Source organism: Equus przewalskii, chromosome 7 (genome assembly GCF_037783145.1).
Source record: "Equus przewalskii isolate Varuska chromosome 7, EquPr2, whole genome shotgun sequence".
Lineage (NCBI taxonomy): Eukaryota > Metazoa > Chordata > Mammalia > Perissodactyla > Equidae > Equus > Equus przewalskii.
The window spans coordinates 21,510,968-22,654,080 of NC_091837.1; the positions used below are offsets into that span (position 1 = coordinate 21,510,968).

At 48.2% G+C, this 1,143,113-nt stretch overlaps 18 protein-coding genes, 11 long non-coding RNA genes and 1 other non-coding gene across 138 annotated transcripts; 15 read left to right on the forward strand and 15 right to left on the reverse strand.

The window, feature by feature from the left end:
• The first annotated feature begins 7,363 nt into the window (after nt 1-7,363).
• NAA25 (N-alpha-acetyltransferase 25, NatB auxiliary subunit) lies at nt 7,364-77,229 on the forward strand. 2 transcript variants are annotated; one of them, XM_008525683.2, is made up of 24 exons: nt 7,364-7,760; nt 16,975-17,060; nt 17,996-18,134; nt 20,298-20,416; nt 24,730-24,804; nt 25,953-26,060; nt 26,428-26,506; nt 36,583-36,694; nt 37,278-37,367; nt 38,750-38,919; nt 40,904-41,016; nt 46,896-47,103; nt 47,930-48,019; nt 51,852-52,032; nt 52,739-52,838; nt 57,399-57,550; nt 58,097-58,222; nt 60,285-60,528; nt 60,921-61,044; nt 61,744-61,809; nt 62,939-63,036; nt 64,183-64,293; nt 68,544-68,690; nt 74,352-77,229. In XM_008525683.2, exons 1-24 carry the CDS (start codon nt 7,703-7,705, stop codon nt 74,472-74,474), a joined length of 2,919 nt encoding a protein of 972 aa, XP_008523905.2. In that variant the 5' UTR covers nt 7,364-7,702; the 3' UTR covers nt 74,475-77,229. The 2 variants fall into 2 exon arrangements, with proteins under 2 accessions (XP_008523905.2, XP_070484968.1); XM_070628867.1 differs by lacking the exon at nt 24,730-24,804 and having other exon boundaries at nt 7,608-7,760.
• A 4,154-nt stretch (nt 77,230-81,383) lies between these two features.
• Nucleotides 81,384-89,252, reverse strand: ERP29 (endoplasmic reticulum protein 29). 2 transcript variants are annotated; one of them, XM_008525684.2, is made up of 3 exons: nt 88,865-89,252; nt 84,224-84,362; nt 81,384-82,236 (listed from the first exon to the last, which is right to left on the reverse strand). In XM_008525684.2, exons 1-3 carry the CDS (start codon nt 89,006-89,008, stop codon nt 81,734-81,736), a joined length of 786 nt encoding a protein of 261 aa, XP_008523906.1. In that variant the 5' UTR covers nt 89,009-89,252; the 3' UTR covers nt 81,384-81,733. The 2 variants fall into 2 exon arrangements, with proteins under 2 accessions (XP_008523906.1, XP_008523907.1); XM_008525685.2 differs by lacking the exon at nt 84,224-84,362 and having other exon boundaries at nt 88,865-89,151.
• On the forward strand, nt 88,502-192,060 carry TMEM116 (transmembrane protein 116). Of its 34 annotated transcripts, XR_011542393.1 has the most exons (15): nt 89,994-90,072; nt 91,208-91,380; nt 100,528-100,574; nt 101,066-101,129; nt 107,333-107,464; nt 147,910-148,014; nt 152,941-152,990; nt 153,924-154,007; nt 154,345-154,483; nt 156,278-156,422; nt 157,020-157,093; nt 157,859-158,200; nt 160,077-160,167; nt 189,922-190,036; nt 190,408-192,060. XR_011542393.1 is itself a non-coding variant. In XM_070628902.1 (13 exons), exons 7-13 carry the CDS (start codon nt 147,976-147,978, stop codon nt 158,063-158,065), a joined length of 738 nt encoding a protein of 245 aa, XP_070485003.1. In that variant the 5' UTR covers nt 89,339-89,477; nt 91,208-91,380; nt 100,528-100,574; nt 101,066-101,129; nt 107,076-107,253; nt 107,333-107,464; nt 147,910-147,975; the 3' UTR covers nt 158,066-158,388. The 34 variants fall into 34 exon arrangements, 31 of the variants coding, with proteins under 31 accessions (XP_070485007.1, XP_070484980.1, XP_070484987.1 ...); XR_011542395.1 differs by lacking the exons at nt 89,994-90,072; nt 91,208-91,380 and adding an exon at nt 88,551-88,660; XR_011542392.1 differs by lacking the exons at nt 89,994-90,072; nt 91,208-91,380; nt 157,859-158,200 and adding an exon at nt 89,266-89,477.
• Nucleotides 100,837-100,944, forward strand: LOC139084958 (U6 spliceosomal RNA). Its single transcript, XR_011542898.1, has one exon. It is a non-coding gene; the product is annotated as a U6 spliceosomal RNA (small nuclear RNA).
• Nucleotides 176,709-180,152, reverse strand: LOC139084729 (disintegrin and metalloproteinase domain-containing protein 1a-like). Its single transcript, XM_070628868.1, has one exon. The coding sequence runs from the start codon at nt 179,741-179,743 to the stop codon at nt 177,251-177,253; it is 2,493 nt and encodes an 830-aa protein (XP_070484969.1). The 5' UTR covers nt 179,744-180,152; the 3' UTR covers nt 176,709-177,250.
• Nucleotides 192,061-192,083: 23 nt separating the features above from the next.
• LOC103554565 (disintegrin and metalloproteinase domain-containing protein 1a-like) lies at nt 192,084-198,313 on the reverse strand. 2 transcript variants are annotated; one of them, XM_070628870.1, is made up of 2 exons: nt 192,749-197,996; nt 192,084-192,703 (listed from the first exon to the last, which is right to left on the reverse strand). In XM_070628870.1, the coding sequence occupies exons 1-2, from the start codon at nt 195,254-195,256 to the stop codon at nt 192,638-192,640; spliced, it is 2,574 nt and encodes an 857-aa protein (XP_070484971.1). In that variant the 5' UTR covers nt 195,257-197,996; the 3' UTR covers nt 192,084-192,637. The 2 variants fall into 2 exon arrangements, with proteins under 2 accessions (XP_070484971.1, XP_070484970.1); XM_070628869.1 differs by having other exon boundaries at nt 192,084-198,313.
• A 1,311-nt stretch (nt 198,314-199,624) lies between these two features.
• MAPKAPK5 (MAPK activated protein kinase 5) lies at nt 199,625-238,115 on the reverse strand. Of its 6 annotated transcripts, none has more exons than XM_008525680.2 (14): nt 237,980-238,110; nt 226,224-226,297; nt 225,652-225,727; nt 224,281-224,378; nt 222,641-222,749; nt 221,081-221,170; nt 220,230-220,325; nt 210,951-211,031; nt 208,054-208,241; nt 206,059-206,179; nt 203,284-203,414; nt 202,903-203,018; nt 201,745-201,849; nt 199,625-199,817 (listed from the first exon to the last, which is right to left on the reverse strand). In XM_008525680.2, the coding sequence occupies exons 1-14, from the start codon at nt 238,013-238,015 to the stop codon at nt 199,723-199,725; spliced, it is 1,416 nt and encodes a 471-aa protein (XP_008523902.1). In that variant the 5' UTR covers nt 238,016-238,110; the 3' UTR covers nt 199,625-199,722. The 6 variants fall into 6 exon arrangements, with proteins under 6 accessions (XP_008523902.1, XP_008523901.1, XP_070484974.1 ...); XM_008525679.2 differs by having other exon boundaries at nt 202,897-203,018; XM_070628873.1 differs by lacking the exon at nt 226,224-226,297 and having other exon boundaries at nt 237,980-238,115.
• Nucleotides 238,116-238,767: 652 nt separating this feature from the next.
• On the forward strand, nt 238,768-240,781 carry LOC103554559 (uncharacterized). The gene is made up of 3 exons (XR_545727.2): nt 238,768-238,962; nt 239,113-239,189; nt 240,636-240,781. It is a non-coding gene; the product is annotated as an uncharacterized lncRNA (long non-coding RNA).
• Nucleotides 240,782-255,643: 14,862 nt separating this feature from the next.
• Nucleotides 255,644-287,417, reverse strand: ALDH2 (aldehyde dehydrogenase 2 family member). The gene is made up of 13 exons (XM_008525678.2): nt 287,096-287,417; nt 271,818-271,922; nt 270,297-270,437; nt 269,107-269,186; nt 266,934-267,045; nt 266,297-266,425; nt 265,740-265,853; nt 263,966-264,068; nt 263,189-263,373; nt 260,318-260,482; nt 258,460-258,617; nt 257,304-257,418; nt 255,644-256,054 (listed from the first exon to the last, which is right to left on the reverse strand). The coding sequence occupies exons 1-13, from the start codon at nt 287,219-287,221 to the stop codon at nt 256,022-256,024; spliced, it is 1,566 nt and encodes a 521-aa protein (XP_008523900.2). The 5' UTR covers nt 287,222-287,417; the 3' UTR covers nt 255,644-256,021.
• LOC139084731 (uncharacterized) lies at nt 278,432-285,127 on the forward strand. Its single transcript, XR_011542397.1, has 3 exons — nt 278,432-278,552; nt 280,795-280,910; nt 283,660-285,127. It is a non-coding gene; the product is annotated as an uncharacterized lncRNA (long non-coding RNA).
• LOC139084732 (uncharacterized) lies at nt 287,396-301,154 on the forward strand. The gene is made up of 2 exons (XR_011542403.1): nt 287,396-287,773; nt 297,408-301,154. It is a non-coding gene; the product is annotated as an uncharacterized lncRNA (long non-coding RNA).
• On the reverse strand, nt 290,436-341,639 carry ACAD10 (acyl-CoA dehydrogenase family member 10). Of its 4 annotated transcripts, XM_008525675.2 has the most exons (21): nt 340,937-341,136; nt 336,670-336,869; nt 331,349-331,497; nt 329,564-329,758; nt 325,231-325,389; nt 324,359-324,518; nt 322,991-323,132; nt 318,767-318,835; nt 316,154-316,335; nt 310,611-310,761; nt 309,374-309,519; nt 308,115-308,288; nt 301,736-302,136; nt 297,654-297,794; nt 296,803-296,940; nt 296,579-296,669; nt 295,524-295,682; nt 294,679-294,851; nt 292,744-292,887; nt 291,821-291,898; nt 290,436-291,224 (listed from the first exon to the last, which is right to left on the reverse strand). In XM_008525675.2, the coding sequence occupies exons 2-21, from the start codon at nt 336,866-336,868 to the stop codon at nt 291,084-291,086; spliced, it is 3,192 nt and encodes a 1,063-aa protein (XP_008523897.2). In that variant the 5' UTR covers nt 336,869; nt 340,937-341,136; the 3' UTR covers nt 290,436-291,083. The 4 variants fall into 4 exon arrangements, 3 of the variants coding, with proteins under 3 accessions (XP_008523897.2, XP_070484967.1, XP_070484966.1); XR_011542391.1 differs by lacking the exon at nt 294,679-294,851 and having other exon boundaries at nt 340,937-341,090; XM_070628866.1 differs by lacking the exon at nt 336,670-336,869 and having other exon boundaries at nt 340,937-341,639.
• On the forward strand, nt 341,112-369,677 carry BRAP (BRCA1 associated protein). Of its 4 annotated transcripts, none has more exons than XM_008525674.2 (12): nt 341,112-341,402; nt 343,148-343,309; nt 343,998-344,196; nt 345,565-345,754; nt 350,646-350,759; nt 352,761-352,909; nt 356,670-356,745; nt 357,194-357,332; nt 357,696-357,805; nt 360,012-360,101; nt 364,634-364,737; nt 367,203-369,677. In XM_008525674.2, exons 1-12 carry the CDS (start codon nt 341,321-341,323, stop codon nt 367,564-367,566), a joined length of 1,779 nt encoding a protein of 592 aa, XP_008523896.1. In that variant the 5' UTR covers nt 341,112-341,320; the 3' UTR covers nt 367,567-369,677. The 4 variants fall into 4 exon arrangements, with proteins under 4 accessions (XP_008523896.1, XP_008523894.1, XP_008523893.1 ...); XM_008525671.2 differs by having other exon boundaries at nt 341,124-341,402; nt 343,151-343,309; XM_008525672.2 differs by lacking the exon at nt 360,012-360,101 and having other exon boundaries at nt 341,116-341,402.
• A 6,847-nt stretch (nt 369,678-376,524) lies between these two features.
• Nucleotides 376,525-382,683, reverse strand: LOC103554557 (uncharacterized). Of its 5 annotated transcripts, none has more exons than XR_011542399.1 (7): nt 382,532-382,669; nt 381,917-382,061; nt 380,020-381,352; nt 379,857-379,917; nt 378,694-378,924; nt 378,016-378,126; nt 376,525-376,761 (listed from the first exon to the last, which is right to left on the reverse strand). It is a non-coding gene; the product is annotated as an uncharacterized lncRNA (long non-coding RNA). The 5 variants fall into 5 exon arrangements; XR_011542400.1 differs by having other exon boundaries at nt 376,527-376,761; nt 379,868-379,917; XR_011542398.1 differs by lacking the exon at nt 379,857-379,917 and having other exon boundaries at nt 382,532-382,672.
• Nucleotides 382,684-399,417: 16,734 nt separating this feature from the next.
• ATXN2 (ataxin 2) lies at nt 399,418-518,264 on the forward strand. 38 transcript variants are annotated; one of them, XM_070628939.1, is made up of 25 exons: nt 399,666-399,805; nt 435,282-435,318; nt 436,466-436,525; nt 437,032-437,103; nt 437,955-438,105; nt 463,358-463,482; nt 466,495-466,586; nt 467,072-467,269; nt 468,752-468,930; nt 470,820-471,029; nt 473,672-473,854; nt 475,652-475,849; nt 476,229-476,336; nt 476,617-476,687; nt 485,107-485,411; nt 486,719-486,782; nt 487,569-487,721; nt 488,111-488,177; nt 503,837-504,021; nt 504,360-504,492; nt 508,117-508,170; nt 513,317-513,462; nt 514,143-514,370; nt 516,637-516,805; nt 517,646-518,264. In XM_070628939.1, the coding sequence occupies exons 2-25, from the start codon at nt 435,316-435,318 to the stop codon at nt 517,672-517,674; spliced, it is 3,183 nt and encodes a 1,060-aa protein (XP_070485040.1). In that variant the 5' UTR covers nt 399,666-399,805; nt 435,282-435,315; the 3' UTR covers nt 517,675-518,264. The 38 variants fall into 38 exon arrangements, with proteins under 38 accessions (XP_070485051.1, XP_070485040.1, XP_070485042.1 ...); XM_070628941.1 differs by having other exon boundaries at nt 488,111-488,171; XM_070628936.1 differs by having other exon boundaries at nt 399,719-399,805; nt 470,784-471,029.
• Nucleotides 518,265-518,846: 582 nt separating this feature from the next.
• On the reverse strand, nt 518,847-556,126 carry SH2B3 (SH2B adaptor protein 3). Of its 2 annotated transcripts, none has more exons than XM_070628954.1 (8): nt 555,992-556,126; nt 545,790-546,530; nt 523,426-523,527; nt 523,250-523,341; nt 523,060-523,154; nt 522,743-522,957; nt 522,481-522,652; nt 518,847-522,311 (listed from the first exon to the last, which is right to left on the reverse strand). In XM_070628954.1, the coding sequence occupies exons 2-8, from the start codon at nt 546,501-546,503 to the stop codon at nt 522,016-522,018; spliced, it is 1,686 nt and encodes a 561-aa protein (XP_070485055.1). In that variant the 5' UTR covers nt 546,504-546,530; nt 555,992-556,126; the 3' UTR covers nt 518,847-522,015. The 2 variants fall into 2 exon arrangements, with proteins under 2 accessions (XP_070485055.1, XP_070485054.1); XM_070628953.1 differs by having other exon boundaries at nt 523,060-523,157.
• Nucleotides 554,643-571,957, forward strand: LOC139084736 (uncharacterized). The gene is made up of 2 exons (XR_011542410.1): nt 554,643-554,773; nt 571,151-571,957. It is a non-coding gene; the product is annotated as an uncharacterized lncRNA (long non-coding RNA).
• Nucleotides 558,916-578,438, reverse strand: LOC103543714 (uncharacterized). Of its 2 annotated transcripts, none has more exons than XR_011542408.1 (6): nt 578,180-578,438; nt 568,719-568,849; nt 567,970-568,066; nt 567,295-567,531; nt 561,022-561,071; nt 558,916-560,231 (listed from the first exon to the last, which is right to left on the reverse strand). It is a non-coding gene; the product is annotated as an uncharacterized lncRNA (long non-coding RNA). The 2 variants fall into 2 exon arrangements; XR_011542409.1 differs by having other exon boundaries at nt 560,859-561,071; nt 578,180-578,326.
• On the forward strand, nt 573,797-580,393 carry PHETA1 (PH domain containing endocytic trafficking adaptor 1). Of its 6 annotated transcripts, none has more exons than XM_070628955.1 (5): nt 573,797-573,979; nt 574,793-574,932; nt 575,300-575,369; nt 576,120-576,245; nt 578,072-580,393. In XM_070628955.1, exon 5 carries the CDS (start codon nt 578,078-578,080, stop codon nt 578,726-578,728), a length of 651 nt encoding a protein of 216 aa, XP_070485056.1. In that variant the 5' UTR covers nt 573,797-573,979; nt 574,793-574,932; nt 575,300-575,369; nt 576,120-576,245; nt 578,072-578,077; the 3' UTR covers nt 578,729-580,393. The 6 variants fall into 6 exon arrangements, 5 of the variants coding, with proteins under 5 accessions (XP_070485056.1, XP_070485057.1, XP_070485058.1 ...); XM_070628956.1 differs by having other exon boundaries at nt 573,839-573,979; nt 574,774-574,932; XM_070628957.1 differs by lacking the exon at nt 574,793-574,932 and having other exon boundaries at nt 573,854-573,979.
• Nucleotides 580,394-586,454: 6,061 nt separating this feature from the next.
• CUX2 (cut like homeobox 2) lies at nt 586,455-827,700 on the reverse strand. 7 transcript variants are annotated; one of them, XM_070628907.1, is made up of 23 exons: nt 827,510-827,700; nt 712,366-712,419; nt 681,385-681,495; nt 677,811-677,858; nt 642,671-642,749; nt 625,245-625,379; nt 622,423-622,546; nt 620,649-620,725; nt 620,022-620,088; nt 617,953-618,001; nt 614,367-614,471; nt 611,258-611,449; nt 611,078-611,136; nt 610,577-610,625; nt 610,386-610,506; nt 608,318-608,992; nt 607,441-607,542; nt 602,823-603,592; nt 602,053-602,212; nt 595,290-595,559; nt 594,440-594,628; nt 593,009-593,282; nt 586,455-589,433 (listed from the first exon to the last, which is right to left on the reverse strand). In XM_070628907.1, exons 1-23 carry the CDS (start codon nt 827,570-827,572, stop codon nt 588,623-588,625), a joined length of 4,584 nt encoding a protein of 1,527 aa, XP_070485008.1. In that variant the 5' UTR covers nt 827,573-827,700; the 3' UTR covers nt 586,455-588,622. The 7 variants fall into 7 exon arrangements, with proteins under 7 accessions (XP_070485008.1, XP_070485010.1, XP_070485011.1 ...); XM_070628909.1 differs by lacking the exon at nt 712,366-712,419 and having other exon boundaries at nt 681,385-681,492; XM_070628910.1 differs by lacking the exon at nt 712,366-712,419 and having other exon boundaries at nt 610,386-610,485.
• Nucleotides 827,701-885,774: 58,074 nt separating this feature from the next.
• On the reverse strand, nt 885,775-900,632 carry LOC139084737 (uncharacterized). Its single transcript, XR_011542411.1, has 2 exons — nt 900,402-900,632; nt 885,775-888,152 (listed from the first exon to the last, which is right to left on the reverse strand). It is a non-coding gene; the product is annotated as an uncharacterized lncRNA (long non-coding RNA).
• Nucleotides 900,633-909,097: 8,465 nt separating this feature from the next.
• On the forward strand, nt 909,098-917,298 carry MYL2 (myosin light chain 2). Its single transcript, XM_070628961.1, has 7 exons — nt 909,098-909,289; nt 910,496-910,585; nt 912,922-912,997; nt 914,101-914,205; nt 914,958-915,036; nt 915,123-915,171; nt 916,983-917,298. Exons 1-7 carry the CDS (start codon nt 909,287-909,289, stop codon nt 917,079-917,081), a joined length of 501 nt encoding a protein of 166 aa, XP_070485062.1. The 5' UTR covers nt 909,098-909,286; the 3' UTR covers nt 917,082-917,298.
• Nucleotides 917,299-919,613: 2,315 nt separating this feature from the next.
• On the reverse strand, nt 919,614-955,748 carry CCDC63 (coiled-coil domain containing 63). The gene is made up of 12 exons (XM_070628960.1): nt 955,510-955,748; nt 951,584-951,681; nt 951,022-951,191; nt 948,277-948,466; nt 939,107-939,226; nt 935,128-935,309; nt 933,094-933,275; nt 932,140-932,360; nt 926,634-926,708; nt 922,978-923,170; nt 921,355-921,558; nt 919,614-919,836 (listed from the first exon to the last, which is right to left on the reverse strand). The coding sequence occupies exons 2-12, from the start codon at nt 951,590-951,592 to the stop codon at nt 919,685-919,687; spliced, it is 1,698 nt and encodes a 565-aa protein (XP_070485061.1). The 5' UTR covers nt 951,593-951,681; nt 955,510-955,748; the 3' UTR covers nt 919,614-919,684.
• A 63,077-nt stretch (nt 955,749-1,018,825) lies between these two features.
• Nucleotides 1,018,826-1,037,173, forward strand: PPP1CC (protein phosphatase 1 catalytic subunit gamma). Its single transcript, XM_070628963.1, has 8 exons — nt 1,018,826-1,019,160; nt 1,027,756-1,027,887; nt 1,028,819-1,029,049; nt 1,033,176-1,033,280; nt 1,034,330-1,034,553; nt 1,034,762-1,034,896; nt 1,035,907-1,035,967; nt 1,036,874-1,037,173. Exons 1-8 carry the CDS (start codon nt 1,019,106-1,019,108, stop codon nt 1,036,942-1,036,944), a joined length of 1,014 nt encoding a protein of 337 aa, XP_070485064.1. The 5' UTR covers nt 1,018,826-1,019,105; the 3' UTR covers nt 1,036,945-1,037,173.
• A 2,989-nt stretch (nt 1,037,174-1,040,162) lies between these two features.
• On the forward strand, nt 1,040,163-1,043,329 carry LOC139084740 (uncharacterized). Its single transcript, XR_011542417.1, has 2 exons — nt 1,040,163-1,040,979; nt 1,041,654-1,043,329. It is a non-coding gene; the product is annotated as an uncharacterized lncRNA (long non-coding RNA).
• Nucleotides 1,043,330-1,045,819: 2,490 nt separating this feature from the next.
• On the reverse strand, nt 1,045,820-1,057,741 carry LOC139084739 (uncharacterized). Its single transcript, XR_011542416.1, has 3 exons — nt 1,057,603-1,057,741; nt 1,051,282-1,051,380; nt 1,045,820-1,047,402 (listed from the first exon to the last, which is right to left on the reverse strand). It is a non-coding gene; the product is annotated as an uncharacterized lncRNA (long non-coding RNA).
• Nucleotides 1,057,742-1,061,760: 4,019 nt separating this feature from the next.
• HVCN1 (hydrogen voltage gated channel 1) lies at nt 1,061,761-1,096,767 on the forward strand. 5 transcript variants are annotated; one of them, XM_070628964.1, is made up of 8 exons: nt 1,061,761-1,061,910; nt 1,062,376-1,062,457; nt 1,066,669-1,066,708; nt 1,084,730-1,085,008; nt 1,089,651-1,089,755; nt 1,092,095-1,092,326; nt 1,094,521-1,094,633; nt 1,094,969-1,096,767. In XM_070628964.1, the coding sequence occupies exons 3-8, from the start codon at nt 1,066,688-1,066,690 to the stop codon at nt 1,095,032-1,095,034; spliced, it is 816 nt and encodes a 271-aa protein (XP_070485065.1). In that variant the 5' UTR covers nt 1,061,761-1,061,910; nt 1,062,376-1,062,457; nt 1,066,669-1,066,687; the 3' UTR covers nt 1,095,035-1,096,767. The 5 variants fall into 5 exon arrangements, with proteins under 5 accessions (XP_070485065.1, XP_070485068.1, XP_008506698.2 ...); XM_070628967.1 differs by lacking the exon at nt 1,061,761-1,061,910 and adding an exon at nt 1,062,041-1,062,112; XM_008508476.2 differs by lacking the exons at nt 1,061,761-1,061,910; nt 1,062,376-1,062,457 and adding an exon at nt 1,062,110-1,062,341.
• Nucleotides 1,095,304-1,122,989, reverse strand: TCTN1 (tectonic family member 1). Of its 4 annotated transcripts, none has more exons than XR_011542414.1 (15): nt 1,122,770-1,122,989; nt 1,119,022-1,119,142; nt 1,113,151-1,113,281; nt 1,111,625-1,111,776; nt 1,109,225-1,109,312; nt 1,107,614-1,107,723; nt 1,106,110-1,106,130; nt 1,102,190-1,102,324; nt 1,101,546-1,101,671; nt 1,101,074-1,101,159; nt 1,100,405-1,100,545; nt 1,097,201-1,099,148; nt 1,096,817-1,096,942; nt 1,096,262-1,096,406; nt 1,095,304-1,095,394 (listed from the first exon to the last, which is right to left on the reverse strand). XR_011542414.1 is itself a non-coding variant. In XM_008508442.2 (15 exons), the coding sequence occupies exons 1-14, from the start codon at nt 1,122,987-1,122,989 to the stop codon at nt 1,096,263-1,096,265; spliced, it is 1,764 nt and encodes a 587-aa protein (XP_008506664.1). In that variant the 3' UTR covers nt 1,095,304-1,095,394; nt 1,096,262. The 4 variants fall into 4 exon arrangements, 2 of the variants coding, with proteins under 2 accessions (XP_008506664.1, XP_070485063.1); XM_008508442.2 differs by having other exon boundaries at nt 1,098,986-1,099,148; XM_070628962.1 differs by lacking the exons at nt 1,119,022-1,119,142; nt 1,122,770-1,122,989 and adding an exon at nt 1,117,610-1,117,678 and having other exon boundaries at nt 1,098,986-1,099,148.
• On the forward strand, nt 1,118,863-1,125,520 carry LOC139084738 (uncharacterized). Its single transcript, XR_011542415.1, has 3 exons — nt 1,118,863-1,119,212; nt 1,122,726-1,123,040; nt 1,125,070-1,125,520. It is a non-coding gene; the product is annotated as an uncharacterized lncRNA (long non-coding RNA).
• Nucleotides 1,125,521-1,137,023: 11,503 nt separating this feature from the next.
• LOC139084741 (uncharacterized) lies at nt 1,137,024-1,138,526 on the reverse strand. The gene is made up of 3 exons (XR_011542418.1): nt 1,138,396-1,138,526; nt 1,137,618-1,137,709; nt 1,137,024-1,137,161 (listed from the first exon to the last, which is right to left on the reverse strand). It is a non-coding gene; the product is annotated as an uncharacterized lncRNA (long non-coding RNA).
• Nucleotides 1,138,527-1,143,113: the final 4,587 nt, after the last annotated feature.

The window sequence follows — 1,143,113 nt, forward strand, 5'->3', positions numbered from 1 at the left end:
AATTAAAAGGAAATGAACAACACAGACACATTCTTGAAAAAATATCCACCCCACCTACATGCTTCCACCAAACTGAACGTCTTGCAGTCCTACCCACTCACCCCTGTCCCTGCCAGGACTTCAAAAGCAGTTTTTTTCTGCTACATCCTGCCTGACTTCCCTCATCCTTCAAGGCTTGGCTTTGATTTCACATATTCCAAGAAGCCTTCCAAGAACTCTGGGTAAGGAGGCCCTCCTCTGGCCCCCACTGCCTTCTGTGACTACCCCAGAGCCCCTAGAAATCTTCAGTATTGTTGCTCAAGCAGGCGTTTGTCTGTCCCATTAAACTCAGCCAGCTCCTGGAAGGCTGGGCTGACATTTCTTTCATGGGCACGTCTGGCGCCTAGCATAGGGTGGGGCACTTAGTAGACACTCAATAAATGTTGAATAAAGAGTTATCTGTTAGGATTGGTGCTTTTTGTGCCAGTTTAAGAAATCTTTGCCTATCCCAAGGTCATAAAGATATTCTTCTGTGTTTTCTTCTAGAAGCCCCGTTGTTTTACTTCTTTCATTTAGGTCTGTGACTCATCTTGATTTAATACTTGTGTATGGTGTGAGGTAGGGTTAAAGGTGTTTTTTTTTTTTTTTTTTTGAGGAAGATTAGCCCTGAGCTAACATTTACTGCCAATCTTCCTCTTTTTGCTGAGCAAGGCTGGCCCTGAGCTAAGATGCATGCCCATCTTCCTCTACTTTATATGTGGGACGCCTACCACAGCATGGCCTGCCAAGCGGTGCCCTGCCCGCACCTAGGATCCGAACCAGTGAACCCCGGGCCGCCAAAGCGGAACATGCGCACTTAACCACTGTGCCACTGGGTTAGATTTTTTTGTTTTTTAAGAGATACCCTATTGCTCCATTTACTGGGGGGGAAAATTCTTTCTTCTGTTGAATCGCACTTGGGCCTTTGTTATAAATCCAGTTACCATACACTTAGGAGTCTATTTCTGGACTCTGTTCTTCTAATCTCCTTGTCTATCTCATGCCAATACCACACTGTCTGGATGACTGCACCATTATGGTGAGTCTTGAAATCTTGTAATGTAAGTCCTCCTACTCTGTTCCTGTTTTTCAAGATTATCTTGGCTATTATAGGTCATTCACAGTTGCACATAAATTTTAGAATCAGTTTGTGAATTTCCTGACTTGTTTTAATCTGTTATCCCTTATGCTTTATCTTACCAGAGAACTGACACAGTACTACTTCCTAGAGCTTCCTTCCTTCTAAATCAAGGACCACCTTCTTGGAATTCAGCAGCCAAATGCAGCTGACAAGGCTCTCCCCAGAGTTCAGCAGCTCAGAGGCTGGATACAGAATCCAGCCAGCTCTCCAGATTCCGTAACTGTGGCCCCCAGCTTTGACCTGCCCTTGAAAGGAGCCTGTAAACTGTCCCTTGACTAGAAAGAAATGCATATGGAAATTTAACATATGATAAAGATAGCATTGTGTGCTCTGTGAAAATATAGATTATTCAATAAATAGAGTTTGGAGCAACTGGAAAAGATAAAATAAAATTGGAACCCTACCTCATTATTCACACTGAAATAAATTCCAAATAGATGAAAGATTTAAATGTTAAAAATGAAACCATAAAAATACTAGCAGACTCTGTAAAGTAATTTTAAAATAATGTCAGAGTGAGGAAAGTCTGCAAAAAAAATCTCTTCATTGCAAAAAAACTCCACATCCCAAAAGTCAAAAGGCAAACAATACATTGGAAAAAGCATTTGGAGCATCTATTTATGGCATAAGGCTAGTTTCCTTAATATGTAAAGGGTGATTTATAAAATAATAAGAAAAGACTAGGGTCCAGCCTGGTGGCACAGTGGTTAAGTTCGCACATTCCGCTTCGGTTGCCTGGGGTTCACAGGTTCAGATCCCAGGTGTGGACATGGCATGACTTGGCAAGCCATGCTGTGGCAGGCGTCCCACATATAAAGTAGAGGAAGATGGGCACAGAAGTTAGCTCAGGGCCAGTCTTCCTCAGGAAAAACAAGAAGAGGATTGGGGGCAGATCTTTCTCAAAAAAAGAAAAAAGAAAAAAGAAAAAAATCACTGTAACTTTTAAAAAAAGAAAAGACAAGACTAACAACCTGAAAAAAATGGCCAAAGGACAGGACCAGATTGACAAAAGGACCAGATTGAAAATTAATTACAAACTGGTCTTAAACAGATGAAAATGTGCTAAATATCATTCATAACTTGAGAAACATGAATTAGAATTATTCTGAGATATCACTTTTCAATATGAGATTGTCAAAGATACAAAAGTTTGAGAGAACACTGTGTTGGCAAAGGAAACTGGCTTTTTTCCTTTCTTGAGGAAGATCAGCCCTGAACTAACATCTGTGCCAGTCTTCCTCTACTTTGTATGTGGGATGTCTCCACAGCATGGCTGATGAGTGGAGTAGGTCCACATCCTGGATCCAAACCCTTGAAACCTGAGTCACCAAAGCGGAGCGCACAGAACTTTAACAACTGGGCCACAGGGCTGGCCTGGAAACTGGCATTTTTGTGCACTGGTTGTGAGAGTGCAAATTGGTACAACCTTTGTAAGGTGCAATTACGGAATATTTATCCAAATATTAGGTGAAAAAAGCAACTAACAAGAGCATATGAATAGTATGATAACACTTATGGAAATTTTAAAGGAAACAAAACTATCATGTATTGTTTATGGATACATACATATGCAATAAAAATATTAAAACATGGAAGGAAGGATACCCGCCAAAAGCAAAATAGTGGTTATCTTTGGAGAGACAGGGAGGTGGGAGGTGAAGAAATGTACATGCAATATCAAGTCTATCCATGCAAAATGTTAACATTTGTTAGATCTGTGCAATATGTACACACAAGTACTATGTTCTTTGCTTTTACATATTTTGAAACATTTCATAGTTTTTAAAATTAAAAACTATGGCTTATAGAGGGATATTATTAGGGTTGCAGAAATGTTCTAAAATTGGACTACTGTAATGGCATAACTCCATAAAATGTACTTAAAAATCCTTGAATTGTGCACTTAAAACGGGTGAATTTTATGATATGTAAAGAAATACCTCAATAAAGTTGAGTGTAAAATTATAAAGATATAGCTTACAAAAATGTCGTATTTGCTTTGTTTTATTTAAAAGAATAGGTGTTAAAATGAAATCCATCCTTTCTAATTTGAAAGTAGCCTGGACAATTTGGCGTTCATATGCCACCTGGTGGACAGAACTGGAATTGCTGGCTTGGACAAGCTGCACAGCTTGGATTGAGCACTAGAAGGGAGAACATCGCCTCAGATCTATCCTCTCTTTTTCTCACGGGGAAAATGAGGCCCAGGATCACATAGCGAATTGTCGGCTGAACCGAGACCATAACCCTGGTTTTCCTGACTCTTAGCTCTGGGTTCTGTGTTTCTCCACCCTGACCTCTGTCTACCTTTAATTCTGTGCCTGCTTTGTACTTTGGTCTTTCTTTATGCTAAGCATTGTGGGAGATTTTAAGATATTACTCCTACCAGGGGACATGTCAGACTTGGGTAAAATTCCTTCCTTGGTATCCTGAAGTATCAGGAGGTAATTTCTGCAGTTTTAAGAGACAGGAGTAATAATATTAATATTAAAGATGATAATAGTACACGCCAACTGTTGAGTATTTTCTGAGTGTTCCTTTACATGGACCATAGCATTTATTCCTCACATAACTCTAGGAGGTAGGTCCTTTTGTTATCAGAATTTTACATACGCAGAAACTGAGGCTCAGAGACGTTTTCTTGCTTAGGATCACACAGTTGACTAACGGCAGAGCCCAGATTTGGATCCAAGTCTATTTGATTTCAGAGCCAGACTTTCTGTTTGTTCTACTGTCAAAGTGCAGGAAATCAACCATGAAAACTATGGAATATAACAGTTCTGTTTATTCTGTGGAGGACTAGGATTAGGTACTGGAATATATCCATCAAGATGGAAAAGAAAAACTAGAAAAGTCATCGAGTGGACACACCCTCAGCCACCACATCTAAGTAATGCAGTACCCGCCCTGTGTCGCCCAGCTATTCAGGCGCAAGGCACCCATGTGCCTCACTGCCCTTGAGCGAGAGGGTTTCTCACCAGAACAAATCTGCCACCAAATAGGACAGGAATGAAGGGTGGACGCCCTTGTCCTAAGTCAAGAAAATGGAAACCACAGTTAATGAGTTCCTACTCTATGCCAAGCATTTTCTCATCATGTCCTCTCTAATTGGTCCGAGTTCCGAATCGTACAGCAAGAAGGATGGGCCTTTGGCTCCCTTAGGGGTCATTACATTTGTTACCTGAAATGTTTCAGGCCTGCCAATGGGTGTGGAAGCTGCCTCCCAGGGAACAGGTAAGGACAGGCCCGGAGTCAGGTCACCGCTTCAGCCTTAGGCTCTGAGGACAAGCGAGGAATGGGAAAAGAGAAAGCCTCGTTCACCCTACTTGGACGCTAAACAGGCTTGCAGGGTAGAGGGAAACATATGCCACCAAGAACAGTGACTCAAGGATCCAGAGGCCTCTGTTGGGTAGGTCCCTAGAGCTCTGGCCCTGCCAAGCTCAGGGAACAGAGTGCCAAGCCTGTCAGGGTCCCTCTGGAGCCGGGCCAACAAAGGTAACCTGAGAGCGTGGCTGAGTAATGGCGGTCCTGGCCTGAGTATCCCCCCTCGAAGGTGCTGTATCTTTCCATTCAGTGAAATTCTTGAAACACAGGTGACTTCCCAGCTCTTTCATTTTCGCCAAAGATGAACCCAGGTCTCCTCTTTCTTCTGTCCTTTCTGATCCCCACCTCAGCCAGGTCATACCTGGCCACATCATCTCAGAGTGATCCTGGGGGCAGCTTACCTGAAACTCCCGACCTTCATTCTTGCTGGTTAGCATGATTTCAGGAGCTTGGAGTTTTCCTTGGGATAGAGTTGCCAGATTAGCAAATAAAAACACAAGATACCTAGTTAAGTTCAAATTTCAGATAAACAATGGATATTGTTTTAATATAAGCGTGTCCCAAATATTGTATTGCATTTTACCTGACGACTCTACCCTGGGAGTATTTCACTTTTTTTTGGTGAGGAAGATTGCTGCTGAGCTAACATCTGTGCCAATCTTCCTCTCTTTGCTTGAGGAAGATTATCCCTGAGCTAACATCTGTGCCAATCTTCCTCTATTTTGCATGTGGGATGCCACCACAGCATGGCTTGATGAGTGGTGTGTAAGTCTGCACCTGGGATCCACACCCGCAAAAATGCCTAAAAATGTGCATTTCTAATAAGTTCCCAAGTGATGCTGATGTTGCTGACTGGGAACCACACTTAGAGCACCACTGACCTAGAAAACCACTTCCCCCTAATGCCAGCTTCTCTCTCTGGGGTATTTTAAAGCCTCTGTAGTCTTAGGAATGATTTTCCCTGAGGATCACAGATTATATTTTCGTTAGAGGGTATAATAAGGATTATCTTCTCAATAAGAATTTCTCTGTGCACTTGCTACTGGAAATTTCTCTTCTAGCTAGCCTCGAGACAGAGTTGGGATGAGAGTTTCTAAGGAATTTGTTTTCTTAAAAAATAGCCCCTCCAATTATTAAAAATGATGATTTAAAAATCTTTTATTTTGGCATAATATTACATTTACAGAAAATTTGAAAAGAGGGTAGAAGGTTTCCATGTATTCCTCACCCAGTTTCTCTTAGTGTTAACATCTTACATTACCATGGTACATGTGTCAAAATAAGAAACCAATATAAGGGGCAGGCCTGGTGGTGTAGTGGTTAAGTTTGTGCTCTCTAATTTGGTGGCCCAGGGTTCTTGGGTTTAGATCCTGGGCACAGACCTACACACAACTTATCAAGCCGTGCTGTGGCAGCATCCCACATACAAAACAGAGGAAGACTGGCACAGATGTTAGCTCAGTGACAATCTTCCTCAAGCAAAAAGAGGAAGATTGGCAACAGATGGTAGCTTAGGGCCAATCTTACTCACCAAAAAGAAAGAAAGAAAGAAAGAAACCAACATGAGCACATTACTATCAACTAAACTCTAGACTTTATTTGAATTTCAACCATTTTCTACTAATGCCCTTTTTCTGTCCCAGGATCCCAATCAGCATATCATGCTACATTTAGTTGTCATGTCTCCTTAGGCTTCTCTGGTCTGTAACAGTTTCTTATTGTTTCACGACCTTGACAGTTTTGAAGAGTACCAGCCAGACATTTTGTAGAATGCCACTCAGTTTGGATTTGTTTAATGTTTTCCTATGATTTCTCTGGGTTTACAGGTTTTCCTGAAAAATACTATAGAAGTGAGGTTCCCTTCTCATCACCTCATATCAGGGTACACGATAGAGATAGAATCCTGGAGATAGAATCCAGGAAACTCATGTTTATCAAGTTGCTCAAAGGATTTTAACGTCCACTAATGTTGGAGAATCATTTGCTTGGACACTAAAAGGCCCAGAAAGGGAGAGGGACAGAACATCAGTAGAAGGGGTCAACCGCTGCTGGTCAAGGCTGACACTGGGGAAATTGTACTGGGCTTCAAACAGTGTAGTGAAGGGGCTGACTCTGGTTCTGCACTCAAAAAGATCTGGATTTGAATCAGTGACTAGTGTGGTTTTATGTCACGACCTTGCTGAACCTGGCACACCTGTCTGGCTCCCTTCTTCTCCCACTTCAAGTCTTTGACAACCGTCACTTTTTCAGCTAGGCTTTCCCTGACCACACTATATACAGTTGCCTCTTTCCTTCACCCCCTAGTCCCCATTCTATTTTTCTCAGTATCATTTATCACCATGTAAAATACTGTGTTACTTATTTGTCTGTCTCCCCCGCTGCAAGTAAAGCTCCATAAAAGCTTTGTCTATTTTATTTAGTGATAGATCCTCCATGCCTAATCTAGAGCTTGCCACACAATAGGCACTCAATAACTATGTGTTGTATAATAAACCCACGGGTAACCAAAAAAAAGGTGATATTATCTGCCCCTCTAGAGAGATACTAGGGCTGTAATGAGCATGAATGTGATAATGCAATTAAAGAGTTTGCAACACAGCGTCTAGGCACTTACTGACTGAATTGCTTTTTTCCTCCAGCTTTACTGAGGTATGTAATTGACAAATAAGTTGATTGCATTACTATTAATCTAGGATGCTTCTTAGTTGGCTGAGCCCTGGGAGAGGGGTGAAGGGATCTCTAACTTCTCTGGCATATTTTTACGGTTGATCAGCCAGCCCCCTTTCCCCTGTCCCCTGGGTCATTCTCCCAGAGGAGTTTCCGGTTCCTCAACAATTAAGCTAGGACAAGTCTAACTGGTCCTTCAGTACAGAGAATAAAGAGGATAAGCAAGAGCAGCCGACCTCTAACTTAGACCCAGAGTTTCTCCCCTCCTTTTCCTCATTCCCTAGTAGGTGACTCGGAAGGGATTTACAACAGCAACAGCGGCCTCTACCAGCTAGGTCGATTCCACCAGCAAAGGACAGGAAAATTTTCTATTGAAACGGCAATTGGGGGGCGGGGGTGGTGGGGAGAGTTGGTGTTCTTTTCCGCGCAGGCACATTCAGTCGCAACCCCGCGACTATCGCGATAGACGAGCGAGATCAGCGCTGGCCCTTTAACAGCCCCTTCCCGGGGGCCTGCCCCGCGCGTGCGCACTGCGGTTCTGCGCTTGTCATCATGGCGACGCGGGGCCATGTGCAGGACCCTAACGACAGGCGCCTCCGGCCCATTTACGGTGAGTGCCTGAGGCCAGCCTGGTTGCCGGCCGGACCCGCCGAGGGCTGCCGAGGCCGGGGCGAAGGCCCAGGAGAGGCGCTGAGGGGCCCGGAGCGGGGCTGGCGGGCACAGGGGGCAGGCCGCGCGGGCCTCTAGGCCGCAGCCACGGGCCTCGCGTAGGCGCCGGCCAGGCCTTCCTGAGCCCAGAAGCCGCAGCGCGCCGGTCGCGGCAGCGGCAGGTCGGCGGAGCTGGCCCAACAGGCAGGCCCGGTGAGGCACTTTCTCTCTCAGAGACCTGCGCTGCCCGAGTTGTTAGAGCCGTACCAAGGGAGACCCGACATCTCCCCGCGGGTGGAAGGAAGCTGGCTCTGGCATGAGAGTGGGACACACTACTTGAAGGAAAACTCCCCCTAAAGACTTTTTACTTATGGGAACGGGGTCTAGGGGGTTGTCAGACTAGCTGTGCTCGGTGCACATGGAGAAACAGAGGCCCAAGGGAAGGGGCTGACGCAAGGTCACTCAGATCGGGTCAGGAACAGGCCTGGATTCGAGGCTCCGGAGCTAGAGCTCTTTGGTGGAGAAACAGCTGCTCTGGGCACACGTGGGAGGCGGGGAGGGGGAGGAGGGGTCTTGGGCCCAAAATAGCGGTGAAGAGACTATGATAGCTCAGTCCGAGGGGCACACAGGCTGCTGCAGGGCTTTTCCTTCTTGTGGCTTCTCTGGTTTTCTCTGCAGCCTGCCTTCCGCGTGCTGAGTGGATCCTCCTCCATAACGTTTACTTCAACCCGCAGGCTTTAAGACCTGGATGTTATCCTGCTCCTCCGGTTGTGAAAAATCACAAATTTGAGTCAGGGAGAAACACCTTTTCAATAACAGAGAGGTTCTGTAATTGGACAGTGGTCCCTATTGCGTTTCCTTTCCTCTTAGGGAGTTGTATGGTCTTGGTCTATCTCAGTTAATGGCGAGGAAGGCTTCAAGGTCAGTGGAATTTGCAAAATTAGAGCTTGTGTCTATAGTGTGGATGTTGCTAATTAGAGGCTTCTCCGCATGGCTGAGATCATTTAACTTTGGGGGGGGGAGGGGTTAACTGTGTTTCTGGCACAATTGGTTATGCTTTTATTTTGCAGTTTGTATGATACTTTACTCTCGCATCTCGTTTGATTCTAGCAACAACCCTGTGAAGTGGGCAATAATAATAATAGCTAACGTATATAGACTGCTCATTATGTCAGTCACTGTCCCTGTCCTTTTATTTGGGTTATCTTATTTAATCCTCACACATTCTCATGAGGTGGGTAGTTTTTTCCGGTCCCACCTATCTCCCTCCTCCCCCCCTTTTATTTTTCACAGATGAGGAAATTGGGGCTTTATTGATGTTGTGTAATCTGCCTAAGGTCACTCAGCTCACATTTGTTGGACCTAGGATCTGAACCCCCGCGGACTCTTCCAGGCTCACCCTCTTAACCACAGTGCTAGAAACCCCCTCACTTTGAGCTGAAGACACTGACTTGCCAAAGGTCACACAGTTGGTGAGTGACGGAGATAGGACTTTCCGTTTCTCCAGGGCTGCATATTCTCATGCCCTCCAGTGTATATTTTCAGAGGGCAGGATGAACTATACAAGGGTGATTGAGAATAGCAACTGAAACCAGGGTTCACAATTTGTAGCTCATTACAGCTCTGTGTAGCAGCTGCCTACAGACTTTTTTTTCTTTTTTAACTAAAAAGATTTAATACTTTTAAGAATAATTGGATTTCTAAAATTATTCCTGAGGACCAAAGAAAATGCCTTTGATGTCCCATATGTCATTTAGAATTCATAGTGTTTTGAGCTATCCAATAAGAAAAACCTTGTCCATTTCTCATTGCTAAACATCAGGATATATTAACCAGAAGTGACATGTCACGTTCTCAACACTGAAGGTAGAGTTACGTAGTTTTTGTTATAGTTACACGAGAAAAAGATGAGAAGAGGCTTTCTTTAGGAGTTCCAAGGCAATTAATATAAACTGGCAGGAATAGAAGAAAGGGTTCAGACTGTCCTTGACTTCAGCACTTTTGACCTCCAGACTTTGGGACAACCCCTGCTTTTGTGTTTAAATACGTTAGTACTCCTAAACCACTATTGTTCCTTGAATTCAGACATTCATTAGCTGACAAATGAACAGGCTCATGCATGGTGGTACTTGCCCACCAGCCAAAAGTTCAACAACTGTCAGCATTAATTGAGTGCTTATTTGTGTGCTAACTGTCCTGTTTGGTAGGAGGATTATTGTGAGCCTAGGGGTAAACTGAAGGCCAGAGATGAACTTGTTCAGAGTTGTGGCTAGTAAATTGGAGAGCTGGGATTTGAACACAGGCATTCTCACTGGAAAGCCCAGCCCTTCACTGAATTGAGATTCAGCAGCATGACTATCTTTGTACAGCATTATTTGTACTGCCCAGGTTTTAGGATTTTACAACTGTGGGAAACCTTGCCTGTGAGCTCAGCTCTTGCTGAATATTGTTGAGGGTAGAAGTGGACAGGGCTATAAGGGTGATTAGTTGTGAAATTGTGGTGGGTCGAAATTCTATTTTTGGTGTCTAGGTTTGGAGTAGCTTGTCTGTGCAGAAATTTGGTTAGTTGAACATCTTCAGAACGTGTCACATTACTCACAAATTGGTAAACTTGGGTATTGCAGTTTTGGTTTTTCAAAACCACCCTTGACCTTAATGGAACACCCGCTTTGTTGTTTATTCTCCTTTTCTAAAATTATTCTCTTGTGTCGTGTGGTTCTCAGCAGATTTTGTGCTCTCATGTGACTTGGTGAGCCTCAGTGCTTTCTTTTACCATTATTATTAATTTAAAAATGTTTTTAGTGGTTGGGGGAAGGGAGGTGGAAGTGATGGTCACTTGGCACAACCTGTTTTATTCTGTTCTGAAATTAGGGACATTTAAAAATCTCTGACTTAAGAGGCCAGCCCGGTGGCATAGTGGTTAAATTCGTACACTCTGCTTCAGTGGCCTGGGGTTCCATGGTTTGGATCCTGGGCGTGGACCTATGCACCACTTATGAAGCCATGCTGTGGCAGGAATCCCACATATAAAGTAGAGGAAGATGGATACAGGTGGTAGTTCAGGGCCAATAGTCCTTAAAAAAAAAAAGCTCTAACTTAGACTTTTAAATTCTAAAAACATTTTAAACTTAAAAGAAAGATGTCAGTACACAGAAAATTCCTGGAAGAATGCATAGAGTAGAGGGTAGTGGGAGCATAGGATTCAGAAACTTAATGTTATACCTCTATGAACTGTTTGAGTTTTTTTTTTTTTACCATGACGTGTATTATTTTTGTTATTTAAAAAATTAGTTAAAAAGATTTTGAAAAATCTAATTTAATAACGGGAAGCTGTCACAAATAATTGGTTCTTTGAACTTCCTGTTGTGGTCACTGTACGTATGTATCTCTCATTTATCTGATAGACTCCTCAGTTTCTAGAAGATTGTCTTTTTTCCCCCTCCCTGTACAGTTTGCTCATTTATGTATTCCTTTCTTCATTCAGCTTATTTGTTGAGGGTCTAAAATGTGCTAAGCACAGTGAAGATGCAGGGAAGGAGTGTGTACCAAACAGCACAGACGTGGTTTCTGCTTTCGAGGGGTCTCAACAGACTTTTTAAATGATAGTACACATAGTCGTTATATTTGTGTTAAGGGTTTTGAAAGAAAAGTACAGGTTGCCATGAGAGCGTACAATACCGGCATCTTGGCTGTTGGGGACAAGTCAAGAAAAGATTCCCTGAGGAAGTTACATTTTACTTTGGACGTGAAAGAAGAGCGGAGGTTAGTCAGGTGATGAGATGGGGAGAGGGTGATGGAGAAAGAGTGTGTGTAAAAAGGTCCTAAGAAAAGGGTTGTGTGATTGGAATGTAGAGATGAGTGACAAGAGGCTACTAAGGTAGATGGACTCAGAGGTTTGTAAGCCATTTTAAGGATTTTGAAATTGTTTTAAAGACAGTGGGAAGCACTGGTGAGATTTAACCAGGGAAGTAGGGTGATCAGGCTTTCATTTTAAAAAGATAACTCTGAATACTGTAGGGGAAATAGTTTACGGGGGGGGGGAGAATGTAGGATGTGAGGCAGTCAGTTAGGAGGCATTATTCATTTTTAAATTCAACACCCCCCCCCCACCTTGCACATGTAGGTATTTAACAAAGCCTTGTTGATTGAAAGAATGTGTCACCTCCAATTTGTATTCTTGGTAAAAGTGAGGCTTCTATTCTCAGACATTTAGGATTTTTAAGCAGAGGGTGTTGTAATTTAAAGATGGAGCTATGTTGTATTCAGTCGTCTTCTAAGTTGGAGCACGATCTTAGTAGTCTCTGAAGCTGTCGTGGGGAGTGCAAACAGTGCAGGTTGTCATTTTAGCTGCTCTGGAGGTTTTCCTGGCAGCTGCAAGGACACACACTTAAAGGCTTTCTTTTTTATTTGCAAGACCAATCTCTTCCTACTGGCGGTATCCCTACGTATGGTTGGACAGATTAATCCCAGGCCTCTTCTGTAGGGAAAGTAGACAGTAGGCCTGCATGTGTCAGGGTCTACTGCACGGAAGAGGAGCTTCTGTTGGAACTGTTGCCTGGGAGGGCGGCTTGCTCATTCAGTCAACAAATTTTGATAGTCTCTTGCCAGTGATTTAACCCAATGTTTCCCAAATTTCTATCATTGTTTTACCCAATATGATGATGTTAGCTGTGTTATATTATTATCTGTACTATTATTTAATATTTTTCTTTAAGTTGACTTTTAAACTTAAATTTATTTAAAAATAATCTGTATCATTACTATTAATGGAAAATCTGTCACTTGTTCTCAGAAAAGAAAACCATAAAAATAAGTACAATGAAAACAGAACAATATTATTAAAGGCTTAGCTAGATTCTAATACTTGTGAAACTCTGAGTCTGAGACCTGTTCCTTCCCTTGTTTTGTCTTCCTCCCATAGCCCCCCAGTTCATGGTTGCATATTCTAGTTGTAAATTCCTTCCCTTTTAAAAAAAGATATTAGCAAGTATTAAAGAAGTGACAGGCTAACACCAAACTGAGACTGTCTGCTTAATATAAAGGAAATTTTAGAAAAGAGGGCAACTTTCTCACTGTGATTGTTATCTAGTGCTGTCTGCAAGGACCACCAAAAAATATTTCAGTTGAAGTGGTACCCATGCTTTGAAAAACATAGCTTTAACTGATGCGCTATCATATTCTTTCCTCTGTCACATTTGTGGATGACTGATTTTGGCTTATTGATGTTATTAAGGGAAAAACACCAATTCGCATGGTCCAACCACAATTACCCTTGAGTGAGTTTTAAAAAGGCTTACTAAAAGGACAGACTTAGGATATTGTTTTTATTGGCCTGTTTTCTCCAAGGACTACATAATTTATATTACAGAGTCAGTAATGTAAAATGAAAATAAACTTTTCCCAAAAAACTCAGCATCCGATTAATCAGTAGTCACCTAGGCATCCAGGAAATGGGAGCCTGACAGCAGACTGAATGTGGTGGTGTGTCTTAGTTAAAACGCTCGAGTACAAGGAACACAAACCCACTGGTACTAGCTCAAGTAAAGGGGGGTTGCTCTAAACTCTTGTGAGCCTAGGGCAGGACTGCAGTGTTCCAGGGCCTCATGGAAACTGGAAAGCTGTCAGGATGTGCAGCTTCTTTCTCAGATGCTCATCTCTGCTTTTATCTGTGGTGTCTATTCTTTTCTCTGCTTGGTTCTTCAGACTGGTTTTTTCTGCTCACTCACCTGTTTACCCAGGGCCTAACATGTTGGTTTCGTGGCCACATCAAGCTGTAGCTAGAGGAGAGAGGTCGTTAGCTTCTCCCCACAGAAGCTTAATCAGCACTGACCCTCCCCCAATTTTTCCATGATTGACACTTTTCATTCTTTTATAAAGGTTATATGAATGAAGAGTCAAGAGAGAACGCTTTTCTTCACTCCCCATAACCAACTTGTACCCCCTAAGGCTCCTTTAAAATGGAAATTCTGCAACTGCCACTGGTAACCTTAAGACTCGAAATACTTATTACTTTCCAGATGAGGTTCTTCATAGCTTTCTGACTATGGCTTTCAGTGTTGCAGTTACAGGTTACCAGGAAGAAACCTGATTTACCCAGCTTGGGTCAAATATCCACCCCACTGAGCTGCAGTTACATGGTCTAGACATGGTCATCTAGTCCTACCCCTTCATCAGAGGCAGTGGAAACCATTCCCAAAGAGGGCATGGGCGGGTAGGTACAGTATATCGGAGCCTTGTTAACTACAGAGGGAAAAGTTAAATATCTTTATAGTCCTGAGCTCTGGTCTGATCCATTTATGGGCGGGTCCTCAGAGCTGAAGTGTCATCAAAGATGTCTACTCTTTTAGAAAACTTCAAGATATGTTCTCTGAACCTGAAATCTTGCAAGACTGAGTCAGAAGTAATTTAGAACTGACTCAAATGAGATCAGCATCAAGTTATTAGGAAGAGAAGGTGTCATTGATTGAGCTGAAATATCTCTATCAGATATTACAGAGATAATATATCTGTAAGGACAAATGATGGCCTGTCAGCTGAGCTAAGAATTTAAGAAAACTGGTATTAGATATTTGGATATTCAGGCGAAGATTGTATGCTTTTAAAGTTCTGTGATTCTCCAGTCTTTCTACCTGAGTGTTAAGTATTTGATCTTCCTTTCTAGATTGTGATTCCCTCCAGAATAGGCTCTTTTTTCACCTTCCCACCTAGATTGTGATTCCCTCCAGAGTAAGCCTTCTTAATCGTTTTACCTAGCATTATTGGTATCATCAAAATTAAGTGGATTGAAGACAGAGTGAAGAGATGAAACTCTGTTCATGTGGCTCTTTGTTAAAAGTTTTAATAAAGTATCCATTGGAGAAAAATCAAAACCATTAGTTAAAATGATAGTTTATTTCTGTTGTTTGGAACACTCTGGGCTACCAGGGCCATAGATTATTTTGGGTCATCTGTGCCTTGTTTGTTCCTATGCTGATTTGGGACCTTGATGAGCAAAGATGGACCAGTAGTGGTAGTAGATTGTAAACCAGCCTGTGTTCAGTCATCTTTCTATATTTAGAATTGACAGCACCACCCTTTTCCCATTCAATAACACTTCTCATTTTCCTTCTCTAGAATGAAATCTTTGCTTTTATTGGAGATATATATATATATATATATATGTATATTTTATTAATAGACTTTATTTTTTTTTTTTAAATTTTTTAAATTTTTTTTTAAAGATTTTATTTTTTCCTTTTTCTCCCCAAAGCCCCCCGGTACATAGTTGTGTATTCTTTGTTGTGGGTTCTTCTAGTTGTGGCATGTGGGATGCTGCCTCAGCGTGGTCTGATGAGCAGCGCCATGTCCGCGCCCGGGATTCGAACTGACGAAACACTGGGCCGCCTGCAGCGGAGCGCGCGAACTTAACCACTCGGCCACGGGGCCAGCCCCTAATAGACTTTATTTTTTAGAGCAGTTTTAGGCTTATAGAAAAATGAGTGGAAAGTACAGAGTTCCTGTATATCCCCCCTCCCCCCTCCCCCCCCCAGTTTCCCCTACTATTAACATCTTGCATTAGTGTAGTACATTTGTTCCAATTGCTGAACCAATATGATATGTTAGTATTAACTATAGTCCATAGTTTACTAGTTTACATTAGCTTTCATTCTTTGTGTTGTACATTCTATGGGTTTTGACACGTGTATGGTGACATGTATCCATCATCAGAGCATCATACAGAATAGTTTCACTGCCTTAAAAATAAGCTGTGCTCCACCTATTTATCTCTCCCCCCAGCCCCTGGCAACCACTGATTATTCTACTGTCTCTATAATTTTCGCCTTTTCCAGAATGTCATATAGTTGGCATCATACAGCATGTGGCCTTATCAGATTGGCTTCTTTCACTTAGCAATATGCATTTAAGGTTCCTCCATGTTTTTTTGTGGCTTGTTAGCTTATTTCTTTTTAATACTAAATAATAGTCCCTTGTCTGGATGTACCATGGTTTATTTATCCTTTAACCTACCGAAGTACATCTTGATTTCTTCCAAGCTTTGGCAATTATGAATAAAGCTGCTATAAATATTTGTGTGCAGGTTTTTATGTGGAGCTAAGTTTTTAGATCATTTGGGTAGATACCAAGGAGCTCGGGCTGGGTTATATGGTAAGAGTATGTTTAGTTTTTTAGAAGCTGCCAAACTGTCTTCCACGGTTGCTGTACTATTTTGCATTTCCACCGCAATGAATGATGGTTGCTGTTGCTCCATGACCTCACTAGCACTTGGTCTGTAGATTATTTTGAGTCGTCTATGCCTCTTCTGTCCCTGTGCTGATTTGGGACCTTGCTGAGCAAAGAGGGACCTGGTAGTAGTAGTAGGTTGTGGACTGCTTGTGTTTTATCACTTTCTATATTTAGAATTGACAGTTACCACCATTTTCCATTTAAAACATGTCTCATTTTCTTTTAGATCTTCTCATCTGTAAATGAATCTTTGTTTTTGTTAGACTTTTGAATAATAATTGATTGCTTTTTTTCCTTAACACAATTTTATAGCAGGTTTCCGTATTCCTTAAGGTTTGGAATGGATAAATAGCTTAGGGAACCTAGAAGTCAGTTGTTCTTCAAAGTCAGTGCTGGTTTCTGTTTTAGACAGAATGTTTGAAAGGGCTGTTTTCCCTACATTCTTGCCCACTCCTGATATGGGACTTCATTCTCCCTCTCTGCTCTCTTATTATGGGTAAAACCTTATTTCCTTCTTTGGCAAATTATACTTAACTCTTTGGCAAAGTAAGTACTCATTAAACGTATTTTATTGAAGGAATATGGTCCATTTGGTAGATTTGAAGCTTGAATATTAGGAAGGGTTCTTTTTTAACAAAAATTTTTAAACTTTTGGATGACTAAACCCATTTATTTCCCATAAGTAAAAATATTGTCATCTGTCGAAATATGTTTAGTGTTGACTCTTCATTAAAAGCTGATATAACCAGATTATATTGCTTTTGAATGAGAGATGACTATAGGAATGTAAGATTATATTCTGGGCCATCCTAATCATTTGGAGTTAAAATCAGCTCCATGATGTTTTTAGTACTGAGTTAAGATACTTTCTGAGACAGCTAATACCAGCCTGTGCATTTTTTGTATTTGTTGTTGAAGGAAAATACTAACTATCGTAATTTCTGTTTTCCTAGATTATCTTGATAATGGTAATAATAAAATGGCAATTCAGCAAGCAGATAAATTGTTGAAGAAACATAAGGATCTTCATTGTGCTAAGGTAAATTCATTTGCCCTTGAGTTGCTTATAGTTGGTCAGTTATATACTATAACCTTTACTTTAAAGGGAAAAGATGTTTAATTAGTCTTTTTAGTGACTACCTGTGGTTTTTCAGAGTATTTTTTAGGCCATTTATTTTCCTGCTCACTTAAATGCCATAAATAGTATTTAATTAAAAGCTAGCTACTTATTTCTTTGGACATAACTTATTTAATTATTTTATTTTCACAGCGTCCTTTTAAGCAATGTTGTGTGTTCTTTTTTTTTCCCCCTCCATGAGGAAGATTGGCCCTGAGCTAACATCTGTTGCCAGTCTTCCTCTTTTTTTGTTTTTCCTCCCTAAAGCCCCAGTACATAGTTGTATATCCTAGTTGTAGGTCATTCTAGCTCTTCTATGTGGGATGCCACCACAGCATGGTATGGCTTGATGAGCAGTGTGTACGTCCATGCCCAGGATCTGAATCCTGGGCTGCCAAAGCAGAGCGCATGAACCATGGGGCCGGCCCCTTTGTTGTGCATTCCTTTTTTTTTTTAAAGATTTTATTTTTCCTTTTTCTCCCCAAAGTCTCCCGGTACATAGTTGTATATTTTTAGTTGTGGGTCCTTCTAGTTGTGGCATGTGGGACGCCACCTCAGCATGGCCTGATGAGCAGTGCCATGTCTGCGCCCAGGATCCGAACTGGCAGAACCCTGGGCCGACAAAGTGGAGCGTGCGAACTTAACCACTCGGCCACAGGGCTGGCCCCATGTTGTGCATTCTTAATATGACTGAAGTAGGAAAGAATCTTGATTTGCTGATATTTTCAGTAAAATAGTTTAGTTGATAGCAACCTAGGCATACGTTGCAACTTATCTTGTCCTTTCGAATTGGCTTTCTTTGGCCCATGTTTCCTTTTCTGTCCTTTTATAACTGACTTATCTTTCCTTCCTATCAGGTTTTAAAGGCAATTGGTTTACAGAGAACTGGAAAGCAAGATGAAGCCTTCACCTTGGCGCAGGAGGTGGCAGCCCTGGAACCCACAGATGACAACTCACTGCAGGCACTGACTATTCTTTACCGGGAGATGCATCGACGTGCGTTTCTTTGTTTTCATTGTTTTTAAACCTCAGCTTAAGTTTTTGGATATTTCTGATTGAGTTTTCTATTTGTGTGATTTACTTATCAGTCATGATCTAGGTAGGTGGCAACAGGTAAAATAATGCATTAAGCGTGCTTTGTCAAGACTGTAGGCAGAAAGATATTTTACATGTATTAGGGTCCTTGAATTGGAATAAGGCTTTGAGTTTCATTTGTGACATTTGATTTGCTAAATGGAAGAGTTACCCTTTTTTTCACTTTTAATATGGAAAATTTCAAACAAAGACAAAAACAGAGAATAACATGATAAATCCCATTGTACCCATTACCCACATTCATCAATTCTTGACACATGGCCAATTTTGTCTATATCTGTCCTGCCAGATTATTTCTAAGCATATCCTAGGTAGTCTACCATTTCATCTGTAAATAATGTTTTTCAATGTTGATTTTTAAAATATTTTAATATGAAATAATACATATCTTTCATAATATATAATAGAATAATATATAGAATATATCATAATATATAGAATGTAATATAGAATATGTAGAATAACATATATTATGAAACACACTAGAAAATTTGATGTGGAATAGTAAACATTCAGGAACCTACCACCGAACTTAAGAAATAGAGCATTATCAATACTAAAAAAGCTTCCTGTGTCTTCCTCATCAATGTCATTTCCCCTTTTACTCCTAAGAGGTACTTGCTATCCTGAATATTTTTTATTCTCTTGCTTTTACTTAAATCTTTATCGCATTTGTTTTTGTAAGTAATACATTATTAGTTTTGCTTAATTTTGAATTAATATAAATAGGATCAAAGTGTATGTGTTTTGTGATTTCATTTTTCATCTGCTATCCAAGTGGTTGTAGTTAATTCATTTTTATTGCCAAAAAATATTTCGTTATAAGATGCTTATTTTGAATTCTTTGTCAGGTTATTCATAGATCTTCATTTCTTTAAGGTCAGTTTCTGAAGATTTAGTTTATTTTATTGGGCCGTATTTCCCTGTTTCTTCTTGTGCCTTGTTACTTTTGCTGTGTCCTTTGCATTTGATAAAACACTCACCTCAAAAAAAAAAATTTCGTTGAGTAGAGATACTGGATCCTAGGGCATGTGTGTGTTCAGCTTAAAGATAAAGAAAGATAATGTCAACTTGTTTTCTAAATTTCCTCTCCCACTAACAGTGTTTAAGAGTTCTGATAGCTCTCCATCCTTGTCATTAATATTCTTAGGCTTTAAAATTTTTGCCATCAAACCATCACATTGTATACCTTAAAATATACAATTTTTGTCGATTATTCTTCAGTAAGACTGGAAAAAGTAAAATTTTTGCCAACCTAATGGGCAGAAAAATGTTATTTTATAGTTTAATTTTGATTTTCATTCCTATAAAAGGTAAAACTTGAGTTGAGGTATTATTTCTGATTATTTAGAGATTATGTTGATTTATGGATTCTCTCCCAGTGTTTTAAAAAAGTCATTTATCTATCCCACAAGTATTGGTTGAATGTTTTTCTATGATAAATATTGTATCAGAGTCAAAGATGAAGGTTGCTCTTTCTGCCCTCATGTTACTCATAGGGAAATAGAGCAAAAGATAGTACATTGCAGTATGTATTAATAAATGCCATGAGAGAGTTATTTAAAAGATCTAAAACTGGCAGAGGCAAGCAGTGCTCAAACTGGGGTGGAGGAGCAGAGATGGTGTTCAGGGAAGGATTACGTTTGAACAGGGTGTTGGATGATGATCCCTGGGTAGAACAGAGGCAAAGACAGTCCAGGCAGAGGCAGCAATGTAAAGGCCTGGAGGTATGATACAGCACAGGAAATCCAGTGGAAGTACAAGTAGTTTGATCTGGCTAGAGCGTAACGTGCTGGGGGAAAGAGTTAGGAAGGAGACAGAGAGGCTAGATCCTGGAGGATCTTGTGTGTTGTAAATGTGGCAGGGAGGCTTGAGCTATTCCGTGCTTCATCGAGTAACACCTAACCGTGAGAAGAGTCATGATCAGATGAGGCAAAGCAAATAATTTCTTCTTCCTTAATGAAAGGAGGCATCTGTTCCTTCAAATGGGAAAAAAATTAAATGCTGTTAAGGTTTAAGTTATACTTCAGTAATTAAAGAAAATCCTATTTCTCTTTCTCTTAGCGGAGTTAGTTACAAAACTTTACGAGGCAGCTGTGAAGAAAGTTCCTAATAGTGAGGAGTATCACTCTCACCTCTTCATGGCCTATGCCAGAGTGGGCGAATACAAGAAAATGCAACAGGTAACTTGATCCCCAAAGCTCCTCGATGGTGGCATTTGCTATTAGAGGTAAAAGTCTTTTTTTTTTTTTTTTCTTGCTGAGGAAGATTCACCCTGAGCCAACATTCTTGCCAGTCTTCCTCTAAGTTTTTAGTATGTGGACCGGCAGCAAAGCATGGCCACTAAGAGAGTGGTGTAGGTCCACGCCTGGGAACTGAACCTGGGCCCCTGAAGTGGAACGTGCTAAACTCAACCACTAGGCCACCAGGGCTGGCCCTAAAAGTCTTTTTAATGTGATTTAACTGTAGTGGTGTGTTGGCATGCATGTGTGTGTCTGCATATGTGTGTAGAACTCAATCTATATATTTGTCTGTGGAGAGCACCCAGTTATTGTCCTTGTGTGTTTTAAAAATGAACTATTATTCAAGTTCTTTAAATGTTTTATTTTGGGAAATTTGATTGTTCTTTTGTGGCTGATGGTATGTTTTGTTTGGTTCTGGTAAGTCGGCTTCAAATTGTCCTACTACATCAGATTGCTGTTTATATTTTCAGAAAATGGACAAAAATCCCAGGGCAAAGAATAAGCAGACTATATAGAAGGGTTAATTTTAAAGTTTACGTCTAATTTGTAGATTTAACTGTTTATAGCCTGCTGAGATTTTTAAATCCAGCAAGGGAGAAATCCCTGTTACTTGGGATACTTGTCTTTTTTGCCAGAGGCGGCTCGTTTGCCAGTTAGCATGTTTCAGGTGTTGCTTGTATGTGTGTGGAAGGAGCCTCTTGGACACGTTTGGACTAGCAGGTGGGTAAAGCTGACATCCTAGAGAAATGAAACCTGCACTGGTAAGCCCATAAGGGTTGATGACGTCAGGCTAGCATTTTTTTAGAAATGCTTTGTGGGTATATAACGTCTTCTGAAGGGAGAGCTTTCTTACGTCTTATTCTTTACTTAAAATATCAGACTATAACAACAGGTAAATAAGGAGAGTGGAAGATACTATATTAATGTAAATCCTTTCTCCTTAAAATCAATCTTTGTATTTGCTTATTCAAGCTTTTTAATTGGAAGAATTTTTTTGGCCCAAATATAATTCTTTGAAGAAATTTTATCATTATTTTATTTACTGATGGAGTATATTCTCAGGAAAATTCAGAGGTTATAAATTTTCTTTTAATGTAAAATGGGTATATTTTTTAAAATTGGCAACACTGGCATATATACATGTAAATCCTTCATATCATTTTTACTCCTAGGAATATGTTTGACACAGAGTATATTAAATGGCCATTAATATGGATACGTTAAAGAAACTATGGTTCATCTATGTGGTAGAATAAAGTGCAACACTCCATCCCCCCCAAATAGTACTGTCTCTCTCAATCTGTTGACATAGAAAGATATTCCCAGTATATGTTAGTTGAGAAGAGCGTGTTGTAAAATGGCCTTCTCCTCCCACTCTCCTCACATCTATCCCTCCTTAATAAAGGATGTATCTCTAAGGATATGTACCAAAATGTTACCGATGTAGGGCTATGGATACTTTTCATCTTTTTTTTTTTCTTGAGGAAGATTAGCCCTGAGCTAACATCTGCTGCCAATCCTCTGCTTTTTGCTGAGGAAGACTGGCCCTGAGCTAACATCCGTGCCCATCCTCCTTTACTCTATATGTGGGACGCCTACCACAGCATGGCTTGCCAAGCTGTGCCGTGTTCACACCTGGGATCTGAACTGGCTAACCCCAGGCCGCCCAAGTGGAACGTGTGCGCTTAACCGCCGTGCCACGGGGCCGGCCCGATACTTTTCTTCTTAATTTCTTTTTAAAGTATGTGTTAACTTTATGATCTCACAAAATATATTCTCAAAATATATATAATATACACACATAACAAAAAGGACAGGTTCATACAATAGCAATATCAAGGTAAATTTTGAAAAAAGGAAGAAATCTTCCACTTGAACAGATTTTATTCTTGTATAGTTTAACTTTACATGTTGCCAGAGATATATCCAATTGTGCATCTTGTTTTTTGGAGACATTGCTTTGATGTGCCTTAATGGTTAGTTACAGTTCCTTAATATGTTTTATCTATAGCCTGCTTTTGCGGTATTCCATTCTGATGTCTTGGAAGAATGGAGTACTCTAGTGTTAAATGTTTTAGAGTGGAAGGTTTAATTTTTGTTCTGCCTTTGTTGTGCCTTCAGGTAGTTACAGTTTCTTAGGTTATAGGTTCATTTTGAAAGTGGTATGTCAGTCTGGGGTAATAGGTATTTTACAAATTAAATGTCCTGTTTCATGAGGGTGAGGGCTTTTGTTTTGTTCACTGCTGAATCCTCAGTTCCCAGCATCTGCACAATAAATATCTGTTAAATAAATGAGTGTTTGCCTAAACTGGTGGAGGAAGGGAAGTAGGGATCGGAAGACTTAAGGACTTCTGCTCCCTGTGACATCTCTGGCAGGTAATCTGTAAAACCACCTTGAAGGAAGAGGTACTAGTCATTCAGATGGTGATTGGACTTTCCTTTTTCTGTAAATGACATTCCCATTCTCTGAGTCACCAATTTATAGCCTTGCTTTTCAAACTCCTTTAGTTTCCTGTATCAGCAGAATGTTAGTGTCTGCAAGATAATAGGGTGTGGTCATGAAATTTTTGTCTTACCTTTTATATTCAAAATTCATAATTAATTTTGTATTCTATTCCTTTTTGTTTCTGCATGTCATCATAAAAATGTTTTCTCTTCCCAAATTATGAGGTAAAATTGATTTCCTAACACTTTTCCTTCTTTTCCTCCAGAGATTGATGTTAGAAGCAGGGACCTCAAGCCATCTTAGATTCTCATTCTCCTTCTTGCCCTGTATGTTCCTTTTGTCTCCGGGTCATCTTGATTCTGCTTCCACAGTGTCTTTGAGGTCTCTTTTCTATTTAACTTACCTCAGCCTGGTTTAGTTCCTTATCGCCTCACCTCTTCTTTCTTCTTGTTTTCTTTCGTCACAGTACTGCTAAAATACTCTTCCTGGAAGAGTACAGATTTATATGTATGACTCCCTTACTCCATATAGACTGCTTTGTGAGTACCTCATAACGAAGGTACCTCAGTCTGCCTTTTCAGCCCTTTTCCCTACTGCTCTTCTTAATCCTATTTTAGCCACGTGTCCTACTTGTTGACATGTGTCCCTCAACTTTTCTTTCTCTAATGTTTTTGTTTTGCCCCTACCTTGAATTCATCCTTCCCGAGAATTCACTTGCTTACTCATTTACCCCAAATGTTTATTTGTATCCTTGCCCCCTATCTTTGCTCATAGACTTTCTGTTTGACCTTCAAGGTTCATCTGAAAGATTGGTACTTTGAAGAAGGATTTGTTGGTAAAGTTCCCTTCTCTACTTTCCCTTAAAGGAAAGAAAGAGAGGGATGAACAAACTTAACCTAGTCTTCCTTGGAAACACCCTAGCATGATGTTTTTTGTATAGGATGTTTATTTTTATTGTCAAGTATATTTTAGCCTTTTGAATAGTTGTCTTATCTCTTTCCCTAGCTTTTAAGTGCTTTGGGACTGAGATTCAATCTTTGTATCCTTGGCAGGAATAGACATTTACTTGAAAGGGGCTCCATGTAATTTTTCAAGTGGATTGAAGATAGGCAAAAGGTTAAAAACATAAAATAGTAACTGTGCTAATTAGCTGATGGAGTTCTTAGCATTGACTACCACCAGTTGGCTAATTATGGACAGATTCTCGGTTATGCATGAATAGATCTACTTTGCTCCTTCCTGCCATGTCCCTGCTTTTTGAGTACTTGTATATTATACATTTCAAAGTGAAAGGGTTTGGTTCTGATTAATGGTATCTTGAAAGAACCTGATTATTTTCCTAAGCTAAGAATTGCTTTTTGAATTGTGTCAGAGTAACCTTTTTTAATTTGAAGTTTAAATATGCTGTCTGGATTTCTTTGTTTATTTGTTTTACTATAACTGGTTAGTGCGATGTCTTCAGTCAAGTTTGTTTACTCATATACATTCATAATCCAAATTTTGTATTTACTTGGTAGTCTACAAGAACTATATTGGATTGCAGTATTTTCTAGAAATACTGGGCTTTTAGTTTTAGAAAATATAGTTAAAAGGTGAAATATCATTCCTGATGTAAAAATTCACCTTTGTGATTACCTCTATTGCTAGCCAATAGAGAATAGCCATCAAGTCACTAGGCACTTGCAGTAACTGGGATATGTAAACGTGCTGCTATTCTCCTAGGAACTTCTTGCCGCATATCTAGATCATTAATTGCACTCTGTGTGATGTTTTCTAAATTAAGTATTTATGGCTCTCTGTCTTTCAGGCTGGCATGGCTCTATATAAGATTGTCCCCAAAAACCCTTACTACTTTTGGTCTGTGATGAGCTTAATTATGCAAGTGAGTATGGCATTCAGAACGGGATTGAGATTTATTTTTATTTTGTATTTAGTTATTGTCCTTAATATGTCTTCTGAACATCTTGGGTAATGTGTTGCAGCATGTGTCAAACAGGGACTTTACAAATTGTCAGTTGACTTTTTGACTTGGGGAGTTTTGGTATTTTTAATGAGTTGGTATATTGGTTTATTTGTGTGTAGCACAGACTGTATTTCCCCTGAATCTTAGCTCTCTTACTGGATTATTTGATCAAGTATGAGCCCTGAAATGTTTGATATTTTGACTTGAGGTTTAAGACAATATTGTTGGTTAGTGAACAAGTCATTGAACTGAGTGGCCTTGTTTTATCGTTTCTGCTTTTTGAGCCTCAGTTTGCTCTTTTGCAGAATGGAGATGCTCATCTCCCAGAACTACCGTAAGGACCAAAAGATACTATGTAGGAGAGGATGGGGAGGTAGGAGTTAAAATGTAGCAGTTAAGAACAGAGAAGTTCTGGGTTCAGGCAGATCTGTGTTCAAATATTCGATTCACTACATGTCTTGGAGAGCTGTTGCAGAATCTTAATTTATCTATAAAGTAAGCATAGTAGCTACCTTGAAAGGTTGTTTACAGGGGTAAATGAGCTCTGAGCAGAATCTCTGGCAATGTTAAAATTATTAATACCATGCACTGATTTTAATTATCAATCAAAGATAATTGTGGCTAATAGTAAACTGTATAAATAGAAGGAATTGGCATTTCCCTTCTAATATGTGAACATTTCAGAAAGGCTGCTGAAAGGCTTTTCTCTTTGGTGATACCCTTTATATAAATAATAAACCTTAATAGGCATAAATAAACTGTATAGGCATAACCCCCTCTTAACATACTTCTAGAAAAACGTATGAATAACCTTTTTAAAAGTTAGGTCATATTGTGAAAACTCAGTATTTCAAGAATGCATAGGATAATGAATCTTTAACAAAATAATCTCTTGTAAAACAAACCACTCTAATGTATCTTCTTCGCAAGTTCAGATTAGGTCTGATATTTGACATCATGGACTGAAGTATGTGCTCAAGTTATGGTAATGAGCTGTATGACGATAATATAAATAGTGTAAGTAGGGGAGAAATTATAATGAAACATTTATTTTTTTTCTCCTCTAGTCTATATCGGCACAGGATGAAAACCTCTCAAAAACGATGTTTCTGCCCCTCGCTGAGAGAATGGTAGAAAAAATGGTGAAAGAAGACAAGATAGAAGCAGAGGCTGAAGTGAGTATTTTAAGTCTTGCTTTTGTATTTGCATGATTTTGACATTACTACAATATTATGTTACAATATTATGAACTGTTGCTTTGTTCCAGTTAGATGGCTGGGTCCTCTCTATTGCCTTTTGCATAAATGTAAAGCTTTGGGAGCTCCCAGCTTAGGTGTAATCAACAAGGAGCTGTTTTCAGTGAGTACTCTAGGCTGAGATGTGGATAGATAGGGGAGATACGGTTGTCTGATTCTTACTGTTAATTTCATCTCACTTGAATATAGTGTGTTTTTCTGTTAACTTCTTAAAAACACACAAATGACTCTTTTTTATTACTGAAAAGTTTCATTGGTTGTACTTCTTGTTTGTTTTTTCTGTAAGGTTGAACTTTATTATATGATCCTGGAACGTTTGGGAAAGTACCAGGAAGCCTTGGATGTCATCAGAGGAAAGTTAGGAGGTAATTTTTAGTTTTCTTTAAGCTTTTTTTTCTCCCTATTTAAACATCAAAAATTTCTTCCTCATACAGAAACATAAACATAGAAAGACATAAAAAATCACTTATCATTTATATCCTTCCAAATTTTTCTGAACATTTTACGTTTATTTTTTCTTCTCTTTTTTTTTCCTTTTTTTGAGGGAGATTAGCCCTGAGCCAACATATGCTACCAATCCTCCTCTTTTTGCTGAGGAAGACTGGCCCTGAGCGAACCCTTGCCTGTCTTCTCTATTTTGTATGTGTGACGTCGGCCACAGCATGGCTTGACAAGTGGTGCGTAGGTCCACACCCGGGATCCAAACTGGCGAACCCCAGGCCACTGAAGCAGAACGTGTGAACTTAACCTCTGTGCCACCAGGCTGGCACCTACATTTATTTTTTTTTAATTGAAAAATAATTCATGGATTCAGAAAATTCAAGGAGTGTTGAATATTATACACCAGATCTCCAACCCTCTGCCCTCTAAGTTTGTCTCCAGTTACTTGTTCTGTATATACTTGTAAAGATGTATCTCCTCTCCCCTTCTTTTTTTAAAGATTGGCACCTGAGCTGACAACTGTTGCCAATCTGTTTTTTTTTTTTCCTGCTTTTTCTCCCTAAATCCCTCCAGTACATAGTTGTATATTTTAGTTGTGGCATGTGGGACGCCACCTCAGTGTGGCCTGACGAGTGGTGCCATGTCCGCATGCAGGATCTGAACCAGTGAAACCCTGGGCCACTGAAGCAGAGCGCATGAACTTAATCACTCACCACGGGCCGACCTCTCCCCCCCTTCCCTTCTGGTAACCACTAATCCAGTCTTTGTTGCTATGTGTTTGTTTGTTGTCGTTTTTATCTTCTACCTATGAGTGTGTTCATACAGTATTTGACTTTCTCCCTCTGACTTATTTCACTTATCATGATACCCTCAAGGTCCATCCATGTCACAAATGGCTGGATTCCATCATTTCTTATGGCTGAATAGTATTCCATTGTGTATATATACCACATCTTCTTTGTCCATTTGTCCCTTGATGGACACCTAGGTTGTTTCCAAGTCTTGGCTACTGTGAATAATGCTGTGATGAACATAGGGGTGCATGTATCTTTATGCATTTGTGTTTTCAAGTTCTTTGGATAAATACCCAGCAGTGGAAGAGCTGGACCTTATGGTAGATCTATTCTTAATCTTCTGAGGAAACTCCATGCTGTTTTCCATAGTGGCTGTAGCAGTTTGTACTCCCACCAGCAGTGTATAAGGGTTCCCTTCTCTCCACATCCTCTCCAACGCTTACTGTTTCCTATCTTGTTATGATAGCCATTCTGATGGGAGTGAGATGATATCTCATTGTAGGGTTGATTTGCATTTCCCTGATAGTTATTGATGTTGACTGTCTTTTCATGTGCCTGTTGACCATCTGTATATCTTCTTTGGAGAAATATCTGTTCAGATCTTTGGCCCATTTTTTAATTGGATTGTTAGTTTTTTTGTGGTTGAGATGTATGAGTTCTTTGTATATTTTGGATAGTAACCCCTTATCAGATATGTTGTTTGCAAATATCTTCTCCCAATTGTTAGGTTGTCTTTTTGTTTTGTTAATGATTTCCTTTGCTATGCAGAAGCTTTTCAGTTTGATGTAGTCCCATTTGTTTATTTTTTCTATTGTTTCCCTTGCCCAGTCAGACATGGTATTTGAAAAAATGCTGCTAACACTGTTGTCGAAGAGTGTACTGCCTATGTTTTCTTCTAGAAGTTTCATGGTTTCAGATCTTGTGTTCAAGTCTTTAATCCATTTTGAATTGATTTTTGTGCATGGTGTAAGATAATGGTCTATTTTCATTCTTTTGCATGTGGCTGTCCAGTTTTCTCAACACCGTTTATTGAAGAGACTTTCCTTTCTCCATTGTATGTTCTTGGCTACCTTGTCGAATATTAGCTGTCCATAGATGTTTGGGTTTATTTCTCGGCTTTCTATTCTGTTCCATTGATCTTTGTGTCTGTTTTTGTCCAGTACCATGCTGTTTTGGTTACTGTAGCTCTGTAGTCTATTTTGAAATCAGGGAGTGTGATACCTCCAGCTTTGTTCTTTTTTCTCAGGATTCCTTTGGCTATTCGGGGTCTTCTGTTGTTCCATCTAAATTTTAGGATTCATTGTTCTATTTCCATGAAAAATGTTGTTGGAACTTTGATAGGGATTGCATTGACTCTGTGGATTGCTTTAGGAAGTGTGGACATTTTAAGTATGTTAATTCTTCCAATCCAAGAGCATGGAATATCTTTCCATTTCTTTGTGTCTTCTTCGATTTCTTTCAACAATGTTTTATAGTTTTCAGTGTACAGCTCTTTTACCTCTTTGGTTAAGTTTATTCATAGGTATTTTATTCTTTTTGTTGCAATTGTAAGTGGGGTTCTGTTCTTAATTTCTCTTTCTGCTACTTCGTTTTAGTATATAGAAATGCAACTGATTTTTGCTTGTTGATTTTGTATCCTGCAACTTTACTGTATTCATTTATTATTTTTAAAAGTTTTTTAGTGGATTCTTTAGGGTTTTCTGTATATAAAATGTCGTCTGTAAATAGTGACAGTTTCACTTCTTTTCCAGCTTGGATCCCTTTTGTTTCTTTTTGTTGCCTGATTGCTCTGGCTAGGACTTCCAATACTGTGTTAAATAAGAGTGGTGAAAGTGGGCATCCTTGTCTTGTTCCTGTTCTTAGAGGGATAGCTTTCAGTTTTTCTCCATTGAGAATGGTATTAACTGTGGGTTTGTCATACATGGCCTTTATTATGTTGAGGCACTTTCCTTTTATACTCATTTTATTCAGAGTTCTTATCATAAATGGATGCTGTCTTGTCAAATGCTTTCTCTGCACCTACTGAGATGATCATGTGGTTTCTAGTTTCATTTTGTTAATGTGGTGTATGATGTTGATTGATTTGCAGATCTTGAACCATCCCTGCATCCCTGGAATAAATCCCACTTGATCATGGTGTATGATCTTTTTAATGTATTGCTGTGTTCAATTTGCTAGTATTTTGTTAAGGATTTTTGCGTCGATGTTCATCAGTGGTATTGGCCTGTAATTTTCTTTCTTTGTGTTGTCCTTGTCTGATTTTGGTATCAGGGTAATGTTGGCTTCATAGAATGAGTTAGGAAGTGTCCCCTCTTGAATTTTTTGGCAAGAGTTTGAGAAAGATAGATATCAAATCTCCTTTGAATGCTTGGTGGAATTCACCAGGGAAGCCATCTGGTCCTGGGCTTTTATTTTTTGTGAGGTTTTGGATTACTGTTCCAATCTCCTTACTTGTGATTGGTCTATTCAATTGTCTGTTTCTTCTTGATTCAATTTTGGAAGGCTGTATAATTCTAAGAATTTATCCGTTTCTTCTAGATTATCCAATATATTGGCATATAGCTTTTCATAGTGTTCTCTTGTAATCTTTTGTATTTCTGAGGTGCCCGTTGTAATTTCTCCTCTTTCATTTCTGATTTTATTTATTTGAGCCTGAGTCTCTCTTTTGTTCTTGGTGAGTATAGCTAAATGTTTGTCGATTTTGTTTATCTTTTCAAAGAATCAGCTCTTGGTTTCATTGATTTTTTTCTTATTCTTTTCTTAGTCTCTATTTCATTTATTTCTGCTCTAATTTTTATTATTTCCTTCCTTCTACTGATTCTGGCCTTTGTTTGTTTTTCTTTTTCCAGTTCTTTTAGGTGCACTGTTAGGTTCTTTATTTGAGATTTCTCTTGTTTGTTGAGCTAGGCCTGTATTGCTATAAACTTCCCTCTTAGAACACCTTTTGCTGTATCCCATAAATTTTGGCATGTCATATTTTCATTTTCATTTGTCTTCAGGTATTTTTTTTATTTCTTTTGTTTTCTTTTTTTGAGAACGATTGGCCCTGAGCTAACATCTGCTTCCATTCCTCCTCTTTTTGCTGAGGCAGACTGGCCCTGAGCCAGCATCTCTGCCCATCTTTCTTTACTTTATATATGGATGCCTACCATAGCATGGCTTGCCAAGTGGTGCCGTGTCTGCACCCAGGATCCGAACCCCGGGCTGCCAAAGCAGAACGTGTGCACTTAACTGCTGCACCACCAGGCCGGCCTCTCTCCCTTGATTTCTTTGTTGACTCAGTTGTTGTTGAGTAGCGTTTTGTTTAATTTCCACATATTTGTGGCTTTACCAATTTTCTTCCTGTAGTTGATTTCTCATTTTATACTGTTATCAGAAAAGATGCTTGGTATTATTTCAGTCTTAAATTTATTGACACCTGTTTTGTGGCCCAATATGTGATCTCTCCTGAAGACTGTTCGATTTGCATTTGAAAAGAATGTGTATTCTGTGGTTTTTGGATGGAGTGTTCTGTTTATATCTCCTAAGTCCAAGTGGTCTAATGTGTCATTTAAGGCCGACCAGTCTTTCCTTATTGATCTTCTGTTTGGACAATCTATGTATTAGTGTAAGTGGAGTGTTAAAGTCCTCTACTATTACTGTGTTACTGTCTAGTTTTCCTTTTATGTCTGTGAATAATTGTATATTTAGGTGCTCCTATGTTGGGTGCATAGATATTTATAAGTATTATATTCTCTTGTTGCATTGTTCCCTTTATCATTATGTTGTGGCCTTCTTGTCTCTTGTTACAGTTTTTGTTTTAAAGTCTATTTTGTCTGATGTAAGTATTGCTACTCTAGCTTTCTTTTTATTACCATTTGCATGGAATATCTTTTTCCTTCCCTTCACTTTCAGTTCGTGAGTGTCTTTAGGTCTGAACTGTGTCTCTTGTATGCAGCATATATATGGCCCTTGTTTTTTTATCCAATCGGCCACCCTATGCCTTTTGATTGGAGCATTTAGTCCCTTGACGTTTAAAGTAGCTGTTAATAAGAATGTACTCATTGCCATTTTGTCATTTTTTTTTCTGGGTGTTTTGGTAGATCTCTGTTCCTTTCTTCTCTTGCTCTCTTCCCTTGTGGTTTGATGACTTTTTTAAGTATTATGTTTGGGTTACTTTCTCTTAATTATTTGTGTGTGTATTATAGGTTTCTGGTTTGTGATTACCATGAGGTTCATGTATAATAACCTATGCATATAGCAATCTATATTAAGTTGATAGTCTCTTTATGTTGACCTCTTGCTAAAAGCTCTACTCTTTTACTCCCCTTTTCCCACATTTTATGTTTTTGATATCATATCTAACCTTTTTTTGTGCGTGTGTATCTGTTACCCTGTTATCATAAAAATAGGTAGTTTTAGTACTTTTGTCTTTTCACTTTCATATTAGCTTCATACGCAGTTGATCTGCAACCTTTATTGTGTATTTACATTTGCCAGTGATTGTATTGCTTTTCTTTCTTCTTTTTGTTTTTGATAATTTTATTATTCCTATTTGTGGTCCTCTCTCTTCCACACAGACAAGTCTCTTTGGCATTTCTTGTAAAGCTGGTGTGTTCGTGACAAACTCCTTTAGTTTTTGCTTGTCTGGGAAACTGTTTATTTCGCCTTCCATTCTGAATAATAACCTTGCTGGGTAGAGTATTCTTGGCTATAGGGTTTTTCCTTTCAGCACTTTAAATATATCATGCCACTCCCTTCTAGCCTGTAAGATTTCTGCCGAGAAGTCAGCTGATAGCCTTATGGGGTTTCCTTTGTATGTAACTTGTTGCATTTCTCTTGTGGGTTGTAGCATCCTCTCTTTATCTTTTCTTTTTCTTTTTTTTTTTTAAAGATTTTGTTATTTTTTCCTTTTTCTCCCCACAGGTCCCCCGGTACATAGTTGGGTGTTTTTAGTTGTGGGTCCTTCCAGTTATGGCCTGTGGGATGCTGCTTCAGCATGGCTTGATAGATTCTCTGCCCCTTTGTCTGTCTCATCTCCTTCTGGGACACCTGTAACATGGATATTAATGTGCTTGATGTCCCAGAGGTCCCTTAGACTGTCCTTGTTCTTTTTAAATTCTTTTTTCTTTGATCTGTTCAGCTTGGGATTTCCTCTGGTCTTTTGTCCAGCTCTCTGATCTGTTCTTCTGTATCATCTACTCTGCTATTGAGTCCCTCTAGTGAATTTTTCATTTCCAGTATTGTGTTCTTCATTTCTGGTTAGTTCTTTTTTTTCTGATGAGCAAGACTGGCCCTGAGCTAACTTCTGAAGCCAATCTTCCTCTTTTTGCTTGATGAAGATTGTCGCTGAGCTAACGTCTGGCAAACCTCCTCCAATTTGCATGTGGGACCCTGCCACAGCATAGCTTGATGAGCAGTGCATAGGTATGCACCCGGGATCCAAATGAACCCATGAACCCCAGGCCGCTGAAGCAGAGTGCATGAACTCAACCATCACACCACCAGGTTGGCCCCCTGGTTGGTTCTTTTTTATATTTTCCATTTCTTTGTTGACGTTCTCAGTGTGTTCATCCATTGTTCTCCCAAGATCAGTGAGCATCCTTATGACTATTTGTTTGAACTCTTTGTCAGGTAGATTGTTTATTTATACTTCTTGTAGTTCTTTTTCTGAGGTTTTGTCTTATTCCCTTGCTTGGAACGTATTTCTTTGTCTCCTCATTTTGCCTCTTTCTCCGTGCATATATCTAGGTATTAGGTAGGTCAGCTATGTCTCCTGATCTTGGAGAGGTGGCCTTATGTAAGAGATGCCTTATGAGGCCCAGCAGTGTCCTTCTCTCTCGTCAGCAGTTCCAACTGTTCCAAGAGTGTCCCCTGTGTGGGCTGTGTGTCCTTCTGTTATGGCAGGGCTGCTCTTGCTGCAGGTGTCTGGGGAGGCTGGGCTGTCTCCCTGGCTGGCTGGTTGTAATGCTCAGCTGCATGTGGCTGCTATGGTCCTTTCAGTCACTATATTGAGCTTGGTGAGCCCTCAACACGGTTGTCTGCAAAGTCCAATAGCACAGTCCTGTTGCAGTTTTTCTGTTAAGTGGGTAGGCCCCCAGTGTGGCTGGTTGCTAGGCTCAGGGGCTTACAATTGCTGTAGGCCTCAGGCCTGCAAGGCTGTTGTCAGCTCTCTCAGGGTTGCAGCTGAGCAGAGCCGGCCCAGGTGTAGGAGCACCCAGTTGTTTCAGGTTTTGGAAGGTGGGCCTGATCCCCTGTGTGGCTGTTTGAGAAACACAAGTGTACTATAGCTGTCACGCCCTACTGCCCTCAGGGCCACACACTCCATCAACACAGTCCTGCCCTGTGTGCACACCCCAACCCACTGAAGTGGACCCAGTTGCCCCAGTGCAGAAGCCTCACAAATTCCACCAATCCAGGCCCTCACCTTGTGCATGCCCTGCTGCGCTAAGCTGGACCCACTCACCTGAGGTGGATTCACCCACCTGGCTGCAAAGGTTCCAGACACCCTGTCTGTGCAGGCCCACAAGTTGCCCTAGGGCTTTCTATTGGGTGGGGCAAGTCCCTAGAGCAGGTTGCTGGCCCTGGCTTAGCTGGATTAAATTGATGCTTTATTGAATGAGGCAGACCTCTGGCTAACAGGTCAGGGGAAGAACTCCCATGGTGCCTGCCAGTGGCTGTGTCAGCATGCTTGCACCAGGTCACAGTAATGGCTGCCGTCAATGTTTCAGTCCCTGGAGAGGTCTCACCTCTCACCGAGATGCGCCTGGAGCCTATCAGGTGAGTCTCTTTTCACCAATGTACTGTGCATCTTTCTTTCTGGTGATTTTAGATTGCTTTCTGAAATGAGTGAATTTATGCGTGGATCCTTTAAGAACAGGCTTTTTTCCCCCTTATGTCTGATAGCTTTTCTGGGGTTATTCCCTGTTGTAGTTAATAGCCAGTAAAGGTAGGTGTTATGATACTTGGTTGTGCTGAGTCCTGATGCTGCTTATTGTGGTACTGCTCCCCTGCTGAGATCCCCCACTCCTCTATGGAAGGCTGCATTCCTTAAGATTGCTTCTGGCTGGCTGGGAGGTTCCACAGCTCAAAGGTGACTTTTTTCTCTCCAGAAAGGAATTTCTGCCTCTTCCGCCTCAGTCAGCACTGTCCCTTGTTGTTGGAGTTCTTTTTATCTAGTTTTCAGTTCTCTCCTAGGGGTTATTGTTCCAAGAGTAGTTGTAAATTCGTTGTGTCCACAGGTGGTGAGTTCAGAGTCCACCTATGCTGCCATCTTGACACCTTCTCCTTGTTTAAGATTTTTAAATGTTAATGCCTCTAGCCAAAATCTGTACTTTAGGTACAAACATTCTTTGTTTACCTGCATGTCATATGAAGCCATTTGAATTTGTGACCTCTGTTCTCTGTACTCGTATACCCATTGTTTGGGTTTGTAACTTAACAGTGTGTCCTAGATTTATACCTCACTACCTCACTGTCTTTAATGACTGTCCAGCGTTCTGTAGTTCTGTACATGTAGACAGTTTGCTTAACCAGTCCTTGATGGATATTTAGGCTCTTCGCAAGGAACATCTTTCCTGCAAACCAAATGCCCTCCAAGAGGCTACGGTGTGCGTTCTGCCTCAGCTGTAAATACTATCAGTAAAGAAGAGGGCCTGTTGCTTTGCATACTTACCAACCTGTATTATCGTACTGTTATATCAAACCTTTTATGTTTTTCAATCTGATGGATAAAACATACCTTACATTTTTAATTTAATTATGATAGGGGATAATTATTTTTTCTTTTGTTTAAAAGCCATTAATATTTTCTTCTCTCTTGTTGCTTTTCCTTATCCTTTTCCTAATTCTAAAAATTTGGTTAATCTTACTGATTTGTAGGAGTAATTTACATATTAAAGAAGTTAGATCTTTTCCATTGTTGTGAAAATACTTCCCTTTTTGTTGGAAACTGATTTGTATAAACTTCACAGATTGATTTAACCATTCCCCTATTTTTGGACATTTATGAGAGAGCTTTTGGTTCCTAAATATTTACATGTTTGATGATTTCTTTAGGAGAAATTCCCAGAAATGCAGTTATTATTTCAAGAAACCTAGTTTTTAAATTGTGCCTTTATAGTCATTGGGAGTAACTAACTGCAGAAAAGTAGCCTCAGATCTCTCATTAGGTCCAGTCAGTGGAGAAACTTGGTATTATTCAAGTATGTATATCCCTTCCTGGACTGTGTGCTGTCCTAAAGCTGGTACACTAACTGATGGTTAACTACTTCAATTACATAAAAAATAGGAGGAGGTTTTTTTAATCCTACTTACTCTCTACCTTCAGTCTCCTTGCAGATGGGTACAAGTCAGGCTTTCTGTTTTTACTCAGCTAGATTGTAGTTCTGCCGATAGTTAAAATTTAGATTCTCTATAGAAAATTCATAATGTAATTGTTGGTATCATTAATTTGCTAAGCTATTATAAAAGATATGGCAAGTCTAATTTGGTCAGAAATATAGTTGTAGTTTTTCTGTTCCCAGCTTTTGGGAAAAAGTTTGATTCATCTCTGTTCTTTTTTGTCTTCCTCATAATGTCTCACTTTGCTCATCCCATTCTAGTCGAAGCTTACTCGATGTTTTAGAACTGTATGACTGGGACGTCTGTTTATGGACTAAATATACCAAACCCTAGATGCTGTTGGGGTTTTATAAGTGCATCCCACATGCTAGATCCTCACCTCAATACATTGGATCCTTGTATTTTACAGAAAAAATGATTGTAAAAGTTTAGTATTAGAAATATACTTTTTTTTCCCCAGAAAAATAATCTTTAGTAAGATAGTAGTTTGTTTGGCTACCCCCGTGGCTGAGTGGTTAAGTTTGTGTGCTTCAGTGGCTCAGAATTTTGCTGGTTTGGATCCTGGGCGCGGACATGGCACCACTCATCAGGCCATGCTGAGGTGGCGTCCCACATAGCACAACCAGAAGGACCTAAAACTAGAATATACAGCTGTGTACTGGAGGGCTTTAGGGAGTAAAAGAAGAGAAAAGAAGATTGGCAACAGATGTTAGCTCAGGTGCCAATCTTAAAAAAAAGAAAAGGTAATAGTTTGTATCTATTAATAGTGGTCCCATTTCCTAAAAGTGTGTAAGAAAATGTGACATTTTCCTTCTTTTGTGTGGACTTTGCTTTCTGAGTGCAAATGAAACTAGCTCACCAACTTTTACAACTTTTAATTGTAGAGAAGTTGACAAGTGAGATTCAGAGTCGGGAAAATAAATGCATGGCTATGTACAAGAAGCTGAGCAGGTGGCCAGAGTGCAATGCCCTTTCCCGGCGCCTCTTACTGAAAAAGTGAGTAGATGCTTCTTGGTCTGTGAGACTGTGGTGGGGCTTTCAGTTGTCACTATTGATTTTTTTTCTTGTCTAAGTCTTTTGAGATTTCTGGGCATAAAGTCAAATCTTTTAGTAGTGTGTTCTGGATATTTTTTAGTTTTTGATGAGCTTTCATCTTTCATTAAAGAGATATAACAGTACTTATGCCACCAGGGTGCTGAGTATTGGGTCTTCAGAATGAATGCTGAAAATCGTTAATTTTTTGAATTAGTCAAATTCAATATTGGTCTAAGAGAAAGATCCCACCTCCTCCCAACTTAGGCAGTGCCAATGTGGGGAGTTTTCTGTTAAGAAAATTAGTTTTCGAATCCTGGTCATTTTATTGAAGGAAAGAATAAATAGTCTCGTAAAAGTTTTTTTCTTTGAAAATGCCTCTGGAGCGTTGCTCTTTTAGGCTGCAGAGGAAACCCAGAGGGAAGGATGGGCCCTCCCAGTAGAGACTAAAGTATGATTTAGAAAATAAGTTGAATATCATGGTTCCTAAGGCAGATTTGTCACAACTTGGGTTTAATTCTTTGTGCACCGTTCAATCTGATTTTAGCTCAGATGACTGGCAGTTCTATCTGACCTATTTCGATTCTGTCTTTCGACTGATTGAAGAGGCCTGGACTCCTCCTGCTGAAGGTGAACAGTAAGTTGTCTCCTTTCTTGTATTACAACGACACTTTTTAATATGTTGTAGCAAAAGGATTTCATTGTCAGCCTAATTAAATTTTTTTCTGTCTCAATAAGGCATCCCTTTCAAAGTAAGATTTTTTTCCATTTTTAAAATTATAAAATAAATACATGTTCATTGTAAACATCTTAAATTAGTGTGGAAATGTATAATGTAGAAAGTGTTAGTTCCTAGTCATCTATCATCCCAGAAATAACTTTTTTTCTTTTTCCAGTTTTATTGAGATACAATTGACCCAGAAATAACTCTTGATAACAGTTTGGTGTCTTTTTTTGGGAAGATTGACCCCAAGCTAACATCTGTTGCCAGTCTTCTGTTTTTTTCTTCTTTTCCCCAAAGCCCCCCAGTACATAGTTGTATATATTCTAGTTGTGGGTCCTTCTAGTTCTGCTAGGTAGGATGCCGCCTCAACATGGCTTGATGAGTGGTGCTAGGTCTGCGCCCAGGATCCAAACCCGGCGAAACCCCCGACCAAGAAAGCGCAGTGCGCAACTTAAGCACTCAGGCCTACGGCCGGGCCCCAGCTTGGTGTCTTTTCTTCCAGGTTTATTTCTGTCCATGTCATAGCATATTTATTGTTATTTAACATAAGACTGGGATCATATTAGACATAATGGTTTGCAACTTGTTATTTTCCATCTTAAAATATGTCTTGGGCATCTTTCTGTATATGGTGCATAAAGATCTCTTTCATTCTTTTTAGTGATTTAAGAGAGGTCCATTTTAGAGATGTGCCATAATTCATTTAACCTGTCCCCTGTAGGTAGACACTTTTTTTTTGGCTATTATAGACAGTGCTCCAATAACCATAAATGAGATCTTTTAAAAAAGTGAATACAGAAATAGGATTTAAGATACCAATTAGATGTGTGATGCTCACTTTATAATGTTGACTAAATCATCTAATTCTTCTTAGCCTTATTTTTCAAGTAATAAAATTTACTTATATGTTTTATTAGGAAATATTTTATATACACAAAATTATCCATTTTTGTTGTTGTTGTTGTGCTCAGGAAGATTTGCCTTGAGCTAACGTCTGTGCCCATCTTTCTCTATTTTGTATGTGGGTCACCGTCACAGTGTGGCTCACAAGTGGTGTAGATAGAGTTGGAGCAGTCACTCATCAATAATCAAGTACCACAATTAAGAGTAATCTTATGCCATGTTATGTCAGAATATGCTTATAGCTCTCTTTTATTCCCATTTGTATTGTCTTATAATTATCAAAGTTCTTTTTCTTATTTTTAAATTTATTTCTTGAAATCAATGTGACCTGACTTTAAGTTTTAAGATGGACAAAAGAGGCACAACATACGTTTTCATGTGTTTATATACAGTTCTTTGGAAGGAGAAGTACATTATTCTGCAGAAGAAGCTGTGAAGTTTATAGAAGATCGGATAACAGAAGAATCTAAAAGTTCTCGCCATCTCCGAGGACCACATCTAGCTAAACTGGAGCTGATTAGGCGTTTACGCCATCAAGGTTTTAATGATGAGTACAAACTGGGTAAGAAACTAGAATGGTGTTTGGGAACCCTGGAGAAGATACAGGGATGCCCTCATACTCAAGTGCAGTATTTATTATCTGAGGCAGACAATGACATAGTTGTGTTTGGGAAGCAAACATCTTCATACCCTGAAAACAACTAATGAATGGATCGCTTATAAAATTAGCCCTCAATCTTCTATTCAACTTGAGTTAAAATTAGCATCGTTCCCTACTCCTTCAGAGTCTTTGTAAGGCATTCTCTTGCTGACCCAACAATAATGTCAAAAATCAATTTCAAAGTAAAATAGTCAGTTTTGTAAAAGTTTCAGGATTTCATGAAGTAGATGAAAGATTTCTTGAAAATCTACTCCAAGCACTCACAAAACCACTGATGAAAGGACATCTGGCGGAGTTAGAGCAATTAAGAGTTGAAGAGAAAATTTCCAAGGATAACAACAAGATGGGAGAAAAGAATGATTTAGATATTAAAGCATTAAGATAGGCCTTCAGGAAATTTGATGAGGCTCTTAGATGTTTTTGTAGAATGGTTATTTTTTAGCTTACTGCACAAGAAGTGAAGAGTGTCAGAGTGTTGCTAGTTCACAGTGTTGTTTGAAAAATGGCACTCCCCCCACCAAAAGCAGTAATTCTTTGCTCATACTAAGAATTACCTTATAGTTTTAATTATACCCCAAATTTTGTTAAGTTTAAAACAATAAGCTTTCTTAGTTTTTCAGTTTTGTTTTTTTAAAATAAAGCTCCAAAGAAGCACCCCCCATCATTATGGAAAATTGGTTCTCATTAAACGTTGATGAACTTTAAGAGGTTTTTTTTTTTTTTAGGGACTAGTTGTCTTGAGACAGTGAGCACTTCTAATATTTAAAACCTTTTCTAGAACACCTCTCACCTTTTTAATCATCTAATTAATATTCTTTGTAGCTCATTCTAAAATTAACTGTGGACTTCTCTCATTCCCTTTGTAGATTATTCACAAACAATTTTGAATTTCATTTTGACTTCTTTCTTTGGGTCTACCTCAATAACTTCAGTCTGTGTTAGTTCCAGATTTGCACATGAAAATTTTCACGTGACTGTCAACAAAATGGTGTTAAAATAGATTCCAAAGAATTGCTCTGTTTCCAAAGCTACGTATAAAAGTATTTGGATTTTCTTTGACACTTGCTGTTCCATCTCCGCATCTTTCTCTTGTCTCTTACCAGCCTGCATCCTATCAGTTGGTGCCTTTATCTAGTCTCTACAACGGTTTTGTTTTACCAGACCAGTGAGTGATTATTAGTGTCTTTTGGATCATAGAGTCCTGTGAGAATCTGCTTAAAGCTGTAGACCTCTGTTTCCAGGAACATGTGAACAGGAATCAAGACCTAAAATCTTAGGGAAACCCTGGGTTAAAAAATCTCTGCTTCTTAAATCTAGTTCAATTTGAGAGCATTTTATTTTTATTATTTTTATTTTCTGCTTTTAATTTGAGGAAAAACAAAATGAACTGGTAGCTTTCTGCATATCCAGGTTTCAGTTTTCCGTAGTGAGTGACCTCGTTGGAGTTACTGGCCTGTGCCGCCTCCATTTATTTTCTCTTCTGTTGGTGTGCCTAATAACAGACATTGCTTTCCTTTAGTTAACATTTATTTAATACTTGTTAAGTAGTTCAGGAACTGTTGTGGAAAGAAGCATATTTTTTAATGTTTGCGTATAAACTTAAGTATTAAACTTTAATAAAAACTTTTTCACTATTTAAACTCTAATTGAATGAAAAGCTTCACATTTCCTAAGTGTAATAAGAGGTAAACTGAGTTTGTAAGATTCAATTCCTTTTAAAAGTATTTATTTTTAAATGGGCAAGCCATCTTGCATTCCTCATTGTCATTCTCATTCAAGCAAAGTTTTAATTTAATTGAAGTGTTTTTCAAATCAGACTTCTTAACTTAAATTATAAATTTCTTCAGTCCGTGAATAATTTAGTGATTTTTTTTTTTTAACTCAGGTGATCCAGAAGAATTAATGTTCCAGTATTTTAAAAAGTTTGGAGATAAACCTTGTTGTTTTACAGACCTCAAGGTGTTTGTTGACCTTTTGCCTGCTACACAGTGTACAAAAGTAAGTACAGTTCAGAATTCTGTTGGGTGCCTGTATTTACTGTAACCAGGTTAAGTGTTTGGATTTCCTTTCTAACATTTGTGAGAGTGGTGAACATGAGGATACCAAGATGAGTGTGCTAGCAAGCCAAGTGTTCCAGGTGCCATCAGATTAAGGCATGATTTCTTGTTACATTAAGCCACAATGAGAATAAGCCCCCGGTGGGTAATTGGATTCTCCTATTTTGTTTTTATGTTGGTTTTTTTTTTTGACATAATTGTAGATTTACGTGCAGTTGTAGGAGAAATAATACAGAGAGCTCTGTATACTCTTCACCTGTTTTGCTTCAGTGGTAACATCTTGCATAAATGTAGTATAATATCATAATTAGGAAATTGATATTGATATAATACACTGAGCTTATTCAGATTTTACCAGTTTTCCATGCATTCATTTATGTGTGTGTGTGGTGTGTTGTGTGTGTATTTAGTGCAGTATGTAGTACACATGGATTCACGTGTGTGCATCGCTACAGTCAAGATACAGAACACTTCCACCACGAGGATCCCATGTGCTACCCTTTTTTATCTACAGCCACCTCCCTGCACCTCCCCCTGTCCCCATTCCTCCCCTGCCACCTGCAGCTACTAATATGTTTTCTATGTCTATAATTTTGTTATTTTAATAATGTTATATAATGGAATCATACTACATGTAACCTTGCAAGATTGGCTTTTTTCACTCAGCATAATTCCCTGTAGATTCATTTGCGTTGTTGCGTGTATCAATAGTTCATTCCTTTTTATTGCTGAGTAAAATGGAATATGGAATGGATGTACCATGATTTCTTTAACCTGTTGAAGAACATCTGCGTGTTTCCAGTTTTTGGCTATTAGAAATATTGGCTGCTGTGAACCATGTGTGTGCATGTTTTTTGTGTGGACATAAGTCTTTATTTCTCTGAGAAAAATGCCTAGTAGTGCAGTTGCTCATTCTTATGGTAGCTACGTATTTAGTTTTAGTTTTTTAAGAAATGGCCAAACTTTTCCATGGTGGCTGTACCTTTTAAATTCCTGTTAGCAGTGTGTGAGTGATCCAGTTTCTCTGCATCCTCCTCAGCATTTAGTGTACTCACTATTTTTTATTTTAGGCATTCTGATAGGTGTGTAGTGATATTTCATTATGGTTTTAATGTGCATTTCCCTAATGGTTAATGATGTGAAACATCTTTTCGTGTGCTTATTTGCCATCTTATGTTCTCCTCAGTGAAATGTCTATGTCTTTTGCTCATTTTCTAGTTGATTTGTTTTTATTTATTTTTAATTATTTAATTTTTGCTGAGGAATATTAGTCCTGAGGTAACATCTGTCCCAGTCTTCTTCTACTTTATATGTGGGTACCTGCCACAGCATGGCTGAGAAGAGGTGTCCTTCTGTGCCCAGGATCCGAACCTGTGAAGCCGGGTTGCTGAAGCAGAGCACTCTGAACCTAATTACTACGCTATGGGCCTGGCCCCTGTTTTTATTTTTTACTGTTGAGTCTTGAGAGTTCTGTAGATATACTAGATACAAGTTCTTTGTTGGATATGTGGTTTCAAATATTTTCTCCCAGCCTCTACCTTGTCTTTTCATTCTCTTAACAGGATCCCTTGTAGAGCAAAGTTTTAAATTTTGATGAAGTCCAGTAGACTCTCCTTTTAATGTCTTGTCTCTGATTTGCTGGAAACTATAACAGTTAATCATTAATTATGATTTATTCTTGCTGAGGCAGTCTGAAACTCTAAGTCTTAGGGATTTAAAAAAAATAAACATTAGTATTTTGGAATAATGTTAGATTATAGAAAAGTCATGAAGATAGTACAGAAAGTTATACTATACCCTTCACCCAGCTTCCCCTAATGTTAACACCTTAAGTTATGAGGTACATTTTTCAAAACTAAGAAACTGGCATTGCTGCATTACTGTTAACTAACCTCTAGACTTTATTTGGATTTCTGCAGTTTTTCTATTAATGTTCTTTTTCATTCTGGGTTCTAATCAGGGTACCACATTGTAGTCAATTGTCATGTATTGGGAGTTTTTGATATGAATGAACAAATATAAATCAGTTACACACTGAGATGGAGAACCTAATCTTTAGACTTCTCCTCCATAGCAACATGTATTGGGTCAGATTTCTTACCCATTGATGGGAACTTTATACCGTGTTCCACATTAAAGGATTTTGGCATTTAGCCCAGAGTATCCTTGGTAAAGGGCAATTGGAGTATTCTACCACTTAGAAGAACAGTGTGCCTAAGGTAGGATAGAGCACCATATAAAGAAATCGTGGCATGTATACTGACTATGACTTTGCTTTACTCGTAAAAACTCTGTGATTAGTGAAGATTGAAAGTCTTCTTGTCACTGGGCTGCCACCACCTGTTCTTCCAGAAAGCCTTCTGTCATCCCCATGTGGAGTGTATGAAGTGCATTGGGAGCACAGTAGAGATGACTTGAATATTTGTTTGGTGACCATATCTTCAGCCCACCAGGGCTTGACACTTTGGCAGTCTTGAGGCTACACATCTAGGGCAGATGGAACAGTGCATTCTCAAACTGGTAAGTAGCCAGTGGTCTCATTGGATTCTGCAATGACTGTCACTGTTCACTTTGGTTCAGTAAAGCTCTTCTTGGGATGCTGTCCTTACAGGGCTCAGGCCAACCTTTAGAAGTTTCTGGATAAATAGTAACATAGCCAGAAAAGAGGGTTCTGGGTTGTAGGAGGATTTGAAAGCATATGAGAGAGAAATGGTCAAGTGGAAGAGAGAGCTTTGGTCTGGTGAGGACAGAGTACTTCCTTTTTCATATTTGAAAAATGAAAAACTCTTTTGTAGAAGAGAGATGAGAATTGGGACCAGCAAGAAGTTGTTAGAGGGAATTCAGAGTTTGGCTCAGTGAGAAAAAAGATCTTTTTAGTAGTCAGAATTCTCTAAAAATACAGTATGTGAGTTTCATGTTACTGGAGAGATTTAAGCAGAATCTAGAACGATATGGGAGAGATTCATTCAGTAAGTGTTTGTTGCGCATAATAAATGCTGAGCACTAAGACAGGGAATAGTCCATCATGTCTTACAGTGGTTACCGTCTCATAAGTCGAAGCATCGCATGATGGGGCTGCATTAGAGGAACACTTACATTGCCTTCAGCTGAGATGCGTAAAGGTTTGTTAATATGAATCTAGTAGCAGCAGTTCTACTTTATTGATATGTTTGAAAATCTTAGGTCATCTCCTGTGACCCCATATAGTGATGATCAATTGAGAGGAACCCTCTAGAAATGCTAGAATACTAGCAGTGATAAGGTAGTCATTGTTCTGTGAGACAAAGGATTTAAAGCTGTTGCAGTGAGTTTTGTAGTCCTTTGTAAGTTTTTCATTGGGAAGGGGTAATTTTGCTGCCACAACTTTTTAAATGTAGGATGACTTCAGTAGCTAAAAATCCTGCCACTCAGCTGTGTGTTTGTCAGAGGACTGCAAACTGTCCAAGTGAGGTTCAAGCTGAGAACTTTGTCCTAGTGAATTAGGAGCCAAATCTTTTAAAAATGGGACTAACCCCTAAAAGTGGGCCGTTGAGTCCAGTTGTCCTGGAGTGGCTCACCCAGGGTGATGTTTTTATCTTTTGTTTCCTTTGCCTTGGGGTTTTAAGCTAAACAATAAAGTGATTCCAGTTTTCAAAGGGGTTTTTTTGCATAACAGTAGAACTGTACAGACTAGAATAAAGAATGAATGTGTTGTTTCATGACAACTTGTTTGGAAGATTCTTCTTTAGCTTTCACTAAAGAAGGCATTAATAATAATCATAACTAATATAAAAAATGGCTTACAAGAATGAAAGAGCTGGCAGTTGAAACTATATAGGCATTTAATCACAAACATGAAGACTAGTGCTATAGTTTCTTTGTTACCAATGTGATTTGATTGCAATAATTAAAATTCATACAATTGTAGACGAATTGAAGCAAAATCATTACAGTTGTGAAACTGCACGATGAGTGGGATTTTATTGTAATTTAGTTTTTATTTGTATCAAAAAATTGCATGTGTAAATTTGAAAAAGTCAGCTAATACTACAAGGCTTACATTGAAAGACAATAGCAGCTTTTGCCATCCTTACCCCTGGTTCTGGCTCTCTACTGGCAAATCACTTTCATCTCTTACCTGTTTCTTCTGTTATTTACCTCCATATTTCTAAATTAGAGGCTGGTATAGCTGTTTGTTTATTTTTACAGTTATAGTCTTCATCTATTGGTGTCCTACTGTGGAAGGTGATCATTTCGTTTATAACATCCCACTTCTCCCCTTACATACTCCGCCCCCGCCCCCCGTATACTTCAGTCATTATTCAGTATTTCTGTTTTTATGGCTGTAAGTATTCACAGCTGAGCCACTTCGTATATGGGGATTACCTTTCTTGCACAGCTTTCTTTCTTGGAGTTAATATGTTTCTGTTCGATTCATCCCCATCAGTCTGACAAAACCATAAAGATACAAGACTCCTCTTACTGTAGTCTAAAAGATGAGGTGATAGATCTGTTCCGTTCTCCCCCAAACCTCCCCTCACTCCTCACCTCAGAAATACTTTTCACAGGGCCTGTTTGCCACCGTCTCTATCTGGGCACTTAGACATTTGGCTGGTAGCATTCTGGGGTCTGGTTGGGAGGAGGAGGAGGTGGGTTGGGGCTCTCCTCACTGAATAAGCAAAGCTTTGCTTTATCCCCATTTCCAGCTATGCCTGCTGTCCCTGAATCTACAGTGTCTCTGGTTCAGCTTCTGGTAGGAAAACTCCAGGCTTCTGCTGGATTTAGGAAGTCTGTCTGTGAACTTGGGGAGAGGTCTAACTTCCTTAACAGAATTTAGCAAATTCTCCTGTTTCAGTACCATTAGCACTTTATCCTTCAGAGATACCTGGTGCCCTTCTGAGTCTTCCAAGGTCCTGTTGCTGGAATAGGCTTGCTGCTTATTGGTATCCTCCTCGTTGCAGACTGTTAGATTTCAGCTTTCTTGGCCCCAACACAATACTTTGGTTATTACTTAGCACCTGTCCTTTTACTTTTTCTCTTTTGAAATCTTGTTCATGGTTTTTATTTGCTGTCATCTCTTCACATGCTCTTAATCCTTGGGGGTTGATTTCTTTTTTGTTGTTTATTGTCATTTTATTAGGATTTTGGAAATGAGTGAAAATAAGCCTGTTTTGAATAAATGTGGGACTGGAACTGGGGTTTTTTTGAATTCTTGCCAAATTTAAAGAACTAAAAACATTTTAATGCAAGATATTATCGTTAGGAGAAACTGGGTAAAGGGTACATGGGATCTCTGTGTTATTTCTTAGAATTGCATGTGAATCCACGATTATCTCAAAATGAAAACTTTAATTGAAAAAGCAGTTTAAGGCCACTGACGTGACATAACCATTCCTTTCAATGTGTAATGTTTCCTTAAAGAATTTATTTGTATATCAGTATAATTGTAGGTTAGTTGGGTTGGTTTGTAATCTGCTCTTTTCTACAGTCTTCCTGATTAAACTTTTTCATTGCTACATTATAAATTATGTTGAGGGGTTATAATTTATGAAACATTTTCACAATTCTTAGTCTTTTAGTGTGTATAATACATGGTATTGACAAAATACTTTTGGCCAGCAATGAATGAGTGTGCCAGTTTCACTGGAGTTTCACCAGCATTGTGTGCTGTTAGATATTTTTTTGTTTTAGCAATTTTAGCCAATAGAAAACGGTATACTAAAGGGGTTTTAATTTGCATTTTTTCTTGATGTCTTTTTCTAGACCATTTCAATATTTGTTGTGGCCTACTAAAGACTAGTTCTGTTTTGAGACCATTACTCCTTTTTTCTCACTTTGCAGTTTATTAATCAGTTGCTTGGAGTTGTTCCTTTGTCGACACCGACAGAAGATAAGCTGGCACTGCCTGCTGACATCAGAGCTCTGCAGCAGCATTTATGTGTGGTGCAGCTGACAAGGTTGCTTGGCTTGTACCACACTATGGATAAAAATCAGAAACTGAGTGTGGTTAGAGAACTGATGTTAAGGTACCAGCATGGACTGGAATTTGGTGAGCAACCTTTCAAAATGTGCAGTAGTTCCCTGATCTGCTAGGGCTCAGAAGTCACTTTTTTATTACTCATAGCATGCTGTTTTAATGAGTTCAGCAAAGAGAATATTTTGTCAAGTGGGACAAATAATAAAAGGTGCCAGGTAATAAAATGCAAAGCCTTTCTTAAGCTTAGAGTTTTCAATAATTATAATTGGCTTCCAGTTGTCCATATTCTTGCTGATCTGGGAGCTGACTCTTTATCATATTGGGGCGCATGTGAATTGCAGAGAATTTGTGATAATGGTTACATTTTCTGCTTATAGGCCATAATATTCTTAATATATAGTCTATGTAAGTGCACAAAAGGAATGTGGTACATTGTAAACTAAATATTTAGTTTAGAAGTAGATGATCTTCAGATTGCTAGATATATGTGATAAAATATAAATTGTCTGACTAGATGATATCAATATTTGTCTTAACTTTATTCTAAAATATTAGGTGAAGTAATGAGCATAGTATTGCTTTAGTTATACATGGTCCTTGACTTCTTTTCTTCACCTAAAACCTTCTTCCAAATCTTGCTGCTCTCCCTTTGGGACCATTTCAGATGTCACCTCTGTTCTGGAACCCCTCCTTCTGCTCCAGCAGAGTGTGGTCTCACTTTCTTTTGAATCCTTTGATTCATGGCTTATATTTTTCTTCTGGTGTTTACCCCATTCTTCTCATTTTCTTTTCCTCTTTTCTCTTCTCCCTCCTGTCACTTTCCTGCTTTAAAAAACTCCTTTGGGGCAGTAACAGTTGAATAAATGTTAAAATATAGATATGATTTTTTTCCCTATAGGGAAATCCTGTTTGAAAACCGAATTGCAATTTTCAGACTATTACTGTCTCCTTGCTGTCCATGTGCTCATTGATATATGGAGAGAAACAGGTAAGGAGCAGTGACTTCCATTTAACTTTACTCTTTGTTTTTATTGGTTATAGATCCTTAGACGAATCACATAACCCAAGAATTTGATCTATGCTTTTAGGTTTTTCTTCCTTGTGCTTCTCCAGGGTGCTTCTGGAAGAACAAGGCTCCAAGTAGCCCTCTCCCTGTAATCAGGATAATCTTAAATAAGTGGATATCTGTTCTGCTTTTAAATGTTTCTTAATAGTGAGTAATGACTGTAAACACCTATTACAAAGTTATAGGAATTAAATACGGAGAAACTGATTGAGAGATAGATGTGTAGGACCATGGAGCAGAAGAGCTCTTTATACTCACTTAAAAAATTTATATACAGAAAAATGCACTCTATTTGGAATATAGTTCTGATTAGCTCTTTTAAGACAAAAATATAATACATGGTAAAGAAAGCCTTGTGAGTCATTGAACAAGAGAAGGATGATTCAGCAAATGGTATTGAGATTGCCTTTTCTTTAGGGCTCACCCGCTCACATTTTCTCTGATTAGCAGTTTTTGGGAAAAAATAACTTTAGGTACTTATTGCATATTATTCATAAAAATGAACTACAGAAGAAACAAAGGGCTGGGGAGACAGTGGTGTGCAAGATAGACACAACCTCTACCCTCACAGATCATTTTACGGAGCGTTCAGTTTTGAAACTATCATCCTCATGCTTAAAATCCTTTAGAGGTGCCCTATTTTCCTGAGGGTAAAGGTCAACCTTTTTAGGATAGTTTACAGTGCTCTTTCTAATCCAGCTTCTCACTACATCTCCAGATTCTTACGTACTCATAGCCCTGAATCTACTTTTTTTTTTTTTTTGCTACTATCGTTGAACATCATGTTGCCTATCTTTGAAATAACTTTCTTACCTCCTCCATCAGACTTTTATTCAATCAGTGTCTCTGACAAACCTGTCTTGATTTCACCCCTCCCTCATTGCAGATTTTATGTCCCTTCCTAACTTTTGTAGGACATTGTGTATACCCATGTGATAGTACTTGTTACACTGTATTGTAACAGATAGGGGTGAAATCCTTTTTCTCAGAGTATTTGCTCTCTTGAGCCCCAGATTTATGAGGTTGCATAGGACTGTAAAAGTCATCTTAATGTAAAAACCATTAACTAACTCACTACTTGGTAACTTGGTCCCTACACAAATACCCTTTCCCACCTATCACTAGAATCCATTCTTGCCCATGGTGACGATGGTTTGCTGGTCTCTTGTTTTTTGAGCGAGATATCTGACAATGTAATGATAGTAACAACTAACATTTGTTGATCATCAGGCACCCAAAAGTGCTTTACACGAATTAGCTCATTTAGCCTCATAACAATAGATAAAGAAGTTGTTCAAAATCATACAGTGCAAATACATAGGAAATTGCAGATTTCCTTAATTATAGTTAAGATGTAAGATTTCTTGAAGTCAGTGAAAGTGATGTTGAAGTGCTCCAATCATAGGCATGGACACTGTTCAAGGTGTGTCTGGCAAAAGTTAGAAATCTGTACAAAATTGGTGAGGATGTTGAAAGAGACTGATTCGAATGTGAAAGGATTAAGAAGAGTGCTTTAAGAAATTGATGATGCTCTCAAATCCTTCTGCAAAAAGGCATTTCTTTATGATTATGCTGCAAAAGTAAAATGGGGAGTGAAGGATGTCATTTATTTCCCTTCAGTTTTACTGAGATATGATTGACATAATACATTATACTAGTTTAAGGTAAATAACCTAATGATTTGATACATGTGTATATTGTGAAATGATTTCCACAATAAGTTTAGTTAACATCCTTCACCTCAAATAGTTAGAATTTTTTTCCTTGTGATGAGAACTAAGTCTACTCTTAACAACTTTCAAATATACAATACAGTATTGTTAACTATAATCACCATGCTGTACATTACATCCCCAGAACTTATTTATCTTCTATCGTTTTTTTGTATTACAAAATTTAGTTAGAAAATTTAGTCTCCGAAAAAACCTCATCAACCCTTGATGCTTTTTTGATTTGGTGAAGAATTTGCATAGAGTTGTAGTTATATCCTAAATTTTGCAAAATAAAATAATAAATGTCTTCATAATATTTGGTTTAATAGTTCAGGAAGAAGTGTAAATTAAACTTTTTTTTTTGCTATTTACTTTGAAATTTTGTTTCCATTTTAAAGAAATGTTTAAGATTTTATTTTCTGTTACTAGTTATCCTTGAATAACTAGGACTTCTTAAAATTATCTATTCTCTCTAATTGTCCAGCTCTCTTCTACTCAATTCTAAGACTCTTGAGGCCAAGAACCACCTGTGACTCTTATCTCTGGGTCTTATATCTAGTGTTGCTTCAGAATTTAGGTAGAGTTTAGAGTGTTGAATTAAATAAATTACAATTGTGAGGACCAGGTAGCAACATGGGAAAACACTTAAAAGTGAAAGAGCAGACCACAAAATTGGGTCTATGCTCTGATTACTACTGTGTAAAAGTAATTATAGTTCCAAAGGAATACATGAAAATCATAAGGTAGTTTGAGCAGATTATGGGTAGTTTGCATGCTTTGGGTAGGATTTATGCATGATATTTAAAGTCCCACTTTTTGGTTATATCTTGTTTCTTTTCTCTTGGAAAAATCATGTAGATTATAATTTTAAAAGCTCAGTGTGTGGATCTTTTATTTTAGCTGTTTTTTCTGACTGTAAAAGTAGCTTGTAAAATTTTGGAAAACAGTTTATTTATTGATTGTTTGACGGATTGATTGCTGAGGAAGATTCACCTTGAGCTAACTAACATCTGTGCCAGTCTTCCTCTATTTTGTATGTGGGTCACCACCACAGCATGGCGCTGACAAGTGGTATATGTCTGCACCTGAGAACCATACCTGGGCTGCCGAAGCAAAGCATGCCAAACTTAGCTGCCAGGCCAAGGGGACAGCCCAGAAAACAGTTTATTTTAATCTCACTTTTCCAGCTTCCAAAAGGCACTGTAACATCTTTATATGTTTTCTACTCTCTTTCTCTGCATGTTTTGTAGACTTGAAACCAACTATTCACACACACAATTTGAATTCTGTGTGTGTGTTTTATTGAATATTATTGCATAAGTGTTTTCCCTTGTTAAAAACTCTTCATTAATGTCAAGTGGTTGTAGGATGTTTCCATGTGTGGGTTTTACGGTAATTTACTTAATCATCTCCCCATTATTAATACAATGAATATTTTTGTATATAAAGCTTTGTCTGCATTTCATATTATTTTCTTTAGATAGATTCATAAAAGGGAAGTTACTTAATCTTTAAGACTATTGGAGCATGTATCCTTTTGAATTTTGTTAGGCCAAAAATTGTATCATTTTAGTTTGATTGTTAATGAGCAGTTTTTTTCAAATATTATTTGACATCCTGTTAGTAGAGTTATATATGGAAGAAAAGTGTTGTCTAGAGACAGCATCTGTCTGGGATCTTATGGAGAAAATCCTGTACTGGGAATGTTGGTGGACTCCAGTTCTCCTTCAAAATCCATCTCTTAGAATTGAGGATTCTGTGAGATTCTGTGAATTCCCTCCATAAGACCTAGCAGCTTAAAGCTTCCATGGTTTTCATATGCATATTTTAAGAACTGAAGTAACTACTGAGGGACTGCCTATTCAGGGAAGTTCCTTATTTTGCTTACAGGTGTGTATGTAAAATTTGTTCTCTGCCACCTAAACTCATTCTTGGAATACTTGAGGAAGGTGATGCTATCAGTAAGGTTTTGGGTTTTGTTTTTGAGAAACCTCCATTTGCTGTCAAGATCTGTGGATAATGCTGTTATATTTTGGTTCTAGGTGACGAGACTGCTGTGTGGCAGGCCCTGACTTTGCTGGAAGAGGGATTAACACACAGCCCTTCCAATGCTCAATTCAAATTGCTGCTTGTTCGAATCTACTGTATGCTAGGGGCATTTGAACCAGTGGTGGATCTGTACTCCAGCCTTGATGCTAAGCATATCCAGCATGACACCATTGGGTTGGTAGTATATACTCTGAATAATGAGCAGCCAGCTACACCGGTGTGGGGGTCCTTATACAGGGAACTCTAGCTTTTTGATTTTAGCAGTAAAGTTGTTCCTGGTATTAAGTTTTTTAGAGTAAATAATCACCTATTTTATACCCACTGCAAAGCAGAAAGAGTTTTATGTCTCCCAGCATTTTGTGGTAATTTTTAACTTTGTACAATTTAGAAATGGTAGGAAAGTTTTCCCCAGAGACAGCAAACAGCTGTATGCTGTGAACCCTTTTTCTTAGCACACACATTGTTTGGAAGCCTTTATTTCTGCCTTGCAGTTGAGTTTGACACATGTACTTTATTTGTTGACCTCAGAGATCCTTTGAATTTGTATTTTGACTCTTCTTTGTGATGAATCAAGGCTATTTTCTCTATCCCCTCTAGAGCTGTTTTAGGAAGACAGCCTTTTGTTCTCCTATAACTTGTGTTCCATTGATCATCTGGGTGTAAGAAAGCATGGCATAGAACTTCCACAAAACTCAATTAACTTTGCTCTCTCGCTCTCTTTTTTTTAATCTGATTCTGTGAATTAGATTATTTCTATGGCAGGGTGTTTGAACTTTTTCAATATGTCTAGCTGTTTCTCTGCCATAGTAGTTTGAAGTGTGGTATTTGGTACTAGAGGTGGGTAAGTATAACATGTTTTTTTTCTTTCCTTCCAACCTAGTTATCTTTTGACCCGATACGCTGGATCCCTAGGTCAGTATGCTGCTGCATCCCAATCCTGTAACTTCGCACTCAGGTTTTTCCACTCCAACCAGAAAGATGTAAGTGAAAAAGAAATTTTTTTAAATATGGTCTTGCCTGCTGAATGCACACAATTCAGAGAGCGTCTTCCCTTGTGTCACAAGTGCACGTGCTGAGGTGCACCATGCTCTCCTTGCAAGTGTCCGCAGGCCATAGCTTGCTGGCCAAGGCTCTCAGGTAGAGGGAGAGAGTTGTCTGTGGTTGTTAGAATGGGAGTGTTTAATACAACCCATGCAAAGGTGCATTTAAAACTGAGTATTGATAGGAAGTGTTATGCCTCTTAGATCTGTCTTTTAATCTCTCAGAGACTTTTTCCAAGGGTATCAGAAGTAGCCCATAAGAGTTTATAACCTTGGATGCCGTATAAGAGTCTGTGGTAGCAGCTGCTCTCTGTTACTTTTATTTATTTCTAAAGTTTGTAACCACTGTGCTCTTTGCCAAAAGCGAGTACACTTATATTTTCTTAGGATTATAAAATTGACCAATTGGAGGACATTTCAAGAAACTTAGGTCAATAGTATGTTTTTTAAAGTAGCAATAAATAAGGTAGAGCTTCTGTGTGCCATAATGAAAGGATGGGATTTGCACCATATTTTTCACTGCAAGCAGACTTGGTCTTCACTTGTCAGTTAAGCAGTTTTTGTGGGAAAACTGTATGGTTTCTCCTCAGTCAACCAGCTATGCAAAACCTCTCGGAAACATGGAGAGAAGGCATGTCTCGGGGATGGTCACTGCCTACTTGGTTCTCGTGCTTGTAAGACCCATCACCTGCAATTTGGCCATGCCAGATATCTGCCCAGAGCTTTCCATTTTCGTGATCTAACAGCAACTAAGGAACTTGGCAAGGAAGGTGGTTTCTGGGCTTCTTGGCAAATACTCATGAGGATTTTCAAAAAAAATTCTTTTATAACTATAACAGCTATGGCTAATCCATCTGCCATCTAATTCTTTAGGGATGTATTAAATAGAAGGTAGGGCAGAAGCATTTCTGAACACTGGAATATAGGTTTGTTGTCTTCAGCTTGTGATAATTATGTTTTGACAAGCTTCAGGGCATGGCCTGGAGGGCTGGTGCAGTAAGGGATGGTGAGCTGTGCATCTCTCAGTTGCCTTTTAAGCCCTATACTCCTCCCCGATATAGCTCCCCTCCCCGACAGTGATTGTTCTATCTGTTCAGACCCTATTTCGTGCCGTAGGTCCTGATCAGGGAAAGAGGGAAGTAGGCATTAGCCTTTGAACATATCGCTCAGAAAGTGCTGGCCTGGCTTAGAGGTCAGAAGGGCATCTCTAGGACCTTGGGTGTTTAAAATCTAGCGTGAGTGGGCAGTTGAGTTATAAATCTGTCAGTTTTCACTGTGTGTTCAAGTATCTGTGCTTGTCCTTCTCTTTTCAAGAAGTTTCACTAACTCAGAAGAAAAGAAAAGCGTTCCTCAAATCTCATTATTCTGGTTCTCATTTCTGTATTTCTAAGGAAGAGATTAAAGAAACGTTTGATTTACTGAAGAATCCTTTTCAAAGTTCTGTTTCTGAAATAGCTTTGAGGTGGGAATGGAGGGGTAAATAAGTGATTAATCTAAGCCTGGTGGCCAGTTTTACTCCAGTTTTTAATCATCCAGCATTCTACAAGAACCATATTCATGATTCAGTCAATAAAGTCGCATTATTTTATACTAATAAAAATTAAGCTTTAACTTTTTTCCACAGATACTATGTCTGAAGAGTTGTTTTGAAAACAAAACACACACGCATACAAAGCAAAATAAAACAACCCAAAGTATTGTAATAGAGAAAGGAGATCCCTAGGAGCGATTTGAGAGGGGCTCTTGTCCTCAGTGGCTTTTTGTATCTTTGATGTTTTCTGATGGTTGTGTGTGGCAAGAGTGACTAAATGTAGTTTATCCGAATGTATGTGATGCTGAACCTGATAAAACTAAAGCATTTTGTTGATCTGGGACTAGGACTTTTCTGCTTGTAATACTACTAGCTAAGAAGACAGAGCTTATTTAATCATATTAAAGTAGATAATCTTTGGGGGGTCCTGGAGGCAAAAGCAAAACACAACGCAGCAAGGAAAACACACCTTAAACCTTAATGCCTGGCCTGAGGCCCAGAACAGGGAACTGAAGACTGTGGTGTGGACTGTTTCCTGTGGGATGTGAGGCTGAGGAGGGTCACAGTTCTGGTGTTGCACTGTGTGTCTTAAGCCTTCTGATGGTGTTGGAAACCTCTCTCTGGACACCGAAAGCTCTGTGCTCTACGTCTGTTATTCCTGGCAGTTTTGGGATTCCCAGACGGTTTCTCCTTGAGGGACTGATGTATTTCAGTTCCCACCTAGGTCTTTGCAAGAACACTTTTATTTTTTAAATGGAAAATCTGGTGTTCTGCTTTGTAAGGCTTTGTGCTATGGGATTGAAAGTTATATTTGTAAGGTCTACATAGCAATTTTCTTTCTGGAAAGGTCATTGTCTGCTGTCATCTTACTTTGAAATAGATTTTTACAATACAAGAATTAGAGCTAGATTTTCATGTCTCCAAAAGTTACTTAAAAAGATAATTTCCTTTTAAAAGTGTCTATTTTAGGTATTCATGAAGATCGTTATTCAGGGGTTTGATGTCCATGTATTTTGCTAGTTTTTACAGTGACCAGGGTTCATTTCAGGAATCCATATGGGATCTAAATAGCCTCATCGGTGCGTAAATGAGTAGAAATGGGTACGGACAACATTCTCTGATATTCAGAAGTCTTTAAAGTGCCTGTGGCTTCCAGTTTTGCCTGCAGTTCCAATAAGGGGTTGTTTCTTCAAATCGTTGTACTTTCTCAGCCTTTGTCCTGTTGGTAGCTGCCAAGCCCTTTTCTAGCTCTGCAGTGCTCCTTTACTGCAGCATTAAAGGGGGACTATCTTAAAAAGAGAAGCCAGAGAACTACCGTTACCTTCTGAGTTTGTTAAAAGACCACATTCCCTCTTTGTTGCCCCTTATTTTTCTCTTTTAAAAGCTGTTGCCTTTTTTCTAAAGTGGTGTTCCATGGATCAGTAGAAATTAAAACTGCCCCTATACGCGGTAAGGCTGGGTTCTTTCCTTTAATCATAGCAGGATTTGGAACTATAATTGATGAGTTTAATTGGAATCACCAAATCATGTTTTATACCTGATTAATTGCTGGATCATATGTTCCTAAGCAGCTGGTTTTTTCAAGCTGTAAGTTCCTATTGCAAGGGCTGATGGTATACCTTGCTGTTTTCCGAGCTAAGAGGCCATCGGATAGGCATACGTGTTCAGGGTATCCTGGCCTCTTCCTGATGGGGCTTATCACTGTCCTTTAATCAAGCTAGAAGGTACACTTGAGCTTTTTCAGATAGTCCTTCTTTAAACCTGCAGGATCACAAGTAATCTTTTTAATTTTCTTGTGTCCGTCCGTCTTTAATTTCTCCAGATACTGCAGGCAAACAGCTCGCCGAGGTGTCCCATGGGGGTTTAAAAGCCGCATCGAATGCAGTTGAATTAGCGCCCGTGGCGCAATCCCGCGGCCTGAAATGAACCCTGCGAGGCTGTATATCAGAGGGTACGTTGTTGACTATTGGCCTATTTTACTACTGGGCGAATTATTTGGTTATAATGGAAATGGGGGCAGAGCTGACTGAGGCTGTGCAAAAAGACTGGCTTTTCTAGAAAGGATCTTTGGGGCAGACATCAGCTTTGAGCTTAACACTTTCTTTGGCCCAAAAAGGTGCCCTCCTGACTTCTGGTCCTGATGGCATAGGCCCACACCCGTGAAATGTTCTTCCCTGAGATTTTCTTCTATTGTGCCAGAATTTCTGTTTAGAATTCTTTACCTTGCCTCTGTTCACAATGTTTCATCTGCATATATGTATTAATCTAAAATTAAAGCACATGCGGTGAGAGTTCCCTTCACTTACTTGTTTATGGAATTTTCCAGCAGAGGTCTTATGTAGTTTGGATGGACAATCTTGAAGTCTTTCTGTCCTCAGAATGGATTAGGATATGAATTTTTATAGGTCTTTTGTTTGTTGTCTTACTTCTATCCGATGTAATGCACATATGCCCTATGTTTGTGATATGGTATTCAGAAATAAAACCAAGGAGCAGCCTGTCTTTTTTTCTGGAGTAGGATTTTTATTTGGGGTGGTGGTGGGGTGGTTATATTATTGGTGGTTTTGGAACCTTTGTACAAAACACAGTTTATCTTAAATGCAGAAAAACATGGAGTAATATCCCTTCCATAATGGCACTAACCAAACATTTGACTGATGTGGTATAACGAAACCTTCAGTCCTGTTGAATTGAAAGACATAACTGCTCAGAGAAAGTCTGTGCAGTGGTAGCAGCAGCTGGGTGTCATAATTAGTAATATCAGTAAAGAAGACATTTGACTCTGGAATAGGAAAGAGAAAAATATCATTTCTGAAAGCTGATATTCTACTTGATGACCAAGACCTTTAAAGATTAGTTTCAGCATCTTACTTAATTTTAGTTTGAGTGTTTTGTTTTGGCTGGCAAAGTTTGCCTTCTTTGCGTGACCTGTGAAATATTTATACCGAGGTGGTGTCTTTCCTTCCCAGACCTCAGAATATATTATTCAAGCTTACAAATATGGTGCATTTGAGAAGATTCCAGAGTTTATCGCTTTTAGGAACAGGCTGAATAATTCTCTTCATTTTGCACAAGTCCGTACTGAACGGATGTTGTTAGACCTTCTACTTGAAGCAAATATGTAAGTATTACACCAGAGCTAAAAGGTAACTAAGAGATTAGATTGGATGCTGAGAGCCATTACTGGGCTCATGGGTGACATTAGCAGGCTTATGCTAAGGAAAAATGGAAAACAAAGAAAAATTAGGGGGATGGGGAAGAAAGGGGAAAGAAGCTGGTGCATGTCATGGGCAATGATAGAGTACTTCCAGCACCATCTAAGGTTCCATGTAGAAGCCAGCTAGACCATGGTCATCACCCTGCTCCACGTGGTGTTTGCAGGGTTCTCCTTCCCCTGCGCACATGGGATTTCAGGAATTAGTGCTGATCTACTTTCTTTTGTTTGAGCTTCCAGATGCCTTTCTCTTGCTGTGTAGCAGGCCAGCATGATCTGTGCGTGGTTCCATTTCACCTTATATGAGCCTTTACTTCTTAGTAGTAAATCCTTCCTTCCTTCCTCCCCTCCTCTTTCCCTTCCTTCTTTGTAGTAAAGCAAAGTCCTGGCTAATATGTTTTCATTGCTGTTTTACTATTGAAATAGTACATAAATAAATTTTCTATATCACAGATCAACCAGCTTAGCAGAAAGTATAAAGTCAATGAATCTTCGGCCGGAAGAAGATGACATTCCATGGGAAGCCTTGCGAGACAACAGGGACTTAAATGTTTTCTTCAGCTGGGATCCAAAAGACAGGTAATTAGAATTTAACTTGAAGCAATTTATTTTTAAAGAATTAGGATGAATCTAAGAATCTAAAAAAAAAAAATCTCTTTTTTTACACAAATATAATAACATGTTTGTTGTAAGGGCTAGAAAATATAGGTAAACCAAGGGAAGAAAATCAATCTCACCCCTATGTTGAGATTACTGGCTAATCTAAAAGTTAGATCCTCCTTCACAGCATACATGTAAACAGATTCCAGATGCGTTAAAGATTATATGCTAAAACTCCTTAGAAATTATAGAAGAAATATAAAAAATATTTTTAAATGGTTTCTTAGCATTACATCAAATCTAGAAACAAAGAATTTGACCTCTGTAAATATTAGCCTTCTATATAGAAGTAAATTTAACAAGTTCTAAAGATATGTGGTAAATTATTTCATGTATATTAATGTCCTCCCTATGTAGAGAGAACTCTTAATAAATCAAGAAGATAACTAGAAAACAAACTGGACAAAGGGCTTAACAGGAAGTTCAAAGAAATGGACCTTACAAGCAGTGAAGAGTTTTTTTTAACCTGTCAGACAAAGATAAAAAAGATTAATACTTGTGCTCAACAAGATTGTGGGGAGAATGGTTGTTGTGCATTTACATGGGGGTAAAACTATATAACCTTCCTATAGGAAACTAGTGATATGTATCAAGATTGAAAGTTCCAAAGACGATTTTTGTTTTTTAAAGATTGGCACTTGCGCTAACATCTGTTGCCAATCTTTTTTTTTCTCTTTTTCTTCTTCTCCCCAAAGCCCCCTGGTACTTAGTTGCATATTCTGGTTGTGAGTACCTCTGGTTGTGCTTTGTGGGATGCCGCCTCAGCATGGCCTGATGAGCGGTGCCATGTCTGAGTCCAGGATCCGAACCAGCGAAACCCTGGGCCACTGAAGCAGAGCGCACAAACTTAACCACTTGGCCACGGGGCCGGCCCCTCCATATACCATTTAATTCAGCAATTCTGTCTTCTAGGAAAGTGAAACCTAAGGAAACAAGTGCACAAACATGCAGAGATATGTATATGTGGGAGTTCTGAATATACTGTTATTTGAGGATTGCCAAGATGACATTCGGTGATTTGCTAGGACTCATGGGACTTAACATATAGTTGCAGTCACAGCTAAGGTTTATTATAACAAAAGAATGCATGACAGGATCAACAAAGGAAAAAGACAGGTGAAGTCTGGAGAACTCTACGCGCAGACTTCAGTGCTCTCTCCCTTCTGTGATGGGACATACCACATGTGCTCCTTTCTCCAGCAGTGAGAAAATGCAGTGATGCAAGTGCAGTGTTTCTGCCTAGAGAAGCCCATTAGAGATTTGGTGCTAAGGTTTTTATTGGCTGGTTACGTAGCTACCTTCTGTCTAGTGTGTACCAACATTTTAGACTCCCAAAAGGAAAGCAGGTGTTCACTATAAACCATATGATTTGAACAAACCCTCTAGGCCTAGTGAGCCACTCTTATCATTTAGGCAATGGTTGGAGTGCCAACTTGCCAGACATCAGCCGAGGGCAAACCTTGCAAGCTCGCCCTTCTAAAGATAATAGGCTCAGGTTTGCTATGTTAACTTTTTCCTGCACACACTGTCATAAAAAGATGCCGTTTGCAAAATAGTATAAATACTGTCAACTCATTTGTTTAAAATATATTAAAGTATAGAAATATTTTCAGTTGCATTTTTGTACATTGTATTGCAGAAATCTGAAGGCATCTGTACCAGGCTTGTTAATATTGTGAGTGTTTGGTTATTGGGGCACATTCTTTCTAATTTTTACTTTTCTGTCATTTGAAATTTTTATATCATGTATTTTGTTGAAATAGGAGAAATAGAGGGAAATGACATATTGGGGAGTTTATCATTCCAATTTGCTGGATACTGTCCTGGGGACTTGGACGATTTTGGTTTGTCCAAGATCGTTCAGCTAGTAAATGAAAACTGGGACCATTCAAAGGTGTCTTGACTGATGAAAATGAACTTTGAAAGAATTAAAGGTAACACATTGAATAAAATGGATGGTGTGGGGATCTTTCTTTTTAAGGGATGTTTCTGAAGAACATAAGAAACTTTCTTTGGAGGAGGAGACCCTGTGGTTAAAAATCCGTTCTTTAACATTGAGGCTGATCAGTGGGCTTCCAAGTCTTAACCACCCTGTGGAGCCAAAGAACTCGGAGAAGACCACTGAGAACGGTGTATCCTCCCGAATTGATATTCTCCGTTTGCTACTTCAACAGCTTGAGGTCGCCATGGAGATGGGAAAGCGATTTATTGAGAAGGAAATTCAGGTATCATCAATATGTATTTACCATCACAGCTGCAATCATCTATGACTTCTCTTTTTAAAAAGAGGAATTTGGGGTGGGTGAATAGTGAAGAACAGTATTTTGTCCTACTTTGTGGCATCTATAGGGAAAAGATGAATTTTGCTATCCAAAGTGGATGGTGAGGAGAAGCAAAATAGCTTTTTTCATGACGGTACATCTTTAATAGTCATCAACAAATTAATACGGCGTTTTTGTTTTCACCACGATTTAATTATTATTAGTTTGCTGACCAGTGTTTTGTAACTTAATCACTGAGATAGATTTTTATCCAGTAGTTATAGTTCCTCGTTTTCTTATTTTGTATAAATTTAGATGTATTCAAAGGACACTTCTTTTTTTCCTTTCTTTTCCAGTATCCTTTCCTTGGTCCTGTACCTACCAGAATGGCTGGATTCTTTAATTCTGGCTGTTCTCAGTGTCAGACCAGTTCTTTTTATCTTGTTAGTGATATTTATGAGCTGGACACCAATGGTTTACGTAAGTATACACTTGCATGGGTGTATAAATTGGGTCTTTGTCATTGAAAACTTAGTAAATGCAACAAAATATATATAACCTCACATATTTGGAAAAATTTGGAAGAGATGGAAGCTGTTCGGGAAATGTCTGGTTTAATATCCAAGAAGGTACATTCATAGGTTACAAGGTAATGTTTTAGAAACTTAAGCCCTTTCCATATTTAAAATCACTTATTAGGTCCAAAAGTTGAAGAATTTCTTATTTTGTTAAAATATTGTTGGATTTCAGATTGAATTCTTTGCTTAAAAATGAAGCGCTAAACTTTGTGGAGAAGAGTTTTTTCCTAAGCCAGTGAGAATCACAAATATCCCATACTTTTTTGTCCCCCTAAATCATAAGGTTTATAGATCTCGTCATTTAGAGTATTTGAAGTACATAGATTTCAAGTCCTCCCAGAGAATTTGAGGTAGTACTTTTGAAAGTGGAAAGGTAATTAATGCCTTTCTTTCCCTTTTCTCTTCCCCTTCCTCCTTCGTTTTCCTTTTCCTTTACTTCATCTTTCTGCCTGTCTCTCAGTGATGGAATTTAGGTGCCTCTGGGTCTTAAGAGAAAAGAAAATGTCCTTGCCCTTGACTTTCTTGCAGTTATTGATCTTGCTTCTTTATCTTACTAAAAAAATAAATGGGAAGTTTTTCATTTTATGTTTTTAAATTTTAGAGGATACAACAGAGATCCAGGAGCGAGTAGAGAATAGTCTTAAGTCTTTACTAGAACAATTAAAAGGTGAGTGCTCTTACTGTGGATTCCTGTATTGTATCTCATTGTCTAACAATAGCTCATTTTTTTGGTAGAAACTTGCAAGAGGATTTGAAAATAATAATGCATACTTTTGGTATTTTTAAAGACTTACTTTTAAGTTTAAAGAGTTTTGATTACAAAAGCAGTAGATACTTACTATAAAAAGTACACAGGTGGGTATGGTCTTTCCCCCTTTCCCAGCCCCACCCCCCCAGAGGGAAGTACTTGGAGTCTATACTCTTAGATGCCACCTAAACAGCCATACATGTGTACATGGAATTATACAGTACTGATTTGTTTTTTAACATATGAAAGCTATAATACGTGCTTTTCTCACTTCAATTTTTTGTTATCTTGGATACCTTACCATGTCGGTTATATATATATATATCCCGTTCGTTCTAAGGGCTACATAATATTCCACAGTAATGTATCAGTGTGCCAAATTTATTTATGTACTCGCCTATTGGGTATATAATATATTATGCTCTTGAGTTATTTCTAACAATATAACAATACTGAAATGAACATCTTGGGACACAAGTGATTGGGTACTTATTTGAGTATTTCCTTGGGATTAAATTCCTAAAAATAGAATTGTTTGGTAAAAGGGTACATAAATGCATTTCAAACCTATGAGGATCTTTCTTTTCAGAAGCCTAAATGGTCATTTATTTAATTGCCCAAATGAAGAATGCAAATTAAAAGATGATCAAGGTTATGAGAATAAAACATGGTATTTGTTATGAAGGTGCATTTCTACTATGCACTTTGGTCTTTTATTCCATAATGGCACAAGTTCTTCTAAATCATTCACTTTGAGTCTTAATTTTATTATGCCAATAGTCTATTTTGTAGAAAGGCTGCTGTTTAGACCCTAGAATATGTAATTTATAGGGCCATCATTTATATTTTGAAGACAATAGCAATAGTCACATGGCTTTTTAAAGAGCTTAAAATAGATATCCTTGTTGTTTGGTTCATTGTTGTGGGGGCAGCTTTCTGGATTAAGCTTTTATATTTGCTTAGTCTTTATTAGATTGTGCGTTGTGTTCCTAAAAATAGCATTGAAACAAAAGCTCAATAAAACCATAAAATATTTTTCTGTTTTCAGATGTTTTCAGTAAATGTAAAGGTGACCTCTTAGAAGTTAAAGATGGTAACTTGAAAACAAATCCTGCTCTTTTAGAAAATCTAGTCTTCTTTGTTGAGGTATGTTTTTGTTCTCTTCCTGAAAAACTCGATTTTCCTTAATTGTATGCAGGATTAATTTTTCGAAAATGAACAAGTAATAGGCACCTTATGCCTGTAATTTAATCCCCCAACCCTGCCTTTTGTTAATTGAAAGGCATTGTAAATCATTTTCTGAATCAGCTCCTTCCAAGAGTACTAAGATTTCATTCATAATGCTTAGGTAAAACTTCGTGAAATTTGCTTTACCATTCTTCAAAGATTGCTCAGATTCACTCCAAATCTAGCTGTTTTCTGTTCATTCTCCTTTCTGACTCAAGTATTATGTAATTTAAGTTAATTCCTCCAGCTCCTTTTACTTCTTGTTGCTATTCACTAATTACTCAGATTCTTCATTCCAAAGGAGATTCCAGGAGCTGACGTAGCAAAATTCTAGATAGCCAGAGAGAAGAGGAGGATCACGAATGCTCATAATCCATCATCTTTCCTTTTATTTCTGTCATGTTTACTTTTCTCTTCCTACTAGTCTGTAAGCTTCCTGAGGGCGGTTCTTCTCTGTTTTGTTGACTGGCATGTTGTCAGTGTCTAAGACACTGAACGAATGAGTAATAATTGCGTGGATACCTACAGGCACACACTGTAGCATGGGAGAAGGCATGTAAACACCCAACTTAATACAAGGGAGGAGGATATGTGCTGACCAGCTGGGGAGATTTCTCCATATATATTTAAGTTAAGGTTTGCAGGTGAGGCAGTGTCTTACCTGGCTGGAGAGGTGGATGGGGAGAGGTGTATTGTGAAGAACCTGTGGATCCCATGCCTAGGAATTCTGACTTTTTGCTTGACTGAAAAGTGTGTTAATAGATCCTCGCTTCCTACAGGGAAGTGAAAGGAAATTGGGCTGAGTGGATGGGTTTAGACCTGGAAGAGCCAGAAGAAAGGATAAAGGTTTAAGCCGTTACAGTATTCTGAGCAGGAGATGATGAAGGCCTGAATCAATGTGGTGATCAAAGAAATTAGGGAGTGGAGAGTTAAGAGGAGAAACTGAAGGGATTTGCATAGAAGAAGTGTCAGTTAGAATTTGTTTAATCCATAACCTTTAACTGTTCCTGATAGATTTTTTTAGTGTAATCCTTATTGATGATTTTGCAATTTTTCCTCTTTCAGACTATTTCTATTATCCTTTGGGTGTCTAGTTACTGTGAGAGTGTCCTGCGACCATACAAATTAAATTTACAGAAAAAGAAAAAGAAGAAAAAAGAAACCAGCATCATCATGGTAATAACAGAGAAAACACACGTAACAATCTGGCCTTGTGCAGCTGCTGCTTTTCACTGTTTTCTTGCATGTTGTAAGAGACCTTAGGATCCTCTACTCCCCCCCAACTTTTTTTTAATTACACATCTATGGAAAAACTGAACGACTAGTATAATGACACCCAGATATCCTTACCTAGATCATCACAGTTAACAATTTGCCATATTTGCTCTCTTTCTTTCTCTCATTTGTTGAAGAAAACTACAGACTTCATGATACTTCTTAACACACCAGGATAGAGCAAGGGCAGTCTCCTACAAAACCACAATACTCAAGAAATTTTCACACTCACAAAATTTAATATTGATACAATGATAATATAATGGCCATATTCAGATTTCCCCAGTTTATCCCAATTATGTCCTTTATAGTCTTTTCCAAAATACTAGAATCCTACTGAGCATCTGACGTGGCTTTTAGTTATATTTCTTTACCCTCCTTTTAATCTAGAACACTTCGTTAGTCTTTTGTTTTGTCTTTATTGTTAAGGAGTCTAGCTAAGGTTTTGGTAGAATGTCCCACAATCTGGATTTGGCTAATTGTTTCCTTAGATTTAGATTAAACGGGCTGGGCCTGTGGCATAGTGGTTAAGTTCAATGAACTCAGTTTCAGCTGCCTGGGTTCTCGAGTTTGGATCCCTGGTATGGACTCAAATCACTTGTCAGCCATGCTGTGGCAGTGACATGCATGGAAAATAGAGGAAGATTGACACAGATGTTAGCTTAGGGCTAATCTTCCTCAAGCTGAAAAAAGAGGAAGATTGGCACAGATGTTAGCTCAGGGCAAATCTTCCTCAGCAAGAAAAAAAAAAGATTTAGATTAAACATAAATGCTGTGTCCTTTTTAGCAAATTAAATCAGCAGGCACCAATGTTGTTATGTCCTATTATTCGTGATTTCCAATTTAATTACTTGATAAAAGAAGTGTCTACTGGATTTCTTCATTCTAAAGGTGCCTTTTCTCCCCTGTAATTAAAAAGTAATCTATGGGATGATGCTTTAAGGCTGTGAAAATCCTATTCCCCACTAGCCTTTTACCCATTGGTTTTAGCATCCATTGTTAGTCTAACTTGCGTGAATCATTTATTACATTGATGGTTCCACAATGGTGATTTTTAAAAATTCTGTGAATCTTTTATCATTTATTACCTGGCATTATTCTGTAAAATAGAGCTGTCCCACCCCCATTCATGTATATATATATTTGTATGTATATTTTTAATATCACTATCTGAGTATCACTCATTCTGTTTTAAATTTACCTTATAATCTATTATCATCAGTTTTTTTCGGATGCTCAATTGAAGCATTTCTTTTGGCTAATGGGAGCTACTATAAGCTATTTCCTATCCTTGAACATGTCCTCATCAGTTTTTGGGCCTTTACTTTCTGGAACAGCAAAAATGCTCCAAGCACTTTCCCATTGAACTAAAATCATACATTTTTCTGAAGAGCCCTGGTTCTGGTAGGGGAAATGGTATTTCAAAACCAAGATCTAGGTGTTAGGTGTACTAATTGCTGTTGGAGTTTCATTGCTTCTAGTTTATGTCAGTGGAGAGAGACAGGACATTTATTTACACACACAAACACGCAGAGTTTTAAATAATTCTCACTGATACCTTTAGTTTCAGTCCAACATCCTAGTGTTCTTCCTTCCATTCCTTCCCTCATTCCATATTTGAAGCTTCTTTTTTGCAGAGTGAGAACCTTGGTTCCCAGCAGCATCAATATATTTATTCATTTGCTGTTTTATAATAAATACCAAAGTTTTGGAATTAGTACATCAGTTCCACTACAAACCCAGTAAATAACAAACCCACTAAATTCAAATTTCAAACATTGAAATTCTTTGCAGTTCTTTTTTGTCCTTAGAATATGTTCTAGTGACTGTAGACAGTTGAGGTACTCTGTAAAACCACTGGAATTAAAAACTGAGATTATATTTTTAGTGTGATGTAAGTAACGTTCATTTATTTCTGTTTGTATTTGATTTTGGAGTTTCCCCCCATCTGATTTAACTTAATTTTTGAATGTGTAAAACATTAACATAATTTGTGTCCTTTTTGTAAGGAAAATTATTTAGGATTCATTCTCTCCATGACATGCTGTTTTATTAATGTTTGAATTTATCCTATCATTATTAATGGAGGATTTCTGTTGACTGTAGCAACATAATAACCATTGTCATTTGAAAATGTTGATGGTCTTAGTAGTAATACTGACTTCCTGCAGAATTCAGTAACAAGTCAGGAATTGCTTAGACTTGACACTGTGCTAGGCGTCACCATTCATGCACAAACAAAGGGTACTTAGATTTGGATGAGGGCCTAAATGGAAGAACTTCTCTCCTTCACTCTTTTGAAGATAATTTAATAGATCATGAGTGCAAAGTTTGAAAGTATAATTGGAGTTGCTCTCTTATTCTCTCTTCTAATGAAAGCCTACATTCCTAGAACTTGACAGTTAGCTTTTTGATATTTGGATTTTGTGGGGCTTTTGTAGTTGTTGCTTTTGTGATTTCCAAAAATGAGAATAGCTTTTCTATTTTTCTGATTATCAAAGTAACCTGAAGGTGTGAGTAAAGTGACGATCACCTGTATTCCCACCAACCAGTGAATAGCCACTGCAAACAAACGAGAATCATGCTCTATGGAAGGTTCTGCAACATGCCTGTTTTTCGTTATTTTCACGTAACAGGGTATCTTGGACATCTCTTCATTTCAGTAAATATAGATATATCTCATTACTGTTAATGGTTCTAGGCCATCCTGTTGTATTAATATACCATAACTTATTCCCATTGATGAATATTTTGTTCTGGTTTTTTAAAAATAGATAGTACTGTTTTAAAATATGGACAAATACACAAAGGAGAATTTATAGTATGATTTCCTTAGAATATCTCATAGATCTGAAATTACTGTGTACATACATTTTTACGTTCCTCAACAGTGTTGGTGTGTCTGTATCCTTACCCATCTGATAGACAAATATTAGTATTCCCTTTTTTTCTAATTTGCATTTAAAAAATTCTATTGATGTTGAACTTTCAAAGAAGATTTCTTGAGTGAAAAGCTAGCCTTACTAGTTGATTGGCTAGGTTTCTTGTGTTTACCTGTTCTTTTGAATTGTATCATATGTTGCTGAGATTTCTTTGTTGTATTTTCTGTTCCAGTTTTTCCCTAAGTTTCCTCTTGTGTAGTAATATTTTTCCTATTGATATGTTTTGAGCTATTTGTCTCTTAACAGTGTTATTAATCCTCTATCATATGTGATACAGGTTTTTTTTTCACTTTGTCATTTAACTTGAGTGATTTTTTAATCAATATGGTGATTTTTTTTAAAAAGTTATTTTTTTAATCATTCCTAGCTTAGCATAATGTTTAGAAAGACCTTTTCAATTTATGATTGCAGAAGTCATTACCTGAATTTTCTTCTGGTGCTTCAATGGATTTTTTCTTTTTTTAATTTAAGTATTTAATCTATCTGGAATTTATTTCAGTATTTACTATTTTATTTATTTTATATTTCCAATGTCTAGCTAGTTATCTCAGTACCAGTCATCCACTTGAAACCACTGTTTTGAAATGCCGCTATTTAAATTCCCCTATATTTTCTAGGCTGTCTTGGGACTTATTTCCTTTCACTCTTTGTCAGTTTACTTAGATACTTAGGTACCATCTGGATTTAATGTAACGTTATAATATACTCTAATGTCTATTAGGGCAAGTTCTCCTTAATTACTCCTTTTCATAATTTTCTTGGCTGTTGTCACCCATTATTTTTTCCATTAGGACTTAGAATATTTTGTTTCCGTTATTAACATTAGAGGAAATCTCAAGTCACAAAAAAGAAGAAATGAAGTCTTGGTTCCTCTCCTCTCCTTTAGTGTTCCAGGAGATCCTCAGCCCAAAGCTGAGTAATGATTAACTAAGATATTTTCTGTTTGTTTCCATCTGCAGTTCCCCAGAATGAAATAAAACCTCATTTTTTAAAAAATGGCTTAAGTCATCGTTGCTGAGTTAGCATTATTTGGTGGCAATTAAATTTACCTTGGTTTGAGAGATTTTTATATCCAACACTGTATCCATCCCTGTTATTGTTAACAGCATTAAGTAATACCATAGCATGAAATTAGTATAGCTTATGTGATGTAAGCATGGCACATGTGTTTGATAATCTTTAAACCTTTTTAAAAATCTTTTTTTCCAGCCACCTGTCTTTACCAGTTTCCAAGACTATGTTACTGGGATTCAGACTTTAATTTCCAATGTTGTGGATCATATTAAAGGGCTTGAAACACATCTAATTGCACTTAAACTTGAAGAACTTATTTTAGAAGACACTTCTCTCTCACTGGTAAGAGACTGTAGGCGATCAGCAATTAGTTATATATAGATATTCAGATGTTCTTTATCACAAGGACAAGTTAATTTTCAATTCAACATTCTCTCTTCACAGGACTTGTGATTAGAAGGTGCCTGGCAGTAGTTTTTTGTTGTGTTGTCGGTGGTAGTGGCTTTCCCTCTCTCTTCATTTCCCCCTGCCCCATCCCTCCTTTGTATACATTTTTGGGATTGTTCTTTTACTGTGAATACTCATGATGAATTGATGAGGAATGGAATTGGTACTGTCCCTGTTTTGAGTGCCAGAGGAAACCAGCCCTATGTTTGAGATCCAGGAACAATCTCGTTGGGTGAAAATTTACCTGCTGCTGGCTGCTTTGCCACTGCAGTAGTTATCACCTGAGAAAGGAGATAATACTGGATGTCAGTAATAATTAGATTAGAGCAAGGCAGCCCAAAAGGAATGGAACCAAGTATGGAATCAAAGGTACCAGTCATCAGATTTCTCCTGATAATTATTTTAGGCTAGTTTCTTAAAATTCTGTTAGCAACATCCCTGTTCAGTCTTGCCTTTAAAATGTGGATTCTTTTTAAAAATTAAAGAAAAGCTTTCAGTCTGAAATAATTGAAGATTTAATGGTGTCAGGTGAGTTAACATTCACTAGCCTGGAGTAACTCGGTTTATGATTTTGATAGGAGCCAGAAGGGCGATGGTGGAGCCACCTGTTTCTAGCTAGTTGCTCCAGTGATGAAACTCTGATCTTGAAGGAATGCTTCCCTTGAGCACTTTGTCTAACCTAAAGCCTCTGCTGATGAGGGAACTTGTCCAATAATCTGAGGGCAGCCATCATCCTAGCCTGAGACCTCTCCCCAGACCTTCCTGGGGAAAGGAATGAATGGAATCCTGCTTGCCACACCAGCTTTAAAGATTGTAAGCCCCTCTTTTGTAAAACGTTAACAAGTTAGTGCTTTGAACAAGGGGCTTAACTGTGGGAATGCCTCAGCGCATTTTACATTTCCAAAGACTGATTAAAGAAAGGAGATGTGTTGAGATATGAAACTAGAAGTTTAGTTTTAGCCAAACAAAAACGTCAGCTGTTTTCCTGTGTACATTAGAATGAATATAGACTTCAGTGGTGATTAGAAATACTAATTGATGGATTATTTAGTTCTTTAGTATTTTTTGTCTTCCTTTTTTTAAGGCTTACGTTGTTTTGAAAGTAAAATATGCACATGGTAAAAAAACTTCAAAGAATAAAGAAAGTATACAGTGAAATATCTCCTTCCCAATGTAACCCATTCCCCAGCTCCCTTTCCGAGGAGGAACTGCTGTCATCAGTAGTTTCTTGTGTGACCTTCCTGAGTTAGATAACCCAAGCATAAGCATATCTTGTGTGGTCTTCCTGAGTTAGATAACCCAAGCATAAGCATATCTTGTGTGACCTTCCTGAGTTAGATAACCCAAGCATAAGCATATCTTGTGTGACCTTCCTGAGTTAGATAACCCAAGCATAAGCATATCTTGTGTGGTCTTCCTGAGTTAGATAACCCAAGCATAAGCATATCTTGTGTGACCTTCCTGAGTTAGATAACCCAAGCATAAGCATATCTTGTGTGACCTTCCTGAGTTAGATAACCCAAGCATAAGCATATCTTGTGTGGTCTTCCTGAGTTAGATAACCCAAGCATAAGCATATCTTGTGTGACCTTCCTGAGTTAGATAACCCAAGCATAAGCATATCTTGTGTGGTCTTCCTGAGTTAGATAACCCAAGCATAAGCATATCTTGTGTGGTCTTCCTGAGTTAGATAACCCAAGCATAAGCATATCTTGTGTGATCTTCCTGAGTTAGATAACCCAAGCATAAGCATATCTTGTGTGATCTTCCTGAGTTAGATAACCCAAGCATAAGCATATCTTGTGTGGTCTTCCTGAGTTAGATAACCCAAGCATAAGCATATCTTGTGTGATCTTCCTGAGTTAGATAACCCAAGTATAAGCATATCTTGTGTGACCTTCCTGAGTTAGATAACCCAAGTATAAGCATATCTTGTGTGACCTTCCTGAGTTAGATAACCCAAGTATAAGCATATCTTGTGTGACCTTCCTGAGTTAGATAACCCAAGTATAAGCATATCTTGTGTGATCTTCCTGAGTTAGATAACCCAAGTATAAGCATATCTTGTGTGACCTTCCTGAGTTAGATAACCCAAGCATAAGCATATCTTGTGTGGTCTTCCTGAGTTAGATAACCCAAGCATAAGCATATCTTGTGTGACCTTCCTGAGTTAGATAACCCAAGCATAAGCATATCTTGTGTGACCTTCCTGAGTTAGATAACCCAAGCATAAGCATATCTTGTGTGGTCTTCCTGAGTTAGATAACCCAAGCATAAGCATATCTTGTGTGATCTTCCTGAGTTAGATAACCCAAGCATAAGCATATCTTGTGTGGTCTTCCTGAGTTAGATAACCCAAGCATAAGCGTATCTTGTGTGATCTTCCTGAGTTAGATAACCCAAGTATAAGCATATCTTGTGTGATCTTCCTGAGTTAGATAACCCAAGCATAAGCATATCTTGTGTGACCTTCCTGAGTTAGATAACCCAAGCATAAGCATATCTTGTGTGATCTTCCTGAGTTAGATAACCCAAGCATAAGCATATTATGTCTGCCTTCCCTGCCACTTCTCACCTTTACTAATACACAAGTGATAACATACTATACACGTGGTTTTGTCTCTTGCTTTTTGTACTTAGTCTCTAGGAGATCATTACATATGAGTACTTATCTACCTTATTCTTTTTAACTGCTATGTAGTATTTCACTATTTCTTGACATACAAAATGTATGTTCACTATAAGAGAATTAGAAAACAGAATAGCACCTCCCAGTTCCCAGCCCCAAATCAATCAGTCCCAGTCCCACCATCCAGAACCATCTCCACCTGTCCCTCTTCTGTATTCTTGTAATACATTTGTATCTGCCATTAGCCTTTATGACATCAAGGAACTTGGGTACCCAGTAAAGGCCTAGTAATTGAATTCTTGAGAAATAGGTGCATCCTAGGTAGGATTCTTGCCTTCTACCTCCCACTTGCACACCACTCTGAAAGGAGAGAGACTTGCTGGTACTTTTGGAACACTTCTACAAAGAAATCTGAAAATTTGTAGTAGATTTGGAGCTGTTTAACTTTTTAATTTTTAGACCAAACCCAAACTCATTTTCTACTCCAAACTCCCATCCCCTTGAGTGAATACCAAAGAAAAACAAAACTTAAAATTACAGTACCTATTTAAAAAAAGAAAATGAAAAAATCTTAAAGATCGCACCCTTGAACAAGTGTCACATTATTTCATGTGGTTGGGCTTTGCTGAGTACATTTACGATTTTCAATAAGTAGATATAAATTTATTGAGCTAACTGTTGTTGGGCTAAATGCTTGCAGAAATACAGTGATCAGAGACCTCGCTGTAGAGAGATAACATACAAATTACTTAACTAAATTGGAAATATGCTATAGGCACAAAAATCTGAGCGAGTCAAAGAGTCTCACTGGAGAGGGGACATTTGAGGATTAAGAAGTTTTCACCAGGGAGACAAGAATGGAGGAAAGGAATCCCAAGCAGAAGGAGGCAAAACACACAAAAGAAGACAAAAGCACAGAGGCAGGAAAGTGAATTGTGTGGGGCACCTGGAGTCAGTCGGCAGAGCCAGAGCACATGGTATGTGAGAAGGACTGTCAGGTACACGAGTGACAGGCACAGTAGCCCTGCTTTTGTCCAGACTGTTGAGTGGTTGTTCTTGTTAAAAGATCTGTCTGCCTCCTGAAATGAAGTATGAGATTTCTCGTTTTGATTATTGTCAAAGTTATGCTTAACTTTGAGCTACTCTAGGTTTTTCAAGCCCTGGCTCTGTCCTCATCTTTTGACTTTGGGAAAGTCACTTGCCCTCTCTGGGCCTCACTTGCTTTATCTGTAAAACGGAAGTCATAATAATATCTACTTCATAGGATTATGGTGAAGATTAAACAAAATAGTAGTGGCATTATATTGCCTACTTGTGTTAAAGTCACAGTACATATAATAGACTGAGCAGCAGTCGTCATCAAATACAGGATCCGTATAGTGCTAGGGACTTTCCTTGAGTAAAAGAAAAAAAAATCTCTTCAATTCCGTTTCCATTAGGCTCATTTCTTTTTTCTTTCCTTCTTTTCTTTGTAAACTCGAAACACTATGAATAAGACCTCTAGACTGCCACCTCTGGTCCTGGTCCCTCTCTTCCTCCCTAGGGGTATCCATTGAAACTGGTTGTGTGCCAAGACTTTTTTTCTTTTTTGCATTTATACTTATAAATACACAATACTATTTGTATCTTTTAAATTCTAAAACCATCTGGTTTTAATGTAACTTTATAAGGTACTCTAATACCTGTTAGGTTTTTAAAAGTAAATGATATACTATTCTGAAGCTTGGCTTTTTTTTATTTCACTCAACCTTATATTCAAGAGATCCGTTCAGGCTAATGCATATAGATCAATCTTATTCTTTTAGACAGCTGTATAGTATTCAAAATATGAACGTACCAGAACCATTGGACATTTTAGGTTGTTTCTGTACATTTGTTTTTACGTATAATATTGAAATGTATTTGTATATACCTTCTGATGCACATGTTGGGTCATAAGGTGTGCTTACCTGGTTTCTTCTGGGCTTTGCAATTCTGCCAACTTCATGTAGATCTAACCACTTCTCAGCCAACCTCCTTTCTGTGTTTGAACACTCCATCCCCTTCACTTTTTGTGGTCTCTACCACAGGTCAAATATGCATCAGTATTTAACTCACGTATTTGAGTAGGCTTAGGAAAGCTCTGGTCTTTTTTAGTCGTTTGGCCAACCCATGGACTTTGTCAGTATGGAGGGAGACTTGTCAATATTGTAACTAGAAAAGATGATACTGGTAAATTTGATGCCTTTAAGAAGTGACTGTGATAATGTCCAAATTAACAATAAATTTCTAATTTTTTTCCAATGAAACTAATAATCAGAAATCTCAATTTTTCCATTTTGTACAGCTGATAACAAAATGGTAGGAATTTTATGTCCAAACTACTTAGTAATAATTACTTACCTTTTTTCTTTTTCTTTTTCTTTTTTTTAAAGATTTTATTTTTCCTTTTTCTCCCCAAGCCCCCCAGTACATATTTGTATATTTTTAGTTGTGGGTCCTTCTACTTGTCCCATGTGGGATGCCACCTCAACATGGCTTGATGAGCAGTGCCATGTCCGCACCCAGGATCCAAACCCGCGAAACCCTGGGCCGCTGAAGCGGAGGGCACGAGCTTAACCACTTGGCCGGGGGGCCGGCCCCTACCTTTTTTCTTGATGAAAAATAGTAATCAGAAATCTCAGGCTTTCGACTTTACAAACAAAGGTTACTTGAAAGAATAATGCTGCTAAAGCAACAGGGTCTCAGTGAAAAATCACACGGAAAAATATACATGTGTGATGAGCTTTAGCCTTCTTTTCATTTTATGAAATTGAAAATGACTCACTGTATTCTGATGGAGCTTGCAGTAAGACCAAAGGTAATGGTAATTTTAACTTGTATCTGAGGAACCATAATCTGGGGGAATGCTTTCTGAGCAAGACCACTAATTCTTGTCTCCTTTGTAGGAAGAGAGAAAATTTTCAAAGACTGTGCAAGGGAAGGTGCAGAGCAGTTATCTACACTCACTTCTGGAAATTGGGGAGCTGCTGAAAAAAAGACTTGAGACCACGAAGAAACTAAAAATTTAAGGAAGTGTGAACCACAGGCACTGATGACTCTCCAACAGAAAATGTTATCCTCTTCCCAGGCAAAAGCTACATCTGGTTGACCATCATTTTAATCCAGAACTTCCTCATAAAATGCATGAAGGACTTTGATTGTGAATTAATTTTTTAGGTATTAAATGTATACAACTGATTAAATTATTGTATATAAACCAGAAGCAGGACCCTCATCTGGGTTTGACCACTTTTTATACATGTTCATATGCATATGGCAGCCACAAGAGAACCCCACTTTTCTTCTTCCCTTCTATCACCAGACACATCTGGTGGTGGTAGTGGTGGTGGTGGTGGTGGTAGTGGTGGTGGTGGTGGGGTCCTATAAAAGCAGCAATAGAAATTAAGCATAAAGCATCAACCTCAGAGCAGCTGAATGGCCCTGCCGTTATAGCAGTGGGTCTTTTGGTCTGGTCCTTGAGCCTTAGGAAGCAGAAGGCAGAAGTAGCGGGGGACCATGACTGGAAGCAGGCCCTCTTGCCACAATAGCATTTTAATTTTGAGGCTTCCTCAGCTGCTTGGCTCCCATAGAACCCAAGGCAGGTACCCAAAGGGCCTCAGATGAAGTTTGGCATAAGCACCTGCCACTGAAGGGCACCATTCAGACGACCACAGGCATTCATTTTTTGGCTTAATAGTCCAGATAGCCAAGATGTCTCCATCCTTGCTCCTGTGAGAGTTAAATCACGGGCTTCTGTTAACTTACAGTTGTTTGGAGGGGAAAGCAGTGCAGACCACTTATAAGCCTGCTGAGGACTAGCTTGCTTCTTTCATCCATTTGGGAAAGATGGGAATCACTGTTCTAAAGAAGAGAAGTGTATATAATTTATGCAGGCAAGTCTAATACCAATGTCATTGGTTTTGTGAGATATATATATATATATATATGTATATGCTTTTACATATATATGTATTTTCAAGCATATATATACAAATATATGCTTGAAAATAAAGATTTAATACTCTAGTGTTTTTTAAGTGGGGGGTTTGGGAAGGAGGGAAGGAATGTATATTATGGACTTAACCTAGGTTTCAAGTTTTGGGCTGGCAAAAGAAATGTTATCCATTCGGTTTGAGGTTCAGACTGTTTTCTTCAAACTTGAGAATTACACCAGGATGGTGTTTACATTGTTCACTTGGAGCTCCCTAAGACTATAGCTTCAGAGGTTGGTCTGATGGAAGATAAATATTGCTCTTGAAAATGTTATCCAGTTCATACAATTGCTTTGATAACTTTTTTTGTGTTTGAATCTGCTTCTGTTTTTGGTCTTTGTTACCCAAATACCGCTTAAGTTAGTAATTCTGTAAGAACAAAGAAATGAATTTGATAAGGAAATTCAAGCATCTGATGGAGGATTGGTCTTGAAGACCTTAAAAGTCTTTTGCAACTCACTTCTCCAGTGAAATGTGATACTTTTCTTTTAAAAGCAACCAAAAGAGAGCTTGGAAAATCTCTGTATGCAGAGCAGATACATTTTGTCCTCTCGTTTTGACTTTCTTAGACTCACAATTTAATAGAGTGATTAATAACTGTTTAAACTTCCAAGGAAATTTTTAAGAAAGTTACTACATTATCTGTTCAAAATAAGACGTTGGAAATCCTAGTCCATCAAGTAATTTCAAAAAATTATTGCTGATGTAAATTGGTAGCCACAGCTCTCACACCCCATCCCAAAACGAAAAACTGCCTTGAACAAGATGAATTGAAAATTCTGATTGATTCCAAATCTAATTAGTGACAACATCTCATAATTTCATAAAACTATGGCCAATTTAGATGGAACTGTGTGTGTATGGGGGTGGGAGTATGTGTGTATGGCATGTGTTCTTGAAATGATGTTTCCTTGATATCCAAAAATACTGTACATAAAAATAGAAATGCTCTTTGAAACAAGTCTATCAACTGACCATGATCAATATAGCGTATGTGCTCAGTGGGCTGGCCTTGGTCCTCAGGGACAGTGTGTGACTCCAGTGGTCTGCCTAACTAGTCTCTTGCCTAGGTGCATCTGGGACCTCTGCTGGTTTTAGTGACAAATAATGTTCTGTTGAGGTTATGCTTCCTTTACTACTTGCTGATTTTCCTACTAAATGTAGCATTTCAGTTAGATCCAACCTCTTACATTTTGAGATAATTGTAAAAAGAATGAAATTATGCAGAAATGGCCAATATCTTTTATTGATCTATTCTTTTGGAAACTGTCATGCACTATAAATTGTGTACAGTTAAAAAATATATATATATATATTCTTACATGAGTAAAAACCACCCTCTCCAGCAATTGTATGTCATTGGTATTTGAAGAGAATTCCCAAATAACGCATTGCTGCTGCTGCTGTTTTTGGTTTGTGTGGGGTTTTGTTTTGTTTTGTTTGTTTTTGTGTGGTAAATTGATATTTAAGAGAAAAAAAAGGAAAGGAGAAAAAATACTACTGTTTACAGACTGAAAAATTACTGCTTTTTATACTACTGAGATCTTAAGTTAAGACTCTCCAAAGCAAACATTTGGTTTAAATCATTTATCTGATGTGGATAAAAGATAGAGAAATTTTTAGTGTTCTCCACATAATGGAAAATGTACAAATGCCTAGCTGTGTTGCCCATCAATTTTGTATATTTTCATAATTTTAATTGTTCAAAATTGCATTATATTTTGCAATCACTATGTTCAATCTGGATTTGTCTTTCATTTTAACTTTTAATATAAAAAGGGGTTTCAATGTATCTATGGCCTTGTTACTGAAACTCTCCCTACTTATTTGATGTGATTAATACGGGAAGTAGATATTCTTCCTTCTTCGGAACTAAGTGAAGCATATAGCGCATCTGCTTTAACCTGGAGGGTTAATTTATAGCAACGCTTTTAAGTTGGCACTTCTGCCTGGTTCATATTTCTTTGGATTCCTAGAAGCCACAACTTTCAAATGATATAATGCATGTCAATTTTGTATTCAGCATTATACTCCCCAGCAAAATTGTAATACTTTTGAATTTAAAATTTTTATTCCAAGGGCCCTAGTCATTTTGTTTGAAAGTAGTACCTTGCATGCTTGCATTCATTAATTCAACATATATTTATTGAGAACTATTTACTATGTGCCAGACTCCACTTTAGGCTCTGCTGATATAATGGTAAGTGAAACCCAATATCCTAGTTAATGGCAGAGGTGGAGGAAGAGACAATAAAAATAAATACTACTTTGTAATTAAGTCCTGTTTAATCAAATAAAACAGGATATGTTGATAAACTGGGGCATGAGAGGACCTCTGGAGTGGTGCCACCTGACCTGAATGAAGAGTCAGGTATGGAAAGGGGAAGACAAGAGCAAAGCCCTCAAGGCAGGAAACTGCTGAGCACGTTCCAATGACAGAAAAAAAAAGGCTCAAGTTGCTGGGACTCAATGAAAGAAGTGGAATGAAGGTAGGGATTGAGAAAGTAGAGGGGATCAGAGCAATCAGGAGTCTGTAGCCAGGGGAAGGAATGAGATTTCTAAATTTAGTAGGAAGTTACTGGAGGATTTCAGACAGGCTGATGAGATGATTTATCCCAAGAGGACATGAACTCACAGGCTGAGATCAAGTTTATTCAGACAGACTGACAACACACTGGGAAGGAGAGAGAGCCGTTTGTTTTCCCTCTCCTAGTTTCCTTTTCTGTCTTGTGATATTAAATGCCCTTACCTGAGCCCTGAAAAGGCTTTTTGCCTGCTTCTTAGGTTATGAGTTAAGTCCATCTCCTTTTTTCCTTTATCAAAAAGTGGATACTTGGATATACCTCGCTGCCATTTTTAACTTTGCCCAAAAGGTGGGCTCAGGTTTACACTTTTTTCTGTTTCCCGTTTTTTAGATGCTGTCACTGCCTTGATGCAGACATGTATATCATAATAACAAGCAGAAGGTAAGCAACCATGAGCCAAATGCTTATAGAAATTATTTGTGGGGTACCTACAACAGTTTATGCTTGAGGAGCACAAGGTTTTTTGCAGCCTCCAGCTTCTGTGTGTCGCAGCTAGTGCTTTACATATGAGAAAAGTAGTTATTGCAGATAACGCTACTACCTAAGGCCACCAAGTGGGGTAAGGGTTGGATAAGATTCACTCAAGCATTGATGAAATGAGCTAAAATTCAGAACCCTCCCACACCATCTCACTTTTTTTTTTTTTTTTTTTTTTGGTGAGGAAGACTGGCCCTGAGCTAACATCCGTTGCCAATCTCTTTTTGCCTGAGGAAGATTGTCCCTTAGCTAACGTGACAATCTTCCTCTATTTTATGTGGGATGCTGCCACAGCATGACTTGATGATCAGTGTGTAGGTCTGTGCCTGGGATCCAAACCTGGGAACCCCAGGCTGCTGAAGTGGAGTGCACGGACTTCACTGCACCAACAGGCTGGTCCCTCACATTCTTAATCTTGACGGCCACATTCAAATCCCTAGATTCTATCTTGGTTCTCTGTTGAATAATCTCTCTTGCTGCAATTCTAATGCCAGCATTTCTTTTTGTGGCACCAATTACCAAGGACTATTTCTAAACTAAAATTATTCTTTACACTATTTGAGATAACTTGCAAGTTCCTTAGAACAGGATTCATGTTGCATCCAGGTTTGCTTCAGGTTATCTGGAAATTCCCTTAAAAATGTATATAATTATTTTGATTCTGAGAAGCCAGTCCACAGCCTTCACTAGCAGTCTGATTAGCAGCATTTGAGCCACAATATTAATTAGATCCTAAGAAGTAGAAGGAAGGAATCCATTTGACTTAAGTATCAGGGAAGACTGAATTTTACGTGGCATATGCAGATCACTTCAGACTCCAAACTAGACACAGACTCAAAACACTAAAATGAAAAATATTTGGAACAAAGAGCCTCTGATGTATGATAACTCTAGTCCTGCCCAATAGCCCATGTTTCTTCAACTCAAGACCCTATAAATAATGATACCCAGCCTGGACCCATCCAGTGAAGTACCCATGGATGTGTTGCCACCTTTCTTTCATTCCTCACAATTGAGAATCAAGATAAAACCACATTCAGGGACTGCGGATGAATTTAGTTCTAGAGTTCTTTCCTTACCTGCCATTTGTTACTCTAATTTCCATAAGACAGTGAATACTTAGTTCTTTGGAAGTGACCCTGTGTTAGATGAGGAAAAACTAGAACAGCTAAAGTAAGTTCACCAGTGAGAGGCATCCAAAAAGATCTTCCAAACTTTTCAATTAGAATTGAATTAAGTAGGGGAAATACTGAAATTGCTGAGCTAAATATATAATCGTTATATTTTTTGTCAAATGTTGAGAGTACCTATACTACAGGTAGGCATTTAGATTTGAACATCTTTTACCTAGTTGATTTGAATTGTTAGTCTAAGCTACCAAACTTGTTTTAGTTCCCATTTACACATGGATTTCACTGCATTTTTTTGTTTCCAGTGACTTTAAATACCAGGCTGGCTGAAATGGAGGAACATAACCAATTAAGGTTTTGTTTGCCAACTCTGTTCAACTCAAATTTCTTTGTGTGGGTGTAATTAGACATATTTCAGGAGCTGCAGTGCAGTTTGATATTTTCCAATAGTTAAATATGACAATGGGGATGCTGTCATGAAGCTTACCATTGCAGATAACTGCTCATCACTCCTGAGAACAGGTTTGAAAGTCAGCAAAATGCTCTCCCACTCTGCTTTTTAAAAGTTGGTACTTACGGAGTAACAGACAGTGACATCGTAACTCAGATGGAGAACAATCCCTTTTTTTTTTTTAAACTTTCAAATTGGACTGAACTGTATCATTTAGCTGTCTAAATCTAACTCTAAAAAACCTCACCAGATTATATCAGTGAAACTAAGAACCTGTTATATGTATCTCAGGGAGTATGGAAAATAATTACACCAAGTTTTGTTAATGTTGCCATTCAATTTTTTTTCCCAAAGATTGAGCCTGCGCTAACATCTGTTCCCAATCTTTTTTTCCTCCTCCTTCTCCCCATAGCCCCCCAGTACATAGTTGTATATTCTAGTTGTAGGTCCTTCTAGTTCTTCGATGTGGGATGCTGCCTCAGCATGGCTTTATGAGCGGTGCTAGGTCTGTGCCCAGGATCTGAACCAGCAAAACCCTAGGCTGCCAAAGCAGTGTGTGCAAACTTAACCACTCAGTCACAGGGCTCACCCCACCATTCACTTTTTTTTTTTTTTTGAGGGAGACTGGCCCTGAGCTAACATCTGCTGCCAATCCTCCTCTTTTTGCTGAGGAAGACTGGCCCTGAGCTAACATCTGTGCCCATCTTACTCTACTTTATATGTGGGATGCCTACCACAGCATGGCTTGCCAAGCGGTGCCACATCCGCACCTGGGATCTGAACTAGTGAACCCCGGGCTGCCAAAGTGGAACATGTGCACTTAACTGCTGTGTCACTGGGCCGGCCCCCACCATTCACTTTTAAGGACCAGAAAATGGGCAATGCATTTTATCACCCACAATCGGTCCACTTCAGTCTGAACACTAGTGGACAGTAATAAAGGTAGGCCTTAAGCTGGGACCAGTTTCCACAATGTTACCAGGACAGTCTGTTACCCTGGTAGAGTGAAGTCCATACCAGTTTCGATTAAAAAATAAATTTAGGGGCCAGCCCCATGGCCGAGTGGTTAAGTTTACGCATTCTGCTTTGGTGGCCCAGGGTTTTGCCAGTTCGAATCCTGGGCGTGGACATGGCACCGCTTGTCAAGCCACGCTGAGGCGGCATCCCACATGCCACAACTGGACCCATAGCTAAAAATACACAACTACGTACTAGGCGGCTTTGGGAGAAAAAGGAAAAATAAAACATTTTTTTAAAAATTAAAAAAAAAAATTTCAAAGAAATCAGGTCATAGGCCAAAGTATAATTTGTAAAAGAAAACTGAATGGTTAAGTGGTTCAGGTCCACTTAACCAAAACACACAAACTTTAATTGGATCAGAATTACACCTGTCAAGGACCTAGGCGGTACACTCTTCTTTATAGCACCAATTCCTTCGAGGGGGAATTTCACAAGTCATCTGATTAAGTGTTCCCGCTATACCCGGGCTGGCTATAAATATCCCAAGCATGGTCACATCAGCATCAACATCCACGCATGCTCAGACTTCTGGTTTAGTGCCACTTTTCCCACCACTCCTTTATATCCCAGGAGGGTCTCACAGCCAGCAGGTAACTCTCCCCTCCCCACCCTGCCAAACCCTGGAGTGCCTTTTTACAGCTCCTCCTTCTCAGCCTCCTTCTTCTGGAAGGCAGTCAAGATGTTTAAGCTCTTCTGGAGTTCTTCCTTCTTCCCGTCGCTCATCTTGTTCTTCTCAATCAGCTTGGTGATCCGGGTCATCTCTGATGCTGGGAAATCTTCACCTTGGTCTAAGACCTTCCCCATGATCTTCAGGTATTGCTCAGCCCACTTCTTCTCAGTCTCCTTCACACTTGCGAGGTTGTCCTGCCCCCGCTTCAAGAGGGCCTGGCGGGCCTCCATGCCAGAGGCCCTGATGAACTCCCCAGCAAGGGCATCATATGCAGGCAGGCAACCAGGCATACCTAGGTAGACCCCTTGCCCCTTTAGCCAGCGCTGGATGGCTCCAACCTTAATCACACCGTTATACAGGATTGGGTTCTCAAAGTCCCCATCCCGGAAGAGGTAGAAGACTGGGTAGTTCTCTTTGTCCAGCTTGTATTTCTCACTCAGCTCCATGTTCAGCTTGTCACCATAATCTGTGAACAGAAATGAGATATGAGGAGCAAATCCATGAGGAATGCAGGGCAGGAGATGGTTAGAAGGCCTAACTGGGCAGAGAGGGAGATGAACCTTCTTGGCTGTATTTGAACTTCTCTGCTACTTCCTAGCCATATGGCATTAGTCGAGTCATTTAACCTCTCTGCACATCATTTTCCTCATCTGAAAAGTGGTAATTCTTCTGAGTATTTATTATATGCCCACTACATGCCAGGTCCTGTTCTAAGTTCTGGGGATGTAGGTGTGATTAAGAGTATCAAGCTCTCTGACCTCAAGGAGCTCATGTTCTTCGAAGGATGAGAAGAGAGAAAATAAACAAATGAACATAAGTGATCAGTGCCATGACGAAAATAAAACAGGGTGATGTGACCGAGTGACTGGGTAAGGCAGCCCACTTCAGGTGGTCATGGAAGGCCTCTGTGGAGATGACATGAATTGAGGAACCTGAATATCAAGGAGCCAGACATGTGAAGATCTGGGAAGAGTGTCTCAGGTAGACAGGACTGTAAGTACAAAAGCTCTGAGGCAGGAATGAGCTGGGTGTAGTTAAGGATTACAAAGGCCAATCTGGCTGGCACTTAGTGAGCAAGGGGACTGCGTGGTAGGTAAGGAACATAGCCCCTACCACGCGAGGGCTGCTGGGAGGACCCAATGAGGGGATACATGCACTTAACCTGGCAGAATTAAGTGCTTAATATGTGGTAGCTCTTAGCACTGGCTATGTCCTTCCTAAGAGGCAGTAGCCATCCCAAGAGCTGATGCCGTGACAACTGGTTTTTAACACCTTGCCAAGAAGAAATGGCCAAGACCATCTGTTACTGGGCAGTAGTAGAGGAAGCGTGGAGTTCCAATCCTACCCCGCCACTTTAAACTCTACGATCTTCATCAAGTTACTCAGCCTCCATTTCTTCATGTGAAAGATGGGGGTCATAGTACTTCCTTCAAAGAGTCGTCACAAGGATGCAATATATACAAAACACTTAGCACAGTGGCCTGGCACACAGTAGATATCTGATAAATGTTGGTTATTATTATTGTTCTAAAAGGCCCAACGGAGTGGACTCACACTTGAGTCAGAACTGACCAACCAACCAATTGTCTTTAAAGGAGGTGGCACCCTGGAGGATGCTTTAGCTAGGGAGCCCAGAATTAGAACTCCACAATTTCAGGGCCCTGGAGAAGTGTGACAGCTATCTCCACCCAGGACCAGACTCTGGAGCTTACTGGGGAACTGAGCCATCCCAGCTGGGAGGAAGCTGAGAGAGGGAGGAACCACTGCACTTAGGAATAAATACTTAGGTGGAGTTCTGGAGATGAGCCACTTCCTACCCCATAGCCTGAGACAAGTCACTGAAGCTCCCTGAGGTTCCTCAAGTTTTCCTCAAGTATAAAACGGAGATAATGTGTCTCGCTTCTCAGGCGGGGTTCAAGTGAAGATTAAAAATGCAATGTCTGTGCACATCTTTACAGACTGTAAACCACTACATGCTGGCAACTACTAGTATTAAAGTTGTCACTGTGGTTGAGAACTGCCCTTGGTTTAGTGGCAGCTCTGCTGGATTTGAGCTAAAGCCAAAACCCAATAGTTTTGGTACACAAGAGCTGACATGAAGATGGAAAACCTGACTATGCTGTCCCCTAGGAGGAATGGCACCCCGTCTCACCACAGTCTCCTGCAAGGAGAGCTCCAAGTTCTCACAGTAAGTTTAGTGTCAGTGTGGGGTGGGGGGTGAGGGATGGATTCCCTCCCCTCAGGTACCTGCAAGGCCGAGCTGAGGTTCTGTGGTCACGAATCTGCTCAGGCTAAGCTTGCCATGAGCACCATCCTTGAGAAGCATGACCCCGTTTACACTCCCTGTGTGTGGCTCAGACAGAAAGGCACTGCGTATTCCCCCTGCTAGTAGGGAAATAATTCCTAGCTTCCTCCCTCTCTGCCCTCCCCAGTCATCCTGGACTTGTCCATACCTGAGATCCCCACCTCTGCCACCAAGAGATCATCGCTGGAGGCCGAGTTTTCAGCCAGACGCTTGAACTCATCCTGCTTCTCACCGTAGGGGTACTGGGTGTCGAACTTCACCAAGACGAACTTGCTTTTGGGAATAACCTGAGGGTGTATAAGGCTGAGCAAGTTGGGGGTTCCAGAGACTTTTGGGACTAATTCCCTTTCCCAAGGGACCCCTGTTTAGGAAACAGAATAGAAACCAAGCCCACAAGGGGGACAAGCTCTCCCATACTAATATTCATTCATTCATTCACCCGCCCACTGATTCATTTAACAATTTAGTGGTACCTGCTACACACTGGGTACCCCACAATTAGGTACTTGTTGACACTAATCAAAGACATATACAATCCTGTCTACAATAAACAAAGATCTAGATGTACTCAGGCCTCCTCCAGTGGCCCTTTGGGTAAGGCTAAGGAGATCCTTAGCACACACTATCTTGGCCCCTGTCATGCCCATCATCCCAAGGGGCCTTTCTCAGTAAACATCAAACCAGAAATCTGACAAAAATCAACCAACCAATTGTCTTTAAAAGAGCTGGCACCCTGGAGGATGCTTTAGCTAGGGAGCCCAGAATTAGAACTCCACAATTTCAGGGCTCATGGGAAGCTGCTGAGAGACCAGAATTGGGACCATATCCCCTCCCTAGACCACAATTCTCTTTGGCTAGATCGCTAGGTCCTAAACTGTCATGGCCAAGACTTTTATTTAAATTATGGTAAAGTTATCATCACATAAAATTCGCCATTTTAAAGTACAGAATTTAGTGGGATTTAGTACATTAACAATGTTGTGCAACCATCACTAATATCTGGTTCCAGAACATTTCCATCTCCTGAAAAGGAACCAGGTCCCCATTAAACAGTCATTCCCCAGGCCTCCTAGCCCCTGGCAACCACTAATCTGCTTTCTGTCTCTATGGATTTGTCTACTCTGATAGAATCATACAATACCTGGCCTTTTGTGACCGGCTTCTTTCACTTAGCATAATGTTTTCAAGGTTTACCCATGTGGCATGTATCAGAATTTCATTCCTCTTTATGGCCAAATAAATATTCCATTGTATGGATATACCACAGTTTGTTTATCCATTTATCAGATGATGGACATTTCGATTGTTTCCACCTTTTGGCTATTTACAAATAGTGCTATTACGAATATTTGTGTCTAAGTTTTTGTTTGAACACCTATTTTCATTTCTTTTGGGTATATATCCAGGGGTAGAACTATGGGGTCATAGGATAATTCTATGTTTAACTTACTGAGGCATCCCAAGGACTTTCTTTTGATAGTTTCTTCCAATGCACAGATAATATCTAACAAAATGCCTTTGTCAATAATTCTGCCTTCTCCTCCTCCTACAGCTTTTTGATTTTCTAATCAAAGTGATCACTGACTCAGTTTTTCATCATAGGCAATCACTGTCATAATTAAGTCAAGCTGACATCATTTCAGTTTTTGTTAGTCTCTGTTCCTTATTGTGTGTTGATGTCCCTTTGGTTTTAGGGTTTTTTATTTTATTTTATTTTTTTCCTTTTTCTCCCGAAAGCTCCCCAGTACATAGTTGTATATTCTTCATTGTGGGTCCTTCTAGTTGTGGCATGTGGGACGCTGCCTCAGCGTGGTTTGATGAGCAGTGCCATGTCCGTGCCCAGGATCTGAACCAACAAAACACTGGGCTGCCTGCAGCTGAGTGCGCAAACCTAACCACTTGGCCACGGGGCGAGCCCCTGGTTTTAGGTTTTAAAAATATTTAACATTGCCTAGGGACACAAGGGAAGGGGGAGAAGTTACCAGAAGAGGTAATCTTTAAGTGGTCACTGACCCCAAAAGTCTGAGCTCTGAGGGCCTAAAAGCAGGAAAGACTTAAAATATAAATCAGATCACATCCCTCTGGCCCAAGTGGCCTTATTTCAGTTCAAAACACCAAATTTATTCCCACATAGGGCCTTTTCATTTGCTGTCTCTGCTGGCTGAATGCCCTTTCCCTGTTTTTTCCAGTTGTCTATCATTCAAAGCTCAGTGCAAATGGCTCTTCCTAATGGAGAGGCATCCTCTACTCATATCATTTAATACTGCTTCGCTTCCATCATACTCTGTCATGCGACCCTCCTCTGCCTTCTTCACAGCAATCACTCTCTGAAATCCTTCTTTGCTTGTTTGTTATCTGTCCTCTCCACTAGAATATACATTTATGAGAATCAAGGACCTTGTCGGACCTGTGTTCTGTTGTATCTCTAGTGCCCAACAGTGCCTGGCATGTGGCAGATGCTCCAAAATATTTGATAAATAAACAAAACTAGGACAGGCTTTTGTAGCCAGTGCTACATGTCCGGGGGGAAAATTTTTTTAAAAGCACAACAAATGATTCCTACCTTCAAGGGGCCTACATTTGTATTATGGAACAATATTAATAATCATACAGTGGTCTAATGAAATAGAATGGAGAGGCCTCCATCTTTTACTTTCACCATTCGTAGCTACTGGCAGAATGGTTTTAAATGCAGACATTTGCACAGTGAATTTCTTCTTGTTCTTTTACTCAGTCTGCACCTCTTAATTGCTTTAGAAATCTGTCTCCTTTCCTCATGCAGGAAATAGCTCCACCATAACCTATATTTAGGCAACTTGCTTCTTCAATGTACAGATGAATTCACTATTCATTCACTGAATAAAAAAGTACTGAGGGTCTATCATGTGCCAGACACCATTCTAAGTGAACACAGCAGCAAAGAAAACAGACAGGGTCTCTTATTTCTAGTGATAGTGAAGGGCAAGAAAAAAAAAAAGACATGGGACGTCACTGAAAGCCAAAGCATGGAACAAGACTGCTGGACTTAATTAACATGAGGAAGCTCCCCTTTTGTTCAATGGTGATGGAAGAGAGTGAGATTTAGAAAGGGACTGAAGAAAACACTTGCTCGTTCATTCAACAAATTACTATTGACATCTTCTATGTGACAGGTAACCTGCAAGGTTGTGTAGATGCAAGGTAGTTGATTCACAAGCATATAATATTCTAGTGTGGGAGATAATAAAACAGACCAAAAAAACCAGTGATGAATGCTCTACAGAGCAAACAGGTAATGTCACTAGTACTTTACCAAGGGAAGGGGAACAAAGAAAGACTGAGAAGGTAACATTTAACCAAAGCCTGAATGATGAGAAGCAACCAGCCTTTCAAAGACTGGGCAAAGAATGTTCTAGTCACAAGGAACTTCCAGTGCAAAGGGTCTAAGGCAGTAATGAACTAGGACTATTCAAAGGACAGAAGGCATGTGTGGCTGGAGCAGAGGGGGCAGAAAGAATGATTAGGAGATGACAGGAGAGGGAAGACAAGGGTCATCATGTAGGACTTAGGCTACTGTCTGGAGAATGGATTGAGAGGCTCAAGAGTGAAAGCTGGGAGACCAGTGAGGAGAGGCCATTGTAATGATAGCCTAGACCAGGGTGGTAGCAGTAAAGATGGAGGGGCACCAACCGATTAGGAAATACTGTTGACCTTACAGTGCAGTTTCCCTCTAAGTCACACCTGATCTGTGATGTTATTGCATTCCCATGCTTTGGGGGGTAGGGGTGTCACTTTCCCAATAAAGGCCCCCAAAGCATAAGGTGCTGTGGGGTATAGCTTACAACCACCCAGCCACACCTATACTTTTAAATTCTTGAAATTTTGCTTTGAATAAGCCACGGATGCCAAGTCCACGACAAAGAAGCTTTTTGAGAATAGGAAGGGTTCAATCACTTGAGAGAGGTTTAGAGCTCCCCTTCTTGGTTTCACTTCCCAGCAATGGGTGCAAACTAAGAAAATAAAATGACTGGGCCTCTCTCAACACTTGCCCATCTCGTAGTTAAAAGCTGCCAGTGGGTGAAGACACGTGCATGAGGAGGGGGCAGGGACTGCATTCAGCCTTCAACATTTCCAACGTCCATTTACCCAGGCCAGGACCCCAAATTCTGTAAATGGGTAGGTTGGAGGGGGGTATTAGTGGCAAATCCTTCCAGGTCTTGACCCGATTTTACTGATTTTGTCCCCAGGCCCAAGATATTCCTTACAGGGTGGTTGAACTGAAGCTTATTCTTAACGCTTGCACTTTACAAGGAGATGCAGGATAGCTGGACACTGTTTGCATATTGCAAAGCAGGCTGCAATCCACACCAAAGGGAGAGGGGCAGAGACATGCATACTAACACGTCGGGTTCCCGCCCCCCCACAGCCGGGAGGCGGGTGACGTCCGCCTCGCACCGCCCTCTGGGTCTCCCACTTGGGACTCCAGGATTGGATCTCGCCCGGCACCGCCCTCTCCCCGTGGGTGAGGGGAAGGGGCACCCAGTCCCCTCGGCTCCATCTCTGCAGCTCTTTTGCAAAAGAGGAAGCAAGTACAAATACCGCAAAGGCAAGGGTGCGCCGGACCCTGGATCGTGTATGCCCCGTGGTCATGATACGGCCCCGGCCCAGCCCTATATGATGGTGGGAAGCCCCGGGATCGTCGCTACGGACCACCACCCGCCAGCCCTCAGGCCCCTGCGTCCCCCACGGGTGCGCGCTCTCCCGGGTGCTCGGGCTGCACCTGCGCGCGATGTGCCCCCTCCCCCGTTACCTTGTAGAAAGTGACTGTATCCAGAGGAAGGGCGCCCTTGGTGTGCAGGCCGCTGCCGCCATGGGGAGCGGAGAGGAGCAGCAGGAACAGGAGAAGGGGAAACAGTGGAGAGAGTGAAGCGGCGTAGGACATGGCGGCAGCCATACCGTCGGACTCCGGCAGCAGAAGCCGGGAAGGCTGGCGCGGAGAAGGCGCGGAGTCGGGAGTCACGTGACTAGGAGGGCCGGCTCGGGTGCGCGCACGTGTACAACCCAGGAGGCTCCCATCCACCTAGGGGGAGGCGGAGGGGCCACGTGAGGGGCGGGGAAATGAGGCTGCCGCGCGCGCGCACTCGGCGAAGCTGGCGCAGGCCTCGGGTGAGGGGGCGGGGCCTCGGGCAGGGCGGGAAAAGAGTGAGACCGGGAGACTGCTGCGCATGCGCACTCGGCGAGGCCTGCCGCACGCCAACACTTTTCCTGTCCTCCGCGTGAGGAGAGGCGCGAAGCGCGTGCTTGGCGTCTGTGTAGCTCTTCATTCGCTGTCTTTCCTCCTCTGGGAAGATGACGAGGCCAGCCATCCTATCTTCCTGCTTTGGGTCCGCCAGGCAGCCAGTTGGGACCCGCTACCACCTTCGGTTAGTCGTCAGTCAGCCTGTGTTACTCCCGTCGCTCGGTTGGCCCAGCATTACCTTGTCGGTCGTCCTGTGCTCCGTGCCCTGGCCAGGCCCCGGGCTGGTCAGCTAGACTCGGCTCTGGGACACTCTAGGTCAGGGCCGCGCGTGCGCTCTGTGCGGTGGGGCAGTCGGCCTGCTGTGTGGTGGACGCCCGCCCCGCTCCTGTGAGGCGCGGCCTCGCTGAAGGCTGAGTGCCCGCCCCGTGCGCCCCGGGCTGCGGGAAGAATAGAAGAAATGCTAGCAGTTGGCGGTCAGCAGATGTTTGTCCAGGGCGTGGTTGCCTCCGGGTCCGCGTTTTGCTCGCGGGAAGACAGACTAGGTAGAGATGAGCGAGACAGCGTTTGGTGCGGGAGGGACGCCCGGGGCTGCGGGAGGAGCAGCCGTAAGCGTGGTCATAGAGCCGTTATGGTGTCGTTGGCAGAGAATGAGACTGTGTCACAGTACCGTGAAAACACAAGTGGCGGTCCGGTCCCTCCCGCTCGGGAGTGTCAGGAAACCTGAGAGACAGGAGGCGGCTCTGGAGCTGCATCTTGAGAGAAGAGGAGGCATTTATAAGGCAAACACCAAAGGCTGTTTGTAGCAAGGGGGAAAGCATGATGAACCTGTGAAGGGAGGCTGGAGCATGCTGGAAAGGACCCCATCGAGCTGGAGCGTTTGGCGCCACCAGAGGGTTTAACCAGCAGAGTAATGTCAGAAGTGCTGTCCCTCAGGAATGAGAGGATGGACTGGAAGGTTGAAGGCTGAAGGCAGGGAGGAGACCATTTAGGGTCTATTGGCATAGTCTAGGTGGGAGAGGTCAAGCTTCTGCAATAGTAATAGTAGGGAGGAGGAGGTAAGGATGGAATCAAGAAACCGCTGTAGGGTGGAATTCACGAGAGTTGATGAACCAGTGGGTGTGAGGGTAAGAGTAGGTTATATGATGCGTTATAAGGGCCTTGGCGCCCTACTACCCATTGTATGTGTCCAAGAAGTGTTTGTGTGTATGTATAAAATAGTCATCAAATAATAGGATCCAATCCTGGGCAGACAGTCTGGATAGAAATTCTGAGAGAAAGAGTCTGATGTGCGTGTGTGTGTTGGGGGAGGTTTAGAAAAAATTCTTTTGAGTTTGCCCTCATAAATTATTAAATAAAATGAGCTACGTAGACAAATGATAGAAGCCAGAGGAGGGGGAAATTGCTAGGAGCTTTGGTGGTTAAAGAACGCTTCATGTAGGAGGTGGAAATAGAGTTAAGCCTTGAAAGAAAGAACGTTTTAGGTGGAGAACAAGTGAAAAAGGAGCGGAAGCGCGAATGAGCGTGATGCTTTGGGGAAGGACCAGCTTGGCTGGAGGGAGTTCTCAAAACAGTAGTTAGTAAGACAGTTTTAATAAGCCGAGATAGGGGAGAGTCTTGAAAATGAAACTAAGAATTTTTTGCTTTGTCCTGTAGTCAGGAAGGAGCCATTGAGTTTTTAGAACCCTTTATAAGACATTTAGACTTTTTAAATTATTCGCTTCTGAATTTGTAAATACTTTGGGTACACCTAGTTAGTATTGCAGATCAGGAGGGACTTTCTCAGTCCTGCTTAGTTAAGAAGTAGGTTTTGGAAAAAGTGAAGGAAGTGGGTTGGTTGGAGAGGGAAGGGAAATATTGGTACTTTTGCTATGAATTGTAAAAGTACAGTAATTGTCTCAATACTTCCTTTAATAGTGCCCTGGGCCGGTCAGTTACTTCATGAGAAGTTTAGATTCTTGGCTTCAGGACCTTGACGACAATCTACACAAATAAGCCAGATATAATTCGCCATATGTAGAAAGTCATAAAATCCCGCAGTTGACGTTGATGTGGAAAATCAAAAGGCTCACTCTGGGTATTGTATGGAGGTAAGGAGGAGATGGTGAGGCATGTTACGTGAGTGTGCACATGGCTCAATGTAGCAGCTGGAATAAGGAGGAGGAAAAGTGGCGTGGTCCACTAAGGCACCTAGTATATAAACTCTCGCATCTTTTTTTCTAACATCATCAAGCCGGTGAGCCCCCAGTCTTACTGACCTCTTTGCTATGCCTTGTATACACAAGGCACGTTCCTGCCTCAGGGCCTTTGTACTGGCTTTCTCCCTCTAGAACACTTTTCTTCTAGATATTCATATGGTTAACTCCTTCACTTCCCTCAAGTCTTAGTTCAAATGTCAACTTCCTAAGACGTACCTTGACCATCCTTTAAAAAATTGATCCTAGATGGGATCACGTAATGGATAAAGCATTGGACTTCTGAAAAATTATTCTTCCCTGATACCTCCTTGCTTTCCATCTCCTTTCTCTCTGTTATTTTTCTCTATAGTGCTTTTCAGCATGTTAACATATGATATAATTTGCTTATTTTTCTTATTATCTGTTTCCCATGAGAGTTGGATTTTTTTGTGTGTGTGTTTTGTTCAGTATTATATCTCCAGCATCTGGAATGGTGTCTGGCCCGTGGTGGGTGCTCAGTAAATACTTGTTCAGTGACTAGATGAGTCAAGTCAGTGAGAGGAACTGTTCCATGGCTGTGTCTCAAAATTCCATTGGCCCTTTCTACATTCCCTTCTTAGACCACATGTTGTTCTTCAGAGATATGCCATCCCTTAGAGCTAATTGTTTTTCCTTACAAGGTTTTGTTGTTAGTGCTAGTTCTTTTGACATAGATGTCTTGAACTCTTAAAGCAGATTTGGCCTGTTAAAAATTGTTATGGGAGGGACCAGCTCAGTGGTATAGCGGTTAAGTTCACGCCCTCCACTTTGGTGGCCCAGGTTTGCCAGTTAGGATCCTGGGTGTAGACCTACACACCATTCATCAAGCCATGCTGTGATGGCGTCTCACATAGAGGAACTAGAAGGGCTTACAACTAGGATATACAACTATGTACTGGGGCTTTGGAGAGAAAAAAAACTTGTTATAGGAGGAGGGTTTATTCCACAGTATGATTTTATCCAGACCCCACCCTCCTTTAATAATTCTTTCAATATTTAACAACTATTTACTGAACATCTTTCATGTACCGTACACTATTCTGGGGATAAGGGTTACACTGGTGAACAAAATAGATGTGCTCCCTGCAGTCCTTTTAGGGGAGACAAACATTAAATAGTTACACAAATAAATATATAATTACAAATTGTGATAATTTCTAAGAAAAGAAAAGTTGAGGGCCTTTGAAGAATATGATGGGGGATTAATTTGGGTTGGAGTTCATGGAAAAACCTCTGCAAAGAAGTATATTTAAGCTGAGATAAGACTTAAAAGATGAATGGGATTCAACTCTCAAGGAATTTACACTCATGTGATGAGACAGACAAATAATTATATAAATAAATATAAAATTGATTGCTATGTGTTAGGAAGCATTTTAGGAAAAGAAAGCAGCCTATGCAAAGGGTGAGAAAGAGCTTGAAATATTTGAGGAACTAAAAGAATTCCACTCTGGAATTTGTCCTTTAACAAAATCATCAGCACAGAAGGAGGCTAGATGTGCAGGGATGTAGGGATGTTTACTGCAGCATTGTTTGCAGAAACCAAAAAAAGGGGGTAGAGAGAAAGAAAATTAATAAAAACAAAACCTGAAAACAACCTACATGTCCGTCGTAAGAGGAATTGTTAGATAAATGATCTTACGTGGAATGTTATACAGCTATCAAAATGGGTTAGAACTATTTCTGTTAAAGTGGAGAGATAGCCATGAAGTAATAGATGAGAAAATCAATGTGTCCAGAAATATATGATCCCATTTTTAAAAGCCTACCACCTTAACAACAACCCCCACATAGGTATGTATGTATTTAGATACGTTTTAATGAGTATAGAGAAAGATGTGGAGAAGTACGCCAGGCTTTTAGCATTGGTTACAGTCCAGGGGAGTGGAGAGAAAAAAAATAAGACTCCAATAAGACGAAAAGAATTATGGAATAATGTTGAGCAAAAAGAATATAGAATGCTAGCTGTAAAATTACTGCAAATATGTAAAAATTGAATATGCATGTAGACAAGGACTTAAAGTAACATCAATAAATAAAACATTATTTTGACTAGATGATGAGATTGCAGAAAATTTTTACTTTGGATTTCTGTTGTTTTAGTATTGTTTTTTCGCTAGAGTAATGTTATAAAACTTAGAGAGATTTTAACATCCAGGGATCAAATCATTTCAGCAGAGATGTTTTTCTTTCTTCTTTTGTCCTACTTTCAATTCATGTTATTTTGGCTTATTTTATGTACTCTTGTAAGCCACCTGAAATGTTATCTAGGTCAAAGGTGGATATAAGTGAGTAAATAAAAGTAACCTAACTTTTGCAAGTTTCTTCCCCTTTTAGTCTGTACTGCACACTGCCAGCATGTTATTACTCATGATGTTATCGTGTAAAATGGGGATAATAATACTTCACAGGATTGTGAGTGGATTAAATTAGTTAATACATAGAAAGCATTTAGAACAGTGCCTGGCGTATAGTGTGCACTCACCAAGGACTAGTTATTTTAGTTGTTCTGTCATATTATTTCTTTTTCTTTTTTTTTTTTTTTTGAGCAAGATTAGCCCTGAGCTAACTACTGCCAGTCCTCCTCTTTTTGCTGAGGAAGCCTGGCCCTGAGCTAACGTCCGTGCCCATCTTCCTCTATTTTATATATGGGACGCCTACCACAGCATGGCGTGCCAAGCGGTGCCATGTGCACACCCAGGATCTGAACCGGCGAGCCCCGGGGCACTGAGAAGCGGAGCATGTGAACTTAACCGCTATGCCACCGGGCTGGCCCCTGTCATATCATTTCTTTGCTCAGAAATCTATAATGACACTTTTGCTGGATAAAATCCAAATGCAAGAGCCTCCACAATATAGTTGTAAATCAAAGAGTCTAAGTAAAAATGCCACTTAGAGTATCATATGTAGCTACTTGAGCTTTTGAAATGTGGCTAATCTGAATTGAGGTGTGTTGTAAGTGTAAAATACACACTGAATTTCAAAGTACAAAATTAAGAATGTAAAATATCTCAATGATTTTTTATATTGGTTACATGTTGAAATGACAGAATTTTGGATATTTGGGTCAAAATATGTTATTAAAATTAATTTCACCTGTTTCTTTTTATTTTTTTAGTGGCCACTAGAAGCATTTAAATTACATATGTGGCTCACATTATATTTTTATGGGATAGCACCACTCTAGATTTTTTAAGTAAAATGTTGCTAGCTTTTCCATCCTAATCTCCATCCAGTTGGTTTTTTAGACCCAAGTACAGTATATTTAGATTTATTTCTGTTAACTTTCATCTTATTCACTAAAACTCATTATTCTAAAGTATTAAGATCTTATTAGATCTTAAATTTGTCATCTGTTCCTCACAACTTTGGTGCATTCATTCAAAAAATACTGAGTGCCTGTTCTAGGCATTGTTTTAGGCACTGGAGATGTTGGGGTGAATGAGACAGATCAGTTTTGTGTTCCAAAGGAAGTTACAGTCTACTAGAGAGAGACAGACAACATACAAACAAACAGGATATTTTGGAATTTAAAAAGTGTTAAATCTCTGAGGCAATGATGTTTGAGCTGGTACTTAAAGGATGAGAAGGAGCCGGTCATGTGATTATCTGGGGGAAGAGCATTCCATAGAGAGGAAATTGCAAATGACCTGAATTTGAAAATACTTGACATATTGGATGAACACACAGTGGTGGGCAGACATTAAGATGGCCCCCAATGATCTCTGCCTCTTGGTATTCAGACTCTTGTGTAATCCTCTCCTCTTGAATGTTAGCAAGATCTGTGATAAATAGAATACAGGAAAGGAGAGGGGTTGTCACTTCAGTGATTTGGTTCCATAAGATTGTGACTTCCATCTTGCTAGGAGGACATCTTGCAGAAGTCCACATGGCAAAGAACTGAGTGTAGCCTTTGGCCAATGGTTGGTTAGGAAGCGAAGCACTCAGACCAACAGCCCTCAAGGACCTGAATTAGATCAACAACTACATAAACTTGGAAACAGATCCTTCCCCATTTGAGCCTTCAGATGAGACCCAGCCCTGGTCGACATCTTGTCTATAGTCTTGTGAGAGACATTGAAGCAGAGGACCCAACTAAGCTATCCTTGGACTCCTGACCCACAGAAGTTGTGAGATTGTAAATGTGTGTTTGAAGCCACTGAATTTGTGGAAATTAACAAATTTCCACAAATAGATAAGTAACACACATGTTTGATAAATATACCCATTATATTTTCATTCGAGTCACTAATGAAAGTGTTTTAGAGAACAGTGCCAAGTCACAATACTGGTTCACTCCACTAGAAGTCATTCCTAAGTTGATATTGATCAATTAATTAGTACTCCCTTAGGTTTATTTGTGCAAGAAATGTCCTTGTGCTTCCTCTTGCTCTGTATTTCCTTATGTTTATATCATGCAATTTCTCACCAAATTCTTTGTCAAAATACCATATATACTATGTCTAGTAATTCTGCCCAAAAAGAGATTGGAGTTAGTCTGGCATGATTTTTTATAAATCCATGCTGACTTAGTGGTTACTCTTTTCTAATTGTTTAAAAACACATCTTTTGGATAGTTCATTTTAGCATCTGATCTGAGATTGATACTAATATCTCTGACTTATGGTTTGCAGATTCTACCATCCTTTCTCCTTATAAAAGTAAAAAAATATTTTAGATATCACCAGTTTTCTACAATTTCTAGCAATTTTCCCATTTTTACATGAACTCTAAGATTTCATTCAATGGTTTATTGGGTTAACTTGCAAGTTTTATCAAAGCCTTGGAATGTAATTTGTTCCGGCCGGGAGTGGTGGATTCATTTAGAGCAGTCAGGTGCTCTCTTACAATCTTTATCTTCAGTTCCCTCTTACAGTGTTTATTTTACACTTTTTATTCTAAATATTATTCTTTTCAGTAGAAAAGACAGAAGCATGTTATCCATTAATCATTACACTGTGAATTTCAGCAATGGGATCTTTCCTTCCTTGCTTTTGTCCCAAACTTCATTTTTTAGGCAACAGCTTTATTGAGATGTAATTCACCTACCATACAATTCATCCTTTTAAAGTGTACAGTACAATGGTTTTCAATAGATTCACAGAGTTGTGCAACCATCACCACTATCTAATTTTAGAATATTTTTGTCACCCTAAAAAGAAACCCTGTGCTCATTAGCAGTCACTCCCCATTCCCTCCAAAACTACCTTCCTAGCCCTATACAACCACTAATCTACTGTCTCTATAAATTTTCCTATTTTGGACGTTTTATATGAATGGAATCATACAATATGTGGTCTTTTATGACTGGCTTCTTCCATTTAGCATAGTGTTTTCAAGTTCATCCATGTTATAGCATGTATCAGTACTTCTTTCTGTTTAATTGCTGAATAACATTCCATTGTATGATATACTATATTTTATTTATCCATTCACCAGTTGATGATCCTTTGTATTATTTTTACTTTTTGTCTATTATGAATAACACTGTTATAAACATTTGTGTCCAAGTTTTTGTGTGGACAATGTTTTAATTTCTCTCAGATATGTACCTAGGAGTAGAACTGGGTTTATATCTAGGATCTGAGTCATATGGTATATGTTTAATGTTTTGAGAAACTACCAAAGTGGCTGCAATAGTTTGCATTCTCATCAGTAGTGTATGAGGGTTTCTATTTCTCCATATCTTCGTCAACACTTGCTATTGTCTATCTTTTTTATTATAACCATTCTAGAAGGTATGAAATGGCATCTCGTGATTTTAATTTGTATTTCTTTGGTGGCTTATGATATTGATCATCTTTTCACATGCTTATTATTCATTTGTAAATTTTGGGGGAGAAATCTGTATTTAAAACTTTTGCCCATTTTTAAATTGGGTTGTATTTTCATTAGTGAGTTGCAGGGGTTCTTTATGTATTCTATGTACAAGTCCCTTATCAGATATATGGTTTACAAGTATTTTCTCCCATTCTGTGGATTGTCTTTTTACTTTCTTGATGGTATCCTTTAAGCACCAAAGTTTTTAATTTGAAGAAGTTTTTAATTTTGAAGAAATTTCTTTTTTTTATTGCTTATGCTTTTGTTGTCATATCTAAGAGTCAATTGCTTAATAAAAGAGCTCTCTTGACAAGTCACATTAATTTGTAAAATTATCTTTCTCTGTTCTCCCATTAACCAGTTTCTTGTTAGACTAGTGTAGGTGTTAAGAGTGAGAACTATGAAGTCAGACTGAGTTTGAATGTTGGCATTACCACTCAATAACTTTGTAACCGTAGAGAAATGACTTAACTTCTTTAAGTCTCAGTTTCTCTTCATCTGTAAAATGGGAATAATACTACTTCTTACCTCAAAGGTTGTGTTAAGGATTAAAATGCTTAGCATAGAGCCTTACACATAGAAAGCACTTGATAATTGATAGCTATTATTACTAGAAATCTTTTTTGAGTTTAGTATTATTTTTGCTTAAATAAAAATATTTTACTAGGTAGGTGTCTTTCTTGATTTTGTATGCACTGCAGTAACTTGCTCATGGTAGAAGTTTAATGAATATCTATTAACTTAAATTAATATATAATATATAGTGGCCCATTACATTAAGTGAGAGCTGGGATGTGTCTTAAGCTTGCTAAGGAGCTAAGTAAAAAGAGGAGAAGAGAAAACTAAAAATAAATATCACCCCTTTATCATTTGGGCTTGGGTTAACCCTTGTAAAAAAGAAAGATTGGAAGATTATGTTTCCGAAGAGGAACAGTGCTGAATATATAGAAGGCAGGGGACTAATTTAGAGAGAAAAATGGAAAAGTAAATCCCCAAATGTTGGTTGGTGGCGTAAGTCATTTTAGAAAAGATGCCAAAAGAGAAAAGTTCTCCTGTCAAGAGCAGGAGGCTGTTTTGGCATGGCTGTTCTCTGAACAATTTGAGATTTATTCTTGACTAAGACAAGGATCCTTTGTCCAAGAGCATTCTCTTATCACCTGGTGAGACTCTCATTAGTCCCTTCACCCTTCTTAGATAGGTATATGATTCGAGGTCTCAAAACACTCCCCAAGACCTTATGGTAGGGATTTTTGATCCAGAAATTTACTGGTATTTTTATTTATTTGTATATCTAATTTAGGCAAAATGATCGGAGCCTACCTCCATTTAACAATGTCCCGTCTTCTACTTCACACTATATTCTTAACCTCATATGAATAAATGTCATATATATAAATTACTCAAGCCATGCAGATGATCTAATTAATGTTATCAATAAATATTTGTAGAATGTATGAAATTATGGTTAGATAAAAAATAAATGGTTACATAAATGAAATGTTCTTCCTTCTGCTTTCTCTTTCCCTCAGTCTTTGTCCAAATTTTACCAGTTCTTCCACATACTGTTCAAATGGCAATCAGTGTATGTTATTTTTATGTGCAGATCATTTGGGATTTTGGTATTCAAGCCATTTTTCCTCCTATATTATAAGCTCCTGGAAGTCTAGGTCCGTGTCTTATTTGTCTTTGTATCTTCCATTACACAGTACTTTACACAAAAGTTGGTAAACAAAGGGATATTAAATGAATCATGTAATTTAATAATATATTTCTGGTGGGAATTTCTGGCACAGAATATTTAAGAAAATGTTAGTGTTACATAAATATGAGACATTAATACCCCTTCTCTTTGAAGCTTTCTCTTGGTGTTACTAAAAATTTATTGATTTGAGTGAATATGCAATCTCTCTTTTCTGTCACAGGCTTCTGTCCCTAAACAGGAGCAAGTTTTTTGTTTTTTTGGTTTTTTTTGAGGAAGGTTAGCCCTGAGCTAACTACTGCCAGTCCTCCTCCCCTTGCCCAGGAAGCCCGGCCCCGAGCCAACATCCGTGCCCATCCTCCTCCACCCTATACATGGGACGCCCACCACAGCATGGTGTGCCAAAAAGTGCCATGTCCACACCCAGGATCCGAACCAGTGAACCCCAGGCCGCTGAGAAGCAGAACATGTGAATCCAACCGCTGCGCCACCGGGCCGGCTCCGACAGGAGCAAGTTTTAAGCAGACCTCCCTTCTTCCTGATTTTTCTCTCCCTTTTTCCCTTTCCATTTCTCTCTTGCAGTTCTGTTTATCTTTTCACTGTGACTCGTTCTCTCTACTTTTTATTATTCGTGCCTCTTGCCCTTTCTTACAATTCCTAATGCTTTTTAGAACTTTGTTTCCTTGTCACCTGCTTTTTCTATTTTTGTTCTTTCTGCTTGGCTTTCTCCTGCACTTGTTGCCAGCTTCTCTCCTTGCCCTCAAGATACAGGGCAGGATTGGGTAGGAAGGAGCCCAGCTGGGCTAGGGGTGGAGCCACCTGTTCACTGCTTCAGAATTCCAAACCAGACCTGGAAGGATCGGGCTACTTAAGCATAGCAGGGGCTGAAGTCCCTATGGCCTTCCTGCTGGAGGCTAGCATTCTGGAGGACAGTTGGGACTCGGTGAGATTAGAACCTGTCTTTCTCTTTTTTTTTCTCCCCTTTTTTTTCCTCCCTGTTCTTTATTTTTCACTCACCACACACAGTCTCTCTCTCCATACTATTAACTTTTCTTCTTCCTGTTTCTCCAGTGCTTACTATTTTATTTTTTCTCTGTCAACTCTGTTTAGTATTTGCCTGTTGTGTTACCCCTTCTTTCCACACATCTGTCTGTTCTCTCTCGGCACTTAACTTTTCCTACCTCTTCTCCATTTTATTCTTCTCTTTATTAATTTTCTCATCCAACTCTCTTTTTTTATTCAGTTGTTTTCTATCCACCTCTCTATTCTTTTTACCTTACTATTTCCCAGAGATGTAGCAGTAATGGCAGAAAAAATGAGCCACCCTGCCTTTCTAAGTGCCTATTCAGCCTTTCTGCTCATTCTCAGACTTGTAGTGTATTTTGATTAGGCACTGAAGACGAGTTTGTTCTCTGCACAGATAGTTAATAAGCAGTGAAATTGGATTAAGGTTGAATAGTAAATGTAAAAGCCTTAATTTTATTCTCACTTGTTTTATTTAGGTCTTTTCTGCAATACAGTGGATACAATTTGTTATGGCTACTCTGAGGTAAGTTTATTTAATCTTATGTAATATGACTGTTTAAATCAGTATAAGCAAAGCTGGAGAATTCTGAAGTTTTCTACATTTTTTTTCCCCTGGAGATTTGCTTTTATTCTATAGTTATGGGGAATGCTATTCTTTACCATGTTGATATTTTCTGATTAATGAAATGTAACAACAATAACAACAAAAAACAGATTGAGGGGTGACATCTGAAAATCAAAGGACAACTTTATTAACAGGATTGATTTGCAAAATCAGTAACAAAGTGCTCAGTTTGGCAACACATATATTAAAAGTTGGAATGATACAGAGAAGATTAGCATGGCCCCTGCAGAAGAATGACACACAAATTCATGAAACATTCCATGTTTTTAAAAAATATGTGCAATTTATTTTACATCAATTATATGTCAATAAAGCTGAGAAAAAATCAAAAGCAAAGATGAAGAAGCCCCAATTGTCCTGTTTTAATGATCATTTTTTATCTCTGTCAGTGTTATAGGTTCAAGTTCACTTATTGCCTATATTGTCTTCCAGAATATACAGAAATCTCCAGAGGTGAGCAATCTCTTTTTGTGTTGGATTTGAACTTTTAATGACTTAGTCTTTGAAAGAAATGAGAGGTGTCACCTATAAATGATAGAAAAATCCTATGAATTACTTGTGAATTTGTCATTATGATACATTGAGATATTTTAGAGACTGTCAATAGGTCTCCCTTTTCTTTTAGGTAATTATTTTAACTAACTTTGAATACTGAGAGATTGACTACTAGTGTGATTTTTTTTGATATGCATTAATTATTCGAGTTAAGGAAACAGAGTGGTTGTTTGAAGCCTGTATTCAATGTAAGCATGATAGAGCCCTGCCTAGAGGTGAGTTTTTTGATGTTGAGATCTTGGTTAAATTGCTAGTGGAGTTAGGAAATAGTTCAAAGACTTTGATACACAAAAGATATTTGTTTTGCTGTTCTGGCCTTCTAGGCAATTATAATTTAACAGTGAAAATAGCAAAAATAAACATCCTACATCCTATGTAAAACTGCTCATACCAAAAAGATCAAGTCAAAAACTTTTCTTTTATTGAGGTGTATAATTGACAAATAAAAATTGTATATATTTAAGGTATTTAAAAAAACCCTAAGGGCCTGGCCCCATGAACTAGTGGTTAAGTTCTGTGTGCTCCACTTTGACGACCTGTGTTTGGTTCCACTCGTCAGCGGCCATGCTGTGGCAGCGACCCACATACAAAATAGAGGAAGGTTGGCACAGATGTTAGGTCAGGGTGAATCTTCTTCAGCAACAAAAAAACAAAAAAACAAACAAATAACCTTTCCTGATTCAGAGAGGACCAGGAAGAGTGATATATTTGCTAGCTCAGTAAAGACTTTAAGAGAAATGTAACAACTGTTTCTCTAACCAGGCACAAAATTAGGCAAACGTAGTTCAGGACATGTATAGGAAGGCTTTTATATGTGGTAAATGTCATGGGGTTTTATTGGTCCTGCTTTAATAATAAAAATAGCTCTGTATGTTGAACACTTACCATGTTCCAACTATGCTGAGTGCTTTACATACTTTATGTTACGGGTCCTCATCACTCTCCTATGAGAAGGATGCTCTTAGCCCCATTTCACAGATGAGGAAATTGAGGCTCAAAGTCTTGAAATAACTTGTTCAAGTTACACAATGAGTAGCAGAGCAGGGATTTTTTAAATCCAACTCTTAGCTACAATCCCCCTTCAAATTATACATAATTTTTAGTATTTATTATATTTGAGACACATGTGCTCAACGTTTTAACTACATTTTTCATTTAATCCTTAAAGCAACTCTGTGAGGCAGATATTATTAGTCTGATATTATAGATGAGGAAATGGAATTCGAGTAAGGTTGAGGGACTTTCCTAAGGTTTTGTAGTTGGTAAGTGTTAGAGCTAGAATTTGAGTGCAGGAGTTGTCTTGTTCCAAAGCCTCTCCCTACATACACTTTTTAAACCACTGAAATATACTGCCTAATGAGAAGAGAATTTTGAATTTCAGAGGTATAATGTGACTATGAAAGTGAAACTAGAAAGTAGAAGTCTTGACACTGTGTTTTCACTGCCTGCTGAAGTTTCTTAGGCCACACATCTTCTGGTGATTCAGATTTCCCTGATGTTTGTTTCCTTTGCTGAAATTTGAGTCAGATGTGATTAAGTTAATAAGGGATGCGTTGCATGGTGGAGAGAGCTAAGCAAAGATTCTCAGTCTCGGTACTATTGACCTTTTGGACTAGATGATTATTTGTTGTGGGTGGCTGTCCTGCATATTAGGATGTTTAGCAGACTTTACCCACCAGATGCTTGTAGCACCACTGCCCTCGCCCCCTGCCGCACAAACAGTTGTGACAACCAAAACTGTCTTGAAATATTGCTAGATGTTTCCTGGCGGGGTGGAGGGGGGGATCCCTTCTGGTTGAGAACCACTGCTCTAAGGTGACCTCTGGCATGACAGTGGTTTAGAACTTTATAAGGATGTGGGGTCTAGTTTGGCTTAGGTTGTGACCTTTGATTTCTCTGGCTTCAGTTCTCATACCTTTCTTGTAACCAGAGCCTAAAGGACCTTAGCAATCACAGGTTCAGTGGTTCCCTCACATTCTGTTTTTTGCCTAGAAAAAAATTCCGATTTTTCCAGGTTGAAAATGTCAGCTTTTCTCTGCTGCTTTCCTTTATTTCTTTATCAAAGAACATTTTTAACAGCAAAAACACATGGAAGGCATAATCTAAAAAACATAGAAATAGTCTATTAGATTAAAAATAATTGTAGTAAATTAGAGAAGTCCATGGGAAACCTTTGCTGATCAGACAGTGACTCCGAGAGGCAACCTAAAGAGAGAAGAAAGTGGCTCAGGCTAGCCAGTGTTAAAAAACCTCAAGGCAGATATACTTCACTGTACTTGTGTGGCTTCATTTCCCTGTAAAGGTTACTTTTGATGTTCTTTGTAATTTGATTTCACTTGCATAGAAATATTGGGAAGCAGGGTTTTAGAAGAATGTTAATACAGGTTATTTTAGGTCTTTCACCTCACCAGGACAGACCTGGACCCAGAACTTCCCTGAGGAGAGCTTTTCACACAATGCACCCCCCACCCCACCCTGCTTATTCTGCGCTTGATTTAAATTAGACAAGTGCAAGTGTATATATATGGGGTTTTCTTTAAAGAGTTTTTGCTTTCATATTTAAGACCATGTCTTATGCTTTTTCACTTCTTCCTTGTTACCAAACACTGTGCTGATTGTATTTTCCTTAAAGCATGGGCTGCATCATACATTTCTTTGTATTACTTTCAGCATAATATGTTGTTAAACATAAGAAGGGGAAAATCTTTCTTGATTTCAATAATAGGTACTCAGTTACTTTTTGTCGTCTAATTGATTCATTTTATCTCCTTTTGTTAGAACTCCTGTTTTTCCAACCACGAGTGAAAGTATATAAACCTCTTTTTATCCTCCATTTCTCTCCTAAGATTTTAGGTATGTTTTAATGGCCAACAGCTCCCTATATATAAGGCTTGCTCACAAAAGCCTCTTGGCTACCTTTCTCCTCCAGAGTTTATTTTGTATTCAGTTTTAATTTCTTACCCATTAACAATTATAAACTTGTAGTAGGTCATAGGCCAGTATAATCTGTGAATGTGCCATCTGGTTGGAATTTTAGTAGGCCTGCCAGAGCAAAGGCTATATATTGTTAAAATAATGGTAATAATATCTGATATTTATTAAATACAGTTTAAAATGTTATTATTTCACTTGTTTTTGTTAGCCAAGGCAACTTGATGATTTACCCCTATTAGCAAAGTATTAGCATCTTAACTTGCCTCTCATTTAGAAGAAAAGTATAAGAAAAATTCTCTTTATACAAGTGAGATTACTTCTTGTATTAGGTAGTATCTGATGATAACTTAAAATTTTTTAAATTTACTTTTTATTGTGAGATATATCAGACATAGATTAGAATGCAAAAAACATGTATGTACTGTTTACAGAATAATTATAAACAAGCCCCAGGGACAAGAAATAGAAATTACCCATACCCCAAAATATACTTCGTGTGCTCCTTCCCATTCACAACTTTCCCCCCTCTATAGGTAACCGCTGTCCAGATTTTTGTGATAATCATTTCTTTGCTTTTATGTACAGTTTAACAGTAATGTGTGTATCTCTAAACAATTTAGTTTTGCTTGTTTTTGAACCTGACATAAGTGGAATAATACTATGTGTGTTGTTTTGTGATTTGCTTTTTTCCCTCAATGTTATTTGTAAGATTTGTCCATGTTGTTGTGTATAGCTCTGGTTTATTTCATTTTCGTTGATGTTTAGCATTCTATATTATGAATGTACCACAACTTATCTGTGCTATAAATAATCTTGTACATGTCTTCTGGTGCACACGTGCAAAAATTTCTCTAGTGTATTTGCTTAATAACAGAATTGTTATATGCGTGCATATATGAATGTGCATATCTCCCAGATAATGCCAAACTTTTTCCAAATGGTTGTGCCAGCAGTGTATGAAAGGTCCCATTGTTTCATGTTCCCGTTAATACTTGATATTGTCAGATTTAAAAAATTTTTGCCATGGATGTATTATTTTTTTCTCATTGTGGTTTTAATTTTCATTTCCTTGATTACTAATGAGGCCAGGCATATTTTCATATATTTATGGCTGTTTGGATTTCCTCTTAAGTACCTGTTCAAATCTTTTGCCCCCATTTTTCTGTTGTGTTTTCTTATTTCTTTGTTAGAGGTTTTTTTTTGCTGGGAAAGATTCACCCTGAGCTAACATCGGTTGCCAATCTTCCTCTCTTTTTTTTTTTCCTTCCCAAAGCCCTAGTACATAGTTGTATATTCTAGTTGCAAGTCCTCCTAGTTCTTATATGTGAGCTGCCACCAGAGCACAGCTACTGATAGGCAAGTGGTGTAGGTCCACACCCGGGAACCAAACCCAGGCCACCAAAGCAGAGCATGCCAAACATAACCACTAGGCAATCAGGGCCGGCTCTTGTTTTTGTTTTTAATCTATTTGGATACTGGTCCTTTGTCAGTTACATGTGTTGCAAATATCTCTCCCATTTTGTGGCATGTTGTTTCACTTGGTTTATGGACACAATAATTTTTCATTTTAATGTGGTCACATTTTTCAGTTATTTCTTTTAGAGTTTTTTGTGTTTTGTTTAGGAAAACTTTCCCTAGCCAGAAGTTGAAGACATTCTCCTGTATCATTTAGAAAAAGTCTTTAAAGTTCTTGCCTTTCACATTTAGATCTTTAAACCAGTTGGAACTGATTTTTGAATGTGTGAGGTAGAAAGTAGGGGTCCAATTTTATTTTTATCCATATAGATACCCAGTTATTAATGCATCATATTTTGAAAAGATTATCCTTTCTCCATTGATCTAAAAAGCCACCTGTGTCATATTTCAAAAGTCTGTTTATATGCTTAGGTTTTTTTCGACTCTCTATTCTGTGCCATTAGTATTTGTCCATCTCTGTGCTAGTAGTACAGTATCTGTAGTCTAGCTTTGTATTAGGTTTTGATATGTGTAGGGCGAGTCCTCCTTCTCCTTTTTCTTCAAGAATGTCTTAGTTATCTTGAGATTTTGTATTTCTATTTGTGTATTAGAGTCAACTTGTCAAATTGTGAAATTGTCAGATTCCGCAAGAAAATGTGTTGAGATATAACTGATACTGCATTTATCAATTTAGGGAGAACTGATGTTTTCATAATATTGTGTCTTACGATCCATAAGCATGATATAGTTCTTCACTGTAGATCTTCTTTGGTGTCTCTCAATAAACATCTTATCGTTTTCTCTATAGAAGGACCAAAACTGTTTTTAGAAAAGTAGGAATGGGGAGGCCAAAAGGAGAAAGACAGAAAGTGAGAAAGACAGACTTCACCAATGTGGTCAGAAATTGAAAGACAGTATATACAATTCATACTGATATTTTTCCCCACTCTGACTTTTCATCGATATGGAAATCTGTTATAAGATGAATGAGGTCTGAGGATCTAATGTATGACATGGTGACTATAATTGATAACACTGTATTGTATAATTGAAATTTGCTAAGAGAGTAGAACTTAAATGTTCTCACCAAAAAAAAAAAAAGTAAATATGTGAGGTGATGGATGTGTTAATTAACACTCGGGGGACATCTCTTCACAATGTGTATATATATACCGAATCATCACATTGTACACTTTAAATATCTTACAGTTTTGTCATTTATACCTCAATAAAGAAAAATGCAAATTAAACTATATTAAGGTTTTTAAAACTCTGTTTTCATTTTCTGTAAGTCCTCAACCGTATTCCTGAACACTTAACAGATGATCTCATTTCCTATTTTTAGAATATATTGGCTGTGCAACTAGAGCACTTTCAATTTTTCATTTGTGTTTGTCTCCATCACAAAATTTCTCATCTGTCTATTCTTTCCTTTGACTCTATAACTGCGGAAAGAATGTCTCTATGAGGGAGATGCTCCAATGCGAATCCATCCATGAGTACTCTGATTCTAGGACAGTTGGGATAGTTGTGATTACAGATTCCTTCCTACCTGGAGTATTCCTTTACATTCCACACAGTCAACCAGTAGCAGAGACCCCAGAAAAATGATGCCCAGTTTTCTACTAGAAAGGTAAAGCGTAAAGATTATTGATTGTTACGTTCTCCTGGCTTTAGTCATTTATGAAATGAGGCTTTTGTTGCTTTGACAGATAAGGCCACTCTTTTATCTGAGCTTCTCTGACCTCCTCCTGGGGATATGCTGGCTCATTGAGGCACTTCTCTATGGAACTTCCGTAGTCAATAAGGACATTGTCTGCTATAACCTGCAAGCAGTTGGACAGGTGAGTGCTATTAGACTGTGACTATACCTTGTAAGGAAGGCACACTCAGATTTAAATAGAAAGCAAAGATAATCCATCCTGGGAAGTAGGACCCTTTTGTTTGTTGTTACACTTTGAAACAATAACTTTTTATTGCTTTTCCGTATTAAAAAACACTTGTTAGTGCTATCAAGTTGATTCCAACTCCTAGCAACCTTGTGTACAGCAGAGCTGAACCCCGCCCACTTTTTTTGCCCCATCTTCTCATCTTTGACTCTATATCAGACAATGCTCTGCTTCTATTCATAGGGTTTTCGTGGCCAATTTTTTTGGAAAAATTTGGGTGACAAGGTCATTCCTCCTAGTCTTTCTTAGTCTGGAAGCTCTGCTGAGACAGGTCTACCATGGGTGACCCTGCTGGTATTTGAAATACCGGTGGCATAGCTTTCAGCATCACAGCAACACGCAGCCACCACAGTATGACAACTGACAGATGGGTGGTGTGGTTCCCTGACCAGGAAACGAACCCTGGGCCATAGTAGTGAGAGCACTGAATCTTACCCACCAGACCACCAGGCCTGGCTTTAAAAAAGAACCCTGAAAACAGCATGATACTGGTACAAAAACAGGCACACAGATCAATGGAACAGAACTGAAAGCCCTGAAATAAAACCACGCATATTACGGACAGCTGATCTTCGACAAAGGTGCCAAGAACATACAATAGAGAAAAGACAGTCTCTTCAATAAATGGTTTTGGGAAAACTGGACAGCCACATGCAAAAGAATGAAAGTAGACCATTATCTCACACCATACACAAAAATAAACTCAAAATGGATCAAAGGCTGGAAGATAAGTCCTGAAACCATAAAACTCCTGGAGGATAATATAGGTAGTACACTCTTTGACATCGAACTTCAAAGGATCTTTTCAAATACCATGTCTTCTCAGACAAGGGAAACAAAAGAAAAAATAAACAAGTGGGAGTTCATCAGACTAATGAGCTTCTGCAAGGTGGAAGAAACTAGGATCAAAACCAAAAGACAACCCACCAATTGGGAGAAAATTTTTGCAAATCATATATCCCATAAGGGGTTAGTCTCCATAATATGTAAGGAACTCACACAACTGAACAACAAAAAACAGCCCAATCAAAAAATGGGCAGGAGATATGAACAGACATTTTTCCAAAGAAGATATACAGATGGCCAATAAACACACGAAAAGATGTTCAACATCACTAATCATCAGGGAAATGCAAATCAAAACTACACTAAGTTACCACCTAATGCCTGTTAAAATGGCTACAATCACTAAGACTAAAAATAATAAATGTTGGAGAGGGTGTGGAGAGAAGGGAACCCTCATACACTGCTGGTCGGAATGCAAACTGGTGCAGCCACTATGGAAAACAGTATGGAGATGCCTCAAGAAACTAACAATAGAACTACCATATGACTCAGTTATCCCACTACCGGGTATCTACTCAAACAACTTGAAATCAACAATCCAAAGTAACATATGTACCCCTACCCCTATGTTCATCGCAGCACTATTCACAATAGGCAAGACGTGGAAACTATCTGAGTGCCCATCGACCGATGATTGGATAAAGAAGTGTTGTATATATACAATGGAATACTCCTCAGCTAGAAAAAAAGACAAATTCATTCCATTTGCAACAACATGGAAAGACCTGGAGGGAATTAGGCTTAGCGAAATAAGCCAGACTAGAAATATAAACACCAGATGATTTCACTCTTATGTGGCATATAAACAAGCACATGGACAAAGAAAACAGTTCAGTGGTTACGAGGGGTAGTGGGGTGGAGGGTGGGCACAGGGGGTGAAGGGGAGCACCTGTGTGGTAACAGACAAAAAATAATGTACAACTGAAATTTCACAATGATATAAACTATTATGAACTCAAATAACCCCCCCCAAAAAAACCCAAAAACAAGAAAGTAACTAACAAATGTAAACATCTTTATGAACAAAGATGTTTACCTTACCTTTTTTTTTGTTAGAAAACCCAAAAAACAAAACACTTCTTGTTTATTACAGAAAATTTGGAAAATTCAGAGAAACAAAAAGATAAATAATTAAAATCATGCAGATATATTCACTCTTTAATGTTTTATGTATATTATATATCTTTGCAGTCTTTTTCTCTGTAGGTATATGCATTTTAAAACAAATAAAATAATACATTAATACTTTTTATAAGCTGCTTTTATTGTGCAACATATTGTGACCATATTTCCATGTAATAAAATATTCTTCTACAATATCTTTTGAGATTACTGCATTTTTTTAATTATAGGAATATAATAAACATTGGCTTTTGGAAATACTGCAGATGATCAGATGTGTGTTATATATCTTTCATAGATTTTCTCAATGGATTAACCCATACAGTACCATCAGTATATAAAGTTTCTTCTATATTTCTGAGACTTGCAATGTGAAAAAAGGAGAGGTTAAAATACAGTCTGTACTCACTGCTAGATGTTTCCTTTGGGATTTGTTACTAGAGGGGAAATTTCTTTCAATTTAGTAGGAAAATAATATGTAATTGGTGGTGTGAAATCCACGTACTAATGTGTTGACTATCTCATATGAATTTAAATATCTTAAAGACATACTTTACTCAATCCTGCTATAACTTCTTAAATTAAGTAGAGTTGAGGCTGTATTGTTTTCTCAGATAAGGAAATAATGTTATAGTCTTGGAAATAAAAGAATCTGCATTAGAGTCTGATTAACTTTATAATCTTAGGCAAGTACTTAATCTTTCTGAACTTCAGTCTCCTACTCTGTAAAATTCTCATCAATAACATTTGTTGTGCTTGGCACAGATGTGATTAATGTTTATTTATTTTTTTACTTTATTGAGCTGTACATATAATAAACTACATTTATTTAAAGTGTAAAATTTGATCATTTTTTACATATGTATGCCCCCATGAAATCATCACCACAATCAAGATAACAAACATTCCTATTTCCATCACCCTCCCAAAATCATTTCAAGTGTATTCCTTTGCATCGTAGAGCGTATGAATTATGATAGTTGCTTTTTAAAATATTTGTTGGCTATTTCCAATATCTGGCTAATTTCTTTTCTTCTTTTTAAAGATTGGTGCCTGAGCTAACAACTGTTGCCAATCTTCTTTTTTTTTTTTATTCTTCTCCCCAAAGCACCCCAGTACCCAGTTGTACATTCTAGTTGTGAGTGCCTCTGGTTGTGCTATGTGGGACACCACCTCAGCATGGCCTGATGAGTGGTGCCAAGTCCGTGCCCAGGGTCTGAACAGGCAACACCCCGGGCTGCTAAAGCAGAGCAAGTGAACTTAACACTCTGCCACGGGGCCAGCCCCTGGCTAATTTCTAGGTTGGTGTTTGTTGATTGTTTTCTCCCATAAGATTGGGTGACATTTTTCTGTTCTTTGTATGTCAAGTAATTTAGGTTTTCATCTTGACATTGTGAATACTATGCTGCATAGACTTTGGGTCCTTTTATAATTCTCTGGAGAATCCTAATGTTTTTGTTTAACAGGCAATCACCCTGCTTACATTTACAATGTGAATTTTGTCTCATCATCTTTAGACATTTGTTCAACTCTTAGTCTAGTTCTCTAAATCTTGGCTATGCTGGTTTGGGACTGTCATATGCATGCATGGTCCAGGGGCTAGGCTGAGACTTCTAGGGAATAATGCACAAAATTAGGACATCCTCTTTTCTGTCTCTGTCACTTCTGGGATTCCCCTCCCCCCACCTTCCTACCTGAAGGGGACCCTTCTCTGGTTTCTATGGCCTAATAGATGAATTTCTATTCGAGTTTTAGGTGCCTTCATTGGGCAGCGTCATGATAGGGGTATACACCTGAGGCAAAGCTGTGAGAGAGAAAGAGAAACAAAAAGTTTGGGAAACTCACTTCTGTGTGGTTCATTTCTCCATGTCTGACTCCCTTCCACAATCCTTCTGCTTTTGTTTACTTTTGAGAGTCCTCAAGTTGTTGATTTTTATATTTTCCCCAGAATTTTTGTTTGTAATCAGTGGGAGGGATGGGCTGTAGAGGGCTTAAACACACTACCTTATTTATTTTTTATTTTTATATTTTTTAAAGATTTTGTTTTTCCTTTTTTTCCCCAAGCCCCCTGGTACATAGTTGCATATTTTTAGTTGTGGGTCCTTCTAGTTGTGGCATGTGGGGTGCCGCCTCAGCATGGCTTGATGAGTGGTGCCATGTCCGCGGCCAGGGTCTGAACCGGCGAAACCCTGGGCCGCCAAGCGGAGCACGTGAACTTAACCACTCGGCCACGGGGCTGGCCCCTTCACTACCTTATTTAGTTAGTTTGTTTTATTTTTTTTCTAATTGTGGTAAAGTATACGTAACATAAAATATACCATCTTAACCATTTTTAAGTGTACAGTTCAGTAACATTAAGTATATTCACATGGTTGTGCAACTATCACCACCATCCATCTCCAGAAATTTGTGTCATTCCAAACTGAAACTCGGTATCTAATAAACAATAATTCTCCATTTCTCTCACTTCCCAGCCCCTGGTAACCACCATTCTACTTTCTCACTCAATGAATTGGACTACTCTAGGTACCTCATATCAGTGGAATCATACAATATTTGTCCTTTTATGTCTAGCCTATTTCACTTAGCTTAATGTCTTCAAGGTTCATCCATGTTTTAGCATGTGTCAGAATTTCATTCCTTTGTAAAGCTGAATAATATTCCATTGCATGGATATACCGCATTTTATTTATCCATTCATCCATCGATGGACACTTGGGTTATTTCCATCTTTTGGCTTTTGTGAATAATGCTGCTATTAACATGGGTATACAAATACCTGTTTGACGCTCTGCTTTCAGTTCCTTTGTAATTCTTTTCTCCTGCATCTCCTTGCACCCCACCTGCAAGCAACCAGTGCTTGGCTTTCAGTCACCATAGATTGGTTTGCACTTTCTAGAGAGTTATATAATTGGAATTGTACAGTATGTACTCTTTCTAATCTGGATTTTGTCAGTGTTTTGGGATTCATCCATGCTGTTGCATATATCAGTAGCTGTTTACTTTTCTTTCTTTTTGTTTTAGATTGGCACCTGAGTTAACATCTGTTGCCAATTTTTTCTTTCTTTCTTCTTCTTCTCCCGAAAGTCCCCTAGTACACAGTTGTATATTTTAGTTGCAGGTCCCTCTGGTGTGTCACGTGGGATGTTGCCCCAGCAAGGCTTGATGAGTGGTGCCATGTCCACTCCTAGGATCCAAACTCGTGAAACCCTGGCCCGCCGAAGCCTAGTGCATGAACTTAAACCACTTGGCCGCGAGGCCGGCCCCAGTAGCTCATTACTTTTTATTACTGAGTAGTCTTCCATTGTATGGATTTACTACAATTTGCTTCTCCATTCATTTCTCTTTTTTTTGTGAGGAAGATTTGCCCTGAGCTAACATCTATTGCCAATCCTCCTCTTTTTTTACTTGAGGAAGATAAGCCCTGAGCTAACATCTGTGCCAATCTTTTCTACTTTGGATGTGGGGTGCTTCCACAGCATGGCTGATGAGTGGAGTAGGTCCGCACCTGGGATCTGAACCTGTGAGCCCTGGGCTGTCAAAGTGGAACGCACAGAACTTTAACCGCTCGGCCTTGGGGCTGGCCCCTATCCATTCATTTTTTGATGGACATTTGGGTCATTTCAAGTTTTTGGCTATAACAAATAAAGCTGCTATGTACATTTTTGTACAAGTCTTTGTATGTACACGTATTGCCTTTTCTCTTGAGAAAATAGCTAAGTGTAGAATGAATGTATATGGTAGTTATATGTTTAACTTTTTAAGAAATTGCTCATGTTTTGCAAAATCGTATTCTTTTATGTACCTGTAATTAGTCTGCATGGGCTGCCATAACAAAATACCACAGACTGGGTGACTTAAACTACAGAAATTTATTTTCTAGAAGTTTTGGAAGGCAGAAGTCCAGGATCAAGGTGAGCCTTTCTTCCTGACTTAGACAGCCACCTTCTCTTTGTACCCTCATATGACCTTTTCTCTGAGAGAGATGGGGAGAGAGAGAGAGAGAGGGGATTGATTCTGAGGCAGCAATACCATGGAGTAGCTTAGCTAAATTATTGACAGCTTATTTTCCATTCATATTCTTTGGTGAGTTGTTTGTTCATATCTTTTGCTCATTTTAAAACTGGGTTTTCTTATTGTTGAATTTTGAGAATTCTTCATGTACTCTGGATACAAGTCCTTTATCAGAACAAAGATTTTCTCCTAGACTCTGGTATGTCTTTTCATTTTCTTAACAGCCTCTTTTGAAGATCAGAGGTTTTCATTTTGGTAAAGTTCAGTTTATCAATTTAGTTTTTTATTGTGTTTTCGTTTTATATTTGAGGAGTCTATACTCAACCTCCAATCACGGATTTTCTCCTGTTTTCTTTTAGAAGTTTTATAGTTTTAGGGTTTACATTTGCATCTTGATCCAATTTGACTTAGTATTTGTGTATGATGTCATATACAAATGGGTTCAAGTTCATTTTTTAGCATTTACGTATATAATTGTTCCAGCACCATTTGTTGAAAAGACTATCCTTTCTCCAATGCATTGCTTTGTGCTATTGTCAAAAAACAATTGTCTATTTATGTGCTGATTTATTTCTGGACTCTTTATTATGTTCCATTGATCTATTTTTTACCTTTATGTTACAACTGTGCTTTATTTTATAGAATTTGTTTTTAGAAAAGTTTTAGATCTATCAGAAAAATTGAGCAAATAGTACAGACAGTTGCCATATACCCAGTTTCCCCTATTATTAACGTCTTGCCATAGTGTGGTAATTTGTTACAATTAATGAACCAATATTGGTACATTATTATTAACTAAAGTCGGTGGTTTACATTAAGGGTCAGTCTTTGTGTTGTACAGTTCTATGGATTTTGACAAATACATAATGTCATATATCCACCATTACAGTATCATCCAGAACAGTTTCACTGTACTAAAAATTCATATTCACCAATTTATCATTATTCTCCTCACCCTCCCTCTGGCAACCATTAATCTTTTCACTCTTTCTATAGTTTTACCCTTTACAGAATATCATGTAGTTGGAATCATACAGTATATAGTCTTTTCAGACTAGCTTCTTTCACTTACTAATATGCATTTAAGGTTCCTCCCGGTCTTATTGTGGCTTGCTTGCTCATTTCTCTTTATTCATTGAATGGATTTACCACAATTTTTTTTATCCGTTCACTTGTTGAAAGACATCTTGATTGCTTCCAAGTTTTGGCAGTTACAAATAAAGCTGCTGTAAACATTCATGTGCACGTTTTTGTGTGGACGTAAGTTTTCAACTCAAGTGGGTAAATAACTAGGAGCATGATTGCTGGATTATATGGTAAGCCTATGTTTAGCTTTGTAAAAAACTACCAAACTGTCTTCCAAAATATCTATATCATTTTGCACTCCCACCAGCAATAAATGACAGTCACTGTTGCCCCATATCCTCACTAGCAATTGGTGTCAGTGTTTTGGATTTTATTCCATTCTAATAGGTGTATAGTGGTATCTCATTGTTTTAATTGCAATTCCATAATGACTTACGATATTGAGCATCTTTTTATATGCTCATTTGCTATCTATATATCTTTTTTGGTGAGGTATCATTCAGATCTTTTGTTTTCTTAATGTTAAATTTTAAGAGTTGTTTGTATGTTGTGGATATAATTAATCAATCATATATGTTTTAAGAAATATTTTCTCCCCATCTGTGGCTTGTCTTTTCATTCTTTTAACAGTGTCTTTTGCAGAACAGATATTTTTAATTTTTTTAAATAAGGTTAAATTCACATAACACGTAATTATCCATTTTCAAGTGAACAATTTAGTGGCATTTAGTACATTCACAGTGTTGTGCAAACATCAGCTCTATGTGGTTCCACAACACTTTCATTACCCCAAAAGGAAGCTCCATACCCATTAATCAGTTATTCCTCCATCTACCCCACTCTTCCACCAGGCCCTGGAAACCACCAGTCTGCATTCTGTCTTTTTTCTTCTGGATGTTTCATATAAATGGAATCATACGATATGTGACCTTTTGTGTCTGGCTTCCTTCACTTACATAATGTTTTCAAGATTCATCCATGTTATAGCATGTATCAGTACTTCATTCCTTTTTTATGGCTGAATAACATTCCATCATATGTATATATCACAATTTGTTTATCTATTCACCCATTGATGGACATGTGACTTGTTTCCACCTTTTGGCTGATGTGAATAGTGCTGCTGTGAATATTTGTATACATGTATTTGTTTGAATACTTGTTTTCTAATAAAGTCCAACATCCATTTTTTCTTTCATGGATCATACTTTTATTGTTGTATCTAAAAACTCATCACTAAACCCAAAGTCACCTGTTTTTTCTCCTGTGTTATCTTCTAGTTGTTTTATAATTTTGTATTTTACATTTAGGTCTATGATTCATTTTGAGTTATTTTTTATGAAAGGTATAAGGTCTTTTTTTTCATATTTTTTCATAGGGATGTCCAATAGTTCCAGCACCATTTGTTGAAAATACTATCCTTTCTCCCCCAAATTACCTTTACTCCTTTGTCAAAGATTAGTTGATTGTATTATTGTTAGCATGGTATGTCTTTCTCCATCCCTTTACTTTTAATTCATCTGTGACTTTATATTTAAAGTGAGTTTTTTGTAGGCAACATATCTTGTTTTTTATCCACTCTGACAGTTACTGTCTTTTAAAAAAATTTTTATTGAGGTGTAATTGGTATATAACACTATGTGGAGTTTCAGGTGTACAACATGATTCAATATTTGTATGCATTGTAAAATGATCACCACAGTTTACCATCCATCAGCATACATAGTTGCAATTTTTTGTTCTTATGATGAGAACTTTTAAGATTCTTTTATTGAAGTATAATTGACATACAATATCCTGTTAGTTTCAGGTGTACATTGTAGTGATTCAATATTTATGTACAATATGAAATGATCACCACATAAGTCTAGTTACCATCTGTCACCATATAAAGTTAATGTCAAAAAAACAATCTTAGTAAAAAATGAGCAGAGGACTTGAACAGACATTTTTCCAAAGAAGACTTATAGAGAACTTTTAAGATATACTCTCTTAGCATCTTTCAAATATACAATATAGTATTATTAACTGTAGTCACCATGTTGTACTTTACATCCCCATGACTTACTTATTTTATAACTGAAAGTTTGTGCCTTTTGGCCTCAGTCACCTGTTTTGCTGATCCCTGACTCCCACCTCTGGCAACCACCAATTTGTTCTCTGTATCTATGAACTTGGTGTTTTTAAAAGAAATTCCACATATAAGTGAGATCATACAATATTTGTCTTTCTCTGTCTTAGCATAATGGCTTCAAGTTCCATCCATGTTGCTGCAAATGGCAAGATTTCATTCTTTTTTATGGCCAAATAATATTCATTTGTATATATATACCAGCCAACCCTGGTGGTCTGGTGGTTAAGATTTTGGGCTTTCACTGCTATGGCCTCAGTGTGTTTCCCAGTGAGAAAACAACACCACCTGTCTCTCAGTTGTCATATTGTAGTGTCTGCTCAGTTGCTGGGATGCTGAAAGCTATGGCACCAGTATTTTAATTACCAGCAGTGTTACCCATGGTGGACAGGTTTCAATGGAGCTTCCAGAGTAAGAAAGGCGAGGAAGAAGGACCTTGGCAGCCATTTCCAAAAATATCGGCCTTGAAAACCCTATGAATAGCAGTGTAGCATTGTCTGGTACGGCGCCAGAGGTTGAGAGGATAGTGCAAAAAGAATGGGCAGGGTTCCACTCTGCTGTACACAGAATTGCTAAGAGTCAGAATTGACTTGACAGTACTAACAACAATAAATACATATGCCACATCTTCTTTATCCATTCATCTATCGATGGACACTCAGGTTGTTTTTTTAACTTGGCTATTGTAAATAATGCTGCAATGAACAAGGGGGTACATATATCTTTTCGAGTTAGTGTTTTTGTTTCCTTTGGCTAAATACCCAGAAGTAGAATTGCTGGATCATCAGGTAGTTCTATTTTTAATTTTTTGAGGAACCTCCATACTGTTTCATAGTGGTTGCATCAATATATGTTCCCACCAACAGTGCGCAAGGATTCCGTTTTTTGCACATGCTTGCCAAGACTTGTTATTTCTTGTTTTTTTGATACTACTCGTTCTATCCAGTGTGAGGTGATATCTCATTGTGGTTTTGCTTTGCTTTTTCCTGATGATCAGTGATGTTGAGCATCTTTTCATGTACATGTTGGCCATCTTACATGTTCTTTGGAAAAATGTCTATTCAGCTCTTTTTTTTTGCTATTGAGTTGTATGAGTTCTTAATATTTTAGATATTAACCCCTTATCAGATATATGCTTTGCAGATATTTTCTCCCATTCAGTAAGTTGCCTTTTCAATTTTTTTTTTTTTTGGTGAGGACGATTGTTCCTGAGTTAACATCTGTTGCCAATCTTCCTGTTTTTGCTTGAGGAAGATTGTCCCTGAGCTAACATCTGTGCCAGTCTTCCTCTACTTTGTATGTGGATCGCTGCCACAGCATGGCTTGATGAGCATTATGTAGGTCTGCACCTGGAATCTGAACCCACAGAACCCAGCCGCGAAAGTTGCCAATCTTTCTTTTTTCCTTCTTCTCCCCAAAGCCCCCCAGTACATAGTTGTATATTCTAGTTGTAAGTCCTTCTGGTTGTACTATGTGGGATGCCACCTCAGTATGGCTTGGTGAGCAGTGCCATGTTTGCATCCAGGGTCTGAACCAGCGAAACCCCAGGCTGCCAAAGCAGAGCACGCAAACCTACCCACTCAGCCACAGGGCTGGCCCCTTAATTTCTCTTTCTGATAGTTCATTATTAGTATATAGAAATGCAACAGATTTTCGTATATTGCTTTTGTGTCCTGTAGCTTTACTGAACTCACTTATAAGTTCTAACAGTGTTTTGGTATAGCCTTTAGGATTTTCTGTATATAATGTCATGTCATTTGCAAGTAGGGACTGTTTTACTTCTTCCTTTCTAATTTGGATGCTTTTTATTTCTTTTTCTTGCCTAATTGGTCTGGCTAAGACTTATACTATGCTGAACAAGAGTGGCGAGAGTGGGCATCCTTGTCTTGTTTCTGATCTGAGGAAAAGCTTTCAGTTTTTTACCGTTGCATTTGATATTACCTGTGGGCTTGTCATATACGGTCTTTATTATGTTGAGATACATTCCATTTATACCCATTTTGTTGAGATTTTGTTTTTTTGGAGGAAGATTAGATCTCAGCTAACATCTGCTGCCAATCCTCCTCTTTTTGCTGAGGCAGACTGGCCCTGAGCTAACATCCGTGCCTATATTCCTCTACTTTATATGTGAGATGCCTGCCACAGCATAGCTTGATAAGTGGTTCATAGGTCTGCACCCAGGATCTGAACTGGCAAACCCCAGGCCACTGAAGCGAAACGTGCGAACTTAACCACTGCACCACCGGGCCGGCCCCAAGAGTGTTTTTAAATCATAAATGGATGTTGAATTTTGTCAAATGCTTTTTCTGCTTCAATTGAGATCATCATATAATTTTTATCCTTCATTTGTTAATGTGGTGTATCGTATGGATTGATTTGTGGATGTTGAACATCCCTGTAATAAATCCCACCTGATTGTGATGTATGATCCGTGTAATGTGTTGTTGAATTTGGTTTGCTAATATTTTGTTGAGAAGTTTTGCATCTGTGTTCATCAAGAATATTGTCCTATAACTTCCTTATGATATCTTTGGCCTATTTTGGAGTCAGGGTAATGTTGGCCTTATAAAACGAGTTTGGAAGCATTCCTTCTTCTATTTTTTGGAGAAGTTTGAGAAGGATTGGTATTAATTCTTCTTTGAATGTTTGGTAGACTTCACCAGTGAAGCTTTCTGGTCCTGGACTTTTGTTTGTTGGGAAGTTTTTGATTACTGACTCAATTTTCTTACCAGCAATTGGTCTATTCAGATTTTGTATTTCTTCATGATTCACTCATGGTAGTTTGTATGTTTCTAAGGATTTATCCATTTCTTCCAGCTTGTCCAATTTGTTGGCATATAATTGCTCATAGTAGTCTCTTATGATCTTTTGTTTTTCTTTGGTATGAGTTTTAAAGTCTCCTCTTTCATTTCTGATTTTATTTATTTGAGTCCTCTCTCCTTTTTTCTTCGTTAGTCTAGCTAAAGGTTTGTCACTTTGTTTACCTTTTCGAAGAACAAGCTCTTAGTTTCATTGATCTTTTCTATTGTCTTTTTAGTCTCTTATTTCATTTCTTTCTCCTCTGATCTTTGTTATTTCCTTCCTTCTACTTACTTTGGGCTTCATTTATTCTTCTTTTTCTAGTTTCTTGAGGTGTAATGTTAGGTTGTTTGAGTTTTTTCTTGTTTCTTCATGTAGACATTTATTGCTATGAAATTCCCTCTTAGACCTGCTTCTGCTGCATCCCATAAGTTTTGGTATGTTATAGTTCCATTTTCATTTGTCTCAAGGTATTTTTTTATTTATTTTATCATTTCTTCTTTGACCCATTGGTTCTTCATGGCAGTTGCTGTCTTTTAGTTGTTGTATTTATGCCGTTTACATTTAAGACAGTTGTTGATATAGTTGGATTAATATCTACCATGTTCATAACTGTTTTCTATTTGTTGCACCTGTTCTTTGTTTCTTTCTTTGTCTTCCTCTCTTTTTTTTTGTTTTCTTTTGCCTTCTCTGGTTTTGAGAATTTTATATGATTCCATTTTCTCTCTTCTCTTAGCCTATTAATTATACTTCCTTAAAATTTATATTTAGTTATTGCCCTAGAGTTTGACATATCTATTGACAGCTAACCTAAGTTCACTTTCAAATAATACTATTCCACTTTATGGGTGGTGCGGCTATCTTATAAAAGAGTATTTCCTATGGCTCTTTCCTGTCTCTTTTTGTTTTTTTCAAGATTTTATTTTTTCCTTTTTCTCCCCAAAGCCCCCTGGTACATAGTTGTATATTCTTCGTTGTGGGTCCTTCTAGTTGTGGCATGTGGGACGCTGCCTCAGCGTGGTTTGATGAGCAGTGCCATGTCCGCGCCCAGGATTCGAACCAACGAAACACTGGGCCGCCTGCAGCGGAGCGTGCGAACTTAACCACTCGGCCACGGGGCCAGCCCCTCTTTCCTGTCTCTTAATAACATTGCTCTTATTTATTTCACTTATCCATATGATATAATCACCCAATACATTTTTGCTATTATTACTTTGAAGAAGAAGTCATCTATTGGATCAGTTCACAATAAGAAAAATAAAATATTTTATTTGACTTGCATTTATTCCTTCTCTGATGCTCTTTCTTTCTTTATGTAGATTGGAATTTACTGAACTATATAATTTTCCTTCTCTCTGAAGAACTTCTTTAACATTTCTTGCAAGGCAGATTTACTGGCAACAAATTTCCTCAGTTTTTGTGTCTGAGAAAGTCTTTTTTACTCCTTCACTTATTTTTATTGAGGTAAAATTCACATAACATAAAACTAACCATTTTAAAGTGTACAATTAGTGGCATTTAGTACATTCATGATGTTGTACAACCATCTCTCTTTCATTTTTGAAGGAGAATTTCACTGGATACAGAATTCTAGGTTTGTTGTTTTTTTCTCTTTCAACAGTTTAAATATTACACTCCACTTTCTTCTTGCTTGTATGGTTTCTGAAAGAAGTACAATGTAATTCTTATCCTTGTTCCTTTATAGGTAAGGTGGTTTTTAATCTGGCTTTTTTCTAGATTTTCTCTTTGTTTTTGGTTTTCTGCAGTTTGAATATGATGTACCTAGATGCAGATTTTTTGGGATTTATCCTGCTTGGTGTTCTGTGAGCTTCCTGGATCTGTGATTTGGTGTCTATCATTAATTCTGAAACATTTTGAGTCATTATTACCTCAAATACTTCTTCTGGTCCTTTCTCTCTTTCTTCTCCTTCTGGTAATCCCATTACATGTATTTTACATCTTTTGTAATTGTCCCACAGTTGTTGGATATTCTGTTCTATTTTTTGTTTGTTTGGGGTTTTTTTGCTTTTTGCTTTGCATTTCAGTTTGGGAAGTTTCTATTTATATCTTTAAGCTGAAACTGATTCCATTCTTGGCTGTATCCAATCAATGTGCCCATTCTTCATTTCTGTAGCAGTATTTTTGATGTCTGGCATTTCCTTTTGATTCTTTTTTACTGTTTCCATTTTTGTATTACCTATGTGTTCTTGCTTGTTGATTATTTTTTCCATTACAGTCCTTAATATATTAATTCTCATTGTTTTAAATTCTCTCTCTTATAATTTCAAGGTGGGATTCATATTTGAGTCTGCTTGTAATGCTTGCTTTGTCTCTTTTGACTGTATTTTTTCCTGCCTTTCAGCATACCTTATAATTTTTTGTTAAAAGCTGCTCATGATGTATCAGATAATAGAAACTGAGTTAATTAGGTTTTTAATGTGAGGTTTTATCTTTATATGAGGAAGAGCTGGGCTGTATTTAATATTTGATGTAGCTCTAAGTGCCAGAGGCATCAGTGTCCTCCAGTTTCTTGGTGTTTTTCCCCTGTTGCCTTTGAGTTTCCCTAAGAGCTCCTTCTTGAGTAGAGTTGGTGGTTTGCAGCTCTCTCACTTGTAATTGTACTGAAACCCTGTTGATGTGGTGATAAAGTGTTGGAGAGTGGAAGTGTTCTATAATCTTATAATTAAATTTCAGGTTTTTTGTGGGCCTAAGTTCCTGGGCTATGAGCTTCTATATGAGAATAGAAAACTATTTCTCAGTTTTGTTTTGTTTTTTATCCCCTTACATGAGACAGAAAGGCTACAGGGGCTAGAGTTGCCTAATTGCATTTCCCCAAAGTCAGATAAGGCTTAGGTAAAGTAGTTTCCCCTGGAGCAAAGGCCTTTGTTATGGAGTACACACTGGGCATATTTCAGAGTGCTTGCTTATCCCCTCTCTCTGCTTGAAACACAAGGGGCTTTTTCTCTGATCTTTACTGTGAGACCCTGGTGGAGTTTCTGGACATAAGACCCACAAAAGTCTGGGGCCCCTCTAAGACTGGGCCCCTAGGAGATTTTAATTATCAAGGTAGTTGACACTCAGCCAACTCATCATACTTACCTCTTGTGTTCTTACCAATTACTGGCTCCTGCAGCTTTTGCTGCAAGCAAGCTGATCTCAACTGTATTCTCTGATTCTCTGTATTCATCTTCAGATTTTGAGGTGACAGTTTGCCTTGTGACCTCAGGTCTCCTGATGGATCTGAGAAAATCATTGATTTCCTGTTTGTTCAGCTTTTTCTTGTTGTGAGGATGGGATATATGACTTCTAGGCTCTTTACAAGTTAGAGCTGAAACCAGAAGTCCCTACCATGGTGCTTTGATTATTTTAGCTATAAAGAGATTTTTGAAATTAGGCAGTGTTAACTCTCCAACTTTATCGTTTTTACCAGAATTGATTTGACTATTCCAGGTTCTTTACTTTTTTCATATGAATTTTAGAACTAGCTTGTCAGTTTCTACAAAAATATCTGGTGAAATTTTAATTGGAATTGCATTGAGTCTACAGATCAATTTGGAGAGAGTTGACGTCTTAACAATATTTAGTCTTTCAAACTATGAACAGGGTATATTTGGCCATTTGCTTAGGTCTTCTTTAATGTATCTCTGAAATATTTTGTAGTTTTCAGTGTATAGGTCTTTCACATGTTTTGTCAGATTTATCCCTAAGTATTTAATGTTTTTATGTTATTGAAAATATTTTTTTTTAATTTCAATTTCCAATTGTGTGTTGTTAGTATATAAAAATAAAATAGATTTTTTTTAAAGATTTTATTTTTCCTTTTTCTGCCAAAGCCCCCTGGTACATAGTTGTTTAGTTTTAGTTGTGGGTCCTTCTAGTTGTGGCATGTGGGATGCTGCCTCAGTGTGGCTTGATGAGCGGTGCCATGTCTGCAGCCAGGATTCAAACTGGTGAGAACCCGGGCTGCTGAAGGAGAGCATGCCAACTTAACCACTCAGCCATGGGGCTGGCCTCTAAAATAGATTTTTATATATTGATCTTGTATCGTGCAACCTTTCCAACTCCTTTATTAGTACCTCTTCTGTAGATTTTATTGGCTTTTCTATGAGGATGATTGTGTCGTCTGCAAATAAAACAGTTTTACTTCTTCCTTTCCAATTTGGATGCCTTTTCTTTCTTTTTTTTCTCATCTAATTGTACTGGCTAAAACTTCTAGTACAATGTTGAATCAAAGTGGGGAAAGTGGACATCCCTGTCTTGTTCTTGATCTTAGAAGGAAAGCATTCATTCTTTCACCATTAAGTGTGATGTTAACTGTAGATTTTTCATACACGTTCTTAATCAATTGAGGAAATTCTTCTCTATTCTTAGTTTGGTGAGAGTTTTTTTTTTTTTTTTTAAATCAGGAATGGATGGGTTTTTTCCAAGTGGTTTTTTCTACATCTATTAAAATGATTACTAGTTTTTATTTTTTATTATGTTAATATGATGAACTACATTGCTTTATAGTCAAGTGTTAAAACAATTTTGTAGTCCTGAGATAATTTTCTCTTGGTTATGATGTGTTATTCTTTTTATATGTTGTAGGATTTGATTTGCTAAAAGTTTGTTAAGAATTTTTTCATCTATGTTCATCAGATATATTTGTCTGTAGTTTTCTCTTGTAATATCTTTGTTTTTGTAATGTGGTAATGCTGGCCTATAGAATGTATTGGCAGATATTCCCTCCTCTTTGTTTGTATGTTGGAGTTTGTGTAGAATTGGCATTATTTCTTTCTTAAATGTTTGGTAGAATTTACCAGTGAAGCTATTTGGGCTTAATGTTTTCTTTCTTTTTTTTTCTTCTTCTCCCCAAAGCCCCCCAGTACAAAGTTGTAGATTCTAGTTGTAAGTCCTTCTGGTTGTGCTGTGTGGGACACCACCTCAGCATGGCTTGATGAGTGGTGCCATGTCCGCGCCCAGGATCCGAACCAGAGAAACCCTGGGCCACTGAAGCAGAGCAGGCGAACTTAACCACTCAGCCATGGGGGCTGGCCCCTAATGTTTTCTTTTAAGAAAGTTTTTAAACTGTAATTTCAATTTCTTTAATAGGTGTAGGTCTATTTCCATTATATATTTTATCATAAATGGCTTAAGAATTTGGGTATTTAAAGACTTTGTCCATTTCATTTAAATTGCCAAATTTAATGGCCTAAAGTTCTTTATGCATGCCTTATTGCCCTTTTAATAGAATCTCTAGTGGTGTCACCTTTCTCATTTCTGGTAGTGGTAATTTATATATTTTCTCTTTTTTTCCTAGTCATCTAGCAAGAAATTTGTTTTCATTGATCTTCTCAATGAACCAGCTTTTGGTCTCATTGGTTTTTCTCTATTATTTTTCTGGTTTTTGTTTCTTTGATTTCCAATTTGATCTTTATTTTTTCCTGTATTCTGCTTAATTCAAATTTAATTTTATCTTCTTCTAGTTTCTTAAAATGGAAGTTGATGTCACTGATTTGAGATGCTTCTTCTTTTCTAACGTGTTTAGTGCTGTAAATTGCTCCCTAACTACTGCTTTGGCAACATCTCATAAATTCTAATATATTGTATTTTCATTTTATTTAGTTCAAATACTTTCTAATTTCTCTTTTGATCTTTAATTCATGAGTTATTTAGAAGTGTGTTGTTTAGTTTCCAAATATTTGAGGATTTCCCATAGATATTTCTGTTATTGATCATTGTTTCATCAGTCCCCAGACTGTTGATGGTAATGCCCTCGGTTGGGAATGCCTGTGATGCTCCCCCAGGCCACATCACTAGTAGCAAGCTCAACATACATTTCCCCACCTGGGCCCCTGTTTATGGCTGGGCCAGCTCTTGGGGTTCTTATTATGATCATAGGAAGCACTTCAGCAAGGAACTATCAGGGAACTTTGAGGAACAAAATTTATTACTCACAAGTCCTGGAGCATCCATAAGAATGCCCAAGAGCCACACAGTGAGGTCGTGGGCAGAGACAATGTGTGGACCTGGAGCTCTGTCTTTATTAGGGTTTGAGGGTGGACTGTCTAGGGAATTGAGGGTTCACTCTTTATTGGCCAATTTAAAAGCATAAGAGCAGGAATTAGGGCAAGGGAAGAGAGAAGCAGGGTTAATTAGTGGTCAGTTAATCTGGGTTACCCAGAGCTTTCTGAAAGAGGGATCTTCATGAGTGGGAATGGGTTAAGTCCTTATCTGGTTGTTTTGCTAGTAGTAGCTGTGTCATACAGCTGGCAAGATATTTGAGAGAGAGATCTTTTGAAATGGATGCCTCGGCAATGAAAAGGCTTAACGTCAGGTAATTACACAACAATGATGTAATTTGTTTCCAGTGCCATCAAAAAACATACTTTGTATGACTTTAATCCTTTTGAAATTATTAAGACTTATTTTATAACCCAGAATATGATTCATCTTGATAGAAGTTCTGTATGCAGTTGAAAAGGATGTGTATTCTGCTCTTCTTAGATGGAATGTTCTATAAATGTTGATCTTGTTAAGTTGGTTGATAGTGTTCAAGTCTACTAAATTCTTGCTAATTTTCTATCTACTTAAAAGTATTCATTAGTGAGTGAGAGATATATTGATATCTCCAACAACAATTGTAGATTTATCAGTTTCTCTGTATGGTTCTATTAGTTTTTCCTTCCTGTATTTTGAAGTTCTGTTATAAGAGGCATAAAAGTTTAGGATTTAAAAAAGTTATTTTATTGTCAATTGGCTTATAATGTATAAATTTCAGGTGTACAGTATTATATTTCAGTTTCTATACAGATTGCATTGTGTTCACCACCAACAGTCTAGTTTTTATCCTGTAACCATACGTATGTGCCTCTTTACTCCTTTTGCCCTCTCCCCCACCCCCTTCCCCTCTAGTCATCACCAGTCTGTTCACCTTATCTATCTATGTGTTTGTTTATCTTCCACATTTGAGTGAAATCGTACTGTGTTTGTCTTTCTCTGTCTGGCTTATTTCACGTAGCGTAATACCCTCAAGTTCCATCCATGTTGTCATAAATGGCATGATTTTGCCTTTTTTATCGCTAGCTGGTATCCCATTGTGTATATATACCATATCTTCTTTATCCATTCATCCATTGATGGGAACTTGGGTTGCTTCCACATCTTGGCTATTGTGAATAATGCTGTGATGAACATAGGGGGCCACGTATCTTTTTGAATTATTCATTTCATGTTCTTTGGATGAATATCCAGTAGTGGAATAGCTGGATCATATGATATTTCTGTTTTTAATATTTTTTTTAAGAAATCTCCATTCTGTTTTCTGTAGTGGCTGCAACAGTTTGCATTCCCACCAGCAGTGTATGAGGGTTCCCTTTTCTCCACATCCTCTCTAACACTTATTATTTCTTGTCTTGTTAGTTAAAGCCATTCTGACAGGTGTAAGGTGATACCTCATTGTAGTTTTGATTTGCATTTCTCTAATAATTAGTGATGCTGAACATCTTTTCATGTGCCTGTTAGCCATGTGTATATCTTCTTTGGAAAAATGTCTGTTCATTGATTGGGTCGTTCATTTTGTTGTTGTTGAGTTGTATGAGTTCTCTGTACATTTTGGATATTAAACCTTGTCAGATATATGATTTGCAAATATTTTCTCCCAGTTGGTGAGTTGTCTTTTTGTTTTGTTCATGGTTTCCTTTGCCTTGCAGAAGCTTTTTAGTCTGGTATAGTCCCATTTGTTTATTTATTTATTTATTTTTAGAGATTGGCCCTGAGCTAATATCTGTTGCCAATCTTCCTCATTTTTTTCCTTCTCTCCAAAGCCCCCCAGTACATAGTTGTATATTCTAGTTGTAGGTCCTTCTGGTTCTGCTATGTGGGATGCCACCTCAGCATGGCTTGATGAGTGGTGCTAGGTCCGCACCCTGGATCCGAACCAGTGAAACCCTGGGCTACTGAAGCAGAGCCTACAAACTTAACCACTTGGCCATAGGGCCAGCCCCTGCTTTATTTTTTTTGTTTCCCTTGCCTGAGTAGACATGGTATTCAAAAAGGTACTGCTAAGACCAATATCAAAGAGTGTACTGCCCTATATTTTCTTCTGGGAGTTTTATAGTTTCCAGTCTTACATTCAAGTCTTTAATCCATTTTGAGTTAATTTTGTGTATGGTGTAAGATAATGGTCTATTCTCATTCCGTTGCATGTCGTTGTCCAGTTTTCCCAACACTATTCATTGAAGAGACTTTCCTTTCTCCATTGTGTGTTCTTGGCTCCTTTGTTGAAGATTAGCTGTCCATAGATGTGTGGTTTTATTTCTGGGCTCTCAATTCTATAGCATTGATCTGTGTGTCTGTTTTTCTGCCAGTACCATGCTTTTTTGATTATTATAGCTTTGTAATATATTTTGAAGTCAGGGATTATGATACCTCCAGCTTTGTTGTTTTTTCTCAGGATTGCTTTGGCTATTTGGAGTTGTTTGTCCCTCCATATAAATTTTACTTTGTTCTATTTCTGTGAAGAATGTCCTTGGGATTCTGATTGGGATTGCATTGACTCTGTAGATTGCTTTAGGTAATATGGACATTTTAATTATGTTTATTCTTCCAATCCATGAGCATGGAATATCTTTCCATTTCTTTTTGTCTTCTTCGATTTTTTTCACTAATGTCTTATAGTTTTCAGTGTATAGGTCTTTCACCTCCTTGGTTAAATTTATCCCTAGGTATTTTACTTGTTTTGTTATCTTTATAAATGGGATTATATTTTTGAGTTCTCTTTGTGCTAGTTTGTTATTAATGTATAGAAATGCAACTGATTTTTGTATGTTGATTTTGTACCCTTCAAGTTTACTGTATTCATTAATTATTTCTAATAGTTTTTTGGTGGATTCTTTAGGGTTTTCTATATATAGAATCATGTCATCTGCAAATAGAGTTTTACTTCTTCCTTTCCAATTTGGATCCCTTTTATTTCTTTTTCTTGCCTAATTGCTCTGGCTAAACTTCCAGTGCTATGTTAAATAAGAGTGGCGTGAACAGGCATCCTTGTCTTATTACTGTTCTCAGAGGAACAGCTTTCAGTTTTTCACTGTTGAGTATGATGTTGTCTGTGGGTTTGTCGTATATGGCCTTTATTATGTTGAGGTACATTCCTTCTATACCCCGCCTTTTTTGGGGCAGGGGGTGAGGAGGATTTGCCCCGAGCTAACATTCATTGCCAATCTTCCTCTTTTTTTGCTTGAAGAAGTTTAGCCCTGAGCTAACATCTGTGCCAGTCTTCCTCTATTTTGTGTATGGGATACCTCCACAGCAAGCATGTCTGATGAGTGGAGTAGTTCTGTGGCTGGGATCCAAACCTGCAAACCTGGGCCACTGAAGCAGAGCATGCAGAACTTTAACCACTCAGCCATGGGGCAGGCCCTTATACCAATTTTTTTTAGAGTTTTTATTATAAATGGATGTTGGATTTTGTCAGATGCTTTCTCTGCATCTATTGAGACGATAATGTGATTTTTATTCCTCATTTTGTTAATATAGTGTGTCACATTGATTGATTTGCAGATGTTGAACCATTCCTGCGTCTTTGGAACAAATCTCATTTGATCATTATGTATGATCCTTTTAATGTATTGTTGTATTTGATTTGCTAATATTTTTTGAGGATTTTTACATCTATATTCATCAGCAATGTTGGCCTGTAATTTTCCTTTCTTGTGTCTGGTTTTGGTGTCAGCATAATATTGGCCCTATAAAATGAGTTAGGAAGCATCCTGTCCTCTTCAATTTTTCAGAAGAGTTTGAGAAGGATAGATATTAAATCTTCTTTGAATATTTGGTAGAATTCTCCAGAGAATCTATCTGGTCCTGGACTTTTGTTTTTTGGGGAGGTTTTTGATTACTGTTTCAATCTCTTTACAAGCGATTGGTCTATTTAGATTCCTTCTTTCTTCTTGATTTAGTTTTGGGAGGGTGTGAGTCTAACAACATATCCATTTCTTCTAGGTTATCCAATTTGTTGACATATAGCTTTTCATAGTATTCTCTTATAATCCTTTGTATTTATGTCGTGTCCATTTTAATTTCTCCACTTTCATTTCTGATTTTATTTATTTGAGTCTTTTCTCTTTGTTTCCTAGTGAGTCTGGCTAAGGGTTTGTCAATTTTGTTTATCTTCTCAAAGAACTAGCTCTTAGTTTCATTGATCCTTTCTGTTGCTTTTTAGTGTCTATTATTTTTTGTTTCCTCTCTAATTTTTATTATTTCCCTTGTTCTACTGGCTTTGGACTCTTTGTCCTTTTTTTTTCTAGTTCTTTTAGGTATTACATAAGATTGTTTATTTGAAATTTTTCTTGTTTTTTGAGGTAGGCCTATATTGCTATAAACTTTCCTCTTGGTACTGCTTTTGCTGCATCCCTTAAGTTTGGGTATGTTGTGTTTTCATTTTCATTTGTCTCCAGGTAACTTTTGATTTCTCTTGTGATTTCTTTATTGATCCAATAGTTTTTCAGTAGCGTTTTGTTTAGTTGCCACATATTTGTGACTTTCAGCTTTTTTCTTGTAGTTGATTTCTAGTTTCATACCATTGTGTTTGGAAAAGATGCTTGATATGATATAATCTTCCTAAATGTATTGAGGCTTGCTTTGTTTCCCAACATATGGTCTATCTTTGAGAATTTTCCATGTGCACTTGGGAAGAATGTGTATTCTGCTGTTTTTGGATGGAATGTTCTATAGCTATCTATGAAGTCCATCTGGTCTAATGTTTCATTTAAGGCCACTGTTTCCTTTTGACTTTCTGGATGATCTAGCTATTGAGATAAGTGGGGTGTTAATGTCCCCTACTATTATTGTATTTCTGTCAATTTCTCCCTTTAGGTCTGTTAACAGCTGCTTTATATACTTTGGTACTCCTGTGTATTATGACATAATTAGTATTATGTCTTCTGAAATTTAAGGTTTTTTTAACTTTTTTTTTTTGAGGAAGATTAGCCATGAGCTGACTACTGCCACTCCTCCACTTTTTGCTGAGGAAGCCTGGCCCTGAGCTAACATCCATGCCCATCTTCCTCTACTTTATATGTGGGATGCCTACCACAACGTGGTGTGCCAGGTGGTGCCATGTCCGCACCCGAGATCCAAACCGGTGAACCCCAGGCTGCTGAGAAGCAGAACACGTGAACTTAACCGCTGCACCACTGGGCCAGCCCCTGAAATATAAGATTTTTATGCCTTCTTCATTAAGTAAACCAGTCATCATTATGAAGTGACTTTCTTTATTCTTGGTAATAGTCTTTGCTCTGAAATCTACTGATATTTAATAGCTATTTAAACTTTTGTTTGATTATCATTATTGTGGTACATCTTTTTACTTCCTTTTAATTGTAACTTATTTTGTGTATTTATATTTAAAGTGCATTTCTTTTAGACAGAATATAGTTAGGTCTTCCTATTTTATCCAGTCTGACAATCTCTGCCTTTTTTTGTGGTGTTTAGACCACTTACATTTAATTTGATTGTGTTGTTATGTTTTAATCTATCATTTTGCTATTTGTTTTCTATTTGTTCTATCTGTCCTTTGTTCCCTTTTCCTTGTTTTTCTGCCTTCTTTTTGATTAGGATACTATGTTTTATTATTACCTTCTATCTCTTTTGTTGGTTTGTTAGCTAAAACTTTTCATTATGTTACTTTAGTGGTCATGTTACAGGATTCATAGTATACATTTTAACTTATCATAGTTTAACTTCACATGATATCATGTGTCTTCACATATAGGATGAGAATCTCAGAATAGAATACTTCCAGTTCTTGCCCCCTGGCCTTCATGCTATTGTTGTCATGTATTTTTCTTTTATATATATCATAAAGCCCATAATATATTGTTATAAGTTTTGCTCAGTTAATTACTATTAGAGAGATTTAAATAAGAAAAAAATATCTTTTATACTTACCATTTCCAGTGGTCCACATTCTTTTGTGTAGATCCAGATTTCTACATGGTATCATTTTTCTTCTGCCTGAAGCACAGTCTTTCACATTTCTTGTAGTATGGGTCTGCTTTTGTACGTTTGAAAATGTCTTTATTTCACCTTTGTTTTTGAGAGTTTATTTGCTGGGTATAGAATGCTAGATTGATAAAATTTCAGTAGTTAAAGATTTTGCTCCACTGTCTTTTTGCTTACATTGTTTCCATTAAGAACTCTAATATCCTTATCTGTATTCCTCTGTACATATCCTTTTTCCTCTGGCTGCTTTTAAGATTTTTCTCTTAAAAATGAACAGTTTGATTATGATGTTCTTGATGTTGTTTTCTTCATATTTCTTGTTCTTGGGATTAGTTGAGCTTTTGAATCTGTGAGTTTATAGTCTTTATCAAATTTGGAAAGTTTTTGTCTATTATTTCTTCAAATATTTTTTATGTTCCTCTCTTCCCCATGACTTCCATTCCTTTCAGACATCTTATTATCTACATATTAGGCTGCTTGAAGCTTTCCCACAGTTCAGTGATGGTTTTGTTCCATTTTGGGGTTCTTTTTTCTCTGTTTCTCATTTTGGATATTTTCTGTGGCTATCCCTTCAAGTTCACTAATCTTTTCTTCTGCATTGTCCAATCTGTGTATTTTTTATCTCATCCATTGTAGCTTTTATCTCTAGCAGTTCAATTTAGGTCTTAAAAAATATCTTCCATGTCTCTACTTAACTTATTAAAAATATTGAATACAATTATAATAACTGTTTTATTGTCTTTTACTGCCAATTCTAATATCTGTTTCAGTTCTGGTTGGGTTTCAGTTGATGGATTATTCTCCTTAGTATGGGTCATGTTTTCCTCCCTGTTTGCATCCAATCTTTTATTGGATGTCAGACATTGTGAATTGTATCTTTTTAGGTATTAGATATTTCTGTATTCCTGTAATCATTCTTGAATTTTATTCTTGGATACTGTTAAGTTAATTGGAAATAATTTGAATCTTTCAAGTCTCACTTTTATGATATTTTTGGTAGGACTGGAGCAATGCTCAGTCTCAGGCTAATTATTTTTCACTATTGAGGCAAGACCTTCCTCAGTATTCTACCCTCTGCCATGTTGAATTATCAGTTTTTTGGATCTTAGTGGTGGGAACAGGCACTATTCTTTGCCCTATGTGAACTCTAGATACTGTTCTCTCTAATTCTTTTTGATAGTTTTTTCCTCAGCTTTGGATAGTTCCCTTACACACATGCATCAATCAGTACTTAGCTGAATACTCCAGGAGGACCCTCTGCAAATATTTAGGGTTCTCTGAGAAGCTCTTTCCTCTCCAACACTCTGTGTTATGAATTCTAGCTGCCTTAGTCTCCCTGGATTGTTAGCTTTGCTCCTCAACTCAGAGTCTGCCAGGCTTTGCCTCAGTTTCCCTTTCCTATACTGCAGCATGAAAACTCTCTCTAGGAAGTAAACTGAGGCAGTCATATGGCTCATCTTATCTTTCTCATGTTTCAGAGATCACTATCCTTTGTGGTCTGATGTCTAGTGTATTGGAAAACATTGTTTCATACGTTTTGTCAGTTTTTTTGGTCTATTTGCCAGGAAGGTAAATCCAGTTCTTGTTACTCCATCTTGGCCAGAAATAGAAGTCCCAGTTTGTTTTTGTTAGGTTGTAAAGTGTATTTTTTTAAACCATCTATGTGATAATCATTAGGCCAGGTATCACTGTGTCATTATTATAATATCAAATATTTTTATCGTAGCTTTTTGGTACAAATTTCATAAATGAAGCCCAGGGTCTGAGAATATGCTCAAAAAACTTCAGCCTTTGGATATTCAGGGTCAATTTGGAGATCTCAGGGGAATATATTATTTAAATAATTCTTAATAAATATCTAAATTATTGTTTAAAATAGAAAAATGTCCAGACTCTTCCAGATTAAAGTAAAAGTTTTAATATTCCCCATTGTCTTTCCTCCTGATAAATTCTTCGAGTTTGGAGGAAAAAAATACTATTTAACTTGGCTCTTTTCTTTAAATTGAGGCCCACAATTCAGATGAAATAGTTCAACTGGTCCATTTATTCAACTTTAGGAGAGTAACGATAGTAGAGAATGAAATAAACCTAGCGTTAGGAGACCTGGATTCTCGTTTTACTTTTGCTGTTAAAAATCTATATGACTTTGAAGAAGTCATGTGATCTTTATTTTGAATTTTTTTTCTGTAAAATGAAATCATTATTGCTGGTCTAATCTACTTCATAAAAAATTTTTGAAATATTAAATAGGATGTCTGTACACATATTTTGTAAAATTAAAGGTTCTATATGAACATATGATGTTTTTATGGATTTCTCTGTTTGTGCAAGGAAATCAAGATCATCAAACTAAGTACTCTACCGAGGATGGTTGCCTCTTCCCAATCCTGAAAGTGGATTCAGTTTATTATCCAGTTTGGAAAGGTTTCAGAACCTTGTTTTGGATAGTTTCCTATGGAGAGAGATTTTTGATAAGAAGAAACTTCTCTCTGACAAGACAGGTTGACTATGCTGATCTGTCAAGGCACTATAGCCTTTTCTCCCAAAATTGGTTTGGAAGTGTCCTAGATGTTTTGGCTAGATGTAGGAAACCCAGAGCTGGTCATGGAGGAGACTTCACTCGGTACAGCCTCAGCACCCTCATGCCACTTCATTGAGCTGGAGCAGACGAAGCCAATTATTTACCAAAGCTTGCAGGCCCAAGATAGTCTATGAGAAGAGAAAATATGCTTCAACTATATAAGCCATCAGAAGAAAAATAGTAGATAGTGCCCCTAACCAGAGATTAGGAGATCTTGGTCAATCCAAAATCAGAACTGCGTTTCATGTAGTTCCATGCTTCTTTTAAGATTTAAGGTACTAAGCACCCAGCAAGACCCTTCTTGTCTCTGAATTCTCTTTTTAAAACTGAATAGTACCAAAGCGTGAGACATTCCAAGTCTGGCCTTAAATATAGTTTCCACCAGCTGTAAGTAAACAGGCAGAGCCATTTTCTTATGTAGCCAGTATTGGTCTTCTGATAATCTATTACTGTTGACCTATTTAACTTGACAGCACACCCAGGCATCAGTTTTACAGAATCAAAGTTTCCTAGAGTTCGTTTTTAAGTTCCTGAAGATATCACCTTAAGTCTGGTATCACAGTTAAGTTTCTCCTTAGACAAATTAGAATGAGAATATTCTAAGTACTTCTTTAGAGCCTAACCTTCACCTTTACCCCCATTTAGTTAGTATGAATTGTTTAAGAAATACTTTCTATTTTCTCTCACATTAGAGCTGGGAATTAGATGTTACAATTGATCCTTCTGTTATTCCATTAAAAAGCTAAAGGAAAACTGTTTCTTTACTCACAACACTTCTGATACCAATGTGTTGTTCCCACACCAACCAATTCCTCAACTCTCTGACATCAACTGGGTGTCCTACAATTCAAGTCTGATGCTAACTATCCAGAGTTAGCACAGATCCTGCAGGTTAAGGGCTCAGTCCCACAAGACTGCCCCCTGTTTCAGAGGCCAATTGCAAGTAGTGGGTCCCCAGGTGACCCACACTTCTGTCAGACTTGGCTACAAATTGGGGCTTCCCATGACCCCCCTCCTATAATTTGATATAGTGGCTCACAGAACTCAGAGAAATACTTACTTACATTTACCAGTTTATATAAAGGCTATAATCAGACTACAGATGAACAGCCAGATGAAGAGATACATAGGGAAATGTCCAAAAAGATCCTGAGCCCAGGAGTTTCTGTCCCCGTGAAGTTGGGGTGTGCCACACTTCTGGCACCTGGATGTGTTCACCAACCTAGAAGCTCTCCAAATCCCATAGTTCAGAGACTTTTATGGAGGCTTCATCATTTAGGTGTGATCAGTTGTTAATCTCTAGCCCCTGTCCCCTCTCTGGGGGATACGGGGTGGGGCTGAAAGTTCCAAGGTTCTGGTCATGGCTTGATCTTTCTGGTGACCAGTCCCCATCTTGAAACTATCCAGAAGCCCACCAAGAATCACCTCATTAGAACAAAAGATGCTCCTGTCACTCAGGAAACTCCAAGGGATTTAGGAGCTCTGTGTAAGATGCTATCACTCCCATCACTCTTGAAATTCCAAGAGTTTTAGGAGCTTTGTATCAAGAACCAAGGGCAGAGAACAAATAAATATTTCTTATTATGTCACAAAAGCAAACTCAGACTTGACTCTTTTCCTTCTCTCCATGTTACTGGAACATTTCCATTTTTAAAAACTTTTCTATTTTAAAAAATTTGGGGGGCCGGCCCGTGACCGAGAAGTTAAGTTCGCACAGCGCACTTGAGCAGCACAGGGTTTTCCTGGTTCGGATCCTGGGCGCAGGCCTAGCACCGCTCATCAGACCATGCTGAGGTGGCGTCCCACGTAGCAAAAGCAGAAGGACCTACAATTAGAATAAACAACTATGTACTGGGGGGACTTTGGGGAGAAGAAGGAAGAAGTGGTATGTATAACTTATAAAACTCATACACGTTCTTGATAAAAATCAAAATAGTAAAGAGGGGCATACAAATGAAAAGTAAAAGTTCACCTCCCTTTCCTGCCCCCAACTTTCACAGTTTGATCAGTTTAGGTTAAATGTCTCTACTTTTCAAAATTCTCCACTAGCTGGTTCTTGAGAAAAAAGTTGGGAGTGGGAGGAGGTGGGGCATTCCTTGTTTTCACAAGCAGATAAAGAGGTCCTAGATTTTCTGAGAGTCACAATAAAGCAAGAGAGCCAGTTACCTGATCTAAACAAACAAGATATCCAAGTTTCTAAATCTAGGTTTCAGTTCCGGTCTTTGAGCAGGGAGACCCTTTTAGAAAAAATCTTTTTGAAAACTGGTACCAGGATTTTTAGAACATAGTTTGCAGTTGTTAATCATTTTCACTGAAGCAGAATGAAAGAAAATGGGCTTAAGCAGTAGTGGGAAAGAATTTAGTTTGAGTAGAAACCTTGAGGATTGTTGTGACTGGAATAAATCATCATGGTCACTTTGGTGTTTCCCTATCAAATGTGTCCATAATTTTCATCTGTGTAAAATAGATTTGCTATTTTTATGTGAAGGCCAGGTGATACACTAGATAAGTGGTTCAGTGGTTCCTAGACTTTGGAATTTACAAATGTTAGGTAAAACAAAAAATAAATAAAAATAAAAATAGTGGGAGTTGTCATGGTGTTGCTAATTTTATATTTTGCTAAGTTAAGAACACTTTAAAAACAACAACTATCTAATTTTATAAAAGGAATAACATTGATAGTAAAAAAAACCAGGTAAAATATAATCTCAGAATAAGGGATGATTTCTTTAAATTAGTGATATTAGCCATGTGAAAACTTAACTACATTGCCTAAATTTTTCTCAATATTTCTTAGACCAGTGACCATTTTGTCAGGGATCAGCACTAATTTCTGAACCAGCATTTGGAAATTATTGTATTGAGTGGGCTTTCAAAGTCCTTTCCAGGTTTAGGATGCTAAGACTTCAGGACACATGAATATTTTTCTGTTTTGAGCTTTTTCTTCTTCTACTGGAGTGGGTATGGGATGCAAATTAGAACCAGGCTTATGCATCTCTTATAACTTTATTATGTGCCTGCAGTTGTTGAGTGCCTGCCTGGTTCGGATAATGAAAAGAGTTTTGTAGGAAACCCAGAGCTGATCAGGAGGGAGAACTGGCTCAGTATAGCTGGGGCATCCTTATGCCACTTCGCTGAACTGGAACAGAAGAAATCAATCACTTACCAAGAGCTAGTGTTTTGTTCTGGAACTTACCTGAGAAGCAAAGTAAGTTTGAGAGCCATCAGAAATAATTTCAGTCTTTGAATAATAAGTTAAGATGTGGGGTTTCCAAGTACTGTTTCCAAGTACAAGTACTACTTCTTTTATGAACTCAGCTAACCAATAAACAGGTGTTACAGTGCCAGAATAACAGTTGCATCAGAAGGCTTTGTCTAGACTACAGCATCTGGCTCTGAAAGATGATATCTGATCCGTGGTCTTCTATTCTATTAGAGGACTAGCTCTGCACTGAGTGGATTAATTTGGTTGTATATGATGGTCCCCCAGATCGGTCTTGGGATCAGGAACAAATTCCATGCTTTTCCCAAAAGGGTCTGGGAGTATTACTGTGCTAATATTTCTGTTTACCAGAGATAATTGCTGTGGAGAAACAGGAAGAGGGGAAACTGACAGTGCCAGACACTGTCCCAGTCAGCCTCTCTATTTCCTCTTGGCTATTCTAGTGTTTATTTTGACACAGGTTGAAGTGTCAGCAGTCATCTTTTCTTAGTGAACGAACTCAGTTTCATTTCCTGAAAAAATGTGCTAGTCAGGTACTTTAGAGATACCAGTTTGAATTGCAAATGACGTGAAGTTTGTTGCTTGGAGTTAAATCATACAGTTTGGAGTCAAAGAGACCTAGGTTCATATCCCTGCTCTGGCACCTATTAGCTATAATATTTTAAAGCAAGTTAACTTCTCTAAGTCTTAATTTCCCCATGTAAAATAGGAATAATGATAGGATTCTTAGGGTTGTTGTGAAGATTAAATTAGATAAATGGAATGTGCTTGCCCTTACTGTAAACTGTTGTTCTTATTATCATTGTTTTTGGAGGTAAAATCCTCCAAGGAGGTAGGATCTTTGCCTACCTCCTTAAGAACAGAATTCACTTGCAGGCCTTTCATTTCCTCCACATACTTATTGATCCATTACTTTCTAAATTTGCCTGGCAATAGAAAGCAAGATCTATTAAAAAATATTCTCTCATCTAGGATTAGATTTCACGATCTTTGCTTGTTAATATCTCTCACTACTTCTCTGACCTCTTGGACTTAGCCTGCCTAAATCCAAGGTCTAAATTTTACAGTGGCTGGGAGTTTATATAACATTATTATTACAATTTTTGGAGTCTTCTAATGTTTTAAATATAATAGGAGTTCAAATAAACTTTTGCTAGTTGATAGCTGATCTCCCTGGATTTAATCTTATGTTTAGAGGCACTGGGCCCTTCTATATGGGTAGATATCCGATCCTAACCCCCTAAGCTAGAGCTTTTACCTCTTTTAGCCATAATGTACTAACCAACATTTGATTAATGCCGTGATCTGTGACAGAACAGATTTGTGTCATGACCAACCCCCTTTGTTAGAAGTACTCTTAACGACAACAACAAAAATCTCTTGTACCCTAGGTCCATGTAACAGAAGTAGCTTTACCTGTCATCCTAAGTGTTTGGGGACATCTAGAGTCTTCTTTAGAGTGAAACTCTCTCATCCTGTTTTCTTTCTCTCAGCAAAGGGGTTCTGTCTACATAGAAGCAGGAATGAAGTTGTTCACAAAATCTCCTCTGAGAGTGCTTTTATACTTGATTATACTCTGTTTCTATTTTCTATAATAAGCTTGAGCTGTCGTCTTTTCAATACAATTTTACAAAAAAGTAGAAAACCACACGTTTGAGATAGTTTTCTGTATGTTCATCTTCTAAAGGAGTGAAATAAATAAGCTGTTGAGGTCTTATTTAGTTTCAGGATTCAATTTTTTAAAAAAGGTCTGGTTCAGGGCCAGCCCAGTGGCACAGTGGTTAAGTTCGCACGTTCTGCTTCTCGCTGGCCCAGGGTTCGCCAGTTCAGATCCCAGGTGTGGACATGGCACTGCCTGGCAAGCCATGCTGTGGTAGGTGTCCCACATATACAATAGAGGAAGATGGGCACGGAGGAAGATGGGCACGGATGTTAGCTCAGGGCCAGTCTTCCTCAGCAAAAAGAGGAGGATTATCAGCAGATGTTAGCTCAGGGCTAATCTTCCTCAAAAAAAAAAAAGACCTGGTTGAAAACCAGAACGGTGGAGTTACCTTGTTGGATCTGCTTTAGACTGGTGTAAGGGAGATTTTCGGCAAATAACTACTTACGTTAGTTTTTCATTAATTTAATAATAGAAGCAAAATAGTTTCTGCCACTTAACAGACCTTAAATAAGTCACTTTAAAAAACTAATTCACTTATAGTTTTGGTTTTCTTGTCACAAAAATAGGGTGAAATGTCAGCATATATGTAAAAGTACTTTTAAGTTATAAAGGATTATATAAATATAAAATTGAGTAGAAGGTTCTTGTTTGGCTCCTCTATTATAGATTATTCTTTATACATGGTAGCCATTCAATAAGTATTTGCCTCACTGGGATTTTAGGAGAATAAAGATGATGGATTTGATGAATCTTGAGATTCTCCAAAGAATACAAAGTAGTTAAAATGATAAATTTATACTTAATCACTTCTGTTTGATATGAAGAATGTTAACATTAATCATAATGGTCAGGCTTGTTAACAGTATCTCTCAGGCTTTAACAAATTTTTAGATCTGAAAACTACGAGAAACGTCAAATTTAGAATGTTTAATCTTTGTGTGTCTCCTGTGAGAGTGGAGGCATCTATCAGATGTAATGACATCCTAGTTCCCTCTACTGGACTTAAATGAAATTACCTATTGCTTCTTAAAACCTCTTTCCTTAGCATAGAATGGTCAGTCTCTTTAAGTGGCGACAAGAGGAGACAGGAAGACAAAGGAATCAGATAACATTTCAAATTTTACTGCCAAGTTTGGAGAACTATGTAATTTAGAGGACATTACAAGTGGACGTCCTTTTATTGGGCTTCTCAGGTATTGTATTTTTTTGCAAATTGAAGGTTTATGGCAGCCCTGCATCAAACAAGTCTTTAGGCACCATTTTCCCCCCATTGCATTTGAAGCCTGAAGATGTGACCGAATTGCTGCAATTTCATGATAAAACTTGAATGGATGAGGAGTTGCTTCCTATGGATGAGCAAAGATGAGATGGAATCTACTCCTGGTGAAGATGCTATGAAGATTGTTGAAGTGACAACAAAGGATTTAGAATACTACATAAATTTAGTTGCTAAAGCAGCAGGAGGGTTTGAGAGAATTGACTGCAATTTTGAAAGAAGTTCTACTGTGAGTAAAATGCTATCAAACAGCATCGCATGCTACAGAGAAATTGTTGGTGAAAGGAAGAGTCACTCAATGAGGCAAACTTCATTGTCTGGTTGCTACATTGTAGGAGGTTTTTTTGTTTTGGTTTTTTGGGGGTTTTTTTGAGGAAGATTACCCCTGAGCTAACTGCTGCCAGTCCTCCTCTTTTTGCTGAGGAAGACTGGCCCTGAGCTAACATCCATGCCCATCTTCCTCCACTTTATATGTGGGACGCCTGCCACAGCATGGCTTTTGCCGAGCAGTGCCACGTCCGCACCTGGAATCCGAACCGGCGAACCCCGGGCCGCCGAGAAGCAGAACGTGCAAACTTAACCGCTGCGCCACCAGGCCAGCCCCGTAGGAGTTTTTTATATATTCTAAATAATAGACCTGTATCATGTCGACGAAAATAATCCATATCCAATCTATAAATGAAAATTTGGGTGAGTTTATTCTGAGCTTAAATCTGAGGATTATAACCCGGGAGAGTCTTTCCACAAAGGAACAGAGCACTCCAAAGAAGTGGGGGTATAAGGGTGGTTATATACCCTCAAAGAGGATGTTTCACATAGGATTGAAATGTCCCTTTTACAATAGTCGCGAGACTGCTCTGTCGGCACAGCGATTGATGGAAATAGCAGGTAGGTCTTCTGTCTCTGTGAACACAGCAGGGTGGCAGTCTGTTGTCTCCAGCTGGGTGGTCACAGGTGAGCTGGGAGGTGAGTGCAGCAATCAGTTCCTAGCCTAAGGAAAAATGCTAATGTCGGGGGGAAGTTGCATCTTTATCTCAAGGGCCTTTGTTCTGGCCAAAGGAAATGTCTAAGCAGATATGCAATGCGTGCTCAATAGCCAGTCAGGCCCTTTTGGAGGAAAAAAAAGAAGTCAGGCCGAATTAGGTTTATACCAAATGGCTTCCTCATATACTCCAATATATCCTATTGCTTGCCATTTTTATTTGTCAATCAGATACATGATTTGCAAATATTTTCTCCCATTCCTTAGATTGTCTTTGCACTTTCTTGATAATGTCTTTTGATGCACAGAAGTTTTTAAAAATAATTCATTGAGGTGCAATTCACATATAAAATTAACCATTTTAAAGTGAAGAGTTCAGTGGCATTCAGTACTTTCACGATGTTGTGCAACCACCGTATCCATCTAGTTCCAAAACATTTCTATCATTCCAAAGTAAAACCCCTTACTCATTAAGCAGTTTCTCCCCATCTTGCCTACCCTCAACACCTGGAAACCACCAATCTGAATTCAGTCTCTATGGCTATATCTATTCTGGATACTTTGTAATGAAAGAATCATTCAAAATATGAGCTTTTGTGCCTGGCCTTGTTCATTTAGCATAACGTTTTGAAGGGTCATCCACCTTGTAGCATGTATCAGTACTTCCTTCCTTTTTATGGCTGAATAATATTCCATTGTATGTATATATTACATTTTGTTTATCCATTCGTCTGTTTGTGGACATTTTAGCTGTTTCCACCTTTTGGCTGTTGTGCACAGTGCTTTTATGAACATGCATGTACATATAATTGTTTGAGTACTTGTTTTCAGTTATTTTTTAAAAATTATTTTATTGAGGTCGTATTGGTTTATAACATTGTGTAAATTTCAGGTGTACATTATTATATATCATTTTATGAATAGACTGCATCTTGCTCACCCCTAATAGTCTAGTTTTTATCTGTCACCATACATATGTGCCCCTTTACCCATTTCACCCTCCCCCCCACCCCATTCCTCTAGTTAACCACTGATCTGTTCTTATCTATGTGTTTGTTTATCTTCCACGTATGAGTGAAATCATACACTGTTTGTCTTTCTCTCTCTGGCTTATTTCGCTTAACAGCATACCCTCAACTTCCATCCATGTTGTCACAAGTGGCACAATTTTGTCTTTTTATGGCTGAGTAGTATTCCATTGTGTATATATACCACATATTCTTTATCCATTCATCAGTTGATGGGCACTTGGGTTGCTTCCATATCTTGGCTATTGTGAACAATGCTGCAGTGAACATAGGAGTAGCATAAATCTCTTTCTATTGTTGATTTCAAATTCTTTAGATAAATACTCAGTAGTGGAATAGCTGGATCATATGGTATTTCTACTTTTAATTTTTTTGAGAAATCTCCATACTGTTTTCCATAGTGGCTGCACCAGTTTATATTCCCACCAGCAGTGTATAAGGGTTCCCTTTTCTCCCCATCCTCTCAAACATTTGTTATTTTTTGTCTTGTTAATTATAGCTATTCTGATGGGTATAAGGTGATATCTCATTGTAATTTTGATTTTCACTTCCCTAATAATTAGGGGTGTCGAACATCTTTTCATGTGTCCATTGGCCATATGTATATCTTCTTTGGAAAAATACCTGTCATATCCTCTGTCCATTTTTTGATCAGGTTCTTCATTTTGTTATTGTTGTATGAGTTCTTTATATAGTTTGGAAATTTACCCTTGTCAGATATATGATTTGCAAATATTTTCTCCCAGGTGGTGGGTTGTCTTTTCATTTCATTCATGGTTTTCTTTGCCTTGCAGAAGCTGTTCAGTCTGATGTAGTTCCATTTGTTTATTTTTTTTCTTTTGTTTCACTTGCCTAAGTAGACATAGTATTCGAAAAGGTACTGCAAAGACCAATGTCAGAGTGTGTACTGCCTATATTTTCTTCTAGGATTTTTATGGTTTCAGGTCTTACATTCAAGTCTTTAATCCATTTTGAGTTATTTTTGTGTATGATGAAAAATAATGGTCTACTTTCATTCCTTTGCATGTGGCTGTCCAATTTTCCAAACACCATTTATTGAAGAGACTTTCCTTTCTCCATTGTGTGTTCTTAGCTCCTTTGTCAAAGGTTAGCTATTGATAGGTGTGTGGTTTTATCTCTGGGCTTTCAATTCTGTTCTATTGACCTATGTGTCTGTTTTTCTGCCAGTACCATGCTGTTTTGAGTACTGTAGCTTCATAGTATATTTTGAAGTCAAGGATTGTGATGCCTTCAACTTTGTGGTTTTTTCTCAGGATTGCTTCAGCTGTTCAGAGTCTTTTGTTGTTCCATATCACTTTTAGGATTCTTTGTTCTATTTCCATGAAGAATGTCATCAGGTTTCTGATAGGGATTGCATTGAATCTGTAGACTACTCTAGGTAATATGAACATTTTAATTATGTTTATTCTTCCATGAGCATGGAATATCTTTCCATTTCTTTATATTGTCTTCGATTTCTTTCAATAATGTCTTATAGTTTTCAGTGTGTAGGTCTTTCACCTACTTGATTAAATTTATTCCTAGATATTTTATTCTTTTTGTTGCTATTGTAAATGGGATTTTATTTGTGACTTCTCTAAATGTATAGAAATGCAACTTATTTTTGTGTGTTGATTTTGCAACTTTGCTTTAGTTGTTGATTATTTCTAATAGTTTTCTGGTGGATACATTAGGGTTTTCTATAGATAGAATCATTTCATCTGCAAACAGTGAGAGTTTCACTTCTTTCTTTACAATTTGGATTTCTTTTATTTCTTTTTCTTGCCTAATTGCTCTAGCCAAAACCTCCAGTACTATGTTTAGTAAGAGTGGTGATTGTGGGTACCCTTATCTTGTTCCTGAGGGATGGCTTTCAGTTTTTCACCGTTAAGTGTGATCTTGGCTGTGGGTTTGTCATATATGGCCTTTATTCTGTTGAGGCACTTTCCTTCTATACCCATTTTTTTTTGAGAGTTTTTATTATAAATGGATGTTGGATCTTGTCAAATCCTTTCTCTGCATCTATTGAGATAATCGTGTGATTTTTATTCCTTGTTTTGTTAATGTGGTGTATCACATTGATTGATTTGCAGATATTGAACCATCCATGCATCTTTGGAATAAATCCCACTTGACTGTGGTATATGATCCTTTTAATGTATCATTGTATTCAATTTGTTAATATTTTGTTGAGGATTTTGGCATCTTTGTTCATCAGTGATACTGGCCTGTAATTTTCCTTTTTTGTGTTGTCCTTGTCTGGTTTTGGTATCAGGATAATGTTGGACTCATAGGATGAGTTAGGAAGCATCCCATCTTCTTCAATTTTTTGGAATAGTTTAAGAAGGATAGGTATTAAATCTTCTGTAAATGTTTCACAGAGTTTTCCAGAGAAGCCATCTGGTTCTGTACATTTGTTTTTCGGGAGATTTTGATTACTGTTTCAATCTCTCTCTTAACTTGTGATTGGTCTATTCAGATTCCCTATTTCTTCTTGATTCAGTTTTGGGAGATTGTGTGATTTTAAGAATTTATCCATTTCTTCTAGGTTATCCAATTTGATGGCATGTAGTTTTTCATGGTATTCTCTTATAATACTTTGTATTTCTGTGGTATCTGTTGTAATTTCTCCTCTTTCATTTTCAATTTTACTTATTTGAGTCTTCCCTCTTTTTTTCTTGGTGAGTCTAGCTAAGAGTTTGTAAATTTTTTAATCTCCTCAAAGAACCAGCTCTTAGTTTCATTGATCCTTTCTATTGTTTTTTTTCTTAGTCTCTATTTCACTTATTTCTGCTCTAATTTTTATTATTTCTCCCCTTCTGCTGACTTTGGGTTTTGATTGTTCTTTTTCTAGCTCTTTTAGGTGTAGTTTTCTTGTTTATTGAGGTAGGCCTGTATTGCTATAAATTTTCCTTTTAGTACCACTTTTACTGCATCCCATAAGAGTCAGTTTGTTGTGTTTTCATTTTCATTTGTCTCCAGGTATTTTTTGATTTCTCCTTTGATTTTGTCATTAACCTAATTGTTGTTCAGTAGCATGTTGTTTAGTCTCCACATATTTGTGATTTTCCTACCTTTTTTCTTGTAGTTGATTTCTAGTTTCATAGCATTGTGGTGAGAAAAGATGCTTGATATGATATCAATCTTCTTAAGTTTATTGAGGCTTGCCTTGTTTCCAAACACATAGTCTATCTTTGAGAATGTTCCATGTACACTTGAGAAGAATGTGTGTTCTGCTGGTTTTGGATACAATGTTCTGTATATATCTATTAAGTCCATCTGGTCTACTGTTTCATTTAAGGCCATTGTTTCTTTGTTGACTTTCTGTCTGGATGATGTATCCATTGATGTAATTGGGGTGTTGAGGTCCCCTACTATTATTATGTTGCTGTCAGTTTCTCCCTTTAGGTCTGTTAATAGTTGCTTTATATACTTTGGTATTCCTGTTAGGTGTATATATATTCATAAGTGTTATGTCCTCTTGGTGGAATATCCCTTTTATCATTATATGCTGCCCCTCTTTGTCTCTCCTTATCTTTTTTATCTTGAAGTCTGCTTTGTCTGATATAAGTATGGCAACACTTGGTTTCTTTGCTTGCCATTTGCTTATCATCTTCCATCCCCTCACTTCAACCAAATGGCAAGCAAAAGAAAGCAAGTGTTTTTTCTCTGTGGGTATTTTAAAGATGTTTCTCATGTTTTCTGGTTTGCAGTGTTTCTGATAAGAAGTCTGCTGTCATTCTTATCTTTGTTCCTGTGTATGTAATGTGTCTTTTTACTCTGGATGCTTTTGGTGTTTTCTGTTTATCACTGATTTTAAGTAATTTGATTATGATGTACCTTGGTGTGTTTTCTTCATGTTTCTTATGCTTGGTTTTATTAAGCTTTTTGGATATGATGGGTTTATATTTTCATCAAATTTGGAAAAATTTTGGTTATTATTTCTTCCAATGTATTTTGTTTCTCCCTCCCTTCTGGAATTCCAATTCCGTGCATTAGCTTGCTTGATATTGTTACACAGCTCACTGAGGGTTTGTTCATTTTTTAAATAGTTTCTATTTCTGTGCCTTCAGTTTTACTAATCTTTTCTTTTGTGGTTTCTAATTTGCCATGTTTTTAATTTCGTATATTATATTTTTCATTTCTAGAATTTCAATTTGGGTCTTTTTTATGTCTTATGCTTTCCTCTACCTTCTTGGTCATATGGAGTATATTTGTAATCATTCCTTTAACATTTCTATCTACTAATTTTTATAATCTCTGTCATTACTGAGTTCATTTTTATTGATTAATTTTTCTCTTTTTTGTGGGTTGTATTTTCCTGCTTCTTTGGATGACATAATATTTTATTAGATTCCAAACATTGTAGATTTTACATTACTGAGTATTAGATTTTTTTTTAAAATATATTCCTTTAAGTTTGAGAGTTTTGTCTTAGATATAGTTAACTCTGAATCTATTTGATCCTTTCAAGGCTTGCTTATTTTTTGAAGCTTACTTTTAAGCTTTGGTTTGGGCAATCTTCCATGTATAGATTGGACTCATTAGTGAGGCAATATTACTCTTATAATTCTATCTTTTTATTCTACAGTACTGCCATTCCCGCCTAGGTATTAGGAAGTCTTTCCAACTCTGGCTGATGGGAACACAAACTTTTATTCTGAAGATTCCTTTGGAGATTGTTCCACCCACTCCTTTCTGGTGGTTCTTTCCCTGATCTTCATGGTTTTCTCTCCAACATGCATAGATTAATACTTAATCAAAGACTTGAGAGTACCTCTGCAAATCTCCAGAGCACTATATCTCTGTGTGACTACCTCTTCTCTGATAATCTGCTTCACAAATTTTAGCTGCCTTGGCCTCCCCAAACTCTGAACTCTGTTTCTGCAACTCACCAGGACAGCCTGTCTCTGTTTGGATTCCACCTCACTGCACTCACTTTTTCCAGCCAGTGAGCTGGGGCACTTGATGGGGTCAACTTGTTTGTTTGTTTTCTTTCAGGGATTGCATTCTGCACTGATTGTTATCCAGTGTTTGAAAACTGGGTGTTTTTATATATTTTGTCCAATTTTTAGTTTTTAAGGCTGAAAGGCACATTCTATTCCTATCTCATCAAAGATGGAAGCATAAATTTCTTCCCTTGGATTTTGTCCTGCTAGTTCCTTGCTATCTTGTCAGTTCTTTGATGCTTTTAAGGGTTTAAAAAATGCTTTATCCAGCATGTTTAGTTCTTTTGAATAGGAAGTTTGGTTCAAATAGCTTGGGCTGTAATTATTAGAAGTGGAAATCCTTATGATCTTTTCAATTAAAAAAATAGAAAAAGATTCTATGATATCTTCATAAAAGTGCGACAGTTGGTTGAGAGGAGGTGGATAATGCTGTGGTTCCTCTGAATAGTCAAAAGGATAAAATAAGGAAGCTGGGACATAGTTTAGGTAAGCCTGGGTAGAATTCCCAGGCTTGATCTGGTTTTTCATGGTATGGATACTACATGGTAAGTTACTAACAACTGAGAGGTAGGATTCCTATAGTAGAAAATAATGGAATAAATTGAAGGAAGTTAGAGTGGGACAGTTATGATGGGTTGTTTTAATTTTCACCTAGATATTCTACATTTCCTCATTTCTCTACACTGTCAATTACATCTGGTATTTATACAAAGAGCTGAGGATGAAACACAAGCTGCATGGACAGAGCACATTTCCACCGGTAAGTTTTATTTAGAGCTAATAGTTAAGAACAGTGTGCTAAAAGAAACCCATATATCCTTGAAAAACACTCTAAGCACTCATGGCTGGCTAGGTGAATTCATAGAGGTTAATAAAGAAAAAGAAAAACCATGTTCTCATAGAGTTTCCATTGTGTTAAAATAATTTCCTCTTCTCTCTTGCCACCAAAAAAAGTGCATCTGATTATAGGAAACATTATTTACAGTACTCCCATTCTTGCCTGGTTCCATTCAGTATGGGAAATCTTTCTTGGCTCCATGCCAATCCATCACTGTTGCTAGAGTAAAGAAAAGATCTTGGAGAAGAGTCAAGGAAAGTAGTCAGTCTGCTAATACAGGATTTGGGCTACAGATATTGGAAATGGAGAGTTTTTGTTCTTCTCTGCTATATTTCTCCAGTATGTGTGGGTAACTGATATTTGTTTGCAGAAGGGCAGACGAATTACTGTATGATTATCAGAAAACAAGACAAAACCAGGGAGCAGTTGTCTTACTTTCTTTGGTTTACAAAAAGTTTTGGGCACTGCCTAGCATTACAATTATAAAAGAGAGAAGAACACTAAGTCAGTACATCTGGATTCTTTTCTGTGAATGCATATTTTACATATTACATAATTCACCTATTTCAAGTGTACACTTCAATGGTTTTTAAATAAACTATCCAAATTGTACAGTTATCATCATAAATCAGTTTCAGAATGTTTTCTTCACCCTACTAGAATTCTTCATGCCTTTTACTGTTAATTCACTTCCCATCTCCTGCACTAGGCAGCCACTAATCTACTTTCTGTCTCCACAGATTTTCTTTTTTTTGAACATTTCATATAGATGGAATCATACAATGTATAGTCTCTTGGGTCTGGTTTATTTCACTTAGCAGAATGCTTTAGAAGTTTATCCATTATAGCATGTATAAGTAATTCATTCCTTTTTATTGCTGAATAGTATTCTGTTGTTTAGTACTTTATACTAGGACTAGTTTCTTATTTCTGATTCCTTCAGTATATCACTATATCACTGAGCGATCTTGGCAGAGGACATTTTTATGATGTTAGAAATTTTCATTTCTTTAAATGTCTTTATATGTTTTAGTCGTCTTATAGACATCCAGTCTTCTTATTTCTGCAGTATTCATTTTGTTGTGGTTTTTTGAAGGGGAATTTTTATTTAAGGGCACCATGGAACAAATTAATCTGGAAAGCCTGCCAACATACCTTTCCCTACAGCCTACAGATCAGTTCTAGAACAAATGAAAGTGGTATACTGTCACACAATGATGAAACTCAATAAATATTTGTTGAGTGAATAAATGATACTATAGCATTGTGAAAAGAGCATTTGAAGGTGAATCAAGAGATCTGTCTTCTAGACCCAGTTCTTTAATTAATTTATTAATTTATTTATTTTAAAGATTGACACCTGAGTTAACATCTGGTTGCCAGTTTTCTTCCTTTCTTTTCCTTCTTCTCCCCAAAGCTCCCGAGTACATAGTTGTATATTCTAGTTGTAGGTCCTTCTGGTTGTGCTTTGTGGAACGCCTCCTCAGCATGGCTTGACAAGCAGTGCCATGTCCGCGCCAGGATCCAAACTGGCAAAACCCTGGGCTGCCATAGTGGAGCACACGAACTTAACCACTCAGCCATGGGGCCAGCCTCTAGACCCAGTTCTGTCATTTATCTCCTGTGTGACCTTGGCACATCATCTCCCTTTCTTGGGCCTTAATTTTTCATCATAAAATGAAGTTTTGGTCTGTGTGATCTTTAACGTCCCTTCAAGCTCTAAAATGCTATGATACTCTTGAATCCTCATCTGACTGACTTCTTAAGAAGATATTCTTCTTGCTTTTTTTCTAGCCTTGTTCTAGATACATACTGTTGGAGAAGGGGAGGGGCATAGAATGCTTTTAAAGCTTTTCTGTCGCCTTTTTTTTAAAAAAAAAGATTTTATTTTTCCTTTTTCTTCCCAAAGCCCCCTAGTACATAGTTGTGTATCTTTAGTTGTGGGTCCTTCTAGTTGTGGCATGTGGGACACCGCCCCAGCATGGCCTGATGAGCGGTGCCATGTCCGCGCCTAGGATTTGAACCGGTGAAACCCCAGGCCGCCGAAGTGGAGTGCGCGAGCTTAACCATTCAGCCATGGGGCTGGCACCTTTTCTCTCCTTTTTTTTCCTTTTTTGCTTTAAGGAGAAAGGGCAGTGGGGAGATCGTTAAAAAATTAACGTGAAGAGACCTCTTAAACAGCATCCTGAACAAGATATTACACTCTATACAAGCAGTGTTCAATAGAACTTTTTGCAATCATCAAAATATTTTATGTACTGTCCAGTTCAGTAACCACTAACCGTATGTGGCTATTGAGTATTTGAAATGTGGCTGGCATGATCGAGGAACTGAATTTTTAGGTTTTTTTTTAAAAGATTTTAGTTTTTTCCTTTTTCTCCCCAAAGGCCCCCCCGGTACATAGTTGTATATTCTTAGTTGTGGGTCCTTCTAGTTGTGGCATGTGGGACGCCGCCTCAGCGTGGCTTGGTGAGTGGTACCATGTCCGCGCCCAGGATTCAAACCATGGAAACACTGGCCGCCTGCAGTGGAGCGCGCGAACTTAACCACTCGGCCATGGGGCTGGCCCTGAATTTTTAATTTTATTTAATCTTGATTTTAATTTAAAAACAGGTAGCAGTGGCCACTGTATTGTAAGCACAGGACTGTATTTTGGTGCCTTTTTCTCTTGTTTACCTCTGGGGACTCAAAACTTATAATTATTCTTCTATATTTTAAACTTGTATAGTTTCTCAACTCGCTACAATTTAGTAACGACTCATGGCTATATATCCTTTTACATATTTGTCTGCATATTTCTATAATCCTAGGGCTGGAACATACTACAAAGAGACAATTAGTTCATTTTCCTCCTTTCAGGCAAATGTCTAAAAAGTTCAACAGCCTTATGGGGATAGTATTTCAAGTTTTTGTTCATTCATTCATTCATTCATTTACAAGCTAAGAATTTGGAATTTGGGAGAAGTTATTCGGCCACAGAGTCATTTCCTAAAGAAGTTACCATGATGAGACCAGAAGCCAAGGGACAACATGGGGGAATATTTTTCCGTGACTTGGGCTCCTGGCAGGAGAACAAATTAATCTTTGAAGGAAAAGAGAGTTAATATAAGATTAACTCTCCTATATGTATTCTACTGCTTTCTATGCATACAAATGTACATACTATACTTTATAACTCATGCTACACTAGTTCCAAGAAGAAAAACTGGCCCCAAATTTTAACTCACTGCCTATTATTTTGTCATTATAGCTTTATACCAGGAGCCTTGAAGTTTTTTTTGGGGGGGGGGAGGGTTCCTTTTTCTTTTTTTATTTTTGAGTTCTCTCTCTCTCTTTTTTTTTTAGATTTTTTAAAGTTTTTTTCCTTTTTCTCCCCAAAGCCCCCTGGTACACAGTTGTATATTCTTCCTTGTGGGTCCTTCTAGTTGTGGCATGTAGAACGTTGCCTCAGCATGGCTTGATGAGCAGTGCCATGTCCGCTCCCAGGATTCGAACCAACGAAACCCTGGGCCACCTGCAGCAGAGTGCGCGAACCTAACCACTCGGCCATGGGGCCAGCCCCTCTGTTTTTTTCTTTTTGAGGAAGATTAGCCCTGAGCTAACTACTGCCAATCCTCCTCTTTTTGCTGAGGAAGACTGGCCCTGAGCTAACATCCATGCCCATCTTCCTCTACTTTATACGTGGGACACCAACCACAGCATGGCTTTTGCCAACCGGTGCCATGTCCGCACCCGGGATCCGAACCGGCGAACCCCAGGCCACCGAGAAGCAGAACGTGCGAACTTAACCGCTGCGCCACCGGGCTGGCCCCTTGAGTTCTCTTTTAGATATACTAGCAAGACTTCTGCCCTAAACTATTATCAGTAAGCTTTTTGTCAGAGATTAATTGACAGCCAGGTAAGAACAAGAATTAAACACAGGATAGCCACCTGATGGATAGAGGATACAATAAAAAGAGAAGAAGGCACGGGAGTGGGAGAGGTTACCAAAGACTAATTTATACTGATTTTTCTTTTTACCTAAAGTCGACACTGACTATCCTACTTGAAATCATTTGCTGTTCTTGACCCAAAGTTCTTAGGTAAAATCAATTACCCACCTCTGATTATTGATTAATGGCTCACTTAATGCATATTGATCCCTAACGTTACCATTCTAGAAGATAAGATAACTACCTTAACACGGAAAAAGGCTTCTATTCGATTATCTTTTCAAGGCGTTCTGTTCAAAATCTTTCACCCTAAGTTTCTAGTCGGGAGGGACCATCCTCCTGTAGGTTGTTTTACAGAGTCTAACACAACTGTGGATTTTTGAAATATTCTTTCTTCTAGAGTCCAATAGGTCTTATATCTAAAGGTCTTATATCCAAATAGATCCTGCCCTATTATACTAACCCTGGCTTATTATGCTTTCTGCTAGTCATTTTCTACATAACTTTCACTCCACCCATGAGGTCTGAAAAGTCCACAACTCCCTGGATCTAAAAGAGAAGAATATTGAACTGTTATTAGAAGATGGAGGATTACTGTGTGGTTTCATATTTGTCTTCTTAAGAGAATGTATTCTGGTATCCAAATCTTATATTAAGCTACTTCCTGCAGGCTCTCTCTGTGGCTATTGTTGTTGTTGTTGTACTTTTTAGAAGATAGTCATACAGATAAAATTCTCTTATCTCCAATCCTAAGGAAATAATTATTTCATTGAATTTTATAGCAAATATTGCTTGACTGAAGCAGGCTAGCTCTTGGGAATTTTTGTTCTATTAAATGTTTAAGTGATGACCTGGTATTTATTATAACGTGGTTGGCAATATTCTAAGACATTACTCACACTTATTCTTTTCATAGGTTATAGATTATACTTGTCAGGTTGGCCAAATAGCCATCATTTTGTCAAGGTAAGATTTTTGCTTTCCTTCCTAGCAAGGTATAGATTCTCATTACTCTGGGGTCCAGATGGGAACAAATAGGAAGACAATGCCATTTATTTCCATTGAATCTGTCACTCCTAGGTCTTCATGGAGCCTTACTGAGTAGGAAGCAACATATATGTGATCATTTTCCCAGGTAGAATAGGCAAGCAGTTTGAAATTGCAGATTTTGGTTTTAGCCACAATTTTGCCATCAACTCTATGTGACATGCAACAAATATTTCCCTTTAAGTCTTTAGACTTCGAATTCCTTTTCATATATCATAAAGAGTTCTAATAGATGGCTTTCAAGATCTCATCCATCTTTATAACATTGAATGAGACTCTTACAATTATTAAGCCCAGAAAGGGTCTGGATCTCACCTAAAGTGGTGGTCATATCAGAATTGGTTTTAAACTTTGTAACTTTTACTCCTGGATCTTTTCCTCTTACAAGGAGCTGGATATATTTAGCTGGATAAATAATTGATTATTTAAAAGTATGCTTTAAAATTATGGGAGAAAAACTCCCAGGAAGGGGCTGATGCGAATGAAATTGTTCCTGGTCACCATGAAAGGTGAAACAGACTAAGCACAGAGTTCGTTCGTAGATTTTTTCCTTTCACTTTGACACACTTGGATTTTTATCTGATTGCACAACTCCCAGAGATTCCCTATGAAACTGTGTTAGGGCTTATTAACTGAGGTATAAAATGCATTTCCCACTTCACTTTCCCAGGAACTGAAAAAGAAGGAATACTTAAAGTTTTTGAAGTATTTTTCTTGAAGAAATTAAATGTGTATGTATTTATGGAGAGTGGTGGGGTGATAGAGTTGGGAGATGAACAGGAGAATATTTTGCAAAGGGGAAAGGGCATGAAAAAGTCTGAATACTAGGATGATAAGTTTTTTTCCTCCCAGCCTGATACCTCTACTGTTGATGATACCTGTATTCTGTCTGGGCAATGCCAGTGAATGTTTCCACAACTTCAGCCAGAGCCACAGGTAAGGAGCAAATCTGTCATTTTCATGGTAGACTATGTGTATTCTTTGCTATAAACAGAGGTGGGAGAAGACTTTGTACATACATTCTGGCCAAGATGCTTGTATTCTAAATGGGCTGTGGAACAACATATAGTCAAGGCTAAAAGTGCAGAAGTAGCAATATAAGACAAACTGACTAGAAGATAATGAGTCTATGAGAAGGAACAAGGTGTTAGGGGCAAGGGTTAGCAAAATGATAAGTAAAATTGCATTCTCATTAACTTTTGTAGCCCCAAATGGGTATCTCTCTAGTCTTAAATCTGTAGCAGTTACTCCTGTCCATTGATTTTTTTCGTAGATGTATCCTGATGTACTCACCACCATCAGCCATGGCTGAACTCTTGCCTTCTGCCGACGCATCAGTCTGTAGCACACTTTATTTTTATGGGCTCACCATTTTCCTAGCCAGCTTTCTACTCAGCCTCCTCACCATTGTGGTATGGTGCCACCCTACCTGCCTTTATGGAAAAAGGGGGAATTGGGAGGGATGGGGCAGTATTCCCAGGGCCTGGGAAAGGTGGGGTGGAGAGGCACTTCCTATAGTCCCTAGAACTAAGAAAGTGGCTAGGAGATATTGACAATTTAATTATTATCTCAGTCTTTTGGACTTCCCAAGATCAAATGATGAGTGGGGAAAAGAGCATGTATTCATTATGTGAGAATTATGCTCACTCTAGAACTAATGTATGTTCCTGTGGATTCTCATGGAGGACCAGACCAAAAAACTAGTATGTGTCAAATATATCCTTTATACAGGTTGACACTCTGGAACATAGGACATATGCTTTGATTTAATTTTCCAAATAATGAAAGAGTTTTCTTTTCTCAATTCTTTATTGGCTATAAATTTGCATTTATGCTATGATTAACTGGAGTTCAGGTGCTAAGTGTCTCAGGCAGTTATTAAATACTCATTTGACATCATCAGAATGATGTACGATTAAAATAATCAGCCATGGGTATGTTATTTATACATAACTGCCCAGTAAAAATCAGTAAACTTGCAAATATACCTTTTTATTTGCCATATCTACTTTTCAGTATTATTTTCTCCTCTCCTCATCTGCCAGTTCAAGGATTACAAATTATGTGCCTGCAGACCAAATTTATCCCACAAGTATGTTTTATTTTGCTGGCACAGCGAGCACATGTGAACCAAATATAATTGTGGAGAATTTCCTTTGAGAATTCAAAAACAAGTTATGGAAATAGCTTAGCCCAAATCAGCAGCTTTGTAGAATGCACAGTGACTAGTTTATATTAAAATGGCTTTGATAGTTTACATTTAGAACTGATTGACAAGAGAGACAGGTCTCCCAAAGCCTGGCACCCTGGGGATCCCCTGTTTGCTTCTTCAGAATAACCCAGGCTTCAGTGGGCATTCAGAATTAGCATTCTGATTATTTTTTAATCAACAGCTGGTAAACTGGTTTTACTAGACATAAATATTCTCAAGTAAGTTCAGGCTTCCTTTTGATTCCTATGTCTGTGGGGAAAGAAAACTACATGGCTCAACTTAGTTGAGTAATTGGGTTATTAACTTAGAGAGTGGATCTGGATTATTAAGGAAAAGTTTCAGATTTGTTACCAAGATTATTACCTAATTTACTCCCTACAAAAAGCACATTGGACTTCTGACCTGATTTATATTTCTTTTGTTAGCTAAATCTTATTCAGATAGCCCCCAAATGGAGGCGAAAACAATCTGTTTTCCAGCTAAAGACAAAAAGAGACTTCCTAAACCTCTTTTTGCTTAGAGTTCAGAATTTAAGCTTAGCCACTAAAGTGTTCTAAGTAAAGTATTTATTTTAAGGATATTTAAAGTGCTAAAGCATTTATTTTAAGGGTATTAAGCATAGAACACTTTCTAACACAATCTCTAATAAAGTGTTTTGAAAGAGGGTCAGGTTAGATCTTAGTTTTAACTTTCCATGCATATTGTGATTAACCTCAGTGAGGAAAAAAAAGGCTGAGGGTTGATGTAAGGTTTGTGTATTGAACATGGTAACTGTAAGTTTGGCTAATATCTGTCCATTTCCTTAGCCAAGCAAGAGTTCACTCTGAAGATAATTTTCTCTCAGAAAAACCTTGGTGTCAGATGGTAATGACAGGACAGTGGTCTTTCCTGCTGTCAGATCCCAAGAGGATGATCCTTCTTAAATGGTAGGAGAATAGACCTGGGAAGTTTTACTGAGCCTTAAGTAAACTACTCACTGTTCTCCCCATGTCAGGTCTTACTCATCCAAGCCCAGACACTGTATAAGAAGTTTGTGAAATCCACTGGCTTTCTGGGGAGTGAACAGTGGGCAGTGATTCACATCATGGAGCAGCGAGTGCGCTTCTACCCAGTGGCCTTCTTTTGCTGCTGGGGCCCGGGTGGGTATCTTAATGGAAAGAGCTGGGCAATGAAGAGGCAACTACTGGGTTCTGATCAAGCAAAGTGGTCTCACCAAGAAAGATGACTGCAGACACCTGTCCAACTTGTAAAATTTCCATTAGTCCCACCTCTATTTCAAGTTCTTCCCAACCCAACCTCCTTAATTTTCTTTTTCTTATGTTTTAGAAATTAAGATAATTAGACATGAGATGCAACCTGATATGCAAGGAAATGTCCTGACAGAACTCAGAGATATTAACACCTGCCCTTCCTACTACATAAAGTTGTAGTGAGGATCAGATTGGATAATATTTGTGAAAGAGCTTGGTAAATCCTAAAATGTTAAGAAGTATAACTTATCTTCCTGTGGTATGTCTTGCCACCATTGCTACACTAATAAATCTGCAAAGTTTAATCAATGAGGAGTAGAGGTTGGAGACCCAAGGCCCAGTGGTTTATATAACTGATTAATCTCACTGCTAGTCTTCATTATGCTTATAGTTTGTATTCTCACAATGCTTAGGCACGTATACTAAAGAAGTTTATGCTCAAGCAGCCAGGGCTGGCAACAAGATTTATACTTTGTGTTTTCACAGCTGTCATTCTGATGATCGTAAAGCTGACTAAACCACAGGACACCAAGCTTCACATGGCCCTCTATGTTCTCCAGGTAACACCTTCAACATCCAGGATCTCTATTCTCACAGCCTCATATCCTATTCTCTTACACTGTCGTTACTCAGTAAGCACACATTTTTCCCTCAGAGTATTTATTTCTACATTGCAAAGGAGAAAATGTATTATTTATATTCAGTTATGAAGAAGTTAAATTTTCCTCACAGATGAAGTAGATACTTTAGTGAAAGTGCTGCCATGCATTCCAGAGCATGTGTGTCTCTGGTCAATTTCATTTTATTGATGTGTTTTTAAGGGATGGGTAACGAAAAACAAGATCTACCAGATAATGTTCTTATGAAACACTGATAGTGACGTGACTCTCTCCCAACCAGAGTGAATTGAGTGGGATAAATTTTCTATTCTAGGTGAATGGGGAGGGAGGCGTAGAGAAACGGAATGATTCTCTTTTCCTTGTTTACCAGATTTAAGAAGGCTTTTTGGACTATCTGACTGTGTGATAGGGCAGTTTTCCCAAGCCTCACCTGGGAAATGGGGAAATAATGAAGGGCATTGAAGCCACTTCCTTGTCCTTATGTATACACTAACAAATATGACCAAGTCTCAGTCATCCATGACAAGGTACAATATGAAGAGTGAGTTCAGGAAGAACTAGAAAAATATAAAAAACTGACGCCAGATCTTGATGTTTGAGATAGAGGAAATATGACAATGCTTTATAAATAAGGGGAATGGGGACTATTCCTTAGATCTCTGAAAACCTGAAGGATGGGCTCCATCACCCCTTCATCTCCTCCAGGCTCTAACAGCATCATCCCAGGGTCTGCTCAACTGTGGAGTATATGGCTGGACACAGTACAACTTCTACCACCTAAAGCAAGAGGCTCGGCGTGATGCGGACACCCAGACACCATTATTGTGCTCGCAGAAGAGATTCTATAGCAGGGGCCTACATCCATTGGAATCTACCCTTGCTTTTGCCACCAGCACCTCCACCATTCTTTGAAACTATAATACTGGATCATCCAAGGACTGGAGTTATTCTACACTAATGGACGGGGAAGAGTGTTGTGGAAGAGCATCTTAAGTCTTTTCTAACCATGCTTTAAACTCTGGAAGTGAAAGGGGATATAGTGCCTTGGTTAGTAGCTATTCTAGGTGAATTGTGTAGGACCTCTCCATTATTCATAGATTGACTAGTGATTCTTAAAGTCTTTATTCAGGGAAATGAAGCCACTTTCCATCTAAGAGATAGACTCGTATTACCTTAATGAATATTATATTTGTCTAAGTCTCTTCTAGAAAAAATAAATTCCAGATTATTATTTATACGTGCCGTTACCAGACTCTCTACTCCATGGCTGTGGGGGACGTAGGGTGGCACGCAACAGCGTACTCAGATCTTACCATTGCTATTTCTCTCTCTCTGAGGTTGGACAAAGAAAGTCTTGGATTTCTGTTCTTTGAAGTTTTGGGAATTCATAAGAAGCAAGGACAATCACTGTCAAAAAAGTGGCAGTGGGATGCTCAGACACACCACATCCTAGTCTCTAGTATGTTCAGTGCTGTTCTAGATCTTGACAATAGGGACCATCCTGCTCTAGAAAATTAAGGCCAATCTTTTGAGGTTACAGGGGATTATAAAATTTAAAAGAAATCAGAACTAAAAGAACTCTAGAAATCAAAAACTCTCAACTCTCATTTACAAGCAGAATCCAAGGTAGGTTCCATAGTGCCTAGACATAGAATTAAGTTGAAGCACATGAACTTGCCATTTTTGTGGGTGGAAACGGTCTAATCTCAATTTTACATGGTTCAACTTAACAGTAAATGCTAAATATATGCTTATAGAATAAATGAATGAATAAGTGAATAAATGACTGATAAGTAGAATTTGAACCTTTTGGGAAAGAAAAGATTCTCAGACTGCAGAGCTTCATTTATAAGTAGTAATATCTAATCTGTTTCTTCCTCTTCAATTACATAACAAGGGATGTTTGGTCTCTCTGGTTAAGTTATGAACAAGGTCAGTGTGAGGCAAGGGCATCAGGTACTATGATGCTGAAACAAAGGGGAAAGCCAAATGGACCAAGTGACTGGAATGATAATCAACTAAAGCATCTGGAACTAATAATCAGATGCTTCTCACCTAATAAATTCCCTTGATCTGTCCAAGGCAAAATCCTTAAGATTAGAGAAAATTGACAGAGTAGATTACAATGGGGGATTATACAGAATACTCTGAAAAGTAAGTTCCAGAGGTTTTTCCAAAGGAGCTTTCTATAACATGTTAGGGAGCTCAATAATAGCTCTTTAGGTTTTAGGCCATGAGCTTTTAGCCTTACAATGGAGGGTAACCTGGCCTTGTTCCTTCAAGATCACATCTTGAGACCTCTCATTGCCCCTGCTCTGGAGACTCTGATTTCTGGATAGCACAGAACAAGAAAGATTACCTCAGCTAGGCAGCTGCTTTAACTTCTTTTAATTTAAAAACTAGTAAACATTTGACATATAGAAAGACAGACAGAAACAAGAAAGACGTCCCATTTTCCATAGACCTTGAGAGACACCAGAACTAAGGAGTCTGATCCTTAAAAAGTCCTTCCATTGTCACTTCATATTTGGCTTTGTTACCAGAAATAAGGTAATTATTAAATGTTTGTTAGGTTTGTTCACTTTGCTTTTCTGATGAATTTTTTGCATTGACACTGGTCTTAGATTTTCTATGGTTGTAGGCAAACAAAAGGATAGTAGGAATGAGAAATAATAAAAGGCTAGACACAACCAGATTAGGATTCTCAGCTTTTCATCATACTGAGAGTCAGAGGGGACACGTGGAGCTGCCCCCATAACCCTTGAATTTACATGTAGGAGTGGCATAGATGTAGACACAGTGGCAGTTCTTTAAATTGTTGCAAATATTCTTCCAGTGATAATTTGTCCAGGTTGCAGTCATAGTGGAGTATAGTGGTATCTAAGCAGGTTCCATTAATACAGATCTTCTGTGGACCATGTAGGATACCATCCTTCACCTTCTACTTGTCAGCCGTGTCTATGACTTCAAAAAACTCTGCACCCCAACACCATGTGTCCTGCATGGCGAACTAGGTAAGTCTTTGATATTTTGGGGGTTTTTTTGGTTTGTTTTTTTGAGGAAGACTAGCCCTGAGCGAACGTCCATGTCCATCTTCCTCTATTTTTTATGTGGGATGCCTGCCACAGCATGGCTTAATAAGCAGTGCATGGTCTGTGCCTGCGATCTGGGCTGGTGAACCCTGGGCTGCCTAAGCGGAGCATGCCATCTTAACTGCTGTGCCACTGGGCCAGCCCATATTTGATGTTTTTTAATGCATGGGAGCCTTTGGATGTTTTCACATAGCAGCCTCCCACATTTTACATCTTTGGCCTTGCACTTGCTGACGATTTTAAACATCTGTTTAGATTCACTGCCACGATTTCCAAACCTGTCTTCCTTGGTATTCATGTAATGATAACAACTTTCCTGGGCAACTTTCCAAAGACTTTAACACACTGATTCTCTAGGCTTCAGTAGGGGCTCTGTTAACAACAACCTTGTTCTTTGCAAAGTGTGCCATCTTGCTTTTAGGTATCTGTCTGGTACCACTTAGAGGTGCCATTATAGTATTCTGGGAGATCACACTCATCCATGCTGAGGTGACAGGATGTGGTTGCCTTTAGAAATTTGCAGTTTTTGCAGCACGATCCAAATGCACAATCTGAACCCTTCTTTAACTGGCATGAGGGCAGACAGCAGTAATCCTTTTGACAATCAAAGACACTGCCATAATCACATTCTTCTCCTTTATCTACTATTGTATTCCCACGATATGGCTTTCCAAAGGAGCTTTGGAGCTCAGCTTTATTAAATAGGCAGTCCCCTCTGTGCTTATGCAACAGCTAGTGGAGGTAGTAGAAGCTGCAGTTGCTGAAGCCCCTATCTACGGTAGTAAATTCATGCATAGTGCAGAGGTTTGGCAATGTTACTTGCAGGCCACATGGTGATGCTTCATTCCCAAATTGTGGCTAAGATCATGAGCCATGAGAGCTGTGAAATGTGGTATATCTTTATGAGAGAAAGATTCAACACTGCTTGCTTTCTTGGCAGTGTAGATACCTCTAAAAAATGCATGGCCCTGGTACTTCCCAAGACTTTGGCCAATAATCGTATGAGCAACATCATGCTTCACCCTTCTCAAAAGATGCCAGTCTCTCTGGCGATTAAAATTTTGAAGTGTTTCCTGCAAATTTCAGGATTTGCATTAAGTTTATCTCTGTTCATTTCTCTAACCCAGTAAGCACTACTTTCACATTTAGCTCCTTCATGTACCTGTTGACCAGAGCATGGATATCCATTACCATCATTTGTGTTGTTTTGGTTACACTATTATTCCACATTTGAGACCACTTACTGTCAACAACAGTAAACATTTCCACATACTTGGGAAGTGACCACGTATAGGGCATAGGAACTAAGGAGGGTCTGTTCTCCTCCGAAGTTGTAAAGTGGTTAAGAGCTCTTCCTGTTCGTCTCCACTGATTGCATAAGTCTCACTTAATTTTAACAATATGCTGTAAACCATATGTTCAGAATTCTTTGACGAATATATAGGCTTGATGCCAAAGACAGTATGATGTAGGATCAGGATTACCTTTAGCCCTGAGCAAGTGCTGATAGTCACAAGAGAATCCAGGTCACTCTCTGAATACCCAGTCATCCTGATAAAAGATATGTCCAAACCTAGTTTCCCATTTTGATGTGTATAAACAGAGAAATTCTTGACAAATAATTCTTTTGCTTTAAATTAATAATATGCCATTTCCCTTTTATGAGCAAGACATAGGACACCTTTTCTGCTTTTTTCCCCCAATCCTCTGAACTTCACAATTTTCTAGGGATGACTATTTGGTAATAAAGAGATTCCCACTTACAATGCATCCCATGAAGAATAGTCACTATCAGCAATAAGATGATAAACAGCTTAATATGAGAAGGGCCCTTTCTTAAATGCCCCATCCAAGGATTCCTGGAAGAAAAATTACTCCAAACCTTGCCCATGGCCACTTGATTTCGTAGAAGAAAGGCCAATGGGGAGACAAAGTTTACTAACCAGGGTTGTCATTGTTGTGACCCAAGTGAAACAGCTAATGAATTTGAACATGTTTTAATATGTCTAAGGGCCATTTTTATATTTTTAATAATTGTTCATGTCTTTTCTGCTTTTCCTGTCAAACTTCTGGTCTTTTTTTATCTCAACGTTTTCCCCCAACTTTATTGAGGTATAATTGTATATATTTAAAGTGTACAACATGATGAGTAGATATATGTATATATTGTGAAATATTTATTTATGGTGAATATAAATTTTCTAAAAGACAAAAGAACTAGAAAAGTTAAAGTAATTTTGGAAAACAACAACATGGGAGGAACTGCTCTACTGAATTTCAAGACTGTGTGGTATTGGTGTTGGGATAAACACATAGATTAATGGAACAGAAGAGAGAACCCAGAAATAGGGAGCCCACACATGTATGGCCAACTGATTTTTGACAAAGGGGCAAAAGCAATTCCATGGAGGAAGGAGTCTTTTCAACAAATGGTGCTGAAAAAATGGATGTACATAGATAATAAAATGAACCTCAACCTAAACCTTAAACTTTATATAAAACTCAAAATAGATCATAGATTTAAGTGTAAAATATAAAACTATAGAACTTCTTAGAAGAAAACATAGAACATCTTGGGACCTAGGGCTTAGTGAAGAATTCTTGAACATAACACCAAAAGCATGGTCCATAAAAGAAAAAATCCATAAATTGACCCTCATCAAAAGTAAAAACTCTTGCTTTGTGAAAGACCCTGTTAAGAGGATGAAAAGACAAGCTACAGACTGGGAGAAAATACTTGCAAGCTGCATATCTGATAAAAGACTCATATCTAGAATATATAAAGAACTCTCACTAGCCAACTATATCAAAGCAAACAATCCAATTAGAAAATGGGCAAAGACATGAAGAGGTATTTTACTGAAGAGGATATACGGATGGCAAATAAGCACATGAAAAGATATTCAACATTAGTGGACATTAGAGAAATGCAAATTAGGACCCTGTGAGCAATCACTACAGACCTATTAGAATAGCTGAAATTTTAAAAATACACAATGCTAACTGTTGCTGAGGATTCAGAGAAACTGGATCTTTCATACATTGCTGGTGGGAGTGTAAAATTATATAGCAATTCTGAAAAATAAACAGTTTTTTAAAAAACTAAACAAACACCACAAGACTCAACAATTACACTTCTAGACATTTATCCCAGAGAAATGAAAATTTGGCAATTTGGACTAGTAGACACCATAGATCCTTCCCACTGCTCAGCACAGAATGAGCAGATGAAAAATCCCAGCTCAGTTTTTCCCTGAGGAGAGAGAGTTGATCCATGCATTAAGTGCCCCAACTTCTTGAGGGCTGCTCAAAGAACTGGCATCTGTCTTGCCAGACTTGGAGCCCTGATGAATCTGGTGCAGAATAGCCACCTGGAGGAGACTAGAGATGGTGGTTTGGACTGGTAAGATGCCGTAGCTGCTTCCCCTGGCTCAGCACAGAGCAAGCAGACAAAAACCACAGCTGCCAGCTCCCTTAGAAGGGCAAGTGTTGATAGAGGCCCCCAGAATCTCTGGCTGGACTGATTGGTGGGGGTCTTCTGTATGAGATCTGTCCATGAAGACTGAGAGAGGTGCCTACTTTGTCTAATACACAGACACCAACACAGAGAGTCAAGGAAAATGAATCAAAGATGTTCCAAATAAAGGAGCAAGATAAATCTCCAGAAACTGCCCTAGTGAAATAGAGGTACATAATTTACCTGATGGAGAATTCAAAATAGCTGTCATAAAGATACTCATAGAGGTCAAGAGTACAGTGCATGAACAAAGTGAGAATTTCAACACAATGATAGAAGATATAAAAAAGCACCAGACAGAAAACATGGAGCTGAAGAACATAATAGCTGAGCTGAAAAAGTCACTAGAAGGGTTCAATATCAGATTAGATCAAGCAGAAGAAAGGATCAGTGAACTCAAAGATAGATCATTGGCAATAATTCAGTCAGAAGAGCAAAATGAAAAAGAGTGAAGAAAGCTTAGGGACTTATGGGGTACCATGTAGACAACCAATATACACATTTTGGGAGTTCCAGAAGAAGAGAAGGAAAAAGGAACAGAATTATTATTGAAAGGAATAATGACTGAAAACTTCCAAAATCTGGAGAAAGAAATGGACATACAGATCCATGAAGTATAGAGAACACAAAACAAGGTGAATGCAAAGATGTCCACACTGAGACACATTATAATCAAATTGTCAAAAACCAAAAACAGAAAGAGAATTTTGAAAGAAGCAAGAGAAAAGTGAATTGTCACATGCAAGGTAATGTCCATAAGACTCTCAGTATTTTTTCAGCAGAAATTTTGGAGGCCAGAAGGGAGTGGCATGATATATTCAAAGTGTGAAAGAAAAAAACTGTCAACCAAGGATACTTCACCTGGCAAAACTGTCCCTCAAAAACGAAGGAGAAATAAAGTGTTCCACCGACAAAAGCTGAGGGAATTTATCACCACTAGAACTGCCTTAAAAGAAATGTTAGAGGAAGTTCTTCAAGTTGAAATGAAAGAATGCTAAAAAGCATCACAATAGCATAAGGAAATATGAAACTCATTGGCAAAAGTAAACATATAGACAAATATATAATACTGTATTACTGTAATGCTGGTGGGTAAATCGTTTTTAATTCTGGTATAAAAGTTAAAAAACGAAAGTATTAAAACTAACTAAAAATGTGTTAAAAGATACACAATATGAATAGATGCTAATTGTACCAATAACAAATTGGAGAAGGGGAGAAGTTAAAGTGTTGAGTTTTTATATGTGATTAAGCTAAAGTTGTTATTAGCTTAAAATAGACTGTTATGACTATAAGATATTTTATGTAAGCCACAAGATAACCACAAAAAATGCCAATAAAAATTACACAAAAGAAAAAGAAAGGAATTAAAGTACATCCATACAAAAAAACACAACAAAACAAAGGAAGACAGCAAAAGAGGAAGAGAGACAAAAGAACTACAAGACTGAAAACAACAAAACTGGCAATAGTGAGTTCTTACCTATCAATAATTGCTTTAAACACAAGCAGATTAAACTCCCCAACCAAAAGATACAGAGTGGCTGAATGGGTGAAAAAACAAGACTCACCTATATGATGTCTATAAGAAATTCACTTCAGTTTTAAGAATACACATAGGCTGAAAGTGAAGGGATAGAAAAAGAAATTCCATGCAAATGATAACCAAAAGAAAGCAGGGGTGACTATACTTATATTAGACAAAATAGACTTTTAAGTCAAAAATTCTCACAAGAAGGACATTATATAATGATAAAAGGAGCAATCCACCAGGAAGATATAACAGTTATAAATTTATATGCACCTGACATCAGAACCCTTAAATATGTAAAGCAAGGATCTGAATAGACACTTTTCCAAAGAAGACATACAGATGATCAACAGGTCCATGAAAAGATGCTCAACATCACTAATCATCAGGGAAATGCAAATCAAAAGCACAATGAGATATCACCTCACACCTGTTAGAATGGCTATTACAAAAAAGACAAGAAATAAGAAATGTTGTTGAGGGTGTGGAGAAATTGGAAGCCTTGTGCACTGTTGGTGGGAATGTAAATTGGTGCAGCCACTATGGAAAACAGTATGGAGGTTTCTCAAAAAATTAAAAATAGAACTACCATATGGTCCAGCAATTCTGCTTCTACATGGTTATCCAAAGGAAACAAAAACACTAACTTGAAAAGATATGTGCACCCCCATGTTCAGTACAGCATTATTTACAGTAGCCAACACATGGATGCAACCTAGGTGTCTATTGATTGAAGAATGGGTAAACAAAATGTGTATGATAGTCCCCCCTTATCCATGGTTTCACCTTCTGTGGTTTCAGTTACCGGCAGTCAACTCTGGTCTGAAAATATTAAATGGAAAATTACAGAAAAAAACGATTCATAAGTTTTAAATTGTTGTTCTGAGTAGCAAGATGAAATCTTGCACTGTCCTGCTCCATCCCACTGGGACATGAATCATCCCTTTGTCCAGCATATCCACACTGTATATGCTACCTGCCCATTAGTCATTTAGTAGCCATCTTGGTTACCAGATCAACTGTTGAAATATCACAGTGCTTGTATTCAAGTAGCCCTTATTTTACTTAATAACTGCCCCAAAGTGCAAGAATAGTGATGCTGGCAATTAGGATATGCTGAAGAGAAGCTGTAAAGTGCTTCCGTTAAGTGAAAATGTGAAAGTCCTCAACTTAAGAAAAGAAAAAAATTGTATGCTGAGATTGCTAAGAACAAATCTTCTATCTGTAAAATTGTGAAGAAGGAAAAAGAATTTCATGCTAATTTTGCTGTTGCACCTCAAACTGCAAAAGTTACAGCCACAGTGTGTGATAAGTGCTTAGTTAATACGGAAAAGGCATTAAATTTGTGAGTGGAAGACATGAACAGAAAATGTGTTCTGATTGAGGGCAACATGTTGCACCAGAAAGCTTTGGGCCTGTACAAAGACTTCAGCAAGGGATTCCCTGGCACCAAGCAATTTACTGCATGTAAGGAATGGTTACGCAGATTCGGGAATAGGTTTGGACTGAAAGACAGAGAGACCATATTCACGTAACTTTTATTACAGTATATTGTTATAATTGTTCTACTTCATTGGTTGTTATTAATCTCTTACTGTGCCTAATTATAAATTAAACTTTATCATAGGTATGTATGTATAGGAAAAAACATTGTATATATAGGGTTTGGTACAATCCACAGTTTCAGGCCTCCACCAGGCGTCTTGAAACATATGCCCCATGGATAAGGGGGGACTACTGTATATATATATATGTATATATATATATACACACACAACAGAATATTATTAAGCCATGAAAAAGAAGGAAATCTTACCGTTTATGAACGTGGATAGACCTTGAGAGCATTAGGCTAAGTGGAATAAGTCACATAGAGAAAGACAAATACCATATGATCTCACTTATATGTGGAGTCTAAAAAAGAGAAAAAGAGGAACTCATAGATAGAACAAATTAGTGATTGGCAGAGGCAGGGGCTGGGGGGTTGGTGAAATGGGTGAAGGTGATCAAAAGGTACAAACTTCTAGTTATAAAAAGTCCTTATTTGTAAATAAATACTGCATTAATACTGTATTGTATATTTGAAAGGAGCTAAAAGAATAGATCCTAAAAGTCCTTCTGAGAAAAGAAAATTTGTAACAATGTGTGGTGATGCTTGTTAACTAGACTTATTGTGGTGATCATTTCACAATATATACAAATACAAATCATTATGTTGTACACTTGAAACTAATGTCAATTATATCTCAGTAAAAATTAAAAAACAGCAAGCTTTAAAAAAAAGTATAAAGTTTGGACATACAAAAAGCTAAATTTTTGTCAAACTAGTTTAATACTTTGTCTTCGTTAGGGCATAATTACATCCATGTAAGGTTATGATGATGTGATCTGGGTTTTCAACAGATTATCTTAAAAACTGTTTTTTTCCTCTCACTTGTCCCCAGAGAATGGAATAGAGTCTGATTCCAGGCTATGAGCATATTCTCAAAAGCACTCCTACAGAAACAAGAAAGGATGTCAGGTCAGGTCCAAGGAGAGAGATGGTCTATCCGAGGCCCCCAGCAGGGCATGACCCCTGGACCCCAGGAGCATTAAAATCTGCAGCATCCAAATGTGTTTTATTTCACCCATTTTAATTTTCCTTTTTTCCCCCAAATCTGGATAAAAATGTAGAACCTGTGCTTTGAGTGACGAAGGGAAGAGTCTCTGCTGGCCTGAGGCAGAACAGACAGGACAATGGCTGCCCAGGGAAAGTAGGTAACGGATGGCAATAAATCACAGTAAGAATTTTGGGGGGGAGTTGGTGTCAAGATGGCAGCATAGGCGGACTCTGAAGTCACCTCCTCCCACGGACACAACCAAGTTACAGCTATTCTTGGAACAATTACCCCTGAGAGAGAACTGAAAACTGGATAAAAAGAACCCCTGCAACAAAGGGCAGTCCTGACTGAAGTTAAAGAGGGAGAAATTCCTCTCTGGAGAGAAAAAAAGCCACCTTTGCAAGCTGCAGAGATTCACAGCTGGCCAGGAGCAATCCTGAGGTATGCAGCCTTCCCTGGAGGAGTAGGGGAGCTGAGCAGGAAAGTGTTACTGCTATAAGCCTCCTTTGGACTCAGCACAACTGAGAAAGTCTCATAATATCTGGCTTTGCTGTCTATTAACTACAACGGGGAATACCCCTAGAAAAGCTATTGGACATAAGCAGAAAAAAGCCAGCTCTTAAAGGGCCCAAGCACAAATTGACCCATTTCAGAATGCAAGCTAAAGTCAGCAGAAAGAAAGGTGCACACTTTGGTAAAAAGAGACTCACCTGATAGGCTCTGGGTGCATCTCAGTGAGAGGTGACACCTCTCCAGGGATTGAGACATTGGTGGCAGCCATTATTGTGACCTAGTAGAGGTGTACTGACACAGATGCTGGCAGACACCATTGGAGTTCTTTCTCTGACCTGTTAGCCCAGGGTCTGCCCTGTGTACTAGAGCACTGATTTAATACAGCTCAGCCAGGACAGGCAGCCCACCCTAGCGACTGGCCCCACCCAACAGGAAGCCCTCAGGCAACTTGTCAGCCTGCATAGACTGGGTGCCTGGATCCCCTGCAGGCAGGCGAGTAGGTCTGTGGGGCAGGGCGTGAGTGAGGAGTGGGTGGAGTGTGTGGGTGTTGGTGGAGTTTGTGGGGGCCTCTGCAGTGGGGCAACTGGGTCAGAATCAGTGGGTTGGGAAGTGTGCATGGGGCAGGACTGTGTTGATGGTATGTGTAGGGTTTATCAGTGGCAGAAGTCCTGTGCTTCTCAAACAGCCACATAGGGGATCAACCCCACCTTCCAAAGCCTGAAACAATTGAGTGCTCCCATGCCTGAGAGATCTCCCAGATGAGACAGCTGACAACAGCCTTGCAGGCCAGAGGCCTACAGCAATTGTAAGCCTAGCAACCAGCTATGCTGGGGGCCTACTGACTTAACAGAAAAACTGCAAGAGGAATGTGCTATTAGACCTTGCAGCCAACTGTGCTGGGGCTCCCCACACCCAATAAAGTGACTGAAGGATCCGTAGCAGCCACATGCAGTTGAGCATTACAACAAACTGGCCAGGTGGACAACCTAGCCTCCCAGGGCACCTATGGCAAGATAAACCCTGTCACAACAGAAGGACACATGTAGCCCACACAGAGGTCACTCCTGGAATATTTGGAACTGGTGACGAGAGGGAAGCATGCTGCTGGGCTTCATCAAGCATCTCTTACATAAGGCCACTTCTCCAAGATCAGGAGATGTAGCTGACCTACCTAATACATAGACATAAGCACAGAGAAAGAGGCAAAATGAGGAGACAAAGGAATACATTCCAAGCAAAGGAACAGGACAAAATCCCAGAAAAAGAACTAAATGAAACAAAAATAAACAGTCTACCTGACAAAGAGTTCAAACAAAAAGTCGTACAGATGCTCACTGATCTTAGGAGAAGAATGGAGGAACTCAGTGAGAACGTCAACAAAGAATTGGAAAATATATATAAGAACCAATGAGAAATGAAGAGTACAATACTGGAAATGAAAAATTCACTAGAGGGACTCAATGGCAGAGTAGATGATACAGAAAAATGGATCAGCGAGCTGGACGAAAGACTAGAGGAAGTCACCCAAGCTGAATGGATAAAAGAAAAAAATATTAAAAAGAATGAGAACAGTCTAAGGGAACTCTGGGACAACATCAAGCACACTAACATTCATATTATGGGTGTCCAGAAGGAGAAGAGAGAGACAGGGGCAGAGAATCTATGAAGAAATAATAGCTGAAAACTTTCCCAACCTAAGGAAGGGAACAGACATGCAGGTACAGGAAGCACAGAGAGCACCAAACAAGATTAAACCCAAAGAGGCACACACCAAGACGTATTATTATTAAAATGTCAACTATTAAAGATAAAGAGAGAATCCTACAAGCCACAAGAGAAAGTCAACAAGTGACATACAAAGACAACCCCATAAGGCTATCACCTGACTTTTCAGCAGAAACCTTACAGGCTAGAAGGGAGTGTCATGATATGTTTAAAGTGCTGAAAGGAAAAAACCTACAGCCAGGAATACTCTACCCAGCAAGGTTATCATTCAGAATGGAAGGAGAGATAAAGAGTTTCCCAGAGAAGCAAAAATTGAAGGAGTTTATCACCAAGAAACCAGTTTTACAAGAAATGCTAAAGGGACTTATTTAAGTGGAAAAGAGAAGACCACAAATAGGAATAAGAAAACTACGGGGAAAAAAAGGCAATAAAATCACCGGTAAAGGCAGAAATACAGTAGAGGTAGCAGATAAACCACCTATGCAGATAATATGAAGATCAAAAGACAAAAGTACTAAGATTACCTACTTCAATGGTAAGAAGGTAATGGATACACATACACTAAATAAGAGGTTAGATATGATATCAAAAACAAAATGTGGGAGGAGGGAAGTAAAAGAGCTTTTAGAAAGAGGTCAAATTAAAGAGACCATCAACTCAATATAGATTGCTATATACATAGATTATTATATATGAACCTCATGGTAATAACAAACCAGAAACCTATAATAAATACACAAATAATTAAGGGAAAGGAACCCAAACATAATACTAGAGAAAGCCATCAAACCTCAAGAGAAGAGAGCAAGAGAAGAAGAAAGGAAGAGAGAAGAGCTATGAAAACACCAAGAATAAAAGTAACAAAATCGCAATAAATACATATTTATCAATAGCTACTTTAAAAGTCAATGGACTAAATGCTCCAGTCAAAAGGCATAGGGTGGCCAACTGGATAAAAAAAAAGACCCATATGTATGCTGCATACAAGAGACAGACTTCAGACCTAAAGACACTCACAAACTGAAAGTGAAAGGATGAAAAAAGATACTCCATGCAAATGGCAAAGGAAAGAAATCTGGGGTAGCAATACTTATATGAGAAAAAGTAGACTTTAAAACAAAAACTGTAACAAGAGACAAAGAAGGGCACTATATAATGATAAAGGGAACAATCCAACAAGAGGATATAACACTATGTGCACCCCACATAGGAGCACCTAAATATATAAAGCAATTATTAACAGACATAAAAGGAGAAATAGTAACACAATAATAGTAGGGGACTTTAACACTCCACTTACACAAATGGATAGATCATCCAAACAATATCAATAAGGAAACATTGGCCTTAAACAACACATTAGACCAGATGGACTTAGTGGATATATAGAGAGCATTCCATCCAAAATCCACAGAATACACATTCTTTTCAAATGCACTTGGAACATTCTCCAACGTTGATCACATATTAGGCCACAAAATAAGTCTCAATAAATTTAAGAAGACTGAAATAATACCAAGCGTCTTTTCTGACCACAAAGGTATGAAACTAGAAGGTAACTACAGGAAGAAAATCAGAAAAGCCACAAATATGTGCAGATTAAACAAAATGCTACTGAACAATGATTGGGTCAATGGAGAAACAAAAAAATACCTGGAGACAAATGAAAATGAAAATAAAACATGACAAAATCCATGGGATACAGCAAAGTGGTTCTAAGAGGGAAGTTTATAGCAATACAGGCCTAGCTCAACAAAAAAGAAAAATCTCAAATAAGCAATCTACCAGTGCACATAAAACAGTGGAAAAAGAAGAACAAACAAAGGCCAAAATCAGTAGAAGGAAGGAAATAATAAAAATCAGAGCAGAAGTAAATGAAATAGAAACTTAAAAAAATATAGAAAAAATCAATGAAACCAAGAGCTCTTTCTTTGAAAAGATAAACAAAATTGGCGAGCCTTTAGCTAGACTTCCCAAGAATGAAAGAGAGACTGAGGCTCAAATAAATAAAATCAGCAATGAAAGGGGAGAAATTACAACGGACACCTCAGAAATACAAAAGATTATAAAGGAATACTACAAAAAGCTATATGGCAACAAATTGGATAATCTAGAAGAAATGGGTAAGTTCTTAGAATCATACAACCTTTCAAAACTGACCCAAGAAGAAATAGAGAATTTGAATAGACTAATCACCAGTAAGGAGATCAAAACAGTAATCAAAAACCTCCCAAAAAATAAAAGTCCAGGACCAGACAGCTTCCTTGGTGAATTTTACCAAACATTCAAAGACTTAATACCTATCCTTCTCAAACTCCTCCAAAAAACTGAAGAGGAAGGGAAGCTTCCTAACTCATTCTACGAAGCCAACATTACCCTGATACCAAAACCAGACAAGGACAACACAAAAAAGAAAATTACAGGCCAAAATCACTGATAACAATTGATGCAAAAATCCTCAACAAAATACTAGCAAATCAAATACAATAATACATTAAAAAGATTGTACACCATGATCAAGTGAGATTTATTCCAAGGATGCAGGGATGGTTCAACATCTGCAAATCTATCAGCGTGATACACCACATTAACAAAATGAAGAATAGAAACTACACAATCATCTCAATAGGTGCAGAGAAATCATTTGACAAGATATAGCATCCCTTCGTGATAAAAAAATGGGTATAAAATGAAGGTACCTCAACATAATAAAGCCCATGCATGACAAACCCACAGCTAATATCATTCTCAATTCAGGAAAATTGAAAGCTATCCCTCTAAGAAAAGGAACCAGACAAGGATGCCCACTTTCACCACTCTTATATGAGATAATATTGGAAGTCTTAGCCAGGGCAATTAGGCAAGAAAAAGAAATAAAGGGGCCGGCCTGGTAGCGCAGCGGTGAAGTTTGCACGTTCCGCTTCTCAGCAGCCTGGGGTTCACCGGTTCAGATCCCGGTGCAAACATGGCACCGCTTTGCAAAAAGCCATGCTGTGGTAGGCATCCCACATATCAAGTAGAGGAAAATGGGCATAGATGTTAGCTCAGGGCCAGTCTTCCTCAGCAAAAAGGGGTGGATTGGCAGTAGTTAGCTCAGGGCTAATCTTCCTCAAAAAAAAAAGAAAGAAAACCAAAAAGGATCCAGATTGGTAAGGAAGGAGTGAAACTGTGACTATTTGCAGATGACATGATTTTATATATGGAAAACCCTAAAGAATCCACTAAAAAACTTTTAGAAATAATAAAAGAATACAGTAAAGTTGCAGGATACAAACTCAACATAGAAAAATAAGTTGTGTTTCCATACACTAACAGCAAAGTAGCAGAAAGAGAAATTAAAAATACAATCCCATTTACAGTTGCAACAAAAAGAATAAAATACCTAGGAGTAAACTTAATCAAAGAAGTGAAAGATCTGTACACTAAAAACTATAAAACATTGTTGAAAGAAGTTGAAGAAGACACAAAGAAATGGAAAGATATTCCATGCTCTTGGATTGGAAGAATTAACATACTTAAAATACTTCCTAAAGCAATCTACAGATTCAATGCAATCCTTATCAAAGTTCCAACAACAGTTTTCATGGAAATGGATAAAGATTCCTAAAATTGATATGGAACAACAAAGACCCGGAATAGCCAAAGGAATCCTGAGAAAAAAGAACAAAGCTGGAGGTATCACACTCCCTAATTTCAAAATAGGCTACAGAGCTACAGTAACCAAAACAGCATGGTACTGGACAAAAACAGAGACACAGATCAGTGGAACAGAATAGAGAGCCCAGAAATAAACCCAAACATCTATGGACAGCTAATATTCGACAAGTGAGCCAAGAACATACAATGGAGAAAGGAAAGTCTCTTCAATAAATGGTGTTGGGAAAACTGGACAGCCACATGCAAAAGAATTAAAGTAGACCATTATCTTACGCCATACACAAAAATCAATTCAAAATGGATTAAAGACTTGAATATAAGATCTGAAACCATGAAACTTCTAGAAGAAAACATAGGCCGTATTCTCTTCTACATCAGTCTTAACAGCATATTTTCAAGTACCATGTCTGATCGAGCAAAGGAAACAATAGAGAAAATAAACAAATGGGACTCTTTCAAACTAAAAACCTTCTGCACAGCAAAGGAAACCACCAGCAAAACAAAAAAACAACAATTGGGAGAAGGTATTTCTAAACCATATATCTGATAAGGGGTTAATATCCAAAATATACAAAGAACTCATACATCTCAACAACAAAAAAGTAACAACCCAATTAAAAAATGAGCAAAAGATCTGAACATACATTTCTCCAAAGAAGATATACAGACAGCCAACAGGCACATGAGAAAATGTTCAACATCATTAACTATCAGGGAAATGCAAATCAAAACTACAATGAAATATCACCTCACTCCCGTCAGAATGGCTATGATTAACAAGACAGGAAACCATAAGTGTTGGAGAGGATGTGGAGAGAAGGGAACCCTCATACACTGCTGATTGGAGTGCAAACTGGTGCAGCCCCTATGGAAAACAGAATGGAGATTCCTCAGAAGATTAAGAATAGATCTACCATAAGGTCCAGCTCTTCCACTGCTGGATATTTATCCAAAGAACATGAAGACACGAATGCATAAAAGATACATGCACCCCTCCATTCATCATACCATTATTCACAATAGCCAAGACTTGGAAGCAACCTAGGTGCCCATCAAGGGACGAATGGATAAAGATGTGGTATATAAACACAATGGAATACTACCCAGCCGTAAGAAATGATGAAATCTGGCCATTTGTGACAACATGGATGGACCTTGAGGGTATTATGCCAAGTGAAATAAGTCAGAGGGAGAAAGTCAAATACCGTATGGTCTCATAAGTAGAAGATAAAAACAACGACAAACAAACAGATAGCAACAGAGATTGGACTGATGGTTACCAGAGGGGAAGTGGGTAGGGAGGTGGGCAGAAGAGGTGATTAGGCACACGTGTGTGATGATGGATTGTAATTAGTCTTTGGGTGGTGAACACAGTGTAATCTACACAGAATTCAAAATATATGACCAGGTACACCTGAAAGTTATATAATGTTGTAAACCAATGTTACCGCAATTTAAAAAAAAATTTTTTTAAAGAATTTCGGGGGAGCAGCTGGCTGGGTCACAAGTATCTACCAATACAGGTTATTAGAACATGTAAGCATTCCTCAGAAATGCCCCAAATATAATGGGGAGAGGAATCAGGTGAAAAGGTATACTTCCTAAAGACATTCACACATAGTGCAGAATGAACTATCATCACCCATGCTTTACAGGAAACGCTGACTCTTGGACGTGGAGATTTCACACCCTGAGTTACATCTACCTGCTCGTTCCCGCTCACATTAAAACTGGCCCCTTCCTACCATAGTCTCTTTTAATTGAGTTCAACCTTCTTTTGTTGGAGTTTGGGGTTTTATAAACTTTTTATGACTTACTTGGCTGTTTATAAATATTTAGCAATATTGCATTTGAGCAAGATTTTGTTGTGCTAGGGAGTAGCAAGAGGCATCCTGCCCAGGGAATGAATCTGGCCCTATATTTTAAGGCTAGCTCTGCTTAAATCATATACTTGGTAAACATTTATTAAGCATCTACAATGTAAGAGGCTCACGGCACTGAATCGGTTGGCAACATGCCTCTCCATGATGTCAGGATGTAACAGGAGAAAAGACATTTTCATCAAGAATGACTACATAATTTGGGGATTCATAATTGAGGTCAGTTAAGGACAGGGCCTTCCCCGTCACTTTTTCTGAAGGAAAAGCCTCATGAGGTAGTTGAGAATGTAGATTGAGTCATACCTGGGGAAGACATGCAGCTTCCATCATTTACTAGCTCTAGAGCAAATTCTCTTTGGTGTGATTCTTCGTGAACAAGATGAAAGTTCCATAGAGTGGTTGGAAGGATTAAATTAAGACAGCGAATGTAATGTGTTTAATACAGTTTGTGGCACAGAATGAATAATGTTAATTGTTATATTTGCTTTGTGCTCTCTTCACAGAGAAGTATCTACCACCTCCAAAGCCCTGTTACCTGTAATTGGAGGGGTTCCTTCTGATGTCAGTCAACAAGTTATTAATTTCATTCAATAAGTTAAAAAGAAAAATAGAAAAGACAAAATTTTAGTTTCATACATGTGCTCAGCACTGTGGTAGGGGGCTCTGTACTGTTATAAAATTAGTATAAATACAGTTTCCTAACTCTAGGTGACGTTCATCAGACATGAGACATCTGAAGGTCTGAAGTTCATCCCAGGAAGATTAATAAAAAGGAAAGGCTATGAAAGCTGCTCTCGAGGAAGAAATCTTGGGTAAAAAGGGAGTATGGCTATAGGAAGGACCTGGAAATACTGGGAAGTAACAAATTTAATATACATACATCATGTTAAACATCTGCCAGATTTGAAAAGGTGGATAACTTCAGCACTGACTTCTTGATCCTGGGGTGATCAGGGACTTCTGCCTTATTAGATATAGTCCCTCAGACAGAGTCCCAGAAGAAAATTGACTCAATAACTACACCACATGGAATCTGAAGAGGTGTCTAATCTGAATAGGGTTCTATTTATTTTTGTATTTAAAAACTCCTCATTTTATGAATGCACATTTATAGGGGAGATTAGAACAATCACATCAACAACTGTCCTCACATAATAGATAGTTGTTACTTGAAATGAAAATCCAAGTGATAGTAATAAATGCAGGTATATATAGTAGTGTATGTAAAACAAGCCAGATGAATGATGTCATGTCCTGAAAAAGTTTCTGGTGACAGGAAAGATTGGCCCAAGACAAGGACATTGATGTCAGAAGACGCATGTAAAGAGTTCAAATTAAATGTGAAAAAGTAAAAAGTAGTAAAATATTTAACATGTTAAATAAATGAAACTTTAATTACTAAAATGAATAATAAAAATGGGAGAATCCCTCCTCCCACATTAGTATATTTTTACAGACTGTATAATCCTAGTCAGAGCCATTGGAGCTGTCGTTTCCCACTTCGCCTTTGCTTCAGTGAGCCTCTCATTCCCTGAGGGATGGAGGTCTTTCATGTATTTGGCTTCTTCCTCCACTACTTGTCTTATGGCTCTGATTCTTCTTCCTCTTCTTCCTCTTCCTCTTCCTCCTCCTCCTCTTCTTCCTCTTCCTCCTCTGAGGGAGCTTCTGAGCCAGCCTCTTTGGGCTCCGCTTCTGGGGGTTTTTCTGCAGCCTCTTCTGGGGGTTTTTCTGCAGCCTCTTCTGCAGGCTTTTCTTCTTCTTTTGCACCTAAGCAACAGTAGATGCCACAAATAATCAACATCAATAATAATATGAGTAAAAGTATAAGGAATATTAAAACCATCATGTCTAACAATAATCCTGCCCCTTTGGGAGGGCTGGTAGTACTTTGACTTTGAGGCTCTTCTGCACTTGGCAAACCAGGAGGACCACTGTCCAAACTACCCCCATTTCCTGGAGTTGTGCAGTTAGGAGGGGCATAGCCAAAATTACAATGGCAGTGCTTTAAATTGTTGCAAATTCCTTTCCCAGCACACATTTCCTCTGGATTGCAGTCATAGTTGAGCACAGTGTCAGGAGAACAGGAGTGACCCATGCACACTTTTCCTGAACTACACAAAGTGCCAGCGAACACATCTCCATCATCAGGGATATCAGCAGTACCATTAGTTGCATCCATGCTCCAGCAAAAGTCATCTTCAAAAGGGACCTGTATCAGTGTATGTAGAGGTTTGATTGGTGGTAACTGTCTAATATTTGTACAAATAATTTTCCCACAGTATAAATTATCATCTGCACACTTAACATATTCTGGGTTATTTAAAGTGGGAGGGCCACAATTTCCAAACCGGGTCCCTTTGCGATTGAATAAATTGTAACAGTCTGAGGGGGCAGACTTTGAAGGATGACCAAAAACACGAGCACATTGTTCATCAGGTGTCCGGCACTGACCCTGAACACAATAGTGACTACCGTAACATTTTGTACCATCTTGTTTGTAGCTGTCTGTGGGGCATTCTGCAGAGTTACCATCACAATACTCTGGGAGGTCACAATCGTCAAAGGCACTGCGGCATGTGGATCCGCTTTCTGCAAATAGACACGAACTATTACAGCAGGGTCCAGGACTACACTGAGCATTATCCTTCAGCTTACATGCTGGGTTACAGCAGGGGTGATTGTCACAGGCAGAACCACAGTCACACTGCTCATCCTCCTCCACCACACCATTACCACACTCAGCATCCCTACGCACGCGGCCTTTGTGCTGAGGCTTGTTGAATAGGCAGGCCCCTTTGTGGTCAAGGAGGAACTGGTAGAAGTCGTCAGAGCTGCAGTTGCTGAAGCCACTTTCTTTAGTGATGTTTTCATGCATGAGGCAAAAGTGTGTATCTTTACAAACGCAGGCCGAGTGGTCGTGCTGAATACCCAGGTTGTGCCCAAGCTCATGGACCATGAGCGCTGCAAACAGGAGGGCATCTTCATGATGGAAGGATTCAACAGCTGCTGCAAAGCCAGTGGAACAGGCACCGTTGAGAAATGCCTGTCCCGTGTCCTCTTGAGGGCGATGTCCAAGAATCATGTGGGCCACATCATGCTTCACACGATGGAAGAGCTTGTCTTGTCTCCAGCTATTGAAATTCCTGAGGGTAACTTGCAAGTCCGCTGGGACCTCTATGAGGTCCCCCTCGGTCCAAATCTCCATTCCAGCCAGCACCACCTCCGTGTTTATTCCCCTAGTGAAGGCGTTGGCCAGGGCAATGACGTCCATTACTCTCTGGACTGTCTCATTGATGTTACTGCCCCACATTTGGAACCGCTGGTTGCTGACCACGACAAACATCTCCACGTACTTGGTGTGTGACCACAAGTAGGACAGCGCCTGTGCACTGCGAGGCTTCCTGCTCCCTCGTTGCTGGCTGGTGGACACCACTTGGCTGTCTTTGGAAGTGACGCTACAGGAGATTCGAGCTTCACGCGCCATGGTGTACAACACATGTTCAAACTTTTTTGAAGCGCCCACGGGCTCAATGCCGTAGGATTTTCCCTCCTTAATCAGGACGCCCCTGAGGCCTGAACAGGTGTTGACAGAAACAAAAGAACCTGGGACGCCTTCTATGTAGCCTTCATAGTGACAGTCATGCGCGAGGACGGGCATCTCTTGTCCCAGGATGCCATTGTGGTAGCTGAAGATTGGAAAGTTATCCACAAAATAGTCTCTCTTCACCTTCAGGTGAAGCAGCTGCTTCTGGCCCTGCATCAGCAGCATATAGGATGCCTTTTCCACTGGGTCTTCCCTTCCGTTGACTGTCAGACTCTTGGGGATGACTGTTTCGTAGGAAGAGTAATATACTGCTCCCAGGTCACAGTACAATCTTGGTAGGAAAATCAGCGCCAACACCAGCATGATCCCCAGCCTGACCCGTGAAGGTCCTGGCACTAGCGCCAGCCTGAAACCCTTCATCTGGGGAGCCCAAGTCTGAAGCACTCTGCTAGCTTCATACATAACCGCTTGGTTTTTCTGTAGAGAGGACAAGAAGGAGGCAGAGTCTCTCACAGAGGCTGCCACTGACATGGCCCTAGTGATTGGTTGATGATGCAGGGCCTGTGTCCCTCAGCAGCGCCTCTCCCCGACACGCAGACCCTCAGTCACACACATTAGCTCCGGATCTATGCTGGCTGCGTAAAGGGTGGCTGCTGCTTACCTCTGAGGGTTACAGCCCCTGGCTGCGTCCTTTCTAGTCTTTCTGATCTCTCTGTCACCCTTCAGATAGTGGCCTTTCTCTGTGACTTCCTGCCACAGCAGCAACTTCAGCGGTGCTTGGCTAAGGTCCTTTTGACATCATGGAGTGATGTAATCGTGACGAAGGACTACAGACTCTAAAATGCAAGACTGTACCTTGAGAGAGGAAACAAAACCTGCATGCCTTCCTCAACCGCGCCACACGGAACACCCCGCCCCCACCCCTCCTGTCGTCCGTTGCTCGTCTAACTCCAAATGTTCCAGACCAGGCGGCTTGGAGGTCTTTGGTGGGCACACTCCATTGCCCATCTCCCCTCTTCTAAAACTCTTGCTCTGTAACACATGGACGTCACAACTCAGGGTGTCTTACCCCTCAGCGAGGGATTGTAGTGATATGCACATCTCGCAGGCCAGTCCGTTAGATGAGGCAAGTGGGGTGGCTGCGCCTTGCCCCAGGAGAGACCCGAGTGGGCTGATGACCCACGGGGAAAGGGACAATACTCCTACTTTTTAACATCATCGAAATTCAGTTTCTCGCGTTCTGTTTACAGCGCTGTGCGGAAGCGTGTATGGGAGATGCCAACAGAGCAGCCTCCTCTTATGCGTGATTATCATGGGCACATTGGTTGGTATCTCCAGGCCCACACTTTCCTTGGGATGGGCCTGTCATACTGGTATCCTAACATCATGCCTGTTGAAAACTAGGTATCCTGAAAGTGTTAGACTATGACCTCCGTGTGTTCAGTGACCACTTCTGTTTGTTCGTCCTTATACTCCCAGGTCGAGAAGAATGCTTGTCCAAGAGTAGATGAACAAGCATTATTTATTGAATGAATAAGTGACTCCCAGGTCTGGGAGCTCTGATGTCTCATCTGTTGCCTGCTATTTGTTTGTGGTTGCTTCATGCCCACCCTGAACGGCTGAAGGTGTCTTCAGGAAAACCCGCAAAACTTGTGCTGACTAGTGGCACGTTCATGATCTCAAAATGTACCTCTTCCTACATTTCGCTGGTCAGTTCACTCTCCTAATTTCTTCTTGCCTCATTTCACTGAGAAAGATAGAAGCCACCAAAAGAGTCCTACCACATGCAGACACCAAATGAGTTCACCTGTATCTAAATTTTCCTCCTGCTATAGCGGATAAATTGTCCACGCTCCTCCAAGTCAAGGCCAGTCCTTCTACTTGTGCGTGGCGTCTCCTTCCCTTTCAATTTCCCATGGACTTCGCTTTTCTAATTGTCTCTTCTCTCTCTTACTTCTTAAACATCTGTCTGTCCATTGGATCGGATCTTGTTATACGCTGTAATGTCTCACCATTGTAAAACCATCCCACTCAGCCCACATCACTGTCCAGTCACCGTCCAATTTCTCCTCTCCGTTTCACAATGAAACTCTTTGAAAGAGTGTATATATATTCTGTTTTAATTTGCATCGCTACTTGATTCTTTTCTGATATTTTTTATTTTGAATCATAGTACAATCACAAAATGTGCCTAAAACCTGGATGTATTTTTCAGTAAATTATTAACAAGAGAGCAGCTAAGCCAGACACAGAAGGACAAATATTTTATGATTTCATTTAGATGAGGTTCCTCGAATAGTCAAGTTCATAGAGACAGAAAGTGGAATAGAGGTCACCAGGGCCTGGGAAAAAGAACAATGGGAGCTTGTTGTTTTGTGGGTACAGAGTTTCGGTTTGGGGTGACGCAAAGGTTCTGGAAATGGATGGTGATGATGATTGCACACCTGTGTGAATGTACTGAATGCCACTGAACTGCACACTTGAAAATGGCTAAGATGGTTAATTTTGTGATATGTATATTTCACTGAGAGCAAGAGAGAGGGAGAGAGAAACAGCTGCATAAGTACAACCCTGATGAAGTAATCAACAGTTTTAGCTCCATCGAAGTCACCCATGTGCCACTGCCGGTCAGAAATCCTTGTGCTTCAGAGATCATCCTGATCCTGTCTTCTCTGGTAACTACATTCTCACTTTTCTTTATTGTTTTGTTTCCTAAATGTACATCCCAGAATCACGTGATTTCATATCACTTGTCTTTTAATAACACCTTTATTGAGATAGAATTCACATACCATAATATTCACCCTTTAAAGTGTACAGTTCAGTGGTTCGTAGTATGTTCAGAAAGTTATGCAGCCATCCCCACAGTCAGTTTCAGAACGTTTTCCTCACCCCAAAACAAAACTCCTGGATCCATTAGCAGTCACTCCCCATTCTCCGCTCCCCGCAGGGCCTGGCCACTGCGACTCTACTTTCTATCTCAATGATTGTGTCTGTTCTGGACATTTCATAGCAATGAAATCCTACATGTCGTCGTCCTCTGTGACTGGCTTATTTCACCTACCATGATGTTTTTAAGGGTTAGCCATGTCGTAGCATGTATCAGTACTTCATTTCCTTTTGGCTCACTGATATTCTTTTTGTAAGGATATACGACATTTTAATTTTTGATTGCTCAGGGGAGGAACAGGTTGGTTGTTTCCACTTTGGGGCTATTATCAAACATACTGCTGTGGACAGTGGAGTGTGGACATATGTTTTCATCTCTCTTGGGTGGATCCTTAGGAGTGGAATTGCTTGGCCGTATGCTAACTGTGTGTTCAGCCTGAGGAACCGCCCAGCTGTCTCCCAGAGCAGCTACACAGTGTTCCATGCCTGCCAGCAACAGATGAGGATTCCAGTCTCTCCACATCATCACTGACGCTTGTTGTTGTCTGTCTGTTTGATTACAGCCACCCTAGTGGGTGCGAAGTGGTGTCTCACTGTAGTTTCGATTTGCACTTCCCTAATAGTTGATGACGTAGTACATGTTTTCATATTTGTCTTGGTCATTTATATCTTCTTTGGAGAAACGTCTGTTCACATCCTTTGCCCTCTTAAAACTGGGTGTCTTTTTCTGGTTGAGTTGTAAGAGTTCCTTATATTTTCTGGGTACTAGTCCCTCTCAGATATATGATTTGCAAACATTTGCTCTCATTCTGTGGGCTGTCTTTTCGCCTTCCTGTGTCTCTTAGGGTGGAGAAGTATTTCATTTTTTCCTGCTGATTCTTTTCTTATTGTGTTGAAACACACATAACATAAAATTTACCATCTTAACCATTTTTTTAAAAGATTTTATTTTTTCCTTTTTCTCCCCAAAGCCCCCCTGTACACAGTTGTATATTCTTAGTTGTGGGTGCTTCCGGCTGTGGCATGTGGGAGCCGCCTGAGCACGGCTCGATGAGCGGTGCGGTGTCCGCGCCCAGGATTCGAACCGACGAAACAACTGGGCCACCTAGAGCGGAGCGCGCGAACTTAACCACTCGGCCGGGGGGCCGGCCCCCCATCTTAACCATTTTTAAGTGTACCAATCAGTGGTATTAAATACATTCATAATGTTGTGCTACCATCACCACTATCGATCTCCAGAACTCTCTTCATCTGGTAAAACTGAAACTCTATACTCGTTGAACTATAACTCCCCATTGCCTCCTTCCCCTCGGCCCCCAGCAACCACCATTCTGTTTTCTGTGTCTGTGCTTTTGACCACCCTGAGTACCTTGTACAAGTGGGACCATACAGTATTTGTCGTTTTGTGGCTGGCTCATTTCACGTAGCATAATGGCTTCAAGGCTCATCCATGTTGTAGCACATTGCAGAAGTTCCTCCCTCTTCAAGGCAGAGTGGTATTCCACTGTGGGTATCCAACCGCATTTTGCTTATCCATTTGTCTGTGGATGGACACTTAGGTTGCTTCCGTGTTTCAGCTATTGTGAACATTGCTGCTGTGAACGCGGATGTACAAATATCTCTTCAAGACCCTCTTTCAGTTCTTTGGGGTCTATACCCAGAAGTGGGATTGCTGGACCAAATGGTAATTCTATTTTTGATTTCTCGAGGAACCGCCATGCTGTATTCCACGGCGGCTGTACCATTGTACCTTCCCACCAACGGTGGGCAAGGGTTCTACTTTTCTCCACATTCTCTCCAACACTTGTTGTTGTCTGGTGTTTTGATGGTAGCCGTCCCAATGGGTGTGAGGTGGTACCTCGTTGTAGATTTGATCTGCACTTCCCTAACGATTAGTGGCGTTGAGCGTCTTTTCATGTGCTTATAGGCCATTTGAGTGTCTTCTTTGGAGAAAGGTCTATTTGAGGCCTTTGCCCTTTTTGGAACCAGGTTGTTTGGTTTTTTGTTCTTGAGTGTTAGGAGTTCTCTATGTATTCTGGATACTAGTCCCTGATCAGGTATATCATTTACAAATATTTTCTCCCATTCTGCGGGTTGCCTTTTTACTCTGTTAATAGTGTTTTTTGATGCACAACATGTTTACATTTTCATGAAGTCCATTTTGTCTATTTTTTTCTTTTGTCGCCTCTGCCTTTGGTGTCATATCCGAGAAATCTCTGCCAAATCCAGTGCCGTGAGAATTTTGCCTTAGGTTTTCTTCTAAGTGTTTTTATAGCAGGACAAGTCCGACGAGTGGGATTTGCCAGGGAACTGGCAGATGTGTAAATTAGTGACAATTCTAAGGGGATAGGGCTTCTGAGGGAGCTCCGGACTGTTCTGCCCGCTCCACTGGGTGCTAGGCTGCGTGTTTTCACACACTACTGTAGTTGAGATGATGCGGTCTTTTAAGGCTAGTGGGGACCTGAGGAGAGGGGTGTGGGAACAGGGCAATTAAAGCTTCACGTAGCTCGCTGCCCTTACCAAGATTCAGCCGTTTTATTGTTTTTGTTTTTGTTTTTGAATGAACAAACTTCAGATGGCTGTTGTTGCCGAACCAAAGTGGGTTCGCTTCCAGTGAGTTAAAATCAGACTCTCCACCAGAAATGGTTGTCACACAAAGTGGAATATATTTGCAACAAATAGGAGACCATGCCGAATCATTTCCAAAGTCAGGGCTCTCCCGGAACAAAGGGAAGCAGGTGTCCTTTTATTTCGGACGGGGAATGAATATTTAAAAGGGAAGTTCTCTCGTCACAGTGGAGACGCAGAGACCGGTATTAGCTGGCGCAGGCGCAGGCGCAGGCGCAGTCTGAAAACATGCTCTCACGTGCGTCGCATGTTATGCTAATAACGCCTAGGCTCCTCCTCGGGCACGGATTCTAGTATTAAAATAAGGCAGAGGGCATTTTCGGGTCAACTCCAGGTCACCTGCACAGGCGCTGCCCTTGCAGTGGGGCTCGATCTGGTTCAGGCGGGTTGACGCTGGCGTCTCTTCCCGACAGGGCTCTGAAAATCAACCTTGAGGGAGTGTTAAGCACCTTTTTAAACTTCCTTCGAGCTGCTCAGGGAATGCCGCGGTGACACTGTCACTTTGGTTAATTTCCGTACCTCTACAGAAGTTGATTTTGCCTATTCTTGCCAGTGCTGTAACCACTTTTGTGGTGGAGAGGATTTGGGGGGGGGGGGGGGGCGGATCTTATTTTGACATTTTGGAGGTGCTTCCCGTTTTACCTCTTAACTTCACGAGAATCCACGTGAATGCACTGTTTGTGTATAGCCTCTTTTGTTCCACATTGCATTCAAGTTTTTGGGTCACTATAGCTCATTCCTTTTCGTTGCACTACGCTTGTGTTTCTCTGCATGGACCTGTCACAATTTAACATCCGTCGTAGGATCTGTGAACACAGGGTGCTTTTCTTTTGGAATACTATGAAGAGAGCTCCTGTGACCCTTATTGTCCAGGAACATGAGGCAAATAAGCAGAAGTTTCTCAGGTATTTGCCTAAGAGTGCAATAGCTAAGTTATAGGGTACTTGAGACTTCAATTTAGCCAGAAAATAAAAGTACTATTTCCAAGTGGCGTGCCGGTTTACATTTCTAAAAAGTTGATGAGCGTTTCCACTGTTCCACAGGAGTACGTGGAATTTTCAGTCTTATATAGCCAATCTTGTGGGTGGGTATGATGTCTCTTGGTGGCTGTACAGTCTGCGTTTCTCGGAATGCTGATGAGGTTGAACACCTTCACAAATGTCTTTTGACCCATCCTTTACATTTTGACTCCCCTAAAATGAGCTCTCATCCCCACCCATCTGTCCCAACTGCTCTACTCCGGGATAGCAGTGAATGACTCTCCATTGTCAAATCAAACGATTGACACTCAGTGCTCACCTGTGGACCCATCAGCAACATTTCAAAGATAATCGGTGCGTTCCCATTTGCCTTTTGGAAGGATCACTCTGCCTGCTGGGTGGAAAATAGGCTGCTGGGGAAGCCAGGGTGGAAGCAGGGAGCCCAGTTAAAGACTTCTGCGGTTGTCTAGGAGGGAGCTGATGGTGACTTGGAGTGCATTGGAGAGTTGGGGGTGGTGATAAGAGGTCACATTCTGGATATATGTGGAAGGTAGAGCCAAGGGAATCCGCGGACGGACTGGATTTGGAGTGTAAATCTCTCCTAGAAACACTGTCTTCTCTTGGTTTTCAGGACAACATTCTCTCTTGGTGGTACCCCTACCACACCGGCCAGTCTTTCTCCCACTTCTTTTCTGAATCCTCCTCATCTTATCCACAGCTACACATGGGACGCCCTGGAAGTAAGTCCTCACCCAGTCCTGGGATCTCTTCCTTTCTCTAGCTCTACTCGGAGTGCTCCTGAGGGCAGTGTCACCCAGTCCCGTGGCTTGGAATATCATCTGTACACGGACAACTGTCAGATGTACGTCTCTGCTGATTTCTCTCCTGAGTTCCAGACTCAGTCATCTTGCTGCCTAGCTGACATGCCCACTTGGGTGTTTAATGGGCGTCTCTAACTAAAGGTGTCTGAGGCCTGCGCGCGCTCTCTCTCTGTCTCTCTCTGTCTCTGTCTCTCTGTCTCTCTCTCTCTCTCCTACTCTACGTCTGCTCCATCAGCAGATCCTTTCAGCTCTACCTCACATTATACCCAGACTCCAGCCTCCTCTCACCACCGCCACTTCAGCCACCTTCCTGAAAGCTGCCAACATCACCCACTTGGCAAATCACAAGAGTCTCTAAGGGTCCTCTGCTTCTGCGGTTGCCCAGTGCCCTGCACCTGCCTGTTCCTTGTTGACATGGCAGATGGAGTGATCCTTCAGTGCTTCTCAGTTCCGGCCCCTCCTTTGCTAAAACCCTTCCATGCTTCCCATCTCCACTGACACAAAAACATCGTTCCTTACCAAGTCTTCACGTGACCTGTCTCTAGCCACAGCCCTCGACCACTGGTCTCCGCGATGCTCCCTCCGTCCAGACATGCTGACCTCCTTGCTGTGCTTCAAACATGCCAAGCGAGCTCCCGTCTCAGGACCTTTTCACTTAGAGGTCCCTCTGCTTGGCTTGCCCTTCCCCTGATACCTGCAGTGCTTCTTCCTCACTTTCTCCATGTCCCTCAGATGCCGCCTTATCAGACAGAACTTCTCTGACCACGGCTTAAAATAGCACTCCACCCTCACATCACTCCTGTTCCCCGGGCACTGCTTCATTTTGTCCCATCGCACATATTCCAGCCTGGCACATCGTATACTTATCTGTTGACTGATGTCAGGTTTGTAATTTTTTAAATGTTCATGGGATCAGAGACTTTGTCTCATTTACTATCATTTCCACGGTACTAGAACAGTTCTTAGGTAAAGACTCAACCGAGGTGGAATGAATGAACGAATGAGTGAGTGAATAGAGAGGGGTAACCTGTATCGGTCCCTTAGTAAACTCAGACTTCTGTAGAAAGCATCCAGCTTGGACAGCAAGGCCTGGAATGTGGAAGTTGGCCCGCCCTGAGCCACCTGCACATTAAGGATTGAAGATACGGTGGGGAGAGGGAGAAAGCTAGAATGCCTGATTCAGGATCCAGGAAGCAGGATTGCTTTTAATGCCACCGTGGTCTTGAGTGGGGCTCTGAGGAAAAGAATAAAGTCCCTACCAGTCTTACCCCTAACTGGGCCCAAGGCACACATCAACCAAATCTTGCTACTCACCCCAGAGATTTATAATTTACTAGGGGAAATAGAATGTGTTTGCAAATGACTGTATGTCAGGTCAGAATGCCGTGGATATAAAGGAAATTCAGTATTATGACTTGATAATGGATAAATCTTGTCGTTGCTGAACAACGTACAGTGAATAATACAATCTTACATCCATCATCGCATTTTATCTTAGATCTTCTCGGCATTTATTTGAGCGCCCGCTGGACGCCAAGCGCTGCGCTAGGTAGCAGCACACACGTGCCCTAATTTAATCTCTCAGCCACTCTGTGAGAGGCATCCTTTGTGCTAACGTCTCACTAGGGAGGAATCCCAGGCCCGAGGAAGTGAAGTTCCATGTCTAAGACCAGTCAGCCAGAATGTAACACCCGAGACTTAGGGACATGGACTATGAAAGCCCCCTCAATCAGAGAAAAGGTGACTTTCTTCTTTTGAAAAAAGGTGCTCTTTTGCTCTCAGAAAATTCTTCCCGGTAGGATTCGTCAGGCTAGAAGGACGAGGGACTCAAAGCTTACGCGGCACTCACGCTCTTAGCATCCGAGGAGAAGACAAGAGCTCTCACAGTGCCTGTGGGATACGTTCTGAGAAATGTTCCGATAGGCGACTTCGTTGTTGTGTGAACATCACAGAGCGTACTCACGCAATCCTAGATGGCATGGCCTACTACACACCCAGGCTATATGGGACTCATCTTAGGGCACCAGCGTCGTATATGCGGTCCGTCATTGACCAAAACGTCGTTTTGCGGCACATGGCTGTGTTTGGATTGGTTATAAAAACAGCTAGTCTGACAGTAAAGATGACTAAAAATCGTATCTGTCCTGGAAAATCCGCGAAAAAGCTCACAGGTTCTGTTTTTAGGTGCATCATTATATAAAACGTAAATACTTCAATGCAGACTCTCAGTAGTTGGGGGATTTGATTCGATGTACTGATACCATTTTGTTGCAACAGTTTTAGTTTTCCTTTGAGGAGATTCCCGTCTGTGAGCTTTCCTTAAATCGTGACACATCAGTTACCTCAAAGTTGGGGTCCGTTCTCATTTTCAAAGAGCAAGGAATTAATTGGTGGGCTTTTCGTTATTTGGCATATTTATTTGCATTTCTTTATTTTTCTAGTGACCTAATGTATCCACGGAACTATAAAGGATGGCTTTGGGTGGATCTGGGATCAGGGGAGGGCATGAGGGAGAGCCTTTTCTCCTGTTCCCGGGCACTGACACTATGCCTTTTAAATTTCTATTTTCCATGTGAAATTGTCTGCACTAACACCCAGCTCGTGATTATTAGGTGACTGAAAATGCATTACTGGAAGAAATGCTGTGGTTTCGGAGTTTATTCCCTTTGTCTCTTACAAGGTTTTCTTTCCATTTCTTCATGAATGCATGGGTACCTCCAGAATTTGAGATTCTGAGAACATGTTCCACGAGTAAACACCTTTCTCACTCTCAAAGCGCCAACTGGAAATTTCACTCAACGACAAGGATGCATATATGCCCCCTCTTCTATAGAAAACAACCACTTGATGGTCTGTTTCAGACTGACTCTCCTGTAAGTTCTTTCCCTGAGTATCCCCAAAGAGAGCCCACGTTTCGTTCAAAAAAGTAGAGAAAGGTCTGCTGGAGCAGTTTGAGGAGCCTCGCTGGCGCTGTGAGAGTTGGACTAGATAGGGGTAGGGAAGAGTAAGGTCACTCAGCGGGAACAAGACTGATCAAAAGCCCAGAGTGGGAAGTGGCCGCGGTATGGAACGGGGACGGAGGTTCTCCCTCTTAGACGTGCTGATAGGAGGAAATGTTTCTTTTCAAAAGTCACAGGAGACAACGGATGGAAATGGACAGGAGGACCCAATTGTCACAGTCCTTTCACGCCACACCAAGTTTGTCTTTCTACTCTAGATCATGGGGGAGCAATGGCAGTTCCTGAACTCGACTGTGGTGACAAAATCAGTGTCTGGGGAATCATAGGAAGGCTGTTGGAGAGCCAGTCAGATCGATTATAGCAATGAAATACAGGGTGAGGTTGCAAACACTTGGTCACTGACGATTCCACCTCTGTTGTTTTCTTTTTAGGTATTTACAAAAATATTTTCTAACTGTGAGAAGAGTCACTACGTCTTTGTCATTCACAAATTGATCCAACACTTTCGTTATCCTCGTATATTTCATCCCGGCATAATCTCTTTATGTAAGACTTCCATAATTTTATTGAATAACAAAAGTGGTATTGCCTCTTTGTTGCCTATTCTTCAAAAACTTTTAAAGCCTAATGTCCAGAAGCAGGGGAGTATTAATTTGAAAGAGTCAGCATTTTGCAAATATTCTTGGAGGAAGTCTGCTCTTGCTTTTGAGAAAACATTTCAGCGAGCATACTTGCCCCAAGGAAACACCAACATTCTATTCTGAAATTAAGTTCGTAAACACAGAAGTTTAAAAATTTTTGGTAAATTTCCAAAAAGTTTTGCGAACTAATAATGTAAAACTTGAGTGCAGAATTGCACCCCTGTGAGGTTGGTAATGTCACCTGTGTTTAACGTAAATCTCTTCTTTTTCCTGCAGCCGAGCTGCAGAGGAGAGAGTGCAATTTGACTCCAAATTATGAGGACAGTCCCCAAAACACTCCTACGTGGACCAGGAAAGATGGCAGGCTAGAGACATCCAAAGAAAGCGAGGACCGATCCGAGTCTCCCAGGGAGGGGCATGACCTCTGGACTCCAGGAACGCTAATATTGGCAGCATCCAAACGTCCTTAAAGAAGGCCATTAAGTTACCTAAGCACATTTACCTGGCACTTAAATCGTGATTCCCTTACATTTGGTAAGTTGTTAAGACTACGTGATGCCAATGAGCTTTTATTATAGTCACCATCAGCATGTGTAGTTAGGAAGGCTGCCCCTTCTGTTCTCCACTGAAGTGCTTCTCAGCAGAAATCCTCCACACCTTCTTCAAAAGTCTCTAATGACAAGTTTACGTTTGGAGGCCTTCAGTCACCCACTTTCACCCTCTTTCTCAAAGCTCTCAGTTGACTGCCAACTAACGGTGTGTTTTCGCCATGAATCTTGATCTTCTGGCGTGGGACATTCTGAGATTTGGTTACCAGCAAATCCTGTGGCCTGGAAAGTTACATAACTGAAGGCTTGATTTTGGATTTTGCTCTGAAGTTTAGTTTGTGTTCCACCCACAGTAATTAACATAACCCTCTTGAAAGCGGAAACCAGGTCTGTCTTAGCCTCTTTGGTTTGTCCTCTTTTGCTTACATAGGGTGGGCAGTTAGAAGAGGGACTCAGCGAATGTATAGTCAGGGATTCATGCTCAGGAACTTCCCTGAGACTCAGAACACTCCACCTGTAACAACACTGCGCCTGAGCAAGGTTTCGCTTGTGCCATGCCTCGGGACAAGCAGGTAGCATCCATAGAAGTTCCCCTCCTACGTTTCAGGTTGGCTCTGGTTAACTCGTTCACTTCGTCAGCATTTACTGAGCACCTACAATGAGCTGGGCCCTCAGAGCTGAATAAGATACAAACCTACTGCTCCATGAGGTCAGGATGTAATGGAGGAAGGGGCAGTTTCATCGATCACGACTACATAGTGTGGCAGGTTCGTGACGGAGGTCAGCCTCCATTTGTAAGACTTTTGTTTCATTTGTCTCTGAGGAACAAGCCATGTTCTGGGCAATTGAGGACGTATTGATTGTCTTCCTGGTGACTTTTTTTAACTGAAGGAAAAGGTTCATGAGGCAGTCGAGCATGTAGATTCAGTCATATCTGGGGCGGGATGCAGGTTCCACCCCTTACTAGCTCTAGAGCAAAACTCTTTGGCCTCCGTTTCCTCATGTAGACGCTGGCGTCTCATAGGGCAGATGGGAGGATTAAAGTAAGACGATGAATATAGAGTGTTCAGCACAGTGTCTTACACACAATGGGTAATTCTCTCTTCACAAAAAACTACCACATCCAAAGTATTGTTACTTGCTATTGGGGAGGTTCCTATAAATTGTTAGTAGACAAAATATCAACTTTATACAGATATTAAGAAAGAAAACTCAAAGGAAATAACAAATACCTCAAACTTGAATTCAGCATTATGTAAAGGTCCTCTTCCCTCCTTGCCCACCCCTGCCCCATGCCCGCAGACCCCCGTGATCCTACCACCCTGCATCAGATGTAGCCCCTTCCAGAGAACCCCCAAATAAAGAAGCCTCAAGGACTAGATTACATGGAGTCTGAAGTGATGCTTCATGTGAAAATAGCCTTTTATTTATTTCAAATTACCTCTATTTCATGAATAGAAACTGTCAGGGGAAATTAAGAGTACGCAGTAGATAACGTCATAAAATAATGCATTGTTGTGACTGGGATGAATAATCTAGTGATAGTAATATAGGCACAAATAATATCTTTTGTCAAACAATATAGTTGAAAGATGGTATGTCTTGAAAAAATTGGCCCAAATGAATCAAGACATTGATAGCAATAATCCATGAGAAGAGCTTAAATAAAATTGTTTTATGAAATGGGGAAAAAGCCAAAATATAGAATATCTCATATGTGATTTCATATATGAATATATAACCAAATTACTAAAATGAATATTGAGCAGGGAGTTCTCTCTCCCACATTAGTGTGTGTCTGTAGACTATATAGTCCAGCCTGAGCCACTGGAGCTGTCAATTCCCACTTCACTTTTGCCTCTCTGAGCCTCCTTCCCACTCAGTGCTTGAGGTATTTGATATATTTGGCTTCTTCCTCCACTACTCTTCTGCCTTTGGTTATTTCTGTCCTTCACCTCTTATGGTGCAGGCGTTTCTTGGGCCGGTGGTGGGGCCTCCGGTGGTGGGGCCTCCGGTGGTGGAGCCTCCGGTGGTGGGGCCTCCGGTGGTGGGGCCTCGGGTGGTGGAGCCTCCGGTGGTGGGGCCTCCGGTGGTGGGGCCTCCGGTGGTGGGGCCTCTGGTGGTGGGGCCTGGTCCAGTGGTGGGGCCTCCTCTGGGGGTGGGGCCTCCTCCGGGGGTGGGGCCTCCTCTGGGGGTGGGGCCTCCTCTTCAGGAACCTCAGTAGATTCCTCTGAGCTCAAGATTGTGGAGCCCCCTGGGGTCTCTACTGACTCAATTCCAGCACTGAGGCTAATGATAAGTATTAAAATTAACAATAACAGTATAAGAAATACAGGGAGTATGAAAACTATCATGCCAAGACTTTTAATGTCCTCCCTGCTCCTAGCAGAACCGCCAGTTAGACCTGCACTTAGATTTGCAAAAATTATTTTGCCCGGAGGACCACTGTCCACACTACCCCCATTTCCGGGATCTCTGCAGTCAGGGGGAGCATAGCCAGCCTCACAATGGCAGTGCCTTAAATTGTTGCAAACTCCTTTCCCATTACACATTTCTGCTGGTTCACAGTCATAGTTGAGCACGGTGTGATCAGTGCAGGAGTAATTCATACACACTTTTCGTGGGGCACAAAGAGTGCCAGTGTGCACATCTCCATCATCAGGGATATCAGTAGTGTTATATGCATCCATGCTCCAGCAGAAGTCACCTTCATGAGCGATCTGGATCAGTGAATGTTGGGGTTTGAGTCGTGGTACATTTCTAATATTTGTACAGATAAGTTTCCCACAAAATATATTATCATCTACACACTTAACATATCTTGACCTAGCCAAGGTGGGATGACCACAGTTTCCAAATCGGTCCCCTTTGCTGTTCATAGTTATGTAACAGTCTTCTGGGGCAGACCTTGCAGGATACCCATATATGTCGATGCATTGAGTATCAGGGTTCCTACACCGACCCCCAAGACAGTAGTGAATTAAATCACATGATGTACCATCTTGCTTGTAGCTGTCTGTGGGGCATGCTTCAGAGTTACCATCACAATACTCTGGGAGGTCGCACTCTCCCGAAGGAGGGCGGCACATGAATCCTACATTTCTCAATCGGCAATTCAAACAGCAGAGTCCATCGCTACACTCTGCACCCTCCTTCAGCTTACATGCTGGGTCACAGCAGGGGTGATTGTCACAGGCAGAACCACAGTCACACTGCTCATCCTCCTCCACCACACCATTACCACACTCAGCATCCCTACGCACGCGGCCTTTGTGCTGAGGCTTGTTGAATAGGCAGGCCCCTTTGTGGTCAAGGAGGAACTGGTAGAAGTCGTCAGAGCTGCAGTTGCTGAAGCCACTTTCTTTAGTGATGTTTTCATGCATGAGGCAAAAGTGTGTATCTTTACAAACGCAGGCCGAGTGGTCGTGCTGAATACCCAGGTTGTGCCCAAGCTCATGGACCATGAGCGCTGCAAACAGGAGGACATCTTCATGATGGAAGGATTCAACAGCTGCTGCAAAGCCAGTGGAACAGGCACCGTTGAGAAATGCCTGTCCCGTGTCCTCTTGAGGGCGATGTCCAAGAATCATGTGGGCAACATCATGCTTCACACGATGGAAGAGCTTGTCTTGTCTCCAGCTATTGAAATTCCTGAGGGTAACTTGCAAGTCCGCTGGGACCTCTATGAGGTCCCCCTCGGTCCAAATCTCCATTCCAGCCAGCACCACCTCCGTGTTTATTCCCCTAGTGAAGGCGTTGGCCAGGGCAATGACGTCCATTACTCTCTGGACTGTCTCATTGATGTTACTGCCCCACATTTGGAACCGCTGGTTGCTGACCACGACAAACATCTCCACGTACTTGGTGTGTGACCACAAGTAGGACAGCGCCTGTGCACTGCGAGGCTTCCTGCTCCCTTGTTGCTGGCTGGTGGACACCACTTGGCTGTCTTTGGAAGTGACGCTACAGGAGATTCGAGCTTCACGCGCCATGGTGTACAACACATGTTCAAACTTTTTTGAAGCGCCCACGGGCTCAATGCCGTAGGATTTTCCCTCCTTAATCAGGACGCCCCTGAGGCCTGAACAGGTGTTGACAGAAACAAAAGAACCTGGGACGCCTTCTATGTAGCCTTCATAGTGACAGTCATGCGCGAGGACGGGCATCTCTTGTCCCAGGATGCCATTGTGGTAGCTGAAGACTGGAAAGTTATCCACAAAATAGTCTCTCTTCACCTTCAGGTGAATCAGCTGCTTCTGGCCCTGCATCAGCAGCATATAGGATGCCTTTTCCACTGGGTCTTCCTTTCCATTGACTGTCCACTGTTTGGGAATAATTATTTCATAGAAAGTGTAATATACTGCTCCCAGGTCACAGTACATGCTTGGCAGAAAAATCGCTAACAGCAACACAATCCCTAACCTGACACATGAAGATCCTCGCACTGGCCCCAGCCTCAAGTTCCTCTTCTGAGCCCAAGTCTGAAACTTTATCTGACCCTCTTTCAAGGCCACTTGGTTTTTCCATAGAGAAGGCAGTATAGAGGCAGAGTCTCTCACAGAGGCTGCCACTGACATGGCCCTAGCGAGTCAGTTGATGATGCAGGGCCTGTGTCCCTCAGCAGCTGCTCTCCAGGGCATGTTGAGTCTCAGAGACTCAGGTATTAACTCTAGATCTATGCTGGCTCCCTCATGGGTAGCTGCTGCCAACTCTGAGTCTTACAGACTTTGGGGCTGTTTTTCTGTTCTGTTTCAGCCTTTAGTAACTTCCTTACCATAGGACGTCCTCCCAACAGCAACAGCTTCAGTGTTCCTCGGCTAAGTTCCCTTCACCCTCACCGAGATATAACAAGCAGACCTGTAATGATGCAGCCAGTACCGTAACTCAGGCAAATTATCCTTATCCTCAGCCCACGCCACGCTACTCCTGATATCCGTTAATCTGCTTATTCTTTGAAACCCAACATTCTGCCAGGAGGTTGGGGGGAGGGGACAGGGATTCTTTGGGGATCTCTGAGCAGGACAAAGTTCTCTGTTGCCCACTGCCTCTCTTCTTCATTTCTGTAATATTCAGGGTACTGTTTCTCAGTCCAGTCCTCCTTTGTCAGTGTCTGTTTTTTTCCTTTAATTCAAGAAAAAGTGTACGTGGATGCACAATTCTCTCTCATTAGCATTTGTTCATAACAGATGAGTTTAGACATTTTATATATGCATATAGACATAATTTTTCTCTACTAAGAAGTTTTCCTAATGCACAGACATATTGTTAAATGACATGAGCTCAGTTTCACCATGGAGGTATATAAATGACTAGGATCAAAGTTCAATTCCTCCCCACTGCCCCAGTATAAAAACAAACTCTGATTAACCAGGTATCTAGTACCATTTCATCAAGAAAATAAAAATGGACTATAAGAACTTTGAAAAGATTTCTTCACTTTTTTAACTAAAATTGAACTGTAATATCTGTAGCAGTCTTCAGATTTGGTTTGGATGTTGATTACCTGATGTATTTAGCAGGAAATTTTTAAGGGGAAAAAAATCCCTATCTATCCGTATTCCTTGCCCAGCCAGTTATTCTCCTGTGAATTCTATGAACTAAAATAAGACTCTACATTTTTTACCTTGCATAAAAATAATTTTATATTGTCAAATATTTACAATATAAAACCTTTAAAATAAGGTTACGATTACAAGTAACACTGAAAAATGGGGAAATGCCCTATCTAATTCAAAAAGGAATGGTATGGCACCACAAGATCTCAGATATGAGCATGAGAGCAGATCAACTCATTAACTATCCACAATTACTAATATTATTAATACAGGTATTATTAATACCTAATACAGATGCCAAATTTATCATTAGCATCTAGCAAGAAAATTCATACTATCCTATCACAAGCCATTAAAAAAATTTATACAGGGGCCGGCCCCGTGGCCGAGTGGTTAAGTTCGCGTGCTCTGCTTTGGTGGCCCAGGGTTTCGCTGGTTCGGATCCTGGGTGCAGACATGGCACCACTCATCAGGCCACGGTGAGGCGGCATCCCACATGCCACAACTAGAAGGACCCACAACTACAACATACAACTATGTACTGGGGGGATTTGGGGAAAAAAAGCAGGAAAAAAAAATTTATACAAAAAGGGGGAAATGATTTCTGGCTGGATTTCTTTTCTCTTTTATATAAGAGGAATGCCTCTTAAAATTATATAACTTGGAAATTATCATAGGCTTAAGGTGTTTCCCTGTGTCTTAACCAAAAAAGGCAGGGCAAATTAGGTTAAGTCATTTTGTGGGATAAAAGAATCAAATCAATAATGAAAGAACACTTCTGCTTTTTAAATAAATAAAAATATAATTAAAATTAAATATCCAATTTTCCAGTTCTCAAATTGAAACACATTTTCTTCAATAAATACACACACACACAAGCATTCACACACAAGATCTGATTTAAGTCATTTGCCTTCTTTAACCAATAACTCCTTCCACTTGTTCTTTCTCGAATAAAAGAACAAAACTTTTTAAAAAGCAGTTCCTCCTGCATGTTTAAAACAACAAGTTTCTGACAGGTATTCTCCTGTGCTTATACAATGTACTAGTCAGAAAGATACACAAGTTGTTTCACATCAAGCAGACTTTTAAGTACGGTAAAGTCTAAAGGTATCTGAGTGATAAATAATGGTTTTAGTAAGCAGAGGGCTAGCAAATCACATGGGTACACTGGAAACTAACCTGCTGCATACAAGAACTGTTCTTACACTGTGAACTTTCCACAAGGATAGGTGTTAGAGACACAGGCCAGAGACACAGGAACGGTTTTGTTTTACTTCCAGTTATGTGCAAACTTTGCTTTCTTAGTAAACCTGACTGGTATGTTAAAGCAGAATTTGCTCCTGGCCTACAAACAAACTCCACAAACAAAACCCCACTTTGAAGAACAAACAAAGACCACAAACAAAACTCCACTCTGAAGTCCTTTGGGAGCCGCTGTTCTGTCAAGGAGCTCTGTCCAGAGTAGGACCCACTCTGGAGTTCTAATGGCTACAGCATCCTCCCGGGTCTTCGCAGACTTCCAGCATGGTGCTCGTCTGGACATAGCTCTCATTTTGGGGGCCAGATTAATTCATCCTGAAGTGACTGAAACAAAGGCAAGTGCTGCTCAGAGGAAAAAGCAGCATCATTTGGAGACCCTTTTAGATCAGGCCTAAAATTCACCACACACTGAAGGAAAAAGATCGTCCTGAGGCTTTACAAGACACCCAGATAACAAATCTGAGAAGTTAATGGTAGACTGGGCATGCTAGAAGGTTCCTCTGAAGAAAAAGAAGAGTAAGAAAGTTAATTACTGCCTTCCTCTCCCTAGCGAATACTGAAACCTCTGCCCTAAGAAAAATGAATGTCAGTAGTTCTGGAAACAAGTGCAGAGTTTTCCCTGATTGCAAGAAGTGATTTGTAAGACTGCATTTCACTGGAAAACAGAATAATTTAATTCAACTCTCAGCTAAGTTTTCCGGTCAGTAAATAAGAAAACGTTTTTTCTCTGCTGCCTAACTCTTACATTTTGCTACCTTTAAAAGTACTAAATTCTGCTTACAGGGTATCTATTTATAACATTATCAGTCACCTAAGATTAGTAAACCTTACCTCACAAAATACCTTGATTACAAATTCTCCAAGATAAAAGGGAACAAGTGTAATAAGGTAATTCTTAAAAGATACTTTGCGTTTTTATCCTATATTCTGACAGTCAGTCACATACATATGAGCATACTAACCAAATGTAACCCTGAAGACATACTGAGCAAAGTGGAAGAGTTAAAAGTAAGTGAGCTCCGTGGGATGGATTCTGATTAAACAGAATGTGACGGGATAAAACTGAAATAACGGAGCCTGCCGACCTTCTTCCTCTGCTCTGTGAATGGGATTTTGCCTATGAGATATTCTATTCACCAACACAGGTACCCACCACAAACAGCTCAAAAAATAAGTAAATAAAAATGGTGTGTTATGGAAGCCCATATGGACAACAGAAAACTATAAAAGCATCTAGCTTTGTTTTCTATTCAAACAGCTGATCTCTGGGCCAGAACCATGCTTCCTGAAAATAAAGGGTACTGAACAAAATAAATGCAGCCCAAAGAATGCCAATATGAAACCCAGGCAGAAACATTACAGAGAAAAAGAACAGCTTTAAGAGAAAAAAACTGGACCATTTTGGATGCTAACCCAATAGTCGAGTTTTTATGATATGTAACTTTCTCAGAAAAATCATCCCATAAAGGAGGCTGAAAGAATGGGAAAGGAAATAAGAAGTCGTGGAGCTGGTGAGGGCTGTGGAGGAGGCGAGAAGACAAAGTAGGACCTTAGGTGAGGGTAAACTGGAGCTCTGGTTAAACATGAAAAGAAGAAACTCAAAAGATAATCCCATTATAGTTAAGAGACACTCCAAGAGCTTTTAACAAATATGACAAAAAAAGAAACGTTATCACTTTTCTCTAGGGAATTAGGGACAAGAGAAATGAGGGCTCAGTTCCCTGCCTCTTCCATCGTGGGAGTTGGCATCCTGTGAGTTCTAGCAGGCAGTCTGCAACATGGATCCATAAAAATGTCTTGGCACCAGAGCTAATCTACAGATAGTAAAGAAAATAAATACACAGGGCAATTGAAACCAGATTCCAGGGTACTTGATTCAACTGTTTACTAAGCAAAAAGGTTAGTATAGTTGGTCCTTTGTCTACTGCTGGCAAATGGTTTTTGTATACTCTACTACAAAGAAAATGATCTTGCTTCACAACACCATCTGTCTCCTTACAACCATATGACTAAAGAGTCCTAAAGTCATAGTATATCTCTAGGAACTGAGCTTTTCTTAAAACAAATCAATGAACTACACTATTAGTGAATCCTTTATCTAAATCTATATCGCATCTTTAAGCAATGTGAAAAGGAAATTATGATTTATTAATTTACATAAAAATTACTTTATACATTAAAGAATAAATTTTCAAATTGTTAAAAAACAACATCTGAAGCTGTCATTATTGAGATTCATGGGACGTGGTTTGCTCCTCTATCACTTGCTTCACAATTTCTGCCAGTTTTAGTCGATCTACTTTATCTGTGAATCCACGACCTGAAACCCAAAAAAGAAAAAGGTCAGTCTGCAAACAGATTCCTGACAGGGACTCAGTAAGGTACACCCTACCAATATCAAATTTACCCTCATCAATGGACGAACCATCCCCAACACTGATCAAAAGCGGTTCAGATCTCCCATTTTTTATGTAGTAATTGAGCAGTTTCATTTAACCTAGCAGTAAAAATCCAGTGTTCACTACAACAGCACAGAAGGAAACCGTGAAGAGGAAGATGATTTTTCTTATGTATGTCTGACAAAGGACTCACATCCAGAATAAAGAACTCCTTCACATCTATGAAGAAGATACAACTCAATAGAAAAATGGGCAGAAGAGGCACTTCACAAAAGAGGAAATCTAAATGGCCAATAAATATTTAAAAAGCACTTAAGCTCAAAAGTCATCAGGGAAAGGCAAATAAGACATTGCAATACCAGTACATACTAACCAGAATGACTAAAATAAAAAAGACAGACAACAGCAAGTGTTGGTGTGGCTGTAGAATAACTAGAACCCTCAAACACTGCTAGCGGAAGTATTAATCAGTATGACCACGCTGGAAAACTAGCGGCAGGACCTACTAAAGCCAAACAGATGAATACCCCCATGAACCGCAATTCCAATCCTAGGTGCGTAAGAGAAATGAGTTCACCAAAATATATACACAAGAGAGATCATGGCAGCCCTTTTCTGAATTAACAAAACCCAGAAACAACCCAAATGTCTATTCAACAGTAGAATGGAGGCTACATAATGATTTGCTGCTATGCACGACCATGTGGCTGAATGTAACGTTGACTAAAAGAAGCCAGGCACAAAAGAACACAGACTTATGTGATTCTATTTACATAAAATACAAAACCAGACAAAACTAATTTATAGTGCTAGAAATTGGGATCATGATTACCCTTGGGGGTGGGAGGTAGTGATTAGAAGAGGGTCCATGTTCCACTACATGTTCCAGGTGCTGGTTACAGGGGAGTGTTCACTTTGTGAAAATTCATCAAACGTGCACACTTCAACTGTGATCACTTTTCTGTACTGATATTTCAAAATCTTAAAAAAAAAATCCCAGGGAAGCTAATCTCCTCCAAGTATGGGAATGGTCAGGCTATTATTTTGGATTTCTCAGGTTCAAGAACCAAGCCAGGCAATGAAGTCAAAGAGTTTGCTCCCCTCTCTGAACATCCTGGAACTTTAGTTTAGTCTGCTGAACTAGAAAGACAATACAAAAAGCAGTTCAAGAAATACATCTCTCGTGGGGCCGGCCCCATGGCCGAGTGGTTAAGTCCACGTGCTCCGCTTCAGCGGCCCAGGGTTTAAGCGGTTTGGATCCTGGGCGTGGACATGGCACTGCTCGTCAGGTCACGCTGAGGCAGCATCCCATATGACACAACCAGAAGGACGTGCAACTAAGATACACAACTATGTACCAGGGGGATTTGGGGAGAAAAAGCAGGAAAAAAAAAAAGAAATACATATCTACCTTGCTTGCCTGGGGACAAAAATTCAACAGGCAGCAGATTTGGCCAACTCTACTCTTTAGTAAAACAGCTCTTCTCTAAGATAAGTAAGTCAGCAGGGTGGACCCCCTGGTACTTTGCCCTCTTTCTCCCCTTCAGAGTATACTGCTCCTTAATGACCTAGGAAACAGCCAAGGTATCTGGGAGGAGTTCTGAGATCTGAAGGGGTTTTTGCCCAAGTGGTGTGTGACAAGGGCTCTGCAGTGTTAAATCTGCAACACACAATTTATTTGAACTCTGGAAGACAAGTGAAAGGGCCAGATGTCTAGACACGCCTCCACTCACTCTCCAGGCTCACTTGACCTGAAAACAGCACCAGCTCAGCCCCTAGAGATCCTACATGTCCTATTAATGATCACTTTTCTGCAGTCCTTGGGAAAGGAGTAATTAAAGCTCCTACCATTCCAGCTGAAGCTTTGCAGAGTATCTCGTAGGAGTTTGCATTCCCGGTTATACTTCCAAGCCTCCTGCATTACTTCATTCAGCTTTTCATCTTCATTCTCTCCTATTGATAAAAATGAAGAAGTTATGTTCTCCTGCAGCATCATGGGATTTCAGTGTCAGAGATGGAAGGACATGATATTCAACTTGTTGAGAAGTGGTGATGAAAGGTGCAAACTTTACCAGACACTCTTGTTACTGCTGGTCCCTACATTACATGTAGACCACTTCTGGTCTTTGCGCTCTTCCACTTTGACTGTCTCACACAAATCCCCTGATGGCCCCAGAGTCTTAGCACTGAGGCATGGGAAAGAGGCAGTGTCAGACTCTACTGCTGAGCAAAAACACCTGGTTAAACCAAGAGACTCAGAGAGGGAGTGAGGACAAGGCTGAGTGGGCTACCTTCTTTCTCCTAGGCTCATTTCTTACTTTCGAAGACTATCTCAGGTACACTATGTGAGAGTTCTCTTAAAATCCAAGGAATCTAGGAAGACAGGTCAACCCAACAGTTTTCTGGCCTACTACTTGAAGCATCCCAAGAAAATCTGCTGAGAAAAACCTATCACACCCCAATGAGTGGGGAGAGAACATACCGAAAGCAAGCTCTCACTCAAAAGGACCTGTGTATAAGTCACATTCTGCACATGACACAAGCAGCAGCAGGGGCCGCTTCTGAACCTGGAAGGTGTTCTCTTTATATTCACAAGTTAACGACAGCCTTGCACTCTAAAGGCTCCGGAAATGATGTTTCCTGACCTTCCCAACTTGATCCTGACGCTGCCACCTTCTATTCTCCATCCTCTATCCTGTGCCCTCATTAACAAACTAAGAAAACAAAATTACATGCTGCGCCTGACACTGGCAATTAAACCTAAACTGGAAATTTCACAGAAAACCAAAGGAGGGGCAGAACTTACCGCATTTCTGAGTTCCCACTGTCCACTCATTTTAGTGGGCACAGACTAATTTATATAATGTACTTATTCTCTTATAACACAAAGATGAAACAGACAACCTCAAATCAAACCACTCCTTTTGTCATGTGCGTGTGCATACATGCACACGCGCACACGCACACACATACGCACACAGCATTCATAAATGGCATGACCTTTACCAGCCTGGGGGAGAATACACTGAGCAATCACATCTCGGAGCTTTTCCAAGGCAACATTTGAATCCTCGGCTCCATTCTCACGGTCATGGATATAAACACAGTCCTTTGGCTTGGTGCTTTAAAAGTTTGGGAGAGAGGTAATAACAAGGTGAGATCCCAAAACCCAGCTCTTGACAGATGTTAAGTCTAAACATAAAGCAACAGACTTTTCAGTTAAATAATTAACTACAGAGTATCTCCAACTTACAACGCTATTTCAAGAGCTTATCCTTTCCACCCTCTTAAGAGGCAGAAAAAGGGCAGACCCCTGGCTGACCTTTTAGAGCCCTGTAGTCAGCCACGTGAACCATGAAAGGAAATGGACGAAATAAGCTCACTTACCCGAGTAATTTCCTCTTCCTCAGAATGGGGTTGTTCACAGAGTGCAGGGGTTTGAGGCTGACTTTCAGATCCTGGATTCGCATGTTGGCCAACTGTTCCGCGTGAGCCTGCTGGATTCCTGCAACCACCGCCTGAATGCAAACATTGCCGTCAGTTTTTCCGCATTCATTTATGGGCACCTAAAAAGCCAATCTAAGAGAGTGGGAAGGAGGGGCTCGAGGACTAAGAAGGCAATTTCACTCTTATGCTGGCAGTGAACAAATTTTGACAAGGCAGAGGACTCTTCCCCATAGATCAGCAGGGCTCAGGGAAAACCAGGCTAACCAAGGGCCACACAACAGCTAGCCCTTCTTCCCTGCAGGGGGACACGAACGCAAGTAAGAAATACTACCAAGGCTCATGCTCACAGCCAGTGGCAAGGACAAGTGTAAGGAGAGGCATACATGTACATGAGGGAAAGACTGGCAGGCTGCCACCGGAGAAGCCTCCCAGAGGGGCATTTATTCACTGCCTCCACAGTGTAGACAGTCACCTCAGCCCTGAGGCTCAGAAGCCCAACCATTTCACACGTTGAGCACGGTAAACCTTCAGGAATTGATCTGTAAGCCAGTCAACTAATTTACAATGAGAAATAACTGTCATGGAGTCCAGAACTCTCGAAGTCTGGGTCTTTATAACAAGTGTATGCTTTCGCTAGGGGCAGACCAATGAAGGAAGGCAAGCAATCAGCAGAAAACTTTGTAAGAACAAGACAATCCCACTTTTGTATTTAAAAAAGGACAAACTCTGTGCATATGTGTGTGTCTCCCCAGAAAAAGATCAGGAAGGGTACATGAAGCTGTAGATTACCTCACCTCTGAGGGGTGACATTGAGGCAGGGGAATGAAAGGGAAGTTTTGCTTTTTATCTACTTCTGTATTGTTTGAATTTCAACAGCAAAATTTGACAATTAAAAAAAATAGTTCCTTGGTAAGCATGCAGTTAGGTCAGGAAGAGTTTGAGCTCAGTTAAGGGTATGTAATAGGCAGCCCTGTCTATACCGCCCTGGACCCTCAACATCTATCTCCTCCACAGTGATGGCTCAACCTAAAAGAGGGCAACAGCTCAAGGGCATGAGCTCAGACTCCATCTCCTAGGCAGGACTTAGATGGACCCTATTTAACATCTGCCTATGTGGCCTTTTTTCTATACTTCCAAAGTTGACCAACCCACATCATGACCATATCATTTCTTTAAAAACAGGAATATACTGTCACATTGCAGTTCTATCTTATAGGCTTAGGAGCCACTCTTTCTCATTAAGAAGATTCTGCATATCCATACTTGGCTTCATTATACACTAACTTGAAAGTAACTCCAGAAGGCAATCTTACGTCTTCATTTCCAAGATCTTGAGGAAAGCCACGCTGTAACCACCATGTGCTGACAACCAGAGGATCTAAGCAATCCCTTAGGATTCTGGACTGACCAAACCATTCCTGGACTACTGAGCATATTTAAACCAAGAAGACAATCACACACAATCAGAGATGGCAGAGAACACTGTTCCTTCGAGCGCTCCTTTCTCTCCCATACCCCAGCTAAATTAAGGGTGGTCTTAGCATTCTTTTTTCCTATTCGTTTATTCTCTCCCAAAGTTCAACCCCATCCCTTGAGAGTAAGACTCAAGTCTGTGTCACTGCCTTTACCTCTCAGCCACACTCTGGTCCCACACCACGTATCTCACTCATTGGAATGTCGATCTACCACCTTAAACAATATCTAAAACCTAAGAGACTTCCCTTCACCCAAACTAATCTCGTTCCTGATTTCTCTCTCTTTGTCAGTAGTATCACCACATATGCCACCCACTGTCCTTTGATATCTAGTCAGTCACCAAAAGCTGTAGAAATTTGTCTTCAAAAATATTGAGCCTATTTATTCATCTCTACTTCCCTGCTCCCAGAGCCATCCCTCAGCTTCTGGATTACTGCAGAAGTCAGGCTGGCAAGTCTGAAAGTCTGACTGACCATCCCTAAATACCTTCCTTGTGGCAAATCTCTTCCCAAAAATCTACAATGGCCTCTCAATTACATCCTACTAAGACTCCCCCCAAGCTCTACTTTCAAAGCCTGGCCTTGCCACACCTATCTCACCAACTTCCCATTCAGGAAGCCAGGCTGTTTTTCCCACTGATGAACTTCAGCCTCTGATATTTTGCTCAGGTTGTTCACCACACTTGAGCACTTCCACTGTCCACTAAAATTCTTCATGGCCAGTTCATGGCTGAACACGTGAGAGGTCACAAACTGCCACACAATAGTTAATAAATGTGGGGGGGTTGCCTTCTCTTCAAAAACCCCTCCCTAATTACAGCCCTTCACAAATGTTGTCTTTTCCTGGATTCCCATAGCAGTCACAGAAGATTTAGCATGCAAAGCTCCGATGTCTGAGACATTCCCTCTTTGTTTCATGTTTGTTGGTCTTTCAGGCCAGTCTTGTTCAGACCCTTGGGGAGGGAGAGTTTCTTGCGCTGCTCCGGGCCCCTCAGGCTGAAGCACAGACACGGAGGACACCCCTGAGTGCCTCCTCGTGTGTACCTGCTAGACCTTGATCTGTCCCTCCATGGAGAGAGGCACGTGCTTTCCAACCCTGAGTTTCAGGAAACCAAGGATGTTTCTTTGGGAAAGACTGTGTGTTCTGCATTGTTCTACCTTTAACGTCTCACTGAGTCGAGCCCCAGCATTCCTTCTCAACATAGCCTTTTCAGCCAACAAAATAAGCATCATTCAAAACCTTATCCATCATCAGCTGAGCAGAGGGTAGCACATTATCCAGAGCCTCAGTCGAGTTGAGCCAGGGGTGGTCCAACACTCCCTCGATGGTGAGTCTTTCCTCTGGTTTGACCTTCAAGAGCCTGCGGAGAAAAAGCCAACAGGGCTGCCAGGAGGCCAGGAAGTTCTGGTCTGGTCTGGCTCCAACCAGCTCCAGCTTCTAACTTTCTACCAACTCCTACAAGCCTAGGCCTTCCGTCTGCAGGGCAGGGGTGGGGTTCTAATCCCTAACCACTAACCGTGAGGGCACTGTGTCCCTGGGAGGTCCTTTCTATACTAGACAGTGAGATAAAAATGGCAGGAAAAGGCTTAATCCAGTGATACTTCAGACTGAGTTCTGGGTTCAATAAGGTAATCCTACAGATGGCTTATAGTTCCAGAGGCCTTGAATCTTCATATTGATGTTTCTAGGACAGTCGGCTCTAATTTCCAAAAGGGACTCCAAGTGCTCTTTTGGCTGATAATGGCTGCAAAATTAGCTGAGGGGTCATGTGGTTCAGACAATCCAGATTGCCACTTGGGATAAAACTCTTAGTGTGTAACCATACAGCAGGACATGAACCCTTTATTCCAAAGACATTCAAAAGCTAAAACTCTAGAGTCTCTGAGGAGGGGCTGGCACTTCTTTCCAAGTGTAATGTATTGCTCTGTCCCACTGCTCTTTGATTACACTTCTTTACCTCTTGTCCATTCATGCTGACACAACTCCTAGCTCACCTCAGCATGTTCCCGGGGCTTTTCACAGCCCCTCCTTCCAACCACATATCCTCCCACTCCAAATGTCAGAGTCAGGACAACATGCCTACTTGCTCTTTCAGGTTCTCTGCAACCTTCTGGATCAATGTGAAAAAGCAGCTTCAGATTCTAAAGGAAAGATTATTTGGAAAAGAATTCCAAAGCTGAAAGAAGATAATCAGTGTTGGTCTTTGGACAGGAAATATATTCTACAGAACTGACAAAGAACCACTTGGAAGATACTGAAGTCTTGGTTAAGCAGCTGAGAATACAGCATGGAAATAGCATGGGAGGACAGAGGATGACTTAAACATTGCCTCTACCCTCCTAAAAAGGTTTTACTTGTGTATTTTAGAAATTAGTCCCTCTTTATATACGTAGACCCCTATCCAAAAGGAAAAGCTCACTTTTGAAAGGGAGTAATCTCCATAGAGAAATGGCTGTACTGTGAGGAGACAGTTCCCAGTTAATGCTTATCTTCATCGCATTACAGATGAAGAAACTGAAACCAAAAAAGGAGAAATTGCTCAGTGAAGGCCAAGCAGTAGGAATATGAGAACAGCACCCACATCCCAGGGAGCTGAGCCTCCCAGACAGGCAGGAAGAGCAAATATTCCTCACATTTAGGGCTGACTTCTTACCTAGTCCTTCAGCTACCAAAGGACTCTGAATGTCAGCTCTCCCTCATCAAGTCACTAGCCCCAATTCTCCCAAATCTTCCCATCTTAATACACGTCGGAGCAACTAACAAGCAGTGGGAAGGCTGAGGAGTGGCGTCCAGACCCTACACAATCAATCACGTCCTCCCACAGCAGCCAAGGGATGAAAAGCCAAGAGCGCTTGTCATCTTAGCACCCCAGTTCAGTTCCTGGTGTCATGTCCACCCCAGATGATTGGCTTACATGCAAACAGGGCACACCAGAGGGGTTTACCGTTTAAGGTCCTGAATTAATGCTCACAGAGACACTGGCTACCAAGGGACCTGGGTTTATAACCCTGGGAACAAATTCTAGGAATGCAACAGGAGGAAGCAAAGGTCCAATTTCACCAAGGTGTGGACACTGAGAACTCTCATCTCAGGTTCCAGGAGTAAGATGTCTGTGATGCTAAAATGGGAAGGAGCATGCTGAGAAACAAATGACTTTTCTCTACCCAACATACCCTTGTGCTCCACCAACTTAAGGCCTCCTTGGCCTCCCCGCCCAGTGGCCCGGGGACTCACTTCCTCACAACATCTTTGGCCATCTCTGAGATCTGGCTCCACTCTTCCTCTGGGAACTCAAAACTGCCTGTCATGATCTTTCTCCGCATATCCTTTGGGATAGTCCGACTGTGGTGTTTGGAGTAAAAAGGAGGGTATCCACACAACATCACGTAGATAATCACCCCTAGGGACCACAAGTCACAGCTCTGAAAGCAAAAAGAAAATGGTCACTCACAGCACAGGCACAGCCCCAAAATAAAGCCCCCAGCACCAGCCCAGAAATAGCCCCTGACACACACAGGCTGATATCTTCAAGAATCACTTAACAGAGACTGGAAAAGTTTGAGGAAGTCTTAAGAGAACAAACCTTTCTCTCCACATTTCTTATATGCCATCAACACTACATATATATACACTAGCATACAAGGTCAGTCTGGGAGAAAATAAAGAGTGACTTTTCTTCTCACACTGTAGGCCCAAGCCGCTATCTGATCCTTGGGTACAGGTGTAGGATACTTTGTCCTCAGCCAGAGAAGTAACAGATATAAGCCTGCTGGTTGTGAACCATGTACTCTGTCATCCTGGGCTGGGTTGAGGGTACAGAAACCAAGCAGCTAAGACACAGGCAGGCTGACTCCATGATATAGCAAAGTCATTTCAGAAAACCCAAAGCAGTTTGACACAGATCAGGGAGAGGCACTGGAGTCAAGAACAGGAAGTCTAAAAGCATTCCTTTGGCCACATAAGCCTCACTGTACCCATCTGCAAGATGGCACACCATTCTTGGCGGAAACATTCTGAAAGAAAGAAAACTGCCACCAACTACCATGTCTGTAGGTATAAAGGTGACCCCATGGCCTGTAGTCACAACATGATTATTAATAAAGGACTCCTATTTTAGTTAAATATAGCTCCACCTGCCTTGGAAACTGGGTCCTTAGAGGCTTGAATTACAGCCTCTCTTGAATTGCAGGACAAAAGCAGTGTCTGCCTAAGAAAGGAGGCCCAGGGAACCTGCCACTACGGCCACACACTCTTCTTCACACCACAGCTGTGGGCTGGGCTCTGAGAGAAGCCCGGAAAATGGTATGTCTCAGATACTCTCACCCATATTTTGACATCATACTAACAGGTGTTTTTTAGATGACAAGACTCATGCCATAGAACATAATTATTAAATTATAGAGGTAAAAAGGAGGCTTAAAGATGGTTCAAATCTCTCACTTTACACATAGGAAACTGATACTACAGAGATCTTGTCATCCATAAGGTCAACTGTCAAGAGTGAAACTAAGTGACCTAACCAACGTCATGAAGCTGAATAGTGGTGAAGCCAGAGCAAGTCTCCCAGCCTACAGCCTCTTTTTTTGTTTTTAATTAAGGTTTATGTATGCATTATATCTTATTACATATTTTTATTTAAAAAGTTATTTGCAGGAGCTGGCCCAGTGGCCTAGTGGTTAAGTTTGGTGCACTCCATTTCAGCAGTCTGGGTTTGGTTCCCAGGCATAGACCTACACCACTCATCAGCCATGCTGTGGTGACGACCCACATACAAAACAGAGAAAGACTGGACACAGATGTTAGCTCAGGGCAAATCTTCCTCAGCAAAAAAAAAGAAAAAAAAAGAAAAAGAAAAATTTTAAAAATTATTTGCAAATGTAGCATTCAGTACTCATTTAGTTGCCAATATAAAGATTGTATCTAGACCAACATATATACACATTCAAAATTAGTATGAACTATTTACTATTTCAGCATGTTACTTCTGTACAGTGTGTAATTTTCATGAATGCCATGCTGATTCATGAGCACCACTAGTTTCACAAAATGGAACAGGAAGAGAAGAAAAAAATAGTACTGGGAAATAATATATCACACAAGAATCCACTGCATTCACACTGAGAAGATTTTAGCAAGTAAATGAATGTGTTATCTAAGAGCTTCTATCACTTAATTCCTGCCTGCATTGTGAAGCAGGGAGCAGTTTCTGACTCTGATCCTGTAATCGGCCCACTCCTCAAACCTTTACTATGTAAGGCCACAGCTGCCTAGAGTTTGAGTTTTTAGAGCAAGAAGGTGTGGAGCAGTGACTACTTGGGGACTGCACAGTGTTAATCGTGAAAGTAGATATTTACAGTTCTGGTCACACTGTGCCAGTGCCAAGTGCAGGGTCCTGAGGGGCAGAGGAGCCTGTGTGTTCTTTGATATGTATGCATGTGTGCCTGTGTGTGTGTTAGGAATATGTGGGGCCCTCGAAAGTGTGGGACCCAGGAAGAGCCATACCGCCTTTTTACTATCCTCAGCTCCCTCTCTGTCATCTAGATCCAGCCTTGAGTCCCCAAGCAGCATCATTTTTGTCTGATCTACTCAGCAACTCTAGGACCTCCAGGACCTGCTTCAAAAGGCCCTAAACCTCTGTGCTTTAGAACAGAGAAGCTTGATGTGTAGGTTACAGATTAAGAACTATGATAGTACCAGGTAACACTTAGGAGCACTTGCTATGTGTACTAGACACTGTTCTAAGTTGGATATTTTATGGGGTGAGAAAGAATGGTACCATGAATGGGCACGAAATGTTCTCAGAAATGGCCTCCGCCTCAAAAAAAGCAAGACAACCATATCTTTTAAAGGTAGTCAGTGGACTGTACAGGTAACCAAATAAATAACCTACAGATGACCATAGCCCTTGGTTCTTGCCACAAAACCTACATTGCTAAGAACTTCATATCATATTTCCTCAGACAAAAACTTGAGTTCCAAATACTCTTCTGCATGTGTGGCTGCTTCCAGCCTTTTGGGCAGGAATATTAAGGGATAAGAATGGAATTGGCCATATTCTCAGAGAACTACAAACTCCTCCTAGGAGAAAAGGGGCCCTACCTGAGGGGTGATGGTAAGTGTCTCCTACCTACCTTGTTATAGGTATAGGGTGTCGGCGAGGTAGGTATGATGCCCGATTTCTCCTTCTGATGCCTTCTCTGTGCCTCCAGTACCTGTCAGAGTCAGACCACAGGGGACAATCAACTGAAAATCACACCAATGACCTGCAACTTGAGACAGAGTGCTGGAAGGCTGAAGAGGATAGACACTGGCAGTCAACAGTAAAAAGAACTCCATGCAAACACAACACTCTCAAAACCCTTTCTTCCCCTCTTACAACCAACAATTTATTAGTGTTTGCCCAGATCAAGGACATGAAGATCAAGTCCCTGGATGAGATTTATCTCTTCTTCCTGCCCATCAAGGCATCTGAGATCACTGACTTTTTCTGGGGATGTCCCTTAATGCCTGTGTAAAGCAGAACAGGGCTGGCCAGCGGATCAGGTTCAAGCTACTTGTTGCCATTCAGGACTATAAGAGTCACGTCGGTCTGGGTGCTAAGTGCTCCAAGGAGGTAACCACTGCCATCCATGGGGCCAGGCATCCTAGCCAAGCTCTCCATTGTCCTGTGCAGTGGGACCTCAGGCGAACAAGACTGGAAACTCCACACGGTTCCTTGCAAGATGACAGGATGCTGCAACTCTGTGCTGGCATGCTTCATCCACTCAGACAGACCCAGTGCCATTGTCTTGGCCTCTGTACCCATGAAGCTGCTGTTGATAGCAGGCACTGATAACTGCTATACCTTGGCCAGGGGCTGGACTGCCATCTTGGGCAACTTTGCCAAGGCCACCTTTGAGGCCATCTCTAAGACCTCTAAAAAAAGACTGTGTTCACCAAGTCTCCCTATCAGAAATTCACTGACTATCTTGTAAAGATCCACGTCAGAGTCTCTGTGCAGAGCACCCAGGCTCCAGCAGTGGCCACCACATAGTGTTTGTATACAAAAAGAATAAAGTGAATTAGGGGCCAGCCCCATGGCCGAGTGGTTAAGTTCACTTGCTTAGCTTTGGTGGCCCAGGGTTTCGCTGGTTTGGATCCTGGGCATGGACATAGCACCACTCATCAGGCCATGCTAAGGCGGTGTCCCACACAGCACAACCAGAGGCACTCACAACTACAATATACAACTATGTACTGGGGGATTTGGGGAGAAGAATAAGAAGAAAAAAAAAAGAAGAAGATTGGCAACAGTTGTTAGCTCAGGTGCCAATCTTTAAAAGAATAAAGTGAATTAATTAAACCTGAAAAAGAAAATACCATGTATGACAACATAAAAAACATTAAGGATAAATCTAACAAAACATGTAAAAGACCTGTACACTGAAAACTACAAAATATAGCTGAGCAAAACTAAAGACAAAAATAAATGAGCCAATACAGCTTGCTTATTTTTCAGAAGGCTCAATATTGTTAAGATGTCAGTGCTCCCATATTGAACTATACTTCTAAAACAACCCTAGTCAAAATCCCACCAGGCTTCTTTGTAGAAATCAACAGCTGATTCTAAAGTACATAGGGAAATACAAAGAAATTTGAATAGCCAAAACAACTATGAAAAAGAAGAACAAAGTTGGAGGGCTAATACTACCTTATTTCAAGAATAATTAAAAAGCTACAATAATCAAGACAATATGGTATTGGTGTAAAGAGAGACAAGGAGGCCAACAGAACACAACAGAAAATCCAAAAGTAAACCCACATGTATACATTTAACTGATTTTTGACAAAGGCTCAAAAGCAATGCGGTAGAGAAAAGATAGCCTTTTAAACAAATGGTGCCAAACCAACTGGATATCCAAATGCTAAAAAATGAACTTGGATCCATACCTCACACATTATACAAAAATTAACTCACACTGGATCATAGACCTAAATGTAAAACCTAAAACTATAAAACTGGTAGGAGAAAATCTTTGTGATCTTGAGTTAGACAAAGATTTCTTATATAGGAAACCAAAAGCTGAGCCCATAAAAAATTTTTAAAAACTGATAAAAGACACCATTAAGAGACACTGTTCTCTTAACAAGACACTGCTTTGTTTATCCACTCATCTATTGATGGACATTTCAAAAGACACTGCTCTTCAAAAGATACTGTTAAGAGAATGAAAAGATGAGACATACACTGGAAGAAAATCTTTCCAAAGCATATATCTGATAAAGGACTTATATCTAAAATATATAAAGAACTCTCAAATTCAGCAATAAGAAAAGAAAAAAAAGAATTTAAAAAACAGGGACAAGATGGGGCCAGCCTGGTGGCACAGCAGTTGAGTTCACACCCTCTGCTTTGGTGGTCCAGGGTTCACTGGTTCAGATCCCAGGCATGGACCTCTGCACTGCTTATCAAGCCATGCTGAGGCAGGCATCCCACATATAAGGTGGAGGAAGATGGACACGGATGCTAACTCAGGGCCAATCTTCCTCAGCAAAGAGGAGGATTGGCGGTGGATGTTAGCTCAGGGCTAATCTTCCTCCAAAAAAAAAAAAAAAAAATAGGGAAAATATGAGAACAGACACTTCACCAAAGAAAATATACAGAAGGCAAAGAAGCACCATGAAAAAATGGTCAACATTATTATTCATTAGGGAAATGCTAATTAAAGCCACAATGAAATACTACCACATAACCACTAAAATGGCTAAAATTAAAAAGACTTTCCATACCAAATACTAGTAAGAATGTGGAGGACCTGAAACTTTCATACACGGCTAATGGGAATGTAAAATGGTATAAGCACTTTGGAAAACAACTGGGCAGTTTCTAACAAAGTTAATCATATCTACCATATGACTTAGCCATCCGACTTCTAGGTATTTACCCAAGCGAAAAGGAAATAAATGTCCACACAAAAACTTGTACACAAACATTTATAAAAGCTTTATTTGTAATAGCCAAAAAGTGAAAACAATCCAAATGTCCATCAATAGATGAGTGGATAAACAAATCATGGTATACTATACCCACATAACTGAATACTTCTAAGCAATAAGAAATGAAGGAACTACTGAGACATGCAACAACATGGATAAATCTTAAAGTAATTACACCGAGTGAAAGAAAACCCCTCAGAAAGAAAATACTGTATGATACACTACTTTATACGTACATCTACAGAAAACGCACACTCATCTATAGTGACAGGAGGTAGATCAGCAGTTGCCTGGGAATGAGGGGACAAGGACGGAGGCAGGGAAGGATTACCATGGGGCAGGGTAAAGCTTTCGGGGGTGATGGATATGCTCACTACTTTGCGATGATGGTTTAATGAGTCTCTATAAATATGTATGTCAAACGTTACAAATAGTTCAGTTTAAATACGTATAGTTTATCATGTATCAATTATACCTCAAGAAAATAGCTTTTTAAAGAAAAAATGGCTTCCTTCGTAAAACAAATCTTGAAAACAATGAACACCAGCTATATAAAGAACAGATGACACTCCGGCCATGATGGATTAACCAGCAGGACTTGCATTCCACCATATGCAACTACAATATTGGAAAAAATACAAGAAATAGCTATTTTCTGACACTGAACAATAGGCAGTATTGGTCAGTGAACCCTGAGAGAGAGCAAGCAAATGTGCTAAGCCCTATCACCTTCCGAGAGGCACTTTCGGCAGTGCAGGGAAAGAGAATCTAAACAGGGCATCGGAGGCTCACAGAGTTCAGCAATGTGGCTAAAATTTGTGGAGCAGAGTACCAATTGTGGAAAAACGACACAAAAATCTGCATAAGGATCGCTTTGAGTCTTTGGCTAAATAGTCAGCTGCATACAGCAGAGCAAGACTCCATGAGGCCAGGGAAGCAACAAGGTACTAGAACAACTATTAGGGAGCTGTAAGCTGAATAATCCCCAGACGTCTTAGAACTCCAGGAGATATCTGAGGCCTAACTAGCCAGAGGAAAGAGACCTCGCTGAACACCTAGGGCATCGATAGAGGACCCAGAAGTGTTTCATCTGGGAGGAAGGGCTGAAATAGCCGTAGAATAAAGCCTAATCTAGACTTGCCCTGACAGAACTTAAACACAAGTTTCAAAACAATCAAGTTGATCCAGAATAAGTTAACCATTTGCCAAAGCAATCTTTAATACTCTTAAATGATGACAGAATCCAGACATTCACCAACATAATATTACAACATCCAGCATCCAATCAAAATTTATTAAACATGCAAAGAAGTAGGAAAATGTGATCCATAAACAGGAAGGAAAAAATTAGTCAATAAAAGCAGGCTCAGAAATGACTGAGATGATGCAATTAGCAGATAGGATTTAAATAAGTTTTAAATATGTTCATGTTTACATAAAAGTAAATATGAACAAAATGAGAAGAGAAACAGATGATATAAATCTGAAATGAAGAAATTCACAGATTAAACAGTGCAGAAGAAAAGAGTAGCGAAAGTGAAAACCTAGCAAGAGAACCTAACCAAAGTGAAGCAAAGATAGAAAAAAAGATGAAAAAAAAAAGATCAGAACCTCGGTGTCCTGTGATCTAACATACATGTAATTAGAGTCTCAGAAAAAAGGCAGAGAGAGGATGAGCAGAAAAATACTTGAAGAAATGTGTGAAGCATTTCCTAAGCAGATAAACACTATAAACTGACAGATCCAAGAAACTCAACAGACTCTGAGAAAGAAAAACAAACACCCACCCCCACCTAATCAAATTGCTGGGACTTCTATTTCTGTCCAGAATGTAGAAAGCTGGAGAGTGTCACTCTCCTCTCCCACCCAACAGCAAGGAAGAGCCAGATAACTACCAAATCATCACTTTTCTTGAAACCATCAGAGACCAGAGGTCTCATGGCAACAAAGTATTCTGCAATCTAAAGAAAGGCCCTTCCAAGAGGGGACAAGATGTAAAGATTGGCTCATCTGTGACAGAGCCCAGGAGGAAGCACTGTAGCATGCCACGTGGGTAAAAAGAATCCAGCTAAATTTTTAACAAAATTGCTAAAGGCAAAGTGTGGGCTAGCATGAGGGGTCGGCAGACTCCCTCGGAGCCACAGAAACAAGGCGAGTTCACACCCACTCGTAGGCTCTTCTACACCAACTTCCACCAGATGCTCATGAGACTCAAGAAGACATGAGCTGCCTAAAACTGAGACTAGTTCAGGAAAAGATACCTCCCACCCTCGCTGCCATCACCGCCACCAGGCTAGCAAGCACCAAGTAACAAGTAACAGCAGTCTACTGCCATGGGAGGAGAGACTGTGCAGCGAGAGCGCCTCTAAAGCACATGTGCACAGGCAAGGCCAGAGCTGAAGGTGGAGAAGGAACATGAAAAAACTCCTGTGGCACCCCAGCCCCCACCCTAAACACAAGGTAACAGGAGAAGAGTCTCAAGCTGGTGGTGCCCTGAAGATAACCATAGCAACAAAAAACTCAAACTCAGCTCAGCTCCTGAGCAGGCTGATTCGAGGGGTGCCCCCACAACTAACAGGCTAACAGCAGAAGCAGCAAGCCCGCTCCAGGCACAAGAACGATTCACCTCTGTCTCTACAGACCCTAAAGATATTTAAAAGGTTAATAAGAGAATATCATCATTTTATGCCAATAAATTCAACAACAAATAGCCAAATTTCTTGAAAGACACAAATTACTAAAACTGGCTCAAGAAGAAATACAAAAATTCAATAGATCTATATCTATTTTTTAAATTGATTACATCATTAAAAACCTTCCCACAATGAAAACTCTAAAATACCAATCTTACACAAACTGTTTCAGAAAATAAAGGGGGAGGACACACTTCCCAACCAATTGCATGAGGCTAGCATCACCCTGATACCCTGAAACTAGGCAAAGACATTATGAGAAAAGATTATGGACCAATATCCCTCTTGTTAAAAGACACAAAAATCCTTAACAAAATATTAGCAAATAAAATCAAGCAAGAAGACAAATACATCTTGACTAAGGGAGGTTTATCCTAGGCATGCAAGATTGGTATAACATTTGAAAATCAATTAATCCATCATATTAACAAAATAAAGAAGAAAACATATATCATCAGCTCAATAGATGCAGAAAAAGCAGTGGACGAAATTTAACACATTCCCTTTCAGTAAACTAGGAATAGAAGGAAGCTTCCTCAACCTGATAAGGGACATCTACAAAAAAACCTAATAGTTAATATCATACTTAATGGTGAAAGATTGAACATTTTTTCTGTAACATCAAAATCAAGGCAAAGATGTCTGCTCTCATCACCTATCTTCAACTGGTGGTCCCAGCCAGTACAATAAAGCAAGGAAAAGAAATAAAAGGCAAACATACTGGAAAGAACAAGGTAAAACTGTATTTACAAATGACATGATCTTATATGTAGAAAATCTTAATAGATCTACAAAAAATCTACTAGAGGGGCCGGCCCCGTGGCCGAGTGGTTAAGTTTGCGCGCTCTGCTTCAGCGGCCCAGGGTTTCGCCAGTTGGGCGCGGACATGGCACAGCTCGTGAGGCCATGCTGAGGCAGCATCCCACATAGCACAACCAGAGGCACTCACAACTAGAATATACAACTGTGTACTGGGGGGGCTTTGGGGAGAAGAAGAAGGAAAAAAAAGACAAAGATTGGCAACAAATGTTAGCTCAGGTGCCAATCTTTTAAAAAAAAGAAACTACTAGGAATTAATAAATGAATTTACTAAGATCCCAGGATACAAGGGATCAAAAATCATTTGTATTTCTATAAACTAGCAACAAACAACTGTAAAATGAAATTTTTTTAAATATCATTTCCAATAGCATCTAAAAACATAAAATATAGGAATAAGTTTAAGAAAATATGTGTAAGACCTATACACTAAGAAATACAAACATTTCTAAGAAAAATTAAAGACCTATGGAGAGATACACCATTTTCATTGATTGGAAGACTTTCAATTGTTAAGATGCTAATTCCCTCCAAATTCATCTACAGATCAAACACAATCCAAATCAAATCCCAAGAAGTTTTTCTGTTATAGAGAAGTGCATTCTCAAATTTACAGAGAATTGCAAAGGATCCAGAATAGTCAAAACAATTTTGAAAAACAATAAATTTGAAGGACTTATTATACTACCTGAGGTCAAGACTTAATATAAAGCTATAGTAATCCAGATGATATTGCTATCAGGATAAACATGTATATGAACTAAACAAAACAGAGTCTAGAATAGACCAACACATATATCGTCAATTGATTTTCAACAAAACTGCAAGATAATTCAATTCAACAAAACTGTAAGGTAATCCAATGATGCAAGGAATAGTCTTTTCAGCAAATGATGTGGAAACAACTTGAGATACAAAAGGAAAAAAAAAAGAAACTTGACCCTTTTTTTTTTCCTTGAGGAAGACTGGCCCTGAGCTAACATCTGTGCCCATCTTCCTCTATTTTGTATGTGGGACGCCTACCCCAGCAAGGCTTGATGAGCAGTGCTAGGTCCACACCTGGAATCCGAACTGGTGAACCCCAGGCTGCTGAAGCAGAATGGGCAAACTGAACCACTACGCCACCAGACCGGCTCCAACTTGACCCTTATTTTTATATATATATATATATACACAAAAAAATAACTCAAATGGATCATAGTCTGAAATTTAAAACCTAAAACTATAATCTTTAACAAGAAAACAAGAGAAAATCTTCCTGTCCATAGGTATGGGAAGACCTCTTAGAGAGGAACAAAAAGGCTGACCATAAAAAAAACTGGTGAATCGGACTCAATCACAATCAAAAACTTACGCTATTCAAAAGACTGTTGAGAAAACTGAAAAGCAAGCCACAGACTGAGAGCAATGTTAGTAATATATCTGTGGTGGGCAGGATAATGGCCCCCACGATGTTCATGTCTTAACCCCCGGAACCTGTGAATGTTAATTTATATCACAAAAGGGACTTCGCACATGTGATTAAATTAGGGATCTTGAGATGGGGTTTATCTTGGAGTATCCAGATGGGTCCACTGTAATCACAATAGTCTTTAAAAGAGGGAGGCAAGAGACTCAGAGTCAGAAAGAGAGATTGGAAGACGCTACCCTGCTGGCTTTGAAAATGGAAGAAGAGGCCACAAGCCAAAGGTTGTAGGCAGCCACTAGAAGGAGGAAAAGCAAAGGAATGGATTCTCCCCTAGAGCTTCCAAAAGGAACACAGTCCTGCTGACACCTTGAACCACCACAGACATCTGACGTCCAAAACTATAAGGTAATAAATGCATGCTGCTTTAAGCCAATAAGTTTGTGGCAATTTGTTACAGCAGCAGTAAAAAATTAATACATATGTACAATAAAAAACTTGTATCCAGAATACAATAAAAAATTCTTAGACAAAACCAACAACAACAAAAAAGGACAAAACATCCGTATGCATACTTCACAACAGAATGTTGTACCATCTTTCACAACAGAATGGCAATAAACACATGAAAAAATACTCAACAACAGGAGCTATCAGGAAAATGCTATAATTAAATCCATAATGAAATAACACTACATACCTACCAGAATGACTAAGACTAGAAATACTAACAAACATGAGTTGGCGGTAAGAACATGAAGCAACCATACTGGTGCGTAAAGCATACTTTACTGGCGCATACGTAAAATGGCACAACCATTTTGGAAAAAGATACTACTTAAGAGGGGAAAAATATGTTCCCCCAAACTTGTTAATGAATGTACCTAGCAGCTTTGTTCATAACAGCAAAAAATGGGACACAACCTCAAATGGTCATCAGTCACTGGATGGATAAACAAATACGGCTTAGTCATATGATAGAATACTACTTAGCAATAAAAAGGAACTAACTACTGATACATGCAGCAACATGGACGAATTGTAAAAACACGCTGAGCAAAAGAAGCGAAACACAAAAAGTACAGGAATTCCTTTCTTATGAAATTCTACACAGGCGAAACTAACCAATAATGACAGAAAACAGATCAGTGGTTGTCTGAGGCCAGGGGTTAAGCTGGGAGGAGACTGGCTGCAAAGGCACACAAGACAGCTTTCGAAGTGATGAAAATGTTTTCTATCTTGATTGTGGTGGTGATCATGCAGGAGTATCCATTTGTCAAACCTCATCAAACTACACTTAAAGTAGGAATACTTTATTGTATATAAATCATACCTCAATAAAATTGATTTTAAAAGAATAAAAAGCCTACACCAAATTAAGCAGCCTGTAGGTTTCTGAAGCTGACTTCTCCTCCTCCCATTTGTAATAGATGCCTACTTGTGCTGGAGAACAGAAGAAACAAGAATCTAGAGGCAGCTTGGTGATACATCTTATGGCAGAAACAGCACATGCTTACCTGAGGTGCTACATAATAAGGAGTGAACTGGGGTGTCATCAAGTCACCTTGGTCAATTTTGGCAAATCCAAAGTCACACAACTTCACTGGGGCATCCTGAAATAAAACAAATGGGAGTCATTGCTCCAGAGTTCTCAGTAAACATTAAAGGAAAATCCAGATGCAAGACATGTTACCTTGCACTCTCATGAGTTACTGGCCGAGACCTGAGCCTACGAGTAGCATGTCCTCAGGATTGGAGTCCATGATTCATACTAAGGAATTGTCCTTTGTAATACAGAAGTAAGGAATTTTTACCCACTCATAGTTAGCCTTGTTTTATAACTCGTAAAGGCAGCACTAAAACCAAGAGCTTAGCCAAATGCCCCCCGACTCTATCTATTGGCCCATTATCTCTCATCAGTCCAGGGTGCTGCTTCATTCTTAACATTAGCTTCGTGATAGCCAGAGATACTTATGTGGTGGACATGGTGTCGAGGGTGAGGCTGGAGAGGAAAACACACCTTATCAGGGTTAATAGCAAATACAACTACTGAGTTTCAAGGTCATGTATAACAGCACATATAATAGCATGTAACCCTTCCCAAAGCCCCTCCAAATAACATCCCAAATTTTAAGTCCTACAAATACATGTCAATATCATCCAAAATTATCAATGCCAGGGTATGGTACAATTTCTCTGAGCCTCTAGCAAGGGAACAAGTAGGAAAAGTAAACTGCTTGAAGCACTTTGGTCTAAAGCCTCTTCATGATGGATTCAGAGCACTCTAAAAACATACACACCCACACACCCATTCCTGAACTATATTGAGATCGGCAGCACTAAGATGCAGAAAAGCAAGTCCTCTTACCAAAGAGTTATCCTTGAAGAGCAGGTTTTCAGGCTTGAGGTCTCTATGCGCGATGTTCAACAAGTGACAGTGCTGTAGAGCCAAAGCGATCTGGAAAAGGACAGAATGGAGCAAGCACCTCTTAGAAAAGACAACTCTTTAATGCCTCTGGTTTAGAGAATGCAGGATGTTAAAAAAAATGATCCTTAATTAAGTCAATTAAGACTGTGGTCAGTTTTCAAGTTTAAAGCAGAAATTACATGAGACCTTGTGTACGAAGAAATAGAAATGAACTAAGCTAGTTTAACTGCAACCTGTATTTTGTTAAACAAAAAGAAAAATACAACAGTAAAACAATTCTTTGTCAGAATAAACTGATGGTTAAATCCTGTACGAAATGGGAAAAATGAAATGCTTCCACTTGCGTTCATCTGAGGGGTGACAAACACTGCAGAGAAAACACTGTGCCAGGCAGTCTTCAGCAGGCCTGGGCTCCCCACAGGCAGTGGGCACCGACGCCTGGCTCCAGAGAAAACTGCACTCTCCGGGGAGCTCAACTTCAAGCTCTGCCTTTAAGAAAAACGGAAAGGAGCTGACTGGATTTTCCCACTGATATTCCAGGTTGCTCATCCCACTTGTTAAAATGTTGCCTGTTCAGGTGGATTTGAAGGGTTTTTGTTTTATAAGGAGATTATCAGAGCTCATCCTTTAGTCCTAATATTTGTAAGATACAAGCTGTGGTTTTTTAAATTAAATAGAAAGAACAAATTCTACCCGTTCTTCAACTCTCAGTATGGAATTGTCTTGGTATTCCAAATATTAGTTCCTCCCTACCAGAAAGGAGGCATCAAAAAATGCTTGAGGCTCATGGAAAATTTGGAAGGATTTTCTCTTAAGAATCAATTGGGCTATGCTTCCTGCTTTTCCTTGCCTTTCTTGCTCGGCCTGAAGATAAGCCTTGAAGGTTTAGCTTTTCATCTCCTCAAGAAGTTATTATTTCCAGTTGGATTCCTGGGATTGTTTGTGACATAAATCATGTCTCTAGCAATAAAATGTGATGTCAAAATAGAAAATAACCAGGAATAATCCAGAATTACAAAGACCTATTAAAATACTACAGGATTTTAATAATAATACTGTAGAATACTAAAAATCTGATGAAAGAAAGATGACTCATAAGCAAAAAGTATCTTCTACACAATTGTCTTAGAACATATGTTTCTACCATACAATCTTTCTGGTGGTATCAGCAGCATTTTATCTCAAAGTCCAATAACAGTGCTTAGAAGCTATATGTCTAAAATATTTACAGTCTACAAAAGAGTTCAGATTACCTTCCTACCAGAGTTTATTTAAATCTGATAATAGACAATTGACAACCACTTCAGAAGACAGTCGCCCCCCAAAGTATAAAAGGGGTCACACTTCTCCTGTCAAGGCATCTTTTCTGATTACATAACAAAGCAGGCAATGAGAGATCAAATAGAGCTCTTCTTCAAGCTTTCTTTTATTCCCCCCAATGAAATTGTGCTTGTTAACCAACATTGTTGGCAGTTTGATCGGTACCCGGGGTTAACTTGCCTGCTTTGTTACTTGGCTGGCTTGCTTCTCTGTAAAGTGCCGGTGCTGGCTGATTCTGTGAAATAGCTCTCCCCCTTCCATCATCTCCATTACAATTAAGAGTCGAGCCCTGTTTGAAAGCATTTGATTTTGTTAAGTTAAAAAAAAAAAACTGAAACATCAAGTAGCTAACCTATATACCTCATCTACAAAGCGTGTCACTACTTCCTAAGTCTAGTCCTGCCAAGCCCCTCTGAGTCGGAACCCTTGTCACTACCAACAAGACACTAAAGCTAAGGAATACGTCTGACCTAAAACTTTCTAAGAAGCTAAAATGGGAGTAAAAGAATTAGTTTTGAAGACAATGATCCTTTTGAAGATGCTATACTTATTACTAGATCTTGTTAAAGCGTGACTTGTTAAAGGGTGACTAGAACTTGTTAAAGAGGGGGTGATCTTTTAAGTGATATGTTTTGTATATATATTTTAGGGCAGCTAGACTGAAAGTGAATTGAAAACAGAATATGACTTTGTGTAGGACATGAATTTCAAGTCATGTGGCTGGGTGCTGGGCTGCCCTGGTTCTTCATTCTCGGTGTGTGTGTGTGTGTGTGTGTGTGTGTGTGTGTGTGTGTGTGTGTGTTTGTGCACGCGTCTCTCTCTCTCCACTCCCCACCCCTACTCCGCTAGTATTCCCTGTGAACCAACAGCATGCCCAGCAAGACAGCTGACAGGGTTAGACAGCTACTAAATAAAAGCAAAAATTTTCATGTTGTCTAAAAAAAAATCTAAATTTTATTACCATTCTTTGATATAAATGCTTCCAGCTTCCATCCAAATGCTTTCACCAACAGAGCACAGTTCTAAGAAATAATTATTTGATTTCCCATTTGTTTTTACATATCCATCTTCTTTCTCCACCTGGAAAACTTCTACCCATCGCCTTCAAGTCTTAGCCCCCACATAACTGCTCTGTGAGACATCTCGCCTCCCCAGCCTACAGTTAGCAGCTCTCCTCCTTTGTAAGCTCAAAATATTTCATGGACGTCTCTCCTTGGTGCCTATCACAATGCTCTGATGATAGATTTACATCTCAGTCCCCTCAACAGAAACCATACCTTATTTAATTTTGAATTCCCTGGAAGAGACTTAAAATGCCACCCAATGGGCTTACCAAACACTTGGCAGCTAAAAGAATAATGTTGGTTTCATCCTTTAAAAGGAACGTCAGACTAACCAAGTAGGGCTTTTTGCCATATCAACCTCTAAGACATTGCCTAGAATATTTAGTCCCCTTTCACTAATTTGAAATGGAATCTGTCTTAATTCCACATTACATGCTTTTTTTTAAAAAAAAGAGAAAGTAATCACAATAATCAGGGGGCCAAGAGAGTAGGTGGGGTTTAGATGAAACAAGACTGGCAGTGAGTCGATACTGTTGAGGTTGGGCGATGGGTGCTTGGGGATTCATTACATACTTCTGGCTGCTTTTACAAATGTCTGAAATTTTCCAAAATAAAAAGTAAAGGACAGAAGAGGGGCAGGGAAGGAGAGAAAGGGGTGGGGAGAGAAAGAGAGGGCACAAGGAGAGGAAGACCCCACTACACCTTGGCCTAAATGTGGAGAGGTGGGCATGTGATGATGACCCCGTGTGGTCTTACCTGGGGCTGGACTCATGAGGAAACTGTACACTGTTAGCAAACACTTCAATAATTTGAACTATATTTGAGTGTGTGGCACACATCATGTGCAGACGTACCTTAAAAAGAGCAGAGGAAATGTTTCTGTACATAGGGGACGCCAACATTTTCTCTCCAAACTTCCCCCAAAAAACTGACCACACTAGGCACAGGGGATAAACTATTACAGTAAAAAAACTTTATCACCTGGAATGATGTAAAAAAAAAAAAAGTTTTCATACATAGATTATCTCCTTAATGCTGTTTCCATGAATAAAATCTCACCAAGAAATTTACTTTCTACTGTCCTATCTATTAGCAAATGAAAAATTTCACAAATAATTCATTTTATTTCAGAAATTATTCATATATCTCTAAGCAAAAGAATTACTCATTCACTGCACATTACTAACATGTCATCACCACATCCAGATCATTTAACACAAAGGTGTATATATATATTTATGTGTGAGAAAGACTGGCCCTGAGCTAACATCTGTTGCCAATCCTTTTTTTTTTTTTTTTTTTGGTGAGGAAGATTGTCCCTGAGCTAACATCGGTGCCCATCTTCCTCTATTTTGTATGTGGGATGCCACCACAGCATGGCTTGACAAGCAGTGTGTAGGTCTGTGCCAGGATCCAACCTGGCAAACCCCAGGATACCCCAGGCCGCAGAGGTGGAACCTGCAAACTTAATGGCTATGCCACTGGGGGGCCCTGAAGGTCTATTTTTAAAAACTGGAATCAGGGAGCTGGCCCCGTGGCCAAGTGGTTAAGTTTGCATGCTTCACTTCTGTGGCCCAGGGTTTCACCTGTTCAGATCCTGGGTGCAAACATGGCACTGCTCATCAAGCCATGCTGAGGCGGCATCCCACCTGCCACAACTAGAAGGACCAACAGCTAAAAATATACAACTATGTACTTGGGGTCTTTGGGGAGAAAAAGGAAAAAAATAAAATCTTTACAAACTAGAATTTCACATCCTCTGAGCCCTCCTGAAGCACACTTTCAAGACGCTCTTCACCACACCCTTCTTCGTCCTCTTTTATCTCCACTCTTCTAGGACCTTTTCCAATAAGCAAAAGCTGAAGCAAACTGAATACTTCAGGGTACAGGAATCACATTGATTGAAAAAGAGCAGGAGGTGGTTGAAGGGAAACAAGATTCTACCAACAGCCTTTGGGACTGCTGGATATGAGACTGCTTTATGATGATAACTTGAAAAGGGAAAAGGGAGAAGTATGGACATAAAATTCTTGGTGCATCTCTGCATTCTCTTCAGGAAGCTGCCTTACTTATTAATTCTTAGGCATTTCAAATATTTGAGCAAGTCAAGGCAATAAAGGACCATACCTCATTTCTTGCTTTTGGACGATCAAAAAGAATTTTCAGTGCAAACCGTTCTTGGGTAGATTTCTTCACACAGACTCTAGATTTGAAGGAAAAATAAAATCAATCAGAAATCATCTATATTACAGTGAAAACTAATTTAACAAATTTGTTCTCTGACATTTGTACTTCTAATCAAGAATATATCCAGGTGCATCAGAACACACTTGCCTCCAGGGCTAGCAGGTGGAGAGGCAGAGAAGCAGCTCACCCACGTTTCACAGGCCTCAGCTCCTGAGCCATGTGAAATCAACAGGAGGCTGGCCAAGAGGAAAATAATGCCTCTGCTGGCTACAGGCAACTCTCACAGTGGCCCCACAGTATCGACATCTTAAATGATTCTATCACAGACCACGTTGACTTGGTCACTTAAATGTATTTCTAAATGGATGAGAAAAAGCCTAACATAAATACCTCCACTTGCTAAATTTAGGCTAGTTTACAAATCTGGCACACCTGATGCTTCTAATTTAAGATGAATTTCAAATGGCCCTTTTCAGAGCAATTTTGTCATAGTTTGCACATGGGTCTCTTACCTAACTGGACCACTAATTCCAGCTCCCAGCTTCTGAGTCCAATTGATATTGTATTCCTCTAAAATGGAGGTTTCCTATTAAAATAAAAAAGGGAGGGGGCAGAGAATAATCCTCCAATTAAAAAGCTGAACAGGAGCCAGTCCCGTAGGCAAGTGGTTAAAGTTCCGCACCCTCCACTTCAGCTGCCCTGGTTTGCGGGTTTGGATCTCAGGCAAGGACCTAGCCCATTTGTCAGCAAGGCTGTGGCAGTGACCGATATACAAAATAGACGAAGACTGGCACAGATGTTAGCTCAGAGCTAATCTTCTTCAAGCAAAAAAAGAGAAGTGGCAGCAGATGTTAGCTCAGGGCAAATCTTCCTCAGCTAAAAAAAAAGCCAAATAATTAAGCAGAGGTGGTACATGAGAAGAATTTATTCCTCAACATCTCATTTTCTGAGACAATCTGATAAGCAGAGCTTTATGTTCTGTAGGGCTTTATAATTAGATATTTTGTCTTAAGTGACTAGGTTAGGGATTGTTTTTTAACAAGAGGGATAGCAAAAACTTAGAATAAAAAGAAATTATTCAGCTCATCTACAAGGTCCATTTGAGTAAACACTCAATGTGGGGGTTTTATTTGGTTTTTCTTTTTTTTTGGAGTGTAGGGGGAAGATATTCTTTCAAGATGCTTTATTACTAAATACTTATTTGCTAAAATGATAAAGTGTGTTTTCTAGATTTCAGAAAGACTGGTCTGATATATGCTGCTATGATATAGAGGCCTATATCCTTGAATAAGTTGATCAAATTGTTGGAATAACTGAATAAATTGAGACTTAAAGGTTCAAACAAAATAGTTAATTTATCGAATTTTCAACAGCACCACTTTGAGTACAAAGATGTTGTCGCATTCATTGTGTAACTCTATTTTCTATAGTTTTTAATAGCTTTCAATAGTTCCAGATAGAGCCTCTACAGTTTAGTGAAAGTTTTTATGGAATGCCTATCTAGTCATTGTATGTTGAGCTTCTGTTGCCATATGTTTTTAGGCAAGAAACTATATATTTCAATTGTGGTAAGCTAAAATTCATTTTTCAGAGTTCCACAGGTAGAACAGGAAACCACCTGCAGACCTTAAGAAATTAGGCCAAAACTCATGAGACTTTCAAATTGTTTTGTTGCAATGAAAATCTGATAGACCATATTTAGCACTAGAATTCTGATTCCTAGTGTATGAGAACAGGATATTTGTCCATGTAACACACACTCACTGAGCAGTTACTATATGCCAGACAACAGACTAAGTTCAGAGAGAAAAACAGAGCTTCTGCCCAATGAATATGCAAGTGTATAAAACAAACTTAGTACTCATCTCCACACCTTTCTGCTGCCCAGTTCTTGATAAAGGTTCTCATCATATAGTAAGTGCTCAATAACTGTGGAATGAATGACTAGAAAGGTGGACTAAAGCCGATGATGGAGTGATACTGATATTGACTTGGGAGAGACCAGCAAGATCATCACACAAACTCACTTCTGAAAAACTGTCCATCGGAGTTAAGGAGCTTGTCAAGGTTACACAGTGAGTTACAAGCACTAACGAGACTAGAACCCATGGCTTTGGCCTCCTCTCCAGCACCATTGCAGCTATCAAGGGCAGCTGCCCAGGTTCTGGCATTGAAGAAGATTAGGGACGAATCTTGCCCAATCGGGGAGGTCCCCAGGCTCTGTCTCCACTCACCACCTCCTAAACAGAACTCAAACCTACTCATTTAACCTGTCTACCTCCTTCATGTTTCCACTGCATGGCCTGTTGGATTTAGAAGTGTCTGAGAAGATGGAGAGGAATACAGGATTGGGAAAGAGGGAGTTGGAGCATAATCTAAGCTTCATGGTAGAGGAAAATCATTTGCCAAAGCCCTCCTCTCCTCAACTCTAATGAAAACATACTCTCATAGAAGACTCAATGGAAAACAGAGATTTGTTCTATGGAATTATTTGTTATAATCATATCAAATGACTGTTCATATGCTCAGTTCCTGAGATGTGAAAATAACCTCAGACCAAATTCTTCACTGTACTGGTGCTTATTAAGATGGTAATCTACCTGATAGACAGCCAAGACAGTTCGACTTGTAGAGGCTCTGACTGGAGTTTTGACACCTGGCTTTGCAGAAGGTGAGAGAAGTACTAACAGACCTCTCCACAGCCCTGATTTCTGAACCCCATTTTTCCTACACCTCTTGTCCTCTTTCTCAGTTGTAATTCCTGCACCTTTGTTGATGGCACTATAAACACTAACCAGTGCTAAGGCTTCACTAAGCCCAGCTGGGCAAAAGAAGTAACACTCTCACATTGTTGACTCTTCTATGTGTAGATGGCATGTTTTCTCACATATTTTAATGACAAAGGAGAAGGTAGGAAGGCATGGGTCAATTAAAACACTTACTAGAGGAAATTATGAACCACTTCAAAGGCATCAATGACACACACATTGACTGGGTTCTGCTAAAGAAATATACACATTGCCTTAAATTAATAAGGATATAGACACATGGAATGAATTCTTGAGAATCCTTCTAAAGCAGGGAGCCACAAGTTACAACCTACAGGCAAATCTATCCATTGCCTATTTTTGTAAATAATAATACTAACAAAATAATAAGTAAATAAAATAAATATATTTATAATATAAAAATAATATAGCAAAAAATTTACTGTATTAGAAAGAGCCAACTATATGCTGTCTATAAGAGACATACTTTAGATTCAAAGATGCAAACAAGTTAAAAATAAAAGGATTTCAACATATAGTTGTGGGAAAACTAGATATCCACATACATGCAAGAGAATGAAGTTGAACCCTTACTTAACACCATATACAAAAATTGACTCAAAATGGACCAAAGACCTAAATGTAAGACCTAAAACAATAAAACTCTTAGAAGAAAACATAGGGCAAGAGTTTCACAACATTGGATTTGACAATGATTTCTTGGATATGACACCAAAGGCACAGGCAACAAAAGAAAAAATAGACAAAATGGACTTCCCATGAAAATTTTAAAATTTTGTGCAACACTGTGAAAAGGCAGAATGGGAGGAAATATTTGCAAATCATATACCTGATAAGGGATTAATATCCAGAGTATATAGAGAACTCCTAAAACTCAACAACAAAACCCCCAATCAACCCAATTAAAAAAATGGACAAAGGACTCGAATAAACATTTCTCCAAAGACAAATCAATGGCCAATAAGCACATGAAAAGATGCTCAGCATCACTAATCATGAAGAAAATGTAAATCAAAACTCCAATGGGATACCATCTCACACCCATTAGGATGGCTACTATCAAGAAAACAGAAAATAACAAGTGTTGGAGAGGATGTAGAGAAATTGGAACCCTGTGCACTGTTGGTGGGAACGTACAGCCGTCGTGGAATATAGCATGGTGCTTCCTCAAAAACATTAAAAATAGAATTACTATATGATCCAGCAATTCCACTTCTGGGTATACACCCCAAAAGAACTGAAAGAGGGTCTTGAAGAGATATTTGTACAACCACGTTCACAGCAGCAATATTCACAAACATGACAAACGAATGGATGAGCAAAATCTGGTGTATACATGCAACAGAATATTTATTATTCAGCCTTAAAAAGGGAGGAAATGCTACAATATGGATGAACCTTGAAAACATTATGCTAAGTGAAATAAGCCAGTTACAAAAAGACAGGTACCATATGATTCCACTTATTTGAGGTACTTACAGTAGTCAAAATCATAGAGACAGAAAGTAGAATGGTGGATACTAGGGGCTGGGGGGAAGGAGGCAATGAGGAGTACTGCTTAATGGGTACAGAGTTTCAGTGTTACAAAATGAAAAGAGTTATAGAGATGGATGGTTGGTGATGGTAGCACAACATTATGAATATATTTAAGCACACTGAAGTATACACTTAAAAATGGTTAAGATGGGGGGCTGGCCCCGTGGCCGAGTGGTTAAGTTCGTGCGCTCCGCTGCACGTGGTCCAGTGTTTCGTTGGTTCGGATCCTGGGCGTGGACATGGCACTGCTCATCAAGCCACGCTGAGGCAGCATCCCACATGCCACAACTGGAAGGACCCACAACGAAGAATATACAGCTATGTACTGGGGGGCTTTGGGGAGAAAAAGGAAAAATAAAATCTAAAAAAAAAAAAAAAAAAATGGTTAAGATGGGGGGCTGGCCCCGTGGCCGAGTGGTTAAGTTCGCGCGCTCCGCTGCAGGCAGCCCAGTGTTTCGTTGGTTCGAATCCTGGGCGCGGACATAGCACTGCTCATCAAACCACGCTGAGGCAGCATCCCACATGCCACAACTAGAAGGACCCACAACGAAGAATATACAACTATGTACTGGGGGGCTTTGGGGAGAAAAAGGAAAACAATAAAACCTTAAAAAAAAAAATGGTTAAGATGGTAAATTTTATGTTATATGTATTTTAGTACAATAAATAAAAAGAAAAAAAATAAGAGAATGGAAAAAGATATACCACGAGTAAACGTAAGAGAGCTGGAGTAGCTACACTGACAACAGACATAGACTTTAAAAGATGTTAACAGAGAGAGGCACTTTTTATAATGCTAAAAAGGTCAATTCGTCAGGAAGATATGATCATTATAAACCTATATTGCTTCCACCTAGCAAGAGTCCAAAAATACGTGAAGTAAAAATTGACAAAATTTAAGAGGAAAATAGACAATTCAAAAATAATAGTTGTACCTTTCAGTACCCCCACTCTCAAGAGAAAGAAAAACTAGACAGAAAATCACTAAGGATATAGGAGACAACACTTTCAACCAACCTCACCTAAATGACATCTATAAAACGCTCCATCCAACAATGGGGGAGTATACATTTTTCCCAAGCACACATAGAATATTCTCCAGAACAAACCATATGCTAGATCATAAGTCTCAAAAAATTTTTAAAAATTATATAAAGTTTTCTAACCACAATGGAATTAAGCTATAAAGCAACACAAGGAAATTGACAAATATTTAGAAAGTAAGTAACACCCCTCTAAATAACCAATGGGCCAAAGAAGAAATAACAAGAGAAATTAAAAAATATTTTGATCTGAATGAAAATGAAAACACAATACGCCAAAATTTAGGAGATGTAGCTAAAGCAGTGTTTGGATAGAAATTTATAGCTATAAAAGCCTACACAAGAAAGGAAGATCACAAATCAATAACCTAAGCTTCTACCTTTAAAAACTAAAGAAAGAACAAACTATACCCAAAGCAAGCAGAAAAAGAATTAATAAAAAACTAGTGCAGAATCAGTAAAATAGAAAACAGAAAATAGAGAAAAATCAATGAAAACCAAAAGTTGATTCTTTGAAAGCTCAACTGAGAAAGAGAAAAAATACAAATTATTAATCTTAGAAATGAAAGAAGTGACATCACAATTGACCTTAGAGGAATCAAAGCACTGAGTATAAGGGAATGCCATAAACAACTTTCTGCCAACAAATTAGGCTACTGGATGATATGGACAAATGCCTAGAAAGACATAAATTACCAAAACTGACTCAAGAAGAAATAGAAAATCTGAACAGATCTATAACAAGTAAAGAAACTGAGTTGACAAACGAAAATCTTCCCACAAAGCAAAGTCTAGGCCCACATGGCTTCTGCAGTGAATTCTACCAAATATTTAAAGCAGAGTTTCTCAACCTCAGCATCACTGACATTTTGAACCAGTTAGTTCTTTGTTGTAAGGTTGTCCTGTGCTTTGGTAAGATGTTCAGCCGCATTCCTGTCCTATACCCACTAGATGCCAGAAACATCCTCTACCAGTATTGACAACCAAAAATTTCTCCAAACACTGCCAAATGTCTCATGAGAGGCGAAAATCACTACCTACTGAGAACGATTGATTTAACAAAATAATACCAATCCTCTACAAGTTCTTCCAGGAAACAGAAGAGGGTATACTTCCCGACTCATTCTATAAAGCCAGTAGTACCATTATACCAAAGCTAGACAAGGGCATCACAAGAAAACTACAGACCTATATCGCTCATGAATACTGATGCAAAATCCTTAACAAAATTATTAGCAAACTGAATACAGAAACATATAAGAATGATTTTACATCAGATTAAGTGCGGCTTATAACAAGAACGCAAGATTGGTTTACTATCTGAAAATCAATTAACTATACAGACGGTCCCCAACTTACCATGGTTCAACTTAAGACTTTTCAACTTTACAATGGTGCAAAAACAATATGCATTCAGTAGAAACCATACTTCAAATTTTGAATTTTGATCTTTTCCTAGGCTAGTGATATGCGGTACAATACTCTCTTGTGATGCTGGGCAGCAGCAGCAAGCCACAGCCCCCAGTCAGCTATGCAATCACAAGGGTAAAATGATACACTTACAACTCTTCTGTACCCACACAACCATTCTGTTTTTCACTTTCAGTACAATATTCAATAAATTACATGAGATATTCAACACTTTATTAGAAAACAGGCTTTGTGTTAGATACTTTTGCTCAACTGTAGCATGTTTAAGGCAGGCTAGGTTAAGCTATGATGTTCAGTAGGTTAGGTGTGTTAAATGCATTTTCAACTTACAATATTTTCAACTTATGAAGGATTTATTGGGATGTAACCCTATTGTAAGATGAGGAAGATCTGTATATCACATTAAGAATAAAGAACAAACACCATTCGATCAACTCAACAGATGCAGAAAAAACATTTAACAAAAACTTAACACCTATTCCTGATTAAAAAAACTCTCAGCAAACAAGGAATGGAAGGAAACTCCTCAATTTGACAGAGATTATCTACAAAAAAACTTAGTGGTAAGTATTTAAATGCTTTCCCTTTGAGATCAGGAACAAGGAAACATGTCCACTTTTGCCACGTTCATTCAACACTATACCTGAGGCTCTACCCATGGAATAAGGCAAGAAAAAGAAATTAAAAGCACACATACTGTAAAGGAATGAGTAAAACTGTATTTGCTGAAGACAGGATTTTTATATGCAGAAAATCCTAAAGAACCTACAAAAAAAACTAGAATAAGCAAATGTAGTAAAGATGCAGAATACAAAATTAGAATACAGAAATCAACTGTATTTCTATACACTAGCAAGAAACAATCCAAAAACTTGAAATTAAGAAAACAAAAATTCCATTCTTAATGGCATCAAAAATAAAATATTTAGAAATTTATCAAAAGAAGTGCAAGATCTGTACACCAAAAACTACAAACACATTGCTAAGAGAAATGAGAGAAGCCCTAAAGAAATGGAGAGGTACACCACGTTCATGGATTAGAAGATAATATTAAGATGGCAAATTGTTCCCAAATTGACCCATAGATTCAATGGAATTGGTCAAATTCTCAGCACACTTTTTTGTAGAAATTGATAAGCTTATTCTAAAATGTATTGGGAAATACAAAAACTTCTCCAACTTAATGGCCAACTTAATTTTGAAAAAGAAGAACCAAGTTGGTTCTCACACTATCCAATTTGAAAATTACTATAAAGCTTCAGTAATCAAATCAGTGTGGTACTGGCATAAGGACAGTCATATTGATCAATGGAACATAAGAGAGAATCCAGAAATAAACTCGCACACTTACGATCAACTGATTTTCAAGAAAGGTACCAAAGTAATTCAATGGACAAAAGACAGTGTTTGGAACAAATGGTCCTGGAACAACTGGATATCCACAGTAAAGACAAACGAACAAAACCTTGGACCTTTACGTCATACCAAACACAAAAGTTAACTCAAAATGCACATTAGACCTAAATGAAAGTACTAAAACTATAACACCTCTGGAAGAAACACAGGAGAAAAATCTTGTGACCTTTTAGATTAGACAAAGATTTCTTAGCTTGGACACCATAAGCACAATCCATAAAAGAAAAAAATTTGATAAATGACTTCATCAAAATTAAAACCTTTTGCTTTTCAAAAGACACCATTAAAAAAGATAAGCCATAGACTGGGAAAAAAATTTGTAGATCATATACCTGATAAATGACTTTTATTCAGAGTTTACAAAGAACTCCTACAACTCAATAATAAGACAAACAACTCAATTTAAAAATGGGCAAAAGATTTTTATACAGTTCACCAGAAAAAAATACACAAAGGGCAAAGAAGCACATGAAAAGATGCTCAAGATCACTAGAATTAGTTCTTTTACTCAGAGTATATAAAGAACTCTTACAACTCAATAAGACAACCCTATTTTAAAATGGGCAAAAGATTTTAATAGCTACTTCACCAGAAAAGATACAGGAATGGCAAATAAGCACATGAAAAGATGCCCAAAGGCATCAGTCATTAGGGAAATGCAAATTAAAACTGCAGTGAGATACCACTACACAACCAGTAGAATGGCTAAGGTAGAAAGGCTGACAATACCAAATATTTGCGAGGAGGGTAAAAAAACAAAAACGAGAACCCTCAAACACTACTGGTGGGAACGAATAATGGTAAAGCTACTTTGGAAAAGTTTCGCAGTTTCTTAAAAAGTTGAACATAAACTTACCATACTACCCAGTAATGCCACACCTAGGTATTTGCCCAAAAGAAATTAAAATATATATTCACACAAAAACTTGTATGGACAAATTTTATTTATCATTTTATTCATAATAGCTAAAAACTGGAAACATTCTAAATGTCCACCAACTGGGGATGGATAGACAATAAAAAGATTACTCAATAACAAAAAGGAATGAACTACTGATGCATGTACTAACACGGATGAATCCCAAAAGTAGTATGATACGTTAAAGAACCCAAACACAGAACACTGCATGTTATACAACTTCTGTAATCTGGAATTTCTAGAGAAGGCAAAACTATAGTGGCAGAAAGCAGATCGGTGGTTGTCTGGGGTGGGGAATGGGAGTAGAGGCTGACTACAAAGAGGCAGAAGGAACTTTCTAGGCAAGATGGAAATATTCTAAAACTGGATTGTGATGATAGTTGCGCAGCTCTATAAATTTACAAAAAATTATTGAATTATACACTTACATTGGGTGAATTTTATGGTATGTAAATTATACTGCAATTTTTAATAATTTTTTTCAACTAAGGAAATGAATTTTCACTAAGTTCATCAAATATTAAAAACTCTGCCATATAAAACAGAAGACAAATATGTAAAATAATCTTTAATCCCAAATACTCATTCCCCAGGTTTAGCTAAGTGTTTTGAGTATAGTGAAGTCATGAGGCTAAGGGAGCAGAGACAGAAATGAGAAGACAGAGCCTACGGTTGGAGTCACTTGGCCCTATCCTAATACCTTTAATAGTAACAGGAGGAGATCTGAAAGTCCAATCAGCCCGCTCTCAGGTAGTCAGGCAGCAGGAGGTTAAGTGCTGTGGTTACAGCCCAGGAAAACAGCTTTTCCAACTGAATGCTAGAGATCTCAGTTCTCACCATTTGAGCGACAGCCTCAAAAAAGCAAAACAATGAATACAACGCAATGCCACAAACCAAAAGTTTTATTTGATGGGATGCGGCTTGCTTCCAAGGGAGCACATCCTAGTCAGTACTGGTTGTCAAATCAGATATTTTCAACTCCTCTAATTTGTATTGGTGAGAAACACCCAAATAAGTAGGAAGATTCATAATCAGCTATCAAGCATGTGAAGAAAAGCAAAAAAAGAAAAAAAAAAAAAAACTTAAGAAAATTAGGTTGGACAACAGTGACCAAGTGAAGAAAAGTACCACTCTTTCTAAACCACTGTTAATTTGCTACGTGCTAATATTCATTGAGCTCTTACTAAATGTTCGGTCCTGTTGTAGCACATTTAGATATATTTGCTCATTACATCCTCAAAAAAAATCCTATGAGCTGGGGAGTGTGTTCATACCCCTTTCATGGATGAGCACACTTAAGGACAGAGAAGTGAAGTGACTCACTTAAGGACACAGCTAATGAATGGCATGGCTGAGATTTCAACCCATTAGTCTACCCAGAGAAACTATTGTAACTACTAATTAACACTGCCTCCCCATTCATGTATTTGCCCACCAGAACTATGTCCCTCTTCTGCTCAAAACTTCCCAGAGTTCCCCTGCTACTCAGGGTCAAGGCCAAAGTTCTTACAATGGTCTACAAGGCTCTATGTGCTCTGGCTTCCCATTACCTAACATATTCTACACTGACCCACTGCATTCCAGCCACCTTGCTATTCCTGGATCACACAAGACCTCCACCTACCTCAGGGCCTTTGTACTTGCTGTTCCCTCTGCCTATAATATTCTTCTCTGAGACAGTGGAGGTTTGCTCCCTCATTCTCTTCAGAGCTCTACACAAATGTCACCGCCTCAGAGAAGACTTCCCTGACTACCCTTCCTAAACTAATAGTCCCAACCCTTTTTATACTTAATTATAACCACCTGGGAATGTTTATTACCTAATTCCACCACCTAGAATATAAGCTCCATGACAGCAGGAACATCTAGGAGTCTGGCTTTGCACCACTAGTGCCTAAGATGGCACTTAGCACAAAGCACACAAACTTGTATTTAAAAATCTGCCACATATGCTTTAATTCACAACCCAGTCATATAACTTTAGGCAACAATTCATGACCCTGCACCAATAAAATCCAAACCAAAAGGAAAAAGTGGATATATCACAGCAGTATTTTAGAACTTTTATTTCTATTATTTAAAATTTGATCTTCCTTAATGTGTATGTTATATTTTGATGCCTCCTTTAAAAGGTGAAGTTTCTTTGGAATGACTGATGATTTCTATAAACTTCACTACCCAAGTGTAAGTTCTTAATTAGTTACTGATAATAGTGATTGTGTCTTGAATGGGAAAATAACTCCAAGTTGCCAATGGATGCCTGTCCCCCAAGGGAAAATTAAATTCTTAAATGCACCGAGGCGACTTCACACTGCGAGATAACTAAACACATATCAAACTTCAAGCTTCAGTGTTCAATTTACATCAGACTCTAATTTCCTAGCTACAGCTAACTTCCTGGCTCTTAGTGCCTTAGCGCCTCAAAGTATACCTGGTAAAAAAAAAAAAAAAAAAAAAAAAAGGAGTAAAAAACAGGTTTTAGAACACTTGTCATTTTATTTGGGTCATTTTAGAACACACATATTTGCTTTTCTTTTGGTTAACAGAGCAGCAAATCACAGGACACAGTTAGCTCTCCCTAAATAAACTCAATGTTGCCTGGGAGAGGGAAGCGGCAAGAGGAAAAGGGAAGGGGAACACACGGAAAAGTGAGAACAACCTATTTGCCAAAAGACAAGTTTTGTAAGAAGGTGAACCACCTCCCGAAACTGCACATTTCCAGGAGGCTGGTTTCAAACAAATGGGGAGCGATGGGTAAAGTCCAATTCTCCCAGTGCTGTTGCAGCACACCATCCGGACGCAAGTGCTGGCGGCACTTGGGGAGTGATCCAAGGTGGAGCAGCAGGGCCCTCTGCGTCCCACTCACATCAAGTACCTCCAGCCCACTCACCTTCCGTTCTAGCTAAACGCAAGCACCTCCCACTTTAACCAGGGAAGTCGGAGGGAGTCGGACATCCCGCACTACACAGACCCTTCGCCCCAGGGCTGTGAAACGCAGTCCGCGGAATCCGGGGAAGACCGAAACCCGGGAGTCGCCGGACTCTCTCACTGAAGTTCTCTCCGCTTTCTGAGGCTGGAGTCGAGAGGAATGCCACAAGGACAAAGCGGGGAGGAAGGGGGCATCTCCCCCTTACCTTGATGGCCTTCTCCATGTCGCTCTCCTCAGACATGCTCCGAGAGGTCCCTACGGCCGGGAGCGGCGGAGGCTGCGCAGCTGCCCGGTCCCACCGCGGCCGAAGGAGCAAGGGGCTCGGCGCTTGGGCCCCTGGGCCTCGGGAAGACAGGCAGCCGCCGCCCCCGGGGACCGGCGGGGATGAGGGCCCCGGCGCCGGCTCGGCTTCGGCGGGCGGCTTTAGGCTGGCGGCGGCGGCGGCAGCCCCCGGGGACGAGCCTTTGTGTTGGGCCCCGCGCGGCCGCCTCCCGGCCTCATCCCCGGCGGGGGAGGCAGGCTCCCGGGGCAGGGCGAGGCAGGGAGGGCCCCGGTCCGGGGCGCTGTGCAAGGGCCTCGCGGGGCCGCCGCTTAGGCCCGGGCTCGCCAGGTCCTGAGGAGGAGCCTGCGCCTCCGTCTCCGCCGCCGGCACCGCCGCGAAGCCGAAACCGAGCCCGCCGCCGCCGCTGCTGCTCCCGCTGCCGCTTCAGCGCCACACATCGCCGGGACACCCGCGCCGGGTAGCCCCGCCGGCCGCCCGCCCGCCCGCCGGCGCCGTGCCCCGCCTGAGCTCCGGGCCGCCCCTCCGGCCGCCCGACTCCGTGCACCCACAGCTCCACGCGCCCCTCGCTGCAGTCCGCTGGGGTTTCCGCGCCGCCCCCGAACCACGCAGGAGATTTGCAGGCGCCCGCCAGGGCCTCCCCAAGGTGCGCCACGCCCAGGACAGGCCCGCGGGGCCCTCAGCAGCGCTGGCGCCGCGCCGATGACGTAACGGGGCGGGGCCCGGCGGGGCGGGGCCATTGGAGATCGCCGCCCTACTGAGGAGCTGATTGCGAGAGTGTCCTCGCTGCGTTTTTCCTCCCCGGGCGGACGAGGAGGTTTCTGTCGCCAGAAACACCTGCGAAGAGGAGTCGGGGGTGTTGACTCGTGATAGAGAGGAGGAAACTGAGGCCCCGGGGAGGTCCTGCGGTAAGAGGACAGAATTGTGTATAATAGTAGCGCTAATAGTTATAAATACGGAGCGTTAATTTTATGTGAAGCTCTTTTCCTCCAGTAGTTCCTTTCTTTACTAGGCATTCGGCCCTGAGAGGTAAGTATGTTCTTATCTCCCGTTTACAGAGTGGGTAACTGAGGCTCAGAGAGCCCGCCTCACTTGTGCACAGCTGAGAAGCGGTCAAGGCAGAATCGGAACCCAGGTTTGTGCTCCTTACACTACACCCGCAGCTTACCTTGCGGGAGCTTTTGGCTGATCACCTCTTGGTGGTTCTTCATTCATTCACTTATTTCTTGAGCACCACTGTGTGCCAGGTCTGCTCGACACTGGGCAAACAGTAGGAACAAGACACAGTACTTGCTCGTGGATCTTACTTTCGGGAAAGGGAAGCAGAAAATAAACAGGGAAAAACACAGAGTTTGTAGATGCCAGGAAGAAAATGAACAGGATGCTGAAGTAAGAGAATAACTGGATGAGGGGATTTTTCTCTTTTAGATGATTAGGGCAGGTCTCCCAGGAGGTAACATTGAAGCTGAGACCTCTGAGGAATGAGAAGGAGTGGTCTGTTGGAAATTCGAAGAGGTTTCTGGGCATTTGGAACAGCAAGTGCAAAAATCTTAAGGTGGAAAAAGTTAAATGTGTTCCAGGAGCAGCAAGAAGATCACTGTAGCTGGAGCAGAGTGAGTAGGAGAGAGTGATAAAGGATGAGGTTGGAGAGCTGGGCCGGGGCTGTGTCATATACACCCTTAGGGGACATGGAAAGAACTTTGGATTTTATTCTAAGCCATCACTAAAGAGTGATGTGATCAAAGTTATGTTTTAAAAGATCGCTCTGCTGTACAGAGAATGAAATATGGGCAAGCAAGAGTGGATACATGGAGAGCATTTAGGAGGCTATCGAAATAATCCAGACGAGAGATTATATGGTGCTTGAACCGAAGAGGTGGCAGTAAAGATAGAGTAGATGGATTTATGATGTTTTGGAGGTAGAATTGACAGGACTTCTTGAAGGATTCAGTGTGGAAGGTGAGAATAAGAAATGAATCAAGAATAACTTCCAGGGGCTTGGCCCCATGGCCGAGTGGTTAAGTTCGTGTGCTCTGCTTCGGTGGCCCAGGGTTTCACCAATTGGGATCCTGGGCAGAGACATGGCACCACTTATCAGGCCATGCTGAGGCTGTATCCCACATGCCACAACTAGAAGGACCCACAACTAAAAATATACAACTATGTACCGGGGGCTTTGGGGAGAAAAAGGAAAAATACAATCTTAAAAATAAATAAATAAAATAACTTCGAGGTGTTTGGCTTAATTTAAGCAATTGGATAGATGATGGTGCCATTCAGTGAATCAAAGGTTGATGAGAGTGAGGGTGGGGAATCCAGAGTTCTGTTCTATCTAGGTTAATTTGAGGTTCTTGTTCAATATACCAGAGGATAAGTCAAGTGAGTAATTGGATGTATATTGCGCAGATATAGTTGTCCTCGTTGTTGGCTATATGCCTAGAGTACATCCCTCAGCCCCCTTAAAGTAGATGTGGCTCTGTGCCTATGCTCTCCCTAGTGGAAAGTGAGCAGAAGAGATGTGCATTGTTTCTTGGCTTGGCCCAGAAAATCCGTCAACAGCTGGTCTTATTTACTCTGCCAGCTGAAAGATGATGACCAGCATCTGGAGAAGGCAAGGCCTCAAGATGGAAGATTCCTGGGTGGAGGAGAACTCGGCCCCATCGACCTAATCTTACACCTAGGACTGATGTATGAGAAAAAAAAAATAAACCTACATTATTATATTGAGCTTTTACATACTTGAGTCTTTTTGTTACAGCAGTTTTGCCTGTGCTACCTCATACAAATGAGAACAGTGATCCAGCAGGGAATTTTGGAAGGAAATTTCTAAATGACGTGAATTGACATTATCCATAACAGGAAATAGAAGGTGCCTTGGATTCATTCGTTCATTCAGTAAGAATTTCTCAAGTGGCTCTCTGTGCCAGACACTGTGCTACATAATAGAATGCAGAGATGAAGAAGAGACGAGGTCCCAGTGCTCAAATACTCTGAGTCTGGCAGCTCAGCTTATTGGATCTTATCTGCATATGCTTTCCCTCTACTCAGAAACTTATCTCCCCTCCAAGCACACACACAGCCTAAGTTCTACACATTCTCCAACCACATTCTAAATACCATTTTATGAGAAAGAAGATGCCTCACCCTTGTCCCAGTCAAAATCAGATATTCCTGTCATCTCATAACTTACTTCCTGGTGCGGATCACAGCTTTTATTTATATATTCATTTGTTTTTTATTCTGTAGGGTTCTCTCCCCAACTAGACTGTAAATAATCTCCACAAGGGAAAGAATTTTATCTGTATAATTGGTCACATTCTCAACACTCAGCTCACTGCAGATGCTTAATAAATATTTGTTGAGGGGCTGGCCCGGTGGTGCAGCGGCTAAGTTCGCACATTCTGCTTGGGTGGCCCGGAGTTTGCCAGTTGGGATCCCGAGCACAGACGTGGTAGCACTTGGCAAGTCATGCTGTGCCAGGCGTCCCACCTATAAAGTAGAGGAAGATGGGCACGGATGTTAGCTCAGGGCCAGTCTTCCTCAGCAAAAAAAGAGGAAGATTGGCAGCAGGTGTTAGCTCAGGGCTAATATTCCTCAAAAAAAAAAAATCTCCTCTGCTGAATATCCAGTTTCATTGCTCGCAAGTTCTACCTTCCAAAAACACTAGGGACACAGTTCAGCCAAGTTCTTTGCCACTTTATAACGAGGATCGACTTTTCTCCATTGTCCAACATGTTCCTCATTTCCCTCTAAGACCTCATCGAAATGGACCTTGCCGTTGATATTTCTACCAACATTTTGTTCTTGATTGGTTATGTATTCTCTAAGAAAATGAAGCTTTCTCTCCAACTCTCCTCTTTTTCTTTCTGAGCCCTCACCAGAATTGCCCTTAACATTTGTATTTCTAGTATGTACCCCCAGACTCTTCCAGCCTCTACCCATTAGATAGACTGGATGTCTTACAAATAGACGTTTATTCCTCACAGTTCTGGAAGTGGGGAAGTCAAAGATCACAGTGCTGGCAGACTCAGTTCCTCGTGAGGCCCTCTTCCTGGCTTGCAGACAGCGGCCTTCTCAACGTGTCCTCACACGTGGAGAGACGGAGCTCTGGTCCCTTCTTCTTATAACGACACTAATGCCATCATGGCAGCCCCATCCTCATGACCTCATCTAAACCTAATTACCATCCAGAGGCCCCACTTCCAACTATATCACGTTGGGGGTTAGAGCTTCGTCATATGAATTTGGAGGGGACACAAACATTCAGTCTATAACATGGCCTAAAGCTAAAGTAGAAGGCATGACTGTCTAATATTTTGTTAAGATCTCAGAAGATCAAAGATGATACTTTAGAAAACTATTCAGTCATGGAAAAGATCCTTTGAAGACATTTCGGGTGTGTCTCATAGATCCTCTCAGTCAAACGTTAAGGCCTCCAGGAAGCTTAAAGTCACGCTCCGCAGCACTCCAGCAGGAGCCCAAGGCAGAGGAGACTTTTTCAGGGAGATTGCGGATATGGCGTGAACTCCAAGAAGGTTCCCAGGAAACCCACAAAGTTGTTGAAAGAGTTATATTTGGCCTCTCGGACTGAGGAGAAAGTGACAGAACAGAATAAAGAGAGGCCTTTAGACCTCCACAGTGCTAGCAGGAAGACAGCCAAGAATGCTGCTGAGCTGCAAACACGCTACTTTTTATGAAAAAGCATGACTCAGAGAGTGAAGCCGGGAGCCATGGATAATTATTCTCGGGCTTTGAGAACTACTCTAGGAGCTTCCAACATTTGCCCAGCTGGGTTTCAGCCTTCCATGGACCAGTGACTCCTTTGTGCCTCTCACTTCCCCCTTGTTGAGTAAGAGTGTCTGTTGCTGTTGAGTGTGTAGGGGACAAATCATTTGTCTCTTTATTTTCACAAGTCTTCACATTAAGAGGCTCTGTACTTGAGGAAAGGTACTTAACGAACTATACTCAGGGGATTAATCTACACCTGGACTTGATTCAGTTTTGCGATTTTGGACTTCTAGCTGATGCTTTACTGGGATGAGGGTTTTTTTTCCCCCTTAAAGATTGGCACCTGAGCTAACAACTGTTGCCAATCTTTATTTTCTTTTTTTTCTGCTTGCTTCTCCCCAAATACCCCCAGGACATAGTTATATATTTTTAGTTGTCCTTCTAGTTGTGGCATGTGGGACACAACCTCAGCGTGGCCTGACGAGTGGTGCCATGTCCACGCCCAGGATCTGAACCAGTGAAACCCTGGGCCACTGAAGTGGAGCATGCGAACTTAACCACTCGGTCACAGGCCAGCCGAGTTTTGAAGCCCTTCAGAGGGGGAGAGTGCAACTTTGCATGTGGGAAGGACACAGATCGTTGGCTGCCAGAGGACAGATTGGAGTAGATAGCCTCTAAGATGGCCCCTGGTGATACCTTTGTGTAATATCCCATACCCCTTGAAGGTGGACTGGAACCCGTGACTTGCTTTTAATTAACAGACTATAGCAGAGATAGAATATCACTTCTAGGATTAGGTTACAAAGAGACTGTGACTTCTGTCTTAGGCTCGTTCTCTCACTCTCTTGCTCACTTGCTCTGAAGGAAGCCAGCTGTGAGCTGCCCTGTGGAGTAGTCCCTGTGGCTAAGAACTGATGTCTCCAGCCAACAGCCAGGGAGGCCCTAAGGCCTGCCAGTAGCCACATGAGTGAGCTAGGAAGTGGATCATCCCCCGGTTGAGTCTTGAAGTGACTGCAGCACTGGCCAGCACCTTGATGTCATTTTGTTAGAAACCATGAGCACCCAACAAAGGCGCCCCAGATATCTGACCCACAGAAATCGTGAGATAATGATTGTGCGTTGTTTTAAGCTGCTGCATTTGTAATAATTTGTTATGTAGCCGTAGATAACGAATACAGGTGGTTAAAAAAAGGAGATGAGGCATGCAGATGAGAGGTCATGGTGGCTTGGACTAGGATGATTGTAGCAGAAATCGGGGAGAAGTGAACAGACTTGAGATGTATTTTGCAGGTGCAATCAGCAGGAGTTGGTGATGGATTGGATGTGAGGGATGAAGGGAAGGAAGTGGCGTGGATAATTCCCAGGTTATCTCAGGGCACAAGCAACCTGGTGGACAGTGGTGCATTTACTAAGATTGAGCACAGTGGAAAAAAAGGGTTAAAAGGTACTTCTAGAGGCTCAATGACTGACAAGTAGGAGTGGATGGATGAGAACATGCAGTCAACCTGTCACTGAATGTCACTTTCTCTGACACACAACTGTGCTTAATCAGCAGTTTCAGATGAGTAACACTGCTTGGCAAAAGCAATGTGATGCTGCCATAATTCAAAAAACAAAAATGGAAGTGTGTTGGCAAGGATGTGGAGAAATTGGAATCCTCATACATTCTCATCCATTTTACACTGGTGGGAGTGTAAAATGATTATGGCTGCTGTGGAAAACAGTTTGGCAGTTCCTCAGAAAGTTAAATGTATAGCCTGGGCCCATGGCTGAATGGTTAAGTTCTCACCCTCTGCTCTGGCAGCCCAGGGTTTCACAGGTTCAGATCCTGGGCACGGACCTGGCACCACTCATCAAGCCATGCTGAGGTGGTGTCCCATATGCCACAACTAGAAGGACCCACAACTAAAAAAAATATGTACAACTATGTACCGGGGGACTTTGGGGAGAAGAAGGAAAAAATAAAATCTAAAAAAAAAAAAAGTTAAATGTAGAATTACCATATGATCCAGCAATTCCATCCTAGACATATACCACCAAGAACTGAAAATAGATAGTCAAACAAATACTTGTATACAAATGTTCACAGCAGCACTATTCGCAGTAGCCACAGTTTCCACAGGTGGAAACAACCCACATGTCCATCAACAGATGAATGGGTAGACGAAATATGGTATAGCCATATAATGGAAAATTATTCAACCATAACAGGGAGTGAAACACTGATTCATGCTACAACATGGATGAACCTCGAAAATGTTATGCTAAGTGAAAGAAGTGAGACACAAAAGGCCACATATTGTATGATTCCGTTTATATGAAATGTCCAGAATAGGCAAATCCAAGAGAGAAAAAGCAGGCTAGAAGTTGCCAGGGGCTGGGTGGGGAGGGGAATTGGGAGTAACTGCTTAATGGGTAGAGAATTTCTTTTTGGGGTGATGAAAATGTCTTGGAAGTAGATTGAAGCGATAGTTGCACAACATTGTGAATGTGCTAAATGCCACTGAATTATACACTTTAAAATGGTTAATGTCAATTTTATGTTATGTGAATTTTTCCTTAGTAAGAAAAAAACTCAATATGATGCTTAAATAACCCCGTTACTCTCAAAAAGATCTTTCCTCTTTAAACTGAGTTATTTAATAGCAAATTAAAAGTCTGTTTAAAAGTTATTAACAGACCCAGGCTACTAGATGAATTTTCTAAGTGCTTAGAACAAGGGTGGCGAACTTCTTAGTCTTAAATGTTTCCTGATCTGACTTACTGGATAATCTGCTTGAGTAATTGCCAGGGAAGCCTGTCCGCTTCGTTTTCCCCTGGTGCTCAGGGTAGCTCTCATTCCGAGTGGAGCCCTTGAAGATTTGAGATGAAAAAGCGATTGAAAGCCATACAGCTGTTCTCCCCCCCCCCATTTTTTTCCTGCTAGTGAGGGTTCTTTTCCAATTTCACAAGCGTCGTGTATGTCATTATTTTTTAAAAGTTGAACAATATAGGATTTAATGCAGAAAGTGAATATCTCCTATGAGCCCACCACCAGAGGCTGCTTTGGTTAACTCTTTTCCAGTACTCTTCCCTGAAACCAAGTTTGCACTTACTTGCCTGCCGCATAGCACCTTATAACTGCAGCCGGCTCTTGGGGAAACCCAGCTATCTCCTTTCCAAAAACTCCGCGGAACCCAAGCTGTACTCCATGATAGGAACTGACGCCTTTATAGTAACTTTCACTTCCTTTATCTCGTTAACCTCCTCACAGCACCCGGAGGTGGGCGCTGTGATTATCATCATCCCCATTTTACAGACGAGGAAACGAGACTAAGGTTAATTAGACTTTATCAATTTTCGGTAATTCATCCAAAAATATTTATTGAGGACCTCTGTGTGCCCAGCCATGGCTGGATTATTCAGCTGGTTAAGTGGCAGTTAATCCTAGAATGGAGGACAGACCCTGTTCTCTTGCCACTGCCCACTTTCCCTCCTGGGTACCACCTGACATAGCTGAGGTGAGGGTTGCTGCAGTGTGCTACTCCACCTTCCTCTGGAGTCGCCTCACCTCCTCAGGACAAGAATAAAATCAGGGGCCGGCCGGGTGGCGCAGCGGTTGAGTTCGCACATTCTGCATCGGCAGCCGAGGGTTCGCCGGTTCCGATCACAGGTGCGGACATGGCACCGCCTGGCACGCCATGCTGTGGTAGACGTCCCACATATAAAGTAGAGGAGGATGAGCACGGATGTTAGCTGAGGGCCAGTCCTCCTCAGCAAAAAGAAGAGGATTGGCAGCAGTTAGCTCAGGGCTAATCTTCCTCAAAAAAAAAAAAGGAATAAAATCAGTTGCTCTTAAGGTCTGGCACCGCCTCTTCTAGTGTAGCACTTCCAAAACCTTAATGTGCACACAGATTCAAATGCAGAGTCGGGTTTACTGGGTCTGAGCTGGGCTCTGAGTTTCTGCATTTATAACAAGTGCCCAGGTGATGTCGATGCTGTTGGACCCTGACCCTTCCTTTGACTAGCAAGGTTTTCAAGCTCCCACAGTCACCCTCTTCAACCTTGAGAGTCCGTTTTCCATGCCTCCATGTCCCAGGCCCACGTTACTTGAGTTTAGAGTAGTGCAGTCCTTCAGTAATGCCCCAGTATGGTTTTTTGGGTGAGCCCAGTACAGTTTCTTCCATACCACTTCAGGCCGTTGTAACACATTCGTTGGGTGCCTACTCTGGGGACACAGAGCTGGTCTCTACCATCCAAGGCTTCTCGCTCTGAGGAAGGAAGTGGATCGAATACAGCATAACATAGCAATATGTACAAGTGTGTAGTAGGTAGGAAGGTAGTTCAAAGGAGGAGGCGAGGCACTTGGGGCCGGAGGTGGGATACCCAGCGTCCTAAAGGAAACAAGCTATGAGTACCATTCCAGAGGAGATGTGGGGTAGGGACCAGCCCTGGTGATAGAAGACATTGTAATGAGTAAAAGGAGCAGCATGTTTACTGTAGCAAGCAGAGTGAACGAGAAGCTCTAGGATGCAGTGCTCGAAAGAATAGTGGGGTTATCAGATCCACAGGATAGCTGGCGCTCCCTGCAGTCAAGCTCTGCTCAGGCTCGGACAAGTCCTGGAATCCCTCAGGGCAGTCACAGGCTCTGGTGAACGTCATCAGTCAGAACACAGATGCTTTGCTCATTTTTATGGAAGTAATAGATGTCCAGAGGCCCACTAATCCTCACACTCCAGGGGGACTCCACCTCCAGGTTACATGAAAGTTCCAGTAACGAACTGGAAATCAGCATCAAGACCTACTGGAACACTGGTTTTCTGTTGTGGTAGTGTGTCGTCTTTTTTTAACTATGATTTTTCAAAGTGACAATCTCCCTATTGCGTTTGCTGGTTATAAAAGTAATATAACCTGAACATCCATTAATGGGGGTTGGTTCAATAGCTTATGATATATTTAGACATTGAGTAACAGTGTAGCCATTGAAAGGAACGAGAGAGGCCTATTATATGCACTGAAATGAAAGATGCTCCTAGTAGAACAGGTGAAAAAAAGGAAGTTACTAAAGATTCTGGATAAAAGCCATGCTTCTCGTTGTAATTAATAATTAATGAACGATGGTATGAAAGAGAACTCGAAGGCTTATTATTGACACAGAACTTAGTGTTCTTCAGATGTTTTTATATGCGCTTGTCAATGTGTGTGGTTGTTGTATGTGACATAGTCAAGTATGTGCAGACTAGCAGGAACTACAATTGTTTGTGGCAGGAAAATTATTTATCATTTACAACCACCGCTGTTCCCCGAGAAGGGTCCTGGATTTGCTGATAAGGTAGGGGTGGGTGAGAGGGCGCAGATCGTACCCAGCTGGTTTGCTGTGCGTTAGGGAAGGATGGCGCAGGGGAGTGGAGGGAGAGAGGAGGAGGAGGGCTGTGGAGGGAGGGGAACAAGGAACAGGAAACTCCTGGGCTAGGGAAGGGGGTGCTCTTGAGGAGAGGAGAGGTGGGAAAGGACAGGAGTGATAGGCTGAGCCCCAGGTGATGTGTCACTCCCCCTTGACCCTCCGGAACTCTGCAGTAAGGTTTGCTCTGGTGAGGATTTAAAATTCTGCGTCCTGTTTCAAGGTTAGCACTGGGCAATAGCAGAAGCTGGGCACGGTCACATCTGAGTTTCCGTTATGTGACTTTTTCTTTCTTTTTAGAAGTCTAAGCCAAGAGAAGTGAAAACACGTCCATGCAAAAACTTGTATGTGAATGTTCTTAGCAGCATGATTCATAATAGCCAAAAAGTGAAAACAACAGATGAATGGTAAAACGACATGTGATACGTCCACATAGGGATATGGTATTCGGCAATAAAAAGGAGTGAAGTGCTGATCCATGCTACACCATGCATGAAGCTTGAAAACCTTACACTAAATGAAAGAAGCCAGACACAAAAGTTCACATACTGTATGACTCCATCTATGTGCAATGTCCAGAATAGGCAAATCTCTAGAGAGAAAGTAAATTAGTAATTGCTGAGGGCTGGGGTGGGGGGAGTGGGTGGGATTAGTGGATGACAGCCAAGGAGTATGGGTTTCTTTTTAGAGCAATGAAAATGTTCTAAAATCTATTGTGGTGATAGATGCACAATTCTGTGAACATACCAAAAAAAATTGAATTGTACATTTTAAATGGTTGAATAGTATGGTGGGTGAATTCTATCTCAATAAAGCTGTTTTAATAAGGAAAGGGAGGGAGGGAAGGAAGAAAAAAATTGGGAGCCAACTGTCGTTTCTTGTGATAAACCAGTGTCCCTCAAACTTTAACACACACGCCAACCCCTGAGGACCTTTTTAAAATCCAGATTCTGATTCATTAGGTGTGGGGTAGAACCTAGGATTCTGCATTGCGAAGAAGCTGTCCGGTGATTCAGATGCTGCCAGTTGGTCCTGGACCACACTGATGAGTGAGTGTAGGCACCTCCAGAGTGCCCATCACCCAACAGCCCCTGCTTAGGGGATGGGCCTATCTACAAGTGAGTGCCATGTGACCCCATCTTCCAGCCACTGCTGACTCGCTCAGGAACGGACATCTGACCCAAGCTAGGCCTCCCATCGGAGGCTCCTGGGAATTGAGACTGGCACATTAAGCCAGTTGTGGGTTGTGTTGTCCAGGCTGAGGCAGTTAAAGTGGTGAAAGCCAGTCTGCAGAGAGAAGGCTGTGGAGAGAAGCAGAGTTCCTGTCTCTCACTGTACTTCCTGTCCCACATCCTTCCCCAAACATCTCTCTTCTGCTTGACACTCAAAGTGATGTGTCATCCCTCTGAATACCTCCGAGTGGTCACTGGTTTTCTTAACGGACATTTAAGTTGTTTGAAGTTTCCTGCTATTGCAAGTAGTGCTCTTGCCTAACATGCTTTGCACACTTGTCCAATTGTTTTCTTCAGTGAGTTTTTAGCAGTGGATTCCTACCAGAAAGGTCATACGCAATTATATTCTTTTATAGTGTGAGAGCATGCACTGGTTTTACCACCTAAATTTTTGTGCCTTACATATATCATAGTACAATGTGACAGTCTCTGAATAGAAGTTCTAGCTTTTGCTGAACTTAGCTCACATCCTTCAGCCTCTCAGGGTTGGACGGGACCCTAGCAATCATCAAGGCCAACCCTGTGCTCACAGTGCAGCTCTGCGTTTCCACAGCATCCCTGCTGGCGCTCTGCAGGCCCGCTGGAACACTTCCCGTCACCTGGCCTGAACCCTCCCACGCACAGGGCTGCCCATTGCTTGCTTGCTTCCCTCATTGTTTGCTGGCTGGCTCAGGCCTCTCCTTTGGGAGCCACAGAAACATCATCCCTCTCCTGGGACAGCTTCTCAGATGTCTTACTTGGTAACCTTTTAAAAAGTTGTTTTCTTATTGTGGTAGAAAATGTATGACAAAATTTACCATCTCAACCGTTTCTAAGTGTATAGTTCAGTCGCTTTAAAATATATTCACATTATTGTACAATCTCCAGAACTTCTCATCTTGTAAAACTGAAACTCTGTACCCACTAAACAGCAACTTCACTTGGTAGCCTTTTGAAGCCCAGATGGAAATTGGGATTCTGAAAAGACACATTTGATAACTGTAGTTCTAACTTTCCAGCTAAGACAAGAAACAGAGATTACCTCAGATTTACCAATACGTGACGTTTTGATGTAGCTTTAAAAATAAACCGTTATTCTTATCATTATTACCGTTATTATTATTATTGTCGTGATCATCATTACAATTGGCAGGTGATATACAGAACTGATATCCTTACTCCCACCCCTGGCAATGGGATTGGAGAGCGGGGTCAGGAGAGGCAGAAGTGCGTGATCAGATGCTGTCTTCATCCGTGCGGACTGCTGTAACAAAATGCCATAAGCTCGGTGGTTTATCAATAACAAATTTATTTCTCCCAGTTCTGGACGATGGAAGTCTGAGATCAGAGTGCCAGCATGGTTGAGTGAGGGCCCTCTTCCTGGCCTATGGCAAGTGTGTGAGAGTCTCCGAGGAGGCAGAGTAGGACCAGGAGATGTCACCTGCTTCCCCCAAGATAATCCTGTCTCTCAACACAAGTATCCTATCAATGTGGATCAAATTAAAGTTCCCGAATTTGGTAACTGAACCGTGGTAATGTAGGAGAATATCCAAAGTAAAGGTTCACATGCAGCACAGTACTAGGAGGCCATGGCATGACGCCTGCAGCCTTCATAGGTGGCCCAGCAAAAAAGAAAACGTGTCTAGGGGGCAAGAAGGGGAGCAAGGACCGCGAGAGCAAATGAGGAAACGTGAAAAATGGATGAATCTGGGTAGAGTATATGAGAGATTGTTGTACTATCTTAAAACTTCTGTAAATTTGAAATAATTTCAAAATAAAAAGTAAAAAGCAAACACAAATTTTTCTGAAGGGAGTTTTGATCCCTGTCATATTAAGGAGATGAGGGTTTCCTCCATGTGGAAGGATCAAAGAACGACCTAATGTACTTTTTTCTAGAGCATTGGTTCTCAAAGTGTGGCCTCCAGATCAGCAGCATCAGCGTCACCTGGCGTTTAGTAGGTGCAAAATAAATATTTCTCCTTAGGGCCACAAAATTGGGAGCCAGATTTATATTTCACTGATTTTTTTTTTTAGGGTTGGCACCTGAGCTAACAACTGTTGCCAATCTTTTTTTTTTTCTTTCTGCTTTTTCTCCCCAAATCCCCCCAGTACACAGTTGTATATTTTAGTTGTGGGTCCTTCTAGTTGTGGCATGTGGGATGCTGTCTCAGCGTGGCCTGAGGAGTGGTGCCATGTCCGCGCCCAGGATCCAAACCAGCGAAACCCTGGGCCGCCGAAGCGGAGTGTGGGAACTTAACCACTTGGCCACGGGGCCGGCCCCTGAAATTTTTTTTACCATGTGTACTTACTTCCTTTTCAAAAAAGGTTAATAAAATCAATGTAAATAAATAAATATCGGTTCCCTTTTACCTTTCACAAAGTAGCTGAGTGAGAGCTGGAAATGACTGTAGGGATCTTAAGGAAATGAGGGCCCAGAGGTTACACAGCTTGCACAAGTTACCCCAAACAGCTCTGTGACCCTGGTTGCTTTATTTTTTTATCTGCCATAAATAGAAGGCATTATAACAATGATAAAAGTAAAACAATGTTACTAAATTTAAAATAATGAAATACAATCTACTTTCCAACTCTATGGATTTGCCTATTCTGGACATTTCATGTATATGGAATCATACAATATGTGACTTTTGTGCTGGCTTCTTTCACTTAGCATGTTTTTGAGGTTCATCTATGCTATAGTATGTATCAGGGCTTCATTCCTTTTTATGGTTGAATAATATTCCATTATGTGTATAACGACTTTTTTTTTCATTTTGTTTATCCATTCATCCATTGATGGACATTTGGGTTGTTTCCACCTTGTGGCTATTGTGAATAGTACTGCTGTGAACACTTGTATACAAGTGTTTGTTGGAATCTCTGTTTTTAATGATTTCGGGTACATGACCCTGGCCTCTTGATTCCCTCATTGCTTTGCCTGCCAGCTGTTGCAGGTGTACAGTCGTGTTGTGTACAACACGATCTTTGAAAGACACCAGCAGGTAGGTCTATCCACCTGCTCTCCGAGAGGATAGCGCTGTAGTTGTACATTTTGTCCACAAGGTGGTGCCTACACTCAGAAAATGCCTCCTCAGCCAGGTTCTTCAGGCTGCTTGAAGTTCCTTGTGTCCTCATTCAGCCAGGGGCTGCCCATTTCCTCTTGGGCACTCAGCGAGGCTGAAGGCAGAAGCAGCAGTTTACACCCAATACTCCTGTGACTGACCCACATCCAAATACCCGGAGAGATTAGGTTGTTCATAACCTGAGAACTTTGTTTTTGCTTCAGGCAGCTACTTAAGGTTCTCACTGGTTCCTGGCACTAAAAGCACAGAGATTAACAAGTGTCTAGGATGTCAAAGTCTACATTATAGACCTTTCTTCATAGCTAGCATTTCCTCTGTTATTCATCAGTGTAAAGAGCGGATTCTCTTACAATTACAGTGAGTCTGATTCACAGGGCTCAGAGGCGGGAAACATTACATTTCTCTGTTTTTTCCAATTTGCCCCAAATGGGTTCTTGGCAACACTTTGTGGAGCACTATAGGGATCCCACCAGTGACAGGGATATCCTGTTACTGCCGACTGGTCATAAAATCCTAGTCTTCTCATTGAGGGACACTTATTTCAGTGTGAACAGTTGTATAATGATTAGATTTACTCCTATCTAATATCTAATCTAAATGATTAGATTTACTTGTATTTCATCATTTTAAATTTAGTAACATTGTTTTACTTTTATCATTGTTATAATGCCTTCTATTTATGTCAGATAAATGCTATTGTTTAATGTATGGCAAAGTTTTTAAAAATTTGTCTAAATAAGAGTTGATTTAAAGAAAAAAGTAAATGATAGTACAGGTATGTGCATGTATGACAAAAATTGTGTAGCGCTATTCAAATAAGTCAGATTAGTCTTTAGTGGAGTAGGGATCGTTTATCAAACATGGCTGAGCCTGAGGGAAATAAGGCCAGGGGTCAACCAGTGAGCTTTATCACTCCCTGACAGTATCCGCAAAAATTATACAGAAGGCATGTTTTTCTTCTTAGGAAAGGATAAAGGAATTTGTGACCCAAAAATGATCACAAACTATTACTGCGATTCAACTCTTTTTGCTCCAATTCTGCTGTTCCCCAAGGAATCTTTTGATTCCCAATTTACTAACACTAATTACTGATTCACCAGGTGCCTTGACTAAAGGATGGCAGTTTTCCGGATAGGAGGTTCAAAAGATCTGGTTACTTGGAAATACAGACCTCACTTAAAGTGAGCAAATTGACGTCTGGTTCCCAAATTAAGCTCTTATGAAATTGGTTCAGCATGAGTGTGTCTCATTTGGTCTGACCACTTTTTTTTTTTTCCTTTTTATTAAGATTATGATATAATAATGAGCTGGGACAATTATTTAACTTATTTAATTTATATCTATCATTCATCCCATTTTTCCTAGAACAGTACAAGTTTTTTTTTAAATTGTTTGGCTAATACTCTATCCAATTACTTTTTTTTATTAAGATTATGATAGTTAACAACCTTGTGAAATTACTGTTATACATTATTGTTAGTCATGTTGTAGGTGCACCACTTCACCCTTTGTGCCCTCCCCCCACCCCCGCTTTCCCCTGGTAACCACCGATCAGTTCTCTTTGTCTATATGTTAACTACCACCTATGAGTGGAGTCATACAGAGTTCGTCTTTCTCTATCTGGCATATTTCACTTACCATAATACCCTCAAGGTCCATCCATGTTGTTGTGACTGGGACGATTTTGTTCTTTTTTATGGCTGAGTAGTATTCCATTGTATATATATACCATATCTTTATCCAATCATCAGTTGATGGGCACTTAGGTTGCTTCCATGTCTTGGCTATTGTAAATAATGCTACGATGAACATAGGGGTGCATGGGACTTTTGGAATTGCTGATTTCAAGTTCTTTGGATAGATACCCAGTAGTGGGATGGCTGGGTCGTAAGGTATTTCTATTTTTAATTTTTTGAGAAATCTCCATACTGTTTTCCCTAGTGGCTGCACCAGTTTGCATTCCCACCAACAGTGTATGAGGGTTCCTTTTTCTCCACAACCTCTCCAACATTTGTCACTTTTTGTTTTGGATATTTTTGCCATTCTAACAGGTATAAGGTGATATCTTAGTGTAGTTTTGATTTGCATTTCCCTGATGATTAGTGACGATGAGCATCTTTTCATGTGTCTATTGGCCATCCGTATATCTTCTTTGGAGAAATGTCTGTTCATGTCCCCTGCCCATTTTTTGATCAGGTCTGACCACGTTGTTTTAATTTATTTTTACTGAGGTAATATTGGTTTATAACATTATATAAATTTCAGGTGTACATCATTATATATTTTTATTTCTGTGTAGATTACATCATGTTCACCACCCAAAGACTAATTACAACCCGTCACCACACACATGTGCCTAATCACCCCTTCCGCCTTCCTCCCTCCCCTCTTCCCCTCTGGTAGCCACCAATCCAATCTGTCTCTGTGTGTTTGTTATTTTTATATTCTATTTATGAGTGAGATCATACAGTATTTGACTTTCTCCCTTTGACTTATTTCGCTTAGCATAATACTCTCAAAGTCCATCCGTGTTGTCACAAATGACAAGATTTCATCTTTTTTTTTTTGAGGAAGATTAGCCCTGAGCTAACTACTGCCAATCCTCCTCTTTTCACTGAGGAAGACTCGCCCTGAGCTAACATCCATCCCCATCTTCCTCTACTTTATACGTGGGACACCTACGACAGTATGGCTTGCCAAATGGTGCCATATCTGCACCCAGGATCTGAACTGGCGAACCCTTGGCCGCCAAGCAGCGGAACGTGCGAACTTAACTGCTGCGCCACCGGGCCGGCCCCCAAGATTTCATCTTTTCTTATGGCTGAGCAGTATTCCATTGTGTATATATCCACATCTTTATCCGTTCGTGATCTGACCAAGTTTTTGAACTTAAAATACTGAGGCAAGTATATCTTTCCCAGTTTACCTCCCCCTCTCTGAGGACGGGGCTGGGGGGGTCTTGCTTAAGTGTCATCTCTAGTGCCTAGTAAGGGCCTAGCACAGGGCCTGCCACAGGTGGACAGACCACAGAGATCTGTTAACTACACGCAGGAAACAAAGGCTATTTTACCCACAGTAGGGGACGGGCGGGAGTTGTACATAACATGACATTCGCACAGAGGAGTTGACATACCTGTTGGCAGTGTTTCCTTGGGTTATCGAGATGGAAGAAGAGTTACCCAAAAAGTGAAGAGCAGCATTGTTTTTAATGAGCTTTAGTCCAGAATACAAAGCAAGGTGCTAGCTATTGCCTCAATATTAATACAATTTTAAACAATGGCTTTTTCTTCCCCCATAAAGGCAAGTTACAGAAGTGTATCAGATGGACAGGATGAGACATTCATTGAATCTATTTTTGAAAAATCACCCTGAAGGCTAGTAGCACTCCTGACCTCAAACCCACCCTATTTATTGATTCAAATTCTGGGACTTTCTTGATCCGAGAGATTTTGTGGGAGAATTTCTCTTTTGAGACTTTTAGCATGCAAGCGTCCTTTTTCTTGGTTTTGTTGCTCATCTCATTGAACTTTTGTCACTGGGTGAGTAAGGAAGCCGGCGTGGTTCTTTATGAGTTCTTCTGAGGAACTTTGATTGTGACCTGGAAGAGAGTACAGAGAAGGTGTTAAATCTGCATGTTTCCCTGGCGTCTGCAGGCACCCTCAGCTGGGTGCTGCCCGCCTATCAACAGAAGGGCTCGCCTTACTTCCAACATCTCGATCCCCCTCTGGCCAATCCCAGGAACTGCTGGAGCTCTGTTCTGTAGGAGATCACACTCTGCCTCCCTCCCCTTAACCCAGACATTTGTGACCGTCCCGGGGTGGAGGGGGTTGGGGTTGCTACTGGCATCTAGCAGGTAAAAGGCAGGGATGCTGCTCAACATCCTACACGGCACATTCCCAACTCAGCCCATTTCTCTTTTCTTTAAAGATTTTATTTTTCCTTCTTCTCCCCAAAGCCCCCCGGTATATAGTTGTATAATACGTTGTGGGTCCTTCTAGTTGGGGCATGTGGGACACCGCCTCAGCATGGCCTGATGAACGGTGCTAGGTCCATGCCCAGGATCCGAACCGGCGAAACCCTGGGCTGCTGAAGCCAAGTGTGCGAACTTAACTACTCGGCCACGGGGCCAGCCCCTCTCTTTTCTGTGACTATCACTTGCAAGTATGTTTCCTGGCTAAACTGTAATTAATGTTCATCGTAGAGAGAAAATCATTTTCACTTTAGTGTCTTTCTTTTTTCATAAAGATATCTGAGTATCTATATATACGCATATATAGTTTTTAACTTGGACTTACACTACATATATTACTTTGTATCTGCTTTTTTACTTTAAAAGATGAGCATTTTCTATATCAAAATTCTGCAAAACTATTTTAATGGCTATTAACTACTCCATGATTTGGGTGTTCCATAATTTGCATCTGATTTCTTCCTCTTAGATAACGCTGTGATGAATATTTCTGGAAATAACACTTTCCTTGTATTTCTGCTTAGTTCTTCAGGCTATATTCCTACCACTAAAGTTGGGTATGGATATGGGTATATTTATGGCCCTTGACATCTAATGCCTCGTAGTAACTTCATTCTCATTAGAAGCTTTTCCTCGCTGCTTTGCCCCGCTGGGTCTTTCCTCCCTCTCAGGTTTTACAGGAACTTGGTGTACAACAAAGCCCAGCGAAGGACTATGCGGGCATAGTAGTGGTCGAGTCTCAGTTCCTTCTCACAGGACAGAGCAGAGACTGGGCCGTTACCCTCTTTTGTAGCTTCTCTGGCTTAAAACAAGAAACTAGTGATAAATACTGATGGACTTTCATGACGGAGAGGGCTGAGAAGGTGCCCATACTCACAGTTTTCACCTCGGTGTATGCCTGCAGGCCATACTCTCCCAGCTCCCGGCCGTTCCCAGACATCTTGTAGCCACCAAATGGTGACTGGGCCCCAAACACGTCATAGCAGTTGATCCTATAGTTTGAAACGAGTTTTCAGAAGTAATTCAAAGGGAATCCATGTCACACCCCTTGGGCCTCCTGTATCACTCTAAAATTTTATTGAGAAAAAATGGATGGGTAGAACCATAGTAATAATGAGCCATGTAGGAGTCCAAAGCATGCCGCATGAAATAAAGCTGTCAATCATCTTTATCCTTCATGATGTGGTCACAGATGGATCTCAGTAACAGGGTGCACCACGTGATAGCTTCCCATTCTAATGAATCATTTTTGCTCACTAGGTGCTAAACTTCTCTTGCCATTTTTTAAATGTATTAAATTTTAATTGCATTTGAAACACCATTCTAAAGTGTACAATTCAGTGGTTGATAGCGTATTCACAGTGTCATTCAAGCCATCACCACTAACTAATGCCAGAATATTTCTGCCACCTCAAATAAAGAATATTTCTGTCACCCCAAGAAGATTATCATGAATGCTCGGCTATGAACATTCGGGGACACTTTTTCGTGTGCACTTAGGTTTTTATTTCTCTTGGGTATATACCTCCAAGTGGCATTGCTGGGTCCTGTGGTAATTCTACATTTAACTTATTGAAGGACAGCCAGACTGTCTTCCAGAGTGGCTGCAACATGTTACATTCCCACCAGCAACATGTGAGGGTTCCAGTTTCTCCACATCCTCACCTACACTTGGCATTTTCTGTATTTTAAAATCGCAGCCATCCTAATGGGTGTGAAGTAGGTGCTAAGCTTTTAAAACTTGTGTTACAAGTCTAGGCCCTCGGCTCTGGTCTCCTGCCCTTGTGACAGCTTGGTAAGGAGCCCCAGCCATCCATCTGCTTCCCCAAGAACAGCTGCACAGGCATATGCACTGGAGGGCAGCTTATTCTCTTGGAGGGCGGGGGGCAGGAACTCTCTAATCTCTCTGCTGTACCACACCCTGACCCAGGAGGAACTGAGCCCAGCACCCCTGGGATGTGAGCACTGGGTTCCAGAACATCCTGGCTTTGGGGATCCCTCCTGGGTTCTGAGGGGCCATGGGAGGCTCTTACCACACAGTGCCAGCCTGGAGGGCTTGGGACAGATAATTGGCTTTGTCCAAGTCCTTTGTGAAGACAGCTGCGGCCAGCCCATACTTGGAATTGTTGGCTCTCCCGACGACTTCCTCTATGGTCTTGAACTTCAGGATCTGCATCACTGGCCCGAAGATCTAGGGGAGAGAGCAGAGTGGGAGGGTGTGGCAGACAGGGAACCCCCTTTTGTCCAGCTTTCACAGCGCTGAGCAGATGATTCCAGATGTGGTCACAGCCCCAGACATGCCCCGACAGTTCAGAAAGAGACGACAGCCCCCAAGCTCACTGGAACGCAGAGGGAGGGAAGCTAATGGGGACTGGTTACCATCTGTGTGCTGCGTGCTTTACACACCTTATCTTATTTCTAAATAGGCCTGCAAGGTGGGGGTTCCTGGCATGTTACACAGAGATTTGGTGTCAAAGAGGTTAAGTCAGTCGTTCAGCAAGGCACACAGGAGACGCTAAAGAACCAACTGTGAACAGGGTCTCGGCTCTCAAGACATACCAGGTTATCTGGTACTTTCCCTGCCCATTCCTGGAGTCAGCCGTTTCTTCAAGGGGTCCTGGGTCCCTCCAGTGGAGAATGGGATTTAGAAATGAAGACATGGGAGTCAGGTGTGCTGGCTGCTGTTGGGGTGTGGCTGCTCTCAGCAACCTCAGGGGACAGCACTGGGGGGAAGGAGCTGTAAGTGATCACAGTGTAATCAGTGATGAGAATGTACCTATTCCCAGCAGTGTAAGGAGTTGGGGGAGCCCTGAGGAGCTACCTGGCCGCACTGGGTTGAGGGAGGAGGGGAATGAGGGAAGGCTGCGCAGAAGTGACAGTCAAGCTGTGATACGACAGGAGCAGAAAGTGGCCAAACCAGAGTCGGGGTGAGGAGCAGGGAGGAAGAGGGAAATGGAGTTCAAGGTACAAGCACGCCCAGTGCCCCTTCTCACGAGATCCCCTTCTCCACTAAAAGGAACTGGGACTTCTTGAAGAAATGGCTGATTCCAGGACTGGAGAGTATCAAGACGAAGGTGGGAGAAGACTGCCAGCTCATCATGGTTAGACCAAGGACTGTGAGACAGCATCATGTGCTTCAGGCACTGGCAAAGCAGAGGTACCCACTCTCCACCCTTCCAGAAAATTGATATTTGAGATTTAAAAAAAAGCATCAAAGTATTCCTGATGGGAAAAGAGAACTCTGTTGGACTTTCTTACTCTGATGTTGCATACTAATATTATTTCATTTTGAATTATATATGAAAAGGGATGACATTATAATATTTTTTCTACTTAGGGCCCCTAAAGGGCTTAATCCAGCTGGGCGAAGTGGAGCAAGTCTGAACTCTGTGAGGGCAGAAAACACATTTTGGATACCTTTGGACCCCCAGGGTCTGAGACTGGCACATAGTAAGCATTAAATAATTATTTGTGAAATGAGTGCATGAGACAGAGCTTCTGCTCTGTGTTCATGAGTGCCAAGGGGGAGTACACCAAGGGAATCTCACTATAGGGGAAGTCAGCCCTTTGGTCTCATCCAGTGTCCTGCTTATATGAAGACCACAAGAAAGGCCAGGCAAAGTCATTCCTTGACTCATGGCTCAGAGGACCAGAACACGATGGGCCTGTAGTCTATGCCAGCAAATTTAGAAGATCTCCAGACAGTGGGTGGACATAAGAGGCTGAAGAGAAGAGTGATGAGATCAGATGTGAACTGTAAACAATTTGTCCTAAGCGTAGAGCCAGGATTTGACCCAAATACAGCTGTTGGGTCACAGTGTCAAGATGCCGGACTGAACTGTCCACTGCTCCTCCTAAGAACATTCCCCAGAGTGCTGGCCCCGTGCTAACCTCCTCCTTTGCGATTGTCATGCCATCTTGCACATCTCCGAACACAGTGGGCTGGATGAAGTAGCCACGGTCAGCAGCTGCCCCTCCACCACACAGCAGCTTCGCCCCCTCTTCCTTCCCAGATTTGATATAGCCAAGGACCTTATTAAACTGAGTTTCATCCACCTGTGAGATAAAGAGCCCAGAGTTACAGATGCTAGAGCCAGACCTCTCCTAGCTTCAGGCTTAGCACACCACACTGGCAAGGAGACAACTAGGAAATGGGCCAAGGCCATGAATAAGCAAAACTGGACAAGGAAATAGGAATGGCCAAAAACCTAAGAAAAAAGGTTCAATCAACCTCATTAGCCCTCAAAGAAATGCATATCAAACCCATCGTTTTTATTTTTCAACTATGACATTACTAAAAATTTTAAATAGTAAGAAAATACATTGGTGGTAAGGATATATTACATACACTGTTATACTGATAGAAGGGCTGTTATACGTCAATTATATCTCAGTTTAAAAAATGGACTGTAACCTGGTGCAGCTCTTTTGGCAAGTGGTTTATTAATATTGGTCAAAAAATTAAGTACTCACACCCTTTGACCCAACTATTGAAATTCTAGGAATTTATTCTACATGTGACAAAGGGGCCTGAACAAGGAGTCACTGGGGAGCACTTTGTAAAAGTAAGAAACAGGAACAATTCTAAGTACACATCAGTCGAGGGGCTTGTTAATATAATTACAGTTCATCCACACCGTGTCGTCATTAATAATAGATCTGTGAACTGACTGACACAGAAAGATAGCCTAAGATATTCTGTAAAGAAGGGGAAAAGCTTGTAGAACAATACATAGTATATAATCCTATTTTTGTTAAACTTAGAAAACATAACTCTGTGTGTGTGGTTACCTGTGAGGAATGGACATGGAGGGGAGCACGGGGGTCTTATTTTTTACTTTAAATACTTTATTAAATTTTGTATACAAATTTGTATTACCTTAATAATTAAAGAGCCACGAACCACAAAGAAAAACAGGAGAGAAAAAGAGAGGGATTCATAGCAACACTATTGACAATAGCCAAAAAGTGGAAACAATCCAAGGATCCATCAACAGATGGGTGGATAAAGAAAATGTGGTACATCCATTCAATCGAATAGTTTTCAGCCATAAAAAGGAATGCACTATCAAGTCACAAAAAGACATAGAGCAACATTAAATGCACATTGCTAAGTAAAAAAAGCCAGGGCTACTCTTCCTCAAGCAAAAAGAGGAAGATTGCCAACAGATGTTAACTCAGGGCCAATCTTCCTCACCAGAATAAAAACCAGTCTGAAAAGGCTACATACTGTATGATTCCACTATATGACATTCTGAAGAAGATGAAACTATAGCAACAGTAAAAACATCAGTGGTTGCCAGGGGTTGGGAGGAAGGGGTGGGGCATAGAGGATTTTGAGGGTAGTAAAACTACTCTCTATGATATGGTCATGGTGGATACGTGTCTTTATTCATTTGTCAAAACCCATAGAATGTACAACACCAAGAGTGAACCCTAAGGTAAATACACTGTGGACTTTAGTTAATAAGAGTTTATCAGTATTGGCTCATCAATTATAAAAAATGTACCACACTAATGTACGATGTTAATAATAGGGGAGGGGCCGGCCCCTGGCCAAGTGGTTAAGTTCACGGCTCTGCTTTGTCCGCCCAGGGTTTCGCCAGTTTGAATCCTGGATGTGGACATGGCACTGCTCATCAAGCCATGCTGAGGTGGCATCCCACATGCCACAACTAGAAGGCCCCACAACTAAAAATACACAACTATGTACTGGGGGGCTTTGGGGAGAAAAAGGAAAAATAAAATCTTTAAAGAGGAAAAAATAAATAAAATAATAATAATAATAATAATAATAGGGGAAACTAGGGGGGTGGGGGCGGAGGGATTAGGGGATATATGGGAACTCTGTACTTTTTGCTTATTTTTCTATAAACCTAAACTGTTCTAAAAAATAAAGTCTATCAATTAAAAAAAAAAATAATTGCTGCCTTGGCCAGCCCTAGAGCCTGGGCAGTGGACACCAGCAATGCAGACACCCGCAGGAGGATGGAGCCTGCAGCAAGGCACCCATGGGCCCCAAAAGTGGGCTCAGGGCCACGTGGGCAGGGACCTGTGGGAGCTGGGAGCATTCCTGACCCCTTGAACTCTTCAGGCCTGGGAGGGGATGGCTGGAGGAGGCCAGCGCAGGGCCCTATGGAGAGTGAGCGCAGGGCAGGCTGGGTCTAAAGACATGCTGGAAAAAGGACCAGGACATGAGAGGAAATGGTGGAGAGAAGCACTGTGTTTCTTTTTATTATAATTATTACTGACAATAGTTTTATTAATTAAAATGAATACACCCTCATGGTAAAAAAGAAAAAAAAAATGTTTAAATCCAACAAACAGCTCAGAAGAGTATAAAGTGAAATAAAGTCCTTCCACTAGCCCTGCCATGGCCCTCTGCCCCACCCCACAGAGAGAACCATGGCTAACAGGGCCGGGTGTGTCCAGGCAGAGGCATTTTTATGGTGGCCAAGGTCCAGAAAACACACCTTCCCTTCTGCACGGACACTCCTAGTATTTATTATGTGTGCCAAATTTACAAAGTGCTTTCACTATTAATTTCCACTTCACAGCCACCCTGCGAGTTAGGAAGGGCGGGCATTAAAGATGAGAGAATGGTGGCTCAGAGAAGGCACGTGGCTTCCCAGGGACAGACAGCTCGGCACATGGCAGAGCTGAGACTTGAAGCCAAGCCTGCGTGACTCCGGGTTCAAGGCCCTTTCTGCTTCCCCACGTTACCTCCGGACACTCAGACCTACCCCCAGCTGCTAGGATTACCTGTGGCCCCTGCTCGGTCTGGCTGTCAAAGGGGTTCCCAACCACACGAGACCGGGCCCGGGCAACGCTGCGCTCCACAAACTCAGCGTAAACATCCTCCTGCACAAAGGTCCGGGAGCCCGCACAGCAGCACTGGCCCTGGTTGAAGAACAGGGCGAAGTGGGCCTGCTCCACCGCCCAGTCCACTGGGGAGGCAGAAAGGCGTGTGAGAAGAAGAGGACGACGACCCTGGCCCTGGTGGCTACCTAACCCCTTAACCTGTCCACGCCACCAGCAGCATCAGGGCCTGCTGGGTGCCACAGCCCGTGCGGGAACAAGACAGACCCGATTGCTCCCTTCTCGAGTGTGGAGACACAGAGAGCAGCAGTCATACCCGCTGCAGTAATGGAGCCGAGGGCGGCCGGAGGCCCAACCCAGCCGACCAATGGCGGTGAGGGAAGGCTCCTTGAGGAGAGCAAGTCTGGGAGCTCCCCAGCAGGACCAGGAAAAAAGATGTGATGGAGGAGGAATAGTCTGGTCTGAGAAAGCATGAGGCACGGCTGGGCGACTAGGCAGCTCAGCCGGGCTGGATTATGGGGAGCAAAGAGGAGAGATGCTGCAGAGAGGCCGAGGTGAGGCCATGCAGGCAGAGGGCACGCTGAGCAGTCTGGCCTTCATCCTGAGGCCCTGGGGGCAGAAACCGATTCCGATGGACACTGAGGATTGTGGAAGTGAGTGGAACACAGTATGGACAGCTAGTGCTCCTTCAATGCAGACCTCCTCCCCATGAAAACTCACTGTCAGCATCTGACATGATGATGTTAGGGCTTTTTCCTCCCAGCTCCAGGGTCACTTTCTTGAGGTTACTCCTCCCTGCAGCAACCTGGATTAGGTGGCCAACCTGCAGGAAAGCAGAAACAGACACGCTCTCCATGGGGAAAAAAGAACCAAGTGCTCTGAGAGACACAGAACAGAGGACCCCAGCACGTGAGGGAGTAGCTGGATTACCACAGACCTGGAGAATTTCACCAAATCTGGTCATCGCTGCCTCACCCTTCTGAGATTCTAGGATGACAGTGACAGTAACAACATGAGCAGAGTCATAGCTGTGTGGTTTCTATTTACTAAGTGCCTCCTACATACCAGGCACTGTGCTAAGTACTTTGTGTGCCTTAAGTTCAACCCTTACAACGATCTCAGAGGTAGGGCGACTCTTTTCCTTGATTTAGAAATGCAGGAGCTGTGGCTCAGAGTGGTCAAGTCACTTGCCCAAAGTCACACAGCTCGTAAATATGTAATCGGAATTCAGACTTGGGCAGCTTAAGTCCAGCACCAGTTCAGACCCACTATGCTGCCTCCTCATGGTGTTTTGTGTGGTCCCCAGCACATGCCACACTCTGTGAGGGCAAGAATGAAGTGCTTCTCACCTCCATATTCCCAGAGCCTGGCACAAAGCCACCCCTGTACTTATTTGTTGAATAGACACACATGTCTCGGTCAGGACACCATCCCTTCTGCAAGATTCTCAACATCCCACTGAAGCATTAAGATAGTTGGTGACTGAGCAAAGAAAGAGCCACCTTATCTTGGCCACTGTTCTGCCCTCCCGGAACCGCCCTCATTGCAGACCAACTGAATGTCTTAAGGCATCTTTATTTCAGGGGAACTGTTTGAAGATCACATTTGCTACACCATTCAGTGTGCCTTCTCAGAACTCAGATGATGAAGCGTTCCAAGAATTCAGGGATAGGAAAACGTTACCTCTTTAGAAGGAATTTTGTCCCTGATTTCAAGAAAATTATGTTTAAGGAATCACCAGGCATCTTATTCGTGTGTGTCTCTGGGACCTGGCCCGGAGCACCATAGTAATAGCCCTCACTCACTCACTCACTCACTCATTCATTCACTTTTTGAGCACTTACTCTGGGCCCCACCTTTGCTGAACACTTCATAAGCTTTATCTCACTCACTCCAACCCTGTGAGGTAGGCACAGTTATTATCCCCATTTTACAAATGGGAAATGAGGCTTCAGGGGGCTAAGTGACTTGCCCAGGTCGCACAGTTGGTAAATGCTGCTCAACAGTTAGTTTGACTCCAAAGTGCATTATCTTCCCCACTCCACCACGCATATTGTCTCTGCTGCAGGATATTACCATCCTCGTTTAAAGACAGTGAATCACCCCATGTCATGACGCAAGGCTAGGATGTGAACTCGTCTCTTTCCGAGGCCCACGCTCGTTAACTGCCAGGGCAGTGCCAGTCGAGGAGCCTGACATGGCAGAAGTGCTCTGACCTTTGTCAAGTCCAGACAGTCACGGACACTTTATTCTACACGGGACGCCAGCCCCACAACAGCAGCTGGAGTGTCAGCCAAGCTACAACCCACAAAGGCTCAACCCTGCATGGTCGCACCTGGCTCACATGGGGCCCCGCACTCGAGCTACTCAGAGGCAGCCCTGGGGTGGACCCCCAAGCCGTACCCAGAGGCTATTCTTGAATGCATCATCCTTTGGGGACATTGGGAGCTTGAGCCAAACGTACCACAAGGTTGAGGTCCTGAGGATGCCTTACCTCAGTGGAGCCTGTGAAAGCTACTTTGTCCACATCCTCATGGGAGGCAATGGCAGCCCCAGCCGTGGGGCCAAATCCAGGAACAACATTGACCACGCCAGGGGGAAAGCCAGCCTGTGGGCAAACAGCCGGGGACACTGAAAGTCAGTCTCCTGTTCCAAAGGGCCTGGACGAAAAAGCATCCTTTGCCAGAGAGGCTAAAACTGTCCGCCCAGGACACAGCTGAAGAGAAGCCAGTCTTCTGGGGTGCTGCTCAGGATTCTAAATGGGACAGCAAGGAACCTGTTTCGTGGGGTTCCCTGTGGCTGTTGCCCCTCCCACCATGGCATTCACTCAGAAAGATTTTCATTCTTCAAAGGGGTCTTGCAATGAAGCCCAATGTAGCAAATAAGTAAGAGGGGGCCTGTTTGGCTGAAGGGGGATGAGGCGGGGCAGGGGGATGGCGCCCAGTCCCTGCTCTACAGACACCCACCTCCACCTTGGCGCCCCGAGGCCCCTCCTCAGAACTCCTATAAAGCAAGGGCATTTAGAGGTCAAGATGGACACAAGCCACATACCTCCTTAGTCAAGTTGGCCACATAGAGGGCAGTGAGTGGAGTCTGCTCGGCCACCTTCATCACAACCACGTTTCCAGTCGCCAAGGCTGGGCCCAGTTTCCATGCTTGCATCAAGAGTGGGAAGTTCCACTGCAATAAACAACAGCCACTCCCAAAATGTAAGCTGAGAGCTAGACTGGCCAGCAGAGAGCAGCACCCAGAGGAGAAGCAGCACTGAGCTCTCTGACCCCTTGCGTTTCCCCCACAACTTGATCACACGTTTAAGACAGATGGACGAGGCAGGTGGTGGATGATAATAAGACTCACATTCCTTAGTGCTCTTTACGTACTAGGCACCATGCTAAGTCATTGCATTCAATCCTCCCTCCCGCCTGAAGACAAGTACCATGTTCACTTCCACTTTTCAGATAAGGAAGCTGAGTCTTAGGGGGATAAGTGACTTGCCCAAGGTCACAGAGTTCGCAGATGGCAGCGCTGGTTGGCTTTGCCAAAGCCCATGTTTTCAGCCAGTACCCAGGCTGCCTTCTGATGCCACCCCTGTGACCCTCCCACCTTTGCAAGGAGCCTGTCCGTGATCGCTGCATCTCATGGCAATCACGATAAACCTTCACTTGTTTATTATGAGACTAACACTCACCGGAATGATCTGCCCACACACCCCCACAGGTTCATGGCGGGTGTAGCTGAAGAAGTCCCCATCGATGGGAATGGTTTTCCCATGGTACTTATCGGCCCAGCCAGCATAATAACTTAAAAAAAAAAATCCAAGCTCAATCAATGACTGTCAGTGAGCCCTATAAACCCTAGCAGAAAGAGAAGACTCAAACTAGTCCAATTGGGGCTTTCTGATAATTGCCCTTATTCTTGGCTTGTTCCCAGAGAGACTTAAGTGCTAGGGTCACAAGAATCCACTCTGGGTAGCTAAACTCTAAGCCTCAGAATCACCTGGGGTGCTCATAAAGAACACCAAATTCCAGGCACCCACCGCCGACCTACTCAATCTTCTCTGGGGCAGAGGCCCAGGAATCGATATTTTTAATAAACATCCAGAGTATTAAACTGCAATTGTTGTACCAGCCCAGCACCACAGACTACATCTGAGGACCATGGATCACATCTGGTAGAAAAGTGCAAACCTGTCTAACAGTCGGCACGTCCTGTGCACAGAGCACTGTGCTAAGACTGAGTAACAGTCACCAGAAACAAATCCTCGACTGGGCCCCAGCTCTCTAGACACACAGGGACACTAGTGACAGAGAAGCACAGCAAATTAGAGCTGGGGACAACAAAACAGCCGTGTGTTTATACTACATAATGGTTTTTAGGGAAGTAGGAAAAATGAAAGATGGGGAAAGATGGAACATGTAGGGTAACAGAAAGATTTCTGAAATGAGTGTGTCTGGCAAGGGTACCCTGAGACCAAAGCTGACCTGGGTTTGAACACAGGTTTATGGACCTGGGGAGAAAAATAGCCAAGGAGCTGCCAATCTGTACAAATTAAGGCATCGCTGCTCCCTTCCTCCCAGGTCTGATTTACATGTATTTTACACGCCTCTGAATAGTTATATAATCAGCACAAAGGCATATGGCTAAAACTCAAGAAGGAGTGGGGCTCTGCCTGAGATTCACCAGGCTGCTGCTCTGGGGCGTCCTTGCAGAGTGTTCTCGACTTGGCACGTCTATCCTTTGGGGCTGGGAAATTCTTTGCTGTGGGTGCTGTCCTCTCCAGTGTAGGATGTTCAGCAGCAGCCCTGGCCTCTATGCATTAGATGCCCGTAGTGCCCCTCCCCCCCACAGTGGTAACAATCAAAAATGTCTCCAGACACTGCCCACTGTCCCTTGGGAGACATGACTGCCCTGGTGGGAGATAACTACTGTTCTGTTGTCCAATTCCTACTGTTCTGGCACTGCTTCTTCCCCTCCATCTCCATTCACATGGTCACAGGGGGAGCAGCCACTATGTGCACAATGATTAATCCAGCCGGACCACAGCTGGTCAGACTCAAGGCCAGCCCATCAGGTCCCTCCCCCAGGAATCTGGCCTCAGGACTCAGGGACTGCAGTTCAGTCTGGCTGGAATCACACACAGAAGCAAGCCCAGATGTGGGGCAGCCAGCTTCCGAAGGCAGTCAAGAGCAGAACAAAGGCAAGCGGTGGGGGTGGCCAGCGGAGGCTCAGTGGCCTTCTGGATTTAAGACCCCCAACTCTCTGTATTGCCCAAATTACGCTCAGTCTCTGTTACTGGCAACCCAAAGGGCTGTGACAAAGCTCTTACTCGTCATCTTATATTTCTTGGTCAGTAAAATGTTTATGATTAAACTACACCCAAAGCTAGCAAGAGGAAGGAAATAAAGATTAGAGCAGAGACATATGAAGTGGAGAATAGAAAAACAATAGAGATAATAAACAAAACTAAAAGTTGGTTCTTTGAAAACATTCATAAAATTGATAAACCTTTAGCTAGACTAAGGGAAAAAGAGAGAGGACACAAATAACTAAAATCAGAAATGACAGTAGGTTACAACCGACCTTCCACAGATAAAAATTGGAGCCAACAAATTATATAACCTAAATGATATGGACAAATTCCAACTAACAAATAACAAAACTAACTCAAGAAGAAAGAGAAAATGTTTATGACTAAATTACAATTTTGGTATTGAGGGGTTACCCCATGAGATGGAGTCTAATATAGTACACGTTTCTCCAACTCCTGTGATCTTTTTACATTATTCTGTTTCTTCCTCCCCAGCAATACCCTGTCCCCTTTGGCAGGGCCAGAACAGAGAACAGGAAGCCTGAGCCCATACCGGAGACATTTGAGGACCATGTCCAAATCCACCAGGTAAGAGATGACGTAGGGCTTGCCATTATCCAGGGTCTCCAAGGCCTGTGAAAAGAGAACAAGATCAGCGCAGACACGCTGGTCCAGGAAGGAATCAAAGCAAACGGGGGCTGGACAAGCACCACAGAGCCTCAGTGTGGACTGAGGAGGGCTGGTGACCACTCTGTGTCCCTGAATGTTGAGGCATTTCTGGGCCATTGCCCCTCCCTCTCCAGAGGTGGGAAGAATGATGTACTAGCTTCTCATTCAGTCATTTTGCAAACACATTGTTTTTGAGCTGCTGTTCTAGGTTCAATCCAGGTGCCGGGAATAGAGAGAGGAACATGGAACCTACAGAGCACAGACCCAGTGGAGACGGACACGAACATTGATCACAAATGTTAAGAGAGCCAGAAAGTGCCCAACCCAGTCAGAGAAACTCTACACTGAGAAGCCCCCCTTTAGCTAAAACTAGAAGGCTATGTAGGAGGTAACTAGGCAAAGGGAAGGCACAAATGGTGACAAAGGGACGAGCACTCCAGGCAGAGGGAACACTATGTGCAAAGGCCCTGGTGCTCAAAGAAGCTGGGCAGTCACAAAGTTGAAGGCAGGCTGTTGAGCTGAGGTGTGTCCAGCAGGAGTTGGGAGATGAGGCCAGACCAGGCAGGGCCTTACAGACCATGCGGAGGAAACAGGACTTCATCCTAGGGTGCAGGATGCCATGGAAGGCTTAAGAGTAGACTGCCACGGTATAATTTGCCTTCTAGAAGGTTGACTCTGGCTGCTATGTGCAGAATGGATTGGACACAGGAGAGGGTATTGCTTTCTGGTCCCTTTTGCCACTGGCAGCCAGGGAAAAGGCCTACACTCAGAGGGGCTGAGAGAGAGGGGTCTATGGGGGGGCGGGGAGGGGGTGGCAGGAATCTTTCCCTAGAAGGCTTCCCATCGTGGCTCCCTTCTTTCCCCTCAGTCTCCTCCTTTCTCAGCCAAACCCAGTGCATCAAAGGAGACACCAAGAGGCTAGTCTGGTTGGTGCAGGGGTGTACCCCAAAGATGTCCATCCTATGCCATTCTGACTAGTTCCTTGTCAGCAATGCTGCCCCTTCCTGGCGGTCCATGGGATGCTCTGACTCCATTTGCCATGTGGGCTGAGAGGGGAGAGGGCTGAGAACTCACTGCCAGGTAGGTCCGGTCCCGTTCAATCAGATCAGCCAAGCGGTTCAGCAGCCGGCCCCTGTCAGATGCATCCATGCGGCGCCAGGGCGAGCCCAGCTGAAAGGCAGCCCGGGCAGCCTTCACTGCCCTGTCCACATCTTCCTGGAAAACACGCACTGAGGCAGCTCAGGGCTTCTGAACAATAAACACCTCCAAATACCACCCACCCCACTGCCAAATGCACCCACAAGGGCTTCAGTCAATGCCTGTGTCAGAACCTGCCCCCAACAGTCCTTCCCAACCTCCAAGGCTGCACCTGATGAGCTTGAGACTCTCCCTTCCAGGAGTCCCGGTGGGAATGAGGACCCTGACTATTTCCATTTCTGTATTTTCATTTCAAAATCCCCCACAGAGCTCTGGGGGGAGAGGTACTCAGGGGTCAATGCTTAAAATTTGACCATTTTCCTCTTTTCCTAAGAAAGCAAGCCCCACAAACTTAACCATTCCTTCTAAGACGACCAGCAATTTCCAATGAAAGCAGACTAAACCAGCTTCCCTTTCCTTGGGGAAGCAGTAAAATCAGCGCAGCTAGCATGTTTCATATAGAGAGATGGGCACCAGGAGGTGAGGAGCATGGTTCTCATTAATGTTAAGCACATTTCCCATCAGACTACCCAGTAAGCCAGAAAAGTATTCACATTTGCTTTTAGCAAAGGAAATGAGGCCTTATTCATGAATACAGAAGACTGTCTTAAAGCAGAGGGCAGGAGGCATTCCTGGAGTATTTTTAATACCTTTTCTATTTAAAAAAATATATTTTTACTAAAAGTCTAATTTTTAGACTTTAAAATTACTATTTTTTAATTACTACAAGTATATAGAATTCAAACAAAATATGCTACCAACAGCAAAGCTAGATTCAGGCAACCCAAATTCTGCTCAACAAGATTTCCATCTTGCTGTGCACCTCCCTTCTCTGACCTTCAACTTCCAGGTCTGGAAAGGAGAGGTGGGATTGGATGTCCTCAAATTCAATTCCACATCTACAATTCCAAACCTATATGAAGTATTGAATCCAGGTATAATCTAGCACTTTTGTCTGCAAAGAAGAGTTTCTATTGATTCATTTACTCAAAAATGTTACTTGGCTTTTTTTTTTTTTTTTTTTTTGAGGAAGATTAGCCCTGAGCTAACTGCTGCCAATCCTCCCCTTTTTGCTGAGGAAGACTGGCCCTGAGCTAACATCTGTGCCCATCTTCCTCTACTTTATATATGGGATGCCTACCACAGCATGGCATGCCAAGCAGTGCCATGTCCTCACCCTGGATCTGAACCGGCGGACCCTGGGCCACCAAAGCGGAACGTGTGCACTTAACCGCTGCGCCACTGGGCCGGCCCCGACTTGGCATTTTTTAGTTGTGAAAGCAATACACACATGGTAAAGTTTCAACCATACAAAAACATACAAGGTGAAAAATGAAACCCTCTTTGCCCACCTCTACCAGGCTCAGCCCTGCCCCAAAGAAAGTCACAAGTTCTCACCTTGTCGCCTGCTGCTACCTGACAGATGACTTCCCCAGTAGACGGATTGACGGTGGGGAATGTTTTCTTGCTGACAGCGTCGTGCCACTCATTGTTTATGAAGATCTACAAGGAGAAGGAAGAAAGTTCTCAGGACCAGCTCTCAATGCAGTACCAACCACCAGCAATGTAAAAAAAAAAAAAAAATCAGTACAAATATGAATTATCTTCAGAGTGATATGGCCTACAGGTTAAAAGCACAGGCCTTCGAGAGTGATGTCAGCATCATGGCAGAGTGAACTTGCCCAGGACTCTCTCCCCTCCAACATACAACAAAAAGGGACATCCATACTCCAACAGAAGATATCCTAACAACACAAAAACCTCGGAGAGACACGCAGCCACACGACAGAGGGTGGAGAGGCTGGAGCCCCCCTAGGAGGAGCTGGAATGGGATAAGAGAGAACTTCACTCGCACCCCTAAAGACTGCAGTCGCTGCTGCTGGAGGATCCGTGAGGGAAGGAGCAGGGGAGGGGACGTTCATTTGCAGAATCACCCAGGACTCCCACAGGCCCTTGCAGCCTAGAGGGAAGCCCTCTAACGGGCGAAAGCTTTTGCACAAGGTGACCTCATCAAGCCAAGAGACCAGAGAGCAAGAGCAGAGTGAGAAATCCCAGAGAGCACGCAGGAGAAAGCACCCCTCCTCCCACCCGCTCAGTGCAGCTCCAGCCCCCATCCAGGTGGAGGGCTCAGAATACGCAGTTTTTGACCCCCATCCAGTGGCAACAGGCAGCAACTGCAACCGAATAACATCAGAAATGAGAAAGCCCCGACCTTCCAACATCAGGCACCACATCAAATCTCCAGAGCAGAGAGAAAACTCAAGCACCCAGAACTCAGTCCTGAGGACACAGAAATACGTAAGCTAAATGACAATGAGTTCAAAATAGCTATCATCAAAAAATTCAACGAGGTAAAAGAGAATGTAGAGAAACAATTCAACGAGTTCAGGAGCTACTTCACAAAAGAGATTGAAACTATAAAGAAGAATCATTGAGAAATATTAGAGATGAAAGACACAATGGAAGAGAGAAAACAAAATACGGATTCCCTTAATGCTCAAGTGGACACCATAGAGGAGCGTATCAGCATAATCGAAGATAGACATGTTGAAATGCTCCAGACAGAGGAGAAGAGAGAACTAAGACTAAAAAGAAATGAAGAAAGTCTCTGAGAAATATCCAACTCAATGAGGAAATGCAACATAAGAATTATAGGTATTCAAGAAGGTGAAGAGAAGGAGAATGGAGCAGAAAGCATGTTCAAAGAAATAACAGCAAAGAACCTCCCAAATCTAGGGAAATATGTGTGGAAGAAGCTTTCAAATCTCCTAGATTTGTCAATGTAAATAGACCCACTGTAAGGCATATAGTAGTAAAACTGGCAAAAATGGATGACAAAGAAAGAATACTCAGGGCAGCGAGGCAGAAGAAAATAACCTACAAAGGAACCTCTATCAGGCTTTCAGCGGATTTCTCTGCAGAAACCTTACAAGCTAGGAGAGAATGGAACAACATATTCAAAACTTAAAAAGACAAGAATCTTCAGCCAAGAATACTCTATCCAGCAAAAATACCCTTTAGATATGAGGGAGAAATTAAATCTTTCCCAGACAAACAAAAGCTAAGGGACTTTGTAGCCACAAGACCTCCCCTACAAGAAATCCTCAAGAAGGCCCTCGTACCTGAAAAAAGAAAAAGGGAGAAAGGGGTCACAAAACACAGAGTAAGGAGATAAATAGGTAGACAGAATCAGAATAGGATAGCAAATATTCAACTATAGCATTAAGCTAAAGGGAAGGAAAACACCAAAAACAAAAACAATTTTGTCACTTTAACCACAAACTCACAACACAAGTTGCAATAAGATATGAGAAAAACAACTTAGGAGGGGAGGAGGAAAGGGACTGAATCGGTTTAGACTAAGGAAATAAGAAGCCATCAGAAAATGGACTATCTTATACACGAGACTCTAAATAGAAACCTCAGGGTAACCACTAAACAGAAAAGCAGAACAGAAACAAAAAATAAATAAGGAAAAGACAAAGAAACACAATCATAAAAAACTACATAATTCAATGGGTAGACCAAAAAACACAGGACGAGAAACAAAGGAAATGCAGGAAAACCAGAAAAAGAGTGATATAATGACAGCATTAAGCCCTTATACATCAGTAATCACCCTAAACATAAATGGATTGAATTCTCCAATAAAAAGTCACAGAGTGGCGAGATGGATTAAAGAACAAGACCCAACAATTTGCTGCCTCCAGGAAACACTTCTCAGCTCCAATGACAAACACAGGCTCAGAGTGAAGGGGTGGAAGACAATACTCCAAGCTAATAGCAAACAAAAGAAAACTGTAAGACATTACTGAAAGAAATTAATAATGACATAAAGAGATGGAAAGAGATTCCTTGCTCATGGATTGGAAGAATAAACATAGTTAAAATGTCCATACTACCCAAAGCAATCTACAGATTCAATGCAATCCTAATCAGAATCCCAATGACATTCTTCGTGGAAATAGAGCAAAGAATCCTAAAATCCGTATGGGGCAATCAGAGATCCCGAATTGTCGAGGCAATCCTGAGAAAAAAAGAACAAAGCTGGAGGTATCGCAATCCCTGACTTAAAAATGTACTATAAAGCCATAGTGATCAAAACGGCATGGTACTGGTACAAGAACAGGCACACAGATAAATGGAACAGAACTGAAAGCCCAGAAATAAAACCACACATCTACGGTCAGCTAGTCTTCAACAAAGTGCCAAGAACACACAATGGAAAAAGATAGTCTCTTCAATAAATGGTGTTGGGAAAACTGGACAGCCACACGCAAAAGAAGGAAGGTAGACCACTATCTCATGCCATAGACAAAAATAAACTCAAAATGGATCAAAAACTTGAAGCTACGTCCTGAAACTATAGATAATATCAGTAGTATACTCTTCGACATCGAACTAAAAAAAGGATCTTCTCAAATACCATGTCCTCTCAGACAAGGGAAACAAAAGGAAAAATAAACAAGTGGGAATTCATCAAATTAATTAGCTTCTGCAAGGCAAAAGAAACTAGAAGCAAAACAAAGAGACAACCCGCCAACTGGGAGAAAATATTTGCAAATCATATATCTGAAAAGAGGGTATTCTCCATAATATATAAGGAACTCACACAACTGAACAATAAAAAAAAGACAACCTGATCAAAAAGTGGGCAGAGGAGAGGACCAGACATTTTTCCAAAGAAGATACATAGATGGCCAATAAACACATGAAAAGATGTTCAACATCACTAATCATCAGGGAAATGCAAATCAAAACTACACTAAGATACCACCTTACGCCTGTTAAAATGGCTACAATCACTAAGACTAAAAATAACACATGCTGGAGAGGGTGTGGAGAGAAGGGAACCCTCATCCACTGCTGGTCGGAATGCAAACTGGTGCAGCCACTATGGAAAACAGTATGGAGATTCCTCAAAAAACTAAAAATAGAACTACCATATGACCCAGCTATCCCACTACCGGGTATCTACCCAAACACCTTGAAATCAACAATCCAAAGTAACATATACACCGCTATGTTCACTGCAGCACTATTCACAATAGCCAAGACATGGAAACAATCCAAGTGCCCATCGACTGATGATTGGATAAAGAAGATGTGGTATATACATACAATGAAATACTACTCAACCATAAGAAAAGACAAATTCGGGGCTGGCCTGGTGGCACAGTGGTTAAGTGTGCACGTTCCGCTTCGGCAGCCCGGGGTTCGCCAGTTTGGATCCCGGGTGCAGACATGGCACTGCTTGGCAAGCCATGCTGTGGTAGGTGTCCCACATATAAAGTAGAGGAAGACGGGCACGGATGGTAGCTCAGGGCTAATCTTCCTCAAAAAAAAAAGACAAGGCAAGACAAATTCATCCCGTTTGCAATAACATGGAACGACCTGGAGGGAATTATGCTAAGTGAAATAAGCCAGTCTGAGAAAGACAGACACCAGATGATTTCACTCATATGTGGAATACAAACAAATACATGGACAAAGAAAACAGTTCAGTGGTTACCATGGGAAGGGGGATGGTGGGTGGGCTCAGGGGGTGAAGGGGAGCACTTATGTGGTGACAGTCAAGAAATAATGTACAACTGAAATCTCACGTTGATGTAAACTATTATGAACTCAATAAAAATAAAATAAAATAAAGAGGGAAAAAAAAAAAGCACAGGCCTTGGAGACTATCTGAGCTGGAGCGCCCTCTCTGCCAAGTGACCTTGGGTAAGTCATCTGACCTTTCATTGCCTTGGTTTCTCTGACCTGAAAAATGAATAGAATGTTTCTGCCTTATCAGTCATCTATATCTATTCCTGTGTAACGTCAGCTCAAAACTTGGTGGCTTGAAAGGCTTTATTATACTCTCTCGCCATTGTGTTCACTGATGGGGCTCAGCCGAGCAGGGCTCGCCTGGGCTTCCTCAGTAGTTGCAGAAAGAGGGTGCCTGGGACTGGATATACAAAATGGCTTCGTCACTCATGTCTGGCACCACACGGCTTGCTTGGGCTCTGTCTCATGGCGAACTCAGGCTAGTCAGACTTCTCACATGACAGTGGCTTCCCCGAGTGTTCCAGGAGACTCAGGCAGAACTGGAAGTCTTAAGAGAGCTAGCTTCGAAAGTCATGTGGCCTCATTTCCACCACCAAATTCCCTTGGTCAAGATGAGTCCAGCCCAAGGCCCAATCACAGAGTGGGGAGCGAGCCCCCATCTCTTCTCGGGCTCCTCTGCCACACTGCTACACAGGGCCATTGTGAGAACCAAGTCAGATGACTCTTTCAGCCATTCAGCAAACATTTAGTGCATCCCTGCCATGGGCCAGGCACTGTTCTAGGGCTGAGGACACAGTGGAAACCAAACCCAACAAGGACCTTTCTCTCATGGAGTTGGCATTCTGGTAGGCACAGAAAATAAGGAAGCAATCAGATATACAAGGCAACCTCAGACTGCAGTCATACGTGCAAAGGGAGAAAAACAGGGTCCAGAGAGAGTATAAACAAGGGGAGGATGGAGAACTTTAGCTGGGATGGTCAGGGAGGGCCTCTCTGCAGAGCAGACATTTGACTTGAGCCCTGAATGGTGAAAAGGAGCCAGCCACAGGAATAGGAGGAGGACAAGCAGTCCAGGCAGCAGGAATAGCAAGTGCAAAGGTCCTGGGGCAGGAATAAGTCTGGTGAGTTTGAGAAAAACAAGGCAGCCACAGTTACTGGTGAACCAGGAAGGAAGTACTAGAAGATGAAGTCAGAGAGGAGGGTGGGTCCTGTGAAGCCCTCAGTTCAGGGCCTGCTGGCATTCACTGTTGTTGCTGTTCTGAGGATTAACAGCGACCAAGTCTGGGGAGAGACTGTATCCTGGTTTAATGAGGCCACTATCAGGGAGAAAGAAGCCTCTTCATTCACTCAGAGAAAGGGTCCTCACCCAGAGCTGCTTATAAGTGTAAAGTTCACTCTCTGCTCCTAAGAGCCAGTGACGGCCTTAGAGCACAGAGAAGAAATTTCACAGCAAGCTGCTCCCTCCAGGCTGGGGAAGCTGCTCTGGGGCTGCGGGGAGCTTTGGTCCCTTCACCAGGGCTGTCCAAGGCCACTCTCTGCCTTCCTTCAAGGGCTCTCTTTAGCCCCAGCATCCCAACATAGCCTGGCTGTGGCTTAGGACCCAGGGGAGTCGTCTCCGTCACTCTGGGCCAGAGCCAGGGACCATAAACGAGACCAAGCCACCAAGCAACGCCCGGAGCTCGGCTCCTGCCAGGGCCAAGATTTCAGGGTCAGTCAGCAGGGTGCAGGGAGGGCTGGCCTGGCTCAGTGGTCAAGAGCAGGGCTTGAGACAAGAATCCGGATGAATCCGGGCTCTTTTGCTCCTAGTTGTGTCACATGGGGCAAGGCACTTCACCTCCCCACCTTCATTCCCTCATCTGTGAGGTGGGACTCACGATGTACTCCCTCATCAAGGGCCATTTGAGGGTTCCAAGTGTCTGCGCCAAGCCTCGCACGGACTAGTTGCTATGGCGACCATGGTGAGGACCAGGTGGGTGACGGTGCCAGCCAGGAAACGGTCTACCAGGGGTCACCTTCCCAGGCTCAGATTTGGTATTTTGGAGCAAGCCCTACCCCACCATTGCAGCAGAATCCGCAGCTGTGCACCTACAGTAAAAGGCTTTTGGCATTTAGCAGGAGAAAGTGGGTAAACATCAGCCAGATTCCTTGCAAGATGTTTGTGTAGTTTCACTTTAGTCAGTTGATTAAACTTTAGCAAAATAACTTTTGTTTCTTCTTTCTAGAGGGCTGGGAGGGGCTGGGAAGTGGGTGATGGCTAGTGCCCAGTCTGGGGAACAGGCGTAGCCAAGAGTTCAGGCTGGAAGCCAGGTGGCCCTAAGTTCAAGCTCGACTCGGCCATAGCCTGGCTGAGCTGCACAGGTGCTGCCCTCTTCGAGAATCAGCCTCCTCCTGCTGGCGAATGTGGGGCGGGGGCGGGGGCGGGGTGGGGGAAGCTTGTGGGGAGGAGCAGAGATGACACCCGTGGAGGAGGGAGCAGGGCTTGGCACACACTCCACCACCATCTGCTGAGCATCTGTCCCCACGGCCACCCTGAGCAGAGGCTCGGGTTCCCAGCCTCACACCTGGCGGCCTCACTGAAGCCTTGAGGTGAGGAGGTTAGGGAGCATACAGAGGAGAGGCAGGCCGCTGGGTGGGGGTGAGTCTGCTGGTCTTGTACTGTTCCCTCCAACCCCCTCCCCCGCTGCTGACCAGGACGGTCCACCCAGCCACCTGCATGTGATGGAAATGGCCATATTTACTAGCTACTCGTGATGTGGCATCCCCTGTACCAGGAGCTTTATGTACTTGGATTATTCCCATTTAAACCTCCCCTAGCAAACCTAGAAGGTGAGCTTCATCCTCTCCTCTTCACAGAGGAGGACACTGAGGCACAGAGAGGTCAAGCCGCTTGCTGAAGGTCACACAGCAGTGAGGGCAGAGCCCAGATTTGAACCCAGTTCTTTGGAACTCCAAGGCCTGTGCTCTTTGGCCGGTTCTTCCTCTAACTCCAGCCTCCAGTCAGAGCCCAGGCCAGGCTTCTGGGAGGTCAGAACTCTTGTTTCCTAATCTCCATCTTTATGGTTTACTTACAGCCCTACTGCAGGTTTGATTTTGAGATTTTATTCTGGGTGCTGTAAAAAGCACCAACCTCTAAGCCAGACAGACTTGGGTTCGAGTCCCAGTTCCACCCTCACAGGCTGTGACCTTGGGCCAATCCCTTCGCTTCCAGATGCTTCAGTGGTCTCTGGGGATAATATGTCTGGGGGCTGATGTAAGGATTAAATGCAACAAGGAGTGTCGAGTTCCTACGCTAGGACCCCACACACAGTGGGTCTCCCAGCCACAGCTACCTCATTCTAGCTCCCGTGGCTCTCTCGGGTCACAGATTTTTAGGAGCAAGGACCAGGTGGGTCTGTAGGCCTCTTTCTGTGCTGTTCTCTGCAAGCAGCACACTAAATTAGTTTGTGCCGGAAACGTTTTCTTCTTTTGCAAGGATCAGGAAGTATGAAGCCGAGAAATGGGCCAGTCTGGCTAAATTCCCGCTGGCCTCACCCCTAGTTCCCTGGGCAGTGCCCACACTGTCCTGCTGCCCTTAGACCAGGACCCTGAGAAGCCCACTCCTGGCATCCATCTGCCTTCCAAAGCCCTGAATTCGCTGAGTCACTCTCCACTGTTGAACTTCAACAATCCGTCCTCCCTTCTCGGCTGGTCCGGCTGGGTTGGCTGACGCAGGAACCGGGAGCGCCCGTTTCCCTTCTCTTACAGCCACACTTCAGCAGTCTCCCCTCTTTCCCTCAGGTTCGGGGAGGGGGCTGGGGTGGGCACTGTTCTCATACGGAGCCTCTGCTGAAGTTCTGCTTCAAGCGAGGGTGGTTTCACAGCAACTTCTCTTGAATAAACACAAGGACAGACTCCAGGCCACGTAATTCATAACCTCCTGGCCTGAAACCCAAAGCCCAACTTACATAACATGCTGACATTGGTCACCTGGCAGGGGGGTTCCTCCCAACTCACACTTGCTCCTTATAGTTTCTAGAAGCAGAGCAACATCAGGAGTTGATGCTTTCAATCTGGACTGTTGGCAAAACTCATGGAGCTTTTCCATCAAAATGCTCCGTTTTCTCTATTTTTTAATAAATATTCATTCTCTAAAATTTGGATTCACTCACCCATGCAGCTGATAAGCTTTAACTGAGAGCCATCACCCTGCCGGGCACTGAGTAAACCCGCAGAGTCCCGGATCCTTGAGCAAAAGTCCTGGGGAGGAGGGACACAACCAACAGGCAGACCAACAGAGTGAGACAGAAACACACAGGCAACAGTGAGGAACAGCCCGCAGCGTCAGTTGCGCCACAGCAGGGACCTCATGGAGAGCTCAGGGACAGAGGGGACTGAAAGGGACCCCATGGCAACAGGGGGAGGGGGAGGGGAGAGCAGAGGGGGCTCTGGATTCTGTGCCTCCTGTGTGCCAGAAACAGCGCTAGTGCTGGGGTCCTGGGGGGAACGGCACAGACGCGGGGTGTGTCCATTCTAGTGGAGATCATGGACTGCATTTCACATCTTGCTTTTCTCAGTAACAGTTTCCCTTGGACGTTATTCCACTGGCAGGTCCGCCTTGTTATTTTAAGCAAAATAGCACTGCTCCATGGGAAGAGACGACAGCTTACCTAACCAGTTCCCAAAAATGCACTTTTAGGATGAGTTTTCACCTTTCCCACCAGTGCTGCTGCAGCAAACAACCTCTGACATGCACCTTGGCAAAGCTGGGGCAGAGTCCTGTATTAAAATTAGAATCGGTGAGCTAGCGGATAACACGATCCTTGGCTGCCTTGCGCAACTTGTTTTCCAGGCCCTGGCAGATTACGAACTGCAAAGAGAAACTTGATGAAGTGGCTAAAAAGCTGGGGCGGGGACAGCAGAGCTGTGAGCAGGACAGCAGGAGCCCGGGGAGGAGGCCCAACCAAGGTGAGGACAGAGCCATATTCCAGCGCCACCTCCACTCGGTGGCAATGGACAGTCATAATCTGCCCAAGGTCTCCAGTAAAAGGTTAAATGATGTTCAGTGGCTCTGATTTAAGGAAGCAGGACACATTCTAGGAAGATTTTAGTTCAAGCTTTGATGCATGAAAGAATTAGGACTCTGTTACCTAGGAAACCCACATCCCTGGAATATGTTATTTTCGACAAGGGTGAGTGAGCAAGTGCTGTGGGTTCTATCCTGGGGGGACTCCTGCTGGCACTGGCTTTTTCAGTGACAGTAGGTAACTTGTATCCAACAGAAAGCAGGTACTATCTTTCATATTACAAGATCCCAAGGAGAAAAGTTCAAGGTGCACATGGAATGCCACACACGTTCACACATCCCAGATAATCGTGTAGAAGCCTTGGGCTAGGGTGGGGTTAGGGCCAAGGGTGGCCACCTCCCTCAGATTTGCTAGAGACACTGTGGCACCTGTGCCCAGCCCTCCCCTCCCCATCCCCCAGGGCCTTTCTTGTTCTGCATTCCTGGATTTTCACCACTTCCAAGGTGGCAGGGTTGATTCTACTGTGGACTGTCTGGCAGGCAGGCACGGTTTCACTCTGTCACTGTGCCTATGGGCTTACATTGTGGCGATCTCTCTTGCTACAATCTCTTCCCTTGGCCAGTTTCAGCACTCTGTGTGTGTCCCCGCAGTCCTTCTAGTTAACTCCCAAATTTTTTACAAAAAGGCCCTTTGAGTGGAAATACTGGGTTCCCATTCCTGCTACTGGAACACAAAACTGTAAACTTAGTTTCATAAATGGCAACCATTCATGCCTTCAATAAATATTTACTGAGTAGGGATTATATTCTAATCTCGCTGCTAAGAATACAAATGTAAACATGGCCCATCCCTTCTGATTTCAAATATTCAGTCCAATTGTCCCATAAATATTTACGCCTTTGACCATCGGGCCTGATCCTGAGGCAACACAGCATGTGGCTAAGGGCATGCTGGAGCTGAACAGAGCTGTCTGAAACCTGGTTTCATACTTGCTCCTTAATGTGAACTTGACTTCCCTGAGCCTTGTTTCTTCATCTGTAAAATGGGACAACAACAAGACCTGGCTCATAGAGTTGTTATAGCATGCAAGCTGAAAATGTAGGTACAGGTCCTCAGCACAGGGCCTGATCGATCATAAGTGATCAACTATCATAATTATTGGATCAGGGGATACATATGCATGTCCACAACACACACATCTGGTCTCAACTTGCTCTCAATACCACAGCCCAGTACTTATAACCCAGTCACCTGTAATTCAGCTGTTCCCAGAGATTCTGGGCGGGCAGGAGACACGGAACGGCATTTGTGTTCCCCTATAATCAACTGCTGTTAGGAGCAGAAGTAACCAAGGGAGGGCCAGCGAATCCTCAGATTCTCTGGGTTGCCTGAATCTGCTATTTCTACCAAGGATATTAAAACTCCTAAACAAGCAATAAAACCAGTGCGATCAGAATGAGGATATTTCACTTGACCCACTTAGCACACAGCCACCCCAACCCACCACTTAGCCCAACACAGATTTTGGCTCATTCCGTAAGAATCTTCCCCGGAAAATAAGAGAAATCAAACTCCTACTCTGTATGTATCACCTGCCAGCAGTGATTATCTGCAGGGGTGGGATAGCAGAAGACTGTCCCTTTCTTTTTATATTTGCTTACAGGTTAATTACTTTTAAAGAAATAAAACATTTAAATAAAGCCCAAGTCCCCTTTAATCACTACCTACAAGCAGATTCCCTATGCAGCCCCGCCTTGGCGTTCACCACCCTCATGCCCACGTGCATTTTCCTTCCAGAGCATTTTTATACATCTTATATGGAGATATATCTATCCACATTGAATGGAAAGTTCATTTTGAGTGGTTTTAATTAGTTTCATGTCACACAGTGTGCTGGACATCTTCCCCCTGAAACTCTGTTTTTGAGATCCATCATTCATACAACTCCAGCTAATTCCTTGTAACTACTGCCTGCATCGAATTCTTCCTTCCTATCCCTGTAACATATGTTGTTCATCTGTGTCCCCATGGAAGGCAAGCTGGCTGATTTCCTAGGTTTTTGCTAATATAAACTACGTGGCGATGAACATCTGTGCGCGCCTGTGTGTTTCCAGTGAGTTTCTACTTCACAGACTTCTGCTTGCTTGACTTTTTCTACTAAGGATGTATTACTGTTGTAATGAGAAAATTCTATATCCAGAGACCCTTTCTTAATTCTCTCTTCATCAGTTCTCTCTTTAGTTCCTGAGTGTTGTGGCCAAGGGGCTAAGAATAAAGAAGAAAATTTAATTCACCCCAAACTCCCACTCACCTTTGCCACAACCTAGCTCATCCCTTCAGGAGACAAATTACAACTACAACAGCACTCACATGAAATGGAGTCATATAATTATTATCTTGTAAGCTCAACATCATCACTGCTATCCCAGCTCTTATTTAAGGCTGCAGTAAATATGGAGCCACGAGTCAGGCACTTGCTAAGGGCTGTACAAGGATGACCCCACTTCATCCCCACAGCAACCCTATGATGCAGATGGAGTTTTTACCCTATTTTACAGATGTGGCAGCTAAGGTAGAGTTAAATCAATGTACCCCCCTCCATATCCCATCTTCCCTTATTTTTCTCCATAGCACTAATCACCTTGCACCAAACTACACATTTCACTTATTTGTCTGTCTCCACTTTCCAGGATGCAAGCTTCCCACGGGCAGCAATTCTTGTCTGTTCATGGGAAGTGAGGGTGCTGAGGATATGTCTGCTGAATCAAGTAACCTGCCAAAGCAGATAACTACTGAGTTGCAGGCAGTCTGAGTCCAGAGGGTGAAATGGGGTCTAACAATATTCTTGTCTTATTATTGTTGTTATCTACCAACATGAAGTGGTGATGCTACTGAAGGTGAAAGTATTAGCCACACCCCATCCAGGAGGGTCACTCTGCTGAAACCTCAGGCCCTCGGGTTTTCCTTTGAGTTCTTTCTAGATCTTAATTACTCTCCAAGGAGGGAAGAAAAGAAGAAAGAAAAATGGAAGTCAGTTTCATTGACAGAGGTGTGCTCCTGAAACCCGCCAAGGATGAGAAATGTTGATCTTGAGGAAGCCTGGCCATCATCAGCTCCCCCTTCAGGTCCCTGCTGGTGAGTCAGGGAAGGAGAACTAAAATCTCCTTAACCAGCAGAGAAGTTTACCCCACCCTGCAGTCCCATCCAGGACAAGGAGGGGCAAGAGGACCCCAGGAGGGTGGACCAACCACCCCACTCTGCCTCTGTGGGGTTAAGAAATAGAGTGGGAAGGAGACCTATTGCCTGTCCTCCCCCCATCCACGTGAGACCCAACAAGCTTGAAGTGCAACATTCCCCCAAATGCCCTGGGGTGAGAAGGCCCAGCGTCTGCAGAAGCAACTTCAAGGGCCGTCCCAACAGTTCCAGACTACAGGACAGCTCGCTGAACTTCAAGGAACCGATAACTCTCAAGGAAATGTCCAGGTATACGATCTATTTTGCACCTAGAGCCCCTGGTAAGAGACAAAATTTTGGAATTAGGCCTTGGCATTCTTGCCAGCAGGGTTCGCAATGATGCAACAATGAGAACAGCCCAAGGAGCTTTAAGAGGGACCGCTTCCAGCGCGGTGGGATGCTTTGCAGACCTCAGGAAAGAATAAAGCAGATCTGAAGGTAGCGACTTAGAAAGATAATCCGGATAAATTATTCAATGAGACAGAGCTTCAGAATAGTGTGAAAGATGACATGAGTGGAGCCATATTAAAATAGAGCCACAGCAGCCATTTCAGAAGAATTGCCTTGTTTTCTGAATCTTCCAAATTGGACCAAACCATCAACATTCCAAGAAGTCGGTAAGGACAAGAATATCTTGTTCGTAAGGACTGATGAAATTGGACTTTCAACCAATCAATGAAATACAAATCCAGCCTTTTGCCTGATGACTGAATCTCAAACCAATCTATGAAGTATAAACCTAGCCACGCCTCATCTAGCGCCAATGAGCTCTTCTTTAATACAGCTGACCTCATCTTCCTCCCCTTTTCCCATAAAAGCCCCGAGCCCATCTCCTGTAATTGGGGCACTGTTTGGGTTTCTACCTGAATCTGTGCTCCCCAAATTACGAGTCTTTGATCCCAAATAAACGCTTTGCATCTTAAACTGGTTTCTGTTTTTGTAGGTTGACAACAGAAAGTGCTAGGATCTCATTTATGAAAAAAAAACCTGGTGCACACTCACTGGTTCTCTCTCTGACTCACACAGACACAAAGAAAAGGTCTGCAACTTGACTCATGCCTTCGTCCAAGGAAGTCTGAAAGAACAGACAAGGAAGAGGGGAACTTTCCCACCAAAGTTAACAATCTTCTTGGAAGGAGTGCGGTGGGGTATGTGGGAAGTTTTACAGTACTCTCTGTATTTTTAGACAGTGAACAAGTGTTCCTTTGATGATCTCAAAAAATCTGATGAAGCAGAGCAGCCACAGCGAGAATTCCCTCCACTCCCCCAATTGACGCTCCCACACTAAATCTGGAGAGCAGGACTCCAGCTATCCGCCAGGCCCGAATGCAAGTTTGGACACCATTTCTACCTCCACGTGAGCACCAAGGAGGAACATGTTAATTAGATTCTGTGGTAACAAAGGCTCAGGGTGCTGACGCCTCTCCCTTGAGAATATTTCTGCTTGATCTTTTTGATGTTCAAATCTTTCAAGCAGAACTCCTGGTTAGGCAGCCTACCAAGAGAGCAGCAGCTGCTGCTTTGTGTTATGCAAAGAGCATTTTATTTTACTTTTTGTTTTTATTATCTCGAAAATGATCATTTGTAACATTCCTTAAAATCACCTGGATGTGCCTTTACCCACCACCTATGTGCAGATTTGCAGCCAAACTCTGGGCTGGACAAGTGGATCCACTGTTGAAAGTAGTCAGCTAAGGGCGGGCTCTTCAGCATCCCACATTAGCAGTGACCCCTCTATTCCCAACCGGGGTTGCATCAAGAGCACCATGGAATGTTCTGGTTAGTGGCTGCCTCCTGGCAGTCTAGATGTGAACCCGAACTTTGCCACTGAGTTTGCAACTTTGCCCTAAAGTTTGCAATTTCGCAACTTTTGCCAGTCTTTAGGCAACTCACTCAACCTCTCTGTCACTCAGTCTCTTCGCCCAGTAAAGTGGGATAACCACAATGCCTACCTCACGGGGCTGGGGGAAGGATTCCACAGCAAAACACAGGTAAAGGTTAGAATGGCGCCAGATGCAAAGCATGTGCACGGAGGCCAGGAGCTGTAACTTCTGCAAGAGCCCACACTCTGACCCCCTTCCCACTTGGAGAAGAAACTGAAGCTCGGAGAAGGACAGCAGCTACGCTTGTTACACAAACAAAACGAGCTCTTTCATAACCAATTTCCTTCTCTGAATTCGAGCACTTTACTCAAATTCAAAGATCAAAAGAGAGAATATTCCTAAGGCCTGGCTGAGCAAGAAATCGGCCACTGGGAATCAGTGTTATCCTGGAAAGGCTCTTCTTGGTTTGGTCAAAGAAAGCCAGCTCCTTGGAAGGCGCGGACACCATTTGGGGACTGCGCCCCGAGGTAAAGTCCCCGACCGTTGCCCAATCCCCAGCAGAAGCAGCAGCCGAGAGGCCTTGGCCCCAACTGAACTTTGGTGGGAAAGTTCCCCTCTTCCTTGTCTGTTCTTTCAGACTTCCTTGGACGAAGGCATGAGTCAAAGGGTAAAAGATAAGGAAAAGACAGGAAAATTCCCGCAAAGAGGGATTTGGATAGACGCGTCCTCTCGGTGGGTGACGGTGAAGGCCCTGAGCAGATACGGGGCGACTAAGAGGCCCGAAAACCGAGGACGCCCGGGGGAGGATGGAACCCCAAGAGTTGGCGCTGGAAAACCGGCGGCGGCGGACGCAGAAGTAGCCAGAGTCACAGCTGGGTGATGGAACCGGGCCTGGCGGCGAAGGGGCCAAAATGCTCGCGGGAAGGGACGGTGTGCGGAAAGACAACAGTAGCCAACCCCTCGAGCCCCAGCTGGGTAAACTGAGGCCCAGGGCCTTCCTAGCCGGCGGGCTCCGTACCCCGGAGAGGACAAAGCGCGGGCCGGGGCGGGCCGGGGCCGGCGGCCTCACCTGGTTGTAGAAGACCTCGGGCTGCTGGTTGGGGGCCGGCACGGCCTGGGTGGCGGCGGCCGAGAGGAGGCGGCGGCCCAGGCGGGGCCCGAGGCCTGCGGCGGCGAGGGCAGCGGCCCGCAACATGCTGCGGCGGGAGCGGGCGTGCGGGAGGCGGGTGCGCGGCGGCCGGCGGGGGTCACTGTGCCCACCGCCCCTCCCCGCCCTTCGCCGCCGCCAATGGGCAGGCGCGGGGCGGGACCCAGGGGGCGTGCCCCCGCCTCCCCCGCGCCACCGACCAGCTGCCCGCGGTGCCCCGCTGCCCGTGCGCGCGCCGCCGAGGGGACCGCGGGAGGTCGGGGCTGGAGGCGCCGCCCAGGCTGCGCCCGGTCCGCCCAGGCCCCTTCCGTGCCCCGCCACGTGTGTGGAATGCCCCGACCTCGTGGGTTCAGCGCACATTGGTGGAACCCCTAATGTGTGCCTGAACCCCTACTGCATACAAGCCTGAACCGGAGCGACCCTGACCCTGACTTGCGGGGCTTACACCCTTGTGGGAGAGACTGACCTTCAACCAAACAACGAGATGATTTCAGATAGTGTAAAGGGGTGTAAAGAAAATAAATAGGGTGAAGAGATGGTTGAGGCAGAGGGCACTGCTTTTAAACCCCTGGTCAGCAAGTGACGCGTGAGACCTGAATGGTAAGTGTCTTGTGAAGGTGTAAGGGAGAGCGTTTCACGGGGAGGGAACACCTAGTGCTAAGGCCTTGAGATGGGACCGCCCGGGCTGTGCTGGAGAGGGGGACAGAACGGAGTCCACTGAACAAGGGAGAGAGTGCTGGGAGGTGAGGTGGGCAGGGCTGGGGCAGGCAGGGTCTCTGAGGCAGTGGTGAGGAGGGTGGAACAGAGGATGTCTTGCTTGGTTTGCATCTTAAACTCATTGGTTTCTCATCCTGTGGAGGGTGGACTACAAGAGGGCAGGGGTGAAAGAAGGCTCTTGCAAACTGTTTTATTCCCCCCTGCAAGTCAGAGCTGGGCAGTGGGGATGCAGGGAGGAGTGGGAGGACACTGACTAAGAAGGGGCAGGTCTGCAGGGTCAAGGTGTGCATTTCAACCTGATAAATGTCAGCAACAGCCCGGGGAGGAGTGACTGAAACCTGGCAGGAGGAGCTGAGCTGCACAGAGAAGTGTCTCAACAGCAGAAAAGCAGAGGAAAGGATCAGATCTAGGCAGGACGTGTCTGGGGAGCTGTTTGAGGCTCCTGCCCCAGGAACTGAGGCCTAAGAGGTTGGCCAAGGCCCAAGATGAAGTACCAGACAAAGGTGTTGATCTGAGGTCTGAAGGAGACCAACAGAGTGTGTGTATGTGTGTGAGTTTTCCTTTGCTTTGCAGAGCTAATATGATATCAAACAGATATTGTAATAGTTAACAGAGCCCCTGAGGCCCCACATGACCTGGAACCTCCTACTCTGTCTGTTCCTCACCATGGACGTGCTGGGCTACTCCAAGGGCCTCTGCCTTTGCTGTTCTTTCTTCTGGAGCACCCTCGCCCATTCTGGTCATGCAGATCTGGCTCAAATGTCTCTTCTGCAAAAAGTCCCCTCCTGAGCCCCCAGTTCCTCCACCCTGGCAGTGTCTACCACCTCACTCACCGCAGTCTCGGGGCATCACCGCTTGAGAGGTGAGCTCCTTGAGAAGGGCGACTTTATCTGTTTTGTTTTCCTGCACATTCCCCAAGCCCTGCACCAGTGCCAGGCCCAGTGCTGGGGTGCAATCGGCAGTGGGGAGTGGAATTATTTAACAGAATTGGAGCCCCTGGATGAGGGGCTGCCGGAAGCTGCATCTCAGTGGTTCGCATTCTTCAGGCAGCGTTCACTGTCCTCCCTGAGTGCCTCCAGCCTTTGCAGCGGAGCATCTGAGGGAGACATGGGTCACCCCACAGCACGACTTGTTTTCATCCCTGCAGCTGCACCACCTAACAAGCAAGGTTAACCTCAGAGAATACGAGAAAAATTCTGAGGACCATGTGATTTTCCGGGTCACTGTCCCAAGGCACTTCCTTTTTTAAAACATCCTCTTCCCTCCAAAGCCTGAAGCAGGAACTCAGGCTGCTAGAACTCTCCCAGGGTTTGCAAAAGGTCGTTTGCTACTGTGGCTGGTGTTGTGACAGCAATTAGCTTGGGGGTTTGAATTTAACTTTACCTTGCACAAGCAACAAGCAGCTTGGTTGAGGAGGGCCTGCCTGCCCCAGACCGCTCACTCGGGCAAGAGCATCTGGGGAGCCCTTTCACAAGCCCCCGTGGCTCTCCGGCACCCTGAAGGTGTGTGGCCCTGGCTGCAGCAGGTGGGCACTCCCTCAGGTGCAGCAGTTCCCTCGAGCAGGTCGAGTGTGCAATGTGGCCAAGGAGGGGTGGTCCCCACCATCTGGTCTGACCTGAAATGGGCAGCTGTTGGCCACATCAACACAAATGATGAAATTAGCAGACTGGGTCCTAACAGCCAGAGGCTAACCTCCACATGCTGCCTGGGCTCACGGGGCACCCATTTCTTGAAGAACTCAGCTCAAGTAAGCGAGCACCTCTACTCTCCTCTGAGAGGAGGCTGCTCTCTAAATTGTAAGGCATATTGTCTCCCATCTCCCCTACCCCCAGTATTCTAAGAGTACAGAGCAGATGGAGGAGTGTGGAAGGTGCAGAGGCCCTCACGTACTGGAAACCTAAAAATCCTTTGGTGACATGTACATGAGCAGCGGTGAGGTGGCTGATTCAGGACCTACCAGGGGTCACAGCATCTGTGCCCCACACGTGTTTGGGCTGATGCCCTGGGCAGGACCCCAAGTGTGAGGAGGGAACTGATGCACTGAGACAGAGGGGCTGAAGTGTCAACCTTTATTCTCACTTCCTTTCATACGACACAGAACGTTCACAAAGTCTCTGAGATGCACTTTCTTATTCTTTGTGTCCCCAAAGCCCTTTCCAAAATAACGTCTTAATATTCTGTGTTGTGGACATTCAAATGAAGAAAATCAGAGGGCAGTGGCTTCGCAGTTGTGGTTTCATTCGATTTTCCCAGGAGCACTCCAGCCCTGGGTCTTCAGGTTGAGGCCCATCATGGCTGCCCCTCTGCTTGCTGGGGAGGGCCCCGTGGAGCAGGAGGCCCCTTGCATTGGGAGCAAGTACGGGAACACCACCCCAGCAGGGCTCCTAACATTAGTCCTGATTCCCACAGCTTTTCCACACTACGGCCAGAGAAGGGGGCATGGGCTGCCCAGCCCGACACTGAGAACTGTCTGGCTGCACGCCCAGCTGTGCAAGCAGTGCGTGATAGGTAGCGGAGAGACAGAAGAAAAGACCCAGAGACGGCGTACGAGACATATAGGTTTATTGGGATTTACTTACAGGGAGTGTCCAGCGGCAGCCAGCTGGACGGAACTGCGCACCACTACCGCGGGCAGGGAGGGGGCTGCTTACACAGGCTGGGGACACACAAAGGCCACGTGCTTGCCAAGAGGGGCCATCCCTGGTCCGGCCAGCATTCCCAGGAACAGTAGCTCATGTGGAGGGGCTGTGTTCCCCTTCGTGATGTTCTTAGAGTGAGATAAGGTAAGATCTGGGCTGGCCAGACCTGGATTGTTACAAATCCCAGTAGCTGGCTATCCTGACTGGAAGGGGGCCAGAAGGACACATGGCGGTTACAGGGCACAGAGACCAGTGCTGGGCAAGCGTGACCCTACAACACCGAAGACCAGCTTTCCGGCTTCAGTACTGAAACCCACTCAGCTCTCAGCTAAGCCCCCTCCTCTTTGCCTGAAACAGTAAACTCAAGGCTTCTTATAGAAATGTCTCCTGTGGGGACCCAAAAAGGTTGAGTTCACAATGACTGTTCCAGGATGCAGCTGCCAGGCAGGGTGCAAGAATCACACATACCATATAGGCCTTTCAAAGAGCATCATCTAAGGTTCTGGGTGTGGCCAGTCTGGGAGGGACATTCTGGCTCCTGCAGTCCTGCCGGTCTAAATGCGATGCTTCAACTCCATCTTGGCCACTGCAGCCCGGTGCACCTCATCAGGGCCGTCGGCAAAGCGCAGCGCTCGGGCCCAGGCGAAGAACTGAGCCAGCGGGTGGTCGCTGCTCAGCCCTGCTGCTCCAAAGGCCTGGCAGGTAGGGGTGGGAGGGGAGGAAGCTCAGGGTGAGCCCTCGTCCCCGAGGACCCCAGGAACAAGTGCCTGCTCATAATGGCTCAGAACAGCTCAGAAGAGCTATCTTCTTGGGGATGGCCCCTGACACCTGTGTGATAAGAATGTTCTGGAAGACTTCAAGGGGGGCCACACTTGCCATCCTGTGGACACCAGACTCCCTAAGTCCAGTCTGTAGGTAACTTCTGCCACTGGGAGAGCTCTCTGTTGAGGCCAGCTATTAAGACTAAGAAGGCGGCAAGCCTGCACGGTTAGGAGTCTGGGCTCTGGGTAATGAGGACCCAGGTTCCCATAAACCCGAGATCAGCTGCTTGCAAGCTGAGTGACCTTGGAAAAGCCACTTCATTTTTGTCTCTGTTTCCTCATATTCAAAATGGGGGCAGGAATGGGTCCCCCTCGTAGAGTTGTTCTGGGGAGGACGAGGAAAATCACACGCCCCATGAGTGTGCGACACGGGGCGGCTGTCAGACGTTACAGGAGGTTGGGGGCTGAATGCGAGGGAGTTCTGCATCTGTTGTACGTGGTTCAAACTAACCGGCAGTTCCAGTGCTCACCTGGATAGCGCGATCAATCACTCGGGAGGCCATGGATGGGGCCACCATTTTAATCATGGCAATATCTAAAGCTGCGGCCTGCGAAGAGGAGAGGGAGAGGTGGTTAGAAAGGCAGGCCGGAGGGCAGAACACTTGCAAGAACGATGAGTTCTACGGGGAGGAGTAGAAACGGTGGCTCAGAACAGAGACCTGAGGTCCTGCTGGAGCACACGCTCCACGAGGCAGCCCACTGCACGGCACTTCCCCAGCATCTGCGGGGACAGAGGGAGCAGTGGTGGTGACCGCGAGGGTGACTCAGGATGCGGTGACTAGTGAGCAAGTGCCTGGTCAAGGACAGATGTGGGAACGCCAAAGTCTTCCCAGATGATGGGGAGCATCTGGCACACACAGAAGGCGGAGGGGAGGGGCTCGTGCTTCAATCCAGGTCACAGCCAGCTCCGTCTCCAACCCGACAGTGGACCAAGGCCAGCCAGGACTCCGGGGAATGGAGGAGCGAGAAGGGACCCTGGGTTGTGGCCCTGGAGCAAGGCCCCAGAGAGGCTCCACCATCTCTGGCCCTTGAACGCCAAGCAACCGGGACTCTCAGCCTGGGTCAGTTGCCTTGCTTACTCTCAGTTTGCCTGGCACCTGCACCAACAGGGCCTGGAAGTCGAGGCTGGGGTGCAGCTGAGGCCAGGGGGCCATGTGGCTCCTGCCCCACTATCTTGGACCCGGAAGTTCACCAGGTCAGTAAAACAGAAAGTTCAGTCCTCTTCTGTTGTACCTTTTCCAGTTTTGAAAAGCTGCCCAAATAGTCCCAAGTAGAGTTGAAGCAAAGTTCCTAATGTCTCCACGGTTTGCCGAATGGGGAAGGAGGAGTCAGTGTCGATGGATTCCCTCACGACCTCAGGACGTCGCACCTGTGAGGCCCCTCGGCCTCCTACCTTATTTCCTGCCACGTCCATGAGGTGGGCAGCTTTCAGCACCAGCAGCCGGGCCTGCTCGATCTCCACGCGCGACTGGGCGATGTCAGCCAGGAGCGTGCCCTGCTCCACCAGGGGTTTCCCAAAGGCCACACGGGACTTCACCTGTGGACACAGGAGACCCGGCGAGAGGCGTGGGGCTGGGTGCCCTGCAGAGGAGGGGGCTGGACACACATGGAGTGGGCAGGAGAGGAAAGGGAGCAGAAGCAGGAGTGTGCAGCTCATCTGCTGCTTTGCCAGCTCTCTAGCCACAGGCAATTTCCAGGGAGAAGATCCAGACACAGACAACATTCCTGTGCACTGCGTGGCTCGTCCACGTGGTGGCTGCACAAACTACCTCCAGGACTCCCTTTACCCCAGGGATTCAGCCCGCTGTGGGCAGACCTGGTCGGCGGGCAGGGTAGCCCAGCATCTGGCCAAGGCTACTGTGGGAGTTAGGGAGTGACTGCGGGCGCCTCACGGGCGGGGGCGGGCGCCCTCTGCTGACCATGGCCGGGCTTTACGCCCCAGGATGCCCTCGGGAGCAAAGTCCAGGTGCCAGAGCCCCCTTGTGGACGACTGTTACCAACGGCCATTCTAGACTCTGGATGCCACAAGCAATCAGAAAAGGTTATAAGAGATCCTTTTTTTTCCCTTGTTTTTTTTTAACTGAAAACAATTATTATACAAATAATATATCTCATGGCAGGAAAAAGTATACATTTTCCCACAAAAATAGAAAAAATACAAACACTTGGTATCTCATCTGGTCACTTACAGTTAATATTTGGTGGGAATCCTTCTAGACTCCTTGTATGCAAATACATACGTAAGCGTTTTTACAAAAATGGAGTCATACTCTATATATTGCTTGGTAGCCTGCTTTTTTTCATTTAAGAGTATACAGTGGACATCCTCCCTCTATGCTAAGAAATAGATTTCTACAGCATCATTTTGGAATTTCACCACGTGCCCGTACCAGAGTCTACCTGACCAGGCTCCAGTTGTCAGCCTTATCTGTTGTTCCCAACATTTTGCCACAACAATAAGTCTGTGGTGAAGCTCCTAGTTTCAAATCACAAAGACCCCTATTAAGGCCCTTATGACCAAGTCCTATGAGGGAAACTGCCATGTCAGTGCTATGCCCCTTCTGGAGACTTCTGACACGTCTGGTCACAGCTCTGCAGCAAGGCTGGTCTGAGTTTCAATGCAGGATGGGGCTGAAGTACCACACCTGAGCCCTTAGAGAGGAGCATTTTATTTTTTTAAAAAAAAGAACTGGTCAGTCTCAACTTAAAAGGTTGTAAATCACAGATGGTTTGCTCCGTGCTGCAAACACATTGGCCTGCCTCTGTTCTTTGATAGTTTCTTCTGAGACATTTGTTTGGTCTCAAGGGTTTGCTTCCTCTTTATGAAATCGATACCACTGATTTGAATTACTGTTTCCAGCAATAGCTCTCTTTTGCATGGGCTGCCAACCATTGAGAGGGTCACATTAGACTCAAGTTTTCGGGACATGCTGGGGGAGGAGGGTGGCACAGGTTTAGATGCTGGGACCCCAGAGACATAAGCCACCAGCACAGGTGCTCCCTGGTATCTGATTTTTAAAGGTGAGTGAGTAGCAGGAACAGCCCTCAGCAGCCCATGACCTTTTGAACCTTGGAACCTTGCCCTCTGCTGCCGCAGAGCCGGGCCTTTTCCTTCTGGTCACCTCAACAGAGTGAGGTCCATTCTGTTCTGAATTTCAAACTTCAGCAAAGTAGCAGATGCAAAGCGAAGACAGGGCCACAGCTTCTTGGCAAGAACATCACCTTGCTTCACCTAAGCTGGCTCTCAGAAAACAGTTAGGATTTGAGGTCTGATAGCGAAACAGACAGCTGGTTCCGGGTCAGATCGGGTGCTGGGGGAAGCACTCACGCGGGCCTTCATGAGCGCCAGGGCCCTCTCCGAGTACCCAATCAGCCGCATGCAGTGATGGATCCTGCCGGGACCCAGTCTGCCCTGGGCAATCTCAAAGCCTCGGCCCGGGCCCAGGATCATGTTCTCCTTGGGCACGTGCACCTGTTCGAACAGCACTTCGCCATGGCCACCTGAAAGACCCGAATGGTTTCCCCTGAGCGATCTGCCTAGCCGTTTTCCTTGGATGTGTGTATCCCCTGCCTCAGTTCAGGTCATCCACTGGCAATATTCCTGCTCTTTAGTAACCTTCTAACTGGGACGTGGTTGAAGGGGGCAGGGGCAGGAGGAGGCTGTTAAAGATGGAAAAGACAATGATTTACACTGTCACACAAATGGTTGGCCATTCCTTTTATAAAACACAATGACTCCACCTTAGGCTGACACTCCCTAGTGGTATGTGACTCTAAAAATGTAGTGATCCCATGGGAACACTGAAAGTAAAAACTGAACATCGTTAGCAGAGAGGCCTTGTGAGGGGACCTCCAGGTCTGGAGGTCAGCTGTCCACTGGCATCTAGGAGAGGTCTGCACTGCACTTCCTGCCTCTCTCCTCTGTGGCCTCTTTCTCTCAGATTCCTGCTGATCTTCTAAATGTAAAGGAGGAAAAAAAAGTATAAATGCCTGTCTGGAATTTGCCTACATGGTTGATATTCACATATGGAAATCAAATGCAGCAGCATGTGGCCCTCCAAATGTCACATACCCTTAGAGGTGCTGTGTCCTGAGCTACAGCAAGGGCTGCCCAAAGCCATGTCCCCAGGCCCAGCCCCACACGTGAAGGTGAGCTGCTCCCAGGGGACTAACCTGGCGCATCGTCCAGCCCATACACCGTCAGAGGCCGGAGGATTTTTATCCCTGGGGTATCCATGGGAACCAAAAGCACTGACTGCTGCTGGTGGCGTGGGGCATGCGGGTCTGTTTTTCCCATAAACACACAGAGTTGGCAGCGAGGATCCAGGATGCCTGCCAGGAAAGGAGAGAGACAGACCCCCATCATCTGACGCCAGGGCCATCAGATCTCTTTACAGACGCAGTCCTGGCCCAGGAAAGCTGAAGCCAGAAAGCAGACAGAGCTCTTTAAGACTTCCCTTATTCAGCTAAGTACGTGCAGGTTCTTGACCAGAAATAAGATGTTGATTTTCATCCCAGTGAGGAATAAATCCAACACCATAAGAGCAATTTTTTAAAAAAGCACCATGTACAGTTGAAAACATAATTTAAAGACAAGAAGCTGAAAACTGCTACTTTTTCACTGGCAGCCTGTTCTGCTTTGTTCCTGCAGGTGGTGTAAACATAATGGCTTTGGGCACAGGCTTCAGAATCAGGCAAATCCTGAACTCGGGATCCCCTACTTGCTAGCAGGGGCTAGTACCTTCAGCAAGAGATTCAAGTCACTTCTCTGTTCTCGTGTCCTCCTCTGTAAACTGGGGATAATAATGTGTACCTCCAGGGGAGGTGTGGGGACTCGGTGAGGTCCACACAGCGCTTATGGAGGGCTCTACAGTGTTAATGTGTTAATGGCGGGATCAGCACTAGCTCTTCTGCTGTGGCACACCCAGTCTAGCCACTGAGGAAGTGACCTTCTGCCTTTCCAAAGGGAGACACTTAAGCAGAACGAAGAGAGTGGGGAGCTAATGAGAGATTCCTAGAGTCTGTCACATGTATGGTCATCCAGCAACCCACGTAGAACCTCTGGGTCTCCTAGGGTTGCTGCCTCTGCTGGGAGCACAGAGACAGAATCTCCTTTGCGTCAGCCGGGGAAACTGACCCAACCATTGTTTCCCAGACAACAGCAGGGCAGAGAGACAGGCTTATCAAAACAGACCTGCTGAAGTATAACTGAATTTCAGGCCAAATACCTGAGATCCACCACTTGTGACCATTTATGACATAGAAGCCTTCCTCCTCTCTGATGGAAGACTCGATGTTGGTGGCATCCGACGAGGCAACCTGAGTGAGAGAGTACATTCTGCTTAGAGCTGGCAAGGGTCCACGTTTGCTATGTGGCAGAGCCCAGATGAGGTCTGGGAAGGTCTGGCCTGATAAAGAAGAGGCCCTGTGGGTGGAGCCTCAGGCCAGGTACCTGGGGCTCAGTCATGGCAAAGCAGGAGCGGGCCTTTCCCTCCAGCAGCGGAATCAGCCAGCGGGCCTTCTGCTCCTCAGTGCCGTAGCGCACCAGAAGCTCCATGTTCCCTGTGTCTGGAGCAGAACAGTTAAATATCTGAAAAGGAGAAAAGGAAGAACCCTGAGTTCCATGTCCATATTAAAACTTCAAATACCTCCGAAGTGATGGACCAGGGCTCCTCCCAAGTCACAGACCCTTTGACACCATCATGAAAGTTCTTCCTCTTCCCAGAGAAATGCACAGACCCGCGACATTTTGGATATAGTAGCTCAGAGCACCTAAACCCCAGCCATGGACCTCTGTGGTTCAGACAAAGGAGACTGGAGATAGTGGGTGGGAGACTCAGGGAAGCCAGCCAGGGTCGTGCCTCACACGGCTCCCATCTTCCCCAGAAGACTCCCATTCTGAGCTGCTTTCTTGCTCTGGCTCCAGACTCATGCCTGTAGCTGTCCTCTCTCATTAGAAGAAGTTTAAGTTTGTATCAGTGCTCCTGAATCCCGTGCAAGCTAGAGGGAACCCTATCAGTGTAGGAGGGTGACTGTTCTTTTTTTTTTCTTTTGGAGGAAGATCAGCCCTGAGCTAACATCCGTGCCCATCTTCCTCTACTTTCTATGTGGGACGCCTACCACAGCATGGCTTGGCAAGCGGTGCCATGTCCGCACCCTGGATCCAAACCAGCGAACCCCGGACTACCGAAGTGGAATGTGCACACTTTACCGCTGTGCCACCGGGCCAGCCCCAAGAGGGTGACTGTTCTTAGGGAAGACTAGGATAGTCTCGCATGCTGAGGAAGACTCTAGAGAAGGTACCTCAGGGGCATACAGAGACATGCCCATGAGCTCACACAGATGGGCGTACTCGACGTTGGTCAGTCCTGCTCCATATTTTTTCTCAGGGTCAGTCTCCAAGGGTAGGAAAAGATTCCAAAGTCCTTCGGTCTTGGCTTTCTCCTGTCATGGGAAAACAGATCAGGGAAGCATAGTAGATGATTTAATTTTATTTTGGCCTGTGGAAAATAATGAAAGGGATTGGAGGGAAGAAGGTAGACAGCCAAAAATGAAGCGTGTGCCAAAAATAATGAGTCTCCACCGTCAGGCTGGATATAAAACCTGCAGATCTGTGAGTGGGATAAACACGAGTTGGCCCAGGGATGGCGAAGTCCTAGCAGTGACAGCAGCAATCAGTTCGCTCCCCGTCTTCATGGCCCAGACACCCCCACATAGCCCACGTTCCATCACCGTTAGCATTACTATTGTTATCATGACAAGTCTTCCGAGAACATGAGCAGTGAACACAGGAGACTGAAGGATCCTTTAGTACGCCTGATGGGAACCGGGCCCAGGACATCTGGCTGCAGCCTCTGCTGCTTTGATATGGTGCAAAAGCAGATACCCTGAGCCAGCTTCCTTTATGAGCCACAGCTTTGTTCCTGGCACAAGTGACCCTGGGTTCCTGAACGCAGCTCCTGGCCACATAACTAGGAAGTCAGGCCTGGGGGTCAGGAGCTCAGGCCTTCAGACAGACTGCCTGGTTCAGACCCAGCCCTTCCACACCTGGCGGGGAGACTGGTCAAGATACTGGATCTCCACGTCTCAGTCTCCTTATCTGTGAATGGGATGTGACCACCCGCTCCATCAGGACTACTGAGCTGCAGCAAGAGAAATGGACTGTGGCTTAAGTAAAGGAAACAAGGCAGTGAAAGTACAGGAGCTCAGATTAGAGAACGAAGCTCAGAACGGGACAGGAACCCGGCCAGCCTGGAGGATCGCGAGAGGAAAGGACACTCAGCGGTCCTGCTGGGGTCCCCCGGCTGTGGAATGGGTGAGTGCCAACTGTTTTCTGTCTTGAAAACACTGCTCACTCTTACAATTCCAGAAAGGGACAGTCGGGCTGGCCTAGCTTGGCTCACATGCCCACTTCTTAGCCAGGGAGGGCTGGGCTGGCACCTTCACTGATAGTTCTGCCATGCGGTATCCAAAGTGGGGGAGGGATGCCCCCAAATGAAATTGGGGTGCTGCTACCATGAGAAAGGGGAAGGGACACTAGGCAGCCCAAACCCAACCAATGTCCACAACACCCACCTCACTGCGCTGTTGTGAAAATTAAATAACACATAGAATATAAAGTGCCTGACATAGAAGCTGGTGGGCTGCACTCAATATTAGTGATTACGGATGTAATCATCATTACTTCTTCTGACTGGGAGGGTACCAGCTGGCCTGATGTTTGTGTTTGTGTTAAGCTAATTAGCTCAGAGTACAGTGACCAAGGAGAAGGGTGGATTAACTGGAACCAATAAAGTAGGATGGGAAGGGAGGAGTGGAAGCAAGGGAGTTCTGAGAAGAGGCAGCATAAGGAAATGAATAAAATCATCCTGAGGGATGGGGGGAAAACCCCACAGAATTTGAGCCTAGAAGATTGGGATTTGAATCCAGGTGCTATTATTTCTAGCTGTGTCCCTGGACAAATCTGTTTGCTTCCCTTTACAGCAACGTTAATAATGCTTACCTCACAGGATTTGTGAAATGCAGTGTTAATGGTCAAATACTTCTCTCTTTTTTTTTGGTGAGGAAGATTGGCCCTGAGCTAAACCTGTGCCCATCTTCCCCTATTTTGCATGTGGGATGCCGCCACAGTGTGGCTGACAAGCAGTACTAGGTCCGTGCCTGGGATCTAAACCTGCAAACCCCAGGCTGCCAAAGTGGAGCAAAGAAACCCAACCACTTTGCGACTGGGCCAGCCCCTTCTTCTCATTTATGGTAGTAATGACACTTTGGATTAAAAGCCATGAACTACAATTTTACCACTCTACTCCAAATCTTAGTTATCATTATGATTCTCATTCAGGTATAACTAGAAGTAGAATGTTCTCTCATCTAGGTTTTTTCTAGGCATTCATTTTAGAGTCTGGTGGCATTTGCTGCACAAGCGTTTGCTTTTCCAATGCTTCTGTGCCCTCAACGGGCTTATATCAGATGGGCGAGGATTAAGCATGCTGGCCAGCCGGTGGGGGAAAGGGCATTTCAAATGTAAACGATAGGAGCATAGATTGGTAAACACCTTTTTTTTGAGGAAGATTGGCCCTGAGCTGACATCTGTGCCCATCTTCCTCTACTTTATATACGGGACACCTGGCTTGACAAGTGGTGCGTAGGTCTGCGCCCAGGATCCGAACTGGTGAACCCCGGGCCACCGAAGAACATACAAACTTAACTGCTGTGCCACCAGGCCGGCCCCACTGGTAAGCACCTTTTTTGACGAAAACTTGGCAATATTTATTAAAACTCTAAATCCTCTCATTCTTGGACCAGTATTTTAAAAGAATTTCTCCTGTAGAAACAGTAAATGTACCCAGAAGTATGTAACAGCATTCGATGCACCTTGCTTGCACAGGATCCAAACCCTCTTCTTATTCTGGGGGACTCTGTCACTGTATAAATTTGTGGGGTCAAGGCCAAGTCTCCCACTGCAGACAGTGAAGGACAGAGACACCCTCCTTCTCTCTGCTTCCCGGCGATGAAGCTGTGGGCATGGGACCTACATCCGGCTAGCGGAAAAGTCCCACCACAAACTCCGCGTCCTAAGGAAGCATCCAGGAGAGGCCTCCCAGCCAGCTGCTCTTGGAACAGCCTTGGCCACGCTGCCTGGGGCCTGCCTTTCCTCGCCTTCTACTGTCTTCTAAAGCTGGGTCTTCCGCCTCCCTGTCCTTGGTAGCAGCTACACAACGTCCTTTGCTGCGTAAGTGACCCAGAGTGACCTAGACTGCCGACTGAGACACCCATAGCGTCCCTCAGCCAAAGGACAGACAAATTACAGTGCACCCACAAGGCAGAGCCCCTCAGAGATCGATCTCCAGGCATTGACCTGGGAAGGTGATGTATCATTAAATAAGCAAGCAGGAGATGCGAATCTACAGAACGGGTGCATGACAACATAGGAACGATAACAAGATATGTCAGCATGTAACAGGGGAAAGGAGCTGGGGGCCCCATTCCCCAAACTGTTGACAGTGCTCACGTCAGAGGGCGGAGAATTTGAGAGAACTCTTTCTTTCCATGTCATGAACTCTTTCTATTCTCGTCATGTTTGAGCTTTGGTTATTTTGCAATAAGTTTTGTAACTAGAAAAAAGGTTTGTATCTAGTTATCTTATCTGTAACTAGATAAGATTTTTTTTTAAAAAGCAGACGATGGTTGCATCATAGGCAAAATATGTGCTAATCCTGACAAAGAATAGCAGGTTTTTCCGTTATCAGCTAAAGTGGTGTCACCACGTGTCACCAGCATAAACACAGTTTACAGTTGATTTGACCTTTTAGTTTTGATGTTGTGGATTCTTTGAACAGCAACTTTTTTATTTTTTGCTGAGGAGGATTTCTCCCTGAGCTAACACCCATGCCAATCTTCCTCTATTAGTATGTGGGCCAGCACAGCATGGCTGCTAACAGGGTGGTGTAGGTCTGTGCACGGGAACTGAACCTGGGTCACCAAAGCAGAGGGCACTGAACTTAACCACTAGGCCACTGGAGCTGGCCCTAAAGAGCAACTTTATTAATTGATGTATGTTATATCATGCTGTTTCAAATTTATATAGTTAAAATACACATAAAATAAGGCCACCTGCCCTGGGGTTATAAACCACAGACAGCATTCCTCTGCTGGGCTGAGCTCTCTGGCCCCTCTGGCCGTGACACAGTCACACAGAAAGAGCAAGGAAGCGAACACTGCATCATCTAGAGCTGGCTCTTTCTGACGAGGATGGAAAGCAAAGACAATTCAACTCAGCTCTCCTGTCTCTTCACTGCCTGGCGAGGGAGCAGATGTGTCCGGTGGACGAGCTGAGGTTCTGCCATGTTAACAAGGTCCTGCCAACTCTCAACAGGATGCCTTACCTTGAGCTCTTCGACCAGCGGGGAAGGGGTCCATCTCTCTGATGAGGCCTGGTGACTCCGCAGCTCTGGCTCAGCAGGGTACACGTGTCGCTCCATAAATTGCTTCAGCCGCTGATACAGCTCCCTGACGGGTGGGCAGAGGCCCTCTGGAGAGATAACCAGAGCTCCCTTTGAGGCACGAGCTGGGGAAGCTTCTGGAATCGACACGTAACTCCTGGTGCCTGGGGTGTGCAGCCGGGACTGTGGACCAGCCCACGTGTGGTAGGACCTCATTAACGGTTTTGTGGCTGGCATGTCTTTGAAAAGTCGGAACCCTTCTTTGACTGCAAAATCCCATGCCAGGTTAGACGTAAATTCAGTCAGCTTCCCACTTTGCTCTGCGGTTGCTGAGCTTGCTTGGCCTAAGCAGAAGCAAAGACAGACAGTGATTGCTCCCAACCGACCCTTAACCACACTAACACGTGATAACATCACTGTATCAGCAGCTACCAGCATTTGCTGAGCCCCTGCCATATACCAGACACGGTGCTCAGTGCTGTACATGTATTACTATAGCCCGTTGAGCTCCTAAAGCAATACGGCCGTTTTAATCCCCACCTTACAGACAGGATCTGGGTCTTAGAGGGCCCAAGCTCACACGAGTGGGCTGGGAGCCAGAAGTCAAACTCAGTTGGCTTGCTCCCTGCTCTTTACCTCTTCTTTTCCTAAATAACCTAAATTAAATGAGGAACACCCTCAATCACTTCTGCTGTCACCGGCGGTCTGTAGGAAGCCCTGCAGTATCCTGGACGGCCCCTGCTATGAAACTGACAGGAACAGTCACAGGTGACGGGATTAATGGCTAGTTTCTGGACACCATTTTGTCTAGATTGACACCATTACCAGCATCACAGGGCTCACTCTAGTCACACCCACACTGTTTTTTCTTATTTTAATACACACATAAAGACTTTTTAAAAAAGGGATTAAAAAATGTCTTTAATTAAGGTATAGTGTACATACACTCTCTTTATAAAGCGTACAATTCTGTGAGTTTAGTCAGCTAACCACCACGGCCATCGAGATACAGAATATTCCCATAGCCCCAAATTTCCATGGTGTCCTTTGTGCCCAACCCTTTCCCCCAGCCCCTGGCCACACTGACCTCTATTCCTACACTTTGTCTCTCTGGAAGGTCACATAAACACATACGTCATAGGGTCCAGGGTCTTTTCAGTGTGCGTACCGCACCTGAGAGCCATCCACGGTGTTGTGTGTATAGTGTCTCCTTATAGTGGGCTTTTTTACTGCTGGCTCTCTGGGATTATTTTTAGCATTTCCATGTTCTAAAAAGACTTTTCCTCACTCTCTTTGTATCAATAAATTGATCTTTGCAGAGGCCGATTTTTGTTCTGGCTCCTGCCATGGTCTGGTGGTAGTTCTCAAAAGAGCCATTTTCATGCAGCTTTGGTGTTAAAGATATTACCCTATTCCTGACAAATTAAGAACCAAATCTGTTTGCTACATAGCAGAGAACGCAGACCAGTGGACCTCAACAAGTCTTCACTCAACACCTTCTGGGTGCTGGGTATGGACCCAGGCCCTGGGGCGGTCAGTCAGGAATGAGGCAGCCCCCTTCCCTGAGCCACAGATGCACAGTGAGGGCCAAGGGGCACAAGTGCCAGTTCGAATCCTGGGCATGGACATGGCACTGCTCATCAGGCCATGCTGAGGCGGCATCCCACATGCCACAACTAGAACAACCCACAACTAAAAAAAATATGCAACTATATACTGGGGGGATTTGGGGAGAAAAAGCAGAAAAAAAAACAGAGTATCAAGAGTTTTCTTAATTTTCATCTCCTTAATTGGATCTTGCTCTCAGGGTGCTGCTTTCTTTGTCTCTTGGAAAGTCACTTGTATGAGCGTGGGTTGATTTAAAGCTATCACTTTCAGTATATTTTCCCAAATGTAGTCCCAGCAGAAGAGACCACATCACTGGCGTCCTGCTAAGTTGCAGTCACAAGCGCTTTTTCCTTTCTAGAATTTCACAGCCATCTTTAAGATATCTAGACTTCGGCATCCACTTATTAACGAATGATACTTGGGGTGGGCTGGTACAGACTGTGACTCGGTCCCCAGGCCTCTGGTCACTGTTCTCCCTGTCCCAGTCTGCGAGTGACACCAGAGCAAGGATGCCTTTGAAACTAATGCTCCTTCTCTAAACCCCACCTCCCAGGGCAATACCAAATATCTCAACTGTTCAAATAGAAAAGTGACTTTAACAGCTAATTGGAGAAGACAAATGTACAGAAATAATATTTGTGTTCATATAGTTGGGTTTTTATTTCCCCTCATTGAATGTTTTTATACTATTCTTTCAAAAAGTGGATTTTGCTGTTTTTATGTGAGAAAACTAAGCCACTTCCCAATATGTCTGGCTGGCTTCCCAGGTGGGAGGGAGGGAGGGAGCACACAACCAGGATGGGAGGGGCAGAGCCTCAGAGGCCAGCACAGCTGCTCTCTGTGTGCTGGCAAACACGGGGGCTTTACCTCCAAGCCAAGAGAAGCACGAAGCTAAGGCAGGGGCTCACGGGACCTTAGGGACTGTCAAAGGGCTTCCTGATAGGCAAATGAGGACAATCCAGTGGGTCTTACGGGTGTTGAGATTCCTGAATGGATCGTTCAAAATCGACTCAGCTATCCCCAGGCACTGGAGCAGAACTAGAAAATCTGCACAGGCAATCAGGCCTGTTCCTCATCCGCTGGACCTAGCAGCCATTCTGCTTAATTAAAGGTTTCTGGTTAGCTTCCATTGCAAAGCCGTAACAAAAATTCAGAAATAGTGACTCAGAGCTGATGCTCTAAGAAGGGAAAATATCGTCTCCAAGAACTGCTTATCAAGACCCCTATCTCAACTCAGGGAGGGTCAAACTAGAAATACTCTGCATTGACTTTTCTCTGGACACTGTTCTACTCTGTACCACCAGTACCACCTGGCACAGTCCCCGGCTTAGGAGAGGCTCAGACATGGAGACTGAATGATCTACTCCCTACTGCACGGCCTTTCTCGGAACATGGCAACCTGCCTGAGGGCAATAGGCTGCCAGCAAGCTCAGGGTGTGGAGGACTGCGAAGCTAAGATGTCCCCATGGTACCAGCAAATCCACTGCTGGGGTTCTTTCTACTTGCCTTTCGTTTGAATTTTTCATTTTGGAAAACTTCAAAGCTAGACAATAGTAGAAAGAAGAGGAGAATGAGCCTGCAGGTATCTACCACTCAACTTCAACAATCACCAAGGCTATTCTTGTTTCATCCTCTGCCATCTCCACCCCGCCTGCTCTGGATTTTCCTGAAGTAAATCCCAAACGGATCATTTCATCTATAAATATTTCATTTACGTCTAAAAACAAAGACTTAAAAAACACACACAATACCATTATTATCACATTTAAAAAACAGTTAACTATGACTCCTTTAATATCATCAACTATCCAGTCAGAATTCAAATTTCTTTTTTTTTTTTAGAAGATTTTATTTTTCCTTTTTCTCCCCAAAGCCCCCCGGTACATAGTTGTATGTTTTTAGTTGTGGGTCCTTCTAGTTGTGGCATGCGGGACACCACCTCAGCATGGCTTGATGAGCGGTGCCATGTCCATGCCCAGGATCCGAACTGGTGAAACCCTGGGCCGCCGAAGGAGAGTGTGCAAACTTAACTACTTGGCCACAGGGCCGACCCCTCAAATTTCATTGACTGTCTCATAAAAAAAATTTTTTAGGGGCCAGCCCCATGGCCGAATGGTTAAGTTCATCAAGCCATGCTGAGGCAGCGTCCCACATGCCACAACTAGAAGGATCTACAACTAGAATATACAACTGTGTACTGGGGGGCTTTGGGGAGAAGAAGAAGAAGAAGGAAAAAGAAGATTGGCAACAGATGTTAGCTCAGGTGCCAATCTTTAAAAAAAAAAAAGATGTTAAAATTTTTTTTATAATTTGTTTTTTCAAACAGGGATCTAAATAAGGTCCAAACACTGTAATTGGATGATGTGTCTTTTAAGTCCCTTTCAATCTATAGATTCCTTTTTCATCTTTTTTTCCCCTCGAAATTTATTTGTTGAAGAAACTGAATTGTTTGCCTTGTGAAGAGTCCCAGAGTCTGGACTGTGTGAGTGGCTGTCCCTCAGTGGTGCTGTTTAACACATTCCTTGAAACCCTGCATTTCCTGTAAGTTCGAAGTCCCCACTAGACACTTGGTCAGATCCAGGGTCAACTGTGGGGAGTATCAGGAGGCCTGGAATGTCTGGCTGTCTCTCTGGGTGATGCTGGCACCACTGATGCTTATTTTCCAGATGCACTGATGCGTTAGGGGTGGCAAGTTGGTGATGTGCCACTTCTATCAATCTGTCCGGGATGATTCTCTAAACAGAAACTTTCCTTCATCAATTATTTGGTTAGCCTGAGATATAATTTGTATAGGAAAGGTGGGATAAATGCTTGATGTTTTTTTTTTCCTTTATTTACTGATTTTCAGAATAATGGGTTGCTTCCCTAGGCATCCTCCAAAGTCACAATGAGCCTTTGTCTCTCTGTTTTAGTATCACTTTTTACTCACGGATTTAAACACACTTGAAGTGTTTCCATCCATTTCAGCTAACATCCTTATTGGTCATCCACGCTCCCTATCGTTACCAAGTAGGGGCCTATTCAGGTTGGCTCCCGAGTCCTTTAGCGAAAACCCTGCCAGTCTTTGACAACTTCCTGACTTTCTGGTATGACTAGATGTTCCAGGTTCATCTTGTAGATACCCTGCCCTGACATGAAATCAGCCACTTCCCCAAGAAGGCCTGGTTCCTTTTGGTGGGAATGGAATTTCAAGATTATAACGTGAGCATCTAGGGGTACTTAATGCTACTGCATTCGTCACAATTCGAGGGCTCTTCACGGATTCTATCTGCTTGCTTTCCTTTCCACAAAGGAAGCAAAGTTTAATCTGCCTTTCTATCTTCTCAAATAATTTATGATATAGATTATTTCATCTGCTACCCAATAAAATTTACAATTAAAACTAATAACACTGTGCCATCCCCACATGTACGTGTAAACACTCTGAGGTGTACATGCATAGACACATTCACCCCACCGTCAGTTCTAAGCAGCAATACTTAACTCGTCTTCTCCAAAGTTCAAACTTACGAGATACAACCTAGAACTCCCAGCTAGTTCCATAAAGTATTGTCCCATGTATGTGAAAGCACCATCAAAAAAAATACAACAATCCCTTTTCACCTTTAGCAATACTCTTACTGGGCAATTTGGTAACATCTACAAAAATTTAAAATGCACATACTTTTAACCCAGCAATTCTAATTCTGGGAATTTATCCTTCAGATATATTCACACATGTGTAAGAAAGGATGTTCACCAACCACTATTTGGGACTGCAAAAATCTGCAAATAATCCAAATATGCATCAATAGAGGAAGTGGGTAAATAGATTCCAGCATAGCCATACAGTGGAACGTGCTATAGAACCCAAAAAGAAGGATGCAGACTTGTACATATTCATGTGGAAAGGTCTCTATGAAATACTGTTAAGTGGAAAAAAGCAAGAAATTTGCCTCATATAGTTGTTAAATATATATATGATAAGTATCATATATATATGAGTGTAGACACAAATATTTCATAGGAATTCTTAAGCATAAAAAATTCAAAAATCAAGGTACTGAAAAATACATGTAGGGTGCTCACATTTTTGTAAAAATTGGAGAGAGAGAGAGAAGACAGATATACAGAAAAAATTGGGAGTCCCAAGAAACTCTTTTTTTTTTTTTTAAAGATTGGCACCTGAGCTAGTATCTGTTGCCAATCTTCCTCTTTTTTTTCTTTTCCTTCTTCTTTTCCCAAAAGTACCCCCAGTACATAGTTGTATATTCTAGTTGTGAGTGCCTCTGGTTGTGCTGTGTGGGACGCCCCCTCAGCATGGCCTGACAAGTGGTGCCATGTCCGCACCCGGGGTCCAAAGCTATGAAACCCTGGGCCGCTGAAGCGGAGTGCGTGAACTTAACCACTCGGCCACGGGGCTGGCCCCCTAAGCAACTCTTAACAGCAGCTTCAAGAAATGGTGCTAAGAAAGGAAAGTAATTTTATATTCTTCTATGTGACTGGGTTCTTATCATGTATGCTTTTACTGTAAAAATTGTTTGTATGTCATTTTAATAATTAAAAAAACAAGTATAAATACTTTAAAGACTATATATGATATATCCTTAACGACAAATGGTTGAATTAACTGAATCTGGTAGAATTCTGGCCAAACAGGTCCCTCTAAAGCCTCTGAGGCCTCGGGAGGGCTCCAGGGGGAGAAGCCTCGCGCTGGGACTCAGGCCACCCCCACCTGTGAGCGAGCGCTTGTAGATGCCCTGGAGGATCGCCGCCACCCGGAAGAAGGAGAAAGCCAGGTAGAAGTTCCAGTTCTCGATGGGAGGGCTCCCCGTGTGCCGACAGTACATCCTGGAATACTCCTCTGCGGTGGGGATGCCCAGCTGAGTCACATCGCAGTCACTCAAACCTGAGGCGACAGACAGAGCCAGGCCTGGGCAGTCACTGCGTCCACACTCCCCTGTGGCCCGCAAGAATTTAAATTCTGCAAATCACTTCCTCCCTGGGAAATTAGCTTCACAATAGTTCAAAGGGTTAGCTCCTTATTTACTGCTCTTCCTCCCCGAGATGGCTGCACTCCAGGCACGAAGCTATTATTCAGAAATTGGCTCTTAAAAGTTTCAGACTAAATTGGCAGGAAAGGAGGGAACGAGGGGCCTCCAATTCTCTCGGGACCACAGTTCAGGGTGGATGCATATTATTCTCCATCAGTTATTTGAGAAAAAATGATATTGAAAGCAAGATCCCATCAAACTATGAAAAAGCTGATTACAACCAATAAAAAGTTCACTGAAATGCTTCATTTGTAACATTTTCACGGTTTGGAAGTATGTGATATATCCCATTGCTAGGACTATACCTAATATGTAGGCAAAGATATTACTACAAAGATGCTCACTGTATTTTTGCGGGAGCAGGGAAAATTACATTAAAAAAATTGGAAACAAATTAAATATCCAAATAGGAATCAAACCAAACATCTTGATTAAGTTAATTCTATACAATAAAATTCTATGCCAACATTAAAAATGAGCTGTAGAAGAAATACTTAATGGCATGAAAACATGTCCAAAGTATATAATTAAGTGAAAAAAAGCAGGTCATAAAGTCCTCTAATCACATTTTTGTTTAAAAAAAATGTATGTATACACATAAAAAAGATGAGAAAAAGAAAATGTCAGCAGTGGTTATCTCTGGGACTACTGATGACTTTAACTATTTTCTTTTGGCTCTAAAATTTTTAAATAAATTTGTATTTTTCTAATTTAAACAACCAGACAGAAGTTAGTTGGATGAAAGCATAAGAGGTGCCTAGACACACACGCTCCTCACTTAAAATACATGCTATACCCATTCCCGCATTGTGACGGGAAGGTGTTCCAGGGCCTCAGGCCACGTACCAGCCCCACCACAACCCCCTTCAGCAGAGCCTGCCCCAGCGCTGTGAGGATGGAGCTGGCTCCACCCCGCCTCTCCCCCAGCAGCAGTTCCTACCTCGCAGGATGGGAAAACTGGATGGCAGGTAGTGAGCTAGGCAGCTGAAGGCCACATCAGCAAGGGGGTCGCCCAAGGTAGAAAGTTCCCAATCAAGGACAGCAAGCACCTCGGTCTTTTCTGGATGGAACAGCAGGTTGTCCAGCCTGAATGGGCCACAGAAGGGATGGAGACAGCTCTAGGGGAACAGCAGTGGGGTGGACTCTGGGCTGGGTGTATTCCGTCTGCCCCTCCAGATGCACTCCCCACCCTCTCGGCCCCTCTGCGCCCCGGAGCCTCAGCTGTGGGCTGCCTGCATCAGCTCCTTTGCCCTCTGGCTCCGTTGGGCTCAGCCAACGGGAGACAGCAGCAGGAGATGGGAATAGGGCCTGGTTATTTATCCCCCCAGCTCCCTCTCAGCAGACAGCTGAGGGCCCCAGCTTTGTCAGGTGGCCCTCTCCACACAGCTACCCTCCCCAGGTCCTGGTGATTACTCCTTCCCTGTGAGGGTTTTCAAACAGGTCTGCAATTCTTTGACACTCCGGCACAAAAGGGAGAGTCTTACTCCTCATCCCTTGAAGCAACTCGCTAAAGAATAACAAATAGAATGCAGGTGGAAGTGATGCTGAGTGACCCCCGAGACTAGGTCAGAACAGGTGATCAGCTCCCGCCCAGCCCTCTCTCTCTTGGAACACACACCTTTGGAGCCCCAAACCACCAGGTAAGAGGTCCAGCTACCCAGAAGCTGCCATGCTGGAGAGACCACAAAGAGACAGGGAGGGAGGCCTGAGGACCCGGCCATTCATGAATTCTCTGCCCCAGGGCCAGGCATGTGAGTGAGCCTTCGGGTGATTCCAGCCCCCAGCCTGAGAGCCACCCCAGTGGAAACAAGCTATCCTGTCCCCAGACAGCAGAATCATGAGCAAAATAATTGCTGTCCCTGTTGATCGCCACGCAGTTTTGAAGGAGTTTGTTATGCGGTAGTAATGACTGGAGCACACACTCGCACCTTCAGACCTAGGGCCGGTATTAACTCCTGCAGTGGCACAGGACAGGCCCCATCAAAAAGAACTGGGCCAAAACGTCAACAGTGCCAAGGCTGAGAACCGTGCCTTAAAAGGCCGTGCATGGGCAGGTCCTTCGTAACGGGAACACTCAGCCGTAAGACAGGCCAAGACAAGCTGCTTCGTTTCCCCTTCAAGCGCCCTTTCCATCATTTCCCCATCACAATATCCACCCCTCCTCGGGCCGTGTCTACCTGAAGTCCCCATGCACCACCGTGGTCTTCTGCTGCCTGGGAAGGTGCAGCGGCAGCCATTCGATGAGCCTCTCCATAGCCGGGATGGTGCTGGTTTCTGAGGCTCGATACTGCTTAATCCACGTTTGCACCTGGCGTGGAATATAGTCCCCTGAGGGAAAGAGGAGTAGAACACGGTGGGCCATTTCAACAACCTCCAAACGTTTTGAAAATTAGCCAGTGCAGTGAAACCCTCTGTACTGCTCTGTGGCATCATCTTCCTATGATGGAGAACTTCCCATATGGTGCTCCTGTCACCCCCATGTGGAAGCTCCCAGCTGTATTGTCCTGGCTGGATCAGTGTGATCTGGGCACTGTTCCCGGCCACATGGACTCTAAGCCTGATCCCCGGCCCTCTCAGAGATCCTATGAGCTTCCTAACAGCTTTTAATAGATTCCTTTTGGTTAAACAACAGTGGTTGGCTAAAAGCATGGACTGCCTGGGTCGGAATTTCAGCTCTGCCATTCTCTAACTGTGTGATCTCAGGCAGGTTACTTAACCTCTCTGTGCCTTAGTTTCACTATCCATGAGATGGTCTTCTTAGAGTTGCTGGGAGGATAAAATATGTAAAGCCCCTGGAACTGTTCCTGGCATGCAGTAAGCAGTACATGAGTATGTGCTATCACCGTTTAGTTGTTTGTTAAGAAACCCAAGAGACAGCACAGTTGAGAAACTTGCAAGTTATATCTGGGACCAGACACCGGCAGGAGTTCTAGAGTCAACCTGGCTCACAGTCAAGGTCTTCAATGGGTTTAACCCCTCTGGCCTCCACTGCTTTATTTGTGTGCGTACACTGACACCCATATTCATAGCACTGTTGTGAAGTCTACATGACATCCACATACAGCAGGCCACATACACTGCTGGCACACAAGGCTGCTCAATGAATGCTGGCCATTATTATTGTCAATTGTTAACTGTCACTATTAATATAATGAATAAACAATGTATAGGTCTCTGGTTCTGAGCCAAGCCTTCACCCCTCATCGGAGAGAAAAATGGTTCCAGAGGCTGAAGGTTTTAAAGACGAGGATGGAGAGATCAAGCTCCCTCTGTGCAGTCCACTGCACGCACGCGTGAAGCCTCTGGATACCTGCCCTTCAGCTGAGCCATGAGAGATGGAGACCAAAATCCACAAGAATTTAACCCAAAACAAATCACGCCTTTAGAACTAGCTTCTAGGGGCCAGCCCCGTGGCTGAGTGGTTAAGTTTGTGCACTCCGTTCCAGCGGCCAGGGTTTCGCTGGTTCGGATCCTGGGCGTGGACATGGCACTGCTCATCAAGCCACGCTGAGTCGGCATCCCACATGCCACAGCTAGAAGGACCCACAACTAAGAATATACACTATGTACCGGGGGGCTTTGGGAGAAAAAGGAAAAAATAAAATCTTTTAAAAAAAAAAAGAACTAGTTTCTAGTTCTCAAGAGTCATAGGAAATAGAAGAAAGCAGTAAATGAAACCATAAGGAGCTAACAGACAAATCTATAAGACAACTGGCTGGCGTTTCAAAAAATTCACTTAAAAAAACAGGTAGGAGGAGGGATTATTCTAGATTCCTTGATCGGACACCGATTTGGGGAAAAGAAAACCCACTTATAAAACATATTCAGGGGAGGGCCCAGCCCTGTGGCCAAGTGGTTAGAGCTCTGTGTGCTTGGCTTCGGCAGCCTGGGTACATGGGTTTGGAACCTGGGTAGGGACCCACTCCACTCACCCACCACCCTGTGGAGGTGTCCCACATACAAAATGATGGAGGAAGCTTGGAAACAGATGTTAGCTCAGGGCGATTCCTCCTCAGCAAAAACAAAAACAAAAATAAGTAATAATAAAAAAGACATTCCAGGGATAAGGAGGAAATCTAAATATGGACTGGGTTTTAGATATTCTAGTAAAATGGTAAATTTTCTTGGATGTGGTAATGGGATTGGGGAATATGCTTATTTTTAGGAAATACACACAAATATTTGGGAGTGAAGTGTCACGGTCTCTACTTTTTTTTTTTTGAGGAGGATTAGCCCTGAGCTCATATCTGCTGCCAATCCTCCTCTTTTTGCTGAGGAAGACTGGCCCTGAGCTAACATCCATGCCCGTCTTCCTCTACTTTATGTGGGACGCCTACCACAGCATGGCTTGCCAAGCGGTGCCATGTCCACACCCAGGATCCGAACCAGCAAACCCCGGGGCCAGCGAGAAGCAGAACGTGCACACCTAACTGCTGTGGCACCGGGACAGCCCCATGGTCTCTATGACTTTGTTAATTGTGCAGATACATATTTAGACAGAGAGAGAGAGACAGATAAGTGAATATGGCAAAAGTTAACCATTGTTAAAATTAATAGTGGGTATTTATTCATTGTACTATTTCAAGTTTCTGTAAGTTTGAAAATTCTCATAAGAAGTCCAATACAAAAACCACAGGCACTGAGCCTTTCAGGAAGAGGACTCTCGGGAAAATTTCCTATATGGATTTGGGACCCCCGGCCACCCCATACCCACCAATCCGGCTGCACACATCCGCTTCTCGTGGGAAGCAAATGCAGCTGTCCCTCTGGCTCTGTTGGCCGCTGGTCCCGAGCAGGCCCGCCAAGGCGCTGAAATGTCCTTCCCAAAGCGCCCGCCCCTCTGGGATGAGAAAAGAAGACCCTGTGCTCCCTGCAGGTCCTTAGTGGAAAGCTTCTTTGTGATAATTAGACTGTACCTAACGGGTCTTTGTCAAAAGGCTCTTTTGATTAAAAACCATGTTTGTGTGTTTTTCCCCCCTTTTTTAAACAAATTTAAATGTGTTCTCTTGAATAGATAATACATTCACATGGCTTGAAATTAAAGTGACAAAAGGGAATGCAGTGAAGTCTTTCTCCCACCCTTCTGCTCAGCCACTCAGCTCTTTTTCCCCAAAGGAAACCCACGTGACCCATCTCTTAGGTATCCTTTTGGAGTCTTTCTTCACTTGTGCAAGCAAACATGTAAATTTATTCAAATATTTAAATTTATTCAAATATACTCCATTTTACACAAATAGGAGTATCTAAATATAGCCAATGCCCCGCCCAGCAGCTGGGTTCCTGACATAACTTGAGAAATTGTAGGATTCTTGAAAAGGAAGATCTGGGGCTGGCCCCGTGGCCGAGTGGTTAAGTTCGCGCGCTCCGCTACAGGCGGCCCAGTGTTTCGTTGGTTCGAATCCTGGGTGCGGACATGGCACTGCTCATCAGACCACGCTGAGGCAGCGTCCCACATGCCACAACTAGAAGAACCCACAACGAAGAATACACAACTATGTACCGGGGGGCTTTGGGGAGAAAAAGGAAAAAATAAAAAATCTTTAAAAAAAAAAAAAAAAAAAAAAAAAAAGAAAAGGAAGATCTGACGTCCCTGTAGCTGGATCAGTGAATCTGAAATACGATGAAGCCACTTTAGGCTATCAGGCTCAAAACACAGCCAGTTGCCCAGGAAGCTGGCTTGGGTCACATGAAATCACACCAGATTTCTGCTTTGTGTCTTCATGCTAAGAAGTCAGTGGCAAGAGCATCAAAACAGTCCACTTAAAAAATAAAAGGCAAAGGGTCCACTCAGACAGCACATGAGAGAGCCTTCCTAAGCTGCTCTCTCTCCAGGGCAGGATGGCTCACTGCCCAGTGCTCCATCTGCATGAGGCTGTCTTCACTCAAAGCACTGCGACAGCTGCCATCATCTGCTTTTCACATCAGCCCTGTGAGGGAGGCAGGGCAGGGCTTTTGTACGGAAACCTAACCATTGAGAAAACTATGAGAAAGTAATGTGACTTGCCCAAGGTCATTCGACAACCTAGCATCTGACTTCTGGCCCAGTGCTCTTTCCATCTTGAAACAATGGATCAATATAGGCAACATCTGTTGTCTTTGCCTTCTGGCCCTTTTACTGGTCACTAGGGCTGCCAGACAAAATACAGGAGACCTCGTTACATTTGAATTTCAGATAAACAAATACATTTTTAGCATATTCCCCAATGCGACCACCAAGACCCCGACTGAATCTGTATCTCTGGTCAAGAGGTTGGAATAGAAGGGGATGACATGGAGCTGACTGCACTTGGGAGGGTGGAGGACCCCTCAGTTTGAGCTGGTAAGTCAGCAAGCCTGCTCGTTGGAGCAAAGTGTCTCCAACTGTTAGTTACGGAGACTCGGATCATGCACCTGTGAGTGGTGGAACTTCAGGGAACTTGGCAGAAACGTGTTAAGAAGAGGATGGACACTGGACATAGATTGTAGCCTTGGATAGAGTCCTACAGAAAACAGGCACGTTTTGGTCAAAAGCAGAGAAAGAAGAAAGTACAGCTTAGCTGAGAGACTGTTTTTGACGATGGCCAGGAATCCACCCTGGTCAAGAGTCAGATAACCTTGAACTCTGCAGGGCAGAGAAGTGAAATTCTTGGGCTTGTGCTAAAGTTTTTGTGCAAAGGCATTAAGACAATTGTGATGATGGTTATAAAACTGTGTGTGTTTGTCAAAATTCACAGAACGCTACACTTCAATACACCTGACTTAAAAAAAAAAAAGGGGGCCAGCCCCGTGGCCGAGGGGTTAAATTCACGCACTCCACTTGGGCAGCCCAGGGTTTCACTGGTTCTGATCCTGGGCGCGGACATGGCACCGCTCATCAGACCACGCTGAGGTGGCGTCCCACATGCCACAACTAGAAGGACTCACAACTAAGAATATACAGCTGTGTACTAGGCGGCTTTGGGAAGGAAAAAAATTTAAAAATCTTTAAAAAAAAACAAGAAAAAACCTGACAATACCAAATGCTGGCAAGGATGAGGAGCAACTGGAACTTTCAGACATTAAAAAAAGGCAGAAGCAAACTATACCAACAAAACACCCTGGGCATAATGGCAATTAAAAAATCTATCCCTGTTGAAAAGAATAGTTAGGAGGGGGGCCAGCCCGGTGGTGCAGCAGTTAAGTTTGCACGTTCCGCTTCAGCAGGCCTGGGGTTCGCCAGTTCAGATCCCGGGTGTGGACCTACACACCACTTGTCAAGCCATGCTATGGCAGGCATCCCACATATAAAGTAGAGGAAGATGGGCACAGATGTTAGCTCAGGGCCAATCTTCCTCAGCAAAAAAGAGGACTAGTGGCAGATGTTAGCTCAGGGCTAATCTTCCTCAAAAAAAAAAGAAAAAAAAAAGAATAGTTAGGAGGAAGGGTGAAAAATGGAGAAGTAAGTATCTTAAATACTGTCGGTCTGTATCAGAGAAAAGTAAGATTTAAATGATCTAGTGAGATAAAAGTTGCAGAGAAGAGAGATTCTGTTGTCCGTGACAGGATCTATCCCAGGACAAAATGTCTACAAAAGCGACACCTCCATCAAACGGGAACTGGACTTGCAAGTAGGAAGCTAATAAGCCCACCTCACATTTAGCAAGCGCTTGGTACGTTAGCACCCTGACACTGTGCAAACCCTAAAAGCAGAGGCACGAATGAGGAATCAATCAGCGCAAAAGACAGGCAGCCTCCTGCTCACCAGGCTTCCCATAGTCTTCCAGGCCGGCGGCCTTGAGGTCCACGCTGTGAATCTGGCACAAGACTCTGTTCATGGCCGTGTATATGGCCCGCCTCTGGCTGGGCTCCAAGCCTGGCAGAGAGGGGTCTTTGTAGACGAGGCCTGGGCAGTACTCCATCAGATAGAAGGGGGTGCCGACGATCCTGGGAGGGACACAGACAGGGTGTTTCATGGCCCACAACACGGCAGGCTGCGAGTCCTGGCACCGCTCTTTCTGTCCTGTATGGACGCTTTGAGTGCTGGGGAAGGAGCGCAGACTCAGAGCACCGGACATGTGCTTCTTCCTCTGCACACAAGCACGGGGGGTTAGAAGTACCCCCTGGCCAGACCAGTCCCCCGGCACAGCCCTGTCTGGACTTCTCTGCCAGCACACCGCTCTTCTCTCCAGTCCACTTGCAGCCGTGGAACTGGCTGAAGTGCAATAGTACAGGAGAGCTGCACGTTGAGGGAAGGGGCCTGAGTCCTACAGAACCAGGTTTAAATCCCATCTCTGCCCTTCCTAGCAGTGCGATCCTGAGAGACTTCCTAACCCTCTCTGAGCTTTGTTTTTTCAATCTGTAAACTTCAAAGGGTAGTTGTAAGAATTAAGGGCAGGGCTGGCCAGCAGTGCAGCGGTTAAGTTCGCACGTTCCGCTTCAGTGGCCCAGGTTCGCACATGGCTCTGCATGGCAAGCCACGCTGTGGCAGGTGCCCCACATATAAAAAAAAAAGTAACAGGGCCAGCTCCATGGCCGAGTGGTTAAGTTCGTGCGCTCCGCTGCCGCGGCCCAGGGTTTGGATCCTGGGTGCGGACATGGCACCGCTCGTCTGGCCACACTGAGGCAGTGACCCACGTCCCACAACTAGAAGGACCCACAACTAGGATATACAACTATGTACAGGGGGGGTTTGGGGAGATAAAACAGTTGTTAGCCCAGGTGCCAATCTTTAAGGAAAAAAAAAAAGTAGAGGAAGATGGGCATGGATGTTAGCTCAGGGCCAGTCTTCCTCAGCAAAAAGAGGAGGATTGGTGGCAGATGTTAGCTCAGGGCTAATCTTCCTCAAAAAAAAAAAAAAAAAGAATTCAGGGAGTAAATATATATGGAGTGCCTGGCACTCATGTCTGGTTCCAATGAGGGTTCAATAAATATCCCTTCTTCTTATCGTTATTTTTATCTTTATCCAGTAATATGGATGGCACATATACCACCCTATAGTATTAAAGGGACACACCAAAATGTCATTAATCCATGTATTAGTCACTACTAGAAATCAGTTTACTATTCCAAAAAGTTGTTTTGAAAGTTCACCATTATAACTGCTGATCATCACTTGAACATGGGCTAGATATTAAATTATTGTTAATTATCTTAAGCGTAATAATGCTGCTGTGATTATAAAAGAAAATGTCTTTATTCTTAGGAGATGTATGCAACTTACTTTGAAAGGTTCAGCCAAAAATAATTTATATATATATAAAATATACTTATTTATTCTATACAATATTTATAAAATAATTATTTTCTAAAATTATTTTATGTAATTATTACTATTTATATAAAATTATTTTATATATATTATACGTACACACATATATACAGTACACATATACATACATACACATATATAGAAAGCAAATGTGGCAAAATGTTAACGTTTTAATTTAGAAGTGTAAATGGGTGCTCATTATACTATTTTTTCCTTCTTTCAACTTTTCTGTATGTTTCAAAATTTTCATAATTAAAAAGTTGACGGGCCAGCTCAGTGGCCCAGCGTTTAACTTCACATGCCCCACTTTGGTGGCCCAGGTTTCGCCAGTTTGGATCCCAGGCGCGGATCTATGCACTGTTTATCAAGCCATGCTGTGGCAGGCATTGCACATATAAAATAGAGGAAGATGCGCACAGATGTTAGCTCAGGGCCAGTCCTCCTCAGCAAAAAGAGGAGGAGTGGTAGCAGATGTTAGCTCAGGGCTAATCTTCCTCAAAAAAAAAGAAATATCTAAAATCAATAACCTACATTTCCATCTTAGGAAGTTAGAGTGAGAAGAGCAAATGAAACCCAAATCAAGGTGAAGAAAAAATATTTCAAAAAATAATAACAATAATTAAAAAGTTGAGAAAAAAGAGACTCAAAAAGCATATTACAAAGCAGTTTAAAAAAAGTTCAGAAAGATTACAACAAAAAATTAACATGTAGGCAAACAACATGAAACTAAACGGCTCTATATTTTTAGAATGCTAAAAAAGATGTTCTCTATCAATTCTCACAAAAGCAGGTATTTTTCTCTTTCTTTTTTTTTTTTTAAAGATTTCAGCCATCTGTTTTATTTCATTATTACTTTTTTTTTGCGTGTGTTGAGTGCAGAATGTGCACCCTCAACTGCTGCGCCACCAGCCGGCCCCTCTTTCTCTTTCAAGATAAAGATTCGGGAACTTCTAGGGGAGGTTGCTATAAAGTCTCTTTTCTCTCCTACCCAAATTTTATTTGTCTTTACTCTGGCAAATTGCACTTTGAGTTAGTATACTAACCATATATGGGCTTTTCTCCTCTGCAGCCTGAATACGCAATAAAAAAAATCAATCTGAACATTACCTTGAGTCTTCACAGAGGTCAAGAACTTTGGGAACAGGCACTCCAGCTTTCGCAAGGGCTCTCATTATCCTGCCAGAACAAAGGAAAACGGGCGTCACTGCTAACTGCACTGATGAGACTCCTTGAAATTATTTTCCTGATTTAAAAATTAGTACATGCAGAAATTGAAATGGAATTCTAAAAAATATTCAACCGTGCCAAAAGTAGGCAAGAAAAACAAAAAACAGCGGAAACAAACAAAAAACAAATAATGACATTATAGACCTAAATCAAACACATCAATTATTACATTCAGTTTAATAGACTAAACATTCCAGTTCAAAGACAGAAATTGTCATACCGGATAGAAAAGCAAGACCAAACTATACGCTATCTACAAGAGACATGCTGTAAATATAAAAACATAGATAGAAAAAAAAAAAGTAGAAAAAATGCAAGAATGGAAACGGAAGTACCATGCAATTGGCAAGCATAAGAAAGCTGGCATAGCTATATTAATAATCAGAAAAAAAGCCCAAGGACTTGGAAATCATATAAGGCACTTCCACATAAGCCAGAGATCAAAGCAGGAATCCTAAGGGAAATTGGAAAATATTTCAAACTGTAATAATAAAAATACAGGATGTCAAAATTTGTGAGATGCAGACACGCTTAGAAAGTAATTTATAACTTTAAATAACCATATTAGCAAAGAAGGAAGATTTTAAATCAACGGCCTAAGGTTACACCTAAGAAGGTAAAAATAAAGCCAGAGTGAGCAGATGGAAGGGGCAAAGGTGAGAGCAGAGATAAACGAGACAGAAAACAAACTATTTGTTTGATTTAACAAAACCAAACACTGGTTCTTTGAAAAGATCAACACAACTGCTAAAGCCCCAGCTGGAGTGATGAGAGACAGAATATGAATTATCAGTCAATACCAGGAATGATAAAGAGGGGAACTCACTGCAGATCACACACACGTTAAAAGGATAAGAAAGGAATATCATGAACAATAAATTTGATAGCTTAGACAAAAGCGACAAATTCCTTGGAAACTACAACTTACCAAAACTGAAACAAGATGAAATAAAATATCTGAACAGCCCAATCTTTTTTAAATTGAATTCATAATCAAAAACCTTTTCCTAAAGAAAACTCCAGGCTCATGGGTTTACCGGTAAATTCGATGAAACATTTAAGGAAGAACTTTTTAAACAGAAAAAGAATGACTCCGTTTTATCACCGGCAATTGGCTCCTGCTTTTGCCTGGAGTGTCCTTTCCCCTCTTTAAGTTCTGATGATGACACCTAGACCTTCTTTCAGGAGACAGCTCTCCCCTACTGTAGGTCCACATGGTTTGGGTGGGACTGACCCAACACCAGGGATGGGCATAAGACCCACATATGACCAATCTGAACAAGGCATCCTCCTGACCACAGAGACTGGTTCAGGGACAAACCTGCCACCCAGGATGGGCCAATGAGTCAGTCACGGGAAGTATGCTGGAATGTTAACTGGGGTTACTGAGGAAAGAAAGTTGAGAGATGGAGAGAGAGAGAATGAATGGGTCCTGATGACATTATTTGGGCCCCTGAATCCAGCCATGCCTAAAAGATTTAAATTATGAAGCCAAGAAATTTTACCCCCCTCTTCTTTTTTTTTAATGCTTAAGTCAGGCTAGGTGGGTTTCTGTCACTTGTAACTGAAGACTACTACTAACATGCTACCCAAACATGACCATGGTAAACATTTTGGGTGTTCCTTTCCAATTTTTCTTCTTTTCTTTTCTTTTTTTTGGTAAGGGAGATTGGCCCTGAGCTAACATCTGTTGCCAATCTTCCTCTTTTTTGCTTGAGGAAGATTGTCCCTGAGCTAACATCCGTGCCAGTCTTCCTTTATTTTGTATGCGGGATGCCGCCACAGCATGGCCCAACGAGCGGTGTGTAGTTCTTAGCCCAGGATGTGAACCCCAGACTGCCAATGTGGAGTGCACGAACCTAACCACTGTGCCACTAGGCCAGCCCCTCCTTTCCAATATTTTTGTTTCTATGCATAAGTCTTAAAAAAAATAGCTAAGATACTATGTATACTTTGTATCTGTTTTTATTACTTTAAAATTTTATCATACACATTTTTGTGTTATTATAGGCATACTTTTATTGGCTGCAGTAATAGCATAATCATTAAGGCTGGGCTATGGACTCTCACAGTCCCTGGGGTGAAGCCAGATTCCATCACTCACAGGTTAGGTGTGTGTCCTGGGCATGGTGCTTTAAGCCTCACTTTCCTCATCTGTAAAATGAGGATCAGAGTAGTAACACGTCACGGAGTTGTTGTGAGAGTGTTTTGAATCAATGCACTCAAAGCATTTATCCAAGTGCGTGATGCATACTAAACCCTCGATGAACGTTAGCTGGTAACGACTACTGTTGTTGCAACAAATGGATATACCTAGGTTTACTTAATCATTTCCCGATTATGGGGCTTTTAGGGTGTTTCCAATTTTTTATTATAAAAAACACTGTGGTGAACATATAAATACATAAAGCTGTCTTCCCTATTTAGAATTATTTTTTTAAGAGAGATCCCTTAATTGGAATTATTAAGTCTAAAAGTAAGACTACTCTGAGGTGTTTAATAAGTTATCTCATACTGTTTTCTAAAACAGTTGTTCAAATTTACATTTGCATTTTGTAGGCAGATACTATATTACGTTTCATCTTCAAATGCACATTTTATTCCTTTACTAAAGTGGAAATTCCGTGCATTCCTGGACTTTTGGAATGTCATTCTAGCACTCCAGAATTCCTCAGTACCTCTGTACTGAGGAACTCTCTCTCTAATCATTAGAAGGACTATCATTAGAATGATTAGAGAGAGTTCACAAGCAGGATGCATACAACAGAGTGCTGGTTTTACTTTTTTTTTTGCTGAGAAAGATTCACCTTGAACTAACATCTGTTGCTAATCTTCCTCTTTTTTTGCTTGAGGAAGATTAGTCCTTTACTAACATCTGTGCCAGTCTTCCTCTATTTTGTATGTGTGTCACCGCCTCAGCATAGCTGATTAGTGGTGTAGGTCTGTGCCCAGGATCCGAACCCATGAACCCAGGCCGCAGAAGTGGAGCAGGCTGGACTTAACCACTAGGCCATGGGGCTGGCCCTTGGTTTTACACTTTTAGGGTCTCTCTTCTGTAAATACATACCTGCTATTTTGTGGGCACACATACAAACGCTCAGAAACTGCTACAGGTTTTCCTGCAGACACACCCCTAACTTCATAACCGTCAAGCATCAGTCTCTGCAACACTTGGAGGAGTCAGATTCCAGGACCAAGAAGTGCAGGGGAGAGATAGTGAGCGGGGGCGACAACCAGGGGGCCGGGAGCTGAAAGCACTCCTTTCTTATCACTCTCTGCAACTTTCCTCTGCAGAGCACAACAGGCAGGAAGGCAGGAAAGAGGAAGACGAGGAGGGAGTCTCCGGGAGAGGAAGCCCCACTCGAGAGCCCATTCACAGCTTCGAGCCCATTCACAGCTTCGACACTCACTCTCCAAGAGAATTGCAGCTGGTTTTTTTCAAACTAATATGTTTAAATTCTCCTGTATGCAAAGCAAACTATTTTATTTGGAATGGGTTGTAGTATATTTACTCTTTAAAATATTTTATTATGGAAAATTTCAACCATATATAAAAGAAGAGAGATTCATGTAATGAGCCCCATGAACAGTTTCAACAACAATCAACTCATGGCCACGCTTGTTTGGGCCACAGCCCCGCTAATAGACTGCTTTTAAGATGAAAGGGTAAGACTAAAGAGTATCTCAGGCCAGCCCTGGTGGCCATTGGTTAAGTTAGAAGTGCTCTGCTTTGGTGGTCTGGGTTCAGTTCCTGGGCGGGACCTACACCACCTGTCTGGCAGTGGCTGTGCTGTGGCAGTGGCTCACAGACAAAAAGAGGAAGATTGGCAACAGATGTTAGCTCAGAGCGAATCTTCCTCAGAAAAAAAAAAAAAGAATATCTCACTAACACCTTTTTTAATCTAGAGGTTCCAAAAAAAGTCTAGTTTAAGTATAGACAAGAGAAAACAAACTTCTGAATAAAATTAGGTTACATGTTCTTATTTGAAATAATTTTGGACAGTCACACTTGTAGTTTCAAATGTCTCAAGGCACTCCAATGGAGTGCTCAGGGATAAGCTGCGGAGGCTGGTGGGCGAGTGCACTCTGTGCCCGGGGATCTACCTGAACTCTCTCTCTACTGCATGGGCGGATGGCAGGAGTGTCCCCGGGGGTTTCTTCCTCAGAACCAGCTGATGGTTTGCCAGCCTGATGTAGTAAGTCGGATTTGACTGCCCGTGCTCAAACTGAAGGAGTTCCATTGGGCCTGCAAGGGTGAAAACAAAGAAAACTCAAACCAGCTCTGGAGCACAGATCTGGACAGACGTGCTTTCTTTTTAATGAGTCCCGCATTCGGGATGCAGAATATCCTATTTGGGATGCACCATAAGAAAAGCACCTCCTGCCTGGGTACCAGAAGTGACTGAATCCCAGGCTTACCCTGCCTGCTCGGGCCCAGAATCACCTGCCGTCCATGTGGCAGAGGTCGCTCAATTTACACTACAATAACTTCTCACTTTGTGCGGGTGTCCTATTTGGTCCCTCTTGCCAGCTCCTGCTCCGTGGAGAAAAGCTTTTTCGTTCTGTCTATCAGCCACAAGCACAGCCATGGCAACCCATCCTGCTAAATGGAACGCTTCGAGCCTGAGGATGAAAAGCATCCTTGTGCGTCCCTCGGCCCATGCTCGGCCAAACGCCGCCTGACACTGGCGCTCTGCAGAGGCCTGCAGCTCGAGCCAAAGCCGCCTTCATGAGGTGCACTTTCCCACCCCAGCGGGTGGAACTCTGTGGCTCCCTGACAGAAACTTCCTAATTAACCCGCAGCTTCAGAACAAGGCTGAACTCTGGATGGAGATTCACTTCACTCGGTCAGAAGAGCAGGGAGGGAGTTTGCAGGAGCTAGCTGGCCTGGGCACAAAGGGCCCCTGAGCTCTGCAGAAGCGCTACAAACAACCCCACCACTGGAAAACACCATAAGGTGAAGCGCCACACAGAAAGACTTCTTCAAGGATCCAGTGAGTGAGGCGCAACTGTGTCACCAGGTAGAAACTTCAGAAGCTCAGGAGGCACTTGTTTTTCTGAGGGTGGAATGTGAAGAACAAGAGAGAGAACTTTGAAGAGATGGAGACAACTTGTCACATTTTAAATTCATGCAACTTCTAAGTCACCCTCACAAAAGAGGCTGTCATCTCAAAAAACTCAGAAACGCTTCAACGCCCCCGGGCACAGCTGGCGGCCTGGCCTCAAGTTCCCCTCCTCCTCTGCTGCTGCCACTCCACACTCTCGGGGGTAGGGGGAAGTACACTTGGGGACCCACAGAAAAGGAGGTTCATGCTTTTTCCCCAAGCAAAACTGAAAGCAGCACTCGGATCCGCTGGGCCCACGGCTCTCCTCACCACAGCGCCTCTCTGTCCCCAGCACACTCCACCAGGGTTTGACTGTGAGGACCAGACTGAAGGGGTAGCCTTTACCAAAATACAAAAACTTCAATACCTGTGGTTTGGGTCCCCAGGAAGTCTTGGAGGTACTTCTTCAAGGAATCTTTTGGAATTTCCATGGTCTTTCTCACAGGCCGAGTGTTTGGAATCACCTTTCTCAATGTAAAACCCAAAAGAGTTTCCAGTTCCTTTACTGCAGTCTCTGGGTCATCAACCTGGTTTCAAAGAGAGAAGTGAACAGGTACCACCGTCAACCCTGACCTCTCCTCCTGTCTGCTCCCTAAGAGGGGAGTTTTTCAGAGGGAAATATCCACGGAGTCAGCTCTCTGAGCAAGGACTCTGGAGCCAGGATATTCAGCTAATGAGGAAGCCGTGGAATGAGTTTCCTCATCCTAATCACATTAAACTGTCTTCTCTGCTGGGAAGAGCCCGGTTAAGAGGCTACGATACTCCCTCACGCAGGAGGACAGAACGTCGTGCTGCAGCATCCACTCCGTCCCGGCGAGCCCATCAGCCTCACAGTGAAAACCCAAACAGAGAAAGCTGGACTGAGACCCTCTCTCATGTGGCTTCTCACGCTTCACAGCCATGACCTGCGGTGGCCTGTGTGGCTGCTAGAGCCTGGCTCCCCACCCAGAACAGCATCACTAGGACAGCCTGACTGCCATCCCAAAGGTTTTAAGCCATTCACCTCTTTGTGTAACTCTTTTCTCACACTGTCTTCTTAGTATGTGTTTGTCTGACTTCCCATTAAAAACACAAGCAGCTAGTCATATAGATTTCATAATTAATAAAACATAAAGACTATAGCAGCATGGGGGAAAGCCACTAAACTCAGCCACAACTAGGAATGTGAGAGGACTGCGCAGAAATGCTTTAGGCTAGTGCCTGGCACACAGTAGGGGTTCAAAAAATAGTGACCATTACCTTAATGGTGCGAATACCAAGGCTGGCAGCTGCCTTTACATTCAGTCCAAGATCATCAAGAAAGATGGACTCAGAAGGCTGCAGGCCGAGCCGCTCCAAGCAGAGCTTGTATATCCTGGGGTCCGGCTTGCAGATACCCTCCAGGCAGGACTCCACGACCTGAGGGAAGCACAGGAATGAGAAGCGAATGTCCCAAATGTGGTGCTCCCACATGGACGCTGGTATAATTTTTGAAAAGAAGAGCAGAGGAGGACAGTTGAGATTTGTTGTAACAAATAACTTAAGACTATTACAATACAGGGGCCAGCCCCATGGCCGAGTGGTTAAGTTCACATGCTCCACTTCGGCAGCTCAGGGTTTCATCGGTTCAGATCCCGGGTACGGAAATGGCACCGTTTATCAGGCCATGCTGAGGCAGCGTCCACATGCCACAACTAGAATATACAACTATGTACTGGGCGGCTTTGGGGAGAAGAAGGAAAAAAAAGAGTGGCCACAGATGTTAGGTCAGGTGCCAATCTTTAAAAAGAAAAGAGTGTTATGATATAAAATGGTATTTTTTTTTTTAAGATTGCCACCTGGGCTAACGTGTTGCCAATCTTCCTTTTCTTTTTTTTTTCAAAGATTGGCACCTGGGCTAACAAGTGTTGCCAATCTTTTTTTTTTTTTTTCTGCTTTATCTCCCCAAACCCCCCCTGTACACAGTTGTATATCTTAGTTGCACGTCCTTCTAGTTGTGGGATGTGGGACGCCACTTCAACGTGGCCTGACGAGCGGTGCCATGTTCGCGCCCAGGATCTGAACCCTGGGCCGCCACAGCGGAGCGTGTGAACTTAACCACTCGGCCATGGAGCCAGCCCCAATGGTATTGTTTTTTAAGTTGAGTGATTTGGAAATACTGAGTTACAACCTGGGGGCAAATTTAGAAAACCAAAGTTCTGGTTCAGACAGTGATCTTGTGCAAACAGCAAAGGCACGATGCGCCTCAGTTGCATCATCAGTAAAACAGGGACACTAACAGCCACCTTACCTGTCTTAGTGGTTGTTGTAAAACCTAAATGAAACTTGGATGATTTCCAAAATGACAAAGCATTTTGCTAGTATTAGATATTGTGGCTTCACAGAGCAGAAGAAAAGCTGGACATTTCAGCTTTAGGGAAAGTATTTCACCATTTCTTCAGAAAGAAGGCACTGTTTACTGCTACAAAAGAGACATAACCTTAATGTCTATATTTCAGAAGTTAAAAAACAGCCACACTCAGTTCAGACAGATCAATCGCACAGGAGGGCTGTCGCAAAGAGACTGTCAGTGGCAAAGACACTGCTCCTTTCATGCCAAGAGCCTCCTACGCCAACAGCCTTGTTTCAGCCGTGTGTCTGATCTGGAACTGGGGGAGCGGCTGAGGGCTCAGGAGAACCCTGAAAAAGCCATCTCAGAGTCAGGCCTTCGCCGACCCAGCAACCCCGGGAAGTCCTCTCGCACCGTCCTCAGGGCTTAATCCTCTATAAAATGGGACTCACCTGGCCAGAGAGCCCAACAACCAATACCCTCTGGTCTACCCTAAGAATAGAACTGCGGTAAATCCCTGACTCGCTCCTGGAACGACCCCCCCTCTCCAAGACCAAGCACAAACCTGAGGGCCCCTCCCTCTACGCCACATTCGAATTATTCAGAGCTGGGTGAGAGCTGCCTTTTTAGGTAAATAAATGTCCTGCATAGACTGGACCTCTCTTTCCATTCTTCCTGTCTCCTAAGGACCTGAATGAGCCGAAGAAAACAAAGAGGCTCCTTCTAAAGCAAACGTCAACAGTGGGTGGCAGAGAAGCTGGGTGTTTCAGCACCAATCACTGAATCAAGCTGCAGGAAAGTAGCACAGCTGTGCCCGGCCGAGAGAAGGGAGGAGAGAGGGGACAGAACCCATGGGGATGGGGCCAGGCTCTGACGGGCAGACATCTCATCTCCTCTCATCAGTGATTATGTTTTAGGTGAGGAAGATTGGCCCTGGGTTAACATTCCTTGCCAATCTTCCTCTTTTTGCTTGAGGAAGATTGTCCCTGAGCCAACATCTGTGCCAATCTTCCTCTGTCCCTGAGCCAACTCTGTGCTAATCTCCCTCTATTTTGTATGTGGGACAGCACCACAGTGTGGCTTGATGAGTGGTGTAGGTCTGCACCTGGGATCCGAACGTGTGAACCCCAGGCTGCTGAAGCAGAGTGTGCAAACTTAACCACTACGCTACTGGGCTGACCCCTGAAAAAATTCTTAAGACTTAAGTTTGACAAGATCCCTGGCCTTCTCCTTCTGTTCTGTTTCAGAAAATGAGAAAGCTCTGGAGATCTGTTTCACAACAATGTGAATATACTTAACACTAATGAACTGTATCCTTAAAATGGCTGAGATGGGAATTTTTTTTTTCTGCTTTTTTCCCCAAATCCCCCCAGTATATAGATGTGTATTTTAGTTGTGGGTCCTTCTGGTTGTGGCATGTGGGATGCCGCCTCAGCACGGCTTGATGAGCGGTGCCATGTCCACACCCAGGATCCGAACCGGTGAAACCCTGGGCCACTGAAGCGGAGCGTGTGAACTTAACCACTTGGCTACCAGGCTGGGCCCTGGTTACACTATCTTTACCCCTATCAAAATACTTTTTTTGCCTTATAGCTTTAGAAAACAAAAACCTAAACACTTTCTCTTGAGGAAATGGGTTTTCAAAACTCCAGATCTTCTACAGACCAAAAATATGAAAAGCCATCAGAAAAGCTGCTGGACGGCAGATGCCAGAGAGTTTGTGAAATCTGAATGAACACGTGCATGGTTTTACAGAAGCTCACAGGCCTTTTAAATGGCAGCTTCTAGTTGCAGGGCCCAATATGAGCCTGGCCAACTTAATTTGTCCAGATGAACATATCCCCATAGCCACACTGGATGGAAGGAGTCTCTGAAAATAATCACAGTATACTGAAGCCTTAACTATGTGCCAAGCATTGTACAAAGTATAGAATGTATAGCCTTTGCATACATTTTTCTCTGGGATCCATGCAGCTACCGTATGACAAAGAAACTGCTATTCCTGAATTACAGGTGAGGAAACTGAGGTTCAGGGAGGCAAAGCTATGGCCCACGGTCACCTGGCTACAAGCTCCAGAGACAGGATTGAAACTGGCTGAGGTCCCTGAGCACTCAGAGGGGAGGGAGCTTGGTGGAAGGCTGTGTTGTGGATGAGCGGGGAAACCAACAATCAGGGCGGGTATGGAGCCAGGAAAGCTGTACAGAGGGGAGAGAACTCTGTCTGTGAGGGGCTTTCCACAAGGGGGAGGGAGGTAGAAGGTGAAAACAGCATTAGGTTGGGCAGTTAATTTCCAATGCTTGTGCTTTGAATTTCCACCTGTCAATTCTACTAGATTTTATGTCCTGTAATAGCACTATCTAACAGAACTTTCTACGATTATGGCAATGCTATATCTGCACAGTTCAAGAAGGAGCCACTAGCCACGTGCGGCAACTGAGCACTTGAAATGTGACAAGTGAGTATTCCAGAGAGAAAGGATTGTGTCTGTCACATTCAACACAGCATCCCTTCATGCCTAGCCCAGCGCCTGGCACACAGTAACTGTTCAATAAGAACCTGTTTTCCGACTCAGTGAAGTTTAAGCAAGTCATCCATCAATAATTCACATCTATCCCAGGATAATGATCTATTTTCTCTTAGCGAAGTAGGAAGACCATCTCTTGCCTCAGGATATTCTCAGGGTACTTCTAGAGTATAGCATCGTGTGCTGTGTCCAATACAGTAGACACTAGCCATATGTGATTATTTACATTTAAATTAAAATGAAATAAAATTCAGTGCCTCAGTGACACTAGCCACACGTCAAGTGTTTAACAGCCCTACGTGACTAGTAGCAGCCATACTGGCCATTTCCAGTACCGCAGAAAGTTTCACAGGACAGAGCTGGTCTAAGAATTAATGCCGTAGAAAGAGAGGGCAACGGGTTGGTCTTTGAAGAGAAAAGGTCAAAGGGCCATGAAGACGCAAGGGCTGACGGAAGCATATGTCATGTGATGACTAAGGTTCCAATTCAGAATGGAAGGGCCTCTCTAATGCTGAGGTTTCAACCAGCGATCAAAGCCCAGAAACGTCTGACCTTGCTAAGAGCTCAGCGATGTTCTAAAAGTCCTCTTTTCAACCTGTTATGCCGAAACCTAATTTAGCCAAGTGTCTGAATACAAAACCCACTCACTCAAGACCTGCTAAAAGGCAGTGTTTAATGTTGCATCCTGCAGCCAGGACAGAGACCCTGTCTTGAGCGTTTTGGATCACTGCAAGCTTACCACATCAAACTGTTTCCGGTCCAGAGGCAAAAAGCTTTTCCCATCGGGAAGATAAAAATTATTGCTCAAGACTGCAGTCCGCAGGCCTTTTGCCCGAATTTGAGTTATGGCCTCAGTCATCACTGGGAACTGCTTCGCCACTTGCTCACTGGTCAGCAGAGAGAAAAAGGAGTCCACAGGCACACGGGTCTCTGACTAAGAATGAGGGGGAGAGGAAAACCAGCAATCACTAAGAGCTAGGAGGACTGATCACCAACAGAGAAAATACACATTCCTCCCTCCTACTGCTACCTGGTTGTAAGAGCCGGGCCCTTGGCCTGCTGCCCCTGTGCAGAACTTTGCACACCAGGCTGTAAAAAGTGACTCAGAATTAGAGGTACAATGGTTAGGGAATTGAGCTATTTATATCAATATTCCAGTTAAATGAGTTCCTTATTTCACTCATGGACTGTCAATGTAAAAAGGTATCAGAACACCATAAGAGGATACATTAAACTCTAAAAGTGTATTGAGCAGATGTAATTTAATTTTTAACGATCCAGAAGACATTTAACAATTTGGTATTGCCTCAGCATCACCATTAGGAAGTTCAGTTTCTGATCTTTTTTTTTTTTTTTAAATTCAATCTATGTGGGTTTTGAAAACTCTTATGTTATCATATTTCAAAATCTGCAAAGGCAAGTCTGCTATTTTACGCACACACACACATTTTATAACAGCTTTATCGAAACAAAATTCATATACCGTACAATTCAACCATCTAAACTGTATAATTCAATGATTTTAATATATTCTGGAAGTTGTGCAACCATCACCACAATCCATTTTGGAACATTTTCATCACCCTAAAAAGAAACCCCATACCCATTAGCAGTCACTCTCCATTCCTCCCCTGCCCCCAATACTCCCAGTCCTAGAAAATCACTAATCTACTTTCTGTTTCTATAGATTTACCTATTCCGAACATTTCATATAGTAAATGGAATCATACAATATGTGGTCTTTTTTTTTTTTTTTTAAAGATTTTATTTTTTCCTTTTTCTCCCCAAAGCCCCCCGGTACATAGTTGTGTATTCTTCGTTGTGGGTTCTTCTAGTTGTGGCATGTGGGACGCTGCCTCAGCGTGGTCTGATGAGCAGTGCCATGTCCGCGCCCAGGATTCGAACCAACGAAACACTGGGCCGCCTGCAGCGGAGCGCGCGAACTTAACCACTCGGCCACGGGGCCAGCCCCAATATGTGGTCTTTTTTAACTGGCTTCTTTCTTTCACTTAGCATAATGTTTTCGATATATATATAAATTTAAAATTATGGTAAAATATATATAACATAAAATTTACTATTTTAACCACTTTGAGTGCACAGTTGAGAGGCATTAAGTACATTCGTTGTTGTTCAACCACTAGCATCCATCCACAGAATTATATTTTAAATTATATGTTAGCAGGGTTATTGTGAAGGTTACACAAGCTTAGAACAATGCCCAGTATAGAGGCAAGGCTCAGTACTATTTTTTCAATAAGCTTTCTGATCAAAGCCGTTATGCAGACAGCGCCTGTTTCCGATGATCAACAGCTGACGGAGGGGCTTAGTAAAGAATGTGTGTACTTACTCACATAGGAAATGAAAGCTGAGTACCTAGGCTGGAAGAAATAGCTTAAATACTTAGAACGAATGACTAAGTTCTCACTTCTTTATCTGCAGTTTAACCAACTTAATGGAAGAGTGTTGCATCTACTTCTCTAGGCAAAAAGAATATGGAAATTCAAGTATGTTTATCACTCACAATCTCAGAGCAGAGTCTCCCAAATTCTTGCAGGAAATCTTCTGTTGTTAGCTCTCCTCTCATAAACGTCATCCAAGGCCCTTTGTCGCCACCCAAGATCAAGGCCTTCAAGATAGTTCCGGAGGGGATCTGATTTTGGACCTCCCATTCTAGAGGAAGGAAAGTAGGCCATAAGTGAAATACATCGACAAAGGGCTGGGGCTTGGGGAGCTCAGGGCAATGACATGCCAGTTCCTGTGGCATCACTGTGGTGCCAGGTGGGTTCTACTGGGAATTCGGGAAAACTCAGGAAATCCAAAATCTCAGCCTTGGATCGCTAAGGGAACAGCGATACTAATTTGTGTGACTGAGGGGATAGTGCTGCTAAGCGCTGGGTCCTTACCACTTGCTTGAGGTGACTGTGACCACTGCGTTATGAATTTCCTTCCCTGGCACCTTGTTAGCCGGCTCCTAGAAACCAGGTCCCTCTCACGGTCCTGGCACATGGTACGGAAGTGCATGAGGTAACAAGCCAGGCTCCGACAGCACTCCAAAACCAGCCCTGCATTTTGTCACCTGCAGTAACCCTTTACGGCAGTGTATCCGGCACATGGAAACAATCACTGGGGAGATGTTGTCTTTGTGGAATACAGAGGAAAATTTCTATCCACAAAGAGGCAGTGATGGATCAGCATTTGTGGATACTGGGAACACTTGGGCAGGGTTTGCTTTTTCTTGTACACGGTTGTTTTCCTATAATACAGCTGCTACAGGGCAAAAGTATATCTAGCATTCATAGTTATATCTAAGACATAATATACTTTACACACAGCTTTTGTTTTGATAAAGTAGTGCCTGTGCATTGAAAATATTTCACACAATATAGAAAGGTATGAAAAAAGAAAGCAAAATTACAAGAATCCCATTCTTCAGAAATAACTGATGTTACCAATTTGGTGTATGTCTTTTGAGAATAGCAAGACTTTTTCTTTTTTTGGTGAGGAAGATTCACCCTGAGATAACATCTGTTGCCAATCTTCCTCTTTTTTTTGCTTGAGGAAGATTAGCTCTGAGCTAATCAACGCCCATCCTCCTCTATTTTGTACGTAGGATGCCTCCACAGCATGGCTGATGAGTGGAGTAGGTCCATGCCCAGATGTGAAGCCATGAGCCCTGGCCGCTGAAGCTGAAAGCACAGAACTTTAACCACTCGGCCACGGGGCCAGCCCCATGAGAAGAGCGAGACTTTTAAAACTCAATCCAAAGAATAATACTTCTTTAATTTTAGAACTAAAGTGTATAGCATTTTTTACAGTCTCGGAGTTGGCAAGCATGTGAGGAAGCTGGCACCCTCACACACTGCTGATGGGTGTGTAAACACGTACAACCTCTACGGAGAGCCAAATTTTAAATGCACATACGTTAGATGTAGTGATCTCACTTCTAGGAATTTGTCCTACTGATATATTTATAAAAGTAAGCAAAGATTATGTACAAGGCTGTTTGTGCAAATTGCTCATAATAAAAAGAATTAGAAACTTCAATGCATATTAATAAAGGGCTTGTTAAATCACTTATGGTAAATCCACATACTGGAATAGCACACAGATGTTAAACTATATAAACTTGACCAAGAGTTGGCAAAATACGACATGGGGGCCAAATCTGTCTCCTGTTTTTGTAAATAACGGGCACAACATAACTGGAAATAATCGGAACGTGACCACACTTATTCGTTTACTATTGTCTATCACCACTTTCTCGCTACAACAGTGGAGCTGAATAGCTGTGACAGAGACGGGAGTGCTCGCAACGCCTACCTAGCCCTTTACAGGAAAAGTCTGATAACCCCTGAACTAACCCGCCCTGTGCCTACTGATAGGAAAAAGCTGCCAAGATATTCCACTGAGGCAAAAAAAACAGGTATGAAGCAGTTTGCAGAGTACAACGCAATTTGTATATACATGTTCTACACGCACACTCTTGTGTGTGTATATATATATATAGGCAATTTTTTGAAGGATAAACAAGAAATTTTTCACAATGATAACCACTGCAGGCTGGAACTGACTGAACAGGGCTGGAAGTGGCAACAGGAAATTTACCTTTTCATTTTATACACGTTTAGCATTGGCTAGGCAATAAATGAGGTTGGCATAACTGAGTTTCAATAGGGAAAAAATTCAAATCCCTATTTCACACCATCACAAAAACACACTGCCAATAAGTTAAATACCCAAATCAGAAAAATAAAACTCTAAAACTTAGAAAACGATACAGAACATCTTTATGAACTTGAAAAAGGAAATACTGTCTTAACTAAGACTCATAAAGCTCAAGTCATAAAGAAAACAACAGATGATTGTGATGACATCAGAAATGAAAACTCTGGTATGGCAAAAAAAACACTATAAAAAAAATAAAAGACAAGTCACAGAAGGGAAAAAATACGTGCCAGCGATATAATACACAAAAGCTTATTACTGCAAATCAACAAGAAAAACGAGCAATTCACAGAAAGGGAAAACTGAATGAGCAATAAATCTACAAAAGGAAAGAAAAGCTCAACCTCCTGGCAAATCAGAAAAGTGAATATTAAAATAACATAGAAAGAAAAGAACAAAGATAGCATTTTTCATCTATCACACTGACAAAAATGAAACACTCTGATTATATTATACTCCCTGAATGCAATGCTAATGTGTTTTGGCCGCACCCTGAAGCTTCTGTCACGTGCATACTAATTTTACAGTAAACTAGCAGCTTAAACCAGGGGTTAGCACCCCTTCTGAAAAGGGCTATACATGGACAATATGTCTGAAAGGGCATGGCTGTGTGCTCCAAAAAAACTTGATTTTTATGGACACAAATTAGAATTTTGTATAATTCTCGTGTCACAAAGTATTATTTTTGTTTTGACATTTTCCAACTGTTTCACAATATAAAGACCATTCTTGGCTGATGAGCCATACAACCCACACAGCAGGCCAGATTTGGCCCACAAGCTGTAGTTCACTGACCCCTGGCTTATATGTAAAAATATATTAAGACCAAGCTATTTGAGGTGATATTAATTCTAGTGTTTGCTATCAAATGACCCTTAAGATGGTTCATTTGAAATAAATAACATTAGAAGTTTCAGTCAAGAAAAGAGCAAGAGGAAAGCAGAAGGCCTCGCTCCCTGGCTCATTCGTCTGTCCCTCCAGCACTTCCTGAATGACTGAGCCGCCTGCCAGCTATATGGGAAAGGCCAAGTGAGCAATTTCCAGGTCCGGGGTCCCGGGTTCTCAGAGCCCCACAGAGGAGACACGAACGCATCCCAGCGCTAACTAAACCACGCCTGGTACAGGTTAACCCGACAGGGGAACAGGCTAGCCAGGGCACTCTAACTAAACCACGCCTGGTACAGGTTAACCCGACAGGGGAACGGGCTAGCCAGGGCACTCTAACTAAACCACACCTAGTACAGGTTAATCCGACAGGGCAACGGGCTAGCCAGGGCACTCTAACTAAACCACACCTGGTACAGGTTAACCCGACAGGGCAACAGGCTAGCCAGGGCACTCTGCCCAGGGAGGAGGCCAGAGAAGTCTTAACAGAAGGGAAGTCCTGAAGTCAGTAATAACAACCACCAGAAGATTATAAAGATTTCAGGCACTGTGCTGAATAACATATCATTTGACTCGTCATTTACAAGTACAAGTAGGATGTGAAGAGGCAAAGGAGGCAGGGAAGGGTAGCCACCAGCAGAAGGAACAGAGCTCGCAGAGGCACGCGAGTCTAAGTGTGCTGGCGCATTCAGAGAACATCCAGTAGTCCACAGCAGCTGAACTATGGGCACACACGGGAAACGCTCTGACATGAGGACAGGAAAGCCAACTGAGGGCCACCTGTGGGAGGGCCTGGGCCCCAGGAGAAAGCTTTTGGACTTAATCTAAGGGACACTGTGCAGGCATTCAAGGATTTGAAGCAGAGGAACGAAGGGATAAGATCTGAGTTTTAGAAAGGTAATTTTGGGGGCTGTGTGGAGGGTGGTGCAAAACCCAGGGGGCCAGAGGCAGAGAGGGGAGTTAGGAGGCTGACGTGATCGCGCGGGGAGGAGACGACAGGGGTCTAAACTTGGGTAGAAGCAGTGGGAGTGAACAGAAGCAAACAGGTTCTCAAGATCCTCTGGAGAAAGTCGAGAAAATTCCTGTCCAGTGATCTTTATGTTCTCTGTAAAAGAGGAAACTCAGCTGCCTGCCAAGTATGAAGGTTTGGGGTGGGAGAGTATGATGACTCTGTGGGAGTTTGGAACAGCCTTGTGGTAAATGCGAGAGGAACATGAGTGGAGGAATAGAGAGGCTGAGGGTCTCAGATGCAGCTAAAGCTCAAACAATGGCCCCCCTAGCCAGTTTGCACAGCTGGGTAATTTCCTATCCAGTGGCAGGGAAAACCTGTACTTGGGTTGCATTAAGGTGGGGAATTGCCCAGCCAGCCACCACAGCGGGTCAAAAGGACAGGAAGAGCTGTTTGGCACTTTTTCCTTCCTGCTGGCTGGAATGAGAATGTGATGGCAGGAGGTGAAGCAGCCAAGACAGACCATGAGGTGAAACTGGAAATGAAGAGTACTCACAGCAGAGCAACACAACAGAAAAAGCCCAAGTCCCTGACATCACAGGGAATATACCAGCCCCAGCTCATATACCTGGGCTTTTATGCAAAAGAAATAAACTTTACCTTGTTTCAGTCGCTGTTTTGTTAAGTTTTCTAACACTTGAAGCCAAAATGAATCGAACTTAAGTCAGTTGAACTGAGTAGGAAAAAAAGTAAAACCAGAAGGGGCCAATAAACAAAGGATCAGAGACTAGAGGTTTCATCCTGTAGGTCCAAAAGCAGGTTTAGAGGGAGGAGAGAGGAAAAGGGAAGGCTGTGATCAAAGGAGGGATTTGAACATGCACGATTTCAGAAGTAGCACAGTTCTCAGGGAAAGGTGGTTAAATTCCAGCAATAACAGTAACAACATCTACAGCAACTCTAAATTACTGAGAATTTAGGACGAGCCAAGTACTCACTGTGCTAAGCATGTGCTTTCCACAGACTGTCTCACTTAACTTTCCCCAAACCCCAAAGAGGCAGCCGCTATGATCAGCCCTAATTTAATGATGAGGGACCCAAGACTCAGAGAAGTTGAATAATTTGCCCGAGATACTCAGCCACTAAATGATGCCTGGCATTTGATTCAAGAGCCAGAATGTCACCCACTGGGATACACTGCGGCCCAATGTTCCTCTGTCTCCCCTTATCACCATTCCCCCGCCCCCACCTCAGTCTCTGAAGCTGAAAGAGAAGGAAGAGCTCACCTGCAGCCACTCTCCCTGGAGAAGGAATGAGGACTCCACCCATGTCAAAAATCACCGCTCTGTAGGTGCCGCCACCAGAATGTGTCCATCGCCGGGCTCCCTGGCGCCTGCACTGGATGTGTTTCAGGAAGGCTGCCCTCCAAGCCCCCTGGAGATGTGAGGCCTGGCAGAGCTGCCGTATGCACATGCTGAGGACCATGCTGCGTGAAAGAAGGCAGAGGCACAGCTTGCCTTCGCTGCCTCCAATCCAGACCTCCATCCTGGAGCTCAGGGATGCCAACCGCACATCTCCACTGATCTCCAGCAAACGATTCCAACCACAACCAGAATTGAACTCAGTGTCTCTGCAACCCCCCCTGGCCCCCCGCCCCAACCCCACCATACTCCTTTTCCTAAGTTCCTTAGCTCAGTAAAGGGCTCCACCATTCACTTACCTGCCCAAGCTTAGAACACTGGGATTCTCCCAACTTCCCTCAACCCTCCACCAGCCACCTCAACTCTGGGTGCTCTGTGCTGTCAGTTCTTCCTCCTGAAAATCTCCGTCTACCTCTCTCCACTCTCACTGCTATTATCTCGCCCACAGATCATTGCAACAGCCTAACTGGCTCCCTTGCCTCTTCTCAGACCTCCTTCTCGTTCTTTCTTCACTCTTCAACCAGAGTCATTTTCCAAAACTGCACATTTGATCACATTGTAACCCCAATGAAAACCTTCATCAGCTCCCTGTTGCCCTCAACATAACCTGCCTTAAAAGGCCCTCTAAGATCTGCCGCCCCCCTTCCGACAGCAACTCCACTTCCTTTTTCACCTTAACCTGGATGATCTGGACACACAAATCTGCATGCAGTTTCCTCAAACACATGATGATATCCTGCCACCAGGTCTCTGCATACGCTGCTTCCCTGGCTGGAATGCTCGCTTCCAACGGTTACCTAGTCCCAAACTGTCCTTTAGATTATAGTTTACCTGTCATTTCCTTCAAGAAACCTTTCTGGCTACCAGAAAAGACACATGAGGAGTCTCTCCTATCCACTCCCAAGATGCCCTGGACTCACCTCCTCCCAGCTCTCACAAGGCCACTGTGACACCTTCAGCCCTCCTACAGACCACTGCCACAGCCTCCTAACTGCTCACCATCGCCCTGTTTCTAGACTGACTTCTAAAAGGTTCAGGAAGAAATACACACACAACACACACATGTGCATACAGATACATGCCTATATACACATGTATAGCGATGAACCAAAAATGGCAAAATGTTAACAATTAGTCAATCTAGGTGAAGGGTATATGATGAAGGGTGTATGAGATCACTGCACTAGACTTTCCTATAGGCTTGAAATTAAAAGCTGGGGGAAAAAACAAAAATAATTAAAGCAAATTCTATTCGTAGTCAGTCCGTCATGAAAATCTTTAAGCTTCTGAAACAGACTTGTAGATACAGAAACAAACGGGTGAAAGTGAAAGAGGTGAAGGGGATTAAGAGGTACAAATCTCTAGTTATACAATAAACAAGCTATGGGGAGGTAATGTACAGCATAGGGAACACAGTCAATATTACAATAACTTTGGTTACAGATGACCACTAGACATCGTGGGGGTCATTTCGTAATATAGACAAATACAGAATCACTATGATGTAAACCTGAAACTAGTATGATACTGTACGTCAATTATACTTAAAAAAAGAAACATTCACAATTATCTAAGAATACCTGAAGTTTGGATTTATATTAACTATCATTAATGACGAATTCCCACCTAAGCATATATTTTGCCTTGAGCTATTGATACTATGCTATCATCAAGATTAGCAAGATATTCAAATTTTTTCTACCTTCATCTCATTCTTTTATAACTTCTATTTTGTATGTCTTATAATACACTTGATATGTTAACATTAAATATATGTATTAATAAATATCCATAAATCATGAACAAAATCTTTTAAGCTTTTTATGTGATTTCTATAGTTAAAAAGCTTACTAAAAATCAAGTTAGGGTCAGCCTACAAGTTTATGAGAGTCACTTCAGTGCTGCCATAAGGATTCAATAAACTATGTTAAGAATCTAAAAAAAGGATTCTAAAGCAGTAAATCTTCAAAATGATATGTAATTGGAAATTTGCTGAATTGGGGAGTAAATTTTAGAATTAAAAATTTGGAGGTTGATTTGCATTTTGTTTTACTTATATTCCTAGGCCAAGGCCAAAGTTTATGATGGAAGGAGAAATTTATTTATAGGCTCCCAAAGGCATCAACACATTTTGTGTGAGGGCTTAACAGAGATGAAGTGTCTCTGGGGCCTGAAGGACTGACTCACCCTCACTGAGGACACTGTCCTCCACAGACTCCCGCTAATGGATGAGTGGGCAATGCTCCCAGGACTAGCTTGCTTATTCCTTCCAACTAGAGTTGATGGTTCTACTCTAGCCCCTTCCAACACAACTGCTCCAGGCTGTGGCACCTGCTGGGCCCGCTGACTGGAATGCCTTGCTGTATTGGCCTGGTGAACTTCCATTCGTCTTTACATCGTAGCCTCAGCTTTACCCCTCTGGAAAGGCTGCTCTTTTTTTCCAGGCAGAACCTGGTACTACTTTCTCACTCCCATTGCTTCTTCTCTATACCTTCACTAGAGCTCTTACCCCATTGCACAGCAACTATTTTCATGTCTATCTGCTCCTATAAATTGAAGCTCTGTAAGGCAAAGACTATCTTACTCATCTTTGTATCTATCTATCACCTGGGACCTAGCAGTGTCGAGACACACAGCAGGTGCTTGGTATAAATATGAGTGGGAAGAATAAATAAACTGGATGAATCAGAAAATAGGTGAAAGCGGGGTACAGCCTTAGTGGTGGGCAGTCATAGAGAACTGTAACTTGCCCATCTCTAACAATTCTACTTCTCTGGAACTGGCATACTCCTTTGGTACTGTAAAGAATATTTGTTTCTCCCTGCCTCTTAGAATGAGATTAGCATGAGAATATAGATTTGATACCTAAATTATGCCTTATAAATATGCACACACACTGTGCGGTGTCATATATTAGGAGATGGTTTAGTAAAGAGATTGAGCGTTGGCGCTGGAATCAGAATGCCTGGGTTTAAAGTATAGCTCTGCCACTCACTAAGCATAAGCTCCTGAGCACGGTACTCTCTCTGAGCCTCAGGTTCTTCCTCTGTAAAATGAGAATTATTATACTACCTGTTTTGTAACGTTATTACTATTACATAAGATAAAGTGCATATGGCATATGCCCTTTCACATAAATCAGTGATTCTCAACAGGTGGCAATTCTGGCCCCAAGGGGACCTTTGGCAATGGGTGGAACACTTCTGGTTTTCACCACTTGGTGGGAGGTGCTACTAGAACCTAGTGGGTCACGCCAGGGATGCACACACACCCAAAAGAACTATCAGGACGTAAAATGTCACTAGTGCAGAGGTTGAGAAAACCTGATATAAACAGTGTATGTTGAAACATATTTCACAGGGTAAAGTTGCAAGCTATATACACACATATATCATGTGGCTATGTTATTCCATACATAGTGCATATACCTACACATGTCCAGGATGTGCTGGGACACATCTTAGATATCACTATAGCACATAACCTAAAATAGCTTGCTGTCATGTATGTGTCTTGTACGTATTGATTGTGGCTCTCCATATGTATATTCTAAAGGCAGTCCGACATACAGGAAAGAATGCTGAATCTCAGGAAAACTAACGTATATACACCCTCACGGCTGTACGGCGATATTATCCCAATTTTACACAATAACTAGCTCAAGGTCACACAGCTGGTAATCAAGGTCGATTCCATAAGAACTGTAACTGTGTGTTCATCTTTTTCTCCAGCGTATCCCCACCACGCCAACAGTGCCTAGGCTCTCAGTAAACATTTGTGAAGTGATGGGGGGCGGGGGGGGGGGGGTAAGACCCAGATCTCTCTCCAGCGCTGAGCGCTTAACCAGCCCATCGCCCCACCTTAAGAGAGTCAGAAACACTGCCATCGAGTCCCTACGGGCCCTCAGAGAAGCGGATTCGCCTCTCTGAGCCTCAGCGTACCTCTCTTAAAGTGTGGCTGACACAAAGCAACCCTGCCTAGAGCCAGATCGAGGGGTCAAATACGACAAAAAGAGGCAAGAGCCCTCGGCGTAGCGCAGGGTCCTGGGCAATTCGGAACCCTCGCCGTCAGCTGAGGTAGGCTGAGGGCAAGGCCCTCGGGTAGGTTAACTCGGGCCTGGGTGCAAACCCACCGATCGGCCTAACGAGGGGCCCAGGGCTCGCAATCCCCGTGACTTGTCTCCTCCTGGACCTCTTCGACAGCCAGAGGCGCCGTTCGGAGGAACTCAGGTTCAGGTTCACATCTGCGCCGCGACGCCAGTCACGTGGCCGCCACCCCACCCAATCGGAGCGTACGCTGATCCGCGCATGCGTGACCCCGCGGGTCAGCGACGGTGGCCGGGAGGCGGAAGTGGAGGTTGTTGTGGTGGGTTCGAGCGAGGAGCTGCTGCTGCTGAGGCGGCGGCTGCGGCGCTGAGGTGGTGGCGGCGCTGCCGGCCCCGGGCCGCTCGGCCTCTAGGCTCGCTTCCCAGCCTCGCTTGAGCCCGCCGGGGCCCGCGCCGGCCAGCGCCTGCCCTATGAGTGTGTCACTGGTTGTCATCCGACTGGAGCTCGCAGAACACTCGCCCGTCCCCGCTGGCTTCGGCTTCAGCGCTGCGGGTGAGTCCTGCGGCCGCGCCGCCTTCCCTGGAGCCCGCGCCCGGGCCCGGGGGGCTCGCCTTCCTGAAGTACGGCCCGGAGAAAGGCTGCGGCGGGGGCTTTGGCTCAGGGAGGAGCTGAGAGGTGGTTGTTCCCTCATCTCATCCCATCCATCCTTGAGAGGCCTTCCCAGATGTCACCTCCGGGAAGCGCTCCCCGGTGCCTCCCTCCTGTGCCTTTCCGCGGCGCTCGCCCCCCGCCCCGGTTAGAGTCGAGTTGTGCAAGTCCTTCCCTCCGGGCTTGGTGAAGGCAGGGACTGGAGCCCCAGCCACGCTGGCGGGCCCGGAGTAATTAAGTCGCTCCTCGCCCTGTCACAGTAGTCCTAACTAGCGCTAAAGTTTGTACACTTCCTGGATCCCAGCTCTGGGCTGGACACTTTGTGCGCGTTATCTTCTTTGTCTTCGCGTCAGCTCTGTTGAGTAGTTGTGTGGTATGCCCTTTTACAAGTTGGCAAACTGAAGCCCAGCGATTAAATGACTTCCCGCCATGATCTGTAAGTGGTGAAGCTGCGATTCTAACTCAGAGAGCTGGGCTTGCGTCTGACCTCTTCGCCGCCGCCGCGCAGCTCCTTCGGTGGGGAGTGCGGCCATCACTGGTTCCTCGGACCTCGGTTCCCTGCCAATAACGTTCATTCAAGAAATACTCACTGAGTGCCCACTGTCAGCTGCAGCTTTAGTTGTGTGCAGAATCAGATGTGGCCCCTGCTTTAAGGGCATCAGAGTTCAGTGGGGGAGACAGATCAATTAAGTAAGTACGCAGTAAATGTAGAATTACGACTGGGATAAGTGCAGTGAAGGTAAGGAAGAAACAGTTTGGAAAACTATTACAAGAGGATCTGTTTGATTTGGGGAGGGGAACTGGGGCCGGTGGGGATGGTGTCATTGGAAACTTACCTGAGGATGTGAATTCTGGGAAATTAAAGATTGAATATGATTTAATGGGTTACGGGCAGCTTTCAAAGGCTCACAGTGATCTCTGGGTTGTGAAGTTCAGCTAAATCGACATTAGCCACGTTTACACTTCTACCGTTAGTCATTGATTCATTTAGTCATTGATTCAGTCACTGATTCATTGAGTCAGTTACTCAACAAATGTTCTTAGAGCTTCTAGTGTGTGCCAGGCAATGTGCTGTAAGTGCTAGGGATACAGTGATGGGCAAAACAGATCTGGTCCCTGCCCTGGTAGCACTTATATGAAGGATATTTCGGTGGAGTCTCCAAATTCCTTTTCCATTTCTGTGTTTCATTGACTTAAGACAGTGCTCGCAGATTTTTCACGGCATGAGGCTAACGCAGGGTGTTTAAGAAGGCTAACCCTAAAGGCTTTTGAAAGTTTTGTTTATTAATGGTAATGACTTGATACTTTCATTTTGGGCTCAACACACAATTTCACTTTACCAGGTATTTCTAAAATGTTGGTTCCTCTGGGCATAATCACCATGACACCGTTCTTAAGCTCTTACTCTTGTTGATTTGCTTTGAAGTGTGTGATTTCCCTGTGTTTCTGAATTTACTGCACTGAGTGTTTATTGACTGTCTGCTGGGCACCGTCGGAGCCCCAGACGTGAGGGAGATGGCCACTGCGAAGGCATCTTATTATCTTGGGGGAGGGCAGCAGAGGGAAAAGGGAAAGCTATCGATGGATACATTGAGGGTGGAGAGGAGCTTCTTTTGTTATCAGGTATTAATCATTCATGTGTTCTTTAGCAGGGGAAATGTCTGATGAGGAGATCAAAAAGAAGACGCTAGCGTCAGCTGTAGCCTGTTTAGAGGGGAAGTCACCAGGGGAGAAAGCAGCCATCATACATCAGCATCTTGGCCGTCGAGAAATGACAGATATGATCATTGAAACCATGAAGTCCAACCCAGGTATGCTTTCTAAAACCCTGGACTCTTTTGTAATGTTAGTCCCTGGTTGTCTGTTTTATACATGTTGTTCAACAAGCCCGTGATTTTGACCTCTAGCGTACTTTTATCTTTCACTGCCTATGTGCCTTACATGAGGTGGTCAAGCCACATTTCAGCTTCTCCAAATGTTTCTTCTAAGTTAATCCTAACAAACTGGGTTGATGACTCTGTTCAGTGAGGAGAGCTACTTACGTCCTAGGTCAGTGGCAGATTCTGAATGAATCCAGAGAAGCATGTTGTGTCTCCCTCTGCTCTGCCAGCTCACTCCAACCAGGGGAGTGGACGTATACTACCTCTCCAGCATACAGGTGGTCAGAACTGGTAGGTTTGGTTTTCAGGCCTGACAGCCCTGAACATTTGTCCCACTTATGAGTGCATGATGGAGATACCGGCTCTTATTATGGTACTGCCAAATGTAAGTCCCATCCTTGAGTTTCTGAGGGTGTTAATGAGATTTTTATGGGGCAAAGAGTGCTTTCAAGTTGAGATACTCCTGTAGCTTAGCTGTTCTATGGATTTAGTTCTTAATGCAGTACGTTACAATTTCTCTGTCAAAGTTTAGTCTTCTAACTGGAAATCTTAATCTAGTTAGAATCCTTCAGTATATTTCCTATGAGTTTATAATCTGCTAATTTTTGATTTGTGAAAGATGAGCTGAAAGCTACACTGGAAGAAAGGAAGTCTTCAGAAGCATCCCCCACTGCACAGAGAAGTGAAGATCAAAGTAAAGAATGTGTAAACACTGCTCCCGATTCTCCATCCAAACAACTTCCAGAACAGATTTCCTTCTTCAGTGGGAATCCATCAGTTGAAATAGTTCATGGTATTATGCATCTATATAAGACAAAGTAAGAGAAACCTTTTTCCTTTTGAATGGTTCTGTTTTTTGCCTTAGGGCAGAGAAAAATCTCATGCCCTAAAGGAAAGTGGATATTTTAGGCTTCAAAACATAGTACTTTCATATATCGTGTGTTAGAGAATTCTTAGATGTTTTACATTTGGTTAATCTTGTAGATTGGGGCAGAGCTTCTCCTTATAAAAGAATCGTTTAGATACACTTGAGAAAATACCTAGGAAAACATTCCCTGAGAAGGTAGGCATGCAAGGTGATTGGGAAATTGAAAGGAAGGAAGATGGAAAAGAAAAGAAAAATTATAGGTGATCCATAACATCACTGTAGTCTTGTATCCCCACCAAATCTTAACTAAAGAAGCTGCTAAGATGTCAATTAATAGATTGTAAGGTCATCACCTCTTTTCACCCCTGTCTGAGGTCCAAACAAAGCCTTTTGGAGACCAAAGCAATTGGCTAGATGATCTGTAAGCTGGGCCATCAGCTCCTTGGATGATTGGTAGCCGATCTCTTTAAAGGCTGTCCTTGTCCTAACTTGTGTGCTAGATCCCCCCTGGGAAACAGTGAATGCTCATGTGGCCATTTTGGATCACAGCTGTTGAAGTGAGTTTGCGGCATTTCAAAAGTAAAGTGCGTTGTAAGAGGTTTGTCTTTCCCCTCTATGCCACCTATTCCAACCCAGCAACACTTTCCGTGATCTCCAGAGTCACATCCTCATGGTTCAGAGTTCTCTTTCTTATATTTAGAGCTCTTTTCTCATCTAGACCCTTCGAGAGAAGTCCATAGTTAGAGAGTGCTTCTAAGTCACCTAATGACAGATTATTATTAAAAAATTAATGAGAGTAAAACACTTTGCTTAATATAGATTTATAACCACAACAAGCCTTTAACTGAAGATTAAAAATTTCAGTGGTGGGTGTGATGTAGAACATTTCAAAGCTTACCTTAAACTCCATGGCAGATATGTTTAAGCGATTCTGCATTGACCCATGTAGTGTGTATTTGCACGTAAATAAGCTGTTCAAGTTGATTTGTGAAGTACAGTCATGCATCGCATAACGACGTTTCAGTCAGTGATGGACCGTGTATACGGCGGTGGTCCCATAAGATGAGAACCATGTAGCCTAGGTGTGTAGCAGGCTATACCATCTAGGTTTGTGTAAATACACGCTATCATGTTCACATAATGATGAAATTGCCTAGCGATGCATTTCTCAGAACGTATCTCTGTCATTAAGTGATGCGTGACTGTATTACGAGTTTTATTTTTTCCTATTTTCTTGGACATAAAAGTTGTCTAATAAGTATTGTCTGAACTAACCATACCTCATCTATTGAAGACAGTCTAATTATTGTCTTATTAGTAAGATGACCTCCTTAAAAGAAGATGTGAGGCGCAGTGCCATGCTGTGTATTCTCACAGTGCCTGCTACAATGACCAGTCATGACCTTATGAAGTTTGTCGCCCCATTTAATGAAGTAATTGAACAAATGAAAATCATCAGAGACTCTACTCCAAATCAATATATGGTGCTGATAAAGTTTAGTGCACAGGTAAAAGTTAAGATATTAAAAATCTCTTTGCCACAGAAACTGTTTTTTTGAAACTGTATGATACTAGCTGTGTGTGATTTACAACATTTTGCAATTAAGATTCTTGATATACATATCTTCTGGGATAGTGTTGTAATTCTAGAAATACGTCTAAATTCACTAGCAGACACTCAACTCTAATTCATGCTCATAATTTTTTATAAAGCAGGTTGGGTATGAAATCTAGGGTTTGTTTATCCAGTAGTAATTATTCTAGTAGAGCAATAGTTCCCAAACTTTTCGAAGTTGACACCATATTATTATTTGCCATTATAACACTGTGCCCCTGCTTCTTTCATTCTCTTTTTAAAAGATCTTTGGCACATTTTAGAAAATAAAATCCATTTTATTTTTTAAAATTTTGGTGACAGGAGGGATTTTTTGACATTCCTTGAAGTGTTAAAGATACTTGAGAGTTCTGATTGGAAATCACTACAATAGAGAGATAGAAACACTGAAAGAAAGGTGATATTTTAGATTTTTAAAAGTACTTGTGTATTATAACAGATAGTTTTTGATAGAGGAAGGTTTTGCCATTTAATCCATTTCACTTGTTGCGTTAAGCAACACTTGCCATGTGCCTCAGATGTAAGGTGTTAGAAAGATATTCTCTTGGTTTTATAAGCTCATTCTTTTGAATATGCATGTTTCTATATGAATATAAAAATGAGATAAGCTTTCCGTATTATCCAGGTTATTAAAGAGCTACCCTGTCTGTAGGTTTCATTCGATTTGGCTTTTTTAATAGCCTGTTATATTTGTCCATTAAAATTTCATTAGGTTTTGAAATATAGCTTTGTCAAAAGTTACTTTTTTCATTGATAAATAGCTTCTTGAATTTGCTCCAGATGAACAGTTCCGACTTGCAGATTGACAAACAAATGGGTGTGCCTGTAGGATCATTTGCTATTGCCTCTGAGCAGTCACCTCTGTTGATGGGTGAAAGGGAGCCCAGGATGGAAGGCCTGCTTGTTGTCTCCTCTTATCTCATTACAGAATCCAGAGTTGACAGCAGTAGCAGCCTTTCATTTGCCATGGGGAGGAAATCAAGAAAAGCGAGAGTTCGATTATATTTGTACCTGTTCCATAGGCCACAGAAAGAGAACCTTAGTGTGGAGTTTCCTGTACAAGAGGGTACACAGTTGTTCTCTGTAACCTTTACAAAGCACCCCGCCATTGAGGGAGACATTTCAAACATGTATTTCAACTATCCTATAGGCTTAGATTTCACGAGTTGACTTCGAGAACAAGAAAGCACTTAACTGCTTTCACTGACTCTCAAGAGACCTTCCAAGGTCACTGAGGAGCTTTGCAAACAATGGGCAAGTGGCACCTTAAACCTTTTCAATCTGGTAACACATGTAGTAATAAGGATAATGATGATAGTGTGCCACCTGTATTGACTGCTTATTCTGTACCACTCACCAAGTGCCAAGTGCTTAAGGTGCAATGTCTCGTTGAATCCTCACTACAGCCCTATGAGGTAGACAGGTACTGTTGTTATCCTTGTTTTACCAACAAGGAAACTGCAGAGGGGTTACTGATTTGCCCAGGGTTACACAGCTGGAAATAAGTGACTGAGCTGAGATTTGAGCCCTCACTTTTAATCTCTAGGGTATACTCCTCTTCCAGTAGGAGGGGGATGAAAGTGTGGGGAAGGGGAGATAGTCACTGTTTGCAAGAAATTGTGTAACAGCAGTATTTTAGTTATAGCTTCTACTTAATTAAGGTCAGTCAACAAGTAACACATAAGAAAAGTCAAGAAACAGATTGGGAAAAAATGTTTAAGGACATATTAGACTTTTAAAATAGTCTGAAGTCTAATAAACCCACAAACTTCCCTGTAGCAAGTGCTACCCTTCATAGTGTGCAGATGATACTGTGAAAATTTTCTGTTAACTGTTAATAGATTTTCTTTGTACTTCTGCACTGTCTCTCTACCTCTGTCTTTTGACCAAGTGCCGGTTGTTCAAGTTGATGGATGTTTTCTGAGACTCTGAAACAGCTTGCTCCATGCTCTTCCCCATGGGGATAGAGCCCTTGACCTTAGTATCATGAGTTATATTGCTGATGCTGGATCTTGGGGTCCAAGGCTCATCCTATAAAGGATCTTCTAAGATCTAAAAACACCATCCTGGTATAAGGCTTGAAGTTGTTAAATTGGTATTGGGCCCTAATGAGAATAACAGACTCGTTAACTACCAACGGTTAAGCACTTCCCAGATAGACGACGCCAGGCCTGTGCTGAATGCTTTTCATGCAGTAACTCCTTGAGTCCTCTCAACAATGCCAGGAGGTAGGTGTCATTGCTTTCATCTTTCATAATTGAGGAAACAAGCCGCGATAGGTCACTTACCCAAGGCTACGTAGCTAAAAGTGCCAGAGTTAGGATTCAAACCCAGGCAGCCTGACTCCATAGCCTGGGCAGCTAACTATATTTTTATTCCTTTCTTTTGCTCACCAGAGAATTTTTATTAAAAACTAATAGGCCTTCTCTGTATCTTTGCTAATCTCTTAAATTTCTGTTGGCCTCAGCTTTATGCTGGAGGTGTTATAAAGAGATGTGTTTACAGAATTGTACTGTGACCTTTAGGGAACTTGGTCTTTGGGGAAGGAATTTTTAATTCATCAAGACACAGGAAGGCAAGAGGGGGTTCAGTTTTGTTGTTCTTGGGGCCAAAAAAGGACACATAGCCTCTCAATAGAGTATGTTGGTTCATTTTTATTCCCTTGCATGCTTAGGACGGCCCAGGAGATCCCTCTTGAGAAGTGAAAATATGTTCTCAACACTATAGTTGATCACTGATGGTAAAGGAAGCTTGATCATAATAGGTTTTTCTTTTTCCGAGTTTATCCTGAGAAGAGAACAATAAAAACAAAGGACTAGAAAAAAAACAAAAGCTGGGTTTTTTTAAATTGGAGGCTCCACACAATGCAAGCATTTTAAGTAAAAGAGTTGTTTCTTCTGTTTTTTTTTGTAGTTAGCTTCAGCCTTTTGTTTTGTGCATTTCAGTGGTGGGTTGAAGTAGGAATCATGTGTACTTTGTTCCCTCCTCTCGTGCTTGTGCATAGCACGGTGCCTGCCACATGCTGGGTGCTCAGTAAATATTCAGACAAGTGAAGTACGTTTCCAATGCTAAGATTTTAAAGAAGAGATCAATGTGTTCCAAAAAATACTTTTTTTAGGTATAGATAAACAACTCCCACAAGGAAGGAGTAAAGTATCTGGTATTGAGTAGGTTTTGTCACATGCCCAGTGTCACAAACCTTGTCCCTTCCTCTGAGGAGGCCTGGTTGCTTGGTGAGCGTTTATGGAGCTGAAGGTCTGAGGAGGGGTCTGCAACTGCACCCACTCCTGGTGCTGCTTGAGGCCCTGAAGAGCTGACCCGTGGCCCTCACTTCCTGGCAGTCACTTCCCTCGGTCCATGAATCCATTTGTTCACTCTGCTGCTTACTCATCCAAAAGCATTTTGTTGCTCTGGAAGAATGAGGGAGGCCATTTTAGGTTGCCTCCTCTTAGTTTTAAAAGGATTTATTATCCATGAACGAGCTTTTAAAATTTTGAAGTTAAAATGCACTGTATGCAATACACAGGTTGTTTCCTGAAGAAAAGCCACCTTTCCCCCCAAAAAAAACTATGTTCAGAATTGATCATCCTTCCTCAGCTACTTAGCTCGTCCTTCCTCAGCTGCTTAGCTCACTTGGTCATATGAAGAAAGTATAAATAATCAAGAATCTATACTTCAGTTACATCATCAGAATGAAATTAAAAGCTGCTGAAAAACTTGTGGTGGCTACAAGATTCAGAACTCTAGGAAGGTAGACAGGCGTGACTGTTTTTGCTTGGTACAGACTTGAATCTCTTCCTAGAGGCTGACAGTGCAGCATTTCACTGTTTTGCAGAACACATTTCTTCCCCAAAGCAGCTTGTCTTTATTGGTAGGACCAAAGCACACACCTTTCTACATTTGAGCTAAAGCCCATTTGAGAGTGAGATCCAGACAAGCCTTGGCCTCCCAGCTGCCTCTAAAAATTGCTGAGTTTAAAAACTGGAATCATCTCTTTGTTGCTTTCTACTAAGGCTAGACTGGAAGGTTTAATTTACTCTTGTCCATTTTCACAAATGCACATGTGCCTTCGCAGCATTTCCTACAGGGACCTCTTGCCCCTGATTCCATCTGTCTTCTACTCCAAAGCAAGGAGACTACTAGTATTTTAAAATCTGGCTCATCTTGACCTTTTGATCTTGGCCAAGAATTTTGCTTTTGGTATTACATGCTTGGTTGTTTAAAACCTCCTAATGGGATCCTTGTCTATCATGTATTATTAATATTTGGTTTATTGAAGAGAAGGAGCTGGCTTTTCACTCCATACCAGTTCTACTGGTCCTTTATTCTTTCTAACGTAGATGCTGACTTTTTTAAAAAAGAGCTCTTCTCTAACAATCGTGAGTTATGATCTGGTTCCAAGCTTTGCAAAAATAAGTGTTTACTCTCAGCTGCCGAGAAAATGCTGACTAGAGGAAAAAAATACTGGTATCAAGGGAAACGTTGACTTTTGCTGGTTGAATATTAAAATTGTACTAGCTGTCAGCTTATTGCACTTCAGTAGCTTCTGCTACTTCAAGTAAAACTATCCTGGATCAAGAACATTGTAGAGGTGTACGGTGTTGACCTGCAGAGTTCTATTAGCCTATGAACCTGCTTCCACAGATGTTACTTTTTGCTGTCTCTCCTAAGTATAAATTTTAGAAGCTGATGAAGAGAGTAACTGAAGCCGTGTATCTTGAATATAAAGCAAATTTTCAGGATCTCTCTCTTAATTTTTTCCTTTTCCCCATTGGTATACCTAGGCTGATGCAGATAGTTTTTATATGGCATGCAATGGCCGCCAGTTCAACTCAATAGAAGACGATGTTTGCCAGCTGGTCTATGTGGAAAGGGCTGAAGTACTGAAATCTGAAGATGTAAGTGTGAATAAATCTTGTCCTTGATATAAATATATCAGAATGGTATAAAGTTAAATGTTAAAATATTTGTGGGGGCCGGCCCGGTGGCGCAGCGGTTAACTTCGCACATTCATGCTTCTCGGCGCCCCAGGGTTTGCTGGTTCAGATCCCGGGTGCGGACATGGCACCGCTTGGCACGCCATGTTGTGGTAGGTGTCCCACGTATAAAGTAGAGGAAGATGGGCATGGATGTTAGCTCAGGGCCAGTCTTCCTCAGCAAAAAGAGGAGGATTGGCAGTAGTTAGCTCAGGGCTAATCTTCTGCAAAAAAAAATATACTCTGACGTGACGTACATTAAAAAAAAATAATAAAATAAAATAAAATATTTGTGGAAGTGTCCAGAATGGGCCAATCCACAGAGACAGAAAGTAGATTAATGGTTGTCAGAGGCTGGGGGAAGACGAATGGGGAGTAACTGGTAACAGTTATGAGGTTTCTTTTTGGGATGATAGAAATGTTCTAGAATTAGATAGTGGTGATGGCTGCAGAACCTTGTGAATATAGTAAAACCCACTGAATTGTACCCTTTAAAATGGCATATTTTATACTATGTGACTTTTCTCTCAATTTTCTTTAACTGCCCAAAAATTTTTTTAAAAAAGATACTATCAATGTTGTTGAAATTGAATGTTCATTTATTCCAGATCAACGAAACATCACCTGGAGCCTAAAAGAAGTGTCTTTGTTTTCAATATTAACCCTTAATCCTTATCCTCATTCTCCATTCTGTTTTGATAGCAGTTTGTAATTGCTCTGATCTGCCACCCTCTGTTGGGACCTTTCCTACAATAAGTGCTCACTTCAATCATTTTATAAAGTCGTAGATTTAGCTCTGTAATATTTTTAAGATTTCTTTTCTTTTCAAACTAGACCTAAAGGGCTTTTTACCTCAAAATCAGCTTGACAGGAATAAGTTCTGAGTAGATGGTTCTTTGATTAGATTATGTAAAAGAAAAATTGGTGAGTGATAAAATTGGGCTTCCCTTGTGCCAGATGCTATGCAAGGCCTCAATTTGAGATTATTTTTCTCTAAACGTACATGAATTTTTGAGACATTTCCTGTAGATATCTACTCTTCAGGGATCGTAGATTAATGTGATTTTTCTCCGCATGTCCTTCTGTGTGCCTGCCCACCTTTGTCTCAATAATTCCTGCTCGTCTTACCACTGGCAGGGCTCAGGTCTGACATTGGTGTCTTAGGCGTCCTTTTCTGGACCACCTAGACCATTATGCCTCCTCTTTCACACCCTCTTAGAGCTCCCTGTGCTTTTCTTTCATAGCACTTACGACTATTGGTAATTACACTTTTTTTTTTAAATTTGATTTTTGTGTCTCTCATTAGTAGATTCTACGCTCTATGAGGGCAGGGCCTGACTTTGCTTTTTGGACTCACTGAGTGTGTTTTGCTCACCATTGTTCCACAGCTAGAACGGTGTCTGGCACATAAAGCAGGGACTCGCTAAGCGTGTGTTAAAGGAATAGATCAAACCAGTGCTGTTGATGCTATTGTCACTCAGTAGAAAGTGTTAAGTTTTCATTCTCTCTGTGGAAAGCCCGTTCAGACCCATTCCTGCTCTGCTGCTCTGATTCATTGTGTGCTCCTATAGTCATAGACCTTTAGAGTCAGAGAACCAGGAGGCTGGTCACATTTTCGACTCTCTGTTAGGCTTTTGGCAGCAGTCTCCCTTGCTAGGATGTCAGCTCCGTAGGGGCAGGCATCTTTGTCTGCTTTGTTCACCACCATATTTCCAGTGCCTAGCACAGTGCTGGGAATATAGGAGCTGCCCAATCAATACTTGTTACACGAATGAAAATCTTACCATTTTAAAGCATTTGCACAGAGCAATAATGTTGAGAACATCCTACCAGGAGTCAGAAAGCAATGGGAAAACTATTGTTTAAAAAAAACACTTAGAACTGGTGGATGAAGGGTGAGGCTCATGCGAGGTGTTTCCCCAGGGTGCCAGCCTCCCCGTGATGGACCTGACTGAGCTCCCCAAGTGCACAGTGTGTCTGGAGCGCATGGACGAGTCTGTGAACGGCATCCTCACCACCCTATGTAACCACAGCTTCCACAGCCAGTGTCTGCAGCGCTGGGACGACACGACGTGAGTACCAGAGCTCACCCCCGCCCTCTCAAAGCCCATTATTACCCTTTCCTAGAATTGAAAATAGCCACCACCGAAAAGGAATTATTCCAGGTGTCTGACTTTGTAACCAGGACACCGCAGTAGTTCAGAGGTCCCATGGAAAGGCCTTCCGTTTGCTTCTTCACTTTCCTCAATTTGCATGGGAATCAGCATTCTTAGACCACCTCCGTTTAGATGCTGACTCTAAATCTTTGTGGAATTTTTCAAAGCAGCATGAGTTGTTTCTTTCCAAGAGCCAGGCAGAGAATAAGAAAAAAAAAAAAAGGTAAAGCTCAGCTTTGAGGCTCTTAGACTAAAATGAAGTCTGGGTCTAAAATCTTGTTTCTCGCCTGCTCTTGATGTCTATCATTTACTTGGCTTTCTTGTCAGCTGGGCTGTGGCAATGCACTGTTTTAGATTTATCACGCTGTTGACGGCTCAGCGGCCAGTAGCCATAGCAGTCACTAAGTATGGGGCACATGTGTACCTACAGTCCTGTTTCCCAGGGCAGCAGAGGCCTTATTTGTAGGGTGGTATTGTGCAGACAACTGAGGTGTGACCTGTACCTTTATTTTTTTAAATAAAAGGTTGTTGCTTCCTTTGCAAAGTGCACTGTGGGACTTAGAAAGGTAGATCAGACGCTGGCCTCATGGGTTTCCCGGGACGGAGAAGAAGACGCAGAATCAAGTAGTCACACAATAAATGTGAAGTCACAGCCATACAGATGTTACAAAGGAGCAGTGTGCAGCATTGTGACTGGAGAGCTAGGGCCCCGACACAGCCAGGGCTGTCTGAGTGGTGGCATCTCAAGGAGGATGAGTACGAGTTAGCCAGTGAAGAGGGGGACCTGAGAGAAGCGTTGGGGGTGGGGCGTACACAGGAAAGGGAAGATCACATTCCACAGCCCAGAAGTTAGGGAGGTGAAAGTCCACAGGAGTCTCTGTTCTCCACCCCCAAGTGACCACAAGAAGAATGCCAGCTTTAGAGCAGATTAGTGGTTACCAGAGGGGAGGGCGGTTCGGGGGCGGACATAAGAGGTAAAGGGACACATATATATGGTGACTGACAAATAATAATGTACAACTGAAATCTCACAATGTTATAAACTATTATGCCCTCAGTAAAATCATGAAAAAAAAAAGAATGCCAGCTTTCACAGAGCTGGGACCCTATCTGCCTTGTTCACTGCTGTGCCCCTCATACCTAAGAGGAGACCTGGTCCACAGTAGGAACTCAGAAAATATTCTTGAGCAAATAAATAAACCCTGGGGTTTCCCTAGTTTGTTTAGCTGGACAAGAAGCTTCCCCCAGTTCTGCAGAGTCCTCAGTCAGCTCTGGGCTATCATTTAGGGGTTCTTCAAAGAATCGTCCAGGGTTAAGTTTGCCTTGAATCGACTTACACTGAGGCACGTGCATTCCCTAAATGTTCCGCACCTTGTGTCCGTCTGCTACACCAGTTAAGTTCTGGACACTTCTTAGTTCCCCACCACTCGTTTTACTTTCAGTACAGGTTAATTATCATAGAGCCATAGCGTTTTACAGCTGGAAGTTTCCATCTTGTCCAACCCCTGCATTTTACAGAGGAAGAAACTGAGGCCCAGTGGTGAAAATTAGCATGCTCAAAGCGCATGCTCAAAGCTCATGGTCCTGCCAGAGAATGCCAGGACTGAGACTAGAATTCAGCCCTCGGTAGGGGATGTGAGGCCAGGTGGCTGCCCTCAAAAAACATGCAGTTCCTTCAGCAAGTGGGTTGTGAGCCTCAGTATATGCACAGGACAGTGCTGGCTGCTGGTGGTGGAGAATCATACAGATCCCCTCAGGGAAGTTCAGTCTGCTCAGGGAGTTTACACGTGGACACAGGTGCGTACGAGCCAGGGTAGAGACTGGAGGAGATGGGAACGGCTCCCCCACTGGCTGGTCAGGGAGGGCTGCAGGGAGGAGGCAGCATTGGTACCAGGTCCTGAAGGGTGGTTTGCTGACACGTGGAGATGTCAGGGAAGGACATTCTAGGAGGGTTTCCCCAAGTATCTCCTCAGGGAAATAAGATGACAACTCAAAATTATTTTTGAAGGGGAAGGCAGGAAGAATTTAATAAGCTTTATTTTTTAATAGATGAGATGCTGTATCATAGAGTGCTAATTGTATAGTACAAACAAGTTTATTTTTGTAATATTTTCCCTTTTGTCCTTTTTGTTCTCAAGATCATACTTAACATCTCAGAAAGATCATTCTGGTACAATGTAGAAAATTAGATTTCAGAACTTGTTTGTTGTTTTCTTATCCAACCACCACCACAGCCACCACACAGACCAAGGGGATGACACAGAGTGGTTTCTGCCTTTGACAAGACTGCTTGCTGCTTACTAGCTGCCACTTTTGTTATTTCTTCTTCAAGTTTGTCCTCTGTCTTCTCTTTTGATGCTAAAGTGAGAGACAGACTGGATCCTTTAGCTTTCTCCTAGGGAACACAGATAGAGCCTGGTTATCTGCGACAAGAACTTAGTGTTCTTCCTGCTTATTTCCTTTTCTTGGTTTTATTTACTCAGTTGAGTAACAAACTAATACTAGTTGTATCTTGAGCATTGTTTCTTCTTGGTGCCATTTCAGTTTGCCTCAACTATAACCCACCTTCTATCATTTTTGCCCATCTGACAAAAATATTCATGACTGGTACTTAGCACTGCTTTGTCTTGAATATAATAGAAAAGGTTTAATGGATTTTTTTCAATGCTGTCTTTTTTTTCCGGCTTTAATGACGTACAGTTGACAATAAAAAATTGTATATATTTAAGTTGTATAACTTCATGACACGATACACATATACATTGTGAAATATTCACCACAACCAAGCCAATCAGCATATCCATCACTTCACACCTTTGCCATTTTCTTTTTCTTCTTTCCTTTTTTTTTTTGTTTGGTGAGAACACCCAAGATCTACCCTAATAGCAAATTTCAAGTAGACAGTACAATATTGTCGACTGTAGTCACGTTGATGTATACCAGTTCTCTAGAACTTACTCATCTTGCATAACTGGAACTTTGTACCCTTTGACCAACATCTCCCCATTTCCCCCTCCCCCAGCCCCTTGTAACTACTTTTCTACTCTCTGTATCCGAATTTGGCATCAGTGCCATTTTTATTGGCTTTTTGTAAATTGAAACTTGATTAGTCACAGAGCACTGGTGTCTTCTTCCACATGATGTTCATTGTATGGTAAATGTCATGTGCATTTCAGGAAGTATATTAACTTTTTTTTTTTTTAGTATGAAATTTATTACACATTTTAGTTTGAACTCTTAGAAGCAACCTTGAGAGGACAAGGTACATTTTGAATGATTTAAATCTTTGAGAAGTGGTGATAAAGGTAGATTGTTTGAAGTAAAAATACCTTATGGATAACCAGACATGAAACAAAATTAGTAACTTGTCTCAGATCCCTAATTCTAACCTGTAAATATTTAGTTCTTTGATTATCTAAGACAGAAGAGTGGAAAAAGGTATGAAGCAGATCCAGATTTCTCCCTTTTCCTCTGCTTTATCAAGATTTTCTGTTTTTTCATTTTGTTTGAGAATAGCTGAAAGTGTTTATCTTTTGAGTGATATCCTTAGTTATGACAAATTTTAAAATATTATATAAGAGAGGGAGGATATAACATTCAGTTTTTGACTTTTGGGTTCTGTAACATCTGTCTTTTATATTTAATCTGTACCACTATCTTTTGGTATCCTGGCTAGATGCCCTGTGTGCCGGTACTGTCAAACGCCAGAGCCAGTAGAAGAAAACAAGTGTTTCGAGTGTGGTGTTCAGGAAGTAAGTAATGCGTGGTGGAAAAGAATAATGAACACAGCTCTAATTGTCTGGGGTTTTCTCTTGCCTTGTGTGGCTTAAATTCTTTTTGAGACAGATTTTTTTTTTCTTTTTTGTCTAGGGTCAGGCAACAAATACAAAAACACAAATTATTTTACTCCTAAGCAAAATCCTTTGTGCTTTTATCTTTGTTCTTTGAAAAGGCCTGGAGTTTTATTGATAAATTGTGCATATTTTTCTTGCTATTTGCATAGAGTACCATAGAAATTAGAGCAAAAAAATGATTGAGTCAGAAGAGCATCCCTGCCTGTTGGGTATTAACCGTAAATTTATTCAAAACTCTTGTAGAAACAACTGTAAATCTCATTTCTCCATCAGGCCCCTTCCCACCCTGCGTGGGCCAGGTCAGGTATTTTTATAACTAATTAAGATCTTACCTCCTTCTTGGCAGAACCTTTGGATTTGTTTAATTTGTGGCCACATAGGATGTGGACGATATGTAAGTCGACATGCTTATAAACACTTTGAGGAAACCCAGCACACGTATGCCATGCAGCTCACCAACCATCGAGTCTGGGACTATGCTGGAGGTGAACACTGCTCTCATTTTCTAATTTGGATTCATTCTGTGTGAAAACTTCTCCTTCAGAACCTCTCCACTTTCTCTCTCAGCTTGAAATCTTCCTGACAGCTATGGCAAACTCAAAATCTCATGATGCCCTTAGGGCACTATTTCCTATGAATGGCCTGAATTGCGCATTATAAAGAGAATTAATACTTCCCCTCTTGCCCTCTCACTCTTTTTTAAGTTCAAATGATTTAACTCACTTTTAAAGAAACATTGCAGGGCATTTAATTTAGATCTGAAAAACAAAAATTCTGTCAAAGTAAAAGGGTAGGAGACTACCCTTTTCATTCTGAAGAAACACGCCTTGGTTGACTCTTTTCTTTAGATAATTATGTCCATCGACTGGTTGCAAGTAAAACAGATGGAAAAATAGTACAGTATGAATGTGAGGGTGATACCTGCCAGGAAGAGAAAATAGATGCCTTACAGTTAGAGGTAAGATACTTTATTAGTAATTACTAAATACCTATTTCTACTGCTTTTTCCTATTCTAACTTGAAAGGTTGTTTGGGCTTCTAATTTTGCCATTTACCCTGCATGTCAACTTTTTTAAAAGCTGTATCATTGCTGTGAGGATTGTTAAAATAGTCTCATTGTCTCATTTTCTTCTTTGAAGTCTGAGTTTCACTGTGCCTCTCTGATTTTCAATACGATGTTCCTAGTGCTCCCAAGTCCAGTGTGCAGGTTGTTCTCCATAGCTGCAGTGAAACTAGAAGCCAAGACTCTTCCTGTTGGCCTCACAGTAGCCGTTGGAAACTGGGCAGACTTGGTCAGAACGAAGAGACCCCAACAGCATCCTTCCATGCCTGAGAAGCTTTTCCACAAATATCGGGCTGTCATTTTATGAATTAGAGGCTTATATACACTCAAAAGTATACTTGAAGTACATATTTTATGAATTTCAGGCTTATATACGTAAAGCCATCTTTGGTATTCATACATTTGAAAAAACAACAAAATTAGCACAATCTGATTTTTCTCCATAGGAGTAAATCTCATCTACTATAAAATTGTTTAGTATAAATTTTATGTTAAAGAAGGGGAAGTTTAACACTTGAATCCTGTTTTATATAAATTTCAAAAAAAGATTGTTTTAGAAACAAATAACATTGGGAGGAAATGGACATTTGAAAACTTGCTCATCTCCAGACTTCTGAGGTCTGATAGGGTCAGTAGAATAGCCTAAAATAAGACTGATGTTGTTACCATTAATAGGTTGAACTGATATGAAAACAGATCAAACCTTTTACTTAAGATTTTGGAATAAGTAATCCTTCCACATTAACTGTAAGGCTGCTCATTCAATGAATATTTATTGAGGGCTGCTGTCTGTCAGCCACTCCTCCTGGTGCTGGGAACGCAGCATTGAACAGACTCCCTGCCCTCATGGAGCAGACATTCTAGGGACACACACGTTCTCTCAATTGTCCTTTCTCTCTGTTGTACTTTGTCTCATCTCTAGGGTACAAACGTGTTTAGGTCTCTTCTAGTCTCCCAGAGTGGTCTTTCTGAAATGCAGATGTCATCTGGCCACACCTTGGCCCACATTTCTCCATATGATACCCCAGAGCCCTCTACAGGCCCCTCTCTCCATACCCTACACCCCAGCCACATTGTTGATTGTTCCTCTCTGAAGAGACCCTAACCGTCCACAGCTCACATCTTGGTCCAGTAGTTCTCTGGAATCAGATCTATCTGTTGCCTCCCCCTGTCTGTCAAGAGCCCTCTCAAATCTCACCTTCTCCCAGAAGTCCAACCAGATCCTACTGTCATAAGCCATATATCCTTTTTCAGTAGTTACACAGCACTGTTCATTCATTCATGCAGTCAGGAAGCAAATATTTCTTGGCATCCAGCAGGTGCCAGGCACTGGGAGTATAGAAATAAAGATATAACCCTCACTTTTAAAGAGTTCACAGTCCATGTAAAAAAATCAAGAGTTCACAGTCCAGTCAGGGAGGCAGGCAGGTAAACCAGTGATTGAGTGCTAGTGTCGTAAGTGCTGTTAATGACAGGTGCAGTGCTGAGGGAGCTGAGAGGGGCACTTCACCAAGGCTAGGAGGGACAGGGACGGCTTCCTGGAGGGGAGGTAGATGGATGGGCTGATTTGAGTTACACTTTGATTTAGAAACTGTGTGATTCTTCTTAAAGTCAGCTTAAACAGAAACAAGGTTTTTTTTTTAACGTGAGTTTTTCTGTTTGTCCTGACTGGATTTTAAGCCCCAGGAGGACGGGAGTGTAATTGTCACCTCTGTCCCCTTGGTTTGTGGAGTAGAGTGGAACCAAGGTATAATATACATTGGCAGTTACTCTTATCTTCTGTGGGTCATTAAAAGTCAGGTTTTGGGGCCGGCCCCGTGGCTGAGTGGTTAAGTTCACGTGCCCTGCTTCGGTGGCCCAGGGTTTCACCGGTTCTGATCCTGGGCATGGACATGGCACCACTCATCAGGCCGCGGTGGGGTGGCGTCCCACATGCCACAACTAGAAGGACCCACAACTGAAAATATACAACTATGTACTGGGGGGCTTTGGGGAGAAAAAGGAAAAATAAAATCTTTAAAAAAGAAAGTCAGGTTTTACTTGGATTTTGGAGACTGACAACAGTGACTTATGTTTTGGTGTCTATTCTCTATGTTTCTAGTATTCATATTTACTAACAAGCCAGCTGGAATCTCAGCGAATCTACTGGGAAAACAAGATAGTTCGGATAGAGAAGGACACAGCGGAGGAAGTAAGTTTCTGGTTTGGTGACTGCTGCAAGGCCAACATGGCAGGGCCATCTGATGTCGGGGTGGGAGAAGGCAGAGTATGGGGAAGAAGGAGTCTCAGACTCTTCCTTCCCAGTCTGATGTATAGGTAGAGAACTGTTTTGCCTCTAAAAGGAAACTGTCTGTTACATGTCACTTATCTCTCCATAAAGCTGGGTAGGAGGGAGAAAAAAAGGAAAGAGGAATTTGGAATCAATTGGCTCACCCTAGTAACCTAACTCTAGATCAAGATTCTAGAGAGAAGTGGTAAAGACTTGAATCATCATTCTATTACAGACTTAGCCCCAGAGGCACTTTCAGGCAACAAGAAATTCGAGACCACGATGAGAATGAAATTGGTCAAAAAGAAGAAAAGGGAGAGACAAAAATATGCTATTGCAAATGAGGATAATTTAAGAAGGGGAGGGAAGCAGACATATTCTCACCTGGGATAGGTAAATCGAGAAGAATGTATTAAAATTTTATTGTGTGCTGAGCTAAGTATAAGGAGAAATAAGATAAATACCTGGTATGTACCCTAAAAAGAGGAAAAAAAAAAAAGAAACGGATTTAAAAGCTCAAGTATTTTGGGATTGGGAGGGTGGGTTGTTTGTCAGCGTCAGTCAGGTTTGTAGCGCCTTGTGCAGTTCCACTAAAACACAGAAGCAGGCCCACGGGGGCTCGTGATTTAAGTCGGCCACTTGGTTTGTCAGCTTGGGAACAGCTGCTTTGGGGAGCTGAATGTGGGCTTTTGCACCAACAAGAGGGTGCTGAGCCCTTTGAATTGACACGAATAAAATTGGGCAGAGATGCTGGAGCTGCAGTGGTCACTGTGGTGCCTTGCTGCTCTAGGGCAGTCATTTTCCAATTTTAACAAAATCCTTTAAAGAAGATGACGTTCACTACTCTAACCGGTAAAAGAGAAAAGTCGTGGGATTTTGGTGGAAACCAGGCCGGAGGGCCCAAAGCTCTGCCTGCTTGGTTTTCCTTTGTCTTCAGCACATACAAGGAACCCTGAAAGTTCCAAAGAAGGGAGTTTGAAAATTGGTGAGCACTTGTGGGTTTGTATATTAATTAGGGCTCTAGGAACCATTCTTGGGACCTAGGGACAGTGTTCATAATTCAGTGATTCTCCTAGTATTAAATAAAGGCTTTTAAATTTTTTAAATGATTATTTTAGTAACTTTGTGAATCCCCACAACTGGGTCTTCAGACGGGGCTGCAGAGCTAGGCTTGGGGCTCACCTCTGGTAGCTAGGATCATCCTGGAGCCAAGCAGGCAGAGCTAGGCCCTCATTTTGTGCTGGGCTCATGGGCCCCAGTTTCTGGGGATGCCTACAAATGAAGAGAAATCAGGTTTTAAAAATTAAAGGTTAACACCAGCTTTAAAATGATCTTTAGTTAAAGGTTCTTGATGAAATTCTTACGAGAACCTTCCAAGCAACAGAAGTGTCTTTCCAGAGCTGCTCGAGGTCACTTGGCGCTCTAGTTCTGAATAGGGCTTGATTGGAGCATGGTGGGAAGGACGTGCCTCCGACAGCCCGAGAGAGCGAGAGAGAGAGAGAACGAGAGAGAGACCACGGTCGCTGCCATGTGGTGTCCGGTGATGGATGCCCAAGGAGGAGCACTGACAACTCCGTGCAGCCTCACTAAGGAGTTTTTCTTCGGACTGTCTCAGCGTGACCACCTAAAGTGCTTCAGGGAGACCCTTGAGAACTAAACTCAGAATTCTTTCTGCCTTTATTCTCTAGGAGTGACTGCATTCCCTGACACGTGCCCATGAAAAGCAAGTCAAGGGGCAAGGAAGCTAAAATGTGTGAATCTGATGATTACTTTTAGGGGGTAAGATGGAGGCAAGGATAGCCCTGAATAAAAGCTTGAAGGACTTGCAAAGGATGTTTTGTTTTCTGATAACAAATGTTACTTATCCCTAAGTTAATAGATGAGGCAAGTTCCTGCCACCGTCCCACTGGTGCTCTGCCCATTGGCACCTGCAGCAGCAGAACATGTGCAGGGAGAAACAGTACCCGGCCGTGGGTTTCACTGACAGAGATTCTTGTTCATGAGCCTCATAAAAAGTTAATGTGGGAGAGGGGAGGGGATGAAGGTTGAAGCTCATTGTGGACTTCAGTTACGATACTGTTCCTGTCCCCCGATGCCTCAGGTAGTGCAGTTATTATAGCCTGTGAGCAGACTGTTCTAGAAAATGAATCCCATACCCACTTGAAGGTTCTTAGGGGGCCGCGTATGAAGAACGCAGAGCAGGCAGTCAGGACGGTGATTCCCCTGGATGTCCGTCTTTTCTCTTTGGACCTCTATCGCCACGTAAATCAGTATTTTTCCAGCTGGGGATTGTGAAATGAGTTTGGTGGACCACAACAGGCATTTTTTTTTTTTTTTTTTAAGATTTTTTTTTTTTCCTTTTTCTCCCCAAAGCCCCCCGGTACATAGTTGTGTATTCTTCGTTGTGGGTTCTTCTAGTTGTGGCACGTGGGACGCTGCCTCAGCGTGGTCTGATGAGCAGTGCCATGTCCGCGCCCAGGATTCGAACCAATGAAACACTGGGCCGCCTGCAGCGGAGCGCGCGAACCCAACCACTCGGCCACGGGGCCAGCCCCACAACAGGCATTTTTATTAAATGGAATAGGACATCACACGTCTTGTGAAACTCTTGTTTCGGGGGTGTGTGTGTGTTTGTGTACTGAGTGTTTTTATGTGGGCTAATGTTTAAAAAAGCATTAATTTAAACCATTGTAACTTTTGTCTATAGCAATATTAAAAAGCTGTTTGGGGTTACTTGATATTTTTCATCTTGATTTAAATGTGTTTGACTTAAGTATCTTTCCAGTTTCCCTAAAGTAACAGGAGTCAGTTTAGGAGAAAATGTTAAAAGGATCTAGTGGTCTCTTATTGTAAAAGAATATTGAGGAGAAAATTAATACCAAAATAGAATTAGAGCAATTTTAAAGCTATTTTTATTTTTATGACATCGAACTTTTAGAAATCTCCCTTTAATTGCATATTCTTCCGACTTAATGGAAGTTGGCCACAAAATTAATTTCTACAAAACAGTTATTTTTTAATTAAAGAAAAGAAAGGGCAATGCTGTTAGAGACCTGCTAGGCAGGCTGTATGGCAAATGTTTAAAAAGAAGGTCTTAAGGCCGGCCCCGTGGCATAATAGTTAAGTTCAGCGCACTCTGCTTTGGTGGCCTGGGTTCATGGGTTTGGATCCCAGGCACGGATCTACACCACTCATCAGCCATGCTGTGACAGTGACCCACATACAAAATAGAGGAAGACTGGCACAGGTGTTAGCTCAGGGCTAATCTTCCTCAGCAAAGGAAAAGTATTAAAAGCAGTGGCCCTTTCTCTGGTATGATGAATATTGCCTGCATCATGGATCTCTGCCGAGAGTTTAGATCTTGCCCAGGGGTCACTTTTCCTTTGCTATACACTTTGGCTTATAGTCTAATGCAGAGAGAAGTTTAGAACTTGACTTTGGACCTAAACTTGGGGTCCAGTCCTGAACCCACCACACTCCAGCTAGGTGACCTTTAGCGTATTGCCTCACCTTTCTGTAAGCCTCAGTTTCTGTAAAAAGTTGACATACTTAAGTCATAGGCTTGTTATAAGATATAAAGGAGATGCTACTTATAAGACACCTAGCTGGTGCCTGGGCCATAGGATTGAAATTCTCAGTCACTTTCAGTTCCTGTTACCATTGCCTTATGATCCACCCGGCCTCACTACTTTCGCTTCCTGCCTAATCTTCTCCTCATGTCCTTAGAGCGTGGGGTTGAGGCATTTCCCAAATCTGTGGATCCTCACACCTGAGTGAATCCAGTGTCTACCAGCTACACTTCAACAGACTCTTAGCTAGGATTGCTGCCATCTGACACATGATACAACAGAATTTTTTAATTCTCTCAAGTTTGTAAGACAATGAGTTCTATATGTATGTGTGTGTGTATATATGTATATATTGCCTTTAAATAAACTCAATAAAACGAACTACTTATGTTCCCTATGGCTTTATGGTTCATGAGAAAATTAATAGTTTGGAGACCAAAAAACCCCAAACAGCTAGAATCAGCTATCACAAGATTCTTAGATTAGATTAGTTTCTTAGATTATTTGGATAATAACTTTTGGAATGTAATCTCAGGAGGAGAAAAACGATGGTGAGTTAAGAATGGGAGGCCCTGGTCTGGCTTCTGACAAACCGTCGCCTGCTCTGCCGCCTGAAGCCCTTTCTTTACTTCCGAGCAGTTTCACTTGACATTCAGCAGCTCCTAATCCCTCATTCATCCTGGTATAGAGAAACAATAAGAAAAAAGGACTTGTTGAATTTTTTATTCCTATTACAGAATTCTTTTAAAGGATTGGCTCACATTTTCTGAGTTTAGCTTATCAAAGTTTTATACAGGTAATTGAAAAAAAAATTGTGAAGTTAGTCCCAAAGGCCACACAACTTTGTCTTTGTGAAATGAAACTGATCTCTGTTTGCTCTTTCAGATTAACAACATGAAGACCAAATTTAAAGAAACAATTGAAAAATGTGATAATCTGGAGCACAGACTAAATGATCTCCTAAAAGAAAAGCAGTCTGTGGAAAGAAAGTAGGTATAATTGGTCTGTTCTTTAAATTAGCTGTTTTATTGTAACAGGCTCCATAAACAGATAATTTCCTCCATTCCTATGGAAACACTCTCATTTTCAAGTGTACACATCACCAGGCTTTCAGGGGTCTCCCTACATATGGAGCAAACTTATTGTGACTCCCTGTTTATTAAAAAACAAGGTGTTTCATGGCAGATGTGTGCCATGTGGAATGCAGTGCTCTCTCCTGATGTTTGTGCTTATGGTATGCACAAGTATCTTCCATTTTTGCCCGTAGAAAGTCATTTCTTTGTGCCCAGAGCCTGAGCTTCTCTGAGCCATGGTGGCTGGGAACTGGCAGTTAGAGTCTAAGCTGGAGACGGCATGTGTTCTGCACTTGGACAGGAATTAAAGGGCAGAGATGTTGAATATGGAGGAAAAAAACGTATGAACAGCATGCCAAGCACATACTCTGCTGTTATTTGGGAAGATAGTTGCTCCTGATTGAAGTTACCTTTCTGTTTAAGTTATACTCACAAAAATAATTGGATTTTGGGGCCAGCCTGGTGGCGCAGCGGTTAAGTGCACATGTTCTACTTCAGCGGCCCGAGGTTCTCTGGTTTGGATCCCGGGTATAGACATGGCACTGCTTGGCAAGCCATGCTGTGGCAGGCGTCCCATGTATAAAAGTAGAGGAAGATGGGCACGAATGTTAGCTCAGCACCAGTCTTCCTCAGCAAAAAAAAAAGAGGAGGATTGGCAGCAGATGTCAGCTCAGGGCTAATCTTCCTCAAAAAAAAAAGTTTTTCTTTTTTTGTAATAAACCTTTTATTTTGGAATAAATTTAGATTTATAGAAAGGTTTCAAAGATAGTGCAAAGAGTTCCCATTTACCCTTCACCTGTTTCCCCCATTGTCAAAAGGTGGGAATTTTTTAATAGTTTTGTGTTTGTGTGTGTGTGTGGTAAAATCTATATAACATAAAATTTGCGACTTTAACCATTTTTGAATGTACAGTTCAGTGACATTAAGTATATTCAAATGCTGTGCAACTATCACACACTCTGCTTCCAAAATTTTTCATCACCCTGAAACAGAAGCTCTTCACCAAAGGTATTTTTTTTAACTGATGTAAAAGCAACACTACAACATTAATAGAAATAAAATTTAAAAATTCTTCTATACTTTCAGCACCCTAAAACTTTGTGTTAACAAATTAAAAAGTTAAAACTGGACGTTTTCTTTGACCCCCTAGATCCTGCTATCTAGAGGTAATCATTATTAACAATGCCAGAGATATATACAGAGATTTATCAACATCTCACATACATAATCTTTTTTCTACAAAAATAGAATAATATTAAGTATTCTGTTTGGTAAAATATTCTATTTTGGAGATTTTTTCTTTTCTTTTTTTTAAGATTTTGTTTTTCCTTTTTCTCCCCAAAGCCCCCCAGTACATAGTTGTATATTTTCGTTGTGGCATGTGGGAGGCCTGATGAGCAGTGCTAGGTCTGCAGCCAGCATGTGAACCGGCGAACCCTGGGCCACCCAAGCAGAGGGCGCAGACTTAACCATTTGGCCACGGGGCCGGCCCCTGGAGATTTTTTTTCATACTGCCGCATAGATTTATCCTGATCTTTGTAATGGCTGCATGGTATTCCATTGTATGGAGTCCCTGTAATAATTTTAACCAGTTCCCTATTGATGGATATTTAAGTTGTCTCAAGTCTTACACTACTATAAACATGTTGCAATGGGCATCTTTCTCCATGTGTCTCTTAGTGCAGTCCTGAGTGTATCTGTTCTGTAGGATAAATTCCTAGAAGCAGAATAGCTGTGTCAAAGGGCATGTGAAAGTTTGATATTCATAGACCTTGCCAAGTTGACATCCAGAGCGTTGGTACAGTTCACACTCCATGCCAATGTGTGGGGTGCCTCTGTTCCCATGCCCGAGCTCTTTGGCATTCTGATACATAAAAATGGTATCTCAAATGGTGTTTTAATTTGTAATTCTTTATTTACGAGTAAGATTGAGCATCAAGAATAGGGCATTCCTTATTCTTGAAAACCCTTCTCCAGCAAATTCAGTGAGGTCAGAACACTTGACTTGCCAAGAATGCCACTTTTCTTCGTAACTTCTTTATCTTGCTATCATCTCTAAGCCACCTACTTAACCACCAACTGCAGGACAGAGAAGCGGCAGAAGTTTTACCATGAACCGCAGAATAGTTTCTGCTGTTGAAAACTTTCTGATGCTTTAAAAAAATTGTCTTGAAGATACACTTGAGTTAACTAGAGTAAAACGTTTGCTTTGCATAGCTGTTGCGGTGGCAGCAAACCATTCTCCCTGGGCATGGGACAGAGGAGTCTGCCTGCCCTAAATGGATTCTGAGGTCACGGCTGCTCTGTTCCATCCCAGAGCAGAAAGGGAACTGTGTCAGCAAGTGACAAGTGCGCTCTTGTCTTCCTTTATTTTCCAAAAGGTGCACTCAGCTAAACACGAAAGTGGCCAAACTTACCACGGAGCTCAAAGAGGAGCAGGAAATGAACAAGTGTTTACGAGCCAACCAAGTCCTCCTGCAGAACAAGCTGAAGGAGGAGGAGAGGGTGTTGAAGGAGACCTGTGACCAGAAGGACCTGCAGATCACTGAGATCCAGGAGCAGCTGCGCGACGTCATGTTCTACCTGGAGACACAGCAGAAGATCAGCCACCTGCCCGCCGAGACGCGGCAGGAGATCCAGGAGGGCCAGATCAACATCGCTGTGGCCTCGGCCTCCAGCGGCCCCTCTTCAGGGGGCAGTGGGAAGCTACCCTCCCGGAAGAGTCGCAGCAAGAGGGGCAAGTGACATTTCGAGAAACAGCTGTCCCTGAGACTGTCTTCCCTGGCACAGTGAGAGTGTGCGGGGGCCTTCAGCTAAATGGGAGGCTGGATGGACCCTAAATAAGTACCAGTGAAGGTCAGGCCGCCGTTGTTCAGATCTTTCATTGCTAGCGTGTGGTGTAATGTAGCGGGTTGATGACTACATTTGGAATGATGACTATGTGAGGGGAACGGGTGGTGTTTGCAAAGGTGGCTGCTTTTTCAACCGTAATAGTTCACTAACCTCAGACATTCTGATGACCATTTTGCCTTCCTACTTGATAGATGCCCCAACTCTGCTGTACATTTTTCCGTTGTATTTATCAAATTGGTGTATTTGGTGTTCAGTTCTGGGGTCGGTTTAAGACGTCACATTTTTTTGTCACCTCGAAGGTAATGTTACCTCGCACTAAAGCACCCAACCTCCCTGAGGGCACGGCAGCTGCTTTAAAGAGGTTTGCATTGACTGCGGAGGACTCATGGAAATTCTCTAGCATTAAAGAGAGGTTTCATTGACTGCGGAGGACTCATGGAGATTCTCTAGCATCGGTTTCCTATCACTGTCATCCGTCCCTGCCTCTGGAGAATTGAAGAACTGGTTCAATGTTATATGAAAAGAGTCTGGGCCTGTAAACCAGGCACCACTGGCTTGTCACCAGCAGCCATCTCTTCTTGCTGTAGGGCTAGCCAGGAAAAACAAACAGCCCAAGGCCGACTGAGTAGACCTAGTTTAGGAAAAATGATGATGTTTCCACTTTGTTTATTTTTGATGACTCCACACCTCATTATGAACCTCAAATAAGTAGGAGGCTTAATGGTTGCTCCCAGACTCTAATCTCAGAGTGGATTTCCTAGCATCTAGCAAGAATAAGCAGGCAGATTTATCATCCGTGTGAAAATGTAGTGTGAGGCCTCTGACTAGCTGATTGTGTATTTTGCTGGGATCGCTGTTTTCTGAATGTTTACAAAAGATTGGGCTGCATGTTCAGGTTGCGGCTAGAGGGAGCTTGGGCAGATTTTCAATTATGCTTTCAAGATATCACCAAAAGCTGCTCCTAAATCTGAAAATTAGAATTTTAACAGAGCCCCCTTTAAAACAGTCATGTAATGCTTGTTGTGGGCCAACAGAGGGGCTGTGTACTTTGTCTAGCAACAGGAGCTCAAATAATTCATAACGTGCAGTAACTGAGCAAAATTAAAGTAAGACCTGTGTTGGAATTTAGCTTCCAAAAGAGATAGCTGGATAGGTGAACAAGACATACTGTTAAATGATGGGTTTTGTTTTCTGTTTTATAATTAGCCAAAGTTTTCATATTATCACATTTCAGAATTTTTTTTTAGCCTACGGTTAGGCCGCATCCTCTTTGACCTAAATGTCATAGATGTTAGTCGTTAGCGCACCAGGTCTGTCGCCGATCATCCATTTTGTGGGATGTGCTGCAGCATGTCCCAAGAACCTTGCCTGTAACTTTGCAAATGAATGTCCGCAGACATTCTCAGTTTTTCCTTAGGGCGGACCGACCCTGTCAGCCCCCCTTGGACTTACGTATACAGATGTCTAAAGCGAGCGTTGGGGGGAAAGCGTACCCTGGTTCTCTCTCCTATAGAGATTCTATTTTATTTAAAATCTATTTTTACACTAGTTAGAATCCTGCTTTTTTGGCCAAGTATTTGTCTTGCATGTCTGACCTTGCAGAAGCTGGAGTGGATTGTGGCATACTAATGAAGAGAATTAGAAGTAGTTTACAAAGCTTGCTGCTCCTCATTTCTCTATGATCACCTCCATCAAGCAGCCCTACCACCAGCTGGGAGAACAGAGATTTTCGTACAGGGGAATAAGTGGTCTGAAAGGCTGTGCCCAGAGTAATGAGCAAGTAGGCAAATGTTTCAAACTACTTGAAGGTTTAAAAAAAAATCTTATCGAGATATGTAAAGAAAATGATTTTAAAAAAAGGTCAAAGAGTCATGTTTGAATTTGACAAAATTACATAAGATAGAAGCTGTTAGTGTTTTCTTCAGGATGGAAAAGAACCACTTAACATAGCCATCCTACCTTGAACAATGAAATTGCATTAAAATAACCAAACTTTGAAATGATTCTGCCCCGTGTGAAATTTGTGTCTTTGATTGACATTTGCTTGGGAGCTTGTATCTAAATAATCAAAGAAAACGTCAGTGGCCTGGATTTAAAAAGCAGCATAGAAATCAACCCGTCAGCAATATAGTGAGCAGCTGGATTCTTCATCTTTCCGCCCCTTTGCTCCACCTTCACAAACTAATAAAAAGTAGCTGAACCAGATGCAGAATAGGGAAAATTACCTGGATTTGGAGGCTCGGGGTAGGAGAAGACCCAGGCACACAACCCTTTTCAAACTGAAAACAATCTGTTTCTACACGTGAGACTTTTTCCCAGGCCCTACACCACACTGAGATTGTTTTATTTTGGGAAATGGTCACCCATGGGCCTTGTTAGGATACGCTGGGTAAGGTAAAGCATTACCCTCCCTGCTGGCACAGCAAAGTCATCCCCAACAAAAGGGCTGAGAAGCGGATCTAAAGAGCCAGCCAGGAGGATGTGGAGAACTTGGCAGTTCACGAATGAACAGCCTTCTGTCGTCACTTGGAACCCCCTCTCCTTGTGCAGGCAGGACCCACAAGCCGCGAACACTATCCTTCAGATTTGGCTGCTGTGCATGGTGCCACATTGCCTGAGCTGGTGGCAAATTTGGGCTAGTGTGACGAAGTCCATGGGCTTATCTAAAAAAGGAAAGTCACTCTCACAACATTTGAGGAAAGCTATTTCGTTCTCTCCAGGATAAAGCTGAATCCACTCTGTCGCGGTGATTCTGCCGCGTTACGTCTTTCCTGGCAGCAGAAGGCAAATTTTTCAGGAGTCCGTTAAGACTCAGCTCCTGCTCCTGAATGGTGCTGGGGGATGTCTGAACCGCTCAAAGACCTGGTCATCACCTTAAGCGAGTTTAGGAAGCCACCAAGTGTTCTCTGGCAGGCCCCTGCTGCTGGCCAGTCTGCTTGCCTGGGAAAATTCTTGAAATAGGAGTCCTGGAATATCTGCGTAGTGGCTATACCAGCAGATGGGGCCTTTAAAGTGAAAAATTTTCAGTAACAGGAAAGAGTGAAGCAGTAATAGGGAGAAAGGCCTTTTCCTCCAGGAACTCTGAGTTTTACCCCAGAGCCAAAGCCAAGTGCCTCCTCCTCTGCGCTGTGAAGTTGATTTCTCCCCGAAACACTGTCCTGTGGTCAGCCTGGAGCAAACGAAAAACATTCTTTGCATTGGTGCATTAGGAAAGTTACATAAGGCTTCTATTTTTTACCTTTTTTTGGGAGTTGAGGGGTGGGGATGGGTTGTGGCCTCTTTATCCTGATTAATGTCATAATCGACTCCTTTACACGTCTTTTCAGTTTTAACACAGTAACCATTTATCACTTGATGGTGACCCTTCTTACCTTGCATCCATGAAACTCATGTGGCTGGCCTGGAATGCTCAGACACTTTCCACAGTAGGTTCTATCAGGCATTAATTTCGAAAATTGTACTTCCAGAAGCCAGAAGTATTTCAGAGTCATTTTAGCTAGTATACTTTCCATGAACCACGAGCGTCTCTTACGGTAACTCTGGAAGCTTAGGAGAGCATGACAGGGGCTCTGCAGTTGGTGCTTAGCCTGGATTTTGCATTCTTTCATCAAAGAAGGCCAGGAGGAGAGGAACAGTGTCGTTTTATACAAGATGATTGTGGTCTTTGGGGCCTAATTTGAATTGCTTTGGGTCAGAAACTTCTCACTGGAATCATCTGGAAAATGTGGTTTTGGTACTTGGCACGGGGCTGTGCTGGTGCAGATAACATTTGTTACTCCAAGGCTAATTGCCCAGCACACTAAGTGAACGAAAGCAGCTTTGCTTCCTCCAGACCGAGTTCCAAATCCCCTGACCCCGAACTCCTTTCAGATCCAGCCTCTCGAAATAAACGCACAGAAGTCTGTCCAGGGAGGGAGGTCAATCAAATCACCTGGCTGCCAGGTCTTGGCACGCAAGGGCGTACCACACCCCGGATGAATCTACCCTAGTACACCACGATGATAGCGCAATCCTTTTCAACAGACAAAAGTGAGCCTATAGCACTGAGCAAAATGAATCGGAGAAACGGTTCTGACCCAGCCCTCAAGGAGACGTCTTTGCCATCTTTTGCCCAGAAGCAGCAGCAGTTGCCAGACCAAATCTTAGACATTTGTTTCCCCATTTAAAAAGGAAGAGCTCACTGAGACCCCTCCAGCTGTATCCATTCCTGATTCTAAATTCTCAGTCCCTTGGTTATGACCCAATAGGCCGGAAGTTCAGACTTTCCCCTAGAGGGTGGGGAGAAGTCGAGGACCATTAAAAGAACGAGGTGTTTCCACCACTTGAGAAACTTGCCTGTGTCACTTTACATCGTTAACGTCATGCTTAGCAGCAAACGACTTCAGTGCCAGCTGAAAAGAAGGAACACGAGCTAATTTCTGGGCAGAAGAACAGATCACAGAGAAAGACCTAGAAGTGAAGAAGAGTAAACGGAAAATTTTAGGAGGAATAAGGAGAGTTGCTCTCTTGGAAACACTCCAGTGGACAGCAAACAAATGGTGACTTATCTCACACAGCCAGAGGGTCCGCCAGCAGGCTTTTCCAGGAATTATCTTTTGTGAAAGACTTAGCCTTAGTCGTAGCTATGCCCACTCACACATTCTGATTAGTTTATGCTCACGCGGAAATTATGAGCCCCAAACGGTTTGCAAGTGGCACAGCAATAGAGGAACCACGTCACAACTCCCCCACCTCCCGGCCCCACCTGTCCTTGGGGGAAAAAATTAAAATCCTCTTTTCAAAATGCATGCCTCAGGAAAACAGCTTCGTTGCATTTGTTTCCATGCTGCAGAAAATCAACACTAACTGGCTTTGATCCCAAGGAGGGCCAACTGCAGAATGCTGAGATTCTGCAGCCAGGAAGAGCTCAGAGGCCTCCTCTGGCCACCCTCCCCCAGCACGTTCGACTTCGATTATGTGGGAACATGCCTGGGCCGGGGGCTGCTGCCAGAACTCTCCTGGCCCCGACAGAGGAGGCCCCGTGCTCTGGCCCAGAATCTTTCCTAAAAGTCCGTACAGGATCTCTGTTGCTGCCAATCCTGCACTTTCTCTTTGGCGAGATTCCTGGCTCTGTTTGGCCAGAGTAACGCTACAGCTCTCTCCTGTTCCTTTCCTCCGCTATGCTGGGTTCCCCTCTCCCTGCGGCCCCTTTGCCTCTCACAGTTGTAAATGGCTCACTGCTTTTAGGAACCGGAATAATCCCGGGAAAAGATAACTCACACCAAGCCCCCATCTCTTCTCCATTAGCCCTCAGGAGAGGGCGGCCTTTTTGGTGAACTCTTAAAAAACAGTTCTTCACCTTCTGAGATAACAGTCTTGTGGAAAGGGAGGTAACCGACGCTAAAGAACCCCGATTGAATTACTGACCACTTATGTGAACCCAAGTAAACTAGGAAAAACCTAGAAGAACATCCCCAGGAGAGAGCTCTTTTTAGCGCTGGTTACCCCAAGTAGACAGTCCAGAGGGGCAGCCCCAGAATCTGTTTTATTTGGTGGGGCCCAAAGCTGAGAGAGGCACCTTGCACTTGCTGAGAATTAGAGGCGGGCCAGATCCTGTCCTGTCGTGACGTGTTTGATTCCAGTGCTTAGCTCCCGTTTGTTGAATTCCGAACTACAGTTTCCGTGCCGAGTGCTCTCCATGTCCTGTTTCATTCAGGCCTCAAGGCCAGCCTGTGAGTAGGTAGAGTTACCCCCCCTTTTTTTTTTTTTTGAGGAAGATTAGCCCTGAGCTAACAGCCCCAGCCAATCCTCTTTTTGCTGAGGAAGACTGGCCCTGAGCTAACATCCGTGCCCATCTTCCTCTACTTTATATGTGGGACGCCGACCACAGCATGGCTTGCCAAGCAGTGCCATGTCCGCACCCGGGATCCGAACCGGCAGACCCCGGGCCGCTGAAGCAGAATGTGCAAACTTAACCACTGCGCCACCAGGCCGGCCCCTAGAGTTACCCCATTTTACAAATCGGGAAACCAAGGCTCAGTGGGAGGCACTTACCACTCGGCCAGCACTGACTTGAGGTCACAGAGCTGCTGTGTGGTGAGGCCTGTGCTCAGTCTCAGCCTTGTCCAACCCAAATCTGGGCCCCTCCCCGCTCTGCTCTCCCGCCTCCCCTAGCGATGGCACCGGGAACAGAAGGGACACAGCTCCCAGTTGTAGTTTTGTGGCTGCCTTGGGAAAGGAGCAGAGTGTTGAGTTAGGCCACTTTTTGTGGGTAAAGTGGTCCTTAGACCCTCCCTCGGGCGAGCGTTCCCCTCTCCTCATGGAACTTTTTAACCCTCCTGTGCTCTCTCCCACTTCAGGGGGGCCTGAGCCAGAGCTGATAAAGAAAGAGGGAGAAAATGCCAGTGCTTTTCCCCACAACACCCAAGGGGTGGCTCTGGGAAGTCATTTCAGTTGCCTGTCGTGGCCCCTTCACCATGGGGACTCGGAGCCCAGCCCACGCCAACCATTTAAGCTGACATCTCAGTTCTTGTCTACGGGGCTTCGTGGAAGCCGAGGTGCTTCCCCAGCTGGAAGAAGTTGCTTCTGGAACAAAACTGTCTTGTCTCTAAGGAGTCCTTTCTTTGAGTGTAGACTCAGTTACTGCCCCCACAGGCACAGTCAAACAGGCTAACTGGAAACTGCAGATTCTGCAGGGATCAGCTATATTTGTGGCTTCAATTTATTACAGAATAAATAAGGGAGAGAGAAAGCCCAGAACAAAGTTGTTATAAACTACTGGGGGATATTATGAAGCAGTGTTAATTTGGCAGGTATAGACTGGTGTGTGTCTGCGTGCAAATGTCTTCCAAGAGCTTTTTCTCTCTTTCTTTTTTATATTATCACAAGTCAAATTTAAGTTATGATATAGGGTCAATACCTGTTATTGTGTTCTGTAACTCACATCACTGATTTCCATTTATCCTATTTACGGTTATATATTCTCAATGCTATAAAACAATAGCAAGAACTTTCTCTTTGAAAATATGCAAGTATATTGTTTGTGTGCTTTTTATTTTTTATCAAGATATAATTAACAAATAATAGAATGCAGCTTTTAAGCATTCACTTGGATGAATTTGGGCAATTGTATACATCTGTGTCATCACCACCCAAATCAAGACTTAGAACATTTCCTCTCCCCCCAAAAATAGAATGTTTTATTTTTAAAGTGGAAAAATATAGAGAGGAAAATTAAAAGCAACTTTCTCAACAGAAGAAATCGTTAACACTTTAGTGTGTTTCTTTCCATATTTTCTAAGCGTATTCTTTTTATATGGTTTATCTGTTCTTTCAGTAATGACTTGAGGGCCTACTAAGTGCCAGACACTGTCTAGGTTCTGGGGATATGACGCTGAATATGACAGTCCCAGTCATGACCATCCTAAAAACAAACAAAATTATATAAAATTTCAGATACTGGTAAGTGCCGGGAAGAAAAATGAAATAGTGCAAGGGGGTGGGGAAAGGGAGGTCAGGGAATGCCTCCATGATCGAGAGTGTGCACAAAAAGCTCCATTCGGACTTCTGGCCTCCAGCACTGTGAGAGAAGCAGCTTCTGTTGTCCTAGCCCCTGCTCGGAGGTACTTTGTTACCTGGGAAACTAACACACTGGTGTTTGCCTCTGTTCCCTCTGACAGCTACTCTTTTCCCCCTGGCCAACTCCTATTCGTGCAGCCAAGCTTCCTGTTAGGGTTCTCCTCAGGAGGGCCCGCCCACCCCTGGTCTGGCCTGCCTTCCCAGGCCCTGTTTCTTCCTCACGTCAGCAATCGTGCCACGTTCTCAGTCACACCAGCCCCATGAAGGTTGGGGATTCTCGGGCTCAACCCCGGCTTCCTCTTCTTTCTCTGCCCTCTCTAGGCCAGCTCACCAATTCCTGTGGTTTAAAGACCACCTCTATGCAGTCAAATCCCCAAGTCCCACCTCCGCCTGGACCCCGGTCTGAGCTCCAGACTCACTGACCCATCTGCCTGGACCCCGCTCTGAGCTCCAGACTCCCTGGCCCATCTGCCTGGACCCTGCTCTGAGCTCCAGACTCACTGGCCCATCTGCCTGGACCCCGCTGTGAGCTCCAGACTCACTGACCCATCTGCCTGGACCCCGGTCTGAGCTCCAGACTCACTGACCCATCTGCCTGGACCCCGCTCTGAGCTCCAGACTCACTGGCCCATCTGCCTGGACCCCGCTCTGAGCTCCAGACTCCCTGGCCCATCTGCTGGCTTGGTCTCTCTGTTGGGATGTTGCACACACGTCTCAAACTTCAGTGTTTGAAAGGAATTCTTTCCTTCTCCCCCACAAATCTACCCCCGTCCTCGGCGCTGGTCTTTTGTCTCAGAATAAGAAGCACCCTCATCCACCCCGTTGCTCAGGCCTGGAACTGGGCATCCCCCTCCATTCCTCTGCGTCTCTCCCCGTCTCCATCCACCAGCAGGTCCAGGTACCCTGTCCCTCAAATGGCTATGGAAGCCACTCGATGTTCTCCACCCTCGGGGCTGCCACCTGATCAAGCCACGATCTCCTCCCACCTGGACAGGTGCAGTGGCTTCCATGCTGGTCTTTCCGCTGTTACTTCCGCCCCCTTCCAAATCATTCTCCACACAGGATCGCTTCTCTGCTTATGGCAGTTATAAACCCATCAACGGTTTCCTGGACCTTAGAGTAAAACCCAAAGTCTTATCGGAACCTGTGAGGCCCTGTCTGATCCGGCCCTGACCTGCCTTCTAGGCTCATCTCATATGGCCCTGCCTCTCCTCTATTTCTTCCCAGCTACCTTGAGACGAAGATGGTATGTTACGTTCCTAGGGCCGCCCTAACAAAGTGCCACAGACTGAATGGCGGAGACAACAGAGATTTATTGTCTCACGGTCTGGAAGCCACAAGTCTGAGATCAGATGTCTGCAGGTGGCTCCTTCCGAGGGCTGTGGAGAAGGATTGTTCCAGGCCCCTCTCCTCTTCTGGTGAGCACTGGCCGTCTCGGGCATTCCAGGGCTCTAAAGGCATCCCGGATCTCTACCTTCAACTGCAGATGGCGGTTCTCCCCGTGCACAGGTGTCTGTGTCCAACTTTTCCCTTTGTAGAAGGATGCCAGTCACATTGGTTTAGGAACCACCCTCATGACCTCATTTAAGTTGATCGCCTCTGTAGAGACCCTGTCTACAAATCAGGTCCCATGTTGAGGTCCTGGGGTTAGAACTTCAACATATGACTCTGAGGGGGGCACAATTCAACGCCTAGCACGTGGTTTTGACTCGCCAAGCTCCTCCCCCTCGGAACCTGTGCGTGCGCTATTCCCACGTGTGGTGCACCCTCCCAGCCCTCCGAATGACCAGGCCTCCCCTCCTTTAGGTGTTAGCTTTTATGTCCCCTCCGGCCCCCACACTGAATGCTAGTGGCCCTGAGCTCCCCCTGGCCCAGCCATTTGCTGTTATTCCTTGCCCCAACTCTTTGGTCCCTTCCTAACATGTAAGACAACTTGCCATCATTTTATTTTTTTAAACTCTTTGAAGTTTAAAAAAGTTTATTTGTTTAAACTCCTTGAAGCCAGGCTTCTATCCTCTGTCCCCAGATTTGTGGAGCCAATGACTGAGTTCACCGTATCACACCACAGAGCTCGAATCAGACCCCAGATGTCTCGCCTCCTAATTTCTATGGCCTTCCACATTCCCTCCCTAAGAAAGCTTCTTTCTAGTTGAGCGTTCCTATGAAATGGGCCCCAAAGAAGGAGTTCTGCATAGCCATTACGGACAAGTGATTAAGCATATGTGCTATCTGGGTTCAAATCCCAGCTTCTCCCCTTACTGGCTGTGTGAACTCAGTTCAGTTCCTTACCCAATCTGTGCTTCGCTTTCCCCTTCTGTAAAATGCGGTGGTAACAGTATACACCCAATGGGGCCGCTATGAAGACTGAGTGTAATTTAGGAGATAATATTATCTCCTTGAATATTCAGCTGGTGCCACTAAGTGCAAGGTGCTCCAAGGGACACACATGAGCAGGACGGTGTCCTGGCCTTCAAGGAGCCTGCTGTAGATGAGCAGAAATCTGGCAAGTATGTCACAGCGCCTGGCCAGGCAGTGTGGTGGAGAGGTTATGTGCGTGGGCCTGGAGTTAGCCTGCGGGGGTTCAAATCCCAGCTCTGCTGCTGCCAGGCTGTGTGACCCAGGGAAAGTTACTTGACATCTCTGAGCAGTGATTTCATCTTCTGCAAAATGGGATCATAATAGTATCTGCCTCTTGCAAGACTGTTGGGAGGATTAAAGGAGCCAGTGCTTGTCAGTGGGCGCTGTCTGCGGTCTCTGTGTTAGAGCTTTCCCACCCCTGCTCACCTGCAGACCGTGTAGTGGCTCCTTCCTGCCTCCTGCGTGCATTTGAAGGTGGGGACTGTTTTCCTTCATCTGCACAAGGCCTGGCCCAGAGAAGGCCCTCCACACAGACTGCTGGAATGAATGAAGGAGTGAAGGAATGAACGGAGGCTGGCAGAGTAAACCCAGGCCGACTTGGCACAACGGAAGGCAGGCACTGGGCACCTTCGCCGGCGTGGTGCCAGCACCTCGCACGTCCCTGGAATGTGCAGGGCTTTCACAAACACCAGCTGAATGAATCGGCAAGGGCGATGAGGAGCACGCACAAAACTCCCGGGGGAGTCAGGCGAGGGCATGCCAGGAATGGCTTTAGGGACAGGTGGCAGTGGCGATGGACCTTGGAAGGGCAGAGCCGGCTGGCCTGCCCCGTGGCCTCTGTCTCTGAGCGCTGAGGCAAGGCTGGAGAACGCCGCCTCAAGCACAGGCTGCCTGAGTTAGAGGAACGTGCCTGTGAGACACCTCCGGCCACAGGTTACAGAACCTCGACACACAGGATCGGGGGTTCATTAGCTCGTCAAACGCGTAGAGGGCGGCCAAGCCCTGGATCTGTTACACCAGCTGCTTGACAACCTCACCAAAGACCTGGTCCAGAAGCCCTCCCAGGGGTTCCCCTCATGCTCCACGAGGCCGATGATGACTCACCTCCCAAGACTGGAGATGGGCCTCACCACCCCCAGAAACTCAAAGAGGGTGAGTATCCGGTCAGTTGTGCTGCTCTCTGAGCAAAGAGATGACTCATGACTGGTCACAGCCAATCATAGCAATCCTGTTCCCCTGTGCAAGAGATGGATCAGGGATGGTCATGTGACTTGATTTTGGCCAGTGAGAAGAAGAGGGAAGTCTGCTGGAGGATTCTGGAGATGATTTTACCCCCTGAAATGAAAAAGGTGAAAATGAGAAAGCTCTTTTTGCTCCTGCCCGCTTCCTTCCTTCCTCTCAGAATGCCTCTGTGTGAAGATGTGAAACACGGTGTCACAGCAGCCATTTCGTGATCCAGAGGGACAATGTTGTTGACATGCTGAGGATAGCAGAGTAGAGAGAAAGAACGTGGATCCTTGATGACATAGCTGAATCACTGAACCAACCTTGGAATTCTTTATCTTATCTCCAGACAGCTAATACATACAATAAATAAAGCTTTATCATTGAAGTCCCATTAGTTGGGTATTCTATTACTTACAGACTAAAGCATTCCTAGCTGATAAAGTCTCCAACTCTTTATCTAACCTTACTTCCCTGTGTACACTTCACGTTCCTTCTTTGCTGGTAATAGGTAAGTTTGGGGCTGCTGGTGGCTGTCTCTTCTGCCATGTGGAAAGAGACCACTTGAGAATAAAATCAATACAGAAAAAAGCAGACAGGAAAGATAGAGAGGGACCAATCTCTGATGTCTTTGTCTGAGCCTCTGGATCCAGCTATGCCTGTAATCAACCCTACTCCTTGACTTTGCAGTCACATAAACCAATAAATTCCATTCTTCCCCCACCCTCCTTCTTTTAAATCCAGGTTCTCTTGATTTTCTGTTACTGAAAGAGCCTTGATTAACATATTATGCCCCAAAGTGTCACTTCAGGGCCTTCTCTCACATCACGGATCATCACAAAATATTTGTCAAGGAGATGCATTCACTGCTTTCCCCCGTCTTTCCTGCTTCCCAGACTTCTGAAGGCTACCCCCACTCAGTGTCACTCCTCAAAAGAAGGGCAGGAGAGGGGATGGGAAGAGACAGCTGGCACATCAGGGCATGGAAAGTCATCATTGCTGGGTTTCTACAGTGTGCAGAGCATTAGACCATAGACTCTTACAGAGTTCAAACCTGTATCGGTCACGATCCGCTCAGGCACGAGTGTCAGAATCCAACTCCAACTGATATCAGGAAGAAAGGGAACTGCTTAGCTGTCGCCAAGGGAAGTCCAGGCGCGGAGGCTGCCTGGGGACCACTGTCCCACATCTGCCTATCTCACGTACCACCCGAGTTCGGTTTTCCCTCTGGTTGACTTCACTGTCTTGTCTGCAGGCAAGCTTCTTCCAGGTGGAGGGTGACAGGGCGCGGCAGGGCCCCCCACAGCTCCAGGCGCTCCTCACACCAGCTCACCAGCCGCTTCTCTCTCCCACCTCCATGTAAAATCCCAGGTCTTCACTCTCTTTAGCCCAGACTGGGCCACATGCCTCCATCTGGGACAGTCACTCTGGCTCTGACTGACCAGACCCACGTGTGGCGCTGTGGCCAATACGGCCATATGATCACGACCCTCATAAGGGGGAGTGGGGGGTCCCCAGAGGACGGCGGGGAGTGGGTATCAAACAGGGGGGTCAGGAATGCTGGGCAGGCAGGCGAAACAGCTGACATCCACCATAAAAGCAGCCCACCATGAGCTGGGACTTTAAAAAATCGTGATGGATTCCATTACCTGCTGTGGGATTCCGTAAATATTTTTTGCACCTTATTAAATGCCATGAGCTATGAGTTAGGAGCTGGAGCAATAGAGGTGATCAAGCAAAAGTCTCTGCTCCTAAAGATGTCACGATCAAACGAGTGGTTGGAAAGGTGAACTGGCTACTGTGGTTCACTGTCATAAAACACTATGCTCTGGGACACGAGAAAGTGTGTACCTCAGTATACCAGTCGTAGGAGTGGAAGAAAGCTACAAAAGAGAAGTGCAATTTGAGCTAAGCCTTGAAGTTCAAGTACGGAGACTGGCAGGTGGGAAGGGCTGGGATGGGGGTCATTCAGCCGAGGAAACTGCAGGAGCAAAGGAAGAGGGAGGAGGAAGCGCCTGGTGGACCCCGAGAGTGCCTGGGGATTCCCAGGTGGCTAGAGTGGGGCCGTCACGTGTCTGGGTGGGGTGGTGGGCCCTCAAAGATGTCCCCGTCGTAATCCTCTGACCCTGTGCAGATCACCTTACGCAGCAAAGGGACTCCCTTCTGCAGAGGTGATCCAGTTAATGACCTTAAGATGGAGAGGTGGGCCCTAAATGCAACCACAAGGGGCCTTATAAGAGGGAGGCAGGAGAGCGGAGTCTGGAGAAGGTGACGTGACAGTGACAGCACAGGGAGGAAAGGCTGTGGGGCCAGAAGCCAAGGAATGCAAACAGCGTCCAGAAGAAGAAGGCAAGGGGCAGATTCTCCCCCAGAGCTTCTGGAAGGAACCAGCCAGGCCAACACATGGAATTTAGCCCCAGAAGACTCGTTTTGGACTTCCGCCCTCCATGACTGTACGATGATACATTCGTGCCGTTGTAGTCCAGCGCGTCTGTGGCGATCTACACAGCAGGAATAGGAAACGAACAGAGGACGATGGCTGTGGGAAGAGAAGAGGGTCGGCTATGGGGATCTTCTCTCCCGCCGCAAAGAACTTGGACTCCATCCCCTCAGCACAGGGAAAGGAGACTCGTAAGGGGAGCGTGCCCAGACGGGTGTCTTAGAGAACTCTGGCGGGGGAAGGAGGGGTGGGGTGTGGGGGTGGGGTGTGTGCACAGCCACAGGCTCGGTGCTCCTGTGAGCTGAGGTAGCACGCCAGAGCGGGAGGAACCGAGTCCTTTTCAACTTTAACCAATCAGACCCCCATGCCGAGGACCCAGTGCCCAGTGCGGGGGCTGCTTCTCCATCTCCACCCTGCTCCACCTCTCTGCCTCAGACTCAACCCTCACCACGTGCCAGGCCTCGTGCTAAGCTCCTGACAAGTATGAGGAAACAACATCCTCGTTCAACCCTATAAGGGAAATACTGTTATCTCCTTTTGACAGATGAGGAAACTGAGGCACAGAAAGGCGAGATAACTTGCATATGGTCACCCGGCTAACAAAGAGCACAAGTGCACAAGGGGTGTTCGTCCCCAGGCCGTCTTGATGGGGAGTGAACTTACTGGCCAGGAGGAGGGAAGCTAACGGATGTGATTCTGGACACACGGGTCTGGAGGTTCTGCAGGACGTCTGGGTGGAAACAAAGGTGAGTCTGGGCTGAGAACAGGAGAGCTCTGGGGATTCGTCACTGTATACGGGTGGCAGAGGCTGTGGATGTACAAAAGAACGTCCAGGAAGAGTGCAGATGAAAGACGACGTGAAGGCTTAAGACAGAATGTGGACAACAATGGCAGCTGGAGCAGGAGTGAACGGGAAAGAGCCGTCTGAGGTCAGAGGAGGGCCCGTGGGGAAGACGTCCAGAGACCAGTCTCATCGAGGGAGCAGGGAACGGTGGTGAGTGGTATGGTATGGGGCCAGGAGGTCACGCAGTATGGGGATGGAAGGAAGGCCACTGCCCTGGGCATTGGGTCGTTGGTGACCACTGCCGGAGCACTTTGAGTGGACTGGCTGGAAGCCTGGTTACCGAGGACTGAGGAGGGTACAAAAAGTCGGGGGGCGGGGGGCAGCCAGTGTAGTCTAGAAGATTGGCAGCAAAAGGGAGAAGAGCGATGGGCCGAAGCTCAGGACGATGCAGAACGTTGTTTAGTCTGTGGTTGGGAGGAGACAGGCATGCTTACAGGGAGCAGTAGAGACGCTGAAAGTCAGGTAGAGATCTGTCGCTTTCACCGTCTCCTTCCCCAAGTGCAACTGTCCTTTGGGCAACTGTCCTTCTCCACTCCCTGGGCCGCAGCCTCCCCCAACTTTGGAAGTAGTCATGTGACTCAGGCCTGGCCAATCAGCTTGTTCTAACGCCTGGCCACAGCGGCGGGGTCGTGAAAGAACACGTGACACGGTTCTGTCCAATGAGCGCTGGCCCTGGGGCTTCCGCTGGAATCCTGTCTTCTGGGATTGCCACGCTGCTGAGAATGGCAGCCTGGAGCTAAGGGGGGCTGTCTTTGCTACCACATAAGGAGGACCTGCCTGGGAATGAAGTCAACACGGACGATAACAGAGCCGAGAAATGGAGAGGGACTGAGTCCCAATGACATTGTGTGAGTCCCCGCGTCTAACACAGTCCTCAGCCAGTTCGTGCTAAATTTTTGTGCCACTTGAAACTGAGAGTCCTGCCTAATATGAGGACGAGGGAGAAGGATGTGTCTTGGACAGGGGTGACCACTGTTCTTCTCGAGCTGTTTACTGGCAGGCCCTGGTTCCTCACTGGCTGTTGCAGGACACTTCCATTCTTTGCCACATGGGCGTCTCCATAAGTTGCCTGAGTGTCCTCATGACGTGGCAGCTGGCTTCCCCCAGGGTGAGTTGTCTAAGGAAGAGAGAGCAGGAGTGCCAGCCCAGAGGATGGTGTCAAGATGGCGGCGTAGGTGCTCTGAACTTCCCCTCCCACAGACACAACAAATTTACAACTACTCTTGGAACAATTACCCCTGAGAGAGAACTGAAAACTGGATAAAAAAAGCCCCCACGACAAGGGACAGTACTGACTGAGATGGAAGAGGCAGAAATTCCCTTCTGGAGAGAAAAAAGCCACGTTTGTGCCACAGTGCTTCATGGCCTGCCAGGAGCAATCTTAAGGAATTCCAGAAAGAAGAGAGAAAATGAGAAAGATGAGTGTTTTCCAGAATGGATGAAAGATATAAAGCTTCAGCTTCAAGAAGCACAAGTTCCAAGTAGTATAAACAACATAAATCCACACTGAAACACACTGCAGAGAAAGTGCAGGGAGGAGAAGAAAGAAAGTAGATATCAAAAGCTACCAGAGGGGCTGGCCTGGTGACACAGTGGTTAAGTTTGCATGTTCCGCTTCAGTGGCCGGGGGTTCACTGGTTCAGATCCCGGGTGTGGACCTATGCGCCACTTGGCAAGCCATGCTGTGGCAGGCATCCAACATATAAAGTAGAGGAAGATGGGCATGGAGGTTAGCTCAGGACCAATCTTCCTCAGCAAAAAGAGGAGGATTGGTGGCAGATTTAGCTCAGGGCTAATCTTCCTAAAAAAAAAAAAGAGCTACCAGAGAGAAAAGATAAGTTACCTACAAAAGAAAATAATCAGACCAAACCAGACTTTTCCAAAGCGTTGGTGGAAACAAAAAGGCAATGGAATAATATTTTCAAAACCCTGAAAGAAAATGTCTATAACTTTATATCCGGCTGAATTATCATTAAAATACAAAAGTAAAATAAAGACATTTTCAGACAAACAAAACCTACCAAGAGCAGATCCTATCTATGGGAGATTCAGGAAGAAGGAAATATATTTCAAAAGGAATGCAAGAGGAAATGATGAGCAAAGACACATGCAGTTAAATTTACAATACTGAATATGTAAAAACAACTAGTAATTACTAATTTCTGGTAACAAAACAAGGTGAAATAAAGTTTTGGCAACAGTATCAAGAAAAAAAAAGGGTGCCAGCCCAAGGTGGAAGCCACAGTCTTTTTAATAACCTAATCTTGGAAGTGACATACCACCACTTCTGCCATATTCAATTTGTTTGAGGCTAGTTACTAAGTCCAGCCCAGTTACAAGGGGGCTAGAATTAAGCTCTTAAAGGGAGGTGTATCAGAGAGTTTGTGGGCATATTTTTTAAACCACCATACCACCAGTCAAGCTTCCCCCTGCCATGTCATTCATGAGATTTGGGTCACGTGGCAATACCTGAACCAGTCAGTGGTGAAGGGAGTGGATCATCCTAAGATGAGTCACCTCTGGGGCTGTGTGGAGGAGGGGAGATGCCTGAACAAAATCGGTGTTCTGGGAGAAAGGAAAGCATGGTGCTGGTGAGGAAGCAGCAGTTGGTACGACAGGCAGCACCAGGGGTGAGTAACTGTGCAAGGCAGGGAAGGTGTTTCAAAGGAAGAGGAGCTAAATTTAATACTTAGTAAAGTCCCAGATTTTAGTAGCATGTATTTACCAGAAGAAGAAAGAGAATGAGATGAATGGAATTTCCTTTCTGACTTGGAACCCTGTTTTGTCCCCTCTGCCCTAGAAATTTTGTAATTTGCGTTTTCTAAAAAGACACAATAATCTTTTTATCGCTGCGTCTTTGCAAAAATGGTAACTATTTCATAATGAAATTCAAGGTTGTGCTAATTAAAGGGTCTAAGATGAAGCCAAGACAGGTTTCCTTTTTTTAATTGAAGTGAAATTCACATAACGTAAAATTAACTTTTTTTTTTTTTCTGAGGAAGATTAGCCCTGAGCTAACATTGGCTGCCAGTCCTCCTCTTTTTGCTGAGGAAGATTGGCCCCAAGCTAATATCTGTGCCCATCTTCCTCTACTTTATATGTGGGACGCCAGCCACAGCATGGCTTGACAAGTGTTGTGTAGGTCTGTGCCCGCGATCTGAACCAGCCACCAAAGCAGAGTGTGCTAAATTAACCACTACATCACTGGGCCGGCCCCTAAAATTAACCATTTTAAAGTGAGCAATTCAATAGTATTTAGTACATTTACAATGTTGTGCAACCACCACCTCTGTCTAGTTCCAAAACGTTCTCATCACTTCAGAAGGAAACCCCACACCCATTAGCACTCATTCCCCCACGCCCCTCAGCCTCTGGCACCCCCCAACCTGCTTTTCTATAGATTTACCTGTTCTGGATATTTCATATAAATGGAATCATATAATATGTGGCCTTTTGTGTCTAGATTCTTTCACTTAGCGTAATGTTTTTGAGGTTCATTCACGGTAGTATATATCAGAACTTCTTTCTTTTTTTTATGACTGAATAATATTCCATTGTATGACTATACTACATTTTGTTTATACATTCACCCAATTATGAACATTTGAGATGTTTCTGCCCTTTGACTGTTGTGACTAGTGCTGTTATGAGCACGCACGTACATACATTATTTTGAGTGCTTGTTTTCAATTTTTTGGGATGTACACCTAGGAATGAAATTGCAGGGTCATATGGCACTTCTATGTTTAACTTTTTGAGGAACCACCAAACCGTTTTCTAAAACAGCTGCACCATCTGACATTCCCACCAGCAATGTACAAGGGTTCCAGCGTCTCCACATCTTTGCCAACATTTGTTATTTTCCATTGTTGTGAATGCGGCCACCCTAGTGGGTGTGAGGTAGCAAGATAGATTTTACAGGTGCCGATTAATTACCTAGCTATCTATTTCAGACCAATAGGGTCAAAATCTTGCATTTGATTTTTCTGAAAAATACGCAAGGAAAAAAAATCTAGGCTTCTACCCATCATCCATTGCAATAAGTCTTGACTTTGGAAAAATCTGAGATTGGGAATACCCTCATAAATGCCCTGAGGAGGTTAAACTCACTAAGATGTGCTAAAAATAAAAAACTAACAAGAGAACAGTGGAAACCTATACTGACAATGTTGAAGCAGGCTCCTAAATAACTATCAGAAAAGTGGAAAGAATTGTGATCGCCTTGTCACAACTGGACAAAGCAGGAAAAAGAAAAACAGCCAAAAGCCAACATGTTACATGTATTTGTATTTTTTAAATTAATTATTTTTTTAAATCTCTTTTTTTGCTGAGGAAGATTGGCCCTGAGCTAACATCTGTGCCAATCTTCCTGTATTTTATATGTGGGTTGCCACCACAGTGTGGCTTGATGAGGGGTGGGTAGGTCTGCACGCAGGATCCAAACCTGTGAGCCCTGGGCCGCCGAAGCAGAGCATGCAAACCTAACCACTATGCCACCGGGCCAGCCCCAAGAGTGGACACTTTGACAAACGCAAATAATTTTCCTAAGGATGAGCCTGCCACTGAACTTTGAGTTTGAACCCGTTAGGATTTATGTCATAATGTAAGAGCATCTTCCATGTCCTCTTAGCTCCAAAACCATCTGACAGTAGTTTATTATTTATTGCTGCTTTTTTCATTGTGGTAAAATACACAAAATTTGCCATTTGAACCATTCTTAAATGTACAGTTCATTGGCATCAATTACATGCATGATGTTGTGCAACCATCATGACTGCCTAGTTCCAAAACTTGTTCATCAACCCACACTGAAACCCCATCCCCATTAAACAACCCCCACCCCCCTCCCCAGCCCCAGCAGCCCCTGCTGTCCTTCCTGTATCCATGAACTTGACTACTCTAGGGACCTCAGATACGCTGAATCATACGGGGGGATACGGTGCTTGTCCTTGTGCGTCTGGCTTCTTTCACTTAGCATGATGTCCTCAAGGATCATCCAGCATGTGTCAGAATGTCATTCCCTTTTCATGCTGACTAATATTCCATTGGAAGGATAGACCGCGTTGTGTCTATCCACGCATCCTTTGATGGACATTTGGGTCATTGTCGTCACTTTTCTCACTTAAAAAAAAAAGTAACGTCTGGGATGTGGGATGGATTACAAAAGAGCACAGGGCAACTTTAGAGGGTGATGAACACGTTCATATCTGGACTGTGGGGACGTTTTACAGGTGACTGTATGTCAGAACTCATCAAATTAAACACTTTAAATATGTGCGGTCTGTTGTGTGTTGGTTATACCTCAATAAAGCTGTAAGAAAAGGTAATATTTAGTCAATTCAAATAGTCTCCAAGAGTCCCCAGTAAGTACCAGATCTCCTTTTCTCTGCTCTCCAATCCTCCTTCCCAGGGAGCAACCACTGTTAGCAGCTTGTTGCCTCCAGATGCAGTCCAGGCGCACACGAGCTTATGTTTGTTATTTCCTGCCCCACCTTTTGAAAACTTCAACATTAGCAGCCCAATCCACTTTTTGTACCTTGTTTTTTCTTCTTGATAACATCTTGGAGACCCTTCCTGATTTGTCTAGAGAGAGCTTCATTATCTGCAACATCTGTATACTACCCCCCATCTGGACGCACTACGCTGCACTTGACTGGTCCCCCGCATGGGCACTGAAGTTGCTTCTGGTTTTGGCTATTACAATGCCGCAGGGAATATCTTGGTGCAAATGTCTCTGTCTACATGGGTGCAGGAAAGTTCAGGATCTGAACCTCAGCATCCCATGTTCAAACCCGGTCTGCACTATTTGTTAGCTGTTTCCTTGGGCAAACTACTTAATCTTTCTGTGACTCAGTTTTCTCCTCTGAAATATGGTGAGAGAGTGGGTTGTGATATACACACAATGGAATATTATTCAGCTTTTAAGAGGAATGAAATTCTGACACAGGCTACACCATGGATGGACCTCAAAGACATCATGCTAAATGAGAGAAACCACACACAAAAGGACAAACGCTGCATGATTCCACTTACACGGAGTCCCAGAGGAGTCAAATTCAAAGAGACAGAAAGTAGAATGGTGGGTGCCAGGGGCTGGGGAGGGGACTGGGGAATTAGTGTTTAATGGGGACAGGGTTTCAGTTTGGGACACTGCAAATGTCCTGGAGTTGGATGGTGGTGACGGTTACAGAGCAATGTGATGTACTTCATGTCACGGAACTGTACGCTTAAAAATGGTTAAAATGGTAAATTTTATGTCTATTCTACCACAATAAAAAATAAAAAGACTGGGTTGTGAAGATGAGGTAACGTAATCCATCTGAAGTACTTAGGAGAGGGCCTGGCAGAGAACAACTATCAATAAATATCAACTTTTGTTATTATTGGATGAATTCCTGGCCGAGGGTGAGTCTGGTATTTTGTGCTCCCTGATCATTTGCAACGGAAAAGGCAGGTTATACTTACCGTACTCCTGGTCATTCTGCTCCAATATTAGTGAAAATAGAGGGGGTGGAGGCGGGGCTGGGGAGCACCCGTGGAAGTGAACTAGGGTGTCAGTACAATCACCGGGACGTGAACATCCCTGCACAACCCCCAGGGCAGCCTCTCCGAGGGCGGGACGCAGAGGCTGCTCCCTGGGCCGTGGCCACTCCCGAGCACCGAGCTTCGGCCGGGGGTCGAGAGTTTTGAATCTGCCTCCTCAGTTCCCAGCTACCTAGGGCTTTCCCGACAGGCCAAGGTGGCACCAGCCATGCCTGTTTTTTGCCACTGTGGGCGGGCCTCTCGCCTCAGTGGTTCTAGTCTGTCTGCAGAACATAGAACAAAACCCTCAGTGCTCCAAATGCCAGGACACCCACGGCCTCTTTCGGCCTGAGGTAGCAAGGCCAGGAGGGCACGGCCATGAGGGAGACACACAGGCACAGGCCCCCCACATACCCGTGTGACTTCTCCCTTCCCCACAGCCTCTTGCCTTTCCCTCGCTCGGGGCCATGCAGAACGAGATGGGTAAGTTCAGCCTAGCTCTTATTTTCCACCTGGAAGGGGATGGAGACAAGTGTGAATGAGTCCATTACTCAATTACTCGAGGTTAATCTACAAAATGCAAACCCCAAAGTTTAGCATAAAATAACCTAAGTTAAAATATAGTCTATCCATACAATGGAATATTACTCTGCCTTAAAAAGGAAGAGAATTCTGACACACGCTACAACATGGATGAAGCTTGAGGACCTTATGCTAAGTGAAAGAAGCTACACACAGAAGGACAGATACAGTACGACTCCACCATATGAGCTACCTAGAGTTGTCACATCCTTGAGGCAGAGGGGACGGCAGGGGTTACCAGGGGCTGGAGGGAGGGCCATGGGGAATTCGTGTTTAATGGGGACAGGGTTTCAGCCTGGGATGGTGAAGTTCTACAGATGGAGGTGGTGATGGCTGTACAAAACTCCGAATGTATTTGATGCCACTGAGCTGCGCGCTTAAAAATGGTTAAAACGGTAAATTTATGTACTGTGTCCTTTACCGCAATGAAAAGAAATAACCCAAGTGGCAGGAAATCGATGAACGGTGGCCAGGGGCTAGGGGAAGCGGGGAATGGGGAGTGACTGCTCATGGGTACGGGACTGCCTTTGGGGGTGAGGAAATGTTTTAAAATTACACTGTGGTGATGGTTGCGCAACTCTGTAAATATACTAAAAACTATTGACTTGTACATACCTGAAATGGGTGAAGTATATAGAATGTGAATTGTATCTCAACCAAGTTGTTGAAAGAATAGTCCACGTCGGACGTCTTAGGAAATATGCCCAGTAAACAGATTCTCTTCATCCCTTTGCCTGCAGTCTCTCTCCTTCCTCCCTTCCTGGCCTTCATTTATCTGCACACTTTCAAGCACCTGCCATATGCCTTCTCCTCTTTTTAAATCTAGTATTGTTGAGTATTCTGCTAACGGCAAATGCCCTTCCAGGCGTCAGGGAAAGGAAGGGCTTTTAAGGTCAGCCTGGAATAAATGGTCTATTTGTAAAGTGGTGTAATAATGTTGGCCAATAAAATGAGATCGAAGGGTTTAATTAGGCCTATAAGGAGGAAATCATAGACTCAGAGACCATGACAAAAATCCTGATGAAAGCTGAAGATTTTAGCCCTAAGTGTGGCCATCTTTCCTCTACAAGCAGGGTTCAAGCCATTCAGCATGTGGCCTGTTCTCCTTTCAATTTCCTGCAACACACCCTCTGAAAGGTCCCTTGCAACTCGAGAACATCTAGCGCAGCCCTCGTTGTCAATGAAGGACAACGAGGATGACCTTCCCAAGGTCGTGCGATTTCATTTCTGGAGAACTGGTGTACTAGTCAGGGTTTTCCAGAGAAACAGAGCCAGGAAGAGATGTGCATATACATATATATATAGAGAGAAACAGAGACACACACACGCACAGAGATTTATTATAAGGAATTGGCTCGTGTAATTATGGAGGCTAGGAAGTCCCACGATCCGCCATCTGCAAGTTAGAGACCCAAGAAAGCTGGTGGAGTAGTTCCAGTCCAAGTTTAAGTCCTGAGAAGAAGGGGCAGTGATGGTCTAAGTCCCAGTCCTAGTGCAGGAGAAGACCAATGTCCCAGCTCAAGTGGTCAGGCAGAGAATTCTCCCTTCCTCTGACTTTTTTTTTTCTCCTGAGGAAGATTAGCCCTGAGCTAACATCCACAGCCAATCCTCCTCTTTTTGCTGAGGGAGGCTGGCCCTGAGCTAATATCCGTGCCCATCTTCCTCTACTTTTTATATGTGGGACACCTGCCACAGCATGGCTTGGTAAGCAGTGCATATGTCCATCCCCAGGATCCAAACCAGCAAACCCCGGGCCACTGAAGCAGAGTGTGTGAACTTAACCACTACGGGTTGGCCCCTTCCTCTGATTTTTTGTTCTGTGCAGGTCCTCAATGGATTGGATGATGCCCACACACGTTGGAGAGGGCCATGTGCTTTACTCACTCTACCAATTCAAATGGTAATCTTCTCTGGAAACACCCTCAAAAACACACCCAGAAATAATGTTTAACAAGATATCTGGGCATCCCGTGGCCCTGTCAAGTTGACACATAAAATTAACCATCACAACCAGTGTTGCAGAAACTACAGCTGGTGCTATTTTCATCAGGATGGTTCTAGCAATCCTGAGAGAGATGACCAAGAATCTGGAGGTTTGGAATTGGAAGTCATCAGACTGGTAGAGGTAGGCTTCTCAGCTTTCTTATGAATACAAGGAGGCATCTTGTTTAAAAAAAAAAAGTTTTTGTCTTGGTTTTCAAATATCCTATCCCTAATTGTGATAAATTACAAAAAAGGGGCACAAATACTTTCCGTTCTGCATGCTCATCCTTTGCAAAGTGATTTTGCAGCTCATTCCACGAAGAGATGGAGTCTATTACTCCACCCCTCAAACCCGGGCTTGGCCATATGGCTTGCTTTGGAAAATGTGACACAAGAAGAAACTGAAAATGCCTGTGGCTTGGGGCTTGCCTTCTCTTCCTGCTCTTGGGAACCTTGTGACCACCGCTGTGTGAAGAAGCCCAGGCTAGTCTGCTGGATGATAGAGACACGTGGCCAAGTTGTCTCTATCATTCCCAGCTGACACAGAGCCAACAGCGAGACATGTCAATGAAGCCACTATAGACGATCCAACCCCAGTGGAACCAGCCCAGAATAGAAGAATTGTTCAGCCAACCCAAAGAATTCTAAGAAATAAAAAAAATGTTTGTTGTTTTAAGCCACTACGTTTGGAGGTGGTTTGTTACACAGCAAATGCTAACTGATCCACAGATATTCAGGATGCTCTTAAAATGTATAACTTAAAAACTGTATATAACTTTTAAAAATTATATTATATATTAATAATATATAACTTAAAAAAATCATGTGTCAAGGTCATTAGAAATGGGAGTAACAGGATCCTGAGTAATTTTCAGGATATCAGAAGCCTATCAATTGCTTATTGCTGCATGAAGACTTGTCCCGCATTGACCCTCTGAGGACAGAAATGAGCCACGTGTGCAATGGAAGAGCATGGGAGCCCCGATCCAAGGAGAGTGAAACCAACTCCCATAGGGCCTCAGCTCCAGCCTCACTCAAGCCTGCAGAAGGCTGGTGACTAACAGTAGTTCCCCAGAAGGCCCCTTGTGGTTTCTGGGCTCCAGTCCTTCTGATGAACTCGACAGACACTTTCCCAAATGCCTATAAAGCCACATCACAAGCTATTAACTGGAAGAGCAGTAAGCCTCATCCAGTGGATGCATGCAAACTCTGCCCAAACCACATGTGATGGAAACATGCGGGTAGGGAGGGCTAGTGGTCCAGTTGTCCCCCTCACTGCCTGGAAATGCTTGGGTCATCAGGGGTGGCCTTGGATGCTGGCCCCATCATTCTGGCCCAAGGCTGGTAGCCATTAGCAAGTCTGAATAGGAAGCAGATACCACTTCAGGGCCCCTAAAAGCAAACATGTATAACCTGAGAGTTAGTCTCTATCAAATCAAATCAACTCAGGTTTATTAAGCGCCTATTACGTACAGACTGACTCTATGTAGGTGGTGGGAGTGAAGGGTTCTACCTGTTTCTGCAGCTCCCATCCTTGTTCAATACGGCATTTCAGCAGAAAACAATACAATTGTGGCAGAAAGGGATGCAGGGGTGAAAAGTTCCCGAACAGGCCTTTCTTTTCTATTTCTGTGTGATTTACTGCCGAGTTTGCGATGGCAGTTTACAAAATTAAAGAGGTAGAGACAGTAATTGGTCTTCCTTGGAAAACAAGGCAGGGCAGAATGTGGGGGGGGGGGTCAGCGGCCAGCGACCTTGGGTAGCTCATGCCCCTTCTCTGCTCTGGTGTTGCCATCTCGAAAATGGGGTGAGCGCCAAAGGAAACAATGCAAATAAAAGTGCTTTGTAAGCCACGAGGCGCTATGCAAACATCAGTTATTCCTACTGATGTCCTCACACTTTATTTTGTTATTTTTCTGGGAAAGGTAATACGTGCACATGGGAAAACAAATTTTTGAAAATAAATATTCAAATAGTGCAAAGGGTATATGGCAAACAAGTTTTTCTCCTCCATAGTCCCCTGGGGATCAGTTTTTTGTGCCCCATCTAGAGATATTCTAGATGTATGCATACCCACACAGAAAAAATATATATATGTGTGTGTGTGTGTATATACACACAGTCACACATACTTCCCTTTTGTTTAACACAAGTAGGCGTACACCATACAAAATAGTCTACACATTTATTTCTTAATTTAATTTAATTTTACATATTTTACTTTTAAATCTTCTGCTTTTTGGCTTAACAACACGTGTTTTCCCCCTAATTTTATTGAGGTATAACAGACATAAAATTGCATATATTTAAAATGTACAACAGGATGATTTCATAGACATAGACATTATGAAAAGATTACCACATGGGGCTGGCCTTGTGGAACAGCAGTTAAGTTTGCACATTCCACTTTGGCAGCCCGGGGTTTGCTGGTTCAGATCCCGGGTGCAGACCTATGCACTGCTTATCAAGCTATGCTGTGGCAGGCATCCCACATATAAAATAGGGGAAGATGGGCACAGATGTCAGCTCAGGGCCAGTCTTCCTCAGCAAAAAGAGGATTGGCTGGGGATGTTAGTTCAGGGCCAATCTTCCACCAAAAAAAAAAAGATTACCACAATCCGGTGAAATAACACATCCATCACCTCACCTACCTTTTTTTTTCCCCCTTGAGGAAGATTTGCCCTGAGCTAACATCTGTGCCCATCTTCCTCTACTTTTTATATGTGGGACGCCTACCACAGCATGGCTTGCCAAGTGGTGCCATGTCCACACCCAGGATTCGAACTGGCGAACCCCGGGCCACTGAAGCGGAACATGTGCACTTAATGGCTGTGCCACCAGGCCAGCCCCTTTTTTTCTTTTTTTAACACTAAGTATGAAAGAAAGATCCTTTCGGATCAGTGCAAAGATCCACCTCTTTCTCATGAACAGCTGAGAATATTCCATATTTCATTGCTTTTGGGACATGCTACAAGGCAATTAACAATCCCCCTCAACGGAGTTTCTAGTCTTTGTTCCACACAACACTGCAGCGATGATCCTTGTATATTCGTCTCTCACCCTTGTTGGGCCAGGGGGAAGGTGCCGGTTCAGTTTTGATAGCACTGCCAGCTTGTCCCCTGCAGATGGTGACTTTTACAATAGTCAGTTATCTCTCTAATCAAGAAACAGGCAGTCATTGAAACTGGCAGGCACCACCTCGCTAGAAGCTTGCATTTGGTGAAACCAAGAAAGAAGTTAATCTTCCTGAGAGAGCCAGTGTGGGCCTTCACGATTTCACAGAGCAAAGTGGTTTAGGGCTCAGAAGTGGGAGACAGATGCCTGGTACAAATGCCAGCTCCACCATTTAGTGAGTGTGACCTTAGGCAAAGTGACTTAAGGTTGGGGTGTCTCAGTCTCTCCATCTATTAAATGGGAATAATAATCCTACCTGCTTCATAGGGTTATTTTAGTGTTTCTTAAGCAATCTCAGCCCTAATGATGTGTGTGCTGGGTAATTCTCTGTTGTGGGGGGCTGTCCTGCACATTGTAGGGTGTTTAGCAGCATCCCTGATCTCGACCCACAAGATGCCAGTAGCATTTCCCCTTCAATGGTGGCAACCAAAAATGTCTCTAGACGTTGCCAAATGTCTTTTGGTGGGCGGGTAAAATTTTCCCCTCCCACCGAGAATCAGTGAGTTGTTGTGAGGATAAAATGAGTGACTTATTATGTAGAAAGTACTTAGAACGGAGCCAGCACGTAGTTAATGCTATATAAGGGTCTGCAATTATTTTCATCATTATCGTTTCCAAGCCCTGGCTTACCTGATGGAAAATAAATAGCTCTGATAATATGGGGGCTTAGGCAAGACAGTGAGTATTGTCAAGTCAGTATCTGATTCCACTGCAACTCCCTATTCTAAGTCTGATCCCTCTGGAGTTCCACTGTGGAGCTTGGGGTCTCCTGCAGCAAACTTAGCAAAATCCCACGGTAACGGCCAGTTCAGCTGTCACCGGTGCCACACACATCCATTTTAAATCCCCTCCTGTGTCCTCCAAACGCTCCTACTTCAAATCTCCAGCTTTCTGTAAGTCTGTGGCCCCTGAAACAACAAGCTGCCCACAAAATTCACCCCCAAAAAGGGCTGAATGAAAACAAAAAGGGAGAATCGGGAAAAACAAAAGGCTGAGTTTCTTTAAATTCCTGGCTCTGCACAGCACAAGCATTTCCACTGAAAAATAAAGAATTCTTTCTTCTGTGTCTGTTTCAGCTGGGCATCCAGCTTTTGCCTTGTGAATAATGTCACCGCATCATTATTCTGTGCCACAAGGTAAAACACAGTGAGCAACTTAACAACCAGAAGTGTGCTTGTGTGGAGGAAATGGCTCAATTAAAAGCTTTTCAAACAATGTTGCCATGTTCCCTACTATTTTACCACACTCCCCCCTCAGCTTTTTTAAACCTATGGGAAAGTTGTTACTTTGCATACAAGGTGTGTAAATAATGCCCTCAGGAAGAACCTCACACTGTACACTTTTTCTTTTCTTTTTTTCATTGCTTTTAGTCTTTTGGGATTCCTGGAGTGTCTACAAATAGATTAGCCTCTAAGAATTCTGAGGAACCATGGTTAGAAAAAAACACTGGTTTAATTAGCCGTGGTCCTATTTTTGAAATTACATCTGCTCTTTTTTTTTTCTTAACGAGGATTGGTCTATGCAAAAACTTGAAGAGGATGGATTTTTTTTTGGGGGGGGTGCATGTTAGTTTTGATTTGAATTAATTTTCATGCTTTTGAAAGCGAAATCAAGAGTATTGAGTGAATAATGTATCATCATACATTAAACATGATCGAATGAGGAGAGCTGAAAAGAAATGATTGCAGAAAAATGAATTGCTGGAAATACGGGCTCATCTGATGTGTGCTGCTGTACTGGGTAGAATGACTCTTCGCATTTCTGCTTTGCATGGGTACATCAGTTTTTCAACTCCAAATCCTCAGGCTTGATTAATCATTGAAGTGATGAAAATTAAAGGGTCATGTGGTTTGCTGAAGGGTCATTGAAAATCAGAAAGTAAGTATAGAATCCACAAGACTAGATTCCCAAGTTTGAAAGTCTTTCTCTTTATGTTTCTCGCTTGATAATTTTTTTCACTTCTGAAAAAGTGGTTGAAATGGCCACAGCTATTTTTTTTTAAAGATTTTTATATTTTTTTTTCCTTTTTCTCCCCAAAGCCTTCCAGTACATAGTTGTATATTCTTAGTTGTGGATCCTTCTAGTTGTGGCATGTGGGACACCACCTCAGCGTGGCTTGAGCAGTGCCATGTCCACGCCCAGGATTCGAACCGATGAAACACTGGACCGCCTGCAGTGGAGTGCGCGGACTTAACCACTCAGCCATGGGGCCGGCCCCGGCCACAGCTACTTTTGAAGTTTATATTTTAGAAATACTTCTCAATATCAGAACTCTTTCGCGACAATATTCTTCACGGCCTTTGATGACAACTCAATGACACTTGTTGGTTTTGTTTCCATAGTTGCCTGAAGATCATTTGGGTGGGGGAAGCACTCAAAAATGTAACTTCTACTGGATATAATATGAGTTCCTGACTTCATTTGTCTTTAAAGAATTATGGACGCACATGGAAATCACAGGAAATGAACTTTTTCAGGGTCATTTGTATTAGTTATCTATTGCTGCGTAACAAATTACCGCAAAACTTACTGACCGAGACAACAAAAGGGTAAGGAATCTGGTGTGGCTTAGCTGCGCATCTCTAGCTCAGGGTCTCTAACAGGCCTCCTAAGATGCTTTGACCAGGGCTGCAGTCATATCATGGCCTGACTGGGGACGATCTGCTTCCAAGCTCACTCACAGGGCTGCTGGCCACCATCAGGTCCTTGCTGCTGTGGTTGGAGAAGTCAGTTCCTTGCCATGGAAGCCTCTCCATAGGGCAGCTCACAACATGGCAGCCAGCTTTCTTCAAAGCAAGCGAGCAAGAGAGGGCAGTCCAAAACAGAAGCCACAGTCTTTTTGTAACCTAATCTTGGAAGTGAAAACTCATAACTTTCTCTAACTTTTTGTTAGAAGGAAGTCCATACTCGGTGGAGGAGATTTCACAGGGTCTGAATACCAGGAGAACACGATCACAGTGAGTCATCTTAAAGGCTGCCCGCCACACCATTTCATCTTAAGGTGTGTTATCTTGACATTTTCATATAAAGCTAAAGCCCTCTGACATCACAGTTGCTGTTAAATAACCACATCTTCCAAAGTCTAGAATTCAGGCGAGGGGTTTGCAAGAAGAGATATTCCTTGGTTTTGGGTGGTGATCCTTTTTCCATAAATAAAAATGGGGGGGGGGTGAGGGAGGGAGGTGTGTATAAAATAAAATAGACAGTAGAGGTTGTCTTGGTTTCCATTTTAATACAAAAGCAGAAATTAAATTTTAATGATAAACCCTCAAACATTTCAGGCATGGATGTAAAATGGCACAGCTACTTTGGAAAAGAGTTTGATGGTATTTTAAAAAAGTTAAAATTAATTTACCATACTACCTAACATTCCATTCCTAGGCTCAACTCGAGAGAAATGAAAACATATGTCCACATGAAGACATATGTTTACAAACGTTCATAGCAGCATTATTCATAATGGCCCCAAACCTGAAACAATCTAAACGTCCACCAGCTGGTGAACAGATACACACAATGTGATATATTCATACAATGGCATACTACTTGGTGATAATAAGGAATGAAACACTGATACATTCTATGATGTGGATAAAGCTCAAAACCATTATGCTAAGTGAAAGAAAGCAGACAAAGACCACATATTGTAAGAGTCCATTTATATGAAAAGTCCAGAATAGATAAATCCATTGAGACAGGAAGTAGATTAGGGGTTGTTGGGGCTGAGGATTGAAACCAGGAGTCACTGCAAATGGGTATGAAAGGTCCTTTTGGGGTGAAAGAAATGTTCTGAAATTAGTTGTGATAGTTGCGCAACTCTCTAGATTTTCTGAGAATCATTGAATTGTATGCAAAATGGGTGAATTTCACAAAATGTAAATTATACCTCAATAAAACTGTTACAATATATTTTCAGTGATAGTGGATGAAAATTTGAGCTTTCTCAGCGTAAATGAAATCAAGTTCAGCTATGTCAGCTTTAGGCATTCTTATTCCGCTTGTTGTTCCTCCCATTTGTCTGGAATTTGGTCCTAAGATTGAACTCTGGGACCTTGTTCTCAGATATGGCTAACTGTCAAATCATTAAACCACAGAAAGCTGACTGTATTTCTATTATGGCCCTTCTATTTTTTTTTCCCCCTCATCTGGTTTTTTAGTCTCAATTTCCTTTGGGTTAATTTTTAAAAGATTTTGCAAATGTTGGTTTAAAAGAATGCTACTCCCCCTCCCCTTCTTTTTACCTCAGCTGGGAGAAAAGCTGATTTTCTACTTTTCAAGTGTTTGCAGAATATAATGATCATTTTTGCCTGGGCTATCTAGGAGATTAATTTCAATTTGGCTACTGAAGACTCGTGGCTTAATCATTCTCCAAGTTTTTCTGTTTTTACCTTTATCTGACAATTCTGGGAGGTTGAGGGGAATTCTGGTGTTTTCCTCCTACCATTTCCTGAAGTAATTTCACTTTTTAAAAAACTAGATTCCTTGCACAAAGGAAGAAAAAAAGTTATCTACTTGCTTCCAGTTTAATTGCAGCACATTGAAAACATGGACTACCGTGTTGGCTACCAACCCAAGTTAAAGTAAAACTTCTAAACGGACCAAGGTCTAAAGTTCGCACCTTCTTGTGAGGTCTGTTCTGGCTCCACTGAAGGAGCCCCATTATCCACAGCTCTACCAGTCATGTCCACTTCCTTTTGAGTCTCACGAAGGAGGAAAAGAAGTTCAAGCAAGGGAAAATGGGTTCAAATGAAAGTCGGATACCCAAAAGAGTTTTCCAGTTACTGTGTTGCTGGGGCGAAACAAGTGGGGAAAAGGGAACCAGCTGAGAGTGGCCCCGGGAGGTTGCTCCATTCCGACCCTGTCATCTTTGGCAGAGAAAGACAGGACAGCCTGCCTCTTAGACACCCAGGGACATGTGAGAGCCTACTGTGTGCCAGGTGCGGGGGGGTGGGGGGTACAAAGAAAACTATGGGATGCTTGTGTTCCAGGTGCTTGATAGGAGCAAGACAGTCCCCGCCCAGAAGTCACTGCAGTCCATTCTCCAGGTGGCATCAGGTGGGGGCTGAGCAAGGTGTCCGTGCAGTGGCCAACACCTCCTGCTGCACACGGATAACATCTGAGCCTCCGTCTCTCCCTCTCAAACAGGACAGGGCGGACTCGGGTTCTCCTAGCCGTCGGAGGACGGTGATGGAATACCGGGGAGAAGGAGGCGGGGAGGAATCGCTTCCCTCCGGTCCTCTACTCTAGGCCGGCCCTGCAGCCGAACACAGACACGCCCTCTCCGAAGGGCAGACCCGCCTCGAGGAGGGCGGATCCGGCCGGGGCCGGCCGCCGGGCCCTCATCCGACCCCCGCGAGCGCGGCCCAGCGCGGCGCCCGCTCCTCACGTGTCCCTCCCGGCCCCGGACCGCCTCACGTTCTGCTTCCGCCCGACCCTTCCGACTTCCGGTAAAGAATCCCCGTCCCGCACCTCCGCGCCCACCCGGCAGCGCCACGCGGCGCCTATGTGGACCCGACCCCCGATGCGCTCGGCAGCCGCAGCTCCCCGGGGCCCCACGGCGGCCATCGAGCCCCGCCGCCTCGCCGCCGCCAGGTGGCCCGGGCGGCGCTCGCTCCCGCGGCCGGCGCGGCGGGGCGGGCGGGGCGGCGGCGGCGGCGCGGCTCCAGGCCCGTATCCCTCCGCCGCCCCTCCCCCGCCTGGCCCCGGCCCCCCTCCCTCCGGGCAGCGCTCGCCTCCCTCCGCCTCAGACTGTTTTGGTAGCAACGGCAACGGCGGCGGCGCGGCCCGGCCCGGCTCCCGGCGGCTCCTCGGTTTCGGCGGGCCTCCCCGCCCCTTCGTCGTCGTCCTCCTCCCCTTCGCCGGCCCGGGCGCCCCCCCGGCCGCGCCAGCTCGCGCCTCCCCGCTCGGCGCCCGCGCGTCCCCGCCGCGCTCCGGCGTCTCCTCGGCGCGCCCGGCTCGCGGCTGTCCCCGCCCGGCGTGCGGGCCGGTGTATGGGCCCCTCACCATGTCGCTGAAGCCCCAGCAGCAGCAGCAGCAGCAGCAGCCGCCCGCGGCCGCCAATGCCCGCAAGCCCGGCGGCGGCGGCCTGCTCACGTCGCCCGCCGCCGCGCCGCCGCCGTCCTCGTCCTCAGTGTCGTCGTCCTCGGCCGTGGCTGCCTCCTCCTCCTCCTCCTCCTCGGCGGCGGCGGCGGCGGCGGCGGCGGGCGCGGGCGCGGGCGGCGGGCGGCCCGGCCTGGGCAGGTGGGTGTCGCGCCCCAGCCCCCTCGGCTCCGGGCCGGCCTGGGCCTCGCGTCCCCTCCCCCCGGCCGCAGCGCCGTCCCCGCCCCGTGACCGGCCGGCCGGGGGGGGGGAGGGTGGGCGGGGGGCCGCAGTGGGGGTGGGGCTCCCGTCCGGAGGCGGGGGAGCGGGCGCCCCGGTCCCTCCGGGGACGTCAGGCGGTGTCCAGCGTCCTGCCACATCCCCATCCCCTCCCCGGAGCGGTCAAGATGGAAGGTCCGGGCCGCCTCCCGCTCTGGGGGCCAGTGCTGGGGCGGGGGTCACGGGTGTCGGCGGTTGTCAGCCCCCTTGCCCCCTTCTTGAGCCTCCCCCCCGCCGTGAGGGATGCCTGGGCAGCGCCCCCGCCGCTGTGGGGATGGTAACGTGCAGGGGGCTTGAGGTTTGGGTGCCGTCTCCCGAAACTTGCCGAGTCCCCCAGTGGGGTATAACGGGGTGGGGGTGGGGGTCCGGGCGGCGTCCCCCTGCTCTTGGAGGGGCGGCCGCAGGGCTCCCCTGGACTCAGCAGGGTCTGTGCAGTGCCCTCGCCCACCCCGCGCCCCGCCCGGGGCAGCTCGAAGGGCCGGGTCGATGGGGGCGCAGTAGCCCCGCCCCCCCCGCCCCCAGTGAACCCCGCGGCGGCGGCGGGGGCTCGGCCGTCTCCCGCAGCGGCCCCTCCGAGCGCGGGGCGCGGGGCCCGGCCCCCTCCCGGCGCCGCTTCCCCCGCAGGCCTCCCGGCGCGCGGGCCGAGCCGCAGTGCTGTGCCGAGGCCGCCGCCGAGGGGCGCCTTTGCGGAGCGGTGGGCAGGGCCGGGCCGGCGCGCGTGCGGAGCCCGGCCGGGCAGGGCACGTGGGGCGGGCGGCGGGCAGCCGGCGCGTTGCGCATTTTCCTCCAACCCCCGCCCCGGTGTTTGGAATTTGGAGCGGAGAGGGATTGCAGCAGGGGACGTGGAGGGGCTCCCGGGGGCAGAAATGCGGCTGTTTCCTTGCGTCGTCTCCCCCTTACCCCCCGTGAGCCAGGCTTGTGGTCGAGACGGGGGGCTCCGTGCTGTCTCAGCTAGCCGGGTGCCCCTGGAGGGGGTGTGTGTGCGGGGAGGCCGGGTAGGGGGGTGGTTGTCGGTTCGCGTGTCACGAACAGGGAAAATGCTTAGTGTTCAGCCGGGGCAGCAATGTCAATAGACTCCATTCCATTGTGGCCAGTGTCCTTAACTTGGGGAGTGCCGCCAGCGCTCTCCAAGGGCACGCGGGTCCATCTCCCCGTGCCCCGCGCCCCTCCGCGCTGCGGGCGCCGCGTGCCTCCCTCGGGCCTAGGTGGGGTTTGCAGGGCCGCTGCGGGGGGCTTCTTAATAGACGTCGTGGGCTTTAGAAGGTGGGAGAAGGGGAGTTTTTCATGCACGGAGTTTTCTTTCTGAAAACAGGTTTTCAGCAATCCGTTTCCAAAGAATTTTCATTTTTGGTAGGAGAAGTTACCCATCAAGATGAATCAGAGCTGCTTTTTAAGGAATTCTGCCTTCAGTGCGAGGAGGGGGACCATTGGTTTTTTGACTTCTACCCTACCCCCTACTCCTAGGTCCCCCTTGTCGGAAGCACCCACAGACGACTACCTAGTCAGACCAGTTCAGATGAAGTGCCTGGTTTCCCAGCTCTTTCCACCTAGGATTCTGTAACTCCAGTTTCCCTTTTTTCAGTGGCATCCATAGTGAAAAATGGAAAAATTGTAAATATAATTTTTATACAAAAAGATGCACTGTTTTTTCCTTCTTAGGTATCAGAAATCTGGCAGATTCGTTCAACTTGTTCAAATAATTAAAAATTAACATTAAGCCTTTTAAGTTGCATCCACTCTCCTTAGGCTTAAAAATTATAAAGAATCTGTTCCAGAATGGTTTGGGTGATCAAAAGTATTTGGAATATTTTAGTACCGCAGGTCTTTTTCTGTTTGTTCCTTGAGGCATCACAAACACTTAGGGTTAACTTAGATTCCTTCTCCCTTTATTTTACTTGAGGCATAAAGTGTGGCACTTATTCTTTTTGATAAATATGTGGGGTTTTTTTAGTGTATTGGATTTATATAATGTGAAGTTTTGTTCTTGTACATATCTTTAGTTGATATACTTGCAGAATTCCTTTCAGTTTTGAATCACTGTAACTAGATTCTTTGTAAGCCATGGCAATTTCTAGAGTCTCACTTATGTGTGTGTGTGTTGACAGTTAAAATAAGTTTCTGGGACTACGGGAGAAGAAAAAGTGCAGCATTGGGTTTGACATATTTAGAGATAGCGAAATATTCTTGAAAGTCTAGAAATTCACGTCTGCTTTAAATAATGTTTCATCATATTTGACTTTTTTTTGGTGAATAGTGGATTTTCATGTCTTTCAAAAATTTATTCTGTCTTGTCATAATACGTTTTAGAAGGTGGTTGTTTTCTCTTAGAACAATGTAACCACAATATGAAAGTTTGAACATAATTTTACCTTAATCCAATTCTTATTTTTGCCTTTATTCATTTTTGTGTAGGTTTAGTGATTGTGTATGTTATTTTGCATTCAGTCTTTTTCTCCTTAATGTTGTATTATAAATTTGTTTAGGTTTCTGCTTAACCGTTCTCTATCGTTGAGACTTGGGTTTCCACGTTTTTGTTATTATAGACAGTGGTGCAGTAAACAGCTTTATATTCCTAGCTTTTTGCCTCAGTCTAATAATTTCCTTAGAGAAAGTTCCCAGGAGTGGTTTTACTGGGCCAAAGAGCTTCAGGACGTTTATGGCTCTTGCTTGCTGCGCCATCTTCCTCTTAGAAGACTTGTATTCATTTCCAGTGCCAAGAAGGTGTCTCTTCTATAGAATGATTTCTTTGTCATTTGTCAAACACTGGGGAGGATTTTCAAGGGAAAAGTTGCATTTACTGTCAAGTGCATACATTATTAAGTGCTTTTGTTATTTACTTGATTATTTATATTTGAGTTTGAATTTGGTTTCTCTGAGGATGTAATGAAATAATATATGTGAAGATGCTTTGAAAAAAACTGTTAATACTAATGAGGATACATGGTTTATCTATTGTGCTATTTCTTTTTTTTTCTTTTTTAAAGATCGGCACCTGAGCTAACAACTGTTCCCAATCTTTTTTTTTCCTCCTTCTTTTTCTCCCCAAAGCCCCCCAGTACATAGTTGTGTTTTCTAGTTGTGAGTGCCTCTGGTTGTGCTATGTGGGATGCCGCCTCAGCATGGCTTGGTGAGCGGTGCCATGTCCATGCCCAGGATCCCAACTGGTGAAACCCAGGGTCGAGGAAGTGGAGCGCGTGAACTTAACCACTCGGCCATGGGGCTGGCCCCTGTGCTGATATTTCTGAGTAGAGGGATGAAAACCTGTGCAACTTGTTTGAAAGCTTTTTGATGGTTGGGGTATTTTTTATTAGCTGCTAGCCTATCACCAAATTATCTCTGGTCAATTTATGTAGTTTCATGGTACTACTGGGAATTATCATTGGTTAATCTCTATCTCTTTCCCTTCCACATTCCCTTTCCTGTTTTAAAAAAAATGGATTTACAATCCTGCGAATCCTATTCACAGTCCTAAATAATATAACATTAGAATTTCTTTGGATACAGGATTAGGTGTGAATAAAACCTTTTTATTTGAGTAGTTTTCAGCTTAGTACTTGTACTGCAGCTTTCTCTTAAGGCATTGCAACTTAGAAATTATACTGCAATTTAGTGTAATTGTTCATCATGCTTCCATGTAAGTATCAGTGAGATAGTCATCCCTTTGAATATCTTCTAGGAGAGCCTAAAAACGTCTGTGTTCATTCAACACATAAATTCTTTGAAAATCTCTGTACAAGGCAGGTGTAGGTGCTTGGGATATATCAATGAATAAAACAGACATAGCTGCCCTCCTGGTGTTTATATCCTAATGTGATCAACCAGAAAATAAGCAAGAGACATTAAATTAGCAAACTGTCTATGATATTCCCTGAGAGCTATGGGATTAGGGGAGAGCAGGTTTAGGGTATAATTGGGAGTGTGGGAGAAGGGAGTGGGTTGCGATTTTAAATGGGTTAGGGAGGCCTCATTGGGCATGTAACATTTGAGCAGAGTTTTGACGGTGAGGTAGTTAGCTATTTGCTTTTTATCTAGATTAGTCAGTCATATGGCCCTCTCTGTAATTTATAAGATTTAAACTGCGTCATGTATCCTTTGTTAATTCATTGTTTTGTGTGAGTATTAATAATAACCAAATCTGAAGATGGGACCAAAAAAGTTAATTGACATGTCATTTGAGGTAAACTGTAGGTGGTTGTTAAAAAGATGTCTTTCTATTGGGCTTATTTATTTTACCTAATCAGTTTGATTTTCATCCCAAATACCTAGAGAAAATATACTTTTTAAGATTGATCAAAAACCTACATCAAATTGCTTATCTTTGTCAGAGAAAAAAGTAAGCCTGTAGTTGCTTAAGGATTTTGCTTTCTGAAAAGTCAAAACTTTCATGGTATCAGTCATTGTGTTTCTTTTTTGGTTAAATGTAAACTTCTATTTTCTGTTTCTCTAGTTAGACTGTTATAATTTTACACAGGGGATGTTAACTCATATCATAGCTATTTAATAGCCATATGTTTCGCCTTAAAAGAGGATCTGATTTTTTTTGACCTAATTATCTACAGCTGTGTCACAACTTACTTTCACCATAGCAAAGTGTGTTTTTATGCCTTGAAAAGAATTTTAAGGTTTTAGAAGATTTTTCCCCTTGGAATTGTAATTTCCTTTTTGGCTAAATAGTAATAGTATTTTGATATTGTATAAAGAATTGAGCTTGAACAAAACCCTATTTTTGTAGCTATTTCAAATGATTGTGACAACTTCAATAGAGATTTAAATAGAGTTTGTTAACAGGCCTGTCTGCTACTGTGTCTTTTTAAGTGAAAGTACTTTTCTTATTTTGAAGCATATCTGGGTCATCTATACTGTTACCATACCAGGATTTTAAGAGGCTGATACAGTGTCTTTTTAGCAATAGTGTTACTAAAATAAAGAATGCTCTTTTCTCTTGAGGTCTTTTTGCCTCTTTAGATGTTAGACTTCAAAAATAGGAATGTTTTTATGAGAAAATTTACTCATCAGTGAATATGAAGCTGGTATCAAGCCTTTGAAAGGTTGTAGCATCTAAATCTATAATTTGTAACATAGACACTTTTGAACTTATAACCTTCACTAGCAGTACTAATGGTTGGAAATAGGTTGAGCTATATCTTAATGTTTTTTGAAATCCTTAAACTGTATTTTTCCTAATCAAAAAGAATTTCTTCTGCTTTTGAAGATGAATGTTCTGCATAGAACAGTATTATTCTCCATTAAGGTGCTTGCCAAACAAAGCAGATTTGCAATTTTGTAGGCAGTTGTGTCATAAACCACTTTTCCTGTTGTTTAAAACACCGATTAATTGAAGAGATTTTATGTCATACACACGTACACATACATATACATAATTTAGTGCTTTGGGGCATACAGATAGGCATAGAATGTGGTCCCTGATCTTAAGCTGCTTATGGTATAATAGAGATAAGAGCTGTACTTGAACCATTGTCTAGGGCACATTTATTCTTGAAATTAATAAATTGAGAAACGATCTTCGTATAAGTACTGACTGATTTATATTTGAAAGTTCTCTTGCAATTTGAAAAACAGTAAGTTTTAAATAGTCATTGTAGAAAAGTAAGAGTGCATAGAATTAAAAAACAAAACAATTAAAAAGCCCAAACCCCTTTAAAATTAAAATCATCCACAGTCTTGCCTTTGAGATAACCACTGTTAGAAATTTGGTATATATCTTTTCAGACTGAACATGTACATATATGTGTTAAACAAAATGGAATCGTGGTACATATTGTTTCGGATTCAACAATATGTGTCATTTTTTAAAACATGTTTTTCCTAAAATTAGAATTTTAGAGCATGAAGAAATAACACAAAATCTTATCTTAAAATAGAAGGGAAAAAACCCCTAAGCTTTGAGAGGTTAGGGGACTTGCCCAAAGCAACATATTTGTAGAATTTTATTATATCCCTCCCTTTGAATAAACACAGACATAGACATAAACAAGATCATACTGTGTATTTTAAAGAATACACGACCGCAGACAGTCCTTGCCCTTCAGGATATCTTTTTGTAACCTTGAGTTTGGCTTGCTAAAATAGGAGGTCTTAGTTCCTTATTTAAAAAAAAAATGTAATTTTGTACATATGTGTGTGAAATCTTCTACTTAAATATGAAGTCCTTGGTTTTATTATTATTATTATTATTATTTTTTATTAATGTTATGATAGATTACAACCTTGTGAGATTTCAGTTGTACGTTTTTGTTAGTCATGTTGTGGGTACACCACTTCCCCCTTTGTGCCCTCCCCCCACCCCCCCTTTTCCCTGGTAACCACCGATCAGATCTCCTTGTCAATATACTAACTTCCACCTATGAGTGGAGTCATATAGAGTTCGTCTTTCTCTGACTGGCTTATTTCGCTTAACATAATACCCTCGAGGTCCATCCACGTTGCTGGTTTTATTATTTTTAATGGTTTAGTATTGTTTTGGATCTGAGTTGTTATGAAAATTTGCCACAACTATTAACTTTATGTTTTATTTGCTGAAAATTATTTGCAGTTGTATTCATGTGAAAATTTGAAATTCCTTTTAATTTAAAAGAAAATTGTGTATATTTCTTATACTTTAAGGCTTGAAATTGAGTCAAGTGGCTATAAAATATCAATTTCATGCCGTGATTAATAGCTAACTGCATTTTGGGAACTGGATAAAATGACGTTCTGTGATGGAGTCTTTGTAAATCCCATCAGTTTATGGTATGAGGCTTGTCTGCGATATCATTATAAATGACTGTGGCTTATTTTTATTAAGTGTATCAGAACTTTAGAATGTTGTCCTCTTGAAAGTATTATCTTGAGAGGTTTTAGCTAACAGTGTTGTCATTGGTCAAATTTTTTTTTAAATAGATTTTTTTATTTTTCCTTTTTCTCCCCAAAGCCACCCAGTACATAGTTGTGTGTATATATTTTTTTAGTTGTGGGTCCTTCTTGTTGTGTTATGTGGGATGCCGCGTCGGCATAGCCTGATGAACGGTGCCATATCCGCGCTGGGATCCAAACCGGCGAAGCCCTGGGCTGCCGAAGCGGAGTGCGCGAACTTAACCACTCGGCCACGGGGCTGGCCCCATCAATGGTCAAATATATGTGATTGCCACTTTATGTTCATATTGCTTTTTATAAATCAAATATTAAAAAATGTTCTTGGCAGTAATCTTTGTAAACAGTCAAGATTAATCTTGATTATAGTTTTAGTTTTAAAAAAAGCTAGTTTTGAACTAAATTGTGTATTTTTCTTTTGGGGCTCAAACATTTTTTGTGGACCGTATTAACTATCTTCATTCCTACACACTTGAAAATTAGGTAGAGAAGAGACTTAAGGTCTTTACACCGAAGTTTGTGCAGATTACAGAAAGGGGAACTCTTCAGGGCCTCTTTCAGAGTTGATTTGCTTTTAATTATATATGATTCTACATAGCTTGTTTTTTTGTTGTTGTTTTTTGAGGAAGATTAGCCCTGAGCTAACATCCGTCGCCAGTCCTCTTCTTTTTGCTGAGGAAGAGTGGCCCTAAACTAACATCTGTGCCTATCTTCCTCTATTTTATATGTGGGAGGCCTGCCACAGCATGGCTTGATAAGTGATGTGTAGGTCCGTGCCTGGGATCTGAACTGGTGAGTCCTGGCCTGCCAAAGCAGGGTGTGCCAAGCCAACCACTACACCACTGGACTGGCCCCTCTAGCTTGCTCTTTTGATGTATGGATTGTCAGCAAATAGAAAGGTAAAACTTTTACAGGCAAACATCTTGACAGCAGTGAGAAATAATAGCATGATAGAAAGGTAAGAGATGGGAGAATTTGGGGCTGGCCCCATGGCTGAGTGGTTAAGTTCATGTGCTCTGCTTCGGCAGCCCAGGGTTTTGCTGGTTCAGATCTTGGGTGCGGACATGGCACTGCTCATCAAGCCATGCTGAGGCGGCATGCCACGTGCCACAACTAGAAGGACCCACAACTAAAAATACACAACTATGTACCTGGGGACTTTGGGGAGAAAAAGGAAAAATAAAATCTTAAAAAAAAAAAAAAGATGGGAGAATTATAAAAAACAGACAAAAGAGCTCAAAAAGTATACCATCCTAGGAGAGTGTGTTTTTTGTTTGTTTTTTGGTGAGGAAGATTGGCCTTGAGCTAACATCTGTGCCAATCTTCCTCTCTCTCTCTTCTATATATGTACTATATATTATATGTTTACGTATATGTAGGATGCTGCCACAGCATGGCTTGATGAGCACTGTGTAGGTCTGCACCTGGGATCCGAACCTGGAAACCCCGGGCCACCAAAGGGGAGCATGCATACTTAACCACTACACCACCAGGCCAGTCCCTACCATCCTAGGAGTTTTAACTGTATGTTTATAGCTCTTTGCCTTAGTAGACTCCAGAGGCATTACTGTTTTATAGCATGATGTAGTTAATTGATGTGTTCATAATTGTGCCTCATAAGACAAGGTTAAATTGTTTTTCATTATCTTTCAAAGAAGTATTTTTCAAACTGTAGGTCATGACCCCTTAGTAGATTGTAAAATCACTTCAGTGGGTCATGACAAGCGTTTTCAGAAAGGTGAAAAAGAACAGAAGATATTAGAGTGCATTGCATTGTTAAGGGTGAGAGTTGTTTAAAGTTTCAGTTAACTTTAACAGTTTGAGTTAATGTATATATACTGTGTTGCACCATAACCTGGTTTTTCATTGGCATCGTCAGTCACTGATTTAGAGGCACTGAGATGTGGTAGTAAAAGGATTGAGGAAGGGCAGCTGGCCCCGGGCCGAGTGGTTGAGTTCACCCGCTCCGCTGCAGGCGGCCCAGTGTTTCGTTGGTTTGGGTCCTGGGCGCGGACATGGCACCGCTCATCAAACCATGCTGGGGCGGCGTCCCACATACCACAACTAGAAGGACCCACAACAAAGAATATACAACTATGTACTGGGGGGTTTTGGGGAGAAAAAGGAAAAATAAAATATTTAAAAAAAAAAAAAAAAGGATTGAGGAAGGGTTTTGCAGTTATGTCTAGGCTAGAGTTGCCAGTTTTAGTAAATAAAAATACAGGGTGCCCAGTTAAATTTGAATTTCTGATAAACAATGACTAATTTTTTTAGTATAAAATGTCCCAAATTGCATAGGACAAAATTATTTGTTATTTATCTGAAATGCAAATGTAACTGGGCATCCTTTATTTTATCTGGTAACCCCAGTCTAGGCTAGAATCAGGTTTCACCCCTTGGTAACTAATAGTCAAGTTCTGTGAGGGCAGGACCTTAATTTTGTTCACTGCTGTATCTCAATTTCCTGTGACAGTGCCTGGCACTTAGTAAGTGGCGAGGTGTTTGAATGAATGAATGGGCAAGTCACTCGCTCACTCTCAGGCTCAGTTTCTATGTCTGTTAAGGAGGGAAAAGAATACCTTCCTTAAAAAGTGAGGTACTAAATTCTTTTGCGTTATATTCTTGGCACATAGCAAACCTTCAGTATTTTAGAATCATACAAATTGGGAGTTGGAAGTGGCTCTGGTGGACTTTTAGTTCTCATTCTCTTTACAGGTGAGGAAACTAAGACCATGGAGATTATATGCCCAAGTTCTCCCATCATTGGCTGCATAACTGACTGTAGATTCTTGTCCCCTTTTCTTTCTAATGTGACATATTTCTTAAGACTTGTTTTCAAAATTAGATGTTTATTCAGTAATAAAGATGCACCTATCTAGAAAAAATTCACTTTCTGAGTGTTCCAATTAGCAAAGGCTCTATTCTACTTTGCTATTTTTTGTTTTCTGTCACATACATTTCAAGTGGAAGAGTGTCTCTAGTCCTTTTAACTTAGGAACTTGAATCCAAAATGAAGTTCCTCTGTAGTGTTCCTACCAGGCATTCCTTTCCTTACCTCTGTGACTATCCTGTTCTGATCCTTAACCTAGATGGCAGATAGTTTCACCTTATATGCCAATTCTGATTGATTGGAATGTTATGTAGAGGATTCTGACATTCCATCTGGCTTTAGAGAAGGGGTGTGGATAGAGATAGGGGTGGGGTGCGTCTTTCTGTTAAGGGCACTAGAGGGTATTTGCTAACTGTACCTTAGCTCCCCTCCTGATTGGTCTCTCCAGGTCCAGATACTTCCTGCTCTTTTCGTTGCCACAAGAATCTCCACAAAACGTCTTTCTTTGTGTCCCCTTTCCGTTGAGAAACTTTTAGTGGCTCTCGTTAACTACCCCAATCAGATCTAGACTGTTCAGCCTGATAGTCAAGTCTCTTCACACATTGCGCACACTGTATTTATTCTCCAGTATAAATCAAATTCTGCCAGTCTAGTTGTCTCATCCTCTTAAATATGTCTTTAAAGTCTTAGCCCAGAACCTCTCTTGCACAGTGTCTCACCGTTTACCCCAGAAAAATGTGATTCCTCCCTCTTCTGTGCTCCTGTAGCTTTTGGTGGGTCCCATTCCTGTGGCATTCAGTCCACAGTGCCTTGTATTTGAGTGCAGCAGCTCCTCTACTTACAGACTGTGTCCATAGGATGAACTCTGAGATAGGAACAAAGCTACACCCTGGAACAAAGGTGGGTTAACCCTGCCAGCTGATGGCCATTGTTGGTGTTTATGGTCATTTCATAGTCAACTGTTTCTGTCATTGTAAAATTCTCTATATGTTTACTGTGTTTGAGCTTAGTTTATTGTTGTTAAAGCTGTCATTTTCTTTTTTCTTCTTTTACTGAGTAAGATTCACCCTGAGCTAACATCTGTGCCAGTCTTCCTCTGTTCTGTGTGTGGGTCGCTGCCACAGCATGGCTGCTGACAAGTGGTGTAGGTCTGTGCCTGGGAACTGAACCTGGGCTGCTGAAGTGGAATGTGCGAACTTAAGCACTAGGCCATGGGGCTGGCCCCAAAGCTGTCATTTTCAACAAGTGCTGCAGCAGTGAGTATTGACAGCGCCAGTCACAAGAAAGCATTTGATTGTAGTAGAAATGAGAAATTGAAAAAACGTTATAAGTAGTAGGAAAATGATGGCTTGGGACAGGACAAATTATTCTGAAGGACAGAGAGCAAAAAGTATATATATATATATATATATATATATTTTTTTTTTTTTTTTTGAGGAAGATTAGCCCTGAGCTAACATCTGCTGCCAACCCTCCTCTTTTTGCTGAGGAAGACTGGCCCTGAGCTAACATCTGTGCCCATCTTCCTCTACTTTCTATGTGGGACGCCTACCACAGCCAAGTGGTGCCATGTCTGCACCTGGGATCTGAACCAGAGAACCCTGGGCTGCTGAAGTGGAATGTGCACACTTAACCACTGCACCACCGGGCCAGCCCCAAAAAGTACATCTTATTTTTTGAAGAAGAATATTGGCCCTTAGCTAAGATCTGTTGCCGTTTTTTTTTTTCTGCCCAAAGCCCCAGTACATAGTTGTATATCCTAGTTGTGGGTCCTTCTAGTTCTTCTATGTGAGATGCCACCTCAGCGTGGCTTGATGAGAGGTGTGTAGCTCCCCGCCCAGGATCTGAACTGGTGAACCGCGGGCCACCGAAGCAGGGCACGTGAACTTAACCACTCGGCAACAGGACTGGCCCCCAAAACTACAATTTTTATTTTGTCAATAATAACCAGCAAAAGATAAAGAGAATTAATGGATGAAATGGAAAAACTTGGAAGTTTGCAGCTAACAATGTTAATTTGTTGACTTGGGAGAACACTAAAGTAAGGTGCTGCTGTTGAAACTTTTGTCAAGATGTACAAACGGCCCTGCAGTTTCACAGTCCTGTGAACAGAGGGTCTAAGACGTTCCCAGTGACACTGCGGAAGATGACTACGAGAAGGTTGTCTTTTGCGAAAAGGTGCCCAGCAGGATGTTCGTGTGTTGGGTCTGTAAACAGAGCTTCAGAGCCGCCTCCTGTCCATTTTGGACTTAGGAACACATGGATATACCGAAGAGACTTTGTAAAAATTTCATTGCTCAGAGCACTGTGATTTAGCTTAAATTGCTAGACAGTTATTCCTTATTGTGGTAGATTGTATTTTAGTTAGATGTAGTGAGATATAATTTACATAAAGTTCACCCTTTTAGTGTACAGTTCTGGAGTTTTGAAAAACATGTAGTTGTTTAGCCACCACCGCAGTCATAGTGTCACCCATCAAGCTTCCTTGTGCCTCTTTTCTGTCAGTCCCCGTCCTCCAACCCTGGCAATCCTGTCATTATAGTTTTGTCTTTTCTGAATGTCATATACATGGAGTCATACAGTATGCAGCTGTTGGTTAGTGGCTTCCCTCATGTAGCGTGATGCTTTGAGATTCATTTGTGTTACTGCATGTAGCAGTAGTTTTCCCTCTTTATTGCTGCGTAGTGTTCCATCGCATGCCTGTACCACAGTTCAAGTGATGGACATTTAAGTTGTTTTCAGTTTTTGGCTCTTATGAACAAAGCTGTTATGAATATTTATGTATAGGTTTTGTGTGGTTGTAATGGTTTCATTTCTCTTGGTTAAATACATAAAAATGGGATTGCTGAGTTGTATGGCAAGTGTTTGTTTAATTTTAAAAGTAATTGCCAACCTGTTTGCTAAAGTGTCTGTACTGTTTTATATTCCCGTCAGCAATGTATGAGATTTCTAACTGCTCCAGTTCTTGGCAACACTTGCTATGTTAGTCTTTTTTTTTTTTTAATTGAGGTATAATTGATTTGCAACATGGTACGTTGGTCTTTAATTTTAGCCGTTCTAGTGGCTGTGTAGTGGTGTTTGGTTGTGGTTCGTATTTGCGTTTCCTTCATGCCTCATGATGTTGACCATCTTTTCGTATGCTTATTTGCCATTTGTATATCAACTTTGGTAACAAGAAACTTTGGGATCTGACTTGTTTAGAAGTAAATAAGTTAATTTAAACCGTATTTGTATTACTTCTAGATTTAGAGCATCATGAGGACAGGGACAAGTGCCTTGTACAATTTTGTAAACTTAGTAAGTAGTAAATTATTTATTGACTATATAAGTGTTGGTTTCATTATTAAGCAGATGATTTCACCCTGTCAAGGAAAAGCTGTTGTCTCAGAAGGACTATGGTATTTATTTTATGGGCATACCATAGTTAAACTTTATTTTGAGTACCTCCTGTTGGCTTGGCTCTGGGGAGACAGGAGTGAACAAGGCAGAAGAAGTCTCTCCCTTCCTGGAGCTTACATGCTGGTGGGGGAGACAGGCAGAAAGATCAGACCACCCCTGCGGCCTCCTGATAGGCTTGAGTTGCTAATGCTTGCTTCTGTCTTATAAAATATTGGAAGGAAATCTTTTAGATGAGAGGGAAAAAAATTTATTGCTTTCATCAAAAGGTAGGCCATCTTATGAGTAGTCTAATATGTTGCTAAGGGTCTTATTTCTTTTAATGCTCTAGGGATAGCCACTGGCTAGTCATAGAAATCAATATGTTTGAGAAGCCTCCTGGTCTAAGTTTGTGAAAGCTGATTAGGGTCATAATTGAAAGGGAAGGGAAAGGAAAAACAATTATTCAGTGGACCCCACCATGAGCTTCCTATTCTGCTAGGGCATGCATGCATACATACACACACGCACACACACGCATATTTTTTTTCTTCTCATTTGGTTATCACACAGTACTATTAGATAATCTGTTGCCTTGTACCATTTTACCCATGAGGAAGTTAAGGCCCAGAGAAGCTAATAACCTGTTTAAATTTACTCAGCTTGAAAGTGGCAGAGATGGAATGACTACCATTATTGTATTTAGGATCTCTGAAAAGATATACACAAGCGAGAACAGGAGAAGACAACTAGTGATGGATTTAAGGAATGTGACAATTAGTTTCTTATTTTAATTGACCAGAAACTTGAGTCACTAGCTTCACTGGGTGAAGGACTGTACTTCAGCAACTCTTTAGGATGAAAAGTGGAGAAAATGAGGAATTTGCATTTGTGACAGATATGGAATTTAGATATTCATAGTCTGTAATGTTATAGGAAGTCTGCATATTTTTAGCCAAATATAAAAGGTCAGAGACTAAATAAGACCTCTTGTTTATTAGAAAACTTTTTTTTTATATAAAACATGTTAGAAAAAAGTAGCGTATCTGAGCCAATTGGTAATAGTAGGCATTTTTCTGAAAAAAAAGTCAAGATATCTGTGATGTGAAAACAGTTGATAGAGAGCTTTTTATTTATGTAATGGTAATTACCATATATTGTGTGCCTATTAGGTTTCAAGAACTGTGCCAAGTGCATTACTTATATATACTTTAATCTTTACAACAGCCCAGGCTGTCAGGTTGGTAGTACCATATCCATTTTACAGATGAGGGAAGTGGTGGTTAAGAGAAATTAAGGAACTTGCCCAAGGTCACAGAGCTAGCAAGTGATGAAGCCGAGATTCTAACTCTGTAAGACTTCAAAGCGTTTGCTTTTAATAACTGCTCCATTGCTTCTAGTATAGCTCTATGACAAAACAAAAACCGATAAAAATCGATGGAAGAAAACAGTTCAGTCATTATTGTTAGCCGTAAAATGGCTTCAATTGCCCATGCCTTAGTTGTGGCAGTTCTATTTATAAATGAGTCTGGATCCAAAAGTTTATGATTTTTATTTTCAAATTTGGAAACAATGTTATAAATGGTGGTTAGTTTTCTGCACTTGCCTATTTTATCAGATAGTCAATTGTAACCCGTGATTAATTTGAACTAAGTATTATTGTATCATGTCTTGAGTTAAGAAGGCATTTGTGGCTTGATCTAAGAACCCGAACACCACTTAGGATGTTTCTATGGGAAAATTAGAATGTAAAACTCACTTTTCCACACTCTCTCTTATGTTAGAGGCTGCATAGCCCTGGGGCTAGAAGGATACACTGAACAAGACTTCAGGAGGACACATTAGTCCTTCAAAAAGAAGAGATTAAATAGTTGAGGATATGATTCCTGTCCTTTGTGGCTTTAGAGAAATTCCTGGCTATGCCATAGTTATTTGTAGATCATACATTTTATTCTTAATTACTGCAGCACATTAATTTTGCCCACCAGTTTAACTTAGCCTACTTTTGCTATTAAACTTTACTTTTATTGGGTTACCCCTCTGCTCAGAAATCACCCTATTTCCAAGCCTGAGGTCCTCTTCACCTTCAAGGCTTTCCATGATCCAACCCAGAGATCCTGTTAGAGATGTTATCTAACTTCTTCTGTTAGGAGCCAGATAAATATTTTAGGCTTTGCAGGCCACAGTCAGTCTTTTTTGTTTTGTTTTTTTCCAACCCTTTAAAAATGTGAAAAGTATGTTTTAAGTGTGTTGTAAAAACAGGCCACAGGACCATAGGCATGTGCTGACCCTTGATAGAATCCCGTTTTATCTTTCTGGCCATGTTTTCCATCGGTTCTTCGAAACATGACCTCCATTTAAATTAATATGGTCTCCTTTCTCATCGCCTCTGCAGGTACTGAGCTCCCCCTCTGTTCCGTCTGCTCTGCTGTCATTATTCTCCTTTTCCACGTCCTCATAGTTATCCTCTAAGATCTAGCCCAAATCTTTCATGAAACTCTCACTTATTTTTCTTTGTATTAACTCCTGTAGAACTTAGTTTGTCCCATATGTTAGCTTTCTTAATTGAGAACATGTTCCATGTTTTTCCATAGTATAAACTATAAACTACAGGAATAAAACTATAAACTACAGGAATAAAAAGATTCACATATTCCCTCAAACTATTTTATGGAGAATGCCTAAAGTACTTTTTCTTTTTACAAGTCAGCATTCCTTTTATTTGGCATCCTGTTCCCCGTCCCCAAATGTGAATTTTAGAATTGGAAGCTTGCATTTGAGGTGATCGTGATTCGTCATCTTTATTTTACACAGGAGCAGGAACTTTAAAGGCCTTGTCCAAAGTCACACAGCAATTTATTCGGCACCCCATCTCTGTTCTTACTTTGTGATGTGAAGGCAGGTTATTTCACTTGCTTGAGTTTCTTCCTCTGTGAAATGAGGGTGATGAGGATTAAATGAATTACATGTGTAAAGGGCTTAAATCAATGCATGGCATATAGTAAGTTCTCAATAGCTTTTATTATTAGCATGTTTACTAACCAGTTAAAACTGCACGAGCAAGTTAAGGCTGACAAGTGCTTGTTGGTGGATTTGGGGAGTGTGTACGAGTGGGTGCAGTTTAGCATTTTGTTGAGCTTGTATGTGCACTGTTAGTTCAGTAGAAGTTTGAAGCTGTCAGATTGGGACAGTTAACATCTCTGCTTCCAAGTTACCCAGGGTAGTGGGGAAGGCAGGCATGCACATGCTGTAAACTGGTAGCCCTGAGGAGGGAGTGTGAGTGACTGCCTTGGGTGGGCGGTGAAGACAAAAAGCTTCAAAAAGTAGTGAGGGTTGAGATGGATTTTGAAGTATGATAAGCAGTTTTCAGTGAGGTCATGGAAGAGAAGAGGAAGTTCTAGACAGGGAAAAGTTTGTGCTAAGGCACAGAGATAGGATAAACATGGTCTTTGTAAAAAAAAAAAAAAATGTGGTTCACAGTGTAGTGGAAGAATTGGAGGAGGTAGTTACTAAAAGCAGGGACACAAATTTGGAAGCCCTTATAGTTAGAGAAGAAATGAAGTCAGCTTGAAATAAATACTATTGAGAACGTTTTGTAAATGGAAAATTTCAACATATATAAAAACAGAACAGTTTAATGAGCCCTATGTATCTGTCACTCAGTTTCAGTAGTTATCAATAAGTGTTTCATCTTGCTTCACCTATACTCCCCCCTTCCCCATTATCACTTGTCTTTTGAAGGGCTTAAACCTGTTTGAGGGCTGCCCTGTGGCCAAGTGCTTAAAGTTCCATGTGCTCTGCTTTGGTGGCCTGGGTTCGGATCCTGGTTGCAGACCTGCTCCACTCATCAGCCATGCTGTGGAGGCATCCCACATACGAAAAATGGAGGAAGATAGGCACAGATGTTAGCTCAGGGCTCATCTTCCTCAAGCGAAAATAAAGAGGTGGATTGACGATGGCTGTTAGCTCAGGGTGGATGTTCCTCACACACACAAAATAAAATAAAATAAAATTAAAGATTTGTTTAAAAAAAAAAAAAAAAGCTGTTTTGAGGCCCCAGGAGAGATTAGTGACCAATGAGTAAAACCACTGGGAGAGAGCCCTGAGCTCACTCTAAGGAAGCACCTTTGAGGATTGGTCAGAGGGGATGAAGGCTTTGAAAGGTAGACAGTACCTGGTGCTGGAGAAGCTCAAGGAGAAGACTGGAACTGCGCTGTCCAACATGGTGGCTACTATCCACATGTGGCTATTTAAATGTAAAATTAAGTTAATTAAGGTAATATTAAATTCAGTTCCTCGGTCACACTAGCCATATTTGAAGTGTTCAGCTGCCACATGTACCCAGGGACTACATATTGGGCAACATGGATGTAGAACATTTTTTGTGTTTTTTTTTTGTTTGTTTTTTAGCATTACAGACAGTTCTATTGGATAGCACTGGACTTGAGCCCCAAGATTCCTTTTTTTTTTTATGATGAGGAAGATTGGCCCTGAGCTAACATCCATGCCAATCATCTTCTATTTTTTATGTAGGATGCCACCACAGCTTGGCTTGATGAGTGGCAGGTAGGTCCACACCTGGGATCTGAACCTGTGAACCCCAGGCTGCTGAAGCAGAGTGTGCAAACTTAACCACTATGACACCGGGCTGGCCCCCAAGATTGCTTTTTATCTGAGTTGTGTGGAGCTTTTGGTGTCTAGGTTATATCTAGTTGTGTATGGCTTTATTGCCAATCCCCTTATCTCTTCCTCTAAGTAAAACTTCATGTGAAGAGATTTTTTTTTTTTACGACTCTAATGTGTGCTGTGATATGAGGAAAAGAATTGTATTAGCTAACAGCTATTAAGCACTTACTCAGTAATGTGTCAGACATTGATCTTAAGCCAAGCTGTCTGTGTGGAATATCATGTAAGTTTCACAGTCTGATGAGAAGGTACTGTTGTTTCTGTGAGAAGGTACTATTCTGATCACCATTTGATAGGTGCTAGAATTGAGACACACACAGCTGAATTCCTGAGGGTTAGGTCACAGGGCCCGGAAGCGATAGGGCCAGAGTTTGAACCCAAGCAGTTTACAGAGTACTAAATTAGTTCTGGTGGGGATGGTAGTTGTTTTGAAACATTGATTCTAGATGTTTATGTGACTGGATTAATCTGGCAGTTGTTCTTTGTGAATTTAGTTGCCAGCCCACCTTAGTTTACCAAAAAAACCTTCTAGCCTTATGTTTGGGTCATGGCCCATTTCCTGCTGCCACCTTGTTTGACTCATCTTTTCGGTGAGGAAATAGTTACTCAATAAGTATTAGTTATAAAATTTCCCTTTCTAATAAGAAAACTGAAATGGAAAGAGCAAAATGACTCACCTGAGTTAACCATAAGAGCTGGAATTGGATTTCTAGTTTTTAGTTAATTGTCCTTTCTCTTGACAGCTTTAGTTTTTCTGTACTATGAAGAGAAATGGAATTAATCAATACTTGTTATAATTCATATAAACTATACTATATACTTATTCGGCAATTTAGAGTACTTACTGTGTGCCAGGCTCTGTTCTTTTATTTTTTAAAATTTTTTAACAGTGTTCATAAACCACTGAATTTGTGGTAATGTGTTATAGCAGCAGTAGGAAACTAATACATTTACCTGAAAATTAACCATGAAAAGACTTACCAGAGGCGTTTAAAGAGTAAAACAGATATATTCACATAATTCTGCATTTGCTCCTTCACCTTCTTTTAAAGCTGTGTGTGGAGTTGACAGAGAAGTAGAATAAGATAATTTGTGGTGAGTGCTGTAGGTGTCTCCCTCTGACCTCTGGTCCCTGTGTCGCATCGCCTTCTCTGGCTCTGCCTCTCCTGCCTCATTCTTATAAGGGCTGTTGTGAATCTATTGGGCCCATCAGGATAATCTCTCCCAAAATCTTTAATCACATCTGCAAAGTGTCTTTTATTGTGTAAGGTCCTGTAGTCACGGATAGCAGAAATTAGGATGTGAGCGTCTTTGGGAGGCAGCTCTTACGCCTGCCACACTGTGAGAATGACCCTCCTCCTTCAGGCGCTGCTACTCTCTGAGCTGGGACGTAGCGACCTTGGTCCAGGGCTTTAATTTCTAACCACAGAATTACCAATCTGAGTCTTTGCTTAAATACTTATTAATGAATAGGATTCAGCTCTTTTTATTTATTGATGAGTTCGTTCCTCATGTAAACGGTAAACTGAATCTTATGTATTTGTTTTATTGAAAGTGTTGCTTCTTTGTAAGAAATTCTGTAAAACGTTAGCTGATTATTTTACACAGAGAGAAATTGCTACAAGTTGCAGGGGTGAAATAGTTGTTATTGTTAACTAGAGTCATTATTTGCTGTCTATTATAGGGGCATTGAATTTTTTCTTTTTGAAGATTGGCACCTGAGCTAACAGCAGTTGCGACTCTCCTTGTTTTTCTTCTTCTCCCCAAAGCCCCACAGTACATGTTGTATATTCTAGTTGTAGGTCCTTCTGCCTCTGCTATGTGGGACGCCACCTCAGCATGGCCTGATGAGTGGTGCCAGGTCCACCCCCAGGACCCGAACCAATGAAACCCTGGGCTACCAAAGTGGAGCGTGTGAACTTAACTACCCGGCCACAGGGCTGGCCCCGGAATTTTTTTTTTTAATGAGAAGGATTTGATGCTTACTTAGAATAGGATCTAAAAGTAGATTTTTCCTATTAGGTAGTACTGTGGGACTATCTATCTAATCATCATCAAGCATCGCCTCACAGCGAGCAGTTGGAGGAGTGTTATGGTTTCACCACTTCAGTCCAATATCCTAAAGGTGGTAGTAGGCTTTCCCCAGGAAGGATGATGTGGTTCAGAGAAAAAGCTGAAAGCATTGTTCAGCACTTTTTTTTCCTTCCATAGCAAATGTAAAGAGAGGACTATGAATTCTAAGATCATCACCCTGTGGTAGCCATCTCTATAATCATAAAATGCCTTTTGACCCATAATCTGCCTCATTCTCAAAAAGAGATTCATAGAATGTGGAGGAAGAAACTAAAAGAAAGATGAGTAATTATTTGGTTTCTTTCTTTTTTTGTACAAATGTGGAGCCTCAGACCTAGAGGGGAAATGAATTGCTCAAGGTCAGTTAATTGGGGCTATACTAGCACTAAACTCAAGTTAATTCTTCTGACTTCCTGAAGAGGGTTCTTTTGAGCATATTTCCATTAAGAAATATGCATTGAACATTCCTGTAGAAATTGACTGTGAGTTTAGCGCAGTGCTGTAGCAGAAGTGACTTCTTGAAGACCTTTTGCCTTGTTTCTGTTTTCCTTTTTCTATGACTATTGCAGAACATTACCTATATCCATGTATGCATGTAATTCAGAACGTGCTCTGCTAGTTTCTCTTAGATATAATCACCAGTAGAAATATGGTGCCTGTCTTTGAAGGCTTTGGGTAAAGCCATGAGAAATTAAATTGCAGTGTAAGTTAGTACATGGAAAGAACCAAATGGGTGTTGTAGGGCCAGGCTCTATTCTTAAGTCCTGGGCATACAATGGTGAATGAGACAAATAGAAATGTTTGCCCTCATGGAGTTTATATTCTGGGGGTGGAAAGTAGACTAAGACAGAAAGTAAATAGATAAACACATAATAAATAAAATTTCAGGTATTAAGTACTATGATGCATTAAATATTAATTACTTAAGTGCCAAAACAGGGTGATATATAGTGGTTGGGAGCTACTTTTGATGGAATGGTCAGGGCAGGCCTCTCTGAGGAGGTGACATTTAAGTTGAGATCTAAATAACAAGAAGCACTCGGACATGTGACTATCTGGGGGCAAGAACATTATTACACCTTTACTGGAAACGGAGTTGGTGGTGTGTAGTATTTTTACTATGCCAACGAATAGTAATTACATCTGTACAACTAGTCTGGGTCTTAAAATCTGCATCAGTGAAATACTTTGATTGTGTAAATGTTACCCAGGCCTGTTGAAATAGTTGTAGAAATTAGTGAAAGACCTATGTAGGTACAGTGTTGAAAAATGGTGATGAGTGAGAATGGTAAAAAATGAAGAAGTAAGAAATTCCTTAATTATATCGTGTGATGGCAGTACCAATAGAAATTGCATGTTTTTTTTTTTTTCCAGAATTTTGAAACAATAATGGAGGTGAATTTCAGTTGGATTATTTAATGTGCGTCAGTTATTAGGAGTGTTCAATTATTTGTATATATTTTTACTTGTTAATTCAAGTGATGAATAGGACAGATAAAATATACATATGAAAAAATGCAATTTTAACTTTCTGTCCTGGATATAAACTCTCAAGCGTAAGCTGCCTGAAGGCTGTGTTCATCTTGCTTGTTTAATAAATATTTGTTAAATGCAAAGTTTAAAAGCTGTAGTTTTGAATGTTTCCTCTGTGCTAGATTCTTAATTATACCTCATTCAAGCTGTAAAATAGACATACAATAAACCCTACATTTTTTTTTAAAGATTTTATTTTTTTCCTTTTTCTCCCCAAAGCCCCTCCAGTACATAGTTGTATATTCTTCGTTGTGGGTCCTTCTAGTTGTGGCATGTGGGACGCCGCCTCAGCGTGGCCTGATGAGCAGTGCCATGTCCGCACCCAGGATTCGAACCAACGAAACACTGGGCCACCTGCAGTGGAGCATGCGAACTTAACCACTCGGCTGTGGGGCCGGCCCCTAAACTCTACATTTTTAAGTGTACGATATAATACGTTTTGACGAAATGAGTGTGTGTGTGTATGTTTTTTGCAGATTGTCTTTCTGATCCTCAACAACCCTGTGACCTTTTTTATTACTTCCATTTTACAGATAAGCAAACTGAGGACTAGAGTGGTTAAGTACCCTTCCTGGGGTCACAGTAAGTGGCTGAGGCAGGATTTGAAACAGAGTTGTGTGAGAAATGTTAGAGTAGGCTTCTGGGTTTTCGTGTGCCCTCTCTTTTTAAGCCCTGCACTCTGGAGCTAGTGCTTTGGGTTTCCTGGTTAGGGAATGTCTGAGGTCTCTAAAATTTATCCCAGTCCCCTCATATTTGTTTCTTCTCCTGTTGGTATATTGATATCGTGCAACAAAAAAGTTTTGAATTTTGACCAGGTCCACTTATCTGTTTTTTCATCTGTTTTTTGTGCTTTTAGTGTCATTTCTAAGAATCCATTGCCAAATCCAGGGTCTTGAAGATTTACACCTATGTGGTTTTTTTGGTGAATTTTATAGTTTTAGCTCTTAACTTTTATGTCTTTGACCCATTTTGGGTTGATTTTTATATATAGTATGAAGTAGGGGTCCAACTACATTCTTTTGCGTCTGGATATCCAGTTGTCCTAGGTCTGTTTGTTGAAAACACTATTCCTTTCCCACTGAGTTGTCCTGGCACTCTTCTCAAAAATCAATTGACCGTAAATGTAGGGGTTTATTTCTGGACTACCAGTCCTATTCTGTTGATCTATATGTCTGTCCTTATGCCAGTACCACACTGTTTTGATTAGCCTCCCCAGATTATTTTGAAGCAATTCCTAATATCATGTTATTTTTTCTGTAAATATTGCAATATATAGCTCTGTAAGAGAATGGAAGTTTTAAAAAACGTGCTCTTATCACATGTGAAAAATTAACGTTAATTCCTTAGTATTATTTAATATCCAGTCAGTTCAAATTTCACGAGTTTTCTCTTTTTAAAAAAAATGAAGGGCCGGCCCCGTGGCCGAGTGGTTAAGTTTGTGTGCTCTGCTTTGGCGGCCCAGGATTTTGCCAGTTCGGATCTTAGGCGTGGACATAGCACTACTCATCAAACCATGCTGAGGTGGCATCCCACATAGCACAACCAGAAGGACCTACGACTACAGTATACAACTAGGTACTGGGAGGCTTGGGGGAGAAGAAGGAAAAGAAGAGATTGGCAACAGATGTTAGGTCAGGTGCCAATCTTTGAAAAAAGGTTTTAAAAAATCAGCTTTACTGAGGTGTAATTTATTGGTGGTGCTGTCAAGTCGACTCCAACTCCTAGCAACCCCCTGCGCACAGCAGAGCGGGATCCTGCCTGGTCTTTTTTGTGCCATCCTCTCATTTTCCCGTGCTGTGTCAGACAGTGCTTCTGTGCTCTTCACAGGGTTTTCATGGCCAGTTTCTTTGGAAGTGGGTGGCCAGGTCCTTCTTCCCAGTCTGTCTTAGTCTGGAAGCTCCACTGAAACCTGTCCACCATGGGTGACCCTGCTGGTATTTGAAATACCAGTGGCATAGCCTTCAGCATCACAGCAACACACAGCCACCACAGTATGACAACCCATAGATGGGTGGTGTGGTTCCCTGACCGGGAAATGAACCTCAGGCCATGGTGGTGACAGCACCAAATCTTAACCACTAGACCACCAGAGGTGTGATTTACGTACAGTAAAATTCACCAATTTTAAGAGTACAATATAGTGAGTTTTTAACATTGAATTTATTTAATTATAATTCATATGCCATACAATTGAACGTTTTTTAGGTATACGTTTTAGGGATTTCTTTGGATCTACCATTAGTTTGGGAGTGGCAGGGTTTTTTTCTTTTTCTTTTGAGGAAGATAAGCTCTGAGCTAACATCCACTGCCAATCCTTTTTTTTCCCCCCTGAGGAAGATTGGCCCTGAGCTAACATCCGTGCCCATCTTCCTCTATTTTATATGTGGGATGCCTACCACAGCATGGCTTGACAAGTGGTATGTAGATCTGTGCCCAGGATCTGAACCAGCGCACCCCAGGCTGCAGAAGTGGAGCACGCAAACTTAACTGCTGCGCCACCAGGCCAGCCCCAGCAGTGGCAGGTTTTTTGAGGTATAATTTACATACAGTAAACTCACCTAGTTAGTGTCAAGTTCTTTGAGTTTTCACAAATGTATACAGTCGTGTAATCACTGCCACAACTAAGATGCCACCCTATAAATCATAGTTCCCTCTGTGCTTTTATATTAAATCTCCTCCCTTCACCCTCAGCCCCTGCCAGTCATTGATCTGACTTCTGTATGTATCTATATATTTGCCTTTCCAGAACGTCATGTAAGTGGAATTGTGGATTATGTAGTCTCTTATGTCTGGCTGCTTTCACTTAGCACAGTGATTTTGGAATTCATCCATATTGTGTATAGCATGTATTGGTAATTTTTAATTTTATTACTTAGTATTCCATTGTTAAGAATGTACCACCACAGTTTGTTTAGTCATTGGCCAGGTAATGGACATTTAGGCTGTTTCCAGTTTTTGGCTATTATGAATAAACCAGCTCTGAACAGTCACATTCATTGCTCTTGAATAATTACCTAGGAGTGGGATTGCTAGGTTGTGTAAGTATGTTTAAGGACACTGCCAAACTCTTTTCCAAAATGGCTATACCATTTTGCATCCCCACCAGCAGTCTTGGAGAGTTTCAACTGCTTGGCATCCTCACTAGCAGTTGGTATTGTCAGTCTTTAATTTTACCCAGTAAATCTTATTTGGTTAAATGCCTGTGTAAGTCTTTTGCACATTTATTGGGCTGTTTATCTTCTTACTAATAAGTTATATGAGTTCTTTGTATAGTCTGGGTATAAAAGCCCAGTGTTGATGTATATTTTGCAAATACTTCCTCAGCTGTGGATTGAATTGTCATTTTCTTAACAGTGTCTTTCAAAGAACAGAATATTTAAAAATTTGATGGAGTCTAATTTATCAAAGTTTTGCTTTTATGCCTTGTATTTTTTCTGTCCTCTCTGAAATCTTTATCACAGAGGATTTGGGGAGAAAAAGCAGAAAAAAAAGATTTTCTCTTGTATTTGCTTTCTTTCTTCTTTTTCCCCCTCCCCAAATCCCCCCAGTACCTAGTTGTATATTTTAGTTGTGGGTCCTTCCAGTTGTGGTATGTGGGATGCTGCTTCAGCATGACCTAATGAGTGGTGCCATGTCCATGTCCTGGATCTGAACCAGCGAAACCCCCAGGCCGCCAAAGTAGAGTGAGCGAATTTAACCTTTCGGCCACGGGGCCAGCCCCAGCGTATTTTCTTTTAAAAGTTTTATTTTAACCTTTTATGATTAGGTCATTGATCCATTTTGAGTTAGCCTTGCTAAGCTTTCTGGTTTCTAGTAGCTTTTTTGTAGATTCTCTTAGGATTTTCTGTATAAATGATCATGTTGTCTCTTTTTTTTTGCTGCAGAATATTAGCCCTGAGCTAACATCTGTTGGTAATCTTCCTCTTTTTTCCCCCCTGAGGAAGATTAGCCCTGAGCTAACATCTGTGCCAGTCTTCCTCCATTTTATATGTGGGTCACTGCCACAGCATGGCTGACGAGTGGTATAGTCCATGCCTGGGATCTGAACTTGCAAACCCAGGCTGCCAAAGTGGAATGCACTGAGCTCAGCGACTAGGCCATGGGGCCAGCCCCCTTTTGTCTTTTATTAAAGACATTTTTCCTTCTTTCTGCCCAATCACTGTGCCTTTTATTTCTTTTTCTTGCCTTACTGCATAAGCTGGAACCTCCAGTTTGGGTGTCTTACTGTTTTATTTTTCTTTTACAGTTTGTTCTAATTAGCCTTCACATGAGGTTCACAAGTTGTTTGATATGTCTTAGGTTTATTTTAATTTGCATTTCACCCCTTGATCATTTTATGCTAGGTGCTTTCAATTCAGTGAGTCCCTGCCTTTGTGGAATTTGCTCATGATATTGTCATTAAATGTACGTTAGTAGAATACCTTGCTTTTTCAATAGGTGGATCAACCTCAGTTGAATTCCATTGTAAAGCTTAAGAATAGTTAAATGAGGGGCCAGCCCCATGGCCGAGTGCTTAAGTTCACTCGCTCCGTTTCCATGGCCCAGGGTTTCACTGGTTTGGATCCTGGGCGTGGACATGGCACCACTCATCAAGCCTTGCTGAGGTGGCATCCCACATGCCACAACTGGAAGCACCCACAACTAAAAATATGCAACTATGTACTGGGGGGCTTTGGAGAGAAAAAGGAAAAAGAAAATCTTTTTTTTTAAAAAAAAGACTAGTTAAATGAGAGCAAGAGCACCTTCATGACATTTCTCAGTTATGCGTGCATTAAACTTTCATGAAAAGTAATGCTTTCTAGAAGGTTCTTTTTTTTTTTTTTTAATATTTCATTTTTCCTTTTTCTCCCCAAAGCCCCCTGGTACATCGTTGTTTATTTTTAGCTGTGGGTCCTCCTAGTTGTGGCATGTGGGATGCCGCCTCAGTGTGGCTTGATGAGCAGTACCATGTCTGTGCCCAGGATTTGAACCGGTGAGACCCTGGGCCGCTGAAGCTGAGCGCACAAACTTAACCACTCGTCCACGGGGCTGGCCCCTAGAAGGTTCTTTTAGAAGTACTCGTTCATGTAAAACAGCAGTAGATTTTATTTTTTAATTGTAGTTATTGACATTGCGGCCACATTTTTTTCAGTGCAGAAGTTGCAAGCTTTTCTTATATATGACACAGATAGTAAGTATTTTAGGCTTTTTGGGCCATATAATTTCTCTGTTGCATATTCTTCTAGGCTGTTCTTTTTAAACAACGCTTTAAGATGTTAAAAACCATACTTAGCTCGGAGGCCAGGCGAAAACAGGTTGTAGACTATAGTTTGCTGTCCCTTGATTTAGAGAATGATTACTTTGAAAGCTTTCATTTCTGTTTCTTTCTTTCCCCTCTTCTTTGGGCTCATTAATTCATTAAATATTTATTAAGTGTTTATCATATATGAGGCACAGTTCCTCTGATTTTGGTTGATGGTACAAAGATGGATAAGATAGTTGTCTGCCAATCTTGGTTTATTTCAACCAAGAGCTCTTGGCCAAGGGCATGAATGGATGTTGAAATCTAGGGGTTTGTTTGGCCACATTAAGTTCCTTTTGGGGATACATCAGTTTCTGGTACCTTCTTCTAATTTTCACATAGGTGTTGGCTGCTCACTGCTCTGTTTTCTCTAGTGTGGGGCTGTGACTCCTTGGAGGAGTCATTTTCTTATTTACACAAAAGCGCCATGTTGTCAGGTGATGGCCCTGAGTAGTGGGCATATGACAGGTTCACCAGTAACTATAATAATACAAGGCAGGTGATGCTAAATTCTGAGTTAGAGTTGAAGAGAGCACCATGTATTTGATTGGTGTGGCATAATCTAAGGAAGGCTTCTTGAAAAGGTGGCACTTGAGTTTCAAGGCTGAGTAGGATTAAATTTTTTTATTACAAAAAAAAGACGAGAGGCCAGTCCTTTGGCTGAATGGTTAAATTTGTGTGCTCTGCTTCAGTGGCTGAGGGTTTCGCTGGTTCGGATCCCGGGTGTGGACCTAGCACCACTCATCAAGCCATGCTGAGGCGGTGTCCCACACGCCACAACCAGAAGGACCCACAGCTAAAATATACAACTATGTACTGGGGGGCTTTGGAGAGAAGAAGAAAAAATAAAATCTAAAAAATATTTTAAGGAGAAAAAGACAAAGTAGATAGAAGTTAATAAATCACAGTTTTTAATTTTTTTAAAAAAATTTTGTTTATAATTTTAGATTTATAAGAAAATTGCAGTTGTACAAAGAATTCTCCTATACCCTTCACGCATATTCTTCAAGTAACATTTCACTACATTTATTTTTTCATTTTCTGTTGTTAAAATTAATATATCTATATATAAATCTAAAATTATTTTATTAAATATATGAGAGACATGGTGCCCCTTAGCCCTAAATACTTTAGAATTGTATCCTAATAACAAGGACATTGTCTTACAAAATCAGAGTATAGTTGTCAAAATAAGTAAATTAGTATTGTGCCAAACTATTACCTGTAGACCTTATTTGAATTTTACCAGGTGATCTTCCAATGTTCTTTATAGCAAAAGAAAGAAAAATTCTGGTCCAAAGAACCAATCCAGGAAGTCGGCTCTCCACGTCTTTGGGCTCCACATCCCCAGATTCAACCAACCGTGGATAGAAAGGCCTTTGGTGGTTGTGTTTGTACTAAACTTGTCCAGACTTTTTTTCTTGTCATTATTCCGGAAACAATATAGTATAACAACCATTTACATAGCATTTACATTGTAATAAGTGTTATAAGGATGATTAAATCATGTAGAGATGATTTAAAGTGTGTAGGAGGAAGTACGTAGGTTATATGTAAATACTACACCATTTTATATAAGAGGCTTGAGCATGTGTTGATTTTGGTATTTGAGGCGGTCCTAAAACCAGTCCGCTAAAGTGGATACTGAAGAATGACTATGTTACATTCAGTTTTCATGTCTGTTTGATCTCCTTTAATCTGAATAGTTCCTTAGTCTGTCTTTGCCTTTTATGATTTGACACTTGTGAAGATTACAGGTTAGTTATTTTGTAGAATGTCCCTCAACTACGGTTGTCTGATGTTTCCTGCTGATTAGATTCAGATTGTGCGTTTTTGGCAAGAATACCAGAGAAGTGATACATGTATTCTCGTTGCAGGATATCAGGAGGTGCATGGTATACATATGTTGCATTGCTGGTGCTGTTAACTTTGATCACTTGATTAGGATTGTGTCTGCTAGGTTCCTTTAACATAAAGTTATTTTTATTTTTTTTTTTTTAAAGATTTTATTTTTTTCCTTTTTCTCCCCAAAGCCCCCGGTACACAGTTGTATATTCTTCGTTGTGGGTCCGTCTAGTTGTGGCATGTGGGACGCTGCCTCAGCGTGGTTTGATGAGCAGTGCCATGTCCGCGCCCAGGATTCGAACCAACGAAACACTGGGCCGCCTGCAGCAGAGCGCGCGAACTTAACCACTCGACCACGGGGCCAGCCCCAACATAAAGTTATTTTTTAAACACTGTCATTAATCAGTACTTTGTGAGGAGTTACTTCGTGACTATATAAATGTCCTGTTTCTACTTTACTGGATTTAGCATCCATTGGTGATGTTTGCCTGAAACAGTTACTACTGTGGTGCTTACCAAATGGCAACCTTTTAATTCTATCATTCCTTCTACATTTGTTAGTTGGAATTCAGTTGTCAGGTTGATAGGATGACAAGGAGGTGGAGCATGAGATGAACTCTTTAGGTGGAGGAGCATGGCTCTGGGTCAAGAGGGCAAAGGTAATTTCTTTAAGAGTTCATCTTCAGTAGCTCAGGAACTGTGTGAAAGGGCACAGAGAGTCCTGGTGGAATGCCTTTTTCTTCTTCCTGATGGATTGATCCTTTTATCATTATAAAATGTCCCTTTTTGGGGCCAGCCTGGTGGCCCGAGTGGTTAAGTTCGTGCATACTGCTTCGGCAGCCCAGGGTTTCACCAGTTTGGATCCTGGGTGCGGACATGGCACCGCTCATCAAGCCACGCTGAGGCAGCATCCCATATAGCACAACTAGAAGGACCCACAACTGAAAAATGTGCCACTATGTACTGAGGGGCTTTGGGAGAAAAAGGAAAAATAAAATCTTTAAAAAAAGAAAAGTCCCTTTATATCTCTAGTAACATTTTTTTTTGTTTCAAACTCTATTTTACCTCATGTTATTACAGCCGCTTTAGCTTTCTTGTCCTGTTTGTGTGATATGACATATCTTTTCCCATCTTTTTACTTTGAGTCTCTTTTACCTTTGAATCTAGAGTGTCTCTCTTATGGACAGTGCGTAGTTGGATCTTCTTTTTTATCCAGTTAAGCCTGTATCTCCAGTGAATCTATCAGTCTCCTACCAACCTCCACTGGCTTTGGGAGCACCCCTAGGCCTGAACTTTCTCTGCCTACTATTGCAAATGAAGTTCCTTTGGGAAAAGAATCTGAGCTTATTTGTTTGGTGGGGTTTTTTAAATTGTGATAAAATATATACAACATAAAAGTTACTCTTTTAACCATTTTTATTTTTGAAATTTCATTTATTTATTTTGTGAGAAATATTGAGCTTACATCTGTTGCTAATCTTCCTCTTTTTTTTTTTTTTTTGCTTGAGGAAGATTGTCAGTGATCCAACCTCTGTCCCAGTCTTCCTCTATTTTATGTGGGATGCCACCACAGCATGGCTTGACAAGTGGTGCTAGGTCTGTACCTGGGATCTGAACCTGCGAACCTCAAGCTGCCGAAGTGGAGCACGTGAACTTAACTCTTACACCACTGAGCCAGCCCCTTAACCATTTTTAAATATACAGTTCAGTGGCATTAAGTACATTCACATTATTGTGCTATAAGCGCCTCTGTTGAGTTCCCAAATATTTTTACCCCAAAAGGAAGCCCTGTACCCATTAGGCAGTTGCTCCCTATTCCAACCATCCCCCAACCCCTGGCATCCAACACTCTCCTTTCTTGTGTCTATGAATGTGACTATACTATGTACCTTATATTAGTAGAATCATGCAGTAGATGTCCTTTTGTGTATGGTTTATTTCACTTAGCGTATCTTCAAGGTTCATCCAGGTTGTAGCATGTATCAGAACTTCATTTGTTTTTAAGGCTGAATAATATTCCATTGTATGAATGTACCCCATTGTGTTTAGCCATTTATTCATCAATGGATTTTTTTTTTTTCACCTTCTGGCTATTGTAAATAATGCTACTTTGCACATTGGTATACAGATATCTTTTCAAATCCCTGCTTTCAGTTATTTTGGGTATATCTTTAGAAGTGCAATTGCTGGAGCATGTGGTAATTCTATGTTTAATTTTTTGAGGAGTTGCCATACTCTTTTCCTCAGCAGCTGTGCTATTTTACATTCCCACAAGCAGTGCACAAGGGTTCCAATTTCTCCACATTTTTGATAATAGCCATCATAGTGGGGGTGAAGTGGTAACTCATTGTGGTTTTGATTTGTGTTTTCCTAATGACTAGTGATGTTGAGCATCTTTTCATGTGCTTATTGGCCAGCTGTATAACTTATTTGGAGAAATGTCTGTTCACTTGTTTTCCCCATTTTGAATTGGGTTGTATAATTTTTTGTTGTTGAGACATAGGAGTTCTTTATGTATTCTAGATATTAACCCCTTATCAGATACATGATATGCAAATATTTTCTCCTTTTCTGTGGGTTGTCTTTTCACTCTCTGATAGTATCCTTTGCACAAAAGTTTTTCATTTCGATGAAGTCTTTTTTATCTATTTTTTTTTTTGTCTTAGGTTGCCTATGCTTTTGGTGTCACAGTTAAGAAATCATTGCCAAATACAAGGTCATGAAGATTTTCCCATGTTTTCTTCTAAGAGTTTTATAATTTTAGTCTTAAATTTAGCTCTTTGACCCATTGTGAGTTAATTTTTGTATATGGTGTAAGGTAAGGGTTCAGCTTCGTTCTTTTGCACGTGGATATCCAGTTTTTCCGGAATCATTTGTTGAAAAGACTGTCCCTTCCCCATTGAATGGTCTTGACCTTCTTGGTAAAAATCAGTTGCCCACGTATGTGAGGGTTTATTTCTGGGCGCTCTCTTCTATTCCATTGGTTTTTACGTCTGTCCTTATGCCAGTGCCACACTATTTTGATTGTAGCTGTATAGTAAGGTTTGGTTTGGGAAGTCACACTTTGCTTTTGATTTATGTGTGTCTTTAAATTTATAATAATTTTCCCTGCCTTCATGCTGTTTTTTTTCTTCTCACACCGTTTATTTTTTGAAGAAACTATCATTTGTTACGTTGAATTTACCACTTTGTGGATTTAACTGATTTGTAACCTCGTGGTATCAGTTTATATATTCTTCTACCCCATATTTCTTATAAACTGGTAGATCTATAAACTTGATTAAATCCAGGCTCCGATTGCACCACATCAGAAGGCACTTGTTTTCTTTTTGAGTTAGTGAAATTGTAAAAAGCAGGCAGAATGATATAAAGAGCCCCTGCACGCCTGTCACCTCGCTGCAGCAGTTGTCAGCTCATGCCAGTCTTGTTTCATTTACAACCCCATCTGTTTCCTCCCTCCTGTATTATTTGGAAGCAACATAAACTCTTTACTATTATTTTTGTAAGTTTCCTTGTATTAATTTGACTGGCACTTTAAATTACATGTTAATCTCATAGTCACTATTAAAAGCTTAGAATCCTGGATATTGTTGTTTTGTTAAATCTGATCCATCTGATCACTTTTGGACTAGAATATGATCTTGGCTTTTTTTGAGATTCTATGTGTTTTTTGTTTTTGTTACTATATGAAATATTAGGATACTTTGTCCTAAAATACTAAAGAAAAAAATTTAAGGGTCTGGCCTGGTAGCATAGTGGTTAAGTTCACTCTGCTCTGGCAGCTCTGGGTTTACAGGTTTAGATCCCAGGTGTGGACCTACACACTGCTTAACAAGCCGTGTTGTGGGGGCATCCCACATACAAAATAGAGGAAGATTGGCACAGATGTTAGCTCAAGGACCATCTTCCTCACCAAAAACAAAAAAATAAAATAAAAATAAAAAGTAAAGCATAATCTGAGTGAATCTAAAAAGAAAAAAACAAAAATGGATTTGGACTTTTACCAGTTTCAGAAAATGCTACTGTGGTATGCTGACATTCCCCTGGGTGTCCAACTACCTGGTCCATCAGTGGAAATCAGTGGTTTCTACACTCTACCGTCAGGTACCACTATGAGTCGTAATTTTCCCTGTTGAACAATTTGTTCTAAGTAAACTGGGTTGTCAAAACAATTGCTCTTTATTGGTCAAAGATATAACTGTATAATCAATTTTAAGAAGTGTGACTTGTGTAAAGGAGTTTTATGTTTTAAACTCCTAAATGTTTTTGTAGGGAGGCCACAAAGAGTATAAGTGCGCTTAAAGTATTGGCATTTGTTTAAGTTTTTTAACTGTGGCATCTCAGCAATCACTAGGATAAGATAATCCTTCTAGGGGCCGCCCAGTGGCGCAGTGGCTAAGTGTACACGTTCTGCTTTGGTGGCCTGGGGTTCACTGGTTCGGATCCGGGGCAAGCCATGCTGTGGTAGGCGTCCCACATATAAAGTAGAGGAAGATGGGCACTGATGTTAGCTCAGGGCCAGTCTTCCTCAGCAAAAAGAGGAGGATTGGCGGCAGATGTTAGCTCAGGGCTAAATCTTCCTCTCACACACACAAAAAGATAATCCTTCTAAGCAGAATTTAGCCATTGTATAGTCTTTGGCTACAGATTACAAAAAAAAAATAGAAAAACCCAATTAACTCATGATGTTTGAAAAAAATGTAGAAATTCGATTAGGCTTAATTGTAAAGTTAGTTTATTCCTTGTGATGCAATTTCAGAGAGGCAGCATAAGAAATGAAAAGCCTAACCTTGGATGAACTTGGTTCAAATACCAGCTCTACTGTGTGTGAACGGGACGATGGTAGTCAGGACACTTAGCACTGCTACATACAGTCTAGTTCCTGGCCTGTGAAGCGGGGGTGGGGGATTTGACATAGTACTTACCATAGTGTCTGGTTTGTGCTAAGTTCTGTAAGTGATCACTTACTGGTCATATTCCTTAGACTTTAGGAATTTCTCTCTTTGTGCTGTATGTGAGGCAAAGAGTTAGAGAATCAGAATGTTATAAATGGAAGGAATCTCAGAGGTGATTTGCTACAAGACGTTAATTTCTAGATGATACTAGGTGACAGAATTGGAGAATGAAGCAGCCTTGACCTTGGAATGTTAAGATCAGTGCTACTTTTCTGGAAATGGGTACCATTCATATCGCTAGACTTTGGGAACGTGAATTACTCTTTTCCTTGACTGTTTTAAGTTTGTGGCTTAATTTGAGTGTTGTGATTTATTCTATTAAAGTGAGATTGCACCCCTTTTATTCCATAGTAACTAATGTTTCTGAGGACTGTAACATTTCACTTTATTAATGTTTTTATCATTTCCTAAGGGGCCTAATCTTTTCCTATGGAACAGGCCTTAGGCTTTATTATGCCTGTAATTAAATTCAGTTGGAAATAGCATCCGAGTTACTGGAAATTACTGGACAGCCGACCTCAGGGTACTGCATTGTTTCAGAGGGAAGGGGATTGGCAGAGAAAGGCACTTGCTACGTAGATCCCGACAGTGGCACTTTTTAGAAGTGAAAGTGCTTTGAGTGATTTAACTTATTTTCAAGCGTTTTTCTGCAGTTGTAAATACAGTACCTATTTTTGGAGGCAAGGGAAAAATACGGGAGGTGACTTGATATCAGTCAAATATATCAGTTAAATGAGGAGTAGATTCTATATTTTGTTCCTGAGTAGCTTTATGTAACAGAGTGATTGGTTACTTTTGGAGTAAAGCTTATTATATTTGGTATTAGTTATTTCTTCCAATAGGCTGTTTTTATTTTTACTTCATTTATTTGATTTTGATCACGTTCATTCTTTCCTCGTCCCTGCCTCCCACGACCTATACCTGTTCTTGGCCTCTGAGCCAGCAAAATGCAGAAAGAGCCATACATAGGTAGCCTTTATACTTACTGTTAGATGAGCCCTCCTCACAGATAGCTGGTGCTGTATTGGAATGGAATTATAAGATATTTTAAATTTGAAAGTAGTCTTTAGCTTGCTTGACCTGTTGAATTTAATAAGCATAATATTTAATCTTTTCAGAGGTCGAAACAGTAACAAAGGCCTGCCTCAGTCTATGGTGAGTAACTTCACTGTTCTTTCTTTAGAAAAATTGGTAACTAAAATGTGATTTTAAACCATGGACCAAAAGCCAAGGCAAAAAAAAATTCCCTTCTCTTGAATTTTATATCTCAGATAACCTTTATAGATCAATACTGTTTGATATAAAATTATTAGCTGTATGTGTTGTTTTTTGATAACTTTCTGTATAAAATGTATAATTATCTGTAAATAGTATTTTTCATGCCTAAGAATAATGTCGTTTATTCTCTTGTAAATGACTAAAGGCCAGTCTAAATGAGTAACTCCCTAAAGATCGGTGGAACTCCAGGGCTGGAATTTGCAGAGCTCTTTGGTTTTTGATTTTGGATTAATGTGCTATCTTTTATTCCTTTTATTGTTCTCTCTTGGAAAGGGCCTTCTGGTTTCAAATTTCAGAACTTTCTCAGTGAAATTAAACTGGGCATGAAAGGTGGATGGCATAAGTTCCACATGATAGCAGAAATAAATGAGAAGCTGTCACTAATTTTTGAGACTTTGCCTTTTGTGGATAAATTTTCTTCTTTAGATCAGGAGAACACACGCTTGTGTAGTATGTAATAAGGAGTGGTTGATTGATTAGACCTTAGAGCACTGTCATTGATTCAGATCTGCTGAGAGAAGATAGTCAAGGGTCTGCTACAAAGGTGCCCTACACTTCACCCCATTTATTTATTAAGGTATGCTTAACCCTATTTAGTGGACAGATTTGTGAGTTTTGACACATAGAATTGTTTAACCACCACCACAGTCAAGATAATAGCCCAGTTCCATCCCCTCCAGGAATCCCTCGTACCAATTGTAGTGAGCTCTCCTTCCCCTACTCGCCAGCCTTGGATCTGCCTTCTCTTCTTGTGGATTTGTCTTTCCTCATATATGGAAATTCACTTTTACTGTTTTTCTTATGTATAATCGAAACATTGTTAGTTGGTATAACTCCTTTCCCTTTTGAAAACTTAAGCTTTTATTCTCTAAGGAAGTAAATGATTGTAGTAAACCAAATCTTCCTTTAACACATGTAAGGTATTATAAACCTGACTAAACATTTTGTAACAATAAATACTAATTTTAATACATATACAAGGGTAAATGCTGATTGCTATTAATGTGTTTTCTTAATATTCCAGATTTCTTTTGATGGAATCTATGCAAATATGAGGATGGTTCATATACTTACATCAGTTGTTGTAAGTTTTCAGTTTATTGGGGAGGGAGAAACTGCCTTGGGAGTGGAATAAAGTAACTTCATGAAGTAAAAGTGTGGATGAATGATTCTCAAAGTAACATTTCTTAGGTCATGTTTAATCAAGGATGGTTTAGAAAAAACAGATTAGGACTCTATCCCAGGCTATTATAACTCACTATAAAAGCTTTCTTGTTAACCCTGCTGTGTACAAAATAATATTAGTAGTTGATTGTCTTTAGTGCATTATATTGTCAACCTAATAAAACTAGAGTCAGAAATACTTACTTTCAGTATTTAAATTCATACTGCAAACTCTGGGCAGGGCCTCCTGAAGAATTTTGAAAATTCAGTGTATTGCTAATGTTTTAAAATGTTTTATTGTTCTGTTACTGCATACCTAACATGTTGAATGAAGCCTGGTGAGCTGTAAAAAGTAAAGTGAAAACAATTATCCCCCATGACTGGGTAGCACACTGTTTCTTTGATGAATTAATTGTGTGTTTTTAGGGATCCAAATGTGAAGTACAAGTGAAAAACGGAGGTATATATGAAGGAGTTTTTAAAACATACAGTCCTAAGGTAATTTTCACTCTTTTCCTTTTTGCTAAATATAAAACCTCATGAATCATCAACTATGGTGTTTTTATGGCTTCCTGACGGTGTCTATTAGTTTCTTTCTTTCTTCCTTGCTTCCTTCCTTTGGAAGATTAGCCCTGAGCTAACATCTGCTGCCAATTCTCCTCTTTTTGCTGAGGAAGACTGGCCCTGAGCTAACATCCATGCCCATCTTCCTCTACTTTATACGTGGGACCCCTACCACAGCGTGGCTTGCCAAGCAGTACCATGTCAGCACCCAGGATTCAAACCGGCGAACCCCAGGCTGCCAAAGCGAAACATGTGCACTTAACCGCTGCGCCACTGGGCTGTTCCTTATCTATTAGTTTCTGATTTAGCATTTTCTAGTTATGAGGTGGATATGTTTGTCACATTTCCTTGCTCAGTGCTTTACCTTTGAAGCACTTTTTACCACCACTTTGAATGATTTTGCTCCTCAATTTCAAACACTGGTTATTTTGTAGACTGTTTAATCAAAAAGACTTGCTCTATGTGCTTATTAAAATATTTTGGTCTTTTCAAGCATTGTGGACTAGAAGAGGGATAGAGTAGATTGTTGTTTTTCTATTCATCACTGTTAATGTGCTTAGGACAGACCATGGTAGCAAGGACCAACTTTTAGTTGAGAGGATTTTTGAATGATGGAATGGATAATAGATCATATTTCTGAGAGAAAGGTATGATTATAAGGTTCTCTTGAGATAGATTATTTTTGCCAAAGTCATGTAAGAAATACTACCTTGAAGTGCTGAAGAATTTCTGAAAAATTTTAGTTTATAAATGTATTGAATATTTACTCGTGTTTTTCATTTTAGTGTGATTTAGTACTTGACGCTGCACATGAGAAAAGTACAGAATCCAGTTCGGGGCCAAAACGTGAAGAAATAATGGAGAGTATTTTGTTCAAGTGTTCAGACTTTGTTGTGGTACAATTTAAAGATATGGACTCCAGTTATGCAAGAAGAGGTGAGTTTTGATTTCCTAAATATGCTTCATGGTTTATAATATTTAATCAAGCAAGGACTCTCTACATTGATCATACAGACTTTTTTTGTTTTTTGTTTTCTGTAAGAAATATGGGCTTTTTAGAATAACCTGATTAAGACAAATGGGAATTTTAATACATTTTTTTGGGAAAATATTTAAAATGTCAGACGAAGGGGCCTGGCCCCGTGGCTGAGTGGTTAAGTTTGTGCGCTCTGCTTCGGTGGCCCAGGGTTTCGCCAGTTCGAATCCTGGGCGTGGGCATGGCACCACTCATTAAGCCATGCTGAGGCGGTGTCCCACATGCCACGACTAGACGGACCCACAACTAAAATACACAGCTGTGTACTGGGGGGCTTTGAGGAGGGGAAAAAAAAAAGAAAAAAGAAAAAAAATCTTTAAAATGTCAGAAGAAGGTTCTGTGGTACTTTTAGTAGGATAAATAATGAGAGTTTGTATACTATTAAGACATAGTTTGTACACCATATGATTTCACTTGTATGTGGAAGATAGAGAAACACATGCATAAAGGAAACAGATTAATGGTTACCAGAGGGGAAGAGAGTAGGGGGATGGGCAAAAGGGACAAAGGGGTATGTATGTATGGTGACAGATAAAAACTAGACTATTGGGCGTGAGCATGATGCAGTCTATAGAGAAACTGATATAAAGTATCATACACCTAAAATTATACAATGTTATGAACCAATATGACCTCAAAAAAAAAAAAAACAAACTAGTTTGGGGGTGGCCTGGTGGCTTAGTAGTTAAGTTTGCACACTCTGTTTGGCAGCCTGGGGTTTGCAGGTTCAGATCCCAGGTGCAGACCTACACACAGCTCATCAAGCCATGCTGTGGTGGCGTCCCATATACAAAGTAGAGGAAGATGGGCACGGATGTTAGCTCAGGGACCATCTTCCTCAAGCAAAAAGAGGAAGATTGGCAATAGATGTTAGCTCAGGGCCAGTCTTCCTCGTGCGCACACACACAAATGGTTTGTAAGGGATTTTCTGTAGTTTCATGGTCAAGAATGCTACTGATCATACTCAGCTGAAAATTTCTTGTCCTATTTGGCCTACAATGCTTTAGTTATCAATTTTTAGTTTTGTAATGCTCATAAAGAATGCTTATATAGTTTTATTAGTCTTATAGTTCTATAAATGCTTTAGTTTTAAATCTGGAAAAAATCAAAGCACAGGGCTAAGGGAGAAAAGCAGAGAACTGTGGATGGAAAACAATTGTCTAATGAAGATAAAAAAGGGTAAGGAAGTAGAGCATAGATATTAAAAAAAAACATTCGAAGTATGAATTTATGTATTGAGAATATAAAAGTGGTGATACAGTGGTGATTGCAAATTGTCACATAACAATTTTTTATTTTCATGATTCTGTCTATACCAGTAGCTGTTTTTGTTGTTGCACTGATTTTTCTACACTGTTATTTAAAAATTATAAGCCACCAGGAAGTTAAAGCCTTTCTCTTGGACCTGTTATCAAGGTTCTTACCTACCTTAGCTTGCTGTTTGAAAAGCTAGCAGTGCTAGGTACTCTAACTGCTCTGGGGTGTTGATGAAAGCGCTGCATTCTATTCTTCTATCCTACTAAACATCCATGTCTTTGATTCACAGCTCTGTCTAAGAATCCTTCAGTGGCCTGTACAAGGAAACAAGTCTTTTTTTAGTTGCTCCTTTTGGAGTTGATCTTGTTTATGCCTAGAAGCACAAAATTGTTTATACTTATACTGTTGAAGTATTTCATTGTTTTAAATTTCAAAATTGACTTTGGATCATGAGCCAAATGGAAAATAAAATTTTAGTTGCATTTAGTACATAGCACTCTAGAAAAAGTATTGGCCACAACAACAGAATGTTTCCTACTCTGTTGAGTACCAGGCAGTTTAGCTAACAGCCATTCACAATATGCTTTGTTTTTTGTTCTTAAAGTGAATTAGCATTTCCCAAATTTGGAAAGGTAAATATTACTTAGATTAATGGTATCCCTTCTTTGATCCTCTTCAAAATTAATGTCTTTAAATTTTTATTTTGTGTATTGTTTTGTTATGTCTTTATTTCTCAGGTAATTTGTGTTCATTGTAGTAAACTGAGAAAATATAGATCAGAGCAACAGCTTTGACAGTGTTCAGTGTATTCGTAAGGGGATGGACATATCTTACTATATACATAAAAGTACAGTTTTCTTGATGAGGACATCCAACAGAGGAGTAACTTCAGGTATTTTATTTAAAGACTGTAATGATTTAGTGGATTATACCATTGTGTTCATTGCATAGTATCCTGAAAATAGTGCTAAGTCATGTGTTTAGGATTTCAGGTCTCTTAAGCCAGATTCTTAACACTATCCTGGCAGAAGTTGCCCTCCTTAAAAGTATTATTTTGGAGATACTATTAGTATAGAGAAACCTTTTTAGAGTAATTAATTGGCTTGGTTCATTGGTTCCAAAAATTAAGGCATTTACTACTGTTTTTAGATTTATATTATTTTGTGCTAAAGACTTTCTCAGATTTCTAGTCCCCTTGAATAAAGGAAGGTAGGGTTTAACCAATGATTCTTAATGTTGGGTTCACATTTTAGTCACTTACGGAGTTTTAAAAAGTCTCTAGTTCTCACTTCTAGAAGTTGTGGCTCAATTATAATTAGCCTGGGTGAAGCTCTGGGTATGTGATTCTGAGGTGCAGTCAGGGATGTGAGCTGTGGGTTTCAATGATAAGGTCCTGGGAATGGCTGTTCTGTGGGTCTTGAGGATTTGTGCTTTGTTTCTTTGCCTCACAGTGCTCTTTCTCTCTCAGAGTGGAGATGATCTTGAGTAGTCTGCACTGGCATCAGTTTGATACGACTGTTCTACGTCTTAAATAGGCAGATGGATTGAGGGGTTTTTTAAGGATTAACAGAAGTGAATGAATGATAAGAACAAAACTACTAATATTACATTGGAGCTTCCTAAAAGAAAAGGGGAATTTGTTTTCTTTCTGAGCTTTTATCCTATAATACTCTTCTGTAATACTACTGTCAAAGTCTTAAGGTTGATACTATTATCTAAATTTATGTGTACATTCTATGTTTCAGGCTCTGTGCTAAATGTTTTACATGTATTTTTTTCATTTAATCATCACTACATCTTTCTGAAGTGGGTATGATTCTTATCTGCACGTTGTAGATGAGGAAATAGAGACACAGTTAAGTGACTTGGTAAAGTGAGGACGCAAACTCAGCACTCGCTGACCCCAAGTCATGTTATTAAGCATTGTACTGTAGTGACAAAGTATGTGGTCTCGTTTGTTGTTTAGCCGAGGTATGTCAGAATAAGTCTGCATTTACCTTAAATATTTCCCCACAAAGAAAGCAAAAAATAAAAAGCAAAATTCTCTCACAGTATAAATATGCAGATTATTATATTGTTCAAGATTCTTTTCTTTTTTTGATCTTTGGCTTTATTTGGGGCGAAGCTTTTTAAAGTTAGTAAGGTAAATGTGGCAAGTTCTTAATACTAACTTCACTGATTTCAGTGAATTTTATGTGGTCGTAGTCATACACATGTGCAAATGAATAAGGGACCTAGAATTAGTTGATATTTTCTTATGATACAGTGAGTAAGTTTCATTTGATCTCTTGAATGTTATATATGTACCAGTTTGATTTATGGGCAAAATGAAAAGTAGCTCTATGTTTTGTAAACTGTGGATTCCTTTTGCACACATTATTAGAAGAGACCATCATATTACCACTAGAAAATTAGTGTGTTTTATTCTTTATTTGAATTCCAGTGCAGACAGATCTGAGATGCTCTCATTTTCCCCTCTTCATCTTGCTACCTATTTTTTAGGGCATCAGCTGCCTTTGTCTCTGCATCTGTCTGCCTTAAATAGTATATCATCTCTGCCTGCTTTTTACTTGGTTTGCTGTCTCTTTCCACTGTCTCTTTCTCATCTTTTTTCTTTTCATTATCTTCCTGCTCTTCCTATTGCTCTTTTATTCGTATTTTGCTCTTTGATTTAATACCCCAACTCAACTGTATTTTAGTTTTGTGGCTTCTCTTCTACTTCCTTATTCCATTTTTCCTCACGCTTCCTTCTTCTCCTTTATGTCTTTTGTAGTGTTCTCAGCCTAGAGAACAAGGGTCAGCAAACTGGAGACCTATGGGCCAAATCCACTCATCAGTAAATAAAGTTTTATTGTAATACAGTTATACCCATTTGTTTATGTATTGTTTATTGCTGCTTTCATGCTATAGTGATAAGAGTTGAGTAGTTGTAATAGAGGCTATATGGCTTGCAAAGCCAAAACGTATTTACTGTCTGGCCCTTTATGGAAGAAATTTGCTAACTCTAGTCCTATGTCTTTTTTCCTACTGTGTTTGGGCTATTAGGGCTGATCAAAAATACATACTATACTGGCTTTGGGGAAATAGCACAGAACATACTTTGTCTAAATTCATGCTTTGACTCTAATCTAATACTGTATAATATCATCTAATTTCTTATTTGTGACAATTCAGATTGGATTTATTCTGAAGAATCACTTGCTTACCAACTCCTTTGTCATAATAAATGAAAAGTCATATGTGAGAAAATTGGTTATTGGAATGATCTCTATCATCAACTCTCTGTCCCCCCCCATCTACAAATTTATCTTCCCCTTTACCGTCATTATTCTCTTTCCTTTGGTTTTAGTCGAGGGGATGTCTCACTTCCTGTTTAATCCCAGCTTCTCCAGTCATGCCTTTGACTCTGTCCATTCTGCCATTCCTGGGTTCTTGCTCTTTTGTTTGTTTTAGTGAGGAAGGTTGGCCCTGAGCAAACATCCCTTGCCAATCTTCCTCTTTTTGCTTGAGGGAGATTGTTGCTGAGCTAACATCTGTGCCAGTCGTCCTCTGTTTTGTATGTGGGATGCTGCCACAGCATGGCTCAATGAGTGGTGCATAGGTCCATGCCTGGGATCCGAATCCATGAGCCCCGGGCCGCCAAAGTGGAACATGTGAACTTACCCACTGTGCCACTGGGCTGGCCTCGTCTTACTCTTTCATATCACTACTCTGGTTCCAGACTCTTCAGCCTCTTCCTCTCTGCTTACTCTTTCCCTTTGGCCTGAAAAACCTGTTCAAATTCCTCTCATCCTAAAAAGGATTCCTTTTTGTCCTGAATTCTTCTAGTTGCTATTCCTATCTTTCCTCTTTTTTTTACTGAGGAAGATTTGCCTTAAGCTAACATCTGCTGCCAACCCTCCTCTTTTTGTCTGTGAGCTGCTGCCACAGCATGGCTACTGACAGATGAGTGGTGTAGGTCCACACCTGGGAACTGAACCCAGGCCACCAAAATGCAGTGCACCGAACTTAACCACTAGGCCACCAGGGCTGGCCCTGTCTTTCTTCCTTTCTTATCTAAACTTCTTAACTCTCATTCTCTCCTGACTCCTCACCCCATTGTAATCTGCCTTTTATACTCACAACTTGAGTATAACAAGTTCTCAGGCTACTAGTAACCTCTAATTGCTAGATCCTTTACTGCTAGTCTTTACTGCTGCATTTGACACTGTTGATTTCACCCTCCTTGAGAAACTGCTGTTCTGTTTTTCATATGTCTTATTAATCATTCCTTCCCTGCCTCATTCCTGGGCTTCTTTTCTTTCACACTGCCCTTAAATGTGTTTGTGTTCCCAGTGTTTCTTTGCCCACTACTCTTACCACGTATCAATTGCTTATATACTCTCATAATCTCAGCTACCACGTATAAGCCCCCTCCCCAGCATCTCTTTATCATTGCCCTCATACCATGTTGTATTAGAATCAGATGTTTCTGTCTCCTCCATTATACTTTGAGCTCCTTGTGTGGATACTGCATTTTTTAAAAATGAATGTTTTATTCACATAAATGCAATAGTTAACTGGTTTTTTATTTTATTTTTTTGAGGAAGATTAGCCCTGAGCTAACATCTGCTGCCAATCCTCCTCTTTTTGCTGAGGAAGACTGGCCCTGAGCTAACATCTGTGCCCATCTTCCTCTACTTTATATGTGGAATGCCTGCCACAGCATGGCTTGATATGCAGTGCATAGGTCCACACTTGGGATCTGAACTGGCGAATCTAAGGCCACCCAAGTGGAATGTGTGAACTTAACCACTGTGCCACTAGGCTGGCCCCAAAACTATATTTTTTTTTATCCTAGGAGACTAGTTTAGTGTTTTGGCACATATTACAGGCTCAATATAAGTGTCCTTTGAATGAGTGAAATTAGAGCCATCGCACACTTTTAAAGAAGTACTATTTTATGTAAAGAATGAAAAAGCTGTAAGTGGTCTTATATATATATATATAGCCAGCCAACAGATATTTAGCTCTGGAATGTGTTCATTGCTGTGCTGGTTGCTATGGACAGTACAGAGAAATTCAAGACTTCTATTTTGGGTCCCTTTTGAGAACTTAGCGAAACTGTATACCCTCACCCTAGAAAAAACACAGACACAGACTTTACATTTGATTCCATGGTGTTCACAGTTCCCTAGGGAGTTCATGTACTCCATTTTAAGAAGCTCTGTTCTAGGCATTTTCAGAGTTGGTGATACCAAGGCATGTGAAAGAATTCAGTAAAAATCGAATGTTGAAATTGGTGGCATTGAATTCCACATAGAGTTCAGAGACATGAAGAATTCTGTAGGTGGTAGTAGCTGGAGGGAGTTGGAGTGTGAGTGTGTGATTAGAGAGCAGTGAGAAATAAAATTGTACAGATTATTGTATTCTGGTTTGTGTTATTGTGTTCTCATGTGGTTGTCCTGTAGGTCTGATAGGGCAAGGTCCTGTGAGTCACAGGGATCTCTTCTGAAGGGCATGGCATTAGGAATGCCATGCCAGTCATCTAAGGAAGAGGCAGATCCCAGAACAGGATATGGCCTGTGAAGCCTTGGATTCTGAGAAGACTAAATGTGTTCCCAATTCATTCATGGGTGCTGTTCTAGTAGGGCAGACAGACCACAGGCTTGCAGCTGAGTGGGCACATTCTTAGCACTAGAAGTGTAGTAGGCTCTGTATATGGGCAGGAAGTGCTAAAGTTGAACAGGCAGGCGGTTCTAAAGCTGGACAAGTTCAGGATCGACAGCTTGCCCTTTGTTCAAGATGGAGGATAGTCCCTGTGGTAGGTAGGCGGATAGACTGAAGGATAGGCAGTTGGTCTTATGGCTGGGGGCTATCCTGGTAGGTGGGCAGGAGAGCCCTATAAGGGGATTGGCTTGGGCCTGTGGGCTTTGAGAGTAGCTTTTCCATTGAGCTAGCTCTAAGTAACTCCATGTTCTAATATCTTCTGTTAAGCCTGAACCCTTAGAAAGTTTGCTGCTTCAGCTTTGCTGTCAGCTAGTAAGAGAAGAATATGTGTCCGTGCTGGGGCCAAGCAGTAAATAGAGACTAGCGTTTACTGAGACCAGTACAGAGGTGGCACAGAGATTATTGAGATTTAAAACCATGATCAGCTGTAGTGGAACAGGAGATGGAAAGCTAAACAGTAGATAGAGGTAGACTGTAGGAAAGTATTGCATATTTCTTAAAATACGGCCTCTTTCCATTTATTAAAATTCTGTTTCTCTATACATTTTTAGAGCATAGAGAAATTCCCTGCTGTATTCTTCATGTGTAGGCCAAGGTCAAAACAATGACTCTTCGTTTATTAAAAACAAAAGAAAATAAAAAACAAGCAAGCAAAACCTCTAGCATAAAGTAGAATTTTATTCAGACAAAATAAAAATTTGTTCAGTACTAATAAGAGTAGGTGGTCTGATTCAAGCTATATATGGAAACTATTGATTTCTCTTTATTTAACAGCATTAATTAGCTTTGTTATTGCTAGTGCCATCTAGTCGATTCCAACTCCTAGCAACCCTGTGCACAGCAGAGTGGGACCCTGCCTGGTGTTTTTGTGCCGTCCTCTCACCTTGTGGGTGTTGTGTCAGACAGTGCTCCACTGCTGTTTGTAGGTTTTCATGGCCAGTTTTTTCAGAAGTGGGTGGCCGGGTCCTTCTTCCTAGTCTGTCTCAGTCTGGAAGCTCCGCTGATAGTTGTCCACGATGGGTGACCCTGCTGGTATTTGAAATACCGGCGGCATAATTTTCATCGTCATAGGAACATGCAGCCACCACCGTATGACAAGTGACAGACAGGTGGTGTGGTTCCCTGACCGGGAAACGAACCTGGGCCATGGTGGTGAGAGTGCTAAATCTTAGCCACTGGACCACCAGGGCTGGCATTAATGAACTAGACAGCACAAAAGAAAATGATAATATTCACAATAGGAATGGAATTTAAAGTGTATGGAAATAAGCGTACTATATGTGGATAAGCTGAAGACTATAAAAACACTACTGAAGGACGTAAAAATAGATTTGACTAAATGGAGAAACATGCCATACTTTGAATGGAAATATGTAACACTGTAAAGTTGTCTGTTCTCCTCAAAGTAATCTCTAAAGATAGTATTTCTATTTCTGTAGAAATTGACGAAATGATTCTAAAGTTTATAAGATAATATGAATTAACAGAAGAATTTTTTTTTTTTTAAGGAAGATTAGCCCTGAGCTAACATCTGCTGCCAGTCCTGTTTTTGCTGAGGAAGACTGGCCCTGAGCTAACATCTGTGCCCATCTTCCTCTACTTTATATGTGGGACGCCCACCACAGCATGGCATGCCAAGTGGTGCCATGTCCGCACCCAGGATCCGAACTGGAGAACCCTGGGCCACCGAGAAGCAAAACGTGCGCACTTAACCGCTGCGCCACTGGGCTGGCCCACAGAATAATTTTTGAAAATTTTTTTTTATAAGAGTCAAAAAGGAAGACTTGCCCTACTAACCATCAAAGTGTGTTAGAATTAAAACAGTTGCCATAGTGGCAAAGAATAGAGAATCCAAAACAGGCGAAGTTCATTTGGGCATTTTGTTAATATATGATAAAGATAACACCTTAAATCTGGAGTAAAGGCAGATTATTCAGTAAATGGTGTTGGGACAACATTTGGGGGGAATTAGATTCCTACTTCACACTATCGCCAAAAGAAAACCTAAATGGTTAAAGAGAGAAGTATTAAAAAATCTATAGAAGTTCTAGAGCAGTTTTATAAATTTATATCATTTTGAGATAGGGAAGGACTTTATAAGAAAGCAAAAATTCATAAAGTGAAATAAAAGATGGATGTATTTGATTATAAAAAAATTAGATGTGTCCCAAAGTACCATAAATTTTAGAAGGCATACTACAAAATGGGAAAAATAGATCAAAAGTGGTATTACAAATGACCAGTGAACATATGGACAGATGGTCCATCTCAGTAGTAATCAAAGAAGTGCAGTTTCGGAGCAGTAGAATATGATTTTTCATCTGTCAGCCTCCTAAATGGCCAAAATGAGAAAGATTAACACTGACTGATAATAGTGAGGGAATCAGAAAATGACTCTGCTAGTGGAGTGGCTTAAGTAAAAACAAGCAGCATTCTTGGTTTTTTTGATTCAGTGTGTGTGTGTGTGTGTGTGTGTGTGCGTGCGCGCGTGTGTGTTTATATGTATGGAAGATTGGCCCTGAGCTAACATCTGTTGTCAATCTTCCTCTTTTTTTTTCCCTCCCTTCCCAAAAGCCCCAATATATAGTTGTATATCCTAGTTGTAGGTCATTCTAGTTCTTGTGTGTTGGATGCCTCCACAGCATGGCTCCATGAGCGGTGTGTAGGTCCGTGCCCAGGATCTGAACTGGTGAACCCCAGGCCACTGAAGCAGAGCATGCCAACCCAACCACTCAGCCGTGGGGCCAGGCCCCCCCCTTTTTTTTTTTCTGAGTAAGATTCATCCTGAGCTAACATCTGTGCCAGTCTTCTTCTATTTTGTATGTGATTCACTGCCACGGCATGGGCATCACAGCAAGTGATGTAGGTCCACGCCTGGGTTCTGAACCTGTGACCCTGGGCCGCAAACTTAACCACTATGCCACGGAGCTGGCCCCCAGAAGTATCATTCTTGAGCTCTCTCTAGTAGATGATTTCAGTGAGTCAGGACATTTCAGGAAGACAATTTACTTGGTAACGGAGTGATACCCAGTTATTGTCTGGTTTTACTTTTATTTTCTCTCTTGCTCTGCACAGTCTCAGTGGAGTCTGATAAACAGCAAATATATTAAAACTGGTAATAAAGCAGGGCAGTGAAGGAATGTGGATAAATTGTCTCCATTTTAATTTCTGTTCCATCTAACTGTAAATAGAAATTGATTGCTTTTTTTACCCAGGTCAGTCTTGGCAAGGGGTTTTAAGGGAGCGTGTACACTTGAACAATTGTTCTTCTAATTTATATTAGAAAAGAACAGTTGGAATCTGTAAAATGTTTTATATATTTGCCAAGGAAACAGAAAAGTGTTTGTACAGCTGTAAGAATTGGGAATTCATTTCATTTACTAACTTCTCCTTAACCTGTTTCTGAAAAGTTTTGCTATAGGTTTGAGAGTAAGTTGTAAAAAGACTACTGTGTTGGCTAATAGTATTGGCAGTTCAGTTCTCAAAGATTCCTGAATGTTTCTGGATTTTCTCTTTTTTTTTTTTTTTTTGCCCTAAATTTTCTACCAAATCACTTTCTTTCCCTTTTCCTTTCTCTCTCTCTCTTTAACTTTTGAGATGAAAACAATGCCTTTTATAAGAAACTTCTCAAATGATGATTAGCCCCACTTTCATTCTTTCAGATGGCACAGACTAAAGGCTCCTCCTCCCCCCTCAAAATGGGGTTCTGAACCAGGAACCCAATAGAGAAGCTTGAAAAGAGAATGTGCTCCTCCTGATACCCTACCCCAAAAGTATATCTTTCTGTTGGCATCTTTCTGAAAATTTTTTAAAATCTGTTCTGGAGATACTGTGGGAACCAGAAATCTAACCTTCTGTGGAATCTATCACCTTGTTGTTTTTTTTCCTGCTTTTTCTCCCCAAATCCCCCCAGTACATAGTTGTATATTTTAGTTGCAGGTCCTTCTAGTTGTGGCATGTGGGACGCCACCTCAGTGTGGGCTGACAAGTGGTACCATGTCTGCACCCAGGATCTGAACCAGTGAAACCCTGGTCCGCCGAAGTGGAGTGTGCAATCCTAATCACTTGGTCACGGGCCCGGCCCCTATCACCTTGTTTTTTGAATACAGCAGGCCTCACAAAGTGGTTTCCATTCTTCTCTTGTTCTTCTGTGTTGCACTAATCTGGCTTTGCTGTAGAATTTGATGTGTTTGATTCTGTGGAGTCTTGACTACTGATCTTCTTCAGTCAGATCTTTCAAAGGAATCTGGTTTATGGGTTTAAATTTTTTTCCCTTGATACTTGGTTGGTTTTGGGGGGGGGGTGTGGTTTGTGAGGAAGATTGTCCCTGAGCCAGTCTTCCTCTGATTTGTATGTGGGATGCTGCCACTGCATGGCTTGATGAGCAGCGTGTAGGTTTACACCCGAGATCCAAACCTGGGAACCCCAGGCTGCCGAAGCGAAGTGCACACGCTTAACCACTATGCTACCGGGTCTGCCGTTTGGTTGACTTTTAAGTCAAATACAACAACATTTTAAATGATAAAATTTGTGAACAATTTCAGCTCAAATTTTAATTTAGTTTAGGTTTTAAGAAAATTGCTTTTCAAATGTTAAATCACTAATTATAGTACCTTTTATGTTACATAGTGGGCTTAGTAAAACTAAGATGAAATATTTTATCTTAAAAATATTTTGCCTAAATTTTTAACTAGAGAATCCAACTTGTATATCTCACAAACCGAGTTTATTAGTAGGGAAAATAAGAACTATTGCTTTTTAATATTTAAGTAGGATATATTTTTATCTCACAAATTGTTTTCTATTTTTATCTCCTTTAATGATTTGGGGCTGGTCCGATGGCGCAGTGCTTAAGTGCGCACGTTCCGCTTCTCGGCTGCCTAGGATTCGCCAGTTCGGACGTGGCATCACTTGGCAAGCCATGCTGTGGTGGGCGTCCCACATACAAAGTAGAGGAAGATGGGCACGGATGTTAGCTCAGGGCCAGGCTTTCTCAGCAAAAAAGAGGAGGACTGGCAGCAGTTAGCTCAGGGCTAATCTTCCTCAAAAAAAAAAAAAAAATTTAATGATTCATTTATGTAGGAAGACTATGAGGTTTCTTCATTATTAATGCGTCCTGGTGCAAATTGGTGCTGCTTAAATAGAGCTACAGGCTCCAAGCACTTCATTCAAACTTCTGATCAAATATTGTAGCATCAAAATCATTTGTATGATCATTTATTGTGGAAGCCCTGTACCCTGTGTGCTTTCTAAATGGTGCATTGATTGAGATGTCTGTCCTATTTCCTAGTCATATTCTGGGCTTTTCCATTGGGCTCTGTAAGAGGGACAGAGACACAAATTAAGTTGCAAACTGTATTTTTAGTAAGAACAGTACTTTGGGGTTTGCTTTTCCATGTCAACTGATTCTTTCCATACTTTGGTCAAAAGGGCACCAAGGTCTCAAGATCAGATCTCAGGAAAAAACAAAAGAAAATGATTTGGCTGGTTTAGTTTGATTCTAACTAGATGACCATGGTGTCTGTTTTTAATTTGTTTTTAGCACAGCAGGCGATGTGTGGACTGAAATGAAGGACTCTTAACATGACAGAACTGTCCTCCTTGGAGCTGCTCCTTGCTCAGGAGAGAACTTCTTCAGGCAGCTGGCTGTGTTTTTAGAGCTCTTTGCTGCTGCTTTCCCTCGATTGTATTTGCACTTTTGAAGCTGACATCCTTTAGATTTCTTGCCTACTCTTAGCTGTCCTTGATGGCCTCCATCTCAGTTTTCTTGCTAGGGCTTTGTCATTTCTTCCTTGAGTGGTAAATTTATTTTGAGTTATAGAATTCAGAAATTTTTTTTGTGGCGGCGACAGTAAAAAAGTAACTACTGCTCTAGGGTATATTATTTTGTTGTCAGAGAACGGAAGGTGATGGAAGGTGATGTGTTTTCTTCGTAGTTGCATGTAGCTATCAGGAAGAGAAGACTACCCCCGCCGCTGCCTTTCTTTTTAAATGCTGCGTTTTGAAGTTATGTAGACTTTGTAAAAGAGTATTGCTCTGCTTTTAAGTGGACAACAACCCTTTTGAGTCTTTCTAAGGAAGCTCTTAAGCAACGCAATCTTTATTTCCGTATGACTAAATGTTGTCAGATCCCAAAATTGTTTAGGACCACACGAAATCTAATTTATGTAATTTTTCTCTTACAGGGATTTAGGAATTTGAGGCTTTGTACCTCAAAGTTTTCTAATTTTACCATTTGGTTGTCATTTAAAAAGAGAAGAAATAACTAAACTATAAGTTAGCAGTGTGATTCCATTTCTGAGGCCGATAAGCACTGTCTGTGAGAAAGCCTGTCTTTTATTACTAGCTTTAAACAAGGCAATGTGCAAAGATGTTATTTAGGTAGCTTTATTTCAGGTTAACGTAAAGCAGATGATCATGAAGGGTTATGATCCCTGTTTTGATAGATTATTGTCAGTCAAATATACATTTGTTGATTCGGATGCAGAGCAGTATGTGTGACAGAAGGGGTCACCACTATTGTGACCACTATTACTTGAAAGTTGTCAAAATGAGTGCCAGTTCAACTAAGGTTAGACAGACTAAATTTGCGTTTCCCACCTTAAACTTCTTCCTACTGATATTTGTATTATTTTGAACCATCAGAAAATATAGTAGGCACCAAGCCCCAAATCCTGAAAAGCAGAATGATACCGCTTATGGATGTCCATCTCTGGAATCGCACACCTCTGATAACATCAAGACAAGACAGCCTAGGCTCTTGGCTAATCCGAAGTTTCCCAGAAGATGTATCTTTTCCCTCTTAGGCCACATAATTTTGCAAAGAAGTTTTTGTCTGTTCTAATACTGACATTTTTCCTCATTGCTGTGTCACAAGACAGCGTTGTAGAAATAAAAGATTTCAAGCCCTGAAATACCTCTAGCTTTTGAATTGCTTTTCGATAAGGTAAATTTTCTTTTATTTGGGATCATTGTCACCTAGTCCTCATTACCTGGACTGTTGAGAGGAATATTGGATTTTTTTAAAAAACAGCTTTATTGAGGTATGATTCACATACATTACAGTTGATCAATTTAAGTTGTACACCTCAGTTTTTTGGGGTTTTTTTGGCATGTTCACAGAATTGTGCAGCTATCACTGCAGTCGGTTTTAGAACATCTTCATCACCCCGGAAGGAAGCCTCACACCCCTTAGCAGTCACTCCCCGCTTGCTTCCAACCTCCCCAGCCCTGGGCAACTACCAGTCTTCTTTCCGTCTCTATAGATGTGTCTATTGTGGACGTTGCATGTTAATGGAACCGTACAATATGTGGCCTTTTGTGACAGGCTTGTTTGACTTAGTATATAATGTGTTTAAGATTCATCCGTGCTGTAGAATGTATAAGTACTTATTTTCCATTTCATTGCTGAATAATATTCTATTGCATGGGTGTATTACATTTTATTTATCCACTTATCAGTTGATAGACATTTGGATTGTTTTCACTTTTTGATTATTGTGAATAATGGTGTGAACATTCATGTGCAAATATGTGGGTGTACATTTTCAGTTCTGTTGGGCATGTAACTGAGTGAAATTGCTGGGTCATATGGTAACTCTGTTTAATCTTTTGAGGGAACTCCTGGGCTGTTTTCCAACATGCTGTATCATTTTGCTCTCCCACCAGCAGTGTATGAGAGTTCAGTTTTTCCACATCCTTACCAGCACTTGTTATTGTCTATCTTTTTCTTCTGGTGTTTTTTTTTGAGGAAGATTAGCCCTGAGCTAACATCTGCTGCCAATCCTCTTTTTTTTGCTGAGGAAGACTGGCCCTGAGCTAACATCTGTGCCCATCTTCTTCTGCTTTGTATGTGGGACGCCTGCCACAGCATGGCTTGACAAGCAGTGCATAGGTCTGCGCCCGGAATCCAAGCTGGTGAACCCCAGGCTACTGAAGGGGAACGTGGGAATTTAACCACTGTGCCACCAGGCCGGCCCCTCTTCTTTTTTTAAATCTTTTTGACTAGCCATCCTAGTGGGTGGATGTGAAGTAATATCTTATTGTGGCTTTGATTGCATTTCCCTAGTGATTAATGATGTGCATCTTTTCATATGCTTAATGGAGATTTGTGTATCTTCCTTGGAGAAATGTCTATTCACATCCTTTGCCCATATTTTAAATTGAGTTATTTGTGTTTTTGCTACTGAGTTATAAGAGTTCTTTATATATTCTGGATACCAGTCTTTCCCTTATCAGACATATGATTTGCAAATATTTTCTCCCATTTTTTAGGTTGTCTTTTTACTTTGTTGATAGTGTCCTTTGAAATACAAAAGTTTTTAATTTGGATGAAGTCTCATTTACGTATGTTTTCTTTTTTGTTGTTTGTGCGATTCATGTCTTATCTAAAGTCGCCTAATCCAAGATCATGAAGATTTATTTCTCTGCTTCCTTTTAAGATTTTAAGAGTTTTGGCTCTTACATTTAGATATACGATCCATTTTGAGTCAATTTTTGTATGGAGTGTGAGGTAGGGTTCCCACTTGATTATTTCACATGTGGATACCTGGTTGTCCAAGCACAGTCTGTTGAAAAGACTATTCTTTTCCCATTGAATTGCCTTGACACCTTTGTTAAAATCAATTGACCATAAATGTAAAGATTTATTTCTGGACTCTCTTCTGTTACTTAGGTCTATATGTCTGACCTTATGCTAGTATAAACTTTCTTGATTACTGTACCTTTGTAGTAAGTTTTGGAATTCGAGAAGTATTAGTCCTCAAAGTGTGTTCTTTTTTACGATTGTTTGGCTCTCCTGGGTCACTTGCATTTCCGTGTGAATTTTAGGATCATTTGTCAGTTTCTGCAGAATGACAGCTGGGATTTTTTTTTTTTTTTTTTTTTAGATTTTTTTTTTTTTTTTCCCTTCTTTTCCCCAAAGCCCCCCGGTACATAGTTGTATATTCTTCGTTGTGGATCCTTCTAGTTGTGGCATGTGAGACGCTGCCTCAGCGTGGTCTGATGAGCAGTGCCATGTCCGCACCCAGGATTCGAACCAACGAAACACTGGGCCGCCTGCAGCGGAGCGCGCGAACTTAACCACTCGGCCACGGGGCCAGCCCCGACAGCTGGGATTTTGATAGGAATTGCATTGAATCTCTAGATCGATTTGGGCGTACTACCATCTTAACAGTGTTAAATCTTCCAGTCCAAGAACATGGGATGTCTTTCCATTTCTTTAGGTCATTTGTAATTTCTTTCAAAATTCTGTTGTAATTTTCAGGGTATAAGTTTATTCTTCTTTTGGTAGTGTTATCCCTATGTATTTTGTTCTTTTGGATGCTATTGTAAATAGAATTTTTTCTTAATTTCATTTTCAGATTGGAGCAATCTGTTTTATAGTCTTCATGTCCAACAAGTCTCAACCTTCCTTTTGACCCCTATTAGAATAGGCATTAAACTTCGAGCCCCTCCAATTGAGAGCACACTTGGAGCCAGTCTGCTCTGCACCTGTTGCTGATTTATTAATTTTCCACAGATACTCAGTGCCATTTATGCATGTCTGCTTTGTAGAATTTTTTCTCTGTAAAAGCCGAAACAACTTTGTAATTATTATTTTGGAAGGTGAGATTTTTATTGTGTTTTTTGGTATTTTCAAAGTAACAATATTTTATGGAACAGCTTCTGTAGATAAAAGCAAAGAACTTTTCTTTCTTTGAAGCAAATGATAAAGTAGCATGGTCATTCACTCTACTGCAAGACTGGCCACACGAAACACTTGCTATAGATTGAGTTTTAGAGGCCAAGCTTAGCTGAATATATTCTTTTAGCTCATGATAGTGAACTTTCAAAAAAGAGTCACATTCTTTTCATCCATTCTTTCTTCAGCTGCTTCTGGTGAAATAATACAGATGCAAAGATTCTTTTGGCTTAAGTTTGGAAAGAAAGTTGTTGTTTTCTTCCTTGTACCTTGTTCTGTAGACTTTTCCTTGGTAATGTCACATCCACATTCTTTTCTTCCTCTCTGTTCCCATCGATAGTTTGTATCCAAATGTTACTTCAATCTCACAATTAACTTTTCCTCCGGATTCTGTGTCTTCTAGTCAGTCTTGGATGTTAGCACAAGGAAATTCTTAAGTATTGCTTTTATGATATCATCTCATCCCTTGTTCGGAAATCTACAGTGGCCACTGTTGCTTGCAGAATAAAGCTGGGACACGTACCCTGGCATTCAGGGCCCTTCTCAGTGGAACTTCTCTTTTTTCAACCTCATTATTCTCAATGTTAATGGACTTCTTGACCCAGGGTGTCACTTTCTGCATGCTATTAGACATATCCTATTTCCATCTTGGAACTTGTTTATCTTACTGCCAGGTTTACTCTCCACGTTAAATACCTCCCTTCCTCACTAGAATTTTAGATACTTTTATTTTTATTTTTTATTGAGGTTATGATAGTTTACAACATTGTGAAATTTCAGTTGTACATTATTATTTGTCAGTCACCCATATACATGTACCCCTTCACCCTTTGTGCCCAAGCCCCAACCCTCTTCCCCTTAGTAACCACTAAAGAGTTCTCTTTAACAAGGCTCAAATCTCCTTTCCTCTTTAGCTTCTTCCCTGACTTTCCCCTCTCAGTGTGGTCTGTTTTTATTGCCTATGCCAATGGCTGCTAAACTTTACTGCATTTTATTTTTAGCATAGAATAGTTATCCTGCCTACCCCCAATGAAGACTCATGCTGAATCCTAGTTACAACAAGGCAGTGGGAGGGAAGGGGAGTGGAGGGGGTCCTAGAACCTTACTTATGCAGCTTTCCCTCTGTCTGCTGAGGTACCCTGAAGAAATCACAGGGTTCTGTGGAGCACAGTTAGAGAACCAGTTGTCCACCTCATGCACTCAACACTCGGCTTTACAAAGCAGTGTGTAATGTCTTTTTGTCAATGTATTTTGTCCCAATGCATTGCAATTATCTGGAATTTAGAAATCATGTTTATAGCGCTAGGATGTGTCTGCCCCATGGTGTCTAGCATAATGCCTTACAGATAGTAGGTACTCATATATTCATCCTTTCAATTGATATTTTTAAAATTTAATATGTTTTTACACTCATTACAAATTTAATATATTTTTACACTCACTACACCCAAACCACGGAAAAACTAGTTATTTCTTACATAGATATATTGCCGTAGGCGATTTAAATTGTAATTACCATTCATTCCCAGGAAACTCAAGAAAGCGCTTATTCCTAGCTGAATCTAAAAATGGCTTTCTAACAACGTGACATATCCAGAGGATATTTTTCTGACAGAAGGTTGCTGCTAGTAGGCGTTTTAATACTCTTTTGAAATATAAAAAAGAAAATCTCAAGTGTTAACTTTGAAGATAAGGCCCAAATGATTGTAATACAGGTGAAAAAAGTCAGAAGCACAGGTAAGGGAGTGAAGAATCAGAGCATGCATACAGGCTATTTGAAAGTCTTCTAAGATAATTCATTTGACTTAGCTGTTGTGTGTGTTAGAAATGTACACATATATGAATTTATATCTGTGTACATATTTGTGAAGAATAGTATGAAATTAACTTCAGTTTGAAATCATAGGATTAAAAGAGCATATCTTAGAGATTCATTTATTTATTTTTGTGCTAACCAGGGTAAAAACAACCCCCTTTCTACTTAGGAGTCACAAAACTCATTTTCCTTATTCTAGTGCCCTAGAGGCAAAGATATGATTAGTTAGTTCTTCTCTGTTTGGAAGAATGACTTTTTTTTTCTATTAAGGTAAGAAATTATTGTTAAAAGTATTTAAAATTTTGTATAAAATGTGGAAATGCGCGTAGTTGGCCTTTTGTTCTTAATTTTGTTGTGTTGGCCTGTCCTGGAGAATGTTGTTAGGTGACGTATGACTTTGCTCACCAGTGTGTTCTCCTTTGTGGTAGCATCTCCATCTAGTGGGAAGTCATGGTTTTGCCACCACTGGCTCCTATTTTATTTACACAAAGACTTTTAAATACTGGTGTTTGGCCAAGAGTTTCAGCTGCTGAGACAAGAAGAGATGACAAGTAGGGAAGGCTCTCTGCCTGTTTAGGGTGTGCGTGTGCTGCAAATATAGAACCTGTTTCCTGCCCCGACCCTACCATGTGTGAGGTCAGAATGAGCTATGTTTTGTTTTTAATAGTTTACACTAGCTGTTACTCATTCATTTTCTCCTAAAAAGTTTCCAGTTGAAGGAAAAACTTTGGGACTGATTTTATGGATCTAACCTCAAAGACTTGAATTGTAACTGTCGTCTCCATGGTGTATCAAATAAACCACTCCCAACATTTTAAATATTAAGTAGCTCTGCTTGATAGGCCCAGAATTACAATTAGAAAGTAGTTGTGGTCCTTCAAAGTGGATGGTATCTGCTCCTGCATTTTTTTAATAGGCAGGTGCTGCTATTCTTTCGTGTATTTTGTTGTGTAACTGTAACTTCTTGGTATTTAAAACAGAGAGGTATATACCTTCGGATGCATTGAAGTTGCCCATAGTTTTGTGGCTAGGACCCTGTATCTTCAAATGTTAGTTTGCAAATGGTAGATTTTGCAAAATGTATTTTCAATTTGATCATTTGGAACAGAGCACTATTCCTGTGGAAACTTAGCCTCCTAAGCTCTGTTACTTAATACCTTTAATTTCCATCTCATTTTAGCAGTTTACTTTCATGACTTTATCATCACTTGTAACTAATTCTCTTTTAGAATGTCCTCCAAGATCTCTGACCATGGCCCACTTAACCTTTACTCTTCTACTCTCTTTCTTCTTGCCCCTCATGGGGCTCTCTGACCCTTCCCCGGCCTTCCATTTTTTAAAATGGAAAAATGAAGTCATTTGTTTGATCCTCCTCTGGCCTTCCATTTTTAAACTCCTTTCTGTTTACTCCTGTAGCCAGCCTGCTGGGTGTGGCTGGGGAAAATCCCACCGTGGTTGCTGGTTAGGAATGTAGGGTTTCTAGCTCTTGCTAGAGCTTCAGGAGAGCTCAGCAGACCTTTTTTTACCTGTCTCTGCAAGCTTAATGACTACCCCCTCCAGTCTCCTTACTCTGTCTACCTCATTTCTTTTATCCATGGCAGAATGCTCTTTCTTCCTGCTTTTTAGAACAAATAGGCAGAGTATTTAATCTGGATCCGTGGAGTCCCAAATGGTTCATGGAAAAGATTCAGGGCATTGATGAACTTGGATAGGAAAAAATATTACGTCTTTATTTTCATTAATCTTTGCTTGAAATTAACATTTCTTTCCATTATTAATGTAGGCAACAAACCACTAGTATTAGCAGTATCTGTGACTTCAGCACCTGTAGAACTCAGTTAATTTCATATTGTTTGTGTAGATGAGGATATCTTGAAATATTACTTGTGCTCATCACCTCTTTTTTTTCTTTTTTTTTTTTTTTGAGGAAGATTAGCCCTGAGCTAACTGCTGCCAGTCCTCCTCTTTTTTCCGAGGAAGCCTGGCCCTGAGCTAACATCCGTGCCCATCTTCCTCCACTTTATATGTGGTACTTCTACCACAGCATGGCTTGCCAAGTGATGCCCTGTCTGCACCGGGGATCCGAACCGGTGAACCCCCGGCCGCCAAAGGGAACGTGGGAACTTAACTGCTGCGCCACTGGGCCGGCCCCTCATCACCTCTTTAAAATCACAGTACTTATTCAATTTGCTATTACATGTTATTGTTTAGTGCGTTGATAAAGAAGCATATTTATTACTATGGCACAGATTTGCTTTTTAGTTTTGATAACTGCATTTCAGTATAATTGGTCTCCTTTGATTTCCTGTGTATGTTATACATTTAAATCCATAGGCTTCTCTAAAATTCCAAAGAGGTCCATGGATCAAAGAAAAAGATTAAGAATCCCTGATCTAGAAGCTCCCTGTGCTCCGTCTCCCTGCAGTCCTCTCTTTTTTTCTCCCTCCTGCCTGAAGCCAATGCCCTCACTTGTCCCCTTGGTTTTCTTGTTCCTGGCCACATCCCCTGGGCCCTTACTGTGTTCATTATCCTCATCTTGTTTCTTTATGCTATTCTTTAATGTTATATATCTAATAAAATACATAGTTTAGTATATTCTCATAGTGTAAAATAAAAAGGTAATCTCTGGCCCCAAATTCCGCTTCCCTGGATAAGCCTATGGGCTTGTGTACAAGTAGGAAAAATTTTATTTTTAATGCTGCTCTAGTCTGTCCTGGGTCCCTTTGCTTCCCCCTTCTTAATTGTTGCTTGTTTTTTTGAAGGCTTAGATCAGCTGTTACTTGTAAAGCCACAGCCTTTTGTTCCACAGACTTTGTGCTTAATTATATTTTAGCAGTTTTCACGTTAGATTCTAAAAGATTTGCTTCATGTCTATAATACTCTCCCACACCTGGGAACTCCTGTAGGAAAAGGCAGGGATTGTGTCTTAGTCAAATAGGAATCCCCTGCTCATCCACACTCAGTGACTAGCACACTGTAGGTACTCAGTAGATGCTAAAAAAGGAATAAATGGTCTTTTAGTCACCAGGTGGGTACCCACCGTGACTTATACTCCATTGTGTATAGACTGGTCCACATATAACTCATAGTATATGGTGAGAAAATATTTTTTAAAGTAGTTGAAAAGATGTCAGAATATTAATAATTGATCAAAACAGAACAATATAGAAATGTTTTCTTAATCTAGAGTTTCAGTAAGAAAAAGCATATTTAATTGAGAGAGAAAATGAGTAGCTGAGGATTCTTGTTAAGGCTTTTCTGGAAAAACAAGGGTTTCTGATGTTAAATCTGATAATTTTTAAATTTCATCTAACTATGTCATTTTGTAGTTTTAATAAATTTAAATTTATAAATTCATAGTATATCACTAGCATTTTACTTATTTCACTACTATTCATTAAAATTCTCAGACAACTCCAAGTGGTTTTTTCAGAGTCATTATTGACTGAGAGGTGGAAGAGGAAAAATTGGGGAGCAGAGTACATACCCTATTTCCGGAGCCTGGGGCTGGGGGAGAAAGTGGTGCGTTGGTTCAGACCTTTCTTTCCGGTCACCACCAGGTGGCACCACTGGCCCAGAATGACTCACTTTCTGCCCAGAATCAAAAGAAGGGGAAGGTGTTAAGACCGCACCTGCTATAGGGTAGCATAGGGGGATGGGTGGGGGCAGGGCGGGGCGGTGGTGGATGGCAGCAGATATATTGTACCATTTTTCCCTCTAGTCTAGAGATTTTTGTAAATTGGATGTTTATAAGTCAGGGTATGAAGCACTTGAAGACTTTAAATCTTTATTTCTCATTTGATAAGTTTTGTTTTTCTTTTTTCTTTCTATACCTGTAGTTCCTTCAAAAACAGGTAACGGTTTTTTAACAGTCGCTTTGTATTCTTGCATCTTGCTTTTCTGATACTTTTGTTTCTTACCATAGAGGATAATGGAAAATTAATATATTCTGACTTAACGGCATTGGGAAAATCTACATACAGATTCCCGCTATTGCAATTAGAGTATAGCAGTTTATTTTCTTTGCAGAAATCCTGGCTACAACATTGTACTATTTAATACTAAAAATGTTTTTTCCAAAATCCAAACATGGCTGTTAATAAAATAGCATTTTCAGAATTGATGGTAGTGGATATTGGTGACAGTGTAGAATGAAATATCCAGGTCTTGCTTCCTTCTAGCTAACGATACAATGTTGACCTGAAATACAGAATTTATGACCAGAGTTTTCTCCCAGCATCCTGACACTGTAGCCTCATTTTGTGCTGACACTTCACTTCTGCACATCTTATGTACATCTTTCCCTAAACTCTTTGCTCATCTTTAAAAAGAGACTTTCTTTGGGGGAAATTTTAAAATCAAGGAATATCATTCCTTATTAATAGAAACATAACTTTTGTGTTTTCTCTTTCCCCTATTTCTACCTTGAAAGAAAACCATAATTTTAAGTAACAACATGTAAATAGTTAATTCCTTTATTAGGTTTATATTGTAAACAGAAAATTTAAGATAAAAATGTTGTATTAAAAAGTATACAACCTAAATTGTGAGCAAAAGAGTAAAATTTGGTTCAGTGAAGTTTTAGATGCTTGCTTTTCTACATTCACTCCTATTCAGAGATCCTTTTTGATTTTCTTTAGAATAATACTGATAAAAGTATGTTTACACTGTTTTTCTTTTATATTTCAATCTTTCAATTTTAGGACAGGTTGGCTCAGTCCCTAATCTTTGCTAAATACTTTGGCGTACACATACATAGACCCTTCAATGAGAAAAAGTCCATTTATGTGGTTCTGTAAAAAAAATCTTGCTGCTTTGACTTTTAATTTCTTGAGTAAAAAGAGTGTTCTCCCTAATGCTGAGTTTCCACTGAAGGAAATACATTATTCGCTTAAATACATACTTTTCAAAAACTAGTGTCATTAAAACATCAACAGGATCTTAAATATAAATTAATAATCCTGTTGTGTCTTGCAGAAGATAACGTAACTGATTTGAAATTTTCCTGTAGTCTCATTTTCTGTTCTAATTTTGTGAGAATTAAAGTAGAGAATTTCAGCATCCTAACGTAAGCTACTATTTGATGTTTTCGTAGGGTATTTCAAATTCTTGAAAGTGAACATGACAGAATTAAGTTTTACCAAGAATTTGTGTAACTTTCAGATGATATAGAGTAGAGCTTGACTCAGGCGAGCGTCATAGAAAGCCAAGTTTTTAGGGCCGTCAGCTTCTAGCTGAAGATTGCATTGTGAAAATGTCGTCAGTCTCTTAGAACCTCTTAGAGAACTTTTCCAAAATGCAGTCATCTTGCAGTGAATGCTCCATCCCATCCCTAGCTGAGGCCTGCTGTCCTGGAGATCCCCCTCGGTACGCTCTTGGCTCTTATAATTGCTAACACTGGGAGCTGTGCAGCTGGTAGAGCTGGCAGCTAGGCCCATGGGTGTAATTATGCTTTTAATCCTTGGTGTACGTGCATACACACCCACACCCACTCATCTACCCCTAGTCTCGGGTGAGAGGAGGTAAGAGCTAGCTAGGGTTGTGGTGCCATGCCTAAATTTGCTGGCTCAAATTTCTTGTTTTGGCATCACCTTGCTCACTAGGGAGCCGATGACAGTTATAGAAGCAGTGCCTAATCAAAAATCCTTCTGGAATTGTCTCTTTTGAAGGAGGCACAGCTATTAGTTCTTCCCGTCCTCTTCCTTCCAGGTGGCAGCTTGCAGTAAGCACAAGGGCTGAATGACTAGGAGTCAGTACTGTCTAGCAGAGCCAGATCAGCAGAAGTATCACTCCCTAGCCCTATGCTAGCTAGGTGACACCTTATGGGTCCCACCATTTAAATGCAAGCCTGTGTCTCCAAAGCATTTCGTAAACACTATCATTGCCCAAGCGAACCTTTATTTAGCTGGGCCCTGACTCCTAACTAGAGAAAAATTCCGTTTGCTGGATAGCAGCTATGATGGTTCTTGTTAGCTGAACATACTGATGCCACATTTCTCTTACTAGCTACTGCTCCTCAGTAACATGAGCAGAGAGGACACAATAAGAGAGGAAGTATTGATAGGAAGTCCAGGTAGGCCTGCCACCTGAACCTTCTGGGGAGAGGTAACCCTGCAGGGCCTGAACTTTGTAACAGAGTGGCTTGAGGGAAAAATGGGTTCTTTGGAGGGATGGGTCACTTAGAGTGCTTCAGTTACTAATGGCAAGAGTATCATAGAATACCGACCCGTGCATATAGACATGGATTCGGAAAGTTAAAAAATCTGCATATGTTTGGCTGCAGGAGCTCTGAGGGTATATCTAATTAGTAGGTCTGTTAAACAAAAGAGATCTTGTGCTAGGTGGATTGATAGAAATTTTCTGGATCACTTCTATAACACAAAGTAATTATTTTTCATGTAATTTAATGATGTATGAATAAAACGTATTTCATGTGGCTTAAAATTATATGGGAAAAACATACTTTCACTAATAATCATCTATGATGCCATTTACTGAGTTAAGTTTTTTGAAGATTATAGTTTTAGAAGAAGCTTCACACATCAGAAAGCATACTGTTAATGAATGTTATCCTTTGTTTATCAGAAATTCACTTTCCATCATTATTAGCACACGTTGATAATTTATGTGTGTTCGTGTAGCCCATTTTCCAGTTGTATGGTCTTTCAACCAAAACCGTTCTTTGCAGATGCTTTTACTGACTCTGCTATCAGTGCTAAAGTGAATGGTGAACACAAGGAGAAGGACCTGGAGCCCTGGGATGCCGGGGAACTCACCACCAGTGAGGAACTGGAGGCTTTGGAAAATGATGTCGTAAGTGAAATCTTTTTGATTAATGTTAGGCTTTGGTCTTCTGATGTGGTATGACATCCTATCACATGGTTTTAATTTTAAGTATGTTGTTGTTGTGGTGAATATTTTAAAGCAGCAGTTTTATTCTGTAAATAGAGACTTCCCCCCAGGCAATAAATACGGAAAAATGCTTCTTTGGGATGCTTATGAATTATTTCTGTGTTTTTACAGTAAGTCATAATAAGCAACTTACAAATTTAAATTGGAATCCCTGGGAAACTGGAAACCCACAAAACTGCCGTTATGTTTTGCTTTGAATGCTCTACAGAATAAGGCAGCCCAAGGAAAGTAGTGTCTTAATTGTTGACTTTACCTAGAGGTGAGGTCAGAGTACGACTTTTAGGCTTCTTGTCTGAGGGAGAGGTACTCATTAAGATATATAGTTAGGTTACGTTAGAATTAAAACAGTAAGTAAATTTCTTGGTCTTAATTAGGATCATTCTCCACAAAAATCTGGTAAAAAGCCTCTTGGCATATATTATTTTTACTTTTCTCATAATGCATCATCCGTAAATCAAATGCTTAATAAAGACTCTGTCTTGGGGCTGGCCCCGTTGCCAAATGGTTAAGTTTGTGCACTCCACTTCGGCGGCACAGGGTTTTGCCAGTTCTGATCCTGGGCGCGCACATGGCATCACTCATCAGGCCATGCTGACACAGCATCCCATGTGTCACCACTAGAAAGATCCACAACTAAAATATACAACTATATACTGGAGGGATTTGGGGAGAAAAAGCAGAAAAAAAAAGACTCTGGGATTCTGTAAATCATGTCTCTAAAGTGTAGAGATATAAAGCAAAGTCTCTTGCCAAAATGAGTGTTTAGGTAACAAAATTTGGATTGAATGAAGCATCTTCCGTTGAATATTACAGAGAAGTCTTTATAACAAATCTGTGTTTAATGTTTAAGTCATTGTCCAGTTATAAAACTGGAAATACATAGGCCACACATCATTATTAATTTTCAGACTTTAAAGAATCATGTATAACCTAAGGCAAAGGTCCTCAGGTCTGTGCAGTGTGTCTCCTGTGTGGAGGATGTGGAGGAGTAGGCACACCTACTGAAAGTGAGGTGGGTAAATTGATGGATGCCTTCTAGAGAGCATTCTGGCAATGTTTGTCACAATTTAAAACACACGTATGCTTTGGTCCGGCAGTTCTACCTCTGCAAATTTATTTTTGCTCTAATCTAGCCATTAGACATGCAGTTATCTATAAGAGTGTTTTTCACAGCATTGTTTCTTTTTTGTTTTTGAGGAAAATTAGGCCTGAGCTAACATCTGCTGCCAGTACTCCTTTTTTTTTTTTCTTTGCTGAGGAAGACTGGCTCTGAGCTAACATCCATGCCTGTCTTCCTCTACTTTGTATGTGAGATGCCTGCCACAGCGTGGCCTGATAAGCGACGTGTAGGTCCACACCTGGGATCCAAACTGGCGAACCCTGGGCCGCTGAAGTGGAACATGCAAACTTCACTGCTGAGCCATCAGGCCAGCCCCACAAAGCATTGTTCCTAATAGTGAAAAATTGGAAACATCCTAACTGTTCATCAGTAGGATGTGGGTTAAGTAGATTTATTGTACCTCCATTCAGTTGAAATACTACGTGTCCACTAAGAAAAAATGGTATTCTGATATGGAAAGATATTCAAGATTTATTAAAAGAAAAAGCAAGTTGCAAAACAAGAAGATCCTGTTTGAATTATAAAAGAAGAGAGCTGATCATACTGATCATATTCCTAAATATGCATAGAGAATGTCTGGAATTGTGCTCAAGAAGTTATTAATAGTGGTTATCTATGCACACTGGGATTGGAAAACTTGCTTTTTACTGGATGTCTTTTTGCACAGTTTAGATTTTTTTACGTGGAGCATATACTACTTAAGTAATTTTAAAGCCTCCATAGGCAACTGATTTCCTGCCCATGTGTGTTAGGCCTAAGGACTTGCTTTAGTGGTGGAATTACATTATATTCTTATTTGGAGTAGCACAGAAGGGCCCAGGGTTGATGGGTGACCTCAGAGGCAAGCTTTGTGTTGAAATTGCCGTCAACACTGCTTGGAGGACGCTGTTTCCTCTCTTCTGAGATGGATAATGATTACGCGCTGTATTTTGCCCCCTTCTACGAGTCAGGCTTTAAAAGAGGAGTTGAAACACTAGAGAGAGAAGTGATTACCCAGATACTAATATTTATCAGCGAAGATTCTTCCAGCCTCTGCTATTCGTTGATTCTTACAGATTAAAGAATGCAGTCTAGCTTTAGAGAGTGGTGGTTTTCTCACAGAATCGTAGTTACCTACACTGAGGTTACAGGTTAGGGCACCAAGGCGAAGAAGGCCGTTGCTGAGGACCTACAACTTCTAACGGCAAAACCTGTTCTAAAACCCAGCTCTTGTGACTTTGTCGTGATTGCCTGTTCACTGTCTCCTGCTGCTTCCCTTTGAGCTTGCCCAGGAGAAAGGGGAGGATGGCAGGGATCTGGTACCATGCTCCTACCTTGAAATAGTGATACAGCAGGGAAAGCTTCAGCTTCTTCCCTCTTTCCCCCAAAACACTAGAAATATTTTTGGCTGTCAGAAAGTACTCCTTGTCTTGCACAGACCTGATGATCAGTCAACTCAAGAAGATTTTAGGTAAATACTCTATAGAAAAATGGCTATTAGGGAGTAGGGAAAGGTGAGAACCCTGACCTGAATGCTCGTATTTTATGAAGTAACTAAAATGCCCTAAACTTTTGCTTAATAACCTCTGAAGTAATAGTTTTGTATGGTTATTTACCAACTTGTAGGGGCTGATATGTAGAAAAAAAGCTTTTCCTTAAAACATTTTTAAAGAAAGTTTTTTCTTTTTTTTTTTAATTTGCTAGATTTTGCTAGTATATTATGGTAGATATTGTTAATGTAGATACTGATTATAACTGAATTAAAGAAGACAAATACTTTGTCATTTTGAAAAATGAGCTTCATTTTCTTCTAGTCTAATGGATGGGATCCCAATGATATGTTTCGGTATAATGAAGAAAATTATGGTGTAGTGTCTACATATGATAGCAGTTTATCATCATATACGTAAGTTTAAAACTTTGCTTTCATTTTAGTGCATTTGTCTTTGATTTTCATCAACTAAAGTTATGATGTTGGATAAATGTTTCTGTTGGGTTTTAAGTTAAACAATCATTTGACAGAATTATCCTGTTACTGCCTAGGCTGATAAATTCCTATTAAAACAGACAGTAAATGTAGTTTACTTATATCCTAATGTGTTATGCTCAAATTTTGTTTTTGTTTTGCTTTTAAGCTGTAAAAACTCTAAATTTGCAAGTGTGGAGGTTATGGGGGAATAGTCAATTTAGCCAGTTTTGGAAATGTTATATTCCTCTAGGGAAAAGGTAACAGGAAAAAATTCAAATTTTGATTTATAAATAAATAGATCACTGTAACTCTCTTACTGTTTTACTAGCTTTTCAAACTCTAAACTCCCAGTTGATTGTGACAGATATATAAACTCTCACTTTAAAATACTCACTGTGCTCTTTCTTTTCCTCATGTTTCAGGGTGCCCTTAGAAAGAGATAACTCAGAAGAATTTTTAAAACGAGAAGCAAGGGCAAACCAGTTAGCAGAAGAAATTGAATCAAGTGCCCAGTACAAAGCCCGAGTGGCCCTGGAAAATGATGATAGGAGTGAAGAAGAAAAATACACTGCAGTTCAGAGAAATTCCAGTGAACGTGAGGGCCACAGCATAAACACTAGGTATTTAAAGGAAATCATGATGCAGTATTTTGGATACACAACTCAAGGTCTGTGTGAGAAGGTGTATTATTATTATTATATTTCATCTTCCTTTAACATAGTTTAGGTAGAGAATGCAAATGGAACTGGTTTAAGATTCTGTTAGAGAAAAGATTATAGTAATCTTGGAAAATATTTTTTAATTGTCAGCTTTGTGGAGCCAAGTGTTGGATATACAGTGATGAGCAAGCCAAGGTCTGGAAGAGCTCATAAAAAAAATAACGATGCAGTAGGGGGATGCATACAACATAGTAACAGTTCAATATGATTTGCTAGATTAGAGGTGTCTTCAAAGTACTAGGAACATCCAGAGTGAGGAGGAACTAGCATAACTTGTGGGATCAGAGAAAGCCTCACAGAGGAGGTGATGTTTTGTTATAAGATAGATCTGTCTGCCACTCAAAGAGAAGTAAGAGAGAGAAACTTCTTGCGTGGTGAAAAGACATGTGAAAGATCTGGCCAGCTCAAGAAAAGGCTAGTTGTTTCATATGTCTGGAATATAGGGTGTGTGTTGAGGGTACAGTGGTGGCAGCTGGTGACAGGAATAGAGGTAGTGAAGGACTGCAGGTCCTGTTAAAGGGCACCTTGTAGGCAGGGGATGGTATGAACGAGCTCTGGGACATTGAGAGCTGGCTAAATGTGGAGACCAGCTAGTGTATTGAAATAGTTCAAGTATGAGAACTTGGCAACCAGCTAGACCAGAGCTGGTGATAGAAAGGTTAGAAAAACCAGGGGTGACCCTGAGGTTTATTTGGTAACTAAGCAGATTTATAGTTGTACTGGTAATGGAGAGAGAAAACATGGAGCATGTTTGAGGGGAGATACACTGAGTCCATTTGTACAGTTTATTGTATTTGAGGGGCTCACCGGTCTTTCATTCATTTATTCGTAAACATATTGAGAAACACCTACTACATACCTGGTAGGGTAAGATAGACTTCTTGTCTTCAAGGCACTCACAGCTTAGAGTCTGGTGATTTGAACGAAAGTGTTTAGTGGGAGATATTGAGACTGTGGGACTGGCAGTGGGGATTTGGGATTCATCAGCATTGCTGATATTGAAGCCATTGAAAACCAGCGAACAGCCGGAGAGAGAAGAAGAGATCTCGGAGAAAACAAAGTAGAGAAAGCCAAGAAAGAAGAAAGTTTCAAGAAGACAGACCGTGATTGGATAGAATCAGCCATCAAGAGGCCAAGTAGGATGAGAATGAACACACAGCTGTTAAACTTTGTGCTTAGGAGGAGAATCTGAGAGGAAGGAAAGGCCAGAGGCTAGAGCTCAGGGTAAGATGAAAGAATAGGGGTGTCTGGGAGTGAGGCAGTTTGTTTAGTGTGGAACCTTTTTACAGCAAGCATTCCCTTCTGCCAAAATTACTTTTAGATATGTTTCATTGGCCTGGTACCTGTTAGGATAAAATGATTTAGAGGATCTCTCATTTTCAGGGAAAATAAATATATTCCTCCTGGACAAAGAAATAGAGAAGTCATATCCTGGGGAAGTGGGAGACAGAATTCACCGCGTATGGGCCAGCCTGGATCGGGCTCCATGCCATCAAGATCCACCTCTCACACTTCAGATTTCAACCCGAATTCTGGTTCAGACCAAAGAGTAGTTAACGGAGGCAAGTATTTTGACCAAATTTGTCAGTGTCCTCAATCAAATACATAGTTTTCTAAATATTTACAAATTTACGTAGTTGGTAAGAAAATGCACACCTTTAACGATTTCTGTGGAGTAGTTTTCATTTCAAAATTATTTAAAGTTTGCCTTTGTGGATATCAAATTAGTAAAATTAGTGAAAGTGAATATAAGTTATTGGCATATGCAGTATTTAGCATGATGAAATACATGAGTATTAAGATAAAGTGCTAAATTTAACCAAAGACATTCATTTGGCCAAAGGACACTCCACACATAAAGAAATTGGAAACTTTGGGTACGTTCTCAATTTTAAAAACACTGGATGATAAAATGATTTAGGCATAGTTTATATGGAAAATCCTAATCTGTTTGAAACAGTTAGTAGTTAGTATACATTTCATTTTCATTAGCTGTTTGTTTTTATGTGTTTATATTCTGCTTATTTCAAGAAAGGATTTGAGGTAACTTTCAGTGTAAGACATGACCAAGAGTCACGTGAAGAAGGTGAAGAAAGAAGTGTGCTTAAAAAAACAATAAAACAGGTCTTAGTGTAAGGGTGGATATTGTAGTTTAGCTAAAGTAAAGTAAAAAGAAACTTGCATCTTTAGTAGAAAGATATTTTTCTCCTTTACCTCTGAATCTAAGTTGAATATAGTTGATAGGTCATGGATCTTTCATGCAAGTCAGAGATACTGGACAGCAGTACTGTAGACAGTATGAAATACAGTAATTAATAATAGTGATAGTATGTTATTAGCTCAGGGGAACAAGTGAGCCTTCAATTTTAGGTATTCAAGTTTGGAAAGTTAGAAAAATAGAGAACACTAAGTTTCCAATTTCATTTGTTTTCATTGAGTCTTTCTCCAGAATTCCTCTCCAAATGAACACTCTTGAGTATTTTCTATACTTAGTATTGGGGGTGAAATTTCTTTGCTCACTGAGTAAAGAATTGTAGTTGTTTGTGAACAGAACTTTCAAAGTAAAAACCTGAAGGGGGCTGGGAAATGTATGATACTCAAGTGTGTGGAACCCTATGGAGAGGAGACCTGGACTATTTCTTAAGATTAAGGTAAGTGATCTGTCCTGTTATATGTTAGCTGTCTTTTGACCTGCGCATATCCATCAGTGTCAGTTTATTTGGTGATGACTGCTCTGTAGTTGCACTGTTTATTAAGCAGTCTCTTGAATAAGTGTTTAACTGCATAAATTATTTAGAAGGCCCCCCTTCTTTTTCTGGTTTGATAAGATTAAAACGTGTTTGGAAAAGGCAATGAATATTAACCTTTGTCACTTCTGTGACTCTAGAAAATAGTAGAAGTAATTTTTTTTCTACTTAAATAGACTTGCTTGAACCTTACGTTCAAGTATAAACTAGATGAAAATCACACATGGTCATAAGAAACCAGCATTTTTAATGAGATATAATAGCTGCTGCTTATTTTCATTACGTTTCAAAAGCTAAAACTAATATAGTGAATAATCTTGTTCCTGAGTTTTGTGATTTATTGTGTGAAATTATCTAGTATATGTTATACTCCTTTTAAAAGTTGGTTACTGAGAAACAGTTATAGAAGCAGGATTAATAGGCAAAGTCTTAACTGTCTTCTTCAATAGTATGTGTAGATCCTAATTAACCCTTTGGGAACGTGTATTCATTTAAACAGACTTAATTTTAAGGAGGTTCAAGTAAAATGTGAATTTATGTCAGTTAAGTTATGCTAAAACTTATCACAAATCAAATGACTGTCCTCAAAGGGTTAAAATGTACAAGAAATCATTTTTGTCATTTTACTTTTTTTTCTGTTTACTTTTTTCCCTCATTTTTTTCTTTAGTTTTTATACTTTCCTTCATATCATTTGTTCTGTCAGGTGTTCCCTGGCCATCGCCTTGCCCATCTCCTTCCTCTCGCCCACCTTCTCGCTACCAGTCAGGTCCCAACTCTCTTCCACCTCGGGCAGCCACCCCTACACGGCCGCCCTCCAGGCCCCCCTCGCGGCCATCCAGACCCCCGTCTCACCCCTCTGCTCATGGTTCTCCAGCTCCTGTCTCTACTATGCCTAAACGCATGTCTTCAGAAGGTACAATACCACAATTTGTTCATGTTTTTGTTTGTCTTTGTTTAACTCCTATGTGAGTTTATAATTACAAAATAGTTTCCTCTTCATTATTTAATAACCTATAATTTCCGTGTTTTAACTTTAGTTTATTAAAACTATTTCTATTAACCTTTTGTTCATTAGAGAGAAATTTGATAAATGCTGTGTGAAGCTATGAACTACCCTGAACTGTAAGGATGGGGTTTATCTCTGCCTGGTAATGATGCTCCTTTACAGCCCCAGAAGGTCTGCCCAGGGCTGCCTCTCCCAGTTTACACTGCGCACAGTGATGAATGCAGACAGGGAGCTTCCTTCACCCAGTCTTGCAGTTATTTGTAGAGCCTATCGCTTACCTTGGCCAAGGTTCTAGGGAGCCTACGTGTTGGCCATAGGCAGGAGTGATGGTTTAGGGGTCCTTTTTGAGAGGGACATTCCGTGTAGCTACCTTTGTGTGTCTACCCTTAGATTACAATATAGAGTTTGCTTTTACGTTTGGGGAATTTAAAGCAATTAGCCTTGCAATATTTTATAGTGAAAATCTGGTTTAATTTAGAAGAAGTCCTTGATCTAAGATAAAATTGTTAATAAAAACCACGTATGACTTTGAATCTTTAGGGGTTTTTTTTGGTGTTGCCCATGTCAAAAAAAAAGACTAAAGCCTCGTAATTCTCATTCTGTATTTGATTCTAAATCCACCATTGCTACGTATCAAATGCATGGACATGTTGTAGAAAGGTCACATTGTAATTTACATGCAGTGCATAAATTAAAAACCTGCTTTCTGAAGGATAATTTTCTTTTGACATTATTTCACAGTATGTGTTAAAATTTTAATCTGATTTGTTCATTAAAGTTGCAGTTGATATAGTTTATGTTGAGACTAATACAGCTGTCTGACATAAGCTGCTTCCCTGGACAGAACTGTGTCGGCTGCTTTTTAATAAATTGTTGCCATCCAGGCAGGGAGGTCTCGTGATCTTGACTAAAGCTGCTGCCCTTGAACAGCACAGTGCCCTGATTCTCAAGGTGACGTCCTTACTCACAAGTGCCTGTAATGGGGGCCGCTAAATGAAAAGTTAAATTCTGTGGAAGCATTTGTTGTGCTCCGTTGTCTGAGTAAGTGATGTTTAATATCATGAGAATATGTTAGATAACACACAACTCATTAGTGAGTGTGAACGCCTTCACTACAGTAAGATGGAAGGACGGACTGCACGCAGAATGCATCAGGGATGCTACGCGATTCAGTTTTTCTTCTTAGCCAATTTGAATTAAAATAGTTTTCTAGTCATGTCGTTAGGTGACATTGAAGCATTTTTTAAGTGTGAACTTCAAAATTAAAACTACTAAATATAGTGGTTTTCTGTGTTTCATACAGTCAAGTTTACTTTGTTTCCGTATTTTATATATTATCAAAAAGAATGAATTTTTTAAAGTTACGGTTTGATTTCGTTGAGCTATGCCAACCTATGTTCTTGGTCTTTTTCTATAAAGTGATGTAAAAAAATATGTATAAATAATTCAGATACCCAATTCTTAAATCATTCTTTGATATAAATCATATCTCCAGTTGAAAACTATAAAATATAACATTAATATTGTTTTTAAGATTGTGTCCATGATTAAATTCCTACTGAGGACACAAATGAATTTGACATTCTAAAGAGTTTGACAGCACGGTGAGAGTGAGGAGTCTCGGCTTGGACAAGAAGAGCGGGTTTTGCTCAGTTAGCACTGGCAGCCTTCTCTGGTGAGAGCCGTTCCCTTCACTGTTTCCACCTGACTGTCTTGTTTAAACTGTAGTACAGTAGACTTCTTTGGAGATAGAAATCACTAATGGGGTAATAGAATTAATGATGTAGAAATTTGACAATTCATACAGTGCAAATTTTTTCCCCAAATGTCGGTCACTTTAGTCTTTCAGGTCATGCCTTAACAGTAGAATTTTCAGCTCACGACCTGTTAAGTCTGGGAAACTGCTTACAAGTGAGGACTGTGTTAAGTCATAGGTTGTAAAATTGATCACCGTGGGAAAGAGGTAGATAAACTAAGATTTTAGAGAAATTTAAGAAGGGTATGTACATATATTTCAGTAGTACAAAGAGGAATATAGGGGTTAATAGTTTTTGTTTAAAAATATTTTTTTCCAATTTTAAAAGTAATATATTGTAGAAAATTTGAGGGGAAAAGCTAAAAGTATATGGTAAAATAAAAATCATTCCATCATGTAGCCATAACTTCTATTAACATTTTATTTATATATGCCTACAAATAATGAATATTAAACAAATTTCTAAAATCTTTGAAGAGTTATAACATCTTATTGTTTGATTTCTTACCACCAATTTCATCCTTCCCTTTCTTTAAAATAAAGGGAAATAAAATTTATTTATAAAACGTTGTGGCATTCCACAAAATAGTTCTTGAAGAGTATTGCCAGAAATATCTATGGCGTTTTCCTCTTTTTTTTTTTTTAACCAAGGAGAAACTGGAGAGAGAGAGAGGAGTGTGTGTGTGTGTGTGTGTGTGTGTGTGTGTGTGTAAATGGAGTGTGTATATTTAGCAGAAAAGTAATACCGATGGACATTGTGACATTTATGTGATGTTCCCTATTCCCTTCTTAGGGCCTCCAAGAATGTCCCCAAAGGCCCAGCGGCACCCTCGAAATCACAGAGTTTCTGCTGGGAGGGGTTCCATTTCCAGTGGCCTAGAATTTGTATCCCATACCCCACCAAGTGAAGCAGCTGCTCCTCCAGCAGCAAGGACCAGTCCTGCGGGGGGCACGTGGTCATCAGTGGTCAGTGGGGGTAGGTAACACTTGGCTTGGAGCATAATGACAGTGTTCCTGTTGTAATTCTACTAAATACAGAAAGGGCTGAGCTTAAGCTCTGTTTGAGGAAGTACAAGTGTATAAAATATAGTGGAGTAACCAGGAATTGAAAAACCTGTAGTATTTTTATTTTGGGCTCCACCACTTATTCACTCTGTGTTAGAGCAAATCGTGTGATCATTCTTAACTTCAGTTTTCTCAATGAGTAAAGTAATTTTTGCCTAGTCTACTTTGTGGACTTGTGATGAGATTCATGAGGTTCATAAGTGTGTATACTTTATAGTTGTACAAAGTACCCCTCACAGACAAGGTAAATACAGTATGTAACACCATTTGGAGGGACCGTATTTCATTTCTTCTTAGTAGCTTTGTTTGGTAATTTGTTCCACAAACATTTGTTTTGGGCTTACAGTACTGTGTGTTTCTATAGCATCTGTATATGGCACTAATTTCTGACTATATTTCCCTTATAAGGAATATCAAACACACATGAGGGACCTAAGTTTTATCTGTGATTAGTATGAGGAATGTGCTGACAGCAGCTGTAAAAGTGTAAAAAAATATACTTTAATGAGATCTTAGAATTAGCTGAGACTGCTTTTTAATGTTTTGCTTCCATAATAATCATGGAGAGTTGCAGCATGTAATAGTTACGCTCTTTGGTCATAATCTATCTTAATCAGTGCATAGGACCTTTAAAAGAAAAAGAATCTTTAAGCTTAAACAAACAAAAATATTCCCAACTCTGTTAAATGTCTTTAGTTGATGTACACTGCTCAGCTTCATGTACATATAATTTTATTATAAGTTCCTTTGCACTTTCTATTTTCTTCTTTGGTCTTCAATTATAAGGAAATAATTAACAAAAAAATAGAATTTCTAAAATCTTATTTCTCCAGTTGTACTGTTAATCATTTGATGTTACTCAGATGATCTGAAAATGAATTTTCAGAGAAACAAGATTACAGAAGTGAAGGGAAAAACTTAGTTGTTAGGGATTCGTGCAGAACACTGTTAGAGGTTTGCTTTGTATGCTAATTAGAAAATGATAGTTGTTGAGTAATAGTTTCCTTCCATGACCTTTGTGACTTAAAAATGTAAAGAACTGCTAAAGTGAAGCAAATTGAACCATTTTCTCCAACCTTTGAATCTGAGCTCTACAAATAGGTTTATAATGGAATATGAAATGCATTAGGTACTTATTTTGAAATCATGTGGAATATGAACCCCTGCTTGGATTATCTTCCCCTTTTGGCTAAATTGGGTCCCTGATTTCCTTAGTTACTGCAGGGTGGATCTTGATGTGGCAAGAAAGAGCATATATGATTGCCTGCAACGTGCTAACAGGTGTTTGAGTTTATTATTTGAAGGAGGAACGAATAAGCCCACTTCTCGGGGCTCTTCCCCTACCCGTTTCATGGAAACAGTCGCACTTTTTAGTAGAGAATGTTCTTTCTCTTAAGAAGTGGCATTTATCCTGCCTTAGAAATCCAGTTTCTGACTTCATTTAAAATACTGCCTTTTAGAATTACTGTATTTAGTTAGGAGAAAAAACTACAGTTTTACTTAGGTATTAGTAATTGCTGTTATTCTTGAGATATTTGTACTCTCAATCACCACCACTACACTTAAGACACTGGAAAACAGCGTGATGGAATAGAGAGTAACCTGGATGGGGTTGGATAAGACTATTTTACCTAGATCTTCAGAGAAGCCTCTTGGAGGAAGTGACACTTGAGCTGAGAATGTAATGGAACTTTTCTCTTTCTTCTAGTTCCAAGATTATCCCCTAAAACTCACAGACCCAGGTCTCCTAGACAGAACAGTATTGGAAATACTCCTACTGGGCCAGTTCTTGCTTCTCCCCAAGCTGGTATTATTCCAGCTGAAGCTGTTGCTATGCCTGTTCCAGCTTCGTCTCCTACGCCTGCCAGTCCTGCATCCAACAGAGCTGTTACCCCATCTATTGAGGGTATGTGAGAAGGGGCTGCTACATCCATAATGTCGTTTGTGAAGTTGAGTGTTAGAGGTTTGACATTATATGAAAGGTGCTATGTTGTTTTACTCATAGGTATGTATTTGACCGGACATTTAAATTTTTATGTAAATGAAGTTGTTTAATACTATTAATTTCAAATATGGTATTCTTGAGTGTCTCTTGTTAAAGGGTTAACTTTCCTGGGTAGTAAATATCAATATAAATAAAATTATTGGTGTTTTGTATGTCTGCAAAGGAGAAAAGCCTCTGTTTAAATGGAAATATTCTTTCCCAAAAATGTAGGAAATCAAAGTTGTTGAATATTCCTAACTTCCATCTAACTTTGAATTAAAAAAAAAAAATTATTTTCTAGCTAAGGATTCCAGACTTCAAGATCAGAGGCAGAACTCTCCTGCAGGGAATAAAGAAAATATGAAGCCCAATGAGACATCACCTGGCTTCTCAAAAGCTGAAAATAAAGGTTAGAGCTTTAAAAAGTCTTCAGGTATAAGTCTAGAAATAGGAAAGAGTATGTCTCATCTCATGCCCAATACAGAATATTTTCAGTCAATACTTTTTCTTAGTACTGTGCTTATTTAAATCCTTAATTTGACAAATGCCAAAATCTGTAATTAATAAATTGAAATTTTTTATTGTTTTGATAATAGAGCTTATTTTCAGTTCTAACATCCCATCCTGAAAGACTTGTAAGTTAAAGATTCGAAATAAATCTGTATCTAACAGTTCTTAATTTTATACAGGTATATCACCAATTGTTTCTGAACATAGAAAACAGATTGATGATTTAAAGAAATTTAAGAATGATTTTAGGGTAAGTGTATATTGACTAATGAATTAGAATTTTTAAAAATAAATATTAAACATTACTAAGAATTTTTATATCATCTATTTACAAAAAATGCAGTATATATACACACCCAGAAACATCAAACTGTATGTGTAGAAAGCTAAACATTCTTAAAGTTGTCTTTGCCTATGCTTTAAGTGGGGTAACTAAAATCATGAGATTTGATAGGTACGATATAGATATCAAATGAAAGAGAATATAATTCTGATGTTTGAAGCCACCATAACATAAGTTATTATTTAATGTTCATTTGATTATTCAGTGAAGAGTGGAGCAAGGCCAAGGCATTAATTATGTGATGTGGCAAGTGGGAGATGTACTGGACCCTGGTGTTCTGAGTTAGTTGCAGATTTACTCTTTGTGCACAAATGTATTGTAGTAGACATCTTTCTATAATATCATTTCTCTATCTTAAGACTTCCTGAATATATTCTAATCTCTCCTGGATGACTATTTCATTCTTTTGCACAATGTTTACTATAGTATACTTTGCCTATCAACGTATATTTTGAGGCCAACTCAAGAAATCATCCTGAAGCTTAGCTTCTTAGAGGGAGAAAATCTGATTGCTGGCCTTTGAAAAACTGATTGGCTTTTTAGATGAATGAATCAATGGCAAAAGGCAACCTTTTCCTAGCCTATGTTCTAGCTTCCTAAAAATTAATGGTTTTTTGCTGATACCTTCATTCTTGACTTATGGGCACCATTCAAAATATAACATATTATTTCATACTTTAGCACGTTTGTCTCTTCAGCTTTAATGCTATTAACAGTTGTGAACTTGTTTTAATTTTTTAAGCTATGGTTAACTCATGGACATGATACAAAGAATAATGACTGAATGCCCAGATTCCTACTTCCCATCTTAATACTCACACACACCAACACAAAGTCCTCCTGTGTACTTGCCCTCCTCAGCTGCATCCTGCTGCCAGAAGGAAGGCTTTCCTTCCTGCCAGGTTCTTCACACTGCATGTGAATAGATCCCTGAGCACTAGATGATACTGTGTTGCAGTCTTCAATTTGATATAAATGCTAGCATATTATAGGTATTCTTGCCTGTTTGCTTTTGTTTCCTCAGCATTATTTTTTACAGTCAATCATTTAGTCCCTTGTTACAGTACAGTTGCAGTGAATTTGTTATGTTATGAAGGAAAGAAATATTTTTACTTCGAAGGATATGAGTTAGTGTATTTTTTGTAACAGTTTTATTGACATCTAATTTACGTATCATGCAATTTAACTATTTAAAATGTACAATTCAGTGGTTTTTAGTATATTCACAGCGTTGTACAACCATCACCACAGTCAATTTTAGCACATTTTCTTAACCCCGAAAAGAAACCCCAAACCCCTTAGCAGTCACTCTTCATTTTTTTCCAATCCCCCTTCCCCCTCTGCCTGGTCCTGGACAACCGCTAGTCCGCTTTCTGTCTCTGTGGATTTGCGTCTTCCGGACATTTCTTATGAATGGAATCATACAACATGTGGCCTTTTGTGACTGGCTTCTTCCACTTAGCATGATGTTTTCCAAGTTCATTCATGTTGGAGCATCTATTAGTACTTTATTCCTTATTGTGGATGAGTAATATTCCATTGTATGGGTGTACTGTATTTTATTTATCCATTCATCAGTTGATAACTCTTTGAGTTCCCACTTTTTGACTATTATGAATAATACTGCTATGAACATTAGTGTACAGTTTTTGTGTGGACATATGTTTTCATTTCTCTTGGGCATATACCAAAGAGTGGAATTTCTGGGCCATATGGTAACTCTATCTGTAACCTTTTGAAGAAAACTTCCAGACTATTTGCCAAAGCAGCTATACTGTCTGTACTGTTTTACATTCCCATCAGCAGCATGTGAGGGTTTCTGTTTCTCCACGTCCTCACCATGCTTGTCATTGTCTTTTTGATTATAGTCATCCTTGTGATATCTCATTGTGGGGTTTTTTTTAGTGAAGAAGATGGGCCCTGAGCTAATATCTGTGCCAGTCGTCCTCTATCATGTATGTGGGATACCACCACAGCATGGCTTGACGAGCAGTGTGTAGGTCCGCACCCAGGATCTGAACCCACAAACCCAGGGCCACCAAAGCAGAGCGCAGATTCAACCACTGTGCCACTGGGCCAGCCCCTCATTGTGGTTTTGATTTGCATTTCTGATGGGTAATATGTTGAGCATCTTTTTATGTGTTTATTGGCCACTTGTATATTTCTTTGGAGAAATACCTATTTTTAAAAATTATTTGTCTTTTTGTTATTGAGTTGTAAGAATTCTTTATGTATTCTGTGTATAAGTCTCACATCAGATACACGGTTTGCAAATCTTTTTTCCTGTTCTGTGAGTTGTCTTTTCACTTTCTTGATGTTGACCCTTAACATACAGAAATTTTTAATTTTGAACCAGCCCTGATGGTCTAGTGGTTAAAGTTCAGTGTGCTCTGTTTTGATGGCCCGGGTTTGGTTCCTGGGTGCGGAACCATACCACCTGTCTTTCAGTATCCATGCTATGGCAGTGGCTTGCATAGAAGTAGTGGAAGGACTTACCACTGGGATATATAGCTATGTACTGGGGCTTTGGGGAAGGGGAAAAAAATTTTTTTTAACTTTGATGTAGTCCAGTTTATCTATTTTTTCTTTTGTTGCTTGTTCTTTTGGTATCATATCTAAGAAACTATTGCCTAATCCAGGACCATAAAGATTTGCTCTTACTTTCTTCTAAGAGTTTCATTTAGGGTTTTGATCCATTTTGAGTAATTTTTTCTTCCTTTTTTTGCTGAGGAAGATTTCACCCTGAGCTAGCATCTGTGTCGGTCTTCCTCTATTTTGTATATGGGTTGCCACAACAGCATGGCCACCGATGAGTGGTGTAGGTCTGTGCCTGGGATCTGAACCTGCGAACCTGGGCTGCCAAAGTAGAACATGCCAAACTTAACCACTATGCCACAGGGTGGCCCCTTGAGTAATTATTTTATATAGTGTGAGATGGGGTTCCACATTCATTCTTTTGCATGAGGATATCACTTAACCCAGCACCATCAGTTGAAAAGACGTTGAATTAAATTGTCTTTGTACCCTTGTGGAAAATCAATTGACTGCAAATGTGAGGGTTTATTGCTGGATTCTCATTTCTCCTCTGAAGATCTGTGTGTCTATCCTTTATGCCAGTACCACACTGTCTCGATCAGAGTTAGAGTTAGTGCAGTCATGCGCCGCACAATGACATTCAATCAGTGATGGCCTGTATCTATGATGGTGGTCCTGTAAGATTAGTACCATATAACCTTGGTGTGTAGTAGGCTATACCATCTAAGTTTTGTAAATACACTCTATGATGTTCACACATTGATGTGATTGCCTGACAACGCATTTCTCAGTACATATTCCCGTCGTTAAGCAACGCATGACTGTATTTTAAAAAGCTTGTGACTTCTTCGTTTACTAGAAAACATTTTCGCTCTCATCAGTTTCAGCTGTCTGTAAACCTTCTTTAATACTTGACTCTTAAATTCCAGGTAGTTGCAGCATTAAAACTCTCTCTCTTTAGGACTTCTAGTCTTATTTCTGTTTGAGGCCTGAATAATCAGAAGTATTATTGAAGTCTCTTATGGATAACTTTTTGGTTTGTAAGTGAATACTGGAAAGCAAAGAAATGGCTTTTAAAAATATTTGAAGGTGAGCTTTATAATTCTCTTCAGATAAAATAGCATTATTAGTTTACATTTATTGAGTATTTCCTATGTATCAGGTACTTTTCTAAGTGCTTATGTGATAAATTCTTTATTGTCCTAACATCCCTTTGAAGCAGGTTCTATTATTATCCCTAGTGTGTTTATTAGGCAACTGAGGCAAAGACAAGTGAAATAATTTGCCCAGAGTCACGTGGCTAGTAAAAGCTAGGCCTGGCTCTCAGTGTCTATAAGCTCCTAGTAATGCTTTGGACAGTAGCGAATGCATAATCTATACTACAGTGTTCAATTAATGAATCATTAGAGCCACCCTCCTGACAGGCACCTGGCCTTGAACTGGGGCGGTTCACAAAAATCTCTGGGCTTTCATTGAGACAGAAATAGGAGTACTCTTTGATTTGGGTTCTTTTTTTTTTTCTTTAGCGCCATCTTCAGACTCTAACATAGCTGTGTGCAGGGTGCTGCTAGCTTTATTTCTGTAAGAATTGCTAATAATTGATCTGTTACAGGTTAATTAATGATGTGGGTTTTGGAGGTAAGTAGGTGATCTGGGTTTTAAATCTTGCCCTACACACACCGTATGTATAATTTCGAGGCATGTTATCTGCTAAGCCAAAATGGGATAATTGTTCATAATAATTTGGTGAGAATTAAATGAGATGCCGTCTGTAAAGTGTTTAATATCATACATGACACATAAAATATACTCAATATTAATTCCTATTACCAAAATATAGATGACCCAAAATTGTACTGGGAATCCACATTTTCTTGTTGTTTGAGTTACATAAGAATTTCACTCTTCCTCTAAAATGTCCAAACTACCCAAAGCAATCTACAGATTCAGTACAATCCCTATCAAAATTCCAGTGGCATTTTTGACATAAATTGAGCAAAGAATCCTAAAATTTGTGTGGAACCACAAAAGACCCTGAATAGCCAAAACAATCTTAAGAAAGAGCAACACACCTGGAGGCATCTTGCTCCCTGATTTCAGACTATATTACAGAGCTTTAGTAATCAAAGCAGCACAGTATTGGCATAAAAACAGACACATACATCAATAGTACATAATAGAGAGCCCAGAAATAAACCCACGTTTATATGGCCAATTAATTTATGACAAAGGAGCCAGGAATATACAATGGGGAAAAGACAAGCCCTTTAAAAAATGGTATTGGGAAAACTGGACCACTATCTTACATCATACATGAAAATTAACTTAAACTGGGTTAAAGACGTGAATGTAAGACTTGAAGCAATAAAACTCCTAGAAGAAAAGAGGCAGTAAGCTCCTTGACATTGGCCTTGATTTTTTTTGATTTGACACCAGAAGCAAAGGCAACAAAAGCAAAAATAAACAACTAGGGCTATATCAAACTAAAGCTTCTGCACAGCAAAGGAAATCATCAACAAAATGAAAAGGAAAGCTATAGAATAGAAAAAATATTTGCAAATCATATATCTGATAAAAAGTTAATATCTAAACTGTACAAAGAACTCATACAACTCAGTAGCAAAGAAACAGCCTGATCAAGGCAGAGGATCGGAATAGACATTTTTCAAAAGTTGACGGACTGATGGCCAACAGGTCCATGAAAAAGTACTCACCATCGCTAATCGTCAGGGAGATGCAAATCAAAACCGCAATGAAATATCACCTAACACCTGTTAGAATAACTTTTTATCAAAAAGACAGGAAATAAGTGCTGGCCAAGATGCTGAGAAAAGGGAACCTTTATGCACTGTTGCTGGGAATGTAACTTGGTATAGCCACTATGGGAAACAGTATGGAGATTCCTCAAAAAATTAAAAATAGATCCAGCAATTCTGCTCCTGGGTATTTATCTGAAGGAAATGGAAACACTAACTCGAAAAGACGTCTGCACCCCTATGTTCGTTGCAGCATTATTTATGATAGGTAAGACATGGAAGCAACCTAAGTGTTGGTCAGTGGATGAATAGATAACGAAAATGTGATATAGAAAATGTGAAGGTGGACAAAAGATACAAACTTCCAGTTATTTACTTACTTTTTTAAGGAGCCGCTTGTCTTTTTTTTTTTTTAATGCCTTTTGGTGAGGAAGATAGGCCCCGAGCTAACATCTGTTGCCAATCTTCATCTTTTTTTTTTCTCCCCAAAGCCCCAGTACTCAGTTGTATATCCTAGTTGTAGGTCCTTCTATTGTTCTCTGTGGGTCACCGCCTCAGCATGGCTTGATGAGAGGTCCTAGGTCCACGCCCAGGATCCAAACCGCTGAACCCCAGGCTGCCAAAGTGGAACACACAATCTTAATCACTACGCCACCAGGCCGGCCCCCAAACTTCCAGTTGTAAAACAAATAAATCATGGGTTGTAATGTACAACATGGTGACTATAGTCAGTAGTACTGTATTGTATATATGAAGGTTGCTAAGAGTGTAGATCTTAAAAGTTCTCATCATAAGAAGAAAAATTTGTAACTGTGTGGTGATGGTATTAACAAGACGTTTGTGGGGGCTGGCCCTGTGGCCGAGTGGTTAAGTTCGCGCGCTCCGCTGCAGGCAGCCTAGTGTTTCGTTGGTTCGAATCCTGGGCGCGGACATGGCACTGCTCATCAGACCACGCTGAGGCAGCGTCCCACGTGCCACAGCTAGAAGGACCAACAACGAAGAATATACAGCTGTGTACTGGGGGGCTTTGGGGAGAAAAAGGAAAAAAATAAAATCTTTAAACAAAACAAAACAAAAGACATTTGTGATTTCCCAGTACATACGTAATGTTGAATCATGTCATATACCTGAAATTAATATGTTATATGTCAGTTATATCTCAATAGAAGGAAAAAAAGTGGTTCAGTTTCAGGGGGTGGGGGAGAAAAGAATCTGTTTTCCCTTAGGTTTAGTATACTGCAGATAGGAAATATCAGAATGCTCAAAAGCATGAATTGGCCTTAGTTTCCCCCTTTGTAAGATGGCAATAATAGGATCTACATCAAATAGGGCTGTCGTAACCACTAAATGAATGAGTTGGTCAGTAGTTTAGAACAGTGTCCAACCCATAGTGAGTACTGTAGATATGTTTGCATTGTATGAATAACAATAACAAGTATCATTTTTCCCTCAGTCAGAGACCCTTGTGATAAACACTCAAGAAGTCTTATGCAGTATGCAGTTGGTCTATTACGTGTGTAGCCTCTACTAAAAGATTTTTGTGAACAAATGCTGGCTTAAACGTTAAGTGCCTGTATTGTGACTTAAATTGTTACTAAGTTCAAATAAATGTCCCTCTCACCTCTTGACCTCATCTCTGTGAGGGCTCTCTAACTGTGTTGGTGATGCAGTAAAGCTTGAGGTGCATAGTGCCGCTTGCCAGGATGCTAGGGGCCGCGGTGGTGAGAGTTGACACCGGTTTGCTCCTCCCAGGGCTTAGAGATGGTTGGTCTGTCTCCAGTCTTGCAACCCCTTCTGCTGTGCAGTTGCTCTTCAGCTTACTCTCGCTGCCCGGGGCTGCTGCTTGTGTTTGTTCTCGTTTCCACCTTGGCTGCTTCTACTTGCTCCCCTTTTTCTTTTCCTTTTCTTGTCGTTTCCTTCAGCTGTCCTTGTTTTCTTTCTTCTGTGGAGTATGACATCTTGAAATCATCTTCAGAGAGTAATAGCATTGAATTCTTCTGGTCTGCAGACTTAAAAACCCATCACTGATTTCACTAACGTCTTTGTCTTCTGCTCTTCCTGATGGTACTGGTGTTTTGTGGTTTCCTACTTTACTTATGGATTTAGAAGGTCTAACTGACCAGCACGTCTAGTCAGGTCTCCCTCTGACTCTACCTGCTTCCGACTTTGCAACCCACCAGTCCTCGGGGCCAGGCCCAGGTCTTAGTCCAGCCTCCATAATGGTCTCTCTTCATTCTCACTTGGCTTCCTCCAGTTCATTTTTCACAAAGCTGCTGTGCTCATCTTTGTGAACTGTAAAGCTGCTCAGTACTATACCTGCTTAAAATTCTTCAGTGACTTCTCATTATCCTGAGAATTAAAAGCTAGAGTCCTTATCAGAGCTTTCAAGTTTTTTTATCCTCTCATTCCTCTTGGGTGAGTTTGTCGTTTCTTGACTCACTCTTGCCTGTGTGCCCACTCTTGCTCCAGCCACTAGTGCTTTTCTGTTTCAAAACGAGGCCGTCTTCTCCATTCCCCTTGGATTTTTAAACATGGAGTTGTTTTTGCTTAGACTATTCCCTTGTCCAAACTGCACCGCCTCCCCCCCCACCCTCATCTCTCACACTTTAGAGTAGATGATACTTCCATTGAAAAGCCTTCATTTTCTGTAAGTTGCTTTTTCCTGTAGGATCCCATAGCATTTACTCCATTTTGTTGTTAAGTGTCTGAATGCACCCAGGTGGTAAGCTTTGGGAGGATAGGAACTATTTCATATTTTCCATACCAAGCATACCCAGCAGGCACAGTTTCTGACACATAGTGGGCACTCAGTAAGTATTTAACTTTTGAGGCTATGACATTTGAGTCCTTAGATGACTATGATTGTGTTATACAGACATTTTGTTATTGTTGCTTTGTAATAAAAACATTACTCAATGTATGAAAACTTATTCAATATATTTTATGCTTGCAAATAATATTTGCTTGTGCTCATGGAGCAAATTGATTACTAGAATTATTTAAAATATTTAAATATAATTATTTCCTTTATTTAGTTACAGCCAAGTTCTACTTCTGAATCTATGGATCAACTGCTAAACAAAAATAGAGAGGGAGAAAAATCAAGAGATTTGATCAAAGACAAAATTGAACCAAATGCTAAGGATTCTTTCATTGAAAATAGCAGCAGCAACTGCACCAGTGGCAGCAGCAAGCCCAGCAGCCCCAGCATTTCCCCTTCAATCCTCAGTAACACGGAGCACAAGAGGGGACCTGAGGTCACATCCCAAGGAGTTCAGACTTCCAGCCCAGGATGTAAACAAGAGAAAGATGATAAAGAGGAGAAGAAAGACGCAGCCGAGTGAGTAAATCTGGAATTTAGCACATCATTTTACTTATTTACCTTTTTCTTAAGGTGTCCAGGGCCTTCCAACTCAGAAATCTATCTGGACTTTTAAACTGCTTTATAAGCAGCCCTCAACTTAAAACAACTAGTCTAAACAAATAACATCTTAAGTAAAGTAGGTCATTACACCTCTTCCGTCCTCCCTCATTTTTGCACCCCATGCCAAAAAAAACCTAGGCATAATTTAGAAAAGCTGTTCTGTAAATGTACAGGGAGTTGAAACATTACTGGCTTTTGGACTCATATCTGTTGGATGCTAGTCAGTACTCACCTCCTGACTGTGCTGCTAGGACTAAGACCTGCCACCACAAGAAGAGAAAAGTATCTGGTGTCCCCACTTGGAATTCAGTGTCTTTTCCGTAGAGACAATGTTTTAGTTAATGGTTAGATTTATTAAGATAGACTTAATTCTATATGTCCAATATATTATTGACTAAATAGACTTTTGTGGACTAGCCTCAGAACCTAACCTAACTACCGTTGATTTATTTGTTCTGGGTTCCACAGAACTCAGTTACCAATGAACTTTTGGGTTGCAGCTTGTTGATAAGTTGGGGAGTTCTTATTCTTGATTCGAGGCAAAAATTTTTGTTACAGTAATGATTTTTCCCAAGATACATCATGTAGGAAACACTATCACATTAAAAAATACCACATGGGGGCTCGCCCAGTGGTGTAGTGGTTAAGTTCATGTGCTCTGCTTTGGTGGCCTGGGGTTGGCTCGTTTGGACCCCGGGTGCAGACCTATCCACTGCTTATCAAGCCATCCTGTGGCAGGCATCCCACATATAAAGTAGAGGAAGATGGGCATGGATGTTAGCTCAGGGCCAGTCTTCTTCAGCAAAAAGTGGAGGATTGGCAGCAGATGTTAGCTCAGGGCTAATCATCTTCCAAAAAAGGAGAAGAAAATAAAAAATACCACATGCTACAGAATTGGAATCTTAAGGATTGCTTTTAAGGAAGTTTTGTAAGAGGCTAATGTCTTTTCAGTTTAAATATTTGTTGATTGCCTTTGAGAGAAGCATTGTATATTACACTTTTTTAAAAAATTGTCCTTTTTTAGCCAGTCTTTTATCAGATTAAGGAGTGGGAAATATGTATATATGTTTTAATGAAGAGGATTAATGATCTTCTAGTGAAAATTGTTTAAATCTAATATATGTTTAGGGATTTTTTTTAAAAAACTATCAGATATAGAAGACTTTAGAAAAGCATAAGTTCCATGCAGATTTCACTGGCCTTGTATTTTTTTTCTGGTGTAGGCAAGTGAGGAAATCAACACTGAATCCCAATGCAAAGGAGTTCAACCCTCGTTCCTTTTCTCAGGTAAGTGTGTTTCTCTCTTTGAAGTAATCTAGTCCCTAAAAAAAATAAATTTATTGTTAGCAGAACTATTCTTATTTCCATACCTGCCGTCTGAATTCAGTTATAGTGTCTAAAACAACTTTTAAGTTCCTTTTTCTTACGTGGTCATTAATGGATATTTTTGAGCCATAGATAAGATCCTTATTTTGTCATCAATTAGATGTGATCTGGGGCAAATCTTTGAATCTTTCTGACTCAGAATTTGAAGATGACTAGGTAGGTTCTCAGGTTCATAGATAAAACTGTTGTTATTATTCTACTGAATCTGTAAGTAGATTTATTTTTTAATTTTCTGGTTTCTTAAAATCACCACTACTATTTTTAAGAGTATTGTTGATCAGGGCCGGCCCAGTGGCTCAGCAGTTAAGTGCGCACGTTCCGCTTCAACGGCCCAAGGTTCACCGGTTCGGATCCGGGTGCGGACATGGCACTGCTTGGCAAGCCATGCTGTGATAGGCATCCCACATATAAAGTAAAGGAAGATGGGCACGGATGTTAGCTCAGGGCTAATCGTCCTCAAAAAAAAAAAAAAGTATTGTTGGCTCATTTGCAAAATTTTACTTTAACTGTCTACTAAAGTGTTTTTTCTTTTATTTGAAATGTGGAATTTTATTTTCCGTAAGTTTTTTTTCATTGAAAGGGACTAATTAAAAGTGAGTAAAACTTAAAAAGATGGGGAAAATCAGTCTTGAAATTGCAACAATATTTAGCTTTTCATCTTAAGATAGTTGATTTATGTTTCTGTAGCCAAAGCCTTCTACCACCCCAACTTCACCTCGTCCTCAAGCACAACCCAGCCCATCTATGGTGGGTCATCAGCAGCCAACTCCAGTTTATACTCAACCTGTTTGTTTTGCACCAAATATGATGTATCCAGTCCCAGTGAGCCCAGGCGTGCAAGTAAGTCATAGAATTTGATGTGCGTTTACCCTCCCTAGTTGTTTGTATCTGGCACCAAGCACTCTGTAGCTGTGCAGTGACTTGAGGCGGTGATAGATGGCATAATAGAAATATTTGAAGATGGCAGGTGTGCAGTGTTGCGGTGTTGTTAGTATAAGGACCTAAATCTGAGAATATCGTCCGGTGAGAAGGATGGCTTGGATTTACTATAGTTTGAGGTTTGTCCTTTCAGCTGTGGGTGTGATTTTATGTTTTGATGACTCACAGAGAATCAGGAAACCTCAGAGCTAGCCCCCCAGCAATATACAACTAAGAGAGAGTGGTAAAGTACAGTCTTATTATCTTGAGAGCCTAATCTTTCTTTTTTTTTTCCCCCCAATTCTCTGAAGCCTTTATACCCTATACCTATGACGCCCATGCCAGTGAATCAAGCCAAGACATATAGAGCAGGTAAAGGTGAGAATAATCCTGGCTGTGTTTGCTTGTAGTCTGCATGCTGCATGAATTAAGTAACTCGGTTTATAATGAATAAATATTTGTGGTCCAGCTTTGACTTGTGATGAGGCTGTGCATTGACTTTTGATGCCCAGCAGTACGTAAGGTATTCAGAAGCATACCTTTTGTATACTTGAAATACGCACTGTTTTGTTTTTATGAACAAAAGCAAGGTAGAAGAAATGCTCATCAGTTGTGATTGTTCAGGATCCTCTTCAAAAAGAATAATTGAATTTTAAAGTTTTCATTGTTAAATTTGAAAAGAGGGTTTGCTAAATTAATTTACCAGGTTGCTGACCTTCTTATTTTATACTAACATACAATTTTATTCCCCCAAATTCCAGAATTTCTTGTTGAGCAGAGGGCAGCTTACTTCAAAAATCCTATTAGAGAGATGTTTCCTCATCTTTAAAATGAGAATGTTGTATAATCTAGTTTTTTTTTTTTGAAGATTGGCACCTGCGCTAACATCTGTTGCCAGTCTTTTTTTTTTTTTCCTTCTTCTTCTTCTCCCCAAAGCCTCCCCAGTACATAGTTTTATATTCTAGTCGTGAGTGCCTCCGGTTGTGTTATGTGGAACACTACCTCAACATGGCCTGATGAGCGGTGCCATGTCCACTCCTAGGATCCAAACCAGCAAAACCTTGGGCCACCAAAGCGGAGTGTGCGAACTTAACCACTCGACCACAGGGCAGGCCCCTAATCAAGTTGTGTAATCTGGATTCCATACTTGTGTGATTAAAGAGCCTTCATAAAAGAAAATATTTATCTTAAAAAGAAATCTTTTAATGTTGAAAAATGCTAAAGGGACCCCCCCCCTTTTTTTTTTTTAAAGATTTTATTTTTTTCCTTTTTCTCCCCAAAGCCCCTCTGGTACATAGTTGTATATTCTTTGTTGTGGGTCCTTCTAGTTGTGGCATGTGGGACGCCGCCTCAGCGTGGCCCGATGAGCAGTGCCATGTCCGCGCCCAGGACTCGAACCAACGAAACACTGGGCCGCATGCAGCGGAGCGCGCGAACTTAACCACTCGGCCACGGGGCCAGCCCCGCCCCTTTTTTTTTAACCATCCAAGCAATTGAGAGCATTTAATTGCTGTCATTTTATTGAGAGACAATAAAAGTGCAATGATTTATATAAAAAAGGCATTCATCAGGGCCAGCCTGATGGCAAAGCAAAGTGCTCACGTTCCACTTTGGTGGCCCAGGGTTTGCTGGTTTGGATCCCAGATGCAGACATGGCACTGCTTGGCAAGCCATGCTGTGGTAGGCGTCCTACATATAAAGGAAGATGGGCACAGATGTTAGCTCAGAGCCAGTCTTCCTCAGCAAAAAAAAAGAGGAGGCTTGGCAGCAGATGTTAGCTCAGGGGTAGTCTTCCTAAAAAAAAAAAAAAAAGGCATTTATCAATGCCCAATAATTACCCTCCTGACACAAAAATTTCACTTCTTAAATTAATGAGCATTCCTTAGTGTTTGAAGTAATCATAATTTGTGGATGTTAATAATTAAAACTCTTAATGGTTTTTTCTTTGATTCGTATGATATCCTTTATCTTTGCCTTAGGACACTGGAACCTGATGAAAGAACTCTAGCTTAGATAATATAAAGTTATCTAGTTGTAGAATTAATCTTATTCTGAGGGCCTGAAAATATTCCAGAGAGAAAAATTCTTTTAGTGCCATTTTGAATGAGGTTAATATTAAGGTGTTCATATATTAATTACTGCCTGATGTTGCTATTTCAATGGTTGTTTAATGCAATGAGAACATTTTTTATATTAAAATATAAAAGATGAGTGTAGTGAAAGCAAGCACTACAGTACAGCTCTCTATGTGAGAGATGCACTTTACCTTCAGGAGGCACTGTCATTTTCATCGATGGGAGAATTACATACTCTGAGGGGGCCTCAGCCAGTTTTGTAGAGGTGTTTTTAGTAAGATAGAACAGGCACACTGCAGAGAACATGAGCTGTAAACATGTGCCATGCTAAGAAGGTGGGAGATGATTAAATATTTGCTTTGTCCATCATTCATATTCGAGGGCTATCAAGATTTTGCCGTATTTACTTCGTGTGCTTTGTTTCTTTGCTGAAGTATTTAAAACAAATCCCAGACATCATACCATTTCATTCCTACATACTTAGTGTATATCTTTTATAAGTTATAGACGTTTTTCTTAGGTAGCCAGAGTGCTGTTATCATACTTTATAAAATAAACAGTAATTCCTTTTTATCATTTAATATCCATTATGATCAGGTTACGCTGGCTGAGTCAAGAATATATTTTTACAGTTGGTTTGTTTTGAATATGGATCAAAATAACATCTACACATTATTGAGTTTATTACATGTCTTTGTGGTTCCCTTGCTATTGCTTTGTGGCAGAAACCGGTTGTTACGTAGTATGTCCTACATTCTGGATTTGTCTCTTTACTTCGTGTGCTGTCATTGATTACATTCAGGTTTAACTGTTTTTGTGGGGAGAGGTAAGAAGACTTAATAGATGGTTGTGAGTGCTCTCTATTGTCGTTCAGGAGGGGCACAATATCTGGTCCTACTTTGAGTTATGATAAGATTGATTAAGGGGGGTGCCAGCCCGGTGGTGCAGCAGTTAAGTTTGCATGTTCCACTTCTTGGCGGCCCGTGGTTCGCCGGTTCGGATCCCGGGTGAGGACATGGCACCACTTGGCATGCCATGCTGTGGTAGGCATCCCACGTATAAAGTAGAGGAAGATGGACACGGATATTGGCTCAGGGCCAGTCTTCCTCAGCAAAAAGAGGAGGACTGGCAGCAGATGTTAGCTCAGGGCTAATCTTCCTCAAAAAAAAAAAGATTGATTAAGGGCTCAAGTGGTGATAGCCTGATCCTCCCTCCCCAGTTATAAAGTCTTCTGTTAATCTTTCATCTAATTCACTGATGATGATGCTTAACATCATTTTCTCGTTAGGGCTGTGGTGCTCAAATTTCAGTGTGCATCAGGATCACTTGGAGAGTTTTTTAAAAACACAGATTGCTTGGCCTCATCCCCAGAGTTTCTAATTCAGTAGGCTTGGGACATAGCATGAGAATTTACATTTCTAGTGCAATTTATAAAACCAGTTCCCTAGTGATGCTCCTGGTCTGGGACCAGACTTTGAAAACCACTGCAATTAGGAGTTTAAAAATGATGATTTCTGAATTCCTAGCATTACTTCTCCATTTATTAGCTCGAATCATTCTGTAAGGGACTGTTCTTTTCAACTCGGGCTATTTGGTTATTCTGCAATAGTTTGTACAGAAAAGTTAGTATAAATGCTTACATTTAGGTGCTTAAAATTGGTTTAAGTGCCAATTTTGTTGGAGTTGGTGCCCTTGTTACTTTGAATAGTGGCCAGTGAAATTTTCTTTTTTTTGGATGTGACTCTCACCCCTCTCTTTTATTATTATTGAAAATATATGTATGTATTTTATGAATACACAGATTTTTGTATGCTTTTATGAATTTATTGTGTTTCAGACAATCAGTTATTCTTTTTGCAGCTCCCATTGTCCCATCTTTGATCAATGGCATTCTCTTCAAGTTGGTTCCTGTTTCCCTTTGGTACTACTCATTTGTTTCTGCCAGCTTCCTTTCTTCTTGCTGCAGATAAGAGGCTCATCTGTTTCTAACCCCAGACCTGGATCACTATTCCTCCAAGGAACCCTGATTCTTTTTGCTGGGAAATAGTATTTAGAAACCATTTTGTGGTAATTGGATATGCTCGTTGCTGTTGAGTTACTGCTTCTAGGCCTTTTCAGTGGACAAAACTGGGAAATATCTTTTTTTTTTTTCCCCAGAAATTCAGAAATTCATATTGATATAGTCAGTTCAAGTTAACATTACAAGATTTTTACTGACTTTTTGCTTGCATCCCTTATTCTTTTACACTGAAAATCTTGTAAAAACTAGTAACTTTATTATCTATCTTTTAACAAATTACCATAAAGCTTAGCTGCCTAAAACAACAAACATATTATCTCACACAGTTTCTGAAGGGCAAGAATCCAGGAGCGGGTGGCGGGGTGGTTCTGCCTCGAAGTCTCTTATGAAGTTGCGGACAAGATGTTGGCTAGAGCTGTAATCTGAAGGGCTGCCTGCAGCCGGAGGATCTGCCTCCAGACCCAGAGCTGCTCGCAGGCTGACCTGGCGGCTGGCTTCTCCCAAAATGAGTACTCAGAGAGACCAACATCGCTGGAAGCCGCAGTGCATTTACAGCCTGTCCTTGGATGCGACGCATCATAAGCTCTGCCACGCAGAGCAGACCTGCTGCGGTGCTGGAGGGCACTCCACACGGATGTGAATGCCAGGAAGCAGGATCACTGGGGCCAGCTAAGTGGCTGACTCTCTTACATTTTCCTGTAATGTGTATAAAATATTTTCAAAATATTTGTTGTCTGATTATTAGACTACAGAAAATAATTTAAGATTTCTTTGGAGCATTACTTTTCTTTTGTATCTGTTTCGCTAAGAATTCTTTAAGTGCTAGTTTTCAGAGTGAGGAGTTGGTACCCTTGTTAGTGCCAAAATACTGTCTTCTACAGTCGCTAAGTCATGTCAGTGATTTGAAAGGTGGGTTTATCTGATCAAGTTTGTTTTCATTTGTAGGGGTAGCTTTTTTATTATTTTAATTTTATTTTTCACATGCAAAATATTTGTATACTTTCAAAGTGAGAATTACATAAAAAGATCATTCAGGAAAGTCTTGCTTCTATCCCAGTTTCTTCCATTTGTATGTTCCTTCATCACCTCCATCCCAGCAGGTAGATGGTCCTTCCATCATCAGCAGGTGATCATTTAAAATTATTTTCTATTTATCCTCACAGTGTTTATTTTGCAAGTAAACATTTGTTGTTCTGCCAGTATACATTCTATTTTTTTAAATAGGTTTATTTAGATATACCATAAAATTCATCCATTTGATGGATGCAGTTCATGATTTTTAGTCTATTTTGAGCTGTCCAGTCATCATCACAGTCAATTTTAGAACATTTTCATCACTCCAGAAGGAAACCCTGTACCCTTAGCAGTTCCTCCCCGCCTCCCATCGTGCACATACATACCCTAGTCACGCTAATCTACTTTCTGTCTCTATAGATTTGCCTGTTATGGATATTCGTATGAATGAATGAAATACTTTTGTGACCAGCTTCTTTCTCTTAGCGTAAGGTTTTCAAGGTTCATTCATGTTGGAGCATCTGTTAGTCCTTCATTCCATTTTATAGGTAAATAATATTTCATTGTGTGGCTATATACCACATTTTATTTGTCCATTTATTAGTTGATGCCTCTTTGGATTGTTCCCACTTTTTAAGTATTATGAATAATGCTGCTGTGAACAGTTGTGTACAAGTTTTTGTTTGGACTTATGTTTTCATTTCTTTGGAGTGGAGTTACTGTGTTGGAACTGCCACACTGTTTTCCAAAATGACTATACCGTTTCATATTCCTGCCACTGATGTACAAGGGTCCCAATTCTCCACATCCTCACCAACACTTGCTATTGTCTATCTTTTTGGTTGTATCCATCCTAGTGGTTTTATAATCATACGTCACTTTAAGACGGGGATATGGTCTGAGAAATGGTTTGTTAGGCGATTTCATCATTGTGTGAGCATCATAGAGTGTACTTACACAAACCTAGATGGTATAGCCTAATATACCCCTAGGCTGTATGGTTGTAATCTTACAGGACCACTGCTTGGATATGCGGTCTGTCGTTGACTTAAACATCATTACGCGGTGCGTGACTATAAAGCAGTGTCTCATTATGCTTTTAATTGTATTTCCCTAGTGACTAATGATGTTGATCGATTATTTGCATATCTTCTTTGGAGTGATGTCTATTCAGATATTTGACCTAGTTTTTAATCAGGTTGTCTTTTGATTATTGAATTCTAAGTGTTCTTTATATATTTCATATACAAATATTTCATATACAAATCCTTTATCAGATATAGGGATGAAAAAACATTGTCTTTTTGTTTGCTTGATGATGATGTCCTTTGCAGCACTTAAGTTTTTAATTTTGATGGAAGTTCAATTTGTTTGTGTTTTGTTGTTGTTGCTTGTGCTTTTGGTGACTCAGCAGTCATAAAGATTTATTATGATTTCTTCTAAGAGTTTATGGTTTTGCTCTAATGGTTAGTGATCCATTCTGAGTTTTTGTGTATAGTATGAGGATAGGGATCCAAATTCATTCTTTTGCATGTGTATATTCAGTTGCCCCAATATCATTTGTTGAAAAGACTGTTCTTGTGACATTAAATTATCTTGGCATCCTTGTTGATATTTATTTTTCTTCCATCATATGCAAAAGAAAGCATACTATATGTATTGTTCTGCACCTGTGGGAGATTTTTTTATTTTAAGACATCATATTTCCTAGAAATTACTACGTATCAGTCTATCAAGATTTTTCTCATTCGTTTTTTTATTGGGTTGTCTGTCTTATTGAATTGTAAGAGTGTGGATTGATACAAGCCCTTTTTCTTTTTCTTTCTTTTTTTTTTTGAGGAAGATTAACCCTGAGCTAACTGCTACCAATCCTCCTTTTTGCTGAGGAAAACTGGCCCTGAGCTAACATCCGTGCCCGTCTTCCTCTACTTTATTTGTAGCACGCCTACCACAGCATGGCTTGCCAAGTGATGCCATATCCGCATCCGGGATCCGAACCAGCGAACCCCGGGCTGCTGAAGTGGAACGTGCGCACTTAACCGCTGCGCCACTGGGCCGGCCCCACAAGCCCTTTTTCTGATATATGTATTTTAAACATTTCCCTGTAGTCTGTGGCTTATTTATTCACTTTTTAAAATATCTTTGAAAGAGCAGAAGTTTTAAACTTTGGAGTCCACTTAGCAATTTTTTTATGTGGTTGTGCTTTTGTTTCCTATATTTGCATACTCCAAAGTAGCAAAGATTTTCTCCTGTGTTTTTTTCCCAGAAGTTTTATAGTTTTCTCCTGAATTTTACATTTGGATTTTTTGACTTATAGTTTTTAAGATTTTCCCCACTGGTGTAGTAAAAGAATTCATATGCCTTTTCTTCTAGAATTTATGTAACTTCCTTTCTTTAACATTTATATCTGACCCATTTGGAAATTATCTTGTACACAGTATAAGGTATGAATCCAGTTTATCTTTTTCCAAGTGGCTATCCAAAAATTTTTAAACCACTTTTATTGTACTCTAATTTACATACAATAAAATGTATTCCTTTTCAGTGTACATTTTGATGAATTTTGCTCAGTGTATTTACTCTTGTAACTGCCTCATCATTAAAGATGTAAAGATTGTGCTTTGTGCCCCTTCTTTGTCAAACTCTGCTTCACTCCCTCCAGCTCCTGGCAGCCACTGATCTACTTTCTCATACTGTAGATTAGATTTAACTTTTCTAGTTTTTTATAAATGGAATCATATAGTATATGGTTTTTTGTGTCTGGCTTAAACAGCATAATAATTTGAGAATATTTCATGTTATCACTTCTATCAGTTGGTTCATTTTTATTGCTGAGGAGCATTCCATTTTTATTATTACACCATAGTCAGTTTACCCAATACAGGTTGATGGGTGTTTGGGTCATTTCCAGTTTTGGGCTATTGTGATTATGAATAAAGCTGCTAAGAACATTTGTGTATAAGTATTTGTGTGAATATTTGCTTTCATTTCTGTTGCTTAAATACTCAGAATTGGGATTAGTGAGTTGTATGGTAAGTGCATTTTTAAATTAATAAGAAACTGACAAATTGTTTTACAAAGTGCTTGTATCATTTTACTTTCCAACTGATCAGCTGCTTATGAGTTACAAATACTCTATGTCCTTGCCACCACTTGGTGTTGTCTGTCGTTTAGTTTTAACCAGTCTGATGGGTGTGTTATGATACCTCACTGTGGTCTTAATGTGCATTCCCTGATGATTACTGATCACGAGCATGTTGTGTGCGTTTGTTGGCTGTCAGTCTTCTTTTGTAAAGTGTCTCTTCAAACCTTTCTGCTTTATTTACATTGGGTTTTGTTTTCTTACTATTAGTTGTAGCAGTTATTTATATATTCTGGATACAAGTCCTTTATCAGATAGAGGTATTATAAATATTTTCTCCCAGTATGTGTCTTGCTCTTAGCAAGGTTTTTTTTCTTTTTTTAGTTTTTATTTTTTGAAGAGCCAATGTTGCTAATTTTGATGAGGTCCCATTTATCAAGTTTTTCTCTTAGAGTTCATGCTTTTTTGTATTCTTTGCTTCTTTTCTAATAGAAGCATTTAAAGCTACAAATTCCTAATCATTGCTTTAGCTGCATCCCTAAAACTTGATGAGTTGTAGTCTGTCTATCTGAGAGGACTGCTTTTCCATCCAACCACTCCCCACAATGATTTTTTTTTCAGGTTTTCTTGACTTTTCTTCTTTGTTTATTTTTCTATATGAGCTTGATATTCAGCTTGACAACTAAATTAAAAAAATCAGTTGACTTTTAAAAACCTTTTTATTGTTGAAAATTTGAAACATACAAATAAGCAGTTAGGCTCATACAGTAAGATAAAAGTACTCATCCCTCTACTTTAAACAATTATAAACTCTTGGCCAATGTTTTTCATATACAATGTCCCTCCACCCTCATTATTTTGACGCGTATCCCAGATATATTATTTCATCTGTAAATATTTCACTTTGTAATTATAAAAGATGGGGAGTCTTAAATAAAAACAAACAAAACACCTACAATACCATTATCACACCTAGAAAACACCTATAGTACCATTATCACACCTGGAAAACACCTACGGTACCATTATCACACCTGGAAAACACCTACGGTACCATTATCACACCTGGAAAACACCTACGGTACCATTATCACACCTGGAAAACACCTACGGTACCATTATCACACCTGGAAAACACCTACGGTACCATTATCACACCTGGAAAGAATTGACAGTAGTTCTCTAATACCCTCTAATTTCTTTGGCTACTTTTAAAATATGTTTTTTTAGAGCTAATTTGTTCCAGTTGGGATCCAAATGAGGTTTACAGGTTACATTTGTTTATCGTATTTAAGTCATTTTTTAAAAATTGTTTCATGTTGTGGTAACTGTTTATTATGAAAATTTAAAGACATTATCAGCTCATGGCCATTGTGTTCATTCATATCCTCACTCTTACACCCTGCCGTCACTAGATTATTTTGAAGCAATCCTAGACATTGTATCATTTCATCCATCAATATTTCAATGTGTGTCTTTAAGAGTTGTGACTCTTGCTTTGTTTTAAATCATAGTTAACAGTACCATCATTCACACCTAGAAAAATTAGCAATTATTTCTTGCTATGAAATATCCAAAGTACAAACTTCCCTTATTGTCTTATAAATTTTTTTTTTAGCAATTAGCTTGTTGAGCTACAATCCACAGTCCACACTTTTCTTTTGATTGATATACTCTCTTAATCATAAGTCTCTCAATTTATAATTTTCCCCTTAGTTTTTTTTCCCTTCACATCTTATTTGTATCTAGCTTGTTTGTCTTGTATTCTTTCCCACCAGCTGAATTTCATGGATTGCAGCCCTGTGGCGGTGTTTAAAGTGGTCCTCTGTCCCCTGCAACCCTTGTAAATTGACAGTAGATGAGAGAGGCTTAGTAAGATTAGCTTGTATTTTTTTTAAACTTAATCTGGATGTTTCATGGATGATGTGTGTGCTATAATGTCATCTTTCTTTTTTGTGATCATAGAAGTAATTTGGCCACCTTATCTATCCAGGATAACATGTGCTACCAGCTTTTCTCTATTTTAGCAGCCATTGATGATCATTGTTTAGCCCTACCTCCATTATGCCATCAAGGGTTGCAAAATATGACATTCTCTTTCTATCATCCCTCTTCAATTACTAGGTGGAATATTTCTATAGAGAAAAACTTTACCTCGTCAGGCTATTTGGTTACTGTGAGGTATAGTTTGTGCAAGAAAGGCAACTAAAATGCCTGTCATTTCAAGGTAGTGCTCAAAATAATCAGTTGGTTTCCTATTATCCTCTAAAGATTGACCAATGAGGATTTTAACATTCAGTTTGCAAGTCAGCATTTTTTTTTCTTTTCTGTTTTTTTGTTAAATTTTAATTGAGTTCATAATAGTTTACATCAATGTGAGATTTCAGTTGTACATTATTTCTTGACTGTCACCGCACAGGTTCTCCCTTCACCCCCTGTGCCCACCTTCCACCCCCCTTCCCCTGGTAATCACTGAACTGTTTTCTTTGTCCATGGGTTTGTTTATATTCCACATGTGAGTGAAATCATCTGGTGTTTGTCTTTCTAGTCTGGCTTATTTTGCTTAGCATAATTCCCTCCAGGTCCTTCCATGTTGTTGCGAATGGGATGAATTTGTCCTTTTTAATGGGTGAATAATATTCCATTGTATATAAATACCACATTTTCTTTATCCAGTCATTAGTGGATGGGCATGTGGATTGTTTCCAGGTCTTGGCTGTTGTGAATAGTGCTGCAGTGAACATAGGGGTGTATATGTTACTTTGGATTGTTGATTTCAAGTTGTTCAGATAAATACCCGGTAGTGGGATAGCTGGGTCATATGGTAGTTCTATTTTTAGTTTTTTGAGGCATCTCCATACTGTTTTCTATAGTGGCTGCACCAGTTTGCATTCCCACCAGCAGTGGATGAGGGTTCCCTTCTCTCCACACCCTCTCCAACATTTATTATTTTTAGTCTTAGTGATTGTAGCCATTTTAACAGGCGTAAGGTGGTATCTTAGTGTAGTTTTGATTTGTATTTCCCTGATGATTAGTGATGTTGAACATCTTTTCATGTGTTTATTGGCCATCTGTATATCTTTGGAAAAACGTCTGTTCATATCCTCTGCCCATTTTTGGATCAGGTTGTTTGTTTTTTTATTGTTCAGTTGTGTGAGTTCCTTATATATTATGGAGATTAACCCCTTTTCAGATATATGATTTGCAAATATTTTTTCCTAATTGGTGGGTTGTCTCTTTGTTTTGATTTGTTTCTTCTGCCTTGCAGAAGCTGTTTAGTCTGATGACCTCCCACTTGTTTATTTTTTCTTTTATTTCCCTTGTCTGCGAGGACATGGTTTTCGAAAAGATCCTTTTTAGTTCTGTGTCAAACAGTGTACTACCTATATTATCTTCCAGGAGTTTTATGGTTTCAGGACGTATCTTCAAGTCTTTGATCCATTTTGAGATTATTTTTGCGTATGGTGTGAGATAATGGTCTGCTTTCATTCTTTTGTATGTGACTGTCCAGTTTTCCCAGCACTATTTATTGAAGAGACTGTCTTTTCTCCATTGTGTGTTCTTGGCACCTTTGTCAAAGATTAGCTGTCTGTAGATGTGTGGTTTTATTTCTGGGCTTTCAGTTCTGTTCCATTGATTTGTGTGCCTGTTTTTGTACCACTACTATGCCATTTTGGTCACTCTGGCTTTGTAGTACATTTTGAAGTCAGGGATTGTGATACCTCCATTTTTGTTGGTTTTTTTTCCACAGGATTGCCTTAGCAATTCAGAGTCTTTGGTTGCCCCACATGAATTTTAGGGTTCTTTGTTCTATTTCCATGAAGAATGTCATTGGGATTCTGATTGGGATTGCATTGAATCTGTAGATTGCTTTGGGTAGTACGGACATTTTAACTATGTTTATTCTTCCAATCCATGTGCATGGAATCTCTTTCCATCTCTTTACGTCATTATCAATTTCTCTCAGTAATGTCTTATAGTTTTCATTGTATAAGTTCTTCACCTCCTTGGTTAAATTTATTCCTCGGTACTGTATTATTTTAGTTGCGATTGTGAATGGAATTGTATTCTTTAGTTCTCTTTCTGTAAGTTCGTTTTTAGAGTACAGAAATGCAATTGATTTTTGTAAGTCGATTTTGTACCCCACAACTTTACTGTAGTTGTTAACTATTTCTATTAGTTTTCCGATGGATTCTTTGGGGGTTTCTATATAAGATCATGTCGTCAGCAAACCGAGAGTTTCACTTCTTCCCTCCCTGTTTGGATTCCTTTTATTCCTTTCTCTTGCCTAATTGCTCTGGCCAAAACCTCCAGTACTATGTTGAAGAAGAGCAGTGATAGTGGGCACCCTTGTCTTGTTCCTGTTCTCAGGGCAGTGGCGCTCAGTTTTTGCCCATTGACTATGATGTTGGCTGTGGGTTTGTCATATATGGCCTTTATTATGTTGAGCTAATTTCCTTCTATCCCCATTTTGTTAAGAGTTTTTATCATAAATGGCTGTTGGATCTTGTTAGATGCTTTCTCTGCATCTATTGAGATGATCATGTGTTTTTTATTCCTCAGTTTGTTGATGTGGTGTATCATGTTGGTTGATTTGTGGGTGTTGAACCATCCCTGTGTGCCTGGTATGAATCCCACTTGATCATGATCTATGATGCTTTTGATGTACTGCTGAATTCGGGTTGCCAAAATTGTGTTGAGATTTTTGCCTCTCTGTTCATCAGCAATATTGGCCTGTAGTTTTCCTTTTTTGTGTTGTCCTTGTCAGCTTGCAAGTCAGCATTTTTTTAGAGTCACATTAAATTTATAAACTTATAATTTATAAATTAACTTAGGGGAGAATTGCTGTTTTCTATTGAGTCTTCCTATCCAAGAACAAATTATGCCTTTCTGCTTTAAACCTGCTTCTGTCTTTTCAGCAGTGTTTTTAAGTTTCTCTTAAAGGTTTTGTGTGTTTCTTCAGTTTTTGCCTTAAATATATATTTTTTTATTAATATAAATCGAGGTCATATTTTCCATTGCAATTTCCAGGTAGTTACTTATGAAGTCAGTTTATGAAGTACTATATATGAAGGCTGTTGCTATCTTTATGTTAATTTTATATCCTGCAGCTTTACTTTGTCAAATAACGGACAGAGTGAAGTACTTGCTTCTGAAATGCAGCCATGTATTGTATAAAGCATATCTTTCCTGCGTGATAACAGGGCCTTTGCACAAAACCACTTCTTTGTCTTCTTGGTACATAGTGTAGTATTATCTCTTTTGCAACCTGTGAGAAAAATTGAGTTGTGTTTGAAAATATGCCAAAGTCAAGGACTTGATTAAGGTAAAGCAGAATTTCTTAGGCTTAGCACTGTTGACATTTGGGGGCAGATATTTTATGTTGTGGGGGGGGGGTATCCTGTGTGCTGTAGGATGTTTATTAGCATCTCTGGCCTTTACCCATTATATGCTAGTAACAACCTCCCCTTCCCCTAATTGTGACAACCAAAAGTGTCTCCACACATTGCCACATATCCCTTGAAAGGCAAAATTGGTCTTAGTTGAAACCCATTGACATAAGGAAATGGCTAAAATATCATCCCTCTAAATTGTAGTTTAGGGGCTGGCCCTGTGGCATAGTGGTTAAGTTCAGCATGTTCTGCTTCAGCAGCCTGGGTTCAGATCCCAGGTGTAGACCTACACCACTTGTCAGCCATGCTGTGGTGGGAACCCACATATCAAGTAGGGGAAGATTGGTACAGATGCTAGCTGAGGGCTAAGCTTCCTCAGCAAGCAATAAATACATATATAGATAGATAGGTAGGTAGCAGTTTAAGTTAAGGTAGATTCAATTTAGAAAAAAACCCTACCACCATAAAACCAAGTATATCTCAGGGCTGGCCCTGTGGCCAAGTAGTTGAGTTCATGCACTCTGCTTCAGTGGCCTGGTGTTCGCCAGTTCAGATCCTGGGCATGGACCTACATACCATTCATCAATCTATGGTGTGGCAGCATCCCACATAGAGGAACTGGAATGACTTACAACTAAGATAGACAACTATGTACTGGGGCTTTAGGAAGGGAAAAAAAGAAGATTGGCAACACGTTAGCTCAGGGCCAATCTCTTCACCAAATAAAAAAGGCTATCACAAAAACAAACAAACAAACAAAAAAACCAGGGCCTGGCCGTGTGGCCGAGTGGTTAAGTTCGCAGGCTCCGCTTCCGAGGCCTAGAGTATCACTGGTTCAGATCCTGGGCACAGACATGGCACTACTCATCAAGCCATGCTGAGGCGGCATCCCACATGCCACAACTAGAAGGACCCACAACAAAGAATATATAACTATGTACCAGGGGGCTTTGGGGAGAAAAAGGAAAAATAAAATCTTTAAGAAAACCCCAACCAATCAAAGGTACACATATGTGTGCATATGTGCATATGCATAGAAGATTATCCAAAAGGCTACATTCATTGTTTACTCTTTGGGAAGAGAATGGTTTGCAAATGATTGGAAGGGGAAATTTCATTTTGTATTATTGAATTTTTTATCTTTGAAGATTGTATTCAAACTTTTTTTTTTTGTAACTAAAATTTCTGATTTTAAAAAAAGACAGTAAACTTGACTAGCTTCTTGTTTTTTTTTTTTTATATGTAAGGGTCATAATCAAGTAGCAAAAGAAAGAGTGATGGTGAATAGGTTAAACTCAGTAAGCTTGATTAAACAAACTTTCATTTGATAAAAATTATGTTTACTTTGGGGTGTCTTTTCTTTACTGAAATATAGAATCTCAAAATTAAATTTAGAAAAATATTACTGTGTTGGTTTCTTCTGTTTTGTAGCTTGCTTTTCTAAATAAATAAAACAATATGTAACTAACTCTCCTAAATTTCAGCAAGTCATTAAATTTTTTAGCAAAAAATTTCAAATATTTAAAATAAAAACCAAATTCTACCTCTAAATTAGCAGTTACTTGTATAATCAATTCTGATGGTTTTGTGAACATACCAAGTTATACATTTTTGTGCCTCATACCTTGTAAGCAGTGGCTCATGATTACTTCCCTCAAGTAGCTTAGTTAACACCGCACCATAAACCCCTCATAGACAACAGTCAATGCCGTAACAGACGTGAGGAAAAGTACACAGAGCGTGCAGGTAGCTTTTGTGGGGGGAACTGGGGAAAGACATTACAAAGAGGAGGACAGTTGAGCTAAATTCTTAGCTAGAGCTTTTAGAGGGGGAGGACCATATGCAGAAATCTATGTGAAATAATAAAAGATAAAGTAATTTTTAGAAGAGATATTATTTAGAAACCTGCCACATGATATTGTGTTATGCTGTGTTTAAGAAAGAGCCAGCAGTTGTGTAAGAATTCAGTGATGGGAAATTAAGAAAGATTGAGTTAAGATTAGTGTTGTGTCTGTTTTGGCTTTTTTTGTTGTGTTTTGTTTTATTTGAATAAATCCACTGCCCTTCTATTGAGTGGCATAATTTGGTGTATCAAACAGGGATCATCTGAGAAGTACTATGAATGAAACATTGTTTCTTAGTGCTATGAGTGTCTATTGCCAGGGACCTGAGCAAGTGTGGGAATCATCATAGGGTCTCTGAGGAAGTTACTTTCAAGCTGACACCTGAAGGACAAGTCAGAATCATCCAAGCTGGGTGTTGTGGATCAGTGTTTGTGGAATAGCATGGGATATGAAAATAGCCCAGAGTGGCTGAAGTGGTGGTGGTGAGTGGTATAACATGGCGTTGGAGGGGCAGGCAGGAGGGTAAAATCATGTAGAGCCTCGTGGACCATGTTCATGTATTTTAGGCTGAGATGCTGTTTTCTAATACCAGGTCATCTTTTTCTGCAGTACCAAATATGCCCCAACAGCGGCAAGACCAGCATCATCAGAGCGCCATGATGCACCCAGCCTCAGCAGCAGGCCCCCCAATTGTGGCCACCCCCCCAGCTTATTCCACACAGTACGTTGCCTACAGTCCTCAGCAGTTTCCAAATCAGCCTCTTGTTCAGCATGTGCCACATTACCAGTCTCAGGTAAGGCTGCAAGGTTGACATGACGGAAACCTTGACTTTTGTTCCACTTAAATATCTTTTAATTTTACCTTTTGATATGGTAAAGGGGTTTTCCTTTATATTTTGCACTTTGTGTTATAGTGAGGTAGATAGCTAAGGATTTAGGGGGCCTTTTTAATATGTATTAGAAAGTTGCTGATTAACGTAAGTGTTTCAAAGGAAATAAGCAAGAAAAGTTTTAGAGTTTTTAGAGTTGTTTCTGGAAATGTGGAAACCATTGAGTTAAGACATCTAACTAAAATATGCATGACTCTATTTGATATTTTAATACTTTTTCTTTATTTTTTGTTTGAACACAGCATCCTCATGTCTATAGTCCTGTAATACAGGGTAATGCTAGAATGATGGCACCACCAACACACGCCCAGCCTGGTTTAGTATCTTCCTCCGCGACTCAGTACGGGGCTCACGAGCAGACGCATGCCATGTATGGTAGGAAGCACTTCGTGTGTCTTTTTCAGTGTGTGTGACTATTCTTAATTTGTTTTAAAGCTCTGAAAAGATACTCTGTTTAGGAGTAACTTGGCCTTTTATGACATTGAGGATCAAGAATCTAAAGAAAAGATGAACCCATTTCTGTCTCTGACCTGTTGGAAGTCTTGGCAAGTTATTCCTACTTTTGTTCCTGAAATTCCTATCTTCAAATGTCTCTCCTTACTTTAACTAAAATGTAATGATGTACGTAATGGAAAGCATCTTTTGTGGAAAGAGGTATCTTCCTCATAGTATTGTTATTTGGTGTACCCTGCCTAAGGCATGCAAGAAAGTTTTACTGTAATGAAAGCACTGTCCAGCAAAACATTCTGCTTCACTGCCTGCTCTGGGCGTCACTGGCCTTACATACTTTTCTTGCTATTTGTTGTAATGCTACTGTGTTTCTGCATCATGCTGTGTGTATTTTAAGTGGTCAAAATTGTGTAATGATAGATCTGCTTTAGACATGATTCACACTTTAATCAATATAAGCAGTAGTAAAATGAAAACGAGAAGTAGTCTGTATAAAATTAAACAATGTATAGAAGAACAATAATCAGAAATTACCATCTTAGTTTTGTGGCTAGAGAACTTTGTACAGGTCAATGTAGCAGCTGTGGAAAGTACTAAAATAATATGGTTTTCAATGTTGAGAATTTAAATACTATTTCCACTTATATCTTGTAATATGGAATGAATGAGGTTGTCCCATACTATAATAATTTTTCAGAATGCACCTTTAATTAGTACCAGTTTCATTAAGATGTAAGTTTTGTTTTGAACTTTTCTGAGAACTCCTATACTGTCACGTTGGTTTTCCCATTGGCATTTCAGTTTTTTGGAGTGGGAGAAGAGAAATTTAAGTTTATTCATGCAATTGAAAAGTGTGCCACTGTGTGAATGAAGTTACAATTGCATGTAACTACCTGGACATTTCATTTTTTAAACCTCTTTAAACTTTTGAATGACTAAAAATGTAAAGGTTTTCCTTTTTTTAACTTTAGATGCCAGTTTATCACATTTTGTAGGTTACCAGCAATAGGACTCCGGCAGCAACAGTTATCCTTGTCAGCCATGAGCCACCGCTTAACGCTTTCTTCCTGGTGGCGTGCTCCTGTCACAGAGGTTCACTAATGATAGGAATTTTACAAGATTACAGCATTATTTTTATAAAATACTTTTAAGTCTGATCTTAATTTTCCATATTATCACTTAAAACTTTCTATTGTAGATTATGCCCTTTAAATAAAATGATGTAATTGCCACATTTTGGAAAGCGTTTCTTTCAAGAGACCCATCTGTAATTTAATTGAAAAATATAGTGACAGACTGATTTGGCTTATGATTTTGGTTATGATCCCTGTCATAGTCATGTCTTTAGTTGTTTTAACCAGGACTAAGTATGTTTGAAAAGGCACCTTTGATTCATCACACTGGCTTTTATGCAGTTTGTATACATTTCAACAATTTTCCAGTTTGCTAAAAGGTTTAGGTGAAAAGTTCTTTATTATTGTTTGTACATTTCTGGAGAATACATGATGATTTAACAAGCGGAAAAAAGCATTTCTTTCCTCCCTTTTTCTGGCACATTCCCCTTGGACTAAGATCTGAAACTTTTGAGCTAAAATTTCCATTGCTTTCAGGGAATAGCGAACTGTGTGCCCGTGCTGTTGAGACAGGGTAGTGATATTGTGACGTTGAGCAGGATCTTCCTCTTCAGTGTATGCACTCACTGCCAACATCTGGCTTTGTCTTTTGGATGGATGTTCATTGGTTTGAAACAGCCTATAAAGTAAAGACTGTATTTGAGGCACTAATGGTTTTTATAACAACCTTCCCAGAGCATGTCCATTTGAAAAGCAGTTGGCCTTGGACCCTGAAGTCTATTTAAGTGTGGGTAAATAGGAAATATTGCAAACAAAACAAAACATTAGACTAATGTCCAGTGAAATCTTGACTGAACTAGTCATCAAAGCCAGTTCTTTAATGCCAGGAGACAGTTGCTCAATCAAATCTGAACTACTCTCCTGTAATTGACACGGGTTGTATTTAATTGATGGCTGTTGGTGAGGGCAGGCCAGGGGACGGCTGTGGACTTGGTATGATTGTTGCTGGTTAATCAAGGTTCTCTTTTGGATACTTCATATCCTAAAAAGAACATTAGGAAATGAATTATTTTGTTCTTTGCTGTCATAAGCCATAATTTATCTGCCAAAGCAAGTTTGTTAATTGTTCGGTAATTTATTTCAATTATTTTAGATCTTACAAATTCTGCTTATACTGAATATAGACACATTTTAAGTACATTATTTTAAACTAAGACAAAACTGTTGCATGGAAATGCTAATTTTGTACTCATTTCCAACAATTTATATTTTATATTCCCAAAGGAACCAAATATTTTGAGTATGAATTATTTTTTTTTATTAAGCTATGCCCTATCTAGATTTTGAAAACTTGTTATACAAACAAAGGAATATGCATCCAGATGTTGGTGACAATTAGATGTCACCCTTTTTGCCTTTCATTAATTGTTATGGCCATAGCAAAAGGCTTTGAGAATAGAAAGGATCACTGATAACTGCAAAATGAGACTGATTATTGTTTTTAAATTGTTGGTATATTTACTATAAATATGCTAACAGATTACTGAACAGTTAAAGCAATAGTTGTGGATAGACATTCCAAGTGATTGTTGACCTTGGTTTTTTCCAGCTACTTTAGAAAGGATCATGACCACAAACTTTATCTCTTTGGCCTTGATCTGTCATCGTTGCCTCTGCCCCTCCCAAGAAGTTACTTTCTGTTTGCTTACCATCTAGTCTTCTAATTCATGTCAATTATGTTTTATGGCAGTGTTGTTTTCCCTTTCAAAAACAGTAATAATGAAGCTTTCTCTGCTAACTAAAGCCATCAGGAAGTTAGATCCAGAATCCTTTTTTGGTTTGTTTTTTGATAGTTGAATGCAGATACTTTAGAAAATACAGCAGGCAAAAAGATATAAAATGCACCTGTTATCCTTCCACCTGTTAACATTTTGGTGCATATCCTTTTCAAGTGTACTTACACACACACAACCCTGTATGTAGACATTTTAATAAGTTATATCATATCCATGTTTAATACTACTAATATTATGCTTTTAAATTTTTGGATCCACTACCAGATGCCCAATGAGCATCTTACAGAATAATGACATTTTTATTAATAATGATTTGCAAAATTGTTTGTCTTTTGAATTAAACTTGGTAAATATTGGTTTATTATGGTACATTATTTATATCAAGATTGTTCAATGGAATGTCATGTTGGTCTTTTTATAGATAATAATTTTATTTCTTTCATTTAAGCGAGTCAGCATGTGGAACTTGACATCCCAATACAGAAGAAAAGTGTCTTTTGATTCAGCCCTATCTTATTTAATTTTGTAGCAGTGTTTAAAGTGCTTGTCATCTCTTGTAAAATAAGAAAAATGAATTATGCGTGAATACAAAAAAGTTACTAAATATGTCAACCTTTCCAGAAAATTAGGAAAATGCACACCTCAAAAGGCTAATTTACCTTTCTATTTCCCAAATTCAGCATGTCCCAAATTACCATACAACAAGGAGACAAGCCCTTCTTTCTACTTTGCCAGTGAGTTGGGTTTTTTTATACTAATTTTAATTGAACAGTAAAACACTTTTTAAAGAATACATGTTAAGGGAGTAGACTTGTTGAGCAATATTTTCCTTGTGCCATACAAAATCATTAAAAGTATGTATATCCACAAATAATTGAGAGTTTAAAAAATGAAATATAACCCAGCTTAGGAAAGCTGGAGTTAATAAAAAATTGAGTTTCAGAAGTTAATTTTTGCATACCAAGCAAACATGTGACTGTTTTGGAAATGCTTAATATTTTCCTTGTTCAGAGAAACTTTTCCTGAATGGCTTTTTTTAAAAAAAAAAAGAAAAGCCACAAGCTTAGTATAAAAAACTTAAAATGTTAGTTTTTTTAGTATCCTATTAAGAAGAAATTTATCCTTATAGGGATTTTTGATTGAATAGGATTGAAATACTAGGGGAGAAACATTTCTGTCTTTTCAGTCTTTGCATGACTGGAGGTTTAAAATACTCAGATAGCAGACACCTTAGGATGTCCTGAGTTTAAGCAGGAAAGCGTGACCTAGCAGCTCGATTTCTACCAGAGATTATCTTTGGCAATACGGGCCCCCTCTCACCACCAGTGAAAAGGTAAATGATTGCTCCTAAAAGGAGAAAGTCAGGGCAGGGCTTTCTTTTGGAAATGAACTTGTAAGGTGTGTTTTCCCTATTGGTAGGGCAGTTTTTAAATAAGGCTAGTCATGGACTTTTGGTATTTCAATGGGAAAAATACTAACGTGCAGAAATCCTTTAGAAATTTATGCCAGTAATATGTGTCACTTTATGTGAAATGCTATATTCTAGAGGATATTAAGGATTAAAATTTTATTTAAAGACTAAATTTTGAATTATTTTAGAATGACTCAATGTCTGAATCTACTAAATGCCAGATTTTTAAAAGCATTTAGAAAACATTTTGTTTTAAATTTTCATTAATTGTGCCATGACTTGGTATCCAAAAATAAGTGTGTATGTATTATTTATTTGGTGCTAGGAAATGTTAACAAATTTAATCCTTTAATAGATGCTCTTTAAAAAGGAGTCTTGCTGTGTGTGTGTGTATATATATATATACACATATATATATATATACTATTAAAGGGAGACTATGGATGTGATATAGTATGTAAAAGACAGTGTCAGTAATTTTATTATGTACTCAATTTGAGGTCTCAAATGTAGTTATCCTCACCATCTTACTGTCTCTGTTAGTAATTTTGGAATCAGTTTCCTGGTAAGTAGCTAAAAGGTCCTTAATCATCACACCTAAGCATTAACTGCCTTATCACAACTTCCCCTAAAAGAGAATGTCAGTACTTGTTAAAAGAAACTAACCGTGGAGTTGCTATTCATAATTTAATTGGCTGCTTTGTACCATCTCACCACCACCCTCAAGCCGTTTTGTCATGGTTTGGTCTAGTTACTGCCTTTTACTCCCCTTTTAAAGAGTTTTCAACTTTCCTTCATTTCCTTTTCTCTGAATTTAACATCAAATTTAAAAGTTGGGAGATTTTGTTTTGTTTCATTTTTAAAGTTTTGCAGTGCTGGTGATCTCTCATGACTTGTGCATCCAAGGTCAGAAGAACAAATGTAGTTACAAATTAAACACACAGCCTTACCACTGAATTGGCTTCAGTAAGACCATGGCCTAGGAAACTATTTTTGGAATGTGGTTAGTGTTAGGAGGATTTGACAAATCGTATATTTAGAGTTTTAAGCATTTATATCAAGGATCGCAGTGAGTAGGAAACTTGTGGGCCAGGCCTGGCCCAAAAAAGCAGTGCTTCTTTGATTAGCTAGCTTGACCTAATTCAGGTTTCATGAAGGCAACGTGAGTTTTATAGATAGAAGTGTAACTATTGACTGGCTAAATCAGAATTTTGAAGAAAATTCACTTTATTTTTAACCTCTCTGGAATCTTTAGCAAAATTAATGAGCATGTATAGTTAAAGCAGTTAAATAATGCATGTAGCTCAGTAAAGCCCAGAATTTACTGCCCTTCGCTTTCCTTCTTCCTTTCCTTGATTCTGTTATATTTTTCCCCTCGTCTACTCTATCTTGGTTCCTTTCTCTTGTCTCCCTCTTCCCTTCCAACCTTTTTTTCCCCCTCGGCAGTTTAGTTTTCCTCTCATCCCAGCTTTATTTGTCTGCTTCTTAACTGGCCTTTCAAGGAGCCCAACTATATTTTTGTTGTTAATAATATTGAATTAAATGTAAATTTCCCATTTTTCCCGTTTAGCTACTCAATTTTCATATTTGAGGGGGGGAAAAGTTCCTAAATAAGGTATTTGCTTAGCAAAATATCTTTTAAGCAAGAAGATGAACAAAGGAAAATATTTCTAATTAAGCCTGCTTAAATTTTATTTGCAGCTTATGGTGTACATCTGCTTGATTTTTCTTAAAATGCATGGTAGTTTACTAATGTGTAGGTAGGAGGAGTTTTTAAACAAAGCCTGCAGATGCACTCAGCTTGGGTTGCCTGAAGTCTTTGTGCCATGAATGCAAATGAGATATAGATTAGAAGACTCTGTTTTACATAGCTTTTCAATATTGGTAAACTATCATAGAGATGCCTTTTGCATAGTAAGAAATATTTCATCTTTAATTTTCTCCAAATTTCAAGATTTTAACATTTTTTCTAATTGATGAATAACTTAATTATGAGACTTCGTGGATATAATTATTCTCTTTATGATTGCCATGTTTTTATGTGTGAAAATTAGCATAGCACCCAGCCAGAGGTATTTTTTAATTTATTGTTACTTTTTATTTCCTTAATATTTTGCTTAGAAGGTAATTAAAAGTGAACTTTAAAACTTTTCAGTACAAAAATTTCTTAAAGCTTGAAAAATGAATAGAAACTCTGATTGGGGCCGGCCTGGTGGCATAGTGAATTAAGTTCATGCACTCTGCTTTGGCGGCCTGGGGTTTGTGGGTTCAGATCCTGGGAGCCGACCTACACACTGCTCATCAAGCCATGCTGTGGCAGCATCCCACATACAAAATAGAGGAAGATTGGCACAGATGTTAGCTCAGGGATAATCTTCCTCACCAAACAAACAAACTAAATAAATATTAACTCTGAGATTCTGTATTCTGTCTTTATGAAACCTCATAAATAGAATGTGGGATTTGGAAATTGCTTTCTCCCAGATTTAATATTGTTACAAATGAAATGTTTAAGAAACTTGCGGGTAGGGAGGGTTTTAATGCTCATGGTTTGAAAATAAGGGAGCGTGAATAACTCTAGACATCACTATCCAGTAGAACTTTCTGTGATGATGGAAATGTGGTACAAATTGTGCTATCTACTCAGCAGCCACCAGTTACTTGTAGCTTTTTTAATTATTTAAAAATAAATTTGAAAAATAAGTGTAAGATTTTTACAAGAACAAAGTCAGGTTCAAACTTTATCAAGTCTTTTAGACACAGTCAGTGCCTAGACAGTTTTGGGGGATCTGAAAGTTAACTTAATGAGTATAATGGTGAAGAATGGCCTTTTAATAAGCCAGCAAATTAGAAGGAAGACACTGACTGCTTTTATGGACTCATGGGACTGTGGAACTCAGGAAAGCAGTTAGCACATTATCTTTCCCAGCTCCCAGAAAACAGTCCTTTTCTTAAAAACACCCAGAGGATATATTGCCACAGTTTTCCTTGTTGATATGTTCCAGTGTATGTTAACTCTTATAGTTAGGGAAATTTCCCAATGTATAAACAGAAGTGCTTTGTTTAATCTAATCTGGGTATTAACGGATGTTAATACCTGCTATGGTGTTGGCAGTGGATGCACAGGTGATCCTAGCACTGGCTCTTCACCTCACCCGTCCCTCTTTTAAAAGATGCATAAGTTGGGGAGATAACCAGTTGGGCTGGAGTGTTGGTGGCCCTTGGCCCTACAGTGTCAAGCATTACAGAATTGCTTTGTGTGCCTAACTCTCTGCATAACATTTATGTGGGACATACCCAGAGTCATCTATGTTGGTGACTCTTGGCAGCCTTGTCTGTTAGACTGCCGAAGGTGGGGTGTCTGATCCCAAAGCCATGCTTGCTTTCTATTCATCCCCTGTGTCCGTATTTGCTAACACATCATATGAAGAACTATTTTGGAATTGTTTCTATGTATGGGTTTAGCGTCTCGGGGATTTTAGGACTAATTTGAGAGAAGGCTGGAAGTCACATGTTGCTGGAGATGTCTCTTGAGAACACTGTCCTCGGCTCATTGTCACAGCATGTTTAGATTTGTATCAGTGCTATCGATAGTCACTGGAAGCAGTGAACCCATCTTCTTGTGCTTTTGATTCTCAAATTGCTATTTGGGGAAGAAGTGAACAAATTAGTTTATACCTAATCTCCGTGTTTTCTACCAAGGTATGGTCTGTGCTGAGATTCACAAAATTGGCTTTGGGTTCTTATCTTTAATAAACACATTTTTACTTAAACTGGCCCATCATATTTCCTTTTGAAGTTACTCTAATAAAATCTTTCTGAAGGCTGAGACGCTTTGAAGGGAGTTTATTTTTCTACATAGTTAAGGTAACTCCATCTACTAGGTTTTATAAAGCAGAGGTGAAAGTGCCTTACAGAGGGAGGGCCCAGGGAACGGTCTGAGTGTCAGAGAAACTTTTGTGATCAGCTGAGAGATTGTGGTCATTTCGCCCTGAAGATAGAGTCCTGACTTTGCCACATACCTTACGCAGCCCCTATACTGTCTGCCCACGGGTCACTGTGCCAGCTCCAGGGCAGTAGCATGGTGAGGTTAGCCAGATGATGGCCTTGAGCTAAAGTAAGTGTGTGTGTATGAAAGAGAGGGAGATTGTTCAAATTGTTTCTGCCTATGCTTTTAAGTTGCCTTTTCAGGAAAACCTAGTGACTGTTTTAAGAGTAAGTTTAAACTAGTTAAATTTTAATATAATGTAAGCTGTGTTATATGAATAAATGCTAGTCTGATTGTTAAGCAATAACTTCACACTTATTTTTTCGAGAAAATGGATGATTTAAATGGAGTCAAATATAGAGATTGGTAACAACATAAGTTAGGCATTGAGCATCAAGAAAGCTCAGTTGATGAGGCATAGAAGAGCAGTTAAGATCATCCTGCATGTCAATTCTACACACTGCTTTTTCTTTCACTTTAGTTTCCACTGGCTCCCTTGCTCAGCAGTATGCGCACCCTAATGCTACCCTACACCCACATACTCCACATCCTCAGCCTTCAGCTACCCCCACTGGACAGCAGCAAAGCCAACATGGTGGAAGCCATCCTGCACCCAGTCCTGTTCAGGTAAGGAGAAACTCCGAGGCCTTCACAGAACTGCTTCCTCATTCTATTAACTGAACGTTTTTTCTAGTGCAAGGCAGGGTGCTAGGTACTACATGATCAAAACACCTGGCAGCCCTGCCCCGTGGAGCCAGCATACAGTTCTGCAGGCTGTGACTCTGGGGTGGTTGGGTTGGTTGGTTTTTGAGTCACATTAAGATACATACTGAGAATAAGGTGATTGGGGTGATTGGATAAGTTCTGGAACCTTACCAATATTGAAAAATCTGATTTAACATAAAGTAAGGAATGTGTATGGGATGCCTTTTTTTTCATTCCTAATGTTTATGAGCTTTTTTCCTATTAGTTTCTTTAATCGTGTTTGTTAACAGAGGCATTTAAGGATCTCCTTGACATCTGTCATCCCCTGGGGCAGTAGTCTTATTTTACCGCTGCTTAGTGGGGGGTTGTAACTATCAGGCTGAGAATCAGGCTTGCACCCCAGAAAGAATGTCTCTGAACAGGAGGCCCCCCTAGCCCTGTTCTTACCACCCTCTCCATTCTCTTGTACTTAGCATTGCCCCTCATTTAAATGGGCCCAAGTGGAGCCTATTTTCATGTGCAAAAGTTCAGCTTTGTGTGTGACCCTTAACTGTTTTTCATTAAAGAACTGGTTTTCTCAGTTCTTCCCTGATGCTTTGCAGCACCATCAGCACCAGGCCGCCCAGGCTCTCCATCTGGCCAGTCCACAGCAGCAGTCAGCCATTTACCACGCGGGGCTCGCGCCAACCCCACCTTCCATGACACCTGCCTCCAATACGCAGTCGCCACAAAATAGTTTCCCAGCAGCACAACAGACCGTCTTTACGATTCATCCTTCTCATGTTCAGCCGGCATATACCAATCCACCCCACATGGCCCACGTACCTCAGGTAAACCAGCTTTAGCCAACTTTCTGTGAAGACCAAGTAGAATATGAAGGTTATCACATAAGCAGCAAAGAACTAGAGGCTCTCCAAGCTAGGAGACCCTGTGTATGATGCCATTTGCCTGTCTCCCTTCTCCCACTTAAATACATGTGATCTGGCCCTACATGAATGTTTGTGTGGTTTTGTAATGGGATCAGTGAAGTTGCTGATTGGTCAGTCCTTTAACGTTTCCCAACTGAGACCTTAAAAATATCTTTGACTCTGGAATGCCTCTCGGTCCTTCTCCTTTCTGTGTCTGCTTTGCTATGTTTATATAGCCTCATTGCTATATATATGTATACATATATATATTCTCTCTCTCCCTCCCTCCCTCTCTTTCCCTCACTCTCTCTCTCTCATCCAGACACACTCCCACCCCCCCACACACAGAAGAAGTCTGGCAGGGAGGGTGGGCCTTCACAAATTTTCGGCTCTCTGAGTTGACTACCCTGGCCTGTCAGCTTGAATGTTAGTGACATGAGTTCCAGAGAAATCTCTCCACTTGTTTTCCCTGGCTATCTACATATCTGCTATGACCATATGTTGTACTTCTTGAAAGGGCTTGACCTTGTACATTGTTGCGGTGTAAGTAGAAGCTGGAAGCGCCCAGGCCTTCCCATTTTTCTTAAAGAGCAGCTTTGGGAGCGCTTTGGAGCTCACCTCCAGTGTAAGCTTCTAAAGGTGGAGAGGTGTGGTTGCATCTCAGTGGTTGCTGTCTGCATCAGCTGCTGACAAAAGTCCAGTGCCATCCAGGGCCAAGTTGGATTGTCTTCCTGAGGAGAAGGAGCTGCACTGCAGTTGGGCTCTAACACTGTCCTTGAGGCCCTCCTTGGAGCTGTTAATGGGTGAAGTGGCTGTATTCGATGTCTTTTTGCTGCTTTCAGAACAGAACTCTTAGGCGGGTCTAAGCTAGACTGCCTCACGGAACTCCATTTCATGTCAGACAGTGCGCCACTGAGGCTCTGGCGTGGTGGGGGCTGGAGATGCCACTCAGTTGGAGCTACCTTTCAGAAGGCGACCTTGTATCTAGTTCCACAGCTCTGGGAAGTGTGGGCGTCCTCCCCTGCAAGTGTAGGTCTGTAGTGTGGTGCACTGCAGCGGATGATTTGCTTTTGACGGTGGGGAGGGAGCCGATTTGGTCAGATGTGGGCCGGCATGGTTTGGCTGAATCAGGAGCTTCATGAGAGCTGGGGTCCTGTAGATGTCTAGCAGAGGCTGGTGGCTAAGTAGGTATGTGAATTTACATGTAAGTTGGGGTTCCTAAAACCTCACTTTTGTGTTTCTGTGTTGAAAGAGCAAAAAGGTTATTGCTTATAGCGAAGCCCAGATATGCCATGGGCTCATTTGAATATGTAAGAATAAAAACAGCATTTCATCTAAGGCTTATCATGGTCTAGAACAGTGCACGGCACGGGAGGCAGGAGATGAGGGCTCTTCCTGGCCCTGCCAAATCTCTGCAGAGCTGGGATCCAGCTATTTCGGCTCACTAAAACCTTTCCAACTAGACAGTGAGACCAGGTTGAAGTCACTATCACTTGGTACAGGGACACTGGGCTGTAGATAATTTCAGATTATCCCTCCCCATCTCACTGGAGCCATTACCTGCAACCTCCTCCTCCTGCTCCATCAGTGTCACTTTTAGCAGAGTAAGGGGGCCTGAGAGTCTCTTCTCTCACTGCCCTGACTCATTCTTCACTGAAGTGTGCTGATGAGCAGGCCAGAAGCTGAGGGGGAGGGGAAATAAGGCAAAGGCTGAGTAATCCACAGGGCAGAATTTGACGGTCCCTGCTTATAAGGTAATAATCTGCTTTCCTATTTGAAAGGAATGTTATCTGTAAAACTACTTCAGGTCCCACATGGAAGCCAGGTTCTGAAGCATCATTGCATCTTGCCTCCTATTAAGTTGAGAAAGCTGCCCTTGGGTCAGGGGTCTGATCTTTGTGAAGACCTTGCTCCACATATAGAATCGAGTGATGAGAAATGTTGGAGGCTAGGACATTGCAGCCCTGGCTTTTACCCAGGCTTGCTGGGTGCCTGCTCCCTCAGCCTTGCAGGATCTGCTAACAGGTGAAGCCTGTCTGCAGGTCAGTTGATGAGCCGCTAGGGAGCATTCCCAGAGGAAAGACTGTTGCCCTTTCCTGAGAGCCCTGGCCCAGCAAAAGGGACACAGTTGACATGTTGTGTAAGCTGGAGATGTTGCCTGTATGCGTAAAAGAGCTCTCTGTTTCAGGCTCATGTACAGTCAGGAATGGTTCCTTCTCATCCAACTGCCCATGCGCCAATGATGCTAATGACGACACAGCCACCCGGCGGTCCCCAGGCCGCCCTCGCTCAAAGTGCACTACAGCCCATTCCAGTCTCGACAACAGCGCATTTCCCCTATATGACGCACCCTTCAGGTGAGGCGTGTGTGTGCAGGGGCCGCCGGGCACCCCAAAGCATTCTGCTCGCACAGGTCGAATGGTAGGCAGGGCCAGCGCTTTGAGCCCCACATTTGAGAACTAGCAAGACTCGTCAGAGTGGCACAGTAGGGACTGTGACGATCAGTTCAGTGTCAGGGCCTGAGGCTTCCAGCAGGAGCCGAGTCTGTGTGTGTTCTGATGGTGCAGGGATCTGGCTTGATGAGAAGCAGCAGCAGCAGTCTGGGTAGCTGATGCATGCTTAGGACTCAGTTGGCCTTCCTTGTTACGATAGGCGGGACAGGGCAGCGCTTTCCTTCCTGAGTCCCAACAGTCTGACATGTGGGGGGTTACCACCATGGCAGAGTTTGATTGTAGCTCTGGAGAATACTACTGATGAGAGAGTGCTGTGTATGGATCGGTTTGAGGGTAGTCTTAGCTCCAGCCTACACCCTGACAGGGAGAGAATGCCCGTGATTGCGCTCTAACACTCGATGGCTGCCATGGCGACATTTCAGTCTGACCTGTTACTCTGAAAGCAGTACTGGTGCTTGGCTAATATTTGGGGAGGGGGTATGTTAAGGCCGTTTTTCCTACCCCATGAGCAACAAGTCTTCTAGGAGTTTTATCTGAAGTGGTTTTACGTCTGACTGGTTTGTTTGTACCCACCCACCTACCCTTCCCCTTTTTGGTACAGATGGGAGGGGAAAAGAGTGAATTAAATTCTGAGTCTTATTCAGCTAGCACAAGGATAGTTTACAGTCACGTGCTGCAGAGACACTAGGCTAATGTGCGGTGTTGCCAGTTTTCTGTTTAAATATTCACTTTTCTTTTTTACAGTACAAGCCCACCACCAACAGCAGTTGTAAGGCTGCCCTGGAGGAACCGAAAGGCCAAATTCCCTCCTCCCTTCTACTGCTTCTACCAACTGGAAGCACAGAAAACTAGAATTTCATTTATTTTGTTTTTAAAAAAATATATGTTGATTTCTTGTAACATCCAATAGGAATGCTAACAGTTCACTTGCAGTGGAAGACATTTGGACCGAGTAGAGGCATTTAGGAACTTGTGGGCTGTTCCATAATTCCATACGCTGTTTCAGAGTCCCGCAAGTACCCCAGCTCTGCTTGCTGAAACTGGAAGTTATTTATTTTTTAATGACCCTCGAAAGTCATGAACACATCAGCTAGCAAAAGAAGTAACAAGAGTGATTCTTGCTGCTATTACCGCTTAAAAAAAAAAAATCAAGACTTGGAACGCCCTTTTACTAAACTTGACAAAGTTTCAGTAAATTCTTACCGTCAAACTGACGGATTATTATTTATAAATCAAGTTTGATGAAGTGATCACTGTCTACAGTGGTTCAACTTTTAAGTTAAGGGAAAAACTTTTACTTTGTAGATAATATAAAATAAAAACTTAAAAAAAATTAAAAAATAAAAAAAGTTTTAAAAACTGATATCAAGTTAGTGTGTGTTTGTATAAGCTATTTCTATTATAGGATACGTAATATCAAGGCAGGAGGGCTGAGTGTGTTTTCTTAATATCCTGGAAGGTTAGTTGTCAAATGATTTTTCTTCTTCACCTTTAGTTCTGGTTCAAGGTATCTCTAGAAAAAGACAAGACTGAAATATTCTCTTTGGTGGATAGAGGTCTGCTTCAGAAGGAGGAAAGCTGGCCAGAGTTGGGCAGCACTGAAATTCCACATCCTCATGATGCTGATTCTGTAAGCTTCCTTTTTAATATCTCCTGAACCCAAATGAGTGTTAGTCAGTTGTCCTGATTCAGGCATCTGTCTGTTTTACCAGTAGAGGGCAGGAGACACTTTTCTTAAAACTGTGATAAAGAAATACAGAGGGCAGAAAAGCTGAATAGATGCAGTGATGTACAAAGCAGCTTATTGCTGTAGACTCATAAGTGTCTGTTATGTCCCCATTTTGTGGGAAGAGGACAAACGAAAAGCAAGTGTCTAAGCAGGGCAAGGATTTTGCAAAGACCATAGTCATGATAGATAGAGCCTTTAAATATTGTGGCAACAAAGTCAAGATTGTGAAAACTTTTTTTTAATTCACATGTAGCAATTTGTACATTATAGCAAAATTTGCATTATTCAAGAATAAGTTACTTGTACAGTACATAAACAATACATAAAAATTTGCCAAATACCTTCTGCCTATAATGGTACAAGATGAATCCATTATCTGTGTTGTCATTACAATGTGCTGTTTATTCCAACCAAACACTGGATGTCAGATGTGTCCTTGTTAAGAGGCAGTGGATAATATACTATCAAGTTCCTCTAGCCTGTGGGAGATGTTAGCGCTTACATGACATTTGCGATAAGAGACTCAGCCCTGAATAAAAGCATGAAGGAATCTCAGGCAACCCTTAGGGAAGGGTTCAAGGCCTTGATTTGAGGTTAAGAAACTGTTATGTAAAAATAGTGTTCTGTGGCCTAAGATTTTAATGATTGCTATTCCTTTTTCCTGCACGGTCCAGAAATGATCAAAGGCAGAAGATTTATACCAGATAAAGCCATATGGATTGCTGGTCTAAATTCAAGGCAGGTTAGTTGACTTAATTCTTTGGTGCTGGTGACTGTTAGTTTGTAAAAGTTCATTAAAGTCAGATGAAGGAAGTGATGGTGCTGGCAGCTGTCACGCTATCCTTGTTGTCTGTAATTAAAGATAACTGGAGGGATCATGATGCTCACTATCCATTTGGCACTCAGAGCCTGAGCTCTCAGTGGAGACTGCTGGCTTGGCCTTTTGTTGCCAGCAGCAGTCACATCGGGACTGGAAGGAGGGTGGTGGAATGTGCTATGACCTCGGTGGGCTGGCTGCAGCCAGCAGGGTCACTGCCTCACTGCCTATGAGGGCATCAAGCCCAGGGACCCACTGCTCCCTTTCCTTCAGCCTGACCTGCTCTACTAGAAAGAAAAGGCATTGGCTTAGTGTCACTTCCTCCCAGGCCATGAGGGAGCTTTTTGTTGGAATGTATTTCAGCTGTCCTGGTAACTGGGACACGTTTAGAAAGGAAAGGTTTTTCTTGAACATTTGACACCGAGGCAGTCTGGAGGTGGGTGACTTCCAATTCTGTCAGTCTGAGCTTGAACTTTGTGGTCAGTGGGTCAGAACTGCTAGTTTGCTGTGCCTGGCTTGTGTCTTGGCACTACCTGAGAATTGTATATTGAGAGGCTGCTAAGAAGTGAGTGCCCCTGGTTTGAAGATGTCATGTCCCCCACTTCTGGCTGGAGGGAGGGAACTTTCCTGGTTCATTGTCTACTTGACCCCTTTTCTGTGCAGACAAGGGGCAAATCTGGAACAGTGACTTGTCAGCATTGACTTTCAGTGATGAGCTTTCTCTTTTGAAAGAGAAATCCAGAATAGTGCTTACTCATCTGGTTCACACTTTGCTTAGCATTTGTTACTTAGAGAAACCTACTTGATGTGTAGGAAATGAAGACAAGTGTCCTTAGAAATGAACCACAAATCTGGATCAGGGTTAGACCTGCTTTACAATCGGTGAAAACACCCAGGATTATTGGTTTAAAAGTGAAGAGGTGGCTGCTTGCCTCTCCCCCTCCCCACCAAAAAAAACCACAGAAAATTCTAGAAGCAAAAGTCTGACTTCTGACCCCTTGAAGTAGAGAATGGTTAGAGGGAGCAGACCAAACCCTTACCCCCAGATAAGGCAGTCAGCAGTTAGTTTTAGGCCAAGGTTTAATTTTAGCCTCTGATTGATGTATCTATAAATGTTGAGCTGTGCTAAACTCCCAGTTTCCTAGAAGCCACTTCGGTGAGCCTGGTGGCTGTATTGACTCTGCTGGCAGCCAGGAGCAGCAGACTCCACTCTGTCACTGCCACCCTTGTTTCTGAGCCTCTGTGTGAAAATTCTGGGAGGAGCCAGCCCCCCTATGAATTGTATCACTTGTGAAAGGCAAGTATAGATGACGATTTGACTGGAGGACCTCCCTGGATGTTGGAGATGGTGTGTGCCCGTGTGTACATGCACACTCATTCTTCATCAGATGAGGCAGTAACCAGCTGGAACAGAATGTTGATTGTGGGCTATTAAAGGAGTTTCTCATTAGCTGTGGCACCAGATTCCTAGCTTCCATTTTGGCTCAAGAATGAGCCTAAAACCTTGTGGGATAATTATAATAAGCCATTAGATGCTTCAGGGGCTCTGAGCCAGCCCTGTTGGGAAGCATTTACTAGAAAGGGCTCAGGAGCCCTTCCCCTTTTGCTTGTTCCCCCTCACCCCTCAGTTTTAACTCGCACCATAGAGCTGCTGTAAACCAGAATCCAGTTTTTATTCGTAAGGCACCAGGGTAGAACTGTTCCTTGCCAGCCTCCTATTTCAGTAACTGCCTGAATTTCCCTGAGGGTGACATGCTTCACTTCTCTACATTTAGGAAGGACAGTGGCTACTCAGCAGCAGGTGACTGTCCTGAGAATGCAGTAGACAAGGAAGCCAGGTGTGCTGGCGCAGACCGGGAACTAGTCAAGTTGGGTTTGCATAGCTGTCTACAAAAATCACATGGGTATTAGTTCAAACAGTGCAATGAAATAAGCAATGGTTTAGTTTTGAAACCTGAATCCTTTGAAAAATTAATCTGAGGTAAAATGTTTAAAATCATTTTTGACCTTTAGCTTGTCCATCTGCCAGAGCTTGTCCTAAAGCTGAGAGTCAAAGCAGGATAGTTGTGGTCACCTGTGGTGTGGGTACAGCAGCCCTACCACATGGACTGAAGCTACAAAGGGAAAACCATATGAGAATCCAGGGCTTGTTAGTGTTTTGGGCTTCCTGATGACCCCCCCAACACCCAGTAGAAAGCCTGTCATCATCTGTGACAGTGTCAGTGAAAAAAAGAATGAGTTTCCACTGCCAGCTCTGGCCCTCACCCCACCGTCTCCTCTCAGAGTAACGGGGACTGGTCCAGGACCCAGGGCAGGAGCCAGTGGCATCTGTGAACAAGAACTACATCTGTAAACAATAAGGAGAAAGCCAGGTGATGGATGAAACTTATAGGAGGCCCTTTAACAGGCCTAATAGAAGGGTCACATCCAAACTGGAACAAGCTGTTAACAGTGTCCCTTAAATCTCTCTCTGAAAGGAGGAAAAGACAGTTACATTCACAGGTTCCCATCTCTGCTTGCTTGTGCTCCTTGAGGGCGTCTGTGAGGCCTGGGCTTCCTCACTGCCTGTCAGAGAGGTGTGTACTGATTGTCTATGGCCCGCAGGTGGCTCCGGGAGGAGGAGTCCATTTCGTAGTCTGAGTCCCGGGCTCGACTGGCAGGCTCGGGCTCCAGGTGCCGCATGCTGTTGGCCAGTTCCTCAGGCGAAGGCACCAGGTGGAAGATCTGCTCTGGGGGAGAGGATCGGCCTGGGAGACCCTCTGGGTTGAGCCCCCGCGGGCAGCCAGAAGTGCTAAGGTGGGGAAGGCCCAGCTCTGAATCCCAGTGAGACAGGGAGAAAGGGAACAGGACAGTGTTGGAGGAACCTGGGGGACAAGTGACCAAGAGAGAGACCACACCATCAGTGTTAATGGGGCAAGTGTTGGAAGGACACGAAACGAGATCTCTATGCCCCTGGGTGTGCAGCAAGCTTCCACCCCCTACCCAGTTCCCTGTGCCACCCACCCCCTTTATCAAGGCGCATTAGGGTCACACCTGGTGGCTGGGAGACGACTACCACATAGCTGGACAGCCGGACGTCACAGGCAGCCCCACACTCAAGTGGGATGGGTGAGCGCTGGAAGTGGTGCAGCATGTCCACCACCGAGGGAAAGTGGAGGTGCTGCACGCGGCACTGGCCCCGCTCCGTCAGTGACAGGCGCAGGTGCTGCCGGAGACAACAGTAGGCTCAGGCCCTGACCCCTAAGGGCCTTGAACTTGGGGGAATGGGGGAAGCCCCACCTGCCCTGCCCCATACCTTGGCGATGCCCTGGAAGTTGAATGTGAGCACATACTCCCCACGCCGGGTCTCACTCTGCCGTACCAGGAACACTCCGTGAGCGTCAGGACCCTGCAGCTGAACCAGCTGAGCTGCCTTCACTCGGGAGATGGGGCCATGGAACCAAGGGTAGCAGGACAGGAAGTGATCTGTTTTCTGGCAGGCTGGGTCCAACAACCCCCCAGGAGAAGCACCTGATTGGAAGATGGGTGATGGTGAGCCCGTGTGAGGCCTTATATCCTGGGCTGAGGTTGGGTTCCAACAAACCCGGAGGACAAAGACGCGGATCCACTCACCTTGGTTCAAGGAATCTGTGCTTCCCCTTGGAGAGTTGGATGTGCCGGCCTCTAGGGCTGAGGGAATATGCATTTCTGGGTCTGTGTTCTCCAGCCTGCTGGAGAAGAGGCTGGGGTTAAGGATCTGGGTGGGTCAGGGGTAGCAGTAAAAGCTATGTCACCAGTGGGGCCTTAGGGTCTGAGGCCTCACCCTTGGCCTGTGCACTCCCGGAGCTCAACCATCCACGAATTCAGCTGCTGCTCATCTCCCACCTCAAAGATGATGTCTGTCCGGTCCTTCACCTGGCAGAGATAAAGGGAACAGCTGTGTGGGATTCCTGAGGTGTGCATGTGTTACACCTGGGTGTGGAAAGCACCATCACTTACCTTCAGCACAAAAGTGTAGAGGTTGTCGGGCATCTCGAGGCGTGTGCATCGCCGGACTTCCTGGATGCTGGAACAGGCTGCTTGTAGCTTGGGCTTTGAACTCTAGGAGACCAAAGAGGACACTCCAGGTTTATCCCTGAAGGCCCTTCGCCCACCCAGGCCTTTGTGTTTTTCTGCAGTCTCCCCAGGGAGACTCCCTAGCTTGCAGAGTGTTTGTGGTGCTGCTGAGCAAGTGCCCCAAGCCTGGAGTAGGTCTGGCATTCTAGGCTGCAGAGGCCTGCAGAGGGCCCTTCACCTATGGCCTCTGAAGCAGTGTCCCCACCGCCCCCTCTCCCTGCTTCACGTAGACCAGCGGCCATTCCAGCTCGTGTGTGTGTTTGCCTGCTGAGAGCTAGGGCACAGAGCTCCCCGCCCCACCAGGTCACACTGGCTGCTGACCCCCCTCATCCCACCAGGCCCAGACAGAGGACATGAGGGCATCCAAGCCAAGCCATGCTTCCCTCTGCGGTGCTGACTCTGCCGGAGGCCCAGGCTTTGTCGTGCTATTAGCTCTCCTCGAGTACAGGTCTGTCCTGGCCTAACAGCAGCCCTAAGAAGCAGATACAATCAGCACATCTTAAAGAGAAGAAACTCAAATGCTGGAGGGGAAGTGATTTGCCTGAGGAAGAAGAGGTCAGGTTTTGAACCCCTATCCAAAGCATACGGCCTGGAACCTCCAACTCCCACACCTAGCGGATCTGCGCTGCCTTCAGGTCTTAGGACGAGGAGGGGTGGAGCTGGCTGTAGGGTGGAGTTGGCAGAGTAGCTTAGCCACAGGCTCTTGGGGTTTCTGCCGGCTTGCCCAAAGGGGCAAAACCTGGCATGGCTGGCCCCAGTTGCAGCCAGCCAGAAACCCACATAAAACCTTGGGCCCAGGAGTCTCCCCCGACATCCACCACACACAGGGTTCAGAGAAGGCGGGAGATGGCTCCCTACCTCTTTTCCAGCAAGAGTTCCTCTCCTAGGTCCTGACTGAACCTGGCTGGAGCAGGGGCTGACCCTGCAGATGCCTGTTGCCAGGGAGCAGGAGACTCGGGGGGTACCCTAGAACCCAGGAGCCAGCATCTCCAGGGTAGGAGTTTTCTTAGAAGGGAGGTCACCCCTCAAGTGCCCCCCATCTCCTTCACTTCCTCTTGTGACAAGACTGCTAAGATCTTCTCTGGGTCACAAGGTGATTGATGGCTGCCTCCAGCAGAGGCCAAAAGAAGATAGGAACAGGGGAAGAAGCCAGAGCTGAGGTGGGGAATAGACAGAGGAGGCCCCTTCCCTCCAGCAGCTCTTTTCCCAAAGGCCAAGAGACAGACTGGCACACCTGGGAAACACCACAGCCCCTACTAGCAAGCCAGCACAGGGCAAGAGTGGGGAGGTAGGAACAAGAGGCAGACCCAAAGGCAACTTGGTGACAGTGCGGCTTTGGGGGATCTACCACTACCCTCCTCTGCCTCGAAGGTACACCTTGAGCAGAGGCTGCCTTTTCAAAGGTGGTGCAAGAGCTGATCCCCAAAGCCATATGCTTAAGCAGCATCTCTGAGAGAAGGACGGGGACCCTGGGGCCAGGCCGCCTGCCTTCAGCCCCCCACCTGCAGGAAGGCTGAAGAACAGTGAAGTAAGAGGGCAGCCCAGCAGGAGAGGGTTGGGCAAACTGGGGCTCTTTCTGGTCCAGGCCCGCTCCCAGTCCTGCCCTGGTTGTTGGACACAGAAGTCTGGAGAGAGCAGCAGCAACTCTAGCAAACACTGCTGCATCATCTCACTAATGTTCAGATGAGGGCATGAGCTCAGAGAGGGTGCACAACTAGTAAATCCCAGCCCTGAGTGCCCAGCACCAGCCATGATGTTTTCACCTTTCAAGTTTCTCTTGCACGTCCCCACACCCCAGTTTCTCAGCCAGTGAGAGGTGGGGAGCATAGGAGTCTCCCACCTACACTGGATGCGCTGGAGTGCATGGATAACGGGGCCTCTGCTCTCCTGGCAGCTCTCACAGCCAGCCAGCCTCTCAGAGCTGCTCTTTCCTGTCGGCAAAATGGGTAAGGTACAAAGGGCTATTTCCTTCCTCTTCCTGCTTTTGCAGTTGGCCCTGCCTGGCCCCCCACCCTCCCTGCTGGCTCCGGGCCTTCAGGATCACTGGGAGGAAGTAGGCCAGGCCAAGAGGGGAACAGGCCTGGTCTTCCTTTCAGTTCCGCTCTGAGCCCAGGCCCCAGTGTGAGATTAACCAGCAAAGCCACTGGTTTCACTCTGAATGTGGGGCCTTCCATGCCAGCTCCACCCCCAGCAGCTGAGGAACTGCTGACCTGGCAGGCAGTGCTGAAGAGGATTCCACCTCGTCACCCATGGCCAGCCCTGGCTGCACAGATTATGGAAAAGCTCCTCCTTGCTACCATCTGCCTGCTGGCTGAGCATGACACGGGTTCTTTCCTGACTCTTCATAGCAGCCTGTGTCAGAGCCACCCAGGTCAGCCTACTTGTCTTGCCCAGAGCCACACAACTCTAGGGGCAGAGCCAGGTCTGAGCCCCAGCCTGCAGAGGATCCGAGCCAGTGTGCCTAACTACTGTGCTGCCTGATGGGGGAAGATGACAGAGGCTTGGCCCAGATTGGAGAGGCGAGTGAGAACACGGGGACAGGACAAGACAACCCCACTGGTGGCCACAGCCCAGCTGGATGGTCCAGAACAGGACTCAGGAGCACTAGCTGCTATGAAGGGACCAGTGGATTCCTTTCTGGTTGAGTAATAAGATGGGATAGAGCTGTGATGAAGAAACCCAAATCCAAACCCTGGGGCTGTGTCAGCAGCTACAGGAACATTTGGGGGCTTCACGTTCCCCTTTTTCTCACATGCTCTCTATTCTACCTGCCTCATAGATCAAACCAGGCCAGGAATCAGCTGCTCTCTGGACCCACCTCAGAGTCACACTGTGCTTGGGTGATCAAAATAGCCAAACCATTCCAGGTATATCTGTGGTACAAACAGTAGAATGTCACCCCCCACATCCAGTGGCACCCACTCCTGGGGAGGAAGTCTTCTCAACTCCCAGCATCCAAAAAGCTGGCTTCTTTTTATGGCCATTATGACTCCAGTGGGAATAACTCATTTCTTTCTTTGCTCTGGCTGCCCGGAAGCTCAAAGACAAAGGTGCAGACCTGCTCTGACTGTCCTCACATTTCTATAGCTGACTTTATCAGAGCTGTATAATTCTCTTATGCCTCTAGGCCTTAGGGTTCAGTTCCAACCTTGCCACTTGTATAACCCTGGACAAGCGGCTCAGCCCTCCATGCCTTAGTTTTGTCATCTGTAAGGTGGAGGTATTTAGTAGTCCGTCTGTTTCCACAGGGTTGGTATGGTGATTGGGTGAGCTACTGCAAGTGAAAGAAATGCCTGACTGACAAACAACTGTTAAATTTCCAGGCTGGGGTCTGAGGCCAGCCAAGCTACAGTGTGACAGTATTACAGTCCTACAGTGTTAAATACTACAGCTTTCCCTCCGAAGGACCCAGAAGCTCGGGGCACACCTGCTTTCTCTCAACCTTACAGACCCTGTTTGTGATACCCTGCAGTGAAATTCCACATAATAGAACCTACCTACATACATACCTAAGAGAAAGGGAAGACAGCGGAATGTAATTTATATTAAAATAAAAGGACTTCCAATGTGACCGTGCAGACAACACAATGACCTACTTGCATGCTTCTGAGTCTGTTTTGAAAAGGTCAAGAACATGAAGGAGCCAGAGGGCAGGCTGAGCCCTGAAAGGACAGTTAGTCTGTTCAGTGGACAGTAAAACTGGGCAGGAAGTTCCATGGGCTTCTGCATAAGACAGCGGAGGCTGGCTCCAGGTCTGTCATCTCTTGGAGCCGGGTATGGACAGCTGTGCCTCAACCCACACGTTCACCCAGTCCTCCCCAACTCCCAGGGACCGAGGGTCCCTCACCCCCTCCTGCAGGGCTTGGGGCCTCGAGTCTGCCTGGAGAGAATGAGAGTGATGACTGGAACAAGGCCTTTCCTGTCGCTCTCGGCCTTGCTCTCCTTTATGCCGTCTCCTGGGAACCGTCCCACCCCTGCTGCCGCTCCGTGTGTGTGAAGGGGCAGGGCCACATGCATGTGCTGGGGCCAGGCATGGCCCCTCCAGGCTGTTCCAAGGACTCGGCTGCACTCTACTCTGCCGTGTGCTCAGAACCATCTTGAGTGGGGCCCTCACAACCACGGCAGAGGGACTGGTCAAGCTCGCACTGAGCTCCAGGTGCCATGGCCCCAGCAGGAACAAAACACACACAGTCCCTGACTCCTGGAAGCTCTGAGACAGATACCCAACAGGAAGGAGACCTGAAGGGCGAGAAGCCGATGGGAGCTGGAGTGGTAGGGAGGCAGTGAAGGGCCAACCTCAGTTACAGAGGAAACAGGGCTGAGCTTCCCAGGTGCCAGGAGGGCCCTTGCAAAGGCCCTGAGGTGGGGAACTACACAGGCGTTTAAGGAGGCTGACTGGATTCGTGGGCTGCAGGAGTCCCCAGGGGGCCTTGAGGCTATGGGAGTCAGTCTGGGCTTATTCCAAGGTGGAGGTGTGGGAATGGATGTACAGATCTGGAACTCATGTTAAATACCTAGAAGCAGGCCTACTGGTTGGGCCAGACCCAGCTCTGACCTGCCTCTTTCATAGGAAGCTGGAGGGGAGACATCTCATTCACACCTAGGTGGCCGAGGGCCTGACATGGAGGGCCCCATGGGATGGACAGGCTGGGCCCTCACAGTGGCCTTGTTCCAACCGTTGTGCCCTGCCCAGCCACTGGAGGGGCCTTTACTCCTCGCGTGGAAGTCCCGAGACTCCCCCACCAGCCCTCTGGCAGTTGCCTCCCTGAGCTTTGTGGCCTCATTCCCTCCTGCAAAGAGCTGCAGTGGGACAGGAAGTAGGACATAGTATACGGCCAGAGGTCTGGGTCCCAGCCACACATCGAGGCCCCCGTGCCCTCCAGTCGGCATCTCAGTGGCCTGGGGCCTGGCTCTGGAGGTGGTTGGATGAGCCTAGCTCCATCACTTCCTGCCTTTGGGAAGCTTGGGCATGGTGCTGACTGCGGCCTCAGTTTCCTCTTTGGTAACCTGGGGGCAGTAAGCAGATCCTGCTGGCCTCCCAGGAGGAGGGGTAGGATGGGAGGTAGTCTTGGATGAGGGCCTGAAAATTTAAAGGATCAGAGCAAATTCTAGATCCCAGTAATGGATAGCTGAGTCACCCCATCCCAGCCTAGAGCCCAGAATGGAGGCTGCCTGGATGAATGAATGAAGAAACAGATGGAACATCATTATGGAAAATGCTTAATCAGCTCTTACTGACTGGTATCAAAACAACAACCTAAAACACGAACAAGAAAAAGAAAATGCCCCATCTTGTTCCAAAAAAGATTTCAGTTGAGTTACAGGGGTACTCAGAGCAGGAGCGAGACAACTGCTAGAACATGGACCAAAGTTTCACTTGCCACAAATTCATCTCTGAGTTTCCTGGCAGCCAGTGCAAACAGATTGTGCAACAGAGGGCAGCCTCTCGTGCACGGAGACTCATGTGCGCAGCAGTCCTGGTGCAGACACCTGTTGAACCCAGGTGTTCCCCAGACTTTGGCCCCCAGTATCCTGCTCAGAAACCTCTCTGGAGCCCACACACCCACCACACAGCAACTTCCCCATCCTGTGTTTTGGGAATTCGTTCTGGCCTTGAGTCCCAACTCTGCCTCCTCCTCCACAGACAAGTGACGCCTCTCCCAACCTCAGTCTCCGCTTTTAGAAGGTGGGATAACAATGCCACTACCCTCCTGGGAGAATTTGGTGACACAGTCTGCAGAGGCACTCCCAGTGGGCGTGGAAAGGTCCAGGGAGGATGGCACGAGGTGGAATGGGCACTCCGCCTTAGGAACCCAGTCTTAGGAAGACCGATCTGCTCAGGAGCAAAAAGCCCCTCCCTGAGGAAGCTTTCCTCCATTGTCACTCGCCCTGCGTAGCCACAGCAGCTTCCACAGCCGTCTCCCTGCTGCTCAACCCCCAGCTTAAGGCCTCCCTGCCCCCATGCCATCTTTGAGTCTTCAGCAGGGCGCAGAGTAAGTGGCTATAAATGTTTGCTGAACACTAGGGAGTGGAGAAGGTGGAGGGAAAGGCATCGGAGGCCAAGGGGATAGCGAGAACCAACACCCAGAGGCCAGCAAGTACAGACGAATCCACAGGACAGCAGGGGCAGTTCTGACAGACCCTCACACCACCCTTCAGTGAGTGCCTGCTGTGCCAGGCCCTGGGCAGTGGCTGTCCACCAGCGCTTCTGGACTGTCCAATTCACAGGAAAGAGCATCCTATCAAGGAATGGAGGTGCTAGGACCAAGGACGTAGGAAGGTCACTGTCCCAGAGTCAGGTACGGTAACACTGGTAGAAACCCATGACAGCCTGCTCTGGACCACTGTCTGCCTGAGGAACAGTGTCCCATGACCCCTACAGCCCACGAGGCTGCTGTTTTATCCCTGCTTCACAAATGAGGAGCTAAGGCCAAGAAAACCTCCTGGGGGCATTGGTCACGAGCCAGAGAATACTACAGCTGGCTAGCCTGGAACCTCTGGAAGTGAGCCTGGGACCTGCCTTTTAACGTGGCCCGCGGGTGGATGGGAAACGCACTGGCATCTGAGGGCCGTCTCCCCCTCCTCCTCCAGGCACCAGGGAGCCACAGGAGGCTTGGGGGAGAGAAGGCACAGTCCATCCCACAGAGGCAGAACAGCGACGCTGGGAGCGTGGGCTCCGGCCAGTGGCCTCAGCCTCGGCAGCCGCTGGGTGAAGGGGGTGTTCACAGGAAACCCTACCGTAGGGGAGCAGGCAGAACAGGAGGACTTCCCGAACTCCCTGGGAAGTGGGCAGCATCAAAACTGAGCTGCCATCCGTCAGTCCATCAGTGCTGCTCCCAGACGTGTCCAGAATCCAGCCATTTCCCATGCCCTTTTCTGCTCAGAATGCTCCTGTGGGCCCCATCTCATGGAGAATAGAAACCTGGATCCTCACCATGGCCCACAAGACCCTGCACAGTCTAGACCTTGTTACCTCCTCAACCTAATCAACTGTCCCTTTGCTCAAACTGAACCAGCCACACTGGCCTCCACTGTTCCTTAAATGTACCAAGCACACTCCTACCTCAGGGCCTTTGCACCTGCCGTTCTCTCTGAAAGGCAATTCCCCCACATCACAAATCTGGCTTTTCTCAGATTTAGGTCTCAGCTCAAGTGTCACTCCTCAGGAAGGCCCTCCCTGACCACAGTGTCACATACACACAGTTACCATCACAGAGCCCCCATTACTTCCTTCACTGCATTTATCAACCTGTGAAATGAGCTCTGTAGGACTCACTCTTCTCACATGGCCTTCTCAGCACCGCGTGGTGTCTGGCAGGTTGTGGGTGCTCAGTTTCATTCCAACAACAAATACCCCCCCCACAGGCCTTTTGTTTGCCAAGTGTCGTGAGTGCTGAAGACCAGCGGGCACAGGGTGTGGCCCCCTGCAGACCCGCCTTCCCAGTGAGGGCTGTGGGGAAGTGACAGGGATACTTCAGGTAGTGTGATCAGGGCGAGGATGGAGGCCTCGCAGTCGGGGCTGTGGGCTGGGCGTCCCAGGGCTCCAGCTGGCCAGGGCAGAGGACACCCCCCAACAGCACTGTTGTCAGCCTCCTGCTACACATGGAGAAATGGAGGCTCTGAGAGGCAGAATCCATGTCCCCGGCCATGGAGGAGGGGCCAAGTCAAGCTGGGGCCCAGCCCGGAGCCCACAGCACATGCAGGCCGTGCTCTTCCCGCCCCAGGCCTCTGCACGTGCGATGCCCTGCCTGACCCAAAGTGCGGGGCTTGGCAGAGGAGACCTCCCCTCCTCCAGGGAGCCCTCTCTGATCACCAGGTCGTGGTTAGTGCGGTTCATGTGCCTCTCCCTCGGCGCGGGGCTTATCAGGCCCGGCCATAATTTCCTGATGATGCAGCCGCCCCCACCATCTGACTGGGAGTTCCTCTCGGGGTGGGGACAGGGCACCAGACCCTGTTCCCAGCTGGGGCCCAGCACCGGGTCCGGTCCTTGGAGAGGGTTTGTCAGACGGGTGAGTGGCTGGGTGCGTGCCTAGGGCCCCAGCCCGCAGCCGTGTGGGGAGCGAGGCAGATATGGAGGAGTGCTGAGTTCCTCACCTGCCTTGTCCCCAGCCCCTCTGGGGGCAAACTGAAGGCGAGGAGCCAGTGCCAGGGGCTGAACAAATGTTGGAACTGCAGGCCAACAGGTCACTTCCTTCCTCTACCCACAGCCAGGGCCCCCACACCAACCCCCACGGGACCTTCAAATCCTGCTTCAGCCACCTTTCTCTGGGTGACCATGAGCAAATCACGTCACTTCTCTGTGCTTGGTTCTGCGTCTGTAAAATGGAGGTGACAGCGGAACCCTCAGCGCTTCCGTGAGCGAACCTGCCTGTCGTCCCCAGTACATGGGAGTCTCCCAGCCTCGCCCAGTTCACGCTGGACCAGCTCTCCCCTTGGCCTGCCCCCTGGGGCCTCATGGCCCTCTCCCCACAGGGGAGCAGGAAGGGAACGGGAGAAGCCTCACATGGATCAAGTCAGCTCCCCCCTTTCCTGGCAAGCAAGAGCCCCCAAGTGCCGGAAACAGAGATCTCTCCAGAGCCAGAGAAAGGCAAACCCAGACCCCCAGATATATCAACCCTACTCAGAGACAGAGTCCCCACCACCTCACCTCCCTTCCCTGAGCAGGTGGCACCCCCAGTTCACACCCTGAGTGGGCGGGAGACCCACTGGGGGGCCTGCCCTCCCTCCCCTAGTGTTGGGCCCTTCAAGGCCCCAAAGAGGTCCTGTTGGGGGGTTAGAAAGCCAGAGATGCTGGGACAAACGGGGGCTGGGGGCTTCTCTAAAGCCCCACCTGCAGTGAGCTCCCCCTCAAGCCCACAAGGGTCCCCCCGACATGTCAGAAAGACAGACTCACAGTGACACAGACACAAAGCCCCCTCTCAGAGAGACGGAGACCACCACACACACACAAGCACAGCAGCAGGGACACAAAGCTCCTCTCACATGCTGGAGCCGCCTCCCCCACAGAGACAGAGACCCCCATAGAGAGAGCCCCCTCCTGAGATGCGGGGGCCCTGTTCACACTTACTGGCCGAATGGGCATGAGCCAGCTGTGAGGATAGGCATGCACTTCCGCCTGAGGCTAGCCCCTGGGGGGCCACACCCAAGGCTTGGGGGGCCCATGGCTTAAGAGGGACCACCCCAGGAAGTCCCACACTCCCCAAACCCCCTCGTGGGCATGGATGAACAAGAGAACCAAGGAGCTAATGGACCCACTGGCACCTTCACCAGTGGTCTCACCTCCCCTGCAGTAACAGAAGTCCAGGCCACCCCCTGGACCCACCTGGGGGGGATGGCCTGGGACAGGGCCTCGCAGGAGCAGGAATTGGGGGGAGCCAGCGCCCCCACCCTTACTGGCCAGGGCTGTGTGCTGACCCCTCCCCCAGGCTTTCTCCCTTCCACACCTTTACTCGCACCGTGCCCTCCACGCAGGGCACCATTCCTGGCCCAAACCTGTGGCTCTCAGGGTGGCAAATTAGGATAAACCACTGCCTGGACCCTGGAGCCGAGCTCCTGAGAAGAGTCAGCAGGCAGCCCGGGTTCTCAGCAGCCAGCCTCTATCAGTCATCCCCTATGTCCCGGCTGGCCTGAAATGCGCCTGAGGACAGAAGCGGCAGCTCTGACTGTGAGGGCTCCACCGGCACCCCACAGGCCGGCGACGGCTCAGGGTCCAGAGCCGGGTCGGGCCCAGCCAGCCCCACCCCATCGCCCGCTGCCAGCCAGCTGCCACCAGCCCATGCTGTGAGCGCCCACATCCTGCTCCTGGCATCCCCACCAGGAGTCCTCCCCACCCCCATGTGGCTGCAGAGCCCCAAGCCCAGTGTGCCCTGTCCCTGGCCACACCTTTACCCAGACCAGGCCTTCCTCTCATAGTGCTGCTCCCGGCCACCTCAGTCCCAGAGACAACGCAGGCCACGAGTGCTGGGCTGTGGTCAGCCCCTCCAGACAGAAGGGGAATCCATGGCTCCAAAAGGCCACGCCACGTGTCCAGGCCCCTGAGTGGGAGGACGCAGGGGGGTGCACCTGGTGTCAAACCTGGCACTGCCCCCTGGGAGGATGGTGTGCTCTGCGGACTTGGACAAACCGCCCTGAGGAAAGCAGATGGGCCCACTGGAGTCTGTGGGTGATCACAGTGGGTGTCACAGGACCAGGGGTCCGAGAGCTGGCCAGCTTCCCAGGAGCTTGAATGGCAGGCCCACCTCCCAGCCCCGCCGCAGAGCCGGCTGGCTGGGGGAAGCCCCTCACCCCAGCAGCACAGCCCTCAGCTGCAGCCCCTGGGCCTAACATCTGCCCCGCCCGGCAGGGTGGAAAAAGCTGTGGTTAAGAAATAACAACTTCTGTCACCAGCCTCTGGTGGGGGAGTACGCCAGAGGGGAGGGGGGGCTCGTCACCACCAAGATCCCCAGGTCCTGACGGTGGCCACCACCTGCCTTCGAAGAATGATGATTCAGAAGAAGAGGTCACAGCGAGGGCCTCTGGGGCTCGAGGGGCCACAGGGACACAGGAAGGCTCGAGGCAGCTGAGCAGAGAGAACCTCGGGCTGGACTGATGGAGGCGAGGACGAGAGCCAGGAGCCCCAGAAGCTGGCCAGGCCACAGCTGGAGCCACTGCACTGGGGTCTCTGCCCTTCCGAGCCCAAACAGCCAAGACACGTTGCTATTATTATCTTTAGCCCACGTTTAGTGAGAACTTACTATGCGATATGCCTTGACACACAGCCTCTCACTGACATCAGAAAACAACAGGAAATCACACCAGCCACAAAGAATAAAAGCCAGCTGGACTGAATAATTAAAAGTGAAAAATAAAACAAAGACAAAACTGGAATATAACCTAAGTAATTATCTGATCCCAGGCCTTTCTAAGAAGAAAAAGCAAAGAATGAAACCACAAAGGAAAAGATCACTATTTTACTGTGCAGATTTAAAAACCTCCATAGGCCAGGAAACTCAGGATCAAAATTGAAAAGTCAAAAGGAAACATTTGCAACACGTGACAGAGAGCTAATATCCATGTAAAGAGCTCTTGCAAGTCAATAAGAAAAAGGAGAGCATGTCAAGTAAATGGCCTGGAAGTCACAGAAATCTGTATGACCAAGACACACAAGAGAGAGAACAGTCACAGTCCACAGGGACAGAAAGTAGACTAAAGGTTGCCAGGGGCTGGGGAATGGGGACGAGAATTGGGACTGACTACTAACAGGTACAGGGTTTCTTTCTGGGGTGAGGGAAATGTTCTGGAATTAGTGCTGATGGTTGCACACACAGTGAATATGCTAAAAACCACTACACTTTAACGTGGTGCATTTTATGTTATATGAATCATATCTCAATGTTTTAAAAAAAGAGAAATGGTCAATTCCACTTGTAATCAGAAAGGACAAGGTTGGGGCCAGCCCCATGGCTGAGTGGTTAAGTTCGCACGCACCACTTCGGCAGCCCAGGGTGTCGCCAGCTCGAATCCTGGGCGCAGACGTGGCACTGCTCAGCAAGCCATGCTGAGGCGGCGTCCCACATGCCACAACTAGAACGACCACAACTGAAAATACACAACTATGTACCGGGGGCCTTTGGGAGAAAAAGGAAAAATAAAATCTTTTTTTTTTTTTTTTTTGAGGAAGATTAGCCCTGAGCTAACTACTGCTAATCGTCCTCTTTTCGCTGAGGAAGACTGGCTCTGAGCTAACATCTGTGCCCATCTTCCTCTACTTTATACATGGGACACCTACCACAACATGGCTTTTGCCAAGCGGTGCCATGTCCGCATCCAGGATCCGAACCGGCGAACCCCAGGCTGTCAAGAAGTGGAACCTGCGAACTTAACCGCTGCGCCACCGGGCCGGCCCCAGGAAAAAGAAAATCTTAAAAAAAAAGAAAAGTCTTAGATGCTTATCCTTAAAAAAAAAAAAAAAAAAAAAAAAGGACAAGGTAACCATTTCACCTAGAAGTTGGCAAAGGTTTTTAAAACAATATCCAAGCTGGCACCACTGGTGATGAGAAGATAAGTGGGAGTAAGCTTTTTGGAAGGGCTATTTGAAAAGGCTATATCAGAGGCCTTAGAAATGGCTAGTAAGCACATGTAAAGATGCTCAACATCATTACTGTTAGGGAAATACAGATCAAAACCATGTGCGATCCCTTCACACCTGCTAGTATGGCTACAATCAAAAAGACAGATAACAACAAGTATTGCTGAGGAGGTGGAGAAACTGGACCCCTCAGACCTTGCCAGTGGGAATGTAAGATGGTGCAATCGTTTTGAAATACAGTTTGGCGGTTCCTCAAAATGTTAAAGTTACCACAGGACCCAGCAATTCCACTCCTAGATACAAGAAAAATGAAAACATCTGTCCACACACGAGTGTTCACCACAGCACTATTCATAACAGCCAAAAAGTGGAAACCACCTAATGCCCATCCACTGATGAACGGACAGACAAAATGTGGTGTAGGCATACAATGGAATATTATTTGGCAATAAAAGGGAACAAAATACTGGCACATGCTACAACATGGATGAACCTTGGAAACATTATGCTAAGGGAAAGAAGACAGTCACAAAAGACCACATATGGTCTATTCCATTTATGTGAAAAGAAGAGAATAGGCAAATCCATAGAGAGAGAAAGCAGATGAGTGGCTGCCTGGGGCCAGGAGGGGAGGAGTGGGCGTGACTGCTTTGGGTACAAGGTCTCTCAAAGCTGATGAAAATGTTCTAAAATTAGATCACAATGATAGTTGTACAACTCTGTAAATATACTAAAAACCACTGTACAGTTTAAACAAGTTGATTTTACAACATGTAAATTATATCTCGCTCAAGCTTTGAGAGAGAGAAAGTGTTAGATGCACTCATACAGCCTTTGACCCGGCACTTCCCCTTCTAGGAATTCAGCTGAGGAAATCATCAGAGATGGGCACCAAGATGTGTACAAGATGTTCGTCATAAGGTTATCTATTCAAGCAAGAAAGTTAGAAATGAAATAGGGGTTTAGATAATAATAGACAAATATATGATGGCCTATCTGTGCACATGAAAACTGTGCAGCCAGTTTTAAACAAAAACGTTCTAGAAAAATATTTATGAAAACAGAAAAATGTTCAAGACACGTTAAGTGAACAAAAGCAGGTTACAAAACAGTATGACGAATGTCAGTCCCACAGGGCTGGGGTTTTGTCCGAAAGTTCCCACCTGTACTTGCAGCCTGCCTGGCACCCAGATGGCTCAGGAGCTGACAGCTGCGGGGAGGCTGAGGCCAGCCGAAGGGGAGTCAGACCCAGAAATACAAGAAAGAAGGTCACGCAGGCACTGCCCACTGGAAAAGCTGCTTCTCTCTGGGTAATGGGCTGGGGGCGCTTTCTCAGTTACCGTTCTGTAATTCCTGCCATGACCTTCATTAATTGAAAAAACAAAACCAAAACTATTAGGAACTCAAATGTGGAGGCCCTCGGGAAGTTACGGTTTCCTAGATTACACAAAGGTTTGAGATGAGACAAAGCAGGGCCCCCCGTTCCAGATGGTTCCCTGGAGAGAAGTTTCTCTCTCTGCCACCACTGGGGACTTCAAACACCCCCACCTCGACCACGGTTGGGATTCAAGTCAGGCCCATAATGGGAGGATCCAGGCATTAGCTGCAAGTAGGGGGGGATCTAGAGGCCAGGTGGCTGCAGTCGCCCCCCATGTATGCTGTCACCCCTGGTGCCAGAGGCTGAGCAGTCAGTGGGGTCCACAGCCTGAAGAAAACAGTGGCCTCCTCCCCAGCCCAGAGGGGAGATAGGGAAAAGGGGTGTGGGGCCTCAAAGAGGAAGCTGAGGTGGCCCCTCCTGCCTTGAGGGAGGAAGCTCCCCCACCAGTGAGGGCCAGCCGCTCAGAGGGCAGAGATCTCTGCACGAGCATTTTGGTTTCCTTTTCCATTCACGAAGAAGTGGGTGGGGGATTTCCAGCAGCGGCTTGCCTAGCCTGCCGGCTGTCAGCTGGTGCCCAGGTCAGTGACTGGGAGGGCCGGCTAGGTTGCTGCCCACCCCAGGGAGGGCGTCTGGGGACCCACCTCTGGGATCTGGTGACTTCCTATGCAGGAAGCCCCTTCTTCACCTCTCAAGGTGGAGACACAGGCCAGGCCCTCCCTGAGCCTGTTTTTGACTCAGTCACCCAGCAAGGCGAGTACTGACAGTCCATTTTCCAGAATGGGAAACTGAGGCTCAGAGAGGCCAAGTTCTCGGCCCAAAGCCACATAACAAGGACAACGAGAGCCAAGATCTGAACCCAAACCTTTCCATCTGCCCTTCTCCCCAGCCACCAACCACCAAGCTCACAGGCCAGACTCTACAGTGATGGTCTTATCCCTTCACTAGTCCCCCAAACAAGCAAAAATAGAAGACCAGCTTCCAAGAGGCCAGCGACAGCAAACAGGCCCGGGGGGCTGGAGGCGCGGGAGGGGCTGGTGCATGGGTGCCGAGTGCTGCCCTCCCGCCACTGGATCCAGGGCCACTTCTAGTGGTGGGTTCAGAGAACTGGAGCTTGGAGGAAGCGCCGATAGCATCTGCCCGCGGTTCCAGCGCGGTCGGGGCTTTCTCCTAAGCGGCAGAGCACTTTTCAAAAGTGATCTTACACGGAACCCCAGGAAGGGGCACGCGGGGCGCTGCATGCGGTCGGGGTCCCACGGGAGTCCTGCCCACCCCCCTGCCTTCCCCCACCAGTCCTGGAAGGCCCCTTCAAGCTGCTTGTTGCCCATTTCATAGCTCAGAGAGGGGCCGGGGCCCACCTGGGTCACTGAGCAGCCCAGGGCAGAACCCTGTGCTCCTTCCGGAGAGGGTGGGACTTGGGAGCCACCAGCCTGAACGATCCTGTCTATCTCCCCACTGGGACGTCGGGGCTCTGTGTGGCCCTCAAAGATCCACTGGGCTGCAGGTGGAGGTGGGTGGTTTCCCCACCTGTCTTGGGGCCTTAACACAAACTCCTGGCCCTGGCTGTTCCACCTCCCAGCTGTGTAGCCTTGGGTAAGTCTCTCTACGTCTCTGTGCCTCGGTTTCCTCATCGGTGAGATGGCTTCATCACTGTCCCCACTACCAGGGTTTGTGGTGACTCCTTAAGATGTGTCAAATGCGGTGCCTGTCACGTTGAAAACAACTATGAAAATAACAATGACTGCAGCAGCTAAGCTTCGTGGGGGCCCGGCATGCTGGGCCAGCTCTGGGCACCCGGGAAGGGGCATCACCCAGCTGCTCCTCCGAGGAAGCGAGGCCCCGAGGGCACGGCGCAGCGGCAGAGGCAGGGCTCCAGCCGGTCCACAGGCCAGAGGGCTGCGCCGCCCACCGCTTCCTGCCCAGCCCCGGTGCCCGCTCCTGCCTCCGGGAGGGGAGGAGACCGCCGGCCTCTGTCGGCTTCCTCCTTCCCACACTCCATGCAGCCCCAACCCCAGGCCTCAGTTTCCTCAGCTGTGAAGCCGGCACCATGACAGTACCACCCGGGCCCTGGAGAGGAGCCCACCGGGCCCCAGGCTTTCCAGCCATGGACTCCCGCCCACCAGGCCACCTGCCCAGGCCGCTGCACCCACGGTCCTCAGGCTCTGCCCTGAAGGCGGCCGGGGCTCGCTCCAGGCACCCCAGAGTGTCAGCTGCTGGATGCACGGCCGGGCTGCCCCCACCCACCCAGTCGGCACCCCCCAGATCTGTGCCTCCCCAGCATGGCCACTGCCCCACAGGCAGGCTGGGGACCATCCCCATTTTCCAGATGAGGGAACTGAGGCCCAGCAAGGCCAAGTCACTTGCCCAAGGACACCCAGCTCAGAAGGAACCGAGTAGGAAGGCTCTGAACCACATTGCCCCGCAGGCCCAGCCCACAGCCACTCCTAGGACCAGCAGGCCCAGCCAGTCCCAAGCAGGCCCTTCCTCCTGGGGATATCGGAGGACTGTGGTACAGGTAGGGGGCTCAGGGCTGTATGCTGTCCCCTGAGGTATCTTCCCACCCCTCCCCTTGCTCTTCTCCAGGCTGGGCAGCAGAGGCCAAGGGCAGGGCACACTGGCTGAGGTGGGCGCTCAGGCCCCGGTGTCCCCATCTGTGAAATGGTTGCACTGGACAAGATGGCCACAGGGAGCCTTTCCTGGTGCCCCAGACAGATGCTTCCGCCCAGACAGCTGCCGGTTAACCCCCACCCCACCAAGGGTGACAGCAAGTCCTCCTGCAGACTTTGGCACAGGTTCCAGTCCCATCTTGGCCACTCAAGAGCTGTGCAACCCTGGGCAAGTCGCCTACCCTCTCTTTGGCCTCAGTTTCCCCATCTGTGAAATAGCAGTAACACAGCAGCTCCATCAGAGGGCTGCTGGAGGATTAAATGCAGCCAGGCCAGCCAAGTGTCTGGCATACAACAAGTGCCAAATAAATGTTGGCTCAAGAGTTATTTTTCAACAGTAGCTAGAACTCCGTTATCTCCCTCTCTGTACAGATGAGAGGAACTGAAGCTCAGCCCCCAGACCCCGCAGGGCTGGCAGGGCTCTGAGAACATTCCAGCTAACCCAGGCCTGGACATATGGGGAAACTGAGGCCAAAAAGAGCAAAGGGCTGGCCCAGGGCCTTGGCCAGCCTGTTTATGCTCCATTTGAAAATGGAGTCCCAGCTCCCAGGAAGGCCTTGCCCCGACCAGCCACCCCTGGCCCGGCAGCCGCTTCTGCAATCTCTCCCCCACCGGGACCCCCACCACCCCAGGGCAGGCCCCTGCTGCAGAGCTCCGGCAGGGCCCAGCCAGGCGCCACTCCCAGGAATGCTGCCCAGCACTGCCAGACCCACTGATTTTCTAAGAGAAACAGAAATCTGGATTCTTTTGTGAAGTCTCTCCATTTTATGTTTTTAAATATTGGCAACCAATCGACTTTCTTGTTTTTCTTTTAACTGCTGAGTGGGATGGCACGTGTCGGGCCTGGCCCGGCTGGAGGGAGCTGGTTGGACAGTGTGGCTGCGGCTGGGCAGTAGCGGCCCCATGGGCTCAGGGGTTCAGATTTCCCTCGCTGTGTGACCCTGAGGGAGTCCCTCTGCTTCTGCCAGCCTCGGTTTCCTCATCTGTCAGATGGGCCAGTGAACTCAACTTCATGGGAAGGACTCGTCCAGCGTCTAGAGCAGTGCCTGGCCACAGTAGGTGCCCATTCAAGGTGGTGGACATAGTGCTCCCCACTCCGAGCCCAGCCCCAGGCTCAGAGATGCCTGAGGGGGGAGGTGCCACAGGACCAGTGGATGTGGTGATAGAGGGTCTTCCAGGGGAAGAATCATGCCCCATTCTGCACTGCCAGCCTGACGCCAGACCACAGGCAGCCCCAGAGGCTTCCTCCAGAGGCTCTCACTGTGGGTGGTGTTGGCAAGCACCTCAGCCTGTCTGGGCCTAAATCCTCCCAGTGCTCCCACTGCTTTCAGTGTGGAACCTGAAGTCCTCACCGTGGACCCCAGGCATCACCGAACCCAGCCCCACCACCTTCCCAAGCTCACCCTCCTTGCTCCCTCCACTCCAGGCCCAGGCCACCTGCTCGTGCCTCAAAGTCTCCTGGCTCGCACCCACCCCAGGGCCTTCGCGCGTGTCATTTCCTCAGCCAAGGATTCCTTCACCCAGATCTTTCAGCACCTTCTCTCATCTCAGACGTCACCTCCTGCCACAGGGCCTTTGGTGGCAATGCCCAGCCTCCCTGAGGGCCAATGCACGGCGGAAGGGAGGGTCGCCTCACCTCCTGCCCACCTACAGGGATGCCACTGAAACCAGAGAAAACCACGACTTCTCTACCCAGCGTCGGACCTTGGGAAATAGCCACAGATGTCTCCGGCAGCTGCCTTCCAGCCCCCCCGCAGCAGCCTGGCTGTGGCCTCCGCTTGGATACCCCCGGTAACAAGGAGCTCCCTCCCACACAGCCCTCACAAGGTCCCTTGAGTGGCTGCTGCCATCGCCCCTACTTCACAGATGAGTAGGCTGAGGTTCCAAGTGGGGAAGTGACCAGCTCAGGCCCACACTGCAGGTCAGAGGCTGAGCCAGAAGCCTGCTCCAGGCGAGGCTGAGCCACAAGCCCCCGGCCCCTGGCCACAGATTCTGGATGGCATTTGCCTGGCGGAGGCCTGGGTGATGTCCCTGGGCAGCTACCCTGTCTCAGTTCTTGTCTTCCAAGACTCCTCCCACTCTGGGCAGCAAGGGACTCTCGGGCCAGCGCTGCGGACCCTTCAGGTGACAGCTCAGGTGCAAATCCAGAGCTCAAGCCCCTCGCCACCCACCGGCCGTCAGACCGTCCTGTCCTTCTGGTTGAAGCGGGGGAGTCACGGGAGCCATCCCAAAGTGAGCATCCCCTAGACAACTCAGGTCAGAGGCCGGGGGTGCCCACCTGGCAGGTGCGTGAGGCTTACAGTCTGAGTGTCCTCGGCCCCGAGACTGGACAGTGGCAAACATTCCCGGAAACATCCAGGAACGGCCCTGGATGGTTCTGAACCCACGGGAACCTGTCAGGCGAGACACGTTGTGGAGGGGCTGGGACAGGCCTCACCAGGGCTGCTCAGGTTGTGGGCGACACCTGGGGTCACACAGCCACCCCAAGCCAACGGCAGAGCCCCAGGCAGCCTGGACTAGTGAACACCACTCTGAGCCCTGAGGCCTCTGCCTGGGGCCCCCAGTCCGGGCCCGAGAAGAACAGGGGCCTCGATGTGCTTCCCAGCCAGGCCTGGAAGTGCATCTGTGTTCTCCACCCAGGTCATTCCCAGAACAACCACGACAAGAACAAGGAGGGCTGGCCACGTCCCTGTGCCAGGCACTCAGCCGATGTGCTCCCCCAGCAAACACCGCAGCCCCACGGGGCGAGACCCATGCATAGCCCCATTGCACAGAAGAGGAAACTGAGGCTCAGAGAGGTGACGCCACTTGCCCAAGGCCCCAGAGCTGGGAAAGAGGCGAATTCACTGTTCAAATTTGGGCCCATCTGACTCCTGACACCAGGTTTCCCAAGATGGTTTATTTTAAGCAGCTAAGTTGTTTTGTAAAGTGAGTTTGACAGGGACCCGCACCCTCCCCAGATGAGACCATGTGCTGGGGCACTCTCTGCCTTCTGTGCTGTCAGACCCTCGAGACTTGTTTTAAATGATGAGAACACGGTGTTTTTCCGACAGCTTCACGTGGTGTTCACAATAAAATGCTGGCTCCTCAAGGACCCTCTGCCCGCCACACTCCCCTGTTCCCCATCTCCCCTGTGCTCCCACCACACTGGCCTCTTCTGTTATTCTTTCTTCAAAACATGTGAAGCAGCCGCCCATCCCAGGGCCTTTGCCCCTGCTGTTCCCTCTGCCTGGAACGCCCAGAGTCTTGACTCAGGATTAAGATCTCAGTTCAAAAGTCACCTCCTCAAGACTCACTGTGAAACTTGGCGATTGAGAGAGTGAGGTGTCAGCGTAAAGACAGACACATAGGCCAGTGGAACAGGAGAGAGTCCAGAAGCACGCAGAGGGACGCTGGACTGAGGACGAAAGCAGCACTGCGACCCTAGGAAAGGAGAGCCACACGAGCAGACAGTGCTGGAACCACCGGGAGAATCACGACCCCAACCCCATGCCACCCCGGACCCCACGCCACCCCCGACCTCACACCATACACAAGAACTAACTGGGGACGGATCTTGGTCCAAAATGTGAAGGCCCAAACAATACAGCTGCCAGAAGACAGAAGGAAGGACCTTCATGATCCAGGTAGGCAAAGATGTCTTTTTTTTTTTTCTTTCTGCTTCTTCTCTCCAAAGCCCCCTAGTACATAGCTGTATATATTTCAGTTGTGGGTCCTTCTAGTTGTGGCACGTGCGATGCTGCCTTAGCGTGGCCTGACAAGTGGTGCCATGTCCACGCCCAGGATCCAAACTGGCAAAACCCTGGGCTGCCAAAGTGAAGCGCGCAAACTTAACCACTCAGCCACAGGGCTGGCCCCAAAGATTTCTTAAACAGGACACAAAAAGCACTAGCCATAAAGGAAAGCAACTGATAAACTGGACTTCAGTAAAATTAAACACTTCTGTTCCTAAAAATATTCCATTAAAGGAGTAAAAGAACAAGCCACAGATCAAGAGATGACATTTCCTTTACAAAGAGTGTGTGTCCAGTAAATATAAACACAAATCAGTAAGAAAAGGACAGACAGCTCGATAGAAGTGACAAGTGCTTCACAAGAGTCAATTCCAGGGGCCGGCCCGGTGGCGCAGCAGTTAAGTTCATACGTTCTGCTTCGGTGGCCCAGGGTTTGCCAGTTCAGATCCTGAGTTCAGACATGGCACCTCTTGGCAAGCCATGCTGTGGCAGGCATCCCACATATAAAGTAGAGGAAGACAGGCATGGATGTTGGCTCAGGGCCAGTCTTCCTCAGTGCCCCCCCCCCCCCAAAAAAAGTCAATTCCAATGACCGATAAATAGATGAACAGATGCTTAACCCTGTGAGTCATCAGAGAATACAAATTACAGCCGCACTGAGACACCAGCGCACACCCACTAGCAGGGCTGTCGTGAAGACTCTCCCTGCTGGCAGGGATACAGAATCACGCAGCCACTTTGGGCAAAGTTTAGAAGTTTCTTATAAAATTAGACACGCTTACTGTTTGACCTAGGAAGCCCACTTCTAGGAATCAACCTCGGAAGCATCTGTCTCTGCAAAGACCTATATGCAGATTTCATAACAGCATTATTCATAAAAGTCCCAAAGTGGAAACAACCCAAATAGCCATCAACAGGGGAATGGATAAACTAACTGTGGTACATCCATACAGGGGACTACAATTCAGTGATACAAAGAAACTGCTGATGCACAGGAGAGCGTGGATGCATCTCTGAGACATTACACTGGCTGAAAGGAGCCAGACAGAAGAGGCCACACACCGTGTGCTCCGATTTATGTGAAGTTCAAGGACAGAGAAACTTAACCTGTGGGGGTGGGAGTTGGTATGGGGGGTGCTGCTGTGGAGAGGCGTGAGGGGGTCCCGGGGTGCCGGGTCAGCTGGGTGTCCACAAACACGGGAGCACTCACGGAGCTTCAGATGCCTTCACACACTGCAGCGTGTGCATGTGACTCCCGATGAAGTTGACAGAGACGGTCACTTCACACGAGAGGATGCTCTGACAACACCCCATCCACCACCAAATTAGGGCCCCTCGGTTATCCGCCCAGAGGCCCCCTGCTTTCCTTCAGAACACAAAATGCCATTGGCAATTCCACGTTTGTTGGTAGGTTTATCCTTTCTCTAGCCCCCACAGAGATGCCAGTTCCCCCAGCACCTAGCCTGCATCTGTATGTAGTAGGTGCTCAATAAACACCTGTTGAATGAATGAGTAACTGTTGGTCTCCTCCACCCAGACTATGAGCCCCCAGGGCTGGGATCACGTCTGCTTTGCTCACTCTCTACCTAGCACATAGTAGGACCACAAAGAGAAAGGAATTATATGATAGACACATGGTTCCACCAACCTGATGCACCCATCAAAGATGGAGTTCGTCAGGTGTGTGAAACCCAGGGACCCTTCGGCCTTAACTGCACAGCTGGAATTCAGTTGGTTGCAAATGAAAAAGACAACATTTTTTAAACTTGAAAGAAAATAAGACATCCACAAAGCTCGGGAGGCGCAAAGAAACTCCATGATGGTTTTGAAACCCCTAGAGAAAACCTCCTATTTGTCATGATCGGTCTGGGTCAAGGTTTTCAAGGACCCTGGACCAACCTGCCACCAGCCTACGTGACACCCATGTATGGTGTCCCTGGACATTTTACAACATCCTGACCCCACTCCTCAAAACTGTCAAGGTCATCAAAAATGAGGAAAATCTGAGAAACTGTCACAGCCAAGAGGCGCCTCAGGAGGCCTGACAACTAAATCTAATATGGTGCCCTGGAACAGAAAAGGGACATGAGGAAAAAACTAGCAGAATCCAAAAAAACTGTCTAGTTACTAGCAATGCACCACGGTCGGTTCCTTAGTGAAGACGTGTAGGCAGTAAGGGAACAGGTTACACTAGGCAAAGCTGGGTGCGGTATATAAGGGAACTCCACTATCTTTGCAACTTTTCTGTAACCCAAAATTATTCTAAAAGAAAAAGTTCACTTTTCACAAGGCGTGATTTCCTCTGGGCGCTTTGCGGGCACCTGCTGGAAACCTGTCACCGTCCTGCCCATGTGCGCGCTCTGGGTACTGCTCACGCAGTGCGCAGCCTGCGCGGCCGTGCTTACCTTGGGCGGGTCGAAGAGCTCCAGCACGCGGTCCGCGCCGTCGGGGGCGCGCCGCAGGGTCAGCCGCCCACGCTGCCAGCGCGCCCCGCTGTCCATGGAGGCCTCGTCGGCCAGGCTGTAGCGCAGCGCCGCCTCCTTGAGGGCCTCGGGCGGCGGCTCCCGAGCCAGGCTCCAGGGCAGGAGCTTCCTGGCCAGGCCGGGCCTGGCGGGGGCCTCGCCCGCCTCGCCCGCGGCGGGCAGCTCCCCGGCCGAGCGGCGGCGGAAGAAGTGGCGCAGGCTGTGGCGCAGGTGCTGGAGGGCGCAGGGCGCGGGCGGCCGCGGCGGGGCCAGCTCCTCCGAGCTGCGGGCCTTGGGCAGGCTGGGCGCGCCGGGGCCCGGGCCCGGTTCTGCGCGGGGCGCGTCGGCCTTGGCGGGGGGCCCGCGGCCCGTCTCCCGGTAGTCGCGCCCCGGCGGCCCGGGCGCGCGGCCCTCGCGCACCTCGCGGCAGAAGTAGCGCTGGAAGAGGTCGGTGAACTGCAGCGACACGAGCTCGGCGCGCAGCGGCGCGTGCTGCGGGTGCTCGCGGGCGAAGAGCCAGTACTGGCGGGCCAGCTCCCGGGCCGCGGCCACCGCGTGCAGCTCGCAAAACTCGCTCCAGCCCCGCGGGGACGCCGCGGGCGACGAGGCGGAGGACGCGGACGAGGCCGAGGAGGGCTGCAGGGTGGGCCCGTTCATGGCGGAGAGCGAGGTGGCGCGGCCAGGCTGAAAGACACGGTGGGGTGGGCGACAGGGAGGGAGCAGGCAGGTGAGCAGATGATGACTCCAGACCCCCTCCGGGACGCGTCGTTCACCAGACACAACGTCAAAAATCGGAAATCTCTCAGCAAACCCAGCGCTGGTGGACGCGGGGCCATGGGCGGTCCCCTGCAGGCTCGCCCTACGGTTAAGGGCCACAGCCTTTTGGGAGGGCAATTCGGCAGGATCAGTTTCAGACCCGGTAATTCCACTTTTAAGGACTCTGGAGAAATCCCTGCTCACACGTGCAGAGAGTGATGCGCGGGACAATCCCTGACCAGACATTTCCCGCTCCAGCGACCTCAACCCATCAGACTGAGGTTGATGGGAGAAACTGTGGCGCAGGCTGGAGCATTCTGCCACGGTGGGAAAGGATGAGGAAGACGTCTGCCACCACCTCGGGGAGATACCCAAGGATCCCACCAAGGGAAAGGCACAGCGCGGAACAACACACACTGCGATCCCATTTACACCAACACAGAAACCCAACTCCCGCATGTTGGTATGCAGAAGTGTATTACAGTGGCGGGCAGGAGGGCCGTGCTGGGGCAGACCCCTCCAGAAACAGGGGTGACCTGTGGGGAGGAACCAGAATTGGGTGCTGCAGGCAAAAGTAACCAAGCCAGACTGTTACTACTTGTCCCTAGAAAACACGGTTCAGAACAGAGCCTGGAGCCTGGCCCAGATCCCAGCACCACCACCTGCCAGCTGTGTGACCGTGGGCGAGTCACTCGGTTTCTCTGCCTTCATTTCCCTCTCTGTAAATGGGGCCCATGGCTGTACCTGTCTCATGGGAGTGTCATGAGGATTAACTGAGTGAATAAATGCAAAGGCCTCAGAACCTAGGAGAAGCCTAACATGGGCTAGCTGCTGTCCTGTTATTGAAATGCTACAATGAGAGAGTATTATTGGTGTCAATAAAAATAAATGTAAAACAACGAATAAAAAGGAAAAATTAACAAGACTCACAAGGGGTGCACAGGAGCTTCCTGCTCTGACAGAGGAATGTCAGGACTGACAGTGCCTTGCCTGCCCATCCCTTCGCCAGGGGTGGTGGGGGGACGCAGGACACAGGACCCTTCTCCAGGCACCACACGATGAAGAGGCCAGAAGCCCCCCACCTCTGCTGTCCACGGTGCTGAATCCCGGGCCGCTAGGTACCATCAGGACTGTCTTTCCTCCCAGGGAAGCCTGGCTGGGCCTGGGCCCCTGCTGAGGACCACAGAATCGTGACTGCTGATTCATCCCCCATCACTAGGACATTCCTGTGCTCCAGCCACTGTGCGAGGCCCTGGGGATGCAGTAGTGAACCAGAGAGACAGAAATCCTGCTCTCCTGGGGCTCACACACACACACACACATTACACACACACTTGCTGTGTGGCCTCACACCTGGCTGGACCTCTCTGAGCCCAGTTTCCTCATCTGTCAAACGGGGACAGCATGGTCTCCCTCTCCTAGGATGGCTGTAAGGAGTCCTTGAGAGGGCACTGAAGGTGGAGAGCTGAACCTGGAGACTGAGGTTCCCTCAGCCACATCTGACTCCACAGGCTCCTTCTCTCTGTGCGACCTTGTCACGCTGGGCAGACCTGCAGGCAGCTGTGGGACATGAGGGCTGCCCCTGCCATCTCCAGGCCACGGTGGAGACCCTGGAGCTGACTGCAGCAGAACGCCCCAGACAGCGCCGAGGAGGCGCTGCTGCTCCAGCTGGGAGGGCGCGCCGCACACAGCTGACGTTTTTGCACACCATTGGTCCTTGGCACCTGCACACAGCGGGCACTTTGCACACAGTAGGTAGCCAATAAAAGGTGCCAGGCAGAAGGGAAGGGAGAGGGACCACGGGTGCCCCTGACCCCACACTCTGCCAAGAAAACACCCCTGCAGCTAAAAAGAGAGGGCTTTACCTGCACACATGGGCCACCACACCCACACCTTGACACGAGTGAGGCAGGCACTGTCCTCTAGGTTGGGGGACCAGAGGGCTCTCAGATCTCAGACCCAAGCTCCTGCCACCCTATGAGACCCCATGTGATCTGTGCCCACTTGTGCCGGCTGCCCCTGGGAGACTGCACTGGGAGTCCCCTCTGCCCTGCCTGCTCTCAGCGGCTTACAGTCTCACACAGGAGGAGCCCTCTCTGAGCTCACACGCTGAGCCGAGTCCTGAACTGGTCCTTCAGCATGCTGGTCACGTGCCATCATTCAATAGCTGTGACTATTTAATTAGCGACTCTCTCTCCACCAGACTGTGAGCTCCATGAGCCAGGAGCCGCTCCCTGCCCCATCCAGTTCCCAGTATGCAGCAAGAGCTCAATAAATGCCTGCTGAATGAATGAATGTATGAATGCAAGAGGTCAGTTGGATTTGCAACCTCTGGCTCCTCTGGCAGATGCGTGGCAGCCAGTAGCCAGCAACAGCCACCTCTTGCTGGGCCAACCTACCTCGTGGGCACCCTGGGCCTCCCTCTGTCCCTGTCTGTCCCTTTGCCTGGAAGACCTGTCCCTGTCCACTGCACATGGCAGAGTCCCCAAGTCTAACTGCAGGGCCAACCCCTGGCAGGAGCCTCGTTCGAACAGCTGCCCACAGCACGCTGCCTCACAGCCCGGGTGATGCAGGGCGCCCTCCCCCCAGGGCCACGCCAGCTCCCGGGAGAAGAGCGCCTGCTCCACAGCACACGCTTCTCTAACTGCTTCTGCGGAACGCCAGCGCTCCCACGCTTCACAGCAGCCCCAGTGGGCGGGGCCGATGACTGCTCCCACTTTACAGATGGAGCAACGGGAGCCCGGAGAGCTCCCACAGCTAGTGGTTAAGGAAGCCCCACACAGAAGGCACCCCCGAAGTGCCTGATCAGTGCCCAAATGCAGCCTACAAGGAGGATTCACTTCTCAGTGACTGTTTGTTGAATGAATGAGTGGGATCCAGACGAGGGGATATAAAGGTCTCAGTCCGCTCCTGCTGGAGTCAGGAGGCACCCTCCTCCAACCAGGCCCGAGACCCACCAGGTAGTCAGGAAAATAGCCACAGGGTACACACTTTAAAACCTGCGGATCCGATACTTGTGTATGTTGAGAAAGGACCACCACTATAAATGTAGTGATTATGTTGTACACTGGAAACTAACAGAACGTTCCATGTCAATTATATCTCAATTAAAAAGATAAATAAAAATTTAAAACCAGAAATAATAATAAATGACGTATTTCAGGCTTTCTAGGTCCCCTGCTCTGTGCTGGACAGTGCATAGCATATTTACTCACCTAATCCCCACTGGAGGGAGGAGGCCTTGTGTAATACCCATTTTATAGATGAGAAAATCGAGGCATGGGAGGAGTGGCTCGCCCAGGGTCCCACGGCCAGTGAGGGGCAGAGCAGGATTAGAACCTGGCCTGCTCCACTGGCAAGAGAACCTGAGCAATACAGCTCCCTGGTCATCCCCCTGCTCGGAGGGCTGAGAGGCATCTGACTCTGGCTCACACCCCAGGGTGGGCCTGGCCAGAGCAGGCGCTCCAGAAATAGCAGTTTATGAATTAGTGAGCTCCTAGGGTTGAGGCGGCTGCCATTTGACAGCCATGCTCTTGGAGTCACACTCCTGACCGCACAGACCGACAGGAAAGGCAGTGAGGCTCTGAGAAGCCCACCGAGACACCCCCACCCCCCGGACGCCCTGTGCATGGTGGAGCTACCAACCACACCTGGGTCCACGTCCCACCTCCGCCACTTCCTCGCTGTGTGATGCAGAAGAGGGTGCTTCCCTCTCTGAGCCTCAGCATCCCCATCTGTAAAATGGGCTGATGTCTGTCCCTCACTGTGCGCCAGGAGCATCTAAGAAGTGATGTCTCTGAGGCGTTCAGCACAGGGCTGGGGAAACATGGGCTGTTGCTATTTTGTTACTATTATTGTTAGAACAGAGACCCTCCAGCTCCGGAGAAGGTCAGGCCTGCCTGCCACAAGGAGCTCCAGGGAGCCTGGCCTCGTGGGCCGGGCCGGGCAGGGGGTGTCACGGGGGCCCGAACAAAAGGGCTTCTCAGGGAAGAGGCAGTTCTGGCAGGAAATGGCCAGCAGAGCGCTCGACTGTGGCCCTAGCGGGGGAGGCCAGGCTGGGGAGGTGGCGTAGCCAGGCGAGCAGCCAGGCCGAGGGAAGGAGGTCCCCTCCTTGGGCCACAGCCCAGTGGGTAGCCGCTCACTGAGCACTTACTGTGGGCCAGGCCGGGAGGAGAGCGATTGATGAGGTCCGGCCGGCCCAGGGGTCAGGGCCGAAGGGCTGCTGGCAGGAAGCGGTCATCATCATCCGGGACTCCCAGGGGCCCTCAGGCTTAGGTTGGGGGGTGGGGAGGGGTTCTTGGGGCACTCTGTCCCCCCTGTAGCATGTGGGGCCTGGGCAGCCAGGGGGACACAGAGGGCCTGTAAATCCGGGGGGTCTGTCCCCCTGCTTAGCCTGGGCTCCTGGGGCAGGGGTCCCACTGTGGGGGCTCTAGGATTTCCCCTGACCCCATACCAGGCTGAGGGCCGAGGATGAGACGATGTGGAGCGGCAGGACCACGTCCTGGGGCACCCTGGTGTCGCCCATCCTCCCAGGCCTCATAGCAAACACACAGGGCAGCGCGCCCCACACCCATCTGAGGGCCCGGGCCGGGGGATCCTGCCTCTCATGACCCTGAATTCAGAACAACTGTGTCCACCGGAGAGTCAGCCAAGGGTCACAAAGGAGGGCCATGAAGCCTTAGCCCGTGCCTGCTGTCCCCGCTCACGCCTGTCCATCCTGGGGGATCCTTGAGCTGCTGTCAAGTCAGGGAAGAGCCTGGCTCTGAGCTGTGGGGCCCACTCCAAGCCGTGGCTCCAGAGACGGGGGCTCCCAGCCCCGCTCTGCCCCATCACCCTGTGTAACGAGCGAACCTGGGGAGCGTACGGTTCCCTTAATCATCAGGCTCAGGTGCAAAGAAGGCCTCTACCCACCTGGGGGAATTCCACCTGCCAAGGCTTGGGGAGATTTTAAACTGTGGTGAATGAAGTTAAAATGAGCCAGTCTGGAGCCCCCGCCCTCCTCCAGCTCACAGACACTTGGGCAGGAAGTCTCACACCTTCGGAGGGAAACACCTCCTCCAGGAGGCCTCGGGGTTGACTCCGGGCCACAGGGAGCGTTTCTGTCTTTCCCACCCACAGCACCAACTTCTCTAGCAGCCTGGACCCCATGCCCAGGGAGGCCCAAAGAGCTAGGGGACGCCAACACACATGGCCTGGCAGGCAGCTCCCTGCCCTTCCACACCATTCACACTGGTCAGACTGGAGAAGCCTGGGGCAAGCAGGGAGCAAGGGCCCCGGGGCCCTGGGGAGGCCGAGGGGTGGGTTCTGCTCTGGACCAGCGGAGCCAGCAGGGCCCTGACGCACCCTCTCGAAGTCACCTAGTGTCCAGGGACATTTATCAGGCTGCCAGAACAGGAACTGTCCTCCAGCTGCCTCTGCCCCCACCCTCAGCCTGACACCCCGGCCACTGACCCAGCCAGGAGTGGGGAAAGCCAAGACTCTCTGAACGCCACCCCCTGCCTGTCTCAGCATGGGACTTCTTCCTTCAAGTGAGGACCTCCCCCAACCCCCTCCCCACCGCTGACCATGCCACTTCATAGTATCGGGAGGGGTGTGCTCAAGCTTCCCGCTCCTGTGCATCTCTCCTCACACTCATCACTCTCTCTGGGCCCTCCTGTGAGAAGATACCAGAGTGCCAGCTCTCAAAGGGCAGATTCTGTGCCAAAGGCCCTCTTTTGTGTCCCGTCCTACCCCCATCCCCGCCTCGAAAGGCCAGCCCCCCATCAGGCGCCCTGTGAGTCAGCTCCCGGTGAGCAGGGCACAGACTTCCTCCCTCCCAGGCCTCCCTGGGGACACAAGGGGCAGCGGCAGGCTCCCCCCAGCCAGCCAGGGTGGGGGCCCACATCCGGGCAGGCCCCCAGGGGCTCCGGGCCTGGCTCACGAGGAAGCCTGCAGCCCGGCCCCCCTCGCCGACCCCTGTCAGGGTGGCGTGGGAGGAAAAACCTTCCAGCCATCTGCTCAGCTGCCGGGTTTCCGGCCGAGGCGGGGCCGGGACGCCAGGAGGACCCGCTCTCCCGGGGAAGTGCCCCTTGCCCCTGCTGGGAGGAGGGACACAAGACGAGCCGCCCAGGGGAACCCTGGAGTCCCGACTGAGGAACGCAGGGCGCCCAGGCCTCAGGGCCCAACTGAGCAGGTATCCAGCTGTGGCCTCTGGACCTGCCCAGTCCCCAAGGGACCTGGGAGGGGGGCCGGAAGAGAGGGAGCTGGGGCACAGGGCTCCTGGGTCCAATTAGGCCTGACTCAGCGAGTGACCCCAGCTGAGTCACTTCCCCTGGGCAGCCTGCCCGCCTCAGTTTCCTCAGGGAGGGTGGGAGCTGGGAACAGGGTCTGCTGGGAACCAGCCGCTCGGGTTGCACCTCTGCACTCTACGGCAGGCTTCTCTGTCTGCCAGATGGAAGTGGCTCCCTGCCCCGCCCAGCTGAGGATGCTGGCACCCGGGCCCTGGGGACCGTTCTCCCAGGAAACCTGGCAATTAAGTGCCAGCCCGCTTTGGGCATTAATAGCATAGCTCAAACTTACTGAGCGCTGACTGCATGCCAGGCCCCGTGCATACCTCCTCTCAAAACAACCCTATCCTGTAGTCATTAGTACTCCCATGTCAGATGAGGAGAACCATAGCTCAGAGAGGTTACGGGACAAGCCCAGGGTCACACAGCCATAGCAATTACAGCCAACACAGTTCGAGTCCCTACTCTGTGCCAGGCCCATGCCCTTTGCATACGAGCTCACATACAGACATATACCCTGGGGAAGTGGGGACTCTTGGCCCCTACTGGCCAAGTGAGGCCCAGAGAGATCAGGTAACTTGCCTAAGGCCTCACAGCTAGAAGCTGACAGAACCCAGATTTGGCCCCAAAGCCCATGCTGCTACCAGGGAAAAGAGAGAGCTTAACAGGAAAGGCCTCTTCTTGTAATAACAACAACAACAATAATAATACCTATTATTAATTGAGTGCCAGGCCCAGCTTTATGTGCTCCGTCTCCCCGCTCGGAGTGGGCAGCACTGGGACTGGCCACTGGGAGGTCCCTCCGAGTGCCCCCAGCCCCACCCCGTCTTCCCTCGGGGAGGCTCCATTCAGGAGGCGGAGGGTGTCCTGAGGTGGCCCAGCTGGACCCAGACGTCCACGGGCCCCCACAGGCTGAACCGCCGTATCTGGAGAGGTTCCAGAGGATCTGACGGGGGTTAGGAAGTCCTGTTTATCGGAGAAAGATCAAGCCCAGGGTGCAGAGGGGTGGGGGTGGGGGTGGAAAATCAGAAGGAAACAAGCAGAGCTGACATCCGTGTCGAACCAGATAATGCCCATCTCCTCACTGCTCCTCATCACTCCTCCTGACCAAGCCGTTCTAAACACTGTGACTTCACTCTTTACGGTTCCAACGACCTTACGACACAGGTACTGTTATCACACCCACTTGACAGATGAGGAAACTGAGGCTGGCGTGGTCAGGCAAGGCCGCATGGCCAGGAAGCACCATCACCTCCTCCTGCCTGGGTCTTCAGAATTCCTCTCCCAGACTCGGGACCCCGAGAGCTGCAGGTGCAGGAGGCACTCCAGGGAAGCTGAGGAACGACATTCCACGACACTGACCACGACGCTAACGGTGGTGACGATAAAATCACCCCCCACACCTGTACGTGGACCTTTCTCTGCCAGGCAGCAGGTGCTTTTCACACACTGACTTATTAAATCCCTACCACGAACTTGTTATTACCCCATTTCGCATAGCGGGAAACTGAGGTCCGTTAAGTGTCACTTGCCCATGACCTCAGCTGGAAAGAGACAGAGGGAGAATGGAAGTCTCCAGACCCTCCTCTGCTGAGCCCCCTGAAGGTCCTCAGACCCCAGCAGCGGATACCGCCGGCTGACGCCGTGGCCCGCGGGGACTCACGAAGTTCTAGGAATGCTCACCCTTTGGCTCAGAAGGATTTCCCCTCCCATAGAGGGGGTTGTGGGAAAGGCTCAGAAAAACCGTATTAAAAACCCTTCCAACTTCCCCAATGGGCCCTGGCCTCTCATCTGCTGACCCCAGCCGCCCAGGCGGCCTCGCCTGCTCTCCCCCCATCAGGGCTGAGTCTCTGGCCCCCGCAGGCCCCGGGGAGCCTCCAGCGCCGTTTCCGCTCTGGCAGCCAGGTCAGTGATGGGAAATCCAGACACAACTCGCGCCCACAACCCTGGAGACCCATGCGCCCACCGCCCTGGCAGGGGCCCCGGGCTGGGCTGTAAATGGGGAGGCAGGATGGGCTGGCTGTCCCAGCTGCGCCTGGCAGCTGGCAGGGGTCAGGGGATGCTTATGCCCCAGGCAAGGGGGGTGTAGGTCAGATCTCGGCCCCTCCTGCCCCAAAGCTGGACCTTGGCCCTGCAGACCCGGCCTTGCCAGGCCCTCTGCTCCAAAGCCCCCACCCGCAGCCCGATTTCACTTCCTCCCACTCAGTCAGGCCTGGCCATGCCTCTCCCTGGAGGCCCCCAGCTGCAGGCAATGACCTCCTCACCTACATCATCGTGCCCGGGAATGGGGAAGAGAAACAGGAGAATGAGGAAACTAAAGAAAAAAAAGAAGCGGGACAAGCAGGCAGGCAGGACCCCTCCCCAGTTCCTCAAATGCAGTCCCCACCGCCCCAAAAGCCCCCATGGCCAGAGGGAGGGCACGGAGGGGATTTCTGCACCAGACACTAAGGGCCTCTCAAATACCCTCCCAGCTGGCCCCTGACCTAGAGCGCCAACACACCCCCAGCCTGTTTTTGGTGGGAGGGTTTTCCCGTGGCCCAGGTCAGGGGTGTGAGGGTACCCGCCAAAGAGACCTGAGCTCTGGGATCCCTAACCTCTGGGAACCCCCAAATTCAGTGGCATGGGGCCGCTTGGCCAGGCTCACCTCGGTGATGCAGAAAGTGGGGAGAGGGGCTTCTGGAATCGGGGACTCCCTCTTAGCCACATGGCCTGGGGCAGTAGGGAGGGGCCGCACCAAAGGGCTCTTCCATCTCGCAGCCTCAGTTTCACTACTTTCACTTTCAAGGTACCGAGCGGTGACCCCCCCCCGACCCCTCCCACCAGACACAAGTCGAGGGGGATGCTGCCTCGACAGGCGGGGCCGCTTTAAGGGGTGGCCTGGGGGTAGGAGCCGCAGCCTCTGCGGGCGCCTCCCCCACCGCCTGGCTCCCCACTCCATCCCAGCACGTGTGTGGGTGGGGTGTCGGCCGGGAGGGTGTCGCAGGAGCCGGGGAAGGGTCCCCCCGAGCGCCCCCACCTGAGTAAGCGGCAGGACAGCGTTTCAGGCGGGGGTGAGCGCGCAGACCCGGGAAGGACCGAGCCCTCCGGCCCCGGGGGAGGGCAGCGCCGGGGAGGCCGCCTTACCTGAGACACGGGGGGTCCGGGCCCGGCCGGCCCATGGCGTCGCGCGCCTCCGGCCCCCCGAAACCCCGAGGGGGCGGGTGGGCCCCCGCCCGGGAGCGTTCTCTCCGCGCGCCGGCTCCTGGCTCGCGGCTCTATCGAGCGGGGCTCAGGCAGGAAACCCGGGCTCGGAAAATGGCCAGCGCCTCATCATTTCCGCCGCCAGCGCTTGACAGTTGCGGGAGGATGCGCCCCGGGCCGCCGCCGGGGAAACTTTGCTGCCGCCGCCGTCGCCACCGCGGGCCGCGACAGTCCGGGCGGGCGGCCGGGCGGAGGCGGCGGCCGAGCCCATGCGGCCCCGCGCCGTTATGTAAAGAGGAACCGGCTGCGCTCGCCGAGCCCCGGGGGGCGGGGGGGGGGGGGGGGCGGTCCGGCGGGGCGGGGCCCAGGGGCGAGGCCGCGCGAGGCCACGCCCACCTCCGCGAGCCGGCCGGGGCCGGAGGGGCAGGTCCCGGGGGCGGGGCCGGGCCTTGCCACGCCCACCGCCACTGCACCTCCGGGGCTGACCGGGTCCTGGGGTCTCCAACGCGCGCCGGGGAGGGGCGGGGCCTGGACGAACCACGCCCACAGCTCGCCCACCCGATTTTGCACCGCGCAGCCTAAAGAAGGGAATGAACTGCCGGGGGGGCGGGCCACCCGGTGCCTCCGGCTGCGGGGGCGGGGCCCCAGGAAAGGCGGGGCCGGGGCGGGGCCGGGCCGAGCCGCCTGGCCTCGAGGGGGCGCGCCCCGCCGACTCCCTCCCGCCGGGCCTTATCTGCGCGCGCCGGACCTGTCCGTGCAACAGCGACCGCAGCTTTCATCACCCGGGGCAGGATCCCCGCCCCGCCCGGCCCCGGCTACCCGCGGCGCCGCTGCGCCGACCCGCCGCGGCCCCAGCCCCCCACTCGGGTTCCGTCCCCACCCTCGTGTCTGTGCCCCCCGTGTAGACCGCCCTCCATCGAGCCGCCCGTCCCCCGCGCCGGGAGTGCCCCTTTCTCCGGGAAGCCCTCCCAGACCGCGGACGCCCATGCGCTCCGGGCCTCCCTGTCTGGGGGCCACTTTCATTTTCTCTCCGGGCCTGATGTGGCGTGAGGTTGACAGCGGGGTCCCCGCGAGTCTGGGGTGGTGCACACGCTCAGCCAGCCCGGGTGTCGGGGAGAGAGGAATGTCTGTTCCCTCCCTCCCACAACAGGAAACGGGTCGCCCACGCCCCCAGCCCGCAGGGGCCGGGTCACCCCTTTCCAGACAGCGCGCCCCTCCATTCCGCTGCCTCCCCGTCTTCCTAGATGTGGGCATATGACGTGACTTCTCCATACCTCGATTTCCCCACCGAGGAAATGGAAATAATAAGAGTACCCGCTCCACTGGGGGGCGTGAGGACGAAATGAGTTCATGCGTGAAGGCAGGCGGCCTGCGGCTTGGCCCAAGAGAAAACGCTTTCTGTGAGTGTTGGTTACACCGTCAGGCCCGAGTCCTGCCCTCGGAGCTACAGGAAGGGGTTCCCCAGAAGGTGGGGATTTCCAGACCCCAGCAGAAGGGGGAAGGAGGCTGGTCGGCTGCAGGGTCCTTGGTGTCCAATAACCTTGAAAGAGCTGGCCACAAACCGTGTGCTTTCCACAGATAAGTGTTAAGTACCTACTGTGTGCTGGGCACTGTTCTAGATGCTGGGGACACAGCAGTGAACCAGACAGACGAATCTCCCCGCCCTCCCGGAGCTGACACTCTGGGGAGGGGACACGGAGCACAGATAAATAAATGGGATAATGTGTCATGAAGGTGGACAAAGAGTTAAGGGATGGAGAGCCGGAAGGGGCCGTCAGACTGGAGGCTCGGTGACAGCGACCCTGAGGAGCTAACATCTGAGCTGAGACCACCCCTCCCCCCACCCCAGGGCATGAAGAATCCAGGCGTGACGAGGTCTGAGGGAAAGGTGCTCCAGGCCAAAGGAACAGCCAGTGCAGGGGTCCGGAGGTGAGAAACTCCGTGTGTTCGAGGAACGTTGGGAAGGCAGTGGTGATAGATGGGAAGAGCCCAAGTCAGAAAGGCGGGCCTGTCCCATGGAGACTTGAAGGTCCTGGTGGCGAGCTTGAGAATTCCCTTGAGGGCAATAGGGAGCCATGGAGGGTTTTGAGCAGAAGGACCTGTTGACCTTTGGATTTGAGCTGCAAAGCCTGCAGGAGGCGACCCAGCATCCGAGGGTGTGGGACGAGGGGAGGGGGAAGGTATCAGGAGGCGTAAACTGATCGCCCCACATTATTGTCTCTCTATTCCACTTCGGGAGACTGAGGCCCAGAGAGAGCAGTAAGTTGCCTGCAGTCACACAGCTGTCAGGTGGTACCAAGAGAGCAGCCGGGTACACAGCAGTTGTCAAATGGTTGCTGAAGTCTGCCAGCCACAAGCACTTTCCCTCTCGCTGCCAGACAGCAGTTCTGCTGACTTAAATGGAGACTTGTGGTTCTTCCCCTTTTTAATCACAGTGCAAGGCTTCTCTCTCGCCAGATTTCTCTGAGGCCCGAAGCGGTTTCCTTTCTCGCTGAATTTCTTCTCGCCGCGCGTCCCCTCCAGCGTCCAGTTTCTCGTTTCAGCGCTCTCCGCGATGGAGACGTCGCACCTTCGTTTCTGTTTTCCTTAGAAAGGCGAGAGGTTTCCGAGGAGCCCCTGCCGCCGCCTTGCCCTAGATTCGAGCCTCGCAGCTCAGCCCGCGGTCGCATCTCTGCGGCTCCTCCCCCTTCACAGGCCGCCGGGCGAGCAAGAGGTTTAGGCCGATTGCCCCGAAACGGGCAGCGCCGGCGCCCAGCAGGTCCCCCCGCGGGGACAGACGCTGACCCCGAGGGCACCTGCTGCCTGCCCGGTTCCGGCCCAGGCTCTCCGGATTAATAGCAGCAACGAAACAATAGTCAACGACCATATCGACAGGTACTGCTTAATACTGTTAATAGTGACATTAACAGTTAACACTAATAACAAAACAAAAGTTAACCAGTACAGGATGCCAACACAAGGACTGATAACAATAAATATAAAAACATAACAATAAACAAGTCTAATTAATAGTAAAAATAGTTACTGTTACAGGATTAATAGCGAATATTAGATAAGAATAGGATATTAGTAGTAACAATAAATATGATAACACCTAACAAGTCTAGGATAAATGGTAATAATAGGAGCTAATGGTTACAAGATTAAGCATAATAAATATAAAATAACAACAGGTTAGTAATAAGATTAACAATAAATGTAATATAATAGTTAGGACTAACAGCACTTAATAGTTACAGGACAAGTAATAATAAATATAAAAATAACAATAGGCGAGAATAGGATTAAGAGTAATAGATACGATACTATCATTAAACAGCTAATGATGTAGGATTAGCAATAACGTGGTGAGCAGTCTTTGAGCCTTGCTGCGGGCCAGGCATTGCTCCACACCAGTTCCGACAAGTGGAACTTCCTCTGATGATGGAAATGTTCTGTCTGCCCTGTGCAATATGGTCCCCACTTGCCACATGAGCCTCTTGAGCGCTTGAAACGTGGCCAATGTCACTGAGGAACTGAATTTTAACTTTACTTAATGTTAATGAAGTAACGTGTAAAGAGCCACACGTAGCCCGCGGCTCCTGGGCCGGACGGCGCAGCTCTGACATCTTCCATGCGTTAGTTCATTCGACTCTCGCGGCCGCCCGGGGTAGGCGCTATTGTTGATATTACTATCCCCATCGTGTGGTGAGGAAACCGAGCCCTGAAAAGTGGAGTCATTAGCCCTGATCAGGATCTCTCAAAGACACCCTTCAAGCACAGGACGCCATTGTCAGAGGGGCCCCTAATTAAGAACCAAGGCTCTGGGGTCACCCAGATGGCTTTAGAAGTCTGTGTTCTGCATCTTCTTAGCTGTATGATCACTTGGACTCTCTAGGCCTCAGTTTCCTCATTTGTAAGATGGGGACAGTCACAGGGCTGACCTCACTGGCATGGGGAGAATTTGATGAGAAAACTCACGTTAAGGGCTTGGGAGGCTGGACAGCACTTCCGAATAGCATGTGCTCAATAAAGAGTGTTGATTAGGGGCCAGCCTGTGGCCTAGCGGTTAAGTCCGCACGCTCTGCTTGGCGGCAGAGTTCACTGGTTTGGATCCTGGGCACAGACCGACATCATGCTGTGCAGGTGTCCCACATACAAAATAGAGGAAGATTGGCACAGATGTCAGCTCAGGGTCAATCTTCTTCACCAAAAAAAAAAAAAAGAGAGAGAGAGAGTGTTGATTACAATCTATACAGGCATGCACCACATGACAGTGCTTCAGCCACCGGACTGCATATATGATGGTGGTCCCCGGACTGCATATATGATGGTGGTCCCACAAGATTAGTACCACATATTCTAGGTGTGTAGTAGGCTATACCATCTAGGTTCGTGTGAGCACACTCTTTGATGTTTGCACAATGACAAAATTGCCTAACAACACATTTCTCAGGATGTGTCCCTGTTGTTAATCGAGGCACGACTGTAAGTGGATGTGAGTCGTACATCCCTCAGGGGTGGCTGTGGAGCATGCTGGTCACAGAGACTTGCCCTGTGGGAGACAGACCCTCACGCCCATTGTACAGATGGGGACCCTGAGGCTGGAGAGCAAAGACTCCTCCCAAGGTTACCAGCCGGTGCGTGGAGGCCTCGATGTCCACAGCTGTGGAGTGTGCTTCTGCAGACCCGTCCTCCCCCTGCTGGGAACACGGTCTGGGCCACAGGTGAGGAGCAGGCCTGAGCCCGGGGCTGCCCCCTGGCCGGGCAACGGCTGCGACACTGGACTGAATGTTTCCAGCCCCCCACAAATTCACGTTGAAATCCTTACCCCCAGGCGACGGTGTTAGGGGGGTGATTGGGGCAGGAGGCAGAGGCCGCGTGCATGGGATTAGTGCCCTTGTGAGAGAGACCCCAGAGGGCTCCCTCCAGCTCTGCCACGTGAGGTTACAGCTGGAAGGCACCGTCTGTGAACCAGAACGGGGGGCGCTCACCAGTCACCGAATCTGCCAGCGTCTCCATCTCAGCTTCCCAGTCTCCAGAACTGCAAGAAATAGACTGTGTTGTTTATAAACTACTCATAGCGGAATTTCTACGGTATTTTGTTATAGCAACCCGTGTGGACTGAGACAGAAAACTGGCACCCAGACGTGGGGTGCTGCTGTAGTCAACACGCATAACTGTGGAAGCGGCTTTGGAACTGGGTGCTGGGTAGAGGCTGGAGGAGTCTGGGGTGATTGCTGGAAAACGTCTGCACTGCCGGGACGGACCCCTACGGGCCATTCTGCGGAGGGCCCAGAGGGAAGAGGAGCGCTGCAGACGAAGCCGGTCCAGGACAAGGGGAGAGGCCCGAGGCGGTTCGCGGATCATTGGGGCTTCCCTCCCATCCCAGAATGCAAGGGTCTGGGTGGCAGGACGATTTCAAAGGAGGGGCCACCCCTGCTGGCTCTGCCCGGGTGGGTCCCGGTCAGCGCCCCCTGTGGCTCCAGCAAGCCCCCAGCGGCGTGGGCTGTGCTCCAAAGCTGTGCGGGCATGGCTGCCTCCACCTAGATTTCGCAGCAGCTGCCAGCTCACAACCCAGGCAAGGGGCCACGTTGAGGGCAGGGTCACCAGGGAGAGTCCCCACCAGGGCGGTGCCCAGCAAAGCCAGGGGGCGGACAGAACCTTGGGGGCCCAATCGCTGCCCAGCAGAGCTTCAAAGGCAGGAACGCCACCCCAATGTGTCCAGAAGGCAGAACCCCACACCCCAGGGGCTCTGGAAAGCGGGACTCAGCCCCAGCATGCCTGGAGGGCAGAGCATCTGGCCAGAGAGGATTATTCTAGAGCCTGAAGGCTTTGGACTCCTCAGGACCTGCCACTCCTTTCTTCTTTTCCACCTCTGTCCTATGCCCGTCCTCTCGCGGTTGCATTCTGGAAGCGCACGTTTGATTTCACAGCTGGAGAGGAATCTGCCGCAGAATGGTGGCACCTTGAGTCTCACTCATGACTGACTTAGAGAAGGCTTTGGGCATTAGACTTCTGCGTTGATGCCGGAAGGAACTAAGACTTTTGAGGCTCTTGGGATGGAACGCATTTTGCATGTGTGAACTTTGGGGGGCCAAGGGCGGAATGCAATGGACTGAATGTTTACGTCCCCCCAAAATGGACTAAGACCGCTGGTGCTGGAGGTTTCCAGGCCTGGGTTTTCATCCCAGTGCTGCTGTGTGAGACTCCACATCCTAAACCTCAGTGGCCGCAGTCTGTAAAATGGGCGTGACAGTAGCAGGGTGAAGGGAAGTGAGACTGTGCAGGCCGTCTGCTCCCGAGCAGGCACTCAGGGAACGTCCTGCATGCTCACTCTATCAAGTGACCCCTGGAACACACTGGGCTCCTCACCACTCCTCAAAACCACCTCCGACTCCTGCCTCAGAGCCTTTGCACGGCTGTTCCCTCTGCCCAGGATGCCCTTCCAACTGATGTTCCCATCCCTCGCTTCCCTCACTTCCTGGAGGCCCCCTCCCCCTCCCCTGGCTGCTGTCACTCTCCTCTCTAACCCTCCTCCTTCCACCACGTCTGAGAACGCTCCAGCAGCTTTATGGAGAAGCCCCACGTGGTGGGGGACGGAGGCCTCCTGCTGACGGCCAGCAAGGAACAGAGTCCTCTGGGCAACAGCCCCAGATGAGCCACCTTTGAAGTGGCTCCTCCAGCCCCAGTCCAGCCTTCAGATGACAGGAGCCCAGCCCATGTCTGGCTACAACCTCAGGAAAGAGCCTGCACCGGAAACGCCCGGCTACACAGCTCCCAGATTCCCGGGACCATATGAAATAATAAATGCTGTTTTAAGCCACTAAGTTGCAGAGCAATTTATGACATAGCACATAACGAATACAGAGCTCAAGACAGCTCTGGGGGTGTCCAGTCAGCCCCTTCCCCGCCCATCGGGGCCCAGCGGAGGCTGGCAGGGTCAGGAAGGGGAGTCCTGGCCAGAAGGAATTCTGTCAGCGGCCCTTCCTCTTTCCGCCGGATTCCCGGGCGGGTCCAGGGGCGAGCAGGTGCCGGGCCGCTCCGTCCAGCTTCCTCCCCGCGCCCGGTTCCCCTTTCCACCCTCCCAGCGACTTCCACTCCGAAACCCGCCCCAGGCCGCCTCAGGAAAGCAGGCAGCGCTTTACAATCTGGACTCCATCTCCGGAAGTCTGCACGGGAGCCGAGACCTCCCGGGGAGCAGGACACCCCCTCCCATCCCTGCCGTGAGGGCTCTGCCAGGAACGACCCCACTTTTCGGAAGAGGAATCGGAGGCCACGTGCCCAGAGTCACATGGCTGCTCAGCGACTGAAGCAGACTCCTGGACCCAAGACCTGTCCGATCGCAGAACACAGCTCTCAACGACTTACTACGCCCAAATAATAATAATAATAATAATGGGGTAATAACAGAATTAATCATTATTGGACATTATGTGCCAGGCGCTATTTTGAGGGCTTTGCATGGATTAATGATTTAGTCTTCCCAACAACTGTAGGAAGGAGAGAGTGTTGTTTCCCTCCCTTCGACAGAGGGGGAAACTGAGGCACGGAGAGAAGTGACCTGCCCCAGTCCCAAGGCTGGTAAGCGGCCCAGGACTCGGGGTCCAGAATTCCGACCTTGGCCCAAATCGCCCGCGGCGGCCGCGCGCCCCACGCCCACCCCCGGGGCCCCCAGCCCTGCCGCGCAAACGCGGACCGCCCCCTCTTCCGCGGGGGGATGTGGATTCGGAGGGGAAGTGACTCAGTGGCGTGCGGCCCCGCAGACAATTAGGCACTTCCAACCCGGGTAATTAAAGGCCCCGATGGCTCCGCAGAGACCGGACAACCTGGTTACCGCGGCCGCCCCGCGCGGCCCGGCTCCGCGGGGCCCGGTCCAGGCTGCGCGCCCGCGGGCGGTAACGCGGGGCTCGGGCGCCCCCTGGTGGCCCCGCGATGGCGGGCGGCGGAGGCTCGCGCGAAGCCTCGGCCCCTCCTCCCGGAGCCCCCCTGGATGCCCCACCCCGGTTCCAGGTCTGGGGCCTCCGATCCACCGTCAAACGGCCACCAAGGTCGACAACACGGATTTGGGACATGGTTTAATGCCCGGCTTCTTCCTCTGGTGCTGGGTCACCCTGGGCAAGTGACTTGGGCTCTCTGAGCCTCAGTTTCTTCGTCCGTAAAATGGGGATAAGGGATGGCTCGACCTCCTAGGATTGTGGTGAAAATTAAGTCAAATGATTCGTGTTGAGGTCTCTGCCACACAGTCAGTGCTCCTCAAATGCCTATTATTTATTTCCAAGGCACGAATGTGATTATGGGCCATGTCTCTCCCCTGCTCTGAACCTTCCGTGGCTGTGTGACCTTCTGAGCAAAACTCATACCGGCAGCCTGACATTCCAAGCCCTTCCCAGCCACATCCCTGTCGACCTCACCTCCTGAAAATACCCACCAAATGCCCTCCGCTCCAGTCACACCAGACTTCTTTCCGTCCCTTGTTTCATGTTTCCAGACCCGTGTCCTGTTCTCACTGCCTGGCATTCTGATTCCCTTTCCTCCGCTTGGCAAACTCCTATACATCCTTCAAAAACACCTGAACTGTGCCCTTTACCTGAGGTCTACTTGGGTTCCCTGGGGGCGTTGCCTCCTCTGTATCAAGCGTCCGAGGGACAGAGGGCTCATCCCTAATGTTGCAATTACTCATGCATTCAGCTGCGTACCCCCAGACTCTGAGCTCCTGCAGGGTGGGGCTGCAGTTCCGCTCATCTTTGAACCTGGGCTCATGGCAGGAACCCGGCACACATTATAACGGTGCTCAAGACGTTGTGTTGAGACAAAATGAAATGGTAGGTCCTTGGTGATTGTTGGTGGATGGTGACTCTAACGCACAGGCTCACGATGGGAGCCTTGGTTCCGGCGCCTCCCCGCTGGTTCGACCTCTCTGCGAAAATGGGGATGAACCAAGTGCCTCCCTCAAAAAGCACTGCTGAAGGGGGGCTGGCCCCGTGGCTGAGCGGTTAAGTTCGCGCGCTCCGCTGCAGGCGGCCCAGTGTTTTGTTAGTTCGAATCCTGGGCGCGGACATGGCACTGCTCATCAGACCACGCTGAGGCGGCGTCCCACATGCCACAACTAGAAGAATCCACAACGAAGAATACACAGCTATGTACTGGGGGGACTTTGGGGAGAAAAAGGAAAAAAAAATAAAAAAATAAAATCTTTAAAAAAAGCACTGCTGAAGGGTCCATGAGACTGTGTGTGCAAAGCACTTAGCACGGGACACTCGATCAGTGACGCGGGTTATTGTCAGCTTCCTTTACGCTGAGGGGCAGGCGACCGAGCACCGCTCACACTCCCCTCCCAGCTACGTTAAAAGAAGCATCGAATGTCAGCTAAGGTATAAACCCCCCAAAATTGCAAACAGTGCTCAAACGGATACTTGCGCACGAACGCTCACAGCAGCAGCCACAATGGGCGAGATGTGGGAACGGCCCAAACGCCCGTCAGCGGACAAGTGCACAGACGGCAGCTGGCCATCCTCAGCCACGCAAACCAATGGAGGACGCGCGGCGTCGAAGGGAAGGACGCCTGCTCCACGTGGATGAACTCGAAATGTGGCGCTCAGTGAAAGCCGACGCAGAAGGCCGCACGTGTATGAGACCAGCGACGTGGAACATCCAGAACAGGCAAGTCCGCAGAGACAAAGTGGATGGTGGGTGCCCGGGCTGGGAGAGGGGGGCACGGGAGTGACAGCTACTGGGTGTGGGGTTTCCTTTCCGGTGATGAAAACGTTTTAGAAGTAGATGGAGGTGGTGGCACAGCATTGTGAATGTCCCACGTGCCACTGAAATGGACTTTACAATGGAAATGTGAATGTCACCTCAATCAAAAAACGTGACAACAAAAGTGTTAGCTCACGGGGCAGGATTTGGAGGGCGTCGGGGCTGCGCCCACTCTATTCCTCCCGTCCCCCCCGCAGGCTGGTCTCGACCCCCAAAATGGGCTGCAGGAGGCTGGGAAGCTGGTCTCCCTGCCCGCACCTGGCAGAGCCCAGGGATGGTCCCACAGAGCATGTGACGTGAGTGTGGGCCACTCCTCGCCTGCAGAACGGCCGGGCGGCTCTGAGATCCGTCGCCACCCTGAGCCCCTCGCCAGCACCGGGTGACTGAGCACGGCTCCGGGGTGAGCCGTGGGCGCAGGCGGCACAGGAAGATGCCGCCGGGCCAGCAGGTCATCTCCGAGAGGAGGACCCTGACCTGCACAGAGAGGGGCAGAAACTGGCTGGAGGGGCGGGGAAATGCAGCCGCGGCAGGAGGAAGCTTGAGGGGAAGGGGGCCGCAGGGTCCTTTGCGGGGCTGTGAGGGCTGACAGGGCCCTGAATTACCCAGACTGAACAGGAGTGTCTGCAGAGCCTCAGGCCGCTGAGTCACTTCCCTTCAGCTACCTGGGGCCGGGCTGGGTGTACTTCAGGCGAATGGTCAGACTCTGCTTATTCCTGGGCCCAGAGAAGGACGCTGGGGCTAGCTGCCTGGGTGTGCTCTGCCTCATATGCTGGCTGTGTGACCCTGGGCAAGTTACTTTACCTCTCTGAGGCAGTAGGAGTCACAGGGCCAAGGATAGAGGAGGAGAGGAGAGAGGGAAGTACGAGGCAATACTCTTAGATGCAGAAGCAGGAAGCTGAGGGCGGAGGGGTGTGTGGAGAGCAGCAAGCCCCACATTTCCATCTTCCCCCAGCTGGGCTCCCCTCACTGCTGAAATGGGTTCCCATGAGCGTGGCTGCTGGACTTCCCTTGTTATGCTAACAGCACCTGACTTTCTATGAAATCTCGGTTCAACATGTTCCCTGGGGACGGCCTTCTCGTCCCCACCCCAATGATTGGTTCAAAGACAGGCAGGTGAAGCCACATGGCCGGTGAGAATCAACTCCAGGCTTGGGCAGAAGAGTCCAATAAGAAAATGTTTCATTCCACTCCTCTTGGAGCTGGGAGAACATAATCTCAGAGCTTCTGGGGGCCATGTGGCCTGAGAATGAATCCACTCAGAGCCATGCAAAACCTGACAGAGAGAAACTGAGTCCTGATGATATGGGCTTTGCACCTAGATGCAGCCATACCTGAAAGCAGTTACCCTTAGATTTCTCAGCCATGTGAGTCAGTCAATCTCTCTGTGGCTGAAGCCTGTTTGTGTGCAGCTTTTAGCCACTTGGCAACTGAGAGACTCCTGCCACAGAACACCAGTGGGTCCTCCCAGTTGCCATATCATGCGAAGGTGCCTCATGGGCCTCTCATACCTGAAACAGGAGACGAGGGTATGGTCCTGGGGTTGGAAGTTGGGAAAGCCAGGAGTTGGGCAGGCTGAGAGGAGCTGGGGCCCCATGGGGGCAGGAGGACACTCTGCCCAGCAGGCTGGGATTTTTGAGCCTCCACTACGTGCTGGGCCCTGTCCCATGCACTGGGGATACAATGGCGAAGACGACAGACACTGTCTCTGTTCTCGTGCCGGGAAACAGATTGTCGGCGAGCGAACCCTTAAATAAACAGACAGTGACAAGTTAGCGAGGGCCTCGAAGCTCACTGAACCCTCCAACAACCCTTGTCATCTCCCTTTTCCAGATGAGGAAACTGAGGCTCAGAGAGGTGAAGTGACTTGCCCCAGGTCACATAGCTACTCAGATTCCAAGCCGGGATTTGAACCCAGGTCTGGCACCAAAACTTTTTAGTTTTTATTAACAGTTTTAATTTAAAAATTTTACATTAGAAATTTTCCCCAAGGGCCTTATATTTTGATTTTCTTTACCCCCAAACAGCATCTTTCCCAGATAATGACTTAGTTATTTTAAAACTTTTTTATTGCTCAAAGATGTTTGAAGTGCCAGCCAAAACTTGTGAGCAGAAAGTAGTAACACGGAACAGTTACTGAGCACTTACTCTATGCTAGTGTCGTTCTGAGGACTTTGTGTCATTACCTAACGGGCAGCAAGGTGTAGAATCCAGACCGCCTGGGTTCAAATCCACTTCCTTGCGGTTTGAGTTCAGGTTAGCCATGTCATCTCGGTTTCTTTTCTGTAAAATGGGGATGGCAAAATCGTTCCTACTTCTCAGCGTTGTCGTGAGAAGCAAACCCCACAGCACGTGCTCAGTAAGCAGGACTATTCTTCTTGAAGTCCCTCATGCACCTATGAGATGGGGGGGGGGGGTGTTCCTTCTTCTGTTTCACAGATGAGGAAACCAAGGCACAGAGAGGTGAGTGACTTCCCAAAGGTCACACAGCTTGAGAATGGCAGAGTGGGGATGGGAACCATGCTGCACATTAAGTGATTTCCAGCTCGCAGCGTGGTCCCACGCTGATTTGTGAGTCTGGGCTTCACGGGAAATGCGAGACCTCCCCCTGCACTCTGTAGTCCGGGCTGTGGCTCAGGGGCCACGCCGGCCAGCACTCCCTTCAGGTCCCGACCTGGCACAGCAGGAAGGAAAACACATTCCACCTAACACGCACAGCAGAGGCAGCCATGCTAGCGCTCCGGTCGGGGCTCGGCTGGGGTCAGGGGAAGGGGCTGTGAGTTTGTGGGGTTTGCTAGGACGGTACCGGGAGGGGTTTCTTCGGACTTGAAGTGGAGGTGGCTAGGTGGTTAGGAACATGGGGGGGTATCCAACAGGCTTGGGTGGCAGCCCCAGCTCTGCCCTTTTCCTGTGTGACCATGGGCATGTTACTCACCCTCTCTGAGCCTCGGCTGGAGAGTTCAATATGATGGTCTGGGTCAAAGGAACTCGGCCCTGTGCCGGCGTGCAGTACGTCCTGGTTATTAATAAGGAGCAGGTGAAACTCCGAGGCAGTTTAAATCGCTCCTGGGGGGAAAGCAGTCAGGAATTCGGGGGTCTGCAGGCGGCAGAGGAGAGGGTTTGGGGACTGGGCATGAGACGCCCCATAGCTGATGATGGGGACGAGGAGAGGAGTCAGCAATGCCACCTTTCAAGGCGGGCTCTCCCATCCTCCTCGGGATGCTCTGGAGGGAGCCGGCAAGACCCTCCTGGTCCCACGCCTTCAGCAAAGTTCGCTCGCCCAGGCCCGGGCCTCAGCTGGTGGAGCGCAGGTACCAAGGGAGGACCCTCGAAGTTGGGACCCGGGTCCCTCCCCGCATGGGGCCTGGCCAGCGCACTGTGGTGGAGGACAATTTCAGTTCCTTCCCGGGGCTGGTGGCCTCTGCCCACTGCTGGGGTGGGGCAGCCACCGCGGAAGGAAGCTTGGCCTGGGACCCCAGTGGTGCTGGTGGCCGAGCGAAGAGGGCGGGTCCGAGGACAGGGCTGGGTGCAAGATGGCAGGTCCTGTGGGCACCTTCCTGGGAAGACTGTCCCTACGATGTGTCGGGCACTGAAGACGCGGCAGAGAACAAAGCAGACAAGACTCCCTGCGCTCAGGGCCCCGCCTGCTCACAGGGGGGAGACTGGTGTCATGGGCTGGGCAGTCCCCAAACCAGGTACGCTGCCACCAAATGGCTTCTGGTTTTTCTCCAACTTCATGTGGCTTCTTATCTCCTTAGCAAGTTCCTCCTCATCTCCCCAGCCTTCTGAGAAAAGCCCACAGGCCTCCTGGGTCTCATCTCTCCTCCCCTCTTGCTGCCTCTGCTCCAGCCACACTGGCCTCCTTGATACGTTTCTTGCCTCTGAGCCTTTGCATTTGCTGTTCCCTCTGCCAGGAATGCTCTTCCCTCTGGATAGCTGCACAGCTTGTGCCCTTATTTCCTTCAGGTCTTTACCCCAAAGCACCTTCTCTGGGAGGTCTCCCCCGGCCCCTCCCCGCTAAAACGGCAGGCCCGCCGTCCTCATTCACAGCACACGTGCTCGTCCCTGCGGTGGTTCCGGACCCCAAACTTCGGCTCGTGTACTGTAGATGTTGCTTCCTTTGTTTACCCCGGGAAGCGAGGGCGGGAGCTTGTCTGTCATTTTTTTTTTTTTTTTAACCATTTATTGAGGTGAAATTCACATGACATAAAATCAACCACTTTAAAGGCCACCATTCAGTGGCACTTACGACTTCACAATGCTGTGCACCCACCACCTCTATCAGGTTCCAAACATCTCCATCACCCCAAAGGAAGACCCCATACCCATTTTTTTAAACCCTACGCCCATTAAGTGGCCACTTCCCGTCCTCCCTCCCCCTAGGCCCTGGCAACCACCAAAATTCTTTCTGTCTTTCTGGACTTATCTATTCTGGCCAATTCACATAATTGGACTCTCACAACACATGGCCTTTGGTGACTGGCTTCTTTCACGCAGCATAATGTTTTCGAGGATCATCACATTTTAGTGGGCATTGCCACTTCAGTCCTTTTTAGGGCTGAGTAATATTCCACTGTCCGGATGCACCACATTCTGTTTATCTTCCCACCCACTGGTGGACACTTGGGCTGCTTCCACATGCTGGCTAGTGTGAGTAGCGCTGCTGTGGACACGCATCCCTGCCTGTCTTTGCCGTGTGTACCCCGCGCCTGGGACACAGAAGTGCTTCCCTAAGTGTTGGCTGAAAGACTGACTGCCTGGAGGAAACAAAGGCATTCGACCCAGTGGGGTGGGGCTGGGGCTCATATGCCTCCTGGAAGAGACAATGGCTGAGCGAGGGCTTGAAGGAGGAGTCCTGGAAGGGGCACCAGCACATGCAAAGGCCCAGAGCACGGTGCATTTGGGGAACAGAGGCGTGGCAGGAGGCTGCAGTTGAGGGAGTGGGGCTAGGAAACCACGTGTGGGGAGGCTGGAGGGGCGGGCAGGGGCCAGGACAAGTAGGGCCTTGCCACTCCCGGGTGGGAGTCTGGACTTGCCCCTGAGGCAACAGGGAGCCACAGAAAGGCTCTGAACAAGAGAGTGCCGTGACTCGCGTTGACTCCAGTTTTACTAGGATCCCGCGGTGGAGAATGGACTCGGGGGTGCAGGGGCAGAGTGGCAGAAGGGAGACCTGAGGGAAGGCTATGCAGCCGACTGGGCGAGAGACGACGGTGGCCTGGGGCAGGGAAGTGGTGGCAGAGATGGAGAAGTGACGGGCTCGAGACTGGTTTGGAGGGAACACCATCAGGACTGGTAACGGCAGCCGCGACCCAGTTCTGGTTCTCAAATTCCCCTTCCCAGTCCTTCTGAACACTGTTCCTTTTCCAGCCCGCTCCAGGCGCCAGCCACAAAGACGCTCCGCTGGTCACAGCAGCCAAGGCTGGAAACAACCTAACATCCGTCAGCGATGAAAGGACAAAGGAGGCGGCATGTCCACACGGCGGGACAGGATTCAGCCACAAAGGAACGGGGTACGACACGCGCTGGAACAGGGCCGGACCCTGAAAACGTGATGCTCCGTGAACAGAGCCAGACTCCAGAGGCCATGTGCTGTGTGATTCCACGCATGGAAACATCCAGAACACGTGAACCCCTGGAGACAGGGAGCAGACAGGTGGTGGCCGGGGCTGGGGGAGGGGACGGGGAGCGAAGCTGACGGGGACAGGCTCTTACTTTGGGGTGATGGAAACGTTCTCGAATTCAACTGAGGCGGTAGCTGCACTACCTTGTGAACGGACTAAATGCCACCGATTGTCCACTTGCTTTTACTTTTGCTGGTGTCTTTTCAAATTTGGAAGCTGTATCTTTTTTTTTAAATCTATTTTCAGCTTTATTGAGGTGTAATGGATGAACAAAATTGTAACATATTTCCAGTATCCACGTGACGATGGGATACGCGTCTGCAGTGTGAAAGGGTTCCTCCCCTCTAGTTAATTCACACGTTCATCATTCTATACAGATTTGTTTTGGGGAGAATATCGAAGTTCTGCTGCCTTTGCAAATTTCAATTATATAATTCAGTGTTACCAACACGTCTTCCTGTTATACGTTATGTTCACTTTAAAATGATTTTTTAATGTGAATTTCACCTCAATTAAAAAATAAATAATAAGGAATAATAATTTTTAAAAGATGCCAGGGCCTTGCTCCGATTTCTGCCTTTTTCACCCAGGTCAAATCTCAACTCTAGCATGAGGGGCTCTGAGAGCCAAGACTCACAGACCTCTGGGAAGTTTTACCCACACCAAAGCCCAAATGCCCTTGTGCCTGGCATTTTCCTCAACTGGCAAGCATCTAGATTCGGGGGAAATCCCAGCTCGCCTTTCCTGGCTGAGGAGTTATGGCAGCATCAGGTATAGCTGGATCCGGGAGCTCAGCAGATATCAGATATCACCAGGTACCTGTCTCTCTCCACGTCGTGGCTGTGGCCCCGCTTTCCTCTGCGCTGGCTTCACTATCAGGCAGGCTCTAGAATTCAACTGCTTCTCTCCACCTCCACCGCCTCTGCTTTGCTCTTAGCTACCATCATCTTTTGCCTGGACTAACTGCAATACCTTCCTCCCTGGTCTCCTGGGGCCTCTACCCTTGCTCCCTGCAGTCCATCCTCCCCACAGCAGCCAGGGACCGTGCTGAACCTAAGACAGATCACATCCCTTCTCTACTCAAAACCCTCCCATGGCTCCCCATTCTTCTCAGAGTAAAAGCAAATCTTTCCCATGATGCACAAGGCCCTAAGCAACCTGGCTTTGCCGATACTCTCTGACCTCATTTCCTACTATTCTTCCACTTGCTCACTCGGTCCCAGCTCCGCTGGCTTCCTCTCTGTTGTTCAAACATGCTTGGGATGGGCCCACCTCAGGGCCTTTGCACTTACCATTCTCTCTGCCTGGGACACCCTACCCCCAGAGACCTACAGGGCTCCCTTCTCCCTTCCTTTAGGTCTCTGCACCTCAGAAAGGCTTTCCCTGACCACTGTGTCTAAAATCTACCCCACTGCCATAGCTGAGTCTTCCTAACAGGAATCACTTCCAGAACTTATTTGTTTGTTCACTGACTCAGGAACCGTGCCTGGAACAGTGTCGGCACACAGTAGGTGCTTAGTGAGAGGCTGTAGAATGAATATATGATCCTGGTCGGTCCTGTTTCTCTGCTGCCTTCAAGCCAGGACTGGACAGTGATGGAGGCCTGGAGGGCGGCGGGGAGGAAGCAGGAAGAGCAGGTCCAGGGAGGTGGGGCTGTGTTCTTCTAAGCAGAATAAAGAACAGCAATTCCTATTTGTCGAGAGCACCTACTGTCTGCCGTGAACTTCATATCCGGCGACTGTCTGTATTAACAGATGAGGAAACCGGCCCAGAGAAGTGAAGTGACTTCTCTAAGGCCCCACAGTGACAGACGGCTCAGTGGGACTTGAACCCAAGCCTGCCCAACTCCAGAGCTTTCCCGCCTCACCTGGAGCTGGGGGGGGGGGGGGTCGCCAGGCATCCTGTACATCTAGTACGGTCCTCTACTGACTTCGTCAGAACGCCCGGAATGTCCTGCATTCAGCTTTTTCCAAGAAACCACAAATTTTCAGCAGAGTTATATTTCAAATGTAGCTGGGTGTTAAATTTGCTAAATCCGCCAGCCCTACGCAAGGAGGAGCTGCGACTCCAGGCCCAGGGCTTCAGCGAGCACCCCCGCCCAGGACCCCGATGTTTTTCCGGGCGAATCCGCCGCCTGTCCTTACTTAGGCCTTGGAAGCGCGTGGAGCCTCGAAACCGAATCCTCTTTCCTGGAATAGGGCACTGGGGATTCCTGAGCCGGTCGCGGCCCCTTTAAGAGTGGTTTCGGGGGCGGGCCCAAGGGGGGCGTGGCGAATCCGGGGGCGGGCCGGGCCGGGGCCCCGGCCAATCCGGGGGCGGACCGAGCGCGGGGGCGGGCCCGGCGCGGGCGGGCCGGGAAGGGTTAAAGGGGCGCGCCCGCGGGCGGTGGACCGTCCGGCTGCCCCCGCCTCCTTCCGTCCGAGCCCTGCTCTCCCGCGGCTGCGCCGGCCCGGCCGCCCCGGAGACAAAGCAGCGCCGCCGCGGTCGCCGCCCCCGAGCGGGTCCCGGGCCATGGCCGGGCCGCCCCCCGGCCCCGCTCCTCCCGTGCCGCCGCCGCCCTAGGCCGCGCCTCGAGGTAAGGCCGGCCCGGGGGACCTGCGGGGGGCGCGCGCCGGGCCGCGTGGGTGGGCCTCGGGGTCCCCGGCCGTCCGGAGGGCGCGGGGATCGGCCCTCGCGCGCCTCACTCCGGCGTGATTCCCCAACTCGGGACCCCCGCTGCCGGGCGGACGGGGCCGATGATCCCGGCCCCACAGGGGACCTCGGCCGCGGGGGACCCTGCGCACAGGCCGCCGTCGGCTCCCCCTGCGGTCGCTGACCCCCACGTGGGGCTCTGGCTGTCCTTTAGGGGACACCCCACACAAAGGGGCAGGGCAGCCGGGAGCGGGGCGAGACCCGGAGGACCAGCCTCTGCGGGGCCGCCTCCAGCCTGCGGGGGTCCCGGTCCCCGGCCCCTGCCCGGGCAGGCGGGGCGGGCGCGCTCGAGGGCTCGCGGCACGTGTCGCTCGGCCTGCACCTGCCACACCCCCTCTCCCCGAGGCCCACTGCTGGGGGACCCTGGTGGGAGCCGAATCCAAGGCCAGGACCTGCCGGTCCGGCTTCTTTCCTTGAAGTGAGCGCCACGGTGCCGTGCCTCCGTTTCCTGCAAGTGCTGGTTTCTGGGCCAGCTGTGTCCCTGGAGCCCTTAGACAGCGTCTTTGGGCGCGCTCACTCCCTGCGAAGCATCTTGCAAAAATGGCTCTCCAGGATTCACTTATTCCAGCCGCCCCGAGGGCCGGATGTTACCCTCACCTGATAGGGGCTGCGAGCCCGGACCGTGGTGCGGGCGTCCTGGGGCCTTCCCGTAGCTGCCAGTGGGTTTCCCTCATTTAGCCCACTGCACCCTCCCCAGCGCATCTGAGGCTCGGAAAGGTGAGGTGGTTTCCTCAAGGCCCCCAGCCCACCCTGGAGGAGGCGAGAACTTGGCCCCTTCAGCTTCCTGCCGGCTGCCGGCCGTTGAATCAGCGGACTCTGAACTTCTTGGAAAACAGCGTGAGTGCGGGGAGATAAGCGGGACCGGGTCCTCCCAGGGGCCCTGCTGCTTCCTGCCCCCCTTTCGTGCTGGGCTGGAGCTGGCGGGGCCATGGGTAGGACCGGGTGCCATGCCACCGGTGACGGGGGGCAGGCTGGCCCCGTTTGGGCAGCAGAGGGAGGAGGGCCGCCCAGCGTGAGGGGACCTCAAGATCAGCCCCTTTGGGCGGGGTGCCTAGAACATGCGACTCTGGGCAGAGCCTTGTGCCTTTGGGCAAGTTGCTTGACCTCTCTGTGTCTCAGTTTCTGCAGGTGAATGCAGGATGGGGCGCAGCCCCGTCTCGGGCTGTTGAGAGCTGTGGGACGATAACTCTGATTCGTTCCACAGGGCTGTGAGCGCCAACTACATGCCAAGCGCGGGAGTCCCCTGCCTCCTCAAGCAGGCAGAGATGACGCAGGTGAGTTTCGGTTGGGGTGCAGGAGAGGGGCGGGGGTCCCTGGACACAGGGCGGGTGGGGCCCGCCTCCCTGAGTTCCAACTGCAGGATGAGGAGCCAGCCGTGGGAAGATAGGGGAAGGGCATGCCAGGCAGAGGGAACAGCCCGGCCCAGGCCCCGAGGTGGGAGAATGCCCCGTGTGTATGAGGAACAGCAAGGGGGCCAGGGTGGCTGGAGCTGCGTGACAGCGGGGCCGAGAGGTGGGGGGGGGCCCTGGGAGGCTGCGGGGAACCGAGCCTGATCCTCAGCAATCGGGAGCCATGGGGGGTTTAGGGCGGAGGAGGCTGTGGTTGGGCTTCGTTGTAACAGGGTCCCTCAGTGGGGCCCGGCGAGGGGCCTGGGAGGGAGTTAGGATCTTGCCCTGGAGAACATGGCCTGGAAGGGGCGAGGACGCAGGCCGGGGACCAGTGGAGGGGCTCCGGAGCCGTCTGGGCAGCCATCACGGGGCCTGGAAGGGGAGGGCAGTGGGCAGAGAGGGCCTGCTGAGGGGGAAGAGGTCGGAGGGGGTCAGCTGGACGTGATGAGTGATCAGGGTTGGTGCAGGGGAACCAAGGGCCATCTGTTCAAAGCACTGAGGGCAGCACTTGGGGGCCAAGAAGAATGTCAACAGCTACCGCCGGGTGCCTGGTTCCGTGCTCAGTGTTTCCACATGGTCACTGTGCCATCATCACAGCAACCCTGACCTAGGCACTGCTGTGATCCTGTTTTACAGATGTGGAAACAGAGGCCCAGAGAGGCTTAAAGCTTGCCCAGGATCACACAGCCCTAACACTGCAGAGCTGACACTTGAGTCCAGAGAAGAGCAAGTCGAGACCACAGCTGGGCAGAGGCCGGCGAGGTGAGTGGTGGCCTGAGAGGCAGGAGGGAAATGGGGTGAGTAGGGTGGGTGGTTCCTGAGGGAAACGGGCCCAGATTCACCTGGGAGTTGTTGTGGGGGGGAGGGAATGCATGAGTCCCATTTTGCAGAGAGAGAAACTCAGGCTCAGAGAGGGGCAGCCCGTGTCTGAAGTCACACAGCTCGGGGAGGCAGAGCAGGGATTAAAGACCCTGAGCCTTCATGGGCTCTGGCCTTGTCCTGGCTGCTAGGTCAGGACAGGCTGATCTCTGTTACTAAATCATGGCTCATGTTGCCTCTTCCAGGAAGCCTTCCTTGACTGCCTAGGCAAGTGAGATGAGGGAGCAATCGCCCCCTCTGCCCTGGGTCAGGTTGCCTGGCTGGGCCCCCTGTGACCTGCCGCTCCCAGGAGAGCCACCACCCATACCTCATTCCTCCAAGGCCTGAGTAAGGCACCACGCAGGCTGGGAAAGAACATTAATTGAGCACCTGCTGCATTCTAGCTGCTTGACCTACTTTGCCTCTTGAGAAATGTAGCTACTGTCCTATGTAGAGTGGGGTTGTGAGGCAGGAGCACGAGGTGGGTCCTCAAAGTGGCCATGCAAAACCCCAGGGAAAGGTGTGGCCACATTGGACACCCTGTACCACCTCCTGACAAGTCCTGCCTGGCCAGTGTTGCCCTGGGCAAAGGAGGATAAAATCACGGGGCCAAGTGCATAGATTCCTCAGTGCTCTCCCCATCCCCTGCCTGTAAGTGTGGGCCCTGCCCTGGGCCCTTTATCTGGATTATTTCATAACAGTCTTTTTTGTCACTCTGAATGCATCCACCACCTCTCCCCTTCCTCACTTGGATCCAGCCTCACCAGCCTCCTGGCTGTCCCCCAACACCAGCAGCAGGTTCCCACCTCAGGGCCTTTGCACTTGCTGTTCCCTCTGCCTGGCATGTCCCAGGGGTTCCCTTCCTCACCTCCTGCAGGTCTCTGTTCAGATGTCACCTTCTCAGTACAGCCTTCTCGACCCCCCTGTTGAAATCAAACACTCCTCTTGTCCCAGCACTCCTGACCCCCTCCCTGTCAGACTTTCCACAGCACGTAAGACCATCTGGCAGATGTATTTCATCTGTTTGTTAACTGTCTGCTCCGTTCACCTGCACTGGCACGTGAGCACCACGGGGGCAGCGACCTCCCCATTTTCTTTACTGCTGTATTCCCAGTGCCTGGCATGCAGTAGGTGCTTAATAAATGTTTGATGAATGAAGGCCCTCCAATCCTCTGAAGTGGGGTCTGTTCACACCCACATTTCATGGGGGCCGTCAGAGCTGAGCTAGGAAATCAGCAGAGCTGGCGCCCGCTGGGGACCACCGAAGGGCAGCGGGTCTGGTCCCGGGGATGATGGAAACAGCTGCCTGGAATGAGGCCTGGCTTTGAACGTCAGCTGCGCCCAACGAGCTTGGTGGCCCTGGGCGAGTCTCTAACCTCTCTGTGCTGTCTCTCCATCTGTCACGTGCGGTCACGCCAGTCCCTGCCAGCTTGGCTTGGCCGCCAGATTAAGCGAGCTGAGATGCACGAAATGGGGGGCACGCAGTGGGTAGGGGTCCCCAGCAGTATTGGGGCGGGAGGCCAGCAGGAGGGGCAGGAGCCTGGCCTCTGGGGCCGGTCCCACGGGGCTTCCGGTCCTGGCTCTGCTTCTGCAGGGCCGCGTGCGTGAGCCTGGGCGGGCCCTGGAGCGCTTTGAGCCTCAGTTTCCCCCCCCACCGCCCGCGGAAGGGGGAGGGGCGCGGGCCCCGGGAGGCGCTGGGGCGGCGGGTGACCCTGGCTCCCCGCAGGCAGGCGGCCATGAAGCTCAACGAGCGCAGCCTGGCCTCGTACGCGACGAGCGGCGCGCCGGCCGACCGCGCGGGCTTCCTGTTCCAGCGCGCGGGCCGCGCCGCCGCCTACCTGCGCCGCTGGTTCGTGCTGCGCGGCAACATGCTCTTCTACTTCGAGGACGCGGCCAGCCGCGAGCCGGCGGGCGTCGTCATCCTGGAGGGCTGCACGGTGGAGCTGGTGGAGGCCGCCGAGGAGTTCGCCTTCGCCGTGCGCTTCGCGGGCGCCCGCGCGCGCGCCTACGAGCTGGCGGCCGAGAGCCAGGCGGCGCTGGAGGGCTGGGTGAAGGCGCTGTCGCGCGCCAGCTTCGACTACCTGCGCCTCGTCGTGCGCGAGCTCGAGCGCCAGCTGGCCGCCGTGCGCGGCCCCGCGCCCGCGCCCCCGGCCCGCGCGCTCCCGCCCGCCGCGCCCCCGCCCGGCCCCGCGCCCCGGGAGAACGGCCGCGCCGCCTGGAGCACCGCGGCCCCCACCGCGCCCGGCCCCGCGCCCCCGCCGCCGCCGCCCCGCCGCCGCGCCTCGGCCCCCAGCGCGCCCGCCGCCTTCGCGCGGCTGCACGAGAGCTACGGCCGCGAGGTGCGCGCCCTGCGGAGCCTCTGGCTGCGGGGCCGCGCCCAGCCCTGAGCGCGCCCCCGGAGACTGGGGGACGTGGGGGCCAGGCCGGCCTTGGGGGTCCCCGCGCGGCCTGGGTTCCGGGACTCCAGCTCTGAGAAGATGCTGGATGCTGATGTGGCTGCGGAAGCCGGGCCTTGGCGGCCACGTGTCTGGTTCCAAGAACCCAGGGCCTGGAGGAGCCTCCAGAAGCCGAGGGCTGCTTTCCAGGGAATCTGCCCAGGCTGGGCCCACCCACCCAGCAAAGGCCTGTTGCTGGCGACAAGCCCCGGCTGGGGTGGCTGGGTGCTGCTGAGGCTGTGTGGCCGCAAAGGCAGGTGCCCAGTGGGCCTGGGCCTCGCAGGGACAGGGGAGGGCTCCTCCACGGCGGCCTCCAGGCGCAGCAGGGCGGGTTTCCAGGCGTGTCCCGGGCCTGGAGTGGGGCAGGCGGGACTTTGCCCCGGGCTCTGGCAGCCCTGGAGGTGCTCAGGAGCCGCCCTCTGGCCCCGGGCCACGTCTGCCCTGGTGTGGCAGCCCTCGAGCTCGACACCACTGCATCCTTCACTCCTCCTACCCGGTTTGTCTGCGGGTGGGTGGGGGGGGCCCCTCTGGGAGCTGCCCCACCTCCTCCAGTCCCGGGCTGGGCAGCCTGGCCTGAGCTGACTTTCCAGCAGGTTCCGCTGGGGAGGAGGGGCCGAGAGCTGACTCGCTGCCCAGAAAGGGCTCAGGTACGGATCCCGGAGGACAAGGACACGGCTGAGAAGCCATGTTTGCCTTCCAGAACACTCTCCCTCCATCCAGCCCCTCTCTGAGCTCGTGCCCTTGGTCCCCCTCCGGCAATCCCGATGGGGGACCGGATCTCGACCGCTTCACTGTGCCCGCTCACCACGGTGGCCCTTCTCCGTCCAGGAGAGTCTCGGGGCTGGGACGCCCTGGCCCTCACGCTGGGTCATGTTTACAGTCCTCAGGGCCCCACACCGGGGCCCCCTGAGGACACCTCTGCCCCAACCTCTTTCCCCAGAGAGTCCCTCTCGGTGAGGGACAGACTCAGCCCCTTCCCGCTGCCTGGCGCCCGGCTCCGGGAGCAGGGGGCTGTCCGTGTGTCTGCCGGCACCAGCTGACTGCGGGCGCAGTTGACTGGGCTTCCTAACTTAATTTTTAATACTTTGGGTGGTTTTTTCCTAGCAACAACGCTTTGTGTTTTCAGTGCTTTTGTTTCTCGCTGGCTCTGGCCCTGGCTAGGGGTGGCACGGGGATAGGTGGCACTGCCCCAAGGGGAGGGCCCAGAGCCTCGGCTGGAGACAAAGGCACCTAGCCAGTCTCACCTGGTTCTTGGCCTTCTCCCTGCCAGCCTGGCTCTCCGGCAGCTGCCTCTAGGTTTGTCCACTTCCTCTCCCCCTTTCCCGAGGCCTGAGAGGGGGGAGGGCCACGCTTGGCTGGGGGCTCTGGGTCTGGGGGTCCCGGCGCCGAGTCCTGGCCACACCCAGCTGGTGGGGTGAGGCGTTGGCCCAGGCCTGGTGCAGGTTTACAAGCTCTAAAGGTACAATGCCCTGGTCTCCCTCGGGGGCTGGGTGGGGCTGCCCCCCCAAAGCACAAGATGGGGTCAGGCTGCCTCTGGAGTTGGGTTGGGGGAGGATATCAGGCAGCCTGCCCGGGGGGTTGTAAAAGCTAAAATAAAATAAACCGAAGTTTGTCAAATGATGGCTGGCGTGCCGTTTTTTTCCTGCCAAAATGGTGGATGGGTCTCCCTGGCAGAGCCAGCAGCAGCCCTGGGGGGGGTGTCTGCCAGGCACGTTCTCACAGCCCCCAGGGCAGGGCTGGCCCCACCGCAGAGGAGGAGACCGAAGCTGGAGAGGTTAGGAAGGCTGCCGTGTTCGCACAGCTGGAGAGTGTCGAGCAGGGACGGGCACCTCTGGAATCCTGTGGGAGAGGGCAGAGCCTTCCAGGGGCACACACGGGCGGGCAGGAGGAGCGGCAGCGCTCCTTTTCAGAGGGGAGACAGCACAGGTGAAACGTGAGGACTTGCGAGTCGACGGTGAGCAGAAGCCCTATAGTTGGGAGAAACGCCAGGGTCCCCGAAGGGAAGAGAAACCGGGCTCCCCGCAGCGATCAGCGCGTGGGGCTGCCTGGGGCCTGAGAGAGGAGGATTCTGAGGGGAAGAGCCTGCGATGGATTGGTAATGTCTGCTGTGAGCACAGGGTGGGTGGGTTGGGGGGTGCTGAGGGCCTGGATCAGCTCTCAGATTCATCCCGGGCTGGGCTAATGGCCGGAGGTCACCCAGCACCATAGACTGGTCCTCCTGATGTGGATTCAGAGCTTGGGTCACATGTCTCCCGGTCTGGAAAAATCTCGCACATTCAGAAAACTGTGGCTTAGCATGAGCAACCTTCAGTCCCGGGTCCACCGCACACGTTCAAAAACAAGAAATGAAAAATATTAAGGTCAGGGAATCATTCCACTTGTGAGCATCCAGTGCGTGCTGAGTAATTCCTTCCACCTCTCCCGGGACCACAGCTGACAGATGGGTTCTGGGGAAGTGGCTCCCCACATGGCCACGGGCTGAGTCAGGGCTGCCTGTGGCATTGTGACCGCAGCCACCACAGGGCACGGGCACAGAGTGGGGGCGCAGCAGGAGAGAACAGCCCCCGAGGGGTGCCCTCCCCTGCTGGGAGCCAACTGAATGGGGGAGGGGACGCCAGTTGGTCGGTGCCTCAGTGTTGTCAAGCGACCTGCCGACACGTCAGTGTTTCCCTCTGACCCCGGGGAGGGGTTCCGGGCACGTGCATAAGCAGGACTGAAACACCCCAGAAGCATGACAAGTAGAGAAAATGGTCTTCACCCAGAATCTTTGGGGGGAGGTTATATGTGTTCAGAAAGAATATTCTGAGAAGCCATCTGGGGCAGGGGATGACAACCCCAAGGAGGACGATCAGGCCAGAAGTTACGAGCTGGCTGCCAATGTCCACCCACCCTAAATGATTAGTAAATTCAATCAGTTGTGCTGCTCCTATTTGCCTTGCAGGGATTGGCTAAACTTTAGCTGCTAAAGAGTGGCTCTGTGACCCAATTTTGGCCACTGAGATTAGAGTGGAAGGGTCTTCTTGCTTCTAAAAAGAGACACAAAGAAGAGCTCCTCATTGTTCTCTAGGGGTGAAGTTGTGTCTGATGCCTGGAGCTGTGGCAGCTGTCTTGTGATCATGAAGTAGGCCATGCCAACAAAAAGATGCCCTACTGAGTTTAGCACACACTTGAAAACATCTTTGACTTGTGGAACCAGTGGGTCTGGGAACCTGCCCCACCTCTGGATATCTTCTTAGTTGAGGTAATAAATGTCCTTGTTGAAAGCTTGGAGGGGGACTTTAGTTTGTAATTTGCAGCCAGAGGCTTCCTGAGTGCATGGCTCTGGGTAACCAACTGCAGGGCTGTTGTCAGCTCAGTGGGGTGAAGGGACAGTGAGGCGGCTGCTGTTTCCACCCTTTTCCTGGAAGCCTTAGGTCCCTCCTCTTCTAACTGAACAAATATTGAAAGAATCGCACTCTCCCCCCACTTCCGGCCCTGCCTTGTGTGCTCCTGAATGGGGCTAGATCTGTTGCCAACTGTCCACTCCCCACATCACCTTACCTCATGTTACACAAACTTGTCCCAATTTCTAAAATCGTGGCACCCAAGATGAGACTCCCCGACGGCAGTGAAATGATTAACTCCTTAAGCCCTGCTGCAGATTTTGCATTTTCTGATGAAGACTTTTTCAAAGGTATGCCCTTGAACTGTTTTTTACTTAGGGTTTCAAATGGTGGCTCACTTCTGACCCAGGGTCAGAGCCGCCTTGGCTTGGCTTGCTGGTCTGCCTGCGCCCGGGGCCACGGCCGCACTGGTCTCGCCAGGCACAGCTCTGGAGTCCTGGGCCCGCTGCTCCTGCCCTCTCTTCATCGTCCAGAGAACCGCGTTACTGCTTCCTGAGTGGTGGGGCCGAGAAAGCCTGGGCAGCGCCCCCAGGCCCTGCAGGCTGCAGCTCCTTGAGAGCAGGGACCAGGCCTGCCGGCCGGCGTGGACACCCAGGCCTGGCACCGTGCTGACACAGAGGTGAATCATTGCCTCCCCGCCCCACACTGCAGGGGGCCTCCCTGCCCTGAGCCCAGCCGCTGGGCCGGAGCTGCTCCCGGGAATTTCGCAGTGGGGGAAACAGTCACCGTTAGGTAGGAGGCAGCCTTGGAGAGAGAACAGATCGAGACAGACTGCGCTGGCTGAAGCCCAGCTGACATCGCCTGTGGATCTCACAAGGCCTCCTCTGGGTCCTCCCGATGACCCTTTGCACATCTTTAAGTGGACCCCAATTCCTTTCAACCCAGCCGCTCCCAATGGCGCTGAGGTGCCAGTGAACGTGTGTTCTGTACTCCCACCTTGTCCAGCAGCCTCCCAGGGCCTGGCACGCCCACTGGGGCCGAGCAACACAAATTCGGATCGCCTCCCGTTTACCGAGACCTATGATGCCAGAGTCCCCTGAGGGGCTTCTTAAAAATGCAGGTTCCTGGGCGCTCGCTCCAGGAATTCTGGGTCCGTAGGTTGGGGCGGGGTCTAGAAAGCTGCATTTTGAGCAGGAATGCTCATTGAATCTTCCAAGAAACTTCTAAGCAGTGTGGCGGCCAGCCTCCATGCCGGCCCCCTGTGATCCTTGCCTCCTGCTGTCCACACCCTTGTGCGGACCCCTCCCACCCTGAACCGTGGCAGGCCTGGGGGCCAACAGGATACTGTGGGAGCGACAGTGGGGATGCAAATCTAGGTGGTGGACAACAGCACAGACTCTGCCTCGCCCACTCTGAGCTGCCATGCTGTGGGGACACGCGGGCAGCTGAAGCCATCAGCCCCCCCCCCAGTGCCAGCCGGCCAGCCAGGGAGGGCACCGTCGCGGAAGCTGATTCCTTCGGGTGACTGCACCCTGGCCGACAGCGTGACCTCAGGAGACCAGGAGCCAGAACCACCAGTGCGGCCACTCCCAGATTCCCACCCCGAGAGATGAGAGGGAAACGTTTATTGTTTCGAGCCACTAGGTTTTGGCGTGACTTGTGAGGCTGTAATAGACAACAAGTACAGGTAGATTCTGCTAGGATGGCATCCGTCCTACACACAGGGGAACTGAGTCTCGCTGAAGGGCCTAGATTACCCCAGAGCCGAGAGTCGAACCCAGGCCGGCTGAGTTCAAAGCCAGTGCGACCCCTGAGAGGCTCGGGGGGTGGTGGTCACAGAGCATTAAAGATCAGCGGTTTTGTCTTCTCATTGTGGCAGGTGGGGCAACTGCCCCAGGGTGGGGAGTCACCTGGCCAAGGTCACTCAGGGTGGCGTTCCCTGTCCCCTCCCCTCAGGGAGTCTGCGAAGGCAGCCTGGTTTCCATAGCGACCGGTATGTGGCTGCAGGTGAGGTCTGGCTTTTTCGGTCCCCAGGAGGTGATGGGAGGCGGGGCTGCTGGCCCCATGCGAGGAGCTGAGCTAGGAGGAAAAGGAGGGCAGGCTGGGCGGCAAGGACCACAGAGGCCTGAGGTTCAGGGTCTGTGGGGGGAGTGGGCCCTGCCACTCTCCTCTGGCCCACCATCTCTCCAGACAAATGGACCTCCGAACCTCCTAAAAGTGCAGGTCGGACCACAGCCACCCCCTCTCACACCCTCCATGGCTCCCCACTGCCCTCAGGAGAGACGCGTATTCCCCACCATGTCCCAAGGGGCTTCCGGATCTGGCCCTTGTCCCTCTTCCTCCCTCTGCCTCCACCCCAATTCCAGCCTCCTGTGGACTTGTTTCCCCACGTGCTTGTCCCTGTCCCACGTCTTGCCTGCTGTTGTTTCTGCCCCGCTCTTCTGCTTCTCCTCTAACTCCTATTGTCTTTCAGGTGTCATCTGAGATGCCCCCTCCTCCAGGAAGCCTTCCTGGACCCTGCTATCCATTGTTTCACGTCCCGTGTTTTCTGCCATCGAAGCACTGAGCACACAGTAGGTCCTCAAAAAGTACTTATTACCTGGGTGAACAGCCACTCGATTGTCCCCAGCTCGGCTCTCTGCTCTCCTCTGTCCCCGGATCTAAACCCGCCTCCTCCAGCATGCCTTCCCTGCCTTCTCGTTCCTCTCTGGCTCTCCACTCTGCTCTCCCGTGGTCCCTAGTCCAGAATCCTGCATTTCTGTGTTTTCGATGCATTTCCACTCCAGAGGCGCAGTGATTGCAGACACAGTGCCAACACCAAGGCCCATGGCCCAGAATGGAGCGTCCGTTCCTGGACCCCGGGGGCACCTGCTTCCACAGGTTCTGAGGGGCTTGTGTGTCAGATGCCCCTTCCTCCTCTACCCGCCCCACCCACGCCATGGGCCACATGTGGGGATTTCTGACTTCTGAGCTCCTGGGCTGCACACCGAGGGCCTGAAGGGCCAGTCCTTGGCTTTCCTTAATCTGAACCCTTACAGCCACCTATGAGGAAGGTACCATTCCCATCACTCCCACTGGATGGCTTGGAAAAGTGGGGCACAGAGCAGTTTAGGCATTTGCCCAAGGTCACACAGCTTCAAGAGGTGGAGCCAGGCTTGAGACCAGGTCTTCTGGCTCCACACCCCGAGCTCTTGACTCCCACCCTCTCCTCTCCAACTCTGAGCACAGGCCGGGCCTGCCAGAAATGTCACCCTTAATGGCTAGCTCGGGACCTCCAGGGCCGATGGCCTTGGCCGTTAACCCACCACTACACTCCCCGCCTTAATGGGGTGCTCGGGCATCCAGGGGTCCCTGGGTTTGGAGCAATTCGTTCTCCTAGCCCAGGGGGAGGCAGTGGATCCTTAATTCCCACTGCAAGGACGTGTGGAAAAACAGGTGGTCGAAGGTTTCCAGACACAGCGGAAAGATCTTTCTTGGGACGCCACGTGGCCTGGGCTCATGGATGAGTAATGTTTGATGCCACTTTGGGGACTCTCCTGACATTACTGGTTAAGAAGAAACCAACCTCCTGCAGCCTGATGCTCAGAGGGACTCAGCGTCACGGGTTGGTCCAGCCCCTCCCCCCCACCCCGGGCCCAGCTCATGCTGACAGTAAGGAGCATGGGCCCCTCGGGGGCCACACTGTCTTCCCGGTTCCACACACATGATTATTCCTCATCGCAACCTTCTGAACCGGCAGCTCTGACACCTTTTTACAGATGGGGAAACTGAGGCCCGAGTTGTACAGCTGGGAAAGGGCGATGCTTCACTGGTCACAGGAAGCCCCTCTTGGCATTTTCCCACCAGGAGACCACCCACACGTTCCCCTCCGGTGGGCACGGCTTGTACACCGGTTGGTCTTAGGGCCACGGCCTGTGGCCACTGACTTGGGGGCAGGGTGCCATCTTGGCTCCTCAGTAGCAGAACCCAGGGTCTAACCCGCTGCCGCCCTGGGTGGAGAGATGGAGCGCAGCCCCCCCGCCGCCCTTGGCTGGGCCCACAGCACGACGGCCAGCCGAGGCGTCCACAGGGCCCGGGCGGGGGCGCGGGCGAGAGCCGAGGCACACAGCAGCGAGTCTCCCATCTCAAGGGGGCAGCCACTCCTCGGCGGGCGGTGGCCACGTCGGAACTTGGCCGTGGTGTGGCCAGATTTTACGGTTCTCAAAGGAAGCCGGTAATCGCAATTTTTATGTGACGTGCCTTCGTGTTTCCGTGGTGGCGAAATCACTCAGAAACCAGTTTTTAAAAACACCGTTAAACACTCTGAGGACCCTCCCGCCCCCCAGCTCCAGAACAAAGCAAGCTGAACGCCCAGACATTATTATACAATTCTGTATTGAGCGACGCGTTGACAGAACGTGTTCTTTTTTCTTTAAAATTTTAAACAAAGTTCATGAATCTCTCATAGAAACGGTTTTGTGGGTTTCTGTTTTGTTTCGACCGTCCGAGGACGTGAACCTGACAAAGCTGTTCACGGGTCCGCCAGCTTTCGGTGCGACGGGATGTCCGTGCTCAGAAGACCATACTAAGCGCTCATCCAATCCCGCTCCCTAAAGCCGGATTTAGTGTCTGGGAGTCGCAGGCCGCGTGGACGCCGGGAGCCCGTGGGTGGGTCTCAGTAAAAAGCGGTGTGTTCCCCCACGGTGGTCTTTGTCGCCAGAGGGTGGTGGTGGCTAAAACGGGACGTTTGGTTTGTTCCAGATTTGATGACTCTGAAAATTGGTCACTGTTTCCTATTGTCAACGTATAAAAATACCTTCATCTGGGTAAAAATGTCTACAGTGGAAAACTCTTCAATGCATAGCCTGGGTGTACAGAAAAGGAGATTTTCCTGCAGGATTTGCGTCCTTCGGTGACTGGCGTGGAGCCTGCAGTCTGGGCTGGGTGCACGAGAGCGGAGATTCTGGAACGGCTGTCAGCTGTCCCCTTCTGGTCACCGGGCTGCCAGCCTGGCTTCAAAATGCTCCTTGCATCCTCGAAGCCCCCGGCAGCCGTCTCTCCCCTGGCACTGGATCGGCACCGATTGAGGCCACCTTCTCCTCGTCGTTCCGGACTCAGCTGGGGAGTCGCCCAATTCCGCCTTCCCATGGAGAGTTTGAAAAAGGAAAAGAAAGGAAAACAGGAGAGAGAGAGATCCAACAACCAATATGGTGGCCGTTCCATCCAGACCAGGAACTCTCCCCCTGGAAGCCAAGATGATGAAGACGCCAGAGGAAGGCTTCTCAGAGTTGGGGGGTAGAGTCCCTGCTCCCCAGAAGGTCACGCAAGGGAAGGCAGGCTGGGGGCCTGGGAGGCTGGGGTATGGTGGTCATGCTGTGGCGAGCTCAACCTCGACGCTTTGTTCTGCGCAAGTGTGGTGCCGCAGACGCCTTCCAGAAAGAGCAGCGGGACCAACATGAGAGAGAGTTGGGCGAAGGGAAGATGGTGTGTCAGTTGGACGCATCTACTTTGTGGTGCTGGGCGCTTGTGGGATGACCAACGCTGGGAGTTTCTTAAAATGCACGGCGGGAAGATGGTGGCCACAGCCTTGCTCTGGAGAGCTGGTGGGGAAACCTCCTGCGCTGTGGCCCCGATTCAGGCTGCGGAATGGGGTCCCTCTGGCTCAAGCCCCCCCTCCAGTCGCACGCCCCCGTGCCTGGCTTTGCAAAGGATCCGCAGACACATCCTGTCCACCGATGGACGCAGCGAAGGCCACAGGTTTCTGACTGGAGGGGGTGGACCATGCTCGGTGGGACGGTCGGCCACAGCCCGCAGCTCTCCACCGGCCACAACAGCCCGGGACACTCTGCTTTATCGAGGTTGCAAAGCGGACCACCGGAGCGACACACGTCCTCAGCGGCATCGAGGCTTTCGTTTAGAGTCTTGCGGACTTTTCTCTTTCCAGCACGGTTTCTGGAAGGGCAGTAGCGATGCGCTGTGTCTCACAGACAGATGTGGAAAAAACCGCGGTTCCAAGGTTATCTAAATTTTGGTCAGTCTTATCGTGTTTTGTGATGGCTTTGAACAATTGTCTTCTTTTAATCTCATCTAGTGGCAAAAATGACACAACGTCAGTGTATCCTTCACGACACTTGTGACAGCGTCCGGATTTATAACTCTCTGCAATATCAAAACAGCATCAGCTGGGGATAAATTCCAAAGGATCCTTTATTAAAATAGCTAAAAGAGGTCTATAAATATTTATTTATTTTTCTAAAAGAGTTTGGAGTCTCCAGGGGAAAATGTGACGCCGCTTCGCTTCTGCCTCCCACCGAGAGGCCGGGGTGGGGAGGAGGGTGCCCCCTGGGGCAGGGGGTGCCGAAAAGAGGAGGCAGTGGCACCCGCCCCGCCCGGTCACATGACTTCCTCCAACTAGGGTTACAACAAAAAACGTAAACGGCATAACACTGCTGTCCACACTGGGAGGGCTGGGTTCCTCCCTCCCTCACCCCACCCTGTCGGGGAGAGGGGAGGCGGCCGCCCGGTGCGGCCCTCGCCCCCGCCTTCAGAACTCCCACTCCAGGGCCTCCTCGCGATTGGCAGCCCTCTCGAGCCGGTAGATGATGCTGTTCAGGTTGGCCATCTTCTCGTGCCGCCGCTGCAAGTTGGGGTTCGCCTTGGTGCCCGGGGGCAAGGCCCCGGCCGTGTCGGCAGTGGGGCTGCTGGCACTCGGCACTTTGGAAGGGGGTGCACTGGGTGAGGATGGGGAGATGGGGGCAGAGGAGGAGGGCACCGGTGACACAGACATCATGAGGCCCGGCGAGGAGGCGGCCGAGGGCGAGTTCAGTGACGCCTCCAGGCTGCAGCGCGAGGACTCCGAGGCTGACTTAAAACTCAGAGGGTCCGGGTGTAGCCGCTCCCCACCTTCACTCTCTCGGGGGGGCTGTAGTGAGGGGCAGTCTGGGGTGGTCCCGCCTGGAAAAAGGAGCCCTGGGGCCACTCTGGGGAGTCTGTCATTACCCGGAGGGTCGGGGTGTGCCTCTCTGGGGGAACCGTGGCCTTCGTCGGGCTCCCCCGAGTCCCGGAGCTGACCGCCCGCCCCCCTCTCCTCCTCTGTCTGCTCCTCCGTCTGCTCCTGCTTAATCCTCACTTGGGCCTTGTCCTGGGCCGTTGGGGGGGTGGCGCTCTCCGCGGGGCCCTCCTGAAGCTCCAGCTCCTTCACGGCCGGCTTCTGGTCCTCAGCCTCGGAGTTGGGGCTCTGCAGGGTGGGGTCTCGGTGGGAGTGGCCTGGTGGGAGGACGCCAGGACCCCCACTGGGTTCGAGGTCTGGTTCGTCTTGGGTCCCCTCCACCAACATCTCCCGGCGCATCCGGGACCTGGGGCAGAGACGGTGGTAAGCGAGGGGCTGGACGGGGACCCGGCTGACCCTGGGCTCCATCCACAAGGGTGCCATTTTGACCCCACCCACTTTCCTGGGGGTTCACCAGGCACTAGGCTTCTCCGCATGCAGCATCTTAGTAAGTTCCCTCAACAACCCTCCAAGGTGGGTGCTACTATTATCTCGACTTCACAGAGGAGGAAACAGGGCCAGAGATGTGGACTGACTTGCCCCAGGTCACACAGCCTAAGTAAGTGGCAGAGCGAGGACTTGAACTCAGGACTGTTGGATCCCAAAGCACACGACCTACACCTGCGCCGTCCACTACAGTAGCCACCGGCCACATGCGGCTCTTGAGCACTTAATGAGGCTGTGAGGGTAAAACATGCACTGGATTTGGAAGGCTTAATACAAAAAAAAATTGCAAAAGATCTCATTAATAAAGGTTTTATATTGATTACACATTGAAATGGTTATTTTGTATATATGGGGTAAATAAAATACACTATTACAATTAATTTCATCTGTTTCTTTTTCTGCCTTTCATGGGGTCACTAGAGAGCTTAAAATCACATATGTGGCTCGCATTGTGTTCCCACCGGACGGTGCTGTTCTGGAACGTTCCTCAAAGTCAGACTCAGACCTAGTTTGTGGCAACAGCTCCCTGCTTCTTTCCTGGAGCAACTCTTGGACGTCGGGCCAGCAGGGAGCTGAGGGGTAGGCAGTGACGCATCCAGGTCACCACGGCACGGTGGGGGAGCTGGGACCAGCCCCGGGGCACCCCCGCATTCCAGACCAGCACCCACTCTCTTCACGTCCCCGCCCGCCTGCCGTGAGAGGGAACTGAGTCTCAGATGTTACATTTTAGAGCAAGAAGGGCCAGGAATGGGCCTAACCCCATCCGCTCTTCCTAATAGGAAATGAGGTCCAGAGAGGTCCAACGACTCGTCCCAGGTCACAGAGCCACAGGGCTTCCTCAGGCCTTCAGTGCTATAGCCCTCTGTCCATTTATGTTAATAACGAAGTACACGTTATTGATATGTGACACTAACAATTATCAATTGTAATAAACATCACAAGAACGGGTGCTTGCCGTCAGGCAGCGGGCCAAGCACTTTTTGCAGATTATTTCATTTATTTTTCATGATAACCTTTTTTTCTGTCTTTCTTTTTCTTTGAGGAAGATTAGCCCTGAGCTAACATCTGCCGCCAATCCTCCTCTTTTTGCTGAGGAAGACTGGCCCTGAGCTAACATCCATGCCCATCTTCCTCTACTTTATATGTGGGATGCCTGCCACAGCATGGTATGCCAAGCAGTGCCATGTCCGCACGTGGGATCCTAACCTGTGAACCCTGGGCCACCAAAGCAGAGCGTGCTGAACTTAACCAGTGGGCCACGGGGCCAGCCCCCATAATCACCTTTTGAGGGGGACACTAGTCTCATTCCCCGTGACAATGAGACAAGGCTCAGAGAGCACGGGGACGGCCATGGTCACAGAGCCAGGAAGGAGTGCAGTCTGGCTGTGAACCCAGCAGTCTGGCTCCCTGCCCAGGTCAGGAATGGGCCCCCAGCCCAGAATCCTGGGCCTAGAGGGACAGTGAGGGGTCATCTGGTTCACTCTTCTCTCTCAGTCCCAGTCCCTTCACAAAGGTGGGCTTGCCCACCTTCTAGGGGACTCCAGCATCTCCCTCAGTCGCCTCTAGAGGGAAGAGCTGCTGGGACCAGGGGGAACCCTAGTAGTCCCCATAAGGTGAGATTTGAGGGGGGTTTAGGATGGCACAATGCCTGAAGCTTCATCATTAGAACTTCCAAACTCTAGATCAAGTATAAATCAAGCTAACAGTCATTTACATGATAGTATAAATTAGTCTTTTCGCCAATGCCTGACTCTCAAATCTATAGCAGGGCCTCCCTGGTAACTTTTTCTCAAAACATTCTGTTGTTCACCTTTCCCAGAGCTCACTGCAGCTTGTAATGATACATTAATATGAGTACTTGTTTATAGTGACCTTCCCTGAAGGTCTGGAAGAGATGTTAAGGGCAAGGACACTGTCTTGTTCTCTTCAGTGCCTGGTACAGAGTAATAACCTTTATCAATAAATATTTATCAAGTGAAATAATGTATTGTTCTATAACTCTTTGAGAGTGGTTTCTTTTAGGAGTGGAATTCTCTCTGCTCTTTGGTGCAAACTCTTATTCATCCTTCAAAACCCAGCTCAAATGCCACCTCTTCTGTAAAGTTTTCCCCAGGCAGAATTCCCTTTCCCTTCAGCCCCTTTATTCCTTCCTGTTTTACGTCATTTATTAGGTCGTAGTGAAATTATCTGGCTCATGATTTTAAGCTCCGTAAGGGCAGGGATGACGGCTGTGAGCCCTGTATCTCCACACCCTGGCTCACTGTGCATACATGGTGAATATTTATTGAATGACTATGTTGGATAATAATGGAGTGTCCAGTTCCCGAGGGAGAGGACGTCCCCACAGCCCCCAGGGAGGGAAGGATGACGTGAGGCTTTTAAGGCCCTCAGTCTTTGCCATTGGGCAGGCTCTGGGTCTGAGCTGGATAATAAGCAATTTTACAATGTGTTTACACCGACATGTTTTCATGTGATGCTCGATTCAGCATCATGGGTAAGTATTAGGTTCCTTATCTGTAAAATAGGCACGAGACTCAGAGAGGCACAGCGACTTGCCTAAGAACACACAGCCAAGGTGGGACCTGAACTCAGGTCTGTGTGATGCCCACGCCTGGGCTGTGGAGAGGAGATTTCAAGAATTCCACTCTGCTAGGCTCCTCCTTCCTCTTCTCCCTTGGGGATCAAGAGATCTTGTCTCTGCCCCTGGGGCGCATGGATGGGCTCTCCTTCTGGCACCACGGGGACACCAGGGACACTCCCTGCTCAGGAAGCTGGGTGGGGGGCGCCCCAGGGACGTCCCTGAGACTCACAGAGCCTTTTCTGCGGGGCTCCCGGCTGGCCCTGCCCGATCTGGGCAACGCCTCAGCCCTGGGACTAAACGCCCAGGAAGTCTGGGCTCCTGCAGGTCAGCGGCTCCCAGGAGCAGGGCTGTGGGCGGAGGAGCAGCCACAGAAAGTGGGGTCACCACTCCCGAGGGGGCGGGCAGGGGCTGCTGGAGGGGTCTCCTTGGGCCTTGGAGCAGAGAGGCCAAGACCCCAATCAGGGCTGCGGCTACTCGGGCTCAGCCTGTGCCCGGCACACCGCTCCCCGGCCCTCCCGGGGCAGGCGCAGGGCGAGCCGGGTGGTGGCATAAGAAAGGTGGCGACAGTGAGAACTTGGGCCGGGTATCTCATGCAACTGGCGGCCCGTCGAAGCCTCAGGACAACTGGAGGAAGCGGAGCCCATTACGGTTCCCATTTCCCAGGTGGGCAGACTGAGGCTCGGGGAGGGGACGTGCCCGGGGTCTCGCAGCTGGAAAGGGCAGAGCGGCCGGGCTGGCCTGGGTTCTAAGCCCGCGCATCCACACACCACGGCCTCCCCAGCTCCCGCTGCCAGGCCGGGCTCCCTCCAGGCCCCGAATGGGCAGGGGCGTCCGGCCAGACCCCGGAGCCGCACCTGTGGTTGTGGAACCAGTTGATGACGGTGTTGGTCTTGAGGTTGAGCTGGAAGGAGAGCAGCTCGATGGTCTGCTGGGAGGGGTAGGGCTCCAGCTGGTAGGCCTGGCGCAGCGCCTCCTTCTCCTCGGGTGCCAGCACCACCCGTGGCTTCTTGATCTGCAGGAGGCCCAGCTCCGGGGGCTGCAGGCAGGGGCTGGGGCACTCCGAGCGGCCGGCCGGGGACTCGCTGTCGGAGCCGGTGCTGATGAGGCCGTACCTGCGCTTCAGGTAGGCTGGGGGCGGGGCGGAGGGCTGAGGGGGCTGCCCGAGGCCCATCGCTGCCTCCTCGCCCCCAGCCAGCCCCCCAGCCCCTCGGGCTCCCAGTCTCAGGCTGCCCTTCCACTCCCTCCCCACCCACGCTGGCCCTGGCCACCCACCCTGCCTCTGAGGTCTGCCCGTTAGCTCCCAGGTGTTTACGTGTGTAGAGGGCTTGGCAGCTGCTGACTGATAAGAAGTGCTCAAAATGGGGTACCTGCAGCATGGTCCCAATTGTCAGAAGTGTCACTGAATTTCACTAGTCTTGCTGGGGGTGGGGGCAGGGCATGGATTTAAAGGAACCCAGTAAGTGCTGATGCATCTCAACCTCCAATCCTCAAAAGGAGGAAAAAAACAAGCCCGCTTCAGAATGGAGGATGGAAGGTACTAGGGTCTCACTAATCCTCACAGCAATGTCCTGAGGTGGATGCTCTTGGCACTTACTTTCAGATGAAGTAGAGAGAAGCACAGAGAGGGGAAGTAAGCTGCCCAAGGTCACACAGCCAGAAAGCGGCAGGCCGGGTTCTCAACTAGAGTCGTCCGATGCCAGCAGCCCAGGCTTGGCACGTGCCCCTCCCAGCCTGGCCTGACCCTGGGCCCCCCTCGTGAAATGCTGTCCACTCCTCATATCTCATGTCCCACTGGACCCTAAGCTTTCTAAGATCCAGGAGTCCCTTAGGCACAGCATGAGCCGGGCTCACAGCAGGTGCTCAACGCCAGCTCACTTCCCAGGGATGTACGATACGCCGGACGAGGTAAGAGTCGGCAGTCCCCTTGCCCACCCCACAGGGAGGGTTCCTGTTTGCTGGGTCAGTTCTGGGTAATGGGCAAAGGGGTGTGGGTGTGGATACAGAAGACGGAGGGGCCAGAGAGCGTTCTGGTAACGTGCAGAGGGCGTTGGCGGAAGACCCTGGAGCAGCCCTGGTGTGTGGAAGGATGCTGAGAGGGACGGGGTTGACTTTCCATGGGAGAAGCAGTAACTATAGCTGCTTTCAGTTACATTCTGTGGGACTGCTGTTTCTTGCAGCCCCACCAGGCTGAGACTGGACCACCCGAGCCTGGATCTATTTGGGTCACAACTAGATACGGTTCCAACGGGAAAACCTGAGGCCAGACCCGGAGCTCCTGTGCTCACCTTTCTTCTCCAGTTTCTTCATGTCCCTCAGCTTCTCCACGTTATGGGGGTCACTGAGCCACAGCTGCATTCGCACAAAGGGCTCCCGCCCCTTCAGGCTCAGCTTGTGCCAGGGTTTGGGCCGGGACAGCAGGTCGGACACGGAGCCCTGCGTCAGACCCAGGATGCTCTCCCCAAACAGCCGCTGTCCTGGGGACAGAGGAGGAGGGCAACCCGTTACCCAGGCTGGGCAGAGGGCTCCCAAACGAGACAAGAAACGGGCAGAGACACAGGGGAGACCCCGAGGATGGAGGGGAGAGCCAGACACATGGGCACCCACACCCAGTGTGAAATGGAGGGGACCTCTCTGCAAAGTAGATTTGGGGGATGGGGACTTTTCTAACTAATTTTTTCTGTCCCATTTTAAAATAATGAACACGTCTTATTCTTATAATAGAAATTGTAGAGAAAAATTCGGGGTTTGCGTGCATCCCTCTGGGAGGGGGGCAGGACCAGCATCTGAGACTCAGAGGGGTTTGTGATCCCAAAACCGGAAGAATTCTGGAACAGATTTCTCCTCCGTGCCCCAGAGATCCCCTGTCGGCCCGGGACGAGGACTGTGCCAGAGGCACGCTGTTCCCGGGATTCTCCCAGAAGGAAGCTTTGAGGGCTGTGGGCTGAGACCTGCATTCACCTCCCTTTGTCCCACTCCAGGGACCCAGGTCAGACGCCTCCGAGAGGGTCCTGGACGCCCCGGGGCTGCCCGGCACCTGCAGGCTCGAGCCCAGGGCCCTGGGTCCAACCGTGGGCACCGTCCTCAGGTGGGAGCGGCCCAGGCAGGAGGCAACACCCGGATTCCCGCCCCCTGTACCTAAGTTGTTGTCTGTGAGGACCTCTTTGACCCTCTTGGTGATGGAGTACGTGTCCAGCTCGGGGGACATGGCCACAATCTCCTGGATGCCCCCTGAGGCCTGGCTGCCCGAGGACATCTTGCCACCCAGCGAGGAGCCGGAGCGGCCCTCTGGCTGCTGGTTCTCCTTGCTGCTCTCCAGCGACAGGCTCAAGGGCTCCTGGGAACTCTTCTCGGGCTCCGCGGGGCTAGGGGGTGGGGACGGTGAGGACCTCGGTTCTGTGGGACTGGCTGTGGGCCACAGAGAGACAGAGAAGGCGGTCACCACAATCTGGCACAGACACACACAGGCTTGTCGCTAGAGCCAAGAGTTGGCAACAACCCATTTTGCAACCATCGCAGTAATATCGCAGGCAGGGACCATCCTGGGTGCAAAAACCGGCAGGTGACAGTGCAGTGAGGAACAGGCCAGTTACAGAGTCTCAGAGTGTCTCCCCACCACATACTAACCACACTGGAAGACAGTAACTTTGCAGCGGGGACACCAGGTCAACCAGATGACCAAGTCACCATCACCAACCACAGGACAAATGGACAACTGGTGCCTCCTGACGCGATGAGCCGAGGAACACAGCTCCTTCTGTGACATTCCCGCCAAAGTGCGTGCCTGAACCTAATCACCAGGCAGCATCGGACAACGCCAGAAAGCCCGTCCATAAAACAATGGGCTTCTAGTCCTCAAAGTGTCAAAACTGAAAACAGCAAGAGGCAGAAGAATCACCCAAACTTAAAGACACTAAGGAGACGTGAGGACTAAATGCACGTGATCCTGGATCGGGTCCTGGACAGAGAATAAAGCCACACAGAGGACATTATTGGGACGACCGAGGAAACTGGAACAGAGATGGCGGGTCATGTAACAGCATTGGACCATGGTAAAATTTCCCGTTTTTGGTAATCACCAGCTGAAGGATTTAGGGGTAAAGGGACATGATGTCTCCAACTTGTTTCTCAAATGGTTGAGAGAGAAAGAGCAGAGAGGTGGTAAAATGAGCAACTGCTGAATCTGTGTGTTGGGTACGGGGAGTTGTTCTATCGTTTCAACTCTTCGGCAAATTAGAAATTACATCAAAATAAAAAGTTTAAAAAAAAAGAAGAGGCTGGCCCGGTGGCTCAGCAGTTGTTTGCACGTTTCGCTTCTCAGCTGCCCGGGGTTCGCCAGTTCGGATCCCAGGTGTGGACATGGCACTGCTTGGCAAAAGCCGTGGTGTGGTAGGCGTCCCACATATAAAGTAGAGGAAGATGGGCACGGATGTTAGCTCAGGGCCAGTCTTCCTCAGCAAAAAAGAGGAGGATTGGCAGCAGTTAGCTCAGGGCTAATCTTCCTCAAAAAAAAAAAAAAAAAGAAGTTGGCAACGATCTACAAGTCCAAGCGCCAGAGGTTAGCTAAATAAGATACATGAGTCCCTGACGCAAAGAAAAATGACGGAATGAGACGACGTCCGTGTGCGATGCACAAGGTCGGGGGTCCGACGCACAGCAAGGTGACCGTAGAGAGAGCACTGTATCGAGTCCTCGACAGTTGCTGTGCAAGGAGGGCTGTCACTGCCGCATGACCACAACACGATGGGCATTATGGGAGGCGGAGGCTGTGGGAGCGGTAAGCTTCGCGGTGTGTACGCGTATCAAACCATCACACCGTCCATGTGAAACTTACACGGTGTTAGGTGTCAAATATCTCAATAAATCTGGAAACAAAAAAAGACGTCCACAGTACTCCGACACGTGAACAAAGTAAGTTTTTGAACCACATTTTTCACTTGTCCAAAGACACTTGGTGTGAATGTATACCGGAAAGCCGTTTGGAAGACGCCCTGGGTGGGGCGACTTTGCTGAGCCCCAGGTCCTGAGCTGTTAAATGGGGCCGTACAGCACGTGGCCTCACACTCACGGCCCCTGCTCGGGGCCACCGGGGGCTCCACGGGGCGAGGGGGTCAGCCCCTGACCAGAGCCACCCACTGGACCGTCCAGTGTGAGCACAGCTCCCTGACCATCAGGAAGGGCAGGGGCCGTGCCAGGGAGGCGCCCCTAATGGCAGTCTAGGCATCGTAGCGCTGGTCCACGTGGTACCTTCCAGCAAAGGATAAAGCGTGCCTCTTCCTCAAGGCATTTGACTGCCGCCTGCTGGAAATTTGTTAAAAGAAACAGAAAAACCTGCGAAAGCTAGGAAGTGAAGGGAGCCCATAACCGTCCTGCGGTGGCTCTGATTCCAGAAGGCACAACCTGAGCCTCTGCTCTGCGTGGGTCCCTCCCTCCCTGTGGACAGCAAGTGCATCACTCTCATCAGACCACTCTCAGGCTCTGGAACCTTCGATGGCTCCCACTGCCCCCTGCGCCAGAAATGTCTACCTCCTTGCCCTGAGGTTTAAGGCTCTGGACTCTCTTGTCCCTGCTCACCCCACAGGCCTGGAGCTACTCACAGTCCCTCTAGTCCTCTCCCAACAAACCTCCTACATATGCCTTTGCCCAGGCTGGTCTTGCCACTGTGAAGGCCTTCCCCCAACCTTGAACTCCTATGCATCCTTCAAGACCCAGTCCCAAATGCCCCTTCCCTGAGGTGCACACCTTTGGGGTCTAATAGCACAGTAACTACACATTGTCACAGTTCACTAGAATTTCTTGCTTGTGCCAGATCACTCCCTTACCAGATGACACCAATGATGATGATGATGACAATGACAATAATTAATAAAGCTTCCTTTCATTGGGCACTTACCACTGCCCAGCATGGTGCTACATGTTTTATGCCCATGATTTCAGGGCACCCTCCTGACACCTCTAGGAGGTAGGTACTATGTCATCCCATTTTATAGATGAGGAAACTGAGGCTCAGAGAGCTTAGGCAACGTGTCCAAGGTCACACAGCGCCTACTGGCAAAATCAGGACTTGAGCTCAGGTCTGCTTACGCCTAACACCGTCCTCTCACCCACCGCCTACGAGCCCCTGGAGGGCAGGGACCACACACTAGTGAGTCCTAGAGGCCGGGGAGGCAGGAGGTGCTGGAACACGTCTGCTGAGTGAGTAAATTTCAGCCAGGACCCCTGATTACCCCTGAACGGTGCAAACTGAAGTGCCTAAGTCCTGAGTCACGGCATCACAGGCCTGTGTGGCTGGCAGCCCAGGTCTGGGCTCACGGGGACTCTAACGTCCCCCCTACCCCCAAACTGGCTGGTCCTGGCCATCCAGGTGACCTCTGTGTGATGCCAGAGCCGACACGGACACATGGACACGTCCCCCGTCACCGTCATCAGCAGAGACGCAAAGCCGGCGGGGAGGGGCCGGCCCTGGAAAGTGAGTGGCTGACCCCACGGCCGGCAGGGGAGGGAGCCGGGCTCAGCTGAGGAGCATTGAAGGTCTTCAAGGGCATCTGCCTCTTGGAAAACCATCTGCACCCGCATCCCCACCCAACGGGCCAGAGTCCAGCCAGAGAGGGAGCGGACGAGGGGATGGAGATAAACCCGGACGAGGAGCCTGAAGCCAGCCAGCACCCACCCCCGCCCCACCCCAGGCAGCACGTGGGCCTCTGCCCACCACTCTGACTGCGAGGACGCTTCCGACCAAATTACTGAAAGATGCGGAATCACTCCTGTTGGGAGGGACACGCTGACCACAAAGGGCCGAGGTCGGACGCGAGCAGTCAGCTGCCCTGGGGCTGGTCCCACTGCCTGCGGGGTTGGAGCCGGGGCAGCGGACAGGGCTGTGGGCGGGGCGCTGGGGCGGAGCGGGAGGCAGGGTGACCAACTGGTCTCCGTTTGCCTGGGACTTTAGTACAGAAAGTCCCACGTCCTGGGCAACCTCTCAGTCCTGGGCAAATGGGACGGTTGGTCACGATAGAGAGACAGCGAGGGAGCAAGATGGAGGGACAGGGAGAGACAATGAGGGAGAACAGAGAGAGCAGAGTTAGAAGGCGACGGTGAGAAAGGCGCAGAGAGAGAGGGGCAGGGGAAGCGGGAGGTGGGGAGAGACACAGCAAGAAAGTCAAGGGGGAGCGAGAGGAGAGACAGCAGGAAGACAGAGGGGCCGCGTGGCAGCAGGGCTTCCTCAACTGCTCGAGATTCTGAGAGGCCTTGGACAGAAGTGCCTGGAATGCTGATGTCGACCACTGTGGGCGTCACTAATGGGGCTGGTTAATTAACCTGGTGTCTGCACAGGTCACTGTTCATGGGCGGGGGGCCCACTTTATACCCGCCCCTGGCATCCGGCTCACCCCCAACGCCCCGGACAGTGGGGGATCCAGCCCCAGTCCCTGCCCCACTGGCCAGTGTGGAGGGGCATGGACAAGTGAGGGGCCGGGACAGGCCCAGACCCACGACCATGGCCAGACTACGCAACCTTTGGGCAGCGGATCACTCTCCTGACTCTGGGCTGTGGACAAGTGGTGGCCTTGGTTGGATCAACCACCACGTACCCCTGGGGCCAGTGGCTACCGCTCACATGTCTGCTTCCACGAACCGGGGGCCCTGGCATCCTGGTCTGTGGGTAAGCAGGTGACCGGGGGTCACGTCACCTGCACACACCTCCCACCCCAAACCACGGATGGTCCTGCCTCCCAGCCTTTGCTTGTGCCATTTCTTCTGCCAGGAACACCAATCTTGATTGTCTTTGCCTAACTCTATTCTCCTCCAAATCTTTCCACAATAAGAAACTTAAAAAACCCAGGCGATGAGACATCGGGGCAATGCAGACCAAGATACAATGGGATACCACTTCACGCCTACTAGGATGGCTCCGGTCAAAAACGGAGAATAGCACGTGCGGACAAGGATGTGGAGAAATAGGGATGCCGCACACACTGCTGGGGAGGGAAATGGTGCAACCACTGTGGAAAAGTTTGGAAATTCCTCAGCGAGTTAACACAGAGTTACCGTACGACTCAGCAATTCCACTCTCAGATATGGGGCCAAAGGAACCACCTCTGAAAACAGATGCCAAACGGAAACACGCACGTCAACCTTCACCGCGGCGTGAGTCACCACGGCCACAGGCTGGTCCATCCACACAGTGGAACAGGAGTCAGCCATGAAAGGAATGAAGCTCTGACACCTACTACACCACACGTGGACGTGAAAACATCACGCTAAGGAAAGAAGCCAGACACAAAAGGCCAACGCTGTGTGATTCCACCGGGATGAAACACCCAGAGCGGGAAGACCCACGGAGTCTGACAGCAGGCTGGCGGGTGCCAGGGGCTGGGGAGGCGGCAGTGGGAAGGATGCTTAATGGGTATGAGGTTTCCTCTTGGGTGATGAAAACGTCCCGGAACTAGACAGAGATGGTCGCACGACACTGTGAATGCACTAAATGCCACTGAACTGCACACTTCAAAAAAATTGCAAAAACAGTAAATTTTATGTTATGTGAATTTTACCATAACAAAAAAATTAATTAAAACACAACACAACAACAAAAAGGATGGGAACCTTTCACGGGTGGGCCCTGCCGTGGGCACTCTAGGAGGCAGAGAGCCTAATGGCTAACAGCCCTGCGTTCTGATCCTGGCTCTGCCACCAACGGGCCGGTGACCTTGGGCAAGTCACTACACTACTCAGACCCTCGGCTTCTTCTTCTGTACAACAGGAACCACAGACAGTCCTCCCCCGCCCCACCGGCCCTGCCACCCCGCCCCGGTCGAGACTGACTTGAGGATGAAAGAAGAAAGCAGTGCAGCGCCCCACGCTGTGTGTGACAAGTGACCAACGTCACTGTAACGGTCCCATTCGTTTGCCTACCCTCCTTATGGAGCAGTTTTTCAGTTAAAAATCCTAATTACAAAATATTTCAAAGTTTTGGAATATACAGAAAAAAATATGTAAGTCTCCCGTCCCTACCCTGGGCCCAGCACCGTAGTGGATGTTAACACTGCCCTGTTTGCCTCCAATCTTGTTTGTTTTAAAGACAAAGTAGCAGACGGCCAAAGCCCCTCTCCCCAGGCTGGTGGGCCGTGACTCCTTCTATTTTAATGCACAGCCTGGAGCCCAACACGACCACGTGTGCAGTCTTGCCTGCGGGCGTCAGCGTCCTAAGCAAACATCATCCCCTGGGGCGCTTTTGTTGCTAGACAGCGTGGTTCTGGCGGAATTCCCCTTGCCACCTGGCGGTCTGGTTCGTCTCTGAGCTGGGACGTGGTTGCGTCCTGTGGACCAATCCCCACTCCACAGGCAGGCAAGCTGGCCCAGCCGAGGGTCTCGGGCTCGGAGTCTGGCCTCTCCTCCTCTGTGCCTCTCTCTGGTCTCCGCGGGCAGTCAGGTGTCCTGTCCCCACAGCCAGGCCTCCTCACGGCCTGGGATCCCTGGAGTGCCCCCATCCCTCCGCTCTCGGGCTCTGAGACTTTGGACAACTCTCTGAGCCTTGGTTTCCTCACCCAGGCAAAGTTGAGACTCCACCTGCCTGTGCACTAGTGGACGGATAACGGTGGCCCCAGGCCCTGTGCTAAGAAGGATTCTGAGGCTGCACGGTGGATGATCGGGAAACGGGGTGGGGATGGGGCTCCACGTGCAAAGTTCTCTCCACTTGCTCCACGAGCCCTGGTCCCACCTGGTTTAAAACCAGCGACACGTGCATCCCTCTGGGGAAGGAGCAGGGACCCCAGCTGGGAGCATGGTAGGCTTGCAGGGGCGCACCGTGGCTGCAGGGCTGTGGAGCGGACGCGGGCCACTGCGTGGCCTGGGCAGGGGGTGCCCTCTGCGGCCTGGCTGCACCCCTGGAGGGCCCGCCTGCACTCACCCTGGGAGGCGCGGGGCGGCTGGCCGCCAGTCTGGCCGAGCTGGTCAGAGAGCCACAGTTGCATGCGGATGAAGGGCTCCCGGCCCTTCTGCGTCAGCTTGCTCCACGGCTTTGGCCGCGACAGCATGTCGCTGACGCTGCCCTGCGACAGGCCCAGCACCTGGGGACGGGCGGGGCGGGAACTGAAGGTCAGCAGGCCCCAGGGACCCTGGCCATCCTCCAGCCCTGCCCCCAAGACCCTCAGGGCTGCCTCCATCCGTCCCTCATTTCTCAGGGCCCGCGGGTGCCGTGCTGCACCCTCTTGCAGTGCCCTCCCCGCATCCCTACATGTAAACATCCTCCTGGACTTGACGACCCCTCGGTGCCCCCTCCTTCAGGAAGACTTCCTCTGCCTCCCACTTGCGTCCCTTCTGCCTCCTCTGAACTCGCCTGCCCCTCTGCCTGCTGCCCTGCTAAGGGCAGAGGTGACGTTAAAAATGACTTCCCAGCTGGGACTGCAGGCCGACCCCATCAGGAGGCCCCGGCAGGGCTGAGCCTTCACCCTTCCATGGCTGGATCACGGGAGGGAGGCGGGCCCAGAGGAGGGGAGGCCAGCGGCTGTTTGCTAACCAGCTGGCAGCGCCCTGCTGGAGCACCAGAGGACGGAGGGCCGGCCTTGCCGCCCGGGTCAGGCGGATGCAGGCTCAGGGCTGGGGTCGGGGTCACCAGGCCTGGGTGGCGGCCCCGCCGCCTGCTCCCCCATCTCTCCTGCCTGGGGGGCTGCTCCCCACCTTCTCCCCGAAGATGCGCTGGCAGATGCCGTTCTTGGCCAGCTTCTCCTTGACCTGGCGCGTCAGCTCCAGGGTGTCCACCTCGCGGTACATGTAGAGCTCGTACTGCTCGGGGGTCAGCGGAGGCACCGTGGGCTTCAGGCTGCGTGGCGCGAAGGCCGGGTAGCAGGCCGGCCGGCCCCCACCCGCCTCGGGCCCGCCGCCCTCCGCCTTGAGCTCGGCTGAGCGCGGGGCCTCGTCCTCGCCGCCCGGCCCGTCGTCCTCGTCCGCTCGGGGCCAGGCGCGCCCATTGGGCTGGCCGGAGCAGCCGGACGAGGAGGAGGACAGCGACGGCGACACAGAAGCGAAGGGGCGGCCGAGGAGGCCGCGGTCCGAGGCCCAGTGGTGGTCGAAGTAGCCGGCGTCCCCGATCTCCGACTTGACCTTGCGGATGATGCTCTGCACGAAGGCGGCGGGGGACAGGACCGTGAGGGGCGTCTGCGTGGCGCTGCTGCTGGTCCCCCCGCCACCGCCACCGCCGCCACCGTCCTCCTGCTTGACGTAGGCCGGGGTTCCGTTCTGGCTCACGGCAACCAGTGAGGGCCGCTCTGGGGGCGAGGGAGGCACTGAGCGGCCCCGGGGGCCCGCCTCCATCTCCAGCAGGGCCTGCTGCTGCGCCTGCATCTCGCGGCGCGCTTGCTCCAGGATGTTCTTGATGGCATCTTCCGAGGTGCTGGCAGGGGCTGTGCCGTTGGTGATGCTCAATGGGGCTGTGGAGTTCTTGGGCTCACCTGCGGGGAGAATGACACCGTCAGGGCTGGGAGGGCAGAGATGTTCACGGTACGGTATTCATATCAGCAAAATGTTGGGAGGCAACCTCTGTGTCCAACAATTGGGGATGGGTTAAGTAAGTTATGGTCTATCTGTATGGAGGAATATTAGGCAGCCGTGAAAAATCAGGTGGAGAGTGAGATTTGAGCATATGGGGAGAAAGTGCTCCTGGGGATAATGTAACATTTATTCTAACAGCAAAACAATGTCATGAAGCCAAAAGCCCACAAAGAGAATGGATAATAAATAGTGTATGGTCACACAGTGAAATACTACCCAGTGCTGGCTGCACAACACTGTGAAGGTGCTAAATGCCACTGAATTGTTTCCTTTAACGTGGTTAATTTTATGTCATGTGAATTTTGCCTCAATTAAAAAAAAAAGTAATACACGCCTATTGTGGAGAGCTAAGAAAGCACATAAAATTAAGATGAAAATAAAAATTCCCTCTAACCTCTCTCCCCGAGGCAACCACGCGAAATATTCTTATGTACTCCCCTCTGGTCTGTTTTCCAAATCCATGCATGGATGATTATCCCTGACATGTGGGAGTGTAGCCTGGTTTGTCCCCACTCAGTATCAGCAGGAGTGTTTTTTCCTATGATTAAAAGTTCTTCTATCTGTCATGGATGCGTATGCCAGTGAGGGGATATTCTCTGCTCCACTTACCGGATCCCCCACTGCTGGACTCTTAGGTTGTTTCTAGTTAGTCACTGTTGTGAATAACAATAAAGGAAGAGCTTGTACGTAAATCTTTGTCCCCATTCTGGACATTTCCTTCGATTCCCAGGAGCAGAATTCCCGAGTTAGAAGTCAGCCACAGTCACTTCCTCCCGGGCGACTGCCAGTCTCTCTCTGCTAGGCATTCCCTCTTGTTGGGGGTGTGGGTGACACCCTTGGCACTTTTCCTCCTGCTGAACTCTCCACAGACCCTGAATGGAAACCCCCTGGCTGGGCCGCTTGTGTCAATGTTTCCTCGCTGTGATGCTGCCTTTAAAATTTCCCTGCTGCCTTGTTTCTGACCCCTTGGTGGGAGAGCACTGGACAGGGAGTCAGGAGGCCCGGGTCCTCCTTTGGTCTCTGTAACCGTGGGCACACCTTCCCCTCTCTGCCCTCAGCTGTCCTGTGTGTTTAGCGAGAGTGAGATTAGACTGTTTCTCATGGTTACTTCCACCCCAATATCACGTCTCATCCACATCTATAACCTGTGTCTAGCACACAGTAGGTGCTTAATAAATGTTTACTGAATGATTGCCTCTCTCTTGCTGCAGGAGCTGACCTAGAAGAAAGAAATGAATGTGTACCCAGTAGGGGCTCATGGGGTTATAGGGGTGTGTGGGGGGGTGTCAGCTCCCAGCCTGTGAGCCTCCCCCGGCCCCTCCCTGGGACAAGGCGGGAGGGAGGGCTCTGGGAGACTTGCTCCCAGCAGCAAGCAAAGGCTTGGGAATTGGGACACTTGCTCTGAGTCGCCACCAAGAGGCAGCAGACACCGCAAAATGGAGTGGCAGCGCCGAAGCCAGAGCCCAGTTCTAAATCAGGAACGGTCCATGCCGTGTTGCACCGCTCTGTGCTGGGCACAGGGATGTGACTGGGTCTCTGGCCACAAGAAGCTCTAGACTGGTGGGGGGACAGCCACAGCAGCAGAGTCATTTGTAACATGAACAAACAACAATAGAGACGATGATGATAACGTTAACCGTAACGACGGGTGACCCTTCAGGGGCACTGTCCTTGTGCCAGGCCCCAGGTTGAGCGCTGCCACACCTGAGCTCATTTGATCCTCACGCGACCTTCAGAAGGGAGTACTAATACTGTGCCTATTTGAAAGATGAGAAAATGGAGGCACAGAGAGGCTAAGTAAATTGCCCAAGGTTACACAGCTGATAAATAGCAAAATTTGCAGCCAGGCCACTCTGGCTCCATTGCACCAAGCAATGTAAATAATTATGCGGAATCCAAGGAGGGATCCAAGTATCCAATCCATCTGGATAGGGAAGGGGGGCTTCCTGGAGGAGGTGACTTCTGAGTTGAGTTGTAAAGTATGAGCAGGAGTTGCCCAGGTGAAAGGTGTCTGGGCTGCGGATGGCGTTAGGGGCCCAGGGAACAGCCTGAGGATGGGCATGACTATACACAGTTCATCTGGGAGGTGTGGAGGCTCAGGAGGAGGCTGAAGGTTAGAGGGCTGTGGGCCTTGCTGAGGAAGTGGGATTTTGTCCTGAAGGCAATGGGGAGCCATGGAAGGATTCTGAGTAGAGACATGAAGATGTGTGTGCTCTAGAAAGACCCCTTCCGCCTCCGGGTAGAGAAGGGGCTGGCACGGGTCCTGGAATGTCACTGGAGGACCCATGAGGAGGCTACTGCAAGGGTCCTAGCAAGTGATGATGGCAGCTCACGAGGCTGGGGGCCGTGGGGGTGGGAATGAACAAGCTTGAGAAAACCACTTAGAGGGTGAAGGACCCCTGGATGGGGCGACAGATTGGCTGCTGGGGATTAGGGGTCAAGGACAGTCCCTCACCCCACGCCGGGTTTCTAGCACCATCGGTGACAGGTTCCCAGGCCCCGAGAGGGTAGGTTTGGGGAATAAGTGACGGGTAGGGCAGACAGTGAGGTCCGTCTCAGACACGCTGAATTTGAGGGGCCAGTGGGGGACCCTGGTGGACACGCCCAGACGGCCGTCGGCTGTGGCTCCAGAACTCTCCAGAGGGGTCTGGCCTGGAGAGGGAGCGACTCGGGCGTTGTTGGCTGTTGAAACTTCCAGGGGTGGATTAACTCATCCACTGAGCAGGAAAGCGAGAGGGCCTGGGGGGGCCCTGGGGGCCCCACGTGTGAGGGGCTGATGAAGAACGTGTGCTGTGCAGGCTGAACGATGGGCCCCAAAGACGTCGGTCGCAGCCGTGGGACCCGTGAATTTGTTACTTGACACGGCCCAGGGACTTCGCAGCTGCGACTGACGGAAGGGTCCTGAGATGGGCGACTGTCCTGGGTTATCCGGGGGGCCCAATGTCATCACAAGGTGCTTACGAGAGGGAGGCGGGAGGGTCAGAGAAGAAAGTGAAGGTGCTACAAGGCTGGCCTTGAAGATGGAGGAAGGGGCCGCAAGGCAAGGAATGCGGATGTCCTCCGGAAGGCCCTAGAAGGAGGCGAGGAAACGGAGTCTCCCCTGCAGCTTCCAGAAGGAACCCAGCCTGCCGACACCTTGACCACAGCCAGTGAGGCTGATCGGACCTCTGAGCCCGGAGCCATAAGACCACAACATCGTGTTGCTCGTGGCTGCGTTTGTGGCTGCACGGCAGCATGAGGACACGGCCGCGGGGCCCCGAGAGAGCACAGGGGCTGCGTCTGAGGGGGGGAGCCCGGAGCGCAGGTCTGCTTGGGACCCAGGGGGCGGAGGCGCAGGAGGAGGGTGGCCGGCCGGCCAGGGCCGAGGCTCAGGCCTCAGCGTGTCTGACAGGCTCCCGGGGATCACAGACCCCGTGCCTCCCGAGAGCTGAGGACGGCGCTGCCGACAGAACTTGGCAACGGGGGACGCCTTCTGCAGCTGGGCTGCCCCGGCAGGCCGGCCCTCGTCACCCGTGCCACGCGGCTGGTGCGGCCGCGGAACTGAGGTTGTCATTTCGCTTTGTTTACTTAAACAGATCAAGCCACAGGTGCTGGTGGATCGGGCGTGGAGGCCGTGGATCGGGCGCTTTCCGGGCCTAAGCCTCACCCTGCTGCAGCTTGTGCAAGAGGAGAACAGGTTCTGACCTGCCTGGACTCCCCTCCGGGTGGATGGAGCGGGATGAGGCCCCACCTGCAGTGTCACACTCACCCCCCTTCTGAGACTCGATCTCCTTCTTGGCCTGCTCCAGGATGCTCTTGATGGCGTCATCCGAGCCTGTCTCAGGCGTGCGGATTCTCGGAGTGATACTGCCTGAGGGAGGAGAGGAGGCCTCTTTTGTGGGGACCTGTGTGTTGGGGGCCAGTCCCTGGAGTGGGGCCCTGCGTGAAGGGCTGGTCCCCTCCCTGGGAGTGAGGCCCAGGCTGTGGGAGTGCGGCAGGACCACCCCTTAGCTAGTCTGTGGGACAAACTGAGGACACACAGTCATTCTGGCTTGAAACAATAATAATAACAAAAACAATGACGGCAGCCACCACCACAACAGCTAACAGTTCTCGGGCAGTTTCTCTGTGCTTTATACTCATTTGACCCCCCTAAGAGGCTGACAGATGGGGAAAACGAGTCACAGGGAAGCTAAAGTGAACGGCCCGAGGTCAGCCAGTGGATGAATGGCAGAGCGGAGACTCAAACTCAGGTGTCGGCGAGGTCAAAGTATGGGCCCTTCACACAGATTACCCAAAAACCAAGTCTGGCAAGCTTGGCCGTCATGCAGGCCATCTTACTGATGGGTAAACTGAGGCTTGGGGTGCTCAGGGGGTACATGCCAGGACAGCCCCTGGGCCCGGCCTTTTCCCTCATTATCAGCCTGAGCTGCCCATGAGGGCCAGGAGAGCAGGGGAGAGCCCCAGGCTCAGGAAACTGAGAGGGAAACTGAGGTACAGAGAGGCAAAGTCACTCGTCCTGGGTGACACAGCGGGAGGCAGCAGAACCAGGCCCTGCACCCGGCCCGTGCTCTGCCCAGCCAGCCCCCGGCCCTGGGCTTGGCCGCAGGTCCAGGCCTGAGCCCCTCGGCCCGGCGGCCACTGACCTCGCTGCCGCACCTGGATGGTCCTCAGAGCCAGCACGTTCTGCTCGTCCGACAGGAACTGCTTCATCTTGATGAAGGGCTCCTTGCCCTTCACCGTGAGCTTGCGCCACGGCTTGGGCCGGGCCAGGATCTCGCTGACGGAGCCCTGCGACAGCCCCAGCACGTAGTGGCCGAACACCCGCTGCCCGATGTTGTGCTTGAGCAGCTGCTCCTTCACCTGGAAGGCGATCTCCGCCGTGTCCAGCTGCTCCTCCTCCGGCCCGGCCCCCGGCCCGGCCCCACCACCCCCTGCTCCGTCCGCCGGCTCGGGGCCCCCGGACGGCTCGGGGCCAGGGGCGGGGGTGGCAGGGGCCGTGGGGGGCTTGGAGCCATAGAAGGCTGGCGGAAACACCAGCAGGCCGCCTGCCTCCCCCTTGAAGGTGGCCGGGGCCATCATGGGCTTGGACGGCAGCACGTCCCCTGCCAGTCTCTCCCCCGAGGCCAGGCCGGGGAAGGGGGACAGCGAGAAAGTCCGAGGGCCATCGGGGCCCAGGCCGGGGCCCAGCAGGGGCTGCCCGGGGCCTGGGGACAGGGGGTCTTCGGGCCCTGGCGGTGGCGGGAGCTGTGCAGGCGATGGGTAGGACTGTTCCATGCCCAGCGAGTCCTTGAGGGAATCGTCCTCCGAAGGGTCCTCCTCTAGAACGCGAGAGACAGACAGACAGACGGGGGAAGAGGGGAGAGACAGACAGACAGCCAGGGGAAGAGGGGAGAGACAGACAGACAGATGGAGGAAGAGGGGATAGATAGACAGACAGACAGAGGAAGAGGGGAGAGACAGACAGATGGGGGAAGAGGGGAGAGACAGACAGACAGAGGAAGATGGGAGAGACAGACAGATGGGGGAAGAGGGGAGAGACAGACAGACAGACAGAGGAAGAGGGGAGAGACAGACAGAGGAAGATGGGAGAGACAGACAGACAAATGGAGGAAGAGGGGAGAGACAGACAGAGGGAGAGGGGAGAGACAGACAGACGGGGGAAGAAGGGAGAGACAGAGGGAGACAGGGAGACAGAGGAAGCAGTAGCAAGAGACACACACAGGAAAAGAGACCCGACGGAGAGACAGACAGGGAAACAGAGGGAGAGAGAAATCACATGAGAAAGAAACCACGCACAGCCAAGGGAGAGACAGAGACAGACAGAGACAGAGAGAAAGACAGAGAGGGAGAAAGAGAGAGACAGAGAGACAGTGAAAGGCAGGCAGAGACACATACATAGAGACAGAAATCGGTGGAGGAGAGGACGGGGTGGGGAGACAGCGCTATGGCGTCCAGCAGCACCAGGTGCCCACACTGGCTGTCTCCGCCAGCACCGCCCCCGCCCCGAATTCCCTATGCCCATCCTTCACGGCTGGGTCCAAGTGCCAATCTGGGGAACCGCCCTCCTGCCCTCAGGAGCAGCAATGGAGCACGTGCTCCAGAGAGTTTGGGCGGGAGTTTGGGCTAATGCCACCCCAGCAGGCCGCCCCCTTCCTGCCCCCCTGCCCCCCCGCCCTGTCCTATGTGTCTGCCCTCCCCGTGTGCACGGCGTCCAGGAAGCAGGCCCCATTGCTGGCCCAATTTTACGGATGGGGGAACAGGGGCAGCACAGAGAGCCCCAGCCGGGGCCACCCAGCTCAGAGGTGGAGCCACTGTGTGGGGAGAAGGGGCAAGCGGCGGAGACGGCGATCGTGGAGAGAGCAATGTCTGCCGTGGGGGCGCAAGGTGAACCTTGCCCCATGATCTCTTCCTGCTGCCTACAAAGGCTTGGGGTGAGTGGAGCCTTTTTGGGGGCCTGAGTGAGCTGTGTGTCCTTGGTGTGGGTGTGGATGTGGGGACACCCTCTGGGACAGCTGCCAGCTGGTCTAGCCACAGACAGCACCCGGCTCAGCCCCAGGTAGACAGCAGGTGCTTAATCAGTGTGCACCCCTTTTCTCCATCACTGTCCTGCCCGCGTGGAAGGCAGTGGTCCGTGGGCATGGAGAAGGCCAGAGGCCCACGGGCAGCCCCTACCCCGGCCCCTCAGCCCCGAGAGCACCCCTCCACCCCTACCAGGGCTCGCCAAAAGGCCAGGCTTTTCCAGAAGGAATTTCTGCGCAGGGAAGAAGGCCTCCTTGGCCAGGAGCAGGGAGTCTTCAGGCTTGGCCATGCCCTGCGGAGACAAGAAGCCGGGCTGAGGGCATGGCTGCTGGAAGGCTCTCCGTGACAGCCTGCCCTGGGGGGACCGTGGCAGGGACACTCACCTGGGGGAGGCTGCAGGTGCTGGAGGCCAGCTTCATGGCTTTCAGGATGCTGCCAGAGAAAGTGGAGCGTCTGAGGCCAGCTGAGTCCCCGGGCCTGGGGACAGGCCTCGTGAGGGGCACTTCCACTCATCTTCCCTGACTGGGAAGGAGCGCCCGGCCCCTGACCCCCCGGGACGCTGCACTCCCTGCAGCAACGGGCCTGAAGGAGCAGCTTGTGAACTGGGCCCAGTGTTGCCTGGAGGCTGCTGTGGTCACCGGCTGGCACACTGGCCCGCGAGCTCATCTGATCAACGCAGCCCCCACCCGGTACAGCACTGGCAAGGCCACTTCTTGATGGCAAAGGACCGAGCATGGTTAAGTTTTGATACACCAGGGGCCAGTGGAGAGGAGACGAGGGTACCACGAAGTGGGGTCTGGAGAAAGAGGATGAACTTGGCCATGGGCCCCTCGCCACCACCCAGGGAAGAGGGCCGGGGCTGTGGTGCCCCATGCGCACAATACCTCAGCTCTGTTTTAATTTCCTCATAGTCGGACTGTGCCTGGAGCTTCTCCTCCAGCTTCTAGAAGAGCACACAGAGATGGTGAGGCTGGTGCCCATGCTCGGAGGACTGGCCGGGGTGTCCTTCTGCCCGGGGACACCCTGCCCGTCTCCGTTTGCCCAGTTCCACCCCCGAGACGCACCTCGATGGCCTCGGACTTGGCGGTGAGCTGCCGCTCCAGGTCGGCGATCTGGTTGGCGGAGGCCTCCTCCAGCTCCTGCAGCGAGTTCTGCAGGTGCTGCACGTCCTTCAGCAGCCGCAGGATCTCCCGGTCCTTGGAGGCCAGGGCAGCCTCAAGCCGAGGGCCCGAGCACAGTGCAAAGTTCACCTTGTCCTGGGGACAAAGAGGTGCTCTGAGGGGCTGTAGGGCCTCCCACCCGAGTCCCAAGCAAAACAGGAGACCCATCTGTGGCACAGCTCCCCTTTCCGACAGGCCCGTGGCTTTCCTCTTCCCACCTCTGAGCCTTTGCTCAGGCTGGTCCCACCAGACTGGACGCCTTTCCCTCTATTCTTGAAACTAAATCAGGAGGGAGGGGGAGTGGGCAGGGAGGGTTTTCTGGAGGAAGATGTGTCTACACCGTGATAAAGTTCAAGAACAAGTTAGTGATCTGGAAAGCTGGCCGCATCCACTACAGGCAGAATGTGTGTGCTTCCACTCACTGGGGCGTATGCAGGAGAAACGCAGGCACCTGCACCAAGACACACAGATGCCAAGGTGAATGTTCACGCCAGCCCTCTCTGTAACAGCCAAAAACTGGAGGCCCCAAATGCCTACCAGCAGCAGGATGGATGGACAGACTGTGGTATATCCACACAATGGAATACTACACAGCAATGAAAATGGATCATCTACAGTGACTCACAACACAGCCTGGACGACTCTCCCAGGTGCGATACGGCGTGAAAGAAGCCAGACGCCAGAGGGTGTGTGATTCACTTAAGACCAGATACAAAAGCAGGCAAACCATCTGTGCTGTTAGAGCCAGGCGACTGGCTCCCCTGGGGGAGTAACACCTGGATGGGGACACATAACACCTTCTCAGGCGCTGGGACTGTCCTACCTATCTATGTGGATGCCGGGGATGGGTGTGTTCACACTGAGAAATTCGCTGTGTTGGACACTTACGACATGCACATTTTCCCTTATGTGTACTATACTTCAATAAAGAAAAAGAAAGGAAGCAGCGAGTTGGGTGAGAGAGTGGTGGGGACAGGTGTTCCCAGCAGAGGGAACATCACAGACAAAGGTTTGGGCTTCTAAGTTGGGCACAGGCCCTACCCCAGGGCATGCTTCCACTCCAGTAAGAGACCCTCAGGACAGGACCTGAGACCTCGCAGCCACGGGCCCCACTGGAGTGGTTCCCTCCGCCTCCTAATTTGCGGCCAGCCCCAATCTCTGCCGCTCCTCCAGGTTTTAGGAAATGGCCCCTTTGTCCCAGACGAAGATGGAGAGGTTGCTGTTTGAGGCGACCTGAATCAGGCTGGTCTTGAGCTCGATTACAAACGAATCTAAGAAGATTACAAAAAAACACAACCCACCACTACCAACCCCGGCCGTTCTTCCATGGAGATAAATGCCAATTAAAACAGGAAGCGGATGCCATTAAGACATTAAATTAATTAGCATCGAGCGCCACTGTTGTGCTCAGAAAAGCTCACCCCCCACACCAGCAAAGTTCCCTGTGGCTGATTAGCACAGCGTTTGCTGGGCTCCACGGGGGTTAATTAAGAACCACTGGCAAGTTCTCTCAGAGGCATCCTCGTGAGCTCCCTCACTCTGTGTTCAGTCTCTCTGTGCTGTGCAGACATCCAGGCATGCTGACACATACACACTGTCTCCTGGGACAGACACAGGTGGACACACCGAAAGACACAGCACACGCTGACACACGTACCTGCCCGAGCCCATGCTGACATGCACACACACGGAAATACACAGCCACCAAGGACACACACTCGTATGGACGTGTCAGCAGACACACACAGACACACATGTGCTTAAAGAGGGCACATGCTCTCATAGGCAAAAACACCAACACACTAGTAGTCATAACAATCGCATCAAGTATTCACTGAGCATAGACTACACGCCCGGAACCATTTCAGGTGCTTTACACGTAGTCCTCTCAATAACCCTGGAAGGTAGGTCTTACTTGTACAGACGAGGAAACTGAGGCACAGTTAGATTAAGGATCAGTCATTTGCCCAAAGGTCACAAATAGACACACACACAGTAACACATGCTCACAGAGACACACTGCAATATTTAAACAGACACAGACACACAGGTGGTCTGCGTGTCAGAGCGTCAGGTTCACGTGGAGACCGCCAGTCACGCTGGAGCAGACCTGCTGCACGAAAGGAAGCGCGAACCGAACCCCTTGGCATGCAGAGACCTGGGAAGAAAGCTGGACCAATTTATGTACAGAAGCTGAGGCTTTCTGGCAGAAGAAGGACGAGCCTCTCGATATATGACAGGAGGGTGGCTTAGGGGGGTCTCTGACTAAAATCCCTTGGCAGGAAACGACCCCAGGACCCCAAAGGAACACCAACCAGGAGGAAAGAGAAAGACAGACTGATTAACCAGGCTGAACACAGGAACCTCACGGTTGGTGACTAGAGAATGCTTCTTGGCAGCGAGTGGCTGGTTGGGAAACCCCACTGGATCACCCTGGTGTGCTTTGGGAACCGGTGGCTCAGATGCTGGTACGTGGCCTGACCGCAGTCCTGGGAGGACTGAGAACTGGGGGGCACCCGAGCCATTGGTCCCCTGCCCCTGCCAAGCTGTTGGAGACCAGTGGTCAACAGCGACACCTGGATGCAGCCGCCAAAACCACACGGCTGCTCTACGGCTCAAACTCCCTCCCAGCCCCTTTGGCCGGGCACCTGGCAAGAGGACAGATCCTCTTGGACCTGAGTAAGTCCCCGGCATTCTTGGACAACTGGGGAGAAGGGGGGGCCTCCAAAGGAGGATACTGGACTTCCTGTTAATCAGGGCATATGGGAGCTTGAGCCTGAAAAGTTGGAAGAGCTGTGCCTGTACTCTGATGCTCAGCTGGTGAAACAAGTCATGGTGATTATGTTGACCACACCCCGACCTTGGCAGTTAAGACGCGACACCCACTGTATGCACAGAGACCCACACACACCCATGGACACAATTTCACAGAGATACACGTGACTGACCCACAAAACGTCACCCACGTGTCCATCCCCACCAACACGGCCTCTGGCCCTCCCAGCATCCTTACCCCACCGGGTCCCTGCGGGGAGCAGCAGGCCAGCCGGATCGAGCTGTTGACGGAGGCGAGCTGCTCCCGAAGACTTTCCACCTCGCGCTGGGCAGCCTCAGCTCGCTGCGGAGGAGAAGGCAGTGAGCACAGTGAAGAGGCCAGCGGGCCCCAAAGGGCCCCACCCCAGCCCCCCGCCATCTCCTTGCGCCGTCTCAGGAGGGCTGGGCAGGCAGGGGTCCCGGACCCTCGAGTTGGCTCTGGGTTCCTCCGGGGGGCGTGGGACCCCAAGAGGAGCGGGGACATTCCCGCCACACTGGGGCAGGAAGGGAGACGCTGGCTTGTTGGGCAGGTTTTCACACAGTTCCAGGCCACCTCCATCGGCCAAGCAAACTGCAGGCCCTGCTGGTCAGAAGGCCAGAGCTTGCCCCAGATGCCACGGAACCGGGTGCGGAGGGTGTCCTAGGGGGCGTCTGCAGAGGCGGCTGCCCAGCCCACAAGCTGCTGCAGGCCCCTGGGCAAGTGCCCGCCCCACCCCGGGTCTCAGTTTTCCTTTTCTGAAATGGGGGGAATAAACTATGTCTGCTGCGCGAGGCGGGCTGAAATACCCAGAAATCAATGCCAGCTTGCCGAGCTGGGTCTGTGGTGGAGCTTAAGTCTTTCAGAATTTCTAAGAAGAAGGCCTGGAAGGAAGCACCCAAGGGGCAACAACAACGCAGCCTGTGGCTCTGGGAGAGACACTGCGCTTTGTCACTTCCTGGTTGTGTGACCTTGGACAAAAGAGACTTCATCTCCCCAGCCTCGGTTCCCCTATCTGTAGAACGGAATATGAAAGCAACTACCTCACGGGGTTGTTTTGCAAAGTAAGTGACTTGGTGAAATACAACTCAGGAAGGCTCTTAGCTCAGTGCCCGACACACACAGACGCGTCAATAACTGGTGACCTTGGTCAACGTCATCAGGGTCTATGGGGGGTTGGGTCATTACTTGGAACATTAAAGAGCTGGGCTGTATTTTAGCTCAGCTGGTGACGCAGGTCATTGTGGGTGTGCTTAACTTACACGCTGACCTTGGCCATCAAGATGCTATGCCCACCACATGCACACAGGACCCACAAACGGCCACATTCACATTTTGTTAATTTCTTTTTAATTGATTTGTTGACTTATTTATTCACTGGGATCCTGCTTTGTTCCAGAAATGGTTCAAGTCAGTTGTGTCTGGGGAAAGGGTTTGGGTGTGTGGGGTTGTACAGAAAACCTTTTTACATTTCGGCACAGTTGGGGCTTTCGGAGCAAATCTGACTGAAACTCGAGATCTGGGCTAAGAGACAAGCCTCGGAAGTCAACTGCCGACCGAGGAGCCAGGGGGACCCCAGAGAGATTCGCTTCCCCAGAGTTGTGTGTTTACATTTCGGGGGGAGGCCCAGACCACGGACGCATCCCCTGGGACATAAAGCTGGGTTTAAAGCACTAGGCTTATCTCACCCCCTGCAGAGAAACGCGTGCACTCGAAACGCTGAAACCCCAGGATGCTCGCCTTCTGTCCATCCCGACCCTCGGACGCAGCTTTCTCTCCCTGGCGCATGTGGGATGATGACACCTGGTTCTCATCTTGTCACCCCCGGGGTAAGAACTGAGGCAAAGGTCTGGTTTTCACTGAGTAAGTGCTAGCATGGAGCTGCTCTGCTCCAGAACCCTCTTGCTCACATTCAGGACAGTTAATAAACACAGATATTGAAAACCTAATATGATGACATTTATGTTTTTTGCTGTTCTTTCCATGATGAGCAGGTTTTAGTTTTATATTTAGAAAAAATAAACATTTTAAATGCTTCCCCTTCCAGCTACTCAGAGATCTCTTTTCTCCAGCCTATTTGGTTGGCGAAGACGGGTAAGTCTGACGACACAAGGAACTGGCGTGGCTCTGGGAGTGCGAATGGGCCCAATTCCACGGAGGGCAGTCCGGCCACGTCGGCCAAATTATAAACGCGCAGGCCCTTTGCCCAGTAATTCCACGGCTAGGGACTCACCCTACATAGTGGCTCGTGCGTGTGTGAAGTGATCTCTGCACAAGGTCATTCGCCGCGGTACTGAGGACGATGGTAAAAGATGGGAAAGACCCTAAGTGTCCGTCACTGGGGCCTGGTTAGACCACGGGCCGGCGGACTGCAGCCTGTGCCTGTTTCTGTAAATAAAGTTTCAGCAGAACACGGCCTCGCTCATTCGTTTCCACATTGTCAAAGCTTCCACACACAGCAGAGCTGAACTGCTGTGACGGGGGCCTGCAAAGCTGAAAATATTTACTCTCGGACGCTTTAGCGAACGAAGGTTTGCTGTCCCCTGGGTGAGACACGAGTACGGGGGGAGCTCTAAGAGACGTACGTGGAGAAAGTAACTGCGGGTGGGTGTGTGTAGTATGCTACAGCTTTTGTTTGAAAAAGGGGTTACAACAGGTATATTCATGGGCTTGTGAATGGATGGAGCATCTCTGCAAGGAGACCCCAGAAACTGGGAAGGGAGGCTGCCGGAGGGAGGGGAGACGGGGTTTCCGGGCACACCCTGATGTCCCTTTTGGAGTTCTGAACTATGTAAATGGATCACCTATTCCAAAAACTAGCCTGAAAATGCTCTTCTTTCCGGGGGCCGCCCTGTGGCTCAGTGGTTAAGTTCGCGCGCTCTGCTTCAGTGGCCCAAGGTTTCGCCAGTTCGGATCCTGGGCGTGGACACGGCACCGCTCATCAAGCCATGCTGAGGTGGCATCCCACATGCCACAAATAGAAGGACCCACAACTAAAAATACACAACTATATACCAGGGGCCTTTGGGAGAAAAAGGGAAAAAACGAAATCTTAAAAAAAAAAATGCTCCTCTTTCCCAGGTTCCCTTGGCAGGAGGGAGCACCCGGTCCTGGTGCCGCGCCTCTGGGCCTCACCCTGTGCTGGGCTCCTGCCCGAGGCCCTTCCTCAAGGAACACGTCTGCGCTCAGGACCCAGCTGCAAAGGGCCCTCCTCCGGAGGCCTCCCACAATGACCCCCAGGGAAACGACCACTTGCCCTGTCACACTGCTGGCCCCTCCTGGCCATGCCCCTCTGTGCTGGGCTTGCAGCGAGCCGGGGGTCCCACGAGACTCCAGACCGGACCGCACAGCCACGCCTCACCCCCTCTCGAAGTCCTGCCCGCTTGGCCCACCATATGGGAACACCCCTGCCCTGCCTCCCCCCTCCCACTGTCCAGAGACCCTGGAGAGCCCCGCCTTGCTCTGCAGGCGACCTGCTGGCCTCCACCAGGCCGTTCCATGACCTGCAATCCATCCCTCTACGTTCTCGATTTGTCTGTCAGGCCTCAGCTCCACGGCCCCTCCTCCGGGACAATGTCTCTGCCGCCAGAGTCTGGGTCAGGCGCTCGGTCCTGGACCATTGCTGCCCGGTCATCGTATCTCTGAGCGTTCCGTCTACACCTCGCCCCCCCTCCTCCAGGGGCGCAGGGAGGCCCAGCCATCTCCCGGCCTCAGCCTCAGCACCCACGCAGTTCAGTCAGCGCCAATGGGGCTCTGCCCCGTCTCCCGGGCCCGCCGGGCAGGATGAGCCCCCCACGCGTCTCCTCACCTGATTGGCTTTCTCCAGGTTGGTCATGATCAGCCCGACTTCATCGGCCCTGACACAGAAAGACAGGCCTGAAAAAGGGCTTCGGCGGCCGTGGGGCCCCACCCACCCTGGAACCCCAGCCCCTGCCTGAACCCAGGGGTCTTGCAGTGGGGGGCTGGACTGTGGAGTCGGGGAGTGGGGACAGCCCCAGGATTTGGGGCGAGGCAGAGGGCCCTGCCCAGCAAATCCCACTCATGCAGGTGGGGACCAGAGGGTGCTTCATGAAACGGGTGCCTCAGGCAAAGAGGCAGCAGGAGAAGAGTCAGAAAGAGGAGGCAGGTCTGAGAGGGTCAGAGGGAGGAGGCAGGTCTGGAGGATGAGAGAGAGAAGACATGTCTGGAGGATCAGAGGGAGGAGGTAGGTCTGGGAGGGTCAGAGGGAGGAGGCTGGTCTGGAGGGTGAGAGAGAGGAGGCAGGTCTGGGAGGGTCAGAGGGAGGAGGCAGGCCTGGGAGGGTCAGAGGGAGGAGGCAGGCCTGGGAGGGTCAGAGGGAGGAGGCAGGTCTGGGAGGGTCAGAGGGAGGAGGCAGGTCTGGGAGGGTCAGAGGGAGGAGGCATGTCTGGAGGGTGAGAGAGAGGAGGCAGGTCTGGGAGGGTCAGAGGGAGGAGGCAGGTCTGGGAGGGTCAGAGGGAGGAGGCAGGTCTGGGAGGGTCAGAGGGAGGAGGCAGGTCTGGGAGGGTCAGAGGGAGGAGGCAGGTCTGGGAGGGTCAGAGGTTGGAGGCAGGTCTGGGAGGGTCAGAGGGAGGAGGCAGGTCTGGGAGGGTCAGAGGGAGGAGGCAGGTCTGGGAGGGTCAGAGGGAGGAGGCAGGCCTGGGAGGGTCAGAGGGAGGAGGCAGGCCTGGGAGGGTCAGAGGGAGGAGGCAGGCCTGGGAGGGTCAGAGGGAGGAGGCAGGCCTGGGAGGGTCAGAGGGAGGAGGCAGGTCTGGGAGGGTCAGAGGGAGGAGGCAGGTCTGGGAGGGTCAGAGGGAGGAGGCAGGTCTGGGAGGGTCAGAGGGAGGAGGCAGGTCTGGGAGGGTCAGAGGGAGGAGGCAGGTCTGGGAGGGTCAGAGGGAGGAGGCAGGTCTGGGAGGGTCAGAGGGAGGAGGCAGGTCTGAGAGGGTCAGAGGGAGGAGGCAGGTCTGGAGGATGAGAGAGAGAAGACATGTCTGGAGGATCAGAGGGAGGAGGTAGGTCTGGGAGGGTCAGAGGGAGGAGGCAGGTCTGGGAGGGTCAGAGGGAGGAGGCATGTCTGGAGGGTGAGAGAGAGGAGGCAGGTCTGGGAGGGTCAGAGGGAGGAGGCAGGTCTGGGAGGGTCAGAGGGAGGAGGCAGGTCTGGGAGGGTCAGAGGTTGGAGGCAGGTCTGGGAGGGTCAGAGGGAGGAGGCAGGTCTGGGAGGGTCAGAGGGAGGAGGCAGGTCTGGGAGGGTCAGAGGGAGGAGGCAGGTCTGGGAGGGTCAGAGGGAGGAGGCAGGTCTGGGAGGGTCAGAGGGAGGAGGCAGGTCTGGGAGGGTCAGAGGTTGGAGGCAGGTCTGGGAGGGTCAGAGGGAGGAGGCAGGTCTGGGAGGGTCAGAGGGAGGAGGCAGGTCTGGGAGGGTCAGATGGAGGAGGCAGGTCTGGGAGGGTCAGATGGAGGAGGCAGGTCTGGGAGGGTCAGAGGGAGGAGGCAGGTCTGGGAGGGTCAGAGGGAGGAGGCAGGTCTGGGAGGGTCAGAGGGAGGAGGCAGGTCTGGGAGGGTCAGATGGAGGAGGCAGGTCTGGGAGGGTCAGAGGGAGGAGGCAGGTCTGGGAGGGTCAGAGGGAGGAGGCAGGTCTGGGAGGGTCAGAGGGAGGAGGCAGGTCTGGGAGGGTCAGAGGGAGGAGGCAGGTCTGGGAGGGTCAGAGGGAGGAGGCAGGTCTGGGAGGGTCAGAGGGAGGAGGCAGGTCTGGGAGGGTCAGAGGGAGGAGGCAGGTCTGGGAGGGTCAGATGGAGGAGGCAGGTCTGGGAGGGTCAGATGGAGGAGGCAGGTCTGGGAGGGTCAGATGGAGGAGGCATACCCCAGCAGTGCTGCACTTACTTGGATGCGGCCTCCTCATCGTATTTCCGCCGCAGCTCCAGCAGCTCAGCCTGCGTTGCCTTTAACGCTGGGAAAAAGGAGAGAGCGGGGTGAGGCTCCCCGCCCCCAGGGAGGTGGACACCTCCTCCGGTGGGGCCTGGAAGGTGGGAGGAGGCGGGGCGAATGAGAGCAGACAGTTCCCTGGGTTAGAACTGGTGATAGGCAGTGAGTTTCCTGCTCCCAGAGGGGCTTGAGGGATTTCTCATAAACTTCCAGATTGCTGATTTCTCTGGGAGAACTGAAGGGACTGGGCCACTAGGCCGTGTGGCAGTGCCGGGCTGGCACTCAGCAGTGGCCACCTCTGTCGCTACAGCCTGGGTGCTCCTGGTTGCCACAGTCTCCACCCTTCCCTGCTGCCTTCCCCAGCCCAGCCGGCTTGGTTGCCTGCCTGGCCTTTGTTGCGTGGCCTCTGGGGACCAGGCTCGGATCCCTGCTGGGTAGTGTAGGTCTTTCTTCTCCCTTCCCAACTCCCGTCTTGCCCTCCTGACTCTAGACCCCTGAGCCCGTGTTCCTAGTGTCACCGTCCCCTCCTGCTCCTCCCTCTGGGTCCCCTGGTCTGACAGGCCGGGCCAGGTGCCAGACACGCACCTGAATGCAGGACCTTGATCTTCTCCTCCGCCTCCCCCAGTCTGGCTGCCAGAGTGATCTGGACTTCTTGAAGGCCCCTGCGGGGACACGGGGCTGCAGGCCATGCGGACCGACGGCCACCTGGCTTCCCACCCCGCCCGCCCCGCCCCCTCCACCTGTCTCTGTAACAAGCCTGTAGACACGATGGTCAGGCACCTGCCACCCTGCTATTTTGCTGGCCGTGTGCCCCGCATTGGGCGGCCAGTCAAGTTCTGGCAGCATTTTCGGGGGCCTACAGCAGCCAGAGCCTCAGTTTCCTCGTCTGTAAAACGCGGTTTCTGACGGGGCCTGCCTCAGTGGGTGTCGTGAAGCATGTTTGGCGTGGGGCCCGGCACTGTGTTCCCTTGACATCGACAGTTACTACGACTGGCCTGGGGGCATTTTCCCCTCTCATGGCAGGAGTCTGGGACGCCCAGCCAGCCTCCTGGGGCCTAGCTCAGGGGTGATGCAAGGTCTCAGCACAGACAGAGGGGCGTGGCTGATGCACAGCCCGGGCCTTACGAGGTCGGCTGAGTGGCTCCAGGGAAGGGGGTCCCGCCCCTCCCCCTCTCTCCCTCCACTCCAGCCACAGAGGCCTGCTCCTACCTCAGGGCCTTTGCACTGGCTGTTCCTCTGTCATACCCCGCCCTATACACCTGCAGAGCTCATGCCCTCACCTCGCAGGGCTGTGCTCCCTGTCTCCGTGAGGCCTGCCCTGACACCCTGATTAAAACTTCAGCCCCCTTCTCATCCTCCCTCTCCTCTGCTATAGTTTTCTTCACAACCCTTCTCATCTAGGACGCCATTTATTTATCTTGCTTATTTGTGTCTTCTTCACTAGAAAGTCAGCTCCAGGAGGGCGGAGGTTTCGTCCACTGTGCTCACTGCCGTGTCCCTGGCAGAGGGCCCGGCACGCGGTGGGCGGCTCCACAAACTCGTGGAACGAAGGAAGGAAGGAGTAAGTGAACGGAACGGTAAACGAAATGCCCGCCACGGAGGCATCCCAGACACGCCCAGGAATCCACGTGTTGTCACCACCGCGCCAGCTGTGAGGGCGACTGTTCCCCACCACACCGCCCTCCGCGCGAGTGCCGAGCTGAGGCGTCATCTCCTTCCGTCCTCACAGCAGACTAGGAGTTGATACTGCCTGTGACGGTCAGTGTGATGTGTCCACCTGCTGGGCTACAGCACCCCGTTATTCAACAACACACTGATCTAGGGGTTGCTGTGAAGGGATTCCATAGACGGGTCAACATCTACAATCAACCAACATTAAGTAAAGGAGACTAGTCTTAATAATGTGGGTGGGCCGCATATAATCAGTTGAAGGTCTTCAGAACAAAACTGAGGAAGAAGAAATTTTGCCCCAAGGCTGGAGCCCTGACTTCTACCTGAGGGTTTCCAGCCTGCTGGCCGGCTCGACCAGTTCAGATTTGCCAGCCCCCTCTGTGTGAGCTACGTCCTTGAACTACATGTCTTCATTCATTAAACTGAAAACCTACTGGCTGTGTTTCTCTGAAGAACCCTGACTAATACATCACCATTAGCCCTATTTTCCAGATGGGGAAACTGAGGCTCAGAGAGCTGATGGGAACTGCCCAGGGCTGGCCCCTGAGCTGCTGAGGTGGAGCTCAAACCCAGGCCCGCGTGTGCATGCATCTCCAGTCTGCATCGGGATTCCCCATGGGTCACAGGCCGGAGCGACCCTCTGGTTCTGCCTCCCCGGTCCCACCTCCCCGCCAGGTGAGCTGCTCACTTTTGCTTCTCCGCCTCATTTCTCTGCAGCAAAGTTTCTGTCAGGAGGGCCTTGCTGGGAATGCCCGGGAGGCGGCTCCCCTCGGTCAGCGTGGGCCCGGCCGGAGACGTCCCCTCTCTCTGCTCTAGAAGGAGAAACAGCAGGGACCACACATCACCCGTCACTGACAGCGGGTGACAGCCAGAGCTGTGCTCTGCAAGCCCGACGGGTCTACGGGTCGTGCTGGCACAGAATCCACTTCCCAAGCTCGGGTGCTGAGGGAGCGAGGCTGTCCAGGCCACTGTCCCCACGGTCATGGGCTTGCAGTGTGGCGAGCGAGCACCGGCATCCGAAAGTCAAGTTCCCGGGCCCAGAGGCTGCCTCTGCCCCCTCAGACCGTCCCTGCCTCCCCAGCCTTCTAGCTACTTTTTAAAAGTCGTGGTAACATATACATCACGTGAAATTCACCAGTTTATTTCAAAGTGTACAATTCAGTGACATTTATTATATTCATGATATTACACAACCATGACCACTAATTCCAGAACGCTGTCACCACCCTAAAAGGAAACGTGTCCCCAGTAAATGGCCACCCCGCTAAGTCCCCGGCCCCCCACAACCAGCAATCTGCTTTCCGTCCATGCATTTGCGGACTCTGGAGATTTCACATCACTGGAATCACCATACACGTCCTCCTGTGCCCGGCTTCTCTCCCTCGCATGCTGTTCTCGAGGTTCACCCAGTTGTCACGTGTGTCAGATCTTCATTCCTTTTCACGGCTGAATAATATTCCATTGCACGGATGTGCCCCCTTTTGCTTTTTGTTCATTGTTGACGGGCAGTGGACTGGTCCCACCGTCGGGCTGTTGCTGCCAGAGCACCTGTCTTCCACTCTTTGCAGGGCAGCCCTGGGAGTGGAACTGCTGGGTCACTGGGTAGCTCAGGTTTGACTTACTGAGGACCCAGCACACCATTCCCCCCGGCAGACGGCACACACGTGGAGCTGACCCCGGGTCTGCCCCTGCAGGCTTGGTGGCAGCTCATCCCACAGAGAGGGCAGCGTGGGTCCTCAGCACCCAAGTTGCCAGGGGAGACAGGTGCTCAGTGGCCAGCCGCCCAGGGCAGGTGCTCTCGACCCTGGGCCGAGGGACGCAGCTAAGTCCTGTGCTGGTTATCAAGCTCCGACTGTGGGTCTGGCACGGAGGGCGAGGGCAGAGCTGGGGTCTGCAGAGTGAGCCCCTCAAGGAGATGACACAGCGGCCAGGGCCTGGCTCATTCTTACACACGCACACACCTGCACACACGGGCATGCACGGGGCATGTTTCAGGTGCTGAGGCCACAGCCGTGAACGAAAAGATGAGGTCTGACCATCCTGATGCAGTGACAAGCGTCCTCAGGAGAGATGCAGCGCAGGCTAGAGCTCAAGGGCCTTGGTCTGAATCCCCGCTGGTCCACCTGCTGCCTCGGACTAAGTTTCCCCTTCTGTAAAGTGGGGCCAGTGACACCTTGGAAGGTGGATGCCAGGAGACAGTGGGATCCGTGTGAAAGGCCCACGGCACAGAGCAGACGCTCTTGGGAGGCAGTTTCCACAATGGCTCCTGCGCTTCCAGAGGGGCGTTCAAACCCCGGCGGGCCCTCCGAGGAAGGACGTGCTGGGGAGCCTGGCAGGCCTCACAGAGGTGCCCACATATGAGCTGAGGCTGGATAACTGCCCGGTCCTGCTTGTCAGGGGGGACGGCTGGAAGGGCACTCCGGGTGCAGGAACAGAGCTGGCAAAGTGCCGTGTTTTAGTCCCCGTAAGTCTTCCCCAGAAGACTCTGCCCAGGGCCAGGCATACAGGAGGTGCTCACTAGGCACAGAGCGGGAAGGGAGAGCTGTGAAATGGAGCGTGAGAGAGTGGACATTTCCCGAGAAGCGACTTCATCCCAAGCTCTCATTTGACAGGCCCCTGCCCATTTCATCTTCCCACAGGCCACACCCGGCCCACCACTTGTTTTGTAAATAAAGTTTTATTGGCACACAGCCACGCCCACTCATTTGCATATTCTCCACAGCTGCTTTCACACAGAGCTGAGCAGTTTGGACAGAGACCCACGGCCTGCTGAAGCCTGAAATATTTACTCCCTGGCCCTTTACAGAGAAAAGGTAGCCTTGCTGGTCTCTGAGGGGAATCCTACTCCGTCACCCCTTAGACACCGTCCCTACACCTGACTCTTCCCCTCTCTGCTTCATTTTTTTAGCCACCATGCTGAATTTTGTTCACCATTCTCTTGCTTTTAATCGTTTTTAACACAGTACGTGTACATCTTACACCATATTTTTAGCTCTGCCGGTTTCTTAACTTGTCTTCTCCGGTGCTGAGATCCTGTTTCCCCGTCCTCCAAGGCAGACGGCAGGACTACATTTCCCAGCCTCCTTTGCGGCAGGGTGTGGCCACGTGACTAGGTTTTGGCCAATGGGATGTGGCCGGAAGTGAGCGTGTCCCCCTCCAAGCTTGGCCCCATCAGCCTGGGTGTGGCCCTCCATCTTTCTCTGCCTGGTCGCCCGTTGTCAGCGTTCACGGTGACTCCGGACGCCACGTGTTGGAGGTGGCAGGACCTCCGCAGCCTGGGTCCCCAAGTGGCTGTGTGGTGCATCCTCTGCAACTTCCCCGCCCTTCAAAGATACGGCTCTGAGTTGTGGGGTTGGTCTGTTTCAGCAGCCGAGGACCCGAACCCATCCCGCATCCAAAACCATAAAGCCCAGTTCCCGTCCCCCCACCGCCCCCAGCGAGGCTGAGTTTGGTGCTGAAGAGCCACAGCCCGTGCTTATTAGGGACGCCCCGAGAAGGCCTGATGACTACCTTTGGGGCCGAGGAGCTCGGGGTGCCTCTTCCACGAAGCGTGGAGGTCTCGCCGCGGCTGCCCGCTGGGGTCGAAGCTGGGGGGCTGCAGTCTGTCGTCTAGGCTGCGCGTCCCCTCAAACACAGGCACAGGGTCTGCAGAGAGAGAGGGAGGAGGACAGTGGTGGGGGTGGCCCTGGGGGCCGGGGACACCCAGGCTGAGGCCGTGGGGTCTCGTGGGTCCCTCCCCGGGAAGCTGGGGTCGAGGGACCATCCACCGGAGCCACCTGGAGCCTCTCTGATGGCCAGGGCGAGCAATGGGGACTTCCCGCTTTAGAGGGGGCAGCCCTCTTCAGGCCGCTGCTCAGGGGAGCGTGTGCCTCCCCAGGGGGTGGGTGTCCTGCTCAGCTGCGAATAATAACAATAACCATAACTGACATAATAACTGCATCTTCTGGGTTCTGCGATGCCATCTGTGGCAGCCCTGAGATGGTGTCTTGCACGCCTCCAACCACGGGGAGCGTCGCTGAGCAAGGACCCAGCTGTGACTCTGACATCCATCAGTCTGGGGCCAGCCGTCCCACGGGCTTTCCCAGACAAGGCCTGCAGAAAGCGGGATAAAGGCAGACCTGCTCCAGGGGACACAGGGCTGCCCCGAGGGCCGAGGACGCCCCCAAGGTCTCCCAGCGCTTCCTGAGGCTGTACGCAGTCTGGATGCTTCCACCCAGCTCCCCGCCTCTCCCAGCTCTCTCCCTCCTCCCTTGCCTGCGCTCCCCCCAACAGCATCCTTGCACATGTGATTCTCGGGGGGCTTCTCAATGGACCTGGACCAACATGCCATCATTTGTGACACACATGGCCGGTTAAATAACGGCTTTTCCGGAAATACACACCCGGATATAAGATCCCTGCCAGTTTCCCAAGGGCTAGAAGGTGAGGAAGATGCAGGTCCTTCCGCCTGGAATTTGTCCCCCCCTGCCCCGGCTGTCACCCAGCGAGCACCTTCTGTTCCTTCAGGTCTAGAGCCCAGCACCTCTTCCTCCAGGTGGCTCCCGTCCCCCCCAGGGCAGGTACGAACAGCTCCTGCCAGAGCACGGGGTGGCATCGCCCAGGCTCCAAGCCCATCCATGGAAATGGGTCCCCCTGATGCCCCCAGCATCCCTGGAGGCTGGCTTGGATCCAATTCGTTTTCACAGATGAGGAAACTGAGGCTCAGAGGAGCCAGGTGACCTGCTGACGGGTGGAGGTGAGACTCGAGTCTGGGTCTCTTTCTCTGATGCCACGAAGGCTTCTGGTCAACGTGGGGTCGGCATTTCAACGCCAGCAGCCACCAGTGGGTGTTTATGGGGTCCCCAGAAAGCTGGGGCCTCCTGGCTCCAGACCAAGGGGCCTGGGTCTGGCCCACAGTCCTTTCAGCTGCACTGAAGGCCTCTCTCTTCCTGGTCCTTCCCCTGGGGTCTCCTGCCAGCATCTGCTTGGCCATGGCTCTCTACTGGGAGGCAGAGGGAGTAAGAGCACGGATCCCGGAGTCAGACATCCCTGGGTCCTGGTCTAATCCATACTTGTTTCTCAGGATTGCTGTGTGACCTTGGCTAACAACCCTACCTCTCTGTGCCTCACCATAAAGGTACAAACCTCTTGGGGCTGTGTGATGAGGATCCATATAAAGTGTTCAACACGGCGCCTGGCACTTGGTCAGCTCAGAACAAGTGGAAGCCCTGGCTATTCCAGCCTTTCTGAGCTCCACTCACACTGGCCACCTTCTCTCAGTCCCTCAAACGCACCTTCCCACCCCAGAGCCTTTGGACAGGCAGCAGCCTCTGCCAGGAACACCCTGCCGCCTCTCCCCCGTTTCAGCTAGTTACTCTTACTTGTCTTTGCAACTCAAATGCCTCTTCTTCCAGGAAGCCTTCCTTGACCAGTCAGTCCTCCGATAGGAGCTCTCCCAGCTGCCTACACCCTTCCTTCACAGCACTCATTGGGCTTAAAATTTTTATTGATTTGCAAGTCCACCTAATTAACACCCACTGGACTGCAAACTCCACAAGGCAGGGCTGGGACTGCATCTGTCTTTGCTCCCTTACTGGACCCCCTGTGGGTGAATGAAGCCTGACACACAGTCCGACCCAATAAACATCTGCTGACAGAAGAAATGTGGCAGTGCCTGTGCACAGGGGCCTTCAGGTCCGGCTGGAACAAGGTTGCCTCTGTGTTTTATCCGTCTCCTCCCGCCTGTTTGTTTAGGTGGCAGGAGGCTCGGACAATGGGCGTCTGTGGGGAGGTAGGCAGGTGCATGAGAAGGCCGCCATCTTCCCTCTGTCAGCACTCCCCCCACGCCTGTCATTAGGCAGGGCCTGCTCAGCGGGGTATGCCATTATGTCTCCCCGGGCTGATGTAATTATACATTGACATAATTAACCCAGCAAGTGCATTAGGCAGGCCAGCTAAAAATTCATCTATAATTATTTGTTGTGTGCATGCTAATGAGTCCATCTGCACTGCCTTTGTACAACACGGACAAATTAATTTACAAGTCTGGATTTTTTAATAAGTTCAAGGAAACGCTTCCTATTGTGTCCTGGCTTTTGAGAAAGGAAGAAAAGGTGACAAGCGCTTGCCGGGGTCAGGGAAGTTAGATAAACACAGGCGGGCGCAGCTCCGAGCCGGCCATGGAGAGTCATGGAGGGCCATGGAGAGCCACGGAAGGCCACGGAGGGTCATTGAGAGCCACGGAGGGTCGTGGAGAGGCGTGGAGAATTGTGGAGGGCTGCAGAGGGGCACAGAGAGTCACAGAGGGCCAGAGAGGGCCACGGAGGGGCACGAAGAGCCATGGAGAATCACGGAGGGCCACAGAGGGCCACGGAGAGCTGCAGAGAGCTCGCTGTGGCTCCAAGCAGGTGGAAAGATCCAGCCGTGGCTCGGGGGCCAGGCTGGCCACACGGCCGTCCACGCCAGAACACTCCCCTCAGGTGATGAAAGGTGTCGCTCACCCCTTCGTTCTTCCCGGAGGCCCTGCGGTCACTCCTGGCTGCCGGGCGCACTCTGTCTGGGGGAAGCTGCCCTGGGGCCCTGGAGAGGCGGGGGACAGGGTTGTGTGGACACTCAGGACCTGTCCAGTGGGTCCCCGGGTTCCGGCCTTTCGCCTCTATTTGCTGTTACAGGGTAGAACACAGTGGTGAAGCTCACAGAACCTGAGGTCCACCTCTGGGTCCAAATCCCATGGGGACTGGAGCCTCAGTTACCCCACTTATAAAGTGGGAAAAGATAACAGTTCCTCCTTCCCAGGAGCGATTACTGAAGAGTGAAAACACATCCGGAGAGCAGCAGCGTGCTTTATGGACCTCTGGACAGTGGTGAACTCTCGGGGCCTCCATGTCTTCATGGATACAAGGGGACCACTGCGTAGGGGTGGTGGCAAGGGCAGGGCGAGAGGATGCATGCAGGTGTGCCCAGGGCTGGCGCACAGTAGGGCTCTTACACCCTGAGAGGGGACAGCAGGCCTGGCTTCTCGGTGCTGTGGTGACGCCCGTGAGTCTGAGGACAGGGCATGGCCCCATACGTTCATCGGTGCCCAGGGACCCAGAACCAATCACCCTGCTGCGAGCTCCATTCTGGGGCCAAAGACTCCAGTGCAGAAAGTCCTGCCGGAGGGACCCATGAGGACAGTCTGCCCAACACCCCGCACCCTATCCCACTGATGGGGAAAAGCGGGGCCCGGGGGCCCCCTGAAGTCTGCCAGCGAACTGGGACGGGGCTCTTCTTCCCACACTGTACTGGGCCTGGCTCCCCAGTTTGAGGGAGCGAGGGGGGGCTTAGGTGACTCAGCCAAAGTCAGGCCATGAGCGAAAACTCACAGCCAAAGCACTGTAAATGGACTCGAATTCATTCAGGCTTCACCACAGCACTGTGAGGTCGGTGCTGCTGTGTTCCCATTTTACAGATGGGGAAACTGAGGCACAGGTGGGGGGTGGAGTCGCTTCCCCAAGGTGAGGCCTGGTAAGGTCGATGCTGCTATCTCCCTTTCCAGACAAGGAAATGGCCCAGAGAGGAGATGCCATGTGCCCAAGGTGACCTAGCTCAGAAGTGCAGAAGTGAGATTTGAACCCAGGGCCCCAGGAGACCTTTGTAGTGGGCCAAGCTGCCCTGAGGCAGGGCACGGGGAATTTGTTACTACGAGGCCAGAAGCAAGAGACTGAGAGCTCTCTTCTTGGCCTTGCTGCCGGCTTGCTGTGTGACTTTGGACAAAGCACAAGACTTCTCTGGGCTCGAGTTCAAATTCCTATTACAAGCATATCCCTGGCACATGTTCAGACAGCACTGGACATCATCAGAGAGGGGTGGGGTCCTGATGAGGCGAGTGCCTTGTCCCTGGGCCTGTCTCTCAGAGCCAGACACTCAGGGAGGTGATGATTAAACCCCTTCACAGCTGATCCTGACACAAGAGGCACCAACGCTGCAAATCCTCCAAATTTCTGAAGCCACCCTCCGATACAGGGGGCGGGGCCAGGCCAGGAGGCTGAGGGCCATGTCCCGGCTGTGACACCTTCAGGGAGAGCCACTCAGGCCCTGTGAGCCTCAGTGTCCCCGACAGGCAAATGGGGATAACAACAGCGCCTACTGCGCGGGCTGTGTGGGGCTCCGGGAGCAGGCTGCACCCCCACGACAGAGCCGGCACCCCGCCGACTCTTGGAGGCCACTCTGGCCCGGGCTGCTCCCCGCCAAGGACTGAGCACAGCGGCGGGGAGAGCCAGGCCCCTCTGCCGACACCAGGACAGGCAACCCTGTGTCCCAGACTGAACTGTGCCCCCAAGTCCAAGGCGACAACCCAGTGTGACTGAACTTGCTGACACGGCCTCTAAGGAGGTCATTCAGGTCAAATGAGGCCATGAGGGTGGCCCTGATCCGAGAGGATGGTGGCCTTACAAGAAGAGGGGGAGACCCAGAGCCCCCCACATGCGCAGAGACGAGGCCACGGGAGGAGCAGTGGGAGGCTCGTCGGCCAGCCAGGAGCAGGGCTGTCCCCAGACGCTGGGCTGCCGGCCCCTGGCCGCCGACTCCCAGCCTCCAGCCTGGCGAGAAGACGTGTTGCTGTTTAAGGCCCCGCTGTCGGGGTTGTCACAGCAGCCGGAGCAGAGCCTCCCACGCCAGGGCGCCCGTCAGCTGGCCAGTCCTCAGAGCTGCCCTGCAGGGGTGCTCCCACCAGCGCCCCCTTCCCTCCCCCCTCCCTGTCTCCTCCGGCTCCCTCCCCTTCTTCCTTCACCCGTGTCTTCCCCGGTATGTCTCTTCCCCATCTAACGCCATCTTGGAGTCTGTCCCAAACCAACACACGACTACTCTTCTGCCTCTCAGAGCCTCAGCTTTCCCGTCTGTAAAATGGGGACAGTCTCAGTGGACCCCGCCGTGGAGCTGCTGCTGGACTCCAGAGTCTGTGGACCCGGAGCCCATGTGAGGTGCTGGCACGCACCATAGTGGGCGAGCCAAGCTCGCAGGGACCCACGGCCCACGCACCTGTTCACTCAGCACGGGTCTGCTGAGAGTCTGGGGGCCTGGTGTGAACGGGTGGACAGGAGCCGTCCACACAGCTGATGCCCCAGTCAGGGTGGGGCTCATCGACGGGCAGTGGCAAGTGACCAGCTCTCACGCGCCTTTTCAAAGGCTCCCCGAGCCCAGGTGCAGAACAGGCCGGCGCTGGCCTGGCCAGGCGGGGGAGGGGGGCAGTGCTCAGGGTCCCAGGGGGACAGAGTGGGGGGTGCTGCCCCGGGCCGCACGGTGCTCCCCCAAGTTCACGTGCAGCCAGGACTTCCAAAGGCGCCCTTAAAGTGGGTCTTTTCAGACGAAATCACATTAAGATGAAGTCGAGGGGACTAGGGTTGACTAGTTCCATCACCATGTCCCTTCCGCGCTTGGCCTGCTCTGAGACTTTGTCCTCGCTCCTGGTGTCGCGGGCCGTCCTCGGCGTCTCCTTGCTTGTGGCAGCGTCCTCACTTCGATCCCCCCATCATCACACGGCCTCCTCGCCGCGTCTCTCTCCTCTTCTTAGAAGGATACCAATCCTACGGACTAGGGTCCACTTTTACCTGATTACCTTCAGAGACCCTATTTCCAAACACGGGCACATCCACGGGCATGGGCTGAGGACTTCAACGTATCTTTTTGGGGAACAAAATTCAACCCACAACAGATGGTAACTGACCGGGTACCAACCGCGAGAGAGACGGAGCGAGGAGCTGCCAAGGCTCCAGGCCCGGCCGGAAGGAGGTCCTCACTGGAGAATAAGCTCCTGTCACGTCACCTGCCGTCCGGAGACAGGCCAGTTCCAAGGGGAAGAGCTGGTCCCAGGCGCCCGGCTCCTGCATGTCCATCCTCCCCAACCACGAAGGAACTGGGCTGGGGGCTGAGGGCTGAGGGGGGGGTCCCTGCTCTAAAAGTGGACAGGGGCCTTTTCCACCCTCTATTTCCTGCCCCAGCGCACAGTGTGGAATTCCTAGATTTTACAGCATTCCGGTAAACTCATTCCTTTCCACCCCACCAACTGGGAGAAATCCACAGAGCCCTGAGCTACAGCGCTGGGGGCTGAGTTAGGGAGGAAAAAAAATTACCAGCATCCAGAAGACTGGAAGATTCTGCCAGATTATAACCAGGTAAAACGCTCGGCCGAGGTGGCTGGCAAACGCAAGGGCTCCCCACTCACCCCGCCCGTCGGCATCACTCGATGCAGAAATGTCACCGGCTGCTCTTACGAGCACAGATTGAAGGAGAAATGACGAGAGATCTTGACAGCGTGTGGAGAAGATTTCCCAGAGGACCTGACGGGCAGGGGGCTGGGGGCATCTTGCTTTCATTCCTCGGTCCCCCCTTCTCTCCGGGGACCCCGCTCTGGCCTTTCACATAGTAGGTGCTCAAAAAGGGGGACAGTTTGAAGCTACGAAGTTGTGGTCCTTTGTGACGGCAGCGGCAGGAACGAGCACAGTCTCGACTGCAGCCGTTCACCCCTGGGGGTGTTTCGCTGAGCACCCACTACGGGCGGGTGCCACTTCTTCAGCTGCCAAATATTTCCTGAGCATCTGCTGTGTGCCACGGAAGCTTCTGGGCCCTGGAGACCCAGCGGTGATAAGAGGAAATTCCTGCCTTCCTGGGGTTGACATTCTACAGGCAGAGAAGGACAAGGGACAAATAAACCAATGGCATGAGGGGCTGAGAAGAATGCAGCAGGCTCTGGGGAGAGAGTGGCCCGGGGTGTGCGTTGGGGGACGGTGCTAGCTGAAGCAGCCCGGGCAGAGAAGGCTCTCGCAGGAGGGGACATGTGAGCAGAGCCCCGAAGGGAATGAGGGAGCCAGATGGGGGAATAATCTAGACACAGGAGGTGCCAGGACAAACAGCCCCTTCAGACCACGGAAGGGAGGTGGACCCTCCCGACCAATCCCCTGGAATTACTATTCCAGAAACACAGCTTAGCTCCATCTTCGTGACAGCTGACCCATTTTACCGACTAGGACGTGGGGAGAGGCTGGCAACGCCGGGTGACTCCTGGTGCCAGCTTCACCTCTGCTCCCTGCAGGCTGGTCTGGGCGCTGCTGCCGAGGGTGGGGGTTGGGGTCAGAGCAGGCTCCAGCCCTCCAAACACTAGTTTCTGGTTTTCAGCCCCAAAATCCCAGCTACCATCCATTCTGGAGCAGATGGGGTCCCCACATCTGCAAGGCTGGGGCATGGGGCAGATGAGACCCTGACCCAGCATCTTGAGCCAAAAGCTCCAGGAAACTGATATTTCTTCACACACACTCCCCACCTCGTCATGCACTTTGCATATCTCATTTAACCATCAAAACAACCACGTGAGGTACCACTATCACCCCCATTTTCCAGATGAGAAAACTGAGGCCCAGCAAAGGGGAGCTGCTTGCTCAAGGTCACCACGTGAGAAAAAGAATTCCAACTCAGTGGGGCCCAGACACCAGACGTGGGCGTACTCACGCACAACCTCTGCTCTGTCCACCTGCCCAGAGACACCGCCAACTTGACATCTGTCCTTACACGACTCAGTGTTTCTTAACTTAAATATACTTTAAAAGAATATTTTGTTTCGCTATTGTGAATAGATAATTGAGATCCCGTATCATGAACAGAAAAAAAACAAACACCAAGAAACAAACAAACAAACAAGGAAACTGATGATATTAAGTTCTAGTTAGACCCTGTCACCTGCCCAGGACCTGGAGCCCGAGGCCGGCTCTCCGTGGCCAGAGGGAGATTCACAGGTGTCCTACAGGCCTCCGAGATGCTGAGCGAGACTTTATCTGGAAGAAAGCAGAAAGCGACACCTGGTACCCAATGTGTTCGAAGCGTCAGTGTTGTGCCAGGTACAGCAGGCTGCTCCCTAGGTCACTGACCCCACTTGGGGACGCGAGCTCCCAATCTCCAGAGCGACCCGGGTCGCCCTCGGGCATCTGGCAAGCCTCACATCCTGGTGTCAGGATGCCCTGCAGCTCCTGTCTGGAGCCAGGGAGCTCAGCACGTCCAGCCCTGGAAACCTTTGGGCTCGAGCCCCGCGGCTGCCCGGAGCCCTGGGCGGCCCTGAGTGCCTGCCCCACAGACGGGCGGCGTGGAGATGTGGGCAGCGACAGCGGGAACCACAAGGCCTGAGATCCAACGTGAATAAAAAAGCCCAAAACAGGGGCCCTCCAATCAGAAGCGTTTGACTGCAACAAACCCTCTGGATAACCGAGCACGTGGGCACACACACAAGATGGAACAGGAACCGTGAGAGCTGGCAGGTCCCACAGGGCGCGCAGGGGGCACACAGTCGGCAAGGGGAACGCCTTTGTCTTTCAGACATCCACCTGCTCTTTATGCACAAATTGCTTAACAGAATGCCATTCATTTTGGTTACACCGGACCTGACCCCCTGGAGACGCTGCCAGCGGACCAGACACCTGGTAATATTTTCAGGCCGCACCGAGCGCCCATCCCCTCCACCGCTGGTGCGTACTGCGGGCACAGGTGTCAGAGGGTCTGCGCTGCGGGGCGAGCGGGACGCAGGAGGGGCGGCCTCCTTCCTTGCGCCGGGCCGTCTGAAGGAGAGCAGGCGCCGAGCTTTTTTAGGAAAGCCAGAGCCACCAAGGCTGCCCGCGGGGCTGTTTAGAAACACATATATGCAGAAGTATGCGCGCGCCCCTCCAACACGTCGTGGAGACAGAAGCCTTCTCCCATCTGGGCCAGGCTCCGGGCGCCCGTGGGGGCGGCGGCGACACCAACTCTGATCCTTCAATCCTGACTTTTCCATAGCAGATGAGGCGTGGGCCCCCCCACGCGGCCTGAGCCAGGTGTCCGCCCACCCCATCTCCCCCCCGGGGCGGCTGCCTCGGGCTCTCCTGGCTTAAGCAGGCACAGAGCGGCTGGAGAGGGTCTTCCTTGTTGGCACTGGGTGGTGCTGGTAATAATACCACCACCAACAATAACAACGGCAGCCACTGCTTACTCAGCACTTAGCACACGCTGGCCGTTCAGCTGAGGACCTTACGGTCTTCACTTCACTTAATCCTCCCAGGGCTACCAGGAGGGCGTGCTTTTCCTGAGGAGGCAACAGAGGCTCAGAGAGGTAGAGCCAGCTCCTCAAGGTCACCCAGCCAAGGAGCAGCAGAGCCAGGACTCAAACCCACGTCTATTACAATAAAAATAAAGTTCCCACATGCTGAGCTGCACAGAAAGTTCCAGGCTGGCAGGGACCGTGTCTATTTTGCTTAACATTGTGCCCTTGTGTGGAAAAGAGTGCCTGGCAAACAGCAGGTGCTCAATATTTGTTGAATGAATTGCACGGGGCTACTACTCTATGCCACACACCATGCTAAGTGTTCTCCTTTCTTATGGAACCCACCTAGCGGCCCTATAAGTAGGTGAGATCATTACCCACATTTTACAAGTGGGGAAACTGAGGCTCAGAGAAGTCAGGTGTGATAGGGGAAGCAAAGGGCAGAACGGGGATTGGCCCCACGCTGTGGGAGGGCCCTTCAGCCTGGAGGCCTGCTGGTGCTCCTCCTGGCACCGCTCTGCCCCAGGTCTGGAGCTCGTGACTCTGTTTACCCTCGACACAAGCCCCAGGCTTTGGAGCCCCAGGCCAGGAGGACCAGCAGCTCTTGGCTAGTGAGCGGTGACTCGTTCTTCCTCCGGGTGACATGTCTGCACTTCTGCAAGGGGGTCACACTCCCAGCCTAGAACCTCAGCTGAGAACTTCTGTACTGGCAGCAAAGACCCTTAACTGGTTTTCACTCTTTTTAGAACTGAAGTCTCTAATGGTTTGGTCCAAACCCTTTCAATTTTTAAACTAATCCTGCATCTGGGTTAGGAACTGAGGGTCGAGATTCAGGTTCCCTCACCTCTTTGCTGTGTGACCTTGGGCAAGCGGCTTGACCTCTCTGAGCCTGCACTTCCTCAGCAGCACGATGGGGCAGGATGGCAGTACCCCCCTTCCAGGGGGCTGTGGGGATCAGTGAACTTGTTTCTCTAAGGGGCTGAGCACACGGCCGGACACACAAGAAGCACCCCAGAAACGACCCGGCAAGAGGATGGTAGCTCATGCTTAAAACCAGATTCACAGGCTGCCCTCTCTGAGGCGCCTCCTTCCGCCGGCCCGAGTTGGAGCCCTTTCTCTGCTGGGCGTTCTGGGCGTCTGTCTTTGGGTCCCATTGGCCCTGCTGGACTCTGAGTCCCGAGGGCAGGCAGGACTCGAGCCACAGGGTGGGCACTAGCAGGCGCTCAGAGAATGAGCTGATGCAAAGCCACAGCCGAAACGCTTGTCCTCGCTCCTGAGAGGGAGCAGCCGTCTATGGAGCGCCTCTGGGTACCAGCCTCCCGCCGGCCGCTATCATCACTCCTCTCCCAGTGCTCGGCTGTCCGCAAAAGTGGAACTTACACAGGGGGCCGTGGGGAGAGGGCCTCCCGGCAGAGGACCCGGAGCGGCAAAGGCGAGGCAGGAAACGGCCGCCTCTAAAGGCGCTGCCGTCTCTGGGGAGACCTGACCCTGAGACCCTGAGCCCCGCGGAAGGGAGGGGTGAGGGCAGCCAGGGACAGCGGCTTCTCCTGATCCGCATTTCCTCCGTGAAGGGGGCTTAGCCACTAGGTGGCGGCAGAACCAGCCATTTGGGACGAACACAAAGCTAAACTCAGCCTCCCTCACTACTTCCCTCAACATATATTTCAGATGGTTCAAGGAATCAAATCTTTAAGAATTAAGATCGCAAAAGTACTAAAAAAAACCCCAACCCTGACCTTCAGGTGAGAAGGGGTTTTTAAAACATGACACAAAATCCAGAAGCCATAAAGCAAAGGTTTGGTAAGATGCCCTACTTTCTGCAGATATTTTTGAATGCCTGCTATGTGCCATAGACAAGAGACATTGTATAAACAAAGCTAAGAAACAAAGGGCAAACTAGGGGAGAAGATACGAAACGTGTTTACCAGGACAAAGGTTAAAATCCATCATATACAAAGAGCATCTACAAATCAACAAGAAAGTTATCGCTCTGATAGAAAACTGGGCTGAGGATACACAAACCAGTGATTCATGAAAGAAGAAATATGAATAGTTCATAACATATGAAAAGATAGTGTAACTAGCAAATGAAGGCATGCAAAATAACTCAACAAGGAGAAAAAAAGAACTTTTATTCTTTTTGATCACAATCCCGGGTTTGTGGTCAATATGTGGCTACAACATATTTTCCTTCCCAAGTTTTCTTCCTCGTCCTCGGAACTACAGCATGGCAGCAATAAGCCGTGTGTCCTCAAGCACCCTAAATGCCCACCGTTGGAGGGGGGCTCAGTCAATTTCAGCACAGCACACCAGGTGCCACCCACGACGGAGCAGAGTTACTCAGGACCTGTAATCACACAGGGAAATACGGGTGCTCGTGGTGGGTGAAAGGAAGAAGGATCCAAAACGGCACAGGCAGAGGGAGTGAGCATTTTGAAGACATACAGGGGAAAAGATCCAAAAGAGAAATGTCGAGATGGCCCCACTGCCTTTCCCTCCTCCTTTCTACTTTGCTCTATTTTCTGAATCTGACAGTGCGCATATGCAACTTCCATAACTGGGGAGAAATATTTAAAAACCCTAAACGCCCTAAAGCATTTTCCTGTTCCACAGACTCAGTAACCCCGTTGCCCAAACCGCTCACCCCATGTCCTTGACATCCGGCAGAACCTTGTGGAATCAATAGCGCACGCCTGCAACTTGTGTAACTTGTCCCGACGTCAGCCTGGCAGCGGGCTGCTGCTGCTGAGACCCTGCCACAGGCTCTCACACGTAGTATCGAATCCTCACGTCGCCGACGAGAAGGTTCTATTATTATCCCTCAGCTACAGACACAGAAATCAGAGCTCAGAGAGGTTGAGGCCCCTGCCCAAGGTCACACAGCTCAAGAACACCAAGCCGAGTCCCACAAGCCGTGTGTGCCACCATAGCTCGAGCACCGAAGCCGCCGGCCTTTGACTCCTTTCCGAAAGACGGAGCTGGGAGAGAGGCACCTGTCAGGCGCTGTCATCTCCCGCCTCGGGTTCTTAAAAACCAAAGAAAAGCAGAAAAAACATTTTGGGGGCACTCACCTCTCTCTCTTCCGTCGTCAGCGATGTTCCCCTGCCTGCCCTCTTACTCGCTCTTTCCTCCTTTCATTTTTTTCTTTTTTTTTTTTTGCTTTTAACTAATCACTTGGTTAACGAGTCAGCTTTCTGACGCTGGGGTCGGTCCCTAGCGCCTCTCCGAGCGCGACAAAGAAATGAGCCGTCACCGATACAGAAGTCAGAAAGGTTTAAATCAAATCATCCTCCACAACAATGACATTAATTATGCTTTTAACACGTCGTCCTGCTTTTTTTCTCACTTCACGCCGCATCTGTGTGAACAATATCCCGAAGATTTACGGTTTTCTTTCGTAATTACAGACATACAGGCTGCTCACTTATCAAAATACTTGCTGAGCAATCATGCGATCTTGCCTTTTCTGCCAAAGATTTGTGTTGGCAGCAGTCATTCAAAACGAAAATGTTGAATCAGGACTTGTGTGGCTTGGCGGGGGTGTGGGGGGGTGATTTCGACAAATAATTTGCCTGTCAAGAAATACGACAACAGGAGAGCACGCATCCTGGCGAATTTTCCGGGAGTGTGATTTCCGCGAGGGGCTGGGGCGCGTGGGGGGCGCGGCGAGCAGGGGCGCTCCCGCACCAGAACCACTTCTGACATTTGGTTCCTGTGTCTGAGGATAAAATTTAATGAGAACGGAAATATGTCTTCCTAATTCCCCTAAGAAATCATTAAAACATTCTGTTATTCTTAAATGTCTTGGAAATGAGTTAGAGCCCCTCACGGGGCAGTTCACACGGTGCGTCTCCATCACTTAAGGCTCCTTGTCCTCCAGCTCGGTGACAGCTGGGGACGTCCGTCTCCCCTGCCACCCCCCATTTCTGGGGAGCAGAGATGGGAAATCAGATGCGTGAGGTCGGCACCAGGTCTGGAATGACCCTTTGGGGAGACGGGCAAGAGGGCACGAGGACCTTCCGGAAAGTTCCACGCAGGTCGTGGGAGCTCTCACTGTCCGTGGCTAGCACTGCGGTCCTGGCCCTGTGATTGTGTTCACAGGCCTCTTTCCGGAAAGATGAGGGTCCCAAGTGAACCCCAGAAATGACACCTCCTTCCACGCGGGCCGTAAGCCCCTCCTCCCCTCAGCGCTACACTGTCTGGCGCTCCCCTGGGCTTGAGACAACAGCTTATTCGAGCGACTATCTGGTCCCTCCATCAGGAGAGTGCCAGCTCCCGGAGGACGGGACCCCTGCCTGCGTCTGCGGGCTCACGGCTAGGTTCTCAGTGTCCAGTGAGTGTGGGCACACAGCAGGCACTTAATAAAGGCTGTCTGAGTAAATAAACCTGCGACAAGCAGAGGGCTCTAGCTGAAAAGTACCTTTGTGTTCAAATTACCCTTCGTCCCTTTTCTGCATCCGAGTCTTACTTCTAATTCACTCAACAAACAATTATTAGGTGCCTACTGTGTACCAGGTTCTGGGTACAGAAGCTTTAGCATGACCCAGCCTCTGGCTTGGAGACCCTCACTTCCCCCGGGGAAGCCAGACACACAGGATGACGAGAGTTGCTCATCTCCTCCTTCAGAGGAGATGGACGCTCAGGGAGGGGAGCTAATCCCCCTGCGGTCACCAGGTGAGTGCGTGGGACACACAGGATTCGCGGGTCTGGCCCTGAGCCCGGGAAACCGAGCCCCCTCAGTGCTGCCCCCTGGTGCCACAGGCGGGTACTACAGGGTCTGGAGGAGGAGCAGGTGTGGGGACTCCTGGGCGGCGTCTTTGGGTCTGTTCTGGGTCACTCTCCAATGTCATTTGTTGCTGTGACCGTGAGACCCAAACTATTGAAACAAGGTGGCAAATAAGACGGTTTATTTTTCCAAATATTTTCCAGATACCTCTGATGACAGTGGAGACATTACAAGCAGAAAGGCTGAAGGAACGGGGCCTCTCGGCCACGTGCCTGGTGGTCCTCAGTGAGGGTGACAACGACCTGGGCTGTAGACACAGGCTGCCTCGGCCTTGTGCCTCAGGGTCACGTCCTCTCGGGAGCATGGAGCCCAAGGGCTGCGCTGCCCAGCTCCAGCCATTCCCACTGCCAGAGCGTTCTCACGCAGAAACCCACATGGCCGTGCAGGTGGGCATCCTGGAGCTGGGCCCGGGAGGGCGGGGCGGGTGTCAGACACCTCTGCAGCGGGCTGGGTGGTGGCCCCACACACACCCACATCCCAAGGCCTGGATCCTGGGATGGCGACCTTGTTTGGCAAAAGAGTCTTTGCAGATGTAACTAGTCAAGGATCTGGACGTGAGGTCATCCTGGATGACCTGGGTGGGCCCTCAAGCCAATGACTGCTGTCCTTACAGAGAAGGAGCTGGAGACCTGGGACACAGACGCAGAGCGAGAGGGCCGTGTGACGACAGAGGCAGAGACAGGATGACGTGGCCACAGGCCAAGGACCCCTGCAGCCCCAGAAGCTGGAGGAGGCAGGGCAGAGTCCTCCGCTGGGGCCTTCAGAGGCAGCGTGGCCCTGCCACAGGTGGGTGTTGGGTCTCTGGCCTGCACAACTGCGGGAGAATAAATACCTGCTGTCTTAAGCAGCTCAGTTTGTGTGGTTTGTTCCAGCAGCCCAGGAAGCCAACGCAGCCTCCCGAGTGGAACCAAGTTGTGATGTGGAGCACACACTCTGGCAATATGTGCTGAACGTGCCGAGACCTGAGCCACATCTGTCCACATCTGTCCCTGGCTGTGAGACCTCGGGCGGCAGACTCGACCTCTCTGTGCCGTGGTGAAGGGGACCGGTTGGCCTGTTCCCTCGGGGCCTGTAAGATGCAGGGGATGGAACAAATCCAGCTTCTACACCAGGCCAGGGCTTCTCAAACCCTGGCGTGCTCTCAGGGCTCCTGAGGAGCTTGCTAAGGTGCAGACGCTGACTCGGCGGGCCTGGGGTGGGCCTGAGGTTCTGCATGGCTGACCGGCTCCCAGGCCAAGCCGGTGTGCAGGCCCACGGACCACACTCTGAGCAAGAGGCTGGACGGCGTCCCTCCCTGCCCAGCCCGTGTGCCTGACGGGAAGCCTCACGCCACCGTGGTGGTGCTGGTCTCCTGGGGCTGTCGTAACTGAGTGCCACCGACCGGGCGGCTTACAGCCACAGAGGTGTGTTCTCTCTCAGTTCTGGGGCCAGCAGGCTGAGATCCAGGTGCCGCAGGGCCGGGCTCCCCCGAAGGCTGAGGGCAGGGTCCTGCCTGCCTCCTCCAGCGCCTGGTGTCCCAGGCGTCCTGCGGCTTGTGGCCGCGCCCCTCCGTCCTCCGCCTGTCTTCACACGGCCCTCCTCCCCGGGTCTCTCTGCGTCCTCTCCTCTCGTACGGACCCCTGTCATCAGATTTAGGGCCCACCCTAAACCCGGGATGACCTCATCTCGAGATCCTTAACTAAGACCCTTTTTCCAAATAACGTCACGTTCCCAGGTTCGGGTGGACGGGAATTTTGGGAGAACGTTATCCAACCCACCACAGTTGCCCGGGACAGACGGAAGGCGGGACTCTCCCACCCCAAATGCAAAGCTCCCACAAACGACCCTGACGTCCAATATAAACGACTGTGCCTTCTCCACGGCCCGGCTTAGACCTCATTTTCCTCTTCATAACCGCCCAGCCCTGGGCACCCCCGACGGCGTGCATGCCCGCGGCTGCATGGAAGGGTCTGGGAAAGGATTTGGGGCTGTCTGGGTGGAGGGCGTTAGCACAGCGGGGTCTCCTCCCGGCTCCACCTTTGTGAAGCAAATCACCACACCTTTCTGGGGCCCCTTTTCTGAGTCAGTAAATGAGAAGGTGGCAGAGCATGGGCCATTTTAAGGAAGGGAGAAATTTTATAGAAGTATATCGACATGTCTTGGGTACACGGTTGAATGCTCTCAAACTATCACCCTCTATAATCCACACCCCGCCAGGAAACAGCACCTCCAGCCACAGAGGCCCCTCCCAGGAGCGATCGCCCCTCCATGAGGACCACCCCCCGACTGCTAACCGCACAGGTTAATCAACGGGGGTGAGATTCCTACGACACAGAATTGACCATTTTAAAGTGAACAATTCAGCGGCAGTTAGTCTATTCACAATGTTGTACAAGCCCTGCTTCTATCTAGTTCCGGAACATTTCTATCCCCCAAAAAGAAACCCCACACCCTTTAGCAGTCACTCTCCATCCCCTCCCCCAACCCCTGGAAACCCCCAATCCGATTTCTATCTCTGCGGATTTGCCTGTTTCGGGCAGTTCCTATAAACGAAATCCTACATATGCGACCTTTGTGTTGGCTTCTCTCACTCAGCGTGTCTCCGAGGTCCGTCCACGTCGTGGCAGGTGTCAGTGCCGAGTCACATTCCACTGTGCGGATGGACCACATCTTACTCATCCCTCCATCCACTGATGGACATTTGGGTTGCTTCCCCTCTTTGGCCACTGACAATAGTGCTGACAGATACATTTTTGCCTGTCTTCATATTTTATGTCAATAGGACCACATAGTTTTGTTTTCTTTTGGGTTTGGCTTTAGCTGAACATCAAGTTTCTGAGTTAGCTGCACTATGGGGACACTTCTGAGGTCTTTCCTCCAGCGCCCTCTGCTGCCAATGGGATGGGGTTCTGGCGGGCGAGGCCCTGCCCGCAGGAAGGTCCAAGTGGGCCGTCTGGCCAGGAGCCCCCCAAAGCTCCCTGGCTGACGTCGGAAGGTGGTGGGGCAACCGTGTGGGGACGTGTTGCACCAGACTGGGTGTAGACACCCCCACCCAGGAGGGCCCGGCCCGTCTCCCAGTCCCACTGGGAGGAGGCCCCATGTAATGGCAGTTTCTCATCATTAATGAGTCAATCATGGATCCCAAGCGTTTCTTACCTGGTGCTTCAATTAACTGCTTGTAAACACTCAGGAAAGCGGCCTCGGCCTCCTGGCTTCTCTTGCTAAGAGCCACCACCTTTGGAGACAACAAGAGAAAGGGTCACGTGTAAACACGCATGAGTCTACAAGCAAATCTGACAGTTTTCTACGTGTGCAAACGTGGGAGAGCGGGGTAGAGGGTGAGGAGACAAAGGTTCAAAGGATGGAGTTAGAAGCCCGGGCTCAAACCTCAGCTCCACTGTGCCCGGCTGGGGAACCTCGGGCAAGTCACCGGCCCTCTCTGATCCTGTTTCCTCATCTGTAAAATGGGGGTAAATAGCAGAATCTACCTCCCGGGCCTGCTGTGGGGATCGAATGAGTTGCCTCTAAGCGCTGAGCCCCAGGCCTGGCACCAGCAGCTTATGAACAGCTGGTATCGTTACTCCTGTTACAACAGGGCCAGGCTGGAGCTTCAAACACCACGCAGGCTGTGGGGAGAGAGGAACACATCTGGCATCTGGCGGATATTTTTCCTTTTCTTTAACTAAGGTCACGGTGGTTTATAACATCATCATAATTTCAGGTGTGCATCATTTATTGTGACTTCTATACAGACTGCATCGTGTTCATCACCAAAAGTCTAGCTTCCATCCCCACATACACATGTGCCCCTTCACCCCTTCTGCCCACCACCCGCCCCTTCCCCTCTGGTAACCATGAGTCTGTTCTCTGTGTCTGTGTGTTTATCTTCCATGTAGGACTGACAGCACCTGGTGTTTGACTTTCTCCCTCTGACTTATTGCACTTAGCATAATACCCTCAAGCTCCATCCATGTTGTCACAAATAGCCGGATTTCATCTTTTTTATGGGTGAGTAGTATTCCGTTGTGTATCTATACCACATCTTCTTTATCCATTTGTTCCTTGATGGGCACCTAGGTTGCTTCCAAGTCTTGGCTATTGTGAATGATGCTGCAATGAACGTAGGGGTGCGTGTGTCTTTACACATTCGTGTGGATAAATATCCAGCAGTGGAATAGCTGGATTGTATGGTATTTCTATTTTTAATTTTTTGAGAAATCTCCATACTGTTTTCTATAGTGGCTGCACCAGTTTACATTTGGGGCATATTTCTCGCCACTGAAAATTAAGGAGAAATTGTTAAAGCTCTTGTAAGATATAAACAGCTCCAACAAATATCGAGGGTGACAGAGTTACGTGAAACAGCTCCTGGCATACCAAAGGCACTCAATGAATGCCTCTTGACTGACGAATACACAGATGACAGGAAGAGCTCTGTTCCCGTGCTGTCCTCTTGCTCGTGGATTTGTCGTTTTGCCAGTGAGACTCCATCAGACGCGCTCCGGCGAGCCCCGTCTGGGCTCAGCACCATCTCCTCCCTCTGCTCTTGGCTCCGAGTGCCGAGCTCTGGCCCCACAGGCCTTGATCCTGGCTCTTGGTGGCAGTCCCCTTGGCATAGCCCTGGGCCTCCCCGGCACACAGATGGCTGGAGTGAGCTCCTGGCACCCACAGGCCACCATCCCCACCTCCCCGAGGACACGCTGGGCTGGGAATCTCCCTTTGGACAGGATGAGCTTTACGCTCCCTGGCACTGACATACCTGTCCCCGGGGGGCCAACTTCCCAAATGACGAATCTGCTGCCAGTGTCTACTTGTCAATCATCCTCTTTCAGGGTTGAGCTTTTCTTACGACCCCCAATGATGGCAACTGAGGGGGTGTCTGTTAACAGATTCCTCCCCTCGGAATAAGCTCTGTGAGCGCGCTGTCTCACAGAAGGTGCTCACCATCATTCGTTGAATGAACAAATCCAAGTGGGTTCCACCAACTCTAGGTCCTGCCTGTGACACCAACCTGGAGAAATGGCAGGCACCAATTCTGAGACAGTCCGTTCACAGAGGCGGCCAACCGAGGCAGAGGCCCAGGAGCCAGGCCACCACTAGCTAGCTGTGTGTCCTTGGGTAGGTAGGTCTCTTCAATCCCCGTGCCTCTACTTTCCCATCTGTAAAATGGGGATAATAATATGCCAACCTCCCCCAAAGGGTTGTGGGAGGATCATGTGAGTTAAGACATGGAAAGCCCTTTGCAAAAACTCCTGGCACGTCTTAAGTCTCATAGACACGTCCCCTCTTGGTATGACCCACCCCTTCCTTCTTGCCCGTTACTGGACAGGCTCTGCCCGGAGCCGGGTGATAAACGGCAGCTCCGCTCACCTCTGGTGTCTCAGGAAGACCGGCTGAGAAAGGCTCCCACCTCCCCTCACAGCAGTGCACTCTGGGAAGAGGAATCTGGAAACCACAGCAGTTCCTTGAAGGTTTCCAACATGGCAGCCACAAGCCCCACGCGGCTACTGAGCCTTGGAACGTGGCGAGGACCAATCGGGATGTGGTGTGAGGGCGCCGAATCTCAAAGACTCGGCCCGAAGAAAAGAGCACACGAGAGCTCACCAGCGGTTTTTATACTGATGGCATGTTGAGGTGACAACGTTGGGTATATTCTGATCCAATAAAATCTAGTATTAAAATTCGTTTCACCTGCTTCTTTTTACCTTTTTAAAGGGAGATACCACAAAATGTAAAAGTTCTTCTGCGGATCACATTTATTCCTGTTGGACAGCACGGCTGGAAGGTTTTACAAGGTCCATACTCAACTCGTTATTTAAGAGCGATGGAGAGAAATGTACGGCGGACGTTGAGCAAGTGATTTTAAAAAGGTCAGTTACAAAGGCCGCTTCAGTTCTCGCTGTTACTCTGAGGACAGCGAGGTCTCTCACCTTCCACGGTGAAGGACAATCTTTCATTCACTCAGCAAACATTCCCTGAGCATCTGCTATGTGCCAAGCACCGTGGGCTGAGGACTCAGCTTGAAGGATGCAGACTCAGGCCCGTCGTCACGGGACTCACGGTCCAGCGGGGAGACTGACGCGAAAGCAGATCCCCAGATAATTCATTCATTACAAGTGCTAGATGCTTCAAGGGAAAAGTACGAGGGGCTCAAGCAGGTATAAGTCGGGGGAGGCTGACCCAGGGTGGTGGGTGGAACATCAGGAATTGTCTCCCTGAGAAGGGGAAGATGGTGGCGGACAGAAAGAACGTTCTAGAATCTAGGCAAAGGGAAAATCACCAAGTGCGGGCAGATTTTTATTCTTGCTGAGATGGACAGGGCACAGTTTCCTCCTCTGGGGACACGGCTACGCCCAAGAGGAGCCACAACCCGGGGGGTGGGGATGCAAACCTTGGGGTCTCAGAGTAATGGGAGAGGAAATTAACTCAGAGTTTGGGGGGCATCCCTGATGGGCTAATACTACCTAATAAACACAATACTCAGACTGACCACGTGCCGGCTGCTCTTACTGTTCATGACCATCCCTCTCCACGGACACGCCATCACAGAAGGCTGCTGCCGTCACGACGCCCATCGTACAGATGAGGTCAGGCAACTTGCCCGAGGTCACCCAGGAAGTAAATGGCAGACAGGATTCAACCAGGTCTGGGCTTCAAATTACTGTTCTGAATCTAGACTCTGGCCCGTTTCTCCCGGAGAGAAAAACCATCGCAGCCAGTGCGGACGTGGCTCAGACGCCAGCTAGGCTGTACCACGTCAGGGGCTGCTGACCTGGGGCCCAAGAAAAGCCAGAGCAACAACAGCAATCCGTCCCCCGGTCTCTAGAGGGAGATTACCAAGGACCAGCGGGCAGAGCGTGCGGTGCGCCATCTCACGACCGTCCACGCGGAGCACGTGTGGTGACTGGGGTTTGGGGAAGGCATCAGAATGTCCCCTCGACTTCTGAAGAGGAACTCTGGGCAGGGGTGGGGGCAAGTGCTGGAAGATTCCTTTCAGGTTTCCCCTCCTACAGCACCCTCTACTTTCTGTTCACACGCTTATCAGTTTGTCACGTGCATACTCCATCTGTGTGACTGTCGCCCTGTGACATCAGTCGCCCCCGGCAGAGCTGCGCTGTCCAGTGTGGTGGCCACTGAGCACTTGAAACATGACTATCCCAAATTCAGACGGGCTGTCAGTGTAAAATATAGGATTTCTAGGTCTTCAGGATGAAAAAGAATTATAAAATAGCTCAATAATTTTTCACATTGACCACATGTTGAAATGATAACATTGTGGACATATTGGGTTAAATAAAATATATTATTAAAATTAAATTGACCTGTTTCTTTTTACTTTTTAAAATGTAGCTACTAGAAAATTTTAAATCACCTATATGGCTTGCATTATATTTCTACTGGACAGTGCTGGTCTCGATCAGAGGGTGGCAAACGATGGCCCCTGGGCCAAATCTAGCCCTTCACCTGTTTGTGTGAATAAAGTTTTCTTGGCGCACAGCCAGGCCATTCTTCTATCTACTGTCTGTGTCTGCTTTCAGTTACAATGGCTGAGTTGCACAGCTGTGGCTGCAGAGTCGAAAATATTTACTCTCTGGCCCTTTTGAGAAAAAGTTTGCTGACCTCTGCTTACGAGGTTCATCTAACAGCTGGGCAATATTTTCATAAGCAGAGACCAAAAACCGACCTGCAAAGGCCCTCGGTTTGAATGAGTTCAGATTTAGGACTTCCTGCGGCAAATGCGACTCCTGAAGACGGTAGCTGCCTGGGTGTCCTGCCTCGTCCAGTCTCGTTTTAGAGCGATGACCCTGTCTGTTTCTAGAAGGCCAGGTCTAATGGTGTTGGAGCCCGATGCAGTGCTGGGCCCAAGGTCCTTCAGCTTCTCTTGACTCCAGTGTGTCCATCCCTCGAGTGGGAAGACTACGCCCCATCTGCCAGAGAAATGAGCTAACACGGAGCAACGCGGCCCGTGGAGGTCGGCAACAAGCTTTGCAATACGGCAGGAAATCCTGCTCGCCACACGGGAGGCCTCTGCAAGGCCTGCAGCGCTAAGGCTCTCACCACGTGCCCAGAACAGGTGAGCTTGGCAGAAATGAAAGGCACGTGTTTCTGCCGCATGGCGGGGCCCGCATGACTGCGGGAGAAAAGTGTCCAGAATGACAGATTTGGCTTGTGACAGGCAGATCTTGGAAGGCCATCTGGGCAAGGGGGAGGGGGAGGAGGAGGAGGTGGAGGAGGAGGAGGGGGAGGAGGAGGAGGTGGAGGAGGAGGCGGCCGCCAGCCACAGACACCAAGAAGGTTGCATCAGAAATAGCTCAGCGTCTGACGGAGCACGCGGCGTTTGCACCGCCCGCTGTAAGGCGGGGTGAAAGGTATGTGGTCCCCCGAGGATGAAAATGCCAGGCGCAGAGCTGATTCCACGAGAAGCGAGGCAGAAGTCTGCTCCCGCTGCCCAGCTCTTGTCTGTCGACGGTTAAAACGGCCAGTCTGGGGCCCTCGCGGCTGAGCGTCCGCAGGCCGTCTGAGCGACCGGTGACGAGAGCTCCTGGCTGTCGAGGATGCTCTGCGCCAAGCTCATTACCGAGGGCAGAGCTTCCGGAAGCGGCAGCCTTGTTCTGCGTTCAGGGCCGTATCTTTGGAATCTCCCCCAACGCGTCTAAGACCAGAGCCCCACCCGCGTCACTGCCCCATCCCGCAGAGGAAGAAACTGAGGGTCAGGGTGGCCGAGCCCCTTGGCCAAGAGGAGGGAGCTGCTTAGCGGCAGAGCGGGTATCCACACTCAGAAGCCCCCCTTCCACAGCCCAGACGTGCGCCCAGAGACCAGCGTTTCTCAAAGTGTGCTCAGCCCCAGGCATGCGACGGGGGACCTGTGGTCAGGCCTGCACACGCCTGCTTCCCCCGTGAGCATGTACCAAACGTACCAGCACGCTGGACGCCCTGGCAAGAGCTGCAGGAAAAAGTGCTCCTCACCTCAGCTCAGCCCAGGGTTTCCCGGTGCGCGTGACTATGGAACGTCTTTCTTCAGAGGATAAACCTGAAACGAGGGTTCTGTGGAACACACTTCGAGAACAGCTTCCCTCTGCCACTGTCCTGGGCTCCGGGAGGCTGGGGCATGGGGGTTCTGGGTGACGGGCTGGGGGCATCTGATGCGGCAGGAGTTCTGGGAGAAACCGGAGACTGATGGGGATTTGAGAGGAGGTGGCCCTCAGAGGGCCTGAGAATGGGCACCTCTGAGGAGGCGACGGGAGGACGGTCTGGGGGGGAAAGCAGGCAGCCCAGGACGGCGGGGGCCTCCCACGCCTCCGAGGCCTGGTTCTGCCTCCGGGTGTGCAGATCTCGGGGGCAGGTGGGGTGCGGAGAGGGGCCAGAAGAATGAGGGGAGAGCCAGAGAGGAACGGGGCACAGAGTGCGGGTTATGGGCGAGGGGCTCGCAGAGGCTGCGGGAGCAGAGACCTGAGGGCCGCGTGGAACAGGGCTCAGAGTGAAGGGAGTGGGTCAGAGTGGGTCTGAGCCAGTGCAGTGCCTGGGTCAGAGTCTACATGAGAGATCCCTGGGATGACATTTACATTGTTTGGCTGATTTGATATTATTATTATTAATAATAACAGTGACTACTGAGCACTGACTCTGTGTCAGGCACTGTGCTAAGTGTTGGACACATACTGACTCACTTATTCCTCACAACTCTGCGTGGGACAGGGTGTTAGTGCCCATTTAACAGAAGAGGATATCGAGGCACAGAAGGGTGAAGCCCACCCGTGTGGGAGCGGGGATCGGAGCAGCTTAGCTGGACCTCAAAGCCAGGCTTCTAACCCCGACCTGGAACTGACTCTGGCGGGCGGCTTGCGGAAGGAGCTGGACCGTCTAAAGGAGCTGGAGGAGCCAGGCACCCCGTCCCGCGCAGGATCTGACCCCCGCCACGGTGTGCTTTCTGGGCCGGTGTCCAGGCGAGCGCTGATGCTCTCGCTGCCATCAATCACTGATGTGGCCGAGTGAGTGACAAGTCCAATTTAACGTCGGGGCTTCAGTACGAAACAAGAGTTTGACTCCCGTTTTTTAGCTGTTGTGGAGCCGGGCTCCCGGCCAGGTGGGCAGAAGGCGGAGACCCCCTCTGGGCCCGGAGGCCTCGGGGGCATTCCCTGGAGCGTCGCCTGGGGTCCCAGAGAGGCCTCGTCCTGGCGGCTCAGGAGCCAGCCCCAGACAGTTCTGGATCCTGACCAGACATGGCAGAACTCATGTGTTAGCCGCCTATCCCTGTTCTGGATCCTCAGGCGCCAGCCACGAGGTCAGATTCGAGGCTCTGAGGCCCCCTCTTCCGGGGCCGCAGGTCCAGCGTCTAGACTCCCCCGGACGCCCCAACGCCTCCACCTGCGCCGTGACGGCGCGGGCAGGGGCTCGGTTCCCGCAGCAGCGGCAGGGCTGTTCGTTGAGCACCCACTATGTGCATGTCCCAGGGAACCAGCCCCCAGGCCCCCAAATGTGTGCTGAGTGCTTTATGTGCATTAACCCACTTGATCCATGCACTGAATTGTGTCCCCCAGAGCCACATGCTGCAGCCCTGACTGCACTGTGACTGCACTCGGAGACCGGCCTTCAGGGAGGTCATTAAGGTTCAATGAGGCCATGAGGGCGGGGCCCTGATCCGAGAGGACGGTGGCCTTACAAGGAGAAGAAGAGGCACAGGGACGCAGGCGCACAGAGGGACGTGGTGAGGGGCGCCGCCCACAAGCTGAGGGGAGCGCTCACCGAAGCCGACCCTGCCGGCACCCTGAGCTCGGACTTCCAGCCTCAGGAACTGTCAGAAAACACAATTCTGCTGTATAAGCCGCCTGGTCTGTGGCATTCTGTGACGGCAGCCTGAGCTGACCAGAACAAGTGGGCTCTATGGTCACCCCCATTGTACAGATGAGGAAACTGAGGCACGAAGAGATTAAAAAGCAACCCAGCCTAGAGCAGCCATCCAGTTTCCCTTCTCAGGGACTAAAATTCTGCTTTGCAGGGAGCAGGAGGAGCCGGAGGGCTGGGGGCCCTTCTACCAAGAGGAGTGACCAAGGGTTGTGTTAATAGGGACTCTGTGACAGACGCCAAAGGGGGAAAGCAGCTGTCTGACAGCAGAGGTCTGGGATTCTGGAAGCCAGCCCCCTCGCGGCAGGCCACACTTGTCCCCCCGCCAGTTCCCACGGGACGCACCGGGGGGGTGAGGCACGCAGCCACCCTTCCCGGGCATCACTCCCAGGCCTGTCTGCTCCAGAAGCCTTCTCTTCCTGGGTCTCGTCAGCTCTTCGGTCTGAGACCCGGCAGGGGAGGGTGGGTTTGTCTGTTCCCTGCACGTCCCCTTCGCACAGCCGCGCATACAGTCAGCGTTCAGTAGATGTCTCCCGAAGAACGAGCGTCACCATCTGTGTGTCGGGTGGACTGCACAGCAGGAGAGGACCGGGGAATGTGGCGTCCCTCCTTAGCGAGGTCTGGAAAAGCCCTGGGCGCCCCTACCGGTGCCTGTGCTCTGTTTAAGGGACGCTGTAAGCTCGGTCCACACGGCCGTCCCGACCTCCACTGAGCACCAGGCTCACCTGTCAGTCAGCATCTGATGACGGCCGGCCCGCACCAAGGCTGACTTTTTGTCTGGATGCTGTTCCATTTCCCCAACCAGACTGCGAGCACCCAGGGGGCAGGCACCGGCCTTTTTAAATGAAATAAGATAATGTACGTAAAGGGCCTGACCCATCACAGATGTCCAAGAAATTCACTTTCCCAGCAGGTATTAATGAGCATCTCCTCAAGATGGGGCTGTTCCAGGCACCTGGCATTTGGCATCAGGCAAGATGGACCCACACCTGCACTCTCGTGGGGCTGACACTGTAAAGGCAGAGGTGGGCAATGACACACATCCTGGTACAGAAAGTGAGGAGGGGACCAAGTGCAAGGAGGAACAGAAAGCAGCGAGGGGGCTGGGACTCTGGGGCAGGGTGTCTGCTGCCTATCAGGACCAGGGGAGGCCTCGGGAGAAGAGGACAGTCGAGCAGACTTGCAGGAGGGAGGCAGTGAGTAGTGTGAAGATCTGGGGGAAGAGTATTCCAGGCAGAGAGACTAGCAGGTGCAAAGGCCCTGGGGCAGAAGTGTGTTTGGCTTGTTTGAGTAACAGCAAAGAGGCCAGTGTAGTGGGAAGAGGTGAGTGAAGGGGAAGAGGAGGAGAGGAGGTCAGGAGGCAAAGCGCAGGGGAGGGACCTGGAGGCCTCTGTGAAGACTTGGACTTTTTCTCCGAGGGGGATAAGGGCCCCTTGAGGCTTCTGAGCAGAGGAGGGTCATGATGCAACTTACACTTTAACAGGATCCCTCTGGCCATGGTGTGGAGAATGGCCGGGGCTGGGGGGTGGGGGGAGGGAGACCAGGGAGATGGCCACTGCCATAGTCCAGGCGAGCAGGGCGGGCAGCTCAGAGCAGAGTGGTGGCAGCGGGGGTCGGGAGAAGTGCTCCGGTTCTGGGTCCGTGCTGAATTCGAGCCCCAGGGTTTGCTCCTGGGGGACGCAGAGTGGCTGTGGGGAGGGGGTGAGAAAAGACGGGGGTCAAGGAGACCCCACGGTTTGGGGCATGAAGGACGAGATGATCCTGAAACAGCCACGGCTGCGATCTTCCCTCCTTCCGAGGCCAGCCCAGGACGGGTCAGGGGCGGCCACCGCCCCAACGCCAGCAAGTGGATGGGCGAGAGAGGACGGAATCGAGGAGGCTCTCTGAGCAAACCCTCCCGAACCACAAGCTCAAACAAAACCCCGAGGCAGAAGGGGTGACGGAGAAGGACCCCCTCCCGGGGCCCACACCACCCTGGAAGGCTCGGTGGAGGTCTCCTGACTGACCGACTGACCCAGGGGGGAGGGGACAGAGACCCGGGTCTGCCCCAGAGGTCCCGGCACCGGTCTTGGGAGGCCAACAGCAGGAAACGGGAAACGCTGGACCTGCAGTGTGCCCACCCGGCTCCTGCTGTCAGCTGGGGCCTCGTGTCTCTGTTCCCCTTTGGGCAAGTCACGCCTCCTTTCTGAGCCTCAGTTTCCCCCTCTGTGAATGTAGGTGCTGGGCTTAAGGTCCCTAACTCAGTTGGGCAGTGACATTAATCCCCCCAAGTAGACAGACAGACAGACACCCTCCTGCCCCTCAACCCGCCCTTGGGACGTTGACAAAGGGAGGACAAGGCCTCGGAAACCCAGCCGGGCTCAGACCGCGAGATGCGTCTGCTGGGGGAGCACGAGGCGGGGAGAGAAACACCTGCAATTTCATTCTAACATTTGTAATTATTCCCAGGCTAAAAATAAGGCACGGAGCAAAGTGTTTCCAAATGTCGGCATCGACGAACACTTTTTATCCAACACAATACGGGCCCCACACGCGTTTGTGTCAGCTCCCTGAGAGCTCGTGAGTGGCGCCCCACGCCGGGCTGGCTTTCATGGCTTGGCGGCGGTGTGAAACGGAGATGTCCCCACACGCAGGCTGGCAGGCCTGCTATTAGCGACAGTATAATCATCAATTACGGCCCATCACAAACTACCGATTTTATAATTATCAAATGGAGCTCGAGCTTCTCACCTCCACTCGGTGGCAACTCATATCATCTCTGGGTTGAAAAGGGAGGCTTTTTCCTCTTTTTTTCCCTTTTCCTCTCGTGCTCTCTCTTCCGGGGAGAAGAATGTGCAGGCCTCCACATAAGACGGCGTTTAAATTGCTTGTCACTCAAAACGGAGGCGAGCCCCCGTGTGTAATTCACCAGCCACCTGAGCACGCGGCCTGCTCCCCTTCCGGCGTCCAGGCGCCGAAGCTCGAAAATCGTCTTTCTATTGTTAAAACTGTACCAGTCGGGGCTGCTTCAGCGGCGGATACACGATCTCCCCTCGCTTCCGAGGGTGCCCGACATGAAAGGCGCAGGCAGCTTTCTTTAGTGCCATTCACGTAAATGCTGCTCTGGGTGTTTAAGAAAATCAACTCTCTGCTCATGTTATGAGCCCAAAAGCCATCGAGGCCGCGCGCAAGGCGGGCAGGCCACCGGGGGTTGGCCAGTGCGTGACAGTGAACGGTTGAGAGTCGATCTCACGGCACGGGCAGCGTCCGATTTCTCCTTAGGAGCTGCTGGTACCTTGAATGTGTTTGTGTGGATCCGGCCGGCAGGCTGTGAACAACCAGGAGCGGTGCCCAGCTCGGTCCTTGCTGTTCCAGCCAGAGGTGGGCTCCAGCTGTGGGTCTGACTTTCTGTCCACTCGTCCCGGAGGGACAGGCCACGGACGATCGCCACGGAGGCCCCACAACCGGCTTCCCGAGACTCGGTCTCTGAAGGCCAGGCCCGCTTCGCCCACAGCTCTGTTTCCTGCATAACTGATTAGGATCCTAATACCTTCCAATTTTAATCTGGAGCTTTTTATAATTCACAAAGACTCTTCACCGGAATTAACACGGCTGAGCTTCCACACGCTCCCAGGGGTGGCCCTGGGCAAGGAGGATGGTTCCTGTCTGAGAGGCCCAGAGAGGCTGATATGGCGGCTGCAGGTCACACAAGAAGGGCCGAGGTGGGGCGTGAACAGGGGTCTTTGGATTCAGAGTCAGCTGTGCGGCCAGGAGTCTGGGGCTGGAACTTGTGCGGCAGCCCCCCCCCCACCCCACTACCTGAAGTAGGAGAATAGCTTTCGTTTAGAACAGACTCAGATTTACCCCTAAACGTCCCCTTCTCATGCCTAAGATGCTGTGCTTTCCTGAGTGGGGAGCAAGGAACGGGGCTCCCGCCAGCCCATCGGAAGTTACCCACGGGCTCCAGCCCGTCTCCGCTCTGCAGGAGCGGTGAGGACCAGAAGGACTTCTGCTTTAAACCAACGGTGACACGATTCTGGAGGACACTGTGATGGCGGACACACACTATGCATTTGTCAAAACCCACAGAATGTACGACAGAAAGAGAGACCCCGCACGGGAACGACGGGCCCCAGTTAACGACAATGTAGCAATGCGGGTGCATCAATTTTAACAAATGCACCACATGAGTGCAAGACTCGAGTAAGAGGGGAAACGGGGAGGGGAGGGAGGGAGCACTTGGGAGCTCTACAGTTTCTGCTCAAATTCTCCCCAAACCTAGAACTGGTCTAAAAAATAAACTCTATTAATTTAAAAAAAAAAAAGGACAGTAGTGAACACATATAAAACACTGACTATGTGCCAGGTACTGCTCTACGCGTGATCACACTGAACTCATTGAATCTACACAACGGCCCTATGAGGTCACTAGGATTATCTTCCCCATTTCACAAGTGGGGAGAGCATGACATCAGAGAGGTGAAGTAACTTGCCCGAAGTCACACAGCAAGTGTCAGAGCTAGAATTCAAACCCTGGGCTCCGGAGACTGTGCTCTCAGCTGTGAGAGCAGTGGGATTATCACTGGGTTCTCGCCAGAAGCCTGTCTCCTTCCCCACGGATCCTGTCGCGGGTGAGCGTCCCACCTGGCTCATGGGTGTCACATGGCGCATCAGACTAGCGGTCCTGAACAATGGGTCCAGGGCCAGATGCACTCATGGACATATTTTCTTGGACCTTCCAGTGTTTTAAAAATATTTGAGGCATCAAAATTCAGCAAGTTGCACACTTAGGGATGTGCATTTCACCGCATGTAAATTACACCTCCAGAAAGCACTGTGAGCACGAAAATATGTGCATACGTATCGAGCCAGCATTTAAAGACCAGGAGAGATCCAAATTGCTGGCTTCTCTCAGAAAATCAGAGGATCTGGCCACCCTGGCCCGCATTTCCACCGACACCCACGGCCCGGAGCGCCCCCTGTGGGGACAGGCCGGGGTTGGCGGCTCGCCCCAGGCGTCCGTGCACCTGCAGTCCAGGTGTGGGCCTGTCCCGACCCATGAGCACGAGCGCCTTCCGTCTGCCCTAGACTGACACCCCTTCCCCACGTTCTTCCTGAGCCCCATCAGCCCCCGACCCCGACCCTTCGAACAGTGACTTCGCAGGCAGATGAACAGGAATGATGGAGGATAGTCCTACTTCTCGCTCCCAGGCAGCCCCACGCGGCTGGCAAGCTGCCTCTTCCAACACGCAACAGGATGTCCGTGTGGGCCCTCCACCCTGAACACGGGACGGGTGCGCCCCCCAACTTGAGTCCACTTGGGCGCAGAGGAAAGGGGCCATGTGGAGCATCCGGAAGATTCCGCACCTTCCTGAGAGGAGAGAAGGTCGTAGGCAGAGTGGAAGAGACCCAGCAGGGCTGGCACCTCCTCAGCTGGAAAGGTGCAATGACGTGGGGGCCGCCGGGGGATCCAGTCGGGGGGCGGCCAGCACTCCCTGAACGTGCTGGGGGTGGATGACTGAAACAACGAACCAACACCCTTCCTCGCCCTCTCTGTGCCTCAGTTTCTCCACCTAGAGAACAGAGACACCAAGACCCAGCTGGGCGTGAAGACATCAGCAGTTAGCAGACATGCGTCGTTCACCGTTCAGTCCAGCACGGGGTGAGGCTAGCCAAGGTGCAGCAGGCGGTTCCTGGAATTTCTGGCAGAGGATTCCGCGGGTGTCAGGAGTTGGCGCTAACCAGGGGGAGTGCGAGGTGGAAGCTGCCGGAACATGAGGGCTGGAGCTACCCCGCCGGAGTATGGCAGAGGGTCAGTGATGCCAAGCACAAACCCAGCCCAGCCCCCACCCACCCAGGCAACAAGTGCCCTCTGAGGCGCAGGGCGGTCCAGGGGTCTGTGCGCCAGGCCCAAGGACACCTGCAGCCCCCGGGCTGGCCTGGCCTTGGCGTTCTCGCTGCCCAGGGCTCCGAGGCCGCTGCATCCTTGCCCTCCGAGGACAAGCACACTGGGATCAGCGGGGAGGGCGGGGGGCGGTGTGGGCCAGGGAGGGAGGGGGGAGAGGCCTGGAGGAGGCAGACGCAACTCCTCGGCCTCCCTCTGAGCCCAAAGTGGCAAACGTGGGGCCCAGGGTCCAGTCCCCACAGGCATTTGGTTTTGTTCAGGTTTAAAAAATGTTCATTTTCAGGGCTGGCCCCAGTGGCCCAGCAGTTAAGTTCCGTGTTCTCCACTTTGGCCACCCAGGTTCAATTGCTGGGCGCAGACCTACACTGCTCTGTTAGCAGCCATGCTGTGGCAGTGTCCCACACATAAAATAGAGGGAGAATGGTGCAGATGTTAGCTCAGGGCCAATCTTCCTCAGCAAAAAAAAAAGGGGGGGTTTCACTTTTAGCCAACATTTAAAAGTCAGGAGATATGACATAAAAATCGAGATTTCCAGCTTCTGTGGGAAAATTAGAACATGTGGCCACAGTGGGCTCACATTCCTGCATGAGAAGAGCATCCACAACAAAAACAGTGACAATAGTGAGTACTCATGGAGTGTTTAAAGCTTGCCGCGCACTGTGATAAGTGCTCTACATAAACTAAGTCTAAAATCCTCATAAAGCCCTTTGAGGTAGGTGCAATGATGTGCTGGTAACAGGTTAACTAGTTATCTGGTGAGAAGAGAAAGGTTCTGATTGATAGTATTCGCCAATTTCCATGGTGTAAATACGCCCACCATGGTGAATTTCAAGCTCCAAGCTCCAAGGTCACTCTCCAGCATGCAGGTGGTGGGTGCAGTTGTCATCTCTGTCGCCCAGAGGAGAAAACGAAGGCACAGAGAGGCCAAGAGACTTGCTCAAGGACACAGAGCTAGGAGAGCGGGCAGCCTGGCTTCGAAGTTTGTGCTCTCAGCCCCTGCAGTGCGCTGCAACATCAGACTGCAGTATCTCATCTGAGCTGGGCAGAGGCCGCTCCTTAGGAGGCACGCAGAGTCCCAGCTTGCCTCAGTCCCCACTTGCCCCTATTGTCTCGCCTGTGCCTGTGTCGCTCATAGAGCTTATCTGTCCGGCCCCTGTGGGAATCTGAGCTGGCACCCCTGTCTTGAGGATGCCCCTGACTTTCCCCCTGCCTTTCTGGGACCCCAGGTACCGGACACAAGCAGAAGGCACTCAGGGCGGGGACAACCAGATTCTTTTCCTCTGCTCCAACCCTGCCCAGCACCTGACACAAAACGTCAGGGCGAACCTTTTAGTTCAAATGGTCTCCACTTTTCCCCTCGTTCTCGCTTTGCCAGCAGCACTAAGAGCATCAACTGAATGAAAGCAATTTTCCTGTTCCCCTCCTCACTCCCGCCGCCCCATGTGACAAAGCTTGGATATGACATGATTTATAGGGGAAAAACATGGGAACCAGTTCTCCTGAGGCTGGCACTGCAGACGCTGCTGCATCTCCCCTGGTCTGCAGGCGGCGGGGGCTCCCAGTCGCCAGGGGAGGGGCGCAGATGGGGAGCCCATTTCCTGTGCTGCTCCTCAAAGACGGCAGCCCCTGCGGAGCCCCCACAACAACCCCATCCTCCGGCTGAGAGCCGGGACGGCAGCAAAGGACGCAGGTGTGGACGTTTGGTGGGAAACGTGGAAACGTGTGAGGGGACTCGTGGAAGTGACCTAATGACCTTGCACGCCTATGAGATCTCCTTGCACTGTTAATGGTGAATGTCCACTATCAGAGGACCCCGACTGAGGCTTCCTGACGGGCTGGGGGAGGGGTTCAGGCATCCCCGGCGGCCACACGCAGCTTGTCACTGATCAAGCTCGTCCCGGCCTCCAGCTGCCCCCACCTCGCACTTGGGATTGACTGGGACGGACATCAGGTACCTGGTGATGGACGGCCCAGCGCCACCTGTGAGCAGACTTGCCAAAAGCACTGACCTGAACGCGATCGAGCCTCTAGACCCAGTGCCCGAGCTGGCGAACACGGGGGACGGAGGAACGAGCTACATCGCACCAGGGGACGCGATCGGCGAGATCCCCGCTAGAGGTGAGGTGAGTCGCCCAAGGTCCCACGGCTCCTGGGGGAGCGGGATTTGAAGCCAAGCTGCAACAAGGAGGGGCGTCCCCGAGGGAGGGACGAGGGACCAGACCAGCCCAGAGCAAGAGGGTGCTTCGGCTGTAAGCAGCGAGGTCCCGCGTCCTGCCCTCTTTCGAGGCTTGCTTTCTTGGCCTCCTCAAGCCAAAAACCCAAACTCCTGGGATAACAGACGTCACTGGCCGAGCTTGAGACCGGGGTCGGCTCTGGGGCAGTGAGCTGTGACTGGGGGGAGCCTTTGGGGACAGTGCAGTTACTGCCGCCTATAAATCTCACACACACGGATGGAGGGAGCTTACAAACTAGAAGACGGATCCGAAGGAGCCTAATCAACTCGTCCCGGTTTGCTGGGGACCCTCCTGGCTTTAGCATGGGAAGTCCGGCACCTCAAGAACTTCTGAGCTTTAGAACCCAAAGTCTGCATCCCAGGGGCCCCCGAGTCCAGGGCCAAACGGGACGGTGGGTGCCGACTGAAAAGACACATCACCCAACCCCAGCGTGTGGGGCTTGTGTGAGCCCTGATTTCAACCAAAACCGATCAACAAGCAAGGAGCTGCTGGGGCGCCGACGCCCTGCCTGGGTGTCTGACGACATCGAGACACTGCTGCTAAGGAAAATGCGGGGTAAGGTGATCTTGTGGTTATGTTTGAAAAGACATTGCTTATTTTTTTTAGAGATACACACTCAAATATTTACAGGCGAAAAGATAAAATGACTTGGATTTGCTTCAAAATAATCCAGGGATCCGAGAGGGAAGCAGCTAGGAGTGAGAAATTGTTGAAACTGGGTCCATGTGACTCACTCTTTTATTCTCTTTACTTTTGTGTGTTTGAATTTTTCCACAATAAAGAGTAAAAGAAAGAAAGGTAAGGGAGGGAGGGAGGGAGGCAGGGAGGGCGAATGAAAGAAAAAGAGAGACAGGAAGGAAGGAAGAAGGAGGGAGAGAAATGATTACAGGGAGACACACATCCTGGGTCCAATTTGACCACCCAAAGTTTACAGCCTAATCCAGAACAGCAGGCAGCAAACCTCGTCTGGAAGGGCCAGAGAGTCGATATTTCCGGCCGCCGGGCCTGTGTCACAGCCCCTCAGCTCTGCCCCCACAGCCACGGACAGAATGGACATGGACGGGCGTGGCGCCCGGTCTAGAGGCTACGGACCGGACTCGGCCACATGGCCTCCCCGCTGCCGTGACCAGTGCGAGCCACTGCCCCTTTCCCGGTCCCAGTCTCCTGCCCTGTGACGTGGGGTAAGAGCCACTGCAGGAGGCCGGGAGTAAAGGGGACAAGGCAGGAAGGGAGCTGAGCAGACCCTCCAGCACAGCAACCTGTCCTCCATTCGTCACCCGTTAGGGTGTTCTGTTCACTGCAGGGAACAGCATCTGGCAGGGAGCAGAAGCCCAACAAATATGTGCAGAAATGATGAAGGATTGTGCCTGCCCCCATCCAGCGAAGGGACTACTGATGGGAGAACACGGTTTTCTCACTGCTTTTCAAAACGTCAGGGTGTCCCCGCCCTGATCCTCGAAAGAGGGACATTGAGAACAGAGACATCTCAGTCCTCGGTCACACGATCAGGACGCGGCCCCCGAGAGGGCCTTCCCCGGACGTCGCCCAGCAGAGCTTCCTCCAGCGTCAGAAACGCTGCAGGGGATGGCTCGACTCGAAGGGGCCAGGGAGGCGAGCCACCCCAGCGCCGCAGAAGCAGCCGACTGCTCCCCCTGCCCCTCGAGGCCTGGCCGGAGACCGGATCGCGGCTTGGAGGGACCGCGGGGCTGCACCCAGGTGGGGGCTTCGTCCAGTCTTGGCCGCCACCTCATTTGGGTTGAAAATAACCTCAACCACCGGGTCAGGGCTCGCAGGGCTCCGCTCCACAGAGGACCACACACACAGAGGACCTGGTGGCACGTGAGGTCTTGGTGTGGACACAGCCTGTGGGGCGATGAACCAGGATGGCCTCCGAGCCCGGCTCCAGTGGGCAAGGCCGGGAAGCAGCCCACGCCGACGGGGCTGGCGGACTGTGTGCCCCGTCAGGGCTTCCCGGGGCCTGATGCACTCTGATCGCTGAGAATCACTCTCACTCCTCTGGGGGAAAACTGCGTGTCTGCGGGACCCCAGCAGGAGCTCCGGGATAGGAAGTGGCCGAGGAGCGTGAGCTGGGAGGGAGGGGGGACCGCGGGGTCGATGGACAGGACGGCGGGGGGCCAGGAGAGGCTGAAGGCCGGGCTGCGGGGCCGTGGGTCTGCCTGTCCCCCTGTGACGGGCCACAGTGGCTGCCACCTGCAGGAGGCGTCCTCCTGTGGCCGGCTGATTGTACAGGGGCCACACCTGCCCTGAGCTGGACTAGAGATCCCTGTGTCCCAGGGGCTGAAGGTGAGAGTGGTGGATTCCAACGTGTCTGGGTGACCATCTTCAGGGACAGTGGGGTGAACGTGGGGGCTGAGACGGTTCTTGTGGGGCCACCTTCCCTCCACCGCATGGGAGAAAGCACGTGGGGCCTGGCCCCTTCCAGGGGGAGCAGCCTCTTGCTTCCGGGCTCTCCTGCTTCCTTGTCCCTCCCGCTGGAAGCCCAGCACGATCTCTCCGGCCCCTCACGCGGTCTCTGCAGAGCTCTGGGTTCAAATCTCAGCTGCCCCTCCAGCTCTGGGACCCGGGAAGGCGGCCTCACCTCGATGAGCCTCGGTTTCTTCCCCTGTAGTGTGGGGAGCCTCCCAGTGCTTCCCTCACAGGTCAGCTCGGGAACGAACGGCACGCGGAGCACCGGTAGTGGGAGACGCCCAGCAGCATGGTCAAGGCTGATGCCGTGATCCTGAGTCCTGTCCACGTGGCGAGCTGGCGTGGATTTTTGTTTCTGCACCCCAAGTGTCCTCTTGAGATGCGTTTCTAGTGTAAGCAGGGCGGGGTCTCCTCCCCTCCCCACCAAGGCCAGGGACAGAACCCGGGTGGAGAGAACACAATGGGGTGCACCGCTGCTCCTGGAACCAGCAGCCCACGGTCGGTCCCCACCCTGCATCTGCGGAGTGGCAGGCGGGCGAGGGACACAGGTTAGGCCTCTCTCGCTCCTGCTGAACCCCAGGGGGACAGGGAGGAGGCGAGCGGACCCAGCCGCTGGGGGCTCAGAGCAACAGCCACTCCACAGACAGACTTCCCTTGCCGCGCCCCTGCACCAGGCCCCCAGGGTCCGGCTCCCACCGCCTATCGACGAGCCATTAATTTCTTTTTGTCCCCGATCCGCGTACACGGACTCAAGGTGAGAGAAGGCGTGGGGCTGCGACTCCTCAGATTGATAGATTGCGTCTCTGTGCCCGGTCTGTTTCATGCTCGGTGACTCCACAGCAAAGCAATTATCACTGGGGAATGCATAATGGCCTAATTAATAACTAATGTCAGCTTGGCCTCTGAGCCATGATTATACCTTAGCAAGGAAACTTTTTTTTTCTTTTAAACATTCCAAGAGGAAAATATTATTATAATTGACTGGTTAAATTGCCAAGTGTCCCCACCCCGTGGACTTGGGGTGGAGCAGGAAGCCCGCAAGGCCTGGAATGAAGGTGTCCCCTGCGAACTGGCTGTGTGACCTTGCTCAGCGTCTCAGCATCTCTGGGCCTCAGCGTCTGCACCTGTAAACAGAGCCACCTTTCTGAAGCTGAGTGGGATTCCTGTACATACATATATAAAAGTTGGGGCCGGGCGGTTCTTGTTCACTGCTGTATCCTCAGGGCGTAAGCAGAGTAGGCGCTTAATAAATAATGGTCAGGGGCCGGCCCGGTGGTGCAGCAGTTAAGTGCACATGTTCCACTTCGGAGGCCCGGGGTTCGCCGGTTCGGATCCTGCGTGCGGACACGGCACTGCTTGGCACACCATGCTGTGGTAGGGGTCCCACGTATAAAGTAGAGGAAGATGGGCACAGATGTTAGCTCAGGGCCAATCTTCCTCAGCAAAAAGAGGAGGATTGGCGGCAGATGTTAGCTCAGGGCCAGTCTTCCTCAAAAAATAAATAAATAAATAATGGTTAAAGGAGAGGATTCTGGAGCCAGACTGTGGGAGTTCAAATCTTGTTTCTGCCCCTTACTAGCTGTGTGACCTTGGGCAAGTTACCTGACTTCTCTGTGCCTCATTCTTCTCATTTGTAAAATGTTGACAATAACAGTATCTACTGTATAACACGGTCCTGGGGAGTAACGAGCTGGTGTCTGTAAAGCGCTCACAGTGCCTCCTGGAACACAGAAACGGCCACGGCAACGTCTGCCAATATTTCCATGTGTCAACATTCATCTAACAAATATTTATTCAGCACCTATTGTGTGTCGGGCCCCACGCGGGACCTGGGAACACAACGGTGTACAGAGCACTCCCTCCGTCCTCTGGGGGAGTGGGAGGGACAAACATTATTTGAATAATTAGGCAAACAAATAGATAATTACAAGTGACGCTGAGGGTCGCGAGGCTCCGATGAGCGTGTGTCACCGGGAAGCCTGAGCAGACCCTGGGCGGCCCCGAGGCCCCAGGGAAGTAACTGTTGATGAGTGATCTGAGAGCCGTGCAGCTTTAGGTCTGTGGTTCTCGGGAACGCTGCCCCTCAGGGGACGCCGACTGGAGGCACTTTTGGCTGTCCGGGAGGGGAGGGTGCACCTGGCGTCGAGTGGGTGGAGGCAGGCTGCTGCTGTACATCCTCAGCGCGCAGGACGCCCCCGCAGAGAACGATCCGGTCCCAAACGGCAGCAGTGCCACAGCTGAGAACCCGGCATCCAGTGCACCAAATGCAGGGGGAGAGCATCACACAGAGGGAAGAGCAGGTGCAAAGGCCCTGGGGTGGGGAAGGCACGCTTTCGAGGAAGAGCACGAAGGATGCACAGAGGGACGCGAGCAGGAGGGAGACCAGGCTGGGGCTCGATGGCACAGGGCCTCGTGGGGGTCCGGCTTTCATCCAGGCACAGCGGGAGTTCCTGGAGGGTTATGAGCAGGGGGGCAGCCCATGAGCTGTGTGCCTTCTGACGAGCTGCCCTGGGCTGCTGGCAGAGAACGCTGGATAAATTAATCCAGAAGACGAGGGCGGTTCTGTGAGGCCTGAGCCGTCTTTGGGAGAAGGAGGGATGTCAGCCGTCCATCCCCGGCCATTGAGAGCGTGTGGTTCAGAGGGCATGGCAGAGCGGCCCATAAACCAGCAAGCACAGGTGACCACAGGGACCTGGAGGGCTGGGAGGTCGTACAGCCAAGGCCATATTTCGGTGGAGCCTTGAAGGACAAGCATGGATTTGCCAGGGGGCTTATCAGGGAACAGCATTCTGGGAGAAGGGAACAGAATGTGCAAAGGCTCAGAAGCCCAGCACGACAGCTCTCTGTCCAGGAGAACTTGGGGTCAAGCCATCAGGAGATGGGGATGAACACAATGCCCCTTCTTTGCTGTGGATGCTGGAAAGTTTTTGCCGCTTTTAGGAGGCAAGGTCTTTTGGACAATTATTTGTCAATTATTTTTGCAACGATCAGAGAAAACTAAAGCAGGGAGATTAAAACAACCATTTTATAACTCGAAGCTGCTGCGTAAGCGGCAGATGCAGATTTGAAGCCAGGTCTCACGGGGCCGCGGAGAACACAGGAACGTCTTCCGGGCCTTGCTTGTGAAGCGGTGCCACTCAGGCTGCAGCCTCTGGTCCCCCGGCTCCGTCAGGGCTCCCCCGTCCCACCTGGCGGGGGGCTCAGAGCGGGGCCTGGGCCCGCGGGGCGGCAGGAGACCTTTCGCCTCCCGGCAGGTCGGAGCTGCCTAAACGGACGCTCCCGGGCCGCTCACCCCTCCTCCCAGCCGTGCGGCCCTCGCGCCTCTGGGACAGGCGTCCTCGTCACCCACTCCCAGCGGCAGCGGCAGCGATTTTAAAGGTGAGCGTGCACAGCGGGCTTGGGGCTGAGTGCACGGAGGGCCCGGCTCTGCCGCGGTCCCTGAGCTGTCGCCCGTCACAGTCTGCGGGGCGTCTGAGGAAACTGCTGGTCCAGCGCCAGGCGGTGCTTAACCCAGTTTTCGGTCTGACTCACAGGAAAAATGCTGGTGGTGACGAGGACCATTTCTTGAGCTCCTACTATGTGCCAGACACACTCTCATGGAACTGTCCAGCAACCCCATTATCCCCATTTTCCAGATGGGAGACGAGGCTCAGGGAGGGCAGGAGACCTGCCCAAGGTCACACAGCCGGGGAGAGGCAGAGCTGGGGTTGAGGCCAGGCCTCCCTGGCTCCCAGAGGCCACGTGGCCAAACCAAGCGGGCTTGTCTCCTTGAAACCAGCCCTGCCCCCACCTCTTCTGCTGGTACTGTCACGCCCGTCGACCCCAAGCCCGAGCCCCTCGTCTCTCTTTCACACCAGCCCTCTGCCTGCCTCAGGCCAGGACGCCAGCACTGCGGCAGGTCTCAGGCGCCCCCAATCCTGACTCTGAACCAGCCCCCCCCCACCCCTCCAGAGGGGTCTTTCTAGAAAAGGCTTCTGGTCATGCTGTGTGCACACATCCAGAGAGACTCTATGGTGCCTCCTCTGCCCACAAGATTAACTGCAGACTTGACTCGGCATTCAGGGCTCCATTGTCCTGCCCGAACGTGCTTCCCAGCCTCGTGCAGCCCCCTCCCCGGGTCTCGTGGCTCCACCTAGGCCTAGGGGACCTACTCCCTGAACAGCCACCGGGGAAGAATTCTTCTTCATCTTAAGCTGAAGCTTAAGCTGAGCATGATCATCTCGTTTAAACCTCATGACAAACCTGTACCCCAGGTGCCGTTTTATTGAGGGGGAAACTGAAGCTCGGAGAGAGGGGAAGTGACCGGCCTAGGATCACCCAGCAGTGACCAAAACGGGGCTCAGACTCAGGTGTGCCTGATGCCAAGGCCCTTACACCACACTTCATTCTCCATGGTCCACCCCGCCAGAGTCTTCCTAACCTGAGCTGGGACGTCACCTCCTCCAGGAAGTCTTCCCTGATTGCCTGCCCAAAGTGATCACTTTCTCCCTGGCACACCTGGGACATTTTGCTCCCACTTCACACTTGCTTTTTTCCTTAGTGGACCCTGGGTGTGCATTCCCAGGGGGTGGCTTGGCCTTCTTGTCGCTCAGTGCTTCCATTAGCCAGTCAGGCACAGAGCAAGACACACAGCAGGAGCTTTATAACACCTGCCAAATTGTTAAAACCCTCCCTCGCTCTTGCTTTGCTGCCCTCTGGACCCGGCAGGCCCCTGAATTCCATTCCCTCTTCATCTGTGAAAACATACTGATCCTACTGTGAGCAAGGCCCGGTTTTCCAGGCTCCGCCCCACTCCCCCGCACCTAACAAGGCAGAGTTCATCCCCCAGGGGGCCCACAGTGCAGCAGACGGGGTTGTGTGCCCACCCAGCCCTGGCTTTGCCCTCTCGGGCACAACACGTTAGACCATATCTTCAGCCGCCCTTGACACTGGGCAAGGCCTCGTAACTGAGTTCTGGCCAAAGGAACATGGGCAGAAGTGACGTGGCCACTTCCAGGTCTGGCCCCTGAGAACTGTCCCCGTGTTCGGACTCAGTGAAGGGGACTCTGGAACGCAGTGACGGGCGGAGCTGGAAGACGGGACACGCCTGGACCCGAGTGAGCGTGTGGAGCAGAGCTGCCCGCCCGTGAAGCAGCAGCGGACCGTGACGGAGCGAGAAATAACCGCCCGCTGTGTCTGACGCTGTTGCTATGGGAATGGGCCACTGTGGCAACGCGGACACACGTGGGCTCGAATCCCAGCTCTTCTGCCTCTCAGCTATGTGGTCTTAATGTCCCAACCTCTCTGAGCCTCAGTTTCCTCCCTATAAAAGAAACACAATCATCTCTATCTCAGGATTCTCTAGAATATTGCACAACATCCCGGATGGCAGATAACCAGCCCTGAGGGTGGCACCCAGTAGCTGCTCAAGAAATGGAAACCCTCTCCTGCCCCGTCTCGGTGTCTCTGTCCCTGGGTCTGGGGTCAGGCCTCTGGTTCTGGAACTAGGATGCAGCCGACCTTAATCTTCGCTGGTCCCCACTCCTGTTGGGTTTCACGTATTTTAATCATCATTTTGTGCTTGTTTGGGGAAGGATTTATTACAGGGCAGTTTATACACCTCAGGGAGGAAATAAATAAGGGAACTTTGTCTTCTGCCGTGTGGGCTCCAGGGCCAGGAGGGAGGCGGGTGGAGAGAATTTGGGAGGTGGCCTGTGAGGGTGGGGAGGCAAAGGGCCAGCGTGCCAGGGTGAGCCTGGCTCAAGACGAGGCTGTGATTGGCAGGGTGGATCTGGGGGGCTAGAGGCAGGGGCACAGGTGAGGGCCTGGGGACTCCAGCAGCCTCTTCTTGTCTTTCAGCTCCTGCAATTCCCTCTTCCCTCCTGCCTCAGGGCATTTGCACATGCTGTTCCTATAACGTAGCATGCCATTCCTCCTTTCTTGTGGCTAGAATGTTCCTACTCTTGCTGCAGTTCACAGGTCATTCCCTCTGGCAGCGCCCGTAGGATGCCCTCACAGCCCCATGGAGCTCCTGTCACAGCCCCTGCTGCAGCTGGTAATGACATACCACTCACCAGTGTGAGTGTCTGAATTATGCGTCTTCCCCCAAAAGGTCAGCTCTGGGGGTGAATGGACTCTGTCTTATTTGCTCCTGTTCCTAGAACAGCGCCTGGCACACACAGGCTGCTCGGTAAATATTTGCTGAGTGAACGAATAAATAAGTCGATTCAATCTCTCCCACGACCTAAAAGCAGGAGTCAGCACACTTTTTCTGGAAAGAGCCAGATAATAAATATTTTTGGCTTTACAGGCCATACAGACTCTGTTGCATCTTCTCAACTCTGCCGTTGTGATGGGAAAGCAGCCATCGACAACACACAAATGAATGGGCATGGCTGTGTCCCAGTAAAACTTTATTGACAAAAACAAGCTTTGGCCCGGGGGCCGCAGTTTGCTAAGCCCTGTCCCTACAGCCCGTCTGTACCGCTGCTCTCCCCCAGCACGAGGGTTACTTCCGGGGGTGTGCCAGGGGGCTGGCCAGGGACAGCCTGCAAAAGCCCACTGTTAAATTTTCAGGAATTTTGCAAGTTGTTCAACAAAGCCATTATTAAAAATGAAATCATATAAGCCTAAAATTAGAAAAAATAAGTTGTATTAAAAATAATGGTACTAGAACATGGACGAATCTTGAGGACGTGATGCTGAGTGAAATGGGCCAGTCACAAGAAGACGACGACTGCTGTAGGATCCACCGTCCCCAGGTCTCGGGGGGGGGAGGGCAGGCGGCAGGCGGCGCCGGGCGGGAATGGGGCTGGGCGTTTAAGGGGCACGGGGTTTTCATTTGGGAAGATGAAAAAGTTCCGGAGGTGGACGGTGGTGACGGTTGCCCCACAATGTGAACGGGCTTAATGCCATCAAACCGTACACTTAAAATGGTAAAACGGTAAATTTTATGTGTATTTTACCGCAAAAAAACTCAAAAAAAGAGAAAACACTCAATACTTATCACTTCCTAATTATCTGATGACGTTTTATGTTCTCTGTGCCGTGGGGTTACCTCCATCTGTCGTGTCTGTACTGAAACCGGCTGCGGCGGGAGTATTTACACCCCGGAAATCGTCAGATGCTACAGATCAGGGCTCCCCGGACGACCAGTCGCTCAACACTGACCTGCTCGCCGCTGGTTATTTGCGTCTGTCTCCCCCACGGGATGGCGAGCTTCTAGGGCAGAGCGTCTCAAACATCAGAATCACCGGGAGAAGCTTCTAACGTCCTGATGCCCACGCCTCACGCCAGCGCAAGGATGCCAGCCCCCCCGGGGTGGGCCCCGGGTCTCAGGGGTGGAAGCCAGGGGTCTGGTCTCGGGCTGAGCATCTCAAACTGTCATGTGCGAACGAATCACACGGGGGGACCTCTCATTAAACTGCAGGTTCTGACTCAGGCGATCTGGGGGCGAGGGCCCAAGGCTACACTTCTACCGCGCTCCCAGGAGACGTGAACGCTGCTGGCCCGCGGACCACACTTGGAGTAGCAAAGAGACAGAGGGAAGGGCGCTGCCCCGTCTCAGAGGGAAAGAGGCTCCCCGCCGGCCAGTGATCATGGGGCTCCTCACGCCCCTGTCCCCGGGATAAACAAGGTGGGTGTTACAAGAAGCCATTTCACAGAACACGAGACTGAGGCTGGAGGTGAAGTGACCTGCCCAAGGTGGTGGGGCTTGCATCTGGTTTTCTGAGACCCCAAATGCAGCGCTGTTGCCGTCACCATCTGCCTGACTGAGGCCACTCTGGGTATGAGGACTACATGGACCTGAAACAGTATCCAAGCCCTTCCTTCTTCTGGCTGTGTGACCTTAGGTGGGGTTCTTACCCTCTCTGGGCCTCATTCCTGCCACTCAGGGCATGAGAGGCTTTGACTATGACATTGGGCACTCCAGGGCCACCTGCAGGGCCTGCCTCACATGGACACTCACATCCAGAAAGCTTCCTTCTCTAGCACCTAAACTTGGGGACGGCACTTCAGGGGACCCGCCGTGGGGGGCATGCGGTCCAGCCCATGCGTCTGAGCTAGGCCAAAGGGAAGGCAAGAGTGGGGCCTTTCTGGGTGCACCCGCATCTCGCCTTGGCAGCATTCGGCACGTCGTACTGAGTTAATGCACCACGGGACGATTTCAGAATCATCCTCGTCATCATCATGATAATCGTAGCCCCTGACGCGGATGGCAGCTTTCTCTGCACCGGGCACTGTCTAAGCCTTTGCATCTCTAACCTCGTTCATCCTCACCTCAGCTTAGAAGGTAGGGGCTGTTATGGGTCTCGTTTTACAGATGAAGAAATGAAGGCACAGAGAGAGAAAGATAACTCGCCCAGGCCACACAGCTAGTAGGGAGCAAAGCAGGGGTGGGAACCCAGACGGTCGGGCTCCAGAACTGTGCTCCCGGGCTCTGCACACGCTGCCTTCCAGATGACTTACGTGCCTGATGCAAACGTCACGTCCCTCGGACGAACTATGGCTGTGTTCCCCCTCCTGCCGTCAGCGCTTAGCACGGCTCCTGGCACACGCGAGTGCCCGATGACAAACATCCGGCGTCACGGGCGGGCCAGTGCAGCAGCCTCTGCCAGCCCCCCGCCGCCCCCTGCAGACACGACCCTCCGAGATGCTCGGCCGCCGAGCCCCGAGATGGATGGGCGCCCGGCGGCCCTGTCTCCGCGCCGCCCGGCCCCACACGGCCTTCCATAATGCAGTCCATTAAAAGGCTTGTAAATTTTCATACGTGAAAGCGACCGTGGCGTCAGCGTAGACTAATTGTTGTTAAATGTGCGGGAACGTTACGGCCAGGCCGCCGGGCCATCACTCTCCCCGGCGGGCCCGACGCCGGCCCATTCCTCTGCAGGCGCAGAGCTGACAACGCTCGCACAAGGCCAAGAAGCAATTCGTGTCAAAAAGATCAATAATAGAAAAATAAAGCATGAGAATTCTAGTTAAAGGGAATGTCATATAAATATGTGCTTCACGTCCATGATTCCAAGATTAAAAAAATCAATCAATATCGTTCTTTAGATGATGTTATTTCTAATGAGAAATACCCGGAACAGCTGCAAATAACTGCTTAACTGGGGGGAAAAAGCATTAATAATTTACTTTATAAGGCGCATGATAGCGAATGAAAGAGGGTTGCTGCTGGTTCTTAATTTGATTGTGATGCGTCGTGACAGGTTCAATGACGCTTTGGTGGGTTCTTCATATTAAATTCAGAAGGATGTTCAGCTCATTATAAGTTTTACCCCAAGCTGGGCAGGGTGAAGCCAGGGGGGCAGGGTGAGGCCAGGGGGGCAGGACTCGGGACGGGAGCCAAGGAGCCCGGCACCATCGCGGTTATTAAGCCGTCAAACAGCAGGGCGTGGGGTGCGCACGTGTGCGAGCCGGGGCAGCGAGCGGGAGAGGAGTCCTCACTGCATCTTGCAAGCGACCCCCCGTTTATTGAGCTCTTACTATCTGCCAAGTCCTGGGCTGGGTGTGCAAATCTGAGTTTGAATCTCAGCTCTCTGTGTGGGTTGGGCTTTCCCATGGATTTTTTTCAGCTTTTTCCTGAAACAGCTCAGCAAAGACACAGCTGAGAGGCACGGGTCTGGCTGTGCGATGGGGTCCTCCCCAGCCCTAACCACCTGCAGGTGGCCAATTCAGGCCCTCACTGCTGAGGTTTGCACATTCTACCCTCAGTTCTGCTGGTGAAGAGCTCTGTGAGCTTAGGCAAGTGGCTTAACCTCTCTGAGCCCCAATTTCACAGCTGGAAGAGGGCACAATCCCAGGGGCGCCTCCCTTGTGGTATTGCTGGGAGGTGGGGATGCATGACAGGCATTGCTAAATGCTCCATCCACTTTGCTGGCTGGTGACCAGGCCTGAGCCACCCCTCACCACCGTGTGCCGGGTGCCGAGCCTCAGACACCTCACCTAAGAAGGGGGCAAGAGCAGAAGGCTCCTCAGGGCTCATGGGAGGAATAAGTGTGATGGGCGAGTCCCTGCTGGTCCACGTGGAATGCTGACCAAAGTTCCAGGAGTGCTCGCAACCTGCTGGGCTTTGTTTTTGGGGCTTTTCAGGTTCTTGGGGACTCAGTGAACCCTTGCGTCGACCCTAGGAGGTGGGTACGATTATCATCTCCGCTTAAAGGCTGAGGAAACTGAGGCCCAGAGAGGTTAAGTGACTTGCCTAGGGTCACACAGCTGGGAAGCAGATGAGCTGGGATGCAAGCCCGTGCCAGTCTGGCTCCAGAGCCCACACCTGCGCCCACCGCTCATCTTCCCCAGAAGGTCCCCGTGGTCCGTGAAGCCACTGCTCCCCAGCCTTGCTGGCTGGTCAAGGCTACACGTGGCTAACGTCTGTTGTGGCCTCGAGGAGGCCTCCCTTACAAAGGGGTGGTCACGCCAGTGCTGGGAGTGACACAGACAGGGTAGTTTGGGGAGCGAGAGAATTATGACATCAAAGACAGCTGGAAGAGCAAATAATGTTAAAAGGCAAAAAAAAAAAAAAAAGGCCTTATAATTAAATTTCAGCTCGAAGAGCAGGGCAGGAGGCCTGCGGGCAGATACGGAATGGGAGCGGGCGCAGGGCCTGAGTCAGGACGTGCACGCAGGGCCCGGCGGGGAGGGACGTGCCCGCCCCTGGTGGGCTGAGCTGCGAGGTCGCCCTCCACAGGCAGCTGGCTCCTGGGGCATCTGGTCCCGGTTAGGACCCCTTCCCTGCCCATGGCTGCTGGGCTCCCAGGGCTGCGACAGGTGGCAGGGGAGGTGGGCGATGAGCTCAGGCACTGGGCGGGGGCCCTGGTGGGGTGCGAGGGTACAGTCTCCCTGTCTCAGTCACCTTGGAAAGTCCAGGGCCCCCTTTAGCCATCTGATAAGCGCCAGAAGCATCCTGTTAAAACCTGAGTCAGACCTGGTCCCTCCTCTGCTCTAAAGCCTCCCACGGCTCCCACCTCGCTCAGAGTCACAGCCAAAGCCCTACGTTAGCCCCAAGGCCTTGAATGAGCTGGTGGCCTTGAACACGACTTAGGGGACGTGCCAGACTGAAGCAAGGGGCTGCGCTGTGGAGGATGGGGGACCCAGGCCCGACCAGGGGGGGCTCAGTCAGGCAGGGCGTCACCATTGCCCACGCATCGGACGCTTGAAAGGAGTTAATGGGAAAGAGCTGGTCCAGGGAGAGCATCGCAGGCAGAGAGAGCAGCAGGTGCAGACACAGGGGAAGGGGCCAGGCTGTCTGCGGGCTGAGGGGAGAGGCAGCTGAGACGGCGGAGGGGCAGCTGAGACGGCGGAGGGGCCGCTGGCCTTGGATTCCTGCCCCAAGGGTTGCTCCATCCCACACCACCCCCCTGGGCCCGAATCCACAGCCCCTCGGTCCTCTCCCTGCCCAGGTGCAGACGTGGGCACTGGATGCCTGTCAGTCATCCTCTCTGAGCCTCAGTTTCCTCCTCTGTAAAGGGATCATCACAGAACCTCCCTGGACTGAAATATTGTGAAGAACAAGCAGGTATCATCAGAAAGCGTGTAGCACGTAGTAGGTGTGCAACGAAAGTGACTTCAGGAGACTCTCTGGCCAGGCGGGGCCCTCCTTCAGCGCCCAGCCCGGGTGCTTACTGACTGACAACCGCGGACATTTGACTCAGCGACATCCACCCCAGAGGTGCACCGTGGACACTGGCTCCCAGCAGGTCGTGATGTCTCACTCCTCCGACCGGGGTGACACCCTCAAGACCCACGTGAGTTGGGCTGGCAGCGTCCCACCCCATTCCACAGACGGCGCAGTGGAGGGTAACTGACGAGACTCGAGTCACACGGATCCATTCGTTGACTGACTGACTGAGTCATTCCCTCGTCCACAGGCATCCACGAGGCCGGGAGCTGTCAGGCTGGGGGCGCCGGGCCTGGCTTTGTCGCCTAAACCACCCACAGGGGAGGCTGCAAGTCCTCGTTCTTGCAAATTCCTATTTCACCGCTCCCTCTGTGCCTCCACAAACACAGCCTCGACCAGGTCTGCCTGGACTCCCTTCCGCCCTCGGGGTTGGTCTCAGAGGTGCACCCCATCCCATTAAAGAAACGCAAAGCAGAGACGAGCCTCAGAACTGCTGCCACGGCTGCCTGGGCCCCAGGGGCACGGCCACGTGGCTGAGGAGGCTGGCGAGGCCATGGTTGCTGCGCCCGGGAGCTCGGCCCTCACAGCTGGATGCGGCCCTCGCTGGGCTGGTCTTCGGGAAGCTGAGACCCTCAGAAGGTTGAGGGAGGGGGGCGGGGTGGAGGAGGCAGGAGAAGGCGGAGGGGAGGGGAGGAGAGGAGGGCACCGGCCCGCCCTGCATCTGGGGCACGGAGACCCGCTGTGCAGGCCAGCACCCGGCCACCGCGGCCCCACGCGGCCCGTATCCCCCGTGTCCTGCGGGACGGCTGGCCCACCCGGTGGCTCTCTCGTCACCTCTCAGGCGGCTACAGCCGACGGCCACCGGGGCCACAGACACCAGACAGCGGCTTCTGGACTGGAGTCTCCTCCTCGTGGAGTCCCGTCCCCAGGTCCCTCCACGCAGGCACTCTTCACAGGCGGGTGGTCTCGGGGGTCACGCTTCTTTCGTGAAGGACGGGCTGGAAGAGGCAGCAGGGGGACGCCAGGCCAGCTGGGGACTCCACCTGGTCCTCGGACAGCGTCACTTCCACCACAGGCTCCATCTCTTGATGGGGAAATGTCAGGACACAACGCAGACGGGCACAGGATGGGGGAGTGTGTGGCCATCGGCGACAATGAGATGGAAAACTCAGGAAGAAGCAGAACCTCTGGGAGGAAGCCAGCAGGCCTCCCGCGAGCGGGACCTGATGCCCGATGTCGTTTCCACCATGGGGACTGAATTCCCAGGGACCCTCCTTGAAGGCGGGGATGGTGTCGCACCACCTGTGGACCCTCCACAGCCCTCACCCAGAGCCTGGCACACAGCAGGGGCTCCGCGAGTATTTGCTGAGTGGACCTGCAAGGCACCACACAGAACGGTGGCCCTCCCAGGTACGGCACAAACGCCCGTCCCCCCACACAAAGAGGGTCGAGGGGACTACCAGCTGTGAGCTTCACTGGGCCCAGCATCTAGGACACCACCTGGTATGCAGTAGGGTCTCAACAAATGTTTGTTGAGTGAATAAATGATTGCATGGACTCAACTCATGATGAATGCATCTCTCAGTAAGTGGTGTGTTGGCCCCCCCTCTAAGCTTCTAGAAGGAGGTCACGCCACAAGAGCGCCCTCTGACCCTGAGAGGGCAGGGAGAGACCATCAGCTCCACCAACCAAACAACCCACCACGATGAGAACAAACAACTTGCCAGCCACTCAACCGAGACCCTCGTGGAACCTCATGCAACCCCACGAGCTGTCACTATTTACAGATGAGGACACCATGGCTCAGAGACATGAAGTCACTTGCCAAAGTCACATAAGCTTGTCAGCGTTAGGGTGGGACTCAGACCATGCTCTCCTGCCTCCCCTGGGGGTCAGAGGCCACATCAGCCCCCTTGGTTCCCAAGCTGCTGTGTTTCGATCAGGCCCAGGTGAACGTCTCTGTTCCAACTCAACCAAAAGAGCTTTCCACCGTGCAGGGCACATCGGTTCACGGAGGAAGAAGAAGGCAGGGGAAAATGTCCCAGCAGTGGCCCCGCCGTCTCCCAGGCTGGGGGTTCCTCAGAAAAGCTTCACCTCCCATTTAGCATAACAAAACTTTTAATTTAGATGTTTTCATCTCTCTCTCCAAGTAAAAATAAGTTTAAAATAATGACTGTAATAAATGAAGGTAATTAATTGTAGTTTGTTCCTTTACTGTCTAGTCAGCTTAATTTTACCTTTTCAACTAATAATGAGAAAATAATTTTTGTGCTCGGAGGGTTAATGATATGTAACTTCGAGAACTGCTAATTGCATGTTGCACTCCATCCATCAACGAGCCCATCTGTGCGACTTGATTATGTTTGCTAAATTATTGCTTTGAATTATCTTTCATAAAGCAACTTTTGTAATTAGTGGGGCTTTCGGCTTGCTCTTTTCTCTGCGGCGAGGATCTTCCAACTTTGGCCATTTCAAGCTGTCTCCCTCAGGCCGCCTCTCCGCTGGCTTTGTCTGCCTGCGCCGGGGGACAGGCTGTCCTTTAAGCAATCAAGGCGCGAGGAAAAGCTGCCTGGATTCACAGCGGGGCCGAGTCACTTCCGCTCCGCCCCCCTCCCACCAGCGCAAAAAAAAAAAAAAAAGAAAGAAAGAAAGAAAAAGAAGACCCACATACGTATATAGTAGGAAAAGAGAAAAAGGATGCCCGGATTCTGCAGATCCCAGGGCTGGGGGAGTGAAATTAAAGGATGAACTGGACCACATTCTATTTCAACGAGGGGCCCTCGGGGAAAGGGGCCGACGTTTTATAGGCTGGTTTATGGGACTGTCCTGGGAGGTGATTGACGCCCACCGGGGAGTCCTGCGCCCCAGCCCAGAGAGCCTGGCGGATCCGAGCTGGGAAGCGGCATAAAGGATGAACCCTCATTAAAAAAATGAAAATGAAAATCAAATTTGGATTGTAAACGGGCTGCGCGTGCGCGGTCGGATGGGGAAGAAGAAGGGTGCTTCTTGGGAACGCCTTTCGGGGGCGTCTCCCGCGAGGCCCCGGGAGGGTCACGGCGCCCGCCTTGGGTTAGTCAATCCGTCAGGAGGAAAGCAGGGGCTTCCGGAATAAAACTCCGACAAATGCAGTCTTTTTGGTACATTACAGAAAGGGACGACGGCAAGCCCTCTTAAGAAAATTAACGGAGTTCCTTGAAGATTCCCGGCTATTAAAACAGTGTGTGTTCAACGGCCCCGTGCATTTAGAAATTAGAGGTCAGTTCTGTCTCTCCAAAAGCCCCACTAAGACTTTCTCTCTCCCAGCACTTATTGAGCACTAACTGTGTGCCAGGCACCATTCAACCCACTCCACTCTGCTTAGTTCTTTGAGCCCTTATTGTTAGCCTCATTTTTCAGGACAAAAGCTGCCGCTCAGAGAGGTTAAGGAACTTCCCCTAAGCCACACAGCTAGTGTAAACAGCAGGGCTGGTTCAAGCCAGGCCTGTCTGAGTCCGTCTTGCACGGGCCCCCCACCACGCTGGCTGCACTGGGTCTTGTCTGGGTCATCGCCCAAACTCAGTGGTTAACTCTTTCTCCTGTTGAAAAGATGACATCAGTCTTGCTGGCTTCCTGTAGCACAGAAGTCCCCTTTCCTTTGGATAAAAAGCCTTGAACAACCTGAGGAAGAGGCAGATTGCAGCCCAGTCAGAGTGGAGCACAAATAACCCTCTATTGGAAGTCGCTGAGAGGAGGGGCAATGAAATAACCAAGACTCGAACACGCACGGCAATGTTCTGGGCGCCCCAAGTATGTTAACTTTGCTCTTCCTCAATCACAACCCTATGAAGTAGGTATAGTTATTACCCAGTTTTACAAAGGAGGAGACAGGGGCACAGAGAGGTTAAGTAACTTGCCTCAGGTCAAACAGCTAGTAACTGGCAGAGGCAGGATTCAAACCCCAGGCTCCAGAGGAGCTCTCTGCGTGCCAGGCATTCCATAAACCCTCTTCCTGACTTCTATCTCAGTCAGTCCTCAAACAACATGGAAAGATCTGCAGTGTCTTTCTTCCATTTAACAGACGGGCAGACTGAGGCTTTAAGTGGCCAAGAGAAGCCCCACCCACACCAACCCAGGGGAGAGAAGAGCGAGCGCGCGACCCTGCGCATGCAGCGGCTCCACGCCTGTCTCGGGGCGGGCAGAGGGACCAGCCGCCTGGGGGGCCGCGTGCTGAGGGCCTCAGGGAGCAGGAGCTGGCAGGTGGAGTCCTCTTTTCTTGAAAACGCAAGGCCACGACAACACATTCCCCACACTGCTGGCCTTCTTCCTGCTTTTTATTTCTCCCCTTCTAGCTCAGGCACCTCACAACCAAATGAATCAATACCGGACGGCCCTATAAATAAATAAGCACATGAGTCAACTCACTAATAAAATGAAGGGATGAAAAATATGGAAATCAGCGACATTTGCGTAAGTCCAGTTATTGTTTACTTTAACATTGGCTCCTGCGCTGACGCGGTTCCAGAGACAGATTTAAAGTAATGTGGCGCTGGGCAGACGACAGACTTAAGATGCGTCTCCGCCGGGGAGCTCTGAGAAGGGCCGGTCCTTCGGGGGTCCTGCCCGCACCCCGGGGAAGACGGAGAAGAGCCCCCGACGAAGGAGCAGGGGGGCAATGGCCTCCCGTTCCACTCAGTGCGCCTCCGTCCTTTTCCTGGCCTGCCTCCTGCGCCAGCCAGACAAGGGACGTTCTCAGAATCCTGGTCAAAAAGTCTGGCCAAGAGGAGACATGGGGGAGGGCCAGCTCTCCAGGGCTCCAGGAAGGCAAGAGAAACTACCGGCTGAGCGGCTGCCAAAGGCGTCAGGGCCCGAACGGTGCTGATTTCACACTCAGCGGGCAGGCTGGGATGGGGTTCAGGGCGCGCTGCTGACTGTCTGCACTTATCTGCTAGGCTGCCTTAGAGAACCGAGGCAGAGCGGGATGCCGGGGGAGAGCCAAGGGCACCGAGGGCAAACACCTCTGATCTTAAAGACAGGAAACTAGCCCGGAAGGCGAGGTGCTTAGTTCAAGGTCACAGATGCTGTGTGGAGCGGATCCAGCATAAGGCTGGGCAAGGTCTAGGGAGGGGAGATTTCCTGGGATCGGACACTGGGAGCCCATCAAACAGGGCAGAGAACCCATCACACTGGCTGATGCGGAGGGCACGGGGCAGCGTCAGCAACAGGAAGTGTCTCCTGGGCTTCCAGACGCTGCCGCCTCCTCTGGCAACCCCAGGTGGGACAGGACAGGGACCCGGGAGTATTTTGTGACATGCCGTGGGCCTGGGGTCTTACCTCAGCTTGGAAGCTTTTTAACACAGGAGCCACCATCTCTCTGATTTCCTGAAAAAGAGATCAGTGAAGAGTTCACCACAGCGCCAGGCGGGACCCCCCACGGCCCCTGTTTGCAGCTCACTGTTGTCCCCAAGTCAGCATTTCCCACATGCGTCCTGGGGGACCTGTGCTCCAGGGCATTGTATCAGAGTTCCCCAAAAACACACCTGCGCACAGACACACACGCATCAGGGGGCTCAGCCCAGTCAGACTGGGACCCAGCGAGCCCAACAGTAAGTTTCTTCCCTGCAGGGCTGTTTGCAGCCTTTCACACAACGCTGCATGCTGGGAACTTCTGGAATAGGGAGAGAGGAAGCAGCATTTCCCAGACGGATTCGATCCCGGAATGCTCCTTCGTGCAAAGTGCCTTGTGGAACAGGGGGTCCATCACAGGACACTCTTTGGAGCAGGGGCTGGAGAGGCGGCCCCAACCCTCCACATCCAGGGCCATGTCACCGAAGTCCCTCTGTGAAAACCTTCTGTCCCTTAGGCGTTGCTCAGGGGCCATCCCTTTCAGGCTGGCATCTCGGCTTCCCCGCCCAGCGGCCCCCGCCAGCAAAGACTGCATTTGGCATTTTAGCAACATGACTGTGCTCCTCTCTGCTTCCTCACCAGAGTGTGCAGTTTATGGGGATTCGGCTGGGTCCCCCCGCACAGCATCCAGCCCAGAGGAGGGGCTCTGTGAAAGTCTGATGAACTCGGTGGCAGCGGGCTGTCTTCAGAGGGGAGCCTCCTATTTCGTGCCTTTGATAAGTGACCTTGAGGTTCCCGGCCCCAAGGGCTGCCCTGGTGGACTTCCATGAGTCGTCCCCAGCATGCAAGGCTCCTCCTCAACCCTAAATGCTCCAGTTTGCTCGGAGACCACAGCCCACAAGAAACCCCACCGAGAGGAGGAGCCCAGGGGGCTTGAGAGAGTGGGAAGGGAGTGGGCAGCAGGGAGAAACAGGGCAGGAAGAGATGGGCAGAAGAATACACAGGTTCGGGGCAAGAATAAGTCCCTTAATTATGAAATAAGGTTGTGTTGCTTCTGTCCCTGGCAAAGATCCTTCTCCTGGGTCCTGGGTGCCCCTCCTGGCCGATCGGTGTCCCCAGGGCTTCTCCGCTGGGGGTCTCTGGGAGTGGCACAGGGAGTGCACCTGTGGACCTGGAGGGTCGGGTCACAGGAGCCACGGGGCGCGGGCTGAGCAACGAAAGGGAAACATATAGAGACCTAGGTCGCAGGTTGTGACCTCAGATGCCCACAGAGGTGGGGTGGGGGGAGTGGACAGAGGGATGCGGGGTGGGAGGTCGTGTGGAAAGTCTCCAGGAACACAAGCACTGTGTAATGGGGGTGACAGCTGCTCAGCTCTGTCTGATGGCTGCCACGTGGGCACGGAGCCTCGTGTGGCCAGGTCTCCCCAAGAGGCTCAAAAGATGCCAGATGTCTGGGTTTGGGGTGAAATCCTCTGAGATGCTAATCGTTGGTAACTTCCCGTAAAATCTGAAAGACTTTACAGACCAAATAAAACATATGGGCAGGAAACCTCTGGTCCAGGTTCAGGAAACGTTAGTGCTGGAAGGGGCTCAGAAACCACCTCCCCAGTCCCCTGAATTTACAGAAAGGGAGACGGAGGCCCGAGAGGGTGGCTCAAGGTCTCGCAGCGAGTGGCACCGCTGGAATCCGGATGCAGGTCCACAGACTCCACACACTGGCTCTTCTCACAAGCCCACACTCAGGCGAGTTTAGGGGATTCAAATCTGAGGGCCGCGGCAGGGTGCTGGTGGGACTGTGGGCCCATGCCGACCGTTTCTAGAAGCCCACCGCTCTGTCTGCTGAACCCCCAGGGGCAGCTGAGCAAAGGCACCAGCAGGAGGTGAGCTGGGCACCAGCCAGATGACGTTCTTAAATAAAGCCTTGGTGTGACTCTCCCCATCAGGAGAAACCAGTTCCAAAAATGAGTATTTTCAGAGGCACGACTATAATAGGAATGGAAACTTATTCTCCTAATTACATAATTGCATAATTATGCAGTATTAAAATTATGTAAGACGAACTCGGAGGCCTAAAACCTGGCCTGGATTTCCCTCGTCACCTGGGGGCTCCCACGTGGCCTGGGGGAGGAGGACGAGGCGGAGGGTCTGGGCTGACCAGAGACAGAGGCCACGTAGGGCTGTGAGGTCTGTGGCCGTTCCTTCTCTGCTTCCCAGAGACGGGAGAGTCGGACGCAAAGCTCCTGGCAGCCTCATTCTAGGCAGAAAAATCAGTCTGAGGACCGAGCTCTTCTCTGCTCTAAGGGGGAGAAGGATCTCGAGCATCGCTCTGCCTGGTAGCTCCCGGGATCCAACCAAGGGCTTGAGTTGGCCTTTCTGAAGCCGGGACACGGGGGACACGCTCAGATCTGAGATTCCTGCCCCTTCTCCAAGCACACCCTCCCTCCACTCTCAAACCTGGTTCCTTCCAGACCTGCTCCGTGGACAGGTTCTAGCTGGATCCTGCTTCCCTCTCTTGCCTTGAAGAACCAAAGACATTTCTGACTTGTGTGGGGAGGATTTCAGACGAAGAGACTGACCCCCTGTGCTCGTGGCAGCCCAATTCCTGGGTACGTCTGTCTCTTCTCCATCTTTCCATGGCTCCCTCCTCTCTCAGCAAGATGGCAACAGGACCCCCTGGTGATCCCAACAGGCAGAGTGGAATCAGCAGCTCCCGGTCTGATCCCTGGTCTGATCCCTCGGGAATGCCGGACCCCCAACCCTGCCCCACCCTCCTCCAAGTCCAGCTCAGCTGTTAACTATCTGCTGACCGCAGACACGCACAGCTGGCTTGGCGGGCAGTCGGGGTCCCCGTCTCCCGTCACGGCTCTGATGGGCCACATCCCTGCCAACAGCCTATGGAGTCAGAAGGCTTTATTTTTCCTATTTGTGTTTACTCTCATCATTTTTTTTTTTTCAAATCTGAGAAGCAACAGGGGGCTGATAGAGGAGGAAAGGAATTCACACATTCAACCCTGTAAAAAACAGAAGCAAGTCCTTTCTAGTCTCTTCCCCCGGGGGCCTTCCATTGCTGGACCACCTGGGAAAGACAAAGCTGGTGGCCGGAGTCGTAAGCAGGAGCAGGAGGGAGGAGTGAGGCCGTTTCTGGGGGCGGGAGGCAGTTTCTGGGAGATGGAGGGAAGGACGGCAGAGGGGTGGAGACGGCAGCTGTGGTCTCCCCGACACCAAGGGGAAAGCAAACAGAATCAAGAACTCCAGACAAATCATCTTTGCCGTCAAGGCCAAGAATCTGACTTGGCTCTGGATGTGAGGGGGAAATGGGTGTTTTATGGAGCCCTCAAAAACAACGACTTCAGAGGAGAAGTGCTCTGCCCTTACTCCAGGCAGCACCGCCGAGCGCCGCTATGGGGAAACGCCGAGAGGCTGGGGGCTGTAATTTTTCTTTGCGGCTAATTAGCTTCTTTTCTCGTTAGTCACTCATGTCTACAGTTTTCAAAAGATAGTTTGAACAGAGAAAAATCTGCATTCCCACTGAGTTAATTCTATAACAGCAAATATACTGTACCTCAGGTACATTTTTCTTAAATTCCCGGCGGAGTTCAATTAAATGTTTATGAGAATGTTCACTCTCCTCCTGCCGTGCAGACAGCTCGGAAGCGACGGAATTAAGCTCCTTCTGGAACAATAAAAAAAAAAAAAAGGAGAGAGAGAGAAAAGAAAAAGATTTTTTTTCCTTCCTTTTCCTTTTTAATCATCACACAAAACAGGATTCTGAACAAGTTTTCTTAACTTACAAAGCTGAGAAAAGATAAGATATTGACTCCCGGCACAAATGAATAATTTACGAAACTGAGGATGCAACTGAAAAAAAAATCCAGGACAGCTTTTTTTGCTCATCGAAGTCGGGCCAGATCAATAATCTCCCCATAAAGTTGGATGGAGTTGATTTTTTCATCTCTCCCCACCCCCCTGCCCCACCTCTTAAATTTCCAAAGGAGTGATGGCATAAGCTTGTCAGTAACTGTAGAAAACATCTCCAAACCGTGTCAAAATAGTAAAGTGCGGCATATTGTACGGGCATATTATAGTGCAAGAAAGTGCTGTCGACAGCTTTCATATATCAGAGGTGGGATCTGTTCCAACTATGACTTACTCACACTTAAGGGTTCATAAATACGCCTTTTAAGATATAGATGGCTTTTTAATTTCAGTAGATTTTGGAAAAATGAAGGTGCCAATGAGAAGTAAGCTGACCTTTTGTATATCCTGCAATAAATCATTTAAGACTCACTTCAAATATAAGAAGTATTTCATTGAAGGCTCTTGGATTCAGAGGAAATGGATTAGAAGGTGCCCTGCCAGCTTATGTGCAATGAAGGCATCAGACCAGGTTTTTACAGGATGTACCATCGAGGAAAAAAGAGAGCGAGGGGTGGAAGGGCGATGCTGCAGCTCACGCCCGTTACAGACAATGTCTGCTGGTCGCACATGTATATTCGATCAATCATCCCTCTGGTGGCTTTCTTCACTTTAACGGTGGCAGTTTCACAAGGGGAGCACAATTCACCATGAGTTGTCATGGATTTCATTTGCATAATTCAAGAAATGCTCTGTTTATGTGGTCTGCTGCTTTCTTGCACCATCCCGAGATGGGCTTTTTTTCTGGACCATAACTCGAGGAGCATTTCTGTATATATCACCCGATTATATTTGCAGCAATCAAGCCCCATAATTTCCTAAATCCGGTGATGCAATAAATTTCTGCAATCAGATTTATTAAAAACACACACGCAGATGCAAGAGCGTATTTCTAGGGTGAACTCTTTAATCTAACATATGTACGATGAGGCCCAGCACCGTGTTGAAAGACCCCATTTGTCATCGCTAATACGCATTCATCTTGCACACACAATGAAACACTTTTACCATTAGATAATGAAATAAAAGTACTATTAACCCGCTGCAAATCCTTTTCCTTCTAAGAGACGAAATGCATGGTAATTGTCTTATATCATGTCTGAGAGTCGGTAAATCTGCTCCACAGCACTTCACCATAGCACCATAAACCTTGCATCCATCGCAAGCTGGAGAGCTCACCCCAAGGCCAAGATAAGTGTCTCTGCCTACGGAGCCTTTGGGAGAAATTGAGGGGGGGCGGGATTTCTATTCCTGGAGAAATGTCTACCCTCTTTGGAGAAGGTCGAGGCACAGAAGTAGGGTTAAAACAGAGGGAGAGGGAACACGGCTGCAGTGCTCTCCAAGGTGCTGAAACCAAGTCCATGCCGCGGCACTGGGTTCACCTACTAGAAGGTGCAGGGGCCTCTGGTCCAAACGCCCTGTGGAATTTCGAGCCAGGTGAGGAAGAAGGCGTCGTGAGAGAGAGAAAAAGAAACAATTTCTGATGATCTGCCAAGGTGACAGAGCAAAAAGGGAGACTTTTGGTTTATCCTCGTTTAAAAATAATCATAATTTCCAATAAAGAAACCACAATCGACCACGGCCAAAATATTGAGTGACTGGGGAGAGGTCTGTGTTTGCAGCAACAGGACTGATCAAGGGTAGACAAAACAGACCAGGGGGACAGCCGGGCGCACAAAAGCCCACTTGGCAGGAGAGAAGGGCCAGAGCGTCATGTCAGCTTCAGCTGCAGCAGCATGCTCACAGCCTTTCTCATCTATCTTGAAGACAAAGATGTGGTTTTTACATTGCTACAGGACAAACGGAACTGGGACTTGGGCTGACATCACTCGGTTTTGGATTATCATGGATCTGACGCTGCGTTCTCATCTCTGGGGTCCTGGCCTTCCCTGTACCACAGCAACCAGTATGCCCCGTGGGGGCTGGACTCGGAATCTTCATTTGAAACATCAAAACCCAGGTCTGAAAGCAACCCTCAGAGCAGGCTAAGTCCAGCTGCCTGATGTGCTGCACCGGACATGGGCTGCTACGCCAGGTGACGGCACCAGCTCCCTCCACCCGGACCTCCCGGGCTGCTGGTGGGTGCAACTCTGCTGTGTCCACACTGAAGACAGAGCAGAGGCAAGACCAGGCTGGGAAGAGCAGCAGGCCCCCCAGCCCCGGCCCCACCAAAGCCCAGCCCTTCGTGTCTTTCCTGTTCCGTCCTAGGGGAGCAGACGATGTGACTGGTGTCCATGTTCTTCTCAACTTCACCTAAGTCTATGCTTATCTTTTGACCCCAAATTCTTGCCACATTTTTACAGCAAGCACACTAACAACAACAATAATCATAAATAATATCATAACTACCATTTATTGGGTGCTTACATGTACCAGGCACCATGCTGAGCTCCTCACATACATCATCTCATGTAACAAACACATTAATGTGTCTGTAAGGCGAGTCGAGCAGGAACTAAGAGATAAATTACAGTCAGTTCTAATAATTCAGGTGTGGCTTATCTCCGTGGTGGATTATAAAGGCAAAACTGTAATGCCTGCTCTTCATGCCGCTTCTGCTCCACCCGCCCCCGGCTGGCGGAAGTTCGGGGAGCTTGTTTTAAATGCCATCAATGCGTAAAGCGCCAAGCACAGTTCTGTATGTTCAAGAATTGTCAGCTGATATTAATCTGATATTTAGATAACCTGAGAGGTCACAAAACACGCCACTGGATCAGCGATTCTCCGAGTTCTGGATTTCACAAGTCAGTACAAATCTCACCCCCCACCCCCCAAAAAGCGGGTGACAAACTACTGACAGGTTTGACTCTATCAAGCAAAGACATTAAAAACCACGCTCTCCCACCACACGAGACAGTGTATTTGAACATCAACAAAGCAAGAGGGCCAATGACAGAAATGACAAGAGTCTTTTAAAATAAACACATTTAAAATAAAAAAGCTCACAGCACTATATTTATTTTGAAGGAATGGAAAAAACTCTCAAAACCTACACCAGCACTAGTCTGAAGTTTTAGGAGTGAGTGTCTGAACCATTGCGCACATACACGCCTAGCGGGGCCTCTCCTTTGAGGATCAAGCAGAACTCCCAGAGGCCCTCAGCCTTCTGCCCGTGGGAGCCACGACTAACGCAGCCCCAGACTCTGGGCCAGGCCCAGGCTGGGAGGAGACTCATCTGATTAACCGGCCATCAGCGGCAGACAGACAGCCCGGAGCCCGGCGCAGACCATTCAAATAATGATCACCATAAACAGCCCATTTGCAACTAAAAAGAAATAATTTTAATGAGCTGGAAGCAGATGATGGATGCAGCTGAGGCTGGGCCAAGGCGCAGAGAGAAAGGAAGCTGGAACTGAGCGGCAGGCAGGACCAGGAGCCGCAGGAAGCAACTCGGGTTGTGGGGGAGAGCTATTCTGCCGGGATCCACGGCCCCGCAGCTCGCCCACGGAAGGGGCCCACTGCCCGGGAGGGCCCCTGGCTCCGGGATGGTCTGCCGTCAGTGTGCTGGGCCACCTCAGGACCTAGACGTCCAACGCACCCAGAGTCTCTGAACATACGAGCCAGAAGGAACTTCTGAGGCTGTCCAGTCCACCACTGTCCAAAGTTCAACCACATATACCCCTCTGCACGCATTTTGCCATATTGATATTCCACCTGAGTTACTATTTTCTTAGTATGTGCTTCAAATTGACTCCTATTTCACTCTTTTTGATTGAGATATGCATAGGTCAAAGTTCTTTTTTTTTTTTCTTGAGGAAGATTGGCCCTGAGCTAACATCCATGCCCATCTTCCTCTACTTTATATGTGGGACGCCTACCACAGCATGGCTTTTGCCAAGTGGTGCCATGTCCACACCTGGGATCTGAATCAGCGAACTCCCGGGCCCCCGAAGTGGAACGTGTGCACTTAACCGCTGCACCACCAGGCCGGCCACATGACTCCCTCTTTTTTTTTTTTAACCTAAATAAGTACATTTGAAAAGGAAAGTTCTTTTTATCACTAGAGAATCCTATGCCATAAACAGATGGTAGCCTTTAAAATAAAAGTACGACGGAAACAAAGCATTGCTGTCTGTCTTTGTTATAAAAGGGGGTTAGCAAGCGCCACTGAGGTGTTAAAGTTAGTGCAGCCCCACCCAGAGACTTTCTCCTCGAAAGAAAGAGAAGGAATGAAGAGCACCGAGAAGGGACGGCCGTCCCTCCTGACCTGAGTCCATCCTCTCTAGAGCCAGCGCTGCTTACTGCTCACAATCATCCCACCAGGGGGCGTATGCCCCATACTTCAGCAAACACTAATCGGACCTGACTCGCCCATTTTAAAGAGGAGGAAACTGAGGCACAGACAGCTTAGGCTACCTGTCCAAGCCACGGAGCTGGTTAAGACATTGGATTTCCTTGGAGGGGAGGGTGGGTCTTGGGTGGGGAAGGAAGCCTGTTGGTTAGCTATGGGGAGGCAAGTGGAACATTCTGGGTTCCACTGTGTCCCCAAGCAGGAGGGTCTGCGAATCTCACGAGAAGACCTCGTTTTGAAAGAAATCTAACACCTGATCCCAAAGTGTCAACTATGTAGAAAGCTTGAGCCAGATGCTGTGTTCTCTTAGGGGAGACACACATAAGACACAACCTGAGTCGTGCACATGCTTGTCGGTTTCCCCAGCACACGCTCACTCTCTTCTCAGCTCCACAGACACCCCCACACTCAGACATGTCCCCCAGTACCAACTCGAGAAGAGATGTCCTAAAAAGGATGCAGTGACTTTGGGGGCTCAGGGTGAAGGAAGCGAGGACCTCAGGTGTCGCCACACTTTGAAGGAATTTCACGAAGGGAAATACATATATGCTCCTCCTCCTGCTCAAAACCTGCCCTTGGCTCTCGACTGCCCTAGGACAGCCTACACTGATCCAGGCGTCGCTGGGTCCCTGTCGGCCCCTCCCATCTTCCCCTCTCCTTGTTTCTTCCCCAGCCAGACTGAACTCCTTGCAGGAATCCAAATGCACCAGGGTCTCCCAATTCCACAGCTCCATAGACTTCATCCCTCAGCCCAGGTGACCTCATTCTGTCTTTGTGGCTGATCAGACATCCTTCTGTCCCGGCTTTAATGTCTCCTCTTCCAGGAAGGGTTCCTGGACCCTCCTCTCCAAGTCTAGGCATCTCCTTTGTGTCCCTGTTACACCTTTCTGATAGCGGCCATCAGATTTTTATTTTTTAAAGCCCTAGAACCTTTTCTTCAAATGAAATATTACACAGAAGTTCCTTATAGAAAACAAGAGCTCATGGCTGACATTTCTACATGCTTGTTATTATATATGTGCTAATATTTATGGAGTGCACTAGGCACTTTATGTATATTATCATCTGTAAGGATATGTGGATGAAGCGACAGCTGAGGTGCCAGGCCAGGCCTGAAGAACTAGGATGAACAGTGATTATGGGTTCCAGTATAGTCACCAACTCCCCCAAACACAAACATGGAGCAGTGCTTCCTCTTTACTGCAGGGAGATGCAACCAGAGGTGCTGGACACTTGTCCACCCATGCACCCATCTATCCATCCATCCATCCATCCATGCACCCATCCATCTGTCCATGCACCCATCCATCCATCCATCCATCCATGCATCCATCCATCCATCCATCTGTCCATGCACCCATCCATCCGTCCATGCACCCATCCATCCGTCCATGCACCCATGCACCCATCCATCCGTCCATGCACCCATCCATCCATCCATCCATCCATTCATCATCCATCCATGCACCCATCCATCCATGCACCCACCCATCCATCATCCACACATACACCCATCCATGCACCCATCTATCCATGCACCCATCCATCCATCCATCCATCATCCATCCATGCACCCACCCATCCGTCCATTCATCAAGCATCCATGCACCCATCCATGCATGCACCCTCCCATCCATCCATCCATCCATCATGCACCCATGCACCCATCCATCCATGCACCCACCCATCCATCATCCCTCCATACACCCATCCATCCATTCATACACCCATCCATCCATTCATACACCCATCCATCCATTCATACACCCATACATGCATCCATCCATCCTCCAACTGATCATCCATTCACCTGTTCATCCAACTGATCATCCATTCACATATTCTTCTAACTGGTCATCCAACATCCATCTATCCAATCGCTCAGTCAGTCATCAATCCATCAATCCATCTAATCATTCATTCATCCATCCATGCCTCCATCCATCCATCCCCATCCAATCATCCATCCAACTAATTGCTGAGCCCCAATTCTGTACCAGGCACAGTGCTAGGCTCTGGTATGCAGAGACCAAAAAACACAGTCCCTGTCCTTGAGGAGCCCATACTGCAGTGCAGGAGACAGGCAGACACGTCAGTTCCAATTCTCCGTGGGCCTAGGTGCAATACGAGAAGTAGGAACCAAGTGCAATGGGGCACAGAGAGCGAGGTTACCTCTGTGACCGGACAAATGGGTGAGGAAGGTGCGAACATTTCACCTGGGTCTGGAAAGGATGAGTTTGACAGATAAAGGAGCTCAGCATCTCGAGCAGAGGGACAGGATTATTGCGACAGCCCCCTCACTGCTCTCCCCATTCCTGTCTTTAGTTTTCTTCCCCTTAACACGCATCACCACCAAACACACTGGTATTTTACTTACTTATTTTATTCACTCGATTAAAAACTCTGTGAGCGCATGACAGAGACTTTGGTCCTTTCTTCCTGTCATACCCTCTGTGCCCTGAACAGTGCCTGATACGTAGTAGGCATGCACTCTAGAAGTGTCTGTTGGTCACATGAATGAATGAATGAATGCTGTGGCAGAAGCCATGAAAGAAGCCAGCCTGTCTGGGGAACAACGACATGGTTCAGAAGCCACAGACCTGCATCCAAGTCCTGGCTTCAACACCTCCCCAGCAGCATGACCTTGGACAAGTGACTCGACCTCAGTTTCTGTGTCTGTAAAATGGGGATAAAAACTTGTGCCACAAGGTTATCGTGAGGATCCCTGGAGAAGAAGGCCGGAAGCAGGTGAGGTGCTGGGCTCAGTGTCTAGGATCTCCCGTGTTAACACCCTTCACAGAACGTCATCCCCTAGGGTGGGGACGGAGCTGTCTTGTTCACGGCTGCAGCCACGGGTTCTAGCTCAATGCCAGGGGCATAGTGGGCACCCAATACACATTTGTGACTGAATGACTGTTGGCAGACAGAAGCATGAGAAGTCCTTTGTGGCAGGAGCAGGGTGGGGGCCTCTCTGGGGAGCCAAATGCCCCCTTCCACATCTCGGGTCCATGGAGCCATTCAGGGCTTTGCCACCAGAGTCCCAGGCAAACACTGAGGAGGAGGTTCCCGAGGATGCTGTGGGGCATGGTCTCAGAGGCTGCCTCTGGGAGGGGGCTAGGGGATGACCTGGCATGGAGGGCACATGCTGGCCTGCCACGAGCAAGGAGACTAGACAAGACGGATGGCTCCGCAGCCCGCCGAGATGAATAACCGAGCTGCGGTTGAGAGGCGGCCGGGGTACCAGAGCCATCCATCACTGCCTGCCCCGTATGTAAATCTCAGATACCAAGACGTATTGGGCCAATTATCCGAGGCCAGGGCAGGGGCGGTGCCTAGGAGAATCGGTTCCCAGCCCAGCTGGCATTCCTGTGCTCCATCAGCTGGGCCAGGTGACAGACAGCTCATGCCAGGTCAAAGAGCCCATGGAGGGGAAGGAAGGCGGCCAAACCTCGTGGCCTGGGTGTGGGGGAGGCTGCCAACAACCGCTCAGTGCGGTCCCAGGGCAGCGATAACAGGAGCGCAGGAACTGCCCACAGGGGGCCTGCTCGACAGACCCGGTCCACACCAGCCGGCGCGGAAGTCCGTTTAATTCTCCCACAGTGCTCGGCCTGCCGTGGGCTCTGTGGGAGCATCTGCTGGGGAGCAGACGACTGGTCCTATGACACAGGTGCCATTTCCCACATGCACCTGCAGAGAGACACAGCCACCCGCCAAGGTCACACAGCTGGGAAGTGGCATCCTGGGGACCTGAACCTACACCTTTCTGGGCTCTTTCCTCCAGAGGTTCATGGGGCCACCTTTCCCTGACCTGTCTGTCCTCTACAAGGACTCGTGTGGCCTGAAGATCAGAGGGAGGCTAGGCCTGATCAGTCTGTCTGTGCACCTGTCCATCCATCCACTCACTCACTCAGCTGTGAGTGCCTCCAACGTCGTCCAGCACGAGCCAGACCCAGGTCCTGCCTGCCCGGAGCGTTCAGCTACGTGGGGCGCAGACGATTAGAACCACGGTCCACCAGGCCGACCAGCAGCCCCGGCTTCCAGAAACTCCAGGCGGCAGTTTGCTGTCAGCTGGAGGCAGGCCAGCAGCCGACACCGGGCAGGCAGAGCGGTTGACGCGTGGACGTCCTCGCTCGCCGGCTCTGTGAGCTCGGGCCGACTCCCAGCCTCTCTGCACCCAGGAGTCACTGCTGTCATGTGAAGTCACGGTGTGCTCCTCTCAGGGTGGGCAGGAGGACAGGCTTGTGGCCGGAGTGGGTTCAGGCTGCAGAAGGGGCCAGAAGGGCAGGCGCTCAGGGACCAAGGCTGGTGCTCGGGCACGGCCGCTGCCAGCGCTGAGGCCCAGGGCTGCGCTGGGGGCATCGCTCTCACCAGCAAACCCTGTGAGCTCGTTCCAATTATTTCTGACCCTCCCTCGTGGGTGACCACAGCAGCCTCCTCACAGGGCTCCCCACTGCCCCCCTCGCTCTCCGACAGTCCTTCCACACGGGGCCGCCACAGGGATCCTGGTAAACCTAGGTCACATCCTCTCTATCCTCTGCTCAGAACCCTCCCATGGCTCCCACTGACTCAGTGAGGCCGTAGCGCTCACCAGGGCCCCAGACGATCCCTCTCTGGCCTCAGTTCCTTCTACTCCTCGCTCCCTCTCTTCCAGCCACGAGGGTCCTCCTGGGCTCCTGGAAACACCAAGCACATTCCTGCCCCAGGGCCTGGGCGCTGGCTCTCCCCTCCGCCTGCGATGCTGTTTTCCCCAGAATTGCACGAGGGTCTCTCCTCTGGGTCTCGGCTCTTAGGTCACATGTCCCAGCATCTTAAGACAGCAGGCACCTCCTCCCCCTCCCCCGGCCCTCTCTTTGCTGATTTCTCCAAATGGACTTCCTTCCCTGTGGGTCAGCTGCCTGTCGCCACCGCCCGCCCCCTCCAGGGGCAGCTCCAGAAGGGCATGACCTTGTCTGTCTGGGTCACTGCCAGATCCCCGGGCTCGGCACATACAGGCGCTCCATACTTGTTGTAAGAATGATGTGTGAATAAATGAGCAAATGAAGACGGGCCGGCCAACCCCAGGCCCCGAACCCCCACTCCCCACAGTTGCCCCCCACCCAGCGCCTTGCCCTACGTCCAGGCGCCCCCACCAGGCGTGAGGCAGGAACACCAGCTCTCTCCTGCCGCCGTGGGCCTGGAGGCGGCTGTCCTTGAGAGGAGATGCCAATCAAACACCTAATTATCTCGCCGCATCCGATCACTGCCTCCTGCCCTTGATTGCCGCTTCATATTCCTGAGTTCCCAGATGCAGAACCTCCCGGCACCAGCGAAATACAGTCGCCCCCACTCCAGCGGGTGTCAGGGGAGGCCGGGGACCCCGAGGGCCGCTCTCAGGGCCTAGGCACCCGCTCCAGCTGGCTGAGCTGGCCAGCGGATGCCCTCTGCACTTCACCCTCCTCTGTTAAAAAGGGACAGCCCACCAAGCAGTCATTCATTCCCTCATTCATTCGTTCAAGTGTTTACTGAGCACCTACCATGTGCCAGGGACCTGCTCAGGGCCACAGGGATCGCTGGTCACATCTCAGGAACTTCTCACGCCTGGCCCGCGTCCCCGCCTTAACCCCTTCTGCGGGCGGGAAAACAGTCTCCGAGAGAGGCTGTCCCTCACCCAGGATCACAGTGGGTCAGAAGCAGAGCAGGCCCTGAGCTCTCTTCTCCAAGCCCCGGCCCCACTGCTGAAGCGCGTGCCATTTTTAACATCTTTTCTCGAATTCATTTCTCTGAGCAGCCTTTTTTGAGGTGCGGGGGATGCTGGGGGCAGGAAGAAGGTCTGTGGGAACCTCAGAATGCTCTGGAAAAATTCTCTGGTGTTCAGGGCTATGACGCGACAGGCCGTCACACATGCTGGTGAGAAAGGAAGCACTTATGCAGCGCCTGCTGTGTGCTGGCTGGGGTTGGAGGGGCCTCGTGCAGCTCAGTGGAGGAGGTGACAGCCACAGAAACGAGCAGGCGCTATCAGGGAAGCTGACAGAGTGCGGGCGCCGGCATCTGGGAGAGGTCTCCGAGGAGGGGGGCCCGTGGGCAACAGCAAGGAGGGTGGAAACCAGGCTGTGCCGGGGCGTGGCTGCCCACCTGGATGCACACTGGGGACTGCTGGGGACTGGGGTAGGGAAGCCCTGAGAGCAAGGCAAGAAGTGACGGGGAGCCAGAGAGACTGTTGACGGGTGGACTTGCTTCTGGCGCCGGAAGCAGGGGGAACAGAGGTACCCGCCCCTGTGACCAGCCAGATGGGCGAGGGGGGAGTGGGGGCAACAGGCAGGAAAGAGGGGTGTGGGTTTTCGGGACACACTGGGAAAGAATCGATGCCGCTCAGCCACTGGAGGGATCACCAGATGAGGCTGAAGGGAAAATGGAGCGAGAAGGCCCTCCATCGGGGGCGGCTGGCACAGCGATGAGGAAGTCACCCCAGGCGTCGTCCCTCGGCCAGCACAGCCTTGTCCCCTAACTTGCTGTTGACCTTGGCAAATGCCAGACCTCCCGCTGTCCCATTGTGTCATTGGTTGAACAAGGGCGAGGATATCTCTAGGGGTTGCGAGAGGACCCAAAGAAATTTGTAGATGCAATTTCTTCCTAAACAAATGGCATGAATTAGTGTTAACAAATGCCCTGGGGAGTCTAATTTGTAAGCGCAAAGACAGAAACATTTTTAAAGAAAAATATTTGATGGGGCAAAAAGGAGGAAGAGAACTACATGCCCCCTCCCCAACTCTGCTGGTTGTCCCGACCCCAGGGACACCCCCTAAGGCCTGCTTTAATTTGTGCATCTCGGTGGCTATTCTTTTTAGGGTTGGAAGACATTTACTTGAGTGATGCCACTTCCAGGAAGGAGGTCCGGATTGAACAGGGGCTACCCAGGCGGGGTCACCTGAGGGTCCCCATGAGCCCCTACTACTCAGACGACCCCACGATGGAGTCCCCTGCCCCAGCCTCCCCCAACACCTCCATAAACAGTCCAGTTGGCTGCTTCCTGTCCAGGGTACGGGTTTTATCTCATGCTGAGCTGTGTAGGGTCCTAACAGAGAATTCTCCATTTCCAGAAAGGAGAGAACGAATGGGAGAGGAAGGGACAACTTTTTAAAAAGTTTTTATCTACCCACATTTTATTAAAATACTTATCATCCACATTAATGTGAAATTCCCACCCAGCTGACTTGAACTACCCGACATTGCATGGGGCCCTGACCGGGAAAGTTGAAAGATGGGACTGGGACCCTCACGGCAGGGGGGTGTCCTCCCTCCCCCACGCTACAAAAGGCCTCTTCCAAAACCCCCCATCAGACCTTTCTCCGCAGGCCCCCTCTCCCAGCCCTGAGGAGACTCCCATCTCTGCATTGGGAGGTGTAACGGAATCCCCCCTCCACACACACACAGGCGGTGTAGACGTGGGTTTTTACTGTATTTACTGACTAACAGAGAGCTCGACACGGACAGACTGGCCTGTCCGAGATCAGGGGCTGTGGACTCTTTTCCTCTCCCCTGTGCACCTCATCTAGTTTCTCTCTTGGGCACAGGACACTCATTTTCCCGGCACTGGCCCCAGGAGGGTGGGCCGGGTTTGAAGCCCGCCCCTGCTTCTCCAGGCTGGGAGCTCCTGACGCCTGAGCCTCCATGTCCGGATATGTGAACCGGGGTGATGGTCTGTGAGCATCACTCCAGCCGCAGAGCCGGGGGCCGGACCGCGCGTGGAGCTAGCGAGCAGCAGGGTGGGGCGCAGGACTGCGCAGCCAGGCGGCCAGGGCGCCTGCTGCACTTGCTGGCTCTGACGGCATCTGTTGGAGCCTCAGTTTCCCCCTGCGTGGCATGAGGATGATACCACTGCTAAACGAATCCCAGTCACGTCTCACTCAAATCTCCGATGGTCCAGAAATAATAGCCGCCCCGCCACCACCTTCGTCCAAGCTGCCGTCATCCCTCGCCGGGACTATTTCCGGGGCCTCCTCCCTTCGCTCCTGGCTCCCACTCTTACCTGCTCAGTCCAATTCCACGCAGCAGCCGGAGCGAGCTGCTCAAAGCGTGAATCAGCTCTTGTCTCCCCCTGGCTTGAATCTCTTCCCTGATTTATTTGCTGCAGTCTTAGATCAGAATCCAGACTCCTCACCGGGGCCTAGGGGTCTGGCCACTGCTCAGGGCTGCAGCTTTATGGGGAGCATCTCTCCCCAACGCCGTGCACTCAGCCACACCGGCAGCTCCTAGTCCTCCCACGTACCAGCCTCTCTCTCACCTCAGGGCATTTGCACAGGCAGTTGCCTTTGTCTGTAATCCCCTCCCATCCCCCTGATGCTGGCACATTCTTAATGGGGTCCTCCTTGCCCCCATGCCCCCGAAACTCTAAAGAGGACCCACCCCCTCATTGCTCCCTTTTCACAGAGCATTCATTGGCATTTGCAAAGGCAGACTTATTGCACAGCTAATCACCCGCTCCAGGCAGGCGGGCCGGCGTCTGCGGTTCTCTGCGCTCCTAGCACCCAGGCCTGTGCCTGGCGCGGAGCCGAAGCTTCAGAGACGCTTGTTTCATGAGTGTCCACCTCGCTGAGTGTCTTTGTGCATCAATGACTATGATGAATACGAAAAGACTGATAACTACAAAATGTTTCACACGAATAAAACAAAAGTAACAATTCCCTAAGAATGAAAATAATCTTACTTTGGGACCTAGAGGTGGGACAGAAAGAGTGAGAACAAGGAACAAAGAGTGGAAGAAAGCAGGGATGGGAGAAAACGCAGGGTGAATGAGATGGAACAAACAGGCCTGGCGGCGCTCTGCTGCCAGAAGGCTGGCGCTCCCTGGGATTTTCGGCCCTGGGAGGGTTACTCGGTGCGAATCCATCCACAGTTCAGGGCCGTGTTTTTCACCGTGTAAACCTCAGCTGCTGGGTTCCCGCAGGCCGACCCGGCTGGGCGCTGGGAGGCGGATGCGGCCCGGCTGAGGCTCATCCATTGCACACCCGCCTCAGAAGATTCCCGACCAGCCGGCGTGCCACAGCCGCGTTCCTGCTGAGACGAAGAGCTTGTTCAAGGGAGGGGAAGCCATGTCTGCCCTCACACACAACCGGCCACCGCTGGCAGTGAACCTGGTGTTGTGTTCAAACCACACTTTCTGAAGGAGCGTGTCTCCTGTTCTTTCAAGGAACCCCCATGCAGGTGACATCCTGCTCATCAATGTCAATGGCATTACTTCATTCATTCATTTGTTCATCCATCAAATGTGGGATTTGAGCACCTACGCTGTTCCAGGTGCTGTTCCAAGCGCTGGGGATCCAGCAGCGGCCACAGTAGACTGGTCACTGCCTGTGTGGTGCCGACAGCCTAGCACTTCAGCTTTCAAGGACAAGGACGTAGATCAGGGCTTACACGGCATTTATATGGCCCTGGGGACCGGGCAGAATGACAACAATGAAGGTAGCAAGGACAGAAGCTGATGCTCTTCTGTGCAGACTGAGTGGCAGACACCGTGCCAGGGGATGTAGTCATTCTCCTCTGAGCCTTCGAGGGTAATGCTACTACTCCACCTTTCAGATGAGGAAACTGAGGTTCAGAGAGGACAGGCCACCTGTCTCAGGTCACAGACTTGGTAAGTGATGGGGCTGGGATGTGAACCTGGGTGCTCCTCTCCTGACCCCACAGCACCCCGTGACCTAAATCCCAGGGCAACTTCTGGCGCCTCCCTCTCCATCCTGGGCTCTGTGTTCTATGCAGACTCGACGTTCCAGGACATTCCCGAGCCCCACGCCCAGCCCCGCTCCCCGGGTTCAAGGGCTGAGCTCCGATCAATCCTCAGAAAGATGCATCCACGACCTCGAACACACGATCTCGACTTCTAGAACAGCACCGGCCAACGTGCTGGCCCCCTGCCTCGTGTGGCTATTTCAATTTAGTACGTCTAAATTAACTTAAATGAAATACAATTACAAATTTGGTTCCTCCGTCTTACGAGCCACACAAGTGCCCCACAACTGCATGTGTTAGTGGCTGCCATCTCGAACAGCTCAGACAGGCATCATTTACATTATCACAGACGACTCGATTGGACAGCGCTGCTTTAGCACACCTACGACGTGGGGTTTGTCCCCCGTCCCCACCCGCCATGCATCTCTTCGAGCTGCAGTGGCTCCCAGAACTCCAGACCAAGCGCGTGGACTCGAATCTCGAAGACACGACTAGATGCTGGTGAGGATGTGGAGAAACTGGAACGCCCATACACTGCTGGTAGGAATGCAGAATGTACAGCCGCTCTGGAAGACGGCTTGGCAGTTTCTTAAAAAGTTAAACATAAATTTGCCTTATGACCCAACAATTCCACTCCTCCACCCAAGAGAACTGAAAATACATGTTCACACACAGACTTGTACACACATGTTCACAGCAGCACTATTCACAACAGCCAAAAGGTGGAAACAACCCAGATGTCCATGGACTGATGAACGGATAAACAAAATGTGGTCCATCTATACAATGGAATATTATTTAGCAATGAAAAAGGACAAAATACTCTCCTACCTGTTACAACATGGATGAACCTTGGAAACCTAATAGAAGGTACAAGAATCTGACACAAAAGACCACATATTGTATGGGCCCATTTATACAAAATGACCAGAAAGGCAAATCTACAGACATGGAAAGGAGATTCGTGCTGTCTTTGGGCTAGGAGTGGAACCAAGAAGTAATTGTAAATGGGGACAAAAAATCTTTTTGGGGGCAATGGAAATGTTCTAAAACTGGATTGTGGTGATGGCTGCACAACTCTGTGAATACTGAAAAGCACTGACCTGTACATGGATAAGAAGGGAATCTTACCGTATGTAAATCGTACCTCAATAAAGCTGTTTAAAAAAATGCAAAAGAAGTCGGGAGGGAGGGAAAGCTGTGCTCAGCTGCCGCTCACAACCAGAGAGCTCAGGTCAGCTTTCTGTTCAGAACCCTCTTCGTCTTCCACTGGAGCATCACGACACCAACCAACGTTCCTGGACAGGCCACTGGGCTCTAGGCTCTGTGACCTTTTCCTGAAGCGGCTTCTCGTATCCCCATATCACAGGTGACAAAACTGAGGGCTCAGAGAAGGTACTTCCCCGGCTCAAGGATGCAGAGCATGGCAGAACCAGAGTTCCAACCCACGTCTGTCTGTCCTGCCTCTCACAGTCCACAGGACGCTGCATCCAGTTCCCCCAGCGATGCTGGCGGGCGCTCAGAGGAACAAATCCCATCCGGTGCCCCTGAAACCTTGAGCTGGTGGCTGGTGCCTACCCCTTGTGTCACCTGATCCCCTGCTGGCCAGAGCCCATGGGGTCAGCATCAGACGCCGGCTATTCTAAAGCACTATTTTATGTGCTTCTTTTTTCCCCCCAGGGGTCTATAAACTCCGTCTTTTCTGTATCAGGTTGAAACTTAGAATACAGGTTGTCAGCCAACATGCCAGGCATTCTTCTAAAAATAACCCAAATTGGTGAAGGCATTTCTAAGCAGTGGAACAGGCAGGGGAGGGCACCAGCGTTGTCGGGCGGGAGGAGGAGGGAGCGGTTTAAAGGCCGTTTCAGGAGATTTTTTTGAACGGCTTCAAACTAAGTATCCAAAAGGTCTTGTCTGAATGAGACGACCGTGGCCCCTCGGCCGCAGGGACCGGGCTCGGGCCGGCGTGTGCCCCGGCCTGACCGGCTGCTCAGGGTGGGCCTCTGACCCCCGGGCGTGTGGGCCCAGAACCTCTCCTGCAGAGGGGGGAGAAGAGGGCAGAGGGGAGGTGGGAGAGAACAGGACGGCCTCCAGGAGGTGGGGGACGTGGGAAGGGGTCCCCAGAGGGCAGACACGGCCACCCAGGCGCTGAGGGCCTGCTCGGCAGATCGAATGCGCTTTCCGTACCTCCGTCAGCAGGGAGGCTGACCCGACCCCAGCAGACTCGGGTGATACCAAGGAGGGAGCAGGGACAAGGGGGCTAAGCGGGGCAGAAGGCGCGGCTCTGGCTGACTGTGGGCCCCGTGGGGTCGGAGGGTCTCACTGTGCAGAAAAGCCCAAATCCAGATTTTCTATTTGAAAATCTCCCGATTTTTAATTGTTGGCAGCAAATTCAGAAGAAATTTTAACAATGTGGTCTGTGCCAAACAAAACAGCGTTCCTGGGGGATTTGGACCCTGGCCTGCAAGTTTGCAAACTCCGGTCTAGCCTGTTAATTACACGAGATGGAGAGAATAACGACAATGACGGCGTCCGCTGACAGAGTGCTCACCATGTGCCCGGCCCTGTGCTAAATCAACCCCGCGAGGAGGGCGCCATTATTGTTTCCTCTTTACGGAGGAGCACATGGTGGCACAGAGAGGTTAAGTCATTTGCCCAAGGTCACACAGCTGAGGCAGCAGGCTGGATTCTAGTCAGGAGGCTGGCTCCAGAGCCTCACTTTAAGCATGAGGTGATTGCAAGTTAAGCGGCCATTGGTGCGACATTTCCATGCCATCTTGTGGGATCAGAGACCCCTGGAAATGAGGGGGCACTTGACATTTCAGAGTCACCACCGCCACCTTTTATAAACCTGTGCCCAGAGAGGTCGGGAGGAGCCCAAGGCAGAGAGTGGCGTCCAGAACGTAGGCTTCCCTCACTGTCCACTACGTCCTGGGACTGCCCCAGGCCCAGCTGGCCCCAGGACGCCCTCTGCCTCTGCTCACTGCCCTTCCCGCCGCCCCCAGACACCCTGTGGAGGGGGCAGAGCCCACTGCCCTCCAGCCAGCATGAGTCCCCAGGCCGGCCGGCCGCACCCCCCACCCCTCCAGTCCCTTCCTCCCAGGATCCCAAACAAGGAGCCTGTTCACAGCCGAGCACTCATTTCCATTTCCCTCCCTCTTCCCCAGCAGATGTGCGCCGTTACAATAGCGGGAGAACAGAGAGAGAAATTTCGGAATCTGTCCTCCAAAGATATTCAAATTAGTTAATCAAGGGGCTTATTATTGCTTCTTTGCCGCCCCCCCACCCCAGCTATCCATGAGGATAATTGATCAGCTGCTAATAACTGATTACGCTGCACAAGTGTTTTCCTATGCCCATTACCAGCGTGTTTGAAGACATTTTGTAAAGTTCTAATTATTCCAAATTGTTCTGCTTTAGAAAACACCTTGGAATATCAGTCGCTGGCTGAGCCAGGGACGCCCGTGACGGGCCAAAGGGCATTTGGGGGCAACGATCAGGGGCCTGGTAACCCCATTCCCCCCAATCTCTCCTGGACTCCTGCATCCTCCCTCTGCCCTCCAAGCCATTCTCCACAAGGCCACCAGGATGCCGCCCCCACCCCCACCCCTTAAAGACGAGCCTTCCAGACTCAGCACACCATTCCCTCACTCGTTCCCTCACTTGTTCCCCGGGCACTGACTCCCTCACTCATTCAGGTTTTCATTTAACACAGCGGTTCTCCAGCTTTTTCTGTCTCCGGACCCTTTATACACTTAAAAACGATCGAGGATCTCAAAGAGTGTCATGTACGCAGATACACAACAACTGGTATTTCCTGTATTTAAAATTAAAACTGAGACATTTCTAAAGCACAAGAATACACAAGCACACCCCGCATTAGCCGTCGGAGTGATGACATCATCACAGGTTCTGGAAAATTCCACTGCGTATTCTTGAGAGAATATGAGTGAAGAGGGCCAACGGCGGCTTGGTATTATTACGGAGATGATTCGACCCTGCAGATCTCTGAAAAGGTCGGGGGTCACTGACCACACCCTGAGAACCGCTGACTAACCCATCCTTCCGGGTCCCTCGGTGTGGGATCCGGGCGGCGGGGAACCAGGCAGACTGTCTCCCCTTCGTGGGTTCCTGGGGGGCAGTGAGCAGGGGTCACTGTCCATGGCACCCGCACAGGAGGTACCTGGTCCGTATCTGCAGAATGAATGCAGAGGGCGTGGGCCGGGAGGCGGGTGGGTGTGGGGCGGGGGCGCTGGCAGACAAGCACGCCTGGGTGCCGACCCCACCTTGGCCACTTTCCCACTGGCTTCTGGGCAGGCCTCTGCCGCAGGTCGGCCGGGGCGCTGGGAGGACACAGAGGTGCTCATGAAGCCCCAGCCAGAGAGCCTGGTACACAGTAAGCGCTCAATAAATGCTCTCCTTCATTATTAGCATCGTGAGGGGCGGGCCCTGCCCTCAGAGACGAAGACCCACCAGCCCCAGGGCGCCCCCGGCACTGGGAGTCAGGGTGCCCGCAGGAGGGGGTGCTGGCCCGGGGTGAGGCCGAGGGGTCTCAATGGAGAGCAGCGGCAGCACGTGCCGGCAGAAGGAAGAGCCAGGCCGGCGATCGGAGCACAGGAAACGCAGGGGGAGGTGTGGGCAAGAGGACCTGGACGTCTAAACAACAACAGGAATAATAACAATAATAAACAACGGCAGGCAGGCACACAGGGCCACTGCGGCCAGATAGTCTAGCACTCGATGTCCCTCACGTCACTTAACCCTCTCAACAGCCCCACCGGTGACGCACCACCGTTATCCGTGTGGCACGGCTGGGGAAACTGAGGCCCAGACAGGTCAGCACTCGCACAGTACAGAGGCCAGCACGGAGGCTGCAGGCACGGCCCCTGTGCCGCTGGTCGTCCAAGGCTGCCATGCCAGGCGCTGGCCTTGCGGAAGGGGGTCCCTGGGGAACCTGCGACACGAGGACGGTGCTCCTGGTGCCACGGGCGCGGGGAGAAGCGGTGGCAGGCAGGGAGGGGCCTGGGCGGTGGCGCTACTGGGACGCGGTCACCACGGACCCCACACACGGTGATCTGGGGCCGGCAGGTGGGGGCGCACGGGGACGCGGCAGCCCCAGCTCACGCCTTCTCTCCCCTGGCCGCGGCCTGCGGTCGGCCATCCTGCAGGTGCGTCCCTACGAGGAGACCAGGGCCCCGTGGGGCTGCTAGCAGCGCCAGGCGTCCACGGACATCTGCAAAGACGAACCAATCTAGCGGTCAAGAGCCACCTGAGGAGGGAAGACGTCACAGGGACACGGGGTTAAGCGGACGCCCATTTGAGCAGCCTGGGTCACGGGGACAGGGAGGAACATCCACCGGGAATGTGGGAGAGGCCCCTGCAGAACGTCAGGGGACAGTGTGAACCGGCAGATGAGCAAGACGCTCCAGGACATCCTTCCAGTGACGCCCTCTAAGTCGGTTATGACGGGAAATGGGAATCTTTGTCCTCAGCCCGTGCAAGTCTGGAGCGATGACTGCTGAATTAAAAAGAAGAGAAGAAATAAGCATGCAAAGATGAGGCCTCAGAGCAGGAGACGGCATGTGCAATTCACCTCAGAGCTCCGTGTCCAAGAACTCTTAAACCTTCGTTAAGAAAAAGACGCCCTAACAGAGAAATGGGCCAGAGACTTGAAGCGGCACCTCCCCAGAGGAGATCCTAACAGCAATGAGCACATGAGACAACGCTCAACATCGTCAGCCATCAGGAAAACGTAAATTTAAACCACAACAGATACGGTGACATAAATACCAGAGTGGCTAAAGTGAAGGACAGATAACACCAAGTGTCGGCACAGGTGCGGGGCAACTGGAACTCTGACACGCCACTGGTGGGGTGTCGACTGATATCTGGGAAAACCACGTGGCATAACCATTCGCCACCCTACGACCCAGCAGCTCCTCTCCTGGGTACACACCCCAGAGAAGCAACTCACCAAAACAGAGCCTCACGTTCAAAGCACGGCCGGGGGCTAGCAGCATCAACTTCACCTTTGAACCCATGAGATGGGCAAGGACTCTGGGTCCACCCCAGACCGTCCACACTGGGGTCTGTGTTGTAACAAGATCTCTAGGTGATTCGTGAGCACACCAGAGTTTGAGAAGTCCTGGTCTGGAATGTTCCTAGAAGCACTATTTGTAATAGCCCCAAACTGCAAACAACCCAGGTGCCCATTAACAGTAGAGAAGAGATAAATTTACAGTGTATTCGCCCAGCGGAATATTACAGAGCGGCCCCGAGCACGGACGGGCTACACAACAGACGAGAGCACTGACGGATCTCACAACGTAAGGTCGAGCGACAGGAACCAGACTCGGAAGAGCACACGCTGTCCGATTTCATCGTCTAAGGCAGGAAACAGGCAGCGCGCAGCTGTGCGTTTAGGAGTCAGAGGGCGCGTCTCCCTGGGGCACGGGGCGGGGGGCACGGGGGCCACCTCTGGGCGGCTGGGGTGTTCTGATTCCGCATCTCGGCGCTGGCTCCGCAGTGCGTTCAGTGTGGCCGCTGGATGAGCTACACCCTTCTGATCCGGGCGTCTCTCTGCCTGGCTGCCCGGGGGGCTGGGGGGAGTCAGGGAGGGGGCAGCAGCTCTCTCCCTTCTGTCTGATACCTGGAACCTGCCCAGGCCCTGCCGTCTCTACTGCCACAAGCCCCATCACCAGCGCTCACCGGGACTGGGGCAGTGACCAGCCCCCTGTCTTCCTGCTGCCCCTCCTTCCAACCACCAGTTCTGCCACAGCACCCAAGGTGCTTTCACAGACACGAATCAGGTCCCATCCCCGCCAGGCCGACACGTCTGCAGGGACTTCCCACTGCTCCGGAGGCTGACGTCCCAGATTCTGCCCAGGGCCAGCGAGCCGGGCGTGATCTGGCCCTGCCACCCCTGCCTCACGCCTCCCACGCTCAGCATTCCAGCCACTCTGACTTTCACTAGCCAAGCATTTGGCTACCTCAGGACCTTTGCACCTGCTGCTCCCCCTCACCTGGACCTCTCTGACCCTAGGTTTTCCTGTAATTGCTCCTTCAGGCCTTCCCTGATCTCAGGACTAAGTGGGACCCTGTCCTTACTCTCCCCTGGCCCCTGAGGGCTTCCTTCAGGGACTCCTGTCCACTTGCTTTTTTTTTTTAAAGATTTTATTTTTTCCTTTTTCTCCCCAAAGCCCCCCAGTACGTAGTTGTATATTCTTCGTTGTGGGTCCTTCTAGTTGTGGCATGTGGGACGCCGCCCCAGCATGGCCCGACGAGCAGCACCATGTCCACGCCCAGGATTTGAACCAACGAAACACTAGGCCACCTGCAGCTGAGTGCGCGAAGCCAACCACTCGGCCACGGGGCCAGCCCCTGTCCCCTTGCTTTTTGCCGTCTGCCTGTTCAACAGCGACGGCAGGGTCCATGTCTGTCTTGTTCTCTGTCGTGTTTTTGGCCTGTGACGGCTCCCGGCACACACAGCGCCTGCCTTCCTGGGCAGAGGGACAAGTCGAGCTGGCCCTCCCTCCCACTGCTTCTCCCCTGTGCCCGCCCAGGGCTCTGTGGGACCCGGGCCCTCAGCCCACTGAGCCAGGGGGCAGCTCTGCTGTGGGACATGGGGGTGACGTGGCCAAGGGGGGTTCAGTGAAGGGCCTGGGCCTCCCGAGAAGGCCTGGAAACAGGGGCCTGAGAGGGTAGGACGACATCCACAAATCATCTGTTCTCTGTCTCTGGTTGGCTTCTCGGTATCAGCAGGTTCATGGAAAGCATGACACACGTGGGGTCTTGGAATACGTCCTTCGAGAAACCCTGGCCCGGCTCTGAGGGCGGGAGGATCTGTGACCCCGAGGAAACCTTCCAGGGAAAAAGGAAGACAGGAGCGTTTCTCTGCTGAGCTCTCCGTGCGCGCCAGGCACTGTGCGAGTGTTCCCACAGGCCATCTTATTTATTGAGCACCCACTGTGCGCACGGCCTCTGCAAAGGCTCTGCATACACTTTGTCATTTACTGCTATTGGCCCCAGTGTACAGATGCGCAAGCTGAGGCTCGGAGAGCCCGCTGTCGGGCTGGAAATGGGCAGAATCGGACGCCGAGCCCAGGCCTGCGTTGCCCACACAGGTCCTGCCCACCCGCCTCACAGAAACGGTGAAAACGCACTGTGACTCCCTCAGCGAGGAGACCGCCCAGACCCCCGGGGCTGATCCAAAGGGACCCCCGCGGCGAGAGGCGGGACGATCGGAGCATCAAGGAGGAAAGTCACTGTGACGGACTGAACGCCATCGGAGAGGTTCAAACCCAGGAGTTCATAATGCTGCCAGACCCCACAAAACCTGCCGCCGCCCACATGGAGGGCGCTGGGGCCCGACCCGCGCTGAAATCTGGTGAACAGAAGGAGAGCCAAGTTCGCCTTGCAGACTGCTCCCGGGGTGGCCAACGGCAAGGAGGGGAAGTTCCCTCAACAGGTACATTCCGGCTCATGCACAGGAAGAAAGGGCAAAACTAGGCCATCGCCACCTGGGAGCCCCGGAGGAGCCCTGAGCGGACGCACTCATTCACTAAACTCCCAGTGAGCGCCCATTCTGTGCCAGGCACTGTTCCAAGAGCTTTCCACTTGTTAGCTCGTTTAACCCTCACAACTCTGTAAGGCGAGATTGTTCTCCCTGTTTCACACACAAGGAAGCTAACGCACAGAGAAGTCAAGTTACTTGCCCAAGAGCACACAGCAAGCAAGAGGCAGTGCTGCGATTTGAACCCAGGTAGCCTGGCCCAGCGCCCGAGCCTTTAGCCACAACCCTCTCCTCCCCTTTGAAGAGACACGAAGACAGGCAGCATTGTGGGCGGGGCCTGGGCACCAGGGAAGCACGCGGCCGGGCCGAGGTCGCCAGCAGGAAGGCTGCCAGGAGGCGACACCCGTGAGCGCCTGCCAGCGGGTGTGACTCCACCCATCGCACAGTCTCAGCTAAAGAGGGGGCGTGACTGCCACAGGTCACAGGCTGTGGCCAGGCCCCCTCATCCCCAGCTGGCACAGAGCTGTCGGGGCTGGAGGCAAATCCAGGGAATCTGGCTCCAAATTCCACCTCCCACCTCCCTCTGCACAGCCTCGAGGCCCACTGCAAGAGGTCCCCTCCTCTCTCGCAGTGACTGCGGCTAGAGTATGCTCAGTGCACTCTGTCCCAACTGGCCACAGGGCCTTTGCACAGGCCTCTCCCTCTGCCTGGAATGCTCCTTTTCCCACTCTTTGCATCGCTATCAAATTCGTGCTTCCAGTCTGAGCTTAAGTGTCACTGCTCAGGCTCACAGAGGCCTCTCCAGAGGGTGGTCTAACAGCTCCTTGTCCCTCCTGTCAGGGCCCTCATGACACTCTCTTTGCATCTAGGTCCCAACCGGAATGCCCACCTCAGGAAGGCGGGGCCCGGGTCGGTCACGTCCCCACCTCTATGCCCAGCACCTGGTCCAGTGCACATCGTCAGTCCCCGTAAGTGTGACCTGACGAGGCCCTCCATGGTGACAAGGACAGCAACCCTCAGACAGCTGACGTAGGGAGGGAGAGAAGAGAGGACAAGGGAGACAAGACAGAGACTGAGAGAGAAAGGGGAAGAGGGAGACAAAGGAAGAATGAAGACAGACAAGCGAGAGAAGTTCAGAGAGAGGGAGAGAGCGGGCGGGACACAGAGACAAGAGGAGGGGGGGAGGAGGGCCAGAGAGAGAAGCAGCGACGGCACCCCGGGCCAGGCCCCAGGCCCGTCCACCCCGCCCTGTCCCTCCTCTCTGGCTGAGCTGTGACATGGGGAGCTGGGCCCTGGAGAAGGATCTGTCACGGGGCCATCAGGCTGATGGGTTTGGGGGCTTTACTGAGGGCGGGGTCCCCGCAGGGCCCAGCACCCACCCCAAGGCCAGGGCTGGGCGCTCCGCGAAGGACTCCAGGCCCAGCTCTGCCACCAACAGGGCCTCCTCTCGGCCTCGGCTGGTTAACAACGACCGCTAACAGCCACAGCCGGTCCGGCCGGTCACTGCTTCACATGCCCAACCCCACAGGCTCCCGTCACCACTCCGCGGCGTCACCAGTTACGGACGAGGATACTGAGACGCAGAGGGATGCTCTCGCTCACCTGAGGTCAGCTGCCAGCAAGCAACGGAGCCAACACTGGCCCCAAATCTGATTCCAGGAATCCAGTCCTTCCACTATACCAGTTTTTTTAAATAGTACAATTTTTACACTGCTAAAGTAGTAGACGCGTATGATAAAAATCTCAACAGCACAGAAAGATTGAACCGTAAAAGATCTTCCTTCTCCAGAGGTGCCCACCCTCGCTGCGTCCTTTCAAAGACGTTCCATTTGCATTCAAGCATAGCCTTTCTCTCCCCCTTGTTTCACTCAGATACAGCATGCTCTACATACCGTGTTCTGCAACTCGCCATTTTCACTGAATTTATCCTGCCGGCTCCTTTGATCAGTACATAAAAGCATCTGTCTGCTTTTTTACAGCTGCAGAGTATTCTTCTGTGTGGCGGTACCTTGTTTTATGTATCTGGTCCCTCATTCATGGACACTTGGGTTATTTCCAATCCCTAACTCATGGACACTTAGGTTATTTCCAGGCTTTCCATATCAGTGCATCGAGACGTGCATCTTGGAGCCCCTGGGTGGGTGCGTCTGAAGGATGAGTTCTTAGATAAAGAAGGGCCGGGTCACCGGCAGGCACATTTGTAATGTGACAGGTGCTGCCAGCTTGCCCTCCAAAGGGACTGCTTGATTGTCACTCCCAGCAGCCACATGAGGAAGTGCCCCGCCCCACAGCCGCACCGAGACAGCCAGCCGCACTTTTATCAGAGGGTCAGGACAACGGGGATGTGAAGGGAAAAGAAAGAGGGACACACACAACTGGAGTGTGTCCAAAAGCGCGTGACAGCGGGTGACACAGAGGATGCTGAGTCTGCCAGTGACTGGCTCTGGGACTTCAGAGAAGTCACCCACACCTCTTTCCCTGGCTTCTCCTTGAGCCAAATGGGCTTGTTGGTCACAAATGTCCGGCAGGGGTGCTGGGTGACCCTGAATGCCCCCGACCACTGATCGTCACTGCCAAACAGCAGGTGTCAGGCCCTGTGCACAGCTGACGCCTGTCACCTCGCTGCATCCTCACAGTCACTTGGAGAGGGAGGGGCTATTATCAGCCCCATCTGCAGATTGGAACGTGGGGCCCAGAGAGGGTCAGTTGTTTGCCCAAGGTCACACAGAGCAAAGAATGTGATGACCCCGGGGTCTGAACCAACATCCACCCGACTTCAGGGTTGCAGCTCCTAACCACTGCGCTCGCCCACTCCCAGGCTGTCCGGCGCCCAGCCAGGTGACCAGTAGGCTCACCCTGCTTCCCGAGACCCCATCACTGCTCCTTCCTATTGCCGGATCACTCAACCCTGAGATGTCCTTGCCCGGGAGCTGCCTGGTGACCTCCATCCGGTTCCTCTAACTGAGGGACTGGAGCCGGGCCCAGCTCCACGCCCACGGGGGCGAAGCAGGAGACGCCCCAGCACCCGGGGCCCGAAACCCAGGCCTCCCACAGAGGGCACTGCCACTTCTCTAGTTCTGGATTCTTCTTTCTCCCCTGGAGAGAGGGCCTGGCCCTGCCATCCTTGGCTCCAGGAGCCCAGATGAATCCCCACCGGAGGCACATGCACCACTCATTCATCCATCCATTCATTCATTCATTCAAGAGATACTTATTGAGACTTATTCATTGAGCTTAAGAGCCCAGGCTTCAGAAAACATCCTGAACTTGACCTCCAGCTTCACCACTTCTCACTGTGTGACCTCGGGGAAGCCACTCAATGCCCACGGGCCTCAGTTTCTGCATCTATGCAACAGGTACCATCATTACCAACGCCCCGGGCTCGCTGGCAGCCTGAGGAGGAAGGTGCACCTGGGTGTGCTCGGTGCAGGATCCGGGGCAGCCGGTGGTGAACACATGGCAGGTGTCCTTCTGATTATTCCTGAACGACACGGACCCCTGCCTGCCCTCAGGGAGCTTGGAGTCACCTCCGCCAGCTCCCGCAGCGTCCTCGCCGGGGCATCCGAACGTCTGCCCCTGGGCCGGGGCTGGGGCCACATCCCCGGCCCACTCTTGCTGGGGAGATCAAGGCCAGTCTTCCAATGCCCGCAGGACCCCCCTCGGCGGACCCCAAAGTCGAAGCTGCCTCCTCCTCCTCCTCCAGCCTCCACTGTGAACGTTGACAGTCGGCCGGCGGTTGCCGATTCCAAGCCGAGCTGGCTTCCGGGAACAGGGAGCCCCCATCGCCTGAGCCCTTCCCCCTCCACCACATGACGAATCGCCGGTCTCGGCCACCCCACGCTCAGTCTCGAGTTTACAGCTGTCCCACCATCAAGGACGCCGGGGCTAACGGCTCTGAGACGAGAGATCAACTGGAGAGCGCCAACATGACTGGATGCTGTGCCCACCACCGGGATGCTGGCCACTGGGCCCCGCGTAAAGGGAACGGCTAATTTGTTTAGACCCACAGTCACCTGGAGCCCGCTCTCCAGGTCTGATGGCGTGCGAAAGGGGTCCCGAGGGTGGTCTCTGTTTGGAGGAATTAATTATCTCCAGTGGTGCCAACCTTGGAGCTCAGCTGCTTGGATAACCTCCCCCACCCGTTGACGGGGGCACAACCCTGGCTAGGTCCTGCCCGGTGGCCCTAAGGAAACAAGGAGACTGAGAGAATAGGCATTGCGGGGGGCTCTGGAGATGGGCTTTTACCCCCCACCCCGCCCTGAAACATTTCTGCATCAAGCCTTCACTGGCAGGCTTCTAAGCAGACGCCCACAAACACCCCCCCTTCGGTCCCCTCCCCCCAAGATCATGTGCACCCGATTGGAGACGATCCCACGAACCGTGGGCCCCAGCACCCCCGCGGAGTTACAAGCCTTTCTCCTGTCGACCAGATATTTCATCCAGCTGTAGATATCATGAGGAAATGGCAAACAAAGAGAGAGATTTAATAACTGGAAATAAGACTAAGGATACAGATAGTTTAATTTTTTTTTGTATTGCATCTAATTGCAATCAACAGTAGACGTCTGACACAGTGACAGCCTCAGCAAAATTGCTGCTGAGAGAACAGAATCTTTGTCTAAAAATAATCAGACATTCTGTGCACCACTGTTTGTTATAACGGTAATCGATGCTGGAGGCTTTGAATTCCATCAATTTATAGATCTGCGCGGGCCTGCCCGGCGAGGGGGCGCAGTGCACCGGGGTCCTCGCCGGTGCGGGCGGCGCGAGGCCCGGTGTGTGACTCAGATAAGCCCCGATTCCTTTCATACATTCCTTATCAGGGGCTCATTCTCCAGCAGGTAGAGATGTTCACAACAGCTAAAGATTAGTGCAGCTTCTCAGACGCCAAATTTGAGGGTATTGATCAATAAATCAAATCAGGCCGATCAATTGTCCAATCAGGAGAGGCCAGCCAGTGCATTACCGCCGGCGCCTCCAAGCCAAGGCTTTCATGGGTTTCATCAAAACAGCCTCACCTTGGCTCCCCGCCAGCCGCCGGCCCGCGTAATGGACTCAGCAGCCGAGAGGGGCCCCGGCCCAGCGGAAAAGCAATAAATTTCTCATCAAACAGCCAATGGAGAAACAAGGTGAACATCTGTTTTGCTGCAATGAAATCCCTGTGTTCTTCAGAATGCGCAAACCGCCTCTGACAGACCACCCCAAAGGCGGCCTCCCTGGCACACGGCGGCCCCACGGAGCATCCCGCCGCTTATTCCAATCAGGTAATTTAAGGAGACTTCTGCATTCCTCCTCTGCAGCTGCCCGAGCTCGGCCAAGACGACTCCGGCGCAGTCGATAATAAATGCCAACCTGGGACCCCGTAGGATGAAGGCAATTTTATGATACCCATTATGTGGCAGTGTAACTTCATTAAAAGCTGTTTATTCCCTCGAAGCATTTTAAGCACTTTCCCTCACCATAAAGGAGGAGCCAGGGAGGTTATTTTTACAAAAAGGGCTCTCGGCCGTATTTCTTCCCTCAATAACACAGGGGAGCCGCGCCCTCGGGCTTCTCATGCCAGAGGCGGGCAGCCGCGGGGCCCGGGAGGACTCTGTTTTCCCCAGGACCCAGGCACAGGGCCAGCTCAGCGGTGGGGCCTCAAGGTCCAGGAGGAGAGAGGCCCTGGGGGCCCCAGTCCCATGAGCCCCTCACGGGTGCTTTGTTCTGGGTCCCGTAAGACAGCGAGGAAGAAAGTTCTGGAGGACGACAGCAGGGAATAGGCCGGCCGAAGGCAGTCTGCTCCAAACTGGGGTTCCCTCGGACCGTTCCATGTTGACACTAATCCACAGAAATGCCCAGTGGCCTGCAGTGGCGGCCCGGCGCTCCTCTGCAGGGCTGGCTGGCAGCCGGCAGACCGCTTCACAGCCCCAGACATGACATCGCAGGTCAAGGCTCCTGTGGCGGACGTGTCCAGACTCGGGGCTGAGAGAAGAACTTCCCACAGGTCCGCGAGACTTGCTTCCCCCTCCAAAGTGCCTGTTCCTGTCGTGAGCTGTAGGAGGGTACAGCGGAAGCGGCATTTGGCTTCTGTGGAAGTCGGGGAGGGGACAAGGAAGGGAGCAGATGCTTCTGCAGCGAGTACCGGAAAGGTCAGTGGCACTGCTGATCCCCCCCATGCCTCAGTTCCCCCATCTGTCAGTGGGGCTGACGATACCCACCTCCAGGGTCTGTGTGAGGGGAGAGATGATGCCGGGCGCTGAAAGGCCCTGCTCCGTGGTGAGGCTGAGGGCTCCCGAGGACCCCTCATTTGGACGAGCTCGACGTCCGCAGGGAGAAAGGGCGCTGGGTCAGGGTCGCGGCACAGCTAGGTGAGCCGGTGGCAGCCTGTGCCAGGGCCAGGGGATGCTGGGGGCCCGGAATTCTGCCTGGGGTGCAGGGGGGCCCATGAGAGGGCCCGGAAGGCAGGACACACAGGTAGGGGGACGCTTGGTGAGGCTCCTTGAACTGAGTTAGAACCAGGATAAAACCACGGGCCCCTGACGATCCAGCCCAGGACATGCGGGACCACAGCCAGGAGAGCAGTGCCAGCAACGGCAAGAACATGACAGCGGTACCAGCCAGCCCCAGCGCAAACTCTGCCAGGCACTGTTCTAACCTGTCTAATCGGGCAGTACCATGATTATTCCCATTTTGCAGATTAGGAAACTGAGGCCCGAAGAAGTGAAGCTGGTCTTCCAGCTCACCCGGCACGCGGGCAGAATGAACCGCTAACGTTTCTGTGGGGCTTGCTGAGTGCCAGACGCGCTCCCTGTTCTGTGCACTTCCGTCATTCTCCTGATTCATCTGTGCGACGCCCCCAGGTGGGTATTGCTGTTACCTCCATTTTACAGCTGGGGTCACTGAGGCTCAGAGAGGGGGAGCGATTTAAGCAGGTCAGTGGGGTGCGGTTGGGACTGGAACCCATTCCGCAGTCCTTGATGCTTCTGGAAGCCGTTTCCTGGCCTCCCAGGGCCTCGCGGGCTCTCTGGGGCTCGGCGACAAGGGGGGTGGTCCCCGGCCCCTCCCAGGCTCCCAGGCTCCACTGTTTCCCCGTCTAGTCCGTCCCCTGCACAGGAGGCAGAGGAGCCCCTGCTCTGGCTCCCCCGAGCCTCCTCCTGGTCTCCCCTCGCCCTGCGCTGACCACTGGCCTCCTCGCTGTCCTTCTTCCTGAGTCTGGTAAACATCCACCATCCTCCAGCGAACTCTACATGCCACTTCTTCCGGAACGCCCCCCGGGGCTCCCGCAGCCCCTGCGCTCCCCGTCAGAGCCCTGGGCACAGGCATGAAGAATTTGACTTCATTCCCAGGAAGCAGCTCCCAACTGTCTGCCTTTCCTGCTGACCCGGCTCCGTCCTGTTCGCTTCGTGAGGCTCAGCCACAAGGCAGGTGCTTAAGAAATATCTGTTGAATGATCAAGGGGGGACCCCTGCCCTCCCAGCGTCCCCCAAGGCAACAGGGTCCACATGTGCAGAATCATGGGGCGCCCCGGACTCTCCACGGGAAGAACCCAGGGATGAACTGAGTTTCAAGGGGCCCTCTCTGCCCCCGAGCTGTGCCCCTTTCCAATCCAGAGCTAGTTCTAAGCCACGTTCCTTGTTTCAAATGTGGTGAGGGGGCGGCTAAGTCTGTGGTTTGGCGGACAAAAAAGAAAAAGAGAGAGAGAAGTAATGGAAAAGGAGAGGGGCCAGGGTCATAGGTCTACTCTCGAGCCAAGAAAGTCGTGGCACAAAGACGACCCAGTCAGAGGGCTGGACTTGTCAAACCGAGAGTGACAACAACCCTGCCAGACGTGGGGCCGGCCGCCCCAAATCCGGCTCCATGCAGGGGTCTCCCATCCAGAGAGGCCGCAGGATGCTAGATTCATCACACGCTCCAGCCAAGATGTGTGGCCGAGATGCCGGGGCGAGATTTATTACACTGGCTGGGTTTTAAAATGAAAGCGAGAAGAGGATATTCTGGCAAAACCAGGGGCTATTAATGGGGTGAGAATCACATAAAATGGATCATCTTTGAATCTCTTCCTCCGTATGCAGACAGACCTTTGCAAAAACCCCAGGTTTCCAGGAAAAAGACGCTTGACCCAATGTTTTCACACTGACCTGCTGGTTGACCTTGGGCGAATTACTCTCATTCCGTGGAGGTGTGTTTCTTATCTGCAGACAACAAAAACAATAATAACACAAAACGGTGGCTCTAATTTGTTGGTTGATTACTGTTCGCCAGCATCTTGCACAGGTCGTGGCAATGACTCTGAGCTTCTTGCTAGTTTGATCCCCGTTATACAGATGAGAAAACCGAGGCTCAGAGAGGTCCCATCGCTCGGACGGTCAGTGGCTAACCCAGACCCAGAGCAGCCGCGGCCAGAAACGGTCAGTGACCTGCTCTGAGAAGTAAGCTCTGCCTGCTCAGACGAAAGCTGAGAGCAACTCAGACCTCGTCCTTCCTCAAAAGGGAGATTCCGACCAGGAAGGCCCAGCCAGCTTCCAGCCCTGGTGCGTCTGCCTTTTGCAGAGACAGCTTCAGGAAGACAAACGGGCGGTTTTAATTGGTTTCTTAGGATATTTGCTTTTGGGTTCCCAGGGTCTTGGCAGAGTCGGCTGTGCCAGGTCAGCACGGGCCCTGCTCCCAGCAGGCCCCACAAGCATAAGCTCCAGAGACGCTGGCACGAAAGGGTGGGGCAGCCTCTCAGGGGAGGCGCCACGTCAGGCTGGAGCGTCCAGGATAGGGGACACCCCAAACTCTAGAACAGCAGTTCTCACTTGGGGATGATTTTGGCCTCTGGGGGACATTTGGCAGTGTCTAAAGATTCCTGGATTGTCACAACGGGCGGTGCTACTGGCACCTGGTGGGTGGAGACCAGAGATGTCACTAAACATCTTCCAGCCCCCACTGCAAAGAAGTATGTGGTCCGAAATGTCAATAGTGTGTGAGGTTGAGAAACCCAGATCCACAAAGGGGGACATTCACCCTGGAGGAGAGAAGACCGGGCGGGGCATCTTTACATATTTGAAAAACAGGAGAGGAGTTCAGATCTGGGCGGGCAAAGGAAGTTACGCGCAAACAGGCTGCAGGTCGACACGAGGACGACAGCCCTGATGGGCAGAAGTGGGTCAGTCCTCTGTCCCCAGAGGGGTCCCAGCAAACAAGAGGCAACTGCTGGGCTTTACGGAGGGGAAATCAAGCCTGGAACCGGCGGTGGGACGAACTGACCCTTCTTTTCTCATCCAAACCTGACACTCGACAAAGTCCTCAGGAGAAAAGCAACGAAGTTTGAGGTTCCTTCCGGAACCTTCCATGGATGATCTCATTTAGCCCTGTCAGAGGCTCAAAGAGGTGGAATCACTCGTCTGATGTCACAAAGCCGGAATTGGGGGGAAGTCGGGAGGTGAACCCGAGTCTGCCCGATTGCAAGGCTCATTAGGAAAACGCTCCTCAAACTCACCGCTCCTGCTCGCCTCCTTAAGGCCCCGTGCCCCTCCCTCCCTCCGGGCCTCGACTCCACATCCGTCAGGAGATCCAGGCAGACGCCCGAGTTCAGCAGTTCAGCCCTCTCTCATGCTAAGGGCACAAAAACATGCTCCCCAAGTCGCCCAACCCCTCACTCATTTTTTTAAACAAAAACACTGCAACTGGCGGTGAAAAGACATTGTCCCTGGCGCACACTTTAATGGATGTCCCCAACCATGCAGGAACACGGATGAAAGAAAACCCGCTTTATTAACAGGCCCTCATGCTAATTAGCACAATTATTGTGGGGAGGCCGCCCCGCCTCCTGCAAACGTTACAAGTAAGGACAAAAACACTTTTGTGGCAAACCCAACACGAAATCGCCGCATGACCAAGCCCACCACAAAGACATGGGAACGCCCGCGGCTGACCCAGGCCTCTCGAGGCACTGATTTCACTCCATCAATTTAGGATTGCCCGGTGATCGGGGAAAACCCAAATTTCAACGCGGGTCGTTTCTGCACGAAAATATGCATTTCTGGCCACTTTGAGGAAGTTTCCCTAATGACCGCGAAGCTTTGTGGACATTTGGAGAAAGGTGTGGGTGAGGGAGTCGGGAAGCTGGGGGTAAAAAAAACCCTAAATGTTGAATATTCAATAAATGTGTCAATTCTACATACAGAGGCGAATGGGTCTTTATTGAGGAATTGGTAAATTTCCTCCGAGAAAAGTAAGTGCGTTTTAGCCTTCAAGGAGTCCCAGCTGAATAGAAATGGAATGTGATTTGTGATAAAACTCAGCTGCTCTATAAAAGACGTTAAATAAATGTTGCTGTTTCACCAGGGATATACAAAATTGATTGCATTATAGACTGATTCTCTGATGCCGCATCCCGGTACGGCCCCCTCATCAGCTTCCGCGTGTGTGCGAAGCTGCTTTCAGAGACAAGGCAGACTACCGTCGCAATTCCTGCCCCTCATGCTGCGGCAGAATTTTCTAGAAATGCAACATTTCCCCCTGCAACTTTGTTTTAGGTTGAACCATAAGAAACTGCTGATATTTCACCACTTTCGACTTCCAAAGTGAGACAGTTTCTTCTGTATCTACCGAATATTTCTGGCGGACTGGCCCCGTCCCTTGGGGCAGGCCGTTGATGCCACTTAAAGGGAAACCTGGTCCCTGAGGGTCCAGGTGGAGGTGTCACAGCACCTCCTGTCTGCTCACCAGAGGGCATGCCAGGACTGGGTGAGAATCTTGCCTTTCCTTCAGCCCAGCTGGGCGAGCTTGGGAAAATGTCCTGCCCTTTCTAAACCTCAGTTTTCCCTATCTGCAAATTGGGTACAATTCCACCTTTTTCCCAGGGTGCTTGAGAAATCGGATGAGGTAACAGATAAGACCCTGGCAGATAAACTGTCAAGTGTTGTAGGCCCAGGTAATGATTACAAGGTGTTTGCTGTGCACCCAGCAGGGGTGGCAGGTGGGCTAGATGAGGCAGATACGACACACAGGGCCCCACCCTCAAGAAACCAATCATGTCACTGTCAACATACGACTTCTTCAGGTAAGAAACTGGGTTTCAAGGATGGATAGGTGGACCCAAACAGATCAGCAAGGCTTTCTGGAAGATGGGCTCCTGGACTCAGATGCTCTCTCGGATGCATCCACGCCTCTCCACGCCCTATGCCACCAGCCTGGTCCAGCCACTGCCGACTGGCTCCCACCCAGATGCCTGCAGCAGCCTCCTTGCCGGGCTCCCTGGTTCCACGCCTGCCCCTCTCCCACCATCCTTCCCCCCCCCCCCCCGGGCAGCCTGAGAGCGTTTCAAGATACAAACTGGATGCTGACCCCTCCTGCTTAAAACCTCCCCAGCCTCCCGGTCTGAACTTTGCAGCTCAGCCTGCAAGCCCTGCGTGGCCAGACCCTGCCCTCTCCTCCAGCAGATCTCACCCCCGGTCTCCTTCGCCATCCTGGCTCTCATTCTGCGGTGGGAAACCCCAAGCTCACGGCAGCCCCGGGGACACGGGCTCCGCAGTTCCCTCCACCTGGACGCCCTCTCCTCTCAATCCTCTCCCCAGTTCGGTGGTTCCGCAAGTGTGGTCCTTGGGCCAGCAGCATCAGTGTCACCTGGGGACTTGTTGGCAATGCAAATCCTTGGACCAGCTCCAGGCCTGCTGAGTCAGCCTCCGGGGGGGGGGGGGGGGCGGGACCGTTCTAAGAGCCCCCCAGGGGATTCTAACCCACGCTCGGGTCTGAGAGCCACCAGCACAGCTCAGTCCCGCCCCGCCATCAAGTTTCAGCTTAGAAACTGCTTCCACAAGACCAGCCCCCCAGACAAGGTCAGGATCTTACTGTCGTGGGCCCCTGCTGCCCCCTCCTCATTTCTATGAGGCACGATTACAACTGAGGTGTAATAATCAATCATTTCACATCTGTGTCTCTTTGTAGCCAGACTGAAGCTCCACGAGTGCTGGTCCCAGGTGCCCCCAGCACCTAGCTGTGCTGGCAGGGAGTAGCCGCCAGTTACCATGTGCTGTGGGAGCAGAGGAATGAACGCACGAAGGGACAAACGGACGAGTCCCGCAAGAAGGACAGATGTTCACAGAGAAGGTGCCCCCGGGAATCCTGCTCTCCATCGCCGATCCACAGCATCCCTGGACCCATCCCCATCTGCCTGTCTAAGCATCACCTGGTCAAGTCAGGAGCCAATCACGGCACTGCCTGGAGGAGATGGTCAAATTAGAAAGAAAAAAAAAGCCAGCAGCAGAGAGGAGAGTCCCATCCAAGGGTGAACAGCTCAGTCGCTGAGGCCAAACATTCCCCAAGAAGAACAGCAAAGCGTCTCTCCTTCCCCGACAGCCACTGGCAGTGCAGAAATTTTCCAAATAAAAACCCGGAGACGACGAAATCGCGAGCAGGAAATCCGCCCGCCAGCGTGGAGGATGCCAGTCCCGCGAGGGCCGGCTCTTCCGGCTGAGGGCCGAGAGAGCGAGTCTGGCCCAGGCCCGAGCATGCTGGGAGCTTCCTGCTGCTCCACGGGGTCACTCGGGCCTTCCTGGAGCTAAAGCCGGGAGGGGCTTCACGTCCTTTCCTCCAGCTCAGGGGAATCGTGTCCTCCGAGCGCACACCTCTGGCTCACCGCTGCTCTCCTCACTCGCGTCTTCCGAACGCGATCAGACCTGGGGGGGTCAATTCTTACCGAAAGTGGAGACACGCTCACCGGTTATTGGCATTGATTTGGTTGACAAGACACAGGATCCCTGTGAACCACAGATGTCCGTGGAGTGGACAGGGAGGAGGAGAACTCGAGACTCCAGGGCAGCTCTGGAGCCCCGCTAACCGCAGGGACCGGAGCGCCCCCCAGACAAAGCCGTCTCCATAAAGACAACTGGGTGGCCGGCGTCGGCCAGCGCCACCAGCAGCCACGACGGTATAATTGGCCTGTTACCGCATCATACTTAATCAATAGGATCTGGATTTCCACGGCTCGTATGGCCCAAATCTCCCGGCAGCCAAGAACCAGCGGGTTGTTAACAGGCCCGACAGTGCTGCCTCGCTAATGGGTGGCTTGTTCCCTCAACCCTGCTGATTTTTTAAATAAACCTAAATTCCAATAATTGTTTAATGTTTATTTTTATTTAGTTCTGGTTCAGATGCTCTGCGTCTCTGACAGAAATTGATATCCGGCTCACGGTGGGCTTTATTAAAACACACACACATCCACGCGTATGCTGATGCCCACTGGGCAGCAGTGGATTTATTCAGCCTGACTGCAGTGTAGACGCACAAGCTGGAGTGGGAGATGGACAGAGGGGCCCCTCTGCCAAGCCCTGTGCCCCCGCCCCCCGCTCCTCCCCAGGGAGGCGGAAAGGGACCCAGCTCACCCTGCACCCAGGGGCCCTGCTCTCCTCGGGCAACAGATGGAGGTGACGCCCGGCCTTGGAGGGTGGCCTGCGTCCCGACAGACAGATCCAGTTTCTCTGGCGTCTCTGTCGCCACACGCTGGAGTGACTGTCAGAGAGGGCACCCTGCGCCCTCCCGTCCCTCGGCCCCATGTGTGTTCATGACGGACAGGAGCTCGTGCTCCAGATGCCCACAGCACCGCCGGCCCCCTGCGTCCCACAGGGACACAGCCGAGGGTTCCCACATGTGTGGAAACGGGGGCAAGATGCTTCCAGCTGCTGGCGCTGGGCGGGAGACAGACCCGGCATCCAGGAGGCCCCTCCGTTCTTCCTTCCGGCACTCTCAGGAGAGCCGAGGCGATTCTGAGCACAAAGGGGAGGCTTCCTGCTGTCCTTCGAAAGCTCCCGTGTGCCGCGGGCTGAGCGCCGGCCGCCTGTCTCAGAGGTGCACGTGGTCGTTTGCAAACCGCCACGCACCAATGGCCTGAGAATCAGGCTTCTAAGGTCAAGGCGTGTGCAAGGTCAACCTGGCACTTTCCTCCCACACCCTGCATTCTGCCCCTCAAACTGGGGCTGCCCCAACTTGCTGTCTTCTCCACCCCCAAGTTGAATCAGCCATCAGTAACTGAGAGGTGGACTCGGGGTGTCGCTGGCACCCGTCCCCTCCCCCTGATGCCAATGCCACCGGCTGGTCAGACGGTGAGGCCACAGGAGGCCTCTCGCTGGGCTCTCCCCTCCCCTACTCTTCCCACACGTCCACAGGCCTGATCCGTGCCTCCTCCAGCCCTGCGAGGCCTCCTCCTCTGCCCGGGAGAAGCCCGACCCACCCCCACAGCACTGACACCCCTTCCTGTTCCTGTCGCCTCCCCACCCAGGCATCCCCAGTGCTCGGGGCTGAGGTCAAGGACCCGGACACTGAGGGGACAGTCTGCTGCTATTTTCATCTTTCCGGCAAACTCAGCCTACGAGGAAAGGATGTTAAAATTCTTCTGTCCGCTGGAGGAAGGGAAGATGAGAATCCACGGGAAGTTTCTGCAGTGGGAGCAGAGGAGCGCTGGGAAGAACCCTGGTCTCGTCACAGAAGAGCGGGGTTTGCACCCAGCTTTGGCCACCCCACCCTGTGATCCTGCTGGCAGCTATCAAATCACTAATTAACATTTCGTCCCGGGGACTCGGGCCGATGTCCAGGGGCCATCTCTCACCAACACAGGGGGCTGTTACTGTCGCGTCCCATTCCTGGGGGCAGTGACCTCAAGTTCCACCCCTCAGGACCCCTTCCACTGGGCACCCCAGCACCATCTGCACCTGGGACCCACTGCCCCCCGCAGGCGCTGCAGACAGGCTCCAGCAGGCGCCATGTTGTGCTGGTGCGGCCCGTGGGTCACTTCATGCTCCCCGTGGCCCCCAGACCACGCTGTCCTGCCACCAGCCCCACCGGCAGAACCCACACTGGAGTAATTGTCCCAAGACATACGGCGCGTGCTTGGGGCCTGTTACCAGCTAATGAGTAAATAATATTCTGTTCTGGATCCAAACGCACTATTAGACACCAGAGGGGGACTAATGGGTGTTTTAAGGCCCCTTTAATCACATATTAACGTGCCGAGAAGCCGGCTGCGGAGTCCATATGCCAACCACCCGGCTTGGGCAAAGGCGCCCTCCTTCTGGACGAGGAGCGAGGCAGGGAGAGGGCAAGCCACATCCTCGGGCCGGCCAGCCCCCGGGCCAGGGCTGCTCTGCTGTCTCAGTCACACAGATGTCCCCTCCCTGCCCGGAAGGGAGGGGGAAAGCGGGCGGACTGGTGTCCCGGGGCTGCCGTGGCAAAGAGCCACCAGCTGCATGCTTACGACACACGACCGTCTGCTCTCAGTGCTGCAGCCAGAAGTCCGACACAGTGGTGTGGCAGGGCCGCGCTCCCTCCGGGGGTCCTGCCCGCCCTCCAGCTCCTGGCAGTGGCTGGGCGGCCTCGGCGTCGCTCGGCTCTGGCTGCATCGCTCCAGCCTCCGCCCCCGTCGTCACAGGCAGTGTCCCTGTGTCTGTTATTCACAGGGCCCTCTTACATGGACACCAATCGCTGGATCTAGGGCCCACTCTCATCCAGTGTGACCTCACCTTAAAATAATTTCACACCTGCAAAGACCCTATTTTCAAATAAGATCACATTCCGAGGTTCTAGGGGGACGTGAACTTCGGGGGACCCTATTCAGCCCAGAACAGGGGAGAGCGTCTGGGTGTGGTGGGGACAGCCTCAGACATGGCGCCTTAACTCTGAGGAACTGGAACACAGCGCTCCTGCCATTTTGCCGCCCCCCACCTCCAGAACATTCCAGAAAAGTTCAAGCACCCGACCCAAATTCCTCCCACGGATCCATCATGTCATATTAGCAACTTAGTTTCTTATTAGCCACTTCCCATCGAATCACATTAATATTTGTTTTCCCTGATACAATGCAAGAGTCTTCTCGGATTAGCAACTTTCCCATCACATCAGAGGAAACGACGGCTCGGACGGCGCAGTCCGCGGCTGACACGGTCTGATGGAGAGCAGCTAACGCGAGCCGACTGCCCTGCGCCTGGCACGGGGACGCTGCTCTGAGGTCGAGCAGGGTGGGGACACCTGAGACCATCAGTCCCCGGTGAGCAGAGCCACGCGCCCCCGGCGACAGACTGGAGGCGGTCCGGGGGTGGAGCGAGGGCCCCCTTGGAAGGAACCAACTTAGGGGGTCCTTCCAGGTCCAAACCCCCATTTCCCGTCAGGAACATTCCGGCTCTTCTCCTAAACGTCCGAGCAGCCCTGGGGTCTGTAGGGAAAGGCGGACAGACGGACAGAGGGGTCCGTTAGACCTCCCGCCACCCGGCTCTCCTCAGCCCCAACTTTCCTGGGGTGACAAGGCAAGGCCAAGGTTGCCAAGGTGAACTCGTCAGGGACGTGTGGACACAGCAGAGAGAGGGTGACGCCAGGGGCCGGCAAATCGGGTTGTTCTGCTGACAAGGCCATGGGGGCGGGGGACAGGGGCCAACACTGAGCTGGTGACAGACCCTCAGAAAGTGGTTTAAGGAGAACTCCACTCAAGTCAGCTTGGGCTCTGGACTGTCTTGGTTCGAATCTATCACTACCATGTCCTAGCTGGGTGATCTTGGGCATTAATTTAACCTCTCTGTGCCTCAGTTTCCTCTTCTGTAAAGTAGAGGAAAAGACCAGGGCCTACCTATGGGATTGTTATGAGGAGTAAATGAGATAAGAATAGAAAAAACTTAGAAGCCTGCACAGCACCTGGCATGCAGTAAATCTGCCTTAAGACACAGTAACGGCGCTGACTGCAAATCCCAAAGTGAGTCAAGTTCCTCCTCAGGTTCTGAGTGAGCTCTGGGCTAAGTATTATGGAAAAATTAAAAGTTGGATATGATACAGTCCCTCCTGGGGAGATAAGATGCAGAGCTAGGAGGCAGGGGTCATATCACAAGAGGTCTTCAAACCAATCCAGGGAGTCTGAACTTTATTTGAATGGAAATTGAGAGCTGCGGAAGCAAAGGCTCCTAAATTTTAGTAGAGCTGAGGGATTGGAGGCCTGTGGGGGCAGGAGACCTTGCTTCTCTCACTGCCAAACCACCTGTCATCTTCCTGGCTCCTTAAGTCCTGGCAGAAAGAGAGGTTGAGGGACAGCAACAGATGGAGACAGACAGAGGCAGGGAGAACGGTGAAGAGGCTGGTGTGGGCTCCCCGTGGCAGCGCTGGCTTCCCTGTTCTCTCTGCCAGCTGGTCCAAGAGACTGGCAGAGCCCCCAGCCCACGCTAAGCCACCCCAGGCGAGGTGGCTGAATAGTTCCCACCGCCCCCAAATGGCGCTCCACGCGGCAGCCAGGGGCCTGCGGCCAGGGCTCCCTTCCAACAGAGACAGCCCTGCCAATCAGAGCCAGGCCGGCACGCGTCCCGGGAAACCGGACTGCTTGTGTCCACCCAGCAGAGGACGCGGTCAGGGCCTCTCCACCCCAGCCACCGCCCACCCCTCCCCAAGTCCTCCCAGCAAGGAGGGTCCCCCCTCCAAGGACTCAACCACCACGACTCAACCTCCACGTTTAACCGCCACGGATCCACCTAAGGAGGTCACAGCCTCGGGGGGGACAATGCATAGGTTCAGAGCCTGCCCCCTTCACTGAGCAGCTGCGCAACCTGGGGCAAGTCACTCGACCTCTCTGAGCCCTCATCTGTATCCACACAACGGGGTTCACACGGTTTCTACCTCACAGGGTTGTTAGGGGATGAAATGAGATCAAGGAGAAGTGTCTTCCCAGTGCCCGACATTCGGTCTGGCTCCACAAACATCAGTTTCGGTGTCTCTCACACTGCCCACCCAGCGCCCCGCTAACTGACGTCCCAGTTCTCACGAACGGGGCTGGGGACCAGGGGATCCGCAGGCCAGGCCTCCGAGCAGCTCAGATAAACGCGGCAGAGTCCACACAGGAACAGCCCGGTCACGAAAACTGCTTTACATGTTAGTGATGTCACAGTGCTGTGATCAACACAACAGTCACACGGTGATCAGAACCACCACACCGGGCACGGGGCCTGGCGAGCGGACAGCTCGGCACATGAGCAGCGGGCCGAGTGCTGGCAAATGCTTGACGAGCAGCTCTCGGGGGACAGAGGAGAAGTTCCCACGCGTACCGTGTCTGTGGTGCAACTTCTCCCGCCGTGGCCGACGTCACGCCCCACGGCGACGTCCCTACACCCAGAGCCGGAAAGCGCAGCCGAGTGCCGGTCCTCGCCAGCCGGTTCTGGGCGGCACTGCACCAGCCCTGCCTGTGTCCCTGTGAGGTCGGTGCCATTTCAGCCCCATTTCACAGACAGGGATGGTGAGGACCAGAGACACACACCTTCCTGCCCAAGATCATCCAGCGATCGATCCAGTGGCAGCAGCACCGGATTCGCGTCCAGGCCTGCGTGCATTTCACAGCTCGCGCTCTCCGCGGTTGGCCCCACTTCCCGCGTTGGCACAGTAACACTTTCTCAGTAAAGATGGGTGACAGGGAGCGCGTCTCCTCCCCAAACCCTGACATGTTCTGTGTCCACCTCAGCTCCGTCATTGTCCGGAGGCCACTGCCCCGGTGAGGTCGGTCTGGTGGGCGCTGCAGCCCTGCTGACCCTCCATGACCTTCTCGCTTCTCTCTTCCCAGGCGCAGACAGCCAGGCACCACGTGTCCCCATCAAACAGGCTGCCCCCCATAGAGAGCCCCTGAGGACACAGGGCCCTGCCAGCGTGTCCACACGGCCCCTCTGGTTCCCAATCTGTGACGTGCACAGGAATCACCCAGGTCTTGGCACATGCAGGTCCCGGAGGTCCAGCGCGGGGCGCATCCCCTGCGTGTCTAACTCGCATTCGGGCACTGTTGACGGACCACAGTGGAAATGGCGCGAAGGTCAGAACCCCAAACGTTCACGTCCCCCAAGTGCTGCGGGACCCCCGACATTCCTCTGCGTCTCAGGCTCCGTACATGCCCAGAGCAGCTACAGCCTGACCCCCAGCCACAGCCACTGGCGGTTTGCCCCCACCACACGGCCCCTCACGTCACCATCCATGACGGCTTTGGCTTCTTCTAGCTCGTATCCAACCGAGTGCCCACTGGGCCCCAGGTGCCAGGACCACCGGCAGCCCAGCCTCGCCTCAGGGAGCCCCCGGCTCCTGAACTGGCCAGAACGCGCCCGGAGAGTCTGTGAGCTCGGTCTCCAGAGGTAGTGACGGCAGATGCTGAGGTAGCACCTACTATGTGCCAGGGGCTGCTGGAAGCGCTTTATAAAGATTAACCCTTTAATCCACCCCATGCAGTAGGTCCCATGATTAATCCCATTTCCCAGAAGAGAGGACTAAGGGTCAGCGAACAAGTCGCCTACCTGCTCAAGGTTACACAACCTTGAAAAGGAAAGAGAAACTATTTCAACCCCCACAGGAAGAGAAGACGTGGCATGTGGTTATATGCTGGGGACTAAGGGATGCTTCTGAACAGTACCACGAACTTGACCCCCGGCAGGCAGGAGTGGTGTGAGTCAGCAGATATAGGTGGGCAAGTGGCTACACCTGGCTGGAGCAAAGGGGCGTGAACAGGGAGAAGGCTTCTATTACTCAGGACTCTTGGTTGTAAGCAGCAGTATCTTGACTCAAAGTGGCTTAAGCATAAAAGGGGAACCGATGCTTATATGTCTGAATAGTGTAATGGTAGCTTCAGGCATGGCTGGATCCAGCAGCTCAAACAATATAAGCAGGGTTTGATTTCTCTCTCGTGGCTCTGCTTCCCTCTGTGCTATCTTTCTCTCTCACCATGGCTGGCTCCCCCTGTAATCTGGGGAAAATGGCCACCACATTCTCCCAGAGGAAAAAGGACTTTTCTCCCACCCCATGTTTAATAAAGTCACAGGGAAGTTTCATTGGAACACAACCACATCCACTCACGAACATACTGTCCACGGCTGTTTTCTGTTCCAAAGGCAGAGGTGAGTAGCAGCAGCGGAGACCATGTGGCCCGTAAAGCATAAAATGTTTCCTATGTGGCCACTTCCAGAAAAACCTATTTTAGACAGTAATAACAACAGCAACACTTGGCTAACACACACTGAGTACACACCATATGCCAGATACAGTTCTAGGCACTCATTTGCTTCTTACAACAGTGCTGTATGGTGGGGAAACTGAGGCGTGAAGTTAAGAGCAGTCAAACTCAAGCTCAGGCAGCCAGTAAGGAGCTGATTTGAATTCAGCAGCCTGACCCGAAATCCACACTGTGAACAGCTCTGCTAATCAAACGAGGGTCTTCTGGGCGCTCCAGCAGGCAGGGTTCTAAGTCAGGGTACGATTTCCCAACAAGTGGTTCAAGACACACACACAGACACACACGCACAGAAGCACACGCAGAGACGCACACACACAGACATGGACACACACACAGACACACACACACAAACACACGCATTTTCTGAAGCACGGAGGCCCACGCAGAGCTCCCTCTGCTCTGGGCTGTTCAGCTGTCCCGTCGAGGCTCTGACGGACAGGCCGTGCAGTGAGCCATCTGGGTGCCCTGGTGGACGGGGTGGCGAGCCTGACAAGCAGGCCAGGACTGCATGGCCCGGCCGCGGGGGCTTTAACGCTACTTGAGGCTCCTGTGAGGGCCACCCCTGCGTGTGGGGCAGCAGTCCGGCCACACAGGCCCCAGGAGCCCACAAAGCTGCGACGTTTCCCGTGAATCTGTGAAGCCTTGCCCAGCAGGCCGCTGTGGCAGGCCGAGGACGCATCCCACCTCCCGCCCTCGGAGGGTCACTGGGACACTTTGGGCTGGGGGACAGCTGTGCACGGCCAGGAGCGTGTCTCACGTTTAAAAGAGAGTCCGCGGCTTCCCCCAGGCCTGGGCTCAAATCCTGGTGCTGCCACTTGCCAGCTGGGTGACTCTGAGCAAGGCATTTCCTCTCTCCGAGCCTCAGTTTCCCCTTCTGTAGAATGAGCGCAGTGGTGACACTGAAGGCAGCTGTGACTTGATGAGATGACACACAGCAAGCGCTCACGTGAAAGCTGAGAGGAGGGGCTTTCAGTCAGACGGGCGGGTTCCAGACCCTGTCTACACCGCACTGCTCCACCACCACCACTCTGCTGGGCCTCAGTCCTCACTGACACCACGGGGATCATTGAGGAACTGGCCTCCTGGGGCTGTGGTGAGGGTTCACCGAGCCCGTGGGGGGTCAGGGCTGACCCAGGAAAGGCTCAATGATTTCAGGCTTTAGGACGACTGCCCACCACGGCCCAGAGGAGACGATGGTCTCGGCCACGCAGTGGGTCTGTATCTTTGAGCTACGGGGACATGACGGCCCTGGGAGGCGACCCCGTGTCCAGGGCCCCGCTGCTGGGCAGCCAGCCCGGCAAACTCCCGGCTCCAGGCCACGCCTGCGGCCGCAGCAGGACTGGATCCCAAGGGGACGCCCTCCTGTCAGCTCCCCGCGGCTGTGCTGATGGCGGCAGGAGGGGAGGGCAGCGGCCCAGGCCTCAGCCTTGGCCGGTGCCTCCGGGGGGGCCCGCCCGGCTTCACCTCCAGCCCCTGGGCCTCTGAGCCCGGCTGCATACCGGCTGCTGCCTCCCAGGCGCCGCTCAGACGTCCCTCAGCCAAGAGGGAGCCCCGGGCCCTGCCTGCTCCCATTCTCCCCTCTGAGTCTGCCTCTCAGGAGACGGCTGTGTCCACCCCGACGCTCAGGCCAGGAACCCGGGGCACTTCCACGCATTCTGGCTGCTCACAGTGCCCCTAGCGGGCCCGCCAGCCTCCCCGCCCCCGCCTCCTCAGCGCCTGCCTGCGCCTGGAGTGCTGCTCCCCGAGGACCCGGACGACACCGGCTACTCTGCACCCTCCACTGGCTCCCTGGGCACCGAGGCACGGCCCAGGCCCCCACGTGGCCCCGCCCTCCGCGTGCGTCTCCAACACCCTCCACGCTCCAGTCACATGAGCCCTCAGGCCCCAGACCAACACTCTCAACACAAGCCACATGTGTGTGCACACGCAGACACACACACACCAGACACACACACGCCAGACACACAGACACACACGCCAGACACACAGACACCCACGGAGGTAAAGCAGTGCACACCCAGCCACCCCCCGACACACACCCAGACGTACACACCTCTCCCCACGGCTGATTCCTCCTCCCTGGTCCATATCACACCCCCGCCCCTGCTGCCCCCCGCTCGGCACCTGCTACCTGTGCAGCATCCCGATCGTGGTTCTTTCCTCCTGCTTGTTAACGGGCTTCTCCTCGTGCCCCAGCCCCCCTCCCAGACTGTCCGTGCCAGGAGGGACCCCTTTTCTCTAGTTCATGGCTGTGTTCTCAGCACCTGGCATACAGTAGGTGCTTAATAAGTACTGAAGGAAGGAAGGAGTGATCCCCTAATCCCCTTTCTACTTTAAAAAGGAGACAGCACTCACGTGCTGGTCTGTGGGTTAAGACGTCCTGGTAAAACAAATAAATGGGGACCGGCTAGGGGGGTGGGTAGAAATTTGGGGGACTTACTGTTCATTCTATGCTCACCTTGAATGTCTGGGTTTTTGAAAATTACATGTATATTGCTTATAGGATAATGCCTCTTTGAAAATTAACATTTGTAAATGGGCCGCCCCAGGGGTTCTGCAACCAGCCCAGCATCCTGGCAGGAGATACCGGGCTGGGCTCCGAGGCGAGTGTGTCAACACCTTCCTGGGTGCTGGGCGCAGGGAGGGGTCCAAACACCAGCTGGGGTGGAGAGCCAGGGGGTCTGCAGGGCCCACCCAGGGAAGGGGCCCAGGCGGGAGCCTCGTTTCCCGCGCCCTCCATCCTCCTGGCCAGCCTGCTGTCAATGAGGAAGCGAAGCTTCCCCAGGCTGGACGTTCCTAAGGCCACGCGGCTGGCTGGGAGCCGAGGGCAGGAGGGCAGAGGCAGCGGTTCACAGCGTGACAGTCTTTTCTAGACTCTGCAGGAACGGAAGCCGAGGTCTATGATCACAGTCTGTCCTCAGACCTTTTCTTTACATACAAAGTTACATACGGCCCTGCTCACTACGACCATCTCACAAACTTCCCCTTATCCTGAAGGATTAGGATAAACTTGCATGAGAGTCACAGGTCCCCGGACAGAAGCCTTGCCACCTCCCTCCTAGTGTGGGTGCTCCAGGCTCTCCAAAGGGCTCTTCCCCTGGAGCCCAGCTCCTTCCCAAATCCAGGCTGCCTTCCACCTGCCCAGCCGCACGACAAGGCCGTGCTTTCTCCAAGTGTCTCATCTTCTCAGAGAAGACAGAGGTTTATGGAAGAAAAAAAAAAAGCAACGAAAAACCCCAAAGGCGCTTCCCTTTGGTCATTTGCTATTAATCCTGCCCCCCCCCCCCCCCGCCGGTCCTTCCTATTTGCAGGGCTGGAAGAGAGGGATGGCCTGACCCTCTGTTGTCACCTGACGTAACTGCAGGTCGTTTTCCTCTCAGCCTGCTCCATCGAGGCTGCCTGCCTTCCTCTTTCCTTTGAAGCTCCCTGACTGCTTCTCTCTGGAATCCCGCTGGTACTTTGTGCATCTCTACAGGGATTCAGTCTAACTTCTACGTCTTCTGAGGGTCCCATTTGCCTTAACGATCCCTGGACAATCAGAGGTTGAGACTGTGTGCATCTTACACCCCTCCCTACCACGTCTCCAGGAACAGCCAGTGACTGCTCTTCAAACGCACCTCCTGGAATATCTGTGGCTGTTGCTAGTCTTGAATTGCCATCCCCGAGCGAGCCTTCATCCTCCCCAACTCCCTCCCGTGAGTCTAAAAATGACTTACACGGCAGAGATTGCAAATAGCATGCATGTGGCCATTGCATGGCCTCCTGCGCCTGTGGCAGACATTAGTAATAGATGGCCCACTCTAGCCTGCAATCCAACCCATCAATGATTTTGCTCAGTCAGACCTCTACAGTAGAGCTCAAATCAATCACTTCTCACCCAGCCTCATCCTCCACCACTCCTCGCTCAGATACCTGCAATCACCTTGAATCTGATCTTCTAGTTTCTCCTCCTGTGTCTTTTCCCCGAGTGATTTCTTTCTGAAAGCTTCGATCTTTCAAACATAAACCAGATCTGAGCACTTCCCTACTGAAAATCCTCCAACGGCTTCCCACCACGATTAGCACAGGAAGCCAGTTCCATCCGGAGCTGGTATCTACCATAGGTATCTACCATCGCCAGCGAGGCTAGAGTTCACGTGAATTCCCCGAGGGGAGGGATTCCGGCTGCCCAGTTCAAGCCGTGCCCGGCACCCATCAAATGTTTGTAGACTGAATGATCGATCCTCTTCTGCTGATCCAGAACGTGGCCTAAGCATCTTTCCCAATGTGGAGCTCCAGGAAGCTCCCAGTGAGGCTGGAACCTGCTTTCAAAGCCTGTCCCCCCACCTCCAATCACCTGGGAATGAGACAGGACAGGAATCAATTCCAGCCCTCCTGAGCAGCCGACTTGCTCTCATCACGTGTAGGAAACTTTTTAATCCTTTATTCTTTGTTGTGGAAAACGGTTTGGTGAAGCTGAGCTTCGGGCCCAACAGGGCAGCTGATGGGGTCCCTCTGCGCCGGGCGTCTGGTGGCCGGGACCCTGGGGAGTCCGTGAGGAACTTCATCTGTGTTTGGACCAAATGAGGTTGCACGGCGCAGAAATGCTCAGGAAAGTCACGCCGGGCGCTGCGGCTTCCTTAGCTCATCACCCTTCACAGTGGCCGAGTCCCCATGATGGCTGCAAACAGGTTCTGGAAAATCCAAGCTTCTGGAAAGCCCAGGAGTCCTACGACTGGAGGAACCACTGAGTAGAGGGAAAATACTGTGATACAGGGAGCCCCGAAGGGGGTGGGCTGGGGGCTTGCCGACTGGTTTCCCCGTCCAGGGTCGTCTCGGAGCAAAAGGTGAGCGCTCCTGGTGCTCCCGCCAGGTTTCTCGGGGAACAGGGAAGACGGCAGGAGGAGATGCAGGGAGAGACGAGTAATTAGTGTTATTAATTACATCTCAACCGCAGCCTCCAATTCTGCCCCGGGATTAAAGAAACCTTTATTTGGAACACTATTAAGGTCTTAAATTCAACGCTCCACAAAGCAGGTCGGCGGAATGGAAATTCTCTCTCTGTCGGGACCAGGAGGCCGAGAGCAGAGAGCCTTCCATCCGGAGGCTGCAGCCCAGCCGGGACGGCCGGGGCTCGTCGGCCAGGGCGGAGACGGGCGCTTCCGATCACTGTGGGCTGGTTTTATTCATTTTTTAAGCTGCTTCAGGCAGGGACGTGTTCCAAATGTATAATCGAATGTGCTATGAAAGTCACTAACACGATTACACTTTATATCATATTAGAGAAAATGAATACGAATGCAGCCCCGAACGTTAATTCGGGAGATCCCCAAATGGCTGCGAGGCTGCAAACACCGACCGGGCCAGGCTTCCCGGCGGAGCCCGAGAGCACAGGGGCGTCTGCAGGAGCTGGCGCGTCCAGCTGGGGGAAGCAGGCGGTCGGAGACGTCGGGGTTGGCCCTCTGCCCTGCTGTGGAGAGATGCTGGGGTGGCCTCCCTGGGAACACACAGCCCATCCCCTCGGGAAGGGCTTCTCGGCGCTCAGAAGAATTTCTCAAACCACAAGGAACGCAAATCCACTTGGACTTTTAAATTAAGCGTGTTTTTCGACAGCGCTGGCAGGTGGGGGACAGGCGGCCCCTAAATCTGAGCCACGGTTGGGAACAGCTTCTCGGAAGGAAGACGGCTAAGAACCGTGTCCTAGGACGTTATAGGAATGGCCAACACTTACCGAACATTAACTACGAGACAGGATTCCCTCTGTGCATTCATTCAATCCTATGAAGTTAGGAACTTTTTAAAATGCCCATTAGATGAGGAAAATGGAGGCTCAGAGAGGTGAAGCGACTTATCCAAGGTCACACAGCCAGTGAAGAACAGAGCTGGGATGCCGGGCCATGTTATCTGGCTACAGAGCTGCATTCTTTTATTTTTTTTTTTATGAAGAAGATTAAGCTAACATCTGTTGCCAATCTTCTTCTTTTTCTATGTGGGACACCACCTCAGCATGGCTTGATGAGTGGTGTGTAGGTCCACACCCAAGATCTGAACCTGTGAACCCTGGGCCACGGAAGTGGAGTGTGCGAACTTAACCACTTGGCCATGGGCCGGGCCCTGGAGCTGCATTCTTAATCACTACCAGGCAAGCCGTCGGGTCCACGGGCTGGACAACGACACTTTACTGCATTATCTCACGTTATTCTCAGTCTCGAGGCAAGTCTGGGGTGCATTTCCCATTATTCCCATTGCACAGATGAACAAACTGAGGCTCAGAGAAGCGACGGAACTTGCTCAGTGTCACAAACCACATGGGATGTGACAGAGCCAGGACTGGAACTCAAGGCCGGCCGGCTCCTAAGCCACAGCTCGTAACCACTATATGACCCAACGTCTCAAGTCCCCAAAACCAGGGCCGCAGTCCTCACAGGAGCCTGGTGCCTTCCCTTCCCCAAATGCTGTTCAGCAGCCCCTCAGAGCAGCCCCGCTGTGTTTTCATGGAGACTCTTCTCCTCCTGCTTCTGACCTGGGGTCCACAGAAGGGCAGTCTGGGTCAGCTTCCGGAACAACTCGAGTTCCTGGAATCTCTCTTGCGGGACCCCTGACTCTCTGCTCCCCTGACACCTCCACCTCACGGACACGACGTCCCGCTTTATTATCAAACGTCACCCGCACCTCCCCATCCCGGCCAGCCGCATCCAGGAACGCAGGCCCAGAATTACGACGCGTCGGCTCGCCTCCATAAATAATATTTTGCAATTTCCTCGTCCGGGGGCCTGGATAAATTATTCTTCTGCGCCAAGGTTACGATGATCAAAAAGGTGGCCCGGCTGGCCTTCCTGGAGAGTGGGGATGGAAGGAGGCTCTGATTACATCAAGGCGCCAGGCTGAGGGGCCCAGGTCCCCGGCTGCTGCTTTGTGGCTGCACGACAATCAGGTATCTGAAAACACACGCACTCTGATTTTAAGGTCCGGCTGGAGGCGGGACTGATGCTGACTGTCACATCATTCATGGCAGTTGACAGAAAGGCCCTGCGATCAGAGCGTACCACACTGTTCTCTTGTTCCCTTCATGGGAGCCTCCATCCTGCCCACACATCTCACACGCACACATACACGCATGTACATGCACGTACACGCGTGCACACACACACACACGTGCTTTCTCTACACAGGGTGTTATGGGCTGACTTGTGTCCCCCAAATTCACATGCTGGAGTCCCAACCCCCAGGACCTCAGAATGTGACCTGCTTCGGGTCTTTAGAGAGGGGATCAAGGTAAAACGATCAGGGTGGGCCCCAGTCCAAAACGACTGTGTCCTTATGAAACGGGAGATCGGACACAGATGCGCGTGGAAGGGGGCCGTGTGCAAGCCGGGGAGGGAGGCCTCAGGAGAAGCCACCTGCTCACACCTCCCCTTGGACTCCCAGCCTCCAGGGCCGAGAGAAAACCGACTTCTGTGGTCTAGGCCCCGAGTCCATGGTACGTTAAACCTGAGCAGGTGACTTTCGAGACCGGCCTTTTAAAAACCCAAAACCAAGCAATCTGGGGAGTCCTACCAGGCCACGGCCGCCAGGAATATCAGGAGCTAACTGTATGCTTTTTTGTTTTTAAGATTGGCACCTGAGCTAACAACTGTTGCCAATCCTTTTTTTTTTTTTCCTGCTTTTTCTCCCCAAATCCTCCCAATACATAGTTGTGTATTTTTAGTTGTGGGTCCTTCTAGTTGTGGCATGTGGGACACCGCCTCAGCGTGGCCTGATGAGCGGTGCCATGTCCATGCCCAGGATCCGAACCAGCGAAACCCTGGGCCGCGGAAGCGGAACGCATGCCCTTAACCACTCGGCCCTGTAACTTGTGTTCTTAATCACGGATCTGCTCAGAGTCTGTCTGTCCCACCAGCAGCTCCAGGAGGCAGGCGCATCTGGACACCACTCCATCCCCAGGAGCTGGAACACTGCCCAACTCACAGTATGGTTGTTGAGTGAATACGTGAATAAACGAAGGAATGCCAGAAAGAATGAGTTTTGCTTTCATATGCTGAAATTTGGAAGGACCCTGGCCAGAGATGCCTCTTAAAACAGGCCCCAGCGGCCTTGGGTTGCTCCGTGAGATGCAGAGAAGAAAACCCAAAGGGGAAGGCCTGCCTCCTCCACCCTCATCTTTTTAGCTGCTCAATAAACATCCCATCGGACGACCAAATAAATAGCGACAGAAAGCCCAATTCTTGATAACCACTTAGAAAGGTCCAGAGAGATGGCCACACCCAATCCAAGAGCATCTGATGGTGGGAGTGGGCCCGGCCAGCTTTCTGTGGCTCCTCAGCCAGCCCAGAGACCTCCCCGCCTGCCCAGGGGCGGCCATCAGCGCCGACAGACACAGTCCACCCCTCCCCACACGCGCTCGTGACACCCCCCAGTCTCCACGAGATGGCACCAGGCGGCAGCCTCCCCCCCACGCACCCAGCAGGCGCCCCGTTCTGCCCAGCCTCCCAAATCCAGACGAAACCGCGAATTGTCCCTGTCACTGCTGTATATCACTTTGAGATATATACCATATTAGCAGAAAGAACTGAATTATATTGCATTCATGATGCAATTAAACACTTCACTAGGAATCAATGTAAAACTGATGAGGCCTGAAACTAGTGCATATGGCTTAGAACATTATAAAACATTACCTTCACTCAAATCCTTTTCAGTAGCAATTTAAATCTTCTTACAGTTACTGCTGCCAATGGTAAACCATCTACTGATTCATAACAGTGCATGGTAACGAATGAATTTTTTTAAAAATTTATTCAACTACTAAATTACCCATGAAACCGGAATAGCTGACAGGAGTAATCTGAATTATTATTAGCTCTCCAAGTCTTCTGCATTAGCCAATTTAAAACCACGGTTCTCGGGCAGGAACCAGTGAGTACAGCCGGAGTGTTAAATGGCTGCAACGCTTCTTCATTTTACTGCTGCTTACATTTAAAGGTCAAGAGATAAAAATTACATATGACTCCAAACACGGGAAGGGTGTTTATCTTTTTCTGTGAATCGGGTCAGCCGTAAAGTTTAAAAGACATTTGAGATGCCATTGTACAAACTCGAAGGCCTTTGGAAGGCTTAGAAGTCGGAGGCCGGGGGGTTCTCGTCTCTCCTCCATCACCGCAAATCAAGATGACTCGGCTCCTCTTCCTGGTGCTCCTGGAACCCGCTCCTCCCGGTCCTCCAGTCCCGTCTTCCCTCTCTGACCTTCACACGCCCCCCAGGCTGGAGGACCTCGAAGCCACAGGACAAGGAAGTCCCGGGGTGGGAGCTCCCTGCCCACCGAGCGGTCACCTGGTCCAACCTCTGCCTCCCGCCTGGTCAGCGGCCGACCGCGCCTCCCAGCCCCCACTCCCTGCCGTAGCTGCCTTCCCGTCCATGCCCACCGTCTGTTGTTTTTTTCCCTCCAAAAGCCCAAGGGAAAAACCAAAGTGAAAGAAAGAAAGAAAGCAGCCGCTTTGCTCAGGAGTCCAGGGTTATCAACGCTTGACTAAGCAGGGACCAGAAACGCCAGCCCCTCGCTCTGCGCGGCTCTGCGAGACGGCGCAGGGGTCCGAGCTCTGTAGAAGGAAGACCAAGTTCAAGGTGTGACCCTCTTTCTTTTTTTTTTTTTATTTCCTTTCTTTGGGAGAAGGTTTTTTTCGTTTTCTTTAACCACAAAGTTAATATATGTTCATTATAAAAAATTCAAATGACAGAAAAGCACACAAAGAAAAAGTGTGACAGCCGTGCCTTTCTACTGTGCACTCAGCGGGCAACACATAATGACAAAGCCCCTACTGTGTGCCGGGGCCCAGGGGCTGCAGCTGTGAGCAAAACCACGGCACACTCTGGGGTCCACCTTCAGCTTCTCTCTACCTGTCAACTAACGTGGACATTCGCAGGGAGAATTTTTCTCAAAAATGAGGTCCCATCCCACGACTTGCTTTATCCATCCAGCACGGCGTCCCGGCCGCCTCGAAGTGAAAAGCTAAACTGTGCTGTGTGCCTGGACCGTGTCTGTGCCCAGACCTGCGCGGACGTTTTTGCTAATATGAACCATCTAACAAACGAACACTGTTCCAGCTACAAGGATGGGTGCGCGTCCTATGCCGACACGGATGTTCGACCTGTGTGGGCATTTGAAGGGGGATGGGAGGGGGTGCATTCCTGTGAGGACATCCTTTCAACAGGCAAAGAAAGCATTTGTGTCCCCCCTCCCCCGTGATCTCTGTGCACAAGCTGATTTCCACGGACTGATGTGGCTTTAAAACACAAGTGCTCGTAAGCTGACGCGCAGCAGCGGCTGAACATCTGCCACTTGCAGGCGGGCGAACACCCTCGGTGAGGACGGCGGTAACAGGCCGCGATGCTCTGCGCTGCCAGGGCCCTCGGTCCGACCCTCGGGCTCTGCCCTCTGGGGGACGTCCGGTAACGTCCAGAGACGGCTGTGGTCACCTCACTCTGGGGGGAGGGTGTGTACGACTGGCATCTAACAGAGACGAGGGGCGCTACAGAACACTACAGTGCACACGACGCCCCCGAGACAAAGGGCTGTCTGCCCCAAATGTCAGTGCTGTCAAGTTCAACCCTGCTTTGATCAAAGCCTGGGGCAGTCTAGGTGGTACGGCTGAGAGACTGGGTTACCGACTGACCTGTGCTCATGGCCCAGTCCAGCCATGTGCTGGCTGTGTGACCTTGGACAAATGACTTAACCTCTCTGAACCTCAGGACTGCTAGTGTCCTTACCTCTTATTAACAGTATCTACTTAGGGCTGTTGCATGACAACATGGATAATTTGTGTCAGGTATGCAGCGCAGCAGTGCTTTGCTCCTACTACTATCATTCCTAGCATATTAGCAGTAACAGTGGCAGAGCAGCAGTAAGGAAAGCAGTATTCTTTTTATTGTGGTAAAAAGCACATCACATAAATTTACCGTTTTAATCATTTTAAGTGTACAGTTCAGCGGCATTAAGCACATTCGCCTTGTGGTGACCATCGCCACTATCCGCCCCCAGAACGTCTTCATCTTGCAAAAGCGAAATTTAGTCCCCATTAAACCCTAAGTCCCGGGCCCCAGCACCCACCATTCCACTTTCCGTCCCTGTGGAGCCGACTCCTCCAGGCGTCACTCACACGGTGTGAGAGAGGGATCCACGCAATGTTGTTCTTTTGCGTCTGGTTTATTTCCCTCAGCATGGTGTCCTCACCCACGGTGCAACATGGGACAGCGTCTCCCTCCCTCCGCAGCTGACAGACCACGTCTCGTTCACCCACTCTTCTGTCAACGGACCCTTGGGGGTCTGCCTCTGGAGTCAGAACTCTGACCCCACGGGGCCCGGGGCTCATCACCGACCCTCTCTGGCTCTGCTGACTCCTCTGTAAAAGGGACAGCGAGAGCGTCCACTGAGGCGAGCACCACAGACGGGCCCCCAGAACACCCCCTCGCCACCTGCGCCTGTCCGCCCGGGCGCCCAGAGCACAGACGGGGCCACGTGCACCACAGACACCGTCCCAGCCCTGAAGGCGAGAAGTCGCCCTGCGAGCTCCGGGCAGAGCCCGTCTCCTGGGAGGCCATGCTCCTGGCTGTGGGTGGCCGTCATCCCCTGTGTCTGCTCACGGGCTCCCCTCTGTGCACCCAGGTCTGGTCTTCATCTCCTCTTCTCCCAAGGACACCAGCCACACCGGATTAGGGCCCACAGTGACCTTACAATCGAACTGCCTTCAAAGGTAAAAGTAATTACCTGTCTCCAAATGCAGCCACCTCCTGAAGTGCTGGGGTCACGAATCTGAGGGGATGTCATTCAGCCCCCAACAACATCTTCCACCAGAGGCTGGGAAGCTACAGGGTCTGACTTCCCAGCCTCCCTTGCAGCTATGAGCGGCCAGGGAGAGCCACGGACGGTGCGATGAAGACTGGGTGTCCCTGAGGAGGCCTCTGCTTCCTGAGTCAAAAGGCGGATTCCCACTAGAAGTAACCCTTCTGCTCTCTCCCCCTTTGCCCTCCCCTTCCTGCTCCTTCCCAGCCAGCACACGGACTGAACGGCCCGAGGAGCCCTGAAGGTGACAGCCAAGATGCAGGAACGGAAGACAGACGCTCGCTATCCGTGAACTCCATCACGTGAGAAACGCAAACTTCCAGGACGTCCCTCAGCAGCCGAGCAGCTAAAGAAACTGCGTATGTCCGGACAATGGAATATTACTCAGCACTGAAAAGAGACGAGTATGAAGCCAAGAAAAGGCAGGGAGGGATGTAAAGGGCACACCTCTCAGGGAAGAGGCCCATCTGAACAGGCGACATCCCGCATGGTTCTGGATGAACGACATTCTGGAAAAGGCAAAGCTCTGACGACGGTGACAAGATGGGTGGTGGCCAGGAGGCAGGGGCTGGGGAGGGACTCACAGGCAGAGCCCACAGGATAATTCCAGGGCAGTGGAAACCCTCTGCATGACGCCATAATGATGGACACCTGTCATCACGCATCTGTCCAGACCCACAGGGTGTCCAACACTAAGGTGACCCCTAGCAGAAACAAGGGGCCGTGCGCGATAATGACGTGTCAACATAGCTTCACGGACTGTAACAAACGTCCACCCTGCTGGGGGACCTCGACGTGGGAGGCTGAACATATGTGGGGTCGCAGGGCATATGGGAACCGTGTGTACTTTCTGCTTAGTTTTCCTGTGAACCTGAAACTGCTCTAAAAATAAAGTCTATTAAAAAATAAAGAAATAAGTAATCCTCGTGAGTTGAAGGCACCGTTGGCCGAGTTTCCAGGTACTTGCAGCTGAGTGCATTCCCTACTGGGGCAGAACCTGGGGGCACTGGGGCCACCGGCTGGGCCCCACAAGGGGAGGGGGGTTTGGAAACAAGCCAGCAAAGCCCGGCCAACAGCCTACGAGCTCACAGGCCCTGCCCGCGCCCTCTGCCCTCACGCCCGATGACCAGGGGTCGGGGGCTGGGGTGGTCAAACAGATAAAAGTTCATGCTGGAAGATCTCTCGGGAGAGCCGGAACTCAAACTTGAGGTCGGGGGGCACAATCGAAAAGGATGGAGGCCAAGCTGCCCCAGGGCCTTCCCCTGACGTCATCCTTCCCCAAGCTCCCGACAGAAGAGTCTGCCCTGCTTAGCCCCGGGCACAGGAACCGCCACAGGGAAAGGCGCGCCCAGAGAGCCCGACCCAGCTCACCTGCACCCCGGCTCGGCGGCAAGAGACAGAGCTGCTCCCGAGGCCCAGGAAGAACCCCCACACTCAGGCCAGCACATAAAGACCTGTGGATGGGCCCAAGAATCTCACCCCCAGCTGTGGCCCTCAACAGCTCCACCCGAGAGGGGGCCTCCAAGCACAGCCCGACCCACAGCGGGGGGGGGTGGTGAAGGTAGGGCATTCACTCATTCATTCATTCATTCATCTTTTTTTTGAGGAAGATTAGCCCTGAGCTAACATCTGCTGCCAATCTTCCTCTTTTTGCTGAGGAAGACTGGCCCTGAGCTAACATCTGTGCCCATCTTCCTCTACTTTGTATGTGGGATGCCTACCACAGCATGGCTTGCCAAGTGGTGCCATGTCCGCACCCGGGATCCAAACTGGCAAACCCCAGGCCGCTGAGAAGAGGAACGTGTGAACTTAACCACTGCGCCACCGGGCCAGCCCCCATTCATTCATCTTTTAAGCTTTCAGGATTTCAAGTCGGATGCTGGGACTCCAGAGGTGAACAGATGGGGACGAGACCTAAAGCTCTCAGCGGGGTGCAGGAGAGGGAAGCGCGCGCAGTCCCCATCACGTGCACTGTGCTGCTGCAGAGGGGGTTGGAGGACGGCTCACGAAGGGGCGGGGCGAGCGGCTGGGGTCCTGAAATGCTGAGACAGGGCAAATGAGGCTGCTCAGCTGAGCCTCTCATGCCCAGTGGGGAACTAGTAATTCTGAGAATTTATTAAGCACCTTCTGTGTTCCCAGTACTATTCTGAGCATAACCAAAGGTGGGGGTGGGGAGACATTTAGGGCCCAGTCCTGGCCTTCGAGGACTCCTGATCTAACAGGGGAGCGAGCACAGGCCGTGGTGGATTAACTGTGAGTCACACAGGCCTGAGAGCAGGCAGGGCTGGTCAAGGAAGGTTTCCTGGAGGCGGCAGTCATACTGCAGCAGAGCTGTGAATGCCAAGTCCACTTGGACAAACAGGGACACCAGGCAGGCACCAAGGAAATGCAAAGAGATTTTGAGCAACAACAAGTCATTCCCAGCCCAACTGGATGAGACCTCCAAGAAGAAGAATGATGGGAGATGCTGACGGAGAGGGAAACTGAGTTGCGAGAGCAAGAAGAACACGTCTGCACACACATCCCATCCCACGCGTGCCGGGAAGGCGGGTCCAGGACAGCTGCTTAGCCGCCGTGTGCACATCGCTGGGGACGGGCTGGGCACCAGGCCTCCAGAAGAAGAAGTGGGCTCTAACTTGGAGAGGAGGCATTGTCTCTTTAAGTGAGCGTAACACTGTATCATCCTTTCTCTTCCTATTTTGGGTTTTATTAGCAAAGCAGTACAATGTTTATACGAGTGGGTATTACATTTGCCAGAACAATTACAGTATGACAAATGGTACATCAGTGTAATCCATCAACCTCGCCAAGACAGGAATCCTTTACTGGGACTGCCATTAATTCTGCGCTCCGTCTCCGGGGTCCCAGGCTGTAGCCATGGCAACTCGGACGACGCTGGTGCGGGGTGGAGGATGGGCGCCGCCGGGCGCGCGGGAATTCGCCCTGGACGCCCGCGTATTAGTCTACTCCGGGCCGGAAACGCGGGTCTGGGCAAGGGGGATTTTCTCCACCCCCACACGCCCCGCGGATGCAGGATGGATGGATGGACGGTCGCCCGGGCGCGTGTGGCCCGCCTGTCGTGGGGTGCTGCAGACGCGCTGCAAAGCCGGGAGCAAACTCAGACACGGACGTGTCCAGTCTCAGTAGCCACGGCAGCTTTTAGGGAAAGGGGACAGGGACCCGGGGCGCGAGGTACAAAGACATTGAGCCTCAGGAGAGAGGGGAGAAGGGGTCAGAGACCCTCTGAGATCCCAAACCAGCACATCCATCTGGGCCCAGGAGGAAGGATGACGATGCACAAAGGGCCAGACCCCTTCTCCAAACGGCCGGTGACGGATGTATTAACCCCGGGCCGCCTCTGCCTCCCCAGCCACAGCTCCTCCAAGCCGCTAAGCGGTCCACACGTCCTCGGCCGAGCCCGCAGTCGTCATCAAATTCCCCAGGAGTTTCCGGTGCCTCGATCCATCCCGACCGGCAAATTAGCAGCCGGCAGCGGCCTTTATAAAATATGAAACGGCTGCTGTCAGTTTTTCCATCAGTTCTACATATTTTGCTGTTAACAAAAGGAACCGATAACCACCGCTCATAAGGAAAAACACGAATAAAATCAAAGGCCCCTGATGGAGACAATCTCCACCGCGCAAGGACGCAAGCCCGTTTCTCTCTTCTTTTTTTCCTTCCCTGACAAATCAATCTGGCCATGGTCCAAGGCTACGGCAGACAGACGGAGCCACCTCACCTGTTTTATTAAGCCATTACCAGAATCATTTTCTTCCCATTCATAATGTTCAATACATGGTCTGGAGCCTTTTCTAATATAGTAATTAGATGGAACACTAGAGAGATGGATTAAGTTGGGACGATATTTTATGCCATTGTACGTTGCTTTACCATCTTCCGGCCGGCTCCTGCGGTCCCAAAGGGGCAGCGAGTGTGCACAGAAACACACCCTTTGATTCCAGACGCGAAGGCTGCACCTCGCATGTGGCTCCTCCCAGCGGGAGCCTCCCTTTTGGAAATCGGATGGAAATGCATGAATCCAGGAGAGAACTCGCCAGGAAAGCCACCCTTTATTCTGCCCCCTGCCCCCAAGCAGAGGCTGCCCAAGCATCCCCACTGTTGTCATGGTCACGGCAGCCGACATTTACTGAGTGCTTTTAGGACCAGGCATGGAGCTGAGACCTTGACAGGCATCAGGTCGCACGACTTAGGGTTCAAGAGCACCGGCTCTGAAATTGCCCAGAGTTGGGTTTAAGTCTTGGCTCTGTTACTCACCTGCTGTGTGACCTGAGGGAAGTCACTGCACCTCTCTGAGCCTGAGTTCACCCCACCTGTAACATGGGGATAACACTGGTACCCATCCTATTGTGCTGTTCTTAGATGCTTAGAGACCCAGATGATGCCTAAGGTGAGGCTGGACAGAGAATAAGTGCTCAATAAATGTCAGTCATTTTTATTATCGTTTTGTTTAGTCTGAGGAGATGGCATCATGTCCATTTTCCAGATGGGGAAACTGAGGCTTGGAGAAGGGAAATGGTTTCCTCAGATCAGTGAACAAGTAAGTGGCGAGCACAGGGATCTGCGCCCAGAGGCTGCTCACTTAACAACCGCAGAAGACCGTCTCCTTCAAGGAGAGAAGGAGGGACACCCCTCCAGGAGGTGTGTGTCTGTGTGTCAGCGGGATGCTGAGCCCCGGATGGGTGCCTAGGGTGTGGATTTACATCATCCTCTTAATCCTAAGGGTCCAAGAAACCAAGGCTGTGGTCAACAAAGACCTCCCCGCAGGTGCCTGCCCTCACCCCTCGAGGCGACGCTGAAAAAACAAAACCAGAGAAGTGAGTCCCACGGGTGTCACTCCCCATCACTTCCCAGGCACCGTCCCCAGGGGGGAAAACCGAGCCACGGAACAATCAACCCTGCAACATCATAAAGAGATCTGATGCCCCTTTATGGGGAACACTGAGGCTCAGAGAGGTGGTGTAACCTGCCCAAGGTCACACAGCATTCGAGGTCACATCAAAGCAGCCCCTGCAGCCCTGGAACCAGAGCCAGGGTGTGACAAGGGCTGTGGATCCTCCCGATTCCAATTATGGAAAGAAAAACAAGCCTGTCCCGTCCTGCTTGCTCCCTGACCTCAGCCGCCTGTGCAGGGCTATATTTAGCGGCAGCTCTTTTTCCAGTTTTGTGTGTAAATGGGGAACATCAACTGGCTGAAACCTGTTAATACAAACGAGGAAGACGCGCGGCCAGGAGCTGGAGGCCCCCCGCTCCTGAAGGCCTGCCCTCACCACGGCCCGAAGATGAAACGACCCTCCACGCACAGTTTCTCTATGCAGAGGGGCTCTGGATGGACAGGGGGCGACAACTCGTTAAAACCAAGAGAAAAAGCTCAACCGAGCTCCGAGAGTCTCTTGACAGCTCCCCCTGCGACACTGACGAGAAGGGACATCGGCCTCCAGGCTGCTGGCCGCCCTCAGCACCCCCGGGGCCTGCTCTTCTCGTCCCCCGCCCGGGAGATCGCGGCCCTGCACGGCCCGCACGGGCGCTCGGAGGGTCGTCGAGTGGGGTCCCAGCGCACCCCAACTCTTCCGCCGCTTTGCAAGCGCAGTCGGCACAGAATGCTCAACACCGGGAAACTTCTCTAAGGCGCAAGGTGGGGATGCGGAGCTGAACCGGAACAGGAATGAAAAAAAAACAGAGAAGGCACTGGAAATGCCAAACACGCACGTGTACTCTGGGCCAGGCCCCATGACCACCTCACTGCTTCCCTCAACCACTCTGTTCATTTCTCTATTTTACAGGTAAGAAAATGGAGGCTCAGAGAGGTTAAATGACTTGCCCAAGGTCACACAGCTAGTTCAGGGCAGAGTTGGGATTTGAACCCGGGCCCGTCTGATTTTAACATCTAGGACCTGCAAGTACGAACAAGTCTCCAGCAGAGTGAAGGTGGGCCCTCACCGCTGACGCGATAGGCAGTTTCTGCAGGGGAAATCGCTCTTCTGCGGCCTTCTCCTACGGGAAATGCCCTTGGGAGGTCCGGCCCCTGGAGGGAACGGCCGAGCCCGTGCGGAGCACACAGCCGCCCCTTTGTTCACCCTCTCTGTGCAGCAGGTTTTCCGACACCGGGCATTCTGTGCGGCGCGAGGAAGGGGAGCAGCGTGCAGGGTCTGAGACGGGCTGGGAGACGGACCCCACACAGCCAGGACCTCCCGCGCCTCAGAAGGGCTGAGGGTCCGGGGCGCCCCCGCCCCCACCCCCACCCCCACCCCACCCCGCAGGGCTGGAAAACCACGGCCCCAGGACCACGCCCTCGCCCGCCAGGCTTCCGCACCCACGTCCTGCACCGGGTGTCGGGCTCCTTCCCTGGGTCCCGCGGCCCCCAGGAAGGGGAGCTCCACAGCCGCCAGGGCCCCACACGGACCGCCCCTGCTGGGGTCTGCCTCTGGCGTTTCCCGCTGCAGCCAGACCTCCCTCCTCTGAGAAACACATGAGTGGCGACCTTCTACTCCATCTGGCGCCATACAGACTCTGAGACTGTCAGCGGCAGGACGGACGGCTGAGATTCTTTAGATGAGCAGACTAAGGACCAGAGATGGGCAGTGACTTGCCCAGAGTCACACAGCACACTTTTCCCCAACACGAGCACGGCCTTCATCACCTGGAGGGCTCTGTCCCCCACCTCAGCCCCCACCCCTAGGAGTCGTCCCTGACCATCCATCTCTCCTCCACATAATCTATCATCAAACCCCAACACCCCACTTCCTAGATTTCTCTGGAATCCTGCCTTGCGCCCTCCCAGGGCCACAGCCGAGCTTACCGGGCCCTTCAGTCTCCCGCCTGATCACGGCCCAGCTTCTCCTTGAGCCCCTCCAGGTGGGGCCCCCTGCACCCTTCCCCACGCAGAGGCTCCAAAGATGTTCGTCATCTGCCCCCAAGGAGACAGCATCATGCCCGTTTTACAAATGGGGAAACTGAGGCTCAGAGAAAGGAAATATTTATCCAAATCATCAAACAAGCAAGCGGCAGGCACAGGTGCTGTGTCCCAGTCTCCACCACGTCTCCTTCAACGGCCAACAGGAGGGTGTCTAGAATCGAAACACCCCCCTACATTGAAACCACAGCGCCCCCTGCTCCAAGGCCGTCCGCGGCCTGCCGCCCCCGAGATGAAGTCCGGCCCTCACCAGGCCCTCACGCCCTGGGCGCCTCCCTCTCCCCGAGCTGGCCCGACGCCGGGCTCAGCCCCGGGTCCCTCGCCCTGGCTCTGCTCATGCAGTTCTCTTGGCCACAAATGCCATTTGCTCTTCTTTCCTCGCTGGCCCCATGTGTCCACCCTCGGTACCTGTCCCAGACCCGGGAGGCAGAAAGTGTGCCCAGCACACGCCCCTCTCCCTTCTGCGCCCACCAATCACACTCGGACCACTCAGACCCGCAGGATCCTTGTCGTCTCAGGAGAGTCTCCAGCTGACAAGAAGGAATGTCACATCCACGATGTCCTGATCCTCATAAACAACATAAAGGAGCAGGGCCATCTCGTCCCCACGTTCCCCCCGCCCCGGGACCCTGCGGCTCAGGGAGGCTGACAACTTGCTGGAGATCACGGAGCATCGAAGACGGCGCTGGAGTCGGGGCTCCCGGGTGGGGTCGGGCGCTCTGCCAGCAGAACCCCGGATGGGGATGCCTGTGCCGGGCACTCACGGAGCGGGGGCTTGGGGGGAGCTGGAGGGAGTCGGGAGGGCGGCGGGGCAGGGCTGGGAGCTGAGCAGACAGGCGGGCTCAGGGGGTCTGGCGTCAGGCTGAGCCGGTGGGAACCCATGGGAGCTCTGGCGGGTGGATGGGAACCCATGGGAGCTCTGGCGGGTGGATGGGAACCCATGGGAGCTCTGGCGGGTGGATGGGAACCCATGGGAGCTCTGGCGGGTGGATGGGAACCCATGGGAGCTCTGGCGGGTGGATGGGACCCCGGGGCGGCCCTGCCTTGAGGGAGGGGCTGGGCTGCTGGTCCCTGAATCAGGCAGTCAGCGCTGTGCGCTGCTCCCGAGCCAGAGGGGACAGAACATCTCTGGGCAGGCAGCTCCCGGAGGCTGAGAATTCCCTGAAGAAGGGCAGCTGGGAGCTCTCCCAGTCAAGTCACAGCAGCTGGCAGCACTGGCTGGCTGCTAAAGGGATCTGGGGGGGTCACAACAACACACCCCAGATCTCTGGCCTTTCTTCTTCCTAGAACTTAGCCAAGATGGGTGGCGGGGTTGGGGATTCCCTACTAACCCAAAGCCAAATGGTAGCGGTCCATCTCCTCGGAGGGAGCCCCTGGGAGCTGCTAGGGAAACTGAGGTTCAGAAAGGTTAAGCAGCCTGACTGAGGCCACACAGCATTTCATCCCACTGACCACGGAGCCATGACCCTCTGTCCTGAGGAAGGGCTGACAGGCAGCCTCTGTGCTGTTCCTCCCCCTTCCCCGGCCCCCACCCCCGCGTGGCTGCACCTCCCCTGCTGGGTCCCCAGCGCCGGGGTGCTGGATGGGAACAGTGACACCTTGTCAAACAGGCTTTTGATAAATGCAAATCTCTCTTAATTTGAATTTAATTATCAATGAAGTGAGCGACTCCCAGACCGCTTCTCCCCATCAGAAACTGGCAGATACATCTGTGCGCAGTCAGCCTGGCGTCTGCTGGTCCTCACGCCAAGCCCCTCCTGCCAGCGGGCCTGGCCACAGCCGCCACGCTGGGGGCAGGGGGGCCGGGGAGGGACGCGGGGGTCCCGACAGCTGGAGCCCAAACCTTGGCGTGTTTCTACGCCCAGGCCAGAGCCTTCACACAGGCACCCAGAGACATCAAGACACTCATCCAAAGCCCCACAGCAGGGCCAGCCCCAGGCGACCCGACTGGATTGTGGCCAGAGCTCGTTCCACTGCCTGGTGGCCACCGCCAGGGGCAGAAGGGTGGTGGCCCAGCACCTCATTCCTGCCCTGTCCCATGCTCATCCCTGAATAAATTCTGGAGAAAGGATGCCAGTCGACAATTATGGGGCACCTACTGGATGCCAAGCACCTTGCACGACTCCCTTATTCACACTAACTCATTCCATTCGTGCAGAACGGCCCCACGGGGCAGGTGCCAGGACGACCCCGGACACACGGACATGCAGACTGAGCAGCCAGGGCGGCCCCAGGCCATGTCACAGGCATGTCCCTGCCACATGCAGTGCGGGGTCGGCCCAGCGCGAGGGCGGCTAAGCAGAGCAGCTCAGTCGTGGGCAAAAGCCGAAGGCAGGACCCGCACCTTAAAACTCACCTCGTTAAAAATAACAACAGCAACAGCGACGCCTCACCGTGGCCATGGCCATTGCGGGTCACAGATGACACACGGGCGCCAGAGCTCCGGCCCCCCCAAGTCAGAGATGTCGAAAGTCAGACGAAAGTCACAAATCTCTGCACAAACCAGGAAACCCCGACGAGTCGGAAACCCCACCACCTCTGCCAGGTTTTCTTCAGAACATTCGAGAAAAAAAAAAAGCTGGGCAGTCAAATAAATGAGACCAGAAGAGCAGGATGCTGACGACAGTTGTGCTGGGTGATCAGGAAAAGGGGCTTCACTGTGTTTCTCTATTTCTGCGGATGGCTGAAATTTTCCGTGTTAAAATGTTTTCAAAACTCCCGTCACCCGGGGACGACCTAAGCAATGTTTTGGCGCCTTCCCTTCCAAGGTGACGGCCTTCGGTTCAGACTAATGATGGCCACAGCAACATCAGCAGACGAGGGGGGCAACGGACCGCCGTGGACCAACGTCTCTCACTCCGGCCCTGAGTGCCCGCTGCCCTTTAAGCAGGGGATCCTCACACCAAACCTGGACCTCCCACCCCCTTTCTGGAGCGAGACCCCGCGAACCCCTGCCCCGCCTGAAGGGGCATCCACTCGTGCTGGGAGATGGGCGCCTGGACAGGGACGCACTCGGCCCTGGAGCCCAGTCGTCAGATCTCGGCCGGCCGCTTACTTGCTGGGTGACCTCAGGCAAGTCTCTTAACTTCTCTGAGCCTTCCACACCCACCTTGGAATGGGTTGACACCTGCAGCAACCCCAAGGGCTTGTTGCCTCAGTGACATGGGAGGACACGGGCGGGCACAGAGCCCCGCACACAACCAGGGCCTCGTACACGTGCCATCATTTCATTTTTGGGCACGAACCTACCCAGCCGGCTGCACATACGGCTCTCCCTGGGGCTGCTCGAACGGGGCCCGACCCCCCACGAGGCCCTGCACGCCGTCAGCTCTGGCCAGGTCGGCTCGGTGGCCCGCTCGCCCGCAACCCCTCGGCCCCAAAGCTGAGCTGCCCCCCAGACACCCGCTCCTCCCCCGGCGCCCCGTCTCGGGACAGCAGCTCCGTCCTCCTGGCACTCAGGCCAGGGACCTGAGAGTCGCCCTGCACCCCGCTCCCTCTCACACCCCACACGCAACCGTCAGCCAGTCCTCCCGGCTCGCTCGCCCTTTATGTCACAGCTGGAATCGCATCCCTCTCACCCCGCCACCGCCTTCCACCCACTCCGTGCTTGCTCGGACGGCTGCAGTGGCCTCTCCGTGGGCTCCGGGCTCCCACCCACAACCCTGGAGTCTATTCCCCAACGGCAGCCAGTGTCGGCACCAAGTCGATGACCTCACTCCTCTGCTCCAAACCTTCCGTGGCTCCCAGCTCCCGTGGAGTAAAGGCCAGATCTCCAGCCGCCCAGTGCCCACCAGCCTCCTCGCTCTGCCTTCAGCCCACAGGCACCGACTGCGACCAAGGGCACAACACGTGAAAGTTACCATTGTAATCAATTTAAAACGTTTAATTCAGTGCCACTTAGCACGTTCATAACGTTGTCCAACCACTGCCTCTATCCGGTTCCAGAACACTCCATCGCCCCAAACCCGGTGAGCACTCGCTGCCCTTTCCCCTCCCCACCCCAGAAACACCATCTGCTCTCCATCTCAGTGGGTTTGCCTCTTCGGGACACGTCACAGAACGGAACCCTGCGTGGCCCCTTTCACGCGGCAAAATGTGGTCTAGGCTCGTCCGTGTTGTGGTGTGTGTCAGCACTTTGTTCCTTTTCGTGGCTGCGTCATATTCCACGTGTAGACAGACCACGCGTTGTCTGTCTGTCCGTCCACCGAGGACACGGTGCTGGTCCCCCTCGTGGCTGTTGTGAGCATGCGTGCACGCAGTCTGTTTAGCACCTGTCTCCGGTCCCTTGGGCGCATGTCCCGGAAGCAGACTTGCTGAGTCAGACGGCAATTCCAAGGTCACCTTTTCGAGGAAGCACCGAGCTGCCCCCCACAGCGGCCGCCCCACGTCACACTCGGCATCGCCGGTTCCTCTGCTGGGAGGGCCTCCTCCCGAGAGCCTCATGCCGCCTCCCTGAAACCCTCCAGGGACAAGTGGCACCTCCCAGGGCCCCCCTGACCCCCATCTCCCCTCCCTGCTTTCCTTCTCCATCGCACTCACTCCAGGCACTGACCACACGCTTCCCTTTTCTGTTCCTCGGGGTCTTGCCCTCCGGCGAGCTCGTCAGCTCCAGGGGGCAGAGACCTTCTCTGTCCCACAGCTGAAGCCCCACGGTCTGGTACACAGCAGGTGCTCAATAAACAGCCCCCAGAGCAGCCTTTCCAGTACACTCTAACTCCTGCCACTCCTCTGTTCAAAGCCCAGGAGGGATCCCATGGCCCTCAGGGGGGCTGCCCCCCTCACTCCCCAGGTGTGTTCCTGCCATGTCCCGACACGTCCCCTGTGTTTGGGTCACACTGAACTAGCTGTCGGAACCCAAGCAGACAAGGTCCTTCTGCTGGGAGCCCCCTTCCACACCCAGTTTTCCTAGCAAACCATTTCTCATCCTTCACAACACAGCTCAAGCGTCACCTCCTCCAGGGAGCCTTCCCTGACCTCTCCAGGGAGAATTCAGTTCAGCTGCAGACATCTCCATCTATATCCACATCAGAGCCCAAATTCTCGGGGTGCGTATTTGGTTCTACGACGTCGTCGGCTCCCTGGGTCTCTGGCATGGGCGCTGGTTCAGCCTCCATAACCACAGGAGCCAATTCCTTATAACAGATCGCTTCGTGGACACACTCACACGCACGGACACACACACATCCTGCTGGTTCTGTTTGTCTGGAGAATCCTGACTAGGGCAGACTTTGGAACTGGTTCTGAAGCTACAGAATTTCAAGGACGAGTTTTCTGGGTTGATTCTGGGGTTCTAGAGCTGGCTCCCTGGCCCGGTCAGATTTGAGGACTCTGATGCCCCCATTTCCCACGCAGAGGGCGCTGGGTCCTCGGTGCCACCCCACAGAGACTAGAGACGCCCGACCAACCCCCGTAAGAAGTGAGGACCTGAGCGCCTGTGCGTAGAATACTTACAAATACTTTTGGCAAATTAATGAATATAATGAGGTTGGCTGGTTGCTCCTAATGTTGTGGACAAAGTGGGGAAAGAAAAGGACGAGTTCCTAGCTTCCGATTCCCCGCCCTCGGGCCGCACGAATGATCTGGAAGCTTCCGTGAGCTCCGTGAAGGAGACAGCCTCAGGCAGAGATGCTGACACACAGGCCCCGCGTCTGCCCCTGGACCACTGAGTCACAGTGGGGGCCGCCCCGCCTGGTGGGGTGTCTCCGTCGGGGGGAGGGCACCACTGGGAAAGTGCGGGCTCTGAGCTGGAATAGGGGTGCTGGGGAGACCCCGAGGAGCACGGGACACTGAGCCCCTAGATTCCGATGAGGCTCAGTGCCGTGAAGGAGGCCTTCTGGCCCGTGGTGGGGGCGGCCTCTCCCTGTCCGAGGGATCTACCCACGTGGCCCAAGGAGGCTGTGACGACCTCGCCCGAGGGGACGCGCGGCTCCAGGCACAGAGAACTCTCCTCCCCCACGCCCCATCTCCGTCTCGAGACCTGTCTCAGGTCCCGCAGGCCCCACGGGTGAGCTACAAAGTGTGACCCACGAGGCGCTGCCCCACGGTCCAGGACCCACCCGAGTGTCCTAACAATACAGACAGAATCCGGGGAGTGATGTGGGAAAGGATGTGCAGGGGGCGAGATAACGGTGGGAGGGAGGTAAGGTGGGACCAGCATGAACATCCGGATGCGGGCCCACGACGCAGAGACGCTGCGGCTCACAAGGCGTCTCAGGGAGCTGGGAGGGCTCCCACGGTTCCGTTGGTTGGTGGAGACACGGACCCAAGAGTGGCCCACAGTGAGGGAGCTGGGAATGCAGACCTGCCTCGGTTTACCGCAGAGGCAGGGACCCCCAGGCTTAGGGAGACTGGGATGTTAAAGGCACGGATGCGTCATTCAAGACCACCTCACCTGCCCCGGGAGGGCCCAGAAGACACACTTTTCACCACAACGATGAGAAAGAGATTTGCGAGGGAGCCCTGGCAGCCTGGAAGGGCAGCACGACCTCACAGTGGGGGCCGCAGTCATGGAGCCGGGACGCCCACACCTGCAGGAGGAAGCGGGCCCCAGGGCGGCAGGCCGAGTGGGCGCTCAACCACTGAGGGCAAGAGGCGCGATTACCGTAAGGGACACCAGTCCAGCGGCAACTGGAAGTGTGGCTGGCGCGAACACACGGCGTCGGCTAGTTGATCACAGTGTTCCACTGAAACAGACGGCAAACGTACTAAATTCTTACCTATCTGTATGAGCAGAAAGTTCTAGATCAAGTAGACAAAACTCTGACGCGAATCACAAGCACAGAGCGTCATGGCCCCTCCATCAACGCCCAGACTTGAGCCAGGTACAGACGTGGGGCCCCTGGAACGAGGGAGGCCAGATCCCCTGGAGGAAGGACGCCGGGACACCACCGAAGATGCACACTGTGCAATCTTTCTCCCAGCCTCCCCCAACGGCACCGATGGCCTTTTCCCAGAGTCCCTGTGACCTGGGGAAAAGGAAATAACGAGACCCCTCAGGGACTCCCGGACATGGCTCAGAACTGGACACTAGTTCCAAGAGACCCAAAATGTCACTACGGCCCACCAGTCAGTCGGGGCTTCTGGGGTCAGGTGACCAATGGGGGTCTAGCTCAGAGCCATCTCACAGGGAGCCCTGTGGGTCCCCAAACCCATCTTGTGGCTGTTTCCCCAGATCTGGGACACAAAATAGGAACAGAGACCCTGATCGGAATCCCCACGCCGGTGCCCTGACCCGTGGAGTGAAGGCAGTGATGGTGGAAGGGCAAGTGGAAGCCCCCAGAGCTGCCTCCGCCCCTGAAAACAGGGACCCCGAGGCCACGTTGCTTCCCCACAGGGGCCGCAGAGATGCGTGCCGCCTCAAGGACCCGAAGGACACACGGCGGGATTCCCACCACACCCGCCTCCCGTCCGTCTGTCGGCCTGCGCAACGGGCAGATGGGTCTCGGAGAGCGATCGCGGATCACCCGAGCTTAGCCAGGCGGTGGCTCCAACGGCAGCTGCTGGACAGATGTGGCCTCGCTGTTCCAGCACATTAACACGCCCCGGTCCCGGGCAGGCAGCTCCTGACCCGGATGCTCTTCCCTCCACACCTGTCGGGAAGGCCCCGCAGAGGCAGTGCGCTTCCAGCTGGGAAGGCCAGTGACACACCTTCGCGCTCCCGCTCGGGGCCCACGGACCCTCCAGCCCCGTGCCATCGCGTAGTTTGCAGGGATCTGGATGGCCTTCCACCTCGGGGAGCGCTCTGGGTCTCCAGTGGGGCATGCTGGCGTCTCCCTTCCCGGGTAGAGGACAAGCTGTTCCATCTGGCCCCTCCTACAGCCAGAAAGGGGGCGCAGCACCGAGGTTCTCTCTAGATTCTGGAGGCAGCATCTCCGCACTTGGGCGTGTTACTCCAGCTGTTGACCCAGGGACCTGAAAAGCTGCTGGTTTGCCAGAACGAGAGAAGGTAAACATCATCAAGGATTTCACCTCCATTTCTGGGGAAGGCGATGGTGCATTTCCGGCTGTAGGCAAGATCACTGTATCATGTTAGGTCGAATTACAACCTTTATATTGTCTTTATCTGGAAATTAGGTATGGTTTAAGGAGGATGTATATGGTGCCACGCTGACAAGGGGTGGACTTGTGATGGTTCATTTTATGTGTCAACCTGACCGGGCCACAGGGTACCCAGATATTTGGTCCCAGAACACTATTCTGGGTGTGTCTGTGAGGGTGTTTGGGGATGAGAGTAACATTTGAATTGGCAGATTGCCCTCCCCACTGTGGGTGGGCCTCGTCCAATCAGTTGAAGGCCTAACTAGAACAAAAGGCTGATCTCCTCCTGCCTGACTGTTGAGCTGGGATGCTGTTTTTTTCCTTCCTGCAGATTCAAACTGCAGCACTGCTCTTCTTGGGTCTTGAGCCCACCACCCTTCAGAATGGAGCTTACAGCACTGGCTCTCCTGGGCCTCAGGCCTTTAGGCTTGGACAGGAATTACAGCAGTGGCTTTCTGCGTCTCCTGCTTGCCAACCACAGATCTTGGGACTTCTCAGCCTCCATCATGTGAGCCAATTCCTTACAGTAAATACACACACATACACACAATCTGTGGATTCCATCTCTCCGGAGAACCCTGACTAATATAGTCCATAACCTGGGGGCCCATTCAGCCTTTGTAGATACATTTTGTTAAGTTTCTGTTGCATCTTAAATATTAGGGATTTTATACAAATATCATTCCAGTGTCTTTTTAAAACCAGGACGATCTGGCCACACTGTTCCTGCGTCCCTGCCCAGCAATCATCATTAGAGCCATCAGCCTGAGCGACCACCCTCTACTTAGCTGTAGTCTCCACCACTCCCTATAGCCTCGCATTTCCTCCAGCTCCCTCATTAATCCCACCCACTGGGCACCTGCAGGAATTGGAGTTTGCAGTGTCTGCTTTGTGTGTCCTCTCTCCCTCTAGGCCGCGAGGCCTAAGTGCAGGGACCCTGACTGTATTCGTCAACACACCCCAGCATCTGGCACGGCAGTTGCCACAACGCTAGAGCCCAAAATATGTTCGTTAAATGAATGAATGAATGAACGGTCCTTGTATCCAGGACTGAAAGCTAGAAGTGCCCCCAAGACGTAGCAACGAGAGTGCCCTTCCAGAGAATCCAGCACAACTCGAGAGGTCTGGGGGACCCAGCTCCAACAGGATGTGTGTTTAAGAATGTCGACTTTGAACAGTCTGGCGGCTTCTCAACAAGTTAGACATAGAATTCCCATACGACCAGCACTTCCACTCCTGGGTATAGACCTCAAAGACCTGAACACAGGTGTGCGCGCACACACACGCACATGAACGTGCACAGAGCACCACGCGCAATGGCCAGAGGGAAGGAACAACTCAAGTGTCCGTCAGCAGAATGGATACACCAAACGTCCATCCACACCATGGAGTACGACTCAGCCGTAGAAAGGAATAAAGCACTGACACCGGCCACATCATGGATGGACCTCGGGGCCAAACGAAAGAAGCCAGACACAGAAGCCACATACTGCATGATTCCATTTATAGGAAACGTCCAGAACAGGCAAATCCGTGGAGACAGAGCAGAGAACAGTGGGCGCCAGGGGCTGGGGGAGGGGCAAATGGGGAGTGAGCGCTAACGGGCCCGGGCGTCCCCCTTTGGGGTGAGGAAAAGCTTTCGAACTACATGGAAATGGTGTTTATACAACATTGTGAATGTACTAAATACCACTGAATTGTTCATTTTAAAATAGTCAATTTTAGGTGATGTGGATTTCGCCTGGAGTAAAATGAAGTGTCCGTTGGGGGCAGACCACCCAGTTCAAATCCTGGTTCTGACACTTGCTAGCTGTGCGAGCATCGCTCCTCTGAGCCTCAGTTTCCTGATCTGTAAAATGGGACCAAAAGTAGCACCGCCCTCCGTGGGTCTCACGAGGATTAAGTGAGCTGATGTGGAGAAAGCGCACGCGACCCGGGATGTCCTGAGCTCTCCCTGTAGCACCCTGGGGTGCTGTTTCCTCAGTCCCTCCAGGACTCCTAGGGCCCAGCAGGGCTGGCCAGGACTCCCAGCCTCAGCGGCTGCCTCCAAGGAAGGGCCAGACATTTCCTGCCCCTGTAATTAAAGCCGCGGCCGTCCATCCAGGAAGAAACAAAACTGTAAATATCAAAGCCGATGCACAATCTTCCTCGGCGTCTGTCGCAACTTCCTTCCTTGGATGATGACTGTTTGAGAGAAGCAGTCTGGAGTGGCGGGTGAGGCGCGGCAGGGCATGGCCTCCATTTAAAGCTCCCGGGTGCCCCGACTTGTGTCCCCACATCAAGTAGCTGCAGCCACAGGACGCGCCGGTGGCTGGCGGCTCTCCGGACGTTATTTATCGCTGGTGCAATAACTGGCTGGATCTCCCCCGGTGCATAACTTTTTTCCCTGACTTGTTTCTTTCCAGAAAATCCCAGACTGGGGGGCCAGCCTCGCAGACACCAACAGCACAGTCTTCTTTCAACAGCATTAATTATCTGTATGGCTTTCCAGAACAACCAAAGAGAAAATCTTGACCCCACCGCCTGCCAATATTGAAGGCACGGGGAGGGGGAGAGCCTCTCTCTGCATCCCCCAGAGCAGCCGGGTTTGAGAAACAGCCCCCGCCTCCCTTTTGATATTCCGAACTTTCTGGCCTGATTAAACCTCCCTGTGTATACTCTGGAGCATTGACTTGATTTTCATCTATAAAAACATCCTCGCAAGAAATTAAAACAGCTCAGCCCATTCTTGCTCCAGAAGCTGCTTGTCAAGAGTCTGTTTCCTCACTGACGGGAGCGGGGAGAAAGAGAAAGCCTTGTAGGGGAGGACAAGGGTGGGCAGAGAGGAAAATGAGTTGAGAAGATTTCTTTATTTTAAATTAAAGTTGAGGATTAAAGGCATCGGGCTTTCCAGAGTGATCCTGAAAGCCTTTTGAGCGGTCCCCGGTGGACCGGCTGTAATCTCCTTTTTAAATGGCTATATTTAGACCACAGAGCACTCAGGCAGTCGGACCAGAAACTTCCAGCAGGGGACTGCACTCAGGACTGAGGACGGCGTTTTCAGATCAGCTGCAGACACGGGATTGAACCACCGAGGAGAGATTCGGTTCAGAGGAACGTGCGGCACCTGGAAATAGCACACACATTTCAAGTATCGGTGGAAGGGGTTCTTGGCAGAGGAAACCCAAGAATTTGGGCAGGCAAGATCTCCCCCAAACGCCCCTCCATTCAAGGGGAGTCAGGGTCACACCTGTAATGACACCTGTGATGAAAGCATCCGTGGGTTATAATTTATACAGATGTTTTCAATTGGAAACATTTTCTTAAAACCCCGCCTCTCTCAACAGATCAATTCGTAGATAAAGTAAAGCAAGAAGGAATTGTTTATAGGAAATATGTTTATTTCATTCTCTGCCTCCCAGTGTCAGCCCCGTGATCCTGCTCGCTGACTCTGAGGTCTGAGGGAGCCCACGCCACCCCCGGTGGAGCCTCCCGGGGGTTTATAAAGGTTACTTGAGTATAGGCCACATTACACGTTAAATCAATATGGTAAAGAACAATTCACCCCGAAATATAAGATACCAAGTTAGCTCTTTTTTATTTTTAACAACTTTAACAAGATTTTTTTATGTCTGAAATAAAACACCAGTGTTGCTGCAGCACAAGAGAAGAAGCCTTAAAAGTCGGGTGGTGACAGGAGTTTGTGGAAACGAGGACGCTCTGGTTGCCGAGACAGCAGGACCTCCCGGCCAGCTTCGACGGGGTCTGGTTTTTGTTCATTGCTGGAAGTACGATTAAGTGTTCTAAAATCAAGAGTGACAAAGACCCAACTTGCGAAGCAACATAATCCTCTCCCAGGAAGGAAAAACACGTTTCCCACATTTATCTCAAATTGCAAATCAAAGCAGACCCGACATATTTCTCTGAGCTAATCTCCAGCAGCCTGGTCACTCTAAAGGGGCTTAAATTAGCCCAGCTTTTTCTGTGGTCCCCCCCACCCCTTCCAGGACGCGGCAGGGAGGGCTCGGAGGAGCCTGGGCGGTGCTGGGGCGGGTGGGGGCGGTTTTCCCCCCACCTGCCGGGTTCTGCCGGGCTCCCCCCGACACTGGTCTTCTCAATAGCCGGACGCCTAGCCGTGGGGCTCGGGGACCAACAGGGGTCAGAAGGTCTCCAGGGATCTTGATGTGCCCCCCCAGACGCCACGCTGTTTGTGGTCTTACGTGGAAAGAGGCAGAATTCAACCTGCAACACTTTCACGTCTGTGTCATGGCTGGTGAACCTTCTAGAAGTCTCATAAATCACATGGAAATGCACCAGCTTGTCATCCGTCCATTCTTTCATCTAACCAACAGGTTTACTGAGCATCTACGAGCTGCCCGGCCCTGTTCACAGCACCGGGGTTGACGGCAACCTACAGGACAACAGAGCGGCCGGTCCTTGTGGAACCCAGAGAAGCACAACCAGGCAAGCCACTTCGACACGGCGACGGAGCCGGGGGACAGCTATGGGGCGAATCTCCATCCTGTTCTCTCCGGTCCCGGATGGCTGAAATTCTCCATAATAAAGTGTTTGTAAAAAATAGTAAATGCTATTCATTTGATCAATTTCTTCATCCAATAAACATTTGTTAAATGAGGCCCCGGGGCGAGCACTCTGCCAGGAGAACAAGACTGAGGACCCATCCACGCCTTCAAAGAGCTCAGTCCGGCAGTGGTAGATTTTTACTTATCAGACAAGTGGGAACAGCTAACACTGTTTAAAGAATTTGGGGGTTGGAGGGGAGCTCAACAGACTAACGCAACCTGTCAGCTCAGCAGAAACATTCACGGTGATCGTGCCCATCGACTTTAAGAAGAAAAATGTCTGGACAGGCATGGCCACCATTTAAAGGAACAACAGAGATGAGGGCTGGCAAGCTGGGCCGAATCCGGCTCACCTCATTTTCTAAAGAAAGTTTTTTGGGGTTTTTTTGAGGAAGATTAGCTCTGAGCTAACTGCTGCCAATCCTCCTCTTTTTGCTGAGGAAGACTGGCCCTGAGCTAACATCCGTGCCCATCTTCCTCTAGTTTATACGTGAGACGCCTACCACAGCATGGCTTGCCAAGTGGTGCCATGTCCGCACCCGGGATCCAAACCAGCGAACCCCGGGCCGCCAAAGCAGCACCAAAGTGCGAACTCAACAGCTGCGCCACCGGGCCGGCCCCGTAAATAAAGTTTTATTGGCACCCAGGCAGGCTCATTCTTTAACATCTCGTCTACGGCCGCTTTCATGCCACCATGGCAGAGCCGAGCACTGTGACACAGACCGGACGGCCCACGAGGGGAAAGTATTTAGGATCTGCCCCTCTAAAGAAAAAGGTTGCCACCCCCTACCCTTTAGTTTCTTTACAGAACATTGTTGGGAAAACTGAGAACGTCTTCTGTGAATTAAATCACCGACCCCAAGTCTGCCCTCTTTGGTGGCCCGTTTCCACACATCGAGTTTGCACACACCTGCAGTTCTCCACTTTGGCTGTTGCTGGAAAGCTTGAAAAAATCCTCATGCCCCGGCCACACCCCAGACCAATGATGTGAGACCCTCTGGTGGCGGGTCCTGTAAAAAAAAATCTGTATTTTTTAAAGCTTTCTCAGGTGATTCCAGTGGACGGTCAAAGTTGAGAACAGTGGCTCAAAGGGAGGGACGTCAGCCTGGCATTAAGTTGTCAAAGCTGAAGGCAGACGGACGGTCCCGTGCAGCAGCCTCACGGAAGCTGCCGGCCCTGGAACCGGCTGGATCCACTGAGAGGGCCAGCTGGTCCTGGACGAGGCTGGTCAGGCTGCCCGACGGTGAAAGCGAGCGGGCTGCAGGCAGCGGTGTGCTGCCCAATGTTTAACGACTGGAAAAAAGCCCTGACCGGTGGCGCCTGCCAATTTCTGTGACGTAAATATTCCCACCACGGCCAGTTTCAACCTACCGACTGGACGTCACTGAGCACGGAGCTGGGGAAGACGTACAGCGGGCACGCCATCATATAGCACTTCCATCACACAGACACGAGGGATGCAAATAACCTCAAGAGCACTGACGGCAAACTATAGCAAAACAATTAGGAAGCGATAAGTTTTGAGTATTTACTACCTTGGTTTGAAATAAATGTAATTTACTTAACTATAGTAAGTTTATGTAATTTAATTTTTTAAAATATCTTGCAAAAGTCCTGGAAATTTAACATCTGGCTCAAGTTGGTTCTAGCACAACAGTCCTTCATGGACTCAGAAGCCCAAGAGTCTGGAGCTGCCGACACAGGAAAGCAACGCGGGAGGGACGCTGGCAATTCTGGCAGAATTCACACGGGCAATACAATAAGGTAAAGGAGGTAGGGCTTGGGGCTCCCTGCCAAGAGGACCCTGGGCGTGTTGGTTCACTTCTCATCTATTCCGTGGGGTTATTACAACATGGGCTCTGCAACCAAGATGGCCTGGGTTCAAGAACCAGCTCTGCCATGTCCTTGCTGTGTGACCTTGAGCAAGTAACTTTCTGTCTCTGAACTTCAGTTTCCTCACCTGTGAAATGCAGATAAACATAATACCTGCCTGATGAAACGGCTGTGGGGGTTGAGTGTGCTCTTCTGGATCAACAGGACCTGGCCCGTGGTGGATAACCAACAAACGTCAGCTCTGGTTATCATCTTACGCGTTTGTTGCAGGGTCGTACCATCTGCTTCTTGTTTATTGGAGGCTAATGGCAATCGTTAATGCCGTCTGCCGAGTGTTTCCGGCTCTCTCGCTTCTGTGCACAAGGTGCGATCGCACTGCGTGGCTGCTTGTGGTCGAGTGGGGCCATATGACTGGTTTTGGCCAGTGAGCCGAAAGGAGCGACGTGTCACTTGCAGGACAGAGCATTTCACTGCTTCCATGAGACCCTCCATAGCAGCCGTCCTTCTGGCACAGCGAACAGCAAGAGCAGAGCTGGCGGCTGCCCCGTTAGCCTGGTCCTTGAATAACTGTGATGACAGAGCCCACTGCCCACCCACGATGGACATGCAGCCAGCAGATACGTCACGTGAGCGAGAAATATGCCTCTGTTGTGTTAAGCCACTGAAACCTGGAGGCCTTTTGTTACAGCAGTATAACACAGCCTATACTGACTGATACACGGCTAAATAAACGGCATTTAATACTTAAGACTACTGAGAATATCTCCACAGTTTCCACAACCACAAATGTCACCCCGACACTGTTCCCCATCCTCGACCTAGGTCACATGCCTCTCAGAGGAGAACGTGAACTAGCCCTGACTCGCTGGCAGGGTGTGGAGCACAAAGCAAGGCGCACCCGCCAGCTCTGTCATCCGGGGCCGGTCACACCAGCTCCCTGAGCCTCGGTCTGCTGACCTGTGACACGGGAATAACAACAATGACCATGTTGGCTCTTGCTTTTCCGGCTGTTGTGCACCAAAGACGAGATGGTGCATCGTATAAAACGTACGTTATCAGCGTGGGAGGAAATGATGAGCTCTGACTGTGATAAAGTTAGACGATCTCCACTGCTCTTCATCGAGCCCCCAGGAAATTCCAGGCATCGGCTCTGTTTGCGTCCCCAGCTCCGGACCTAGTTCAGAGTAAACAGCTCCTCCTCCTCCTCCTCCTCCTCCTCCTCCTCAGGGCTCCCGCACAGGACCCCACACCCTCCCGTCCTTCCCTCATCTGGCTCTGAATCACCTACACTCCACAGTGCGCCTTGGCCGCTTGTCCCAACAACCTCATCTTCCTCGGAAGGTCTCCCTGAGGTCCTCCTCAGAACCTCACCCTGGGCCAGAATCACCGCCAGGGCCTATCCACCGACTTACAAGCAAAACGCAGAAGGAAATCTATACGTCCGAGTAACGTCCACGGACCAATAGTTAACAACACAACGCTCAACTGCCGACTTCTTAAACCTTAAAAAAACAACAACAAAAAGGCCCTTAATTCCATCATTTTGTCCTCGCGGCTCCTGGACGGTCTGCAGGCCCAGCCCTGCCATGCCCTCATTACGAGCACAGCCCAAGTCCATCAAGATTCCGCCACTGGGTTTCAAATGCTCCAAGTGATGCAGCGAAAGCAAGACCTTTCCACCTCCCCCCCAAATAAATTAAACTTCTGTATTATAGTCATTATCTAAAAATTCTCTGTAGATGTACGATTTCATTTTTTAAAAATCGTAATTACACACATCTCCCTGTCAAATGAGCAGGCGTTCTCAACACGCACTGCGCGGCAGCAGGAGCTAAGAGCTGGGTGAAGGCCGAGAAAGCGGCGGGAGGAGGAGGCCCCGGCTTCTCCGTCTGCAAGCAGAGGCCACGGGGCGCATCCGACCGCAAACGCGCAACAGCCAGGGGCCTGCAGGTCTGTGTCAAAGGACAGGAGGGCATTTGTTGCCTCTTTCCTGAATCCTTACTGAAAACTGACTGCGTGCCAGTCTGTGAAGAGGCCGACCCGGTGCCGCCCTCATGGACCTCACGGTCCAGGGCGGGAGGCAGACCCCAAACAGATGATCACACAAATAATTGCTGCCGTTGTGATTAGCGCCAAGAAGGAAGAGAGGGGGCCCCAGAGGCCACAGCAGGAGCTACACCGTCTAGTCAAGGGTCAAGAGAGACCTCCAGGAGGAGATGGCATGGAAGCAGGCACCTGAAGGAGGAGCAAGATTAAGCCGGAGGAAGAGCAGACGCAGAAAACGGAGATGCACCATGTTCATGGATTGGAAGACTCAACAGAGTTAAGAAATCTTATTCTCGCCAAATTGATCAATAAATTCAACTCAGTCCCAATCAAAATCCCAGGAGGTTTTTGTTTTAATAGAAACTGATCAGCCAATTCTAAAATTTATATGGAAACTCAGAGGACATGGAATATCCAAAGAAATCTGGAAACAGAAAAACAAGGTTGGAGGACAATCTAGCCAATTTCAAAACTCCCTGTAAGATACAAGCAATAAAGTATGGTATTGCTGTAAGAACAGACATATCGATCAACGAAACACAATAAAGAGTCCAGAAACACACCCACACATAGATGTTCATTTGAGTTTTGAAAAAGGGCATCAAAGCAATCAACAGGGAAAAGGGAAATCTTTGAAACAATTGGTGCTGGAACAAGTGGACAGTCATATGGGAAAATAAATGACCTTCAAATCCCTACCTCACACCATAGAAAAAAATTAACTTGAGATGGATCAGAGAGCTACACACAGATGCTAAAACAGCAAGCTTCTAAAAGAAAACGGGAGAAGATTCATGATTCGGGGGGAGGTGAAGATGTCTTAGATGGGGCACAGGGGAAAGAGTATTCCAGGCAGAGGGCACAGCATGGGCAAAGGCCCTGGGGAAGGGAAGAGCTTGATTTTTTCAGGAACTGAAAGAAAGCCAGCACGGCCGGAGGGTGAGGAGTGAGGAGGAGAGTAGCAGAGTTAGAGACGCCACGGCTGCCGTGACCTTAATGGACACCTGCACCCCGAGGGGAACAGACAAGCTGCAAACTGGGAGCAAACACACACAAGTCACAGACCTGACAGAGGGCCTACCTCCAGAAAACACAGGGAACTCACATCTCAACAGCAAGAAAACAACCCGATTAAAAAGGGGCAAAATATTTGAACAGACACATGACCAAAACAGAGGCACAGACAGTAAGGAGGCACAGGAAAAGATGCTCAGCCTCATTAGTCATTGGGGAAAAGCAAATCAAAACCACAGTAAGATACGACCACACACCTGTTAGAACGGCTAAAATTAAGAAAGAAAAAACTCTGATAATACCAAGCGTTGAAGAGCATGTGGGACAGCTGGAACTCACACGTTACTGGTGGAACGCAAAACGCTACAGCCACTCTAGAGAAAAGTTTGGAGATTTCCTAAAAAATTAAACATATGCTTGTCAAATGACCCAGTAATCTCACCCCTGGGTATTCACCCTAGAGAGAGAAAAACTGTGGTCACACAAAAACCTGGATGCGAATGTTTATGGCAGCTTTACTCATAACTGCAAACAACTCAAACACCCTTCACCAGATGAATGAACAAACAAACTGATGTAAACCATACAGCGGAATACTACTCAGCCAAGAAAAGGAACAAGGTACCGATATGTGCAGCAACAGGGAGAAACCTCAAACACCTTCTGCTAAATGAAAGCAGCTAGATTTAGCAACATGTCTGTATCCATAACTATAGCTATGGACACTGCATCATTTCACTTATAGGACATTGTGAAAGAGGCAAGGCAATAGGGACAGGGAACCGAGCAGCCGCTGCCAGGTGTAGGGAGGTGGGGAAGGGTGTGGACACAAGGGCGCAGCACAGGGGATTCCAGGGGGCGATTGGAGCTGTTATGTATTCTGACTGTGTCAAAGCTCACAGGACTGCAACCAAAACAAAAAGAAATACTGAATGTAAATTAAAAACAAACCTTGACCAGCCATCTCATCTCCTGCTTAAGCATTTTGCCAGGCTCCCCGCCACTCACTGGAGAGAATCAGTTCTTAGCTGGATATTCAGGGCCTCAGAACACCTTCCCAGGCTTCCCCGTAGACAGGACTCTCCCCGATCCGTGCTCCCCGGCTCCCTCCACCACTGCGGCTGGCAGGAACTTCAGGGCTCCAGGACAACGCCTCTCTGCCTCAGGACCTTTGTTCATGCTCTTCCCTCTCCCAGGAATGCTCTTCCATCCCTCCCTCCCTGGCAAGCTCCAATTCATTCCCCCAAACGTGACTCAGATGTCAACTCCTTGGGTAGTCAGTGCCAAGCGCCCCGCACTGAGGCCGGGTCCGCAGAATGCTAAGCCCAGCCACGGAGGGTAGACCAATGCCATCCAGGGTCCCAGCGCTTCAGGAGCTGGTGGCCAAGCTACATCTTGGGTCAAGGTGTCTACACTCCAAAAGGGTCATCACGCGGGAAAAGGAGGAGAAGCAAGGGACATCCGTCCAGCTGAAACACAGACTTCCTTAAAAGGCTTATTTTAACCTAAAGAAAACGACAAGCCGGGAGCCCTCAGGAGGTGGAAGTCTGCACGGGCCCAGCCACCCCAGAGGAAACCTGTCCTCAATTCCGCCGTGGGGCCTCCCGAGCACACGGCTTGCCCGAGATTTCCCCCACCACTCGCCCATGTCCCGCGGGTCACGTGGCCACGGTGAAGGGCGGTTGGCCCCAGGCCCAGATGGAGGGGGACAACAGCAAAGGCCCCGAACGCCGAGTAAGAGAGATTCCTGAGGCCGCGGCTCTGTGCGTCAGAAATAAACAGCGGGCTTTCAGCACCGTGCAATTAATGCGGCCAACATCGATCTCCGCACCGTGAGAGGCTGGCTCATTAATTCCAGATGCTCCCACCAGTCCACGCGAGCCCAGGCTCCTCTGCAAGACGAGGCGAATGAGAATACGGGACTTAAAGATTCCCTTCTGCGGCAACCTTTATTACCTAACGGAGCATGAACCCACCCGCCCAGACGGCCGATGTTCCTCAATAATTAACAGCACCTGCTCCCCTCCCAGTTCACACGGGCGAAGCCAACCGGGCTGCTCGACGCCCGAGTGGACGCTCCCTCTGATGAGAGGAGAGAGCAATCGGCCTCCGACCTCGGCCGCCCCACCCAGCCCGGAGCAACCAGTATTTGCTTTCTGGAACGTTCCTCCACGCCCCCAGCAGGAGGACCTCTTAGAAGATTAGATTTTTCTCCGAATCGCCTTGGAAGATAAAGACCCAACAGGGACTTCCTGAGAGAGATGTCTAGGATGCTTCGAGGGGGAAAAAGAGAAAGGGAAGACCCATGGGAGAGCTGTGTTCCTTTGGAGGAGGCGCCTGCAAGCTGAAACCTTCCTTTTTTGTTTCTTTTTAAGGCAAACTTTGCTTTAGGGGAGTTCGTGGGTTCAGCAAGGCTCAGAGTCTGTAATTCAAGCCCGGGAAGATGCAGGTACTGGCCAACCGTCCTGCTGGGTTTTCTCGTCATTCGACAGAGCCTCGCGACTCAGTGTGGTCTGCTAGGGCGGCTTGGCATCACCCGGGAGGCTGCTGGAAATTTGGGGTCCTGGGCCCCACCCCAGTCCCAGTGAGTCAGAATCGGTAAACAGGAGCCCAGGTGACGCGCGTTCATGTCACGGTTTGAGAGGCACAGGCTCAGGCAACCAAGAGGAAGGACAGATGCCATATCCACACGGCACAAGTAAGAAGACCGTTTGCTGCTCGCCTGCCCCAAGCTAAGACGCCCAGCCCCGCCAGTCCAAGAACCACGGCAGTCCTCAGACAGAACCTCCCCACAAGGCCGCCAGCCACGGTCACCAGGCCGCTGACCCAGTGATGACATCCAGACAGGGTTCAGAAAATGCAGAACCAGGAAGCCCTCGGAGCTACTCAAAGGGTGGTCCCCGGACCAACAGCACCAGCGTTACCCGGGAAGTTTGTAAAAGCGAAGAATCTCAGGACCCTGCAGGCCTGCGGACCCCCCGGGATGGGGAAAGTCTCCAGGAGAATGTCGGCTCGCCGAGGCTGGAGGACAGCCTGAGACCTCCGCTCCACTGAAGTGCAGGTCAGAAGCTCATGCCCACCTCTGACGCCCACCATCCTGTGCCGACGGACTCCTTCCACTGCACTCCAGCTGCACGTGCGCCTCGGGGATGGCGGGCCCACCCTTGTCCCCTTTCAAATGAAGAAGTTGGGGGAACGGATTACAAGTGAGTAAGAGGCCCCCAGTGCGTCATTAACCTGGGACAGGGTCGGGAAGGTGACGAGGCATCTTCAAGCCAAGCTCGAGGCCACCTCCTGGAACTCAGGACGAGTTTCTTCGGCGAGAGCCATCGAGAACCCCTGTCACCCGTCCCCATCCTCTGCCCCCGCCAATCAGACAGCTCCTTCATCCAACAGGAACTTGGGGTGAAACGCTCAGTCTTCGGAACACGTGGGTCCCCCCCCGCGCCGCCCCCGCCTTCTCCGTTATCCCGGCGAAGGCAGCGGAGATTTCACGCACCAAATACCATCTGGCTCCAATTGTCAGTTCAGGATTCGCGCCGTTTTAATGAATGCCAAAACTGGTTTTTCACTTGATGGAGCCTGACAAGACCAACAATCACAGAATAGAGAGAAACTTCTTGCTTTTCCACAAAGGTTAATAAATAGTGACAGCATTAAGTCTATTCTGATTAACTATGCTGAAAGATATTATTGCTGTTTGTAACATGAAATCATTATTGGATTAAGCACAGCATATAAAAATGAAATGTGAGTTTTAATCTCAAACGCAGACGTGCAGGCTGCTCAGAGAAAGGCGGGGAAACACGCGGAGGGCCCAGAATTCCTGAGTCGCTCTGGGGTAGGGGCACCGTATCTCGTCGTCTGGTCTGGATTTGGGGGTCCCTCGGTGAGCTCTCCGATTGCTCCCCCTGCCCCCCAAAGATGCTAACAGGCAAACAGCTGGGAGAGCCCCCCTGTGCTAAGTCATAGCACAGCGAGCCACTCAACAACGCACAGCGGGACCCACACGAAAACAGGCGGACCACAAGTGGCCTCACTCTCCTAGGGGCTCTCTAACCTCGAAGACCTTCCCCAAGAAAATGCCGATCCCAGGGCAGGGCGTCGGGGAGACCCACTCTTGTCTTCCAGATGAACAAGTAGTGGAAGGAGTAAAAGTGAACAAACATGGCTGCTGACCCGGGACAGGACGGGAAAGAGCGGAGACCCAGGCTCAAAACGCTGCCGGCCCGGTCCCCGCCCTCCCGCCCCCAACCCCTGTGGGCTCCGAGAGGCCCCGCTGCATCGTTCCACATTCACATATTCACTCCATCAGCACCCAGACTGTGGCCTCTAAACGCCACCCAGGAGAAGGTCCAGGGCTCCCGGAGCAACAACTGAGCGCCCGGCTGAGGCGGAAAGGTCCACGGTGAGCCCGCCACACCCTGTCCTCCTGGGACGGGAGGCGCTGTCCAGGGCCGCTGCAGGGGTCTGCAGGATGGCAAGCTGACTCGCAGAGGCCCCCACGCACCAGGGACGGGACCATCCGAGCACGGATAAGGATAACAACGGAAAGGGGTGAAGATACTTAATTACGCTTGTGTCCGTGGGTTAAAATAATGATATTTTTCTAAAACCCTCATTGGCCACTTTTGGAAGATGCCAGGGAACCAGCTCTTTATTTTGAAAACTGGCAAATAATGGGAAAGAAGGAAGCATTTATCTTCTCCTTCCTGGACACACTTTCCTCAGGGTAAACAAATAATTGACATGGGTGGTTTCTCTGTAGAGAAACCTTCCAGCTAAGATAGAGAGAAGAGTGACAGAATCAACATATCAGCATTTGGCGACCCCTAATGAATTAATGGGCCCGGGCAACGATTATCAGTGGGCACGAAACCCAGCGGACGAAGGGCTGGCGGGAACTCGGCAGGGCACGGGCCAGGCGGCCGGCTCCTGAACCCACGGATCAGTCTCAGCATCGCAGACAGGGAGACGGCCAGACCTCGTGTGCCCCCTGACGGGAGGACACACCACCGCCCGTGACGTGGTCTTGCCAAAAATATTGGACCAGCATCTGATCAAGCCTCTGGGGCTACCGCCAGTCCACAAGAGAGCCAGGGGATGGAGGAAAGTGTTAAATGACACCCCGGGGTTGTGTTCAGTCAGATCCAAAGGAGGGAAACTCAGCAGGACAAACAGTCCGGCTTCTTCAGCAAGAAAAAAGAGGAGAAGAGAAAGAAGGAGAGAAGGAGAGCGGGGCAGAAAGAGAGGAGGGGCAGAGAGGGGGAGATGGGGGCGTGGAGAGAGAGGGGACAGAGAGAGGGGACACAGAGCACAACAGGAATCCACGAGTCCATCCTGTATAAGTAAATAACTGAATAGACAAATAAACCAGTAAGTGTAGACGTCATGATGGAAGGCGGAAACCACCACTTGGCAAACAGCACAGCAGCGACTGTTTCAGGCAAAAGGCACCAACGGATGCTAAGATCAGCGGCAAAGAATGATGAGTAACAGCGTTCACAGTGTCTCAGGATGGTGTCCCCCAAGAGCCTCATTAATTACGAAGGGAAAATGACGACGGCACAGGCGACAATCCCAGCAGACATCACCTCAAGCAAGCGACCGAGTTAACATCACCAGCAACGGGATGAATGGACATCGTGTGCCTCCCGACACCATGCACTGAGGACAGAACGTTGCTCAGGAAGCGTTTCTGCCAAAAACGCACAACGTGAAGCTAATCACGAGCGACCACCCTACATTCCCAAATGGAGGGACAGTCCACAAAATGAACGGCCCATTCTCAGAAGTCCCAAGGTGGGGCCGGCCCCGGGGCCGAGTGGTTAAGTTCACCCACTCTACTTCAGCGGCGCAGAGTTCGCAGGTTTGGATCCTGGGCGTGGACCTAGCACCACTCATCAAGCCGTGCTGAAGTGGCATCCCACATAAAATAGAGGAAGATGGGCAGAAAAGTTAGCTCAGTGACAATCTTCTTCACCAAAAAAAAGAAAAAAAAAAAAGCAGGGGGCAGCCAAGGTCCTGCAACCACAAGAGTCCTGCCCATTATAGTAGATTATGGCCCCAGATTCTCCCTCACTGGGACATAGTCCCTGAAAAGTCTGTTCGAGATTCACACATCAAACAGTTCTTCTTCTTCACTTGGTCCCACAGGGCATCTCCCAGCATCCTGGCACTGAGCATAGCTTAAACAAAAAAGGATTTTCCCGGCTCACATGACCTGAAACTCCAGGTCATCTGGCTTCAGGCATGGCTGTATCCAGCTGCTCTAATGAAGTTATCTCATCCTGCTCATCTCCTGGCTCAGGTTTCCTCCGTGTGGGTGGCTTTGTTCTCAGCCAGGGTTTTCCTCTGGCAGCCATTTCACAGCTTGGCAACTCCCAGGGGAAGAAAGCACCTTTTTCCCAACAGCTCTACCAGAAGACCCAGGATTCACTCTGCCTGGACCGACTTGGGTTCATGCATTTTAATCTGGTCCAGATTAAACGAGACTAAAGAGACAGGACAACTAAATGCACCATGTGACCCAGAATGGGACCTGGACCAGAAAAGGACATCAGTGGGCAACTGACAAAAGGTGAGTGAGGTCAGTATACAAGATTGTAGTGTCGGCTCAATGTTAATTTCCTGATTTTGCAACTGTTCTGTGGTTATGTTGAATGTTAATATTTAGGGAGTCTGGGTGAAGGGAACATGGAGAGCTCTCTGTACTATTTTTACAACTTTTTGTCAATCTTTTTGAAACTATTTCAAAATGAAAAGTTAAACAAATTTTTTTAAATAAATGAAATGTGAAGCCTTTCCCAACTGCCTTCCTCAAGAGGTTTCCTCCAGACGACATTTCACAGCACTCAGAGTCACAAATTCTCTGACGCAGCTTCTCCCTCTGCCCGTGAGCCTCCGGGCACAGGGCGCTCCTGCACCATCTCTCCTTTCCCACGCAGTTTTTATTGCTTTTCGTAATCACATATTCATTGTATTCGGCTCATCCATTCACCTGTCCTATCGATAAGTATCTGAGGGCACAGGTGTGCCAGGTGAGCGCTAGCCGTCGAGAACCCAGCAGTGACCAAACAGCTTCACTCTGTCTCCACCCTCGGACTGACATCTCCAGGGCCAGAGCCCACGCCTGCTTCACTTCCGGCTCCATCTCCAGTGCCTGTCACACAGCGGGCAGTCAGAAAGCACTCACTGAACGAAGAAATGGACGAATGGCATACACACCACCACCAGCTTCTCCAGCACCTACGGCAGACATTGCTAATGGATCCCAGAACTCTTTCCCATTGAACCTGGCCAAACACGCACGCAATGCCGTTGCTTAAATGCTCACAAGGAGCCTCGGTCAGCGCCTGTCTGATTTACAAATGCAGAAACAAGGGCGAAGGCAGGAAGTCACTGGCCGCAGGGCAGACAGAAGCCAGTCCCCTGACACCCAGCCCCAGGGGGGCCCGCCGCCCCACGAGGTGGGAGACGTTTCTACAACAGCTGCCCAGTTTCAGACAATTGCCGGGCCTCCTTGGACTCACATGACCTCCTTCTTGGCCCCTCTGGGTTCACACCCACTCAGGGGCAGGCGTGGAAACACCCCCCACAATGGGGTTACTGGGCCCACGTCTCAAAGGGCAGAGAAACTTGCGTGAAACCACCTCCCGAGAGGAGGCCTGCATGCCGCCAACCCCCAGGCACCTCGAGGCAGGACGGAGGACAGCTCCACGCTGTCCCACTGCGTCCGGCACCTAGACTTTCTCTTCTGTTTTCTTCTCTGTTCCATTTGCCTCTCCCCCTCCGGCCATGAGGTAACTGGCTACAGGCACGGGTAAGTTCCACCTCTGAACGGCGAGCAAGGCCTGAGCCTCTCGGCGCCTCAGTTTCCCCATCTGTAAATGAAAGAGTGTGGTTTGAAATGCGAGAGCCCCAGGTTCTGACTCGCGGGCAGGGAGACCCCCACAGCGTCACTGCCGTAGGCACTGCTTGGCACAGGGCTTCTGCGTGCAGCATCACTTCTTTGCTTTTCATCCTCACGTATTTTAACTGCAGGCTTCTGTCTTCTCGCCGTAGCTCCAGCCGGTCGCATCCCAGGTCCTTCCGCTCCCGCAGCCTCTGCTCCGGAGAATGGGCCTCCCACCCGCCAGGGCACAGCCCGTCCTCGCAGACCACCCTGAGCCGGGAGGACGTGGTGACGTGGCGGCAGCTGCGACACAGGCCCAGCCTAGGGGAAGGGCGGCCCCCAGACTCCCCAAGGCCACAAGGGGCGGCAGCAGGATTTGGCTGGGAACACGGAGGGAAGACCTGGAGGTGATGTTGCTGTGACATGTTCTCCTGATGGAATTAGGCAGGAATCTTCAGGAAGGACGTACACGCCCCAGTCGAGCGTCAAAAAAGTTCCCGTAAAGGAGAAACTCCCGTGGCCCAAGGACTTGCATGACCCGCGTCAGGCGGGTGGACTGTGTGAGGGGCCACAGAGCGGGAAGACAGCCCGGGTCCCGCCAGGCCTCGATTCAGGGGACAGGGCGCCTGTCACAGAAGCCCATGCATTTGGCTGCACCAGCTGTGACACAGAACGTTGGTTTCCTCACCAGTAAAATGGGGGCCAGCTACAGACTCAGGGTAAGTGACCACTCAGCACAATGGCCAGCGCATAGTCAGTGCTCGCCCGAGGCAGGGGGCGCCCGCGTCACCACTGCCCCGATGCACAGGGCTTGGCCATCCCCCATTTCGCAGGAACAATCCTCTTCTGTCACATCCCTGCCAGTCCCCGACCCTTCCCCTCTCCGGCCACACTGGACGGCAGCTGGCCCCGCATCCGGCCAGAGCTGCCACGGCCCCCGCCACTGAGCCTACCCGTTCCCGAAACAGAAAAGGGTGTCCACCCCTCCCGACTCCGTCCCACGTCGGCAGTGTTGTCATTCCAGGCCCTTCTCTTGGGACTGTCCAGGGTTGCCTCCATCGGAACCCACTGCCCCCTCTTTGGGCTCCCGTGTCACTTTGCTCCTACGTCCAGCACCAGGAAACACGACTTATTATCACTAATGTCCTCAGTGTACACAAGGCTGCCCCCAATCGCCCCGGAGAAACCCTGTCGGTCCTCTCCACCCACCGCACAGGAGGCATCCTCGTCCCTACAGAGAAGGACACTGAGTCATAGAGAGGGGAAGCCACGTGCAGGAGGCCGCCTGGCCGGGAGGCGACAGAGCGGGGCTTCGAGCTCAGGTCTGTGTGATTCCTGAGTCCTCACTCTGGTGGAAAAGGCGGCTGAAGGGGCGGGAACCGCAGAGCCCGGCTCCTGGGGCTGCGAGGAGCAGCCTGCGGGGGCGGGGCTGTGCGTGTGCGGGGGGCACACTTACACACGCGCTCACACACACAGCCTTCCCACAGCAGCACCCCCATCGCTGAGTCACCTTCCTGTGGGGAGATGAATACTCTTCACCCATCAACTCTGTTAGCAAATCAGCGGGCACCGGCCCAGGGCCAGGGCTGTCACCCCAAACCCCACCCCGTCATTGCAGTTAAAAGGACACCTCCCCTTAATGCCCCCCCCACCCCCCCCAGATTTCCGAGGCGGCAGGAGGACCAAGACCACCGGGGAGCAGTCCAGACGGTGCAGCCGTCCACGGAGGGCAGACCGCCCGGCCCTCGGTGTGGCCCTAGGTCTGCTTTGGCGCGATGAGGCCGTTCACAGGGTGGATCGGCCAAGGGTGGCTGCTCGGAGGACAGCAGGTCACAGGACACGGCAGCGAACACCTGGCCAGGAGAAACACAGCGTTTGGGGCAAAGCCACCGCGGCTGAGGTCCCCTTCATCCTCTGGGTGGGCTACCACTTCCTCCCCTATTAAATAGGAGTGGAGTTTATAATCCCCTTTGCACCTGGCAGCTCTGAAAACAGCACAGCAATGATGGTGGACCACCGACGAGCCGTGTGCCAGGCCCTTTTCTGAAATGCACTGCGTGAATGATCTCATTTTACAGACGAGGAACCAGTAGCACAGAGAGGTGAAGCAACTTGCCCCACGCCACACAGCCGGAAGGGTGCAGAGCTGGGATTTGAACCCAGGAAAGCTCGGCTTCTGAACCGTGTCCCTCCCCCTTCCCACCTGCCCACCGGCCTGTGTGAGCTCCAAGCCTTTGGGACCCAACTTCACGTGAACGTGTCCAGCAAGACAACTCCTGGGGTTCCCTTCGGACCCTGTTGACTACGAGCCCCCAGGAGCCATCCTGGGATGTGGCCTCTGAACTGAACCCTTAACGCCCCAAATCCATCAACAAGCACTCATGTGGCACCCAGCAGGTTCCTGGTCTCATTATGGAGGGAGAGAGGAAGGGAGGAAATGAAACCCTGACCCGCAGGGACCTGACCTGCCCGAGGTGACACAGCACAGCCAGGACGTGGCTGGAATAGAAACAAAGCAGGAAAAAAGGGAGTCAGTGCCCGCGAAAGAAAACACGCAAAAGACGATAAAGGCAAAGCAGAGGCTGTGGTGGCAAGGATGGAGCCCAGGCGGGACTGTAGGGCGGGTGGGTCTGGGACAGGTGGAAGAGCAGGGGGCGCTCCAGGTGGTCAGCATGGCTTGGGCAAGTGCACGGACCTGAGCCCGTCCAAGCAGAGTGAACCTGGGGACTTTTGCTAGAGATGCTGGAAAAAGGTGCTTTCTTTCCCTGGGAGCTGCCAAGCCAGTGAGACAGCTGCTGGGGAGAACTTGGTTGAGAACAAAGCCACCCACACAGAGGAAACCTGAGCCAGGAGATGAGCAGGATGAGATAACTTCATTTGAGCGGCTGGATACAGCCATGCCTGAAGCCAGATGACCTGGAGTTTCAGGTCATGTGAGCCAATAAAAATCTTTTTTGATTTAAGCTGGTTCCAGGTGAGTCTCTCTCACATACAACCACAGGAGTCCTGCTCGTTAGACGGTGGCCCAGATTCTCCCTCACGGTGACACAGTCCCTGAAAAGTCTATCAGAGGTTAACACATCAAACAGGACCCTTCCTTCACTTGGCCCCTTGGAGTGTCTCCCTGCGTCCCGGCACTGAGCACAGAATTATCATTGAACGGATGCAGCTCTCTACGGTGAGCGCGCACCCGGCTGTTGAAGCCAGACTCACTGCCTCACGCCCATTCCTGGCCTTCGAGTTGTGCGACCATGGCAGCTCTGTCGTCTCCCAGCTCCTCCACCCCCGTCCATCACAGTCACGGTAAGGGCGCAACTCCAGACGCCCAGGCGCCTGCGGCTGCAGCGTGTGCATCGCTGGAGGGGGACACCCATGGGTTGAACCCGTGCCCCTCGCTGCAGTGAGCCTGGGTCCGAGCCGGCCGCCCGCCCGCAGCGGGTGCCCAACGCCAGACACAGCAGACCCTCCGCACAGAGCGTCCGAGCGAGTGTCCGCACAGGATCGGGCGCCGGGCAAAGCCCAGGCAGTCCCCTCCCGGGACGGAGGCGGCGCCGCGCCCACGGCCAGCAAGACCCCTTGCAGTAGTGTCCTCACCAGGCAGGAAACCCACAAACTTGTATGCAGTCAGTAATCATAAAATGGGCTCCTCCTAAATATAATCCCTCCCTGGAGACACCAAGGCATCAGAGGTGAATCCGGTCAATATCTTTGTTAAACCGGCAAAGAAGGTTCCCTTGCAAAAAGATAAAATAATAATAATAACAACAAGCTTTTTAAAAAAACCATTTCCCACGCCAGATGCCAAGCTCAACGTTCTAGCTAGAACTCTGTTTCACTGAATCCTTGCTACAACCCCAAGCAGTGCGGAAATGGAGGCTCAGAGAGGTTAAGTAAGTGGCCTGAAGTCCCCCAGCAACTGGAGGAAGCAGGATTTCCATCCAGATCTGGATTCCAGATCCAGATTCCAAAACATCCCCAAGCTCAGCTTTCTCCTTTGCAAAGTTGAAACAAGTTGGACTCACTTCAAGGAGTTTCTACGAAGACTGGAGGAGATAATGTGCGCAAAGTGTTCTAGCACACGGCCGTGCCCATGCGAAGGCCTCGCCCAGCGGGATGGAGCATAGCGTGGTCCGTGTGCCCCTGACGCGGGGGAAGCACGTGACCCAGGGCACCGGGCAGTGCCAGGCTCAGGGGAACCCCCCGCTGCCGTCTGCCGCCCAGGCTCGGATGTCAGCGGCCTTTTGACAAGTGCACAAAACAGCTTCAGGCGCCCACGGCCGCCACCAGCCCAAGCTCGCTGGATCCGCGCCGTGGGGAGAGCTGCCAGGTGGCTCCCTTGCCGGCTGGCTCCCGCCCCTGGCTGCAGCCCAGGGTGACTTAACCCGAGTCTGCACGCGCCCTGCCAAGTCGCTGGGGGAGAGACAGCATGGCCGGGGCCTGGGCCACCCACGGGGGGTACCACTCGACCCCCGCCCCGCCAGGTGCCCGGCACACGGCAACCCCCCAGCACGGTGCAGATGGGGCAGCAAGAGCAGGTTACAAGCCGTATTAAAGGAAAGAAGATGGTATCATGCGCTGGTGGGATGTTTCAATCTGGGCTCAGCGTTCCAGAAATAACACGAGCGGCTCCCGCGCCGGGGGGCCCACCCTAACCTTTCACGTCAGGAAGGAATTTCCCCCACGCCACATCCCTGCAGTCTGTACTTATGAGCCCAATTTCACAGGGAAGAAAACTGAGGCACAGACAGAACGACTTGCCCAAGATCACGCGCAGGTCGGACACACGGCACCCAGGCTGTCCAGCCCGCGCAGATCAGCCGTGCTCGAGAAAGGCCCCGAGGTGACGAGTGAGAGACAGCCCTGAGGCTGGCGCTGTCCCGATTCCCATTTTACAGATGAGATGACAGAGGCTCAGAGAAGCTGAGCAACACGCTCAAGGCAACACAGCCTTCGAAGCCAGGCTCCGGATCTGCACGGGTTCCTGACGGCACTGAACTTTGCACAGGCCCTGGTTTCAACTCCGCAAAACCCGACTCCCCCGGCCCGGCCCCTCAACCCGCAGAGGGTGACGCCACGAAAGGCAAATCTGGGTGCCAGGGAGGCAGGCGGACAGGGACGAGGATAACGGGGTTCCTCTGGTCCATGGAGAAGCCCAGCGGCCATCGGGTGCCCTGCAGAGTGGTGGTTTGTGGCAGGTCGCGCCCTGAGGGTGGCAGAGGTCAAGGCCTCTGCAGAGCCCAGCCCATCCCCAGGGTGTGGCCAGAGGCCCCAGCACTGAGCTGGGGACCCAACCCCGGGCACCCGCTCCCCTGGGCCAGATCAGCAGCTGTCCCCGGGCTCCCCCAACGGCCGCCGTGAAACAGCACGTTCTGGATTGTAAATAAACTCATGTTCGGAAAGCGGCACCCGGGCCAGAGACAGACGCCCACCGCTCACACGGCCCAAAGCACGGAGACAAGCTCGGTAGACGCCTCGGCCCGGCAAGGGGGCAACAACACGGACCCTCAGCGACACCGGACCCGGGCCGGCCGGGGGAGCCGGGTGTCTCTCGACAGCACCCGCCGGGGGTGTTCTCGAACCTGCGAGCGTTTGCGGCAGCCGGGTCAGCCCAGGACGCTGAGCGCGAGAGCACGGGAGAGCGACACAGGCTCTCGTGTGCAACACACTCACACTCGACACATGCCCCACACATTCCCACACACGTGCACACACACGCAGCCTGGCTCACGCTCTCACATGCAGGGTGTGCTCACATGCAACATGCTCTCACACGCAACACACAACATGCTTCCTCCCGTGACACACTCCCCCATATGTGCTCACCTGTTCAAACGCACGCTCACACACTCTCACACGGACACACACACGTGAGTGTATGGACCCAACAGACCCACAGTCATGCACCCACGTGCCTCCTCAGGATGCTCACACGCATCCATGCACAGATAGAAAAGACACGCAGGGCCCCCAAGAAACACACCTGGACCCACACCAGCCACCTCCCAAAGACACACGGACAGACGCACACAACTCACGGACACACAAAGATCCACAGCCAGGCTCGGAAGTGGAAAACCCCCAAAGCCACGATGCACACAGAGAAAGACACCTGGGGAGCCACACGGGCCACACACGTGTCGCGCAGGCCGCGCACACATGCACACACACACGGGGACCCCACCCCGTCCGCCTCCCGCTCGCACAGCCCCAAGTCCTCGCCGCCAAGGGCCGGCCGTGGCACTCACCCCGCGCAGGGCCGTCCCGACACCGGCCCCGCAGCCCGAGCCGCTCTGAGGGCCTGTCAGCAGCACCACCGGCAAATAAAGAGCGAATGTGCAAAAATAACACCGAAGGGCTGTGAGCAGGCAGCCCCCTTCCCACAGGACTCGGCACTGACGCACGTTCTGCTCTGAGACAAACATCACAGTCTAATTTTAAAGGCATTAGCATCACCTCTTCGCTCCCATCCAGCCAGGCGGCACCTCGGCGCTGGTCCGCGGGACACTGAGGGGCCGGGGGCCCGAGCCGCAGACTGCCCTGCACGGGGGGCGCTGGCCTGGGGCCCTGCCGGCCACCTGGGCTTTGCTCTATGTCACCCTGCGGGCCCCCAGTGACAACATACAGATGGAGCAGAGAGACCCCAAAACTCCCCCGGAGGATCCCGTCTCCGTCCTGGGGGCCCTGCGGGTCCCCCCATCCTGCCCTCCCCCCGGGAGCCCACACACACGGGAGGCAGCTCCCAACGGCGGGCCCCCCCTGAGAAATGGGGGCGCCGTTCCCCACCCCGCCCCCAACGCGCCTCCTGCAAACTCCAGCTTCAGCTCACACCTGCAGCGGCGACCCGAGCGGATGTCCGGGCCTGGCGAGGACCCAGGGGAGAGGGCACCACGCCGAGCCCGGGGCAGGAAGGGAGCTGTCTCTACGAGCTCAGAGGCCTCGACCCCAAAACGCAGCCTCCAGCCTCGGCTCCCGCCCGCCCCGTGGCTCTGGAGGTCCCAGGTGCTCAGGACAGGCGACGTCTGCGAGGCCAGCCTCGAGCCCCCACCCCGGCCGTTCCCTCCTCCTGGACACACGTCCCTGTCTCTGCCAGAGCCGCACCTGCTCCTCCTTCCAGCCTCAGATCCAAGTCACTTCACCCCATATCGTCGCGGGTCTGGGGACCCCCGTGAAACGGGGTACCCACTACCTGCCTTCATTGAGCTATATGGTGGGTGGCCTTCCAGAAGCTTCCTCAGCCCGCAGACTGTGTTGGGCGCCTCTCTGCAGCTCCCACAGGCTCCTGGGCCCCCCGAGGGCAGGGAGCAGGCGCCTGGCCCCAGGTCTCCTGCACAGGCACAGCACACACCCACCTGGTGCCGCTGGGTGAATAAAGCACGGACGGTGGGTGCCGCCCGGCTGAGGTGCGCCTCACCGTCCGCCTCCTCTGGATTTGCGCAGAGAAACCAGGAAAGGGACCCTGTCAGTCCTTGCTAGAGAGGGGACGTGACATCTGGGTCCTGGCTCTTGTCTGCTCTTCCTGGGGCTGGCGGAGCAGCCCCCCTCTCTGGCTGTTCCTGGCTGTTTACACATCACCCTATGACCCACTGCGGCTCCGCAGGCCCGAGCAAACAACAGGGACGGAAGAGAGTGTAGCAGCCGGTGCCCGGCAGCCTCCGCATCCACCCTCCCGGGCCTCCTGCGTCTCGCCTTGCAAGGCCCCTACGCTGGTCCTCTCCTGGGCAGCCCCGACGCCACGGCCGGGTCCAGGCCCCTCGACGGCAGTAGCTGCTGCGCATCCCCCCCACCCCGACTCTGGTCTCCCCCCCCAGTTCCTCCTCTCCGTGGAGGCCTGAGGGCTCCTTGCGAAAGGTGGGTGGAGCCTGTCACTGACACTCCAGGCCCAGATCCCTCCATGGCGGCCCGTAGCTCTTAGAATTAAACCCCCAAATCCTCACCCTGAGTGTCCAGGAAAAGTCAGACTACACGGTGGCCGGGAGGCCCTGCCTGCTCTGACACCCACCACCTGCTCCAAGGTCACCTGGATGCCCGACGAAATCATTCACCCGTCCCCAGCGCCCCCGTCCTCATCCTCTGTGCCAGTGCCCACTCTGTTCCCTGTGTCTGACGCTGTTCCCTGGTGTAAAATGGCCACCCTAACTCCCTGCCTAGCTCACTCCTCCTCCTAGACCTGCTGCCAACACTCCCTCTGAAGCTCCTCCCCGGCCCCCGACTCTGAGCGCCTGCCGGCTGTCCCCGGGGCCGTAGGAAACCTCCCTCTCGTGCCATCCTGGTGGTCTCCTCTCCCAGGCCGCACCCTTGGGAGCAGGAGGCCCCTTATTTACCTCGGGGCTCCCCGGCCTGGCCAGAGTGACGCTCTCATGTGCATTAGTGACTATGCCGCGATGAAGGTGATGCTGAGCCCCGCAGCCCCGAGCCTCGCTCCAAGCACCCCATTACTTTGTTCCTAATAGATCAGGACAAAGGGAAAGACCCAGATGCCTCTGCCTCCTCCCCGCTCCCTGGGCTCCAGCGTTTGGGGACCAGCACGCGAGCAGTGGCGGAAGGCCCCCAGAAATGACACAGGAAGCAGGGGGAGACAGCGGGCATCCGAGACCCTCAGGCACGCGCTCCGCCTGGGCACCCCGCCGCCCTGGAGCTGGGTCAGGCGTCGGGACGGGGTCAGCGGGAGGTGGGCTGCACGCACTTTTAGGGACAGGCGGGACCCTGAGAAGGAACAGGCGAGGCCCCGTGCAGGGTCCCAGGGGTGCTGGGCTCTGCCCGAGCGGGTGGCAAGACCCTACTTCTAGGATTTCACCCTTGATCTCAAGGAGAGAGACTCAGCCCTGAGGCCAAGCTCTTCGCCGCCCCCTAACTTTCTCTGGCTGGGTCTCCCGGACAAGCCCAGCTCCACGCACAAACGGCCCGGCAGCAGAGTCGGCCCGCTCTCCAGAGGAAAAGAGGAGGCTGGAGACGCAGGGACTTAAAGCATCGGAGAGGAGGGCCAGGTGACTGGAATGCTGTGTGTCCTCGGGCAAGCGACTTCACCTCTCTGGGCCTCTCTGTTTCCTCATCTGGAAAATGGGCGTAAGCAAGAAAAGCTCTTTAGATCCCACACGGGGAGCACCCAGCCTGGAGCCTGGCCTCCCCTCTGCTCCATGCATGGGGCCCTTATGATGATAATCTGGGCAAACCAAACTGGCTTCTGGCGACCAGAAAGAAAGGTCAGAGGGGAACAGGGTGACCGGGGTGGACAAAGAGCTTGGACTCGGGTACTTGGGAACTTGAAACCCCGGTCCCACCCCCCTCTCCCCCTAGAAAGGCTCTGCTTCAGACTCTCCCGGCAGCTGCAGGAGCTCGAGGCAGGCTCCGGCGATGTGCATGCTCTGAGCGCCCGGCAGCTCTTGGTTCTCCCCGCTGACGGGGGGCTCAGTGGTGCAGATAATTCAGGGGCTGTCCCTCACCCAGAGCCACTCCCTCTCGGCAGGCATGGCTGAGCCCCCACCTCCTGCCCCGGGATCCGCTGCCTCCCTGGTTCTGGGGACGTGAAGCTCCGCGGCCCCTGTGCCCTTGCTGGAGGAAGTGGGGGCAGGGCCCGAGCTCGGGATGGGGGCGGCTCCCAGCCCGGCACCGAGCAGACCCACGAGAGCTGCACGGCCTGTGGGCCCTCCAGGCCAGTCCCAGGCGAGCGCCTCAGACCAGCACCTGCTGGGGCTGCCCAGGCTCGGCGTGGCCCCCACTGGGGCTTCGAGACTCCGAAAGGGCGACAGTGCTCAGAGCAGACGAGGCACACAGACGCGGTGAGCTCCCGCGGGGCACGAGAGCAGAAGCAGTGATGACGACGGTAAGTCATATCGGGACAATAGTAACAGTAACGACAGCTCGAACTTCCCGAACAGCAGCCCCATGCAGCTCTCACTCCGGGCCCCCAGCAGCCTTCTCTCAGTTACGCCTCACAGCCCCCAGGAAGGCAGACCGTGACGCCCGTTTAACAAACGAGGAAACTGAGACTCAAAATGGTGAAGTCACTTCCCCACTTACCCATTTTACAGACCAGGAAACAAAGACCCAGAGAGGGCAAGCCACTTGCCCGAGGACACACAGCAGGTAACATAACAGACCAGAATTTGATCCCAAGGTTATCTGACCTTCAAGCTCTAACCACAGCTGCTTCCTTCCCAGCAAAACCCACGCCAGTCATTCAACAAACAGCGGCCAAGCCCATAAGAAACCCCAGGGAGTGTTGGGGGCTGGGGAGACTGTGTTCAACTGATGGGTCCCCGAGCTCTTGGGGCTGAGCAGCTCACAGACACTGAGGGCTCCATCACTCCCATGGGGGACAGGGACAGACAGAGGCTGGGGCGGCGGGGACTTTATAACAAAGAGAGTGCACCTTCTCCCAGAGATGGAGAGCCGTGCAGGTTAAAGACGACGCCTCCAGGCGGCACAAACTCCTGGTCCCAAGGGGCAACACAGACAGTCATGGGCCAGTCACATAAACCCTTTGTGGGCCCCACCAGAGGGCCAGGCACTGCCGTCACCAGGAAGACACGTCCCTCGTGGGGACGGACCCTCCAAGCTGGAGGCCACAGCAGAGTCACTCCCCTGGCGGGACAGCCAGGCTTCCGGCGCGCCCCTCGCCTCCCTGGGCCAGCTCCAGGCCCCCGTCACCGTCGCCTGAACTTCCAGCCACAGGGAGGTGGCCCGGGCTGCCATGCCGGCCCAGCACAGCCCGGTGCCTCCCTCACGCAGCTCTCGCAATTATTGACTCTGCCACTGAACAGCCAGGCTAATTCTGTGCAGCTTCAGATCCGGGCTCTCATGAACCCCCGCCCAGGACATGATAAAGCTTTGTCTGGAACGTAGGGGAAGGATCGAGCCCGTTCGTGGTTAATCGCGCACCGCACCCTGTCCATCAAGCTGCCTGGCCGCTACTGGAAGTTCACTATTAGATACTCATTTAAACAGCCTCGCAAGGCTCGGAGGACATGCAGCCAGGTGGCTCTCCCCTCCCCGCCGGCGCGGGCGGCTGGAGACAAACATCAACGCGCTCCTGCCGATTACAGTCACAGCAAATAGATTTTTCAGGAAGCCTGAGGTCCGCACAAAGGCCCTGCCAAGCTCCCATTTCACACAACATCAACGTTTGGCCTCCAAGAAATAAAAGCTCGGAGGTGCCCACGCCCAGGGCGGGGCGATCAACTGTCAAGTGACTTTGAAAAGAGCAAGAGGACAGGGCGTTTCAGGGAGAACTTCCTCCTGCAGCAAAAAAAAAAAAGGTGGACAGTCACTTCACCCGTCAACAAACCACAGAGACTTTTCTCCTGAAGGTCCAGGTGTCCATTCTCCAAAATCCTGGCCCAGACCCGGCGCCCTGGGCGAGCCCAAGCAGCCACCGCTCGGGGTTCCGGCTGAGTTCAGTGACTTTGGGGACACAGCTGTGTTATTTTTACTCTCTCTAAGTGAGGGGTTTTTCTCTACTTTTGGAAGTGGCAGACGAGGCTTGTCTATTATAAAATATTTGTTGCAAACACACACACACACACCTGCTTGCTCAGCACCCCACACACAGCTCCCGTCGGTGTAAAAATCTCAAGTCGCTGTGGTGCGAGGGGCGGGAGGTGGCGGGTGGAGCCAGCCTCCTGGGCACCCGGGGCTTACGTAACACTTGGGGCCTCGGGGCAGGTCTGCTGGAGCCGGGGTCCTCTCAGCCGGGAACCCAGAGTAGACGCCATTTTACAGATGGGGAAACTGAGGCACGGAGGAGCCTAAGAGAGGGAGGGGGAATCAGAGAGGAGAATTTGGATGTACCTGCATTCAATCTCTGCTCCACCACCTTCCAGCCATGCGGCCTCAGGAGGGAGCTTAAACCCGCCCGCGCCTCAGTTTCTCTATCTGTAGAATGGGGATTGCAGCCGTCTCCGCGAAGATTCGCTTCTAGATTCGTATTCGCCAGCTTTCCCACTGAAGGGCTCAGACCCTCCTGGGCGATCGCTGGGGAACCAGGGCAGGACCTGAGAGGAGGGAGCACTGTTCTCGGAGCAGCACAGCGCCTCGGTTCCCGGCTGTCCCCTCCAGTCACGGCCCCTCCCCGCCCCAGAGGCCCCGTCCGGACAGTGAGACCCTGCACGCAGCGGCCTGCCACACTAAAATCCGGACGCGACGTCTCCGCAACCGCTGGAAGTTCACTATTAGATACTCATTTAAACAGCCTCGCAAGGCTCGGAGGACATGCAGCCAGGTGGTTCTCCCCTCCCCGCTGGCACGGGCAGCTGGAGATAAACAAGGAAGAAGCTGGAATTATCCCCAGTTCACAGAGAGGAAAACCGAGGCTGAGGGAAACGCAGATGGTCAAGACCAGGGGCACATGCACGGCCCCGGACCTCAGCCCGGCCGCTTGCAGGCTCTGCCCTCCTCCACCCGCCGTGAAGCCCTGAGCCGCCGTGTTTCTGTGAGGGTCACATTTAGGACGAACCCTTGGAGCCCCTCTTCCTACCCGTGGTGGGGGCGTCCCCATGCCCCCGCCACAGAACCCCCCCAAGACGCAGAGCGGAAGGATGCTCTCACCCTCAGCGTCGTCTGCAGACGTCAGTCCCGGGCAGAGCACATCCCCTCCCCAAACTCACGTCCACCCGGAACCTCCAACTGGGACTGACTGAGAAGCAGGGTCTCTGCAGGCGTAATCAGGAAAGCTGGGGTCATGCTGGGCTGGGGGAGCCCTGGACCCAGGGACCCATCCCTACGAGAAGAGGACACACAGGGAAGCCGTGTGACGACAGAGGCAGAGGTCGGGGCGATGCAGCCACAAGCCGAGGAAGGCCAGCGGCTGCGGATGCCACCAGGAGCTGGAGGGACCCTCCCGCAGAGCCGTGAGAGGGCGCACTGCCCCTCGACACCTGCATTCCGGGCTTCCGGCCCAGAACTTTGAGAGAAGACATTTCTGTTGTTTTCAGACCCCAGCGGGCGGTCATCTGTCACGGCGGGCCCAGGAAACTCACACAACGTTATTGTATAAAAGGTGCCCAGAACCACAGGCGACAGCTGTGGGGACCTCTGGGATGTTCCAGGCTGGCCGGGGTGAAAACTCAAAATGGGGCCCATCAGTTGGGCAACCAGAACGAGCTGGCCCGGTGCTGCCCCCGCCGTGGCCCCATCGAGTGCCTCCCTGGACTCAGGGCTGCCCAGGGAGGAGTGGAGGCCGTCCGGTCCCACGTGACCTTGGCCAGCGGTGACCCCCGTGTGTCTCCACCAGGCCTCCGTGGACAGGGCAGGGCTGAGTCAGGAACCCACGCCCCCAGCAGCTCGAAGGAGGTAAATCTCATGTCCCTCCCGAACGGTAACGCCAAGGCCACCCCCAGGGTTATCCATCACCAGCCGCGTCTCAGGAGGCCGTCCTCTGGACCAGGCGCTGGGCCCTGTCACCCGGCCCCTGGCTGGAGCGGACTCACTGACCACTCTGGCCACCTCCCCAGGTGAGTCTAAAGGGGGACCCCTTACACAGATGTGCAAACCGAGGCGGGAGAGGCTGCCGTCAGCTAGGATGCGGCACGGCAGACACAAGCCCCAGTGTCCTCAACCCAGAAGATGAGAAAGGAGGTGACCATCAGGAGGGCTGGGCCCCCGGCAGGAGCTGCGGACGCAAGGGTGCTGGCTCTGGGGTCTGTGGTTCAGTGACGGCGCCATTTCTGAGCGTTTCTCCTGAGATGAGCAGGAGAGGGGAGGGCCCCAAACTGGTCTTCACAATGGAAAAAGAAAAGAAAACTGACAGGATCTGTGATAAGCTGACTGGGTTGAAAAACCCCTGGACGTAACAAGGGAGCTGTGTCTTGAACGCCAGGGGCCTCGGCCCCATAGTCTGGGCTCCGGGGGGTTTGGGTTTTTGCTGTTCGCTGTAAGGCACGGTCTCAGGGGGCAGCTCGTCTGATCCCAAGGCCAAGGACGCCAGGAGATGGGGGAGGTGTTACAGATGAGAGTGTGGAACAGAGAGGTAGGGGGCCTCTCCCCAGCTGCCCAGCCCAGAACCCAAGTCAGAAACCCGGCTCACCCGGGATCCGCCCACCTGGCCCCTCTGCGAGCCCAGGCAGCTCCACACTGACGGATGCCCTGCATTCATCCACTTCCATCCGAGTCCACTCCCACAGCTGCTCCCATCCTCTGCGGCCGCTTGCCAAGATACTGCAGCGACCTCCACTCCAGAACCATTTTTCTCAAATGTAAGTCAACCTGCATCCCTCCTCTGCTCAAGACCCTCCACGGCTCCCTATCGCCCTCAAGAGGATGCCCAAATTCCTTACCCAGCCGGGAGCTCCCTAGGCCCCATCCAGCCTGCTTTGGGCTGTTTTAACAGAAGAAGAGACTAAGGGCCAGAGTGACTGGATCTGCTTTGTGCCTGTTTAATGCTCAAGCATTACTACCCTGGTTAAAGTTCCCCACAAGCACGTGTACCCTCTGACCTCTGAGCCTTTGCACCTGATGTTCCCCCTTTCTGGAACGCCCTTCCCTCCTATTCTTCCCACTCACCTGGCAAAGCCGAGGCATCTGTCAGCTCTGGGCTGCCTCCTGCAGGAAGGCTCCCAGGCCCCCTGGCAGCCCCAGTTAGCGCACGTGCCACCCTGCTCAGGAAACCAGCAGCTGAGCAGAACTCGGGCCCAGGTGACGGCAGGCCCCAAGGAGCCACGTGAGGGCAGATAACTCAGGGAGGGGGCGCTGCTCGTCCAGCAGCCTCTGTGCAGAGCTCGGGGCCCAGGTGGACCTCAGACTCTGCCAGCGGTTTTGTCCCCTACGCCGTGTTCTCGGTTTTCCTATTTAACCCTCGTTACCCCCCACTTCTCGATGAGGAAGCGAGGCTGGGAGAAGAGCGGCCACGTGGCCGGGCCCCGGTCTGGCGCTCTGCAGACCAGGACTCGATCCCGGTGCTGCTTGTGCCCTCGCCAGCGCATCACGGGGTGGACGGGGTGCTGAGAACGGCAGCCGTACAGGACAAATCGAAGGGACTGTGACCAACCCCCAGGACGCCAGAGCCAGAAAGGACCACACCTCCACCCGTGACAACCCCCGCTCCTTCTCTGTCCTGTGCCTCAGTCCCCCCACCTGTAAAAGGGGTCGAACAACACCAACACTGCACACCCACCATAACGCATGGGGAGCGGGTGGTGACTCCTGCGGTCAGCGGGTCACTCAGGAGCAGGCAGACGGGAAGCTCAGGCCACCTCTCCCCTGCAGAGTGGTCAGTCACTTAAGAGGTCACCACGGTGCCCAGCCACGTGGTCAGACATCACATGACAGCACGAGGGAGGTGAGCTTCCTGGCTCTGCTCAGCATCCAAACGGCGGAGACTCAGAGCGACACGTTTAGAGGAAAGAACTCAGGGTTTGGGGCCAGACACTGCCAGGCTGGAGTCCCACCTCCACCACCTGCCAGCTGTGTGTCTTCAGACAACTTCCTAAACCTCTCTGAGCCTGTTTCCTTCCCTGTAAAATGGTGACATCACATCCATCTGCTGCCCGCAGCCGCTGTGAAGACCTGAGTTAATGGATCACACGGCAGGGGGCCGGTCCGCTGTGTCCCTAATATTTCAGGAGGTGCTTTCAGTTCTCCACTTTTTTAAATTGAACTTTTCGCTTGTTTGTTTTGGGGTTTTTTTTGAGGAAGATCAGCACTGAGCTAACTACTGCCGATCCTCCTCTCTTTGCTGAGGAAGGCTGGCCCTGAGCTAACATCCGTGCCCATCTTCCTCTACTTTATATGTGGGACGCCGACCACAGCATGGCTTGCCAAGCAGTGCCATGTCCGCACCCAGGATCCGAACTGGCGAACCCCGGGCTGCCGAAGCGGAACGTGCGCACTTAACCACTGTGCCACCGGGCCGGCCCCTAAATTGAATTTTTTACTGCGCGATAACTGTAGACTCATTTGCAATCGGAACCAAGAATACAGAAGGTCTCCTGTACCTTCCGTCCACTTCCTCCAGGTAAGAGCCGATGAAACTGCGGCACGAAATCCCAGCCGGGACAGCGACACGGACACGGTCACCCCTCCACCTCGAGGGACGCTGCGAACGGCAGCTGCCCCGCCGCGTCCCTCACCTGCTCCGTGTCTCGTCCGCTCCAGGACGCTGTATGGATGGGCTTGCCCGGCAGGCCTTCTTTTTCGGGACTGGCTTTTTTCGTCGAGCACGATTCCTTCCAGATCCACCCCGGGCGCCGGTGCAGCCGCAGCGCCCTCCCTCGTGGGGCTGCGCAGGGCTCCCCGCACGGACGCACCGCCGCCGGTCACCACCGAGGGCGGCACAGCAGCCGGGCCGCCCCCACCCCGGGGCTGCGGCGAGCACCGCACTGCGAACTTCGCGGGCAGGTTTCCGTGTGAGCCTCAGTTTCCAGCTCAGTGGGAGCCGGTCTTCCAGTGTCAACCCCCTGCGGGCACAGGGTCTCATCCACTCAACAAACGTCCAGGGAGCACCTGCTACGTGCACGGGCTGCTCTTGGCCGAGGACGGAGCAGAACCGCGGGGTTACGGAGAAGCACATGGCCGAGCGGTGGGCACCCCACAGCGGCATCCCCGGGGGCGGCCAGGGCCCCCGACGGAGGCAGTCAGCGGCGCTGCCACAGGCCGGGACGGGGCTAAGCGTTTTCTCAAGGGAAAGAGCGGCCTTCTGTAAAACCCACATCACCTCAAGATGACGCGGCAGGTGGAGGGGCCGGAACTTTCCGTGGTGACTTTCCATGCAGGGCGTTTTCTGCAGGAAGCTCCTGCTGCGCTGGGACAAGCCCACGATGGCCCCTTCACAGGCTTTCAGACGCACCCACAGTGTCACCCACGGCTCGAGGAGCAGAGAGGAACAGCTCACAAGTGGTCACCTGTCGGGCATCTCCTAAGAGGGGGCGCACGGCAGCACCTTCCACCCCATAACCCACAGACCCCTCGGAGATGAAGGCACCGTGCGCCCATTTCACAGAAGAGGAGACGAGGCTGAGCACCTCGCCAGACGGCGCACGGCTGGGAAAGGCGGGGCCAGGAGGCGGGCCCTCAGCACTGAGGGGTGACCCCATGGCCTAAGACGGGGCGTCGTCCCCTCGGGCCCTGCACGCGCCCCGCCATGCTGGCCGTCTTCCTCTGCGGGCACCGCGCTCCTCATCAGAGGCCGTGGCAGGGCCGTTGCCGGTGCAAATGGACAGCTTCCCCATTAATGTGAAAGACCTACGTGCTGGTCACCTCGGTCAGTCTGTCCTCAGCTCTCATCACAACGAAGACGGCGAGTCAGGTCGGCCCCCCCGTGATCACGGTTCCCTCCTCCGCATACCAGCCACATGTCCCAGACGCCGCTGGGCCGAGCACTCTCCCCGTCGTGAAACAAACCTCACTGTAAGACCTGAACTGCTGACGCCCTCCGCTCTCAGGACAGCAAAGGTGCAGCCGTGACAGGAGAGGGACGTTTAACCGCCGGTGCCACCGACGTCCTCAGCAGGGGCAGAGAGCGCGTTCTTGCTCGCTGCCAGGGGCTGGCGGCCGGGGGACGGTCACCGTGCCCAGTAACAGAGAGGTCCTGACTTGCCGCTGTGCCGCTAGCAGGTGAAGGAGAAGACAGGAACGAGGTGCTGGCACCAGGCTGGGCGCGAGGCAGGCGCCTCTGGCTTCTCTGGCAGCGGCTTCTGTTCCTGATTTCTGATCCCAAACCAACGCGGGCACAAAGGGTCCTTCCATCAACACTTGTTCCCTCGACAACAGTGCCCTGAGCATCGGCCCTGGGCAAAGCCCTTGCTGGAAGGTGGGGAGACAGCAGGAAGCGAGCCGACTCCTCAGAGCTTATGCTTCTACCGGGGAGACAGACCCCAACATGATAAACCACCCAACACCCAGTTACAAATTGAGACAAATGCTGGGGCGGGGGGGAGGGGGGGGAGAATCGAACAGTGCTGATGTAAGAACGAAGGGGAAAATGTGCCTCAACAAAAATGGTCGGAGAAGGTCTCTCCAAGGGGAGACAGGAACTGAAGGAACCAGCCAGGGGAAGAGCATCTCGGGCAGAGGGAACAGTAAGTGCAAAGGTCCTGGGGCATAACAAAAGCTTACAATAGTTCAAAACCCAAAAGCATTTAAGAAAGTCTCTGGTTTTGTCTCTTTTCAGTGTCCAGAACAAGGGCTGGCAGAGAGCAGACACTCAGTAAACACGAGAGCATCAAAGGAGGATGAGGAGGCCAGTGCAGCTGGGCAGTGTGACACGAGGAGGGCCGGAGACGCCAGGCCAGGTCAGCAGGGCCCACTGCCGGCGACCCAGAGATGCGTCGGCCTTGACCTCACGCTGGAGAGCTTCTGAGCGACAGAGTGACCAGCCTGCCTTGTGTTTTAAGAAGCCCCTTTGGGTGCTGGGTGGGGGAAGCCTGGAGGGGCGCACGCTGAGGCCGGAGCCCCTCAAAGAAGCCTCCACGGTCAGCCAAGGGGCAGCAACAGGGGGAGACCAAGGGACGCCCTGGAGACACACTCCGGGGACCATCCTCCGGCCCGGGGGTGGTGTGGGGACCCCAGCTGGCCCCCGGGGTCCCCCAGACCCGTGCACCAGGCAGGAGCCGCTCCAGAAGGCGCGGCTGGGGGCCCGGTGCCGCGGCCCAGCAGGCTGCCTGCCAGGCCACCCCCCATGCGGCCTCTCATTATACAGTGTAGATGCGGCTGCCAGGCCCTCGCGGCCGCGCGCAGACCGTTCGGCTTTTAAAATAGAAGTTTCCTGTGAAACTGCAAATAACTCATCGCCGAGAGTCCTTAAAACATTCGCAGGTATTTAAAATGCTATATAATCAAGTTCGCAAAAATATAAAGTGTAAGCGTTAAAATACTTTAATGTTCTAATTAAAACCGACCACTTACGCCCGGGCGCTGACTCCTGTTTACTGTTTCCGTAATAGCCCATGGCCTGCTCTGAAAAAAATCTTTTTTTAATTGGCCTTGAAAAAAAAAAAAAAAAAGGAAAAGTGAAGTCTGCTCTCTCCAGCGGTGCGTGGAAGGGACTAAGAATCGTAGGCTCAAAATATCCCCAGGTGCCCGCTCTGGGCGGGCGGGGCCTCAGTGGCCGTCCCTGCTGCCCTGGAGCAGAGACTGAGCAGGGATGGGGGGACGGGAGCACGTCACCACCCCGGACGCCACCAACCGCTCCGCCCCACTGATCAGGTCCTCACTGATGGAGGCCGGGGGAGATCATATTTGTCTGTAAGGTTGAAGAACTTGAGTCAAGGCCCTCTGCCCCATAAACCCCGGTCTCTGTCACAGCCCCAAGGCCTTTGCATATGCTGTTCCCTCGCGCTGCCCCCTGAAAACTTCCACTCGGCCTTCCAGTCTCAGCTCAAACGGCGCCTCCTCATAGAAGCCGTCCCTGATTACCCCCACCCCAGTACCGGAGGAAATCGCCCTGTTGTCTGGTCTGCCCTCACTGCTCCCCTGGGCCGAGGGGCGGCTGTCGCCCTGCCCCCACCAAAGCGACCTTGAATGAGCAGATTCTCGGAGCCCAAAGTGGGTCGCCCTGTCGACGGCAGTCCTGACCACCCTCGCCTCCCACCACACGGCCTCCCGGGGCTGCCCTTCCTCGGCCCGAGCGCCCTCTGCAACCCCACAGTGTCTGCGGCCGCTGGCTCAGCGCCTCTGCCCCAGGCTACACTCCCCGTGAGGTCAGAGGCCCACCTGCGTGCACACAGTAGGCACTCACCACCAGCACGTCTTCGCTCAGCTCCCCCCGAGCTCGGGCCTTTTTGCAAAGGGCCTCCCATCTGGCTCATTCATTCATTCAACACCACCGCCCTCCCCCTTCCAAGAACCCACTTCGTGTCAAGCCCTGGAGATACCCCAGGACGTACGGACTCTGGGGTCCCCCAGCCCCCTCCCCCCCGAGTTTCTCTTCCTCATCTGCTGCGGCCCCCTGGACCCAACAGGCCTGGGCCTTGGACTCGGCCCCGGAAGCTGCAGCATCTCTCTCCCCAGTCTCCTCGACCTTCTGCCCCGGGCCTCTGGTCCCTGTTCTCAAAGGCCACGCGCCCCGCTCCCGCCCGTGCTCGCGCGTTTCGGGGCTGCTCCCCGACGGGCCTCTCTGCTCCCACTCATGACAACAGGGCTTCTCACCAGGGGGGCCCGTGGTCCCCAGAGGACGGTCGGCACTCTCTGGAGACCTTTCGGGGGTCACACTTGGAGGAGAGGCAGCTGGCATCGGTGGGCAGAGACCACGGATGCTGCTCACAGCCTACCACGCACAGGATGGCCCGACAACCAAACGGCCCAAAACGTCAACAGTGTGAAGGTCGAGAAACCTTGTGACAAAAGAATCTTTTAAGCACAGTCCCAAACCTCTCACTCTCCTCCTCCAGCGCCTTCTGTGGCTCCCTATGGCCCACCAGGCTATCCGGTAGCCCTTCTGCATGACATTCAGGATCCTGCCTTCTCCAGCCCGACCCCACGTCTCCCTTCCACGCACGAGCCAGGCTGGCCTGCTCGGCGCCTGCAGGTGTGGCCCACGCTGTACTCTGCCCCATCAGTCAGTCTGTCAAGCCTTCCCACTTTCAAGGCTTGTATCAAATGCCCGTCCTCTCCCCCAGGCTCCAGCTCATGGAACCACTGTCTCCCCTCTGCCCGCGACCTGGGCTCCAACCTCCCCGGGCCGCCTGCCACCCATCCACTCGGGTCACTGCCGTCCGTGGGCTCCCTCAGACCTTCTGGGAAGCTTGGTCTCACCATCTCTCCCCACAAAGCGCCCAGCACAGCACTTGGCACACAGTAGGTGTTCAAGAGATGCTGAACTAATTGAACTAATTCGCGCCTCTTCCCACTGAAGCTCCAAATCCAGAAAACTCCCCAAACGCGAACGCGCTCAGGCCGTCAGCCCTGTGTCTGGACTTCAGTCTCACCCACGGCGCGCCATGATGCCCATGTTTCCCCTCCTCTCATCTCCCCTTCATCTCAGCTCGACGCAGAGGCCCGGACTGCCCTGTCCATGACGTGAGCAGAGACACGAGACGCCATCAAGCTCCCTGCGGTCCCCACGGACACCCCCAGTCTTCCCGGGGACACCTGCTCTTCTGCGGGGGCTTGATTCCAAAGGACAGAGCCACACATTCTCGAGGTTGGGGACCTACAGACCTCCTTAAACAAGCCAAGCACAAAACGGCCTCCAGCCTCCAGCAGCCGAGAGACCCCGGAACCCTTCTGCCCACCGGAGCTGGGGTGCTTCTGCCCAACCCTGAGCTGAGGGGGCTGCCGAGGGCTGCGTCCAGCTCCGCTGGCCCCGCTCGCAGGCAAAGGGGTCTTGTGGTTTGGGACAGAGGCCCCCAGGACACGGATCCATCAGCAGCGGGTGGAAGCTCCCCGACGTCACTGGAGAGCCCCAGGGGAATGGGGACAGCGGTGAGAGTGGTGACAGCGGCGGCCGGTCTGCTTTTGCGTCTGCCTCAGGCAACACGGGGACAACCGTGACCCCAGTACCAGTTCCCATCGCGTCTAGTGACCATCCTTTATTTCCATTTGGGGGTCCCTGTCCCAGCAGGTCCGCCTCCCTCCCAATGTCGTGAACATCTGCGGTGCTCCCCTGGCCGTGCTCTCCTGGCGGCCAGCACAGCATCCCCGGGGCGGAGTCTTGGCGGGAAGCCGAGCTGGGTTCTGTTGCTTGCAGTTGGGAGTCCTGCTGGGTTCCCCCTACTAGAGCGGTGAAGCCCGGGCCCCAGGCCTGGGCCGTGCACGACCGCAGCCCCTGGCTGGAGAGGCTCCACTTTTGTGATTTACAGAAACCACACACCACGTGCGCTCAGCACTGGCTTTTCTTCACATCACAATGTGCTGAGGCTGCTTCCCAGGGACAATAAATATCAACCGATCTTTTCCTTCTTAAAAAAAAAGAAAGAGAACTTCCCATACTCAAAAGAAAACGAAAACAAAATCAAAGGAACTTTGAAAGACCCCAAGACACCCCTGAGAAAGCGAGAATCCCAGGGGGCGTCTGCAAACCTCGGCTGGACACTCCCGGTAAACGACAGTTGAAGGAAATCAGAAGCTCGCGCCCCCACCACGGCAGTAGCTAATCAGGACCGGTGATGGGGTGGTGAGGGCTGGGCCCTGGGTCCCAGACACTAACTCCACTTCCCAGAAACACTCTCGTCCCTGGCGGAGCTTTATCGTTCATTCTGTACTTATAACTATAAAAGCCGCTATTTACTGAAGAATTTCCGTGTCAGGAGCTGTGCCAAGAACCTGACATCCACGTCACTGAACCTTCACAACAGCTCTAGCAGGGTTGTCACCAACAGCCCCTCCATTTATAGGGGAGGAAACTGAGGCTCAGACAATCTCAACAGCAGAGACATTAGCAGTAATAATAACTCACGTTTGTTGAGTGTGTCCTATGTGGCAGGCACCGTTCTAGGTGTCATCTGATGATTTATTTCATTCTTTCCTTCCACAGACACCTTCCAAGCACTTATTCTAGGCCAAGCCCCATTTTGGGTGCGAGGAAGACAGCAGGGAGCCAAACAGAAAAAATCTCTGCTGTCCTGGAGCTGCCACTTTAATGGGAGAAGCCAGCAAATGAGATCAATGGTTAAAAGATATAATAACAGGATCAATCATATTAAGTGCTAAGGAAGGAAAATATATAGCGGGAAGAATGGTTTGCATGCAGGCATGTGTGTGTGTGTGTACAAGCACGCTGTGAAATTTTAGTTAGGATGGCCAGACGAGGCTTCCCTGAGAAAGCAACTTTTGAGTAAGGTCCAGACAACATGAAGGAGCAGGCTATGCTGACATGAGAGAAAAGCAGGAACAGCAAGTGCAAAGGCCCCGAAGTAGAAGTGTTCCCAGCCTGCTCACAGCAACATGGAGAAGGCCCGATATTATCATCACTCCCATTTTACAGGTGAGGAACTGAGGCCCAGAGAGCAGAAGTGACTTGCTCAAGATCACACAGCAAGTGAGTGGAGGTACTGGGACCAGAACCTGGGACTTCTGACCCTAGATCAGGTGGTTCTTTCCCCTGAGATCCCTCAGTGCACAATCACCGTGTGCCAGGCCTGGATTAAGACGCTGGTGAGAGCCAGCATGTCACCCAGGAGAGCTGGGAAGGGAGGGTCAGCCCACGCAGGCTGACAGCCACAGGGCACTTCCAGGCTCGAGCACACGCACACAGGTGTGCGTGCAGCCCTCTGCCCCCGACGAGGCAGGTGCCGGAACAGCGTCGCTGAGGGATGTGCAAAGATTAAGCTAATAAATAAAGCCGCCCAATCGATGGTTCTCAGAGCAGAGCACTGGGGAATGAGAAATCACTACTCGGGCCGGGAAAACCCAGCTGCTCCCAGTTGCACAAATCCACGACCTCCACCAACAGCCACAAAGGAGACAAGCGAGTGGAAGAGAGAGGGGTCAGCGCCTGAGAAGGGGCGGGAGACCGCCAGGTCCGGCTGTGTGATTGTGGGCAAGCGAACGCCTCCTCTGAGCCTCACCTATGAAATGGGGGAGGTAACACCAGCCTTGTCCCGAATGCAGGTCCACCCCGTGTACGTCACAGAGCATCGCACATGGTGTGGACAACTGACGAAATGACACGACTGGGGCATAACTTCAGAGGCTACAAGAGGCCATGGAGAAGAAAGTCCCCTCCCACCCAGCCCTCTCCAGAGGCAGCCACTGGTGGCAGGTCCTCATGAGTCCTTCTGGAAAGTTCTATCCCGGAAACCACCCTCGCTTGTGCGTGGAAAGACGCATCTGTCTGAGGTCATGGGCTTGCAAAGGGCAGGGCTGAGACTGGAGGCCCCACAGCCATCTGACGTCACAGCGCAGGCCCCCAGCCTCCGTGCCACCCTGTCCCCAGCTCTGCAGCCTGAGGAAAAGTCTGGAGGCCAGTCCACAGCCAGAAAGTTCTGCCTCGGGGATCCCTCGGCTCCCGCCGGGCCAGGGCCCCGCAGGCTGGGGGCTGCAGGCACATCAGACCGAGCCCCCCAGGCTCCTCCGGCACGCCGGCCTCTGCTGCTCCTCACCCAGGGAGACGTTCCCGGACCACATCAAAACCGGGTGCTCAAGTTATTTCTCTCAGAGCTTCCCAGCGTCGTCCGTGATTTGACACCTTGATTTTCTTTACCTCCCGCCTCCCTCCCTGCCCCCCACCAGAATGCACGCTCCATGAGGGCAGCAACCCGTCTCTCTCAACATCGGCTTCATCCATGATGCCCAGCACAGCCTCTGAACACAGGGTGGGCTCAACTGCTTGTTGAATGAATAAATAAAATGACCAGGAGCAACACCCCCCCCGCCCCCACCATGAACCTTCTAGGCATTAACATGCTCATTCGCCCACTTCCACACCACTGTTTTGAAAATCTCAAGAGGACAGGGCTGGAAACCCAGCTGCCCCAGAGCTACCACGCCCCTGCAGCCCCCCCCCACCCCCCACCCCCCCCCCCCCCCGCTCCTGCGCAGACTCCCTTCGCCTCCTCCCTTCCTCCTGCTGTTACATTAAGCAAAATTTCTCCATTGGTAAATAAATGCTTTTTCCATCAATAACCACGGATGCCTAAATCAAACCGTTAGCTGCTGTTCTTATCTCTTAAACAGACCCATGGATTTCCCAACTCATCAGAAGCCGGATCAAACGCGACCATTCGAGCTGGGAGATAATCGGGTCAATTTCTTCCAGGAGGAGGGCCCGGGCGGGAATTTGCGTATGGCCCCCAAAAACAAACACGCCTGTAAATAAAGCCGGCCTCCATCCTGTCTCCGAGATGCAACGCTTATCGACTGAGTCAGGTGTTCGGCTGATTAAAAATTGATCCATTTCAAAATCTAATCAACAGAATAGGATTCTTTCATACGTTATCAAGAGAGCTGCTGACATCGAAAACCAAACCTGTTATTAACCCATGAACTCCGGTGACCCGCCGCTCGCCGCTCCGCGCGCCCGTAAATTATTTAGTGGTCCAAGACTGGGGTTGGAAAGGCTGATGGATTTAGACGGGGGCGCCGTCCAGGGGGTCCAGGTCGGTGGCGTGGCCCCGCTGGTCCCCGGAGGCTGGGGTTCCAGACACTCGGGTCTCCGTAGCATGACCGCGAATACATTAGCCCGTCCGCCCGGGCCCTGCCACACTCCGGAAAAGCCTGCCTCGACTCCCCGAGCGGGGCAGGCGGGACGGCCTGGGCCTCGGGGGGATGTGGGGCTGGGCAACAATATTGTCCCTAATTCCCAAGTTAATAAATTATTTTCCTTGACCTACAGAAAAGGAAAAAATAAACAAAGACGAGAGGGGGCCGGGGGCATTTTGCAAACAGTTAGGCACAGGCGAGACAGTCAGTTCAAACATTTCACCTCCTGGTGCGAGGAAGTGCTGTGTTGCAATGGGACTGGTGAAAAGAGGAGGCGAAAAAAGCCAGGCACCGGCTGATTATGTGTCTGGCGGGGCCCAGGGGGGCGAAGGGCTTTCTCGCCAACTTCCAGACTCTTTGACCTTGAATTAAAGCCTCGTTAAGAGTCACATCTTATAAAAACAAGAGCAGAGTAAATAAGGGGTTTTTTAAAAGGCCACACACAGACACAGCCAGGCCAAAGTTTGCATCCTGCTGAGCGAGCAGGAAATCCAGCTGCAGCAGAGGCTGCGCTCGGCATTATTGTTTGGGGGCCCGTCTGCCACGGCCGACCCGGCTAGGAAGAAGGATTTACGGGGGGAAAATGGAAGACTCTCAGGCGGGGCTGGAAGGAGACGGGGAATCAGGAGAAGGAAGCTGGACCGTCCTTTGGGTGACTACAGGGTGAGCCACCTCCTTGTTCTGAGCAGGCAGAGTCCAAATCCCAGCTCTGCCCCTTGCTAGCTGTGTGACTTTGGGTAAGTGAATTCACCTCTCTGAACCTTGGCTTTCACAACTTTAAAAAAATGGGATGATACTAACACGGACCTCACAGAACTCACTCAGCGCAGTGCCTGGGACACAGTAAGCCTTCGATTAACGTCGGCTATCACCATCATCATTATTATTCAGACTCAGTTTCCCACTTGATCCAGTGGAGATTATTTTGTTCATTTAACTAGTGAGAGTTCAACCTGGCAGGTGCCTCTTGCTGAGCGACCCTGGGCAAGTCGCTTGGCCTCTCTGAGCCCTGGGTTCCCCCCACCAATAAGGGCAGATAAAGAGAACTATACACTCCGAAGGGCAAGGCCCCCATGTGGGTTCGTCACACGCTATTCTCTCAGTCTAGAACAATGCCCGGCCTACAACAAACGCTTGAAGGAAGAAAAAAGGAATAAAGCACTACAATTAGGCATATTTGCCCGACAAGCTCTCCCCCAGCAAACGTCTGCGCCCAGCACAAGGTGCCGGCAGCCAGGGGACAGAGGAGGGTGAGCATCCCACTCCCCAGCCCAAACCCCGAGGACCCGCCGGCCCCGCCCAGAGAACCAGCCTCCACGGCCCCCTGACCCGAGCCTATCGATGTGGCTGAGCTGTCAGGCTGTGGCTGGGAGCTGAGCAGACTGCGGTGGCCCAGCCGGCTGGCGGTGGCCTGGCGGCTCCAGGGGAGGCTGGCAGCAGCCGGATGGCAAGAACTCAGCCCAGTCCTCCCACGTCGGGAGGCGGCTGCTCCTGCAGGCAGGCTGGGGAGGGGACCTCTCTGTCCACCAGTGCCCTCAGGCCCGCGGGGCCCCACCTGGACCCAAGGCGGCTGTGGGGCCCGAATGAATGGCCCGTGAGTCCCTGAGGCTCTGGCCAGGCAGGGACGGGGCGAGGGGGCCGTTCTGGGGGCCCAGGCTCTGCTCCTTGGCCAGGCCTGACCTTATCTGGCCAGATGGTGGGTCTCAGGAGGCCTCAGGCCTGGGCCCAAGGGGCACTGTCCCCCTCCAGCAGTGGCCAGAACCCAGAGGGCCCCTTGAGCTGAGATGGGCCCCCAGGCCAGCCAGGCCCCCCTGTGGCTGGGCCGCGGCCACCGTTGGCCCGCTGCCTGTTTGCCTCCAGCCAGGCCTTCCCAGAACTGCAGACAGAGATCAGCGCCCGGCCCCGGTGCCCGTGCCCTCACCTGCCCTCCGCTGCCCAAGTTCAGGCCGCTTCCTGGAAGCCGGGCAGACCTGGCTGAGCCGAGGGCAGCTGGAGATGGGGACATCTTCTCGGCCCCCAGCCCCAGTGGAAGCCTCCAGCAGAGGGGTCCCGGAGGGGCAGGCCAGGCCCTTCTCTTCACCCGCAGGTGAGAGCCACAGGCAGGGCCGGCGAGGGGGAGCCTCCCGCCCGCCCTCCGCTGAGCACACAGCAACAGGGCAGGCTGGAGTCCGCCTTCACGTCTCGGCTCTGGGCCACCTGAGGCCTTGGTTAAACATTCAGACTTTCGGGGCCAGCCCAGTGGCATATGGTTAAGTTTGCGCTCCGCTTTGGCGGTCCAGAGTTCACGGGTTCAGATCCCGGACACGGACCTACACACCAGCTCATCCAGCCACGCTGTGGCAGGCGTCTCACACACAAAATAGAGGAAGATGGGCACAGATGTTAGCTCAGGGCTAATCTTCCTTAAGCAAAAAAAAAAAAAAAAAATCAGACTCTCAACCCAGCCCTGGGAATTGGGTCTCAAGAGATCTGGGTGGGGCCAGGATTCTGCTGTTTAACAGACCCCCAGGTGATCACATGAGAAGCCAAGTTTGGGAAACACAACTTATGCACAAAGATGCCACTTCCTGGATGCTAATCACTGTGATGCTCAAAAGAGAAAAGAACCAGAATTAAGAGGACAGCTGGATAAGGCACAGACTCACAGAGAAATCTGAACTCAGATAAACAGCGTATACTTTTTAGCATAAGTATGCCCCAAATATAGCATGAGATACACTTATATTAAAACTCTTCTGTTGTTTACCTGAAATTCAAATTTAACTAGGTATCCTATATTATCATTACTTTATTTTTTGCAAAATCTGGCAGCCCAAATTGAAAACCATTTACCACCCCAGACCAAAGGCCTCCTGACACAAACCACAGCTCACCCACAGGAAAGAATGTTTACAGCCACTGACACAGGCACTACCAGTCAACAGGGCGCAGGCCCCGGCCCAGGCCCTGCTCCACGCGCCTCACGTGTATTAATGAACTCACGTGATCCCCAGTAACAGAGGCGGGCATCCTTACTGTCCCTGTTGGACAGAAGGGGAAACTGAGGCTCCAAGAGGTGAAGTCGTTTGGCCAAAGCCACACCACTAGAAGGTGGTGGGGCCGGGTATTAAGCTAAAGGAAGTCAGGCTCCGGGGTTAAGTACAGACTTCATCACTTCACTGCTCTCTAATGGAAGAACAAGTGATAAACGACGTAAAAGACTACAGCACGTAATCTAGCACGGGCGGAACGATATTTACAGCTTGACTTCATTCCACGAAATTTATGTATAAATTACATTTAAAGGTACTAGAAATGACTAGAAGGTCACACACGGCCGGCAGAGGCGTAAACTGGAACCACCACCTGGAAAACCACGGGCGGATCCTCTGCTGGAGCCGTGCCCTTGCTCCCCGACCCCAGCAATTCCGCTCCCTGACACGCACGCACCCAGGGTCTCACCCCGAGGTGACTGTGTCCACGCCCAAGGGGACATGGGACAATCCTGGAGACTCTGTTGATTGTCACAACTTGGGGGGTGCTACTGGCATCTAGAGGGATGGTGTGAACATCCTACAGTGACAGTGACAGCCCCCCACAGAGAATCATCCAGCCCAAACTGTCACCAGTGCCAAGACCGAGAAACCTGATTTATACCCAGGTGCGCACCTGTGCACCGAGAGACACACACACCAACGTGCCTTTCAGCGCCGTTTGCAGAGCCCCAGACTGGAAGCCACCCAAATGCCCACCAACAGGAGAGAGAGAGGATGAACCGTGGTCTCTCCCAACAGAATGCCGGACGGGAAGGAGAACGAATGAACAGCGGCGACACACGAATCTCGAGAACATACTGGCAAAGGAAGCCAGACACAGAACAGCAGGCAGGTGGCTCCCTTTACAGGAAGCTCACCGACAGGCAAAACGGGCGCGTGCTGGTGCCAGTGAGGGTGGGTCGCCCTGGGGGCGCGGGGTGACGGTGACCGGACGGGCACGACCCGGCTTCCGGGATGCGGGCAGCGGTGTTCTATTTCTTCATCTGAGCGACAGCTCCAGGAGCGTGTCTGGTTGGTGACAAGCCGTTGGGCTGAGCATGTATGATCTGTGTCCTTTTCTGTATGTTTATTAAACCGTGACAAAAACTCTGAAGAAACCATGACAAAGATTTATCTCAGAAGTGAGTGATTTTTCTTTCCTTCTTTTTGCTCATTTGTTCTTTCTACAAGCACCACGTTGAACATGTCTGACTTTTTAAACAAACGAGCAAGTCAACAGCAAATGCGTTTATTTACTCATCAAAAACGTGCTGGCCCCCACGATGTACTGTCCCCAGCACGGGGCCCCGGGGGTGGCAGCCGGGAGTGTCCCTGCCCTCGAGGAGCTCACAGTCTCGGTGGCGGTGGGGAGACGATGTGGCCACAACCTGGTCTGGACCACAGCCGGCCGGCAGCCAGGTATTCCGTCCACCAGCCTGGGGTTTTAACCCTTGTGACGTCCGTGCTGGAGAGCCCGGTCTCCCCCACGGTCCAGCACCCCTGCTCCCCCCTCAGACTCCCTCCTGCGTCCCCAGGGGTGGTTCTGTCGTTAATGTCACACGGGAGTTTGCCATCGCTGACTTAGCTGTGCAGTCAGCTCTGCACCACGACAGAGACGGACCCGGGATCACAGGAACAGAGGCGGAGAGCTGTAGGGGGTGAGGAGGACCAGGGGGCTGGGGGACTTGCTCTTGACGGGACCCAGACACAAAGGGACAAAACAGCGCTCTACAAGGAAAGCAGGCTCCATCTGTGGTCGACCTGGGGGTGGAGGGGCTGTTGACGGGAAGCCTTAAAGAGCGGGGATGGGCCGTCGGGGGCCAGTCGTGTGTGCCCGGGAGGGGAGCAACAGCTGCAACTCGCTGAGCTTCCTGCACACAGCAAGGAGGTGTTTCCCTGTGTCGTCTTCACTAAACCCAACGACCCCGTTCCACAGACAGAAAACTGAGGCTCAGAGAAGTCACAGCACTGGCCGACAACAGCAGAGCCAGGACTGGAACCCAGACCGAGCCTGACCCCACGGTCACACTCTCAACCGTGAGGCGCACCGCCGGTCCCGCAGGAGAGCCCAGCACAGTGCCAGCACCGTCCCTCCTCTGGGGGGTCTGCCCTGTGGCACCAGCCCGCGAGGTCCCACTAGTCAGGGAAGAAGGGGACAGAGCGGAATGGGGACGGCCGAGCAGAAGAGCCCCAGAGCACGGCCACGGCTGCCCGCCTTCATCTCTGCAGAAGAAGATGCTGCTCCGGGGGCCCCAGAGCCCACAGAGTGGGCCGAAGGCTTCCCGGAAAGAAGCTCACAGTGGCGGCACCTCCACAATCACCTCGGGCGATGGCTGACACGGCGCCGGCACTGGCTGACAAGCGCCTTCAAGGACAGACATCACCGGCCACGCTGGCTCTCACACGGATGTCACTGCCCACGGGAGCGCTCTCCCTGGGCTGCGAGGGCTATTTTGGTTCGAGGAAGCCAATCCCAGAGCGAATCCAAGAAAGAAAGAAAAGGAAGGAGAGCAGTGAGAAAAAGTGGCGTTTGGGCACACGAAACAGCCTCTTCCAGGATGATGGTTTTGAGATCAGAGGCGACGGGAGAGAGCTGTTCTGAGCGTCGGCAGGTGCCGGGGTTCAGGGAGCGTGGGGGTTCTGTGGGCGTCTGCGGTCCGTGCCGAAAAGGTGGGCACGATCCATTCCCAAGGGGCCAGAGCTGCCTGACAGTGACCGGGAGGAGGGCGGGTGACCCTGCAGGGGGTCCCCGATGGGCTTCTCTGAAGAGAATCTGAGACGTGAGGAAGGGAGCATCCCACGTCTGCAGATGCTGCACGTGGGACCCCACTGCTCTGGCTGGTTTACTGACGTGACCGTGGCCGAGTCACCGGCCAGCCCGTCTCGCAAAGTTCCTGTGGAAGGAGGATGCTCAAAATCCCAGAGGGGTGTAGCTGTGCCCGGGGCTCTGTCCCAGCACACCGTGCGGCCCCTGCCTGTCCCCTCAGCCTGCACACGTGCTCTTCGAAGAACAGGGCACAGCCTGCCCCACCCGGCAGGTCAGCACCAGGCCGGGGGACAGACGTGACGTGTGTCCAGCTCACTATTGTAGAAATTTGGTCATGTACACTGAGTGGCCAAGAGTTTCCAGAACCTTCCATGGAGAGTATTTCTCACTGTGGGTGGTAGAAAGTTAATCTGAAAGAGCTTAACCAAAAAAAAAATCCCCAAAACAAACAAACAAAAACAACAGGGTGGGCTCGCATAATCAAACTGTACAAGGGGGCCTCCGGCATGGTTCTGTCCCTCTCGTACCGTCTCCCGGGGCTGGTTCCAACCCGCCTCGACGACGGTGTCTGCAGGCCTGGCTCCAGGCAGCTCTGGGCACCCTCCCTCCAGCATCTCAGCCAGAGAGAAAACAGGCTCTTCTCTCATCCAACTGAAAAATCCCAGAAAGCTCCCTGATTGGCCCAGCTTGAGTCAGGTGACTTCCCCCTGGACCAATCACCACCTCCTGAGGAGGGAGTACTGTGATTGGCAGCTCCCCTTCCTCCCTGCATTGAGTCATGATTGACAGGAGGAGGTGAGGTGAAGAAGGCTCCACAGGAAGGGTGGGGGCAGGGCAGATACCAAGGCGCACCTGCCAGCACGGTGAGCAGTGGGGTCTGCCCGCTGCCCGGTTTTGCCATTCCGCGAGCACCTGGGGGCCGTGCCACCTCGCAGCATGACTTCTCCAAGCCCTTTATCATGAGGCGCAGATCACAACAGCTATTTGAGTCACAAATAGGAGCATCCATTGAGCGCTCACCAGGTACCAGGCGCTCTGCTGAGACCTTTCCACCAAGGATTTCATTGGGTCCATAGCGTAACCCTCTGTCGTCCCATGTTACAGTCAGAGAGGCTGATGCTCAGAGAGATGAAGGGGCTCACTCAAGACCACACAGCACGTAAGAGGCAGAGTTGGGAGCTGAACCTGATTCTACTGGACTTCAAAGCCAGTGCTCTTAATCTTGGCCCCACCGTGGCCCCCAGGGAAAAACACTTGAAGGAGTCAAGTTCCCCTAGAGTGGCACAAGGGGGTTTCCATGCTGGGACACAGGAAGGTCCCCAGGCACTGGGACCATGGGTGGCATCCTCTAGCACAGACACTTGTCACTTGCACAGAGCTCACCCCTTCCTCCCTCACCCAGGGCCTGGCACCAGTGGGCACTCAACAAATGCTGGCTGAACTGGCTTCAAGCCCTGGGCAAAGGTAGGGCGGAGAGACCCCCAGGGGATGTTTGGGCTCTGGTTCCCACAAGGGACAAAAAGGGCCTGGGCCCCAGGGCAAGTGACAAATGTGAGGTCACTCGGGAAGCAGGGGGATGCCAGATGTTCTAAAGAAGCTCGACCTTTCCTTACATCAAAAGGGCTGCTCTGTCTAGTGACAGGGGAGACAGACAACCCGTCAACACCCCCGCTACAGAGCGCCCACAGGTGCCGGATACAGCACACCAACACCCCTGAAATACACAGGCCAGTTCAGTAAGAAAGTAAGAGAATTCCCAAGGGCCCAAGCTGAAGAGGAAACTCAAAAGCAGACCCACTAAGTGTGTCACCGGATCCTCAAGTGCCCTGGCACTGAACGTCCTGGGAGTCCGGGCGCCTTCACCCTCAGCGCGAGCGTGGGTGACAACACTTCTGTCCACCGACACAGGAAGAAGAGAGGTGCCTGACCCGGCTCAGCCTTGCGTCTAGATTAGAAAACCACAGAGCGGCCCCCCAGCGTTTGTAACCCAGGTCTGGAGCGGTTCTGTGCCCCGCTTGGAGCTCTCATACTCGCGTGCATCAGACACCGGGACGGCTTGCTAAGACACGGACTGCTGGGCTTCCCCCCGAGTTCCCGGCGCAGGAGATCTGGGATGGGTCCAAGAATCTGCCCGCCCACCAAGTTCCCAGATGCTGCTGGTCCAGGGGCCACACTTGAGAACTTTTGCTGTCAGCCGAGAACTAACATAAAAACTCCTCCTCCTCTGGTCGTACCACTGGACATTCAGCAAAAGCAAACACAAAATCTCGGGGTCAGGGTAACTATGAGCTGTGGGCCCAGTCCAGCCACGCCCATTAGTTTACACGTTCACTGGCTGCCTCTGTGCACAGCAGCCGTGTCGAGTGGTTGCATCAGACCGCAGCCTTCAAAGCCAGTATTTACTGTCTGGCCTTTCACAGAGTTTGCCGACTTCTAGTCTAGGGGGAACCCGGGCCACACAAAACTCCAAGAGAAACAATCGTACCGAAGATGAGCTCTCAACCCAAAATTACAAAACACACAGGAAACAGTCGATCATGTGGGGGAATCAACACACAGGAACTAGCAGGACGGGACCGAGACCTTCAGACAAGAGAACTTTACAGACTATAAATGTAACGGAGGGGCAGGGTCTATACTTAGCAACTCTCGGGTCCTCAATCAAGGGGGATGATGATACTGCTGCTGATGATGGTATTTCCTGAGGGCCTACTGCGTGCAGGCATTGGGCCCAGTGCTTTCTATGGTCCAAATCCTTTTCCTGTGAAGAACTCAACATCAGGTATTAAAACTGAGGTTCAGAGATGTCTCTTCGCTTGCCTAGCTCTGCACAGCAAATATGAAGCAGAGCCAGGAGGACACCCAGGCCTTGGCTAAAACCCAGTTCTAGAAGGTTCCAGGGCCTGGCTCACTTCTACTCCACAAAAAGGTGGTCCACGATGATCGGGAGCTCTCCCCTTGGAGGACACGGACAGAGGTGGAGGAGCCAACCACCCCCGGAAACTACATATAAAACGCTGTGTGTCTCTGTCGTGTTTCTGATGCAGATGCTCAGCTCTCATCAGATTCTCAAAGTCGAGGGACCCCTGAGACAGCGGGATGCAGAGGCAAGCTCTCCACACCACGCCAGTCGTGTCAACAGCTAACATTCCTCGTGTGCGAGGCCTTTAAACCGTGTAAGTGTGCGTGTGTTTAAGTCCCACAGTGGCCCTATGAGGAAGGGCCTCTATCGTCCCCATTTTACAGATGGGCAAACAGGCCGCAGAGGGTTCAAGCAACTTGCCGGGGCCCCACAGTGATCAAGTGGCAGAACGAGGACCCAGGAATGGAACTCATTCACCTGCAGGCTTAACTCCCACCACAGTGCCTCCAGCGGCCCATGGGGACCAGCCCCCCAGGGCCAACGCCAATCACCTGTCTGTCCTCGCTTGGAGGGCCTGGGTCATTTCTGTCCACCCCAGGGCCACGTGCACAAGAAACATAAGGGTCCCTCCACCCTGTGTGGGTCACAGCCCCCTTCCTAACCCCACCGGACGTCCAGAGGAGCATGTCCCAGGCCAGCCAGACACGAATCGGACATTTCCAGGAGCGTGAGCATTGCCCTGGCCCCCGCCACCTCACCCGGCGCCAGCCCAGACTCCGGCTACCTACTTGGCTGGTGCCCTGCTCGTCACCAGCGTAAACACACATTTACCCAATTTTTCAGAATGAGCAATATTTCCTCAGCAGCCCAGAATGGCTCAGGTGGGACTATTAAACCCCGCTGCCTCAGGCGGCAGCTCGGGCGCGATCGTGAATCAGTATTTTGGGGCCATTACGATGCTAATGAGAACGTGTGAGGCGCAGATCCCGCTGCAGGGGCAGTCGCCAGACCCCCCCACCCACCCAGGCCCCCGGACTCCCTGCCTCCCAACCTCTCCTTTGGGGATCCCACCATTCTAGAATCCTCCAGCCCCCGAGGGCCCATCATTTTGCAGAGGGCAGGCCCCGCCATGCCAGCCCCCATCACCATGTGGAGAGAGATGGGGCCCCCCTCCTGACAGCCCCCAAGGCCCCGGAGCCCCCTATGCCGCCAGGGCCCCGAATTTCAGCACGGCATTTCACACACTCAAACACAACAAATACTGGAGAGAAAACCCTTGTTCCCTGAGGCTGCACGCCTGGAGCAATGTTGGATTTGGTGGGGTTTTTTGGCTCTTTCTCTTTCACAAGCCCCTAGGTAAATAATAAATGACAGAAAGGAAGCATACATTAGAAAGTGGTGAGGCCCTCCCGCAGCCCCGCCCCATTTGCCCAGGGAAATTTCTTTATTCCCCTCCCTCCCTTGACCTGCTCCATCCTACAGACTGGTGACTGTCCTAGATGCCTGGAGAGGCCGGGCATGTACTCTCCAGCTAGGGGACAGCGTGGCGGCCGGAGCCTCCTTGTCTAGCCACTTCTCCCATCCCAGGCTCTAAGCCCTCAAACCCCTGCAATTCTCCTCCTCTTTCATCCTTCCAACCCCCCCAGCCACAGTTCTGCTCTGTTCAGGATAAAGACCTTAGCAGGGCCTACAAGAGCTTTTTGAGCTGGCCCTGTCTACCCTACTCAGCCACAAGCCAGCTCTCCGCCCCTCACCCTGCGCTCCAGCAACACTGGTTGCCTTTCGCTTTCTGGAACCAGAGGTATGTCCTCCCACCCCAGGACCTTTGCACGTGCTGCTCCCTTCCTCTGTATGGACTGCCGTGGCCCCTCCTCCCTTGGCTAACTCAGGAGTCCTCCCCTGACTTCCAGACTAAATCTGTTACACAGTCTCATCATCCCCAGCTCATTTTCTCTGCAGCTCTTAGCAGGGTTTGCAATTTCAAATATGTGTGATTATTTGATTAATGTTGGTCTCTTAAGGGATTTTACTTCTAAACACCGTGGAGACCAACAGTGTCATGAGGGCAGAGAGTATGTCTGTGTTGGTCCCCGGGGCATCCCCTGCACACGGCCCGGGGCCTGGTGCACAGTAGGTGCTGGATAAGTGCTCCTTGGATGGAGGCCTGACTGACGGACTGAATGAATGACTCCCCCTGTCCTCAGCCAGTGGCCTCCTCGCTGAGTTGGGCCCGCAGCCTCTCAGGACTTTGCTACACGGCCCCGCTTTATCTACTGAAAAGTGCCACGTTCACGTTACAAGCACCAGATAAATATTTAATCACAATAAAATGATCGTGGACCCTCAACCAGAACGGCCCTGTGCCCTCCGCCTGGTTTTGCAGGAGTGTGTGTGTGTGTGTGTGTGCGTGCGTGTGCACACCAGTATCTCTGCACCGGAGCATCCACGGAATCGTACACACCAGCACAGGCAGAAAAGCACGCCCACGTGAAGGTGTCGCCAGACTCCTCCCACGCAGGTTCCACAGAACCCACCTCCCTCTGCCAAGAACGGCCAAGGGGGCAGCCCCGCCAGCACACACGGGTGCTCACCACGTGCTGGCCCCAGTTAAACGCTCCAGGCCACCTCCCTCATCCTGGTCCCACGACACTCCCCATGAAGGAGCCCGCCTCCGGATGAGGAGGCTGAGGTCGGCCAGGGGATCACTGGCCTCAGGTGTCACTGATGGGCAGAACTGGAACCCAGGGCTACCCGACTCTGGGGCCGGGCGCTTGGCCACGCGGCTCTCCATCCCTCCCCGCCAAGAACAGGGAAATACGTAAAGCCAGAAACACAAGTCTTTCCATCACTACTGTGTTTCAAAAGCAGAAAACCCTGGAGATGCCCAGGGACGAGGTCTGGCTGAGGGGACAGTGACCCACTCGCTTCAAGGAAGGGTAGGCTGGTAAACGCTCATCCTAAGGACAGCAGGATGCCATGCAGGGCGCGGGCAAACGAGCGTGGAAGGGACACAGAGGAGAACAGCCGCGCTTGCAGCAACAAACCAGGGGGCAGCGGCTGGTGCCTGGGGGCGGCCCCCTCTCCATACCCTCCAGCAGCGGCAACGCAGCTTCCATAAGACAAACTCACCTTCTGAACCCCTTCTTTTCCTCTCAGTCGCGGGATGCCTTCATAACCCCTCTGCGGCCTCTGCCTTGGTCCCCACCCTGCAGCCCAGAAGCTCCCTCGGCCCCTCGGTGCCCTGGCAACTCGAACAGGAATGAACAGGCAGGGAGGAGGGAACAGGGTGCGGGGCCGCGGCACGCGCATCCCGGGGTGCAGGGTGCCACAACGCGCTGCTCCTTCCTCCGTATGGGACATGTGTGTACATACATGTGTTGCATACAGGTGCGCATGTGCATGTGGCTGAGGATGCCACAGGGCTGGCGCTCGCCAAGCAGAGTCTCGCCAACCACGGCCTGGTCTCCCCGTGGCCACAGCGGGGACGTCCCGAGGCCACCAAGGTCCCCGCATGCTAAGGCTGCCGTGGCAGGTGTCACCCGCTCACTGTCTGTCTAAAGCCTGAGCTCTCCTGGGACGGAAGATAACTGTGTCACTTCCCTTCCTCTGTCCCGGGCACCTGGCCATCCGAGGACTAAGCTGACGAGAGGCAGGGGGAGCAGGCGTCAAGCCCTCACTCTCCTTCTGCTTCTGAGGACAGCTAGGCAGCCTCGCTCCTGTCCCGGCCCTCAGAGGAGCAGCCTTGTCTTGTCCTCACTTCACGGAAGCCATCGGCTCCAAAAGAACCTTCCAGAGCCGCAGGCTGGGCTGGGCCTGGGGGGGTATAACTTGCTCTTCTCACGTCTTCCAACCAACTGGGAGCCCTGCTTGCTGCTGGGGTCCAGGAAGTCTAGGAGGGGTCTCTGCCCCTGACAGTTTCTGGGAGCAGAAGTGTGGCGCCATCAACACATGCCTATTGAGCATCTAGCAGGCGCCAAGCTCTGCGTGCACGATGAGGTCAACAAGACAGACACAAACGCTGCCCTGGCAGGTCTCACAATAAGAAAGACGAGGTGAGCAAGCCCAAGGCACGGTGCCTGACTACAGAGGGAGCCCCCCGTCAGCCGGGAGGTTCAGGGGAGCTCCCCAGATCAGAGGTGTGCAGGATGAGAGGTCTGTCGGGGAGAGTGACCACAGGAGAGTTCCAGATGGGGAGAACAGCACATGCAAAGGTCCCGAGGTAAGAAAGAAGCAGAAGGCATCTGCGGACCAGATAAGTGGTTAAGTCTGGCCAGGGAGCTGGGGACATGGAGGTCCAGTGAGGGGAGAGACGGTGAGGCAGTCGAGGGCAGAGGAGGAGGTGATGCCAACAGGACTCCTGCAGGTAAAAGTGTGGGCTGCGTCCCACAAGCAGTAGGGAGCCACGGACAGTTCCTAAGTGGAGGAGAGGGCGTGGGGGCCCGATTTAGTTTTTTCGTGAGGATGACTTAAGGAGGAGCTTGGGGCATTGGCTCTTGGTTTTAACTTGAGAACCAAGCAAGGGCATTGCCATGTGACCTAATATTTCACTGACCCCTCCCTGCGTGGCTTCCTGGGGTGCCTTCCACGTGGAGCCCTGTGACCTAAGTTCTCGTCCCAGGTGTCACCTTTCGACCCTCAGTCTTGCCCGTCTGAAAAATGGAGACGAGATTCCACTGGCCCCTCAGGTCGTGAGCATGAAACGAGCTCCACCTGTCAGGGGCACACAGGTGGGCGCTGGGAGGGTGCTTGGTGAGTCATTGCTGTTGGGGAGCCTCCTTCCACCAGCTCAGAGCCTCCTGAGCCCCAGGGCAGATGGGGGACCCAGGGGCCACCGACCCAACCCGGCATTCACACACAGGTTTCATCTGTGCGCCCGGAATGTAATTACTTTCTGTTTCTCCCCTACACACATCTTGAAAGACGGCTCATAAAACCCAGGTTTCTAGCTTCTCGTGAAAACCCAAACCCTCTGTGCCACCTCTCGAGCCCCCTGAAGGGCCAGCCACGCCTCCTGCCCCAGCTCCAACTGTCAGGCTGGCGGGGGGTGACCCAGGCTGGGGCCCAGAGCTCAGGACTGAAGATGCTAAATCTGGGTGGGGCCAGGCGGGGGGCTGCTTGGCAGAGCCCATCCTCCAGCACAGAGGGCCCCTCCTGCTCACCCCCAGCCAGGCCTGCGGCCCCCAACCACTCTCTCCTTGGTGATATCTCTTCCACGTCACCCCTCCCTTCCTCCAACATCCAGGGGACTTTGCTCTTAAAAAGGGAACATCTGAGCTCCACGCTGTGGTCCCCAAGGCCCCTGCCACCCCTCCCAGCCCCACCTCCCACCTCCCCAGCTCTAGGATACAGAACGCAGAGACCCCCCAAAGTAAGGAGAGGTTGGGAGTCAGTGGCCCCATCTTGCAGATGGGGAAAACCGAGGCAGAGACGGGGCCCTCCCTGGAAACAAAAAGGTCCAGGCATCAGCCAGTGGGCCTCCTGCCCCCACCGGGAGGCCCACCTACTTCTGCCCGCCACCCCCTTGATGGGGCCCCGGCCTCACCCGGACATCTGGAGGGCACGGTCCTCTCCACCCACCACCCACCACGCTCAGTGGGGGTCTGCACATTTTTTCAGAGAACAAGCCCAATTCCAGAAACGGAAAAGTGACCCCCTACCCCAGAAGCCCTGCCAAGAGGGGCCTCCTTGGAGAGCGCCCACCAGCTCAGCGAGGCCAGCGCCCAGGAGGCGGCATCACGGCCCCTCGGGCCCCACCCCCGGCAGGACGTCCGCCACCGTCCCGGCACCTACGAGTTGAGATCAGCTCCCTCTCTCTCTGTTCCTCTCCTGTGTCTGTCCGGCCTCCCCAGGCAGGGAAACGGGGAGGAAAAAACCTCCCCAGATCCCCAGTTTAAAATAAAGTCAGCTCTCTTCCTCTCCCTTTCCTCACTCCCCAATAACCGTGCTTGTGTGAAGTCGACGCTGCGCATCACGGAGAGAGAGGCCTCCTCGGAGAGGCACCATCAGACGGGTTTTAAGATCATGGAGCATTAGACCGTTCCCAACTGGGCTTACTAATCAAACCGCCAAATCCTTCATAACCAGCCGCTCCCTACAGGGCAATTAAATCCTTCCCCTTTAAAACACTTGCCACTCTGTCTGGGGACAGAAAGAAAAATTTGCAAAATTCATTTGATAAATTAGCCAGGGAAAAGAAAGGAGTGAATCAAGCTTTGTTCTTTTCATTTTTTTTAATTATGGAATTCACAATGCCTGAATAATGTTTAATAAGAACCATGAAAATTCCTAACAGTATTACAACACAACACAAAAGAATTAACCTGGTTACCGTGAAAAATTGCATATTTAATTAAGAACAGAGAGTTCAAAACTATCCAGAGATTTCAGAAGTGCTGTTGCCTGAGGGGCCAAATTACACGCTTCCAGGGCTGCTCGCGGGTTGGCGGGCGCAGTCATTACCCAGGCGTTCCCATTAAGCGACTTTGCGCAGATGACATCAAATTCATTTCCAAAGCACCAGAAACTGAAGCATGCACTTGGGTAGTTTAAGGAAAGGCAACCATCCTGCTGGTACAAATCAGACCCCTTGTTGATAAAGGCAATAATTAAAGAATAATGTTAATTAGCTGCTCTTATTTGAAGAAAAGGATGGTAGCTGGAGCGCTTCCAGGCTGCTGAGGTGGGAGCCCCTCTTTCTGGAAGAAAAGGAGGCTGCAGGTGGGAGCGCGAGCCCAGGGTCCACAGGAGACGGGAGGTGAGAGGCTGGGGTACGAAGGGCCGGCCAAGGAGGGTGTGAGCCCAGCCTGCCCGAGGCCTGAGGCCCCAGGAATCGGCCTGGTCACCCCGAGGCCTTCAAGGGGGCAGCTCGGAAAGGAGGGGAGATGGGGCCACCAGCATCTCGGCACTATCACCATCAGGCTCACTTCCACCGTGGTGGACTCTGGCCAACCCAGGTCTCCCTGTTTGGCCACTTCCTGTCACACCCACTCCCCTCTACGACCTCCTGTCTCTCGTCATGGTCTGCCCCACGGCCCTGAGTCCCCGCCACCCTCACTGCAGCAGCCTGCTCTCCCCACAGAAGGCCACCAGCGTCTCGTCACACATGCTATTCTTGCATGGTGTCCCCGCCGCTCCTTCCACCCAGTGCTGGGGTCGACGACCCCGCTTTGAGCCTGGCGGTCCTTTGTAACTGCCTTGCCCGCAGAGGAGATGGAAGCGATGCTACATGGCTTCCGAGGCCAGATCACGAGACGCCTTCCCTTCCCCTGGCTCCCTCGGGACACTCACCCTGGGGACCCAGCCGCCACGCTGTGAGGACACCAAAGGCAGCCCACGCAGAGCCTACATGGACAGGCCACATGTGGGCGTCCTGGAGGGTAGCCCAGGTCCCAGACGACAGCCAGCATCAGCCGCTAGACATTACCTCAAAATCTGCATCTTCCCAGCGGGAGCCCCAGAAGCACGAGCAGACCAGCCGATTCAGCTGGGCTCCGCACTAACCCCTGACCTGCGAGCACGGACAGGTGCCGTGCCCGTCCCCCTTTGACGCGGTTTGTTACGCAGCCACAAAGGACTGACAGACTCACACGGTCACACGTTTTAAGAACTGTCCTCATGGGCAACATCTCCCTGTCCCTCAGCCCCATCGAAGAGGCCCAGAATGGGAAACGGCCTCGCTCTGACCACCAGGGACAAGGACTTCTCCCAAAGCAGGCCATCATCAGCCTCCCCTTAGCCCCTAGAGTCACCTCTCGACGACAGCCCCCGAGTTCTCCAAGCGCCCGCCATGTGCGGGTCAAGAACCCAGCAAACCACAGGGTCTAGCATGGAGTGGACAGAACACAGAGAGCCCCACAGACGGAAGACAAACTGAGACGCCCGTGAGGCCACGTGGGCCGCCCAGCACCCAGGGCCGGCTCCCAGCAGAGCCAGGCTCAGCTCCACCCACCTTCCAGAGAAGTGCTTTGACTCCCATTAGCACGGTCCTCAACCAGGGCAGCTCGTCCATACATCCCAGGGAAACGAAGGATGCTCTGGCCCCTGCCACCCACCTGCCGGCCGTGGGGCCAGCCCGACCCACTTGAGGGCCACCCGGGCAGGGTACAGGGTGAGACGCACTCATGGGGCAACTGAGGCAGGGGGCCAGCTCTGGGACCTGTGGGGCTGGGGGAGCTGCCTTCCCGGGAGCACCCCAGCTTGGCAGCAAAGCGGGGAGCAGGAGCTGAGCCTGGGTTTCTCTCTTCCCGCCTCCGGGGAGGCAGAAGGCCTCCGAAGGCCTCACCCACCACGAGATGCCAGCACGCTCTGCTCTGCTCGGAAAATCATTTTCTTCCAGAGATGAATTCCACAAAGTAGGCCGTGGGCCGTGGGACCAAGCCTCCTGCTCGCGGAGGCCGAGGAGGATGCTCTCCAAGGGATGGTGCAGGCTCAGAGAGGCTCCCGGGCTGCTGGCCCAAGGGGCCCAGGGTCCAGCTACCCCGGGATGTGAAGGGCAGGAAATAGGCCTGGCTCCTCCCAGAGTCTCTGCCTTGGTCCCCAGCTCCGACCTTGGCCCCCAGTACCCCGACCTCTAAGCTCCTGGTCAGCACCCACTCCTGGGAATCCTGGCCCAAGCCCCCTCCCCTGCCAGCGGGCACTGTCCACCATGAGCAAAAGCCCTCATGCAAGACCTTACAAGGCAGAGCCACACAGACAGCAGTCCCCTCCCAGCTATACGCAGTCTCGGCATTGGGTACTCACAAAATAACAAGAGGCAGGAGAGCCTACCCACACAGGCTCTGAGTCAAGACTGCCTGACTCTGCTGAGCGATCTCAGGCAAGTCACTTAACCTCTCTGTGCCTCAGCTTCCTTCCTCCTCTGCAAAATGGGGCTATTAATAGTGTCTACATGATAGAGTTGCTCTGGGAATTAAATCATTTACATGATGGTATTTAGGAGCATTTGGAGCTGTGCCTGGCACACAGCCATCCTTCGTAAGTGTTCGTTAGGTTAAAAACAAACTTCAGAGCCCCTCTCATCCCTGAACGGCCGTGTAAATTCTGCCCATTTTCTGGCATAGCTACACTGAGGCCAGAGAAGGCAGCATCACCTCCACACCAAGCACAAGGCGGGCAGAGCTGGTCCCGAGAGCCAGGCTGCTAACTCACATGCCTTAGGGGGCCCTCCAGGGAGCATCAATGGGACAATGGGCTCAGTGGGGGTTGCACAAAATGGGAACTCACCCTCACCCCCGCCCCGTCACCCAGCTTGGTTGCCTGCTGCCCTGTGGGAAGCGCAGACCCAGAGATGCCAGCACCGCTACCCAGGAGAAGCCGGAATCGCAGTGTTCAAACGGCGACCTCTGATCAGGGTCCCAGGCACTCAGCACTCACCAAGCGCCACATCAGTTACTGCAGCTGTGACGTAGAGTAATGAGCTCTCTGTCTGATGGGGGAGAGCAACAAGGAACCAGCCCAAGCCAGGGATGTCCAGGCTGGAGACAGAGGATGGAGCCCAACCCAGCACAGAGTCAGGGAAAGAGGGCTGGGGTCAGCAAAGAACAAGGGGACCAGTGTTCCAGGCAGAGGGAACAGCAAAGGTGAAGGCTGGGAAGTGGGCGGGTATGGGATATAAGGGTGTGGGGAACAAAACAGAGATCTGAGGCTGGAGACTGTGGAAGCAGCTGACAGATTTCTAGAAGCCAGAAACTCCTGGGGCAAAATCCCATCTTTACTGGGAAAATGCTGTGTGTCTACAGGAAGCCTCTGAACTTCTCTGGGCACCTGCGGGTTAGCATGCTGCTAACCTGCTCCAGGGAGAGGTAACAGGGAGCAAGCAGGACGGCAGGAGACAGAATAACGTTCACGGAGGGCCTGGTGCGCACCAGGCTCGTGCTGGGCCCTTCATGTGGATTATCTCCCTTCCTCCACACTACCGAGGGCAGGAGCCCCACTCTGCCTGGGCCCCAAGCTCCCACCTGGGGTCTCCCCTCGAAAGGCTCAAGGAGGGGCTGGGAGGGACGCAGCAGTGCGGCAGCCGATGGAGAGGAGGCAGCCTGCCAGCTGGCCCCACGTCACCCCGAGTCACGTCCACCGCAGTGAGATCAATACTTGGGGGACCGTGCTCAGCTGTGGGGAAATCACTACACGCGACACCAACCCAGGCAAGAAATGAGCGTGCGGCGAGAAGACGCTGAAAGGAGCTGCTGCCTGGGAGCGTGAGCAAACACACACACAAAGATGCACACGTGGACAAAGACACACGCGGGCATGCACACAGAGACACCCACCCGCAGATGCACACACCCAGGCACACATTCAGAGACACACACAAGGACGCTCAAACACACATAGAAACACACTAAGGTACAAACACAAGGAAACAGACACACGAATGTGCAAAGACCCACAGACACTCAAAACACGCACACACAGATGCCGCGACACACACAGAAGGAGGTAAACACAACTGCACGACATTCACATCCATCCCTGTTTGTTCATGACTGATACCTCCCGAGGGCCTACTGTGTGCTCAGCCCTCTGCGGCCAGGTTCTGTGCAGTCAGGGAGCTTAGAGGTGACAGAGGAGGCAGGCGAGTCAGCAGCCCACAGAGCGATGTCTGACACTCACTGTGCTAAGTACAGTAGAGACGGGGTCACCGTCTCAGGGGACGATGGGGAAGGCACCCCAAGGAGATGACATTGAGCCGGCTCCCAAGGTCAAGGAGGAGCTGACAGAGGGGACGTGTGGGAACAGTGTCCCAAGCAGGGGCAGCAGGTCATGCACAGGGGGGTGTGGTGCAAAGGAGAATGAAGGAAGACGTGGGTCTGGAACATGGAGGGCCAGAGAACGCAGCCCAAGATCAAGGCCCAGAATGAAGATATACAACCAGGCTGGTAAAAATCTGAAGCTGATTCTGATGAGTTAAGGTGTATGTGGTAAACCCTGGAGCAGCCACTAAAAAAACCTCAGAAATATAGTTAAAAAACCATTAATGAAATTAAAGTGCTACAGTAGAAAACATTCACTCAATGCAAAAGAAAGCAGTAAAGGAGGGAGAGACCAAGGAAGAAGGCGTGAGACAGACGGACAACAAAAAGCCAATGGCAGGTGTAGACCCAACTATATCAATAATGATATTAAACATGAACGGGTTAAAGAAGCCAATGAAAAGGCAGAGGTTTCAGACTGGACAGAAAACAAGATCTGACTAAATGCTGTCGACAGGAGTCACGCTTTAAATTCAAAGACACAAACAGATTGAAAGTAAGAAGATGGAAAAGGTATTTCATGCAAACAGCAACCATAAGAAAGTGTGAGTAGCTGTACAGATAGACAAAATAGACTTTAGGGGCCGGCCCGGTGGCGCAGCAGTTAAGTTCGCACATTCTGCTTCGGCGGCCCGGGGTTCACCAGTTCAGATCCCCAGTGAGGACATGGCACTGCTTGGCATGCCATGCTGTGGAAGGCAGCCCACATATAAAGTAGAGGAAGATGGGCACAGACGTTAGCTCAGGGCCAGTCTTCCTCAGCAAAAAGAGGAGGATTGGCAGTAGTTAGCTCAGGGCTAATCTTCCTCAAAAAAAAAAAAAAGACTTTAAAACAAACCAAAGAAAGGTTACTAGAGATAAAGAGGGACATTTTGTAATGACAAAAGGGTCAATCTATTAGGAAGACATAACAGTTAAAAATATATATGCACTTCATAACAGAGCACCAAAACATGTGAAGCAAAAACTGACAGAAATAAAGGGAGAAACATATAATCCAACAATAATACAGACTTCAGTATCCCACTGTGAGCAGTGCATAGAACAAGTTGAGAGGAGAGAAACCAGAAAAGAGAAGACCCGCAAGACTATAAAACAAGAACTGAGCCAGAAGGTCATGCCGGGGCCTTCAGCTCAAAGGCAATGGAGACACACTGGAAATGGGTCTTAAAGGGTTCTTAATAATCTCACTAGCTGCCATGTGTCAAAAAGAGTGGAGGAGGCCAGGGACAGTTACATGGAAGTAAATTAGGAGACCAGAGTCCAGGGGAGAAGTGATAGGGGCAAGATGGGTTGGGGGTTGGCTAAGTGGATGAATGGATAGATGGATGGCTGGGCGGATGTGGATATGCGGATGGGTGGATGGGTGGATGGGTGGATGAAAGGATAGATGGATGGGTGTGTGGGTGGGTGGGTGGGTGGATGGATGGCTGGATGGATGAAAGGATAGATGGATAGGTGGGTGGATGGATGGATGAATGGATAGATGGGTGGGTGGATGGGTGGATGAAAGGATAGGTGGATGGGTGTGTGGGCGTGTGGGTGGGTGGATGAAAGGATAGATGGGTGGGTGTGTGGGTGGGTGGGTGGGTAGATGGATGGATGGATGGATGAAAGGACAGATGGATGGGTGTGTGGGTGGGTGGGTAGACGGATGGATGGATGGATGAATGTATAGATGGGCAGGTGGGTGGATGGATGGATGAATGGATGGAAGGACAGATGGATGGGTGTGTGAGTGGGTGGGTAGACGGATGGATGGATGGATGAATGGACAGATGGATGGGTGGGTGGGTGGGTGGATGGATGGATGGGTGGGGGGACGGACGATATTAGATATATGGACAGATGGAAGGATAAGTGGAGAAAGTCAGTAGGAATGGGAAAGTAGAAAGCTGGATGAATTGCTGAGTGGGTGGATAAAAATGGCTAAGTGAGCAGTCTTAATCAATGAACAGATGAAAGAATGCTGGATGGAAGGTAGACTGGTGATTAGCCAGCCTTCCAGCGCATGGGTGCTCACAGACTGGACAAAGATCGAGGGTGAGAAAGGCCCTCTTTATCCTGTACTCCGGCCCGCATCCCCGAAATCCCCCAGGTAGACAGTCAACCCCTCTTCTGCCCAACAGCATCCTCACAGGTGAAGGCCAGCACACGCCCCCCTGGGACAGAGCACCCGCATGTGGCCTGGGTTCTGATAGCTACACCATTTTGGTCACCTCATCTTTGCATGGTCTCCTAATGAGCAACAGTTGGGAACACGCGAGAAACCAGACCACACGGCCAGTGTACAAAGAGCCCTTCTCAGAACGTAACTCAAGACCCTCCCACCTTGACCAGCTCTGTTTCCAAGGACAGGCAGACACCCCTTGCCCACTGTGGACTTGCACTGGAGGCCTCCCGAACCCACACCAGCTGGCCTTTGCACAGGGCCACCCCCTTCCCAAGAAAGCAGGCATGTCCCCACGGCAAGTGCACCCCTGCCCCCAGCCCCAAATGGTGCCAGTCCACAAAAGACTTGTGTGCCCAAAGCCTTGCCACTAAGACCCTCCCTGGACAGCAACACCCATCAGTTTGTCACAGGAGCTCTCTTTGCCTGTTTTCCAAAGACCCCCTCCCTTCCTTCAACGTTCCCTCCCAGACTGAATTCGATGGGAACCAAACATGAACTGGATCCTATTTCTCCGCTTCTAACTCTCAATGTCTTCCCACTTCCCCAAGAACAGAATCCACCCAAATCCAGCCCCTTACTGTGCTCTGCAGGGGCCTCCTGGTCCTGCCTCCAGCTGAGACGCCATCCCCTCCCCACCCCACCTGCCCTGTCCCAGCCCAGTGGTCTTCCTTCAGTTCCTAGACGTGTCAAGCTGATTCCCACATCATTGTTCAGGCCTCGGCCTCAACGTCACCTACTCAGTGTGGCCCTCTGTGATCACCCTGAATACACAGATGCCTCCCTCATCTTGATCTCAGCATCTGGTCATTTCTTTCCTCCATTCTTTCCATTTCCATAACACACATTTATTTGCTCAGCTTGCCCCTCCATACCCCACATCTGGCACTGGGCTGGTCCCACAGCACACGCTCAATAAATATTTGCTGTTTGCTGAATAAATGTCAGATTCAGAGCAAAGACTGGCCAGTCAAGTCCTTGTGACCTTGGACGAGTGACTGGACCCTCTGGGCCTTGGTTTCCTTAGGTGCGCAATGGGATTTCGCTAGTGCGCTCCCCAAAGGGCCGTTGAGGATGAAATGAGAGAATGGAATACCCGCCAGGCCCAGGAGCAGACCCCCAGCCTCACACTGGTGGAGGGGATAGGAGCCTGCAGAGATGACAGAGGCCCAGGGGCCACTCCAGACCAGCCATGGCCCTGAGTCTTTGCTTCCAGAAACCGGAGTAATGAGGGAAGGTTCCAGCATGAAAGGAAAGAGCTCATGGAGCCAAATATGCCACGTAGAGGGGTCTGCTGCTGCCACGGAAACGGAGGCCGGACTTAGCAGTTAAAAAAAATCTAAAAAACTTTTCTAATAAGGCCTACAAGTCTATCCCCTTCCTTCTTTATCAACGACACGATTTATTGACCGGGAGGCCATAGTGACTAGATAAATCTTGATAACGGCCAGGGCAGCAATCAATACGTGCTCAGCCTCAGCCCAGCCGGGACTCCCGCGTGCGGAACGGGCCCGCGACGGGCAGGCGGGGCTGGCGGCTGGGCAGCACTGGTCTTCCGGGCTCGGAAAGGGGGATCTTGTGTCACTCAGGCCCCCCACGCGTCTCAGGCTCTGGCCTGGATTCAGCTCCGTGAGATGACAGCAGCGAGGGGTTTTAAGAGGTTTAAAAAAGATAATAAAGGGAAATATACAAACACAGTGACTACAGGTGGGGGACCCCCAGGGCGGGGGCTTGCTCTGGGAGAAGCACCTGCGGCCACGAGAGGGTCAAGAGCAGAGGACCAGCAGACCCGGGCCTGATCCGAGCCCAGGCTCTGTGGCTGGCGGACAGCGCGGCCTCGCTCTCGCCCTCTGTGCCTCGGTCTGCTCAGCCGGGAAACGGGCCCAGCGTGCTCCCCGCCCAGGGCTGTCTCGGAATTAAACGACAGGTTGTGCACAGGGCCAGGCCAGCCACGCGAAGGCCGCCAGGGGCCCCACCTCCCGCCTGGGGCTTCTCTGCGAGGAGCCGCTCCAGGTGGCCGCTGGCCGGCAGGCCCCGGAGGCGAGGGAGAAACAACGACAACAACAATAATAATAAAGGGAGCAATGGCGCTCCCACCTCCCGGGAATGGCCACGTCCCAGGCCCTGTGCCAAGCACTCTCCGTGCTCCACCTCATCAGACCCCCACGAGGCCCTCCGAGGGAGAGGCTACGCTTCACTCCCATTTTACAGATGGGGAAACCGAGGCTCAGAAAAGGCCAGTGAGCTGCGCAAGGCCCGGCAGAGAGGAGGCGGCAGGGCCAGGGGCCTGAGCGCGCGCCGGGGCTGTGCCCGGGGCAACGGACAGTCACCGGGACACACCCTCCTGTTTATACTGATGGATAAAGACAATAATCCACACCGGCCACCGTGCAGGGGAGGCCCCAGCGGCCCCGCCCGGCTCAGCGTCTGTCCCGGGTCGTTGCTGCTCACGTCCCACGTCCTTCTGTCTCCAGACAACGACGGAACAGAGCTTTCCAAGGGTGGAGGCTGGTCGGCTCCGCGAGCGGGGCGCCCGACACAAGGCAGGTGCCGGATCCTGCACACCCACGGGCGAGCGACTGACCTGCCCCACAGCCCAGGGAAGCTCCACTTCAGACAGAAAACCGAGGCCCGGACAGGCCCCCTCAGCCACAGAAGGATCGGGGGCTCCCGGCCTCCCGCCTGATGACAGACTCGGGGCCCGGGGCTGCTGAGCCACGGCACTGGGGTTGCCACGCAGACACCTCGGTCCCTTTCTGGGCTGAGCAGGTGGGAACCAGGCATCGGGAGAGAAATGCCTTCTGGGTCCCAAAACATCCCCGGGTTGTCTTGTGCGCCCCATGACAGCCGTCCCACAGGCTGCAGGGCCCTGCTCTGAGCTGTCTGCGACTGAGGCCACCGACCACCACTAATGGCCCGCAGCCTGCCGGCAATTAATTAATGGATCTATTAATTAGGATGGGAGCCGCCTCCCAGGCTGGAATCGGGGTCACCAGTTTCTAAAGTGAGACGGACGGAGCTAAAGATAAATGCTCGTCCGCGGGGGCCTGAGGCCCGGCCCAATTCCCTGGCGTGGAGGGAGCCAGGGATGGGTGACGCTGCTGGGGGTCTGGGAGGAGCTGGGTCCCCCACGGCTGCCCCCACCTCAGCCTTCCCGTGGCATTCATCCACTCCATCATTCAAATATTTGTGGAGAACTTATGACATCCTTGCCTTCCCCAGGGAGGGAGGCAGATGGTAAACAAATAAATATGCATTATCACACCAGGTGAAGCCGGGTAAGGAGATGGGGCAACTATTTTGGACAGAGAGGTAGGGAGGACCTCTCTGAAGAGCTGATATTTAAGCAGAGGACTGAATGGCAGAGACAGAGGACTAGGGAGATGTCTGGGAAAGAGATTCTCAGATGAAAGGAACAGCAAGTGCAAAGGCCCCGGGGTTGGAATGTGCTTGGCATGTTTGAAGAACAGTGAGGTGGCCAGAGTGACTCGAATAAAGAGGGGGAGAGTGGCAGGAGATGAGAGTGAGAGATAACGGGGGCGGTGACAAAGGGAAGAGGGGACCTCATCACTCAGGGCCTATGGGCCAAGTGAGAACAGACAACGAGGAAAAGGCAAGGCTGAGAGTGACAGCTCCCCCAGGCTCCAAACGAGACACAGCGGGACCTCGACTGAGCGCTCCCTACGCACTGGGCGCCTTGAGGGGGCGTCCAAGTCTCATTTCATCTTTCCTGCAGGAGAGCGTGGTCCTCGAGAAGCGGACACAAAGGCAGGATTAAAAGGCAAAGAGATTTATCAGAGTCAAGGTGGGAGGGAGCGCGCGGCAGGACGGACGCATGGCGAGTGGAAGCAGCCCAGCCGGCAGGAAGTCCAGCGCCACCGGAGGAGCCCGTGTACCCTCGGCCCCCCACGGGGGCAGTGGTGAGGGGGCCTCCGAGAGCAGCACCTGGGGCCCCACCAACCACGCCCCCTACAGTCAGGGCCCTGCAAGGCGCTCGCTCCTGGCCAACACTGCACAGCACCCCACCGTCTACAGCCGAGAAACCGGGTCTCAAAGGGGAGCCGACTTGCCCCAGGACACATGGCTGGATCTGAACCCTCCTGCCCTGTGCGTGATCACGAGACAGAAACAGGGGCCGGAGCCAGGGGGCGGCATTTTGCAACAGACCAAGAATTGGGCTGAATATCCTTAAAAGTGACACTCAAGGCTGTTACCGTGTTCGACAGTTTGCAAAGTGCCCACGGAGAGAGCATCCACTCGGAGCCACGCACGTCCTCACTCCCAGCTGACAGGCGGCAAGAGTGAGGAGGGGACGCGGCCGGGGTCCCCCTCGGAATCTGCACCCCAGCCTCGCTGTGTTCCCTCAGTTCCTTCTTCCATTCCTCCACCCGCCTCAGGGTCTTAGCACATGCTGTTCCCTCTGCTGCGATGCTTTTCCCTGACCTTGTCCTGGAGATCTCGGTGAAGAGTGACTTCTCCCAGGCAGCCTCCTCTGGGGCTCCGACCCGGGCAGTTGTTCTGCCACACGCGGTCTCAGAGTCTAGTCCCAGCATGACTCCCGCCTGTCGCAGAGACGGGCATCCGCCCTCCCCATTGTCTGTGGGCTCAGCGAGAGCTGGCAACTCGCCTCCCTTGTTCACCACGATATCGCCAGTACGTAATTATTAATTACAGTGTTTATGCTACCCGTTATTGTGATTATTTACATAATTATCAGTTGTAATTATTAATTACACTGCAAGTGGAGAGTACACATTCCCTGAGTGCGGACAATAGCAACTACTGTTATTGTTAACATTACACGGTGCTCCCACGTGCAGGGCACAGCTGTCACTCTTCACACAACTAACTCATATAATCCTCACAACAACTCTTAAGGAGATGGATACTATCATTATCCCCATTCTACATAGGTGAAAACTGAGGCTCAGAGAGGCTAGGTAACTTAGCCAAGGTCACACAGCTGGTAAGTGGCAAAGCTGGGACATGAACCCAGGCCACCTGGCTCGAGTCCACACTAAATGTCGCTCGGGTGGGAGGGTGCAGGGCTTGATTCTGCAGCCCACACCACACCCCCCAGGTACCTGGACCCACGGGCGCTCATAACAGACGACAGGCCCCTAGCAGAGCGGCCTCTGAGTGACTGCCTGCCCCCGAGCGGGCCGCCCGTGACCCCTGTGGTCGCCCCGCCCGCAGCACCCAGGCTCACACAGCCGGCTGGACAAGCCAATCGACCAGAACGGCTCCCGGGAGCCCTTGACGCGGCCGGGGCGCGCCGGCGGCTTGGCGAGTCTTAAGCACCGCTGGCCCGGCGTCCGGCAGGCGCCCGGCCCGGGCCAGAGCGCCGGGGCCTGCCCACTCCCTCCTGCCTGCTGTTCAATGACAAACGCGTATCCTGGACCTGCTGCCTCATTCGGCCGAGCAGGAGGATGGCGGGGTCTGGGCAGGGGAGGGACGGAAGGACGGAGGGGCAGCCACAGCCCACCCTCACTCGGGGGGACCGAGCTACCGCGGCGGAGACAGACGGCAGGCTGTGCCCCCGAGCACGTCCTTCGGGGGCTGGCCAGGGCCCGTCGTGTTTTCTGGAAACGCAGCCTCCTCTGACCCCACACACTTGGAGAGAGGCAGCCAGTGGCCTCCACGGCCCCCTCCTCGGGACCCCACAGCTGGCCTGACCACTGCAGACCCTCGACTTCGCACTGGCTGTTCCCTGTGCTTGGCGTGCTCTTCCCAGTGAGGCCAGAGCTCCTGGTCTGCAAGGGACGCTGGATAGGTGGGTTTCATGGGGAACATCTCCCGTGTTTTAAATGCTGACAGCTTACCCCAAAGTGCCTTAAATCCTGCACCAGTATAGACAGACACCCCCACAGCCAGACGCAATGCCCGCCACCACCTCTGTGGTCAGAGCTCGCAAGACGTCACGTGCAATGTTAGTAACATATTAACCCAGCGAGCGCCCAGTGCAGCGAGCGAGAGGGGACGACCTCCGGGAAGTCTCTGAGGCAGCTGCCGGGGCGGCAAGGCCGGGAGCTGCCCTGGCTGCCTTCTCACCCTTCTCTCGCTCCACACACACCAACAACGAGGAGTGAGGCCTCACAGAGGGGTGACCACGGGCTGGGGCCGTGCCAAGCACACTCACGTTCAAAGCGCTCTAACTCTCACTCACAAGGTGGAGACTATCGTTAGTCCCAGTCAAAGACAGGAAAGCAAGGCTCAGAGAGGTTAAGTGACCCATCCGAGGTCACACAGCTAGAAGGCGGACAGAGCCAGGTCTGGAGGGCTGGCAGGGACCCCTCACCGTCCTGGGTCCCCATGCTTCCATCTTGAGGGAAAGAGTAAAGAACAAATTTCTGGAAATAGAGGTCTGTTCCCACTTACTAGTCTTAACTGTAGAGTGAAAACTTCAGCCACACCCCAGCCTGTACGACAGCCACCAAGTAGACCAGGAGACCAGAGTCAGCAAACTACGGCCCTCAGGCCAAAGCCGGCCCTCTGCTTGTTTTGGTAAATAAAGTTTTATTAGAACACGGCCACGCCCCTTCACTCTTACTGTCTGCGGCTGCTGTCACACTCCAGCAGCAGAGTGCAGTGCTTGCAACGCAGACCACGCGGCTCACAAAGCCTGGAGTATGTTATTAACCGGCTATTCAGGGAAAAAGCGTGCCATCCCTGATGGCAGACCAACGTTTCCTAGACTGTCTGGAGAGATGCCACACCCTGAGGTCTGAGGTCAAAACCCTCAGGACACCTCCCTGTCCTAGAGACAGGGAAGCACGTTGGCACAGTAAAGGGTAAAAGAGGTTGTGGAATCTTCTTTAGCCTTCTTTAGGCTGAGTGATCTTGACATCTGGGCTGAGACTGAATGAAACAAAGGAGTCAGCCACGGGAAGATCTGGAGGAAAAGGATCCCAGGCAGAGGGAACTGCAAGTGCAAAGGCCCTGAGGTAGGAATGTGCTCAGCGTATCTGGGGGACGAAAAGAAGGCCACCATGGCTGGAGCAGAGTGAGTAGGGGGAGAGAGTGGCTGGAGATGAAGAGAATCATTGTCCATATCATACAAAACATTACAAACCACTTTTGTGAAAAGCTCCTCAAGGCTTAGAAATCAAGTAACTCCATCCCCGACAGAATTACTTGTCTTGAAAATTTACTGCAAAGGTCAACAGCACAGCACCACGACGGGCCTCAAGGCCATCAGAAGACAAAACATTTAACCAGTACACAGAGTACATTAGCGTTCCTCACCTTTACAACAACCTGGTACGGCAGACTGGATGGGCACAGGCCGGCCTGTGATGGATTAAGAGATGGAAGACTGGGGATGTTGGGTAAGTCACCCAGGAGCCCTAGAGGCCCGCCACTGGAGGTCTTGGGGCCCCTCCCCTCTGCCAACCACCTGCCACGGTGGGTATAAGCCACTGTCATAAATAGAGAGCATCCCCAGAGAGAGATCAAACAGAACACTGGACCCTGAATTCCAAAGCTGGAACAAAGGCAGGCCGCCACCTCAGTCCAGCTCCCACGCCAACCTCTGCCCGGCCCAGCCTCTGAATCAGAGAACCCGGAAACCGCTGGAGATTCAGCCCTTTCTGAGAGCAGCAGAGAAAACCACGATTTCTAGCCAGCCACGTCCACCACCATCCAGGACCAAATTTAGCAGCAGCCAAGGTGCTCACGTTTGAAATTCCATCTGCTGGAAGAAAGGTTACGACGACAGAATGTCAAGTTCGAAGATAGAATCCTCTTTTTAACAGGAGAGTTAAAAAAAAAAAAAAGATGATGACAACGAAGAAAGAAAGAAAAGGGAAGAAAAAAAAAGAAAAATCACCACCACCATCAGAAAAGCTGTTCGCTCTCGTCTAAACAGCACGGTGCTCACCTGAAGGGCCCAGCGAGCCACGCATTTGCTTCTCAGGCTTGTCCGTGGTTTCTCAATTTTCCACTGTGAATTCAGATTTTAATAAAAGAAGCTTCGAGACCTCCGGCAGCAAAAGCGGTCAGCGACGACGCGTTGCTCGTTTTTCTTCTAGCACTCAAAGAAAAAGCCTATCTTTGCAAAGCAATTTCTGCCGAGTTGAGAAACCAGAATTTTGGGATGCCCAGAAAAGACTGCTGGGTTCTTTAAATAAATTCCCAACACCTGTTTCTAGCTCCTTCTGCAAAAAATGCCCACGGGGTGTGGGTTCTGAGGAAATGGAGAGGCAGATGGAAGCAGGTCACCCACTGGCTGGACTCGTAAGGGTCCAGGGCGCTGGCCAATTGTTTGGTCTTATTCACAGAGCTCATGCTAGAAATTTCCGCTCACCCCCTGGGCCCCCACCGCTCCTTGTCCTGCCCCTCAACCCTCCACAGTCCTAGCCTAATGCCAACCCATCTCGAGGGGCTGGGCCTGGACCGGTCTGTCCACGCTCCCCGCCCCACCAGCAATTCTATCACAGCGAAGTTTGCAAAGTTAGGATTCCGCCAACAGGGCTGATAGCTTATTTACTGCTGTCATCTATAGAAAGAGGAATTTTGACACATTGTTAAATGATGGCACATTTAGATAAGTCAAGCTGTCAGAAGCTCTAATGGATGTCTAAACTCTCTGTGGCTGATATGTAAAATTTATGCACTTCAGAATATGATAAGGTTATAATATTTTAATCACATCCACGCTCTTTTCTAAACTTCGAACAGGGAAAACATTCCACCCAGCCCCATCTCCCGTTCGCCAAGAAACTGAGCCTCCCCAGAAGTTTCTCCAAACTCCTTGCAAAATCCGGCCTCTCTCCCTAGCCCCGTCGATCTTCCTCCCTAAATGCTCATACCCCAAGCAGAATTTGCCTCTTCCTCCAAAACTCATACTGTGTGGGCCCCCCAGCCAACCTCCTTTCTCCCAAGAAACACGGATGTGCGCTTGGACTGGACACCCTCAGTTCAACTGAGCACCCTCAACTCTTGTTAGCTTGATTACCCCTCTTCAAGGAAAAAAAAAAAGATAATATGGGAGCCTGGATCCACAGCATCATAAAAAAAGTGGCAAAGTAAAGCAGAAAAAGAAAATCATAAAGGTATGAATCCGTTTACGACGATTATACACAGAAAAGCCATAAAAAAATACTGCATTAGTAATGCTCACCATAAAGCAATCTTATAACCAAATGAAATATGCCCAGCATTATCTTTGGGATGGAATTTTATTTCTTCTCGTTTCCTGGACTGCTAGCAGCAGAGGGGAAAAAAAAGAAAAGAAAAGGGGGAAGCGGTTTCCAGGGTCCTGGACCAGGGTACCACATGTCAGAGCATCTCTACCATGCACCCAGAGGTCATTAAGACGGTGGACTGACTTCAGTCCCAGAAAAACAGTCCTGCTGTGTTCAGAAACAGTGCTGCAAGGGATCATAACTCGGCTGCTTCCATATTAGAAAAATATATACTTCCGGAGGGCTGGAGGCTGGGCTGGCACAAGGTCACCTTTCTGGCCAGGATCAGAGTGGCGTCAGCAGCACGGTCTGGCCTGGGGACACGGGCCTCCTTTGCTGCCTCAGTCACTTGAACGCTCAGCAACCTGGCTGCTCAAAACCACTCAAGCTGAGCAACCAAGAATTGAAGCGGCACGCCGGCTCCCGTTCACGGGCAGCTGGGCCCCAGCACGAGGGGGCCCCAAGCGATCCGCCTGCACAGGGCCTGGGGCGGGGGCCCCACCTCTCCTACCCAGGTCTCAGAACCAGCCAGCGGAAGTTTTCCTTTCTGGTTATTGCCTCTATAAGAGGAAAGTGGAAAGGGAAAAAAAATGAAAATAAAAGTGTGGCGTAGGAGTCATTAGCTTTATGCACAAGAGATGATCCAGTGGAAGTGCTTGGGCTCATAATCCGTTTCCAACAAAAATGCCATCAGGGAGACCACGGGAGGAGGACACTGGCATGCTGGGCGGAGAGCAAGCGAACACTTCGGGAGGAGGGTGGGGAGCATGGCAGAGAGATGTGAGGCCTCAGTGTCTGCACACCACCACCGCTGCCTCGTTTATTTCTCTGCTCTCTGGAAGTGCCCAGCCCTTCCAGCTCCCACAGGGACACCCCCCCCCACTTAGTATCCATGTAAATGACCCTCCCCCCGCCCCAGTGCCTTTGTGTTTGTGCCAGACTCACCAGCCATTGTCTTAATGAACACCCCCCCATACACCCTGTGGGGGGAGAGGTCTTGGTCCCTTTCCCTTCACCTGAACAAGACTCCACCACCCCCCCTTCATCCTTTCCAGTTCCAATCTGCTTTCCCGTCTCTGCATCCTCTAAACCCCTAACAAAGGGTTCCCAGATCAACGGAAGTCCAACTGGATTCAAGATTTGGGTGACCTCAACAGCTCCACCAAAGCCCCCCCAGCTGGAGAAGGAAGAGAGCGAGGTTCAACCCCCAGGCCCCCCCAGGTCAGAATCAGTCCCCTGGGAGCCACCCCCACCCTCTGCACCCGGCCCCAGCCCTCCCCACCCTGGGAGCCGCACCCACGCTCCGCACCCAGCCCCAGCCCGGGCTCCCCGGATTGAAAACGAGTTATCTAATGAAAATTGTGTTAACTGACATTCCGGCCAACCCGGAGCAAATACCAGCGCTGTAAACCTCGCCGCGGAAATTCTCTCCAGCCTGGAATAACAATAGGACCCTGCAAAGGGCTTTCGCGAGCCCTTCTGGTTCCTCTCCTCTCGTCTGCCACGTTCTTGTCATTCCTTATGTTACAGAACATCAATCATAAATAAAGACGCTGTCCCCCAGCCGTGCCCGGGTCTCATTTACAAACATTAGCAGGGAATACGATTACCACTGGCCTTCGTGCCAAGCCCAATGTGGCTGCCCAACTCTCCCTCTCTCTCTCTCTCTCTCTCCCTCACACCCCCCGACTCCTCCAGAAAGGCCACTTGAGCATCATTTAAACCGGCAAGCACAGCTCACGGCCCTGCCCGCCTCAGCTGGCCACCAAACTGTAGCCCCAACTCGAGTGAGGACCTGGAATTGCAAGGCACTGGCAGTTATTAACTGCATGCCTGAGTGCCCCGATTTTCTCTCCAGCCCAGCGGCTTTGGGGGAGGGGACAGCGGGGAGTGGGGGGGGGGGATTAGGAAGGCGGGGGGCTGGGAAGCGGCCAGGAGGAGGGGGTACTGGAACCACTTATCGGCAGAAACTTAAGGAGATCTGCAGGCGGATTTTTTTTTAAAGTGGGTCCCTTTTTATCTCCAGACTGACGCTCTCGCTTCTTCCGAGAATGTCAAGGCCAAGACGCTCTGACCGCGCGGTTATCAGCACCGCCCGGCTCCCCGCCCCCCTAGCCCGCCGAGAGTTTGCAAGACTCCAGGGTTTGGGGGGCTTGTCAGGAGCGTCCTGGGGCACCCGGGAAAGAACAGGGGCTAGAGCTGCGCCTCCAGCGCACGGTCTCTAGGATTCCACCTCCTAGCCCCGCCTTCTAGGGGGTCAGCAGAAAACACCCCCAAATCTGGGGGAGACAGAGACTCCCCGAGAAAGGTAGAGTGGGGATACAGTGCCGGGGTTTGGGAGGCAGTGGCCCTAGGGAAGGAGAGGGAAAGAGGAGAGAGAAGGCGAGAAGAAAAGGAGAGACTGGAGAGAGAAGAGGGGAGCGGCGGGGAGGAAGAGCAGGAGGCAGAAGACAGCGAGGGGATCTCCCACTTAAAAGTTCCCATGGGCCCGGGAGCCGGGAGTCACCTGCTCTGCGCCGCTCCCGGCTCTCCACGGCCCCCAGGCAGGAGCGCAAACTTGCGCACGCCCCGGGCCCAAACCCACGCCCGTCCCCATCTAGACTTGGAAAGAGGGTGGAAGGAGGGAAAAGGCAAGAAGCAAAGACGAACCCCGAGAACCCGGCCCGAGGAGACGTCTGCCGGCGCAGGCGGCCGGTCCGGCGACAGAGGCTGCGGCGGCTGGGGCGGCAGCAGCGGCCCCCGGGTGGCGGCGCGTCCGGGCTGCGCAGCCAGGCGGGCGGCGGCGGCGAAGGTGCCGGCGGGCGGCGGGGCGCGGAGCCGCCTCCTCGCCAACCCCGGATGCCTCCTCCTCTCTCCTCCTCCTCCTCCTCCTCCCTGCCCGCCAGCTCCCTCCCTCCCTCGCCCGAGCCCCAGCCGGGCGCGGACAGGCACGCGGCGCGCTCCGCGGCCTCCTTGGGCGCCGCGAAGTTGGGAGGCGCGCAAAGTGCGGCGCGAGGGGGGCTGCCGGGGGTCCCGCCGGCAGCCCCCTGCCCGGGACCGCAGCCCCTGCCCTCCTCGCGCCTCGCTCGGGCGCTCACCCGCCGGCTCGCTCCCCGGGCCGAGGGCTCACTAGCGCTTCTCCATGGTCGCGGCGGCTAATCGATGATTGAACCGAACAAAGAGCAGCGGCGAGATCAATTCCTAATACCTATCGATGGGCAGCGGGCAGCCGAGCCCCGGCGAGCCCCAGCAGCCGCCGCCCGCCGCCCCGGGGCGCCCGCCCGCCCTCCCGGGGACCTCCCCAATGCGCCCAGGGCGCGCCCGAGGGCTCCCCACGGCCGCGCGGCCGGCGCTGCCCGCACTAACCTGGAGTCGCCGTAGATCAAATCGCTTCCAATATTGAAACATCGATCCCACATTGGCGGCCATCTTGGGGGCTATTCCAGACGCACACACACAAGAGTTTGGCTTTTCTCAATGGCTGCACTCAATATCCGGGCTGGACTCCCCCCAGCCCCGGGGCCGCCGCCGGCCGCCCCGGCCCTGCGCGCCGCCGCCCGGGGCCCCTCGGGCGCCCCCCGGCCTCCTGCCACCCGCTGCCCCTCGGCGCCGCCGCGCCGCCGCCGCCGCCACCGCCGCCGCCGGGCCCGGGAGCCGTGCGCCCCCCCGACCCCCGGAGGGCGCGGGCGGAGCGCGCCGGGCGGGGAGCTCGGCGCCCGCCCGGGGGAGGCGGCCGGGGATGGGGTGGGAGGGGAGGGGTGGGGGGGAGGCAGCCTCTCCGAGAGGCGCCGGCGCCGCCGCTGCCCTGCCTGCAGCCGGCTCCCGGGCCCGCGGAGCGCTCGCTGCATCTCCCCCCCAAGTCCGGGGTCGGTGTGCCGCGCGATTGCACTTGACTTTGGCTTTTTGCAAACTTATCAATACTGACGTAACGTGCCGATCGATGCAAAGGGAAGTTTGGGAGGGGGGACTGCGGGAGGCCGGCGCGCGGGGCGCCTATAGCCGCTCCCCCGCCCCCGCACCTGTCTACCCCTCACCCCCAGCATTGCATACTTAAAAAAAAGTTAATAGTTTGCAATGCATTTTTTTTTTCTTTTGCAATCGGAGCACACACAACACGTGCCTCGGGCTGCAGCCGCTCCTCCGCCAGCAAAGCCTCGGAGCCGAGAGTAGCAGCCCGCACGTAGGGCTGCGTAGACTCGGGGCCGGCGGCCTGTGGGAGCCGGCCAGCGGGCGGGTGGGAGCCGCCCCGGGGCGCCACTGAGGCGTGGGAAATGTCACCACTGCCGCGCGCAGTTTCCACGCTATTATATTGTTATGATTATTGGGGGGCGGCGCCTTAGCCGGAGCTCAGGGTGCTTTGCGGGGCGGGGACGGCTTGGGGGGGTTCAGATCTTTGCAATAGGTTTCCTGTTATTATTATTTGGGGGTCTTTGGCCCAGTTCTAAGGGCTCCTCACAACTTTACAATGGGAGGCCTTTTACTGTTATGGTGATTAGTGGAGGGGTTTCTTAGGCAAACCTCTGGAGGGCTTTACCCCCAGTGGGTTGGGTTTTACTGTTATGATCTGTTGAGGGGGCCCCAGCCCTGCTGTGGGGGCTCTGGATCCTTAACAACTACGCAGGTTTCCGCTATTGAGACATTATTATTTGGGAATCCTTAGTCTAGCTGGGGACCCCAGGTCCTTTGCAGCGCGGGGCCTCTTTATCATGATTGTCTTTGGGGAGAGTGTCTTGAGCCCAGCTGGAGGGGGGTTCCGGTCTTTTGCAATTTCTCAGACCCTCCACAATAGGGGTGACTAGGTTTCTTCCTTTGTACTTTTCCCTCTCTTTTTGCCTCTGTGCAAGCCAGAGGCGCCCAGTCCCCTCCCAGCATCCTACCCGCCGCCGCCCTCCCCCCCCCCCCGGGAGGAACTCAGACCCCAATTCCCATCGCCAACCCACCCCCCACTGCTGACCCCGTGTCGTGCTGCCTCTCTGGCGCAGCCCCCTGCCAAATCCCACCCCACCCTCCTTCCCACCCCCCAAAAAGGGCATTTTTTCCCCTTTTTCTCTGGTCAAAAGATTTGCTTTTATAGACAGCAAATGAAAATTATATTCTCTTTTTATGACCCAGCTTGGACTTCTGACATCACTCTTGGTCTGGGACAATAGATCAATACAGAGGGTTATAAAAAACATAAAGTTTAGAAGAGTTGTAAAGGAGAGAGAATCGTGACAGATATTTTTGATGATTTTCCAATATTTGTGTCTCAGAGCACGTGCTTCAAGGCAATTAAAGTTTTTAATGTAATGTAAATAATTGTTTCATAAATGCTTCGGAAGAAGGTATGATCTTTCTGAACAATCACCGAGCTGTTTGAAAAATGTAACGTGATTTAAACAAGGATACAGTATTTCTGTTACTATCCCCATCCATTTTCCATGAGGCCTGGGTAAACACATTAAACGCACAAGTTGAAAGACTCAAAGAGCAAAAGTACAGCGTTCACCAAGACGTAATGAATTAGGCCTAGTTAGCAATTCCAAGTGGCCTGTTTCCTTGCCAGATTAAATGGCACGTGACGTGTGGTTCATCTCAGCTCTCGATAACTTCACGTTTAAATTACGTCTCTCACTCCACAAAATGAATTTAGGGAAATTTCATAACTATCGCATGGCAATTTTTTTTAATGGCTGCATTTTCTCTTGAGCATCTCCAAAGCTTGCCGCTTCCTTATCTCGGAGTCTGTTTTTGAAAGACCTGTAATGGAAATCTGGAGTGAGTGTGAAACCCTTCAAAGCAATTTTTTAACAAACCAAGGTTTTGATGAAAGATTATTTTAAATTTATGTCTGACTTTGCAGTCATGGAACAAACTGACATGGTGTACCTCCTGATATGCTGTCCCGAGAAGGCCACAACATCACTTTGGTAGTATTCCCACCAAAAGTTCATAACCTGGACCTAATTGTGAAGAAATATCAGACAAACTCAAACGGAGGGGAAATCCTACAAAATAGCCTGTTCTCTTTAAAAATGTCAGTGTCACATAAACACACAGGATGACTGAGGAACCATTCCAGATTAAAGGAAGCAAGACAGACTTGACAAGCAATTAAATCATATGATCTGGGATTTTCTGTTACTGCAAAGTGCATTAACTGGAGCCAATGGCAAACTCAGAATAAAGTCAATAGATTAGATAATGGTATTGTATCAACGCTAATTTCCTGGTTTTAATCATTGTGCTGTGGCTATATAACAAAATACTCCTTGTTTTTAGAGAACATATTGAAGTGTTTAGGGGTAAAGAGACAGACATCATGTCCGCAACCGACTCCAACAATTCAGACAAAAATAATGTACATCTGCATATTTATCTGTATCTATCTGTCTCTACATATGATGAATGATATGGCAAATATTGCAAAATGTTAGCATTTGAGGGCTCTAGATGAAGTATACACAGAAATTCTTTGGACTTTCCTTGCAACCTTTCTGGAAATCTGAAATTATGTCAAAAGAAGAAAAATTAACATATGTCTGACTTTGTCTCAGCGGTTAGGGATTCTCGGGTTTTCAAATAAAAATTCCGCAAGGAACTTTTCTACTTTCCTGACTGACACAGGCTGCACCTTTGACCGAGCGGGAAGTTGACACAGCAAACCTGCTTACCGGGGAACAGCGAGAAAATCCAATAATTCAGATTGTTTTAAGTCTGTGATATTTTTAAATGACTTAATGCAGTGGGTCTCTGAAGAATTCCGACAATTTTAATGGTAGAAGCTTGCAGTCCCACTGAGGAACGTGTTGCTACATAAATACTGAATGCTCGTGTCTTTCTGTCTGGGCTGAAACATATTAGCTTTGCTTAGTGGCTTATTGCTTTATTCACAAAATAAATTTCAGCCGTCTCTCCTCGCCATATTCCAAGCGTATCGTGAGCCTGTGCCTTATTAGATGTGGGGGCTCATATTCCAAAGGCATCTGTTACCATCTCAGTCTCAGCAATAATGAATTAAGCAGTTAAGTGTTTACCCCCTAAACAGAGTTCGCTGGGGAAATGATATTATTATGGGTGGTCCTTAATGAAAGATGGCAAACCAGGAAACTGACTTTTTCAGCAACTAGTCAGCCTTGGATTGAGGAGCTAAAGTCCTCAAATATTAAATGTTTTTGTGAAAAACTGTTTTCCACGTTCTTAGCACACTCTCCCTGCCACAAACACACACACACATACTCAGATCCACAGCAACTTAAGCAGGTGCCTGGTTGATTCTGATTCTCAAAGACCTACGCAACAAGATGGGCATTTTAAAATTACGATGGAAAAGAAGACAGCCTCCCCCCGACCCCCCACCCCGAGAAAGCCAAGAGCAGCTTGGGGCAGCCTATTCTGAAAGCAGAAGTGGACAGAGAGCTGGATCCTTGAGAAAATTCATAAACTGTGCAAGAATCCCAGGAAGATAATGGCAGGTCCTTAGCCACAAACATAATGATATGCGAAATCCCCAGCATCAAAGCTGAAACAAAAGAAAATGTCTTTCCGTAGCTCTGCGTTGCCCACCGCAGCTGCCAGGCAGGAAGAAAGACGCCTGGAGACTCCAAATTCAGCAGGAAGTATGAGAGATACCCGGGAGAGGAGTGAGGCAGAGGGCGGGTCTGGCTGACACCGGCAGGGTGTGCTCCGGGAGGGCGGCTGGCCCGTGGTTAGGTCCCAGGTCCAGGAGCTGGAGTGACCGGCTACAAGGAGCAAGCCAGCAGTTCCGTATGTGCAAAACACCTGGCACAATGCTGTCAACCACTGCTGTTATTAAGGTCTGACTGGCTGTGGGACGCTGTATAAATAAGTCATTAGCATAAATATAGTGCTTAGGAGCGAGATTCTGCAGCCCAACCGTCTAGAGGCGAATTCCACCTCTGCCACTCACAAGCTCTGTGACCCTGAGCAAGTTATTTTACCTCTCTGTGCCTCATTTTCTTCATGGGTCCGATGGTGCCGTTAATTGCACAAAGCGGTGAGGATGACAGGAGTGAAGCTGCGTCAAGCACTATGCAAACGTGCTGTGTCCAGGAGCTGTCATTATCGTTGGCCTCACAGTGGACTGGACAGGGATCTGCGATCCTGGCCTGCAGATGGAAAGACTGGCGACCTGCGAGAGGAAGCGGCTGGCTCAAGGTCACACGGCTGTGAAGGGGCAGAACCAGGACGGACCCAGCTGGGTTCACTCGCATCAAGTCCAGGGGGCTTCCCACTTGAGCCTGCCCTGCCTCTCCCGGAGAGGAAGAACTGGAGGACAAGCAGGTGTCCAGAAGGCAAGGGCAGCACCTTGAGCACGTGCCAGCTCTCAGTGACCCGTCCAGCTGGAGAGGCACAACAGGTGAGGGCCAGGCTCCCTTGGCCTGATTCTCCTCCAGTGTCAGAGACTAATTATACACTGACAGCATATTCGTACTGTGCTGATGATTCTCCTTTGCTCCCCAACCCCATTCGCTCTCCCCCTGCTCCGTGGCCCAGGAAGCTGAGGACCTCTGTGGACTACATCTCCCAGGATCCCTTGCTCTCTGGCTTCCAGTTGGGTTTGGCCAATGGGAGGCCCTGGAAGGAGATAAGAAGGTGGGAGGAGAGAAAGTTTGGGGTATTTAAATATTCCTTGCCTCTCTCCCTGCTTCACTGCAATTCTGGCGGTGGTGGCTGGGTCCTTCTACAGCCACAGTCCCTGTCCAGCTGTCCTCCTACTCTTCCTGGGCCCCAGGAACTGCTCCTTCCTACTTCTCTTCAATCTGGGGTGGAAATGGCTTCCTCCTCTTGCTAACATCTGGGTGCCTAAACATTCCCCTGCCACACCTCTGTACATAGTCTCACTTGAAAAATCCCAGCTGAGGGGCCGGCTCGGTGGTGCAGTGGTTAAGTGTGCATGTTCCGCTTCAGCGGCCTGGGGTTCACTCGTTCAGATCCAGGTGCAGACATGGCACTGCTCATCAAGCCATGCTGTGGTAGGGGTCCCACATAGAAAGTAGAGGAAGATGGGCACGGATGTTAGCTCAGGGCCAGTCTTCCTCAGCAAAAAGAGGAGGATTGGCAGCAGTTAGCTCAGGGCTAATCTTCCTCAAAAAAAAAAAAAAAATCCCAGCTGAGTGTACCTGCTGGGACCAATACACCCACCACAGAATATTATTCAAGTATTAAGAAAAATGAGGGCTATTCATATGTGGTGAGGTGAAGAGATGTCTAAGATATGTGGTAAAGTGAACTTAAGCAGGTTGTAGAACAGTATTAATAAATAATTCCATCTTTGCTTAAAATGTGGTAGTTAGGAAAAAGTTAAGGAAAACTATCAAATGGTCAACAGACATTAGTTCTGGACAAATGGGTTCAGAGGCCTCTGATAATTTCTCCATCATCTTGATTTATTTTATGAGCACAAATTACTTTTATCACCAGGCATCTTCCTTCGGTTGGGGTGGGGGAATCTGTTTTTTCCTGGGCCCCTGACTGACACACCTAGCACAGAGACCCACACCCATTCGAGATGTCTATGAAAGAAGATCTGACTCATAGAGATATTTCAAGTTCATGGGCTGGAAGAGGTCATATGGTGAAGATGTCATTTCTCTCCAAATTAACCCATAAATTTAAGACCATTCCAATCAAACTCTCAATCAGGCTTTTCATAGAACTTCAAGTCCATCTTAAAATTCTCATGGAGTTGCAAGGGCCAGGAATAGCTGGGGCAGGTGTGAAGAATAAGGTGGGGGAACGTCTCCTGGTATATATCAAGACTTACTACAGGGCTATAATAATAAAGATAGGGAGGCAGAAGGACAGACAAACAGACCCAGGGGACAAAATCAGAGCAACAGAAACAGATTCACACAAATATAAAATGGACTCATGCAAACAGGTGGTGGAGATGGCTTTATAAACGAGTGGGGAAAGGACAGACTTCACTTTCAGTCTGTTGCTGGGCCAGCTGGCGAGCCATACGGGAAAAAAATAGGACCAGATCCCTACCTCACGCCATACACAAAGACTGACTCCAAGAGAGGTGCCTGCACACTGTGCATTTAAAGAAAGAGACTCAACTTGTCTCCTTTTTTCCAACAGCACAGAGCATTTGAACTAAAAATACATATCCTTATTAAGCCTGCTTTACTACGCCATGTCTGTTTTTTTTTTTTTTTTTTCAAAAGCATCCTCATAGCCCTGGCCGTGTAATAGCCCAGGGTCCCTTTCAGAGCTGGAGCTACAGCCAGAACCAGGACTGAATTTTCTTTGTGCGTCCCTGGAACGAAACGCCACTTGGCACTTAGCAGCTTCCAGGATATTTGGAAACATTAGCTAATTCGAGTTTCTAGGACTCTGCTCCCACTGGCACAGGCTCTTCTTCAGGCGCACGGTTTCGCTGAGCCCCTGAAAAGCTGGCCCCAGGGCAGGAACCCACCTTCCAATTCTGCATCCCTAATTTAGCAGCTGAGTGTGCAAACCAGACAGTGACCGAAGTCCTCCGAAACCACCACCACGGAGTGGAGGACACCGCTGGACTCTCCATCCCTTCTGGTCCCACACTTCTGGGCCGAGTGGCCCACTTGGCTTCATGCCCACTCGGGCGCCCATTCCTCCACGGGCTCCCACGACTCTGAGCTCCCAAGGTTAGCCATTCACCTTCAGGTGCCCTGAGAAGAACTGAGCAGCCCCCACAAACACCCCCATCTGCCCACCCACCCAAAGAAAGCTCCAGGAACTGGACCCCTAGAGGCTGGATGAAGAGTGTAGCCAGTCACTGCAGGTTTTCTTAAGGGGCAGGGCACGGAGCGCTTCACGCCTTAAGATCCTCTTCTTTCCCCAAAGCTGCCGCTCCAGTCTCTATTTTAACGTCTCTCCCCCGGAAATGCTCCTCATCTCCTCTCGCTTGCCGCTGGCTCTGGGTCTGTCCTCTCCGACCCTTCCCCCTCTCCCTCCGTTTCCACCCTCTCTCATTTCTCCTTCTTCTGCAAATCTGAGCTTCTCACATTTCATCTCGTCAGCAACACACAGCCCGGTAGCCAAACAAAAAAAGAACGAAAGAATTCTTTTCCTCCTTTGGTAAGATGGGGCGATGTGAATGCTTTAGCTTCTCTTTTTGTCCTTGTCCTATCAACACACTGTCACTGTCATTGTCGTAAGGGTGTCTCCTGCGCCCGGGGGACCTCACCAACGTTCTCCTCACATCTCACCTCTACCGTGGCTGCGTCCATTTCACAGCAGAGCAAACTGAGGCTCAGAGATGGAACGGCTCGCCAAGCGCCCTCGACAGGACAGCAGCTGGGCAGGCTCGGGAACTGGGTGTGGCACCTGCGTCCTTTGGTGGCCTTGCTGGAAAAGCCTTGACCCCAGCTTTAGCTTTTCCCACTGCCCGTGCTCAGGGCAGGGGGAAGGGAATGTAGAAGCTTCTAGAAGATGCCATTCAGACAAATCAGAGCCAAGGGGGTGTGTCTGCAGCCCCGGCGGCCAGTCCCTGAGTTACCACTCTCTCAGCCTCCTCGGAGCTTCTGATTTCTCAGCTCTTGGCTTCCACGAACCAAAAGATGCTCCACTTGTCCCCACAGGACAGGAAAAGGATGATAATGCTGCCATTTATGGTCTGCTTTCCACAGGCTGGGCTCGCTCTGCCCATTATCTAATTTCCTCCTTGTGACAGCACTTGGAGGCAGTATTGCCATTTCCTCCCTTTAATAGCGGAGGAAATGGGGGCTCAGAGAGGGCAAGTGACTTGCCCAAGGTCACGCAGCCAGGAAGCAACAGAGCTGGGGGTCAAATCCTGTTCTTTGATGCCAGGGCGCAAGTTCTTAACCCGTAAGGCCTCTTACTCCTCCACGGGGTTCGAAATTCCCTGCCCAGCGGCAGGGTAGAAGGCTGGGGAGCAGCCGGAACCGGGAGCCCATGCCCCCTCGCACCCACAATCTCCAGCCACACTCTCCAGAGCCCTGAGGGTCCAGGACAAAGGTTCTAGAAGCTGTCCTTCGAAGGTTGACTCCCCATCTCTCTAACCCCAGAAACCTCTGTGGACTGAAGGACTCAGCATCTGGGGGTCCAAGTCCCCCCAGTCAAACGCTCCCGACCCCAAAAACAGTTCTGGCCTCCCTGCTCCTCTCCTCTTGCTCCAAATCCTCAGGGTCCACCAGGACCCTGACTCCACACAGCATGGGAAAGAGACTCTAAGATGAGCCTCAGGCCCAAACGCCAGGGCCCAACCTGCCAGCCACGGGCCACGCCCCCTCTTGCACACCCACATACATATTTGCACACACATGCACACGCATATACACACCTGCAAGCACTGATGTTTGCCTACACTCCTCTGCGCACACTCACATGTGTACTCATTTCCACACCCACATACACACATGCACACACGCCTGCATGCCAGTGCACACATCCACTCATGCACATTGGCACACAAGCCAGAAGCAGATTCTCTGGGACACACCTGTGTGCTCACACCCAGGTCTGCACAGCTCATGTGTGCACACAAGTAAGCACCCCGTGCAGATGCAAACGGGGCGTGCCCAGCGTACCTTCCCAGGGAGGGGCAGCGAGGCCTCGCCGGGGACCCGCAGGAGCCCGGCCTTTGGCGAAAGCCCCACCTGGTGGACGTCTGATGTATACGCCAGCCCCACCTCCACACCCGCTGGCCTGCGCCAGAGGGAGGCCCGGGGCAGCCCCCAGGCTGGCTGGAGGGAAGGGAGCGAGCCCAAAGCTAGACCTGGCGACACTAGAGACCCCCTCTCTCCTCCTGTCCCCTTCCCTGGCCAGCAATTTCCTTGGCCAAAGGCAGGAAAAGCACAGTGGGTCCAGAGGCAGGGGCTTCAATCTCTGTGCTGCCGCTTGCTGGCTTCTCTCCCAAGCCTCGGTGTGCTCAGCCGGAAAAGGGGGGTACAAGTCTCCAACAGGTGTTCGGGAGCAGCAAATGACCTCGTGGACACAAAATCAATTGCTGTGGCTCTCAGGGTCACATGGCCTAGAGCGAGTCTGAAGTCAGACCCCGTTCAAACAGAGAGATACCTGCTGGCTCTCCCCTCCCCGGGTGTGTCCTCGGGCAGGTCATCCCCCCTGAACCCGTCTGGTCTCATCCACTGCACAGAGGGGTCCAGCCCCAGCGGGGCTGCGGGGAGAAGCGGACGACAGTGTGGAGCGAATTCACTTACTCTCCAGCTCCATCTCTCAGACAAACACAGGAAGGGTTTAGGGGCGACAGGAGCCGGGCTGGAGTCTGAGGGACCCCGGTTCACATTCTGACTCAAATCCTGGCTCTGCCACTTTTTAGACATGACCTTGGGCAAGTCACTCCACCTCTCCGAGCCTCAGTTTCCCCATCTGTAGAGCGGGGAGCTCTGAGTGCTGTGGTGAGAATTAGCTGAGACAATGCACGCGGACAGCCTGGCATCAGTAGGCGCCCCATGAATGCAATTATCAGCGCTGATGCTGGGGGCGACCAGGGATACTGGGCGGGGGCAATCATGACCCTCAGGAGTCTGGTACAATAGTCATCTATTTCACTATAATTTAATCGTATGTGCCAGGAAGGGCTCTAAGCACGAGGAATTAACTCATTTAACGTCACAACGACCCCCTGAAGCAGGCACTAATATTATTCCCATCTTACAGATGAGGACACTGAGGCACAGAGATAACATAACCTGCCCAGAGTCACGGAGCCTGGGAGAGGATTAAAGTTCGGGGACCCTCTCGTCTCCCCCATTCCCTCCTGCTACTTTGCTGCCCTATCTCCCCCACCTCCAGGCCTCTCCTGAGTCCGGAAACTTCCCCAGGGGCCGAAGGCTGGTCCCAGACGCCAAGTCCCGCCCCTCCTACTCTTCCTCCCCATCCCCAGGGGGCAAACGGCCGCATACGCATCGTGTGCACCCGGGAGGGCGACGGCATTAAGATAATCTCAGGGAGGCAACAAATGTGGTGGAAATAAAGCTAATTAAAGAGCGTCTGCTAATCACGGGCGCCTGTGTCCGAACCCCGCAGGCGCTGGAGGCTGCTAAGGGCCTGGAGTCGGAGGGACCCGGCTGGCGAGGCCTCGCCCCGCCGCCCGAGCGTCGCCGCAGAGCCGAGGGACAGATGGTGGCCCAGGCGAGAGGCGAACGCGAAAGAGACATTAGGCACAGGACATTGTGCCTCCGCGTGGTATTTGAAAGTCAGTCACGGAACGGCGGCCGAGGACCCCAGCCACAGAGGAGCGGAGTTTCGGTGCTACCGGCTCTGGGCAGGACCCTTGCCTCGGTCGGTCAACAGCTACTGGGTTTGAATCCGGAAGCTGCGGCTGCCTGGCTGTGTGGCCTAGATCCCAGTGCTTAACCTCTCTGGACGTCAGCATCCTCCTCTAGAAAGCGGGAAGAATTATATCTACCTGTGGCCGACGGCGTCCTTGGCCCCAATTCTTCACCCTTCCCTGTAGCCACGCCCAATGCCACGTGACTTTGCAGGACCGTCCCACCGTGGGCGGGGCCTACGGCCACGTGACCCGCTTTGGCCAGAGGAACGAGGCGGGAGGTTGGGCGCCAGTTCTGAGCCTGCGTCTCAGGAGGTGCTGTGTCTTCCCGCTGGGCCTTTGCCTGGAAAGGACGCGCTGGGGTCCGGCCCAGGAGGAGCTGCCCGCCGGCGGAGCAGGGAGGAGCCCGGCTCCTGGAGCGCGCGTGAGGACAGCCTGCGCCGCCCGGGAGCACCTGCCGAGGGCCGTGCGGCTCCGCACACGTCTCCGGCCCAGCCGCGGTGCGCGGGCCCGTGTGTCACCGCAGCCAGCGGACCTGCACCCGTGCCTGAGCCGCTCACGGGGTTTCAGCAACCTTGGCCCCCACGGTCACCCACCCCGACGCCACGGGGCTCTCTGCTCTCAGCCTGCTGTGACCCTCTGACCTCAGACTGTGAGCACCCCGAAGTCAGACCGAGGCTCCACGGAGGCCCCCCGGCCATCCGCCTGCCAGGGGGACCCACTTCAGCCCGTAAGTGGGGTTCCCTGGCCTCTCGCTAGCCTTCCTGCTGGCCTCCACCACCGGTCCTGGGTGCCAGGGTCCCAGCCGCTCTTATGCCCCAGCCAGCCAGAGTCGCGATGCCTTCGGCCTTGACAAGTCACCCAGCACCTTCCAGGGTTCGTTTTTCCGTAAAACGGGGGTGCTGCTCCCTGCTGGGCTCAGGAGTGGCGGCACGAAGACCCCAACTGTTCAGGGTACGGGTCCTACAGACACGGGAGCTGTCACGAGGCCCCGTTCAGTGCTCACTCAAGGGCCATCACTGAGAGCAACAGGCCAGAACCCCATGTCCTTCGCCTCGGCCGCCCCCACCCTCCTGGTTTCTCCTCCTTGTGAAAGCCTTGAATGTCAGCTTCTTCGCCCGTTGGTGCTTCAAAAGACAGAAGGACTGAAATGTCCCAAGACGCTTGCAGCTTGGGGCAGAGGGAGCCGGGAGGGGCCGGAGCAGGAGGAAGCTTTAGAGAGCAAGAGCGAAATGCACATCAATCCCAGGATAGATGAGAGTTCCCCAAGATTTCTCAGAAATCTCCTCCCCCGTGACCCTGCCCCTTTCCTTCCTCCTTCTCCTCCTTTTTCTACCTATTCTTCTGGCTGCTTCTCCTCCCATTGCCCCTGCTGGTGATTGGCCTAGGAGTGGACATGTGACTAAGTTCTAGCCAATGAGATGTGAGGGGAGACCTGCTGAAGTCTTCTGTGGATGTTTCTGTGCCTAGATGTGATACCTGGTGCAGGGGCAGCCATTTTGGGGCCATGAAGAGAAGCAGGCTGAGGGTAAAGGCCACACAGATGATGGCAGGGTAGAGTGTTGATGTTACCTAGCCACTGATCACACCAAACTCAGAGTCACCGACCTCTGCACTTCTTGTATAAGATCATCTATCATACTGACCCAGCCCTGGTGGACTATGGTTAAGGTCCAGGGCTCTCACCCCAGGCTGGGTTCACACCACCCGTCTGTTAGTTGTCACACTGTGGTGGTAGCTCACACAGAGAACTAAACTAACAACTAGGATGCACAACCATGCACTGAAGCTTTTTTTAAAAAAAGATGATCTATTATAATTGTAACCAGTTTGAGTTGGAATTATCTGTTACTTATAGCCAAAGGGTATTATTTGGGATGTATAAAAGTATAAATCTGAGAGAAAAGGTGGGAAGATGTGGGAAGCCTCAAGTTATAAAACCTCATCTAAGCAAGGTCGGATTTCAAGGACTTTAAGACCACACAGGGGACACTCTGGGCAGGCGGGGCAGTGAGGGAGCCGGCCCGCGCCGGACCAGTAAAGATGCTTTCACGAAGGAGGCTGGAGAACTTCCTCAAACGTCCCTAAAAACGTCCCGCTTCCATTTCTGTGTTCTCGGCGAGGGCCAGTGATCCCGCCAGGGCCCGGGAGCCCGGCTGTTCCTCCCGGGGCAGCGAGCCCGAGGCGCACAGCCCGAGCCGCGTTCTGGGCTCGTCTGGCCTTCAACGTGCGATTCTGAGAGTTGGAAGCGAGAAGACAGAACTCAGAATGGCACGCGGGTGTGAAGCCGGCTGCCGTGCCAGCTATTTGCCTGTATTTAAAACACATATGGGTGATATTTTTAAATATCTTCGCTGTGTGATTGAAAAACATTGCAGTTGCTACTTCGTGGACGTGGGCTCTTATGCAAACCCGGGGACGGCACGGTGAGTGTCTGCTGTGTCTCCATGGGCTCTGCCGGGAGAATGGAGGACAGAGCGCTCAGGTGACCCCCGACACTGAACACGGCCCAGGGCTGCAGGCAGAGCTCCTGGGTTTCTGTGCGATCCGCCCCTCCCTGATCTTCCTCCCAGGGCCTTGGGTTGGGGGGCTCCCTCAGCTCTGGGGGTGGGCGTGTGACCCAGGCCTGGCCAGTCAGAGCATCCCAACCCCCTGGCCCCAGTGATTGTTTGAGGGGCCGACTCAAGTCCTAACGCCAACCACCGAGACTCGACCTGGGACTTCCAGGAACTGTTGGCCGTGAAGCACTTCCTTCCTGCTCATGTTGGGAGGCTGGGCGAGGCAGCCCTGGACCTTTCCGGATGGCCTTTGTCACCGCTTGGGGGGAGCCTGCTGGGAATGAAGCCAGAGAGAGAGAAAAGAGGGCCTCAGAGAGGGAGAGAATCCTGGATCCAGCCATGCCTGAAATCTACCCCTGGACTCTTTGTTTCTCACTTAAAAAAAATTGTGGTAAAATGCCATTTTAACCATTTCTAAATGTACCATTCAGTGGCGTTAATTACATTCACAACATTGTGCACCCATCGTCACTATTTATTTCCAAAAATTCTCATCAATCCAAACAGAAACTCTGTACCCGTTAAGGAGGAACTCCTCATCTTACTCCAAGACTCGTAATTTTTTTTTAAATATAATATACTTACAGTAAAACTCACCCTTTTTGCTGTGTGGTTCTGTGAGTTCTGACAAACAGATCCAGCACCGCAATCAAGACCCAGAACAGCTCTGTCCTCAGCCCCCTGACCCCTCACCCTCCTGCGTCTGCGCCCCCATCCCCCAACCCCTGGTAATGACTGATCTGCTGTCTGTTTGTAAAGTTTCGTCTTTCTGGGATGTCACGGAACAAAGTCACGCCGCACGTGGCCGTCCAAGTCGGGCTCCTCACTCAGCACCGCGCCCCTGCGGTCCATCCGTGCTGGTGGCATGTCAGCAGTTTGCTCCTTCTCGTTGCTGAGTAATAACGACGCCGGCAGGGCTGTGCCACGGTCCGTCCGCCCACAGTTGAGGGGCACTCGTCTCCGCCTGCTCTGTGACCTTGCTGGAGTCCGTAGTCCCTTGTTCTTTTCTTGAGCTGCCTGAGGTAGGTTTCTGTCCCCTGCACCCAAAATAAACTTGACAACATATCAGAGAAAGCCGCATCCCTCTCAAGATTATTTCTTTCTTCTCTAAAATGGGAGCGTGTTACTCAAGATGGTTTTGACTGTAAGTAACAGAAATCTTGATGTGAAATTGGAGCCCTGAGGGGGAGTGGGTCCCAAGGAGGGCGATTTGTGTTTCGAGTCCGGACGCAGATGCTCTCCATCCTCAGGGCAAAGCCAGGCGGTGGCAGGGCTCCACCAGGACGAGCTCCCAGGCACTTTTCTGGGGGGTCTCGGGAGCTTCTCCAGAAGCCCCACCCAGTGGTCTCCTCGCGCCCACTGCCCAGAGTGGGTCACAGGCCCATAGCTGACTCAGGAGCTGAGCAGGGGCGGGACCACCCTGACGGGGGAGTGGACTCAGCTTCCCCAGAGGCAAGGGCTTGGTGGCGAGGGGGCTGGGAGCCTGAACCAGCGGGAGGAGGAAGACAGAAAAGGGTGCTGGGCGGCTGGGACAGGGTCCACGACGGAAGATAGCGACAGCTGCTCGCTGCCCCTTGGGTGGTCATGGGGGTCGAGAGAGGTCCCAGTTCTTGATTAATCATCTGTGAAGATTTGGACACTCTGTAATTCTCTTCAACATGCACGGGAGTGTGGTGCCGATCCCCTGAGAGGGTCAGATGAGATGGGCACAGCGAGAAACACGGACGGGGTTCTATCCACGCACGCGAATTAGTCACATGCTGCTCATTGCAACAGACAGAAACATAACGCAAACGGGTTTCAGTCAAAAATAGTTTATTAGCTTATTTAACTGGAAAGTTTAATGATGCTATGGGCTTCAGGCATGGCTGAATCAAGAGCCCGTGAGGTTGAATTTTAGACATTATCATTCTCCTCCTCGGGGCTCTGACTTCTTCTGTGTTGGCTTCATTCTCAGACAGTCTCCTCCCCTCAGGTGGCAAAGAAGGCTGCCAGCAACCTAGACATCGTCTCTCCCAGCATAACATCCTCAGGGAAAAGAGAGAGCCTTTTCACGAGTTTCGGTCAGAAATCCTGGGGGAAACTCTTGTTGGTCCAGGTCAGATCGTATGCCTATGAACGAGCCGGGCACCCCACCTCTGCTAGACCAGGCCCAGGTTGCACGCCCGATTCTACAGCTGGGGCCGGGCGGTGATGGGGGGCGTAAAGCAGCAAGGGCATAAATGGCCAAAAGAAAACCAAGAGGCTGCTTGCATAAGAAAGGGAAGTGGTATGCTGGTGAGTGCGGCACTGTTTCCCACAGTCTTCATTTTACTGAGAGAGAAACTTACGCCCAGAGAGGGCAAGACACTTGTCCAAGGTGTCACAGTAGTGGATCTAAGCCCTGAACTCCAGCTCCTGAGCTCTGAGCCATTGCACCGCCCGCCAGCGAGGGCCAGGAGGGTGGGCAGGTGGGCCCGTGGTTCCTGTAACACCCGCTCGACAGTCCCCTGCAGTCCTCGTCCCACTTACCCAACGCTTCTCACCCTGAGGGTTGGTCTCCTTTGCAGCTGAGGCACAAACTCTGAGGGGATTGCCATGGACTGAATTGTGTCCCCCGCCCCCACGTCCTATGGGGAAGTGATAACCCTTAATGTGATGGGTTTGGAATGGGGCCTGCGGGAGATGGTTAGGTTCAGGTGGGGTCCTGAGGGTGGGGCCCCCACGATGGGCTCAACACTCTGATGAGAAGAGACACCAGGTCACTCTCTCCCCAAACCAGGAAGAAGCCAGATCCCACCGTGCCGGCCCCTGACCCCGGGCTTCCAGCCGCCGGAACTGACGAAGCAGGTGCCGCGGTCCGAGCCCCCGTCTGTGGTGTTGCGGCAGCCAAGCCAACTGAGACCAGGTGACTTCAGAGCGACAGGCACTGGCCCGGCACCTGCTGAGCACCAGGCCCTGTGCGGCGCACGAAGGTCCATTAGCCGCGTCTCAGTCCACGGAGAGTTTGGAAGCGAGAAGCAATATTAATAGATTAATGATGAATCTGTTCTATCTTTTCTGTAAACTTTGAGATCACTTTTATTTAAGAAAAGAAATTTCCAGCTCAAGCAGGACCTCCTTGCCCTCTCTTCCTTTCTCCATCTGTCTCTGGAGACGGAACAGCACGTAGACCAAGGAACTTCGCGTCCATCTCTCCATCCTGACTTCCGTGCATACTAAGAAGAAAAATGACTGCTATAAAGAGAGATGGCAGATGCTCGTGAGCGCCACGTGCTCAGAGCTTTCCACGTACAGCCTCACTTAACCCTCGAGCCAGTCCTTGAGGCAGCCGTTATTAACCCCATTTTCCAAATGAGGAAGCTGAGAGGCTCAGAGAGGCAAAGTGACTTGCCCAAGACCACACAGCTGGGAAATGGAGATGGATTCGAACCCAGGTCTCTCTGATGTTAATGTCCGAGCTCTTAGCTCTCATCGACTCCCCTTGGCACGTCAGCGCTATAGATGAATTCACAAGATGGGCAGCCATCCACGCTGAGACATCGTGATGGCCTCGATTTCTCCGGATGCGGACGGGCGCCCCGGAGGAAGCTGGCTGGATGCGGTGGACGCACCAGAACTGTTACTGACTCTCGAGGAGATAATGACAGTACTTTTGCTCTTCATGCGCAAGCTTTCCTGGGCCCATCGCTCTCCACGTTTTAACTCTTTTCCTCTCACAGTCCAACGAGGTAAGTCCGAGTGTCACCCTGTTTCCAGATGAGAAAACCGAGGCGAAGCCGCAGGAGAGGCAGCAAAATTAGGGAATCTCGCCGCTGTGAGTCTTGGAGGAAGGAGTCAGTGCCCCCAAACCCTGGAGGTCCCAGAATCTTCTGAGTGTATATTCCAAGAGAACAGAGCAAGACGGACATTTAGAAGAAAGTTGTCCTCTCGTAGAAGGAGGAGCCTGGTCGGCACCTGAGCTCCCCAGCCCCGGGGTCTGTGGTTGGATCTCGGAACCCTGGAAGTTTCCCCAGAACAGCCTCAGAGCTGACGGAGGAGGGGGCGCCGGCTCTGAGGGACCTCACAGGAAAAGCGACAGGAGCGGCCCTGCGCCCTGTGGGAGCTGCAGATGGGTCCTCGGCCAGCGGGGACACGGAGCCACACGTGCTCCAGCTGTTCTGCCATCTCAACATGCGTGACGGAAAAACCTGTGTAAAAACACAATAAAATAGGTCTGTGAATTCAGCCTTAAAAAATCGTGTGCATCTGGGTTTTGTCCCAAAGGGAAAAAAATCCCATGCCTGGTTTGGTGGAGCTGGGTGAGAGGAGTGGTTGAACAGTCCTTTATTATTCGATTTTGCGCTTTTCACAAAGATAATACATCTTCCTTATTAAAAACTCAAGCAATATATTGATAGTGTCTCAGTTAGAAATGCTCCTGGCTACAAATAACAGTAAACTCGACCAATGCCGGTTTAAAAGACTAGAGTGTTTATTGTAAGTTAGCAGGAGGCCTGAAGGTGGGAGGTTCTGGGCTCGGTTTAGGGACTCAGAGACATCAACAAGAACTCAGACTCCTTTGCTGTTTCGACCCTGCTCTTCTAGTGTGTGGTGCTGTCTCCCCTCATGGTCACAAGATGGCTGCCACAGCCCCAGACATCAATGTCACAGTCCCAAGCAGTAAGGAAGGGGTATGATGTGGCTAAAAAGACCCTTGTCTTCTTTCATTAAAGAGAAGGGTGTTTCCCAGAAAGCATCCCTTCCTTCACAAAATTGGAGAGACCTCTGTTCACACCCCAGCTCTCTCATTTAATCTCTCTGAGCCTCAGTTTCCCTATCCCGGAAATGGGAATAACAGTAGCGCCTGCCTCATAGGGTGTTGTGAGACTTGAATGAGAAGACACTTAGCGTGCAATAAGCACTCAGTAGGTGTGCTGGTGTCTTCCACTCACCTGTCCAGCTTCTCCTTCTTTCTCCGGCTTACTCTGTGCTGCCCCAGGACTGCAGCGACGGTCTGCCTTGTCCTCTGGCTTCCGGTTGATGGAAAGTCTGGACAGGGGGGTCAGGAGGGCAGAGGAGGGGGAGGTGTCTGTTCCCCCAGCTCCCTCTCTGTGGGGTTGCTGAGGGGGACTGTTTCTCCACCTTCGGCCCCGGCTCCTCTCTCTCTGCCAGCTGCTCCCTCCAGGGCCCCATGACGCCCAGGAGGTGACAGCTCCCTGAGGGTACACGCCCCGGAGGGCTGCACCATTGCTTTTGCTAAACCTGCCCTCACCTTTCTTAAACTCTTCTCCAAATACCGGTTTTCCTTCAGGACCCTGACTGGTTCAAAACATTAGCTTTTTTTCCCAAGTAAATTATTTGCGAACTTCAGGATTTTATGAATAGTGACAAGTGACTTGCGTCACACCTCATGATTAAGAATCACTGGTCCACTTGGTCAAAAAGTCGGTCAAGCGGGATGTTTGATTGAGCTGCTGCTATGACCGTGGATTGATTCTCAGTCCTCGGGCCTCTGGCCGTCGCCTGGGGCACGATATCTTTTACGTGATAATGATTTGGGGAAAAAAAAGAAAAGACGCAATTTCACATTCACATGCCCTGAACCCACAGCCACGTATTCTTGACATCCTTCAGTTAAATGGAAAACACCAGGTTTTGAAACTGTATTGATTTCAGCGGGCATATATTATTTTACTGTAAGTACCAATGTCTGTTGTACTTAATATACAATGGATTAATTTAAAATGCATTAGTTTAATAAAAATGCATAAAATAGAATAGAATTGCGTTAGCTTCAATAAAAAATTCAATTTCATAAATATTATCTCGTGTTAAAATGCATTGATTTCCAGGAAAATATATTGGTCAAAGGTAATTTACATTGGTTTGAATGGAAATGCACCAGTCTCCATACATATGTATTAGTTTAGTCAAACGTAACCAATTGCGTAAAACATCGGTGAGGCTGAAATGGATTCCGACCCTGTTGTTGTCATTGTTGTTGTTTTATTCGCTTTCGATGAATAAATGTCTCCCATGCTGGCCCAGGCCGCTTGAAGGCAGGCAGGTGGGTGGGCCTGAGAACATTCTGGTAACTGCGGTTTGTGAGGGGCCGCGTGGACTTCAGCAGCAGACGAGACCCCCTGGTGGCGGGTGAGGAGGCTGGGTTGGGATACGAGCTGGAGATCCGAGCGAAGGGCCCAGAAATAACATTTCCTGTCGTCCAGAGGGACCACGGGAGCCCCCACACTAGGCGAGCGGCTGCGGGCCCTGACGAGGGCGGGGGAGCTGGTAGGGAATGCGATAGGGGGGCAAACGGGGACCCGAACCAGAAGGCCAGGCAGACCCAGAGCCCAGGCCAGCAGCACAGGGGTCCTGGCTGGGGCTCTGGGGTCGACCAGGCCTGAGTTCCAGCTCTGAGCCTACCACTCCCTGTGTGTCCTTGGCCAGGACACCTCACCTCTCTGAACCTCATTTGTCTCAGGCATTGTGTCAGACGCCGCTCTAAGTGCTTCCCATGTCCTGATTCGTTTACTCGTCACACAGCCCCACGGTGCAGGTGAGAGTGACTTGTTCCAGGTCACACAGCTGGCAAGTGGCCGAGCCGGGACTTGAACCCGGAGGCCCCACTCTCAGCCCCTGGGTTGCCTCCAGTAACTGTTTTGTGGCTCCCAGGGCAGGCGCATGGTGGTCATTAGGGAGCTGTCTACGCCCTGTTCTCCAGCTTCCTGGGAACCTCGGGACAAGTGGCTTTGCCTGCCTGAGCCTCGGCTCCTTCCTCCATTTGGTAGAATGGCAGCTTCCCTCTCCTGGGGAACTCAGCACCCGGGCCCAGCAGACAGGAGCCCCTGCCCCAACAGAAAGCAGTCAACACACTTTGTGGCTGCGGGGCTTTTCAGGGCCTTTACGATGCTAACGTGAGTCCTGCGTCTGAGAAGTCTGTGAAGAGAACTCAAGATGGAGACGCTGCATCAGACACTCAGACGGAGAGACCAGCTGAGCAGTGTGAGACCCCCCGGGGGTGGGTGAGCTGCCTCTGCCCTCCGCAGGTGGACGAAAAAAAATTATAACAGAAGAGTTGCAAGAAGATTGCACCGAATGATCCGAATTTCTCCAGATTTCCAAACGCCGACATGGCCCCTCGCGCTGTATTCTTCTCTCTGTGTATCTCCCTCCTTCTCTCTCCACATACATATGTGTTTCCCTTGAACCACTCATGTGTCAATGTGGTCGCCACCAAGGTCCTTTCCACACCGTCAGCATGTCCCTCCTGAGAACAGGTCGGCCTGTGGAATTGCCGCACGGTTACCACATTCGGGAAGCTCGACAGGCACACAGTTCTAGAATCTGAATGCTAGATTCACGCCCAAATTTCACCAACCGTCCCAGAACTGAACAGTGTTTTATAGCACTCACCTTTCCAGTCCAGGGTCTAGTGCAGGGTCGCACGCTGACATTAGTGGTCGCGCCTCTTCCGTCTGGAACAGCCCCTCAGCCTTCCTCCGTCTTTCTCGACCTTGACAGTTTGGAGGATGTCCCTCAAGTTTGGGTTTGCCTGATGTTTCCTTGTCACTAGATTCAAGTTCTTGCTTTTGGTAAGAACGTGGCCGAAGCGATGCTGTGTCCTTCCCGGGGCATCGGATCGGGCGGCACCATGGCGGTTTACCCCGTTCCGCTGTTGCAAACCCTGACCTCTGGGTGGGGTGCTGTCTGCCAGGTTCCCCACTGTAGTTTTCTCCCCTTGTAATTAGTAAGAAATCTGTGGGGGAGGCGCTACAGATAAGACTGTGCCAAGAGCAACATTAAAACACTTTTAAACTTAATATTTATATGTTTATTTGTGCATTACATTCTGTTTCTGTGAAGGAAAATTGATGTTCTGTTTACAGTAGCAACATGAAGTTTCCTTCTCCAAAACGCATATTTCAAGTTAAGAAAAAAGTGAGTCGATTGGAAGAAAAGTATAAAATAAGTGACAATAGTGGCGGGTCATGGATACGGCAAAATGCTACCAGGTGCGGCACTCAGGTGGCTGTCCTAGGGACACAGGACAAACCTACCAAGTGCGGGAACAGCGTTGTGAGGAGAGGGAGCGAAGCTACGGGGTGGGGGGCTGCTCCTGGGGTCTTCAGAACCTTAGAGTGTCTTCTGTGGTATCCAGTGTCCCCCGGCCCACAGACCCTGCCCCTGGCCTCTGTCTGGCCCTGCCGCCCTGGGGAGGTGGCCTCCAGCACAGTCACTTCAGGCCCCCAGCCAGCACTGCCAGGGAGCCACCAGGGGACTCAGCGCGAGTCTTGGTTCCTGGAGGTCCACCCAGCAGTGTGTCCAGACCGGGCCCCTCCCAGCCCTCCTAGGACCGGGGCCGTGGGCAATGAGAAGGCAGACCCACCGGGTGCTGCTCTTCTGGACACAACCTGGTGGTGGCGTCTCTTAAAGGAAGGTGGATGCGCCAACAGGCAGGGCCACTAAGAGGCGGCCGGGGGATGGGGGACGTGAGCATTTTCGAGGGAAAGGCCTGCCCCTGGGAGGAAAAATTAAATGCAATTGAGCATCTGTTCTTTGGGCCTTCGAGGCCCAGACGCTGCCTGTATCAGCCCCCACTGTGGCCCCTTAAAGTGGACAAGGATGGCCCTTCAGGGCTGGCCCTGACCGCAGCTGGGGACCTGTGTCCAGAAGGAGCCCGCGCCGCCCCTGCCACGCTGGAGTCGACGGCCGGAATCTAGGTGTGTCCGTGCGGAGCCAAAGGTTGGGTTAATTCCAGGATTTCGGCACAATCGACAGTAGACTAGGTTCGCGCTTTGGTTCCAGAGAGGGCGGGCGGTGAGGGGCAGGCACCAGCTTCAGACCCCGGCCCAACGGCGGCCGTGGGGCTCCGTCTCCTCGTCAGTGCACACGGACGGTGACGCTGCCTCCCCCCGGGCTGTGGTCCCCTCAACTGTGGACGGGACGGTGACGCTGCCTCCCCCCGGGCTGTGGTCCCCTCACCTGTGGACGGCACGGTGACGCTGCCTCCCCCGGGGCTGTGGTGAGGACCTCGGGAAGGACCAGAACAACGACCTTGGCCCATCGCCAGGCGCATTATGAACAGTCGTTACGTTTGCAGCTATTATTGTTACTGTTGCTGTTGATCTAACCATCGCTCAGCGCAGCCTGAGGAGCAGCCTTTCCGTGGCCAGCAGCCCCTGGAAGCAGGAACAACGCTGGTTCATGGTCGGACCCCAGCACCTCCCCCAGGCCCAGCCTACGGAGCACACGTGACACACAGTCGTGGTTGTTAACGGGAGCAATCAGAACTGCCCGTATTTTCAGAGCACTGACTGTGTTTCAAGCTCTGTTTGGCCCTCGACACGCACCGTTGCATGGAAACCTCCGGCCCCCGCTGCGTTTGCCCTCACTCCCTGCCGGCAGGACTGCAAAACAGAGCAGCCTCGGGGGAACAGCGCGGCAGGGTCTCCACACGGTAAACGTAGAGTTCCCGCCTGACCCGGCGCCTCCACGCCTCGCTGTGTCCCCCAGAGAACTCGGGGTGGATGCTCAGCAGACCGCGCACCAGGCTCACAGCAGCGCTGCTCACGACGCCAAAAGGTGGGAGAACCCACAGGTCCATTAATGGATGAACAGGGAAACAGAATGCTGGCCATCCAGACAACAGAATAGTATGCAGCCGTTAAAAAGGAAGGAAGTGTTAACACACCTGCTACAACATGGATGAACCTTGAAAACGTGCTGAGTGAAAGGAGCCAGACACGAAAGGTCACATTTTGCGATTCGATTTATACAAAATGTCCAGAACAGGCAAATCCATAGGGACAGAAAGCAGATTAGTGGTTGCCGGGGGCTGGGGGAGGTGGGAATGGGGAGTGACTGCTCAAGGGTACAGAGCTTCTTTCTGGGGTGAGGAAAGTGGTTAAAATTGTCAAAATGGCAAATTTTATGTTAGGTATATTTTACCACAGTAAAAAAGTATATATATTTTTTAAGATTTTCTTTTTCCTTCTTCTCCCCAAAGCCCCCCAGTACATAGTTGTATATTCTTAGTTGTGGGTCCTTGTAGCCCGACTATGTAGGACATGGCCTCAGCCTGGACTGACAAGTGGTGCCATCCATGTCCGCACCCAGGATCTGAACCAGTGACACCCTGGGCCACTGAGGCGGCGTGCGTGAACTCAACCACTCAGCCCAGAGCTGGCCCCTAAAACTATTAAGTTGAGAATTTTGCACACGCACACACACACACAGTTAACCATTTACAAGTGAACGTCAGTGTCTTTAGCACATTCACAATGTGCAACCACCTCCATCTGGTTCCAGAACATCTTCATCAAACCGAAACCCCACACCTGTCAGCGGGCACCCCCGCCCCCTCCTCCCCCAGGCCCTGGCAGCCACGGGTCGGCTCTCGGTCACGGATTTGCCTGTTCTGGACGTTTCATATCCGCGGAGTCACACCCTGTGTGGCCTTTCTGTGTGGCCTCTGTCCCTCGGCATCAGGTTCCCCTGTGGTGGACGGTCCTCCTCAGGGCTGACTCACGTCCAGCACATGCATGGACCCCAGTGCTCCGCCCACTCGCCTGTCACTGGGTGCCCGGACGGCCGCCACCTCTCGGCTCTGTGCGCGGGGCTGCCGTGAAGACTTGCGGGCAGATACTTGCTCGGGTCCCTGTGCCTCAGCTCCCGAGGGTCCGTATGGCGTTGGTGGGTTGTAAGCAGGGCTCACGGCGGCTGCCGGGTGGAGAGGGGACTGTGGGGGGTGGTCACAGCAGGGCCTGCGAGGCAGCTGCTGCAGCCGTCCGGTGAGGAGCGACGCCGACCCGGACTGTGACAGCGTCAGCAAGACGGACAGCAGGGGATGGACACCGACGCGTTTTGGACGGGGACGGGGGATGAGGAGAGGCGGCTGTCTTCTCCCAGGCCTGCCAGCTGTGGCCACCAGCTGTGGAGCCCTGAAGCGGCTCAAGAGCGGCCCGCGCGGCGCCGTATTCGGCGGGGGCCCCGCACCTGGGAATCGGCGGGAGCCGCCCGGCAGTTGGCTGGGGACAGACGAGGCGGCACCGGCAGATGGACGACTTGCTGTGGCTGCAGGGGCAGAGCTGCATCCAGGGGCCCAGAGCACAGAGGGCACGTGGCTGGCGGGGTCAGCTGGGGCGGCAGGCGGAGGGGACGGACAGAGGGTCTCTGGACCTAGCGGGTCCAGCGAGGCTGTCGGTGGCAAAGGAGGCAGCGGCCCGTGGCTTGTCCAGGTCGGGAGCTGCTGGTCTGACAACTGTGATGACCCTCCTGCCCCTCAGAGGCTGCTGGACTGTGCGCTGCCGGCTGACTGTGTGCCCTTAGGCAAGATGATTGGCCTCTCTGAGCCTCAGTTTCCTCATCTTTAAAACGGGACAGACAACCCACCACGTACTTCACAAAGCTGCGTGAGACCCGGACGGGAACACGTGCGAGTCATCCACACACGCGAGGACAATCATTTCTCAATTTCTTCCTGGCTTGTGCGTAACTCGGCCATGCAGAGCTGGGTTCAAATCCCAGCTGGGCCACTCGCTGGCTGTGAGGCTCAGGCAAGTCTCACAGTCACTCTGACCCTCAGTTTCTTCATCTGTAAAATGAGGAAAGTATTAGGACTTACCCCACGGGTTGTCGTGAGGGCTTTGTGAGGGGCTGATGCATGGAAAGCGCTCGGCCCAGTTCCCAGCACACGGTCTTTGATCCCCCATCCGCGAGAGCCTCGGACTCTGAATTTCCTCACTCATTTCGTGAAACCCTGAGTTGGCAATAAAGAGCAGAGGCTCGGAATCCAGAGTCAGAACTGGGTCCAAATTCTGACGTGGACCTCGCTTTCGGTGTGGCCTTAGAGGGTTATTCTGCTGCCCTTATTTCATTCACGCATTTCTTCCTTTGTTCACTCAACACGGATTGGACGACGACTACAGCCGGCAGTTTTCCGCCTGCAGCCCACAGTGGTCCTGCCACCCCGCCACAGCCCTCTGCCAGGTGGGCGCTGTTTTTTCTCCACTTTACAGATGGGGAAACTGAGGCCCCAAGGAGGAGGTTGCTGCCCCCCCGAGACACAGGTGGTTAGTGCGGAGGTCGGATTCAAACCTGGCCCTGGCTCCAGAGCCCCTGCTCTTTTTCCTCGGGGGCTGGTTTTCCTCTCTGCAAACCAGAGGCTGCAACAGCATCTGCCGCTGTGGTGTGGTGAGGATTAAATGGGTCGCCCTGTGCCCCGCCCGTGCTCAGGAAGGGCTGGGTGAAAGGGAGCCGGGATTCTCATTTACTGTTTACGATTTTATTTTTCCTCCCGCTCCACCTCTCCACCTTTGTACTTGACCCCCTTCTCTGCCGGGTTCGCTTCAGACTGTCTTTCAAGCCTCCAATTCAAGGGTCACCTCCTCCAGGAAGCCTTCCCAGACCTTGCGAAACGGGCCAAGTGGCCCTCTGCTGGGTTCCCACAGCCCCAGGGCTCCCAAACCACAGCAGCCTGGCCCACGGCTCTACGATTTTCCGCTTCCATCTAACGTCAGGGCAGAGGCTGTGCTTTCTCCTTTGCAGTCCTGGCTCTGGTTGGGTCCTGAACCAGCGCAGACGCTTGCTCAGAAACGGGTGCTCATTCGTTCAACACAAGGTCTTGAGCACTGGCGGCACGTTAGGCTCTGGGGCAACAGCATGTGAGCTCCTTGAATGACTAAAGGGCCTTTCTCCATCTTCTGTGCCCACATAGCCATCCCACTGTGCGTGCTCCTCCCCGGGAACACCTGCTCAGGTGGCACTTTCTGGAGAACCTTCATACCCTCCTGCGAGCGGACCAGGGAAGGTTCCAGGCCCAGGCCCTCCGAGAGTGACCCTCCTCCCAGCTCCAGATGGCCAGCAGCTCGGCCCTTGTCCCCATGTCCCCCTGGAGCCCCTGAGCCCAGCCCCTCTCCTGAAATAGCGCTTCCCGTGGCTTCACATTTCATCTCCCCGGAGCCCGGTCTCATTTCTCCAATCTGCCACCGGACGCACCAACCCTCCAGGCTAAAAATACCCCTGACATTCTGGAAGGCCTGTTAGGGCTGGAGCGGCTCTCCTGGGGGAATGAGTTTCTGTGCAAATCAAAGCAGGTGGTGTGGCCGTCACAGGCTGTGGGCGGCCGCCGCAGTCACACTGGGTCACACCCAGTGGGCCGGCCTCCCTGCTTTCCTGACACCCCCTCCCCGACTCTGAACTTCTGGTGACCAGGAGTCAGGGCTGGTTCGTCTCCACGTCTCCACACAGCCTGGCACAGTCGGTGCTCAATAAATGTTGGTTGAGTGATGCATAGTGGTTATTAACAGGGCCTCCGAAGCCAGATTACTTGGGTTTGAATTCTGGCTCTACCACTTACTGAGGAACCTCTCTGCCTCCATTTCCTCATCTGTGAAATGAAAGCAATAAAAGTACGGAGCTCCTAGAGCTGTCAGGAGGACCGCATGAGTCACCATGGGCGTAGCTTCCAGAGTAGAGTTTGACAGTGGAAAGCACAACATAAAAGTCATTATTAGCATCAGTGTTGTGGTCATCTTTATCATCACCAGGAATCTGGCTTTGCTTCTCTCTCCACTGTTTTCCTCTATGATCTTTATTCTCAGGCAGGTTTTTCCCTCATGGTGGCAAAAATAGCTGCCAGGGACTCACTCCTACATCTCACTCCTCAGAAGTCCCAGTCCCAGGGGAGCTTGTCTTTTCCTTCCCGAAGTCCCAGCAGAAATCCTGGCGTGGCTTTCTTCAGCCTGGCTTTGAGCTCTGCCCTTTCCTGCACCAATCTCTGGGGCCAGGGACAAGGACTGTTCTTATTAGCGAGTCCTAGGTCATGGTCAATCCTGGAAGCAATCCCTTCATCAGAAGGATAGCAAGCTCTGATTGGCCAGGTGGGACCCCAATCATGTGTCTAAAAGAAGAGGATGCTCTGATTGGCCAGGCCTGAGTCACATGGCCATCAGGAACCAATCATGTGTCTGGGGGAATGGCATGCTCTGATTGGCCAGGCCTGAGTGTGCGCTCATTCTTGGAGCCTGGGGTTGGGAGTGACCTCCCGCAGGTGCTGGGTGGTGGTGAGGGAGGGCTGGGGTGCTGTTTCCAGATGCGGGAGTGGGTGGAGGGCAGGCCGAGGCAGCTGCCTCAGCCACAGCAGCCCCAAGGTAGAACGAAGCCCTTTGTCCCTTTCCCCAGAACACCCCTGTCAAGGTCGTCCTGGATGGTGGTTTTTACTGGGTACCACAGCTGCAAGGGGGTGGGGGCGACATCACCCTGCACACACCATGAAAGATTAAATAGTGGATCTCTCTATTCCTGAAAACCCTGCAGGCTTTCCCTCCCAGGGCCCTCAGAGGTCGGCCGCGCTCTCTCTCTTCCTCTGGCTCGTCCTCGGTAACAGCATCCCCAGGGGCAGGGCTTCTCACTTTCTCCGTCTGGTCTATAGCCATGTCCTGGTGCGTCAGGCCACACAAAACAGCTTCTGAGCAAACGCCCCTCCGTCTTCTCCTGCCCCCGGTGCCCCTTCCCCCTTTAGGATCTCCGTCTGCACACTGAGCAGCTATTCCCTCGGCAGGATTTGTAAGTCAAGCCTCGTTCACCGGGAGGGTCTCCCCTCATGAAAAAGTCAAGTCACATCTTAAGAGTTGCAGGTGGTGGGGCGGGGGGAGGTCAGAACAGGAAAGTTCCAGGAGAAATACTCCCACAGACCTTGCGCAAGACATCGGCTTCTCAAATCGGGCGAGTGGTTGCCTTATTTGATTAGGATTAACAGATTTTCCCGAGATAACCTATTTTGGTTTTATGATTCTATCTCTCCAGGCAGTGTTTACAGTATGTATTTGCAGAAACAGAGAACGTCTGCCAGGAACGAGGCGCGGGCCACTGCCGGCCTCACACGGTCTGTCATAAATATAATATTAGGACGATGCCTGAAATTAATGTGAATCATTCCCCAATAAATATAGTCAGTTAGTGAGGTGTTCCAGGACCGCTGATGGGAGATATATTTTGGTAAAATATGGGTTTTTTATCGGTTGGGCACTGGGGGTGGGGTGCGTGAAGGGCATAAATCTGCACAGAAGAAGTATCTTTTATGATTATTCAATTCCACAGTAGCTCTAAAAGCCTAAAGTAGATTCATATTTACAGTTCCTGGAAGCACCTGGTTTTATATGTTGGGGCAAGAATTAGCATCAGGGCCTCCTCGTGGAAGCCACTGACTTACGTCCTTGGACGTGAGGGGAGAGGACTTCAGGCTGGGGTCGCCCGGGGGACTGAACTAATTCCATCTGCTTCTGGGGGTGAAGCAGAGGAAACCACACACAGCATCAGATGAGAAGGGGCCACTGAGAGCGTGGGCCTGGCTGGGCTGGGGGCAGGAGGCGGGCATCGGGAGTATGGGGTGTGTGGTGGGGTTAAGGCTGCTGGGCTGGAAAAGGAAAAAGTGTGCAGTGGAGACAGCTGGAGCTAGCTAGCTAGAGTTGACAGTGACAGGGGCCCTGTCCCTAAGAGCTGGGGCCGTGTGTAAATGTCCACGCCTCGTCCCCAGCCAGGACCCTCTCGAAGCCTGGAGATGGAGGAAGGACTCCTGACCTTGTCGCTCGCTTTCCCTGCGTGAGCCTTCTTTATTTAACTTGAAAGTTATCTTTATTGGTTTTTTTTTTTAATTTTAAAGTTGTCTTTATTGGTTTTCTTTTTATCCCGAAAACAAAAGTTGTACAGGTCCACAATCCGTTAGCTAAAATTCTAGAGTCCAAAAAGCTCTGAAAACTGTGAGTTTTTATTGCCAACGCATTTGGTGGCAAAGCTTGATTTGAACGGATAGGAGGCTGTTTATATTCCTTATTCACCCCACTTTGTGGGGATGTTTCTACCTTCCACTGCAGGAGTATTAATGTGTTTGATTCTAGCGGGCTGCCCCAGACCTCACGGGCAGTGTCAGATAAGGCATCCGGCCCCGATGCCTCTCCAAGAGCCAAACAGACTCTGAATTCTGAAACACGTCTTCCCTGAGGGTTTCAGACAAGGGATCGTAGGCTTGAACTTGCGGGTTGTAATAAAAACGTCAAATGACATCTTGTGGAAGGTGAAAGCCTTAAGGAAACGGAAAAGGCTCCCACTGACACAAAAGTGGGCAAAGCGTGTAAATATTCACAGAAGAAAAACAACGGCCACTAAACTTGGAAAGAATTCCACTGTACTCGTGATTGAAGGCAGCAGATTGAAACCATGATAAGCTTCATCTTTATCAAATCAAAAAGTGGGACGGGGCCGGCCCTGTGGCATAGTAGTTAAGCTCTGCATACTCTGCTTCGGCGCCCAGGTTTGAGGGATAAGATCCAGGTGTGGACCTACTCCACTGTCAGCCATGCTTTGGTGGCGACCCACATATAAAACAGAGGAAGATCAGCACAGATGTTAGCTCAGTGACAATCTTCCTCAGCAAAAAAAAAAAAAAAAAGGGAAAAAAGTGGGAGATTATCTGGCGTTGGTTGAGGATGTGTGGAAAGGTATTCCCATCCACACTGACGATGAGGGTAAATCAGAGCAACTTTTCTGTAAGACAGTTTGGCAATACCAACCCACATTTTAAAAGTGCACACCCTTTGGAGTAGCTATTTTGTATCTGGGAACTTATCTTGCAACCAGTCCTACTCACCTGTGCAAAGACAACTGTTCAAGGACATTCATTGCATCACAGATTTTAACAGCAAGGAACCAAGAACAACCTAAATGCTAAGTGTCTGCAGGAGAGGATTGGTTAAAGGCACTTGGAGCATACAGGAAATGGAAGAACAGGAGGCAGTTAGAAAGAATGGAGTAGAGGGGCCGGCCTGGTGGCACAGAGGTTAATTTCGTGCACTCTGCTTCAGTGGCTTGGGGTTTGGTGGTTTGGATCCTGGGCACAGACCTACACACTGCTCATCAAGCCATGTTGTGGCTGCATCCCACATACAAAGTAGAGGAAGACTGGCTCAGATGTTAGCTCAGGGCCAATCTTCCTTACCAAAAAAAAAGAACGGAGCAGATCCACATAGAGCGACTCAGAAAGATGTGCGTGGTGCCATGCTCCAGGGCCAGGGCAGCTGCATAATTCTGCAATGCCATTTTCACTTTTGAAAATATTTATATGCATATTGTATGTTCACATGTGCAAAGGAAAACGTGAGTGAACACCCTCCAACCTTGGTCCTACTTCTATAAGGTGTAACTGGGGGCCAGGGCTTTCTCTAGATTTTATATATTTCTGTACCTTTTATAATTAAAATAAATTGTCTGCAGTGAGAGAAAGGAAGTAGAATTTGCCCATAATCCCACCCTTTTACCCCGAGATTAGTCTTGTTGGAAATTTGGTGTTCCTCCCCTGCCCCTAGCAGCATTATGCACAAGAGCTGAAATGTGGAAGCGGCCCCCGGGTCCATCAGTGGAGGAATGGAGGAGCACAATGTGGTCTCTGCAAACGATGGAATATTATGCAGCCTTAAAAAGGAAGGAGGTGCTGGCACAGGCTGCAACACGGATGAACCTTGAGGACATCATGCTGAATGGAATAAGCCCGTCATGAAAAGGCGAACACTGTATGACTCCACGTACACGAGGCCCCCAGAGTCATCAAAATCGCAGACACAGAAAGTAGAATGGTGGTTCCAGGGGCTCGGGGGAGGGAGTCATAGGGGGTCATTGTTTAATGGGGACAGAGTTCAGTTGACAGATGAATCGGGCTCTGGAGATGGAGGGCGGTGACGGCAGCACCATGAATGTATTTAAAGATTTTATTTTTCCTTTTTCTCCCCAAAGCCCCAGTACATAGTTGTACATTTTTAGTTGTGGCATGTGGGACATGCCCTCAGCATGGCCTGATGAGTGGTGCCATGTCTGTGCCCAGGATGTGAACCAGCGAAACCCTAGGCCGCGGAAGGGGAGCTCGCGAACTTAGCCACTCGGCCACGGGGCCGGCCCCCACGAATGTATTTAATACCACCAGACCGTACACGTAAACATGCTTCCGATGGCAGACCTCATGTCACGTGTGCTTTACCAGGATAAAAAATATTGGTGTCATTTAGAGTTTTCTCTGTGAATGCACCTACATTTACGTTCACACACGTGCATTTCTTATCTATCCATGAGAATGAGTGAGCGCCGTCCAAATTCTCCTGCAATTTTCTCTTCCCTCCTGAGGCCACGCCTGGGCCACCTCCCACGCGCCCGAGGCTCTCCCTCCCTGGCGCGCCACCGCGGGAAGACAGCAGCATCCACCTCGCCAGCCGCCCGGTGACGGACGTGTGGGCTGGCTCCAGCTTGGGGACCTTATGTTTTGAAAGATTTTTGTCAACCAAACTGAATTTATTAAGTAATAATTAATTCGTTTCCCCATTTTTTATTCATCAAAGACGCACAGACTGCAGACCCGGGCTTCCGATCAGCAGGAGGCTCCTGGACCTCGAGATCCAGCCGGGAGCAGGGGGCTGGGTGTCGGAAAGGGCCCGGGGTGGCCCTAGGGGGCCGTGTGTGAATTCCCTCCGTGTGTGTTTTTGACACAGGAGCAAACCCAGACCCCAGGCAGACAGGAGACAGACGGCTGGGGCACTGGGAGCAGAAAGCTCCAGTGGAAGGCTTTTCAAGACGAGGGGAACAGCAGTTACGCAGGTGCAGAGGAAGGGGAGGAGGTGGTTTACTCCTTCTGAGCCTCCGTGTGCTCAGTACGGGAGGAGGGTCCTTCCTGCCTCCTCGCAGAGTGATTCCGAGGACTTGCATAGTGGCGCATAGTAGGGCCTCCATGAATTCAGTTGATGGTAAAGAACCACCATTGGAAACGGTCTGGAGCTTCCTCTTGTGTCTTTTCAGCCAATATGCGTCGTCTCAGAGAGGACTGCAGGGGACGGAGAAGAGAGCGCGCCTGGTGCCTGAGGCCAGGGTGCTCCCCGCAGGGGAAGGAGGGGTTGTTCCAGAAAGGGGGCTGGACACCAGACAGGGGCAACGCAGGCTGGCGGGGCCAGGGGCTGGGGGAGGGCAGGACAGGGAGGGATGGCTTCATGGGTGCAGGGGCTCCGTTTCGGGTGAGGAAAGTGTTTTGCGATTAGATGGACGCGATGGTTGCACAACATGGTGAACGGGCTAAACGCCACTGAAGCGCACACATCATGACGGGTGATTTTATGTTACATGAATTTCACCTCCAGAAAAATAAAAATCAGCTGGGGGCACGTAAGGGCGAATGCAGGGAATCCGGACCCCCACTTCCCGGGAGCAAGTCCCAGCTCCTCTGTGGAAAGAGGGGCATGTTACGTAACCACTTGGTGCCTCAGTTTCCCCATCTGTCAATTGGGCATCATAAGCTTCCACCTCATGGGGTTGCCAGAGGATTAGATCAGGTAACAGTTGTAGAGCTCCTAGCAGGACCCGGCTCACAGGAAGTGATCAACAAACGGCGATGGTTATTATTATTACTGGTGAGGGGAAAGGTGTTTGAGGCAAGGGAACAGCAATGGCAAAGGCAGAGAGACGGCAGGCTGGAGACGCCTGTGGGTGTGTGGGGGGAGCTGGACCCTCTGCAGATCCAAGGTAATATGCCAGGGGGGCTCCCCGGAGTCCTCAGGTCTCGTCAGACCACAACATCCATTGTGAAGAATAAAGATGCAGTTTCCATGTTATCTTTCTTACCAGACAAGGAAAACAGCCATTCTGCTAGGAAGGTGAATGTGTGTGATGTTTTTAAAGGGATGGTGACAAGAGCAAGATTTCAGCTCAGTCGCCAATGTCCCATTGTTCAAAGTAGCCTTTGGCGAGTGCACGTGGACTATCTCCCCTCTGTCTTTCTAGAAACTCAGTGACACATTGTGGTTTGTACAATAAACGGATTTTTAAAAATGCACATCGATAAACTATTCTGTTGTTAAAAAAGAAATCGCAATGCCTTCGGTTTTCCCGTCGGCTCCTGGCCTCGTGAGGGATGTTAGAGCTTTTGGTAGCAGTGCCAAGAGGAGGATATATCGAATGCGCACTTAGTCCCCATCAGATATTCTGGAAGCCAATCAGATTGTCTGTCTATTCCTCCAAGGTGGCAGCTGCAGAATGGGATTCAGGAACGGTGCGCACCAGGGGCTCTCAGAGAGTTTTCTTCTAGAACACAAAGTTAGTGGGTTGATAAATTTCATGAGAAAAGAGTTCAGTTAAATCTAACCAAGGGGGATCAATAGTTCCGCAGGTTTATTTCATGCAGGAAGGGTCAGAGCCTTTCACGTGCTAGGGTTCATCTGACCTCCCCAGAAAGGGATAGAGGATTCATCGTTTCCTAAATTGACTCCACAGCAGTCTTTCTTCCCCGGAGCGTCTACAGAATGGGGTTTCGGGTACCTTACTTCGGGAATCGCTGTTACAACTCCCCTTGCAAGGTCACTTCCTTAAAATCAAGGGGGCAGCCCGATCTTCTTGATTGAGTTAAATGTGTCAGTCAAAACAGCGAAAGAACATTTGTCAATGACCTGCTGATGCTGATGCTGAGGGGGCAGCCTGGGAAAGACACAGTCTGACAGGGAGAATGCTAGCAAAAGCAACAACAACAGTAGGTATCACTCACTGGCTCTCACTATATGCCAGGCGCTGGTGTGCTAAACGCGTATTTAAACAAGCAGATTTAAACACCTCAATAGAGAGATCGGCGTTATTATTCCCATTTCGCAGGTGAAGATGTGAGGTCCAGAGACAGGAAGCAACTTGGCTAAGGGCGCACAGCAAAGAGGTGGCAGAGTAGGGCTCTGCGTCAGAGTCTCTGGATCCTGGAGCCACAGGCTTCACGCCGTGTGCTGCAGGGACTCCTTGGTCAAAGGAGAAAGGCAAAGGGGTGGGTGCACAGGCCACCAGTTTGGGAGGGCGCGGCAGAGACCCCTGGACGCCGGCTCTAGTTTGCAGGAGGAGATGCTCACAGCCCAGAAGGGGAAGGACCAGGGCCTGGGTGACAAGTGGGGAGAAGACAGAACTCTGCACAGAAATGTCTCTGAGGAAGGAGCAATGGCCCTGGGCGATGCCGGCAGCGGCAGAGCTGAAGGAAGAAACTCACGGTGACAAGGAGGAGCCAGGGGCATAATGGCAGGATGTGGCCTGGAGAACCAGGAGAGCTAACTCTTCTCTGGATCTCGCTCCAAGTGGCTGTGCAGCCTTGCGGAGGTCGCCTGACCTCTCTGGTTTATACAGGTCTCGGATCATGCACCGCTCCTGTACTAACACTGTGATTACAAATCTGCTTCCTCCAAAAGACAGTCCCTTTCAAGAGCAGGGAGAAGCTCCAGTTCACCTTCTTAGTCCCTGTGCACGGCATAGCACCCGGCACATTTTAGGCGCTCCATACATGTTTGTTGATTGAATGAGCGAGTGAGTGAAAAAGCAGGTGAAGCTGTAAAAGGAAGAGGGTGGGTGTGGTTGATTTAAGCTGGCACCAGAGCAGCAGCCCCTGAGACATATTTCCCCAGCTTTCCGCTAAAACGCCTAGGAAAGCAGCAAGAAGTGAAAGCTCTCGGTGCTGACACCCGAGACTGACAGGCGCCTGTTGCCAGAATAGGGGAGGAATTTCCATAAATACAAGGCAGATGGAGTGGGCGGAGATAAACAATCGGGGCCAATTCAAGTTTTCTCTCCTGAAACAGGGCGCCCCGTGCAGAGCAAGGGGAGGTCCGGGATGCCGCGCCCGCCCCACCTGCAGCCCCGACCCCCAGACCCAGAGTGTGAGCCCTGAGCCATTGGAAAATTGCACTGTGCAGGGGAGGGAGCTTCTCCCCTGCGTGGGGGCAATTCTGTAGGCAAAGTCCTGTCCCTTCCTGCTGGCCCATACTGCGACCATTTAGAGACCGCAGTCTCCGGAAGCCAATAGGCCGGGGATGAAGCGGAGGGCAGACTGCCGAGGGCATTTTGCACTGAGAGGCACAGCCTCCAGGAGGGCGGCAGGTGGGGGAGGGTGGGAGGCGGGGGCACGCTGGGGGCTGTGGTTCTGACGGCCTCCATGGTTCCTTATGCTGGGGACCAACCATCCAGGGGGCCCGGAGAGGGTCCCTCCTCCGTCGACACTGTGTGACAGACGGGTGCTCTGGGGTCATAGAGACACTGCAGACAAGGCCGCCCCCTCCCCAGGGTGGGCTGTGAGGGGTGGGGTTTGGCTGGTACTTTGTGGACCCGAGAGGCAGTGGGGACAATTCACACACACCGTCTCCTGCCTCTGCGACTCTCCTGTGTCCCACGATGCCGTGTGTGCTGTCAGGAGCCAGCGAATTTCAGCCGATGAAGCGGGTCCCGGGTGAGGCAGCGAGAGAGGAGAAGTGGGAACTGGGGCCCTTGATGTCCCACTTACAGATGAGGGGAGGGGCCTGTCCCAGGCCTCAAGGAAACTCGGATCAGGGCAGCCTCTTCATTCTGGAAGCTTCCTCAGTGGAAACGACAGGGACGCCAGCTCCGTCAGGAGGCAGGAGAGGTTTGTTCTGAGCCGGAGGTGGGAGCATTGGGCCTGGGCTCCCGGCTCTGCTGCCACTCACCTCAGGCCAGGAGAGGCCCGGGTCCCTCTGCCTCCTCCTTCCTGGCGTCTGTTCCTCCATTTCTCTCCCTTCCCACCCGCCTCCCCTCCTCCCTCTGTCTCCCTATTTCTCACTCTCTCTTTGTCCCTTTCTCTCTCTTGCACTCAACAAGCTCTTAGTGGGCGCCTACTGTGTGCATCGCGGGGCTAGGCCCTGAGCGTGATACAGTTCCTGCTCCAGCTGCCAGATTTGCAGAAATGGGGCTTCACAGTGAAGACAGGGTTTCTGCACGGCTCTTGAGAATGACCCGAAATTAGCTGGAAAACTAACCCGGCCTCGGAACTTTGACCCTCCTCAGTGACTTCCACGCTGAAATACAGGCATTTGCACGTAAGAAAGGGCCGTGGAGCCGGAGCGGAGCCGGTGGCCTTAGACGAGGCGGGGACGAGGAAGCAGCCCCCACCACCCGAGGCGCATCCCGACCGCTTCACCGGGCCCCCTCCGCGGAGCCGGGAGCCGCGAGGCCGGGACCGCCGCGCTGGCCCCTCGCGGTGGCTCAGGGTGCGTGTCGCCCACCCCGGGCTGGGGGAGCGCGGGCGCGAGGGGCCGGAGGAGCTCAGCTTCCTGCGCGCGGCCGCCCCCAGCGCGGGGCATCCTGCATCCCGGGGGCGGAGGGCGGAATTCGCCCTTTTGCTGCTCCCCGCCCGACTGCGCGAGCGGGGACCGCGGTCCATCTTCTCCGCCCGCGGACTGGGACTTAACCATCGCCTCCTCCGGTTCGAGGCCTCTGGACGCAGCCTGAGCCGCACCGCCGCTTGGCGACAGCGGGTCGTGGGGCCCCTCGGCCTCTGTTACTGGGAGCCCACCCACCCTGACAAATGTCCCCTCATGTGTCCGCTGGCGCTGGCTCCCGGGGATACTCCGAGTAACACACGCCCCCCCCCGGGTCCCCAGTCTCCCCTCCACCCTGTCCCCACCCTTAACCTCCCTGGGACAAGTCTTAATGTGCTCTTTGCTCCCGGATTAAATGGAGCCCAAACTTCTGCTTCCTTCGTCACTGCATCCTCACACGACAAGGGCAGGATGACGTGTCCTAGGTTGGTTGGGTCTGTCATGTCCTTCCTCGGTGAAAACCATCATTTTAAGGATAACCGTCTTTCTTGTAAGTTTGTGCAAATTATTTGATGCTTTATGCGGCGATCAAAACTATGTGAGACAGACATTATGTTGAGCGAGAGAAGCCAGACGCTGCCGGAATTCGTTTGTGTGAAGGGTAAGAGCGGCAAAATGAATCAAGGTCAGAGCAACCAGGCCCCCTGGGGAGGGGGGGAGGGGAGGTCATGGGCAAGGGGTGTGGGGACCCTCCCGGATGGTGGTGAGTCCTGCATCTTGGGCTGAGGGGCGGTTATATGGTTATGACACCTGCCCACACGCATTGAGCTGGACACAAGATATGCGCTCCTTACACGCATTAGACCTTAATTTAAAAACCGACGTGATGACTAGTCTCTTTCCAGTGCAAGTGGGTGCCGAAGTTTCTCTATTTTTGCTGTCTTTTGTACTATTGGCTTTGCTTTATTGGCAGAGAAGTGCTGTCTTTGCTCCTGCCAACTGATCTTTAAGGAGTACGGTGAGGTTCCTTTTACGGACTGCCCTCCCAATCACAATATTGTTCCCCGTTAGGGCTCACGACCCAGAAAGGAAGCAAGGACTCGCACTCCAGCAACAGTGAGGGAGAGTTTCACGGGGAGCCGGGGGGCACGGACGTGAGAATCACTAAGGACGGCTGTAAGAATGTTCTCAGCACAATTAGTCCAATCTGGCGAGAACACAGAAAGAACCAACTGGGCTTCCCTAAGGCTGGAGTCAGACCGGGCTCGGGTGCCAAGCCACGGTTTGTTTGAGGAGACGCTCGGGGAACCACGAGGGGGTTTTGAGCAGAGGAGGAGTGTGACCAAACCCATGCTTCCCAAAGATAAATATGGCGGTGTGGCCAAGGCGAGGTGAAGCCTGGAGGCTGAGGAGCCAGTACAGAGGATACTGCAATGGTCCAGCCACAAGTACCACACTACCAAGAGACAGCAGAAGGACTAGGTGACAGATGCCATAAATAATATGAGCAGTGGGTGCAGAGCTCGAGGAGGAGAGAGGAGGTAAGGAACAGGAAGGTGCTCAGGCATGGCAGTCGAGGACGCAGCTCTGGAGTGAGATCATCCGCGCTCGAATCCCAGCCCCCCTCGCACACTCGCTGGTGATTTTAGGCAAGTCTCTTAACCTTGCGGAGCTCCCATCTTCTTGTCTTTGAACTGGTGATAAAAAGAACCAAGTTGGGGAGGATTAAAGGAGATGAGGTCCATCGGGTACTATCCTGATGTCTAGGAGTCAGTAGGTCTTCAATAAATGAGACTTGGTGTCATGATTTTCATCATCAGTCTATTTATTCAGCATAATATTAAGAATACCTAACAGACAGCCAACCGTGGGAGAGTGAAGGGAGGGGAAGAGGATGAGTTCAGCCTTCTTTTCAGCAGAAGCTAAGAGCAAATGTCTGGTTCACCATTTCTCTCTTCCTTCTGCCGTGAGACCAGTAATGTCCCAGATGGAGGCCACTCCATTGCCCTGATCCCAACGAGAGGGTGACGTGGATCCCAGCCACAAGCTGCCTGCAACTCTTAACATGAGTCAGAAATAAGCCTGTGTTGTTGCAAGCCACGGAGATGGAGGGGATGTTTGTTACTGTGGCATCATCCAGTCTCTCCTGACTGTTACACGGGGCGAGTGAATTGCCCAGTGCCCCTGAGCTGTGAGAGCAACACGGTTAAAGCAGAAAACTCCCGCAGGTTCCTCCAGAAGGCTTATGAATGAGCCGCGGCTCCAGTCTTCCTTCGTCCCAACCCTCATTGCATCAGACCGTGAGCACATGCCCGGGGGATAATTTGGGTGGAGTGGAAAGATGCTCTGTACCCAGTATTTTACTGTTAAGGGCAAATTTGCAGAGATTTGGAAAATTGGGTGCTGTGTGCAGTAAACACACTGAGCAAGTTCTCAGCTACAACACAGCTGAGCTCAAGGGAACGGGGTTTGATAGTTAGTGTCAGCATAATGAATTTAAAAAATGCTCCAGAATGTCTGCAAAACACTGTCAAGTTAAAAATTGTGCCTGTGGGTTTTTTTTAAAGCAATTTCCCTAGCCACTGTGGCTAATAATATCTCATTTTGTTAACTCTGAAAGAAGGTCTTTTTAAAAATACTGTAACATGTCATTTCCCAGCTTAAACTCTTTCAATGACTTCGCATGGCCTTGAAGATCAAGTTGAAATCTTCTGATGATTCACCAGGCTCTTCTCGACTGGGCCCTGCTCACCTGTCCAGCTCACACCTGCCCGATTTCCCCTCCTGTGCCATGGTCCTGCCACTCAAGGACTGAAAATTCCTATGAAAAGTCATGCCCACTCTGCCTCAGGGCATTTGCACTTGCTGCTCTCTGTCTGGAACATTCTTCCGGCCATTGGGAAAAGATTGAGTTCATGTATAGGGCACCAGCAAAGCAGATGCTCAAAATGTCTGAAATAATTTAAGTATTTATCTTTCTCTGAAAATGCATTGAACACTGGGGGAATCACAATGTTTTTTAGAGTTCTCTGTACTTATTTGGCTGTTTAATGATGTTTTTCCTTTGAGTCACACATAGGGCCCCAGCATAGAAATCTCTTTCCTGCTGAGATCTAAGGAGAAAGTCCTCACCTGACCTGGTTTCTGGCTCTGCCCTGGCTAGCTTTGCTTTCTTCTTCAGGTTTTAGAGTGAATGCAGCTCCCCCACAGGAACCTCCTGGGACTAACAGCTCCCCCATCGGGGTCAGGAGCTTCCTTCCTCAGAGCCCCTGATACATCCTCCAGGGCCACGGGGTCGTTGGGTAATTTTTGCCTGGAACATAAACTCTGAGGGGGCAGAGACAGTGCGAGTTTCTGCATTTCCAACAATTAGCTCAGCGCTCACCATACAGCAGGTGCTCAATAAAAACTTCACCCAATGGTGAAGCTGAATTATGCGTTTCTGCCCCATTGTCCCCCTGGGGCGGGGCCCCAGTGCCTGCTTTGGGGTGAATGGATGTGGCCGACGGCATCTGGCACTCAGTGTTGATTCGGTCACTGAATGGGCTGCTACGTTCAAAGAGACGGTGTGAGTTGTTTGGCTTTCAGAACCCATTCCCCTATTAAAAACCAATTCTATGGTGGTCAAATATATATAATGTAAAATCATCCATTTGAACCATTTTTAAGTGTTCGCTTCAGTGGCATTAAGGACAGTCACAATGTTATGAAATCATCACCACTGTCTGTTTCCAAGACTTTTTCATCCCCTAAATAGGGACTCTGAACCCACTAAGCAGTCGTGCTCCCCTCTCCTCCTCCCGCAGCCCCTGGGAGCCCCCCGTCTGCTGTCTGTCTCCACAAGCTTGTCTGTTCTAGAGATTTCACAGAGACGGAATCATGCAACATGTGGCCTGAGGTGTCTGGCTTCTGTCATGCAGCACAATGTTTTCGAGGGTCATGCACATCGTAGCAGGTGTCAGTCCTTCATTCCTTTTTAGGACTGAATCACAGCCCACTGTCTGAGGGACCACATTTGTGTGTCCACCATCCACTGGTGGGCACGTGGGTTGTGTGCCCCTTCCGGCTGTCGTGAATGTGCTGCAGTGAGCGTCTGTCTGAGTCCCTGTTTTCAGTTCTTTTAGGTGTATATCCATCCCAGAGCGGAACTGCCGGATCCTATGGGAATTTTATGTTTCCCATCCCTTATTTCAAGCAACCATAGCATTGTTAGTGGAGCCCCCTCTATGTGCTGCGCCTTCATCTGCATCAACTCCTCAGAGCCTGTGGCAGCCTTCGCTCTAGACGCATTTACTACCCTCATTTCCTAGGTGGGGAACCTGAGGCCTGGGTAGGTCCTGCAACTTGCCCCAAATTACACACCTCGTAGTGGTGGGGCAGGGGTTTGAATTCCAGAGTCTCTGCTCTCAGCCCCGCCGGGCAGCCTTCCCCACATCTCCCGAGGTGGAGTCGGGGGGTGGGGGAGGATGAGACCCTCTTTCCAGAGGTGCTGTTCCCCCAACACTTATCAGGAGGGAGTGACGTCCTTGCTTGGGGGGCCCAGAACTTACATCCACCTGGAAGGCTAAGACCGTTCTGAGAGAAACATCACCATTTGGCTATTTTGGGTGAGAGGAGAAGGCTGGACGATCTCACAGTGAGGGCCACGTCCATCACCACAGTCGAAACGCAAACAGCGCCAGCAAGCGAAAGGTAGAAAACGCTAAAAAACCAAGCAAACTACAGTTCCACCACTCGGAAGCTATTACTGTTAACGCTTTGGTGCCAACGATGCTTCCAAACACTCTTCTATGCACGTGCAAATCTGTGGAGATTTTCTTTTTTAATGAGATCATACAGAAAACATCATTTCTTAACCTTTTTTTCATTTACTATATCTCAGCTATATTCCCTGTTAATAGGTGTATTTCTCCAGTGTAAATTTACGATGACCTGGTATTTCACTCCTTCTGTCATTCATTCACTCAGCAAGGATCTATGAGTGCCTGGACTGTGGCCCCCGCATGTATTTAGCTGGCCCATTACTGTATGTAGGTCCTCCTCAGTTTCTCACTAGGGTAAGAAATACAGCCCCCAATACCCTCAGAGCTAAATCTTTGTATCTCTACTTCAGTTATTTTCCGGAAATAAATTCTCAGAAATAGAATTGTTTGGTCCAAATAAAGTACTTTGCAGACTTTTAATACTGTCTTAGCCAGGTGCGTTTGGCTGTCAGGAACAGCCCCCTCTTTGACCTGGCTCAGGTTAAAGGCGGTCTGCCGCCAGGACGCAGCCCAGGCAGGGGAGGGCAGGTACCCGGCGCTCTTTCTCTCGGCCCTTCAGTCTGGTGCTCCCGATAACGTGACTCCATGTCAACCCAGCCCGTTTCGGCTTCAACGTTCAAATTCTCAAGCAGCAGGGAGTCTGGTCGGTGCAGCCTCAGCCTCTGGAGCTGGCTGCCCTGCGTTGGGGCGCTTCCTGGTCCAGGTGGGGCCAACCCGGAGGGAGGTGGGAGCCGAGAGGCCCCTCTGGAACTGGTACCTCCCATCACATGAAGTGGATCTTTTTTTTGTTTTAATTGAGGTCATATTGGCTTATAAGAAGTGGATTTTAACAACAGTTTGAGAACAGAAACATGTCCGTAAGGAAAAAACAGCCTGCTTTTCCTTTGTCGATGGATCGCCATTCTCAGATCAGAGGTTACTCGGAATTCTTTCGGGTGTAAGTGACAGAAAGTCCGTTCCCACAGGCCTCAGCCACGGGGTCTGGAAGGACATCAGCACAAGGTGTCAACAGCAATGGCTTCACGAGGGCCGGACCCTTCCTCAGACACAGCTGGATCCAAGAAGTCGCCAGCGTCTGCGGCCTCTCTCTCACCCTCCCTGTCTGCTTCCTCACGCAGGGCAGCCGTTGACGGGCCAGCCCTCTCCGGCGGACGGCACAATGCCATCCTGCAGCTCCTGGCCTACCTCTCACCACCTTGGCCAACCCCCCGGGGGGAGGGCACCCCTACTGGTCAGGCTTAGGTCCTGGGCTTGCCCCTGGGCCCCCCGAACCACATGAGAGGAGGCGCGTGGCGAGCAGGAGAGGGGTGCCTCCAGAGGGAGGACCAGGTGACTTTGCCAAGAGAAGGGGAATGGGCGCCAGGCCGGAAGCGCAGGTGTCACTGCAGAACTGCGGCGGGTCCTGCTGCTTCCAGTGCCGGGGACCAGACTCCACCATCCTGACTTTTTCCCTTATTGCTCCCAAATGACAAATAGGAGGTTTGGTGAGCTTGTTAAAAGACGCGGCGCTGTCCAATAGAACTTTCTGCAGTCACGGGAGTATTCTCTCTCTCTCTCTTTTAACTGCAGTAACACTAGTTTATAACATTATATAAATTTTGGGTGTACACCATTATATTTCGATTTCTGTATAGATTACGTCACGTTCACCACCCAAAGACTAATTACAATCCCTCACCACACAAATGTGCCTAATCACCCCTTTTGCCCTCCCCGCTCCCTGCTTCCCCTTTGGTAACCACCAATCCAATCTTTGTCGCTATGTGTGTATTTGTTGTTGTTTTTATATTCTATTTATGAGAGAGATCATACGATATTTGACTTTCTCCCTCTGACTTATTTCACTCAGCATAATACCCTCAAGGCCCGTCCATGTTGTCACAAGTGGCCAGATGTCATCGTTCTTTATGGCTGAGTAGTATTCCACTGTGCGCATCTCCCACATGTTTATCCGTTCATCAGTGGGCGTATTCTCTATCTGTGCTGTCCGTTACAGGAACCACGAGCCGTAGGGCCACTGCTGAGCACTCGAAATGCAGCTAGTGGGACCGAGAAACCGAATTTTAAATTTCAATTATTTTAAGCAGCCACATGAGGCTAATGGCTGGTGTCATTGGACAACACAGAATAAAAGCCTGCTGAATTTTTCTGTTAGCGCTGGACAGAAATGTGAGGTCTCCAGCGCATCCCGACTTCAGGAGAAGAAACTCTCCTGCCCGGGCGCCGGCCGGGAAACTTCCTGGGGCCCAGGAGCTTCTCCACGCGGGTGATGGGAGGTCTGCGCTGCATCCATCGGGCCGGCGGGGACCGGGGCGCCTTGTAATGAAATAACCGAAACATCACTGTGACTGTAGAATCTAGGGTCTGCCCTCCTTATCTCCAAAGCACCCGTGTTTTACATGAAAAAGCGTTTCTAATTAATAGGCCAGCCCCTCTTGAGTTTGATAAAAACAGAGGAGAAAAGGATTTGATTAACCCACAATCTTTTCAATTTGGCGTGTTCTGCATGAGTGAAGCGTGTTTCCTGCAACGGAGCTGAGCGCGGCCGGTCCTGGCTCACCGCGATAACATTCTTCCCTTTGTGCGGCCCCGGGGCGCCCCTGGCTGTGGGAGCGCTGGGGAGCCAGAGATGCTCGGAGGTAATCACCCGCGCAGCCGGCAAGGGTAATCTGGATTCTCCTACGACGGTGGCCAGGCCGAGGAAGGAAAAGACGACAAAGGCGTCCATTGTCCCCGAGGAAGAGAGCTCGTTCAGTGCCAAGACTGAGGGCGGGCGGTTTGGGCCGAGCAGGGATGGGGGGACCGTGCAGGAGGGGGGGTGGCACTCCCAAAGTCAAAAGGTCAGGGTCTGAGACGGGGCGGGAGGGGAGAGGCAGCTGTGGCCGGTCCAGGGCAATGCCCTGGCGTCTGCTGGCCCTCCCAGCCCCGGCTGTGCCAGGGGAAGCCCTCGCTCACTGTGTGGGGTGAAGTCACAGAGCGACACGTTCCCAGGCAAGGACCCAGTTCCAGTCTTCTCTTTGTCGACGCAGAGATGACAAGCTCCCTTCTCTTCCTCTTCGCTTGGACAGGCTGGGTGGCAGGTAACGTCTCTCCAGACGGGTGTGGCGGTTTTCGAACACGACTGCAAATTCTCAGACGGTTCTCCCTGTGAGATGGGGGCCCCTCTGTCCTCTCCACCTGAATCTGGGTGGCCCAGTGACAGCTTCGTCCAGTGGAATCTCACCGGAAGCCTCGGGCTCTGAGGTCTGAGCTACCACATAGGAAGTCACCCGGCGTGCGGTTCTCCGTTACAGCAGCTCTGACAAACCGATACAGCACCCTTCTTCAGTTTTATTTTATTGTTGTCAGGGATTTTTTTGGCCTTTTTCCCCCCAATATTTTATTGTGAAAAATCCCAAACATATAGCAAAGTAGAAGGAGTTGCGAATCCCCACGTACCCACGCCCTGTGTTCCGAAGGACGTTCCCTCTCTTTTCAAAGGAAGGCGCAGGCCTTGTCCACGTCGTCTTGAAACACTTCAACTCGTGTCTCGCTAGCTAGAGTTCAATGTTTGTTCTCACTTTTCTAGGTGAGACTGAAATACAGTGAAATGCAAAAATCTTTTGTGTGTTATTTCATGAGTTTTGGCAAATGTCAAAATCACGTCACTCAAACCCTCTTAAGGTACAGGTCATCACCAAACCCAGAAGGTTCCCTCGTGTCCCTTCCCAGTCGATACCCACACCTGCTCTCCCAGGAGGACGCTGCTGTTCTGATTTTTTAAAATATAGGTTAGTTTAGCGAATTCTAGAACTTTAGAAGCTGTAACCATACAGTATGTACTCTTTTGGGTAAGGCAGGTTTCACCCAATATAATATTTTTGATGGATTCTTACTTTAAGAAAGCCATTAAGACTTGGTCCAATGTATTTTAGTGACTTACTGAGAAAAATGAATAACAAATAACAAATAAATGAAACACTGAATGGTAGCAGGTGTTGAGTAAAGCACAGCCCCACCCTCAGGAAGGTCACAGGTACCAGGGTCGGAAGGAAAGGAAAGAGTCCAGACAAAAGTACACTTCTGAGCAATAAAGATCAGAACAGAGGAATGGAGCCGAGCGAGTGGAAGTTCCTCAAACTTGGTTCCAGCAGTATTATCATTTATTTGATATTTTTCTTTAAACCTATTCCTTCTCTTTCACTAAGCAATTTCGGAAGTCACAATGCCCTTACTAATTTTGTCAGGGAAGCAATGTGCCAGCTAAAAACGCCTTCTCAGACTCCCATGGAGCTCGGAAAGGTCAGGGAGTTTAGTTTGCTCAATGCCATGTAGGCAGAAGTCTGTTGGGTAGAGCTCCCAGAAAACTCTTCACTTTCCTAATTAAAAAGTTGATGATGATGATGCTGATGATAGTGGGGGGGGGGGTAGTAGACAGACTCAGCTTGTACAGCCTTTTCATTCCCTGTTTTCCCTTCTTCCTGCCTGGAATGAGGATGCAATGGCTGGAGGAGAGCAACCATCTTGAGGCCATGAGGATAAAACATGAGCACCTGGCAGCCCCATTCGTTCTGGGGGTTCCTTTCCTTTTCATCCTTGATGAAAGCAGGGAATTAGAAGAAGCCTGGATTTTTGACATCAGCCTTGGACTGTTAAATGTCTGAAAATCCTGGTAACTGAAAAACTGTAATCCATTACTTGTTTAAGCCACTGTTGGTTGAGTTTTCAGTTACAGATTTCCCCTGCTGTCCAAAAGTAGAGCATTCCTATGAAACCTTTTGTAAACCGAAATGGCATAAAGCGAAGAAGCAATTACCATTAATTTATATGGAAAAATTTTTTAGTGTTCCCAGACCCCAAAAATAACCTACTGGACCATACCAAATAACACAGGAAACCTGACATAACAGTAACATACAGTAAGAGCAGGAATGATATGGTAAATATACACCCACATAAAGAGGAAATAACGTATGCACAGTGCAGTTTCACTGACCAGACTCGGGATGACAGCGGGCACACGGGAAGGCTGAGAGGTGGCAGCGGCGATGACGGTGTCATTAGGCTGAGCTGTCGGAGGTGGGGGCGGTGGGAGGCACAGGAGACGGGTGTAGGAGAGAGAGGAGAGGGTCATGTATTAACATCCCATCGTGTCTGAATCCATCAGGGCAGGCAGACCACTGATGCCTCACCTTCCTCCACGCTTGCTGCCCCGACGTTGCGGGCCGGGGTCCACGGTCTGCTGTGATGACGTGGAGGCTGGAAATACAGCAGAGCGCTCGGCTGCTCAGCCTCCGACTGCAACAGCTCGCCGCAAAACAACACCCATTGCTGCCTTCACTTTTTTTGGAAAAGCAAAAATCCTTTTCAGAATTCTCCCGGTGCGCGAAAACGGGTACTAAGGCAGGTGTTCCGTGAATGTGAAATGGCATAAAGCGGGCTTTCGGAGAGCGAGGGAAGCCCGTTGCACCCTCAATTAACACATTTGAGTTCCATGGGCTGTTTACGTTTGCTTTTTCTGGTTTAATTCGAGCAAATATACAACTATTCAAATACAATTGCTGTTGGGTGCCGCCTGAAACTGACTCTTACCAACCAGAGGAGGTGACGCTTTTAGAGTTTCTGACCTTGTAGGGGCCTTTCTTTGACGTTTCAGAACGCACTACGATTTTCCTCCATGATCGTTTGACTTTATCTTCACTACGATTCCACGAAGTAGACGAGACACATTACTGACCACATCTTGCAAACGAGGGAACGGACGGGGCTGCCAGGTGCTCAGCAACTTGCTGAAGATCCTGCAGCCGGTGACGGGGAGGCCAGGAGGCGCTCGCGGTGCTAACGTCACGGATGTTAAGTCTCCTCCCGGCGCGGGCACCTTGGGCGCGACGGAGAACGAGACAGATGGACACGGTCCCCACGCCTCGGAGTAACAGGGGCACAGACGCTCAAAGAAGTGGGGGAACCACATGCAACAACGGCATGCAGGGGGCATCCAGGGGGCCGAGGACCGTGAAAGAGGGTCTCTGTCTCCATTCTGGTTCCCGCAAAGCAGATCCTGGGGCAAGAATTTGAGAGCAAATCCGTTTCGGGGAGGCGATTCCAGGAAGTCCTGGTGGGGGAGTGAAGTTGAACAGAGACGAGAACATATGCTAATAAACGGTGTGGTAATAAGTTTTATGCTGTGGGAAACTGGGGCCACCCCCAGCCCCCAACCCAGGCCTCCCCGCGCCCCGCAAGACCTGGGCGGAACCCAGCCCGGAGCTGCCTCCCCGGGGTGAGAAGCTGGAGTATGTATTCACCACCTCTCCTCCCTCGCTGGAAGGGAGCAGCTCTGGGGGTGTCGACCCCCAGGACCGCCGGCCTCTCCTACGCATGCGCCAAGATGCTCCGGGTCTACAGCAAAGCCCGCGGGCAGGCGCTGGGAAGAAACCCTTGTCTGGTACCAACTGCGTGCGCGGAGGAGACATGCGCACCAGGGCTCCGGAAAGGCTTCCCGAGGAGGAGACGCACAATGGAACCTTTCTGCCATGTGATGCTGCAGCCTGACAACACGAGGCAGCCTGGGAGAAAGGCTCACAACGTCATCGAATGCCTCAAGAGCCTGACGTTTGCCCCGCTGGCTCCTCCACGAGGCTGACCCAGGTTGAGCAAAATCCCACAGCGAGGCGCACAAGAGCAGCACGCACCCCGTTCCAGAAACCTCCTCAGGCACCCGCCTCCCGCGAGGCACCGGGACGGCGGCTGCCGAATGTTCCCCCCAAATCACGCCCGAGTCCCCCTGGCGGCGGCCCTGCCTCCCGCCCCCACCCCCACCCCCTCCCGCTGGCAGATCTGTGTTAGAAAATAAGAGGCCCGGGACTGTGTCTGTCTGACAACTGAAGAATGAGCAGCGCGGCAGATGCAGAGTCCGCAGACGCGTGCATTATGCATGGCCATCTGCAGCCCCGCGCCGTCCAGGATTCCCGCCCGCACCGCGGCGGGCCATATGGAGTCATATGTTTTTAGTATCGGAGCCATGCTGTCAACGTCCAGCAACCCGTCACGCGGCACCTGTGCGATGCAGGCGCCCAAGTCAGCCTCACCCGAGCCCAGGAGCGCGCCCCCCGGCCTCGTCGTCTCAGAAGGGCGCCGGCTGGTGGAGTTTTTCGAAATTTTGAGTTATTAATTCTCTTTCCTATCACTAAGAAGGCAATCTTCACCCCCTCCACCTCACGGACGCCCTAAGAGAGGCCTGATTTAAAAATAAAATGTAAAAAGTCACCAGATTTAAGTTTCACGGTGCTGGGTTTTAAGGCGCTCTTCCGGGCGGGAGGCCTGGTTCCCATCACCTGCTGGGAGACCGGCGGAGGGGCCTGAGGTCACGTGACCCAACTCTGGCCGGAGCTGATTGGCTCAGGCGGCAGCTCCCTGGACGCGGCGCGGCCAATCAGATTCTCCCGTCCAGGATGGGATTCAGGGATGATGCTCGGGCCGTGCTGGGACCCTGAGGAGACCGGGCCGTGGGCAGGCTTGCGGGGCCGCGTGCGCGGGCAGCGAGGGAATCTGGGCTGCAGCGAAGGATAATGAGAGAGAGAGACAGAATCGCCGTCTCTTTCTCAACCCCTTGTTCTTAGTCTCGCTCCGTCCGGAGCTACCCTCTTCCCCTTGAGTCTAAATTCTTCTTGCCCGAGGGCTCTTTCTTGGCTGGAGGTTTGTGGTGAGAGAGAAGGAACGTGTTCGAGATCTCTGGGTCAGTCAGCCAAAAGATGGTGTGCCCGGATGGAATCTCCTTGCCTCCCAGGTGGGAGAGGCAAGGGATGGGGAGGGTGTAGAGGCCAATGCTTCCAGGGCACCAGGAAGGGGCCTGAAGGAAGACACCTCTCCTGGGCCCTGGGAGCCTTCCCTCAGAAACACCACGGGGTCCCAGGAACTGAGAAGGCGATTCAGCTCTTTGTTGTTCTGCTAACAAACATGTGGGTCTCGCGCTGTCCTAGGGGCTGTCTGTTGTCTGCTGTCTGGCCTCCCTGAGATCTCTTTCCCCTCCTGTCGTCAGGGCACCCTGATTTTCCTTTGGGAGAACACCCCCTCCCACTCAGTGCATGTGGCTTACTGGACCGGGGATCTTCTCCTCTTGACCCAGGTCCAGCCAATCAGAGTTACAGTAATGGTTTCAGGGAGGGGCCTTGGACCTAATCCGGACCAGTGAGAGCTGGCCTGGGACTTTTGCTGGAACTCTTAGGAAAGAAGTGCTCTCTTTCCTAAGGAGTCACTGAGCTGGTAAAAAGTAAGCCTGGAGCTGCTGGTGGCCACTTTACCACTGCAGGAGGAGAATGAGCCAATACAGAACAAAGAAAGGAGGAGAGATGGGAAGCAGGTGGACAGAGGAGTGAATGACAGCACGAGCGACAGAGATGGATTAAGTACAGAAGACATAGTGTAAAGCCTGGATCCAGCTATGCCTGAAGTCCTTCACACCAGGACTCCTCCATTCCGTGAGTCAATAAATCCTCTTATTTATGTAAGCCATTGAGTGTTGAGTTCTGTCACTTGCAACCAAAGGAGTCATGAGTGATGCAACATCCTCTACACCCCAAGCCAGCACCACCTCCTTGAAGCTAACGAAGGGGCGACTCTGGGGATAACCAGAGGATATAGAGTTCCCTGGAGAGACTACTGCAGACAGCGGTTGGGGGGATGGGTGGAGAGCCAGGCTGGATAATGTGACGTGAGGGCGAAGCTCAAGGGTCCCGCATCATCAGTAAGCTCTCTCGGTGACCTCTGCCTCGCACGCGTGTGGATAAATGCACGGCCGTCAGAGCAGCTCTCATGGCCTGAGGAATCTCAGTCCCCCTGACAGCGACAGCCAGGAAGACAGAAAAAGACCCTCGTACACATCCCAGGAACCAGGCCTGGCCTCAGAGGCCCCAAGCCCTGTGGTTCAGACAGACCTGGGTTGGAATCCGTGTCCCACCACTTCCCAGCCCGCTTTCCCAGGCGGGTCCCTTCACCCCTCTGTGCCTCAGTTCCACATCCATAGAATGGGGGTGATGATGGACCCACCCGATGGGGGCGTGGTGAGGTACACGGGACATACGGCACCACCACCCTGGCCGTGTGCATCACTGGGGTCCCACAGGCGATCAGAGGCTGGACGGAGATTCACAGCTTTTATTTGAATAGCTGTATTTTTGTTTTTAAGGTCAGTGACTGCTTTTGGCAAGTGAGACTGGTTTTCCATTGATGGCAGTGATCTGAAGTTCCTTTTCAAATAAATGTACTGAAATAGAAAAGCGTTCAGTCAAAAATAGTACAGAAGGGACTTTCAAAGATTGTGAGGGGACCTGAAAGTGCGCAGTCTGAGGGACGCTGAGATGCTGCCCCAGGCCTGGCACACAGTGGGGCTCCCTAGAGGCTCGCAGCCTGAGATGAGTGGGGACTGACCCTCACATGAGAGGAGCTGGGAAACGCAGCAGAGGGAGGAGGCCAGAGATGTGTGACCTCGTGGGGTGGACGCTCCGATGCCTGACCAGGTCCAGAGGCACAGCAGGCGACTCCAGTGGTTCTTACGGAGGAGCTCGAATCTCAAAGGAAATGGCTCGGAGAGCAGCCAGCCCCAGGCACACCCTGGCACCCGCAGCAGCAAATTCTCGTCACCTGCGGGGTCTGGAATAGCTGACCCTCTTGACAGCTGTCATCACCGCCAGCATGCAGGAGGAAGCGGGCGCCCGGGGCAGAGTCCTCAGCTGCGGTGAGAGCCCACAGGGACTGACTACCGCCAGGCCATCTTCCCACCGGAATTGGAGACATAGCCTCCCCTCGGGCGGGGGGAACAAGGGGTCCCAAACTTCGCCGGCTTCTAGGGGGCCAGATGGGGAAGCAAATGAGTGAGGCCGGCAGATGCGGAACAAGCATCCTGGGGGGACGCCTCACCGGACCGGGCGTGTGCCCCACCCAAGGTGACAAATTCACTGAGTTCCTTCCCCGATCACATGAGAGCCTGTATGTGAGTGCTCGGCACGGGGCCTGGCGCCCAGACGGTGGTGGGTGTGCTTCTTGTCATCCGTCGGCCTAAAGGGGAGTCTGAACCAGAGAATGCGGGTACCCGGGAAGGCCGGTGCCCAGCCCATCCCCGGACCGCCCAGGGAGGAGCGAGGGTGGCCAGCCGGGCGCTGGGAGGGAAGGGCCGGCCCGGCGACAGGCGAGTCCAGTTTGTGTTCCTGCCTAGTGAATTCTGGGAGTCATTCCGCAGCAGCAAAACACGTTAAAAAATAGAAACCTCGCTACCTTCTGAGTGCGGAGGATTAAGAGGACGATAGTGGTAGCCCTTGCAGCCGAGAAATAAATTAAACTGATGCATTCTTCGAAGTGCCTGATTATATTGACAGATTTATACTAATAGCAGAGAGTCTGGGGTGAATTATTGGTAAGAACACAAAAAGACCAAAAAAAGAAAGAAAGAAAGAAAGGCAATTGCTAACTCTAGGAAAACAAAATGTTGTAGTCTTAGTATAAAAGGACTCGTGAACAATATAAACAATCATCGTGATATAAACATTGAATATTAATTCAGTATTTTAATAGACTCCTTTTTGGAAAAGTCTTAGATTTACAGGAAAATTGATAGTGTAGATAGTTTAGAGTTGCCTTGAACCCCACACCCAGGTTCCCCCATCACTAACATCCTAGTTAGTGTGGTAAATATGTTCCAATTAATAGGGCAATATTGATACATTATTATTAACTTAAGTCTATGGTTTGTTCAGATTTCCTTAGTTTTACTTAATGTCTTTTTCTGTTCCAAGAAATCCACATGAACATTTGGTGATTGTCTCCCTAGGCTCCTCTTGGCTGCGACAGTTTCTCAGACTATCTTTTTTTTATGACCTTGACGGTTTTGAGCAGTCCTGGTCAATATTTTTAGATTGTCCCTCAGTGGGGTTTGTCTGATGTCTCCCTCGTGGTTAGACTGGCTTCTAGGTGTTTGGCAGGAAGACCACAGAGGGAAAGCCCATTTTCATCACATCATGTCAAGGTACATAGTGTACCCTTGATATCGCCCTTGGTCACCTGACTAAGATAAGTTTGTTGATTCAGTCTTTTAAAAATATAATACAAAGTAAAAATAAAATATAATTTCAAAAATAAAGTAGTATATGGGGCTGGCCCCGTGTCCGAGTGGTTAAGTTCATGTTCCGCTGCAGGCGGCCCAGTGTTTCGTCAGTTCGAATCCTGGGCGTGGACATGGCACTGCTCATCAAACCACGCTGAGGCAGCGTCCCACATGCCACAACTAGAAGGACCCACAACTGAGAATATACAACTACGTACCAGGGGGCTTTGGGGAGAAAAAAGGAAAAAAATAAAATCTTTAAAAAAAAATTAAGTAGTATCAAAACTGAGCATAGGAAGTGGGGGAGTCTGTATGCATGTGTGGCCTGTGGAGGAGGTGGGGGCAGGGCTGAAGAAAGATACATCTTTATCTTCTATAGTTGAGAGACAATAGGTATCTGATTGGAAAAAAATCAAGAAGTAACAGAATAAATATTGTATTTAGAAAAATGCAGATAACGCACAGAGGGAGGAGAGATCATTAAGAGAGTTGCAAGTGATTGCTTCAGGGAAGTGAGAATTAAGGGAGAGGAGGGGTAGGATGGAGACCATAGCAGATACTGAGGGTTGACCCACTCAACACCCATCCCAATCTCCTTTTCCTTGCCTTTTTACAATAGAGGTTGAAAAACTAAAAAAGAAAAACTCCACTTCCCAGACTCCTTTTCAGCTGGGAGTGGTCACAAGAAACAGTTCTGGCCAATGACACAATCAGAAACCTGCTGAGGATTTCTGGGAAAGATTTTGCTTTCTTCCTCCTGCCTGGAACACAGATGTGACTGATGACTTGAGGAGCTGCAGCAGCCATTTTGTGATAGTGAGGGAAAGGCCAAGAAATGAAAGACACATCTGACCTAATACTGTTGAGTCACTTAACCAGCTGCTCACTTCTGGGCCTCCGGTTGTGACCAACAACTAAAAAATTAAAATTAACTCTTACGCTTTATGTTACCTGCATTTGTGTTTTCTGTTACTTGCAGCCATGTGCCATCCATAGCAGATATAAGGACTGTTTGACTTTTTCATCAATGTATCTGCAATATTTTGATCAACATTAAAATTAGTTTTAAAAATAGGTAAACAGAGTGTTTGGAACTGGCCGCAGGGATCGCCTGGCACACACATGATTCCCGCCATTTTTTCCTCGAGACCCAGTCCCCTCTCTATTCCCCCACAGCTCCTGGGCCGAGTCTCCCGGAGTCTTCAGTGAAACACCCCTGCGGCAGGTGGGGGATGTCCCAGGCATGGCGGCCTCCTCGACAGTCCCCGTGACGGTCCTGAGCTTCACGTCTTCACGTTTACAGATTGTACCTAATGCTGGAAACTAAGACGATGTGCTGAGGTCCAGCTCACTCACCTCCCAGAACAAGACGGAGCCAAAGCCGACCCGGGCGGCCGCCTGCGCCCCCTTCTCACGCTCGCTCCTTCCTTCTGATGAACCCGCTGCGGGACCATCTCAGAAACGCTTTTCTGCTCCCTCCGTGCTGTCTTTCTTTCTTTAAATAGAAGAGAAACCCAGCAGTCAGGACTCACACACCGCCTGCCACCCCCGTCACCCGCGCTGTCCTCGGGGCCTCCCTGTCTGACCTCCTCAGATCTCTCAGGCTGACTCCTCTGCACCCCTCGCTCCCGCCTGGTCCACACCGCCGGCAACGAGCTGCTGTCCTTCTCTGTCCAGGACCCCGGGAGCTCCAGCCCACTGAGCAGGAAAGCCAAGAGCCCACCAGGCCCCAGGTGACCTGACCCTGTGACCTCTCTGACCCCACTCACCTCCACTCTTCCCGTCACTCTCCATTCCAGCCACACTGTGCCAGGGCCCCTCCCACCCTAGGACTTTTGTCTAACGGGTTCTCCTACCCACCCAGCCCCACAGGTTCTCTTTGCCTTCCAGCCTCCCACTTCTCCTCATCCTTTGGAGCTAACGCAGCGCCTCCTCCAGGAAGCCTTCCTGAGTTCCGACTGTTATATAATGAGAGCCCCCTGAGGGCAGGATCCAACATCCCCTATGGCAGCCCCAGCATTTGAATTATTCCTGACACCCAGCAGGTGCTCAAGAGATGTTTGTTGAAAGAATGAACGAATGTTGGGCTGATGTACTAAGTTTATTACAAATTTACAAGTGGCACTGGGGGCCTGTGAGCACAGCTGTGTGTGGGGTGAGAGACTACCCTTCAAGCAGCCCAAACACGCTGTTAGAAATGCCTTGGGTTCAAGTAACAGTAAATTCAGCAAACGAGGCCAAAAGTAGGGATGGGCAAACTCAGCTCTGTGGGGCAAATTTGTGGCCCCTGTGAATTTTTGAAAATAAAGTTTTATTGGAACATGGCCACATCCATCTGTTAACACATTGTCTGTGGCTGATTTCATGATTAACAGAGTTGAGGCATCACAACCGAGACCACATGGCCTCCAGACTTAAAATATCTACTCCCTGGTCCTTTATAGAAAACGTTTGCCAAGCCTTGGCCTAAATGAACAGGGGTTGATTTTTCTCATATGACAGGAAGTCTGGGGGAGCAGTCTTCCAGGGTTGGTTTAGTGACTGAGAAACACTCAAGGCACTGGGCTAGTGTCTCTGTTTTTCTCTTGGCCTTCCCTCTTGATCACAATCTGGCTGCCACAGCTCCAGGCGTCACATCCTCGCACAACTGCATTCAGAGGAGGAAACAACCAAAGGCATAGAGCAGAGGGATCCTCCTATAACATCCTTTCCTCTTATTAGGAAAGCAAAACTTTCCCAAATCCCCCGAGGGTTGGCCCTTGTGAGGAAGAAAAGAGGGGTGGTGCTGTCGGGGGCAGCCACAGCTCTGCCATCACTTTCCCTCCCACTACATTTCTCTTATCAGCGGCACCTGACACCCACCCCTCCACCCCTGCTCACAATTGGGTCAAACGTGGAATCCATGGTAAACTGAGGCACAGTCTCAGTTTACCATGAGGTAAACTGAGGCCGATCCATGCCGGCCTCCACTCCGGGGACCCGCAGGCAGTCGGCGCAAAGTGCAGAGCATCCCCAGGGCAGGGCCAGGAGCGCTTCTGGGCTCCCCGCCTCCTGGCTCAGGGCAGCTCATTTTCGAACAGCCTGATTCTGGGCTAAAGATGTGTGGCAAAGACGCGGGGCCCTAAATTCAGACAGACCTGCATGCCAGACGCAGCCCACCAACTCCTGGCCCCGCGACCTTCATCTCTGTGTCTCAGTTTCCCCTCTGATAAAATGGGGATAAGAGCAGAAATTGGAAGTCTGGGAGTGGCGTGACAAGACGTGGAAATCGCTCAGCACAGTGCCTGGGCCTGAGCGCTCGGTCCTGTACAAGGATGCTGTCGCCACTGTCACTGGAAACAGTACCGCTATTTCATGACTCTCCAGGACGTCAGCACCCCGCCCTAATAATAGTACCCACCTCACAGGGTTGTCTGAGGATTAAGTGAGATAAGCCGTGTCGAGGACTTAGAACAGCGCCTGGCACAGACCTAGCACTCGGTGAATGTGTGCTATTACTATTCTCTGACACTAACTTCTCAGTAAATGAAAGCTATCACTCTTTCCACGGTGGGGTTTGATCACTGGTGGGATGCTCACAACGCACGCTCCTAAAAAATATATATGCACGTCTGTGTAATACCTACGTTTTTGTAATTGTGAATTTTACTAATATAAAGGATGTGTAGTACAAAATTTACTAATAATATTTGTAATAAATAGTAAACTTTGTAATAGATAGCATTTCAGTGATTTTTGCCAAATTCTGTATTCATCGTCCATCTGTGGTTGCGAGTCAGTCCCGATTGGAAAAATGAAGTTGCACCCGGACCACGAGTGTCGTTCTCAGCTGAATGCTGGCCGATTTCTCATTCACATTAATAAGATAAAGGGGAAACAGTGGGCACGTCTATTGGCACTCCACTCGTCCATCAACAATTTGAGAAACATCTTGGCTAAATGGGATCATAATTTTTGAATACTGGGAGAATATTTCCCCTAATTTTTAGTGCTATTCACAGTGAAATGGGCACAACACCACACTTGAAAGTTTGATCTGCATTATTAACATTTTCTCCATCTCTTTCCCAGGGCTGGATAACCAACTGCACAGCAACCTGACTTGTGGCAAGTGCCAACTTCCCGGGGGAGAGTGAGGCCGCGCGTGCAGAGCCACCGCACGCGCAGCTGGGAGGAGATGCACAAGGACGCACCGGTACACGGTGGTCCCGCCACACAGACGCAATGGACTATTTAACCTCAAGAGCATAGATAATAGCAAAACGTATGAAATAATCAGGTAGTGATGCATATTGCGTATTTATTACGTGGTTTTAATTTAATCCATTCAAGTGTGAGCACACAGCACGCAGAATTCCGGGAACTTCTACAATCAGCTTTCATAAGCCGATGTGAGCTCCCTCCAGCGTCCCGCCCCAATCCTGACACCCTCAGCCCCAGGCGAAGTCTCAGAAAGACAAAACGAGGAAATGCGTGAAGGAATTCTCGAACATGAGAGGTTTCGTTCATTTGCCATAAAGAAAACGTTTTCATAGTGAGGGGTTTCCTTACTATTTTCGATTGTATTTTTCAAATGATGGCCACAAAAATATTTCCTGTTGCCAAGTGCTCTTCTAGAACCTTCCACTCCCTCTCAAGAGGTGGAGTCAGTGTTCCCCGCCCTCGAAGCCGGGGGAGCCTGTGGTTGCCTGGACCAGGACAGCTTGGCGGCAGTGGCTTCTGTCCAGATGTCACTTCCAAGACTGGGTCATAAAAGACGTGTGGCTCCTTCCTGGAGCGTTACACTCGAGTCTTCAGTTTCCAGACAAGCAGCCCAGCTGCTGGGAGGCCAGGCTGTGAGGAAGGCCCAGCCAGCCTCTCAGAGACACTTCAGGGAGGGGCCCCGGGACCCCATCGGGAGAGCGGGACGCTGGCCGAGCTCCCGTTCCATTTGTCCGTCACAGCCCCAGAGACTCTGAGCCCAGACCTCGCATCTGAGACCCTCAGGGCCTGGAGTTACTGAAAACCTCTGGCGCTGGGAGGAGGACGTCAGCTAGAACTTAAGAAAAATGCTATTGCAAACAGGAGGAAAGGAAACCGTCGTTATGTGCGGGCAGGAAGTTTGTCACCTGCGGTGACATGGCAAAGAAGAAACGTGTGTCATGAACTCTGTGATATAGCAGAATATTGGAAGTGTCCTCTGGCTTTTTCTCGCTACCTATGATAAAAGGCAAAAGGGGAGAGATGACTGAGGAAGAAACTATTAAATACGAAGGAGCCGGGGTCTGCGGGGCTCACAAACAGAACTGTTTCTGTTCCCAGCCTCTTTAGATGGCAAAAACTCCTCCAACTCAGAGAAAACCTCAGGCCTTTATTACCCGATGTCAAGACTTACTGTAAAGCCATGGCAATCGAGACAGTGTGATCCTAGTGGAAGGACAGACACATAGATCGATGAAACAGAAAAGTGCAGAAATAGAGCCACTCATATATGGTCGATTGATTTTCAACCAAGGTGCCAAGGCAATTCAATAAAGAAAGGATAGTCTTTTCAACAAATAGTGCTGTAACAATTGCACACATGCATGCAAAAAAAAAAAAAAAAAAAAGAACCTTAGCCCAGACTTAACTGTATACAAAAATTAACTTGAAATGGATCACAGCCTTAAATGTAACATCTAAAACTATAAAACTTCCAGGAGATGACACAGGAGAAAATCTTTGTGACCGGAGTTAAGCAAAGATTTCTTACACCGGACACAAAAACACAGATCGTAAAAAGAAAAAAAAAGGTAAATTGGATTTCACCAAGATCTGAAATTTCTGCTCTTTTAAAGACACAGTTAGGAAAACGAAAAGCCAAGAAGCTACATACTGGGAGAAAATATTTCCAAAACACATATCTTAGGAGGGATCAGTATCCAGGATAAGTAGATAAAAAAAACTCTGAAAACTCGATTTTAAAAAGAAATCCAATTTTATTATAAAATGAGCAACCCAATTTAGAACGGGCCAAAGTCTGTCTCTTCTCCACTGAATCGCTTTTGCACCGTCGTCAGATTCAGCTGCCCACTGATGTGTGGGTCTGTTTCTGCCGGCTATTCTGTTTTGTTCATCTATTTGCTGTCTTCACACCAATACCACACGGCCGTCGATACCGTCGCTTTATGTCTGGAATCAGGCAATGCTAGTTCTCCAAGTTTGTTAGGATTTTTCCACCTTCTTTGGACTAGTTTAGGTCCTCTGCATTTCCGGATGAATTTTGGAATCAGCTTGTCAGTTTCTACAGCCAGCCTGCCGCGATTTTGATGAGGATTGCGTTAAACCTGCAGTCCAATCTGAGGAGAATCGACATCTCAACAACATTGAGTCTTCTGACCCGGGAATGAGCTATGCCGCCCCATTTACTTAGGTCTTCTCGAACTCCTCAGCAGTGTATTATGGTTTTCAGTCTATAGGTCTTGCACGTCTTTTGTCAGATTTATCCTTAAATATTTCTTGTTTTTGATGCTAGCATAAACGGTATTTTTTTTTTAATTCCCATTGTTCATTGCCTGTATATAGAAATGCAGTTGATGTTTATATAATCATCGTGTGTCCTGCAACCTTGCTAAACTCACTGACTAGCTCTGGTAGCTTTTTAGGTAGATTCCATCAGATTTTTCTACATAGATGATCATGTCATCTGCAAATTTTACTTGTTCTTTTCCAATCCAATGTCCTTTGTTTCTTTTTCTTGCCTTATCGAAGTGGCTGTAACTGCCAGCACAATGTTGAAGAGAAATGGTGAGATCAGACCTCCTACACCCCAGCCCATGTGCAAACATTCACTCGAAATGTTTCTAGACCTAAATATAAAACTGTAAAGCCTCCCGAAGAAAGAGAAAATCTTTATGATGTTGGATTAAGCAAAGGTTACTTAGATATAACACCAAAAGCATGAGGCATAAAAAAATTGGTAAATTGGACTTCATCAAAACTTAAAGCTTCCACTCTTTGAATAATGCGCTAAGAGAATGAAAACACAAGCCACAGACCGGGAGAAGATATTTGCAGTCACATAACTGATAAAGGACTTGTATCCACAATATATAAAGAACTCTCAAAATTTAATAGTAAGAAAAATAAACAACTCAATTGTAAAATGTGCAAAAGATTTGAACAGACATTTCACCAAAGCAGATATACAGATAGCAAATGAGCATGTGAGCAGGTGCTCAGCTCTTAGTTGTCAGGGAAATGCAAATTAAAACCGTGGTGAGACACACTATACCTATTAGAATGTCTACATTAAAAAGATTCACTATGGGGGCTGGCCCAGTGGCGTAGTGGTTAAGTTTGTGTGCTCCACTTTGGAGGCCTGGGGATCACGGGTTCAGATCCCAGGCATGGACCTAGCATGGCTCATCAAGCTGTGCTGCAGTGGTATCCCGCATAAAATAGAGGAAGATTGGCACAGATGTTAGCTCAGCCACAATCTTCCTCAAGCAAAAAGAGGAAGACTAGCAACAGATGTTAGCTCAGGGCCAATCTTCGTCACCAAAAAGAAAAAAGAGTGACTATACCAAGTTGAATAGTATCCCTCAAATTTCGTGTCCACTGAAACCTCAGAATGTGACATTATTTGGAAATAAGGTCTTTGCAGGTGTTAATTGGTTAAAGTAAGTCCGTACTGGATTAAAACAGGCCCCAAATCCAATCACTGGTGTCCTTAGAAGGCCGTGTGAAGACACAGAGAGGCGAACACCATGTGAAGACAGAGACCGCGACTGGAGTGATGCGTCTACAAGGCACAGCATGTCTGGGGCCACCCGGAACTGGAAAAGGCACGGAGGCATTCTCCCTCAGAGCTCCCGGAAGGACCCAGCCCTCCTGACACCGTGGTTCCAGACTTCCGGCCTCCAGAAGCGAGAAGGAATACATTTTCGCTGTTTCAAGTCCCCCAGTTTGTGGCAGTTTGTTGCTGCAGCCCTTGGAACCTCACATACTGCCCGTTCCCGGTGTTGGGAGGATGCGAGAGACCTGGGACTCTCACACAGCGCTGATGGGAGGGTAAAATAGTGCCACCACATTGGAAAACAGTTTGACAGCTTCTTAAAAAGTTAAACACACAGCTGACATGTGACCCAGCCGTTCTGCTCCCAGGTGTTTAGAAGAGAGAGGTGTGGGAGGCAGAATGACGGCCCCCGAAGGTGTCCACGTCCTGATCCCCAGACCTGTAAACGTGTTACCTTACACGGCGAGAGGTACTTTGCAGATGCGGTTAAGTTAAGGATCTGGAGATGGGGAGCTTGTCCTGGATGATCCAGGTGGGCCCAATGACATCACAAGGGTCACTGTGAGAGAAAGAGCAAAGCAGAGGACTCAGTGTCAGAGTGACGCCACGTGCGAAGACGCGGCCGGCTGTCGCAGCCTCTGATGGGGGAAAGGGTCAGGAGCCAAACAATTCAGCGGTTTCTAGAAGCTGGAAAAGACAAGGGAACAGACTGTCCTAGAGCCTCCAGAAGGAACATGAATGTGCTGACCCTTGGTTTTAGCCACTGAAACCGTTTTGGACTTGTGACCCCCAGAACTATAAAATAATAAATTTGTGTTGTTTAAGCCACTACGTTGGTGGCAATTTGTTACAGCAACTATAAGAAACTAATATGAAACATATATCCATACAATGACTGTACACCATGCCCATAGCAGCTTTATTTGTAACTGCCAAATATCCATCAACAGGTAACGAATAAACAAATGACGGGCTCTCCATGCAGTGGAACCCTGCTCACCACAGTGCTGTGTGATTTCCTTCTATGGCACGCTGGAAAAGGCAGAACCAGAGGGACAGACAACAAAGGGGAGACTTCAGGGGCTGGGATCAGTAATGCGAATGACTGGGAAGGGGCACGGGACTTTTGGGGTGACAGAAATGCTCTATACTTAAATTGTAGTGCTAGTTTCTCAGTTGTGTGCACGTGTTAGAACTTACAGAACTGTCCCCCTAAAAAGAGTAAATTTAACTCTATACAAATTGTACCTCAATAACTTTGACTTAGTAAAAGAAGAGGTGAGAGATGCAGCAAAGAAAAAAAGAGGAAAGACAGGGAGGGAAGGAAGAAAGAAGGAAGAAAGAGCCTCAGATCAAATACGGACTCCAGGTGGGACTGTCGGTTCCTTTGTTAAGACTCCAGACAGACATAAGACCGTGCCTTATAGCACATTCCCAGTAGACACAGTCTTCTCTCAGGATCCAAAGGCCGTGGCTCACAGACACTTTCCATCAGACAGTAAGGCTTCTGAGAATCTTAAGGCATTGTTCCACAGTAGCCTCCATGGGAGCCTGAGGTAGAGAAGGGTTTATCTTGAAGAGATTTGTTATTTTGTCGTTTCTTTAACAGCATGAGCCTCAATAAGATTCATAGGAAACCCACAACGTTTTTAATAGAATTGTTCTGGTGGAAGCAGTGCCAGCTGGGACTAAAAAGGGACAGAGACAGTACAAAATGCAATGAGGCCTTTGGGTCCCCAACCTTCTATGGGTGGGAAGCAAGCTGAGAAGACCACCCAGCTGCCAACACGAGCTAGATTTTATGGAAAAAGGATGGCTCAGAATCATATCCAGGGAGCAATGCTGAGTCCTAATCAAGGAGTTGGCAACACCTACCAACATTTGCCCAGCTGGATTCAGAATTGCTCTGGACCAGTGATTGCTGGACGCCTCCCATGTCCCCCTCTCTGAAAGGTTGTGAATGTACCAATTTTCCCATGCCTGTCCCTCCATGGTCTGTTGTGTGTGGGAGGCAGACAGCTTGCTGTTTAGTTTACAGCTGTTCAGGTCAAGAAGAAAGGTACTCAAGGAACTGGACCCAAGATGTTGCACCTGAGAAGCCTGGTCTGTACGTGGGCCTGATTTAGACAAGATCCTGGGTCTTGAGACTGAGCCGGGTCCTGTAATGGGATAAACCTTTTAGGGGGTCTTGGAGGAGTGTATTTTGCATGAGGGGGGATGCGAACTGTTGTGGCCAGAGAGTAGACTTGGAAGATTATCTTTTCCAGAAATGGCTGCAGTAATATTTCCCATCCCATATGCTCTTCTGGAACTTTGCAACTCCTCCATCAAGGTGGAAACTGTGTCCCATCCCCCTGAACTTGGGCTGGCCGTTATGATGCCTGGACCAACGGAATGCAGCAGAGGTGACACTGTGTGACGTCTGAGGCTGAGTCACAAAAATGCCATACACTTCTGCCCTGAGTGTTTGGGATGCTCTCTCTTGAAGCCCAGTCACCACGCCGTGAGGAGGCCCAGGCAGACCTGGAAGAGTCACGTGGAAGAGAACCCACGGTCTAGCGCTGGGCTGAGCTCCTGGCCACCAGTTAGCACCAAGACGCCACCATGCGTCATGCGTCTTCCCACCCCCGTTGAGCTGCCTGAGCTGAAGCCCCAGGGAGCAGGGCGAGCCGGCCCCACTGAGTCCGGTCTAAATGGCTGATTCGTGAACAAAGTAAACGATCATTGCTTTTCCAAGCCACCAAATTATGGGGCAGCTTGTTATACATTAATGAATAAACAGAGTCCTCACCTAGACGTGTTTAAAAATAGTCTAGAAATGGCCCCAGAGCCAAAGCAATAAGAAAAGACCAATAGATGAATCCTTTAAAATGTAAAACGTCTGGAGGCGAAAAAGAGTCGTAAACAAAGTTCAAAGGCAGAGTTAAAAGCTGAGGACACTCCCTTCGGGGCGCACACGCAAGAGAACTGACAGCGGGGCCTCGAGTGGACATTTGCACACCCGTGTTCACAGCGGCATCATTCACAGCAGCCGAGAGGTGGAAAAGCCTCAAAGTGTTCATCGACCGAGGAACGGATACACCAGACGCGGTCCGTGCACACAAGGAAGCATCGTCCAGCCTTAAGGGAGGGGAATCCTGACGCACACTGCAACACGGATGAGCCTGGAGGACATGCTATTGTGAAAGTCATGGTCGCACAAGGACAAATACTGTCTGATCCACTTATCTGAGGTTCCTCACGTGATTCCTTACATGAGGTTAAATTCACAGAGACAGAAAGGAGAATTGAGGTTAGAGGGGCTGAGGGAACGAAGGAATGGGGGTTCTTGTATGGGTACAGGTTCAGTTTGGGGTGACAAAAATTTTCTGCAGATGGAGGTGGCGATCGCTGCACAATGTGAATGTACTTAATGTCATTGAACCATGCACTTAAGAATGGTAAAAATGGTCAATTTTACGTTATGCCTATTTTACCACAATAAAACATGAAATAGAACAAGTTAAAGACGAACAGGAAACTGGAGAAATATTTGCAATATATTTGCAAAAGTCATTGTAATCTATCCACGGTTGTGTTTTTTTAGATGGGAAAATGACAGAAATACGAAAAGCAATATAAGAAGAATGAAGATGAAGAGAAGGAGGAGAAATGGCTAAAAAGCACTTTGGAAATAAACTCCAGTAAGTAAGCAGTTCTGGGGAGGCTGGGAGAGGCCATCACAGCCAGCGGGTGAGCGTGTAAACGAGCTTTCTGAAAGGCCGTTTGGTTCTACGCATCAAATCTCTTTAAAAAGTGCCTTGACCTCACAATTGCAAAACTAGGAATTAATTCCAGAGAAGTCGTCAGAGAAGACGCAAGTGTAGCGATCGAGAATGGCTCAGAATTAGGCAAAAATTTGAATCAGCCTAGAGGTCCAGGAAGAGATTTGTAAATAGATGGTGCATCCACGGGCGCCTGGGCAACCTTTAAAAAGGACGACATTCTGCTATATTTATTGACATGCAGAGGTGTTCATGACATATTTTAAGTGTAAAAAATGCAGAATCAGAAGCAATATGTACAGTGTGGGGGCGGGGAGCGCATGTGTCTGAATATATCAGAAATCTAGAAGAAATGTTAACCCTGCCCGTTTCTGGGCAGAGGAGCTGCAGACGATTTTTTTTCTTCTTTATACTTGTCTGCATTTTCGAACTTTTTTTTTTTGGCTGTAAGCCAAAATTTTAGAAAGATGTTTTTTCCCACAATGACAGAAAAGCACAGATGTGATCCTGGCTGGAAACTGAAGCCACTGCTGTGAGTCGAACTGCTGTTCTCTATCTGGGGATCTCAAAATGCATCAAGAAACATCTGCTGAGGGCTTGGCAGACCCTAGAGATGTCTTGGCCAAAGTCGCCTTGCCTGGGGTCTGCCTGGTGCAGGCGCCTGGGTCCCAGTCCTGTCCGCCCCGCTCGCTCACTGGCTCTCCTCACGTCCTCCTCTTCTGGTGTAAGTGGAGTGGATGTGGCTCCCAGGGGCCCTGTCCCCTGCCCTCCCACGGCATCAGGCTCCTGCTGGAGCATCTGCTTCACGCTGGCCATTGCCTCTTCACCTCAAGCTGGTGGCACGTGACTGCCTGAGCAGAGAGGGTCAAATAGTGCCCCCAGATGCCAACCTTCTCTGGGCAGTCTGACTCTCTGTTCCCTGGATGCTGGAAGGCTGGCAGCTCTCATACTGGATATCTGGGGTATCTCGTCGAGGCAAGGAAGGATGCTGCGAGAGAAGCGGAGGTGGGGGCTCTGGGGAGCGTGGCACACCCCTGAATGAGTTCTAATTCACCACATGTGGGTTATGGGTTACGTGACCTGGCTGGTGGCCTTTTCCTTCGACTTCTCTACCTGTAAAATGGGTACGTTGGACTTCTCTCTCGCTACTCAGAGAGGTGAAATAGCAACAATGATAGAAATAACACCATCAAGGATTATATTAGCCACTACTCCCACAGAAACTACCATGTGCCCAGCTGTGTGCCGTGCCCTTGCAGACACTGCTCACCTAATCGTCACAGTGCCGTGAGGTGGGGACTGTGATTGTACCCATTTGACAGATGAGGAAACTGAGGCTCCAAGAGGCTAGGTGAGCTGGCTGTAGCCTTGCAGCTGGGAGGTGATAAGAGGTGATAAGCCTCCAGCCCAGGCTGCCTGTCTCCCGGGCCCCTGCTGGGGCCACCTTCTGCTCCGCCCCTCCGCTCCCTCTGCCTCCCATCTCACACCGTCCTCTGGTTTGTTACTTCCTTTTGTCCCCCCTTCCTGAACGGCCCTAAAGTGAAGCACGGAGGGAACGCAGAGAGGGGGCTGCTGAAGTCTGCACGCCTTCCCGGTGCTGCTCAGTGGGACCCCGCCCTCGAGAGGCCACAGACCAGAGCTCGGAGATGTCCCATGCGTCACTGTTTATAACGGCAAAACAGCCCAGCTGTCCCTCCACAGGGCATCGGATCAATAGCTCACGTGACCTCTGCAGCCATCGCGAAGAACAAGGCGGCGGCTTAGAGAAGAGCGTTTAGGACACACGGCCAAGGGAGGAAGGCAAGAGCAGACACGCGCTTTAAATGAGCCCATTTGACTTTTAAAATGTGGAACATGGTCTCAGTTTGATTGATTGACTGATTGTTATGACAGTGTTCTTTTTTTAGTGAGGTAAAATTCACAAAACATAAAATTAACCATTTTAAAGAGAAAAGTTCAGTAGCATTTAGTACATTCACGGTGTTATGCAACCACCACCTCTGTCTAGTTCCAGAACATTTCCACCAGCCTGAAAGGAAACCCCACACCCATTAAAGGGTCAGTCCCCACCCCCCGCCCCCAGCCCCTGTCGACCACTGATCTGTTTTCTGTCTCTGTGGATTAACCGGCTCTGGACATTTCATATGAAAGGAATCAGACACTATGTGGCCTTTTGTGTCTGGCTTCTTTCACTCGGCATCGTTTTCGAAGTTGCTCCACGTTGCAGCAGGTGTCAGCACCCCGTTCTTCTTCTAGCTAACTAATATCGCACGGTCTGGGAACAGTACGTTCCGTTTGTCTGTCTATCAGTGGATGGGCACGCGCGTTGTTCCCACCTTTTGGCTATTGTGAATAACACTGCTGTGACCACCAGTGCACAAGCTCTTGTCCGAGTCCCTGTGTTCAGTTCTTTGGGGTCTGCATCTCGGATGGAACTGCTGGGTCACAGAGTAACCCTGTGCTTAGCTTTCTGAGGAAATGCCAAACCGTTGTCCAGGGCGACCGCACCATCGTACATTCCCTCCACAACGTGCAAGGACCATTTCTCCACATCCTCGCCAACACTTTTTGTTTTCTGGGGTTTTTTTATAGCCCTCCTAATGAGCATAAAGCAGTATCTCATTATAGTTTTGATTGGCATTTCCCTAATGGCTAATGACACTGAGCATCTTTTCACGTGCTTGCTGGCCGTTTGTATATCTTCTTTGGAGAAATGTCTGTTCAAGTCTTTTGCCCATTTTTTTAACTAGGTTATTTGTCCCTTTGCAGTTGGGTTGGAAGAGTTCGCCATTTGGTTGTTAAGTCCATGCATGTTTCTGTCCGTCCGTCCATTCGACAACATTCATACGTGCTGATGGAACACCTACTGTGTGCCAGCCACCGTACAGTGGCAGACAAGACAGACAGACAGGCTGGCTTCTAGTCTACACGGGAGACAGAATATAAGGAAGCAAATGAGAACAGATCTATTCAGATTGCGGTACGTGCTGAGAAGAAGGCAACGCAGGACAATGTGGTAAACTGAGAGGAGGACCTCTTTACTCCCGGTGGCCAGGGGAGCCCTCTCTCAGGAGGGGACATTTGGGCTGAGACATGAGAGATAACAAAGAGCCCAATTGTGTGAAGAGCTGGGAGAAGGGCTCCAGGTAGCAGAATAGCAGGTGCAAAGGCCCTGAGGCCAAATGAGCTTGGGATGTGTGCAGAACAGCAAGAAGGCCGGCATGGCTGGAGCAGAGTGAGCATGGGGAGAGAGAGGTGTCAGTAAAATCAGAAGTGTGGACGGGGCTGGACCACGTCTCAGAGCTGGACACCCAAAATCGACTGTGGGAACTTCTGGGGGGATGTGGACTTTTCGTTTCTACTTTACATTTTTCTCTTGTGTTTGGTTTTTATAAAAAGCCAACGCTGCTTTTGTGAGAAAAATTAATATAAAAAGCAATGCATGCCCAATATAGAAAAAATTTAATATAGAAATGCATAAAGAAGAAAATTAAAATAAAAATTACCCATATGGCCAGCCTTTGGAGACAAGCCCTCCGGTAGGGTATTTATTTCTCTCCAGAAAAGGCAATTTCGCTCCAAGGAGCATGTCCTCAGGCCCTGCAGGCTCCTGGAAGCCCCCAGAGCCCCCCAGAGAAACACACAGGGCTTACACAGGGACGCTTTCAAAGGGGGCACGACCTTCGGTCCAACACTCCCGCTTATAGAAGTGCATCCTAAGGAAATAACTGGATACTTGGGCCACGTAAAAACCTTACAAGAATGGCGGCTGCGTCGCCCTTTATAATTGAGAAAAACAGCCCAAATGCCCATTAAAAGGGCACACGGTTGACTAAAATATGGGCCATCCACACGACGGGGCATTCTACAGCTGTTACAGTGATGGTGTGGATCAGTATTTACTGACATGGAATGACCTCCGTGTTATATTATTAAGCAAATAAGTGATTATGAAACTGTATGTATGGAATGACCTCCATCTTGTAAAAAAAAAAAAAAAGACTATGTCTATGCATGTGTGTTTGTACACGTGGATGCTTAAGAATAGACCACAGGAAAACACACAGACATGTTAGCAGTTGTTATTTCTGCGTAGAGGGCTTACAAGCGATTTTCTTTTCAATGTCTAATTTTCCGCAATAAGTGGATATGCCTTTGCACTTTTAAAACTAAAAACTAACTCACGCGCCAGCACGGCCCCGCCTCCTCGAGGCCTTTGCCCTGAGAGTTCTCTCCACCCGGGATAGTCCTGCACCTTCTTCAAGTCTTTGCTAAATGCCGTTTTCCCCGGGAGCCTCTGTCTCTCTCCCTCCGCTCTTATCTTGCTGTATTTCCTTCTTTTATTCAACAGAAGAACTTACCAACTTCTAACCTAATACGTACGTCATGGGCTCATTTTTATGTTTATCATCCACGATCTCCACCCTCCCCCTAGAAGGTCAGCTCCAGGAGGGCAAGAATCTTTGCCTCTTTTGTTCCCTCTTGAGCCCCCGAGTCCGGGACACACAGCAGCAGCTCAGTAAACGTTTGGGGAATGAATGAATGAACGAATGAATGCAATGGAACTACGCAAATGGTTTTCCTTTGGGAAGACGTTTGTCCCCGCCCTTCTGATGTTCGGAAGTGGCAGGGATGAGACGGAGCTGGCGGCCAGGAGGGGCAGGCGGGAGCGAGGACGGCCGGCATCCTCCAGCCTCCGGCCCGCAGGTGCGGGCGAGCAGGTGCGGGCGAGCAGGTGCGGCGAGCAGTGCGGCGGCCGAGCCCTGGCGCGCGGCCCCCCCCTGCCGGGAGGTCCGGGAACTGCAGCGCCGCGCGGCCGCCGCAGGTGCCTTCAAACCATCACCCTGGGCGCGTGGAGAGGCACCAGGTGCAAAGGCTGTGTCGGGGGTTAGGCGCCCGTGCTTTTCTCTGGGCAGCCAGTTAGGTCTTTGGGGCCTTTTTCAGGCTGGAAGAGGTGCTGAGAAGGAAACGGGGCCTGATTCGGCCAGAGCTCCCCTCGCGCTGGATGGATTTCTCCTGCTGAGAGATGTGGCCGAGACTGACCTTGACCGACGGTCTGCCGCGGCTCCAGGCATCTTTCCTGGCTTCCCTGGGGGGAGCTTCAAGTCCACGGTTTTTCTGGGGTTTTGTGTTTAGCATGTCTTCTTTATCCAACTCACCCCACAAAATGAGAATTCCAAACCTAGTTTTTACCCAGACTTTTAAAGGAATGTGCAAGTTCAGTTAGAGAAAGAGGAAATGGATGGGCCACGGCAACTCTGTTCAGTGACTCTTGGGAGCAGCTCCCGTCTGCCAGGCTCGGGTCTCGGTGCTGCGGACGCAGCAGTGACAGACAGACACAATTCCCAGCCGTCCGGAAGCAGGTATGCTGGCGGGGGAGGCGGACGCTAACGCACAGGTGACCTCAGAAGCCAGTCAAACTGCAGCAGGTGTTCCGAGGGGAGGAGCAGGCTGGTGTGAAGAAGAGAAACAGGTGGACTTCAACTTGGGGACGTCCACACCCGGACATGATATTTAAATTTGAGTTTTCCCATAGCCAGGGGCCGGGGGAGGAAATTTCCAGGCTTTCAGCCTTGGCGAAGCATCTCCCCGGAGAGGAGTAATTTGTCCACTTTGATCAACGTTCCCTCCGCGGGATACAGTAAAGCACGGTGGTCTAGAAGCAGAATCCTGGGTTCAAATCCTGACTTTGCCCTCCTCTTCAGTCCCCACCTCCTCTGTCAGTGGAGTGACTGTAGGAACTAGGGAGCTATTAGAAAGACAGCAGTGGATACAGTGCCTGGCAAGCAGTCCATGCTCAGTAAGTGCTAACTGTTGTTAAAGGCTCTGAGAAGTCCTGCAGCTGAGGACTCTAAGAGACTCCCTCTCTTGGCTGCAGGACCGGCTGCGTTCCACTTCTATCTGGGGGAAATATTACGGCAGCAACACTCGGGGCGGAGCTGAGCAGACGCTACTGATCTCCCGCCACAAATCCATCGGCTGTCTTTTTTCTTGCTCGCTGACCCTGGCTGGGTCCAGGATTCGGCCTTCGGTCTCAAGGCAGGCAGGCCAGACGGAGTTGAGACACGGGCACCTTACCTTGTTCTGGCCAATGAAACGTGTGCAGAGTGTCCTGGGGCCTCTGGGGAAGACATTTGCCTCCCTGACAAGAAGCAGACGTGCGCAAAGAACCCCCCACCACCCCCGTCTCTGAACGGGGAGGTGAGACCACAGGTGACTTGGACCCGTGGCCGCCAGCCTGGGAGCGTGAAGGGAAGTCACCAGAATTGCAGAAACAACACCACGGTCCCGGGTCATGTCCAGCTGCTGACCGACCCCGGAACTACCTATCCGGGAACTCCTTGTTATGAGAGGAAAACCACCCCCATTGTCTAAGCAGCTGCTCTGGTTTCCCGTCCCCTGCATGTCGTCACTGATCCAGGGGTCCCGGCTCTCGGTCTGAACTGACTTCAGCCTTTCTCCGCTTGTGTTAATACTCGCTTGCTCCCCACCCCCCCCACAGGCCCCGGGCACCGGCCCAGCAGAACCTCTCCTTCCCCTGGGGCCTGTTTCCCTTGTCAAACCATGACTCACCTCCGAGGCCCTCGCTGGCCTCGCACCTTCATTCCAGGGCGGATTCTGGGATCCATCCCTCTTTGTCTTTTCCATTCCTCCTGTCTATTTTTGTCTTTTGTTAAATGCCCTGGCCCCGGGTCGGGATACAGGAGTATTAGTACACCCTTCCCCTTAATCCCTCGAGCTCCTGTTCCCTCGCACAAAGTCACCCAGGAGAGCAGGGCTGGCTTAGCTTTTTCTGTCTGGCTTTTCCGGGGGAAATGGAACTGCTCCATTGTGTGTCCCAACCCCCGAATCCTCTCCTGTCCTCCTTGCCACACACAGCCCTAGAACCTTCTTTCTGCCTCAGGTCTCAGAGGACGCCTACAAAGGAGGAATAGCAGATAGATGGCACGCACACACTGCCCCCTAATCCAGTGCCCACGGCAGACATTGCTAATCAATCCCAGCGCTCTCTCTTACTGAGCCAGGACGGCGTGCTCAGTTGGAGTGGGCAGGGGAGACAAGCAGACATACTTGACCTCTCAGATGTGGCTGGGAGAGGGGCTAAAGAGTGATGTCCGCAGTCAACTCAGGAAGATTCCTCTGCAGCCTGTAACCCTGATGTTCTCTTAGCCAGACGGGGCCCAGCTGGCCCGAGGCCTTGGACAGGCAGGGTGGTGAGGACCAGCAACTTCAGCCTCCGGGGACACAGGGAGGGAGCCCAGGCATTCCCGACATGTGTCCTGGACTCGCTTGGGGACCTTCCTCAGGCCCTTCTGAACTCACTGTGGCGATCACCTGGGTGCCAGGACTGAGGGCCCTGGAAGATGAAACAATCCTGGCCTCTGTCCTGGAAGGTTCTAGAAGAAGAGCCAGACTAACAAGATGGTAGGCAGGATGCAGTGAACACTGCGACAGAGCCTCATTCAGTCATTCAACAAACATTTATCGCGTGCCTCCTATGTGCCAGGCGCTGTGCTGGGTACTGGGGGAGCAACGGTGAGGACGGCGGGCGCGTCTCCACCCTGTGGAGCCACAGCCCAAGCGGGGGGTCAGAGGCTCATCAAACAGTCAGCCGGATACATGGGAAATGCAGCCGCGGTGAGGAGGCAGCAAGGAGCTCTGAGCTGGAGACCTCCATCTGGAGCACGGGGAATGCTGACAGAGGCAGCCAGACCAGTGCGTCCCAAAGGGGGATGATTTTGTCCCCCAGGGGATAGGCAGTAATGTCTGGGGACATCTTTGATTGTCGTGACTGGGTGGCATCTAGTGGGAAGAGGCGACGGACGCTGCTCCACATGCTCAAGGCCCAGGTCAGCCCCACACTGAAGAATCACGTAGGCTGGATGTCAACAGTGCAGATGACGTCAGGTCCTCGGGTGTCCGCTCGTCTCCCCTGCCCACTCCAACTGAGCTCAGTAAGAGAGAGCGCTGGGATTGACTAGCAATGTCTGCCATGGGCGCTGGATGAGGGAGCAGTGTGTGTGTGCCATGTATCCGCTATTCCTCCTCTGTAGACGTCCTCTGAGACCTGAGGCAGAAAGAAGGTTCTAGGGCTGTCTACGATGACATTGAGAAACCCTGATCTAGATAAAGAGGGGAGGGAACGAGGGCCACGACAGATGGAAGAGCCTTCATCCCAAGAGAGTGGGCAGCCATTTACAAGCATGGGTGGTGAAGACTGATTGCTTCTCTTGCAAAGGTCCCTCTGGCTTCCACATGGCAACAGACTGCAGGGGTGGAGGGCAGGAAGGGGGGAGGCTGCTGGCGTCAGCCAGGGCGTGGCTACAGGGCGTGGGTGGGACAGGACGGCCCTCCCTACAGGCCTGCCGACGACGACGGGAGCTCAGGGAGCAAGTCTGACGTTCGGTTGCCATTCGGGGTCGGACATTGTGCAGACTGAGCAGGCTGCATTTGGGGCTAACGGACCATGGGGCTGCCTTTCACCTAAATGTGGGCCGGAAAGTCGTGACTTCTCCCCAGGGCAGCACAGACTGCCCCGGCCAGGGGTCCAGGAGGAGGTTGGAAGCAAAAACGAGGCTGCGTTTTGTTTGTCACTGTCTTGAGCTGGCCCCGCAGCAGCCGGGAGCTCCCTTCTCACCTGACCATCTCACAGCCGAGCAAGGGAGACCCAGTGACAACAAGCCAGCTGCCCACCCTGGTCGGCCGGCTGGCAGCTTCTGCCCCAGCTCGGACCCCAGACCTCCCTCCTTCCCCAGGGCCAGGCCAGGAGACCCGAGAGGAGACGCAAGGGTGGTCGGTGGGCTTCAGCGCCCCGAAACCATCCTCACTGGCAGGGCACCCACCCCCTCCTCGTAATAATTCTCTAGGTCAGCCGTTCTCAACCAGGGATAACCCCACCCCTCCTGGGGGGACAGGTGGCAATGTCTGGAGACATCTGTGGTCGTCACAATTTGGGGTCGGGGGTGCTACTGGCCTCCACTGCTGATGGTCCCACAGTCCCCAGGACAGCCCCCGCCCCACAGCAAAGGGTGAGCTGACCCGACCGTCAACGGAGCCGAGGCAGAGACTCCTGCTCCAGGACCAGAGCCCGGACGGCCGTGGCTGGGCTGGCGGAGCCGTGCCGCCTGCGAGGTGGCGTTAGCTGAGGACCCGCTGACAGACCCTTCACCCCAGGCCCCGGGGCCGATGACTCATGAGCCGGGAGCGCGGCCTTCACGCAGCTCCAGAGTGAGGCACTGGTGACATGTTTGGCCATCCCGGGGCCAGGTCTCAGCAAAGGGGCCGCGGGCGGGCAGAGGAGAGAGCGGAAAGCTGGGGGTGGGGGGTGGGGGGCCGTGCAGCAGCTGTCGCTGGCATCCGGGCCTCGCTGGGAGGAACAATGCCCCGGACCGCCAGGCACGCCACCAAGACAGCTGAGCCCGCGGGCGGCGGGCATCTGAAGGGCACGGTAAAAATGGAATTGTCTGGGAGCCTGTGTCCCCCACACAGGCGGGGCAGACGACCAAGGGCTAAAAATACCCGGAGAGAAAAAGCCACCCGGGGCTGTCTGACTGCCTGGGGCTGGGCTCCCCGAGGGTGGTGGGAGCTGTGGCCCCAGCCCCTCCCCAAGCCCCGACCCCGGAGCAGCGGGCCGGGAAAAGCGTGGTGGAGCCTGACATTCTGGGGTCGCACCTGCTCACACCCGCCGTGGGGCCCCGGGCGGGGACCGTGCTGCTCCGAGCCCCGGTTTCCTCATCTGGGCAATGGGTCTGATGCCCGTGCCTTCCTTGCAGGGCTGCTGGGGACAAAATAAGCCTCAGCTTGTTCAGCTCAGCTCATCCCTGCCGCACAGGGAGCTCTGGGTAAGAGGGACAAGGATGACCCGAGTTCTTTGGCGACCTCACGTTGAGCTGTCAGGGGCCAGGTGGTGGCCACAGTGGGCCTGCCTGCTTTCCCGAGGCCTTGTTACCCGCCCCTGAGGATCCACACAGGCTTATCGCCCCCTCCAGGACCCAGCACAGGCCCGCTCACACCCAGCCAGCCCGTGCGTCCACCATGAAGCTGTCGCTGGAGGCAGGGACAACTGGACACACGTAACATATCAACGAGGGCCACAGATCATCGTCCCCCCAGAGCTCTGTGTGAGGGGCCCTGGAGGGCGAGAGACTGGCGTAGGAAATGAGGCTGAAAAGGTGACCAATATAACCAAATGCAGGTGCGCACACACATGCATGGGCACTCATGGTGCACATACAGTGTGCCTGGCACCGTGCAAAATCATTTACACCCACTGTGTGCATCACCACGTGGACGGCTCTTGGCACAGAGTCAGCACACAATAAGTGTTAGGTGCTATCAGTAGTCTCACAATTATCTAGTTTTACCTTAAAAACAATCTTCTAAGGTCAGCACTATTGTTTCCCCCATTTATCAAGTGAGGAATCTGAGGTTTAGGGTGCTTAAGTCATTTGTCCATGGCCCCATGGTCAAGGATGTGGAGGAGCTGACCTGGAACCCAGCTTTCAATTACTGTACCATTCTGGTAGGTTAGGGTCAAGTGGTAAAAGATCTTAACTGTTGGGCCAAGGAGGGGAAGATTTCCTCCTGAAGTAGTAGGGAGCCATTGAGAGCTCTGAGATATGTGTGGGTCATCATCAGAGCTGGGCACGGGGGAAAGTATTTGAAGTGGGGGTATGTGGAAGGCAGGGGTGGAAAGGGAGGGGAGGAGAGGCCCCAAATCAATCGAGATCGGCCAGACTTGGGGAAGACTGGGGGAAAAGGATTTGTAAGACATTTTAGAGGGAGAAGAGACAGACTTTGTTGCCAGTGGGGCAGAATCAAATGGCTTAGGGCTCTGGTCTGGGAGCCTGAGAGAGCGTTGAAGTCACTCACAGAATGAGGCCTGGGAGGGGAGAGCGGGGTGACGAGTTCACATTTGACACACTCCTCTTTTACCCCATCTCCCCGGACACGGGTGACGGCAGGCTCTCTGCCTCAAGAGCTGACGTGTACCGACCCCTCGCCGTGGGCCCAGCGGTGTTCCGGCATTTGACGAGCATCCCTTAACCCATTCAAACCTCACAAGAATGCTTTGAAGGAGGGACCGCTATCGCCCCCATTTCACGGATGGGGAAACCGAGGCACGGTTTTCTGGTGCTGCTTGCCCACACTGACCCCGGTCCACGGCGGGTGCCCCATCGAGGTGGCTGACCTGCCTCTGCCAGGCACCAGGCCTGGCCCACCGGAGGCTGACTCGCTGGAGAAGCCGCCTTGCCCGCTTGGCGGCTCTCGCTGACGCCTGGGGGCCCTGACACGGGGAGATAGGCGCTATCACTTGGTGACAGGGCCCATCAGCCGCCCCGCTCTGGGCTGGCAGGGCCTGGCGTGCCTCTGTCTCTGGGGAGACGGCTGACTTCACCACCCCTTAGAGGGGCATTCCCCCCAGGCCAGCTAACCCGCTAAGCCGGCAGCCTCCCGTGGTATCATAGTGGCACTTATGTGGCACTTTCCTGTGCCAGGTTCTGTCCCAAATATTGTATTTTACTAGGTTAACTCTTTAACTTGCTGATATTAATACACGCGCTCATTTGATCTGCTGAAGAGCTTTACGAAACAACTGTGTAGAGACAGGTTTCCTTTTACCTTACAAGGTGGGGTACGATGACCTCGACTTGAATTCTGGGAGCTAAAGAGGAAAAAGCGCCTGTAAACGAAATGAATTAAAAAACCCCGCCAGCCGGAGCTGGATCAAAACCTCTAAAAGGCTCGAAAACCGAAAAGCCGCTGGCTCCCACCGCCTCACACACGCAACGCGAGGTAAAAACAGGAGGAAATGGCCAAAGTCGCTCAGAATATCCCACTCGGTTCTGATTTTCCCCTGGTGACTCTTTAAATCCTCTTTTAAAATATAGCTAATCCTTTCCAAAAAAAGTTTGTTGGGTTTTTCTTTGTTTTGTTCTTGGCACCCTGTTCTGGCTGGTGGTGCCAGTGCAGAAGTGCGTGACCTGGCTCCACCACCGGCTTCGCGCTCGGCCACAGGTGGGAGGGCATGCTTCCATGCTCGGGGAGGCGGGAGCTGGCACTTCTTGAAAGGTCTGCAGGGCGCATCGTGGAGCCAAAAGGCCCAGGTGACCATGTGTGTGTGTGTGTGTGTGTGTGTGATGATCCCATTAACATGAATAAGTGAATTTGTATGTGCACGTACGTATGTGTGGTGTGATATTCATGTGAAAGGTGTACCTTTGTGTTTGCAAATCAGAGACAGACTGAGAGAGCGAGAGAAGGGGAGCAGTACAACGTGGGCTCCTGGACCAGATCCTGGAACAGAAACGAGGACGATAGTGGGAAAACCAGTGAAATCCACACAAAGTCAGGAGTTTAGTCAGAAGGAAGGTACCGACGTCAGTTTCCTACTTTCACCAACGTCCCCAGGAAATGCAAGATGTCACATTAGGAGAAGAGGTGGGGGGGGGGGTGGAACATGGTAACTCCGCGACTTTTCTGTAAATTCTAAAATTCTAAAAAAAGTTTGGAAGGAATTTGCTAAACTTTTGGAACGGCTAGACTGATTTAGGATGCCAGAAGTAAAAAAACAGTTACTTTTAGGGGTGTTGACGGGGCGGGGCACCTGGGAAAGCTCCGGAAGCTGGAACGTCTCTGCCTCGACTCGGGTGGCGACAGGGTGAGGACACACGTAAAAACACCACACGGGGCCCCTTAGAGACCTACACTGTACTGCAGCTAGACCTCAACCAAAAAAAGCAAAGAACTAAAAAAATGTGGGAGAGCCTTCACAGCAAACCGCAAAGGCCGTCGCCCCCTCTGGGGAGCATTTGGCCTCCAAGACAGAAAGAACGCTTTTTAGTCAAAATACTTCTGTAACGTTTCGAACCGTTTTATAGTAAGAACGTATCCATCCATGTTGTATGTTCATTTGACTTTTTATGGACAAGCAACGCGCAGACAGAGCAGGTCACAGGTCATGAAAGTACGGCCGGTCAGATCTCCCCCAACCCCACACACTGTGCCGCCGCTGCCCCAAAGGGCCCCAACCACTCGTGGGCGCCTCAAATTCCAATTTAACTGGACATTCTGTATCTTGCTTTTGCTAACCCTGCCGACCCCACAGATTCACTTGCCTGCTCATCCATATAGTGTTTTAAAATTTAAAATGTTCACGTTTACTTTAGGAGCACAGGTCAGCCAAGCAGAATCCTCAGCTTATAGGCACCCCAAGCCTCCTGACTGTCCCCCTCATTCCAAGCCCCCTTCTCCCCACAGAAAGCACAGTCTGCCTGGGCAAAGGCGCTGGGTCCACGTTCAGGCGGAGGCCGTGACCCAGAGGTGCTCCCCGGCAAGCCCCCAGATGGGCAGAGGAGAGGACTGTGCCCCTCGAGGATCCCCATCCACCGGGTTACAGCACGTTTTCCAGGCCTGAGAAAAGGCTAGAAATGTCCCCGCCTCAAGTCGGGGCTCCCAGGTCTGACAGTCAGGCACCCCAACCAGCCACGGCGGCTACGCTTTCTCGAGAGCTCGCGGCGCACGGTCCGACTTCACCCTCGTGACAGCCCTACGAGGCGAGTGCTGTATTCTCCCCATTCTACAGATGGGGAAACCGAGACTCAGAGAGAGAAACCTGCCCAAGGCCACACAGCGAGCCTGGATTCAAACCTCGGTTTATCCGATTCCAAAACCCTGAGCTGCCACACGAGGCCGCCCTGAGGAAAATGAGAAGCAAACACCCTCCGGTCCTGGATCTGGCAGGGGATCGATACCTTGGGGCCCCCAGCCCTCTGTCCTCTGACTCCTCGCTCCCCAGGGCTGCCAAGGAAAAGTCTGATGACAGTCAGATTTTTTTCTCACTGGAGCTGTGTTCTTTCTGCCTGAAATACATCCGATTTCTCTTAATCTCGAGAGTCCGCGAATTTTACCAGGATGCGCCTGGGGTGCGTTTAGCCCTCATTCACCCAGCACGGAGCCTGGGAGTCCTTCCCATCTGCAGATTCCGCTCTCTCCTCGGCTGAAGAAAGTTTTCTCGAATGACCTGCGTCCTCTCAGCCTCTCCCTCCGGGATGCTCCTTACGTGCGTCTCCTCATCATTCTGCTCTGAGCTATTCCCCTCTCATCAGCCTCCAGGCCACCACCCGGATCCCAACAGGAACCATCCTTTTCTGCAATTCATCCGCTTCAGTTTTTAGTTTGGAAATCAGGCCTTAAAGCTCTTAAGAAGACACTTTTGGGTTTCACTTGAATTTCGCTAAGTTTTTTTTTTTTAGTTTTATAGAGTAAATCAATACTTGAGCTTTAACAAGTAACCAAATTAATACACCAGCACAGTTTCAAAAAAGAAGATGATTGCGCCACATTACAGTTAAGCATAAATTTCTACTTTTCTCAAATTTAAACTTATGATGCGTGTGTCTCCCCACCCGAATGAAGCTTTACTGATGTCCATCAGGCCCTTAGAACAGGGCCCTGCACATAGTAGGGCTCCAATAAAGGGATAAGTAATTAATGTCCTTTGAACTGGGGCTCAAAATCATCCTTGCTTCCAAGCGGTGTATGTCTACAAGCATTGCTGACATTTTCCCCTCTCCTCACCCCTTCTTTTAAAATTGTCAGTAAGTAATTTTTAAAATTGTCATTCAGTAAAATGACCTTTTTTTGGTGTAGAGTTCCATGAATTTTAACACTCTTAACTTTTACTGTTGTAATCAATATTGCTGAGCCGTCAACCCATTTCCTCCAGCTGCTCTTTCTCTCTAGATGTGGTCAGCAGCATGACGGTTCCCCAGAGATGCCCGCGTCCTAACCCTCAGCTTCCGTGACTATGTTACCTAACCTGGCAAAGTGGACTTTGCAGATGGGATGGGGGGTCTGAAGATGGGGAGACGGTCCGGATTATGCAGGGGGTCCCAGTGTCATCCCAGGGGCCTCAGAAGATGGAAGAGAGGCTGGAGGGTCAGAGGGCCTGGCGCTGGGGACTGCAGCGCTGCCACCAGGAGCCAAGGCAGGTGGGCGCCCCAGAAGCTGGGAAAGGCAAGGCCCGGACCCCCTCCTCAGGAGCCTCCAGAGGGAGTGTCGTCCCGGCAACCCATTTCCAGCGTCTGACCTCAGAACCGCGAGGTGATACACTGGTGCTGCTGTTAGTCTCCAAATTACAGTGACACACTTACACCTGCGACAGGAAGCTCATGCACCAGGTTGGTTTTCCGATTGTTCTGGAAGTTGCTATTGCCATGGTTCCGCCCCGTGTTGTCCTCTCTGGCTTCCGAGCAGCTCGGGCGGGGACGCAGGCCTGGCTGCAGGAGGCCACCGGCCGCAGAGGGCCAGCGGGGCCTGGGGGCCGTGGTTCCAGCGGGCGGGCAGCCCCCAGCCCGCAGCCAGAGCAGCCCCCTGCTGCACCCGGCCCGGTGCGCCCTGGAGGCCGATAAGGAAATGCACCCTAAGTCTACACAGGCCCAAACCCCAGGTATCCCCAGAGTCTCCACTCCCGGCCCCAGGGGGGACCCAACCCGCCGGTCAGGCGCGGCTCTCTCCGCGGAGCCCATCCGAACCCTCAGCCCGGGGGCACAGCCCCCCGACCCACAGCATCGCGCTTAACCCTCCCAGCGCCCAAAGGGGGCGTGTACTCCCAGGGTCTCCATCTTCCGGAGGAGGACACTGAGCCCCAAGAGGCCCGCGCGCCTGCGTGACCCCAGCCCTCCAGCTGGTGCCCGGGGCGCCCCCACCCCCTGCCCTCCCAAAGGCCAGGGGAGTAAGGCGCGTCTTAGGGGGCTGGTGCCGGGTGCCCCTAGGGACACACCCACCCACCTCCTCTTGAGGGCCTGAGCCCACCCCCACCCCCACCTGCCCACCTTCTACACATGCGCCGTGGGGGGAACCTGGACCATGTGCGGGCGCCGGCCGCTGCTGGGGGGTCTCGGATAGGAAGGCTCACCCGTCTGTGTGCGCGGGTGTGTGCCTGGGTGTGTGTGTGCCCGTGTATGTGCACGAGTGCACAGGTGTGTTTTTGTCTGCGCATGCGTGTGCATGTGCGCCCGCTCGAGTGTGTGTGTACACGAGCCTGTGCAAACATATGAAAACACGTCTTTTGTTGTTGAAGATTCTGTTAGAAGAGGCTCCTGGGCAATTCTAACCTGTGTGCGACCCGAGAGAGGAAAAAACCCACATCTCTTTTGGCCACCACAGTAGATGGTCCTTGGGTTTGTGCCCCCAAAATTGAATTTTTTGCCCTTAGAAGGGAAGTGAGTGACGGCTGCCGTTTACTGGGGCCGCGTCTCCTTTCACCCTTCAGAAAATCTCACAAGGAAGGTCTTTTTATCATTCCCACTTTACGTGCTCAGAGAGGTGGAGTCACTTGCCCAGGGTCACACAGCACTGGGTTCCAATGCAGTTTGGTCCCACTCCCCAGCGGGAGGCGCTACACCCCTCCACTCCAGGGCCTCCCCCATCTGAGGCAGATGGGACGTTCCAACAATTGCCACCAGGCCCAGGGGAGGAGGGCAGAGTCTGTCTTACCTGTTTATTCACTAGTTCGTTCATTCCTGGGGCATCTTGCAGCATCCACAGAAGGTTCCAGCACATCAGGCCTCCTGAGAACACATCTGTGGACTGACTTGGTTGATGGGATCTCATTCCGAGGTGGTGCTTGCTGGCCTCGCTCCCAAATCAGGATGGCCCTGGACGGGGCAGCCCAGGGACTGGTCACACATCCGCCCCTTGCACACAGCGTCCCGAGGACAGGGCGTCTGTCGTTGGTGGCGGTCTCCCCGGCACCAGCACCGTGCCTGGCACACCGCGGGCTCAGCCACCACCTGTGGCCACACCACTGGGGACGGTCGAGGGAACCTCCTCCTCAGAGGCGTGGACTCGAGCCCGGCGCCCATGGCCGCTAAATAAGGCCACGACTAGTCCCAGCCCTGAGTGCTGGCTTGCTGGGGCCCATGGCGCCTGCGAGGCCACAGGAGGACAGCCATCCTGAGAGAGTGGTAACTATAACGCCATTCCGAGAGCCTAGACCCTGGGGGCAAATGGGCCTCCACTCCCTGCTCCAGCGCCACGTGACGCCAGGCACCTCTCTTTGCCTTTCAGCCTCAGTTTCCTCATCTGTGAAATGGGGACATGGAGGATAAAGGTGGTCTCTACCACACTGGGTGGTTGGGAAATTAAATATGAGCATGAGATGTGTGTACACGGTGCTGGGCACACAGAAGCATCTGGTAAGTAAGAGTCGTTTTTTTCAGTCAATCAACAAACATTTGTTGAGCAGCTACTTTGTGGCCATCACGAGCTGGGAGCTAGAGAGAGAGTGGTGAGGAAAACTAAGGAGGACCTGGCCTCCTGAGCCGGCTGTCTACTGACCCTGAACAAAATAACTAAGTGGATTACACAGTATGTCAGGAAGTGATAAAGGCTGTGGAGGGCAGGGGCTGGGGAGGTCCACTGAGATGGTGAGATTTGAGCAAAGAGTTGAAGGAGGCGAGGGGGTGATTCTTGCAGCTGTCTGCTGGAAAAGCATTCCAGGCAGAGGGAACTGCAGGTGCAAAGGCCCTGGGGTGGGACCCGTGCCTGATGGTGTTAGGGAATTTTAAGTCTCCTCTCCCCGCCGTTTCTTTCTCAAAACTGACAAGCACAAGTGTCGCCCGCCCAGCGCTGCAGCAAGCCTGCGGCATCCCCTCCCCCTGCCCTGACCCGGCCGCCTGCCTCTTTAACCTTGAATGCCTCTTCGGGTCTCACGTGTCCCCGGGTGGCGAGTGAGCTGCCTGACTTCAGAAGAACGGCATGGGGTGGGGGGGCCTTAGGTGGTGTCCGCCTCACCTATTACTGCCAAAAGCGGCCATGGGGTTATTTTTAAACCTGGAGAGGAAGTATTTATTGTTCCCGGGCGAGGCGAGCGGGGCAGCCGGTGGGATCCTTCCTGGGGAGCAGCTCTGCATCCTTTCCAACCATGGTGAGTAGCGAGGGCTCGAGGTGGCAAGGCAGGTGGGTGAGAGGGGATGCCACCTACAAGCAGGGGCCGACGGGGACGGGGAGAAGGCAGCTCTCAAGGGCCAAGACCCCGTGGAAAGAGCGCTGCTCAGTCAATGCCCGGCAAGCAGCAGGGAACGGCCGCTCCCGGGGACTCAGAGATGGAACACGAGCGTTGGCTTTTTTATGGCTTGTCTGCTGACCTCTCGAGGAATCGATCGCTCCCGGGGGTCGCAAAAGGGGACTGAATGCTTTAAAGGATCAAATTGTGGTTCTTTTCTCCTGTCCAGGCAGCTGGGGAAAGAATCTGCTTGTCCTCACCTTCTGAACGGGCCACTTTAGGACCTCTCCCCCCATGCTGTTTGCTAAGGTGTCCCCCTCCTGAAGTGGGAAGCCCCCCAAATCAGGGTCAGCGAAGGGGAGTGTTTGGGGCGCAGACTCGAGTCCGATGCCCCAGTTCCACTCCGGCTCAGGTTTTTGGTGACTGTGTGACTGCGGCAAGTGGCTCACCCTCTCTGAGCCTCAGCTGCCTCCCTAGTAAAATGGCGATGCTGATAACGGCATCTCCTTGACAGAGCAGCCAGGCGGATTCAATGAAACAGCGTGTGTCCAGCGTTCCAGCGTTTGCTGCAACTATTTAAAGTCAGAGAGGGGCGGGTGGGGAGACGTGTTGCCTTGCTCTTCTCCGCGCCGTTTGCGTGGCGTGAGGACAGAACATTTGGGAGATCTCGCTCCGTTTGGATCACGGGAAGATGGCGTGTGGGTGCAGAAGTGGTTGGGTTTTAACAGCCTGGAAAAAGTGTCCTTTCATCTCTGTGTTCCTTGGGGTTTAGCGAGCCTGACATATTCCCCCCCCTTGATCGATGCTCCTTCTGTGCGTTACGGAACCTTCTGTGAAACGCACTGAACAAAGAGGCCGGCTGATCTCGAAGCGTGGCCTCCAGCCCAGACGCACCTCCATGTCCCCACTTTGCAAAGGATGCTTCAGGATCCTTAGCCACCAGAACCGGGTGCCTTTGAGACCCGTCATTTCGGGTCCTGTAACCCTCCAGCATTGCCGCCTTGAGACGGCTGTGGGCACCGGCCCCCCGTCCACTGACGAGCAGCTGAGGCTCACCCAGAGAGGGGCCCTCACCTCCTTTTCTTCCCACTTCTGACTTTCAATCAATGCGTTTTTTCTCCCCGCCAGTCACCAAAGAAAGCCAAGAAGAGAGCAGAGGGCGCCAACTCCAACGTGTTCTCCATGTTCGAACAGACCCAGATCCAGGAGTTTAAGGAGGTGGGTGCAGCTGTCGCCCGCTTGGCCTGGGGGGAGGCTCCGCCCGTCAGAACGAGCCTTTCCCCCATCCCATGTCCCCTGCAGGGCCCTCCTGGCCGGATGTCTTTATCCTCCAAGCAACCCCACATTTGGGCTGTGTGTGCACGTGAACCACTTCCAGAAATTATCTTTAATAGCTTTGCTGATCACGAAAGTAAAGCCTGTTTCTTGTTGAAAATGTAGGGAAAAATTTCAGAAACCCACAAAGAAGAGAATAAAAACAACCTACAATTCTGTGACACAGAGACGATCAGTTAGCGTTTTGGTTTACACACGTCAAGTCATTTTTGTGACATACGTGTACAGCCGTGCACCTCGTAAGGATGTTTCAATGACGAATCCCATCTAGGGCGGCGGTCCCGTAAGACGAGTACCGTGTAGCCCAGGTGTGCAATAGGCTGTGCCAGCCAGGTGTGTGGAAGCACACGTGATGACGTTCGCATGACGCCATTGCCTAGTTACGCGTTTCTCAGCATGTGTCCCGTCGTTAAGTGACGCACGGCTGTATATTTGTCGCACAAAATTATGATCTATGCACACTGATTAGCGCCTGCTGTTTCCTTCCAGCAGTTCAGCACCGATGTTTCCTATGATTTCTTTAACCACATCCTGGGGTTGGGTGTCACGTGTGTGTAGCATGCTTTACTATTATAAATAACACACCTTCGCCTGCGTCTCTGGTCATTGCCTTGGGGTAGATTCCTAAAAGCAGAACTGCTGGGTCAAAGAATCTTTGAAAAAAAAGGAACTAAACCAAGTCGGCCTGCCCTCCAGAAACGCTGGGGTTAGACTGGAAGGTTCTTTCCCCACATCTCCATCCACACTGGGGTCAACGTCTAAGATGCTGTTTTTGCCAATCCGAGGCGCGAAAAGAGCGCCCTTTGGACTTTAAATGTTAGTGCCCCGACTGATGAACACCAGGCAGGTCTGAGGCCCTGTGGCATTTGCCGGGACTCTGCCTTAGGGAGCAAACTGAAATCCCCACTAGGCAAGGTGCAGCCACTGCCCGAGGCTCCGTGGAACAGATTGAATTCGTATTCCAGCCGCGGGGGCGGCCCACACGAGCCATCCACACTCGCCCAGCCCTTCGGAGCACAGGGCGCTAGAGGCAGGGGTTTCCATCAACGGGGAAACCATTTGGGGCTTCCAAACGGGACACGGACGCGTCCACCTTCTGTCCCCACTAACATTCACGTCACAGGAATGCGGGGCCCGTAGGCCCCCAGGGAACGAGGAATTCCTGGATGAAATGTCCTATCTGAACTTGAGACAGTCCCCTTCCAGGGAGAGAACACCCCCCTCCCCTCCCCTCCCCTCCCCGTCCCCCCCTCTGGACCAGATCAGCTGCTGGCGCGTGGGCAGCCGGTGCACATACTTGGAGCACCCAGCTGCGGCAAAGAACTCCAAAAACGTGGCGCCCGTCCGGCGTTTGTGAAATCCCCGGGCCTTGTCGGAGCTCTCGCAGGCCCCCGGGGAGCTGGCGGGGAAAGACTACCAGGCGGGGCGGTCTTACAGATGACGTGGGCTTGGGAGTCGGGGGACCACATGAGACCCCAGCTTTTAACTTGTTTTTTTTTTTTCACTAACAGCTTTATAGAGAGAGAATTCACAGGCCATAAATTCACCTTTTTAAAGTAAGCATACAATTCAGTGTTATTTACTGTCCTCACAGAGTTTTGCAAGCATCACCACTATCTAATTTCAGAACATTTTCATCACCCAAAAAGAAACCTCATACCCATTAGCAGTCTCTCCCCACCCCCGCCCGCGCAGGCCCTGGCAGCCACCCGTCTGCTCCCTGTCTCTGCGGATTTACTGATTCTGGACCCTTCATAGAAACAGAATCATGCAATATGTGGCCTTTTGTGTCACTCGGCCTCTGTCTCAAGGTTCATCCGTGCTGTAGCGGGCGACAGAATTCTCTTCATTGCTACACACTGTCCCCTCACAGGGCTGCCCCACATTTTATTCATCACCGTCAGCTGATGGACGTGTGGGTCGTTTCTGGGTTTGGCTGCTGTGAATATCGTTGCCACGGACGTTCGTGTGCAGATTTGCGTGGACACGTTTTCAGTTCTCTTGGGTGGGTACCCAGCGATGCCGCTGCTGGAGCATGTGGGACTCTGTGCCCGACGTTCTGAGGACCCGCCAGACTGTGCTCAATCTTTGACTCTGGAGCTGAGGTCTTTCGATGCCCCCTGAGAATCCCAGGACCCACGTCCCCGGGCCCGTGGGCAGCCCCTCGGCCCCTTCCCCTCCTCCTCCCGGGCTGACCAGCCGGGCCCTCCGTCTCACAGGCCTTCACAATCATGGACCAGAACAGAGACGGCTTCATCGACAAGAACGACCTGAGAGACACTTTTGCCGCTCTGGGTGAGTCGCCCCCCTGGGCCGGCAGGAAGGGCTCCTCGTCCCACGCCCACAAGGGTGGGAGGTGGCACCACTGACAAGGGGGAGAGCTTGTCATTTTCCAAAGAAAGGGCTCCACCACGACTGGCCTTTAAGACAAATTTCAGAGGATAGGAAAGAAGTGTTTAGCCTTTAAGTGTCTTCGCATATCTTTTATTTTTCTTTTAAAATAACTTATTTGTGTCACTTTGAATGCAATGCCAGCTCCTAACAGAAAACCTGGAACACTCAGAAGAGTATAAAGGAGAAAACAACATCACCTAGGAGGCCACATTCCACTGTGAATGTTTTAGCCTCGAAGTCTTTTTAGGCACGTCCCTTATGTGTGTGTTTTCAACAACTGGAATCATTCTATTTTGGATTTAGCTTTATAAATATGCCATCTCAATAGTGTGAGCATGAGTGCATAGAGCTTTTTCAAAATATTCATGTCCAAACTGCCACCACTCACACCCCTTCTATCCCCACCCCTGGGACTCAGGGCCACCATGAATAGCTGTGCGGGTTGTGCACTGCACAATTCTACTGGATACTATTCATATTTGTAGCCAGTGTCGATTTTTACATTTAAAACATAAATTATCTTAAGACAGGTTGGCTTTTTCTAATTTTCACGAGGGTACCACATGGGCTTGTGGCAGGGGATAGAGCAGGTATATGAGAAGATAAAAGCTGTGTACAGCAGCAGGTACAATTTGAAAAAGTTCCCCCGAGTCATTCTGATTGTCTCTCCCACCCACAAATGAGAAGGGCTAATTTATAACGTGGGCATTTCCCATTGGAGTAAAATATTAAAATGTCTGCGAAAAGTGGTCCAGGTTCTGAAGACACTATTTTAAAAACGGGTCACCCCTCCGCACATCGGACGTCTGGGTTGTCTCCAGCTGTCGGGCTGTCATAAACAGGGCCGTGGAGAACATCTTCTCACGGGGGTCTCCGCCCCGTCCACGCTGTCTCCGATTATTCCTAGACTAGATCCCCGGAGGCGGGATCACGGCACAGACGTGGGTGTCCCCCGAGCTGCGCCGTCCCAGCTCGGGGCTCTGAACCTGTGTCTCCCGCCCTAGGGCGCGTGAACGTGAAAAACGAGGAGATCGAGGAGATGCTGAAGGAGGCGCCGGGCCCGATCAACTTCACCGTGTTCCTGACCATGTTCGGGGAGAAGCTGAAGGGTGGGCTCGCACGCGTCCGTGTGCACATCCGTGTGCACATCCGTGTGTGCGCGTCCGTGTGCGCGCGTCCGTGTGCACACCCGTGCGTGCACATCCGTGTGCACATTCGTGCGTGCGTGCGTCCGTGTGCACATCCGTGTGTGTGGATCCGTGTGCGCGCATCTGTGTGCGCACGTCCGTGTGTACATTCATGCGTGCGCGCATCCGTGTGCGCGTCTGTGTGCACATCCGTGTGTGCGCGTGTTTATGTGTCTCCCCTTGACTGTGAGTGAAAGCGCTAGGAGGACAGCCGGGTCGGCAGATCACAGGCAGAGCCACGTTGGGGAAGAAAGACTGGAAACGGCAGGGGACGTTGCCGCCCCCGCTCCCTGAGCCAGACCCACGCTCAGCCGCAGGCACGACCTCACCTACCAGCGCTGGGGGGTCTGTTCTTAGACCCAGCCTGCAGATGGGGACTGAGGCTCAGAGATGGAAAGTCACTTGCCTGCAGCCGCACAGCTAGCTGGCGCTGGAGTCAGGATTCGAATCCCAGTCTCTCTAAATCCAGATCCGCGTCTGACCCCGGGTTTGCTCAGAAATAACACGACGCTCTGCCGGCTCCTCAAATGCCACCGGCCGCGGAGGGCAGGGTCTCTCCTCCCAGCAGAACAGCTGGGCTCTGCCCCTCCAGCTCGGGGGCGCTTGGCCCCGCCTCCTGGGTGCCCGGGCGCCCAGCGCCCCGCGGCGTGGTTCCACCCTGTCTTCTGTTTCAGGGGCGGACCCCGAGGAGACCATTCTCAACGCGTTCAAGGTGTTCGATCCCGAAGGCAAAGGGGTGCTCAAGGCTGATTAGTGAGTGGGGTCCGGGGGAGACGCGGGGTGGCCTGCTCCCTACACCCCCCACCCCCGGGCCGACACCTGCTCTCGTCCCTCTGCAGCGTCCGGGAGATGCTGACCACGCAGGCGGAGCGGTTCTCCAAGGAGGAGGTAATGGGCCCCGTGGACTCTGCTCCCAGCTCGAGGCCTGGCTCTTCCGGGGACTCCTCCCCCCACCCCCTTTTCTAAACCAGCCCTGACCCCCCACTGAGACCGACCTTGCCGTCCTTACTGAGCCCTTATCTCGCTCTACTCTCTCATCATCCTGTGAGGTAGGCACTAGTATTATCCTAACTTTACAGATGGGGAAACTGAGGCACAGGGAAGTCAAGTCACCTGCCTGAAAGGACAACACTAGCAGTAAATGCCAGGGCCTGGGTTCAAACCCGGGTCTATCTGACTCCAGGTTCCACCTCTCTCACAATGCCTGCAGACCTGGTTAGAGCGTCAGTCTCCTGCTGGAGTTGGGGAGGTGTGCAGGCTCACCATGTCCTGTCGTATAGATCGTACACTGCACAATTCTCCTGGCCGCTGTTCTTGCTGTATAGATCGTGGCGTATATACTTTTTGCAATAGTTTCCCAGCAGATGGCAGTAAAGTGTCTTGTTATAATTTTGATAAAATCAGTATATATGACTTTTTCTGGCAGGTGGCAGTAATGTGCCTGGAAGAAGGGGAATTTTTGCCAATTTGCCAAAAGTCCCGTATGAACAAGAAACTGTCCTGCCAATATTATTAATGAAGGCTAATGAGTCTATTTAAAATAGCCCCCTGTAGCCTCTCAGGCTCGATTCCCTCAAGTTCCACATTTTATTGAAAATTTTGTTTAGGGGCTGGCCTGCTGGCATAGTGGTTAAGTTTGTGCACTCTGCTTGGAGGCCCGGGGTTCACACGTTCAGATCCTCAGTACAGACCTACACACCACTGATCCAGCCATGCTGTGGTGGCTTCCCACACATGAAACAGGAAGATAGGCACAGATGTTAGCTCAGGGACAATCTTCCTCAGCAAAAAAATAAATAAATAAAAAAGAGCCAGCCTTTATATTCCACCAGCTTTGTGACTTTGGACTTTGGACAAACCCTTTAATTGCACTGTACCTCAGTTTCCTAATTTGTAAAGTAGGGACAATCACAGAACCTAACTCATGGTAGATGTGAGGGTTGAATGAGTTCATGTGTGTAAGGTGCTGACATGTGATAAGGGCCATATGAGTGTTAGCTGTTATTAGCCAATATGTGTTTTTAAAAAATTACTAGCCAATACTTTTTCAATGTGGAAATTGCATGCTTAAAAAAAAAATCTAGATTTCTAGTTTCCTTCAAAGAATCAGATTCCGTCAGTCTGACCTCCTTGCCCATGTGGCCACACTGGGCTGGCCCTGGGCAGTGGCCACCTCTGCAGATGGGCTGTGTCTCCATTTAGCCACAGTCCCCACCAGGCCCACCTGCTCCCTTAGGAAACCTGCCCCGCCCTGTTGCCCTCCGGTTTGCAATCCCTGCTTGGCCGATCGCAGGCTGGGTTCCTGGGAACATCACTGCAGGATGGCCCTGGGGTCAGCACCTGTGAAGAGCAAGGACGGGCAAGGACGCAGGAGGGCACAGAGTGGGGTGTTGACCCGCCATTCAGGCCCAACGAGTGTCTTGAGGACCCTCAGGGAGCCCTGGAGCTAGAACAGCCCTGCCCAGAGGCCCCAGGGTGGGCCCACACTCATCAGTCGCTGCGGCCCCCCCAGGAAGGGCGTGACCTCGGGCGGGTGGCTCTCTGCAGCAGCTGATGACAAGGCCTTCCTGAGGGGGGTGGGGAGTCTGTCCCCACGTCCACCACGTGCCCAGCTGCCTCTCCCCTCGGGTGCCCCGCACACAGGCCCCCCGCCCCCGCCCCGCCCCGCGTGCTCAGCGCATCCTGCTGGCTCGTTGCAGATCGAGCAGATGTTTGCGGCCTTCCCCCCGGACGTGACGGGCAACCTGGACTACAAGAACCTGGTGCACATCATCACCCACGGGGAAGAGAAGGACTGAGGGGCTGGTCGCCGGGCCGGGCCCGTCGGGGGGAGGGTGGTCCCTGCCCTCCTCTCACTTTGCCCAGGGAAGCTGCGTCCCGGCCCTGGCCTGGTGGCCGAGTGGTGGCCTCATTTATCCGCGTCCGTTGTCTCTGCAGCCGGGCTGGCTTAGCGACGCCCCCAGCCTGCAGGGGGGCCGCCCCGAGGCCGCGTGCAAATAAACAGGAGACCGCGTAGCTGCCCCCGTGTCTCTCTGCCTCCAGGAGGAAGGTACCCTGCTGGTCCCACGCAGGCGGCCGTGGCCTCGTGACGGCCCTGCCGTCATCGGGATTCAATCTTAGGGACTCCATTGAAAACAGACCTACATGGCCACTCAGGCCTGTTCCCGTCATGGCCCCCTATGGCTGGAATGTCCCCCGGACCACAGCGCTTTCTCCCAAAGAGCTCAAGTGTGTCGAGCTCGCTGCTGCACACCCCTTCCTGGAAGATTCCACTGAGAGTTTCTCCCAGGGATGTGTTTAAACGGGCCCGTGAGAGATTAAGAGGAACAGGCCTCACATGCCTGCTGAGAATATGGCTCAGTGGGCAAAAAACCACATCCGTCAATCATAAGAGGTTACTCTCTAATTTTAGGTGAAGTAGAAGTTGTCTGCACTTCTCTCCTGGCAAGATGGGGAAGGGGTGCTCACTTCTGGCCTCGTCTGAGGCCCAGGAACAAGGTCTGGGCATGAACTGACTCTTGATTTTGAGTGACCAAAGTTACTGTTGCAGCATTCAGGTCTCTTCTGGGTGTGAGAATCCCAACTTAGGAAACAAATGGGTTCACATAACTAAGAAGTCTGAGGGCTTCAGGCATAGCTGCATCCAGGAGCTCACCCAGCCATCAGAACCTGAGGAGGCCTCTCCACTGCTCTGCTTTCTTGTATGTTGCTCTGCTCTCATTGATGGGAAAATGGCTCCTGTCCCTCCCCTCAGCAATCCTAGTGGGAAGAGGGCGTCTCTCTCCCAGCTCCACACGAACCCCAGAATAGGGCCGATGGGGTCCCTGAACCAGCCCTAAAACAGGAGCAGAGCTCTGACTGGCAGACCTGGGCCGCATGACTGACCCTCATCCTGCGGTTGAAATGGGCCCCTTCCTGGACCATGTGGCCTGAGGTGGGAGGGCGGTCCCCCGAAGGAAAATCCCGATGCCTTTCAGGAAGAAGGGGAGTGGGGGTCGGGTGCTCCAAGTTTGCAAGAGACTCCCAAGAACAGGACACGGCCAAGCGAATGACGCAACGGGAACAAAGGGCTGAAAGTGGGCGCGGGAGTGGCAGCGGGGTCACTGGGAGGGGATGAGCGGACGAGGCGGCTGGAGTCTTCAAGGCTCCAGAATAACGAGAGCCCCCCACCGGGGGCCCAGGGTCAGCGGTCAGGAGGACAGTGACACCCCTGGGGCAGAGCCACCAGCAGGCTGCCAGGCAGAGGCCCAGGGCCACCCCATGCTGCTGGGCTCCACACCCGCGACAGCCGCGTCCCCACGCCCAGACCCGGTGGCCCGGCACCTGCAGAGACGAGGCCACACACAGGGCACCCAGGGCACGTGGGGTTCAGGGAAGAGGGCCCCGGACACAGCCCTGCAGTGACACACTCATCCACGAGACAGACACACACGCCCAGACACAGAGACGCGCACAGACACAGAGATACAGAGACACACCAGAGACACAGATACAGAGACACACAGAGACAGAGACACACACGCCCAGACACAGAGACGCGCAGACAGATACAGAGACACAGAGACACAGATGCAGAGACACACAGGTACAGAGACACACACAGAGATACACACAGATACACAGACACACACACCCAGACACAGAGACGCACACAGACACAGAGATACAGAGACACACAGAGACACACAGACACATAGACAGACACAGAGACACACACACAGAGACACACACAGAGACACACAGATACAGAGACACAGACACCCAGACACAGAGACGCACACTGACACAGAGATACAGAGACACACAGAGACACACAGACACATAGACAGACACAGAGACACACACACAGAGACACACACAGAGACACACACAGAGAGACACACAGATACAGAGACACAGACACCCAGACACAGAGACGCACACTGACACAGACACACAGGTACACGGACACACAGACACAGAGACACACACAGAGACACAGACACAGAGATACAGAGAAGGACACACCCAGACACAGAGACTCACACAGACACAGAGATACAGAGACACACACACAGAGATACACAGATACAGAGACGCACACAGACACAGAGACACAGATACAGAGACACACACAGATACAGAGACACACGCAGAGACACAGACACAGAGATACAGAGACACACAGAGATACAGAGACACACGCAGAGACACACACAGAGATACACACAGATACAGAGACACACAGAGACAGAGACACACACACAGGTACAGAGCGGCACAGGCACCCCGGCGGCCACGGCGAGGGTGGCCCGGTGGTCCCTGTCGGGCTCGAGCCCGCCGGCTGCCCCCCGCCCGGGCTGTCCGTGAGCAGGAGCGCGGGACGCGGGGTCAGGAACAAAGCGTTTATTTGCGCCCGGGCTCAGGCGGCGGCCTTCCTCCGCGGCCGCAGCTCGTCGGCCCGCTCGGGCACGCTCTCCAGGCGCGCCTCCCGCTCGCGGTTCCGGGACTCGCGCGCCGTGTAGCTGCTCAGCACCATCTGCCGCAGGCTGCCGTGGTCCAGGGGCTGCTCCACTGCGCGGGAGACAGAGACGGCGCGTGAGGAGGCGGGAGACCACGCCAGCGCCGCTGCCCCGCCCCGGGACGCCAGCAAGGGGGCCCAGCCTGGGGTGGGTCCCTCCGCAGTGCCCGAGGGTGGGCTGTGAGCAGCTCGAGGTCAGGGACCGGGAGGACACGCAGAGAGGCACCGCTCCGGGATGCCCATGATAACGGTTTCCCTCCCAGATGAGGATGTAAAGGGGAGTTTGGGTTAATCTCAAGGCGACAGGGCCACCATGTGCAGTTGTTCAGGACGTAGACTGCACAAAGACACCTGGTGGAGACGGGTGAATGGATGGGCTGAAATCCAGCCCCGGGTGATTGCCAAGCCATGTCTACACAGAGGGGCACTTCTCCGAATTAATCAGCCCAGAGAGGGTGCCTGTTCTAATTCACACATGCGAGCCAGAGGAGCTAGTGGACTGAGAGAACCACACCGCCTTGAACAGAAGTGAAGACACCGTCTGGAGGTCCTGTCCCTGTGAGGACAGCATTCCCGGCAGCTGTGCCGGCCACCTCCTCTTTCCGGGGCCCAAAGGGAAGCTGAGCTGCGGGGGCTGAAACCAGACCCCGCCCGCAGCCCTGCCAAGTTTCAGTCGCCAACTCAAACAGGGGGTGTGCGTGTGTGCATGTGGGTGCACGTGTGTGTGCGCACGCGTAACAGCCCTCTCCCTTCATCCGTGGCACACCTGCACCCTTGAAATGCTGCTCAGAGAAGCGGGGCAACTATTAAAAAGTCTACTTTTTCCTCTGATTGCTCGTCACGCAAGGTCATTGTCAACGGTACAGAATTGTTTAACTTAGAAATGCGAAGCTCTCTGCAGACCGGCACCCGGAACTACGGGCTGGGAGCCAGCCTCCACCCTGTTTCCACGCGGAATCAGGATACCCCTCCCTCCCCACGCCCCTCCCCGTCCTGTGTGTCCATATGGGTCGGTCCCGTCTGTGACCCTGGAGAAGCGGTTCCTGAGGGATCCGTTCCGTCAGGTGAGGCGACGCGCTGAGCTGGGGTGCCATTCCTCAGCGTCCCCCGTGCGCTGCCAAAGCGCCCTCCAAAGCCAGGGGCCGACGGTGCCCCCGTCCCCTGAGAGCAGGGCCGCCCCTCCCGCCCCGTGACCCGCGCTTCTCGAGCTTCTGCCTCAGGAGGAAGGAGGACCACTGGCCGGCCGGCAGTGCCCCCCGGAACTGACCGCGCCCCGGAACTGACCGCCCCCCGGAACTGACCGCGCCCGGAACTGACCGCGTCCCCGGGAACTGACCGCCCCCGGAACTGACCGCCCCCGGAACTGACCGCCCCCGGAACTGACCGCCCCCCGGAACTGACCGCGCCCCTGGAGCTGATGGTCCCCCGGGAACTGACGCCCCACGAGACTCACAGGGACAGAGCAGCCCTGCCGACGCCCCTGCACAGGCTCCCCGGGACCCCACCCAGTGACCCGCACAGACCCGCATAGACCCACACAGACCCGCGCAGACCCGGCAAGGAGAGCTCACCGTCATCCAACCTGTCGCCGAAGGGGTCGGACCCGAGCATGGGGGGCACGACCTTGATGGGCTCCGCGGGCTTGAGGAGGGCGGAGCCGCCCCAGAAGGGGTTGACGAAGGCGGGCGGGACCTCGCTCTCGGCGCCCTCCACCTCCAGCAGCCGCCGGTAGGACTCCAGCAGCAGCAGGTCGTTGGTCTTCTTCTCGATGATGGCTGGAAAGAAGCGAGCAGGGCCACGCTGGCTGCTGGGCCCGGGCCCCGGGGCGCCCTGCTGGAGGGGTCTCCAGACCCTGGGAGGACGGGGTTCTCTCGGGGTACACCACGCCGCCTCATGTCCCCCTAGGGGCCAAGCCTGGTTCTTGAGAAGCAAAAATGCCTGACTCTTTCCGGTCTGAAGCACAGAGGTCCACGCAGTGTAGACAGCTATACGGTTTAGGACAGCGGTAAAACTTCATGGGGAAAGAATGTCAAAAAGGCTCCTCAGGAGGCGATAACGGAAAGAAGGTGGAGAAACAGCGGTTACACTAAGGCTTGGGAGCCACTGGCAGCCACGCCTGAAACTACCGACTTGGCCCAGCGCCCTTTCTGCCTCAGGCCTCCAGGCCTTCTCTCATGCTGCTCCTTCCACCCAAAATGCCTTTCCTCCACCCTTCGCCAAGTGGCCCCTACTGGTGTTTGGAGACTCGGGTCAGGTCGCCCCACCTGCAGGAGTGTCTCCTGGACCTGCCTCACGTCGGGGAGCTGCCCTTCCCGTTGTGTCTCAGAGCCCCAGGCAGTCACCAGAGTCAGTCAGTCATTCATTCAGTCACTGATTCATCCACCGATGATGGCAGGACGCCCACCCTGCCCGGCACTGTGCCGGGGCCACCGATGCAGAGAGGAAAAGCCACACACAACGGGGCGGCCCTGCCCTGGGGGAGCTGGCAAGCTGTGGGGCCGGGGGGCGTGGAGAGAAGGACCAGCTCAGCGAATCCGGCCGTGCCTCCGCGCCGTCTGGATGCTCAGGAGGTGCGTTCAGGGACCACGGGAGTCGGATGATTTTTTTAATAAACGTCCCAGTGCCTGTACCGTTGCTCATCTGTCTGAAAGTCAGGGCCAAACGCATTTGCATCTGGAACTTGCTATGGGATCTCGAGAGCCTCCTGGATTCAGAGTGAGAACTTCGTGGGGGGATGTTAGTAGGACAATAGCTGGGGGGGGGGAGGGTCAGTGTTTTTGTGGACACCCTTTATCAGTTAAGAACTTCCCTTCCAGTTCTCGTTTGTCCAGTTTTTATCATGAATGGATGCTGCTCTCAAACACCTCTTCTGCGCCTCTTTAGATGATCATATAGTTTTTCTCTAAGAACTATGGATTGATTTAATCCTCCCAACAAATTTACGAGGTAAATACTGGGTTTACCCCCCCCATTTTTTGTTTTTAGATGAAAAAATTGAAGCACAGAGAGGTTCAGAAAGTTGCCCAGAGTCACACAGCTAGTGAGAGTAGAGGCGGGATTTGCACCCCGCAGGCTGGCCTTCGTGCCCAGGTGCTTCACCGCCAGGCTCACTGCCTCCAAAGGAACAAGTCCCCGTGCCTGGTCACAGAAAACTCTGGAAACGGCTCCTAAGAGCCCGCGGCCCCACGACTCACCGAAGTACTGTGGAAGGTTGGTGTCGGTGACCGCCCCCGTCTCCCCCAGATGCACCAGGATCTCGGTGGCATCGCACTTGATCTTCTTGAACAGATTCTCCACCGAGCTCCTGAGCTGCTCCAGGGTCTTGCTGATCTCCCGGTAGCTGCTCTCGTACGCGTCCGCCTCCTCCGTGGTCCTCTTCAGTTTCTCCTGGGGGCAGAGCCCGAGGCCCACCCCAGGTCAGCCAGGCCGCCCCCGGGGGGCCCTCCCCGCCCCGAGGACTCTCAGCCGGAATGAGGGTTCGGGGCCCTCTGGAGCCAGACTCTCCAATTTCTGCAAGTTTTCTAACCTCTACGGGGGCGAAGATCAGTTTAATGGGCCTCACTCGGTACTTTTGAAAAATGAAACAGAACAGAACAGAAAAGAAAGGAAGAGAAAATACTAGTATGCATTGCAAGCAGTGAGGGTAAATATTGTTCAATGTACGTTTCGTTTCACTTACATCTATATGTAGGTGTGTCTACATATGTACCAGATTATGGTTGTGTGTGTGGGTTTTTTTTTTTTTTTTTTTTTTTGCTGAGGAAGATTAGCGCTGAGCTGACTTTAGTGCATATCTCCCTCTATTTTGTATGTGAGTGACGAGTGGTGTAGGTCCACCCGTGGGATCCAAACCTGCGAACCCAGGGCACCCAAGCAGAGTGCTCTGAACTTAACCTCTACCCTACTGGGCTGGTCCCCGGATTGCAATATTTTTTAAAATACTGGTGTCTCATTTTTTGAAAAACTGTGACCCACAGAAAGAAATATAATTTACATTGTAGTCCAATAATACACACATACCTACATAAGTGGGTGCGTGTGTGTGTGTTTATATATATTATCTAATCAAATGAAAGTTTCACAAATCAGTATTCTTACTGTGTGTTCCAGTGTTTTCTATTCTGTTCTGTTCTGTCTTGTTATCTTTAAATGCTGGTTGCAATCCGACAAACCGACTTCACCCGCAATTTAAAGGTCTTGCTCCAGCCTGGGGGCTCTGGGCGTGGGGTCCCAGCACGGCGGCGCCGGCCTCCTGGGGACTGTGGGAGCCGTGCTCTCGGCTCTCGAGGGGGCGGGGGCCGAGTCCTAATGAGCCCGCGGTGACCCCGACCCCGTGGAGTCTGAGAGCCCCTCTGAGACCATCTCGGCTCCACGGTGGCGTCGCCGGGAGCCTTGATCACGTGTGCCCAGCCAGCCTCCAAGATGGAGACGCAGTGGCCCCAGGACCCTGAGTCCCCTCCGGGGTGGGGCCCCGACCCCCAGGCCTCGGCTGGGCCGTGAGGACCACGCCCGTCCCCGGGGCTCTGCACGCAGCGTCCCAAATAAGGACACAGAGGGGCAGCCCTGTGCACTGCCCTGCTTTCCAGGTGAGGAAACTGAGGCTCCCAGGCCCGGATTGGCACCGTCTCCAGCCACCACACCAGGCGGCTGCCTCGGTCCAACTGCTGGAATGTTCCGTCCCCGCGGCATCACCCGCCCTCTCCTGACACCGCGTTAGATGCGCAGGCTTAGAGGAAAGAACCGGGTGCACCGGCCACACCAGCGGCTGCGCCCCACCGTCCTGGGTGCTTTACCCACATTATCCTCGCGCCCCACCCCGCCCGGGCTCCCACGTCTTGAGAGGTCTGAGCCCCAACGTCGGGGTCAGCTCTGTCCTCGGGCGGCTATTCCGTAACCAGGTGGCGGTGGCCTGAGGTTTTAGCGGCTTGGGATCCACAAGAGAAACGGTGGCCACACATACAGCTCCCAGCCCGGTGGCGCCCCGAGTGTGCGCTGCGTGAGTGTACTCAACCTTCACAGCCCTAACTGAGAATTATGAGCTCCTTTTACAGGTGAGAAAACAGAGGCTCAGAGAGGTTAAGTCACTGCCTCAAAGTCACACAGCTTGAAGTAGCTTTCCTGAGAGTCACACCCAAGCGTTTGTTCCCAGGGCCTCCTAACTCCTATGCTGCACCCCTCCTGTGAAGGGCCTGGGCTCCCGCTTCTCCCAGAGGGGCAGGAGATGATGAGACGGAAGGCGTGGGGAAAGGTCCCAGAACAGAGCTGACGGAAGTGAGCAAGTGAGCTTCGACAGAGGGCGAGAAAACGGGCTCTGTGAGCCGGGCTGTGAAGGCAGGTTCTCCGCTTAGAGGATCTGAGTCTGAAAAGAGGGAAGCCGTGCTGAAGCCAGGGGAACAGGGAGCTGCTGGAGGCCTTCAGGCCGAGGTGCAGAGCAGCCCCCGTCCCACCCCAAGGGGGCACCTGGGTGCTGGGCGGCCCGGAGAACAGAAATAAGGCTCGGGGAAGGGAAACGAGCCGGAGCAGGTCCCGAGCTGCGAACTGTCTGATCAGAACGGGCTTTGCAGTCCGACCCTCTGCTTTCCTCGCTCTGTCAGACGTTTGCTATCCACGCTCCCCTTATACCTTACTGACGAAACCCTGACTGCATTCGGGGTGGCGTGCACCCGGCTCACAGTTCTGTTTCCAGCCCTCCTTTGCAATAGGGGTGGCCAGTGAGATGCAAACACAGAAGCCACTGGCTGCGAGTTCAGAGAAAGAGCTTTCATGCTGCTAACTCAGTTAGCAAGGCCTTCCTGCCTCCCTCACTTCCTGCCTGGAATGTATATGTGGTTGGACCATTGGCAGCTGTAATACAACCATGAGGCATCCTTGGGAATGTAAGCCACACACTAAAGATGGCAAAACAGAAAGGAGAAGCCAGGGTCACCTATGACATCATGACCAGCCCTGAAGTGCCTGTCTCCAGACTTCTTTCTTTTTTTCTTTCTTTCTTTTTTTGCTGAGGAAGATTAGCCCTGAGCTAACACCTGTTGCCAGTCTTCCTTTTTTTTTTTTTGCTGAGGAAGATTAGCCCTGAGCTAACATCTGTGCCAGTCTTCCCCTACTCCATATGTGGGACGCTGCCAGAGTATGGCTGATGGGTCATGTAGGTCCACGCCTGAGATCAAACCCACAAACCCAGGCTGCCAAAGCAGACTGTGCCGAACCCAACCACGGGGCCGGCCCCCCGACTCATTTCTTGACAAAGTGCATAAACGTCTATCTTGCTCAGGCCACTGTCACGTTGGGCCCCTGCTGTCAGCGGCTGAATACAGTGCCGAGCTCATCCTGCACCCCAGCTCCACGATGCTGCTCAGGGGGCCTTCCTCTGAACCTGTTTCCTCATCTGTAAAACGGAGAGATCAGCGCAGCTCCCTCACAGGGCTGCCGTGAGCAGGAAATGAGATCGTGTGGGCAGAGCGCATGGCCCCGTGCCTGGGACACAGTAACTGCTCGCAATGACCATCATTGATGGAGGACAGGCCGAGCCAGGACGAGGGAGAGAACAGGCTGAGGCAGGGATGGGTCTGGAATGTGCCTCGGGGACGACACACCAGGCGCGAGGGCCCGGGCCGGCTCCCTGAAGGGGGGAGGCCTTGGAACGGACAACGGGGCGCCGGGGGCAAGACCCTGCAGCAGTGTCTGTGACAGAGGCACCTGTGACAAAGCGTCGGGACACGTCCAGACATGACCCAGGCCAGTAGACTCGTAGGGCAGAGGCCTTACTCCTTCTGGGAACCGACCGACAGGCCGCCTGACAGACGGACAGACAGCCGTCGGAGCCCCCGAGCCCCGCCCACCCTGGTCTTACCTCCAGCTGCCTCAGGACAGAGCGGCTGTTGTCATGGGAGGACTTCTGCTGGGATCGCAGGCGGATGATCTCGTTCTGCTCGGGAGAGGACGGCACCATGAGGAAAGTGGGTGCCCAAGCCCCCCCATTACCCCCCTAAAACTAAGCCCAGGCCCAGGGAGCTGAGGACAGTTTGAGGTCTCTGTTTCCAGGAGCCCAGGACCCCGGGGCCCTCTTACGCCCATGGAGGTCCTTTCTGATGTTTCTTAATTAAAAGGAGGATAAGGGCATGGCGCGTGGCGGTCATCCTGTCTGGAGAAGTGTCTAAAACAGCGCGGCCAAGAGAACTTTCTGCAATGGTGGCAATGTCCTACACGCACCATCCTGCACGGCCGCCACCAGCCACACGTGGGCCCTGAGCACTCGAAATGTGGCTAGTGCCACAGAGGAACGAACTTTTCCATTTTATTTAATTTCAGTTAGCTGAAACCTGAAGGGTTGCGTGTGGCTGGAGGCTCCTGTGAGGGACGGGCAGCTCCAGAGCCGGGCTCCCGAGGTCGGACTCACCCGGAGCTTCGGGAAAACACCCACTGCGGGGCCGCTCCCAGCTTCCCAGGAGCTCGGGGGCCCGAGCATGTGTGTTTCTCACAAGCCCCCCGGAGATGCCGCCACTGCTGCAGGTCCAGGGACCGGACCCGAGGACCCCTGGGCGAAAGCAGGGCGTCCGGACACAAGGCAGGCGCCTCGGACGAGCACCCCACCCCCAGGCACCGGCGCCCTGCAGACAGCAGGACACAGGGCACCGGCCGCCGCTCGCAGCTGGCCCTTTTGTCGTTGTTTGTAACGTCCCCCAGTTAGGGACATCCTAAATGTCCACGGACGGGGGATCAGTTCAACCAGCCATGGTACCTTCACCTCATGGGGGAAAAACGGCTCAAATAAAAAGACGGGAACATGCCGATTCCCGGCCCATTCTCAGGGAATCCGGGTTTGCGGGGATGGGATGGGGCCTGGGGAACCTGCGTCTTAAAGAAGCATCTTGTGATTCTACCGCGGAGCCTGCAGGGTCCCCAGGAGCCGTGAAGAAGCACAAAGAAGATGTGGGGAGGCATCGAGCAGGCGTGGTCGGGGAAAAAAAAGTTTACAAAACGGCATGAACTCTCGTATGATCCTGGTATTAGAAACGGGCATCTCGGTGTGTGTGTGAATGTGTGTCTGTGTGTGTGTGTGTGCGTGTGTGCACATGTGCATGTGCGTGTGCGCCAGAGCAAGCACACACTGTCTTTATAAAACAATGTCACCAAAATCTGAATGGGCATTTTGTCCAAGTGGTGATATTGGTGACCGGTACTTTTTCTTTAGGTTTCTCTGAATTACATTTTCCCACAGGCATAGACATTATCTCTGCAATCAGAACCATAATTATTTTATTTTGGAAAAAGACTTAAAAGAAGTGAGCCTTCCGATCTTTAAAGGAAGAAGAAAATGCCCAGAAGGAACTCTGCCCAAAAGATCAACCAGCGCTACGCCCAGGGGAGGGGATCTGATTGATTCCAGGTTTACATTCACACTTAGTATTCGCCAAGTTGCGTGGAGAACCTGGGTCCGATTTGCTCCTCCTCTCCTCTGAACTCTCCCACAGACTCTGTTTCTCAGAATAACCTCCAAGAACTCTTCCAGAAACGTGCTCCCAACTCCCACGACACCCCTGCCTCCCAGACGCCATCTCCTCCCCTTGCCGTCTCTCTCTCTCTCCACTCCTGGCCCCTCGCCTGCTGACACTTCCCTGCCTCAGGACCTTTGCACTAGCTGTTCCCCCTGCCTGGAACATTCACACACACACCCCCCCCCCCCAGAGATCTGCACAGATTATTCCCTCACCTGCAAGTCTGCTCAGATCTCAACTTCTCAACTGCCCGGGCCGTCACTTGGTTCCAGAACCCTCTTAACCTGCTCCACTCATCTCTTATCCATAGCACTTCTCACTTTCTAATATACACTATAACTCCCGTATTTACTAGGCTGCTGTTTACTGTCCGTTTCTCTCTGTCAGAGCAGAAGCCCCACAAGAGCGGGTCTTTGGGCCCATTTGTTCACCCCCACGTCACTAGTGTCCAGAACAGTGCCTGCCACATCCTAGGGCTCCGTCTATACTGGCAGGATGAACAAGCAACTAAAGGAGCTTTTTTCTAATCAGAATATATGACTTTATAGACTATATGATAATCACTGTGTTAAGTTTTAAAAGCATCACCAAAAAAACCCCACAGAATTCGGAGGGAAATATATCAGAATATCAACAATGATTGTCTCTAGGCAACAAATTCTATCCTTAGGTAGTTCCCAAATTTTCTACAACGAGCACATCTTTCTCTTATAAGATTTTTAAAACGTTCAGCCTTCCCACTGGAAACGAGTGTTTTCAGGACTTATTCAATAGGTGTTTGCAGCTCTATTTAAGCCCCAAAAGGCGCAGATCTGAAACTTAACAACAGACCTCAGAAGCTACTGTTCTGGTCCAAATATGGTCCTACAGATGGCGAAGCTGCGAGGGGAAACCCGGAGAGGGCAGGGGCTCGCCCTCCCTTCCCGCCCTAACGCCAGAGACGGGCTGTGGAGCCACGGGAGCAGCGGGGACCGTCGCGCAAATGGGACCATCGAGGCCACTTCTGCTCAGGAATCAGTTCTCGGTCGGGTCAGTTTCCGACCGGCGTCCTCACATCCTTCAGCGATGGCTTGTCGCCGTCACCCCGCTCCTGGGACATAAGGTGCCCCCCCCCCCCCCCCCCCGAGAATGAGAGTTCGGAGTCCGGCGCCCCGGGCCGCCTGGACCGTCCCGCCCATCCCCGCCTCCGAGGCCGTCCCTGCAGTGCCGCCGGTGGCCGCCAGAGGGCGGGGGCGGGGCGCCGGGACCCGGCCGCACCCTCGGGCCGCGGGGGACCTCGGGGGGCCGGGGACGCGCGAGCCAATCAGAACCGCCGGTCTCGGGGAGCGCGGCCGAGCGAGGCCCGGCCCGTTTCGGGGGGCAGCGCCCTCGGCTTCCCGCGGGCCGCGGGCCGGAGCTGTCAGATCTCACTTTCCAAGAGAAACCAGAAATGCAGATTTTCACGTGGAATATCCTGAGTGTTTAAACGTTGTCAGCTAATCGATTGAAACACGCAGGGGTGGAGGAGGCCGGGCAAGAGAAGAACGAAGGCTGGATTCAAGCAGTTTGCCTTGGGCCCCAGCTTCCAGCAAGGGGGGAAGTCAGATGTTAGAATCCTAACTGTTTTTAACTTTTTTTTTAAACCTGAACCCCATTGTGAGCAGAGATGCCACAAGAAGCAAAAAGGTGAGGTCCTGGGCACCCCTGCAAACACCCCCCCTCCCGCCCCCTTCATCTGGGCCGGCTCCCTGTTCTCTGCCTTATAGACCAGCGTTTCCTCCTAACTGGTTTCAGCAAAAATGTTCCACGGCTTTTTTATAAAAGTTTGGAAACTACGGCCCTCGTCCAAATGTGTCATTCTACAGATGGGGAGACTGAGGCCAGAAAGGGCAGGATGAGGCCATCTTTCAACCGACGCTTGTCTTAATGCCAGAGACAGGCGGTGTGGCCAAAGGAGGAGGGGAGAGCGCCCTCGAGAGAGGAACGGCAAGGTCAGGGTCAGTCCTCGCCCGGGGCGGCTTCCTGGTGCCTCGCATGGTGCAGGGCCGGCCTGGGCGCTGGGATGCAGAGGGAGCAGGCTCGTGGGCCCGCCCTCGGGAAGAGCACCTTCCAGAAAGGACACAGAGGGCGTCTCAAGCTTCTCCTCCACCCCACCCCACCGAGCTGGACATCCTCTGCCTGCCCCACTGCCCCAATCCTCCCACCTCCCATCCCACCTGCCCTGCCCCAGGCTGCAGGGGCCGGCCCCTGGGCTCCCTTGCCCTCGGGCTCTGCTTGGGCCCAGCCAATGGGAGACGCCGGGTGGGGATTAGAGGGTCGGGGGAGTGAGGCTGGGGCTGGAGCCCACCCCACTGGCAGGTCACTGGCCCGGCCACACCCCTCCAGGAAGGATGCAGAGACAGCCTTCTCCACGCACCTCCGCCCCCTCGCCCCGGCCCCCCCCTCCAGGAACCTCTCCCACCTCCCACCCCGCACCCCCTTCTGGAGCCCACTCTTGCTGGTCCTGTACTCTCCCTTCTTAATTTTCTTAGAGCTTTGCAAATAGTCCCTTTTTAAAAACTGTCCTCAGTTTACCCATTTTGGGGGGAGCCGTCTGTCTCCTCTTGCAAACACCTCCATTTCTGCCATTTTCATGTGCCGCCAGTCCTGTTACCTATCACTCTCTATTGTTACCTAATAAATCGATTTCTTTCAATTGATCAATGTTATTATGTTTATCATTGTTTGTTTACTGTTATTATTATCACCCTAAGTCATCATATCCACAAAATCACAAGTTTGCTCGGGAAGCTATATTTTTCCTAATCCTCATTAAAATTAATTCATCACTAAGAAATTAAAATGTTTCACTTATGTTTTAGCTACTATCTGCTTACATGTGGCCAGCATCCACAAACCTGCACCCAGGAAAGAGTGACACTGCACAAGGAAGGGGTCCAGGGACCTCGGGGGAGCGATGAACTCCCAGAGAGGGGACATTTCTGCAGGTATTGATTGCATCAGAAGAAAAGCAGGGGGCAGGTGTGTGTGTGTGTGCATGTGTGTGTGTGTGTCGAACAGCCCAAGGAAAGCCTTGGAGGAGGGAGATGCATGTGGCACCGGGCCTGGCAGCTGCAGAGGGTGCACTGGGGGTCATGATGGGAGCTGAGCCTGCAAGAGCAGGTTGAGGTCAGATCTTGAAGAGGCTGCAGTGTCACACTAAGGAGTTTGGCCTCTGTCCTGTGCAGATGGTTCCAAAGGCAGTTTGTGTGTGTTCTGGGGAGTCAGTAGCACAGGGAGCTGATTAAGTTTGGGAAATTATGAGTTCAACAAAGGTAAACAGGTTGCTTTGCTGCAGGACTTGTCAGAGCCTTGATTCTGCTCATGGACATCAAGTCTCTCCAAGATAAATGGACCCTCTCTCCTCCGTTCTATGAAACTGGTGATTAACAGGGGTCGGCAAGCTCTAAAGGCAAAGGGCCAGATATTTTAAGCTTTGCAGGCCACAGATGGCCTGTCTGGCATATTCCTCTTTTATTTTTTTTCTTACAACCCTTTAAACATGGAAAAACCATTCTTAGCTTATGGGCTGTACAAAAACAGGCCATGGGTCATATCCGGCTGTCGCTGTAGCTCACTGAAGCCCAGACTGTAAAACATGCCGTGGATTATAAACGTGACTTCTTAGGGGTCGGGGGGGGGTGACCACATTAAGTGTATACATAATCGAGAGACAAACACCAATTTCAGAAAGGGTGAAATGTAGAGGGGAACCGTGGGGGAATATAGTGCTTCCCAAAGTGATTTGGCCTTGAGGCCCTTTTTTCCGCAGAGCATCTCAAGGGAAAGGCTGCTGGGGGAGCGGGTGGGTCCCAGGCCTGGGGAGGGAAGGGCTGCCCCAACCTGGATTCTCTCGGTCTTCTTGTGCATCGTCTCCATGTCGTTGTTGAGCTCCGTGACGTACGTGAACCGAGCAAAGTTCTTTTCCTCCTTGGCCAGAAACTCCTCAATGAGCTTGTTCAGGTTCCCGTTCTCGGTCAGCTTCAGCAGCCGGAGGTGGGCCACCTCATAGCTCTCGAAACTCTCACCCTTGTTCTTCTTCCCATGCTTCTTTGCCTTGAGAGCTGGAAAAGGAAGCAGCATCAACAGTGAGTCTGAAAAGGAGCCACTGAGAGCAGCGCCAGCAGAGAGAGTGGCTCCATGTTGCTATTATCGTGCCCTGGGGAGGAGAAGACCTTCCCAGGAGATGGGGCAGGAGCTGCACTCCTCAGTTGCTTTGCAAATACCTAATTGAGCATCTGCTATGTGCCAGACACCATGCTGGGCTCTGCGGACAGAAAATCCCTGCCCCATGGAGCTTTTAGCGGTGGAATCAGACAAAAAGAGAAAAGAAAAAGAAATATCCTAGTAAACAGAAAAAGAAATCCAACAATTACCACTGTGGCCCGGGCAATGGAGGAGATGCTTCATGTGCTGTGACGGGGGAGCTGGTAGCCGGGGAAGGCCTCTCTAAGGAGGTGACACTTGAGCAGGGTGAAGGTCAGGGAAGCCCTGTTGGCAGAGGGCCTTAGGCAGACTCAGAGCTTGGCAAATGCAAGGAATTAGATGCAAGAAAGTTCTCCAAGCCTTGTTGTCTCTAGCCTGATACGTGCAATGGCCCCAACTCTCCTGAGCTCAGTTGTCTTTCTCTGATTGGGCCTCCACATGGCAATCATAGGGATCTTTCTAGACCTTTCCAGGCACAATCTGGCTACATGACCCCTTTACATGTTGTGGCTCCCCGCTGTCCTTGGGATGAAACTAAAGCTTCTCGGCGTGGTTTAAGGTCTGGTCCCCTCTGCCTTCAGGAGAGTGTACCTTCCTCCTTTTTGGCCTGCTCCTCGAACTCGATGCGGTCATTCAGCTTGGTGAGCAGGAAGGATTTGAGCTTGGTCTCATGGGCATAGAGACGCTCCAGTTCTCGGATCTCCAGGTTGTACTGCGAGATGTCCTTCTGCTGGCGGTCCTTCATGGCAGCCATTCGAGCCATGGCTTCCAGCCTGGGTGAGGGGACGCAGAGCCTGAGTGTCCACATGCTCCTCCCTCTCCTCCCCTCCCCCTGCCAGTCCAGAGGGACTTACTGCCAATGGCCATCTCTTCTTTTAATCATGGAGGTTTCTGGGGGTGGAGGAACAACCCTCCTTACCTTAATGACAGCAGCTACTGGCTTTAGACACTCCCAGGAAATGATTTTTCTGTCATCATCATCATCACCATCAACATCATCACCATCATCATCATTACTACCATCACTACCACCACCATCATCATCATTACTACCATCATCATCACTGTCACACATCATCACCATCATCACCACCACCACCATCATCACCTACAGCTTCATCACCACCACCATCATCATCACCTACAGCTTCATCACCACCACCACCATCATCACCTACAGCTTCATCACCACCACCATCATCATCACTATCAGACATCATCATCACCATCATCACCATCACCATCATCATCACCTACAGCTTCATCACCACCACCATCATCATCACTATCACACATCATCATCACCATCATCATCTCACCATCACCATCATCATCACCTACAGCTTCATCACCACCACCATCATCATCACCATCATCACATTACTACCATCATCATCACTGTCACACATCACCATCATCATCACCATCATCATCACCAACAGCATCACCATCATCACCACCACCATCATCATCACCATCATCACTTACTACCATCATCATCACTGTCACACATCACCATCATCATCACCATCATCATCACCACCCAACATCATCACCATCATCACCACCACCATCACTCATCACCATCATCATCATTACTACCATCACCACCACCATCATCATCATCATTACTACCATCATCATCACTGTCACACATCATCATCATCATCACCACCATCATCATCATCACCATCATCATCACCATCATCAGTATCATCACCATCAGCTTCATCACCACCACCATGATCACTATCACACATCACCATTATACATCATGACCATCATCGTCATCACTACCATCACCACCACCACCATCATCATCACTATCACACATCATCACCATTATACATCATGGCCATCATCGTCATCACTACCATCACCACCACCATCATCACCACCACCATCATCATCATCACTACCATCATCATCATCACCTCACCATCACCACCATCTCACCATCACCACCACCATCATCATCATTACTACCATCATCATCACTGTCACACATCATCATCACCATCACCCTCACCACCATCACCATCACCATCACCATCACCATCATCATCAAAACTTGCCAATTACTATGTTCCAGTCACTCCTTTATATACATTTATTATTTAATTTTCACTACCACCCAAAGAGGTCCAACAACAGTGTAGTAGAGATGGAGCCAGGATTCAAACCCAGATCTTTCTGACTCCAAAACCTGTGCTCTTCACAGCCCAACTATATGCCTTTTGCCCCTGTGAGTGTGAAGGCAGGAGATAATCCAGACTGAGAGAGCCCTGCGGCTAGAGGCAGGGGACCTGGAGGAGACGGTACTCCAGAGAGGCTGGACTCTCAGCTCCACCACATCCGCTGGATCTCAGCTGGGCATTCTGGCATCTCTAAGCACCCATATCCTGGCCTGTAAAATGGGCATGACGACTCCTAGGGCAGTTGTAAGGGTTGGAATAGCACCCAGAGCCCCAGTATCACCCCGGCACACGGTCAGTGCTCAGTCATCATGATGATGCCTTAAGGTTCCTCAACAAGCAGCAGGCACAGAGGTGGCCCAGAGTATGACCCCAGATGCTTAGCGGGGGGCTGAGAGACATCTCTACCCAGGATCCGCCCCCCACACACCTCTGCTCGTAGGCCTGAGCAGACTGCTCAATGGCCACATTCATGGTTTTCTTCTGCATCAACAGGCGCCGATGGAGCTGCTGGTACACGTGGTCGTAAGCAGCCTTCTCGAACCGCAGGTCCTCGATCTCCTTCCGGAGGTGAGCGTTGGTGGTCAGCATCTTGTCAAAGTGAACGGTGATCTGTGGGGAGGGCTGTGCTTCAGTACAGGGCTCGCTCCTGGGGCATGAGAGAAGCTCCGGAAGGCAGCCAGAGGGTTGGAAGGTCTTCCCCCTACCTCCCATCCCAGGCCCACAGACAGAACAGCAGCTGGAGCACTGGGTGAGAGGCTCGAGTTGGCCACTAACTAGCTAAGTAGTCTGTGGCAAGTTCTATTTTCCTGGATTTCAGATTTCTCAACTACTCTTATACCTAATTTCCAGTTTTTAGCAATTACAGGGGAAAGAGGAACAAGGTAAATGGCACCACAAAGAAACAATCAGCCAAAGGCAGAGGGTAGGACTTTCTACAGGACAACTGACTTGGAGTCCTCGGCAAGTTGGTGGCATGAAAAAAGTTTGGACAGGGGTATTTTAGAGCAGGACTTCTCAAGCTCAGCACTACTGGCATTTCAGGCTGGGTGATTCTGTGTCTCTTTTTTTTTTTTGGTGAGGAAGATTGTTGCTGAGCTAACATCTGTGCCCATCTTCCTCTATTTTGTGTGTGGTACACTGCCACAGCGTGGCTTGATGAGTGGTGTGCAGGTCCGTGCCTGGGATCTGAACCTGCAAACCCCGGGCCTCCAAAGTGGAGCACGCAAACTTAACTGCAACACCACGAGGCCAGCCCCTGGGCTGGGTGATTCTTTGTGGTGGGGGCTGTCCGGTTCTTTGTAGCGTGTTAAAGAACCATCTTTGGTCTCTACTCTCTAGACGCCAGAAGCACACTCCCCAACCCAGTTGTGACCACCAAAGTCATCTCCTTTTGGAGACAATGTCCCTTTGGGAGCAAAATAGCCCCTGACTGAGAACCACTGTTGTCATTAAAGAAACTTAGGAGAGCTGACAATGACGTGAACCTTGACTGGCTCCAACTTTAAAAGACACTTGGGCGCCAGCTAGAGAAATATGAATCCGGGCAATGTTAAGGAAATAGGATTAATTTTGTAAGGCATGATGATGGTCTCGTGGAAAACGTTTGCTTTTTAGAGATGCAGACTGAAGTATTTAGGGGTGAAATGTTACAATGTCTGTAGCTTACCTTAAAATATTTCAGGGGAAAAAAAGGTGAAACAAATACAGCAAAATGTTAATAATTATTAAATCTAAGTGATAGGTATGTGGGTTTTATTTTTTATTCAGTCAACTTTTCTGTCTTAATAAAAAACCTTTTTTTAAAAAAGGTAAAGTGCTGGGGCTGGCCCCGTGGCCGAGTGGTTAAGTTCGCGTGCTCCGCTGCAGGCGGCCCGGTGTTTCGTTAGTTCGAATCCTGGGTGCGGACATGGCACTGCTCATCAGACCACGCTGAGGCAGCGTCCCACATGCCACAACTAGAAGAACCCACAACGAAGAATATACAACTATGTACTGGAGGGGCTTTGGGGAGAAAAAGGAAAAAAAATAAAATCTTTAAAAAAAAAAAAAGGTAAAGTGCTCCCGTAGACACGGAAAAGAAATAACTACAAAAAAATATTCCTAAGAGTAAGGGAGTGGATGTGATCAGGGGTTTTCAAAGCATGTTCTAGAAACCATAGGCTTCTGCAGGGCCAAGATCGGGGTAAGGCAAGTGAGGCAGCTAGGGCACAAAATTTAAGGAGGCGCTCACTGCATCAGGCCGACGCTGCATTTCCACAGCCTGGAGTGAGCGTCTCTTTAAATCTTGTGCCTCTGGCTCTTTGCTTGCCACCCCGGCCCTGGGTTCCCCTGTGGACTGCGTCAGGAGCCCCCACACAAGGGAGGGGAGCCCAGGAGCACAGCATTCTTATTCTACTTCTATGTCCTCCACTCACTCTTAGGAAGATATTAGTTATCAGCCATTTGCACTTTAGTGTGAATTTTACTCCAGGACTGTTGGCATGCGACCCATCCTCTGATTGTGGGATAAAGGTCTGACCCACGGGGAGGACTGTCAGGCCTCACTGTGTGGGTGGAGGAGTCTTTAGGGTCATGGGGTATTCTGAGACCCCGAAATAACCTTTAGAGATGGCTACCTAATCTACTAAAAGACACAGCCAGACCTGGTCAGGGAGGGAGGGAAGAGGGGACCAGTTTGCAATGCAAAAAGGGACATTTCTCAGACATGAAAGAGGAGACATTACTCTAGACCTTACAGAAATAAAAAAAATTGTAAGGAAACTGTACAACAACAAATTAGGATAACTTAGATGAAAGGGAAGAACTCCTAGAAAGAAACAAACCACTGAAATGACTCAAGAAGAAATGGAAAATCTGAACAGAGCAGAAACGCGAACCTCTACAGATAAGCCATCCTTGAATTGTGCATTTATGCATTCAGTCCGTCCGTCAGCAGATGTTTGCTCAGTACCTGCTCTGAGCCTCGCACTGTGCCAGGCATTAGTGACTCTTAACCAAGGGGACCTCCAGGGTTGTTGACATAGTGCCGGTGCCACTCTAAGCCCGGGGGTTAGGATGCAGTGAATCTGCAGGCAGCCCAGGAATCTGCATCCTAACACACATCCTAGGCATTCTGAGGTGTGGCTGCAAGTCACTGCGCGTGGCTGTTAAAAAGATAGCGCCCTGCCCTCGGGCCACTCCCAGGCTACCAGGGGAGGCAGACAGAGATCAGGACCGACCAGCTTCGACCGCACCTGGTGGTGGGAGTTTTGGGGCTGCTAAGAGCTTTGTGCAGTGAGGCAGTGACAGGCTTCCCTCCACATCCATTTACTCGCCCCCTCTCGGCTCGTGTGGTGGGGGCTGCAGTTTCACACCCAGACTGGGATGTGTTTGCACCTGCCCAGCGTTTCTTCTCCCCTTCTCTTTGCTTTTCCAGGGGAACCACTTCTCCCCGACAGTCAGCCCACACAGTGTATAGCGCTGCCCTCCCCTGACATGTGGAGGGGGGCGGTCCAAGGGTAGTCACGTGACTCAAGGCCATGTATTCCATTCTTCTGACCACAGTGATTGGTTTGGGGATGGGCACATGACCCAAGCTGGCCCAGTGGGAACCCTCCCTGGGACTGCGATTAAACAATTAGGAAAGAGATGCTCCTTTTCCGCTGGCCTTTGTTGACACTGGGGTCTACCCAAGAATGAAGTCATCTCTACCCAGAGGAGAGATAGATAGAGAAAGCGTCCTAAAGACATGTTTGGAGCACCTGGATTCAGCTATGCCTGAAGGCCCTACTTTTCCTGAATTTTTCAATTCTATAACTAATACATTCCCTTTTTTCGCTTAAGCCAGTTTGCAATTTAGAGGATCCTGCCTAACGCCAAAGTCACTGTAAATTTAAGGTGATCAGGACACACGACTTTTCTCTCTATCAAGTTACACGTGTCTATGCCTAGTATTTCTTAGAGAGAACATCAACAGTAACCCAAAGGCGTTAGCTCCAACAGAGGCGTGAGTAGACTGCCGTGGGGGAGGGAGTCCTCACTACCTCTGCCTGTGAAGGGTAACCTTTGAGCCGCTTCTTGAAAATAAGCAGAAGTTTTTGAGGCAAGGAACTAAGAATAGGCATCCCCGGAGGGTGGGGGGTTGGGGTGGAAGGTGGGGGGACAACAGCCTGTGCTAAGGTGCAGGGAGCAGGACGGAGAAAGGCACCGTGGGCAAAAACAGGCCAACAAGCGGGTGAACAGAGTGGGTGGAGCAGGGTGGTTGGTGTGTCTAAAGGGCTGCCTGGCCCGGCTGTGCACCCTGACTTCACCTTCTCCCAAGTCAACCAGCGGAACGGGGTGAACGCCGCCAACAGCTCCGCAGACAGCTCCTCGCTGAGCAAAGCGGGCAGAGCCGTGAGCAAAGCTGCAGAGAACACCTTACATACGAGATTCAAACGGGTTTCCAAAATGTGGATCTGTTTTTGCAGTTTCCGAGGGTTATTGGCCTCCTGCACTTTTGTGAAGATCTGTTTTTGGTTTATAATTTTCTTTTCCATCTGAACAATCTGAAAAAAAAGAGAGAGAGAGGAAAAAAAACCCCAGCTGTGTTAATATCTGTATAGGTGCAAATTTACAGTTCAGTAACTCAGATGTGCTGAAACAAACACTGGAGTGTTCTTTCTTTTTCTAATAATGGAATTTTAATTTCTTTCTTGGATGCACATTCAATTCAACTTAATCTTAGGTGGTTTGGGGTAAAATGAGGCAATTTAGAGTTTTTGCTTTCACTTGTGCCTGTAAATTTCATTCACCTGGGAGCATAAATTCGACCTTACTCTAAAGCCTTGGCTTCCAACAGAAATAGCATTGTCCCCCCGGGTGCCCCCTGTGGTCACGTGGAGTATTTTTGGGGTCTGGCAACGATAGGGGCACTTAATGGTTGGGTCACAAGATGCCAGGCTGGGTTTGGATAGGCCAAGGTCGTTGCTGACCCTGGAGAGGGCAGTTCCAGTGGAGGAGACATTGCTTCCATCGCTGGGAGCGGTAGTGCAGACAGTGCCCACCCTGGAAAGGGAGACAGGGAATTCAGACAACTCCTTCTAGACACTTCCAGAAGGGGGAGGAGCTGGCAGTAACTCAGAACCACAGGAGTGTTTGTTCTGTTTATGTTCGGTTTTCAGATTTTTTTTTTTTTTTTGAGATAAAAGAGACAAGAGAAGGACATCTTGTAGCAAGAGGGTGTGACGACGAGAGCAGTAAGGATGGCCACTGACGGAGCCAGGTCTTCACGGAGGGAGGGGCCAAGGGTGGCCTTGCAGAGGAAGCACCGCGGGCACCTCTTCCCGCGAGGCCTGCAGACCGGGCGGAGATGGAAGGACGCAGGGCTGAGGCGCAGGAGTACACATGGCTGCCACGATCTCCTAAGGCAGGTGGAACAACGCTGAGGACACCTACGTCCAGAGGCCTTCTTGCTAAGTCAGAGCTAAACATCCTAAATGCCATGTGCCTCCCCGGACCGCACCCTGGAACAGTTAATGGGAAAACCGCTTAAATCTGGGAAAAGTCCATTAAATGAACTACTTAAGGGTATTGTATCAATGTTAATGTCTTAGTTTTGACAAACGTCCCACAGTAAAGTAAGATGTTCACGGGGGGAAACCGGGTGGAAGATATATGGGAACACTCTACATTATCTTCGTAACATTTTTGTACATTTAAAGTGATTCTAACCTCAAAAGATTGTTAAAAGTAATTGAAGCATCATGGCGGGGTGAGCTGTTGCCTTGGTCTCTCTCCCCTAAGATACAATGAAAAGGACATCAATTGACCAACAGAGGAGATCCACACAACGCAACAGACAGAGAGATCCACTCAGCCATCCATCTGAAGCGGGGGGTGCTGGACCCCTGGGTGGCAGTGGAAGGAGGTGAGCTGATCACCTCTCCCTCCCCAGCGGCAGGGATCTAGGGCACAGGGCCTCACACAGCAGCCTGCGCACGACTCTGAGAGGAGACGGGGGAAAGGTGGCCCTCCACGGGAATGCTTTCACTCTCAAAGCTGCTCCTCAGCCCACAGGAACGCTCCACACTGGTGGCTCAGTCTCCACGCAGGTGCCCCCACCAAGCTGAGCAGCCCGGGCGGCCTGCCAGTGAGTGCAGAGCAGGAGCGCGGGCAGGAAAGGAGGCAGCCCCTGCCCCCATCCTGCCTGGTGCAGCAGCTCCGCCGGTCGGCCAGGGCAGGGGGCCCTGAACCTGCGTGTGTGAGTCAGCGGCAGCCAGACGCAGACAGCCCTATGGTCACAGCTTCCAACAGATGGGCACAGCTGCCAGGGGAGGCAGTGGGCTCAGAAAACACAGCTCCCGCCCCCACAGCAGTAGCAGGTGGAATCTGCAACAAGATACTACCACTATGAAACAGCAAAAGTCCACCCCATCAAATATCAAGAAGAAGTGTGTTAACACTCCAGATCAGAAGGAAAATGACAAGCATCCAGAAACAAATCCTGAAGTCACAGAAATGTACAGGCTAAATAACAGAAAATTCAAAATAGCCATCATATATAAACTCAACAGGTCACGAGAAAACTCAGAAAGACAATTCAGTGAACTCAGGAATAAAATTAATGAGCAGAGGGAATTCTTCACCAAAGAAACTTAAAAAATCACAAACAAACATAAATGCTGGAGATGAAGAACATAATGAATGAGAAAAGAACAATCTAGAATCCTTAAAAAAACAGAGGTGACATCATGGAGGACAGAATAAGTAATTTAGAGGAGAGAAAAACAGAAATGCTTCAGCAATATAGAAATAGGAGAAGAGAGAACTAAGACTAAAAAGAAATGAAAAAATCCTCCAAGAAATATCCAACTCAATTAGGAAGAGCAACATAAGGATTATAGGTATTTCAGGGGAAGAAGAGAGGGAGAAAGGAGCAGAGAGCTTGGTCACAGAAACAGCTGAGAACTTCCCAAACCTGGGGAGAGAACTGCACTTACAAGCACATGAAGACAACAGAACTCCTAACTGCATCAACGCAAAAAGACCTTCTCCAAGGCATATATCAGTAAAACTGGCAAAAGTCAATGACAAAGAAAAAACACTAAGGGCAGCAAGGCAGAAGAAAATAACCTACAAAGGAACCCCCATCAGGCTTTCAGTGGATTTCTCAGCAGAAACCTTACAGGCTAGGAGAGAGTGGAAGGATATATTCAAAATACTGAAAGACAAAAGCCTTCAGCCAAGAATATTCTATCCAGTGAAACTATCCTCCAGATACAATGGAGAAATAAAAGCTTTCCCAGATAAACAAAAGCTGAGGGAGTTCATCACCACAAGACCACCCCCCGCCCCCGACCAAGAAATGCTCAAGAAGGCCCTCACACCTGAAACAAAAAAGAGAAAATGTTTACAAAGGTGTAAGGAGATAAATAGACACATTATAACATTAAAGATAAAGGGAAGGAAAGCATAAAAAATAACGATAATCACTTCATTTTAATCACAACGTCACAACACAAAACTGGAATAAGTTGTGACAATGATAACTTAGACGGGGAAGAGGAAAGGGATGGAAGCTGCTTAGGCCAGGAAGATAAGAGGCTATCAGAAAAGGGACTATCTCATCTATGAGATCTTCTATTCAAAGTTCACAGTAACCCCTGAACAAAAATCAGACCAGAGAAACAAATGACAAATAAAGAGAAAACTGAGAAAACTGTCATAGAGAGCCACCAAACTGAACTGGCAGTGAGAAATACATAACATGAGAAACAAGGGAAACATAGAATAAACAGAAAATCAGTGATAAAACGGCAGCATTAGGCCCCCATATATCAATAATCACTCTAAATGTAAATGGATTGAATTCCCCAATCAAAAGACACAGAGCAGCTGGTTGGATTAAAAAACAAGACCCAACAATATGCTGCTTCCAGGAAACACATCTCAGCTCTAAAGACAAACACAGGCTCAGAGTGAAGGGATGGAAGACGATACTCCAAGCTAATGGCAACAAAATAAAGCAGGTGTTGCCATAATTCTATCAGACAAAGTAGAGTTCAAGATAAAAAAGGCAGTGAGAGACAAAGAGGGGCAGTATATAATCATAAAAGGGACATTCCATCAAGAGGACGTAACACACAAATATCTATGCATCCAGCACAGGAGCACCAAAGCACACAAAGCAACTATTAACAAACCTAAAGGAGACATTAACAGCAACACAGCAATAGTAGGGAACCTCAACCCTCCACTTCCATCAATGGATAGGTCATCCAGACAGAAAGTCAACAAGGAAACAGCAGAATTAAATAAAAAAATAGACCAGATGGACTTAATGGACATATATAGAACACTGCATCCAAAAACAGCAGAACACACATTCTTCTCAAGTGCACAGGGAACATTCTCAGGGATAGACCACATGTTGGGAAACAAGGCAAGCCTCAATAAATGCAAGAAGATTGAAATCATATCAAGCATCTTTTCTGACTAGAATACTATGAAACTAGAAATCAACTACAAGAAAGACGCTGGTAAAGTGACAAATATGTGGAGACTAAACAACATGCTACTGAACAACCACTGGATCAATGACAAAATTAAAGGAGAAATCGAAAAATATCTGGAGACAAATGAAAATGAAAATACACCACACCAACTCATACGGGATGCAGCAAAAGTGGTCCTAAGAGGGAAATTCATAGCAATACAGGCCCACCTCAACAAACAAGAAAAATCTCAGATAAGCAATCTTAAACTACACCTAACAGAATTAGAAAAAGAAGAACAAAGCCCAAAGTCAGCAGAAGGAGGGAAATAATAACAATTAAAGCAGAAATAAGTGAAATAGAAACTAAAAAAAAAAAAAAAACAGTAGAAAGGATCAATGAAACTAAGGACTGGTTCTTTGAGAAGATAAACAAAATTGACAAATCCTTAGCCAGAGTCTCTAAGAAAAAGAGAAGGAAGCCTCAAATAAATAAAATTAGAAATGTAAGAGGAGAAATCACCACAGATACCACAGAAATACAAAAGATTATAGAGAATATTATGAAAATAGATGCCAACAAACTGGACAACCTAGGAGAAATGGATAAATTCTTAGACTCATAGAACCTCTCAAAACTGAAACAAGAAGAAATAAAGAATCTGAATAGACCAATCACAAGTAAAAAGATTGAAACAGTAATCAAAAACCTCCCAAAAAATAAAAGTCCAGGACCAGACAGCTTCTCTGGAGAATTCTACCAAACATTCAAGGAAGATTTAATACCTATCTTCCTCAAACTCTTCCAAGAAATTAAAGAAGACGGAACACTTCCTGACTTATTCTATGAGGCCAACATCACCCTGATCCCAAAGCCAGACAAGGACAACACAAGCAAAATTAAATCCCAGTATTAATGATGATCATAGATGCAAAAATCCTCAACAAAATACTAGCAAACTGAGTACAGCAATACATTAAAAGGATCACACACCATGATCAAGTGGGATTCATTCCAGGGATGCAGGGATGGTTCAACATCCACAAATCTATCAACGTGATACACCACATTCACAAAATGAGGAATAAAATCCCCATGATCATCTCAATAGAAGCAGAGAAAGCATTTGACAAGATACAGCATCTATTTATGATAAAAACTCTCAATAAAATGGGTATAGAAGGAAAGTGCCTCAACATGATAAAGGCCATATATGACAAACCCACAGCCAACATCCTACTCACTGGGGAAAAACTGAACGCCATCCCTCTGAGAACAGGAACAAGACGAGGATGTCCACTCTCACCACTCTTATTCAACATAGTTCTGGAGGTTTGGGCCAGAACAATTGGGCAAGAAGAAGACATAAAAGAAATCCAAATTGGAGAGGAAGAAATGAAACTCTCACTGTTTGCAGATGCCATGATTCTACATATAGAAAACCCTAAAGAATCCATCAGAAAACTATTAGAAATAATCAACAACTACAGCACAGTTGCAGGGTACAAAATCAACTTACAAAAATCAGTTGCATTTTGGGGCTGGCCCAGTGGCACAGTGGTTAAGTTTGCGTGCTCTGCTTCAGCGGCCCAGCGTTCACTGATTTGGATCCCAGGCATGGACCCAGGCACTGCTTATCAAGCCATGCTGTGGCAGGCATCCCACATAGAAGGTAGAGGAAGATGGGCACAGATGTTAGCTCAGGGCCAGTCTTCCTCAGCAAAAAGAGGAGGATTGGTGGCAGATGTTAGCTCAGGGCTAATCTTCCTCCAAAAATAAATCAGTTGCACTTCTATACTCTAACAATGAACTAACAGAAAGAGAACTCAAGAATACAAACCAGTTTACAATCGTAACAAAAATAATAAAATATCTAGGAATAAATTTAACCAAGGAGGTGAAAGACCTATACAATGAAAACTATAAAACATTATTGAAAAAAATCTAAGAAGACACAAAGAAGGATATTCCACACACATGGATTGGAAGAATAAACATAGTTAAAATGTCCATATTACCCAAAGTAATCTACAGATTCAGTGCAATCCCAATCAGAATCCCAATGACATTCTTCACGGAAATAGAACAAAGAAACCTAAAATTTATATGGAACAATAAAAGACTTTGAATAGCTAAAGCAATCCTGAGAAAAAGAACAAAGCTGGAGGATCACAATCCCTGACTTCAAAACATACTGCAGAGCTATAGCAATCAAAACAGCATGGTACTGGCACAAAAACAGACACCAGATCAACGGAACAGAACTGAAAGCCCAGAAATAAAACCACACATCTATGGACAGCTAATCTTCGACAAAGGAGCCAAGAACATACAATGGAGAAAGGAAAGTCTCTCCAATAAATGGTGTTGGGAAAACTGGACAGCCACGTGTGAAGGAATGAAAGTAGACCATTATCTTACACCATGCACAAAAACTAACTCGAAATGGATTAAAGACTTGAAGGTAAGACCTGAAACCATAAAACTCCTAGAAGAAAAAATAGGCAGTACACTCTTTGACATTGGTCCTAGCAGCATCTTTTCGAATACCATGTCTACTTAGGCAAGGGAAACAAAAGAAAAAATAAACGAATGGGCCTACATCAAACTAAGCTTCTGCAAGGCAAAGGAAACGGAAAGACAACCCAACAACTGGGAGAAAATAGTTGCGAGTCATATATCCAACAAGGGGTTAATCTCCAAAATATATAAAGAACTCATACAACTCAATGACAAAAAAACAAACAATCTGACAAAAAATGGGCAGAGGACGTGAATAGACATTTTCCAAAGAAGATACACAGATGGCCAACAGGCACATGGAAGGATGCTCAGCATCACTAATTATTAGGGAAATGCAAACCAAAACGACAATGAGATATCACCTTGTGCCTGTTAGAATGACTATAATTAACCAGAAAAGAAATAAGTGTTGGAGAGGATGTAGAGAAAAGGGAACCCTCATACACTGCTGGTGGGAATATAAACTGGTGCAGCCACTACAGAAAACAGTATGGAGATTTCTCAAAAAATTAAAAATAGAAATACCATATGACCCAGCTATCCCACTACTGGGTATTTATCCAAAGAACATGAAATCAGCAATTCAGAGAGACTTATGCCCCCGCTGTGTTCACTGCAGCATTATTCACAATAGTCAAGATGTGGGAGCAACCCAAGTGCCCATCGACTGATGACTAGATAAGGAAGATATGGTACATATCTACAATGGAATACTACTCAGCCATAAAAAAGGACAAAATCGTGCCATTTGCAACAACATGGATGGACCTTGAGGGTATGATGTGAAGTGAAATAAGCCAGACAGAGAAGGACAAACACCAGATGATTTCACTCATATGTGGACATTAAACAAACACATGGACAAAGAGAACACACTGAGGCCTGGAGGAGGACCAGGCTTCCAAGCAGAGGGACGGCAGGGCACTCCCGCAGGAGGCAGCAGTGTGTGGGAAGGCCTGGAAGCGAGAGGCAGCGCCTGCATCCACGAAGGGCCAGTGTGGGCAGAACACAGAGGAGGAGGGGGCGGGAGGGCAGGCAGGAGGGGCAGGAGGCGCCGAGGCAGCAGGGCCGCAAACCCCACGGGGGGCCTGGCCTTTGTCACAACGACAGGAAATGACTGACGAGTGAGAAGCAGAGGAAAGATGTAAAGAGATTTCCAGATTCACTCAGTTAGCAAATACTCACTGAGGACCTACTGTGTGCTGGGACTGGGATAGGCACCAGGGCTGGAGGGAGGACGAAACAGACGTGGTACTTGCCCTGGTGGAGGTGAGGGTTAGGGGGACGGCAGATGACACCGGGAGTGAGGCCCATGTCACACTGTGAGAAGTCTACAAGGGAGCTTCATGAAAGAGGATGACGGGGTGCTGGCGTCATCTATTTGCCCCCAACGTCCACTCTCCACCCTGCTCCACCCGCCTGCTCTGCGCCCCAGAAGGCTGACCAGGAGGGAGCCCATGACGGCTCCCTTGCACTGGGGAGCAAAGGGTGAGAAGGGGGCGTATTTATTCCCCGAGGCTTGCTCCTTGTCTCCAGGTTCTAGAATGTTCCCCCTGCCCGCTGTGGCTAACCCTACAGTGCTTCAACATCCCTACTTGGTGCTCACACCCTTGTAAATCGTCCCTTCACAAAACTCTTCTCCAAGTGCCCTACTGAGGATGCTATTTGTCCTGGCCAGGAGCCTGGCTCGTACAAGGTGGATTTACCTCCCACCAGAGCGAGGGCACGGAAAACGTCTCCCCAAGGAAGCTACATTTAGGTTGAGATCAAAAGGACAAGCAGCTGGAGGAGGGGAGCATGTGCAAAGGCCCTGAGGTGAGAAAAGGCGTGGCATAGGTGGAAAACAGTCTTCTGCAGCTGGGGTGAGAAGAGTTAAGGAGGGAATGACATGGGATGAGGCCAGGGGGTAGGCAGGGGCTGGATCACGCAGAGCCTTTCAAGCCATAGTAAGGGACACTGTTATCAATGCTGTCCAGGACGTGTCTCTAGGTCTTTGCCTTCTGGGCTCATGCAAGGGCCGTACTTCCCGGACCCTCCTGTGGGTGGATAGAGTTACTACTTGAACATGGCTATGGGTATTTGGGGTATTCACGGGTTTGGTGGACTACTTTGAGCCAATGAATCATGAGCAGAAGGGACCCACGTCATCGGAGCATTCAATGGCCAGTGCGGGACCCTCCAGAACTCTCCTTTCCTCCGCCGTAACACCTGGCAATGTTCAAGACGGTGGCTATCCCGTCAGCCCGGCCCCGGGATGGGATCCTAGAGCTTCTAGCCAATCCGCTAGCGACGTGAAGCACGCACGAGGGAGAAGCCTTATTGTCTCAAACCCCTGAGCTGGGGGGATGTCTGTCATGGCAGCGTGCCCTCACACCTCCTGACGGACGCACTGAGGACGTGGGACGTATTCTAAGTGCACTGGGGAGGCACTGGGACCACAGTGGACGGGGACAGAGCTGGGAGTCTCGGGGCCACGGTGGCAGAGAGAGAGGGCACCGTCACGCGGTGGGTGCGGGGGTGTCGGTCTGGCCAAGGCACCAGGGCCCCGCCCCCAGCCCTCTCCTGCCCCGGCCTGGCTGCGCGTCCGAGAGGGCCCGCACCTTCTCGTCCAGCTCGGCCAGCAGCGCCTTCATGGACTTGATGAGGGCCTCGTAGTCCTCCTTGGTTTGCAGCAGGAAGCGCAGCTCTGTGTAGTTCTTCTCGTTCAGATTCAAGTTCCTCGAGGACTTGACGAGACTCAGAAGCAGCGTGATCTCATCCTGCTCGTCCTGCAGGGTCTTGATTTCCTTGCTGTTGGGAAAGCAGCTCAAGATTAACCCCAACGCCCTGGGTTTGCCTCGATCGCACGCTCCAGGCCCCCCCCCCCCCCCCCCCCCGTGTCCTGGAAGGCGACGCGGAGAGGTGCTTCCCGCCGCCCGGCCCGCCTTCTCTAAGAGGGAACCGTCCGCAGCTGGGCCTGTCAAACCCACTCCCGAGCCCCAGCTCTCTCCGCCCGTGGCTCCCTGGTGTCTGTCTGATTTTGCAGACTTTCTTTCCAGCCAATTATCTCTGCTAATGAGAGGCAAACCCATCAGGCAGGATTTTTCAATTTTGTGTCAACACAGAGATGCACGGTAACCTCTAACCTCCACCAGCTTCTCTCCTCGGGGTGCTAATGATTTATTAAATCGGCTGACATCTCTCCTCCTTGTTCTCCCTCTGTCTACTCTGGAGAAGAGACGGGGGTGGAAGAGGGGCGCAGGCAAACAGGGATTCCAAAAAGAGAAAGGAAGGCTCGGAACTGAACAACGGGAAACGGCCCATAGGCTGGGTTTCTGGCAAAATCTGGGCACCTTACACCCGCTGCTCAGTGCCATTTGTGGACCAGCTGCCTCATCATCCTTCGAAAACTTGGGGAAATGCAGGTGCTCAGGCCCCTATGGAATCAGAATCTGCTTTGTAACAAGACCCTCAAGTCACTCGTATGCACATTAAGGTTTGGAAGCACCACTCTAGAACAGCAAAGAATGTTCTAGAACAGGGGTCTGCAAACCCTTTTCTATAAAGGGCCAAAACGTAAATATCTTAGACTTTGCCGGCCAGACGGTCTCTGTTGCAACCGCTCGTCAAAGCAGCCACAGGCAAGGCATAGATGAATAGGCCTGGCCGTCTTCCAATAAATTCTTATTGATGAAAACAGGCCGCCAGCCGGAGCAGGCCGTGGGCCACGGTTTGCCGAGCCGTGTTCTGAAGCAGCTCTGTCCAACAGAATGTTCTGCAGTGACGGAAATGTCCTCCGTCTGCGCTATCCCATAGCGTCCACCAGGCACGTGTGACTATGGAGCACCTGAAATGCGGCTAGCGCAACTAAAGAATGGAATTTTTTACTTTCCTTATTTTAATTAATTGCGACTACAAACGGCCCTGTGTGGCTAGGGGCCACCGGAGTGCACACCCAGTTTTAGAGCAGCTGGTCTTCTCAACCTGGCAGCCGGGCTCTCCCGTCTCAAGCCCCGCCTGGGAGGGGGTCTTTGCTAAGGGGGAGAGAAAAAAGACAGAACACAACAGCCCACCAGAATTAGGCTCGCAGGGGGGTTGTAGAAGCAAGAGGAAGGTTCCTCCGTCTTGGAGGCAGGGCTGGGACTGCCAGGAGGGGTGAGGCGCCCAAAACGTGAAGGAGCTCTCCATTCTCAGGGTGCTCTAGTGCAGGGGCAGCCCTGGGAGAAAGCACCTCCTCAAACACTGCGCCCCGGGCACCTCACCCGCCTCCCCCCAGTACTGGCCCCATTCAGAGCTGCTTCACTCTGAAGAACTTTCAAAAATTGCCACGCTTCCACCCCCCTGCCCTCCAGCTCCATCACAGTGAAACCAGAGCAAGTGGACTGGGGTAGAGCAGAGTAGGGTGCAGAAGGGTGAGGAAGATTCAAGAAAAGCTGTCAGAGACACAACAGGAAGGAGGCATTTCCTGATGCCCACCACGGGTGAATCAGGGTCACCAGGCACAGGTGTGCAGGTTGTGGACTGCACAGCCCTAGGGAGCACCATCTGCTTGAAAAAACGTCATTGATTTGTTGATTCCTTACAGTTTTCTGGGAGACACTTTGTCGTCTTCTGATAAAATCCCCACGTCGTGATAATGTTTCCAACAGATGGCAGTAGAGGGTCTTGAGAAAGAGCGCCTTTCCCTAACTCACGTGAAGATCCCATATGGACTAGCGGTGGCTCTGAGTGAGCGAGATCCATGGAAAATCTAAAGAATTCCTTTTCCCTATCCTCTGAACGTCACGCATCATCTAACAGGAAAACCATCTTTCTAATGAGGGGTAGTTTCTGCCGGTATAAACATGTGGACGTAGCTAAGGAAGTACGTTCCCCTGGGGGAATCCTGTTCAACGTTTGTTTATTCAACCCGGGGACACCTTTCTGCCGCCCAAAGAAACCAGACGCACCAGAATTTCCAGGGCAACCCAACTTCCAATATCCTATTTTGCAGATCCCATAGGACACATAAGCTTGGAAGCATTTGGGGTCTCCGGGCAGGGAGACTTGCTCTCCTCTGGGAAGTCCCCAGCCCACTGCCAGAAGCACGGGGACAACACGACGGCCACTTTCTGTCCTGGGGCCCAAACCCCGGCCACAGCTGGATGGACCAGGAGAAGACAGCGGACCCAAGAGGAGCCAGCGAGAGTCTCCGCTCCTGGGCCTTGGGATGAGAGTAAGCCCCCACCCCCTGCAGCTGTCCCACGTGGGCCCCCAGACCGCGCTCGGAGGCGGGTCCCGGCCCGGAGGCCCCGCCCCCCAGAAGGCAGGACCCTGACGGTTGGCCGGCCAACCCCGAGCGCCCGGCCCGGGGGAGCCCCGCTCACTGCTGGTCGGAGATCCTGAGCTGCGCGCGGAAGTTGAAGGACTTGCGGCTGCCCACCATCTTGCGGAACTGCTGCCGGAGTTTGCGCAGCTCCGCCTCGGCCAGCTGCTCCCGGGCCTTCTCCGAGGGCTCCTGGGGGGTCTCGGAGCCTTTCCTCTTGAACTTCTTCGACTGCGGGAGACAGGGGCAGGAGCAACGCTTTAGGGAACCAGAGAAGGCCCCATGTCAGCCCGAGGGCGGAGGGCAGCGGGGGTGTCTGGGGCGCGGCTGGAGGTGGAAGACCACTCTTGGGTGATGTCAGCTGCTCATCTGTTACATGGCAAACCCGCCCAAAGTTGCCAGCGTGAAGAGGAGCCTGGCCCTCATTGTTGCATGCGGAAGAGGCGGCCTTGCTGTGTGACCTTGGGCGAGTCACTTAACATCTCTGAGCCTCCGGTCTCTCATCTATAAAATGGGGTGTGCCTACCTTTGTTGTCAGCGTTAGATGAGCTAATATGGGGACAGTGACCAGCACAGTGCCTGACCCACAGCAAGCGCTGGGGGACACGGGAGCTGTTACCTACCAGCGGCATCCTGAAGGAATTGTGCTCCTCCTCTGCTCAGACACCGTCGTACCAGAGAGTCAAAGCCAGTGAGTGCTCCCTTCTCTCTCGGTCACGTCCTGTCCACAGGGGCCAAGGGTAGAGGCCTGTGAGCAGGGGCACCGTCTCTGTCCGGCCCCACAGTCCCTGCTCGCACAGCTCGGCCCAGGAGGGGGACACGCAGATGGCTGCCCCGGTGTGAGAAGACGCTGCCTTTTTTTTTAAAGCAGCATTTGCCTGAAACCTGTTCCCCTCACGATTTATTATTAGGAGCCGGGCAGATGGTTCCGGCGTGTCGGTCACCCTCTGCTCCCTTTGTTCCCACAGAAGAGGGGACAGGTGGCTTCAGGGCAGGGCGTCCCCTGATGGGGCTCCAGCTGTGCCCGACCCCCTTTGGGGCAGGGGCCGCTGGTACTGAGGCTGTGCTCTGTGTCACAGCGTGAGCCTCGTCCAGCCCTGGGCCTGCAGAGGAGGGGACGACGTGCTCACCCTACAAGCCCTACAGGGCTGGGGGGGTCTGACGCCGGGACCCAGGGGCTGGCTCCCTAAGGAGGAAATCCCAGCTCTGCCGCCCGCCCAGGGGTCCTGCGGGCCGTGCTTGAAAGCATTGGTTGTGTCGATCGTCAGCTCTCAGCAAAAATGCCTCCTTGGCCACTTATTAACTTCGTGAGAGTCAATTCAGTCCTCTGGCCTTGGTTTCCTCACCCAGAAAACGGGAGACATTCTAGAGGCCGCCCTGCAGGCGGCTGAGCCTGGCACGTGGCAGGTGCTGCGTCAGCCGTGGCTGGTGCCATACGGGGTGTTGTAGCGTGAAGTGGGTGTTGTGGGGTGCAGTGGGTGTGGACAAGGCCCGAGGGGTCCACCTTCCTCTGCCTCTTGGAAGATGCCGGGCTTTTCCCGGCCACCCCGCCCCACTCCCTCCTGGTCACCTTTTGCCCCCCTGGGGCTGACCCTGCCCGCCAGCTTCAGGATTGGAACAAATGCCTCTGGATGGGCCCATCACAGTGCCACATCCCTGTCTAATCTGCATAATCCAGCCCCCTGGCCTGGGGGATCAGTCCAGGGATGGGGCCATGACCCTGCTGTCCATGCAGTGTGAACAGGGGCACTGAAGCTTGCACACTTGGGAAGAGAGAGACTGTTTCCTGCTGCATCTGAACCTGGGTGAAGGAGGTCGGGAGTGGCTGGCAGCTGCTGCCACTGCAGGAGCCTGAGAATAAAGCCAACGTGGAGGAGAGAAGACAAAACGGAGAGAGATGGAAGCTTAGGGACATCTGAGCCCCTGGATACAGCCGAGCCTGAAGGTACCTCTGGGTCATGTCCAATTACATGAATCAACATATTCTCCTCAGGTAGTCTGAGATGAGTTTTCTATCACTTGCAACCAAATGAGTTCTCAAGCCCGAAGTACTTAAGATTCATTTAATGCACAAACAAAGCACCTACTCTGTGCTAAACATCGGAGAGAATTCAGTGATAAGTCAGGCTTCAAGGTGCTATAAATCTTGCCTGGGCTAAAATAGTGGAAAAGGCTCCACAGAGGAAGTGACTTTTCATTTTGGTTTTGAAGGATTAATAGGAGTTCACCAAGCAGAGAAGAAAAGGGGGGAAGGAATTCTGGGTAAAGAGAACTGTCTGGGCAAAGGGTGAGAGGGCAGTGAGTAACAGGAGTGTTCCGAGAATGATGTGGTCTCGTGTAGGTGGCAGCACCCACTAGGAAGTGACTGGCAAAGAGGTCTGGAGAAGCCCAGATGTTCCTGAGAAGCAAGGAGGTAATGAGGTCAGCCTGTAAGGGGTCAGTTAATTGCCCCTCCCTGTAGCGTGCTGTCTGGGTGGCTGCCTGGCCAGGACTGACACGTCCCCGCTCCTCCTGAACCCAGGTGGGGCCGTGTGGCGAATTCTCACCAACCCGGTGTGAGCAGAGGGGAGGGGTGGCACTTGCAGGCCACGGCTTTTAGGAAGTGGATGTGACATTCCCATCCTCTCTTCCCCACCTGACATCTGCGGGAGTTGGAGCCACAGATCAACCTACAGAAGAATCACCTGCCGACCACGGGCGTCCTCATGGAACTGTCACAAGAGGAGCAACTGATTTCGGTCGTGTTAAGCCAAGGGCATGTGGGGATATAGTTGTCACAGCCGCTACCATGACTCTAAGAATACCCCGACTTCTTCCTTCCTAACAGGGCTCTGATCTGGTCCCTCCTCAATGTGCCCAGTCCCAGAGGATGAATCCTGATTGGTTCCCACTTCCCTTTGTCAATGATTGGTCTAAGGATGGGTGTGTGACCCAGATCTGACCAGTAAGACACAAAGAGAAGTCTATTCCCATGCCTTTGTGAAAAAAGAGTTTGTTCATGTTCCCCTTTTTTGCTTTTGGGAATTATTGTGAAGCATGATGGCTGGTGCGATGGCAGCCATCCTGTGTCTATGAGGAGAAATAGCACTGTCACTCTGAGGAGAGCAAAGAAGAAAGATGGGAGAAAATTTAGGTCCTTATTGACACTATTTCCCACTGCTCCCTCCTTGGAACTGCCTACCTCTGGGTTTCATGTTAAGTGAAATAATAAGTATTAGTATTGCTTAAGGGACTCTTATCAAGCATTTTGTTCACTGCCGCCTAAAGCATTCCTATTTTACATAATCCACTACCTTGCAAATGATTCTCAAGCTGCTGTGATAGGACAACAGTGGCTGACAACACAGGATGCGATTGTCCTCTCTGAGCCTCAGTCTCCTCATCTGGAGAACGGCCTACCCACCCCGCCCTCAGCATAGAATAACGTATGGGAAGCTGTTCCCCAGTGCCCAGCACACGACAGGGGTGTGACCGTGCGGCGTGCTCGTTGACTGGATTTCCAGGGGTCAGTCTCTCCTGCCCTGGAATTAGCCGTGGTGCTGCGTGTTTTCCCCCAGGATCTGGGGCTCCATCAGCTCCTGCCCTTTTCCCTTTCGCTGATAGACACTCCCACGCACAGAGCCAGGCCCCGGGGACACCGGCTTCTCTCCAGCTTCCAGACGCCAACACAGGCCTTTCCCCTCTGCGCCCTCTGGGCTGGGTCCTCTGTTCCCTGGGAACAGAGTCACCCGCGTTCTCACAGCTGGGCCTCCAGAGAGCCCACAGGCACCCTGACCCCTGGCACATCACTCAGGGGTCTCCAACGCCAGGCCCGCAGGGCAGATGCAACCTGCCTTCCGTTCTGTTTAGCAGGCAGAAGTTTAACATGGGCCGGGCTGCAGGCTCCACTCCTCCCTACTGCCCAACCCTCCTCCCCCCAGTTTCCACGTTTCCAGTCACTGCCCGGAGCCAGCAGGAATGTGAGTTTGCGTTTTGGGGGAGGAACCTCAAAGCTGCCCACTTGTGGGGAGCAGTGTGCGCCATGGGCAAGGCTGCGAAATGCAGAGGCCCAGGTCAGGGGGCATCGCCGCAGCGCCTCTGGCCCCCGGCCTCCGTCTGTCCCCGCAGCATCTGCGGCCTGGGCGCCGCCAAGCTCTCAGCAAACCCTCAGTGAGCGCGGAGACCGTCTCCACGGCGATGGGAGTCAGCGGGTGGGGGTGGGGGCCGCCCCTCCGGCCGCCGCGCTCTAACCAGCTGCCTCTGAAGGCCAGGCCCGACCCCGGCGGGCTCCGCAGGGCCCCTGGCACCGGCAGCTACTGGATCCTAAATGCCAGGTCTGCGAGAGGAGGCGGCGGGCAAAACGGAGCCAGGGCGCAGAAACACCCACCAATTTAAAAAAAAAACCCTTGGGATCATTATGGGGAAAATGGAAGTCCGTCGGGCTTCCCCGGAGTCCCCTGCCACCCGGTTTATTTCTGTGCGTAAAGCAGGGGTCCGCGGTGTTTTCGGGTCTGGAAGGGCGGCCCCCGCGCCTGCGCCCTCCCCGCCGGGGTCGCGCGGCGAGACTCACCCGGAGCGCGCGCGGGGCCACCCGGACCGCGTGTCCCACGGCGACCGCAGGGCCCCTGGCTGCGCCAGCCCAGCCCGCGCCCGGCGCCCCCGACCCTCGAACGGGAGCCTTTGTGACCCGCACAGACGGGCGTTCTCGCCTGGAAGGACGGGGGCGCAGGGCCCCCAGGTGGGGACCAGAGCAGCCGGCCGGCGGGGCGCCTTTGGGGGCGGGGGCGCGGCGCGCTCCTCGGGGGCCCCGTGCCGGCTGGCCGGACCCTCGCGACGCCCAGTGGCCGCTCGAGTCCGTGGACGCCGCCCGCCCTTCGGGGGCTGGTCCCCTCTCGCCTGCGATCACATCCTCTTCCTCCCGCTCACACGCGCGCGCTTTCGGCCGCCCTGCGGGGCGCAGACCTGGCAGCTCCAACTCTGGGGGACCCAATGCTTCCTGCTCTGCGAGGAAAGAGAAATAATTTAAGCGGCAAGTCACCCTGTGGGGCAATTTGCCCATCGTTTTTCTTGCGGAGCACCCACCCCCACTCCGTGAGCAAGACGCGGGGGACCCCAGTCTGACCCAGGCCGCCTGTGACTCCTGGCGTGAGCGTTTTTCACCGGCCTCACCGAGCTGGGGTGCTTAAAGATAACTATCTTTTCATGCAAATGGCCCTGAAACACAAGCCGACTGCTTCCTCTGGGGGTAAACTCAAGAAGCAGCCACACTGCCCATGGGAAAGGATGGGTCGGGGGAGTATTGGTTTTCTGGGCTAATTTTGATTCTCTGTGATTTCTCCCTCATCTCCTGGCCCCTTGAGTGAACTATAGTTCAGCCACACTAAAATCTTCATTCTCTTATCCCTAAACTCTTGGGACAAGATGTATTTTAAACTTAACCATATTTTTGATTTCAGAAAGGTACACAGGGAAGCATGCTGCCTCTGGTGATGCTGGCAGCCATCTTGTGACCATGAGGGAAGTTAGTGTGACAGCATGTTATATATGGGGTTTGGGCAACATATCAAAATCAAATTCCTTAACATTTCCGCAAGGAAACATTTGAATATAGCATTAATGCCAAGTAAGATAAATAAAGATTATGAGCAGCTTTGTGTCAGGCCTCGAGGATTCGTACAAAGTATTTTGCAGCAAGTGTTACCGTCCTCATTTTACAGATGAGGAAACTGAGGCTTGGAGAAACAGTGACTTGTGTAGTAAGTGGGGGAGCCAGGATTTGAACCCACAGCTGTCTGGCTCCAGAGCCCCAGGCTTTACCACAACCCTGCATGAATCCATAGCTCTGAACCTGAACAGACCTTCTGGAAACCGATAGCTGCCATCTCTCTGGGATTGCAAGGCCCCCCTTGGCCCGCAGCGCCATACATAGCCCAGTGACTCACACATTTCAAGTGTCAACGACTGAAAATGCTGAAGTTCAAGTAGGTTCAGGATTTGTTAAAAATAGGCTCTCCTCGGATGAATTTACTCTCTCTGCCTCCATGGGCACAGAGCTCAGCAGCCCCCGTGCAGAGAAGTACAAGGCTTTCTAAATCGGAACACGCCAAAATCGATTCTGCCGAAGGACCCACGGCTCCATCAGCAGGGCTTGCCGCAGAGCGAGATGCCAGCTTGCCAAAGCGAGGAGCCAGCGGTGAGAAATGTTGGCAACAGCAGAGGCTGCAGAACGGAGGAGGAAATCAGAATCGAGCTGCGGAGAGGCTGGGCGAAGGCATCTGGCCGCAGACCAGGAAGTTGACTGTCCAGGTGACTCTTTGACTAGAAGAATCAGAAACCCACTGGAAATAACTCAAAATGATTTTTTTTTTTTTTTTTTGCCTCTCCAGCATCTGTTCCCACTTCCTCCTTCCTAGCAAATCTCAGTTTGTTCAGGTCACCATCCCTCCACTCCCTATGTGCCCAGGAGACGTTGACTTTCACACACATCTCCAGGACAGATGACTCTTAGCCGTTCACTGCCATCCCATCCTTCTTGCCAGTGGTTGGACCGGGAACCTAAGTTTAAGCCAATCTGTGCACAGCATTCTACTGGAGACCGCCACTGGTCCAGGAATAGGCACATAACTGACAGTGGCCTAATCAGACAGAAAGGAAGGACTTACAGTCCAGGGTTGGAGGGGAGGTGCTTTTTCTAGCTCCATGAATGGGAATAAGGAAGCATTTGCCCCTGTTGTTACTGGCAGCCCTCTTGTAACCATGAGGGAAGCCAGTGCGAGATGAAAGACAACACATTATGGAGGAAAGAGCCTGGAGAGAATTGCAGAACAATGTAGCTGGAACTCTGATCACACCATGCCTGAAATCCACCTTGGCTCTGTGCTTCTAGTTAAAGGAATTAATACATTTTCTTATTGTTTCAGCCAATCTGGATTGTGATGTCTATTCCTTGCAGCCAAAAGCGTGCTAACTTATGTGAATACTAGGGTTGCTGCATGTAAGCTGGAGACAGACCCCCATGAGGAGCAAGAACCAAGAACTATAGAAAGCTGTCAGAAACCAAAGCAGCTCCCTCTCTGGAGCCACCTGCTCTGTCAATTCGGCCTCTTATTTTTAAAGATGATTTTCTCTGCTCTCCCGGCTTCCCCTCAGCTTGCTGCTTAGGAGTTCCCATTCCGGAGTTCTAAAAAAATCACTGGCCCAATCTCAACTTCCCAGGAAAGAGAATCCAGTTCACTCCGTCTAGATTTGATGTCCTCCAGTGGCCCAATCACGTGGGCCAGGGACCCGTGACCAGGTGGCACAGTAGCCCCTCCACAGGGACTGTGAAAACCGTTCTCGTGAAAGAGGCACAGGCGGGGAGGGCCCGGTGGTGTAACGGAGAAAACGATGGACACGGTGTGAAGATATCCAGGTTCTGGTCCTGGCTCTCCCACTGATTTGCTGTGTGCTCTTAGAAAATCAGTTGACCTCTCTGAGCCTTAATTTCTTCAGACTGCTAGGGCCAAATTGAGTACTTTAAAGCTGAAAAGTTGTGAAATATTTCACCCCACCTATGGCATTCCGAATAAAAACAGTACTAATCCATAAAATAAGAGTCAAGCAGTCAGACAGGATTCTGACTTCTGCCATAATGCTTTTTTTAATGAAATAAATTATTTTAGGAAAAAATACTTTGGGGTGTCCCCACTTTGCTGGGGCCCTTGGTCCTGGCTGCGTTTGTCTTTGGGGGACTCAGCAAAAGGGGGTGCCCTGCTCCATCCCCTGCAGCCCTGGGGAGAGGCCCGGTCTCCACGCTGATGGCTGTGGTGTCGCCCAGCATTCCCTCCTGCTGTGGCTGATGGATGAGAAGGGAACGCCCCACCCGGGATAGACCAGTCAGGGCTGCTTTCCCAGGAAACGGAATTCGGACACAAAATTCCCTGGGGAAGACTGATTAATAGGTGTGGGTGCCCGAACCAAGACGCGGTGGGAAGTCAAGGATGGGGCGCTGCTGTGACCACAACGGCTGACCCTGCAGGAGGCCCCGCCCTCACATCTTCCTCGTAATAAAATCCCGATTTGTGTCCAGAGTTGAGTGGAGAGCACTGACTCTCACAGAAAGGGAGCCCCTGAGATCTTGGGTCGGCCGGGGACGTGTGAGGGGAAGTCCACGGGGGGGTTGGGGACAGAGGTGCTGGCCAAACGTCCCGTGCACTGAGCCCACAGTGTGAGCTGAGTGCCCGGCCCAGGGGGGCATTCGAGTTCTGTTCCTGCAGGACCCAAGCCCCCCAGAGAATCGGTGGGCTGCCTCATTGCCTTCCAGAAACCCTGGTCTGCCTAAAGCAGCTAGAGAGGATTTTGTCGTTTGCAACCCAGAACCATCGCCAACCAAGTCAGTGGGCATTGTGGACATAACTGTCAGATCCTCCCCGATGGGATCCAGAACTGCCCGCCTCTGCCTCTCTTCCACTGAAGCCAGAATCACCACTTCTAATCGCGGCGGCAGATTTTTTTTCTTTCTTTCTTTTTGAAGACTAGCCCTGAGCTAACATCTGTGCCAATCCTCCTCTCTTTTATATGTGGGACACCCACATAAGCGGTGTGTAGGTCCGCTCCCAGGATCCAAACCAGTGAACCCCGAAGTGGAAGCACGTGAACTTAACCGCTGTGCCACCGGGCCGGCCCCTAAGTGGCAGCCTTCTGAGACAGGAGTAGAAGGTCTCTGTACATCCTTCAGAAAGTAATGTGGCCACAGACAGCAAGACAATAGAAACATTGACACCTTTCAACCCGGGAAACCTCAATCTGGAGATTCACCCTAAGAAAATAAAGGCAAAAAAGAAACAAACCGTAGACACAAAGATGCCCTTTGGAACGTTATCTCTACAGGGGCAAATGGAAATAAGTCAAGATGAAGAAAATAACACGTGGAGTGAGAGAAGGCAGACTGGGAAAAGCTCCTGCTGAGGACGTCACTGACGTCAAGTGCAAGACTGAGGAGCCCGGCCCTGGTCTGTTGGAGGTCAGAGCACAGGTGGTCTGGGGGAGGGGCGTCGGAGTAGGGATGACGGGTGGGGACCCGGCTGCCAGGGTGCCGGGCCCCTTCTGTTTCTTGATCTGCTTACAGGGATAAACTCGTGAAAATTCATCAAACTGATTCCTATCACTTGACAGGTACCCTTTATACATGTGTGTATGTGTCGTACTTCAATAAAACACTCTCTACAGAGATGAACGGGAGAAGGATTTGCTAAGTAAACAGTGGCGTATCTATTAGGTGTGCACGTATTATGCATATACGGAACATTCTGGAGTATTGAAAAGTTGTTATCAAAGTAACCGCATCTCCTGAGCATATGCATGCCACACCGGTGTCATTTTGCCCACCCTGTCCCGATTCATTCTCGGCCCGTCTCTGCCTGCCCCAAGTCCCCAGAAGCAGAGGGTGTGGTCCACCTTGCCCCTGGGCTCCCTCACCTTCTGGCCTCCAGGTGGGTTTCGCTGCCCAGAGGGCCGGCGGGAGGTCAGAAGGTGGAGAGAGGGGATATTCCTTCCAGAGTCCCTCTTTGCGTGGCCATAGTGCCTGGTGGTGGCTGCTGACCCCACAGCTCAGCTTCTGCCCAGACGGCCGTCTCCCTGCTCCTGCCCTCGCTGGGCCTCGGTCACACTGCTTCCGCCCCCGCCCCTTCCCACCCCGACTGCAGTAACAGCGTTCCTCTGTCGCTGGGCTCTCAGTGCCTGAGCTCCCTCTTCTGCTGCCCTGACCCTGCCCACACTCTGAGGGAAGTCCCTTCTTTAAAGTCTCTTGACCCATCTGGTCAGATCCAGTTTTCCTCTGGGGCCCTGACTGTCACGGGCCCTCTGCCGCCGTCCCCTGTGACAAGCAAGTGACCTTCCTGGGTTCGATGCTGCAGGGTCTCTGCCCCCCAGGGAGGATGGGGACCAGCCTGGGAGGAAAGCCAGCATTAATTTCAATTTGGCATCGGGAGCAGTGCCAAATGCTTGCATCCACAGTAGGGAACTGGGCCCTCCCCCCGCCCCGTATGTGCTCTCTTCCTGCCCCTGTCCCGGTCCCACGCCCACCGGGAGGCCGTGTACAGGTGCAGCAGGCTGAGCTGGGAGAGAGCGAGCGGGAAGAGAAGGCTCCGGATGCCGCGACGTCACCCTGACGCCCCGCTCGCTCGGCTGCTCCAGGGGAGGTTGTCCCTGTCAGGCGGGAAATTGAAGCTTCAACGTGGCAGACGCTGCCGTTTGCCTCCCCATATCTGCTCTCTCCTTCCTTCGTTCCTCTTCTTACTTTTATTGGGGATAAGAGCTGACCGACTTTAAACACCCCCCTGTGTTGGAGCTGCCTCCACTTGCTTTCACTGACAGAAGGCCGCAGAAGGGACGCTGCGCCAGCTGCAGGCCCCTGGCGGCCTCCGCGTCTGCCCCGGAAGCCGGACTCCGTGTCGGCTGTCTGATTCCTCTGAGACCCATGCTGGGAGGAGGCCCACGCTGAGGCCACGTGGAGGACACGAAGGCCTGGACACGGGAGTGAAGCTTTCCACGGCCTTCCAGCCTCGTCCCGCTGCCAGCTGCATGCAGTTCAGGGGCTGGCCCCGGCCAGCGCCATGTGGGACGGAAAAGCCACCCCGCTGTAGTCACGTCAACGCGCAGAAGTGTAAGGAAAAATAACTCGCTGTCGTAGCCGCCCGGTTTCGGCATGGTTGGTCCACAGCAGCAGATAACGGAGACCCCGTCCTCCTTGCTGGGACCCTACTGTGCGGGCTTTCCTGCCTGGAGCCGAGGCAGCTTCCTGGGTCTCGATGGGGAGGCATCACCCACATGTCAGCAGACTGCGAGGTCAGACTGAGTCGAACCTCTTTTTGCTTAAGCCTCTGGGAGTCAGTCTGTTCCTGGCTGCTGACACGACAGATGTGCGGGAAGCATCCAGTGAGAGCCTCCTTGGAGGGCGGTATTGAGCAAGCCTTTCTTTTCGGATGCTGACATCTTGGGGCCTTACTGACCCTGGAAGGGACGGCTCCTCCCAAGGTGACTAATTCCTCGAGAGAGAAGACGGCTCGCCTGGGAGCATTCTGGTCACAGGCAGACCGGCGGGCCTGACGCCCACGCCCCTACCGGCCTCCTTTCCCAAGCTCTTCGCTCCCAGCCACTCTCCTCTGCGCTAATGGCCCAGGGCCGGGTACCCGACACCCGGGGACAGCACCTGCACCCCAGAGCCTGCCGGGATTACTCGAATGAGCCCCTGTTGTGCCCTCTCCCTCTGCCTCCTCTCTGCCCCGTGCTCCCGCGCGGCCCCCTGTGGATCATAGAAAATACAGACACGGTCTCTGCCCCAGTTCCTGGCATGGGCTTCTCAGTCCCCCAGGATTTCCTCAGTGAGAGGAGCACCAGGAGCATCTTTTGTTCTAATGTGTGGTCTTTGATCCCAGTTCCTGACACAGAGTTCCTACAAAACCCTTGGCGTTTCCAGGGGAGAGGGGGTATCTTCTGTCCTAATGAGGGGACCCTGGGTGGGCTCCTTTATGGGGGCTGGTCACCAGAAAGACCAAGCCGTGGTTAGACGCTTGGAACTTTCAGCTCCCCCCTCCAGAGAGGGGAGGGGCTGGAGATGGAGTTAATGACCTCCACAGAAGTCCCCAGCGTGTGGCGTTCAAGGGGCCTCCGGGCTGTGAACACGAGGAGGAGCTGCGGGGGCGGGGGGGCGGGGGAGGGGTGGGGTGCTGGGGGTGGGGGGAGCCAGCAGCTGCTCGCCCCTTCCTCAGCACCGCCCCGTGGCAGCTCCTCCACCCGGCTGGCCCCGAGTTACATCCTTGTCAGATAACAAGTGGGAAACACAGGTCAGCGTGTCCCCGAGTTCTGCGAGCTGTTCCAGCAGACCACTGAGGGGGGAGGAGGTCCTGGGACCCTGACTTGTAGCCAAATTTCGGGGAGCCTGGGGGCCTGCTGCTGGGGACTGGCATCTGAAGTGGGGCGGTCTCTGGGACTGAGCCCTTAACCTGTGGGATGTGACGCTGTCTCTGGGTAGACAGTGTCAGAATCGAGTTCGGTTGTAGGGCACCCAGCTGGTGTCACAGAGAATGGCTTGGTGGGGGGAACCCCCCACATCTGGCGTCGGAAGTGTTATGAGTGTGAGAGAAAAGAAGAAACACAAGAGGAGAAGCGGGTTCTTCCTAAACAACCGCAGTGTGCTGTGCCTCGTGTTTCCAGGGATCTGAGAGTATACACTTCTTCCTTCATGATGGTCATGTCCCTCGCTGTGTGTCTCACCACACCTGATTAAAACAAATCCTGGGTACACTTAAAATGGGCCCCTAACAAGGTGCCTAGTGCCTGGGGTGTCAGAGGGCATCAGCTGTCACCAATATTGTGCAGAAGGTACCAAAGAGACACAGTTCACACCTCTAAGGGCTCATATTCTTTCTTTCTTTCTTTCTTTTTGGTGAGGAAGATTGGCCCTGAGCTAACATCTCTTGCCAATTCTCCTCTTTTTGCTGAGGAATATTGTCCCTGAGCTGACAGCTGTGCCAATCTTCCTCTATTTTGTATGTGCGTTGCCACCACAGCATGGCTGATGAGTAGTGTAGGTCTACACCTGGGAACCAAACCCAGGCCACTGAAGCGGAGTGCGCCAAACTCAACCACTGGGCCACAGGGCTGGCCCTGAGGGCTTATATTCTAATTGTGGAAGTCAAGTCTGTGGGGGAAAGGCTCACATGGCCAATGCCCCAAGCACAGCCCCGTGTCCTCTGTGCTGAGAGGTGACAGAGCCCTGGGAGAGCTCAGACTTGTGGGATCCTGAGCCCTGGGCTTTCTCTCCACTCCTGGGAATGCTCTTGGAGCCGGGCTGGGGCTGAGCATGGTGCAGGGCAGAGGAGCTGGACGGTGAGAGCCGGCGCGGGGCCAGCTGTGGAAACAGCAGGCAGGGGAGCGGGCTCACGGGCAGGCGCAGCGAGGGTTCCAGCACCGGGCCACCCTGCACAGAACCTGCAAGCTTGAGTGGGAGGTGGGAGTTGCCAGTTAAAGCAGCAGAGCCAGGTGAAATACCTGCTCTTCCTTGTCCCCCCCATCAGGTGTCCAGAATGAGAGCAAGAAGGGCACCCCACAGAGCACAGAGGTGAACGATATGGGCCCCTGTCTGACAGACTCTGGTGCGAGTCTTGGCTTTGCCTCTAACAGCTCTGCAGCCTCAGGCAAGTCAGCTCCCCTCTTGGAGCCTCAGCCTGTTGTTTGAAAAATAGGAGTACCAGCTGCCCGCCTCCTGGACTCTCTGAATCGGTGCTTAGGCTAAGCACAGAGCGAAGGCACCATGACTTGCTTGTTGTTATTATTCAGGAAAGTCGAGTTAGGGACCTGATTAGGGTTGACATCAGAAAGGACAGCAGAGTATGGTTTCTGGGTCTCTCCAAGGCACATGGGCAGATTGTACTACTGGTTACAAATATTCACCACCCATCCCTTGTTGGGCTCAGAGGTGGTGACGTGACTTGTTTGGCCAATGAAATGTGGACAGAAGTGACATGTCACCTGCAAGCGGAAGCTCGAAGAGCTGGTTTGTGATTGGCCAGGCTCTCCTCTCTGCCATGATGCCTGGCAACCTCCAGGCCACGGCTGCTCCCTCAACTTGGGTCTGAGAGTGAGCAGGGCCCCTGCTCCACTGTGGGGTGGGGAGTACCGGTCAGGGCAGCTGACAGGAAAATGGACAGCATGGCAGCCGCTCAGCAGAGAGAATTAGGACCGGTGCTGGAGACAGAAAAGACGGAGGAGAGCGTGAGACGGCGCTAACTGCAGGAAGCAGCCACTGTCCCCAGGGCCGGTGGACAAAGGTAGAGGTTGGAGTGTCAGAACACAGAGCCTTGGAGGAGAGCCTGCTCGGAGCTGGGAGCCAGACCTCTCAGTGGGCTGCCCGGCCCCTGTTGTCACCTCTGAGGGGCCACAACGAGGCTGGTTCCAAGGTGTGTGTAAAAAACAGAGACTAGAACCAAGGCCCCTGCCGGGATGCAGAACTGTTTCTCGGTTGACAGTGACCAGGACAACAGAAGGAAGGAGCAAGCCTCTTCTCTTTCCTCCAGCTGCCCGCTATTGGCAGAGCCTGCCAGGAGCAGCTGACCACACAGGAACGTGGCTGGCAGGGTCCCAGCCCCAGCCTCACGGAGCAGAGGGGAGACGGCAGCTTGGGAGCTGAGAGACAGCAGCTGAATAGCGACACGTGGAGCGGGAGTGAGAAACAAACGCGTGTTTCAGCCACTGGGGTAGTGGGGCTATTTGTTACGCAGCAGCGCAGCATAGACTCTCCCAATGACCCGGCAGCCTAGCCCCAAGCCCGAATCTCAGGTCCCCTCCACATACAATGTGCGGCTTCCTCCCTCCCTCTTTACCTCCTCACCTGCCTTATATCAAATGCCTTCCCTTCCTAAGAGGTTCTAGAAGCCTCTAAACCCCTCAACATTAACTCTCTGAGAGAGGCTGGACCACAGATACTTGGCAAGAAGGAAAAAGTGAGGCACAGAGAGGCAAAGAAACTTGTTCAAGGTCACACAGTGCATTACTTGCAGAACTCAGACTTGACCCCAGGGTTCCTGACTCCCAAACCTGGTTGCCTGGGGAACTTGGTATTAACAACAACAACAATAATAATAACAGATGTCCAGACCCCAAACCAGGAGATTCAGACCCAGGAAGTCTGAGTGGGTCTTGAGACTGTGTATGTCTAACAACAAGAACAATACACACAAACATTTATGCGGGACTTTCTGTGTGCGAGGCACGGTTCTCAGTCCTCACACGTGGGAACGCACTTAATCCTCACCGCCTGGTGAGGTCTGTGCTATCCTTCCTCCACTCCACCGATGGGAAAACCGAGGCGCGTCTCCCTAACCAGCGGAAGTCTGATGCCACGGAAAGTCAGGGTCTTTCAGGGATTGCACGGCGGCCCACAGCGGCCAACATTTAGAGATCAGGAGCATTCGCACAGGGGGAAGTAGAGTTCAGTGGCTAAGAGCAGGCTGCTGGGGCCAGACTGAGGGGGTGTGGATGAAGGGTGGTCAGAGCAGTGGCTGGCTTTCCCGGCCTGAGCACTTCCTGGGACGTGGGACTTCCAGAGCTAAAACCCCAACAGCTGGTCACCCTACTTCCCCCTGCTACCACTCACTGGTGTGTAGATTTAGGGCAAGTCATGTGACCTCGCTGTACCTCAATTTCCCCATCTGTTAAAGGGGAGTGATAAAGGCTCTACTTCATGTTGTGTCAGCATTTAAGGAGTTTCTGAGCTGACTGAGTGTTGCCACTAAGACGACTACTAAAATTTGGATTTCCAGATTTACTTCCCTTAAAAGATTGGAAGATCGGGCAACAAAGGACCTCCATTCTTATTACCTATTTATTTAACAAACATTTATATAAAGTGCTTTTCACTCCACACCAGGCACAGTTCTAGGCATCTGCCGATGCCCTGTGGGGAGGATCCTATCATTGTCCGATTTCACAGATGAGGAAACTGAGGCACAGAGCAGGGATGTGACTTGTCCAACGTCACACAGCGAGCACGAGGCAGGGCCGTCCCGTCTGGCTCCATCTGGTAACCATCAGCCAACACTGGGTCTTAACTGCCCCTGAGAAGGGAATGCACCCCCAGGTCAACCAGCCCCCGCTCCAACTTTCTATTTCTGGTCCCCCAGGCCCGTCTGAGCTCCCTGTTTTCTGCCCCTGCATCCGGAGGGTCTCAACCCCAATGGCAGCTTTTCTAAAGGGTCCCAGCGAGCAAGCTTGGGGTCCCTTAGTCCAACTTCCACTTCTTGGGTCCCAGGCTGTCTTGAAAATGTCCTCCCCTCCAAGAGACTTGTGTTAATCCCCTTATCCAGGGGCTCAGGATGGGGCGGACAGGCGGGTCACCTGTTTCAGCCTGGCCTGACCGGATTACCTGCTATGACCCCAAAATCCGCTCATGCGTGCCTGCTCCTGAGGCTGCGCTGACCAAGGACAGCAGGGGGTCGGGGGACCGTGTGCTTCTCACCATCTGGGAGCTGCTCTGGCTCGAACACGGAGGCCGGCTGAGGTGGGCTGCAAACACGCACCCCTTGGCACCCCCAGCTGCCCACCCTGCCCTGGATTTGCATCATTTGAAATTTCTACCAAATGCCACATAATTGGAGATGCCAGAAAATAGAAGCTGCTCAGGTCAATGGTCATCAAATTACGGCACTTGAGAGCACCCAGAATGTTCCGAGGTCATCCGGTCAGGGCTGCGTGCTGACCGTGTGGCGAGTTTCCCTGCTTTCTTGTAAAAACGTCCCCAGTCCCCTTTGGAGGTTCATCGCTTGTCCACTCCCAGTCCACGAGGTTTGGGGGCTGCCGTCTGGAGGCAGGCGGCCTGGCCAGCGGGGGCTGCACCCCTCCACCGTCAGCCCGGCTCGGTCTCCAGGCTGCAGCTCTGGCCAGATTCCAGAACCGCCTTTGCCCTCGCTCCTTCAGGACCGCGACTCCCTGCTCCCAACAGTCCCAGGAGTGTGACCGTCCCCTGCTGGTTCCCTCTCCCTGCCCATAGCTCTGTTACTTGTCCCTTCATTAAGGCTCCTCAGTCACCCTGGGTCTCGTGCGGGACCCTAACTGAGAGATACACCCAGAGACGGAAACACCAGCAGCCCCTTTGAGGGCAGAGCATCACTCTCACCCCAAATCTCGTTTCCCAGCCCCCTTCACCTCTTTACCCCAGGCCCACAGACTCATCTGCTCCCCTTTCATTGAAAATACTGCAGCTTGGGCCAGCCCGGTGGTGCAGTGGTTAAGTTCACACATTCTGCTTTGGTGGCCCGGGGTTTGCCAGTTCGGATCCCGGGTGCGGACATGGCACCGCTTGGCAAGCCATGCTGTGGCAGGCGTCCCACATATAAAGCAGAGGAAGATGGGCACGGACGTTAGCTCAGGGCCAGTCTTCCTCAGCAAAAAGAGGAGGATTGGCAGCGGATGTCAGCTCAGGGTTAATCTTCCTCAAAAAAAAAAAAAAAGAAAAAAAATGCTGCAGCTGCCCCCTCTCTCTTAGGGTCACCATCTCTCACTTGGCTGCAGAGCGGGGCTCCATCTCCCAGAACCCCCCTTCCTCACGGCACTGAGCTGCCTCCACTGTGCACCAGGCGCAACGCTCAGGCTTGTCATAGGCGTGAGTTCATTTGCTACGTGTCCCTGCAGGGAAATCCACGTGGGGAAGGTACACAGCTTAAGCAAGCTCCCAAAGTTCAGCCATGGGTGAACTCTTTCCAGATTTGGCAAATTGGGGGCGGGCAGGAGGGTATGGCGGTAACAGGCTGTGGAGTCAGACAGACCTGAGCTCAAATCCCACCTCTTCCATGTGCCAGCTGTGTGACTTGGACAAGTGCTTAACCTCTCTGGGCCTCTGTTTCCTCCTCCAGGCTGCCATGTCGTACAACTCCAGGAGACACCGTTCATGCTGGTGCATGAGTGACACCACTAACCCAGACTACTGAGTGATGCCGCCCCAGGGTCCTGCGGAGTGGCACTGACAGCACAACCTCCCCGGGTCGTTGTTGTCAGGGTTCACTACTGCAAAAGTAAGCACTCAGCAGTCATTCCAATAACCGCCTCGTTCCACAGAAGAGAAAACTGAGGTTCAGAGAGGTCAAAGGATATGTCCCAGGGCACACATTCAATAAGTGACTGAGCCAGGATTTGAACTCAGAGTCTCTTTTCGTCCTCCAGTCTGGATAGCTGCTACACCGCACGTGTCTTCACAGCCAGGCCACTCCTTTCCCTTCAGGGCATATCTCCCACCTCCACAGTTTTCCCTGAAGTGCAAAGGGTTGTCTCCCTGACTCCTTCCCCTGTGCCTGCAGAGCTCCACGCAGACCCCCACTTTGCTCTCAGCAGCTCTGTCTGGTTGCCTCAAAATCCATCCCAAACTCTGCCTCTGGGGTCTTCCACTCCACACACGGCAGACGTTTAGTTCTCCAGATATGATGCTGTGACAGACATTACTAATCAATCCTGGCACTCTCCCCACAGATCCAGGCGGCAGTGACCCAGGGGAACAGACATTACCAAACGATTCAGGCAATCTGTTAAGAAAAAAAGCACATTTGCTATGCTTTCTCCAGCGGGCAATCTTCTTGAGAGCAGAAGTGGAGTCTTAATCAGCTCTGCCCCCTCCCCGCCCCCAAATAGTAATAAGTTCTCGTAAATTAAGGACTCAGGAAATTTTTGTGGATGGACAAACTTGGCTTTCCCTCTTACTAGCGTGTGACTTTGGGCAAGTCCCTTCATCTTTCTAATGTCAAATAGAAATGGAAGCTGCGAAACAGGAAGGGACTTGCCCAAGGTCATGCAGCTGTTAAGAAAGGGAACAAAGTTATGTCAACCGGAAACAATAAGATCTCCTTCACTGTATGCTCGTGTGGGCGTGGATCCATGTGAAATTCTCAGCACACTGCTGGGCTCGTGGTGTCTGCTCAGCGCCAGACTTCTGTACCCTGGCCCCAGCCTCGCACACGCTGTTCCCTGGGGGTCTCGGGCCAGAATCCTTCCTTGATGTGAGAACAGCAGGTCGCAGAAAGGCTGGGTTATTCTTGTGAGAATGCACCCTCTGGAACACCGGGGCAGAGTAACTGGGTACCTTCTAGAACCCGGGGCTGGATTCAGGTGCTGGGAGAGCATACCCTTGAGACCCCAGTTTGCCCAGCTAAGAAGCAGAGGTTGGAATGTCGATCTCAAAAGGCCCCCCTGACATTCAAAGCTGCCTTCTTCTCCCTCCCCGCGGCCCAAAGCTAGCTGGCGGGTGGCACGTTACACAAGGAGCTTGCCAGCCTGCTGTGCAACCCTGGGGTGCCACACAGCTGCAGGCAAGGCGGGGACCCGGGAGGCTGGGCGCAGCTCCAAAACAGACGGCTTCGTGCGAGAGCTGGCTGGCCGCGGAAGACGAGCACTGATGCGTACCCCTGGTGTGGGTCTCAGTTCTTCCTTCCTCTCTTCCTAACCTACATAAACCCACTGATTGAAAACATGAACCCTGGAGCCAAGGGTTCAAATCCCGGTTCCGCTAGTGACTAGCTGTGTGACCTTGGGCAAGTTGCTTATATCTCTGTGCCTCAGTTTCCTCAGCTCCAAGATGGAGATCATAATGATACCCACCACCACGATGTAGCTCACAGCCCCTAGTCTCATAGAACCCACAGCCCAGGAGAGGAGACCAGCGTGGAATAAATAATTATACAGTCATTGATTAATTATCAGTGGGCCAAGCGCGGTGGAAGACCGTGAGTACATCTAGAGAGTTTCCTGGTCTTCTCTGGCCGAAGGGCAGGGCAGTCAGGAGTGTTTCCGGGGAGTGGAGTTTGCGACTCCATCTCCCTGGCTGTCTGTTCATTGATTGCCTCTTCCACCAGCCCCTAAGCTCCGAGAGGGCTGGTGTTACGTGTGTGCTGTTTCCTAACGTTTCCCTGGCATCGGGAGGCACCCAAGCACGAGGCTTGGATCAGTGACAGAAGCGAAGGAAGTGATGTTCCACTGGAGACCAGAAGGACGAGTAGGAGGAAACCAAGTGAAGAGAGTGGATGGAAGAGCATCTCAGGCAGAGGGAACAGCAAGAACAAAGGCCCTGTGGCTGGAAGGAGGTTGGACTGTTCGAGGAAATGAAGCCAGGATGGTATTTCTGGAGCAAACAGAGTGACAGGGAGAGTGGAGCAGGCCACACAGGGCCTTGGGAGCCACATGGTGGACGTTCTGCACCAAGTGCCCAGCCAGAGCTGTGATGGGGGCCGAGCTTGGGTGTCAGGGAGGCTTGGGTTCCAATCCCAGCTTCCCCACTTTCCGGTTGCACGACCAGTCAATTAACCTCTCTGAGCCCGGTTCCCAGTCTGTAAAAGGGGCGTAATAGTAGCAACCTACTGCATGGAGCCTGGGGAGGATGACGGACTGTACGGCACCTAGCCCAGTGCCTCGCCCACAGCTGGGGCTCAAGAAATAACAATAATAATCACAATAATAAGATCATATGATTGACCCGGGTCTCCTGGCTCCCTTTCCCTGTCCCCTGAAGCTGAGTCTTCCCCTTGAGGCGAGCCCCCATCTCCAGCCCCCCCAGGGGCATAGCCGTTCCTGCCCTCCCCACTCATTCCAGGCCCCGGCTCCCTCAGGCCCTCCTGGGGCCGTTCTCCTCGAAGTTCCCGCAGCCAAGACTCTGAAGAGATGGTTCCCTTGGCTCAGGGCAGAATCTGCATCCACGTTGCTAGGCAACCAACCCCCATCCAGATGCCACCTGCAGCCTGGGCAGAGGATGAGGAGAAGGGATGAACGTCAGCACCCCAGGGAGGGCGTCCTGGCGCGCCTCCAGGACCTCAGGCTGCAACCAGGGCTGCGGCAGCAGAGAGCCGAGGCAGATGGCTCCCTGAGAGGCAGGGCACAGCAGCGGAAAGCCCGTGGGGTCAAGGGCAAACCCAAATGCGTTCAGACCCCAGCTCAGCAATTTACCAGCTGTGCAGCCTCGATCAAGCGATGAACCTCTCGGCTTACTCATCTCCACGGTGGGATGCGGGCCCAACTACAGATCCCTTGCAGGGGTTACATGGGATGATGTACACGACAGTGCCCTGCACACAGTAGGTGCTCAAAGCATCTTGACATATGGATGTCTATCTAGCGACAAATGCACTCATCTTGTCCCCCATCAGTGGTAGCAGAGTTCACCCTCCTTAGCCTGCCTGCGTGGTGCCCCCCCCGATCCCCCAATTTTCTTCTGTCAGACTAATCACCTACTGGTCCAGCGTTTCTCAACCTCAGCACCACCAACTTTTTAAGAACAGCTTTATTAGCATGTAATTCCCATACCTTACAATTCACCCATTAAAAGTGTACAAGTCAATGCTTTTTAGTGTATTCACAGAATTGTGCAACCGTCACCACAATCAACTTTAGAGCATTTTCATCACCCAAAAAGAAACCTCATACCCTATAGAAGTCACTTCCCATACCCCCTCCCCCGGCCCCCGGCAACAGCCAACCCGCTTTCTGTCTCTGAGGACTTGCCTGTTCTGCGTAATTCATATAAATGGAATCACACAGCATACGGTGTTTTTGTACTGGCTTCCTTCACTCAGCATCGCGTTTTCAAAGGTCATTCATTTTGTGGCGTGTGCTGGTACTTCGCTCCCCTTCATGGCTGAATACTATTCCATTGCAGGATACGCCATATTTTGTTTCTCTCTTCATCAGCTGGTAGACATTTGGGTTGTTTCTACTTTTTTGGCTATCGTGACTAACGCTACTATGAATGTTCATATACAAGTTTTTGTGTGGATTACGGACGTTTTCAGCCAGACAGTTCTGTGCTGTGGGGGCGTCCCGTGCATTGTGGGATGTTTAGCAGCATCCCTGGCTTCCGCTCGCTAGATGCCGGAGTCCCCACCCCCCTAAACAGTGACAATCAAATCTGCCTCCCGACATTGCCCGGTGTCCCCTGGGGCACCGTCACCTGGTCGAGAACCGCTGCACCGGCTGTCCCTGAGCGGTTCCCACAGCTTGTTCCCTGAGTGGAGGTACCAGGAGATGCTCTAAGGAAAATAACCTTCTGTGGTCAACCCGGTTTAGGAAAAGACGCACAGTCCGCCCCCTCGCTCCTGTGTCTGGAAATCCGTGGCTCATGTTAGCATTTTCAAGCCTCCCAGAAGGCCTGTAACAGCGACAGCAACACAAACAGTGGCCATTGAGCAACTCACACTTTCTCAAGCTGACTTGACCAAAAATCTCTTTTTCAGTCTTCTGGGAAATGGTTGTCAGGTGCCCCCTCCTCTCCGACCACACGGGGCTGCTTGCCACTTTCTTGAACACACTTAGCAATTTCAAACACAGAAACTGCTCGTATCGTGTCACACTGCTGCAGGAACCGTCCCCAACAGCCACCCGCCCACCTTGCATGCTAGAGGAACCCCAACTTTGTTTGGGCAGCAATATGTCCAACCAACCTCAGGGGACAAATGATGATGAGTCAAAGCTGAATGTGCCAATCCTATTTCTCTTTGCCAATGATTGGTGTAGGTGTGGACACGCAGCCAGCTTTGGCCAATGAACTAAAGGTGAAAACTTCTAGAAAATATTTTTTTACCTGATGGAGAGCTGCACAAAAAGAACGCTCTTACCCACTGAGTTGCAGCTTCATGCTTGGGATGCTGTCGTGTTAGAACATAATGCCTGGGCACACAGCAGCCATCTTGGCAGCATGAGTGGATAAGGTTAGGGAACAAGTAATACACTGAAGATGACAGAGCAGACAGATGGAGAAACCTGGGTGCTTGACAGAGGCACTGAGCTGCTGAATCAGCGCTGCCCAACCCCAGCTTGCACCGAGTTCGCTGATGTCTCGCGGGCCAGAGCAATTCAGCCAGCCACGTCCAGACTCAAGGGCAGGAGAAAGGACTTCATTTCTTGACGCGAGGGACAGCAAGACCGCAATGCCAGGGGCAAGCAACAGGGATGGGAGGCACTTGGGGCCACATTTCAGCCCCCCACCCCCTTCCCTGGAAGGCTTCGGCGTTAACACAGGGCTGGCACATGGTGTGCTCTCAGCAAACATCTGAAAAACAAATGCGTGAGTTCCCTCTGCCTCCACTGCCCGTGGCCTCAAATCCTCACGCGGGGCCCCTCCTCTCACCCAGACCCCACGTCAGACGGGCCAGGCAGAGCAGGCCCATCAGGGATGATGTGGCCTCTGGCCCCTCATCCCCCACACCAAGGCGGCACCTGTCCTGCAGGGTTGTATGGCTCCCCCACACTTACAGCGAGGTTGGTGAAAAGTCCGACAGATGGAGGCTCGGATCCCAGCTCTGCCACTGTGTTTGGTGTCGGAGAAACTCAAACCCCAGAGGGACCCTTCAGACTCTGCCAGCTTAGCAACCCAGGAGGGTCAAGAAATCTCTCGGATTTGAGCCGAGCAAATAGCATCTTAAAAAAAAGTCCCAAACTCTAAACCCCACTGAGGAGCTGAATCTGGTGTCCCCAAAGCTATTTTCTTCAGTCCTTTGGGCATCGAAATTATTGAGACAGAGGAGTTTTGACTATTTGCATCTCAGGGGTGCCCAGTGCTCCAAAGGGTCAAGGTCAAGGGAGAAGTTGAAAATACAGTTTCCCCCGACAAATGCAGACTGAGGGACATTCTCCCTCAACCGATCTAGACGCTTCAAAATGAACGACCAAAAAAAAAAAGGCTGAGTAGCTGTTTCAGATGAAACGGGGCTAAAAGAAATGACAACCAAAAGCACTGTGTGATTCTGGGTTGTTTTAAAAAGGAGGAGGGACCACTGGGGAAATTTGCTCCTGACTGTTGATTAGATGCAGGACGGCATCAACGCGCCACAGCCTGAGGTCGCTGCAGATGTGTAAGAGAATTTCCCTGTCTTAGGAGATAAGCGCAGATAAAGAGGCACCACGTTTACAGCTCAGCTGACAGGAAAAAATAAGATGCATGTTTCTATGTGGAAAGAGAAACGATAGAGCAAATGTGGCACAAATCGGGGTGAAGGGTGTGTGTGGATCCTTTGCGCTGTTCTGGCCACTTTCCTGTAAGAGCGGAATTCTTTCGAAGTGAAACGTTTTTTTAAATGCAGATTCCTGAGTCACATGCCCCTGGAGAGCCGACTCCTTGGATCCCGGGACGGGCCTGGGCGTCTGCATATTTAGCCAGCTCCCCAGGGGATCCCAGCACACGGGAGGCGTGACTGTCGTTCCAGCTCTGTGGAAAGCTGGGGCCTTCTTTGCCAATCAGAGGGCAGAGGCTCCAGCCCTCTGGCTTTACCCTCCTCTCCCCACTGCTCCAGGCCACAATCAAGGCGCTACTAATGGAGGGTTTTGCAAACCAACAGCATGAGAGGTCCCTCCAGGTTTTTGCCAGAGCAAAGCCTGCTCCAAGCCTCTAACCCACTTATAATCACGTGGCTTAAAATACGGTTTGCCACAGACAATCTGCTGGGGAAGGGAGGTAAAAGAAAGAAACTGAGGAGCCCTCGAAGACAGGCTAAAGGGGCACCCCGGGGGACCAGAGGGTGCCTGTGTGTTTCATCAGGGATGACGATGACGTCACCTGATTTTAATCCTCCTTAGTCGTTTTCACTTAGAGGCATTGGCAGCCGCTGCCATCTTTGAATGCATGAGAGGCCCCAAGAGCTCAGCTTGGCGTTGGTGCTCAGATATCCAGGGGGCTGTCTCACCCGGATGGGGCGGCCTCTCGCAGGCGGAGCCTCTGAAAAAGTAACTGCACCCCAAAAGGTAATTAGGAGGAAGACAGCTCAGGTGGAGGTGCTGCCCCACCCAGCCAGAGGCTTTGAACTGCTCGGACCAGGACCCACAATAAAGAAGGTATTTGCATCGTAATCTGGTTCACTCTTGCACACATGTACACATATGCACACATGCACACACACACACACACACATAGTGATGGGTATGAAATGCTCCATCCGCCTCCAAGGAAGGCTTTGTTGCTCCTGCTTCTGGGAGTGCTGTCTGCAGGGAGCCTCAGGCTTTCAGCCCCTTGGGCTGAGCACCTGCCTCACCTATAGGGAGCCACCTTGTCCAGGGTCACACCCCTTTCCAGGGGTGGCTCACGTCCAGTGGTTGATTGAGGGGAGGAGAAAGGCAGGACCATCTTGGCCCGACTCAGGACAATTCTGAAGAGACATTTTAACTCCCAGGCTTCCTGTGGGGTTAGTCAAGGTCATTGCTGGGCCTCCATCCCAGCTTGACCTCTCCCCCTGCCCACCCCTGCTTCCTCCCCCTCCCTTCCACAGGAGATGATCTCAATCACACTCCCCAATAAACCTCCCAAGCACTGAATTCTGTCTCAGGGTCTGCTTTCCTGGAGAAGCTAACCTGGGACACACGTAACTAACAGTTCCGCAGAAGAGATATTTATCCTTTCTGTAAGTCGTGCATTCTCACACTGTCTACGCCATTTCATTTTTTTAATGTTGATCATGACCCACTAAATTGATTTCATGACTCAGCTATGGTTTGAAAACGCTAACCTGGACTATGAAGCATGAAATATGGTCAGCATGTCCTTTGGGCTATCTTTGGCTTCAAATAAAAGAATGCTTGCCTAAACATGGATTAAATCATAGAGGTTTACTTTTTATATAACAACAGATTTTGCAATAGGTTGTTCCAGAGTTTGCTCATAACTCAACAACTTCATCAAAGACCCGAGTTATTTTTGTATTTCTTCTCCACCATCCTTGACATGTTGGCCATGTCTCCTCCTGGTCGCAAGATGGCTGCCACTGTTCCAGGCATCGTGTTCTCATATAAACACCTCCAAAGGAAGTGGAAGTGGGAAGAATTCCTTCACACATTTCTTTTAATTTAGGAATAAAACTTCTGTAGAAGCCCCAGGAACAGACTTCCCCTTATTTTTCATTGGCCAGAACTGGGTCATGGTCATTGTTCATGTCTAAGTCAATGTCTGCCATCCAATACCTAAGGTTCCATTAGCCAAGACAAAAAGGTGAATAGAGGTTGGTAAGCAACCAAAAAGTTCTGCCACAATCCATGTGAGGTATCCCATTCAATCCTTATTTCCTTCTAGGGTCCCATGTCAAAGACCCTGAAGTGGGGGCAGAGTCATCATCTCAGGCAGATTCACAGCAATCATACCACCACTCAGCATCCCAGACCCATGACAGACATCACTAGTCAATCACAGCAATCTTGCCGCTGAGCAGGAATGTGATTTCACAAGGTATCCCGAGAAAGCTCTCCATGTACCCGTTACCAAACTATCAGGATCAAAACCTGAGACGAAAGCCGGTTCCTGCCCTCGCCTCTAGACCAGAGGATAACGACGGAAGCAGATATGAGGAAGGCTTAACCAGTTTTTGCTCTGCGTTTTCAGAACACTCTGTGGCCCACACCATCCACACTTCCCTCCTCTCTTGGAATATTTCCTCCTTTTCCTGGCCTATCTAAATCTCATCTGTCCTTCAGAGATGGTGCAACTTAAGCCCAACTCCTCCAGGAAGTCTCCTCGGATATTCCAACCTCGTCTAAAATTGTTCACTGACCCCGCTAATCAATCTTAACATGACTCGGAGTGAGATAACCAGCCCTCCTGTGCCTGCTGACGGGACGCAGAAGGAGCCCTAGAGAGTATTCTCACCAAAAAACCAACCCAAATCAAATCCAGCCTCGAGTTAACCACGGTTTTAAGAAATATGGGGACTAACCTTAAATGACATGGGATGTAATTAGCAAAAATCGAGAATGTCAGAAACTAAAGAATCAATGACCTGGTGTTTTTAATAAATAAATGACATTTTTTAGAGGACGGGAAGTTTTCTAGATTTGTATCAGTTACAGACATTTATGTACACAAATCAGTTATGCACATCAGTTATGCACAGATCATGTCAATGTGTATCAGCCACAATAAAGCTATGTAATAAACCACACTAGAACACGGAGATTTAAGATAACCATTTATTATTTCTCGCGAGTCTGTGGTCAGATGGGCAGTCCTTTTGGTCCGGGCCAGGCTCCGCTGATCTGGGCTGGGCTCGCTCATGCTTCTGTGGTCAGCTGACTGGTCAGATGGGGACGGGCCAGTCTGGAATGGCCTCACCCAGGAAAGTCCTCCCCCCGTGGTCCCTCACCCCGCAGAATCTGCTCGAGCTTGCTCTCCTGGCTGAGGCAGGGGTCCAAGAGAAGAGGAGGAATCCCGCAAGACATCTCAAGGCACAGACCCAGAAGTCATTCAGCATCACTTCTGCTGCATCCTATTGGCCAAAGCAAGTCACGTGCTCCAGCCGGGATTCCAAGGTGGGGAGCTAGACCCCGCCCCTTAGCAGGAGACGCTGCCGGTGGCGCTGTTGAGGCTGTGGATTCGGAGAGTTTAGCGCAGTCAGTGCCGCGCAGGGTGGGAGAGACTCAGTGCCTGTCGGCCAAGTGCAACGCGTGCCCTCGTTCAATCTGGGTTTAAACAAACAAACTGGAAAGTATTTATTTTTGGTCATTAGGGAAAATTGAACATAGACTGAGGATTAAACGATAAGGAATTGTTGATTTTTAAGTTCAATCATAGTATTGTGAAGTTTTTTAAATGTCTTATTGTTAGAAGTATATACTGAGGTATTTGTGGGTGAAATTATTTGATGTCTGGGATCTATTTTAAGATATTCCAGCAAAAAAAAAGGAAGTGTGGGAGGGGGGTAGTGGATGTATAAGGATGGAAAATGTTGACGGCTGTTGGAGCCGGGTGCTGCGCACATGGGGCTTTAGACCACTATTCTCATTACATTTATGTGCGTGTGTTTGAAATTTTCCATAATAAGAAATGTTTTAAAATTGTTCCGCTTCTTTCACTCATGCAGTTTCACAGAGTGTGGTGTGATCATCTCTGGTGACTCAACGTTCCAGAGAAAGTCTCAGTTAGGTGCTAGCCTGTCTTTAACACCTTTCGGACACGCACTCATCTCTCTGTACAGCAGAATGAGAGCAGGTCTCAGGCTCCGGAGCCCTTGGCAGGAACAGGATATAGCAAGAATTTCATATCGTTGTTTGATTTTCAATGCATTTATTTTTTACTATTACCTTCTCTCTACCATGAGTAATACTTTTCTATTTATGGATAGTGACACAAAATTCTCTTTTTAAATAAATTAAGGTTATAAAGAGTAAATTGGGTTTTTTTAAGTGATTAAATCAATAATGGTACAGATGGTAAAAGATTATGGCTAAAACTGGTGGTGGTTGTTTTCATTAAGATCAGCTACCCACTCTAGCAAATAATTCCAAATCTCACCCCATAAAGTTGTCTTTCTCAAGTCACAGCCCAGTGCAGGGCAGTGGGGGTCTCTGCTCCATGGGGTCATCATGGACACAGGCTCCTTCCAGTGGGTGGCTCTGAAACCCTCCAGCCTTGGAGGCCACCATGAGACCTTCTCCGTTCAGCTGAGAGACTGCCGGAGTGACGGCTAGTCTGCAGGGTCAGGTGGAAGGCTGCGGGGGCCGGGCTGGGCGTGCACACTTCTCTTCTGCCCACATTCTGCTGGCTAGAACTTCGTCACGGGGCCCCACCTAGCCGCAAGGGAGGCAGGCGATGGGGCCATGTGCTCAGGACAAGGGGGTTTGGTGAACATTTAGCATTACTTCTGTCACGGTGACCCTCAAATGACTGAAATTTGAGAAAAAACCGTTCTAAAAGATGAACCCAAACTCTTCGGGGTGGCGCACAAAGGTCTTTGTGGTCCTGGCTGTATCAGTCAGGGTTCAACCGGAGCCCCACCGTGAACGCACAGAAGCGAGGACTGCAGGGATCAGACTGCACGCAGGGGTGGGAGCTGGTGGAGGAGCCTGCTCAGCGACCTCGTCTCTGCGTCACTGAGATCGGCTGTCCAGGAGGAGGGCTGGCCGTGAATGAGAGCAAGGACAAACCGGCAGCTGGGAGGACGAACTTGGAGCCACAAGGACAACCGAGAGGACCAACTGGAGCCTGTGTCCACGGGGCCTGGGGCCCTGCATCGACCTTCAGAGCGTAAAAAATATGGCTTGAGTTTCACTTCCACCTTCCAAACGTCGCACAAATTTCTCTTGTGGCCAGTGCTAAGCTAGAGCCGTCCAGGGAAGGTGGTTCTGGAGAAGGAGTTCTAGCCCAGCTGGACACAGCACCAGTCACTTCACGGGCCCGTAGAACACTCCGGCCTCAGCCCCCACCCCTCCCCAGCTCCTTCCTTCCACTCCAGCCATGCCGGCTCCTTGCATTTTCTCAACTCTACCAGACGTTTCCTCGCTTTATCCATGCTGTTCCTTCTCCCTGGAACGTTCTTTCCTTTCAATCTTGTGCCCAGCTCTTCCTCGGCCTTCAAGATCTGGTGGAATGTCACCTCCTCTAGGAAGTCTCCCCTGCATCCCCAGGCAGAGATGGGAGCATGGTGGAGCCGTGAATACGGCAGAAGGCTGTGTGACTGCCCCGCGGTCCTTCTCCGTAAGCCTTGAAGTCTCCATCGAACTTGTAAATGTGCCGGATGATGAGTGATTGGATTTCTTCTCAAACAGTGATGAGGCTGGGCTTCTCATCTGGGTTTGCCTCAGTGTGGAAGCAGCGTAGCCCACACAGGCACACGAGCCCTAAGCAGGGAGAAGCATGGGGAAGAGAGAAGCAAGAGGAAACAAGACACAGGAGCCGGCAGGAATTGTGGGGAGACTTCAGGGGGCCACAGACCTGGAGTTTGGGTCGTGCGTGTTGGACCAGATCTCTAAAGGGACGGGAGCCACCTGTCGCACAGGTGGGGCAGATTGGATTGTCATTCTCAAGTCTTCCTTCCTTTCCCCCGTGTGGCCTTGAAGAGCATGAGACGGAGGGAAGGATATTTCCCTGCCGTGTTGATGTTAAACTTAGATTTGACCACACGATTTTTTTCTCAGCCCATGGAATGCGGGCAGAGGTGATGCGTCAGTTCTGAGCCAAGGTCTTAAGAAACTTGACCTGCGTCTGCTCGCCCCCTTGCACTTCTGCTGTTCACCACGAAAGGAATGTGCCTGAGCTGTTGCTGAGGTGCTGGAACTCAGCTGGAGCCGGGAGCCGAGTCCAGGCAACTCCAGCCGGGCTACTGTTCACCTGTGGATGAATAAGCAAGAAAATACACGTTTGTTGTAGTTGCTTTTTAATAGCTGAATTGAGACGTAATTCACACACCATAAAATTCGCCCACTGGAATAGTACAGTTCACTGGGGTTTTTGAGCATATGCCCAGTTGTACAACCACGATGGGTTCTAGAACATTTTCATCACCCCAAAAGGAAACCACATATCCGTTGCATCAGCTGTCTTTCTGCATTTCTCTGGTGGTTGTCACTCAGTGCTGTTGTGGCCACGGCTGACATACACGCAGGTGTTAGAAAAGGGTCCAGTACAGGCATGTCCTCGATTTTATTTTCTCCTTGCAGAAGTTCAGGATAAGAGGCGTTTGCATGTGCACATCCTCACAGACCTCCCCGCACACATTCACACGATAGTACGCACACTCAGACACACTTCCACGGACATATCACGCCTCCACTCTCGGACATACACTTACACTCGTTATCACTGATTCAGAGATTCACCGACAGACTCACGTGCACACTCTCACAGTCACGTGCTTGTGGACGCACACACCCAGACGGCGCGTTCCCGAACGCCAGTCGTTCACATGACTCAGCACAGTCTGTTCCATATCTGCATGTCACATATGCTCTTATTTCCTTAATTTTTTTTCTTGAAATGACTCACATTTTTATTTAGATAAATTTGTTTTGAAAGGACAGTGCTATAAATAGATGGCCCTCATCTTGCCCATTCGCTCTCCCCGTTCTCTCTACCACTCCCAATCCTACCAATTACAAGCGGGAGAGGGGGACCGAGTGCCGCCACCTCCAGGAAGCCCCCCGACCGATGGCATGCACCCCATGCAGCTGCACAGCACCCTGTGCTTAGAGAGGCCTCCTGCCTCCTTTTGTGCTCTCCTGTCGGCATTGGGAAATTCTTCGTGATTTATTCATTATGATTATAAAGCATTTTCACTTTGCACTGGACCCCACAAATTCTGTGGCCCTCCTCCCCTTGACCGCAGAGTATGCCGGCTTCTGTGGGCTTGCTGGGGTGGCAGCTCCCCCACTGGACTGTGAACTGACCCAGGGAAGGTCACAGCTCACACAGCCCAAACCTTGGAGTCCAGGCAGACGGGAGTTTGAATCTCGGTCAGTTTACCAGCTGAGGAACCTTGAGCCAGCCTGCCCTGACATCCACAGGGCCCAGGGCGAGAGTGCAAATGGAGGCCCTAGGCCATGTGTCTAAAATTCTTCATGGTGTAAATCAAGATACAAATTGTCAAATAAAATATCTTCTAACCTCTCATTTTAACAACTATACCTTCATCACAACAGATGAAAAAAATCTGTAAAGCTGTGGTTTTGATATGTCTGAAAATTTGCAAAAGATCACGTTAAATTATGACAGTGCATGTCTGGATGTTGTATTGATGCCAGCAATGTCTAAATGTATAATTTTAAGAAGACATACAAAATTAATAAATTATAATATATTTACTCCATAACATTAATTTTCTTGCCCTCATTTTAGCAAAATCACTGATTGTGTTGCTATAAACAAGACTTTTACATAATTTGTGTGCTATTGACAGTTAGGGATGATCTAAAGGAATGAAAAACAAAATGGAATTATATCAAAGTACACAAAGTTTGAATATATTTTCATCAGAAATATAAATTAAGGTAAATGTAAAAAATTAACAAGTTAAAATTCTTTTGTGTTTTTTTAAAGTTATTCTTCTCCTAAAATATTTTGTTAATTTTTTTCTGTTAAATTATCTTTTAAAATCAAAAGACAAAATACAAATCATAAAATTAAAAAGGAATTTTAAAATAAATTATTATTATTATTTTTGCTGGGAAAGATTCACCCTGAGCTAACATCTGTTGCCAATCTTCCCTTTTTTTTTTCTCCCCAAAGCCCCTCAGCACATAGTTGTATATTCCAGTTGTGAGTCCTTCTAGTTCTTCCATATGAGCCGCTGCCACAGCATGGCTACTGACAGACAAGTGGTGTAGTTCCACCATCAGGAACCAAACCTGGGCTGCCGGAGCAGTGAGAGCACCAAACTTTAGCCACTAGGCCATCAGGGCTGGCTCATAAAATAAATTATTTAAATAAAGCTACAAATGTTAATTTTTAAATTTAATTAAATGCTAATAAATATTAAAAAATAAAACTACAGGGACTGGCCCGGTGGTGTAGTGGTTAAGTCGTGTGCCCTGCTTCGGCAGCCCAGGGTTCATAGGTTCAGATTCCAGGTGCAGACCTACACACCGCTCCTCAAGCCACACTGTGGTGGCATCCCATGTACAAAATAGAGGAAGATTGGCACAGATGATGGCTCAGGGCCAATCTTCCTCACCAAAAAAAATAATAATAATAAAAAATAAAACTATGAACAATCCTAGGGCTCAGTGTCTGGTAGTCAATGTAAAGAAACGTATCACGCTTCATGCATTTTACGTCTAGATCTACATATGTTCAAATTTAGGAGTAATGTGAATCATTTAATATTTCAAGATGATCCTCTATTGCCATGTTAGTTATAAGTAACCATAAATTTAGCAGTTCAAAACAAGACAGATTTACTATCTCACAATTTCTGTGCTCAGGAACCCAGATATGGCTTAGCTGCACCCTCTGCTTCAGGGTCTCTCGTAAGGCTGCAACCAAGATGTCGGTCAGGGCTGGGGTGTCATCTGAGACTCAACCAGGGCAGGCCTGCTTCCAGCTCACGTGGAGGTTCAGGACTCGATTCCTCATGGGCTGTCAGACTGAGAACCTCAGCTCCTTGCTGGCTGTTGGCTGCAAGCGCCCCTCTGTTTCTTGCCACATGGGCCTCTCCATATGGCAGCTTGCCTCATCAAGCCAGCAAAGGAGAATGTCAACAGGGCGAGCCTGCAAGCAAGACAGTCAGTCATGCGTCACTTAATGACAGGGGTACGTTCTGAGAAATGCATCCTTAGGCAATTTCATCATTGTGCAAACATCATAGCGTGTACCTACACAAACCTAGATGGTATAGCCTACTACGCAACTAGGCTACATGGTACTCATCTTATGGGACCACTGTCGCATATGCAATCCATCGCGGACTGAAGCGTCTTTATGCAGCGCACAACCAGTTGCATCTTATGCAAGGCAATCACAGATGCGAACGCCTATCACCTTTGCTGCATTCTATTGGGTAAAAGGAAGTCACAGGTCCTGCCCACACTCAAGGGGAGAGGACTACACAGGAGTGTGAACGTCAGGAGGCCGGAGTCGCTAGAGGGCATTTCAGAATCGGTCCCCTGCATTTCCACGTGCAGTCGTTGCAAAGATTGCTCTACTATGTGAGTACCTCCAGAACCACAACCTGGAGCACAAAGAGAAGCCCGAGGGTTCCTCATGCATTTGTGCTGTGAGAGAGGGAGGATTTGGCAAGTGAATTCATTTGTCTTTGCTCTTGTCTACACATTTCCCACTCTCGAATTCTCCCTGCGCCAGCACTAGGACCAGAACGTCCGCCTCCACCATTGGCAGCAGCGGGCCGTGAACCCTCCCTGCCTCTGGACCTGCTGTTTGAGGTGCCAGTCTGAGAGATGTGGAGAAGCTTTACCTGGGGTCTGAACCATGTTAATCAGGAGAGTGGATGTTGACAATTACAGGTTGTTCTGTGGCAGCTCTGGGTGCCAGACTCCCAGGGACAGCTGCCCTGTGTGTTTTCTAATACGTTCTCTCTTTGTGCATTTCGTGATCTTCAGGGCTGCTTGTGCATCCTCACAACATGGCAGCTGGATTCCTCCAGAACGAGTAATCTGAGAGAGAGACACAGAGAGTGCGGTGGAAGCCTAGTCGTGGAACTCACACACCAGCGTTTCTGCAATATCCTTCTGTTTACACAGGTCAGCCCTCTGCAGTGTGGGAGAATCCTACACAAAGGTATCGTGGTAGGCAGAGTTCTAAAACAGCCCCTGCGACTCCCACCCCCTCAGGTGTGTGCCCTGCAGAATCCCCTCCCCTTGAGTGTGTGTGGGGCTTGTGAATAAATGGGATGTCACTTTCATGCTCATGTTACATCCTATGGCAGAAGAGATTGTGCAGATGTAATTAAGGTCCCCAATCAGCTGACTTTGAGTTAGTCAAAAGAGAAAATACCCTAACTCGTCTGACCTAATCAGATGAGCTCTTAAAAGAGATCAGGGAGAGGGGCCGGCCCCGTGGCCGAGTGGTTAAGTTCGCACGCTCCGCTGCAGGCCGCCCAGGGTTTCATCGGTTCGAATCCTGGGCATGGACATGGCACCACTCATCCAGCCACACTGAGGCGGCATCCCACATGCCACAACTAGAAGGACCCACAACTAAGAATATACAACTATGTACTGGGGGGCTTTGGGGAGAAAAAGGAAAAAACTAAAATCTTTAAAAAAAAAAAAAAAAAGAGCTCAGGGCGGGGGCCGGCCCGGTGGAGCAGCAGTTAAGTTCGCACATTCTGCTTTGCTGGTTGGGGGTTCGCCGGTTTGGATCCCAGGTGCAGACATGGCACCGCTTGGCAAGCCACACTGTAGGCGTCCCACATATAAAGTTGAGGAAGGTGGGCACGGATGTTAGCTCAGGGCAAGTCTTCCTCAGCAACAAGAGGATTGGCAGCAGATGTTAGCTCTGGGCTAATCTTCCTCAGAAAAACAAAACAAAACAAAAGGAGATCAGAAGACGGCCAGCCCCAGCAGCCTAGTGGTTAAGTCCAGCACACTGCACTTTGGTGGCCCAGGTTTGGTTCCTGGACATGGACCCACACTGCTCTGTTAGCAGCCATACTGTGCTGGCAGCCCACATACTAAAAAATAGAGGAAGCTTGGCATGGATGTTAGCTTAGGGCAAATCTTCCTCAGCAAAAAAAAAAAAGAGAGAGAGAGAGAGATCATAGAGATTCAAAGCAAAAAAAGAAAAGATTTCTCCTACTGGCCTAGAAGAGGCAAATAACTATGTATGAACTGCCTATGGCGAGGCCACTTAGCAACGACCTGAGAACAGCCTGCAGGAACTGAGAGTGTCGCCCTGACCACAGCTAGGGAGAAAACGGGACCTCCGCCACACGACCAGAAAGAAATGAACTCTGCAAACAACCCAGGAGCTTGCAAGAGGACTCCGAGGCTCGAGGCTCGGATGAGATCAAAGCCCCGCCAACACCTTGATTTCAGCCTTGTGAGACCCTGAGCAGGGGACTTCTGACCTACAGAAACTGTCACTTCCCTTCCTCTCCGGTGCATAACCTTCTTTACGCTTCCCTCCCTCCCTCCCTCCTCTCCTGATCCCTTCATTCCTGATCCCCTACTCTGTTCACGTCCAGTGCTGGTCACCGGGGACAAGAAGTGGGTCACATGCGTTCCCCAACCTGCAGGAGCTCCAGTCTGGAGCAGGAAGCATTCCATGGTATTCCTCAAGCTCCGTAAGGCTACTCCCAACATAACCCGTATGTGGGTCAGACGCCAGGGCTGCCAGAGACCAGTTGGGCACATTGTTCCAGCCCCGAGCCACAGATTTAACCCCCAAAGCACTGGCGCACAGCAGATTTTGCTGAAGTTTCTGAGCGGAGACCCGGGATGGTGTTGCATCACATAGTACGAGCCAAATGTCATCAAACATTTATGTTAAACTTCTCCCCCTCGAGCTCTGTAATTCAGTGTCTTTCTCCAATCCTCTTCTGCTAAACATCTTTATTATTCTGGGGAGTTCTTTTTTGTTTTCATATCCCACTTGGCAAAACAAAAGCCTTGTGAGAAAAACAAACCAACTGGATGTGGGTGGATGAGGGGTCTGCCTGCCTGGTTCTGCAGGCAGCTCACCCCAGCCCTTGCGACCTTGAATGAGGTACTCAGGGTCCCAGTTTCCTGGCCTGCATCCTGCTAAAGGCCCAAAGGGAAGAACAGCGGCTCCCTCAGGACCCCAGCCAGGCTTTTGGAGTTCTTGGAGGAAAGTGTTAGGTAAACAGCAAATCCAGGTAATGCCGCCTGAGGGCCTTCAGAACCAGGGCAGAGCAGAAGGTCAAAGGCCCTGTGGATGGCATCTAAGATCCATCGTCCAGAACACTGCTGCGACCTCGGGCCCCTCAGCGCCCCTCTGGGTTTGAGGCTGAGCTGCTGGATGTCCTGGTCACCATTCTGGAGACCAGCCCCGCTGCCTGGGCGACATGCATCCCCGTCGCCCTCTTGTCTCTTGAGGCCGGGTCTGTCTTACTCGTGCCTCACACAATCTCCTCCAGTCTTGGGGTCTTTATGCCATCGAGATGATGACTCATTAGGCCCTGCCTTCTCCCCTGAGACCCAGACTCATCTAGCTGCTAACTGATGGGTCCACTGGGCTGCCTAGTGCGCACAGCAAACTTCCCACGTCCAGAATGGAACTCCATTTCCTCCTCCTCTCTCCCTAACCACCCTCACCAAAACCCACTCCTCCCCCATCTTCCCCATTTCAGCAACCGTTCCATCGCCATCCGCCCGGCCGCTCAAGCCAGAAACCAAGAAATCATCCTTGGTTCTTCTCTTTTTCCCATCACCCAACTATAAGTCATCAGCAAATTTCATTGGCTTTCCTTTCAAAATGTATCCCCAATCTGTTTTCTTCTCCTTGTCTCCGCAGCTCCCACCTTGGTCCCGGTCACCACCATCTCAGACCAGGCGGATGCAGTAGCCTCCTTGCTCTGCTCCCGGCTTCCTCTGTTGCTACCCCACAGTGTTCGCCATGCAAACCTGAGAAGATATTATTCCCCTACTTAAACCCACCGCGTCTTTATGTGGCTGACACGCCCCTGCGTGATCCACCCCCTGCCTACACCTTAAACTTCAGCTCCAACCACTCTTCCTTGTATTCTGTTCTAGCCACACTGGCATGCTTTCTGTTCCCTAAACACATCAAGCTTGATCCAGCCTCAGGGCCTTTGCATGTGCTGTTTCCTCTGCCTGGAATCCTTTCCTCCCTACCACCTGTTTATGTAGCTGGCTCCTTCATGCCATTCAGATCTCAGTCCAAAGGTCACCTTGTCACACACCCTGTCCTTATCTACAGTTGGCCCACCCACGCTCACTCGCTCCAGTCACTGCCTAGTATCTCATCTTATTCTGATCCTTCTATAGCTCCTATTACTATCTAATTACTGTATTTTTGTTTGATTGTCTTTCCTACTAGACTTTCAGCTGTCTGGTTCACTGCTCCATCCCCAGCCCCTTTAGACCAGTGCCTGACAAACAGGACCTGCGCAGGAAGTACCTCTCAAATTCATTCATTCAGTCAGTCAGCACGTATTTATTCAGTGCTCGCTGCTGCTTAATGACTCAGAGAGCCCCAGGGACAAGGGGAACCAAGATATCTGGTATCTGCGGTTCAGATTCGCCATCAGCTAGCTCTGACTTCCCCAGTCGGAGCCTGTTTCCTCATGCATAAAATGGGGACAACAATACCTCTATGCTAGGATTGTTACGAGAACTAACTTCTAAAAGCCTTCCAGACAGCCTGGCACACGGCAGGTACTCGTTAAGTGACTGCATTCATCCCGTGACCAGGGGTTCCCCGGCTGCCAGAAGATGTGGACCAGGCCTGGGGGCTCTGAGGCAGATGTGGACCAGGCCTGGGGGCTCTGAGGCAGGCCTTGAACAGCTGGATGCCTGCGTGGGAGGGAGATCAAGGACAGATGTGGGCAGGAGGACCCTAAGGCCAACTGGTGACCCACTTGGCCACAGGAACAGGAGAAAGGACCATAAACAAGCCAGGGCAGCTTCTTGAAATAACAGAGAGAGTGAGACTAACCTTGGGGCCACAGGATGTCTCCCAGGGGCCTCCCGGGTCTAGCCTCCAATGCTCCCAGTTAGGACATTCCCAGCTCCCAGAGCCCTGCCTCCCACCCGGCCCACCCTGGTGTCTGCCAGCAACTACAAGACACCGGGCTCCGGGGTGAGGTTTGAAAACAGACGTTGTCCTTCCAGTCAATAGAAAACTACACATCGGCAAAAAAGAATGAGGATGCTCATTACGCACTGAGATGAGGGGTCTCTAAGAGAGGTTGCTGAGTAAGAAAAGACGAACTGAAAAGAAATAACATACACATGTGTCTGTTTGTGTATACGCCACGGATGCGGAAGGATGCTGCAGAAGTTAGCAACAGCAGTTTTCTCTCTGGACCAGAAACAGTGGTTGAGGGATGGGATGGAAAGGAAGGCTTTTCACTAAAATGTTCTTCGCCCCTTTTGACTGTCGAATTACTTGAATGTATGACCTATTCAGAAATAAATACTTAAAATTGAAAAGAACAATGCAGCTGCTGCCCACCTTGGGGAAAGCTTCACCCCTGCTCTTCCACCAAAAGGAGCGGGGATGGCTTACTCCTTCCAGAATGATCTACCTAAAAAGCAAAGCCAGTCCTATTGTTTCTCTTTATGTCACTCCTCCGTTTAATCCCTTCAATGACACACAGCTGAACATATTGTAGAATCTCAAAAAAGTATTTGTGGAATGAGTGAGTAAATGAACAAATGCATGAATGAACCAGGTCGTGTTTTATCTCCTGATCTTTACATATCCATATGGAAAAATGTCCGTGTTGAATGGAAAAGGAATATTGCAGAATATTGTCAGCAATGATCTTATGTTTGAAAAATAAGATAACTACATAGACATAAAATTATATTGCATATGAGCATATCCCTGTATATATTCAGACATATATTAGTATATACATCTCTGTGTGCATGATTATTGGTCCATAAGTAGGAAAAAATCTAGGAAGATCCCAAACTTGCCGGTTCCATACCTTGATCTTAGTGTTGATTACGTGGTACAAACATGGGTGAAAATTCATCAATCTGTACTTAAGAATTACCCATTTTCCTATATATGAAACCAAGAACGAGGAAGTCAGAAAATCTTCCCTACAGAAAAAAATCTTTGAGACAAGCTATGCTAACTGCAGCTGTGCGTCCTCAGCAGGCTCCCCTGTTGTTGGAACTGACCAGGTCTGTCCTCCCTACTCAGCGCCTGAGTGAGCGCCTTTCCCAGAAAGTCAAGGTCCAGCCGTCAGGATCCAGCCTCACAAGGCCCCACGCAGGCTGAAGATGAAAAGTAACCAAAAGAGTCCAGACAGTCAAGGAAAGAGAAATTCAGTCTTCAAGGCCAAACGCAGGCTGGTGGGAAGGCACCAACCAGCACAGGACGTGCTCCCCTCCCCCACATACAACCCCAGCACACACTCCCCTCCCCCACCTACAACCCCAGCACACGCTCCCCTCCCCTACCTACAACCCCACCACACACTCCCCCTCCCCTACCTAAAATCCCAGATAAAAACCCCTACCTTTTTCCCTCCAAGAAGGTGGATCTGAGTTTTAAACCCCATCTCCTTGTCTGGCTGCCTTTTGATAGTAAACCTCTTTCCTTGCCACCAGCCTGGCCTCTCCAGTTTTCGCCGTCCTGTGCAATGGGTAAGTGAACCTGTGTTTTTGTGTGATAACATATATAGTTATATCTCAGTCTTTTAAAAGGAAAAAAAGATACACCCCAGATATGATTAGATATCATCTTCTGGGACAGCTGGGATTATGGGGGTTTTTGATTTCTGACGTACATCCGCATATTTTATAACAAGCACACAGGTCTGAGTCCTTTTGAGAGATACATATGTTTCATTTCAGACTCCTTAGCTTAGTGCACAAGCTTTCTGCTTCTTCGGCCGCCTGCACCCTCCGTTCCAGCCGGACCGGATGCTTCTGTGTCCATGTGTCCTGCTGCTTCTTACCTCCAGGCCATGACCTCTGCTGCTCTCTCTTCCTCACACCCTCTCCCACCTCCTCGACTCCTCCCCCCAACCTAACTTCCTCTAGTCATTTAAGTCTCAACTGAAATGTCATCTCCTACAGGAAGCCACCCGTGACCTCTTCAGGCTGGGTCAGATGCTCCGGAAACACTTCGGAGTTGACTCTGTCACAGTACTTGACTCGCTGGTCCTTCTCACCCAGCCCACCATGAGCTCCTGGACGCAGAGAATGGAGCGCTGTGGCCAGAAGCCATGGAAGGTCTGGGGCCACCAGAAGCTGGAAGTGGCAAGGAAGGATCCTCTTCTGGAGCCTCTGGAGGGAGTGCACCCCACTCAGGCTTGAATTCATCCTGGTCATGCTGATTTCAGATTTCTGGCTTCTAGAAGAGTAAGAGAATAAATTTCTGTTACCGCCAAGTTTGTGGTAACTTGTTACAGTGGCCCTAGGAAACTAACCGCATTGGTACTTTCTTTCTGGAAAACAGTTTGGCAAAACCAAATTATAAAATTGGTTATGGACATAACAACGAGCCAGCAATTTTCCTTGCAAGAAGCCCTGAAGAGACACTTGCCCGTGTCCAGCAGGAGACGCATAGAAGATCATCCTTCACAGCATTGTTTATAATGACAAAACCTGGAGACAAGCCACGTGTTCATCCATAGAAGGATAAACTGCGGTAGATTCACACAATGGAATATTATTCCATAGGATGAATGAATGAACCACAGCCGCAGTCACGCATCGCTCAGTGATGGGGATCCATTCTAAGAAATACTCGGGCGATTTCGTTGTTGTGTGAACATCACAGAGCGTACTCACACGAACCTAGATGGCATGGCCTACTACACACCTAGGCTATATGGGACTCATCTTAGGGGACCAGCGTCGTATATGCGGTCCGTCATTCACCAAAACGTCGTTATGCAGCCCATGACTGTATTCACCACAAGTATAAATCTCACATGTCTAACCCTGAGTGGAAGAAGCAAGAAAAAAATACAAATAGTATGATCCCATTTATATAAAGTTTAAAAACAAGTAAAACTAAACAGTATATTGTTTTGGTGTTTAAACGATAAAGAAAAGTGGGGAGAGGACTAAAGCGAACTTCCAGGTGGTGGCTGCCTGAAGGAAGGGGTCTGCAGTGGGAGGCGGGGTGCGCACGTTCAGGCTCCGAGCGAGCTGACCCTACATCTCAATGCCTCACTTTGGGGGATGCGAAGAGGGTGCCAGTAATAATCATGGCAGAAAAGCCAAAACTGTCCCAGACAAACCAGGACACGGACCCACCCTACTTCTGAGACATGGTGAGGTCCTGTTTCATGGCCTGGTTGGTGTGGACGTGGGAATTTGTTTCATTCGTGCTTTTTAAACTGGACAAATACATTTTCAATCTATGGTATATTTCATAATCATTTTTTTTCAACCAATAAATGAATAAGGTAAGTTCCAGAAGCCGTTTAGTTTTTAGTAGCAATGCCAGACACAGATGCAGATGCAGACTCAGGCTAAATTCGGCAGAAAAGGAATTTATTACAGGGAGAGTGGTGAGCTCACCCAATTGCCAAGAAGGCTGGAGAAGGAGGTCGGAAAACGGGCACAAACAGAGGGCAGGCGCCCAGCTGGGACCGCGGCCAGAAACCTGCCCGGACCAGGCTGCTGAGGACACCGGCTGCTCCTGCAGCGGTCGGTGCTGCCCAAGGGGCCAGGCCGGCCAGGGGACGTTCCGCTGACCTCTCCCTGGAACTTAGATGGTGGCGCTGCCTCCACACCGCTCCCAGCCCCCAGATTTCTCCGTGTCTCTGCTGCTTTGCCGACTCACGATCAAAATCCTCCACGGGAGCCTCTCATTGGTCGAGCTGGCTGCAAGGAGTGCTAAGAAAGTGTGCATCTGGCAACCCCTGCTGCCTTGGGGTGGGCGCTGCCGGCCCCCATGATGGCCATACCCAGGGGAGGCCCGAATTCAGGATGGGGACGCAAATGCTGAGCAGCTGAAAAATGGAAAGCCCACCGTGTTTGCGGGCGTGTCAGAGACTAGACACCAAAACGGATCTAAGGATCTAAAGGGTCTTAAAGATGGCCAAGGTCTAGAATTCTGGAATTCCCCTCACTAACAGGGCTCAGGTTTTGCTAGTTAACATTCAAGTCGGTGTATGGGTCACGCTTAAGGGAAGTGTCCGCATTTAATGAAAACAACTATATGGATTTTCCCACCTGCCCGCCCACTCTCTTCCTCGGTACTGTCTCTAGACCAGCTGGGTCCCTGATTGGACAGCCATGGCCACCTGATCCAAAGCTAGCCAACTCATTGGCTGACCAGTAACCAATCAGAGTGTCTCTCTCTAGCAGAGTTCCCACGCTTCCCGGTTCCCGGGTTCCTCGTTTCACAGCATCCCTGGGCCCAAAGGAATACCCCACAGTTCCGTCTTTTAAGTAGTTATGGCCAAACAGTAAGGCTTTGTGGCCTAACAGCTTAGCAGACATTTGAGAAGATAAATTGAAAGAAAAAAATGTCTATTTATTTCACACTTTAATAGCCACGACTCCCATCTAAGGGGATGCGTGTGCCTGTTGGGCACTGCACAGACTGTCCAATCTTGGAAGCAGACAACCCCTTATTTCCTGCTCCACGTTGATTTTCAAGTAGTAATTGCTTTTTATTACAGCAACCTTGGAAAAGCCAGCCTGCAAAGATATGACATCGTGGAAAGGAAGGTCAGTGATCTAAAGCAGCAACCACCTTCAGCTCGCTTGAGCTAGTAGTTCAGGAGGCATCTGAGAGATGCCAGCTATCCTCGAACTTGCCTTGAAAGTGTAAGGCTTCCGTGGTGCCCCTGCGAGTCGCTCTGGAGCCCCAGGGTGCATTGGCACACAATTTGAGAATCGCTGCTCTAAAGCAGAAACTAAGAGCTGATCAAACAGTGGTGGAATCAGGGAAGGCTGCGTGTTTTCACGCTGAAGCATGTTGAAAAATAATGAGAAAACCTCTTTGCTGAGAGAAGAGGAAGGATCAAAATAAAGACCAGCCAAAGGTCCCAGAAGGAGCAAAAAAGAAAGGGCCACCACTGATGCAGAGGTGCCTGCAACTGGATTCCAGCATCTGGTCCCAGAATCCACATCAGATGTTGAATTCCTTGTCTGATGCCCTAAACGACCCCCTCCCACAGACTTTCCCCGGACTCGGGGAATGGTGGCAGCTGCATCCTTCCAGTTGCTCAGGCCAAAACTTTGGGTCATCCTTGACTTGTTCTCGCACATCCCACACCCAGTCTGTTAGCAAATTCCGTCATCTCTTGCCTCCAACCTATTTCCAGGATCTGACCACTGCTCCCCCTCTCCCTGCTGCTGATCCAGCCGCCACAGCCTCTCACCTGGATGAGGCCGGGGCCTTCTCACTGATGCCTTGCTCCTGCCGGATCTATTCTCAGCCCAGCAGCCAGAGGGATCCTCTTAAAATGGAAGTCAGTTCTGGGCTCTGAACCCGCTGATGGCCCACATCTTGCTCAGAGTCGAAGCCAAAGCCCTTCACATATCCATAAGGCCGTGTAGGAATCAGCCTTGAGTGCCTCTGACTTCATCGCCCACTGCTCTGGCTCTTCACTTTATTCCAGACATGCCAGCCTCCTCACTGTTCCTCAGACATGCCAGGCACAGTGTCCTGCCTCAGGGCCTTTGCACTGGCTGTTCCTACTGCCTGGAACATCGTCCCCCGGATACCCTCATAGCTCACTCCTGCACTTTCCTTCAGTCTTGGCTCCAATGTCACTTGCCTTTAAGTCCTTTCCTGACCACCTGTATGAAACAGAAGCAGTCCCTACCCCTCCCCCCTCCTTCCAGCAGCCCCTGGCCCCTCGCTTTTGAGATGGGTCACTGAGTTGTAGGGACTGATGCTGACTCAATGAGCTCATGTGCCGAGAAGTGTGTTTAAAGAATTCATTGTTTTCAACAGATATTTACTGAGCACCTACTATGTGCCAGACATCGAGCTGGGCGTTGAAGGTGCAGTGGCTGCTTCAGTTTAAAGATGGCCACCCCAGGTCACCCACAGTCGGTGTCTTTGACGATGTTGCTCCAGTAACTGTGCTCCCTCCCTCTCCTCGAATTGGGATGTGTAATTTTGGAGGTGCTGAGGACTGCCTGGAAATCCTGAATTGGATTGCCTGGGTAGGTCCCCACCCCAGGTTCCTGCAAGTGCAGTTGCCGTCTGGGAGTCCCAGGCGTGGACCCGGCGTTCTTGCCGCCCTGCCCTGCGTAGCCAGTGACCCCTTGAGATTGCAGGTGGCCACGCTGGCCCAGGGAGGCACTCAGCTCCTTTCGCCTGTGGGCGGCCAGGGAAACCCCAGGGTGCGGGCTGCTAGGGCGTGAGCGGGAACACGGGCCAGGCCGGGGTGCACCTTGATTTCTGACTTTTCATATCTGTAGACACGTGGCGTGTGGGCCTCTGTCTGTGCTGTTATCCTGGACTGCACCACTTTCTCCAGCAGATTCTAGATTGTGGTACAGGGATGGCCACCCCCACTGTGACAGCCCCCTCCCAGACCCCGGCAGGCACCAGTCCCGGGTCCCAGGGTCCCTTCTCCCTGAGACGTGCCCTCAGGACTCCTTTCCACACAGCACTCTGAGAAGCCACTACTGATCCTCATCAGCAGGGGAGGTGCAAGGGGATTTCCTTCCCTGTTCTAGCACTTTCTACATGGCAGTCTGCTCTGTGCCCCACAGCATACATCAAGAGGCCTCATTCTTGTCGGGAAACTTTTTTCTCCTGTTGAAAAGAAACTGCTGATGTTTGCGGAAAGTCGATAAGAGCTCGAATGCTGTCTGTGGTGCTCCTCTGAAAGTTCTGGTGGTGTGAAGAGAAAAGAAAAAGGAATAAAATAATTCCCCATTCGGGGAGCAATTACTTATATTAAAAACATCCCCGGAAGCCCACTCTTTCCTCTGAAGAGACTCATTTTTGGCATGAAGGCCCGACCCAGCACATTCTCACTGCCAGGGTTCTCTGGCAGAACAGGAAATCCTGATGGCTCTTTCTGTTTGAATGGTTTGTTTTCTTTCTCTGCGGAGCTCTGTTTCTTTGCCTTTTTCTTTCTGTTCTTCTCATTCTCTGTCTCTTTGTATTCTCTTGATCTCAATCTCTTTGTCTCTCTCGACCTCTCTCTCCTCCTCAGTGGATGGGCAGCCCATCTCTTCATGTGAATCCATCTCTGGGAGGATGTGTGTGTGTGTGTTTCTTTGTCCCCATCTGTGTGTCAGGGGAGGGTCTCTCACTCTCAATCTTTGTCTGTTTCTCTCTTTCTCTGTATATCTGGGCCTGACTTTCTCTATGTGAGTCTCTATCTCATGGATCTTTCTACCACTTTCTATGTGTGTGTCTCTGTCTCTCTGTGAATTTCTCTACCTCTCTTTGTGTTTCCATCTCTCTCCATCTTCTCACTTGGGTCTCCTCTCCCTCACTCCCTTTCTCTCCCTTTCTCTCTCTCTTCCCCCACCTCCCATCTGTCTGTCTGTCTGGATCTCTCCCTTTGTCCGTCTTTCTGTCTGTCTCTGTGTGTTTGTGTCTGTCTCTCTAAGTGAATCTCTCTTAGCCTGGCCCTCTCTCCCCTCACGTCAGTCTTTGCCTTTCGATCTCTGTCTCTGCCTTCCACCCCTCTGGCCTCCAATCCGCCCCCAGTTCTCTTTTTTCCTCCCCTTTTCCCTCCTCTAGAGCCCCGAGGTTGAGTCCAGACAGCAAGACAATCAATACGAAGCGAAAAGCCACCCAGAGGTTTCCAGGCCGCCAGATGTGCAACATATTTAGACAGAACAGCTGGATAATTTAACAACATCCTTCTTTTCCCCGGAATGTCCGCCGCCAGGGCGTCTGAGACGGCGCGTCTGCATGAGGACACACACATGTCCGCGCCCGTGTTCCCCCTTGGGCCACTGTGCAGAAGCCACCATCCTCTGAAAGCCCCGCTGCATCCTTTCATGTGACCGGATCCAGCTTCCTCCCTCTGCAGCGTCCGTCTTTTCCCCCTCCTGTCTAGTCTGGCTTAGACCCCGGGGCTGCTTAAGCATGGCAAAATCCTTCCGCAGGTATCCTGTGATCTTCATCGTGAGCTCAGGAGCGAGTGTTTGGAAAGATCAAATAAAGTGAGGTAGGAAGGTCTGGAGGGGAAGAGAATGGAGAAAGGCAGAGAGAAACCCTCCAATGCAGAGCACCGCGTTATTCTTGGCCCCATTTTACAGACGAAAAAATCGATAGGCAAACTCCAGGGTCCAAAAACTCAACAAAACCAGCACTCTGAACCAGCCCTCTTAACTCCTGGCATGCAGCTCAACTCCCAGCATCACCAAGCAGCCAAGTTGGGAAAGCCCTTACCAATGGGGCAGGGTGGTGCAGTGGGCATCGCCTCAGGCTCTTGCAGCGGCAGCCAGCCCTGAGTTCAGATCCCTCTCCTGGAACGTAGAAGCTGTGTAGCCTTGGGCAAGCTACTTTAGTTCTTTGACCCTGTTTCCTCATCAGTAGGAGAGAAATAATAATAATATCTACCTCCGAGGGATGCTGTGAGTACCTGAAGAAATAAAGCGGGTAAAGCTCCTGGATGGTAGTAAGTACTCGAGAAATGTGTGTTGTTGTTAACATTAATGTTAGTGTAAAACTGACGCCCGAGTTCACACGAACTAGTTAACGGCACATCCTGACTTAGCATCCAGGTCTCCCAGCTCTCACTCCAGCGTATTTTCACCGAGAGTCTCCTGCCCACTTCTCCCCACCACAAATCACAAAAACGTTTTTTTATTTTTTTTGAGGAAGCTCAGCCCTGAGCTAACATCTGCTGCCAGTCCTCCTCTTTTAGCTGAGGAAGACTGGCCCTGAACTAGCATCTGTGCTCATCTTCCTCTACTTTATATGTGGGACGCCTACCACACCATGGCGTGCCAAGCAGTGCCATGTCCACACCCAGGATCCGAACCGATGAACTCCGGGCTGCTGAAGCGGAACGTGCGCACTTAACCGCTGCGCCACCGGGCCAGCCGCACGAAAACATTTTCTGAGTACTTTCCACGTTCCAGACCTGATCACAACACCTCACACACGTTCACTCATGTAATCCTCAAAACCACCCAGGGACCTAGGTCCCATTATCATCCCATTTTACAGATGAAGAAACCGAGGCCCAGAGAGCGCAAGAAACTTGCTCCAGGTCACACAGCTAGGAGATGGCAGGGCTGGGGGCAAATGCAGGGCTGGCACCACCGTCCACCTTGGAATCTCCTCACTTGCCTGTTTTCTGTTCAAACTCTTGGAGATTTACCCCAAATCGTGGTTACTTTTCTTTACCTCTCTCTCTCTGCTGACTTTTACTTACATAAGTAACCCGTGATAAATTCTTGGTGGAAAAAATTGGCGGCATTACTGATCGCACTCAAGTCTGCTTTGACGTTACCCCTAATTTCCACTGTTTGGGGAGAATCCTTCCAGACATTTTCCTACACATTTACATACACCCTTTACCGCTATTTTCAGACCCTTCCCACTGGGCCTCTAGAAAAGAGTAGCTGAGGCAGCAAACCTGAGACTGAAGGAGACAGGGGGGCTGGAGATGCTCTCGCTTTCTGTTTTCTAAAGTTCAGTTACTTATAAATATTCTGGAAGCTTCTCACAGGTAGACTCAGCCAAGAGGCCAGAGATCTGGAAGCATAATAATGTTTCTTTGGCTCTGCTCGGAGACAGAGCCAGAGGAGGACGGTTCTCTCCAGGGCGGTTCACACGGCAGCCGCTCCCGCAAGTGGTTCTGAGCCCTCCATGTGGCCGCTCCAAGCTTCCAGATTCTGAAGCCATAATGCATTAAAAAAAGAATATAATATGGGGCTGGCCCCGTGGCCGAGTGGTTAAGTTCACGCGCTCCGCTGCAGGCGGCCCAGTGTTTCGTTGGTTCGAATCCTGGGTGCGGACATGGCACTGCTCATCAAACCACGGTGAGGCAGCGTCCCACATGCCACAACTAGAAGGACCCACAACGAAGAATATACAGCTATGTACCGGGGGGCTTTGGGGAGAAAAAGGAAAAAAAAAAAATCTTTAAAAAAACAAAAAAAAGAGTATAATATATTTAATGAATCCTTTCTTCATATTGATTATATGTTGAAATGATAATATTTCTGATATCTTGGGTTAAATAAAATATATTATTAAAATTAATTGCACCTGTTCTTTTTTTGAGGAAGATTAGCCCTGAGCTAACATCCGCTGCCAATCCTCTTTTTGCTGAGGAAGACTGGCCCTGAGCTCACATCCATGCCCATGTTCCTCTACTTTATATGTGGGACACCTACCATGGCATGGCTTTTGCCAAGTGGTGGCATGTCTGCACCCGGGATCCAAACCAGCGAACCCAGGGCCGCTGAAGTGGAATGGGCTCACTTAACCACTGTGCCACCAGCCCGGCCCCTTTTTTCACTTTTTTAGTGTAGCTACTGGAAAAATGGAAATTCCAGTGGTGGCTCACATTCCAGTTCTAATGGATAGTGCTGTTCGACACAGTGGCTCAAGGAGACACTCTGTTTTTTAAAAATTCACTGAGAGCAGGAGTAATAGTTAAGTTGTATCGAGTGCTCCCGAGCCGGGCAGCAGGCTGAACGGCTGAACGCTTCCCACCTGCCGTCTCATCCATCCCCGCACGGTAGCTGTAGTGTACGGGGTAAGCACTTCCTCACCTTTGTTTTCCAGAGGAGGAAACTGAAGCTCAGAGGAACGGAGGCATTTGCCCAAGGTCACGCAGCCAGTCAGCAGCAGAGCAGCAGCCTGAACACATCGCTCCTGGGCTCGGTCCTGCGCGGGGACAGGACAAGAAAGCCGCTCACGGGGACTCCTCTCAGAGACCAGCGTGGTCAGAGGAAGCCTTTGAAAAGTTTGTTGGCGTTGGGTAAAGGGCAGAAGCCCCAAGGGACACGCAAGCCCATCTCATAAACCGCCTTCTAAGGAGAGGTTTTGTTTTGCTAACTTCGGGGCCAGAGGAGAAGCCAACCAGACGGCTCCCGCACCCCTTTCTCCACCCTGTCCGTTGCAGGCCCAGTCCCTGCTCTAAATTAACATGGAGCACACCTTTGAAGAGTGCTGGTTTGATCTGTTAGCCAGTCTGGGTCACCAATAGGCTTGATGAGGTCCCCCCTAGAAACTTATCCCCCAACATCTGTGCTCGCTTCTTCCTTTAGTAATAAAACCACACATGGCCATCCAGAATAGAGAGTACACTTCATTGCAGCCAAGAGTGATGACTACCATATGATTACCCTCCAGCCAATGGGATGTAAGTAGAAATGGTATCTGTAAGTCGTAGGAAGTGTCCTTGAAAGTAGGGAACATGTCCTTCATTTCCCCCTTACAAGCTCTCCATAGTTGGAATGCAGACATGATGGCAGGTGCGATAGCAGCCATCTTGTATCATAAGAGAGCAAGCACATATTGAGGATAGAAGAAAAATAAGATGGAAGGAGCTTGGGTATCTGATGGTTATAGAGCTGCCGTCTATCCAAGGCTGCCTATTTGTGCCTTTATATGAAACAGAAATAAGTTTCTATATTATTTCAGTAACTACTGGTTGGTATATTTTTGTTAAAGCGACTAAACTTGTGTTAAAACCAATACAGAGCCATTCCTCACAGTGACAAGTTGTAGACTGAGTGGAGTGGGGAAGAAAAGATCAGTGGGACTGTTGGGAGAGCATGGTGGGGGCATTGGACCGCTTCAGACGGCGCTGAAGGCATTAGAAATGGGATGGCAGCTGTAGAAATTAAAAGGACCATAAACCATCGTGCAGGGTAAGCCATGAGGTGTTATCTCAGTGGTATGAGTCGGGGTCAGGGACAACCTCTCCAAGCCTGAGCTTCCGTCTCTGTCAAACGGGTTGTAATGCTAATGAATGGGATAAAATAATATCCGGTGTCACCGTGAGGATAAAATGAGACAGAGCGCTTCACTTGCTGCCTAGCCCCTGGGAGGTGCACCCTGTGTGTTAGTTATTGTTACTGTTATCATCTCTTGTTATGACTGGCCTAGCTGGTCTCCTAGCTCTTACTACTGAAATGCCTTTCCCCAGGTTGTCCCACGGGAGGCAGAAACAGTGACATCCTGTTCTGTTCCTCCCAGACAGTACAAGAAGAGGCTTTCCAAGGCACTGACGTCTTAGCAAATGAAGCTGAGACCATCACAAGATCCTAGACGCCAAGCCTTCTGCCATGACCGCATGTGACTCTTTGAGATGTCTTCCTCGGAGGGGCCGGGGGGGAGGCGGATGTATTTGCAGTGCAGATGGAAGAGAGGTAAATATCTGTGACCAGGAGGGCAGACGTGGCAGACTGTCTCCTTGTTCTCGATTTTTCGCTCCGCCCCCCTTGCCCTGTGAAAGGATCGTACGTCACTGCCCCCGCTGGGCTGGCTGTCACACAGTGTCTTTGGCAGTTGGTTGTGAGTGGGAGTAACGGACGTCTCATGCAAGCCAGAGCTTTACGAGGCATTGCCAGAGTTTTCTCCCGCTTTCCTGCACTTCCCTTCTGCCACAGGACGGGCGTGTCGCACGGGGCTCAGAATGAGGAGACACGTGGAGCAGAGCCCAGCAGAACTGCGGTTGCAGCCGCTGACACTCACGAGAGCAAGACATGCATGTGTTGTACACCACGGAAACGTTAGGGTTGTGTATTATGCAGCAAAGCTGACTTATACATCCACCCCTAGTTTCTGGGAAGGGCTGAGGGCTTTGAAGGAAAACAGACTTTGGCTCAAATCCGAGCTCTGCCAAGTACCTAATGCTGGGTGGCCTTGAGCAAGTCCCTCCGCCTCTTGGGACCCTGTTTTCCCCGTCTGTGAAATGGGATAATAATGGTGCTTGTACTTCATGGGTTTGGGTGAGGATTTGATGGGATAAAGCACGTAAAGGGCTTGGTGTTGAGAAAGGGCTCTGTTAAGAGGAGAGAGCACAAGCTGAGGCGTGGTCTTTTCCTTAGGGAGAAGGATCAGCTGAGCTGCCGTTTCAGACCCCAGGCCTCCCCAGGGCCCGCTCCTGCGCCTCACGCTGGGATTGCAACCTCTCTGAGTCAGCCCTGGCAAAGTACTGCTAAACAGCCTGGTAAAAATGCATCTAAAATTTAGGTTGATGAGAACCCCACTACAGCCTCCGGTTCCAGCTGCCTCGGCCTCCTTCCTCCCCGCTCTCCTTTCCAGCCTCGGGCCTCCGAAAGAAACCCTCCGCCACCAGAAACCACAAGAGCAGAAAACCCACAGCTTCAGATGCTTTCGCCGGAGCTCGGAAAACTCACAACAAACGGCAAATGCGTTGGTGCCGATCTTATCGATGGATGCCCTTCCTGTAAGACTGGAAAGAGAAATTGGTCCAGTCTTCAAAGTCTGCCTGCTCTTGCCTGGACCGGACGACCTTGAACTTTCAGGCAAGTAGCCATCTAAGAGGTCTGGGCACACGCAACTTCACAGCCGTGCACACGTGCATGCACAACAACGCATCCACCTGCACACAGGACTGAGTTAGCCGGATCCCTGTTTAGATGACTTTCAGGTCTTTTCCACGTTGCTGGTTTTGTTTGCATCACGAGCGACGTGGATGTGTCTCTGCGGTCTGTGCAGTGGGTGGCACTTTAGGCACTGACTTGGTTTGAGCTCCCCCCAGAGAGACTCGGAGACAAGGATTCTGTTGCAAACTGTTTGTTTGAGTGGCGATTCCAGGAAATATCAGGAAGGGAGTAGAGAAGGGAGACAGAGAGGGAAGTTAATAAAAGGGTACATTTTATCAAGCAAATTACCACGGTGGGCAACTGGGGCTCAGTTCTGCTGGGGAGCACGGGGGACCGTGCAGAGCATGCCTCAGACTTATCTCACCCGAGGCCAGAGAGCTGGAGTATTTATCCTCCAACCCCCGCCGGTCAGTGGTGGAGTGATGCTCCAGGGGGAGTCAACTCCCTGGCACTTCTGATTTGCCCCCACACTGGCCGAGCCAGCCCTGGTGGACAGACAAGTCCAGGGGCCGGCAGTGAGCAGGTCCAGGACCGGAGGGAGATGAGCCAGGGGCCAAGGTTGCAAAATAAGGAGGCACTGAGTCTCAGGGCTGTGCAAGTGCAGGTGGCAGGTCTGAACCATTAGATGGGCTTGCGCGGAAAGGACATTGCAGAAAGGACACGGGGCAGGTGCGGCATCGGTTACAGGCGCTGCAGCTGGGTGGCCTGGGTTTGGATCCTGGCTCAGCCACTCGAGGGCGACTTAGCTAAGTTCCCTGTGCCTCAGCTTCCACGTCCGTAACCCGGGATCACTCCAGGACTTACTTCATGGGACTGTTTGTGAGGATATACAGATGACTCACATCAAACGCTTACAACAAAGTCAGGCACAAAATAGCCTCCCACAAGCATTAGGTCTGATGACATTGCAATGAATGTTACAGGATGCTTATCCTGATGTGGTTTCTCAAGAATCAGGGAAGCAAGATCACCTAATAGTCAAGAAAAGGGCCTTCGAGTCGGGCAGATGAGGGTTCAATTCCCTGATCCTTACTGTGTGACCTTAGGCAAGTCACTTAACCTCTCTGGGCTTCAGATCCCTGATGTTTAAAATCATTATTAAATAATAATATGTTTTACCACAACTAAAAAAATTTTTTAATAAATAAAAATTTTTTAGATAAATGAAAAGATGCATGCACAGTGCTTCTCTAAGCGTGGTGCCTGACTTGAAGGACAGCGTGCAATAAATCTTAGGTGTGATTGTCACATGTGCAATTTTCCATGCAAACAGGAAGTCGCTGCTGTGTCAGAGGAGCCAGGAAGATAGAATTCACTCAGCAATATTTACCTCGAACCTGCAAGCTGCAAGACGCTAACATGGGAAGTGAGAGCTTTTAAAAAGAAGTGTCCACACTCTGCCTTGGCCCCTTTGGTGGAGTGAAATTCCTCCATTCCTCCCTTAATAGAATGACATGTCACGTGCCGTTTGCCTCACTCCTCCCTCGAGTGGGCAGAGTAAACTGTCCAGCAGCCTTGCGATCGTAAGCAAAGGAAAAAGAGGGCAGAGGGAAAAGCTAGATAGACCTGGTGCCTGATGGCTGTGGGTCTCCCCCGCCAGCCCTGCGCTGCCCACCATGAACTGGTTTTAATGAGCGAGACAAGCAAACCAGTATGTGCTTGAGTTTCTCTAATGCGCAACCAAAATGAACCGTGTGGGTACAGCCTTCTTTGTATTTTATTGTTTTTTATGCTCTGGGCATCATGCTGGGGAGGACTGTGTTATCTGGGGTTGCAGAGGAAAGTTCTCAAGTCTTGCAAAGAGGAAAGAGTTTCCAGGCTGACTTCTGCAGCGTGTTGCTGCCCTCCCTGCCCCTGGAGTCCAGCCGTCCTCCTGCCACCTGTCAAAGGCCTCCGACCCATGCTCGGCTCTCACCTGGGTGCCTCCTGCTTCCTGGAAAGATGAAAAGTGGAGACGTCCGTCAATGTCAGGTCAATGTCAGGCTGGAGGGGAGGCGGAGGGGTTGGAGGTGCCCCCATATCTGGTCAGCCTTCTTCCCCCCCGCCTCTGTCCTGACCTTGCTGGGCACTCGTTCCCCTCACAGTACACCTGTCCATCCTCCTGCCAGGCCCATGAATTAAGCAGCTGGGCCTTTATATCCTGACCAATGCATTTTTTGGCAGGAGACGCTAGAACTGCCAAACAATTTTCAGAAATGGTTTTCTGACTCAGCCAAGGATAGCCAGGTTAGAAGTTTGGAGAAAGGAAGCCAACCACTCCATTCAAATTCAACTGCCGTCTACTGACCACCTACTCTGTTTCTCTACTCGCCCACCCCCATCTTTTCACCCCTCTTCAAGGAGCAACACCTCGGGGCCGCCCAGTGGCGCAGTGGTTAAGTGCGCACATTCTGCTTTGGCAGCCCAGGTTTCTCTAGTTCGGATCCCGGGTGCGGACATGGCACTGCTTGGCACACCATGCTGTGGTAGGCGTCCCACGTATAAAGTAGAGGAAGATGGGCATGGATGTTACCTGAGGGCTAATCTCCCTCAAAAAAAAAAAAAAGAAAAAAAAAGAGCAACACCTCAAATTTCCTCAGGATGTCCCCTCCCCCCACAAACGGTTCCTTTGGTCTGGGAGACAGTAAATCCACTTCCGGTGCCCAGGATGGTCATGTGACTCAGGCCTGGCCAATCAGCGCCTCACATGCCTCTGGCCACACTGATTGCCAACTCAATTTGGGCTCCTGAGAGTCAGGCCAGGACATTGGCTCTGTCTGTTAGGGAAAAGCTGGCTGCCTCCTCTGCTGGTCTTAGAGCTGTGAGGACGGGAGCCACTGGCAGCCGTCTTTCCACACACAGGGCAGCATCTGATTGAGAGAGAGGAGTTAGCATGAGGAGAAGCAGAACTCAGTGATGGGCGGAGAGAGACCAGCTCTGAGAGCATCGTTTGAGCTCCTGGATCAAGCCATACCTGAATGTTTTTTAATTGTGTATGCACTTTTCATTCACATAAACAATTAAATTTTTTGCTTAATCCACTTGGAGTTGGGTTTTCTGGTTCTTGCAAATAGAAGCCTCAATTTTCTATCCCACTTCCCTCATTATATCACTGTATAACATTCTATATAGTTTACTTATTTATCTTGTCTATTGTATGTCCCCGACCTCCTCTCAGTGCTCCATCTGGGCAGTAATTTTCATCTATTTTGGCAGGTGGGGAGAGGGAGTCTATTTTGCTTGCTGCCATAGTCCTGGAGCCTGGAATAGTGCTTGGCGCACAGCAGATGCTCAATAAATATTTATGTAATAGAAAAATAAAGAGTCCTGAGTAGGAACTATCATATATATAACCTCATTTAGACCTTGCCCGCATTTTACAGATCCGGAAAACTGAGAAGTCTAATGGGTCCAGCGTGACCGGCCTCATTAGTGGACAATCTAATATTTACACTGAATCTTTCTGGCTCAAAGTCCACCGCTCTTATCTTGTATTGCACTGAAGTTCCCTTTATCACTCTGAGGACAACATAGTCACCATGACAATTATCATTTATTGGGCTCTTGCTGTCGCCAGGCAAACTCTCAGCCCTCTCCATGATGCCTCATTGACTCTACCTCCCCAAGCCCCGCCAAGCGGGTGCCCTCCTCATCCTAGTTCACAGAGAAAGAAACTGGGGTATAAATGGGACTAGCGCTCTTCTAAAAGAGACCCTACCCTGCGCCCTCGCGCCTCTGCCGCGCAAGGACACAGTGAGGAGACGGCCGTCTAGGAGCCGGGAAGCCGGCTCCCACCAGACACCCAGTCGGCTGGCACCTTGATCTTGGCCTTTCCGGCCTCCAGAACTGTGATGAATACATGTTTGTTGTTTATAAGCCACTCAGTCTATGGTATTTTTGTTCCAGCAGCCCAGACGGACTCAGACATATGTGTTACTTCATCAGAATATTAAATTAAAAGACTGAAGTTTAGAAGTGAAAAATAAAAAGTGCCAGGTATTCCAAAGCCCAGCGTTTTCCGAACATCTTCACAAGGTTTGCCATCTCCTTACTCCCCCTGGACTATTGCGTATTTAACACGTTTAATCAACTTGCAATTTTACTATTTAAAATCTACTTTAAAAAGAAAATTTTCATAAGTGGGGAACCAGTGTCGCTCGCCATAAATAGAAGATAACAGTAAATATATGGACTTAAATTCTAAGCAGATATTTTCACACCTTCAGACTGGACCTGAGGTTCAATTCCTCTTTGCTATAAAGAGATTGTCGGGGTTAGGATGCTGTTGAAGACTTATGGGCTCCGACTGAGACTTTCTCCTTAAGGTCATTGTTGCTTCTAATTAAAATATTAAGTCAAAAAGTAAATCCCTGCTGTAAACTGAGTGTTGTCAGACTAGGCGGTGGGTCAGTCTAGGACACGTTTTTGTAAGTAAAGTTTCATTGGCGCACAGCCACACCCATTTATTTACATATTGTCTATGGCTGCTGTCATGTTACAGAGGCAGAGTGGAGGATGGTCATGTGTCACTTGACGACAGGGTACATTCTGAGAAATGTGTGGTTTGATGATTTCGTCCTTGTGTGAACATCATACACAAACCTGGATGGTGCAGCCTGGTGCACCGCTCAGCTCTGTGGTGCTCATCTGCTGGGACCACCGGCATAGATGCTGTCCGTCGTTGACTGAAATGTCCTTCTGTGGTGTGTGACTGTAGTTACAACAGAGACTGCTGGGCCCACAAAGTCAAAAAATATTTCCTATGCCCTTTAAGGAAAAAGTTTGCTGACTTCTACTCTAAATCATGTCACAATCAAATCCTTTGGTGTGGCTTTTTATCACCTTATAAAGGAAGCATCTCCTTGTAATAAAAAGTCCACAGTAGACTGAAAAGGTCAAAGCTATCCGGCTTGCTGGGAAGCAGGCTCTCTAGAAGCAAAATGCCCCCAGCTTTCTGAAGGTGACGGCCGGAAACGCGTGCGCAGGGCGGGGCTGGGAGGAGGGGCGCCGCCCCTTGCTTCCCGTGGGTGGTGCTGGGTGCTGGGTGTTGGGTGACTCTATGCTTCCCACGTGTCTATCCGTCCCAGATACTTGACATGTTTTATTAGTGCACTCAGGCTGCCATGGCAAAGTACTGCAGATTTCCTTACAGTTCTGGAGGCCCAAAGCCCGAGATCACGGTGTGGGCAGGGCTGGTTTCCTCCGAGGTCTCTCCTCTTGGCTTGTAGGTGGCCGTGTTCGCCCTGTGTCTTTTCCTAGTCTTCCCTCTGTGCGTGTCTGTGTCCAAACTTCCTCTTCTTATAAGAAGCCCAGTCATAGTAGGTCAGGGCCCACCTTAATGACCTCATTTTCCCTTAATTACCTCCTGAAAGACTCTATTTGCAAATACAGTGACAGTAAGGTCCTGGGGGTTAGGACTCCAACATATGGATTTGGAGGAAAACACAATTCAGCCCATAGCACATGTATGATTTGCATTATTTAAAAAATAGATGGTAGATAGCTAAATATTCTTAAAAGAGACTAACGGTCGTGGCCAACATTTTAACCTGAAGTTTCTATTGTATAAGTAATGCCTGGCCAATACTTTAAAAATTCAGACAGTGCGGAAGGGTGGCAAGGCGAACGCAGACACTTGCCCCCACTCACTCCCACTCCCCACTGTCGAGTTTCTTGCAGGTCTTCCAGAAATGTTCTATGCAAGGATGTATATCTTCTTTCTTCTTATTTCACGCGAACAGGGTTATGTTTTATATACTGCGCTGTACTTGCCTCTTTACACTGAACGATAAATAAATCATTGTGTATTTTCAAAGCAGTGCACACATCTTGCTCCCAAACTCTGCCTCGGCACCTGCTGCTGGAGAGCCCATCTCACAGACAGTTCTGTGGAAGCAAATCCCAGACATCCTGTCATTTCAGCCATAAATACTTCAGTAGCTATCACTAAAAGATTGGGACTTTGTTTTTATTTTTAAACATAACTACAAAACAAACAAAGAAAAACCAAGTAAGAATATGGGTGGTGGTTGGGGGAAAGGGGGCTGATGATTCTTTTAGCTTCTTTTTCTCCTGCTGATGTTGCAATGCTGATTTGGGACTTTGGAAAATAAAATCAACAAAGAGTCGTTTATTGCCCACTTCCGTTCCCACCGTCAAAATAAGCGAGGTTTTCAGCCTCGAGCTCTCTTTTGTGCTGTCTCTTCCTTCCCGGCCTTCCCAGCCCGAGGGACGGCTTTCCTATCCTGCTCTGCGCCACAGATGAGCCACAGATGGCCACTGCTCCCCACTGTCCCCAGGTGCTGTGCCCTGGGCCGCAGCCAGGCCTGTGGCGGAAGGGAAATAGCAGCCTTGTAATGCACACCTATCGGAGCCGCGTGCTGGGTTAAGCATTGACCTACGTCATCTCATTCTGCCCCAACTATTATTATCCCCATTTTGCAACTATACTATGAATAGCTTGTTTGTTTGCTTATTCGACAAATTTTTGCTGAGCACCTTGTGTGCGCCAGGCACTGGGAACAGAGCAGTGAACCACGCAGACACGGGTCCCTGCCTGCACGGAGACAGAAGATAGACAGACAAGAGGCAGGTAGTGACAAGTGACATGGAGAAAAACAGAGAGCAAGGTAAGGGGAGAAAACACGAGAGAAAGGTCAAGAGAGGGGGACTATTTTAGGCAGGATGTCGGCGAAGTCTTCCCTGACACGGTGACAGCTGAACAGAGACTTGACTGGAGCAAGAGGGCAAATAACCGGAGGAAAAGCGTATCTGTCCAGGAAGCAGCTCTGAGAGGGGAGCACGCCTGGGACGCTGCAGGCCCAGCAAGGAGGCCGGAGTGGCTGCAGTGACCACGCGAAGGTGGTGGGCTCCGTGGCTGGAGGTGCGACGTGGGGCCTGGCAGCCGTGCCGTGCTGGAGCTGGCTCTGACCTGGGTGATGCTCCATTGGCAGCTTGAACTTGACGGTGATGAGAGTATTGACACCACGAAAATTGGCAAACGCTACAAATCAGGGCTGTTGCTGTTTTCCTGGACAGAAGACTGACCAGCACACCCTGTTTGGATTTCATTCCAAGTTGGATGGGAAGTCATTGGAGGCTTTGGGGCCGGGCGGGACGTGATCACGTTTCTGTTCTAAGAGCTCGTTCCCGCCTGCCCGATGGAGAAGACACGGGAAGGCCAGAGTAGAAGTGTACGTCCGTCCCCCAGGCGAGAGGTGACGTGGTTTGGACTTGCAGGGGCTGGATTTGGGACGTATTGGGGTTTGCTGACGGAGGGGGAGCGTGAAGTGTGAGGGAAAGAGAGGCGTCAGTAACGGTCCTGCAAGGTCTCGTGGCCTTTGTGCGCTCTGGTTGTCTGCTGCTGCGTGACAAAACACCCAAAACTTAGTGACTTAAGACAATCATGACCGTTTCTGCAGCTCACAAGTCTTCAATTTGGGCAGCACTCCGTGGGGACAGCTCACCTCTGCTCTGTGATCTACTCAGCATCAGCCGAGGGGCTCAGAGGACCACTTGGGTGCTGGGATCATCTGAAGACTCTTCACTCGCGTGTCTGATGGTTGATGCTGGCTGTTAACCGGGACCTCCCCGGGGGCTGCAGCCGGGACACCTACACGGGCCTCTGCAGGTGACCTGGCTTCCCACAGCAGAGGCAGGGTTCCCAGAGCACGTCCCAAGAGAAACAGAGAGCCGGGGGAGCTTTGCCACCTATCCCTCCTGGTTTTATTGAGATATTATTGATGTAGCTGCAAGTTTCAGGTGTACAATGTGATGATTAGATACACGTACATCTTGCAAAATGATTACCACCCTGAGGTTAGTTAACACCTCCCTCCCTTCACAGAATTACCATTTTGTGTGTGTGGTGACGTCATTTAAAATCTTTCTTAACAACTTTCAAGCATACAATACAGTATTGTTAACTACAGTCACTGTGTTCTACTTAGATCCCCAGAACATATTCATCTCATGGCTGGGAGTTTGTACCTCAGCCCCTGGCAGCCACCATGCTTCTCTATTTCTACGGGTTAGGCTTTTTTCGAGTTGGCATATGAGCAAGAACATACGGTATTTGTCTTTCTCTGACTTGTTTCAGGCCAGGAGAGGGGGATGGTATTTACTGCATTTTGAGGCCTCGGAAGTTACATAGCATCACTTCCGCGGCAGTCACAGTCCCGCCCAGACTCAAGAAGGGGAAACCTAGGCTAGAGCCCACCTCTTGATAGGGGCGTGGAGAGGTTCTAGAAGAGCAAGTGGGACCAGAAATATTGTCATGGCCAATTTCAGAAAGTGCGGCTCATTTCACTATGTTTCAGGTTCTGTGCTAAAGAGTCCACATACATTATTTCTTTCAGTCCTGCACCATCCTTACTTCAGAGATGACAAACTAAGCAGAGATGCTACTTGCCCAAGGCCACCCACCACCCACCCACCAAGGAGATAGAGCTGGGGTTCGATTGCAGGTAACAGGCAGGCGCCAGCCAAGCAGACTTGGACGTGGCGGAGGATGGCCTTGGGGGGTGAACCCAGCGAGGGGCAGCCGGCAGCCCGGAACTGGCTGCCCTGAGCCCACTCATAGCCCTCCGCCCTCTCAGGGTTGGCCTTCGTTTCCCAGCTGGCTCTAAGGCCACGGCAGTACTGTGATGTCAGAGCTGTGAAGAGACGACGTTTGAACACTTATAGGCCAAGAAGACAGCGCACTCTGAGTCAGGCCCTGAGAGCCTGCTCTGGCTTGGCTCTGGAGGGCCCTGAAATCTGGACAGAGCTTTCCTGCGGGCTCGGGGGGGCCAGTGTGTGGGCAGATGGCGGGGCCATCAACGTGCAGCTCAGATCCTCAGCAAGGGAGCTGGAGGGCCGGGCGTTCCGGGCCACACAGATCCGAGAGCCACAGAAGGCTTTCTAAGCCGCGCCAGCAGCCCCTTTATTGCAATCGATATTTCCTAGGCGAAAAGGCAGGTCAGTCCAGAAACCAAAATGGACTCTGGGGACCACCGGTTTCTCTGCCGAGTGGCCGATCCTCAGCTTCCGCGGTGGGGAGCCTTCAGCGGTTTTCCAGAGTGCTGGCGAGGAAGCATCGACTTGGGGGTTTGACATCGGAAAAATTGCCAGAATAATGTGGCGGGGGAGGGCCAGGCGGATGTCACAGAGCACATTTATCATTATTTCTGGGGTTTGTGGTTCCTTTTTCTTTTAATTTTTTGAAACTACCTCAAGTTGTATATTTGTTTTTTAATAAACCATCTTATAAAAATGATAGATAATGAAAACCTGGAAACAATTGGAATGCCTGCCAACAGGTGAACGGATAAACATATTCTTATCTATGCGTAAGATGCATCTACTCAGAAATAAAAAGGAATAGACTACTGACACACACAGCATGGAGAATCTTAAAAAGATTATGTTGAGAGAAAGAAACCAGACACAAAAAGAGACCACTCTGTACTATCCCGTTTATTTCAAACTCTAGAAAAGATAAATCCACTCTAGACTGGTGGAAAGCAGATGCCAGTCGCTGTCTGGACTGAGGGTTGGGGGGGCGATGGAGGGAGATTGACTACAAAAGGGTGCAGAGGAACTTTTTGGGGTGATGGGAATATCTTCTTGGGGTGGTGGTTCCATGGGTCAAAATTCACCCAACTGTTTAAAACAGGTGTGTTTCATCGCGTGTAAGTTGCACCTCAATTAAGTTGATTTTAAAAACCACTTTCCAATATCGGAAACAAAACACTACAAAGAAAATTACACCCCCCTGTGTCCCCCTCCACAATCTCTTCCTTTCTCCTTTCCTAAAGACGATGCGTTTCATAAATGCGTCTTTATATTTTTACTACCTGGACACACTTCGACGACGACGACGTTTCTTCCCTGTGTGTCTTTACGCTTCCACTGCATAGTGTCTATTCCTAAGGCAGTATTTTACAAACTGCCGGATGCAACCCTTTAGTATGTTGTAAAATCAATTTAGAGGCTTACAACCAGCATTTTAAAAATAAGGATAGAGTAGAGTGGGCTAGGATAAAAAATAACCAGAGTGCAGCACACGCTGTGAGGTAAGCATTGTGTTGTGAAAGTTTTGTTCAAGTTTTACATCTGTGTATGTGTGTCCTGGGTTGGGACATAAAATATTGTTCGTACAGCACATTGTGGCCCTCCCACAATTTGAAAAACACTGCCCTAAATATATAATATTGTTTTGTCATGTTGAACTTTTATGTAAAGAATATCATACAGTGAATCCTTCCCCAGCTGGCTTTTGCTCCTTGACATTAGTTTCCAGATGCCTCCATCTTGATACCTGTGGCTTGGTTTCATTCATTTCCTTCGCTGCATAAACATGCCACACGTTATTTTTCCGTCCTCCTATTATTGGATTTTTTTTTTCTTTTGCCAAATGGGACATTACAATAGTAGCTATCTGTCACTATCACCATCATTTTTTACAGGGAAGGGCATTTTAATATAAAGTTGGAGAGCCCTAGTCTCAGAATCAGAGACAGTCTTTTAAATTGAATACATCCAGCTTTATAAAAACATTCCATTTGCCCCTGGGGGGAGGGGGCGTAGTTGATTGTGTGCGCGTCTTATAAACCGGTAACAGCATCGTCACCTACATGACCGTCCCAGGCTGGCTCCCTCTGGGGAAGTGGCAGGGAGGCGAGTGGCACGAGGATTTCGAGGGCATCTCTACTATAAAGCTTCCTTTCCTGTGTCACCTAGGACACGTCTAAGACAAGGATGGACGGATGTGAACAGTTGTTAACTCTGGAGTGTGAACGGGGTCATCTAAGCTTTGCCCTAAGCTTTAAATAGTTCACTAACATTTTCTTTCATCACCAACATGTACCTGGCTCTAAGTTTTAAACAGTTGATTAAAAATGTTTCCACCATCAACCAGAGTTAAGAAACTCCCGATACGCGTAAAAGGCAGTTTGGTCTTCGTAGTTTAAAATCCAGAGCCGCCAGTTTTTCTGTTTCCTCTGTGAGGTTGGGGAAGTCCGTTAGCTTTCCTGGGTCTCATGTCCCCCATCTGAAAAAAAGGGCGGTGACAACGCAAATGGCCATCAACAGATGAAGGGATAAATGGACAAACAAAATGTAGTCTATCCACACAAGGGCATATGATTCAGCTACAAAAGGAACGAAGCACTGAAGTACGCTACAGTATGGATGAACCTCAAAAACACGATGCTCAGGGAAAGAAGGCGGACACCAGAGGCCGCATATTGTATGATCCTACTTACACGAAATATCCGGGGTAGGCAAATCCAGAGAGACAAGAAACAGACCGGTTGTGGCCAGGAGCTGGGAGGAAGGAGTAATGGGGAGCGACTCCTAATGGGGACGGGGTTTCTTTTTGGGATTATGAAAACGTTTCGGAACTAGATAGAAGTGATGTTTGCACAACATTGTGAATGTGCTAAATGCCGCCGAATTGTACACCATAAAATGGTTAGTTTTATGTTATGTGAATTTCATCCCAATTCAAAAAGGGGGGAGGGCTAGCACCTCCTGGAGTTATTGAGGAGGAAATGACACAAGCGAAGCAGGCGGAGCTCTCCGCACTGCCTCCCCAGTACCACTGTTGCCCGGAGCGCCCCTCCCCACCATGGGAGCAGGCAGGGCTGGGCCTGTGGAGTGTGTTTCACCTGCTGAGTGGAGTAAGTGACTTGCTCAAGGTCACACAAGGGGCCGTGTGGGGACTCCGCGCTTGAACTCGGCTTTTCCAAGCTGTGAGTCCAGAAGAGTTTCTCTCCATGCTGCTTCTCCTACGTGATACTAGAATCGCACTTTGCCGTTTATAAAATATTTTCTCCCACGTGATTTTCTAACACCCCTGGCTTCAGGGGCTCAGCATAGCTGAGCAGCATGGCCCCTGGAGTCAGACAAATCTGGGTTCAAATCCAGGCTCTGTCACTTCTTAGCTGTGTGTCTTTGGGCATGTCACCTAATGTCTCTGAACCATGGTTTCTCCATCTACAAAATGGGGATAATGACTTAGTCTATGTATAAAGGAGGAATAAAGCTGGAAGATACATATTAAGCAAGAGTAAGGCCAATGCCTAGCACATAGTAAATGCTGAATAAATAGCGGCTATTAGTACTAGTAAACCAAGAAGCTACTCTGGCAAAGCACTTAGCACATAGGCTTAAGGGTGACAGAACAAAACCATTTCAGAGCCCCTTTGCCACAGGTCCCAAATGCTCCAAAGCAGCGGTTCTGGACCAGGGATGGGGAGAATGGTTTTGACCTCCCAGGGGACGTTTGGTGGTGCCTGGAAACAGGGCGTGTGCAACTGGCATCTAACGGGTGGAGGTCGGGGATGCTGTTAACCATCGTCCAGCACACAGGCAGCCCCCCCACAGAGACTCAGCTGGCCCAAATGTCAGCAGATCCGAGGCTGAGAGGCCCTCCTCTAAAGGGAGCCGCCCTGCGCCCGATGCAGCTCCAAGCGACAGTGCCATCCACCCTGCAGACACCAGCACAGCCTGCTGCTTTCCCATCCGCCGGGTGACTCATCTCGTGAAGCCAGGGAACATTTAGCAAGGCGATAATCACTGTAATTTCTCTGTGGGGTAAGTCCAGATGGAAGTGTATTTGGGGCCTTCTCAAAGACAGACACACCCAACACCAACACAGACTCCCGAAGGGCCAAGGACGGTTCAAGAGACTTTGAAAGACCCAGCTAAATCCCCTTCCTCGGAGAAGGTTTCTGGGAACATTCCAGAGAATCTGCTCCGCCTGATCATGCGTGAAAGGCGTGAGCAGAGACCGGCATGCAGTAAGCACTCAATAAATGCTAGCTATTATTATCAACATCACCATCCTTGTCCTCCTCGTTACTATCTCCCCAGGCGCACCCTTACAACAACCTTCTGAGATGGGCGATAGCATTCCCATTTTGCAGATGAGGAACTGAGGCTCAGGGCAAGGATGCCACATTTTCCATCTGCCCCCTCCCTGACCTCACAGCTCCCACTCCTGCCCACCCACAGTCCATTCTCCTCACAGACACCAAAGGGGCCTTTTAAAGATGAAGTCAGACCTTATTTAGGAGAAGACGCTCTGTGGGTAATGATGTTATGTGATACTTTATGATCCAACATTTCTCTGTGATTTAAGTGTCTTGAAAAATTAAGAGCAATCCCACGGCTGTGTAAGACAGTAACATTAAGGGGAAACTGAGTGAAAGGTATATGGGAACTCTTTGTACTATCTTTGCAACTTCTCAGCACATCTAAAATTATTTCAAAATAAAAAGCTAATTTAAAAAATGAATCAGATCATGTTACTCCTCTGCTTAGACCCTATGGTAATTTCCTGTTAGGCTTAGAATAAAATCTGAATGTCTTCCTGTGGCCAACAAGTGGTCTGGCCTTCGCCCATTTCTTCAACCTCCCCTCCTAACACCATCCCCCTCACGTAACACTCCGGCCACTCTGGCCTTCTCTTCATTCCTCCAACTCTACAAGATTGTTCCTGCCTCAGGGCCTTTGCACTTGCTGTTCTCTCTGTTGGGAATACTCTTCAGCTATGTAGTTCTTCCCATGACTTTCTCTTTCTCCTCCTTCAGATCTTGGCTCAGAAGTCAGATCCTCAGAGTCCCTCTCATCTGTGGTCACATGACCCCTTCTAATTCTCTCATAAAACTCACTGCTCTCTGAAATTATCTTCTTTGATTGGTTTCTCTGTTCCTATCTGTCTCTTCCACTAGACCAAGAGTTCCATGAGGGCAGTGACTATGCTGGTTTGCTCACTGCTGTGCCCCAGCTTCTCATACAGAGTAAGGCCTTGATAAACATTTGCCAAAAAGAATAGCAGTGTCTGCTGCTAACCACAGGACATTGAAACAGAGCTGTGGACGTTGTCAAAGAACTTTCACCCATATTTTTTTCCCATGGTTTCTGCTTTGCACAAAACCTCCAGAATATCCAGGTAGGTACAGATTTGCTGGCAAAACTTATCAACACCATTTCACTGAATCATTCAATAATAGTTCTAATGTTTGTTAAACTGGGCAAAGGGAGGGAAAAGAGTTCACCCCCAACCTTCGACAACAGAGCCCGGATATGCTTTGCTGGCCTCACATAGCATTTTAGAAGAATTTGAGGTCATGACGAACTTTTTAAAGTTGAAACATTTCACATAAAAATCCCTATGTCCAAGTTCTCCTGAAAACTCGCAGGATCTGGCCACACGGGGCCCTAGTTTCCCACACGGCCTGGCGGACTGGAGCTCCTCAGATGGGACGCTCACCCGAGTACCTATCCACCGGGCTCAGTTCTCTCCTGTTATTGGCCTAGTCCCTTTAGGCACCGGGATTCCCCTCAAAGCCTACACCATCCTTAGAAATACCGTTGGTTCTCAAATATTTTAGCCACAGCCCATTTCAAATCTTACGTGGAAGTTCAATGTCTAAAACAGATCACAGTAACAACAGTTACTATTGACTGAGTGCTTACTGTGTGCCATGTTCTGCTTGCTTGACTTGAGGGGTTGGGAACCAGAACCCGATCGGCTCCCCATCATCTTCAGCAGCCCCCTAAGAAAGCCTGGTGGATCCAAGGAAGACAGTTCAAAAATGACATTTTAATCTACTCTCCTCGTTTTACAGATGGGCAACCTGAGGCCTAGAAGTGGAAAGGGGCCCTCCGCCTATTAGACTGTAGCTTTTCCGGCAAATGCCTGTCTGCTGGTCCTGAGGGAGGCCCCCAGTGATGATAATGGCAGAAAAAGGCCAACGCAGGAGGAGTTCTCTGCTCTGAGCATTATTTGCTGGTTTCCAGGACCTGTTCAGGCCTACCCTGCGAGCTCACGCCACTTGCAGGCCCAGAGCCAGCTAATCCGCTTTGCTAATCCACATGCCAGCCAAACTGGACTCGGGGGGAGTTGCCCGGTGGAGAATGGTGTGTGAACAGACGCCCTCCCCACGTCCCAGTCCTGTCTGAAGTCCTACTCCAGCCCTGATGATGTCAACAGATGTTCACACACCTGCAATTTTGTGTCTGGAAAATGTCGGCACTCTTCATGTGGGTAGAGACACATTGAGATCACTCCAGTGGGTCCCACATTTGTTCTGCGTCTGGTGTGTGCCACGGGTGTGCTGGGTGCTGGGGACTCACATTAGTGATGTATTGACTACGAACACGGGCTTTTGTTTCTGGCTGTCCTGAGTTCCAGCCCGGCTCTGTAACTCACTAGCTGTGTGACCTTCAGCAAATCACCTAGCCTCTCTGTGTCTCACTTTCATCATCCATAAAATGGGTGTGATAGGAATAGTACCTAATTCCCAGGATTGTCTTGGGGATTCAGTGAGACAATTTTTTGGCACATACTAGGAAAGTGAGTGCGGTGTTTGTTTTTTCCTCCACTGCACTTATCGGAGGCTGCTATTTTCATTTGCACCTTTGTTTTGGTCTGGCTGGCTTACAGAGGACTCTCCATGAGAGAAGGGCCTTGTCTCTCCTGCTCACCCCTGCTTCTCCAACTAGAACAATGCCTGGCACAGAGTAGGTGCTCCATAAATGTTTGTCCACTGAATGACTCGCTGTCTGTCATATTCCTGCTCTAATTGCCTTTGCGATGACGGCCCCGCCCTGGAGGAGCCCAAAGTCTCGTGGAGTCGGGCAGAGCCACCCTGACCTTGACAGCCAGCTGTTCAAAACAGCGCTGGGCATGGACTCCGAATCAGCTGGGCTCTGTGCCCTGCGCTGACAAACGACACTGTGTTTGTGTTTCTTCTGGTGGACAGAGCTACAGGGCGGGCGAGCAAATTGGGGACCCGGGAAAGTGGAGAGAGCCGCTGAGCCGAGCAAGGGGAGCCCCGAACCCCAACGCCCCCGCGCCAGCAGCAAGGGGCTGGTCCAAGTGCACGGAGTCCGCACCCCACCTCCGCTTGGGTCCCGGAAGGGCCCCCCCCGCCCCGAGGATGGATGCCCCGGTGACGCAATCACCTTGATGGCATTTGGCGATGGGCATTCGTGCATCCTGTGCGCTTTGAGAAAATGAATTCCTAGGGGGAGGAAAGGGTTTTGCAAACTCTAAATTGCTTCAGGAAAAGACCCAGATAAACGAAGAGGTCAGGAAAGAGAGCAGACGTGTTCGCGGAGGATAGGCTGCACTTCCAAACCCAGCCAAAGGCGCCGGGCGGCCCCCGGGGGCGGCACATTTTGGGGGACCTCCTGGAGAGGGATGCACTTGGGGAAGGCTGGGAAGCCGAGGGGAACGCGCCGAAGTTTCCCCGGGCGTCTGCAGAAGCCAGGACCCGCCCGCACTGCCGCTCCTGCGAACCCGCTCGGCTCCTGCGGCCTCGAGCTCCGACGCGCCAAATCTGCAAATTGTCCCTTTTCTGTGCCGCACACGCTCGTTCACCTTTGTTGGGGCTGGAATCAGGGTAACTGTTCCGATGATTATATAACTTCCGAGTTCAAGACAGCTAACCCAAAGATGGGGAGGATGAAATTTGGGGGGATTGGGGGGGGGTGAATTAAAAAAAATGTTTCTCCAAATGTAAAAGTTACAGAAGCGCAGAAAAAATATCTACAAATACCCATATTCCCACCACTCAGAATGAATAACAACATTTTGACTTATCTGGCAAAGAACTTTTAAAAAAATTAGTAACCAAATAAACCTTTCCCTTCCCGCAAGTCCCAGCAAATGTGAATCCAAAATAAGTCAACCTACTTCTCTTTATTATCCTCCTTCTCCATCTCCACCCCAGATTTGTCTTAAGGAGTAAATTCCAGGACCCCCGAATTCCCTCAATGGGCTTCCCCACGGCGAGGTCTGCAAACATCTGGCCCCGGTGAGCAGTATCCGGCGAAGGCCGCCGTCCTCGGAGCTCACAATTGCATCTTCTCCCCCATCGCTAACTCCCGCGTGCAACTTTGCAACTCACGCTCCCGCCAGGGGGCCTATTTGCGCGGCCCCTTTGGCGGAAGGATCCCGAGCGCGGTCGCGGTGCCGCTCAACCGTCTCCGCCCCCTCCCGCGCCCTGGCCCCGCCCCCTGCGCGCCCTGGCCCCGCCCCCTCCCGCGCGCCCTATGGCCCATAAAGAAGTCCCGGCCGGGCCGCTGCACTCCCCCGCGCGCATCCGTGCGCCGCCCGAGGCTGGCTGAGGAGTCGGAGGCCATTTTGTTCTTCTCGTGGTTCCAGTGGGGAGAGAAGGAGGAAGCAGGGAGCGGGGCGGCTGGGGGGAGACCCGCCGCGGCTGCTGCCACCGCCGCCACCGCCTCCTCAGTGCCCGTGGCGTGGGAAGGGAGGTGTGAGTCCCGGGCGCGAGCCGGCGGCGGCGCCGCTGCGGGAGGGTCTGCGGTGGGAAGGCGATGGCGGATATCGATAAACTCAACATCGACAGCATCATCCAACGGCTGCTGGAAGGTGAGGGGCGGCGGGCGGCGCGGGCGCGCGGGGCGGGGAACGGGGCCGGTGGGGCCCGCCGCACGCGGAGCCGCCTCCGCCGGCCGCGGGCTGGAGGCTGCGCTCCCCGCCCCGTTTCCGGCCGTGCGCCCCGGGCGGGCCGGGGCCGGGCGAGCGCTCCCCGCCTGCGGCGCCCGTCCTCCGCGAGCGTCTGGGGGGGAAGCGGCTGCCCGGCCGGGCGCTTCCTGCCCGCCTCGCGGGGCCGGGGCCGGGTGTTGGCGCCCGCCGCCCGCTGCAAGTCGCCCTTGTCCCGAGGTCCCCGCGCCCTTTCCGAGCGCGCGTCTGGACAGGAGCCGGCGAGCTGACAGCTTGGCCGTCGCCGCCCGGCGTGCGACCCCGAATCGAGACGAGACTCGCGGCCGGCGCGTCTTGTTGAGCGCTTGGCACGGGTTTCACGCGGTTCTCCCTGCAGCCGTGCGGGGCGGGTGCGGGTGCTTTTTTGCTGTTAGTGGGGGAAACTCAGACGCAGAGAGGTGCAGGCACCGGGGCAAGGTCACGCAGTTGGTGGCGGCCGGGAGCCGGCCCGCGTCCGTGCCGCCCGTGCGCGCAGGGTGCGCCCTGGCCGGGCTGCCTGCGCCGCGGCAGGTGCCTCGCGGGCCGGGAGGCGGCGGTCGGGCTCCGCGGGGCGCACGGCCCGTTCGGGGCTCCGGGGGGCTCGCGGCCCTGCCTGGATGGGGCGCGGGGTGGCTGGATGGAGGCCGGGGATGGACCGCTGTCCGCCTCTGCGCGGCCCTCCTCCAGCGTTGCTGGAACGCAGGGGCGGCCCTGTCCTTAGAATTTGCAGATGTCTTGGATTGAGTTGTTAAAATGAAACTCCTGAAAATATCTTTTCTTAATCTCTGCGGGTTTTTTTTTTCCTTTTGTATTTTCTTGAAAGAAAAGGAAAACCCGCCGAACGGACCCCTGAAATGCTCTTGAAATGAAGCTGCCGTTTGCGGGTGAAAACCTGGTCGCTCGTTGAGCCCCGGGCGTTTATTCTCAGCAGCACAGCGCGCTTTTCGTGCTGGCGAAGACAGCTCTGATTTACATGAGGCAGCGGTGGGCCAGAACCGGATTCAGAGTTTGCAATAAGGAAGGAACTTTGCGTGAAATAGTTTCATTTTAAATTTTTAGGTGAACTTCTGCTTATCTGTGCGGGGATGTGTTTGGGTAGATGAGGGTGGGAAAACAGGAGAAATTGTGTGGATTAGAAACGTTACAATTTTACAATCGGTTGAGTGTTGTTAACTTAAGGTCCCAGGTTGCCCATAACTCTATTCATTTAACAAATTTTGCTAATTTTAATCGTATTTTTGAAGTTGTGTTAAAAATTTTGCCTTGATAAACTTAGATCATCTAAAAGTGAGACCAGTCATTGTTTCTTTATAATAGTTTCTCTACATTATATTGCACTTGAAAACCAGGTTTTTTTTATATATTTCATTTTTCACTGAAATTAATAAAGCATTGCATCTTAATGCCTTGGGAATGGGCTAGCTGTGCAGTATACTTGAACTTTTTTTTTCTCATAAATTGACAGAGAAATGGTTAAAGATGGTCCATTGAGGAAATATATATACATCCGACTTAGAAGATGTTGATCATACACTTTCTGATTTCTGTAATGCCCCAAAAACCTTTTTCCCTAAAAATTTTAATTAAGATTTAAGTGTATCTGAAAATGGAGGGAGTGTGAGTTTGGTGAGGTGACCCTGTTAGACGTTCTTACGTGCTCAGAATTGTCTGTCTTTTTAGGTGGAGGACTATACAAGCTGGTTGAGAAGCCGCTCGGTAATAGGACTAAAAAAGCAGCTCAAGAGGAGTCTTAAGAAAGGTTTAGATTTTAGTCACTACAGCTTTGCAGTGCTTTTCTACTTAAACTCTGCGTAATTTTCTTTAAGCGAAACAGCACCTTTGCATGCACCTTGAAAACTTTCATCCCTGCTCTGCCTTGCTGATGAGAAAACCTTAGGTTAACTCCTTCAGATAACTAATGTTCAACGTTTAAATAACTGCAGGGTAAAACTTGGGAGGTTTGGAGAGAAAATAAGCCAGCTGTTGGCTTTGTCTGAGATTCCTACGCTGTTGGAGAAAGTGCAGCTTGGGGCAGTTTTCCTTTGTGGGCGACCCTGTTCGCGAGCACTATGGCTGGCGCTGTCCTTGCAGGGCAGGCAGTTGTCACTTCCTCACGCCCTGGTTCGCGAGAAGCATCTTTGCCCTGAAGATGGCCATTGCCGGCCTCCGCCCGCGCCGGGCTCTGCGGAGCTGCTGGACCAGCTGTGGTCATTTAAATATGACCTTGGCCCCGCCTCAGAGAGTGATTCCTGACTCAGTCCTCTGAGGTCAAGGGGCCGTCTGGAGATAGTGTTCAGATATTATGAAAGTCTAAAATTAAGTAACCCATCTGCTAAATAAAGAGCTGAAGCTTTTTGGTGTAACATGGAACATGTTTATTTTCTAATGTTAAAAAGACAGCAGTTTTGGGGCTGGCCCCGTGGCCGAGTGGTTAAGTTCGTGCGCTCCGCTGCAGGCGGCCCAGTGTTTCGTTGGTTCGAATCCTGGGTGCGGACATGGCACTGCTCATCAGACCACGCTGAGGCAGCGTCCCACATGCCACAACTAGAAGAACCCACAACGAAGAATACACAACTATGTACCGGGGGGCTTTGGGGAGAAAAAGGAAAAAATAAAATCTTTAAAAAAAAAAAAAAAAAAAAGACAGCAGTTTCTGAAGATAATGAAGGACAAACATAATGGCAAAGAAAAAAGTTCTTAAAATGCTGATCGGGGAAAACAAAAATAATCTTTCCTAATGAGAGCTCTGCAATTGTTTTTTTTTTTACACATCTGATCATTTTAACAATTAGAGGCTTTTCTTGGGATCAGTTCTCATAGGGCATTTTGTTGATAAAGGCTAACAGTAAGGTTGTGTTATTAATTCCCTAAGTTAAGGACAAGTCTGTGATGTGAGCCCCTGCTCTGCCCTCCTTCCGCGTGTCCGCTGTGTGCCGTGTCCTTTCCTGCGAGTGGAAACGGATCTGCGGCTTGCACCGTCCTGACCACAGCCTGGAAGGGCCCATGCGCCCCCTTACCTGCCGGGAGCGGGGGCCTCAGTGAAGGCGCTGCAGCAGGACGGTCTGTGTTCTCGTGCTGTGCTTGGGGGAACGTCCGGCAGAGGCCAGCTTCCCTCCTCTGAGCTGGGGAAATGGAGGCGTCCCGGCCTTGTTCGGAGCCGTCCGCGGGAGAGGGTGGTGAGGGGGTTCTTTTGTCTTTGAAACTGCAGTCCTGTGTTGATCTGCGACCTTTTCTGCAAAAGCATGTGCCAGTGCCGGTTAGTCGGCTGTAGACGGTGTTTTGCAGCTATATCCCAGCTGTCTGCTTTGAGAAATTGATGTTGCCTTTAAATGCCCGAAGCAGAAGGCCAGCAGATAGGAACGTCAGCGTGGGCGGGGGTGGAAACAATTAAGATGGTCGCAGAGTGGAAGTCTTCCTGCTGGCCACTTGGCAATGAAGCCAAATGATTCTTGATAACAGTTTTGTAGCTTGTATTTTTTGTAGAAAAGAACTCAGTTGTTTGTGGGAAAGTTTCAGTGTTCCGAATATTCACTGTTTTGATTTGAGGTCTTATTTTCCTAAATCTGTGAAATACTATCAAGTTCTAGATTCTGTCACTGAAATGAATATGATGTGGCATAAGAATATTACCACCTACTTTAATGGGATTACCTTAAAACAGCAAAATCTCTGTTGACGTACTTTTATACTGGTTGTCCCAGTCTTAGGTTTTAAGACTTCGTTATAATTCAGCTGGGGCTTTTGTATGTGTGTGCTCTTCCTTTAATAAGACCTTTCAACAGTTACAGACTTTTAATTAAGGGGCAAGAAAAATACTTTTTTATTCCTCATAAATAATCCCAAAGTAGTCTTAAATTTCCTTTCATAGTTTTCATCTCTGCTTTGCTTGTTGCCAAGTTGTCAGAAAAGTTAGTGTTGCTTGTGAGAAAAAGCTGGCATTGCAAATAATTACCAATAACATTCTTTTATTATTTCAAGTACTTATCAGTTTGTTTTCCATAAAATTGCATGGAAATTTTTATCATGTGCTCCTGTTAGTGATTTACCAGATACATAGATCAGATAAGTTTGTACAGAACAGCCTTTTGCTGGTAAAAGCAATAATGCCTTTTTCTGAATCTGCCTTTCTAGCCAGATAAAGAAAAGCTTTTACTCAAGTCACATGTTGAAGGTCTAAGGTGAATACGTTAATGTATTGATCACTAACCAACATGTGTGCACAGTGCCTGCCGATTTTATTCCATGCAGTGCCTAACACCTGGATTCATGAAACCTTCCATCTGGAGAGTGGAATTCTTACTCATTGGAGTATTTTGGATTTTACTGGCAATTGTTGAAATAATTTGCTATGTACTGTTTGAACTACTACTTGGGTATCGTGAGGTGATAGCCCTTGGATTCCCACTTAGTTTCCTTTTTGTGTAGGTTTCTCCCATCATGCACTCAGCATAGCCTCGAAGTGAGTAGTCACTGATGTTTATCGAGCAAAACTACTGTTTGAGTTTTTCTTTGTAGCTAATAGCCATAACATAGAGATAGCCAAGCCTTTGTCTTTTTAATGGTATTGAAGATGTTATCCTTAAGGTGAGTGTTTAGTTTTATAATCCTTGTGGAGAGAGAGTTCTTCTGATTCCAGCATTTATAACAGTCTGCAGCTACCTAGTTTGTCTTATTTTCTGTGTCCTCCACTAGAATGTAAGCGTCTCAAAAAAAACGACAGGGTTCTTGTCTAGCCTGTTGCCAGGGTGTCCCCAGCGTCCAGCACAGGCTCTGGCTTTGAATAGGTGCCCAACACCTGTTGGTTGACTGTTTGAAGCATGAACAATAAGTATTAATAGTCTTACTAGATTGCATAATCTGGTTTTTATTTAATGTTTCCCATTTGCGAGGATAGATTATGATTTTATATCCCATATCAAATTTTTCTTGGGGAGCAGTGACTGTGTATTGGGGCTTCACTAGTTTGTCCTGTAAAAACTCCTTTGGTTTGGAGGTTTAGTGAAGAACAAATTCTTAATTGGGAGGGTGGCATGGTGGGAGCACCGCTAGGCCTCGAGGCATTTGGGGCCTGCCGTCCTCCCTACAGGCTCGTACACCCTTGGACCCAGTTGCTGAACCTCTGCTGGCCTGGATTGGAGGAGAGAAGTGACAGTGCCTCACTTGTAGGGTGGTTGTGAGGATTAAGTGGCAGTGTAAAGCGCCTTAGCGTGGTCCCTACCACGTGGGAAGTGCTCAGTAAGTGTTAGCCACAACTAATACATCATTCCATTTGATGGACATTGGAAATAGTGCCATAGGGTTTTATGCTATTGGTTGATGTAGACATTTTAAGAAATATATGCGATGTTCACTTGGGCTGCCGAAACCCATTTTGAAATCTTTGTCTTCTACCTGTTAGACCAGTTATCTTCAACTCAAAATTTAAGAGTAATCCTAAATTTTCACAACTAGAAATATATTCTAGTAAAGCATGATAGGAAGATAACATTATTGCTCTGTAATTTTAAAGCAGAGAAGCCGTTTTTTGGTTATCAGAAGTATATGGTCTGGAATTCATGTTTAATTCTAATGCCACAAGTCGGTGGTACTTAAGAGATTTATCCAGACTTCCTTCATGCACAAAATTTTGAGCATCTGCCATACAGTGGCCCCAGCATGTACACTGCAGGGCAAGTGGTGTGGTCCTGGGGTTTGCCTTCTCCCGGGGGTTCCAGATGAATAGGTGGAATCAGAACCTGCAGTCATAATGCGAGGTTCGGAGTGTGCTGGATAGTGGCCTGGTGTTGAGACGGTTCAGAAAGCGTGAGGCAGCCTTGTGAGGGAAGAGGCTCACCAGGGTGAGGCGACAGCAAGCCGTTCTGAAGGGTGAGTGGGTAGTTGCCAGTTGGTAGAATGTGGTTTGGCAGAGTTTCTATTTTTATAATTTTACTTCTTGAGCTAATTGTAGGGAATTTGAGAAGCTTCAGGATCATGTTGGTAGTTTTTAATGAGCACTCATCTTCAAACATAAAATAAATCTTGATTTGTTCTGGAAACGCTCATTCCACGTTAAGAATAACTTTTAAATTGTTAGTAATATTGCTTCTTCCTGGTCTCTGTACACTCCCACCCAGAGGACAAACAGAGAAACAGAGTAAGAGAACTAAAACTACCGTAAACCGGATCTGAAGGTGGTAGGAAGCCTCCAAAGCCGGTAAGATTTATTTAGCAGCATCGATTTAATCTGATGGTATTGACTTAATTTGATCGCATTCACATAGAAAGTGTAGCCTTCGTTCCATATAGGTGTGAGCCAGTTACTCTAGTGGGCTGTTCATTCATAAATGTGGGGCTTTGCTGGAAAAGATTCAGGTTGAAACCAGAAGCTTCTAGGAGTCCCCTCTTTGCCAATAAGCAGTTTCCTGCTGGGCAGTGTGCCCAAGCTCTGGCTGACTTGTGGTAAAATCACTAATGATTGGGATCTTCGGGCCTTTGAAGCAGGCACCCTGCCGTCTTTCCACCAGGAGTGTGTCTCTGCTGTGTGTGGGTCTAGAGAGAAAAAAGTTACAGTGGTTCTTCTGGAAGAATCATTTTTCCAGATGATTTTCATGTTGCTCAGTGGCAGTTGTGTTATATATGCGTCCATTTTGTATCTTCCCTCATGATACTTTCCCTTTAATTGCTTCTCTTTTCATTATATTTTGATCAGAAGGAGACTGGCAGTCATTTAGTTCAGTTACGTATTTTGGGGTCCAAAGTAGTGATTGCCCAAGGCTATAGAACCAGTGCAGAAACTTAAGGCTCCTGGCCCCCAGTCCAGCGCTGTCCCTTAACATTTTCTCTTCGTTGTGTGCTTCAGGAGTTGACCCTTTCCTCTTGTCATCCTTTCTTGGTTACTGTCTTTCATTGAAAAAAATAATACCCTTCTACACAGTGTTCCATTTCTGCTCAAAATGTGTTTCTTCAGAGAATTCAGGGTTCCAGTGGCTATTTAGGCTGAAGGATGGCTTTGCCTGGGACACTGTTTCTCAAATTTAGACACAGCCCTTTTTAATGGAAAAAAATTCACATCAGACGTAGGTTTTTTATTTGTAATTTCTGTTACTCTGTAATGTTACTTAGATATTGACGGAACAAAGCTAGATACAAACCAGTTAAACCTATTGCTTTTATTCCGCTGTTAGGCCAGGTGATTTTGTAATTGGAATACAAACAAAGCTTCCAAAACTGAGAAACTTTGACTTGGCACTATTGCTTCAGCCTGGTGGCTTTTGTGGCCTTGCCGACGCTGAATCTCTTTGTGTCAGGTTTCACAAAACCTGACACAAAGAAGGTGCAGCCTTGTGCTCTGTGTCGAGTCTGCTCCTGAGTTTTGCTTCAGTTTTAGTTCAAGTAATAACTGCTTTCATAGTCTTTTGTACAAAACAAGTATTAAGACTTTGATTGCAAGTTGAGGATAATCAGTCCCCCTGTTTAACCAGACCCTGCCAGCAAGCAGGCCACTTCATAACTGCAAAATTAAGGTACATTTAGCAGTTCAGTGCTATTTAATCTGTATTTAATGACTGTCTAATCGGTTACAACCGGAATCTAAACAGAAAATTTCATTTCCTGCTCCTTCCTACCTGCTGATTGCTGAGCTGTTGCAGGGCCGGAGGACGTCTCCGCGCCTCGCCTCGACAGTGGTGGTGCTCACGGTGCTCTGGTGCGGGCTCTTGGGAGTTGAGGACGCCTGGGCCTGTGCCGCGCTTTCTTTCTCCCTTTTCTTTTTTTACTTTTTAGCTGTTCACACTACTAGGAAATACTTCTTACAGCACATGCTGACATCCTTTGCCCTGTACAGGCATGGTTGTATTCAAAGTGCAGCGTCGGAAATTGCACAGCAAAATATGTAGAACGAGCCTACAGTGTTGAGGCTCTTGAGGGAGATACCCATGTGCTCTGAAAAACACCGCGGAGGGAGGGTTCTGAGCATTTCTAATCTCACATTTTAAAACAAGGGGTCTTAGAGCCGATTCTGTAACAAAATCTCCTGCCATACAGGTAGTAATTCATTTGTAAGGATGGAGAAGAGAAGACAAGACAGGAGGCAAAAAGAGCTGGCCTGGTGGTCAGGCTGCGGACGAACAGGCCCGTTGGGTGGCTTGGGTGAAGAACAGGCCTTGAGCTGTGCCGTGGGGAGTCTGATTTCAGCGAGGTGTAAAAGGAAGACCCCCTGACAGTTAGTACTCCTCCGCAGGGAGGACGGCCACGTGTTGGGCATACTGTGAAGAAGTCTTCACTCCGTACAGAGGATGCAGCTACATAATCTCTGAAATCCTCTCTAGGGTTTTAAGATTCGAATTAGGCATTAAAATCATGTTCTTGCTAAGTGTCCTGAAAATAAAGCCAGCCAGAAAGCTAGTTAAACTATGTTTTTGCCCCCTCTTTAATCAAAACTTGTATCTTTTCAGATATTTTTCATTTTTGTGTTAAATTGTATTTTGACTTTGTTTCACTAATTGGAGTTTTTCTCCCCTACAGTGAGGGGGTCCAAGCCTGGTAAGAATGTCCAGCTCCAGGAGAATGAAATCAGAGGACTGTGCTTAAAGTCTCGAGAGATCTTTCTCAGTCAGCCTATCCTACTAGAACTGGAAGCGCCACTCAAAATATGTGGTATGTTTGGCACACTGCCAGTCGTCTTTGGTTCCGCCATTAACTGAGGCGAAGATTCGTCGATGCCCTTGTGTTAGCCGGCAGAATCATTTATTGTTTATGAATAACCTGGGACTACTTTAAGTTAAATGCAGCTTTAGAGTGAATCCCTCTGATGCGCTTAGTTTACTTAGATGTGCTTCAGATTTTCTAAAAATTATTTCACTAAAGGAATATAAACATTTCAGAAGAAAGGAAAGAAATGAAATCAAGTGGAGAGCTGGGAAAAGGTCTGAACTATGTGAATATGTGGAAATTAGATTTGAGCTTAAAGCAACACTGGTCACTTAGTGTTGCCAACTTCCTTGCTGCCTTTCTGTAGTTCTCCTGTGGGAACGATAGATAGATGCAGATAGTCTGTATAAAAACAAACTAAACGTTGTCTACCAGACATTTGACTGCCTTGACAAAGCACGTGTGCGTGTTTAAAGTCAGATGCTCTGGCGTTATCTGGCAGGGAGGAGTTGAAAGCCTGCTGGTTAGTGGGTGTGGCGTGTGCACCTTTGTTCCCGCGGGGCCAGGGTGCTAACACGGTGCCCGGAGACCGGGCTCTCGGAGATCTGGTGCTGATCAGCCGACCTCGAAGGGAAAACCATGTTACTGGGCAAGAAGGCCTGCCTAGGCAGTAGTCCTTTCCACAAAATAAATTCTTAATTAGTTGAATTTTGTGTGAGATTCTGGACAAACACATACACTGAAAAGTTGTGTTAAGCTCCATTGAACTAAATATGATACAAGATTGAAAATTAGTGTTAGCTGTCACATTTAATTCTCGTGATTAGAAGTCAATGCCATTGTGCAATGAATGTTTAAAGAATGTCTTTCCAAAGCTTTGTTCGTGAATTGAACTAAAAATATGAAGACGCTGTCTAACAGAAATTCTTGCTTCTAGGTGATATCCATGGGCAATACTATGATTTGCTTCGACTTTTTGAGTACGGTGGTTTCCCACCAGAGAGCAACTACCTGTTTCTTGGGGACTATGTGGACAGGGGGAAGCAGTCGTTGGAGACTATCTGCCTCTTACTGGCTTACAAAATCAAATATCCTGAGAATTTTTTTCTTCTCAGAGGAAACCATGAATGTGCCAGCATCAATAGAATTTATGGATTTTATGATGAATGTAAGTACTCTGTTCGTCTGAGGAGGAGTTACTTAAATTGGGGTAGTTGGTCACAGACAGAACTGTCACACACTTTTCCTGTTAGGCTTTGTGAGAGTTTCGATGCACTGTTATCATCTCATGTGTCTGTTTCATTGACTTGTTTTTATTTTAGTGTTTTCTTTCTCGGGGTAGAAGAATTACATTGCCCCCGCAGTGTAATCATGCCCTGGACGCTTTATGACGTGGGGAGTAGATTAGGAAGGAATGACAGCAGTGGTGGTTTCTGAAGGTAACTGTTGTGAATATCCATCAGTAACTTAATTCTTAGTATGATCTGAGAACCTGTCCAAATAGTTTATTTTTAACAACTTTATTGAGATATACTTTCAATCCATAAGATTCGTCTATTTTAAGTATACAATTCAGTGATTTTTTAGTAAATTTATAGAGTTGTGCAACCGTCACCACAGTTCTAGGCAGACGCTAATCTCTCTGTCTCTGTAGATTTGCCTTTTCTAGATATTTCATAGAAATGAAATCTTGCAATATACAAATAGTTACTTTTTGAAATTTGTGATATAGTTTTTTTCCTTCTAGCACATCTGCACCCAGGAAAAATGGCAGTTACTATCCTAAAATGTGTAGAAAAGAGAAAGCAAATTTGTTTTAAAATTCTTTCTTATTTGTATAATATTTTAGACATTTTATGACCCATTTTAGATTATTTAGTTGAACATCCACTTTGAGTTCATAATTGACAGAAACGATATGCTTTTTTGTAAGATGTTATTTTTGCTTTTTCTCCCCAAAGCCCCCCGGTACATAGTTGTGTATTTTTAGTTGTGGGTCCCTCTAGTTGTGGCATGTGGGATGCCCACCGCCTCAACACAGCATGATGAGCGGTGCCATGTCCGCACCCGGGATCTGAGCTGGTGAAACCCTGGGCTGCCGCAGCAGAGTGTGCAAACTTAACCACTTGGCCACGGGGCCCGCCGCGAAACAAGATTCTTAAAGCCTTGAAAATAATCAGTTTGGGTGGAGTTTTTTATTGTTGCTGTTTACATAATTAAAAAGTAAAAAAAAAAAAATGTTTTGAACCCTTGCCTCCACTGTCCTTTTGTGCCGTCATTTCTGCTGGGAGAGAGGGTTCAGGCTGGGAAGAGACGGGTGGTGAGGAATTTGAGTTACTGGTGCTTGTCAGTGTGATCGTACCGAGACTGGTGAAGCACTGTCTCTGGCCTAGCTGCAGACTGTATGTCGTGATAACCTTGGTCTCTTGGGTGTGGCGTTTCCCATCCCAGTTTCACATAGGCTGTTCCACAAGCTCATTTGTTAGAAGCGCACTGCATTCACGGGCTTAGCCCTCCTCCTCCTGCCCCGCCCTCTCCCCCAGTGAGTGCTGGCCCGTCCGTGGCCTTGAGACCCAGCAGATAAGATGAGGTGGGAGAAGAGTCCTCTGAGTTCCAAACTGACTGGGACAACTGAATCTTTGGCAAGAAAGCTCCTTGCTGTCGGCAGTGAGTTATCAGAGAAGTCCTAGTAAGGCAGTTACTTCTCTTTCGGGAGTGAAGTGAGAGGCAGCGAGTTAGAACATTGTGTTGTGAATATTTGTTACAGGTGCTGCTTTTTAAATGTTAAGAAAGGGTTCCGGGGCTGGCCAGCCCAGTGGCACAGCAGTTAAGTGTGCATGTTCTGCACATTCCCCTTCGGCAGCCCAGGGTTCACCGGTTTGGATCGAAAAATTTAAAAAAATAAAGTGTTCTTTTTGCACAGCTGTTAGCTCACTTTGATGTTTTCGAGGATGAAGTTCAAATGCAGGTTATCTCTTTGTTGTGACATCTATCCTAGTATGAGGATATTAGCCACATCATTTTGAGTTTGTATTTAACACAGAGCCCTTTAAAAATGATGTAGGTGGTCGGCATTGGTTGGTGTCAGTTTTGGCTCTTGTTTGGTCACCAAGACTCGTTTATTGACCTTGTACTCAAGCTTCCTCCTCTCCCCTCAGGCAGGTATAATTTGCCAGGAGTAGTCCTAGGCATAAAAGTGTCCTTGATAGGTAGCTTTCAGTTGATGGTTTGCAGACTTTTTTTTTAAAAAAGATGATAATCGGGCCGGCCCGGTGGTGCAGTGGTTAAGTTCGTACGTTCCACCTCAGCAGCCTGGGGTTCACCGGTTCAGATCCCGGGTGTGGACATGGCACCGCTTGACAAGCCATGCTGTGGTAGGCGTCCCACATATAAAGTAGAGGAAGACGGGCATGGATGTTAGCTCAGGGCCATTGTTCCTCAGCAAAAAGAGGAGGGTTGGCAGCAGATGTTAGCTCAGGGCTAATCTCCATCAAAAATCAGGATTCTTCCTCCTGTTGTCTCTGAGTCAGCTTTGTGACTGCACTCCTGGAAAGGCAGAGATGTCTGTTGGTGGATGAAATGTGAATGTGTGTTACCTTTTCTGATGCCAGAGCTATCTGATCTGTAGTAATAGGAAACTGCATTAGGGGTTCTGGCTCAGCATCCCAGGAAGCTTGAGGAGACCTTGGTGATTATCCAAGCCAGAGGTTCCTAGTGGTCTGAAGTAGCCTTAGGGAGGGAGTGTAGAGAGAAGAGAAAGCAGGGGCCCAGGACTTAGTTAAAATGCTCAGAGACAGCAGGAGGAAGTATCCTGATTTTTGATGGAGGAACCAACAAACAGCAGAGGAGTCTGCAAGAGAAACTGGATTGCGTGGCATCAAGGTGCGAAGCCACTTCAAGAAGGAAGAGGATTCATTGGCTGCAGCAAATGCAGCATGTGGGCAAAGGGAAACTCCAGGGGAGCCAAGCCGTTGGGTGAACCAGGCACCACATCACTCTGTAGGTGGGGGTGAGAGCCCAGCCCAGCCCCGTTCTTGTATTGTTACTGTCAGCATTGGAAATTGGACATGGTGATTGTGCACAAGGTCCTCTTCAGCTTTTCCTGGAAAGGAATTCTCTTAAGCTTCCAGAACCCTCCAGTGAAGGAACATACAGGACAGAGGGAATTAGTGGCCTTCAAAGAAATAGAAAACAGGGTGAGCCGTGGTGAGAGTTACACGCAGGCAGGTAGAAAGGTAAACTCTTAGAAGAGGCAGTAGTCCTCCTCTGCATTCTGTTTCAAGCCTGTGCTCAGCTCCCTGCCCGACTTGAGCGGCGGTGGGCGGAAGGTGTAGTTCAGGAAGCCCGCTGCGTGGTCCGGTCTCTGACCGAAGGAAGAGGTACAGCTCCAAACCTTTCTTTGTCCCCAGCGTAAGAAAAGAGACCGACGGCAAACTCTTGGTTTATGAATAAAGATTGCTTTGACCTTTGGTTTTTTCTAGTGTGGAGGGTACGGGAGACAGAGGCATCCCAACAATTGGGCTGTCCTCACCACTGCAGACACAGTTGTACTTCTAAGGTTTCCGAGTAGGTTTTTAACTCAAAACGTAATTTTCCTCTGGAAACAGTGCCTTAAAGGCGTGCTTCTGTCCGAATCACACTCTTAGGCCAGAACATGCATGGAACGCGTGGGCTGCTCATGGGAACATAACCACCCTATAAGAGCGTTCCTATGGGGAGCACCCGTGCAGTGTCGGGAACAGATGTCCCGCAGTGCCTGGAGCAAGCAGCTGTGTTCCCCCGGTCGTGCTTTCTGCTGCAGTGTTTAGAAGCTGGGGATTATCTGGTACCAGTAGGTTATGGAGGGTGGTGGGAGATGGGGTGGGTTCACTCGTAGAGCCTTCCTTGGAAGGAAGATGGTTATGGCACGTGTATAAGTTGTTCAGAAATTGCCTTTAGAAGTAGGAACTACCTGTGGGTTGAGACTGGACAAAACAGACTAGATTTCAGAGCTGGGGCTACCCCATAATTGTTGGGGTTTTATGGTTAATCCTTAATCGTGTCTGGAATTCTGATTTCAAACTTCTATGGAATTATTAAATATTTCATGTGAAAATGTAAATTGTGCTTACAGATTAGACATCTCCAAGTATTATATATATCTTAATTCTCCTAAACCCCCTCCAGGAGATTTTTGATAAAAGCATAGTTCTCGTTTACTTAAAGGATGATCAGAACATTGCTTTGGGGACAGTTGTCCTGAGAGAATGAACCTACAGGAGCCAGTCTCTTTAACCGTCCTAAAATTTCCACAGGTAAAAGAAGATATAACATTAAACTATGGAAAACTTTCACAGACTGCTTTAACTGTTTACCGATAGCAGCCATCGTAGATGAGAAAATATTCTGCTGTCATGGAGGTATGTGGGCTGATGTTAGTTCCAAATAGATTTTGAGCTCTTCTGAAGGTGTACACTTTGATATTTATGAGCTGTCATTGGAATGAGTCCGTCTGTCAGGTAACTCTCCGTTGTCGATGTGTTCCATCACGGGTCCACTCTGGCGCATCCAGGCTCGTTTGGATAGAAGTCTGACGTAAGCAATTGATTTGTCACAGGAAATTCTAGGCTCTGTAACAGTTTGATTTGAAAATAGAGCAGAAAGTATTTTTAAACATAAAATGAATAGCAATTAATAGGCTGTATCATAGATCCTCCAGAATACTGAAAATGGGAATAGACTTTCTTTGTCTGTTTTTGATCCTCTCCTTTCAGAAGTTTTTCTGACTTGGATTTTAAAAGCGGCTTTGCTTTGCTCAGTGGTTGTGCTTTGTATAATGTAATGAAAATAGTAATTGCGAAGATGATTTCTTTTTATCTGTGGTCAGAAATTAGCCCTCAAAGAGCCAGCACACTTTTTATTTTAGTAAAGCCATTATCCCTGCCCTCCTATCCTTAAACTGGTTTTGGTAGAGTTGGGCATGGGATTTTAAACTCAGGCGAGAGTCAGCTACATCTGAGCTGGTCTGATAGATCTGATGGTTCTTGGACGGCACACGTTTCCTCCAAAGCTGCATTGCCCCTGAGCGTCTGCGTCCTCTGTGCTCGGTCATTGCGGATGGTCAGCAGTGAGAGCTGAAGTGTGTTTTGTTCCTTGTTCTCATCAACTGAGGCGGCGCTGAAGGGAGTAGGGGCGTAGTTTTGAAGTCCCTGGATTTTAATTTTAACAGGGCTCTTTATGTTGAGGTAGCTGTTGCCATATACCGTGCCCTACAAATTAGTTCATACAACAATTTCCAGGGCTTATTCAGTTGAGTCTCTTGGTTTTTAACTGAAGCTAAATAAGAAAACATAGCCATCGACTTAATTTAAGCTTTTGTGTTACAGTCATTCTCTATAGACAAATGGAACTGTTAAGGTGCTAACATCCTTTTTAAATCTGTTTTCTGTAATTTTTTCTCATTTAATAGGTTTATCACCAGATCTTCAATCTATGGAGCAGATTCGGCGAATTATGCGACCAACTGATGTACCAGATCAAGGTCTTCTTTGTGATCTTTTGTGGTCTGACCCCGATAAAGATGTCTTAGGCTGGGGTGAAAATGACAGAGGAGTGTCCTTCACATTTGGTGCAGAAGTGGTTGCAAAATTTCTCCATAAGCATGATTTGGATCTTATATGTAGAGCCCATCAGGTATTGATTTTGAATTTTACATGTACACTTAAGAGCATGTGTGTGAGCACAGATTCTCCTTGTTGATTTTGGTGGGTAGGTATTGCTTATTTATACAAAATGTCTCTGGAAATGACCTACAGGATATCAGGCTCAACGGGAAACTGAAGAGTGGTTTTACTCACCTACAATTTGCACCTACTTATACTGAAAACATTTTCTCTCCAAGGTGGTTGAAGATGGATACGAATTTTTTGCAAAGAGGCAGTTGGTCACTCTGTTTTCTGCACCCAATTATTGTGGCGAGTTTGACAATGCAGGTGCCATGATGAGTGTGGACGAAACGCTAATGTGTTCTTTTCAGGTAAGGATGTCTTCAGTGTTGTTTGTTTTTATTATGTCTGAATTTTACCAAGAAAAAAATTACTCCTTTCTGCCTACTGCTCATTTATGTTGTGTAGACTAAATTTTTATTTTCCCTTAACAAGTGTTTGTCCTAGTTCAGTAATGAGCGGACCCCTTTTAAAGGAAAAAGTTATCATAGACCCTTTGCCCCAGTGTTTAATCTAACTATGTTTTCATTGTTTAAATAGGTAAAAATAATTGATTGGCTCCTTATGCCTTATGGCCTCTTTACTGTAAATCTAAGACTACGGTGTCGCTGTAGTGTTGAGCTGAAGTGAAATCACCACTTGCTTGGGAGAGTAGGACTGCCCGCCACGTGCCGGCTGTGCTTTGTGCTGACCCTTCTCCCGCCGCCGTCTCCAGTCCAGTTTCTGCAGAACCTCTTTTGACTCACCGTGACGTCCTTTGGTTTTCACTCAGCACAAAAGCATCGTTTACGCCTGAAGTCTGCCTCAGTCTTTTTCTCACTCACTTATTGTGATTAAACTTGTACAACCTCGTGCTGGCCCAATCAGAAATGTAAAGCCACTGAAGCCCCGTGGCAGTCTTCAGATACATGAATTAAAACAATTTTTTTTTTTTTTTTTTGCCAATTATTGGGGAGAACTTACAGCCCCCAGAGATTGAGAGAGGATCCCCTAGGGGTTTGAGAAACAGTGCTCTAAAGAACTTCCCCCCTTGTGTCAGAAGGAATAGTCTAAAGATACCGTAAGGTGTGACTTCAGAAAATTGTCGTTTTATCCAGAGACAATGATTTCTCCAGGTCATTTATTTTGTCTGTTGATCCTAAAATGTTTACTTGTCAGCTTGGTTTGTGTTAATATGCTGGTGGGGCTTTCAGAGTTGTTGGGGCAGTTTTAAATAGTCAAAAAAACTTTCTGAACAAAATATTTGAATGAGATTTAAAGAATCTGAAGATGATGGGTTGAGTATATTTCCTAAATTGCACTCTCTTTTGAATCTTTGCAGATTTTAAAGCCTGCGGAGAAAAAGAAGCCAAATGCCACGAGACCTGTAACACCTCCAAGGGGTATGATCACAAAGCAAGCAAAGAAATAGATGTCCTTTTGACACTGCCTGGTTGGGACTTGTAACATATAGTGTATAACCTTCATTTTTAAAACTGTCATGTGTATTGGTCAGCTTGCTCAAATAGTGTGTTTCTGCGGCCCCCCTTCCATTTTTGACTTAATGAATGGGATTTGCTGGTTATAACAGCAAATGAAAGACTCTCCACTCCCATGAAAAAATATTTTGTTTTTTAATTCTCTGTTCCTTTTTGCAAACAACTTTAATGATGGTGTTAAAGCTGTACACCCTAGGACAGTTTATCCTGTCTAAGGGGTAAGTGTATAATTGATCTTTTTTTAATTCACCTCAACCCATGAATAATGTAAATGCTCGTTTTCTTTAGGATATAAAGAGAGCCCTAGGGTGCTCAATCTGTACATGTTACTGTCAGAAAATGCATACTGTTGATACAAACCACTGTGAACATATTTTTTTTATTTTTAAATTTTGTTTCAAAGGGATTACTCTTTTTCTCGCATTGTCTTGTCATGTACAAACTAGTTTTTTATAGCTCTCAACATTAGGAGTAACTTCCAACTTGCCAGCATCACTGGTATGATGTATATTTAATTAAAGCACACTTTCCCCTACTGTATACTAAAAATGACGATTAAAGCCATTATTTTAAATGTTTGTGACTCTTTTCCTAAAGCCAAAGTTTCTGTTGAAGTATGTATTGACACACCCCTAAGTACGAAGTGGCGTGGTTATGTACGCAGGCCGCCTTCTTGGGGAATCAAAAACAGGTTTTTTTGATTTTGAATAGCAGTTAGTAACATAGTGCTGTTTAAGCTATTAATGGTTAAAGTTAATAACATTTTGTACAATTTCCATATAGTCTATTCATTAAGTAATCTTTTTACAGTTACATCAGGCCTGAACTCGACCATTCAGAAAGCTTCAAATTATAGAAACAATACTGTTCTATACGAGTGACCGATTGTGCTTTCTTTGGCCTACATTCTTTATTCTGCGGTGAAGTTGAGGCTTATAAGTCAAAACAAAGGAACTAACTTACTATCCACCAGTTTATACAGAGCTCACAGTATCTATGACTTTTTTAAACTAAGATCTGTTAAAAAGAAATCTGTTTTCAGCAGATGACCGTGTACAATACCATGTGGTGAAAATGAATTCAGACTTATTAAATGACGAACTTGTTAAATCCTCTCGGTGTCTCTTTATCCACACATACGCACAGGAGAACTGTTCATGGCATAGTGAGGAGATATTAATGAATAAATGGCTCTGGAAACCACACAGTTTCAATTTGGATTTGTCTTCCTTCAAATAATCTGTTTTCCGAAGATGGCGTGTAATATGGATGCAGATGTTGTTTGAGCTCCAACCTGGATGTAACCAAGTGTCTGGGGTAGAGTGGTGAGCTTGGACTCTCTTCCCCTGCTCTGTGGGGAGCTGTGACATCATCTGTATCCATCGTTTTCTTTTTGTCTGCGTTCAGTTGAACTTGGCGGTAACATTCAAGAGCTGCTTTATTATTCTGACTGAACCACCGATGTCTTCATTCACAGTTCTTTACTCTCCTCTCCCTTCCCTAATTTGTATGGAACACACTGTTGTGTCTTACTACACTTGTTACAAGTGTGTGGAATGCGTATTAATTTCTCAAAGTACATGAAAAGTGGGTGAAGAGCGTGTCATTTGAAAAGCACTTTCTTCCATCAAAAACTGGTTTCCCTTCGGGAGTTGGGAGAGGACCGCCTAGTGAGAAGCCGTTGGCCCTGGCAGTGGCATGTGGAGGCAGAAGCCAGGAACTCTGGTCTGGCCCCCCCTGTGCTAACAAGCATGGTCCCGAGGCCTTGGCCGTGTCTCTCACCCCTGGTGTGCTCCTCTCTCAGTGAGGGGGTGCACCTCGGGACCTCTGGCGCCTTCCTGAACATTCTGTCACAAATGCAAATTTGTATTGTTTTACTTCCCTGTCGGATTCTCGGAGACCTCTCCGACTGCAGGAAGAAAAAGATGAGCATTAATGGATTGTGTCAAAGGCAGGTTTCACGTGGCGTTCATCTGTGCCCGGGATGTTAACAGGAGTGTCACTTCTAGGATTTCAAAATCCTATAAAGTTGTAAAGTCGGGCCACTCTACTTGGGTTCTAGAGGGTGGAGTGCGGTATCCAGCTCAAAGTTCTTTCAGAAAGAACGTGGGCATAGTATTAGTCAGGTAGAGAACAAAATCAGGCTGGTTTTAGAACATGGGTCTTAGGGCAGACGCAACTGTCGGGAGCTCCTGTGTGACAGCAGGACTTGAGGCCGTGCCTTGCACGTCCCAGGCTGCGCTAACTGCGTCTTCTCATCGTCCTTCGTCTCCATGCGTGGTTGGAGCCACATCTGCCTTTATGGTGGTGGATACGCTCAGTCTGAGTCCTGGCCCTTCTGGCTGTTTTGAGTAGGTGACTTGAATGCTGAGCCACGATGTCCCTGCTCTCAAGCAGGGGCCATGCCTGCCTCTGTGAATCTTGAGTGAAGTGACGTGATCAGCTCAGAAGAAGGCTCCACTCGTATTCAGTAAGTGTTCACTCGTCGTTGCCTTATAGTTAATGCGGTTTCCTGTGTTTGATTATCTCAAGTGGCTCAGTTCTCACTAGCACCTGCCTTTTGTAGCCGCGTTGTGAGCTGAACTGAGCCGTGCACAGCTAAGCGTTTCTGCTTGCTGACTGCATACAGAACACTTAGAGATCTCTGCAGCAGAGGAAGGAAGCTCTAGAAAACCTGAAGTTGTTGCAATTATTAGTGTAGTATTTTAAATTCTAGTTTTCTTTTAAGTGTTTTTTTAAGAGAGAGTTCCTCCTGTTAGGAGGACAGCCCCAGTACAAAACCATTCAGAAAGAAAGGTGATAACCATCCTTATGTAGCTAAATGCTCTATGTAGTGTAAACCCACCTGTTGAAGTCACTGATTTGTACCTGCTTGACTAGGCCTGCCCACATCTAGCTGCAGTGAAAAACACAGATGCTAACATAGCATCCTTTTTCTTGAAGCATCTGAAGACTAAAGGCTTCCCAAGTAACATACGCATGAATGGAATATGGGACCTGGGGGCCTAAGAACCAATGATTGGGTGCTGAGCTGGGAAGAAGGCACCAAGCGACTGATGGACGGAAGAGGAATCACCTGTTCCCCTGTGTGGCACCGTGAAGGGAGGGTGACAGGAAACTCACTTTGCTGGGAAGTGAACATGGAAGATCCACTGGTAAACTAAGGCAAGGTGGGCATGGTGATAGCCAAGAAAGACAAAAGAACCATCGCGGGGGCGTGCTGCATGAAGAATGTTAGGCTTATTTTGGCAGTCTGCAGACTAAGCATGTGACTTGAGACAGCCACTGAGGCAGGAGTCTCACCTGAGTAGCACGTGAATTTAGGAGAAGGGGGCTAGAGCTGGTGATCTGCATGAGGGCAAAGAAGGAATGTGTGCTCATGTTTGGGTACACAGAAGACGTTAAAGAGCTCTTACAGAAAGGAGGTTAAAAGGTTTGAAGTTTTCCCAACTGGAGAACAGACAGACCCAAAGCTCATCCAGCTTTGCACACCAGCTAGCTTGAATCTGCAGGAATCGTTCTTCACTTCTCAGTTCTGCAAGTCAGATGTACACATGAGCCTAGACCAGAAAGATAGGACATCCCCTGTCCCGGGCTGTGATTTTCTCACCTATAGAATACAGGACTAGAATACTTAGTGGTGGAATTGTGAAGATTAAACCCACAAGAAATGCCTGCAACTTGTCTTTCACATAATAAGCATTCAGTTAACGACTGTAAGACTCCAAAGAATGTTTCTGAGATTTACATCAGTGGCAACACCAAGGAACTTAGTTAGGGAAACTTGGTCCAGGCACAGATAAAAGTCAGTTTCTACTCATCCTTGCTGGATTATGTATGTGAGCTTCAGATGGAGAGTGAAAGTGACATACTATCAGTGCTTTCAACCTCAGCCCAAGACTGAAATAGAAAGCAGAGTTACACTCTTGGCATCGCTGAACTAGCTCATGATGAGTGATTGTGATCACAGAGATGACTGCGCCGTCTCTTCAGCACTGTAGCTTCAATAGTTCAGACAGGCATGGATTCAGAGTTATTGCAGCTATCTGAATAATTCCAAGTACAGGTAAGCACTTTAGTTGTGAAAATTGTCATGTATATATAGTCAGTTATTGAAAGAATAAAATGTAGGATTGAGTAAAGCACTTCAGTTAGTTATGAACATTATTTTGTAATCCAAAAGTTAAAACTAAGAAAGCAATAATTAAATAGGGAAATGGATTGTTACCTAGATAAGTTCAGGAAGTACTATATATTCTTTGAGCTACAAACGTTTAAGAATTTTTAAATACAAGGCATGCGAAATCTTGGAAATTACCCAGGGTGGCAGCAGTCTTCTAAGTGTTCACAGCACTTGGAATGAAGGCATTCAGCATCTTGAGGTGCTGCACAAGGCTTGAGATGGAGGGACTGTGTAAATTAAACCCCGAGTTATCTTACTGTTAGGATGTGACACTCAGTTTGGTGGCATGGCCAGCCTCAGGTAACAGCTCTGCTTGGTATTACAGATAGTAAAGTGACTGATGATGCTAAGCATCATTCCTGCCCAATGTCAAGCTTTGGGAAATTCTGACAAAGTTTTTTGGGATAGATTTCAAATTCATTCTTAGGTCCCAAACAACTCGTTCTCTAACAGTGATATTTGGCTGTGACCAAACACTGAATTTTAATAATCATTCAGCCAAGATGTGTATTTGGTGCAACTGTAGAAAAACTGTAAGGAGCAATTTAAAAATATGTATTCCTTTTTTTCTTCCAGCCGCCCAATTAGCACAGTATCAAATACTGTGTCTCCCAGAGAGGACCAGCCCACACAGCAGTTGTTCAGGGCTGGTGAACAAGAGAACAGTAACCAATCATTATGTTCTGGGACAGACTAGCTGCTTGACCTTTCCAGCCAAACCCTGGCGAGTTAGGTAGGTGTGGCAGGAGAGCGGGTAGGACGAAGATGTTCTTGTTGAGGTTGGCAGAAGTTCACGTGCCATCTGCTGGAGGTTTGCTCATTCACCAGCTCCACGAGCCTTTAGAGGAGTCAAATTCTAAACCTCTTAGTTCCCAAAGTGAAATCACTTCTTTCCAAGTTTTGATGACCCACCCACAAAACACCAGCATCTTGGGTTTAGTGCCAACTCTAATGATTAAGGGATAGCTGGAGCCGACTCTAACAGGTGGCGGACTCAAATAATCCGCCACTCAGGAAGCCGTGCAGTGTGAACACTGATACGCCCAGGTTCATCGTTGGCTGGATTTTGCTCACCCGCTTGGCCTAGGTCAGTTTCAGGTCTACCCCACGTTCCTCTCTGCTGTTCTAGGGCCACTGGGTGTGTGTCATGACAGTGGGACTAGCGACGAGAGGAAAGAAGGCCAGCTGTCCCAAGGTTTGCTGCTGTGCAAATTGCTTATTGGGTGCACGTTTTATAAGATTATTTTTAAAGTCCATAATCGTGCTCAGGTCAACACTTCATTCAAAACTTCAGCCTCTGCTTTTACATTTTTACAATTAGAGTTGAGAAAGGTGATGTACGTTCTCTTCCCAAATCCAGAAAGCCAGGGTTCCTCTAAGAGAATGCTGTTCAAACTGTTTTGACAGGTGGAGGCTTCAAACAAAATCATACAAAGGCATCCTATGTAGGATGAATAAAGGCAGAGCGGCCCTGTAGAAGCAGAGGCTGGGGGCTGCCTGTCCCCTGCCAGCTTCAGCCCCGAGGATCGAAACCACTGCTCTACGAGAAATACTGGCCGCTACTTCCAGGCTTGTGTTTGCAGACCAGCATCGGTAAGACGTCAGCACAGCCTTCTGTTTGAGCCTCCTCAGACTGACCATGCCTTGTCTAAGACCCAACCAGCTAAGAAATTCAGTCCCAGTACTCTGGGTGGAAAGAGGAACCACTTTCAGACTTATTTGGCTGCTTTCCTTGCTTAGCATTGCATCATGGGACACGGTAGATCAGGGAAACTTTCTGCAGATCTGAACAAAACCTTTAGGAGACCAGCGTTTTCTTGAGGGGGTTCCAGGGCAACTTTTTTTGTTTCTTGATTGTGCGCGTGTGTCTGTGTGTGTGTGTGTGTGTGTGTGTGTGTGTAATTTAATTAAATGGATTTCTTTTTTCTTTCTGCTGTATCTCCCCAAATCCCCCCGGTACATGGTTGTATATCTTAGTTGTGGGTCTATTAAGTGGATTTCAATGTGTGTGTGTTTCAACGTGTATCACCATTTTATGTTATATGTTTTATATGCTGTGTATTTTTTAGTGTCTATTTCTTTTAGTGAAGTATCTTAATACTAAAATATATACAACAGCCACATACCCACCACCTGGTTTAAGAGAGAGAGTTCCCAATAGCTTAGAGCCCCTGTGTACCTTCCCAGTTACACACCCCCTCCAGAGTTAACCCCTGTCTCGAATTTGAGATTAATCATTTCCTTGCTTTTTATTGTGACTGGCCCTAAACAATATATTGTTAAATTTTGGCAATTTTTGAACTTCATATAAAGAAAATTATACTGTGTGTATTCTGTGAATGGTTTCCTTTGACACTTATTTTTTTAGAGATTTATCCATATTGACATGCTCAATTCCTATTTTATGGCTTTTGAGGGTGAAATTTGGTGTCCCCCTCCTTTCTTGCCTTTTTTTCCCTCCACTTTTTTTCTGTTGGTTTGAAGTTATATATATTTTTTTTCTTTTGATGAGGAAGGTCGGCCCTGAGCTAACATCTGTGTCAGTCTTCCTCTGTTTTACATGTGGGACACCGCCACAGCACGGCTTGATGAGCAGCGTAGGTCCACACCCAGGATCCGAATGCGCGAACCCCACCACTACACCACCAGGCCAGCCCAGAAGTTACATTCTTTATGACTGTTCTTTTGGTGACTACTTCAGCAACTTTAATATGCATTATTAGTGTTGGAAGTTAATACCTTTGCTCGTCTTTCCATTCTCTCTCCCTGGAGATTTATAATGAGATGGGAGTGAGATATCATTCTTCCATTTCTCTTTAACCTCTCATTTTTTTCCATTTCTGTGCCTATGATCTTCATTCTCAATAATATTTTCAACTCTATCTTCTAGTTTCCTAGTTTTCTCCTCAGTTGTACCTATTTAATCTAGCCCCTGAATTTTTATTTTAATTACTATGTCTTTATTTCAAGTTCTATTTTTGTTTTGATTTCAAAATCTTCTTCATTGTCATTTATTCTCTGCTAATCTTTTTAAACTTATGTTTTGTTTCTCTAAATATAATAAACGTGGTTATTTTATATTCCATCTGACTATTCCAATATCTGAAGTCTTTGGGGTCTGTTTCTGTCATCTGTTCCTACTGGTTCTCATTGTTGTTTCTTTGTGTTTCCCGGTTGTGACTGAGAGTTGCCCATTTTCCTTGCATCTTTCTCCCTGGGGAGTCTCTGGGAGTGGCCTGGATTCAAGCTGAGTTCCACCAGAGAAGATTGGAGTTTGCCTCTGCTAGTGCACTGGGGGGGTAGCAACATAGAGTCTCAGCGTTCCCTGCTTGATGTTGTCGGATCCCATAGGTATCGTGATATCAGGCCTCAAACCTGCAGGCCCTCGTTGTGAATTCTCAGGAGAGAACTCTTTATTCACTCTACCCAGTGCCAGGATGGAGACAGGCGTGTTTCTTTCTCTCTCCCTCTGTGTGGCAGGCTTATTTCGCCTTTATGCCATTTACTCAGCAGTATTTAGGATCTGTTATAATTAGGTTGAACCATGTGAGAATGCCTACAAAATGTCATAAAGGTTTTGGCCCACAAAAACGGCAGCTTCCTATGAGATTCCCGGGCTTCAGTAGGTCCAGCTTTATCCCCTTCCCCGACACCCCCAGAGGATCGGAAGGACTGGAGCGGAGGGTCTCAGGGGCTCTGTAGGAGCCTTGAAGGCAGAAGCCACCTGCTCCCACAGGTCCAGGCTCCTGCGTCCACGTTTACGGGTCAGTCTGCTAATCCCTTCCATGCCAGCCCTGAAGTGTATTCTTTAAAAACAGTTTTTCTATTTCATTTAGCATTTTGGCAGTTTTAATCAGGAGGATCTTTCAAGGTCCCTCTCCATACTGTGCTCTCCAGTCTCTGAGCTCATTCCTGTTTCAGTGGTCGATCTAAGGAAGGTGATCTTTGGCGCTGTGTTTATTGTTCCATGAACTCAAACACACCACCACTTAAACCCAGAGACTTTAGAATTGTCAGACTTCTCTTTAATGGTTTCTTCCTCTGATTCTGGATCCCATTTCAAATAAGAATTATATTTTACTTTATTTTTAAATTATTTGAACTTACCACCTGCAAATCCTTTTAAGATTCGAGTTTGGTGTAGAAAATAGTTTACTGGGTGGGTCTGTTACTACTATTATTTTGCAGACGCCTGTTGATTTGCTGTGCAGCACTCCTCCTGTAAGAATGTATTGTACCGCTTGGATTCCATACCAGGAGGTGAAGCTTCTGTAGGGGAAAGGCTGTCAGGACTTACAGAGGCCAAAGAAATCGAGCAGTGAGACCAGACAGAAGCTCGTCCCTCCTAGTTCTGTAGGTCAGCCTCTGGTTGTTGGTCTGGGTCTGGGAGCTCCCTGGAATTCCCTGCAGTCTGTTACCTGTGAGTGCGCATGTGCATCTTTCTGTGGAAAGGCCTTACAGCCTCGTCACGTTCGCACCATCAGAGGGCGTCAGGGGTGGTTTGAAATGAGTGAGTGGGCCTGGGTCCTACCTCAAGCGTAATTTGGTTTGAAGGTGGTGGCCATTCTTATAATTACTCCTGTAATTCTAGAGAGGATTTCTAAAATATGAACTCAGGCCTAGAATGAATTTCTTTTTTTTTGGGGGGGGGGGGTCTAGCATTTTAAAATGGTATTTATGCAGTCTTGTTAGTAATTATCTCACTCGTGGTTTCTTTGCCAAGAGTAACAGAGATCCCATTGGTAATAACTTTAGTATTTATGTTGTGCACATCTGTGTTCATTTTGATGAATAAACAGTAGAATCCTACATCTTCCAGCCATGAGGGAACTTTTTGAGTTGTTAATAGCTTCTGAACAATATAGATGGGTGAGATTCAGTTTAAGCTTTCTATTCCTTTAGGAGTCTTTGTTACAAAGAAGTAAGAAAACTAACTCAAAATTAGAAGGTTTTCTGCACACCGTGCTGCCCCAGCTAGTTCGTATATAAACAGATACCCATTTCTCTAAGGAGTTTGTGGATACGTGTGGCCTTGAGCTGGTTCCACTAGCTCCCAAGGCTGCAGAAGCCCACCTGGGCAGCAGCTCACCGCTCTTCCTCTCTGAGGGCTGTGCTGGGCAGTGGTTAGGTCATGGGCTCTGTAGCCAAGGGCCCGGGGGACGCTTCACTGTATTTCTGGTTGTGTGGCTTTGGGCAAGTCACTTAACCTCTCTGTTCAGTGTTTCCCTTGGTTAGAACAGGGGTGGTAGCATCTATATCAGTGGTTTCTGGGAGAGTAAATAAGTTACTACATAGAAAGAACTTAGCCCCAGACCCATGACAGCTGTGCAGTACATACGAGGCATTAAATGAAAGGTATGAAACAGTCAAAGTAAAACAAAACAAAACAAAACTCCATCCCCCAACCATCATGGAGGTGATAACCAAACAGAATTAGTTAGCAAAAAGCACTTTTAGGAAATTCCGTTCTGCGAAGATCCACAAGCTTTCTATTAGTAACACTGAGCCAACTGGAAAACTGTAGGAGAAGTAACTTCACACACAGTCTCAACAAATCAGTTACAAATTTTTTTAAATTTGTAAAAAAAAATTTTTAATTTTTTTTAATCATTCTTTAATCTTTTATTTGTTTAATAGATGTAAAACATGTAATTGTTTTCTAAAACTCCAAACACTCTAATATGGTAAAGTAAATCTTTCTTTCATCCCTGATCCCCCAGATGAAGCAGTTTCTTTCAGATGACTCTCCCCAGGTGAAGCTGCTCCCCCCATGGCTCTCCTCAGATGGAGCTGCTCCTCCCAGATGCCTCTCCTCAGATGGAGCTGCTCCCGTTTTTTGAACACCTTTCAGGGATATGCTGTGCATACACCAGCATGTATGAGTATATATCTTAATTTTCTTTTTTTAAAGATTTTATTTTTTTCCTTTTTCTCCCCAAAGCCCCCCAGTACACAGTTGTATATTCTTCGTTGTGGCTCCTTCTACTTGTGGCATGTGGGATGCTGCCTCAGCATGGCTTGATGAGCAGTGCCATGTCCGCACCCAGGATTTGAACGAACGAAACCCTGGGCCACCTGCAGCGGAGTGCACGGACTTAACCACTCGGCCACGGGGCTGGCCCCCAATCTTAATTTTTTTTAACACGAATGGTATTGAAACATTGTCTTCATTACTTACTATATGTTGTAGACTTCCCATATTATACATTATAGAGCCACCTCATTCTTTTCTTTCAGCTTAGCTCCTGATTTTAACTTTTCAGAAAGCTTATTAAAAGAATGTTCTTCCTCCCTTTGTTGAAAATAGAGAAGTGTGAAGTCAGAAGTACAATAGAAAAATGCAGGGGGAAAGGAAACCCTATCGTGATCCAACAGCAGAACTGACAGTATTTACCTGGAAACGTTTGTTCTCTGTAGGACGCCACGCTGCCAGCCCCAGTTCCTCAAGGCGTACAGGTTGGGGAGCGCCTCTGAATCCGTACCAAAAGAGGGCAATGAGCTCCGGGGGCCCCAGGACCGCTCTGATTGTGCCAGGAGGAAGCAGAGGGGCCACACCCCGAAAGCAAGCGAGGGCTGGCCCGAGACTGTGAGGGACCTGGGGGGCCGCGGGGGGGCTGCGCTCACGGTGACGGCTCTGTGCCGCTGCCCTGAGTCCGTGTGCCCCGGGAGGCTTGTTTGAGCTCTCTCACTGGTTTTAGGTGGTAGGCAGTGCTCATGCCTGTGGTTAACAATTTGAGTGGAAAGGATGGACAGTCTCTTACGCCTCAGTTCTCTGCCCCAGAGAAAATGAACCACCAAGTCTGTACGTTTATAAGGATAAGCTGATCCTTTTTTCCTTACAGACAGTGTTTAACACGCTTCCACATCTTGGTTTAGGTAAGTATACTAACCTATACTCGATAGTCAGTCTTGGAGATTGTCCCGTATGTGGGTACATATTGCAAGAACGGCACGGTATTCCTCGTGAAGTCTCCCCAGGACTCGTCTAGCCCCCGAGACGGACTTTAGGTGTTTGCTCCGGTAAACAGTGCTGGGATAGGTGCCCTGGCACATCTGAGGTGCACAGGTGTTCAGTGTAAGCTCTCTCTGTTGGATCAGTTCCATGAAGTCAAACTGTTAATCAAAGGGGGACATCAGTTTTCTTCAACTTTTCATTCTGAAAAAAATTTCAAATATATACACAATTAGACAGGAGAGTTCTGGACCCCCATGGAGTCGACACTCAGCCTCGGTAGTCATCAGCTCGGAGCCAAGCTGCGTCATCTCTGTCCACCCCCTCAACATGATCATCTCATTCTATCTATAAATATTTCAGTTTGTACCTCTGAAAGATGATTTTCTAAAACATAAATGTGATGCCATTATCGCACCTGATATCCAGTCAGAGTTCAAATAGACTGAGGTCCCTGAGTCCGCAATGCTACTAAAGCATCAGGGACTGCAAAGTGTCCACACTCTGACCTGTCATTCCCTCTTCACTTGTTACCTAAAAGAAGCCTTTCCGGAGAAACCGCCCTTCCTCTGCGACTGGATGACCCGGAGTTACAGCGCGTGCAGGAAAGCCAGCATCGAAGCTTGGTTCTTTCCTTTTATTTACCAGTTTTCAAAGTAAGTGTGTTCTCCTCATACACTGCTGGTGAGAGTGCAGACTAGTGCAGCCACTGTGGAAAACAGTATGGAGATTCCTCAAAAAACTGAAAATAGAAACACCATATGACCCAGCCATCCCACTCCCGGGTATCCACCTGAACAACTTGAAATCAGCGATCCAAAGAGACTCCTGCACCCCATGTTCACTGCAGCGTTGTTCACAATAGCCAAGGCGTGGAAGCAGCCCAAGTGCCCATCGACGGATAATTGGATAAAGAAGATGTGTATATACACAATGGAATACTACTCAGCCACAAAAAAGACAAAATCGTCCCATTTGCAACAACATGGATGGACCTTGAGGGTATGATATGAAGTGAAATACGCCAGACAGAGAAGGACAAACACCAGATGATTTCACTCGCATGTGGAAGAGAAACAAACACATGGATAAAGAGAACAGATTAGTGGGTACCAGAGGGGAAGGGGGTCTGGGGGTGGGCAAAAGGGGTAAAGGGGCACATGTGTATGCTGGTGGATAAAAACTAGACTGTTGGTGTTGAGCATGATGCAGTCTGTGCAGAAACTGGTGTATAATAATGTACACCTGACAAATAAAAATGTGTTTCCAACGTCCTCTCAAAGGATGGGCGAGCTCGGAGCCGTGAGTTAGGATTTGTTCTGTCTTGCTGTGTGTCTCATCAGCTCGCGGAGTTTAGAATGTCTGAAATGCTTCGGTCCATTGCAGTTCCTGTTCTGCTCGATGTTCACGCTGCGCCGGCCGTCGACAGGCAGAGCCTCTTCAAGTTTGCCCGTGCCCTTTTATTCCTGTGTCCTCTTGACAGGACTCTCCTGGTCGGTTTCCTTGCCTGCTGCTCTGACAAGAGGCCCAAGGTTCCTTCTGCGCTTTTTTCCGTTTCCCCAGGGAGCCACGTTCCCTTTAGTGGAGGGCTTTCTGTCTGAGTGTGGGGTGGCTGCTCTTCGCCACTGCGTCGTTAGTCTCTAGGCCTTTTCAGTGAACGAAGCCAGGAAATACGTATTTTTAGGAGAAAATGAATCATTAGTTCATGCTGATATTTCCAATCCAAATTTAAGATTATACAATTTTCACTTCTTTGATTTTACATTTGTATCTCTTCTCTTATAATGAAAATCTTAGTCCCTAGCAGTAGTAACATAATTATTTATTTATTTCATCCTACGTTATGGATAATAGTTTCAGAATAACAATATGAATATTATTAACGGTGTGATGACCACATTTTTTAAGAGTTCTTTTTGTCCTTAGAGTCCTTTTCAGTCCTGCTGGGATGCACAAGTCACTGTGTCTTAGAGTCACCTAAGACAATTCCTCTCAGTGGGATTATCCCAAACAAAGAGGCTCATTGGTTTCATCTTGCTTTTTTTGTGTATGAGGAAGATTAGCCCTGAGCTAACATCTGCCGACAATCCTCTTTTTGCTGAGGAAGACTGGCCCTGAGCTAACACGCGTGCCCATCTTCCTCTGTTTTGTATGTGGGACGCCTGCCTCAGCATGGCTTGATGAGCGGTGTGCAGGTCCGCACCGAGGATCTGAACCGCGAGCCCAGGCCACCAAAACAGGTCATGCGAACTTAACCGCTGCGCCACCAGGCCGGCCCCTCATCTTGCTTTTTTAATTTACATTCATTTAATTTTGCTTTTGTACTTAAGTATAAAATATTTACATAGTCTCAAAGTCAAATATACAAAGCAAGGGATATTCCGAGCCGTCTAGCTTCTCTCCCTGCGCTCTCCACCCTTCCCCTCCCTCACGCTGTTCATCCTCCTAAGAGCGTGTGTTTAATCGGAGGAAACGCAGCTCCGTGTCCCCGGACGCCGCTTTTTGGAGAATGGAAGCGCGTCGGACACACTTTCCTGAGCAGTTCCTCTTGGAGACCGGTCCCGAGCCGTGTCTGAGTTCCTCCTGCCCTTTTCCCGCTCCGCGGTCCTCCAGGGTGGGAGGTGGCAGCTCGTTCAACCAGCGCTCTCTCAGCGGACTCGGGGGCGGCTCCTAGCCCTGCTGTCCCAGTACTGCCGTCGTGAGTAACGCACGTACGCCTTTCCATGTCGCTGGCCCGCTGTCTTTGGGTTGGGTTCATAGAAGAGGTACTTCTGGGTCAAAGGGTAAGCACCTATATATATATTTATAGTTTGATATATCAACTTGCCCACCTGCCTTTCACCAGCGGAGTTTGAGAGTAGACTGGCTTGTTGGCAAGGCAGTGGCCCCCAGCTCAGTGTCCCTGCGTGTTACAGATGTCCTTGCTTGGCCCTTGAGGCCCTGACTGGTAAGTGTGCTCACAGGAGGTGGGCCTGGCCACATAGACAGCCACAGGCAGGGAGGGGGTGGGGGGCCGTGCTGAGCTGAAACCAGAACCAGGGCCGTCTTGATGCCCGGTCCTCCTTGGTCTTACCTTTCTTCTGTGCTCTTCTGGGTCATTTGTTTTTATTTGGGAGCACATGTGTGAATTTGTGAGTGTGGACATGTCTGGATGTGTCGGACATCGAGTTTCAATGACTTGTCAGTAAGCGCCTTCTGATTACAGGTCAACGCACCCTCAATTCCTTCCTTCAAAGAGAAATTTTCATGGAACAGCTGATGTGTCCTCGGTGGACCTTAGAGGTACCAGAACAGATCCTTCTCTCTTCCTGGGCTTCAGGGTCGTTTCTGTGAGGGTGAAACTGGAAACAGTTGGAAAATACCAGGGCCTCCGAGTGGCTGGTCTGGGTGGAAATTGCAGGCTGAGGAAGTGGTCCTTGATGCGGCCTGGGCTCACGTATCCCTATTCCTCTCAGTCTACTTCGGGAAGCTCTGTTGCTCACACGTAAATATTTCCCAACTTTGGATATAGATAATCCAAGCTGGTTGTGGTGGACATTTTGGACAGTACAGTTGCCTCCCTAACTTCCACCCCACCCTCTCCTGGCATATAGAGCCAAAGTTTGGGTGGAATTAACCCACTACTCCTTGGCAGAGAAACTGGTTTAGCAGTGGTCAGCCAGCCCAACCACCTAGCACATGGTATTCCCCTGGCCAGAGTGTGTTGTTCAGAGGTGGAAAGACAACCCAGATTGGTCTAATCAGAGCAGAAGAAAGCCCAGGACCATTCTTCGATGGGAGAGGGGCAGACAAGAAGGCCTCTCTGCTCTGGAAGTTGTGGTATGCCAATATGAAGCCTAGAACTGCTACATTTTGCAAGAAGGGAAACTAGTCTGAGGACAAAACCAACCCAAGGGAAATAGCAGGGCCAAGAGAACAGCAGAGAAACAGAGCCAGAGCCTTGATCAGGCCATACCTGAACCCTATCCTACCACTGGACTAATTTGGTTAAGTGACAAATACATTTGCTGTATTATTTAGATCAGTTTGAATTGAGCTATCACTTTCAGCCAAAATAGGCTTCTGGGTTTTCCATCAACTTACTTTCCAGACTTGAGCATGAGAAGGAGCTGCTGGGTCCACGTGGCAGGCATAGTGTTTCCTCAGGAGGAACGGCAGGTGTGCAAGCCCTGAACGAGGATCCTGGGGCATGAGAGGAAATAAGAGCAGTGATAGGAAATAAACCAGCATCTCAACAGAACGGTTTAAAATTGCTACCAAATCTTAAAAGTTGTATCCTTCAAGTACCTGTATCTTTGAGTTTCCCCAGGAAAAACCTGTGACCCAGCCCACACCTCCTGGCGGCAGACTGGGTGGAATCGTATGAGAGAACAGTTTTAATGTGCTTATTTCCGCTCCTTCCTTCTCCAGCCCCTAGAATTACCAACCAGCACAGGCGTGAATCCCCCGCACCGAGGAAAGCCGCTGAGCGTCTTCAAGAGCAGCCGTTTTTGTCTCCCTCCATGAGCAATCATGGGCTGGGGGGGGCAGTGCAGAGACGAACCGGTGTTGCCAGCACCGACCCGTGTGGCTCGAGAAACGACGTTGCTGGCCAGAGCCCGAGACCCAGCAGGTGCAAGTGGTGCCCGTGTTCTGTCTGGTGCAAGAGCCAGGGCCTGTCCTGAAGTCGGCCCCGGAGCGCCCCTTGCTGTGGGCCAGGCCCACGCTGAGCTGTCCCCGCGTTACCTCCTTCAGTCTTCCCAGACCCCGGGGAGGTACTCTGATCCCCGTTTTACTGATGAAAGAGGAAACTGAGGCACAGATGGTTATTACTAAGGCCAAATGATGCGTTCTTAAAAACGGGTGTTCGCCTGGCCCTGGCCCGTAGCAGCCCTCAGTACATGTTTGTCGAGTCAGTGAGTGTGACGCATTTTACTGGGGTCCCATTAGTACCTTTCTTCACTCAGGGATGTTTACAGCGGCCGCTCTGCACCAGGCCCTGGGGAGGCAGGGTTCTGCCGCGTGGAGCTCACAGTCTGGTGGGAGGGCAGGCGTCAAGCGGTGTGGACGGCGGTCAGCGGGGAGCCACCCCAGCACGGCCTGATCTGGGGAGCTGGCAGGCTTTCCTGAGGGGATGCCGTTGCTTCAGAGACTTGGGCGTGAGAAGGGGCCGCTGGACCCAGGTGGCAGGCACAGTATTTCTGCAGGGGAACAGCAGGCACGGCAGCCCTGGGTGAGGAGCCTGGGGCATGAGAGGAAGTGCAGGCAGGGCGGCAGGAGCAGAGTGCAGAGGGTGCAGTGGGGCTCGAGGGAGCGGGGCCCAGACCAGGCAGCCCCTCCTTGGCCGCAGTTAGGATTTTTTGTTTTAAGATTTTATTTTTTCCTTTTTCTCCCCAAAGCCCCCTGGTACACAGTTGTATATTCTAGCTGTAGGTCCTTCTGGCTGTGGCATGTGGGACGCCGCCTCAGCATGGCTTGATGAGTGGTGCCGTGTCCACGCCCAGGATCCGAACTGGCAAAACCCTGGGCCGCCGAAGTGGAGCGTGAACTTAACCACTCGGCCACAGGGCCAGCCCCCCACAGTTAGGATTTTAATCCCAGGAGGAGGGGAAGCCAGGGAAGGTTCCTGAGCTTTGTGACTCAAGGAAAAGTGCTTTATCCCTTAACCTGGTGGTGAGGACATGGAGGGTTTTTTAAATAAAATTTGGTATAATTTTTTGAATATCTGCAATATTTCTTAATAGATGAGATTTTGTAAAAATCACTCTCAGTACTGTGTCAGGAGCAGATCTGATGAGACGGGAATGGGCGTGGAGAGACTGTTGCCAGCGCAAGGTGGTGGGACGTGGCCCAGGATGGTAGCAGGGAAGACGAGAAAGAGGACGGCCACATTGGGAGGGGGAAGGGCTGCCGGTGAGCCGTCAGTGTGGGTGGAGGAATCAGGACTCGTCTAGCACGAGTGACAGTCCACATGCCTGACACAAAGCAAGTTCTCCTTTCATTCTAAAGACAACAGGCGGTACGGCAAGGCACTGACAAGTGGGGACCTGGGGACAGACGGAGCTGGTTTCAGAGTCACCGGCAGAGTGACATTAGGCAAGTCAGTCAGCTTTGCTGAACCTCCATTTCTGTCCTTAACACGAAGATGCTCCGTGGTCGTGAGTGTTAGACAGGGGGTGCGCACACAGCATCTCCTCAGCGCAAAGGACACGGGGGACAGCCAGTTTGCAGAACGGCTCCGTTTGGCTGTTAGTGAAAATCTAGAGAGACTTGTTTTACCGTCCAAGTTGGTGGCAGGACCTGGGCTGGATCCCAGGTCACCTAGTTCAGCTGTTGGGTCTCAGGTCTGCTGCCCTGAGACTCCCCTGGAGCGCTTGGCAAAAATGCAGCATCCTGGGCCTCGCCCCAGAGATGCTGGTTTGGAAAGGGGGTCCCGGGAGTGGGCATTTTCATCGAGTTCAACATCAGAGTGACGCCGATACTGGGGGTTCGGGGACCACGCTTGCAGAAACACTGCTCCACACCCTGCTGCTTTCATAACACACAGATTCTCCCTGACTGCCCGAGGTGGTGATGAAAGAGGCCTGACATCTCCCCCTCTATTGGTTGGCACTCTGCAGGTGGCAGTGACAGACACCAGTCAAACTGGCTGCAGCAAGAAGCGAATTGATTGGTTTGTGCAACGAACTTGCCCAGGGCAGCCCTGAGCCCAGCTGGAGGCCGGGCCTCGCCTGGGGTCGGCAGGAGGCAGCCTCCGCTTCTCCGTCAGGTGCCTCTGCTCTCCTCTGGGCTGGCCTAACCCCGGGCGGGCCTTCTCCACATGATGCCGTACAGCCCCACACGCAACCCTCCTTGCAAGTGTCGGTCCCACAGAGCACTTCTCCACTGAGAGCTCCAGCCGGAGGCCCCGTGGAGCCCCTCTGGCCTGCTTGGGTCAGCCTCTCTCAAACCACCTGGAGTGAAAGTAGGGGACAGCCGATGTTACCAGAAGAAGGGAGAGAGATGCCGAGGGGGGAACACGAAAGATGGCCAAGTGTTAGCAATATCCCTAAATACAGTGCACTGTCTCAGAGGTGGCGAGCTCGCCCTTGCTGGAGACAGTCAGGCTGCGGCCAGAGAGCACTCTGTAAGATGCCGCCCTGAGAAAAGACGTTTTCTTCCAAATGATTCCCTCTCCTCTCGAACGTGGCTCCTACGATGCCCTCCTCTCCCCTTTTCCTAACCCAGAAGCCCCAGCTTAAAGACCACGTCCCCCAACAAGCCCGCGCCCTCAGCTGCCCTGTGACTTGGCTTTCCTCTGTGTGACTGTAACCACAGCTCCCACAGGCGGAGCTCCAGTCCCGCCCTGCCACTTCATGGCTGGACACAGGTGCCCTGAAGAAAGGCCACATTTCCCATGTCCCCTTGCAGCTAGGTGTCCTGGGACTAAGTGCTAACATGAGGTGGGAGGCCGCTCAAAGAGTCGGCTGCCCAGCATCTATTGTCCCTTTCTTGTCTCTCCCCTCCTCGGTTCTCCTGTCTGGACCACAGATGCCGCCGTTTCTGCGCAGGAGGCAGGAGGTCCCAGCAAGGGCAGGGCGGTGAGCTGGGAGGTGCCCTGTGGAGTGAGGTGGCCTTGCCAGCCCTGCACTTCATGCCTCCAGCCTTTGACACAAGACAACTTCTGGCGTGTTTAAGCCACTGATGGTCTGGACTTATTTCAGCAGAACGGAACCCTAGGCCATCAGAGCTCCTGCCCCACGGGTGTCGCGGAGCTCAGCGAGGAGATGCAGGTATGGGCGCACAGGCCTGAGCCGCTGGCACCACGCAGCAGGTGGCCCTTCCTCTCTCCCAGGTCTTAGCATCACTGTCCACTTCCTCCTGCCACCCTTTCAAGTGGGTTGTTTACAACCCCGCCTCCTCATGGAGGGCGTGCACTTCACCCAGGGACTTCTCTCTCCCTCAGCCCCTGGTAGGAAGCAGCTCAGGCTGACCGAAGCGAACAGGGAGTTTACTGGAAGACTGCGAGGCACCTGCAGGGTGGAAGGGAGCCTCCGGCTTGGACCACAAGCACCAACAGCCCCAGAGCTGCTCCACGCGGATCCCACCCTGACGCGAGCCAATGCCCACCATTTGCTGTCTCTCCCGTTGGCTCTGGGTGGGTCACGTGCCCACCTCTCCACTAGAAGAGGGGGACACCTTGATGAACAGTTCACCAGACCGGACCCACCACGTGAGTTAATTCCCCAAATGGGAAGTGGACACTGTTCCCAAGAGAAAGTGAAATGGGCGTTGAGCAGCCGATGTGCAAGCACGGCAGGGGCTGGATGCTCTTGGAAGTAACAGGGACCTTGACCCAGACAAGAGGGAAAGTCATCCTCTCTCCAAAACGGAAGTGTGCGCGTGGCTGCTCGCGGGAGCGGATCCAGCGACTCGGCAGCGTCGTCAAGGGCCACGCGCTTCCTCCCCCTCGCTCTGCCCTCAAGGTGCCCAGACCTTGACCACAGGAAGGAGAGAGGCAGGCTCCTGTGAGGTCCTCTTCGCAGAAGCCCCAGCAGACGTCCCCCCAGGTCTCACGGGCTGGAGCACTGGGTCACAGGCCCTTTGCTGAAACAAAACGGCAAGGAGAGATAGACCGGCCAAGATCGGCTTAGACTCATCTCCTGGGTGGAGGGAAGCTGGGGAGGCAATCCTGGGTCTGCGTCTGGACAAGCGTGGGACCCATCTGGCCGGGAGGGCTAACCCGCCTTGTCGAGAGTAGTTTCCACGAGTAACCAGCAGGTGGAACAAGGGGATGCTGCCAAATCCTTTAGTTTGAGGTTCTGCTCATGAAAATGGGAGAACATATTCCCAGTGTCTTCTGCCCTCCTCTTCCCAGTGATAAGGCTCACCCACTTCAACAGGCAGGACAGATTCCAAAGACCTGGAGCCCTTGACCCCCACACGTTAGCGCCCACTGCTGCTGCCTCAGGTGGGGAGGGAGCCCACGGGGAGCCTGTGTGTGGAACATGGTTGTGGGCCAGCCGTGCCTCTTACCAGCTGTCTCAGTCTCTGTGAACTGGCGACAGGATGCTGACTTAGCACAGCGCATGGCATACAGTAAGAGCCAAATAGACGGGATGCTCACGTTCCAGGGACCGTGCTAGGCAGGCGGACTCTGGTGTGGGCCCTCCCAGCCCATCCCTCTGCTCGACCTCTGGCTCAGACCTGGGCCCTCTGTCGACATTCCAGGAGTGGGAGCGCAGCCTCCCGAGGTTTTCCACACCAGCTGTGCTCCGATGACACCCTAAAAGAGGAACTCCCTGTTTCTCTCTACACACGAAGCAACTCTGACACTAACGGCCTGGAGTTAGCACAGACCCACCCCGCCGCTTCAGACACCAATCGCAAGTCCAGGTTGTCACCCGTGCTGCTGACTGACCAGCAATAGATCAGAAGTTCCCATGTTCCCCTCCTCAGGTTCGAGAATTTGCTGGAGTGGCTCCCAGAAGTCAGGAGAATGGTTTCCTTACAGTTAAGGGTTTATTGTAAAGGACACAACTCCAGAACAGCCGGATGGAAGAGATGCGTGGAGCAAGGCGTGGGGGTGGAGTGCAGAGCTCCCGTGCCCTCCGCAGGCACCCCACCCTCCTAGCCCCTCCGCGGGCTCCACCGGGAAGCTCTCCAGAGCCTTCAGTTGCGGGGTATAATGGAGGCTTCATCACACAGGCATGATGGACTAAATCATGGCCCGTTGGTGAATAACTCAGTTCTAGACCCTCTCTCGTCCCCAGGGGATGGGGGGTTGGGGGAAGTGGGGTGCTGCCAGGCTGAAAGTTCCAACTCTCTAATCACAGGTTGGTTTCCCTGGCAACCAGCCCCCCCATCCTTAGGGGCTTTCCAAAAGTCACCTCATTTCCATAAACTCAGGGGCATTCAAAAGGGGCCTGTTATGAATAACGAAAGACGCTCCTTTCACTTTTTCACTCTGGAGTGGGTTCAGGAGCTGGGGACAAAACCAAGTATTATAAGAAAAGATGCTCCTGGTGCTCCTATCACATAGGAAATGACAAGGGTTTCAGGAGCTCTGGCCAGGAGCCATGGACAAAGACCAAAATATGTATTTCTTCTATCGTGATATCACACCCTAAACATCTCTGCCAAGTTCCAGACCACGTGACACCGCCACTTTGATGATTCAGGCCAAACGTTACTGAAACAACTGGGATGCCCTCCACCTGTCGCCTCCCAGGCTTCTGCATCTCTGACGGCACCGCCGTCACCCAGGTGCTCCACCCCTTCCTCACGCGCCACGTCCAGTCCACCCACCAGTTCCATCTCCCTAATGGATCCCAAAGCCACGTGGTTTTTCCTTCCCCAACACGCCAGTCCAAGCCGTCAGGGTCTCTCACTTGTGCTTCCGCTTTGCCTTCCCTAGAGTCTGGCCCCCACCCAGCAACCAGTTACCTCTGGAAAGCCGACCCGTGTCAGTGGATGAGTGGATAAGCAAAACAGGGCCTGTCCATGCGGTGGGATGTTCAGCCACAGAAGGAATGAAGCACCGACACCTGCCACAACATGCACGAACCTCGAAAACACGCTGAGTGAAAGAGGCCACTCCCAAGAGGCCACGTGCTGTATGATTCCATTTCTTCTGGGCATGAAATGTGCAGAATAGGCAAATCCATAGAGACAGAAGGCAGATCAGTGGGCGCTTAGGGCTGGAGGAAGAAAGGGGAGTAAATGCGTAGTGGGCACGGGACCTCCTTTTGAGATGATGATAAAGTTCTGGAACTGAATATTGATGAAGATTGCACAACAGTGTGAATGTACTAAAAGCTACTGATTGTAAACTTTATAATGGTTAAAATGGTAAAGCTTATGTTACGTGTATTTTATCACAATAAGAAAAAACCCTTAAAATCCCCATGGCTCCTTGTGCTGCGCGTGAGCTCTGTAGCAGCTCCTGCTGCCTCTGCCCTTTGCTCTGACCCACTTCTCACTACTCTCTTCGCCTCCTACCGCGTTTCGGTAATTCTGGCCTCCTTTGCATTTCTCACCAGGCCAAGCTCTTTCCCACCTCAGGCCCTTTGCACATACTGTTCCCTCTGCTTAGAAGGATTTCCCCTCTCTTCATGGTTGGCTGTACCTCAGCTTTCAGTATTACTTTGAATGTCACAGAGAAGCCTTCCCCGACCATCCTACCTTGGTGGGGCTTCATCTCTACCCCCACCACTATTATTTTCTGCCATCACTCCCTGGTCATTTATTTCATAATTTGGCCTTTCTGTGCCTCCCTACAGAGAGTAAGTTTGTTGAGAGGAGGTGGGACCTGCCCATCTCACTCACCTCTGTATTCTCAGTGCCTAGCACATAGCTGGCGCTCAGAAGCTGACTGCTGAAGTAATGGAAGATCACTCATCTAGCAAGGGAAGGGACGGTCTCCTTGATGCCAACTCCTGTGATCTTTCTACTGTTTCCATGTGATTCTGAACTAGGAAGCCTAGGTCTGAGCCCGTATCAGAGGAGTCCGAGTTAGCCACGACCTGCTAATGCAGCTCCATTACCACGCACAGGCACCCGAGCCTTGTGCAGAGAGCCTCGTGTGGCTGTTGCTGCTGTAGATGAATCATGTCTGTTGCAAAAGGAGCCCCTGGACCCAGATGGCAGACGCAACTCTGGGAAATCCAGAAGCCCGGCCCTGGCTGAGATCTCATCTACTTCTCTCTCCTCCTTTCCATTTTCTTACATTCTCCACGAGCCAGAACCTGGCTTTTCCCTGGACGGGGCGTGGTCAGCTGCAGCAGCTGAAAACACTGCCCTGGAGGAACCCAAATCAGCAGAGGCAGCCCTTTGTCTTCCCGCTGGGTACGCTAGAACTGGCCACTGCCCCGGCCCGGCGCCAGCTGTTCTGGGGCACAACCAGGCCCAGACCCCAGGGCCTCCTTAGATCTTCCTCACAAGTCTCCATGAACATCAAAAGGTGGGACATCCAGAAAGCTCCTGGGACAATGACTGACCCGTACTTGAGCAAGCTGGGTTCACTGCTTGATAAGAAATGTGAAGGAGGAGGGGCGGGGGGGGGGGCAGCAACTCCTTTGTGCAAGAGAACTGTGCTGGCATTGCCCAAACCAGACAAGTCCTTCCTCTAAAGCAGGAGCACCTAAGCTTTTTTGTAACCTGAGTCCTCTTTTCAAAGCACTGTTTTTAAATGCATAAAATAGAATGCATCATTCTACAAAAGAGCACCAATTATCTTAAAATGCATATATTGAATTATTTTTTATTATTTGTGATAAAGTAATATATGAAGTTCTTTGTTAACACATTAAACTGTAAGAACTAACAGCTGGTTTAATAACTACTGTAAATTTCAAGCAGTGGGGAGTGTAAGTTACGATTTGAGACGTCTACCAGAACTATATTGTGATCGGAAAACATCTGTGATTTTGATTGATGACAAAGTCATGGGTACTGCTAATACAACTGTGGTTGGTCACCTGCATTCATAATTGAAGGAAATGCTAAATTTCAGTTAGAGGGTAATGAAAATAAATGCATGATTTCTTCCCATTCAAGTTCACGGACCTCTTGGATTCCTTCTGCCCATCACAGGGGGCTCTGCCCTGAGGACTATTGGCCTCAACTCCCCAGCTAGAATGGGAGCTCTCTGAAAACAAGGGCTGTGTCTTCATCTTACGTTAGGTGTCTAGAAAGGGCCTACCACACACTAGGTATCCGATAGTAATCAGTTGGGTCTCTTGGATTTTCTAGGTAGACGATCACATTGATTGTAAACGATAGTTTGTCTTTTCTCCGTCTTTGTACCTCTTGTTTCTTTTCCTGTCTTATTGCGTTGGCTGGGCTTGTCAGTACAATGTGGAACAGAAGCAGTGATGGTGGGCACCCTTATCTTATTATGCTCAATACGCATTTATTAATTTATGCAATAGGAATGTAAAGCACCTACTATGCGCCAGACTCTGTGCTGGGATAAAGATGTAATAACACAATTGAGCTCTTTTCCTGTCCTCTGAGAAGTAGAGGGATTTCAGTGAAGTTAGCAATATTGAGGACATTACTAAGCTCTCCAGACTTGCTAACCCGCTCCCTGAGGATCCTGATTCCTGAAAATAGGTCCCTGCTGATGGCTCCAGTCTCCAAGCGAAGGTAAGATTGGCAGCTGCAGGCTTTCCCAGGGCCGCTGCAGTGTGGACAAATAGGCAGCACATGGGGAGAATAACCAGCGATGCCTCCAACGCGGTCGCCGAGCCGCCAGGCCAGGCTCTGAGCCTGTTGAGGCCGCCAGCTGCCTGTGCTAAGCTTACAACTACAGGTGGGATCCGTTGTTAAAACAGAAGCAGGGTTGCAGCTTCGAGGTGAGCAGTCGGGGAAGGGGATGCCTGACTGCTGTTCCCTCCCCCTCTTCCGTTCCCCAGCCCTGAGGGAGGGGACGCCAGGGACAGGCCAGTCCACATGTCCTCTCCACTCTTGTCTGGCTGGCCCTGGGAAGGGGGAAGTTTTTAATAAAATACGAAGTTGGAGTTTAAAGTGGACCAGACAACACCTTAAGGCTGGAATAGGACTGCGTAATAACAAAATATGACTGAGAAGTCGGATCAGACGGAGACGTTTTTAAAAAAGGCTGCTATCCAGGAGGTGGGGGACAGGATTGGGAAGAGCAGACTCAGCAGAAGATAGGTGGTGAGCAGAATACTGGCCCCCCAGAGAGGTCCACACCCTGATCCCCAGACCCTGTGGATATGCTACTGTATGTGGCAAAAGGGACTTTCAGTGTGATTAAGTCCAGGATCTTGGGATGGGGAGAGTGTCCTGGGTTATGCAGGTGGGCCCAGTGTCATCAAGCGTCCCCGTCAGAGGGAGGCAGGAGGGCAGGAGGGTCAGCTCTGGAGAACGCAATGATGAAAGCGGGGTCGGAGCGATGCAACCAGCAGCGGAGGCATGCAGGCCAGAAGCCGGGAAAGGCAAGGAGGGGGCCCCCTGGAGCCTCCAGAAAGAACCCAGTCCTGTCAACGCCTTGATTTCTGCCCAGCGAGACCCGTGTGGACTTCTGGCCTCCAGAGCCCTGAGGTAACGCATTTGTGTGTTTGAAGCCACTAGGTTTGTGGTGGCTTGTTACAGCAGCAGCAGGAAACCAACTGCTCCAAGGAATGGAGACGCCCGGCCCAGCTGAACCAGGAGCGGGAGGTGTGCAGGAGACGGCCCCCACCTTCTGAAATTTGGGACAAGTGGTCTTTCAGGAAGACAGAGGCTAAGGGAACTGACTCCACGGTGTGAACAGCTCCAGAAAATGAGCTATGAACAGAGTCTGGGGAAGCCGGGCAGGGGAGGGCAGGCAGGGGAGGGCCATAGGGCTGGGCCCCGGCAGGTGAGTAGGAGTTCTCCCAGGGAGGATAGAGGAGCTCAGGCTCCAGGCAAGAAGGCTCCCTCTTGCCAGTCCCAGCCGTGGAGCAGGGTGCCCCCTCTCCACCTCGGGTCTCGCCCAGGGGCACCCTGACAGTTTCAGTGCTGGCCACCCGCTTAGGACATTGGGCCCAGCCTCTGCCCCCTGCCTGACGGACACCGCACAGGGCAAGCCAGCTGCTCGCCGCCCCTGAGTGCTCAGCCCCGGGGGGCCGCCCGGAGCAGCCCCGCTCCCCTGTTCGTGCGGCCCCGCCGGAGGAAGGAAGTGCTTCCCTCCTCCCATCCTTCCCTTCGGCTCGGCCGTGGGGCCAGCATTCCCGTGATTCGCGATCGGCTCCAGGCGGGACCTTTGTCCGTCTGCGGGGCAGCGGGAGGCCCAGGCCGGGCTGTGGCCTGCGGAGCGGGAGGGGCCGGCGGGGAAGCCAGAGGCCCGCGGACGGGCCGGGACCGGGGCGCCGGGACCCCGCGGGGCGGGCGGGGCGGGGCGGGAGGAAGCGAGGGCGGGGCGGGCGCAGGGCTCGCAGTCGGCGGGCGGCCGGGCGGCGGGCGCAGGGTAGGTGCTCGGCCTCCGAGGACGGGACCCCGGCCGTGCCCAGGGGGTACCGGAGCCCGGGGCGGGGGGCGGCACGCGGCACGCGGGACCCGCGGCACCGGGAGGGAAGCCCCTCCTGGCCTCGGCCGCCTCCCCTTGAAAATGGGAGCGTTGATACGAACCGCCCGTGTGCGTGGAGCGCTCACCGGGGCCGGGAGCCGTCCACCACCGCACCGCGCAGCGGCGACAGGTGAGGCAGGTACCATCCTTCTCCCCTCTTACAGGTGAAGAAGCCGAGACTCAGAGAGGCAGAGCCGCTTGCCGCGGCTCACACAGCCAAGGAGGCAGAACCAGAACTTACACCCGGTCAGTGTGAACCCCCAAGTCGTTTCATCCATGCCCCCACCCTGCCCCGCCTGGGCCCCCTAGGAAGACTGCAGGGAGAGAAGTGGGGGTGAAGGCAGTGCTGGGTACCCCGAGGAGGAGGCTGCAAGGAGCCAGGCTGCCCATCCCTGCAGGAAGAACCTCCAGGGCAGCAAATCCTTCGCCTGGGTAGGGGGTGCCCGAGAGCAAGCTGGGGGGCTGGGGCCAGGTTAGATTCTGGACAGGGGTGGGGAGCAGTGCGGCCCCTCCCGGACTCCCAGGCCTCTACCCAGCACCTCCACTGGGTACAGGGGGCTCTCGCGGGCTTAGCCACAGGACTGCACCTCTCCATGCCTCAGTTTCCTTGTCTGTCCGACGGGGTTATGCACAGTGTCTACCCCATGGGATGGCTGGGAAGGTTGAATTCGGTGGTCGGTGTAAAAGCTTAGCCGAACACCTGGCCCAAGATTACTGCCAAGCCAGCCGGGTCCCTCCACCCTCGTCCCCGCCCTCGGAAAGCACTTCTTGGCCTGGACACCTTCACCCCGGGTGGTCAGGGCTATCTGAGATCTGCAGCGTTTCCGGACAGCCCCACCAGCAGCTGGTGCTTCTTGAGTAAGACCAGGGCTGGAGGCGGCAACTTCTCCCCCTGACTCCCTGGGGGAAAGGCTGGGAGGGGCAGGGTTTTGAAAATCTTTGGGCTGACGCTTGCGCAATTCTAGAACGGCTCTACAGCCCCCCAGTAACCGCCCTCCCCTTGACTGGTTTACAAGAAGGAGGAAACCCAGAGTATTCCTACTCCAAAGCCTGCTCCTCTTCCCATCCCGCGTCTCTGGGCCAGCAGCACGTCCTACCCCTTGGTGTATCCTGAATCTGGCCGCTCCTCTGCATCCCCCCCTCGACCCCCACCCCACCCCTCAGCATTGTCTACCAAGCCCTCTAGGCGACTGGGGCCTGCTTGGTTCTTGACTCTCGTCTCCTGCCCCGTCCTCCCCTCAGCTGCCCCCTGCAGCCACATGGGCCTCCCTCCCTCCTCCTCGGACAGCCTGAATTCTCTGCTCTCTCGGCCTGTGCTCACGCTCTTCCTTCTCCCGGGAATGCTCTTCCCTGCCGTCTTCTTGTGACTTACCTCCTTGCGGTTCAGGGGTGTCGTGAGAGTGACCTGCGCAGAAGTCTTCCGAGAGCACCGCCTGCAGAGGCGCCCTCGCCTGCTCCCTGTGGCCTCCTGTGTTTCCCTCTCCCGCGCCTAGCCCGGGGTGATGTGGCCTTGCTCGTGTGTTTCCTTGGCTCCTTGTTCGTCTCCTCGGCTAAAGTATCTGCCTGCCAGGGCCCTGACCTCGTTCTTGCCTCTTCACTGTGGATCCCCAGAGCCCAGCACAGTGCCTGGTTTTGTACATTTGCAAGCGGTGTGTGCGACGTTTGGAGTGTGCTTTCCTTACTTCTCGTTGCTTAACAGCGTGCTTTCTGCATCTCTGCATAGACCTCAGGACTGTCATCGCCCCTCGCAGCCCGCTGCCTTCCTCGGCTTTTCCCTAAAGCGGGGCTTGTGGGCTGTTTCCGAGTTCCGCCCATAATCCCCAGCTTAGCTCTAAACGTTGGGGTGCAAATGGCACATGTCCCTTTGCTCTCAAGTGACTTCTTTTTTTTTTTTTTTTTTTTTTTATTAATGTTATGATAGATTACAAGCTTGTGAGACTTCAGTTGTACATTTTTGTTAGTCATGTTGTGGGTACACCACTTCCCCCTTCGTACCCTCCCCCCACCCCCCCTTTTCCCTGGTAACCACCGATCAGATCTCCTTCTCAATATACTAATTTCCACCTATGAGTGGAGTCATATAGAGATCGTCTTTCTCTGACTGACTTATTTCGCTTAACATAATGCCCTCGAGGTCCATCCACGTTCAAGTGACTTCTTTGAGATATAGTTCCCAAACTGCTCACGTCAAGTGTGATCATCCTGGGGGCCTCGCCACTTCTTACCAGGTGGCTGTTCAGAAACATCGGCCCCGGCAGTGCGTGCGAGCTTCCGTATCGCAAAAGCACTGGGTTTTTCCATTTTTATTTGCTTTGTCTAGTTTAATGGGGAGGTCACGGTAGGTGTAAATTTTCTGTTGCTTGCCTTAGTGAAGCTGGGTGTTTTCCTACATCGGGCTGGTTCTATTTCCTGTCTGGTGAAGGAGGGAAATCTCCAGGGTGCCCTAATTCTTCCATTCCCCTTCGCTGGTGGTGACGGTTCCACCTGAGCCCGTCCCGTGAGAGCAGGGTGTGGGCCCTGGGGGGCTGGGACAGGAACAGCTCGAGCTGAGCTCCGCTGGCTGCAGGAGCTGCTCTGCCAGTCAACCAGCAAGAAACTCTCTGCAGAGTACTATGGGGAGAGAAAGAACTTTCTTTTCATCTTTGTGAATATTTTTTTCAAAATGGTAATGATTTTTAATGAGAAAAGTAGCACACGGTGTGCAGGGTTATTCATGGGAACATGGGGCAGCAGTCTAAATGCTGGTCGCAGGTGGGACTGCACACATCCCCACGGGGCATCCCGTGCAGTCCTTCCAAGGAGCGCCCCATACAGAACGACCTCTGAGGGGCTGCGTGAGCCTTCTCAGGTTGTTGGCTTCAAGCGACATCAGCTTACTGTCTTCCAGTTCAGGGGTCAGATGGCCACAATCCATCTCCGTGGACCAAAGTCAAGGTGGGGCAGGGCTGCATTCCTCCTGGAGGCTCTAGGAGTCTCTTCTTTCTGACTGTGGCCCCTTCACTCCATCTTCAAAGCCAACAGTATGACATCTTCAGATCTCGGACTCCAGCCTTCACAGCTCCTCCTATGGCTCTGACTCTCCTGCTTTGCTTATAAACACCCCTCTGATTACACTGGGTCCATCCCGACAACCCGCCATCACAGAACCCCTAATTTAATCAGATCTGTCAGGTCCCTTTTGCCACATCTAGTAACATATTGGTAGGTTCTGGGATTCAGACGTGCTCGTCTTTGGCGGCTAGTATTCAGCCTGCCACACCTTAAAGGGAAATAAGCGGGGCCCGGAGCAGTGTGTGGGTTCTCATTTGTTTAAAAAATAAAAAAGAGAGTACGTACGTGTGTGCTTGCGGAGGTGTGGAACACCCCCGATGGCTCCCTAGGAAAGCGGTGAGAGTCGCTGTGTGTGCAGGAACGGGGGCGGGAAGGAGGCATCCTGGTCATAGTATATCTTTTTATAGTAAGGTTTTTTGCTACATGCATGTGTCACCTACATTAAAAATAATTTTTAAGAAATAATACATAGTCACTGCAATAGTTCAGACCTTGGCTATATCCTCACAGACTTTAAGAAAAAAGTGCAAATGCAGTGTTTTCATGAGGATAGGGTCCTACTGCACGTACTCTGCTGTGATGTGGGGCTTTTGGCTTACTGCACTGTTCATGTCTTTCCTCGTCACAGGGGGCGCTCGCCAGCCCTAGGCTCTGCCGCTGCTCAGGCCTACCTAACCCACTTGTCCAGACCCGCGGGGGCACGTTGAGGTTCTTCGCTTCTGTCCAGAGCAGCCGCAACACTGCAATGTCTTTTTTTTTCTAAATTGGAATGAAATTCATATAACATAAAATTAACCATTTTAAAATGAACAATTCAGTGGAATTTAGTCCATTGCTGATGTCATGAAACTGCCACGTGTGTCTAGTTCCAGAACATTTTCATCACTCCGAACCCACTAACCAGTCGCTCCTCGACCCCCTGCCCCAGCCCTGGCAACCACGACACGGCTTTCTGTCCCTACAGCTTCGCAGATTCGGGACGTACATATCAGTGGGATCGTATAGTATGTGGCGTTGGCGGCTAAGGGCTTCTTTCACTCAGCGTAACGTTTCAGAGGCTCGTCCACGGTGTGGCGGGGGTCGGTGCCTCATTTCTTTTATGGCTGGGTACCGTTCCGTTGTGCGGATATGACGTCTTTGATTTATCTGCTCATCCATCACTGGGCACTCGGGTGGGTTCCGCCTGTTGACCGTGAATATCGATGGACTGCTATTTGTTCGGATGCCTGTTTTCAATTCTTTTGGGGTATATGCCCGGGATCCAGTCCTTCTACGTACCCTCTGAACTTTGTATTATGTTCAGACACTTAAGCAAGTTAAAAATAGTTTGTAAGAAAGGATTGCAAAGCGCATCCTGAGACAATAGCAGTGTGACATATCTGGACAAGCGTCTTCTTATTTTGCAGATCCAGAGACGACAGGAGAATGGCCGCCTGGGATGACAAGGTAATTGATCTGTGGGCCAGCAGCACCGGAGGACCTCCCAGCCTCAGGAAGATAATTCTGTTGGGTGTTTCTAACAGGATGGGGCAACGCCTGTTCGGGGTGTTTCCGCCGTCCCAAAGTGTTTAAAGTCACAGGCGGAGCCTGCAGAAGGAGCTCGCGTAAGCTCAGGAGAGCCTGATGGTCTGAGGCAGGCCGTTCAGTTCCCAGCTCTGCGTTTTAGTAACCGTGTGCCCTTAGGCCAGGCCCTTCACCTCCCTGAGCCTCAGTTTCCTCATCTGGAAAATGGGGACAAAATTACTTACCAGCCCTGTTCTTGAAGGCTTGGCAAGAAAGGTCAAGGAAAGCATGGCCTCAGAACGCTGGACCAATACTGAGCCCGTAAGGGGCTTTTCCCTACCACCCATTTTACGGATAAAGGCACTTGGGTACAGAGAGGTGAAGCCACTGGCTCAAGATCACACAGGTGGGAAGTGGCGGAAATGAGATTTCAGCCTGGCCTGACCCCCGAGCCAGGGCTTTGCCTCCTGCGTGGTGCTGCCGTCCCAGACCACGGTCCTGATATCTGGGGTGTGAGTCTGTTGGGTTTGGGGGACATCGGTTGTGAAGGGTGGGGACAAGGTGGAGAGCAGTGTTGCCTTCCATCTCGACTGCTCACTTGGAGGTTCTGGGGGCCCGGGAGGCAGAGCCGTTGGGGCGGTGCTGGGAGCTCAGGGGAGCAGCAGGGGATTCTGGCAGAGTCCCGGATGCAAATGTGAGGGTCAGCAGGACCAGGGGGTGATGCTGGTGGTGACTTTGTACTTCAGCAAATTGACGACCCCTTTAGTTGTGAGACTGTTCTGATTGTAGAGCTTTTTATGACGTAGGAGGGGAAATGGCCAAGGGCACTTCACACGAGGCCAGCAATTCTGCTTTCAGAAATGCTGAAATATGGGGAAGTATGCACCTTTGAGTTAATGAGACACGACGGCAGTGGTAATAGTGATAATAACATGAGCGACTCACAGCTACTGAAATGCCAGGCGTGTGCTGAGGACTTTCCAGGTATTCGTTTTTGTTTGTTTGTTTTTTGAGGAAGACTGGCCCTGAGCTAACATCCGTGCCCATCTTCCTCTACTTTGTATGTGGGACGCCCGCCACAGCATGGCTTGATAGGCAGTGCTAGGTCCACTCCTGGGGTCTGAACTCGCGAACCCTGGGCCGCAGAAGCGGTGCACGTAAACTTACCTGCTGTTCCACCGGGCTGGCCACTAGGTATTTGTTTTTTTAAGTCCTGCAAACAACCCTGTGACTTAAGTACCATTATTTCCCCCATCTTTGTTGTTGTTAGTGCCGTTGAGTCGATGCCGACTCCTAGTCGGACCCTGTGGACAGCAGAGCGGGACCCACCTGGTCTTTTTGCGCCGTCCTCTCCCCGTCCGGCACCGTATCAGACAATGTTCTGCTCTATTCATAGTGTGTTCACGGCCAGTTTTCTCGGAAGTGGGTGGCTGGCTCCTTCTTCCTAGTCTGTCTTAGTCTGGAAGCTCTGCTGAAACCTGTCCACCATCGATGACTCTGCTGGTATTTGACATACCCACGGCATAGCTTTCCGCATCACGGCAACGGGCAGCCGCCACTGTATGACAACCCACAGACGGTGGTGTGGCTCCCTGACCTGGAAATGAACCCGGGCCGTGGTGGTGAGACCACCTTCCCCATCTTACAGTTGGGGAAATTGTGGCACAGCAAGGTTTAGCAACTGGCCCAAGCTCACACAGCTAGCAAGAGGTTCAAACCACCCCCTCCCCCCGCCAGCTCCTGTGCCCTTAATCACTCTGTGATTGTGCCTTGAACGCTTTCAAATGTGATCCGTCCCGAAAATGGGGGAAAATGGGCTAGATCCCTGGGGAAGAGCTCAAGGAAGAGTCCACTGCAGGCAGGAGGGAAGCAGACCGGGGAGCACCGGGGCAGCAAGGGCTCCGGGGAGGACTTCTTCCCTCATTCATTCATTCATTCATTCCCCTAACAAATGTCTACCAAGTACCAGCCGTGTGCCAGGCACCAACATAGCTATCGGGCTGCAGCAGCACAGCACAGACACTGGTCCGGCCTGCCAGTGGCTTCCTCTCCAGCTGGGAGACAGACCCTTATCAAGAAGTCACAAAACTGTGTGAAGGTGCCTGTTGGGGGCGAGGGGTGCTGCGCAGGAGAGGCCCTGGCTAACTTTGGAGCTTCATAGGGGCCAGTGAGACCTTCAGATCAGGGAGGCCTCCCTGAGCTGACACCTGGCGAGCCAGAGGAGTAGCCGGGTGCAGGAGGAAGACTGAGGAAGGTGTCCCGGCAGAGGAGGCAGCCTGTGCAGAGGTCAGCAGGTGGATGGGAGTGGGGCCGGCGGGGGCAGCCCCATGGGGGCCACAGGCCGGGGGGAGACAAGGGCCTGCAGAGCCTGGGGGACATGGAGGTTTCAGTGGTGGTTCTAAGAGCAGTGGGCCGGCGGTGCAAGGTGGTCAGCAGGGCGGCGACTGGCCAGGCCGGGGCTCAGAGAGGTCTCTAGTGCTGTGTGCAGACGGATGGAGAGGACAGAAAGGACAAGCAGGGCCGGGCAGGGAGCCCTCTGGCAGGCAAGCGGCGCTGGAGAGAAGTGAGGTTGCGTGGGGATTCACAAGGGACACGTGTGGGATTTGGGGAGCGTGGCGGTGCAATGCACACAATGTGGGACTGCTGTTCAGAGGAGAAGTTCCCCTTTCCCTTGGAAGGTCTTAGAAGGCTCTGCAGAGGCAGCCTGAACTGGCCTGGGGATTTGAATTTATGGGATTGAAGGAAAGGGCATTTCCAGTAGGACGACAGTCACCACCGTGTGGAGTTGTGACAATGCCTGATATGGCGTGGGAAGCATAAGCCTGCCACCCCATAACGGGCGTCCGTGAGTTCCAGCTACTGTTACTAGTCAAAGGCAGAGAGAAAGAGTTCACACTTCCCCTTGTTTGTAGCTTCCTATCAAATTAGGCACACCAGAAAAGTAAGCGGAGAGGGCGACAGCGGGTATACGGTGGTGACACTGGCTTGCTCCTATATCTGGGGAGGGCTGGACCACCCACACAGCTGTCCGCAAAAGAAATCTGACAGTGTGTGTCAAGACTCATGAAAATGTTTGTAATCACACTTGGTCATCTCGCTTGCAGAAAAGGAAATAGCCCGTAAGAAGGGAACGGTGCAGTTCGCGAGCCGTGGCTCTGAGCGCTCGCGATGCCGTTGAGCGGGGCTGCACCGTTACTCCATGTGCCGTGAGGGAGAGCAGGGCCGCGTGGACTGCGACGCGCTGTGACACCAGTCCATTGTAGGACACGTGGGCACTTCAGAAATGTGAAAATGCGGTCTTAGAATTGGTGCTCACGGTGCAAAAGTGGGGAACAATGAAATCAGTAAATGCGATGGTGAGAGCATGAACTCCTTGCTGCGTTTCTGGGCCGTGAGAAAGGCCCAAGTGTGATGCGTGGAGCTAGTGGGACAGAAGACACCAAATTGTCTGCAGTCCTTGGCTGTAACTATAAAGACACAGAGGTGAGAAAGAGAGGATGTTTGGTGTGTGGGATTATGAATTTTCTCTTGCTCGTGCTTTCACGATAGTCGTACTAACGTAGATCCAGACTCAGCATCTGTCCATTGGGGTGAATGCCAGCAGGTGAAGCTGGGGGTGTCCAGGCGAGTCTGGGGGGTCTGAATGGCGCTGGGGAGGGGCTGAGGTGGGGTGGGGTGGGGTTGAGGACACAGAAGCCACAGGGGAAGCAGAGGGCTGGAATGGAGAAGCAAAGACAGCCCCGGGGAACTCCAGGGGTGGGAGCCTGTCCATCATCGCACGAGGCCAGGACATGGGCTGGCCCTGCAGCCCTGGGGGAGCTGGGAAGACTGGCCAGGAGCCTTTGCTGAGTCAGAGAGCAGGCGCCTTCTCGGAAGGTGCCCTGCTGAGTGGAGGTGGTTTTAAACCGCTGCGTTCGCAGGATTGCCTTGGGGAGCTTGCTGGTTGCCCGGCTCCCCTTGTCTCTGGGAGCAAGACGGCCGTGCTGTGGGAGAAGCCGGGGCCATCTCAGCCGTGCTCGAGCCGTGCTCGAGCCGGTCTGCCAGGGCCAGCTCCGCTGACAGGGCTCACCAGCTGCCCTCCTCAGAGTCCCTCCGCCCCTTCCCACCTCTCTGAGCCTCAGTTTCCCTCTTCTGGGAGCCGGGAACTCTGACCTTTCCTCAGAGACTTGTGGTGAGGTTGACACCGGGCCGGGCCGAGAGCGCACTTGGCAGGGTGCTGGGGCCAGCAGACCCTGACCGCGCGGGAGCTGGCGACTCAGTCCTGAGGCCGCTTGGGTCCCCAGCCTCATCTCGGTGACTGCGTGTCACCAGCACCTCGGGGAGCCTGGGAGCCAGGCGTGCTGCAGGCCCCGTGGCCCTGTGGCTCGTTTCTCCGAGGCGTCTGGAGGCCCCGGATCCATCTAGGGTGCTGGGCGTCGGCCTTGGCAGCACGCGGAGACCCCAGCCCCAGGCCTCTCCCACACCCACCAGGCCACAGCCTCGGGGCCGGCGCCCAGCGCTGGGGTTGTTAAAGCTTTGGGGGTTCCAGTGTGCAGCCAGGGCCAAGCCTGGGAGACCACAGCCCGTACCACGCAAGGCAAGAAGGAGGGGCGCCCGGACCGCCACCTGTGCCCCTCCCCGCAGCCGATGCGGTGCCCAGACGGTGGGTGACCCAGTGACGCTGGCGATGGGTCTCTGTTTCTAGCCAGATAGCCACGTTGTTTTCTTTCCATGCTTTTGTTTTCTTTCTACGCCTTCGTAAACAAACAGCATGACTTATGCTTCCCTGACAACAAGGCTGATGTCACAGCCTTGGACAGGGCTGTTGCCTCTCTGACACATCTCCCTCGGCCGGGGCAGGACCCTCCTCCCCGTACCCGTGTCTTTCAAACTCAGCCCACTGGTGACTCCTGCAATCAGCCTTTTAAGAAGTGAAATAGAATCAGGTAGAAGGTGTGAGTGTCCTGCACGTGGTAATTCAGTGTTGGCTCCAGGATGTGCGTTTGGGGGTGTGTCCTGAGAGGCAGCCTCTAATGTGTATTTTTTATTGAGCAACACTGGGCCGAACGCCCTGCCCAGCCCCGGCCTCCACCAGCTGGGAGCCAGGTCCGGGGGCTGTTCAGAGAGGCCGTGTAGGAGGAGGGGGCTCTGGGCCAGCAGCCTGCATCACAATCCGAGCTCTGCTTCTCACTGTGTGACCTGGGGCAAGTCACTTGGCCTCTCTGTTCCCAGCTTCCTCACCTGTAAATGGAGACCGTTCAGCCCCCACCTCGTGGGGTTGCTGCAGTGTATTCTAAAAGTCTTTGCACAGAGCTGGGGCATGGCAGGTACCCTGGGGATAGTTACAATCACTAGAATTTCCATGACCGTAAATATTATTTCACACATCGTCTCTACCCAGCCTCACGATCATCATCATGCCGGGTTGGCAGATTTGTCTGTCAAGACTGAAGGGATCCTGACCCTACAGGAAAAGGAGAGAAATGGTGGAGAGCACGGCTCTCGGGGTACCTGGGCTGCTGGTGGGGTCCTCAGCCCATAAGCAGCCCCCCGAAGCTGGGCAGCCGTGGCGGTGGTTTTCTCGTGTACTTCAAACTTCCTCCCCGCCCTAGAGAAGGAAAGGCTGACACGCTTATTTAAAGACTTCCTTGGTCTTAAAAATAGGCATTCCTCAGAACACGAGCTTCCGGGGGCTGGGGCTGCGCCGGCTGGGGAGCTTGCTGCTGGAGTCCTCCTACCTCCCCCGGGGGAGAGCTTGGCTCGAGGGACCCATTCCGCCCTCCAGGTATGTTTGGTGGGAGCCTGCAGTCCGCCAGGCGTGCGGGACACCCCACGAGCAGGAGCCCACCCTGTCTCTGCCCTGCCGGCGGGTGACAGGCTCGAACAGTCACACAAACAGGTGGACTCGACTCCTCAGGGGAGGGGTGTGGGGCCCTGTGTGCATGCAAAGCGGGGAGGTACCAGTCAGTCTCCTGGAGCTGGGTGCTTGGGGAGGGACCTCCTGAAGGAGGAGAAGAAGATACATGATGAGGTGGGAGAGGGGTAAGCATTGCCGGTGGAGGAAACCACATGTGCAAAGGCCCTGTGGTTGAAGAAACATGTCACGTCTTAAGGGCCGAATGGAGAAAGTGTGGCCAGAGCAGAGAGAGTGGTGCGAGGTGAGGTAGGATAGGCCCAGCCATAGCATACAGAGTGGGTCTGGGCCTCGGGAAGGCTCTTTAGTCTTTATTTTTAAAAGCAGTGGGAATTCAAAGAAGAGTTTTAAATAAGAGAGTGTGTCAGGGGTCCCCAAGATCACCCCAGGTTCAGTGATTCGCTGCGAGGGTTCATAGGACTCAGCACACAGTTTGACGCATGGCTAAGGTTTTTACAGCAAAAAGATACAAAGAAAATTCAGCAAGAGGAAAAGGCGCATGAGGGGAGGCCCAGGGGAAACCAGCCCAGGCTTCCAGATTCCTCTCCCAGCGGAGGCCCCAGGATGCACGGAAGTCCTCAGTGAGGAGCTGACTGCATGTGCGAACCATCTGTTGGGAAAGCTCGTTAGCAGCTCCAGGGGCCTTGTGGGGGCTGGTCACGTGGGCACCATCTGCCAGGCACTTAGGAAAATTCCAGACTCCCTGAAGGAAAGCAGGAGTTCAGTAGAACCACGTTGTTGACATGAGCTGTCCAGGCACAGCGAGTTCTTACCAGGGAGTGGTGGGACCTCCCGAGACCCAGGTGTCCGGATGCCAGCGAGGGCCAGGCAGGCCTTTCTGGGGCTGCTGCCTCAGGTCTTTTCTGCGCAGGGAGTGGCGTGGGTGTGTGTCGAGCAGCGCAGGCGGTGGGCTGCTGATGGAGAGGCTGGAGGCCGGCGAGCAGGAGGAGCTGGCGCATCCTCCCGTGAGTGGGCCTGGAGGCGAGGCCAGCGCGAGGCAGAGGACGGCAGAGGCAAATGGGGGACTCAGCTTGTGGAGAGGCTCGATGCATGGGGACCACGGGGGAGAGAAAGTGGGCCTGGGGACAGCTTCTCTGACCCGGCCTGGGTATGTCTTAAGACCCCTGGACCGGAAGATAAGACCCAGGTGCCAGTCCAGGGACTGGTGGCAGCTGCCCTGTTGCGGGGCCCCGCTCCCCACGTGTTGAGGGAGGCGAGGTTGCATCGCAGAACCTGGATTCCACCTCTTAGAAAGTCATCATTCTTTTTGCTTTAAAAAATCAGCTTTTCTGCCATATTGTCGCCTCGTTGACAGAGCATCTTGGAAAGAACAGAGCTGGTAGACTCGAGTTCCTACGCTGGCTTTACCACTTACTTCTGTTTCTCTGTTTTTCACTGCTTGCTCCGTCGTTTTGGCTTTCTTAGCCGGGATCCCGGTGATGCATGCATTGGTTCCTTCTCCCTCCTTGCCCCCAAGTGCTTCATTCTCCACTCAGTCCTCTGCGGGCCAGAGCTCCCTCCAAAAATGCTCTTTCTTATGGTTAAACCTAATACGATAAAAATTAAATGGTTCTCTTCGCCCTCCAACCCAGTCCCACCTCCTTCCCAGAGGTAACCTTTCCATTTGGGTTGTTTATCCGTTTTAACAAAAATGGAATTCTGTGGTACATTCTGGTCCATAACATGCTGCTTTTCACTTAGATTTCGCAGAGATGGAGGACTCCTTTCCATGTCAGCGCCTCCAGGTGCACGGGCTGCCGCAGCCCGAGCAGCCAGGAGCATCCGTGCTGTGGGTCCACCACGGTGCAGTTAGTGACGGGCTCTGAGGTCACTCCCGGGTCTGGCTGCTGTGGCAGGACTGCAGCGAGCATCCGTGTGCTCAGGTGTGAGTCCCGTCTCAGGGCAAATGATAGGGACGTTCTAAATTTTGATGGAAACTGGTTTAAGGCTGATGCCCTCCTCTGCTCCCGTGCCTGGCACATTGGAGAGACTCAAACATTTTTTCAAAAGATGGAAGAAATAGGGGCTGGCCCCGTGGCCGAGTGGTTAAGTTCGCGCGCTCCACTGCAGGCGGCCCAGTGTTTCGTTGGTTCGAATCCTGGGCGCGGACATGGCACTGCTCATCAAACCACGCTGAGGCAGCGTCCCACATACCACAACTAGAAGGACCCACAACGAAGAATATACAACTATGTACCGGGGGGCTTTGGGGAGAAAAAGGAAAAAATAAAATCTTTAAAAAAAAAAGATGGAAGAAATACCCCACTGCGCTCCTGGAAAGGGCACGCGTGCCCACCACATGGCACCTGGGAGTGCCCCTTCCCTACGCCTCTGTCAGCCTGCCACACCCTGTGACTCTGGGCCCTTGGTCCCTCCTCCCCATGCCTCAGTTTCCTCTTTTCTGTAGGTGGCGAGCCCTCCCCTCTCTGCCCTGCCCAACTCTGAGGATCGTTAGGGGCATTCGGTGAGAGCAAGAGGGAAGGGAGTGGAATCTGAGAGCAAAAGCAGCAGCCATGCCAGGACTGGCTGCAGACATAGGCTTCGTCCCGTGGTTTTGTGACCTCTGGAGGAGACTGCTTCCTCCTTGGAGGCCAGGATGGAGGCGTGGCCCAGGAGGGAGCACACACGGTCTGTGGCTGCCCGTCAAGGGCAGACTCGGGCACGTACCCTCTGTATTGGCTTCCTGGAGCTGCCCTAACAGAGAACCAAAAAGTTGGGGGTGGGTCATAAAACGACAGAAATGTATTCTCTAGGTTCTGAAGGCCCGAAGTCTAAAATCGAGGTGTCGGTAGCATTGGTTCCTTCCGAGGCTCTGAGGAAGGACCTGTTCCATGCTTTCCTCCCAGCTTCTGGTGGTTGCTGGCATCCTTGGCGTCCTTGGCGTGTGGCTGCATCGCTGCAATCTCTGCCTCCATCTTCACGTGGCCTTCTCCTCTCTGTATCCTCTCCTCTCATAAGGACACCAGTCATTGGATTTAGGGCCCGCCAATCCAGGATGATTTCATCTCAAGATCTTTCACTGAGTACATTTGCAGAGACCTGTATTCCGAGTAAGGTCACATTCTGAGGTTCCGAGTGGACGTGGATTTTGAGGCAGCCGCACTTCAACCCATGACACCCTCCTCGTGGGCAGATCTGCAGCCCTTGGCTGCCCGGCCGCTTCTTGATCTCGCATTCTAAAACCCGGGATCCGGGTCATACAGCCCAGGGGCAGAGCCTGGCTCTGCCATTTTCCAAGTGCGTGACTTTCGACAAGTCACCTCGCCTCCATCACCAAGACCCAAAATGATGGCCTTGACCTCAGAGAATTGTTAGGAATTAGAATGAAATAGTGCATTTAAGGGACTTAGCAGCGTGCTAATATTATGTAACCAAAAATAAACAATGAGCAACAATAGATGTCGCTGCTGTTGTGTCTTGTTGCTTTGAGGCACAGTGTTGATCAATAAGCAAATCAGGTCCCCAAAAGTAGGCTCTGGGAGGGACAGGGAAAGGGGACCTCAGGGACATCAGGCCCTGAGAGTCAGGAGTTGGCTGAATTTATTAGAAAGTACTTTTTTCTGTGGTTGTTGGATGACCCTGAAATAGGGATGTTCCTCCCCACAGAGGACAGCTTCAGAGCCTGTGAAAACAGACGTCCGCAGGAACGTTTTCTCTCCGTCTCTCCTGCGTTGCTTTGCTCATTTCTCCCCGTCTCTCCCGGGCAGTAGTTCTTCTGGTATAACACCTGTCATGTGCAAAAGAGAAGGAGGCGATACGTTTACCTTTGGGGGTAGCTCCTGTGGTTTTGTTGTTAATTTGCTTATTAAATATTTATTGAGCCCCCCTTGTGGCTGAGCGGGCAGAGCCTCTGCTCTCCCAGAGCTCGCAGAGCAGAGCAGGAGACAGACAGACGGTACCGAGATGTCACCGTGCTCGTTAGTAAGTGGCATGGCGGGGAGGTAGAGGAAGGACCCTCGCCCAGCGGTGGCCCTCAAGGAAGGCCTCCCAGGGTGGGGTGAAATCTCGACCCCTGTAAGACCTGAAAAAGGACTAGGGTGAGTCAGGCGACGGGTACTCCAGACAGTGGGGACAGGCTGTGCAAAGTCCTGGGAGCAAGAAAGAGCGCAGTTCATTCTAGAACGGCAGTGCGTTTGGTGTGACTGGAGTGTGGCGGAGCCTGGGGAGGAGACCAGGGCCTGGGGAGCCCAAGAGGGCTTTGGCTGTCTTGAAGGCTGTGGTGGGCAGGCGGGAGGGGACTAGAGGTGATGGGAGGGGTAGGTGAGAGCAGGGACACAGCCAGACAGGCACTGGAGAAAGGTCACCCTGGCCACTGCTGTGTGGAGAAAAGGTAGGGGGCAGGAGGCCAAATGAGGTTGGTGTGGGCGTCCCAGCAAGAGGTGATGGGGGGGCGGGGTTAGATGGAGAAAAGAGGATGGCGCGTGCTCTGTGTTTCAGATGTTAGATTGATGGGGCTTGAGGGAGAAGGAGGAGCCGAGGATGGTCTTTGGCTCTTGGCTTGGGCAGCTGGGTGGATGTGATGCCAGGACCTAGGGAAACGTCGAAGGAGGAGTGGATTGGGGAAAGAGCTAAGAAATTAGTTCAGCTTGGGTCACAGCAAACTAATGACCTGGCAGGAGAGTAGAGCTCGGGCTAGTGACTTTGGTTTGCACATGAGCAGCATTGAGAACACGGGTGTGCTGAGACCACCAAAGGGAGAGAGTGGCGCTGCCCCAGGACGAGGTCTGGGCTGGGGTCCCAGGGACATGCGGTGGCATGGGGGCGGGGACACAGTACAGGAGGCCGAAAAGGTTGGCCACAAATGGGAGAAAAATCAAGAGGCGAGAATGACAAACAATCGGGTCAGCGGTGTTAGAGGATGCGGGACAGTCAAGGTGGGACCCACAGCCGTGGGCTTGGGTACGGAGGTGTCATGACATAAAGAGACAGCAAGGGCCAATGCAGGGGCAATGGAGACGAGGGTGTCCACGGCCGGGGACCCTGCTGCTCCAGATTCTCTGGGTTGCAAATGACAGTAACAGCTCAGTCTGGCTTCAGCCACAAAAGGAATCTGCGTTCATGAGACAGAAGTCTGGGTGGCACGGCAGGCAGCGGGCCAGTAAACAGAGGAGGGGGACAGCCCTGGGTGGTGACCAAGTCTGAGGAGCAGAGATGAGCGTTTTTGCTGCCGAATAATAATAATAACTGGCACTAAGGGAGGCGCCGCTCCAGGCTGGCACAGAGGTTGGCGCTCCATAACTCACTGAGTCAGTCCTTCCAGGCAGGGTAGGGGGACCCGAGAGCTGAGAGTCCAGGGTGGGCGGTGAAGTTGCTGAGGCCCACGGCATTTTCCTCATGAGCTACGTCTTTGACCTTTTCTGCTTCTGGCATGACAGGTTTTTGACTTAAAACCAGAGTTGTTTTCCGCTCTGCTGGGTGCCGTCAATATTTTCATCCCAAATTACTGAAAGTGGCTTCTTTACTGGTCTCAAGGTTTCAGAAAGAAAAACATCCTCTCCAGTAAAATATAAACGTGGTCTTTGCAAAGCGCCCTGAGGCGACTACCAGGCTGAGAACTAGCCCAGGAGGTCCCCGTCTGCCAGGCGAGGGGTTTTCGGGGGACATTATGGCTGGTAGCCACCAGAGGCTTCAGGACACCTGGGAGGCTGGCGACAAGCCTGCAGCCTGGGGCAGGAGACGGGTACCAGGGCTCTCAGCCAACAGGCACTTGCTGGGCTTCTGCTCTAGCTCAAGGCCACATGCGACTGTGGGGAGACAGACCCTGCCTTCATGCCGCTTCAGCGCCAGTGAAGAGAGAGAAGTGGTAAATGGCTACATACAAAAATTTCTACTTAGACTGTGATGAGGGATCTCAAAGAAAAAGTAGAGTATGAATAAAAGTTATAACATAGAGAAAGGGGTCTGATTTAGATTTTAGGGGTCAAGGAGGGCTCTCTGAGGAAGAGACATTTCAGCTGAGGCGTCAAGCGTGAGTAAGAGTAAGCCAAGCTCAGAGTGGGGAGAAGAGCATCCCAGGTTGAGGGAAGAGCCCACATGAAGGCTCAGAGTTGGGAGCGTGGGGAGCATTGGTGGCACGGAAGGGTGGCCAGCGTGGCTGGGGTATGGTGAGCAGGTTGTGGGGAAGGAGATGAGGTCACACCCCCCAGGGCCATTTATAACACTTGAAGGATCTTGGATTTTTACCGGAAAAGCAAAAAGGAGCTAATTCAGGAGGTTAGCAGTGGGCAGTGATACGATCAGGTGGTATGGCCAGAGCTGAATGTGTATAAAGGCTGCTCAGGCTGCTGGGTGCAGAATGCACTGGAAGAACTGGGTCGAGGAAGGGAGATCGGTAACGAGGCTGTTGCTGTCTTCCTGGATGAGAGGATGGAGCCTTGGCCTGGGGCGGCGCGGGACGAGGAAGGGGACTGTGGAGGTGGGGAGAAGAGAGACTGGCCCCAGGAAAGTGGATGGGCAAAGAACGCAAAGTTCGCTCTCAGGAGGTTATGCAGTGGTCATAAGCTCTTCTAGGGCCTCTCAGCATCTGAGGAAGTCTCAAATCTGGGGCTCTGAAGGTACCGGAACAATATGGAAGACTGGGCAGGGCAGGCAGCCTGGAGTCCCAACCATGGGAGGTAGCATCTTGGAGCACCACCCCCTCCACACCTGTCACCCACGACCTTCCACGCAGTCTTTGAAGTGCCAGGGACTTCCCCGGGGCACTTAACAAGAAAATGTTGGGGTTCATGGGAGGCTTGTGAAAGAGGTGGTGTCCTTTGACCGAATTTGGAGCTTGGAAAGTTACAAGGCACCACAGAACAGAGGAAAGGACAGTGGACTGGGGGCCACAGAGCTTGAGTCCTGTTCCCAAATGCACTGCTGCTGGTTGCCTGGCCACCCATCCCTGAAATGCTCCCATCTCTGCAAGAGGGGGGACATCAGACCAGGGCGTCTCTCTGGGCTCCAACCTTTCCTGAGCTCATGAAACCTGTTATGAAAAAAAGTCTGAGCATGCACCAAAGGTGCACTGATGGAGAGAGATTGTTTTATTTTACTTTGAAAAGTGTAAAAACATAAAAGATTAAAAATATTATCAAATACGTATGTAATCACCATCCTGAATTGATGGTTATTAACATCTTGTCATATTCTCCTCAAATCTTTTTGTAATTTAAAAAGATGTTTTCAGATAGCATTCAAGTACTTTTTCACTCTCTCTATTTTCAGCCCTTACCCCTCCCTGAGGCACCCGCCCCCGTGAAGCTGGTGTCTCCTTCCCGTCCATTCTTTTGTGTGTTTGTCCTCCTTGGTGTTCACTCAGCTTCTTGGATCTACATGTTTATATGTTTCCATCAAATTTGAAAATTTTTTCAGGCATTATTTCTCCAAATATTTTTCTGCCCGTGTCTCTTTCTCATTTCCTTTTTGTACTCCAGGTACACGTATGTTAGAGCATTTGATATTGTCCCTGAGGCTCTGTTCTTCCCCACTTCCCCGCCAGTGTTTCTTCTTGCCATGCTTCCACTTGATGTTTTCTATTGCTCTGTCTTTAAGTTCACTGATCTTTCCGTCTGTGGTATCTAATCAGCAGTTGAGTGCAAGTGATTTTTTGTTTCATACGTGTATTTTTCAGTCCTAGAGTATCCATTTGGATCTTTTGTATACTTGCCATTTCTCTATTGAGATTTTCTACTTGTTCCTTCATTAAGTTCATGTTTTGCTTGAAATCCTTGAACATATTTATAATAGCTATTTTCAAGTCTTTCTTGGCCAATTCCATTATCTCTGTCTATTTTGAACTAATAAGCTAATTTTTCTACTGGTTATGGGCCAAATTTTTCTGCTTCTTTATCGTCTAGTAATTTTTTATTGTGTGGTGGACATTACTAAGGCTACGTTGTTGAGTGTATTTTGTTGCCCTCCCGATAGAATTTGAGTTTTGTTCCAACAGGCAGTTAATTTATTTGGGGATCAGCTTGATCTCTTTAAGGCTTATTTTTCAGTTTATTTGGGATTAGGTTTATGTATAAGGCATGGCTTTTCTGGAATTTCTACTAAATGCTCAGGATATTCAATGAGATGTCTCTACTCTGGCCGTTTGGAACTCACACATCTCCTAACCTGGCCCTGTGTCATCTCTGCTGGTTGTTCAGCTGTTTAAAATTCAACCAAAGTCATATTTTTGGAGCTCTTTCTCTGCACAGCTTCCTTTTCTCTGGTATTTTGCCATGCAAATTCCTGAGGGAGGGAGGGAGGCCCAGGAGCCCTGAACTATAATCTTTGCCTCCACAGTCCAAAAAGTTCCCCCATGCAGAAAGCCAGGGTGATCATCAGGCTCATCTCACTTGTTTCTCTTCTCTTAAGGATCACAGTAAATTTCATATATTTGATCCAGTTTTATGGTAGTTTATAGCAAGAGGGTGAAGCTGGTACCAGTTACTATACTCTGTCATGGCCAGAAGCAGAAATCTCAATCTTTCGTGTGTTTACACTCACATTTTTATTCATTCCAAAAACAGTATATAGTAATATTTTGCCTGTATTTCTAAAATTTTACTTAAGTGGTATTATATTCAGATTCTTCTATATCTTCCTTTTTTTTTTTTTAAGATTTTATTTTTCTTTTTTCACCCAAAGCCCTTGGGTACATAGTTGTGTATTTTTAGTTGTGGATCTTTCTAGTTGTGGCATGTGGGATGCTGCCTCAGCATGGCTTTTTTTTTTTTTGAGGAAGATTAGCCCTGAACTAACTACTGCCAGTCCTCCCCTTTTTGCTGAGGAAGCCTGGCCCTGAGCTAACATCCATGCCCATCTTCCTCTCCTTTATATGTGGGATGCCTACCACAGCATGGCTTGCCAAGCAGTGCCATATCAGCACCCGAGATCCGAACTGGCGAACCCCGGGCTGCCGCCAAGAAGCGGAACGTGCGAACTTAACTGCTGTGCCACCGGGCCAGCCCCATGCCTCAGCATGGCTTGATGAGCGGTGCCATGTCCGCGCCCAGGATTCGAACCGGCTAAACCCTGGGCCACCGAAGCAGAGCACGCGAACTGAACCACTCGGTCACAGGGCGGCCCCTATATCTTCCTTTTATACTCAATATATTTTTTAAGATCTACCCACATGGCTGTATTCATTCAGTCACTTAAATATTTGAGTGTTTTTGAGTTTCTATTAAGTGCAAGGCACTGGATATCCAGTTGCACAAGATGGAAAAAGTCCCTCATGGAGCTTAGATTCTAGTAGGGGAGGCAGATAACAAACAGATAAACATTACACACATAATGTCAGACAGGAATAAGTGCAATAAAGAAAAATGAAGGGGTTGCGGTGAGCCCAGGGGAGGGTGACCAGACAGGGCCTCAGAAGGGGTGACATGTGCACAGCAGCCTGACCTGAGTGAAGGTGTGAGCCAAGCAGATGTCTGGGGGAAGAGAATCCCAGGGAGAGGGACCAAGTGTGCTGAAAACCACTTGAGGGTTTTCAGGAAGGGCATGCTGTGGCCTCCTTTATGTTTTAGAAAGTTCTGTCTAGTTGCTGCATGCAGAATGGGTACTGGGAGGAGGCGGGGAGGCTGCCAGGCAAGAGATGGCAAGAAATGGTTGGCTTGACCCAACGGCAGTGGAGATGGAGAAGCGGTCTTCCTCGGAATGTAGTTTAAACTACACAGAGCCAGTGAATTCACCGTTGGGCAAATGTTGAGTGAGAGAGAGAAGGCTCAAGAATGACCCAAGGTTATTGGCCTGAGAAAGCAGACAAATGAAACGCCATGAAGTGAGATGGGGAAACTTTGGGTGAGGAATGAATGATTCTGCTTCAGACGTGCTAGGGATAAGAGAGCCATTAGATAACTAAGGGTGACGTCCTGTAAACAGTTGGGCATCGTGTCTGGAGTTCAGGTGAGAGATGGGGAGTGGAGATAGTGTTTGAGCATCTTCAGCGTAGAGATGGATAGCTATCCATGGCTTGGCGTGGAGAAGAGAGGTGGTCATAGGCTCGAGGCTGGGAGTGCCAATGCTTAAAAGGAAGGTCTTCCTCTTAAGGGATCCAGCCAAAGAGACTGGTGAGAAGCAGCCACTGAGGGAGGAGGAAAACCAGGAGCGTGTGGAATCTCAGAAGCCAATGAAGGAGGTGTGTGAATAAAGGAGTGATCCACTGTGCCCAGTGCTGCCACGCAGGAACATGTGGATGTCATCGGTGATACACAGAGATTAGTTCATTCGTTTTACCTGCTGCCTAGTATTCCATCACATGAATAGAGAAGATGCGTTCCTCTGTCTCCCACCACTGAGGTGAACATTCTTGAACATCTCACTGATTTAAGCAGATGTGGGCGAGCTCCTTTTTGGAGCCTCTCTCGGGATGGAATCACTAGATGATTAAGAAAAATACGCACAACTTCAACTTGACAAAACAATGCCGGATGGCTTCCAAAAGTGGTGGTGGCGGTGTCCGTGCCTGTCTTCAGTGTCGGAGAGACCCCACTGCTTCACACCTTTACCAACACCTGCTGTCATACACCTGAACATTCGTGCCAGTCTGAGCAGTGGAAAGGTGTACGATTGTTACTTCAATTCCCGTTTTCCTGAGCACTAGTGAAGCTGAGCGTCTTGGCCATTTGCGTTTCCTCTGACATGACCTGTCTGTTAATATCCGTCACCTAGCTTGCCTTGGAGTTGTCTCTTCTTTTTTGTAACATGTCTTTATATATTCTGGACACTAAATCTTTGTCTATTAAGTCCATCGCAAATATTTACTCCCAATCTGTGGTGTGTCTTAACTTTGTAGGGCTGTGTTTTGTGTGTGTGTCTGTGTGTGTAAAATATAAAAGCTTTTAGTTTTGATGAGTCAAATCTATCCATTTCTTTTGTATTTTGTGTCTTATTAAGCAACCTTTCCCTAGCCTAAGGTCATGAAGATACTGGTTTGTGTTTTGTTCTAAGACTTTAAAGGTTTTTTACATTTATATGTGTTTATGTTAACGTCAGTGCATCTGAAATTTATTCTGCGTGTGGTATGAGGTGGGGTCTGTTTTTTCCTTTGGGACAGCCAGCTGCCCTAACCTCTAGCCTTTTCCCACTGATCTGACCTCCATCATCACCTGCAGGTTCCCACAGGGACCCGGGTCTGTTTGGGGCTCTCCGTTCCTGTTCCACTGATCACATCACCTATTCTTATATGCATACGCGAAAGCTTTCATTATTGAACTTCATAAAAAATTTGATATCTGACAGGGTAAGTTCGTCAAAGGGGGAGGATTACTTGCTCTTTGCTTTGAAGTGATGTCTCTTTTTTTTTTAGAGAGAGAGATTTTTTTTCCCCTTTTTCTCTCCAAAGCCCCCCAGTACATAGTTGTATATTCTTAGTTGTGGGTCCTTCTAGTTGTGGCATGTGGGATGCTGCCTCAGCATGGCTCGATGAGCAGTGCCGTGTCTGCGCCTAGGATCTGAACCAGTGAAACCCTGAGCTGCCCAAGCAGAGCGTGAACTTAACCACTCGGCCACGGGGCCGGCCCCTGAAGTCATGTGTCTTTAAAGAACCGTCCACAGTGTGTTTGAACAGCACTGGCTGAGCTTAGGAAAAGTCCACTTGCCGCTCACCTGTCAAGGGCTGGTCTGTGGTGGGAGGGAGGCCTTCACTTTTCTGTGAAACTCTGGGTACTTTTACTTTTGGCTTCCCCTCCCCGCCGCCCTGCCAACTCTCACCTCCGCTTTGTCAGGTTGTGATGTCTCTGAACCGCGGGGCTGCTCTTCCGGGAGTTGCACGTGGGCCTGTGGTGGGTGTTTTGCGACCGGGCTGCTGCGCCAATTCCGTTGGTTACTGCCAACCAGACCCCGGCGACAGGCCTGATGGGTCTGGGGTTTCCTGTTGCCTCACCGGCAGTGAGACCTTGGCTTCCCAAAATAAAAGCACAAGAAACCACCGTGACCTCACGGTCGCTGCGTTCACACGGTGCTCTGTCCTTACCCTGTGGCCCGGCCCAGCCAGGGCCCTGGTCCCCCCACCAGGGTGACGTGGGGTCCGAGTGGCTGGACAGGCTCTGAGGCCACCCTACCTGAGCGCATGCTCACTCTCTGTCCCCTCCCTTCAGACAGTCACCCGCAGGCCCAAGGTGGCTCCCGCCGAGAGGATGAGCAAGTTCTTGAGACACTTCACCGTCGTTGGGGACGACTACCACACCTGGAACATCAACTACAAGAAGTGGGAGAATGAGGAGGAGGAGGAGGAGGAGGAGCAGGCGCCCCCGGCCCCGGCCTCCGGCGAGGAGGGCAGAGCTGCCGAGCCGACCGCGGCCCGGGTCCCCGCGCCCAGGCCGCCCCTGGACTTTAGAACCATGTTGAGGAAGCTCTTCAGCTGCCACAGGTTCCAGGTAGGTGGGCAGAGGCCCGAGATGCCCGGGGCGGGGGAGAGGGCAGAGCTGTCAGCGAGAGTCACGAGGCCGGCTGGGGGCCCATCTGCCACTGCCTCACTCGTTGCACAGATGTCTCCCGAGCGCCGACCATGTGCCGGGCACCCCCCACACCCCTGGGTACCCTGGGCAGGTCCCGTGTTGTCAGGGGTAAAATAAGCCATAATCCAAAAGTCAGTTCAAGTCCCGATGAACGGATAAATGAAACTAGCCGCACACAGCCGGGGAAAGGAAGGGAGCACCGACGCCTGCCGCAACGTCAGGGAACCCTGACAGCACGACGCTGTGTGGCAGACACCAGACACAAAGGCCACACGCTTTATGATTCCATTGATATGAAACGTCCAGAATACATAAATCCGTACAGACGGAAAGCAGACCGATGGTCACCACAAGCTGGCAGGAGGGAGGAGGGGGGTGACTGCGTAATGGATGTAGGGCTCCCATTTGGGGTGATGCACATGTTCCGGAACTACGGAGTGCTGACGGTTGCACAGCCTGTGAATGTGCTTAATGGCACTGAACTTTATGACAACTTTTAAAAAATGGTTAAAAGGGTAAATTTACATTATGTGAATTTTACCACATACACACAGAAGGTAAATTAAAGGGTAAACGGAGGCAGATAAAACATTCTTGCATTCATTCAGCAAATGCTGAGTGCCTCCCCTGAGTTGAAAAAGGCCAGGAGGGACCCCTGCCTTACAGGCATCGCCATGGGGGCCTTAGTCTCTTCTTTTGTGGAGTGATGCCAGAAACATCTGCCTGGCTTCACCCGCCGCCCACCTCCAGGTGTGGGGAGAACGTGAGAGGGAGACGCGGGCTTCGAAGGGAACGGAACTTTCCACAGCGTTCAGTGTCTGTCCCAACATGTTCCAATTCTTTTTTTTTTTTTTCTTTTTCTTGAGGAAGATTAGCCTGAGCTAACTACTGCCAGTCCTCCTCTTTTTTGCTGAGGAAGCCTGGCCCTGAGCTAACATCATGCCCATCTTCCTCTACTTTATATGTGGGACGCCTACCACAGCATGGCGTGCCAAGCAGTGCCATGTCCGCACCTAGGATCCAAACTGGCGAACCCCCGGCCGCCGAGAAGCAAACGTGCGAACTTAACCGCTGTGCCACCAGGCCGGCTCCCCAACATGTTCCAATTCTGAAGGACAGATGTAGGCTGAGTCTGCCAGCCCCTCTGAACCCCACGGCCCAGCCCTGAGGGGGACAAGCAGGGGTCAGAAAGCACGAGCCAAGCCTCAGGGGAAAGCAGGAGGCCCAGGGACAGGAGGGAAGCCCGCAGCCCCTGGTCAGCCCAGTTCCCAAACGGAGCCATTTCGGGGCCCCTGCTGCAGGCGTCCTCCTGGACCAGAATAAGCCAGCCCCTGCTAGAGCCGATTTCCCTTCTGGAAGCAGAGAGAAACAGCCCTTGCCTCTCCCATCGCTGACTTTGTTCCAGGGTAAAATAGAAAAAAATTATTTTGGTCTTTTTTTCACTCTCATGTGGCTTAGGGAAACAACACAGGCCGAACGACCCCGCACTCCTGCGCTCAGCGCTGTCCTCTGCGGCTGTGACAGGAACGGAAACCTGGTATTAAGTCGTTGGGGTTGAAATCCCAAACCCTCAATTTCAGGAGCAGGAGAAGGAGCAGCTTCCTTCCAGCTGCAGGGGGCGGCCCCCTCTCCTGGCTGGGCCCCCCAGGCCACGTGGCTTGGGGCTGGCGCCCTGAGCGGGGACCCCCCAGAGACTCTCATACTGAAAGAAGACTGTCGTGACAGAGGTAGAGATGTTTATTCACTCACTCAGCAATCAGTTCTTAGCACCTACTGTGTGCAGGGAGTGTAGTTGGGAGTGTGGCGGACACGTCTCCGCTCTCAGTCACGGAGGAGCGGTGCTCTGCGGAGAGGCAGGCTTTCCAGAAATCGCCCAGCTGGATGCTGGTTACAAGTGGAGAGAGGCCCTCTGCGGGGAAACAGAGGGGGCCTGAGACCCCTGGGGCCGGGGAGGCGTGATGGAGGACTGGGAGACGGCGGAGCGCACGCTTCCCCTGAGCCCCGAAGCCTGGGCAGGAGGGAGCATTCCAGGCAGAGGGGCATGTTTGCCATGGGCTCAGGGTGGGAGAGGGTCTGTAGCGTTCCGGGAATTGAGGAGGGTCAGCATGGCTCGTGTGTAGCAAGAGGGGTCTCTTGGCAAGAAAGGAGGCGCTAGAAGGTCATCTCTGGGCAGTGGGAGGTCACGGAAGGTTCTGAGTGTTGGGTGGGAGGGGGATGCGACCACATTTGTAGGAGGGCTCAGAGGGGAAGCAAGGAGGCCACCTCAGAGCAGGGGGTGTGGGTTCAGGGGTTTGGTCTCTGCTGGCAGAATCAGCATACAAGAAGATTCTGGAATCTCTTTCCTGGGTGCCATCTCCACCCATTCCCATGGTTTGAGGCAGCCAAGGTGACATAATATATGGCTAACTGCTGTCACTTCTCACACGGGATGGCACAACCAAGGGAGAGCATGTGGGCTATGTCAGGCCTCTGTGGAACTGCGGACGGCCGGGGTAGCTGAGCCAGGGGAGGACAGGCCTGAAGGTCGAGGAGCTCCACCTCTATCACCTGCTCGCTGTGGCCAGGCCCTGGCCAAGGCCCTTTACACAGTCTCTCACAGAATGCTCTCGCTGTCACTCTGGGGTGGAGAACGTGGCCACCCCTGTTTTAGCACTAAGGCCGAGGCTCAGCAGGAGCGAGAGGAGCGTCCAGGGTCCAAGCACACGGCGGAGCCAGGAGCCGGCCCAGGACTGGCGGGCCCCCACCATGCCTGGCCCTCTGCCACCAGGCCCGGCCGTCTTTGCCAGGCGAGGATTTGGAATTAACCAGCTTTGCTGCAGATTCTCAGCATTCTTCTTTGTGACATGACTCTCCTCAGAAATAGTGCGGCCTTGTGAACGGGCAGCTTCAGGGCCTGAGGATTCCTTCAGAGAGGCCAGGGTTGGGCTGAGGCCTTGCAGTTCTGTCTGTCTCTTTTTAACTGAGGTAAGATTCACGTAACTTAGCGAATCATTTTAAAGTGAACGATTCAGTGGCATGCACTTAGCGCCTTCACAATGTTGTGCAGACATCAGCGCTGTCTAGTTCCATAATGTCTGCATCCCCCCAAAGGAGACCCAGCAGCCGTCAGACAATAGCCCCCCAGCCCCCCAGCCCCCGACCACCACTGATCAGCTTTGTCTCTAGATTTGCCTGTTCTGGACGTTTCACATACATGGAATCATGGCCTTGTGTGTCTGGCTTCTCTCACTGAGCATGACATTTTCTAGGTTCATCCACGTTGTAGCAGGTGTCAGTGCTCCATTCCTTTTTATGGCTAATACTCAGTCTGTTTTTATATCTCTGTGCCTTGGTTTTAGACCAGATGGGTGCTCAGATCCCTTTAGCTCTAAAATAAAACCAAGGGTGAAGAAAGAAAAGGAAAAAAGCCCACCAGAGGCTTGACTCTTGATTAAGCTACTGAATTTGGACATGTGTGAAAACTTCATTACAAAGCAATTTGCTGTGCAATTCTCACAATAAACCGTGTCATCGAATACTGTAACTACTGAAATGATTAGCAACAAGTTGAAATGGTCAAAAGGTTCAACAGTCCGTTCTTACACAGGCCTGAACTGAATTTCGAGCTGAAGCTGCAGACACTGCCAGGATGATGGCAGAGTAACTTTCAGAGGTCAGGACCCCTCCACGGAGGGCGTGAGTGGCAAGGCCCTGGGGGAGCAACTGCTGCTCCAGAGTTTCCCAGGGAAGAGCAGGGTCGCGCAGTGTGCTTTGGGACTCCTCGCGGTGCTGCCGTTTCTACCACCACCATGTCATCCCCGTGGTCTCCCTGAACCTTGTCGCCTCCACCCCGCCATGAGTGCCCTCACGAACGTCACCACCCCCCCACCGCCATTGCTGAGACCACCCACTCGCTCCACCCTGGTCCCTCCGCCCTCCTCGGCCGGCAGGTCGTGAGATTGTCATTCCCATGGCACCTCTTCTCAGTGTCCCACCTGAGTCGGGGCAGGTATTTCACGGCTCCAGAGAGAAGCGGTTCCCAGAGCACGGTGGACATTGCCGTAACCCAACTGCCTGGAGAAGGGAGTCCCCGGAGCTCCTTCCACCACTCAGACCTCTGAGCCTGGATGTTTTCATTACTTATTGAGCCTCTGTGCTGGGTGTACTCTGGCAAGAGGAATCCCCAGATCTAAAAAAATAAAAGCTTGTAGAATCTTTTTTATTATTTTTTGCCACCTAGGGATTAGCAGTTTGGTTTGAGAAATGCTGGGAAACAGTGAACAAGTTAAAAAAAAAAAGACGAGTGGTGACCGAGGGTCAGTCAATGGGCTGTACAGAGCAGCTCTGGGGGGACAGGCACCGCCTGGGGGCCAACAGGCCCGGAAGGCGGCAGGAAGGGGGGCTTCTGTGAGACGATGGCCCCCAGTGGGCTCCCCTGTGGGGCTGGGGCAGCTGGAAGTGGGCTCCCATCCTTGGCCCCTTTCCCCAGTGGTTTCACCCACGTGTTTCCAACCCAGCCCTGAGAGACAGCAGGAGGGCCTGTGTCGGTCTCACAGTTTCGGCTCCTTCCCTTGCTCCGCAGGTCATCATCATTTGCCTGGTCATTCTGGACGCTCTCCTGGTGCTGGCCGAGCTCATTCTGGACCTGAAGATCATCGAGGCCGACAAGAATAACTATGTCCCGAGGGTAGGTGCCGGCCCCCTCTGGGATTTTCACTAATACGGTCGCCTCTGTTATCTGCACTGGGGCGGGCAGAGGGGCAGACAGCACCTGCTTTGGAGTGGCGAGGCCTCGTTAGAGAGCAGTTTGATGGGTGCTTTTAGCTGACGAGCAGAGACAACGTCTTCCTTTCCGAATTACAGACGAGCATTCACTACAAGCAGAAACACCTTCTCGTTTCACTTGACGGCTTGAATCTTTAGCTGTGCTGGACCGCTGAGCTGCAGCAGGTCAGGATCCCGGAGGGGGCGTCTGACCGGGAGAATACTTTCCCGTCCCCTGGAGGCAGATGAGCTTCTGCTCCGCTAATGTGCCGACGTGGTTCCTATGCTGGAGCCATCTGGGCGAGGCGCCCACTGTTTCTCCTCCAGTTCAGTTACTGCCTGAGCCCATCCCGGACACTGGCCCAAGGCACCAAAAATGCACACGTGTGGCCCCTGTCATCGATAACGTGGGAGGAGGCCAGGGGCTTAAAGGCATCTCCCCGTGCCCTTTAAAAGAAATTCAATTGATAATGCAAAACTGTCAAGTGGTGAGAGGGCAGGAAGAAAATACTAACCCTCCTCCCTCCTCTTGGCCCCTTCCCCAAAGCAGCCCGTACATTTTCTCCTGCGGCCAGCCCGAGGCCTTGCAGAGATGGAGGATTAGCTTTCCTCTCCCTCGATTTTTTAATAGAATCAGTAACACACCTGCTACACTCACTGTCTTGTGCCTTTCTTTTTCCTCAACTTTTTATGAAAAATGGCAAATATACATTTCACTGTATTTGCTTTATCTCTCTATATATACCCACAAAAATGGATATATTTTTGAACTTTTGAAAGTAAGTTAGACCTCACAACACTTCACCCCTAAATACTCCAACATGCCTAAGAGTAAGGCCTTTCTCCTACAGACCCATGATAGCATTGTCACACTAAAATATCAATGATTCCAGTATCTAATAACCAGTTTGTATTCAAATTTCCTTATTCATCCCAAGAATGTCTTTTCTAGTGTTTTTTCCAAAGTAGGACCCAGATGTCTGATACTATGTTTGGCTATATCTCCTCAGGTTCTTTTAATCTAGAAGGGTCCTCGCACCTTTTGTCCCCCATGACACTGACTTTTTGAAGAGTCCAGCCAGTCGTCTCATAGGATGTTGATGTTCTGGATTTGCCTGTTTCCTCAGAGGTCCTTTAACGTGATCCTTTATTCCCTGTATTTCCTGTACAGGGAGGTTAAGTCCAGAGGCTCGATGAGCAAGAGTTCTTCACTGGGGGCTGTCTTCCTCAGGCGGCCGCACATCGCCCGGGCCCGCTGTCAGTAACACTCTGTAGGATCCCTCGATTAAGGTGGCACGTGCTGGGCAGCTCCTCTGGCCAGGGCACTGCTCCCTCTGCAGTTATGTGGTCTGCTCAGGGATGCTTAGGACCAGCCGAAGCCCTCTTCCTGGTCAGCGTCCTCTGACGCAGTGCCTGAGCCAGCGAGCACACAGGAGGACGCAACTGGGGACTTCTGATTCTGTCTCCCCCTGCATCTGGTAGTTGGCCTGCTTTTATAAAGAGCTTTCCCTTTTCTCCCATGTCTGTGTGTGTATCATGATGGACTCACGGATTTTTTTGTATTCAGTGTATTACATAGTCATTCTTTTCAACATTCAAATTGTCCCAAATTCGGTCGCTATGAGACTCTTCAAGCTGACTGCTGTGTCCTCTGACATGACTCTACAGTCTTTGACCGTTTCTTCCCTTTCCAGCCCAAGGTGGTGTCGCAGCTCACTTCGTACTTAACTTGCCCCAGAATGGAAATGGTAACCTTAGTGAAGACTAGTGTTAATAAATCAAGACCTGGGAACTCTCCACTTACCCTGGCGATCATTCTGGTCCGTACACATAGGTCAGCCTTGGTCTTTGTAACAGCGGCACAGTGCTCCGACTGGAGGTGCCATAATGCATTTGACCAGTGTCCTGTGATGGAGATTTCTATTGTTCTACAGACAGTGTAGAGAATCCTTTGTTCTGCCAATGATGCTGCAGTAAATATCCCACCAACACGCACATGCGAGCTCGGCTGCAGGATGAATTCCTAGCAGTGGAAGTGCTGGGCCAAGGGGCATGGTGGATGGCCTCAATTCTGCCATTGCCCAGTTGCCCTTCAAAGAGAGCAGAGCCTTTGTGGTGCCCCGAAAACAGCGCCCAGTGCCGGCAGGAGTTCGGGACGGGTCAAAGGGGTGAATTCTCTCTCTGGTGAGCAGGCAGGTGCACTCTGCCCCAGCCTGTGGCGAGCCTGGACACACCCTCACTGTGCCTCCTTGTCCCCTGCAGGTGTTCCACTACATGAGCCTTGCTATCCTGACCTTTTTTATGACAGAAGTTTCCTTAAAAATATTTGTCTTCCGCTTGGAGTTCTTTCATCACAAGTTTGAAATCCTGGACGCCGTTGTCGTGGTGGTTTCCTTCGTCCTCGACATAGTCCTCATCTTCCGGGAGCACGAGTTTGAGGCTCTTGGCCTGCTGATTCTGCTCCGGCTGTGGCGGGTGGCCCGGATCATCAACGGTATGTCCCCTGTGCTCTGGGGCGCTGAGGGCATGGGGGAGCGGGTGGCGCCTGGGATGGGCACAGAGGCCCGCGGCTGTGGTTTCCGTTTCAGTCTCCCCCGCCCAGCAGTTGAGAGGGCAGTGGAGTCCAACTTGGGGCCCACCGCCACTGCTATGGCTACAAACATGTGCTCTGGGAGAGGGATCTTCCTCCTCTCGGCCCAGTTTTCATGATCATTAGAAGATACTCAGGGAGAGGGTCAGACTAACGCTGACCAGGCCCTCCGCGTGCCGTTTCCAGAGAGCCTTTGTCTTTAATTGGGTGTTTCCTGGAGAGCGTGCCACCAAAACATAGGAGGGGCGCTGTCCCAAAGTGGGGCAGGTAGGCTGAGAAACGCTGGGCACTGGATCCGCCCTTCGAGAAAGCCGCAACACGGCCGGGCACAACAAGGCTCTGAGAACTGGAATCGTTTTCCACATTGACCAGTTTGACGCTTTGGGGGAAACAGCACCTAGTAACGTTTACGTCGCAAACTCTGGCTTCAGGGAACACACCTGAGGAAATACTGCTTCACCATCTTTCAGGTAAAAATCCCATCCCTCGCACACACCCTGATGGTGCAGGGAGCTTGTTTCTGAGAAGCCGTGTTTCTGCTGTGATTTTAGGCGGACATGGTGATCGCCAGCTGGTTAATTGTCCAGCTGCCAGTGGACTAGTCTTGGTTGCCTGTGTGTGAAGCTGCTGTGTCAGAATCCCCTTCCTTCAGTGCTGCTTTCAGTGGAGTCTGACGCAGAGGTCTGAGGTGGGGCCCAGCCCGCTCAGCCGCAGCGTGACCTGGCAGGCGAAGGGCCACGTCTGCTCGGATGAGGGGCTGTGACAGCTCTGCCTGTGGGCACTGCAGGCTCTCGCTGGCTTCAGGGGCCAGCTCCGATCTAGTGATTAAAATAAAGCCCACTAAGAACGTCCATTTGGGTTCTGTCAGAGGATATACAGGAAGCTTTTCAGATACTACTGAAGATGTGTATGCTCGTTGATGGTTTCGTTAATCGAAGAGAAAGATACTCTGTACAAAGACTATGCACAATTGAGGTAGAGAAACTATCACTGATCATAATTGACTCACGAGCCAGTTCTCACCCGTTCCTCTCGCGCCACACCGCTGTGTGATTTGCTTCAGCAGAGGAAGCCAGAAGAATGAGATGTGTTCACTTTCTCAGTCTAAATGGGAGCAGGACGTGGAAGAATTACTAGTGCCCCTTATCACCTTGCTGTAAGATTTAGCAGCATGACACAAAAGGGCTGAAAACGCAACACAAGGCTACACTGGATTCAGCGGGACAGCCAAGGTGGCCACGGCCTAGGGCCCGGTGCTCCCAGGCCTCCTGGCACTGTGTGTGGGTACCACCTCCAGACAGTTACTCTCACCTGGAAAGGGCGGAGTACTGCCAGTTGCAGCCTAGTGTTTTGAGGCCATGTCCTCACTGTGTGGGCATTTGTGAGCCATGAGATGAGGCCGATGACCCCTCCATCAGCCAAAATTTAGGTTTTTGCCTGACAACTGTGGGAGGCAGAAAGCTGGGAAAGTGACAGTCCCAACCCCAAGCTTGAGCATTTCCAGCTTTGCACTTCCGTGGCTTTTGTGCACACTCCTTAGCAGGAAAACTACTTAGCAGCAGAAATACTGTCACAAACAAGCTCTGTATTAAGGAGCTTAATGCTCCTCTGGTCAGTTTTTTATTTTTTTTTGGCAAGGAAGATTGGCCCTCAGCTACCATGTTACCAACTTTCCTCTTTTTGCTGAGGAAGATTGGCCCTGAGCTACCATCTGTGTCAATCTTCCTCTATTTTGTATGTGGGATGCCACCACAGTGTGGCTTGATGAGCAGTGTGTAGATCTGCACCCAGAATCTGAACTGCAAACCTCAGGCCGCCAAAGCAAAGTATGCGAACTTAACCACTATGCCACTGGGTCAGCACCTGGATTATTTTTAAGGATTTCTCAGCCCATGCAAGCGGAAGAGAAATATTTTACAACTGAGTACTAAGTAGGTCAGAAATGAAAAACCTGACCCTCCTCGTTCCAACGCCTTTAAGCAATTACTGTTTCCTGTCACCACTCTTCCCACCTGTAGACATTTATAAGGAATGTGGATTTTTTTTCAAGTGGTTAAACTAGAAACCAGTATCATTGAGACCCTCAATTATTTTCCAGGGATCATTATCTCGGTTAAGACACGTTCAGAACGGCAGCTGTTAAGGCTGAAACAGATGAATATACAATTGGCCGCCAAGGTCCAACACCTGGAGTTCAGCTGCTCTGAGAAGGTAAGGAGGCTTCGGGGAGCGGGCCGTCCGTCTGCGGCTCTGCCTTCCGCAGGGGCGTCTCGCCGCCAGACCTTTGCTTACGCGGCGCCCTGGGCTCCGTCTCCCGTCCTTCCAGACACAGCCTGCGCCGCCTCCCTCCCAGAGCTCTGGCAGGCGCCCCTCCTCGGAGTCCACTGGACCCCAGCTGCCTGCCAGTCTCCTTCCGAGGCTGACTCCACAGGGAGCGGAGCTTCCATTCAGCTGTCCCCCTGTGCCCGGGCTCACTGAAGGACTGTCACATCCCTGGTGAGGCTCAGAAGGTAAAGCCGCTTATCTTTCTGCTTTTGTAATCACAGGAACAAGAAATTGAAAGACTGAACAAGCTCCTGCAACAGCACGGACTTCTTGGTGAGGTGATCTAGACGGGGACGGGCCTGTGCCTGTGATGAGAAGGACACCAGCCGCTCCTGGGCTGCCTCGGGGAGAGGCTTGTTCGACGCCTTTGCCTCACTCCCGCCCGGCTTGGATTCCGGGGGTCCCGGTTTTCTGGAATGCTCTGTTCCTCCCTTGGTACGACCTTGAGCTCCCCCTCCCATTCCTGCCCCACACCGTGCCCGAAATGTACCAAACTGTCTTTCCTCATGCTGGACACTTTACTCTTGCCTGAAAATGAACAGAGCTGGACACTTACTAGTTGTATATAAAATTTAATCTCAGCGAATGTATAGTTCTCACGTTTGGCGTGTACATTGAGGAACCAGTGCATCTTTCACGTGAGCACCCTAAAAGACAAAACAGGAAGCTACCTTAGCCACCAGCCCATTCTAGAAAACTCTTACCTTCCCAAGCTGTTCTAAACAGCTCCTCTTATCACATTTTCCCCCAGGGAGTTGTTCTTGGGTACCCAGCCCCTCCTCTGCATCAAGCTTCTAGCTGGCTCCACCTCGTTCTGCCAAATGGCAACATTTTTCTCAATTACTGTACAATTAATGTATAAAATAAACTCTCTCCTTCCTTTGGGCCCTCCTACCATATTCTTTCCAGCTTCGACTGCTTGGAACTGCTCTGTGGCATCCCACACCAGCCCACCAGTCAGAGAGCTAGCTAGCTACAGTGCCTGGTACAGAAACGGCAATTAGACCCAAGACTCCACTATAATTACTGTGACATTTGGGGGAAGAGCCCCTCGTGAGGCGTGGTACTCGCAAAATTTTAACAATATTTTGCTATTTTTGTATTCAACGGGACCTGAAAAGAAAACCTGAACTAAAAACAGCGAATATTTTTACAATAACACCTTAAAGCAGGGGGTGAATAAACTGGATAACCCTCTGCGCCCGAGCTGCATCAAGGGCTGTCTGCTTTACTGACTTCCCAAAGGCACAACTTGCCTCCAAACATGATCTATGTGTTGAGAGGACGGGAAATGACCACGACCAGGTGGTGCCCCACTCTGAAGTCAAACCAAGTAGACCAAGATTTCCAAAAGGAAAAAAAGGAGGGAAGTGGGTGGAGACAGGAGGTGTGTTGGTTTGGGGGCGACCTCGAGGGTTGGAAATACAATAAAAAGGGGTGCCTCTGAGAGAGCCAGGGCCCCACACGCACTCTAGTCCAGCAGTGTGGTGCGGTTTCCTTAATTAACGACTTACGTCAAACAAACGGGAAGAAGAAATTGAAGGGCAGCTTGGCATTGATGGTTGGCTGGGCCCTGAAGCCTGCCTCTGCAGGTGCAGACACGTCCACAAAAGTCACCGCAGTGGAAATGAGAACCGTCCTCTCACTTCCTGAGCTGGTCTGAAAGGAAGCGTGATGTGAGCCCTGCCCTCCAGCGTCGCCAGGATAACCAAGATGGCACAGCTTTCACTCCCCTCCCCCGACCACAGCGCTCACAAGTCTGACAGGTCCAGCCGTGAACTCGGAGGAGGGACACGGCTTTACTCAGGTCGTCCTGACACATCAATGTCAACCACGGCCCCACTTTCACAAGAATTTTAAAGGTCAAATCTAAACAAGAAGGCTAATATGAATAAAGCCATTATCAGTGGGGTTTCTCTAAGTAAAAGATAATGACTGTTAAATTGTTTTAAGAATCCAGATTGTTTAAATTTTAATTATGATCTTTTTCCCAAAATAATAAATGCCGCCTATCACACAAGTTTTGTCTGGCCTTGTGTCATAACCTCTCCGCTCACGGTCGGGCCCACCTCAGGAAACGCGGATGCAATCAGACGAGCGGTCACGTTCACGATTCTAGCCTGTGGGTTCAGCAAGGAGCCGTACTTAGTCCACTCCACCTCCACAGCCAAAGCCACCGGGAGCTGGCAGGCATCCTGCACAACAAAGGCCATTAATCAGCCTGAGTATTACACAACCTCAAGTCAGACTTAATCTGCAGTTCAGAGATTTAATTATAAAATGTTTCACATATTACAAAATGTTCTGAACAAGAGAATGAACAGACTCTAGAAGTTCAGATAAAAACAGCTGAGAGAAAGCACATATTTTAAAGTACTCAATGCTCCAAAAATATGTTAACACCTGAAGCGTCATTTTTCCACTCCCGCCTATTTCTGAAGAGGCAGCATTACCTGGGAGCTGTGGTAATGCCAAGGCCCTGCTGTGGCCCCTTCGGGGCCCTGGCCGCACTAAGTCATCTCCCTGTTTAATCGCCCTCAGACACTTCGGGAGGAAACTGGCATGGGGCGGGGAGAGAGAAAATGGCAGTATTAACAGACAGAAATTAAACCTGACTGCAAATCATATGAAATGCTCTTAGAGGAAATTTAAGTGCTTTCTTTTCATTTATCCGATTTCATCAGTTGGCAATGAAGATGTTACACTGGGGTATACAACATAAGTTGTCAAAGATACTAACAACTCTCCCTCTGACCCGTGAGCAATGGCGCCACAACGGAGCTGCCTGCGTCCGGGCTGGATGCCGTGGCAGCTGAGTCTGAGGCCTCTGCCCCAGGACTTTGCTCGGTCAGCTCCAAGGAAAAGTGGGCGAGCGGGCCTTCGAGAGCTCTTTCCTGCCCTTAGAGGCTCTGCAGTCGGCAAATGCTGACTGGTGAGGCTGCGTGAGGAGCAGATGGGATTCCACTGTAGGGCTCTACTTCTCTGTGAGACAAATCTTTGCACAATGAAAAGTTTTTAAAAATACGTCTCTTGGGGGCATGAAAAGCTAGCAGGCCTGCTAAATTGGTTACCTGCCAAAAAGGCACTGGTGGAGTTCCCTGGCTTGGAACTGCCTCTGAAGAAGTGTGCAGGCTGGAAACTCCTTGAGAACATCCTGTCATTAGGAGAAGACGCACAGGCGGCTGGCGCCCACTTCTACCCACAAGGTTAGCACAAACCCGCTCCAGGCCTCAGAGCTCCCCGCACCGGCACAGACCCTGGCGATGCTAATGTCCGCACTTCTGCCTCTCCTCCCAGCCAATGCTCTCTCCTCTGAGGGGGAGTAATAACTGGATGTCTTCGCCCATCTCCGAGAAGCCAGAAGCAATCTGCCCGGTTCACTGAGGCAGCAGAGCTGAGCCAAGACTCAGCAGCCGACCAGCAGGGACTGAGTCATCACACCGCGGGCCTCTGCTGGGGACTGGTGGGGAGGGCGGAGCAGAGCTGCGAGCAGTCCTCAGCCCCTGGGTCCCCATGCTATAAATATGCTAAGCAGATAATGAGACGCCTGAAGAAACTGTGACAAGAAAAAGCTGGGCAATTAATGGATAAGATGGAGAGCACGCCTCCGCTGATGGGGACCGGCTCACACTCCGGCTGAGACAAAAGAAAAAGGTGGGCAGAAGAGTCACATGTGATCAGGAATCTATTTGTAGGCTGTCAACTTCCATTAAACTCTTTGGGGAACTTTGGAATTGAAAGCTTTCACATACGGGCTGCCTGTAGAGACCTGGGAACAATGGATGGGACAGCTACGTGGACTGGATGATGTCCCCATCTTCTGAGACAGTACTCACAGCCATCTACCATACCGATGTCTAGAGAAGGTCTCGTGCAACCCAACAATGACGGCAGGAGTAGTCAGGACGGTGGTCAGCAGTTCCTATTTCTGGAGTGACCACTAGGTACCCCAAATGTTACCCCATTTAACCTTCTCAACAAATCCATGAGGTCGGTACTATGACTATCACTCCCAAAGGCTCGAATCCACAAAATTGCTGGCCAAAGGCCAGAGTGCCAATGAGGGGCTGCATCAGTATTCGAGATCCAGGCCCCCCTGACAACAAAGCCCAAGCTCCTACCAGCCACCCACCTCCTCACCAGGGAGCTCCCCCAGGTGCCTGTCTCCCCCAGGGGAGGAAGAGCAGGTGGAAGCAGGAGAGACTGCAAGCCTGTGGCCTTCAACTCTTCCCCATTACCTTCACGTGGGATGCCTGGGTGACAAAGTGGACAGGCACCCAGTCCAGCACATCCTGGGCCTGGGAATTTCCAAAAGGGGCCACATAATCTGGGAAGCCCTGGCCCTTCAGCAGGCTCTTCACCTTCTGCCCCACAAGCTGACATGTGACAGCTCCAGTCAGTCTTTGGGGAAGGAAAAAGAGGTCAATTGATTGAGGCTACTGTTCACACCTGCTGTTTTTACAGACCTCAACAACGCACATGCTCTCCCCAGTTTATCTTCTCATTCTTGAAAGGGGGATTTGACAGAAGCCAAAGTGTCTCTAACTTTGCAAAATCTTGGTTGGCAAGAGAGTTGAATCCAGAACAATGTTTCCCAAACTGTGTTCCATTGAGAGGTTCTGTACAAGAAGGGTTTCATGGCCCAAAGTTCAGGAAACACTGCATAGCCATGTCCCTCCTGAGGCACACTGGCATAGTCAAGGCTCTGACAAGTCCTACAGTAAGGAATCACGTTTTTAACTTTAACTCAGCATTTCCCAAACACATTAGACCGCAGACCTATCCTTACTGACATCTTGTGGAAATGTATGCCATGGAAGCCCTTTGAGAAATGCTGGTCTAAAGTGATCAGAACTAATAATGTAAATGGTGAATACTGGTCTAACCAAAATAATGATATAATTACCCTGGGCAGATGTACGGACGGGAAGTGAAGTGGGTGATGGGGTAGGAGACGGAAGGGGAAAGAGCCAAATCTTCAATAGTGGGAACTCAATAATTCATAAAACCAAAAAATCAAGAATCAGCATGCAGGTTACTTAAAGATTTGGGGGTAAATTTCCAAACAATCAGCTACAAGAGCTGAAAGTGGTTGCCTGGGGGGCCGCGGGGCGGGGGGCGGGGAGGGGGTGGAAATGAGAGCAAGAATCGCTGTCTTTGTATCAAGCCTGCAGAGCTGTCTGACCTTTGACATGTGTTCACGTTTGATGATAAAAAGGTAACTGAGAAACACAGATCACATTCGGGCCCCTCGCTGGGGCCGCTGTGCTGCATCTATTAAAATTCAGAAACACGGGAAGGACTTTCAGGGAAAACACTTTTGCTGTGAACTCAAGCGCTATGAAACCTTAAAACATCCAGAGCCTTGAGATTTTTACTCTACCATATTTGATAAGGAAAATGATTATAATAGTTTTCTTTTGAATAATGACCAATAGTTTATGGTTATGAGAATTAAAATTAGAAAATGAGAAAACCGCACCATTATAAAGTATTCTCACTATTGCTACTATTCATTACTAACGGTAAAACGGTGATTGTGGCTTTCATATGCTCTCGCCAGCGGACGCCAAGGTCTGACTAAGATGGGGAAGGTAAGAATGCTTGTGTTCTGATCGACACAAATGAGTTCAAGTAGAAACAAGTTACTCTCTGACCTTAGTTTACAGCCAGACTGCATATTGTAACCAAATAATACCGGGGCTCGGACCCCCTCTATCGCTAAGCAGTCTTGCTCAGCTGTGCTGCGAAGGATAGTAAACTGTCCATGTCTGTTCGTGGTCTGAATAATCCCGGACATTCACAGGAAGTTAAGGGACAATCACCCAGTACTAACGCAGCCTGACTCTCAGGACACAGTGTCTCATGTGTGACATGAAACATCCCTTTACAAACAGCCCTTCTCTGGGCCTCTGGGATTTTGACAGTTATTTCCCAGGAGAGGGCAAAAAGCAGTTATAACTATTTGCCTTGGTTAGTAGATCCTAAGAAGGAAAGTACTCAGAAACTGGCCCTTCAAAATTAATTCCAAGTTTTCAAAACCATGCAATTTGTTTAAGAGTCTCTGTTTAAGAGTGAAATTAAATACATCTAAATGTCTTAAGATTTTCCTTATACAACACTGACATTCTTCTGGGCCATGCTGTTTCACCCCAACCGCCAGTCTCCACACAGTCCCACCTGCTGTGCAGCCAGACCCACCACACGGCGGACGCTCTGGCGGAGACTGGCCGCTCCAGCCCACAGGACCCTCAGCCATAAAGAGAAGGACGGCCCATGCCCACGGACAGGGAAGGCAACCTCCTTGACAGAACCAAAAAGGATATCCCTTCCGAGGCCGAAATCCAGCAGCTAACGGGAGCCCCGCAACATAACCAGGGTTTCCACTGAGAAGGACTGGCTTGGTATTTTGCTGGAAGACAATAGAGAAATGCTCCCAAATAATTCTCATTTGAATAAGGAAATGGCAGGGTAAAATGAAATACTTTTCATAATAAAATCTGGGATTGCCAACCAATAAAAGAATATAGTCAGAACTATAAATCTATCTGCTGAGTGTGGGAGCGCATCATGCTGTCAAAGGACAAGCTCATGTGGAAGAGCAGCTTATCACGAATGGAAGAGAGACAAGGACCCTCCTGGCTTCTTTACCAGCTCCACAGGCACCAGGCAAGCCCTTTGTCAGCACAAAGGGTTAGATGTGGTAACACTTCTAAATTGAAATTTTTTTTTCACTTAGAAGTTATGATTTCTTTTTACTTGGCAATTAAATACTTGTACATAAGTGATGAAACTTACCTGAATAAAACGAATTTCAAACTTTTGCTGGAACGGAACCACCGCACTGCTGACTGTCCCCAGGAGGAGAGAGACAGCAGCCTTGGTTACGTCACCTGCGTCTGTATATGTGAGGCTGTACTGGACCTACAAACAGAGCGACACTCCCAATCATCCGTTCCCATGACATTCCTGTAGCCGCACTAATAACTCAAATACCCATCTTCCCCTTGTGGGAGCTTCTCTTTCCTGCCCAGTCGGATGACTGAGGCGTGATCTCGGCATCACCCCGCAGCTGACAGACAGGGTCATTTGAGCCTCTCTGTACCCAATTACCAAGTTCCAAATCGGCTGGTCTGAGCAGACTGTAATCAGTCTATCTCTGCTAAGGAAACGTGTAAAAATCAAACAACAGCAACAATAACCAATTTTGGTGTATTCTTGTAAGTCACTGGGTTTGTGGAGAAAAATCACACGATCACTTCAGAGACAAGTAAAGAAGCGTCCTCTGCTGAGACAGCACAGAGGCAAGCAGGAGGCCAAGGCAAGGCAGGCCACACCACAGGATGGGCCAGAGCCTGTGGAGGGTGTCCAGGGCCCCTCAGGACCACGGAGCTGGAGTCTGCCAAACAGATGTAGCTTTCACAGCCAAACTGGGCACCTACCTCAAGAACCACGTTAGAGCAGATCCTTATATCCCCAACCTCGGCAAGAGCCTGCTTCAACACGGCAGTGTCTTCCCGTCGGGTGAGCGTCTTATTTAGAGACTGAATGACGACAGACTGAACAGTGATGGGGACCTGCAAGGTAAAGAAGTCCTGGATCACTAAAGACACACTACAACAGAGGTGACCAGGTTAAAATAATGAAACATTTGAAACAAACCTCCACTGATACACTGCCAAGTAGGGAAAAACACATGCTAGAGAACGTGCCCGCTCTAATTCCACATTTACAAAAACACAGGTATTTATATGTAGATACACATATCCACTCACATAGAAAATGCTTGAGAAGGGTCTCAACAAAACTTTAAAAGTGGCTACCTCTGAAAACATATGTTCACACAAAAACTTGTACACAAATAATCATAGCAGCATTCTAGCAGCCAAAAACCGAAAACAACCTAAATGTTCATCAACTGATGAATGGATAAATAAAATATGGCATATCCACACAAAAGATTATTACTCATCCACAAAAAGGAATGAAGCACTGACACCTGCTACAACATAAATCAATCTTGAAAACATGCTAAGCGAAGAAGCCAGACACAAAAGGTCACATATTATATGATTCCATTTATAGGAAATGTCCAGAATAAGCAAATCCATAGAGACAGAAAATAAAACTGGTGGTTGCCAGGGGCTGGGGGAGGGTTGGGGAAGAATGAGGAGTGACTGCTGATGAGCACAGGCTTTCTTTTTGAGGTGATGGAAACGTTCTGGAATTAGATACTGACAACTGCACAACCCTGTGAATACACTAAAAACCACACAACTGTGCACTTTATAATGAGTTTTATGGTATGTGAATTATGTCACACACACACACACAATACTCCATCACACCATCAAGCGTATACTCTCACTTCTACAGCACAGCTCCTACTGACAAATCACCAGCTCTGTACTCACACATGCGCATTCTCCACACAGTCCCAGCGCACAACCTCCCTGAATATCCACCTGACCCAACTGATACACACACACACATACACACAGAGTGGTTATCTACGGGTCTGGCTGGTGGGATTATGGGTAAGAGAAAACAAGAGACAGACAAATCTTTTAAGCAGTATCGGGAAGCCCTGGTTAGCCCAATGCCATTAAAGGACATTTTTCATTTGTGGCCATTGCCAGCAGAGTGACGAAGCAGCAAGCAATCCTTTAAATGTCTCAAATCTCTAGATAGCTGGGCCTCTTCGTACTGTGTGACGAATCTGACGTTTGCTCTAAATGTCAGCTCTTAGAAACCACTGTTTAGGAAGAAGCCTAACTTGTATCTAGTTGTTTATATTGCTTTGAACTTTGCCCTCAATCATGTACCATGCTGTTTATAATTCAAAATCACCAAGAATTTAAGCTGTCTTTTTATAAATAAATAAGTAGTCCTTATGTGTCTGCTCCCATGACCAAGATGACCTTCAACTGTCCTCATGAGTCAAACCTCTCACATAAGAATGTGACACGGTTCAGAAGCAAAGATGAGCCGTCCTGTGAAAGAGCGGCAGAAGGGCAAAACCAACCGCAATGCCCTCTGCACCAGTCGCGCCTGTGGGCTGAAGAGTCACGCAGGGAGTCCCATCTCCGAGTTAATTAGCTCTTGTTTAAGCAGCAAAAGACGACCCTGGCTTCCTTTATCTGAACATACTGACCCCAGACTCGGCAATGATACTGGGTTCCACGAAAGTGCACACCCTTCCATACCCAGCCTCTGACGGAGCAGCTCCCATGGCGTGTGGGTGTGGTTGGCAGAAACCAGAGGGTCAGTCTAAACAAGCAGTGGCAAGATGGACAGACGAGTGTAAATGGCAAGAGCTGCACTAATCTATCAGGCTCCACTGGAACAGCCACAGGAATGAAAATGGTAGGGCTGTTCTGGTTTCCTGACTGTCCTACTCAATCATAGCCCAGCCCCAAATGCCCACGGGCAAAGAGCTAAAGCATAATTACCAAGGAACTATGGGGCCATCACAGTCTGTCACTGAAGGTTCGACAGGTAGTGACAGAGATCCCAGGCGATCGTAGCGGGCTGCACTGACTGAGGACACTGGACGCACTGTCTTACTTCTGATCCTAACAGACCCTGGAAGGTGTTTTTAAAAGTTTAAATCTCTCATTCGTTCATATGTTTGCCCTTTAGAGCACAAACTTTGGTGTCACACAGGTCTGAGTGGAAGCCCCAGTCTGCCTCCTCCTGACGGCTGGCCACAGCGTACCACGAGAGAACGTGTGTGAAGCTTCTAACTCTGGGCCTGGCACAACAGAGCTAGTCCAGTGTCGTGGTTGAGAATAAGGTCTCTGGGGCAAGAGGGCCTGGATTCCTGTCCCAGCTCTGCCACTTGCCCGCTCTGCAGCCTTGGGCAAGCGAATTCATCTCTCTGTGACTCAGGCGCCAGAGAGCGACAACACCAGGACCTGCCTCCTGGATCACTGAGACGACTGAAGGACGTCAGACAGGTACAGCACTTGGAAGAGCGCTTGGCGCATAGTGCGTGCCTCTAAGTGACAGCCCGCTACTTCTCAGAATAGGTATTCCCTAATTATTTGAGCCAATCCCTAGTCATTCATTTGCTGAACACATAACCCACTGAGCGCCCTGCACGCATTAGGCACCACCCTAGTACTAAGGATACGTCGTGGACAGGGCCACTGCCCGCCCCGCACGGTCCCATCTTTAAATGGTAGAATCAAAGCCCTTTCTGGTGGCTAGAGGTGTTTCAGAGCTAGTCTACTACATGACTTTCAAACTGGGTTCCCAGGAACCATAGGGTTCCTCAGAGGAACCAAACAGGAGGGAGACGAGGGCACCGGGCAGGTGGAGGGCTTCTGGCCTCGGGTTCAATCCAGGTTACACGCTAGGGAGAGTTCTGCTTGACATCTCACTTCAAGAAGCTCTACAACTAAAACAAGTTTGAAAACACCTTCACAGATGAGGAAACCCTGAAGTCCAAAGGGACACAACTACTTTCCTTTGAATGACTACCTCAAACACACGTTTGTGTCCGGAAACTTCATGAAACCAATCACTGTGGGCGTCACTGTCCCCAGTGCTGAGTGCTTCCTGTGCGCCCAGTGCTACGCCAAGCTCCTCGTGTGCATTCTCCCACTCGAGCCTCACATCAGGCCTCTGGGGCACTCACCATCTGCTTGACCATCAGGGAGACTGAGGCACGTGTTATATGAGAAAATAATGGCAAAGCTGAGTTGTGAACCAAGACAGACTGATCCAAGGCTCTGGGAGACTATGACAAGGCCATCGCCTTGGGCCTCTTTGGGGACTGTATTCACAGAAAGGCATAGGGTGCAGACTCAAGAATAAGGGGCAGATCCACGTTCCTTCTCTCTGACGTATCCACAAAGAGATGATGGCCTCCTGACCACAGCTGGACAGAGCCCCTGGGCTGGGGGCGAGAAGGCTTTGAACAGAACCCCCCTGCCACCCAACCCTGGAAGCGACACTGAGAGTGCTCCCCTCGTACACAGGCGCCCACTCTCTGGGCACGACGTTCACCTCGTGTGCACTGGGCAGACAGCGTCCTGGGAGCCAGCCAGCCCTCCTGCCCAGAGATGCCCTGAAAGCACAGAGGCCAGTCGCACCCGCTGTCAGTCAAGACAGCTGTGCCAGTAAACACGAAAATGTGTGGAACTACAAAACTGAGGGAATTTGAAAATCTGGCCCTTTTGTGACTACAAAAACATCATCTACTAAGGTGCTTCCCTATTTCATTTCTGCTTGCTTGCTTTTCGGCAAATGTTTTTGTTATTGGCAGTAAGGTACCTTCTGATCATAAGTGTATTCATTTCAAAGGGCTCAGAAATAAGACAGTGTGTTACAAACTTTCCACAAGAAATACTCTTACCTCTGTCTTTGAATTCGGCACCTAGACAAAACAAAAACAAAAACAAAAACAAATTTTGTCAAGTACATCAAAAAGAAGCATTTTCATTGCTTTCTCAGACCGAGGCTTAAAGGACAATTTCATCTACTTCATAGGCATAGTCTTCACAAAGAGGAAAACAGAATATCCTTAATCAAGACTTGCCATGCACATATTTCTATCTATGTGACAATCAAAGAGGTAACTTTACATTTCTCTTCTAGACGCATTTCCTTCAGACTGGAACCTTAACAGAGCTGGTCTCAGGAAGCCTCGGTGCTCAGTGTCATCACTCCGTATTTTCCACACGGACATCAGTGACACAGCACGTGGGGAAGACATGGCCCCCATCCTCCAGGGCACTCGTGCTGTGCCTGTCCTCACCAGAAGGACACTATTGCTTGCCCAGGCGATTTCCACAGCCTAAGTAGTCTTCCTGCCTCCAGCCCCAGCCCCCTTGACGCCATGCTCCTGCCTCCCTGACACTGCCAGAGCTCTGTCTGAAGGGCTGGACCTCCCTGCATTTCCCATCCCCATCTCCCTCAACCTCACTTCTCTCATCACAACACACCCTATCAGGTCAGTGGGAGCTTTGGGGAGGGAGACAAGTAGACATGTTTGGGGAGGCCTGTGCTGAAAGAGAACTGCGCCTGCGGGCCCGAGGGACGACCTCCAGGACAACTGCAAGAAGTCAGACCAACTGGGAGAATTCACAGGCCGACACGGCTGATTTATGAGAAGAGAGGGAGAGGAAAAGGGAGCAGAGAGGAAAAGGTTAAACTTGGTCCTGAAAATTGAAGCTCAGAGGAATACTGGTGTCACGGACCACCCTGCCCCATGCTCCCCACTCCAAAAATAAAGGAAATCAGGAGGGGGGCTTTCACAATAACATGGTTTTTAATGACTGAAAAAGTCTTCTCCCTTTGTGACCCTCCATGTCATCCACCAAGTGGGCCAGTGGGCTGGCTCATTTATTCAGTTCAGGCTTCAGCCACTGCAACCAGAAGGAGAGGGCCTCTCCACACCGCCGCCTCGCCTCCCTTCTCCAGCGATCCTAGTTCCTGTCCTTTCCTGGGCGCCTGTTTCACCTCCAGCCAGAAAGGGGACTTTCTATTCTTTTCTGGTCAGTTTCTCAGAGAGGCATATTTTTGGTGTGAATATGATTATTTCTGTCACAGACATTAAGATGTTTTTCTAATTTCTAAAGTTTTTGGTTATTAAATAGTTTGTTTTCAGGAGACAGACATTATTGGTTACCATGAAAATGAATGAAAGCAAAATATGAACTAACTACATAAAAATAAAAATTATTTTAAGTGATTATTTCAATAGCTTTGGTATCAGTATACCAAAGAACTGGAGAAGAAAAATTTAAATTTGTGCATCAATCGCGTACTGAAATTATTCTATACTCATCATATTTTTAAAAGGTACAAAGAACAGAAACAAGCCTAGCGAATCAGTTTCACTTCAAAATAATTCTTACCCTCAAAATTTTGGGGCTGCTGTAATAAGCCATGCTCAGGGCCTCAATTTCTTCACACTGTTCCAAATTTATCCTTCTGGTGCACTTAACAGCTTGGTTAACCAGAAATGCTGGAAATCATAACAATCCCAAGGGAAAAAAACAATAACAAAGAGAAGACAATTTTCAACTGTCCAATGGTAACTAAAACATTGTAATCTAAGTAAAACCGCAAAATAAATTATGGCATGGATATACAACACGCTTAAAATAGGGCTTAAAAATTATTTTTCAAATAGGTAACACATTCACACAGTTCAAAATTCAAAAGGTACAAAGAAGTCCCCCCCCCACCCCCTCCCCCGGCCCCCGCTGCCACCAGTTCCCTTCCCCAGAGACATCAGCTGAAGTTCTTGAGTATCTTTCTGGAAATAGCCTATGCAAATAAAAGCGTATGTACAGCGATTTTTAGTGTTTCTTTCCTCTTTTGGAAACAAATGCACGATATATATTCCACTCTTTGGTTTTTTTCACTGAACAATCTACCTTGGAGTTCAGTCTATCTCAGTACATGAAGAACTTCCTCCTCTTCTTTTCAGGGATAATCTGTATTCTGTTAGATACGCCATCATTTATTCAACCAGTTCCCCATTAATGGACACTTCAGTTGTCTCTAGCTTTGCTATCACAAACAATGCTGCAATCTATTATTTTGCAAGTGGGCCAGAGTTTCTGTAGGACCAACTCCTAGAAGTGGAACAGCTGGGTCAAAGGGCATATTCATCTGCGATTTTGATACATATTGCTAAACTGCTCTTCACAGAGCTTGGACCAATTTACAGTCCCAACTATGTAGATGAGCGCCTGCTTCCTCACAGCCTTAAATTTCTCCAGCTTTGCCAATCCATTAGGTGGAAATGGTATCTCAGTTTGGTTTAAATTTACACTGTTCCTATCGAGAGCAAGGTTAAGCATCTTCTCAACAGAACACATTTTCCTTCATGTACAAATGATGCTTCATTAAGCCACAGGCTCTCATGCCCTACTTGTCTAGCTTCTTCTTAGTGAAGCTGGCTTAAGGACTGGAGGGTCACTCCACAGGTTCTGTGATGCTCCTGAAAGGAGCAGCAGCGACAGGAGGCAGCTGCGTGGCCTGCATCCCTGCCCTATCAAGCCCGAGTGAGCCGGAGCAAGAAACTGAATGTTTCGCAGTCTCCACATTTGAAAAATGAAGATAACCCCGCCTCAGAGCATCGTCGTAAGGATCAAATGGAAAAACACACACAGGCACTTAACACAATACCAGCACACAGTAAGCGCTTAATAAATGTTAGCTATGGATAAACTTCAGCTCCGGTGAAGAAAGAACTTTCCAACAACCAGAAGTGTTAAACAACTGACTGGGCTGGTTTCAGGTAGTGAGTTCCCCATCACTACAAGTGCTCAAGCAGTGACTGCATGTAGTAAAGATTCTGGCCCTGAGTGGGAAACTGAACTACGTTACCTTTGAGGCCTCTTTCAACTCGAAGACTGTTTATCTAGTTATGAAGCCTGTTTAACTATGCCTACTACAAAGTTAAACTAATAGCAAATTCTGTTAACAGAGAGAAAGAAAAACGCCCTCTCTCTTACCTGCAGGGTTATCATCGGTGCATAGAGATGACGTGAGGGGAGAAGGAAATCTCAAAAATGAATCTGAAGTCTGCAGATGAGCCCCATACTGCAAAGAGAACAGCAGCTGTTATGGTGCTATTAAGGCACTCGCTCGCTCCTCGCTTACTAGATGCCCACCAAGCGCCGGGCAGCAGTGCAGCCATCAGGAACTTACTGTGCACTGGGTACTGTGTTAAGCACTGGCACGTGTTTTCCCATTTGATCCTTACAATGATCCTCTAAGGAAGAGTTATCTTCATTTTTCAGATGCAGATACTGATGAGCAAAAAAGAGATGTGGTCTTTGCCTGCATGGAGTTTATATCAAGCTGCCCCACACTATTCTTTTAAGGATGTTTGTTTCTGGGGCTGGCCCTGTGGCCGAGTGGTTAAGTTCACGCGCTCCCCTTTAGCGGCCCAGGGTTCATTGGTTCAGATCCTGGGTGCAGACCTATGCACCGCTCATCATGCCATGCTGTGGCAGCATCCCACATAAAAGAACTAGAATATACAACTACAACTAGGATATACAACTGTGTACTGGGGCTTTGGGGAGAAAAAAAAAAGAGGAAGATTGGCAACAGATGCTAGCTCAGGGCCAATCTTAAAAAAAAAAAGGATGTATGTTTCTATGTATGCATGTTACTGTATTTGCAGGCTTTTCATTACAGAATTCCTCTGGAAAGGTGTTTAAGAAGCTGACAGAAGCATCTGCCTCTGCAGACAGGAACTGGGTGGCCAGGGACAGGGGTGAGAGAAGTAATCATTTTCCACTAGCAGTAATTATTTAAATGACAGGTAACAGTATACATTAAAATCATAACGCTGATATGCCTTCTTTCCCAAAACCAAACCTCATGAAATTTTCCACAATATTCAAAACAAAATTTACAGTTCTTGGGCATACAGCTAATTTTCTTGAATTTAAAAGTATCCAAATGCCTTGGTGCCAGCAAGGATATGGGGAAAGGAACCTCCTCCCTCACGGGAGCTGGGAGTATAAACTCCTGCAGTCTTTCTGGAGGGCAAGCTGGTATTAATATTTAAAATTTCCGTTCATTTTGACCAAGTTAACCCATTTATAGGAATGTAGCCTAAGGATTTAATTAGACCTAGATATATGTATCTATAAGAAAGCTCACTGTGGGGGCCGCCCCATGGCTGAGTGGTTAAGTTCACACACTCTGCTTCAGTGGCCCAGGGTTTCACCGGTTCAAATCCTGGGCACTGACATGGCACCGCTCATCAAGCCATGCTGAGGCGGCATTCCACATGCCACAGCTAGAAGGACCCACAACTGAAAATATACAACTATGTACCGGGGGGCTTTGGGGAGAAAAAGGAAAAATAAAATCTTAAAAAAAAAAAGAATGTTCACTGTGGATTATTTATAATAGCAAAAACTGGAAACAAACGTCTGTTAATAGTGGAATGGCTCAATAATAAACGACAATACACACACAGAAGGAGTATTTTGTATCAGTAAAACATAGCTGCAACGCTAGCTTGGACAAGTCGCTTTCCTACACCTGCTTTTCTCGTCAGTTAGGTGGGGACAATGATGTGTCTCTCGCAGGGCTGTGTGAGGTGATACCTGGAGAGCTCCGCACAGGGCCCAGCACGTGGGAAATGCTCAGGATACAGTAACTTTTATATTGACATGGGAAGACGCCTAAGATTTCTCACTGAATTAAAAAGGAAGTTTATAGAACAATGTGGATAACTATAAATGCCACTTCTGTACAACAGTGTATGTATATTTTTATAGATGCATTTAAAAATCAGGAATCCACATCAATCTGTTAAGAGTGGTTTGCAGTGTGCATTTTGATGGAGACATGGGGCCTTTCCATTCTTACTTCAGAATCTCTACACTTCTGACTTTCAGAACTCGCACATGTTGCTTCTATACTTCTCTTTTAAAAAATATGCTTCTGAAAAATTTGAACTTTTTCAAAGTTACCGTATGTCACACTGAGAAGTTTACTAGCTAACAGATAATAAAATAGCACGCATCTCCCCAAAGTCTGTAGAACTCGATACAACTTTGAGCAGAAGACCAGGCATCCAACCCAGCTACTCTGTGCTCCCAGCAGCCGCCTCAAGGACTTGCTGCGTCTTTTGAGCTTGAGGAGAAGAAAGAATTCTACAGGGACAAACGCAAGCTTCCCACAGAATAAACGTCCTTAAAAGCTATGTTAGAATTCAACTACTCAATTTTGATTTTCATGTTCTTTGATTTACGGGCACAGACATTAAGTTTTTCCATCTATAATGTGAATTCTATGTCTTACGGAAGCTGGCTTTGCTGGGAACAGACTGAAAAATCAATCAGAAGGACAGGATATTTGCAACGGGATGAGTTAAGTTCCTAACTCACCTCATATTTAGCAGCACTTGGAGCATCCAATTTGGTTGTCAAAGAAATATCTGATTCTGCAGTCGATGAAAAACCATCAGATGTTTTCATCAATTTATCAAAATTGTTTTCATCAGGCACTTCTGGATTAATAAAGGATAATGCAGGCTTATCTGTTTTTAGAAAAAGTATTTAAGTCAGTATAAAATATGTGTATTATATATATCATATACCATATTTTGGAAACAGTTTTTAGCAGTATTAAGGCTGATATGAAAAAATAAGCGTCTCCTTCTGTATTCACTTTCCCCAAGATCTCTTGAATCTTATTAAATAAACAGGATCCCCAGACTTGGCCTGTTTCTCTAACAGTGTGGAAGCAATGGTTTCTAAAGCCGATAGGTAAACGGCTCAACAAAGGCCAATTATCATCAATCTCTTTCTCCAGCCTATGGACTGAGGAGTCTGCTGCTAAACCTCTCAAGGAAAGCTCTCTCCACATGGCTAGCGGAATGAAAAATTCTGGTTCTGTCCTCACACAGCCACGTCCAAGGCCCGGGAAAATAAAGTGTGGTGTACGGAAGAGAGAGAAGAAGGGAATGGGCTGTATGTTCACCGGGCTGGTGTTACGTCAGAGAGCACGACAATGACTGACCAGTCAGTGCTTTAGATTACAAATCACAGAGCATTCGCCTAAGTTTTAAATGGCAAAGGAATAAAACCAAAGTATGAAAACATTCTGAAAAGATGATGAAGTTTACTTGATAAAACTATAAATATGTCTCCTGTCTTTAATGTCTTAACATTTTTATACTTGCATGTACCCTGGATATAGACATCTATTTGAACTAAATGGTCAAATAAAAATAAAGATCCTGTTTTCATGCAAATATTCTGCGTAAAAATAAGAGAGAAAAAAGGAAATTGAAACCAAAGCTGAACCTGATTCTCAACCATTACACGAGGAGGAAATAAAGTAAAAAAACACATATACTTAAATACATCTAGATTCCTACGCATGCCTACATATTACAAACACCTTTGAAATAAAGTATGAGCTTTCAAAAGACAACTACATGAGCACAATTCCTCTTAAAGAACACGTGCGTGGGGCCAGCCTGGTGGCACAGCCGTTAAGTGCACATGTTCCGCTTCGGCAGCCTGGGGTTCGCCGGTTCGGATCCCGGGTGCGGACATGGCACCACTTGGCACACCATGCTGTGGTAGGCATCCCACATATCAAGTAGAGGAAGATGGGCATGGATGTTAGCTCAGGGTCAGTCTTCCTCAGAAAAAAAGAGAAGGATTGGCAGCAGTTAGCTCAGGGCTAATCTTCCTCAAAAAAAAACAAAACAAAAAAACACACGCATGCGCACAGGCCTATAAAGTTACTGTGGCTGCCTGTGAAATGGCCTCAAAGATACACCCTGGTCAAACCAGAGAATGACTGCTTTCGATCTAACTGAATGGGACATTTTTCTACAAAAGAACTTGTAACAGAAAAACTTTTCAGAGTTTCACAAAGTATATCACCACTAAATACTTACGGTTTGTAATATGAATGCAGAAAATAGATGGATTGATCTGGTCGACAAGTTTAAATACCCTTTGAGGTGGGTCTGCTGTAAAATTCAATGAATAGAGGGCTGCTTTTTGACTACAAAACTGCCTGTCACCCCTGAAAATTAAAAGAATAATACAAAATTTTAAGGCATATGCACACAATCTTAGCAAGATTATTTTAAAACTGTCAGATGCTTATCCTATACTATGTTCACGGCTACTGGAGGATATTTATGAAAGCGTGATGTTAGAATTGAACCCATCTTTATTTAGTTTGTTCAGTGTTAAAATGTTTGGCATTTGAAATTTTTTCCTCTACTAGGGCAAATATTAAGATAAGTAGAGTAACCTTTAAGGAAATCTTGTCAAGTGTGGAATATAGATCAGAGTGTAATTTTGATGTAAATGAACCTTGTAAACGCTGGTAGAATCAATTATAGAAAATTTTGCAGAACTTCAGATTGTTTGTAAGTATCCAGAATAGATCCAAAATTCCTTATTTTTAGAATAAAGCTGTCTTCAAAGGATTGAGAAAATGTGAAGTCACGTGGAAGTTTTGGGGCTGAGAAGTTAGGGTGCAGTCAAGTCTTCAGCCAATCCCAGACTTGACACACCCTATTCAATTTGACACAGACACAGATATGGTTGGGAGCTATAACCAAAATGAGATCATATTCTGCATACTGCTTCAAGGTCTTTTCTCACTAAACATATATTGCCCACTATTTCCTATATCATCAAATATGTTTTCGTGATATTACACTAAATGGCTTCACTGTATACCTACTTATTGAGACACCCCAATTTTTTTAAGCAATCCTCCACCGTCGGTTTGGGTTGTTACTAATTTTCCCCCATTACATAAAATGCTATCATGACACCCTCGTACATGCATCTTTATGACTGCCTCCAGTTATCTCCTTAGGCTGCATCCTCTGAAGTGGAATTGCTGGGTCAAAAGGTAGCTACATCATTTAAGGCTTCTGAGACATGTTGCCAGACCTCCATCCAGACAGGCAAGGCGACCCCCACCCACACTGCAGCAAGAGCGCCTGTCCCCCTGTGCTCTTGCCAAGATTGGATGTTATCGTTCAGTTTTTACCCTTTGCTAATTTCAGGGGCAAAAATCTGTTATCTCGTTTTAATTTGAATTTTCTCATTTATTAGTGAGGTTAAACACTTTTCCATATGGTTATTGCTCACTGGTATTTCTTCTTCAGTAAGTTGCTCATTCATATCCATTCATCATTTTTTATTGGAATGTTTGTCTTCTTATTGATTTGTAAGAATCTTTATTTTTAAGAATCTCCTTTGAGTGTCATGTGTTGTAAATATTTTTTCCCAGTTTGTTACCTTCAATTTTACAGTGTTTTTTGTCACATAGAAGTTTTGATTTTTTAAATAATGAAATTATCAATCTTTTCCTTTCGGCTTTGCCTGTGAGTTTATGCGTAAAAGACTTTCCCTAACCCAAGATTAACAAATCACCAATCTTCTTCATTCTTTCATTAATTTTTTTTAACACTAATCTTCAATCTAATGGTAATTTAACTTAGTATAATGCTATGAAGCAGAACTCTAATGTTTTTTGTTTTTAATAGTTAATCATCCTGGGGGCCAGCCCCGTGGCCGAGTGGTTAAGTTCTCGAGTTCCGCTTCAGCAGCCCAGGGTTTCACCGGTTCCGATCCTGGGTGCAAACGTGGCACCACTCATCAGGCCATGCTGAGGCGGCATCCCACATGCCACAACTAGAAGGACCCACAACTAAAAATACACAACTATGTACCAGGGGACTTTGGGGAGAAAAAGGAAAAATAAAATCTTAAAAAAAAAAAAGTTAATCATCCTACATCATTTACTGAATGATCTAAGCTTTACTCTACAGATGTGAAATGTCATATTTACCATATATCAACAGGAAAAAATACATGATTTCTTTTTTAAAGATTAGCTCTGGGCTAACATCTGTTGCCAATCATTTTTTTCCTTCTTCTTCTTCTCCCCAAAGCCCCCCAGTACATAGTTGTATATTCTAGTTGTAGGTCCTTCTAATTCTGCTATGTGGGACACCACCTCAGCATGGCTCAATGAACGGTGCTAGGTCCACACCCAGGATCCGAACTGGTGAAATCCTGAGCCACTGAAGCGGAGCGCACGAACTTAACCACTCAGCCACGGGGCCGGCCCCCCCATAATACATTTAATCGGCTATGTGTAAAATCAGTACACACAACTGATTTTTGGCCTTTCTATTCTCTTCCACTGATCTACCTATCTGTCTTGACTCAATACACATTATTTTCATTATAGTAGTGTTATAACATGTTTGAAACCTCGTAGCTTGCTCTTCTCATTCAATAACATCTTGGCTGTTCTCATCTGTTTATTCTTCCAGATGAATTTTAGAATCATTTTGACATATATTATCCCTCTCCCATCTGACTGGAATTACATTTATAAATTTTTATAAATTAATTGAAGTGTTTACATAATGATTCTTCCCATCCCATTACATAAACTCTCTCTCCATTTATTCAATATTTTTCTCTCACTATATTTTGAAGTTTTCTTCACATAAATACTGAATAGTTAAATTTATTTCTAATTTATGTTGTATTTCTATTGGCGTTATGAATAGAAGCCATTTCCATTATATTTTTTGAATGGTTATTGCTGGGGTATAAAGAAGCTATTGATTTATTTTATAATTGGCACTTTTCCAAATGCTCTGTATAGTTCTAATGGTATATCACTTGTTATTGTAGGCAAAGAATATTTTTGAAAAACCATGAGTAGTATTTATGAGAAAAGATCCAACACTGAAAACTTACAAGTCCTACTGGCCTTAAAGGATGAGTAGGAGTCAGACAGAGAGGGAACAGGAAGCTAACCCAAGCGCAAGGACAGCACTGGCCAAGGAAGGGCACTGTCCTGATGGTGTCTGGTAAACTCTGAGTACCAACGCTGGGCTAGAGGGAGGACTCGAGATGAGGTTAGTAGGAAATAGGGTCTGAAAGAGGTTGGCGAATGGATCTGAATCCAGGCTAAGGAATCTTAGGTATAGATACAGGTAAGGAAAGCTTCGAAGGGTTTTCAGCAATTGAGTGACAAGATAGGGTGCGAGCTTATAAAGTGGAAGGAGCAGGAAGGGACAAGCACAGGGGCTGTCATGAAGACAGACTCAGCAGAATGGGGCTCCCTACTGCTCCCTCCAATCAACTAGCTCTCTAATCTTGTACAATAGATCAGTGTCACTAATAGATCTGTATATTTCTCTCTAGTGCCACTGTCACAACCTTTGGGGTGGGGGGATACCTATTAACCCATCTGCAATAACTTCTTACTCGGTTCCCTGCCACCAGGCTGGCCCTGTAATCCACTGTCCATGCTGCTACAGAATTTCATAAGATGGGACTCTGATCTCCTCACACCCCAGCCTCCTGCAGAATTCAGGACAAAATCCAAACCCCTCAGCACACACAGAAGGCCCATGGGGATAGGAGCCCTGCCACCTCACCACACCCTTCTCTGGCCACAGAGTTACCTGCAGTTAAGCCAAGAGACCATACTCCTTCATCCCCAGCACTCTGCCAGTGGCTGCCTCGGCCTGGAGGCCCCTCCCCCGATTCCATGCTGGCCAACTTCCACTCGTCCTTCCGGACCCAGCTCAGCTCTGACCATCTGTTCGAGAAAGCCTTCCCTAGTCCAACTGTCTGGCTTAGATGCCACTCCTCAGAGTTCTCCTAGTGCCTCGCAGAAACTGTCATCCACTCCTCTGTCTCCCATACTCAATGAGCTCTTTGAAGGCAAGACCGAGTCTAACTCATCTTTACATCCCTGTGCCGGCACACAAGACATGCTCAAGAAAGGCATGCTGACATGAGAAGGGAAGAAAGAGGCAGGAGTCAGGACAGCCTCCAGGTTTCTGGCCTGAGTGTCTGCCCGAAAGAACAACAGTAGAGAAAGTCAAAAGGTGATACAATGGGGCCGGCCCAGTGACGTAGTGGTTGGGTTTTCGCACTCCACTTTGGCAGCCCAGGGTTCGCAGGTTCAGATCCCAGGTGTGGACCTGCACACTGCTCATTGGGCCATGCTGTGGTGGTGTTCCACGTGAAAAATGGAGGAAGACTGGCAGAGATGCCGGCTCAGGGACAGTCTTCCTCTGGCAAAAGGAGGAAGACTGGCAACAGATGTTAGCTAGGGGCCAATCTTCCTCACCAAAAAAAGAAAAAGGTAATACAAAAGGGTCAATTAGCGTGTGAAGGGGAGAAATTCATTCATCCATTCAACCCGTTTGCAATAAGAGCCAACTATGTGGCAGGAGCTGTGCTAGGGACTAGTGAGATATAGTTTATAAAAGAGATAATTCTTCTTACTTTTATGAGGCTTACATCTAATGGGGAAAAGAGATATTAATCGAACAATCTTAACAATAAACTTACAATTTATTAGGTGATAGGATTAGTTGTTGGCAGTTTAGCAAATGTAAATAAACCTTTTATGAATTGAACCTATAGAACAAGAACACTCAATTAATTACAATTATTAGTTTTCATTTCATTATTTCTACACTTCATATTTAGAAGAAAGTGACAAGCAAAACTAACTCAAAAAACTCTGAGGTTCTTTCCTGAGGGCATATAGATTCAGCTCTAACTTCTAAACCAGGGTCCACAAATCCCGCCTGACTTTGTAAATACAGTTTCGTTGAAACAGTCATGCCCACTCATTTACACGTTGTCTGTGGCTGCTTTTGCTCAACAACAGTAGAGTTGAGAAGTTGCAACAAAGACCATATGGCCTGCAAACCTTAAAATATTTACTATGTGACCCTTTATGGAAAAAGCTTGCTGATCCCCATCCCAAATGGTCTATATTTAAAATTACAGTATTGGCTAATAAAAAAGTGACATTCTAAATAATGTCTCAAATTGGAGCAGAAATCTCAGTCTCAGGCTCCTGGTAGGTACTAAGAAAGGGAAGCTGAATGGTTTTCAACAAAGACTGAACCACGCTGTAGTCTGCAGCCAGAAAAATAGTCTGACCACATCTCATTCTCCAAGCATTTTTACAATATTAGAAGTAGATTCAATTCCCCATTGGTCAATAAAATAGTTTCTCATGGGAAAAACATATTGTACTTCCAAAAAGCATTTCAACCTATCAAGTATCAACTGCTACAACTTGCTACAAGGCTAAATTTAAATTAGCTATCTCTGAATAATAAGTTGGTCCCATCCTGAATAAATTAACCTCTTAGAGGTGCTATTTTATCAAAAAGCTTTGAAATCGGAATTATGAGAAACAGATCATTCACAAGAGATTATTTCTTTGCCTTGTAATCCACTGGGAACGTCATTTTCCATTATTCTCCAATACAATGTGAACTGTGAGAATTCCCAGTAGATTTACCTATCAGAAAGGTGTAAACAAAGCTTTCCTGACTATCTATTTAATTTTTTGGTACAAGTACCATGTCCACAACAAAAGCTGTAAAATTAAACTGCACTTTTCATCTTGGCTAAACATGAGACTAAGTCATTGATAGAAAAATGTGACATATTATCTGTTTACAAATCAAAGTGACATGATATTCAACCTCCAAACACAGAGATTTCGTTATACTCTTTTTAAAATGTACACTCTCTCTTCTCTTTCCCCTGCACCAACATCTGGCTGGATGCAAATAAGGGGTACTCTTCTACGCATTGGTTTAGACACCGTGGCTTCTGAAGGACGCAAAATTCAGGAAATCAGATTTGGGTTCTTCAGCCTGGGTGAGTTTTCACTTTCTGTCCCCAAATTTTATAATCTTGGTCCAATTTTATCAAAACCGCATGTGTCACAAACTTACGTGACAACGGGAACCGAGCACGCAGAAAAGACACTGAAATCCATGGAGCTACAATCGGGATCACAGCAGCAGTTGACGTCACACCGTGCTGGAGACAAGTCACAGACACACAGAGCAGCCACTACGGAAACAAGAGGCGAGATGCAGGGTGTCACCATCAGCAGGCGGTGACTGCCCCCTGCCACTGCAAGGTACCAAAAACCCATTTCATACAAAAGGTCCACTTTCTTTTTCCTTTTGTACTTTGGGGGAAATTTGTAAAGTGAGAATGAGTCAGTGTGAGCATGCCTCAATCTGAGGTTTCCCCAAAGTGGCTCGTCATCTGACTCATGGAAACTTCTGTTTGTTTGTGCTTTACCTACAAAGACTCTGATTTGGTAAGCTGACTATGAACCCAGACCTCTGTGTTTTTCAAAAATTTTCCAGGTGATGCTGATAATTAAGACAGGGTGAAGAACTAGCTTGCTGGGGGCCGGCCTGGAGGCAGAGTGGTTAAGTTCACATGCTCTGCTTCCATGGCCCGGGATTGCTGGTTTGGATCTTGGGTGTGGACCTGCACAACACTCATCAAGCCACGCTGTGGCAGCATCCCACACAGAAGAACTAGAATGATCTACAACTAGGATATACAACTAGGCACTGGGGCTTTGGGGAGAAAAAAAAAAAAGAAGATTGGCAACAGATGTTAGCTCAGAGCCAAACTTCCTCACCAGAAAAGCATACTTAAAAAAAAGGAAAAAAGAACCAGCATACTAAATCACTTGCCTGACCGTAAGAAACACCAGTTTAATATTGCAGATTCTCAAGCTCCTCCTCTGGAGACTGATTCAGAGGAAGGGTCACTAAAGGCTGCCAAGAATCAGTGTTCTCAACCTTGTTCTTTTCCTCAAACATCACCTGCAGCTTTGAAGCTAAGCCCACATTCGCACGCTATTGGCCAAGAATCAAACCAGCTCAAGTGCTTTGTACTTGGGGTCCTAGCAACATCTTTGGTAATTTAGACAATAAAGCATGGAGAGGAGTAGGACTCTCCCTACACAGCACTTTTAATTTTTAATGATGATGACTATCTGGATTTTTAATTCTCTATTTTATTCTGGCAAATAGGGAAAAAAAAACTCTTTTAAAGAAATAATAGAGCATGAGAATGGTAAACACCGAATTCATGGCAGTCATTATTGCTGGGAGGGAGGGAATAAGATCAGTGCACCAATGTAATTTTTTTCTCTTTTCAAAAAAGGATTTCATGCAAAAACAAAACAAGGATCTCGAGCAAATGCTGGTAGAGAGTCCATACAACATTCTTATTTGCTTGTATGAATGATTTCACAATAAAAGTGAGTTTTAGAAAAATGTAGCTCAGAAAAGGTACAATAACATACTCGGGAAAGAAGCGTGTGAGGAGAAGGGGAATGTTTTGTCAAGAAATACACAAACCTTTCTCAGTCTGAGATACAAAAGTTGTCCCCCTTAAGTTTACGTGCTTCTCTGTAGCCAGGCCTCCTCCACGTGCTTAGTAAAATAACACAACGTAACACACGCTAACGTAAAAAATAGTGTTCTGGCTCCCTGCCTCATGCGTTTAAAATTGTAATCTTGATTTGTTTTCTAAAACTTCAAACCCTTGTAGGTAAGCTATAAGACCACTAAGGACAAAGCAATAGTGTTTAATAACCCCACTTAGGAAAGAAAGATCTCTATCCAGGAAACGAGTATTTGATCAGCCAACAAGCATCTGTCCAGCAGTTGCAGGGTCTAAGTAGCACTCAGCCGCTCTTGCACACCTCTTATGCCTACACTCCTGGCTCACAGAGCAGAGTACTACGGAACAAAGCGGATTCAAGATGAAAGTTATCACTCTTCTCTTCCCTTTGCAACCCATTCTGCAAATGGCTGTCCAGTTCTCCACTCAGAGCCAGCCTCCTGCTCCAACACATACCAGGGCTGTGACCCAAAATCAGGCAGATAATTCACCTACCTGCAAAATGGGGATAACCCACACCATACAGTTATGAGGATTAGATGAGATACATCATAGATGACATGCTTAGCACAGTGCCTGCTACACAGCAAGCAATTAATAAACGCCAGCTGTCGCTTATTACCATTACTTTCACAGGCGTAAGGAGGGATCCTTTAAAAAAGATGAAGCTAAGTGAAAATTGACCCCCCCACACACACACACTGGAAAAAAGCCCTGAACACATGCCCTAATAATGATGCTTCAAGAATAGCTTCCTTCTGGGGATAAAGTGGATTAACAGATGGAATATTTACATGGATAAAAGACAACCCAGTCCAAAAACCTTAGAGAATTTTGGGCCCTGAAAGACTCTGCTATTTTCTGTCCAATTTATTACTGATTTAACTTCCCTACTAATCCATCAAATGAAGTTTAAATATAAAACAGAGTTTTGTTAATGTCTATATTGAAATAGTGAATATATTTCTCTGTACTTTTTCTTTCAGACTACTCATAATTTATAAAGGAGCTCCTTTGGAGAAACAATGGTTCAGTAACTCAGGTTAAGTCCCACAGTTCAGGACGTCAGCCAATAACGACTTTCTATTTACTAATACTGAGCTTCATTCAATTCTTTTCTTTTGTAAAGATTGGCACCTGGGCTAACAACTTGTTGCCAATCTTCCTCTTTTTTTTTTTTTTTTAAAGATTGGCACCTGGGCTAACAACTGCTACCAATCTTTTTTTCTTTTCTGCTTTATTTCCCCAAACCCCCCGTGTACACAGCTGTATATCTTAGTTGCAGGTCCTTCTAGTTGTGGGATGCTCAACGTGGCCTGACGAGCGGTGCCATGTCCGCGCTCGGGATCCAAACCCTGGGCCGCCGCAGCGGAGCACGCGAACTTAACCACTCAGCCACAGAGCCGGCCCCAGCTTCATTCAATTTAAGAAAAGATCTCTTTCTCGTAAGAAGCGATAAAAAATACTGCATACCTACTGAGGTTACAGTCAGTGGACTTAGAATTTTTAAGATCACAAACTCTTTCGAGAAACTGCTGACTGCTATGAACCCTCACCTCAGAAAAATGCATATTCACAGAATTTTGCACTCAATCTCAGGGTCACAGACAGACATCGCTGGAAGTCAGCAATGTCAAATCAGACTATAAAATATTCATTAAATGCGTAACTCCAGGTTTAGATCACTTTCCGAGAAATATGTTAATTATCCCTAAAGATGAATCCTACGAAGTGGGCACAACACCTTACCCCATACCTTCCCACTTTCAACTCAGCACAGGCAGAATCCTGAGTTTTCATAACTCAAGTCAACAGACAAGGGCCTTATCTAGTCACATTTTGTAAGCTAGACTTCTGGCACTTCTTTTTTGGTAAGTGAAAAGTTTAATGCATCCTATGCATTTAATTTCCACAACTGTCTAGAAACTTTCGATTCGATTTTGTCTTCAGCTGCAAAGCTGCAAGGATTCATTCATTATTACCTTTAGCATTAATGTCGTCCAGGACCACTGCAAGTACTTTCAAAGAACTGATATTGTCCCACTTACACTCTCTGGGCCTCAGTTTTCTCATTTGTATGCCAGGGATAATAATATCTACCTCTCAGAGTTGTTGAGAGAATTCATGCCTATGAAACACTTAGCAATGCCTGCACACGTAAGTGTTCAATAAATGTTAACTATCATTATTATTACATCCTCACCCGGGCTACCCACTCCAGGTTGGATTACTGTGGATCCTCAGGAGTTGGCACTTGGTACCCACCGTCCGTGACCGGGGTGGGCCTGGGGCCAGAGGAGGGCCGAGGGGCTCTGGGGGTCTCGGGAGGCCCAGGCGACAAGGCGGGCCAGAGAGTCGTCGCGGCTGGCTCCGCAGAGTTGAAGCCCTCCGTCGTCACCGCGGAGGTGGCCCCGGCCTGGGCGCTCCCAGAGGCCCAGCAGTCCAGGAGCACGAGCAAGAGCGGCTGGAGGCCCCGCGACCCCATCACCTCGCCGAAACCTGCGCGCCCAGATGCAGGGGAATCGCGCGTTGCCAGGTAACCGCGGCGGCCGGGCGCGGGGCATTACGGGAAGGCTCCCTCGAGGCCTCGCGAGACCGCAGGGGCTGGGGGCGGGGCCTGGGCGAAGTGGGCAGAAAGAGACGGCCGGTGAGGGGGCGGGGCCTGGGTGAGACCGGTCACGAGGGGCGGAGACGAGGGCCCGGGATGAGGGAGTGGGATCATGCGCAGTGTGAGTCCAGTGGAGACCGAGGGTTGTGAGATCCTCTGGTGCAACGCTCGCGGACTGCGACGCTTGTTTAAAAAGTGCGAATGTGCAGGTTACATCTCAGGGGATTCTGATTCACTGAGTCTTACAGCAGGATCCAGGAATCAATGTTTTTAACAAATGTCCTGACGCAACCGGTGGGGGGACGGAAATTTGGGAACTCCTCTCCTAAAGCTACTAAATAGGGTCTTTTGAAGAAGCACAGAGATGACATCACCATCCTTGAATTTTCTCTGTCCCACACCCTGTCCACGCTGGCTTTGTCTTTTTTGTTTTAAGATGCATCGCAGGAGGCGGCCAGATAACTTCTGTTCACCGTGTTGTGATAAAGGGGACAAATGAACACGACTTTTTTACAGACAAAAACATTGACAAAAATTAAGTAGAATGATTTATACGTCTTAAAAGGAAAAAAACAAAGCAAATCTACTGTAACTCTACAAAATGACACGGAGACCACAAGACTTAGTAGGAAAGCACTTCCATTCTAAACTGGCTAATTTATAAGGTACTCCAGCTCAGGGATTTTGGCTATACCTTTGACAGTTAATCTCCTTACAATTCAGAAGTAGATGTTAAAATACTTAAACATATCATGATATTTATTTAAGAAACACATTTACACAATTCAGAAGAATGCCAAAACAGTATATATACCTAATTTATTAAATTTATATAGCAAATCTAAATCATCAAAGTGACATCTTTAGCATCTTCCTGTGGCACTCCAGAGAAAATGTATAAAAATATAATTGGATCACTCAAACCAGTAATACAGATATTTCCAAATTTTTTTCTCCAAAGGATTGCTTTAACGTCTGATTGAAATTTTGGACCACTTTTATTAAGTGATACAATGCTTCCCTTAAAATATATATACATATATTTTTTTTCCAAACCTTCATCTCATAACTTCTAAATCCAGGACTTACTGTTGTTGTTTTAAACCTTCTCTTTACTTCCAGGCCTCTACTTTCTTTTGTATTCCTTAATATCTGTGAATCACTTTGTCCTATTTTCTGTTGTGAAATTTTAGGCTGTTGGACTCAATCTTGATAAAGTGTCCTTCACTCCAACATTTTCATCTTTGTGGTTTGGGAAATAATCTCACCACCCTTTTCGACCAATCTCAAACACTGGGTAGATGGCCCAAAAGTAATTTTACGACATCTTATGAAATGCACATGAGGATTGCATCGACTCAGATCGGTTTTGCAATCCTTGGGAAGACTGAAACTTTTCATTTCACAGGTGACCCATTTTCACCAGCCTTTTTTCACCTTTCAAGCCAGGGGATTCTTTCACTCTCTTCTCCCTCGGCCTTGGCCGTTTCCCTCGTTAGGATGGAACGATACAAGGAGAGGCTGAGATCTATTTCCATATTTTGTCCAAAACCACAGCATTTGGATTGTGAGTGAATGTTTGTGATTAAAAATGTCCATCTGTTTCTTTAGGATTATTGGCATTCTCATTTCCTTATAGTCTGTGCCAACAATGGGAGGAATCAAGACAATTCAGCATTTTAGAATTCTGCTCTTGGACACTGCTGCCTATGAGGAGTCTGAAAAACCAAAGATAGGAGTAGTTGGGTGGAAAAATAGCTAAGGCTGACTTTACAAGGGAGTATTAGCCACTCTGTCTTAGTCTTTGGTGTGGTTTGGGGTGAATTGGTTATTATTGTTGTTATTATTGCTAATAAAGTCATGGCTTCTAACCTGTCTAAAATTAGGTATCCAATTTTTCTATAATTAAGTATATGCATCCATCTTTATTCATCTGAGCCAAATATTTTACACATAGGGAGGCAGAATCATCAAGCTTTATGAAGGAATTGCTCAGCGCCGCAGGGAGGGGAGATCGAGGCTATGCGAGGACCAAGGATGGACTCTGCTGTTTTGACTGAAGTGATGAATCCAGTAACTGATTTGTAAATCAACACCCAGAAGAAAATAGCCCTGGACTTCTCTCCTCCTCCCGTCCCCGTATGCCTGGCCCACCACCAGGCACTGTATTCTTCGTCAAAGGTTTTCTGAAACTTTATGGGGGCAGGAGGGCTATTTGAGCAGACTACACATTCTTCAACAGTCTCAAATTTACAAGCTTGACCTTTTCTGAAAATGAAGTAATAAATACAGTCACTGACATATGCTGACAGGAGTGAAATAAGAATTCTTTGTTTACCAGACAACTTTAAACTTGCAGCCTATTATTGGACCATACTGCGGTTTGAATAAACCAGTTGGCTTTTTAACAATCAGTCTTGGTTTTGTTATTTTCAGATTGAAACATTTCACTCACAATGAAGGGTACAAAAAAGAAGGCTACTGTGCACTGCACCAAGATTCTTCAGATGCTAACAATTTGCTCATTTGCTCCACGTTTCTTTTTAGTCAGCTTTATTAACGGATAATTTATATACAGTATAATTTTTGTGTATGGTTTTTGGTGTGCATGTTTTTCTCATGCATCAATGTACATATTTTTTGGTGTACACTTCTATGAGTTTTAACAAATACATACAGTCATGTAACCACAGCCACAATCAAGATATAGAACAATTTTACCACTCCGTGCTCCTTCTTAGTCAACCCTCCGCCTGTCCCAGCCCCTGACAACACTGATCTATTTTCTGTTTCTATAGTTTTCCTTTTTTTGCAGAATGTCACATCAATGGAATCACACAATATGCAGTCTTTTGAGCCTGGCTTCTTGCACTTAAGCCTAATGCCTTTGAGATTCATCCATGTTGCATGTATCAACAGTTGGTTCCTTTTATTATTATTAATTATTGTAAAAAAATAACATTAAGCTTACCATCTTAATCCATTTTTTTTTTTTTGGAAGAAGATTAGCCCTGAGCTAACATCTGCCATCAATCCTCCTCTTTTTGCTGAGGAAGACTGGCCCTGAGCTAACATCCGTGCCCATCTTCTTCTACTTTCTATGTGGGACGCCTGCCACAGCATGGCTTGACAAGCGGTGCTATGTCCACATCCAGGATCTGAACCAGCAAACCCCAGGCTGCCAAAGCAGAACATGCACACTTAACCGCTGCGCCACCAGGCCAGCCCCATCAGGCCGGCCCCATCTTAATCCTTTTTAAGTGTACAGTTCAACAGTGTTAAGTGTTTTCACATTGTTGTGCAACAAATTTCTAGAACTTTTTCATCGTGCAACACGGAAGCTCTATACCCACTAAACCCTAATTCCCCCATTCCCTGTCCCCAGCTGTTGGCAACCACCTTTCTATTTTATGTTCCTGTGATTTTGACTACGTTAGATACTTCATATGAGTAGAATCACAGTATTTATCCTTTTGTGACTGGCTTATCTCACTTAGCATAATGTCCTCAAGGTTCATCCATGTTGTAGCACGTGACAGGATTTCCTTCTTTTTTAAGGCTGCATAATATTCCATTGTATGTATATATCACATTTTCTTTCTCCATTCATCTGTCAAAGGATATGTGGGTTGCTTCCACCATTTGACTATTGTGAATAACACTGCTATGAACACGGATGTGCAAACGTCTCTTCAAGACCCTGCTTTCAATGCTTTTGGATATATACCAGAAGGGGGATTGCCGGATCATATGTAATTCTATTTTTAGGTTTTTTTAGGAACCTCCATACTGTTTTCCATAATAGTTGCACCATTTATATTCCCACCAACAGTGATAAGAATGCCAACTTCTCCACATCCTTGTCAACACTTGTTATTTTCTATTCTTTTGACAATGGCCACCCTGATGGGTGTGAGGTCATATCTCATTGTAGTTCTGATTTGCATTTCCCTAATGATTAGTGATGCTGAGCATCTTTTCTCTGCTTATTGGCCATTTGTATATCTTCTTTGGAGAAATGTCTATTCAAGTCCTTTGCCTATTTTTTAATTGGGTTATTTGTTTTTTTGTTGTTGAGCTGTACAAGTTCCTTATATATTCTGGATATTAACCCCTTATCAGATATACGATTTGCAATTATTTTCTCCCATTCCACAGGCTGCCTTTTCACTCTGTTGATTGTTTCCTTTGACGCACAGAAGTTTTTAAGTTTCACGTAGCCCCATTTGTCTATTTTTTCTTTTCTTGCCTGTGCTTTTGGTGTCATATCCAAGACAACGTCACTAAATCCAATGTCTGGAAGTTTTCCCCCTCTGTTTTCTTCTAGGAGCTTAATAGTTTTAGGTCTTACATTTAGGTCTTTAATCCATCTTGAGTTAACTTTTGTATGTGATGTCAGGTAAGGGTCCAACTTCAATCTTGTGCATGTGGATACCCAGTTTTCCCAACACCATTCGCTGAATAGACTGTCCTTTCCCCATAGTGTCGTCTTGGCACGCTTGTCAAAAAATCATTTGGCCATATATTCAAGAGTTGATTTCAAGCCATTCCTTTTTATTGCTGACAAATAGTCCATAATGGAGATACCACAATTTCTTCATCTACTCACCAGTTGAAGTAATTTGGGTTTTGCCAGTTTTTGGTAATTACAAATAAAACCACTATAAACATTCATATACATATTTTGTGTGAATATACATTTTCATTTCTCCCGGGTACATACCCAGCAGTGAGATTTCCAGGTTGTATGGTGGATGCATGCTTAATTTTACAAGAAACTGCCCAATTTTTTTCCAAAGTGACTGTACGTTTTGCATTTCCACCAACAATGTTTGTGAATTCCAGTTGATCCAAATGCTGATGAAAACTCGGTATGGTCAGTTTTGTTTTCATTTTTGTTTTTAGCTACGCTAGTAAGTGTGTGGTGGTGTCTTATTGTGGATTTATTAGTTGGCTTTTAATAAATCCAATCATCTTGTAATGGTACATTTTAATTACATTTTAACCTTGGGATGCCAAAAGAATTTGTTAAATATTAAATGAAGAAATGAAGTCTTCGTTTTTCTGTAGACAAATAGCCTCAAAAAATGGAAGTGGGCGGGCCTCTTGGTTCCACCTAGGGCACTGCTCTCTCCTCCCCCACTTCTGTTTCTGTTTCTGTCTCGTAAACATGTTTTCATCGTCGTCCTCAGGACCTGCAGGTAGTTCTGCTTTCATTCTCCCCTTACTGGCAGCCTGTTAGTGAATTCTTTGGAGGCCTGAACCTGCTTCATTTCGCCCTGTCACAGGGTCAGGCATTTCTGCTACAGCTTGTTTCAAGGCATGTACCTTTTGTTGACCAAATTTGTTGGAAAGAATGTGGAGACCAAAGAAAAGCAAATACAAGACTGGGTAAGTTTATGTCAAAAGCATTGACCTCACGTGGTTGGAGCATGTTTTTCATACGCCAAATCAGGACCCACGGTGTGAGAAGTATGCATACAGTTACAAAGACAATGAAAAAACTGGAATGTCCTGGGAACTTCAGACTCACCATGGCCATAGTTATGAAAAGTCTGGATGGAACCAACCCTAATTCCAAACCCCCAGATTCCCCGTCTCTACATCGTTGTCAGTTTATTAGGGGGGAGAAATGACGGCTAGATCCGTTTGGATAAAGACTCAACTTGATGCCTCTTTTTTATGGAGAATCATTTGCGAATTCCTTAAAACAAATAATGAGAGTCCCTCCAATCTGAATTCAGCCACAAGTTCTGCCCTCAGAGGGCAGCTGCTTCCCATAGTTGGATCATAAAATATCAGTCGTATTTTAACTTTTGTCCCCTCCCAAAGGGAATCGACCTAAAAGTTTTTTCTTCAAATGTTTTCTGCAAGACATAAGAAGCTGGTAATTGTAACAGTTTCTGGGGAGAAGGGAGGCAGGAGGGTCACTCTTCAATATATTGTGCATGTATTAAGTTTCAATTAAAAGCTAATTGATTTTTAAATTAAATAACCACAACAATAAAACATTTAAAAAACATTTGTTCCCTCGCTTCATCATAGCATTCCTCTGTTCCATGAGGGGGAGCATTCAGAAAATAAGGCAAAAATCCTTTCCTCCTGCCACCATCTGCTTAAACTAGACTTGAAAGTAAATTTAAAAACTTGTAAACATTTTTCAAGTCTAAAAAATAATAAGATTAGACTCAAACAAATACTGTAGTCTCCTCTGCTTGTACTATAAGAAGTGCTTACTTTGAGGAATTAGCGAAAATGCATCTCAGGGCTCTTAAAATTGTTTAAAGGGATGGCACAGAGGGAGATCAGCTGGCTGTGGGGTAACTTCTGTTGGTCGTTGGTCACCGTGATTTGGTGGTGGCCCTCAGTTTTCACATTTCAGAGACAAAATCTTTCCAGATCAGCCCAGGATTATGGGGTTGTGGTAAGCAGACCTTCCAGAGATTAAGAGATGTCCTACTTATCCTTCAGATTTCACCTCCTCCAGGAAGCCCTCCTGCCCTGATCCACCAAGGAGTCGGACCCTCACAAATTTTGGAACAAGACCAGTCTGGGTTAATCCTGTTCCATCTCTTATTAGCTGGGTGATATTGAGCTATTGAGATATTGAGCTTAAACCTCCCTGATAAAAACCATCATACTGGGGCTGGCCCAGTGGTGCAGCAGTTAAATGCGCACGTTCCACTTTGGTGGCCTGGGGTTTGCTGGTTCGGATCCCAGGTGCGGACATGGCACCGCTTGGCACGCCATGCTGTGGTAGGCGTCCCACATATAAAGTAGAGGAAGATGGGCATGGATGTTAGCTCAGGGCCAGTCTTCCTCAGCAAAAAGAGGAGGATTGGCGGCAGACGTTAGCTCAGGGCTGACATTCCTCAAAAAAAAAAAAAAAAAAAATCCATCATACTGATGTTTCCAGTTAAAATCAAAACTAGAGGGGTTTTACTTAACCATATTAATCTTACATATATACTTCTTTTCTCTTACACCTAAAGCTTGGTTCTCAACAATTCCAACATATTTTATTTTTGCTTATCTCAAAATATACATTTAGCATAGTAGTAAGTTTCAGAATAACAATGTCAATACTATCACTAAGCACATGATTATTAAAAAACAGGTTAAGTTTCTTTTTTTAGCTGCACGCGTGCATTTAATCTGTGTTTAGCATGCTGCCTCAGCTCCACGTTTTTCTCTGACTGCTCTCTCTCAAGCTAGAGCTGCTCTGTTTCAAGTTCTCCAAAGAAGAAACACTTAATCTTCTGCAGGGATCGGGGCAAGGGGTCACAGGAGGGAAATCTGGCAGTAACGTGCCTAGTAGATATGTACAATTAACGATCTGTCTTCGGTCCCTCCTCTCACCCCAGGGGCCTGACCTTCAATCCCTGAGCCTCTCTGGGGTTCAGCCACTGCGACTTCCTTGCTCCTCATCGCATCTCCTTCTGCAAGACACAGGAGTTTCTCCACTCAGCCAAATCATCCATCCTCTTTCTATGATCTAGAAAGGATTTGACATCTCTCATGAGCAGCCAGCTTATCTCTCATCCTCTGTGAGTTTAGACCTTTCTGATTCCTTTTCTATCATTTTAGCAGTGTTTCAGGAGACAGCAGAGAGAACTGCGTGGGTTCCATTCGCCGTGTTTCTATAAGTTTCATGTAAACATTTTCCGTATCAGGCATAGAGAGTGGTATCGCGCAATGATTAAAAAGCACAATCTGGAGCCACGGTGTTTGGGTTCAGATCCCTAGTTTTGCCACTGGCTAGCAGCGTAACCTCGGGCATGCATTCTGTGCTCGGATTCCTCATTTACAAAATGGGGGTAACAGTAGTACCCATCGCAAAGTTGTATGTGTGGCACGGCACTGGGCACTCATTAAGCACTCCAAGAGCTCCAAAATGTTATTAAAGGAAGAATGCAGGCTTCTGTAGTTGGAAAGGATAAAGTGACATTGATTAACTCCACCTAAAGCTAAAGGAGAAAAATTGCTTCACCAGCTTTCTTGCTCTGAAGTTGGCTGTATTTTCCTCAGGGCTTAGCATTTCTGAAACATGCAGTTTCACTTTCTCCCTGCAGGTGGCAGCCTTTGTCACCAAAACTTTGTTCCTCACACAGGGCTGACCCTGAGGGGAAAACAAACTATTCTTTCATCGGTTCTATCATTCACTCAACAAACATTTACTGAGCACCTACTATGTGCCAAGGACCAGGGGAACAGCCGTGGTTAGGCACACAGCATGAGCCTTCTCAGAACTTAGAGTTTGCACCAGCTGTAGAACTTAATTCAAAGAAGCTAAGAGGACTCCCAAGAAAACCTTCCGTGTGAATGTACGCCTAGGAAGCACAAGCCCTAACCGGAGTCCTGACTCAGAGACAGAATGCCCTCCTGAGCGAAAATGACGCTCTAAAGGGCGCTACTTAACACCAGTGATTTTTCAGGCCTACTTGTCCTTCAAAGGAGATTTCCATCAGCTCCACCCACAGAGAAAAGGGTTGGGAGGCTAAAGGACATTGAGATAGTCGCCAACGCAGAAAGGGCGTGTTGGGGTGTTGGAGTGGGTGGACGGGAGGATTAGGAATTAAAGGCCTGAGATAACAACTCAAAATGTCCCCCAATTTTTAAGCCAAATATCTCCTTTTTAAGAAAAATTATCCAAAATTTCGAAATAAGATCAAGAGAGGGCAACATAGTTCTTCCCACGTCATCTAGGAGATGGTTTAACAAGCCCACCCAAGGATTAATTCTCTAGCAGGGGTCGGCAAACTTTTTCGGTCAAGGAACAAGATAGTAAATATTTCAGGCTTTCAGTCTCTACGCTGTGTGTCAACTATTCAACCCTGTTGTCATGGCACTCTGTCGCTGTAGAGCAAAAGCAGCCTTAGACGGGATGGGAACAAATGGGTGTGGCTGTGTTCCAATAAAACTTTATTGGAAACCCAAGCAGCAGGGCCACGTTTGGTCCACCAGCCCGTGTGTCGGCCAAGGAATGTACCTTGGGTGGCCCAGCTATTTGCTATTGATGAAAGACTCAGAATTTTGTCTGGTAGAGTTTCAAATTATTTCTCTCCAGTAGAAAAAAGAACCCCTCGGCTTATAGTTTTTATTACGCTGTGGAGATTAACCAGTTTCGTCTCTAAGTTTCCTACTTCCTCAAATGTCTACTTCCTTAAAATGCTCTTTGAACCAGCTTTACCGTCTTACTGTTTCCTCTTTAACAAGCTGAATACATTTTCGAAGCGTGCTCATTCTTTGTTTGAATGAGTCACGTCTTAACCTTTTGACGTTGTTTGTTATGCTTTCGTTGTTCCCTAGTAATTAGCAGTAAAACCCATTTCTAAGGGCCCTGTGTGACCATGGAGGGTAGCGAAGACAGCAGGATCTGTACCCCATTCTCTTGTCAGACTCAGAGGAGAGAAACCCCCTGGGGTGGGGACAGAGTTTTTGTGCCATTGGCAAGAAATAAAAAGAAAAGCCCATATAATTCCCCCCATATTCCCCTCCCCTCAGCCCAAATAAGGCATAATTCTTTACATTTCCAAAGATAGCCTTTGGGAGAAATCATTCCATCTTATCCAGTCTCACAGTTGATCTCTAGGATTTCACTCCCACATTTCAGTCCTGAACTCTGGCCTCCTCAAATCCATTTTTTTTTTTTTTTTTTTTTTTGAGGAAGATTAGCCCTGAGCTAAAACCTGCCGCCAATCCTCCTCTTTTCGCTGAGGAAGACTGGCCTTGAGCTAACATCCGTGCCCATCTTCCTCTGCTTTATGCATGGGATGCCTACCACAGCATGGCTTTTGCCAAGCAGTGCCATGTCACCTGGGATTCAAACCGGCGAACCCCGCACCGCCAAGAATCGGAAGGTGTGAACTTAACTGCTGCACCACCAGGCCAGCCCTTCAAATCCACTTTTTAAAGCAAGCCCTCACCAAGCCGTTATGGACTGAATGTTTGTGTCCCTCAAAATTCATAGGTTCAAGCCCTAACGCCCATATGACTGGAACTGGAGACCAGCTTCCAGGAGGTAAAGTTAAAAGAGGTCATAAGGATGGAGCCCTAATCCAAAAGGACCGTGGCCTTATATGAAGAGGAAGCCATGTAGGACACAGTGAGAAGGCAGCCCTCCGAAAACCAGGAAGAGAGCCCTCGCCAGAACCCAACCCTGCTGCACCCTGATCTCAGACTTCCAGCCTCCAGAACTGTGAGAAAGTAAGTTTCTGTCGTTTAAGCCCCTAGTTTACAGCATTTTGTTATGGCAGCCTGAGCTAAGACATCACCAAACATATTCTCAGCCCGGGACATTTACACTTGCAGTTCCCTCTGCCTGGAATGCCCTTCCTCCAGAATTTTGAATGGCTGGTTGTTTTTCTCAAACTTTGATTTAGGTCTTAGATCAAATGACACCTTTTCAAGAGAGGCCTTCTCTGCCCACCCTAATATAGGCTCCCCACTCATTTCCCTGATTACTAGTGAGACTGGGTATCTCTTCATATGTCTATTGGGCATTTGGGTTTCCTCTTCTGAAATGCCCTTGTTAAAAAATAAATGGAAGGGGCCGGCCCAGTGGTGTAGCGGTTAAGTTCGCGTGCTCCACTGTGGTGGCCCAGGGTTCACAGGTTTGGATCCCGGGCACGGACCTACACACAGCTCATCAAGACATGCTGTGGTGGCATCCCACATACAAAATAGAGGAAGACTGGCATAGATGTTAGGTCAGAGACAATCTTCCTCAAGCAAAAAGAGGAAGATTGGCAACAGGTGTTAGCTCAGGGCCAATCTTCCCTACCAAAAAACAAAGAAACTTAGGCATATTCAAAATTTTAAGAGTTTATTTCAGCAAAAATCGATTCAAATCCAGCAGTGCCAAACTGGAAGTGGTCAGCAGCGCTCCACCATCAGGAGCTGGGGCTAAGATTTTTATAGAGAAGACGTGAAAGCAAAGCAAGGAAATTATTTCATTGGCTGTAGCTTAAGTAGTTGCCTTATGTGGGAAAGCCTGTGATTGGTTGACCCTAGGTTTCGAGTTCTTAACCTCAAGACATCTATAGGCTCAGCTTTTGGTTCGCTTATGTAGGCTGCTAGGGCATTAAAGCCACTTCAGTCTAATGGCCTCCTTGTTTAATTAATTTAACACCCTTTTGAACATTTTTTATATTTTTCTACTGAGTTGTTTCTTTTTCTTTATTAATGTGAATAAGTTCTTTATGTGCTCTGGCTACTAATCCTTTCTCAGCTGTATGCGTTACAAATCTCTTCTCTCAGGCTGTGGCTTATCATTTCATTTAAATATTTTTTTAATAGTGTCTTTAGTTGTGCAGAAACTCTAGCCTTTTTTAAAAATTTGTTTATTCTGGTAAAATATGCATAACATAAAATTGAAGACATCGTTTTAAAATGCACAGTTCAGTGGCTTTCAGTACATTCACATTGTTGTGCAACCATCCCCACCGTCCACCTCCAGAACCCTTTCCATCTTGCAAAACTGAAACTCTATACCCGTTAAACACCAATTCCCTGCTCCCTCTGCCCCTCAGCCTCTGGCAACCACCATTCTACTTTCTTCTCTATGAATTTGGTTTCCCCAGGTAACCTATAAACAGAATCATACAGTATTTGTCTTTTTGTGTCAGGTTTATCTCACTTAACATAATGTCCTCAATTCACACATGTTGTAGCATGTGTCAGAATCTCCTTCCTTTTTAAGGCTGAACAATATTCCATCATATGTACATGTCACATTTTGTTTATCAACTCATCCATCAGTGGCCGCCTGGGTTGCTTCCACCTTTCGGCTATTGTGGATAATGCTATTATGAACGTGGGGGAACAAATAATTGAGTCCCACTTTTCAATTCTCTTGCATATACACTCAGAAGTGGATCATACAGTAATTCTGTTTCGTTTTTGAGGAAGGACTATACTTACCTCCACAATGTCTGCACCATTTTACATTCCCACCAATAGTGCACAAGAGTTCCAATTTTTCCACATCTTGGGTTAACATTTGTTATTTTCTGTTGTTTTTTTTTAAAACAGTAACCTGATGGGTGTGAGGAGGTATCTCATGGTGAGATCTTTTCTTATGCTTATTGGCCATTTGTGTATCTTCTTTGGAGACATGTCTATTCAAGTCCTTTGCCCATTTTTAAATTTTTTTTGCTTTTGTTAAGTTGTAGGAGTTCCTTATATATTCTAGATATAAACCCCTTATCAGATATATCATTTGCATACATTTTCTCCCACTCCAATGGATTGTCTTTTCACTCTGTTGATAGTGTTCTTTGATGAATGGAAGTTTTAAATTTTAATGTAGTCCAATTTATCTTTCTTTCTTTTTTGCCTATGCTTTTGGTGTCATATCCATGAAATCATTGCCAAATGCAATGAAATAAAGTTTTTCTCCTACGTTTTCTTCTAAGAGTTTTATAGTTTTAGTTCTCATATATATGTCTTTGATCCATTTTGAAGAACTTTTAACTTTTAATGTAGTCAAACCGATTAAAATTTTCCTTAACAGCTTGTACGTTGTTATATATGATTGAAGCCACCATTTCTTTTTTTTTTTTAAAGATTGGCACCTGAGCTAACAACTGTTGCCAATCTTCTTTTTTTTTTCTTTCTGCTTTTTCTTCCCAAATCTCCCCCAGTACATAGTTGTATATTTTAGTTGTGGGTCCTTCTAGTTGTGGCATGTGGGATGTCACCTCAGCATGGCTTGATGAGCGGTGCCATGTCCACGCCCAGGATCCAAACCAGCGAAACCCTGGGCCGCCGCAGCGGAGTGCACGAACTTAACCACTTGGCCAGGGGGCCAGCCCCTGAAGCCATCATTTCTTCTCCCAGTACTCTATATTATCTTCTAAGAGTTTTAAAGATTTCCTTTTAAGCCCCGGAATGTATTCTTGTATAGGGTGTGAGTTAGGGATCCAACTTAATTTTTTTCCCCAGAGGGATAACCAATGTCCTCACAGCATTTCTTAAATAATTAATTTTTTCCCACTCCTCTGTAATATTACCTCAGCTTGCTCTCAAGTTTCCAGATAGGCATGAGTCTCTCCTCCCTCTTAATGTTTACCTGGCTGAGCCTTCAAAAACTCCTTTCCCTTTCATATCTGTCTGAGTGTCTACTAAGATCACAGTTTTAGCTTTAAAAGATCTCTGCCTTCCTCCAGTTTACTCAGCCGGCCTCCCTGTATTTGTCTTTCACTCCTCCACTGGTTCTGTTCTGGTAGCATGACAGAAGCATGTTTTTTTAATTGAGGTATATTTGACATATAACATTATATTCGTTTCAGGTGTATAACAAAATGATTGGATGTTTGTATATATTGTGAAATGATCACCACAATAAGTCTAGTTAACATCTGTCTCCATACATAATTACCACAAAAAAATTTTTTCAGGCCAGCTCTGTGGCCGAGTGGTTAACTTCGCGGGCTCCGCTGCCACGGCCCAGGGTTTCGCTGGTTCGGATCCTGGGCGCCGACATGGCACTACTCATCAAGCCATGCTGAGGCGGCATCCCACATGCCACAACTAGAGGGACCCACAACTAAACATACACAACTATGTATCAGGGGGCTTTGGGGAGAAAAAGGAAAAGTAAAATCTTAATAAAAAAATTTTGAAAAAGGAAATAAAATCTTTAAAAAAAAAAATCTAGTTCCTCCTTAATTTCCTGAGCAAACTTGTTTCCCAAAGACAAAGCCTTTTAGGCATAAGCTTCATTAACTGCCTTCTTAGTTTTTAGGTTTTCATCAGCTTTCTCTACCTCAACCCACAAAGAAGCATATTTCTTATATAATAAAGACCTTGTTCTTTTCATTCATTTTCATTAATAAAATATACCCCTATTCTGTGAGTAAAGTCAGAGTCTGGGCTCCCCAAATCCATAGCAATCAATGATCAAGGCTTATGCAATTAACAAATGAGAGCCAACTTGAGATCCCAGTGGTGGGGTGAGCCTTACCAGCGTGTGACAAGCCAACTGCAGTCAAGAGATCAGCCCCTCCCCGGGTCCTGCTTATGACCACGAATGAAGATCAGAACAATCTGCAGAAGAAGACTGGGGGCTGCTGACTTGGCAGCACCCACCTACACCCTGTGTTCATGCTGTAAAAAGGTTACAACTCCACAAACAAGAGCTCTGTCAACCCCGTAGAATTTAGCTGCCTTTGCTGTTTAAAATCAAGCCTGGAGCTTTGCTGAAAGATGTAATACAAGAAGCAAAAATCTACCCACCAGAGCCTAAACGTTTGTAAGCTAAAGCTCTGTCGTCTTTAAAGTAAGCAATCCCGAGGGGAGAAAGGCTCCCCCCCCCCCAACTCCCCCCCCATAACCTAATCCCTGTCCCAGCCACCTGCTGAGGTCAAAGCCGTGCTCACATGGGTAAGGTCAAGGCCCGCCCCAGAGGTCCTTGTATTCAGGCCCCTGCCAGGTGAAATCTTGCTGAACAACTGTAGCTGTCACAAACTACCCAGGTCAAGAACCCACCTGACTCATAATTACCTTTAAGCCTGGAGCCCTGATCACACTGGAAACCTGATCTCCAAGTGTTATTTCAGCCCCCAGATGTCAGTCCTCGTGGCTCTCCAAATTTTCTGAAGAGAAAATTAACATGTTGGGGTTTACAAGGTGATAATTAATGACCCCCCCTCTTGGCCTTTCCAAATTCTAAACCCACGGAGAAGGAGAGGTGTGAATCAGGCTGCTGGAGCTCAAAAGGGTCAGTTTTATTGGGAAGGCTGAGTGGAGAACGTGGTTTCGTTGTGCACGGGATGCCGTCTGGAGGACACTGATTTACCCGTCACAGGCTGGGCTACTGCAGACCTCCCCCAGAGGGCCCGACTCCCCATGGCGGAGGCAGAAACATGAGCGTCTAAAGGTCAGGCCACTGAAAGAAAGAAAAGAGGGAAAGAGACTGGGTAGCGTGCTTAGCACCTTCTCCCGAACCCACCAATGAGACCCACTCCCCTCGAGGAGGTATGAAAGGAGGAGGTTGGAAGTTTCCTTCACTAGTTCTACTGACAGTGGCAGTTCCCTCTTCTCCATGTAAATAAGCGGAGGAGAAGTTCCCTTCGAACAGCTGTCTTTGGTTTGGGGACCTTTTTCTGGATTCAATAACTGTAGCCATGTTCACAGGATGTGTTAGTCAGGAATCCCTGTTTTGCAAGCCAAACTCAAAGTGGCTTAAGCAAAATAGGGAATTAATATGAGTTCAGGGACTGATCTTCCTTCAGGCAAAGCTGGATTCAGGGGTTTGGTGGATGCCATGAGGCCTGCTTACCATCTCTAGGCTCTGCTTCTCTCTGTCTCGTCTTCATTCTCAGGCTGGCTCTTCCCAAGTAGTGGCAAAGATGGCCATCGGCAGTTCCAAGCCTGCATTCCACCAGCTTAGAAACCCTGCTGAGAATTTCTCCTTAATACTTTCAGCAAAATCCCAGAAGGGAGTTTCATTGGCTTTGCTTGAGTCATGTACCTTCTCTCTGGACCCAACTGTGACCAAGAGAAAGCAATGCTCTGATTGGTCAGACCTGAGCCATGTGTCCACCTCCATCGAGCCAGTTCCACGGAAACTGCGTCAACCAAGAGGACGATGAGTTATTCCTCCATGGAAAATCAAAATACTACTCTCAGAGAATGGGGGGAGTGGATGCTAGATGGGAAAACACAACCATCACACACAATGCAAAGCATGATGAGTTCATGGAACAAACAGCCTACGGCTACTTCCTTCAAAAGGGCCTCCAGGGCAGGCACCAGGAGTCTCCAGGACACCTGTCCAGTTCAGCCCAGCTCCACCCACTGACTTGCTATGGAATGAACATGTCACTCACCTCCCTTTCCTCAGCTGTAAAATAAGTTGCTTGTTCTATGTGATCTCAGGTTCTCTTAATCAACAACATTCACTTGTTAGGTATTTATTTAGCACCCATCATAGGCCCGGCACTGTTCTGGACACTTGAGATAAAGTAGTGAATAGAATACACAAAATCCCCTGTTCCTGGGGCCGGCCCAGTGGTGCAGCGGTTAAGTTCACATGTTCCGCTTCGGCAGCCAGGGGTTCAGATTCCGAGTGCAGACATGGCACCGCTTGGCAAGCCATGCTGTGGCAGGTGTCCCACATATAAAGTAGAGGAAGATGGGCACAGATGTGAGCTCAGGGCCAGTCTTCCTCAGCAAAAAGAGGAGGATTGGCAGCAGTTAGCTCAGGGCTAATCCTCCTCAAAAAAAAAAAAAAAAATCCCGTGCTCTTATGGAACTTACATTTTAGTCATGGGGAAGACAAACAATAAACAAAATAACCAGTCCTAGGGACTATCAACAACAATGCAGACGAGACTGTCAGGTGGTCATGTGTTTAAACAGGTGCTCAGGGCAGATGGTGCAGGTAATGCACATTAAGTGCTGTCTAAGGGAGCTATTGTTCTCACTCTCATTACTGTTCTTATTACTGCTATTATTATTTTATTTTTTATTTTAATTATTTTTTATTATTTTTTCATTATTACTGGCGTATTAAAAGCACTTGGTGACCGCTTGGTGTCTCCAGCATGAAGTGCCCTCAGCATAGCATATAGGGCCCTCTGTAGCAGGTCCTAAACTCCTTTTTTAATTGAGATGGAATTCACATACCACAACATTCACCCTCTTAAAGGGTACAATGTTTTCCAGCATATTTATAAGGTTGTGCAACTATCACCATTATCTAATTCCAGAACATTCTCATTACCCCCCCTCCCCCCCAGAAAACCCCACACCCGCACCCGTTAGCAGTCACTTCCCATTCCCCCTCCCCCCTGCCTCTGGGAACCACTAATCTGCTTTCTTTCTCTATGGGCTTGCCTATTCTGGACATTTCACATAAACAGCCTCACACAATATGTGGTCTTTGAGACGGGTTGCTTTAATTTAGCATAGCATTTTCGTGGTTCATCTATGTTGAAGCGTGGATTAGCACGTCATTCCTTTTTATGGCCAAATAGCTCCTAAACTATTTCCCTAGCCCCACTTCTGTTATTCCTCGATTGAAACCCTCAGGTGGAGCTACACCAGACTGCCTGTTCTCTGCTCACTCTGAGCCTTCATTCAGTTTCCGTTTCCTCCTCTTGGAACGGCTGTCCCCCCTCCTCAGACCTCTGTCTGTCCATTCAGGCCTCTCACAAACGTCACCTCTTCATGAAGTGCCCTGGGCGTTCTCCCCCCCACATCCCTCCTTTATTTCCATTGACGGTGTTTATTTTCTCTATATATTTACTTCCCTTTTAACCCTCCTACTACTCTGTGACTGCCATGAAGGCACCAACATTTTTTTTATCCTTAGCCCGGAGCCTTGAACAGAACAAGTGCTCACCGAATATTTGTTCACTTGCACGGCATTGGTATAACCCAGTGGTTCTAAACTGGGGGTGATTTTGCCCCCAGGGGACACATGGCAATCTCTGGAGACGGTCTTGGTTGTCCCAGCTAGGGAGTGAGGTGTGCTACTGGTATCCAGTGGATAGAGGCGGGGATGCAGCTAAGCCCACTCCAATGCACAGGATAGCTCCCCACAACAAAGAATTTTCTGGCCCCAAATGTCAATAGTGCCAAGGTTGAGAAACCTTGCCATAAACTAATTAGTGCTTCTTTTGAATAAGTTAGCAAAAAGAAATCAAAAGAGATCAGTTTACCAGTCCGACAGAAACTCTCATTAGGGAATTCATGCTTTTTTTTTTTTTTTTTGCTTTTTTTAGGAGCTGGGGTGACTCCAGTGCAAAGCTCTTTCCTAATGCCATGGAGGTGCCCTGGGAACACAGATGGTATTTTCACCACTTGTTCGCCTCTGAGAGTGACAAGTGACCTCCCAGGAATCCTTGAAGTGCTAGGAATGTAACTCTGTTAAGGAAGAAAACTCTTAGGGCCTTTTAAGTGTAGTAAAATGTCAAAATGTCAAAAGTGAATTGTGCTCCTGGGGGAGGGCAGGGGAAGGTGTTTTTTCAAAATACTCTCTCCTGGCGATGATGAAACGCCCCAGGATGGCGAAACTTTTCAGAGCTGGCTCTGGAATAAATGATTCAAGGGAACCTGAGGCCTTGTCTCCTCTCCTTTCCAAAAAGCGCAAAGGAGCTCTGAGAAAGGATTTGGTGCACATGGTGCTCTGGCGAGCAACTCATTTGCAGGAAACTCAAGACACCTGTATCATTTAACGCTGCAAGCGGCAGCCCCATGAGAGCAGACGTTAACAGCTTCAGAGTCACATCTTACGTTCCTGCTCATCTCATCCAACCGGTTCTTCTGAGTGACACAGAAATTAGGTAATACAGGCCCTGAAATGAAAGGTAGGGGCAGTCTGAAGGAGTCTGACAAGGCAAGGAATAGGGGTTGACATGCTATTTTAAAAAGTTTGTCCTTGGGGTAGAATTACCTGACAGCCCGGCTGGGATCTGGTAGTGGTGTGTGCTTGAAAGAACAACCTTTAGCACAGCTGGCGTGGACATAAATGCCAAGCAGAGGATCTTTGGGGCTGCACCCTCTCTTGTGGGTGCTCTCCAATTCTCGTGGGCCAGAAAAAATAGCAAGGTGTGACTGTGTTCTTGGGATCACTATATCCTTTATCCAATAAATGAACTTTTTTGGGGGATCTACATATTTGACAAAGTGCCACTCACTATATTAAGTGACTTAATCAGTCCAATTTTGATGAAAACCCTAAGGACACAAACATATAGAGTACTCGGTACACTGTGAACTGTTTAATGACAGTAATTAGGATAACAGAATACTACACTCTGAGTGGATAGTTGGCAGATGTATTAAGAAAGGTATAAAAATCTTTTCAAGAGTGAGATAAGAGTCCCCAGAATAAGTACAGACCTGTCAACAGTGAATGGGAAAGGACCAACGCTTCTGGGTGATACATATTTATGTTTCGATAAAACTAAAAATTACTCCAAATTAGATCACTTGCCTCAAATCTCAATTTTCTTTTATTTGTGAACCTCATTCATTCAATCATTACTTTACTCAACAGACATTATTTTTTATATTATTTATAGTTTGTATTCAATTATTCCTTGTTTTAATTCAATAAATATTTACAAACTCCCCTACTGTGTGCCAGGCATTGCATCAGATCCTAATAATAAAATGCCATATGATCCTTGCCTTTGGGGAACTTAGGATCTAGCGAAATATTCATTCATTCTTTCATTCATTTACTAAAGTATTTACAATTTGCCCATATGTTCTGGGGATACAGCCAGAAAGAGCACAGGACCCTCGGATAACGGAATAACATTCTAGTGAGTAGAAGGAAGAGCAAAAGCAAAGGCCATGAGGCAGCTGTGAGTATGGTTAGAGCCCAGTCAGCTCAGGGGACATGGCACCAAATGGGGTGGAGAGGTACGCAAGGGTTAGATTATGTATAGCGCCACTGAGCATGATATGTAATCTGAATGTACATTCACACACAGATACAAATATATTACACATATTTGGTGAGCTAATCTTCCCATTAGATTACAAACTCCCTATTAAATTTAGTTATTATTCAACCTAAATAATTTCAGGAGAAGGTTTCTTATAATAATAGTCAAAATCTGGAGAAGGCTACTGATGTCTTTGTTAGGGGTGAGCTGAGAGCTTTAAAAAAAAGGAGGGAAGCTGCCTTTCTTGCCAAGGGCTGTCCTTTTGAGGAGAAGAGGTGGCAGCTGTGGAAGGAGAGAGGAAGGGGCCTCATCTTTGCAAGTTTTTAGCATTGCATGACCTCTCTGGGCACCCAAGGCATTGGTCGGGAAAAGACCTGCTTAGCCAGCTGGACCCTCAAGAAAATTAAGGTTTGGGACAAAGAAATTTGGGGCCTGGACTTTTTTACTCCCAATTTGGCAGGACCATCTGCAAAGTCTGAAACACTTCTGTGTGACATACCTGCAGTGGCCGTGCCTGTATCTCCATCACTGTCTCCCCCACTCAACCCCCACCCCCAATCTAATAGGGACTTACAGCATATTCTTGAATGTTCCT

Bases quoted from the DNA above. Each gene is read 5' to 3' on its own strand.
- PHETA1 (XM_070628955.1), top strand. From the start codon at position 578,078: ATGAAGCTCAACGAGCGCAGCCTGGCCTCGTACGCGACGAGCGGCGCG.
- SH2B3 (XM_070628953.1), bottom strand. From the start codon at position 546,503: ATGAACGGGCCCACCCTGCAGCCCTCCTCGGCCTCGTCCGCGTCCTCC. The intron at 522,958-523,059 runs GTGAGTGGATCC...TCTTCCAATCAG, and splicing joins CACAGATTCCTTGAACCAAG to GTGCTTCTCCTGGGGGGTTG. The intron at 522,653-522,742 runs GTATGGGGCAGG...TGTCTCCGGCAG, and splicing joins ACTTCCAGGGCATCGCCAAG to CACCTGCGCCTGTCACTGAC.
- ERP29 (XM_008525684.2), bottom strand. From the start codon at position 89,008: ATGGCTGCCGCCATGTCCTACGCCGCTTCACTCTCTCCACTGTTTCCC. The intron at 84,363-88,864 runs GTAACGGGGGAG...ATACACCCTCAG, and splicing joins ATACAGTCACTTTCTACAAG to GTTATTCCCAAAAGCAAGTT. The intron at 82,237-84,223 runs GTATGGACAAGT...TTCTGTTCACAG, and splicing joins GGCAGAGGTGGGGATCTCAG to ATTATGGTGACAAGCTGAAC.
- HVCN1 (XM_070628964.1), top strand. From the start codon at position 1,066,688: ATGGCCGCCTGGGATGACAAG. The intron at 1,085,009-1,089,650 runs GTAGGTGGGCAG...CTTGCTCCGCAG, and splicing joins TCAGCTGCCACAGGTTCCAG to GTCATCATCATTTGCCTGGT. The intron at 1,094,634-1,094,968 runs GTAAGGAGGCTT...TTGTAATCACAG, and splicing joins AGTTCAGCTGCTCTGAGAAG to GAACAAGAAATTGAAAGACT.
- CCDC63 (XM_070628960.1), bottom strand. The intron at 932,361-933,093 runs GTACACTCTCCT...TTCCTTTTCCAG, and splicing joins GCAGGCCAAAAAGGAGGAAG to CTCTCAAGGCAAAGAAGCAT. The intron at 923,171-926,633 runs GTAAGACCAGGG...CTCTGCCCCCAG, and splicing joins CTGTCCTGAGGCAGCTGGAG to GAGAAACTGAAGAGGACCAC.
- ACAD10 (XM_008525675.2), bottom strand. From the start codon at position 336,868: ATGGTCCTCAGCATGTGCATACGGCAGCTCTGCCAGGCCTCACATCTC. The intron at 309,520-310,610 runs GTAGACACGGCC...TGGCCCATTCAG, and splicing joins GTGGTGCATGGGGACTTCAG to GCTGGACAACCTGCTGTTCC. The intron at 295,683-296,578 runs GTATTTGGCCTG...CTTTCCTGGCAG, and splicing joins TCACAAGTGGTGGATCTCAG to GCATCCTGGATCCTCGCTGC.
- ATXN2 (XM_070628914.1), top strand. From the start codon at position 400,363: ATGTCGCTGAAGCCCCAGCAGCAGCAGCAGCAGCAGCAGCCGCCCGCG. The intron at 473,855-475,651 runs GTAGGTAACACT...TCTTTCTTCTAG, and splicing joins GTCATCAGTGGTCAGTGGGG to TTCCAAGATTATCCCCTAAA. The intron at 513,463-514,142 runs GTAAGGAGAAAC...GATGCTTTGCAG, and splicing joins CTGCACCCAGTCCTGTTCAG to CACCATCAGCACCAGGCCGC.
- PPP1CC (XM_070628963.1), top strand. From the start codon at position 1,019,106: ATGGCGGATATCGATAAACTCAACATCGACAGCATCATCCAACGGCTG. The intron at 1,019,161-1,027,755 runs GTGAGGGGCGGC...TCTCCCCTACAG, and splicing joins CATCCAACGGCTGCTGGAAG to TGAGGGGGTCCAAGCCTGGT. The intron at 1,034,554-1,034,761 runs GTATTGATTTTG...TTTCTCTCCAAG, and splicing joins TTATATGTAGAGCCCATCAG to GTGGTTGAAGATGGATACGA.
- BRAP (XM_008525674.2), top strand. From the start codon at position 341,321: ATGAGTGTGTCACTGGTTGTCATCCGACTGGAGCTCGCAGAACACTCG. The intron at 341,403-343,147 runs GTGAGTCCTGCG...TGTGTTCTTTAG, and splicing joins CTTCGGCTTCAGCGCTGCGG to CAGGGGAAATGTCTGATGAG. The intron at 357,806-360,011 runs GTAAGATACTTT...CTATGTTTCTAG, and splicing joins TAGATGCCTTACAGTTAGAG to TATTCATATTTACTAACAAG.
- ALDH2 (XM_008525678.2), bottom strand. From the start codon at position 287,221: ATGTTGCGGGCCGCTGCCCTCGCCGCCGCAGGCCTCGGGCCCCGCCTG. The intron at 266,426-266,933 runs GTGAGTGTTAGT...TGTTTATTGCAG, and splicing joins TGTGTGGGCAGATCATTCCG to TGGAACTTCCCACTCTTGAT. The intron at 260,483-263,188 runs GTAATCCTAGCA...TTTATCTCACAG, and splicing joins AGACCGAGCAGGGGCCACAG to GTGGATGAAACTCAGTTTAA.
- CUX2 (XM_070628907.1), bottom strand. From the start codon at position 827,572: ATGGCCGCCAATGTGGGATCGATGTTTCAATATTGGAAGCGATTTGAT. The intron at 677,859-681,384 runs GTACAGTATATT...TCTCTTTTTCAG, and splicing joins TTAAGAAAAATGTACCTGAG to GAAATCAGAGAGATGGTGGC. The intron at 618,002-620,021 runs GTAAGTGCAGCA...TTTCTGTGTCAG, and splicing joins GATGAGGAGGCCGCATCCAA to GGCCGATGAAGTCGGGCTGA.
- LOC103554565 (XM_070628869.1), bottom strand. From the start codon at position 195,256: ATGTCAGTGGCAGCCTCTGTGAGAGACTCTGCCTCTATACTGCCTTCT.
- LOC139084729 (XM_070628868.1), bottom strand. From the start codon at position 179,743: ATGTCAGTGGCAGCCTCTGTGAGAGACTCTGCCTCCTTCTTGTCCTCT.
- MYL2 (XM_070628961.1), top strand. The intron at 910,586-912,921 runs GTGGGTGCAGCT...TCCGTCTCACAG, and splicing joins AGATCCAGGAGTTTAAGGAG to GCCTTCACAATCATGGACCA. The intron at 915,172-916,982 runs GTAATGGGCCCC...GGCTCGTTGCAG, and splicing joins AGCGGTTCTCCAAGGAGGAG to ATCGAGCAGATGTTTGCGGC.
- NAA25 (XM_008525683.2), top strand. From the start codon at position 7,703: ATGGCGACGCGGGGCCATGTGCAGGACCCTAACGACAGGCGCCTCCGG. The intron at 7,761-16,974 runs GTGAGTGCCTGA...CTGTTTTCCTAG, and splicing joins GCGCCTCCGGCCCATTTACG to ATTATCTTGATAATGGTAAT. The intron at 64,294-68,543 runs GTAATAACAGAG...CTTTTTTTCCAG, and splicing joins AAGAAACCAGCATCATCATG to CCACCTGTCTTTACCAGTTT.
- TMEM116 (XM_070628876.1), top strand. From the start codon at position 89,280: ATGCGCACTCGGCGAGGCCTGCCGCACGCCAACACTTTTCCTGTCCTC. The intron at 154,484-156,277 runs GTATGGTGCCAC...TCCCCATGTCAG, and splicing joins TCAGCCTCCTCACCATTGTG to GTCTTACTCATCCAAGCCCA. The intron at 156,423-157,019 runs GTGGGTATCTTA...GTGTTTTCACAG, and splicing joins CTTTTGCTGCTGGGGCCCGG to CTGTCATTCTGATGATCGTA.
- TCTN1 (XM_008508442.2), bottom strand. From the start codon at position 1,122,989: ATGGGGTCGCGGGGCCTCCAGCCGCTCTTGCTCGTGCTCCTGGACTGC. The intron at 1,101,160-1,101,545 runs GTAAGTTTCATC...ATTGTCTTCCAG, and splicing joins TTGAAATTCGTTTTATTCAG to CAAAATACCAAGCCAGTCCT. The intron at 1,100,546-1,101,073 runs ATATCCTTTTTG...CTTCCTGTGAAT, and splicing joins GGATTTCGGCCTCGGAAGGG to GTCCGGGATTATTCAGACCA.
- MAPKAPK5 (XM_008525679.2), bottom strand. From the start codon at position 238,015: ATGTCTGAGGAGAGCGACATGGAGAAGGCCATCAAG. The intron at 226,298-237,979 runs GTAAGGGGGAGA...TTATTTTAATAG, and splicing joins ACATGGAGAAGGCCATCAAG to GAAACCTCCATTTTAGAGGA. The intron at 203,019-203,283 runs GTAAGTGAGCTT...AAACTTTTAAAG, and splicing joins AGGAAGAGGAAATTACTCGG to CACCAAGCCAAAGGACTGTG.